This window comes from Athalia rosae, chromosome 1, assembly GCF_917208135.1.
Source record: "Athalia rosae chromosome 1, iyAthRosa1.1, whole genome shotgun sequence".
NCBI lineage: Eukaryota > Metazoa > Arthropoda > Insecta > Hymenoptera > Athaliidae > Athalia > Athalia rosae.
Window position 1 is genome coordinate 6844224 of NC_064026.1, and position 997036 is coordinate 7841259.

Below are 997036 nucleotides of genomic sequence, written 5' to 3' on the forward strand. Positions count from 1 at the left end.
CCGATTTACCTTTGATACAGTTATCTCGAAATAATCACAATTCAAAAGGGTTAAGTAGATAAGAGGATTACACGGCTGATATGCATCACTGAAAAAGGCTGATCAAATGACGTCGTTAAACAAGTTTAATTTTTTCACAAAGCAACGTAAAGTGTTTTGGTGATGAGAAAGAATCCGATAACAATTTTTACGTACCGACGAGTCGTAAGAATTTTGTGTTCTCTTATAACTCAAAATATCTTATTGATATTTTTGTCTGATGATTACTTGATTGATAAATCTATACAGGGAAAAATAAATTCGTCTTTAGATTCGAATTCCTGAGTTCAAAATACAGGCGTTGATCAAAAATTTGTGTAGGTAGACGTGGCCAACCAGTCGCACGAAAAATTTGGAGAAAACTTGAATTTTCAGTTAGGAATTGGAGAAAAAAAGAAGAGATAAAAAAAATGGTAGCACACACAATGCCCTGATATGCTTTAAATTAACGCAAAGTCCTTCATAGGCAGCGGTATTTTAATTTGAATCTAACTGTTGCCTTCCACAGATATGAGCGCCCGGATAGCTCAGTCGGTAGAGCATCAGACTTTTAATCTGAGGGTCCAGGGTTCAAGTCCCTGTTCGGGCGGTGAAATTTTTTATTCCTTCTCGAATTATTTCTGTGTTCAATTGATCATGAGGGGCAAACGCACGCTGCACATCTGTTTTTCAAATTTAGACTTTCGAATCTTTTGGTAAAGTTAATCTGATAATAAATTGGAGCAACAAAATACCGATGATTTGTAATCGCTTTAAATTATTTATTTGTTCGTTCTTATATTGGTTGGTACAGTAAGAAACTTAATAAGTTGTAAATTAATAAGCACCACAAAGCCTTACAATAATAAGGAATAATTGATAAACTAAAGGGCAAACGAATTTTTTCAAAGACGATGCAAAAATTCCTTCAATTGGAATACACAGGTAGGTATATCTCTCGGTCAAGGCGAGAAATCAATTCGCTAAATAATTATTATCAAATATAACTAGTCTAGAAGTTACAAGATTGTAATAATAATGATATGGTCTTACTAACGGTAATACGAGTAAATTAATCAGTATAGATATATGAATATATTTCAACAATGAATCACAAAAAAACCGTAGGAAAAAAGATATTTCAGAATGAATTTCAGGTGATTCTTATTCGGTTTATAGTTGTGTTGATCGATAGTTTTTATTCATTTTTCAGTAAGTGCCGTCTACTTCAGGCAATACTAATATCAATAATTTTATCCGCAGGAAATATTCTAAATCTACGAAAAATTTCATCTTCTGTTCGTATTCGTAGGTACGTCATTGTTACACCACTTTGATTTATGTCTAATACATATAGAATTCATTGAGGCGTTCAAAATCTGCCTATAAATTTACACCTAAATTCTCTTATAGTACAATACGAGGTGATCGTAGTTTTCTCTTTTCTGGTTATAGATCCCGACAAACGAATTATCCATGAACAAAAACGAATTCTGAAAGCAACCCAATTCGAATCATGTATTCATATACTCGTTATATTCAACATAATTCACGCACGCCGTATTTCTGTACCGCGTGAGTTTTTAATTTTTTTTCGCATTCGATATAATCTTATTTACAGTCAGGTCAGTGAATCAATTGCAAATAATCGTGAGAATACTCGAATCGAGTGACATCGTTCGAACGCAATAGTTTCCGTGCCAGTTCATTGGATAATAAATCAGTGATCAACGATGCAAGATGATCGTAATTTGCCGTGTCATCAATTGAGATGAGCTCAAGAAACAGCTAGAAAATAGGTAAATTTTTTTTCAATAATTTACCAACTTATTATGATATAGGCTGCCGCAAAAAATGCGAATACATGCGGTGATAGAAATAAAAATTTAGTGTATATAGATATTTTTTAGATTGTAACACTCTAAAAAATTTATTTTGTTTGATCCAGGCCAATTCGTCGAATGAAGGCCTATCTAATTCAACAAACAGGTATTAGGTATTCCGAACCGATTACAAGGTACATTCAATATTATCTAATTGGTATAATTAATAATAATTATTATGTCGTACACAGATTTATCTCACTGTGTCAACTATCAATAAAGTTTTAAAACATTAACGACAATTTAGAATATATTCACTACATTGCATCTAAAATCTGTTTAATACCATCAATAATATTACTATTATTATGTATTAGGAAAGAGTATTTATTTACTTTTTTTTTCTCCGATTAATCATTTAATTTATTCCTTCATTCATTTAATTATTCATTTATTTATTTGTATAGTAATTTTACTCATTCATTCGTTTAATAACTATTTTCTGTATTTTTTTATTTAACTTTTTCTTGGTATAGTGGTGTTATCCAGCGCCCGTTTTACAGTTCATTATTCATTATTTTATGCCTCAAGAACGACAATTCTGAACATTAAAATACTTGGTCGTTACGAGGGGGAGAGGTATTCCATACGACTATAGTATAAATCATATCGGAGGTTTTAATTACCTGGGGTTGCGACGATCAAGCTTCAGAAGACAAATATTCAGCCTGAGAAGGAGCAAAAAACACAAAAATATTGCGACACCGAGTCCATCAGCTACTTTATTACTTATGGGTAAAGCGTCTAAGGACCCGCGATCTGAAAACAGGTCACATCCGTTTGACCTACTAAGGTTGTCAGAATAGCCTGTCGAATACTCGATTGATACTTCTTGAGTCTGTGAAATTCTACCCACCGCAGTTTTGCAGGGGCGTAGGCCGACGTAAATCGAGGGGCTGGTATTCGTATTCATGTTACCTACATGTCTTTCAAGGATTCGAAGATTTCCATTATCTAATATTATCAACAGGGAACATTTAGACTCTGACGTTGCGTCATTCTCCAGGGTCGTTCCACTTTGCCTCTTCCGCTATTCGATCGAAGCAGTCAGAAAGGAACGTATACTGCGAATGGTAAATGTAACGATATTCATTAGATGTGGTTCGATCGAACGAATAATTCTAAGGAGTGTGATTATAATGCTCACATAAGGCGTGAAGACTTTTAGCCAACGTGGTGGTCTGTTGTCCGGTCGAGTATACTGAAAACAGAATGCCATGCTTTCCTCATCAACTCCCCAGCGCGCTATGGAATTCCATTGGAATTCCACGACCTGGGATTCAAGGATACCATCTTCTTTACACGCATGTAATTTGAACGCTGCTGCACCAACAGCTGCAACTACATGTCCTTCTTTACGCGAATCGCATGCACAATGAGGAAACACGACATCCCCGTAGCCATTCAATTCGCGCGCAAGTTTCAAATACTGAAATATAAGATATGAGATTACGAGATTTCCAAATATTTTTGCGGGTATAAAGTTCAACTTTTGAACACCACGCTTACCTCATGCTTTCTCGAAGCATCCTGAAGAGCTTTCAATTGGTACAATCTTTCCCCGGCACTAATATGTCCTCTATTCACCTCGTCCACCGCCTGCCAAAAGATCCAAGTCAGCGCTTGCTCGCTCAATGGTCTCGACAGTGTGAACAACCACCTTCGAATTGCCAAGCACGTTGCACTGGCTGTCGAGTAATTTTGAATGTACAAAGTATGTGGATGCTCGTGAGGTTGAAGTTTTCGTTCTGAAATTATCAAAATGTTCAAGGTAATTTGAGTTTCAATAGAACAACGCCCGAACACGAAATTACGATGAAAATTAACATCACTCAAACCCCTCACCGAAATTGTACTCGACTATTTCGAATAGGTAGAAATACTTTGCTGTATCGGTGTCGAGTCCGACTCTACAGCATACCGCGTCGTAGACATCCCTCGCACTTGCCGCCTTGGCTACGGTCACCGTGACAACTTCTCGATCGGGTAAAAGTACCTTGAGGTCGACGGCGGGGCCTTGGTCACCGTCTTCCTCAAGCCTATCCGTCAGGAACTCCTGCATAGCATCGCTTTCCGCTATCACACGTACAGCGCATACCTTTTCCAAATACTGTTCTAAACCACGTCGCCTGCCGTCCAATTGCTGCTCGCTTAGCCTGTTGGAAGACGAAAATCATAGAGGTTCCGAAGGGCGTGACGATATCCGCTTATTATCAATCATGGCTATACACAAAAATCAGATAGGAAAGATCGATTCCTGACGAGAATCTGATTTCACGGCTATTTGATGCCTGCCGGATATAATGGAGCGTCGATCAAACGGCGGATGAACTTACTGGAAGGGCCATTTCCCCGGTAGTTTTGGGAAATTGAATCCGATGAATTCTTTTTTCAGAGCCATGTGAAGTGCTGCGAATTCTCGATACCGCCTTGAGCACAAATGTCTGCCGGCCATGTGGACATTGAAGACGACAAATCTCTCGTGTTTTCGTTCTCGCACATGATAGTCCGGTACGCTGATAGGCAAGGATCTCTTTTCGCTGTAGTCGACCGATCCGTAGCTGAAAGAGGATTAATATCGTATAAGGATAACGCGCTTGGTGTGCGCGTCTTTCAGAGATAACAACAGCGTCTCCCAAAACGGATTTATATTACATCGTTCAGACAGCGCGCGTTTCTGCAGAATAATATAAACTCAAAGAATTTAACTTACGTCCTTGTAGATTAAGTCCAGGATATAAATACAAATATAAAAAAGTTAATCGGGTTTCTCCAGGGATGCTGCACGCGGCAGCAAACTGACGCGTTTGTACAACAGTATACGAGGACAAGAGATGAGCAAACAAAGTAAGAAGAAGTATATAAGAGGATTTGAAATGTGTATGTAGCTTTGTTATGCACACACACACACAGAGGGGTATTATACTTTTCATTTTCAGTAGAGGACTCACCTTAAGTCCTCTATGGGTTCCAGTCGCTCAGCTTCCTGAGGAGTGACCGAGATTACCGTCAGGGTAAGAACGTCACCCCCGGACTTTATCAAATCAACTACTTGTTTGTGGGTTGCACCTTCAACGTTTACATTGTTTCTGCAATCAGATGAAAAAACCTTCGAGTTATAACGGGCATCGTCGGTATCTACCGAATATGCGACGGACATGAGTAACCGTCAGCTCTCTATTCTTGTCTATTTTGGCAAGAATGATAATCGAATGGGTTTACCCTTGATTAGCCCATAGCTTTCCTAGTCAAATATAATAAACTTGAAGCCGAGAGTATTTCGGAAAATTAGTTGAACCAATCGATCGGTTTTATATAGTCCCCAACGGTCAATGTGAGATAAATCGAACCGGTACATAATATCCACAGTATAAGAATGCGTCATACGTTCGTCCGGTTATAACTCTGGCGCGAGATGTAACTTGATTTTTCGAATCACAAGTTATTCCCAGAGGTAAACGAAACTAAAAAACGTAAACGTTGGATCATTTTTCTTACACACAAACCGTCAATCAATAGTTCACGAATTAAATTGTACCGATTCAATTATTTATAGTACATTAATGTTAAAACCTGTTCCAGGCCAAGTTCTCAATTTTTCCGTCTATTTTTATCATCGTATCTATTTTTCGTCTCGAATATATCAAGTTATAGTATACCACCGCGAATAGGTGTGCAGTTTCTATTCGATGTACCTTCTGAAATCTGTCTCAACACGAAAAGGAGCGTGTGGAATTTTTATGTCGAGCTTCGCTCGGGGGCAGATTTTAAATTCTTCTCAAATTATACGTACATAATTTTTGGATATAATATATGTAAGATCGTGATTTTTTTTTTTTATTTTTTTTCCAATCGCGTTACTCAATCTGACGACGTGACTTCATAAGTGAGAGAGTTCAACTTCAGAATTGAATAGTAAGCAGCTCTGCGGTAGGAGATGATTGGGCACCGCGGATTACTTCACGACTCAATAAGTCGAGATTGAATGTACAAGTTTTTCTTTCCTTTTTTTTTCTCCAACTTTATTTACTATATATATATATATATATGTCGAAAGTACGATCTCATCTTGTAACGTGGTCTGAATGTTCGGATTGAATTTCAAAAAGTATATCATAACTAATGAGTGGAATGAATTATTTTATGTACGAAGAAACATGACTAGATGATCGATAGTTTAAATATTTTTACAGCTATAATTATTAACCTCGAAGAGCTCGATTCAACTGCGCGCGATCAAGTGCTCGCTTCTCCGATATGGATATTATAATGTTCCAATTGAAACGAGCGGACGTAATTTCTTTTCCATAAAATACTCAATTAGGAGTTTCATCAGCAAAATTTATCCATCTATACGCATAGTGATAATTACAAAAAAATTGGTGGCCTATTACAAGCGAACAACAGCGCATCATAACTCGAGGTTACGCGCGATAAGATAACAAATGGATTTAAAAGCAACTTCGAAATTAATTTAGTAATTAAGGCTTATAGTTGTATCTTTTTTTTCATTTCCTAAATAGGATGTGATGGTTATTAGGTATGCTCCGATACTTGACGCTTTGTTGAACAAAATTTCTGATTTCACAACTGTACAATCTTTTTCTTTTTTACAGGCATCACCTGCGTACACATATGCGTAAATGCGGTGATTTGTCATATTTTTCGTGAAAAAAAAAAATCTGTAAGAGATAAATTGATAACCTGAGTAATATTTAAAGAAGAAAAAAAAATACAAGCGATATGAATTAAAGATGAGCTGACTTTTATAAAGCCGCAAAATAAATATACTGGTGAGGGAAAGTGGTGGGATGTTCCCTGGGATACGTTTCTCTATTATTGCAGTTGGCTGATCGAACATACAATATGGTTATCGCAAATATAGAATTTTTTATTCGCTACGACGCATAAATTATGCCTGTACGAATGCTGTATACATATTTACAATTTCGTATCACGACAATCCCAATTTTGGATTCGCTGTAAAGGCATGTCGATCAACGGTAACGGATCTACGGGGCTGCGTTTCATGACGTACACATTAATGGATATACCTACTCACCCATCAGAAATCACGTCAAGTTGGAAATTTCCGTTGGTGGTATCCAACCGCGGTAATCGTCGTTTATTTTTCGACCAGTCGTACTGAACCGCAGTAACGTGACAGGACAACATTTTGCCTAGTTTATTTGGCTATTTGCTGTAATATCACGCGATTAAAATAAAGGGGGTTCATCGGATAATTTTTAGAAAGGCGTTAATTCGATATCGCGCTCCGCACAATACTCCGAACTTCGCAAACTGCAGCTGCATACGTGTCAATAACAGATTAGAGTCGATAGACGTAAACCGCAGGTATACATATACGTACTACTATATCGCGATAACCGAACATCTCGCGATTGACTCAAAATCGGATGGAAATTTAATCGAATAACTTCGACAACTAAGTTTTCACCTGTACATATGTAAGTTCATATGTCATAGGTATATACGTACGCGAGCTACATGTCATTATAGAATAGTTTGATAACACACGCGAAGAATATATAATTCATAGCAAAGTATATATCACGAGAAACCCAAATCGAATGAGATGAATTACAGAGTTCAAAACAAACGAGAAAAAGATCCTGCCTCCTCAGTTTTCCGATACATCGCTCGAGGATCAAACGAATTCATCAAACGAAATCAAAATGAAAGAAAGAAGCGAACGACACATAATCAAACACCCCGTATATGCTTTTATTTCTATCAACTAAATTTGGGTGAGATGTAATTCAGTTCAGAAATCGTAGTCCTCGTCAGCTTTCAAGTGTTTCCATTTGAGAATTCTCAAAGAAGTGCAGGCGCCATCATTTGTAATTTTCATTTTTTTTCATCACAGATTAACAAGGAATACGACGAAACAAAATCTCTTGATTTTTTTTCCAACGCCTAATACGAAAATGCCAAATTGCAATTCCAGGTTTCTATCAAGTCTTTCCGATAACTGGTCAAGAACTTGCGCAATATTCTGCACACGTACGATTAAAACGGTCTTATGATAACGGTAAACCGAAAATTTATGTCACTCTGACACTTATTTGAAAAAAAAAAAACTTTCAAATACAAACATTAACTTATCATGTAAATTGATTCGACGGTAAATTTTGAAAAATTCACTTCGTCGTTTGGGAGATAAATTTATGTAGAAATGAAGAAAGAAAAAAACAAATTCTTATCTACACGGGATAAAAACTGTTGTCAGAAAAATTTGTCGTGGTAGCTGCAGGATAAAATAAATGCGATATGTATAAATTTAGGGTTAAAGTTTTCCCCACTATACACGCGCGACGTATAGATCCGACGACTTTGAACGCAACTGGAGGCGGCAGCTGGTTCCCAGGATCAGTTTTCTTGGCGACACGAGAATACCGTCTCCAAGTCAGTCGAGTATCACAAACTCTTTTTATTCAAGATATTTTGCCAATCGAAGGGGAGACCAAACGTTCGTTTCGAAGGCCTCGCTCTCAGCTACCGCCGACGAGCACATTGGATTCCGATAGTGAAAGCTATTCCCCGATTGGCTGGCGAAGGAGGCGCGGTTCGAAAGAATTTCAAATAAAATAACAAAATCATCATCATTTCGACGACCCGTGACGTATCATAAGGGTGGTGGGAGAACCTCACGTCGCCGACAACACATTCACATGCACAACGTTCATTATATATTTTACGTGCTGTGCCCACACGTACACGATATTATGTATAATGTATTTTTACGTTCGCTCCGTCGCGCACTTTTCGAAACTTTTCCCCGCGCGGCTGGAGGTCAGTCTAAGGTCGGAAGGTTGCGGACCCATAATGAAGAAAAAGAAATTCAAAAGATCTTCTGCAAAGTTTCGATACTTGTTTTTTTTTTACCTTCAACGTGGTGGTTTTAAATGTGGATAAATTAGGAATCACGGTTGCAACGAGTGATCGCCGAATCTCCACGAAAGTATACACATAATTCGATGATATAAGGAAGAGACGTCACTTGACTTTACAATTTTGCGTAAGATCTTTTTCTCTAAAGGGATTCTCATGTGCCCTTGAAAGAAGCCGACATCCTGCAAGGTGGATCGTTTGGATGTTAAAAAGGTTTCGCACAAACAATATTATACGTTAATATTGAAGTGGACGCGCGAATAATGTCGGATAGAAATTATTTTGAAAAAAATGGAAACCTTAAAATTTTTAATTACACGAAGTTTCTCACGTTGTATCTCGATCGTACGAAATGCAACACCCTGTATAGAATAACTGAACAAGTGTTTCATACACATAACATACACCCATATACCGGCGTGGAAACCTGTAAAGTGATTGTAAGCCGGTAAAAATACTTCGTGCATCGTCGTTCGAGCGTTAAGATCCCCGCGGCCGAAGGGTGCGTATAAATGTACCTGTACACGATGTGGGTAGGTACGTACCTATCCCTCAGGTCTCGTCGCTTCGGTTTCGCATACTTGACATTTTGTGCGATACCCTCGGTAGAGTTTCGGTTTCAGAAACAGTCGGTCTTGATCCGGACGACTCGAGTAATTGCACATTCGTGCGCGTGAATGAAAATCTCTCGGTATTTCTGAATTTATCCGAATAATGGCGTTGGCGGAGAGAAATTGTCCAATGCGACCCGGAGCTTTTGAGAATATATTATAGAACAACGTGATTTGTAGTCGGTTGCCTAATTATACCGGCGCAGCTTAACGAGAAGCCTTAACCCTTGGCGAAGGTAATAATTACGTAATCAGCGCCCTGTTAGCGATCACCCGTGTGCACCGAGTAAAGTTTTCGAGGCTAAGATGCCGCGGCGAGAATTTGACCCGGAAACTACAAGGACCTACCGCGGCTGCAACGGTGGTCGCGATGATGCAGGGGCTAATTAAGGAGAGCGGAAAATGCAAAAGTTAAAATTGCCGCGGCTGCACTCCGCATTGATCACATATACGACTCGCGTATTATCTAATATCCATGTGAAATGTAAATATTTTTGAATCGTATGGAACATCTCGCCTCGCAAAAGCCATTTAGAAAATTTATGCGGAAGAAAAAATTAGGAATTTTCTAACGAGGTATTGTAGCAGAGGGAAAAAAATTCGATGTCACAATCTTTCGGAAATTATTATCATATCATTTCGCACGTACAGAATTATTGGAGTGCGGTATACATTATGCACCGTGTATGCAATGATGATGGACGATATCCTTTTGATCCTGAGATAACGTTGTGTGAGCCAAACGTTTATTTCCTCAATATTTTCCGCAGTATAGCACACCGTGTAAAGTGTACATCAGTTTCTCGTTTCCTGTTATACTATACCGTGGGTGGATATATAAACGCTTCAGCGAGTTTTATCTTTGAAACGACAGCCGAATCGACCCGATTTCTGCTACATACGATATTGTACTCGCGTCTACATCGCAAGTGTGTAATATTATTGCATATTCAGGGAAACGTGGGGGAGAATGGGGTATCCCGAAAATTTCGTAGAATTTTTTTTAAAATGATCGAGGAGGACCTCAAACATTATTTTGGATCAAAAATTTTTTCTATTCTTTTCTTCATAGATTCTTCAAGTGCCCCGTATCCACATCAGGCGCGATTGGAAAGCCACGATTCTTCTTATCCTGTGTGAAATCATTTATTCGTTCAGCGCCGCGCTACGAATAATTATTAAACTACGCGGAACAAAAACTATTCTACATTTAATTTAACGCGAGTCGGTAATTTACTTCCCTCGGAGATCGAGCGATATTACCATCGATTCGAATAAAAGTATCAACGATCAAGCTGCATGTCGCATTCGAAGCTCGCGGGAATCCCAATGTGGGAAAAACTTGATCAGTATCGCATGTCAGAGTCCAAAATACTTAAATGCATATATTTAAGTACAGTATACATATATAAACCGTCGTCAATTGGTCAAAAGAATAAAAAAACAATTTATCGAAAAATGAACCGCTACTATAAAACATTATCCATATGCACCGTCGCCGGGCAGATCGCCAGACCGTCGGCTCGATATATTGCAGACAGAATTTCAAAAGGAAATGATACATATTCACAGTGAAACGATTTTCACGTTACTGATTGCGAGTAAGCGATCGCGACAACTGCATCTTTTGACAACAGATTTTATTCCACTCTGTTTTTCCTTCTTTCTTCATCCCTTGTTACCGTTTAGTCTATATTCTGCAATCAATGGGGCACATGAGTATTGTGTAAGACATACACAGAGCGTGTGATCGATATCTTGACTCGGTAAAACGGTCGTTGACACGAATGCCGATGTGCCGTACTTGATTCTAATATACATATGTTACATGTAGGCTGTTCTTCAGCAATTATTACAGGAGACGAGTATACAACATCATCCAGTTGTTATCGTCGTCAGACACAGGAGCCTCACGTACATAAATTTTCGCGTGGGCGATTCATATGGGTACCACTGCAGGAGAAGCTTAGTACCAACAGATCGGATCAATTAAAGTCTTCTGGGAATTAGGTAGGTGATCAGAGTTTACTGTTGAAGAGACGAAGTCAATGACTGCAGCTGCTGGTCAATGAAATTCAAGACTCGCAGCAGTCGTGCGTGTATCCTCTGCGTAAACCTATCTCATCGTGCCTTATAAGTAAGGGTTTAAAATTACACAATTATAATCTCAATTTTCTATACTATATATATACTTATTTTCCCACCTCGATGAAACTCAATAAATATCCTTACGATCCTAACGCTGCGGCGTGTTATTTGCATACTTCTGTAGGATTACCGGTGAAAGTTTCCGCAGCGCAGTAAATTGAAACTACATAAACGGGTGTAAATTGCTCAAAGATCAAAGGTAAAGGCCCAAGGCCTCGAATTTATCCTGTGGGAAATAAAGGATCGTACCTACGCCCGGCTCGGGTTTCCATACACATGTATATGTATGTGAGCCTTTAATTAATAACGATGATTGCTTATCGGGAAAAATCTATAGGATCAGACAATGTGCTCCTATAGTCTTTCCCATGCTCTCTATACTTCCGAAGAAGTTGTATGGGGTGCTTCGGAATTAATTCTCGCGTTATTCATAACTTTTGTTCGTCTTCCATTGTAGTGGTACGAGGCGTGTACGGAGACGAGATATTAATTATATCACGCGACGTACATTATCCGACTTTCCACCCTTATAGATCAGTTTTACGCCCCCGAAGCCTGGCGCGGAAGGCTTTGCTAATATGTTACGTTTATCTATACGAAGTACCGCCGCCCATTTGTCGTTCGTTGTTGCACACTTGTGAAATCAAGGTGTATACGTGTGAAATATAAATACGGATAATATGTACGTACACACGATCCTTTATGATTGAGCTGTGCAGGCGCCGCTACTCGTCAGCCCTTAAAGCACCTCTCAAAAGACAAGACGGCGGTATTGTGTTGATCTAATAGTTAACTTGAAACGAACCATTGTTAACCGAGTACCTACAACGTATAGACATATACACTTGTTAGGCATTACATGTTTTACATTATATTGTACACACGCTTGAAAATCACTACCGCCTGCACTTTTGCGGAAGTTTCTTTCTACAATTTCTGTACGTATATCATACATGGGCGTACGTGTAACAAGTGAACTATTTTCTCACGTTTCGACTATTCTGTCATGTCTGTATTTTTGAGTACATTTTCGTGCGATTAATGTATACCTATGGGTAAATGTTTGAAAAATTTGTACATTGCAGACGAGGAAAGGTAAACTTTGTCTTCGTTTTTTTCTTCTTCTAATTTTCCCGACGACGGGAAATACCGGAACACAAGAAAGCTTTCAATATTCTCTGAAAAGAGCTTTTGGAGTGAGCGTACGACGCGACGCGAGGCGACTGCACAGGTGTGTGAAACGTGGAAATTACGAAAGAATTACTCGTGTGAACAAAGTTTTCCCCGATATAAAAAGCGAGCAGGTAACACATAGTCTGAAATAACGTCGCCCTGCAGGTGCTATACAACGTATGTGATTAACACTTTAATTAAACATATATACGAGTAAGATTTTTTTCGGCAATCATTGCAGATATGATTATGAATCATAGCACGAGTCAAAATTTGGGTACAAAGTAATTAGAGCGGTATATCTTTGACGACACGTAATTCATTAATTATAAGCGTATATGAATACACGCGGGCGGAGGAGATAAAATGAATAGAGGAGGATTTTTCCGCGACGTCATTTTATTAGAGGAAGAAACTGTGCCCTTGATCTGCACCGACGTCCGCTACGGTATAAAATGATTTATATCGAAATAGGTTTGATAATCAATCGACACGCGAAGAATCTTTACAAGTGACACTGCGTAATAATTACGTATATACATATATACATATGTGGCGCCATACGTTACGTACAAAATAGATACGTATTATACCTATGTGTAGGTATATAACGTAGTTTTCAATGTATAGCTGTGAATTAATTGACAAGGATATTTGATAACGCAGCATCAGGGCGGCGACTATAATTTCGCGTAAATTCTTTTTCAGTTCGATATAGATACCTGATATGGCGTACAGATGATGCTTCCTTTCATTCTTCGGGAGACAAATTTTTCAACTCCACTACAAACTCCTCAGTTTACCCTCGTGCTATCACCTCTCGCTTTTCATCGTCCATTTTTCTCGCATTTTTATAATATCGAAAATATAACACCGTGCTTCCCAGGGAAAATGGTTATCGTTATTCACGTTGACTCTTTATTCGATTATTATTGGCGCAGCAACACTTGTTACATCGAAACCAATACCGTGGGGTGGGTAATCCATATATTACGATATTCGTGTACGTAGGTACGTCCATATGCCGACAATTCGACAAATTCTACGGACGCCCAATCGTATTATGCGTAAACGTACGTACGGACCGTTGCTGACGACATTTATGACGGGCAACGTGATTGTGGCATGACCTGGATATCAATTAGATTAAAGGTTCCTACGTTGCTTGTCCGTTACCATGTTCCATATAAATCATCGCTTCACATACTGCTGCACCAGGAAAGGATCAACATGGTGAACACGACTATATATTGTTCCGTTTCACCGTACGGATACATTTATTTTTGCACGAGGTATAACTGCAATGACGGCGTTTACTACCTCTTCGATTGGCATGCCTAGATTAGGATACAATTTTTGCTGTCAAACAAAATAGTAAAATAAATGACTAGAACATCGGAGTGAATTTGTACAATTTCCAGCTGCCAATTGCATGGATTCTTTTTGGGAGAGTCAGAAGAAATGAGACTGACGTGTCAAAGCTGAAAAGAATTTAGAAAGAAATCGCTGCATACGCCCGTATACGGCGTGTGGTGCGATGAAGCTTCTTGGAGAGTCTCGTACATGATCCATCGATGTTTAAAGAGCTGATTAATTTTTGACAAACATGGCGCCGGTGTGATTGTTAATTATCTCGTACTGCAGTATAGGATAGTCCTATAATTATGCGTAGCCAGTTGAATTATAACCATATACATATGTGTATATATATATATATAAATGGAACACAGCATGGGAACAGCTGCTGTTATTCGCACGTATACACATAATCACTCACAGTTTGCAGTACATTGTCTGCTACTCTGCTGCAGTAGATATAGTATGTAGAGATCACACAGTGTTTGACTTGGCCCGTGTTTAAACGTTCGCAAGGTCATGGACCTCGGCAGCATCCGCGACGATCGACGACCGGTTTCTAGCTCCGATCTTCAAGACGGTAAATGCGGAATTAAATGGAGACGACCGTTTCAACCGACTAACTCAGTCAGTCAAAGGCTAGTGAACGGATCGATCTAAAATCGAAGAAATTCAAAATGAAAATGAAAGGGGAAAACTCATCAATTACAGTCTCCCTTTGTGCATTTTCTTCGGTTTGAATCGGTTTCATAATATGTCGTCGAATTCAACAAGATAATTTCACCGATTCAAGAATCAACATTTATACGTTCAACGGTTGAGGAATTTTCTTATCGGTAGAAAAATGATGTTAATGTTTCGGTTGTTCTAATAAAGCAGGTCACGACTGACTGAACATTGAGATTGATATTGTACATAACATTGTTGTACGTCGTAATTAGAGACGGCAGGAATTGTAGCGCTGATATGAGCAATGGCAATTTTTTTGCGATAATCATATCACGGTAATTTATACTTTTTAGGTGGCATCGAATGAATTTTTTCAATTTATTCAAACACAATATCGGTACCAACTTCCGGAGAGGGGATCACATCTGCGCGTAACAAAGACCGTAGTTTTGTTTCAAATACCTTAATTTGTCGTAATTAATATTCCATCTGGTAGAATTAGCATGATTTATGTGTTTATAAGGGGCTAATGACGATATTTTTATTGTATAATATTAAGAGTACGTATACGCCGCGCTTACGGCTTATTGCAGGCTGTTTGATGACCAACTTATTTCTCAGCTTACAAATTAAAGAGGCAAATTAGCGTAAGCCTACACAATCGTCGAGGTTATGACTGGGTCTTATTATTTTTCTTATGTTTAATTAGAAATTATAATGATAAAGAGAATTTCCGCAGGTAGAATTCTTAAATAGAAGTGCAGAGAAAGTAATCGACATAATGAGAACATATATATATATATATATAACTACGGATAAAAATAACAAAACGGAATATTCAGCAACGGCTGAGTGGAAATGATATTAAAAAAGTGATTTATTCGGTCAAAATTTCTCCGGATGTAATACAAGGTACGAAAATTCTCGTAAATTACGTGACTCCCCCACGTTACCAACTCTTTACGCGTATAGCATTAACTGTTAATTAATTGGTGGATATCACAGCCCCAAGATAAGGAGCGAATGACGAAGAGATTCCGCGGAAAAAGAAAATGAATAAAAAAAACTAACAAGTGGACTCACCGATTCCGTTGAAAAATTGAACATGTACATACGCGATGAAAATGTCAGGTTGCATCAAAATTTACGTAATTAGGTACTTCCTCCGACGAGCACATGTAATTTTTATACGATATGTGTTACAGACAAAATATCATCGCAATTGAATTCTTCTGGTAAAATGCAGATTGATAGTACAATGATACGAAGTTCGAGAGAAAGATTATACGGTTCAAATTAAGCCGATATAAAATTTCTGATGGAGTAATTTCGCGCGCGATGCGCAGATCCTATGCTTATGTACGAATACTAATCTATCCCAGGAATCTAAGCCATATTTTAGATTACAACTCGGATTACAACGACATTTTAAAAGTGATGATAATACGGTAAATCTGAACAGGTAAAACGAAAGAGCTGTTATACATTACGTACTACACCTATGTACGCGATACGTATACACGTGTGTTACAAGTCATATATATGAATAAATCGTAATATTACAGAGCGTGGAATACGATGGTCGTATTATGAGAAGTGAAACGATGAATAGATAGATAAACATACGAGTCTAGTTTACATGTTTTTAAACAACATATTTCGCGTTTGACGTACAAGCGGTCAGCTGTTTACGGTGTACGCTGTAACGTACGTACACCGGAAAAAAAAATTTCGCAAAATTGGTGGACCACTTTCAGGGTGTACCTACATGTCGATGGTGAAGGTGAAGGATTTTCACGCTGTTTCGTTCTGTCATTACCTATATCTCTTTCCGCGTTCGTGTCTTTCGTCTGAATTCTGACGTAGTAATGTAGAAAATAATTTCCTGGTACCAGAATCGCGACAATACTGATGATTAATAGCGGATTGATGGTAATTAAAAGTATGTACGTGAACACACATGTATATCACTCTCGCGCGACGTGCCGGATATTTATGCATCTGTTTGACCTAGACATTGGATTTAAAAATAAACCCATAATTTGATTACATAAATGGTTTCAAGTTTAAGGCTCACTAGAAGAGAAGTAAGCGAGATTATAATTCGCTATAAAATTATTTACAATGAAACTGACACAACAGCTACTCCTCGACTACATGAACTCCTTCAGATTTTTACCGCAGCAATCGAATTTTTTTTTCTGATTACAAGGCTCCCAACCCATGCACGTAGTAGCGAGTGTATTATCTTCAAATGAAATCAGATTATTCGCTCACAATCCAATGGTCATTGTTATGACTTATGACAATTCTCTTTTGTTGAGAATCTGAGTAGGTACTTCGCACTTCACAGAATGAAAACTAGATTCGTTGATGATTCGAAAATCACAGGTAATGTAACGGCGAAAACGTCGTGGTCACCCGTGTGTCATTATCCTCAGTTTTCACAAGGTATTTGTGCGTCAGGTAAGCGAAAAGAAGAAAAAATGCTACTCATTGTCAGGTTAGTGCTGAGGGTACAGAGAAAGCATAATTTTGCCACGGTTTATCGAGTATCAGGATAACGAGGTAACGAATTATTTTTCGAATCATGGTTACCCATCTGTTCATGTTCGGAATTTTCGATAACGGACGAAGTGACGGGGACCTGTTTTTTATCTGCAATGCACGCCGTATCGTATTACCTTGTACCACCGAGTTTGACAAGTAATCGGAAGATTGGCTGCGGAACTTTGTCAATATTGAATGGGCGATTCAACTTTCTTGTTGAAGTCAGTATTCCTATGACATTTGTAGAGATTGACGTATCAGTCCATTTATTGACAGAGCAGCGAAGTAATTGGATTCCTTGATGACGATTCATGGGAAGTTTGTTGTGCTCGCGTAAAGAAGGTGAAGAGAAGGATAAGGAAACTCGGAAGTGGTGTTGAATTTTATGGTGGCTCCTTAGAATTAAAACTGTACAGTACCTGCTACCTGCCAACTGTTACCTAGGTCTTTTCAGTAGGTGTTTCCGTTTTTTCGTCACGGCAAATTGAAATGACAGCGGATAGCGTCCTCCGTTCGAAAGACAAACAAACGCCGCAGTTTTGAGTATGCGCGTCGAAGTCTCAAATCGCATTAACAAATACGTACTCGACAGTATCGGACATGTATTCAAAATATGAAAACTTACACTTCGAGTATCCTGTCACCCTTTCGTACTCCGGCTTTTTCAGCAGCTCCTTGGGGTAGCACGGCGCTGACATGTTGTAGCGGCGCGTATAGTTCGCCGTTAATACTCCTCAGCTGTCCACCTTCGCTTACTTGACCACGCACGTTGAAACCGAAGCCTGTTTCAGTTTTGTATATCGAAACGCAACGCGGTCCCTGCGCGGAGGGATTTACTGAAGGACTAGGATGCTGTGGCACCCGCCCGTTGTTGATCATAGTCACTGTTGTATTCATACCGTCATCCCTCGTAGGCGGACACTGCACCTCCGACTCGCAGTCCGCCATCTTACTATCTGGCCACCCATTGACATTTCCGAGATTGTCTAGAGCGCCGTTGCGTCGATGGGAGCGAGAACCGAAGCTGGAGCAGCGACATCAACGGCGTTCAATAAGAATTTCAAGCATTCTTACCCCGGGAATACAAAAATCAAACCATTGAGAATATACTTTTGAAATTTATACTCGACATACTTCAATCATTGATCGCCTAATATTTACATTTTGAATTAAAATATGGACTAATATAAGGAGTGAATCATTTCCTTATCCAAATAAATGAAATTCTTAAATAATAATGACGTAAATCTATTTTCGTTTTGGGACTTTTCTGTTCCTATTTCGATTTTTAACATTCGTCACTTCGTAGAAATCACTTCCAATCTTCTTCCTTTTACTTGCTCGGTCTTTAGCTCTTTTCTGTTTACTAGTCAGCTTCTTTTCATTGGGATCAATATTTCTTTTTGTTCTTGGTTCTTCGGATATGCTGAATGTACCACTACTGGATACAGTTTTGGTTTCTACAATTTCGCTATCACTAGAATCGTACTCTTCTTCTACAACATCATACGCACTTTGCAGCAAGTTATCTTTCTCAATTACGTGACAATGCTTATCATATTCTACAGAACTATTTACCCCTGTGTCTTCTGCCACTACATCACTTTTTTTATTTACAGATGATGTTTCACTCGTTGTACCTTCTGTTTTTGAGTCACTTTCCTCTAGTTTTTCCTCTTTATCCTTAATTTCATCCTCATCCTCAACCTCATCCTCATCCTCATTCTCATCTTTGTCTCCATTCTCATCATCTGATTCAACAAGTTGGGATTCATCAGCAGATGTGACCAAATTCTTGCTTTCATTCCTATCACCATTAGCTGCATCTTCATTGGCATCTTCATTATCCTCTTTAGAGAACGATAATCCGATTCTAATTTTTGTAAAGTCCTGTACAACGTTAAGGCCAAGTTTGAAGGAGTCCTTAGCCTTCTTACTATCAGATTTGCTACCAGCTTCTGAAGTAGCATCTTCAGCATTCTCAGTTGGTTCTTCGACCTCAGGTGTTTCTTCAATGACCTTTTTAGGTAGAGGATTTTCAAATCCAACAGGTGGAACGAAGAATGGAAGTTTACCTCGCTGCCAATCATTGAGAACCATTCGTGCTACTATTCCTATATCAGGTTCTCCACCTTTAAGTAGTTTGCCTGTTCGATGAGCTAGTTTTTCTAGAAAATCTACATGGTCAGTCCACCCCTCCAGTTTATAGGTTTTACGCATGTACTCTGGCTTAACACGTTCTAGTACATGAGGAATATAATCCTCAGGGTTAGTTATGAGCTCCACTCTAACAACCCCCTTCAAAACTTTCTCAGTATCTGTTTCAGTTGAAGGGTATACTACACCAGGACAATCTATCAGATATATGCGCCGCATCAGAGTAATGTATTGCCAAACTTTAGTTTCTCCAGCAATTGGCGCAACTTTACACACTTTTTTAGATCTAAGGGTGTTTATTATTGAACTTTTTCCGGTGTTTGGGTAACCAATGAAGCCTACACTTATTTGTTTTTTATCACCATGCAGCTTGCCAAATTGTCGTAAAAGATTGATCAGAGAACCTTTTCCAAAGGGGTGGGTCAGTGAAGCATGAAAGGCCAGAGTAGGATATTCAGCACTCAATATCGCGACCCACCGCTGTGTAACCCAAGTCGGTACCAGATCAACTTTGTTCAATATAAAAATTAAATGCTTGTGGGTTTTTTCGGTTTTTAAATACTTTTCTACAGGCGGTGATCGAGTACCCATCGGATCCCTGGCATCCAAAATTTGAAGAATAACGTCTGAAGAATCAATTACTTTGTACAATTCATTCCAAATTCGCCTACTCTGACCTGCTGCCATCACCCAGTCTCTTTGAGCATCTCGCGTTCCGTCATAAGGTCTAATTAGATCGTAGTCTTTTGTGTCTTTCTCAGAGTTATATTTTTCCTCTTTTTCAATTGCATGCGTTTGCAGACTATCATATGAAGTCACAGTCAAATTTGGTTTCTTCCGAATCTTTTTAGGCCCGAATACATTTTGAAAGCTCTCAGTTTCTAGTAAATGTACTCGAGCATTTGCCGCTTTTTGCTGTAGTAAAGTAACAGGTAGCCGAGTTTGCTTCATCACCACCTGATACGGATCTTTGATGGCTGAGCCTAGCTCAGTTTGAAATTTCTGAAGGGCATTTTGAGAAATAACTCTTGTATTCCCAAACCACTTTTGGCTGGGCTCAACCCGAGATACCGTACCAGATGCGTGCCACCCCTGGAAAGGAGCTGGACTGATGATTTTACCAACCCTATTTCTCTTAGGTTTTGAATTCCTATACATCTGGAGCCGTTTGATGGTTGACTTTGTACGAGCTCTGGCTACTCCTTTCAGGCCTTCTGTTGATCGTTCAGGATTCATACTATGCCCAGATCTGTTGAATCCTTCTTTTCTTGGAGCCTTGCTCCCGGAGTGTGACTTTGCCATTTTGTCTGGAATAAAATTAGAGAAATTTTGAATGTTGAAATTGACAGGATAAATTCAATGGAGCTGAAAGAACGATTATTGATGGAGCTTCTCAAATTATGTAGAAGTGGATTCACTTGGGAAGCATGGTGTTAACCTCACAACGGAGTTCAATATAACCAGATGTCATTTCATGATGGTTTCGAAATTATTAGTACTTAATTGAAATTATAAAAGTTCGTGATTACCTGATTCAATTTAAGAATTTCTCGTTAAAAAATACACGGATTTTGTCACCGTAACGTGATTTCCAAATATTTAAATATCCACGCTGTTGTCCGCAAAACGTGGAGATCGTTTATGAAAAGTCTACTACTATTGGGTTGTCTACCAGTAGCCGCACTGATGTCACTACTGTCCACAGCGTCGAGTCGACTGCGGTTCATTTCATTACAGTGATCCTGCTTGCACTCATAGAGCTTATTGCACTGCACTATTCCCTTTTCGATTCAAGTTGGCAAGCAAGGGCATATTACCGGGCCACGTTAGACGTTGTCTGTTAGTTCCATGTAAGTTTATAAGTTTTTATTAAAAGTCCACAATTGGAAGAGACTTGTGCAACTAGAGGGTGATTTGTACTTTTATGATCGGGGATTTTAATTGTTTGACAATCCATTCTTGTGATCGACAAATCTGTTGGATGCTTGAACATATTTACCAAATTGCATCATCTTCTCTGTAACCCACCTCTTCATTCACCGTTTTTGTTTTTGACTCTACGGAGTTGACTCAACATAACTTAATATCCTGTGACCTGTAATAACCTAGTACAATCTATGTAAGCACATGGTGCAGGTATCTTTCATTAATAATAGCCTGTTGAAAAAAGTATATGGCAGCATATGGTAAATTCAAAACACTGCAACTCAATCCTTTCAGAAATGATTGATATCACTTGTATCAACAAATTACAATCAATTTCATTTTCAACATTTTTTTTTTTTTAGAATAGCGAAATGCCAGAAGAAACTCCAGCTGTTGGTGAGTTTTTCGTTTTGATTACTAAAGAAGGGCAAAGTTGCTTCAAAGCTTGACTGACGAGTTGTCTGTGTAAGACGAATTATTCTGGTGTACATTTTAGCTGGTATCTATACCTCTGCTAAAAATGGAAGTGATGAAGCAGGTGATGGAACAGAGAGTAAGCCTTTTAAGACCATTTTGAGAGCGATGCGTCATGCTGGGAAAGAACCATTTCCCACAATTTATCAGGATTCTGCAGACGAGGCTATAAAGTATGAGCCTGCCTCTAAATCTGGGCTCAAAAAGAGCCACAAGATTTGGCAAAGAGATCAATATAAGACCGCAGACCAGCAGAAGAAGTTGGTCGAAGATGAAGAAAACAGATCAAAAAACTTGGAAGAAGCCAAGGCAGTCATAATCAAAGAAGACAAGTCTCTTCCTGTTGCAGCATGTATTAAGGTCAGGGATAGTTTCTCCAAACGTAATGAACGAGTAACCATTTTTGGCTGGGTACACCGTTTGAGGCGTCAAGGTGCTTGAATTTTACAAATATTTCCACATTGAGTGTCATTACTAGTTATGTCTTGTAAACAGATTTATCAGAAAAGAAATATTTTCCAGGCAAATCACTCATGTTTATCACTCTGAGGGATGGAACTGGCTTTCTACAATGTGTTTTAAACAACAAATTGTGTCAGACATATGAAGCTTTGACTCTTAGCACTGAGGCTACAGTTGAATTGTTTGGAACAATAAAAATTGTACCAGATGGAAAAGATGTCAGTTCATATTTCATTTTTATCAGCTATTATAAGTAAAGTACTAAGCACTTTTTCATCTCGAATTTCGTATATTTTATAGGCTCCTGGAGGTCATGAATTGATCGTAGACTACTGGAAGTTAGTGAGATCGTCTCCACCTGGTGGTGTAGATGCTATTCTAAATGAAGAAGCTTTACCAGATGTGCAGCTGGACAACAGGCACCTTGTGATACGTGGAGAAAATGTTGGTCTAATTTGCCTCAAACACTGTTATTTTTTCATGCTAACTTGCCCTTGAGGGTTCAATGAATCTAATGTTCACCTGAAATTTTTTGTTCATGTTCTACACAGACATCTCGGATTTTGATTATGAGGTCCATATTGATGCAGGCATTTAGAGATCATTATAGGGACAGAGGTTATTGCGAAGTAACCCCACCGACATTGGTACAAACTCAAGTAGAGGGTGGATCCACGCTCTTCAGTTTGGACTATTTTGGGTGAGTTCAGTTGGCCTTTATAATTCTCTTCATAACATGTTAGAAGTGTGTTCATATTCACCACCATTTGTACGACAAAGGAAATTCGTGAACGAAGGACATTTCTTCCAGAGAGAAGGCATATTTAACTCAAAGTTCTCAACTTTATCTTGAGACTTGTCTGCCTGCCATGGGCGATGTGTACTGCATTGCGCAGTCTTACAGAGCTGAGCAATCGAGAACACGTCGACACCTTGCCGAGTATGTAAATGTATATACTTGGCGCGTTGCAATAGTTTTAACGTCTTGATAACTATTCTTTCAATTACCAAAAAAACAGATATACACATGTAGAAGCAGAGTGTCCATTCATTAAATTTGATGATCTTCTTGATCGTTTGGAAGATTTAATCTGCGATGTTGTCGATCGCGTATTGAAATCTCCTTACGGTTCTCTCGTCAAAGAATTAAACCCAGAATTTAAAGTTCCGACAAGACCATTCAGGCGTATGAACTACTCTGAAGCAATCGACTATCTGAAAGAACACAACATTACTAAAGAAGATGGAAGCTTTTACGAATTTGGGGAGGTAGGATTTACGGATACGATTAAAAACTGCGTTGATCAATAAACAAAGACTATTTCTCATTTATAGGACATTCCTGAAATGCCTGAAAGGAAGATGACTGATGCATTGAATGAGCCTATAATGCTTTGTCGGTTTCCAGCTGAAATCAAATCCTTCTACATGCAAAAATGCGAGGAAGATCAACGTTTAACGGAGTCAGTTGACGTTCTTTTACCTAACGTTGGAGAGATCGTTGGTGGTTCTATGCGTATTTGGGACCACCAAGAAATTCTAGAAGGTTATAAAAGAGCAAATATCGATCCTACACCTTACTATTGGTACACGGATCAGGTAGGCACAATCGATAATCTGCCTATTCTTTCATTATCAAAGTGTATCATCAAGTATAAAATTATACATATTTATTTCAGCGTCAGTATGGGTCCTGTCCCCATGGTGGCTATGGATTAGGATTAGAAAGATTCCTCTGCTGGCTACTTAACAGATACCATATTCGTGAGGTCTGTCTCTATCCAAGATTCCTGGAACGTTGTCGGCCGTAAATTCAAATGATCGAATACCGTGATACAGGCCAAGATGACTCGTTTGCGCGGCATCCAATCTGAATTATATGTATTTATATCTTATTTGTTCGAATCGATTATGCAAGTTATGAGAATTTCGAATAGAGTGAAAGAGAAGCTTGGCGCGTGTTTAACCATATTATCAGGATATTGCTTACAGTGTTTTATAATCATTGAAGCGAGTCATTTTATCAGGCTCTCATTCGTTTCTGTCATCTAGTAATCTGAATAAAATAAAATATGGATTTAAAGTGATGTGTTTTTCCTTTTCGTTCGATTTTCCCTGCATTAGTTCCTTCTTTGAACGCTCTTGTCATTTACCTGCACGTTGATATCATCCAATTTTCGATAAATGTGGCGACTGTATCTTCTAGCGACTCGTTCTGGAAGATCAGTAATAGAATTTCAGCTCCTTCACGTGAGCCTATCAGTTTCAGAAGTTTATTATCGATTACACTTATAGGCATGGTTCCGATTGACGTAAGTGGTTCAACATTGCAGTATATTGAATAGACACAAAAGTATATTTTTTGTTTTTACAGCTGCAAAAATTACATTACAAAATTGTCCCAAAAGTAACCATCCTGGAATTGCTGTATTTGTTTCTGGAAGTCAGAAAAAATAGAGTTTTGAATTAAATAAATGTAATGTGGAGATCACATATTCTCTATCCCTTTGGCGATGTTAGTAGATTGCAGCAGAGACAAAAATGAAATAGAAAAAAAAAGGAGAGAATTTCTGTTATTGTAACCCCCTTATCTCTACACACTTTTCTCTTTATAATATTTTAGTTTGCGTCACTTTTTCGTTCCATGTCATTACACACTTAGGTCATGCTAATTATTGTCCACAAAAAGACGTGTATATCTGAGTTTTCACTGCCATCAAATGCATTTACATTTATTCCCTCTGACACTAAACTTATTTCGTAATTCCATACGCAGATTGGTCAAAATTGGGGTCTCATTATTCAGTAATAGCCAGTGTAAGACTTAGCTGCCTTAATTATACATAACGCTACGCTTTTGTCGATAGAAAATAAATAATAGATATTTTTTTATTTTATTAATAATATATCGAATAGGTTGTTGTTGTTGTTTTTCTTTCGTAATTTTCATTTTTGTGTTTTGAATATATTAATTAACGGTATCAACTATATCTATGTGTATTCGGTATATTAATCGTAGACAGAACACACGCTTACACAGCTATTAATACTATTAAATTATAATATATCATACAGCTACATGTTCGAACGATTAAATAATTAAAAATATGAACGTAGGTATGTTTTGTTACAATAGGAAATGGGATCCTTCTGTCTCCGTTATTATACCGTTATGCATTTATGGCTTGCCGAAATCGTTTGATGACATTTAAAATTGTTATACCCACGTCTCAATGAACAAATCCATTTACTGTAGTTTGTTGGAAATAATTGTATTAAAACAGTTCTCCTTTCAGAGTCGCATAGGTATATAAATAATAGTACGCATGTAAATCTAATTATGAGTTAAAAATAATGTAAATATATCATGAGAAGAAGCACGGTATGAGTAAATCCTATATGAAAAATATTGGCAGTATTTCAATACATATACGTTTTCGAATTTCAGGTTCATATCACTGATAAAAATTGTGGGACAGTAATAAAACTACTAATGCTTATTGGAGCGTGGCAAGCCATGAAATTGAACATACCTTACAAGTTATAGATAATAATTACAAAGGCTATCTACTACCGCCGAAATGCTTCACCAATTACTAATAATAGTGTAGAATAGAAACTCCAACTTCGGCCCTTACAAAAATAAGTTGTAATATTCTATGAAAACCAATAAATAATGATGTATCATTAATTTATGACTTACTACTTGTATGGAATTGTTAAAATTGAAAAAGTATTTCGCTAATATATAAGACCAACGTATTACAATAATCTTATTTTTCCTTAGCGGAGACGCGTAGGTGTACGCGAGTAGCGTATTACCTCCGCGGAAGCTTCGATAATCTTGAATTTTTATATGCAAATGGTTTTCTGGTATTTAACTCTGCGAAGAAACCGACTCGATGAATTTTTTTAATGCACAATTCTTATTTTTAGTACACATAAAACGATAAATATGAATGTGGTTGATTTCAGGTGAACGTAGCGTGAGTGTGGACGCGATGCATTTGATAAATATCTGATCGCTTTGCCTGAACAATGTCTGCGTTTAGTAGATGTACGAAAGCAAGATGATAAATTTTCTTAACGTCTATGCTTCGTATTATACAATAATAGATGAATTTTTTTCAGTTTTAATATACACCACATATCAGACGAAACTTGAACCGTGCACACGCATTCGTACGAAAAAATCACGTGCAGTATTCATGTTTCGAAATCAACATTATTTTCGTATAATTACAATTGCGTGTAAATAATGTATAAAATTTGGCGTCACGCAGTTTTACGCACTGTTCATGTTATACCGATTTCTGAGGAGTATGTGTCTGTGTATGCAATGATCTGGCATAAAACGTTACCACCAGTTATTAGCTTCGATATACGTATGTTTAAATAGATAAAATATACTCGTTTACAAATACCTCGATATATACGGTTTACTCGGCCATAAATTATCTTCATTCATAATAGCCATAGTATACCTATATAACATATGTATAACTATTAAATATTAATGATAAATCTTATCAAAAATTGTCTATATAATTAAATTACGCCTAGTACGCAGAATTTTATGTGTATTTATAATATATATATATTTATGTATATATTTATATCTATTTGATAATTATCTAAAAGCTAGTAGAACATAAATCTACTGACAAAAGTGACGATTTGTTTACATTTTACAGTCTGCGATTCAGTATATATCGGAACATTATCGTTAGAGAACTAAACTTTGAATAATTACGGGTCTTTTGTGAGAATAATACATATTAAATGTATTTCGTCATGTAAACAGCTTATAAGTTATGTTAAATTCATATACTTTGCAATACTATGTACCCATGTTCGTTAATACGTAGTTCATGTGTTCGTTACTTGTTACATCTATTTTTAATATATAGTTTATCGTATTGTATAATATATTCAATAATACATATCACACTGAGCCAGCTGTGTGTCCATCTAGTGTACCCCGCACTTCTTCACTGATTCACTTCTTATTGATATTATTAATTATTGTTGGTTATCGATAATAATTTTAAAAAATTTCAAGTTGAAGGCTGGATTACCTACTATTACTTCTGGGCAATATTAGTGCGTGAGATGTGCGTTGGGTCTAGTAGCACTTACGTGTGCACGCGCACTTACGCACGAGGTCCACGTCCTTCGTGTATCGTGTACCATCAGTGCAAATTAGACGGACCTGACGACAAAAAATGATTCAATTAAACTTAGAAAATTTGATTCTTCCGAAGTATTCTCATTGCACTGCTCAGAGAAGTGAATGGCCGATTCTTGAATTATTCTTATCATTGTTTTAGTTACCTTGCGTCTCTTGGTCTTACGCGGTCGGCAACAGGAGTTACCACAGCTTCCCCAGCACTTGGCTAATTTAACAGGACGTCGACTGCGACATCCATTTTCGCTGTAGTATTCTCGAGTGTGTTCTTTGCGACACGTTGGTGCTGTAGACGAACGAAAATTGTCATATGATTAGCTGAATTGTTCCGAGATTGTCATTTCGCCGATTAATTAGCAGTACCTACCTTTTTCGCAGAATAATCCCTGCCACCCTGCTTGGCATCGGCAAGTGTATCCATTTCCGAACGGAGACGGAATACATTGTGATCCTTTTTTACATTCATGTCCCGCACATAGATCACTCACTCCTGCGCCTGGTGCTGATACGGCTATGTCTGTAAATGCGGCAGAAAAGATACTGTTAGCGTTTTCAAAAATTAATATCAGCGATAAAGCAATCGGTTGTTCATAAAATTACCAGAATGTTCACGACTGATTTGCTCGTTGGCCTCTTCACTGCTACTACTGATGTCGCCTGTATCCGTGCTGCTTGCTTCGTCAGCCTCTTCTTCCCCAGAAGTACACCCTGGTGTAACTTTGTTTCTCTTTGCTGCGTTACTGAAGTCCACCAGTTTGTGGTTGATCCACATTTCCGAGATACAACCTGATATCAAAAATACCGAATTTGCTTAGTCATTATACCTCGATCACACCGCGCAAAACTTGAGATGCTTTTGTTATATTTACCTTGGAAACTGGTAGTGTTTCTCAGATGAAACTCGGTGAACGCAACGCTGGCTGTTTCTGGAGGAACACCACCAATGAACATGGACGCCGTTAATTTGAGATATTCTCTCGGTCCTTCGTTGATGATGCTTCTGGCTGGTCCGCTGTCGACGCTCATAGTGAAATTCTTTTTTATAGCTAATAACTCGGCTTTATGTGGTTTTCCATCGGACACCATTTCGTAGCTGTACATTGTTGAGGTAGGGTAATTGCCGACGTCGTACGACACTCTGACACGACCGTTATACAATTCCACTGCAATGTGTTCTCCATTCTGTCCGTCGTAAAGCAGAACGCCGTTTTCATGGGTCGTGGTGAACACTATGGTCACGTTGGCTTCAGGCCTTGTGCGAAGTGGCTCCAACTCGACCAGCGAGCTGTTATCCACAAAGCTCAGACTTGTCAGGTACTCGCATCGTTTTCCTGAAAATATTCAATCAAATGCGTATTGAAGCATTTTTCGGGACGTCGACTTGCGTCATTTGAGTCCATGATTCTTACCAGTATAACCGGGATGGCACTGGCAAAGGTAGTCCGCGGTGGAAGCAGGAGAGGGTTGAAAGCAAACGCCGTGCTGGCAATCGTGATGAGCACAAGGGCTTGTTTGGGGATAAAGCATGGCGATTGCCGGCGCCACTTCGCAATACCTCCCTGTAAACTCCCCCGCGCACTTACATTCATAATTATTTATGCCGTCGATGCAAGTTGCACCATTCTGAAAAAAGGATTCATCGTTTCAATCAAGTCCAATTGATGCGTTCGTCAATTATTGAGAGTTATTAAAAATTGGTGAACTCGATGGTACCTGGCACAGATGATTAGCGCAATCATCCAGGTTGTTTGAGCAGTTAGAGCCCGTGAATCCGAGTGGGCACTCGCAGCTGTAGTAGGTCTGGTGGTCGACGCAGCGACCTCCGTTCTCACAGGGGTCGTGTCCTTTTGTGCAGAAGGGTATCTTCTCCTTACAGTATTCTCCCATGAATCCCGGGGTACACTCGCATCTGTAGGCCTGGACCAGGTCCACACAGGTCGAGTTGTTCGAACATTTGTTGTCCACGCAGTCGTCGATGTTGGTCTCACATCTGAGCCCCTCGTAACCGGAGGAGCAGACGCAACTGTCACACATTGACTGAACGTCAATCAAGACATTGAGCCCAAAATTGGATCGCGGGTGATCCGCCAACAACCAAAACCTCGCCCTCTAATTTTTGAACTCAACCATAATTGGATACGCTCTGATATCTACCTACAATTACCTAATTACAGTCAAATGTCTACCAACAGCTCGGGTTTATTTTCTACAGTTAGGTCACTGTGCCCTCCACCCGCATTCGCATTCTAAATACAGCTTTCTCAGCCTTTTTCATTATTTTAAGAGCTAATCAGAAGTTTGTTATTTTGATGTAGGAATCGCTAGTAAGCTCCCTAGTCAAGATGAGGAGTTTAGACTTGGTTTTTTGGGAATCGATTGCATGACATACGAATTAGAGGGATAATTTTGAACTACGGAGAGATCTACTGGTAAATACGGTACAGGAAAGTGATTAGTTTAGAATAGAAGTTTACAAAGTAGATGTGTACAGATTGTTACCATTACTCTACAAAAGTTTTACAGATACCCTAGCACAAACTACTTGAAATGCAGAGTCACCATAGACATAGCTACCTGAATCTTCCTTCCTCCAGTACTTTGCAAGTTCCGGCGTTCCGGCAAGGATTTCCATAGCACGCGTCAATTTTATGCTGACACCGGTCCCCGTGATATCCTGGTGCGCACTTACAACGAAATTCCCTGTCGGGTAGCGTTTCGCAGAATCCTCCGTTCTGACAAGGGGTTGTGTAGCACATGTCGCACTTGGCCAGGACCTCGGCTGGCTGCTGTTTTGCTGCACAGAAGAAAAGTCTAAAATTAATGAGCAATTTGAGTGCAATTCTAAAAGAGTGGGCCAAAATAAACAGTTCGATATAGAGCATTCAATTATGCGATGCGAACTATTGGAATTTAGTACAAATTTGATGATTCATCATTGTGCATTGGTATTAGGTAGATTGAATCGAAAAATTTTAAATCACCCTTTCGAGTTTTCCCGTGTTAGAAGAGCGTTTTTTTTAGCCCCAATTTCAAACACTATACCCAGAATTCGTTTTTATATTTCTATATAATACTTACTTTTGCACTGAAAGGCAGACGCTGGAGTCGTCAGTAACAATTTATCTCTCATTGCTGCTGGGTCCATGCATCGAGCAATGCCTGGCTCAACGAAATCTTTTTTCACCCACTCAGCCAGCCACCTCATACTGCAGTCGCAATAAAGTGGATTGGCTCCGATCGCGCTAACAAGAAAATAAAATGCAGCAAGTTTAAAAAAATGCAAAAAATTTCTTGAGATCGATAAATTTTAAGGGATATCAAATAATTCTCACAGATGAGTAATGGATTTCAAATCCTCAAAGGCTCCTTCTGGTATCAGCGATATGTCATTTCCGTGGAGTGAACTGTGAATATTAAGACGAAATAATTTTTAATCTCGAATATATGTATATTTGTGTAACCGGAGTTTTGGAAAATTATTTTCGTTGTTAGAAATAACTCACATGATTCGGAGCGATTTTAGCCCTGCAAGTGCATTACGCTGAACACACTGCAGTTTGTTGTAACTTATAATTCTGGAATGAAATCGTTGATTAGATTCGGCCAGTGATGTGATAGGTATTCTTGTAAATTGTGAGGGAGATTACAGATTGCGTAATTGGCGGAGATCAAAATTGTACTTACAGTGTCGAAAGTTTTGTGAGGTTTCTGAACGTGTCATTGGATAACATTCCGATTTGATTGTTACTCAAATCTCTGTGAGAGGAAATAAAGATTCAGTATTTTTATCACTGACTGTGAATATTATCGTAAATATATCCGAGGCCGTTATCTATCAAAGAATACTCACAGTCTGGTAAGCGCTCTGAGATGATTCAGCCTCTCGACTTGGATCGTTTTAATGTCATTGACATCCAGATAAAGTTCCGTTGTTTCGGGAGGAACTCCTCGTGGAATTTCTGTTAATCGTGATCTGGAACATCTGACGACAGAACCAGCGCAATGACATTGGGGTGGACAGTAATCGTCACCGAGACATCCGATGCTGTCATCTGTAAATAAAATCAAAATGTGAAAAAAAATAAATAATAGAAATGGTCGAATTTTAAAACGAGCGAATTAATACGAGAAACTAACTGTTGCACTTGAACTCGTGCTGAGGTATATCCTTGATGATGGCATCTTTCAGTCTCGGCGGATCATGACAACGTCCAGTTATCCCTTGAAGATCGCGCTTTCTGAGCCATTCGGCAAACCACGATAAATGGCAATTGCACGATACAGGATTGCCTTGCAGATTACTGAAAAAATTATTCAAGATTCCAATAAACTCTGCATTCGTCACTCATAGAATTCCAAGTTAACTTGTGCAGTTAATTTTTTTGCAACTTACATGGTATGGATATGTGCCAAGCTGTCGAAGGATCCTGGCATAACACAAGTGATGACATTTCCGTGAAGATTTCTAAAATTAATGAATGAATTTGAATAAAATGACCTATTTTTGCAAACGTCTTCCACGGGGTGAAAATATTCAATTTTACTCACAGCGTTTTCAGATTGGTCAGTCCGGTAAACATCTTGTTATGAACTTCCCTCAATTTATTTTCAGCCAGTACTCTAGAGCATTGGAAAAAAAAAGGAAGAAAAAGTTCGTCAGTATAAGAAGCTTCGCCGGTGATCAAACCAAATATTTGATAGAATTATGTGCTCACAAATCAGTAAGTTTATTGGATCCCTGAAAGGCCGATGCTTCGATGCGAGAAATTTTGTTCCTTCGCAAATCCAAGTGCTGTAGTTCCGGTAATTTCTCGAAAATCCCTTCGGCTTTGATTTTGTCCAATTCATTGTTTCCCAGTAATCTGACAGGTAATATAATACTCAAATATGAACGGGGTTCGATTGAATTTCGAGTGATTTAAAAATAAACTCACAAGGTGGACGTGTAAATGGGTATATCTTTCGGAATAGCCGTGAGTTTCTTGTCCGAGCAATCAACGGTAGCCCCGTTGCACGTGCAGGGCGAGGGGCAAGATCCTGGCAAGACACATTCTCCAGCTCGTTTTGTGAGCAGTTCTTCATCGCCTGTTAACATTATCATAGATAGTGGCAAACCAAAACAATAATGCCTGCGCTAATATTGGTCCGCTTATTCCCACGAATTAATGATGAAATTATTACGAAGCAGGTATGTGATATATGACTCGGATTATGGGAAATGAAGTCATGGACGACATGATTATGAAATGGACAGTCAACGGTAAATAGAACAAGCGTTAGTAGGTTTATTGCAACGACTAGTTCGCGGTAACAATCGAATTCGCAAGCCAACACCGTTTGTTAATTTCATCCACATGGTTCCCGCCTCGTACTTGGTTTGAAAAATTTTATAATTATGCTCAATACCAGCGGAAAAAATTCCCTGATCTAACATGACTATATGATTATAGATAAAAGATGGTGTATGTAATTTGAGTAAATTGGACAACGTTACAAAAACGTTAAACAATAAACGCTAATGTTCTCTTGTAATCTTTTTCATGTAAATATAACCAGTCCATCAGACCATCAATTTATCAGCCAGTCAGCTGCGTATCGATCGGATACTACATTTGTGTTAGTTTACTGTACAGAAGAGACGTTCTGATGAAAAGAGTTTAAAAAGAATAAGATGATTACGACTGAATGTAGGTATATGAATTCCATAGAAAAATGTTTCATGCTCTAGCACATGCAACTTTACCTTTGAAGTTCAGCCAATTTATGAATTCTAAAATTATAGAATTCAGAACTTTGTTCGCCGATTCGTTCTTAAATTTTGTGCTAATTAATTAGGTAATTTCTTCGAAGCGTGAGGTACGACATTTTATTATCATATTTTCTCCCATTCGATGGTGTAAGATAGAAAATGTAATTCAAACCAAAGTATTGAAACATCGAGCAAAATGGTACCGAAGTCTAATTCGCGATGCATTTCGGACGCAACCGGGACGTACCTCGCGTTACCAAGAGTAAATGCGAAATGATGTGCATTCTGAGAGAGCATCGGTTCTAACAAGAATAATCCTTCGCCGAAGACGTTGACTTATTTCTATCGAATCCGAGGTAATTCTAAACGATGATAATTCTTTTCGCTTCAAATTTGCGTCAGCTAATTTTCTACCGCGGATTTTCACGAAATCTCAGAATGGGCATCAAATATCCGTGATGGTATGTGTGTGAGATAATAATGATACGACATAATCATGCATAAGCTGCTGGTGCAGAGCGGGAAGAAGGTACCAACCTGAGCCACCCTGTCGAAGTAAGAAGAGAGTTTGGAATTTGATTCGTGCTTACCCTTACATTTGAACTTGTCGTCGCGCAAGGCATCAATTCGCCGACGATGTATTCGTTTGGGTGCCTCGCACCTCGCTCCCGAAGTCTCGATGGGGTGTGCTTGTAGGTAGACGTTTAACCAGCGCAAATTACAATCGCAGATGAATGGGTTTCGCGCCAAATGCCTGTGAAATTATTACTTACTTTAATTAATTAGTACCAACAATATCTCGGGACTAAATCCCCGGCATTGTCACCGTTACAGAGTCATTTATTAACGCTGACATTTTGCGCGTAAGCTTTTAATTAAAATATTACAGATATTTTAATATACTGACAGTGTCTGGATGCTTCTTAAATTCGCGAATGTCCCGTTCGCCAATGATTTTATGTTGTTGTCGTACAACGAGAGGAGAGTTAGACTCGTTAAATCCTTGAAAAGGTCCGTTCGAATGCAAGATATTTCGTTGGCGTTTAGCAATCTGAAAGGAATTATTGGGTACGTATTATGAAAAAAAAAGTTCCACGTTGATCAACCATCCTAATTCATTTCGCAACGCGTGAACTTACAAAAGTTGCAGGTTTGTGAGTCCTTGGAAAAGTCCAGCTGGAAGTTCCGCAATTTTGTTTCCGTAGAGAACCCTGAAACGTCAATTGTATAAGGTTTCTTTAATGGTTTCGCGAATGAATTTTCGAAGAACAAAAAGGGTGAAATTTGATGGCGAACGTACAGCGACTGAAGCGATTTCAATCCATGGAATGCATCTGCGGCGACTTTCTTGATTTTATTGTTGCTCAAGTCACTTTAAAATGAAAACGAAGAACATCAAATAACGTACACAAATTGATAGCGTGCGGTAAGAAATATTGTAACTTGGAATTGAAAAAACAATTCTTACATCCGTCTCAATTTTCTATACGGTGAGAAAGCCTTCGGTGGTATTTCCGTTATGTCATTCTGCTCCAAACGTCTGAAAATACAATGAAAATTAGCATACTAAAATGTTTTTAGTCAAATTTATTGAAATCCACCGTAGATATCGACGCCAGCTTCCATTCAGCTTTCAATAGGCAATAACTGAGGGTGTCGTTTATCGATTATTGGCGATTAGTTCTTGATACTACTACAGGAATATACATAGTATATTCTATTCGACGCTATATTAACATCGGACGTATATATAAACTTGAACGTTGTCTGGAGTGAAAGTAAACCATTAAATAATTTACAGCCTCTTCCGTCTGGATTCATTTATAGAGCTGAGTATTAACGATAAAAAGTATAGACAATAAAGTAGCGCAGGCTATAACGTCTACTGAAACGTTAAAAAAACGAAAACCGAGTAGAATTGAGGTCAGCCGGGCGTGGTCTTGTATGCAACGACGATCATTGCAACGACAAATCATACGTATCGTATTATTTACAATTCAGTTGTGTCCTCGGGGAGATGAGTGGGGACTTTCGTGAGGGAATTTTCTCGGCAGTCGACGATTCCGTCGGCACATCTACAAGGATGCGGACATTGCGGCTCCGCGCTACATTCCGAACTCGGACGTTCCACCAATCCGGAGCATTTGAACTCTTGTTCCTGCAAAAAGATACGGCCTCGGTAAGTCGTTTTCAACGGAAGAATAACCAGCGGGCGATGCCTCGATGCGTGCTTTGTCACGATTTATACCTGCAGATCGGACAGGCTGTGCCCCTTCAAATTTGCGGGACTCGCACACCTCGTGTGTTGTCCGAGACGTGGATTGTTTCTCAAGTGTCTGGACAACCAGGCGAGGTGACAATCGCAAGACAACGAGTTTTCACCCAGTCTTAAAGTACGGAGTCGTGACAATCCCGAAAGCATTTCTTTGCCGAGAGTTGTCAGTTTATTGTTGTTCAACGTCCTGTAAAGTGGGGGATATTTCGTTAGAAAAAAAAACATATCTGAAAGTCCATGCATTGCTGATCGCAGTCACGGTTTATACTAACAGTATTTCGAGGTCCTTCAATTCCCGGATGGACGCCTCGTCGATACAGGTCAACACGTTGTTATCGAGCAGCCTGGAAAATGCGAGGCATAATGTACCGGTACGGTAAATGGCGAGAAATACCCATTGCCGCATGGAAACCAGAAGGAAATGTCAACGAACTTCTGCCGGGAGCTTAAGTGAAGCTTCCTGTATTATCGAGTTTCGGAAGCTGAGCTTTTCGCTCTGTGTATAGTACCGGAGATATTGTATCGACGGGAGGGAATTTTTGGTTTTGTGCGTTAACGACTGGAAGTTTTCTTGTCGATAGAAGCTCGAATAACTTCAATCGGACTATACTGCTTAAATTTTTCATACTTACAAGTGTTTAAGGGATGAAACTCCTCTCAAAGTCTTTGGTCCGAGCATGGCGATCTGGTTGTGACTCAGATCTCTGAAAAATAGTAAATCATTCATCGAACACGCGCATTTGAGCGAATATCATGTAAGTTGTACAATTAGAACACAGCTGTAAAATTTGAATGTTTCCGTACGTAGGGGTTGAAAAAAACGTAAAACACGAGTTTAACGATTCGCCGCGCGGGTAAAGGAATTGCGCCGTAGAGATCGTCGTTTCGTATAGACTACGATAAAATTCCACTATCTAAAGATTTTGTGGTTTCCCAAACGTGCCCTCAGTTTCCTTATGGCGTCCTTGATACGCGCGAAGGATCTGCGGTAAGCCAAAAACCCCGCACCCCAATTTAACCTGTTCGCGCTCTTGGCATATATCGCGTTCGTTCGCTTTTTCTTATCAACTCTCCTCTATACCACAACGACACTGTCATCGTAAAACGAAGATATTCCGCAAATATTTCACGGTGTTTTCGTAGTGGTGAGAATGTCAAAATAAAAATATGGGGTCGCTGGCACCGTACGATAATGGCATAAAGTAGCGCGACGCGCGTGACTTTAGGGTAAATCATAAATGTCGTAACCCATGCTATACAGTGTGAGGATAAAAGTCGTCGGCGAATATTATATATACGTTGCATCGGGGGTACGATAAATTACGCGGTAATGTACGAGAATTCTATTTTTATATTAACAAATTAAACTCCGCGGAATATAAATGTCATCGTATCAAACCAATTAGATCTCGAAGCTCGGCATAAGTTCCGATTGTACGTCTATCGATCGATCGGATAATTACTTACCTACGAGATAATCATCGCCTCCCTGTCAACCCGTTCGACGGATAACGAAAACAAGCCATTGTTGACAGACAGGTGTGATGGATGAACTAGCTAGTCAGTTTGGTTTCTTAACAAATTGCAACGAGACCGCGGGACATACCCGCATACCTGTACAGGCGTGACTTGCCCTGCCCGTTCATGTATTGACGCGGCTATGCGCGATAGTTTTCATTCAACTTTGCATACGGTAAAACCGATAAATTGCGTCGTCGGGTTGCACCGGCACCTCATACTTCTGAGTAATGGACGACGTCTGACGTTCCGAGAACATTTGCTCATCCGTTGATCCAGCGTATGGTAATTTACTTGATCGATCTCACAGCCAGCGTAATTTATACCGTGCAAAGCTACATCCCGACCTTTTCCACTCGCTGTATCTGTGTCAAAAACTACCGTTAAAACTTTGTAACGTTACAATATACGATACTGTTGTCTCCGAAGAGTAAGATATATCGATCTTTAAAATCTTCCGGTTGTTCCTCTCAGACTTTACGTGTCACAAGTTACTATCAACTTTTTTTTTTCTCTCCTCAAGTGTACGCCCTTACGTCTCGCGAGGGGCAAAGTGAATAAAGAAAAAAAAAACAAAAACCAAAAAAAAACGGTAAGAAAAAGGCCGTTAATGATTATAGCTGGTACAGATAATAATTGAGGAGGGAACATAACGCGGTAACGAGCTGGCAAGAGGAGACGACCGCGAAGTTTCATTACTTATGAAATTAATTAATCATTCGGTAACAAAAGACTTTTCTTTTTTCCGCTCTCTTTCTCATCGATCGATAAGCACTTTTCCATTTCTTCGGAAATTAAAACTGACTTAATTTTGATATTGAGAAGCGCAACGATCGCCTTCTCAAGTCAGGAACAAAATAAAAATAAAAAAAAAAAAAAAAGAGACAAAGGGGAAAAAAAAGCATGACGCAAATTGAAATGTTACGGATGTTTATTAAGCATAATAATTGTAGAGACAATTCATTTCTCGAACGGTCGAGGCTAGTTCAAAGATCGAAGGAGATCCGCTGTCAAGTTAATGCGAAGCAATCGTTATCGCATCTCGCTAATTGGACTCGGTCACGATAAAAAAATATCGAAGACAAAATAAAGGAGAAGAGAAAAAAGGATATCCGTCCAATCAGCCAGCCTTATATCTGAGTTGATTCGTAATGCGTGGCTGTCCGCTATCTGAGCCGGCGAAGATACGTTTGCGGTGGTTCTAGAGGTTCGTCCGCAAGTATATAATTACAGATTGCAAGATTCAGGCAATGAATGGTCAACGAGAGGGCGGGTTCAGGAGTCTCTACGTAGTCGCGTGGTCTATCATTACAAATGTCTGGTTAGCGCGAGCCTTTCATGCCGATTTTTAACGGTGGATTTATCACGAGTATTTTTCTCCGCAGAACGGTCATTATCGAAGGGTGGGGTACAGCGCAAAAATTACATTTGTACCATAAAGAAAAAGCATCGGCGTCGCCGTTGCGAACGCGTCGCGACGTATACCGAGACGCGAGGAATTACAAAGCTTCATCTGCAGTTTGAGATAAACGCTTAAAACTGCCATCGCATAGCGAGCTTCGTTGGGAAAAATTAATCACCTATCGCGGCGTAAGTAAGGCGAAACAATAACGTGCCGACGTGGTTATATTATATTAATAACGATGTGATGTAGGATCGAGTCGTCGGAACTATCGAGCGTATCGTATGGCTACTGTACATGCTTAAGTAGGTATTGAATTATTCGTCGATTTGTCGCGTTGCAACGGAGAGGTACCGAGAAAGTCTGGAATAATAAATTATTCAGTAGTTTTTTTTTCATTATTCATCCGGTAGGTAGGTATGTAGGGCAAAACTTACGACCAATCGCGCAGAGAAATGTCCGCCTTATCACCTTACCACTTACCTGCCCCCGTTTCGCGTTACGTACATGTACGAGTACACGCTGTCCAGGTATATCTGCCATACAGAGTCCAAGTTATATCACTTCGTCGTACATAAATGGGTGCCATAAATTATACAACGCCTGTATTTGTCCACGGAATTCAGTGAGCGCGGAATCCCGTTTATCACGTCTCCGTATATGTTCGGACGATGGCCGGTGAAATTTTGGGGAGGGTTGTCGGGATTGTATAAAATTAGAAAATGGCGAGGCTCTACTAATCGTAGTCTCGATCGAGGGCAGGTGCTCCCGGTGAAACGGTAAGTGAAGTGAGGAACTTGACTCGACTTGACTAGACGGGGTGAGTTAAAGTTGAAGCTCGAGTATAAGTTGAAGTTTCTCGGGATCGTTGAGGCGAGATGATGCTGGAGTTTCTCGCTCGGTTCATCCATCATCTCACGAAGTGGGGTGGCTTAAGGTCGAAGGTATACACGAAAAGGTTATATAGCTGAGGTTCGAGTCGTGTAAGTGGAACGGATATCAAATATAACTCGCGAGGGAAGTTTATATACCTATAAGAGAGGCGAAGGTGTGGAGATAACGATTCAAGTATTAGTTCTAGCTCGTATAAATTATGTACAAGTTATACAAGCTACGTTGCAGAAATCAAATACTGCACGTCGGCAACGATCAGCATGAGAAAATTATCGTACTTTTGAATCATTTCAAGGGTGGAGTTAGCTGTGGCCGAGGAAAACTGATTCTCTGTCACATTTGTTTTTTTTCACATCTCTACGGACACTCGTCCTCACTACATCGACGAAGTCATGGCGATGTTCTCGAGGTGGCGAAAAAATTCTCATTAGTTGCGGGGAAAAGAAATGACGAGCGACGGCTCGGAAGAAACTTTTTGCAAAATTCAAAATTCTTACAGCTCGTGTGAATATTACAATAGCGTTATCAATCATATTACAAGCATAAAAAAACGAATTAATAGTATCAAATGAAGGGAGGAAAGTTTGAAGAGAGTCAGAATAAAATTTCTATGGTATTTCGCCCTACGCGTGTCTACAAGACTTCCTGAGCAAATTCGTAAGTAATTTGTAGGAACTAATAAGGTATGCTTTTATGTTAAGGAAGGTTATTTATTGCGCAGCCTTACCCCCGTAGGGGCTTTATAAACTATGTATAGATACTAGTGAAAATGTTTTCCAATCTTCAGCAACAGGAAACTGAACGTAGTCGGATTTTATAATAAAGCCTTCTGCAAAAGTTTCTTTTCATACACTCGCGGCCTATAGCTACCATACGCTATGGTGCTCGTCGAGATTCTACCTACAGTTCGCAATCCCCATGAGCAAACGAAGAATGAGAGAATGCTCGACGTTGCGTTGGCAGAAAATAAGGAAAAAAAAAATAAGCAAATAAAGGGGAAAGTTTACACCCTGGTAATTTCGCGCACAGCTTTTTCACCGAACAAACGACGTACGGGGACGACGACATAAATGGGAACTCGATGCACGAACGCGAGCAGATGAAGTCAATAGAATCGTACCTCCGATAAACTTTTTTTGAAGGAGTATGTAAAGCCTCGTGGAAAGGTGAGTATGTTTACGCTTGTTATTCATGCACACTAGGTAAGATTTTCTCTTCTTCGCTGTCGCAGCGCTGTGCATGCAGGATCTTATCCGTATACATCATTTCGATTTTTTTTTCTTCCCGATACCTCGTACGGATGTGTCCTTAGACGCAGTGAGACTACAGGCAAGGAGGTAGCCAACTGGGCAACGGCGTCGATGCAAAATGAATGTGAAATATCGACCGTTTGCAGGGCTATGCAATATTCAATTTCTCCGTGTAAAACATACATATACGTATGTATATATATATATATATATGCAGGTATGTACGGACAACACTTATTCTCGCATTAATACGCAGCTGTTATTCGCTCGGAGGAGGATAAAATTGCAAGCTCCACGCGTTTAAACGACGGACTAGGTGCTCCACGACAATTATTCCCTTACCCGTTGAAAAAACTTGTGCAATTTTGAATGAATTTTTCAACCCATCGTCATACTCACAGTCGTTTGAGGTTCATCATATTGCTGAAGAGGAGATCCGGCAAATATCTTATCTGGTTGTTGTTCAGTCGAAGTTTTTCAACACCCACCAGATCTTGGAAGGCTCCTCTTTCTATGGTGTGAATTTGATTGCTGGACAGTTGACTGTAACGAAAATAAATAGGATTTTATGAAACGATCGTTCGTCCCACGATCAGCATCGATATACCTATCGTCCGCAAAACGCGATCCTCGAAAACAAAAACTGAAAATATTACGGGATCGCGGGGGCATTGCGAGGTGAACTTCGAAAGTCATTGTGTGATTTGTTAGCGGTCCATGGCGGTGAACTGTACCCTGCGAAGCTCAGGGTCTCGTGATATACGGGGACGTGGTGTGCGCAAACCGTATACATAGTTGGCCACCTGTGGCGGCCCAACCATTACGTCGAGCGATAAATGTTCACCATTCTCCGTATAAGCCCTTCCATACTCTGTACCATATAGTCGCAATTGCAGCGCCATTGTCGCAATTAAAACAGCTAACTGAATTCTAGATCCTATAGGATTATGAGAACGAAAGGGAGAAAATTTCCGATGAACACCTGCGAGTACGAACAAAACCATTTGACGGGCTTCGAGAGAATTTTGATTACGTGCCTCGATTTGCTGAAGATTATTTTATGGTCTTCTTTTTTTTTTTGTGATTCTTTTCCGTTCGCGCGTAATACATGCGGCGCTCGAATTTCGTTCGTTATAGGAGCGTATTTTTGGTACAATTAATTCCAGGTTTCCTCGGATCGAGATATACCGCGGGGGTTCCTTTGAAATTCGATCGACCGAGAGCGGTATACGGTAATATACTTCGAAGTTGAAAAGATCTTCGTGATCTTGAGTTTTGGTCGATTAATTACTTAAAGCTGCTTCACAGGGTAGAAACTACGCGGTACATATCTTCGGCAAAGGCATGAGCAAAGCAAACCGGATGGATAAGAGACCTGCAGTAGCTGTTCAGAAATATCTTGAGTGCTGCCAGATGCAAGCAAGCTCGCCAATTTATTTGCTTCTTATAATCAACCTCGTACAAGTTCGTCTAAAATTATACAATACATGTACGAAAGGGATGAAAAGAGAGCTTTTGATGATTTTGAAATAAAATATGCATGAGTTGCATTTAATTGGTGGGCAAATTTTTGTCCTGAAGTTTGTTACGCGATCAGCGGATCGAAATATCCGAGTTACGAAGAAAAAAAAAAAATAAAGAATATGTTTGACGCATTTATGAAATACTCACAGCACGTGCAGCGTGGCCATGTCTTCGAAATCGGTTTTGAAAATGACGGAGATGTTGTTGCCTTGGAGATCCCTGAAACATATGAGAGAAGAGGAAATTAGAACCGCGAATTGGATATTAATTCTGAGAACATGTATATATATTTTTAGATGACGGATCGTTCGCTCTCCAATAATTTATGGGACGTCGTCTGAGCGAAACTCATCGGGTATTTCCTCGTGAAAAAGTAAGCGATAAAAAAAAAAAGAAAAAACTGAATTCGGATTCGGATATGTGTCGATAATTTTCCTTCTTTCACGCGATGTCAAAGATTTCTTTGAAGACTCAACTCTCGACCAACTAATTAAACTTCACGGCAAAGGATTGCAGAGGAAGTTTCATTCATTTATGCAAAAATATTAATTTCCTTCGGCGTAAAGAGTGGAGAAAAGCGGGGTACGCGAAGGGAGGGGCTGTCAGATGCATCGCCTTCGTTCGGCGGGCGAAGGGAGAGTTAGGGGTGCTGAAGAAATAATAATTTCGCAAATTTTTCTCTCTTACCTCAACTTCGATATCTTATTTTTACGATACAGAAAAGAAGAGCGACGGGTGGCGTAATTGTAACGGAGTATTTTTCGAGACGTCAGAAGCTGTGTTTTTCCAACAAATTGTCTTATCCAATCCCTCTACTTTTTTTCCCCATTCTATCGGCCTGATTTAGATTACGGTAAAAGGATATTCGTCAAAACGGATTCTCATGTGATTTACGAAACAGCTGCGGCGTATTCGTTATAATTATATCGAGATCTAATTATATATCTTGAAATTTTCCGCTACTGGGATGAGAAAACAATTACCGAACGACCGGAAGTGAGAATCGGTTTTAAAAATGATGAGAGGAAAAAAGAATGAATATCATTCTAACTGTAGCCTGGAAGCAACGTAATCATTTTCTGAGAAGGTAAAGTTATTTTAATTGACTCCCTGGCAGACTGGCGCAATGTTCGTATAAGTTAGTCGGGTTAGCTTTCTTAGAAGCACAAATCCGTCCCGCTCGCTTTGCCGTACAGTGTCTCTAGTTTAGTGAGATGCCTACGTAGCGTCCACGGTGTACAAAAGCGTCGCGACGCCCCCGACGCGACGACGTCGTAGCGGACGTCGCGTATACGTGAGTTCGACCGGTGCCACCTGCTGCCTGATATCCACCGAGATAGTCACCTACCCAAATATGCAATATGACCAAGAATACTAACCCTCTACGAAATGTCCTGCTGAAATTTATGAGAATTTTCAATTTTTACCCAGTTTGGTATCCTGCCAAGCAATAATTTTACTCCTCTCGCTTATTCGCTTTCTCGGCTTTCCGCACCTCCGTAGGATTCGCGTCTCTGCTACGGAATTTTATTCCGCACCTTTATGCCGTGCAGATATTTATGGCGAAATCTGTTTCCTATCGTTAAATTCATTCGGTTGCACGGAGGTAATGAGTCGGAACGCGTTAGATTTTTTTCTGTTATTTTTAAAACTTTGCGAGTCCGGTTTTTTCGTCGGGCGAAAAGTCACACACCTCGCGCAACGGTCGTGTCCAGTAAAATCTTTCATCAAACCGTGCCGTACCTAATATTTGTTTCTGTCTCGGGGAGGACGAAAAGCGTGATCTGAAATATACGTGTAGAGAATCTCCGAGGACATAAATAGCCGCGTTGCGAGCGCGCAGACACAACTCTGTCCGATCCGCCGACGACTGTCGTGTGCGGAGGCGTTTGCGGGAACGCAAAAAATACACGTGAGTACGGAGACTCGCGAAGTGGAGTGAAAAATGATATTTATCCATTGCTCGGTCGGTCGAGATCGTCACTCGAAATCATCCGATCGTCCTTCGTCTGCGCGAAACCTTACCCGATCAAAAGCTCCGTATTTCATTGAATTGGCGAATAATAAGGAGACCGAGGTATCAGATATACGATAGAATATCGCCGGCGGTATTTCGATTTCGGGAAAATTGACGTGCACAGCGAAAGCGAGGGAGTTTATTCTCTCGAGGGAATATTTTCGTTCTTGGGTATGCATGTGGTCTTGACGTGATCTCTTCAGGGTAGTGGTGCGGGAGAAAACCGCCCGACTGATTGTGAGACGTGGTACGGAAAGCTGTCTGCAAACTTTGATTACATCTGCTGACGTTTCTGTCGTATAAATCTCGCGAGATGCAACTTTTTACTTTTCCGACATCGGTATGTCGTCGGTCTAAGATCCCTCTTCCGTTACCCAACCCATGCCACGGATGTATACACCATTTTTGTTACATTTACAGGTCCAACCTCGGGTGGAACGCTATGACTTGGAAGAAAAAAAAAAAAAAAAAAAACTTAAGGAAATGAAAGAATTCGTCTTGTTAGCGACGACTACGTACGTATACATATATATATACATCTCGTATAGATTTCAGCGTTTGGTCTTTCAAATTACCCTTATCTTTTATTCCGATTCTTTGTCCCCGGCGCAGATCCGATTTTGATTAGGTAAGGTATAACAGCTTATATTCCACATCGTCCAGTTCCCTCAAAGATATTTTCCCTACCTTTACGGCTACTCTTTTCGCTAATTGGAAGATCTTTCCGCTATACAATTGCCCAGAAAAGAAACATTGTACTCGCAAGAAAGGGTTTCCGCGATAAAGGAATTCATAATTACCATGACGAGTTGTACCAGTGGGGTGGAAAAAAACTTATTCAAAACGTTTTTACCGAGGAACAAACTACGAACGTCGCATCCAATATGACCAGGGAAATTCAACGAAAATCGAAAACCATCGCCTATTTTATGGGTTTGTACGGCCGAAGACGAGTAGCCTCGAGGAGGATGTGAGATAGAAATCTGCAGTACGATAGTAAGTTGCACTTCGCCTAGTACAATGACTCGGCTCATGATTATTGCAGGACGTAAAGCGCGCTCGTAAGATTATCGCGTTTGTAACGTACATCTATAATATTACAATCGAGATTATAATATAATTTAAAATAGTTCCCTCGGAGTTCGCGAAGGTTGGCATAACACGCAGAGTGTCAACGGGCGAACACGAAGGAACATCGTAAGCGCTGCAACTAACGTACGTACGTACGTACAATAAGTACGTACGTACCGCAATGCAATGTGAAATCTGAATGTGATGCGCGATGTAGCCGTAAACCGAATTGCCCCCTCGCTGTTACGCGGTTGACTATACACAACAGTTGTTCGCGGGGAATTCGCACCAGCGTGAAACTTCGAAGAGATGAACGCACGGTCGTATCGTACAGGTACGTATACCTATATACCACGCATATTATGAATGTACATATATACGAAGGCGGTGCTATAAAAGTGATGCATGTTCAGTGTTTTGCGGGATTCTCGTTGGAAAAGGTAGACCTCGAGCTCGTAGGCGGTCGCAGCGAGTGGGTTATGCGACTGTAAGAATGCACGCAAAATTCCAGCGCGTGTCTGTACAGTTTTGAGGGATGGAAGTAAGAGTTCGTTCTTTTCTTTTATTTTCGATGATATTCTTAAAAAGTTACCGACGATCATTCATGTCTATCAACTGGAACCGCTTCATCGCGTATACTCGAAATCGGTCGAGTATAAATTTTTGTAAAATCTCTTTATTCTAATGCAGATTTAGGCAGCTAGAAAAGGATTCCTGAAGCAACTATCTGATGGCGTTGTGGTAAAATATTTACCATAGATGATGATTTTTGAAATTTTCAACTTGCTTCAATTTTTGCGAACCTTAGAATTGTCGCGCTCCACGTTGCAAGCCTAGCGTTGGTTGTGACCAGTGGGCGACTTCAGCGATTGATGAAACTGTGTAAACGCAAGAGAAACGCAAATGTTGAAAGTTGTCTAGTACGAAGGCATTTCTCGACGACCGGCTCGTGGTAAAAATTCATATTTTTCTTGCGTGCCAGATAAAAGTGTACGTTCACGCTGTGCCAGCGTGGTAGCGTTAAAACAGAATCGTCCCGGAGAAATGAGTTGGGATTGTTTAGCTCGACGAGTTTTCATTAATTAATCAGAAAAATCGTGGGTGTAAAAAGAAAGAGAGAACATCGTGAAACGAAAATAGAAGGAAAATGAAGCAAAATAAATAAATGAATTAAATTAATAACAAAAATAGAATAAAAGTTTTATGATTCTGACGCCACTCTGCTTTGTCACACCTCCGCCCTGCAGTGACCCGACGTATTGCGCGATAAATTGTATATACATATGTACCTTACATACGTATAACTTGTACATACTACGTATACCTGGTACATAAAATTATATTTAATGCCGGACGAGTATACCCCAAAGTTACCAGAGTCCCCAGAGTTTCTGGTAATTTATGATGGAAAACAAAAGACTGAAACGGTGAATTTCTAGCCATATCCAAAATCTCCCAGCACAGAGCATCGCACAGGACTTTTAGTCACTCGTGCTGCTATACTATTTCCTTTCTCTTATTTTGAAGAAAAATTCTACCGTATAATAAGCATGAGGGTGGGTTGAAACAAATCTTTTTTTTTATTTTTTTAGCATGGGGGCAGAATTTGTACATTATAAAAAAAGAAAATTTTCCAAATGTGGTAGAAATTTTTTACTTGATATTTTGAGGTAGCTCACTAGTTTTTTGAATAAATAATTGATCAAGTGGGGTACTTCCATAAAAAAAACATTTTCGTGTAACAAAAACAATGATAAGTGGATGATTTTGGCTTTCAGATTTGGATTCCTGAGCTGATTATACGTGAGATTACTCTTGAAGAAGCGAAAAAAAATTTGAGTTTTGAGCAGAAAATAAATCATTGTTTTAATTGGGTTTAATATCCTTTTCTTACGTATTTTGATCTCAGGAATCTGAATCTGAAAGAAAAATTGATCTATCTCTCAAATTAGCCAAGTTATCGCTAATTTTCAGCTTTTAGGGGTCAAAAATAAAAAATTTATTTTTTAGTCTATCTCAATGTAATTTGAGCTCAGGAATCCGAATCCGGAAGAAAAATTGATCTATCTGCAAAAATGACCGAGTTATCCCCATTTTTTCGCGATTTTTGGCATAAATTTGAGGATATCTCGAAAGGAAAAAATCGTAGCTCAATTTGGACAACGGATTCGTGTTCCTGAGGTCAAAATACATTAGAAAAGTGCCATACGATCAATTTTAAAAAATAAAAATTTTTGGTCAAAATCTGAGATTTTTCCAAGGGGTACCCCTTACGATTTTTTCAAATTTTGGCCAAAAATTTTTATTTTTTAAAATCGATCGTATGGCACTTTTCTTATGTATTTTGACCTCAGGAACACGAATCCGTTGTCCAAATTGAGCTACGATTTTTTCCTTTCGAGATATCCTCAAATTTATGCCAAAAAATGCGAAAAAATGAGGATAACTCGGTCATTTTTGTAGATAGATCAATTTCTTTTCCGGATTCGGATTCCTGAGCTCAAATTATATTAGGATAGACGAAAAAATCAATTTTTTATTTTTGACCCCTAAAAGCTGAAAATTAGCGATAACTTGGCTAATTTGAGAGATAGATCAATTTTTCTTTCAGATTCAGATTCCTGAGATCAAAATACGTAAGAAAAGTGTATTTCGATCGATTGTAGAAATACTTCAGTTTTGGCCAAAAAATCAACATTTTTTCACTAGGGTTCATATGTTACTTTCATGTATTTTGATCGGAGTAATCCATCTATAAAATTAATCGAGTTATCGCCAATATTTTGCTTTTTGACGTAGAAAAATTGAGATCTCACGATGGGAGAAATTGGTAAATTATCAAAAAAAAACTCTGATTATGCGTGTCAAATTACAAAGACCGACCGTTTTATCACAAAAATATTAATCTACCTTCTATAATGCATTACAACGCGATGCAAGGGAAGAAAAATTTATTTTGAATTTTTTTTTTCGATGTACACTCGGTGCCTCTGTTTCTGAGATAAAGGTCTGAAGCTTCAGTATGGTCTTATGGACAGAAATGAACTCGCTGGGTATACCCTGATCCATTTAAATACCGAATCTGTACATATTTATTTTCTTAAACGGTTGCGGTTACATATGTATAATTCGCAGAAATGCCGCCAAAGGATGCCGCCGATCAGGTGGATGGAAGGGGTGATTTGCGAGGTGTGAACAAGATCTTTATCAGGTGTTGACAGCTCGTCCGACACCTGCTAACAATGGGAGCAAGACATAAACAAGGACTGTTATTTCACACCTCATCACCTATTAAAAAGCCATAAATTACGTACGTATTGTGGCACGTGCCGTCAGTCAAGATGCCTGAAGCACGTGTGAAAATAGGAAGTTCGCATTGGCTGATGTGAACTTCTTTTTGATTGGGTGAGCCGAAGCTTGCCACCGAACTCCGCGCGGACTGCGTTTGCCCAATGATTTTTACATATGGATTTTGGTGCGAGAAAGCTCAGCGTGGTGGGAGCGTAAGACGCGAGGCGGTACGCCGCAGAGCGGTAGAAAGATGAACGAGATAGAGAGCGCTCGAGTCCAGCCCGCCGGAATATGAAATCTTCAGCTGCTTAAGCCGCCATCACGTTTTTCACTATATCTCGGGAACGAATGATCGGAATTTGATGATGCGTTGAAATTGTGAATACGTGATTCCGTGGCCATGGATTTTATTCATAAATTAGGTCCGTTGCTGAATTTGATCCACGGATTCGTGTTCCTGAGACCGAAATGCGTTACAAGGTGTCATACGATCGATTTTAAAAATACTTCATTTTTGACCTAAAATCAATATTTTTCCCAGTTATTTTTTCATATGGTATTTTCATATATGTATTTTGATCTCAGAAATTCGGATTCACAAGTCAAATTGGTCTATCTACAAAATTGGTCGAGTTATCGTCAATTTTCACCTTTTTGGGGCAGAAAAATTGAGACATCTCGATGGGAAAAAATCGTAGCTGAATTTACTTAACGGATTCGTGTTCCTGAGGTCAAATACACAATATTTCAGAGATAGATCAATTTTTCATTCAGATTCAGATTCCTGAGATCAAAATGCGTAAGAAAAGCATAATAAACCCAATTAAAACAATGATTTATTTTTTGTTCAAAAATCCAATTTTTTTTGGCTTCTGCAAGAGTAATCTCACGTATAATCAGCTCAGGAATCCAAATCTGAAAGCCAAAATCATCTACTCGTGCAATCGATCGAGTAATCATCAATTATTCGCTGTTGGGAGCAGTAAAATTATCAGACATATCTATTCTGTTTAGTCGTAGACCCACTTTGATTCGTCGCAATCCATGCATAGGGTCGAAATATTCGAATTTCTCGGTCTACGAGGAAGCCCGAGCTTAGCTGGAGTCAGGTAGCCACGGGCGCGCGGTTTGTTGTGGGGCGTCACCTCTGCTCAGCCCCGAAGGTGACGTTTCACAACAAAGCGCTACGCTGCTGGCTACCTGACTCCAGCAAAGCTCGGGCTCCCCGACTTAACTTCAATTTTATGTCAAAAAAAGAGCATGTCATTTTTTGATTCTATGCTTGGATTACAAAAATAATAGGAAAAAAATTTCGAACAGTGAACGAGTAAAAAACAATCACAATCGACAATTCTTAGATATTTTCTATGATTTTTGACCAAAAAGAAAAAGTTTCTTTGCTGGGAGTACCCCGCTTGATTAATTATTTATTCGAAAAACGAGTGGGCTACCTCGAAATATCAAGTAAAAATATTTTCCACATTTGAAAAATTTTCTTTTTTTATAAGGTACAAATTCTGCCCCCATGCTAAGGAAATAAAAAAAAAAAAAAATTTCCAACCCACCCTAATAAGCATATACCCCTATACATCATTTCAGTTTATTCTCATATGAATTAAAGTTCACCGTGATGAAGCTAATATTTTCTGCTGTTGTGAAATTAAAGTTTGGCCGGCAGGATGAGTCGACGCGAATATTGCGAGTTTTTTCACTGTATAATGTCGTGTAATAAGGTGCGCACGTGTATATAGTTCTTTTCACCAGGGCAAGCAATCTAGCCGGTTTAAATTTTCATTTCTGCAAATTCTTTTTCGTTGCGGGAGGATAATTATCCAACGATGATTCAAACAGTCACCAGAATATAAATAGGAGAGTTGGAATTGCAAAAATTCATTACTCGTACGTATACATATAATATAACTTCTCGCTCCGCGATTCTCTTTCTTCTGACTTTTATTAGCTATACATATGTATATATACGTTTGTATATTTTATACGCGTATACGTATGCGCGGGTGAAGGTTCACCTCGAGTCGTACTTGACGTCGAACTAAGTATATGTATATTACCCGAGGATATGTACCTCTTGCCACGGATGCATAAAGGAGAGATAAAATGCAATTAACGAGATTCTTGTTGGCCAAGCCGGCGATGGAAACTCCATTTTCATTCTACCTCGTCTTTCCTACTTCCTCTGCGATGGATTTGTTGCTGGAAAATGCGGTTCCCGGTAGCACCGCGCGACTTTGACTCTTCTATCGTTCCGCAGTATTATTCTCATCACTCTTTATACCATGGGACTTCCAACCGGTAGCTCGACTATAATGATATTCTTTGATGAAAACTACAGCGTTCCAAATGTCGCCTTCTTCATCCAACTCCGCGAACATTTCTATTTTATCCATTCGCAATTCAATAGTAAATCGGGGAATTCCGCGTTACTTTGCCATCGAAGAAATCCGATAGAAATTAGAGTTCCTTATTATTAGGTCTATACCGTCGCTGAATCCGATCGATTTCGCGATGAAAATTGGAAACCTCGTTTCGGTAGAACTTACGCTATAAAAAGAGTTTTCGTTTGATGTTCAGTTTTTCGAAAAACCGCGGCGTAATGTACAACCGCGGGACCCTGAAACGACACAGGAGGTATCGGTCGCGTTGCCGGTGTTACAGTCTGGTTGTACGTACGTAAGAACATAGCTGCTGGTAGAACGAGTCGCACGAGAGGGTGCTTTCATGCTCTGAAATCAGGCGTCTAAATCTAAACGATGCGGCGTCACGACGCCTTGTATTATACGCACACATAGCGAACCACTAATTACCGTATGCCGGCGTTAACGTGATTTGCTTAATTAACACCATAGTTCATAATTCATTGTGACCGTAAACGCTCGTTGATTTATGTTTTTCTAATTTTATTTCTCACTTTTTCCCCGTCCCTTCGAATCGCCTCTTCTTTTCCCTGAAATATTTTTTTTTCGCTTCTCGTTGGAAGAAGCGAGAATATCTTCGGGAGAAATACCGCGGCACGTTTCCCGCTGCGTAGCGTCATCACCTCGATTTCAGGGGTTCTTCATTATATTTTTAAAACTGTTTCCCTCTACATCCCTCAGAAGCTTTTCCCGGCTCATGCATCATTCAAAACTCAAAACTCACCTCAATATGTCTCAAGCGTTTATTAAACTGAGGAAAAAGCGGAAAAGCTCTCTCTTTTCTTCACAGTCGTGGCCTACATTCGGAACAGGAAGTTCAAGAGGTTTCAACGTAGCTAATATATACCGGGTGATGGAGATGATGAAAGCGTACGAAAACGAATTCGAAATATCATGAAAAAAAAGCAAAAGAATGTTGAGTAGTTGTGTTAACGAATGTATAGGGTGAGTGTACGTAACGTGGCGACGGTATTGCGTCAAAGTCGAAATTCTTTATTTTCTTTTCTCTTGGCACCCCAAACTCCGCGACGTCCCGCGGCATCGGGCGGAGCTTTCACCGTCCGCTTTTGGTTCCAATCAAAATTCAACGGTCCAACTTGAAGATGATTCATTCCGCGCCATCGGAGGGATTAGAAATGCTCGATGGGAACTTCGGGTTTAAGGGAGGGTCGACGGAGCTTGTAATCGCGATACTGCAGGTGAAGAACACGATCCCTGTAACGCCTTAGCCATAACTAGATTTCGGAGGAAAGCTTGTTTGGGGCGTTTCTGATCGTCGGATCGACGACCGCGATTTCATGCACAAGGGGATACGGTATTTAGGGCTAGCGTTAACAATATACGTGTACTCGTATCTACAGTTCAAGGAACAAAGTTTGGGATGATCTCGTTCGATCGATATAAATGTAGCTAATTGCGAGGCGTTCTCTGCGGGTCGATTTGAATTCCAGAAATTGATATCCAGAGAGATATTCATTCAGGTGCTGAAAATCCATCGGGTAATCGAACGTCGAACGTTAATAGTAATCGATGTTTGCCACGGTTATATTTCGCCCGATTCGCCGACATATAACGAGCTTATTCGTAATTGAAATGAAGAATTTAATCAAAATTCACGCACGAATACGCGTAGGTATTCCATAATATGCGCGTATACGTAGCCGCTGTACCGTTGAGCACGAAGTGTGATACATCTATCGTACTACAATCGTTATACGCATCGAATTTAGTTATTACAATTTACGAAATGAATATTAAATCCTCAATGTGAGAAAAATGTCAATGAAGAGGAGAGCTCGTTAAATACTCGTGTAATATGACTCCCGTCGTGGAGCGTTTGATATTATATGCAACGTCGTTCGACCTGTAACCAGCATCAGGGGTCGTGTCTACGACTTCAGAGACGAAGCGACCGCGGCAGTTTAATTGCGAGATTAATTAACTGGGATTTAGCGTGCGTTTCTCTCCGGCGCAAGAGGGGGGGAAAAAAAAAAAATAAAATAAAAAATGAAGAATGAGAAAAAAGGATTGGAAGAAAAAACCTTTTAGACTGCTAGTAAAAATCTTTGAAGTTCAAAGGTTTACAACCGAATGAAAGGCGCTACGCTCCGAAGGGGAAATCAGCTATCGTTGCAATGTCGATATTTGAGCTGGCCCTGTGGCTGCGAAGGCGAGGCGACCGCGGCTGTGCCGAGATTGGTCAGCTTACTCGGTTTCAGTCCGGAGTTGGGTCATCTTTAATATAGTAAGATCGGCTTAATTGCCGGCATAGCTGGTCGCCAGCGGTGATTCCCGCTTTATCGCCATTTCAAAGTCCTTCGGTACAAACGCTCTGCCTCCCCGTCGGATTATATTACACATAAATACATTACGCGATTTTTATTCCTTTTCCAAATTAACTGCCGCAATTAAACGGTCGAAATTGACCGGAGAGTTTCACCTGCTACGCATTATTCGGCTTGAAAAAAGAGAAAGGAAAATCTCGTCGTCGTAAAATACACCTCGCACACACCTCTCTTCCACGGGCAAGAAGAATAAAAGAAAAAAAAAAAACAAAAAAAAAGAAACAGAGAAAGACTGGAGGTGCAAAAAATTGGAATCAGGTGATCTTTTTTCTTTCGATTGCCAATTAAATCCAGCGAGTGGAATTAGCTGGCGATAATTAGAATATACGCCACGGGATATACTAGTTGCCACGATTCTACAACGGTGCTAATTGATTACATGAATTAAATTATTCGAGGGGTTCAATTTCGTTCGCCGATCTGTTACCGCAACTGTACATCTCTTGTAGCCAGCTTTCCGCCCACGTACGATGCCGCGAGGCAGCCCTTATTCGCTCACGGCAGGCAGACGGTCGTGTGCAGCCTTGTAAGCACGTTATATACGGGATCCTCGTCGTCGTGAACTTCTATTTAACATTTCCATGTACGTGTCTGTGCGCACGAGGATACACACGTATAGCTACGCGTACGACGCGCGAAAAAGTTTCGAAAAACCGTGCAATTTTTTTCGCGGCGGAATTCTTTGCCGAAAAAAGTAAAACGAATTACTGAACAGTGGAATACTGAAAACCGTGGATAATGGATGGAAATATGACGAAGTGGAAATTTCCATGAGATTTTACTTTTGAAATCGTCCGATTCATTTTTCCTACGTGATTTATCCATGGTCGAAAATAGCCCCACGGCATCACGTATCGTTGAGGAATTTTCTACCGAGTTGTACGGAGCTCCAGCAAAGAACGAACTATTTTTGCCCTCCGAGAAGATCTAGCCATCTACTAATGGATTCATAATCTTAATATGACTCCCTTGCATGTCTTGGCTCAATTTAATATTATTACATTAACGTGCGGGTCGGTCGGTCTCTCTGAGGTTTTCGAGGGCTCGTGAGCCGCAATATCAGATTGATATTAATAAGCCAACGGGTCGACCATAAAGATATTGAGCTTTATGGTTTGGGTAATTATTGCCAGTTTGATGCACACTCGGCTAAACTACCGTTATACCTTTCTCGCCGTTCAACCCTTCGTCGATAGACAGCGGATACGATAATATAATTACACGGTCTCGGCAACGCGGCGATGCCGTCTGCATAGTTTACGTAATACAATATTAATACGTCGATCGGCGATCTGCTTTCCTCGATCACTCGAACGTAGAACAAGGTCTCAATCGGACCACAGGGATAACCGACTTTCACGGAATAATCTATCTATGATATAAGGAAGCAGGTTCCGGCCGCGCACGATCACATTTTTTTTAAGGGCTAACGAACTGACGTTGGTAGAGATTCGTGAAGCTCCCGTACGGGGCGAAGGACAGCGTGTGCGGGGACTCAATTTCCTGCCAGTCATTCTACCGGAATAATTTCCGTTTCCCTTCGACGGGCCTCTGTATCCGTAGAGCAGATAGAACACCGGCATTGTCGCAATGCGCGACTTTCCATATCGGAAAGATTTCGAATAATATTCAGCGGACGTGGAAGCGCCGATAATTTTCTGTACGCGTAACTCGCTCGTTGAAAATTATTCGAAAGATAACGTTACGAGCCACACAAACACCCGGACGCGTCACGAAGCTCAGAGCGGCGTTCGCCGTTCAACTATAACCGGCCGAACGTTGGTCCTGAGCGAGTGGAAGTTTTCAGCAAGAGAAATCCGAGTTTAGGATAAAGTTTCCCTACCGCACTGCTTCCAACTCCTATCTAAACTTCGAAAGCTGGCAGAGCGACAAGACAGACCTATTACAGACTACGTCTGCGACACTCGTCTACGGAGATATGGGACATTGGACACCTGAAGTGCCATTAACTCAATTGAGCCGAAATTCAAACTCCCCAGTCCCGTGCGGGGTCGCTCGATCCGACCCCGAGGTGACCGCATCGCGGAACGAAACGGAACGAAACGTTACGTTACGTTACGTTACGTTACGTTACTTCGCTCTCACGACGACCCCGAAGAACTTCACTTAAAACGTCGCGTGTGGCACCATAGGTCAGTTTGTTATCTAATCTGGGAGTTTGTAGTGTCTAGGAATGCTTTGTCCGAGGTCCACTTGCTCAAGGTCCACTTTGGACTTGAAGCGGGATTTTTCCTTCTCCTTTTCTTCCCTTTTTCGGACGAGGCGAGAGAGGAGGGAGCGCGAGAGATGTGGGAATAAATCTGAGCATCATTGCCCCGCGTGCTTCCCTTGTTCCTCCCTCCCCCCGTCAAAAGGTCAACTCTTATTTAAAGCTAATCCCTAACTCAGTAATTTACCTACTCTGATCCTGAAGAATGCTCGGTTTCCGATAAGATCCACTGTCGTACCCACGGAAATCCTAACACGCCGGGGCCTAGATCCTTATATTTTGAAGAAAGGCTTTTTCGGGTACGTCAATAACGCTTAGGATGAGATAAATCTGCACAAGTCTGTACTACGTCTTGCTAAGTTAGGCATTCGAAGAGTAGTGGGTATTCTTCTTGTTTTTTTTTTCCTTCTCTTTATCCCTTTCCCGTCTTCGGGATAGCAAGTTCAAGTCCTTCCGTAATTTACTGCCGTCGTGTTTGAATTCTTAGTAATAAGACGGAATGAGTCGCCGGCAGCAACAGCGAGCTATCGTATTTACTAAACTATACTCACATATATGTATATATGTAAGTTAAAGGTCTCCGATCTTCCTTTTGCAGGTTACCGGTTGAACTTGCGCTCCCCCAACTCCTGGCGGCAGGAGTCAAGCGGGATTTGACCCAGGACGACGCGAATTCTCAACTCCGAAAGGTTTACGTTTATACCTGTTCCATTGTACGCCGAACGTTTTGGCTGGTCGATATCGGGACTCGAAATATTCCGAAATTTCACATCTTCGGATCAGACCGGTGGCATATTTTTCGAAACAATTTTCATTCCGAAGAACAAGTAGCCAGAATCCCGAGCAACCGAATCTACAACGATTCCAGCCCTTTGTCCTACCGATTTATAGACTCCGCGGAAATAAAGTACCTAATGGTTCGAGTACCGAGTGAAAGTCCGACACATTATCCGCGGGTACAGGGAGTTATACGTATAACGAGGGAGATAAGGTTGCGGAGTTGGAAAGTTGTTTGAATGAAAATTGATCGTCGGTAGTTCCGTACCGGTCTCGCGGTTCGAGCCAATCGGAACACACGGAAGAGTCGCGAACGAGGACCAAAGAGGCCTTGGAGACGACGCATACAGGTATGTACGTATATCCGATGCGCCAACGTCCGCTTGTAATGGGAACGACTGGGCATCGTGTATCACGATTAAGAAGATTTAATGGCGTTCGCAATTTGGACAATGGATCGGTGTACGTAAGTTTCGAGTCGGCGGCGGTCGCTGCGGTGCGGTGCGGGCGACGGGGATGAGGACCAAGATTGGGGTAGGTAGGTGGCCGGGTAGTTACCAACCGAAATTCATACAGACAGCGATGTTCAATGGCCGAGCGAACGACGCGAGCATTACAGATTTTCAATTCTCAGGAATTCGAACGACGCTTGTAAACATGATATTTCTTCCCGTTCATTCGTCATCGTAAAACCGCCACAACGATTTTACATCGCTCGGGACGATGGTTTGATAATTCTTCTAAAAGCCTAATTAAACCGGAACGAGAAACCCCGCGGGTATCGGCGAGGAGAAGGGAAATAAATGAAGGAATAAAGGAAGAAAGGAAGGAAGGAAGGGAAAAAGGTATAGCCGAGAACAAGGAGCATATCTCAAGTTGCGAGTATATTTATAAATAGCTCTGAGGAGGTGGAAAACTCATTGGAACACTAACAAACATGAGAACACCGAAGCTAGTTAACTCGGCTCGGAGTTGGCTGCCACTCATATTTTCGTAGTCTGGATTCTCGAGAAAGCATTCAGCGGAATGGAAGAAAAAAAATCAAAAAAAAAAGAAAAAAAAAAAATATGAAAGGAAAAAAGAATCTAAAAATGTGAAAGACCTTTCCACGCGAATGAGCCGTTTTCAGGGCCGCGCGCGCGGTTGAACGAGACCACGCATATTCATTCCCACTGCAGCAATTCTGCAAGCTACATTTCATTCGGATATATTCTTCTTCTCTTTTTTTTTTTCCATTCGCTTTTTTACTTCAGTTTTCCCCTATTTATCATCTGACTAAAAAATTCCATTTGAAAACTTGGATCTAACGGCGTTCGCCGGTGTACACCGCGATATACCTGAAGTTATTAAATATAACGTAATCTCTGCAGTCGAGCAAGCAATTTAACACCCGTGCCGAATGCAGGTTGTCGTCGCGGTAACTACGTAAAGCTTTATAATACGTAGGTACGTACGTACGTACGCAGTGTATTGCACCCATCCGTATACATAGGTAGGTATTGCCCGTTGTTGCAACCATTTCATCAGCGTGTACAGTGTCGATAATAATTTGCAAACGGGAAAGTGAATTACGTGTACGTACGGTGTGGATAGTATAAGTTCGATGCGGTGCAGGTAGAAGGTATACTTATACGTAGGTAGGTAGGTACATCTGCAGGGTATATCTGGTCGCTCCATTTACGAGAGCGTGTCCTGCAGCTCTCATAACTCTGGGGTATGGGTATGGGTAGGTATAGGTAATCGAAGTTCGATGTAAATATTTGATGTTTGTCGTCCTTCGGGATTATATATTTGCTTATCGTATCTGTTTTAGTACTGTACTACCCCGTGTCCGGGCTATGCAAACTTCCCAATGAACAGCACCGTCGTTATTCCAATTTTCTGTGAACGGAAAACCTCGGCTTTACGACGCGGTGGAAATTCACCGACTTGGGAAGTTGATTAGCTGTCTCGCGGCGGGGGGATCGAGCGAGCGAGGGACGGGGGAAAAAGAAAATTATTAAAATGAAATGGTGAATCGGTTGACAAGCGGTTCTGACTTTGTTCCGCGGTGGGGGTGTAATCGCCGGTGCGCTCGTTAGCGGGTATCGAAAAATTCGTAGGCCATCGGCGACGTCGCGGGTGACATTTAATTCGATCGAAACGTTTTCGATTATTCGAAATATCGTGAAACGTGTACGTACACGTCCGTTTCGGATGACTGAGCATTCGTTATAAATGCTAATATATTTACATGCGTAGTGCAGCTCTGGTGTGCGGGATACGGGTGCAGGGTTGAGGATTAGATGAAGCTAGCGTAGAATTTGAAATGCCCCATTTATCAATGTCTGGCGATCGCGCATGGGGACCTATACGCGTGCACACAACAAACTTGAAAGGGGGTAAAACCCGGTTAAAATTAAATACGTCAGCAGTTGGTTATTATTAACGTGACATAACCGCCAGCGACATTCTAGATGTATCATTCTCGAGTTACCGCGAAAATATGTCTATTTATTTGCAAAGGCATACGTAGGAAAGAGCGAGCATCGCATCTCCGTATCCGAGTATTTGCGGACCGACAACAACCTGCACGAAGACCGTCGATTTTCCCTCCGTTTCGAGTCCTCCGTTTATTCGTATATTTTCGCTTTGGCTGAACCGGACCAAAGTCGAGTCGTCGTCGTCGGCGGAGAAGAATATTTCCCCGACGAGATTTCTCGCGTCGAACGGTATTGCGAGGGGAAGAAATAAAGCGACAGGAAAAAAAGAAATAAAGGGGAAGGGATCCGAACGATTGCTCTCCGGATCTCGCAACGCTCATTTTCTTTCGCTAAATTGAAAAAAACAAGGGGGTGAAAACGACCGAGAGACCCAACGGGATAAAGGGTTCATCCGAACGGAAATTTTCTTTCAATTTTACCGAAGTCTTTAACGTATTTATCACACGGAAAACTCTGTGAATAACAGCTAAACGATTGCCTTTCTTTTTTTTTTTCTCCTTTTTCTTCCTTTAACATGACGATCCGTACAAGCGTATTTATAACTCACAGGGTACGGTCGTTCGTTCGACCGACTAATGGAGATGTTGAGCCTAGAGCTACCGGCAAAACTCGCGGATATCGACAGCAACATAAATATCTTCTAACCGTTCGCGATATTGTGACCTGCAGCATTTTAAAAATAACGGTGCTTCACCGACGTTCACCTGGTGCCGAACCGAAAAATTTATTGTTCATTAATCCGACGAAATTAAGCTGAACGCGATTCGACAAACTCGAGAGATCTTGCGCTCACGTATAATCTACTCAGGCTCAGGCTAACAATCCATTGAAATTAAAAAAGTTCACAGTTCGAGCGATGTATCAGAAAATCAGACATTCGTACTGCGGGGGTATTTTTTCGGGAGATTTTGAGACCCGAAAAACCGTGTTATTTTATTTTTACCGCGCAGCGAGTACCGCGAGATATAAAATACGAATCGCAAAAGTTGAAATTCTGCTTACCACGGATAAATTGCTCGAATTGAAAGAAAAAATATCTCAATCCTGACAAAAATGCCGCATCCATTTACCGCTCACCGCAACGTTCAGTTGGCGTGAAAAATTCTCGTGCGTCGTTTAGTTTTCTTAGTTTTTTTATTTGTTTTTTTTTTTTTCTCTCGGAAGAACGCTGAGCGTGCTTCTCAGACGTGTTTTGAAAATATTGCAACTCGAATCTTCGCAGGTGTCATTGGTAGAGTGAGAGGAGGTTGATATCCGAGCGGAGGCTGAAGCGGCTCTCGGCCCGGTGCGGCGCGGTGGATACGGTCGTGATTCACTCGTCTCGTTTGCAAGTAAGGGAAACCTGGACGGTGCTCGTGTTTGCTCTCGCTGAAACGTTGATTCGAAACTTTTTTTTCTCGTTCGTAGCGGCAGCGCGGGTATATAAGTCGAGAGCCGTGGGGCATCCAGATCCCAGCCTCCGCACGGGGGCAGAGGGTATCCGGAGGGATGCGCGTGTACAACTGACAGAGACAAGCTGCCCCGAGACCGAGAGAATTATGGGAAACCTCGAAGGAATTTGTGGCGATGCTGTTTTTCGCCAAACGAGACGAAAGACATCCGCGGAATGGCCTCGCAATTTTCGTTCTCCTCTTCTTTTATCTCGACGTTTTACAACGTAACGAATTTGCTTCTTCTCCTACCATACCAAACTCCCCCTCCCCCCTCCTCGACCGTCTTACGGGTGGGAGTTATTATCTATTGCAACAGACCGTTAAATAGGGGCTAGAGAACATAAATATCACCCTTGGAATTCCGCGCTGTGTTCGTTCAACGCCCAGATTATGGATATAGGTATAGGTGTATACAGCAGATATACGCACTGAATATATATATATATGTATATGATGGCCAACGAGCGAAGCGATCTCTTCGCGAGGTTTTGCATTAATTAAATTACACGCTACATTTACGAACTATATATCTATCGCTTCCGTTTCAATTTATATGCCGCGCCGCAGAAGCGCACACGTCTCTTAATACGCGATATCTGCGTACTCCTAGGATTAAACATGAACAATAATAATTGGTACGTGGGCATAATGCGTAGACGGAGATCAGCGAGAAGAGCTGTGATTCAACAATTTCAGGCACGCTTGCGTGAAACGCGGGCACGTATGTATTTAGCGAATATAACGTGAGCATGTGTAAACACGTGTGCAGGCCGTATCCACTCGATTCATCGCGCCGTTGACCAAGGTGTAAAAAATATTTAATTTTTTATTCAAATTGCAACGCTCTCCCTACCGAGGTATAACGAGGGTACGTAAAACCGCGCGGATGTTGGCTAATAATAAAAATGGCTGGTCGCTGGTACTCTTGAATTTTTCATCGATTTCTTTTTTTTTCTCTCTCCTCTTTTTGCCCATTCGTTTTACCCTGCAGCCCGCAAGCTGGTTTTCCGCGTTAACTTGATCAACCAGTCCGACCTGGACTTCTCTCCGGAGACTTCGGACACCGTTTTTTTTATTTTTCGCTTTTTTTCGCGCACATTTGGTTTTTTTTCTTTCTCTCGGTACCGGCGACAACACCGGGCGCCGTCACGTCTGGTTTCCGCAACTTCCGCCCGAAAATCACCCGCAACAATTCGAACGACGTCCGCGGTTTACTCCGCTGGATATCATCCAATATTCGGACGCTGTGAAATCGAGACGGCAAGAAGTAAAAAAGCTGTGCAGTAATTACAGGAAAAAATCAGGATAGATGAGACATCGGTTCCGGACGAGACGAACGGGATCCTCGTTCGTTATCATACTTGTTACGAGATCATCCCGCGTTCTATTTCCGGGGAACGATCGTCGCTGACGTGGAGAATCTTCAGCCGGTGGTCCACTGCAGGTTTCCATGCTACAGTTGCACCCGATCTCATTGAAAGGTTCGCGAAGGGGGGGTCGGGAAAAGTTCAACGTCTTGACAATAATGACGTTTCAACACTATCGGGTAAGAATCCTAACTTATAACAAGGTGAATTTACAATACGTGACGTCAAACGGGTGCAACTTCGCAAACTGACTTGTCGCGATGTTTAATGCTGTCAGAGTACAAGTCAGGCTTTTTTTTCATAGTTTAGAAGGCATGGATACAGAAGGTGCTCAACCGACATTTCTGGCTTACCTCGCTGCGCTTTAATTGACCCGTCGATCGTCGGCGGTTAAAATTGCGATTCATGTCGAAACGGAAAAGTGGCGAAGCGCGCGGTTTCCGCTAATCAAAGCTGAGATAAAAATGGCAGTATATATGCGAACTCGACCGAATAGCAACAGTTTTACAATTATACGTACATAAAGGTGCGGTGTATCCGGAGTAAGACAATGCGAGGGAAGAGTTTGCATACCGTCGTTGCTAAGTTTTCAGAGGTTCAACTCGTGCTTAATAAACGACGTGTTCGGCGCTAACGAACAGATGCACAAAGTAGCTGGTAGCATCGTACCGCGGAATATTATTACAATTTGTAACTAGGAAAGTTATACTAAAGCAATTGTCGTGTACCATAATAGAAGAAACTTTTACCCCGCTTTCTCCGCTTCGCATCGACCATCACCTACTCTCGTTACACACCACCGACAAATCCTTTAATTAGATTCTACCACCGGCTTATAATAACAAAGTGACAGATTTACGCCCACACCGAAACCGTACAGACGAATTTCGCGGTGTTGCAATTGTCGGTGTTTATAATTCGTTTGAAATACGTGGTAACTTTTCATCCCACCGATTCTCGTTCCCTTGCCGAAACGCGACGCGAGAACGCCCGGGAGTCGCGGACTCTTAACGATAATCCGATGGGAACGGTGTGAATTGTCGTTTGCGACGTTTGCGCCGAGTTGAACTCTGCGGCACGAGTACGTCATCGATTCGAATGTATATTATGGAAGGTATAACGGGACATTGTGTCGGCCGAGCGACAACGAGTTACCCAGGAAACAATAGGCCTGCCTCCGATCGTCTGACAATATCGGGTGTATAAACGTCCCCGCAGAAGTGGACACGCCGCCGGACGGAGCGAGCAGAAGCAATATGATGACGTTGTTTTGCGGACCGGCTCCGACCGCTGCCTTTGGGGATTGTGGGAGGTTAAATTGAATTGTAATGCCCAGGTGGCTTAAATCGCTCAGACCAGCTTCCACCCTGTACGTACGGTACCCTGATGGCCTGTCCATTGCATTAAGTCCTTACACTCAAATTCCATCCTGCCGTATGCCCGTTCAGCGACGCGTGCAGGTCGCTTTTAATGTCAGATTTATGTAACATGTGTACAGATTAATCACGGCAAGTTAGACAATACCGGGATGATTTTAGCTCGATGAGTCGGTTCGGCTCGGCTACTTCCCTGAGCTTAACAGGGAAAAATGAATTTTATTTTTGCGGTTTCACAGTTCAGGTCGAGTAACCCGTCGTTTCGTGTCTTCCGGTTTTTTTTCGTCGTTCGACGGTTGGAATTCAATGCAGCTGATTCAATTAGTAGACCTCGGTATATCAACACGTATATCATACACGTAATAATCGCGAACTGAGTTTCAAATTCCCGCTCGGTTCACAGAAACGAAACTTGAGCCAAATACTGAGAGGAGGCAACTCGTGAATCGAGAAGACCTCTCCTCGAGAGAAAGAGAAAAAAAAAAGAAAAAAACACATTAAAAAGGAAAACAAAGAGTTGAAAATGAAGTATTTAATTTCGTATAAAGGTAAAGGCATAAGGTTACTTCTCTCAGAATTCTCCTACACTTCTCGGTCTCCCTACGGGTACATTCTGCTCGGTTGTATCGCCGGAGTACCGAGAAATCCTCCTCCATGTTATATGATGTTATATTCACTCACTCGCACGACGAGATGAGGTGAGATGAGGTGAGGTAAAAGGTTTGGTTGGGTAAGGCCGCTTTCGGAGCAGAGGTGAGGGCCTGCATGCACGAAATCCTTCATGAGCACGGTATACGAGACGATTATCTCACGCGTTATCTTTGGGGTTTATCTCGTTTTATGGTCTTTTAATCGACGCTTCTTGACAGTCCGATTAATGTTTAACGCACGGTTCGATGCCCGATAACGTTTATTTATTGTTAAGACCGTCTTAAACGTCAGCTATATTTTTTTCAACTCGGATACGTACACGTGTGCATTTTTCACCCGGCGTACTCTCCATTTATTTCCGAGTGACATGCGCATACGAAAATCTCCATGGTTAATGACTGTGCACCGAATAATTGCCCCATGGGATCGCGAGCCTTGAAATCCTAATAGTTGACCATCGATCAAACAATTTCATTACAGGAAGCACATCGACGGAAGGACCGAGCGATTTGGGAGAAACATTCGTAAAAATTTTCAATTGGATAATTTAGATAGAAATCTGAACGGAAGATTCAATTGAAACGTATGGTAAAGAAAGGGGTCTGCCAGGAGGGCGTAGGACAGTCGAAAAATTAAAAAAATCGAATCTTCGAAGCCGATTAAATGGATTTTCACGTTTTCGATAAACGTCTTGTAAATCTTTGAATGAAAAAGAAATTTCAAAACTCGTGTAGTAATCGAAGACGCGGAGGTATGGTATAAAACTGTTGCGCCCAGCATGTGGTTTTTTCCTATGCAGCAGCAGGCGTCTTTCTCTTTTTATTCATCTTTCTGGTTTCATTCAGATATTACGGCTGGAACGTCCCGCGAGTTCGTCGAACAAGAATCATAGATTATAAGTTATTAGTCAAATTAGATCCTTATGGATGTAAAATAGTTATCCTTACCTACGATGGTAGTAAACGTTGCGGGATACGGTCTCTCTTGTTAGCCATTTAAAACAATCTATCACCGACGCCATGTGACATTAATTATTTTTAAGTGCGGTCACCACTTTGGCGTCAAAGTTCTCAAGCACCGCGCAGTGCCATAGGGTACACGGACACGCGCGCACACGCACACACACATCTTCGCTTCCCCTAAAAAGAAATTTCTACGCACTGGTACGTGTGTGAAACAATGTTCATATTTTTATGACTATGATAAACACCGGCGGGGTCAAAGATCTTATTAATTTCTTTTCAAACGCGACTCGGTATATTTTTGTTCCACTTAAAATTTACGCGCACGTCGCTCTCCCTCCCGGCCAATATACATATATATATATATATAGAAATGCAGCAGACGCTTGGCATTCGGTTGCCGCAGCCGCGAGATGCGCTAACAATTATAAACGCGTAGCGGGTGCCTCCAGTTTCTGAATAATTCAATTGTTAATTGGAACGCCGCTATCGAATAATTTTCTCGTAGGCGGTTTGTTTTTAGCTCAACCATTCGTCTTGCGGTCTATTTTTGATCTAATTTACCGCAGACGGCTACACTGCATCTCGTCGGAGTTATAAGTCGAGTTTCAAAGAATTCCCCAAAGTTAATTCTTTTAGCTCTCCCCCTCGGTAATCTCTTGATTCGCGGTCAAATCTGAGTTAAATGGCTTCGTCAAAATTAGATCATAGATTGCACGAAAGTGGTACTCTCGGCTATCTCTCGGCTGAAAAATAAAAGAAACTTTAAAAAGTACAGCCACTTCTTCTTTCTACTTCTCAACCCCCCCCTTCGAGAAACGATCACACGTCGCTGATCCCCCCAGAGCGTCTCGAGAGCAAGATTTCATATCGCACCGTTAATACGGTACGAAATACCGAACTTTCGACTTCCGAACGAGTAGCCGAGCACGATGCTCCGATAATGACGCGGCTAATATTCTTTATGGATCCCGATGCACCTGCTCTGCTATCTTTTTATTACTCGAGACTTACTTAGGTGTGTGTATCTACGTACGTACGACGTACACTCAATATAAATAGCTGTACAACGCTCGCGTCGCACTCCTTCCCGATATAACGCAGCGGTTCAAAAGTCTTCGTCAGACGTACGTATTTCGATAACCTCGAACAATCTGTAAAGTGCAAGTTCACCCGTTTGATGTACTTCCGCCGACGTAGGTACCAACGTCGTCTGCAGCAACGCACCTTGTTATTACGTTACGATCCCGCGAGCACCTCCGAGACGAGAGCTTTCAATTTTCGGCCATTCTGATTCGCGTGGAAATGAACTCGGTGTTTAAAGTGACCCGTTTTGATATTAGCTTTCTTTTTACGAGCGAGTCTTTCGCCTTTGGTGGAATAACGATTGAAAAAGAGAAAAACAACAAATTCTTCAGCTCCTGAAGGTTCAGAACATATTTAAGATCCGATTATATGCGCAACGAAAGATTATTGAAAAAGTTTCTCCGAGTTCTTACGTCTGGATTTGCGAAGTTCAATTCGTTTTCGTTCCGTTCTCGATTAGTTTTCATCGTCTGGATATAATATACGTCTGTCTGTACATAGTATAGGCACATCCATATTATTTAAATACATACAGACATAAAAGTTAAGTCGAACACGCGATTCCATTTGATCGTAAGAAACAAGTCGAGCTTACAGACTCTGATAAAATAATAAGTGAGATGAAACACGCGAATGCATTTAGAAAATCTTTGGTAATCCTTCGGAATTCGAATCTCGTAATAAGCGTGCATTATACGTATACACACGGTCGCGTTGTAGCAGCGCGGGTAACACCGGCAGCAGCAGTTCGTTCGATTATTTGGAAATCAGTTTTTTTCGATCGATTGTCGGATCGTTAGAGGGTGAGGTAAATGGGCGAACATCGGGTACGGTCAGATGTCATACATAAGCGCATACCTAGCGGAGTAGAATCGTAGGAACGGTTTAAATATAGATTATTAATTAAAGTCTGGAAAATCTCTTGGAGATGAAAACGGTTGGAATTGCTCATTCGCCCGTAGACTTCAATGAATAAATGAGTTTCGGTCTACGCGACGGTGGGGTGAGGATATCGAGGGGAGGTGTAAAGCTAAGGGTAGATCGAGTAAGCTCAAGGGTTGCTTCGACCCCAAACACTTGTTACCTCCTTTTTCCTCGATTTGCCACTCGAAGCGGTGAATTTCGCGTCAACATTCGCCGAACGCGGTACAGGAAATTCGAAAATTTTACGAAATACAATACGCGACTCTCGCTGAGGAAAATTACACGACTTTTTTTTTTTTACCGAGGTGAATTACACTGGACGTAACGTTGAAGCAAATATTTCCACAAGCCATTTCATTTTTACTCTGATGTTCGTTAAAAAGTGCAAAATTAGGAGAAAAAAAAAAAAACGAAATAACGCTAAACTACACGTATAAATTCACAAGGCACTAAAAGCTTGAAATTATTTATGCCTAGGTAGGTAATCTACACAAGATTAAAATATACTATGTACTTTACATACATAACGATAAAAACGAGGTTAACATGTAGAGCAGGATATGAATTAATTCATTTCATCATAACCGAGAGAGGTCTGGTTGCTAAAAATTCATGTGAGTTGCATGAAGAGCGCATATATGCGAAAATTCAACAAAAAAAAAAAACAATACTAGTGGAAAATATAAAAAAAATTGAAATTAAAAAAATAATATGCATGAAAGTTTTTGCTCTCATATAAGAGTCACTGCCTAATGAATTAATTTGGATAGAAGCGATTAACCGGCGGAGCTCTTACATGCACAGCGTTTGGAATTAGATATAAAGCTGAGGTTTATTACAACGATCATTTTTCAATCTACAACGTGCGGTATAAGGTTTGGAATAGTTTTATCGTTTCTATCGGATCTGCAAAGATCCGATCTTGAGTTTGAAACGTGCTTCGTTCCATATAACGTGCAAGATTGTTATACCCGCATATAGAGGAGTAATCCCGCGATCTTGTCTCCGAGATAATTTTAAAACCCAATTCGTTCCGAGAGAACTGCCAATTTCAATGCGAATTGAATGATGAAAAAAAAAACAAATGAGAATAAATGAAAGTGAATTTTGTAAATTCTTGCACAAGAATTTTCTTCTTCACCAGAAGTATCTCAACGATTCCCCAACTTGCAGGCGGCAGAGTACTGATCGTGGCACTGAGACGTGAAAATTACAAAATCTTTATGATTTTTGACGTCTCAAGGCGCCCGAGGGGCGCTCGAATACCTACTTCCAATTAAAAAGCATTTGTCAAGCGAGAGAATTACCTTTAATTATCCGTCTATATGTATGTATATACATCTATATACGCACACCCCATTTCTTCATTGTCAGGATATCACGAGACTGAATAATATTTCTCAGTAATTTGAAAATGGAAAGTGATATTGAAATTTCTTTTAATTTTACCAGCGAGTTATCGCCAATTTTCAGCTTTTTGGGGTCAAAAATAAAAAATTTATTTTTTAGTCTATCTTGATGTAATTTGAGCTCAGGAATCCGAATCCGGAAGAAAAATTGATCTATCTATAAAATTGATCGAGTTATCGTCATTTTTTCGCTTTTTTCAGCATAAATTCGAGGATATCTCGAAGGGAAAAAATCGTAGCTCAATTTGGACAACGGATTCGTGTTCCTGAGGTCAAAATACATAAGAAAAGTGCCATGCGATCAATTTTAAAAAATAAAAATTTTTTGCCAAAATTTGAGATTTTTCCAAGGGGTACCCCTTACGATTTTTTCAAATTTTGGCCAAAAATTTTTATTTTTTAAAATCGATCGTATGGCACTTTTCTTATGTATTTTGACCTCAGGAACACGAATCCGTTGTCCAAATTGAGCTACGATTTTTTCCCTTCGAGATATCCTCGAATTTATGCTGAAAAAAGCGAAAAAATGACGATAACTCGATCAATTTTATAGATAGATCAATTTTTCTTCCGGATTCGGATTCCTGAGCTCAAATTACATCAAGATAGACTAAAAAATAAATTTTCTATTTTTGACCCCAAAAAGCTGAAAATTGACGATAACTCGGTCAATTTTGGAGATAGGTCAATTTTTCTTCCAGAATCGGATTCCTGAGATCAGAATACGTAAGAAAAGCGTCATACGTGAGCGTGATTTTGAGAATACTTCATTTTTCAAAATCAGGTTTTTCATGCCATTCTTATGTATTTTGAGCTCAGGAACAATCCCATAAAATAAGTTCTTTTAGCATTTTTTTTCTCTGAGTGCCCCGGGTCAGGAATATAGAAAAACATGGAATCGTAGAAATTCGCAATTTTCACCCTAAATTGTCGCTTTTGTAAATTTTGACTCCTGGCGTTCATAACTGGTTCGAGTATGGTTTCTGAGACCCCTCAAGACGACGAGAAAGTTTCGTCAAGTTCAGAGAACATTTCGCAAAACATATTCCCCATATCGTGAACCAGATCCTGCAGGATCATTTTCCGCGTTCCCGGTAATAATAAAATATGAATAAACACGTACTCGCGTACATAGGTACTCTTCGTAAAAATATCCCAGAGTTCTTATCCGGAGCGGATCGCGTGTAAACCCCGCGAGCTTTTTACCGCATATATTCTATAAAATGGGATCCATTTCTGCAGATACGGTCGTTCCATCCGCAAAAACCGTTACTAAATGATCGAGCTTATTTATTCGAATCGTCGGGACACGTCCGGGCCATAGGCACGACTATTATTCCGGGTAATCAGGCTAAGTACTGCAACTGCACGTGGGCAGTGTATACTTAGAGAAACGTACGTACAGAGGGGTATGTGTACGTACGGTGTCTACCTCGTGGGCAATGGTAATTGGTGCACGATACGGTATAAGTCTGTATGTGCTCCATGCGGGTGATGGTGAGTTTGTACCCGCAGGGCGAAGTACAAGCTTCGAAAAAAGTTACGGGGGGCGGGGGCGGGGGATGGGGGTGGGGGTTCGGGGAGGTCGAGGTGACGGGTGGTCAGTCAATTAGCTGGTCGGAATCGCGTTCGGCTATTCAGGTATCGGCCGATTAGCCGGAGGGAGATTCGGATCTCCGGGTTTCGAGGCTTTGCGACGATTGATAAATTGCCCAAAATGGCTTACGAATAGCCAGCCAGAGAAATCCAGTAGAGCTTTTGTCGCGGGGTGTACGGCTACCTGTACACGAATGGGCAACACCTACAATTTGCAATCGGAACGATATATCGCTCAGCGGGCTATCGATCACAGTCGCGATAACTATCGATACATCGAAACAGCCCGCGGGGCTTCTAGCAGCTCACAACTCATAGCTCGCAACGTGTACGTTTACTCTCCGCTGCAGTTGGTACAAAGGCATATTGTTGTACACTAATTACCAGACCTATGCGGGAGCAAATGAATTTGCATAAAGGTCGCGTATATATGTCCAGATACCGTAGGCACAACCGCAGCGACGTTACCTTATCTGATATTCCTTAGACTGAATATTTGCGCATCAACCGCACGCTAAAACGAGACTCGGGTAATAGTCGCTGGTCTAAATCAGGGGCAAGAATTCGTTGAAAATTGCCAACGGACTCTGCGTTTGTTTTCTTCAAATTCTCCCAGCGAACTCTATTAACCCATTTACTTATCGTCGATCGTATAAAAGTTTCAGCGGTCGAGTGACCCTAATCATACGCGGTAGGTATATATGCGGAAAATCGAACGGTTAACTCGGGGAACTTGATTTACATTCGATTTCGTAGAAATCAGCATTTCGTTCTATCGTGCAGTCTGGGTGGCGCATGAATGGCACGAACTACAATCAAATATAAAATCCAATGGATGGGATCCAGTGATAAGCCCGCGTACGAGCGATATGATTATCTGGTAGTGGATTTTTCTCCGTTCTGCGCTCACGTTATTTCGCTGGTATTTTTACCGAAGGAGAAAAATTACTCCGAGACAACGGGGTCGCCCCGGTCGGTTGGTAATATTTCTCACGAAACGATGCGAAAACTCGCGATTGATACGAGAATCGCTCTTGCGTTAAGTAGGAACGGAATGCGAATAAATTCTTCGTCAATTATCGACGTCCACGTAACGTCGAGTGCACGCAAGATTCCCAGGAGGAAGTTGGTATTCACCTGTAGAGAATACCGTGGCGAGGATGATCGTTAATGAGAAATAAGGAGGAGGAAGGAGTCGTTCCTGAAAAGGGGTAAGTCGGGTAACCTTTGACCGTAAGAAGTGGTGTCGGCGCGCGGAAGGCAGGTGCGAAGGAGGAGGAGGAGGAGGAGGGAGTAGGAGGTTTTCTCATTTCTCGGTAACTTTAGACGTAGCGAAAACTCGCCGGGCAACGGATGGATGGTATATAAGGTGACTCGGTGGCCCATGTATAAAGCCTTGACAACTTCCTAACGAGTGAAGGCAAAAGGTATAGCTAGCGAGTCGTTGAGGGGAGTCAGGATCAGAGAACACGGTATAGGTGCGGCGCGGAGAGCGCGGGATGTCGAGACGTCGTCAAAGGCGTGAAGCGAAATCAAAGCCGAGAAACTCCCGGGGACATGGAAGTTAGTCAAATCACGATTAAAGTGAACTTTCGAGCAAAGGAACACACCGGTTCGCGGAATTGGATCTTGGATCGGACCGTATCACCTTTGCCGCGAGACCTTTCCACCGCTTCGAATTTTCTAACGGAGTTTTTCCCCGGGAAAAATACCAACCGTACACCCAACCGCCGTAAGGTGCGAATATCCGCCACCTATTCCGACATCTGGCAGAAAGAAGAGGAAGAAGAAGAAGATGGGCGAAACAAACGAAATACGTGAGGGGATTGCCGAAATCGAATCGGTAAAACGGAGCCTCGTCTCCTTTAAATTATACGATGAAACGAAAATTCCCGGAAGTTGATATTCAATACGATCGCGCAGCTGGCACGGGTTGCGCGAATACCATAAGGATACACCTGCCGGTAGATCTAGTTACCCGGTCAAACCGGTATCTTGGCATAGAAAATATTCGAACAGCAAATATTTCAGCGTCTTTTATGTATACCGGCTGATACCAGTTCGCGGTATGTGTGTAATTACACGGTGTACATAAATCTTGTTACGTCATACTTTTTAATTATTCCCAATTAAAGTTTCGTCCAATTTATCGAAAAAAAAAAAAAAAAAACAAACAAACAAAGTCCCACAGCTTAAAATTCCCCGAGGTATCTGATTTGTGGGAAAGGGATTGAATGACTTGGTTTCGGAGACTGTGGGCAGTCTCTGAAAAGTCAATTACGCATCAGGCTGCTCAACGTTACACGATTACATTTGATGCGATAACATTTTTTCGATTCACTTCAAATTTAACGAATTAGCCATCGAGCTTGTAATTACCTCGTCAATGGACTTGATGCGTTGTGAGAAATTGTCGGATGGAAATATATGGGTACGTACGTACCCTACCATCTGGATAAGATTTTTCGTGTACGTATCGTATTTGCCGTTAGACGGTTGAAAACCTTTCAATCTCCGGATAAAACTCACGTGCACAGCTCATACATACGATGTAGCTACGCGTCCGTCAAAAGCGATGACCGATTGGGCAACGCTCAGCACGGGAGAAGACTTCGGAAACTTACCTGGAACAAAAAAGAATTTTTCTTCGTTAACAAACGACGCTCTTACCTATTTTATTCTGATAAGTTTATCAGATTTGTTACGAGGACACGAAGATGGCGGTGTAGTAATACGGAATCCACGTTTGCATACAAATATGAGGGAAGGCTATAGGAACTCGCGAGCAAATTTGATATATTCTAAACAAGACGTACGTTTATATCGCTTTACGTTCTAGCTTCTCCATGCCCTGCAGTCAGTAGGTATCCTATACGTATAGGTAAACGTATTTATGTGTACGCTGCACGGGGAGTATTTCGCGTACCTCCGAGCGGAATATCATATTCATGTTTATATAGAACGTTCACTTGACGTAACGACATGAGAGTCTGCACAGCGTGTATGCGGATCTGATGCATTTGCATTGCTTAACACGATTCCTGATCCAGAGCTCCGCACGAATGAATATATGCCATCTGGATCTCGACGTGGTACGACGCCGGTGCAGGCGCGTTCCTCCTCGGCACTTGAGAGGAACTCGTAACGGCTAGCCCCGTGGTATATGGAATCCGAAATTATTCGACGTGCGACTGGGAATATATGTAAAACACGTGAATGTATGTCTGTACTGTACGAGGTGCGGAAAACCAAGCGGATTTTTGGTTGAAAAGGGAAACCAGTCCGCAGCTTACAATTAGTCGAAACTTGATTACCTCCGCTAATTTTCGAACACGGACAAAGCGAGTCCCTTCGAAAAATAATAGCGGTGGAGCCAACGGATGATTTCCCAGGGTCATTAATTTTCGATGACGTTACTTTCACGAAATTGAGACGAACGTTTTTCCCTCCCTCCCCCCTCGCGCCACATTATCATAAACTAGTTAATTGCCGTTTCTCATGAAGGTTGCATTCGATGGTCGATAGTCCGGAGTAACGAAGCTGCACGTAGGACGAACTCGAGTGGATTCATCTGCTCGTACCGCGCGCTGAGAGAAAAAGACATGGAGAGAGAGAGAGAGAAAGAGGGAGAGAGGGAGAGAGTAAGCCGAGAGAAATATGTACGCGTTTACGTGGGGATACGTTCGGGTGTCGGTGTGCATAGCACTCATACAGAGTAGTGCAGATGTAGATATACACCTGACCGCTGTAAGAGCGGAATGCAGTAGCGCGACGTTGGTTGCTGTGCGCGGCGATGCAATCTCAGAGTACTTCTATCAAGAGCTTCAGCTTTCAGCTTCCCGAGTCGGGGCGCATCGGGAGAACGAGTACCGGGATGCCGCCGCCGCCGCCGCCGCCGCGTATCACTGGTAGCCACGGTCCAGCCCCGCAGAGTCCGTTGGGCTGCGGTAAGGCCGTACGAAAGAGCAGATAGGGGCCTTTGCCGCGCGTAAGTGCAGACAGCCCGCGGGGACGTTCAACTGCTCCTGCTTTATTAACCGCGCGTCTTCCACGCTTACCGCGATACTCGGACCGCGGGTCCCCCCGATGCTCCGCGTACCCCACCTACCCACCTACCTACCTACCTACCTACACGTGTAATGGTATCCGCTTCTCGTCGTTCCTACGCCACACTTGTCGCCCCTCAAAGTTTTTTTTTCTCTATCGGTTCTCTTCGCACGATTACCCCAATTTCGATCGAATTCGACACGAATCTTCAGATCCATGGGAGATCGCGTAACCGATATTATACACGGGGACACCGAGAGCTTCCGTATTTTGTGCCGATTCGATCGTGGCGACGATTATTCGCGGGACAAGATCACCGTGCGGTATCGTTAAATTTGGCACACGGTGCATTAATTTCGCACGTTGGAAAGTGGCGTTGAGTTCTCGAGGTATCGTTAGCGGATGATTTGAGAACTCGACTCCGAGTATGCGGGGTACAGTCCCCTGGAGCCAAACAAAAGCGGTGTCAAGGATTGCATATCCCGTATCGATGAAGGCATCCCGTCTGTCTCTCTCAAGCATCGCTTTAACGAAGTTCTACCATACATATGCCACAGCGCGGAATAACCGAGGCGAGAATCAATGATCTATAGATAGATTACTCGAGAAACCTCCGAACCGGAGCACCGTATATTCGGTACACAAGACGAAAGTGTATCGTTCGTTGGGTATCTATCTACCGTACGTTACGCTGGATACGTAACTGATACGTTAGCGGTAATACGTCTGACACAATGCGCCAAAATCGACGGCCCAGGCGCGGAATTATACAACGCGGAGCTTACGGCGATTAATGCGAGTAAACATGTATCTTTGTCCAACAATGCAACGCCCATATGGTCACGTATGGATCCCGTGCAAACGATGTGTGTGCCTACGTAACGCGAATGACCATTGGCCATGGATATTACGTGATCCGAAATTCGCTGCTGGTAATACTTTCGATGAGCACGGGTCAAGATCGTTGAAGATATCTCGTGTTTTTTCAGTTTAAAGTTGGCTGAACATTTTCCTGGGGTAACGAGTATTCCGATTCGTCCGCTTTAAAGGAGGCGATCCCGCGGTTGTGGATCGGAAGGAAAATAAGGAGGGAAAAAAAGTGGCAAAAATGTGAGAAAGAAGAAAGCTACTTCCTACCGATTTTCTCGCTTAAAAGAATCCGACTAATTGCGAGTCGCCGGTGTTTCGTGTCGAAAGTGAATCCACGAGCCGCGAAAATGTCTCCGTGCACGAATCGCGTGTTCGACGCATGAAAGTCGCGGCAGGAAACACCGTCTTGAGAAATTACGAGCGATGTTTTACGAGGAGCTCTTACGCGTTGGTGGTTGAACGTAAGCCTCGTACAGCCGGTCAGCTGTAGGAGGTAGCCGTCAGCCGCTGATACGAAAGAGAGAGGATATGGTTCGTCGTTGAGAAAATCTCCTCGAAAGTCGACCGTCAAAATTTCAGGCATTTTTTTCTCCTCGCAATTTTACAACGGGAGCGAAGACCAACAACCGTCGTAAACGTGGAGCTATAAGGTGATACGAGTACGAGGGACGTATAGAGTAAGAGATGATGATGATGAATAGCCGGAGGTAATATGATATGCCTTCTAATGTGATATAATAAAATAGAATATCGTACGAAGCGTCGGAATCATTTCGCGGGACACGCGATGTACTTTCGGCGTTCATCTTTCACGAGGTACAGTCGCCGCGTCAAGTTCTCCGAAGGTTGAAATCTATCAACGTTTTCCACGTAATTTTTAGTCTCGCAACGAATTCGCGTCTTCGCGTCGTCTTCGCGTATTGAAATTTCATCACCTCCGAAAGAATTCGTCCTTGTCACGCGCCGCGCTCTTCGAGAGAGTGTGGACCGAACCGTTGGCGAGAATAGCTTCGAGGTCAGACTTTTGGTTGGAGTTTTTTTTTTTTGTTTTTTTTTTGATATTTTTTTTCGCGACGGAAGCGGACAATCGCGTTTCAACCTTTTGACCCGGAGACCTTACGCGGTTCGGCGCATCTCGGTCGGCCGGTCGGCGAACGAGAGCATGTACTCGTACGTACGTAGGTAAGACGTTCGTACGAGGTCGACGAGCGACTACCGGGCAAGAGGTTGACTGTACCGCAGCTACGGGAGAGTGCGCATAAGTGCAGCAAATTGCTTGCAAGACGTGCCCGGCGTGTTAATTCATTTCATAGCGATTCGAATGCGGAGATTCCGCGGTGTTATAAGCTCGTGGCTGGATAAGGTTGAAGAGTACAGACACACGTATACGCGGCGATCCGAGCGTAGTTATTAAATCAAGAATCCCCTTCGGATACGGCTGCTGCGGTAGCTTTTGCAGCGTAACAACGTTTGAAAAGGGTTTCAGCGTCTGCCGCTCGGTTACGCACCGCTCTGTGTACACTGTACGGGAATGCCGTTTTCGAAACAACGAGCTTCGGTATTCGCGGTTATATTCCAGCAACGTTCGGAGAAAGGGCTTTTCAGGATGGGTGCGGTAGATACACTTTGGCATGTGATGATGAGGGACTCGCAGAAGCGAGGATTCAGCTTGTCGTTTCCAGCGGCACAAACTGCACAACTCCGGGGGCGCGCGGATAGATGCCTCCGCTGGGGCTGTGCCGTGCTGCTGCCGTTGCCGTTGCACCGCGCGGCGTCTATTTCATTTCCCCGTAAGCGTTTGGTATTTCGCAATTCAAGTTTCGCCGCTGCCGTTCAACGCTGTCTTTCAGGTCCGTCAAATCCACCGTCAAGGTGAAACAATGTTAACGGACGTTTGTATAATTAAACGAGACCGTGGCGGCAGCCGCGGAGCGAACCGCGCCCCTAATTGTGTCGGTTATTTCCCCGTTGTACACGTGTACACGTACACGGGGTAACCGACACGGGTATGAAAAAAATTTCTCAACTCCGCAAGGTGGAGAAATTAAGGACGGGAAAAAAGCGTATACTTTTACCTTAGAAATGATGTTTTTATCGTTAATTAATTATTATACCCAAGTTAAGCTCTCGAAAGTTATAATTGCGTCGAGAACAATCAGCGGTTAGTTATCCTACAACCGTGATGGGGACGCCAGACTTATTTGTCGCTCGAATAGACCGGGCATAATATAGCTGTCTCGTCTTTTTGCTTCGTCCTTTTTGTTTTACTCTCGAAACTTCACCGCGAACTCCCGTCATCCGACTCTCGTACCGCCGTAAATCATACCGCGCAACACACCCGGTACTTCGATCAAAAGTTGTCCTCCGGAAGTCACTCGGGACATCCTACGTCCATCTTTCTTTCTTTTTCTTTTTTTTTTTTTTCAAAAGTGAACGAGATGTGACGGGAACTTTGGAAAATTAAAATTCGCTCGCATAGCTTCGACGTGACTGTCTTCCCTCGCTGGTTTTCCCTCGTCTCCTGCTTCGAAGAGGTCGATTCGCTTCGCGTCCAACCATTTCGCGATACACTCCGTTCAACGTCTCGATATTTCGTGAGCTCGGGCGGCGTTTGCGAGAAGAGTCCGGTCATCGGAAAGCTGTAGAGGTGAAACTAATACACCGAGGAAAACCGGAGGCACGGGGGACGTGTCCAGGGAAGTAAGATCGAAACCAACTCACGTCTCGCTGCAGCTGCCCGCCAGCTTCGTCGTTCCTTCCACCTTGCTCCCAAGCACGCGATTCGCTCTCCGAGCTTAACTGCGTTCCGGAAAAGCTCGTTTCCGCTCGAAGATTTTGCTGAATGCCCAATTTTCGAGCAACGTTGACTCAACTCTTTTTCGGAACCATACGGGAGTGTCGTATAAAAACTTATATGACACGTTCGATTCGATCTCTGTTCTACAGCGCAAGCGTTCCACTACCGGTGTATGTCCGAGCGGAAGAAAAAAAAAAAAAAAATGTTAAACAATATCCCCCGCACCTACGTAGTTCAAGTTTTATTCAGGGTTTGCCACTTTTGACGCGTTCGAGTATATAAACTGTGGTCTACCGACGTACTACCCGATGTACGTTTGGCACGATTATCCACGTGGCAGACGAGGCTGACCGCAACTTATCCTCGCGCATTCCGATTTTTAAACTCTCCGTCGTCGGTGCATCTGGTTTCCCTTTTTTTTTTTTCTTCTTCTTCGCTTCATTCTTGTTTCACCGTAACTGCTCTGCGGTCTCAAGTATAGTTGTACTTTGCGGTTACAAGTGCGCGGCGTACGTGTACGTCGTACACGCCCGTTCATGTCCGATTTCCATGCACATGTACAAATATATATGTATATGTGTAATTCATGCACGCGCTGTGCTCACTTAAGCAAACGCGTTAGAATCCCGCTGCATTTTCGAAGGGCAACGAGGCGACGTGGGTATTCATCTCTGGCGACGGTACGCGGAAGGCACGCGTTAATACGTTATGTGTAGTAACTCAATATACACCACCTGTATTTCAGCTGGTTACGGAGGCTCCGCTCCGCATATGGAATGAGAGGGTGTAATACATTTAATTTCGAGCTGAGCTTGTGATGAGATTAATGGAATCGGGGGCTTTAATCCCGCTCATATTTTCCCCGGTTTTGGCCTATTTGCCGATAGATTTGTACCACGGGTGGGGATCGTAAATAATAGCGAGGTATCGTCATGTTCGACCGGATAATTGAAACTACCGGTTAAAATCAATGCGGATACGTGTAATTGACAATTCGGTTAGTGGCGACTGGTAGTTTGCGCCGGTGATTCGTGACTGTATCTGTCAGCAAAATCCGATACGGTGTACCGATCGACGATAATCACTGTTCAATAATTCGCGTTTCAAAGCAAACGAGGAATCGTATCTCCGATGAGATCCGACGGGCTCTCCGTTTCGCGGAAAGTTCGAATTTGCCAACCTCGAGAAGTAGAAATCCCGCTGATTGGCCTCACGGAGATCCTTCGGGCATCGAGGATCTCCGGGAAATCGGTAGGGCATAAGTTGCATCCGCAGCGGTGCTTATTAACCGAAGTGCAGGTACTCCTGACCCCATTGGGTAGCGGGTAGGTCTCGTTTGTCATTAAATTGAAGTATCTATTGCGCGGCTGGTCATGAATCAGTTCTGGTGCACGGTGGAAACCGAGTTTGTTATTCATGAGACGCAGCAACGAAACCCGACGTCCTGTATACCGGCGCAGCGAGGAACACGCCGGTAGAACTTCCGATTAATATTCACAAGGCGCGATCGTTGATTGGCTATTAATTACCTGAAAGGCTCCGGCTATTCAATACACCGGACGAGAATACAGATGAACTTTCGGATATCGTAACCCGCACTCTCAAAGCCTTCCCCTGCAGCTGCCGACGTAAGGCAGAATCGCTCGATTGCTTATGGACTTTCAACACCGTCCTCGACGATACCGAGAGAGGGAGAGAGAAAACCGAGCTGATGATGAGGAGAATGAGGGGGTGAGAGCGAAGTAAAAAAAAAAAAAAATATATATACATATTATGCATAAATTTTACGCCATGTTTACACAAGTAGCAATTTTCGAGTTATTCATTAAGGAGTTATTAATTAGTCTCTCGTAAATCATCGAGTTTTTCAATAACTAGGTAGCCCGGGGTAGCGCGCGTGGGCAGCCAATCGGATGAATTAAGTAATTAAAGCCGTTTCAAATTAGTCTTCGTTTCCCCCCCTCGCCCCCATCTCCGAATATCGGTTTTGCTCGACAAACTGATTCCCGAAGCCGGTTACACTCGATTCATCGTAAAGCGTGGTCTGGTTAATCCCAAACTCTGCGACTAGCGTGACATCTCGAGCACGTGGTGCACCGTGACAAAACCCTATCACGCGGTCGTACGGTGAGCCATGCGATATTATTACAATAATATTTCTAAATAGCACGAGCATAACGAATTATTAACAACGGTGGTACGGCGAAACCCGCATACGAAACCTCATATACATACACACCCGGAGAGTCCGACTAAACCCATAAGTCATGAAGAAAACCATACCGCTAACACCGCCGTACCGTCGTGGACCATAAACATCGCGCGGTGGATCGTGGGGCCCCCGTACGAGCCACCCCCGCCCCCCCCCGAAACCCCTCTCCGGTAATAAAACAAGTGTTCGCGTGGTCTGCGGCGGAGGAAAGGGGCACATAATTGTTGAGCTATGGTGGTGACGACTCGTCCGTGAAATGGCAGTCTGTTGTTCGAACCCGTGACTCCGCACGGTAGGGTGCTCCGGCGATATTCGGCCAGACGGAGGGGGAAGATCCGCGGAATTCAAATTTTTTCAAACCTCGTAAAACGAGAAAAAAAAAAAAAGAAAAACACAATATTCATTCCAACGTTACCTCGCGGATAATCGGCGAGCTTTCTCGCGAATGACCGAGGAAAGGAGGATGATGAGGTAAAATTCTGTCGACGCTTCCGATTGTCCGACTACGTCCCCCTCGACTCTGAATTTTGAGCAGCGCACTCGTGAATCGCCATCTCCGTCCCCGGTGTTGATACGATTCGAGGGGTTCGGTCGATACGTTTGTCGAAACTCAGGTTGCCCGCTCCGACAATGATACGTAATACGCGTTTCCCCGCTATCGATGCGCAAGTTTCACCGCAATACGGATGCATATATGCATGCAGAGCGCGACCTAGCCGCCCAGCGGTGTATTTAGCATGTAAGACATCAATCACGTCCCGGACAATATTGGCATGATAATCAGAATGGATTCGGCGAGGGCTGAGTCTCGGTCCAGGGGGCACGATATTCCAACGCGGGGTTCCAACCCCCGATCAACTCGTGGACGACGAGGGTACGCCGCCGGGTGAATCACCCCGGACTGTCGGTGAGACGTGTCTCTCCGCGCGGGGTCCTCGTTCTTTCATTCCTTCGCACGTTGTTCCGACGTTACGCCATGTGCTACCGATGATTATGTCACTGAATTTTTCTCACCGCTGTGAAATCGTGCGCGAGATTCGGCTACCTGCGTACGTGCGACCCACGATGAGAATCTTTTACGACCTAATTTTTTTTTTCATCGCCGAAAATACGTGCGTCTCGACTTTCGTTCGGTTACAGCGGTGCTTTGGCCGCACGCGAGAATCTCTTTTGGTTATACCGGGCGATAAATGTAGCAACGACCGGCGGTTTCGTTCGACGTCGAAATTCCGGCGAAAGGTCAAAGGGCCGGCTGGAATGTCTGGCCGTTGGATTTGATTGATTGGACTTTGCGATCCGGTACCTTAACATGTTGATTATGATAATTATCGTAGGATACGAAGCCCCACGTTGTTGTTGAAATTGTAGAACGTTCGCGGTGAGATTCGTGTGCGAAAGCAGCGCTTGTGTTTTATTACGTTTAACATACGTTACGCAAATTAGCTCCGTAGGTATTACGAGGAATTAGGTATTCACGCGAAAGGACCATCCCCCGGTTGTCTGGTTTTCTAAAACACTTAAACTGATTAATCCCGCAGGGACGTACCTACTACGTAAGGTGTACGAGGGTCGTAGGGTGTAACCGGCGGGTTCAACCACCGCGAAAAATTCTGATTTGTATTAAAGCGGCTCCTAATTTTGGATTTTCAATCTACGTCGTAAAAACCGCTACGTTTAGACCGTTTCGGTAACTCCTGATGAGATCTGCTGCGCTAAAAGAGGAGAAGAACGCGGTTGCAATTCTGCAGCGGCGCAGCGATATAGTCGAGTGGGTCATCCGACTTTATACCGGGACCGGAGCGAAACGTTAATCTAATTGTAAATTTCATATTTTTTCTCTTTACACGGGGCGTCGTACTGCCCTCCGAATCCATGATACGGACAATCTGTCAGGGTGCACTTTGCCGAAATGCAATCAAGAAATGACCGCGCCTCCGCGCGGATACCACGGAGTTAGGTATTACGGGGTGAATTTAATGTTTTTAATCTAAATCCCCGCGCACGTCTGCGAATGTGTCCCCCAGGATGTAGGCGCGGCATCTCCTTGGGGATGCTGAGGCAGCCCTACTCCGCGCTGGGTGACATAAGCGCGGCCACTCACTGTGTCATGGGTACGAAGACGGGAGGAAAATCGTTGGCCCCGAGAACCATTCGAAATCCTCGCGACAAAAAGGAGAGCGGCTTACGCCGCTATAACGGGGGGGAGAAATCGAGTCGAGATGTAATTTCTTCGCAGTGGGTCAGGAAGTCACGTGGTTTAATAGATCCTGGGTGTCACGTTATCTGCAAGCCTTGTACTTCTCATACTCCGGACTCCTCCGCACCCCCCTCTCTCTCTCTCTCTCTCTCTCTCTCTCTCTCTATTTCTCACAATCAGCTTTCACATCAAAGAACCTGCATAGCTGCTCGCGCGCCCGTTTCTTGCAGCGTTCTTCTTATTTCAGAGATTCTTTTTCCCTATAAAATACTGTCTGTGCTGATTCTTTTTCACCGCCTCAACCATCCCTCTTTTATTTTCTTCGCTTTCGCTTGGTGTTTTTTTTTTTTTTTTTTTTTCATCCCTTTCCTGTTTTCTAAAACGACTGACGCACTCAAAGTTTTATTTGCACAAAGTGCTGTGAGAATTCCTCGTCTATTACAAAAGCTCTTTCAATTCGTCGTAATTTTTTCATCCGTTCATTTATTTATTCGATTTTTGTTTTTCCCTATTAACAGTGTCGCCGGTAGCGCGGTGAAGAAATTCCCTCGCAATTTATTCGTAGAATCCGATCCGGAGACATTAGAAATTCCATTAATATTCTCAAAGAAGTAGTCGCGCGTATCGATTCCTTTTAATAAAATAGATTGGTTCGTTGGGAGAAGAAGGAAATAAAATTCGTAGGGGTCTACCCCTGGTATTAGCGTGCCCTCATCCCTCTACCTCCGAAATCCCAGGACGTATGCCGGGATCATCGGGACCCCCGCGCGTTTTCGCAGACTCCGCGTGGGTGCCCCCCCCTGCGTCTGCCAAGGATACACACATAGTCATGGACCAAATAAAGGGGGTCGGACAACACCGACCGGAAAATAGTTACAAAACAGATCCTCGTCAGGCGCGAAAACTAGGCGGGGGATCCAGGGTCTAGGGTACAAAAATGAGGGGGTGTAAATGGCAAAAATATTCGGGGAGGGTAAATTGTAATGTTCGTTCGAGCGGGGCGTCGTCAAGATTAAGTGTATTCCTCAATATTTCTCACACGAGTGTCATGTGCGCGGGTTCACGACCAATGCGTCATAGGGGCACATATTCTTTGATCGATTCCTTCACCCACCCGATTCTCGGAACTTTTTTTTTCTCACAGGTATATTTTTATATCGATTATCGATACACGGCGTTTTCTATTTTTATTCATGAAAAATTATACGTCGACAGGTAAATTGATCGGGATTGGAAAAAAAAAAAAAAGAAAACAAGGAAAACAAGATGCAGTTGATTAAAGAAAAATATGAAGCTGAGTCGAACGGAGATTCGGCGAGATATGAGATGCGAGACTTTACTACCCAAATAATAATTTGAATCAACCGACAATGATAGTCCCCTTTCAGTTTGACGCGATTAATTATTTCGCGCGTGATTAATTTCAAACTTTGACAATTTCGGGACAAACGGCCAATTAATTTTGGAGAACCTCTCGATTACCATATAGACGAGTGTTTGCCGTGGAATATTATCTGACTCTACGCATGTGTCCACAGAGCGAGGGAACGGTGGGAACACGTGAACGATTTCGGAACCTGCGTATCGCTGCTAACACGCGTAGAAGAACGGACGCGCGTACAATATTATATACGTACGGTCCGCGTCCTGTACAAAGCGGAGATATCCGGAGGGACTCGACTCGGTGCGCTAGGTGTGATATGGGATACACCGGCGTCGAAGCGATGTGGCTTTTGACGAGAGAATAACGATTTGTTTAAACGGCGAATACAATATCTGGTGTCCCCGGTACAAGACGGAAGAGCAGCGCACGAGTAGCGAGTAGCGAGTAAATAACGAGGAGTGTGTTTGGCCAATATCGACGCGTGTCCCCCGGGCTTCCCGTGGGTGGGTGAAGGTGAAGGATGCGTTTGGCCCACCGACATATACCCACACACACGGATATCCTCGTTCTACGGGGTCTTCTTCTACGAATTTCCCAAAAAGATTCCTCAACGCCACGTTACTTGCGTTACGCAACTTTAAGACACATATATTCATATATGCTCGAACGTATTTGAAGTAACCAACGTAAACATAAAAACGTTGCCGCGGAGACCACCTCGTCGAGATGTGTCTTTACCAAGGCGTAGGACAAACGACCGTCCGTTCAGTTTCGAAAAATGGAAGAAACGAGGAGGGAAAAAAAACGGTCGTTTCACATTTTCCCGATGGAAAATATAGTGCGGTCCCGGTCGGACGAACGGAATGGAAACGATATCTCGTCGTTGTGTGGTCCTTCGGACGCGGCTGTATGTCCGATAAATTGTTTAGGCGGGTCACACGCGCACTTGCAAAGGACGTTTACGTTAGCAACGTTACGCACGTAGATAATGTACGCGTCCCACAGTAATTATTCGATGAATACATGAATATACGCCCCTCGCGCGGCCCGGCTACCTGATACATAATGCAGCATCGTAATCACACTACAATAGCGTTCCACCGACTCGACAGCGGGCACAATTTTTCCACAATAATTGACCGGGATAACTCGTGAGTGATTCACTCCTTACGAAGAGCCGTAACGTCGTACATTTCTCATCATCTCGCGACGGATTGGTCACTCGCGTTACGTACGGGGACTTAACCGAGTTAGACAAACAAAAGGGAACGGAGGGAGAATCGGCCGAGCTCCGCGTATCTCTGTGTGTGACAATTTTTCGTTCGACTGCGTCGTTCGATTCGTTTGTTACGGACGGAATGTACGACCGTTGTGAAATGGTTGAGATTCGACAATCGATCGCGTTGACGAGTTTGGTAAAATGTAAACGATCGGTATTTCGACTCATTAGAAAATTGTCGAGGAGATTGAGAAGCGCGTCTCAAGGGTATCGAGTGAAGCGTAGGGTATCTCTATACGTGCGGCTCGACGCGGTATTTTATCGAGCCCGTATAGCGCTGGATCAGACGTCCTCTCGGCAAGTGTTGGAATTATAAACAAGGAAGATGAAAAGCGTGTAGAGCGAGTGTGTAAAGCACATGTTACAGGACACCGAGTTGAAAGTTTGTGGGTATATAGTTGAGCAAGAGATATACACAACTTTGTCTATAAGAATGGGGGCTGAACAAGCGTTGAATAATAAACTCTCGTTTCCGAGCGGAACGCATATCATTTCGCCTCTATATAATCTACCGCGAGCCGCTACGCCATGCCATGGGATAACGCCCGATGGTTTAGGGGTCAATAAACTATGCAAGACACGTCAAAACGCCAGCGTATCAAAAACAGCTTTTAACCCCATAAATTTTACCTCCACCGCAGTTTTTACCTTTGGTAACCGGAGAGAGAGGAAAAATAAAAAAAAAAAAACAAAAAAAACAAAGAAGAAAAATCTGTGTCACAGCGGCGGGTATTTTTTCCGTTCGAAAAAAATGAACGGCGGATTTATGATGCGGGTAGGCCGTACGTATTTGTTCTTGTTCGGAAAAATGACTCGCCAACTTGAAATTTTGTTGCGAACTCTTCGGGTTCGCTATGCGGTGTGTGTATACATATGGCGTACATGTCCGTAACGCTATATTATGAATAAATGTATGAATCCCGAAAGACGTGAACCTCGAAAGACAACTACGGTACGTAGAGCGGCTATGGGTTTTACGCGGCATCGGACCACAGCCGCTGAACTCTCGGTGTTTGAGAGCGTATAATAAATGTGTAATAAACAATGTATGAAATACACGCGGTGGTATTATTCCTCGAACTTGCCCTCTGGGCGAGTAGCTAGAAGGTCCCGCTGTCATCGCGATTCAAGATAAATAGCCGAACGTGTATACCTACGTACTACCTTGCGTCATTTTCCACGATCGTACAGAGGCGCCCCGTCGTTCGCCGTATGAAATACCGCGGCGACTCGTACCTCGAACCATGAAAATTTAGGCGATGACGCTATTTGTCAGAAGAAAATAAGAAAATAAATGGGGACGTACCCCGGCTCGTACGCACGAGAACGGAATGAACGATGACCGAGGTAAGAAGCGAAGGAAGGATCTACACGTGTAATAGGTACGTACATGCGGAGAATCGATTTCGGTATTACGATAACTCGGAAACCCATCGGGGCTAACGACGAATCCACCGTACCACGCCTCCGTCCCGGAGCCTTCTTCGTCACCTCGAGCGTGTGTCGGATGACCACGAATGAATAGCAAACAACGCGGCGGTAGCTCAAACAGCGAATAATAGTTTACTTACGCCTAAATGACGATCAATCGGCGCGGTTTACCTACTCGGGCGGAGAGAAATCGTACCGGTTACTCCGCGTCGACGACGCTACGGTTCGCCGTAGCAAAGCCCCGCGGTAATCGGTGCCGCGGTACCAAAAGCGAACCGAGTAAACTCCAACCCCCTTATACACCGCCCGGCGCGGCGGTTCGCTTCTATTATCGCCGTTTGCATGCTTACCAAAGGCTTTATGGCCACCGTTCGTTACCTATATCGTCGCAAGATTATTGGCTTTCGCAACGGCCTTACCTGCTCTCAAAATTTACTCCTCTTATTACCCGTATTAACGGGGGGTTTTAAAAGCGCAATTTTTCTCCCGCGTCGTGCGGCGGGGTATCTCCAAGAAAAAAAGTCGGATCGCTTTCGTCGTTCCGTTGACCCGGATATTGCCGCGAGCGACTCAATTCCGAACGTATAGCGATAAAAAACTACGTGCGCACGTCGAAGTGTATCGAGATACCTCCCCGCGATGCTTTGGGGAATATTACCCGAGGTACGAGAGAAAAAGAAGGAAATTTACTTCGCCTAATTTCGGCGTATATAACGCGGAGTGACATTCCCTGTATTACGGGAGGGAAACCGCGGGAGATAGAGGGAAGCCAAAACTGGGAATTAGAAGTCTCCCGGAATTTGAAGGGACCAGATTTGCCCTCGAGAGTATAGAAGTTCCCCCGATAATCCTTACCTACAATTTTCGCCTTCGGGCTTCCGCAAGTGCTCGAAAGCCTTGAGCAAAATGTCGGTGAGTGGTGTTCTCAAAAGCGGTTACCAAACGTAGAAACTCAGCGCGCGAGTTACGGAACACGCGAAACCAGACGTTTCGCGAATTCATTAGCGACTGTAATTTAACACCCACGCGGAAATGTCCGCTCTGGGATCACCCTCTGTTTTCTTGTCATTTTTTTTTCTCTTCTTCTCATTTCCAAATTTTAATTCACAATAAGGTCAATTATAGTGAAATGTTCCTTTTTTTTCTTTCTGATCCTCTGCGTTTAGGTATGTAATCGGGCGATCTATATTTGCTCCATTTGAGAAATGGAACAAAATACATCATTAGAATTACTCGAGGGCTATTAAAAGCTTCGTCAAAGGCGCCTCTTCTCGAATCCTCCGACGTTTCAGTTTTTTTTTTCAGCGATTTTTAACTTTGCGAAGAGCAAAAGTGGCCCGTGGTAGCCGAGTTTCGTTGCAGATAAAATCGCTGCGAGTTTCTTACCAAAAGGTAAAGGCATAAAGGGGCCCTATGCATAAAAGATGTTATCGCGAAATGTCTCACACGAGCACCGAGGCGCGCTAGTCTTACACGGATATACGCGGCGAGATGCGGGGCTTCTCTAGTTCGCGAGGCCGGGGCCCAGGCGAACCCCCACGTATGCCAACTGTTCCACTCCGAGCCTCGAGATCCGGGGGAAGATTAGGTGGGCAGGAATATTGCTAGCTAAATGCTCGTGGTATCCAGCAAACAGCTTCTCCTCGTCTAGGTGCAATTTTCTCCTCGACTCTTACAAACTGCAAGCTGGCGAATAACAACGAGAGTCAACGGTCTCCGTTGACTCGTCATTACGCCGGCTAATGTCGTAGTTACATTTCCTCTCCAACAAAATGGCCGAGAATACCGTTGGACACAAAAGACGTGAAAAGTACATTTGCCTCCACTCCACTCGACTCGACTTTGCTCGCTTCGTTACCATTTCCTAGAGACATTGACTGACTGCCCACGAGCAAAAAATCAAAGGATTACCGCGGCTCCATGTGTACATTACGTACCTTCACAATGGGCTATTAAGAATTGTGGAAATTCACCCCCGCGGCGTTACGCGTGTCACCGAATAGATCGACGTCGAATTTTACCACGTGCATAGGTGAACTTTTTCTTCCAACTTTCTATCGCCCTACGTCCGTCGAAGACGACTGTGAAAATTTATTCGACGTCCGTCCACCCTCGAATCGATTAACAATTTCTCGGTTAATTCGTACCTTGATTAAAATTTTCCGGTAACCGCGAAGAAGACTGAAAAAAAAAAAATTATATCACGGGCACCGATTTTCGGCTCCTCAGAGGGAAAACCTACAGGGCAAGGCATTTGAGCGGATTAATTGATCGGCAGGTGTATCCCGTCCTTTCTAACCGTGTTGAGAAAATAATTTACAAAACTTTCGATGCTCCTGCGAAATGTTTTTTTTTTTTTTTTTTTTTTTTTTCGTACCGCCGTACAACCGGGTAATTCGATCTTTATTTGTAATATGCAGATCGTGTGACTTTTGTCAGGCTTCTCAAAGGAATTGAATTCGCCTTACGTACAAGTTTCCGCGCACGGGGTGAGGTGAAGTTCGGTGAAAAGAAAAAAAAGAGAAAAAGAAAGACAAAAAATTCTACGAATCTAAAGACCGACAAAATCGTGTAAGTTTTAAATTACAGGTGAGCGGGTATTCGAGGATATATACCTGACGCTGGGTGTAATAAATCAACGCTAATTTAATGATATACCGTACTATGCACGGTGTACGTATCTATCAAACTAATGATACGCTAATTAATACGTATAGGAAATTGAGCGATAAATAGCATGAACCTCTGCGGTATCGCTGCAGCCGCGCTTGACGATTCACCCCGAAGCGGCAATTTGCGTTTGCGCCAGTTTCATCTTAATACGATAGATAATTTTGATGGACGGCCGGTTACGTGCCCGATCTAGTATCAATTCGCACGACGGAAAAAGGTAACGACATCGAGAACGAGGTACGAGCTCGAGGTGGGGGGAAAAAATGTAGGTATACGTCGATCCATTTCGAAGTGGACGCGCGTGTTCCAACGAAACGTGAAACGAACAACCGGGATGATACCGAATTCGGTACGGCGTACCTCGCCGTTCGCGCAATGAACCGGGGAATATTGTCAGTCGGTTGTTTTTCGATGCGAAACAAAAACCGCGGGCTAAAGTTGATGAAATTACATTCGCGGTTCGCAAGGGAATACGGAGCGCACGTGCACGGCGGGGGCGTGTGTGTACGCGGGAGAAAAACTATGAGAATATCCGAATAAAAAAAAAAGTCTTAAAATTTGTTTCTCTTTTTTTTGTTTTCTCTCTCTTGTTTTGTTTTTTGCAAATTTCGAAAAATTTAATCTTTCCCCGCGATGTGAAACGCGCCGCCGCGCAATTGCGATGCCGGAGTTCCATCACGTTCCCTGTCAATATAGCGTAGGATTTTCAATGCGGCCGCGTTTCACTGTGTAATCAAGTTACAGTCAGAAACGCGGCTGCGAGTTAACGAACAAGCGAATTCTGTGTAGGTGCAGGTATCACTGGATATATATGCCACGTAGGACCCGCTCCATTTATTTTACCGTATTCATAGCGTACACAAAGTTGGAACTCATTCCTACCCCTTTGTCCGTGAACGCGGAACGTGATGCAGGTACAACGATATTGTTTACAGGAATAACCGCGCTGACCACCGGATCACGGGTTGCCCGGTGCTAACCCGTGTTTTACCGAAGGTGGATTTTCGAAGGCTCGCCGAATCACAAGCGTATCAAATGTCGCTATAGATACCGTTTTAATCGCACGCGATAAAACGTCGCCCGACCACGCAAAACCCCCCCCCCCCCTGCGATAATTCCGCGAGATCCGGAGAAAATGAAAAATTCGCACCACTCGCACACGGATCGATGGAGATCGCTCGATCGTTTTTCGGACTACTCGACGGCGACCGCTGACAAGAGTAAAAATGTAGAAATCTCGGGCGACAGCCGCAATTAGTTTGATGGACAAACCTCCATCACGGACGGATACACAGATGCGGTCGACGTTCCCCGATAATGTAGTTAACCGATCCTATTGAGGAAGAACTTTGACGATTCGGGAGACGGCGATAGGGTTACACGTCGGTGGTCATTGAGCAGGGGAAGAGATATCGGTGGCCCGATGCAGCGCGCGTATGACAAGCTTCGGTGAATGCCACCTTGATTGACCGGACAAGCGTACGCGCGAGCCGTGGAGAGGAGAGAGCGAAGGGGCTCAATCTGCTCTGTGGAATTCCAAATTCGATTATGTCCCCCGTGTACCGCCGCGGCAGATGGAGGAGGATCGCGTCGATTCGTACAGAGAAAGGTCACGGGAGTACGTAGCCGTCGGAGCTTAGAAATCTCGCCACATTTTTTCCTTCCGCCGTAACTCGAGGGGCAAAAAATTCAATCGGAATCGGCCGGGATTGACCCCGAGAAAAAATACTTCACTCTCGCTTCTTTATTTTTCTTTCTTCGACTCGACGTGCCGAAGGATTTTAACATTAAATGAAGATTTATCGACGGCTATTTAATATACCTAAATCCCTCCACCGCTCAGAATCGGAGATACAAAAAATATACGAGCCTATTATACCGCGGTCGCTCGACAGCAGCTAGAAATGGAGACGTATGAGGCATTTCTTGCCAAACCCTTTGAAGAAAATTGAACCAACGAATTCCCTTCTAAATCAATCGATCCGACGATTTCTGTTGTTTTTCGCGTTGGTGAATATCCTATTCAAGAAATAAAGAATTCTCTTTTCGAACTTGAAATCGTCGGAGCGACAAAGCTAGCCATAAGTAGGTGCCCATTACGTGCTTCAATCTTCTCGTACAGAGGCAGCTGTAACGAATTTCGGGCGCCAGATTGAGCGGCTCGCTCGAGGATCGAAGTTCATCGGACGCACTTAAAACTCTTTTTAGGGTTGCCCTCGGTGATTCAGCCACGTATCGATAACGCCGCGACACTTTCGTGCGCATAATAAGACGCAATACTAACACTACCCGCTAACATAAGTGTGCATTTCGTTATATGCACCCGTTGATAAATGCGCATTTACACGCACACCTCCCACGAACGCTTACGTGCCACGTGTCACTCGATGCAGCCTCGGATTGAAATCCAAAGCTAAAGTATTAAATGCAGATCCGATCAGACGTCCGCCGCGTTATTACGTTCGACGGTATGGAGTAGCAGCCCGGAGACGCGGGTCAGAAGTAGCGATAGATTTAAGCCACGTACGACGCGGGGTGAATATTTTTGGCGGGTTGAACGCCAGAGTCGCGTATCGATATTTCGAACGACATTACTTTGACTCGAATTTCATCGCCGCTCGAGATCGTCGCGGCGGAGTTCGTTGCGCAAAACCTCGGGGTATTATAACGCCCCGGATCCGAAGCGAGCTCTAAGCCCCGACCGCCGCAGCTTACGAAATATTAATTATGTTCAAATGAAGGCGATTTTAGAGCCCGCTTTGAGATCGTATCGTTGCTCGGGCGCGAGGTACACGTATCGTATGGGTAATGTAGGTACGTGATACGCGTCGTCGTTATTCGTATACAAATATACATGTGTACATCTGGCAATAGAGTCGGCTGTTATAGACCTATACGTTATAGACGAAGTTCGGATGGTGGGTAGGAAATAATGTTTCTTTGATAAGGATCTAGACAAACGCGTGCCAGTGGAACGCCGGCCAACTCCCAGCTAACCGACGCACACCTAATGTCAAAGGTTACAAATTGCACGGGGAAACAAGTAACAGTGTATACTTTATATCTCCTCGATACTCGTTATATCTGTCGGAAACTGAACTTATCCATTATTGACCTCACGCAGCGACACCGCCTCGTTTTCTACCGCCCACGTAATCATCGTACATTATACGGTTGCGATTTGGAATAACGAAAATCAAAGGTATCGGAAGAGTCGCTTTTCCATTCTCACAAGCCACCTGAGTTCGCGGTGTACGTCTTCCGGCAAATCTTGAAAATCGAAAATATACGCCGCGTGTATGTCGCGAGATAAAAAATCCTCAAGAAATTCTCCAGCATCGGGTGTACGGTGTGTAGCGTGGAAATACCGCATGGCGCACGGCTACTTTCATTGTCACTTGACTCCGTTGGATGCACATACATAAATTAATTCGAGCCATGTTCCCCAACGACGTGAGCAGCTCGACGAGTCTCGACTTCGCTCGTATATTCATTGTTTGTTTAATCAGTTCATAAATTCGTTAGCTCGCGACGCGTGTGTAGGTGTGCGCGTACGATACGAAAGAGTATTCGTTTGATACGCCAAGGGAGGCGAAGCAGAGGAGGAGGAAAAAGTCACTTCGCTACGCGTTCACAAAAGTTGATTGCCCGGTAATTACGCTTCAAGGATGACGTCACCGTTTCAAATCGGTGGATATGATCTACCGTCTATCGAGATGTTCTCAAACCTCACCAAAACGCATTTCGCTGACCCAACGATCGTTACGAGAAAAAAAAAAAAATTTATATCTTCGTTATTCCGTATATCGTACGAATTGATAATCCGCCATACTTCTTGCTGGGGTTGAAAATTTTTTTCTGTAACGAGTAAAGCTGCTGCGGTGAAACATATGTGCGAGAAACGCATTTGCAGAAATAGCTGACTCTGGATATAGTTTTTTTCTTCTTCTGGTTTTTTTTTTTCCTATTTTTATCAGAACAAGTGTAAGGCAATAAGAGATTGAAAATGGTTGCGGTATTCCGAGCTCGCTGCAAGGTGCAAAATTGCCTGGAAGTTGGTTCGTATGTAAGTATATCCATATTATGTATAACAGGGGAATAAAATATGGAGGAGAGAGGAAGAAGGTGAAGAAGAATAAAAAGAGATAGTAAATTGCCGCTTCTACGGGAAAAGTGGCACTCGGCAACCACCTGCAATTTGGTGGATAAAATTCCTGGTAAAGTAAAACGTGTACGTGTGTATGTACGTATAGCGTAGTACGGCGAAGTGGTGGGTCAGATACCGGGGACCTTTTCGAAGGGTAGATTCAGCCTGCAGAGGCGGCAAGGTTTTTTCGGCTCCCAGAGCGCCTTGTATCTCTACTTAGGGAGTCCCCGGGAACCCCCTTTGCACGTTAAAATGCACCCCAGCGTAACGCGCGGGAGTTCGCCGCGTCGCGTCCCTCCTAAATTTTCCCGGTTTCCCCGTCTTTTTACTCTCCCTATTCTCGCCCCTCCACGACCGATGGCTCGGTGCCATACGAGAGTGGTGGATAATTCTGTTTTAGTTTCGCATTACATCGCTGCTGCTTCTGCCTCCGCTGCACCGGGAAACCTACGAGACTTCTATAGAATAGCTTTAGCTCGAATGTATATTTTCGAAAGCAAACGGGGGGGGGGAGGAGGGGGAGGCGCCGAGTGACGCGCTACATAGCGAAGCTGAATAAGAATTTGACTAATTCAATCAGAAATGCTAAGAAGCCTGCAACGTTCTTCCGCGAGTCCCATTGTACTTTACCTTATTTTGTTACTTTCACTCGCAACTCGGGATATACGCGTCAAGTCCGACCGATAAAACTCGGGAACAAATCGAGTGGTACGTGTCTGATTACGTAGTTGACTTTTTCGCTAAAACCACTCTATTCTCTAACACCGTCTTCGAGCAGCTCGTTCCGTACACCCGATAATTCCTTCGTATAATCGGCGAGTGTACTTCGTTACTCATTGTTAATTTATTATTTTTATTTTTAATTGTTTTTCTCGAGTCTCATCTAGAAATGCAAATCGCGTCCCGGCTCTGCGATAAGAATAATTAATTACGACTGCAGTTTATCGTTTTGAGCTTGTAAAATTTCTATCCGATGCGCGCTATAACTGTTTATACGGGGCGCAATGATACGGTGCTTATGAAGCTAGTTTACGGCAGGTGAAATTACACGACGGCTTTCTAGAAACAGTGTTTGATATAATTTCACAGTTTCACGTCAGTTCTGGCACCCGGAATGGTACGGCGAGAGCCAGCTACGTGCACGTGGTATATGTATATGTACGTATACGTATAACGACGAAGAAGTAATTCCTGCAAATTGCAGTAGGTATACGAGTGGGATATACCGTACGCCTAACCATACGTTTGGTAAATGCGGTGCAGGTGTATCAAGTATATATCTAAACTACACACCGTAGCCTAAAGCAGATGCTGGAACGACGGTAGAAGAAAATCGGCGAATTCTATCCTTCGGGAGTTTCTCGGATAGCTGGCAGGGCGTCAGGCAGCTACACGCCCGGCAGAAATCCCGGGAGAGTTGCCGCTAAGTAAATTAAAGTCACTCCGACATGCCCCGTAGCTCCTCGCGCGACTTGGACCAGATTCCGTAATCGAGCGAAACTTCGTCAGAATTATTCGCCTCCCCCTTAGAATATGAGAATTATTCATTCGACGCTGCTATTTTTACCCCGGGACGACGAAGACGCGTATGATCGATTAACGGCACCCAGATTTTTCGTCGGTCCGTTTGTCGACGGCTAGGCGGCGGTAATAATCGACAATTACCATTATTTCCAGGCGTTCTCGGGTGAGATAATCCGGCGGATTATTCGAACGAAGGCCTCATAAATTCCACTACTATGCGTGACTCACGGGGGGTGGATTACGGTGTAAGCCGGCGCGGCGTGCCGATGAGGTGGCTTCGCAGCGAACCAGCGAATAGCGTCGCCTTCGATGTTATACATATGCGAAACGCTCGAGCATTCGAACCTCCGCGTCCCCGCGAACGCGAATTCGGTCCTCCCTGAGAGCGACGGACCAGCCCGCCCCCCCCTCCCCCCTGCCCCTACTAAAAACTCATTTAGATGCGAGCAATGGGTCGTGAAGCAAAGTGAGAATCGCTCTACCGGAAACAAATTGCTGCCCGACGGACAGACGACCCGGAAGAACAGGCAGCTTCGGTGCACCAGACGATGTGCGGAGAAGTATACGTACAGAAGCAATGACCTCCGACCCCGAAGTCCCTCGCCAAATATCCCGCCCGTGCGAGGTGAAGCCATTTCCAACGGGGTTTCGCCGATCCGCGTTAACCTTGCCAAGTGTCGCGCGAAACGTTCTATTTCGTTATTTTATTTTTTTTTTTTTTTTATAAAAAATTTTAAAAACCCTCCCAACGTTTAGTTCATCTTCTCGCACCTGGCGAATGATCGCGGTCGCGTGGTAGGTGAAAAAGGGAAATTAGAGGGACCGGAAGTGGAATTTATTTGACGAAGAGACGAACATTTATCATTATATTTACTCTTATCAACTCGACTGCATCTCAATATAACGAGCGCACTGGCGGAGAGCTCTCTTTCTCTGAAAATGAGAAAAAAAAAAGGAGAGAAAAAACCTGAAAACGGCCCTCTTCCTCCTCTCGCATGACCGAACGAACCACTTTGCCTTTTAATGCACGTATCAAATAATCTCCTTTGTAATGTAAATAGAAGAGATTACGTTTCGTACGGGCTTTTCATCTTCGCTGGCGCGACGTCGGTGGATTTTGTTGGTTCAACATATGCGGTGCCCGCAGTCGAAAGCTTCGTAATATTTCGTGCGGCACCTCGTTGCGATAACATTGTAGTACGGCCCAGTTGTTCGTTCGTAGCGTAAGATACCTCCTACCCAACGCATTTCTTCACGGTGGGTCCCACGGGAGAGCGCTCGGTGCCGGTCCCACGGGCGACGTTACCCGACGTCCGCATGTTGCCCCGCGGTAATCCAGCTCACGAATATACCCGCACCGTACGCATGTGACGGATCGTATAAATTCGCGATCCGAAACTATCCTCGTCCTCCGCACGTTTCACCGGCTCGCATACGTACGTACGTACGCGACGGTTATTTCGTATGACGCATGGCGTATAACTACGGAGTATAAGGTTCGATGCAATTTACGTTACGCCCGCGTTATCGACGGGGGTGTGCTGTGGAATTGCACGGCGACTGAACTATCTTCCCGCGGCGTGTCTACGTACATGTAACGTGTACGGAACGAAGGGGTCCCGCGGTATTGTGTGCATTGTGTACGGGGTGTGTGTATCTCAAATTTTAATTCACTCACCGTACACTCGATACACATGCATTATAACTGTTGAGAGTTCGCTCGGTCGAAGCGACCCTTGAAAAGCAAAAGTTTGAAGAGTATATCCAGGCATTAAAATGATCGTATATCATTACGAATGATGGAAAATTATAGGTTGACTCATACTCGTACTCGGTTTCAACCCCGTTCAAGCAGTTTCAATTCTTTTAATATTTATACGTACGCGACCTTCGTCGGTATTTTATGAGCGCAATTACCGAGAGACAATCGCAAAAGGCTCGCAATCAGATTCTGGTTCAACTTTTCGTTCATTTTATTTGATTTTATTTTTTTTTATTCTAGTCCGTTCGGCAACGGTATCGATTTTTTTTCATCATACGTACATCCGTGCGAAATTATCTAATTTTCAATCGGATAACGATTCCCGTTTCAGACCATGAAAGTCGATGGATGCACGGGAGATCGGATGAAAAATGAGTAGGTGCACGGATGATTGAAATACCTACGAACATATTTTTTGTCTCTGCCTCCGCGGTCACGCGGAAGGGTGGCGCAGGGTCGGTGGTTCACTTTTCACCGTTTCCCTTACCGATACGGCGGCAGTATGCAAATAATATATGGCGATACGTGCGAAATGGCAAACACCCGACCTCACAGCACGTTGGCAGTTTAATTAGATTACCTCCCCTGGTGCGAGTCACCCCAACGATCAACTGCAACCTAACAAACAAGAACTGACACGTTGAAAATCTCCCCCTGCTGGAAATGATTGGGCGAATTCTTTCGTCCTGGTGTCATTTTAGAAGGGTGGTGTGGGGGGGCAGGACGATCGATGTACATGCGCCGTTGATTCGACGACGGGCGAGAAATTTATTCGTTTTCAAGTGGGTATCGCGAGAAAAGAGAAAATATTCGAGATCGTACGGAGCGATCAATCTGTTTTGCCTCGGAATCTGTTGCAGCTTGATCTTTTCTTTTTTTTTTTCTTTTTTTTTTTCAACTTTGTCACTCCCCCTTTCTCAGCAGCACCCGTTCTTTCACTTTGTCTGTTGCTAAGAAAAGGCGGAGAAAAGGTAAAACGGGAAAAGAAAAAGTGAAATACGTGTACGCGACGTGAGTTATTTCTCGCGAAAGATCAAAAACCCTTCGTTTTACCAACGTTTGAAATATACGGCGACAGACGATCTGAAACGTCGTGTATAGATATAGGGGAAAACAATCGAGTATAAAGTAGCACTTAAGGTAGAAATCAAAATAAAATTTCCTCCCCCTTATTTCGCAGGGATACGTGGAGCGTACATGTGTCGTGCGAGTTACGTTTCAGGGTTGCCCCAACGGTAAACAAATTTGTCCCTCAGGTTCAAATGGAGACGAAAATAGTCGGGACGCGAGTTGCATCTGTATGGCGTGGCTGTACCGTTGGCTGATCTCGGAAGAAGATCCTTTGGGAAACTGGTAACGCAACGCGCCTTCCTCTTTGCTCTCATGCGGGCGGTCCTCGGGGATCCGAATACCAACCCTCGGTGAAAGAGGACGACTTTGATGTCAGCAACGCGCGTGTCTTGCGAGATGAAATGGAAAGATGCCTTTTTTCGTACTGAATTTTATATATCCACCTATCCCATATATATATACGTGTATATTCCACGCTTCCCACCTCCGAGACTATAATAGGTGTGCTCCGATATCCCCCTCTCTACTCTCTTTCGCGCGCCCTTTCCCTTTCATCCTCCTTACGATTCTGGTGAAAAAAAAATAAAAAAGAAAACCGTCACGCTTAAGTACCGAGGTGCGATTTGCGTCAAAAAACATCGTCTTCCCCAAAAGATTTCTCTTATCCGTGGACGCGTCGAGGAAAAAGGTCAGAAAAAATGTCGGCGCTTCCCGCAGGTCAACGTTCTCGTTCAAGGTTTATTTCATGCATATATCCTCCTCAGGAAAAATAAAATAAAATATACGATCGGTGAGAATCGTGTGAGATATTCCCGCATAAGTTTCCAACCAATGGTAATCTGGTTTCTACGAGTGATGTTGATACGTGTAATTCTCGTGATATATTATTTCCAAAAGCGGTGTTCGCAAGTAAAACGCGGCCAGTCTTTAAGGATTGAGTTATACGAGTTGGAAAGTTATTTTACGGGTTAAAGTTTCTACGGGGTAGATGTTTCGGATCGCGGAAGACCCTGGTTAATGTCCTACGGTTTCCGCGGTAGCTGAACGCACGGGAATTCTCCAAAGAAACGTTAATCCGAAGTCCATTAGAATATCGGCGACTCGTGCGCGAGTCCTTTCTGTGCGAGCGCGCCGCACCGTGGGATTTCCCCCGTGCGTCGGGCTAGGGGAGTCCGAAGGGTGGCGTCCCCGCGCGCCGCTTTATATTCGCGAATTATTGAAAAACGATGAAAACCGCGGTAGCCCAGTGCTCGCCTATAAATTTCAAACGTACTTCCGGAACCCGGCTACCGCGCACTCGTACCTATAACCGGAGAGTTTCGACAAACGGTCGAGCGAATAAATCACTCCTTCGGTCGAATCCCCGCAGAGTCCTACGTACGCGTACGTACATGGGTGTAATATAACGTTACACGGGTGTGCGCGCGCGTGTGAATACCGCGGCGAATGTACACGTATACGGGGAGTCGGAATTGTACGATATTTATATTACAAATGTAGTCAAATTATCTCTCGCTGAGACTAGCGCGTGTTATAAAATCATAAAGTCACTTTGTCAACTTGTACAATAACGTTATCGTTGTGTCATATACTACGAACGTGTCAGACTCGGTTTTGGTATACACGGTGTACGTACTACATTATGTAACGTTGTGACGTGTAAAGCCCCTGCTAATAGGAACGAATTTGTATACTTTCCAAGACACGCGAAACTATGACCGAGACAAATCGACGAACAACGTTCTCCGCAACTTACGTTCTCCGACCTCCCGTTCCTCCTTCTCCTTCTCGGTTTTTATTCTTTCCTTTTCGTAATACAATTTTAACCAGCTCCTAAGGGTAATAAAATGTCGGCACTCGCGGTTAACAATTCAAGATTTCGATTAATCGTTGGCTATTTTTACTCGCGTTCGTTGCGTAGGATGAGAAGAAAAAAAAAAAATGAAAAAAATTCAGAAATACCTTCGCCCGTGATTCTCGAAGGAGAAGTTGTCGCGTGAGGGGTTGAACGATTTCGGCAAGTTTTCCCAGCTTTTCTCCCTCCGACAATTTCTTTGTATTTTTTCCTTTCTCTTTATTTCGCGCAATACGACTCCATCAAGAACCCACGACGTCGCGTCGGTTGTCGAAAAGGATAGGCGAGGTGTCGCTCTTCGTATGAAAAGGTAGACGCGAAAATGTATGTGACGTTTGAAGAGAGACGATACATTTGTCAAAGGTATACTTTTGATAAACGTCGTCCTCGGCGCAAAATAGATACGGTCTACGTCGAGGAGTTTACGTGCACGTAAAATATACATACATCTTTTACATAAATGTAGGTGTGTAGAAGCCAGCACGGGAATTTAGGTATGACTATATGAAAAAAGTGACTTTTGAAAACCTTGTCTCCCTACCGCTTCCGTTCCCTCGGGAATAAGTTAGACTATTGGTCGTCATAATACGTAATCGCGTGACCGAGTCGGATCGCGCGTACAAGTTATTTGGTTAAATAATTTGATGGTTCTTCCTCTTCGTTCTTCTCATCATATCAACGATCGTGCAGCTTCCTCACGGTTAGGGGAATTATTATATATCACCCTATTATCAACGAGGAGTTGAAACTTTTCATTATACAGTTGGAGGAAAAAGTATGAAGAAAAAATGAAGAACTAACCGGTATTAAAAATCTTGAAAGGTAAACTTTATATTCGGGGTAATTATAGGCGTACGTTACACGTACACGAGTAAATAAAATAAGTTTGAATGTCATGTTGAACCGGGTAATTATCATGCGAGTAAAATTACCTCGATGGGGGTATCCGGTAGAGGAATTGTGGGAGAATCCAACTCCCATTATCGTTCGCTACCGGAGGTTATAACGGGCCCGGAACGAGCTGGCTTTAGAGCTTATATAGGAATTCTACGCAATTACCGATTTCATTCGGTGAAACAAAACGCCGAAGGAAGAAATTAGAAGAGCCGCTCTACCTTAGGGGACTTTACGGTGGGGTTTTCGGTTTTTGTGTGCCGAGAAGATCCGCAGTTCCGGAATGGAAAGGAAAAACACGTTTCCTCCATTATCATCGGAAAAACCTTTGATGCGATACACGTAATTAAGCGACGTAAAATTTCGTGATTATCCATCAATTTGTTCCCCAAGTATCGGCGTTTCATTTGGTAGAGAAAAAAGGAAAATGATACCGAACGAATCCAGAGTGAACGCGGTGCACTATACAGTTATCTATTATTCATTTTTATTTTTAGTTCCTTCCCCATTTGTATTCCTGAATTATTAAATAACGCAAGGTTTCTTCTTCGGAGCTCAAGTCACGCACGAATCCCGTATACGTATGTAGGTTCTACTGCGCCAGCCCCATAAATGAAAAATTCAATATCCACCCCTGCAGCGGATATCGCGCACGGTCGATCTACCTATACATAAAATATCCACGAGCAGAACCAAACTTTGACTCGGTGCGCCGCGCCGTAATCCTTTGGATAAACCGGCGATTCAAATGAAACGGTCAATAGATAGCGATATCCTTGGACAAAGATGAAAAAACTGAAAAAAAAACAAGTGGCCCACTGGAAAACTGAAATCGAAATAACGGTTGAATAGAAATTGATTATGATCCGTACCGATGTCTGGAGATTGAACGTTGACGATAATCGGGAGCGCGAAGTAGCTCGAGGTATTTATGAAAATTTTACGAGGGCGTTAAAGATGAGATTACAAGTTTGGCAGTAACTTCGGTACGAGAGTTTATTGTTCGCCTTCGTTTCTTTCGTTCGAGATTTCGGATAACTTTTTATTCCATCCAATTCTTTCAAATTTCTTACGAACGTCGAACACTCCCTCTCCTCAACGCCGCGCGGCGTAATCAGCCCGGCCGTACACACGCACAGGGGTGTTCCACATTTTTGGAGAATTAGCTCGTTGACCGTTTAATTTATAACACGAACTGCCCGTATAATTGAGTTTCCCTCATAACCGCGCACGAGATGGTAACGCAATAACCAATACGGCTGCTTACGATCGACGCGTCCGTTTACGGGGTGAATCAATTATTATATTATCGACTCCGGTGGTGATTTGACATGGTGTGCACTTTGCCCGTTACGTACACGCCCCGCCCCATCGAAACCCATACAGCGAGTGGGATTTAAGCGTAGCAGCTGGTGCAGGTGGTGAAATAGCGCACGGGGTGATGATCATCTCCTGCACAGTTTCTTGTTTGGAAAGAGGAAGAGCTGCGGGAGGGTGGATAATTGAAGAGAAAACAAACGAACGAACGAACGAAAAAAGAAAAAAAAAAAAAAAAAGGAAAAGAAAAAGGAGAAAAAGAACAGACGCTCAAAGGCATCGGCGCGCTTGGTCGGATGACGATGCACGCGCATTGTAGGAACGGTATAGTGTACACACATGTGTAATGCACACCCTCCGTGTATGCGCAGGGTTTATAATTTTTGAACGAACGAAGCGAAATTGCGCAGATCTCTTTTTTTTATCTCCCTTCCTCCTCGTCGTCACCGACGCCGCTGCAGCGGCCTCCTCCCCGCACTCCGCTCTTTCGTCGAACTGGGCCATGCCATGGGATGTGTACCACGTAGGTTCACCTATACGTATACACGTGTAATACGGTATACAGTCATCGTCCATCGTCCCCTATTTGCATACTAGGCAAATCCAATTTTCAACGAACAAAGCCCGTACTGACGAAGGGCGCTAACTCAAAGCGATCCGAACTCAAAATGCTTCTTGCCCGGAGGCGACATATGCTCGATGTTTGCAATTACTGTATAGTCGGTGTAAAGTATTCTTCTTCGGGTATTTCATGTACTCGCCCCCAATTTAATGTCATCAACATTTTCGTTCTCCGATCGGTTACCGCGTGCATGCACATGTTACACGTACGTACGTCGCACCGCGTTGGTACGTGCAAAGCGAGTTCGGTGAAAATAAAAGAAAAACCGAACGTTTGCATAAAATGAATGAATAACGGGGAAAAAAGTGGCGCGGGGAGGGGAAGGTGATGAAAAATTTAACGGGTGTGTATTGGCACAGGATCAATTATCCGAAAAGTAAACCGGAGGATTCTTATTCGGTGATTTTCATTATTTTCAGTGCAAACAAGTTGCCCCTGTATATTTCACATTGTTCGTCGTATTTTTAAAAAGGAAAAGCACTTATAAAATGCTTTTATAAGTATTCCCCGGTTTATTCCAAGGATTAGAGAGCTGCGAGCGCTTCCTGTTTAATTGAGTGAAAATACAGTACGCGTATATGTATAACGTTTTTCAAAAGCTCTCGCCGAGAAGTAAATCGGCTGGAAAAAATCTCACGTGAAATAATTCCACGCGTATTCCGATCCTTCGATTATATGCAAGTGGATAAAATATATCAATTTCGTAGGAATTGCTTCCAACGTTTGCACGGTAACCCGTAAAACTGGGCGGGCAGCAAAAAATCCCACCCTATAATACCACATAAGCTCGCTTTCGAAATCTACTCGTGACATTGACCAGAAGCTCGCGGAAAAGGGTAGAAAAGCTGAGGGATCGGTAATCCACTTTCATTCGGACGCCTATATAGCCATAAATCCGTGTCTAATAGCATCTTGCCAAAAAAACGAAACGGAGAATCACCGGGCGATTCCACGGCGAGAGAAAAGAAGGAGGGCAAGAGAAAAAAAAAAAAAAATACAGACGAAAAAAAGAAAGTTAACTCCAGCAGCGAAACGTCCACGTATCCGCGCGCGTATATCCCACGTGTTTATATTCACCGTATGAAATTTGCATCTCGTTTCAGTCGAGACGAAAAGTTTGCCGATAAATTCTGCATCTCCTACCGACTTCCACCGATCGATTTGTCTTTCTGGCAAAACAAATTTTCCGGCCAAAAGTCAAACATTCACTGGTTAAGAAAATTCGTCGGCTCAAAAAGCTATTTTTTATCGCATCTTATATTTCCTTCTCCTCTTTCATTCGCCCGTCCTTTGAATAACAATAAAAAACTGCGACGGTCCGGAGGGGTGGTACAACGCTGAAAAGTCCAACCTTCGCACATTTTTTTTTTTTTCCGTCCCAGCGAAAACTTGCAGAATTTTTCGTTTTTTCTTCACGCGAGTATATCGGTAGAAATTACCGTCGCTTCATTTCCTACAGTCGCATAAACGCGTTAACGAGATATATATGGGGCATGTGCGTAACGAAGTATATGGTATACCGTACATACGCGTAGGAGTTAGATGTTTATCTTACGGCTTATACATAATATGTATATTGTATATGTACATACGTATAGTTCGTAGGCATTTCTGGGCACGTGTTGGTCGGGCGTTCCAGTGCGGAGCACGTGTCACCGCCGGAGCCTAGGGAGCGATCCAAAGGGTTTTCTGATCCTGTCCAAATGGTCTTTTCCTGGCCAGGAGGTGCGGTATAATAATATTAAATGCGTATAGATTCTATCAGTTGGCAGCTCGACCCGAATCGATTCATTCACGTCATTCATAATCAAGACCTAACATTGTACGATCGAGTGAACAGATTTTCAGTTAATCGTCGACTGTATAATACCTATATGTATAGGTAGAATACGAAATCGAACAGTGCGCGGTGTGATTCCGTATTTTCAAGATGAAAAGGAATTAATATTTTCAGAGACACCCTTCCGAGAAGTATACGAATGGCTGAATTATACACCGAGCGAAGGCAGGTGAATCCCGCGAGATTCGGGCGGATGTCTATTTATTCGGATGAAAATCTCTCGACGATTTCTTTTTCAGGAGCTCGCGTATCATTTTATCGGTAATAAAAACGGCAGTTATTCGCGGAGTTTAGGAGCGCGATGTGTTTCTTCCATGGTTTACATCTCGGAACGTTTATATTTATTTATTTTTATTTTTGAGGTTTCGAGCGCGCGGCGAAGTAGTAGCTCTTAAATTCGTCGCCGCGGGTTCCTTACGTAAAACGAAGTCAGGGTATCATCGTCCGCAAGTGCAGCGGCCGGTGCGGCGGAGGGTGTCTCGCGTGGGTTCCTTAAACTTTAAGTAAATGCGCAATGAATAAATAAGGTACGTCAGGAGTTTCCCGTATTACAGCCATCGTCCGCGTATAAGGATCTTCCTCGTATCCCGCGGGATCCCGATGGGAGCTACGCTGCGGGGCGCGAATAGGAGGACAACTCTGCAGAAACTGGGGAACGTGGCTTGCTCGGGGAATCGAGGTGGCATCGAATTCCTTTCATAAATAAATTAACACATCTTCCCCCACCTCTTCATCCGTTTCACTCTCCGGCTTCTCTCTCGCTCTCTCTCCCTTCGGCGGTGGTACGATCCAAGTGCATTTGTCTCTTTATAACGCCGTACTTGTCGCTTGTAAATTTCACGATAAATGATCACGTGCCGGAAATGGGGTTCCCGGAGGTATCGTGTATTCGAGGTGTAACGTACGTACGTACATACATACGCCGCATACGTATGTCATACATGTACGGTGTTTTATCTCCATGGATTGCGTTCGATCGTTCTACTGTAGCTACGTATACGTACGTATGCATATACGTATATACGTATTGATGGAATTCCAACGAGTGACAGACAATCGGTCCATATAATATCCGCGCGAAAAATGATTCCGCCCCGAAAAAAAGCTATACCTACACGATATGGGCAAATTGATTTTTGCCGATTGCATGATAAGTCAAAAGTTACAGTCCGAGTAAATAATTTTTTAATCAAATTACGAGCTCCCGCAGTTATTTATTTTTTTTTTTTATTCTTAATTTTTACACATTCAACTATCTTTGATTGTCAATCTGACGCTTGGATTTTGCGAGACGCGGAATTTTACGAAGTTTAATTCAATATGTAATTCAATTAACTAATTGCCCACCCCGATTGCACCCGTTGCGAAAAAAATTCATAAGTGATTACAACGATGTAAATTTTTAACGAATCAAGGAACACGAATTATCCTCAATTGTTTCATCCAAATGAAAACTGGTCAAGTAATGTAACGCTAACGAGATCAGCTATTTTCGGATGTAGTATGAAATTTGAGAAAAAAAAATTTATTCCATTCGGCCTCATTAATTTTTTTTTCACATTACTGTCTCAGCAGCTCATTAATCCGGACCTTCAACCATTAGCAAGTGTAAGAATTGGAAAAAAAAAATCATTACAAAAAAAGTGAAGCAAGTAGATGATATCCTTGCGATTGCACATTACGTGAACGTATGCGGGTATTAAAAATAATCTGGGGTATATGGTAGGTATGAAGTGTCTCTGCGACCATTTTCTTATCTGGTTAATATCTGATGCGAGGTCGAGGGTGGAATCATCATTCAAGAAATAGGGTCAACTGTCTCCGACGGAAACTATAGCCCGCCGAGGCTTTTCCACGGACGAATTCATAGCGTAAGGTGGTATGTCGGAACCGAGTCCATCCGTCTACCTTCACGTGCCATTGCAGAGATTGCTGCACTATGATGATCGAACGTCAAAACGAATACACGCGCAAACATACCCCTTGCCATCGCACCGGAAGTATCCTTTTATGAGAGTGTAGTACGCATTTCTAGGTACGTGCATCGTGGATTTAGATTCGAGGAGATGAAATGCTGTAATCGCAACCACCAATAAACGGAATCAAAGTATTTCCGACTGGAGAATATGACGTTGATTTTATTATATTTCCTGCATTCCACAAATGGTTGTCAACCGCCTACGATTCGAACGGAGTCTATTTTGACAGAAGCTGTCACGCGTTCAATTAAACCTGGTAAATAATTGACGGGGATACCCTCAAAGGGTGATCATTAATTTACATTCGTGACACACGGTGTCAACGAGTAGATGAGCGAGTGACCCTGAAGCGTAAACTCGTGCCAGCTACCCGGTGACGCTGACGCTGTCGCTGCATTCTGCATTTCAACTTACGTCTTTATGCTGTAACTGTCACTCCGTCTGTCACTTTTCTCTTCCTAAGTCGCGTACATGTTGCCCACCACATAAACTAGCGGCATCCTGCCGCCTGTACGTATATATCTACGTTCCAAATCTCACACCTATGGTATCGAGAATTTTCAATTTTTTTCTTCGTTCAAAATATGTCCTGCAGGAATATGAGAAGCTTGAGCGATATCGATGCCTGAATAATTGAGTGATGATAACGCGGCGAAGCGTGTATTATAGTACGTACGTTGGAACCGCTTCGCTTTATTATTGCGTAACCGGTGAGACAATACGGACGACGACAAGATGGAATGGAACTGTAACGAAACGAGGAGGTAAAACAATGGGAAACGGGCCAGAGATTGAGTCGCGTACCTTTCCGTCTCATGTTAGCGAGTAAACAAAGTGGCTGATTTCAGGTTTAGTAGGTCGTAAAGTCAGCCGCCTTTTCCCTCTCAAACTGGAAGTAAAAACAAATGCTGAACTTTAACGATGTCCCTTAGCCAGACGCGACGCGACGCTCCGTTGCTCCTCGCTACAACCCCTTAATGAGCTTTCCTCACCACCCGATACCGGAGATACAAAAAAAACCAAATAAATCACAAATGTCCGAAGAAACGATAATTCCGCTACCGAACTATCGCGACGATCGATGTAATCAGCGACTTCTCGACATTTTTAACAGTCACCCGGTGCGGCGACCATCGCCGCACATCCCGACGAAAATATTCAACGGCATCAGGAGACGAGATGAGGTGCTCCGTTATTCCAACCAACACGCGAGAATGAGAATTCTGTCGCTCGCGCGACGGTTTTTTTTTTTTTGATTTATTTTGTCAATAAGAATAAAACGGATAAAAAAACGCAAAACCCCGCAACATAATTTTGAATCGAAATCAACCGGGTCCCTTGTCATACACGAACAGACCAGACGCTCGAACGGTCCCCACCGGTGGTTGTCCCGCAGATGATGCGTGCGGGAAAGATGGATAGACGGATGGACACATAATACGTGCACGTACATATATACGGCCATATTTCATGCATGGGCACAACAGCAGCAACAGATATATCTAGATATAATAATACCGGCGCAAACATGGAGGCTAGGGGGGTATGCATGCCGCATGAGTCCGTGGCGGCGCGGTGCGTTTGACAGGACAACACGTACGTCACGAGGACGGGCTGTCATCGTCGGTACGGAGGCACCACCGCACCGGTGTTATATATTCGTCGTCCGTGAGAGCTTGGACATTTTTTTATACGTACTTTCGAATCCATACGAACGCACACGAACGCAACGTCACCCACATGCGGTGTACCCGAGCCACGCAGAGGGTATAAGTATCGCGGGTAGATGTTGTGACGGGCACCGGGCACCGGGCGACGCGACGATCTGATTGTAATAATAGCGCCACGGGTACGGGGTATGTAATACGGGGTGGCTGGCGCACAAGCGTGCGTACCGAGTAATCGTATGTAATGATAGTAATAATTGTTTGAACCTTATCGGTAATCGACCCGGTCACGGTACGGTAATTATCAAGAGCGATCGATCGATCCCCATCCCCTTTGCGATACATTGAAAAAACGCTCGCGATTCCTTCGTGAAATTTGTTAGCGCGGTTATCGAATAACGTCGTTGGGATTCGACCGAGTTTTTTAGTTTTCGAACTTTGATTTTAAACTTAGTTTGGAAAAAACGGGGAGTTTCGGTGAAAATTCATCGAGAGAAACGATCGGTACTTGACAGTGACTGACGGAGCTTCAAAGGGGGTGTAGATGGTCAGCGATGATTCGTTGAAATATCCGAAAAAGAGATCGCGTTCATTCGATTCGTCATAGCTCGGTGTATCCATTTACGACCATCGCTAGCGCACGTTGAAACCACTTCGTATACATATCTCGAATGAAATCCCAGTTCGAATTGCAATTGTGCTCAGGTTTACCTACATACGCGGGGATACGCGCTCGGTTTTTCAGTTTATTTTCTTTTTTTTTCTCATCCCCCATTGTTCTATCCTCGTCGACATTTTATTTTCAGACGCAGCGAGAGGATTCCTATTGAAAATTCATTCTACTCGTTTTTTTACGCGCATATTATACCCGTGCAGTTCTCAGTAAAGAAACGTGGGAATTATTAAAGCCGGCAGTCCCGCGAACGACGAAAATGAAATAGAAATTTTTTTTTGTTACACATCCGCGTTAGATTTTCAACTCGTCATACGACATTCGTTTATTTCGCCACTGAAAATTAAACTAATCACAAGATATGACCGATAATTATTCTCGAATAATAACGCGGAATAATCTGTTCAAGCTCCAATAACCCACCGTACCGGCCGAATCGGTATTTTTTTTTATTGTTTTTTTTTCTCTCTGCTCTCCATTCATTCATTCATTTTTCTACGGTAGAAAACCAAATACCCGGCACGGGAATTACACCTGCCTGAAATAATTGATCGAATTTACCGCTCGCCGATTGCGAGAGCTTCTCTCGTTTACCATTTATTTTATCACGTAGGTTATAGCACGCTTACGAATAGCACGGATACTCCATGACGTTTGTTATCTAAAATCTGATTGTAATACGATTATGCGAGTGTCCGATCCGTGTTCCGAACGCGCACTACGCTCGATCCCCCGGTAATTTATATATATATATATAGACGTTCGCTTTGTTAACGTTTACAACTGCAGGGAATGTAACGCGATTACCCCAAAGAGGGAATATTGTGCGAACCTCAATGGTATCGGCATCTAGTCGACATTGGCGTCCGACCCGTCGATGACATCATACTCGTGAACGCGGCAAGGCCAACGTCCATTTTCTCATGCGATAGCGATCGAATCGCACGAATCGGAGGCATCGATCCACCCTGCCCTGTATCGCTTATCGATCGATTGACTCGGAAAAAAAAGCTTCCCTTGAACAAGGTCGTACAGGGGTGGTTTTTCCGCTAATCGCCGAGGTCACCGTGACTCGAGAAACGCTACTGAGGTCCGAGAAGAAATTGTCTACGCAACCTTGTCGCCGAGGGGTTTCCTGCTGCACGAGGCGGTGACCTCGTTTCGAGCGCGGTATGCAAGATTGGTTTCAAAGATATTAATCCGACTGCGAGCGCAGTTGGTATATATAGAGGGCAGTATGGGACTCATCGATAAGAAAAAGCTGCAATTATACCACGCAGCCGGGAATCGTTGGAAAATTGAATATCGCCTTTCGGTAGAAAATTCAATAGGTGGGACGTCCGTATCGACAACGCGAAACTATCGAAGGTAATTTTCAGCGTCGAATCCCACGTAGATTGGTTCGGTGAAAAGAAAAGCCGCTATAATTATCTCGCGCGTATATCAGTGGCGAGCCGGCAGAGATGTCCGTGACTTACCTGGAACAAACGAAAAAATGGGTCGTTAGATGATTTTTATTGGGAGTCGCACCCGCGAAATGGTGCAATATAAAAATTTTTACGATTTACAAATGATCAAAGCTTCGCCTTTGATTCGGCTCGGAATATGAGGCTCGTTTTTTCCGCGTGGGCGTGCGCAACATTTCAGGCAATCAAGGCTTGTCCGTTGAGTTAGCTCGTTTCCGATCGTTAAGGCTTTCAATTATTTTTAAATCGGTATCGGCTCGGTCCTTTGGCGAGTCGCGCGGTCACGCAAGGCATGTCGCGTAACCACCTACGCTCGGCCTCGATTAAATACGTCTCAAAGCCTCCGATCGTACCGGAGGATGCGTCGCGTCCCTTTTCCACTTTTGTTCGTTTTCTTTTGTTTCCGAAAGGCGATTTCGGATCCACGGCGATAGATCTCCCGCGAACTCGTTTCGGGGATTCCGAGATGTCTTTAAAGTGGAATTCCGAGTTTATTGGGGTGAATAATCACGTGATTTTGTTCTTAGGTCGCATTTCGTGTCGATGGTTAGTGGAGGAGGAACACCCGCGCGCACGTGTCTCTTTTCACGTATACGTGTACACATATATATATAGCCGGAGTGGACACTGATTGCAATAAATTGCTCAGGCTACCCACGTGGCGCCGTGTTCGATTGCGGTGGGGTCGTTTATCAGCCTTATGCCGAAAGGTATCTATGCGGTTGTACGTCTGCCATATGTAGGAACTTCTCGACAGATCGGACGGGCTAAGAGGTCTTTCTTTTTACTCGGATGCGAGTGATCGGAGAAATTGACCGATTGCGGCAACAATTTTTGTTTTGCTGAAGAAAAAAATTCGGTGGAAAAACGAAACTGAACGGGATCGCGGGTGTACGAGAATTTCGATGGCTGTACGAGGCATATGAAAGCTCTAATAGAGTAGAGTGCAGTGTTGAATTTGGAAGGCCGTTGAGATATAGTGGAAATGGGAATCATCCAGAATTTCTCATTATCATTGAAATTCGTATTCGAAATTTGGATATGTATATTACGGCTGGTATTGGATGTATAATTCTCCGGGAATCCGGAAGAGCCATTTGCTCACCCCGGTGATTTTAGTTATGCGGTATAGATCGAATTACGTATACGTATATATAAATCTGCATATAGCCGTACCGATTCTCCTCCGAAAGACACTGGGCGCGAGGTGTATGTATTTTTATTCTTTACATGATTTAATACGCCGTAAATCCTCTACGGCGCGGGGTTTTTCTTTCCGTTATATTCGCATGTGATGGAACCGCCTTAGAGCAAGCGAATATACGCACGAAATATAACGAAAATAATATTTCAATCGGTAAGAAAATATATACGCGGGAAAGAAATTTATCAACCGACCGTACACGAGCGGGCTAATAAAAATTTTCGCCAGACATCGATACGAAGGCGGATAGAGAAGTTGATGGTAAAAGGATGGACAGAAATAACTCGTCAAAAGCTACGCCGACGAAGAATGAGAAACGGCGGTGCGGTCTTCCCTCGAAATTAATGAGTTCGGATTAATAATTAGTAATGAGCGAGCGCGCTCGCGGCATATTTCCCGTCCAGATGCGCCCCGTGTATTTTATAACATAATGCAGCTATGAAACACGTATACCGTATACTAATGGACGACGAGAGTCACTCGCGACGATTTGTGGGATCGTTTGCGGTCAATCGCGAAATCCCCCCCACGATTCTCCACCCGCAAACGTCATTAGCTCGGAAAGATTTAAGAGCGCTATTAAAAACAACGGGTGTCTACCGAGCCGACTGATTTAAATCAGACTTCTACACGCGGTGAGTTTAGTCCTATTGCAATGCCCGACTCGCGCTCGAAAGCATTATATTCAACACAATCGCGCGATGCCCATCTATATCCCATCGCAATAAATACCCGCGTATACGTATACGCCTACCCGTACACGTCCTCGAAGAGCGGGCGATGAGTCCGGTTGATTGACTTCAATTGAAATTGGTTATCGCCAGGTCAGGTGAGCGAAAATCCCGTGAAAGGTTGGAAAAAAAAAAATGAAAAAAAATTTCCAATCAAAATTAACCGCTTTTACTTCGGCTCGATTTTTTCCTCCAATTTTATTTCGGGGTGAAAAACTCAGGAGAGCGTGACCCGCCGAAAAATGCACGAAATTCGAGGGATGCGGTAAAAAATTATGTATTTCGTAATATTTTAATAGTGACATCGCACGAAAATAACATAATAACGCGAGGTAACGTGCGTTGGAAAAACCGTGAGAACGAATAACACGATTCAATGGAATCGGAAGATTCGCTGAAAAATAACATTTGCTCAGATATCCAAAAATGGCTGAAAATATGTAGAGACGGAACGTGATTTTGGGTGGTAGCGGATGGGGTGAGATTGACGGGGTGACACGGAGGCCTGTTTTCTCAGCAAATATGCTGGAAGACGTCCCAACGCGGAACAGCGCGTACGGAAAAGCAAAGAGGGTTGTCCCGGGGTCCGAGGGTCGGGGGTTAAAGGTTGAGCGTCGAACGTTTCGCATCCTCTGCACCTCCAGGAGTTCGCCCGAGTTGACAGGAGCGCGCGATGGACGAGAAGTACGTTTGATTTCCTCCATTCACCGAAAATTCTCCGGAGGTGTTCACCGGTGCATGAATAATTTTTAGTTCACCACCGGAACGTGTGTGTACGTAGGGGTAGGTTTCCAGAAATAGGAAGATATAGGAAGTCGCGTATCTCGCAGCTCCTCTCGGCGCGGCAACGTTTTCTCTTTCTCTTTCTTTTTCTTTTTTCTTTCATTCTACATTCCCCGCGACACTTTGCAACTAGATACACACGGTTCACATACGTCATTTTGCTGTGCAATCAAAAGTCAGGTCAGTAGGTTAGATCTATACTTTCGTTCGTTAGCACCAGTCACGAGTTGACGAGGTATTCAAAGGGCGGAATGTGCAAGAAATGACGCAGGGGCAAATGGGGATAAAATAATGTAATGGGAAGTCAAAAATTCTTCATCACTCGAGTACATGTGTTTCATATCGCGATTGCTGATGACTATCGCCCAAGTTTTTTTTTTTTTCTTGTCTTCGGACAATTTGATCATCGACGACTTTATATCCCGAGACTATAAGTTGATCAATTCGATAGTTTTCATTAATTCATTTTAACTGCATCTCGATTGTCTGCAGACCGTATACGAACCCCTAAAGCGTCCATAAAGGTGTGAAACGTCGCTGGTTAAGCGCTATTATTTTCCTTGTCTCCCTCATAAAATGTGTCCACGGAAAGACGGTGTGGTCGAGTAACCTATGGGTAATAGTATTGCGTTATGGCGTCCGAAGACTGCGCCGTTAAGTTTAAGTGGAAAAACCTCAGGCAGCGTGCAACGCTTACGCCTTCCTCGGTTTCCTTATGGCCTATTCTGCAGCGGGCGTATAGCTACGCGGGAATGAAAAACGATATTGCATCTGCTAGCGTCTTTCAAGTCACATTTAATTAAACGTTTCCCCCTTTTTTTTTTCCATCACGTCGAACGCATCGCGACGCAATATTCCAAAATTAAAGTTTTTCTCACCCATTGAAACCTATTTTCGGAATATTCATCGTAAGTGCGTTTGCGCAAAGGTCGAAACGCGTTACATCGGTTTATTTTAAATTCCGAAGCAGGTAGGGCGTATCTACCGACGCGCGATATGCGCCGCGATGAATACGAACGTAAGGCATCGGATGAGACGTAAAATTTTCAGTGATATATATCTATATTTTAGCGCTAAACGCGAAATTGCAATTCCGCTCGTACTCGACGTCCCCGAAAAGATAGGCCATGTATCGTGCGTACAATGTAATTTTTTTTTTCTGTTTGGATCTTTTTTTTTTTTTTTTTTTTCTTTATCAAGCTCCGCGATTCAACGGAGCGTCTATACGAGATAAATCTCTCGCGTATATATTTTGTATTCCATCCGCGATTAGCAGCTGCAGTCGGGGTATAGATATGTATTATATAGTACATGGGATTTTGCAGTTGTTTCAGCGTTTATCTATCTATCTGTCGCAGTTTACTGCGCGCTATCCTCAACTCGCCCTACTACCTGAACCTTTATAGTTGCGGAATGGCGCCCGAGGGTGAGCTCTATAAACGCGTTCATTTGTTCAGTTTGTTTTGACTTCCAAGTTCCATGGCAGAGCAGCGCAGAGCTGTTGCTGCAATGCGACAATCTTGCTTGAGCTTCGTTAACAATGTCATCTGACCCGAATTAGATCAAGCCTACGACCTGAAATTTGCACGGATCGACGCCGCGACACAAAATACATCGAAGTTCATTTTTGACTTTGACACACGCAACCGTAGCTGCTGGATCCGATCGATCGATGAAAGACCGGAATTTGAGAAAGAAAAAAAATTCACAAGCAAAGAGACGAAGGTCAACGGAAATTCTTCAGTCTCGCCAAGATTACTTCGATTCGATCATTCCAACCGGACAAATTCAATTTTCAATTTCAGTTCGTTCGACTCTTGTCGAGATACATATTTAATTCGGATACACATGTGTTCGTGTACGTCGAAAACAATGCCGCATTTTACTTTTAATTTTTGCATTGAAGCAGTTGACGATCTATTAGCGCGAATAAAATTAGTCGAAAATGTATACCTATACATCTGTGCCATGTTCATTTGTGAAATTCTATAGTAGGCAAAGGGATTAAACGTGAAACCCTGAAACTGATTCCGGCGTATACAATCCGCAAATGAACGGGATTGCTCTAAAACCGTTTCGCTTTAATCAACAGACTCTAGCAATCACCTGTGACCGTAGAGACCGAAAAGCAAAAAAAAAAAAATTTCAACTGCCTTGCAATTCGCGCTCGAAAAATAGACGAAATTCGCACGAAGGTTCGGCGGAGCGAAAGTTGGTCACCGACGGTTGATACGCTTACCGTATGAAAAAAAATTCGAACCCACCATTGAATGGGCATTTTTTCTGCCTTCGAAATTCACCCTTTGAATTTTTTTGATTACCGAACGGACGCGATCGTTACGTCGATAAGTAAAAATATTGAACAAGTGAAATTTCCGATGGCGTAACGATATCCGGAGAGCGTATAAACTCGGAATCGGAATCGAATTCAGTGTTTTTTTTTTCTTCTTCTTCTTCTTCTTTCTCCTCCTTATATAATCTGATGTAATAGGTGATTACGAGTCGCGCTGCGGTTCGTTCGTTAAAAAAGTACAGACGAACAATACGGAGGTAAAACCGAAACACGATTTTCTGAGCGACCTCCTGCAGTGCGGACTTTCAGAAAGGCATTAATTTCCCGGCGAAGGAGGTCCCTGGTGTTTATTCAAATTTTACTAAATATTCTTAATATAGGTATAAGATGGACGTGGTGAGGTAGGTTTCTACCTTGCTTCACCGTTATCCGTATACATAATACACTTTCTACGTATACTCCTTGGACTTTATAATGGGACTTTTTTTCGCCCTTCTCTTTCTAATTTTCCCTCTTTCCCCGTTCTTCCTCCTCCGCTCTTCTATTTCTCGTATTTCATCTCTTACTTTTTGGTGAATGAAGTTAGACCGAGTTACGGAGCCCGTTTTTATTATTACTATATAATTTTATTCAATTTATTTATTTTTTTTTTTTCTTATATTCTTCAACCACTTTTAATGAGATTCTTAAAATACAGTTTTACCAGCTAGCGCGTCCCCGTCTTTTATTTTCTCTCTTTCGCATATATTTCTCCTTCATTTCTTTTCAGGATATAGACGCACGTACGTACGTACGTACGTACATACGTGGAACGCTCGCGCTTCAGAAGGAAGCAAAGGGCCTAGAAAAAATCGTCCCCACGTATGTTTCAAGTTGTCGGATCTTTGTGTTATTCGTAAAGCTGGAGAGCGCGTAGGCATCCTGCAGCTTGGAAGTACCGCGGAACACATCCCGAGGGATTTCAAACTCATATACGAAAGTAAAACGGAAGTGTATTCGGTGCTCTCTATATCTCTACCAGACAGACAGACATTCGCATCGGGGAATAGCGGAGACGCCCAGATTACTAAAACCTCTAGGAACTTTGAAATAATTAATCAAATTAACCAAACACTAGCCCCACCTGCGCTTCTTCGAGCCGAGATTAGAGTCTATCATCTAGTTCGCCCCCCCACGATTATACGACGTTTTATTTGAAACCGATGTGGATAAAATATGCGGTGCAATTATTCTATTGAATTTTCCGTAATAAATTGACTCGGAACTGGAATCAATATCGTTGAGGTCGGCTCGGGGTTCGCCGCTAACAATTTATTTTTCCCCTCCACCTAACATACCCGTAGTTTCCCTACCTTCGCATCCTGCAATTTATCGTCCGCGAGAATACCAGATACGTATACACTTTCCGTTCAGACTCTTCCCGGTGACCGACGACGAAGGAGTCGTTGCGTGGATTCGAAAGTAAAACCTCCCCTTGGCAAGGAACGAACGCGAAACGGAAGGAATAAGAAAACGTCGAGCCACTCCCCAACGATTTGCAGTATTGCCGCCCGGCAATCTACCTTGTAACGGATCGCTCGTTGAACGATGATACAAAATGTAGCTATCGGAAGGCAATCTTTAACGTCTGCGATAGATATCCGGCGTACGTTGTCCCGAAAATTTGCGATCAGGTGAAAACGGAACCGGAAGAACAGGGAGGACAGGAAGGTCGTCGATCGATTCGCGTCGGTCGGTTGTAGGTCTACGATAACGATTTCGTTGGTTTCGCGTACGTTGTAAATCTCCTTCGCCATCTAGGTAAGGTTTCGCGGGGAGAAGGTCCGATGGGGTTTGGGTGGATTCGAGGGAGGGTAGGAAATTCACGTGTACGGCGAATGGGAGCCGGTGAGGAAAGGAAGCGCTGGAGGCACACAAGAGCATTTGTCAAATTGCGCGGAAACCGAAAACAATCGAACGTGGTTGGCAAGAGCGAAGGAATTTTCCGTTTTACTTTCGGAATGAAAGAATGCTGCGCTTTTTGGCGAGGAGTCGCGACGGTGTGTTCGTCGGTAGGAGAAATACGGGCAGCCGGTTGGGGGGGGCAAAAATTGGAATGAGAAAACGTAGGGGAGTTCGGGGGCAGACGGAGATGAGAAGAAGAGGAAGAGATCGCGCCGGTAGGAAAAGAGGGTGCGAGTAGACAGAAGCGAGGCGGCTCTCGACAGATGCAGCTCATTTGTAGGCATAGGTCGTAGTCGGTTTCTCCGGCTGCTGTCTGTCGAGCCGGTGCGCTTCTAATCTTCGGTGCGTAAAGGTAGCGCGACAAAACGTAGAAAAATAAGAAGACGGTAGAACAAAAATGGAGAAAATAATAAAATGTTTTTCACAGCCGCCCCAATTCATACGCGCAAAGTAATTTCCACCTCTGTCAGTTGAGAAATGACCGGTTGATCGGACGCTCGCGGGGTCTTAAATTAAAATTCCACGTGCAACACGCTACGAAAATATTCCGTGTCGTAAGCAGCTAATAATAAAGTTCGACGAGAGGCTCTCGAAGTTTTCGAATAACTCTATCGCAAAATGCGCGGTTCTCCAAGTTGAACTTCCGGTTGGGAAATCAGCCACGCCTGCACCCCTTCGATGATGCATCTTTTTTGGGTACATACGATGCCCGGATACACCGCAGGTCAGACGAGATACTTTGCATAGTCTGGATCATGTAGCTTGCAGTATGCACTTGGTTTCCTGCATTTGATGTGGTCAACGGAGCTTACCCCTTCCATTTCGCGTCTTCGCCGTTCCGGTAGCCGGCTTTCCGGCACCTCCTCGCCAGCCTTGTAATATTCCAAGATTGGTACGGTCTCAAGGGGTCCAAGTGGCGGCGGTTCCTTTACGCTTGTGCAAAATCTTCTCATCGCCTTGTACCCGATGTATCTGTGCTTGTACTCGCTTACTTCGCTGGCGGGCTAAGGGAGTACGAGCGGATATTGCAAGTTGCAGGATGTTTGACTTGCCAAGTAAACCTTTGCTTCCAGTAGCGTTGTTGCTGCCGCTGGTACCGCTGCTATTCGTAGCGTCCGCCTCTAATAAGGGATATAACATAAGCTTAGCTAAAATACTCAACTTCGACCTACCGACTATAGGAAAGCCAACGCGCCGTTCGCTCTGCACCAATGTTATTCTAAATTGTGGCTTACCCTAATTAATTTTCGTATACGAGTGGCTCGCGACGAGTCAAGGATTCCACGGTTGAAGGGAAAACTAAGAGGTCGCAAACCTAATTAGCGTTTCTACCTGTTTCAATATTTGGATTTTACGACCGTTATTATACCTACAGATTAACCGTGTATATATATATACATAGAAGTTTACATTAATCATAAACTTATAAACACGCACGTACGTTTTCGTACACTCGTATTCGTTTAAAGGTAAAATTACCCCCTTCTATCGCGACCGCGCGATGCGCGATGTGGCGAAGAATCTCTTTGCCGGGTAAACGAAATTTGCGTAACTTTTGTTTGCTGGCGTGGTTCTTCACCGTTTCATTTTCGGGGTGACATTCCCCAACGATATGTTACCGTACCTTGCTCCGGACGGATCTTCAAAGAGACCCTACAATCACGAGATCGATAATTAATGGAAATACCGTAAGCGACATCGTTCGATTTGTTTTAAGCGTTGGAGGCGCGCTGAGCTCGTTTGTCTAGCGGCACGACACGGAGCTCTGCATAAAGGTGACGGATATACGATTACGTTGAATAAAAGTTACACAATGTGTATCGAGGTGTGCGCTGAAATGATTACCAGCAGCGAGTTTGCTCTCCTCGATGCACGGCCGAACAATGAACCGATAGAAAGTCGCAAAACGCTGCCCGCGGCAGCTGACGATATATACGAACGATCGATAAAAGCTGATAAGAAGTCTGAGCAATTTCACGCAAATTGAAAATACGCTCCGAGTCGACCGACACCCCCCTCCCCCTTGATTATCGCGTACACACACCGACATCTCGCAATCGGACGAATCTGTTTCATCGAACGATCCGAATCCGATCGTCCGACGATTTTAGTTTTCTCACAACGCACTTGAATTTTCCGCACCATCTTCACGTACGGCTAAATTCATTCGACGTGCCCACTTCATTTTCGCACACATTACACGGGTCACCTGACCATTCCGGAATGTCGGCGAACCAAATTTGAAACAGCGGTAGCATCGGCAGTTGTTGTTGCAATTAGTTTGGTAATTGTACTATTTCCAGGTACTATTTCTCTCTCCGATTCCAGTCGTCATTGTGCGGTACGGATGGCATGTGCGTTCAACGGTGTGTGGGAAGGACTACAATTCACACAAGCGGTTTGTTACCTCCATCCACGGCTAGACGCGTTTCATGATCATTCACCCATATCGCTATTATGTACCTCAACACATCAGGCGTGTTCGATTGTTGTTTTCGACCGAGTACAGGGTGCAGCGGGCGTGGCGAGTTCTATCCGCGATACCGAGGTGCCAGAGTAAAAAATTTCTACGGTTTCAACGGATGAGTAATTGAAACGAGGTGGTTTAAGTTCACCTACATACCAGATACTTGAAATTACGAAAGCACACGGCTGAATATCCGATAGCCGACACGACCCACTTATATTCACTTACTTGGAATTATTAAAAGCGTCTCTGGAAGCCATGGAAAATTTAAATCGGCGGTTAGCGGCACTCGGGTCTGCTTCGAAGAACGATTATATCGATTTGGTAGGTAGGTAGGTGGCCCTAATATACGTCTCGGTACAACAAGGCCGGATAATATCTCCCTATTTTCCCCATTTCGGTACAAAGATGAAGCTATGCTTTTTAGAGGAGATACGAGAGAAGCGAAAGAAAGAGAAGGAACGGGGGGCGGGGGGGGGGAAAGGGGGAAGAGGGGGGAAAAGGAAAACCCGAAGGGACGCTGGGAGGCAAACGAGGGTGGAGCGGTGTAGAATGGAGATCGAACAGTTGCCACTCAGCGCGAAGTGCTGACAACGATGAGGTAAAGTGGAAGGACAGGTTGGGTTGGCCATCGATCAAGCCACGAGGATGTCTGAGTTTTGAAACGGTCGATTTCCTCTAGGGTCGTCATTTCGTATGCATATAATATACATATTGTATTACCAACGTCTCTACATGCCCCATGTACGCGGTGCGACGTACGATGCCGTCTCGTACGACGAAAGAAAACGACTGGCGACTCGTAAGTCTTTCGTCAAAATCAAGAGTCCCGTAAAAAACGAAAAAGTAGAAATTAAATTATCGTCAATCGGACTTTTCTCGGTGCGATAATACGTTGCAGGGTATACCATATATGTACGTACGTAGAATGCGATCGCGAGGCGATGTCGACGCGACGTATCGCTGTGGTGAAAAATTACTCGGACAAAGCTGCCGTCGGTTGCGATGTTATCGGGAATATTTATCCCTCGGGTAGTTGGCCTGGATTTTCATGCTACCGCCTTTAAAAATTTGACACTCAGGTCGGAGGGGGAGGCGATGATCGCGTCCTCGCGATCGACAGCGTTCGACATCCAGCGACCGACTCTACGTCCGTGTAATCAGGGGGAGGTAAGGACGCGGTTGGTGAAGTGGAAGAATTTTACCGAGAGCAGTTGAATACATTAGAAGATGGTATCGGGGTTGACGTCCCGTTACCGGTCTTCCGTTCCACCAAATTGGACCTGGAGTACCGTCGTTCGTTGGAAAGAAGAAGGAAGAGCGAACGTGGAATGAATTGAACGGTTGGAAAAGCAGCTGAGAGAGAAAAGAGGAATAAGAGGAATAAATTTAGATTCCTCTAGCCCGTGACAAATAGCCGTGTGAGAAATGGACTTGATTATTTCTGGGATTCGAATTTTCTAAATGAAAACGGAAGTGATATTTTACAAAAACTTGTCCCTGTGTATATCGTATACATATAGTAGCGGTAATTCACCGAAATACCCTACGGCTCGTGCTACGACGGTGTCGTAATATTCTCGTTGCCTTTGGAACAAGCGGGAAATAATTGGAGGAATTCGTTGAATTTTTTCAGTCAACGAAACTAAATCTAATATTAAACTCTGCCGGAAAAGTTTCGTCAAATTCCGCACGTGTGCTGCGGAAAATTCTTCGATCCGCGTCTTTCCACCGTGCGAATCATTTTCTACCCGAGCAGTGTTTTCGATGATTCAATGATCGCGAGCTTCGACGGGATTTTCGCCCCAATTGGAAATATCATACGGAGCGCCGATCCGAGGGATATGAAAAATTTCAACGGAAGCAACCGGGCGGGCGCCGGACAGCGAATCGTTCGATAATAATTTATCAATTTTAATTGGTATCCTGCGAGGGTCAGGATCTGTACCGGAAATCAAAGCCCCCTCTCAGTGGTCAGTTAGAGCGAGTGAGTCGGGCGTCGAGCTTACGACGTTACTGCAACGGGGCGACGAGGTTACGACCGCAGAACATTACGACATTATCGTCAATGCGGTTGACCATTAATATCGCGGGACACGGTTGTCATGTTCGTCACACTTCCATATATTTCTCTCTCGAAAGACCAGATTGACGAGTTCAGTCTCGTGTTTTACGTTCCCCCCCCTTCCGTTCCCTTCCCATCGCTTTCCATTCCAACCACTTGGACGGATACGAAGCTTCACCCCGTCTCGCGGTATACGGTGCGGCAGCGACACGCGTTCGCGTTTCACGTGAAGTGACGACGCACTAACCATATTCAGAAAATTCACGCCGGTAGGTCTTTTCAAAAAAAGATCTGTATCGAACGATACACCGCACGACCGATATCATCCAGATAACGGAACATCTTTCTACGGTCATCATCCGACCCGGTCGAAAGGAATGAGAGACCTACCGCAAGCAAGCCTATTTTCGTCGTGCTCATTTTTGCCCCGAATTCCAGCACCGAAAGATAAAAAAACATGTTCCTTATTGCGAGACAAACTAAAAAAAAAAAAATCAAAGAGCGTTGAAAAACTCGATTCTCAGTGTTCTTCCGTTCTCAGCTGTTCTATAATCGATGCGAGGAATTTCGAAGAGAATCAGCGTTGTTTGAGAAACTGTGATACCGGATGGGTGGTTTTTTTGTTTTTTTTTCTGTTTTTCTGTTTTTTTCCTCGGATATTCCTCCCCCCTCGCGAGGTTGAGATTTCGGTCGCGAGTGCAGCGAGCGAAGGCGGCGTACGTGCACGAGGAGGAATAATAGCTCGTTATACGTAACAAGGTATTAAGGACGTCGCGAGCACGGACGCACGGAAGCCACGGTGGCGGAAGATTTCGTAGGCGTGAGAAAGGGACTCGAAGGGGCTTCAACCGCTGTCCAAATACACGAGTAGAGAGAATCAATGTTGAAACACAACTCGAAACACGGCAACACTACCGAAGAGCCCCTGCGCTCGTTTGTCCGGATTCTCACAATAACCCGGGACCGGGGTTAGAAACGTGTTGTATTTTCACATTTACTTCTGTTTACCACTTTTACGAGAAAATAACTACTCTTCCGGCTTTGTTGACGTCGTTAAGCTGCCTGCCTTTGACCGCCTGACGAATGCTCCGTTCTTTCTGGACTGGAGCTAAAGCTGGACCCGGCCGGAGCTGGAGATGCCGATGGCACTTTGGCTGAGGGAAACGGACGAGCTGTTGAACAGCTTTTCGGTTGTATAACCGGCTGACCCCTCGCAACGTCTCGTTTATTAAACGTCCGAACCATCCGGCGATTAAAGTTGCAAAGATTCGAGTAGCGCGGGTTCGCAGCTTTAAAGGATAACGGGATGTTTGAGGTAATACTTGCAGGAGGAATTTTATACTTTTGGTAGAATTTTAGTTCCGCAACTGTTTTGTCAGATTGCTACACAACCCCGTGGGGAATACTTGTGGTCGGGCACAGGAATGCATCTTCGCATCTTCGCATTCTTGTTCAAATAATTCAAGCACATTCCAGCTATTTCCCGAAAACGAGCTTTTCACATAGTTGGTTATACCGAACTCTAAACACATTAGTGCCAAAATATTGCGGGCCATTTGACTTCGACTGCAGCGTGAAACGACTCTTGAAATTTGTTCTTGTTCTTTTTTTTTTCTTCTTTCCTTTCAACGAGCAACGGAGAATCGTGACGATTTTTGAATTCGAACGAACCGGTTGAGGGTGGAATTCAATCACCGACGTAATTACGATGTTACAATATCGATCGGTACAACAGCTGCTGTAATCAGCGTAAGCCGTGCAACGCGCGGTTTTCATTGTCACAGCTAGGCCAGGGGAGCACCACCGAGCGACCTTCTGGTGGTACGGTTGCCGCGAGAGAACTTCCGGCGGAATTCCCAGGGTGAAATTCGGTATCCGGATGATACCCGTCGCCCGACCTAATCCGTACATATGTGTGCATATGTACGTACGAGATGTACAGTACGTATAACGTATACAAACGTATACGTACCATTGCAGAAGCTGCAACAATGGCATTAAACGCAACGGGAAGTACACCCTAATTAATGTCAGATCCCCGGAGACGTTGAACGTCGCGTAATCTATGCGTGTACAAAGAGACCAGATACCTATCTTCCGCTCGTGTTAAAACACTGTTCAACATTTATCTTTACGAATGAAACACCGAGTATAGATGCGAGATTATGGGCATACCCCGAAGTCCTGCGTACCGTAACCCTTTCGGAAGATAAAGTCGTTTCGACACGCAAGGCCGTCGCGGGAGATAAACCGCGCACGGTTGAAACCATAGCGGCCTCTCTCTCTCTCTCTCTCTATGCATATATCTACGGATGAATATGTTTTTCGTTGGTTCGTTTTTTTTTTTTTTTTTTTTTTTTCTTATTTTCGTCATACGTCGGCTGCACGTGTATACGACGATATGGACAAGGTGAGAGAAAAGAAGAAAAATGGGATAACGAAGAGGGTGAAAAGAAAATAATACGAAAAGCAACACCTTTCCCTGATCCTTGCTCTGCAGAGACAGAACTGCTGCAGCGAGCTTTGCATGAAAAGCCCTCCCGGAGTTAAAACCTGAGCTTAGCTCACCGTGTCAGACGACTCTCAGCCGAGGATTAGAAATCCGATGACACAGTTTTTTCTTCTTATTCTTTTCGTCATTTATTTTACTTTCTTTCAAATTTCATTTCACTTCGTGCCGATTGTGAAAAACGTGTACAACGATGCAGCATTAGCTCGGACATGAGATATGAATTTATTCCTCCGTTTTCCCTAGACAAATTCGTTCGTTATATCGAAGTACATGATAATACCCTTACAGTCAAGACTTTGGCGACGTTAAATTCGCAGCTCGTTGGTGCAAAAGATGAGGGCGAGTACCTGGATATATAACCCGGTGTCTAAATCAAGCTCGTCGAGTTATCTATTCGTAAGTTGCAGGGTGCGGACTTGAGGAGTACAGCCTGAGGAGATAGCGGTATAGGTGTGTACACACCTAGCACACATCGGTATGAGGGGCGGAGGTCTCTGCGTAAGGCGGTAAGCGCCTTAGGGTTATAAATTAGAATCAACAATTAGACTTGGGCGCCATCAAAGGCTTCGGAATCGTTCTTATGGCGAGGTGAACTTTTAAGACCCAACTAGCGAACGGCGTTATATACCGACGTACACTCCTACTAAATATGAGGGGGACGCCGCCGCGCCTTCGCCTTCGGGACAAGAATTACGCGCGAACAAACGAACTCGATAACTAAAATGAAGACGTACGCAACAAGCGTCGTTTCACATCTCCGCGCACGCAACTCTCCTTCACGGTGAATTCTTTTTTCCTCCTCCTTTTCTTTTTTCTTTCTCTCTCTCTCTCTCATACGCGCGTATACCCCGGTGTTGAAATATTCACGCCTCAGACCTCATCCGCGGGTATTATTCATATTTAATAAGTATCAAGTTCCGAAAACAATTCGGCTTGAGGCATAGCGCGCCGCTTCATCTGTCGTACGGTAGGAATAATTTTCGTATCGGTAGAACCGCGGCGTACGCGCCATGATAAAGGTGAAACGCGCGGATGCGATAAAAATGAATTCGTACGCTATCTGCGGGGCGCGTTAAATTCGTCAAAGTGTAAGCGACGCTCGCGTGCCCGCGTTCCACTTTCGACAAGTCCCGTAAAGCATGAATATACATATACGCATACACGAATAGGTGTACTTATACACGTACGTAGATTACCCATTCCCGTGGAAATATTGTATATTTGCTCGCAATCAGTCCGCATGTCGGTTTCATATCGATATGATTATTATTTGTTATTATTATAACGTCAAGTCCAAAGCACGCCATTCGATAAGCCGGTATAATTCCTCTAAGCCGGATCCCACATCGTCCGCGAGAAAACTGAAGTCTGCAGCACTTATATGTTCGTTTGGCTTCGCCCAACGAAAGCTCTTTTCGCTTTTTCTCCCTCTCTCTCTCTCTCTCTCCTCCCATTTTTTGCCCCCCGCCTCATTATTATTCGGTTAACATTCTATCACAATCGGAGCGATGTGTGCAGAGGTATGTATGTACGTAGAGCCGCGGCAGATACGGAGGGCTATGTGTAGGTTTTACGTGAAAACGTGTGTGTATACATGGTAGATTGCGAAACAACCGTAAGGGGTTGTTATTAACGCTGCACGAAATGTATCCAACAACGATGTACCATTAGAATCGGTGAACGAAAATTCCCTCACCGGAAACAGCTTTACCAAGTTCTCAACAGCCCGTTAGAAAATCGTTCATGCATATATACACGCGGTAATTCGAATCGAGCGAACGTAGAGAAGAGAAACAACGAGAATTCAAAGGGCTCGGCGAAAACCCCCAACCGGGTGTTATTCGCCGACGTACAAGTAAGACTGCACGGCGCAACATCATTTGAATTTGATAACGAAGAGATCCAGTTTCGGGTCAGTTTGTGGAGGAACGCGGTCGCGCCGGTAGGTGTGACGGATATTAGCCGGAGGTGGAGAGAATAGAATTCAGCAATTTGTTGGCGATAACGTTGGCGTATTCAGCGCAGCTACCTTATACGGAGACAACGTGTCGGGGTGGCGAAGATACGCCGCCGGTCGAACAACTATAACACGTGGGTAGGTATATCTGGAGCACGGGAACGGATCGCGTTAATTAATTAGGTTCCGGTAATTGCCGGTAATTGCAACAACAGTGCTTCACTGACCACCGTATCTCGGAGCTCTGCCCTTCGCAGTGGATATTGAGCTGTCCTCCCCCCAATCACCCGGTACATAGAGACATACACACGACCGTGTATCCTGCATATATGTACGCTTACATGGCTCGGCACATTTGCACTTCACCGTTGCATATACAGCTACACGGATCTACCGACCACTCATAAACACCCTCGCGAGATAAATACGAATACGTGTAATTTCCGATCGAAACGTGTCTCCTACGGTTGCGTAAACCGAATACGTAATAAAACGTCGACGATATCGATCGGATTCAACGCGATTACGAGACGCGTGTCTAGGCTAAAAAAAATTTATAACGTATCGTTCGATGAGCTTTATTTTTTAGCTTATCGGGAATTACACGCCACAAGTTCGTCGCGGGTCGGAGGTAAAATATTCTCGAAAAAAGTGGTATGTTCAGGTCAACGCGGCTTTTTTTTTTTTTACAGAAATTTGACCCGCCAGGCGTGTTTATAATTACGCGAATCGCCGGTGGCGAATAATTAGAGGCGATACCGTACCGAAACCTGTACGTACAGATGTTTTTCGGACGGGGAAAAACGTCATAGCTGTACCGATAATTCCGCGCTATGGAGAAAATTGCATCGTGGCTCACGAGTGTATTTAGCGGCAGTGGCAGCGCAGTCGGTGGCTGGGAAGACAAACATGCGCAGCTGTGTAATAAAGGAGCCTACGATCTCTACGTTAATCCCGATTGCACGCGTGATTAGAGACTTGATTGGCCGATTTCTTGCCTGTTCCAGATTCGATCTCGCCTTCGGTAATACAAGGATAGAGATTTACTTTCTCATCTATATCCAATATACCGTCGAGCGGAGGGTACGGTACAAAGAGACACGATTCATCAACCGGTTAATCAGCTGACTGTATCAATCTGGTCGCGATGCGGAGTACGTTGTAATAGCGGTGTTAGAATTTACGTCTGTTCACCGCGAGGAGGAATCGAATAATCGATAGAAAGTGAGAAATCGAAATGGGAAAAAATGAAGCACACTCCACCGTACCGTGGAATATAGTTACGAATACGGATCGAATTCTTCGTTCGTATTGTTGGCTTTTGAATTTCGTTTGATTTTATTTTCGACACGATTCGGGGGAGGTAGGATGCAGTTGAAACGAAACGGGCGCCAACTGGAATGCGGGGACACCGACCGCGACTAATTGGACGGCAGGCGTACGTCCAGCTTCTTCTATCCAGCTCCGCGTAGTTTTCGATACAATATTCCTCTATTTCATTTTTTTTTTTTTTTTTAAAACGACCGCAGTTTCATATGGCGATTTTCGTATTCAGCTCGAAGTGACGAATTATCCCGGATACACCGTATCGCTCCGGACCCCACTTCTCCGGACCGATACGATATAGTTACAAAGTGAAAAGATTTCAAAACTCCGAAGACTGAGAGATTCGTCTTCAGACTTCGGCCCATTCGACACACCGTATAAGGCGTCTCGAGATTAATTAAGATGATACAGTACTTCCGGTATTTATGGGGGATCGTAATAAGACTCGATCCTCCGTTCACCGTAGCTAGATGTACGTACATATACGATACGAGGCGCATGGATCATTTATAACTACTTACTCACGCTGAAATTTTTCCATCAGCCAACTAAATTTTCCGTCGAAAGCGACGAAAGGCGACTTACCTGAAACAGAGAATGAGAAGAAAATAATGAAAAATCGTTCGATTCCAAAAAATTGAATGCACGGAAAAAATGCACAGTTCACTCGATTACTTTTATTTACCTTTTCCTCTAATAGTCGGTACGCGGGTAAATATGAAAAGTGCCGACAAAGGGAGGGATTAGGATTTGATTCCGAAAACGTTCTCGAAGTATGGGGAAAAGAATGTATTTATCTGTTCGGAGGTAAGCGGGAGCAACGTTTATGGGGGCGGTCCCGTGTCGCGGTTAGTCGTAGGACGACGCGAGGACTGTGTACAGGTATGTATGTATACGAGGTCCAATTTTATGGGTCTCTCAGATCTCCGGGTCGAGTATTTTGTTTAAATAGGATCAGACACGGTGCTCGGAGAAAAGCGGTGGATTTTATTATTCCGTGTTAAAAAGTACCGCGTCGTCGTTCAGGGGGAAATAAAAATTGAAGATGAAGAAATTCTTGGGTTCGACAGACCGCTGGCTCTCCTACGTTGTATCGTGCGGTGCGTTCCGATTGGGATTTCTATGCACGCCGTAGGAACGACCGGATGAGAGAGCCGTTTAAACAGCGAATTTCAATCCTTCTTTTCAAAGTTCTTCGACTACCGCACGGAGTGGGATAGGATATAATTCGGACGTGCCCCGTATCGACCGGTTACAAACAAACTCTTTTCGTACGAACATAATTTCGAAGAAGTTTTCAAAGCCTTGAATACAGCCGAAAACCCACCCCATCGACGTACCGATAGTCTGGGATAATATTTATTCTACCGTCATAGCGAAAGTTACTGCGGAATCCCAACAAAACTTTTGTGCTTCAATAAAGCACGATCTTTTCCATTCCACGAGCTTCTTCGCACGTACACATAGGTACATATACCTACCTATACGAGGTACCTACAACTACTCGTAAGAATGACTTAATATCCCCGCCGAAGAAAGCGCAGCAATCAAATATGGTAATCGGCGTACAACCGATATAACGAAGAAGAGTCCGTCGTGTATCTCGACGGCGTTGAAGTCCACTCGATCGGGCATTAGCGAGTCGTCGAAGAAAATTGATAATAATTGTCCGGTGTCGATGTCGCGCGACAATAATCCCGGTACCCGGGCGACCATGGCTCACCGGTCCCGGACTAAGAAAACCGTTGTAAATTATCATCCCGTTCTCTCAGGGCGTACGTGGATCGCGTGGGAGATACCTGCATGGGCGTGTACGGCTGTCTCTTACGGCTTAACCGCGTGGCATGTCCGTTGTGTCGGACGGCAACAATGCGATGGGAGCCCGTGCACGCGGGGTTTTATAATAAGTTTTAAGCAATTACCGTGCCATTGTACTCCGCACTCCGACCGAGGTCCGCTGTTGGTAGTCGGTGCGGTCGAGTGATTGATTGAGACGGGGCTATTAATTACCCGAGATTGGTTACAGCTAATGAACGCTATCGCTAAGATCATCCAAAAGGGACGCACCTCGGCTAGGATGTGCGCATCGTCCCACAACGTAAAACCTACGGGATGGAATTCACGTCTGACTTTGCAGGATCGCGACTTTGCGCCTTTGGGTTCGGTGACCTCGGGAAATCATCGGTGTTACGCAATAAGGCCAATTATTGGGATCGGCGATCGGGTTCGTCGACATCTGGCCAAAGGTGCGAAGTATGTCAACGTTATCGTTTACCCCGGTTAACGGACAAATTGGCGACTCCGAGTCATGTTTTAATGTGGATAATCCTCTTGTTACGCTACGAGAGGAATGGAATCGCTGGGTGAGTAATTGGTAAGAGGATCCCTTTTCAACGACATCGCGACGGTGGCCATCGGCGCGGCTCTCCAGCGCACGTGTCTTAATTTCCTTCGGTTTTATCACCGGGTTTAATACCGAAGTATAGCGTACAACGGTTCTCTCGTGATGTTCCATCTACGTACCTCGACATCGAGATCGCCGTAGTCAGCTAAAGCGGTCTAACCGTTAACTGATTAAATGTACATATTCATTCGTCCGGACTAATTGTAAGTTGAACTCGAGAATGGAGAGCCCCGGAAGCTCCTTAGCCAGCAGGTTTGAAGGACATTTAGCCGATGAGTTTATGAACGCCTGTGCATTCCGTCTTTGGCGGACAAGCTTCCTCCCGCACTTCGCCCCGAGAAGCTTTGACTGCTACCCCTTCCTTTTACGAGCAATAAAACAGAGACCGTTCCGCGGTTGAACGAGAGCGATGCATCGGGGGTTTCGGAGATTCTGTTTTACGGAAACTAATTCCGGTAACCCGATAGCCTTACGGTGGTTTTTTCATTCTTTCTTTTTCTTTCTTTTTTTTCTTGTAGATAAGAGAAGGAGGAGATCCCGGTAAGATGAAAATGTGCCACACACGCTATGTAAAAAGATACGATGAGAATTGAGAGATTTCTCGTCCGCGTATAAAGCGTTTATTTAAATACGCATCGGGTTCGGTGTTTTCGGTTTTTATTTTAGGACCTCGGAGGTCGCGGTATGTGCGGTCGAGTCCGTCAGATTTTTCGTTGTAATTTTTCGTTGTACGGCTTCTCGGCTTTCCCGCGAGTCCTCTTAACCCTTAACCCTCCATAAATTAAATCCGGAAGAAAATGATCCGGTTCGGTCGTCGCGGCGGCGGACGACGTTGATAATCCGAAAGGCTGCAGACCGGCGTTTGTTCCGTTTCGAACAACGTTTGTTACAATTAGGAATCGTCGATCGATCAGGTTTTGTTCGAACCTAGATAGCGGAGGGCTCTCCTCCTCTCGTTCTTTCTTTACCGATTCGGAGTGACAAAAGTGTCCCCCGAAATTGATCTTCTCATTTTATCACGAGACCGGTCCGATCTCTTTCACCCTGACACCCTCTTTCGTCGAGGAGAGATGAGGCGAAGCAGCGTAACGCGACGATCCTACTCTTGGTTACCATTTTACTCTAACAAGACGAGAGATAAGAGGGATCCGAAATCCGAATGGATGGATGGCGTAAGCACCTCCGCTGGACGCTCGCCTCCAGATGAAACGATAAAGATGTCAAGTCGCCAGCGAACAACGGATAACCGAGTGGGTCGATCCCAAAAACGTGAAAACTACCCCAGAAGCTTCTCGACCGTGACCGTCGTACGTCGAGAGGCCGGAGAACGGCTTTCGAGTCGCGGCTCGAGCACAACCAGAAATAAGAGTCATCCCGTCGGGATGAGATTTGAGTAGGTACCTTTTTTTCGCGAAAAAACCTATCCGAAAATTTGTACACGAGAGCAACGTTTGTCCGTACGTAACTCCGTACCCGGGAACAGGTTTCAATTTACCTCTACCGAGGACCGAAGAGATATGTACCGTAAGTCGCTCGTCGTCTCGTCCGATTTCTTTCGTCTCATTTTATTTCACTACGAAATCAAGAAATCAAGAGCAGACTCTACGTTCAAGGCGACGTGTTACGTTCCACGTGAAGTTGGAGAGAATTTCCTTTTTATTTCAAGTTTTAAATTCCGGACACCGTGCTACAGAAAGAGAACTTATGCAACGCTCCGGGACCCGTGGGCCGAAGATACGACACGCGTCTGATATCCAACTTAGATACGGAGGATGTAACTTACGCAAGTCTCTGGGAAGCTGGATAAATGCGCGGGTTTCAAGTTGAAGCAAAACCACTAAAAAGAACCGTCGAGCTCGGAGCCGCTGGCGCGTTATAAATTCTATTCGCCTCTGTTATTACAGTATCCGCGGATATACGAAATGTATAATATGCTTCCACGGAGTCTATGGTCCGTGGATATAATAGAGACATTATTTTTGGAAAAGCTCCGACTTATTTTATTTAGTTTCATTTATTTCTCGCTTCCTTCCGATCGACGGACGACCCGTTAAAACTCTCTTCCCCTAATTCTTATCCCCCCAGTCATTCTCCGCGGTCGGATGTACTTTGCAAAGATATTTTTAATTCACGATTCGATCTGTCCGAGATGAACGAATGAGTTTCAGGTTACGAGTCGGATGGAGGAAAAAAGATATGAATTTAAAACGGGACGATAAGAATCGCGTGTATATCACGAGAAAATTAGAAGAGCCGTCTCCTTCGGGACGATCAGTCACCGAATGTGTCAAGCGTGAGAATAATCCTGACAGTTTTCCACTCCTTAATACGACCGAATATCTCAGCGCATTCGAGATTCGGAGTATCAAGAATGCGTTGAGGTGGAATATTTAAATTCTCGAATGCCGAGTTTGATTTTCTTTCCAAATCTTTACAAACGAGATTCTATAAATAATTGGTTTGCCGACGATACGATGTGTATCAGAGAGTATACCGACGATACGAGTTCGCGTGAAATCGTAAACGCGAAGTGAATTCGAACAAATACTGGAAAAATGTTTTTCGCAGAAAAATTATTTTCTCTCCTTCTGCCGAGCAGATTTACCTACCGACTATTTCCCTTTGAGAAATTCGATATCCCGTAATACGCGCACACGTAACTTCTCAGCGGAATCGCTTTTACATACGAAGAGATGGGTACATATAATATAATATCTACTCGTAGGTAAATATCGGTTATTGACGTTGTTCATCAGTCGCAGATGATTACTCGAATTTCGTTAGAAATCAATCGAGTAAAAATGCCTTTCAGAAATTTTTCGCAATTTTCCGCTATCGCAGAGATCATATTTTTTTGATTTTCAACCGATGCGCTGAACTACCAAAGCCGAACTTTTTAGCGAAAAATATGAAACAAAGAACGGCAGAAATAACCTGGAATTATTGATGCGTGGCTAATAATGGTCCGTTGATTTGGACACATGTGCAGCGCAGCGCGGCACTATGGTTGAAATTTCCCCGGGAAAATACATCGCGATATTTGGTAGGATTGATCGACACGTTTCACCTGGATTTTCACGGATTTTCAAGATTCAAAAGGAAATTGTCAGACGGTAGGCACCTGTACACGTACCGCGATACACGTGTGTACGGCGTATAGGCAACATGATGGTGTATTGGCAGAGACAGATGAGGCGAATATTTACGCTCTGAATCGAACCAATTGCCGATGTTTTGTTCGTAGTTGTGATCGAAAAATACGCGAGGTAAACAACTGATGAAGACTACCCCGCGGAGGATGCGGAGGCAGAATTGTTCAGTGTGCAGAGAAATTACTTTATTGATGATGGGGGAGATTGAAAATGGAAAATTGAAAACGGACCGCGCAACCCCGACGGACGGAAAATATAGGTCGAGTATCGACTATCCGCGTAATCTCCAATTTTCAATCACCGTCATCTCGGAGATATTCGATTTAGTCGATACTCCGATTGAAACGAACGTGACCACCTGGTAAATGGGTATACCCCTGCTATACCCTCCGCCTCGATTCGTACGCCGATGGATTCGCGTCGATGTATGTACAAGTTTCATTTGACGCTCTGCGAATTATCACCCGATTATCTCCGAAGAAACATCAGGAGAGCCGGAGAGAACAGAGATCGAGGTACAACGAACGAACGAATTTTTCTCACTTTTTAGATTCGCTAGAAATTTTCATCTCCACAATCGTACGTACGGCTTTATCCGCTGGTTCGATTTCAGAGTCGGTATACCTATACGTCGAAGCGCATCAGACTCCGGTGAAGAGGTTTTTAAAATGAGAAATACGATTTTTACCGACGGTCCAATCTCGATGACCTTATAGAGTCAACGGGCTTACAGATTACCCGGCAAATCCAGCGGCGCAGAAAGATCACGAGTTTCTCACGTGAGGCGAGGGGAGGAGGAGAGCCGAAAAAACGGACGTCTGAGAGACGTTACATATTTATTTTAGCTCTCGATCTCCCCATTCCTCATTATTGTTGTATCCTTTTTACCCGTGGCTGCAGGCGTCACCGAAATATCACCAAAAGTTCCTTTGTTCGTACTGCTAACGAGGTCCCGATTGGGCGGGGTGGTGGTTCCGTGGCTGTACACTACCGGTGTGTCCTCACGGTGAACGTGAACATTCCCCGAGCATCCCTTGATGGTATCAACGAGCGAGGCCTTGCGGTCGCGTTTCACCGGCATGCAAGGGCTACAAGGACGACCAACGAGTATCGGTAAGGAACGATGTGGACAGGAGAGCGGCAGCACGCCATTCAAATTCTAAGCCTCGTTATGCGGTCCTGCAGGGCCGTCCGCTCGACCGTTCCACCATACCGAGCACTCAGGAATTTCGGGTTTTAAGACTTTAAGACCTTTTGCCGTGCATCCACTGCGTATAAAGGACGAGTTGACGGTCACCGAAAGATTCCTCAGGGTATTAGAATTTTTCTTTTGGGTCATCAAGACGTACCGGATTGTAATTACTAAGCCGAGGCGGAGTGAAGAAAAAAATCAAGTCCGATTCTTCCTTTTCACATTCGTTTTTATCCTTTGGCTCGAGGTTGGGGAGGAGAAAAAAAAAAAAAAAAAACTGAAAGAAAAAGTTAAATTGCCCGTTTGGTTGTGATGGCAACTTTGCACCGGCCTAATGATACGTTGTGCAGGGTCAAAATCAATTTCGAGAAGAAAACTAAAATTGAAAACGCGCTCGTGTAACTACATCTTCTCACGGTTCGCTTAGGGCGAGAAGAAACAAGAAACGACGACGCGAAGGAGAAAAGCAATCGTCGATTTTGTCGCTGCTAATACCGACTATCTTAGTGGAACAAACCTCGAGAACTGCACTCGCTGCACGACTCGAAGAGCGCTTGTAAAAAGAGACGGGCCAAAAGAATACGGGGATCCCGTCGCCCTCCGACTCGTTAAAAATGGGGCATTCGCCCCTCTTTGTTTTCTTAGGGAGAAGCAATTTAAGGCAATTTAAGCGTTCCGAAGAATGATTGTGATTACGCGCCCTACGACTAATGATGATGGTCCGCTCTCGTGCGACCAGCGTGTCTGTCCATCCATCCATCCATCCATCCATCCATCCGTCTATCCGTCCATCCTTTCATCCGTTTCATACCTACCCTGCTATCCATCCGTTCGTAAGTTCGTTTGTCCATCTATCCTCGGCAGGAGGGCCCAAAGCGGCTTTTACATCGCCTAGGTATATTTTGTATAAAAATTCCACATGTGCCCCGGCGTGCAGACGATGTGTGTATAATTTGATCACCGTAATTGTTTTCATTCCAAGTTTTACCGACCTGAATTCATGGCAACTGTGAAGTTTGCTTTCCGTTTCGTCTCTCTTTGTCTTGTTTGTATTTCATGTACCGAATTTCAAAAGAAAAGTTGAAACTCCGGTGGGAAAAATTAACGATCGGAAATCTTAAAATTCTTTTGGATGATGCATGGACTGCTTGATATTTTCTGACAAGCTATGGACAGAGATTGAAATTGGAAAAGATCTGCATTGTATAGCAGCCGGTAGTGTTTAGTCCTCGCGGCGTACAGTATCCGGATAATTAACGATGTCTAATAACAATATCTTAGGGTTAATTACCGAAGCGGAGATCGCGGAGAAAGGACATCTTACGCTCGGCGTGTGGTTGGATCCGAACAGAATTTTAATTAAGGGAATTAGGGGGCTTGTTATGGCTCTTAAATATTCTGTAAATAGAAAACAAAAAGCGGAACCAAAAAAAAAAAAAAATAAGAACAAAAATAAAAAATAAAATCGAATAACGCGGAGTACCCACATACCTACTCAGTTTTAGTTACAAGACACTAATTATATTTATAGTCGTTTAAATCAGAGGTTCTGAATAGCACCTGGCCCATTCCATAGTGAAAGCCTCTGCATTCAACGGACATACACAGCACGAGGTTCCATTCTCTCATACTACAAATATATAAACTTGACTACAAACGACGACGGTAATACATCCCGGGTAATATCAACCTTCATTCGATTCACTACACTATTCAATAAACCACCCGAACCCCCGGCCGCACTGCCATTTTATAATATTAAACGCAAACTTCCTACGCCGCATAGGTATACCCGGGTACATACCTACAGGTAAAGAGCGCGTACATAAAAGCTAAAGCTTTCGCCTCAGGACTTGCACCGATACACGAATTTTAATGGAAATATATACACAGGCAAACGACTATTTCGGCATTACAATAACCATTCATACCTATAATATCCGAAAACATATACATTAGATGTATATGTATATACATTATATATTCTAGCTACCCGCTATTTTTGCACATACACGTAGAGGCGTGTGTGTGTTCTGTGCAGAAATGAACTTGCGGTTGCACACGTAGATTCGGGAGCACGTAGAGAACGAACAAATATTTACGGACATCGGGGTTTTCCTCGGGTCTATTTCAAACGAGACACAATTAGCCGATCATTGAGAATCATGCATAAGTTAGCCGCGATGGATTTCCGCGGTCTGTCGCCCCTGCGGGGGCTTACGCACATTCGCTTGTTCACGGACATCGAAATCAGCGAGACTTTGATAGTTTTCGGATCACGTTCATACCGACGCTCTTGATCGTCCCACTCCTTCGACAAACTCTGGGTGGTACGAACACTCCACTTCGGTTACCCGGCTGATGGAATTTCGCGGAATATCGGGGTCGCTCCGAAGCTTTCCACGGTTCGATTCGGCAACTGTATACACCCCATAACTGGATGGAAAAGCTTCGGAACCCGGAGCGGTGCGTCCGACCAAATATTTGTCTATTAAATTTCAAAATATATATACACGTAACATTCACGGGTGTGTGTGTGCAATATTTATTCCAACGTTGCACGTTGATTGTATCCTACCGGCGGAATACATTAGCCGTTCTCCGCAGAGGAACGTGTCCGAACTGCGGGGCGGGTGCGATGTGCGGCGAAAATTTTGCGCAGCGGGGCGACAAAACTATCCAAAATAGTCGCGTGCGGTCCTACGTGTAACTACCGAAGGTTAACGTCGCGCAGATTTCGGGTGGCTTATACACGTTTGGATTAAACGGTGTTTGCTCGTGCTTTTTGTGCGGCCTCGTAATTCGCGATTTACCGTAGTAGCATCGGGCGTTTGTTGAAATGGAAATCTAGCGAAGTGCAGGGGCCACTGCGGGACGGAAGTGTTCGTACGTTACACTAGGTGAAGCAGTGTGCGATTATATCGTAGCTGCAAGTGGGGAAACACAGTTAAGCTATGTGAAAATCCTCGTAACAGGATTCGGGGTCGGAGCATTATGCCCACTGTCAACGAAGTTTGAAATTCCAGAGAGCGTTTCAGGGGCTTCCCTGGACGATCATATTTCAAAAATTAAACGAACGTACGGAACGGTAGGTCACGTTCCTGGAAATATACACTTACCAGACGTTTGAAGACGACGCTGGAAAAGACAAATGAATATTTCCCATTCTGAAGAGTGCGGCGCATCGGGACGGCAACGGCCGGCCGCGAACGTTCGCGTATAAATATTCATAAATGTTCACCACCTGCGGTACACTTGGAACCTCGACGGCGTAAAGAACGCGCTTACCGCGAGCGTATTTCCGATGTAGCTCACCCGAAGACAGACAGACAGACAGACTCGACTCTTCTACGAATGAGGCGAACTGTACGCGTAGTGTACGGTTACTTCGTTAATTAGATTAAACAACAACTGGAGCACGCTAAGCACATTGTGGGCACAATGCAAGGGATCGGAGGGGGGTAAGCTTCTGTTTAGCGTCGGCCCACGCCGACGTGGATGCCGCACCGTCGTTCGCTGAGGTCGAGTTCCAATAACACTGTTAGCTTTATAGTTTGACTTGGCGCGAAATATATTCACTCACCGGGCGCTAACAAGCTCTACTAAATTCTCTGTTTATACTGCCGAATGTAGGCGCCTATAAATTCAAGCGTGTAGTTTGAAAGGGGGCCGAAAAACACAGGCGTTACAAGGGTTGAAGTATTTGAACTTTTTCAGAATTCCAGTCACGTACGGTATTTTCCAGTGATTCTTTAACCAAACCGAAAACCAGGGAATTCCGAAGAAATCGTCCCGAGGAACATGAAATCTTTGGTTTTACCGTTCTTGCAGTTTTTCTCCAGGTCCGGGGAAAAAATGATTCGAGGACCCCGCGGCGCGCACGATTGTTTCCTCGATTTTTTCGCTTCTCTCCGATTCTCGGTTCGAGGAGCGTCGAAGTACCGCGAGAAATAAATTCTAACGAGATTATTATTTTCAGCCTCGGTGTCCGTTTTGCGCCCCCTTTTTATCCACGTGGCGGGGTGACGATGTGTCCGATTGCGCGATGTTAACGAGAGAGGTGGAGAAGCACCGATCAATTTTATACGGAGTCGTCGGAATGCAATAAGTCTGTACGGACGGTTTGGGAATAGCTCACTCGAACTCCATAGGAGCAGCGGGCGATATGAAGAGCTTCGAAAATTTATTTTTACGTTTTCAGCGGTTGCGTTTAATTTCGGAGCTGTCACGCGTTAACTAGATTTCTCTAGCCTGCCCTTCGTTGCTTCTTATTGACCCATAGAGTTACACCGTAACGTAGTAGTATGTACATAGTTATCCTTGGTGCCAAGGGGTCACGCGGACGGGATTAGAACAGGACCAAATATGGTTAATCTCTCTTCACGTTTTCATCAGCGGCCACTATAAAATATACAACGCGATGCGGTATAAGGAACGAAGTCTTCGTCAGCTCACCGAGAAATACGCTTCGTCCCGTTGAATCTTCACGAACGTTCTACGAAGAGAGCCTGATACGGCAGAAAGTCCGCGGCGAAGATTGGTGCTCGACCTTCGGGACCAAAATTTGATTAGCTGACAATGAACGGACGCGATCGCGTCGTCACGATTTGTCAGTCGCAGGACCGTCGCCCCTGATTGTGTGTATAGAAAAAAAAAAAACAAGAAGATGGAACACGCATTTTTTTCGTCTACAAAAACATGACGATGTACATCTCGAAATTTCAATCTATTGGGACATTTTTTTTTTTTTTTTATTATTCGTAAAGGTGATCCGGCGAAAAGCATTATGAGGATACCGCCGGCTTCCGCCGTGTGTTAATAAATTACGGGGAGGACCCTTCCTCTTATTCCAATTTTTTGTGTCCGGTAACTCGCCTGCGTAGCAGAGCGTGGGGAGTTGGATTCTGAAGGGCTTGCAAGTTTGAGGGAACGACTTGACCACCGACCATTGTTGGCAACTTCACGTCGCTCCTCCGTCGCGCAGCAGAAGAATGAGGGTCGGTATTTTCGGATCACAGCAAACCTGATTATAGATCGCTCCGCACACTCCATCACCGTCATCAATAAACGAATTTTACGAGAAAAAACCTACAAAGCCGCGCGCCTGACGTCGTACCCACCCTCGCACGGTCCGTCGGACCCGGGAGGTCCGGCGAAATGAAGAGAGAACGAATAAAGAACTACGTGAGATTAAAACGAGCGACGAATAACGAGAAAAAAAATTACGACCGCCGATAGAGTTATGAACCGGACGTCGTACCGTCTGATTTACGATCATCTAATTCTCAAAGACGAGCGATGAACGGTCAGAAATTTTTCTCAGATGCACATCGGGGCGATCTATATTTCGCGGTGATAAAAAATGGACTTTCAGGAGTTGAATTTCATTTCCCCGCAATAAGGATCATCGAAAAGTGTATCGTCCGGATCGATGGATGAACAAACGCTATACATATTCATTGTATTACGAATTAAAATACGTACGTATACGACGTATATATATATATGTATATATATGTATACATTATATGTTTGAATATGCAAATTTATGCGTGTAGCAGATGCGATAATCGAACAAAACGGACGGGACAGTCGGATGAACGGATGAACGGATGAACGAGGAACGTACGCTGAGCGTCATACGGCGTGACATCCTGACTTGACCATTGTACGCCTTTACGTATTGTACATACAGATCCACGTTCAAGTATGCATGCATTCGTCCGTGTGGTGTATATATATATACCTATACGTATCTATGCGCGTAGCATTGTTTGTCATTGTTGCCATTGTAATCACTCGCGAGGTACACGGTCCCACAAAGCTGTAGTTCCTCTCCGTCTTTATCTCTTTCGGTCCTTCCCCCGTTGCTTGTACGATGCCAGACCTCGTGGACTCGGTCATACGTTTCCCGAATCCGACCTCCGACCCAATATTCAGCAGACACGAACCGAGAGGATGCAAAATTATGAACCGGACTCATCCGTGGAGAGTTAATCAGAAGCGGCATCCTGCCGCGCTGCACGGAGTAATGAGAAACCGTTTAACGTAAGATCGGAGAAAAAAAAGGGTAGTTCTATTAGCGCTTTTTTGAGAGGACTATTATAATTAACGAAGTGCATGGGAGGTAAAAAGAAGACTCGGGGTATTTAATTCGCGCCATTTTCTCAGAGCGACTATCACATAATTGCCATTTACGAGCATACGCTGTACGTAGCCATAAAAATATAATTGGCTTTAAAGAAATTGTAATTAAATGAAACGGTTAGCCATGGAATGCAAGTAAAAATTTCATTAGTGCGATTGCGCGCTGCGTGTCATTGAATTACGGTAAAATCCGAGCTAATAAAATACTAGACTCATTTAAAACGGCGTCGGAACCTGAATTCGATGAAATAATCTCGTGCCGGAGTTTCAGCGAAGAATGTGGGAGTTTGCTTTCGAAGCGATGTTCAAAAATACCATCCGACAATGAGTCCCATAAATCGAGCACTTCTTTGAAGCCGGTCCACGACGCCACGTAACCTTTTCCTTCCTTCTCCCCCCCCCCCCCCCCCCCCCTCGCCCCCCCGGTACCGGTTTCACGAGGATCGGTAATTTCATATCTCCGAGCTGATCATCGTCGGAGGCAGAAGCCAACGAACGAATAACAAACGAACGGGTGGCTGGTTAGGTGGGAAGGGTGAACCGTCGGGATGGAATAGTCGATGATGGGTTCTCATGTTGGACCAAAGAGTTAGCGGTGCGCGCACGAGTGGATCCTCTATATAGAGCATAGGTCGACTACGAGGATGTAGGGCTGCTGCTGCAACGTTGCACTCGAACCAGAGGGGCTCCATCGGGCCTAGTGAGCTTGTTTGTATGCAGATGAACCCACCCCGTCCCGTCCCACCCGCCGTCTATATCTCTTTCTCGTTCTCGCTTCAGACAACCCGCAGCAGCCGTTCACTCCTTCGGTCTCTCCTTATTCCCTCCAGGCGTTGTTCCAGAACACGTGCGGTGGGTTCTGTGTTTGGATTTAGCATTCCCAACATGCAATCTAATAAGTGGGAAACAAACTTCCGATACGCGAGTCTCGGGGAAGAGAAAAATAAAGAGAGCAGGCGAAAGAGAGGGCGAGTCGATATCCTCGTTGCGCCACCGTCGCGTCGTCTCGCGGATCCGCGAGATTTTCGCAACCACTTCGGAATACCCATCGTGGAACGGAGACGCGGTACGAACCGCGAGTTCCTTAGGTACGTACGTACCTTTTACAAAGTGCATTTACACGCAGGTGAGGCGGGTACAAATAACGTAGTAGGTATGACATCGCGTACGTACGTACGTACATCCGAAAGCTGGAGGCAATTTATTGTAGTCCCCGCAACCCGCGGCCACCGTTGCGAATATCCACCGACATGCACGCGATACGAAATATCCAGAGCTTCGCAAATGCCCGGCGACAATAGCGTTTAATTATTTCCGGTTAATGACGTCACGGCTGATCGATCGCCGCTTTGCAGTATAATTCTGGTTTTGTAACTGATTATCATCGCGGAATTCGCGCCCATTAATGTAGCCATAGGTCGTGCATATGCCGTACTCATGTCCGTTGTACACACGTTACAAGTTTAACGAGTCGCATCGATTCGTTGAAAATCTTGTTACGCACTCGGTCTGTACTTGGTTTTTTTATTTTTATCCATTAACAGGTTTACGCGTATAACAAACTGATCGAGTTATAATCGATTTATTACTCTGGACAGTGAAAAATCGAAGATTTCTCGCCGGAATTATTTCGTAACTCAATCTACTCGACGGATTCTTGTTTCTCGAGTGAAAATACGTGAGAAACGTGTCGTACGATCGATTTAAAAAAATGTTGAATTTTGGAAAATTTTCGATTTTGGGTGAAAAAAAAAATCATTTTTTTAATTGAAGTTAATATGCTTTTCTTACGTATTTTGACCTCGGGAATCCGAATCTGGAAGAAAAATTGATCTATCTCTAAAATTGACAGAGTTATCGTCAATTTTCAGCTTTTTGGGGTCAAAAATGAAAAATTGATTTTTTAGTCTATCCCAATGTAATTTGAGCTCAGGAATCCGAATCCGAAAGAAAAAATAATCTATCTGGAAAAATGACCGAGTTATCCCCATTTTTTCGCGATTTTTGGCATAAATTTGAGAATATCTCGAAGGGAAAAACTCGTAGCTCAATTTGGACAACGGATTCGTGTTCCTGAGGTCAAAATACATAAGAAAAGTGCCATACGATCGATTTTAAAAAATAAAAATTTTTGGTCAAAATTTGAGATTTTTCCAAGGGGTACCCCTTACGATTTTTTCAAATTTTGGCCGAAAATTTTTATTTTTTAAAATCGATCGTATGGCACTTTTCTAACGTATTTTGACCCCAGGAACACGAATCCGTTGAGTAAATTGAGCTACGATTTTTTTCCTTCGAGATATCCTCAAATTTATGCCAAAAATTGCGTCATACAATCGATTTTTAAAATACTTCATATTTTGCCCAAAAGTAAACATTTTTTTTTTGGATTTATAAGCTATTCCTACGTTTTCTGATCTCAGGAATCCGAATCCCGGAGTTAAATTTACCTATCTCCGAAATTGATCTAGTTATTGCCGATTTATCGTTCTGACAACGAAATGGGAAAAATTAAGGATACCTCGATGGCATTCATTTATTCATATTATAAACTCTGTTAAATTAAGACACGGCACGTCTCTGCTGTCAAATAATTTCGATTCACGAATGGTAACTTCGGAGCAAATGCAATTATGTATTGTAATATACGAACTCAGACAGATATGGTGCAATGCACGTAGAAGGCATATGTACGATACGCGCAATAGAATAGTATGGTATGAATTGTATAATAGGTAATTCGCATATATATATGTATAAATACACTCGTACCCACTCACCTGCAGTGCTCTGTAGGTGTTGCATAACTTAACAGGAGGTACCCTGAACATCTAATGTTGGATCGGTGAGATGGGCATCCTGCGGGGATGGGTCTAGGACAGCACAGGGTGATGAGGAGTATAGATCTGTTGGGGTGAAAGCAACCTGATATCGCTAATGGGACAGAATATATTACAGTAGGATCGCGCAGACCTGCCAAGATGGAACGAGTTCAACCGTATTTGAACGAAAAACGAACAACACGAACGATTTGTAGCAACCGATTCGAACGATTGTGAAATGACTAGCGAAGCTTATCTCCATTTTCCTTACCGCGCGGGAAAACTTTACACGATCTACCTAGTTTTCACCATCAGAAGACCCAAAATTTCCGCAAACTCGTAACAACTATTTCTGGAAACACTTGAGACTACCTTGAGATCGTTACGAAGTTTCGGGTCAATCGGTCAAGCCGTCTCATCTAAAATTGGCTGGACGAGTGGGGGATGCCAATTTTGCTGACAATGAGTATGGTATTCGTAGCGAACGGAATTACAACAGAGAGGCGATTGTAATGTATTTATGAATTTCCTCCGTCACTTGTACCTCTTTGTTAACTGAACGTCAGTTAATTTAATTTCCATCTGTTGATAACGAGACGCGTGTTGGGTCTTTTTCGGTCCGCAGCCGACGGGCGTCCGATGTTATCAGATTCTTTGGTTCGCTGAAGTTCCTTTTACCGGACCCTTCGAGCCTGAGAGGAAGCTGGTAGACTCAAAGAGGAAGGGACAATTGACTGGCAGTCAGAAAGCGATAAGTGGTCGGAGGTGAAGGCTGTTCCTTTGGGTGATTCTTATTTCTTTGGTTATTATCCACCGCCATCGGAGATTAACGTATTGAATAACGCCGGTTTCCGTCACAATAGACTCAACGGTTGTCGAGAGTGCGAACGGACGAGTTTTGATCACGACTCAATTCAAATTCATGTATCAATATTTACACACCTGCAACAACCCTATCGATCGTTATCGTTCAAGATTTTATACAAGACTTAAGATTTTATATGTTATTTCAAGATGTTATAATAAAAATAATTGATGGTTGAAATTCATCGTCGCGAGTAAGCCCTGATATTTAAGCACGTTATATCGGTACGTCATCGAACGATGGTAACGATTAAAACTTCTCACCCCCTCCGAGGTGACTATAATCAACCGATATTTCCTAGAAAATGATCGAAGAAACTTCGCCCGCGTAAACAGGTTGTCGGTCATTAAAATCCTGCTCGTTTCACCGCTATCCCGAAGGACGAGGAAACCTCAAAGCGATGGGCGGAGAATTGAACTTTTCGAGCTAACAAGACTTCCGATAATTCTCGGCAATAGCTTATTTTGCGTAGGTGACAAGGGGTAGCTTCGACAACAAATTTCTAACAAGCGTAGCAGTACGAAGAAACGAGAGAAAAAAAAAATTCACGAAGAAAAAATTAGCGACTAACGATGAGGATAAGAAGGTGGAAGGCCGGACTATACGTACACGTATATTTATCCAGTAACGAGAAGTTCCGCCTTCGGAATAGAAAGGAGGGAATAAGTTGAAGTTGTTGTTTTTGCGTACTATCCTGTTCTTATCTTTTATGCATTATCGGTCCGTTTCCGTCGCAACGTCCCCAACTTCCCCCAGTCCCGTTTTGATATCCCTACAGGGTTTCTGGTGCACGTTCCCACCCCCCCTCGTGTATGACTATACACATTTCCTAGCCAATATTATGTTAATACTTGCTGCTGAAATTTGCTGCTACCCTTGGGGCGGCAGCTTTGCACCGAACGCGTTATGAAAAAAGTATAAGACTTTTCGCTTCCTTCTTTATTTCTTTCCGCGTCAATTCTTTCCCTTTTCTTCCGGCTGCACAACGTCCAACGAAATCTCGGCGCGAACTTCATTTATCCAATTCAAACTAGGTACAGGCACAGATCCGTAACCTACGCGCAACGAGGTCTGGTGTCTTCATAAAGAAGAAGAAAAGAGAAATACACATCCGCTACGTATGTGCAGCTAGAAAAGGTACACAGAAGCGGAAATAAAAGAGAAGATTGCTTTGAAACGAAATACCTTTGTATAATGTCCTCTCGTTCTCGTTTGTCCACTCGCAATGTTGATAGGTGGAGTCCGTGCGGTGCACTTTTAATCACGAGTTACCCTGATTCCGTTAAACGCATTGCAGGAGCTTACGGAACCGCGAGTAAAAACAAGGGTTGAATACCACCGCGTTTTCCGGCATCCCACAAACGGAGAACGCGTACAAACACGGGACAGGGGAACGAGTATAGCATGCGAAAGAGAGGAGAGAAAAGAAAAAAATTAGAATTAACATTTTTTTTGTCTTTTTTCTTTTTTTCTTTCTTTTTTACAAAAAAAAGGAAGAAAAAACATAATAAAATAAAGTGGGGAACAATTGAAAGTATACATACAGGCGTTTCCTACTCGTTATCCCATGTGCGCGGTAGCTATGTGGAGCGTATTTTACATACGCTTATATTTATACCAACAATAAATATACGTGTGTGTGATATACAGGTATGCATTCACCGTTGCACGTGTTTTTACGCGCGACGATCGCGTTGTCGGAGTATGAAAAACCTTTGAAGCATAACGTTTTACACAAAGGTGATATTACTTTGACTGAAAAACAATGGTTCATATGTTTTATTTTCGAAACGCACACAGGTAGGTTCGTACAAACGGATACGCCGCGGTTGAAGAAAAAATTACGAATAGGCCGGTGTAAAGATAATGGGTATTCCCATATGTATGTATATTACACGATTAAAGTTGCACGTGTACGTACGTGTGCGGTATTTTACTTGCATTTTGCGCGAAATAACTTTTATTGCAGAGACGGTGGTCTGTATAAGTGCAAAAGTTGGTAGTGATGTTAGTTTGGTCGAAGAAACACTGAAAATACTACCCGGTGCCTCAATTACATTGCGGCTAAAAAGTTTACTCGGTTAATATTTCACGCGTGGGATACCAAGCGTTGTTTTTTCAACGGGTTTATATTATATGTGTGTAATATTATAACCTACCTAACATCGCTGCTGTTATACGGTGTTGACTTAATAAATAAATTGCAACAGCCCGCAAACCGACCGCTGTACGGGATCGGTAGGTACACCCCTTCCGGAGGCCATTCCGTTTCCTCTTTTTCTTTTTTCCATTTTTTCCTTGATTTTTTTTTTTTTATTCATAATTCCTTTTTGCGTACTTGAAACACGCTTGCTCTCTTCCGGAAAGCGCTTTTATTATTTATCATCGTTGTTATCATTATTATTTATTATTATTATCATCATCGCGAAGTTAAATTCAGAGTATTACAGCTGCGGGCCGGGCATGCCGCGACTCCGCAAAGAAATTATTATTCTGATGTTTCCTTTTTCATTGTTTCATTCTCACAGTTTTGTCTGACAAGCTAATTGGTTAAACGAAGTGAAATTTCGTGCAAGTTGCCGCAGTCTGAGTTTCATGCAATAAGCATTAATTGCCGGTACGTTAATAATCTTGCAGTTAGGCGACTTTGCAGGTGAGCGAAGAGCGTAATATAGGGTGATCGGAAATGTTCGTTGCCCTCATATCTTTCAGATCTGAAGATTCAAAGGGAATATTGAAAGACTACAAACTGCCTTTGTGACGGGGGTATACGGTGTACGTCGATGACTGTAAGGGTGGGCACACACAGTGCCTGTCAATTTTGAGCACGGTGAAGGGAGAGAAATGAGAGAAATGAGAGAAATGAGAGAAGGAGAGGAAAGGAGGGGGTGGGGTGTGGTGGGGTTGGGGTAAATCTGGGTGCATATATGTGGCGAGGGAGGATTTCTACCGTTAGAAAACAAATTCATATTTCAAGGAAGTATAGCGGAAATGAAGGTTGGTTATGAATTGTACTATCGTGCATCTGTGGGGGAAAGAAGTAACTTCGAAACGGAAATAAAAGTGAAATACGCGAATTTTTCTTTCGCCGTTGGTTTAGGTGGAAAGCAAAATCATGAGAACAAACGGAGCGTGGAGAAGCGAGAAGCGATAAAAGAAGAATGGGGGAAGAAGTGCGAATAAAAAACACGAGACGAATAATGCATATATACCTATGCGCAAGACGGATATGAACCGCGATCGGGAATAAAGAAACAGGGTAAAAATCAGACTTTCCAAAGTAAATGAAAAAAAGAAAGAAAATGAGTAAATGTATAAAAATAAAAAGAATGGCAAAAAAAAAGGGAAAAAGGAGCGAGAGATCTGAATTTATTGGCATTAAAAATTACAGCGATCAACCCCTAATTTATTCGACTTGCCTCGGGGGAGCGGCAGCGAGGGCGGGGAGAAGAGGAGGAGCCCTCTCTTTCGTGCGACAATCGAGGCGACAATGCCGAGGGGGATATTTCTTCTTTTCCACGAGTCGCGCCGAGGATATATACATGTAAAAGGTAATTGGGTAACAAAAATATTTCGACGGCGGTGCACGTTACGGAACTTACAGCCCGATAGCCCGCGGCTGTACAAGGTAATTGTCGTTATCAAACTCGCGTCACGACTAAGTACGAAATCGTGTAATTCCACTGCCGTATCAAGTTTTGGTTTATATTCATTGTCGTTATCCTTTCCGCGCGGGGTCCAAACGCGATTGTATCGCACCTGCATTATTTAAAATACAACGAAACAATATCGCATGTACCCATGTTGTGAACAATGAAATGAAAACGCGACACCGAAACTCGTAGAATATGAATTTTCCGAAATTTTTCATTATTTCATCGACTTTTTGAATGAAAAAATATTCAGGAATAGTTGAAGAATTTTTGTTCATTGTGCGGAGCGAACGGCGAAATATTTTATTTTTGAACAGTCAGGTGAACAATCGAGACTTCAACTCGTGGGATAGGAAAAAGTACGACAGCCTCTCCGACCTGGAGGAAAAATTGAGGGCGAGAGAAGGAAGATGATGAAGAGAGAAAAAAAATAAAGAACCAAGAAAAGCAACACGTAGAGTAGACGGAACAAAAGTAAAAATAACAGAAGAAGAGATCTCGATGGGACGGAGAAGAGCGAATAAAATATGAACACGTAGGTACATAAAACGTCTAGAATTGAATCGTTCCATCCGTTAAAACGTAGTAGCTAGCCAGGAGCTGCGCACGTTTTATGGGAAAACGCGCTGATTGGGGGTCGTGAAACACAAACGTTTTCCTAATCATAATCGTGGGATTAATTTGTGAAATTGTCGCGGTCGTTGTTCCGGATCCGTGCAATAATCGCGAGGAGTAAAGTTAAAAAGTTTCGAGTCAGAGTTGAAATATACATTCGTTCGAGGAGTACGACGAGTAGGTACCGCCCCGCTGATGGTAGAACGTTCAATCGTGAAATAGAAGCATTTTTACAATCTTCATAGCTACAAAATAGGTATACCTCGTACAGCGTGAATAAGACTTAAAACTTGTAGCTCAGCGTGGAATAAAATATAATTTATGTTTATGTCGGACACAGGTGCTCGGACGAATTGTGGCCGTGCAGGAGGATGGCGTTTATGATCTCTCAGCAAGAAAACTACCTACCCGTACGTATGATACGTACCACGTTACACGAGCACGGATTTATACAGGTTCTGATAAAGATCGGAATTTGACTTAGCGGCGAACAACCGTGATGCTCTAGAATTTTCGTTCTCCCTCTCTGGCGACGATCGAACGAACGCCCGGTGCAACGCGATCGGGAGTCGATGAAATTTTTTTCAAACACGAAAGCGTTTTCGAACGATCGTTTTTCTAACTTTGTCTCGGGTGCCTAATTTTAACGAGGCGTTCCTTTTTTCATTTCTGGATCAAGTTCTCCGGGCGCGGTGCGGGGTATCGAAGGAGCGGAGCGGTCTCGATTATGTGGATCGATAAGCGAACGGATCGCCGGGCGTAGAACAAACAGGACGGAGCCTCACGGTGGGCGTTAAGACCGCCGCGTACCCCGAATACACGTCAGAAAATAGACAATCGAAACAAAGACCCTTTAATCTAATATTTACGCGAACTGCTATCACAATAACGTAGACTGACAGACTCTCGCTACTCGCGAAAGAAAACCCGCCGAATCTACGTAGACATTCATTTGGCCGTAACGCCCCTTCGCTTCAACCCTGCGGGACATTGACTGATCGTGAGTATGTGTTTCGATCCATACTTTTTCACGGGGTATGGCGCGGAGGTAACCCTTCCTGTTTGGACAGCATGGATTGGAATAAGCTGTCCTATCGAGCCGTGAATGAGTATATTGGTTTCTCTTTTGTCAACCCTTACAGGCGTACGCGTACGGCCCCGTTCCTGCCGCCTGAGTCAATGTTTTCTCTCGTCTCGTTGTTGTCTCTGGACTTCTACAAATCAGCTCCGTCACGATTTCATCTATAATTCAAATCGAACAATTAACTTCCAGCGATCGCGGACAATGAGATTAAAAAACAATGTCTATAGGGAGAAGTCAAGCCGAGTAGCTTAATTCGAGGTATGACGTGTCGCCGTTTGAAATCAACCCCTTTGATGTCGACGGCGCGATGGCACGATAGCTGACGCTCGGAAGACTCGGAAGAAAAAAAAAAAAAAAGAAAACGAAGAAGAGAAGCGCGCGTACGTCCATTTCGCGCGATTCATCTTGGGCATGGTACAGTTTTTTCGCGATCCATTTAAAGCAGCTCGCGGTTCACCTGCGGCGAACCGGAGAGAGACACGTTTTGCAGCCTTGGAGTTTCGCCTTAACTGGTTGTAATAAGAATTTGAAAAGTTCAATCCTCGTGTACGAGTCGTTCCTCCGCACCTGGAGGATAAAACGTTGCTCGGCTCGTATTATATACATACATATAGCGGTAGTACGACTCGGCGGTGCGTGTGTTTTCATTCAAACTATTGACTTAATTTTATCGTCGGTTCCGTAGGCGGTGGCGGGTAAAATTTTATACGAGTTGTATTATTTCTCCCGTCCGTTTTCACCGAGGTTAACTCGGCCTTTGACTGACTAAGGAAGCTACAACTTTGCGCGTTCTACCATCTTCAAAATAGCCAAAGAACGAGTTTCGAGACGAGAGAAGGTATAACGTCGCATCCGCCGTAAGCCGGCGATCTCAACTCGCGCGTACGCATCCACTATGTGACTCCAGCCAAGTTGGAATCGTCCCCATATTACCAGTTGGGAAAGATATATTACACCTATAGCAAACACCTACTCGCCACCCACGATGTCCATCCGAGCTTTACAACGTTTTTCCTCACTTTTACTCCGACTAGATTCAACAAACTACGTATTATCCTTAAACCATAAAAATCGTCGTTAAAAATACAGTCGAACCCCAGAACCTACGTGACGAGTGACGTTGCCGTACGGTAATTGGATAACGAGCAAAATAACTCACCTACCTAGAAAATTATTAGCTATTCCTCTCAAGAACTATTTACAGTTCACGATTCTCAGCGAGATATGCAGTTTTCAAGTGGGTTAAGTTTTTTTTTTTTTTAATCTCCTCGTAAAATCGGCACATCCAGTTTTATTCCCTCAACGAGTCGGAAAATGTGGCGTGCCGGAAAGTGGAAAAAAATTCTCCCCAGAGCTCGGCGGTACGCTCGTAAGAGAGGTGAGGTGTGTGTGTGTGTGTGTAAAATATGCGCACGTTCCTCACGTGTACGTCGAGAATCGTCGAGACTCGCAAGTCAAATAAAGGGTACACATGCCTACCTTCTTCTCCACGCAGCAGCATCCAGCGGCATTTCTAGATGGTAAACAATTTCATAGTTTTCTTTCTCTCCGTACGTTATTATTTTATATTATTTTTCTGTTTTTTCTCATCTTCAACCCCCCCCAGACTCGTACGTAGTCTCTGCTGCGTAGCGCGCGTATATCCCAGCGCCCGTCGCGTCTATCCGCGTATAGTCGCGAAGCGGCGGCTACGTCGTATTCACTCTTTTCAGCTATTACTTCTGTTTGTTCAGCCACGACTCAGGAGCGCTCAAGTGTCGTAGTAAGCCGCCGAGGCACAAGGCAACGATAGTCGCTGGCTCAGCTACCGAGAAGACGACCGACTACCCGCTATAAAAGTTCAACTCCGATATCGTTGTTCAATGGCGACGGTAACGCGGTAGCCCGGCGCCAGAGACTATCAAAAAATGTGGCTTCGAGTGGAAACGGAAATACCGCTATCTCCGATAATAACTCGATGATTCCCAAGTATTATGGGATACCGGGAATCTTACTTCATCGCTCTTGTCGAACGATCGTGAAAACAATTATTGTTACTTTTATGGTTGTTCACATTCGCTAACTTTCGATCGCCCCGAGAAGACATCGAAAACTGCTCCGGAAACTGCATAGATCTGAATCGCTGGCGAGCACATACGTGCGATACTTTCGTGTATCATATACCCCCACGTTTTTCCGTCGTGTGTGTCCGCGGTATAGGTATACGTGTGTTTGCACGCAAATCGTTTTGCGGAAATGGTACTCGCGTCTAGTAATTTTCGTATATTTCGACAAAACGTTTCCGCAGAAGCGGTTAGAAGGTGAATTTAATAAATACATATTTGATGACTGCGGTGCGCGCAAACGTTCAAGTACAGAGAATCGCGTTGAATTTTCGGAAAGAGATTTCTCATAACTTCCGCGCCAACGTTTAACGTTCCGAGTTTATTTTAGCTGTCGGGAAACGCCTGCGGACGCGCTTCCCGACAACCATACCTCGAAAACTTTAACCGTACACGCGTCAAAATCTCTAGAATCTTCCTACGAAATATACGCAACTATTGCAGATGAGAAACTTGCTACGTTTCTATTACCAAGCGGTATGAAAATTGATGATAATCGAGGGACATTCGAACATCGTCCGAGTGGGAAACAGTCGAAAAAAAATTCCGATTTAATAACGTTGTTGCTATAACGGGATGTGTTTAAGAAAATGTTGGCGGTCGGGGTACGAAGCAGAGTTTCGAAAAACAAAGTGAACGAAATGAATCCACGCCGCGATCGCTGTAGCTATGGGATATCCGCACCCGTATAGAGAGCGTCGATAGTAGTAGCGTTTGTACATTAGCTAGAAACAATTGCATTGTTTCTTCACAATGCGAGGTACAGCGCGGGTATACCGGTGAGTAGAAGGTTGGTACTGAATAGCGGTTGTTTTTTTTCCCATCGTTTCTGTTTTTACTCTATACCTTGGAGCCGCATTTGTTCGAGGCCAACTGTTAACGTCAAGTTTGGTTTATGCGAGCGAGTCCGGTGCGCTGATATGCGTCGGACAACGAGAAAATAAATGCTACGTACGGTAGGGACAACGGTACGCGCGAGATGCGCCGTGCGGCGAGCTACTTCAATCTTCGAGAAATATTAAAACCCTGCGCCGCGGAACAACTTCCGCCTTCGCGATGATCATCCGTAATTCGATAATTATCTTATCTGAAAACTGTCGGGGAAATTACTTACCTCCTCCTCCTCTGACGCTCCTATGAGTTGCAAAATTACTCGAGTATACACCTACGTAGTTGTCGAGGTTGCGATGGGTACTTACCTGAAACAAAAAAAAAATAAATAAATAATAAGGCGAATAAGTCACAATGCGGTTAATTATACGGATTCTCTTTCAAAATTACGACGGCTTTTGGCTCGGCGTATATATATATATATATATATATATATATATATTTATAGATGCGGACGAAGGACGTCCGATTGTGAGATTGTCGTCCGCAGGCAAACAAAAGTTTTCGTTACATTCGTCCGATGGGATGCTCTTCCATTTTATTTTTCGTTCATTTGTCCGTTCGGACACGGTTGGTTCGAGCGTTGGTCACGCTCCGAGTTGGAATTTGAACTCCGCGATATTCCGAGTGTCGCAGCGTTTGTAAAAGTCCCCATGCCTATGGGTCCGGCGGCGGCGGGAATATTGTGTAACTTGTATCGATACGTACGCGCTACACATTCGTACGTACGTACATACGTACGAGTGCGCGGACCGCTGTAATAAAAAGAGTAGGACGGCGTGGGGATGATGAAAATGTTCAACGCCGCTAATTAAAACTCCCAAAAGAGCGCTGTTCAAAGCTGACCGTGCGATGAGTGCTTTCAGAAATACGCGCGCGCGCGCCCGCCCGCCCGCCCGTGCGTACATTTGTAAATGGTACGTTACGAATCTCTGGCGGATTTCCTGCCGCGTACGTATACCCACCTACCGTTCGCCGATTAAAATTGCATTCGTTAAATACGCCGGATATATCGACGATGCTTGGTAAAATTTACGATCCGATGTACGAAAATAACTCGCACGACGGTTTCGTGTCTGGTAATAAGCTCTGGAAGAAAATGAGCAATTCCGCAGACCGTCGGACGCGACGCGACGGTGCGACATTCGTTGTGTAACTTTGTTCGTTCTTTTGGGTTTAGATCGAAATCCAATTAACTGGGGATATTTAGATATTTCGGTCACAGTTGGCTGCTCGCGGTGATGTCAACCGCTTGTCAAAGCGTTTGAAATTTAATTTCGCCCCGCGAGAGCTAGACCGACCGACATTCGTCGTCGTCGTCGTCGGCGGGGAATGTGTGGACGACCGAAGCCGCCGCGTCGGTAGGAGGAGAGAACGACCGCTGAAAAATGTTCTAACGAATTGGTGCGCTGTACGAATTATTTTCCACATACGAAGCTCGTGCCGCTGCGGGTGGACGGTTGTGATTCGAAGAGGTCGTAGGTGCCGCGAGAATTTTATTCGACAGACCACCACCGACTCTTCCCTGACCCCCGTGTGGACCAATGGACGTGTACGTACCTATAAGCGATGCAATCGCCTGTTAACGCCGCGCAGCTCCGCACGTATATAACGCGGTTCATGAGACGTGAGAATTCTCGAAAAATGTTATCGCGACGTTCGAAACTGCAATCTGAATTTTAATGAAAATTTAATTCAAGCTCGTCGATCGTTCGCGTGAAAATTCTCCGCGAGGACGAAGAAAAAAAAGGAAGAAAAATCACCGCGTTGTAATGTTCTTCGGGACATTTAATTTTCATGAGATCAAAGTAGACGCTGTAGCCGTTCGGTGATATGAGTTGTTTGAACTGCAGGTGCCTGTACGAGGACTCTTCGATCGAGAACCCTTTTTTTCGAACTATAAAAGTCGCAATTTCGACGAAATAAAAGTTCAAACGAGAGCAACATCAGCTCGCGTGGTTTCTAGAGAAATGAAGGAGCGATGAGCCAGAAAAAAGATGAGGTGTCCGGAAGATAACAGCCATATATAGCGGGGTCACCTCGGCGATCCTTTTATTAAAAGCTCTTTTCATTTCGCGAGCGTGGTCAGTATATAAAGTATAGAATTTCTATCCAATCACAACGGTGATACTTGTCTCCTCATGCTCTCCTGCCACACCGTCGCGACTTCAAAATTTGTCATTCTTTTTCTCTTCAATCTTCCAAGTCGTACGACATTCGCCGCGCGGTAGGTAGAAGTCGCAAGCTCGAGGACGAACCCGTGCTTTTTTATTGTTTTTTTTTAAAGAAACCTGAAGAAAGAAATCGGGGTAACCTTCGCTCAGCGAATTTCGATACGTTGGAAGATACAGATCAACGTGTCGAGTAATTCAATTATCACGTCGATTGCACGAAGTGCAATAAAATCGATCCAATTTTATAACTAAGAGTGACAGATGCCGAATTGATTTCAGTTACATACTGCGGTTTCATGGTATAATCAGGACCACTTTATCGCTGTCGTGGTATAATATTGTTCACTTAATTAGTTTGTTCTAGTTTCACTTCTAGTATCCTACGGACTTACAGAACTGATCCTCGTACAGCTACACCGCTTACGTGTGTGAGACGGCAAATTATCTTCGTTGGATATATACGTATGAGCGAAGTTTTCACAAGATGTACGTACGTAATTTCTTACACCGTGTACAAATGTTACCGGTCTGATCGTTTCGCGGTTACAAAAAAATATGCTAAAAAAAAAAAATCCATATTTTTTTGCATCACGTTGAAGAAAATGAACGCAAGGCTCGACACCCTCATCGAAGTTTGCAGCAATCGTGGGAAATAAGTCCGTTCAGGGAAAAACAGATTTCAGTCGAAACGGAATCAAAAGAGTATCGAATCCCTAACGGGGAAGGCATGTCAGCAACTCGTAGGGAAACACGCTCGACTTTTCAGCTTCGATGAGCCCGACGATACGGCAATAACTCTGTATTTCAGCCTCTCTTCGAAGTGGCTTGTGACGCAACGAGAGCCCCGACAAAATTGAAATTTAATGAAAATTTTTCGGCCCAAATATTTCGATGCCGTAACGTTGATATCGGTGAGCCGATGTATCTACGCGTTTATTTATGCATAGGTGTATTTTTCCATTTTTCACACACACGCACACACACGCCGGAGGGGGGGGCGGGGGGTCGGAGTGCGCGGGTTGCTCTGCAAAACGAGCTGACGCGCAATAATATTAGCTGACAAACTCGAGCAAACTTGTACGATATCGAGGTCGTAAATCAAACGAAAATGACGTATCGCAATTTCCAAAAATTCTATACATCAAATTTGCGGACCACGTTCGACCGGCAACTTTCATTCTATCCTACACCCAATCGAAGTAACGACGCTTCCGTTCACCGCTGGTATAAAATTAGGCAACGACGCTCGACGGTATCTACGTATAGGTACACCATGGGAAATTAAACGACAACACCTGACGCGATCGTTCGCTATCTATTCGACGCTTTTAGGGGCCCATCAATCAATAAAATAATTTCTGTACGCACACCGGCCAACGAAATCACGTACGTGTTATAAGCATATATCATATCGTGACGTCATATCGCGTCGCGACAGTCGGCAAATACGACGCGTGTCATTAGCATGATTCGTACGGGACGCGTAGTTCTAGTCCGCCGCGCCATGTACCATATAATATTTATACACACACATACGTCCGATTTCTGTGCAAATACATTCGTAGGTACATAGGTGGGCAAATATGTAGAAAATCACCTGCGAGAAGCGTAGCGCCGTGCGCCGCGTAGCGGCGAACAGAGTTCGTTCGGCTCTGAGAATGAGAGAGTTGCGTGTGTGTGTGTGTACGGGTGATTGCGTGTTTATTTGTTGCGATATGAAAAGCGAGGGGAACCGCAATCAATCCCCTTTCTTTTTACGCGATGCGTGCAGAGGTACGTACGGTTGTGTATTCGCCGCAATATCTGCATCGATCGATTCTTCGCCATTCGACGTATGCGGTAGATGTGGTTACAACGGATGGACCGGGCCACTCAATCCCGAACGATTCTTCTCTATAAATCCATCAACCGCGATCGAGCGGATAACCGATACTTAAAAGTAATTATCATGGGTGTGAAAAGGCGGGAGAATGGGAGAGTGTTAGACGGAGAGAGGTCCAGCGGCAGCACGATTTGCGCTGTCGTAAATTTTTTATCCGCGATACGTTAAAACGTATAATTATTGTAATACGCAAACGGGCGAGAAAATAGCGATGTGTAACCAACAATTTTAACACCTCGGATATAACGATTTTCGGAATCAAGGGAACATCCTGAATATTTATTGGGATCACGGCTGCGGAGGAGACATTGGAAAAAAATGAAACTGTTTCAACAACGCCCCGAATCGAGTGACCCTTGCAGCCTGAAACGGCAATGGCACATACGAATCGTCGGTCTTATAGATTTCAAGGTTTCAATTTGAGCGGTTCGCTTGATTTAGGGTGTCGGGGAAGATCAGAAGAGCGCGAGCTTCCCAAAACGAGGCGTGTAGGAGGTGGATCGGGGGAGCGTATCGAGTTTAGCATACATAGAGGGTGTTAATCGCGACGAAATTTCTCCCTTGACGTGAACAAGGAGTCAACAAGGTTACCCATCTACCGTAGACGAGCACCAGACCCACTACCCGGTCCTTTTGAGACGAGCGGCGCTCGCTCGTTCTACATACAATTTTCGTGTGGGTGCGCGGCCAGCTTTACTGGCCAGAGTCCAGTCTCATGTATAACTAATGCAGCCCCGAGGCGAACCTCCTCAGCGGTTCTCAATGCGACTACGCGCGACGAGGAGGGTGGAAAGAGGGCGTTCGTTCGCTCAAAAATCGCCATCGAACAATGGAAAAACTCGCAGCGACGCACGAGGTCGAGCGTTACTCCGTCTCTTCTGCTTACCGCGCATCGCGACGCCTTGTAAAATCAGTCGATCTACGTAGATCCGACTTTCCCATTCGTTTTTTTTTTTCTTTCTTTCACCGTCTGTAACGCTAGGATGATCTTTCCACCTTGATTCATTTTATGGAAGGAAAGGGACGACACATTCTTCCGAAGAATAATCGTCATCGTGGGAATTATTTTTGAAGTTACTCGATTCACGAACTTATTCATTTTTCCATCCCTCTCTAAAGTTAACGATGTAAATTCATAAAGCAATTCAATATTCATCGGATCAAAGATATACGATATTTCTATACGCGACGGCGATACCGCGCTGAATTAATCGACGCGGATTTTAACACTAAATATAAAATTATAACGCGCGTGTCGCCCGGACTTGATTTACAAGTCGTCCGGTTGTTTAGCATGCGTGAGGTGCTCGTGAGAATTGAAAAACAAAATAAGTACCAACACCACCGACACCGGCAGCGGTAAAAGCAGAGGTAACCACCGCGTATACATATAATACGATCGCGCCTGCCTCGCCGCGGTGCGATGGTTCATTGATTCTCGTTACACCTGCGACGCGGGGTGATAATTTGTACCTACTTCTATCGTCCGGCTAAAATTACTGCGAAGACAAACAAAAAGTGTTAAACACGGAGGCTTGAAGTGAGATTTATGGTTTTACCCGTCAGAGCTGAATTACCCCTTCATGCGGCAGAAAACTACCGCATGGTACGTACGTAGAACATACGTGTGTGCCGCGCGTCTGTGTTCTACGTACGTACGTAGCAAAATTTCCAGGTGAAATCTCTCCGACTGTGGCGTCGTAAGTGCGGATGCGATTCGAGCTAACGTAATAGTAAGTAGATGGTATACCTACGCCGCGCGGCGAATCAACTTTTTCTACAAATTGCAATCCTTTCCACCAACAATTCGAGTACTATACATGCGGATACTAGGTATGTTTCTAGATAACCTGACGACTTGGGTGATCCTAATGACTTCGGATACGTAACTACGTGTAAACCTACGAGGAAACTACGACTTTTATATAACAGAACGTATTATACATGCAAATGTTCACGGCATGTGGTCCTGGTGCGTTCGTAATTTAATAGTAATGTAAATTACACCTACCCACGTCAATATTCATGCTAGACCGGTTAAAAGCTTTTTCCTTATTTTTTTTTCGTTCGTCAAGATTTTCGAGAATTTTTCTCAATTCGTGTCGAAGAAAAGGTTCGATTTTCGGAACCCTCTTTCTAGTTCTATCGACATATTTTATTCAATCTTTTTACTCGATTCCATATTTCGATTTTTTCTACTCTTCATATAATATAAACGAGAGGCAAAAAGTTCTTATTACAACTAGGGCCGTACACTTATGTAACGTCGGGTACATAGGTAGGTAGGTATCGTATAATGACCGAGGTACACAACATAAAATAACTATATACAGTGGTTGTACAGGGGGGAGGGGGGGTTGCGATAGAAAATTATTGTTCCACGGAGTTGAAACGACAGCGGAGACCCGTAAGTATGGGTTTCGGGTTCGACAGCTGACTTTGTAATTAATTAAACTTGCTAATTAATCATTTCGAGCCGGTATCAACTACTGCTTGTCGCGCGAAATTTGTGTTTGCTCATATACAAGGACGGCTCCCACGAGTTATCTGTATCCCTTCCCGCCATTACGGGGTTAAAAGCAATACGATATCAACCGTACACCTTATAGCTATAGCCTCCGTCGATAGAACGTTGGTAGCGATGCGCGCTAAGAAAACACCCCCGATAACTTTTTTGTTACACGAGTATCGAGGCGCGAAGGCCGCCTGCAAACCTGACCCCCCACGGTCTACGACGCGCAGCTATGTGTAGCTAGGAGAATAAATATTTGTAGTAAATTCTGACGAAAAAACACGAGCATAAAACAGCCGACTGTGTATAGATCGGAGCTTGAAGTGGATGTAAATCTCTATCGAATACCGGGGAACCGAGAGGCCCCTGCGCCCAGGAAAACCTCGCGTGTCACGAAAAAATTATAAATATTTTTCCAGTCCCCTAAGATCCGGGCGATTGGACTCTCTCAGGTAATTCTCTCTAATAACATCGGTTTTCTCTACTCCCAAGGGTATAATACGGCAGCGGAACAGTTTTCGCACCCCATCCAACCCTTAGGTGAGCTTCTAATTCATTGTATTTCACTAGGAATATGGCGGCTGTTATCTGTCGAGTACATACTCGCACCGCTTACATATATGTATGTAGGTATGAAAGGGAGTACATACGGCTGTGCGGTCTACGCACCTGAGGATTTCACGGGTGGGGTGGGGCGATGGGAGGGCGATCGTAAGGGCGAGGGAGAGACTCGTAGATAAAATGTTTTACAGCAAGTTGTTCGACGAGCGTGTTCCACGTAGGTGGGTATATAGGTGGACGTTACGTAGCGTAGCTGGTGGTACACGGAGTAGGTACGTGTGTACGTGTGAGGCGCCCCGAGTCGTCTAGACGCACAACGTCGTCGAGCTTTCTGCGGCATTCACCTCGCCACCATTGAGAAAAGTGGCGTCGTACCGCCGACTTCTAATTATCAGTCGTTAAGATGACGTTACGTACCGTAAAAATTTGCATCGCCAAACGATCGTAAATCATTCGAGATCGATAATCGTTGTCTCCTTCGCTCGGGCGACGACTCGCGACATCCTAGACGCTTGTCAATTTTTCATTTTCTTATTATTCCGGCATGCCTCACTGATTTTTCTTTTGATCAATTCATCAGCTCCGAGACGTTCGATCATGCGTGAAGATGGCGCGAGTAATTATCTTTTATTCTAAAATCGTGTATTTTTTTTTTTTCGAAACAATTTGGACAGTCGCGTGTACGTTGTCCAGATTTTCCCGGTGCCCGGAGCACTTTTCTCCATCGGTCGTTGGAACGGGTAGCGATTCTCACGGAATTCTATCGGATCGATTTCAAATTCTGATTGAAAAAAATTGAAGCAGTCATAAAAGGACAGTCTGGCTTCCGCATCGTTCGGTTAAACTGATCATTGATCGTGGTCACTGGGACATCTCGTTTGACCATTTCTCCGTCAGCCTTCATCGTTGATTAGACTCGTTACAGCTGATCAAAGTATACGGGACTCCGATATACGTCGCTCCGAAGAATGCCGAGTCACTTGTCCGATCGGATTATACGCGAACGAACTTCCAGAGCGAATGATCGTTACGTATACCGTATACGCTCACAGTATCGATATCGTCCGTAAAGAATTCGATACGTGCGTACGTCGTGGGTATCGTTATTAGCCATTATAATAATTCGTCGACCGAAGAACCGGAAGTCTCGATAAATTTGGTGAAACGTGTCTGCGTAATTGAAAAAAAAAAAACACAAAAAACATGAACAGAAAAATAGAGAAGAAGAAAAATCAAGAACAGCAAAAAATGCGAAGGGAGAGAAAAATGTATAAAATTCATCGATCGGCTCGATTCTGATTCTTGCAGAAGCTTCTGATATGCCCGCGGTCCGAGCGAGCGCGAGTTCGACTTACGTGTGAAACTAAACGTTCGACGTCGGTCGGAGATTCAAATTATAGCCCGAACCGACTCTATAAATATTGGGACTCCCTTTGCCGAGAGATGAAATACCGCAGAGCCGGACAGTCGGCTTCGCAAGGGGCTAAGGGTCGGTGCACCCATCTCACGCCCTTAATTAAGCCGTCAGATCCAACGTCCACGTCTGAACGGCTCGTTGGCGTTGAACTGTACCAATCTAAACAACGGGTTCGGATATTCCAGGGGCTTTGCGATACGATACGCTCGCCTACATTCGCGGGATTTTCTATTGAACCGTCCGATGGCAATCCCGGTAAATAGGTGACAAGTGGAAAAAAATCATAAGACGTGGTCCGAAAAGCTGAACGAAAAATAGTCTTTCGCGAATCGATACCACCGTCGTGGAAAAAATTGTCCCGATATTTGTACATTCACCCCCCTGGGATTTTCATCGCGTCGAAGACGGTGGGTTGCGAGACATTTATTTGCGCGGATTTGATCCAGGGCGGTGCAATTATACCGATGCTGTTTGCGGGAGGTTGAGTAGCGATCGAGGATCCCCTCGATGGTGAGTGGCATTAGCCGGTAATACGTTTCTCGGTGGGGGCATATCACGGTTTTAGCGAAAGAGTAGAAACAGGACCCCGAGATTTCATCAAACAAAAAGGGGTTGCTGCACCGTAAGCGACCGAGCGAGAGAGAAAAAGACGTCGTCGAGTATCTCTGGCAGCTTTTTATACGGATCCATGGCGGGTTTCGGGGTGCGCGTTTAATGCTTTTGTACAACTCCATCATTTTGCCACTCGTACCAACGTACTGTGTACGCGGTATTGCAGGGGTGTTAATGACGCTTGAGAACGCAGTTCATCCATCACCATGAAATGTGTGTATATACGTACGTGCGGGGATACCGTCTACACGCGCAACGCGTATTCATGCATCGTGCGGCGTACAATGCCGTTTTGTATTCACCGCATCGCAGCAGAGCTCATCCTCATCATCCGGACCTGAGAGTCGTAAATCTATTAGTGAAGATGATGTGTTACTTTCCACCGATACGCGTGTGCCGTATAGATATACACGCGTGCGTTCCGCACACTCGACTGTCCCGGCTTCTCTTGTCGAGCCAACGAATCATTGATGAAAATTTTTATAAATCATACCAGGCATTTCATTAATTGAATTACTCATATTTCAGTTCGATGATTCCAAATCACAAATCCAAGAATTTTTCTTTCCTTTGATCCTTTGAAAATTCTTGAAAATTTTTTCCACACAGCGGAATCTATATTTTCTTCGGTATTTATGCGATTAACGGGATAAGGTATTATATCGACCGTAAATCAAAGGTAAATGTAATTAGCGATACGTAAACTTTTTATAGAATAAAAAATACCGACATGAGTTATGCAGTAGCTCTGGCAGTCACGTTAAATACTGTAATCCGTGTGCTTCATATTTCAATTTTAATGAATAATTGAATATATTGAATGTATTTTGAATATTTCGTAATATAATTGTCATTTGGGATTACATAATCCGGTTAAAAACGATCCCGGTAGAAATGGGCAAAGGCTGAAATTTAATTAACTTCATGTCTGGGTGTGCGGTGTAAAAAGTATCGGTTCGAAATACGTCCGTGTATCGCAATTATAGGTGTATCTGGTTCGTATCGCTGGGTCCATCGTCATTTAACCATACGTACCGCGCGTCGTGGCGCAAAATAATCAAAGAATAATTAATGGAGATGTTGCGTGTTCGCTCGTCGACGGTCTTCATCCCGTCTACAACCGACAACCGTGTCGTATCCCTGTCACTCGAGCGGTAAATAGTAAAAAATAAATAAATAAACAATAAACCAACAAAATTAAATAAAGTACAATGAAAACTGGCGATCGAGCGTGTCGAACACAGCGTAAGTCAACCGTCTTATCGTCGAGTACTCGAATAGTTTTATCTTTTTATCGCCTCCTGACACGAGAATGAAACCCGAAGAGAAAAGACCACCGTAAGAAGGTGGGTACTTTTCGTGTCCCGTATAGCCGCGGCTCAACGAAGAACGCCGTCGTATAATCGTACATATAGATGTCAAATGAGTTGTTGAAAAATTCTACGTGCGTACCTTCTACGAGGCGGTTGCGCAGGTCATCCACGAATTATATTGAAACAAAAAAAAAAGAAAAAGAAAAAGGAACCAAAGAGTGAAATAAAACGAAGTAAAAAATAAAACCACCATTAAATTCTCACGTCTCGTGTACTCGCGCGTCCTGACGAGACACACCTTGAAAGAAGCTTTCCGATGGAAGGTGAAAAAAGATTCTTTGCATCACCCACGCGTGTATATTTGAGGTGCGCGGCGACGTCGCGACGCATTCCTCAGCAGCTCGTACCGATAAAGCCGTAAGCTTCGCATCGGTGGACCCGCAGGGCGAAAAAGCACGACTCATCTTGATACAGGAAATTTATTGTGACAACCTCGAGGAGAAGCTGTGATATCTATATAACCTACACACCGATGCTGCAGCGTCTCGCGGTCCCATTTTTTTCCATTAGTAGCGACGTCGGTTCCTCTTTTTTTTTCATCAACTGCACTTCGGTGCAGCGAAGGTCAGAGGAGTTCGGAAATGAACATTCGCCTTTTGAGGATTTCCGTCGTCGTTTAAGCTCGACATTCTCGTATCGTTTAGATAATGAAATCGCTCGTCTACTTTTCTTAATCGCGAATACTTCTATTCTTCTCGTCGTGTGGGCGAGGCGGTCCACCACCCATTTTTGGGCAGATTAGAGTAGGTGCAGTACCATAATTAGTAATCATATTCAATTATCTTCGTTCGTTTCTCAGTTAATTTATTTCGAACATTACCAATTCTGTGATTATATATGGTATGGTAGGTAGATATAATATTCGGTGTACGTACGAGACCGGGCACCCGGGCAATCATGGTACAGCTATCAATGTAAATTCCCATCTAAATTAAGGAGCTCTACGCGTCGTTGAACAATGGATACACACGCACCCGTACTTTCTTGATCAGGGTATGACCGAAATTGGTAGCTAACCAAGGAGATCAAGGAGTTAGACCGCTTCGTAACCTTAATTATTCTCATCTTCTCGTGAATGGAAGGTTCCAAGACCGGAGGCTCCGAATTTCCAACCCTCATTTTCACCTTCGAACACCAATTTCCCGAGTTACCGTTTTCTTCCATTTTGTTCCAAAAAAAAAAAAACTTTTCGGATCCGCGAGAGAATGTAACGTCGGTACGTAGATCGAAGCGTGGAAGATTAATAGAAGAGTTACGGCGTACGGTTATTTTTGGGTCCGGATGTAACGCCACTAAACCCCGTGTGACATCTGTTACCGCAAGATCATTGACATTCAAGATCGTTTCGGTCGGTTTCGGCGCATCATAAATAAACCGATTTTCATCACCAAGTCGCGTTTCACTCTCGCGGTCGACGCCGTGAGAGGTGCGCGATTATGTTTTACCGCAACATGAATTAACAATATGGTGGTTTTGACGCTCGGGAAAATAGTTATTAAGCCGGAGCTGGTGGGTCAATCCGCGTGGGAGTTTTGGTCGCAACTCGCAAGTTTCCTCCGCTACCTAACAACCGGGAGATATCCCGTCTACGTGCAGTGTATGTATGTATGTATGTTACCCGTCTTTCCAGCGGAGGTAGCCGACCGAGGTCCGGCGGCACTACCGCGTGATCTTGTCGGAGGGATCGGATGTCTGAAAGGTTGTCTCTCCGAGGAATCACTCGTTTCGATATCCGATGCTCGCTTTTGTTTCCTACCGCGTACCCCTACGTTAATACACCGATAACTCGCAACCCGAAGACCTATTGATCTCTTAAATGAACGCTCTTGTTTATTCCGGTCGAAACTGATTTTATACGGATATCAATTTACGCGCCGATGGAGAGAAAAACGAGGTATCGTAAATATTTTTGCGAAACACGTACGCTCTGCTTCCGATATAAAAGAGATGAAATCAGGATCTGACTCGGAATTACAGTTCCAAGCTTATATACCGCGAAGGCCTTCGAAGAAAATGAAATGATATTTTCAGCGGAGCGGAGGTGGCCGGGAAAACCCCGTGGATCAGGATAAACGTGAGCGGACGGCTGTACTTCGGGGCAGCTTTCTTCTCTCCGGGATGGAAAAAAAAAAGAAAGTTCGTTGGTCGGTGCACTTTTCGCGGTTCACGGAGATATCCTTTGTTGCCATCTCTCTCTCTCTCTATTGTTCCCGGAGACGCCCTTACTCGCGTCCATCCCTCGGTTTTTTTTTTTCTCAAGTTGTACCGTTCGGTAACTTCGACGCGTACGAACCGTCGCTAGGCTACACCTAGGACGACGGCGTACGATATGCCTAGCTGGTGGCTGACGGATAAGACGGAGTTGAAGTTCTATACTTAGAATTTCATCTCCAACCATTTGGCCCCGCTCCCGAAACTCATAAAAATATGAGCCGTCAAAACACGAGTGTAACTCCTTCTGGCTGTCGCTTTGGAACGACACCCAGTAAAAATACACCACCCGTCTAATAAAGTGGCTAATAGGAGCCTGCACGCACGAATAGATCTCGCGAACCCAGGGTGTTCCTCGTAGATTTTTACTACCTAGTAGCGTTGTACCTACTTATACTGCGGGAAAATTTACAATTTCAGGGTTAAGTGCCAAACGTCATGCCACGCGGCGCGGTGAACCTTGCTATTTTTTTTTTCTTCTTTTTTTTTCTTCTCATTTTGCGTCTCTCTTTACAAAATAAATATATACGCACGCGGAACATCGCACCGGCTCCGATGTAGCGTGATGGCATTACAAGCGTTCGTTCGTAAAACAGAAAAAAAAAAAAAAAAAACGTTTCGAGGGAGTGTAAATTTTTCACCGTCAAAGTTTAGTATTACGGAAAAATTGTCGAGCGGCTAATCATACCCGTGCTAATAGCTAATTAGTGATTTTCAGTTGCTAATTGCGTCGGGTATCCGCGAGTAAAGTGTGGATTCGAGCGCACGCGTTACTTTCGGAACGTGTACCGGTAATAACCGGGTATAAGGGAATCGTGAGCGGCGACGTGGCATCGTACGATGTAAATTATTCCGCAATTAACGGTAATTAATGGTTGCGTCCAGCGAACGGTCGTTAGTCCCTTACCGGGGTAGGTAGGTGACAGTCCGATGACCACGGCGCAGCTGAGGAGGAGTAGAAACATAAGGTGAGTAGCCGAGAAATACGCGGTGACGTCCACCGGCTACCTCCTCGAAGTCGTGCTGCACATATCGACGCGTCACCTTCTCTTGCTCAACGATCTCAACCGGCTACGATGCTCGGTACTCTCTGCCGGATAACTAACGATCGGCGCAGCGAAGCGGAGGTTCCGAGGTTCCGAGTATTCGAGTATTCGAGTATTCGAGTCCACATCCGCTGATTAATGACAAACACCGTTCTATATCAGTGGAGCAAACACGCCGAGTCTGATAAGGCCCCAAGTTAACGATATACGTCCCGAAGTTGCACGGTATCGCTTCAACCAGAAGACTGACAATGAGTCACGAGAAGGTACAGTTGCAACGTGGAGTCTGCTTCAATTCATTCATCAGTCACTTTTTATTGACACGGGTTTCTTTTGTATTTACATTTCCATCCTTCTTATTTTTGATTCATCTTTTTGCTCCTTCTCGTACCATTTCCCCCCTGACGTTTGTTTGTTAATGAAGAGGTAAGATGGCCCTGGGTGATTTTATTCAACGTGGGTCGGGTAGGCAGAATAAATATTGTGGTTTAGACCGGATTGAAGTTAGACAAGGTTCCGAATGGGATGGCGAGCGAGTAATTGATTACCCTTGCGTAAGTACCAGGCAGCATATGTTTTGAAAGGCTTTCAACGCGAAAATTCCGTAGCACATGCGGCAGACCGGATCAAAGGGGTTATTATTATATCTGTACGTATCGAATCTTTAAGGTACACGGAAATATTTCTTTGATGAGAATATCAGAGTTTGTAATACCCGAGCGGATGCGATAACATCTGCTCGATGAAAAAGCTTCGAATCGAAGAAGGTGGTACCGTACGTTCGCCGCGTATCTATCTACGGTACGGACCGACATGAAACAGTGTGGAAAACCACGTGACGTTTCACGAAGTTGGCGTGAAACATAAAGTTTCATCGGACTCCGGAAAATCGAGCACTTCGCGCACTCTCGGAGCAAATGACCGAGCGCACTACGTCACGTTGCACGTATAAGAAATACGCGAAAATAATACATTGAACGGTTTGTTTCGCCGGGAATAAAAAGTAGACTCCGTCGGTTTCGCTTTCGACAATCGTCGTCGGACGGAATTTCCAAAAAAAGGGGGAAAAAATTTCCAGGGTGTGGAAAACCAATAACTAATAACAGCGACCGAAAGCGAGCGCTTCGAGGGGTGCCGATTCGTAAACGAAGAGAACAGAGCAAACGGTGGAGATAAAGTTCGCCACCGAGGAGTAATAATTTCGTCTCCGTACCTATGCCGCCGAAGCGTCGTTTGTAATTCTTCGCGTTGCCTACGAGCTGCACCCTCGCGCCACTCGGATGTCTGTGGGCACGGGTATAAGGTGCGTGCAGCTAAGCGACGCACTCTATTCCGTGGTACGTGGGTGGAGAAACTCGCTTTCGAAGAGCGAGGAGGGTCGACGGTGAAGCAGGGGGATATTCCAGATCGATGCCAGTCAGACTGGCGAAGCCTCGCAAGGCGGGCTACAACCTTTGCCTACCTTTTCTGCCCTCTCCGTACCAACACAGGGGACTCGGCAACACCTAACGTCGTACCTACGTACAGATCGCACACCGTAACGACTAACTATGTGGCAAGAACCGCAAGCCATGAACTACGAGCTGCGGGGTCTCGAAGTAAAAGACAGAAGACAACGCAAGCTCTCGCCCTTACGGCTGTAACTACTGCACTTTCCTCTATATGAACGTTGCTTGGGAAGCACTACCGGGCTTTATAGCTTAGCGTCGGAAACAAACGGGATTACCTCATAGATCTGCAGGAAGTGGAAAAAAAAGAACGCTCGACCGCGCAGCCGGGTATCATCTGGTCGTGCAGTATGACGTGGGAAAAATTTATCCGCGAAATCAACCCCCCCCCCCCCCCCCCCCCCCCCGCCCCTGGATTCGGGCGAGTGAATAAAAGAACATTTGTAAATCGTTCTATTTGATTTGGTATTTGGGTTTTCGGTTAGCGTACCATCCAGGGCTATGTTCAACGAATCGTGGTGAAATATTTATGGAATCGCGTCTGGCGTCGTTATGGAGTAGGTACCTGCAGGGCGGATGGAACTGCTGTTTCCACGGTTTAAATGATTGCGATAACAATAAATAATAATGATAGTGATGACAATTTCATTTAACGCGATGATAATCGCGAATATATGCACGTATGAATTATTATTCAAACATTAATTACGAAAGGCAAACTCATTTCCACGCCGGGGTATCTACCATCGAACAAATTACATAAACAATTAATTATTCGACGCTTTACGTTCGCTGCATTTATGGCATACAGCCGTATGTATCGCGGCGATTCATAGTGCGAATTACGGAGTGTACGCGTACGTACGTACGTACGTACGTGTAAAGCAGCCCTGTGCGCCATGCGAACACCACTTCTGCGAGGGCCTTTTTTTTTCAATTAACGGCTTTACGGTTTATCTAACCGAACGTTCACCGCCTCCGAAACACCCCGTTTTACCCAGAGAGTTGCGTTTGTACGTTTGGGGGGTATTTTTATTTTCCGTAGATATGAAAATGAATCGCGGGGTTGTCGCGTAGTTTTGCACCCTGCGGTGAGTATATTTCGCTGCCGCAGCACCGGTACAATGCACATAATGTATAGTTCGCGGAACTCCGCCGCACGCACGGCTCTACCTGCAATCCCAGCGCAGTCATTGAGATTCACAGTTTGATTATCAAAGCTGCATTTACGAACGGAGTGCGATATTTCAAATCCATACCACACGACGAAATAGCCACCGCTCTTTCCATTCGTTTTACCAACGACGAAATGGTATTCGCATAAAATTCAAGTACCCGCGTTACACTTACACCGGGCGATTGCGTACGCCCGGGGTAATGGTATTAATCCTGACCCGACTTAACTTGACCTTAAGAAGCGGAGTGCTCCCCGGTTTCTTGTAAAATATACACCAGACGTGCGGTGTGGGGATTATCTACAAAGTGAGATCGGCACGGTCGCCCGAGCGCCCGGCTGAGCTCGACTCCCGTACAGCGACGGTCCGTTCGTTCTGTTTCGTAAATTGGAAGGAACGCTAACCCTTGCCGCAGCGAAGGGATTCGAGTCCGGACGGTCAACACCGCGGGGAATACCGCTTCGGGGAGACCGAAAGCGAGATGGAACTAGGCGGGGGATTAGCGCAAATCCCCACTTCTCTCGACTTTCGAGTCCTTCGTACCTTCGAGTGGCGGTGTCTGCACGGGGAGAGAACACCGAGCGACTACTTCCCATACGGTCCCTTCCCGGTCCTTCGACTATACCTTCCATCCACCTTCGAGGCCCTTTCTGTACCGCCGGCTGACTGACGCCCCGCTCCGAGCGAAGCCACTTTAAAACTCCACCTAATCTCAGAAACTAACCCCTATCTCGAACAGCCACCCAATCGCTTTACTTACTCTTCGTAGGAAGGCTGCTTTTTCTATCCCTCTTACTCCACCGTCCAGCTATACCGTAGCCGGTTCTCGCGATCCTCGCCCTATTTTTCACTCTCGCCTCTCTCTCTCTCTCTCTCTGTTTTCCTCCTTCTTTCGCTCCGCGTTATGTTAATAGCTCTGATAAAAAGATTAGAAAGATTACGCCCCGGAATTAGGTCTCCAAGGTTTCAAAGTATTAAGGCTCCCGGATAAAAGGGTTCGGTGATATCGAGCCCATTTATTTTGAAAGGAACATTTTGTCGAACGAGCTAAAATTACTCACAGCACCGGCGCGGGCTCTCTCCGCACCCGTATAATCTAATACGCTTCGCCCGTTCGTGTATCGGTAATTGTTCCTCGCGGAGGCGTCAAAATATCCGAGGACTCCCGAGTTCCTGTTACTCATTCCTTTCCTTCGTCTTTGCTATTCTTTTCTTTTTTTTTCCAATTTCGTTCATCCCGTGTACGCGTACTCCAGAAACCGAAGACCAGCTGTTCGATTTTTAAATTCTCCAACTCGAATCGTGAGGTTGTCTTAACTGTACTTTGCCTATCTGCTGTGCCATTTATCCTCGAGTCGAAGAGAGCCTGGCCGAGACTCCCGGAGCCCCGACCCTCCGTTGCAGATGGTTTGTTGTATAGGTATACGAACTCGATTGTTCGAGAATCCTAATACAAAAGCAACCGGGACTACATTTCTCGCGGTAATACTCCGGTCAACTGCAACATTATCTGAAACAGGCCATCACCGGTTGAGAAACACAACCTGGCTATGGCTCCAGCGAGAAACCATTCAGACTCGGACGGTCCCGCGGGTTAAATCGTCAGGCATTGGCCCGAACGAAGGTTGGATAAAAAGAGAAGAAAAAGGCATCCATCAAGAGATATCTACCTATACGGTTGAACTTGAGACTTCGGATGCTCGGAGCATACCGAATGTGAACTCTTCGTGAACCCGTAAAAAGATACGTACGAGTGTAAAGTGAGAGTTTATATCTTTCTCACGAGTGCATAAGGTGACAGTACCGGAGTATAGGGACTGCCGAGTGGATTTTCAGTTTCCGACTAGAATACTCGCGTCTCGCTACAGTCGCGTTGTACGCCGGTCCAGTTTTTCTTCCAGGGGGGAAGCGGAGGTCGTTAATCCGTTTAGGAATTGGAGAGAGAAAAAAAAAACAAATTACAGAAATGAAATGGAATAAAAGAGATAAAAAAAATTATGTTTGAAGCACCTCTATGAGAGGAAGCACGAGACGTGAGAGCATCGCTCAGCTAGGGAGGCAAATAGAAATTTATTGGACGGAATCAATAATAAATTTCTAGCAAATGGGACATTACACGTCAATAAGTAGGAAATATAACCCAATTACTTTACTATCGTCGATAACGTTTATATATGGTAGCCATATGCATCCCCAGATATTTATACGGCAATGAGAATAACGCGGGTACTGCGGGAAATGGAGAAAATAATTTTCGTCGGATCTTCGTCTGTGACGAGAGAAACGTACCGATTTATTTGAAAATCAAACTAACTTCGGTGTACCTACGCTACATCGAAACGTTTACACCCAGATGATATTTATAACCCCCGAAGAATTACGAGTTCCGAAGCCTCGGGCCGTTTTTGACGCACGATTCTCTCGATTATGTGCTACAATTTTTAGTCGAACGGTATGTCGGAGTCAAGGGTCGCCATCGATGCCTACCCTTGGTCATTTATTTAAACCTGTTTTTGGCAGACTTACCATTCAAAGAATTTATCGAGGGGACTGACGTTGCAACGGAAGTGGAAAGAGAATACGTCGGACGATTGACGGATGTGGGAAAAAATTGAGTTAAATATTACTGGGATGTTTAATCTACATCATCGCGCTGTCAACCGTGTGTCATCATTAGAAACGGTAAATGAAAGTGAGGTGGGTGGTAAACCTGCAGTTCTGTCCAGCTAGAGAATTGAGTCGAAACCTCGGCTGTATGAACAAAAATACTTTATGACTTAACGCTATATGTATTATATCACCGTTGCAACTTGAGCATCGTAATTTATACGAGCGACGTTAATTGCCGTGCTCCCTCCGCCCACCCACTTGAGTAATTATTATTATCTATCCCAAAGTGTGACTCCGACTCCGAAGTGGCATGCAGGAACTGCAAAAAAATGGGTTACTATTTTTCTTCCGACAAAAAGAAATATCGCCGACTTTGAAGAAGCTTCAAAAGCTAAGTCGAAATTTTACGAGATGCGAAGTAACTCCACTTTTGAAATCCGTCAAGATCGCAATATTCGCAAATTCCTGTCTGCTTTAGTAGGCGATTGATTATCGGTTCGGTACGCAGATTCCACGATAAACAATCGTCGTTGCTTTTTTCGGCTGCCGAAAGACGAGTGGTTTTCAAACCGGTCGTACGAGATGAAAAACAGGGTGAATTTCTTCGAAGGGAATAAACTGAAATTGAAAAATAACATTCCCGTAAACAGCCTTATGTCATAGGACAAAATCCAATTTGTAGGAGGGCACGTATGGCTGTGGGTTTATGGAGCGAAGACGAGCAACTCCTGACGGTGGATTCGAACGAAAACAACGAAAATTATTGTCTCACTAAATTTCATCGATTCTCATTGCCGTGTACGATAAAACGCGTCGTATACGTCGAACGTTCGAATCCTCGGCGTTGAAGTTGCGCGCTACCATGATTTCGTTCGACCGGCGATCGACCGCCGCAGTCGCTCACCTCAGGAGCCATTAGTGTTTCTCGACTCGCCACAAGCCGACCCTGAGTCAAGATTAAATACGAGGTGTTTCCCACTCTTGAGCACCGAGAGATTCGAGCCACTTTTGTGGTCAAAGATATGACTCTCTTATTACCTGAAACTACCTCTCTTCTTTGCACTGCGGCGACAAGCAATGGGAAAGTATAATGTCTGGCTGTACTGGGCCTGCTACCATTAAAGGTGTTCCGAAACCGGAGTAGAATTCGCGTGTTGCTTTTATGGTCATTGAAACAAAAATTACAGAGCAAATACTGTAAACCGTACAGACGTCTAGTTTCGAGCGATCAATTTTCTCCCGTTACACCGAACTACCCGCTCGCAGAGTATAAAACCCTTATCATATCTAGTTCACCGAGAGCTCTCTACGGTATCGATCAAAAACACCACATATTGCACAGCGACGGAAATCGCTCGGCCATAAGCCGCGAGCTGTTACTATCGCATCCCATTCGTCAATCGAGTCGAGACTCTCACACTCATCGATATGACCGAGAAAAAAAGCAGCTGCCAATTTCCAAAACTTTCATAATTCGTTGTACACCTTGTCCATCGAAGGTTGAGGGAAACTGCTAAGTTAACGAAATCCTTTTCTCGAACTGATTATATTTCTCGTTGAAGAAACAAGGTGAAATTACTTCGACGAAACTTGCTGCGTAGTTGAACCCAAATTTCTATCCCCTTGCCTGTACCTAGGAGGGTGGGTTGAAAAAAAAAATTTCCACCTAATGATCACTCGATCGATTGCATGAGTAGATAATTTTGGCTTTCAGATTTGGATTCCTGAGCTGATTACATGTTAGATTACTCTTGAAGAACCAAAAAAAAATTCGATTTTTGAACAAAAAATAAATCATTGTTTCAATTAGTTTTAATATACTTTTCTGACGTATTTTGATCTCAGGAATCCGATTCTGGAAGAAAAATTGATCTATCTCTAAAATTGACCGAGTTATCGTCAATTTTCAGCTTTTTGGGGTCAAAAATAAAAAATTGATTTTTTAGTCTATCCTAATGTAATTTCAGCTCAGGAATCCGAATCCGAAAGAAGAATTGATCTATCTGCAAAAATGTTCGAGTTATCCCCATTTTTTCGCGATTTTTGGCATAAATTTGAGGATATTTCGAAGGGAAAAAATCGTAGCTCAATTTGGACAACGGATTCGTGTTCCTGAGGTCAAAATACATAAGAAAAGTGCCATACGATCGATTTTAAAAAATAAAAATTTTTGTCCAAAATTTGAGATTTTTCCAAGGGGTACCCCTTACGATTTTTTCAAATTTTGGACAAAAATTTTTATTTTTTAAAATTGATCGTATGGCACTTTTCTTATGTATTTTGACCTCAGGAACACGAATCCGTTGTCCAAATTGAGCTACGATTTTTTCCCTTCGAGATATCCTCGAATTTATGCTAAAAAAAGCGAAAAAATAAGGATAACTCGATCAATTTTATAGATAGATCAATTTCTCTTCCGGATTCGGATTCCTGAGCTCAAATTACATTAGGATAGACTAAAAAATCAATTTTTTATTTTTGACCTCAAAAAGCTGAAAATTGACGATAACTCGGTCAATTTTAGAGATAGATCAATTTTTCTTCCAGAATCGGATTCCTGAGATCAAAATACGTCAGAAAAGCATATTAAACTCAATTAAAAAAATGATTAATTTTTTTGCTGGAAGTACCCTACTTGATTAATTATTTATTCAAAAAACGAGTGGGCTACCTCAAAATATCAAGTAAAGAATTTTTTTTTCAACCCACCCCGATACCTAGGAACATATCTACGCCCTGACGTAACACCTACGTCCGCAGAGATGTGTAATAAGCGAAGGTATATGTGCTCTTGGGTACGTCCGATACAAGGTTCGGCGAGAAAAGAAGCGTCTTCGTGTAAAGGTAAACCTAAATCATCTATCGCCTTAGAAAGTGGCGCGTTATAAAGTGGTGGTAAATGATAGGCTAGATTCTACACGGCAGGGTCACGTTGGGTAAGGTTGGGCGAGTCTCGCGCCTCGCATCCCGTGTATAGTTCTGGTCCGTGGTTACGGGGCGTTGATGGTAGGGTCTTCGGGCAGGTGTGTCCCGCTGATATAGGTGGGTAACTATAGTACGAGTACGGGTTGCACAGCTTGGGCACGAAGTAACCTTTTGACCCCGACGTGGACCGCCGTTCGCGCGGTTTCCGGTCACTACAGCTTACACACGTATACAGCGTAACATACATATAAATGCCATCGCGGCTATCTTTTCACCCGTAAATCTCAACCGCACGTTGCGGCGTCGTGTGGCAGCCCGTTGCTGGATATGGATACCCCTTATTTGCCTTTTATTTTTTACTCTGTCTTTCGATTTCTTTTCTCCCTTCCCAGCCGCTCGCGTCGTCACCTTCGAGTTCGATGTCATTCCGATTCACGGAACAGCTGCGGACGTTCAATTTATTTTCTGATATTCTGACAATGGTTGTGATTTACTTCCCACCATTATTTTTATTTTATTTTTTTCGGTCTCCTCTCCACTTTTTAATCAAGCTTCTTTCGTCGGCCACACGTCGTAAATCGTACGGGACTGTCAACGGTTTTAACGTGTACGAAATAATCTCGGGACAATAAGATTCGCCGATGAGGTGCCACCGAGCGTGTTTTATACGTACGAACAGATGTATGTGTGGGACGGCGAGGTATTCGAAAGTGCGTTTATACGACGGTGTTGGACAAGGTATACTCGTCGCGCGGTACCACTGTATGGAAAGTCGCGTCATACTTTTGTGCTTCGGGATACAACGGCCAAGCCCTCATGCTAAATAAATTGATTCTCAGACAGGGCTGAGGTTGTTACATGTGTACGCCTGGGTCAAAAGCCTTTTGTAAATTACCATTAACATGTCTCCGCTTCAATTATTATCGAACGAATTGAGCAATTAGACCTCGCTGTTATTATTTCTAGTCGGCTCGATCCTGCGGGACACAATGAATACCTTGAATAAATACTCTCGTTCGATGGAGAGAGAGGGAGCGAACAAAAAAAGAAAAAAAAAAAAACAACCCACGTAATATCAAGATTCTGACGAAGACCGGTGAATTTTCAGACGTGGCGAAATTTCCGTGAACAGCGACATTGACGAGCGGTTACGGTGAGCTTAAAGGGGATGGTTACCCGGCGAACGACACAATCGTGTGTTTTATTTCTCGGGACGTTAGCGACTGGGTAGGTGTGCATGTAAAGTAGGTATGGAAGGTCTATGAGAAATGCGTGGGTGTGCTCGGCGACCCGGAACCCGAGAGGTTCGCTCACTAGCGGGCTATACGAGTATATCATCGCATCTAGATATTTTCCATGTGTTGCATCCGTGTGTTCATCTTCATATCTCGTTAATGGTCTGTATAATATACATCTGTAGAGGGGGGTATAAGCGGTCGCGGTATCTCGGATACGGTATCGCTTCGGGAGAAGAAAAGCGCGATTCCCCGCGCCCGTGAGTACGTGGGTCGATTCGGAGTCGGTTAGGTGAAAAAGCGTGGGTTGCGAAAATGTTCGGTGGTCGGTGAACGCGTCGATATTTTTCGTGCAATCGGAACTTGTTTACCCATCAGCTAGGTTTATTTTAAATTCGTATAGCGAACGCGTTACGATAATTTTATGCGTTGGCCGAATTTCAACGATTGAGAAATACCCGTTAATGATTCCAGTTTCGGGATAAGAGCCGATGCAATATTTGCCAATTAACGTGCGCCAAGCGTTTATTTGCCATCAGTAACGCCCGTTGTTAGTCAGCTAATGGCAAATCCGCGTCCCGCTGCGAGTACGTGGAGAGCGTTCGATCAATCGATTGTATGCATTTGCAACGTCCGCGAAGGTTGAACATAAAGAAAAAGTGAAATATCGAGAAATCGAATAAAATTTTTGATGTATTTTGACTCATATCCTCCCCGCTCGATTCCCTTCTTCATGCGTTCCCGTCGTCTCATTGTTAGCTCCGTATCTCAAGGGTTAACTTCCACTGCCCGTGTGCTTTGCAAAGTCCTTTTCATCATTATCGTGTCAACATTTTTTTTTTTACGACTATACTCTGCAGATTCGAGAAGCTCGAGTGGTATGGGTACCCGTATAATAAGTGGCGTACAATTTTCGAGATTGCTCACGAATTTCGCGAAGCTGTGTACAGCAAACGCGGCGGAGGGTCTCCCGGATGAAAGAAACAAATTGAACATTCTCAAAGCTTTTAGGTACAGGTTGAATTGCCTCTGCAATGGATCCGGGTGGAGGAGTATATATATACCGTCATAATAATATCCAGTCGATTGATTGACGTTTAATTTACCGTACCGTAAGGTTACGTAGTTGCTAACATAGTTAGAAGGTCGATTCGTTGAATCAACAGTTTCAATAGTAATGCGTGAATGAAATTCAAATGGAAAAGCGCAATTCGCCGTTATTCGCCCAAATTTGGAGAATACTTTTTGGATAAAAATTCAGACGATGCGCTGAATTTCTGTTGAATGGATGAAGAAATCAAAAAAAAAAATATACGAAAACTTTCAAATACTATTAATTACAATTAATTAAAATCAGTTCAGAAATAAATTACAGTAGCTCGACTCCAGTATCCATCCAGTCGCATTCTAAATGAATAATCACGACAGCACGCACATGCTGCATCGGTAGAAAGGAAAAGTTAACCCAAAACGCGTGTTTTACTTATTTCATTTTTTTTTCAAATGAACGCATCATGCGTATTATTAGGCGGCACGTGCTGCCTGTTTAGGTAACACACGCCTCAGGTTTATTTCACCGTATATTTCAATTAAGAAGAAATGTTAAAACAAAAGTTATGATTAATATTTGCTCACCATGAAGGCCGACAGTGGGATTGGGGTGCGGGTTGGCTGTTCATTTTTTTGATCATTGTAAATACTTTGAGCTGTTGGACTTACCTGAAACATGATAAAACAAAGGGCAAATGTTATACAGACGCAATTCAGAAATCGTACAAAGCTAAAGCTTCGAGTAAAAATAAAAAATAGAGAATAAAAAAAAAATAAAAAAAAAAAAAACAACCAAAAGTCATAAAAAAATGTAAAACAGCAGAAACAAAGTAGCGGGGATTGCTGAGGGTGCCGCAAACGTAACCGGTGCTGTACCCCTATGTACAACGGGCGCTTTAATAAAAACCGCATTACACGCGTCACGTCACTTTATTCGTGTCGTTGTGTTTCGTTCCCGCTGCAGGGGGCTCCGTTGTACTCGTCTCTAAGTACATACATATCGTATATGAATACGTATACGCGTATAGCTATAGGTATACAGGACGAATAGAAACATGTCATGTGGTAGGTACACACGTATTATATACACGCGTATATACATATACTCTATGGTATTTACCGCATTGCCCTACACCGCGGGCGGATGATATCGGGTGGCCCGTTTCATTTGAATTTTGATTAGCCGAAAGAGGCACCCAAAATTTCCACTTCGCTTCCGATTAAATTTAAATAATTCACGAGGATAGAGAGAAGAGGCGAAGCGACTCGGTTCGTGTCAAGGATCGGATTACAATTAAGAACAACCATGCATACGGGATACGGCGTCGGTTATGTAAGGCCGGGGAGTCGCGGGACTAAATCACCGTGAATATCCCTCTTTACCTGGGAAAGAAGAGAGGAAATTTTTTTTCAGGGGGGTACCACGTGTCGGGTGAGCACCGATTGGCGGGTTTCGAGTTACGAAATCACCAACCACTTGCGTTACACCGATCGGATAAACACTCGTCAACCTCAAACTCACTTATACGGTACACTTTGGGCGTATTTTTGGGAAACGGGAGAAATTAGGTGACAGAAAATCGAGGATAACCCGATAGTATAAGCCCTCTTTTCCTACCTCTCAAATGCTAAGAACGCAGCACAAAGACTGTAATATACATGGATGGAAATATGACGAGCGTCCAACGCTTCCATTCCAATTATAGGAGATACCATTATGGAAAGATATTTCAAACGCGCAAAATGAATGCGTCAGATTCGTTAATTAGGCTTTTTCTCTCCACCCCAACTTTTTTTTTTCTTCCACTTTTAACGGGTAGAAGATTCGTGCAGGCTAATGCACGTCGGAGTGGCGTACTTTTGATAATTAAGCCGGGCAACAAGGAAAAACCAAAAAAAGAAAAAAAAAAAAAATACACAAGAATAAGAGATTCAAACCGCATACGCACCGCGCTGCAACCTTGAAACGTACATGTATTCGTACACGAGACGCCGAACGAAAGGGGTAGGTTTAGGGGAATTTGACGCCACTTTGCCTCGCGACGCCCCTTTCAAGGCTCGTAAAACGGAGCGTGGCGCGGGCGGGCGGGCGCACAGAGTTCCTTTAAATTTACCAAGGAAACTCTGGAGCACGTTGTCGCGGTAGCAGACGACGGAGGATGTAATGTACACGCGTATACTTGTGTACCATTATAACGTCGAGTTACGTATACCGGGTGAATTTACCCCACAGAATTTCCCCGTCTAAAAATTCTCATCTTTATCTTCTCCCATTTTCTGAAATCACCTTGGCTCAACTCGGATCGCAACGAGACAAGGACCGACGACGAATACTTTTCACGGTATCTCTGGTACTCAGCCGATGGCGCGTTTTGACGCGCTTCGGGGTTTCGGGATTTGTAGATATCGAAGAATCGGGTAGATGCGGGAAATCTGCGGGTCCGTAGGTTTAATTTTTCTAAAAAATGTAGATTATGCGAAAAGAAAGATTATTAACGTCTTGCAATATCGTTGCCCCAGGTTGTTCCCAATGTTCTCCCTTGGCAAGTGCAAACTCAAACATAATTAAAATCCTAATAACAAAAATCCCTAGAGGAAGAGCAATATAGTAGGAAACGGCGTCTGGAAGGAGGTTGAATCGGGGCAGGAGCTGAAGCTAATACAGGACTAAATATTGGGTAACTTTGGATGAATGGGGCATAATGTGGACCGTTGTAGCCAGGAGGAGCGAATGTGTATGCTTCGGGATAGTGAGTATAGGTATATAGCCATGGTTACCCCGTGAGGGAATAGGGGAAGCACAGAGTCGTTCCGTAGAATTCTCCGGCTCGCCCGAGGCGTTCGGGTTTCCCGCGGGACATGGGGGCAGGGAAGGGGGAACGACTCTTTATTTAATATCCCGAGGCTGGCGTTAAGGAATATCAGCCTCGGAAGAATTCAATAGATACTTTTTAATGGCTGCAGCAACGGCTCCGAAAAACGAGAAACGAGAAGGAAATATATATGTATATATATCCCCTTTGTACCGATTCTGAGGCGCACTTCGCACATCCAACGAGAAAATGAGCCGGTGTCCCGAAACTAGACAAATGGGAATCCGATGAGCGCCCCTTCCTCTTTCGAGTGGAGGACTGGCTGCCGATACAGTCAAAAATAGACGAACGGAGATCCCGGTTCACGCGAGATATACACCTGCAACCGCGAGCATTTCGTTCCGCTGACGGTTTCATTTGCGCGCGACATCCTGCAACTCGGATTTCCTCACGGACCCGATCACGACGACGTGGCGGTACATTTGCGTTACATCCGTAATCTCTAGTTCGATATCTCGCGAATTTTCGCCTCGCGCGAAACTACCGCTATGAATTATAACGGCGACAGCTACGGATAAGTATACGGAGTCGACGAGGCGCCGAGCGCCGGAAACGCTGAGGTGGATCCAGCGGCCGTAGAATATTGACAAGTGACGTCTCGGTTTAATCACCTGTAAATCATACGATAATAGATCCTGAGGTAAAGTAGGGCAAAGAGGTGGCTGGGAAAATGGGTACGAGAAACGCCTCTCGGTTTTATGCCTTATTAACGAGGTTAGGTCGCATTAAAACTTGGTGCTCCCCCTCCTCCCAACAACCCTCGGGTATCCCTTTGAGAAGCGACACTCGCAAGTGAAACCACGCTGAGCTTTCCCGGTCGTCATCCATATACTTAGTAGGACGAAGTTCTCTTCCTTTTGCCGAGGACAATATCGGCGTAATTGCCCAATAATGCACTATAGTACCCTTCATATTCTAGACTAATTGTATTAATAAATCGCCTTCCTCTGACTCGCCTACCGTCATTCGTTACGAAACAACCTAAGTTTGTCGAGTGTTCTAACAAACTCATTATGCTTCTAAAGAGAACGATAACCGCCTTCGCTTGCATCAATTATCACAGGATCCAATGAAAATCAAGTCCGCGAAGCGTCTCGTTACTCCTTCCGAATTCAAGGGAATATTTTTTGCGTCCATCCGATCGGAGGGTCTGAAACTAGTTCGCGTGCACGGTATACGCGTTGCCGACGAATTCAGCGGTTGGAATTTTCCATGCTCCTTCGGTAGCTCGAAAAATTCTCTTGAATTATAACCGCGCATCGCTACAATTTTTCCCTCAGAGTTACTTCGGAGATTCGAAGCGAGTTTTTTTCTCCTCATACATCTCATTTTTGCGAACCACTTTTCATAATATTATCTTGATAATAATTTAGCAGCTGAGCTTGCAACAATATTCCAAGTCCTGACAGGTGCCAACCAACGTTACCCTCCTAGGATGAAAATTAAACTGCGCTTTTTAGGCGGCGCTACCGCCAGAGGAAGCGTGAGCCGGGCGTCTTGATTCAACACACGGTAGAAGTAATAACTCGGCAGGGGTGCAGGACGAAGGCTTTGTCTTTATTATCCGGGTGGCGGGTCTCGGCTCTGCGCTGGTAGGCAAATCGTAGGTAATATGACGGTGGTTACAATCCCCTAAGAGGCGATTTATAGACAATAAATTTATCGGAGGGATTTCACTTTGACGCCGGATATTATACGGGAAAGATTCCACCGAAGCGAAGCATATTTCGTCAGAATTTCGTGCGTCAATTTTTCGCGCGTTACGCGTCGCACTTCGGTATTCCTATACGGCAATTAGAACTGCCGAGTGGAATTGATCAATAATTCACTACGTATTTTTCTTAGGCTCTCTGTAATTTTCCTTCGCGTAAAAGCGGGTAGAGCAATACGTGGGTAGGCGTTGCTACGGCGAGAAGCTTCGTTGAATTTGAAAATTTCATTCTCCGTATCAGGTATGGCGTGAGTAGCATACCGTACGGTTACCCGTCCCGTACTCGTGTATCGGATGAAACATCCCTCACTTTACCTCGGGAGGAGTTTCCAAATTTACAGAAAGATCAAAAGACGACGTACGAATAAACATGTATAGCTAATATCTCTTTGGAGCATGTAACGATTTTCCGAAATTTTCGGGAATTGTATGAAAAATTTATAAATAGGTAATAACTCGGGGATCAAAAATTTAAAAATATGCAAGCTTCCCCCGCCTCCACGGGGAATAAAAATGAAAATGAAAATGCGTACGATCGAGTAGACGAGGAGAAAAATTAAATCCTGGTTGCCCAAAGTACACGTAACAAAAAGGTGAAAGGGTCGTACGTCTCAATCGCGTATTCCATTAGGAAATAAAATTTTGAGCGAAAGAGAGAAAAAAAAAGAAGAGAAAAAAATTTGCAGAACCCTCACGCGACCTATATACGTCATAATTACGTTCCTGCGTTGGTTCGGTGGGGGTCGACTTGAACCTGGACTTCACCCCTGGGTTGAACCCCACGTGGTTAAGTTATACTCACTGGCATCCCCGACGAGTTACGCATAATTAGTATTTATATTCGAAGCTGCCTTGTGCGGTGATTTGTGGCTAAAATTCGGTTAATGAGACGCACGTGGCCGTTAATTAACCGAAACCGAGTAGTTTTGAAATTTGAGTTCAGAAACAGGGGAGCGGAAAACTCACGTGTATTTTATATCGTTAAACTACCCACACGTGCACCTCCTCCCCCGATTCTCTCCACCCACTTTCCGTTCGTTTCTCCGTAATATTCTCAGCTAAATGCTACTCGGAATCTCCACGGCAGAGACGGTTAACAAAATGAACGTAAGGCGGAATAAGATTTTCTTTTCTACCTTTTCTTTTTCTTTTCCGCGTCCATTCCTTCGTTTTCTTTTTTTTTTCACCATCTTTCTCGGTCCACTAAAGACTGCGGCACTTCGCGCGTTATTACGTTTCTCAAGGAAGACTAATTTTTCTTCGTTCCTAGAACCATTTTTCTTCCGGTTATATTTATACGCACACGTACACGTACACACTTGGATATATTCCGCACACTTGCCTCGAAAATAGGTACATCTATTCGCCTTGTATTGTAATAAAAATGTAGTGTGCACAAACGGAGCTGCAGTTGCAGCACTCTCACCTCTATTGCGCAGAGAACAAATTGCAGCCTGACGCTGCCGAGTAATACCTATATATATACGAGACGGAATCTTTCCGCAACTATTTCGCCTGCGTAGGCAAACTTAGCTCTTATCGAGAGACGCACCTACGTCACTCGGCAACGGTCATCCGATTCGGTGAAACTCATCAAAGGTGATCCTTCAAGGATACTCGGGACGCTACAGACGCCACGCCACAGCCCACCCCTGAGCGCGATAACTACTCATAACTTCGTATCCGCGTCAGTGGGCAGCTCTCGTTACTCTCCGCTTCACTCCACTTGCCTCTGAAATTTAATCCGGTACGCCAAATGCAACTCGGTATAACTAATTGTAAGACACGATCTTTCGGGCTGGTCGAATGTCTAACAACGAGCTCTTAGACTCTGTCGAAACTCGAGATCAAAAGAGATGGTCGAAAGATTTATTCAGGGAACAACTGATTTCGGGATTCCGGAGAAACGAAATTAACGCTTGTAAAGTGTTTCACCCGACGAATCCAATCGATTGATTGAGGCATCGCAAATATCAACTGCCGAACCATTGATCAACGAATACCGAATACGATACAATTATTATTGACTCTTCGCGCCAAATATTCTAGTCAACGATTGAATCAATTGCAAATTTTCACATGGTATGAGAATCACATTTGAATTTTTTCAAAACACTCGAACCTCAAAAAATGCGGAGCGGATAATTTTTGCTCTTCGTCCAGCAATCGGATTTATTCAAACCCCCAGATTCTATCGAATAACAGGTGACACGATCCCGCGTTTTTTTGTCAAGAATATGATCAGGGCGTAACAAATGCTCGATTCATTGACGTTACCGCGCGGTGAGAATCGGCTGATCTAGTTTTCGACGTGACGATACAACACCTGAAATATTCGAGTGTAGTGAGAAATTTGGTGATATTGATGAAATCGTTGGAAATGCAGCACTCGATTTCCGCACAGATAACGCGGGGGTACGCACGTGATGTTTGTTGGAACGAGAGTGTGAATTTAATTTTCATAGATTTTTTTTTTTTTCTTTTTCTTTTTGTTCACAGTATCCGCTCGCTTATTTGTAAGCACGCCGACTGCTAGTTTGACAAATTGAACGCGGAGTAATGAGCTACTGACAAACGTTGAATTTCGAATTGGCAAAATCACTTTGTGCCCCTCGCTAAATGCAAATAGATACGTAGCAATTTCATCCGTGCACAGTACCGCTGGTGCAAACACTGCGAAAAAAAAAAGAGTTTTCGAAAACTATTGTCCAATCAGCGGATAGAAAATGGTATGAAAATTAGAAATATTTCGTCGCATCGCCGCGTTTGCCCGCATCGCGAAAATAGAAGCCAATAACGAGTCGCAGCCAAATACGTATGTATAATGTATGGATCGGCGTTATTTCCCATGACTTTATAAAGTGCGACTTTCACGGCGGATATTTTATCAACGATTCCGAAGTCAGGGGCAGAAAAATTTGCCGCGAGTCATCGTGACGGTGTACAGAAGAATTTCAATCGATAATCGATTATAAGCGAAGCTTCGGAATTTCACACCTTTTCGAAGGGTTCGAAGAAAGATAGGAAAAACATTAAGTGGGTACAGCCGGGTGTAGTGTTTTAAGTATGTCAGATGAAGTTTGCGGAGCGAGAAAAAGCGCGCTTTCTATTATCGAGCTTAATTTAAGCCGCCGGCGGACTACTTCGGGGCTTTTATAAGCGCAGTAAGCTCATACCTAGTTGAAATTCTTTGAGAACTTGTTAACTTGTAAATAAGGAGCAAGTGAAGCATGATTGAAGGAAAATTACCGACTGACGTATTTTCTGCGAACGTACACACGTATGCTCGAGTAATACGTGTGATATTTGTTCGCGAGTATCTATATATATATATATACATACATATATTTTATGCTCCGCCACACGATTGCGTGCAGCAAAAACTACCCTTTTTCATCTGACCAACGGCAGGGACTATAAACCACACGAAACAGTTTCGAGGAGTGTTTACGTACATGTTTACGTACCGGCAAGCCCTCTAATGTCGGACGAGGAGGAGTACCGCGGAGTCCTGTGTGCAGGTGCAAGCTTCCATCCACCGCGCCGTTATACGGACGCTATGGCGAGCGTGCAAATAACGCCGGCTATTTTATAAAGTAAAGATGCGAACGTACACATGGAATTGTACGGTAAGAAACTTGACGAGTGCTCGGCGCGTTTAAAGAATTCCAGTTCCGCCCTCGTTTCAGACTCGGCGGATAAGTTACCCGAAGAGTTCACCCCTCCTCGCCCCGCTACACATCCGGGCTATTTTATTCAACGTTTTCTTTCCCGGCCGCAGAATATTTCTAAAAATTCCTCAATCTACGCGGAATACCGGGGGCAGATCCCTTCCCCCACCCCCCCCACCCCGGAAAACAATTCCTCGGTTCCTCGGTCGCGTGGGCGTCTTCTCTTCATTTTCTTTTATTTTCCGGGGGGTCGGCACCCCTTCTCACCGTTACGATGGCAGCGGGGAAAAACGCGGGCGTAGCACAGCAAATTGATATTAAATGTCGAGGTTCGCCACCTTGTATATTTCTTTATTAAGTCCACACAATGGACCGACGCCGCGCCTCCGTCCCATCCTCGACCTTACCCTCCTCGTGGTTGAGTTTGCCGTTATCCCGGCCACTGACCCCAACGGTGCAATTGATTCGGTGGTCACCCCATAGTCACGTACTCGTGGACCACGCGATAACCCGCTGTTTACGAGGTATCAAATTCACCACCATCGGGTGCACGCCCAGGTTCTTTGCTCCGTTGTATACGTGTATAGGTATATACTTTACGCAGAAAGTTCGCTACACTAGCTACGTCCGGTCGTTACACTTCCTTCTCCATCTCCCTCTCCCTCTACTTCTCATCCTTGCACAAATTCCGCAGAGCTATATACCTTCGGTCTAAACTAACAATAAGCTCAGGAGTTTGGCTAGTCGAGCTTTCATCACCTTGGAACTTGTCCCCGTGCGCGCTAAGGGATTTCGAGGTAAATCCCAGCGTATAAGCTCCGAACGACTTTGGGATTTCGCTCCGGGTTATTATATGCTATTTTATGCCAGTTGAGCAAATCGATTTCCTTATTTTCATGAATCACACCCTTGCAATTTCCTTGAATTCGTGGCATCGATCAACTCATGGATTGAAAAATGGCTGTTACATTTACTTCAACGGATGAGCATACGACGCCGCGCGCATTACGATTCAACGAGACGAAACTTGACGGCCGATAGTTATTTTAAGACACTAGAATTTTGATCAACGGAGAATAATTCATACGGTCCGATCGCTCGGCGTTCCATTAATTTTGAACTTTGTTGATAAATTTTTATTTGGCATCGACGAATCCGTACGGCGGGAAGGCAAGTATCCCCGATAGCGAACTGAAATTGTTCGACGTTTTCGTTCGGAAACTGACTAGATTATCTAAGAACTCTGCGAATGACGGAAGCAATTATTCAGTGCAATCGAATACTCGATATCCTCTTAAGCTCCGTTCAGAATTTGGGGAACGAGCATCTACGCGTATATCTCGTTCTCAAATCTAAGCCGAACTTCAAAGAGCCTCTTCAGAGGTCCCCCTTGACGCTTAAACCTCCGGCAAACGGGTAACAAGCCTATCTTATTCGCTGCTGGGCGCGTATCCGCGAACAGAGGTGGGTTAGATTACACGATCGTTTCAAAATAATATCGTCTAGTTCAGATATCGGGGAGCTCACGCGGTAGCAGCGAATATAATGCACCCGTTACCAATATGCTACGAGATGTTCACACGAATTGATATGATTGTCGTTAATTGAGAGAGCGGAGTTTCCAACGACAACGGTGAGGACAAAGCTTTTAGAGTGTCGATGGGCGGAGTTTAATTGTCTCGAGTTAATTACTCCTCGTCTGGCGGAAGCGACCATCTTCGCGGCTCTGTTTGTACCGAGAGTTTCTAATTAGAAAGAGGCGAGTTAAAGGAAGCGCGAGCACGGCAACGCGTACCGCCTATATCGGAGATTGATTTGTTCGTGCGAGGGGTAAGTATTTCGCGTGTATCCCAACGGGTTCCGATTATACCCATCGCCCGTCTCTTTCTTATCGTTAGCATCGGAATCCGGGAGTCGGTATAGCCTGCAGGATACCCTGTATACTCTCCTCCCGCGCGGAGTGGAAGATGATGAAAGCTCTCAAAGACCAAAGACTAGAGCCAATTTCCATCGGAATTATTAGCTCGAATAGTATGCATGACTCGTCCGCGCCACCGCAAGGAGCAACGAAGCCTTATGTATCAAAGCCCGGAAGTCAGTAAGGTAGGGGTTGACTTCCGGGGCGGCACCCCGCTTCCGGTTCGTGGGGGGAAAACTTTTGTTCCCGGAGATAGCGCGCCGATCGCGTAACTACCGCCGCTTCAATTCCCGCGTCCACATTGTTAGTCGTTGAAACGTGAAATCTATAGTGAACAAGAATCCGAAAACCTGATAGGAAACTGCCCTCCTTTTTTTCTCTAATTCTTTTTACGATCGATCGACGGATCCTCGCCCTCCCCGCCCCTCGTTCAATTTTATCCGTACTGCGAGAGTAAAAGCGACCGTTATTCGAATAGAGAGCGTATAATAACGTTATGCCTTTCTTCTCATTTGAGGAAATAATAAAATTCGCGATTCCGAAGGAGTAGAGGCCACGTGGAAATTATCCGAGTCGGATATATCGAGGCGAACTTTATTAATCGAGAGAATTCTTTACGCGGGACTATGAGGTGTCGGGAAACCGAGACTTTCGAACCCTAGGGTTTCCCCGGGTGTAGGGTATATTTTTCATCCCGATGTCGAAAGGCTGTGAAAGTGATTGACTCTCCGTGTTAGAGGAGAAGAGAATCTAGATACCGTGCGAGGGCCCCCTCGGTCATCTTTCAGCTGTAGTAATTTGTTCGAATACCGAGGAAAAAGAACAGACGCGCAGTATAAAAAGTCGCGGAAGAGGAGGAGCGCGAGGGGAGGAAAAAAAAAATGAAGAAAAGGAATAATAGAGGAGAGCGAGAGATCCTCAGACCCGGTTCGCCGGTCCTCGAAGTCTCCAAAGAAGTAGACACAGAGATTTGATTTAGTGACTTCCTATCGCTTTTTTTGCCTAGGGAGCTCGCCTTTCCGTCGACCGGCGGTAGCGGCAGCGATGCCTCGAAGGCGTCGCGGGGACGCTCGGGCGGTGAAACCGAGCCAGAGACGGGGGGTACAGGATATTGTTCTTTCTGATATAAACAGAAGTATAAAAGGAGACCCTGGAGAGGAAATGAGGTGGGGAGAAGAAGAACTTTTGAAACTTAGAAGACGCAATAAAACAATTGAATTCCGCACGAATGCCAGACCAACTGTCGCCTTGGCTGCTGCCGCCACGGTACACCGCGTGCAGGCCAATTTGTTTCAACGCTACCGTTAAATTACAACAACGACGATTCTCGCCACAGAATAAAAATTACACCTCTCCCGCATTTTCATCGGATCGAAATATCGCCACCGCGATATATTCAGAGGCGCATGCACCGTTCGAGGTAAACTTCCTTCCCCCGTACACGAACACCGTGGCGCGAACGACGCGAGCGTAGAGCTGCAGCCCACATCCGAATACTTGAGGAGCTTACAGCCGGGAGCTCGTTGAAAAGCTTTTAGCGGTAAGGAATCGATACAATTAAAGTTTCCACGAGTAAATGTCCCCCAGAGAACGAAGGCGAGTATAAGGTGGAATAAGTACGTACGATAACACAATACCCGCCAGCCTTGGTACCGAGCTTTAACCCACCGAGTTTCCGATTGAAAAGCACGAGTCTTTTTTTTTTTTTTTTTTTTTTTTCACTCTCAAATCCTTTCCATCGGATGACACTCCGGTTGACCAAAATAGACGGGGGATAAAAAAAAAAAGAATAATTTGTACGGGGAACGTACGCAAGTGATGAGTTTTTGCTAAGAATTTTTCCCTGTGCAATGAAAGAAAGGTGGAAGAAATGAATGAAAATAAAGTCGAGGAATGAAAAGATGGTAGTTAATTAGAGGCGAGGCTGACTGAAAAAATTTTCTACATCTGCGCGAATAATTAATATTCATTGTATCTTCCTTGTAATATAAACGGGATAAAGTTGGCAGGGAAATACGTAGGAGAAACGAAGTTCAGGAATCAGGGTATAATCCTCGCAATAAGTTTCAATGCGATCGCTAGTGGAATTAACTTCGCGCCTCCGCATAGCGTAATAGGATTACCGTTGACCCGTAATGTTAACGGGAAAAATAGTTGATTGCCGTACATCCGGATGATCGGACGAACCGGGTTACGTTTGCTTCACCCGGTGCGTACGTCGCGACGAATTGTTCATAATTGTAATACCCGAAGGTGCAGGCGGCGTGCCCCCGCTGCATCGCTCCTCTCTACGTGCAACTTTCTTCCGTTCCGTTCCCCCCGACGATCCCCCGCTCAAGATCGATACACCCCGTCGGAAGATCCGGAAGATAAGACGTCGAAGATGAGATTTGCCAGGTCAGGCTTATCGCGAGCTTTCGGCTTTTATCGAGACCAACCCGACCTCACCTCGAGAAACTTTCGTACGTAACCTTCCGTGCGACGGTGTACGGGGTGCCAGACACATCCGAGTGTTGGGCGTTAGCCACAATCGGGCGGAACTGTTTGATTCTAACGGCGTCGGATGTGTTTGTCGTCGTCAAAAGGAAGGCGGGATGGTATTGCCGTTAAGCTTCCACCTTCCACTTCTCGCTGGTCACCACCCTGCTTCCCCTATAGGATTAGGTGGAAACTTTGATTGAAATATGTTTGTTTCTGTTTGCACGAAACTATGCGCCACCGGATTTATCCGCCAACCAATAACATCGAACCGAACAAAGCACACCCCTCTACATCGTCGTCGGTGTGTACCTCGCAGGTCGTCAAGATTTTCCCAGTTAGACGAGAAAATCAGCTTAGAGAAATAGTTTTGAAATATCGGATATATTCTCTTCGTGTTTTTTTTTTTTTTGTGAAAATTCAATTTGACATCGAATAAAAAACGAATAGTTACACGGAATCGGGGTGGAAAAGGAGGAGCGGCGGATGATTTTCCCGAGGGAAAGTCTGAAGAAGTTATGATAACGGGTCACGCATTTCCCATTGGTCTCATCTCCCGGCGAAGAAGGGTTGCTTGATCCGAGAGTCGGTTGGTCCGAGAGCCCAACAAATTACCGAAGGAAACTCATCAGGCGAACCCCCTCTGATATTCGGACCCCGCCAACTGTCATCGCAATTCTACCGGGATCCAAAGTTTTCGGGTGTTTCGGATATTTCCCGGTTCCCTTTTGCCCTCATACCCTTCCAGAGTTACGACACTTTGAGTGGTTTATTTCATCGACCCGATACTCACCACCTTCTGGATAAAATATTAAATACGACTCGGACGTCTCATGATCGCGTCATCTACGTACAGTTATATTTTTTCGTTTCTCTTTTCGCTCGGCGAACAGCGAGACCGGCCGAAAAAGTATTCCCACAGTATATACAACTTCTTCAATAAGGGAAGAAAGATGAAAAAAACGACGAGATAAAATGATGAAAAAAAAATGGAAAGACGATCGCGTAGCTCGCGTGTCGTCAACGCAGACATCTTCACTCGAATATCGTATGTCTTACGGCACTCGAGACATTCGCAAGAACTTTCGTCTCCTTTTCAGAGTGCATCGAGGTGTTCGTTTGACTTTTAATCTCGCCTAACGTCATCAGAGCGAATAAACATCCTATTAGCACGACCGTGACGAGAAGTGCGAAAAAAAGCTCGGAAGGGTTGCTTCGTCGTTCCTTTTCCCTTTTTTTTCTTTTTCTGTTTTGTCGTCGATCCTTGTGGAGTCGGTTGACCCGGTGACTGTCGCGGTCGATCCAATTGTTCGGTGTCTACATGTACTACGTATATGTATACATCGTACGCTATAAGGTTGATTGGCGCGTAGGACGTGACGCAGAAATTTTATGCGTGCCGCAGTGGCACAAATTGATTTGGTCGATTCCGAGTAACATTCAAGGGTTGGCTTGGCGTTGACGGCCTGACTGATGATCCGCATTTATATTTCTCTACGTGCCACAGTCTGGTATCCCCTTTCCATAGTTCTTTACACCCCCCCCCCCTCCCCCCCCTCGTCCACTTTTCCTTCTAACCATTTTCCGTCGCTCCACTCCCTCTCGTTTCGCTCTACTCCCTCGAGCCCATTTCCTTATCCTAGCCACGCCGCGTACCCCTTCCGAGCAATTCGCACTCTCGACTGCGAGATCCCAATGACGAATAATATTCTACCTGCCGCACGTAACGAACGAAGTCTTCTTCGGTTTGGGAAGATGACGGGTGGATTCGGAAACAGTCGTCGCTCTCTCGCGATCCCCGTATCTGGCGCTCGCCCCGGACCACGTCTTAGTTACATCATATACATATACAGGGAGCACCGCAAGGGGATATTACATCAAGAGAATATACGCGACGCGCTCCACCAAAGGGCACGCGTTGCTAATTGCCATTACGGGCGCGTGTGTTTCTCTTCCGAAATTCGTATACCTATACGTACGACTACACTTTTAGCACGCGGAGGGAAAATTGGGAAATGGACTCCAAACTGTTATAGCTCTCCTCTCCCATTACGCTGAACTTTCCACCGTAGGGTGGTGCGATCCGACGTGATATATACAACGCCAAGATGGGGTTAAGATTGGGACTATGGCGTGTCGCATGATTCCTCGAGACTTTTATTGCTGGCGATCCTCGGCCAGATATTGCAAGGGGGGAAAAAATCAATGTGGTTATACGCATACGTACGTGTGGAAAACACGACATTTGTACGTAGGTGAATAGGCAGGCGGCGCACGTTACGTACGTCGCACACACAGACCATTCCGGCCATCCAACACAATTGCCAATGGTCAGTCCGAACACGTTGATACGTTGGGACGAGGTCGCACTTTGCGAGGATGTGTATGCGTCGAGTAGGTTATAATGGCCTGTGGGAGTCAACGGCGCACGCTCGCTCATCGTGCTGCACACTTAGGGGTTGAACATGTATAACGTAAGCGTGCCCTTACGACTTTAAGACACGGAAAAGTCGCACTTATGCCCAGTCCACTCTTTCACCCCCCCCGCTCTATACCGTTGAGATTAATGTTGTAATTAGAAGATAGATTGCTCAAAAGGTTTTTCGTGCAATTAACGTGCTGGATTTCACTCCTGTATAATTTATAAACATCGAAACTTTGCGTCATGCCACAGCGTATGGTGGTAAGCGAGACCGCGGTTCACTTCGGTCGTCCGGCTTCAATTTTTCATCCGTGCGAATTATTTCTTCGAAAGCCTTTGTGACTTTGATATTTTTCAAAATAGCTTTCGTTGGAGGACTGGAGAGAGAGGAAGAGAAAAAAGATGAAGAATAGTGAGAGGGAGGAAGATAGTGAGCGAGGGGGTAGAGAAATGTTCAACAACCGCAAGACAACGCTAATGCGTCTTCGTCAGAAAGTTTGAAGCCGTAAGATATCTAATAATTCATCATCCTTTGTGGGTTTTACCCCGGGTGTGTTCTCCGGCTGCCGTCGTAATATTCGGTGGATTCGGTTCATTACCCTGAAACACAGTCGGCCCTACCCACCGGGTCCGTTGGGTTCAGGACCGAAGCTCGGCATCCGAATCTGATAAGATTCCGGGCCAAGCAAAGAGTATATCGCCGTAGCTGCTAAACCAAGGAAACTGTTCCATCCAAGTAGGTTGTGCTCCGAGCATTTAATGTACCGGAATGACCCGCTGCTACTCCCTGCCCAGGGCGAAGAGAACTTGCAAAACGTTGATACAAAGGAAATTCGAATGTCACTTGCCCCCCATAGGTATGCGTTATTCAGCGTCAAACGGCTCAAGATAAACGAGAGCCACTTCTCCGTCAATGGTACGATTTCGCAAATTCTGGGTAACGAACTTTCAGGAATCACGCCGAAACCTATCGCGCGTAATCGAATCCACATTCGTTATACGTACGGCCACCCAATGTCACGGGTTCGACGCTCGAATTTCGATATTCCGTTCGAGGAATACAACAATAGCTTTCACAGGAGTGAGAAGTAAACGGGACGGTTATCCGCGTGAAAAGCGCAAGAGTTTACACCAGGCACCGGGCAGGACGGCTGGCTCGGGCGTTTCCGAGGCGTATGGATAAGTTGAGGTGGAATTGGTCCGTGTATAAGGTTACGTCAATCGAGATGATTGATGAACCGCTAATCGTTTATATTCACGCCAGTTCTGCGTACGTAACGATTACCGAATACGGAGTTTTAGGTACACTGGCTGAAAGTGACGAACCCCGTCGTGCCCGCTTTTCGGACCTCGAGACAAAAATCGGAGGATTTTATCTCTTCGAATTTTCGCAGACCGTATATCTGCACGGGGTACGCGCCGCAATATCTGGCAACCGTTAAAAGAAAACACGTAATCCACTTGCACCGGGGGTGGAGCCGCTTTGATTGATCGGTCTATCAAGGCGTATTTATATTCAATCTAGCGGACGCAGCTGCCACAAGCTACTGAGCTACCTTTGAATAAAATTCTGTCTAACCACCCCCACCCGCTCGACCCGATGTCCGTTCGTTTCTCCCTCAATTTTTTATCCGTATGCGTTTCTCGTTCGTTGGTTCGTTTGATCGACTGTCGCGTACTACTCATTGAAAAATACTCAAACTCAACCGCCGCGGGCACACCGGCGAGTGATAAATGAGCCGAAACTATCGATACTCCCTCAAATTTATGGCAAACCGTTTGGTTGTTGTATTACATGGTGAAGCTTCGGAAGATGGCTACGGTATATGCGTGTAACGTATACGTTAAATATGCACGTGGAAATCAAGCCTTGCGTCGCGATAGATTTATCGGGAGCGATAAATTCACTCTTGTTTTTCACGTTTCGACATTCGAAATCGACCGTTTGACTTTGATTTCTAATTTGGAAATCGCCTCAGATTTACGTTGATATCAATTCGAGGGAATTCTCACGTATACGTTCTACCGAAGTTTCGGTAATTGAAAAAATTTCTTTTTTCAGCATTTCTATAAAGGGAAATGAGGGGTAATTTTTTCGCAGACGGTAGCCGGCAAAACAGTCTTACAACGAGACGGAGGGAAAGACGGCGGGAACTAGGGAGAGTGAGAGGAAAGAAACTAAGCTATACGGATACGCGCAGGCATATTCCAGAGCAGAGCATAGCGGGAGCGGCACCCTTCCGATATAAGACGCGAGAAAATAGAGTTAATTAAAAAGTAAGAGTGGTGGAGCCGTAAAAAAGCGGATGAGGAGCTGGTTACCGAAGGGAAGGAACTTGTGGGGGACTGAGAGGTCGTCGAAGGGGGGAGCGGAAATTAAAAATGTAAATCTCGGTGATTGGAAAGTGCGGTCACAGCAGCCCTATGTTATTCCTGCCGCGTATTTTATTATAATTGCTTTAATTAAAACAACGATTGATAAGTAAATTGATATTTCTACCGTTCAGCTTTCATTGCCCCGTACGTATACCTATACCTTACTTACACGGTCGCGCCCTTTCCCTGCGCAAATCGTTAGAAGCGAGCGATCGAATTACGGTACAGAAAAATTGAAAATCGACGAATCCGCGGAGCGGAGGATACGAATGGATTATTTTCCCTCAGCCCCGGCGTGGAATGAAGTCAAAATAATTGGAGAGTATGAAATTTTCCACAAAAGTAAGGTCGGCCGCACGGTTATTATAATGCCTAGTGCTACTTAAGGTGAGCCGGAGACGCTTGTTGCATGCACGGCACACCCTTCTCCGCAGTTACCATCATACTCGCGTTAATTCCAGGCGCATAAATTCTCGGATTAAGAGCACAATATATTATATTACTCGCAGGGGAGGAAATGCGAAAGTCATGTTTTTCTCTTTCGCTCTTATATGACGTACAACACCGGCAGCAAGGGTCACCTACTCGCAACGTAGCCGCTGCTCAGACAAGCCACGCGTGGTGAAATTTTCACCCCAAATTTCCACGTTGTATTATAATTATTATGATAATACGGCGAACTTTTCATATTAAATGAAAATGAATTTCTTTTTTTCGAAATTTCGGGACAACGTTCAATTTACGTAGAAATATATTATATATTTGCGGCTTCTCTGTACTATGTATACATAAGGATATTTCGCTTTCCAATTTGTCGTGAAACTTCGCGGGTCTCGCGAGTTTTTTAAGGGGCACTCTTCATTCGGCGGATAATTATTTTTGTCGAACGAACGCGCGTACGAATCCTTGGCGAATCGTCGTGCGCAAATGATATTGTTGTATAAGGGAGGCGCGTCGACGTGGTCGAGGGTGAAAACGAGAGGACAAAAACTCGTTGACGCGTTATTGATGTCACTCGCACGCCAAGAGTCATTTTTACTTATATTCTTAGTTACGGGGATGTCCACCACTCGATCACAATCAACCGAAAACTACCGCCCATTCGTTTTTGTCCCGATTCACATTTTCTTTTTTTTCTTCTACTCCTCCTCACCCATCCTCGCCTCTCGCTCTTTATGACTCTTCTTTTTTGTTTGTTTCTTTTTATAGGCCGGAATTTTTTCCCCCGCCACCCACGCTATTCCATATTTATAAGGTTTCGTAGAACTTTTCCGAAAGTACCATAATTTAGTTTCTATACATTGTATATTTCTTCGCGTCGTTACGTATACACCCATGCGCGTACACGCGCATGAGTCCGCGGAGGTGAATTGGAAGTCGGATAATATTTTACGAGACAATCGTCGGTGCTTTGTATGGCCAGCTTTCGGCTTTCGGCTTTCACCCCTTCTTCGGCCTGGGTATTCGTCAATAATTAATGAAACGATTCGGACACGCGGGTCACTCCGTGAGAGCCTCGGTTCCATTCGTGGTATATTTTTTCCATATAACAGTTCCGATAACGGTGACAACTGTACGACTCAACAACCAAACCATAATATTCGAATACAATGCTGACGACGAATAATGTTGTACGAATAATCCCGAACACTCGGTTTCGCAGAGGACCTATTCACACGTAGGTACGTACGTTGTTATAAAAAAATCAGGAGAAGTAAAACTGAAAAAAAATCAGCGGAGCTAAAGACATAATTGAAGAAATAGACTTACCAGCTACCCTAATCTATGGCCCACGTAACGTCCAATTAAACGGCCATCGTTTGTTCACAATTTCACGAATGTATCGAGGAATAACTTACCTGGAACAGAAAAAATAAAGCGAAATCATTAGCGTTTATATAATGCATTGTAGCACCAGCTGTGCGGAATACGCGAATCGAATTTTTTAAACATCCAAGAAGATGTTTCTGGATGTCCATATCGTTCGCTATATAAGAAGGTGGAACTTGCGTTTCATAGGGCAGGAAATCTTTTTGACAATTCAATGCAGAAACAAAACGGTTGCGAAATTTACAGTTCAATTAGTATTGAATGCAGAATACTGTACGAGAGAGAAAAGAGGAGGTAAGGATGCGCATCGCTGTACCCGTACACGTAAATTTAGATGGAAGGTGTGGAATCGATGGGGCGCACGATCAAAAACTTAGTAACTCGAAACCCTCGCGGGTGTTTGAATTCCGTATTCCGGTGGAGAGCGAAGGTAGAGTCGGGGCGGGCGGTACGGGCATCGAGCTGCGAACATCGGGCGCCGCGCGACGTCCTCCCACAACTCTTACTCTCTCCCACGCGCCCACTCAATTAGACATCGGTACGGACAAGACGCCCACCCCTCGTCGATTCGGTTTAACTAGGTGTTTCGGGGTCTAGACGAGAACTAGTTACACCCCAAAACTCCCACGGGATGATCACGTGCCGACGTGCCGATTGTAGACACGATCGCCCCGAGGATTCGGATCGACCTCGACACTCGAGATTTTTAAAACGGAATTTCATAATCAGCCGGGAGCAAATTCGTAGGGGAAAAATAGGGCCGGTAGCCGACTGGAAAAACCCTTCGGAGAGATTCGAGAAGAAAAAAGATGGAAGCACGCGAAAAGCGTCGTCTTAATGCCTCTGCGATTCTCAACTGTAAAGACGTGTGTGCGTGTGTTGCAATGTATACACTTTGGCGTATACGTCACACGCGTAAGCCGGCAATCCGTAGGGAAAGGAAAGGGAACTAAAGGGTCATGTAGGTGCAGCGAGAAGTCGCGAAAACGGCACCCGCCGCTGCTCTTTATAATGTACCGCATATGCCAAAAGCGGCGGCAAAGAGAAGTGGAGGAAAGGGATGAAATCCGACCATTAGGTAGGTAGTGGTTTTCACCGTGCTTTTCCTGCACATTTCCTTGTTAATGAAGTGCCCTCTGGCTCCACGACGCCCGGGCGTCGCTTCGCCTCGTGCAACTCTAGAGGTGACTGCGTACCTCCATACACATCCATAATACGTGTGCTGAAAAATAACGCTTCACGTGAACGATATGCCGCCGCTGTTGGTGCCGCCGCGATGCTTAGGAAAAGAGAGAGGATACGCGCGGAGTAACGAGGCGTCCAATTATCATGTCGAGACGCCCGTCCTCTCCTCCTTTTTCCGCGACTAAATTTATACGTATCGCACACCCGTGTACGTACGTACATACGTGTCATAAAAGTTCACACGACATACGTCGAGTGCCGGATCACTTTCGATCGACCGCATTTTGCATTTTCACGTCCGATATGGAGTTGGCGTGAAAATCGATTGGAGTTGGTAAAAAAAAAGAGAAAATCCCTCATTTTCCTGACCACAGATACGACGCGGACGCTGAAATGCACAGGTGCAATTTACCGGGCTTTGTACGTATGGTTTGCAGAAATTGCTTCAGAGTAAACGGGCGTTACCCAAGAATAATTCGTACAACGCGGGGTTAAGGTATATAGAAGAGAGGTAATCACGTCCCTGCAATAATTCTTGGCAGTAATCAACCAGGCTTCGACTTCGCTTGGCAATTAGAGTGTAGCCAGAATACCGGTATATATATATCTATACAGGTGCGTGTTAATTGCGTCTTAATTACCGCGATAAATTGCTACGCTTTTTACGAGATGATTTCAAACTCCGCACACCGAGGGTATATGATCGCTACCCGCTTACCAACAACCCGTAATGATAACTTTACTTCGTTTTTTTTTTTGTTGTTTCTTTCTGTACCTCGAGGGGTGGATTATCTCGCCGATAATTTCGACTTCGACGACCACGCAATTATTCGAGATACGTGTCTCACGGATATCGACGAAAATTAACGTTCGTACGCGACGATCCTTCCGCCCGTTATTCATTCCGTCCGAAAAGCGCAGCCTCCGATTTTAAAAAAGGGGTGCTCCAGCGTAGACGAGATATACCCACCTTTCAACGAGGAATTAACGCCATAAAAGCCCCACTAAAGGTATCACGATTCATCCCGTGATTAATGTCCGAGGCGCAACAGATGTGTGACTTTAATAGAAAGGTAAAACTCGCCTAGCACACGGGCGACCCGGGGGTAGAATAGAAAAGGTTCGGAAGCAGCTGATTTTTGATACCTGACCCGGGCGTGCCGCGTTTAGAAAAACGTACGAACGAATACAACTAGGTAAGCCTCGTGCCGTCGTGTATACTGTATAATACAGAATTCGAAATCTGACGTTCGGTTTATAGTTCGGAGAGTGGTAAAAGGAATGAGGCGAAAAAAGGTCGAAAGAATTATTTCGCAGATAGCTAATGTTATATAATTACGAGGGTATACACGCGTTTTCCGGTTCACGCGATCGCCCAAAGCGATCAAACGACGAAAGCTTAAAGGTCCGTAAAGTCACCGGTCGCTAACGAGCCCTCCGCTTAGTTACCGTTTTCACTTTCCGAAACGGACGAAAACAATTTTACGCGAAATTTCCTCGAGGGCATTCTCAGGGGTCAAACGGTTATCTCAACTTCTGTGTATTTATTTAGGAAAAGGGAAAGGTGTAAGCATCGAGGAAAGGCAGCGGAAACGGAAAAGGAAAAGGAAAAGGAAAGGGAAAGGGAAAGGGTTCGCTTCCAAAAGCTCAGGGACGCGTCGCCTGCTTCTCTTTTGCAAACACGTATCCCTCCGCCGAAAAAAAAATAATAAATAAATAAATAAAAAATAAAAATATGAAAGTAAAAATTCCCTCCGCGTATCCACACCTGCCCGCATCCTCTCCACCGGCGATCGAGCATCGAGCCGAAGAATTGCTCAGAGATTAATCACGGAGATGAGAGGAGACGCGTAAAGGTACGGCGAGTAGTCGAAGAAGGGTAAGAGGAGTCGAAAGAAGGATAAAAGATGGGTGCTGTAGTGCCAGGACCGGAATGAGAATGGGCAGTTTGAACGAGATGCGGTCGAGTACAACGTTAAGGAGGGGCCAACGTGTCATAAGATCTTCGCCCTGAAATAAACGGCCTTTAAAGCTTAAGCATCCATCCCTAACTCGATCCGCTACGCCCACCCCATTTTTCCATCGCAATTAGTTCGAGGCAATCGTGAAGAGATGAGCTTTAATTCTCCGTGTGTACATACGAACTACATAGCGTAATCGCGAAGCGAACGAGACCCCGGCGAGCGTCGCGCTTCGACGGAGATTAAAATTTTCTATTAATTTCTATGCAAATAACGAACTCGACCCGACCGAACGTCACCGCGGATAGCCAGGTGGAAAACACCCCGCGGTGAATTCCGTCGTGTAACGTATTATTATTGGACGCGACGTTCGATTCGCGGCGTGAAATATTCCGCGAAAGACCTCGCGGAGGAGAACGCGTCGACTCCACGTAAGCAACACGAACTACTGCGATCGGGTATCACGTTGAATATAAAAAATTCCGCTCCGCAGGTGAGGAGGAGAAAAAAATAATAAAAATGAAAGAAGAGCGTCGACGAACAGGTTGGACGCAGGGGAAAAGTGTGGAGAACGGGGTAAACGGTGGCGTGAAAATGTCGCGGCAGCTTTCTTTCGCCGTAAGTTTGTAAATTTTATGCGAATAAGTCGACGTATTGACGGTACGTTGTAAATTTCACGTTATACGGCCGTGTAAAATTTCCATAATACATGCGACGAGCATTCATTCATTTCGTTGCATGTTCATCGGCCTTTAAAATCAGAAAATTGAAGGAAAAATTCTCGAAGGTGCATGCGAAATCTCAGGTAGGTACCGGCTCGCCCGACCGCCGGGTCGTACCTGCGCGAGAAAAATTGCGACTTCCTTTTTCTCCATACCTCGGAATAAATTTACTGAAATGACTGGGATACGTCACTTCCGTTTCAAGAAAGAACGTCCACGAGGTTCCCAAGGGCTCGCCCCGACACCCCGAGACGTCCGAAGACGGAATATATCAGCTGGAGACACGTGACCTTTTCCGGACGTACGTATGGATCGTTTCTTCGTAATCGCGAATATGTATATGACGGTATCTGTACGAAACGGTAATTACCGCGGGACGTGGTTAGGACACTCCTCTGTAATTTGGAGTCATTACTCTCGGTGATTTTGTTATTACTGCAATTTGCCGTATTGTAATTGTAATTCTGATCGTAATCATTGCCGTGTAACCGTAATCGTGCTTACGACGTCGCGATTAGATAGATTTTTCGCTCTCTCGTTTCGTCTTGTTGCATGTATTTTGCGCGCGGCACAAATGAACCGAAAATAACCGTAGGAAAAAATAAGAGAATATATTCCCGATGCATTATTCTTGTAATAATTCCGATCGAATGACTTCATTGTGTTCGTAAGGAAATCCAGCGTTTCGAAGCGGCGTTGATTATCATTTTTTAACCACCCTCCCCCCTTGGAAGGTATAATTATAGCCGCGGGGAGCGATGAATTTTGACGCTTTTCCTTTGCACGGAGAGCGAGCGAGGGAATCTGCGAGGTGGGCGATATCGGAAGAGCCGTTGGTCCCGGGATTTCGGCGATGAGGGTTGTACCGAAAGAAAATAATTCCGCGAGAGATAAATCCCTTCTGAGCTCCAATTAGGAATTTGGTCGGACAGTTTCGGTGCGTTTGGGCAGCTTTCGTTGAGTCCATAGACCGAACAACACTCACAGACAGTTTTATCGTATCTTGCAATACCTTCCTTTCGCAGATGTTTCTCCACAATTAAGAGTGGTGGTAAACCACCTCCGCCACCGCCCTGTCACCCTTGCCCAACCTTTAGGGTGAAATAATTGCGAACGGACTCTCGTAGCTGCGAACGAATCAAGCCGTACACCGCTTGAACCAAGGACGGAAGAAACGAACGAACTATGAGAGGCGTAATGGCTCGCCGTGCAAAGGGGTGTAATGGCCCGATATTGTTTCTATGAGTTAGAACAGCTGTGCCATTGGATTAATTCCGAGGCTCGTTTGGGGGCCATCTTTTTACCGCTGAGAAAATCAGGGCTCTCAACGACACGGTCGGCCTTCGCTACGACGAAAATAGATTTTTTTTTCCCCCCCGGTAGCAGTCGATCGCCTCGACCGGTGGGAGGCACTCGATTCCGACGATCGAGATGAGAAAGTGACCGTCGACGAACGTAAAGTTGACGAAGTGGAGTAGACCCTTGATAGAAAGTGCAAAGAGCGAGTTTGAGAAAAGCAATTACGTGTAAACGAAAGAACAAGAGTAATTGTGGCGAAGGACCCGAGGGGCGAATGGTTTCGTCGGGCTATTGTTCACGGCTTTGAAATTCAAAGCAACTGGCACCACACCGAGTAATTATTAGCCGAAAGAACAACTTTGATTACCTTTCAGCCCTCTTTGTCGCTCCGCGCGTTTATCAGCTTTGAAGATACAGTCGCGGGAAGAGAAGTGGTAAGGGCGTCGTCTTTGGAGTTTCTAACAAATTAGCGGGAATACAGAGCGGAGAATTATTCCGTCACAGAAATACGGGGACTCTAACTTATTGCCGAGAATACCGAGGTCTCTTTTATCGGCATTAATACAGCGGGTACCGTTAGACAATGCTTCGGTTCTGATTTTTCCTCTTTTTTTTTTTCCTCCGAAAGAAGAAGATGCCTTTGAGGGATACCTATCCGGCTGTAGCGAAGACGTCGTAACAAGAAAGCAGTTGCAAGAAGGAGTTTAATTTGTTTATAACGGCCAACAAGCGGATTTTCATCCTTCGCAAACTCCTATCCCCTACTTTGCTCCTCTAACCGGAGGTTGGGGGCTGGATGTATTCCATCGCGACGCCCGCTCCCGGGGAGTTTCGAGTCGGAGTTTCCACCGTTACTACACGACGGGGGGATGAATTTATTGTTCGCGGAATTGTAAAGAGGAAAATCAGCTTATATACGTTTTAAGTCCACGCAATTCCGACCGATTCCTTTGTACGACAACTTTTCAACGATCAACCTGCCGTTGCATCGCGGTGGTAAACGCGAAGGTGGAAAGTTAGGGGAAGGGGCTCGGCGTATTCAAAATTTCGTCTCGCTCGCCGATTTCATCGGGCGACGCTTGAACACTTTCTCCGAAGACGAGGACTCGGCCGAGTTTTCCGATGAAATTAACGCGGAACTTCGAGCTTCCGTAAGCAAAAGATTTTTTTCCCTCCCGCCTCGTCCTCCCCCCCCCCCCCCCCAAAAAATATCGCGATGAATGCGACCGCGAAACAAGGAGGAACAAGACGGAGCGCCGCGAAGCCTCCAGACTTTGCGTTGGAACTCGGAGAGTACCATTGTAACGTACGGATACCAAAGGCAGGGCTCAAATATTTGACTGTTCCAAACAGTTACAGCGTTACACTCACTCTTGTCAGCCAGGTTCTCGGGGATTTTGTCCCCCAGCCCCTCCGCGGGTCGCTACCGCGCTCGAACGATTCATCCAATGGGTGTTCGAACAATTCGTCACGCTGTTTACTCGATCCGTACCAAACTTCAATCTAAAGAGACTCGAGGGTACTCCGTAGGTACACCGTTAGACGAGAATGTCAAGATGCAGGTGCAGTTCGCGGACGTGAGAAAATAATACTCGACTCGCGAGTTTTCTCCGGAGGACGAGAGCTCGAACACACGGGTGGTTGCAATATCTCCTCCTACTCCTCTTTCGACACGTCCGTGCATCGCGCGACGAAGAATGAAAATAAAAGGACGCCGGTACAGAAGTTCGTTCTTCTCACAAATGTCCGTGCATGCTACTGCGAATACGCGAGTGACATTCCGTGACGCGAATCGAAATGCGCAATGAAAATTATACCCGGTCATTTCCGGCGCGACGATTTGCGCTAAAACTTCTCGCCCTGACGAAGTAAATAAAGTTTCAAAGAAAACCCTCCGGATACAAACGAGGAGCGCTCGATTCAACGAGACAATTTCCTCACCGAGTCCCGAAATTGAAGACCTCGATGCAGCGCTCGGGACTCGTAACATGAAATTCCGAGTCACCCGGTATAAAAACGTACGCGGGGCATGCCTATGGATAATGTATGGAGGGTCTGTCTGTCTGTCTGTCCGTCCGTCCGTCTGTCTGTCTAGCTAGCTACCTGCTTGCCGAGATCCTCCCCTAATGTGTAGCAAAGAAGACCCTCCGTGTGCTTTAGACACTCGTGTGCGCACGTACGCTCGGTCTACACGTAGGTAGTTTACGTACATACATAGGTACAACCACGTATAATACGAGAGTCGTACGTCGAAACGGGAGAAAAACAAAATGTTCCCAGAATTATAGATACCGAACGACGGAGCTATGCAAACGTAAGATTCCCCGTCACGTAGGTACGTACGTTGACAATTTTGCCGTAAAATGTGTAAACTTTTAAAATTCCAGGGGATTTGACGGGCGGTGGTACGGTCGAGATTGAAATGGGTAAATCTCTTGCCTCCGCATAGCCGATGTACTTTTTTTTACCAGGGATAGGATCGTTCGTGATTAAGTCAACCGATGCGGACGTCGAACTAGCTGCGGTACGTGGTGGTGCGTTCCATTAGATGATTAATCTTATCTTTATACGAATGGTCCAGTCGGTCGCGTATATCGTTTCCAGGATAGGGTCGTAAGTCATTCGGCGATCATCCGGCCGGAAGTGAAGGTATAGAATTTCCTTGTTGAAAATTGACTCAATCTATTCGGGAATCTGAAGAGATAAAGCGAAGCCGCTTTAAACTGGTCTTGCTCCCATACGGGATATAACGTAAGCGACGTGGAGTCTTCTTTATTTTCGTTTCGTCGTTATCTCGGTATCGACTGCGCGACGATTCCCCGCAAAGGTGTACGAGCATGCTTTTCGATAAGTTCAATAGCGAGCTTCGCGCCTACCGAGTTACCGCGTCGAACGCGTACGTAACATAACCACGATACAGGTATACGCATAGACACGGGTACGTTGGTAAAAGCCGCGTGTTTCAGAAGTTGGATGCGGCGAAGTCCAGATAAAGGCGAAGGGACCGGGTATAAGAGACATTAGTTATAGACATTAGGTTTCTATTAGCGTATAGCGTGCACGATGCTCATCCATCTAACAGCTACTTTCCTTTCCCTCGCAACTCGCCTCCCGGGTTGACTAATATCTTTACATTTATACTCGACATTCCACCGACCAAGCCGTTCCTCGTGGTCTCGACCCCGCGCTTCGATGCATCACTCCTACAGCTGTGAGCTACAGCCCCCACCGATTCTGGATAGGAAAGAGAAACGGGAAAAGAGAAAAAAAAAAAAACGAAAAGCCTCCTCCGACTCGTTTGACCGGGGCGGTTCCCAGTTTTGCAAGCTCTGCGAACGCGTATGCTGCGATCAGATTCGGCAGTTGAAGAAATGGAATAGTCCGAAGCGATTCGCGGTAGCCGAGCGCATTGTTTTCCAGGTGCCGAGAGACGGGGGGGTAGTTTACTCTAAGCGAAGGATGGATGTAGGTAAATTTAGCGATCGCGATCCTGCGGGGCGTCGAAGCGTACCGGGAGGCTCTACTTTAGAACGTGGGGAATCTACGACTGCGAGCGGCACGGCCATCTAGAACGACCTTTCTCGCGCGCCCCGTACACCGCCATTAACTTCTAGAGCCCGCGTTTATTTTTCCCAAGGCCCCCTGGACACCTCGTGTTATACCTATAGGTATAATACAACATCGGACCTCTACCTTCGAGGAGAGGATCACACGGTACCAAAGCAGTCGAGCGTGTCTTCGCTACGTCCTCGACCACTCGACGTCTAATTTAACCGTATATTATCGCTATGGCTTAGTAGGTCTCCTGCATTGTTCTTTGTCGGACGAACGTTAACTGTGGATCGTACAGAGTTTTGGAAGGGAAAAAAAAAAAAAAATAAGTGCCGATGTCCCGAAACAGACGAGGACGACGCTGGTCGAGTCGAGACGGTCGTCGATTCGTCTCAATCGCGAAGTACCGAGTCGAAAACTACATCATTTTTCCGTACATGGGACGATGACGCGCTAACGCTTACAAGTTTGACCCGTTTTTGAACGAAGGTCAATTTCGTAATTTCACTACAACCGATATACTCAATTAGAACGATTTTTCTTACTTCAACGAGAAATAAATCAGATCTACTTCTGAAACGTATTTTACGCCGAGGTCGGTGATTTCAGGATTCCCGAATACCGATATTTTACTTCTCGTGAAAAATTAAAATAAACTCCGTTGAAATTTTTTTTTCGTTCGACGGAACTATGTGGGACAACTTTGACGAAGTACCGGCGACAAAAAGAGATGCGGGAGGTTAGTCACCTGGGCGCGTTAGATTAAAAATTCAGAGTGGTCCAGTGGGCCAGACGGTTGATAATAGTTTGAAGTGGGCGCTGGCCATTACCGGTCCCCTGCCGTGGTCCAAATGAGCATTCCTCCTCGTAATTGGAGCAGGGGGGGAGAGACGGGGCGATGAGGAATAATAGAAAGAACGAGAGAGGAGTGAACTTGTGGGAAGAACCGAGTGAGAGAAGGGGAAAGGGAATCACGAATTCTACAGGCAAGACTCTCTTCGTAGCCTCGAGTACCGCTGGTCTGGGAGTTTCAGCCGCAGAGTCTGGGAGACAGGAAGTGGTCAAAAGACCTCTCGTGGCGATCTCTCGCTCCGGCGAAACATCCACCGGCGTATCTCGTGCCCCCCGCCCCGCGATCCAATTTTCTCCAACTCGGTGTTTAATCGACGTCCACGTTTCGAGACTTCCGAAGATCACTTCAGTCAATTTCGTCAACCCCGATGACTGGTTACGCGTAACAACGACGACGAGGCTTTCGAACTTCCGCGATCGGAAAATAAAGAAAAAAAAAAACCAAAAAAACTGCGTAGATTCGCGGGGTACTTTGCCGACGTGGAATTCCGGCGTTACCCGATAGGGTGGTAAACCAAATTCGTAGGCATACACGCGATACCTCTGCAGAACCGCGTGCAAAGGGGTGAGAAGGCAGACTCCGAATATACGCAGAGGTATAGGTAGGTACGTGTACCATGTACCTCTGAACGAAAATGGAACTACGATGACAAAGGTTTACAAAGGCTTCGAAAGGCTTCGAAAGGTTTCCCTTCGACTCGATCGAGAATTCTTGCCTCCCTGAAAAGCGTGAGAGTCGAACGAGTGCCGGCGCGAACGAACCAGAACCGCAGATCCGGAGAGCCACCAGACTGCTACCCTCAAAGCCTCAATCACTGCGGGCTGATTGTGTGTACCGTGTGCCACGAGGAGCGTGCTTTGTGCGTCACGGAGAGTACCGTGTGCGCGCGTGTTCGTGTGTGTACACCGGTACATCGAGAGCGCTTGAACCTTAAAAGGACCTAAACTGTCCGAAGAGGAGGCAGCTCAAGGGATGCGAACCCCGCTAAATTCTTCTCCAGATCTGGACCCGCTACGATTTTTTTCCTAGTAAACGTCCGTCCGCCCGTCAGTCCGTCATCTCGGGGCGAGGTAGGTAGGCGCTATTCGCCCGGATTTCACCGCTCACGGAATGGCTCGGATTTCTGGATGTACGTATAACGCGTGTATACGTACATATGTAACGCCGCGGGAGAACGCCGATAGATGCATTAAATATGTACGCGTATGCGTACGTATGCGCATGTATATTTATGTATTTGTATTTATCGGCGTCCTACTCTACGTACGGTAGACGGAAAGTCAGGGTTTATTTATTTCGGGTCCCGATCTCATACCGAAGCCTCCCCGCTTCGATGACCTTCACCTTTTCCGCAATCTCCGGGACAAAAGCTTTTCCCGTATATCTTCGCGGAAAGCGATCCGGAGAAATCCTTGAGCTCACGAACAGTTCGTATGAGAACGACACCGGAGCTGTTATGAGCTGGAAATAAGAAAGGGTGAAACCCCGACAGCTCTTCCGGCTTCCACCTTAGCGGCGGATAGAAAATCATACGGATTTGGTAAACCCCCTCCGATACGCCGGTGCAACGCGCCTCCCGAAGATATTTCTGAAATTTTTATTAAATCCTCGTTACTCTCTCGGACGTCCAATATCTCCGATCGTTATTGTGGCTCCTTGCCATCGCCGGTCCGGAAAACTATGGAGTGTCGGGTCGGGTATACGGACGAAAGTATATACCTACCTCCTGAAACTACGGTGCACGGCGCAAATATACTTATATTCCAGTTGGTCGCCGTCCAATGGACTTTGCTCTTTCCCCTTTATTTCTATTTTCAGCGAGTTATTTTCGCCGGACAGCGATATAAACGAAAGACTTTCCCCTTTTCTCGGGGGTTGTGCAAAGAAAAATATGGGAGTGTCGATACGTGAGTTGGATCGGTCTGAAAGAGTGAAAGACTACCGAATTTTCTGCGAAAAATGTCGGAAAAACAGATTTCGAGGCTTGGCGCGACGCTTGATCACGGTGGGTCAATTTTGTCAGAGCTTGTACCGCTTGATGTCACTTTTAAAGAGATTGAGCCGTCGGCGTTCCGTTTGTACGAGCCGGTTGGACCAAAGCGGGCAAGATTAGTGGTCCACTTTGACGCAGGAAGACACAAATTGCTAATCGACGACATTTCCTCGGTGGGCCTTCGGATGTACACAATGGGCTGTCCGTAGCGTTCACGTCACACGCGATATATTGGATAATGCGTGGCGTTGCGTACCTACGTTTTACTCGTGCGTCGTCGAATCGTGCGATGAATTGCAAATTCGTATTAGCTAGGTAAAAGCGGTGCTGGACGGCCACGTGACGCAACTCGAAGCGCGTCGAACGTGACTCGCAATATCGGTTTTCGCTGGAACTGAAACATCCCGTTTTTAAAAATCTTCCCTTAATGAGATCCGAACGAAAACGTTCGACAATTTCTGCAGAGACCGAACGAGCGGAATTGACAATCGAACCATTAAATATGGGTGAAAAACTTTCGTTTTAAGGATCCTCTTCGTCGCGCATAGACGCCAGTCTCGCGCTCGTTTCTCGGTAAACTCGAGTTTTGATTTAATTTGTCTTTACGGGAGGTAAAAAAAATTTGAGAAAAAAAAAAAATCGATGAAATTATAACGAAGACTCAAGACCGCCGGTTCGCGAGCGATGAAGCATCTCCCTCAACTGCGGCAAAAGTGCCGTTACTCCGTAACCGTTGGGAAGGCATTGGTGGACGTTACCTCGGAGGGCGTCGCGACGCTACCGCCGAGTCTGGAAGAGCCAGCGACTCGGTTGGTTTACGGCTAGCGTTTACGTTCGCGCTAACAAGATGAGACGGGAAACTAGAGACATTTTCGTCGCATCGAAAGAAAATAGTTGGCGATAGAAGGAGAGAAGCGGGAGCGAAGAGAAACTGCGCCGGCAGCCGAGAGAAAGAAGGAAATAACATAGGCAAAAAGTAAAATAGAAACAAAGATGAGATAAGGAATGGCACTTCAAGCACGTAAATGGAATAACATAGAGAACTTTACACCGTCGTCGCGTGCTCAGACTTTGACTCGAGTTCAGACCTCACGCGTTGTTTGCCGAAGACAAGTCGTCGTTTCTCGATTTCACAGGTGCTTCGAAACACCCGGGTTTAAGATCTCCACCGTCCTTTGAGCAAAAAAAAAAAAAAAAGAAAAAAAAATATCAAGCGCAGCTTTAAAGCTGGCGGCGAGTCGGTCCGCTAACTAACCGCGGAATAGCGGGCGTTCCGGGGATGAAAAGTTGCTCAAAGTCAGAGCTCAAAGTCTGCGAATCCAAAAAAATCTGGACACGTGGTGGTATAACTCGGCGTATCTCGGGACGTCGTAACGACGTCGTTAATCGCAGCGAGCCGTCGCAACGTCTACGAGTCGCCCTGCGTACGACGAGCCAACTTTACCACGGTACGTAATCCCGTATTACCGTAATTTACATTGGGAAAAAAACTCAACACCACCTGAGTTTTAAAATTGGCCACCAGCGTAAACGACTCGCGATTCCGACGCGTGAGAGATATATTATATACATTTTTTACACGCGTCAAAGCGATCGAACTGTCTTCGCTCGACCCCCGCCACCGATGGGCTATACATTCATGTAAAAAGTTTTCATACAGCTCTGTATAAGGTGCGTACGTGCGTGTAGATTTTCACACATCGTTGCATCGGACGGGGAAAAAAGAGACGACAAAAAAAAAGAGAAAAAAAAATAGCCTCGGAGGTGCTGCAGCGAAACACTTTACACGCACGACTCGGTACACAAGTCATTCGGGGATCGGGAAAAGGTTCGTGCGTGAGGTGAATCTCATACGGCCAAGTTCAACCGGGTATTTCAACCCGGTCGTATAAATGTTGATTTAATGAGTTTCCCCGTCGACAATTACGTTTCAATTCTCGCAACGTTGGCTAAACAGCCAATAAGGGTTATGAGGGTTGGAAATAAAGTAGGTAGCGTTCGAGCGTGTTTTCCGCCCTCTCAATTATGTATTTTGACGGCGAGCCGAAGGTTCGCGTTCTCCGTTCTCCGAGCACCGGATACTTATCGCAAAAATAACTGAACTTTTTACCGAAATTGGGCGCCCGGCTATACGGCGGTACGAAGGACTAATAAACACCGGTCATTAGTAAGTTACGGGTGAATCAATCATTGAAGAACCGCTGCGATCGTCTTTTCTATAATGCCGTGTCTCCTCAAAGACTCGCTCGACCGTCGACTCAAAGGTAGACAGCTCGAGACCGTCATCGTTCAAACCGCAAGTGAAGGTTGAAAATAAAATAATTAGACAGCAATTTACGGAGCGCGTTCGCCGCTTGTTTGAAAAAAAGAAAAATAGAAAAAAAAAAAAACGAAACGTTGGTGTGACAGGAAGATCAAAGTGACTTAGATATTAATTATTACAGTCACCCACACACAAGGGGATTTCCCGACCATGGACAATTTCACACAGACCAGCCAGCCAGCCAGCCAGGCAGCCAACGACTTATATTACAGGGATGCAAAGCGCTGACTGTCCGCCTGCCACAGAGCCAACGTTACATACACACATTTAAACCTCGACTCGTACCTCTCCCCGGGTCAAAGCCGCCGACTCATTAGCGTTCAACGTAACGAATCTTCGTCTTCGTTGACGTACTTTATACGTCCGTTAAGTTCCGTCTCTCGCCTAATGCGATACGTACGAGAACTTACCATCGGCCCCGACGTCTTTGGTCGCGGACGATAATACCGCGGATAATTCCTCCGGTTGGATCGGTACGTGACAAAATTCAAAAATACCGTACACGTAGGTGCGTGTGCGAAGAAAGGAAATATTCCATAAACGGCTACCGGTTGCCGTTTCTTTGAAGATCTACCTGGATACGCATATCGGCCTAGTCGCCTCCGGGACGAACGTGTTACGCGGTTTGTCTCCGTTCGATCGGGGGCGAGTTTTCCTTTTTGTTTAGATTCTTTATTCATTCATCCCTCGTCGTTTTTTGTTGTTGTTTTTTTTTTTTTTACCACGGATAGCAATTCGTCACTGTTTCGGAGGCTTGCGAGCGCGCGGTATACAGGGCGGAGCACGGTTTCCGCGAAATTTCACTTTTCCTTGTTAGTCAGGTTAAGAGCGAAGCCAAATTACCTACAGGAACCCCTGGGAAATCCGGTACAAAGTTATCGAAGATTGGGATCCGCCGGTGTTTTCACCAGTTTCGAGTGTAATTCTAGTCGAAAATTCTAAGGTATTCGTTATAAGACTAGGTCGACTACTACTTTCGCCAATCAACCCTTTCCATCTATCTTTTTCCTTTGTTTCTTTTTTCTTCGTCTTCGGCAAGTTGAAAAATGAAGGTTGCGCGGGTACATTGCGAGTATTCTTTCACGCGAATTCCTCGGATTTTCCATGGGAGAATTCACCGTCGAACGGATTCGTTGTTTTTCAGATTCATCGAAAAAGAGGTCCGACGTAAAACGGAGAGACGACGATACAGTTTTCGAAACTCATTTACGTTGAAGGGGTAAAAAAAAAAGGAAAGTGAACAAATGAGAGAATAAAATAATGAAGAAAACAGAAAATGCGCGACGTCGGGAATTATGTAGCGTAACTTTTTTTTTTTTTTTTTAGGTCGACAATTAAAAAATAATCACTCGTAGCGCGCCACCGGCAATTAGAGCTACCTATCACGTACGTCGTAATTCTCTTTCCTATCCATTCTTTTATTTCGTATTTCCTTGTCCCGTTTTCTCTGTTGCTCTACTCTCGCGTTACTTGTAGCTGTACCGGTACCGCTGTACCGTCGCTGCAGTTTTATACCCCCGTAGCGCAGCTACTGCCGAGTTACTCGCAAACTAATTATAAAAATTTTACACGTCTGCTCTCGACTCTACGTTCTAATTAAACAAGGACCTCGCGATTGCAACGTCTCTCGCGATTGAATCGGATTGATATATTCCGTTCCTCGACACGGTAAGACGAACGTTTCATTACTGACCGTGGTCAGTTTCGATCGGCGTTCGTTACGAGAAAACGAAAGTAACGAACGACTCGACCGACTTACCCAGGTAGAAATTTAATCTTGGCAGAAGCTAACCGCGATCTAGTTATGCTAGTTCTTATCTTGGTGCGGCATAGCTTAACTATACTGCTGCAAGCTCGGTTTGTAACGCTCATTTTAGCTAGCAGCAGGTTGAATTACTTATCTTGGGCCAACCTTCGTAATTTAGCTAGTACCAATATGATCAATTCAGGTTGTAGCAGGCTTCGGGATTTTTAGAGGTAAACGTGAAATAAATTGCAGTATTAACAATCCACTATACAGTTATCATTTATGTTATTAACGTTTATTATCAAAATATACTGAAGAATATTATGGTGGAGTAACAAGTAATAAATTATGGGTATTATATAACTGCAATAAACTTTTAAACTGTGAAGAAAATGTCTTATTCGCTTATATCACTTTTTTCGTCAATCTTCTCTTTTCTGGTCCGATTTATTCTGTAACCTTCCCAATCTTTTGAATTGGTAAAGACTGTTCCTAGTGCGGCATAGACTTTCGATTCGACTGCATTTATCCGGGATGTTAAAGTTTCTGCAGGTCAAAGTAAAATTGTTTAAAGTTTATAGACACTTTCAAAAGCGAAATATCTAAAGAAAAGACATAACGCAGAAGTTGTATCAATTACAGTTACTTTGTAAAAATGAAAATATTACAATAATTACAAAAACATTTAAGAAAGAACCACATGGAAAAATGAATCAGACCGGTCGGAAATCATTGAACTTAACCTCTAAATTATTGTTACGAATTACAAGTCAAGAATAATGAACTATCAAACTTTTCTCCACTAGTAATTATAACAGAGTGAATATTATTTTTACTTACCAGTTTAAATTTGGTCGTTAATCACGTTCAACGAAGAATATCCACAATATAAATATGAATATGAAGTAAACAAACACAGAAAACGTGCGTAACATACCCATCGCTTGCGCATTCGCTTCGCGCAAATTAGCATAGCATAGATACACACCGTATATAACAATGGAAAATTTATAATTGCGATATAATTGTATGGTTCATATAGAAGATCTATACGTGTATGACGGTATTAACCAATACCGTCCTAACCAACAAAAATACAAATTTGAGTCTTTAACGTTATTTTATCATTTTAACATTCACTGGATACGTTCATCATATAATAATTCGATTTTTTTCAAAATGTTGGCTAAGACGTTATTGCTTAGTATCATCCATATACCTTTATAAATCGAATCATATAAAATAAAATTGAAAAAGATAAATACGTGAGATGCGTACGTATACTACTTTTATCGATGAACCACGTGTGTACTGAACATTTTAAACATATACATATATGTCACTGTAAGCCTAACCCCACTTTTCGCAAAAGTAAAGCTATCACGTATACTTAGGTCGCGGCTAGGTACAATGCAAAGGTAATAACCAAGCAACATATCTCGAAATCCTGAACTGCAATTGTACCTAGCAGCAACCTAAAGCCAATGTCGCAGTGCGAACCTCGCAAGCCAATATTAAATGAGGCTAGCGGCTAGGCTGAAACTTATTCTGCCAAGATAACTTTCTACCTGGGTACCGTTATTCATATTCAATGATTTTACAACATGACCCAGTCCCATTGTTGAACGAGTTTTAATCACATTCGCTAATCCGCGTGGGAGGCGTGAAAGGGTTAAACACACAACGGGGGATCCGTTGAATTCGGGATGATTTTCCTCCTCCGTCTTTCTCGCGTAAAAGTGCTTCCCGCCTCCCTATATAAATCGTAGAAACGGAAACCCTCGCGTGCTACTACGGTCTCGCGTCTACCGGTGTATAACATTATAGAAGCTGCGGTTTGTGCCGTTAAGCGGACGGATGAGAGTTCGGTAAAAAAAAAAAAAAAAGCGCGAGAGAGATGTACGCGTAAAACTAATCAGTGCGTATAAAGTACACGAGTTTATAACGGAGAAGTGGTATTACGGAGGCGCAGCCGTATCGCGATGGGGTATCAAACAAAGCGTCGGATTTCTTCGTAGGATCATCCGCTCCGGGGTGGTACGCGCCGGACGGTCGAACCCGCGAACGTATAGGACGAGTGGCTCGTCGCGTAATCGGATACCGGACACCGCGTGTGCTCGATCTTGGTATCCTCGTTGCGTTGCGTCGCGATACGTACGCGTCGGAGCGCGTTGGTAAGCTCGAAGCCCGCTCAAATGAACCCATAACGTTGCCTACGTGATATATGCCCGTCAGCCGCTAAACGCATAAATCTCTTTCAACCGGAGAACGGAGGGAACCTCTTAGGTCGCGTGGAATGCATACGAAATTAATAGCCCTAAGTGATAGTCGGGGATCCACGTTGTGAGGTCGACGTCGACGACGTGCGATATAAACCGATTGTAAAACCTCGGTAAAACTTCTTACGAAACCGTTCGAATGTGTGTGCGGATCGAGAAGAAATCGTCCGTTTCACAACTCGTTTCGCAACGGCGACACCTTCCGCCGTTATTAAAAGTGCGTTGGAAAAAACCCTTCGCTCCTACGTACGCTTCCTCGTTAATTGTGCGTAAGAACGCGTAACGACGAGGTAACGAATCCGCGACCCTAACGCGTTACTCGGCTGCGTTTCACGCGTTGAACGCGCAACGGAACGGGTGTAAAGTAGCGGCGACGGCGATCCCGGTGTACGTACGAGCGAGAGTTGCGGTCGCGGTGGACCCACGCGTATCTTAGTGCGTGACAGGGTGTCGTTAGCCGCCTAATTAACGCGACAAATTGCTCCGTGAGAAATAAATGTTTGTACGTTTAATCACCGGCGCATCACTCCCTCCCTCCCTCCCTCTCTCTCTCTCCCTCTCTCTCACTCGCCCCAACCTCGTTCTCTCGTTTTACACCCGAAATCTCGATCACCGTTTCGCTCCGGGCGAACCGTTTCGGCCCTTTCGAGACTCCACCCAAAAAACACGCGTGTAAATGAAAATCGACACGTACACTGGTACCGCTTTCTTACCCCGGTCTTTCCTACTCTTTTATAGCGACGTACCGTTACGAAAACCGTCAGCGCTGAGCACAAAGTGTTTTGATGTTGTATTTGGGGGCGGGGGGCGAACGGGGGCACGACCCGTTGAACGCGATATTTTGCACGGGTTGTGTTCACGTACACACATACATACGTGTGTAATCTATGGGAACATAGGCGTGTGCGCGCGTGTGTGTGCGACCTATACTTAGTTGCCTGCGGAGGTTGAAAACGCGTTTGAGCATTCGGGCGCGTTTCAGCGTTTGAGCGTGTCACGCGCAGGCTTAATTACATCTGCAAACTTACGAGTGATTCCGTTTAATTTCGCTCCTTTCAGAGATTCTCTTCCCCTCTGCCCCGCAGCCAACCCCCCGTAGTCATTTTCTCGAACGTTTGCGGGGACGACGAGTTCCGCGCAACGAATGAAAAGGTTTGGAATTTAATCGGGCTCGGGCCGAGGCAACGTTCGAACCACCTGCATTACGCAGCGGAAGTGTATAATAACAGCCCAGTGTGCGACTCTCTGTGCGCGAAACTTCCGCAAGATTTTCAATTAACTAAGAACAATCGGAGATTCTGCAAAGCGTGAAAATTTGCTAAAAGCATTCGTGCTGTACGAGACCAACGAATTTACGAAATATCTCAAACGTTTCCACCCGACCGCTCGGACCTCCGTTGTAGGTATAGTTTCGGCGTCGAACCGCGAAGCTGCACTCGTACGACGTGAATAGAAAAAGTTAGCGATGAGTTTCTCCTCGGAGTTCCATTCTCTTTCTCACTCTCCGCTCATCGACGCTACCCTCGAGATAATTCCCGAGCGAATCTTAAGTCACGTTCGAAAGAGATTCGTCTCTATCAAATCGTCAAATCGTGGACCACCTTCGGGGCGATGGGGCGAGAGGTAGGAACCCTTCGCGCGGCGTATTGTACCTCCGTGGGGCCGAGGGACCCCCAAGACCCTCGCGGTGACGGTGCGGATTCGAAAAAGTCACCAGTCATCGCCTAATGCGTACTTCTAGTGCCTTTAGCGCTACCCGGGCGTCCAACACTTCTCGACGCTAAGGCCCACGGCTCAAAGCAATCGGAGAGATCCAATGGCGAAGTACAATGCGCCGGAGATTACACGCTCCACTGTCAAATTCGAGTATATATCGCTGCGCGTGCTGTACCTTTTTCAACGAAGGCGCGATTGTTACGCTTCATTTCTCTAATTTACGTGCCGTCGTTAACCAGCCGTGAGAATTCTCCTTCGAAGAGTGTCCACGAACTTGCGACGCTGCGGATTATTTTTAAATTCTCCATAATTCCAGATCGCCAAAATGAAAGCTCGCGTATTTTTTACGCTCGTTATATTCGGTGTTTGGCTCCCTTTGGTTTTTCGGATCGGCGTTTATTATTCCGATACGTTCCAGCGCGATCGCGGGCAGCATCCATTGACCGACGGCTCGTCCCTGTTTATTTTTCTCTTTACCTTCTTCAGCTCTCCATTCCGAGAGCGAGGAGTTCGTGAGTCGGACAATAACAACGGTGCTGAAAAACTGGTTTCGTTTCTTACGGCGGGGCACGTTCACCGACGTTTCATTCTCGAATGCCGGTCACCGGACCCGTCGTCACCCTTTCAAGATGCGTCCTCTCAATGATTATTGTACGGACTTCCGATTATCCGCTCGTGTCGTCCGCGATAAGTATACACCATTATACTCACGCCACGATATTCACTCGCTCGGAACATGAGAAGCAGAAGAGGTCGGAACGGCTCCTACCGTGGCTCGACGATATCAGAAATTTGGGGTGCGGAAGAAATGGAACGGTGCATATTTGAAAAATGTGCGCGACGGAACTCGACGTCATTTTTTACGCGGCACGTGTAAAAGAAACAGATGTGTGTCCGTTGTTATGTTCATCCATATTTAAAGTAAAATGAGAAAAAAAAAAAAAAAGAGAAGAGAAGATTTTTATATCTCTTCTCTTCAGTTACAACCCTCGAAACGGGCGTAGGTACGCATATATTTCAGTGGTTGGAACTTTTCTTTATACCGCAAGTTCTGCTCGCGGGTCCCCGTCCCCGCATTTCCCCACCGATCCGATGTCCCGGATACCCTCCATAAACGAATGCCCTTGGAATGTCATTTCCATGTTTTTCGTTCTCCGAGGGTACCTACCCGCGCGCGCGCGCGGCTCTTTCGTAGTACATTAGGTATACATCTCTCACACGCGCTAACATAATTTCTTTTTTCTCCGGGATCTCGGACCACGTAGATCTACTCTGCGTATGCGCTGTACGTTTAAATGCGAAAATGAGAAAGGAGGAAAAAAACAATGGAAAAACCGCGGCAAGACCATTAACGTTTGTATTACGCATCTTTGAAGCGATGCCGTAAATTTTAGCACAATGCGCCCCCGCCGGGTTCGGTTGCCTCCCCGTGCAGTCGCACCCATTCCAGAAGTCTTTTGGTAGAATTTCGTTGATTTTTGAAGGCTGCAACCTTTGTTGGAGCTCTCGCTCGCCCACCGCTAAAAAACGCCTTAATCTCTCGCTCTCCGAATTCTACACGAGTGGGTTTCACGTGGTTCGAGACCTACGCGAAAAGTTATACCCGGCGTACGCGGGTTGCGCGGTTCAATGGGAAATCAACGGTGATCCGGCTTAGCGCTCCTTCTCGCTTCAAAGGGTGACTTTCGGAAGCCGATATTTCGAGGACCCGAACACCGGAACTCTCGTGTCCGCGATCGCGAATTTGTTTGAAATAAATCTCAAATTAGAATTCACGCTTATAAGATACGGTTCGAGAGATACTTTCGTGGACAGACCCCTCAGAAATTACTCGGAAAATGGAATGAGGGTTTTTAGTGCGATTGTTTTATTATGCAGCCCGCAGCGCGCGGAGTGAATATTTAGAACGACCGACCCCCCATCGAGTCCCTCGACGGAGATCGACACGCGAGATATAGAAATTAGAAAACACCGTGCGCGGAGGTTGATCCGATCGGGATTTCTCCTTTGAAATCTAGGTCCCGAATAACCGTGGTCTAAAACTTGGCACAATCCCTTACATATACCTGTACCTTGTACACGCCGCATGTTTTCCGAGATACATATAGTAGGTGTAACGCGCGTATACCGGGAATACGGAATAAAAACTATGAACCAAACCCGACACCGTGAGTTTCCCCACAATTACATAAGCCGGCCATAAAGTCACGGCTAATAAGGATTTATAGGCAATTTATTTAATCTTTGGCGAAAATCTTAACCATGCATGTATAATTTACCGATACTCCGCGTACACACATAGGTATATTACGGGTGCACGTATATAAGTAACCCACTCTCACATTTTCATGAGATTCAACGACGGCAGCAGCAGCAGCAGCAGCAGCAACCAAAGCAGCAGGCAGAGACCAAGGTACGCATGGCTGCCCTAAAGCGTATTACATATGTATATATGTGTATATATATAGGTACGCGTCTATACGTACACCCGTATACCTATGTCGGTGCCCGTGTATATACATGTATATGTACGAGTGAGTCTTTCGCTCAGAGCTAAGTTCCTTCGTACGAACTTCGACCCCAGCCGCCCAGTCACCACCTGCGAGAGCGAGCCCGAAGCAATCTTCTCACACCTCTCGATACCCAAAAACGTGTTCTGGCATAAGCGCTTGTTTAGCATTCCGTTGTAGCATGCCCTGGGAGGCTTAAGGGTTCATTATATACGAAGGAAGAAAATCGGGATTGCGCGTCGAGGGTTCCCACTTTCGATCACGTTCCAAGAGAGAGCTACTTCGTACTGAAATACCGTGAAAAGAGTAAGAGGGATCCGAACTCGCGTCCTTGTCGGGGAAAGAAGAATATACATACATATATATACAAGGCGAAGAAATATCTACCTGCGGAAAAATTAATTCCAAAAAAAAAAAAAGAGAGAGAAAAAAACAGAACTACCCCTGCTTTTGGTTTAAGATAAAAGTTTTACGTTTTGTAACCATGCGCCACGCCCAGGGATCTACGGGGGATCTTACGGGGCAAGAGAAAAAGAATCGCACCGGTCATTTCGAACGACGGGATGGGAGCAACAAAAAAAAAAAAAAAGAAAGGAGAAAAAAATGCGGCTACCCTTTAACAAATAATTTTTTTGTTTGAGTAAAACATTTTTTTCTTCTTCTTTCCCGCTGAACGAAAATCATTAATTTTCCTATTGAAAACCGGTTTTACCGAAATCTTGCTCTATGTATATAATGAGGACGTGAGCTATGAAAAACTATTTATTATAACCGTGGCTACACGACCGTTAACTCGGATGTGGATATATTATATTATTTTACCGAGCCCTCGACGTTTCAATCAAACTGTAATTCTTTTTTTTTTTTTTTTATTTTCTTAAATGACAACGAATCGATATTATTGCGTATCGAATGATATCCGCTTGTAATATGTATCAATTTCATCGAGCGGCTCGCCTCCAGCTGAATCCGTAACTAACATCTAGCATCGAACCCGACGACGCTTTGGTTCCGATACCGTGGCAACGTATCTGTTTGTAACTTTCGAAATCGGATCAAATATGTCCGCCGGTTTAATAGCGGCTACGGGCTACCTCAGCCAAGCCAGAATGCGAGCCACTCCGTACGTGTGACTTTGGGAAACTGCATCGTGTAACTAAACACCGTAGAATTTACTTACACGTAGCAGGCGACAAGTCAGGTGTTTCGACAAACGCGTTGCACCATATACGATACGATACGATACGATACGTACGCATACAAGTTCGTCGAACGGCTTTCAATGATTTGTAAATAGGACGGACGAGCAAAGGATATTATTTTTTTCCTACGGGCTATATCCTTCCCTCTATCTCCTTCGGTCTCCGTCCGTCGTTCAGCCCCCGGGGTCCGACGCCCATAAATATATATTAGAAGATCTGGTTGGCGTTTGGTTACATCTCGGGAATGTTAGTTGAAAAAACATCAGCGCACGTACGGGCACTCGACGGAGCAGAGCAAAAGCAATGCTTGGGCAAACACACTCGATAAAGTCGCGCAGGTTTTCGTATCGTAAAAATGTTCTCGTGACGAGTTACGTAGAATCGAAACGAAGAAAGAGCTGAGGAAAATGAGAGGATGATACAAACGACGGAACATGCCAATCGTCTACCTCCGTCGAACCTGATTCGATAAATAAATGCTCACGCACGGTATAACGTAGACCCAGGTGCCTCGATGTGCCGCGGACGGGCTAATTTCTGACCGAGCATGAGCTTCGTAACTTTAGCTAGTCGTGGGATACAACTGATAAATATCTATCTCTGGGGGGGAGGGGGGAGGCTCATCTCGAAAGAGGAGAGATATTAGTCGGCCGTGGTATAGTGTACGTATGTATACGTAATACGTGGCTAATTATCACCGTAGAAAATCAAAATTGATGCCTTTGAAAATAATTTATTAAGTACCTCGCGATCGCCACGTACGTGTTCGGTATAAACTGGACGATGTCGAAGAGAAGAAGAAGAAGAAGAAGAATAAGAAGAAGAAGAAGAAGAAGAAATGGAAGAGAAAAAGTGAGAGGGATGGATGAATATGGTAGCGAGAAATGAGCGGAGGTTACAACAAATAATCAATAGCCGATCGCGTCTTAATAAATTCAGAGTGTAAAGACGGGCTATTAACTCATCCGATCAGCATACGATTAATATGCTAACGGCAGAGGAGAAAATGAAGCAAAGGAATGAATAATTAAATCCATGAAACACATTAGCATAAGCAGAGGGATGAGGTGGCGTCAGCGTTGGCGGCGTAAACCTCTTCGAGTCGGTGCACCGCACGTGAAACTAAACTTGTACAAGAGTTAAAACGAGGAATGATGGTGTTACCTACCGAAGTTTCACGGGTATAAATACACGGTCGCGGGGCAGCAGCGGGAGTCAGCCATAGCGGTAGCATCGGATTCGTGAGCATCCACCGGCGCGGCGTGTCGAACCCCCTTAAATATGCGCCGTGGCATCGTGTGCCTTATATTATTAATACTTGATGCCTTATTAAATGAGATTATTAATATTTATATTAGCCCCGGTTCCTTATTATGCAAATGGTAAGAAGGGTCCTAATTCGACGCGGGGTTACGTGGGTCGTTAGGCCGGTAAACAGACGCCCGGGATTCTTACGTAAGGATTTCCCTTCGGATATTCTCATGTATATAATACAGAGGCCGACGTTTCCGCCGTACACCCATTTTATCGTTCGAGCCTTTATATATCTTTTACAACTCTGCTCTGAAACAATTCTCCGGGGGGGGGGGGGCGATATGAATTTTTCAAGACGCGATGTCCGTGCGGTGCGTTGTAAAGCCGCGCGTACACCCGTACCAACACGGTGCGCGGTGATCGATGACAACGAAGATTCACGGTAATTCAATTCCGGCGATATAATCCCCGGTATTAAAAGATACAATTTTAATAATTAATTCCAATCAACGTTTACGAGGACTTCTCACGTCCGCCAAAGTACCCCGGGGCAATTGCCCATAAATCTCGAGTTTTATTGGGTCGGTGTCCTTACGGAATAATGGAACGCGAGGCAACGTAGAGCCGCCGTACGCGGGACCGAACCCGTGGCAAGCCTTCGCGGAGGCAACGCAACCGCGCAAGTTTAGCTGCGGGCTGCCCACGACCGGCAACAACACCGTGCGGTGCATGCGCCCGGGTCATCACAGGTGTAATTTGTAAGAGATTCGAGTTGCGGTGTAACGCTGCAGGGCTGCGGTGAAATTTCTATTCCCGCGTCGATATATCCCAGCCCCCTCCCGATACCGCGCGAACGTACGTCCCTCCCGTGCGTACGATACCCACCGAACGCAACGAACTTGTGCCCAGGTAGCGTTCGAAGTTACCGTGCAACGTACACGAGAACGAATGGATCCGTATAGGTATAGGCGATATATACGATATGCCTATCCACTCACGGCACCTAGTACAGTTTAGATTTAGATGGGGATTGAAATGGAATACGGGGTGGCTGCCCATCCAGCTGTTAGCGTTGTAAGTCGTTATCTCTAGATCAGACCCGTGGAGAACATAAAGCGAACAGGTACGTTCCGACAGTGGTTCTCATCGATGGATTTCCACGGTATACTACGAGCCGACGCGACGAGCGAATCGTTTTTTTCTTTTTTTTTTTTTTTTCTCCTATCAAAAAGCTCGGGGAAGGAAGACAGGGGGCAGCGGGATACATTAGCGATCGAGAGGTTCGACTTACAATTTTTCGGCGAGAAGAGGAACGGCGAGATCCCCCGGAACTTGAGTGAGCGCCCGATGAGAGCAGTCCAATTCCTGTCCCCCGCAGTTGCAGGCCCAAGGGCACCTGGCACCTTCCGCGTCCTCGATTTGACTCCCGAGGTTTCTAATCCCGAAGTTTCCGACACCGGTGTCGTGAGAAGCTCCTCCGATAGTAGAAAATATCAACAAAAGTCCCCAAGCACACATAACGGATCCACAACTCACGCCCAACAGACGGAGGGACCAAGAGGGCGTCATAGCACGAGCCATTCTTATGATGTTTTTATTTATTCTCTTCACCGTACGGTTGGATCCCTCGAGGATTTTGACGAACTTTTCCTGCCGCTTGGGTAGAATATTGTCCTCGTCGTAAGTCGCGGCTGTCGTCGAATAGTAAGCAACTTCCACTCGCTGGTTGAGCGTAATTCTCGTTTGTACGTCGGATCGGGTCCTTTGATCCGTTACGGGATTTCTGGCGATCGCCGAAGTATCCCGGGTTTGACCGCCGGTAGCCGGGGTCGAACGGGCGCGTAGATTAACGACACGATTCTCGCTAATGTTGGGTCGGGTTTGATTGGCCGGAAGGAAAAATTCCGCGGGTGGATGGTTCCCGATTTGCTCTAGAGCCGCAGCACTCCGGGTCACGGAGTTGCCGGAGTTTCTACTTCCCGTCGGAGCCGTGGCAACCGATCCGCCGCATTCGCGAACCGCCGCGCGACGACGCTTTGAAGTTTTCCTCGGTAGCGCGTTCGGACCTCTCACCGATCGTCGAACGTCTTTCACCTCGGGGTTGTCGCGCGAAACCTCGACGACGCCCTCGGCTACGGAATCTGCGGATAGAGAGGAGTCCACCGCCTCACCCACGCCGGAGGAAAGTTTTAAGACGCACTCGAGGCGCTTCGCCTCACCACCCTCCTCTCGAGTATCCGCTTTCGGCGGAATCCAGGAGAATACCTTGTCCCGCGAAGGACCCTCGGGGCCGGCGTATTTAGGGCCCCCCTTTTGCCCAGGAGGCCTACTATCGGATCTAGCGTGGACAGGAACGGTGCAGGTCTGCTCCACGACTAGCGAACTAGCCTGACCCCGTTCATCTTTCCAGAGCTTCAACGCCCTTATCTTGATGCTGGACGCTACTGACGAGGTAGCGTACCCCACGGGGGTACGGTTCTCGACGATGGAAACTTTTCTCCGGGGATCGATCCAGAACGGTCATCTATTTCCAACGAATTACTGGCTCTAGGGTACACTTTGCTCTTGAAATTCACCGCAACACCATGCGTCCGACCGACCCACCGAGTCTCGATTTGTAACTCCTTGTTCAAATTTGACAGCGATCCGGAGGAGATAATCCGATTTTACTGCGAAATTCCGTTCCTCGACTGCCAGCGGATCAGGGAGCGGTGGAAAAGTATAACCTGAAACAAACGGAGAATAGCACCGATTAGTGATTGCGCGACGGAAGTCTCCTTTTCATGCACCTATATATATATACGTCGATGATGTTCGATGAAAGGCAGGGATGATATTTTTTTTCCAGAAAAGAAGTTATGGTAATGTGTTTGAGGAGGCGGTGCACATCTTGCGGGGATATAACCAAAACGTAGTAGCACAGAGGTTTGTTGATTGTGTGATTTCCCCTGGGACGCGTCGTTGGTCGATCATCCGACGGGTACGGGGTTGAAAACCGCAGTGGGAAACCTAATATCTGAGAAATGCACCCCAACGAAAAATCGAACGAACGAACTAACCACCCGATTGAGAAAGAGTATATATATATACGTATAACGCGGAAGGTTCGAAAGAGCGTTTTCCACACTGCAACGAGTAACCCGAGACGGATGGACTTCGCCATGTATACGTATAAGTTTAGAGAAAATAGGTGCATGCCTCGGTGCACCTTTCAAGGGTGGACGGCGCCGGGTACCAGGGATCTATTGATTTTTAATCTTCGTCGCGAGGCGAGTCGGAAAATGCTTCAACGTTCATCCGTCGCACTGTATAGAGTTGGTGAAAGTTGTAGCGGGTGGTAGTTGGCTTCGTTAGAGATTACGGTATCGACGTCACAATCTGCGGTTCCGCCGCGGTGTCGGCGGCAACAACATCGGAAGCCCACGAGCGTTTATTTCTTCAAAACCGGCGACTCGACCACCTCACCGATCGTCTGAGAACCTTGTTTCAATATTCGCTTCAAGTCAGCGGTTCGGAATCGGACGGAGATTATAAGTGATATTCTAACGGAACGAGGGAAAAATATTTGAGTAGTGTCGTAAGCCGCACGAGCGTATATATCACGTACGGGAGAAAGTGACAAACAGAGGCTATTTCCAGCTATACGCTCCATGCGATACCTAAATACACACGGAGTGGTAGCGGTAAGGTCGCAGGACATAATTAGTTGTATCGAATTACAACCGACGTCCAACACGGGACGGTGAACGACGAGTGGCTGGATATGCCCCGTAAGTTTTACGCTGGTGAAATGAAAGAAGTAGAAAAAAGAAAACGGCGAAGAAATATGAAAAATAACGAATACACACGAAACGCGTTCGCACGAGGAGCAGTGTTTCCGAAAATCCATTCCATATGCCCCATTAAGCACACATGTTCTCCAAACATCTCGAGTTCCAAGACAAACTTTGGGTTTTTCGCAAAAATCCTCAATTTTCTTTCATCCCCTTCGGCTTCTCGTTCTCGAGAAGCTGGCGCGCCCGGCGAACTACGGCTGGCCTCTGATTCGCCGCCTTTTCCTCCTCGCCGCCGAATTGAACCTCTCCCGGTATAACCCCATCTCCGACTCTCAACGGTTTTCGTAAGAATAAAGAAGATTTTCGGCCTACCCGCCGTATACCGGCAGGGGATAAACGGTTCTCTGCCGGTTTTAGATTACCCGATTCGTATAATCCTCCATCTCTCGCGGATATTTCGGATATCCGCATATTTTCCATGGGAAATTGTTTTCCCAAGTGGCTTACAAATATGCCGATAAGAATACAATATCGCCGGCAGAAGGTTCGCCGACGAATCGCCTACGACGGGGATTCTCCCTAACTCTACACCCTGATCCCCGATCCTATAGCTAAAAAGAAAGGCTCTAGTGGTTCGTTTGGAATAAAGTCGGCGAGGGGAAGGGGCGGGAGAAAAATTCAACGCGAACCTACCGGATCAGAATCATATCGCGAGCTTCAATATCGCGCCAACCTACTACGGTGATGATTAGAAGATACCGGCGGTCACTCCGTACCCGCTACGTATTCGACAAAAATCAAAGAACAGAATAAACCAAACGTCGAAAAAATGCACGAGTCTTTTGTAGATTGTTATCTCGAATCGAGCAACGCCTGAGATGCTGCGTCGGGAGATGTCGGCATGCAGAGGGCAAGGAGAAGGGTGCAAAAGAGATACATAAAAAACGGTAATAATAAAATCAATACCAAAGAAACGACAACGACTTATGTACGACACGAAGGTGAGACAGAACCCGTTGGCTTGTTTGTACTCTTTATTTCCGCCTGTGCAAAGGTGAAGTGACAGATCTGCAAACATAGGGGGGAAAAAGCTTTATGGGATATCGAATGGCGCCAGAGAAACTGCAAGCCCATGGCTTCGGGTGATGCATAATATATGTAGCTGGGTCTGAAACAGCGGTTATTTTGAAAAAAAAAAAGATAGAGTCGGATAAAACGCAAGGCGAAATGGGGTACGCGTGATAACTACAAAGCTAGTTACAGTAACTCCACTTAGCCCTAATTGATATGCGCTAACGTAATTAATTAATGTAAAGCATCTGTACGAGTGCCTACGTCTCCTGATATCGATATGTAATATAATATCGTACCTACCTGAAGGTTGCCGCCTGTATATGTAGGTATACGCGATAGCGAGCGACCGATATACAGTGACTACCTTAACTTTGCCCTCAGAGGCGATATTATCTAGTCGAGAGTGCTCCAGAATATTATATACGTGCGTCGGGTCGCTACCCGTCGACTAATCGAGTTATCGATTCAACGCTCCAAAGTGAATAATTAATTTCACGGGAATTTTTTAATCTTGGAAAATTGAATAAAATTCTAGCTGTACCATTCAACGAGGAGATAGCGACGCGCGGACGTTCTCTAAAAACCCGCGCCATTGAGAACACCTCGTACTCGGCGCTCGGCATAAAATAGAACAAATGAAATTCAACAAAAATCAACGTACGATTATTACGGATTTCTCAACGTTCGATAATAACCGTGTAAAACCTGCTCCCGCTGCCGCCGATACTCTCTATAGATTCCTCGGGGCAAATCTCGGACTACGAGCTATGCGGTAAGTAAATAATAATTATACCAACCACGGTGCTACCTGACCGAAGGAAAAAGGAAAGAAAAACCAAAGAAAAAAAAAAAAAAAACAACCGATACCTGCTGCAACATCACAGGCGTAATCTACGAGGTACGGAGATAACTTTACAAATGGAGTGAGCGGAGGTCGGAAGCTGTTTCTTATCAAATCACCGTACGTATATTATGACATGACGTATCTACGAATCATATAAATTATACATACGAAACTTTAAATAATCATTAGGACAGTCTCGGGACGACCATCTGTAACCGCTGGATTATGTAACTCCGTGAATCTGTTTTGCATAATTTGCATACACCTAATTTCGGGGCTAAACGTAGCGCGGCGTACGTATGTATGTTACGTTGTATGTATTTTCGAATATACGGGGGAGTTTGAATAAGTTCGCGCGGAGAAACTGTGTCGCGAATATACGTAAATTTGTACAAGTCATATCGTACGTACGACGAACTCGCGGAGCATGCAGTATCGCATTGATTCGAATCTCATCAAATGGGACACAGCGCAAAAGGTGGAGCGCAGAAAATTTTTCCGATATATAATGCAGCCTCGACTCTACATAAGGGGGGTATGCCTGAAAACTTCGGTTATATATGAGAGAGAAAAGTATATTGAAAGCTTTGATTGTGCATCGTGAGCCATACATTTTTATCGTACTCCCGATATTGCACTCAGCTTGCCTCGGTAGTAAGTTTTGTGTCGAACGTATGTATGACGTATAGATAGATATCTACGCGTATTTTATATGAATAAGAATACACGTATACCTCCGCGTACCAATATACATATCTATATACAAAAATGCATCGTATTTACATTAATATTCCTCGATATACGCCGACTGCACAGGTATGGCTCAGAATTTCTACTCGGTCGCTTCACGAGACGATTTCATTCGGAAGGTTTCAAATATTCTCGAATGAATAACTTATTTTACATACGTAGGTGCACGTAGACGGGTGCGCGGTAACACCCCATTAGAAAAGGGTCAGACCCCGTATTACGAAGTCTCCAGAATTATAAAAACAGATCGGAGTTTTCCGCAGGTGCGGGATACGTGATTGGAAAAAAAGAAGGACGATCGAAACGAGGGACTGGATTAAGACTATTGAAATAGAAGAAAGAAACCTAGGTGCGCGGACAGTAACGTCGAATGATATTACTGGGATGGAAAAAAGATTCTTGAAACTGCTTTAAATTCTGCCCAAGACGGTTTTTTTCTGGTTTTTTTTCTTCCCCCCCTCCTTCAGTATCGAGAAAAGTGATTTTGATGTCTGCGGCTGACGGTGTGCCACGATCATTATCTCACAGCTGTTACGGTACCGACTATGAACGGAGTACAACGCGTGACGACATCAGCCAAGTAATTACCAATTAGTAATAAATTATCGATCGTATATCTACCGCACGACTGCAACTACGGAGCGCGGAAGTTTTGATGTCACTGCACAATTAATATTACATGAATTCCTACTCTACACACACGGTTTCCATTAAAACTTGATAATTAATACGCGCCTAGAGAAACTTAAAAACCTCACTCGGAAATATTCGTCGGAATCTAGGGCTGAGCTCTAGAAGTCATACGAAGTTCTGCCCCTAAAAAATCGCGGGCGTGAAGGGGTGATTTTTTGCATGACAATTCATTTTGATTGTACTATTTCGTTGATCTTTTCCCCTTATCGTCGCAGTCCGTCCACTTTAATTCCGTTTTCAGCCCTCGACAAGTTCCGATGATTAATCGCGATGCAAATTTATATTGATTGAATATTTAAATACTGTATCGATCAGATACTGAAATCAATCGAACGCATTACGCGCGTTCCCACATTATGCGCTACATTATCTTACGGTCAACTTTCTCAACGAGGAATCTATAAACGTGCATAAGCGAACAACTCCGGCGTATTATTATACATCTACGTACCCTGCGCCCATTTATCAAATTGCTACGACTATTCGTTCAGCAGCGGCGCAAACGTGAACAGTTTGCATAGGCAGCGATATAATCTATCTTTGGTATTTACGGAAAACTAAACACAGGTACCAACGCGGTCTGAAAATTCAATTAAAAGTTTCTAATTACCAACGAATGTCGTTTTACTCAATCGCTAACTTTTTTGATTAAAAACGGAGAAATAAAACCCGCGTACACGGCACACGTAAATTCAACAAATTGATATCACGAACATGAAAAATTTTGTTTCATTCGCAGGATTTTTGAATGATTTTATTTTACTTAATTTTTTTCTTCAGCCGTCAAGATACGGTACACCTACTCGATTGATATGTTGAGAATAATTTCGAAGACTCCGGATGTTTGAATAAATTTTGCGAAAATATGCAACGTCGGTGTGATCGAGATGAGCGAATCGTGTGAACAATTATTATTTCACGCCTACCGCGCTGCGGGATGTCTGAATTAATTATTAGTCATCGATAATTGTAACGAGCACTTATACAATCCTGCAGAAGTTCCTGCGATAATATATTATGCAGCAGCTTACATAACGTGGGAAACAATTAACTCAGTTACATGCCGGGTACTCGCGATTCCGATGAATACTCCAATCCAGTTCAATAATCGATGCAAAGAATCAGCTGTATTTTCGCGCGAATAAGTCCTTCGGCAGCAACTTTATCGCACCAAATGGACTTGTATCCGTTTAATTTTTGTTCCTCTTCCTCGAGATTAATGTTCTGCTTCGACTCAATCTTTTACAGGAAAAAATTTCGGGTTTGTAATCGTCGTTCGAAGATGCTGACGGACGGAAAGTACTAAAAAATAATATTGCCCGATCGCGGTTACGACTTCGAAATAATGTTTTAAATACCCGATCCCCAAAAATAAGAACCGCGTGGTCTATACCGGATATTTTTCGTTCCAAGTTGTTCACGAGGAGGGAAAAGAAAGGATGAAAAAAATGCCCCATAAATGTCACCTACGTGAAAAGTAATTTAATGGAATAACTGTAATAAAATCACAACTGCCATCAAATTTCTATATATATAAATCCAGTGAAACACTTCAAACCGGATTGAAAAATAGCCTCTCTTCATTGCCAGTCATAAATCTCCCGCCTTGCTCGCGCACGTACAGCGGTATATGGGGTAATGCGTTAAAATTTTCGAAACGCGAGTGGCAAAATTTCAAAATTCACGATACAAAACCCCAGCCGTGGACATCGCGTGCACGGGGACGAGTATCATTGTTGGAAAAACAGGTCCTTTCCATTATCATTTTCGGACCCCACAGGCTATTATCTCTACGTTATATACCTACGCGAAGCGAGGAAGGAAAGAGCAGAGGTCCATTTCGGCGAATCGCGTCATTGCCAGTTTTTTTTTTTTTCTTTTTTTTTTTCATTCCATTTTTTGTTCGCTTTCTCTCCGTTCTCATTGGTCACACGGATGTGTAAAGGATAAGTGCGGGCGCACTCAGGGGTCCGTTTGTCTCGCAACGAGGAGCAGAAAAGAGAGCTTCGCATGATCGTGGCGACGACGTCTAGACCGATTAGCGTTAGAATGGTAAAACGAACGCGAAGCGAACGTCGTCTATGCGAACGGAAGTACCGGAAGTAGCCGGACAGCGATATATGAGATAACAACTATAGTCACTGCGTCGCGGCTGCGATATCGGCGTATATTATACTTTACTGCGAGAGCCGTTGCAGCGTCGCGCGACTCACGAATCTGGATCAAGACAAATAGAATTCGGAAGAACTTTTTCCCGTAGGTCTGGAGATTTAATAGCTGCTGCCGTCATGAAGAGGGATAGAAACCGACGCGGAAGAGATGAGAGACGAATAAGGAGAAGCTCCGAACTGCCGTGGGGCGCCCCCGGGAAGAAGCCATCGAAGGGTCGACCGGAGTACGAAAAAATGAGAGAAAAAAAATTGATGTCACCCATGCTAAGCTACGGTACATTAGGGGAAATAAATTGTCGAGCTGTGAATTCAGCAGCCCGATGGAATCTGATTTTGGAAACAAATAGCTCGGAATTTTTCAGGGACAGGTATACCTCATCGGGCACGTGCGATTGAGATATAGATACTCATACGTATTCTTGAAGATCATCGTACGAAAAAAGAATTCGCATTTTCCTCTACTATTTATGGAAGAAATGATCCAAATTTCTCCCGTTCTGAAAAGTTTATGACTAATCGAAACTCAAAACGCGAGATGGAACGGGATGAGCGTCATTTGGGAAAGTTTCCTGCGATCGATTTTTGGGCCAAAAATTAAGTATTTTTGAAATCGATCATATGACACTCTTTTGATGTATTTTGACCTCAGGAATCCGATTCTGGAAGAAAAATGGATCTATCTCGAAAATTGACCGAGTTATCGCCAATTTTCAGCTTTTTGGGGTCAAAAATAAAAAATTGATTTTTTTGTCTATATTAATGTAATTTGAGCTCAGGAATCCGAATCCGAAAGAAAAATTGATCTATCTGCGAAAATGACCGAGTTATTCCCATTTTTTCGCGATTTTTGGCATAAATTTGAGGATATCTCGAAGGAAAAAAATCGTAGCTCAATTTGGACAACGGATTCGTGTTCCTGAGGTCAAAATACATAAGAAAAGTGCCATACGATCAATTTTGAAAAATAAAAATTTTTGGCCAAAATTTGAGATTTTTCCAAGGGGTACCCCTTACGATTTTTTCAAATTTTGGAAAAAATTTTTCATTTTTTAAAATTGACCATATGGCACTTTTCTTATGTATTTTGACCTCAGGAACACGAATCCGTTGTCCAAATTGAGCTACGATTTTTTCCCTTCGAGATATCCTCAAATTTGTACCAAAAAATGCGAAAAAATAAGGATAACTCGGTCAATTTTATAGATAGTCCAATTTTTCTTTCGGATTCGGATTCCTGAGCTCAAATTACATTGAGATAGACTAAAAAATGAATTTTTTATTTTCGACCCCAAAAAGCTGAAAATTGACGATAACTCGGTCAATTTTAGAGATAGATCAATTTTTCTTCCAGAATCGGATTCCTGAGATCAAAATACGTTAGAAAAGTGTCATATCATCGATTTCAAAAATACTTAATTTTTGGCCCAAAAATCGAAAGAATCCAAAGGGGATGAAAAATCAACATTTTTTTTTATTCGGGGTTATATTCTGTTCCCATGAATTTAGATCTCATAAATCCGACTTCGCAAATTAGATTGATGTATCTATAAAAAAGATTGAGATATTTCGATGGGAAAAACACGTAAGTTGTTTAAAAAAAAAATCACGGGACAAAAATTTAAACGACGAATGAAATCAATAGCGGTGCGCGTGTAATGCTAGTCGAAGTAAAACGAGGGAATTTCAACGCGTCCCTCATAGTAAAGTTTGTCACAGATCTCGTTTCATCCATCACATGTTGCCACCATCCTTCTTCGTTTTTTTTTTCTATAATTCTTTCTTTTTCTATTCTGGTTTTTTCCGAACGACTTTAATAAAGTCATCCACCTGTGACGCGCTAATGATAAATCTATAACGTACTTCTTACATCTCCTGCACAATTCAGACGGTGTAGTATATCTGAACGCGGTCTTTCAGCTCGAGTCCAAGACTTATTGCGACTTCTTATTCTCGTTCCCGCGACTCTCGTTTTTGCGTTCTTTTACACCACCTTTCTCTCGTTTCGTCGTCGCCCTGTACCGTTCACCCCGCGCCGAGGGAATCCCTCGGGGACCGAGCGAACGGCAGACGGAAGAAGATCTTCCAGTTTCCGAGAAACAATCCCAGGAGACAATCACAGATCTTACACAACGCGCTCAGCCAGGTGCTGTCTCGCAAGGAGGTCGTCGTCTCCATGTAAGTAATCAAAGGAGCAAAAGGATGTAGTCGGCGAACACCGTTCCTGCGAAACTCCGCGTGGATAAATGGCGCAAACGAAAAAAAAAGAACAAGCACCACCGATTGTCATTGTCACACGTGATTGAACGCGAATCGCTGTACGTGCGAGAACTCTGAGAATAAAAAATGAAAAGTCATCCGAAAACAATCCTTTTTTTTTTTTTTTTGTCGAAGAAATGGTGTCCAAGAGGGGTGATCTTCAAATTTCGTTACGAGTTCATCGATGATAATTGGGTTAACGGTTGTCCGTAGCGAATTTCATCCAGAGTTTTCTTTTTTCCCGTTTCTATTTCCGTACCGTCCTCTTGATTTCTATTCCGACGAGTATTTCAAAATCTAAAAAAATCCGAACTCGTCTTACGCAAGAATTCGAGATGCCGTCACAGATATAAGTTGCAGCTGGGCACCTGGTTCGTTTTACATAAACGATCATGTTTTTACCCAATGGATTCTTTTTCCAGGTGTGTTGTTTTTAGGTAAAATACTATATACGGCATCAAACGCACACGCTTACGTTACCCTGCACCCATAGGTGTAAGGAAACTACACGTTCTTCACGATATCTTGTTATACGAGTCGAATAAGCGGACGGCGATGGCTTTAATCTCTGACTTATCGCCGAGCTTATAGCGAGACCCGATACCGATAACCATAGTATGCAGAGTCTTCTCTCTCCGCTGACTTATGAATCAGAATCGAAGGTAGGCAACGACCGCCCCCCGTTCCCGGCTGTTCCGCGTGTAACGTGGAAATATCCGAACACCGTTCGAACATTTTGGAAATCCGATTGTTCGACCGATTTCTTGTATCATCGGGAGGCCATTCCCAGAGTTTCGAAGTCATTTTGAGGACAAACAACGTTTTTTACGTTCGATTCACGAGCCTGTAACGGAAGTGTATCGCCCAGTCGTAGAGTATGCGACCCGTCGTCAGTACACGCGACAGAAATGCTGAAAATTGGAGCGTTACGATAGCCGGAGGGTGCAGAAAATACCGTCGAAGCGATCGGGAGAGCTCTCCCACAGGAGTAAACAACGAGGATCGGAGAAAGGTCTTCTCGGACGACGACACGCCGTACGGAGTACGTCGTCGTACGTCGTAGGGTCGTACGCGATACATACACCACCCGTCGTGTGTCCGCGAGTCGTCCGAGTTCCGTCCGCGCGTTGGTATATATACGGGATCGAGGATCGAGGGATCGAGGGATCGAGGGATCGAGGGATCCGGTGCCCCGTCGGCGAGGCACGTACGCGGCTATGCAGGGACATGTTTTTCTGGCTGATAGCGATCGGGCACGAGTCCGCCCGACGTTCTTTATTCCGTTCAGGGACCGCGGGCCCCCGATATACACCGTGCTCCTATATACCCACGACCACATGTGGTATATAAAAGAAAAATGGCGACTCTCCACTGAATTATGATAAATGCACCGCTTGTGCTGTCGCGATTTTATCGCTCAACTCTTTCTCTCCACTTTTCTTTCCCTTCTCTTTGTGAGACGACGCTACTTTTTTTTTTCTCCTTATTTTATTCTCGCGGCTCTCCTTTTTTTTCTCATCGTCATCTCCTCACATTCATTTTCGACGCATGCCCGACGATGTTCTCGCCAAATAATCTGCTATAGGTATAGAGCGCGGTTTGTGTACCGCACACAGGTATACGTGTTCGGAAGTGGGAGCTCCTCGGCCGTCCTCCTTCTCCTTTCCTATTTTCGCATTTCGTTCTTCGATTTCTTTTATTTTCTCATTCTACTCCTGCGGGCGCTCGCCTCCTCGCCCCTCCTCGTCTTCTCGTCAAACCGCGGGCGTTGCAGCTGGGTATATAGATGAGACGGTATCCTGGCGCGAGTTGTGCATCGATGCAGCGAAAAATAGAGTTTGCGAAATTGCCGTTCCTACCCGCAACGATGGCGCGGCGACGGGCTTGCGGAATATCTGCGGGATCGCAAAGTCTTATATTCCTGACCAAACGAACCGATCCTGCCTTGAATCTGGAGCGCTGATTTTCCAGAAAATATCAAACGAAATACATATATATGTATATGGATAGACGTATCCTCTTACACACATACTTCGCCGCTCGTGCACCGCAGGTTACATGCTTTTAAATCTGGGTCACGGTCCCACAGCTCGACCGAAAATCAAAGACGATAAAATTTCATAAATTTCGATAAGGTGTTCGCTTCGACGGATACTAAGGTAGATAGGAGGAGCGAGTTACATCTGCTGCGTTCGACGGACGTATAATCCACGGTATAATAAGAAACCTTTTTGAGCAATCGAACTCGATGCGGCAGCAACGGCAGCAATACCGACGGTAACAGGCACGTCGTTACCGTACCGGTATTTAATATCTTGTTCTTGGAATAAGTTGTTCCGTCCGATAACGCGCATGAGAATTCTGTAACGTGGTGGGGTGTACCTGTGTGTATGTGATACCCCGTGCAACGTTACACACGGCATTTTAGTGAAAGAAGTTTAATTCGAAAAGGCTGAAAGAAATGTACGCGGTTGTTGAATTATTCATGCAATTCGTCCGGCACAAAGGTCTTAAATTTCAATTTATGAAACGGTTAGGTATTCCAACGTCCACGTGGAGTGACGTCGTGCGTACGATATTTCCATATTTCTCCATCCGTCGAATCGATGCCACTGCAGCGGGGTGTTCGCCGTTCGTCTTCTACACCGAATCGAATCGATCCTACATACAAGTCCGATATCCAATTCCACCTGTTCACGGATACTCGCCGAAGTAAGGTACTACCGCGGCCTTACCTTCCCACATAAACCATACCCGGCCATAAAATTCACTCCCCGTCCGCGTCGCGCCTCCTACTTCCCCAGGGGTGCGCGTAATGTTCCTTATATAGCGGGGAAAGGGCGGCAGAGAAATAACCGGGAGGAAGAGAGAGGGTGGGAGGGGGGGGGGGGGGGGGGGGGAAATATATATACTCCCTCTTCGCTCCCTTTTTTTTATACCATCCCGGGTCTGCTGCGGGGGTAGTTTTCTTCGCATACCTCGAGGGTACCCGCGCGTCCCCGGTCCCGATCCCGATCTCCGTCTCCCTCCCTTTTTCGCCCACCGTCGACCCCGCGCGCGTCGTATCCCTCCAGGGGTGAAAATACACCGACGACTACTGGGACGTAGTTCCTAATTGTTTTATCTTGTACCCGTTTTCGGCGGAGGCGTAGACGTTATTATTCGAGCGCGTTTCAAAGTCCGCGACGCAAACGGCAAAGAAGCAATTTTCAATTTACATAACTTTTCGGTATTATTAACGTTCTTTTCTGTATTTAAATAATACATCAGCGGCGGTTAGGCTCTTGTAAAACATTTATTGCCCCTGCATCCCGAGCCGCTCATCCGCCGGGGAGAGACCGAGCCTTTTTGTCTCCTCGCTGTACCTATATATATAATATATTTATACTCACATTTTGCAGCGAGGTTTTTAACTAAGTGCTCCTACTTATTTCTTCGCAGTTAAAGACAAAAAAACAAAAAAAAGGAGAGAAAGAAAAGAAGAGGAGTACGTATATATTCGCCAGCTATAGAGCGGGATGAAAGGTAAAATTTAGAAGGTAGAACGGGGGGGGGGGTAGGTTTGCGTATAGTATAACAATTGGCAGCGGCGACGCCGAGCGAAGAGATTCTTGTAATAACTAATAACCAAGTTTTAAGAATCTTCGAGGAGAAAATTTTGTGAAAGATTTTCTAACGATGAAGTGAAAAAAACTTTGACCGACTTACTTTCCTCGCTGTGTATATGCTTCTTCTGTAGTTTTTTTCTCTTTTTTTCATTCCTTCTTTTTTCTCCTAAATCCAACAAAAGAGTGATTTTCAGATTTTCTTTGAAGATAAGCAACTCTGTCTGTGAAATACGAGCCATAAATCAAACTACCCTCGCGGGGTTACTTTCTCCAGGATTACACCCACACACCTGCACGTGAGTAACTTGGTATACGTGATACCCGAAATCTATGTACGTTCGTAAGTGCATTAAAAACTCGAATGTATGAGAAATAGATACGTACGCGCGTGTATCTCGTACACACTTCGGTCTCGATCGGAATATCCCGGGCGATCATTTGTCAAAAAATTACCAATATTATATACGAACTCTAGAAATTTAAAATTCAAATAACCCTCGTCGCCGTAAACGCTTCAAAATAAGTCACTACCAATTCTTAAGGAATTTTATGGGAAATAACTCGCACCCCAAAGAACTTCTCTATACGGATGTCGAGAAATATGGGACAAAAATCGTTTACTACCGTCGTTTATGTGTGTGCCTCTCTCTCTCTCTCCCCCCCCCCCTGAATACGTTTTTAAATAAACAAAATACCACGAACTTCTCCATTCCGCTCGGGAAAATGAGAATTGATAAACGAATAAGAGAGAAAAACAAAAAGAAGAAATTGCACCCATAATCGTTGGAAATAAATTTTTTTACGAATGACCTCCTACCGCGCGAGAGTTGATCTTCGGTTCGTTTTTGTCGTGCGATTACGCGAATAATCTCCTTGCAGATTCTTAAAAGCGTATTATATTACACCCAGTTGTACCGCATCAGCAGCTGAGATCCGAAATTTTTGCCGAGGAAAGACGGAGGGGTAAGAAGGTGGATTATAACGACGCCCAAAATGACACTCGCTGGTAATTTCCCTGAGGTAAACGTTGCCCAACCATTAATTAACCAAGTGGGTAGTCCGTACCGTGATTACACGTATACCTATATACCCGTACGTTACGAACTCACACTCGGAGATAGTTGCTTCCAAGTAAAGGGATATAATAAGGTGAGATGATAGCGATATACATACGTAATCAAACACATCACGCTCCAGCTGTACCAAGAATTCTGCTGGATCAATTTCGGGCTATATCTATCTTAATTACTCCGGTCAAGAATTTTAAGTAGCCGCGTGCGGCGTGTGCAGGGTGATACGACGAGGTAAAAACAAAATCATAAAATACGCCCAGCGAACGAAAGTAAAATACCAATTTCCATTCGCGATTCGAAAGTTTATTTAACGCGCTTCGAATATTCCTCGTAAACAAAAGCGCACTTTAAAACTCATCGGGTTGTTAACGATGGAAAATATAATTCGTCCGCTCAGTTAGAAGTCGGATAATATTATACGTTATTTACGTCGCGTAGGTATAATAAAACGTTGCATAGCGGGGCATCATTTTGTGTTTAGGATCATATAATGCACTCTAAAGTTTAAAGAGGTGGTATATATATAATCTAGCCCTATGGATAGTACACATCCTCATTTAAATGAGATAAATCTTGTTAGGAGTAATTTTTGGGCGGCGGGTGAGTTGCTCGGTCGAGAGTTGAGACAAAACTACGACACGCACACGTATAGGTACGGCGTCGTCGAGCTCGCGTGCAATTGGAGGAAGAGAGCGAAGATAAAAAAAAAAAAACAATTCTTCAACGATCCTAACGCACCGCCGTACGTCGTCCAGCTTGTATAGTCGTCAGCTGCGGGAACCGCAGCCAGATGTGACCAGAAACGGAACGAACGATTTTGACCCCGCAGGATACGATACGGTTCTGCCACAAAATGCAACCGTCGTCGCCGCCGCATAATCTAAACCGCCCAAAGTCCGTGGGCACCTATACGCGTAGATGCGTGCGAACGCGTGTTAAACGCCCGTTGTATCTTGTGTGTACGTCTGTATAGGAAGCGAAAGACGCGGAGATAAACACGCTCGTTATTAACTTATTTACTTCGTCAAAATGGCCCCTCCGAAAACGTAATCAGTAATCACTGCGGACGGTTTTACTCGTGTTCCACTCACACTCACGTAGGTACGATGTATAATTTCAAGCCGGATTAAAGATGGCTGTATATACAGAGGAGTTTCGAGGGCCATTTTACTTTCATGCGGTTTCGCGTCCCTTGCGTCCATAAAAAAAAAAAAAAAAAAAAAAAAAAAAAAAAAAATAAACAACAACCCTCTCGAAAATACAATAATCAGATGGTGGAAGTAGTGTGTGACTCTTAACGCGTGACGTAATACACCGCTCGTGCGTGTGTACGCCATGTCATATGCACGTGTGTAATAATAACGAAGACGGGATATTCGCGACGGCGAAGCGAATGAGCGCGAGCGAACCGAACGGGAGAGTTTGGATCGGATCTCGGGTTGCCCGACCGTTTTCAGATCACGCACGCACCGCGATCGCGAGGAGAAGCTGAAGCAGGTTCCGTGCCGAAGCCGGAATCCGCAAACTCTTTTCCCCTCCCTATATATTTAGTGGTCGTGTACGCTGGATGAAGTTTCGCTGTTCTTATTGGACTCGCGAGAGCATTTTGCAACGTCCCACCCGCCACGTCCAGTCGGTGGGTTTCAATGGTACACCCATACGCCGTTATTACGTACGTATGCACGGTGCATGGGTGCAGGTTGTAGTATATTCGAACGCGTATACGCGTGGATTATTACGAAGAGTGCAAATGGCACTCACTCGATAATATTAGCAGACTGCAGCGTATACGGTATAATTAGAAGCGTGTGCTGCTGTGACGCGAAGTTGCGAATGGAGTACGTGTGTGTGATGTAGGCGAGAATTCGCGTTCACAAAACGCTAAATTTACGACAATGAGCGTTAATAAGTTCGCGGGGTGGCCGGGTGCACGCACCGAGTGGTGGAACGACGTTCAATATACGTGCAACGAGATGCGGCCTGCGACGACGTTAAAATAAAACGATCAGGATCGTTCGGGAATCGAAAAGTCGTATTAACGACTCTGTATAGGCCCGTCGTAAACCGGAGCTACGGAGACTTGATCCTCGAGATTTCTTGTTCCCTTCGACCATTCCCTCTTTTCTCTTCACCGCTTCGTACCGCACCTCCCGGCCTCCCGCTCTTCCCCGGTCTCTGTCACGAATTCCTTTTTACTTTTCTCTTGTTTCATTATTCTACCTCGGCGCTCCTATCCGTTCCCCGATCCCCCTCGATCCGCTTTTTTTCTGTTTTCTTATCTCTTTTCCCTTATTTCACCGCGTGCAACTCTCGCAACCTGGTTTATACGAGGAACGAAAAAACGACGAAACGAAAAGGAGGATGGTCCTTGCGGAGGAGATGCCGATGAATGGACCGAACTGCAGCTTATTGAACGGGAATAATGAATGGTCCCGAAAATGCGCGGGTCGTGCGAATTACGCTCCGGGAGAGACGCGAATCGCCTTTAAATTTCTCATACATTTATGATAAGGGGGAGATTTTCCCCGATACTTCCTCGGTAGTTTTTTCAGTCAGAATTATCATAAGTCTCAATTATGATCGCGCGAGTTGTACGTAACACGCGAGATTTCCATCTATAACAATGAGCAATTAATACCAATAACTTAGGGAACTGTATTACCATTACTATTATTTAAATATCGCGGTAGAAACCGAAGTGGTAAATGTCCCGAGTCGCGGGTCCCACGACCGCACAGCTTTGCCGGCGCTCTACTCTGGTTTTGCATTCTTATCACCGAATTTACATAGATTAAACGTCGGTACTCCCAAAGACTTTTGGGGGTAACTGCTCACCGATATCGGTGTCCACGACCGGCGAAGTAGTCACGAAACTAGATGCAATTAGCGATTTAGTTTTCAACGAATTTATAACCCAAATCACCCCGCGGGTAAAAAATATTTCAACGCTTTTATCCCAACGCATCTGTACCTGCGATGTACTGATATTGAAACACCCGCGCGTATAAGAGCGCCGATCGCTTTTTCTTTCGCTCGCAGAACGAACCAAGTTTAATACGTCCGTTTGTAGGTGGACGACGCGAGGGTGAAGAAGGGGGATGAAAAAGTTTCGAAAAACTTCAACCATTGAGAAAGTATAATAATTCCACTTATGGGAGATTCGGATATATGAGTAATACGACGTAAATTTGCGGCAGAGTATTTGAATGTAAAAGTTATCGAAAAGTTCTCGAACTCGTCGAGCGAGCGCGTGGCTCTCGTATCGCTCCGAGTGGAACGTATCGAATTCAAAGATTCAAATTCTCTACGAGTTGGAAAGAGGTAAAGCTTCGTGGAACAATCGTTGTCACATAGAGGAGATATCGAATGAATGATCCAATGAACAAATAAATAAGTTAACGAATGATAGACCGTAAGGGATATCGACTTACCATTCGTTCGGAAACGTCTTGCGAGCCGGAGTTTTGATGTTGTTAACGAAGTCAGACGAGGAAACGGAATACCAAAATCAAAAAATTTTGACGAAAGAAAAAATTTATAAACAAATATATAATAACCAAACGATTAAACAGTCAAAATTCCGCGCGCACTGACAAAAAACACAATCACAACAAAAAGCACATAACCAGCACTATTGAAGTATCAATTATATTATAGACGCAGATGAATCGTACGGGACTTACACTGCTTAATTAATTAAATTTTTATTTTTTTTATTTTTTCGATCAAAATCTTCTGTACTTCTTTTTGATTTTCAACTGTGAAATTCAACTCGGAGGATCATGCCTAATACGTCGTAACATATCAATCACTGTGGGCCGCACAAAGTTGATTTCTACAGCCAATGGGCTAAAGCAAGTGCGACCGAACTGTTCGGAGACTCGCGCTCAACTGCTAGGTAGCTCGTGGCACCAAAGACCACGACCAATCAGAATACGAGATTGCGCGGCGGTCTACCCGGACTCTTCTCCGTCGACGTTCCCTCTGGAGGAGCCACCGTACGCTACGCACCCCTACTGGGAAGGGTTGCCGATCCACGGACCGAGTCGAAAGAATTTTTCACTCTCAAATTCCGAAGACTTTCTTCCCCGAGGCACTCGGTTCTTTCAACCTTCGGCATCGGGGAAAAAAGTTGTAACGATTGCTCCAAAAATTGAAAGTTCGGTCTTCACCGAGCTAGCGAGTTTTATTTGGATCGAACAAATTATCGCCAACCAATTTTCGTTCGTCGTTTGAGTGTGAAGGCATTCGATTAGGAATTCTAGTTTCTTCCTCATTTGGAGACTGACAGATTTTCGGTTTAACGTTATTTTGAAAACGGACCACATTCGATTTTCATATTACTTTTTTTCTTTTCCCATGGGATTCGACCTGCGGCCTATGGAACTGCTGAATTTTGAATCCCATCGGTTTCGTACTGATCGAGTTATCGGAATAACATTTTTTCTAAGGCTTTGATCTAATTTGAATCTCATCAGATTTCGGAGCGAGCGTCGTCCGTTCGGCAACTCTTATGTGGATCGATAGAAAAGAAATTTTTGAAAGGATACAAATTTACTGAAATTCATAAAACGTACAGCGAAATTTTCTCCCTCACTGATCATACAAATGTAGTCGGATATTTTCAACGTTTGATTTTCCCGAACATCGAATCCAATTCGACGACCCAAAATGCCAAAAATTATACAAGGTTGTCATTGTTTTTCAACGGATCAACGTCGATCACGGTGGATTTCGCATGAATTCATTCGTAGCGTTCGTGGTGATAAAATAGCTGGGTATACTATTTGGAAAAAACGCCTGTATTCAAAGAAAGAACAAAAAATTTAACCAATCCCGCCAGCAATACACGAATCAATCCAACGGAGCTCCTCCTAGCGATCGAACGAATTATTTTGTTGAAATTAAGTTGAAACTCTTCACTCTCTCTCAATTTTTCTTTATTCATGTTTTATTTTCCATTTTTCGTTACTGTCCGGTCAATCCGACAATGCGCCGAAAGTTTATAATTGCTGAGGGTATTCGCGATCAACCGGACGGACAGACGGACGAACGAACGGACAGTCGAGTGCAAAGCTCTGATTTAAACAATTTCGCCCTAGGCGAAATGGCCGAGGGTCTGGTAATACGGGGGTAGCTCCGCGAACCAACCCCCACAGTTAAAGGGGTGAACAGTCTTTTATTATGAAAATAAACCCTCTTATGTTTGTATACGTAAATATGTACCTACGCAACACACGTGTGACTCCGCTGTATATTACATATACGTGTAACGTGTTTCGTGAGCCGAGTTCGACCCTAAAATTTTGGCCGCAAACGCGAAAAAAATTATTAAACAGATTTTCACCTTCGTTGTACCATGAAGTGATAGGCGACGCGTACATACGTGTACGCGTGATTCACCGTGGATGGGATATAGGTATAACGGATATCGACATTCTCCGCGATTATCTCTTATCTCTCGTTTTATCTATGGGTCGTAATTGTGTATCGGATCAGCGATACATGTGAAACTAACATTCCGATTGGGCATGCGAATTGATGAACGTATACGCTGAAACTAACAGTTCGTAATGGAGTTGCTGGAAATTCTGTACCAACCGCGGCATATTGTGGTGTACAGGTGTAGCGAGTACGCAGATGGATTGTTATATCGACGTTATATCAATACATCCGTGGTTATATTATGGCAAAACGGGGTGAACTCTCTGCCACCAGCGTATTTGCGTTATTCCAACGATAATTAGTCGTGAAACTTAAATTTAACATGTCCGAATTGAACTTCGAAACCAAACCAAACCGGTGCGGAATTCACTCGATGTATGCACAATACGTATGCATGTAATATACCTGCACAATTGTTCCACATAACTATTGTTCCTGTTCGATACACAATTCCCACAAAACCATAATTCTATTTTACGTACATAACTGCAGTTTGGTAATTCGTTGTTAACCGTGCAAGGTATAATAATCGAGGGCCGACGGTGAAGAGTGAAATCCAAAACAAATTTTTTTCTCTCTTCACAGTTCATAAATATTTTCAAGCTGCGATTCAATTTCAATTACCGCCTGATTTTCCAAGACTCCGCAACAAATCTGACGGTGAAAAATGGAGGACCAAAAAAATTTGTGACAACGCGTCACGTCTGTCAGCGTCTGTCGTGCTCCCGAAACAGCAGAGTCTCCTGCCTTCGGTGCGAAAGGGAAATAAAAAAGACCGTGACACGTCGCGACGCCACTTGTACGAGAAAAAAAAAAAAACATGTGGACAAAAAAAAATCACACAACATGTTTTCAATTAACCAAATGACACGAACCGTATTGCTCGCCCTACTCAATTTCATCATCGAAACACAATTCTTATTTATATTATCATTATTCTCGTCACTTTTTCTCTCCTTTTTTCTCCCTACCGAAGCGCTACAGCGAGATGTAGTGCGATATTGAATGGGTGACTGAAAGCTGTCGGCGGGTACGTACGTACGTACCTACCCCTGTCAGGAGTTCGGTATACCTAGCGCCCGTTTTTCGCATCCCCCTATTTATAAAAATCGTTCAAAGAAAGTTGCAGGGTATAGAAGGGTTTTGAATTCAGTTACTCTCTTTTATTTTTCATTCACTTCATTCTGCGATTGCATAATGCGTCGCTGTTGCAGGTAATAACGTCGGTTATTGAGAGAGTAAATTTTTCAACGTGGAGCGGTGAAAACAACCGACTATATCGTTGTAACATTGAATATAATTCGCTGCACAATCGCTGCGATGAAAATTCTACGCCTTTTCGGGCTGTAAAACACGTCATAATGTGCTCGGAGTGAGCTAACGCGGTTTACGCGGACCTTGAATATAATTCCATTCCGAAATTGTCGAGGAAAATTCGAGTCGGTCGCAGAAGCGGTCGCTACGTAATTATACACGTGAACGTGTCAGGAAAATTTCAGTCCCCGTAAAGCGCGATGTTATAGTCTAGGTGAAGTCGATGTGCACGATAATGTGCAGCATACTCGCGTCCTAATCGCCGCGTCACCCGACTAGATCCGAGTTTCTTATAATTTCTAAGCATCGGCTATTACGTTACAGTGAGGCAAACAAGATGTGCGAGGGACGCAAACGATCTTTCGATACGAAAGGCGGGTGAGACGGGGTGTAAAGAAAATACGGAAAAAAAGAAGAAAAGTGAAGAAAAAATTAAATAAAATAAGTTCGGAACTTTCGAGTTCCGTAACTCGTTTGGAAAGTTTCTAGTAAGTTTTAACGCGGAATGCATTAAAAAGTCTTTACCCAACCGGCGGTTTTCTCGGTGTTAAGAAAGTGCTCGGTTAAATCTAATCTCAAACTCTATTATTTGGTCGATCTGATAATAACTTCATACCGCAGACACTTGTACGCGGGGACGATTCTAAACGCCGCAGTATTCTGTATTCCGCTTTTCTTTCTCTTATACACACTTGCAAGTAAAAAGCGTATACAGGTATACGTAATTTCTAGTGCACAGTAGACGGGCTATGAGAGCCATTTAAGCTTCGACCCTGCTTTGCGCCGCGCGACGCGATGATTTACCGACTCGATACCTCCGGCCTCCCGTAATACAGTAACCTCGCGAAATTTAGGGTGTAGTCTGCAGGAATCCGCCGAGTCAAACCGAGTCTAGACTACGAGTATATAACGAGAATTCTGGGGAGCTCTTGGCTCAAAAATAAATGGGAGTAAAAATTCGTTTTCCAAAAGTCACTTGAGAACCTTCAACGTTTAGATATGTAGTACGATAGTAGAACATGTATACCTACGTAGGTATGTAATACAAGAGTGTTTTGTTTCCCCTGATCCCGAATTAAGTAAGGGCGATTCCCAGGGTTTACCGACAGACACGTCTGGAGATTATACACGAGCATAATACGAGCGTTTGAAGAGAGAATGTTTAAAGTAGTAAGGAGAATTTTCTTGTATTTTACCCCTCTGTTTTTGAGACATTAAAAAGGAATCTGTCGAGACTTTGGTATAAGTCCGGAGTCAAGCTCCTCGAGTTACTTTATACGGTTCCTCAAGAATATATCACGCTGAATGTTGATGGGAAACGCCGGATGAGTTTATGCAAGTTGTTAATATGAGAAACTGTTCATGTTCGGACGTAGATTACCAACTGTTCAGGAGATATACATAGGTATGTAGGTACTAGTCGTTGTAATATCAGCTATATTCGTACCTTTATAGGTATATACGTTTGTTTAAAATTAGTTTCACTTCCTCCGCACTCTCTCTGCATTCCACACGACTTACACATATATATATATATATACATTTATGTATATACGTACGCGGGTTTAATTTCGTGATTTGGACAAAGGTATGAATAACCAAAATGTGGGTGGATGTCTGACGATAATAACCGACCGAAACGAACAATAACTATACATAAATGATGTCACATATTTCCCGTACCGTACGACGTTTTGTGAATGACACTCGATCCTCACTGAAAAATTAAAAGGTTATTCTATACGGAAACAAAAAGTATCGTGTACTTGTATAACTGTGCGTGTGACTGCAGCATGTTTCTGTAATTTATCTGCGATTATAAACACAGAAGTAGAAATATCGTGGGTACCGAACGAAAAAATTCCTTATTTCCAACTGAATTTATTGCATGAGAATAATTATGAGTAAATGAACGTACAAAAAGCCGAGCGATGCCCCGATCGATTCGTTCCCGTGCGGAGGGTGGATTGAGAAAAAAAAAGTTATAACGAAACAAAAAACGATTAATTTATATCTGTATTTTTACGTATGTATTCCAAAGATTGGTTATCTCATTTAATTGAAATTCTTCGGATTATTACAGGGTCGTGAAAACTGTCGGAAATATAGTAGAAACGAGGTAAAGTGACCGAAAACCAGTCGCTTACAAGACAAATGACATCCACTTCTCTCTTATCGGGGCAACAATTTATCCCATTTAATTTGTCGACTTACCTAATTAATTCGATAACAATTACTAGCGCCGAGTCCCTAAAACTGTAAACCCTGGGACCTGATAACGATATTTAATTCTAGAACGGAAACACTCTATTATAAAACCCATTCACATTAACTCAACAGATAGTCACCGAATTCCATATACAAGGTTCAAGACCATTATTAGAAATGTGTAACGAACTACGTTATCCATCTTCAAGATTATAACGCAGGACAATCTGAATGACGAATTTCAACTTGAGAATTGTGTTATCGATTCAATTTCCATCGTTCAATATATCTACGACTATAGTTTGATACGTTTCGATTCAAAATTCTTCGGGAGCCGCGACTCTCGTTAGATTGAAGACGACCCAGCGATTCGGAACCGTCTTCAGCTTCCAGCAGGACCTTGACTGCGATCGTCATTGTGAACGGCAAATAACGCGCGTGGTAGTAAAATGCGTTTTATTTTTTACTCATCCATATCCCATTGGAGTCGTCACGACCGGAGGACAGCGGTCCTGCGGAGCGTCAGGAGCACCCCGAAATGGGCTCTGGTATTCATTAGAAACGTGACTGCCAAGCGAGTGGTAATATTACTCCGCGAACGGTCAGTTCAATGGACTATTTTAAACGCAGGATAATAAATACGGATTACGATTGTATCAAGCCTTAATAAATGGGAAGTAACGTCGTGACGTCGCAGCGTCGACGCGGCTTAGCGACACCGTGGGGTGGTCGAGGGGTTTCTTTTTCCTACCGTAGTTCGAACAATTTAGCGGGTTGTTTTGGAGCAGCGATGAGCCACCTGGGACCCTTTTTGGTGCACGGGATGTGTGAACCCCGAATTCGAAGCTGCAACCCCGAAGTCGTATTGAGAAACGAGAGAAAAAAAAAAGGGAATAAAAAATCTCACCGATCGAATTCACTCGCTCACACGTGCCACGGTTGTCATTCAAATTTCTGAGCTCTCCTTTATCATTTTAATTACGGGTCAATGCACAGTTTAAGGTCGCGCGTGCAACGAATATTCGAGCTCTGCTGTACGCATCGCGTATGCTAATTCAAACTATTCAAGTGATAAGAATTAAGAGGGGTAGTTGTCGATGTCGCGTTCCTGGCTTGTCACTCTCAGAAAGGATTTAAACGCAGCCCTTCAACCCTTTCGTACAATCGGGTGTTAGGTATTAGTGTTGTACAAAAGTTTAGTATATAGACACAGTGGAAGAAAAAAAAAAAATAATAATGAAACGTTTCAAAATTAACACGGTTCGCATGTCCTGGAACATCCACTCAAAGTTTACATCAGTTTGGACCGAATCAAACTGTTTAACATTTTACCGCCGTGAATGGGTTGGCGTAAAACTACATGGTTGTTTTGTTTGGAAATTAATTACAGACGCAACCCCTTTGTTACAATTTTGCACAGAAGATTCGTTTACCGGAATAAATTTTCGTCCGAAAAATCGATTCGTCGTACAATCGCCTCCGTGAAATGTAAAGTTCGTTACGTTGAACTTAAATTTCGTCTTGCTTCGTCGACACTGGGCTGAAATCTAGTTTTCTATAAAGATCGAATGGATTTGTCGCGGTAAAACATAATCGGAAAATGAGAAAGACCCTCACCCAACTTTCCTAGTCTGGGTCTCTTACTCTCGGATGGTACGGACATTTATCTCCTCTAGCAACTTATCGACCGCCAGTCGTATCGTGCTCTCGGCGGACGAAGCATCGACTACCGGGTTCGCTGAAACATAAGATTCTGGTTTTCAACTGGCACTTATCTCTTGCAGAGGAACTTGAACGGGCGTTTCGAATGCCGCGATGCATTCTCGTTTGCATTGTAGTTTATCGGCAGGAGATTCTGTAACCGATCCTCTGTTGAAAAATTTTCAGCACGACGGCTCCTCATTGATTTAAAAGTTCCAACGCCAGAAAAGAATCCGATTTTCGAACGCGATAAGATAGGAAATTGAAAGGAACTGTTGAAAGGGCATTTAAAATTCTTTATGTAATTTAATTCGCTTACTTGATAACATATAAATATAAGTATTTACAGTTTGATAATAAAAACAAAAAAAAAAAAATCGTACCATTAAAGATCGTATTATGGTTATTGATTTAAAATAATTATCAATTACGCGTGAAATCGTTTAGATAAAACAATTTTCGTCGCTTTATTTTAAGTAGCACTTTTAGTAGTCAGACTTGAAATTCTTATAACGTATACGTAGAGGTATCCGAAGCGTGTACATGTCGCTATGCACATACCATGAGATTGGATCATTGTTCGTTATAAGGCAATGGTGATTCGCATTTAAATAAATGCTGAGATTTTGACGAAATAGGAACGCGTTAAAATGAATCACGTTCATTTTCAGCTGCTTATCTGGTATTCATCTTACTATTTAGTTTTGAGATGAAATCGACGGCCTGATTGTCCCCTTTCCTGTGTTCTAGAGCGCGCACAGCGTCCGAATCTATGAAGAAAAATTGTACGTAGATATCAAAGATTAACCCAAAGAGGAGTGTAGAGATTCTCACTTTTTCCAACTGGTCGTGATAATTTCAGATGAATCTGTTCCAGCGAGTCAAAATCTCGGTCGGGACCCGTTTCCGGGATTTCGCTGAAGGCTAGGAACGCCTCAGCCATGAACCTTGTCCGCAAAAAATCTTTGTCTTTTACTTCAAACGCTATGATCGCGCCTTCCGTGTCTCTAAGTTCCGTTGGAAGCGCACTGAAAGAAGACAATGATTTGCAGACTAAATTTCTTGACAAGTCTGTTTCGTCGATTCAGTTATTTTCGATAAAACCCTCGACTTACATGGTGAAATTTTCGTCGAATAGCGGGAAGAGATTTTCCTTGTGCGTACGAGTCTTTGGCTGTTTAATTTGAACAAATTTCTCTTCGGGTAACAGCCGAATTTTCACGTACGGATCACATTTACCTGAAACGCAATTTTGGAATGTGAGAAACTTAGTTTGCGGGTAGAACCCGATTCCCGGTAGATGCCATTTTGCATGCACACCGACTTCATTTCGACAGAAATCGTAAAATTGGTCCCTAATGGCTGTGTGGAAGACGAAAGTCTGGTCAGTTTGCCGAAATATCGTGTTGCTAAGAATCACTACAGGACGATACCCATTCATCAATTATCTGATGCTGATTACGAGACATTTTACACAATTCATGCATGTATTTCAGATTCCGGACTAAGAGGGCAAGGCATTCCAGGCAATGATTGAAAGAATGATTTCATGAGAACAAGCTTATTTTCAATTCACATACTTGACCTCTCGTCTTTCAGTTTCACTTTAGATTTTGATTTATAACGGAGTTTTCGCTCAAGAGTAGACATCTTGCCTATAAAATTTCAATAAAAAATAAGCTGTATACAAGTAAATTGCGATTAAAATATTCGCCACGTCTTTCGTTCAACTGGTTACAATTTTTTTATCACCATACACGAGTACAAAAATGAACAACGAATAACCATTTTGCATTACGATAAAAATTGAGAAAAAAAATTTATTCTTACCGTTGCTGTCCATCGGCCTAAGATTTCTGGCGTTCATAATTTGTATGTTCAACGAGTTATCGATGAAATGAGCTTTGACGGTCAACTGTCCGTGTCTGGGTTCCTCCAACGCTTTTTGCTCCTGCAACCTTTCCTGATGGTACCGATGAATCAGAGCGGCGGTTTCAAGACCGTGGAGTTTTAGAAGTTCTTCGATTTTTTCGAGGATGTTGATATTCGACGTCTCGTCTGCCCCCAGATTGAAAAAACGAATCAGGGTGTGCAGGGTACGATGAAGGTTTGCGTAAAATGACGGCGGTCTTCTCTTCTGCAAAAAAATTATTAATAACGCGTTGATAATTTTGTTTGTTTTTTTTAATTATGATCTCGTATTCTGTGACAAGTGCGACGGTGTGAAATACTCACCTCCAAATTGCTATTGACCAAATCATAGAGTATCTTCGACATGATTTCCCAGATGACTAAAAGTACCCTTTCGAAGTTGGTTTCGTTCAGATTGTCATGCAATGTGGTGATATTGGAGTCGAGGTACTGCAGGAGCCTGTCCATCGCGTTACTGGTCGTGTCTATCAATTCCGCGCCTTCGGCAAGGTATCTGCTCATGGCGGGCATCATTTTCGTGGCAACAACTTCGAGCAACTCGACGATTTTATTGCTCACGGTTTCAGTCGCGTTATCGATAACGAGCTGCAGCGTTTGCCGACATCTTTCAGCCTCCTGTTGAGTTTTGTTGGCGGCCAAAGCATCAACGATACTTTTCAACCCCAGATCCTCGGCCAGAGGACCTATCGACGTCCGGATGTAATCGATGTTGTTAATCGCGAAACACCAAGCGTTAGAGACTTCGAATTTCTTCTCGTAGACACTGCCATTGTTCTCCATATCGTACATCAAGTCCGTCACCATTTCCGCCTTACGTGCCATTTTATCGGCGTATTCAACCGAACACCTGCATATATCCTGAAACATCGAAAGGGAATATATCGTCATGAGAATGAAAGGTTTTTACTCAAAAAGTCCCCAAAAATAAGTGGAAACTCACGTCGATAATTTTTGCGATGAACGTATAGGAGCCTTCGACGTCTGGCCAGGCCAATTGGGTCCAGAAAACTTTGATTTGATAAAAAATGGTGAGAGTATCCACGGCGCTCGAGCTGTACTGTACGCTGGAATCGACCGGTTGCAGTTTGTCGAAATCCACCGCACGTTCTATCCTTCGCAGGGCTTTGAAAACTGCAATGTCGAGCCAGTGAGCCACCCCGGCTCGGAACCATTCGTGGTAACTCTGGATTTTCATGTATTCCAGACCATCCGCGCATAGCACGTGACCGAGTCTGAGGAGCGAGTAAATCCCACGTCATACACCAGAAAGTTGGAAACAAACGTGGAAATAAATCGAAATATTTCTCACTTACATCGCGTATCTCTGAAGCGTCAAATACAGCTCGAAAAGTGTCGTACCCAGTCCTAATTCCTCGCTGGTTCCGTCGCTGTTTTCAACTTCTATCCTCTTCAACCTCGCGCAGACATCTTCGACGATTATCATGCACATATCGCTTATACGTTTCTCGTAGTGGATATACAACGTTCTCGCGTAGGGAAAATTGGTTTGCCTATAAATCGGAACAGCGAAAATATTATTGCTGAATTCTGACATTAGTGCAGGTCGTGAAACCCTCGCGTCATCGACGAGATTCAACTCACTTGATGAAGACCTTGTCATAATACTCGATGGCTCTTTGTAGATCGGCCCTGATCAGTTGTATAACTTTTATGTAATACTTGACCACGTCTTCGTCGGCGTCTGCGGTAGGTGAATTGTTTTTCAAAACGTGGTCGTACCTAAAGGAGAAAAAAATCGACATTGCAATAAACTTTATCTCAACGACACTAACGCCATCGATGATTAACGTAGAGGCAAAAATTCTATCGCTAAAAACTGAATCATCTCCAATTACGGTATGACACTCACCATTCTTCGGCGCCTTGGATGACCGTGTCCTCCAGAGCTTGCATTACGTCCGCTCTCGGTCCCTCCGGCTCTGGAAGCCAACCGTACATATTAGCCGGGAATAGGTCAAGATCCTCTGGCTTTTTCAGAGAGTCTATCGAAGACAAAATTCTGAAACAAAAAATTACCTTCAGTAAAAATATTTTAAGGAATGAGAAGAAAAACAATCGAACTGTCATTCGTCGACTGCCCTTACCCTAGAATCGCTGCCAATTGTGAGATCGTGTGCCTGTCTCCGACGGTGAGCCTTCGGATTTTTCTTATACTGTTGAGACATGAGTGGAGAAGTTTTTTTGTGGCGTCCCAAAAAAGTCTGGCTTCGTCGTCCGAAAATAGGCTGTTATCTATCGGCCTCAGTAATTCGACCGCCAGTTTGTTGAGCAAAGTAAAACTTAGAGGGTGTTCTTGGTGCACTCTGATGTACTCCACCCACTGGGCGAGGGCGACGTTACGAGCGAGAAGTCCGCGCTGGGCGCTGTGTTGTAAAATTATAGATTCCGCCGGAGCTGACCAACGGCCACACCAACAATATTTTTCGATTTTTTCGGTCTCGATCTCGTGCAAAAGTAAAATTCGTAAAAGGTGTCGGTGTTCCTGAGCGGCTACTTGCTCGTTGTGTTCCGCACTGAACGCCAACTTCAAACGAACCACGCCACGACGTTTCGATTTGTTCTTTTTTTCCAACGAATACCACGAAGTGTGGCCCACGACTGGAATATCCTGAAAGAATGTAAAATCTTGTTTTTCCAAAATTCACTTTATGGATGGATTATGGGCAAAATGTCACCCCGCTATCCGCTGTCATCTTACCTTCAGGGCTATTTGACATTTCCCGATGAATTCGTTGTCGTGATTGCCCGTCGTTGCGGTCAAAGCTATTTCTTTGGCAAGTTTAACGAGGCCACGAACACCCTTGACATCCTTCACTTTGCTCATCTTTTCGGGCACCGTCTCTGCCGCGTCAAAGTCCCTGACGATCACAAGGAAAGAGGGAAGATGAATAAAAATTTCAGGAATGAAAAAACTGAATGATTAATTATCCACCACGTGGCGATGGCGAATTACGTTCGAAGATAAAGCATCGCCTGTCTTGTGACTGATAGCGAACAAGTGCAAACGTGCAAAGTTCGCTCAGAGATGGATTAAAAGACACCATTGTGCAAATCTTACGTATGTTCGCAATACCCGGTTTGTTTCTGTCGTTCCACGTGCAACAAATAATATTGAGAGGAAAAAGAAAAGATGCGATCGGAAGCCGAGTAAGGGTGGATTAAGTTGATATATATACATCGTTCAATGCGCTCACCAGACTTCAAGGTTGAGGACATCGTTCTCCGCATCTTCCAAGGGCCTGGGAACAGTTGCGAAACTCATGTCACAGAAAATCCAAATTTTAAGTCGAATAGATGAGATAATGATTTAACGTACAGTTCGAAATGCTCCTCCCAAACTGGACTCAGAGTCGCTTGTTTCACGGCGGTATTGTACCGCCTGGTAGGCGCCGATTCGAGATACAGAGCACAGAATGGGTCGCTTTTTCCGTTCGAGTCTTTGGAAACCAATTCTTTGGCCTCTATCACTTCGACGTTGAGGTGCATTTCTGGCGCCTGAAAGTGCGAGCATTAATTGCGCTCAATGGTCGTTGACGAACGGAGGATGTTCGTGCGAGGGTGTAGGAGGCTGACGTGAAATCGCGAGTAATTTTACCTCCATACGTTGAGCTTCATCGAGGACCTGTTGGTGGGTTTCATTGTCGACCTTAAAAGCGCTCTGCAGGTGATTGAGGAGAGACTCCTGACTGACCTCGTTCGAAACATCGAAACCAATTTGATGCTGAGTCAGATACACCAGCGACGCGTACAACTCCTCTATCTGAAAAATTAGGGGTGGCGGGATCCTTATTTTTTGTCATCGGTTCAATCGTGAGGATATTGTGCGAATGGGGGGGAAAATGTGTAAAATCATTTCCTGCGCATTCGGGCAAAACGTGAAGCGTGTGATTTTCAACCATAACAGTATTCTAAAAATACGCAGAACGCGATCGAAAGTTTTGAAATGCTACTCCGAATCCGAGACTCGCTCGAAATTCCTCTGGTCAATTGATTTCGCGTTCACCGATTTCAAGTCGAGCATTTAAATAAATATAATTATGGTGTTTCGAAGATTGATAAAAAGTATAATCTCAAGTTGGTAAAAGTGGCGCTGTATTTTACTGACTCACTGTCATAGCCTGTATCATAGCGTTCGTTCTTCGTTCGAGTTCAGCTTTTGGAACGCCTCTAAAGGTGTTCCTCTTCCTGAGAAGGGTGCTCGCCCCGCCGGGCGTGGCTGGTCGTATGACCATGATGCGGTTTATGCGATACGGACTTTATTTATTTAGATTGAAAGTTCATCGGAGTTTTCACTTGACCCCATGATGGGGGGGGGTTCGTGTCCTTCTCACTTTGCACTCAATTGATTTATATAAGAGGCTGTAGGTAAACACAGAGAATAACAAATGCATCAGACATTCGAACGATCGAGCATTCTACGAGCAACGATGTGACGACCTCGTGACGCGAAGAGCATCGCTTTTAATTTCCCATTCAATTTTAAAACTCGTGTAATGCGTAAATTGACCACTACGCTCAGTAAAATGGTCCAGAAATTCACGCAGCTGGTCAACAGATAGGCCAACGCAAACTGATTCTGCATCAAAGACCGACGGACTATCACCCGAATATTAAAATGCTAAGATAAGATTTTCAACTTTGACCGTTTATTCTTAATCGTGATAGCTTGCGACTCGTTTGCGGACGACCATGTAGTATAAGTATTCTGGCACTCGCATTCGTACAGACTATCAATCGCGATATTTTACAACTACATTGACTTAGCTATCGAAGTGATCGAGATTTCGTCAATTTTTTTGAGGTTTCGGAGCAGAAGAGTTTATATATCTTTTCTAAACCGGATCATAATTCTGAAAACGAACGACTGCAGCGAGCGTTTGATTCCAACGTGACGGCTGAGTAGGAACCCCTTTAAATAAATCCCGCGAATATTGCCCTTTATAAAGAAAGTCGACGCATTCCCCACAAGTCATAGTCAGATTCAGACAAAGGTGACCCCAAGAAAGAATGCGCTACCGCCTATCCGGAATACTTGGTACTCTGCCACGCGCTATATGAGGAAAGAAAAATTTTCCGACGACTTTTCAATCGCTATACTTTCATAGAGATCCGTCGATGTCCAAAATTTCAACAATTTTCACTCCTTCGAGATTTCACTTGTTCTCATTCTTCTTTCTCCCCACACGCTTCGATCAAGTAACGTAGAACCTACTGACAGATGAATCTGTACATCTTTTTTTTTATTTCGTTCAAGCGATAAGGTCGTGAAGAAATGGGGCACAGAGCGATAAGAGACACCGCGCTGATCTAGACATTTGCCCTAGACCGCGAGGACCGAGTTGTCTAGTTGCAGAAATAGTTTGACTTTGCTTCTTAAGCGGCGTCTTGCCCCAGAAAGCTAGAAACACTTGTGCTCCGTATAATTTGAATGAAGATAGTAGCGATCAACAGCGAGGAAATAGAATTCGTAGAGAGCCAACCGACCGCAAAATTAACCGGTATATATTACACACTTACGTACGTACGTACGTACGTACACGTAACATCAAAAACGCGATAGGTACCACATATATTGCGTAAGAAATATTTTTAAAACACATCGCATGCAGCTGGTGAATATAACGACAAGTGGAAATATCGGATGGACATTAATAAATTCTACAAATGGAGTAAAATATAATATGATATAATATAATATGGAGATTGAGTGCATATATCGGGTTTCTCATAGACCCGTGAAGTTTGCCGGGTAGTAAATTAATTGCTGTGGTATATTAACTCTCATTGGTCGCAATTGTTTAAATGCATTGCGTTTGTATGTCGACCCGTTCAAATAGGATACGACCCAGATCGTTTTGAATCTATATTTGCGACGTTGGGTTTACTAGAGCCAATCTCATCCCCCTGAACAAGCGTTGATTTTTTCGTCAGAAAATTCTCGACGAAATTCGCTGCGCTTCTTACGTATCCTCTGTGATACAGGTAATAGCATAATCGTTGGCAGAAGAGGCGAGAGAAAAATCAAACCGGTGTACGAAAATACTGAATTATTTTTACATATTCAAACCGTCCCACACTCCGAAACGTTTTGCGGAAGATTCACAACTTGGTTAAAGCGCGTTAGAGATATATTTCAGATAAGTCAACCGAAATACGAAAATAAAAAAGAAATTTTATCGAGATTTGTGCACTTCAAATAATAATTGAATAGATAAGTCGTCATCTCATTCGTCATTCGGATTCATTTTTAAACTTCTTTTCTGACAATTTGCCAATTTTTATCAACATTCTCGCTGGTACCGTGTAACCCATTTTACGAAGTTCAGTTGGGTCACCTGCCCCAAATTTTCACCGCAACGATTGAGCCAGCATCTACCTTATTCCGAAAATTAATTTCTCACAATTTCAGTAACGTAATATTCACCGTAAACATAAACGTCTACCTACTGAATTTTTGTTTTCTCTATAGCAGAGAATTTATTTGTCCTGTTCTTTTTCTCTAATGACCTGTGATTCAAAAACAAACCAATTCGAAATTGATTGAAAAATAAAAAAAAAAAACAAAACAATTGCCTAGCTAAATAATTCACTACCTCAAACTACGCGTTTTCGTCCGCTTTCAAAAAAGTGAATTTCTACCGATCATGTTCGAAACACGTTATTAATTTTAGGTCTATAATTTCTGGGTTGCTTGAATTTGAATATTCATCGCGCTCTATACAAATGTAAATCCCGATGACCCAACCACCCTAATGATAACGTATAGGGAGAAAAAAATCGAATGGGAAATTAACGGAAACCATTCGGTGAGTCGTATTATAAAAACTGGTTGGATCCGATCGGAGACCACGTGCAAATCACATCGAAGTTTGTTATCCTATCGGAGAAATACACTTGCGCCGATGATCACGGAGCCGGAGGACCAGGTCGCCGAAGAAGAGACGACATCGTGGCGAACGCGAGTTCTACACTGCCGGGAATAGAAGCTTCGACGAGGGTTTGTCTACGTCGACGGTATCCTCGATGTGACGGTGTATCACCGACGTCGTACGTCATCCCCCACACAAACGGCGGAGCGTCAACGAAATAGATGAGGCTTAAGCGGTCAGCTGATCGAATCGAATACGGGCTCATCTCATCCGACCGTAAACGGCCTTTTCACTAACCCGCGAGGACAACTATCAGGCAATGTAACGCGGAGGAAACAGCGCGCTATTTTGCGGTCAGTAGCGATCTCCGTGTTCTCGCTTTTTCCATCTTTCGTTCTGATATTGGCGAATCCGTGCAGAAATCTAGCCGACGAGGAGAAAAAAAAAAGAAATCGAGAGGCTCACCTTATGGCGCGGTGCGACAAAAATTGTTAATTTTCAGTACCTCCGGTGTTATAGGAAGTTCCCACTTACCGGGCCTTGCCTAAATTGATTACAACAAAAGTATGTGGAACGCTCTTGTTAATAGCGTTTCACATTGTTATGCATGTACATATACTTTGACCCTGAACTCATCTCTCGTTCCGACGAGCGTACAAATGCATCGTCAAAGAACCGGTCAAGTGTTTGAATAGTTGTTATTAATTTTACACTCGGTCCGTCCTTTTGTCCGCATCTGTTAGGAGCCGATTGTAATCTAATTACTTTCGTTTCGATTGTCTTCGTTTTTTCAAAAAATTTTCTTCGTCATAACTATATTTAATTTATTTTCACAACAGCATCGTATAAGCCCGTAATCCTCTTCGCGTTAACGTGTATTCGAATCTAGAATGTATACAAACGAGACAAATTTACACCCATCGTTACACGTGCACGTTCAAAGGGATGATTCAAAAAATATATAAATCCTAACAGAAGCATAGCTGCATAATCACGTCATAATTCTAATCTAACGTACATAAGTATGTAATGCAAGGTATTTGTGTCATGAACAAATTCCACATATGCTTCAGCTTCGTTGTCTGGTACGTCGATATTTTTCTATCCCTCATATCCCGTCGGATAAAAACCAACGAGTGCGGTATAATCAGAACTATATATAGTTTGTTGATGAACCATTATAAATCTAGTTAACGTCAAACACATGCGCTGATGTAAACCGTCCCTTTCTAGACAATAGTCTTATCGACGCGTTGTCTTTTTCGTCTCACGGTGCGACAATCGTGAAAAGAATTTTTTATCGAACACGTGCGTATGTGCGTTACGGTGGAAGGTAGAAGGGAAAGACCAAAGGAAAGAATAAACTCACTCGTTTCACCTCTCGTTTTATGCAGAGGACCTTAATCGACCTGAGCAGCCGCATGGCAGCCGGAGAACTAGGAGCGAAATTCCAAGTCCGAGACAGAAGCCCTAAATTTCTTATCTCGAGGATCGTAATCTCCGACCCCGGAATCCACCCCCGTAGCAAAAGTTATTCCCCTGGCGAGCCTCCACATTATAGGAGCGTCGCGTCGCATGACCGCAACATCACGAATTCACGATAGCGTCTGATGGACTGACCGCTGCAATATCTACGGTAAAATGGGGTTGAAACTATACCACTCGCTACCCCTAACAACGCTCGCAACAACCGTGTAGGTAACCTTTCGAAAAATCGATGTACATTTATAGACCCGCGGTGCATGGAATACGAATGGTCGTGCCCGAAAGTATAAGGGGCTCGTGTAATTAATCGAAGATAATGTCAGCGGGCATGACGTCATGAAATACAATAATTCGGCTCGTGTCGTCGGAAGAGAGAAAAATTAAGTACGTCACGCACCACGTGGAAAGGCGAGTGCGTCACACACGCGATATTTGATTTGACTAGAAAATGGAGCACCTTCAGAGGTACCTGCGTAAGCCCTTTATCGTTAATTAAATGTACTTTCGTATGTGTATGCGATGCAGTAATTCGTCCTTACGTGACCCAGTTGAACGAAACTTTTATGTTTTGTAGATATTTACTAATATACGTCGGGCGAGTACAGGTGTATAATTATGAAATATATTTCGAGGGTGTGTAATTAGGATTATACATGGCTCAATTCGATCAGTTTAGCAAGCGTTATTGTACACATTATTTGTTAATTTACTCAGGCAAATTAAACGGGCTGGAGAGGAGGGCGGGGGGACGAACCACAACCTTAGTTTCTCACAAATGATGAGAGTAAATTAAAAATAGATGCATAATTTCCCGAAGGAATATCCGCTCTTCCCTACTGGTTAACGTTGGCATTTGATGGTTAAAATTAGCACCAACTCACGAAATCAATTATAAAGATCTTGGAAGCGCACGAATCGCGATTACGTCTGAATTGGATCTCTGCATTCCTGCAATCCACTTGTCGGAGAGATTTGAAACAGCGTTTGAGTTACAATTAGACTTCGTTCAATGAAAATTATAATCTCAAGTGATGTTCATCTGAATTATACATGCGATGATTATAATCCAAAACGAAAAAAAGAGGTGCGCATCGTTATAAGAGGAAATGAAATATTTTATTGCTTCAAAAATACTTGGAATGATCTTACACTTGTGCGTAATTCGTTTGTGGTTATTACAAGGAAAAAGCATTGGTCCATTGTCCTCCTCCGTCGGAAGTATGAGACGAGGGGGAAAAAATTGCGTTACTACAATTGGCGGATGCAGGATGATTCCCGTATTCCCTGGAGGATGAAAATCGATCTGAAAAATCAGTTCATTCTGAAAGGTACTTACATTCCAACCGACGGATTGCACGATAAGATTGTGGGAGCGTTCGTTCTCGTCGCGGTCGCTATCGGATTCCAAAAGAGCTTCCGTCGGTTCTTCTATGCTTCCTTCAGCGTCGCTGGAATTTCCTTCGTCCTTTTCTGCGCCCTCCGTGGCAGGTGTTGGCAGAGGACCTTCCGCCATTTCTTGGGCTCGTGCTTTGGCCGCCAAAAGCGTGCCAAGGTTTTCGAAGAATCCGCCATCGGCCTCTTGGATTCTAAAAATTGAATAGAACGAAATCGATATAATTATCACATGAACCACGTCCTTGGCTGCATGTCACTACTCAAGTTATGCGCATAAAAATTACACAAAAAACTATATGATCGTGCGTAATTGCAATCGAGCTTCTATCTATTTGAAAATAAAAAACTTAGGTATAACGAATCAATCTCACTATATGTAAATGTAGATAACGCTACCGGAAACTATTGCCACATTCGTGTAATGATATACCAGGAATTAATTATTCAACGGTTATGTTTGCTCTTTATTATCGGAGAATATCTCCGATTGTTCTCATCGCACCTGGGATAACTATCGGCTGAGCTGCGTAGGCGCGAGATACCTGTCGTAGAGACGCGGTTCAACCAATACGATTATCCCACCGTTATTTTTTCAGATCATGCAGATCGTAGTGTAAAATTATAATAGTTATATAAAAGCGGTCGCTAATTAGTTATCGCATGTTCGTAATTATTCAATTTCTACATCTCAAGCTGAATCTACATACAAGCTCATTAAAACTGAAGCGGATTCGTTCGTCACAGCTTTTAGCCGATTCACCTATTATGGATGAAGTTGTGGGCCGCAAATTTCCAATACAGCGTACCAACGGTGAACGGTTTTTGCTTCGGTGGTAGAGCGATCCGAGCACTGTTATTTATAATGACGTACAACGGGTGCGATTTCGGTATCCCATCCATCCTCGATGACCGGCCACTTGAAAATCCCTCACTTGTAACTATTCACGACAACTATCGATTTGATTGTACGAGGTCACAGAGTCGTTCTCTAGGCACGCGAGACTGATGAATTTATGAGTTCACTTGTTTCGGTGATTATTCAAAAGAACGGAACATTTTGTAGAATTTTGTTCGAGTTAAATCATCAGGTGACTCCGGATGTGCTGGTCGTTATTTTTCTTTTTTTCGATCGGCGTTCGGTCCCTAGCGATTTCTTTCGCTACTCGCGGGATCTATACGCTTATACCGCGGCAACGATCTTCAAAAGACTAACTGACAAGAGCTCAATATAAGTTATAATGAGAACCCGACAATGCAGTGAGCTGGTCTGACGTAACAAATTATACCATATCCTTTTTCCTTAACAAACCGCGATAAGACCAGCATAGATGGGTTTCGGTGAATTTATCGCGTTTTTACCCCATTCCTAATTTACTGCTTTACACACAGGTATGTAGGTAACCACAATTATAGAAAAAACATGTAGTCATAGATTCACAGGCATCTACCTACTTTCTACAAGCGAAAAGTCTGAAAACTTCGAACTTATTTACACGCCGTTCTTTTACACAAATTTATGCGCACATCTTAATAAATAATTTTTCGCGATTATTATGGGGATAACGCACCTGTTAGCTCCCTCACATCCATTGAAACTTTGCGTGAGAGTTGGTCACACGCAAAATTATTTCCGTGAAATGAAGATAAGATACAAAACCAGAGATGTGAATTCGAGACTTTTATCGAAAAAAAATTGTCGTCATTACAAACGGTCCAAATGGTTGTCCCGCGTGAGAAACGGTCTTCGGCAGCAGTTTCAAAAAACCTGTGCATTATTTTAATCCTTTTTTTTTATCGCTACACCGAATTCAACGAGGATAAATTTACAATTGTATGAGTAAAACGATTACGTAACGGGTTTATCTCATTGTCAGAATCAAATTTGGCTATTGCGTTTCGAATTGAACACTGCGAGGAAAGATTTGAAGAATTATTTTACAGGAATCAATTACCGATGACCCATTAATTTGATTACCAAGAATTTACACCAACTCTGGTTTATCGACGTATTAATTAACACTTATAACAGCGTACAGCGTCTCGCCGGACTCGTACGAGACAACAAGGATTCCAATATTCCAGAAAAACTGTGCGTTCCACATAATATTTTATGCCTCACAATTACGTGGCACATTATGCATTGATGAAGTGCTAGACCCATTACGGACTCGTAACAAAATAAAAAAAAAAAATATTTAACAACGCGACGAATACAGAGTCCGCGTTGAAACATATCTTTCGGGTCAAGGTTCGCGTTCTATTTGTTTTCAACAATCTATTCGGCGTTTTACTTGTAGCTACTTATTTTTCAGGGTATCCCGACGGATTTTCGCACTGCACTTTCGAACCCACTTTCGAGTTCGAAGTATCACGTCTGCCACTATTGCTGTGTGTTGTGACGTAACGACGACGAAGCAGAACTGCCTTTTCTTTTTCTATTCACCGTATCTTGTTCTCACTTTGCATTAGAGAACGTCTGCGAGTTTATGAACGCGAGAGTTCCGCTTTGAGTAACTAGACAAGAAACCTTCTGTCTTCGCATCTTTGTCTCCTTAGCAACAGAGATAAACGCCTACTTATGTACAAACATATTCATATGTATGTGTTTATATAACAAGAGCAATTTTGACCTACTAGTACCTGTTATTAGGAATACGAGCCGTTGTACGTTGATAGTTCGAACATACCGAACCGATCATACGTCGTACGTGCAAGCGGAATTAAAATTGAAGCAACCGACGCGATAGTATGTGTCGCACGATTAATTGACGCCGGAATTAACCCACGCAAAATGTTAAAGCCGTTTATTAGTCATTGCAATAATTTAATCCCACAATTTCCTATCCCTATTATGAACCGTCGCACGACTAGATCGCACTTGTTGCCATTTTTCTTCATCATCGAGTCAGTTAATCGCACTCGTTTATCTCATTGTCAGTCTATCGATTCGCAGAGAAAACAGAGTTCGAAATGCCCTCATAAATCTTGTGAAAAAGGTCGGGTCGACCGATCAATTCTACGACTAAATATTACATTCGATTTGCCAATAAAGACTCAATTAATTAGAGTGCAAACGATCGCATCTCCGTGTCGGAAGACCCGCCGGACATTGACCTGCGCTCCGGTCGATGGGTATTCGCGATCATTCGCTCCCGATGTCTCAAAGATTCTCGTTTTTCATTCAAATATATTTCTCAAGGCCGAGACTCATCTGGTCCGATGAGGTAATATCGTTGTTCCTCGAAGAGAGGTGGATCACAGCGCTCGACGGAGATTCGACTCGTTCGAATCGAACGGATACATTTTTAGATCGTAACTCGTAGATCCTTTGTCGTCGATTACTTGTACTGCCAACGAAAATTTTTTTTCAATCTTATCTACATCAGGCATAGCTAATTCTAGTCAGCGTGTATAAGAAACGGATGTGTCATGTGCTATTGCAGTCGCTCGTCAGCACGAAAACGTTAACAGCATGACGACACTTTCTCAGAATCATCATAATGGCATTTTCCGGTCTCGCCGAATCAAAAGAGCAAGTGTGTTAGATCCTCGCATTCCTCTCCCATGGAATTTTGAACCTGAAAATTTTCTCATCAGATTTAACGACGCACAAAATAAAAATTCATCAATCCACCTGAATTTTAACCCGGTCTCGAGGCACACATTGCTAGAGATTAATTTGCTTGAAGTCCGATGCAGATATCTCGAATGAAGATAAAGGCCAAACGGCCTTCCGATACCTGATTTCAGCCGTAGAGAGTTCGTTCACGTTTGGGCCACTGTCTTTCTTATGCCAGTGGAATGAGACGATCGTTATTAGCTTCGCACAATCGGTAAAATCAAACAATAGACGGTATCTCATTGGAAGTCAAGTCACAGTTTCAGCGACATAATCATTTTACATACGTACGTGTGAGTAATTATTTCTCATGTTGTTCATTTCCTAGCTATTGATCATTCGCTAAATATCATTTCAAACGAACCGGCCGTTAGACACGTGCCCAAGTGACAAGTTCTACTCTTTGTCTATTATACTGAGTCGGGAAACGGTTTTTATACCACTAGATACCTTATTTCATGTTCAGACTTTATATTCTCATCGTCGGCGTCGCGCGCTTCCTTATCCGCGACGATTTTTTGGTAAAATCCTTTCCACATCGCCTCTTCGTCCATGATTGAGGAAGGTGGGTCGAATCTGATGTAGGTATCCAGTCACACTCCGCGAGTCGCCGAATTAATTTTATCCAAGGTTAAACTTTTATCGCTGATTTTGTCTGTTCTATAGTCGAATTTGTGTATAAATAGAATGTAACTGTTGGTTCTCCGATGAACTACGGATCGATTGATTTTATTTTAGAGATTTAAAACTGCAGCGAGTATCGTATAATAGTAATTTTCTTCGATGCCGTTTAGCGTAGTTATAAATATAAAATTTCAAAACCGCAGAGCTCAAAATACCGATGATCACACGCACGAGCTTTTTATTTCTTGCAACTAATATAATTTACGGTAAATACTAAATATCTTCCGAATTGGGTTGAACTACCTCTAACACTTAAAAAACGTAACTATTGCTTTTCAAAATCAAAAACTCAAAAACCGTCACAACAATGTCTGTCAATAAGAATTTCAATCTTCCACCCACTGACCATTGTTGCTTTGTGCCACCCGGTACCAGAATTCACTCTGGTAGCGAATTTCACTCCGTCAGAGGACGACACCGTCCGACACTGGTTTTGATAAGGGGATGATAACACTCCGAAATACAGAGATGAATTTTTGGCGGTTTGCGATCAAATTCGATCAGACGTTGCGGGACCACCAATCGTTTGTCAATTATCAAATAAACTCGTTTAAACTCAATTGCGACAACACCGAAGTAAACGTCCGTTTGCCCGACTCAAGAGAGACTTGCCATACCTACTGACCGGCTTTTTCGCACTCGCCTTACCTTAGAGATCGAGTTGTGAATTGAATAAGTCTTCCACCTCCAGATGACGATGCGATGACGACTCACCGATTACGTACATACGCGGTACGCGCAATCGGGATTCTGAGACCGTTGCATACTTACGCCGGGTATAATAAACGAGCTGGAAGTTTCATGACATCATATGTTTGAATTAATTTGCGAATGTAGACGCACGAACTTATACACCTGCTGCGGACATATTCCATTATTTTCTCAATCATTCAGTTTTTTCCCCCTAAATTATCAGTCGACTGAGTTCGCGAGCCAACAAGATGAAATCTCACGATGAAATTTGATATTTCATGCAGGATTTTATTTTATAATCCCTCATTTTTTTTTCCCTCCTCTTACCTGAAAATCTGATACTTCGTAGAGGAAGAGGAATATCATCCCTGTTTGAATAAAAATTCCAAGTGAATCAGTAGCTTCGCTCATCCGAAAAACGATTTTCCGTTTAAATAACACATGAAAAATTAACTTAAAATAGATTTGAATGGATGATAACTTTATGAGTTAATTTTTTATGTATGATGAACAAATTCCAAATAATAGGGGATTTGATGTCAATTTTTTATCAACATGCACTCGTATGTACCTTCCAAGCGCTGTAACTTGAGAACTATTGGTCGTAGAACGAAAGCTTATTGTAACTTTTTTGTAGCAAATTAAATACCCTTCGAAAGCCTTATAGTCATTTCCCGCAAAAAAATTGTTTGATACTGAAAAATTGAGCGAAGCCACTGATTCACTTGGAATTTTCATTCAAACAGAAATATTCCTCTTCTTTTATCAAGTATCAGATTTTCGGGTAGGAAAAGAGAAAAAAGAAATATCGACTAAAAATGAAACACCCTAATGCTCATGCGAAGGAAGTTGAAATCTTCAGACCAGTGAGCCACCTTGTGACCAGAACAACGTCAGAAAGACTGAGATATTAGTGATCACGTCTACAAGAAAGCCGAGTCAACGCTTGCGCAATTGTGAAATTATTTCGTCCAATCGATCAATAGATAACTTGGTTGAATTCCAAAAAAATTTCATATTCAATTTGATTTTTAATTTTTAATTTTTTGTTTAAAATTCGAAAATGAATTTCCAAATTGAGCTACGAATCTGAATTTCCAGAAGCCACGGTTTATAAACAAAATCCATGACTACGAAATCTTCAGAATTTCAATGCATCATCAAATTCCGACCATTCGTTCCCGAGATACGACGGTAAACGTGATGGCGGGTTAAGCTGCTCGAGGTTTCATATTTTAGCGGGCTGGACCCGAGCGCTCTCTATCTCGTTCGTCTTTCTACCGCTCTGCGGCGAACCGCCTCGCGTCCTACGCTCCCACCACGCTGAGCTTTCTCGCACCAAAATCCATATGTAAAAATCATTGGGCAAACGCAGTCCGCGCGGAGTTTGGGTCCAAAGCTCCGGCTCACCCAATCAAAAAGAAGTTCGCATCAGCCAATGCGAATTTCCTATTTTTACACGTGCTTCAGGCATCTTGACTGACGGCACGTGCCACGATACATACATAATTTATGGCTTTTTAATAGGTGATGAGGTGTGAAATCACAGTCCTTGTTTATGTCTTGCTCCCATTGTTAGCAGGTGTCAGACGAGCTGTCATCACCTGATTAAGATCTTGTTCACACCTCATACATCACCCCTTTCATCCACCTGATCGGCGGCATCCCTTTGCGGCATTTCTGCGAATTCTATGTAACCGATTAAGGAAGAAAATGAATAAAAATTCAGTATTTAAATGGTTCAGGGTATACTCAGCGAGTTCATTTCTGTCCATGAGGCCATACTGAAGCTTAAGATCTTTAGTACAGAAACAGAGGCACAGAGTGTACATCAGAAAAAAAAAATTCCAGATAAATTTTTCTTCCCTTGCATCGTGTTGTAATGCATTATAAAAGGTAGACTGATGGATTTGTAATAAAACAGTCGGTCTTTGTAATTTCACATGCATAATTAGAGTTTTTTTTTGTGAATCTACCGATTTTCCCCATCGAGATATCTCAATTTTTCTACTCCAAAAAGCGAAAAATTGGCGATAACTCGATTAATTCTATAGATGGATTCCTCTGATCAAAATACATGGAAATAACATATAAACCCTAGTAAAAAAAATGTTGATTTTTGGGCCAAAATAGAAGTATTTTTAAAATCGATGAAAAGACATTTTTCTTACGTATTTTGACCCCAGAAATCCAAATCTAAAAGTTAAATTGATCTATTTTAAAAATTGACCGAGTTATCGCCAATTTTCAGCTTTTTGGGGTCAAAAATAAAAAATCGATTTTTTAGACTATCCTAATGTAATTCGAGCTCAGGAATCCGAATCTGAAAGAGAAATCGATCTATCTGCAAAAATGACCGAGTTATCCCCATTTTTTCGCGATTTTTGGCATAAATTTGAGGATATCTCGAAGGAAAAAAATCGTAGCTCAATTTGGACAACGGATTCGTGTTCCTGAGGTCAAAATACATAAGAAAAGTGCCATACGATCAATTTTTAAAAATAAAAATTTTTGGCCAAAATTTGAAAAAATCGTAAGGGGTACCCCTTGGAAAAATCTCAGATTTTGGCCAAAAATTTTTATTTTTAAAAATTGATCGTATGGCACTTTTCTTATGTATTTTGACCTCAGGAACACGAATCCGTTGTCCAAATTGAGCTACGATTTTTTCCCTTCGAGATATCCTCAAATTTATGCCAAAAAACGCAAAAAAATGAGGATAACTCGGTCATTTTTGAAGATAGATCGATTTTTCTTCCGGATTCGGATTCCTGAGCTCAAATTACATTAGGATAGACTAATAAATCAATTTTTTATTTTTGACCCCGAAAAGCTGAAAATTGGCGATAACTCGGTCAATTTTAGAGATAGATCAATTTTTCTTCCAGATTCGAATTCCTGAGGTCAAAATACGTAAGAAAAGTGTAATACAATCAATTTTTCAACTACTTTACTTTTGGCCCAAAAATCGATTCTTTTTTTGGCTTCTGCAAGAGTAATCTCACGTATAATCAGCTGAGGAATCCAAATCTGAAAGCCAAAATCATCTACTCGTGCAATCGATCGAGTAATCATCAATTGTTCGCTGTTGGGAGCAGAAAAATTAGAAGACATATCGATTGGTTTTAGTCGTAGACCCACTTTGATTTGTCGCAATCCATGCATGGGTCGAAATATTCGAATTCCTCGGTGTACGAGGAGCCCGAGCTTTGCTGGAGTCAGCGTAGCCAGCAGCGTAGCGCTTTGTTGTGAGACGTCACCTTCGGGGCTCAGCAGAGGTGACGCCCCACAACAAACCGCGCGCCCGTGGCTACCTGACTCCAGCAAAGCTCGGGCTCCCTCGTAGACCGATGAGAAAAGTGCCATACGATCAATTTTGAGAAATAAAAATTTTTGACCAAAATTTTTTATTCTTTAAAATTGATCGTATGGCACTTTTCTTACATATTTTGACCCTAGGAAGAGGAATCCGTCGAGTAAATTCAGCTGGAATTGGCTCTCTGCGTGTCGACTATATGGACGTAAAGATGGTTTCGATATGGTGCACAGTGGGTGCAGTGGATATAAATCTAACTAGAGATATGAATGTAATTGAAGTTTACGTACATACGTACTCTCCGTGCCGACATATACCTCTACGTACGATATATACCGCAATACATAATAATATCATTCCCCACTTCCTTTTAGCGAACATCGTGGTATCAGCAGTACAATTCTCGACGAGAGACTTCCACGCGGCTGCAGGAAGTTCATTATTTACTGTACGTATAAATGTATACAGAAACGCGATAACGAAATCATATCCTTGGCCTAACAAATAACGTACTAGGTATCTCAGGTAGCGATGATTTAGCAATTGAAAAAAAGAAGAATAGAACGGAACGACCATTGCCATAGTAAAATCAGGTGTTATCCACCTTTGTAAAGATGCGCAGCGTTCGGTCAGCCCATCATATACGGCGAGGAAGCCATCGCGGTTGCAAAAGCGGCGATATACCTGCGTTAGGGCGGTGATAGCCATGCTGAATAATTGTTAGGCTCCGTCGAGTTTGGCCGGAAATAAAATCACGCGTGCGTGAGACCCTACGCACCGGCAGCGTACCTTATTTTATACAGGTAGCACTCAGGTTGCACGATGTTTTGTTCGAAACTGTATTGCTTGTCTGACTCACCTGCGGGGGGTGGGGGCACGTGTGTTCGTAACCACGGAAACACCGGCCATGCTTGACAAACGTAAAGTATACCCCGAGTAATTCATTCGGTATTTTACCTGTACGTAACAGGGGAAACACCGAGTAATCATCGGGTGCGATGACCTTATGCACTATGAATGAACTTGTAATCGTAGGCACGAGTCTAAATAAAAATGCATCGTGAAAATCGGTAGCCTCTAAGGGGTTCACAATGGCTACCGATTGATGTGCACAGAAAGAATCAAAATGGCCGACAGGTTTTTGACGGTGTTTCGATTTCCCGGATTTTACATAACGTGTAATTGATTACAGAAAATTCCTGATCGGACGCACATGAGATGAATAAAAAATTGCAAGTTCGGTTCTATTCACTCACCCAGTCATGATTTTGGGAAAAACTTTGCTCCGAAAGTTCATGAGGACGTCGCGTTTGAATCTGCACCAGGCGGTTCTGTTCTTCGGTTTACAGTACTTGTGCAATATACTTTTGATGATAATGCTTTCGGTGATTTCTCTTTTACGCACAACTTCCCAGTCCTCGAATAAATCATCGTTATTCGGCGCCTCGTCGTGGTCAATAACGTAAAAAAAGTTCTCCGGATACTTCGTAGAGGTCGAAGAGGACGTCGATGCCCTCGAGCTTTCGGAACATCTTTTTCTCACGTAAGGAAACTCGCTTTCGACCGAAATAATTTGAGAGTCCGTCAATATCGAATCTTCGATGTTACTGTTGTAGAGTCCCCTGTCTCTCGCATTTTTTTTCGGAGAGTAATCGATGTTCATGTTTCTCTTCTTGACGTTATTGTTCAACTCGACATCTCCACGCTTCAAATTCACCCCGAACTTCTTTGTCGACGTCATCATCGATATTTTATTAATTTCAATGGTTCGTCAATTATAAAGCATAGCACAAACTTCGTAATAATTAAAATTTCCACTCCTTTTTTCTCTTGTCAAAGTTATTCAATTTCCGTTGTCACCACGAGTGTATACTGCATCACTATGTAAATTACACAACGTTGAAAAAATGTGTCCATCGTTATCGGCACTGGTTGGACATTGAGGATGGAGAAACCGTTTAGTTTCGCGAGACAATTATACATTAAAATAAAATTATAAAAAAACGCTAAAATCTACTCGTTCGGCTACATCCTGTAACCTGGTGTACCGTGAGTAACGATCGATCGGTACGACGAGTAAGCACGTGCGTTCACAATGATCGAACTCACCGAACTGAACCCCATATATAAAACCGTAGCGAAATGAACTCAACGCGGCCAACGAAGTTCTCTTCTGAACGTTCACGCGCAGAATACCCAACGGCATAATATAATGTCCACCACCAAGAGACCCGCACATCCTTTGCTTGATATCGTTATATGTACCTATTTTCGTCATCTGACGGACTCTTCAGATTATCAAGAAATCTTTATCGCCAGACACTTCACATGCTCTTTTTCTTTTTCTTTTTCTTTCTCCTTTCGCTTTTCTTCATATTTTTCTACGATGCTCATTTTACATCCTTTTCTAAAATTGCGAACTTGATCAGAATCATGGTTTACATTCCGAGGTGAATAGAGGACTATTTGTAGCAATTTATTTTTCGTTTCTCTTTCCTTGTATCATGGTGTTCTGCGATCAGCGTCGAACGAAGAGAATAACTCGGGTATCGGATGGAAGATTGAAAAATAATTCCTGGTACGGCCAGAATCTTCCATACACGACTCCAGAAATCTCGTGCGTATTATTTTCACCGCTAATTCGCGATAATAAATGTCGCGTGTACCAACGGATGTCCGGGATTCCGTTATCAATATTTCAATATCCTTCTGCGCCTCCGCCGTTGCAGGATAACGCAATATGTACATTTAAAGTCGACTAATCGCGAGACGCGCATCTGGTTCACGATCTTCTTACATTAAGGACGCGTAATCTGCTCATTCGCTGTATGAGTTACTTTTCTTTCGTCATCTCGTTATACGGTTGGAAAAAGTACCAGGTTCGTTTAAAAGCGTACAGATAAAATGAAAGATTATTGCGATAACAACTTGAAACTACGGCGCAACTTGTATTCGTCAGCAAGGGCCATCCCCGCGATGCAGTGCAGTGGCCGCGGAGGAACCACAGACCTTGGAAAATAAAATTATGATATTTATATAGTTTGCGGTCCGCATAGTCACTTTCCTCACATGGTTTTTATTTTCGAAATATCTTGTACAGTTCATGGATATAACCCATCCGTCGCGAAGGATGATAAAGGGAAGGATTTCACGTGAGAATTCGACGTAATCCTGATGTGATATTTTAACTATCGAAAACCTGCGGCTAGATTTTGTCTACCGAGGCCATCCAACCCGTTGGTCATCGAGTTGTTTGCGGATATATATTATATCATCGCCGATAGTAGCGTTGCATTTTTATTTTTACCGATGGTTCTTTCAATTGATTGAATTCTAGTCACGAGGTATGGTCTAAACACACGGTGCACATGTGGTATTATGGAACAAAGCGTAAGACGAATCACGCGTTAAATGCAGACAATAGCGATACCTCCGTCTGAATATTTAAGCGACGCCACCATTTATTCGCTCGGACTTACACTTGAAGTTAGAACGTAGAACTAACAATGGTATGTCGAGTGTTGGCCAACGGCAGAAAGAAAGTAGATACTCTTCCTGGTTTATCTTTGTCGATTTATTCTTTCGACGAATTGCAGAATCAAAGGGTCGTTATTTTATAGTGGGAGTGTTTGATTATTATTCGTTCCTGCTCGCGATGTATAATTTGACGTCGTTTCCTTTGTCCTGCGATAGTTGTACTTCAGTACAGCGCAATGCCTACGAAAAGCTCGGATGACCCTTTTGTCAATTTACATTATTTCCAGGTCTTCCCGTCGCCAAAGTTTTTAACGGAGTCATATTCAAGAACATTAACCTGAACACGAGACAAGTTTCCGGGAATATCCAATTGAAATAATGCCGAAACGTAACAGCGTTGTTCTAACTCTTATAACCGCAAACCGCAATCAATTAAGAAAAATTAAGAAAATACTCACGTCCATCATATTACGAAAAATTATTCAATGTACATGATGTATGCGCGTTGAATGGGTATTAGACTACATTAGAGTAGCTGTATCAATTTGAAAAATAATTGCATTGCGATTATTGATGACGATATTTCTTCTCCATTTATTTTCAAAATATAATACCTCGTGACAGGATATTCATGTGACGTCGGCATCTTCATCGGCATTGCGTAATATTGTAATCTCATGGAAGACTATGCAGCCTGCGGTCAGTTGTAATTCAATTTACATCTGTATGCGGTATAGTATAATCACGGAGACTAGATTATAATTAGATTGCATACTTGTATTTACAGCAAGTTACGCACTCGGCGATAGATAATAAAAAAAACCAGGATAATTTGAGACCTCATCCATACGTCTCTGAAAATCTTCGTCGTAAGAACCGCTGTGGTGTTGGAAACAGTGACGTATAAATTTGACGTCATCCATGCGGGGAGTTCCCCGAGACGAAGAAGATTTCTTTCGTCCCGCACGAGATTGTTCGCAAATATGTAGATTATCGTGCAGTTTATCACACACGGACCTACGCTTCATTCAGGAAATTACATCTCAGATTCGCCGTGTTGTAAATAGTAATTGTCTCTATCGCTTTAGAATTTGCAATTACTTATATAATTGTTACTCCTGCTTCTATGATGAATGATAAACTACTCACGATATACATCTAAGGTAGTTCCATATAGCATCACATTATGCGATCATGAGTGCGCTCCTCGGACTAATGAGATTACAGATATTATTTCAATCATATTGACTATACAGTTATCTTCGGGAAAAACGAAGGCGGACCAAAAATTTGGTAAAAAGCAAAAATATCTTTTATGACGGCTTAAAGAATGGGACATTTTTTGATTAATTAGGAAATAAGTACGGAATAAATTTATAAATTTATACTCACTCTGGGGTGCTGACCAAAACCATGGCCGAAAACAATGCGCGGGCTGCAGCATTTTCTTCTGCAGAAACGTCGAGTACTAAATTTCCATCGGCTGGTCCGCGATTTCGTTGTTTCCAAAAGGCCCAGGATCTCATCCTGCTATATGAGCGGTGAAAAAATCCTCACGAAAAATTTAAGTCTTTGGAAATCCACACCAACTATCCCGAGAAATTCACTCGACTCTCTATATCAATAGGAAAAGCTACCAGAGCGTAGATTATTCAACCTTTCTTCGCTAGTCGGCGACGCTGATTGAAAAAGTGTCTCATTAAATGTGAGTCATGTGAATATATTTACACAGAGCAGACAATGGTGCCGGCGATATTAGTGAAATAATTCAGTTATGAAAACTTCACGAAACCGGCGTGTATCACTTCAACTTCTTGATACCGGCACACCCTTGAACGGACTCTTATAAAATGAGATGCAAAAAAAAATTTGTTTAATATCAACCTGCATATTCAGGATCAAATTTTAACGTATCACAATCATGATGTAAATAGTGTCTGAATACTCTTTAAAAATTTTATGCACTGCGATGGAACCTCGAATCAAAGCGACTTCAACGGAAGAGAATCGCGTGACAACTAGAAGAAAAATATTATTCCTCTCGGTTATCTTTAGGAACTTGTATAGGTGTCTGTATGTACATACGTACGTGCTGAATGTCTATATGGCATAGTTAAACACAAAAAAACGCTAATTGTACAACAGGTAATTTTCTTGCATGAATAATCTCCACACTGTACCTTCGTGAACGAGGCAAAGTTCGCCTTTCATAGGTATAAATCGATATCACAAGACCAATTTTCTTGCACATAAGAAAATCTACCGCCGCCACCGATCCGTGCGAGCGATCTCCAACGATGAAACTAATGACTAGATTTTTTCTGTGTCATTATATCAGTTAAATTTGACTTCCATACGGACAAGGAGGAGGCAGAGCTTAGATTTGGCGAATCGGGTTCTCCTTCCGCGTGGTGAAAGTCGATGACCTCCGAATCAACGCCGTTTTTGATTTTGTCCCCAATGGGCCTTAATTGCTGTGATATCGCGATTCGAAAATTTGGGAGTTTCGGACGGAACCAAGCCGGTTGCGGCTCGCGCGTATTGCGTCGAATTCGTGATACTGAAACGTACACTATAGGAAAAAAAACATTTCTTTTATAGGTTCGCAAAATGATAGCGATTCAATTAGAGATATTTAAGGATTTATTGTATTACAGCGTTTAGCTGCGTGAATTATATTACATATGTATAAACATCATCGCCATCTTTACATTGTCCGAAAAAAAATTCGGGCGTAGCTTATTAGGTAGGTATATAATATTTATAATGATATAATAATGTAATGTAATAATAATGAATAGCATAATGAGGGTGTATAAGACATCACATAACGCGTAAAGGTAATTTCACGTACACGTAATAATAATAATGATAATAATGACAATAATAATAATATATAACTGGCATGCGATACGTTCATGGTGATGATAATTCATGAAAAAAGAATATTCAGTTGCACTATTATAATGAAAGATATGAGATAACGTCAGAACCATATTATAGTCCAAACAGTGCTAGATATCAAAATGATATATTAGAATAAAACGGTTATCCACAAGCATCGTCAATTACATAGCAAATAAAAAAAATAAACCTAAAATCCCTTGAATAATTGTTATAATACCAGCACATTTAAATTAGTGAATAATTATTGTTTGATAATATCGAACTGATATTGTTATTGGATTAAATAATGATGATAATAGTCATGATGATGAAAATAGTCGATGATCAAATTGTTAAATCAAATATGATGAAGCAGTGCAATAATAAAACAATGACAATAATAATGATGATGATAATATTAATAATATATCACCTACGTCAATAATATTTTACGCGATGACCATATCATATACTGTTATTTTACTTTTACTTTTATCTCTTTCATTATCAGCGAATTTTTGGGAACGGTTCTTCCTGACATACCCTATTATATGTAATATATAACATAGAAGGTTGTAGTTATTGTTAAAAATTAAATTTATAGAATAATTAATTATATTTCCTAATAGATCTGTGGCTTGCGCATATTCATGATACACGATAATTTAATATTTTCGTATTTATTATTTTATTTATAAATTTTTCGTTTACTTAACATTTTTTTTTTGTTCATTCATTTGTTTGTATTTGTATTTTTAGTTTTTTTAATTTTTTTTTAATCTAATATTTCTTTCTTTTTTTGGATTGGCAGATCCAAGAATGAGCTGCCGCTCGCAGGACTAGAGATTTCACTACTGCTTTGCGTGTGTGATCATTTCTGGATATAGAACAAGAACAAAAGTAAAAAAAATATAATAATAATATTGATATTCAATTAAGGGCGCGAGTCTAACTTTTCACCCAATTGTGTTGACTAATTACTCGTTTTCATTTTTTTTATATGAGAGAAGAAAATAATCGTAATAATAGTCGAAAGGAAAAAAAAAAACTTGCGAATTTTCTAAATCGTCGTAATCGATCTTCGGATAGATGAATATCCACGCGACTTTCGAAATATGCAAATTGAACCGAAAGAATTTTTCGAATCAATTACGACCATTAATTAAATCGTACTCCTCGACACCCACACACGCGAACTTTCGATCATAATCGCACCTATGTTCAAGCTTTAATATTGATTTTAGTAAAAGTAGAATTTAAAATTTGACGTGCGTCTATACATTTTCATAGACATTAGTCACGCAAATATTTTACATTTGAAACGGTTTTTTTTCCTTTTTTCTTTTTTCACAACCAACAAATATCATATTCAGAACGAGAAATCTGAGAAGATATGTGTGCCTACAATATAGGAGTGGAGTTAAGTCGAGTTCCTCAAGTCCAGTCGAACCATAAAATCAACGAGACAAATGCGATTCGAGCATAAGGCACGACCTGTATCTATTATTATTATCTCTATTAATTTTTTTGGTATCCTTTAGGTTTTATCTTTTTTTTATCTTTTTTTTTTGTATCTCTTTACATTTTTTTTCTATTTGTTTCATTGTAGCGTATGAAAATAAGATAGCTTTGTAAAAAATGTTATTGTGACGGCCGTGATTTGAAAGAATGATTTTCCTTTTTCTCAACAGTCTTGCAAATTTCGGTCGTATACCATGTCACAAATTATAGAGCTCAAAATTATATTGTAACAAATCTATAGGTTGTATTTTCATTCAATACGTCAACAAAATCATCGTAAGATTTATTATACTATCGTAAAGTGGATTGGCTTATGTATGTTTAGCAAATTTCTCAGTTTCAAATACTCATGCGCTGTTTGTTTTAATTTTATTCATATTATCTGTGTTTAAGAAGTCCAAAGTCATACGTGTAGAAGGGTGCGTGTTTCTGCATTTGGCACGTTCTTTGTTAATTTTTTTTTTTTTTTTTTTTTTTTAAATTTGATTTCCACATTTATCCATCTTTCGAATTGATAAAACGAACATTTTTCTCTGTCTTGATTCAATTTAATCCAACAAAGAAAAAAGCCAATTTCGATAAAAGGCTCGAACATCATGCGGATCTCTTTGGCAATGTGAATTTGAGAGCTGCGAAAGTATTCCATCTGATCAACTGTTATTATCTATCAGAAGTACAGTTATTTAATAATAGTTTATCTTCGTCTTCTCAAAAAAAAAAAACCAAAAAAAAATCTCTCGTTCTCCCTTTCTCTCTCTCCCTCTCTCTGTTCATGACTAATTATTTATACACCCAAAATCGAAAAGAAATACAAACAAGAAGAGAAAAAACCCGTAGAAACAATTTATGAACAAAAAAACAGAAAGAGAAGATCTAGTCTACCTAAATGCCCTAACTCTTATAAACCCGCGATGATTGATAATTACACGTACGTTACATTAAATAGTAGTCATGACGATTTCAACGATTGTAATGATGATGACGATAATAATAATAATAATAATGATAATAATGATGATGATGATGATGATGATGATGATGATGATGATGATGATAATTATAATAGCATACCAATAGTCGTAATAGTGACATCAACGATGATGGTGGTGATAATAATAATGATTACTAATTAGCATGATAACGATACACTACCTCGTATAAAACACAATTCGTAAAACTAGAGTCAACCTATCCCAATCCATTCATCATCCAATCAAATACGAGAAAGACAGGCAAACAGACAGACAATCACTTAAGCTCGTTCATGCAAAGAGAACGCGACGGGCAAATGAATACGGGATCATTGTCGAATCATTTTACCGAGTGAAACGGCGACGGGAGAAGCGCGATTGGCAATTCGTCATTTTGAGTATATTGTAATTTTGTGTCTCCCTATATTCTTTACGATCACACGATGGCAGTGTTGATTAATGAGAGTACTCGCACTTATTCTCACGCCACCACTTGTTATTTTATATTATTCTTCTCCGTTAATTTAAGATATCTCTCATTTATTCCTTCTATTGACGGTCTAATTGACAGAGTTTCCGACACTCCTGTAAATATGATGAATCAAACGACTAAACGACGATCACGAGATTCGAACCGGAAATAGAAACACGAATTAATCAAAACCTCCGTATTTATACTCATGTAATATCGGGAGAGTGTACATATCATCGTATATCATATTGTATAATACCATATACTACACGTATGTGTTATCAATAATCTCGGAGGTGCCATAATTTCTCTAGAGTCAATCATCAACATTTGCAAAATCCCTTCTCTTGACACCATCGAAAGATAAAGAGAATATCATGTACATTTATCTATTTACTTCTTCATTCGTTCATGTATCTCTCTATGGTGCAAATGGCGGGGATGAAGGTTGATATTTCGTAAAAAGCTCGCTAAACGTCAGCAGTAAACTATGTTATACAATATAACTCTCTAGTATTTTGGCAGGTTATAAATGTTGAGAAATTCAACCGAAACGTGGCGTTGACCTCGGAGCACCTCGAACTCGTTGATATAAAGAGAAAAAAAAAAATGGAGAAAATAAGAACTGAAAACTAACTAGATTCACGAGCGTCAACGAGTCCTTAATTGTTAAATCCTCGAGTTCTATTGTAGCAAGAGTAACGATTACAATTAGAATTCGAATAATAATCATAATCATAATCATAATCAGAATCAGAATTATAGTCAGTTCAGGATCTATATATGCGAATAACGTCTCTGATCAGGGCTCTGCATAGCGGACAATGTCCGCCTCCCTTGCCCCGCCATTGCTGAATCGCGCAGGGGTAGCACATGCACATATGACCGCATATGTAAAGAACACTGTCTATATTACGCTCGTAGCATATCGAGCACTCGCTTGGTTGTCCTGGCGTTGGTTGGAGTCCCTCGCTCCACTGTTGCAGGTGCGAAGAAGCTTGCGACGTCAGGGTTCCGTCCAATGTCTGATACGAAACGGGGTCAACGTACGTCGATGATCCCGTGCTTATCATGGTCCCGGTAAGCGGTGGAGATTGTCGCGAAGATCCGGGATGGGGGACGGTTACCGTCGGCGGCGGAGGAGGCGGTGGATGATGAACCGGTGGTGGATTTCTGTGAGATGACGAAGATGCCGAAGACGACGTGGCGGCGTAAACTGGTTGCGGTGTCGACGGCGGAGGTGCAGGATATCCGCCCTGAGGGGGTAGATTCACGACGAGAACCGTGCCACCGCCAACGGCTGGTTTGAACTGAACCATTTCGGAAAATCTCGATAACTCCGTTGCCGCGTTGCTGTGATTGGAGTGCTGACTCGGTGCCGGACCCTGCCGCTGCCTCGGTGGAGAGGTGGGTCTGCTGGCGAGCATTCTCACTCTTTGGGTTGATCCGTAAACGTCAACGAACGCCCACAGCTGAAGAGTCTGATCTACGTGCATCACGACGCTTGGTGTACCTCCGTTTTTGCTCATTTGCACCTCGCCGTAATGGGTGACGGTAAACGCGATTTCGTCGCCAGGCTGCGGGCTGGATGCTACGTCTTTCGATACCACCCAGTACTCGGGTCTGTCGAGCAAAAGATCACTGTCGTCCGGGAGATCTTCGGCGGTGAGTTTCGCCGGGTCGCAGGAGGTCAAACCTAGGGCAAGGGCACCGACGTACATCGGTTCAGTCGCGAGGATCTGAACGACCAATCTTTCTCCCAGGAGAAGGGGTCGTCCGGTGAAGGCGTATCCGTGACAGAACTCCGTGTCGCTGCGAGTGGCGACGCACTGTTGATTACTGAAGCATATGTTACGCCCGCGAGTTCTGTAAGCAGAAAAAAAAAAAAAAAAACATAGATCGTTAATTTATTCGTATTACAATTTTATAGCCGATATTTGCGGGGGCGTGAAACCGAGAGTTTGCGAGGCTCTGGTTTCTCTCCTTAAAAGTTTATCCAAACGGAAGAAATCGTGCCGCTAAGATCCGAGCGTTTGAAGAGGCCTGGCGACAAACAGGCGCGTCCCACGAGGGATCAAAGTTCAAAACTAGACTCAGTCACCGTCCTATACCGTATATTAAGTAACCCCCCGACCAGAAGGTTCCTGGACTTGTATACCGTCGACGATTGACGATGCCACGAATTAGCATCGGACACAAACCCGTATTACAGCGATTACCATTCAACCGGTACGCCTCGAGCAGATTCCGATCACTTTACTTATTTAGTCACCTTGGGGACTCTGGTGTTTTGATAGGGCAACACGTAACACCGTAATACCGGCACACGTGCTGCACCTCAAATGGAAAAGAGTTTCCAGCGATTTTAGAAAGTCAGTGCATCGGAATCTCGCAGATCTTTTGCAGTGGGTTGGACGAACGTGTACCGTAAGTGTAATAAAATTGAACTCACGAGTGAAAAGGTAGCGACTTGAAGACGACACCGGAAGGTTGAAACCTCAGTCCCGGTAGATCGACGTCCGGTTCATGATGGATGGACATACTCTGCATTGTAGGAACGATAATTCTCTCGACATCCCGACCCGCGTTACTCGCGTCATCCATCGCCGAGTGTCTCGAATGTTGGGCGTTATCCTCGTTGCTGTGATCCGCGCCACGTTTGACATTGTTGAAATGTTGTCTATTCGGGTCTACGAATTCTATCGCTGTACTATTTCCGTAGACATCTATTATCGCCCATAGGGGACCCCGGGTCTCAACGCTGCTGAAGAACACGCCTTTTTCCTCTCCGTTAACGCCGAAGTGCACATCGCCGGCCGACGTGACGTAGTAAAATAGCACCGTGTCTCTTTCAGCGAAACGTTCGGCGAGAGCCTTAGCCCAGTAGCCGGGTTTATTCGTGAGATCCGGACAGGCATATTTCGGAAGACCGCTGCGAAGGTTGATCGGGTCATTGGCGGTGAATCCGAATCGAATAACGCCGCTCCAGTTGTCGGATATCTCGAGAAACTTCACGCACACCTTGAAGAAACAGAAAGGAGGAAAAATTAGGACTTTTGATCGAAACGGACGAGTCATCGATTCTCGTTAATCGTCGTCATTGATCAAGGCCGGCAAGCCTCGCGATGGAATTCTGTTGCACGGGCGATAAGAGATGTCGAAAGATTTCTTTTCATGGAACTGTTTACAGACTATTGGCGTTAACGCGCTCATTGTCCGACGTATTTCGTTGTAAAAGTGATAACAAAGTTGATTTGCGTTTGTAACGTACGGACAACGGCGAGTGTTATTTTTATCTTCTTAAGTTAGGCGATAACAGCCGATAACTACGCTAACTATGCCTTCGGATTTTTCTGTTTTTTTCCTCAAACTTTCGACAATTTTGCCACGTATTCAATTACACCGTTGTCGACGGCAAATAGCAACGATTCATTCGAATTTACCCACTCGTCCTCGTGCGTCGTCAAACGGTTTTAAAAACCGCCAACACTTTTATCTCCGTAAAATGGATACAAGACCCACGCACATTCATCGCGTGGGTTTGAGACTTGGTCCTTACGGCCTAGAGCAATCGAGAACCGGCCTTTACCAAAGCGTATTATTAACCCATACGAGTATCGCGCGTGGGTCTTTGGAACGTAGAAATACAGCAATACTCGTATCGCACCGGCAACAACAATTCAAAGGTCCGGAATGCACGCAATGTACTACTTCGAACGCAGTTCTATAATTAATGTGCAACCTTGATGTTATCTGATAACGGATCAATCAAAAAAAAATTGGCGGGATGTGGTCGCGCTAATTTAGTCCGTGGCGTCATTATACGATAAGGATATTCGTACAAACAAAAACGTTATCGCCAATGACGGATTTACAAGATTAAGTAATGTTAGTGAATCGTCGTTGATTCTTACCTTTTCCCCGATTCGTACGGGTCTGGCGCTGAAAGTGACACCCTTGCAAAAGCTTTCGTGTCTCCTCGCGATCGTCCCCCCGTTACAGAGTCTGATATTGTCCCCGTGAACCCGGTGAAAGGTCAACGGTGGAAGATTATTGGTTCCACCACTGGACGACCTGGGAGCTGCAAGTAGAAAAGATAAAAATCGTCAAAACCAGAGGTCAGGTATCGCCGAAGACAACGGAAACATTGGAAGGTGCGGCATGTGCCGTAGACCTTAATTGAGACGCGGAAAATGCGCTACTACCAATATTATTCATATCCCAAACATATTGGCCCACGGAGGACATTCGACACTCCTCGATCAATGAAAAAATCAATTCATTTACACCTCTGGAGGATCGTCTGACGTTTCCAGCTCTCCTGTATTTCATGACTACGTTTCGTATCGACGTTAGGCCGACAGGTTTTCGCTCTTCATTCACTCGGGGATGTGCACGAGGTGGTTACGCGATACATTCAATTCCAATATCGGCCGCACGAGACAAAATAATTATCATCTATGAATCGCGCACTGACAGCACCCGGAGGATCAACGGAATAAATATACACCGTTCGCGTTGGCCCGCCGTGTTCAGCACGGAGGAAAGTGAAAGGGTGTTGTCGCTTCTCCGACCGCCGTGTGTCTACTGAAGCCGATCATAAGACTACGGTTGGATCTCGGTGGTCAAGTGCCTTCCTGGCAGGCAACAGACGAAACCGTACCTACATCCAGACAGGAAACCACACGTTCCTGACCGGATGTAACGAACGGGGCGTCGCTCCATATACAAGGAATGCCCCGGGCGATAGGGCTTTGTTTTTCACGGATGTAGTCCTGTTGTTCACCTAGACCTCGAAACACCCGGTGCACCACCCCTAATTGCAGGTAGCCTCCTTCCGATTGACGAGAAAGTTTCGAGGAGCCTTCGAGACGACGTGTATTATTATTCAGGTGATACGGTGGGTGAACGGTGACGCGCGCGGGGCAACATCATCAAGCGAATCGGCTTTCCTCGGGTATCGAACAGCAACTATTAAATATCCTTGATCTCGCGTTCATTCTCACGGTCCAGGTAAGGCGCAGGTATAAACAACCAGTCACCGATGGTTTTAGAAACGCGATTTTCCTGCTGCACGCGTTGCGATATACATTTTTTTCATCAGCGTCAACCCACAGTGTGAAATCGCACGATATATTCTGCCCGGCGGCTTTTAATGCGATTTGAAACGAGTGAAAAAAAAAAAATTAAATAAAGTGGGAATCAGGTTTAAAAAAAACGCCAAAATGAACATTTGTTCACCGGATAACCGTACACATCGCGTATCCATACGTACCTACGATGACTAATGTACGCAATTCGCGACGCGAACACTAATTCCCTCGATAACGAGATGGCGACAACTCTTGAGCCGCGGAGCGCAGAGAGATGGTCAGAAAGTCTGGATGTTTAATTGAAGCAGATGCTGCCGAGCGTCACCCTTGAGTTATGAGATGCGGCTGTAAGCAGCTCATACGCAAGGACTACCGCTGATACACACGCGCGTTGCGACCTCGTAATTCTTCGTGGGGGGGTTCCTTCGCCAGTATACCCGCGATCGGGACAGACGTGGAAGTAGGTAAGTTTCAGACGTAGGTATACACAAGTTGCGAGGAACGCAAGAAGCTACCGTGGGAAGCTAGACTTTACCGTTGTGTACCGTATGGACTGAGTAATTTCAAGTTAACAAACCGCGACCAACATCACCGCCCCGGCTATATCATATTTCTGCACTTCCCGTCCGAAGGAAATTGTCGCGCAATTTTACACGCTCTCGAAAAGCAGCGTCCTCGGATGATAGAACCTGTTAATGGTGGCTGTCGAATCGATTGAACTCCGGCAACCGCCTCGAGAGACGAAAATAAATTTTCTACAGCCACCGCGTTGGGCCGCAAAAAAATGCCTCTCCGTTGTTCTCGACGTTCATTCGGAGAGTACGAAAGGTTCGTTAGGAAAAGATGAGCGTGTTTTTTTTTTTGCGCTCCGAGTTATAAACCCGCGGTGGCTGCGTGACGATTTTCCAAGATTCTGGTGTAAAACGCGGAGTTGGTCGGAGAGGTAGATCAAAACATCGAAGTTATTGCCCTCGGTAGAAGCAACGTCTATTAGTCGAAGGTAGACAACACTTGTTCCGCTCAGGGGTCATTGCGGCGCCGATGAAATTTTGTCAGCAAATGACCGCACCTCTCCCGACGTTCGTAAGCGGCATGTTTGTCGATAGTTTTCCGTTATTATAGAAATGATTGTAGTGTAACCCTCCTCGAACTTAATCGTAGCGGTGGATGCGGCACAGGTAAGATTTTACGTTGCTTCGAGTCGGGAATATTAGAAAATTCCAGCGACCGCAACAGATCCTTCGAAACTCGCCTTCCATATACACGGGTGTTCTAATGAATTCAGCGAACCCAAATGTCCGATGACGGGACTGCTTTTTCATTTTTTTTTTTCGTCAATGTATTCTCAAAGGATCGGTTATCGAGATCTACGCCGCACCGGTATGTACGGCGGATGTTGACCGAATGCGTAAGTTCGGCGAATAGATTAAAATTATCCTCATTTCGCTTCGAGCGAAATTACGTCATCGCCGTATGCATTTACATACGAGGAAGATTTTTTTCGCGTTGATAGATTGTCCCAATTACAGTTTGCAGCGATTATCGAATAATTTTCCTCGTGTCCTTTGTATTGGCGGGGTTTGCGAACGACGAATGACGCGGAGAGACCCTTTGCGATGATGAACTTTCGAGTCACGTAAAAGCAAAAAAAAAGAAAAAAAGAAAAAGCGTCGAGTATACCGCGTACAAGGAAACTGAACGCGTGCTCAGTGGCCCTTTAAACGTGCCCCGCTGAAACCAGGCGCGATATTCAAGCCCATGGATTACGGTGTGCGCTTTCTAAGCCGCAATATCAACGATTCGGGTTCAAATAACACCGAGGAATCGCATCAAGTGCCGAGAAATCTGTCGAATCACATTTGTTCCGCTATCCGGCGTCGAACCCGGTGTGTGCGAGTATAATGGCATTTTTCTAGTTTGCATGCGAGAAGGTATTCGACAAGTCGGTATTACCGGGTCTTCGGTGGCTATTAGGTGGCGCGGTGAAAATTGTCGGCGATCGATCGATCGGTCGATCGATCTTCGTGGATCGGAAAAATAAGAGAAGAAAATAGATCGGCTGCATCGGGTAGCAGTTTAACAGCATCGTGGGAAAGTCTACGCGAGTAACTAGCGCGTCGATCGGTGATAATAATTCCGAGCAAGGCTCGATTTTAAATTATTGAAAGGTGCAATTAGCGGCTTACGGTTGTTATTTTGCGCACTCGTCCCTCGCAATTCAACGGCAGCTCAAGTTCTTCGGCGCCTGGCAAAAGCCGTCGGGTATTGCATAACCAGGCGTTGTTACCTGTTCGAAGGTATATACACGGGTGAGGCACCGGCAGAGGCTCGGATACAGAAGGTACGAGAGTGGAGGTAAAGGCATAGGAGAGAGGCGACTTCTTCTCGTCCCCGTACTCGTCCGGCCCCTGCAAACTTGCTGCGGGTTGACTAGGAAAGATCACGGTGCCGGGCGTGGGAACAGGGGGCCCCTCCTAGGAAGTCGACGTGTACACGGCGTCGTTTAAAATTACTCTATTTCCGTAAGAATCTAACTGTGCCTAGCATCTGCTATTCGCTCTATTCATGAACATCTACAACGGCAAATTATTCAGCGATCATCGTCATTGTCGTCGTCGTCTTCGTCGTCGTCGTGGGTGCAGCTCGCGTGATTCGATCTCCGTGATCTCGACATTTTTAGTTTCGCGATGAACGCGCGGTACAAATCTTGCTGCGCACAAAGTTCTTCAGATAAGATTATTCGGCTCCGTAAAAACGAATGAAGAGGATTAACCGTTGGAGGTGTCGCGTTGCCGCACCCTGACGATTAAAAAGCGTAGGTGATACGTCACGAGGTGACGGCGCTCCGGAAATCGAGCACGTGCCACACTTGTCGATTGAGTCTACTTCCTGCGACGAGCGATGGCCTCGTGCGATCCGCTAACGAAACTTTTCGAACCGTTTCGATCGTCCCGCAATTTCCGCGGAGGCTTGTTACTCTTATTTGCCACGCATCGATCGATCGATCCAAACCGCCGAGAGAAGTGCGTTCGCGTGTAACGCCGATAAAAATTAATCGAAATTATCTTCCGACAGAACGGACTCTCCGATCGGTGGCCGGGTCGATCGAAACCAGTTAGACGCACGTCTCGTACAGCTCTTGCTCCAGTGCACTCAAATTATCCAACCTCCATCTCCAGAAGTAGACAAAGAAATACTAGTCCTACTATATAGCCCTCGGACTACCGCTGAGTCGGTTCTATGGGAGGCGTTACAGCCGCTCAGCTTCTTTCTCGGACCAACTCGAGGAACTTGCGAGTCCTATTTCTGTTTCATCTCTCGAGGAGCACGTGTGCCCGCAGGCGGTTAGCGGGTAGAATACCATATAGCGACTTTCACTCGTCTTGACGATTTTTACACGGTATTATTGACGCGATAATGTATATCGCATTAATTTTTGGAACGTTGTAAAACCGATTCGCTCGGCATTCGGTTTTGCACCGTGAAAAAGTACGCGTGAGAATACGTACGAGACCGTTCGTTTACCTGACCGAGGTACCCCTCTCGTGCACTTGAAGTTTGTACAAAGATCGCTCGCGTGTAATTTTCTTCTTACCTACTTTTTCGAATTATTTACCAACCTGTAAAAAACGGTAGATATAGTTGTTTACGCGAAAGGCTAGTTTTTATCGATCGACATCCGTCCGTTCGTAACAGCGAGACGGAAATTATGACGTTGAACTTTCTTGTTTTCGAGAATCTATTAAAAAATTACATCGCTGGAAGGAAGTTCACGTTTTCGCAATTAAGCGATATAACCGCGTTCAGCCTTTTATTTGCGAACCCTAATATCCGACTCCCCCGCAAATTTCTCATCCATTTTCTTTTTTTTTTTTTTTTTTTTCTTGTTCCTTCCACCGCACCGAGTAGCAAAAATACGAAACGTCCGCAACAACCGCATATGCGGGGGGTCGCAACGTCCCGCAACGACAAGTGTATATTCCCAGTGCGCTACTTCGATCGCTCTATTTATGAGCGGACCTCACAAAGCTCGCGTCGAACAATTGGATTAACGAAGAGTCGGGGGTGGGTTTGGGTGGCTACCGTATACATCACGGATGAAAACACCCTCGAAGGCGATCCTCGTCCGGCGAGGAGTCGGGGACTTCGTTCGGACGGAGAGGCGAGGCGAGGCGAGGCGAGGCGATGCGAGGGGTGGGTGGGGGTCGATTCGACGTCTCCGCGGAAAACGCATCTGTCGCTTCGCAGGGTAGAATCGAGGTACGTACGTCCGCGTCGTGGTTTGCGGGGGGGCGGGCGTTCGAACGGCACGGGGCAACAAAAATAATGGGGGCAGGTTCGCGATAATAGTTGAAACATTGGAGCGGGGAAGGACGTTACTTAGGGTGTCTTTAGCGTTTCGATCGAGGGTGACCGCGATCAAGGCAAGGCTTACGTAGCTCCTCTCCGTACTCTTTTGTAGGGTAAACGAACGCGATGATCGCAGCGCGCGAGAGGGGGATCGTTCGCCAACGACCGAGTCATTGATAGGGTGGGTGTACGCTACCCCCGTGCGTACGACGTGTACTTCTATGCAGGCGTATACAAACACTGTAATATACTTTCTCTATACTAAACTATATTTTACGTATACGTGTACGGAGCGTCCTTGAAGGGTTCGCAGGGCTCGAGAGTCATTGATAAACGCACCGTTCGCGATAAGCCTATGTATGGGTATGTATCAGCATACGAGTAACGGCGATCGCCGTTTGATCGTATTCCTACATCCGCACTTTCTTTTTCCCCCCGCTTCTCCGCCTTGGAGTGGATTTACCAAACGGTATACAAACAAAGAGAGTGAGGTACGAGAAGCAAAGACGAGTATAAGAGAGAAAGAGAGAGAGAGAGAGAGAAGGGCGGAAAGGGAGTCGTATGTATACTCACATTGACCATTGGTAGAAAGTCTGAGGCGAGCAACCCTCGTAGCCCTGCTAACTGTCATGGGTCTTCGGGGTCGATGGTAAGACAACGACATGGTTTTTCCGACGTTATGAAATCCGAATGTTGGAATAATAATTCGACGACGAATAAAAGGAACGTCTCTCGCGCGGGTTAAATAAATTTGTAAGCTTATACTTTTATCGGAACAAAGACGACGCTACCGTAGAAGCGGGGTGTTTTCTTACCCGCGACCCCTAAAAGAGACCCTAGCAATGAAGTGAGAATAGCCGAGGTTCATGAGTCATTCGAAAATACCGACATCGTCGCAGTATCGCCGTGAGCTGGTTATTGTTTATTTAGAAAATGAACGCGACGTATTTCGCACTTTTGCGCGGACATAACGCGGCAACGAACACGGGCGGCGTGGGGAACGCTGCTTCGTAGACTGACGCAGAGCAACCAGGGCGTTATGCAGGGCGGTCCCAGCTGCTGTTGCCGGTGCTGCTGCTGCTGCTGCTGCTGCTGGGCCTTGGCGTTGTTCGTCGTGTGCGGTGTGCCGTTCGTGTGATTCACGTATTCACCAGTATCAGAATGGCCCAACTCCCTCTACCAATGAACGCGAGCATCGACTCTCCCTTATCTAACGTCCTTCCGTTACAATTTCGAGCCCGTAACCGCAATCTTATCCTGCACCGTCTTATCCACCGATGTCAGCTATCTAAAAGATATCGGCGAATGACCTCGATGACTCTACTCGCGAAAATTTTTCCCAACGTCACAGGTGCTCGATAATTTCCCCGCCCCTTCGATTCCTACTTTCTTTTATCCTCCCCCCAGGTAAAAATCCACACGGAACGAGATCTCCGAAGGAGAACGAAATGAGGGGCGGAAAAGAAGGAGATCAAGAACAATAAAAAAAAAAAAAAAAATCTCCCAATCTAGGGGAAAGAAGTCGGGGACTTGAGCCCGTTTTATTCCGGGTCCCACGCGGAACCCGCGCAGGGAGAATAGTACAGTCAGGCCCCTAAGTAGTAGAGCTTTTGCTGGTACGGTCACGGGCAGCTGCCACGCGCCTGCGAAGCGAGTAAGAGGGATGCGGCATAGCGCAACGGTCGCGAGCCACCTGGCCCAGAAGCTCGCACCGGGCCCCCCACCGCCCCTATCTCCCTTTTTCCCGAGCGTCAGCGGCGCCGATGCCGTAATAAAAAGCAGTGGAAGGATCTCCGAAACTGACAAAGAAGATTCAGGGACGTCGCGTACCTTTGCGCTAGGCAGTATTTTTAGATGCTGCGGCTACGAGAGAGCTGGAAATCGATTTCGGCGCGTAGAGAAATTCGGGGACGATTTTATAAGCAGGTATACCGCCTACCTACGCGGATCCCATGTCATTCTACGTGGCTTCCGGGTCGATAAATTATGCCGAATCGGATACAGAGAGCGTCGTACGTACACGGCGTATTTTAGGGGAGTCGGTAACCCCTGGCGAAACTCACATTCGGGTTGTTAAACTTTACAACGCCGTACAGTAGGTATACGAAGCGAAGTCTGAACACCCGCGCCAATGGTTTATTCTGGTAACTATAACGAGACATCTGCTTGTACTCGAGCCACGAAACTCGGTGCGCGCATGCAGACTTCTTTGAGTTAACAACCTCGGTTATATAGCCGTACAAGTTAGCGCGACACGTTCCTCCTCACCCGAATCTACGTACGTCCGCTGATAGAATTGGCAAAACAGATTTACGAGGAGAATCGTAATTGCGTCGTGTATTCCGATTCATCTTTTTCTTCAAGACAATCCACCCGAAAATTTTACGGGTAACGAATTTATAACAATCCAAACGCCAGCGGGCCTGATCGATCGCCGGAGACGATTGCGCGAACTATAATACATCGGCCTAGCGAGCCTTTTTCCCCGTTTATGGATCGAGGCGAATTATTCCGTATGGAAAGTTCATTGTCCTCGTCCCCCGTTCTCCAAAAAAAAGCGAAGCTCCATTTCCGATTTAGATATATTCATAATAAATTACGTATTCACCAAATTCAGCCGATCTATCGTACCCCCACGGTGTTGTAACGACCTAATTTTTACGGAGTGTTAACGCCCGAGTCCCATTCGTTTTATCGGAAAATTCTAGCATATTTTTCAGACGGGTAGAAAAATGGCAAAGGGGTCGCAAAAGCGAACCCTCGTGCGAAAATACACATGGTGCATGGGGCGGCGATGGCGCGCAACGTCGCGTTCCTGCGGTGCGTTGAATCCAACACACGCGCGAAACACGCAGCGTCGGCGCGTACATCAATCTACCACTGTACGTAGGTATTTAGGAGGGTAGGACACGGGATGCGGAGTACAACGGTGGCTTCGAAATATTCGATACACCGAAACACCGCGAGGATTTTGTGTCGGCTCTCGACTCACGTAGAGCGCAACACGAACCCGTATCGATTGGCCCTGGCTCGTCACCAAACACCTAGGCTTTGATATTCCATGTGGCAACGATACGCTGATAATGCAACTCGCAAACAAGATTGCTCTATACTACTCGATTTCCAACGCGGAACGTTACGTCGGATTTTCCTGCCGTACGAACGAACCCCGTTGTACAGAAAGGCGGAGGAGAACATCGATCACGCGGAGACAGACTTTTGGAAGAAGCTCGCCGCTGATATCAACTTTATTGCTTACGCCGAGCCGCGTAGCGAAGCTCGTTAGTAACCCTACCCTTGGAAGAGGCGTTGGATAATTAATCATTACACAATTTCGCGTAGGTAAGACGAGTTTCAGGTATTATTGACTACCGAGGGAATTCGAGCGGCCTTAATTTCTTAATGGTAGTGTTTCCTACGGCGGCACGCACGTACCGCACCGGAACCCGAATCCGGATATCGTGCAAAGATTTTTTTGCGGCTTCCCGATGGGGTGCGTCGGCTCCCGGTATGGATTCGTTCCCGCAACGGTTGTACTTCCGTCGAGGAAGGTGTGTGGAGAGAAAAAAATTGAGAGAGAAAAAAAAAAAAGAAGAAAATAATATGAGGGAAAAAAAGAAAAAAAAATCTTTAGGGAGTGGGACAAAAACCTCCGGTTTCCGAAGGGTGTCTATTCTCGGCCGGTGCAGCGCATGGGAACCAAGATCCTCAACTTGTAACGTGCGAGGGACGATCGGGGATCTATGGGAATCCGAATAGGGAATCCAAAACAGAGTGTCTGGCGGAGAAAGGTGGTGGTGTCGCTGGTCCCGTCGGGACAATGGGAAAGTTGTTTGCTTCTCCGATCATCTGCATATCCCGTTATTAAATATTCAATTCCTCATTTGATCACGTGAACGAATCGTCAAAGGGTCGGAGTGGACGACTGAAGCGGAAAAATTTCACGCAGGTGTTTCTCTGAATGGCCAATCTCTTTACCCAAATATCAGACGAATCGCTGAACATAATGGAGATTTGTTGTATATACGCTTCCAAAACGACGAACAACCGAAAAAGTTTCCTTACAAAAAGTACGACTGATCTACGTACGCTTCTCATATACTCGAAACTCACAAGTTAACCGGTGATTTATGTCAGAAACATGTGGAATCCGTTTTTTATTCTCTCTCCTTTTTCTTTTTTTTCTTTTTTTTTTTACATCACTCGATTCAGCACGAGAATCGGCGTGACATTTCGATGCGTGGGAATGAAATTGTGCCACGAATACACACGTACATCGCGTCCGATGGCGTATTACCAGCGCTTTATCGTGCGGTGTGTTTCATACGCGGCGACACCGATCGAGTTTATCGTGTTGCCGAACGCGTATCGCTTCCGATCGCATCGCGATTTCCTGCACGGTCATCCGAGTAGCGCGTTACGAGCCACGGGACAGGTATGCAGGCGAGGGTATCGTCATCCGAGTAGCGTAAAACTGATCAGGAGATAGACGAGTTTCCCCTGAAAGCTCGAATGTGGGCCTGCGTTGTTACGAGCGTCGACGCGTGTCTTCCGAGCGTATTATACGTATAATGTATACGTACGTGTTCCGAGTTTGGTCGATTTTTTACCATATGAGTCGTGGAAATAATTAAAACGACCGCTCCGCTCGTACACGTATATATCTACTACGGTATAAAAGAGATCCGTAGATAACGCGCGCTCAGAGCCAATCGTCAAGTGCCCCGTCCCGTGCGTGTCTACGTCGTTATTGCGTTGCGTTACATTTCGAGTGGTGCGTTACGGTTGTACGAAGTGTTGGCACCAGGATTCTACTCCGTAAGACAACGGTGGATAAACCGTACGAGAAGAAGGGATTGTCTCATTTTAGTCGCGTTGGTCTCATTATTCGTCGAGCGGCGAAGAACTCCGGCCATGTGTATACCGGGTCAAAGATCACGATGCGAAGGTTCTCAACCGAGTAACGAACCGGGATAATTTACCTAATCCCGAGCCAATGAAATAGGGGGAATAATCGAGGTAGAGTTTTACCTTTATTGGAGCGATCAATTAGCGACCGACAACGTTGAATCTTTTACGAGTACGCGATCGGATCAATGCCCCCGAACGAGTGAATTCTGGGGAGCATAAATCTTCGAGGAAATCAACCGAGCAAGGAAGTTTTCGTTTACGCGAGCGATCAGCAACGCTGTCGCTGTTTGTGCGGTCGACGGATATTTTCCCGTGTGCCGAAAAATGAAAAAAAATCAATTGTACGAAACGGTTCCTCCTCAAGTTGGCGAAAAGTAGGTGGCGCGATAAATTTAGAAGAACAACGATCCTCGAATAAAACATTCCGCGTGAAATTCCGGCGAGATACGGAGCACGATTCGAATTGCTATTTCTTTCGTCGGTATAACCGTAGCTGCCCGGATATCAACTTAGCCGGTTGGAACTTCACGCACGCGCAACTTACGGAAAATGCTCTAAAGTCGTATTTTGCCTCGGTCGGACACGATTTCCGTTTAGCCGTTGGCCCGGCCTTTTTGCCTCCACCGATTCGGTACACTCGCTCCGTCACGAAACACGGGCTCGCGCCGCGACCATCGCGGGAGAAAATAATCGATGTGGACCGGAACTCGGAGGCGGTGTACAGTAACGATCGGTGGGTACGCGTCTGAATAACTTGAAATGATAATTTTCGAATTCCAAAAGCGAAACGAGGTAAAAACAGAACGGAGGATCGCGAAGGAGGTGGAAATTCGAGGGACGAAGGATGGAAATTCCTAATTTTCCGCGTAATGAGAACCGTCACGGAGACACGGCAGAGCCGAGATCTTATTAACCCTTGACTCGACGTAATTAAATCATCTTACCATTCATTCAGTCATTGACGTGCTCAACGAGCCTTTCAATGGCGCTTGTCATAAATTGGGCGTGGGACTTGCATAGGTGGGCGGACAGCGTCAAATCGGCGCAAAAGGATCGCCATAAATGCCCTATACGCGCTGACTTCCGGCGAGATGTGATACAAGAGAGAATTAACTAATTAAGACCGAGTAAATTAGAAGAATTGAGTGAATTGGTCGAGGAAAAGGAGCGGCCGTACGAGTGTAACGGACGATGCGAGAATCGGCTGAAATCGAGGAACGAAAATCGTCGAATAAAATCCACAAACTCGAATTTCAACGGATCCCCGGAAAGAGAGTGAAAAAAAACAAATTGACCGACAACTGGAAATATTGGGGAGATACAAAAAATGGCACACCGTCATCGGTATCGTCCGATGCTCGCGCTATTATTTTTCCCGAATCTATCCATCGAATACACGAGGAAAAAAAAGTCTTTATCGAAAAACCATAAAGCCTCGTTGTTATTCGGAGCAAGGTAACGGCTTCCAATAATTAATATCTAGAGTTCGCATAAAAATATTCGCTCCCCCGAAACCAATCTTCTATTATTTTTATTCTAATTCCTGATATTCTAAAAAAAAAAACTTCAACCTCGCATCGCGTATTATAATCCGTGATAGCGTATCCAATCGTAATCAATTTCTAGGTTTCCTTGCCCGTGAACTATGAAATAAACAACAATCTAATCTGAACTGCAGTCGTTAGATCTTCGTTATCTGCGAATAAAGTCGGCGACGATAAGCCTAATCAATGTTATGTACGCTTTCGTCGTACACTCGAACTATGCGTCCAAGCTATTTATATATCATCTGTTCGATCGACGACCGATGATAGAAAAAAAAAATAAAAAAAGTCGGGATTTCGATGTAATAAGATACAGTATACAACGGTTGAAACGTCAGAATTTGAAAACTCAATTCCGAGGGCGAGGTCCCGCGGAATAACATTTTTCGATTAACACTCCAACATCTCTACGAAGGGTTTAAAGTCGGTAGATTTTGCGACATTTGTTCCATTAAAACGAAAGAGGCCACATCCTTTATCCAGGGTGGAAAAGAACCCCGGTACTTCCAACTCCCTTCAAAGGGGGAGTCGACTGAAATTTAGCACCCCCGCTTGCGGAGCCCTTAAAAAGTCAGTCGGCGCTAACCGCAGGGAATTGCAGAATTGGATACGTCGCGTCGTCTGTACGTACGGGGCTTACAACATAGGTATAGGTATACGTATACGTCCTATGAAACACGGAGATATGATTCACCCTCGACAAAAGAACGGACAAAATTTTTTGAGAGCCGTATGGCAAAATAAAAGTATACTTTCATTCGCTGTTTATCGCGGGTATTGACTTTTGACGCTTTGTTCGGATAAAACGACACCTGAAATTTGAAAAGCGCAAAGCACCAGCTACGCAGACATTTCGTCTTTTTCTATTCCTCTATCTTCTCGGAATTTTATACTCAAAAAGCGAATGATTATTAATCTTCTTTTTTTTTTTTTTTTTAAACGACGTGCCTGCAGGTCTGTTGAATTTCTTTCGGCACGAGCATCGGCAAAGTTTAGAAAATCAACGAGGCCACTTTCGTCCAGAGCCACTTGAGCGAGACCGTTCGTTGGGAAAATTTTCAGAGCGTTGTGGCAAAGCGGCGCGGACGTCTGTTTGGCCTCCTTCGGAGAGCCTCGAAGTTCTCCAGATAAAGAGACGTCGAGTGCTTAATAGTCGACAGGTTTCGCGTGGATTTTCAGCGTGTAAAATTTAACGCCTCGTTTAAATCACGGTACTCGGCGTATAAACGACGCACCCATTTCACGTCCATTCGAAATACCCGTTTATCCCATCCGTAATCCCCTGCGAACTACTGGAATCGCACCATCGCCGACGACCCGCCAGACGGACTACAATGTTACAACGCGATGGACGATATCGATTCGATCCGCACACAACCGTGGAAAACTTGTAGGTACGTTCAAAAGCTTCTTCTCCTCCGCTCGGCACACCCGCCGGCCCCGACGTGAACAAATCAGAGAGTCCGGCGATTCGAACTACTGTCTCACATACGAGCGTGTTATTCTAGCGGGATATTTCTTCAGCTGATATTCTGGTATAGCAGTCGACGGTGACGACGCTGAAGTTGCAGCATCACAGCTGAGCGATATAGTCGCCTTTACCAACACATCGTCAAAGACGTTCGGTGAGCGGGAAAACCGGTCCTCGATATGGAGTAGGTAGGCATGTGAGAAAGACCAGGTTATCGGTGTTCCTCGGTTGGGTGACGTCACTCGTATCCCCGTTGGAAATGTTTACACGTCCCAAAGTCCCGGCGGCGTTACACTCGAAGCGAAGTATAGATAATATGCATCGCGTGAGGTTGGTCAGTGTTTGGCCAAGGAAGAGACCGGCCGATGTCCAGGAACTGAGAAATGAATATTCGCAGCGCTGACGGGGGCTCGGGGTATTTCCGCGTGTGATGTTCGAAAGGGCGCAATTCTAGTTGCAGTTCAACACACCCGCATCTGCATAGTATGGAGCGCGCGGTGCATCCATTTATTACGAACGCCACGCTCGCGTCTGTCCGACGAGGTAGAGCGAATAGACTCTGGTTCTCAGTCGTTGGACGGGAGATTTTGTTGCGCTACCGCGGAACCATCCGTTTCGTTTGTGTTTGTTGTGCAAACAAAAGGAACATCGAACAACAAAGCGCGGGAGATGAAATCTCTCGGAATCTGCGCTGGTTCAATAATCTCGTTTACGAGGGGGACGAACGGCGGATGATGGATCAACTTGGCTCCGGGTACGTTGCGTCGTATCCGTAAACAGAGAATTTATTTTATATGGACACGCGGTCGCCGGTGTGTTTGTACGCGGGGTGCAAAACCGGTATGTCGAATGTTTACGCCTCGGTGCGGTCGGTGCGGCCTTTTGTTTTTCGTTTTACGTGACGTAACGAACGCACCGGCATCTAGAGATCCGCAGCATCCAGCTGAGAATCTCTGACCGAGAGTGATTCACCTCGCGAAGCGAGCAGCGCGAGACTCGTGGAAGAGAATCACTCGAGTGGGAGGAATGAGGAGAGAAAATCAGGACCCATTGAGTTCAACGAAGACGTATAGATATCTGACTCAATATTGCCCGATGTTACCGCCTCTGCTGCTGCTTCTGATGCTGCTGCTGCTGCCGCTGGTGCTCTACACGATACGATGACCCGCGTGGAAAAAGGCCGCCATCTTATTGGGAAGTTCTCGTCGTTGGCTCTTTTTGTTCTTCTTGTTCCATGCAGCGGCATGGGTCTATTCTGTACCGTTCTATTCTTCACCCACTGAGAAAAGCCTTTCATCGAAGACCTGCATTCTGTCGATATAGAAAAAAAAACAAAAAAAAAAAAACCCCCCCAGAGGAAGAAGTAGAAGTGCCGGGATTCGAAAACAGGCTGCTGCGATCATTGCTGGTTCCGTTTTCGGGAAAACCTCAAACTACCGGCTATACTTCCTGAGGGAAAACCGGATCGATCCCTCCACGACAATCGCATCGGACTACGGGTACATCGTTCTCGATGTTTTGGTACGTCTTTGCATCGTCTTCCTCTTCCTCGGGTTAACGTACCGCGCTTGCGATCGGGATGGAGTGCATGTACACGTATAACCGCGACCTCGTTTCCTGCCTTGTAATTTCAGTGACTACTATTTTCGTACATAGATTTTAGTGCCCGCGGGCACTGACGCACGGTGCACGTCTAGTCTTCCGTTAAAATCCCATCGCAGCATGAACGCACGTGATGAAACCAACATCGAACCGGCTACGAAGTATCGTTATACATATATATATTTGTACACGAATACCCTACCGTGCACATGTATTCGCGGTGATTTTCAATTTGTATTTAACTACGTGTTCGTCAAATCACGCGTGCCGACCGACCGCGTGTTTGTTCGTTTCTTGTATCCCTCGTCTATTTTTCCTCCGCTTTGTTCAATCTTTCTTTTCATTTTCTATTTGTGATTTATCGTTGTCCGATAAACGACGATGTTCGACGTTACGCGCAACGCGTGATTCGGCGACACGTTTACCGGTTACACGGAAGCAGCGCCCACTTCCTCCGATCCCGCGGTGTACCTACAACGCATGTCACGAACACCGCATTCAATTTCTACTTTTAATTTCAGACCGCTTCCCATTGTTTAAATTCATTAATCACCCGTACAACTACCGCGGTCCGACACCTGCGAATTTATAATTCTCTATTGTAACAGTTGGTCGCGTTCGAGATTTTAACGAGAGTAAATCGCACGAGGGGAAAATCAGTTTTCCAAAGTCCGGAACCGCGCACCGTGCAATCGAAACGGAAATCGGACCGCTGCATTCTTCAATAAACGGTGAAATAAGAAAATGGAGGAAACGGGGAACGTCTAACCCTCATCTTCCGATTGCGATTCGAAAATTTCTAAGCGGTTGATTCCACTTCGGATGTAAGAGTCGTGAATGCGGCGTCGTATTTCTCTGATGATGTTTCCAACTTCCTGCTCCGCGATATATTGAGACCGGAAACGTCTGTGTTCTATAGGTATAGTGTGCACGCGTACCCGAGGGTAGCGAACCGGAGTTTTTCAGGGACTTCCGAATATCGCGCATACCTGGCTACTACTATAGTCGTCTATTATCGAAGTTTAATCAACAGTTTACGTTCGTCCGGCGTTGCGCGAGTTTATGATTTTGTACACATCGCACACGTGTATATATGTATGTACTTCATCTGCAATTTGAGACCGAGCAATTTTATCCTGCTAAACTTCACTCGTCGAGTGAACCTCTGCGGTTTTTTTTTTAGTTTGATTTTTTCAAGAATTATTTAATTATACAGCGTATAACGGGGTATCAAAGCTGCGGCATTTTCCCCGTTTATTCCGAGGAAGGCGGAAGTCGCGTGGGAGTTTCCTGACCGATTGTAGCATAGCTTCCTTCTTTACTAACACAAAAAATGTACACCGCATAGCTGGATGCGAGAAACCGCGACGAACTTGAGACCAGACCGTAGGCTTGCAACGCAACGCGACGCAAAGCTAGCTCTACTTTTAAATTTTATGTTCTTTCTTTCCTTTCCTAGGGCAATTATCGACAGATCCTTGACTCGGCTGCGTCCAGATTTCACAGATGCTGTCGGTCGCGGTAGAAAAACCGCCGGAGGGTACGTATCCACCGAGAATTAAAGGCAGATTTCCTTTTTTTATTCCTTTTAAAAAAAGCGAAAATCCAAGGTAAAAAAAAAATTAAGATCGGAAGGCAGTGAATATGCAGCAGAAGGAGAATTGCCGATTATCGCCACTGCTGTTCAAAACCCCGGCCAGGTATGAAGCTTTTAAATTTTAAAGGGGCGGGGGACGACAAAGTTGTCAGCTGTTTCTTTGATGCTCGATCGGAGGGGCTGAAGGTTGGCTGCTCGTTGTATTACTGGGAGAAAAATTCTGGACCCCGAACAGCTGTTGCTTCTTAAAGAGCCGAAGCCGTAGAGCGACGTCCCATGAGCGGCACAATAGCTGCTCTTCGCAGATTCATCGAAGATTTTCATTCTTTTTCATCGATACGCCTCACGTAGTTTTCTTATTTTTCTCCGTGTGTAGTTACGTTTCACGAATTCTCGTAACAATTCGAACGGTGCGTGTGTGAGGAATGTTTTTTTCCAAGCTTACGGGATCCCGTAAACTTGTGTTTGCGTAACATCATTTTTTTTTCTTTTTTTTTTTCTCCTTTTTTACTCGGAGCGACGTCGAATTCACGTGAATATGTTAGCTTTTAGTAGGTACGCGCGGTACGGGCGCGTTCCAAAAGATCCCCCACTAGGAGGCAGCAAGAAGGCAATTCCCTCAGCGTTGGTCCCGGCGCTGTAAAGGCTTCTCTCTGCCGCGAGGCAAAAAATATATCAGTTCAGAATCCAGAAGCAAACGAAACCCGAAAGGTTGTTATTAGAGAAACTCCTCCGCTCTTCGTGACCCTCCTTCACTTTCGACCAACTCGCTATTCAATTTTCGTTTTCGAACCGAAAAAATTCTCCAGAATTCAGCGGTACGCGCTTTCGCCGTTCTTCATCCTCATTCGTCGATTGGAAATATCGTCGAGTCGATCCCCGAGGATCCTTGGCAACATTTGCCAAGGATATCGCGTCACGACCATGCGCGACAAACGCAGAATAAGAAGACACAGAAGACTTTTACGCGCGACGCGCGATGCCATGCGTGATCAAGCTCTCACAAAGTTGGTTGCTGACCAGCAGCTAGAGTGGCTGCCGCCGATGGGCGTTATAATAATGCCCGGCGCACCTGCCCGTGCAACACCTCGCCAACAATGGCTACGCTCAAAACAAGCCTGGGTTGAGTGCAATATCGATCACCAGTTTCCCATGTAAAGCTCTCCCTCCCATAACACCCGTACAGAGAGACGGTGCCATTGATCCCCGGCAGACAAGGTGTACCTACGGTACAGCGTAAACCCATTTCACGTTGCGCAACCCGTACGTTTATGCAAATCCCCGTTTCATGCGAGATTGATGTAGTTTGAAAGAACATCGACGGAGAGAACATCATCTCGTTATCCTGGAAAAATGTTAGCTATTCGCGCGGGGCTACTACGGAGCCTCGCAGACGCAAAGGCTATGGAGATAAGAGAATCGATGGACAAAGTTCGCTTTCTAGATCCGCGAATAGGTAGGTAGGTACTCGCGACGCGGAGCCGTATCCTTACCACTCGATAATTGAGTGTGAGAACTCGGTTTCTTAACTCCCGCAACTCTACAGACTGGCAAAAAGGAACTTCGTGTACACCCGTCTAATAGGCTGGTTGAGCGTTGCTCGTCGATTGAGTAAAAAGCGAGTATGGGATAGGCCGGGTTATAAGACGACCAAGATTTCTGTTACTGAGTATGATGATCACGTTTTACGCGAAAGAAGCCGTTACCGGTGTACATAAACGTTGCGCGTGTGCAGCGACGATGACGCGACTCCGTGTACGTATCTGAGATAACATATACCTCATCATATGATCCGATCTAAGCTTGTGAGATGGATAATTTTTCTCTTATCCTCTTTGCTTCTCTTCTTTGTTTTTCGCCCTCCAGGACTGTGCGACGAGACGAATGAGAAATTTTTGGAAAATCAACGGCAAACGGAGCCGAATAAGTCAGACGAATGTACCGGAAAACCGGGAGCGATACACCGGTTCGTCCTCCGAGTAAAAAGGACCTCGAAAAATGGATCATTTCCCAACGCCCCATCGACCTATTTCTCTTCAATGGATGATCAATGCCGCACGTTTAATCTTTCCGGAAAAACATCTCTAGGGCCAATAATGGCTTCATTTTCATCCGAAGCGAATCATGCCGCGAGGCTGTATCTGTTCTGTTCCGGTCCGTCCGTGAGATGTGACCCATTTCGCATATCGGCCCTATTGTCTTCGCGTCGTAGAGAAGTAGGACGATTATTTTTAGTTCGTTTTTTTTTTTTTTTTTTTTTTTTCTAATTTTCCTCACATAATACCAGCCCAGCTGTGCGCTCATCGCCTCGAGCAACCCAGACCCCCCCGATCATTATTCTCTCGTATGCATAATTCAGAGCAAAGATTCCTTCCTACGTTCGGAAGAGCGTTGGGACGAGGATACGTTTTTTCACAAGCTTCGAAACGAATGGATTTTTGGGCATCGGACGTAACCGTGAGACGATGTAATTTACGATCGAAAAATAAAAACCGCGACCGTAGAGATCGCGTTCGAAAAATAAATTATTATACATTTATCGCATGTAGGTCTGCGATGCGTTCAGCTGTTGACAACGAACGCTCGGTAATTCTCATTATGCAGGTATACGTGGTAGCAGGTGCGGTTTATTCGGAGCGTTGCATATTAACAAGTGGAATACATTCGCCGTATGGATGAACGGTCTTAAGTAGCTTATTTTATATAAAAAGGTGCTACGAGCTAACAACATGCAAATTTTATCGTCGATATACATATAATTAAACATAAAAACTGCAAGGCCAACGGGCGTCCGGATGATCCTAAAAGGTTGAATAATGTAACGACGGTTCTCCAAAGTGAGGGGGAGAGCTCCGTTTCGCCGGGTCGGACGAGAGCCCCGCCGATCGCCGTTCAAATTTCTAACGAGATGGATAATTTTTCAAATGCTCACCTAGACCCATCTTCCGTTTAAGTTTCTTCAGGACTTTCATCTTGCTACGCAGAGGTGCCAATACACCGACGGTGTCTGCACCGTTTTGATGATGCGAGTCGTTGCTTTTGTTGTTGTTATTGTTATTGTTGTTGTTGTGGTGATGATTGTGATGATGTTGCGACGAAGCACTTGCGTTCGCGTTGGCCGCGTGACTGCAGCAGTGACAGGGATGACTCCTACTGCCGGCGGAGCGCACCGCGCAATCACCGGACACCCCCATTAATGGAGCCGTCTTTTTACTTAAAACTCGAAAAATTTTCACAAAAACTTTTTACTCCTCCTAGCACTTTTCACAGTTTGCTTTTTCCCCCGGTTTCTTCTTTTTTATTCAACGATCTTTGAATAAAAAATCTCGCTCGATAACCGCTTGAAAATGTCAAATCGAGACAAGGTGCATCCGTATGGGAGAACTTGACGCGTGGTATACAATCTCGGTCACTTCGATCGATTCCGATTGATTACTTTGCTACACTTTTGAGTAATCGATTATACCGAAGAACCAAAAAGTACGAATCGAACGATGGGCGATCTTCGACACATGAACGAATTATTTTTACAACGTAATTGCGTGGTTGACTAGATTACGAAGGTGATTACAGTCTATGTATAATATATACGGTTAATTTACGCGATTATTGATCAATTTCTTATCCTCCCTCTTTCGATATTCAAATTTTATTCGCGCTCTTGATCGTACGACGAGGTGGTACCGGGTCTCGAAATCGCGGAGACTCTCCTCGTTCGGAATACCTCGAATGATCGAACGAAATTACGCGGTGGTTAGCTAGGGCGATGTCTGCGGTATTTCCCTAATTCCCTAAAACGCGGACTTTGCCGCCTGGCACGCACTTATATGCGAGAAACACGAGGAGCTCGGAGCACTCGCTTTCTGTGTGAGCGCTCGCAGCGAACTGAAGGATCGTCGAACGCGCACCCGGAGTATCGGCGGACGGCGCGCGAGCCATCCTCCAATCGGGATCCGTCGTTCCCCACCCCGTGATCAACCGCAGGGGTGTTCAGGGGTGCATTGCACCTGGTGCACAGCTGCCCTTACCTGAGCGCACCCGGCTGCCCCTCGGAGGTGGCGAGGTTGGGTGCCACCCAGACTCCCCGGTTCGGTCGCCTGCTTGCCCGCGTGGCCGATCGCTCGAATCTTGAATTGAGTGGTACGGACGTCCGTCTGCGTGTGTAACACCAACACCACCGCCACGTCTCGCCTGTACGGGAAACACATACCGAGAGATGATCTCTCTCCCGGCTCTGGGTTTACCGGACGATAAGAAGAAGCTGCACAGACATCGAAGATGGAGGGAGAAAAGGAGAGGAGGGAGAGGAGGGAGAGGGAGTCGGTCGCGTGCCGTTCTTCTGATAAATCCCGATCAATGCCTTCTCTGTGGGACTTCTGTGGCTCGGGGTAATCTCTGCTTTTTTCTCACCGCCTTTCCTCGCTCTCTGTTTTCTTCTTCGTCTTTGTCCGTCATTCGGAGCGAATCTCGACGGATCTTAGAACGACTTTGTCAACGCGACGAGCGGTCCCCATTAATTCGACCCGTTGTACAAGTGCAGCGGCAGCGGCGGCTATACAGTCGGCGGCAAATGGCCTGACCTCCTGGGATCGTCGCGAGTGTCGTTCCAAATTTAATTGGTCGCTGGAGTAATTAGGGGACGGATTGATAGCGACGAAAAATTACGAAAGATATTCGTCGACGAACGCAATGTGCGGTACAACGGGATATCCGAAGAACAGGATCATATCACCGAGAGCGTCGTTCGTCATTTCTAGATATCACAGGAGAATCGATATTCCGATTAAGTTATTCCGCTTTGATATTTGCATTCGAACAGGTCGTCGTGGCTCTGTCATGGGACGAGGGATATCCTGCGAATCCCATGGAAACCCGATCCATCTGATCGATGGACGATGATTCACACTAGAGATATCTCTGGCCTTGTCGCGAAACGCGCGAGAGATGCTGCAACCGTAACGGTAGAACGATTCGGGAAGCGAACCACGTCACGTGGAGAAAAGAGGAGGAAAGAGAGGGAGGGAGGGAGGGAGAGAGAGAGAGAGAGGAAAAAGAGAAACATTTATCGCGCTCCCGAAACCCCGGAAAAAAAAAAAAAAAAGGTACCGAGAAACTGCGAGAACCGAATCCGACGGAGATCGCGAAATACGTTTAGTTCTAAGACAGGTATACCTGTGGTAAAGAGACTGCCCAACCCGTTCGAAATGAAACGAGCGACCCATGGCATTTTAATGAAAAATTCGTTTGGCAGCGAAAAGGTGAAGCTGAATCACGGATCGATTAATAACATCGTTGACTCATGCGGGCCCCTGTATACGATAAGTCCTTTCGTACGGCCCGTACACATTTATTGAGGGGCAAAAAAAAAATCGGGGCAGATTAGAGTCGTTGGAATGAAATTAATAAAAATATAATTCAGGTGCTGCTGCAGTTTACCCCTATATCTTGTACATTATTAAAATATTAATATACCGACTGTGATATGCGCACCCGGTGGTTGCTTATTTTATTTCATATACGGGAGTTTGCCTGTACCGTGGATACCTTCGATGAAGAGATAAAATTCAACCAACTGCACTCTCGATCGTTTTCCATCTCCGGAGGATGACTCGGAGCATCACCCACGGATGCGGGTCATGCATAGTCCGCGCTCCGTCCGTTAACGTTTCCAGATTCAATTCTGTGGAGACGAAGAAATCTTGATACCTGTCGGACGTTACACGGACGTATACATCTCGGCGGTCTCGTACGCCCGAGCCTTCTTTCGAACGCTCAGAAATTTCTTCATTCGGCTGACGTAATTTTTTGAAAACTTTTACGTACAACCGACGTACGTAACGCGGTGTCCAAGTATAATAATTATCAAAGTTTCGTCTCTCACGCATAGAAACGGCCTAGGCGTAGTTCCTGCTCCTGAAGTTCCCCCCCCGCTCACTTCCGTTAACTAAGTTTATAATTAACCACGGAAAGAAGATAGATAAATACCCTGCGCTACGGGCTCCGAGGTGAGGATTTTATCGTAAAGCCAACTTTTGCGGGGAATCGAATATCTGCCTTTTTTTTTTTCCTGTTACCAAGACGAGGTCGAAATGCCATGCGGTGGTTGGGTTTATTTTTCCTTTCTCTCGTTGAAAAAATTTGAGAGATGCACGTGGCGAATCCGTTTCGCGAAATCCCGTTCAAAGCTGTGGGGCTAAAAATGGACCGTAGGTTGGACGTTCGTTGTCTGCCCCAATCCGGTATAAAATTCGCTGCGGCATAGGAAAACCCGGAGGCGTGGAATTAATGAATCATTGACTGCGAAAGTGCAGAACCAACTAACTCGCATCGAAAAAAGATCAGCGAGGCAAAAGCGAGCGAGACAATCTCGAAAACTTTAGCTGCAACTGGACGAGAAATAAGCTAAATTGGCTTTTCTACACTCGATGCATACGAGATAAATTTCAACAAACTTCATCACATAAAATACACATGAATTTCGTCCAAACCCCTCCAACTACTAGCGAACTGAGTTGTCCCCCTTACGTGTTAGCTTTCACCCGTATGTTCCATCCTCGTTGAAAGAAAATTATTTGGACATCGACGCGTGTGCGTGATACAAATGGTGCAGATAGGCCGTTGCAACGCTTATCGCCAAACACGTGATAAAAGTAGACACAACATTTTTTTTTACCTGCTCGTAAAGAAGCCATTGTAGTTCGAATGTACGAAGGATAGTTGAACAATTTTTAACGACGAAATCGAATGAGCGTAGAGTGAATAAAAAAAATGAAGCCGCGATTAAATTGGGAGAGAGAAAAAGAAAAAAAAAAATACCAGCGCGTGATACGTGGAGGTATAAAAAGTGTTGACGTGAAATTGGATTTTATTATTACGTTAGCCACCGACGAGCAGAGTTATGTACACGTGATTGTTTTTAGTTCCCGAAGAAAACTTCATTCTGAATTGTAAAACATCGCTAGCCATGACGAGAACGCAATCACTGCACTTCGTCGCATACAAAACTAATAGACAGTACACACGCGGGTACGTACGTACATGCATACGCCCGTGTTGTTACATTTGCATGAGTATAAATGTTAGGACCATTAAATCGGGAAGAGAACAATCGGAGAATGTTATCTTACGTTGCAAAACAAGCGCTTGTGTTACTCGTAGTTCAGCAGTTTTCGCAAAACTTGCAGCTGCAGAGATCGACTCACATTCCCCGAGTACCATATAAGAAAGTACAGCGTAATGATCCGGCTTAACGTGTCCGATGATTTGTACGTGGCGTGGAAATCTGCGGACGTCGGCGTAGGGGATTTCGGTAATCTTGGCCACCGCGAAATATCGAAAATATAAAATTACAGGCGAAATCGAACGGCGAATTCCTTCAGTTCGTTTTTTGGCGAACGTCGAAATGTGCAACATGTAGATGATACAGGTTACACGTTGTACCGATCACACACAGAATCAACAAGTTGGAAGGGTGCATAACAATCGAATCACATTCCGCACTTTTCGTGGCCGAAACGCACCTCACAGAAATTTCGGGTTACCTACCCTCGTTATGCACCGTGCGTTATGTGGGGTGGTCGCCCTGCGAATCCGTGTGCGATGTGTCTAGTGCACTTAAAATATACGAGGGAATAAAATTCCCTCTGCGATCGATATCCACCGCAACTGCAGTGTAATGCATGTATAACGTATACTTATCCATATGATACCTATTCGAAATGTTACGAATTTTGTATCACGTTCGACGATAGCGTCTTGGAAGTGATTTTACACCGGTTACGCTAAAAAGCGGTATTTGACGGGAATCGGAAGCTATAGATGGGAGCTGAAGCTAAACCAACACATCCTCATTTACTGGCGAGAGTCTGATGATCGGACGGATGCCCACGGCACCGTGTACACGGCTTCCTCTCGATGATCGGCAGACATCCTCTCTTGTGTACTCTATACCTGGATTGTTACGGGTCTTACCTAACTGAGTGAGTGAATGAGTGAGTGAGTGAGTTATGCCTCCCTTCCTCGAGTAACGACTGTTCATTCACGAAGGATCGCAACCGAACCACCGCATTATTAGCCGCGCACATACGCAACACCGACGGTCAGTAATAACGTCACCTTTCGGTAAACATGTTTCCTCATTTTATCTCTCCTTTTTTAATTCCTTTTTGTTTTTTTTATTTTTATTTTTGTTTCAATTCTCTCTACCTACCTGCGAGGTTTGTGCTCTCCAAACATTTATTAGGTCGTGTTACACAATTTTCAACCGAGATACGCTCGCGAACCGATGCTTCGAAACCACACCCGATGAGACGTGATAATTTTTCAACGAAACAATAACGATACCCGAGGAGAGGCAACCGGCAATTTTTGTCAGAAGCCTCGGGGACTTTCTCGAGCAAAAAAAAAAGACACGAACCAACTACGCCAAAAAAAAAAGGTGTGAAACCAAACGAGTTCCCGGTTGTTGTTCGCGATCAGTTGAACGTTTTAGGATCTCCCAAACCTGGTTGGCCCGTATAGGCATAATTCGTCTCCACGATTCCACAGTAAATTGTGCAATCAGGTGATAGGTAAGTAATAATTGTTGGGCGAAGGTTGTATCGACTTCTCGGAGTCTTTTATCTACGAAATATATATCGAGCGGGAATACATTTTCACGTCCGGCAATTCTGTAGAGGGCTCCGCAGGGGTGACCCGCAGACCAGGCGTGTCTCCGTTTCCTTGCGCGATATCCGTAACTCGGGTAAGTTTAACTCGTTCACTTGCACTCCCACGGCGACCCGTTCATTAAATCTGTCTACATGTGTTTCTCTCCGACTCCGCTACTTAATGCTGTATGTGCCTCTTTGCTCATTATTTCCACACCAATAAACGTACGCTGGAAAATATTGTTTCTTCTGTTCTCCCAATTCAAGCATTGTGACGACGAAGTACAGGTTTCTCTTCCTTTTTTGCACAAATTAAAAATTCTCTCGCATTACTCAGGTAAAAAGCTACAGAAAATCAGCTTAGAACATCCTCGCATAAAAAAAAAAAAACCAGAAGATCGCGAAGCTGGGAGAAAATTCGAAGGTTTAATATTCCAAAGTACAAAGAACGCGTGTTTCTAATACACACATATACGTCGCGGTTACAGGAGAGCGCGCACGACGAGAAAGGGTGGAAATTCCGTATTGCATGCCCTTCGTTCCTGCAGTAGATAAAAAAGTCGAAGTCGAATCCGAGCCCGACGCCGAAGCTTCTAGGGATAACGCAAGATAGGAAAATGTTTGAAAAGAGAAGAAAAAGCGACAACGTGACAGCCGCGCTTCGCCAAATCCTCGTAAAGCACGGCTCAATATTATACGCCCTCCCTCGAGGCCTTGACAGACAGAAGTAGTATATTTCATCGGAACGTTTGCTTACGCTATAAAATTTCATATCTACATCTGTCTACCCTCTCGGTCCGGGCGGGTCTTAGTACCCCGAAGAGAAGGGCAGAAATTCTCCTCTCTGTCCCCGTAAGAGTGCAGATGCATTCGGCACAGAGATACACGCATACGTGTACATACCTACGATACGCGTGTACGAACCGAGTGGAAATGGACGAGCGGCGTACCCGCCGCATACCCACAGCGATAGGTAGGAACTTCGGGACGCTCGGGTGTGTGCGTGCTTATAGAATATAATATAGGGTGGCGGAAGTTAGAGGGTGGCGACCGGAAACTGGGGAGACCGGCGCGTGCCCGACGACGGGGCCAGGTTCGCCCGGAGTTGAGCCAAATATATATTATATACGTATATATACATATATTATAGTCGCACACACGCATACGGGACGAGCTTCGTCGTCATCCCTTGGAAAATATAGCAGCGGAGGCATTTCGGAGGTGTATTGTCGGCTCGGGTTACAGACAAAGGGGATCAGAGGTTCGTTTAGCGAAGGTTATCAACCGAAATCTTGGAGAAGCCGTTTAGAAACGGGATAGGAAGTGAGGGTGGAAGAATCGGAGCAGGATCCGAAGTGTCGCCTCGTTGGCTGAACTTGCGATTCGACGTATTTCTTCCTTCGATAATTCCGAGGGTTTTTCGATCGCGCGTACCGCGATGGAGTAATTCAATCGAATAATACACGGAATAATGTTTCTCGTGAATTGTGAAAGATCCAACGAGATTCCGGATTGAGAAACCCTGACCAAAGGCACCCTTCGCGATCTCGATCCTGCTGCAGGACCCAGAACACGAGACCTTTTACATATGTACCTAACGTATATATAGCTTTTGGAATCACCCCTCCTCCTCTCCTTTTTCTTCTTCTACTTCTTCTTCTCTTTAGCTTGCGCATCTGACAGAGGCATTGACCGAAAATAATTCTTTTTTTTTTTTCTTCTTGCCTCTTCTTTTTCCCCTATTTTTGTCTGACTAACGTGTATCGCGAAAAGTATACGTACCTCTACGTAGGTATAATATAGCCGGACTCGCGACACATACAAGTGCGGCGGATAATCGTAGGAGAATTTTCCTATAGGAACGGTATTTGCTAATCGTATTCCTATATCCGTGCATAGAAATACCCTGGGAAATTGGATCTGTGGAATTTCTTGATCGATATTAGAATACCTCGTCCGCGCTCCCGCGATGCATCTACATAGGTGTACGCGTGCAGCGTATTACATAATATTCCACATATTTTCCGCCATTTTAGTCAGCGGAAATAAAAAATATCAAAATTAATATGGAAATTCTGGCATATTCTTCATACAGAAAAAGAAAAAAAAAAAAAATCAAAAAACGAAAGCAAGTCTGTCTACACATCATGCGCAGAATCAACGAAGCGTTCCACGTATTATAAATTGAAGTTCAAAACTGCAACTAATTATAATTCCTCTTTAATTAAAATATGACATGCTTATGAATGCGAATCCGATCTATCTTCAGAGGACGTTACACTAGTTTGGTGTAATGATGGAATTGGTTTTCAAAAAAATAGAAAAGCAAACGCTCAATTTTCTCTCTTATGTTTTTCTCCATTTTCAATACGCAGGATGATGAGGATCAAGCTACGAAAGTGATTGTAGGTACACGATGGCGAATACAAGCACGTGTATGAAGCGGATACGTGGACGTGGGTATGCGCGCGTGTAACGGAGAGGACGTGGCATGGAAATTGTGTCGGGTTTAAGGTGTTGCTTTCCTGAGGAAACGGAGACACGCTCCGCAACTCCGGATAGGTTTGACTCCCATATATACCAAACTAACAATGCGGTACTCGTGGAGAAAAAATATTACACGTTGAGTCGTTGTTATAACTATACCTGAATATACCTCTACATACAACTTAACATCGAAGAATATATATTCGAAAATTCATACGCACGCGCGATATACCTACGACCTAAGCAAACGTTAATTTAACGTCATCTTCTTTCGGGTACAACCCGCGGCGATGACGACAAGTAAAAGCAAAGATCGAGAGAAACCGCGAACTGTTGCGTACCTTTCGACATTTTGACATTTTGACGTCGAACCCGAAAACGTCAGATTTCTATCACACGTACCGATCGTCGCAAAAATGATCGATTTATCCCTGGGCAAAAAAAAAAAGAAGGAAACCCCCTCGAATCCGTGTCGAAGCCTCTTCGTAGACGTGGAATTTAAGTAACCTTTGAGCTTCGTCCAATATTTGTCAATTGAGAATAACTGTGGTCAAAGTCGGACGAAGATAGGTATTGGGACTGCACTATGAAAACACATGAGATTCGAAAATCAACTATTTTACCGCAGCATACGTAATGAAGGTGTGAATTGACTCAACGTTGAACTACATAAAGTCGTCGAGTGATTGGAAAAAAAAAAAAAGAAGCTTCGCTCTACTCGCTCGACGATCCTCGGTGCGATACGTGTGCTATATCGGAGAAGATGAGTCTCGTGAGCTACGAAACGAGCGCGGGTATACAAACGACACGAACTACTCGATGAAAACGACCTTGTTGTGCCCTCCGACGAGCCATCATTATTTCATTACACGTTGATCCTTGTCTATGCGTGCACGAGTACTTGAGAATAAACGATGCCTATCTACGATCCGGCTATACGCACACCCCGGATAAGAATATCCAACGTACACGTATAAGTGATCATCCCAGCTGGATAAAACGAAAAGAAGAAAAAAAAAAAAAAAAAAAAGGAACGGAAGAACAAGCCGGGAATCATTTCGCTCGCGAATCAAATTCAGAATCAAACTTTCTTTTATCGTAGGAAAAAAAAAAAACGTCGGCTACCGGCGAGCCACTCTTTATTATGGAAGGGAAAATGAAGAACGTGCAGATGAATCGTCAGATATCGGGGCGATGATGCGCGGACTCCGACTCCCGGCGATATATTGGGGTTTCCGGAATCTTGTGAATATCTAAGCAGATGCAAGCTATTTTTGTACCCGGGGAGAATTTACATCTGGAATACGTAGGCATTGACGAGTGGTTGCTTACGCTATAATAATATACGTTCACATACATAGGTGTGCGTATAATATACTTATAACGTAGGTGAGAGTATCTCGTTCGTGACTTTGGCTCGGTGTTGGTGATTCATTCAGAATCATTTATTCATTCAACGTTGATTGTACGAAGACTGGCGGGCGCGCAGTGGTGCGCAGGTTTTTTTCTTTTTTATTGTTTTCTTTTTTTTTTTTTTCCGTACACGTGCAGGACACGTACGTACATTTTGTGCGTGTATCGCCGTCGTTGCCGCCACCGCTACCACACGTCGGACTTTTCAAACTTAACTCAACCCTCCCGGAGTGGAAGGCCTTTGCCCTTTTGGCCTTTGTATGTAAAAGATTCCTTAACGCGATTTCCTTTGCTAATTTATTCGGCGGTTAGACCCGTAGTTTTCAGATCGTTTGATCATCGATTCCCCCCCTCCCTCCCTCCTCCTCTTCTTCGACGACCGCGCGCGTTGGTCGCTGAAAATTTGAATTAGAAATCGAACCAGTGAAACGATGGAAAAAAGAAAGGATTCGCCGGAGAGCGGAAAAAACAAAAATGTGATTGATTGACTTAATTTTTTTGGACATAGCTTTCCATACAGGTACAGGATGTATTCGATATACGCATACGTCTAGAGATGTTTCTTGTACCCACCTGCCGGTCATAAGCTGCGCTTTTGTGCGATGTTCGCTCGTATCGAGTACGGACATTTTATTCAGCAGCGATATATACAGGAGAGTTCGAGTAGGCAGAACCTTGAGTCAATCAAAAGTGTTACCTACGTGGCGTACGCGGTTGACAGGTGAACGTATAACCCAACGGTATAAGAGAGTAGTAGGTACTATAACGATCGTAAAAAGCGAGAGCCGGTAATAAGTGAGATGAGAAAGAAGGGAACGAACAATGATATGTAATAAAATAAATAAAATGAAAAAAACAAAAAAAAAAAAAAACAAATACGCGATTGCCCAACTAGCGAGTAACTAAAAGGCGTAAAAGTCTCCGTACATATGTGTGTGTGTGTGTGTGTGAGAAGGAAGCAAGCCCTTGTGCAGCTGCCCATCTCGGTTGGGTACATCAATATCTCGGGAGTAGGTTGAAGAAACCGAAGAAACTGCATAACGTGAGCGCTGCGGCGAGGTGCGACCTGGCAACAAGAGCGGCGATCCGGGATCGGGTAACGACCAGTTAAAATCGAAGGTCAAGTTCGTCAAAACGATTTTCCCCTGCGAACGGGGAAAAGTCTCGATGGATCGTACGTGGCGAGCTGAATTTTTACTCTTTGAAAAATTGGAGCATATTTACGAGGCGAAGCGAGAAGATCCGAGTGTTTGCGCGAGGCGGGAAATTTTCAAAAGCGCGTTACGCGGTGCGGGTTGATTTATTTTGTTATTCTTGTTTTGATTTATTTATTTTCTTCATTATTTACGAGGGCGCGCATCCCGCCGCGTTAATCGTAACGCCGAGCGGAGCTAGAGAGTAAGCGCTCTCGAGTGTCAACGGTTAGGTAATATAAAGCGATCTACTTTCGGCCGCGACAAAGTCCCATTATCTCGTTATTCAAATAACTTTTATAATACACCGAAGCGCGAGCGGGTATAGTATATTTTCAGCCGGCTGTATCTAACCCCCGTGTATTCGTTGCCGAGTGCCGAGTGCCGAGGGACGCCCGACTAACTCTTCTTTCGAATTAGGTCCGACGCTCTCATTCCGACGCCACGCACGGATCAGACCTCTGCGTATAGATAAGATTGCTGAATTAATACCGAGCCACCGTACCCAACGGTTAACGAACCACTCTCGTACAGGGACTGCGAAGACTGCCCACGACTTCTCTTAATACAATCGAAGGTTACGATACGATACGCGATGATGGGATACTCCCACGAACTGGTGTCGAAACGAGTGACATAAAAATCTATCCAACTCGAAAATTTCATGAGATGTCCTTCGGGGTTTCGGAGGGAGACTCTCGAAATACAGATCAGGTGTTCGTGGTTCCAGCATTTACACCGTTTAAGAAAGATTGTTATTCACGTTTCTCGAGGGTAATTACGAACGCCTCTCCGAAACTCGTATCGTAAACTCCCGGTTTGATTGTATTTGCACTGTGCACGGTAGCCGCTGCGGTTCCATGTCCTTATATTTTAAGGCACGCGCGTTATTTTTGTAGGTAGGCATTTATAATAAAGGCAATGGTAGCAATGCCGATATACCGGCTACTTTTACTGTTTACACCGGTTGAGGCTCCGCCTCGCACTCGATGGCAGGTGCGCGTCGCGAAGAAGTAGGTATGTACTGCTACGTCGACGACGATTCGGCCGAAGTTTATCCTCTGCCGTTTCGCGTTTCATTGAAAAAATAAATTCAAATTAACGAATGAATAAAGTCCGACGAATCGCAAGCGGATGGATGAGAAAGAGATCGGAGTGTTCGACACGTGATAGCATCTCGTCCGAACGTTTCGCGAGCAGCTTTTCTGTTGCAGAAAATATCGCTCCGACGAACGGAAAGGTGTTCCCCAAATCGTGAGATCGATTTTTTAATTCCACGACGCTGACTGGGAAGAAGAAAACGGGAGAAAGTGATAATCCTTATCGCGATCACCGCGATGTTGTCCTACGAGAGCGTTGAGAATCAGTTCCGAACAAACGCTAATAATACCGCAGCAAGAAATGGCAGCTGTCTCATTCCATTTTCATCTAATTATCGAGAGAACGGTCAAGAGAGATGCGAGAATTTTATACCTTTGGCCTGTACGTCGTTGGAGAACGGTGAAGTACGTCTGTGTCCTAGAGGGGAAGACAGGTGCCCGGCGATGTGCCCACGAGAGGTCTCCGACTCCTAGGAGTACGTCGGGACCCTTGGCTTCAGCTACGCCACGCATTAGGACAGGTGCATTTCCGTGGGAACGCAGAATTCATTCAAAAATGGTAACTTCGAAGTATAACAACGCTTCTTTTGACGTCCCGAATGCCTTTCGAGTTGTTTCGCAACACGAGACACTCACGATTTCGCGACATTGACCTGAAAAAATGTTCGATTCCTTCCTATATGGCTGATGGAAAACCGAGACGTTCAATTGGTCGATCGATTGACTATGAGTTTGAGTAGGTGTGACTGGCGCCGTTCTCATCCGGTGTAACCGTTGTTACATAAAAACTTGTTAAATTGTGCCACGCCACCAACGTACTCGACGCCTACGCGAAAAATGATTAGCTAAATAACGCTCCGGCGAAACAGAATGAGAATTCACGATACCACTTGGCTGGGGGTGAGAAATTTTTTGGATTTTTTTTATGTTTTATTGCAGGCACCAGTTGATACGATAAACGACGCTCGAGATAAATCATAACTTACCGAAGGGTAACTAACGCCAGAGAAAGTTCAGGTGAAAGAAAACTTAACACTCCGCTTGGTGTTTCAAATATCAACGGTAGAATTTTGAAGACCTAGCAACCTGCTCCTATTAAAACGCTCGTCCTATAAGAGCGCAGCATCTCAGATTTATATTCACCTGTACCATCTGTCCCACAGCTGATCTTGCTCAGCCACAAAGTTTTCTCAACAACGTAGTGGGGAACTTTCGGACGAGAAAAGTAATAAATGCAGCTCGAAGTGCATCTATTGAATTTCTAGCTTTGATTTCACTGAATTTATGATCCAGCATTCCACGTCAAACGGGCCACTTTTTTCCAAAATATCGGTCGAACTTGATGGGATCAGTTCGTAGCTCAATTGAGTTGACGGATTCGTGTTTCTGAAGTAAAAATACGTTAGAAAAGTTTCCTACGATCGATTTCGGAAATACTTCCTTCATTTTTGGCCCAAAAATTGAAAAAATCCAAAGGGGTACCCCTTGGAAAATTTGCGATTTTGGGTCAAAAAAAAATATTTTATTTTAAATGCTATTCCTATGTATTTTGACGTCAGGAATCCGAATCCGAAAGAAAAATTGATCCATCTGCAAAAATGATCGAGTTATTCTCATTTTTTCACATTTTTTGGCATAAATTTGGGGATATCTCGAAGGGAAAAAATCGTAGCTCAATTTGGACAACGGATTCGTGTTCCTGAGGTCAAAATACATAAGAAAAGTGCCATACGATCAATTTTTAAAAATAAAAATTTTTGGCCAAAATTTGAGATTTTTCCAAGGGGTACCCCTTACGATTTTTTCAAATTTTGACCAAAAATTTTTATTTTTTAAAATTGATCGTATGGCACTTCTCTTATGTATTTTGACCTCAGGAACACGAATCCGTTGTCCAAATTGAGCTACGGTTTTTTCCCTTCGAGATATCCTCAAATTTATGCCAAAAAATGTGAAAAAATGAGGATAACTCGATCATTTTTGCAGATGGATCAATTTCTCTTCCGGATTCGGATTCCTGAGCTCAAATTACATTAAGATAGCCTAAAAAATCAATTTTTTTTTTTTGACCCCAAAAAGCTGAAAATTGGCGATAACTCGGCCAATTTTACAGATAGATCAATTTAACTTTCAGATTCGTGTTCCTGGGGTCAAAATACGTAGAAAAAGTGTCTTTCGATCAATTTTAAACATAATTCATTTATGGCCCAAAAATCGAAAACATCCAAAAGAAAAAAAAATCAAAAAGTTTTTTATTTGGGTCCATATACTATTCTCATGTATTTGGATCTCGGGAATCCGAATTCACAGGTTAAATTGGTCCATCTTCAGAATTGATCGAGTTATCGCTAATTTTTCACTTTTTGGAGCAGAAATATTAAGATTCTGAAAATTCAAGAATTTTTCTGACGTGGAATGCACCAGATTTGTGTGCAGCAGATATCGAGAAAGAAATTGTGGTTAATTCAGGATTGAAATTTTGAGCAGGTTTTGTCATTCGCGTGTCAGCATACCCTGCGCAGAGTGTGGGGTTGAAACATTCGTAACTCTTGTAATTTTTGTCCATGTCTTCCACTAATGGAGGATCTGCAAATAGATGGGCTTCGGGGTAAAGGTGCTTTCGAGGGCGAAGGCAATCTCCTAGAAAGCAGTAGTCGATATTCGTTCACCTGGGAGGGAATCCGTGGCACATGCAAGTAGAGTTATTTATCCTTCAAAAGTCAAACAGACTCCGTGAATCTTAACCCTCATTTTTTATTCATAAAAGAGGGTCAGCTGGTTGCAGAAAAAAATTTCTCGCTGCAGAGGTTCCAGTCTCTTTCAATTCGTCTATTTCTCGGGGATTGGAAATCATCTCTGCAGTTGTTGAAAATCCGGAAGAACAATTTTATGATTCTGAACAATCCTGATGCAGTTTCTGTAGATACAAGATTTTCAAAATATTCAAAGACAAATCCATACTCGGAGGAGTCTCTTCGGTCCAGATTTAAAGCCCCGCAGTGAATGGGAAATAAAAAAAAAAAAAACTTACCGCAAAGTGAACTAGAAAGGCAAGGTTACCCTGTAGTAAGAAAATCACGCCTTGAGGGATGAATCGAAGTGGGAGACTATGAAAAAAAAAGTGTCCTTTTCCCTTCTTCGACTGAAATATCCCGTTTCTAAGAAGTCTATTGAAATCGGTAAAGTTTTCGTCCCGCAGCGAAGGTCCTCGGTGTGTTGCGGTGGAGTCAGGCAATTGCGCAAACAAAGTATCCCGAGGGAGTATCTGTGCGGCTCTAATAGTTTCCTAAATGGTTTCCAATAGCTGAAAAGTGAATACTGAAAGGCTTTTACCCGCAGAGAAGATGCACGGAGTATACCTGAAGACAAGAGAGTTTTTCGTGGATCGAACTCCGGATCCTGCAGCACGAGAACGGTAATAGACGTTTAAAGGGCTTTTCGAACGAGCACAAAGCGCTCTTGAGGCCATAAGGTTCCCTGAGGATCTTCGAATTCGGATTTCGTCAGATCGGACTCTGCACTCGCTTTTCCATATTCACGCCATTTTTCATATAAATTAAACCCCACAAACGGTCACGATAGGAAACCATTAAAAAAAAATCGCAGCTTTCACGTCGGATCAAAGAGAAAAGTGAAAATTAGATACTCGCTTTTCGTATCATCGACTCTTTGACGAGTGAAGAATATTCCGTAGAGATGCGCCTCTAGGGTCGTTTGACGGTAACTTCTAACCGAATGACCAGATTACGCTGCTTCCTGCATGTCATGTATCGTTATATCCAGACGGAAGCAGAATTCATGCGGAAGAGATAAGATGAGCATATTTCCGAGAATTCGAGGAAAATGCCACTCTCCGTGCTCGAACAGATAGTCAATATTCGAACAGAGGACAAAAAGCAGAATAAAGAAGCAGCGAAATTGAAAGCGCCGAGACTTCGGGGTTGAAACGTCTCCAAAACTTCTAGCGGGACCATTGAAACGGTTCCATTTTCCGCACACCTTCGTCGCAATGTTGGACGCAACGTTTCTTTTGTGAATCAGCTGAGACCCGAACTGCGGTGCACAACGCGATGTTAAATCACTTGGCATGAAACGAACAGGTATAACTCTCCGAGTATTTTTAGGCCCAGCTGATTCTTTACGTCAGCTACAGCTGTGTACTCGTACCTGAAAACTTTTCAGAGAAAATTTTCGAAAAGCCTTGAGGAATCATTTACGTCCTATGCGACAACCGAAATTTTTCCAACAAACTTCTGGGCACCGCAGGATTTTAAAAACTTGAGAAACTACATTTTCGAAACCTGGATACAAACGGAGGGAAGAAATCTTCCCGAAGCAAATAAAAAAAAAAGAGATCGTCATAATGATTCTGTAGAAATGTGGGGTTTCGTACGTGAGTGTAAAAGTATACCTTGTACCCGACCACGACCACCATGTCCTTATCGGTGACAAGAATTCATTGCATTATCTCGTTCAGCTGGTATTCAGCACCGCGGTGCATTCCGTGTGTATCAATACTCGTATGTACCTGTATACCTTGCACCAGGTAAAATACGCTTTCACCGTAAAACAACATAAGAGCGAAGTACCGCTATGTCCACCTCGTGTATAATCTTACACGGACGGCGTTGCGGAGCAGCGGTCTTTTCGACAAAGTCCCTACGTCTGAGCTTCGATGCCGAAAATTCATCCCCCTTTACAACGGATTCCTCCCTCGCGAGAAGTGAAGCGCCCTCGACCTCGTCCGCGCCGTTCCCGCAGTGAAAATCGATTAAGATGCGGTAGCGGGAGATGGGAAATAACAAGAAGAAGATGCAGCGCGGAGGATCAACTTGAGACATCCGCAGAAACGCGGGGTGACTCCTTCGGCTCTCCTTACGTGGCGTGCGGCGCGACAAAGGAGTCGCAGACGTACGACAGGTGCGGGCGCGTGCCCTCGCCCAATCAGAAGCCTCCCTTTCCTCCCCGGTCCCTCTCACACCGAGACGCGCGTTCTCCCATACACGCGGACGGCTTATCCCGAACGCGTTATATGCGACACAGGGAAATAAGTACGTACGTACGTGTAATACCTCCGCGAGCAAAGCGAGCACCTTGCATCATCTTTCACTGTCGTTGGCTCGTTTCACGGCGAGCGTGTGTCGCTTGATATTTCATTGATAAAATTCCGAAATTAAACGCCGACCAATTATAGGAGCGGAACGTATTGTTTGTCCGAGTCTACGCCTTGTTTCGATACACAATAGAATGTTTCTACATCGGTACCGAATTCCTGATACTTTCCGGTATCCCGGTCGCATCGAGTACGTACACAAGTATACGCGGATCGTCGTAACCATGTTTTATTCATATACCGCCGCTACTTTGAAATGGAATTTTTACGGAACGGCAACGAATTCGGTTATCTGGCAAAGGAGCAAATATTTCTCACCTGCGACGCGCGCCGTTTAATTTCATATCCAGATGAAACGCGCGGACATCGTCGCGGCGCGTCACCTATCTCGGAAATTACATACGAGAGATTTCTCGCGCCGGTGGAATGCCGATGTTGATCGAAAATGGGAAGCAGGTGATATTCTTTTCAGTAATTATAACTCCTGCCACCCATAATCAACTTAATAATTAATTTTTCCCCTCCCATTAATGGACTTCGAATTCCGTCGGAAACGGTTATTGAAAAAGAGGTGTACATTAACTGATAATTAGCAAATTAGTCGTAATCTTGATTATGTTCACGTTGTCACGTTCGTTTTGAAGCCTAATTTTTTGCACGTATTTTTAGCAACGTCAGAAAAATCTTCCCAAATTAAAGTTTTGAGAGATTTGTGAGTCAAAAAACAAAACTCGTACGCTATGCGTAAAAGTTTAGTTGGAATTAATGGAATATCTATGGCAGATTATTATAAATTGCATCGATTCCTCTGTAAACAGGAAGCGAAATTACTACAAGGACCTCGTTCAAAATTGAATGCGATTAATTTCGTCATACATGTATTTTCCAGCGCGATGTAAATGCGCGTATTTTTCGTTTTTTTCATTTTTGTTATTCATTTTATTGAATCGCTTTATCGCGAGTCCAATCAGATCGCAATCGGTTTGAGAAAGAGTTTGCGCGCCGCGCAGATGTCACTGTATATCGGGTGGGTTATGATTACAACTAATATGTACTAATTAATAAGCCCGGTGAATATTCAGCGACTTTCTCTCGCGTGGCATGGCACGTTCCCCCCCTGACAAACGGTGATGTCTTAAATGGTATAATTCAGGTAAGTGAACGTCGCGGTTTGCAGAGACAAAATGAGGTGACGCGTAGACTGCGGTGTACACGTACGTACGTACGTACGACACGACACGTCCGCGGTACGGAAACCAAGGAGAACGCGTACCGCACCCTGGTACCTGGTTCACAGCTGGCCCCTCAAGCGAAACCCAAAAGCTCACCACCGCGCTGTTCTCCGGATGAAAAAGATAAAATATTTTTAATTTACGACACTATACCGCACAACCGTGAACGCAGCGCGACGACTGTCCAAAGGAATAAACAAGTGTCCCGCCTTTCCAATGATTTACACGCGAAAAGTTGTTCCGAACAACGTGACGGTAACAAATTTCGATCACCGGATCGACACATTCGATAAATTTGTTGTTTTTTTTTTTTTCTTTCTCAACTTGTATCGCTCCGGGTCTGTCGACACTGTGTATACGCGCCTGTACGCTAACAGTGGTCAATGAAGTGTAATTAGGTTCTAAGGATTGCTTTAACGCAAGTTAAATTATTATATCCGTTCAAATATCACTAAATTTAATTACGCTATGAACCGTCCGAGCGGCGTACGTCATGTTATTTAAGACCGACACTCGGCATTGTGTTGGAAATTCATGACTCAGGAGTCGAAGAACTGGCCGCTGAGACACCCCGTCATGAATCATCGCGGATCGCGGGCGTCGCGAAGTCTCGACGTTATTTACTCGATTCTTTCTTCGCGCAACTCGTGAAGCGATTCGAAAGAAAACTTCGCTCGCTGTTGAATTTCGCTGATCAGATTCAAGTGGATTGCGAGCGACGTTTAGCGAAACTTTTCGTTCGAGCGACCGGTACAAGAGTTCCGAGTCGCGACTCCCTAAAAGTGGAGGAGGAAGCTGTTCGCAACGGTGAAGCGTAAGTACTACTTGATAATTAATTCGCGTATGATTGAGGCGTAGGATATTCACTCGTCGGAAGTTTATGTCTTCGGAAGAACTCGACGGTTCGTTTGGCCGTATAATCGAGTTCCCGAGGAACCTGCCTGCACCTGACACGGTCAAGGAGAACGGGAGCGAGCGTCGAGGCTGCCGACACAAATCAAACAATAAACTCTCCGGATAGTAGTTGAGCAGCTTTGTTAAAACACTGACCGCAAACCGTTCAGCTTAATTTATCGTATCTTTATTTTCATTTTAGGGGAAGCTAATGACTGCGACGCGCACGGATATTACTTTCCAGCATATGCTCGGCACGTGCGTCGTTCGTGTCGTGAATACGACGGACGACAGCGAGAGGGCTAGTCCTCTGCACGCGTGCTGTTTAGTCTGCCGCCACGTCGCAAACCGCACAAACACAGGGGGAGGCCAAAGAAGACACCCTCACGTATAGCTGCCTAAGTATAACCCCGAGCGGGGCTAGCGCGTGTCGTTCGTTACATGCACGCGAACAGCTGATGACGCCGCAATGCGACGTATCATAATCGAAGCGCAATAAAACCTGGAAGAGAAAAAAAAAAACGAAGAAAAAAAAAAAGGGGGAAGAGAAATCCAACAAACGGACGACGACCCACGCCGACATCCGATGGAAAAGACGGAGACGCGTTGTCGCGGCTCGTCGATACGTTCCGATCGATCGATACCGCGCGGCCGAGTTATAAACGTCCGGAGGAGTCGATTTCCACCCCCAACGGATAAAATAATTTGAATTACAAGGTACAGCGAGGGCGGACGATTCGACAAAGCCTCGATCGAGACTCGGGTGTAGATTCGCAACGCGAAATCAGGGCATCCCGCGAATACCGCGGCGAGCGCAGTGCCTCTAAGCGGATCATAGATCGTACGATACACACGACTTAATCCGTTCGCCAGACGGGTAAACGCAATTTCTATACGCAACGTTGGTCAAAGGCAATCCTCCGGAACACCGCGGGAGACGCGGGACTTACTACATCCCCTATCGATTTTCCACCGCACCTTATCGCTCTCGCGAATAATTCATTTATAAGAGACGAGAAAGTTACCGGTCATTTCTCATTCCGCACGCGACCCATGCAGAAATTGCAGCCGTTCCGATCGCCGTGCGATCTGGTATGGGAAAAAATAAGCGACGAAATTATATCGGAGGTGTTTTAGATCCGGCCATTGAAGCCACGTGCAGCAAAAGTTGCAGTTCCCTGCGGAAGGAATACCAGGTGGCAAAATCATCCCCTGTATGTTTCTCGGAGTGCATCGGAATTCGAATGGAGGGGTCGAGTTCCGAGGGGTGTACGAGGTAAAAGTTTGAATAATCCATAAGGGTTCGAGAAAATAGAGGGACCCTCATAATTTCGGGCCTTACACGGCACTACCGCGATCGTCCCCTTCGCCGGTCGCTCCGCATCGGAATTTCGGAGGGGAGTGCCGCGTATCCCGTGAGTCCAGGTGGGGTACCATTGCGCTCCCCTTAGTTTTGGGCCTTACGCTATTTGCCGGGAGGGACTAGGGGGGGGACTTATTAATGCATCGATTGCGTCTCTCTCCCGTGCTCCCCGGGTCTACGCCAGGTGCTCCGGGCCCGACGGGGGCCCCGAAATATTTCACCCTACGTCACGAATTTGAATCGCGAAATAAATGGCAATGACGAGAATCACCTGGTGGCGCGTACCAGAGCAGCAGCAGCATCCTCTGACGAGGTCCACATCCCCCCCTTCGGGTATCGTGCGAAGCCCAAAGACAAGAGACCTGCACCGTACGAGTACGAGCTGACCCAGGCATATAATGTACCGCAGGTATACCTACGTAGAGACACGCGACGAACATCTGCAAATTTTGCAGCACACGTGTGTGTATACGGTCGTGAAAAGTAAAATTGATAATAATCGTCGTCATTTTATATACACCAGGCGCCGGGATAATCCCGTTCAAATGCAAAGAGGTTTATACGCAGCAGCGTGAAGTGTACCGAACACTATTATGTTATAATGATTATCATCGGTACGTAAGGTATGGATGCGGGCGCATAGGTGTGCACAGAGCTATTTGCCGGACAGTTACCACCGTGATCCATCGTTGGATGATCGTACTTTTTTTCACAACCGCTGACACGTGCCCTTAAACGCTTGATTAAAAGAGCGCCAGTTGCTTGGTCACGTTTTGAAGAAATTGATATTCCGAACCAGGTGCGCGGTGGCGAGTTAAATATTTTCAGACACCCCATGGAGGTAAACATTGAATTTATAAAAATAAAAGATAATCCTTGAATTAGTCTCGGTACACACACGTGGACACCGATTCCGTTTCTTACCACATATTTCGTGTGGAATGGATGAAATTAAGACTGTTTATTCTTTTCATACCCGTCATCGTCTCGAGTCACCGCAGATGTGCGGAGATGAATAAATAAATATCTCTTTGCGTGGATATCAATAGGATAATATGCGGCGGATTATACACATCCCCATTAAAACACACGCGCATCTGTACGTCGCTTTTATTATGTTCGATGTAGAGCAATTTATTGGCGGTGCAGTTATGGCGGACAATTGTACCTTTGGAAATCACTGGATCCTGGAGGCACCTGGACTTCACGGTATTGGGCGCACGCGTGCACGCGGTTTACGGTACCGCTGGCTACCCCGTCTTTTGGACGTACACCCGAGCGTACGTACCACCTATATCACCTGGTGATCACATGTCGAAGGATTCGATTTTCTCCCCTCCTGGTAAATACTCCCCCCTAAAATTTCGTTTCCAGCATCCCTCTTCACGTCCTCTGAAAGTGAAGGATACATTCCCCGCACTTCTATCTGTTTACGTCTCACCCTAGTTTCCAAGGGGGTGAAATCGTCACCTGGATATCACCCCGCAAATCTTGAACAAAGAGTTTCCAAACGGGGCGTAACTCAGGGGTTACCTACCTACCTACCTTCGATCTTAAGGGATGCCGAGGACTTACGATCTTCGCGCGTGCCGATGAAAAACTGCCGTCACGTGCCGCGGAAGTGTGCGCGCGATGAGTGGACGAAAAAATATCAGAAGGTGAACTTTTTTCCGCGTTACACGTCGAGGTAAAATTTCGATTTCATAGGAGAAGAAGAACACCGCCCCCCCTGCGAGCAGAAATTGTATGTAGATGATATTCGATGTTTCAGCTGTCCATTCTGTTCGATCATACGGTGTCTTTTGGTTTTTTTTTTTTTTATTCAAGTTTTTTTTCTCTTACCGTGATCACAATAAGTAGCATAAGTTTGCATAGTAATGGAATACAGGCGCGTGGCGGGCCACAGGAAATGAGACTTTTTTTGCCCGCACTATACGAAAGGGGAGGTCGAGAAATTTGATAGGACAACGGACGCTTCCACATTAACAGATACGATCGAATCTTTTGTTTGCTCTCAGTCTCGTCCGAACAGTCGACCGATTCATAAGTAGGATCCTAGGACCACGAGGGCCGCGTGGCTCTACGGGGTGTATGTAGGTATTCTTAAGCCTTGGCTATTGTGTTCGAGGGGGTATTAGAGAGTAATAAGGCTTCGGTATGTCGTACCTGACCGAAGATTTCTTTAGTTTTATGTTTTGTCAATGAGATATTTATTCATTTAAATGATTACGAATCATTTTCCGCGGATTTTCAACGCCGCGCTTTCGCCTCGCAAACACTACGCGGTAATACGCATACGGCGTCTCTCTTCGCGTTGACCGATATAACCGCGACGCCGACATCAAAGTTGAAACGTACAATCGCGACGACGTCTAATTTACAGCGGGGAGATACCGATCAATTTCTGTCTCGACAAAAAAGAAATAAAATAAAATAGAAAAAAAAACATACCCAACTCATTACAAATATTCGAGTCACCGAGCATCTGTCCTCCAGACTCTACACCGCTCCCTAATCATCCCGCGAACATAGACGCGTTACCGGTCTATCGAACTCCTGAGCTTCCGAAACGTGAAATAAAAAAAAAGTCAACTCCGTCGACCGAGAATACGCTCCTAATTACCCGATTGTTACAGCTTTATCGCCAACGATCGGTGGAACGATGTAAAAAGAGGAAGGGAGAAAAAATTGATCAAGGAGCTCGGCCCACTCGAGTGTCTGATATGCTGAAATGTCTTTGAAATATGTTCGTGTAACAAAAGAAATAATAAATGGATATAAGCCGATGGCAGTCTGCAGGAGGGACTGACCTACACACAACGTTGGTTAAAGTGAATGAAGATATGTTGTGAGTGGTTGCGTAGCTCAGCATTGTTTGAGAAACAATAGCGTCTGGGCCGAATTCAATTGCGGAGTAAAAGGGCCTCGGTTGTGCCCAGCAGGAACCGTCGGGAGTTCCTCGCCGCTAGTCGGGCATGTACCGCACGGTACATACCTCGAGCACCTCCGCTTGGTAACACCGCAATCCGCATCCCCATCTCTGACAGGATATCGCAATACGATGTAACCGCGTGTACGGGGTCCACGACACGTACCCGTATACGTGTATCTACGACCGGGCATTTCATCCATTACCTGGCCATTCCACGGTCTGCCTCCTTGATTCACGTCCAAGACATGGGGGAAAACTTTTCAGCGGGACTTACTGAATTGAAATCCTCGAGGCGGGTCGCTCGGCAAACGAGTCGCTCGCATTGTGCTCTTGAATTAACCCTACCGCAGCATCCAGCGACCCTCCACGGTATACCACCGATTCTTAACACCGTGAATTTCCACCGGCTGCAGTCTCCTCTGGATCGGCGAAGTTGGAAGTCCGCTGTGCGCTCGGTCTACGTTGCGTCAGGTATAACACCGCTGTTATTTATCGATCTCCGGCACCGTCTTTGGCACGTGCAACGCTCCAACGTTGCAGGTAAGGTCTTCCGAAAGACGGACGGTGCTACGGAGCATCTTTTCTTCGCAACATTCGAAAACTCAGAGCTCGGTGCTACCTGACTTCCATTGAAAGTGACGCGGTATTGGGACGAATCGAAGTAGATTCGTTTCGTTGAAACGGCATACGAGGAATGGCATAATAATCTTTCTCGGGGAAGCTGGATGTATCGGTGGGGCTCTACCGCAGCACGGTGTTTTCAGAAGAAGAAGAAGAAGAATAAAAAAAAGTATTCGAAGCTATACAGAGTCTTGGAGACGTCTCGGAGCTGTTGCTGCTGTTGCCGGGGTCTCTGGCGAGCCTGGCACGCGTACAAAATCTTGGTTGCGGGGTTCGAATCGCCCCTAACTGTTCGGAAAAATAGACGTCCCTTTATAAGTCTTCCCGAGCAGGTCGAGTTTCATTTTTTATCTTGGTCTTTAGGGCGATTACCGCGCACCGAGGAATTCTTAAAAGTTCAACGAGATCCCGTAAACGCGGGGTGCCCACCGTCGCCGGGAGATTGTCCTATTTTTCTGTTTCTTTTCGCCTACTTTTTTCTCTTGCCGGCACAGGACTAAGGAGACTCCATTCGAGTAGATGTTGAAACAAGTGGTAATTAAGTAAGAAGCAGCGGGGCTAACAACTTGACCGAATTTCTCCAGCCCCGAAGTAATAAGATTCGAGCTCTCCTGAGTGGCGAGAGGTCGGAGTCGGATTGGAGAGAACCAATTTGTCTTTCTTTATTTTTACGGGCACCCTAATGGCCACGCGTCTATTTTTACTATCGCGCAGGAACAATTCTAATCCCCGTCGGTGCTCCCAGCGCGCAAGGTCAGCGGAGTCGCTTGTTACGGTCGAGCTGACCAATGTCCGAATTCTGAAGAATATTGTCACATGTGTCACGTATATCGTCGGCATGATTGAGTCTATTTCTTCCCTCCGATGTCACCCTCCATCCGATATCACCCCAATCGAAACTGACCGCAACTGACCCACCACCGTTCAGCTGCAGTTGATACAGCAAATTGTCGCATTTGTCCGAAAAATCGTAAACAACCGACAATTGACCATCGACGATGACAGGCATTGTGTGGTGTTCATCTGGCGGACAGAAGGAACGGTCAGATATCGAGATTATTATCCGATCGATGGTGGGTCACCCGCGCTATTCGTCCGATTGCAGATTGGATTGTGCGAGCTTTCGGAATACTGTTACTTTTGTTGAATCACCGGTAGAGAGTTTTTGGATGTTACGCCACGTGAGGTAGGAAAGTAAGAAGTTCAGAGGACGTAAATTTTTCGAGAAGTTGCCTCGTCGTTTCTACGTGTTCCGCTGGCAGAGAGATTGGCGAATTCTCATTCCCGATGCGACAGCTGCCGCACCGAGTCACGAATATCCAAGAAGCTTGAGATGCATTCAAAGTTCATACCTCAACGGAAACTTGGAGTACCTTCATGTGCCGCGCTTCAATTTCAGCAAATTGTACCTCTTTGACATTTGGCAAACCACAATTCGCTACGCTGTTGGGCCAAACTCCATTTCAACGAGAGTAAATAAGATTATTTTTTCTCGCCGTCGGTTAAACTTTGTATACCGAGAAAAATTACGAAAAAAAAATAATCTCGTAACAGTCGAGCGGAGAACATAATTTCGAAAAATTTCTAATTATCAATTTCCTCATCGTGTATGTTATTATAATATATCGAAGGGATCCTAACAGCACGTATATCGAGACTGGGGAGCCATAAAATTTAAAGCACCCGCTTCGCTGCGAAGTAATTTGCGATTAATATATAGCAACCGCACGATTAATCTGGCGCGGTATCTTTCGATCTGAAACGATGAAAGCACCTGACGAGAATCGACCGAGCGAACGCCATACCGAAAGTAATATGGCCCTCGGAGATGTTGCCGAAATAGAATCATCAATCGCGTATAAAAGCAAAAAGGGAAAAAAAGAATTTTAAAATAGAAAGAGAACCAAATTAAATAGTACAAAGCGATGCACGTAGCAAAACTTTGTTAGAATAAAAAAAAAAAAGATATTAGAAAAATGGCCACGTGCAGCAACTCGGTGGAGCGGTGTCAGCTGGTAAGGCCCAGAAAGAGGACCATAAGGTCCAATACGTTTAGCGGGTTTTTATCTAGAAAAAAATATCTTTCACGTTTCCACTCGCTGCCGTTACTTGCGGTATCCACCTATGTAACTTCCTTTTTTTATTTATTTATTTTTTTACTTTATTATCTCGTACAGCTCACTTAGTATCGTTCAGTGGTCTATAGAAAATAGACAACGGGAAGAAAGAAACCAGACTGGCGGAAAATCTCAAAACCCCGCATGCGTGCTGTACATCGGTAGTGGCAATAAGTTCGATATCGTCACGGGATTCCTCGTGGTTTTACTTTTTTTACATGTTCAACCTCCGGAAGCCCGATGTGTACAGGACCCGAACAGAATTTCGTGGCCTTATAAATTAAACAGCGTTTTGTCGAACGCTTCAAATTTAATTACACTCGGTGCAAAAATTCGGGAACTCGATCGAGCAGCGAGCGTGTCGGTGAAAGGAGACGGTGGCGCGTGTGTGTGCGCTGGAAGCAGCGGGTTCCCTGACCCAAAGAGAGCCCCTCAAAGTCCCATAGTTACCCCCACCGAGCCGAGAGGAGAGGCCGAAAGAGCCGAAGAGCCACGCGCCAGCAGCGTGCAGCAGACTCATTGTCTTCGGAGCATCGCGTATGCCTCCGTCTTCGTCGATCTCGAAATTCCCAACATCTGTCGGACTCGCTTCCGCGCCTAATACCTTCACTTGACAACAGCATCGCCCGCCATCGTGCGTCCCACACCGTTACCAGCGCCGGGCATCTCCTAATTGTTGGTTGTTTACAGAAGGCCCTCTGGCCCGGGCTGAACGCCGGGCGACCGTTACATTTGAAAAATTCTAAAGAAACCACCGTACAGATAGCGACGCCACGCGACCCAGCTAAGCTGTTTGATTTTTCTTCACTCTTGATTATCCCTCGTTACGTTTGCTACCGTCGTTATTAGTTGTCATTTCGCGCTCACTAATTGAAATTACTCTCTCGACTCGGGCAAATTTTCAATCGATATAATTGGCAGGACAATTTTTTCGATACATCTGTTCGAAAATTATTCATTCCTTGCAAGCATTGCTCATATACGCCGGGACTTCTTCTCGATTTTATTCCCTTTTACGGGCACGGAGTATTCTCGTCACTAATTGGTATGATATAGTAACTATACAAGTTGCCAAAAAGTCCGAGTTGATTGGTACGGTCAATATTTACAAAAACCAACTCGAAGACTTTTTCGATCCTCAGCTCGTTAAAAAGGATCCTCCTTATCTCAACGCACGAAAGTGCACGACGTGTTTAAATTCGTGAAATTATTACCGATACTGCATTTTCGCATAGGTGGAGAAAAAATATAGCATTTCTTCGAGCGTCGTTGACGTCCGGATATGGACCAGTGTTACAAATGTTACACCAGGTGCAAGAGTTGTACGTCGACTCCTCGAAGCGAATAATATCGCGTCAATCGATACGAGCATAATATAGCGCGAAACCTATCACCTCGATCGGCACTCTTTCATCGGGGCAATCGCGAGTACCTGCATGCTGCGTTACCTCCTATGAGTATAATTTGCAAAGAAGACGCGCTACGATCCGGCGTCGATACACGTAGGTTTACGAATGTCTTGGTTTTCAGTCTGCAACGGTCATCGGGATCGAGTTGCCGCAGATTTTATCTGAGCATTTAGACGTTGTCGCTGCAGCAGCGGTGTCGGTGTAAAATTCGATCTCTCTTCGGCTACGAGGCAACGCTATACGGGTTATGACAGCAGCGACGCTGACTCAAGCCTGTCAAGGACCCGGTCAACGTTTAACCGATTTCCGGGAGCGATTTCGAGAGCGGAAGAACGACGCGGACGCGTCCTCGTCTCAACTTCGGTTCGATCGGTGCAGCGGGGCCAAGAGCTGCTGCGAGCATCGAAGTGACGCCGCGACGGACGGACGGACGGACATCTGCCCATGTGCGGCAGGTGGTGACCCTCTCTTTCCACCGCCTTTCTCGCTCTTATTCTTTATTTTTTTCTCTTTCCAAACTTCTCTCTGGCTGCTGCACCACCCCCTTCTTTTTCTCCTTCCTTCGCTCGCCTTTTCTCATTTTCTCTTTCTCTCGCAACGGCAGAAGCAATATCCCAGCAGCTCCTGCGGACATGCATAGCCACGCGACCGTCGGGACGCGTCGCGTGGCCCCTGCAGCGTATATTATAACAGAAGCGAGGTGGGAGTGTCACGCGCATTAAAATTAAAATTTCTAGCTCTACAAGTGTCGGATTTTTATCATCGTACGCGTTTTGTTCATTCGGCACTTTGCCCTCGATAAGATTTCCCGATACAAATTTGCAGCGAATTCTTTCGATTTAAAGGTCCTGAATTTTGCAAGCTAATTTAGGGAGAATGTCGACTGTATCGATAACAGTCCTTTGTAAAGATGGAATAAGAATTACTGCGTTCGGAAAACAATCATTGGAAAGGATGAGACAAAGTGTACGTACGTATATATATTCGGTTGGTTCGCACATGCGGTTGTGTGAAACGAGTACACGAACTGACAAAGTTGAGCACCAGGTGCAATTCGCCTCTTCTGCATCGGAGGCCGCCCTTTCGCGTTGAGTTTCGCATTCAGTGGCAAATAATAAGTATATTCACATTACAGATCTCGCGCGCGGCTCGGGGAAAAAGAGTTGAGAATATTATAGAGGCATAGGAAGATATAGAAAAGAGGAGAGGGGTGAAGAGAGGAATAAAGAGTGGTAAGGAGTGGTGAATGAGAAACGAAAGAATGAAGAATAATGCAGACACCAGAGCAGCCACATCGGTAGCATATGCCAGACTGCAGTCCTTTTGCAAAGAAATCAAGGTGCACGTTATTTCTGAAAACTCGATATACACACACCATACATAATACACGTACACATACCTATGTACGATTCACGATTTGCTGCAGTTAGACTTTTCGATCCGGCAAACAATTCTACAATAATGTATCAGCTGCGTCCCTTTATTTGCCGTTTTCTTCGTTCATTTTTCAATTTTTGTCAATAATATCCGTCGATATATTCGTCGACGATTGATGTTTATCCAATTAATCGATTTGCTTTGAAAATTTCACATACGCCGTATCGGTTTCCGGATTCTTATCGATCGTTTATTATCTGACCACACACATCCGTGATGTGCAGATAGAACCAGGTTGAATTCGACGACAGGCTGAAATCGTCGATTCGAATCGTACGTTGGACGTGCCTCGAAATAAAATATTGTATTTTTAGTATCCAGAAGCAGAAAAGTTGCAAAAATAGCTGATGCACACCATTATTCTTGAGTGGCTGGGCGAAGTCTCTACGATCTCTGCAGCAGCTTAATGGTCAGCTGCTATAGGGTCTACGGCAGCTGAACTCTTTTCCGCACTTCGTTCAAATTGAAAATTATTCCGAAAAGTTATACAGGTACATGCGAAATATCTCAATTGAAATGTTCTGTAAGTTGAGGGAAAAACAAAAAACGACAAGTTCGCGAACAAGTGCTTTTTACTGATTTTGTTTTTACTCTTTTTTTTTTTTTTTTGGACACGAGATACGTATAATAAAAGTAAAGGCTTACATATAGGACCGCGGGGGTCAACCGAGTGTTTCGATTCCCAGTGCGCGATTTCATTAAGCTATATGTACCCAGAATACAACCCCATAATTTTTTTTTACACGTTTTTTTTCGCCTTCCAACTTCCATGTAGCGTCGGTGCACGGCAGACAGAAGAGATATATAGAAAACGCGGGGGCGCGTCAACCCTTTTCAGAAAAAGACCCCCGCCAAGTTCATGGATCACGGTTATACAGGGGAAAAGAGAGAAAAAACACCATGTATAGAAGTGAAGCCTGTAAGACCCCCTTCGTTCTCTTCCTGCCCCACCGTTATAAACCAAGGCTGTACTATACACGTCCCCGCGGTGACATTTGTTTTGTGACGTTTTTACAAAAAAAGAATTTTTTTTTTGTAAGATTCTTTTATCCTTTTCTCTTTACTCGTGTACTTTGTTTTTCTCATAGGACTTTATGTGCCCCCGCGTATAATACATGCATATAATGCACATAGGTACTACACGCGTATGGGGTTTTTTTTTTCTCCTAACCCCGTATAGACCCCAAGTGGAATTGGTGCGCACCACAGAGAGGGTGGTTTCTTTAATTACGAGGGTTATAAACCATTTTTTATTTATTTATTTTTTTTTTTTCCAACGAGGGACTTGGAACAAATTAAACGGAATTCGTTGCGAATTCCTCACCGTATGTGCGTCGGTTACCAGACCGGTGGTCGCTGTTTTAGATCGTCGTTGAAAAATTTGCCAAATTATGCCGATGCTGAGCTATTTTATCGGGGAAAGGGATTCCTGCGTTTGCGGCATTGAAATAATGGCCCGATGATCAATCAATTTTTTCCCCCCTCTAACTTTTCACCGTCGAAAGATGGCCCATTTTTATTGTGGCGCAACGAACAATTTCACGAGGAATGTAAGACGAGCGTCGAAAACCGTCTGAAGTAGCGAAAAGGATTTATGGAAGAAAAATAATTCCTAACTTTAATAAACCCGATACGATAATATGCGAGTATACGCGTGCAGGTTTAAAAATAAATATGTAGGTTACGCGATGGTGCTGAGCTATGGTCGGACCATTACGTCGTAAAGAAATTATGACCACCCACATATGTAAATTATGTATCAATATGTACAGGGTAAGGTAGTATACATGTATTTATATTTTGAAAAAAAGGAAGTGCAGATCGTATATATTTTATACCATAAAACAGCTCCAGCCTTTGATCGCTCCCGATATCCAACGTTGGCTTCTGACCAGCGAAACGATCGAGGGTGAAAATTAGACAAAATTTTGGGAAATGTAAATTGCGAGTTGAATTGATACGAAAATAATTCATCTCATACGGCCCACGAGAAATGGACGGTATATACATGTAACCTTCTCTCTCTCTCGTCTGATGGGGTTTTTGGCTGCAGTCGGACTAGACGCGCGCATTCTCTCGTAGCTAATTCGTTCGAGACGACACGACGCGAGGAAATAGAGAGAGAGTGCTGCGGAGGATCTAATCAGAGACGGGGGAAGTCTGTGAAGTTTATTTCGGGTGCGGAGCGTTGCAATAAGTCAACCTAAACTTACACCGTCGGGTTGTATTCTTGACTTTCGAATTCAAGCGAACTGGTTGCGAACGATGGGCCGCAGTAGGCTGCATGGCAGCGAACGCTTAGAGTTAAAAAGACCCGCGCGGATGAGGACGGGAGATGGGAGATCGGACGGGGAGAATGAAAGAGAGGTACGGGCTGCACCGAGCAAGGAGATCGTGGGGAGAGAGGAAACGGGAAGTAAAATAAGAAAAGAATCCCCCGAGAGAAGAAGAAACCGAAAGATAAAAGAGCAATGAAAAGGCAGCATAGTGCAGAAGGAATAAAAAATAAGAAGAACGTACGTGACGTCAATTGGAAAAGGTCCGCCTCGTGTCCCGCCTGGCACACACGCGACCGGTCCAAACTTAAACTTTAAATTAGCGAACCGAACACCTTGCCCACTCGGAATAGAGCTACGCGATAGCTAAGCGTGCATAACCATCGGGAAAGCGACTCGCTCGACTTGGCCCCCTGTCAAAGGGGCTATTTGCACCCTTCGCGGAGTAAATTTAAGCCCGATCTTTTTATCGGGCCTGACAGACAGACGCCATAATTACAACGTCGACGGGATTCGAGCGATGCAGGATTCAAGGATCCGATCATCCGTCATCCCCACATAAAATGAGTAATGGATCGTAACGGTTTAGCGTAAAAAAAAAATTCGCACCGTCTTTTTATAGATCTTGAAAAATTTGAAAACGCAGCCGAAAAATAAGGGTGAAACGTAACGAGGATGCAGGTGTAACATTATGCTATGATTATCGGATTGCGACAACAAATTCATTGTTTACAACCTGTCGACGGTTATTGTGAAAATAACAGCTATAGTTATCCCTAACGATGCTGCGGTTGCAGGTATAGGGTTAAAGTTAAGCGAGTAACCTAATTCGATATATATAGACGATTGACGTCTGTGGACGACTGGCTTGGCCAAAGATTGCATCGTTGACCCGGTGAGACGGCGATGCTGTAAAACGACGCGACGCGACGCGCCTCGGAAAGGTGTCCGCCGTTGCATGTCGGAGGTGTTGAATTTTCTTCGCGTTTTCAAAGACCCACCCCAATCGACCGATACCATTTTTTACTTATTCATTAATTGAGCCACTCTTGTTCTGTTTTAAGGTACAAGCGTGCAACGCTCATAACTACACAAAATCAGTTTGAATTTTCGAGGAGCTTTCATTCCCCATGCATCTACGTAAACGTGGTCTTCGTAAAATTGAATCGGTGTACGATTCGCATCCAACGACGTTTGATATTTTAAGATGCACGTGCTGGTTATGTGCATAAGGATATATGGGTATGGGGTTAACATACGTGAGATTTTCTAGCGATGAAGTTTACTGGACGTCTCTGCAGTAGCCGCGTACACGTAGCCGTAGTATTAGGTATGCATGTAGTACATACACAATGCAGATCAGAGTTGGATCTCGGCCATTTATCGTGGAGTAGGTATAAGGAAGTGCGGGTAATCAAGTTTTCAAATTAATTATAAACGTTCTTGAACAGGTATGCGCTACAGAGTAACCGCTTTCGTATATATATGTGGGACCGAGGAACCACGAGGCTGACGAGTCAGTCTCGGGCGATTTCGTGTGACGACGCGGGGATAAGGGGGGTAATTTTCGGCAATGATTTCAGTATCACCTGAGACGGCACCTAGCCATATATGTAGCATACCGATTGTACCAATTAAATACAGCCTATTGCATATTACACCGATGTTTCACCCCTGCGCGGTCCACTCATCCCACAAATTTGGGGGCTCAGCCGGGATCTGCAGTGACTCGCGAGGTGAAAAGCTGGGTTGGTGAAATCGGAATAAGACGTGAGGTGAAGCGGTGGGTGCGATCGAGACGTGAATTGGGTGAAAAGATTGCTTTGAGAAGACAGTTGGACGGTTAGACTATTCATATGTTAGACGATGAGATGTGCAGTTAGGCAATGAGATGTGCATTTAGACGATGAGACGAATAAGTGATTGAAGGTGAATGAAAAACGCCGGAAATCTATGGACGAAAAACGGAGTGAGTGAGACGATAAAATTTGAAATATTAGACGTTAAGACGATTCGGTCTGTGTGTGTGTTACGGTGAACCTACGGGCAAGCGGCCATCATAACCCGCGGTGTTGATAGAGAACGGGAACAATACAGTGAGTGAGGCAGTATCCAAAACAACGAGGACAGTTGGTATACAAACAAGGCGAACCGAAGTGTATCTACCTGTCAAGAAATGCCGCTGCCGCGATCGGATGAGGAGTCAGAGCGGGATAGGCGCGCGAATCAAAGGGCGGTGGAACAGCTCAGCCGTGACCTGGAAGCTGCACATGTAGAAATTGAGACCTTACGACAGCTGCAGCAGCGTTCTTCCCCAAACAGGCTAACCGAGACTCTGAGGGCAGAGCTGGAGGAAGCACGCGCGGAAATTGCCGAGCTGAAACGTCAGCGAGACATTACCAGCGAGCCCGCACCAGATGAACAGCTGAGACGTGAGGTTGAGGAGGTCCGAAGACAATTGGCAACATTTGGAGTCGGGCGAGCTACCGCCGCGAACGACATGGCCAGCGAGGGGCCAGGAGGCCGCGGAACGGGACGACGAGAACCGGGAGCGATACAATTTAGAGACGTGGAGGGAACGATTCCTAAGTTCTCTGGGGATGACAGAGCGTTTCCAGTGGAGAAGTGGATAGGGCTGCTGGAAGAGAACAGTCGTTTATTTAATTGGACGCCACTGCAAACCTTGGTTTTTGCCAAAAAAGCTTTGGAGGGCACAGCAAGATTGTGGCTTGACGGGCAGACCACATTTGCAGCGTGGCATGAGATGAAGAGAGAGCTGATGGACGAATTTAAAACGAAAACGGACAGTAAGGAGATCCACGAGATGCTAGCGAACCGCAAGAAGAAAGACGACGAAACCTACCAGGAGTATATCTTGCAAATGAGAAGGCTAGCCAACCGGGTGGAACTAGACCAAGCTGTAGTGATACAATACATAGTCGATGGCATACGCGACTACGAGTCGAACAAAGTGATCCTGTACGGGGCGACCAACTTTACGGAGCTGAGAGAGAGGATGCGGCATTACGAAGCAATAAGGGGTAAGCTTTCGGTCAATAAGCAATCAACTAAGAAAGCTTTTGGTAAATCCCCAGGTGGAAGCGAGACCAGCTGCAGCGTCAAGAGTACGCCAGCGCAATCGACGCTATGTTATAACTGCGGCATGAGAGGCCACCTGAGTAAGGACTGCAGACACCAAGAGAAGGGCCCAAAATGCTTCAGATGCCGTAAGTTCGGGCATATTGCACCAGCTTGCCCTCAGATTGTAGCCAGTCCAACGGACACTCAGGAAAGAAACCCACCAGCAACGCTTCACATAGGGGCAGCCGGCCTTGACGCCTGCATCAAGAAGGTCGAGATCAACGGAGTCGGCGTAGAATGCCTGTTGGATAGTGGAAGCACCTACAACATACTGAGGGAAGATCTCCGCGACGAGCTTGGCCTCCATGGGTTGGACAGCGTAGAAGAGGAACTGACTGCCGCAAGCGGAGGGAAAATCCGCACGAAAGGACGATTGAAAGTGATGACGGTAATTGACGGGGTATGCTACCCGTTGACTTACAGGGTAGTGTCAGGAGACACTATTCCCACAAAAGCGCTACTAGGCGCAGACTTGTTGAACCACGCCGTGGTCCAGCTGAGCAAGCACGACGCGAAAGTCTGGCCAGGTGAGGATTACTTGTTATTAATATCACTCACTGATGAAATGTTTTCACATATCAGCGCTGATTGGCGGGATAAGGTCAAAAAACTCGTCGACGAATACCAACCGACGGGAGAAGAAGAGGTACCGGTACAGGTATCAATTGTACTGAAGGACGAGACGCCAATAGCATGCCGACCAAGACGCCTGGCACCGAGGGAGAAGAGAGAAGTCGACGCCCAAATAGATGAGTGGTTGAGAGGAGGAATCATACGCCACAGCATCTCCGAATTCGCTAGCGCTGTGGTTGTGGTCCGCAAGAAGGATGGGACGCCACGGATTTGTATCGATTACCGTCCATTGAACAAAGTAGTGGTGAGAGAACATTTTCCATTACCATTAATCGAAGATATGTTGGACAGATTGGCAGGGGCTGCAGTCTTCACTACCCTAGACTTGAGAAATGGCTTCTTCCATGTCAAGGTCGCGGAAGAAAGCCAGAAGTATACTGCTTTCGTGACGCCAACCGGACAATATGAGTTCCGAAGAATGCCGTTCGGATTCTGTAACTCCCCCGCCGTGTTCCAGCGGTACATCATGTACGTATTTAGGGGGCTAATTCGAACTGGTATTTTGCTGGTATATCTGGATGACGTGATTATCTTGGCAAAAGATGAGAACGAGGCGATCCTAAGACTGAAACAGACGCTAGAAACGGCAGGCAAGCACGGCCTGGATATCAACTGGAAAAAATGTCAACTGCTGAACCGCCGCATAGAATTTCTGGGATACGTGGTGCAGGACGGGACCATTAAGCCCTCGACGAGGAAGGTTGCCGCCTTAACTGACTTCCCACGACCGTCCACGCTGAAGCAAATACAGAGCTTTCTGGGATTGGCAGGATATTTCCGGAAATTTATAAGGGACTATGCCAAGATCGCCAAACCCTTGAGCGATATGCTGAAAAAGGATCGAAGCTATGTTTTCGGAGAGAGGGAGCATCAAGCGTTCACGGAACTAAAGAAAGCTTTAACATCAGCGCCAGTATTGCAAATTTTCAATCCAAAATTACAGACAGAGATCCACACCGACGCATCACAAGAAGGTTATGGAGCAGTACTCCTACAGAGGTCACAGGGAGACCAGGAACTACACCCTGTGCATTACATGAGTAGGAAGACGACGGAGGCGGAAAGGAAGTACAGCAGCTACGAACTGGAGGTCCTAGCCGTCGTGGAGGCGCTAAAAAAGTTCAGAATTTATTTACTAGGCATACACTTTAAGATTGTTACAGACTGCTCTGCTCTCCAGCTCACTATGCGGAAGAAGGAACTTGCACCAAGAGTAGCACGATGGGGCATGTTGATGGAAGAGTTCGACTACGAAATAGAACACCGAGCTGGCACCAGGATGCGTCATGCAGACGCACTAAGCAGGGCCCCGACATGCCTGCTGATACGAGACGCATTTCTGGAGCGATTGGAGAGGGCACAACACTCGGACGAACACATTAGGACGATCGGACGATTGCTTGAGTATGGAGAATACGAAGATTATTCTATACACAACAACCTACTGTACAAGGGTGACCAACTGGTCATCCCTGAGGGCATGGAACAGGAGATTATCCAGAGGGCCCATGACATCGGACATTTTGGGGCCAGAAAGACGATGGAGCTGATTGCCCGAGAATACCGAATCGACGGCATGCAGGTAAAAGTTGAAAAGTACATACAAAACTGCATTCCGTGTATTTTAGGGAATCAGAAACGAGGTAAAGGAGAAGGATTCCTGCATCCAATCCCGAAAGAGGAGCTACCTTTGCAGACGTTGCACATTGACCACATCGGACCCCTACCCTCGACTAGGAAGAGTTACAGTTACTTGCTGGTAATAGTAGATGGATTCACAAAATTCGTATGGCTCTTCCCGACCAAAGCAACCGGGTCCAACGAAGTGGTGACCAAGATGTTGGTCCATCAGCAGACCTTTGGAAACCCCAAGAGAATCATCACCGATAGGGGAACAGCCTTCACAGCAGGGGAATTCGAGGAGTATTGTCAAAACCAGAGAATAGAACACCTGACAATTACGACGGGCGTGCCTCGCGGGAATGGGCAAGTTGAGAGGATCAACAGCATCCTGATTGGAGTCTTTACGAAATTATCTGTCGACGAGCCTATGGCGTGGTTTAAACACGTGAGCCGCGTCCAAAGAGCCATCAATGGCACCTATCAGAGATCCATCCTTTGTACGCCATTCGAATTGCTTTATGGCGTGAGGATGAGACAGCCGGAAGATCCCAATCTTCAAGAACTAATTGATGAGGAAGGGAGGAATAACTTCCGAGAATCTCGTGACGAGACACGCCGCCAGGCCAAGGAAGGAATAATGGCAATCCAGGAGGAAAATACCAGGACATACAACAGAAGGAGGAGAAGAGCCACCCCTTACCAGGTCGGAGACTTGGTAGCAATAAAGCGCACGCAGTTCGGTGCTGGCCTGAAGTTGCGGATTAAATTCCTAGGTCCGTACCGAATTCTCAAAGTAAATCCCAAGGACCGTTACGAAGTCACCAAAATTGAAGGGGAAGGCCCAATTAACACCACCTGTTCAGCTGACCATATGAAGCCTTGGAGAGGTTTCGTGGAGAGACCGCATACTAGCACAGCAGCGTCGTCTGAGGCAGACGACGCAGTCCAGGATGGCCGAGCTGTGGGACCGAGGAACCACGAGGCTGACGAGTCAGTCTCGGGCGATTTCGTGTGACGACGCGGGGATAAGGGGGGTAATTTTCGGCAATGATTTCAGTATCACCTGAGACGGCACCTAGCCATATATGTAGCATACCGATTGTACCAATTAAATACAGCCTATTGCATATTACACCGATGTTTCACCCCTGCGCGGTCCACTCATCCCACATATATATATATATAATAGATATTTACATGAATTTTATTACGCGAGGAAATTTATGTTTCGGAAGTAATTTTCCGGTTTAAATTTTATTCGATACACATAATACGCTCAACGTTATAATGCGTACTTCAATTATCGAGTACGTTAACGCTCATTTTTTTGGAACAAATATTCTCCAACTATGCTATCGACTAGACGGATGATGGCGAATCTTTACATCGACTTATAGCAGCAAGTTATTAGGTTCAATTTCTTTTTCTTTTTGTTTTTTTTTTGTTAATCCTTTTTCTCAAAGATGGCTAGAGGTTACATTAATTAATTATACGGATATATAACGAGCTCCACGTTGTTTGTTTTATCAAATGCATAGCATAATATAATAGAGCTTCGTAATTATAATTCAGCTTATAACTGCAGGGGTTAGAGACCGTTTCAGTAGAAGAGCGGAACGAGAACAAAGTAGGTATACGTATTATGCGTACATACGTATTATATAGTATTATACGACGGTTCTGACCTTTTTGGCACTTTGGATTATACGCGAGCGCTGCTACAGGAAGTGGTTATTCCTGCTACGGAGGAATCAGTGTTAAACAAAGCACGGAAAGTACTCAAGTGTTAGTTCCGGTCTGGTATATACGGGAAGCACTATGCACGGTGTCTACCTGCAACGAACGAACCGTGATATATACCGGTCTCCGAGAAAATTCAAGACTCCACGTGAATCTCTCGGAAATCCAAGTGAGAGAAACTATTTTTTTTCATATTTGCTTTCCTTCAAATATGTATATAAATATATTTGTTACGATCAAAAGAAAAAAGAGCAAGCTTTTTTGAGACAAGTTTTTATTGAAACAGAAACAGGGTGTGTAGAATCTGCGTTGGTTGAAAAAAAAAAAACAATGTCATTACATATTTAATACTTTGCAGTTAGTGAATACCTTTGTCACGATTTTCGCGGGAAAATTGCGCCCAGCAACGGAAGCTTTCTAAATCTCTTGTATGAGCTAAGGGTGCAGCCGCAGCGTGGAAATACTCCCACGATATTTCTTCTCCTCGGTCGTTTCGAGTCAGCTGATTCGAGGGACCGGAGCCTCCCAAATTCAAACAACGATCCGTGTACCTGTCAACCTTCGAACTTTAAACCTTAGACTTTAAACGCGAGCATTGTGCAATCCTAGCGTGAAAAACACCCCCGCTAAGACTTGCAAGATTTAAAGAGCTGCGCGGCCGGTCTTCTGACTGGGCTGTAAAGCGGACGGTCTCAGTCGTTGCCGCATTATTCGGTCGAGGGAGAGAAAAAAATAGAAAATAAAATAAAAATAAAAAAAAGAATAATCATTGCGTGCATTCACTGTACTTCTTTTCGTATCCGTGCTCTAGCAACAACAAGGGCCGGGGTTCTACAAACTCCTCTGTGTGCAGCTAGGTCAACGAATTTCTTTGTCGAACAGGCTTTAACCCCAGGTCAGGTAGCTCGGAGAGAAAAGCCAACTTGAATGATCGATGAAACATCGCATAAAAATTCGATCAGCTGAGCGAGATTTACGATAGACGACGCGTTATGCAAATTGTTCGATGGTTCGTCGATCAAAGGGAGGAGGAGGAGGACGACGTAATCCAACCTCCTCGAACGAACGATCGAACCGTGAATTCATATGCACATTTTTTCTCCGCCTTTTTTCGATACCTGAATGAAAACTGAATTCCACTCGTAACTACGCTTACTGCGGAGCACCATTACTTCTACCACTTCTGATTCGATCAAATTTTTAATACAAAATAACTGCTCGTCTGCTACGGCGAAAAATAAACCAGATAATTATGGAGTGTGGTATAAATACATATGGGAAGTGGGTCACTACCCCGTGGTATAGGTGGAAACTTTTTGAAACTCTGGAGCGAAAATTTCTCTAATCTTCGTCCAATTCGTACGACTTTTATTACCCTATTACTCCAGTCGTACAAAACCTTGGCGAAATTTTGAAACATCTTAGGATTCGCGTTATATCCACGGGCAAATTTTCAGTACCATGTCGGGCTATATAAAAAACCGACTGGATCAGAATCAAATTTCACTCGGTCCCGCAAGAATCCATGACGTCATTTTTACGAAAAAATCTTTTTCCTCCTTCTCGATTCAGCGATCGTTGCAGCAGACGATTTCGACGAGATTATCTTTCGACCGAGCAAAAGTGTTGAAATTATGTACGTGCACCTTTTTTTTTTGATTTATTTAGTTTGTTTGATTGCCTTCGTTATTTTTTTTTTTTTTTGTGTAATCAAGACAAGGTTTGTACACCCGTGCAAGGGCGTTATCCCGATCGTTGGCCGCATACCTAGGAAGGGGGTGTTCCTGGCTATCCAGTTTTGGTTTATTTGAGGACTTGAGGTATATACACGGTGTGTCTGCCATATGACAATAACATCTGTGGCTCAGGCATAGCCACCTCAAGGGCTGCAGCTACATAACTACCTACTGTCTATACGCACGAAGCTTCGAGTCACGGTTACCAGCTATACCTATACAGGTATGGTTCGTTGATGTCCTGGGGGTTTCAAGGAAGATTTTTTGGGGGGTTTTGGAGGTGGGAACTCCGATGTGGATAGGCCATCTTGCAAGCCGAACACCGAAACTTAGCCTCCGATGCAAAGTACAGGTGTTCTCAAGCTGGAATCGTACGTAATACAGGTAAACTCCAGCACGCATTTCAGTAACCATTCAATATCTGCAGTGAACGATATTATTCCGGTTGAAAAAAATAATGATAATTCAGTACCTTCGTCGCTTCACGAATCAATTGCACGAGTCTTCGAACTCCTCTGTATGTAACAATAAGAGGCTCTGTTTCATCTACCCCTTGTACCCTGATGCACAGTTATGAATTTATCTAAATAGCCTGTAAGTTGTGAAATTTTGCCCCTCAGTTTCTTTCATAATCACCAAATTCTGACAAAGGCGAACTCGTTATTATTCCGTATCACCTAAATCGTTTACGATCTCATTTACAACCGTTCCCAGAAAACATCTTAAAATTCTGAACACATACAAGAGAATCATTATACCGCAGTCACATGGGGAAACGGTTCAACTTTCTTGACGGAAATAGTGAACTGGTTACATAAGAGTATAATGAGTTTTGATATTTTGTCGAGACAGATGTAGGTATATATATATATATATATATATATATTATGTACGTTCTTTGCACGATTGTACCGAATCTTTATGAGAACCATGGTTTATGGTTCCGTATTTTGAATCTCGCAAGAAATCTGAACAGATGTGAATGTTCACATATATTGACCATTTCTGGGATATACCCAATAAGCCTGCCCTCCTCCTGTCTATCTGCCGGCTCTTCGAGGCAATAAATTTACAAAGACCAGGTAAATTCGCAGGTTCAAGTTTTTCGGCTCATCTGGGCATTTCTGCAGTACAAGAGAGAAAACATGCCGCAAGTGTTCAACATATGTGCGCAATATATACACGGCGTAGCTATGCTCGTTATATTTCGTTGCTGAAAATTTACCGGTAATAAAATATGCATGCTACTTGGATTTCTCAACGTAAATTGCAACGCGAAGGGTCAAATACTCCGTTGAATTTCATCATGAACAATAAATCATTAATATTCTAAGCACGTGTTTCTACGTTGATAATGAAACGTGCAGATTTTTTGAAAAGCGGACCGTCACATCGCATTGTCCGAATCGGGAACTGTTTTATTTTTAGGTACCGCAAATATTCCCCTTCTCCTGAAAATCTGCGGTCATAACTTTGTGTTGATGAATAAAAATTTGCCTATACTTTTCAATATCAAAAGTACACGCGCGCGAATCTTCACCCCAATTTTACGAGCCCTACGTTACCCTGCAAGAATGTCTTTACCACCCTTGGAATTGGGTTTACCGTTTACAGATCGCGCTATCATACGTGTTGCGATGCTCTGCTGACTCTGCGTCGCGGAGTAATACAGAAATCTGTGCTGTAATTTCAGGTTTGATACTGTCACGCGTAGAGATGAAATTTGCGTGGAATGTGAAAACGGAAAATGGTGCTCGGTACTGAAACGATAAGATGAATGATTTTAGAGAGGAGCAATTCATTGGTACGGATCAACGGGACCGGTTTAGTTGAGAGTAAGTTTAAATTACATAACCTACAAATGTCCATGATTTACTGAAATTTAGAGGTTATGTCTCAGCCTTTCTGATCTGCTGTTTATTAACAATATTGCTTTATTATACGTAGCGTGAAACCAGGGTTAGGGTTCAAAGTTCACAGTGTTATTATTAACCGAAGGGCATAGAACTCCGACTGAAATTAACGAATGTCAATTGCATAAACGTCAACTGAGAGAAAATAAGAGTGAAATGATGTAAAAATAAGCGATGAAAAAAAAGAAAATAAGAAACGAGCAGAAAATAAAATTGAGATTTAGTTAAGCGGGGTTTACTCACCGCTGTGGCCGGTGTTACTCGATGATTGACCCATCGTAACGAGCATACGCAGGCACCCAATAACAACAACACCCCGCACTCAGTAAACGTCCATTTAAATAAAATAACGGCATAAGAGAGTAAAATAATGACACATTTTAACAAAATATCACATCGTTCCGCAGAGCAGCGATGGACGGCTGCGAGCTGCCTCGGGATTGGCTACCCTGTGAACGTACGCTCGCGCACGATTGTTCCACATTTTTGCGGGACCGTTTGAATCTCCTGCCAAAACGCTCGATGATAACGAATCCGCCGTAAACAATTACATTTTCAGAGCAACTCCCAGACATCGAATACTTCAAATGTGAACGAACGAGTAATTCCACTGGTCATTCGCAAATAAAACTGCGATTCCACTCCCTAGCAGTGTCGGTATTACGTCTGAGGCGTTTGGAGAAATCAGAGAAATTGTATCATGTATAATTAGGTTGCACAAATATCCGACGTAAGATTATTAATTCGATAAATGGTTAATTCCGATCTGATATCGTCGTGATTTTGGATTACAACTACACACCTGAATGAGCGATCGATCAGCGGCTACACGCATCCGAGTTTATTCATTGCTATTAGAATCAAATCCGCTTAAGGTATTACAAGGGAGAAAGAAAGGGTGGTAAGTACGTGCATACGTATAGGATTGATTCCGAAAAGTGAAAATTCAACGTTCGTTTCTGCTAAAACGTACTTCTTATGATTGATGATTGAAGTTTTTGTACATTCTTGATTTTTCTCACACCTCGTAGCGAAAGACGGCTGGCTCATTTATTACGTGCAAGTTATGATACGTGGAATTTTTTGAAAAATCGACCTACAAGTCCACACCCACCGTATTCGAGCACTTTGGAAAACATGCGGAACACACCCACAAGTTGCGTGTCCAACGCATTTGTACTGAACTTATTGTTAGAAATTAAAATTCTGAATTTTCGCTCAGTTACACCGCGACTGCACCAGTGAACTGCAGGCCCCACGCAATTCATTCGCGTTCTCAATGATGCAAGAATTCTAAAATTTTGAAAATATCATGCGGCGGGAAGTTCATGCGGGGTGAAATTTCGATGATCTAGGATTCGATATAATAGAAATTATACAAAAAATCCATGTGTTTCGGATCCACAATCATCGATAAATCGGTCTTTGGTTGTTAAAAATTTTCCACCGCGTTTCAGGGGTGATTATTTATTGGTATTCGTAGTAACCATAGCGACCGTGAACCACAACACACACGTGCACACGCCTTGACGTTTGAACGTCGGAACGTCGCCGTCGGGTCGTCAGGCGTCGGGACGAACAGAGTACTACGGACGACGGTTTTGGTTGCGCCACAGCCATCAGGTCCTTCTGTGCTATCAGATTTTCAGGAGGGAACGATATTGAATTTAGAAATAATCTAAGCCTTAAATATCTCGTTCCACTCCACCGTACTCGTGTATTACTCGTGTGCGTGTTCATGTGTTCGGTGACATGCAGAGATTGAAACAGGGGGCTGTTTCGATACGCTTGAACAGTTTCGGAATGAGTTGACGTTCAAATTTTAGAATTAAGTTTGAGACAATAAATTGACGGTGAACAATGAAATTCAAAGTTTCGAGCACCAGTTATCAATTTACATCATTGTTTCTTCTTTTCCTCAGTTTCCAGACAGGTAAGGAAATATCGGACCACCCCATTCCTGCATGGCTGTTTTTGAATCACGTGTATCCAAATCCATTGACAAATCATCCAGTTTTGTTATTCGCTGATCCGCAATTCGTGCCCAAAATTGAATGCAATTAATGGAAATTTTCAATTTATGATTTATATCCTGTTGATTCCCTGTCATTAATTAATCGAAACGATACATCTATCCCCATCACATGCGCAATGAAAATTTAATCTGCCCGCAGGTAGTACTACTTCAATTTATTTCATTTTATTCCTTCTTCTCAGCTATATCATCAAAGTTTCAATTCAGTCGTTCATAGAAATCGTTGTAATGTTATTCTAGGTGAAGTAACTGATGATGGCGCGAGAAATAGTTGATTAACGGTGCGGTTCATGAATAACTGGGCGACGTGTGACTTGTTGAAATATCGATTCACGCTCTTTTATACTCCGACGAATATTCACCATGATTTTATAGATCCTTGAATTTCAGTCTCCTACGTACGAAGACGAATACACCTAATGCGGAAAATTCGAAAAACCGTGAAACACGTGTGTGATTGATTTTCTACCATTCAATTTATGAGAGAGATATTGTTTTTCAGGTCAAACATACGCAGATGCGGATGGACCGATCTAACTGACCACGAGGCTAGAAACTTTCGGGATCTATAAAGTCCGTAAAGGATTTCGTCTTTGATCAAACCGCACAGATCAGACTCTTCCACGGTCCCGTTATATTATTACTTTAAGAAAACATAGCGCGCGGGAGTTTGCCCAAGTTATAATTACAGATCAATTTTTTATCGCTCCTTCAGAACTGGGAAATACTCGACGACCTAACATAGATGTAACGAAGGTTGTCTCCCGGCTTGATCAATATTACCACGAATATGTTGTAAAGAACTATCACGGGCGATTGAAAATCTCAACCAAATTAAGACGCACGGTTACACGAACTTCAGTGAATTTAATACTTTCAAGTATTTGGTCGGAGCACATCGTCTCCTTCGCCTTTTTATTTATCCTCATACACAATTCATGTCGAGGTATAGTAGATGTGATCAGTGTACACGAAATGGGATCAGTTTATCACAACCTCGCTTGCAAGTAAGTTCTCCTGCAAGCATCCAGACAACGATCCCCCGCAACCTCGTGAATTCGCAAGAAATCCCCAAGGGCAGATTCGATCCTTCCTTGAAACGGGGTATCACGACGCTTCTGCCAGCACTGAGGTCAAACAATTGGCTTTAAGATCGCGCCCTCGGAAACGACCACTTTTAAATACAGCCCCAAAAGATTCATGCTCCGACCTAATTGTATCGAACTGAATAAAAATGCAATTCAATGCAAAAATGCAGCTATGCGTTTTGCTGTTCATGAATTAGTTTTAACCGTATAAACTTTCATACAGGGAACGCCATTGATTGCTTCAAGTGCGTCTCTGTTGGGGGTAACAACAAGGCTTGCGATGATCCTTTTCACAACAATGGCAGCTTGGGTTTCCTAGAGACGCCTTGCCACGGAGGTCGGAAGGGTCGGGACGGCTTGTTTCCCGCAACTGCGTGCATAAAAATTGCTGGCATTTACGGTATAATTGAAGTATAATAATATGCAAATGTCTTTAATATTTTTATGACTGTATGGTACCGATTTGCTTACTGCATTGAATCTGCTGCCGTTAAACTTCGAACCAGGATTAAAATGCATGTCGCTTAAAAGAAACGCTGTTTCGCTATCGGTTGTTTTATCTTATCTGGTTATTGCTACGCCTCCGTTTCTCGTCTATGTACACAATTTTTACACATATATATATATATATATAGGAATATGTAAACACCTGTCCGACAAACAAAATCGCTATTCAAAATATCTGGAACGGTAAACAACATCGAAAGAATTTTATTATTGCAGACGAGTCCGGAGTTTCATTAACGGTAAGAAGTTGCGCTTTGGACAGTGGAACGTTGACCACGGATTCAGAAATCATCAGGATGTCCCATTGCGGAGGGTTTTACTTCGACCAGAAGTAAATTTGAAAAATTCACTAAAAAGAAATCACTTTAGTGAAAAAATTTTCAGTTGATTGACAATTCTGCAGAATTGACTAAGCGGCTAATTAACAACTAAGTTATAAAAATTAACTATTTCAGGTACGTTCGTGGCTGTGTTCAGTCCTGCAGCGACGCAGATGCCTGTAACAATTCCATAAGGGTCGCTTCACTTTCCTCGTTACCCATCATGGGGATGATGATTTTCTTGGTACAGCTTTGACAAGGACTGACATAGTATCTTTCACCCAGAATTTAGACACGTTGTCGTTCTCGGCAAGTTCGAGCAATCAATCGCCCGTATACACGTCATAAACAACGAAGCTATCTCTTTGCTGCAGGACTCCATGAGAAAATTTTTAAAGGGCAAGAATTTTTAGACGATTTCTCATTCAAGTCGAGAAATATATCTACCCCCCCAATTGTTTCCAATAATCATTCGCTCCGATTTTGTCTCTTCTGCATTTTTTTAGATTTACGCATACTCGGGGGTCAAGTACGTATGTATACGATGCGTATGCGGTACCTGCAGGAGTGGCTGATAATATGATATTGCTCATTATCAGTACGGTTGAATTGAGCGTCCTGCAGTAGCGTTCTTTGTTCTATAAAGACGCCATGCGATTGCGTAATCGCAATTTGGCTACTTCTTCCTCCATTTACGACCATCCCGTCACACGTAATCCGATATCTAGCGTATAAGAATCGCTTCGCGTTAGCGCAATCTTGGCCGGGACTAGACTCCGTATACCCTCCTTTGAGACAATTAGACGACTATTAAATTCTATTTCAATTAATTAGAGTGCAAAACAACTTTAGCGATGGGCATTAGGACCTCGCGTGAGCTTTTTTTTTTCTATGAGTATAAATCCCGCGAGAATTCATAGTCCACATTTATCAAATAGTTCGTTATAGTTTCGCAAAATTGTTTTTACTTGATGCGATTCTTTAATGTGAAAATTGATAATTTTTCATGTACAACTGAAATGCTACACTTTATCGGATTCATTTTTATTAAACTTGATTACAGTTCCTAATTTATTGAATTAATTTCGTTGAGAAGCTCACTACGATACATCAATTCAAAATTATTAAACTGCCTTACATCTTACGTAAATTATCCATAAATCCTAGGTATCTATATTATATCCTTACATGATCACGTGTAATGTAAGTACTAATTAGCAATATTGCAATTGCAAAATTTCGCTTGACTCTACAATAAAGTCATAGTAGTATCCATCGTACAGGTACTGCTCTAATTCTTATAAATCTCACCTTTAAACTTGACGGGTTGCATAAAGTAGAGCGCATTTCGTCACTGCAGATACAGAATTTGTCTAGAAAAGGTAGCAATGCCCAGTAAGCATTGCTTAAAAAATATCGTTTTGAACGTCGGTTTGACATGACAGTTTGACATGGTTTTTTATTTTTTCTTCATCAGAAGGGTCTGTCTTCGGACGCTATGTTGTTGATCAGTTTTTGGCAATCGATGTAATAACGTAAAAATTTCCGATGTTGATAGCGCGAATAAAACGTACATGGATCTTTAAAAGCGTTACAGTTTCTGATATGCAGGGGTTGTGGTAATTATGCTAACGCGAATAACGTCGTCTTTCAGGACCGATCAATTCTCTCATTTTGTATACGGATTTTTATACTGTGCTTGGGACACCTTGGAGTTGGGCTGGGACGTCTTGGAAGAAATTGGTGCAAAACTAGTCGAGTTTTTCATCGCGATTTTCAATCTGATCTTCCAAGTTTTGATATTCCTTCGGGACCTCTGCATCGAAACAATGCAGACATTCGCTAATGTATTTCAAGGAATGATCAACGTCATAAGCAGTATATCTTGCGAAGATGTTGAGGACTTTGCTTCTGCCTGCATCGTTGTTCTACTTTGGGTCGGCGTTGTCAAAATTATTATAAATATGCTGAGCAAGGTTTGTAACAAGGAAAATTATTCGTATACAATTCCGACAAATCTCTCGATTTTCTTACTGTTAGTTTCTTTGGATGACCATCGATTGCTCTTCGCACTCTGCTCCGCGCGGTGAAATTTTCCTTCGTCGTTTTCACAGCCAAAATCATTTCCATTTGTAGATGATGTCCGGATTATTTTCGGTTAGGCCTCCTTCTCCAATCTGCGCCCGGATACCTTCGATCTTTTTGCAACCACCTAGATATCAGCTTCCTTGTCACAGTGATCATCAACCTTTGCACATGAGAAGCCGCGATATGTCCGAGAATATCAATACTGCTGACTAATATTTCTCCAAACGATTATCTTGTTTAGAATCCGGCAACAATTCGATCCCACAATCCGTTTGATAAATCTGACTCGTTCTACGAGGAACAGTTCGACGTAGACAAGAGATGTGATTTAGATGGATGTTCTAGAAAATTGCGAAAGCGCAGAAAAAAATCGAGAAGACACAATAGGAGTCTCACAACGACCGCGTCAAATCCGGAAATAGACGAAGACCAAAGCGACTAATGCAATATATTTGAATGATTATGTTGTACCCGTAGAGACGACGTGATTTTGTACACAGAATTATACGTACCCTAATATAAAATATTGAACGAGCTTTCATTCTTTAATTAAGGGCGCGATTAAAATGCAAATAATTGAGAATATTTTTATGTCCTGAATAAGCGCTTCGTGCTATAGGTAATAACAGCAAACAAAAAGATAAAGTCCATAACTTTGCGTTATTTTATTCAAATATAAATAGGTATATTATACAACGAGTGTAAAAAGATACAAGAGATAACAATGGCCATTTAAAAAAATTAGATTCTGATATTTACACATAATAGTGCGCTTGGAGCCATAAAATTGCTCTATTGCCTCTCAACTACCATCATCGGCATTGATACTCCTCCTGATTCAAACAACCTGCATGCGACGTCGAGTCGGATATGCGCTGTGCAAACTCTTCGACGAAGAACTAACAGTCAGTTATCATTAAAAATTATTTACAGATATTCTGTGCCGTGTACAATTTTCTCTAGTAATATACAAAATATCTAAATAATTGTTAAAATATATAAAAATGATTGTTTGTTACATCTTTCGTATATGTAAAACAGAAATAATTATGAATGAGTTTCAACGTACATGTGCATAGGAATAAATTAAATTTTTGTGACCTAATAACATGAGATAATACTTGGATAAACAGTAGGTATAAAAGTGAAGACAAATTATACTTACATGTGATATTTAAATTGCATTATAAATAATAAAAGCATGATCTACTAGATCTGATATTTACTGCGTAACTAAATTAAATTAACTTAAGTTAAAGTATGTGATCCCTTCTGCTTCGTTAGTCGTTCATCAGTCGTTTACAATTGTGACGGCTAACTTATGCTCTGGCCATGAGAAGGTTTTTGGTAGCTGAAGCTTTACACAAAAGCGACAGATTAGCTTTAACGCTTTGTACATGAGGTCGTGGATTCAACGTGGATAAATTCAAATACATACATGAATAAATCAGGCGATTAATATGATTGATTACCTGGTCAGGCGAATTCAGAATTTGAAATTCCTGGGCCATTTTCTCAGCAAGATCTTCTGTTAACAAGACTTGTAGCCAAGGTCCTTGGACGACAAAAGGCTTATCTTCAGTGACCAATGTACCAGTAACGGAGGGAGCGACTATTGTAACTGCAGCGTGGGACAAAATAGATTTGAAAGTAAAATGCCTGCCATGCATTACCCGGCCCCTGAAGAAAACAGATCATCATAACTGTGAAGTAAATTTCCACTACCTTGTAAGTGCCTATGTCACTAATAATTTTGCGAAATAAGCAATGAGGGGTGAGATATATTTTTAGTTTTCAAAAACTTACTTGATTGCCAGGGGTAGCAAACCACCAGCCTCTAAGTTGAAGGTTAAATGTATTCCAGGTAATGTTTTGACTCCGTTCTCATCCTCATAATTTGAGTTATTTTCGAAAGGAGATAACCTTTCGGTTTTTATGGTCGGTTTGATATCATCATCCTCATCCTCAGAGTCATTTTTTGGCTCTCTGTACCTTTCGGTACTCCTATCACTAGCCATTTGTACCCACCTGATAAGATATCTTCAATTTACAAATGCACGATATGCAAATCTAATACTAATTCAACTGTTACTCTAGCAATGATTTTTAAATGTTATGAGAAGGCTCAATGGCATTCACTTTAATAAATGAACACCAAATATTGCTTTCTCACCAGCACTTAGCGGATACTCCACTCAAATTGGACCCTTCTCTTTCTATTCCACACTGTATTCTTTCGGCAAGTGAAGGATCCTCTTCCATTACGGAGTATGTTCTTGCCATGTCAGTGACTAGCCATGGCCCATAACTTCGGGTAGTTTTTAGTAGATTTACAACACCTAAGCCATTCCAATGTTGCGCAGCTTGTAACTCTTCAGAAGTGACACCTACTATTTGCACAAATGTGACCTAGAATAAATGGTTGGCTAACTGTATTAAATGTTATGCATGTACTTTATCAGATTAGACTTCAATCTTCCTACCTCTCCATGAGGAGTGGAAGCTGAGGTTGGTAGTTGTGGATCTCGGCCCATAAGTATCTGAGTTATTTTTCCGTGACCATTGTCAAGTGGCGCATGCCATGACACATGATCGCCAGGTAATAGCATATTACCAGAATTAAAAACATACTTCGCCAGCTGCTGCATCACATTGGCAGGCCATGTTGGCGGAGTTGTCTCACCTCTTGCCCGAACTAATCTAAACGTTAGTTCAAATCCAAACCCGCTGGATCGTCCTGGACCACTTTTGGGATGCAACCGCCCATCTCCATGTAAGTCTGATAAGCCGAGACTATTTTAGATGAGAAAATTGAGGCAGTTATTGACCGTTTTATTTTCAGATGCACACGCCATCACTGTTATAATCAGAGCAAGATTGAAAGTCTACAAATTTTTCCTGTTTGTTAAAAAAATTCAAGGAACAGTAGAGTTGATGGTAAAATATATTTAGAATTGACGGAGGGGCACCCTATACTTATATTTACACCATTGCACCCTGAAGGCAAACCATATCCCCTTACATGCCCATCTATATATAGAACAAAACTATTACAACAGCTGCCAGGCTTATGTACTGACTCAAGGCACACTTCTGCCTATACTGTGGTGACACTGATAGATGCCCCATTTCCCGTTTTTTACTCACTATTCTCATTTTTCCCCTTTACTAGATAGTGGGAAAAAATGTTTAGTATTTGAAGAATGAAATCATTAATGACTATCCATTCAAGAGCAGTGTCTTCGGAAAAATAAAATCCTTTAACTTTGCAGGGAGACCTTCTGAACCATAGAATAATGATAGCAACTCAGAATTTTAAGGTACTAAGGATGTTGTTTTTTCTCACCTAACATAATGCCAGTGAGGCGGCACCCCTAGCTCAGGGCATCCAGGGTTCTCGTACATGCTAATGTAGTCTAGAGGATCAGGCCCGCCCAACCTGAGCACAAATACAAAATGAAGTTATTTTATGTCTGGTGGCTCTGGACTAAAGGGTGGCTAAATATAAAGTCAACGTTTCGAATTCCTTGCTCCAGAACCTACATTCAATTAGAGAGGGAGACATGGGAGTGGTACCACAGCTGCATTTTGCAATTTAATTTGTTAATTAAAAAAAAACGTAAGCAGACATTAGCATTCTACCAGGCTCCCATATCAATGATTCCTTTCAGTAGACCTGCGTGACCATACTGTCAATCACTTAGAATTACCAAGAAAATGAACTTTATTATTATTATTTCCTTTCAATAAAATGACAATTAGCTAGTTGCAATTATTCATATTTTAAGAAATCATACTCTGATGATAAGCAACAAGTAGATTGTTGATTAGAAACAAATCACTACTCATATTCCAAGGAATAAAGTAGAAAGGAATTGGGATACATGGAAAATTGAAATTCTTGGCGAAAAATCACGGGGCAACAAGTGTTTACATGAAACATAAACAAGGGGCAGTTGACACTTGGGCAGCTATCCACAGTTGGGTATTCATGTTAAATTTCATAAAGGTTAATAACCTCTTTTAAATTTTTATCGTTAATAATTATCGTCTCTGAATTCTTACCAGTATTTCACGATTGCTGTGACCGTAAGGGGGTTGCTTTGCTCGGGATAAATCTCCCTGCAAAGATTGTGCAGAGCGTCCAACCCTAGAGCTCCGGGTGATGGTCCTTGTATCGGCTGACCCGAAGGATAGCCCCTTGTAAATTCCTCCCTTTCTCTCATATTCGCAAACATAAAAGCCACTTGATAGTCCGATCAAAAGCAAAGGAAACCGAATCAATCGCTTAACTACTAAATACCAATCTGTACGTTGTCAATCACGAAATCACTACACTACCTTTGCACGTTGTAATCTATCCACTACTAATGACAAATTGACAACACAAAAGCGAGCCACAGCACTGCCTCAGCTGCACCGCAGATCGGACATTTGTGGAGTGCGTTATTGACGCTTCCGGCAATCCTTATTTCCCGTTCGTTCAGTTTCAGTAACTTCTTGTAGATCGAGTCGCTCATTGGTCCCCAAAATTTGAAGCTGTGGAGTAGCGTATGCATTCGTAAATATACTCAGTGAAAATGTGTAGTGCGATACGAAGTGAAAGACAAAAATAGACTGATAATGGATGACTTTGCAAGGCAAGGTTTGGAAGCAAGTAAGGTTTAACCAACAAAAATCCAGCGATCCAGCGAAATATTTACCCTTCCAAATAGAGGCGATGCCACTGGCAATGCCGTTGTTTGGATTTACAAGTGATTATCGAGGGGGTAATTCGAGTTACTTAAATTTCTTTCAATTCCGCACGAATCTGTTTCTGCGTTGATCATAATCGCGTTGGTGAGCAATTGAGTGGTGAAAAGTAGATAAGGGCAACCTTTTGTCAACTAGTGCCCTTGACACTTCGATAAGATGTTTCTCTTTGCAAGATGAGGTTAACGTTTAGTGTTGTAACTTTAATCTATTTATCGTGGGATTTTCAAGAATGTTTTACTGCTTCGGTTACAAATAAAACTGTTACCTCGGATATATACAGACCGCAAGGTCCCTTGGTTATGTGCAATTTTCTGTAAGTATAAAATTATTGTCTACTTTAACAACATCTTGCTCTATTTATTTTACCACTGACAGCTGATATTTCGATGTTACGCAGGCTATTTCTCAATCAATATTCAAGCAAGCTTTCTATATACCTAGTTCAATTACCAAAGTTAATTCTCATAACCTCAACTTTTTTCATACCATCTGTACTGCAAGAAATATATTTTGTTTTGTTGTTCTTTAATGTATCGTTAAATAGAATATTCTCTTGCGATTCAAAGCAACACCCTGTTGCTAGCAATAGTCTTTGTTACTGGAACCCTATTATTCCAGACCCAAAGAATTCATTGAATGCGCTGAACCCGTCGATCACAATGGTAATAAAACAGCAAAGGATGAGCTTGGATATGGCTGTGTCAAGGTAAAAAATACATTGAACAACAGTTATTTTTTTTAAATTCGAATTCAATCAAAATGTACATGGGTTTCTTTGCTTGATTCAAGTTTGGTGGTTCTCGATACGAGGATGTCGAACAAACAAAAGTATCTTGTGAAGTTTTGGAAAACATCGAGTGCTACGGAGATCGGAAGTTTTTTAGAGAAGGTGTCCCTTGTATAAAGTACAGTGGACATTACTTCACAACTACACTACTTTATAGTATTTTGCTAGGCTTTCTTGGCATGGATAGGTTTTGCTTAGGTCAAACAGGAACTGCTGTTGGTAAGCTGTTGACGCTGGGTGGCGTAGGTGTGTGGTGGGTTGTGGATGTTATCTTATTAGTAACAAATTCCTTACAACCAGAAGATGGAAGTAATTGGAGTCCATACGTCTGATTATAGAATTTAGGGTAAATTATGCTACATTATTACTAAGTATTAACTAATTATACATATGATTATATTATATATATATAAATATATATTACACATAAGTTATTAATGCGTCTGCGCTTCATATTAGACTTGAAGTGATTCTAATTTCAGATAAAATAATGATTTGGGACACACAGTTCGATTTTGAGATTCTTTGTCAAATGTAACTTTATCTGACATTAGGAATATTGTTGACAGATTAAACCACTGAAGTATGTAAGCGTGAGAATATCAATTACAAATATGAATGTTACTATACTACTGTGATGCATAAATTTAATACAAAAAATTTCTGATACGCATTGGATTTTTTTCAGGTTTTTAGTTTTGGACCTTTTGTTCCTTTCTTGTTATCCCATCCTCTGTAAATCTGTTCATCGATAGATGGTTGAATCCCGTGACGCTACTGATCAGGAAAAATAAAATAATTCTCAGGTACCAACAATTATGCCAATAAATATATAGATTTTTAATTTGTTTTGATGCATTAATTACAATTTCAGTATCTTCATTCACTACAATTCAAAGTCGTCAGGATGGTATAGTTCGCTTAATAATCTGTAGATATAAGACGGTGCATTTCCTCCACTGCAAATAATATTATTTTCATGGTAATTAGCTCGCTTGAGAAACCCGTTGTTCGTAGCTCCAGCTGAATGGATGAAGACGCAAGATACTTACGTATTAGTAATGAACAGAGTCACCAGTTCAGGTGGAACGTAGTCAAAGACTGGATTATAAGCTTGAATTTTTTCCATCAGTGGAGCATTGGTGCCGTCTATGACCCCTTGCGTTGGTGACACATGTTTGTTGAATGCATCTTGTTCGTACGAACAGAGATATAGAGGTGAGAGTTTATAAAGGGGTAGTAAGACCATAACTGGTACAGAGTAATGTTTTGCTGCTTGCGCAACTGTGTGAGATCCAGTTATTGATCTAAGCCCTCCATTAGCCATCACTGTATGTGTTCCAATTATGACTTTATTCACACGAGACATCATAGCGAATATAGCTACGTCAGATATTAGAGTCGTCTTTATGCTTGCTTTTGCCAAATTTGCTGCCATCTCGTGCCCCTAGAAGATCAAATCAGAATTCTAAAAGCTTACTTATCATTACTGCAATTATTAACTTTAAACGAATGTATCCATCTCTCAACCAAAATGAACAAAATACATTTTTTACATACATTGAGGAATGGTCCACCTTCAGCAACAATTACTTCGAACGTTCTACTTGAAACCGCCTGCTTAAGGAAGTCCTCAACGAGTCTAGACTTTCCCAATGTCATGATAATTTCGTTAGAATGGATGTGTTTCGATGCTTGTTGGGTGATGTTTCCAGAGCTAAAATATAATCAAGTCTCAAAACAATAGCATGGTTAGATACTTTTACTAAGTGAACAGAGACTTTAATGTGGTGGACCATCAGCTAACCATGTTTCAAGTTCAACTTCAAACTCTGTGATGTGTTCGATGAGAGCAGATTTTAGAGAAGGTAAAGAATGAGAGAAGTCGTTCTCCTGATCCCCTTCAGCAGTAATGATTTTGTGGAGCGATTCTTGGGGGTCAGTTTCATCAGTTCTATTTTTCAATTCTGAGATGTACTCTTCTCGTATAATCTTCAATATTCTACGGATCATATTGCCTATAGAAGCTTCCAGTGGTATGGAATCAATCAAGACTTTTCCATTTTTTCTTATTAGCTCCATTACTTGCCTGTATCAAATTAAAACCAAAGAAATAACTTCAAGTTGAAGTTGCAGCATATCACAGATAAAGCAAGTATATTCTTACTCGGCTGTATTCCATTTTGAACTTGTGATGAGTTTTTTTAACAGCAACACAGTAGAAACAACAATATTATAACTTCCATGGATTTTTCTGAAACAAATTGTGAAAAGGATTCAATTTTCATGACTGTAAACTTCGGAGACTTTGAACTCAAGTACCGACATGAGTCCTGCAATATCTAAGAGTGCACAAGGATTGTTAGTTATTCACTCAATAAGGTTATGTACTTAAAAGACATGTTATACCCGTAATTAATATCCTTTATTAATGCCAAAACGGCAGGATCAATTTCATCGGGATTATCAGCCACCATATTCTACACTTGATCTAAATTACCAACTTATTGTAAACACTCAAGATTTATCAAAAAATATTGAACGCGCTTCTGCTCGGGTTTGCTCGGTTGTGATTGTCTCTGTCTTTTTTTAAGCGCTGTCAGCGTGTACTAAACATACGACACATCCGCACTATTGGTATAGTAGGGTGCAAACTGCCCGGAGATAGTTATCGATCTCATTCGTGTTGAGAATTATTTCCGAATATATGCGAATATGTATTTGAATTTGAATGAAAGGAAATTCAATGGGTTTGAAATGAAATTCCTCCCTAATGTAATTAATATTTATTGATATTGCCACTATCCGTGGAAAACTGCCAACAATACAATATAATGGTACTTGAGCTATCTCAATCTCTTACAATGATAATTTGAATCACCAAATACATTTGCCTACGGGCAACTTAAACTGAAATGTATATATATTTATTTATAAAATTAATTATTATATCTATAACGTAGTGCGACTCTTTACTCAAGTCAACTCTTTCCTTCCCCAGAATATGAAGACCTAATATATGCTAATATATCAGAGAAAAAATCATGAAATTTATTATACTACTCCAATAAAGACTATCACTTTATGCAGCTGTTAAGTACGAATAGACTGCGGTCCCTAACATTCTAGCTTTGTATCTAAAAAATTGAAAATTTTCAACACACTGATTTCATTTTTTGTTGTTTCTTCACATCTACGTCCGTATACAGATGATTCTTCTACGGTTATACCCAGTTTACATTCAGTACATTTTCGTTACATGCATAACTTGTACTCGGTACAATTTATATAGGTATATCTTCGGTATGTATAGTTACGTTACGAAACTAAAACTATACATGGAGGTGGTAATTGGTTTAAATCGTGATTTACTTTTAATTTCATGTCCTTATTATTTAACGCTCTACACGTCTACTATATTTATTGCCAGATTTCATCCAATCATTTTGTTAATCATACAAACAGGTTCTATTTTTTCATTTTCTCACTTGCATTACATGGCAATTATACGATGCTCCTTTTAGGTACTCGACTGAATTTCTGTATAATTGATAAAGGCGTAAGGCCTGTAAATGAGTGCTATGGTACGTAATTTACGTGTATGTAAACGAAGCCATTAGCAAGGAATTGTTTCTCGACAGTTTTGCATCGACTAGTTCATGCTATACGGATTTTAAATATATGCAGTCAGTATAGGTATCTAGGTATATTGTTATGTATCGTCGCGCAATCGTAGAAGTTTGCACTGAAACCTCATTGTTACTGGTAAGTATAAATGCAATGCATGACTTGAATAATATATACATATTCGAAGGGAAGATGATCAGATATCCTAAACAGGTCTCATATTCAGTACCGTTTTAATATACACAACGCAATCGAATGAAAATATACAATAGTCTATAATGATTATAATTGAGCTAGGAAATGTTTAAGTACTGAGGACGATCACCTATTATACATATGTCTTATTACAATATAGCTATTGTTACTATTAATAATATGTGTATTTATTATAATACATGATATTTACATACATAGAGATGGCAGTACGTGACAGCAACAACTCGCTGTGCAGAGTAACTAAACTTTAGTCATTTTGGACTTGATTATATAGATATTAGAAATGTAGGTACCCTATTTTGTTATCGTGTAACGAAACTGTTCAGTACATACGCTATATTTCAATTGTACAACAAATAATTGAAAATTTCACCTAACGAGACTACATTTTAAGGAATTGACTAGAGCCTATAGCTTATAGCTTGACTATCAGCTACAGCTTTTTTCTGTTCTATTTCATATCGATCGCTATACAACTATATTTGAAATTATTGATATTGCAGTTGTTATAACTGATCACGTCTATAAAAAATGCAAATGAACCCTCAATTAAACGAATCAGGATGGTGCTGATTTTTATTATGATGATAACAGTAGAGTGATTGCATTTTATTTGATTTTTTCCCACAATTTTAAAAGGGGAAGAGTAGTTGAGGAAATTGACTGGTTTATACGCATGTATTTTCGGGAATTGTTTTTCAGACACTCTTGAAAAAATTTCATTCGTAGATAACGACGGCTATTAATCAATCAAATTACTGCGCTCTCAATTTTGAGAATAAGATTTATAGTTTGATTACAATAACAGTATTTAGTAAAAAAATATACACAACATTTCTGATCAGTCTCTGTCTCAGAGAATAGCTCGAACAACGTTCTTACCGAATTCGGAAGAATTTATTTTCACAAAAGCGCGAGGATTTAATGATCCTGTGGTACATTTTGTCATTTATCTCATATTTGATGATTTTTATTTCTTTCTAATTTAAAATCATTTTCAGCGATCTAATTCACTGAAACACAGGCTGATCTACTCAACAATGCATAATCTGCGCAGGCTTAAAATATCATAAACGTTTGTTTGAAAGGCGGGTTGAAAAATTTCAATATAATACTTATAATATCATTTACCGCAGTTCGCAGGTATACTTGAGACGTCGAGACGTGGTTATATAAGTTGTACAGGTATACCTGTGTATACATGTGCAATGCCTGTACTTTTTGTCACGCGCGGTTAAAATGCTTCAAAAGTTTTGTAGTTAAAACTTAAAACTTATATTGCCCTGCTTTTGTGAAATGTTTTTTTATTAATTTTTTTTCCGTAAAAAACTTTGGATTCTGTATACAAAAAGATAAAGGTGACGTTATGCAAAATCGCATTATAGGGCATGGTGCACATGTAATTGGGCATATAAATCTTTCGTTTCAAAAATTTTTACAAATTTCAATGAAAGAATGTAATAATTATCACGTCGGCAACACGTTGGATAATCACATCATTCCATGTAGTTATTATGCAGGTTAAATATTTTGCAAAGAAGCTCTGAAATTCGATTGATTCAGTTCACCACGCATACGATTGATTTATAGTATCCATCTTTATTTTATTTTATTTATTTATCTTGTAAGTATGTAGCTTAGACGGTAATAAATTCGTACGTCAAATTGGTCAGCTATATGCGAAAATAAAAGAGAGGTGCCATGCTAATTAATCTTTTTGTTCATCGAAATTTCAGAAACTTTGGTTGATGCTCAAATTTCATTTTACCGTTAATGAAAAATTTTATCTTTTATTGGTGCGTGATGATCTTCATATAATTAATTAATGTGGATCCATTGACCAATATAGTCCTATGATAAATGCAGATGCGTTTGGTTCAAAATTGAGAACAGAAACAACGTAATATTTCAACCTCTGCAAAATGATCTGGAGAAGAAAACCAATATGGCGTTGATGCTCAAATCCAATTATCCATTTTTTCATTTTCTCATTTTATCCTTGCAGAAACGGTGTCCCACATGCAAGTTTAATTTTCTTCGCTCGTCGCGATCTCGTCGGCGTCGAATCCACGATAAATTTTTTCTTATCGTTTTTCTTACCTCATCTTTTTTTTCATATTTTTTACTTCTCGTATTTTTTTCCATTTTATTCCTTTTGTTTTTCTCTTCGTTGGCTTCGACTTCAAACGCGTTGTTACGGAAGTCGCTCTACCCGCGATCGTTACCTAGCAACGACGTAGACGGTGTCCTAACCCTGGAATTTCAACCCCTAGTTGCAGTTATTTTCTACCATGTCTAGTTTCTCTTGACAAAAGCGACGTCCTCGAGGATTATGCAAGCGGAACTGCAGAGGAGAAGACACAAGAAATAAGGAATAAAACAATAGAAACTTGCGGAAAGTGCTTCGGAAACTTCTCGGTGCATGAACTTCTTCCTGGGACTGCAAATGTAGGGTACGCTATACGTATAATATGATACATTTTTACACCAATTTATATCAACCGTGCCGACATTCAAATTTGCTTATCCAATTTACAAAACCTGCTGAAAACTATTCTTTAACAGACCTTTTATATAGGTGGAGCGATGTCGTCGGTTTTTCCTGGCATTGCTCCTATCGCCGATGGCCGATACATTCGTGTACGAGATATAAAAATTAATATCCGCGCGCGCATTATGCAAAGATTTCGCATGTATGGAAAATATACATATATGTACGTTGTTCTACTTTGAATGGCAATATGTATATAAATAAAATATTGCGGATCAAATATATGACAACCATTTCAGTGGGACGTAACTGGGTCAAAAAATATATTCCTAAAGATGGTAGCGAGGTGTTTATGTTACGATTTTACTGAAAATATTTATACCTTAGGTACGATACCTAATGTAATATGCGCATTGTTCAAGACCTGCAGCAGGATTTGAATTTTGGAATTGCGTGTTACGACTCTATTTGCTGGCACTAACAATGTGCAGCTCTTGGCAAATACAAACCATGCAGGCATATTATACGTATGTAACGTACATATTTTTAGGTTGCATTTACATCCTTCTATAGAGTCTGTAGGTTCCTTAGTTTTGTACGGCATATGCATCTCTGAAATGGTGCATTCGATGCCGCGCTGCAGGGCCATTAAAGAACATTTGTATTTTCGAGGCTCCCGTAGCGTCTATTTACCTACTTCAACTCTACAACCTACTGCAGCAAACCCCATTACCAACGCCATATTGGTTCTCATATCCATTTCTTTTGCGCCCTTCGTTATCATTTTATCGTCCGATCCACGATAAAGTCGTTGGCCGATGCGTGCAATCATATTCGACAACTGATTTCCATACTTGTTCATCCAAGTACCCAAATTGCATTGATGCAGAAATTTAAAAGAGGAAAAGAACTTCCATCTCTCTTGGTTTCTTTCTTTTCAACGTTGTATAGCAGCGGCGATTCTCATCTTTACTAATTTTCTTTTATCTCGCATCGTTGAATGTTGAAATAAATTTTGGCAGCGCGTATACCATCGTTTCCGCTGATGCCTTTCTCTCTGCCTCAAAATAGAAAATTTAATGTTCATGAGATCGTAAGATAAACAATTTCGGGATATAAAAATGTATTATGGATTGTTTATACTTTCTTTACGATCAATATTCGATTGTCAACTGTATATAATTCAAAATTCGTACAGAGTATGATGTATTCAGCTTTGAACTCGACCCCGTACACTTGGCTTCATCGAACAATCTTTAGTCGATCGGTGATGATTAAAAGCCGAAATCTGTCATCGCCGTGAAGGTGAAAAAAGTCAACTTTGATCGAAAAAAAATCAAAGGCAATTAGCTTTGGAAAAGATTTCCGAAAGTCCGAAAGTCCTGAAAGCTTACCGACTTTATATACGACGGTTCTTCTCTTCTTTTCATTTTATTTTCCTTTTTTCGCAGGGATAAAAAGGGCTGGCCAATTTTTATGATTCTACACCAGGCCCAAGGGTCTCGGTCAGTCGTGTAAAGAGCAAATTGGATTGGTTTCGCGCGTGTATGGAAAGGTGAGGTTACAGTTGGGTTCCAGATTATTCGTTCGACTCGTCTATGGCCTGATTCAGTCCTAAATTATTACACGCCGTCTAAGGGTATAAAACCGAAGGGGTTAAAGTGTATCAGTTATTTGACAAATGGTATAACGGTATTACGCAATACTAGAAACAGCGCTAGTTGGCATTGTTCCATTCAGATTTACGTACAGTCGGATATTTCAAGTATTTCCTGCGGTATACGTTGAGTATAAGTACAAGTAGATTTTAACGTTCATTCGCGACTTTCTTATAATTCCTTTCATGCCAATATTAAAACTAGGATTTGCTAATGTTGCTAATATTTCATACACCTATACCTACATAATATCCGCTGCTGCACCGAGACGATAACATCGAGACCTGAATTCAACATCTTGCAGTGGTTTGTTTTATTATATGTATTATTATAGTACGATCACCATTTTTTATTCATCGGTTCTAAAATTTAAATATTGCCCACAGCCGACTGCAGCATGTCTATTAACCCAGGAGTTCTAGATCCACCAAACTCATATATTATCTCCATTTCGACTACTAATTTATACATTATGTGCCAACGAATTATACAAATTTTAATAACTATATCTAAGAAAATTTTTCTATCGTACAGCTTCTCATGTATTCGGATAATACAATCTTTATATATTCTGTCTATGTATAATAATAACTGTCCGAGTGAGTCCATTAATTTTTTAAAGAAAAGTAAATAATTGGATAGATTAACAATCTAACAATAAGATCCATTTCACGCTTTGGAATTGTATTAAATCTGTTTTATTTTTTGTTCGTTCTCTCGTCTTCTTTTATATGTTATGTCTTATTCGAATCGTCGTTATTATACAACTATTTCATCATTTATATAATTGAACTGCACTTGCACTCGTATTACATACTATACACATGGTGCTCGATGCGCTTGGAAGAATTTTTGTCATTTTTACCTCTTCATTTAATTTTCAAAATTATTATTTGTTATTTTTACGTTAATTTTTACTCTTTTAATTTTATCTTTTACTTGTTATTTTTCGGTAGTTCGAATATCATATATCGTTCGTACATAGAAAGAGGATTTCGTATCATACCGAGAACACTTAGAAGAGTCTGGACGATCTTGAATTCACAGCCGCGTATCTTATATATTTTGTTCATACCGAAGGTAATAATTTTTTTGTTTCATATTATTTTACTTTTCTTTCAATTTTCCATGTGATTATTCGCTTAACGATTACGTGTGTGATTTTTTTGTTGTCACGCACAACGCGTACATTCATCACACAATATAAATTCACACGATTCGTACGAATGTTTTTCACTTTATCATTACTTTCAACACGCCCGCGTTATTGTTTGTACCAAAAATAATTTAAAAAAAAAAAAAAAAAAACTTACGACGATTGTCATCGTCGGAAAACCGTATGAATTAATGTATGTGTACAGCTATAACGATTCTCAGGAACGTCGTAATTAAAACGATAAGAAATGCGGATAATACAATATTACAGTTTGTCTGAATAGAAAAATCTCTTTTTGCCTCTTACCTCGGAACAACTGAAAATTTTCACCTGACGGTCTAAAGAAAGAAAATAAAAAGAGAAAATGATATTATACATGTATATGTACATATTACGATAATGATATATACTATATAATTTCTGTATGTAAATATAAATATTGCTTGGTTTTATGAATACAGGATGCATTTATCGGATTCGTTCGCTTTTCCTCGTAACACTCTGTAGAGTGCAACGATGCATAAGTGATGTACATACAAGAGGGGAAACGAATCGATATATATGGCTCGTTGACATGCTGGGGGACTGCCACAGATTCTTGCGAGTAATGCGTACGAGATTTCCATACATTTTTTGTTTTCATTTTTTCGTGATTTATATATCCTTTTTCATGATTCTTTGGATTTGCTTTTTGCCTCGAAAATAATATAACAGGTATATAATTTACAATCATAGATCGTGGCACAACGCCTCACGCACGTGCGATAATATATACTTATATAATTATATATGCGCGATACATATGTAATATATAAATGATATTATGTCGAGCATGTTTAACAAGTAGATAAATATATTATGTAACAGGTAAATAATTTTTTATATCTCTGTCTTGCAAAGTCAAGCGTGGCCTCGTCACGGCGATTTGAATACTGAAAAAGGCGCTTAATTACCTATATTTGTCAATGAATATTTATAAACGTTAACATCGGTAGACGATTTTCGGTTTTTAGTTTTTGTTCTTTTTCTTTGTTCTTCTTTCGTCAGTTTCATAGGATAATACGCTCATATATTTACACATATATATTCATATACATTTACAATCGCTTATATTATCCGCGGGGTAATTATATTTTCACGTTTTTTTGCACGGTTACATCGAGTGTCGCTCCTCGGGTCAATTGCGATTATACGTGTTCAACGATAATTCACGATCATTGTAATTTTGAATTCGGGTAACTAGCAATTTACTCACGAGTCCGCTCGATTAATTAGCGCTTCTTTTCTTCTTCCTTTCCTTTTTCTTTTCCTCTTTTCCTCTTTTTTTTGGCAATGCAATGCAGTAGAATGGCGGAAACCAATTTGGCTCGCGATTTAAATTGAATCGAGTTCCGTTTCCTGCCGAATAAAATGCTCGGCTATTATGCATGTATATAATTATAGATTAGCATGACTCAAAGTACCGAGCACTGCGGACTCGTCGCTTCTCGATGTGGTCGCGGGTACCGCGTTAAAATCACAAATTTCACCCACAGATCCACGTGTCATTGAATTATTTTAATTAACGAACAGCGTATGTAAGTTAGAGTATATCTCCTGCGGTGCAGTTACGTCCCTGATCTTCGGCGTCCCAGGAACTTGACCTCGAGTTGCGAATTTTCGGAAAAAAATAATTTCTCCGTCCTCGTGTAACGTAACGATGCGCAAGTACAATACGTTTAATTAAAATTTTTCTTTCGTTTTTGTTCTTTTTATTTTTCTACACTGCACACCACGAATCACGGGGGTTGTGGACGCATTTACACTTTTTATTCACCCTTTGTTTCTTCTTCAGGTTTTCTTTTTCACGCTTTCAATTGATCATTCAACGAGCTTGAGCGATGGGTTAACTTTTAACAAAAGAGTGGCGTATCCTGTTGGTCCCACCAGTGCGCTGCAAGAAGCAGGTAAAGTTCGTGATCCTGGGCTGTGTAGCCAGGAGGCGGTGGGGGCGGCAGGGGGGGAATCGGGGGCAGCAAGGAATACCGCGGGGGCGACGGGGCCGGTGATTGAGAGGGTGTTGTCGAGGGTGGCGTTGCGGGTGTCGCGGGCGTAGGAGGGGTCGCGGCCACTGGAGAAGCCGGAGATCAAAGCTCACAGTCGAACATTGCCAAGGATCGTGTGATTACTTCGTCCTTGAATAAAAAAAGAGAAAACATTGTCTTTTTGCGCAAATTCACGGGCATCATGTATCATCTACTGTTTCAACGTATGTACGCTACTTATTGTCAGTCGGCTCACGATTTCACAAAATTCTCGCGCATTTGTACTCGTGACTTCGTAAGCCCCCGGTCGAGAAGATATGATATTTTTTACCTTGAGACAGCTCTCGATAAACTCCTCGATGGTGATGACACCGTCCTGATTAAGATCCAGCTTTCGAAATACTCTGTCAAGTTGCTCGCGGGCAACCCTTTCTTCATCAACTTGATGGCGTCGTCCCATAAGTTCGTGGACAGCCGTTACTACTTCCCCAAGTTCGCCCCGGGTAATGCAGCCGTCCCCGTTGATGTCGTATAACTTGAACGTCCACCTCAGCTTCTCGTATATACTGCCCCTCAGTAGAGTGGACAGCGTAACCAAAAGATCCTAGAAACGGAGAGAGGGAGAAATGATGATATCGAACATTTTTTCAGAAATCGCACAGCTGCACACTCATGGTTCTGGATAAATGACTCGAAGAACGGAAAAAAAATTAACAATTATACATTCGCGTTCTCCCGGGAACCGCCCGTTTTTCGCTCAACGTTGCAGATGATACATAAAATACAACGTGAGAAAATTCACTTCCCAACGGATATTATAAATGACTAATCTCAAGTTTAATTATTAAGCCCTGCAAAGGTTCTCGCGCAAATTAATTTAGGCTTGATGATAGATGGAGGAGCTTACGTCAGCATAAATCATCGAATATGGGTATATACTATATATATATATGTACCTTGGTCGACTTATCGCGTAAATACCCATTTGTATTTAGGTATGTACATACGGACTACGGTTACGCATAGCGTGCGTATCATGATATAGATTTCCAATGAGAAATTTGCCATCAAGGACTTTATCCGGAAACGATTATTTCCACCCCATACCCTCCTGCTTTCATATATTCCGTTTTATCGAAATTCAGAGCCTGTTTTTCTCCCTTGAAGAAAAAAGAAATACAAATATATTCGAAACGAAGAATCCATGGGCCATGTACGCTGGCTTCTCGCGATTTCTCGCTCCTCTCGTCTAATGTGAGGTCGATCGAACTACTTGAACGGGTTTCAGAGTAACTGGAACTTGTACATTACATTTCAAGTGCCTGATCGCTTCGCTTATAGTCGCATGATTTTAACGGCGATAGATAATAGCCTAACATGCACTGTGAATATCGATTCCCTTATCGGGGGATTAGCAGCGGGTATATTACTGCTAGGTGATATAAATTCTGGGGGTAGAAACGGTAGGTATTATATTAGGTACTGCAGAGATTCTCATTCTTTGATATCGCTGTTATCTGTTCGTTTGAGAATTTCGCAACGTCTCTAAGAATTCGTTTCAAAATCGTGTAACAATTCACGATGACGGTTCGGAGATCGATTCGTCATCATCGCGGCGCCGCTGACTAAAACTTTCTTATCAGCTTTGAAAGCGTAATTTATTTACTTCCATTTTACCTCTCCGCACCCCACGATTATATAATTGCGTTTCCTACGGTATTAAAATTGATGCCTTGCTAACCACAGGTTATACACTTGAAGTAAATGTTAATAATTCCTTCGGACGGTGCCCGTGTATGGGATGGGTATGAAATATCGTCCTTGAGTAAAATCGACGCCGCTATTCGTAGGGGGTTGAGAACTATTGCGTGGAAAGTAATCCGCTGTACATGTATACTGTGTACGGTGTTATACCTTGGCTCTGTTCATCCGATGAACTATAACAAAACACCGATCCTCCTTTGGCTCGAATTCTTGCCCTAGAACACGATAGAAGTGTAGGTCATTTATCGCCGCGGACTATTCTAGCCGCATCGCGCATAATCGTTATTATTGTTGAGATAATTCGGAAGTAATGGAAACCGTATACATCGTCGTACGTTTAATCGGCGATCTTTTCGTGGATTTAAAATATTTTCCACGTTCGTCGCGTTTGCCACTCCTAAAAAACAAATGGAAACTATTGAAACGCGTACCTACGCGCGTACGAATGTATGTTCAGTTAATGACTACGTATATTACCCTATGTGGGAAAAATTAACGAGCAAGGGTAAACGGAAACTTGAAAGACACGGCGAGTCAGACTAACTCGTATAGGTATAGTTGACGTAGGTCGCAGGGAGAGAGAAAATGGTGTAGGATCACGTACGGACGCATTTATGCATGTATGCAGCGTCTGGGGTTGGCATGCATTCCTCTACATGTATACGTATGGTAAAAATAATTCCGATTTCGAATTACCCTGAAGCTGATGGCTCCGTTGCAGTTAACGTCGAAGGCCTTGAACACGTAGTGGGCGTACAGGCTCGAGTCTGTAATTCATTTAATCATACCCCGTTAACTAGTTGGTTAATTATCGGTGAATTTTAATTCAATTAAAACTCACTGCCGTGCGGGAAGAACTTTGCGTATATGTCCTTGAAGGAATCTTCGTGGACCACTCCTTCGGGACACTCCTGTAATAAGAAAAATTAACAATTGATCATCGTCAATTTTCGAAGTAATTTCACTCATGATAATAACATCATCCGCAGAACCGTAAAGATGAACATTATCATGGAACTACGCAGGGTGTAAAGAGAAAGGGAAATAAAGTCGTTATCAACTTTAACAAAAGCATCGTCTTGCCGATACGCTTTGTAAATAATGCTTTGGTCTTTTTTTCTCCCTTTTACCCCATACAATGTGATAATGTGACTTTTTGCAGTATGAGGGGGGGTAAGCGCGTTAATTCTCTTGCGTGTAGGCCATTTTCGCATACAAAATTTATTCTTTACTTCCGCATCTGACCTGACGGTCTTTCAACTTATTTACGGGTCATTAATATCATATAATAAAGATGGTAATGCGGTTGTGTATTTAATAATTTATTATTCATTCGCAGGTCATCCGGCCATAATCAACGTAAACATATGTGCATTGTGAAAGTCAATCGCGTACGTTTTTGAAAAGGGTATCTGAACACAGTCGAGAATGTGAGGGTAAAAATTTTTTAAAGTTACTTATCACACATCCATTTTACAGATGAAAAAACTCTAGCTTCCCGACCCCTATTACTCCCGATTCGAACTCGAGTGAATTTGAATTCAGAAAAATGAGGATACCCTACACCATAACCAGGAACGTCTTCGAAACGTACAGGTAAGTAACCACATTATTTCTCCGCCAATTCCATTCCGAACTTCTCTCTTTTTCTCTCTTCGCAAAACGCGTGAAGTTGCAATCCTGGTAGAATAAAAATTCGTACGTGATGGCGACAGGACATTTTTATCATTTCGCCATATCTTTTTCTCGCGTCAAACTCTCGCGCCGCACATCCGCAAGTAACATTTTAATACGGAGAAACAGCGAGAGACTTCAGTTCAAACTCTTTCTCCCCTCTTCTTTCCATACTCCGCCGACACTCTGGGCATAAGCATTCTTCCCTTGTTAAAACTTCGACCAATTAGTCCATACATATGTATACGTCTGCGTGTGAAGAATGCAGACAAAATACAACCCGAGAAACCCTCCACGGTACGTACTGCGAAAACCTCTGGGCGCGGGCTCGGAGGCAACGCGGTAGACGAAATAAGGGATAACGGGATTCGCAGGATTTCTTGGATAGGAATATTCAGTGACGCGTTCGATGTGTCTGGAGAAAAATCGGGAACCGCTGAAGTGACGCTGGAAAGTTTGAGAAAATTTTCAAAGTTTTACCGCGTACATAACTATCCATCGTCATTTGCGTCTATCGATCCGTCTCAGTTTGTAAAGAAGACCTTTGCATAATGTATACGACGCCCCGCGGACGCATCAACTTCCCCGATCCGGGAATATCTATTTTATCTATTCACCCTGTTCGCAGATGTTCGCAACAATCCATCCTGCTTCCGAGCGAACAAGGAAGGACACTGCGGCCGGAAGATGAATCGTGGGACAACAATATCGTCCCCGAGTTAAAAGTCCTCGCGATACACGTCCTGGTAAATCAGTGGGAGAGTCACCCGATTCTTGATGCTCTTCCTACCGCCAGTGACCGTGATCTGCTTTTGGAACTATTGCCAACAAAGTTACCATTTGAATTGATTATCACGTGGATACCGGACGAGATTTTTTGGAAACGTGCCTCTATGGACAGGTCAATAGATACCAGCTTTCGAGTCAAGTTTGGCCATCGGCTATCAATCGAATTTCTATTTCAAGATGGGAGCACAATTACCCAAACGCGCACGGTGGCTCATGGCGTCGGTTGTACGTCGAACGTCATTTTTCTGAATACCTTGAAACCCTTTCGCCGAACTTTTTCAAGGGTCAACAAGAGTCGTGTTCGGAATTGATGAAGCTCTGCAAAGATTACATATTCACTTTGAGAGTTCGCTCTCTGATACCCAGCAGGTAAATTGGATCTGAATTACAGAGAACGTCGGACATTTCCAAAAGATCCATTCGCTGAAAAACTCGAGTGCGTACTTTTTTCCTCAATAAGAAACTGAACATTTTAGTTTATCAACGGACAAAATGGCGCAGGTGACATCGGATGAAGACTGTCCAAACCACATCCCTTTCGACGAAATCGTACCGTTCCTCCCGAATCTAACCGAACTCTACATCAATTTCGGGCTAATTTACATGAACGCAGGATTTGATTGGAGAGATTTCAAGTGAGCTTTTTGTTCTTCGAATCACAAAAACCGTATTCGCATCATGAGATCTCGATGTTCGCAACTGTCGGCAATAATCGAATCGAATTTCGTAGGTTTTCAGTTGAGGATTGCAAGAATCTTGGCTCTGGAATCAAGAACTGTGAGAGACTCGCGAAATTTAGTTTGACCAGAAGTAACCTCGATTCGCACCGGGTGGCCGCTCTTTTGCACGGAATGGCTGTAAATAATACGGTAAGAAAATCGTGATAATTTCCAGCAATTTTTCCAAGTTATCCGAGTACCCTCGGCTAATCTTTATGAGAAGTGATTAAATATCGGCCAAAGTGCGATAATACATTACACGTGAAATAATCCGCTAATAATGCGCGCTGACGATACAATTTAGTGGCACAATTTTAAATTCATTATATTCTTACTGGATTTTTCAAATTTATTACGTAACGGAGTTTTCTTTTTACCACCGATAAATTTTCCACCGGACGATCGTTGCGCTCCGTCTTATCACCAACACCGGTGGAAAACTTATAGCTGCAGCTACGTGTCGATCCGATGCAATCCTCTTTACGAGTATTATTAGCCGCAACGCTAACGCTGTAATCGTGATAATCTTTCGCTCTCAAGGTCGTAGAAATGGACCTTTCGCACTGCAAGCTCGGTGACGCGGGTGCTCAAGCTATCGGCGAGTATCTGACGATGAATAAAAGGTTGCGTATACTTCATCTGGCGAATAATTACATCGGAGCTTCCGGAGTGCAAGGGATCGTTTATGGATTGCTGCAGGAATCAGCTACCCCGTTGAGAAGTCTGAATCTCCGGTTGAATCCCATAACGGATGAGGGGGGCGCCCACATCTGCGCGTGTGAGTTTATAGCTATCTGGATTTATATAAATCAATTCGAAAATCCAAACCAATGCAATTTGGAATCTACTCCGCGGTGGGGATAATTCACCTCCGCTCACTAAATCTTCCATCCAATTCAAGGCTGTGCTCGGATGGAATAAGATTATACTGCCTCGGTACGTTTCGCCACGAAATATATTACTCGTTTCATTTTACCAACAGTATTACTGCGACACCAGACACTCGAGAATTTGAACGTCAGCGGATGCAGTCTGACGACCGAGGGTGGAATAAATATGGCGGAATGTATAGCTTCTGGTTACTTAAAACTTCCATCTTTCAACCTCGATTTGTCGAACAACGAACTAGGAGCCATCGGTAAGAAACGGATGAGACAAAACCGCGAGTTCGTTTTTTTTTTTTCAACAAACTGCAACGTTGTTACCCGGCGAGATAAATTACGTCTGCAGTTGCGTCTGTCATTTCACCGTAACTTCTTCCCGCGCACATTCTGCAGTCGAGGGAATCGAATGACTTGTGTATTCCGTGTCGTCAACGGTTGCGCTCGCTCGATCTGATCGTAAACGTTTTTCAAAAAAGACATTGGTGCGGTTTAACGAGAACGTGCACAGCGTCGTTGATGTATGTGTACGGCTTAGGTGTACGTGGCGAAAATACCACGTGCAGTTAGTCTGCACGATCCTCAATTGATGTTACCAGCCGGAGCAGCGGTCGGAGCGTCGCTACGTGCGATCCAATCAATTGTGCGGTAGTTGCAGTCGGTCGGCAGCTGGATGTGTCGAAAAATAAGTCATTCATTTATTCGTTATTTTTCCAGCTGGAGAGGCGTTCGAGGTTGCCGCTTCGTCGTGTAACATCGTCGTGGGTCTGGACATAAGGATGTGCAATTTTTCTAAGAAGTCCGAGTACGCGATCAAAGAGACAGTGGCGAGGTAAGAGAGTATAATAATGCCGGCGACGAAACGCGATACAGATGCGAGTAGCTGGCTCGTAACCAGCTGCTGAAACCGCTGCATTTTCTCACGATCGCAACAGCTCACTGCAAAACGGCAACGCTCAGAGTCCGGTTCTGCTTTATACCTATACTTCGTGAGGGTATGAGTATCCCGCCACCTTATATGCCCCATAACTATATACCTTGAGGAGAAATGAATTTTCTCCGTTCGGTTTTTACGACGGAAAAGTCTGCGCCCTCCAGACGGAATCTTCAGGAATAAAGTTCGTAGATCTTGAAAGCGACAGCGCACAAGACTATGAATCCTCATCCTTTTGGCGGAGGTCCAAATACCCTCGCAAAGGTCGCAGGGTTTCTTCAACCTTTTTTGAGAAGACGATTTTACGCACGACATAATCAATTACATCGATAAATATTTAACCAGGATCGATAGGCCTGAGCGGAAAACTATAACGGGCGCAGATTTTTTTTTTCTTTCGCAGCAATCGCTTCGGAAGCATACGCTCAGGGCATATCATATCGCGCTTTATTACCGATATCCATATTAAATTATTAATTTTTGGAATATCGGAGAAATTTTATATTCGATACAAGCTGATTCGTATTATCCACCGGAAATTATTTGCTGTAGACTTTGAAATTGTGATTCTACAGTTTGAAATCCTAGCGTTGCGGCGGCACGATCATCGTAATTATCGAATCGATTGACGCAAAAGCGAAAAACAATGTTCACCCGCTCTCCATTCACATCGATGTAAAAGACGAAATAAAATACCGCGAGCTTGTTCGGCTCGGAATTTTCCCAAGTGAACCTTTAAACTATGACACGTAAATAATAAAGTGAGCGAGTTTGGAGTCGAGCCATAAGCACCGCGGGAACTTCGGCCGCAAAGTGCACGCGATAATCGTCATTGGTTAAGGCAAAAGTATGTAGGTAGCCGAGGTAAGCGAAGTCCTTGCTGCATTTCATAATTACATGTTCAACTACCTTTATCAGACTTTGATTGCCTAATTACTCTCCAACGGCGGCTGCGAAAACCAATTAATAATTTCATCGTCCTGCGACGTTCTGACGTAATTCGCGGGGAAAATGATAATTGGAATGTCAAACAACCCACATATTTGCATGAATTCAGAGCCCGATGAATTCTTCACGAACAATTGAAAACGTTATTATCGTTTTAATTGAACTCAATTGTTCCCAACTGAGGTGAAACAATTACTTCATTGTTTTAAAATTCGATCACCCGCTACGACTCGGTTCTGGATAAAATTTCTAATCTCATCTCGTATTTATATCTACACGTTCTATCTCAATTTATATCGACGTCAAAATTTTCGTTTGCCTTTACGTCTATGAGAAAACACAGTCGAGTTATCCTACAATAAACATGTACACGCGGTGGCGAATTTGTTCAGCTGGGTCGAGAAATCGTAGAGAATCGTTCGCCTTCTATCCACAAAATATATCCACCTTTGGAAAGCTTACAGCTGCGCCGTATGGATTTTGTTACGGTATTATACTCTTATCTGGTTAGTTTATGCATACGTATAAGCTGCAAATATCGGAACATATCCTAACGAACGGAAAACCAACATTCTCCCACCCTCGATGGAGCTAGGCTGCTCTTATCTTCCGAAGCCAGTCCTCCCTCAGGTGCACTAATTACACAACGAACCAACTCTGCAGCCGAAAGTTATTCGTGTATAATTTTGGGATAAAATTCGGATACATGGAAACCGCCGCTTCGCTCTGCTCACGCGAAATTCCTACGTGGTTAAAATACAAAGCGGGACGTTCGCAGTTTTAAATGACACGAACGTTCGACTCTATCTATGCCGTGCGACACGTCGAGAGAATATCGAACTGTCACATTGCGAAGGCCGAAGAAAATCGGAGTGTGAAAAATTAATTGATGAATGTTTTTTTTTTTTTGTTCAGGAACAGAGAATTTCACAGGCAGAATCGACAGCGCCAACAGTCCAGCGGAACGAGTTTAAGTAGTGCGTATCCGCGTGGGGTCAGCCTAACGGTGCCGCTGGCCTATTCTCCGCTGCAGATTCCGCCGGTCGTTCCGGGTCCCGGTAGGTCCCTGGAAAATCTGGGATCACAATCGAGAATAACGAGAGGTGAGATCCTTCGTATCAGACACTCGATTCCTCGACTCGGGTCATTTATTTTCTGTAAACTGTAATAGCCATGGTCTAATCTCGGTGTAAGTATACTACTCGGAGCGTTCTCCGATGCAAGATTCGCTTTATCCGGAACGGGAAGTGCCGCGAGGTGTGGTAGCGGAAAAAAGACGAAATAATAAAAAGAAACAAACAAACTAACTGAAAACCCCCGATATCCTTTACCCCGTGTAATTTTGTTGGATCGTTTAAGGGAAACAGAGAAAGGAAAAGAAGGGGATTATGTGGACTGAGAGATATCGCCGGAGGCTTTTAATAATAATGTTGTAGCCCCCAGTCACGTGAAATATCTTCTGCTGAAGAGCTCTGATTGCTTCTTATCTTGAGTCCGGAATTTCGTTGGCTCGCTTCGGGACTGCAGCTATACATATATTCGCGGGTTAATTTTTTACGCTGTCAAAAAGTTTTTATTCTCCTTTACCCAGCAAGAATCGGTTACGTTGTTACAAGAACCGTGACCGTGCAATTCCACCTTTCAGAATATAATTTAGTATCTCGCTTAGCATCACGCAAAAGTGCAATATCCCCATCGCGGAACTGTACGCTCCACGGATAAGTTTCCGAATCTCTCAATTTTTCGCAACTCTGCACTTTTCCGCCACCGAAGGATAAATCCTTTCGATGCACGCCAGCGGCACGCTACGTCCTGCTGCTCTATTCATTTTAATTCGCAATCGGAACGGATCCTTTCTTCCCATTACGGATTCCCAGATTCATTTTTCTACCGCAAAGAAATAGGAAAATATTTCAACCGATGTGTTTCAGATTCGAAAAGCGACGATGGCTTTAAAACCGCCTGGAAATTGTCGCGTGCGAATTCGCTGAGTAAATCGAGAGCTGGAATTTCGTCCTCGAGCGTCTCAGACAAACCCAGATTTTCGATAACGAACGAAGAATCTGCAGCATCCGAAACTACCGCATCGAATAATGCGGTGTCATAATGTGGAAGGTGAGCCTGGTCGCGCCGATGACATGGATGCTGAGAAAAGTCCTCCTTGAAAATCCTTACGAGGCTTTTCCAACGGTTCGATAAAAATTCTTTGAATAACAACTTCCTCTGAATCCGAAACAAAGCTTCTAAACTTGTATTCGAATCGTACGAACGAATCGATTCTTTTGATTTTTTTTTCCTTCAAAAAGTATAACACTAGTTTGACTGACAATGAGTATAGTATAATTGAGTTTGCAAGAATTTAATTACAGGACGAATATTTTTTTAACGGTATTGAATATTTTCCACCGCGAGGATTTATTCATCCCGTACTTATGCAGGGTCGAGCAAACTTCGCGCTAAACCATACATTATACATGGAAAATTATAAACCGAAGCTTGGAAGAACTTCTCTTACCCAAAGTACATTTTACTTGATCTTGCTCGAGAAAAGTAACAAAGTGTACTTCATGAATTTCATAAAATACTTTACGGTGAGTTCTCTGGGCACACGTGAAAATTTTCTTCACTCGTCGTATGCACAAGAATCTTCGAGGATGCGGAAAGTTATCCATCTCAGATTCACGCTTGATAAATTTGTCGATTCGTTCACATTCGGTAATCGGTCACAGCCTCATCGTATCGCGATCGGTTCGACTGACGTCAAAAGATATTCCATATTCGGGTGCTCTACATAGGCCTTTATGGAAAGTAGCCACGATAATAGAAATTTCGGTTTCGCACGGCAGTTCAATTTCATATTCGGTGTGGAGTGTCTCGAAAGAGCCGAGCAAACGGAATCCTTACGGGTTTGTAGGTTCGCGACGTGTTTCCTTTGACACAATTAATTATACCTGTGTGTCGATGCATTGTTGCAGTAATTGGGACTTGACTATTCAGTCATTTATTTATTGAACTATTCTTTCATCAGAATGAACAGCCTATGCGAGAGTCTCCGACGATATACATTTATTGAATTTTTTCCAAGTTTCTATCTTTTCCACGCTTCAACGAATCATGACGACAGCGGTGAGTTTTATTATTTATCGGGCATGCTCGATATTTGCATAAATCAGCGCCTTCCTTTGTCTGAAAACAAAGAGGCGCGTAATATAAACTTTTCGTATCAACGAGCGATATTCGGAGTTCCGAAAGTAAGAATCGCTTTACGGAGTATTTGGAAATAAATCAAAGATAGAGAAGGAAAAAAAGGCTTCAGCGCGATCCGCACATCATTCACCTTGCCGCCATTCTTTGTTCGACTATTTTCTATTTAAATCACTGTTACTCCACGTGCAACTGTATTGGCAAACATTTATATCGGCAAATAACACAATATACGCGACGTCACCAAGAGAGCTCATCGTTCGAAGGGAGAAGCCAATTTCGTTGAATAGTGCGAGGCAAGTTGTCGCGGCCTCCGTGATGCGCGGTATTGGTTTTCACTTCTGTCTTTTGCGGTACGTATCTGCTTCCATTTTCCTTCTTTCCTTTCTTTTTTTTTTTCTTTTCTTTTTGTTTCCTGCTTTTTTCCCTTTACGAGACGAATACAGACACTCGCCTTCTCTTTATCCATTCATTCTCCCGCTTCAGAAGTTGCGGCTCTGTGTTGTTTTCAAAAATTCCAAGGTAACTCCAGCGACCTAAACTATCGGTATAATTTTGGAGCGATGGAATCGTTTTCTCGTTTTTATTTCTACTTTATTCGTTTCATTCAAAGTCTCTCTCGGAACGTAGTGTGGCGGTTTTATTTCGCGGGCGTCCGCGCGCTGCGATATAAATTTCTATGATGGCCTTAAAACATTTTTTATCGGGGCGTACGGGTGTGCATAAAATCATAGGGTATATCGAACGAAAAATGTCTCGCTCGTGACGACGCTACGACGCAAGGAATCTTGAATCGAAGAAATAATCGAATCTTCGATCGTCCGTTTTTAATCATTATTATTTGTTCTCTATTTGCTTCCAAACGTGGCGTAATACTCGATATTTGGAATCATGCGTGATGTATTTGGGGAAGACGTATATTACGCGGATTTCGAGGTATATAGTCGCGTTTGGAGTGAGGCCTGAAATTGTGGTTCCCGAATGTCTGATTGAAGTATAACATCGCGTGCCACCGTGCGCAGCCTGTAGCTCGCAATCCCTGGCCCACAATCCGTGTTCAATCTTTCGATGCCCGAGGATTCCCTTGGCTCACTGACCCACTGGAAGTCAGCGATTGCCTTCCTTATAATATCGGAATTATTAGCCCCTGCCCATTCGGCGAGATATCGACTTACGGTGTATCGCGACTCACGCAATCCATTCGTACGTAAGTACGTACGTGCATAGGTATACGTATTATAACGACGGTTCGCGTTCGTCGACTACCGCGCGCCGTCCAGCTGAACGCGAGCTGCACGGCTGTAAACGTGTTCCATCAATTATTCACCGAGAACGTGGAAGTCGATATATGCACACCGCACGTCGCAACACATCAATATTTTATTCTAAAATGCTATACCGCTATCGCTGCGGTCGTATACAAGTATCGCTACGATATCCACCTCCGATCCACTTTAGTACAATTCGCGCGATACCCCTGTAAAATCTTCTTTCGTCGAAGTCGCCTTCATCATTTCCCGTAATTACCCTCTCTCCGCGAATAATATTCAATAAGAGCGTATCCGATTTCTGCCCTGATCACGCATCTTCCGCAGATCCGATCCGTCGTCGGTATGAGGCTTCCGGATCCCGATGTTAAATGTGCGCCGAGGTTTCTTCGCGCAAAGTGACGACGATTCGCTTGATCAGATATTTGCTCGTTTCCGTATCAGAAAAAAAAAACGGCGACTGTAATTGCGATCGTTGAAATTTGGGATAACCGAATCGCGATGTGTGTATACCGCGTATTCGCGTACGCGATAGTTTTACAGGTGTAGTTATGACTCCTGTCGCGGGTCAATCGATTCAAATTTTGAATACCGCCTGGGGAATATAATCAGCGCTTGGTAAAATGTACGGCAAATATGTTTCGAGCGCACATCACGTCGTTAAAATAGATTATTTATATACCTTTGTGTATATTTTAATAGCTAATTGTCGCCGAGGTGCGGCAAACTACGTCGTATATATAATTGTTCAGCCGCCGTTTGAACCGCCGAAATTCGAATTGTCCTTCCACTTTTCGTTCCACGCTATATAAGTTAATTGGTGTAAAACAGTGATTCGATTCTTACGCACGACACAAACGTAACCGGGCGGCTACTTATATTCCATCGGAAATCTCCGGGGTTCCGAGTATTCGACAACGGGTATAAGGCACCAACTATGCAAATGAAATTAGCGCCGAACGTGCTACGACATAACGTTAAGCGCTGCATAATAAATTCAAGTAGCTTTCTGTCGTTGTACGTTTTAAGTTATATACCAAGCGGCCATATATGTACACAGACTCATATACCTGGTCTGACTAGGATCCTTGTTTAATTAGATATTCATTTGATAAGAGCGCCCAGTGGCCGGGAGTGGAATAATTTCATTGTTTTAGATTAGATTACGAGTTCCAAATTCCATGCGTGTTTGCCGGAACGCACAGGTATACATACCTCTACCCACCTCGCAGCGTGGCGTGCACGCATGTGAAATTTTTATTATTTCACTTTTTTTTCCAAACGTTACAGTTTCACCGAGTATAGGAAATGTGGAGAATTTTCGATTCTGTACGCGGTGGGATCGGGGTTCATTTTTACTCAGCTCCGACCACTTCCTGGCTCGCAAAATCTTGGATGAATGGCTGCCCGTCTGGCTATACATGCGATTTAAGCTGAAGGATTTTTTGCGCCACCGATTCGATGTCCTAATAAATTTTCTTCGCCGGTGTAGGGAAATCAAATTTATTATCGATTCGGTCGACGTGGCAGAGTATAATATTACCTCGTATGGTACCTTATATACATATATATGTACGTGTACATACATACCTTTACGTCCATCAAGCGGGGCGTTCGGCGCCATGACTCGCGCTAGCCGTCGAGCTTCGAAAAAGCAACGTTAGCTTTATAGCGTTTTATAGTTATATCTAATATGAGTCGGATGTGACTTTCTTCGCTAGGCGGAAAGCAGGCTCGTATTCCTGACCTATCTCACTTCCTCACCGGAATTACGCCGTCACCTTTAGTAGACTCATTTGAAACCAATTGAGGCTTTCGTCCCGTCGGATTTTAACTTTTATAATACCAATATTAATTGAATGTTACAACGCGCGCCCGCGGTGCTTGTTATACGCTGCAGATTTCTCGATCACCGGGGTGGAAGATAAAAGTAAACTCAACGAGCACCGCAGCGGAGATAATGGCTCAGCGGGTTCGCGAGATAATTATTATTGACAAATCTCTCTACCCATATGCCGTAATACCGTAGGTAGAAATAATTGCACCCGTAATTACCGCGACTTATCATCCGACCCACTCGCTAACTACCACCCGTGATCATTGCCATTTTTATCTCTACTTTGCGACCCCGAATTATCTCGTACTCGAAGAACTTCTTCCATTTGTCAGATAAATTTCCGTCTCGGTAAAAATCGCCGACAGAGTATGAAAATTCTTAGAACGTTTTTTTTCCAATAAGTTTGGATTATTTGAGATTTTTTTCAGCTTTCAAATAATCGAGAATTAATTAAACAAGCGAAAGATCTACAGTGAATCATTTTGTATACCCAATTTCACAGTTTTATCGAAAAGATTTCAGGTGAACATAAAAAGCAAAAGTATCAAATGAACGTGCTTTCAGTTATTTGGTATCAATCGATACGGCGGTGGCGTTGAAGCGAGAAAAAAAAAGAGAAAATACCAAGTAATGGCCATACCCCGAATAAGGACCTTCCTGTGATGTGTAGCGTACCTATCAACTATTGCGTCATAAAATTCTCGGGGTTGAAAGTATCCCTTGAATATTTTCATGATGAAAATATGGCGACACGTTTGTATAAATAATGCGAGTGGCGGAGTCACGCACCCTCGTACTATAAACCGTACGTAGCTGGTCTCGTGATTATATCCGATTCCAAATAAACATATCTTGCGATGGAAATATTTTAACACTGACCTCGCAAGTGGATCGTATGAAAATGTATTTTCTTTTTTTTTTATTCTTTTTTATTCTTTGCTCTTTTCTTCACGCATGCCAATGGCTTAACGAACTAGTTATAATTATACGAGTTAGCAACCGGGGGTGGGCGCCCATCACGGTAGGTGGAGTAATGTTCTCATATACAATATATTTTGTGTGCGTGTGTATGTAATGTACCATTGATACACGTATTCACAGCGTACATACCTGGTTGTTAGTGTGCGTAGAGCTACCCCTATCTATTATCTAAATGTTTGATGCGCGACTCCCGTTTCGCCGGCGTGTGTTTCGCACCTGCCGTGCCCGCTCCGAGTAAGAGGTAATGATTTCGGCTCGAAAAGAGGGCAAACTACGTACGTGTGGTGACTTTATTGGCTCTATACCCAGCTACGTAGGTACCTTGAGCAATCCTACCGAAAAAGGGAACGATGGTCGCCGAGGGAAATCTACTTATTATAGATACATATGCGCTGCATGTATACGCGGCTAAGAAATATCGCGGATTGCCAAGTGCCGGAAAAATTGCCCCATTATTTTCCGAGCAGTGAATTTTTCACAGTCATTACGTAACGCCTTTTATTATCTCTATCTCGTCATCCACTTTCCCTTTCTTCGCCACTCGCACTTCCGCCATTCTTTTCACCTCTTTCTCTTTCTCATTTTTATTTTTCATTTCATTTTTGCAGCCTGCAGCTGTGCCTCGCCACTTTACACCCGGAGCGGCGTCGCAGCCCTTCGAGGTACTTTTGTTCTACACCCAAACAAATTGAAGCTTCAAAAATTTACGGATTCTACGTGCCCGGCTGATTTTAAGATTTTCATTTCCGAGGGCGAGTATGCGTGCGTATTGTACCGTACGAACACCGCTCCCAAATGGTACTGCGGAGGGAAAAATAAAAGAAGCTGAATAAGAACCGGGAAAAGAATAAAGAATAGCACTGTACACCGTGGTATCATTTGCATCGGTATACCCAGGTTCGGATAACGCTTACGAAAAACCGAGCTTTGAATCGCACCAGTTTCGTCTCTCGGTTTCCAGTTCTACAGAAATCGCACTGTTTTCCATAATTTTTCGACTTAACTTCAGGGGCGCCTGATAAATTATTCCGAAATCTGGGATTTGCATTGCAATAGACGCCTCTAGTTTTACCTTTTCCCAGTTAAGTACACGTATAACGCTTTATGTGTATATCTATACATTTTCCTCGTTACACCTTCTAGCTGTTTCTCTTTTTCCACCTTTAAATAATGTAGATCATTCTTGCAGTTCAAGTACGTAGAAAAAAAACGAAGTCAGGGATTTCGAATAACTTGAGCTTTTCACTTCTGCAAATTATTCCGCGCTTCGTTTGAATGATTGAAATTTTTCAGCGTCAAATTCGAGCGAAATAAATCTGCTTTTTTTTACACAATCCATCAGAAATAATTCGCAAGGACGTATATACGTGTACGTGTACAAGTTACACACACGGTATAACGCGCAACGTGACACGAAGTAAATTTTACTTTTAATGCTACGCGTCGCAACTGTTTTGCATAAAATGCTTTCTCCATGCAAACTGCGTGGTTGTACTCACGAGATAACGTAATGCGCTTTCGGTTACATTTTCAGGAAATATTTTAAATGTAAAAGCAACGGCGGTATCACCGCCCAGCTTCGACGCCATGTTCGTTTTTAGCTACGGTGTAAACACAACGCGATGTTCGCGATTTTGTATCAACATACCACATTGAAAAGCGCGGATAATGTTAAACGGAATATATCCGATTGATTCGGAAACACTTTCGCCAACGAAGAAGAGCTCGTTAACGGCATACGTATGAAAAGAAAGATTCCAGGCTAAAAAAAAAAACCGTAGATGAGATACACTCAACTATAAATTCTACTATACTGAAGGGTGAAGTGCTCGACGTATCGTTCATTTTTTCTGGCGTTAGAATGAAGCTCAAGTGATCGTACTTTAGCGATTAAACTTCATCGTCATCGACGATACGTTGAAACTCCGTCGGGCGTTTCAACGTCCGATTGAAAAAATGCATTCGAATCGTTTCGTCGTCTAATTTCCGTCGGCAAAGGGGCCTCGTTTCAACGAAAGACCAACACCGATTAAGTACAGAGTATTAAATACCGCTCGTTGAATACTCTCCTTTATTCTTTGTTCGCTGCAAATAATTGTACAGCTTAAAAGCGTAAATTTTACCCTATGTATAAACCTAATATCGCAGCTGTACCTCGGACCACTCCAGGAGATAAGCTCTTCGTACATCGCACGCTCCGATTTAGATTACATTCGCATCTATAGAAATCCGCATACGTTTGTGGAACGCACGACGATGAGCTTGAACAAGTCAATTTAGCATACAATGAATTATTTGGCCCACCGTACGTACGGTGAATTGATTTCGAGTCGTCACGCGTGATTTGAAATCTATGAAGTTCAATTTTTTGTCAAAACGACGGATGAAGTAACGTTATACGCACGTAGATCTTTCGAAGGTAACGGAATATTAATGCCGTGGGGAAAGTCAGTCAATTGGGTCATTGCGTTACCGGGTACCGTCTCGGCGTTGGGGTTATAAAGACGGGGGGTTGTTAGTGTCCTTCGAACTTGAATTTAAATTGCGTATTTAGTGTGCAGTAGAAATAGCTCCGGGCAATAGTCTGTCGAATATCTACATAAGCTACACCACAGTCGGTGTAATACTTTGATTTTTTTCCCCCTCCGCGAGTGCATGGTTTTGCGAGACGCAGGATCCGATGGAAATTCACCTTACATATTCAACGGCGCGATCATATCTTCCCCCCAGAGGTCAAGTTTACCGGATTGTAAAAGAGGTCGCCCGTATATCTCCCGTCCTCCCAGAGCGGTGCGCAGGAGGACGCAGGATTCGACGTCGTGGTCCACGCGACCGAAACCCCGCTCGGCCCTCACGGCGCGAATCAGCAGCGATAGCCAGAAGGTCATTGCTTGGTCGCATTATACGTGTTAGCCCCCATTGAAGAGGGTGCCGCTGAACGACGATGTTTCAGGGTGGAAAAGGGAGGGCGCGGCGAAGGGCGGTTTTTCGATGTAGTGGGAGTAGTTGATGACGTCATACTCGGAGGAGGGGAGATCGATAGAGCCCAGCATCTTCTCTCTCTTCCTCCGCATCCATCTCCCTCGTATCCTCCTTCCTCCTTCTTCTCTCCTCCTCTCGCTACTCCCGTAATTTTCTTTCATTCGCTTTCGGTTCCCCGTACCAGGTATACCAAAAACTTCCCTCGTACCTTCCCTATTTCTCCGCTCTGTATTTATCTTTTTCATTACGAATTCTTTCTCGTCGACGTTCGCGTCTCCCGCGAAACTTGGCTTCTCCAACTATATACTAGCTCGCGTCACGTCGGATGTAACGAACTCTCGGGCTCGTAGGAAGATATCGTATTAATATTCGAACGTGCGGATCAAATGCGAGCCGAGCGACAGCCGTCACCCCGCAAAGTTCAGACGGTGTAAAAAACGTGAAAGATCATCGTTCGGTCTTCAGATCGAGGTACTTTGAAGAGGGCTTGACGTTCGGAGGGAGAATAGAGCGAGGGGTACGGAGAGAGAGAGAGAGAGAGAGGGTTGTAGGCCGACCAGAGGAGGGGAAAAAAGATGAAATTTAACCGCAACTTAACTATGTGATCACGCAACCTGATGGGAACGCCCGATTCTTGAATCAGGTTTTCGACGAAATTTCATACGAATAATAGCTGCGGGAGATCAAAGAGGGGGATGGAAATCGATTTAACTTTCGTGATCGACGCTCCCGGAAAGATTATCGTCTACCCCGAGCCTACGATGAAAAAAATAAAATTCACCCCCACCCCGTCGAGCCCTTTGTTCTTAGGCATTTATTCAACATCCGGGTAAAATGTGAAATTAATTTTTATAGCATGCCGAAGGGAGGCTCGCTAATAACGGAGGAGAGATAAATCGCTTCGATGTATATATACGGAACTATATTGGAGTGCTTTCGGGATTGGATAAGGTAACGATCTTCCATCGATAAACTATACGGCTTTGCACGAGTTGTTGTAATTGGAATTGGACCCATCACGAATTACGTGCTATTCCGGGAACAATTATCACCGCCGCTATTCCGATCGCGAGTAGCTATCTGCCACTGATCCGTAATGGAGTAAGGTTTTTTTTCTACTTTCTTCCCGTTATTTCTAATTTTTTAAAGTAACTTCTGACGAAGATTACCTTTTCAAATTCAGAGGAGACTGATTAAAAAAGCTCACTGGCTGCTCGATTCCGGAAACTATACGAATCCAGAATAATCTCGTTTTTTCTTACTCCATCATGAGTGCGAAGTAAAACCTCGAAAAAAAATAAATAAATAATATTCTCACTATTCCGGGTTGGTACAAGTTTCATAATTTTTTACTTGCCGTGTCTATGTAACGAGCTTATATCATGACCTTGCGGTGTCCGGAATCTCCGGTACCGTACCTACAACCCACAGAGCAACGGCTAATGTGGTTTTCTGGTGTTATTTATTATTAAAAAGTGGAATTATCACGTATTACGGTGCAGCCCTTTAGAAATCCTATTAGGTGTTATTCTTTGTTGAAATAATTCGAAGAACGGTGGAACGAGCACCGTGCTGACGTTAATACGTGTCAAAGTTTAATCATATTTTACTAATCCTAATCGCAGAAACCTAGTCCACCGACCAACGAGGCTAATTTCACATTGGCATTCGCACATACGGGCTGACCGACCGTTCTATCTCCTCGAAGCCTGTAGTTGCGGAGCAATTCTAGTATGCGGAAATTGGTGCGATCATTCAGATAGCGTACTCGTCCGCAACCAACTTTATACGTGGTTCCTCAGTTCAGTTGAGCGTACGATCCGATTTCCGAGTTGAATCTCTGCGATAGACGACGAATAAATAAAATGAAATAAATCTATCGTCGAGGCAGTTCCGAACAGACGGAAGTAATTTGTAAAAATAGCTGCGGTGATCAGATGACGTGTTATTTACCTAAATAACGGCATCTGCATCTCCGTTGAATCTGGTCACTCCGAATTACCAATTGTCTACCGAATTCCGAAGCGGTTTGTCGTATTTCTCGCCGATTTCGACGAGGCAAATTCGGACAACGTCGAAACGAAAAGCGATGTTCATGGAAAATTAATCGCGAAAACTTGATCATCGATCGAAATTCGTTTATTCTCATCATCGTGTTGGTTTCGAGATTTTTTAGCTCGTGTCGAAAAATTCGTTTAAACCGGATTCGTGAGATGGGAAGTGCTTGGGGTTCTTCCGGTCAGTTTCTATGAATCACTCGGTAGTCCGTCGGGACCACTTATCATTGCTGCAGCTATACCGCATCGCGCGATCTTATTTATCAGATATCTATCGCGGTAATCGATCCATTCTCCTACTTAAACGGATTGCGAAAAAGATTGCGGGAAAAGAAACAAAATCACGAATTATTCCCGCAAAAAATATGAGAATCTATTCCTCACGCGTAACGTGTACAGCTTAGACGTTTCCCAAATGTTCCAAGTAACGAATTTGAGATGAACGAAATCAAAAAGACAAAATATCTCTTCTTTCCGTATGAATCTGAATCGGGGGCTGTGGAGATTCAATAATCGAGTCAACTCGTCTCGGCACCCCATTCGAAGTCTTTCCCGATGAAAACTAGACGGAGAGGAATGGTAGAAAAATTGTGTTTCCCTTGAGCATTTTTTTTCAGAGGGTGCGTCAAGAGGCAAAGGCTGGTGTTTTATCGAAATAAGACAAAATGGTGAGCCCAAACAATTCGTTTACTATAAATTAGGTGGGCGTGGATCTACCACGTTACGGGTGCAGCATCGTCTATCGGTAACGATCAGTCACGAAACCATAAAGCGCCGTGATTAGATACAGAATGTTATTGGAGAGTCGGTAATTTGGAGAAAGAAAAGAATCATAAAATTTAGTGCTTCTTATTTATGATGAACTGAACAGTTTGCATCGTCTCGCATATAATATATATACATATGTCCTGGAGTTCATGCCGGGGCAGCGTCTTGAATAAATTTTGGTAACGAGGACGCTGCTGCTCCTGCGAAGGATGATCGTGTAGTATTCAAACTCTGGTATAATTTCCGTTCAATTCCCGGGTATATTTTCGGGACTCAGAGGAGCACAGTCCTGGCAAACATACGTATGGGTATATTCGCGCATTATGCGGGAATATAATCAAGCTGCGGGGGTGAATTTGAATCGACTTTTACTCCGGAATTCTTCCGCCAGACAAAAGCCTATCCCAAGGGACTATTGTCTTGCAAATCTTTCTCGCATATATATCAGTTATTGGGTGGCTCGGAGAAACGGCCAACTACCCGTGACGCCTCAAGGGTAAAAAGAAAGCGTGGCCTTCGCCGGAATTCGAGAATTCCACTAAACCAGCAACAAAAGAGAGTGGAATGGTAAATTTGAAATTCCGAAACGCTGGGATTTCGAATAAAAATCGATATCCGAGTGAAAAAAATTTTTAATCACCCACTCGATCGAGAAAAATTCAAGAGATCCGTCAACCGATTTGTACGCTGTGCAGATCCATTCTCTTCCATTGATTTTTTTTCTTCTCTCCTCTCAAATGCTATCTTCGGAACATTTAGTGCAATTTATTCTCAATCTACAGCGGCAGCAAATCACTGGATTACCGCGGACACGGGCGAGAAAGTTAAATCTCTTCTTTCTCCAGCCAGAATATCTAGCTATGTGTACAGTTGCTAGGAAACGACCTGTGCGCGTGTTTTTCGAACGTGATCTGGTGGATAAAATTCGCCCCCCCCCCTCCCCTCCCCCATTATTTTGTTTTGCCCTTAACTTTGGGAAACGTTGTGGATATACGCGTACCTCGAATTACTTTAAGCTATGTAAACATACCTCATTGAGCCTTGACTTTCGAATGTCACGTGGAATTTCTAGAGCAGTTTCTAGTTTTCTCACCGAAACAAGATCACGCACAGTTGGATGATCCGGTTCGTGAGTTTGCATTTGGTAAGAATTGAAGAAGAATTATTGCTTCCGTACAAGTTTGTCGAATAGACAAAACTCTTCGAAAAGTTGCAGTTGGCTTACGATCACTTTCGAAGTTTTCCGGAACTGGGCCGCAGTTTTCGTTTCTTTGATAAAATTTCGATTAATTCTGCTTCGGCTTGTCACTTCGTATGCATACGCGTACATCTACGATGGAGTACATATACGATGGAAAATAGAAATAAGGTATACGAACGTATAATGTGTATAGATATATGATTAGGAGTAGGACTTGTCTACCGCAGGTATACCCAACTGACACGTATAATTGCAGTGACAAAAAGAGCTGCACATAATAGCGGAATGGCAACGAGTTGTACTGGTAAACATGCATACCGCAATTACGCTTCTATTGTTCTTCTAACAACCGCCCTAGTTTCCATAGTCTTCACTTTACACTGAAAGCCCTGAAAGGATTACAAGAATGAAGTACTAGTCAAGATGCGGACTTTCAGAGCATACCTATACACGTAGTGGCCGTTTCAAACACAATGTGACATCACCGAGACGCAATGAACATTTTGTTGGTTGAAATTAAATGGCGTCGTCCCGTCGCCAAAAATGTGACCATCGCGTGGTTCAGGCTGCAAAAGAGCTGCAAAAAATTCATATTACTTGTCCCGTAGTTGACACGAAATTCAATCTCATTTTTTTGCCAAATATATTTTATATACGTATTCATTCAAATAAATTTCGGCAGATGCGGGCTTTCCAGAAAACTGCAGACGTCTACATTTTTCATAAGAATGAAAAAATTGACGGCGAGATACTGTGGGTATAATGTTGACATTTGAAACGATCCGTCTTGATGAAAGTAAAACACAAAACGTCGACGAAAATTGGCTAACACGAGCTCCGACGCGCGTACGCGTCGGTGCGTTTCGTTTCGGGTTTCTTACAAGCACGGTACGCTGTAGGTATATCGGTAGATATGGATCTTCGAGCCCCTAGACAACCCTCATTCCTTCGGTTATCAGACGAACGTTCTCATCCCCTTTCCCAACGAGCCAAACTATATATTATTTCGGAAGAGATGAGCTTCGATTCGCTATTTGTTACAGAAGAGTAACAACGGCAGCGCTTCGTGTCAACGTGCAAAGTCTGTGAGCGAAATCTTGGCGACGTTCTCTCTTTTTCATTCAACCTCGAAGTAACAAATTTTTATCATAATTAAAGTTTTTTTCATCTTCAGCTGAAATGGTAGTCTGAAAAAATTGCGGAGTGGCTTGGAGTCGAGATGAGACACAATTCGTGTTGTGTTATTTTGAGTTTTTTCTTTCTTCAAAACTAGAGAGATATAACTATTACTGTTTTTTTTTTTATATTTTTTTTTTTTACCAGTATGCGATGCTGCTACGATTTTAGCAACGTTTGGATGGAAAGTCTAAAGAAATTTTCGGCGAAACGCGCGTAATCTCGTCAGCTGAACGCGTGGGGAAATAAGTAGATGTGTGGAATAGTCGTTGGAATCGAATCGCTGCTGCATGGCACGATGGTATCGCTGTGGGAACAAGTTTGCCCTCTCGAAAGTAGAAAAACTGGAAGAATCCCTGCGGAGAGTTGGGGAGGAAATCAAGGCGCCATGAAATGATTCCTACCCCATCTAATCTGCCGGGATGAACGAAATTTGGTAAAATTCCCTTGTATTACTTTAGATACCGTAATGTTCCGCTCCAAGGTCGAGAGAAACCGAAATCACCTGTTATTGCGGCATTTTGAATTATAATTCGGAGTTTCGTTTGATATCCGAACTGCGAATCAGCGAATTTATTTCGAGGGACTCCTTCAGATCAGCGCATACGTTGAATTTCCGTTTCCGCGAAAGCGAGAGCGAGGGTTAACTTTAATGAAAGAACTTGAAACCTCATAAGCCAGAGACTTTATTCCTCTCTCTTATTTCTGTAGGCTTATTTTCGTAGATCCCCACAAACGACTGCCGCTCTAAAGGCAAATTTTGGAAAAGGACTCAGCCGGATGATTTGGACGTTGCTTAATTAGAGTGGAGTTTCCATACAAGTCCCACGTACTCGCGAAGCTTTTCGGTACCAGACGCCTACCTACTCTGTGAAAAATGTATTCGAAAGCACAAATTTCATCTCTCGTCCGATCGATGCACCCAACCCGTATACGTAGGGTCTGAGGATCGTTGGGATTCGGTCCAAAACTATCACGAAAAATGGAAAGCAACGACACGCAGGTGATTATGATATTATGTATTTTATCTCTTCGAATATTTGGCTCCAGGTACAGGATGAATATTCATACATGCAGATCGAATATATTCCAGGCTGAAAAGAGATTCGATAACTTCCATGAACTATCGAATTTCGTTAACGAAAATCGTCCTACCGAATATGATATTTTTTGCTCCTAAACTTTGAGAGTTTAATGGAGCGTGAGTTTTTTACGTTTCTTAATCCGATGCACGGTAAAAGTCTAGAGCTTTCTTTCAGGAGAAAAAAAAAAAAAAAAAAAAAAACACTTGAGTTACGGCGGAACGAATTTATTCTGGCTCTTGGTTCGACACTGACGTAAAATCCACCTCGATTTCAGGAAAAATCAACGTTCTTTTCCGGTAGCAGGGCGCGCTCTACACCGGTATACGCTCTCTACTTATTGGGAGGTAGAAACTTTTCTTTTTATTAAGTTATACACTCGAGATTTATGGCTGATTTTACTTTTGCAAATCCGAACGGAATACTTCCACGGCAGCTACCGTATACTACCGGAATCGTGCGTATAGATCATCCGCGTCAATGGTAACCGCGATAATCGGTGAAGATGTGGACTAAATTTTCCCTTGAAAAAATTCTATTTCAGAGAACAATATCAATCGACTTTGGTGAAAAGTTTAGAGTATTCGTCATAGCAGATGGCTTTGAAGATCCAAAATATTGAATAAAATCAAACTCTACGATCTAAACATACAGATTTGTTACTTATATGAAGTTTTTTTAATCAGAAAAAATAATTATTGAGGTAAAAAAATGCCTCTATAATTGTAAGGTGGCCAATTAATACGATATATTTTCTGACGAAAGACTCGTAAAAGTAGCTCCTCATTATTGCAGTAGGCAATCAAAAGTTTTAAATCATTTTTTTCCTTTCAATTCGTTTTTTATTTTTTAACTGACGGAAACCTGCGCGGGAAGGTTAATAAGTTTGATTAGTTTACACGGGCGGGTAGAGCAAGCAGCAATCTCCGTCAGCAAAGTAGTTCAAAGTTAGATCATCGCCTTGAACCGACTTTCTTAGCGCGGTTACGGTATGACGGCTCAGACGTCCGTTCTTCATACTGCAAATTGTAGAATGGCCGATATTAATCAACCCCTGAAGCGTCAGCGCTACGTTACGCGCCGAATATCGAGGTACGCATGTACAGTGAGCAATAAATCTACTGTTTGCGCGTACATGGATATTGGGCATGCTGCGGATATCCGAAACGATATTCAATCAAATTAACGCGAAATTCGAATCGCTGCTGCTGCCGCTGCTGCCGCTGCTGGCTGCAGTTGATCGCGGATGTCGAGCTGTCGCCGATTAATTGATCTACTTTAATCGACTAACGAGTGTCAATTATAACGCTAGCTAACCACCTTCCAGAAATTCAGAAGTGCACTTCACGGGTCGTCTAAACTTTACGAACGTACACGATTCGTACGCACGGACATTTCCACAGCGATCGTTCGAGATGTGATACATTTACCCACAAGTTACGTCACATCTGAATACACGTAGGCTGCAAAAATACATGGAACGAGATACGCCCGCGCGTATTGAATTCTACTGTAATCGTGCGTTAATTTCACGTCATCTTGGTTTCAATCCCTTTGTTGCGTGCCGCGATTCATCGCAATTGCAAGAGAAGACGATCCGTTTTCCCCACTGATATTATCACGCGTATTTGTGGAAAGGATTGTAATCCGCACGTGCGCGTGTATTATTATTTTGGCACTTTCGACGACGCAGTTACAGGTATAGTTACGCCATCGCGACATTCGAACGAGTCGCCGGTTCAAAAATACACCTCGTTTCATTGCATAGGGGGCGTGAAGCGGCCAGCGGGGTAGGCCAGTGAATGCAAATAGCGCACTTTACTCTAATTCCAAGGGCAATTTCGTACGCCACGATCTCGCGAATAATCGAGCGACAGCTGCTCGCGGACGTTGGACCGATCCGGTGGGGCGTTACGGTTCCGCGCGAAATATGCGTGCGTTCATTTCACTTCGTTTTCATTATTGAGATTTTTTTTTCTTTCTCATTAGCGCGGTGAAAGAAACTTGGCCTGCTCGTTACGTGCCCTTGAAAAGAGAAAAAAAAAGAAGAAGAAGAAGAAGAGAAAAAAAAATCGAGGGTCATTGATCAAATAACCCGAGTAAAAGCGCCGTCATCTGCAGAGTATCGGTGAAAATCAACCGACGAACCGCTTTGAGAATGAAAAAAAACGGGTTCTCAAAGTGGTACTGATTGGGGGCAATGGACACCCAGAGATTCAACTCATTTGAAAACGAATTTTCGAAAAGGCGGGACGCATATCTTCCAGAAAACTTTATCGACGAAGCGATGAGTGATGTTTTATTCACAGCCGATCGATATTCGAGTTCGAATGAGGAGCTCGGTATCATCGATCACCGTTTCGGAAAAGGGGGAGTTTTTTCTTCCTCGTTTTGAGAAATTTAATCACGTTCACAATCAGACTACACCAGACGCGTCGTGCGGAACGTACTTTATTTTTATGGAAATTCGTTACTTCTTGATACAAAACGTGACATACATCGTGTAGTTTCACTTGCGCATATTTGAAACGAGAGAATTCCCCGCGGAGTGTGTACAGATATCGCAGCGATCCGCGGGTGTGTACTACAGTTCGTATCCGCAGTTCTCCCCGTATACATGCACCGGGACGTCACGTCACTTCAACGGGTTTTCGCATCGATCAGAAATTTGATTAAAAACTGATTTATCTAGCCACGTGCGAATTTCGAAACCCATTTTCGCTTGTGCAATGGTTATTAATGATGAATCACCTGCACGCATCTCTGTGTACGAGTTTGGTGCACTGAATCACATGGGATATGCTTCTGTCGCTACCAGGTATTAATATACGTAACGTACAGACGTGTGCACTTTCCATATTACTACTTTACACAGCATAACGGAGTTCAACAGCAGGCTCTGTGGATTAGCGTGTTTCAACTATCAGCCCTCTGATTTACGAGGTTTGAAGAACGCACCGCGGGTCCGGTTAATTTCGAACCATTTTTTTTCGTCTTCTTTTTCTTCTTGGGTATGAAAAATTTACCGTGCATTTTTTGACGGAAAATCTGAATTTACGCAGGCACGTTAATTCGGTGCGAAATCGCACTGAGCTCCTCGGAAGTCAGAGCGAAAAGCTCTCCAATACCCGATATACTTTCTTGTAACAATTACCTTTTTTCTTCGACATGTGGGGTGGTGCGACAGGTCCTTTCGAGGATTTATGTTGGCTTAGGATTTATCGCACCGGTCGTATACGAGGTATAAAGTTTCTTTACATTTCGCCTCACCTCTATTTGCACGCATCCTAAGATGTGATCCAGAATCCACCTGACGCGGTTTCTTCACCCTTCCCAAATGTGATTGGCTTCCGCTCAGATAACTTTTTCGTAGTATTACGAGTCGTTGCGGAGTAACCAGGATACGCGTAACTTAGGTCCCCACATATTTAAGTCACCATAAGCGGTAAAAAGTGGGTTTATGTCACCTTATCGCCTGTGTCCGCCCGTATATCTAGACACATAAGTATTCGCCCATATTACATCCTCGAATTACAACGTCGCGATATCCTTTTCGGTGGTTAACCTTCCGCCCTTTTGCTCTGCTCCTTTTTCCTCACCTTTTCGCTCTTCCCAACGCATTTTCACTGCAACGTTTTAATTGTAGAAATAATAATTGAAAGTAAACTTTGACGATGGCACTTTTTAATTGATGCGAAAGTATCCGATCACCTTCGATTTCCATGAAACCTAGAATTACCGAGGGAATAAGTTGTGATTGCTTTCTCGTTGAAAATAGGAGTGAAACAGAGAAGATTCGAGTGCACCTCGATAATTTGAAATAATTTCCGGAACGAAAAAATAGTGCTGACTCGATTAATTCCGAGGCTAACTTCGTTTAGTCGATGGCTTCGTGTTGCCGGGCTCAAAATCCAATGGGAACCAGTCGCCAGTTTTTTTACCGGATGGTTCTACATTCTGGTACATGTGATTCGAGTACAGAACTAGTTGTTCTCTCATTTTTTTTTCCATCCTTTTTGTACGACGCGTATAACAATCGTGCCAAGCAGTGAAATAGTTTTTTCATTTTGATTCACGCCATTCTTACCGACTACGTGGGGAAGGAGGAATATATTGCGGCTTCGGGGTTCGAGCGAGGAAATCGAATTCGCAGGAGAGATTTCGCTCTTTAACTAGCAGTCAGTGTCAGTCAAGATAAAGATTCATCCGATGCTCTCTACTCGGAAATAGTGCACTGTCAATTGGTGAGTACTGCAACTAGATGAAGCTATAAACGTGTCAAATTAATAATCAACTACCGTAAGTCAAAAATATTGATTTTTAGACGAAAATTTTAGACCAAGATTTTGGGGTCAAAAATCAACATTTTTTTTTAATTCGGGTTCATGGCCTATTCCAATGTATTTTTACCTCAGGAATCCGAATTTACAAGTTAAATTGGTCTATCTTCAAAAATGACCGAGTTATCCTTATTTTTTCGCGATTTTTGGCATAAATTTGAGGATATCTCAAAGGGAAAAAATCGTAGCTCAATTTGGACAACGGATTCGTGTTCCTGAGGTCAAAATACTTAAGAAAAGTGCCATACGATCAATTTTGAAAAATAAAAATTTTTGGCCAAAATCTGAGATTTTTCCAAGGGGTACCCCTTACGATTTTTTCAAATTTTGGCCAAAAATTTTTATTTTTTAAAATTGATCGTATGGCACTTTTCTTAAGTATTTTGACCTCAGGAACACGAATCCGTTGTCCAAATTGAGCTACGATTTTTTCCCTTTGAGATATCCTCAAATTTATGCCAAAAATCGCGAAAAAATAAGGATAACTCGGTCATTTTTGAAGATAGACCAATTTTTCTTTCGGATTCGGATTCCTGAGCTCAAATTACATTGAGATAGACTAAAAAATCAATTTTTTATTTTTGACCCCAAAAAGCTGAAAATTGGCGATAACTCGGTCAATTTTAGAGATAGAGCAATTTTTCTTTCAGATTTAGATTCCTGTGGTCAAAATACGTTAGAAAAACGTCATACGATCGATTTCAGAGAAACTTTATTTTTGGCCCAAAAATCGAAAAAATCCAAAGGGGTACCCCATGAAATTCTGTCGATTTTGAGTAAAAAAAAAATATTTCATTCTATTTACTTATGTATTTTGAGCCCAGGAATACGAATTCACTAGTTAAATTGTGCTATTTATAAAATTGATCGAGTTATCGCCAATTTATCGATCCCAAGAGTGAACAATCAAGGATATCTCGATGGGATTAATTCGCATTTTAATTTGCTCAATGGATTCGTGTTTCTGATGTCATATTAATCTCAGAAACAGTGGTTCCAGCAATCAAAAAAATTACAAAATTGGAATTCCGAAAATAACAGAGATACTAGAGAAAAAAAACTATGAAACAAAGTTTGCCATAGGTGGAAACTACAATTTTTCACGAAACGCACAACCTGCACATCTATCATTTTGAATCTTGTAATTCTTTATAAATTACCAATAAATAGGGTAGCGCTGCTTTTTTCCAAATCAAGTACAAAAAATTGTACGAAAGACTCTTCTCAATTGTAAGTCCCGGGCGACTCGTTAGCACGTTAATAATCTATAGCGAAAGTGTGGAGTCATGTGACAACGGAGCAAGACGTACTCACGGCGTCGAAAGACGCGCTGCTCGGGCGTGTCGTTGTCGACCAGTATAGCCCGAGAGGTTCTATACTCGTACACGTAAGAGAAGAAGAGCGTAAAAGTTGGAGATCCAGCAGAACTAGCATTAATTCCGTGAATGGAAGAGTTTTCATTTCAAGCTCCACTTCGTGCCCTCGCGTTCCATCTCTTTCAGGGTTACCCCGCACAGCCGACCGCCACCTTCCTTGTGGTTCTTTACTTAACGAGAAACCAGCCTGCGCCTATTTCTTTTTTACATCCTTTTTTCTTTTCAATTATCTCCGACTGTTCTCCCCTAAACTATCTCGCCTAGGTTTTTCCTATTTTTTTTTTTTTTTTGTTTCGCCACGCAATTTTCCAAGTCCATGTTTCAACCGTGCATGTGACCTCAGAGTTATACAGTAGTATCGATGCGTAACTGAAAAAAAAAAACGTTAGTTCGAGAGTTTTTTGATAGATATCGATAAAATAAATTCCAAATAATTCTGGGATTACACCCCGAACCCGGAAGTTTTTTGGCATTTTTTAATCTTCTAATTTTGAAACCTGGAACAGTTATTACCTCGCGATCACGAATCTATCGTGCACGAGGAGAGTTCGACGAGCTAAGGTAATTCCGGAACATAAACGTAGATTCTGGAACGCCCTTGATCCTGAATATACGTAACATATATCACTGTAATGTATGTGTTATACCATCCACTTTGATGCCGTGACTCCGACCGCGATTGTTCCGCTCCTACTTCGTATATACCTTTTCATTCCCACGTATTTAGAAAGTGGAGCTATTGTTACCCTCTATTCTTACTTACCTACCCTTCTGTTTTCAGGCGCTCCTCCGTTATATTGTTCGAGCCCCAACTATTTTTCTGGTGGCTCGCTGTTTCGCCACCTCCTTTTTTATTAAATCAATTTATCTTCACGTGATTATGGTACGTCTGGCTCATAGCTCCGTGCACGTATGTATATGCTTGATTTAAAAAAAAACCGAAAAAAAGGCGGCTACGTGGCACGTTATACTTATTACAGTTTTATTACATCCCACCGGATGGAGCTGAGTAATTTTGTAAATTTTCATGAATTAGTCAAAAGTCAATTTCATCGAGGAGACCGCGCTACGGCAAAGAGCTTCGCGAAAAATAGAGAATGGAATTATTAATTGAGCTGGCCCCGAGCGAACGTGAAATTACAGAACTTATAATTCATACAATCTGCATACTCCGTTCGATGCTAAAATTTCAGCACATTTAATACTCGGGGCTCAAAGTTATCCGTATACAAATAAATTAATCGACAAATTCTAGAACTACCTCTCGAAAAATTTCAGTCGCAGCAAACTTCTGGCGAATCAATTGGAATAATCAAAATTAGAAACTGAAATTCGTTGAACGGTATTCCGCGCGTCCATTGATTCCGCGAATATTTTGCAATGAATCCCGTCAACCAGATTGCTATTATGTATTACCGACGTACGTACCTACTTCGTGTAGCGGACGATGAATATCATGCGTTACCTGCGTGCCAAATTGATCGTAAATTCCGGTAATAATTTGCGTAACCCGTGCACCCTCTACACTTCGGTATACCATATCTGTACGCATTTCAAATTTCAAGTATGCGTAGAAAATTGCATTTCAAATTACCGAATCGACCAAACATTTCATGGATGTTCGAAACGCTCGACAAATCTCACAATTTGAATTTTGACTCTCTCCCGCTCGACACGAATTCGAAAATATTTTCTTCTCTCAATTTCCGTTGTAATTCGATATATCTACTGGCATAGTTTGGTTTAAATGTAAGGTAGGTCGGGGTTACTAACCCAACTGTATATTGTTCAGATCTATTTCTGTGTGTCTGGCGTGCATCGCTCGATCAGATGCAAAAATTATTCCGGCTAAATTTGCTACCCTCTACTCTGTGCAGCGGTACCACCTAAACGCGATTAATCCAACGTTTTATTACGGGAGTCAGTCGCGGTTGTTGAAAATGATTGAAACGTAAATTATTCGAAAATTTATCGATCCGTTTCCACCCCATTTCACGGGGTGGCACTCGGGCTGGAAGGTGAAAAAAAAATCCATATTACGACGAATAAAAAGCGACAACTTTTTTCCTGCCTTCTTTTGCCTCGAGAGAATCTCGAGCTGTGATTATATGGATATTATCCGATAATTTCAGGTAACGTTCGATCCTAATAAACGATAAGGTCCGTTCCCATTTTCGAAGGATAGTGTTACGTGGCGTTGATATCGACGAGCGATCGATATGGGTACGTGCATAGGCAAGTGATCATAGACGGAGATCATGGACCATTACGCGTTATTATCTTGAAAGATGGGAAAGCCAAGAGATCAGCTGTTCAAAGACTTCGAGGGAAAGGGCAAACAAGGAGAAAATTCTGCACACCAGAAAGAGGATTGTTCCTGCGAACGCGAAGGAATCATCCTCGATGCACATTGAAAGGGTGGAACAACGTTGCGTAATTAGATGAAATATCGATGAGGTGATCGAGTCGTGGTCTTACGGACGGTTTGTTGACTCGTAGAACATCGGAGCTTGCAATTCAGCGAACTACAACAACGCGTGTAAATTCAAGCGCTGCACCAGCAGCGGCAGCTGCTGCTGCTGAGAACGAGCTTTATGAACTCTGTTGGTTGGTTGAAAGTTACGTTACACTTTGTATACGCAGTTGTTCAATCGTACCTATGATGCGCTAACTTTAACACCGCCGGCCAATAGAGAAAGGGAAGAATTACGAACAATGTTTATATAGATCCCGTTGAAAAGCTCGCAGACAGAAGGAACGAGCGATAGAGAGAATTGAAATAATTGAATGAGGCGAACACGCTATTTTTTGACTTCCTATTTTCAGGTAACAGTAAATAACGCGTAACACTCTGACGATATTCTGGAAAAAAATTTCCTCGATTACTTCAGAGTCTTTTTTGCTAAAGATTTATCATGCACGGTCTCCAGGAATTCTTTCTTTTTTCGTATTACGTATCATTTTCTCATTCTTCCCATCACGCAGCTGTTTCTGTCACCGAGTTTACGGAGCGATAATTATTCGAGGCCTCAGCTGTTCGGACGAACTTAAAGACGAGGTATAGCAATCGGACGCTATTGAACCGTTTGAAATTCAAAAACCGCCCGACTTTCCAGCTTGTTAAACAAAATTTCGTCAAAGTGATACAGAGAAGTTTCCATCGCATTTCTTAACTCAGCGGGAACGAAATTCCAAAGTGAAATCCAATATTATAGTAAATAGGTTAAATTTTTTTTCTGTCTCCCTTTGCCGTTCTACATATATAGGTATGTGCATGCTGCACTTTGAACTTTGAAACGCCAGGCGAACTGCACTGACTAGCCTCGTTATACTCTAAGCAAATAACAAATGATGATGAATATCGTAACCAGAGAAAAAAAAATTCAGAAATCTTCAACTCGTGCGAAAAGCAGTCCGGATTTCAGCGTGTAGTACATGCGTGTTTGATTCGACGACTTTGAAGAATCTTCGGTACAATATTAGCTGGATTCTGAATAATATACATACCTAACTTATATATCTACGATATGATGTTGGGATGCGGGCCAATCTGTCAATCGAATTTTTTTCTCCTCTTTTTACCAACTAAATACGAAGGGGATGCATGGATTCTGGCGTGATCATTTCGTCGGTAATCTTGGCTCAACTTATTTCTTGGTTTTTCAGCTTTGCAATGGATAGGAATTTGAAACGATTTCAATACCGATTGATGTTCGTGTAGAAAGAGAGTAAAATAAAAATATCACACGAGTGCAATGTAGAGATATACGAAAAGACAGACAACAGTGGGTATTTGTGCATCAAAAAGTAACATAGCTTGATCTTTCGTACAACCCACGATGACGATATAAGATTACAAGAGAATCTACTTCGTGTCGTAAGTTTTCCAAATTTCTATAAAATCGTTGGATATCTTTATTTTCTATTTATACGAAATCCAAAACGTCCCTCGGGACATCGTGCGGGGTAAAAACTTACGAAAAAGTATTTCGATGAGGAACTTTTCTCCGCTCGATTTCCTTAAGTTATTTTAAATCTTTCTCATACGCTGCGGAACGGACAATTTTTTGCGTGCTTTCGGAAACTATGACGTTACATTGAATAATGATTGATCCGTCAATTTCAGTCAAATTTGAAGAAGACGGATTTTTTTTTCAAATCAAATCATCGGCATACCTATATTTTTGGCTACGAGTATTCTCTCCCTCACATTTTACAAAGATGGTCCATTTTATTTTCATATACGATGCGCACGAGGTATAATTATGATAACACAACGTTTGATGCAGTCTAATATATCGATTTACACACCCAACAAACTAGCCTTGTGCGTCATTGAAAGTTTGCCAAAATTTCCGGAGAGGAAAGGCGATTTCGTTGTATACTTAACAGATTTTCAATTTTTGTTACATCGAATCTCGTCGTGGACGGCTGCCACGATCGTGGCTCATCGGCGACATTCGAGATCAGCCTGTCAAAATTGCCTGTATTTATAGCGAAAGAATATGCGAAAATTCTATAATTCTTGTACCGCCGCTTCCAAGACAGTTGTAACGAAACCAATAGCTAAACGGTCCCTGTAGATATTCGTTTCGATGTAGAGCCACCTTTTCTGTCACTTAAATCAATTAGCAGGAGGATCTGTCCAAATTGACGGATGCACTCGACTGGCAAAATGAAGTTATCTTACACCCACGAGTCGTCAGAAATTCGGAAATATTTTTTATGATAAAAATTTATATTCTAGAAGATATTATTATCATGACTATTAGAGCACCGATAAAACTCATATGGTTAATGTATTTTGCGCGTGTATTACAAATTCCCATACATTCCGGTTAGTGGAGCGGTAAATGGTGGGTTATTAGCAACGAATGTGGTAGGAGAACTCCGATAAAGCTGACTAAATGACGGGGAAGAAAGCGAAAGGTTGTATACGGAGCATATAGATGTAATGAAGCGAAAAACATATAGAAAAAAAAAAATTCTCCACGTGATGTCGGTACGGTCCGAGCATCACCGCGGCATGAATTCTCATCAAATGTATATAAAGGGTTCCGTATCTCGCACGCGATGGGCGCCTGCAGATCATATTTCCGGAAAGGAGGTAATTCAACGCATTTCCCGAAACAGTTGTACACCTGACACGTAAAATTGTGTGCCTCGAAACAACACGGTAATAAGATAGCGAAACGTTTGCAACGAACTTTTTGGAGACATGAAATTTCTGGATCGGACAGAACTATAAGATCGTGTCCAAAATTCAGAAAAATGAATTTAAAACAGCCGATATATGCTTTTGGGCGTTCCTCGCCACTCCTGATTAGTGATACAGTCTATGCACCTGTACATCTACGCACATTTGCTTGGCATAGTATTTTTACCTATACATATATCCTTGAATGCATTCGGCGCGCAGTGAGCTTCGTTTTAGCGGGTGTATTAGGCAGTTCTCCGTTTAAATTTAAGAGTATATGTATACGAAAGGCAGGCATTATTCCGGCAGTGGCTTTTAAGGTCGGGCCACTAATAGCCAGCTAAAGTAACCTTTTAGCGACTGGTTTAGCCTCAGCTGTGAAATGTAAAAAACTGATGATAGCTGGCTGGCTATAGGTGCAGGACGACTGCTAACTGAAATCGGATTCGATTTCATCGAAATGGATTCCCTGTTATAACAAATAAAATTCAACTTCGGTGGGTACTCAAACTGATCGCTAAGAGCGATTATCATCCGTTCTTTAACGATGTAACCATGAAAGTTGGATTGTTACGAATTAGATTTGGACCATTTTCCGATAGGATTCCCACGACCGTTTTTTCAACGAATTTTCGTTCTCACTCATTGACTGCGTGTTCCATTTTTCGAAGCAAGAACTTGATCGAACCAAAAATTCATCAATCATTTCGAAATTTTGACATTGATGCGGACTGTTATCGCGAGTTTTCACGTGATGTGTATGTACACGTGGTACGGTGAAAAAATATTCTTTTTTTTCGACATCGTCACATCCCCCCATTCCTCATATCCACCGCGGTGGACTCGTTTACATTTCCCGTACGACGGAGATATGCAGAATATTTTTTGTGCGTACAACGCGTATTATATAGATGTGTACAAAACCACTCCATTTTATACCGCACACTGTGTAACATGTACCGCGATTTCGTATCCCCGCACACATCCGATGACAATGCCTTTAAATATGTAACTAGAGTGAGTGCTAGAAGGGTCTTGTACGAGGTATATACGCGTTACACGTACAGGGTGATCCGAATATTTTTTTTTTATTTATTTTATTTTCTCACCAAACGGTCGCTCATTTTACAACTGGCGCGTGCAACGGTTTCATCTTCTACTCGTCAATTACTAGTCATTCTGGTATAAATTCTCGATTTATTGACGACCGAAAGACCGCATGCACCTTGACAAAAATTTATTACCTGAAATGATCAAACAGTCAGCATTTCATGTACCTCCCACACGTATATTTCACGTACACAAATTTTTATAATATGCCAAGTACTCGGTTAGTGGCACACTCATATTTCGTTTGGTCGCTCAAAAGCACTCTTCATTTTTTTCTGTTTTTTTTTTAGTTTTTATTCTTGTTCTAAATGCTGTTTCCTTTTGTCATTCAATTTCAGTGGATTTCCACGTTTTTTTTTTTTTTTGGTGTTTTTGATAGCGTAATTTTTCACGCCACTTGAACATCCCGACTCACAATCAGATAAAGGGTATACAGCGTCACCTGCGAGTATATACTCTGTGATGTGTACAGGAACGGACGGTGAACTGTATTCGTATTACGTACTCAAACGGTACTGTATACTTCGCACTTTTCAATTTCTTCATCCGCGATTTTTCAGATATGCACATTTAAAGCTCGCTTCAGTTTCCGCGCGACGCGAATGCTTTTTCTCCTGCACCGTAAGAGATTTATGGGCGAGCACGTAAATTATAAATAAAAGCTCCAAGTCCTGATGTCTCAGGGGTGTTGTTTTTCTTTATCATGTGAATTCAAGGGAGGGAATAAGCTCACATAGCTGCTTTGCGTCTGAATTATACGCTGTGATTAAACTTATAATTGGAAAAATGGAAAAAGCAGAATCTGAAAACAGAATTTGCTTTTTTTTCTCGAATTATTTCGCCTTCAGACAGCCGATTTATCACTATGGACGGTCAAGGGTTAAAAAGTATTAATGAGAATGTTGCACGATTGAACAATCGATGAAAAATATTTCATCAAAATTCCCACGAGGATGTTATTTCCAGAATATTTTAGGAGCTCTTACGGGCAGTTTGGTACTGTCAGTTTCATTCGCCTGTTTCGCAACTTCAATATCTACAGGAAACAGAACGCGTTGCTGAATAATGATTTTCCCCGGTCCATCCCATTGTTCCCCGACTCCCATGAATTAGTGTGAGTTGTGTTGATTGTTTGATTTTTTTTTTCGTTCTTTATCATTTGCTCTGCTGTTTTTCACTTTTCACATTCCCTTTTTTTTTTTTTTTTTGTTTAAATATTTCAATTCACGGTTACACGAATAAAAAGATCAATGCGTGGGATATAACGCACGAGAGTCTTCCTTTGTATATCCATCCCTGTCGTTGCAACGTAACGAGCTTTTACGTTGAAATAATATGAATGTTATCAACGGTTATGCGACAAGAATGGTAGAATTTTTCATTTCAAATTGCGTTACTTTATGTGTCAAAAATGTACTAAGAGCCGTTTAAATCTCTCGAAATCCGGGTGAAGAAAATCTGTGGAAATCCGTGAATTAAATCTGACGTATAAAATCCATGTGCGGGTGTTGCGTGGTGGTGAATTTGAAAGAAGGAAAAAAGAAAAATCCCACCGCGTTCCAAACGCCCGACGTTACAACCATGCTGTATCTATATTGTTTATGAAATTTTCATCGAACCAGCTCGTCTCGATTATCGCATTCAATAACGTGTCATTAGTACTTGACATACCTATACCTGCACACGTATGTACACTGAAATGGCGAAAGCAGAAGCAATTAGACGAGTGAGCGGCTTTTTCGAGTGATTCGTTGCGCTGAAATTCTAATTAACGTATCAGAGGCGGAGCGGGGGGATGGACCAGTATCGATTCATACTTGCATCCGCCAAGATATGGATATTAATTGCAAATTCAGCTGCGAATGAAAATCTGGTGAATATATACTATATCATCGATGTACCGGCATTTTGAGATCCGAAATTTCGCCATGTATAGGTATGTATATGTCGCGTGCTGTAGATGGGAGAATCATCGATCGAATGGGAACTATTATACGGTGCAAAAAAATTCGTTCCCTCGATTCGATAAGTGTACCGCGTAGCATACTTTGGTTTTTTTTTACTCTTCTCGTTATGTGTAACAAATATATATATGTTTCCTCGCGATACCGTTATTTTTATATGCCTACAGGTAAAATACGCCTGCCTCGCCTGCATACACGTATGCAGCTTTTAGCGGCATATCGTTCGCACAGAATTTGAAAGAAGTGGTGAAAATTTTTCTGCTATTGTTTTTCGGTCTTGATGAGGTCGCACGTATATTCGCGCAAGCGGTGTACGTGCAAGTATCGCACGTCCAACCCTCGCATACCTGTACAGCTTTCTCATAATTTGAAAAAAAAAGGCGAGAGGTTTCTGGGGTGACAAAGAGGGAGGTTCGACTTTTCTGCACCGCTTATTTTTCACCCTTTTTTTTTCTATATCGTCGATGAGTTTTTCACTGTAAAATTCAGCAGAATGTAAGCAGAACATTCGAAACTGCAAGTTACATACTGCGGGAGCCACATCTATGCGTTTGTTTCCTAACACCAACTGTTTTTACTGAAAATTGTGCTGTGAATGAGGAGCCGTATAAAAGTCGGAGGTCGTAGACTTTATGATGATTTTTTCAATTATCCAGGATGTGCATTTTCATAAGTTTTGAAAATATAATTATAGTAAACGACGGAAGGAAAATGGCGAACAGCGTTATGAAACTCTCGAGTCGACGTCTCCAAATGACGTCGAAAAAATATGTGGACTCAAATTATGGTGCGACGAGCTTGCGTCTCCTTTTCGTTTCTGTCTCACTGTCATCAAGTGATACGAGCGTGCGCATCAAAAGAAAAGCAATAAAAAAAAAAAAAGAACAAAAAAACCACTTGTTCCCCTGATGACAGCTGCTGTGCAGCGCCATTCACACCTGAGCGGAAAACTAAATTGAAAACGAGTTCTTTCAGAGCACACGGTAGATGTATAACCGCTTTTAAAGCAGTAAAAGGGTCTTGAATCTTTAAGATCTCTAAGGGGATTCTTCACTTTGAAGTTGATAACAACCTCGACGCTAGGCTTTGGCCGTCCTCGCGCGGGAGTGCGAAGCGCGAGATGGGCGCATAGCTGATGAGTATGTATAATAATTCCGCACGTGGCAAAGACCGCGGCCGCGGATCTCATTCATCCCGATAGTTGTTATTGCTGGTTATAATATATGCGGATGTAAGGGAAATTCCGAGAGTTTACCCCGAGTTACGAATCGTAACGTGGAAAGCACTTTCGGAGCGAGACGTTTTCGGAATCTTACGCCACTTGGGATCTTGGTCACGCGTCACCCTTGCTGCATTGTGAGAAAAAATAAAAATTTAACACTTGATATACAATATATGTACTTGTATACTCCTACGAAAGACCTCGGGAACAACCTGCGTATACGAGCGGCGAACCTCAAGCTGGGTATACGGTACTTTGAATCACCAGTTTACATATATTATATGAACTGAAAATCCATATTCGGTTTTCGAACCGCGTATACCCACTTCAACAGCTTCGAACAACCCCCTCATTTTCACCGATATCTCGCGATACAGTTCTCGTGTTTTCAAATACAGAATCGAAGCCCAGGATTAACCGAAGTGAAATAACAAACTTCAAGCTTCAAGCTTCTCAAAGTTTTCATCTCTACTTTACTCCGTAGTAAACGAAGATCATCAGGAAGCGGGATATTCAGAGTTCTTGCACTGCGTAAGAAAATAGCGAAGAACGAACGAGTTATTGTTATCCGGAGCAAAAAATCCACTCGTATTGGAAATTATAATCAGTAGGTGATATATTTATGAAATTCTATGACAATATTTTCCCCTCGTTAGTCTACGAGCCGTAAGTCGTATGAATATCCTACTATACATCAACATCTACCCATCAATCATTCGATTTTGATGCCTAGAATTTTTCTATCGATATTTTTTCACTTTTTCTCGGATACTTCTCATCTCGAACGAAATGGAGAACTATTTTTTGTTCTTTCTCTTTTTGTTTTTCTCGCAGCCCTCGATACCGTAATTCAACATTTTTTTCAACTCTCATCTGTTCTGAGATGAACACAGACAGAATGTTGAGTCGGCCGAACCGTGATAGAAAATAAGAGAGAGAGCTGGGCAACGGGGATAGACAAGAGTTATTAGCGGTGTAACGAGTCAGAGAAGGAAAGAGGATGCAATCTATCATACCCGTGTATCCGTCAGCAACTTGACGTCTAGAAGTCGCTGTTCATGCATCGACGTCAACTGTAGATAAAGAGGAAAAGAGAGATACAGAGTGGAATATGAGAAGAATCACTTCTTGCCAATTTTTAGTCAAGATTTTTGTTTTTCTAGCCCTCGAGATTTGAAAAGAGATTTCGTAAGGTCGGGACGACCTCGATTCTCAAAGATACGGTTCTCGGCCTAGAGCTTAATTTATCGGGAATGGCTCGCTGATTTATTAAATCGTTGAAAAGTATCGCTGTGATCACAATCACTTATTTTTATTACGACGGAGCACGATGCTCACATTCATTCGCAAACAGGGTAGTGGATACCACCATTATATTTCTCCAGCTGAAATAATTTCCAGATAACAAGCAAACAGCTATCCATTCTTTCTCTCTTTTTCTCGCGAAGAATTATGGCCACCCTATAATTGAAGGATGTTTATAATTTCTTCCCACTGTTAATCAACGCGCATAAGGTACTCGGTTTTGCTATAATTAAGGTTTCGCTTTCACATCCGTGAGGTGATTTTGAACTAGCAGAATTAATATTACCAGTTGATTTTTACGGCTTCGAAAATGGCGCGACAAAAATAGTCGTAACAAGAATTGTGTTCGGATCACTACCACGTAATTTAATGTTATACATTCGATCACTTCAAACGCCTATTCTATTACTCATTGTCGGTACAAAATTCAGAGTCTCCCTCATCCCCGAAGAGCGGGTGTCGCATAGCTAAAAACTGAAAAAGAAATACGAGAACGAGCTAATACTCTAGTTTCATCGTATGTAGGTACTAATTATGAAAACACTTTTTCAACCCTTCAAAACTACTTCGAAATTGAGTGCGCGAACTGTTCGTATGTTTGAAAATGACGAGTGGGGTACCTGAATGACTTGTTTTTTACTTTCGTTTCAAGTTTTCAAAAACATCCTGTAACTGCGTTATTTCAGACGTGTGGGGTAAACAGTTTATTTCATCCGAAGGTGGCCTTCGTTTATGATTCTACGTCGGTGAAAAGACTGGTTACAGCTGACTCCTGGTATAATCTTAAAGTTTATATAAAGTTTGCACGTGGAGAGACTTTTTAAACTGCTTGGTGTCGGTTAGAGTCGGCTTTTCACCGGCAGCTAGTCGCCAATAAAAAGAAAGAGAGAACAAACGAATTCAACAAGAGATGCCTGGCACTGTCTTACGAAAACCCAAAAATTCGGAACAAGCGTTTTTTTCGAATGCCCAATCTGTAAGTGCTTTTATACATTCTATGAAAGAAATACCACGTCGCGTGGCTTCTCATCTGCTTTTATTATTTATGTATAGATTCTCTTATTCGGAGGAGGTATGAAAATTTCGCATAGAAGGCGATAACGATTTTGTGCGATGTTTTGTCCACCCATTGAAGGGACCTCGAGGTATGAGAGGGAAGATAAGAGCACCGGAAGCTAGTATCACGATGTATACAACCACCAGCTTCACGTACCCGGCTTGCTTTAGAGTGAGCAGATTTCAATGGGTCGGCTGCTGCAGTGTATAGTATGTAACGCGAAGGCATCCCGGAATGTCTCTGAAATATACCCTTCGTTTGTTGAACGCGGAGCCAAAAAAAAAAAAAAAAACAAGAAAAAAAATCGGCATACTGCAGGTTGTTATACATTTTTTTTATTTTTCACCCACTCAAGAATTTGATATGCCAAAAATTTTGTTCGGGGATAGTTGTAACGGAAATTCCACCTCGTTGTCGAGTTCAAGTATAATCTACGTTTCACGTATGGGTGATACGTGTATAACGGTATAAGCATATACTGCTGCTTGTAAAAAAAACTGTCGACAATTCCTCCCGCTACTTCTTCCCATGAGATGTCATCTGACCCTCTGTTTGCGGTAGAATAGATCTCGACCAGCTCGATGGAATTTCTTGCTGAATTGGGTGAAGAGGAAGAAATTTTGTTACGCGGACACGGAAAGGTCAACACAATTATGTCGGACGAGGTTTGCCGATTCCTTTTTTTTCTCTTGTCCATGCATGGATAGAACGCTCGCGATATTAATATGCTCACATACCATCCATCGGCTGGGAACTATTTTGGATTGAAAAATTGCGAAGGAGAGATTCACATCGTACGAGAAGAATACGAATTAAATGGTCATAAATCAGTCTTAAGTGTCCCGTTATTCTCTCTGCGAGTGAAGCTTTGTTTCAGTTTCGGTAGTGCCTCAGCGACTAGTGGACATGGGACAGCTGGAGGAAGCACTACCGGCTCGGTTGACTATGGTGTGATAAACACCGACGTCGTTGAGATGTTCTATTAATCTTTCGGCGTCCCCTGCTCTATAGCAATTGGATCGCCCGGTGTAGTTGATACCATTTCAACGGTGTACAGAGTCAATTTCTTCGATGAAGTCAATCTCTGTACGATATACCGCAAAATGTCACCTCGTCTTTTTCAGTTTTTGATATGAAAAAGTTAGAAATTGATTGTTCTCTGACATTGCGAAATGGGTTGTGAAATAATTACCTGTTTAAATCCGCGGTACATAACGCGTATCTCTTGTCTGGTAAATTTTGTTTGACGAAGTAGCTCTTCTAGGGCGACTGGCCTGGTTGTTGGTTGTCTAGCACGCGTGCTCTCGAACTCGAAGAGCGCCTCTTCCGGTCCCGGTGAGTCTGGCGGCGTGGCCATGTTCCCTTTGTCGACCTTAGCCTTCCGTCGAACTTCTTCAAGATTGCAACGGTGCTCTTAACATTGTTAAGGGATGGGGTGAGTTCGTAATTAGAGCAACTATTTTAACCAAATTGCGTAAAGACACTTGGGCTATACGAAGCAGATGTAGCGATGTTCTTATTGCGTCGATTACTGCTGCTCGATTAGAAACCCATATGCAGCTGGTTCGGAATTTTATTACTATTTTCTAAAGCCATAGTTAATTGACGGTCAACGCGAAAAAAAAAATGTATTACCGCAGAAGTCGGCTATTCTCGATTATAATTCGATGCGAACAACCTCATCAAGTCCAACGCCTTCGATTCGCAAGTAACTCAAGCAGATGTTCCCAAATTTATTTCATCGGAGCTTAAGGAAGACTTATTCCGGAATACGGAAGTACGTGGTGTCCGCCGATGATCGTTCTCTTCTTCAAAGCATCCCTTGTTCGCTACCTCGATAGGACTGCATAGCTGTAAATTTCAGAGGCAACTACAGAAGCCCTGGGGTATAGGCTCGAGCAGATTTGCCAAAGAACCCGCTAAGCCAGATAGAACGTATCTCTGCAAACACGCGATGTTCATTTGTTTTCGCTTCCGCACCGTTGAACTGTCACCTAGCTGCCCAATCGCCCGGCGCAGAATTGCACCTCCTTCGGTTTATTGCTTCGTCGCTCTATATTTTCACTTATTTATCGTTACACCTTCGATACAACTCAGTGGTTGTCATGATATTTATATTCGCCCATTACGTACACGTGAATTGCTCATTGACAATCTTCTGCAATCAATTACTATGCTGAAGAGTTCAGGGTTGAACTCGTGGGGTCGATCGCTGTTGGTGATTAGAAGAATTCAGCCTCCTTTGATCATGTGTTATGTTAACAGCTCGTTAGATGATTTTTTTTTCTGTTTGATGAATATTGAAAACTTTGTTGATCAAATGATGACCTATGCTCTTTGAGTCACTCGTTTGATCGTGGCTTCGTAAGAATAAACCAAACAAAAATAGAATTTTATCAACAAACAACCCTTATCATGGGCGTGTCTTATTTTTGTCTTTATTTTCCTACAACTCTAAACGTAGTAGGATTTAAAATCACGATATGCTTCGAAATGGCACTATGTTACGGAGTTATCACTTTTTTCTACCCTTCTTCTTTAATTTAGAAAGAGCGACGAACTAAGAGTACTCCTCGCGTGTTAATATTACCTCAATTCTCACTCGTCAACGACTAATTTCCCGGTACACTTCACAATTTGCGGCACAATTTTTCCCTGAAGCTTCAAATACTCGCAACACGGTGGTTAAAACCAAAGAAAAGAAAAACAAGTTATCCCAACAACCCCTGTAAAATGTCTCGACGATTCTCACGTCGCGTTATACGGCGTTTCGAAAATCCCACCAATTTTATCATCCGCGGCTGGATCTGAGCTGTGTAAACGTCGAAATCCGACCAGTTCAAGGTTCTGTAGGAATGCTTATCAAGTGCTGTGGATTTTTCATCCCCCACTTACATTCTCCCTCTGTAAAATCACCGCAATATTATCGGCGAATGTGCAGTCTGCCCCTGGACATTACGAAATCACCGGTGTCCGAAACACATGAGCGGCGAGTCGCGGCACCCCTTGAAAAAAAAATTAATAAAATTCAAATGGAATATCGAATGCAGACGTAATATTCAAACGCCCTTGCCGGGCACCCGGAATCCGCGGTGTTCGAGGACCTCGGTTTGACCGTTGTCACTTATCACTTATCACTCGACACTGCAAGTGACATCGTCAGCCAGTCGCTCGGCCATGTGCAAAGTTTGAGTACCGGGCCCGGTAACAAGTAGTAAGGTACGCGTCGGGCACGATACTGGCTGATGCCCGGGTTGCGCGTCGCGACGCTTTACCCCACTATCACCCACTCGCGGGGAAACTCGCGCGGACGCCCGATCACCTCGACGCCCTACCGAGCGCCTGAGCGTCGAGCACCCGAGCCCTGTGTTCCTAGTTCCTACCTATCCAAATCCCGGGCTACGTTCCAGCAGCCTTCACTCGTTTCAATCATTCAGCCTCCCGAGGTCCAGAGTGGCAAGGCCATCGTCGGATCCCCCGCGCATGGTTCAGTTTTTCGACCTTCGAAAAATGATGTTCCATCTTCTATTGACTCACGATCATTCGTCGATCGAGGTGGATTGGAAAAGAAAACGAGAATCTCAATAAAATCCACCTATGTCAGTAGAAATTAGTTACGCCTCGATTTTCTGTTTACATCAATATGAGTATTTAACCGATTTATCAGTTTCTGAAGTAACTAGTACTGCACTTCGAATCCAAATCATGTCGCGAATTTGGAATGCAATAAAATATTTGCCCGTCAACAGATTTGGTTACATGAAAAATTTAGATTCACGCAGGGGCGCTTTTTTGCTGGTATATATCTAAGGGGATTGCGCGGTCCCGCTGTTATTGAATATGCCGGTATTTTTTCCAATGTCCGTGGCTATTGATGACGGTTTCAGGAACACACGGTCGCATATCGACGCGCCTTCGGTCCAAACAGCCAAGATACCCCCGAAACACAAAGCCAGCCACCGGATCTATCCGATGGGAGCAGGCGCGTCTCGTACTCCAAAAACCTCCCCTGTATCCTACTTCGTCTGTCACCAGTCACTCGTCTAAAGTTTACATTCTAAAATCTTAGAATGTGGAGTGCACGTTAACACATATAGAGATTATATTGCAAAAACCTAGAACATGCTGGAACAATAGTGTACAACGACAAAATTAACTAATAGCAGCTCCGTGTGCGCGAATGATATTGATCAATACGTATATTAATCATATACCCTGTATCAGATTTTATTCTAGGTAAAAAAAATTGTTCTCCAAGGAAATTCCTCCTCTTTCTCTTTTTCTGTACTCTTACCGTATTCCTCTTTGGTTCTGTAACGACCCGCTTCATCAGCAGGGTCAACATTACGGGGACTTTGAAGAAGAAAAATCCCTCGTTTGCTGTACGATTAGGATTCGAACTTTCGTACACTATATCTGATCGTCTTGGGAGATTTTTGACCGTCGATTAAATTATTTGCGATCGTTGCAAAATTATGCCGATGAAGATAATCGATTTATCCGTGCGTCAGGATAGCTGCTACTACTCGCCACTAGTTTAAGGGATGCCAAAAGCGAATCGAAAGGTGGGCCGAACTTGAACGTAAAAATTTATTAGAAAGCTTTCACCTTGCCAAATTGCGGATCTCTAATTGCGGTAATTCGAACGTTGGCACGCCTCATAATTAATGCTAACATTGATTTTATGCGCGTGACTCTTGTATAAGCACCACCCTTAATTTTATCAACAATCTTTTAGACCCTCTCCGCGTGGGCTAATGGTTTCTGCTGAATTGCAAGAGTATAATGAAAAATTTTCGGACTCACACCACGTATACCGTTGGCCAAAAATGTATTTCTTCCTCCCCGTCGTTTCCAACTGCTCAAACGAACGAAGACTTCTTATCACAACGCATCAATTTTTTAGCAAAAGAAACTGTTCTAACGCGGAAGTCGTGCATTTAATCTCGACAGCTAGTACACATAATATATTGCGATTGCTGGATGGCATAAAAATGCAGAAAAATGAGAATAGCATCGATTTCTATTTACGCTTTCACAAATCATGTGGATATACCTATGCACGTACACCTACCTGCTCCTATCCCGTGCATCGCGACATCGTATTAAATTGCTTTTTCCTATCCGAGCCTCAATCTTCGTATCACCTCTATCACCGTCGGCCTACGGATTCCAGTGTAAAACGGTCTACAGTGCTTTCGCAATTTTCGGAATGGTTCCAAATCTCTGGCCTTGAAATTTACGCGCGTCGCGTATAAATTTTATACCCCTCCCACGTAAAACGCGAAGACCGACGGTCTGTCACCTTGTATCTAGTATTAGATACAGACATAGACCGCAAGGCTATACATATTTGTATTCTGCAGGCATATTTACTCGTTTGATCTGTTCAAAAATATTGGTATAAATTTTAATAGAATTTTACAAAACGTGCAGCTCTAGAAAGAGGCTCAGTCAAATATGCGGCAGAACCTTTTGTATCAATATGTATTTAGAAATATGTCTACGAGAATCTTTTTGCACATTTATTTTCACCGCAGAAGTCTTAAATTTATATCTTTCTTGAAAAAAATACTATGATCTGAAGATTGTGGGATGCTTTTTTTCGAGCTATATTTTAATGGTTTTAAATTTCATACATCGATTCCATTCACTACTTCATCGAAGTCCCCCTCAAGACCGGAGCAATCATAAGTGGGTGGAAAAGTTTCTTCTGAATGTGCTCGTTAATTTGGCCTTTCGCTTGCTTCATGGTATTTAGGCATGTATATAATACATACATAAGTACATGCAGCTACGGGTTTCTTATTGAACTAGTACACAAAATTTCTTGAAATTGAGTTTCGTCCTCGGTTTCGTCCGAATGCTTGTCTTGAATCCAATTAACGGTATCAGACCAACACGTATAACTGGCATACGTATGGATTCGTAACAAGATAGATTTTACTGGAGAACACCTCTTCAGTCGCATAACATATGTAAATATCTTGCGTAATGTATACTTATCGTTGAAATTATATTAAACTTAGATAATGCCAACAAACGATTAATTTAGACCACTTACACGATTTGTATCGTCATTTTCAGCTGCAAGCCACCACAGGATGTAAATTTGTATTGCTGTAAGTGCAAAGTTCATGGGCTGCAATTCGGCCACCAACTAATATACCAGGCACGTACGTACATTTATGATTCATGTTTCAATGACTATTGATGAAGGAGAGCTACTGTATATCACGCCTAACTATGCACCATGAGCTGCATTAGAACGTTGATATTCTACCATTGAATGATGTAGTCAACAATCTGCGCATATTGCAAAATACTGCAATTGGTATTCCAAATAGATTACCTGGAGTTTCCAGAAACTCTTTCAGTATTTTTTTACCTTCAGTTAGAAGTGAAATTAATTGATGAGTATGCTCAAATTACAAGTTTGAGAAATGTCATTGACCTCAAAAACTCTTGTGGAGAATCAAGTTTCACCTAGACTTTAAAATTTAAACTCTGATAGAAAATTTATTAGATGAAAAAGGCGTTCTCGTTCACACGATTTTGGGATTTGAAAAAATAATCTTGGAACCGGGCTGTGACGTCATATTTAAAGTTCTTAGGGTGTCTGACAGAGCTCGCTACAAAACAGTATTAGAACTATATTAGAAGGCTCTCTGATGGGAGTTGAAGGCAGCTAGCTGTCAACGAAAGCTGTCATTTGAAAAACTGTCTGCTAGTAGAAGCTGTCACGAGCATGTCACGTTGGTGCAGGTGCATAGCGGATCGTTGGGAACATGTTAGGTAAAATGGATTCGCTTCTACTGAAAAGTAAATTCAGAGGTACCATGCTTGGTGCGTTGATGGGCGACTGCCTCGGATCTGCTTATGAAGGCGAAGGCTTGTTCACTCCAGGAATGAAGCTCGTCATTCAGAGATCATTCGACAAACTCGAAGGGCCGTACTTTAAAGGTTAGACTTTCGTATGAACTATTTCAAGGTGGACTTCCACTGATTGTTCAAACGCTATGTTATCGTAAACCACCCTTAGTCCTAATGTTTTTAATTGAACTAAGTCAAAACTCGAATTATCTAATACGTCACTCCATTAATTCTTATTACATACATAGCTCCTCTCATGCAGTTCACTGATGATTCTGCCATGACTTCTGCAGTCGCTGAATCTTTGATCGAATGTCAAGGCTTTGATCAGGTCAATATGGCTAAGAAATTTGTCACGTCATATTACCGTGAACCAAAACGGGGATATGGTGCTGGTGTACCCACAGTGAGTATTCATACTGAAGCCAGACTTAGTGTATCAGCTATGCCTAAGCTCATAGCGCAAAGTTTTTTTTTGTTTTATTTTGCTGGATATAGGTATTCCATAAACTACGAAACAACAAGTTCGTTGATGTACTAGGGCCAGCGAGGGAGCAGTTCAACGGCCAAGGTTCCTTAGGCAATGGTGGTGCCATGAGAGTTGCTCCGGTTGCTCTTCTGTGCCACAAAAATTATAACCTGATGGTAGATACAGCAAGAAAGCAGGCCCAGATCACACATGCGCATAAGATTGGAATTGACGGAGCTATACTGCAGGTTAGAAAATATTGATTTGGTATACAAGCTGACTTCTAAATATAAAGTCACTTCAAGGGTCTTACAAATCGTCAGTATGCTCCAGCATTAACTTTCTTGCATCATTCTTACTAGTATCACTTATAGTATTGTTATTAATGCAGGCCTTAGCAGTTCATCAAAGCCTTGGCTTAGATTCCAGGGAGAAGTTAGATGCGTGCAGGTTTACCGCTGATTTGATAGATAAAATGGACAAGATAGAAGTTGATGAAGAAGGGTACGTGTTTTCTTTCATTGCTCCACACACAAATCCGTCACTCAGTTTTCATTCTCATTTGTATTATATTCATCATGTAGCCTGGGTTTGGTAGATCCAATGCCCTACAAGACCCAATTAAAATTGGTGAGAGATCTGATTTGCAAAATAGACGAAGCGCATGAACAAAAGGTGGTTCATCAACTAGGAACTGAAGTCTCTGCACTTTATTCTGTACCTACCGCCATTTACTGTTTTCTCCGAGCACAGCGGCCCATTCAAGATATAGAAACGGAGAACCCATTAAGAAGGACCATACAATACGCTGTAAGTATATTTGATAATAACAGTCAATTTATCTATTTTTTGTAAAGAAGTAAAACATCAGGTATACGAAAAAAAAGACTGGAGAATTAGCTGTCTGAATCTGCCACCAGCTACTGATATCACTACTTCATTTGAGAAGAAAAAAAATGAGTTAACCCTGAAAATTTCACTCAATTCAATACACTTTTTTGGTATGGCTCAGTTATTCTAGTTCTCACCAATTGTACATTAAATTCCCAAATTCGTAGCAAGAAATGAGTGGGCGTTGGAACACGCTTTCATCACTGAAGCCCGAATGCAAATACCTGTCATGGTCGGACGTCGAAATTCACAAACTTGTATATTTGTACAAAATGTTCCCATGTCTTTGGAGAAAAGATATTCCCCTCTATAATGACAATGTAGCGCGTCACCTTGCATACCGAAATATACATCAAGCATTGAGCAAGCCTGATCTCACATTCACAGGTGTTATAATGAAAATACGAGAGATTCGCCATGAATATATAAATGATCTAAAAAACGCCCTGGCTGCAAAACCTTCCGGGCACTGCTACCAACCTAGATCTACCTGGTTTACATTTTTACATCAGTTTCTTTATCCTTATTTGGACACCAATGAGTTAGTTCAACTACATGTTAGTATAGGCATTGTAACCTGTGGTATATGCCATATTGATGTTTTGTGAATTGCTTCATCTCAATTATCCGCTAGATGCTTAATGTGGTCAAAGAACACGGTCTAGATGTTCTGACTTCTTTTTGCAGAATATTGATCATCACTCGGCTCATAGTGTTAGCGACAATGATTGTCGAAGTGTCTCAGAGACAGTAATTCGAGGCAATGCAAAAGTACTAAACAATATTGAAGCAACACATTATTGCTCATCCTATGCAGATCGACCTCTGATGGAAGACTTTAGCATGGCATACCCGAAACTATGTCTTCCCGCAAATTCATGTATGGTAGTTAACGACCATTGTCTTGATTGGTTCCATCCTGTCGATTCAGATTTATGTTATGAACAAACCACTACTCCAGGGTTAGATAGTTCGACTTACTTGCTTTCACATGGATTCAAACATCGGCCCCTGCCATTAACGTCTTTGCCACTGAATATGTGCTATCAATCATATGATTTCCATCCAGTAAATACTGCTATGAGTTCGTTGAAACTAGGAAAGCGATACAGTGAATCCGAGAATTCTGTGTCATCAGAAAAATCTTCCACAACCATAGTTTGTGAAAGGCGATCAGATTCCACTTGCACACCTACAAAAAGCGTTGTAGAATGTGGAGTGCAGTGGGAAAATGTTAACACTCAGGTGAATTTTTAGTCGTATAATTTACGTTCAAACAAACTCAAACTCTATATTTTCGAAGAAGAATAGTTGGGCCGTATCTTGCACCACGTCTCCATTTGAACGAGAGACAAAGGATTCATCAATTGCAGTAGAGCATGATGCATACGATCGCTTTGCTGAAACCATTGCCTGCCATCTCAGAACAATGGATGTAGAAACTGCTATGCAAGCCCAGAATCAAATTCATAAAATTATAACAGATTATCGGCTGCGAAAACCCGAAACAGTATGTCCAATATATGTATATTACGTATACATGGCTATGGCGTATAAAAATATTAATGACAGACAGAAGCAAACTAAAAATCATTGATGTTCGCGTGACGTTTTCAAGTATCAACATATTTGACTGGATAGCGATTATGTTGTATCATTTGTATCCTTTTTTTTTCATTTCTCACTTTAATCGGTTCTGTCCATTAATCAGTAAATCGTGTTATCAGCAAACTATAAGGCTGGTGAGACCAGAAGTTGATAAAAGAAGATCAGTACGCAAAGCCTTGCATCGAGTTGCCAAAACCTGTCATGTTTTAGACCATCACCTAGTTGAACCCCGAGCTGTCGAAAAAACGCTTACATCTCAAAAAATCTCTTTGCCATGGTCGACAAGACCCACCCTCAGCCCTACTCGGAAAAAATTTCGAACCGGAAACCCTGTATTCGGAGAAAAGAGCTGATGGGGTGCTTCTAATAGTGCACTATAAGTGTAGAACACTTACTCTACCGTTATCGAGATAATAACTGATAATGGCATTTCCTAAGTATCTTGGTAGACTTCGGAATTGAATATCGTCCAGTAAATACAATTTATCACCGAAAGGAGTTCCGGTTCCCGGAGCACTGTTAGCAATGAAATTCATTTAAAAATCAGTTGCGCATTTTGGGGTAAACTGTCGAAACAAAATCATCAGCCCTGAGATATTCCTTATGTTTGTACCAAGATCGTGCGAATTTCTGACATACTAGATGATGTACGACCTCACGATATATTACGTATTTTCGAACGGGGTTTGCATCGGTGAATTGACCTGAAATGTTTTTCAGGTAAAATAATAAAAAAGCTGATTATAGGCTCAACAGCCCAGATATTCATTCAATTCTGGCATTTTCATATCTTAAAACAAGTATACCCTTATAGGAGACATTTTTCAAATTTTAGATCAGCTTGGGTGGTGATACGGATACAATTGGAAGCATGGCTGGAGCCGTTGCAGGTGCATTTTATGGGGAAGAGCTAATCAAGCCAGAAGTCTTGCAGCACTGTGAGAACTCGACAGAATTTAAAAATCTTGCTGATAAGCTTTTTGATCTTTCCTCCACATAGCAAATAATAAATCTCCAAACATGAAACCAAGTTTTAGACGGTTTTTGTTGTAAGGCGTTATTGTAAATAGAGAATAGAAAAAGCACAGGCCAGTTGTAGAATTTTTTCGAGTCTTCAGTATAATTTATGAGAACGAGTCATTCAGCCTCTGGAGTGAAGTCCGCTCAACTCTCGTTTCATAGATTAGCGTAAATACTGATTGTGAGTATCAGAATGCGGGAATTTATTTTTACAAAATGAATCGTATGATAAGATATACACAGGATAAATTTGTGGTAATTGACGAAGGAATGATAATTCTCCATTTAATGTATAACTTGAGATTTGACTATCGACAATATTACAGTATTGATCGAAAATATATTTATTTCGTAATTTATTTGCATTTATTTTTTGAATCCTGCAACGACTGTGCCGTTGAATAACAATGTTGAATCAGGTTCAACTGAGGAAATGAGCTCGACTGTACAGGTCTCCGTAATCAGGTATAAATTGCAATTTGTAATTTGTGATTAAATGAACGACTAATTAATGAACGATCAATCATCAAATCTCCTGTTCTACTCCAGAGAAATTAATAGGTATATCCTAATATCTAGTCGGGTACATCCCGTTAAAATTATTCGAGTCGCTAATGTCAGAAAAAAAGGTCGATACAAAATTGGTCAGGGTCGAAGGCGTGCGAGTTGGCGTGAAATGCCCCATCTGCACATACTTCGTCTTTAAATTCGCCATTTTCATCACCTGCATGTCGATTACACGCGGCAAACCTGATGAACTCAAGTCTCAAGCAACTCAAGTAGCCATCAAGCGCGCAAACCCCAATCGAAAAAGGGCTTCAGCCCCGTACTGGGACATTTCCGGACTTGACCCAATGCTCAAAATCCTTGTATTTGGGTCCTCTACCTACCCTGTCATTTTGGCCAAAGTTATCGCTAACACCCTGGATAATCAATTTTCTCAAATTATGTGAAACCAAACATTATATTGTAAAATAGAAGATTCATTCGACTCATATTGTGCAAATATTAGCGTAAAAGAGTAGATTAGATATTCGTCAATCCAAATACATGAAATTCTGCTAGATGACTCGATGGTTACTATGATATTTTTACATATGTATATGAATATATGCTGACGAGATACACCGTATAGACAGTATTCACCGGTCACAGTCATTCATGCGAATATTATGCGATACAAACTTTGTGGGGTCTTCTGGATGACCTTCAACCTACATTAGCAACAGGCGTGACTTTATATGCGAACACGTGGCACTGTAATATATGACATGATATATGCTACAGTGTTCCAGAACGGCAGAATCGCTCCCATTCAGAAGAGCTTATATGCGTGCATGTAAATATAAGTGGCAGTGTCACCAGCTCATTAGGATCGGTAAATTGACATATAAAATTGTTTAACAAGGATGTATCTTTCCCGGTTATATAACCACCGACACCGAACGCTTTGCATATACGATTGCATAACGGAGCAAACGATTACGAGCACTTATGTATAGCTGACGAGACGCCATTTTAACGGGAAGACTTGCATTCACCCACGTGGAATTTTAACATCGGAAAACTCACAATCAGAACAAACGATTCATTACGATTCATCGGCTATGTATATATATTTATACCGCAACTATTATCATACGTATATGCACGCTGCGTAGTCCTAATATATAACGACCTTTGATACTTTTTCTTCGTTGTACTTCGATAACGTTATAGTTATCTTCTCTACGAAAGTGATTGATTATATGTATGTATGTAGAGCATGATTGCAGCGTTTCATAAATTTTAAGTGTGCCAGTGATCAACCGTGAGAGTGATGAATCCATAATCCCGTGAATTTCGGCTCATAGGACACCCCACGCCGAGCCCCACGCTCATGATGGATACATGGTGTATATGGTGATAAATTGAGTACAGAATTATTCAACCTGCACTTCCATTCACCCAACAGTTGACTGCAGAGTGTTGGAATTTTTTACAATCTATTTGATATTTATACGAGGTGAAACGAGATATAGGTATATACGTATATAGATCAATATGGGGATAACAGTTTAATCTATATATGACGCAATCAGAAGTGATTCACAATCGATTAAAGATCGTGATAAATTCTTTAAAATCGTTGCAAGAACGATCACGGCATGAGATAACAAAATTCTCACTCCAAAAACAATGCATGAGATCGTGAAAATTAGATAAACGACCTGTGTAAGATACAAACTTTCTACATCAGCTGCACCCTTAATTTTATGTACAACTATAGGTAGCCTATTCGGAAGCACAGTTTTGTTCAATTTTCTATATTTTCTGTGTCGATCTGAAATATATACGCTCTGCAGGTCTGGAATATTATACAAAGCGATAAACCAGCTCTGTATATGATAATTTTTCCAAAGAGCGAGTGGAATATTATAGGTATAGTTATTCGTTGTGGAACGATTCCGATATACATATAATGCGCTTACGTTTTCGTTCCACAAATTATCTGAACAACGATAATTCGACTGTGTAATCATTCGACTTGTAGTTTTTCATGTTATATATATGCTGACGTATTAGTCATACCAAATGAACTTTTTCGTCACACCGTGGTATCTGCAGTGATTCCTGCAGGGTCTCTTGTGCATGATGGTTAAATTCCATGGGAAGCAGCTGCTTAAGCCATTCGTTCAAGCTACGGTTAAAGACTTCACCATTTATGAGTATAAGACATCAGCCATACCAACGGATGGAAGTAGGAGATATATTTAATCCGGGGTGAGCATTGGAGCGGATTATGAATAGTGTGGGTGGCTCGAAAGGGCCTACAAGAAGCCCACATCAAGACGTTCGTATTATTACACTAATGTTGTAATGTACAGCGACTGTAGGAAAAAATAAAAATTCAGGTATGAATCGGAAATATAGGGTCCCCGAAAATGAATTTTGCATTCGCAGATACTCGTTTATTTGAGAAATAAACCATCGGTACAACCATTCATTTATTGATGACACGCCATACCATAGATCAGGGAGAAACATTCAATGCAGAACAAAATTCTATGAAGAAATGAACGCCTCTGTATGGCTTTATTGCTGGTAAGTGAAACTGATCTGCGACTCATGAGCAGTGCAGAGAACCCTAGGTATTCTGAAGTATTGAAAGATGTGAAAATAATATTTTCTAGAGAATATATTCGTGTGTCGTCGACTGCAGACGGACAATAATTATTATTGCCAATATGACTGTCGTTCAATAAATAGGCATCCAAATTCGATAAATAGAAAAATTAACACCTGTATATACGACTGTGGTTGGGACTGTGTATGCTCGTAAATTAAAAATACATGTCCAGGGATCCTATTCACGATTCGTTTCTGGATTTTTGTTGGTGTCAGCTTCGCATGATGTTCCTAATTGATTATAGGCTGAGAAAATAAATTTTCAACTATGTTATTTCACTCTACTATCAAAAAGCTTACGATTATTTCGCAGGTATACCGCATGTGTATTGATAATGAATATCATATCTAAATTAAGATTGTCCCTTTCAAAATTACGTGTAATACAATAGATGTATCAGAAACGAACAATAGGCTCTAATAAAATGAATGAATTGGAATATTACATGGCATTAGAATACTTTAAATATTTAAACCGAGTGAGGAAAAGATAGTGAAATTTTGCACTTGCGAATTACGATGATCGTATCTAAACTAGCCGCAGGAAATGTAAAGGAAAAATTGTAATCCCAATAAACGATTTTGGAGCCAAAACCTGATAGCTTTTGTGTGCATCGGTATTTTCAGCGATCATGTTCTCCACTTTCTTGTATCGAATTCCGCGAATGTTTAGACATGCATCCGTACTTCCGGTTCGCAATAATGTCCAATCGGAGGGCGTATCCCTGCCCCAGGCCCCCTTCATTTCTTTTTACATGGCTGCGCCGGCCACCGTGGCGAAGTAGCGACAGCGATAGCGACTGTGTGGTGTAGAACGAGCAGTGAAACGAGGAGCTCCATAGTAGATCACAGGCTTGGTTGCGCTCTGATTCGGTGGTGTGGTGATACGTGTTAACTTTAGTGTTAACATTTGTGAAACCGTGACTCAGACGGACGTGGACAGGAAAAACAGTGAAGGACGTCTGTACCTTATTTGAGGCGATAAGAATAATATAATTCCAAGTGTATTGAACTGAATAAAAACAAAGTGATCAAGGAGAGAGTTCAAGATGTTCAGCTGGCTGAATCGCGAGGATAGCGCGAAGCAAGACCTTTTTGAAAATGTAACCGAAGGTCTGAAGAAAATCTACAAAACAAAGCTCCTGCCTCTGGAGCAACACCATCAGTTCCACGATTTCCACTCCCCTCAACTCGATGATCCCGATTTTGATGCCAAGCCTATGATCCTCCTCGTTGGTCAGTACTCGACAGGTAAAACAACATTCATAAAATATCTCCTGGAACGAGACTTTCCCGGAATAAGAATTGGTCCGGAACCAACGACTGATCGTTTCATTGCGGTTATGTATGATGAAAAGGAGGGCGTTATTCCTGGTAACGCCTTAGTTGTCGATCCCAACAAGCAGTTCCGCCCGCTCTCCAAATTCGGAAATGCTTTTCTCAATCGATTCCAATGTTCCACTGTTGCCTCTCCCGTTTTGAAGGGAATATCTATCGTGGACACACCTGGAATACTCTCTGGAGAGAAACAGCGGGTCGATAGAGGTTATGATTTCACTGGTGTGCTAGAGTGGTTCGCTGAACGAGTCGATAGAATTATACTGCTCTTCGATGCGCACAAATTGGATATATCGGACGAATTCAGAAGATCCATCGAAGCACTCAGGGGACATGACGATAAAATAAGAATTGTTTTGAATAAGGCTGATATGATCGATCATCAACAGCTAATGAGGGTATACGGAGCCCTTATGTGGTCGCTAGGAAAAGTTTTACAGACTCCTGAGGTTGCTAGGGTTTACATCGGTTCGTTTTGGGATCAGCCACTTCGATACGACGTCAATCGAAGGTGAGTTCTCATTTGTACTCTCAGAAACGTCAGAGTTCACTTGATAGCTTTCTGTCTCTTATTCACACAGCCAGGAGTATGGATGTTTCCGTTAATAACTCATGTCATGCGCTAGATATTGTCATTGAATGTATCTTGCATCATTAGCAGATATGTGTAATTTTGTTTTGTTTAGAAACTATATGCTAAACACCAGTGAGTCATTTCATCGTATAGAATAGAAAATTTATTATCTCAGTAATATTTTGTGATGAAATGACCCTGTTCGATTAATGTAACCAACCCTTGTCAGATTCATGATTTAAAAAAATATGTTCCATCAATGAATTTGCTGTGTCTGAAAGTTTTCTATCATACTCAGGAATCAAGATTTGCGCATCAAAATGAATGATGATTTTATATTACGTGGAGATCCATACAATTTTCTTCATGTTTACTATAGTTGAGCTTATTTTTAATTGATGGTAAAAGATCTTAAATCATGCAGCACTGTTAACTTGATCCATTATTATCAACTGATCTGAGCTTATATTCCAACAAAACACAATTACACATTTTCCTATGAGCTTACAAAAAATTAATATTATATAATATGGACTGAAAAACCTTTCGACCAGAATAACTGATACTTGCTGATTTGCCAGACTGCAGTTGGAAGATTTGAATCAACATTCTTCTCTATTAGTTATCCCTTTTATCTATCAGTCAGTTAATAATGGAGATGACTTTGACTTTGACCTTTTAGAATAAACATACATATAATTCCTTTCTCTAGGCTTTTTGAGGATGAAGAACAAGACCTCTTCAAAGATATGCAATCTTTGCCCAGGAATGCTGCGCTTAGAAAACTTAATGACTTAATCAAACGTGCTCGCCTTGCAAAGGTGAGAACTTAACATGAGATTTTTGGTAATGATAGAATCATTTTCCAGAATAATTGACAATGATCAACTTTCTACCCACTCATACCTATTCTTGAAGTCACACATTTAACTGGTGATACCTTTGTGATTCCAAAAACACATTGCTCTCAGTATTTATTGGCGGTTTGAATTTCAGACAAAATTGTCTAGTGGTTTCTCTTAGTTAGTTCTATATTGAAACAGACCTGCAAATGGATTTTCTTCTTGAGGTCACATTGAAAAGAGAATGTAGGTATTGTAAGTTTTTATGACAACACAATACCTGACCATAATGACACTCTTGTAGTGAAATCAATACGCGCATTTTAAGTGGGGCTAACTCTACTATTGCATTATTAAACATTTAACAATCTTGAGAATGTATAACTGTACCTACAAGTCATAAGTTAATGAAAATTTTAGTGTAATGGACGTTTTTTCAGCAAGAAAGTTTACAGTCCTCTATTATTATGAATTCTTGAAAATTATAGGTTCACGCTTACATCATTAGCGCACTGCGTAAAGATATGCCAGCCATGTTTGGCAAAGATGGAAAAAAGAAAGATCTAATTAGAAATTTGGGTCAAGTGTACGACCAAATACAACGAGAGCATCAGATATCTCCAGGTGATTTTCCAGACCTGAAAAAGATGCAAGAATCTCTAGCCCATCACGACTTTACAAAGTTTAATCCTTTGAAACCAAAACTTTTGGAAATCGTGGATAAGATGTTGGCTGAAGATATCGCTAAACTTATGGCCATGATTCCCCATGAAGAGATGACCACTACCGTGGAACCTTTAATTAAGGGTGAGAAGACCTACCGTTACTATTTACATGATCGGCCGGTTGATTTCAAGAATATTTTTGTTTCTTTTTTGAAAACAATCATCCATGCTTAAAATTTTTGGTTTTTCTTGCCAACGATTTTTCTAAGATAATAAATGTTTGAATAAATCACCTTTTTCTTGCGGTATACTTCAATGATATAGTCTCAAGTTGATTTGAGTTGTTATGACAAGTTCTCGTATTCTAAGAACATTATTCACTGATTATTGTCGCCTTAGTTGATAATGAATTTGAAGTACCCACCTGACTCATATTTTATAATTGTAAGCCAATAATAGTTGATTTTTTTTTCAACTGCAGTGATTATTGATGACTAGATCACACTGTCTATGGAAGCTCTTTAACTTTTTAATCACTCCATGGTTTATTTAAAATGTGCTGACATACTTAGTACATTATTGAATTACTAATACCATTAATGCCTACTTCATCATCTACGATTTTCATATTCATCATACACATATTTATTCCCTATCAATATGTCAAAGTATAAATGATACTATTGTGAGGTCATTCTCTGCATATTTATGCCTTACATCAGATATACCATTTTCATCCATGTCTATGAAGTTGAACTAATCCTCATCTCTTAATTTCAGGCGGTGCTTTTGAGGGAGTAGAAGATCAAATAAGTCCATTTGGCTATAAAAGAGGAGAAGGTATTGATGCTGGTGCTGGAGAACCTGAATGGATTGTAAACAAAGACCGTTGCAAGTACGACATGCTATTTGACAGTCTGGGCCCTATGGACGGAAAAGTTACCGGTGCTGGTAAGTCTTTGTCTATACAAAAATTACTCTTTCCACTTTAATCTAGAGTCCTATACCGACTGGGATGATTGAAATGTGTAAGTTGAATTCAATGACTGTTATTTCAATGATTGCGTACTCATCAGTATTGTACTACAAATAAACGCCAGTAATAAATATGGGGGGCTGATAAACTGAGGGCAACGCACAGGAGTCCATCTTATCAGATTCACAGTGAACGGTGCTGTGTTAGTTACACCAAGATTGAATTACAACCTTCAAATATCATTAATCTTGTAACAGAATCTTTTGTAGAAACTCCGCACTATTTTTCCGCATGGTTGTAGACCTGACCTGATTTACAGTCGGACCTTTCAAATGTCTAGTGTCAACATGCAAATTTATGTTGTTGTGTTTTATAGCTGCGAAATCTGAGATGGTAAAGTCGAAGCTCCCCAACAGCGTACTAGGAAAAATATGGAAGCTATCCGACATCGACAAGGATGGTTTGTTAGATGCAGATGAGTTTGCATTGGCCATGCATCTAATTAGTGTTAAGATAGACGGACATGAAATACCTGCAGAACTTCCGGATCACTTGATTCCCCCCTCGAAACGTGATGTATGAATTGTTCGACATGTGATGCAGTTTGTTCCTGCAAAGACACATGTACAATGCAACAGCTAGACCAATCAATTCCATTTTCGCACATCCCTATTGAATAAGATCATTCACTCTCGTACCATTCAAGCAGATATGTTCGAAAGGGTTATTTACCTGCATACTTTCGGTATATAATTATCTTAAACTGAACTACGTTAATACGCATTGATCTATGTTGACGTCTTTCAAGTATGCGTACGAAATTACTAAGCAACTCGGGCATACCACTTAATCAAAATATTCGCTTCTATCCGTATTTTCAATGATCAAAGTGGGATTGTGATCGTAAACTGTAGTTACAACGTTGATTTTTTTTTTTTGTTTAAGAACTTTGTAAAATCCGTGTACTGACTTGTGAGTGCGAATGGTACGAGATGTCAAAGTACGTAAGAAGTAACTGAGCCTGTCATGTTTTGTTATGAAACTAGATTTTTTCAAACATAATCACAAAATTATTTTTGTATTACAGCATACAATATACTCTGCAGTAAAATTGATAAAATGGCTTGTATCATCATTGGATTTGTAGATATATAATTAGTACCATTCTGACTACTGTATTGTATATGTAATGTGTATACCTAATCATTATTACCTAATATCACAATGAGATTTATTTAAACATTCATAACGCATAATTAATAACGTTAACTTAATTTATAAACGAAAAAAATGTTACAGTGTCCATTTATTTGCAGACGTTCGTTTATCACGTAAGTCTACAAACAGTCATCCGGATGTTACACGAGCCCAGGTCACAAAGTTACATACCAATGGTATATTATAACTAGACTGTTTGTTAGCAATCGCACTTTGGCGTTGTACGTACTTGCCAAGCAACCTACTCATAATCTGTCTGATCGTACTAACAACTTCGTTTGATATTCACAAATATCTTCATGTATATACTTGTGTGTGTATATTTATATCTATCGATTCGTAACATTCACTGAATGATCCACAGACTTACTCTTTGAGCCGATAACTTATCGATTATTTAAACTGACAGAGTATTGGAAAAGAGCTATATGTAAATATGGGGATTTTGATTTGCACGATCATATATATATGTATATATATATACATGTATAATCATTCCCAGAAAAGATATCTTTGATGGTAATTTTGTATAAAAATAAATAAATGATCTAATGAACTGGGAAGAATAGGCTTATCGCTAGCGGATGGAGACAAAACTCAGCCTATACTTATTTATGGCTAATTGCGCAGAAATTTTCACACGTAAGGAAAATACCAGGCGTTTTCTACAAAATTTCAACCGTATCTCTCTCCTCAGCACTGCCTTTAATTGATATGTATATTTTTCTATATATTCGAGAAGAACAGAAAAAACAAACGCAAACAATTAAAGAAATCATAAAATGAATTCCAGGAGTTTATTATAACTCTTTCTATTGAATTACCAAAGAACTGATCAACATTTATTTTGTGCGATTGAATAAATTTGCTATATTTCCATGCATGATGTTTAAATTCGAGATAAATATACAGTGTGGCAATTTATTACGCGCTATGTAAGTGAAAAAAAATTAGAAAAAAAAAATAAGCGAATATGTTCGTTAACTACGTAATGTTTTCGGCTTACAATTTTCCGAACGGTTCGATGATCGCGGATTATTTTTTTCTCCCCTCCGGGCAGAAAGCGGCAACTTTGTTTCGCGCGAAACCAAATTGCCGCTTTCTGGCTCCGTCGAGGAGAAAAATAGTATACACACCATGGGCAGTTAATAAAAAAGCCTCAGATCTGAGACATTTCTCACTTTACTGCTCTCAGTGTGTAATATACTATTTCTCAGAGTTAAGGAATCAATTTTTAATATTTCTGATATTGTAAATTATTTTATATAAAAGTATAGCAAATATATAAATTATATTAAATAAATTGTGTTATAAAAGTTACATAATTGTTTTCACGTTATACCCACTAAACATTAACAACATCTTTCACACTACGAATGGTTCAAATAATTATGAGACTGAGGATATCGTAACATTCAAATCTTTAAAAGATTTATTGAAACTTTTTTCTTTGTTTTTGGTTTTGCCTTTTGTACAACGGTATATTATCTATATTTATATTAAATTTTTTAAACGAATTAAAATAATAATATTTCTACAGCCTATAATAGGTATTATATTACATTATCTTATATAAAAAACTGTATAAAATAATGCGCTAGTATATGCATATGTATGTGAAGTAAAATGACGTAGAGTATACAATAATTTTTCAATTTTTATCATTATTATTATTATTTTCTTGGGCTTCGATGGGACTATTGATCAATGCTTTAGTAGCATACAGACCGATGCAACGATACAAAATAGGTCATATATATAAATTGACAAGGTTATAGCAATAACGCTATCCGTGATATACATTTCGTGACAAGTCTTTACGATTTAGTTTCGATTTGATAGAATGGCACGATTTTTATTACATTTACCACAAATTTAATTGTCTGCTTTCAATTAGAAACGATCGTGAACATATCAATAAAACTAACAATAAGACAATTGGATTATAGACAGAGTCATGACTAACGAACGCGAATGGCTAGTTGTTGGCTTGTTGACGACGATGGTTCATTGCTTCTCCATCCTCAAGATCATATAGTATATGCACGTACGACAACGAGTCAAAATAATTATTCACGAATTAACGCACAATTGCGGTTGATTGATGATGCGTTACTCGTAGCGTAACACATTTATATCACCTTGAATACGCACTCATCTTTCCACTATTCTTAGACAGCTGCCTACATAAATTGACCGACTTTTAAAACATTCATATACCATGTATATACCTATATTTGTATGTATATACAATATAATTTTGTAAATTTCTTATTACATAATAAAAACAATCGATCAGTACATTCATTTAAGGTTTTTTTTCAATAAATATAACACCCTTTGGCGGCAGTGTTTCAATATAACTGCAGCTTTCATAATATTCATAATATATAACGGTTTGTTATATAATTATTGTTATTGTTATTAATATTATTATTATTATTTTGATATATTTATACTTTTTTCCTTTTAATAAACCGAATAAATGTTCATTAAGTTATTCATGCGACGATAAACGTAATTTGATTTTCAACGTAAAATGTGCAAAAATGTTGATACTTGTAAATAGTTTGTCAAACGAGACTAGTTTGGTTACTCATTATACCTGTACATGATACGAAAGTTTTGCAATTTATACGCTGCATTTATGGATCGTCCGTTTCCGGTTATTCCCTCTACCTTCTCTCAAACATGAATCGTGAACTCCTGCCGTTCCTGCTCCTTTCTTTGCTGATATCTATGAACGAATAAGGTTCATCGTTTCCAATTACTCCGCAAAGGAAATTTTGACTCAAGTTATGTTTCGTTATGGCTCTGATTACAGCCTCGAATACTCATTACTATTTTATGACAAACAAAGCATACAATTTGTTATACAACGAGAGGTGCATTTCTGGGTGCAAGAACGACCTAAGTCTTGGTAGCAGCTTATATTTTGCCTTTTTTTTTCTAAACATATTGCCGATTATTTTTTCATTTCATTTATTTGCTAGCTACTTTCCGAGTTGTTTGTTCGAGTGAAGGGTCAGAAAAGACGGAATTTATTATAAATCGTACGGGATTGTTTAATGAAAATGATGCATTCCTAGAATTTCTGTAGATATACCGAGTAACGGACGCCCCGCGTTTTTGAAATCGAATAAATTAATTGCACTGTTTAATCTTTATAGACTTGAGTCGCTCTTGCTAAACCAAGGTTCCCAATTGCTCTCCGATTATTCAATCATCAAGCCAATAATAATAAGTTTTTTTGGATTGAATCTGACAATCAGCTTTTCGCATGCATCATTTGGTTTCATTCTAACATCTTGGACAACGAATATATGTATGTGTGTATATCTGGGTTCTCATTTACTGAATAGCATTTTTTTTATTTTACCTGGCGAGCATAGTTTCGATCGCTTCGATCGGAAGTCTGCCAAGGCTGCCCCCGTGTCTGGTAGCGATGGAAAGTGCATGGCAATCACGATCGCATTCTGCCTCGCTTAATTCTCGACTGTCGCTAAATCCAGTTGGTGGTAATAGCGTCATGTCATCCACCGAACTGCACAGAGTGGATCAGGTGTAGGAATGAACCGAAGGTATGGTTCGTTATTAAAGTCGTCGTTATACCAATCAAAGATCTTATAGGAAATATCGCGAAAACAGTAGAAATTTGATGTCTTTCGTTGAGACTTGAAAATTCTTCACTATCGCTAAGCAGTACATTGGGATTTTACTCTATCGAACTAATATAAACACCATGCTACATAAACTACTAATGACGATGAAATAGGGCCGATACTAATTGTAAGGAAAAATTATGGGTCGGGGAAATAACATTTACTCTGGACAAGAATTGCCCATTTATTGAAAAGTGTATAGGTATATAAGGGTGGGTGTAGGAACCTAGTAACCGAAAATCCTGATGCCGGTGGTCTTTGACCTCTGCGATTTTTCAATTGTAATGAATTTAACAATTTATTAAGACCAGCTATTCGCTAAACTGTTTGGTTACTTATGTTATACCTGCCTACCCTTCACTAAAGTAATTACACGGAATTACCGGACATCCTAGACAGTTTTACGGTCGGTTGTATGAAATATGCGGAACCGCTAATTTATTTATCAATGAATAATTAATTGAACCGCTTTCACGATGGCAGCGTTACCGTTCATTTGACTAAATAGCGTCATGAGCACATCACCACCCGATGTCCGATATCCCGTAACATTTATTTCAAAAAATTGAACAATTAAACGATGGAAACTACAAACCCGTACGAAAGACTTGCGTTGGTTGCAAGATTATTTGACGCATGCGATTCTCGTTTTACTTTCATTTGCCGATAAGAACTTTTATTATTCACCCGATACGCTACCATAATCAGATCCTGTGCAACCAACGATACAGTCTTTTTTTGGGAAGGAGAATGAAAAGATGAGACTGACATGAGTGCTATGTGGAAACAAACAAACCTTGGCTACCTGCGAGTGGACCTGCTTGGTTGCCGGCTACGCCTCCTGGCCAACGGCGAACCCTCGTTATTAGATTCAGTGCTGGACTCGACACCTCTCGAAAATACATCTGCGAATTGATCGATTAATTCAATTTAAACCCAGGGATGCCAGAACTCTCCATATTCTTCGATTGGGCACATTCTTCATGAAACTTCAAGGCTGTTAGCCTTAGAACGTTCAAACAGCACAGACAGTGCAGAAAAGGATAATATCATCGAACACCTCCAAACATTTTCACAATGAACAAACCCTTCAGAGAAAAATGGGTGATTCTGGTATCGGGTGCACTCCACAGGAAAAATAATCTAATAAATTATGGCCGAAAGGGGCTTGCGGCGGTTTGGGTGGCGGGTAATTTTGGTAATCACGAGCGCCCACCTCTACATGGTTTCACGGGTACCCTGTAACTGGGGCCAGCACATTCTCCGCAAGGACTACCAGAAGTATCGCTTCCCGATCCTTGCCTGCTGGATCTGAGTTTACTTTCTGCCTCTGCGATGCTCGGAAAATATCGCTGCTTGTGCCACCTCGGTGTTTTCGATCTAATTGCGAATGCGAAAAGAGTTATTGACGAAGAATCGGGAATGTTCGCTCGGTCGGAAAATTGTAATAATCAATTATCACCTCTCATAATCAATACTCGATCTCTCATAGTCGATTATATTTATGTCCTCGTTTTCCAAGTGGCCGAAAGTCTTGAATTGCATCGTGTAATCCAAAGTGGCAGTCGTTACCGAACGGTTTTCTCTACCTGGCACACTGAACGTAGCGTATGGACTGATCTCGTACATTCCTATAGGAACGAAAAATAGCATAATCAATTCGTCAACTTTTCCGATTTCCAAAGATCAGACAGATTTGTAACATCATCTCTACCTGAACCATGATCATTGGGTTTCAGGTTCTCTTGTTTAACCGGGGAGCTGGTGTAAACCTGGTGGTTCCTGCGGTTGTCTCTTTCCGCAGTTGATTTCAATTGGACCGTTGACATGCAGCTCGTCAAATGGTGGGGCTGGTGGCCCAGCTGTTGCATCCCGGGCTGCAACGGCTGGGCCAAACCTAAGCCTGCTGGTTGCTGCAATTGCTGCTGCTGCCCGGCCATCATTTCTCCCAGGTAGCCGCCACTCTCTCTAGAAGACAAGACAGAGCCTGCAGAGGACGGCTGATAGGGTTTCACGCGAAAGGAATGGAACTACAAATCTAGATGGACGCCAAAAATCGAAGAATTTATCGAAATGCAAGCCTACCTGCCGCGTTTCAGAACTACGTATCCCAGCAAAATTGCACAAAGGACCAGAACTAAGGCGCACACAACTGGAACAACGATGTATAGCACCCTCTGGCTAGGAACGCTTTTCGGCGCGTCATTGTCCATGATGAGATCGTTAGGAGGTCCGATACTGACACCGCTTATCGTTGTGGTAGCAAATTCCATCTGAGTTTCCGTTGCCCCCGCGTCGTTGTGCCCCGTGAGTCTGACAACGTACCGCGACGCTGGTTTTAAGTCACGAATTATCAGATTCTCCGTCGCTCGGTTCGCTACCATAATCCATGGATCCGAACCACCTCGCTTACGATACTCGACTGTGTAGTATAGGATCGGGCACCCTCCCGTTGGCCACGAAACCAGATTGAGTCGCAACGTCGTTGAGTTCGTGGAGATCATGTCCTTCTCCTTCGGTATCAAAGGAGCTTGAAGGAAAAATCATATTTTTATCCTCTTCGGCGATCGATTTTGGAATTTCGAGGTTTTTTTAATATTTTCAAATTCAAATCTTTCATTACCACTGCCTTTGGTCCGAGCACTGATCAATCCACTGGGTTCCCCGGTTCCGACTCTGTTGTGGGCGGTTAAATGCGCGAGGTACGAAGAACCGCACTTAAGGTCACTCAATGTGTACGCCGTTTGTTCCGGAGAAACAGCGATTTCTTCCCAACCATCCTGATCTCTTTTGTAGCTCAAGACGTACCCTAGATATAATCAATCGTTCCCAGAATTTATAGTCAATACTCGACGCATCCCAGTCCTCATTCTACGAGAGAAGAAAATATGATTCACCTTGGATAGTCGCACCGCCGTTGTCAGGATGGTTCCAGCGAAGTCGAATACTATGCGTAGTCGTGTATTGCAATTCCAATTTTGGCGCACGCGGAGGCATCACAACTATTAGAGTGTAAGTTACCGAATCGTCTCCAAACAAGTTCGTAGCTGAACATGTGTAATTTCCCGCCACGGACTGTTCTAGGCCTAGAAACATCGGTCAGGAGTTAAATACCCCTCATTCGACGAAAAAAAATTTACAATAAATAATAGGAGATGACGCGGTGTGCTATTTACTGTGAATGTTTAGGTGTCCGTCAACCGTTATCTCGTAATGTCTTCCTGTGGTTACTTGACTATTTCTATGCGTCCAAGTCGGACGGGGAGTTGGATTGCCGACAACCAGACACGGAAGTGTGACCGAAGATTTAACCGCTCTTCGCATTAGCTGGGAAAAAGACGCAACTCTGGCAGGCGCTGTGAGCAAACGGATTATATTCATATAATTATAGAACCTGCACTAATTGTAAGATTATTTTTAAACTTGAATGATGCTCGCCTCGAGTATCAGTAGTTTGAGTTACGATGGTAGTCCGTTCACCCTCCCCCAATCCCGTCGTTGCGGTAACCCAAAATTCGTACAGTTGTCTGGATAAGAAATGCAAACATCATTTATCGGAGGCGTAAAGAATTACGTTGGTTGAAGTCTGCGATTCATTTCGGATGTTGGGTCGACGATCACATCATTGAAACTTCAAACGAAAACCCCACCTTACCTTTCCGTTAAGCCTCTTAGTTCCATCGTCAAGGTATCGCTTGCCGAAGACGGAGGGTCATGCATCGTATGGGTATTATTTCTTGTCGCTCCAGCCTCCCGGCTGTAGACAGTGTAAAGTGAAACATGCCCATTTGGTTGCAATGGCGGTAACCAAGAGACGAGAATGCTTTCGGCAGTCAAAGCCAGCGCTTTAATACCAGCAGGGGGTCCCGGAACTGATGGCAAATGAACGATGCCAGAGCGAATGAAAATGCGTAATTGAAAATCGGGGACGGTTGAAATGCGAAATCGTTCATTATTCTCTCACCATCCTCTTCCGTCGAGCAATACGTAGGTGGGCTGAGTTCCCCATCGCCAGCTCCCGTGTAGGCCAAAACTCTGATCGAATAGTTGGTGTATTTGTACAACGTATGAAGATAAGTCTCCTCGCTCGATGTTCGCTTCACTTCACCCACCGTTGATATTTCCACTGTAAACATAATTTTCACGATTGTAGACCAACGAGTTTTAATAAGGTCAACGCGATGTTGATGTTGTTAAAACATATTGCAGAATGACAAATAAGTGCTTACTGTTATCGGTCGGGACCGGTCTGTAGTAAACTTTGTATCCTTGAATGACCCCTCCATGTTGATGCGTCGGGGGTGCTCCCCAAGACACCTTGACGCTTTGTGACGATAATGGTGAACACGCTACTTGAATCGGAGGAGCTTCCGGTACTGAATCAAAATCGTACGACGTTTTCGTTAGGTATACTACAGCACAAGAGGAGCTTTTTTCTCAAATCTGCCTAAAATTCGGATAATTACCGCCTTCTTGGGTCGTGCCAACAATCGGGCTGCTAGGAGGCCCGCTGGCGATGCTGTTGAAAGCTCTGACGGTGATGTCGTATTTCGTGAATTTTCTAAGGCCTGTCAGCTGAATTTTTGTCGTAGCCCATCCATTCACCGTAAGACTCTTGCTCTGATTGACACCCGAAGTTGACGAGGAATGCTCGGACCAGGTCACTATATAACCCAGTAGTTCGCCATTCCACATGTCTCTGGACGGCGTCTAAAGGATTCCCCGGTAATGATCAATATCGAAAAAAATTTGCCAGTGGCATAAATTGTGTTGATTCGGATTTTTGCGAAATTTTTACGTACAACAGTTACTTATGTGACCCTCAAAAAAAAAAAAAAAATAGGTGCTAAAGAGGGGGCGTTAAAAAAAGCACTTGAAATATGCAAGTCGTTAAACATAAAGATGATCTAAAACCCGCGTACAGATTGGATTTAATTACCTGCCAACTGACAATTAACTCTCCGGGTCCTGCGCTCTGTACGTTGACATTTTGGGGAAAATCCATCGGTGCTGGAAATCAATATGCGTTACCAATAGAGGAATCTGTGTAAGCAGAGATGGAAGAACAATTAAAAACCGGAAATACCTTCTTCTTGCGTCTTTGCGACGACTGAATCCGTAGGTGCACTCGCGTCGATAGCGTTGACGGCGAACATTCTGAATGTGTAGGTGACTGCTGGATGAAGTCCACTGACCAAGGCCATTTCCTGGTCAGCACCCATTGTGTCATAATGAGCAAGGCCTGCAAATTAATATTGGGAATGTAGGTTTCCATAATCAGTTTTGCCACAAAATAAAGTAAAAGGAATATTCCGAGGGATAATTTTTTTTTTTTTCGGGTAATATAAAACTGTGGGTAATTCTGAGAGTACGACCGTAATAACGATAATATGAGCGGGTAATAATACGGGATGTAAAAACCATTTTGCGTCGGGTTGGTCGCTCCACTTATGCTCGTGCTTCCGGCGTTGAATGTTATATTGTGAGTCTGGGTAGGATCCCACTCTTCGGTGACGCTAATACCGAGCGGACGATATTGAATGACGTAATTGATTATCGGACTATTTCCGTCAAACGACTGTTTCCATGAAAGCCTTATCGATCGGGAGCCAATTTCTATCACTTCAAGAGCCATCGGTGGGTCTGGCCGTTCTGTCAAAAGATTGAATAAGATTTCGAACAGGTAGAGTATTAATTGAAGAAAGACGCGCATGTAAGATGAATCAGCGTATCATGTTTCAAATAATCGAAGCTCGATATTTTCGAATAATGAAATTCGCCACAATCGGACCTACCTTGAATAGCGAGATAAATGAGATGTTCGCTCCTCCCGAACACGTTGCTGGCAACGCATCTGTACACCCCCGAATCCTGACGGTCACTTCGTCCAATTGACAATTGAGACTTGAGTCCATCTTCAGACTTAACTTGACTTATACTGAGACGATAGTTGTTCAAATCCAGACGATTGTTGTTATGCGTCCATTGTACTTCGATGGGATTATCTCCGATGACGAAACAGTCGAGACTGACTGGCTCGCCGCGTCTTATGGTTACATTTTTACTCTGGATTTCAAATCTGGCAGGTTCTGTAATATAACAAGATGGCCCGGGTCAGGGATTTCGTAGTGAGAAAAAATCCGAGTCATCTTACCGTTCACCGAAACGTAAATTAGCTTGTTGAGAGCCAAACCGATCCCGTTGTTCGCTCGGCAGAGGTAATGCCCTTCGTCTTGAGGACCAGCGGAAGCTGTCCATAGAGAACCGTTTGGCTGAATGGTTATTCTTCCGTCCAATCCGATCAACGGTTGAAAGTCATTCGACGATCTCCCGTGACCCCTGAGCCAGGTGATTTGTGGCGGAGGAAATCCTTTCGCCTCGCAATGTACGTTCAAGGGATTGCCGAGTAGGGTTGATATGTCCTGTGGCTCGAATATCCATTGGGGAGGAACTTTTACCAGTAGTTCGGCAGTGTGATTTACTTTGGCAGCATGATTTGTAGCGATACAAGTGTACTCCCCGCTATGGCGGGATGAAACTTCGTGAAAAAGTAGAAGACTATAAAACGTTTGAACTTTCTCTTCGATCTGAAAAGAGAGCAAAAAACAACCACGCAAGCTTTACTCGCTTGACTATACGTAGATCGAATTCAGATTTTAAAGTTGCATAACTATAACGTTTCCCTACGCGATCGAACGACTTGTATGCAACAGTGCGGTAACTCACTTGAAGGGCCGGTGGTATTGGTTCACCATCTTTTAGCCAGGTGAAGTATATCGGACGATCTCCAGAAGTTACGCTGCAAGTAGCCTGCGCCCATTTACCCTCTTGCAAATTCTGGTCAAAACTAAACGGCGTCATCACCGGAGGACCTAAAATTATATCAATCCCGATATTCGACAACCGACAATCTTACAATTTTCCAATCTCTCTTTTATTCGTCCGCTCAAAAGATGTCGTCACCAAGAAATTGACATCGCACTTACTACTAACGGTGAGCACTATATCTCTGCTCGCAGTTTCTCCTGATCTCCTGACCGTGCAAGTGTACGTCCCATTATCGTTCGTGTCCACCGAAGTTATTGTCAAAAGACCTTCGTTCAATTTTTGCCTGATGTCGAGGGGCAATTGGACCCCGCCTTTAGACCACTCGACCGAGGTGATCGGGTACCCGGAATACGGACAAGCGATTGTTATGTCTTTTCCCGCAATTGCTCTGATGGGACCTATCGACCTGATGTAAGGTGATCCTAGAATGATACTTCGCGGTAAACCATCTTTCAAATTTTCAAGTCATTCATATCGCACCGTGGAAACGCAATGGAAACGCAACCCACCGTAAATATTCAGTCTTGCTTTATGTTCAACGCTAGCTAGCGCGTTGGAAGCTACACAGGTGTACAATCCACCGTCTTCTGAACCGGCCGACGATATGTTTAGGTGGCTAATTACATCACCGGATTGATCGACGTACTGACCAATCGCGTATCTGAAATTCACAGGATCGTTCAAATTCCGTGGTAAAAACAATCGCTATTTTTTTTTCAATCGAACGACATCGAAATTACCTATGACCCGCGACGATTTCGCTCAATGACTGGCCGTCTAAAAGCCATGTGAACGAAGGTGGTGGAGATCCGGTCGCCGAACATCGCAGAGAAACGGGCCTTCCAGGTGTAAGAGCTTGTTCAATGAACGTGTACTGCAGCTCGGGAACGGTATCTGCATAGAATAAATTAGGTGAATTTTATCTTCATGGGTGAAGAGAATAGCGTGGTCGTTAATCTAGAACGGAGTCTGCTTGGATCACGTTCGACCGTTAACATCGCCCATAACGTGACGAGATTATAATCAGTAGATTGGTATCGACTGGGGAATTATCGATCACCTGGTTGGAAATGCGATGTTTCCATAAAAGGTGAATGTAACTAACGCGTTGATCAGTTTTTTTTTTTTTTGATTAGTTACCACTTAGGAAAATTGCGGGCTCATGACCCTCGTTCGTCGGCGTTATAAGCCTCGGGGTTTTAAGTCGGCTGTGCTCGTTCCAATGTATTCGAATTTCTATAACAAATGAGACGGGTCACGCGAGGGGGTAAAACACGCGCGTCCAAGTAGACCAACCTGTACCATACCGAGAGTAGTGGTAGGTATGAGGTACCCGTGTAGGCGGTTACAAAGCTATTGGAAAATTGGCCATTTTAATCCATTAGACAAAGCGTATCCGTTGAGTCGACGGGGGCCTCTGACAACGATGAGATTCATCAACAAAATGCATTTCGGAATATCGGGCGAAACGCTGGGATTACTCTGTTGCTTAAGAACGACTAGAAGAAGCGAACGAAAAAAATGTCGGAAGAAAAAGAGAAGACCGACAAAAACTTATGGACCAAGAGATTCGCGGAGGACGAGACGAGCCGAGTCATCTGAGAACGGGCGCGAATTATCTCACTTTTGCCCGTTACACAAATGAATCCATGACTCGATCCTAAGATTAGGGTTCCGGTGTCCTATTGTTGAATTCCGGTGCCTGCGAAGGATAGGGGTACCCTGATCCTTGCCGCGTCCTTGGAACAAGACCTTCGGCTTTGTTTAAGCTGGATCAGAAACGCGGTGTAAAGCTTGCTGCTAAGTCCGCGATTAGTATGGTGTATGGCTATGTACTACACGAAGAGAGACAAGTAGGTAAACTCAACTACTTGATAACGAGATAATACAAATTTAGAAGTTTTTTCCCGAGGTCAACATTATTTAACCACCCGCGAATTCACTTCACGCAAAATTCTGCAGTTGTATTCCACTTGCGACCCGAGAAAGATAGCTTCCCAGGGTTTACCGCGTGGTAGGGTAATCAATTACAACTCTCTCTTACCGGAGTACGTGAGAAAAATTTTTTTCACCACATATTTACTTTCAAAACCGCTCAACGCCCACCGACGTTTTTCCGAAGATATTTCATCGTCTAACAACAAAATAGACATTCCAACTGTTAATAAAATAGATGTTACAACTATTCGTCGTTATAGGTATCGATTCGTGGCGTTGTTATCTGCCACAACTCGGAAAATTCGATGGTAAAATACGGTGAATAAGGATCATCGAATCCACTTACCCCCCAGTTGAACTACTGCGGTTGCCTGAGCGTTCTCCTTATCGCTTCTCACGAGACATTGGTACATTCCTCTGTCCCTACGACCGACGAAACTTATGACCAGGACCAATGGAGTCTGCAGATTGATTCTCGCATCCTGACCCGTCAGAATGGCAACTCCATCGTGAAGCCATTCGACACTTTCGACCGGGTAACCTTCGACCGTACAATTCATCGTCGCGGTTGCTCCGGAGTTCACCGTCTGAAGTGATAATTTCGAGCAACCATGTACAGCAAGTATTTCAATTCGACTTTATTAGATTTTTTCCATCTTCGGACGAAATTCGTCACATCGAAGACTAGCGTGAGGCGAACGCCCCGCGGAGCTGTTTGAGAACGAAAAGAAAAAGAAAAAAAACTTTCGATCTTTGAAACTGGGTTACCTGAATCTGAGGATGAATTCTGGCGTTGAGCTTCGAAGTGACGGCCAAGTGACTTTCCGCCCTTTGTTCTCCGAACTGGTTACTCGCTCTACAAACGTATCTTCCGGCGTCTTGGGCATCAACCCGACGGATCTGCATTAAATCTCCCCAGAGTTGTATACGGCCGGACGATTCTACCGGAAGTAGATGACCTGCGAGAGTCGATTTTACACGGTTTCAAAACTGGAAACATCGCTAGTTCTAATCGTGCAACGCAATTACGTATCTCTTTCGTATATTCTGTGTCGAGAATAATTCCGATAAAAAATTTTCATCACCCAACTAACCGTCTACATCTTTGTACCACGTGAATACCGGGGGAGGACTTCCTTGAGCGGAACAAGTAAGGTGGGTATTTGAACCCCTTTCAGCTGATATCACCATCTGCGAACGTTGGGTCAACATCGGGGGCATGGACCTGCTTTGTTCTGCGGAAGAAAAATCTACTTTTCAATCGGTATAAATAATATTTGTAAATGTGTATACGGACGATTTCCGGATTAATATATCGTAAGTTTGAACGATGTTGATGCGGCTCGTGAAAAGTTACGCAAGAAACATCTAATAAGCGCGTGACTGATGAACCGTATAAAAACGCTGACAGGTCGACGGGCATATTGGATTCTTCTTTCACCCGTTTATAGGTATAAGTTACACCGCAATTTTACCTTCTTGGTGAACATCTCAATGTCACTTTCACTTACCCTGCTTCTCATCAACTTTTTTCTCCCTTTATTAGTAACATTATACCCTTTTATTCGTCCTTCCTTGCGTTATTCACCCTTATTTCTGCTTACCCTGGTTCATTGCGATTGTTAGTGCTGAATGACTCGCCTCCTGAATGGGAATCTTGGACGCATATTATCGGAAAGTTTTCACATCAAGAAATCTTGTTCACAAATTTATTTTCGAAAAACTCGCGAATATCTTGGATTTTGTAAGTACGCTTTTACCTATACACATAACTACTGTATGAGAATTCTCGAGCAATGGTGCAAATTTTCCTCGTATTCGTGCAAACATCTCGGTGAAAAAAAAAAAAAAAAAAAAAAAAAAAAACAAAAGTAAAGAAAAGGAAATGAAAAGAGAAAAAGCATAGCGTCAGTCCCACCCCTCAAAATTACGAATGCTACGCGCTCGTTGTCGGCGTTAAACGTCTAGGTATATAGGTATAGGTACGTACAATAAGGTGAAAGCGACTTAATATCGGATATACGCCCGGACAAAAAGAAATTGCGTCTCTTAGAAAACGGTGGTAGTATAAAAGCCGGAATCTCTTGTCTGCACCGGCATAGCTATACTTTCAGATTGCTGCAAGAAAAACTCGCGCCAAAATATCTTCATCGTGAAATTCTCGAACAACGATGTAGGTTTTTTCTCGGTTCAATGAATAACACGTGGTCCTACTATAATGAAACATGATTCCGTCAGGATGTCACGTTTTATCATCTATAAAGAAGGAGAAAAAATGTTATTTGTATATATATATCTACACATACCTGTTACCGTAAGTGTAGCAGAATCGCTCCGACGTCGTTCCCCCGTGAGAGAATGAAGTGTTAGGCAGGAATAAGTTGCTCTTCCATCTTCCGCCCTCGCGGCACGGATATGCAATTCCCCCTGCGAGGTCACGACGAACCTTCCACCTTCAACGGAAAATGAAAAAAAAAAAAAAAAAAGATAGATCGCCTCTGAAATTAGGTCTGGAAATATATTTCGCCTTTCCACTAGATTCAGGATATATCTATAAGAGGTGAGGTCATATCTCGAGAATTACGTTTTCCACTATTTTCCTTGGGCTCCGGAGCGATTGGTTTGAATTGCAACGGTTGCGAAGGATGAATTCCGCAGGGGAGCGTGGAACCGATTGATACTCGATAAAGACCGATCAATCCGATCTATTGAGTTCGAAAAATAATCACCCGGATTAGTCCCTGGCGGACGTTGGGCTCCAGTTCCGGCAAGAAGCAATTTTCCAATTCACAGTTTTCAATTTACTTCCGGCGAACCACTGACCGGTGCCAAAGCTGGAACTTGGAGCCTGGAACGCCGTGCCGAGTTAAGTTTCTCTATAGAAATTCTCATCACGCTTTTCTTGCCCACTGGGTCCGTCTTACGAGGCACGTCCTCTACAATAATATTGTTGATTGAATGTACAGACAGAACCTAGGCTGCCCCGACTCTGAGGAGACGCCGAAATGGAAGGTCGGCCCTGTCAGAGAAAATCCTGGAGACTGGGGTATAGGTATTATATAGACGGACCTATAGATAGGGAGGCTGCAGGGACTGTAGTCCTTTAGAAAGCAAGAGATTTTTTATTCATCTAATTTTATTCTCATGTTCATTCTTCGACGAGTAGTCGAATCTTTTCGCAATCCTTTCGGATGTTTGGAATTCAATCAAGCGAAAGGTAGGTAATAGAATTGCTTCAATGTTTGACGATACGCCCGTGGAGGGAAACCCCGATGTCAATTGGGTAATATAAATTAATTACTTCTGGAGATTTTGAAAGATAATCGCGTGATTCTCGGAGTCTTGCGACCCATTGCGGCGAAATATATTTTGAATTGGAATCGATCGGTTAAGCTTTTAGTGGAAATAATGTTGATATTCGAGTGGAATGTTCTAAGCTGGATCGAGGTGAGCTTTTAGGTTTCTATTCTCGTGGCTGGTTGAGCGACACCGATTCGGGGGTGGGGGGGTCGAAACGCTTCGAGAATGACAACGATGCGTTGTTGACGGGGAAACAACGCTGGGGATAAGGCGAAACAGAAATATGATGAAATAAAACAGTCGTCTCGAGGGAAGCGCGGGGGTTCGGAGTATGAGAAGAAAAAAAATGACAACGAAAAGAAAAGAAGAGAAGAAAAGGAATGGAAATAAAGGAAGGAAGGAAGAAAGAAAGCTGAGAGAAAGAGGCGGAATGGAAAGAGGGACTGTGAAAGGATCGAGCTTTTTCAGACCGTTTCCATTGACTGTTACGCGTCCGAATGCCCTAAGGCAAAACCCTTAAAAACTTCACGATATCCTCGGAATTCTCCATCGCCCGAAATAAGCTTGGTGAACTGGAGTTTTTTAATATTTTAAGACTTCGAGCTTGTCGATTTTGTACATCGAAAATCTCGCCGGAGTGTGAATGGCATCTTTGTGGAAGCGAGTGCTCGGTTTATATCAGATAAAATATCGAAACGTAGAACGTGAATAAAATAATCACTCGTATTTGCCGAAGTACGCCAAAATGTCATACGGCGTATCGGTTTAACGACTGCAAGTTAAAATGGACGTCCGCAATATAATTCGGAAGGATTTCACGAACATCACAATAGACTAGCTGATTTTTTAATCAAATTTGCAATATATCCATTTCGCTCGGAATTTTCGCCTGCAGCCTACGGTGCAGTTAATCATGGAATTCATGGCATGCTACTCAATAAGCCAGATACATATCACTCGCGCGATACAAGATCACATTATTTGATCCACAATATGAGTTTAGAGCGGCGAAATGATTGCGCGTAATGTACGGCAAATATAATCAAATATCCGTTTGATTTCATCGGTATAAATTTCAACCAGCTCGTTTCACATCGCCACCGCCATCGCTGACGCTCGTGCTGTTTCTGATGCGAATTCCATTGCCGCACACAATTAGATATTTCGCGTCAAAAATGGGGGTTACGGTTGCGCCAGTTTTAGCGGTGTCAATTATTCAAGGGCTGTCGTTTGGAAATGTTATTTATAGCAAGGGTCAGAATCGATAATTCGCCAGTAGTGAACTTTGGCCTCGCGGGATCATCCCGCCGGCGGAATGGACTTTTTTCTCGATCCTATTCTCACTGATGTGACGGGTAAAATTCAGGGCACCTTAATAATATAGGCTCTCATTCCTGCGCCTGATGAATAAATTCAGATGCAGCATACGAAGCGTTTATGTGTACCGTAAAAATATGCTTTTTTTCTCTCTATAGTCCCGAAGTATATTGAAATGTATATTTAAATGCACATTTCCGAAAATACCGGAGCTTCGAAACAGGTGCTTTATATTCCGATCGGAACATACTTCGAAAACCTATCCTGCAGCTGATCCTCGTAAAGTTGCCTGGAAGAGGACTGATCATCTTGAAACTTTCGAGTGTTATGATCCGAAGTAGGACGTGCGAGAAAGTAACCAACATTCGAATGGCACTTTGCTCGCATTACGACCTCTTAATTTTAACTGTCACCAGTTAAGAGTAGACAAGACGTTAAAACTACAACCTGCCACTCGCCAGACCCATTGCATCTCCCGAACGATTAGATTCATACCGTGTAATTCTTCGACGAATGCGAAGTTACGTACATGAGTTTCGTGCGAGGGAACGATTTCCTGCACTTTTCTCATCATATTTTTTCATCCCTGTAACAGCGTCATCAGCGATACGTTATATTTGGTATTATCTGTCTACTTTACGGTGAAAGTTTGTCCAATTCGTAATCTTCAAAAATCGTTTAAACAAACTTTTCTGACACGTGTTCGCTGTAAAAACTACAAACTGATACGTCGTTTGACGTAAAGTTTCAAAGTTTTCAACCGGCTCGTGCGGTTTTCTTTTCACAGTGGATTATACGCGTGATGCGATAAGAATAGAAATGTAGATAAGGACGATATTTTCCCATCATAAAATAATGTTCATAGCTAACCGAATATACCGGAGATTCTACAATGCGACGAATTATTATGGAATCTCTCGTCGTTTTCTGTCGTAATTTCCGAGTTAATTCATCCGTGACTTTGCGAAACGTATGGCGGGTTTAATGTCGCCACAGGAAATAACGGGGGAAAAAATTGATAGAAATAAGCTCGCGTACGACGCGGTGCGCCTTGATTGAAAGCCAAAACTAGTGGGTTCTTATTCGTTAAGATCGACGTTGCCACTTTATTTAATTGCGAGACGTAGTCGGTGAACACTCCGCAGCTCGAGGGATTGACGACGTCTTCCTCTTCCAGCTGGAAAACTTGTGGTAACGTGAAATTGGAAACGTAATTAATGAAGTGACAACCGCGGTCTTCGACTGCGCCGTGCTGCCGGTGGTTTTCCGTTACCGAGGAGGAGTTGAAAATAAAAATAAAATAAGAAATATAAGAAAAGTGAAGAAAATAAAAGAAAAAAGAGATTGGAGCGAAATGTATTTAACGAGAGAAAATCTTTTTCAACATTATTATTATTATTATTACTTTTCGATTTCAGAAGTGTTATTCGGCCGGGTTATTTATTTATTCATGTATTTTTTCATCGCAGTTTCAAGTACATCGTATTCGACTCGCGTAAAAATCTTAATTATCATCGCGTAATTTATAGGCTGTATATTTACGGCATACCTGTACGGAAAAATCGAGGACTTGGTCGCAGTGCGTGCGCCGGGGATTAGATTTCGTTCCGTCATTTTATTTATTTATTGAAAAGAATCTTTTTTCACTGTTTTTTTACTTTTTGCGAGTGAAAGATACGCAGGGAACGTAGAGAGACTTTTATTCCGCACGGTCCAGGTAACATTTCCCGGGATGTGGCACCTGGGATCTCCTCGGTCGAAGGGGCAGTTGCCGTTGTCCAGTCAAGGGTAGAAAAAGGTAGAAAAATTGAAAAGTTGCAAGATGTGTCTTGGGAACTCATCGTCGGAAGGTTGTCAGAGTGTCTCCGCACATCGTTTTTCCATTCTCAACAGTTATTATATATTATAGCTTCTCGTCCTCTCTTCGGCCCGAGTTCTTCCGGCGAAATGATACAGGAAAGATTTGCATAAATCTATTCATGCGACTGTGCAGACGTTTTTTTTTTTTTAATTCAATGCTACAAACGATGACAAATTCGTGAGAGTATCACCACTTGGTCACCGCGGGTACAGTTTTCCATCAGAATAAAGACGAAAACTAAATGTTAGAAAAAAAAAGTTAGATCAAATATTCCGCCGGGTCCAATCTAGGAGAGCAACGAACTTTTCCATTTTTCTATGAAAGTTATAGTCACACGATGATTTGCGAGTAATTTCCTTTCGAACGAGGAGTTCGTCGTATCGAGTGATCTAAAATAGCGATTTAACCATCGGCTGTGGAGCCGCGTTTAATTTTCATTCGTTGTATTTTTTGCTTGTTTTTCCCCAGCAATTATTCCCGTTCAATGATATTTGATTAAAACCTCGGCGTAGGGAAAATCGGGGAAGAACCAAACGCTGTCACAATTTATATCGTTCATATTCATAAAGCGAGGGTGTCCGTATAGGTATACCCACCTATACGTATAGTCGGTCGCTAGAGAACCGCGAGAGAGAGTTAAATCCCTGAATATACCATGAAAATCCACGTACGTACGTAAATGCATAGGTACACCGAATATACGTATGGGCCATTCCACGTGAACCGGATCAGTCACCTCTCAGATATTTTTTTAATTTGGCATGTCGATTGTCCATGGGGAGTTAGATTTTTGTGCCAAAGGATTTTTGAATTAGTGCAAATTTCGATTTATTATGAACAATCGAAAAATTGAGAGGCGGTTTCTTTAAAAAATCATAACTTCGTCAAAAACGATGTTAGATTCAATTTTTTTTTTTAAATTTACGCGGATGAGACTATAGATTTATGAAAAAAATTAATGGTGCCGAAAAAGTTTATTTATCATTTGTTTATTTGACAATGAATTTTTAAATGATTTTTAAAACACTGATGGATAGCACCGAAAAATTAAAAAAAAATGCTGACATATACTTTGAACTATACTACAGCCTGTGAATTAATTTCAGAGATGCGTTCGGCTTTGTTTTCGAGTAAAAAATCATCGAAGTTGGCGGCGCGCATGAATTCGAGCTCGTCGACGCCTATGCGCGTGATGACGCGCGTCGAGCGACAGAGACCCTATCTACTCTGTACGGACGCTACTTGGTGTACGCTCGACCGCGGTATTCACGAGTCATTTTCGCGATGATCGACACCATTAAAAAATCTGGAAAAAATTCCATAGCTTCCCCATAACACGGCAAAGCGATAGAGTAAGTTTCAGAGATGTGTTATTTCTCGTTTTCGAGATATCCGGACGCATTGGGACTTTCCATGCTCGCTACTTGGTAGACACTCGGCGGCGGAATTCACGAGTCATTTTCGCGATGATCGACACCATTAAAAAATCTGGAAAAAATTCCATAGCTTCCCCATAACACGGCAAAGCGATAGAGTAAGTTTCAGAGATGTGTTATTTCTCGTTTTCGAGATATCCGGACGCATTGGGACTTTCCATGCTCGCTACTTGGTAGACACTCGGCGGCGGAATTCACGAGTCATTTTCGCGATGATCGACACCATTAAAAAATCTGGAAAAAATTCCATAGCTTCCCCATAACACGGCAAAGCGATAGAGTAAGTTTCAGAGATGTGTTATTTCTCGTTTTCGAGATATCCGGACGCATATGGCACTCCGCGCTCACTACTTGGTGTACGCTCAACGGCGGTATTCACGAGTCATTTTCGCGATGATCGACACCGTTTAAAAATCTGGAAAAAATTCCATAGCTTCCCCATAACACGGCAAAGCGATAGAGTAAATTCCAGAGATGTTTTATTTCTCGTTTTCGAGATATTATTGTGTCTTAATATGTCCCAGTAGTGAGCGCGGAGTGCCATATGCGTCCGGATATCTCGAAAACGAGAAATAACACATCTCTGAAACTCACTCTATGGCTTTGCCGTGTTATGGGGAAGCTATGGAATTTTTTCCAGATTTTTTAATGGTGTCGATCATCGCGAAAATGACTCGTGAATTCCGCCGCCGAGTGTCTACCAAGTAGCGAGCATGGAAAGTCCCAATGCGTCCGGATATCTCGAAAACGAGAAATAACACATCTCTGAAACTTACTCTATCGCTTTGCCGTGTTATGGGGAAGCTATGGAATTTTTTCCAGATTTTTTAATGGTGTCGATCATCGCGAAAATGACTCGTGAATACCGCCGTTGAGCGTACACCAATTAGTGAGCGCGGAGTGCCATATGCGTCCCTATATCTCGAAAACGAAAAATAACACATCTCTGAAACTTACTCTATGGCTTCGCCGTGTTATGGGAAAGCTATGGAATTTTTTCCAGATTTTTCAACGGTGTCTATCATCGCGAAAATGACTCGTGAATACCGCGGTCGAGCGTACACCAAGTAGCGTCCGTACAGAGTAGATAGGGTCTCTGTCGCTCGACGCGCGTCATCACGCGCATAGGCGTCGACGAGCTCGAATTCATGCGCGCCGCCAACTTCGATGATTTTTTACTCGAAAACAAAGCCGAACGCATCTCTGAAATTAATTCACAGGCTGTAGTATAGTTCAAAGTATATGTCAGCATTTTTTTTTAATTTTTCGGTGCTATCCATCAGTGTTTTAAAAATCATTTAAAAATTCATTGTCAAATAAACAAATGATAAATAAACTTTTTCGGCACCATTAATTTTTTTCATAAATCTATAGTCTCATCCGCGTAAATTTAAAAAAAAAAATTGAATCTAACATCGTTTTTGACGAAGTTATGATTTTTTAAAGAAACCGCCTCTCAATTTTTCGATTGTTCATAATAAATCGAAATTTGCACTAATTCAAAAATCCTTTGGCACAAAAATCTAACTCCCCATGGACAATCGACATGCCAAATTAAAAAAATATCTGAGAGGTGACTGATCCGGTTCACGTGGAATGGCCCGTATACATTATATACGTACACAGAGTGAGCCGATGTAATTATGTAGAGCAGACACAGTTAGGAAACAAACGCATCAAACTATCCAGTGGGTGACACGACACGCGTGCAACTTTGCATTATACACAAGATCCTGTAAATTTGTAGATCCTTATATACGTACGCTACATGGGACATAAATGTACTCCGGATCTCCTATCTCCTATCTCCTATCATCCTGCAAATGTCATAGACATCTATATATGTATATATATAGATGTTCCGCAGCATCCGCGTGCACCACGGAGTAACATAAATATGTATGGGACATGAATGCTTAAGTGTAGTTGGGGGACAGGTCCCTGCACAAGCCTCGGTGCGATCCACCCTGCACTGCCTGCTACCTACCGCCCTCCCTCCCTCCCTCGCTCCCTCCCTCCCTCTACACTGTTCAACCCTTACGGCGCCACCACGACCTATCCCGCAGGTTGTACCTGATTAATTACATCCTGCAACCGTGTAGATGTAAACTATATGGCTTTGCTCTCATGACTGCTGCAGCACGCGTCATACGCCCCACAGTTATGCGTTCGAAGGAGCTTCTCCTCCACCGTGATAATACGGGCGGAATTCTAGCCCGTTCGCGCTCGAGTGGAAGTCAAAAAGTGTCGGGACAAACGTGAAATACGTTTTCGAGACACGGTCGAGAACAATTGTGTATCTTTGAACGATGAATGAAATTAAATTTTTTTTTATTGTTTAAAAATGTTGAAAAAATAGAATTAAAATTGTCGCAATTTGGCTTTCCGATTCAGTTGGACTTCACTGGAATTTTGAATTTGAATAAAAAATTATTTCACCTTTCTCGCTTTTCACTTAATTCAAATCCGTGGAACAGTGCGAATATCCCTCTCAAAATAATTATATTACACTCGCATTGGGAAATTGTAACTGTGAATTCGACCGAATTTATAATTTCTGCTCCTGTTTCACTTTACACCCTGTGCGCTTCGGACTGTACGCTCGTACGTCACGTATATGGTAAAGTCGTGCATAGAAGTGATAAATTTTTTTATCTTTTCACCAAATCAACGCACATTTTGGGTGTGAAAATCGCGTGTGTCGGGGCCTAGAAGTTCGTTAGATTTTCACGCGATACTTACAGTATCACACACGGGGAGGAGGAGAGCAACAGTTTCAATGTCGAAAATCGGGAAAACAAATACGAGATATGGAGATTCGGTACGTATATGAGATTATTCCAACGCGGGTATAGGGCTAAGCCTATACATAGGGTATATACTCTGCACTCGCCTTTCTACGTTATGCATGTGGATGGCGTTCGACGTACGGGGAAGATCGTGATAAACAGATTGGTGTTGGTAGTGGCGGTGGTGGTGGTGATGCTGCTGTTGGGTACCAACTGCAAACAATGGGATAATATACCCACGTATAGGTACGTACTATACGTATGCCCAAATCAAACAGCAGTATACCGGGAAGAGAGAGAGAGAGAGTGCCGATGGAGAAGTGGGCGTAACTATTCATAACGCATATCGCGCATGCATAGTGCAGAAATATTTATTCTCTCGTCTCTCTCGCTATCAGATTAACACGTACAACCTGCAGATAATGGTAAACATTGTAGCAATTTACACCACAGAAATAGAAAGATCCAAATCCTCCCCTACCGTTATTATGACGGTGATTTTCTATTACGGGGATTTACTTCGTTCCACTACCTGTACGGTGTATAGTATACATAGGTATACACGGGATACAGATTGCCGCGGGATTCTAATGCTTCGAAGTTTAACGCGGGAGAATATTAATACTACGATAGTACGTCCATTATAATATTTGTACATTATACGCGTTGCAATGCGCGTGTGTATACTGTGAACGATTAGGTGTAAATGTAACGAGTATACATGTATAAGGTACATGTATATATGTACAATTAATGCTGCGCTATAGCGTGGTGTCAGTTACGCGTCAAATTTGAAAATTCATTGCCTCGTACGGAACTGTCAGCAGTTGTGAACGATCTAGTGTCTAGACGTTTGGAGGGTTCTCACATTATCATCGTGCACATGTATGGCATATGAACATGAAATACACAACATGCTTCACGTACATGGCTACTGGATTATAAATAATTAATATGCTGCTACCGTAATGGACGCTGGAGGATCGATCCAACAGCGCCAAGAATCTCATCGCGATATACATACATATCCTCTATTGTATATTTTCTGGTTATTTCTAATTCCTGAGAACTTCGGACAACGATGTTACAACAATATACAATATTTCGCTAGCGTCTGAAGTACGAATGGAACTTTTTTTTTTTTCTTTCAAAAAAAGATTGATACGTACGTACGTGGTAAGTGACATGTTGTTTATTGGACTTGCAGTACTGCGTTCTATCGGGAAAGGCGGAGGTAAAGCTGTAAGGATTTGTTTGATTTCGTTCGAATCAAATTTACGAATAAGATCGATTACCCTATCCATACCATTTGTTTGATCACTGATCGATGTCGTGAGTTGTGAGCTTCGAACGTTAGATATATTCATATTCGAATTACGTCTATAGATAAAAATCATGTCTTTTTTTCAAGCGATAATTCGAGGAATGATCAAGCGAATATTCGAAAAGGGGTATATTTATACGCACAGGTATATCCGTACCGCGTATAGTTTCATTTTAATATTACCTTGGGATTAGGTGATATAGATACATGGATACATAGAATCGCACGGTACGTTACATTTATTATGACTAAGAATGGAGAGGCACGGCCGTGATCGGGCCTCAAAGTGCACGGTTCGCTAAATACGTCCGACAATGGATCAGCGTCGGATGATGGGGGAGAGGCCTCGATGTGGATCGATCTAATAAAAAGAGCAACTATAATTCCGATTTAATGGCCATTAATTCCAATGTCGATCATTCCTGTTCGTCAGCTCGGCTAAATCCTCTCAATACTTTTACGGGGCATCACTTTTTTCGAATGGTTGCCTCGTTCCGGGCACATTTCCCTCCACCGATACCGTCCGCCGACGCGCATCTACTTCGTTCCGATAGGAAAAGAATTGTCACCTCCGGGCTTACGGTGATAAGGTAGATATACGTACATGTACATATACGTACGTGTTCGTATTTTTTTTTTTTTCTATTTTTATTTTCTTTCGTTTCTTTTTTTTTTGTTTTTTTTTTGTTGTTTTTTTTCTTTTTTTTTATTCAGTACGATTTCGGGAGAGTGGTACTCGGCAGTTTATTTAATCGAATCTTGCCGAGTCGCTCCAAATCTATCTGGATTTCAGATTTCTCATTCCATATGTCCTGCACTTCGATTTCCTTTTCATACCCTACCTATATAGGTACGTACGTACACTCGGCTGCAACTTTTGTCCGCCATTAGACTCCACTTTCCATACGAAACGCGTTGCTTCTTTACTAAAAATCAATACCTATACCGATTTATGCAGTTTCTCGTATACACTTACGTGTTATACAAATACATCTGTGTATAACTTTGATACTATTTGCATGGAAAATGGAAAATAAATCCCGTATATAAGGAACATTGTTTCTGGATAACTTCGCGCCTCGTAGATAAAACAGCAGACCCCCTTTTCCGAATAATAAATATTGCTGGCACTCCTATTCGTCATGTGTGTGGGCACAATATCTCAATTTCCGGAGATGAAGAATAGCCCTAAATAACGCGGTATTATCCATGACATATTTCGTCTCTTCGGGGGAAATGATTAATTATCGAAGATCATACCTTGTTTTTTTTTTTTTTAATTTCATTATACAGGTCATACCTGATCCGTGGTTAGATTTTGATGGGACGTCTGATTAGATCCGATTAGATCTTAAATTTCTCTTTGGATTAGACTAGTTGCATCACAACTTAGCTAAACTATTCGAATCTAATTTGATCTTGGATCGGACGAGATCTGATTTGATATGCAGCAGAAACCCGATTCTATTGATTTAATTACGTCAAAGAGTTTTGAAATAACAATCCACTTATATGTCGTGAGAAAAAAAATGGCTGCGTATTTATTTCGAGTAGTCTTTTACTTTTTTTTTTTTTACTTCACTTTATTTCTCGCATCGACGATCGACGAATCCGACCACGGCCATGTTAGATTCGGGTAATAAGATGGACAAATTCTGGGGTTTCGTTGTAGGGATCAGTGATTTATCAGTGGCAAAAGGAGTTTGCGATAAAGAGATCAGAGGTAGAGGCTATGGGGGCGTATCGAGGTTGTATAGAAACCACGGGCCTTCGTTACTCGAGATGTACAGATTGTATCCGTATCACGTGCGAGACGGCTTTTATATGGACATATCAAATATACGTAACATGTCGTGTATCTCACTCTGCTGGTGGTATGTACGTCACGAGGGTCAGGCGCACGTCATCCCCACACGAAACTTCGAACCTTGTAGAGATTCAGTGGCATGGGGTTGCCCAAGAACGAATAATTCTGATATCCACCGCGAGAATATCGTCGCTATACTTTTCACCGTGTCGATTATATCTATAGGTATTAGGGTGATTTGTTTTACGACCATTTTTTTTTTCACCTCCCACCTGAAAATTTTTTCATTTTTGCCCAAAAATTCTGGTATTTCACTCGTTGACCTGAGTATCCCATACCCTATTAAAACTCATCATGTTACACGGATGTGGTATACTTCCTGAAGATTTTATCAGTGTACATCCATCGTACGTACGTACAAGCGTCGTATCGATTGCGGAAAATGTTGTTTGTCATGTTTTTCAATAAAACTCACCGGTGTCCGTGCTCCCCGGTAGCAAAATTGCGTCGTCTCGAAACCAAGAGGTCACCGTCAAATGTTCCCTGACGTCTTCTCGGGCGGTACAGGATAACACGGCGTTGCATCCTGTGACAACATCTGCCCTGTTCACCCTTACGTCGTACCCGGAAACGGTGAGTACTGGAAGTAGATAATGAAGAGGGAGAATGAAAATTTCCAGTTGGTATTAAAATTGGCTATTAGAAAACAGACTGGATTAGAAATAATGCTAGACGTCGATTCTGTTTTTTCCGAAACTGCACTACACGCGTTCGGTTTGTCGTATACCGTGAGGTGGGAGGCTCTGGCGCCGGGAAGGATTACAAGCCCATTTCGCTCCTTAATGAGGATCATGCCAGGGTAGAGAGATCAAGATTAATGATGAACCTAATCCCTAATCCGATTTAATTAGCCATAGCGAGTTCGTTCGAAGCGGCTCGGCCGATCCGTTTGATACGTTCGTGCAGCACGCTCTCTTTTTAGGGATTTTGTAACATCTCACTTTATCTGTACATCGGGTGCTCGTTGAAGAAGAAATCAATTTTTCTCCCTTTCTCTTCGTCCCCCTTTCGCATGATAATATGGTTGTTTGTTTTTTTTCCAAAAGAGACACTCCTGTATGTTGACTTTTTTTTTTTTTTTTTTTTTTAATTTTGATTCGGTATAACAGGCGTACGGATCGGGTGTTCGTGGAATTAGCATTCAACATATACTCGAAGGGTGTGTATAACGACGGGGCGTTCACTGCACCCTTGAAGCTTGAAAACGAATTTAAAATACTCGGTCAACGAGAAAAACCAACGGAGGTGAGATTCTCTCTGCTCGCACCTCGAAGGATAATATAACCGCAATCTTCGTTTCGTCCTCTTCTTCGATTTCACCTCCGATTTTCGCTCCAACGATGCCAATGACGCAAAACGATATCAAGTCCGACGAAATCGGAGTGGCCTCGATTCGTTTGTAAATGTTTTTATCGAATTACGGTAAACAAAATTCGAGTCGCTAGAAAAACGCGATGCAAATCGAACGAGATTTTTCCGTAAGGGAGTATCGCACAGCGACGTTGTTCTTTGAGATTTAGGTAAATTTTATCTATTTTCGAAAGCTATCGAGCAGAAGGGCAAAGATCAGAGTTAGAAAAGATTATAAATATAACAAAGAAGACATGGCAGGCACATGGACGAAAAGCTACGTGACCTCGATAGTTCGAACTTTGCATAGCAGTGAAAGCGGGAAAAGGATCCCATAGAATAGCTGTTGGAAGTACCCTGAACTAGAAGATCAAAGAAATCCACTTCTGTCGTTGACGCGGTGCTCGAACCACCCTGAAATTGTCCTGCACCTTACAGTTTCCCGTTGTCTAGAGCTTTACCTGTCTTTTCCTATGTACATATTATATATATATATATACGGACGGCACGGGCGTAAAGCTGCGGCTTTTCCATCCCCGATGTATAGACGCTGCTTTGTACCGCCACCGGTGTAAATTGACGATGCCTCGAAAGAAAACTGACTCGAGTTGTTTTTTTTTTCCTTTCTCTTCTTTCCCCCAGACTTCCGAGAATCGAGACTCTCGGGTATCTGCAACTCCTTGATGCATTGTACGGAAAGAAATGTCCACAATAGTCAGATGCATTTAATATTCAATAGAGATTGCCACAGATATTATATACGTCTATGAGATTGTGCTGTTTCTATCACATCTACAAATAGAGGGGTCGTGATTTCATTTTCCGTCGGGATTTTCACGGTGGATGAATATCGCAAGTTATCGTCGGCTCGATTTCAAATTTTTCATTTATTTTTTTGTTTTTTTTTTAAGTTTTCCTTCTTTCCTATTATGTTTTCTATTACTGCGCCGGTATACGCACGGCAGGAGCTATACGTATGTACAATTTCACGTCTCATCGAATTCTTGTATACAGGTATATCACGTATCTATACAAACTGGGAATGAAGTTCGTGCTCTCCCCTCTCCACAGCGCCCGAAACCCAGCGGGCCGATTACAATTATTTGGAAATCTCCTTTCGTCGTTTTCGGAGTATCTCGCGATATCCTCCGCTGGAGTAATTTTTTTCTCTCTCCCCCCCGTCATTTTCCCTGAGTTTGGAAAGTAATTTCACAGCGAAATCTCCGCGTGTTTAGATTTACGCAGGCTTAATCGACGCGGTGATCGTAAAATAGTCAACGATTTTTACGCCCTTCGTAGCGCCGCGTAGCTCATACCTATCTATCTCTGGACAAGAACAGGCGATTCCGATCGCGTGTACGGTCCGTACGCGGGCGGGTCTCTATAGGGATGATTTTCAAAGTGTAGGTCGAAACTGAACGCGGACGGTGCCGCATGGGTTGCAAACCGCAGAGATGGTGGGAATGGAAATCGAAGATATCCAATCCTGTCGGTTACTGTATACGCTTCGCAATATCCCGCTGGTCCACATCTCCTATAGGAGCGTCTATTCTCTATTTCCGGGGAGGTTGGTAGGGAAAATGGGGTGGGAAATGAGCCTCGAGGAAGGAAGAAGAATCCCCGATCCCAACGGGTACTGCCGGGTTTTCTCGATTTCCGGTTGGATCGCGGGGCTAGTTCATTTACTCCTGTGCCAAATCCAACGTGGGATCCCGCTGAGTTACAAATAGCTGTCCACCGCAGTCCTACCTACGTATACCGATCGACTAACTGATTTCTTCCCTTCACGATCAATCCCGCTTACGCATCGCACCCAATTCGCTGATATACCCAAACATTTTCCAATGAAAACCTCTCATTTTCTCCGCCGTTATATTATAAAATATTAACTATGTATACGTGTTTGTACCGTGGCTGTCTGACGCCCGAATTTATACGACGGCTTTAACGGACAAATTGGTGGAAATAAATATCGCAGGACAATCTGTACTTGAAGAAAATGAGCTCCCGGCTTACCGCTACTGCAGCAGCGGCGGCATCGGCAACAGAAAAAGGAACCCGAATGAGTGGGTATATATAAAATTCGAAAGGAATCGCGGATCGATAGCCGCATTCAATTTCCTTTCGGACGTTCCCTCGCTGCCAATTTCTTTTTTTTTTCTTTTTTTTTTTTTTCTTTAATAACATCGTCGATCCTTGACTCGGTGGGTCACGAGTGACTGGAAGCAACTAACTGGGACAACGGAAGCTCGTTTCTCTCAGCAACGACACGGCACCGCGGCGTTATATTCCCTCTGTTTCACGGGGGTAGGAAGAAGGGGGAGGGGGAGGGAGAGGACAAGAGGTGGGACTCGAAGAAGGGCAGAAAAGTGAAGAACGTATAGAGAGGAGAAAGGAAGAAAAGAATGAAAAATAAAATTAAAAAAATAAAACGGGGAGAATAATATACAGGCGAGGCGAGGAAAGAAAAAGAGAGTGGAATCGAAATTGAAGAAAAAACGAGGGATGAAAAAAAAAAACAAAAAAAAGGAGAGAAGGAAGGTGGTGCAGGAAGTACCTACTCCTCGCGTGCGTATATTTTCTCTTTATTGGATACCCGAGTAAGCGAAAGCTCGAATTTGTTATTGGTTCGGAGTTACGGTTACGGTGTCCGGTGACGTTGACGGTCTATCCTACATTCCTTTATATCCTATCGCAGTTATTCCACCCGCCTGCCCGTTCGGCTCCAGGTATTAGAAGCTTACTCACAGAAAAAACTTCTCGCGACGCGGATTTTCGCTACACAACGGAGGAATACGTGTGAATTCGAACGTTGACACGGGTGTGTGGAGCTTCAACGCGGGGGAAATAGAAAATACAGACGGATCGTGGAGAGGAGAAATGATGAAATATAAAAAGAGAAATAAAGAAGATATATAGAGTAATGGCGGATGGTGGATTAAAAGCAAGGATCCATCATCCTTTCGATGTGCAAAAGCGGGAGCTTCGATGCCCACCGCATATAAATACAAGTTATGTACGGACGAGGTGTGCGGTATGTGTGTAGGTTCCCATTTTACGTACGTAGATACAAACGTGTGCGTGCACGTATGTACGTCGATGCGCGTTGATCTCATACCCGCATGACTCGACGAATGAATTTATGCACACGTTTTCCGTTTTGATGAAGTGCTTTCGCAAATACACACTTTGATACGTCGTAATACGTACAGGTATCAATGTGTATCGCGAGACTATATGTATACGTATTTCCGTATGCAGCTGCCGCACCTATAGCTCCATTCTCTCCGCTGAATCCAGGCGCCATAGAAATAGTTCACTAAATTTTACTAGTTACTCCAATATGACAAACTTATATATTTTCTGTATCTCGTACGTACGATCTACCCATCCCTATGAGCGTCTGCGATGTAGTAATATCGTATATTCGAACTATACGCTGCATCGCTTTTAGTCTTATTATCAATATCAATAATACGGAGAGCAATATATTTCATCAGTCAATGTAGAAAGGATTCGTATACCTTTTTCTTCCTCTCTTTTCATTTCACAGGAAATTCCGAAGTACGCAGGATCATTTGAAAATAATTTAACGAAAATTTCACCCTTGGTCTGCATAGCACCGAAAATTTGGTGATGTATAGGAGCTGATAATTTAGGCGAAAAGCCGGACATAACGAAAGCATGAAAGTTGTGTACGTGAAATAATATATTCAGTACCGCGGGGTAATAAATCAAAAGACTTTGAACAGCATATGTTATAGATTTTGCAACAAATCGCGCACGGTATATATGTACGTACATTACGTGCATGTACGTCTGCGGTATACACAGAGATCAAAAATGTAATCAAACTTTACAGCACACAGAGTTTTGCGGTGATCGATTTTTCAGCAAGTTTTATCACAGTAATACGTGCAGCATGAAAATAGTTCTCGGTTTGATTGAAGTACGGCTGATAGTTGTGGCTGTCTGGGGAAATTCGTCGTTTGCAAAAACAGCTGCTTCGCTTTTCTCGATTCACGAAGATATTTATTTATAGAATAAAAAAAACCCCGAACAGAATACAGTTGCAAGTGGACCTCGGTTCGGACTGGCCGTGTCGTGAAAAAGGGACGAACCGTTAGTGACGATTAATACGAGTGATAACTGCGTAAGAAATGAAAAAAGCAGATCGAATAATTTACAAATTTTGTAATTTGTTTCGTACGTATATCGCACGGTATATATCAAACCCATCGTATGACAACGTGCAGGTGTAGAATCTGTGGTGAAATCGAGAGCCCCTGCTGAATGAAACGGACCGAATGAAATGAAATGTGCAAATGAAGCCAATATTCGCATCACCCAGCCAACGATATTTTCCCATTTCACGGATCTCCTGCCTCAACCTAGCGAATTCCTAGGAATCGTTGAAATTGACTTTACCGAACCCTCCATTTCTATATATCTCCATTTTTTTTTTTTTTTTTTTCAAACTTTTTCTTCCATATTTTGTGGTTTTGGTTTTTTTCTGAATATGCACGCTGTAACGTACGCGACTGATTCCCGCGAACGGTAATAATTCAGCGTATTTTGATATTATTTTAATCGATTACCGCTACGCGAATCGCTAATGTTATATACTTACTACGGTCAAATTAACTCTGCCGAACTCCGGGCTACGTACGGTAAAAGGTAAATAAAGCTGTGAAGTTGAAACACCCGCCAAACCAACACCAATCTCATCAAATGAATTATGCAAAATGAATGGTTGGTTCGTGTAACGTGAATGAATAGAAATATATTTATATATATAATACCTACCTATACGTACACGAAGTAGCTGCGGTCAACTATACCCATAATCAATTTTTCGCGTCGATTTCAAAAGCTTTGGCGATCGGTTTTTCAAATCACACGTGTGGCAATTTTTTAATTTCACCGTTTTCTTCCATGATCGAAACGTTTCTCGTGACTAGTCCCAAAAAAATTGCATGTACCCAGAAAAAAATGGAAGCTCCGGATGTTTCGATAAAATAATAATATCCTATAAAAACTCGTCGCGAGCGCCTGGAAAAGTGCGATTCATCCAAAGGATCCGTACATTTGTACCCTAAGCAAAATTGAATTCAACGCGGAAGTGTAAGGCGTAGGCACAACGGTGAAAATATGCGGTAAATAAAGTAACGCACCGAGTCCGCGATGGAAGCCTACCACCCTTCCGATTCCTGCAAATAAATCCAAGAATCGAGGGAGAACTTTGATTCGCATCAACATGGTCGCTGATCACCGCCGCCTCCTCTGGATATGCATACGTAAGGGCTTAGAACGAAACGCGGAGAGAAAAAAAGTTCCCGTTCGTTTGATGTGCTCTCACGAGAACCTCGTGAGAACTGCGGGGGATCGTTTCACTTGTATGGGTTAGATTCGCATCTACGTGCGACTATCCACCCGGTCGCACGTACGGTACGCAAGTATAACTGGGCAAATGAAGTGAAGGACAGTTCGGGAAGGCGTGAAACGATCAATATGGCGGCAAATTGCACTTGAGGGGATTATGCAAATCCTACACAATGTATAGGACCAACTTCAGGGAATTAACGTTGGATTAGCAACGCATTTCCTAGTGTCTCTCGTATTTTGTTGTTGTTCTTGCTACCGGTGTTGGTCTTTGTGTTGTAATTCTTCACGGAATATCGCGCTTCTCATTTTCGATTAATGGATAACCGAAGCGGTCGAACTTACATCGTATGCCTTGAGCTCCGAATTTCGAAATGCTTCTGATTCGTGGGAAATTTTTAAAAGACTCGGATCGTTAAAATCTACAGCCCTCTGTTTTCCACGACCGTAAAAGTGTTCATTCGTTAAAAAAAAACTGTTCATTTTCTGTATCGTCAGTTTACATTAAATTCCAATTTGGTAGCTTGATTTTTATTTTCTGCATTTCATCGAAAAAGTTGGAATCGCGTTTTTAAATTAGAACCTTCGCAGCTGGTGTTCGCTAAATGCGACTAATTGTTGTAAGTCTTTTTAATTTTCAAACTTCACAGCATGCGAGTCAAACCGATTATTATAGGCGGAAGGATTGACCGCAGAATCGAGAACTAAACTACCAGAATTGCCGGCACAGATCAGGTAGATTAGGAATACGAGACTATAAAATTAAACCCATCGGGTATTCTGCGAGCTTTGGATTATTTTTCTGTTCCGCAGGTTTGTTTGACTTCACCTCACCAATCGCCTCTCGCGAGTTTTTTGAACAATTTTTCACATCGAACTCAAACATCACGAACCGAACTTCATTTGTTACGTGTAGAAAATTTTTTAAAGAAGATGTACCGAAGCAGCTCGTACGAAAGGATAATTTGTGATTCGCAAATGATAAATGTTCGTAATTATTTAAAGGAAAACTCTATTTTCCGATGGTAAAAAAGGGTAATTCTAATCCGTACGGACGGAAAAATGGCGTCCTTTCGAATCTGAATCTACGTGTAAACTATGAGGAAACGGTGAAAATTTTCAAAAAGAGGTTTTGAAACGAGAAATGCATGACCGCGAGGGGCCTTCGGTTACTCCCTTAATATTCCCTGCTCTATACACATCCTTTGATCTGCGGTCTGCTTTATCGTGAAACTGGTATATGTATAGGCATAGGCACACGCCGCACGGTTACCGAGGGTTGAAATTTGAATGTTATCGGTGTCTACGTACAAACTGTATCGTTTCTCTACTCTTGCTTTATCGACCGCTTCCATATTTTGGAAATTCAAAGCGAAGCGATTACAGCTAAAGATTAAAGGGTAAACTGAGCCTATACATCGTTCCACGCGATCATCACGTATGCTAAGAAAGCTTCCCCGATCGTTAGGGCAGTTAGGAACCACGAGATTGCGAGCGGAAGATCAAAATCATTGATGGGGGGGAGGAAAAAAGAGAGAAGAAATCCAAAATTGAGCTTTTCAAGGAAATCAATTGACGAGGGGTTGTTTTTCAGTTCTTTGTGTCAAGCCGTGGAACCCTTATCATTTTCACATTGTTCCTCTCGGTGGTGATCAATTTTTCAAAAGTCACAACCCTTAAGGGGGGCAGCTCTTTAAATTCTCTGTGTAGCACGAGGTAATATTTTTTGCAAAGGGACGCCGACAATAGTTCTCCGCGAAGATAAGCTCATCGGCCGTACAAGCCGGGGTTCTACCGATGTCATTTCAGATAACCTTCAACGCCGCTTCCTCTGGTCATTCAGGCTAACTTATAAAGTATCTTCACATACTCACGGTATATGTATACTTACCTGTGTTATATAAACATATCGCCGCTACCGCCGCCGTGCAAGGCCTTCCTTTCCCCGATGCTGGCCAACCCCTTTCAGATCTTCCGAATAGAAATTTTTCGTATTTCCGCTTCTTCGGAATTAGTGGCCTTATTCGGAAAATTTCGAAAAAACATGTTCGAAAATTATCGAAGGGATGAAAATCGAATATCGATTGCGTCACCGGAACTGACGTATGAGTTTCAAAACGCAGCATTCAAAGTCGCGTGCGATCTAATACACATCACGTCGCAATTAGAACCCCATAGAGACATTAATCTTGATCAACGTTCCGCGACGATGGTTTATGATTATTATACCGTTATCATTATTATGCTTGGTATGATTTTCAGTGTTATTAAACCAACGGACATTTATATCCCCCAAAAGGCACCGAAAGTGATTCCGAATTTGCTGTAATATTCATGATATGAGAGATGTTTGATAAAACGCGAATCCCCGCTCCGCCTGCGAGACTGTACATAAACCGAGTCTCTCGATAAGTGTGGGGATATTCTAATTTTGAATCTTCGACCATTGCGTTTTCGAAAAATGTGAGATAGTGTCGCGAAATGGAGCAATTTTCCGTGTTAAACGTTGGCGAGAAAATAGTATTTGTTGGAATTATTAATCTTTGTGTTCCGAGATAGATGCGGTAAACGTATCTCGTGATAACGGTATCATGAAATTCGAAGAGCCACGCGGCGAATCTGATCCCACGGTCTCGGTATTGCGTTTCAATTTGAGGTCGGGATACGAACTGTAGGGATATCCGGCGTATTTGCCTTCGGTCCATATTGACCCCCCCCCCCCCCGAGATGCACTCGTTGAAACCGAGCGTTAATTAGTATTCTCGCATTATAATCCCGGGCACTTGAACTCCGCGCGGGTGATGGCCGAAGGGAGGTCCTTAGATGCCGACGGGGCGGCGGAGCGCGAGTCTCGCGATGGTTTGTAAAAAAAAATGCTGATGAATGCCTTGGCATTTGTTTAAATAATTAAAAGCTTAATTACTACTAGGCGGGCGATATTTTAATGAACCCAGCTTTTTCCTCAAAAGCCTCCGAGTGGCGGTGTGACTCTAGACTTTAGAAATGGGGAAGGGAGAGGGTAGGAAACGAGCGAAAAACTTTCCAGCACGTCTTTGCTCGTCGATGCTGAAAACGCGAAAAGTAGCAAACGTGACCAGCATTTCTTTGAGATAGAATATACATACGGTTATGTACACATGCACGCGCCGTATATGCAACACATACACGCGCGTATGCGATAAGGGTATATACTGCATATTCCCGCGCCTTATTGGTGCCCAACGCTTACCGTCTCCGGTTCACTACCGGCGAAGCTTACGCGCCTCATGTTTAGCGAGGTGTTTCACACCGAAGGCTCCAATTAAAAAATCCTAGATTTATCCACCGTTGAGTTGCCAGCAGGCGCCAACGAAATCCGAAAAAGCCGGAATCGGCTACCCGCAAGCTGGTGCGAACTTTCTATCCAACGCATTCCTCGCTCTTTTATTAGGACGGGATTTATTTTGAAAGATTATTTTTTCAAGCCCGTATACGTATATTCGTGATAAACAAATTTCCGAGCTATGCGAAAGGCGGAGATGATTATTTTTCGATCGGTTAACCGTGCGTGCGTAATTTCAATTTCGTCCTTCATTCGTCGTGGAAAAATTGAGGGAACGGTTTATCGCGTAAAAAGTAGGATTTATAATATACTCCGCGCGTAAAAGTGAGCGGGGGAAAAAAACTTTCATTTATTATAAGGTGTTACGAATTTAAGGGCGCGTCACGTCCGAGTCAAAAAACATTTCACGTCACGCGCGAAAGTAACAATCTCACAAGTGGGAAAAATTGATGGGGGGGGGGGAAAAAACACACCGAGTCATGATGCAATATAACAAGTAAGTGAATACCAAGTTCTCAGACCGCGGTGTACGCGCTACCCATCGGATCACGTGACCCGCTACCCTTTCGCGGTTTATTTTTTGGTTTGTCACTTTTTATTATTGTATGAGCCACGAAAGCTTCTCTAATATCCGAAAGTGGTGAGGACGATTGTTTTAGTTTTCATCCGACGGTAAAGTTGCCTAAACTCTGCTGACCCAACAATCCAAGTATGTGTAAGGACGGCGTATTTCGTAGCGGTACAGAAATTCCGAACAGTCAAAACTTTAGTTTTGCAGATCCCGCGCGTTGCAGAAGGTTATCTGTGAAAATCTACTTTTCACCATGGCAGACAGTGTAGACAGTGCAGAACGACGTATATACCGTGTAGAAACTTTCTTTTCGAGCTCGAAGCTGGATCCAGACCCTGTCTCGTTGCTGTAGCTGCCGCTGTTAGCTTCGGAACTTGCTTTTTCTCAAACTCTTTCCCTTCGCCCTGCCCCAACGCGCGTGTACGTACTACGTCTTTCGGATGAAAGTTTTTAACTTCTAATGTACACCGAGCAAAGGCTCAACTTAGCCGTTGCTGCGTCGGTTGTGGCGGGAAAATCCGGAAATTGGCTTCATCTAGTCGGAGAGGTCACATAATACGTAAACCTCCATTACGCGTTGGAACTCTGCCGTAATGTTACGGAGGAACGGTGAAGGGTGAAGGGTGAAGGGTGAAGAACGGCGAGAGGGAATTCGAATGTGTCGAGATACATTCCCAAACTGCTAAATTGAATTCCAGGAAGCATGAATATCCTCCGGGCGAAAATTTGCATTTTGTTGTACCCCGCGAGCCGCGACCACCCAGTCGCGCAAGGCGAGGATAAATATTATAAACACAGGTAGGTATATTCTAGTTATGAATTTCATTTGCTACTGAATCACTTTTATCTCCATTTTGATCCCGAATTCGTTCTTCGTCTCAACCCTTACCGAGGAACGATCGAATGCTTCGTGTTTACGGATGAAAAAATAGTTTCTGTTTTTTCAAACTACTCGAAAAATGCGAAGCCGAACACTGATGGTGATAAGTAAATATGCCAATTGGAAAAAAAATTGCGAAAATTTTGCTCGTGAAATCATTTCTTTTTCGTCGTCCATAATACTTGCATAATAAAAGTATATGAATATAATGTGCTCATAAATTGTAGGTATTCAACGGCCTTATTACGAATCTACTTCACTTACTCTTTCACGGTTTACCTAACTGCACCGAGTTAAAACGTCAGGGGCGTATAAAATACTCATCCCCTAATGGAAAGTTTATTCAGTTTTTAATGACTATGAGGGATGTTAAACGGAATATATTTGACAGCTATTAGGAACCTATATACGTATAAATATGTACAATATTTGCGTATCGTACATACAGATATATAGATTATGCAGCCGAATGGACGAGGTAAAACACAATTTGATCAGAATCGCGATCACGTAACGGAATTTTTTCCCCCTCGGTTTTTTCTCTTTATTTTAATTTCTTCTTGTTCGTTAATTTCCGAATCTGCATGCCCGTTTTACTTCGACGCGAACACGATGCCGAATTACCGTTCACACTCGACATGATCCTTCGAAATCGTTTCTATTTTCATTCTCCAGATTCGCATTGTTTCGAAATTTCGAAATTTCGAAAAAGCACATCAGAGATTGTATTTGAAGAAAAAAAAAAATCTTCTCGACGATCGATGCGCGTTCAATTTTTTTTAATTGCAATCTCATCGAACCGAAACTATACGTTATGCATATATCCAGACGCAGGAAATTCACCCGCATGCCACTGGAATCTTTTGACAAGAAAGGGACATTTTGAGAATAAGTTTTGACGCTTTGAAAGGTGTCTTCATCTCGGAGGAGGGGCGAGTTGCCAACCCGGTCGTAAAGTCTGCTTATTTCACATTTCGTTGGGTGTTGCGAGCGTCCTACTCAGGGATCGGAGGAGGGAGGGTAAAATTTCATACCTTTTTTTTTTTATTTTCCCCTTGCTTTTCATTTTTTCATCAAGCTCGGTCGCTCTAAGTTCGTCGGTTTCGTACGGCGTTTTTTCTTATTTCTTTTTGTTTCTTTTGCGTTTCGTTTTTCTTCTGTTTCCCTCATATTCTTTTTTCGTCATTTTTATTCCATCCGACTGCAGGACTACCGTAAGTCGGCTGTGTGTGTTCGCGAATGCGCTGTACGTATATGATTCACGACTCGGTGGTAGGTGAACGCTTCTACATTCTACCTATATAAGGTGGAAAAGGGGTGGCAAAAAAGGACGGGAATAAAAACCAAAAAAATAAAGAAAAAAAATTGCAAAAAAACGTACACAACAGGGAACTGGAACGCGTGACGCAACGTTCGTATAATAACGGGGAAAACGGTACCGTTGCGACGGTTGTATATTTTTTAATGAATGAGGCAAAAAATAATAATAAAATAGCGACGGATGACACCGTAGCAGTTATATGCTATACGCGAACCAACGTTGCAGTCGGAACCATGAGGAGAACTTGTTTTAAAAATTAAATATTAAACGATCCCCTTTCAAGCAGCGCTTGAATTATTACAGTGTACATTACCCGTGCCAATGAAATAAATTAATTTGTTAATCGATCGAGTATCTCATAGAAATGTATTTCACAAATCTGCGATCTAATAGACAGGACAACTTTTATAGAAGCTGGATACAGATTTGGCTAATTAAAAATTTTACATCAATAGCGGAACCCAAATGAAAGTAGATATTTTATGTTTGGCACACACAGGTATATGTACACCGGTGGAAAGTTTCCATACGGAATTGCCGGTGCAGACGGTAGTTTGCGTTACGCAAGCTTTCAGAGCTGCATAAATATCAGGGCTATTGGTTTTTGAATTCATAAAATTGGAAAAATATTTTTCATCCTTTAATTTTGACGTGAAAATGTAACGTGAATGTATATTTCATTGCGATTGAATATTCACATCGAAAGGAATCGTGAATAAAAGTATTCGTAATCAAGAGATGAACGGTTCAAGATTTTTAATCGTAATCCATAGCACTCTTCGCTGCATCGCGAATCTTATTCGTATGATTCACTTTTTAGTTTACGGTAGAATCATAGTACTATCAAAGGTGAGAAATTAGGAAATTGCGCGTTACGCTCTACGTAAACCTTAACTTCCTTCAAAAAGTAAGGACCCATAAAAACGGGGGAGAAATTAAAATATTATTAATAACACTACTCGGGTTTTATAAGATGGCTGTTTTGCGTGAAAGCTTTCTCGTCGAAGGCTGCAGAGGCAGTATCGCGCTGGATTGAGTGCATTGCGTACGGTATACAGCTTTCACTACGAGCTTAAAATCAGCCATTTAAATGGTAGCTCACGTACCGCTGCCGGCTTAAGTCCTCTTTGAGGCGAGGCCTAAAATCTACATGTAACAGCACAAGTACCGGGGATACAATTTTCGAATTCGTTACGTTATTTCCACAGAAAATTGCGGCGCGAAATACAACCGCTCGAAATACAATTCAAACGGATGATGAAAATTTTCGAAAAGCGGGTTTCAGATAACGATGCTCAGGTTGACATCTCGTAACATCTAATTTTCATTCAAGCTCATTATCATTCGGATATCGTCTTGTTGTATTTTTTGAATTCGGTTTGCGAATGCGCTCCTCGAGCCCCCCAAAGTTTTAATAACTCAATTATTTTCTTATTTAGCCGTTGTTAATTAATTAGGAGAAATTATACTCGGTGAGATATTTTCACGAACGACATTAGAATAGCTGAGAATCTGTTCCTTCAATATTCAATTATCCCCACCGAGTGATGTACTCGACGAAAATTGACTGACAATGAGAGAGATTGCGTCGATATCGAAATATAACGACATAGAGACGAAAGGGACGAAGAAGCCCGTTTGCCTGGCTGAATTTAGATACATTCAAATCATAACGCACATTTCATCTTATCCTACCCCACCGTTTTCCCAACGACGTTATTAATTACTGAGCAGCTTTTAAAAGTGCTTGGTAAGTTTTGTCTCCCATTTGCCTATCGTAGATGTGTTCGGAACAAACGCGAACTCGAGCAAAGACGACGACCACGGACGAGACTATTATTGTTTCGTCTCGCAACGTTAAATAGTTAACAGTGTAAGTACAGACTCTGAGGTAAATAGCGAACCAACTTTTAATTCACTCGGCAGAGGCAACGAGTTATATCCGCCCCTTAGCTTACCTGCCGTTGTACCTGCGCAGGGTGAGACTTTTCATTAATGTTGCGTCATCGTTGAATTTTTATCGCATAAATCTTCGAGCTCGCTACCCTCTCTGGATTGAATTAATTACAGTAATTTTTCCGAACTCGGCTATTCGGATTCTCTCGTTTAATCGACCGAAATTTTCGTCGTATTCAGTTTTGACGGTTCAAAGTGGAGGAATTGGAAACCAAGTCAGATGTTCCGTCTCATTCGGTTTCAGAAGCCGCTCAATCAGAAACAATATATTGAAATACAAAGCTTCAGAATCATCTCAATCCCGATAAAATTGAACGAACGTATTGTATATAAATCCATTCATTCGTTTATTCGCACTTACTCTTAGGATTATAATTGCGATGGAATGATAAGATATTTTAGCAATTTATACACTAAATTGAACGAGTTATCGCCGATTTTCCACTGCAAAAAGTGAAAAATCAAGGCTATCTCGATGGGAAAATTTTTCGATTTTGGATGAAATTTTTTTTTTTAATTTTAAATGCTATTCCTATGTAATTTGAGCTCAGGAATCCGAATCCGGAAGAGAAATTGATCTATCTATAAAATTGATCGAGTTATCCTTATTTTTTCGCTTTTTATAGCATAAAAACGGAGATATCTCGAAGGGAAAAAATCGTAGCTCAATTTGGACAACGGATTCGTGTTCCTGAGGTCAAAATACATAAGAAAAGTGCCATACGATCAATTTAAAAAAATAAAAATTTTTGGCCAAAATCTGAGATTTTTCCAAGGGGTACCCCTTACGATTTTTTCAAAATTTGACCAAAAATTTTTATTTTTCAAAATTGATCGTATGGCACTTTTCTTATGTATTTTGACCTCCGGAACACGAATCCGTTGTCCAAATTGAGCTACGATTTTTTCCCTTCGAGATATCCTCAAATTTATGCCAAAAAACGCGAAAAAATGGGGATAACTCGGTCATTTTTGTAGATAGATCAATTTAACTTTCGGATTCGGATTCCTGAGCTCAAATTACATTGAGATAGACTAAAAAATCAATTTTTTATTTTTGACCCCAAAAAGATGAAAATTGGCGATATCTCGGTCAATTTTAGAGATAGATCAATTTTTCTTCCAGATTCGGATTCCTGAGGTCAAAATACGTAAGAAAAGTGTCTTTCGATCGATTTTAGAAGTACTTCAGTTTTGGCCAAAAAATCAACATTTTTTCGCTAGGGTTCAAATGTTATTTTCATATATTTTGATCGGAGTAATCTACCTGTAAAATTAATCGAGTTATTGCCAATATTTTGCTTTTTGGCGTAGAAAAATTGAGATCTCACGATGGGAGAAATTGGTAAATTATCCAAAAAAAACTCTTATTATGCGTGTGAAATTACAAAGACCGACCGTTTTATCACAAAAATATTAATCTACCTTCTATAATGCATTACAACGCGATGCAAGGGAAGAAAAATTTATTTTGAATTTTTTTTTTTCGATGTACACTCGGTGCCTCTGTTTCTGAGATAAAGGTTTGAAGCTTCAGTATGGTCTTATGGACAGAAATGAACTCGCTGGGTATACCCTGATCCATTTAAATACCGAATCTTTACATATTTATTTTCTCAAACGGTTGCGGTTACATATGTAGAATTCGCAGAAATGCCGCCAAAGGATGCCGCCGATCAGGTGGATGGAAGGGGTGATTTACGAGGTGTGAACAAGATCTTTATCAGGTGTTGACAGCTCGTCCGACACCTGCTAACAATGGGAGCAAGACATAAACAAGGACTGTGATTTCACACCTCATCACCTATTAAAAAGCCATAAATTATGTTTGTATTGTGGCACGCGCCGTCAGTCAAGATGCCTGAAGCACGTGTTAAAATAGGAAGTCCCATTGGCTGATGCGAACTTCTTTATGATTGGGTGAGCCGGAGCTTTGGACCCAAACTCCGCGCGGACTGCGTTTGCCCAATGATTTTTACATGTGGATTTTGGTGCGAGAAAGCTCAGCGTGGTGGGAGCGAAAGACACGAGGCGGTACGCCGCAGAGCGGTAGAAAGACGAACGAGATAGAGAGCGCTCGAGTCCAGCCCGCCGGAATATAAAATCTTCAGCTGCTTAAGCCGCCATCACGTTTTTCACTATATCTCGGGAACGAATGATCGGAATTTGATGATGCATTGAAATTTTGAATACGTGATTTCGTGGCCATAGATCTTATTTATAAATTAGCTCCTTAGCTCAATTTGATCCACGGATTCGTGTTCCTGAGGCCGAAATGCATTACATGAGTGTCATTCACACACAAATTCAAATGAAAGTAAATGCGGCGTGCGCGTGTAATAGATTTTTGACGAGTAAAGTATCTGAAAGTTGAAGCTTAGGCTACATAATGCTTTCTTTTTCAATCCGCTTCTCTAATTTTTAGAGGAGTTATGAGGTTCCGAAAATTTTTATTCGCAGTGTATATCATACTTCATCGAATATACTATCTTCACGTTGCGAAACGTGGGCAGTGTTTGCTAGGTGCATTTCTAAAATCATTAAAATCTGCTTTCCGCGAGTTATTATTTGATTATCCAATCCTAGAATCTATGATTCGCGTCCATCACTTACTCTTTATTAAATCCCACTTTTCTGATATTCAAAAGAGCTGCGGAAATTCTCTCGGTGAGCTATAATAATCGGAATCGCATTTACACAAATAATTCTATTCGGAGATGATGATTTATGCGAGTTCATAAAAGAGTGAAAATATTGAACGAAAAAAAGAAGCAGAGAAAAGTGGGGTGACGGGGGAATGAAGAAAAAAAACTAGGCGTGTGACGTGTGTCTCGTAGTATTGATAATTGATCAAAAATGAAAAATCGCCGGGTTAAATTAACGCGGACCATTAGTCAACGCCCGTCAGGGGCGTGCTCCTCTTTCAGAAGGTATATACATGGATACCTACCTACTCCGGACCAAAGATAGTATGAATAAAACAACTGTAGTCCACAAAAAAACAAACATTATGCTTGTCCGACAAAAGCCCGGAATGTCGGAGCTACGTTCCAAAGCGGGAGATTGCGACCGAGGACAATACCTTCCCCGTTAGCTACTCCGCTGGTTTTACAAGAGGGTAAGAAATAACGCTTTCGGTATACACCGCTAAGGTTTCCAGCGGAGCAGAGCTGAGCCTGTAGTTTGATGGTAATTGCTGTTAAGTACGTACCGCGAGTGCTGATCACGCCTCGAAAACAAACCCATAAGATCACCACGGCGTAATGCAAGAGCTATACGGATATAGAAATAATCCGATAATTTTGCACTTCACACCTCCTCAAATGCGTGATCATGATTCCATCTAAACCCTGATGTACCGCGGTGCTTTCGAGTTTACATTTTTCACTCCGTGCTTTCGTCGGACGTTCGATAAATTTCGTCCAATCTTCCGATTTTCTATCCGGGACTCGTCGTTTTAGAAAGTTTGACATATTTCATTTGAGGAAAAATTATCAAGCTCTTCCGATTAGTTTTTCTGCACCATTGCAATTTCTTATCGTCAGTCGGGATTATCGAGGAATCTTATTGTTAAACGAGGACATTTATGGAAATTATTTTAAACGCTCACCAGCTCGAAGGATGACTTCTCTCGAGAGAACGGTACCTATGGAGTTTGATGCCCTGCATCTGTAACGGGCGCTGTGAACTTCTGCGCGGAAGTCTTGAGCCAGAAACGGTGGGAAGTAGAGAGTTCCGTTACCCAGCAATTGCCTGAAACCAGAGTTAATTCGGGGGTGTTATATGATATTAGCTCCTGTAACTCCGCAGACTACTTATAATATCCCATTTCGATGCATAAGGAATGCATAATTTTTTAGAAAACTCCGATACCTTCATCAGTCTTTTGTTACTTTTACTTTTTTCACATCCAACAGGCTTTCTCTCAAAGTCGCAATGGTTTTACAAAAAATTGAAATAACAAAACATCCGGACATCTCTCACATGAAATTGTCGACTGGGAGTTATTTCAGGTTCACATGAATCGGTTCGTTAGATCTTTAGACGTAAAATCGACTCGATAGAAAAAAAAGATAAAAAAAAAGAATTGAAAATAGTCTCCCAGCAATTATTACTATCGCTTTATCACGAGCCCCGTAGCACATATTATGAATTCATCTTTATGCATAGATTCCCCTGTCCACGTATACCGTACAGCAAGTGGCGCGAGTATATGAGAAAATTTAATTGGCTGGAGCGTAAAAATAATTAAAAATCGAAAAAAGAAGGAAATAAAAAAATCGGTACAGCGGCAGAAATGGTATTTCGCTTCATGTCACTTTTACTGCAGGTAAATTTCGAATGCTGTAGGTATTTTTTAATGAATTCTCGCAAAGACCCGAACTGCCGTTTGAGGCAAAGCCACAACACGTTATGGTCGATTTTTTGTTTTGCCAATTTTTTTTTTTGTTTCATTTGGTTTTTTCTTTCTCTTGGTTTGCTCCCTTTCACCGGGCGAACGTTTTTGGCAATTGATCCCGGCACGTCGTTTGAAAAGCGAAGAGTGTAGATGTGTATAAATATATCGAGGTACGGCAAGGTATATATCTACGTAGAGTATAAAGCGGTGAGCTGCTTTTTGAGTCGAAGGCCGCAAAGTGCAGCAAGCTTTTAATTGAAACCCTCGCCCGGACGCATGTGGCCTCGAGCTTGGCGAAGCTTAAGTTCATCGTGCTTGATCGCGTCGAGAATGGTACGAGATGAAACGAAATTAAAATTAGCCGGTAGAGCTCGGGAAATAGGTGAATATAGCGAAGAGAACGACGGAAAAGGTAACGGGGAGGGTGCGCTATACATATACATATATAGATACGTGTGGGTGCGAATATACGGAGCTTTACTAAATCTCGTTACCATTTCAATTGTATTTGCCGATGTGAATGATGCTCGATATTCATAGACAGGTATCAGCTGCCATTGGTAATTCAACCGGAAATTCAACCGGGCACTGCAACGCACTCTGAAAATAGAATTGTCCTCCCCTCGCCTCCGCAACTATTATAAACATCCGATCCACCTGGGATGACCTGTGCGTAGGTACAACTTACGACCGTCGCGCGTGTGTTTCACAAAAAAAATTTTCAACGTTTACAACTGGACTTTTTTTTTTTGCGATCTCCGTTGGTTTTTCCTAATTTCACAGGTGGTGCGGGCACACGCGACGTCGTCCAACGTCAAAGAAATAGAATTATGTAAACGTCGATTCGACGGTGAATTCGTTTTTCCCTTTTTTTCTCTCCAAATATTCGGGCTTAAATTCTGGTTTTATGCCTGAATTAATGTAATGGGACCTCGTAATTATCGTATACTCTAATTCCCTGGCCATTATCTCTCTCTATTCCTATCCGAGCTGATACATGGAATCACACGATCGTAAATTAGGAATGGAACTAAAGCGCTCGGCATTCGGTCCGATCAATGTTTCGGGCGGTGGGATATTTCGGGCAGCCAACTACCGAAGTATACGTTGATGGAAAAAAAGGACCGGTTCAACTTTCGCGTCATTTACCACCTATGGACATGCACGGTATATTGTGACGTATATTATACGGACCATGTGTTATAACGACGCTAGTCACGATCAGGGCACATCATATCGACTCGTTGGCAGCGATGGCAAATAGTTTTTGTTCGCAAAAATAATGAAATGAATAGTCCACACGCTTTTATTAGCGCACTTCATCTCCGTGCGGTGCACACGGGCGCGAGGCACGTTGCTATCGGGACGATCAAATTTTTCTGATATTTCAAAAAGCAATCAAGTTTCGCTAAAATTGATTATCTTTTTTTGTCTTTATTCGTTTCAAACACGATTTTCGCCATCTGCTCTTTTTTATAGGTGTGATTTTCACGGGAGTTTTTTTGTTTCAATTTGAACCATGGATATAATAATACTTTGGAAACTGACGTAGATCTCCGATAGCCAAATAAGAATATACCGAAATGAGGGAGAAAAAAAAATACTTTAAATATTAAATTATATTAAGCGAGTAAATTTTGGTACATCGCGATTATCAGCAGTTGCCACTCACTCGTGGCCAGAGTACATAGCATGTTTTGTCCATAGGTAGCTTGGTAAAAAAATTTTGTCGGCCTATGCCAAACCCACCTAGGATCACGTACTCTGATAATTTTTTTTTTCATATAAATTTTTTCAACCAATGTTGATCTGCTTAATTTGAAAATCTTCGATTCCTTCGAATTGTTGATCTGGTTTGTTGAATTTTTACTACGACTAGGCATGATGCGAAGTTACAACTTCGAATATTTTTGAGCAGCCGTTATTCTCGAACATTTAATGTACTTGGCGAATATTTTTCCACCATATGTAGTGCGCGTCACGTGATACAGAAGCGCATAATTTTTTTTTTCAAATTCATAATCTGACGCTTTCAAGTTACTTTACGCTCCGAATTGCATTTAGGGTAAAAATGTTGCGGTTGCATTTATGCGCTGCACCGTGCGGATTAGAGATTCCAAAAAATTTTTGCCGACGCGGTTTTCTGATTTACATTTTTCACATTCAGCGCTAACTTCTCTTCGGGATTACGTCGACTCTGTTATACCTATAGCTCACGATTAAAGGGAAGATTATAGCGCGCGTTGAGCGTCGCGAATTGTAACGATAATAAAGCATTTAAAGCTCAACATTTCTCTCGTATTGCGTCGGTTTAAACGACAAGCCGTCATTTCTGTCTCATGGCGATTAAAGACTGCGCTTTAATATCGCTAATTAGACAACCAATAGGCGTGCGATGGGTCCCCTGCACGCCGCTTTTCAATGGAAGGAAAAACCAAAATAAAACTTTATCGGTTCGGCGAGGAGATTTCTATTCACTGACGAAACAACTTCACTTTTACGAGGCATTAACTAACTGTTCCACTCCGAATTACGACTCTTTATAGCTATGGAAGTTAAGAGAATTGAGTTTAAGAGAAAATGAAATTCGTTCGTCTTTACGATTGATTTTATATCGGAAGACGTCTGGAGAAATAGATCCCGTGTTCGCTGAAACCAAAAATTGAAACAAATCAAAAAAGTGTATTCTCAAAATTGCCAATTTCTCAGTAGTCCTCCTACCCTTCACATATACTCGGATGTTTAAATAATCCAGATCCCGTTATCCAACGACTGCGTAACGGTAGAATTGAAGTGCCCGCCCAAGTTGTAATTAACCCCAATATCTATATCCTATACACAATCCCATCGAATACTAATTAACCCCAATAACGTCTACTCAACGGTTCATTGCTGACAGAATTACGTGAAAATCTAAGCATTCAACATACTCTGTCATGTGATAATATAACGATGTGTACCGAGTAAAAATGGCAGCCGGAGCCCTTGTAACATCTGAATACCGATATGGATGTATTTTTAGAAAACAAAAAAAAATGGGATAAAAATGGATGAATAAAACTCTCGATCAGAATAGAGGAAAGTAGACCGACTATCACCTGCGAACTGTCCTAGTCGGATTACGAAGATATCGAAGATTAATCTAAACTTTGCAGGATCCACGCTGCGTACGTAGGTATAAAACTATGTACACATGTATGTACATATGTATGCATATTATACAAATTTTCCATATGACGTCATTTTCTCACCTCCGTTTCCTCGCTCCCTTACTTCTCATCGGGGGAATTGAGATATGGAATGAGATATGCGTCCCGCTCGCTCTCGTCACTATCTGTACTCATCAGACTGTAGCCTCGGCCATACCTGGCAGGAAATTAAACGTAAAACGTTGAAAAGTTTTCGCTCATCCTCCTCCAGTCTGTCCCCAGGGATCGGTCCTTCTGCCACAGATGCGATACCCGACTACTACCACTACTCCTGACTGTTCCGTCGCTACGTACATCTATGCGCCTATACGTACATCGATGAATATCCGCGCGTCATTCGCACCTGCAGAATTGATCGAGAATGCAAAGGGCCGGTGACGAGCACACCCAGAGCAATGTTCATTACGCCGATATAAGTATATACGCGTGAAATAGGAGAATCCGATGTCCCGACAAACGCAAAGCATATAGTACCCACGCGAATAGACAGTGTTACGTGAAGATATGACGTTGGAGTAGAAGTAACCCAATGTAATAGCACACCCGCTCGAATACCATCGATGGATGGTATCAACATTTCATCGGCTTCAGAGCCCGGTTCGATGGAAATTGGTATTACTTTTTCATTTTGTACACCGAACACCGGTTCAGATTTCTTCCAAGCTTTCGGTAGAAGTTAATGATGAATATAATATGTACTTCAATTCCGGAATCCCTGCAGATTCGATTTGTTTTTTGAAAAAAAAAAAAAAATATATCATTATTCGTCGAATTGACCCGCGCTTTGATAACCGTTCGGATTTTTTTTTTTTTTTTCTCATTACGCGGCATATCATCGCCCGTTAATTTCGCCGCAAAAACAACGAATCCTGAGGGTTGTGAAATACGGTAAATTTCAGGGCCGTCGTACCAATATACCGCTCGAGATATTTCGGTGTGATGTAACAACGTTTGTCGCGGAATATTTTGCCGCGGTCCGTTAGCGCGATAGTGATGATAATAATAATGATGATAATAATAATCCCGCGAATGCATCCCAGGCGTAGAATCTAGGTAATTTTGCGGTAGACCCGCGGCCACGGCGGCGGTGGTAAATTATGTGTTTCTTCCGCGCGAATCGTCCTGCCAACCCTCACCGCCTTTTCAGAGCTCCACCCCTATCGCTGCACCCCTCTTCTTCCGTACAGATAAGAAGGCGTTTATCAAGCACGCGGATAAAAGAAGGACGAAAAAGCGTAACGCCTTCTAAGCCCCGTCGCATTTACCGTAAATGTAAAAAATATTTATTTATTTTAATCACACGAGCCCGCGCAACGGCGTCGCTCGAGCTTTTCATTTTCCAATAGCGAAATTTCATTTCTTGGCGAAATCCACGCGCGGCTACGCGTATACGGTCGATTATTAATTATCCCATATGCGATATATCCACCGCCCTTTTCATACGCCTTCTATATAAATCCTATAAGCCATCTAACTGGGAGAGATTTTGCTTGAAAGGCATATTCCGAAATGCTGAATGGTAAGTTACGTTATCACTGCAAGGGTATATACATGTATGCACGTATACGGATACAGAAGCGTCGCGGATGAACGTATATTTTCAAAGGACGAACTGAAAATGAAATAAACCATGAACGTAAAACTCAGTTAATTGATCCCTTTCCCTTTAAAATCGCGAATTAATCGAAAGTTTGTATCAACGCTCTATCAACGTCAGTCCCTAGATTATAGTTCAAAGGGTTAAAAGTTTTGGAGCTATTTTTCACCGCTCGACAGCCGGGCGAAAACTGTTCGATAGATTCCGTTCAAACAACACCGTATATACATATACATTCTACGAATTTTAATGGAAAATTTTTCTCGGTGTATAAAAGTTGAGCGTATATAAATACGAGAGGATAGACACGTATGTAAATTACATTTTTTCAAACGATTCTTAAAAATTTCGAGCGAACTATCCTTCAGTACGCGAAAAAGATCGTGAAATTTGGTGGCGGGATAACGAACTCTCCTCTTTCGGGATTATGAGAGACGAACACCGCTTACGATTTCAGTAGCAGCTCGAGCTTTATTCCACATTAAAGCACGCCCGTGTAAACTCTACGTAGTGAGCGAGTAATTAAAACAGTTGAAAACAATGTGCGCCACGCGCAACGCAGTACTTTGATGGCAGAGAAACACAGATGCGCAAAAAAATTTTCAAACGGGGTAGAAAATTGACTCGCGTTAATTAAACAACGATACAAACGTCAAGACACGCCGTAGGTAACCCAATTTTTTTCACTCCGTAGAAAATGAAAGGAACATTCCGATCTCCGATTCCGAGGTTTGAATGAAAACAAAGAAGTGAAAAAAATGTCGATCCGAAATCGGCGATCCGTTTCGGAAGTGATTCCATTAAAAGGTTCTCCTTTCAAAGGGCCACGGCAATCCTTGATGGGAACATAAATTCCAGAGGGTCCCTAGTTTCACCATCTTATACAACCTCTGTCGAACGTCGAGTCGGATAAGTGAATTGTGGGATTAAAAATCGTACGGAAACTCGCCGCGGCGATAGGGATATTTCAATTAAAAGTGGAAATAGCTTTCCTAGGCCCGATGTTTCAACTCTCGACTTTCACAGTCACTCGCCGATAAAAATCCACTCCACAATCGTCGACAGACACCAATATCTTATATACCGTCTACCTGCTATACCTATATACCTATGTACTTTGAAAGTGAAAACTTTCAGCGGCTCCCGCAAGTCCCAAAGTCCGAAGAACAAATTCTTTTCGAAAGTTCTTTTCGTACCCACGGCAATTTTCCGTCGAAGTAAACGACGCAAAGAAGAAATGTGAGGCGCACGGTTTAAAGGAAACATTGAGACGCGCCGTAAACCGAAGGAAAAACTTTTCCACGCGACAGTTTCCGATACGAGGTATACCTACCGCACGTGTAAAGGTAGAACCGAGGTTTTCACGAATAATTTCACCGGACTCTACCGCCATCGAGACCGAGAATGAAGCAACGTTGTTATTCCGCTGACCTAAAGCAATCCGCGAAGCATAAAACCGATCTAAAAAGTGTACAACCAACCCTATTCCGTACATATAACCATGCAAATTCCTTGCCACAGGGCTCAGGCTCGCCAGTCTCATTGGATCCGGCGTGAATGGCTTCTGAATATGGATGAACGATGGCCCCCGAAGTAAATTCCCACGCACAAGCCCCCCCTCGCCCGCCTGCCACCGGGATAAAAGCGAATAGAAGCAAAAATGAGTTGGTTACACAAAAGAAAGAAGAGGAGATAAGGTGTCAGATCCTTGAAAAATCCTCTCCGAAGTTTTCATCGTGCGAACTAATCGTCGCGGGTAATCGTTGGATATCGATCGAGTGGTTGGTTTGTTCTTTCACTTTTCATCTCACCGAGTCTCATTAATTTTTTGGTAAAACATAATCATTGCGTCCGCCGAGCGAAACCTCCGGGAGGGTAGCGCGGACATAGATTTCAGTCGAATGATTTACTCGGCATTATCCGTCGGCAATCTCTTTGAAAAGCCAGCCGTAAATCAGGCAATGTTGAAAATAGGTAAGTCGCAGGGCGTGGACCGGCGTACCGGAGGAAGCTTACCACCTACTCGACGGTCCGCCTTTCGGTTCTTCGTATGTTTAACACGTCGAAATGAAAGTACCGCTCGCGTGTTCGCGTGTACACGCGCGGCTTACCGAAAACCGCGCGTACAGCTAGCTGTTTCGGGGACAAGTGATGTATAACAAATCGTCGAAAATCTCGTGACTTACCTGAGACCCGGTACCGCGGTCACCGGCCTCTGATCCGGACTCGTAGTCCAAGTAACGTGCGGAGTCGGACTCCCATGAGCGGAACAGCTCAGCTGAGATCCAGTTGTATTCGAAAATACGAGAGTGCTGGGGGGCTCTTGGATGAAAACCGGGCCCTGCTGACCGAACGCCAACTCGTAGCTACATGCTGAAAGTAATCCAGATACGTACACACATAGCGTTTGTTCATATGACGTAAAGACGAAGTGCAAGTTTATTCGACGAGAAACATATATACGTATACGTATGTAGGTGTGTTTGCGCCAATATTCGGAGGTATCGTTTCGTACGTACGATGAATTAGGGGAACCAGGTGCGCGTGTGAAAAGACAGACGCGAGGTACGCGGGGGATAATATGACGGCGAAATCCACCCCCGTTGTTAAATGGAGCGAAACCCTGCAGACGGTATAGATATATAGAATATCTTGCCTCGTTAAATACTTACGACTTCGTCTACGATCGTCGTCCCTCTTACCTACTATACACGTTCGCACACCCCCCCCCCCGGAGTGCAGATCGCGCCTTCCGAAATACATCAAGAGAACTCTACTACCTACGGTACATCCGAACCGACGAGAATGAATCGTCGCACTAATCGTCGCGAACTGGTAGTGAGAAATTTTAATTGCGAAAATTGTAACTGCCGTGTGTATAATATTTCAAGAAAAAAGAACTGGACAAGGAATATTTTGAATAGTATAAGAAATGGGCGCTGCGAGCGTCGGGATAATACCGGGAGTTGTAGAAAATGATCTCGTCGCGCACGCGAGGGAATCGCATGAAGTATTAGAGGGTGGTTACTACGTTGGGAAGGGTTCGAGTGGAGTGTGTATATAGCTGTTGCTTTCGCCGTACATGGTCGCTGCGGGGACTTCTATGTGTGTACAAAAAGACTGAAAATGGAGTCGTATTATATAGAGGAAGAACCCAACGGTATAATATTGTGCAACAAAGCGAGCCTTTTCTTTCCATTTACGAAACGGTTATTCTTATAGTCATAGTGATATTTCTACCCTTATAATATTGGCGGAGGAAAAAGCACAACGGGTATACGGAATCGCCTTGCACCTGAAACGCAAAGTTAGAACGAGAGGGAATTACGAAATTCACACTCGCAATTTAGCACGATTGAGGATTCACCCCCCCTCCCCCCCCTAACTAGCTTCCCCTCGTACAGCGACACTTTAATCAAATGAAGCCTCAAAAATCAGCCTTAATCTGGAAGAATTAAATGCGCACTTCCCGTTTCGTCGAAAATAGAAATATGATGCGGACGATCGCGACGAAAAAAAAACTCGATGTGACGTATAGCTGATGATATAATGTAGAGTGTGCGGCCGTGTATTGTATTTGTCGTGCTCCGTTGTGTAGACTTTCGTAAATTGAATGCACCGACCGTGAATAAGGAGCAAATAAACCACTAATGTTGAATCAAGCTAATAATACACAAGCATCGAGAGCGTACACAGGCATATATTGGCGGTTCGCGTCCGAAATTTCTACTTCCATATTAAAGCCTTCATCTCCTGGCCGATCCAATTCATACGCTTCGGTAAATATATTCTTGGACTGAGATATACACCTGCCTGTACCATATTACGCAACAAATTTCGGGGGATCTGAATTATTAACTTGTACATTATATTGTGTACGAGCTTTCGAATTGAATAGTCAATCAGTCGAGACGGTAGTACCTGTTATTAATTTCTGTTACCGCATCGCGACCGAAATTAGATAACTGGAAAAAAAGAAAAACAATAAAACAGATTACGGTGCGAATGTTTTTTTGCCCCCGCGCACATTTTCAGCCGCCATCGGCTAACTGGGGCGTTTTTCACCGGTGCCACGAATGGAAACCGATCAGAATTTAATTTCTTTGAATTTTTCGAAAGTAAATAAAGACGGGGCAGGGATCGATAGGATGGCGGAAACGGGCTCAGAGGTTCTGCCGTGGAAATGGAAACGAATACGGATAAAGTGGCGCGCGTAAAACGAACGAGATGCGAATGGAGCACCGTAAAAATCGAGTGGCCTTTGCCTCGGCGCGGCGTCGCGGTCGGTTTTGTACGGGCGTCCGAGTGTCACGTACCGACACGGTGACCTGATAAAGCCTATCGCACAATTCTTCTGAAATAAAGGAATTCAATCAACGCCGTGCGAAATATCAGAAACCTGAAATCCTGTCACGGGTATCGGAAGCTGACGAACGAACGAAACGATCGATTCATTCGGTTTTTCGAGTATTCTGTTCAATTTATAAACGTCAGCCGTTTTTTTGACACCGAGTTTATTTGCCGGCTGAAAAAGTATACATTTTTCAAGAGGGTGTGTGGACGGCGAGAAATTCGTTGGGGGCGAATAAGAACCAGACTTTATGCCTCGATAACATTTACAGAATTTCTCGAAATAAACGTTTTTTTTGTTTTTTTTTTTCATTGGAACCGCACTTGATCGTGACCTGGAAATTCTGGCGGTACGGTATCGATAATTTTTAACGACTGAACTGTAAACTTTACGATCATTATTCCACCCGTGTGTTCGGACGAGAAATTTTATTGAAAAGTGCAAATGATTATTTTCGGCTTCGAAAATTGACCGGCAAGGCAAGCTGAGATCTGGAAAGGGAAAATTGAATCTGGCTCGGACTCGAATCTGCCGGACCCTTTCATTTTCCGAGGGTAGTTTTATCCCATTCACCGTAAGGTTGAGCAGAAAATAACGCAAGGTCCGAGCGATCGCTCGCTAACAAGCGACCGACATCCCCCGTTCCTCGTCCCTCACCCCGCGATTGGACACTTTCAGAAAACGAGGAGTCCGCTTATTAGCCATTTTCCATTGACCGTATCTCCGATCTGATTGGTCGCTTTACTCTCGGAAAAAGTAGAGCCGTGACATATAGATAACTTCTCCTTCCATCCCCTCGTACGCGATACACTCGGAATGATTTCCGTGCAAATTGATGGTCATCGAATCCATTCATCAGCGAATGATATTCATTTAACCGTTTGGCGAATGGTAACGGTGAAAATGTTTTTTTTGGATCATTCGACGAGAACCTCGTGGCCCGTAATTGAAAGGGGTGCGAAGGGTGGTGAAAAAATAAATACCCCGGTGTCGGAGGCGGATAATAACTTCAAATCACTCAACACTTGCGGGTGTGGTTATACGTTTCGGTGGAAACGCCAAATTCTAACCATAATAATTCTCTTTTTCATTATTTGTACAATGCGGCGCTGATTGGCTGAATGAAAATATCGCTATGATCTACGGTTCAGACGTGTCTCTTATTTCTCGGTTTATCGTTTCAAAATTTCGAATCATACCTGCGATTTCCGAATCGTCACAGAGTGAAAACAAGCCAATAACACGCTCGCTACGGACCACCTCAGTCGATGTACGAATATGTATAATTGGATCCGATGTCATTCTCATAAATGTTCATTAGCCGGTAACCCCGGTATACAATACCATCGAAGCGATTGGAAAGCGGGCAACAAATGCAAAACACCTCGTGGTAAATAAGATTGATGTAACTTATATTGATCAGAGCTGCTGGGAAAATAAAACTACCTCGAATGCCTCGCCGTCGTTCACCGTAGCGGTGTAATCGGTGCAGTTGCGCGTCTCGAATTTTAAGATAATCGCATCGAATGACGGACAGGTGTACGTGATGCTTGATTCGATTTGAAAACGAGGTAAGAAAACGCGAGAAAACGAGATTTCGATTTTCTGTCCGAAAATCCTCGCGTATTTTGATCCGGAGACGTTCCCATTCGAATCCTGTAAAACCGCGAACTGTTTTTACAAAAAAAAGGAAAAAAAAAGGAAAAAAAAAGGAAAAAAAAAGGAAAAAAAAAGGAAAAAAAAAGGAAAAAGAACCTGTCGGAAAGGATCTCGCAGAAATTTGTTTCGTGATTATCTGAAAGCTTCGAACCGAAACTTTGCACTTTGCTTTTGCTAAATTGAACTCAACGATATATACTCTACAAGATTACTATATATATACAGCTAAAAGTCGACAGGGAGAAATCATGATGCTATACCGCTCCGGCTACAACTCTTTTTATCTGCAGCACTTTTTGCGAGTTAACCGAGAGAAACTGCGTGAAATAACCAATACCAGCTAGCTCGGAGTTCAAAAACTAATCAGAGGTTCGTTATTTGGTATTTGCCGAGGCTTGTTTGTACTGAAAAAGTACTGACCCACACCCACGTCGGTTGATCCCCGGCTCGAAATATACCAAAGGCGACGGCTTCACCGCAATAATATTGTCTCCTCGCGATATAGCTGTATAATATTCATTGTCTCCGTGAATTGACGTGTCTATCTCTACGTTGCGTAAAATCCAGTTTATACGTTTCCACGGACTTTCACTCACTGATTAACGGAAGATGTGTGCGAGTGAAGTAACGAAAATTGTAACGCAAGCACGTGACGTCGGCGAAAAATTTCAGCGAGGTTGAAAAATTCGAAATATGCTCGCTCGGACGTAATAATTCGCGAAATTTCGACTCCGGTTTGTCCCCTTAGACCGCAACAGCGTTACCGTCCAATTCCGCCAATCAATTATTGGTCACGAATTCAGATAAAGCTGCTAGGACCTCGTCCGTTGCAACGCTGTGCCCGTAGCTGTACAACCCCTCGTGCGCGACGGTTCCGATCGTCTATCCGAGGTTCGGCCGGAAATTAGAAATTGCGTAATTTATCGATAAAGAGCGAACACGATCGGACAAAGGGGTTGTCTTATTCGAGGAATTTATTTCGTATAACGGAATGAGAAAAAGTTATACCTTTTAGTTTTGGCGACTGACCGGTCCTCGTATATTATCGTCATTTTTTCATCCAATTGGGTGAAAATGGGGAAATATTTAACCAAATATCGAGAGCGACTCCGAGCTACCTTTACCGATGCACGATCTTTGCGAGGAAACAAATGACGCAACGTTTGAAAATTTGTCCGAAGTTTTACACCCGTTGCGTAACGTGTCTCCCTCCAAAGTATGAATGTGATTTTTCGGGGTCGGAGGGATTCAAGTTGACGTATGGACTCGAGACCTTTCTAAAAAGCGCTAAAGACTCGAGTGACAGTATAGTCGTTTGGTACACGAACAGGCATACGTACATATACATACAGCGTAACTGAAAATAATATTCAACCGTCTGGTTTTTCAACTGACGTTTTCATGAATATTTTCTTCTCAGACATTTCTATTTGTGAATTTAATTTCTTAGAGCTACGGGCTCCCTGAATGGGGCTTAATTCTTCTCAGTCGGTCTCGCGGCAGAGAAGGTGTAGGTAGAGGAGACCTTTTCACTCATGCCTCGTGCGCGCATGTTAGCGGGAAAAGCTCACAGCGATGCTCAACTCTACGTACGACTTTTAACGTCCGCTACTAAATTATGTTCAATTAAATCACATTACTCTTGTACGTACTCGTTCGTATTACATATTCCTATACGCGATCGATCTTCGGCAATGAATAGCAATTTTTTTCAACAGCTTTCACGTGATCGCGAAATCTTCAAAGAGTTTCTAATTTCTTGTGTTTGTTTTTTTGTTTTATTTATTTATTTTTTTTTTTGGTTTCTTTTCTTCCCCATATCTCAGGACTCTTTTTGGCACCGTCTCAACAGGTGTACCGCAAATTTCAACGTTTATTCTGCGTTTTCTGAAAATATAACGAAAATCTGTTTCTTCGTTATAAATCGTTGGGTGAACGTGGAGAACTAATGGCAGATTTATCAAACGATTCGTACTGTCCATCGGTCGCTGCTATATTACCGCTGTTGGACGAATACGGATAGCAAAATCAAATTTCGGTTAATAGCCCATAGTGAAACGAATGCATCGCTACTCCCTTGAACCATACCGATCAATCGCCAGGTATCGACGCGTCACGGGTTTTGGGGTACACATATATACAGGTGTTGTACATTCGACCTACAAAATTACAACCGAAGCTACAGTGCGCCCGGTAACGAGGTATATAACAATTACCATCGTCGTGTTATTTATTACAGTTGCCCGGTCATAAACGCTGACAAGTGGGAAAAGAAGTCGCCTATCAAATTATGAAATTCAACGTATCGAAGAAATGGAATTTTCTCTCCGTTACATTTTTTGATTTATTCTGCGTTTAGAAGGGTTAGAATTTCGGTTCGGAAAATGTTTTGTAGTGTATTCTGTACAATTCCGAGTTTCCGCAATACTCAAGATGAACGTGAGAGCGTGATTCGCGCAATCGAGGATATTTTTTTTTCTAAAAAATATATCACGTACGCCGCGAGTACATGAGAATATAATCTTTTACTACATCCCTTCGAGACACTGGTGAATCTCGTCGGAAAGTTCACGTCGAAGAACGATGAAGGAGAAAAAAAAATTACACAAAAACATTGGAAAAAAATAAAAGAAAAAAAAGACGGTACAGGATAGTAGAAAAGACTGCAACGCTATCCACCCTGGCACATACCCTATATACGTATACATATATCTCAGTAGTGCACTTTGTCGTCCGTTTGATACGCTTTGAAATACGGCAATGCAAGGTAAAAACAATACGCGGCCCTTCAAACGCTTTGTAGATACCAGGCGAGGTAGTACCTACGTACGTACATGCGCCATACCCTTCCAACCCTATACGCGAGGTATGTGTTACTGCAGTTTGAACACGAGTTTCGCACACAAACGAAAGTAAGTACGCGTACACGGGGTCCACACATGTTCGCGGGTCGTACAGTTTCGAGTGTGCGTTACGTTCACGTGTACGAGTCACGCGTGTATATCGTGTGCATGCATATATGTTGACATAAATCCCTTTTCATGCGCGCTATTCGTTCGCCCGTAAAGACACCAGACTCGTTTCGCGAGCCTAGCCAAGGTACAGCAGGTATCGGGGTACATGCGCACGCGGATACACGTATGCGGTGAACGTAGGAATGCGATGTATGTGCGATTTCACGTTACACGCACCTCACCGTAGACGACACGTGTCTCCAGAGTCCATAACCGATTGCTCGGAGACGAGGGATTCCCGTACGGATGAAAGATTGCTTCGTCTTTCATAGGGAGATTTTTCGTTTTTTGACATTATTACATATGTACCTAGTAATTCTAGTTTTGTTCTTCTTTCATTTCTACCAGACCTTTTTTTTTACTTCGAACGACGATTGAATAATCGTTGACTCTGGGGCAGTTGAAAATTGGCGATGATGCCCACGCGAGCTTTGGATCCGATTTCTTTTTTTATTTCTTTTTTATTTTTTTTTTTTCTTGAGAACCACTGACGCGGGGCTCATTCGGTGTGGAAATAGATATGAAGTGAAAAAGACTCCAGGACCTTTTTTACGGAAAAATATAATTGCCAGGAAAATAAACAATTACTAAACCCCCCGTTTCTCCCTATTTTCTCACCACCAGCGCAAGTCCTCTCACTGTACGCTCAATTTTTACTCTGTACGCATATGCCTGCGCCGAGTGCTTTTTTTTCCATTCGGAACGCGACCTTTCTTCATATTTTATATAGGTATGTGTAAACTGCCATGCGTATATATATGTGACCACGGTAAATTCACTCGATTGCGAGTCAACGAATTTACATCGCCACACATTTCTATACCCGTACACGCGTACATTATAAATTCTATACATGCGTCACTCTAAAAAATCGTGGCAATGGTTCTTAATAACCATGGCAATATTATGTTATACGTACACGCCCTTTAGAATTTCCCGTGCGGAGGTATAAAATTTTACTTATATTTTATAGCAATTTCACGTACGGCGTAGTAAAGTGAAGCTGGTTTTCTTTTTATTTTTAATTTTTTGTTTCTTTTCTTCCGACTGGAGGGTGAAAAAAAAAAAATGAAACGGAACGTAGAATAATATTTGACAAAACATTTTTCATACATGAAATGTCAGAAAAGATTCGGCGCTCATTTTTGACGCGATGGGAACGAATGGGATGGGGTGCGTGCGTCGCGTATACCTCTGAAATAGGAAAAAGGAAAAGGGGTCGAACGCGGAACGAAGAGGGGCAAAAAATATAAATGAAACAACGTAATAATATACACGAGTTTATAGTTATTCAATAAGTAAACTGCCATGTTAATACCGCATTGCTCATTTGTCGGGATGGATTTTTCGACGTCAGGCGAGTGAAGAATAAAATAAAAGTTGGACCCACGCTCGTTTCGAAGATCTTCTGGTTCCGGTTTACCTAAAACTAACCCCTTTTCCGTCCTACCCCGTTAGTTTCGGGCAATAATTCTCAATTACTTTTCCGGGAGCAATTATCGGCACGTAGCGGAGTTTATGAGATAAGTTCGCGGGAGTTTTGGCTTGACACGAACCGCTTTTAGACACGCAACCGAACCTCACCGGTTACCGATGCCCGAAACGAAACGAGGGGGTCGCTCGGCGTCACGCGGAAAAGGAACACCCCCCTCTGCCCTCTGACTCCTAATATTCTCGGCCTCAAAGAGCCGGTGGGAAATTCACGGAAAATTTATACCGCGAGATGGACAGGGGTGGCGGATAAAGAGGATGGAAACAACGTCGTCTGATCGTCTCTCATCTCCCGACAGAATCTGCGAACCCCGCTTCTTAAAATATACCTCGCCACCTCTCGCCTAATTCTCGCTTCATTACTTCGAAGCGCGTTTTCCACTCGCGTGGATATTTTCGAACTTTGTGAAGACGCGGGCTGTTTTCCTCCCGCCAACTACGACGAGTCGTAAGCTCCGTGGGTCTGGAATTGTTATTATCGTTAAAATTTTTCTTCTCCTCTCGCCTATTTTTCTTTGCTTCTGATTATATCACATTACTCGGAACTATTTAATTTCCCTTTGAAGCTATATTATGTATATTTAAGACGCACCTCTAAAGTTTGACGATGAATATCTTCAGACCTCGAGCCGGGACTCTGAATTTATCTGGCTAGGCTCGAGTATTCGTAAATTTTGATAAAACTTTCAACGAAGATGCTGTTGACCCGCAGCTTTAATAATTATATAATATTCATTTCGTCACTCGCTAATTCCCCCTCCGCCGGGATTATAATTAATTATCCTAATTGAAGCTCCGTAGAATTCAACACCCGGACAGCGAATTATAAAAGTAATACCGCACTGCATCGTGAAAAACTTTGGATACCTCGAAAAAAAAAATTTCACCGAATAATCAGGAGAACCTGAAAATTTTTCAGTCATCCTACACGTACATACGTTCCGCACGTCGTCTCTCGATAAAACCGTTTCCCTTCGCCGTAATAGATTGAAAAAGGGGGCGGCAGAAAAACGGAAGAAAAAAGCTTCTATGTATATCCCCGCCGTCAACTCTCGATCTATAAAAAGCGGAAGTACAGGCTTGAGTTCGCGCTGACCCATACCTGATGGTGTCAGGCTCCATTTTTCGAAGAACATTGTTCCCCCCGGGTGATATACATACACGTACAGGTGTAGTGAGAATTATTTAGTACATAAGAAGCGACGAAACACGGCACCGCGGGGCGAACACCGTTGCAGGCGAAAGGAGGAGAGCGAAGGACGCGAAGGAGGGTGCGGCGTCGTACATGCGGGCGATGTATCTCGAGTATATATTACATAGATATGAGATGTATAACGGAGATAGTCCAACGGTGAGACATCGATGGTACTATACATATTGACAAGACACTCGAGACCGTCACCCCGACCTCCCCTTATCTTTGGCATCGCGTATAGGTGAAGTAGAACCGGGGAAGGCAAAAAGAAAAGATAAAAAACAGAGAGAGAGAGAAAAAACGGTGAAAACGGTCGGAGGCAGAAACTTCCCCGCTGCGAGCACCGCGGCTCGGAGGGCTCTTCGCGAAAAATACGTTTCATTTCCGTCGGTAGGAGCGTTACGAGAAATATGGAATCTTTGAACGAGTCCACCTCCGAACCTGAGGAGCCCCCGATTCCGAAGGGTTCGGCTGTAACGTCTAGAGAATACGGTATACATATTTGGAACGAGCGGTAATGAATTTATTGTTAATTAATTACCCGAAATTTTGAACGCACTCTATGATTGGGCGACGATGAATAATAATCTTCGGGGTTTACCGAACACGAGGCTTGATTTTCCTTCTATTGCGTCTACCTAACCACATTAGTAACGATAACAGAAGGCGATGAGGCGAACCGGTGCTGCAACGAGGCTCGCAACCGACGGCGAAGTTGTCGATAGTATGATGAATGGAGTTTTGGAATAAGTGAAAAAAAGTTGGAAAGATAAGAAACGGAGGTTCGACAGAAGTAGAAGAGAGATATATTCCTCCCCTATACGCAGCAGCTGTAGAACACGAACAATACAACGCATTTAATAAACAATGGCACTCTAAACAATGCCCGGCGAAGGCTCGAGTCATGAGACAATACATCGAGACACAATACTAATAACCTATTTGCAATTCAGATTCGAATCGACGATAAAATCGCAATTATTCCACACTCGAAAGAACACTCGCGACAGGCATTTGTTTTACTTCGATCACCCTCCAAATATACCTACCCTACGACAGATTTTCTACGCCCTGCACGCGAAATGATTTACCGAATCGATCGATTAGAAAATTTTTGCAAATTGCAAACGGACTTCTTTTGCTTTTTTCCTCCGGCAGCTACACGCGACCGATCTACAGATTTTCTTTCGCGACGCGGCACCGTCGCTCTGGTCACGTTTACGAAATAGCGGAAAAAAGTTTACTCCGGAACGTACGCGAAAGTCGGAGAAGAATAAAGAAGGAAAACGATTCACGTGCCAACTAACGAAGCGGCTCTAAAATTGGATAAATATCGAGCGCGAGGTGGTCGAATGTACCTGTAGGAGGAATGCGCAGAGGGTGGAAGGTACAGTGATAAAATGGAAATGGATTTCCCTTCTCCTGTTTGTTACATTTTCTTTTCTTTTCTTTCTCCTTTCTTTTCTCATTCTCTTCATCCCGCTCCGCGAACGATTTCGTCTATTACCCGGGAATCCGAAAGGGGGGAGGGGGAGCAATTAAAATTAAACGACACTCTGCGGTTGCTTTGCTGCTCTTTTCAATTTTTACGTTAAAATAAAATCGAACCAAAAAAAAAATAAAAAATAAATGGCCGAATTTCTCCTATTCGCCCCCTCGCTGTTTTCCTTCCGAAACGGATCACGGACGTGTTATATTGCGACGCGATCCCCGTGCACTCTGGCGTTGTTGTGCGAGGAATAGTAAAAAAGTAAAATGCTTTCGACGATTCAAATGAAGTGGAAGTGCTTGCGGACGAAAAGACAATATAATACGTGTTTGCAGCAACCCGGAACACGATTCGTCCCTTCTTTTTATACTGCAACGTGCGTGGCACCCACGCTTTAACTCTTGCTCTATGGGCACAGCAACAGCACTAGCAGCAGCAGCTAGCTCGCTATTCGTTTTCATTTCGAAAGCTCGCTGCGGAACTCATCATAGCATTCCACTTCAAACGCACTTTTTACCTAGATGTAGGATTTATGCAAGCTATGCCGCGTACCGATACTCCTGGCTATACCTATACCACTTCTAGGTACCGATCCTGTACCACGGATTTGAATATAGACACAAAACGTACTACTGCAGCACTATTACAACTTTTCTCCGGAGCTGATTACATACGAATTGAGAAAGAGATGGCAAAAAAAAAAAAAAAAAAGATATAGAAATTTGTACATCAGGATATCCAGCGTCGAGATATGGATAATTTCTCAAACCTTTGAGCGGATGAAAAGTGGGAAAAAAAGAATCACGACCGATACACTCGATGTATTCGTATTTACAGTTCCCCGCAGAGGATGAGTTTTTTCATCTTTTCTTTTTTATCTGTGTAATAACGTCCGCAAAGGATACGGGATTGAAATTATTTGGAAATTGGTCGATGCCATGCTGCTGCATTCCGGGGTGAAGTTATGTTGAAAATGAAAATATTTGGTTACATGTATTCCGATGTAAATCGTAGAAGCGACGAGCTTATTTGTTTTTACGTTCAAAAATTGATACCATTCGCGTTGTGAAATGCAAGAAACATGTTTTCAGAGACAGAAAATTTCTAAAAAAAAATTGAAAAAAGCATTTTCCATAGGAAAATCCATTACTTCACAAGGATCGCCGTATTCGAATTGCAGGGAAGGGAAGCATAAATTGAATCGTACTAACAATAAGCATAGTTATATCCTTTTCGAAGTCTATGCCGACTCCTTGCGCTACCTGCTTCCGATTCCGATGTCGATGCCGATCCTGTTGCTGCAGGACTCGGAAGGATGCGTAGGTTTTTCCATGCCATTTTTACAGATCTCCGTAGCGGGACAAAATATATATATATATGTGTATAAAATTCGCTCGCGTGTAGGTGTCGAATGAGAGAAGAAGGGAATATTGCGGATCGCGAGGATGGGAGAAAAAGCCGAGACTTACAAAGGAAGATCACCAAGCGCGAAGCTGCAGAAACTGAAATAGGGAGCGTTCGGCTAGGGTAGATGAATAGGTGCGAAAATACGAAATTGAAATAAGCTAAAAACGGGAAAAATGAAGAAATAGGAATAATGAAAAAAACTGTCTGAAGCGCAATGAAATGAAAAAAAAAAAAAATATATACGTACATATAAAAGTGGGTGTTTCTGTTATAAAGGACTCATCTGCGTTCCGTATATATATATAACCATAAATATTTGATATCGTGCGTTGCACATGGAAGAGTAGGCGTTATTTTTATCCTCAAAGAAAATTAGTTTGAAAATTTTCCCTACCGATACCAAGAGCCGGGCGAACATGCAATAATCTTGCGACGCTGAGCTGACGGACGGGGTGATGTTGAATATAAATTAGTTTCGCAGACCCGCGATAAAGGTCAAATATTTGATCAAACTTATTGCCTCGATCTTCGACTACGGAACATTTTCAATGCACTTTTCCATAGTTTGACGAACTTGCGGAGTAATAAAGAATAAGAAAAGAAAAAATAAGATATCGAGTCCCGTACATCAAACTTCCAGTTCTATTTCTTACATTGTTACACGTTTCAAGCCCGTAGGTATGTCTATACCGCATTGATCCCGCGCAATATTAAACCAGTTGCAGGAAAGATTGAGCGATTCCTATCGCAAAAGTAATTACTAGAGAGTGCGAACCCCGACGATAGTTCCCTTCGTGCGGAAAGAGTCTGCACGGAAATAATCCTCAGACAAACTACAATCGGTCCCTGTGGCCCGCATACTTTCCGAAGTGCCTCAAGTATATCGGGGTCGTTGAAACGTTTGAGAATTACAATGTTTCAATCGCCGTTGTACCTGCGATAGCGTTTCCACGACCGTGTACCGTACAGGATATGAGCACCTACGTATATCGCCAGAAACGATTGGAACTCGAATCTACCGAAGAGGAGAGCGTGTCTCTTTTCCATCTAGACGAGTGAGGAATTCATCCCGTGGAAAAAGTACACGGTAGTCGGTATACCAACGGGATTGCATAGAGAGGAGGTACGTGGATATGTTAGAACGGCAGCAGAAGCGTGTGCGCCGGTACTTCGATGGAAAGTTGAAGTATAAAATGGATTCTTGCCTCCCCGAACACAAAGCCATTTCCGCGGGCTGTACGAGTCGAGAGCTTTTGCAGACTGGTACAACTCGCTAATTAAATAAAATCTCTCTTTGTGGTATTCTTGCGGGTGTCGGCCGGAGGGCCCGCGTCACGAGTGTCTGTCCGTCTTTCCGTCACCCCCTTCTCTGTTTCGTTTTCAAGAACGCACGAGGTGTCGGTGTCTTCAGAAGACAATGACACCTTCTCCTCGCACGTCAGAATCGATGTACGAAAAGAGAAAAAAAAATAGATCAACAATTTTTCGTAATCAAATGCTTCCTTTCGCGCGTTCTTCTCGGGATGTGGATAGACACTCGACCGTCGTTGAATTTTTTTTCTAATTTTCAGACCGACGCGACCGTCGCGAAACTCGACGAAAAAATAGTCGGCGAGTTGTAAAATTTCACTGATTCGATTTACGAAAAAAATAGAGTGCCGACGACTTCGAAAAATTGTTTTTCATTACACGCGAACATCCGAAACGGCGTTGACAAGCTTTTACATTAATTTTGATTTAGCACTTTTCATTTTCGTCGGATTTATCGATCGGACGCGACGCCATTCATATTCGGAACTACGGGCATGTACTCCTGCCACGGCCGTCCCGATCGAGCTGTCATCATATCAATATAAACGAGTTTATGTACGTACATACATGAACGTATATGTACACTGTCGTGTAATTAAAGCCAACCGAGTGTCTGAATTATTTTACCTACTCTCATGGCAGTTGCCAATCAGAAAAGCGTGTCTAATTCATCAAATTGCTAGAAGAAGAAAAAAAAAACAAAACGCTTATCCTCTCGCTTCAAATTATGAGCGTGTAACACACGTCCTATTCGCGTGTACCCACGCAGTTAGATCACGACGCGATGTGGCGAGGACAGCGAGCACTTAATTTCAATGGCAGAACAATGAAATTACGCATGTTTGCCCGAGGAATGTGTTCAAACACTTGGCGTGGAAACTAATTACTTGGAAATCTTGTGACTAAAGTCTGGGGTAAAGTATGCGAAACAATTTCGCGAGTCGTACAGCTTCGGATGGAGCGTAAAAAGTTGTGTAAAAAAAGCTGACGGTTGGATAGAGCGGTGGGAGGCGTCGATGAATTTGATCGGAATGAATGTAAGGTGTCGGTTATTCTACCGGTACACGATACACGTACACGTACCTACCTATCTGCGGTTTTCCCTTATGCGTTTATAGGTGGTAAATCAATGAAACGCGGTTCTGATTAGACGCGTTAGTATGCATCGGGGTTAAACTCGGTTTAGCGATGTTACACCAGCGATATCTGGAGATATTAGCGTTGAATTGGCGAGTCGAATAGATCATTTCACGGTTTCGGTTTGCTCCTAGTTTGCAGATTTCGGTTCAACCGGGTTTAGCTGTTAGGTCAGGTTTGGTAGGGTTGACGCTGGTTCGCCGGTCCACGGGGAACTCCGCCTGCACGGTTACAGGGTTCTGGGGATTAGGTTCGCCGAGTGTGGGTTGGTCCGTCAGACTACTGCGATGCCCTAAGCGGATTATATCGGTATACGATGTGCACTCGATCCATCCATCCATCGTTCGATATAGAGAAAGCTCGCCTACCCGATCCACAGCTGTATACCACCGCCGAACCCTTCCTTGCCTCGCGTTCGAAGCTCATGCCGTAAATTATGAAGAAGAACTATAGTCAAAACATACCTTATACCCATCGCGATATTCCGAATCTCGAGTCATTCGAGACGTTCAGAAATATTCTACCTCCCGCTATCGGGGGCACTGCTTCTACATCGTGGGATCTTCTCGGTAGACCTCGAAGAAGCGCCGATATCGTTAGCGGTGAATATCGACGTACGGAAGATGGAATAACGCCGGATGAAAATGAGAGGGGGTGGGTGTCCTCTTCGTCACCGTCTCTTCACGTGTAACGTGTTTCATGGGTAGCATCGGGACTGAAATTTACGGCGAATCAACGACCGTGAGAAAGACCGAAACGATGGAAATACGTACATCGCTCGCGATATCCGTACTCTTTCATATTACCCGATAGAGCTACTGCCGTTGCTGCTGTAGACATCGATAACAATTGATATCGGAATGTGAACCGTTGATGCGCTACGGTGTATCGCACATTCGTATACCTCTGCCGTAGATAGGCGGTGGCACTCCATACCATAATACCGACGGTTATATCATCCTGTGCTCGGGATTGTTTCAATACAGCGTAAAGGATTCGGAAGATCGTTGAAAATATCGGGGTAGCGTGAAACCGGCATTCCTACCGCAGAGAGTAGTGTTCCGATAATCGACTCGTATTAGAGACGAGGACTTCGAAAATCACCGATTAATCAAATTGCACAATCATCTGCATCCGTCCAATTTGACCGGGGTGTGAATTGCTCCGTTTTTGCGATTATGAATCCTTTCACTATCCGATCGAATTTCGAGTCTCTCTTTCAACTGCGTATCAGTAGAGATTCATAGAATGTGTGCATAGGTATAACGAAAAGTACCTTATACGTGTTCACTTTTATTCGCTACGAATCAAACGGTGTGTCGAAACTTTAGCGACGTCAAGTTTGTTCCATGGAAATATTTTTCCTCATCCTTTGCATCGAAGGTAGTTGAGTGGGTAGAGACTGCTCTCGGATATCGTAGGACGTTGCACATTATCCACGGATGCACGGAGGAGATCTCCGCTAATTATGATATCGTTCAAGTGGAAAGTCAAACTAGTACGTTATTACATGACCAAGATACGAGGGTCTTGTCAGTCCATAACAGGTTGCGGCGAGGGTTGCGGTTTCAATTCCAACGCAAGGTAGAAACGTGCAATACACGTGCGAGACCGCAGATTCTACAAAGCAGGTATCTATCCACATGTTTGCGAGAACACACGGATTAACATCTCCACGTATACACATCATCCGTACACACGTGTGCGATGCGGGGTCGGTCGGTTATATGCGCCGCAGGGATGATGGATTGGATGGGAGCGGACGTATGATGGATACGCTAGGATGAAAATATGAATCAAAATACCGAGGCAAACATCCCTCCAGGAATAAAAAGCGGACTTATAGGTACTTGCATAAACATAACTATCGAGCAGCTGTACGTAGGGGTAGCTCAGGTGGTTCGATTGATCGCGACCGAGCGCCTTGCGGCGATCGTTGAATTTATTCGCTCAACCCTTCTCATTTCGCTCAACGACTGTTCTTCCTGATGCTCCAGAGAAACCGAATCCCGCTGAGATATTGCGCGTGTACGGGGCGCGTTTTAGTCGCGATTCAACTGGAAAAGTCGAAAATATCTTTTTTCAAAATGAGAGGATCGCCGGAAATATGACGAGAGGGGAGAACGGAGTGGACATTGATCACGTTGAAAAGGATTTCCGGTTTTCTCTACCCACGGGTCGCACGCACCCCCTCGATATATCGTGGACGTGTATAAATTTCCCTTTGTTTGCGATTCGGTGAACAGTTTCCTTGTTTCTGTTTTTTTTCCTTTTTCATCCAAAGTTTGCATCTTTTGAAATTTATGATCGTCACCCGGTTATACCGACTCGCGTTACACACTCGTAATGTATAGTGTGTACCCAGCGCACTACACTTTTTTCCCTCATGTACATACTTTGTCAGGTGTTAAACCGTCGACACTGTTTCGCTTGCAACAGAGGAGAAGAAAACAAAAAAAAAAAAAAAAAACAAACAAACTGGGGAGACCTTTTCTTTCATCCATAAAATTCTGAAGACTGGAATACTCTCGCTACAGCATGCAAATTCGCACCTACATACCGTAAAGATCCGAATTTTTCGATATTCCATAAATTAAAGCGATATTACGCTGGAAAACAAATTCCGAACTCGAATAGAATTTGTAAAATTTACGTTTAAGAATTACGAATAAAAAAGAAGCAAAAAACAAAGAATATAACCCGGTAAGTGCACCGTACTTCCTGCACCTACTTAGAAAGGTTAACGACTTCTTTGATCAACCGTAGAGAAGTTCATAGCGAAGGCGATGAAAAAAAGATCCGACTAGACAGGAAGCCCCATACGAGCGAGGTATAAACAGGGGATAAACCGATGTAATGCACTCGAAGCAAAGCTCTGATTCCATTTACATATATGATAAAGATAACCGTATGAATAATACGATGTACGTAGCATAGGGTAGTACTGCGTGGTCGGAGCATAGCGTTAGTTGTAGATCCGAACCCATGGTTTTCCCACCCAACGAGTGAATTTCGACAACCGACCGGTAAGCACTTCACCGCGGAAGTGTCAGCAAAGTGCTCGTGATCGATTACATGTCATCCGTGGCATACTCTGGGTTCGACGTACCCCCAGCACCGGCACCACCGGCAGCTAGGAATCGGCTGTAGCCGAGGCGTATGGGTATATTGGTACAGCACTTCCGTTGGTACATGTGCGTATCTATCTCTATGTGTACCAGGAATATGTCATACAGGTAGGTATGTCTACCTTTCATAGCAACTACTCTTCCGAGGGTCTCCCGGTTGTCAGTAACAGTCACAGAGATTACAGACGAGATGCGTTACGCATCCGTACATCAACTTCGAACGCCATATTGGCAGAATATATATATATATATACAGCAATATGCATTTCAACATCCATCGCACGATAGTGCAGTAAAATAGAAAAATCACGAAAAACTACATTCCGATATCGACATTGATACAGGGTCAATTTTTTTCAGTCGCTCCGATGCGGAACTTGATGAGAAATGAAATTTCGGTATATCCTTATAGACCCGATTTGGCAAACGAAGATATAGTATAACCACCCCCCATAAAATGAAAAGATGAGTCTATAATGGAGATGTGATAAGATCCCTTGTCGAATCGCATCTCGATAACGGATCGACTGTTTTTTTTTCGTTTTCTCAAGTCGATAATTTGTTATAGTCTAGCATTGTTCCACGTAAACTGTGACATCCAACAATCTTCCGGCCGCCTATCTAATGACACGGATATAAGCGTATCGTTATACGGATCCAATTATGAAATATCAAATATACGTACGTAACATAAGCTCTTGAGGATCAGCAGTACCTACTCTCCCTTATTGTTATTATCTAACTCCGCGTATACCACGTATATATATACGTAGAAATTATGCTTTATGTGGTTCTCCTGCCTTCGTAAACGCAGTATCTTGTAATTGGCTTGGTAAAACAAAGCAACGTTGAATATAATACCACCGGATTCTTCCCAGACTGAATTAATATAATAATGAGTATAAATACTATGAATTAATTTCATATCCGCCAGACCGAATCTGTCCCTTATTCAACTTTTGAGTAATATTTCGGTTTCTTTTGCTAACTCGGAAAAGTCGCGTCCCATATATGCGAGGAGGTCTAATACCGTTACTTATCGACGATACGATACCGTGATTTTTCATGCGGTAGGATATGCCTATTAAGAAAATTCCACTTCGAGAGACAGACGGAAGCGGAGTGATGACACGATATATTTTCTCAAGCGTATTTCGTAATCTCCGAAACCGATCGGACCGGTGAGATACGATACGATACGATACGATACGATACGATACGATACGATATGGGGAAAAGGTTTAGAGGGAGAGGAAAGTTGATAGGATTGCTAAAATCAGGAACAATTCGTTGGTCCGTTGCCAGTTGTAGCAATTGCGAAAATTGTACCGATTGCCGTAATCATTGGAGGAAAAGAGTTCGGGGAATTTCACTCTCCAAATTTTTCACAGACCATGTAGTATGACAAACGCGGTATATGGACAACACTTCGCTGCATGTACATTTAGTATACATAACATATGTGTACATACATACTTGGCACTGTCTACGAAAACTGTATACCTCGGGAGGATATTCCGATAAATTGCCATCGTCTCGCTATTTTCTCCTTTTTTTTTTTCTTTCGGTCGTTCATATTGGGGTAAAAAGAAAAAAAAAAAAAAAAAAATTAGAAATTGATCGATTTCAAGGAATGATGATAAATTTGAATATCAGCTAATTGTAAGTAGACGAATTTAATTAGCACGCAGCTGCACTATTTCGTTTTCATGGCAAACCACAAATATGCGCCCCGATGCTATTAGTCTTATTAGAGCCCTCTCCGCCACCCTTCCACTTCCACCGCACACAACCCCTTTGCCTACCACCCGTCGTTGCCAATTTTGCTGGTGTATCCAAAATCGAAGTTGGCAACTGTCCATTTCCGCTTTCGCACATCGATGTACACGATGGCCATCCATATAGATACCTGTACGTCTATACATCTGCTCTTTCTACCGGTTCGTTCACTCGAAATGGCCATTTTTATTTCTATACACAGATTTGGAATCTATCCTATCCTATTCTTTTTTTTTTTACTTTTCTCCTAATTTCCGTTAGCATATTGCGAATGGAAATCTCCACGAAAATTGCTAAACAGCAGAAAAAAAAAAAAAAGGAAATCCAAACGAAATCCAAGTTCGGAGCGATACGCGTCGCTGGCAGCGATCAGGTATTAATATTTGTTTCCCTCGCGTTGCGAATTGTGTCAAGAAGTTAGACGGTAATTACATCAAGTCGACGGAAGTCCTGACGACAGACGTTTTCAAACAGAAGCATCTGTCCCTTTTGAGAGCCGTGTTACGAGGTAGAAGGGGCGCGAGTATTCGGTGTAGTGATTCTGCGGGCGAACGTCGATTTCTGTAATCTACGCCTCTCCCCCCATGAATCCCACGACTACTGTTTGCGTTCTAATCGTAAGTGTATACCAACGCCCCATAGTGCGGCCCTCAGGACTATGCTTATGGTTATTCACCAGTCCGCAATATCCGATAGCTTTGGGATACGATCATTGCCGTCGATAAATACCAGCTGCAGCAGGACCAACGTTTGACGTCCCGATTCCCTGCGCCATAACAAACTACAGCACAGTGCAAAAGCACCCATAACGATCTACGGTGGTGTTAGCGATAACTTTGGCCAAAATGACAGGGTAGGTAAAGGACCTAAATGCAAGGATTTCGAGCACTGGGTCGTGTCCGGAAATGTCCCAGTATACGGAGCTACAGACCTTTTTCGGTTGGGGTTTGCGCGCTTGATGGCTACTTGAGTGGCTTGAGGCTTGAGTTCGTCAGGTTTGCCGCGTGTAAACGACATGTAGGTGATGAAAATGGCAACTGGGTATTTAGGGGGTGCAATCGATGCGGAAGAAACGAAGAAACTTGAAAAAAAAAACTGACGAAAATTGAATTTTCAAAAATCTTGAAACTTTGAATTATGTGATAGAAAAATATGGATTGATTGAAAAATGATAATATTTATGATTACAATTATGCGCTATGAATGAATATGATTAAAATTGGGTTTTTCATGTCAGCAAATACCCACGTCAATTTTGTGTCAGAGCAGAACATCTGTGTGACGAATATTGAATCTGTCAAAATAACGAAGTTCTCTTGTCATCGTTGCGGCGAACTTCATACTGTGACAGATCGCTTGTCATCATAATCTGACCGATTATTAAAAATCTTCTGTCTTACATTTGTTTCTGGTACAAATTTTTTTAATTATAGAGAGGGATATCGAAAACAGAATCTGGTAGTTTTAGATTTGACCACTGGGTTTGACCCATTTTTTTTTTTTTTTTCACTCCAGTTGAAAGGATATCGTGTTTATCAAATTGAAATCGGCATCAAACGGAACTCCGGTGTAACGAGAATATACCGTTTCTATTTTGATATATTTTTGTTTAATATATGTTCTTGTTTGTTCATCTGTTTTTGATTTCATTTCCAGCTTTTTCCGGATCAGTTTGCCTGTGCTTTTTTTCTATTTTCATTCGAGAGATTTGAGATTTGCGATTCCATTCGTACGGACGCCGGGGCGACAATCACGTTCAACAATCACGGAATCGTGAATGCATACACCTGGGATATTCCACGTCAAAACGGAGACGTTTGAACTCATTTACTGGTCTCCGATTTCCTTTGAAAATATTTTTAAACATAGTTCTTCCAAACCAAAACTTGCGTCTTTGATGAGAGCTCTGATTTAAAAATGCTCCTGCATGGGTATGGATTCTGGCTTGGAAGTATTACGTTTGAAAAAATTTCTAAAGGAAATCGGAGACCAGGAATTCAAAAGTCTTTGTTTTGACAAAGAATCTGTACCCTTCCTGCCTAATAATTAATAGACATTCTATTCATTCATTCAGTGAACTGTATGTGTACAGTTATTTCTGTATTTCTGTAAGCCGTTTATGTTACAGCCACTGTACCGGCGAGTATGCGGAATATCATTCATCGAGGAACAATGTTTGAGCTCATCTCATCACGTAAATTATTCATAGGGGTTTAAATATATAAATTATTGATTCGCAAAAGCAGAGTTAAATTTCTGGGTCAATTATTCACGCGTTTTACGCAGTCATATTACCGACAAAGAGTACAATGTAACTCGAACTTTTTCGCAACGAAAAGGAAAGAGAGCGAGACGACGAGGTCTTTATCATTCTTTCATTTCTAATTTTTCGACTATTCAGATATTGGATTAAAAAATCATCTAATGAAATCATAATTATCATTATCCGTCGACTCACCTGACAGTAAAAGAAGAATAGGTCGCAGGACAAGCTCCATTCCAGCAGTCCGGTCTAAATGTTCAACACATGTCTAGAAGTTTCCTGAAACAAAGAACGATATGAGAAAACTTTTCCTAAATCCTCATGGAAAACTACATTCGGGCAAAAATAATTTTTGAATAACAGCGGACGTCTGGAAATGAGAATTCATGTGATCAGATTTCTCGCTTTTTTCGGTATACAGGGCGGTACGGGAGTTCCGTGGTTCCCTTCTATTTTCATCAACCGATATACCTTCGGGTGATCCCTATTAACTGAAATGAATTTGAGCGAGTCTTGACCCCATTTTTCTAATTACACGTGGGTTCCGTGGGAAAAACGGCGGCTTCTCTCGTGTAACCCAAAGTTGAAGTAATCGCGGTATAAAATTCAGATCTCCCTCGAACCATCGTATAAGCCACATTCATTTTAAACGGTCGTACGTGTATATCTAGTTATAAACACACGGTATAGTAGCTCTGCGGTTATACATAGTAAAGTGTGGAGAGTTAATTAAGTGTAGAGAGTAATATCTAGTTGACAAAAGGTTGCGTAGGTTGCGCTAATACCAGGTCTCTCTAAGTGTAGGGTGTTGATTGTGAATTGCGATGTCAAAAATTACGGCAAAATTACTATCCCATCTTAATCTATATATGCGCTACAAAACTCTGTCATCACGCAGAAAATGATCTTCTCAACAAGTTTCGAAAGATCAGTTTACACAATCTAGGGTATACACGCTGCGAATCGATTTTCTAATTGATCATCTCGTCTTCTCGAGTCGTCGAACAAAGAAGAGTAAAAGCAGAAAAAAAAAGGGATTATTAACTTATCAATTCCGCGACTGTTTTCACTTAATCTTTATATAAACGAGCATGATATTCATTAATCCCTCTCATACAGCATTTGTATCAGTTGGAAAAAATTATTTCCAATGGCCCGCGCCGGATACAAGCTCTCGGAAGTATTTCACGTTTCTTTTTTTTTCCTATTACGTTCGAATTACTCGGTAGAATGCGTCTATGAAATAGAAAATTTCAAAATGGTTCATACCGAGTCAGGGAATCGGAAAGCGCGATACGATTTTCGGATTATAAAAAATTTACGAAGCAGATATATGAAAAGATTCCACCATCAGCAGCTGCTTATACCTACACGCGAATTTTTCAGTACGCTGCACCTATATAGCATAAGTATATGTACACTGAAGGTATTCGCGTATATATATATATATACTTATAGGTGTATATTTACCTACTAGAAATTGTTAAGAGGTGAGGTAGTAGACGAGGCGACAGTTGGCTTTGTTTAAAAATGCAAAGAGTTTCAAATGCTTTGTACGACACAAGTCGGGTAAAGTATCTGTTTGGGGAAGCCTCATTATCGCTGCATTTTATAACTCACCGTTTTATTCTTAACACCAAAAACTTCTCTCCCTATACGGCTCACCAGTCGCTATATAATATAAATGTTTGCCTTCCGCGTGGCGCAAAATTATTGTCGCGATTAAACTGTCAACACCCTTTTTTTGGATTTTAAATTTAAACCGGAATTCGTCACGCGATGCAAAAATTTTATGCAACGCGTTCGATCCGCTTCAACTCTGGAAAATGTAGTAGATGGGCGAAAAGATAGTATTTTCTTTTAGATTTGACGAGAATATAAGATGAGTCGTTGAAAATTTTCGTGCCCCCGACAGTAAGTGGTTACGGATTTTTCTGCACGTGACTTTGTCGCGGACATTTTCCGGTGTTCTGGTAATATCGGGGTTGGTTGGGGTGGTGTACGCGTATACAGGGTATTCCGCACTTGACGCCGGAAGCGCGCCAGCGGCCATTTCTCACAGTGCGGACATCCGTTTCCGTTTCACAATCACCACAAAATACGAACAAAAATCAAACAAAACGCACGGTCTATACTTGCGTTATATATTCGTATACATACTGTATGTACAATACATATATCACGATACGGGGCAAAAAATAGATAAATAAAAACGATAGAAGATATCAGCGCCCGCGGTGACATGAGAATGCACTTTATATTTCACGTGCACCTTGTATCTCTCCCTGTCATTTTGCAACCTCTCAGTTTCATGCAATTTATCCAATCCGCGTTATCCCGCTAGGTTCTTGAAATTCGTAAGCCTATATATTGTTACGTCCGATCGGTTTAGTTTTGTTTGGGATGGATCTTACGTGAACAGGAGAGTGTGTGTCTCGATTTTTTGGGTCCAAGTGCTAGCACTTTTCACCTGGGACTCGAGACCAGTGCAAAGTTGGAAATAGCGGTGGTTAATAATAACACGGGAAATTTGAGGATGATGTTTTACTCGAAGAGGGATTTGGTTTTATATGCTTGTCTCCTCGGATCTGATTTATTGACTTGCTTATAATCGGGAAAATTAGGTTTAAACTCTACTGGAATTTGTCGGGGATAAGAATTATTGGCTGATGCAGAGGTAGAAGGGTTGGGGATTTCGGGGGTATCAGAGGTTGAAGGTAAGTTTTCCGTATTAAAATAACTATCCAAAATAAACTGAGGAATTTCGTTTTGGGGAACTGCAATAGATTGTGAAAGTTGGTTCTGAAGGCGACGTAACTGGACCCTGCGTCCAGCTTTCCTTCTCATGGAATTTTATGTAAAAATCGAATTTACTCGTAAGAATCACTTGGTTCTTGAGATAACTACAGCCGGGTTAAGCGAGTTTCTCAATAGCCGCCTGATTCATAAGGAAAATCTAGAGGAAAACGAACATCAGCCGGTTAAAGCGAGTCCGTTTTGACACAGACTTTTCCTTTTGAATAAATTTGAAATTGGTAAAATTGAAGAATTAATTATTGGAAACAAGGGTGAATTTTGAATGAATACGTGGTTATATTTCCAGAATAAAATATAAAATACAAAATTTATAATATAAAAATACTAACTAACAGTTGATCAAAGGAAAAAACTCAAGTTAGAATCGGGAGTGGAATGAATTGGGGAAGTAAGAATTTTGGAAAGAGTGGAGAATGTATGAGAATAACACCTTGTTCGAATTGGTTTGGAATTGGAGAAGATGGTGCGAACTGCACTGGTGGACTTCCGATTCAACTTTTAGAAAACTAGACTGAAGTTAAGTTTTTGGTGGATGAGTTAAGTGAGTGAGTTTTGTCTGATACTTTTTAGTCTGTGACTGGAACTGTATTACTGAGACTGGAACTGAGACTGGAACTGAGACTATGTAACTGAACTGCGTAACTGAACTGGGCTGTCTGATCTGAATTATTCTTATTCTTATTCTTATTCTGTGAACTAAGATTTTTTAGTTGAGTTCCGGTTTTTATACCAGGATTTTGAGGGCGGTGTTTTGTAAATTCCTACAATTGGTTGGAATTTTCTTTTGGGGTTCTTCCAATCGTGTGTGTTTATCTATTTTGTTCGAAATGTGTAAAATATCCCATTGGTTGAGTTTTTCTCCCACTTGGGCCTGGTTATGCTGGGGTAGTTTTCTGGGGTACAAACACTTGAGTTTTATTACTATCCTCGGGAAATTGTTCGGTTTTTGAAAGTTTACTATTATTTAATGAACAAACTGGATTTTTACCAACTCCGGAATGGAAAATTCTTAGTAAATTTGAATCATTTATTTGTGTTTTGAACGAACCTTCTATCATGTTTTTTACGGATTTTATATTATAAGATTGAAATTTGACTGAATTCTTCCAATTTAACAAGGGTAATGAGTGTCTGATAATGTTTTATTAACGCGGAGACGGTTTAAAATTGTTCATTAGTAAATGTTAAAAATTGGTTCTTAATAATTGAAGCAATATATGAAGCTAATGGAATATTTCGAACTCGGAGTGGTTTACAATATGAAGAAAAGGGTCTTGGCCTGAAAATGTGCGTGCGGACCAGGGATTTGTTTAGACTATTCTAGGGTTTTACGACCGACTCTCCAGATTCCACATCTGCAAGATCTCAGGTTCGAATGGTCATCTCTGGGACCTTTGTTTAGTTAAAACCTAGAGGATATTGAAAATTTTGAATTTAGGAGTCCCGTGGGACGTAACATCTCCCCCCCTGAGTTGAACGTTAGGGGTCTTAAGGATGCCTGGCGTTCATTCAGAAAGTGGAATCTGCGATATCGTATACAGGTTGAACAGAGAAATCTTACAATTAACTAAAGCGAAGTTTTAAACTAATTGTCAATAACATGTATGTAATTGAGTAAGGTTTACAAAAATATTGCGATTAAATAATTAGTAGGTATGTTTACACAAAACGTATAGGTATATGAAATACAAAAGGAACATGAAAGGTTTTATTTATTCATTTTGAAAGTGGGATTATAGTAATATATTTTGAGAAAAGAGGAAGGGAAAAAAAAAGAAAATAAGAAAAGCAAAAGGCAATGATCTTAAATTTTGATGTATGGAACCTGATTCTGAGTTGAATTTGGGAGTGTAGGGGTCTCGATGCAGCTTATTTCTTCAATGTTCAATGGGCAACTGAGGGTATCCACTGTTTTGAGGGGCTGCGTTGGGGGTAGGGTCACATTTTCCTGTTCCCGTTGTGATGGCCGCTGACTCAGGTTCTTCGGGTGCGCTAGGGCTTCCAGGTCGTGGTTTTCCCAGATGTAAGAGCAAGTGGGTTATTATTCTTCTTCTTGCATAGTTACGTGTGAGTGTTTTAATTTATTGGCATGTACAACGCGTGTTGCATTTTTGTGCGAAATTTTTATATTACCACTTGGTAAGACTTCTATAATTTTATGCGGACCACTATACTGGTCCCCGAATTTTCCTTTCTTCGGTTCATTTAGCAGGAATACTTTATCTCCAATTCTGAATTCTTGAGGATTTATTTTTCGATCATAGTACTGCTTGGATTTTTGTTTGGCGTTTATAAGATTTTGACGTGCTAATTTTTGTACAACATTAATTCGTGTCATCATTTGCATTAGATATTCATTGTATGTTGGTAAAGGTTCCTCGTCTTCTATTTCTTCGCTGGAGGGTTGACGTGCTAAATTTCCAAAAACCAGTTCAAATGGCGTGAACTTAGTTCCCTCGTGGACGCTGGTATTATATGAGAACGTAGCCAAATCTAACCATTCGTCCCATTCGCTGTCTTCTTTTACATATTGCTTTAAATATTCGACTAGCACTTGATGTGACCTTTCCAGAGCTCCATTAGCTTGTGGGTAGAAAGCTGTTGTTCTAAACTGTTTTATTTTGAATAGTTTAGCTAAACGTTTCATCAATGTGCTCATAAAATTCGTTCCCTGATCTGTTAACAAAGCTCGAGGTGAACCGAATATACAGATAAATCTCTTAACGAAGGCGTTCGCTACGCAAGAAGCGGTCATACTGACTAAAGGTACAGCTAAGCAAAATTTCGTTAAGTGATCTTGTATTGTCAAAATGTATTTGTTATTATTGTTAGTTAACGGCAGAGGGCCTACTATATCCATGGATATTTTGTCGAAAGCTGTGAGTGGAGTATCTGTTATTATCATAGGTTGCTTTGTCTTGACACGGCATAATTTTTTTAATTGACATTGCAAACAGTGCTGGATAAAATCCTGAACGTCTATCTTCATATTTTTCCAATAAAATCTTTGACGAATTCTAGCGTAGGTTTTCGTAACACCTTTGTGTCCTCCTAATGATGAAGAGTGGGCTTCTTCTATAATATTTTGACGTTGGTTTTCCGATGCATATTGAGTTAATCCCATGCAAACTGTAATTTTTACATCGCAGCCATTAATTGCGGTTTGAAATTCGTCAACTATTCGGTCCCACCTGACCTCATCTATTTTAGGTGTTCTAGCCATTCTTATTGTACCGATTCTAAACCTATCTATCGTTTTCCTCAATGATTTTGCTAAATCTGGGACTATATCTTTGGTAACTATCGTGTCTTCACTTTCTTTGGCTACTAAGGCTAAATGGTATTTAGTTCCTCTTTTGATGATGGATACTTCTCCAATCAGCGGATTTTTGAACTCAGGTAGTTGTTTTTGCTGGGAAAGTAACATCGATCCCTTATCGCATGGTTTACCTGTTCGGGTGATGAAGTATGCGTAATTATCTTTTTCCATGGTTAATTGATCTCGTGAATTTGAAAAATTGTCGTCGGACGTTTTTTCTTGTTGGTTGTTATCTTCTGGGATTTCATTTTCTGACGAGTTACTATCTTCATCGGAATCTTCGTCCGAGAAAAATTTATCTGCGGCTGATTTAGGATTCGGTTCCGTTTCTGAGTCCGAATCGGATTCTGTTGGTGACTCATATAGCGTAGGTAATTTTACGTTCCGTAATCTTGTTCTTCCGTCATTCTCTTCTTCTCCGCTCTCTTCGTCGGCCTCTTCGTCCTCGTTTTCGTACTCATTAGGGTTTGCTACAACTGATTTTGGTATTCGATCAATTAAAGGTCTATCATCCTCTTCAAATGGGTCTTCATCGCTTTGCTGCTCATCTCCGTTATCTTTCGAGTTATGGATGTCAACCTTCGTTTGACGATTAATACATCGTTTCTGGAGTATTTCCTCTCTTGTAAATGGGATTGCATCGGTTTTCGCACTCGTCTTACTTCTAGTTTTCATCGTGACTGTGGGTGATTTTCTAGCTGGTAGTTCTTCTTCTTCAATCATATCTACCTTTTGTGGCGAAGATCCCGTGTATTTGGAAAACGTCGCGTTCGAGTATGTTCCATCGTCGATCATGACTTCATCTGGATCGTTTTGGATCGGTAGTACGCGTCTTTCGGTTGATCCTTCAACAGGGTTTCTTGAAAGTGCGTCGGCGTTGACGTTCGTCTTTCCTGCCTTATAAACTACGGTGTATTCATACTCGGCTAATTTTAACCTCCACCTGATCAAACGTGAGGTTGGATCTTTAACTGAATTTAACCATACTAATGGTCTATGATCTGTCACCAATGTGAAACTTCGGCCATATACATAAGGTCTGAAATATTGCACCGAGTATACTATAGCTAATAATTCCTTTTCTATTGTCGAATAATTTAACTCAGCTCCATTCAGGACTCTAGAGGTGTAAGCTATTGGTGAATCTTTATTTATCGGACCTTGACTTAATATCCCTCCTATAGCGTAACCTGATGCATCTGTAGTTATTAAAAAAGGCTTCGTGAAATCTGGATATTGTAATACTGGTTCCTGACATAATTTTAATTTTAATTGATCAAACGCTGTTTGGTGAGTATCATCCCATTGGAATGGTACATCTTTCTTTAATAAATGACTGAGTGGTTTCGCAATCTTTGAAAACCCTTCTATGAATCTGCGATAATAACCAGCTAGACCAAGGAACTGTTTAATATTCTTTGCATTTTTCGGGCGTGGAAATTCCTTAACTGCTATTATCTTATTCGGATTCGGCTTTACTCCGTCCTCCGAAATTATATGTCCTAGATATGCGACCTCTTTGCGTAGGAATTCGCATTTATCAGGCTGTAGTTGTAAATTTGCTTTCCTGAGCCTATCCATTAATTTTTCGAATTTTATCTCATGTTCTCTCAGGGATCTAGAATATAAAACTATATCGTCTAGGTATACAAATAATTCTACTCCTTGCAAACCTATTAATACCCTATCCATCAGTCTTTGAAAGGTTGCGGGTGCGTTCTTGAGCCCGAATGGCATTCTACTAAATTCGTAGTGTCCGTAAGGTGTCGAGAAAGCAGTCTTGTGGCTATCGTCGCTGTGCATTTTTATTTGATGGAACCCGGACGCGAGATCGAATACTGAAAAGTATTTGGCTCCTCCGAGTTGATCTAAGATCTCTGTGATGTTTGGCAATGGGTAAGCATCTCCTATAGTTTTTTCATTCAATGCTCTAAAGTCTAATACTAATCTCCATCGCTTGTTGCCTTGGGAATCTGGTTTTTTTGGGACTATCCATATAGGTGAATTGTAAGGTGATTCGGAAGATGTTACTATTTCTTTATCTATCAGTTCTTCTACTTGTCGATTAATTTCACCTTTGTGAATAGGTGGAAACCGATACTGTCGCGTGTTCACTGGTCGGTTATCAACTGTGGTGATTCGATGTTGAAGTACTGGAGTGAAATTTAAAGTTTCTCCAGGTATGTAAAAGCGATCGGAATGTTTGATAATGAGTTTTTTCATGCTCTCTTTCTCTTCTGAATTCAAATGTTCGAGTCGTAATAATTCATACAATCTATTTGTTCTTTCTTCATTTTTACTTTGCTCCGTGTTTGAATTTGATAAATGACTTAGCTCTTCTATATTATTATTAGATTTCGATTCTAATTGAAGGTTCAGCGAAGGGTTGGGCTCTCCTGGCTCGGTTTTTGAATTAGATTTAGGATTCAGTGAAGGATTCAGCGAAGGATTCAGCGAAGGATTCAGCGAAGGATTCAGCGAAGGATTCAGCGTACGATTCAGCGTAGGATTCAGCGTAGGATTCAGCGAAGGATTCACTGAAGGATTCAGCGTAGGATTCAGCGAAGGATTCAGCGTACGATTCAGCGTAGGATTCAGTGGAGGATTCAGCGTAGGATTCAGCGAAGGATTCAGCGTACGATTCAGCGTAGGATTCAGCGAAGGATTCAGCGAAGGATTCAGCGTAGGATTCAGCGAAGGATTCAGCGTAGGATTCAGCGAAGGATTCAGCGAAGGATTCAGCGAAGGATTCAGCGTAGGATTCAGCGAAGGATTCAGCGTAGGATTCAGCGAAGGATTCAGCGAAGGATTCAGCGTAGGATTCAGCGAAGGATTCAGCGTACGATTCAGCGTAGGATTCAGCGTAGGATTCAGCGAAGGATTGAGCTTTCTTGGCTCGGATTTTGAATTAGATTTAGGATTCAGTGAAGGATTGAGCTTTCTTGGCTCGGATTTTGAATTAGCATGTTTGTGTAGCGGTTCGGTTTCTGCCTTCTTAGAATCTAACTCGACGCTTATTCTACCTAAGTGAACATCAGCTTTCTCGGAGTTAGCACTTTCTTCAAAAGGCCGGATTGTTAGAGTCGGAATCGCTACGGAAATATCGCGTTCTGTGGTATTTATTGCCCTCATGTATGCTAAACCGTTGACAACCCTAACGACAGCATCACCAGTTATGATACCCTCAGCTTCTATGCGAGGTATATACCCTTCAAGGATCTCCGGATTTGCCACTATAACATGAAAAGGTGTATTTGATCTAGCAGGAAGAATAACGACTTTTCCCGATTCGAATGGTAGTTCAATATCGTCCCATACTAAACAGTTCTTGGCGTAATTGAGATTGGCTCGACATTGGACAAGGAACTCGGATCCCAAAATTCCGTCTTCTTTGATCGGGAAATCATTGTCGACCACGTGAAAAGTAATTTTATAACCTAAGATGTTTATTGTGACAAAACCTAAAGTGGTTACATGATGCTCCGTTATTCCACTAAGTTTCAATATTTCTGTTTCATTTATATACGTATTGGGATCAAGCACTTTCCTTTTCAATAAATTTGGAGCTGCGCCACTATCTATCATGAGGACTGCCGGTAATTTGAATCCACAACTTTGTATTTTGACTGTGGCTATATATCCAGATTGAACTACATTTACTGTGGCGATTTTCGGTTCTCCTCTTTGGTGTTTGCTACGGTTACTGGGCGCGTTTGGGTCATCGAAATACCCGACTCCCCTTGAGCCACGCTCTCTCTCAAGGGTGCAAATCCGTTTCCCTGATTTCTAAATTTTTCGTTTCTACTATTATTGTACATTCTTTTACGACATTCCTCAAGTAAATGACCGGGTGCTTTACAATAGCGACACATTTTCCCTTTGTTTGTCTGAGGATCTTGCCCTTGTTGAACTATCGGATATTTATCTGTTCCTTCTGTACTGGTAGGGGCGTTTGGATATGGCTGATTACTACTGTTCAAAAACTTCCAACAGGTATCTGCCGCATGACCCTTTCTTTTACATAGTTGACAGACCAGGATTTCGGAAACTACTTGGTTAACTCTATTGTGTTCAAAACGACCTGTTTCTCGGTAAGCTTTTTGATTCCGCAAACCCATGCGTGCTAAATTTTCCTTTTCTATTCTAACGGCTTCTGCGATAGTTTCGGCGAAACCTGTGATCGCGGGCATTCGCATCTCGATTTCTGACCTTAGACCATGTTTGAAACAAGAACATGCGTTGATCTCGACTGATTTTTGAAATTCTTCGGTGACAGTTCCGTGTTCATTTTGATATGCGTCCTTAATGCGTTTCGCGAGGATTCGAACGCGGTTTGCATACGATACCACATTTTCGTTGTCTTTCTGAAATATATTACCTAACTTCCCCTGAACTTGGTACACTGTTTCTGCGGGTGCGTACAATTTTTTAATATAATTGATAAAGTCTCCAATTTTCTCAAATCGCGCATCTTGAATTGCAACTCGTGCATTACCCCGAAGTTTATTTCGTGCTAATCTAACTAGGCTACTTTCTGCAGTTGGAGGTAGTAGATCTCTTGCTTCTTCACATCCCTCGATGAATTGTGTCAGCGGAATATTTGTTCCATCGTACACTGGGATAGCTTCTAAGGCGATTTTCATGGATACATAATGATGATCGTCACTTACGGCCATGTTGCCTGTTTTGAGTCTTTCTAAAAGAGATTTATTTTGAACCCTTGAAGGTGTGGCACCGGTTTCTTCGGATGTGCTGGCCTGAAGATCCAGGGGATCTAGTTTTGGTTGATCTTGTTCAATTTCTTTATTAGGTGTTCGATTTATTGGCATTTTATTTGCATAGTTCGAAGTTTTTGCACTTATTTAAGGAATTCACTTAAAATTTTGTTATTATTAACGTTCTATTTCACTTGGTGCACTGTTAACTATCCCACCGCTGCCACCAAAAAATTTTTTTCTGTTACGTCCGATCGGTTTAGTTTTGTTTGGGATGGATCTTACGTGAACAGGAGAGTGTGTGTCTCGATTTTTTGGGTCCAAGTGCTAGCACTTTTCACCTGGGACTCGAGACCAGTGCAAAGTTGGAAATAGCGGTGGTTAATAATAACACGGGAAATTTGAGGATGATGTTTTACTCGAAGAGGGATTTGGTTTTATATGCTTGTCTCCTCGGATCTGATTTATTGACTTGCTTATAATCGGGAAAATTAGGTTTAAACTCTACTGGAATTTGTCGGGGATAAGAATTATTGGCTGATGCAGAGGTAGAAGGGTTGGGGATTTCGGGGGTATCAGAGGTTGAAGGTAAGTTTTCCGTATTAAAATAACTATCCAAAATAAACTGAGGAATTTCGTTTTGGGGAACTGCAATAGATTGTGAAAGTTGGTTCTGAAGGCGACGTAACTGGACCCTGCGTCCAGCTTTCCTTCTCATGGAATTTTATATAAAAATCGAATTTACTCGTAAGAATCACTTGGTTCTTGAGATAACTACAGCCGGGTTAAGCGAGTTTCTCAATAGCCGCCTGATTCATAAGGAAAATCTAGAGGAAAACGAACATCAGCCGGTTAAAGCGAGTCCGTTTTGACACAGACTTTTCCTTTTGAATAAATTTGAAATTGGTAAAATTGAAGAATTAATTATTGGAAACAAGGGTGAATTTTGAATGAATACGTGGTTATATTTCCAGAATAAAATATAAAATACAAAATTTATAATATAAAAATACTAACTAACAGTTGATCAAAGGAAAAAACTCAAGTTAGAATCGGGAGTGGAATGAATTGGGGAAGTAAGAATTTTGGAAAGAGTGGAGAATGTATGAGAATAACACCTTGTTCGAATTGGTTTGGAATTGGAGAAGATGGTGCGAACTGCACTGGTGGACTTCCGATTCAACTTTTAGAAAACTAGACTGAAGTTAAGTTTTTGGTGGATGAGTTAAGTGAGTGAGTTTTGTCTGATACTTTTTAGTCTGTGACTGGAACTGTATTACTGAGACTGGAACTGAGACTGGAACTGAGACTATGTAACTGAACTGCGTAACTGAACTGGGCTGTCTGATCTGAATTATTCTTATTCTTATTCTTATTCTGTGAACTAAGATTTTTTAGTTGAGTTCCGGTTTTTATACCAGGATTTTGAGGGCGGTGTTTTGTAAATTCCTACAATTGGTTGGAATTTTCTTTTGGGGTTCTTCCAATCGTGTGTGTTTATCTATTTTGTTCGAAATGTGTAAAATATCCCATTGGTTGAGTTTTTCTCCCACTTGGGCCTGGTTATGCTGGGGTAGTTTTCTGGGGTACAAACACTTGAGTTTTATTACTATCCTCGGGAAATTGTTCGGTTTTTGAAAGTTTACTATTATTTAATGAACAAACTGGATTTTTACCAACTCCGGAATGGAAAATTCTTAGTAAATTTGAATCATTTATTTGTGTTTTGAACGAACCTTCTATCATGTTTTTTACGGATTTTATATTATAAGATTGAAATTTGACTGAATTCTTCCAATTTAACAAGGGTAATGAGTGTCTGATAATGTTTTATTAACGCGGAGACGGTTTAAAATTGTTCATTAGTAAATGTTAAAAATTGGTTCTTAATAATTGAAGCAATATATGAAGCTAATGGAATATTTCGAACTCGGAGTGGTTTACAATATGAAGAAAAGGGTCTTGGCCTGAAAATGTGCGTGCGGACCAGGGATTTGTTTAGACTATTCTAGGGTTTTACGACCGACTCTCCAGATTCCACATCTGCAAGATCTCAGGTTCGAATGGTCATCTCTGGGACCTTTGTTTAGTTAAAACCTAGAGGATATTGAAAATTTTGAATTTAGGAGTCCCGTGGGACGTAACAATATATACGATCTGGATGAGAAAATACACAGCGTTCCAATAATATGAAATTTCATCTTTTGATCTCCACGTAAAGAGATATGAGGAAAACCATGGAGCTGAAAAATCGCGTACGACGATCTCCGAACGAATCAACGCCGGCTCAGCTAGATTATAATACGTATGAATATACAGAGGGTGAGTTTCGACGTGCGACCCCCGTCTTCTTTTTTTTTTCAAAACTCATATCTTCGCACGACTTTTCCCCTCCTTGTTTTATCTTATTTTTTCCCCTCTCCGCCGAGGTGCGTTTTTTTTCCTCGTCGGGTCCGCCACCCCGTTCGACCGTTCGCGGGGTCTGCCACTTGCGAATCTCCCCGTGGAATAAGAATCCCCTAACTCGAGTTTAATTCACCCGATTATCATACCGACCGAGCGAATGAGCTTGGATAAGGACGCGGATAAGCTAGCGGGAATGAGAGAACGAGGGGGAGCTAAGAAAATGGGTGGAAAAGGAAAGGAAAGGAAAGGAAAAGAAGAGGGGAGGGCGAGGGGAAGAGGACATGATAAATAGACGATGATCACCGTGCGGAAAATCTCTCGACACAAAGACTTTAATTAAACATTTACTTTCACGAATTCCTTGAACCGCTCGCGGATTCTTAGTTCAATCAGTATCAGACTAAACAGCAGCTCGTACTCTCCAAACCTCAACCCCGATCATTACGCCACCGCCGTGGAATTCGCGTGATTGCAAAAACAAACCGAATCCCACGAGCTATCCTTACATGCGCAAATCTTCAAAAGGATTTCGCAAAATTACGTTATTGTAGGGTACAGCGAGGTGATTGATTGAGTGCCCGCCGCGCTGTACATGCAATTCAAAATGATCTTCAACGGAAAACCAATTTAATTAACATTCTAATAATTCAGTTCTCGATATGACGATTGGGAAATGTAATTTCTTCGAACACCAGAAAAGTGATGTTCACTTAAGCTAACTATGGATTCAAGTTTTTTCCATTTCTTTTGTCATCGCCATCAACTTTGAATGTATACATTTTTTTTTTTTTTTATCTCCCACCATCAAGTCATTCGACACGATGCGGAGTAGGGTAGATCGTTGAGGTTTAATTGCTTGTATATGAAAACAACGCGTAAATTGTGGGTTTTGAATGGGAGTTCGACTCGATTTGTAGGAATGAAAATGGAGAGAAAAAAAAAAAAAATCAGAAGATCTCCACCGGGTGAATCGGGAAAAGCAGACGACTATAATAACGACGAGTAGGTACCCCACAGCGTCGCGACGTACCGGCACGAGAACGAGAGAGACAGAGGAGGAGGGCAGAGGGGCAAAAGGGGGAGGGCGTCGCCTGGATAAAGTTATGCATTATGATTCGCCCGAGCTCACCCCATCTAATGACGCACTTGTTGCATGAGTTTCCGGCAGAAGTATTGGCCGTCTTAGAGCGTTCACCTTGGAGATGAGATAACGCGATTTGCGTGCGCGGTTTTGCGCGATGCAAATTGTTATACATATACATACATATACGTATACGCTTATCGCGAATGTATTACCTCGACAATGCTCCAGCTGATTGTGGAAAGTATTGTACATCTCGACACAATCGTTAACGATCGAGTTCGCCGATATATACGATACGCCGATTTTTTATCGATTTTCTTGTAGCCCAACATCGAGGTACGCCCTCCAGCTATTATATGAAATGGTAATGCGATAATGCTAAACAGCATAAAAGCGGACGACGAGGATGACTGAAGATTTAGAGACGATTCTTGCGAATATAGCTGCGGAAATCTAATTTGGCGGCAGACATCGTTCAACAAAATTATTTACACATTCGTATTTTCCACCCGCATCGAATGATGAATAAAAATAATTCGATGCCCGTAAAAATCGTGACCTCCGGTCATAATTCGCCTGATTCACGTGCATAAAACTCTCTAATACGATGAACTCAATTGTTTGAAAATATAATCCATCTGAACACAGTTTTAGATTATAGAAAGTAACAGTGCGAGTTAGTCGTCTGGATTGTTCGCTTCCTCTGAATGACCGATATTAGTACCGGCCGAGAAGCAGCTGGGCTATAACTGCCGTTATCTGTCGTGAAACTAACTTGACTCCTACATAATTTCATTATCCTCGCGCATAATAACGTTGTTATACATATCAGTGGCTTCGTGTCAAGCCGTCACTCTTGGATTTAATTCGATTAAAGGTTTGATACGAAGATCGCGACCTTAACTCGATTCTTCGAAACTTTTTGCACAGCTGAATCACGATACTGTACATAGATTTGCACCGTACAGAAACTGAATTATACAGAAATCCGAATGATTTCTTTAATTCTAATTGAATTGAACTGAAAATTTTTTCGTAAACCAGAAGACTTTTTTCAAAAATTCATTTGGTAGATAATGTATTTCGTACAGCTATAACCGGTGCGTATCTCTGTGTATATGTATACACATATATTCGGTGAACGTAAGGCGTATTCCGTGAAAGATCTTATTCGTCGATATATGTATGGGGTAGGTAGTGAATCATTCGGAACGTTCGATGTCGAGACAAACGGCGGAAGATGTCGGATTTCTTTTCCTCTTTTCTTCTTCCATTTCATTTTATTTTTTACTCCTCTCTTTTATCCGTGAGAAAAAAAAAAAAAATACGGCAGAGGAGTAGATCTCCGAGTTTTTCTGCTAATATAGAAATATGAGCGTAGTCTATACGCCAAAGCAGTAGCAGTGCCAGTGGCTCGGAGCAGTGGAGATACAGAATGATGTATTGGGGCGGTTTCAACCCTCCGACGTTACGTATACTACGGAGAGAACACCGTCCTCGCGGAAGCCCAGAAATTACAAATAACCGACTGCACTGATTAAAATTGATCACGGCGTATCACCTCAAACGCCCAAAGCCAACATTTCTGTATTAGATATGGGTACATTTATTTTTTACATTCGTTCGCAAGGATATAAAAACCCACGTTTCCCTCTCGTAAAAATACATTAACTATTCGTCCTCGACACGGGTGTGTTCAAAATTTCAACAGATTCGACCGTCGGATTATCAGATCCTTGCTGAAATATCAAACGGTAAAAAAAGAGAATATCTTTGAATCCGATACGGAGAATATATTTGCGAAAAATCGCGTAGACGCTGTATATTTCCGATTTATATTCATTCGTAACATTTTTCGAAAGTCCGGCTCTCCTTGGTAACGCTAAAAAAGAAATTCTTTCCTATTTTCAGTTGGACGTATATAAATCGTTTTCGAAATCGAAATCCCCATTTAATTTCTCCCCCGACCGCGATGATTCCGGTCCGAGCTCGAGTGGCTCATATACAGCCGTGCGGATGTGTCGGGCTATTTTTACGTCATATGAAATAGGTGATATCGAAACTCGTCTGACCGATGACGTCGACGGGGTGCGACGGAGGCGGACGCGCGACGTGTAGGTGAGATCGTTGATGGCGTGTAGCGTGGAGGACGGCGACGGCGATGGCGACGGGACCGTCGGTCAATCAGAATTTTAAATCAACGGTCGCGGATATTTGCCTGAAAAGCTTTCAACCTGTAAATTATTCATGGATTTTGGCGAACGTTCGCGGGCTACGAACCGAATTGAGGGACACTGAAAAAACAGATTGGAGCCGATCGCGCCGCGCCGCGCCGCGCCGCACCACCTGCCTTATTTTTTGTGCGAACTGCACCCGGACCGCACGTTCGCACGCATGTGCGTGTGATTTCAAGGAGCGAGCTACATATTTCGCCTCAAAGTATCCCGGATTTCCATTTATGCCCTACCCACACGTAATTGTAACAAATTGACCAAATAAAATCTACATATATTAACGTGCTGACGGTGCCTCTGTTCGTTTCTCAATTTATCGAGCAACAAGGATGAATTTAAAAAATGAAAACAATTTATTACGTTCGATTTACGTCCGAATAAACGAACACTGCCGACGTAGTTATCGTACTAATGAATTTCCTCTGTAGCCTCTGAGGCGAAATTGAAGCGTTATTAATTGAGAAGCGGATATCTATGACGTTGTAGAAAATTAGATTAGGTATGGGAAAAAATAGAGATGGACGGAATATCTGTGTATGGTACAACATATTTGATGAACAAGTCCGCGAATGAAGCTTTGTAACTTCTGGGCTGTCAAGAACGGTAATCACTGTAACTAATTGCTCGCGTTTTATCTGGATTCCAGTGAGCCGCAGAAATATTTGTACGTGCATATTTTCGAGGAAAAAGTCAGAGCGTGGACATATTGTGCGATCACGTTAACTTTTCCGATAAGTATTTGGGAGAGGAGCTATCGAAAATTTGTAAAAAAAAGGTGTAAGGACGTGATATATTTCCAATCTATACGAGACGTAACGTATGTCCATTAGAGTTTTTCGGAAAAAACTTTTTTCTTTTTGGAAACAAGCGCAAAAGTTTCGTTTGGACTCGAAAAGATGGGAGTTCAAATTTCAGCTCTTAATATTAATATTTACATGTCCTTCATCGCATTTATTTATTTCCCATAGAATTAAAGTGAGAAACTGTTGTTTATTGCTTTCGAATTTTGTTACTCGAATTCAGCGAGTATAGTAGAAAGCGAGAAAATGAGAAAATGAGAATTGTATTTAGTAACGACGCTGCAGGGCGCGGTGAACATTGAATGTCGATTTTTAATCCCCTTCTTCCTCAACCCTCCCGAAACGCACCTACATTCTTACTCCATTTTTATCTACGTCATTTTTAATTTTCACTCTCGATCGATCATCTCACCGCGTTTTATCCGTAGAGAAGGAAGGACGTTTTTAATTTTGAAAAACGCTGCGAACGGAGATTCTATATTCATTTGTTAATTACCGTTTCATTTCATTTTTGCGACGTATTGTTTTTTTACTCTCTAATATCTATTTTTATTCACGGTTCAGGTAGGAATTAAACTGAAATTTTTCACGTGCGATTGTGACAAAGTTAAAGGTAGACCGGGATAGAAATGGAAGGACGTTATATATCGTCCGTTCGTAAGTTCGATAAAATATAGTATAATACCCCATCTAAAAAGCCATTTAATTAGCACCCGTTAACGAGAATGCAGTGGATGTGAGAAAGTTTTTAGAAATGAAAAACAATGGCAGGGCACTCGCTCCGAATCGGTGTGCTACCGTGAGAGAAAAAGGGATTTTCCGATCCGGCGCTCGCAGCGTTTCATAAAAATATCCTGATCCTCCAATAGCTACGTTGAAATATTACGACCAGTCTCACTATATGTAGTCGTTGACGGACGACCATCGACTACGCTATACTTATGTACTTACAGGTATTGCGCACTGCGGAGGATAGCCCAACACCTACAGCGTCCGAGGGTTTTGAGGAAGAGGAAATTGAAAAAATTACATTAACGAAGCGCGTATTCTGGTGGCTACATTAATTACAAAAAAATACGACTTGGTATTCGATGCAAGCGCGAATGACAGATCTTCATTTAATTGAATAAATTTCGTAACCGAATTGTCTTTGGAGAAATACCTTTCGGCTGAGGAGATGAGTAAGGATTAGAGTAAAGCGCGGGCTCCTTCTAATACCTGTACAATAGGGTGGGTTGAAAAAATTTTTTTTTTCTCGTCAAAAATCATAGGAAACATCTAAAAATTGTCGATAGTGATTGTTTTTCACTCGTTCACTGTTCAAAATTTTTTTCCTATTATTTTTGTAATTCATGTATAAAATCGAAGAATGACATGCTATTTTTTTGACTTGAAATTGAAGTTGAGTCGGGGAGCCCGAGCTTTGCTGGAGTCAGGTAGCCACGGGCGCGCGGTTTGTTGTGGGGCGTCACCTCTGCTCAGCCCCGAAGGTGAAGTCTCACAACAAAGCGCTACGCTGCTGGCTACGCTGACTCCAGCAAAGCTCGGGCTCCTCGTACCTCGTAGACCGAGGAATTCGAATATTTCGACCCATGGATGGATTGCAACGAATCAAAGTGGGTCTACGACTACAACCAATCGATGTCTTGGAATTTTTCTGCTCCCAACAGCGACTAATTGATGATTACTCGATCGATTGCATGAGTAGATGATTTTGGCTTTTAGATTTGGATTCCTGAGCTGATTATATGTGAGATTATCCTCGAAAAGCCAAAAAAAAAATCGATTTTCGGGCCAAAAGTAAAGTAGTTGAGAAATTGATTGTATTACACTTTTCTTACGTATTTTGACCTCAGGAATTCGAATCTGGAAGAAAAATTGATCTATCTCTAAAATTGACCGAGTTATCGCCAATTTTCGACTTTTTGGGGTCAAAAATAAAAAATTGATTTTTTAGTCTATCTTAATGTAATTTGAGCTCAAGAATCCGAATCCGAAAGAAAAAATGAGCTATCTGCAAAAATGACCGAGTTATCCCCAATTTTTCGCATTTTTCACCACAAAAACGGAGATATCTCGAAGGGAAAAAATCGTAGCTCAATTTACTTAACGGATTCGTGTTCCTGAGGTCAAAATACATAAGAAAAGTGCCATACGATCAATTTTAAAAAATAAAAATTTTTGGTCAAAATTTGAGATTTTTCCAAGGGGTACCCCTTGCGATTTTTTCAAATTTTGGCCAAAAATTTTTATTTTTTAAAATTGATCGTATGGCACTTTTCTTATGTATTTTGACCTCAGGAACACGAATCCGTTAAGTAAATTGAGCTACGATTTTTTCCCTTCGAGATATCTCCGTTTTTGTGGTGAAAAATGCGAAAAAATGGGGATAACTCGGTCATTTTTGCAGATAGATCAATTTAACTTTCGGATTCGGATTCCTGAGCTCAAATCACATTAGGATAGATTAAGAAATCAATTTTTTATTTTTGACCCCAAAAAGCTGAAAATTGGCGATAACTCGGTTAATTTTAGAGATAGATTAATTTTTCTTCCAGATTCGGATTCCTGAGATCAAAATACGTAAGAAAAGCATAATAAACTCAATTAAAAAACTGATTTATTTTTTGCTGAAAAATCGAATTTATTTTTGGTTCTTCAAGAGTAATCTCACATATAATCAGTTGAGGAATCCAAATCTGAAAGCCAAAATCATCTACTCGTGCAATCGATGGAGTAATCATTGGGTGGAAAAACTTTTTTTCAACCCACCCTACTGTACAACCTGTCGGATGGCTACCGAAATTGAGAAGCCATCGGTACAAGGAATCGAATTTTTGTCTAGAAAAAAATCGGAATTGCGTATACTTGGATATTTATAAAGCGGTAATCCCCGAATTAGGGTGCATCGAGAACATCGTAGGACGTTTCCATCATTCGACTATACACATAAAGGCGTATACGTATAAGTTCCCGGGCACTCAGCTGATAATCCGAGCACTCCAGGGAGTGGGCGACTAACGGCTCAATGCAACCGGAGGAGATTTAACCCCCTTCGGCAAAAAGAAAAAGGGATATGATCGTTCAATTCCGTCGGAAAAAAAATGAAAATTCTACTTATCCCGGTTGCAGCGAGTCCGTATCATCCATTCATCGCGGCGAAAATGATATTTCCCCGGACTCCGTGCCGTTGTTGGAAATGAGAATTTTTTTCTGTTTTTCCTCGCTTCTCTCTTCTTATTTTTTTTATCGCAGAATACGGATTATATTTGAATATTCGAACGGTGTGCGAGATCCACGACGCCGCGATACGTAGTATACGTACATTGAACATCCACCGAGCAGATCCATGATGGGATTGCGAAACGGGCTAAATATAACTTCTGTCAAAAGACCCCGAACGGGTTACACGTGGCGTCACGTCTTTCGTATATTCAAATATGAATCACGAATGTAACAGACATTGTACCCTTGTACGTAGTTATGCCGGATGAATTTAATATCAACATTTAGACGGTTCGGTTGTAACGAGTACATCCGAATTTACGAAACTTTGATTATTCGCGTCCAGATTTTATCCGGAGAATATATTTTCATTAAACAAATCAAATGCAGCTCGAAAAGTTCTACCGTTATTCGACGAATATTTTTGTTTTTGGCCCAGTAGAGACCCAATCGTACATACATCCGAAAATTCGTATATTTTACTTGAAAACGGTGTTAGGGATGAAAACGTGGAGCGATTCAAAGTTCTTTATAACTTTTTCGAAGTTAGTTTGCACACTCGAGTCATCAAAGATGTTTGTCCCGGCTTATCAAAGGACGGTAAACATCATCCAGTTATTTACTCGTCGACGTTCAGAATTAGAGTACAATTGAACTACGACGATTTCGAGAAACTGGATGAATTCTGGTAGATGAGGAGATAAACTCGCACCCCTTGCCTCGTCTGCTTCGTTATATTAACATGGAAACGTGAATGGCGATATACCTATGGATACGTCGAGGGGGTTGTTCGCGCACACGTGGGAAACGTTGAGAGGCCGGTAAACACGTGGTGGGATTTACGTATTTCTGGCATAACGTCGCGATGTGTGTTACTGCGTAATGAATAGCGCATAAATCTTTGCGGCTCCTTTTATCCCTCGCTCGGCGGGAGTTTTCATTCGCTTCTATTCGCGAATAAATGCTCAGGAAATTTCACCCCCCCTTCGCATCTGTACGGCAATTATATCGCAACCATTTCGACAATCCTTCTCCAATTGTACGTTCGCGCGTTTCCTCGCTTGAACGAAACACGACTTGCGATCGACAATTTTAACAATACATATCGCTGCAGTCTCTGGATAAAATAATTATGATTATCGTTGGTAGTTCATAAATGTTTCGCCTGTCCTATATATCAGAATGACGAAATGACGAGTGGAACTTAACGAGTTTGATGTATCGAGTGAATTTTTTTTAACAGAAATTTATTTTTTGTTTTCCTTTCTTACTATCGCATCTGCGGATTTGCGAGTCGAGAACTTCGAGAGTGAATATATTGGAGCTTTATACCCGCGATCTTCGAGTTTCTCATATACCTACTTGTAAAAACTGTACTGTATATTATTCCGCGTCATTGAACGTCGAGTTGCTCGAGAGAGTATTGAGAAGTGAAGTTTTCAGATATGAGTTTCTATACTCGGATCAATTGGTGAATTGAATTGAATTTCACGTGTATATCCGTCTACGTTGTACACAGCCATCAAATATATCTGTACAGTGGCTCATAGAAATTTTACGCGGCGTATACCAACAGCAGATCGTCAAAGTCGGTCGAAAGCTGGATCGCCGAAAAGCATTAACGTTGCAGTGACGGCAAAATTGCATTTCGTTGAAATGGCGGCTGCAAAGTATAGGTTTCAGGAGCGAGCGGCAGGGATTATGTGTCGAAGCGCAAACGTGTGCACCCGTACGTACGTAGACACACGTAAACAGTAGGTGGCATACACGTATTTGAATAAACGAAGCAAATCGAAAATCCTGCATATGCATAATATTCGTGCAAATGACGCGGTGTGTCACCTGTGACCCGAAGTTATTTCGGGAAAAAAACTAGAAACAAAAATGTGCAGCTGAATCGCGTTTCCTACCACCCCGCGTGACCTACGGTATATAAGGTAACCGAATTACCCAAACCCTACCGTACGGAACTCCATAGTTCCGGAGAGGCCATCATAAGCTGATTAATTATTCGCGTTTTAATCAACGCAGGCTTGTCAGCTACGCGCAACTGGACACTAACTACGCATAGATAGTGTTACTAGGCTTTTCATCCGACCCGTGCAGCGTCGCGTGGCCCGCACGTACGTTGTCCAAACGCGCGCTATACATATGTATACGTTTTCGTTTTACCAAGTAATTACCAACCTAGGTAAAAATCATTAGCGTTCCTGATTAATGAAAAATTAATGAGCTACAGAAAAAAAAAATTCATCTTCAATACCATTTCGAGTGTACAGGTTGAGAAGAATAAAAAAGCTGCTTGTAATTGTTTTCCATTTTGTTTTACAGTCAATGATTTTTCAGGGAGCGTTTAATGATTCCTATTCACCGTCAACCCCTGAGTGGTTCGATAGAAGAGCTATGTAGAGTATTTAAGGTCGGTTGAGTACAAAAAAAAACCGCATATCTGAAAAAAACCAAAACGAGGCGGCAACGACATGGCACGTCCCAAAGGTAAACTTTAATTTCCGGCCAGATAGATTCAAACCACTTAAAGCCCGAGAATTCACAATCCGCGCGGCGTACCCTGAAGTTGAAATGAAGTCTTACCCTCGATTAAGTGTCGAAATCGAGCGCGATGTACAAAGTAGCTGTACGTATACCACCTACTAGAATTGCCCCGAAACTCGTTATTGGAAAAATCTAAAATCAAGGAAAACGCCTCCGCTTCGAATGGGAAAAACTTTCGCATATATTACAGGTGAGTCGTAACTTTTACACGTATAGAGTCCGCTGCATACGGACACCCTATGCACCCTAGGTCGTGGTTCAGTGACCCAAATCGGGACTTATAAGTTCAATATCTTCGCTCACCGGGGGTGATTGTGACTCTGAATATGTTGACCCTGTGAAAGGTATACAGATACCTGTGTGTACCCACGCGTATATATAGGTATGTCTGTAGAGTGCAAAGGTGAAAGGTCGAAGGTGAATACTGTCACCTCGCTTGAGAACGATTTTCACGGATTTACGTGATTTCGCAAAGTACGAGAAATAACAAGTTTTCGTACATTTGAAAAAAAAAAAAATTTTTGACACCAGCTAATTCATACATAAAAGGTAACGTGATGAGTAATATCAAATCTAACGGGTTTTCAGTGTACATTACTAACCATCAGCCACTCTCATCGATCGTGCGACTTTTTATTAGAGCGACAAGATAAAATAAAAATGATAAAAAAAAGGACGAAATAAAAGCGGTCTGACGTACGTGCTTTTTCTAAATCCTCGTATTATTATTCAACGCTTAAAAGTTTTATGGCGGACAATTCCGATTTGCATTCCGGAGCTTAAATCACCAACGAATTTCCACCCTCTCCGAAATATATTTTTCGCATTTCGCTCTCGCCGATAGTATCGGATGTGGGAAATTCGGCTGCGGGTGATATAAGTAAACAGTCATACGCATGCATACGTGATGCAAGGATACCTATGTATATAATTTGTTTATCGATGATAACAGTTCACACGAAAGTAATATCACATCATCCTTACCATTTCAAACCCTAATTATTCTTGCAAAAAGGAATCTGAATCCGAAAGCCAAGTTGATCTATCTGTAAAAATGATCGAGTTATCGCCAATTTTTCACTTTTCGGAGCAGAAAAATTGAGATATCTCGCTGAGAAAAATTTGTAGGTTGACGAGAAAAACTCCCAACATCCGCGTGACACGTGATGATGTGAAATTGAAAGAAATTTACCGGACAAAACTTTGAACGACGAATGAAGTCAAATGTGGTGCGCGCGTGTGCAATACCAGTGTACGTTACAACTGTTTGAAATTCATTCGATTCAGCAAGTGTATTAAATAATACGTGGTTCTAATATATTGTATCAGTGCGAACAGCAGTTTAATTTTCGGATAATATATTCGCGAGTTTCCTCTAATCTCGCAAAACGAATTCATGTTAGTATAAATTATATATTCTATACAAGCCGTAGAATTTACCAAGTTCAGTAATAATGAAAAGTTTCTTCCACTCTAACATACGTCAGTAAATTCCGCATTTCTAGTTATGTATATTATATCAACCGTTGGTTAACTTGCTTTTCAGGCTCAATTCCAGGCTTAAATTTTGGGGCTCAATTTCGTTAAATTTATCGTATTTCCCTAACTCATAGAAACGGTGTATCGTTTCATTTTGCAGCACGTCCGACGTGCCGCCAAATTCAACCGATTGAATTTAATATTTAGAAAAATATTCAATGCCGTTACCACCGCAATTTGAACTTGTCTTATACAGCATGCCAATAAAAGTATACGATCATGCAGCTAGCTGATGTCCCGAGATCTTTACACGTCTCACGGAATTCTTCCGGGTAACAATATCATCGTAATCGTCGCAACTACACGGTCACTCGACTCCCAGACGAATTGGCCCCGGCTCATCGTCGGGGAGAGTTACTCGAATGGTTATACCTGCGAGTGGGTTATAAAAGTACTTTTTGCAAACACTAATGAAAAATTCCCACAGATCCTTGGGTAGAAGGGAGTCGGTGGAAAGAGGGGCGGCGGAGAGTGGGAGCGAGGAGGGAGTCGGAGTTAGACAATATCCTTTCTTCGCGTCGTGGATACGGCGGGGAAATCAAAAAAGTCGGAGAAAGAATGAAAAGAAAGGTAGGAACGACGGCCAACCGAGCGAGGGATGAAAGGGGGATGGGAAATAGAGAAGAAGTCCTCATTCGGGGTATATGGCTTAACAATTCGTCCGACGACTGTCTGTCTCTGAGGCTGGCTGCAGTCTCTCCTTTCAACGTACGAACGTACCTAGGCATCTTCGTAGGTATATACGTACGAGTTTAACGTAACGTACGTTTACGTCTATACGGGAGAGGAGCAGCTAGCCCGCGTTTCGAGAAAGCACCGCGAGCGCTCACCGCGGACACGCGGACAAACGGACGCCCCTTTACTTCTTTCTTTCCTCAAACATCCTTTTCGTATTTACTTAGAACGGTATTGAAAAGGGCATCTCAGCGGCGACGCCGACCGCACCCTTATATTCGCTAGCCATCGTCAGGGCTTTGCAGCTGAAAGCTCTCGACCTAGCTTAGGTTTAGCTTCTCCGCTATAGTTTAGCTATGATCAGCGAAATTTTCTCGCGGACTATCGCTTCGTTTTTTACGGACGGCGAAAATGAGGCGAAAAAAAAATGAACAGAGAAATTCATCGGCGCGGATGGATTATTACGGAATTCTAGACCTATTCTGATAGGAGTGTGTTTTTGCGGTGTAAAGATGTTCGAAAACTATAGGCGAAAATCGGTGTTCGCCTGTTCGGAGCTATAGCGAACATCGTCTGGTTTGAAGGTTCCGTGATATTTCCTCTCTAGACATTGTGTAGAACGCGAAGCAATTCCATTGACGCTTTGAGAAGTTTGCTAACCGAATTCCAGAAGGCGGACCACCATTTTCAATTGAACGATTTTCATTTGTCTCGTTTTACGGTTCTTCGGATCTCGAGAGTTTAATATTTCAAAGCTCTAGACTTTATTGTTCTTCGTGCGTTACTTCTCCTCCGTTGAATTTTCAATACCTACTTCAATTGTGATTGCAGATCATAGATTTTTACCAATTCTCTTCAACGAGCTACAAGCAAAAAATACATACAACCGATAGATTTTCAATTTTCACTGAAAATAAATTAACGTCGACAAACCCGTCGCGGGACGGAAAAATCCACGTCCAAGAAGATGACTTCTATATCGCGGTACGAGGGCTATATGTATACCTCACGCGTTACCTACTTGAGTTTCCTGACTGACGCGTATCGAATCGTTCCCCCCTTTTATCGGAGCGACGAGACGCCGAAGATCTTTTTCCTTTTCGTGTCAAATTATGCGATATATTTAATACTGCAGCCCCGTCATTCGATCCTCCGTAGTGAAAGAAACCGTAGAAGCCTTACACACGAGCCGTCCAAGGGTGCAGCAGGAGTGCAAGCGAAGCATTTAGCTAACGCTCGAATAGCGAAAGAGAAACCCTCAACAAAAAGTAAACAGCTCTTCTCCTCCGCCTGCATCTCCTACGCCGAGGCAACTTAAGACTCTTTTCTTCCGTCTTACCTTCTACCTTCTTCCTTCCTCGTAATACACAGTTCATCACGTCTCGCTGATACTCGCTCTTAATCTGCACGCTATGGTCCAATAACAGAGGATATCGCGAGCCACGGGAAATCGAATAAAACGAACACCGAAGACCCGTGTTCACTGGGGTATCATTCGCTCGTCGCATCTCCCCCCTTGATTATCGCCGCGGATAAAATTGCCCGGTTCAAAAGAGGGCTCGAAAATTTCATAGGCGACTGCTGATTTTTGTCCCGAAGAACTATTCAGGCCCATCTTTTGATGGGTGAACACAAATTGCGCCGCGCGCGTGCTTTGCGTTGTATGGGAATACGTATATGTATAGGTATGGCGAATGATCAAAGCGCACAAATTATTTCGTACAAATAATTTTCATCTGGATGTAGTACGTGTACCTATACCTGTACGATTGTGGTTAATATTTTTTCGGGCATGATGATGAATAATAACGCAGAACGTGTGCAGGTGCGTTGATACGTGGTCGTACCGTTCGTTTTTTGCTTTGCATGTGGTACGCGACGTCGCGACGTCGGTCGGCTGGGTGGGCGGTAGCTCTGCATCATCACCTAGCCCGAGCGTCGATGGAAAAATAAATAGAGAAGATCAAAGAATACGGGAGAGAGAGAGAGGGGAAATAAAGTGAAAACAAAAAGAAAAGGACGATGAAACAAAGTGAAAGAAAAGGACGCCGGAGGTGGAGCAACGGTAGACAGGAAGACAAGGGATGTAGAAGTCCGCCTTGCTCTACGGTACCTATACGTATGTACGTACAATACTCTCTCTGTTCCACGCTCGTGAATTCGTAGAAAGTGATTAATTGATCTTTCTTTCAACCCTCGCGAAGCTTCGTATATAACGTTTCATTTATACGGGGTTTCGATTATCAGATACTTCAACGATTATGACTATACCACGTGAAATGAACACGTGGAAACTCAATTAACGCGATAATCCTCGCTACGCGCGTAAGCTATCGATTTTCATTTTTCAAAAGCCGCAACATTTGAAGGTCAATTTTCATTCCCACATGGAGAACCCATATTTAACGTTACAGCCCGGAGGCTCGCTGGTCTCTTAGATATTTGCCAGAATCGGAAATGATGAGAGCTACGATCCGGTATTAACCGAAGGATCATTGATCCTGTAAAGAAATAGTTCAGGCGGTCGATTTCACGTATTTTCCTAAACTGCATAGTCTAGATACTCGTGTCCAATATTGGTCGAAGCGCGTGCGCCCCGTAGAATGTCTGCACTCGCGGAAAAGCTTTGCCGGGAACGACGGTGATTCCAAGTGTGAGGAATCCCCATGAGAAATTTCACACGTGGCTACTCAGCCCGGTATATTATATCGTATAGTGCGATACACCATACATACCGTGCGGATCTCGCTCGTATTCAGAGAAACCCCCGTATCTCCTCCCGTGCCGATGCAGATCCAGAAAAAGGGATGAAGTAAAAAAAAAAAAGAGGGCTCATCCGCATACATATTTCATGAAATTTCGTCTGAAGAAATCGACGAGAGCGTTGCCCACATTTTACATATCCTCCGAATAGTGTGCGTTCCACACTGATTATCGATTGATGACAACGTTTTCGTTCGAATGTATGTTACATTTTTTTCTCCTGCACGTATAAGATATTGATGAATATACCTCGAACCGGACTTGTGGGAAGTCCATCGTTCTTCATTTGTATAATTTCGATACTAAAACCGGGCGGTATCTCAACGTCAAAGGCTGATCCTCATCCGATCAGCGAAACAGAGCGCCGATCAATTTTCCCCCCGATGCCTTCGGGGGACGGTCACGGATCCAACGGGACCGACGCTCATCGCGAGGTATTTCCAAGATATCCTATCCCATCGGCTGACTATCGAACGAGGTTCTGATTGGTTAGAGTCTGCTGGAAAACCCTTTGAACTGAAAACGAAAGCTCAAGGCTGCAACCCCGATTACGAGTACACTCGTACACTCGTACACTCTCCTGAACGGTCCATTTTATCTCGCAGCCTTGAAAAAAAAAAATTGAAAGATGAAAAAAAATCGAACTGCCGTCCACGGTTCTAGCCGTTATGAAATAATTACACCGTTAGTAAAAATTGCAAGTAAAGATGAAAAGAACTTTTCCAATAATCCGCATGCAAGATAGTATTTTTTATTATAATTTTCGTAGAGGGCAAGAAGCCAAACGACTATAGTAGATAAAGATAATGAAAGAAGAAGAAGCGAAAAGAAAAAAAAATAAAAAAAAAAATAAAAAGAAAGGTACGAATTTTCCAGAGGGAGGCTACAACGTTCTTTTCATGTCAACTGATACATGGAAAACCGATACAGCCAACGATGACATTTTCCTCCCCAACCATTGAAACTGGTTTCGTGAAAAATGTTCTCTCTAATGAGCTTTTTCGGATACTCTCGTGTCATTTGGTTTCGGGTTGGCGGCGACTATACACACGCCCTTCTTTAGGTGCAGCAATTTTTGTAACCCTGGTGAACGATTAACTGATTGACAATTTATCGGTCAACGTACATCCCCGAGCAAAAGAACAATCCAAACAAGTCGGATCAAATATGTTGACGAAAGTAAAAAGGCTGAAAATAAAAATGGAAAAAAAATAAGATGAAATAACACTGAGCGTGTAATGCAAATTAGCGGGCAGAGGTGAGAGACCTAGTAACGCGATATACATATATATACCTACGTAAAATGTTTGCGATGGGCGTGCAATCCATAGATTTCTATACATGTGATCCTGAATATTTACGCGAGGTAAACAGCGCTGACATGAATTCATATCGTTGAGGAAGTTCATTACGAATTACCCCATAAATGAAACGAACCTGCTCGGTGATATTATATGTATATTATATTATCGAATTATTCGGATAATAATGTTATACATTTAGCGCACGTCATATCGACGCCGAAACGCGTGCATACCTTTATATATATAAATATATATATATCCACAATCTGGGTGGGAATATTATAGTTCATTTTATGCAACGATTGTGTGCACTGGACTTTACCTGCAGTAAACTGCTATATACGAAAAAAAGGCTTAGAAAAGAAAATGAACCGAGAAAGCTAATTTTTGAATTTAAATTGTGGATCAAATGCATATAACGCCTTTACTACACTTCCAACACTTGAATATATCCGATACCGACCGAAATTTCAGGTATACATACATATAAAATGAAGGCAGTCACGTAAGTACGTACACGTACTCGAAGCAATCGACGAAATTGGAGTTCCTAAGCTAATATTCGCGTTAAATTAGCTGGTATTCGTGTAAAATTAACCAAAATTTCCCTAATTTTTACCCTACCCTTTAATTTACTTTCCCGCTGTTTGCGAACGCGCTATTGGTCTTCTCTCCGCAAAACAATTATCAATGGAGCTATTTTTGTTTTCTCGTCATGGGCAGAAATAAATTTTCCTCGCCCCGAATTCCGAGGGTGAATAAATCCGAACTGACCGAACCCTATTCATTGCGATTCTTCCGCACGCTCCTTTTTGTCAACGGACGTGGAATGGGTTAATCGTAGGGGAGTAGGAAAAATGGAAAATAAATTTTTAAATAAAATTACGACGACACTCGCGCAGCTAACAATTACGTAACACCCGAATGCTCCTATGAATGAAGCCGATGGTAGCAGGCAAGCGGCAACTCTCCGGAGTTTCTGCTACGCCGCGATGGGGCTAGTCAACCGTACAACAAATTGTCTAGAGTAGTTTGAGCAATACGCCTTGTCGCTTCGCAGGAGGTTTCCGATTCAGTGAAACTTGCATCCGCACCGCGACTCGACTCTGCCCTTTTGGCGGGTGCGGTGTGCGCCGATATGTATATTTGACATTGAAATTATACACCATTGTCCCAACGTTATCTCCGACTCCTCATCGACATATTTCAGGAAAATAGAATTGAAATGAAACCAAAATCAAAAAAAAGAATGGATGATACGAAGTATGATATTAAAAAATCCTTTCTTCAACGTTAAGCTCGAACGCGTATAGGTAATTGGCAAACTGACTGACGCCACGTACACAACGTCCCAATTCCGAGGTAAGTTGCCCCTGCCCTTCCCCCTCCCCATCTACCCCCTTGTATCAGCTAGTCTCGAAATCTGTGCCGAACGGGTTTTCAAAGCTATATAGCGCCACCTTCTCGAGCCTTTGATACCCTAAAACGCTTGTACGGATTAAAAGTTAACGGTTTCGCTAAGTCCTCATCGTGCACAGGGAAGCCCTGGGACCTTTCGAATAGCTGCGACGGAAAATTCTTAAGCCCGGATTTCCCAAAAATCCTCCATTCTAGTCGATCAACTTATTCACGTACTTGTACGCATTCGGAGCGTAGCCGACGAATTGAAGTTATTTTTATAAATTGGCGATTCCGCATTTGTGAAAATCGTATTTCGAATCTATAGCGTTTTCTTCGCTGAAACGATCGAGTATTTCAACGGTGAATGACGTTTGGCTTCTCTCGACGCATGATTCACAGAGCCTATAAAATAAGGGATCTTTAGGGTGCGCAGAGTTTCAAACTGACGAGATATACGAGGCGGTTGAACGATATTTTTTAGTAAGGTTTTCAATCTCCATTTTGGTTCGATGGAAGTTCCCAGATCTGATGACATTCGCGACTCGATCCGGCAATTCATCGATATTACCAACAAATGTCTCACTTTCGATGAAAATCCCGCGTAAAATAATGATCCCAGAAGTTATCAAAGTTTGCGTTAGTACGACGATAAAACAAAGAAACGGAAAATAGGCGAATAACCATTCTTTCACTTTTAATTATACGCAACGTTTGTTGCGCCATTTATTTTTGTCAATTATTTGACCAACATTACGGTGAGGTTATAAGCTGCCGCTGACCGGAAAGCGCATGTTCCAATGCGATGGAACAATGTAAGCCCGGCTCATGTGTGTTATACGTCTGCACACGTTACGCGCTATATAACAATGACCGATCGTATATCTAGCTGCACGCGCGTAACCATGCTGAACGTAACTTGTACCACCCCCATCCCCCTTCCCCTAACCCTCAGCCCCCGAAACCGGGAGAATTCCCTCACCGTACCCAAAGTTCGTGTTCGTCGCCGGACAGCTTTACACCTATACGTGCAGAAGTTCACCTCTTACACGTGTGTACGTTGATAATATACATATACAATCGTACGGTGTATGCGAGCCTATGGGTACAGCTGCATATAGGTGCACAGCCTCATACTGCAGTCGCAAGCTCACTGCGTCCGAATACCACGTGTGTGGAGGTATGCCTAGATAGATACATGCTAGACGAAGCATGAAGGAGGTATACAGATAGTGACGTCATTACTCTAGGTACGCCAGTTATACAGTTGGGCTTTCACGCCATTCTGTATACGGATATTCGTACCCACGTATTAAACATAAACCCATACCTGGATGCGTACAGGTATGCGTACGTTTGCGGGGTAGTTCGGAAGGAAAAAAGGACGCATCCTGATACGGATGTGAAAGCCAAAAGCGTCAACGAATCGTTGAAATCGTACGGTGAAATATTTTTTTCATTGTGAAAACTCGAAGAATTTTCGTGCGAATTTTTCGTTCGATTTTTGCAAAAGTGAAAAAAAAAAGAAATATGCTGTTCGGATTTTGTTTATTCTGCTTCTGAATCCCGTTGCAACGTGAACATGTGGAACCAGCTGTATGACAGCGAGCGGTGTGCTTTTAAAATTTTTATTTAATTTGCAGAAATTTTTCTGAAAGCTCGGAATAAGTTTGCCGAAATCGTCTCTGGCAGAATTTCGGGCTGTTGAACGAAGAAGATAAAAGCGATATGGTTAGAGGTTTACGTAGGTTTCGCAAGTTCGTGATCTACGACACTGTACTTTGCTGTTGAGAAATAGTTTCCACTGCACCGAATCTTGCCGCACCTGATGCACCGGATCTGTACTGCAGCTCGTACGATCAAAAAGCAAATTATAGTTTGGCAGGTGCCACGTAGACGGTTTAATTTTGCAAACACCACGGTGTTGGTGTTCAGCTAAGTTTCTCATTAACTTTCAATAAGTTGCCATCGAATCGATAGAACGAATCTAAACTTCGACCATCCCGAGGTACGAAAATTAACTGTTTCTGAACCGCATGCCGTGCACGTTTTCAACGCCGTTTCAAACTGCGGAACGCGCTATTGGAGAAGAAAATAGATTAACGCGGCTATGAATAAAACATAATCTTATAATGGGTGAAAATTCGTAGTATGAGGTGTTGTGAAAAATACAAAAAAAAAGAAAAAAAGAAAAAATTATAGATGGACTATGCGCTGTGGTATAGGTATACGTATAAGCGCGGGCGCGTTTCCGGAGTACAAGGTGAAATTGCTCATTTGTATTTTCGGGTGAAGTGAAAGGATTGTTCTGTGCATGGAACGGAGTTGAGATGATTTTAACATTTCCATCAGGACGTTAAGTCCTTAAGCGGCTTACACCGTTACTCGCGCAGTTTCTGCACCATCGGAAGCAAACCGGCATCCTCGACGGATCAAATTATAGAAATATTATCATATTAAGCCCGCGTTACGCTTCTTCCGTAATTAACTTAGTAATCACGAAATCAGGAAATTAGAAACCGTGATTCATCGAATTTCGTGTCAAGATCTTGTCGCAAACACCTCCGACTGTTATAATAACTACGTCGCACGTTCAAAGACGTTCGAGAATTTCCACTCCAGATTGGAGTTGGATGACATCATTTTAAAACAAAAAAAAAGATTGAATCCCGATATATTTTTTTTCGTCGGAATAATCGCGATAAGATACACCTAATTCGCTAGCAATATCGGTTAAGTCAATCCACGATAATCCCCTGGGCTTAATCAACGCTCAAACCAATGCAAAATTATAACATACATCACCAACTGTACGTCAAGTGTATAAACCGTCCATACATGGATACGTCGTATAGGTAACGCCATCAGCAGCATTACCGATGGACTCGTAATTTACATGATTATCGAATGGATAATAATTAATTTTGGTCCACTTCACAGTCGCTGTGTACCCATTGCGCGAGTTATACCCCGGCATCACCTACGATAAATGAGATAGATTATTTACGGACGTGACGAATGAATAAATATCCTAACTATACCGATGCAAATACACCCAGAAGTAGGCTTCACAAACAGCTGTTCGATGAATTTACCATGCGACAAAACTTCCAAAAGCACTTGATGAATTTTACAGCAAAAAAAACAAACCATTTATGGGTGGTCGAGTTTTGCCCATTTTTATGCATGTTCAAATTTAATTTCATGTATCATGGGTTGAGGTAATGAAGGAAAAAAAGGGATAGAAGAAAAATTGTCGGCGAAAGACAGTGCGGTGTACGGATGTTATAAGAGGAGAAGAAACTGACAGATAATCCGCCCCGGGTCACGTGACACACCGGGTTCGTTATTCAATGGTAGAAAATGCGCAAGCTTCGGGGTAGATAACAGGGTGAACTTTTTTAATAATAACAAAAGTTTCCCTCGCAACGAAACCCATTTCCTATTCGAGTCTCGCGATGCAACCCTGGCGGCGGGCATGGGAGCTTTCGTCTTCAGCTTTTCTGGTAGAATTCGAGACTCCCTCTGCGAGAGCAAAAGCTCTTTCCGTCACCTCTCCTTGCTCCGCCAGCATTTTCTTATTTGCAATTAAATGCTATTTGCGATTTAAAGCTGTCCGGGGTAAGTTTGAAAATAGTTTCAAGGCGAATAACGAGCCGAGCTAGAGTGGAGGAGCGGATCGCCGTAAAACTGTCTCATTCGAACCCGAACCACCGAATCCGTATTATACTTATAAATGTATACGTGTGAACCTCGTATAACGCGGGGGAAAAAGTTGTTATCTCAAGAGATGTCTGCGATCCTCCATCTCGACGAGTCATTAATATTCGGCTCCGCGATACCAGAGCGGAGGATCGACTTAACGAGTGAATGAATTTGACGATCCGATTTTTAATAAATTCCCGCGAATCGATGCGCGCTGGTTAACCCTCACTTCGTTTCACCTCGTATTTCGAGTTTCGATTGGTCATCAACTTTTGGGAATCGGACGTATCCTGCAGCTCAGGGACGCGATTAAATCATAATCATGAATATACAGGGTGAATCCTTCAACTCTGTCAACCCGTCAGGGGTATGTTGGGGCTGCTCAGACAAGCATTTTGAGGTAACACACTTATGATCGGAAACTCCTCCTAACGGCTGTGGAGGGCTTTGAAGATTTTTTTTTTTAATTGATTTATTGATTTATTTATTTTTTCTGGTACCCAGGGGTTGCTCCTACTTTCGCTCGGATTCGAACGCAATGGTTTATTCTGCGCTAAAAAACGTACTTCTTAGTGTCTCATCGGTACAATGACAAGTCGAGTAATTATGAACCGCCTTACTTGGGTCGAGCTAACCAGATGTGCATTATGCGTACCGCGCCAATGATTCGAATTCACTCGATGCACAACGCTGGTATCGTGAACGGTTCCCAAACCGACCTTTTCCCCACAGGCAAGTTTTCACTGCAGTTAATCGTCACCTGAGGGAAACTGGGTACCATAAAGAAAAAATTAAAAACAAAAAAAAATTTAAAAAACAAAACTCCAAAGCCCTCCACAGCCGTTAGGAGGAGTTTGCGACCATAAGTGTGTTACCTCAAAATGCTTGTCTGAGCAGCCCCAACATACCTCTGACGGGTTGACAGAGTTGAAGGATTCACCCTGTATGTACATATTACGAGATTTTCATCTGTCCTGTATACCTATATTGCATGCCCAACTATCACGATTGTTAATGTTTTACCTATACAATCGGCTCACATTGGTAATTACTATTTGAACGCGCTATTCCTGCGAACCGTCCCGCGAACACCCTCGTTATAAGCATATTGAAAGTTTAATTGTGACTGACGAAGGGTTGGACAGATTTGTTTTAAGCTTGAACTTAAGTCATTCCAAAAGCAACCCCTATTACCCTCGATTTTAGCAGTAACACAGGACTGACGTCGATTCTAAATAATAAATCGACACCCGAACTTCGGGAACCAATAATCAGAGTTCCACATCTATTCGTAGAATTTCAAAGCTCCTCTTCTCCTCATCACAAGATTACCTTTATCGAAATATTTTGCGACATTTCATTCAAAACGATAAAAAAGGACTCGAATCGTCATTCTGGATGGTAAAACGAAATATAGGAGTCAATATTTGGCATCCGCACCCAGGGATTATTTTACCCTAACGCAATTGGATATCAAATTTCCAACGATATAAAATTCCCTTCGCACTAAATTCGTGTATTTTACCATCGCTGTGCAAATTTTCGGTAAAAAAAAAAACAATTAGAAACCCCACTTCCAGTCCATATAAAAAATCGATCCCGATCATTTCTCCGGTCACGCTCTGAGCCACTAAAACTCGCTATTCGAGCGCTATACATAAGCGGGTTGCAGACGTATATGAAAGAAGCACTGTCCGAATCACCTCGGGAATAGAGATGAGCGCGAAGATCAAGATCCAGATCTAAACGTGACGGAATAAAAAAGCAAAACCAAAAAACAGACAATAAGAATAAAAAAAAAAAATAAAAATAAAAAAAAAAGAGAGAGAGAAATTGCCAAGGTTCGGGCTACTCCGCGGTATTGGATCACGTTTTTCCACGATTGCCAGTGAGCTACTTTATACATCTCTTCTACAGCTGTAACAAATACGTTTTCGAACACATTTATCGACGAACATACGTCCGTACGTACGGTACGCGTACCGTGAATATAACCAGTTGGAAGACCGGACGCACGAACGAAGCTCAACGTCAGAGGGGGAAACGCTGCACCGGAAACTGTGAAAATCGCAATACTAAATTCCGGAGAAAAGGGGAGAAGATATAAATGGTAGCGAATAGTGGACTGCGTGCCAGCTGGTGATGATTCCCGTACCGCGTACCCGTGTAAACGAGCGCAGGCGGCAATGACTTCGATGAAAAAGAATCCCAAGAGTTATACTGCAGACCGGAAGTGAGGTCTTTGCGCGCGGTAGATGCCCGGCTATAACACGAGTGCTCAACAAACGTTGCAGCTAAAATGACCCCCCTTGAACTGCACGGAGTCGGGGTCTTTACGGCCCTCAGACACTCTATCCATAGAATCTATGTACCTATACCTACATATATCTATCGTATAACATAAATACACACCTGCAGAGTGCGCTCCTTTTTATGGAGCGTACTGCAGCCCGCAATAAAGAGCCATTGCTGAAGGAAAAGATGCGGCGACTCGTTTTTTTTCCTCCCTTCCGATATAATGCATCTGTATTATTATACGTAGCGGTGATTTTCTTATGAGAGACGAACGCGACTTTCGTGCTTAACGTATTTGACACCCTTTTTTCAATTCCTAAATGTGCTGTTTTTTTTTTTTTTTTTTTTTTTTCGCATAATTATTTCAGATTTTTAATTATTGAAGATTTGCGAGGACGAGTCATTCGGGGACACAATGTAGAGGGGAATAAGAAAAAAGGACGACGGTCCGCCTCCGTTCTTATTCACGTCTTTTCGCGTCGTTTCACATCTCACTTGGGAATTAAATCCGTATAAAAGTCCGAATATTTCAATGGTATATGAATTATCATTATTCACACTCGAATTTCTCAATTGAATTTAAGTTCTGTCCAGAGATAAAGCGCATCGTTTCACTCTGTAGCGTTGACAGTTGATTTAAATTTAATTAGAGTGTCTCAAAGCTCGGGGAAACGCTGCGAAGATTTCTTTTTTCGAAGACCGATCGATGCTCCACCGAAATTACCGTACACGACGCTTATCCTACCGGGGGAAAACTTCGACTGTGAAAAGGAGAGAGGAAACACCTAGGAGGAGAGGAAAAAAAACGTCTCTCACAGAAACACGTGGGATTAGATTTCTGTCCATTCCTTCGATTTATCCCAACTGCCAACCCTCCCCCCAAATGCTACACTGCACTCCCGTTTTATTTCCCCCAAGAGTTCGAATTCCTCCATCTTTTATTCTCCGCTTTTTTTTCCTACCGTATCTCCTTTACTACTGGAGAGGGCCGAGTCTTAGTTCAAGTGACCACTAAAAGTGTCTTCACTTAATACCATTTTTACTATTTGAAAAACTAGAAATTTCGCTCATACTCCTCTATTTCAACCGATCTTTATTCGTTCGCGGATTTCATTGCAGCGGTAGATTCTTTGCGAATAATATTTCCGAAAAAGAAGTTTACACTGGGTGATAAATCGATGTTCGAAAATCTGGATGTAACTTTTCCCTTTTTACCAAAAATGTTGTTTCACTCGAACACGCGCGTCAGAGCTAACATTGTGGAGACGGGGGGGAAAAAAAAAAAAAAAGAATTATCCTTCGCAGGATTAACTCGGCCGTTGTACGTTGCGCGTATACCTATATCGGCCGGACGTAAGGACCCTCAACAGAGCGAAACAATAGCTATCGGTTGATTCGTCGCCTCTCCGTTTCTTCCCTTTTTTGCTTTGTACCATCTCCGTCTCCCTGGCTGACTGCCGGAGTCGCTCGTTCCTACTTTTTTTGTCGTTTTTTTTTTTTTTTCCACTCTTTTTCCCTCCCTCGTTTCACCCCCGCAGTTTCACTCTCACTGGAAAGCGCTGATTAGGACTTATCAGCGAGCTTAGATGGGCGTGCGATGAAAAGATTTGTCCAAAACTTTCACGGGTTCCGAACACAAAGCTCGAGGCGGCCGAGGTAACCACCGCGTGTTCTCAGTATTGCTCGGTATAAGTATTAGCCGAACGGTGATTGTCGTTTCTTCTCCCTTCGATTCCTTCTCTTCCACCATTATCTTTATTATCGTCATTTTATTCTTCCTCTTGCCGTATAACAAATAAATATGCGCTGATTCGTTATACACGTTACGTATATGTATAGATTATTATTATTTTCTTTTTATTTCTTTCCTCAAGTGCCGTTACAACGACGGTATATAAAATTGATTGCGGTGTATCTTTCGGACGCAACCAGCCGAGATCAATTATAATTAATAATTTTTCATTTGACTCGCGATTATTATCATCGTTATCATTGTACCCCAATCTCGGTAAATCGATGAATTATTTTGGACGATAATGTTGGATATCAGCACCCCACAAAAATATCGTACAATAGTTGCGATTTTTCATTGGTGAGTCGTCAGTTATCGTTGTTACCTGTTTTTTGAAATTCCCAATTTCAGGGATGCTTCAAACTTGCGAGCTCGAGTTCCGAGAGCCAGAGATTTTGTACCTATTATTCCGGACTTGTAGCCTGTTGCGATCTTGAGAAATTCGCAGAAGGTAAATTCACCTTGTATAGGTAAAGTGCATTGCCTATCGCGTCTCGCGAGCTTTGATCGTAAGCCCTTGTACAGGTTGATCTTCAATCAGTTCTATTGGTTGGATCGTCCTAACGTAGCTCAGGGGTGAAATCTTGTTTTTCGATATTTTTTCAACGAAAGTTGGAAAGATTCGATAATATTCGTTCACGTGGCTGCGGTAGAGATGGGAATGTCGGGCGCGGCTACGCGTTACATACATACGTGCGTACCGCCGAGTGGAGAAAATGATCTAATTACTGAAATCAACTTTGCAATTTTCCCGGAGGCGACGACTTTAACGGAAGTGTAACTAGGAGGAAACCGAAAGAACTTTCGGGGTACGGGGAGTCGGTTGTGGTGCAAGAAAAACCAAAGTGAATGAGCGAGAGAATATCGAGTTAAAATACAGACGGACAAAAGGAGGAACGAAACGGAAGAAGGGGCGGGGGGGAGGGGGGGGAGGGACCCCGCGGTACAAGTTAATATTGGAACGCGGCAGGTAACCCGCGGTAACAGAATTACCACAAACTTAAACAAGGTTTCGCGGCAGCGGATTTACGCTCTCGCGAAATATGCCTCTAGGCGCGATACGAAACGATCGATATAGTCCACTAATCATTAATCAATTTTCCGTGTAATTTGATTGACCGTTCTTGCGGCCCACCACGAGCTCTCTAGTTTTACGCTTTTCGCTGCATATATACACATATACCTATATCGGAATGATCCACGTCCCTCGCCAGAAAATTTTTTCTTCGATCCATTTTATTTTTTCCGTTTGCATGAACTCTTGACGGTGGAGTTTCCTTCTAGCCTTTTTCCTTTTTTCACGTACCTCAGCGTATTCAGTTTGTTTCGTTATTCTTACGAATGTATGTAATCTCGGTCGTTCGTATGCACTGACGCAGTGGATGGCTAACGGCATATTCCGTGAAAAAAAATACCGAAATAATCAAAAAATAGTAACAAAATTGAATCAGAATTTTGGCACTCGTCGGATCGAAAACGGACCTGTTGTGTTAATGGGGAGTATACAGAGTATTATATAATTCCATACGAGTATATCGTATAGGTGGGCGGAGTCCTCATCAAATGGTGAACAGCTATTACCGTGTCTCTGTTCTTCTGTATATTTGGGCAATAAAAAGCCATCCAACAGGTGGGACCATTATGGAAAGTTGTACCGCTGGTGGTGCAACGCGTTATTCGTAATTCGCTCTTGACGACGATTATTATATACCGTTCGTTCGGAATTAAATAAATCATGCGATTAATTCACGTTATACGAATGGGCGGGCGAGTCGAACTCCTCTTTCCACAGCCGAGGGAAAAAGCTCGATTACAACTACCCCGAAAAATGAAATAGACACCTCGTGTATATATTACCGCGTCTACATATACATACAGGCGTATACGCGGAAAGTTTAGATTATAATCAGGAGCTCCCACGTCATGCGTTGTCTCAGAATATCAGTATCCATATGTATGTCGCCGCGGTGTATTATAGATATGTAAAGTATACGCCTATTCATGTATAATAACCACGTCGGATACGCGTTCGGAGGTAGGGCAGCACGTATCAACAACCTATAGAGTGTAAAGGTATAGAGGTATATTCGTACGCCCTTCTATTTTGTATTATGCAATGGAGCTCCGAGTGGTTCTCCGCTCTCTCACGCGCGCGGGAGAGCAGAGAGGAGAACGGGTACGTTGATGACGTATGCATATAGATACGCGTGTATCCCATACGTATAGCAAGCACAGGTATATACACGTGTATATATATATATATATATGAGAGGCAGGTGAATGTTATACGTGAGAGTGCCAAAGAGCGGAATGACGCTGTTGCTACTGTACTCGGATATATATGAATGTATATGGCCACATGTATGTAGCGTATACATATGTGTATTTCATGGTATACACATATGTACATATTATATAAGCGCGGGGGTAAAGAGAGAAATGTATTTGAACAGACATACGACGCTTATGTTTGTCTTCCCTTTGTATTATTTTACAATAGACGCTAGCTCTGCTGTGCTACTGCGAGGCTTAGAGCTTAGAGTGCCGAGATTTTTCCAAATATTTCAAAAGCAGCTGTAAACGTGTAACCTGGAGAGGTCGGACGGATAAAATTACCGAGGGGATGATTACGCCTTTCAAATTCACGGTTTCGCTAGAATCCCCGGATTTTATACACGTCCCAATAAATTCTGCCTTTCTATTTATCTACCATTCATTGCGTTGTACCGTCTTTGTTGATTACTAGAAATAATAGAAACTGATTCTCTCGATGATTCGATTATTTCTTCTATGAATTTTTCAATTCTTCAGATTCTCCTTTTTCACGTGTATTGGAGATGGTTGTGCTCGTCATCGACCGACTTCGGGGTTATCTCGTACAGACGGACTCCTGCATACTTTATACGCTCTCTTATAAAATAATTATAAGAGATATTTCGGTCCCTCGAACGATGTATAACTCACGGCTGCAATTTCCTTTTTTTTTTGTCGATCTCCTACCCGGCGGAAGTAAAAAACGAGCGAAATGCATCGGGAAACGATGAGAGCAGAAGCTGCAGCCCGCGGAACAGCTTGCAAAGTTGCAACGTTTGCCAATTTGAGGGAACACTTTTCATAGAAAATGCAGATGGATTCTATGTATAGTCCGGTGAAATAATATCGAGGAATACGTTTCCGCGGTGCAATTGTCTTGTAGCTACATTATGAAAATTTTACGATCGATGTGCGGTAATATACTTGCACACCGTCGAAGTTCGAAGTAACCACGCTACATCCCCACAAAATTGACAAACAAAGCAAAGAGGAAACTTCAGTTTCGAGCTGACGTGAGAGCTGTACCGTTTATTAAAATTAACAGACTTATTTGATACGGACAGTCCTTGTGAATATTTTCAGCATTTAATGTCGATATATTTTTTAATTTCATTCGCTGCCTTGGCATGTGAGCTTCGTGTCCCGCGGTAAATTTGCTGCTTAAATATTTACACCGTCAAACCGCCCTACTCACCTGCCTACAGCTTATATAGCTCGTCTTCCCGCGCCCGTCCAACCCCTCAAAGTACTTCACAGGGAAATTAGATTTTCCAAGGGAAACGTTGCCGGTTTGCCTAGCTGTATAAAAAAAAAAAAAAAAAGCCATGGCGGGAAAAAAACCAAATAGAATCTGGCAAAAAAAATTTGATTCCCCGTCCGAGTTCACCGTTGGTAATATCAAACTAAAAATGAATAAAACGAAGAACGTTCAAAAAGTAAAGTTTATTCAAAACCGAGTCTGGCAGACGATCAGCGGTCGAATGAGATCGGTCGACGGATCATTATCGATTTTGATTAACGGTGATCAATTTTTTCGAATTATTTTCCGTCGGAAAATCAGTGATGGTTGTACAGCCTCCAAAAAAAAATCTGACGGTAGCTGGTAATCGGTGTAACGATGGAAAGCGAACTTACCTCATGACAATATCACTAGTTGAGAGAAGTCGTGCTCCTTGAGGTAAACCACAAACTCGATAATATCCGCGCGGAAGTATAAGCTCCGAAAATTTCTACGATGAAAGTCTGTAAAAAGGAGAAAAAAAAATAAGTAAGGATGAATTGAATTACGGATCATATTCTCAGTTATAGAAATATGCAGATTTCAATTTTCAAACTTTTTTCCGTACAAAAGAATAAAAAAATCCACGTTTATATAAGAATTCTCACTAATCGAATCAGGTAATCCCATCCAATATTAGCAAGGTTCGCAGTCGTGGCTCGCATTATGTCTCATCAGATTCGTATTAGATAGCGAATTTATTTAAAAAACTAAATTCCACCTCATTTTTCCTTCCTCTTTTTCATACGGTTTGTTTTAACAGGGATACTCTATCCGCGGATTTAGAATTGACCCCTGCGTGTACGAAACTACTCGTCCACGCAGGACGAACGACGTGCGTACGAGGGGTTCGGTAACACCTACACAATCTCCTGTGAAATAATATTTCAACGAGCTTATCAATGTAATGTAGTGTACGGCCCATAACGCAATATCATCGATACGATAATAAGCGGTATTGATGAGAAGGTTGCCTAGATACCTGGGTCCGATCACCGCCACAATCTCATTATACCGTTTCAAAGTAAATCACTGTGGGCACAATCCGAAACCGGAGAACACGATCGTGGTCGAATAAAAGCGTTACAACGTACAGACATTCCATGGAGAAATGAAACATCGCTCGATCGAATCACCCGTTCTCGGCGGTGCGGAAAATTTCTCACAATTTTCCATTCTTTTCCGCCCAGTATAAGGATCGACGTGAAGAAATCCCCTGATCCGATGTCTTCGTCGTGAGATTCGAATGAAAAAAACCACGCGAAATACAACAAAACATCGATTTCTTTCAGTGTAATAATATTTGTGATAGAAAACGAGATAATTTACTTGAAAATTGGGTCGGAAAAAAAAACCTTCAAAATACAAAAAGGCGGTGGACAGGTTAACCGGTCGAATATCTAGGGGCGTCCAAAAAGCCAAGGCTAAATCTTTTATATTCGTGGAAAGAGATCAGTCACATTGGTTAACGCGTGGTTAACGCTGGCCGATATTTAGTTCACAGGACGTTGAGCTTGGCCGGGGTGGGTTTCGACCCTATACACGTAGCGGCAACGCGAATGTGGCAGCGAAACGCGGGCCACATGTATAGCTGGTATAAAAGGGACCCACACCTGTAAACTGACGCCTATAAAAGGGCAGCAGCGGGAGCAGTGGCGGCAACTCTCTATATATAGACATATGGGTAGCCCCGTTGGGTAGAAATCCACAATTTAGGGAGGAAAAACTCCTTCCAGCATCCCAACCCCCCCCCCCCCCCCCCCCCGCCCTGAACATTCGCATTCCTACACAACCTCCCCTCTATAGTTATTGCCCAACGGTTCGCTTTTACGCCCAAATACTTCGAATTAGTAAATCAGAGAGAGGATATGGAGGGGCCGGAACCTTTAGCTGGAACTCCGCGTTTTCTCTCGGCGATTTTTGCAACCTTGGCATATCCTACAAAGGACCGGTGATTTCTTTTACCTCCAATACCGCGAACTCCAAAGATCGCGTCTTAAAATTAGCTGCCGGAGAAGAAACCGAATTTTTTCACCGATGTCCACCGTGGTTAGAAAGTAAGTTGGAGAGTGAAAAAAAATGTATAGTCACGTGACATTATGTACAACTGCATGTAATTAATTTACATTTGGGTCGAGTCACTGCAATAATGGGCACTCCTTCCTCGAGAAGGCCCTTAAAAATAATAATAACAATAATCATTTTATTTCAACTTTTTGAATTGAAAACCTAAACGCTGAAAACGAGGGGGAAAAATATTTTTCTTTGGGCTAAATCGTTGAGCCACTTCTCGCGAGTAAAGCTGTAAGCATCTAACGAGCGCGCGAGATAACTCAAAGGTGAAAGAAAATATAATATAATTAAATATAAATATACAATCTAGCGGCGGGGGGGAAAAAAAAACGGGGCGAAGAGTTTCAACGTCATCTTTACGTCGATAAACGAGGATAAAAAATAAATATAATCCAGAAAGGGAAGAAGTGAAAAACTCGTCGGCTGATCCATCGATCCGGTAGGGGAAAGTGCGAATAACATTTAGCCCCGAATCGGTAGGTGCCTCGTCGTGGCGTGAAGACGAAAAATTCGGTTATATACGCCCGCTTAGTTATACCGATGAACGATCCGCGCCGAGAACACGACAAAGAGTTCTCTCAATCGGGCTTGATTACAGAACCCACATGTGGTACTCGACTACGTGCACTCCCACAGGGATTTAACAAGTTCGGCAGCTACTCGCCGCGCCCAGGGCCTCCGTACTACGGTACGATCAACAATCGCGGGCTGTCCAATTTCGATCGTAGGGAAGAGGGGTGGGATTCCATCTTCTCATAATACGGGGGAATTCCGCGGATTCGCGAGCGCAAGTTGCTAAGAAATCGGGATTCGTAAATCGCGTCAACAGCTTTTTGAAAGCGCGAAATTATAATTTTTCTTTACTAGATTATAAGACGGCGAGAGATTTATCTCACGATTTCGGTGCGCCGCGTGTACGTGGAACTATAATTGTTGGGTTATAAGTTTCACGTGAAATTTATCGGTGCTCAATAAAAGGTGCCATAGAAATTTCTGGCCGCTTTTCGCAACTCGCGTAAAGCGGATGTAATTCAAAGTTACTATTTTCTCTTCGAGTTTCGACGACTCTTTGGACGTAAATGGTTTGTACGCGGGGCGCGGAGGCCTGGGTGTGATGTTGATAAATCGGAGCAGAGATGATTGTGGAAATCGTCTAGGTGTTTAATTAAACCATCGCGGTTTAATCGACGAGACGATTGAACTTTAAACACTCCTCGAAGCTAGAATGACGCCGAACCGCGAGTTCTGACGCAAGTTTACCCGCGCAAATCAACGAACGACGAGTTACGGAGTATACCCACCGTATCCTCCTCCTTTACCCTAACTTGTCAGTTTACAGTTCACACCTAACGGATGAAAACACATCCGCTTCGACTGAAACTCCAACGAACCGCGAGCGTACAACTTTATTGTTCCCGGGAATATAAGTTCCGCGGTCACGGCGCATTGAAATTTCTGACGCGAAATAAAAAAACCGTGGGGAAATCCGTTCGACGATTCTCATGGGGCGGTTCGCGATTTTTTCTCGAATTTACGTGACCATACAGAACTCGAATTAGACGACTCAATTTCGATTCGTTAATGATGAATTAAATTGCGCAGTCGATATCGATCGAAAAATTTCATACGTCACCATAGAGATCGGAAGTAATTGGTAACGAAACTTAATCGCGAGTCAATATTGTACTGTCCACTACACATACGTAATTGTATACACCGCGAAGCGTATAGTGAACAACGTTACACGTACAGTTTAATCCGACGAAACTTCCTGTGAACGTTCCTTAGATTAGGAGTATATAGAGCCAGTCTTATCGTCAGCTGAGTGGTGTCGTCGGCTACCGTCGCATTTACGGCTGCTTGTCTGTTCGGCTTACAATTAGTCAGTTCAGAACGCGGCACGTCGTAACTTCGGAGAAGTAGACTTTAGCCCCGCATAGAGAAACATGATAGGTCCGTATTACGGATAATAATGATCATCCCGTTGCTAAGATTCGAAACTTCCGTTCAATTTTTATTAAAGAATGAAATTCATCCGATTGTGTTCTGATCGTGATAGATCGGATCTGTCGCTGAACGCGAGTCAATTTTACAGCACAGGTCCAACTGACCAGTGGACGAATAGAACGGGGTTGAAGTTCAAAAAATTTTCCCGAGTCTTTTTCGTAAGGAGATACGCTCTTTCGATTTTATGATCGCCGATCAGACAATAAAGAAATAGAAAGACAAATAACATGGGATGTGAAATCGATGAAAAAAATTAATAAATGATATCACGGTAGCCGTAGACGATACGTCTTTGGAATCAGTTAACGATGTGATCGTATTCGTCGAATCGGATAACTTGTAACGAGGGACCCGCTGCGATCTTTTTATTCGTACGAGTGTAATACCTATATACGTGTAACGTATACGAAATCAACGAATTCCACTCGACGTCGCGCGACGTCAGCCAATAATAATTTACCGAGCATATTTTTTTTCCACCCTGGTCCATACGTCATATCGCCAAATTTTTACCACTCTCGCACCACGGTGCGTAGCCTCGAAAAATGACGGGGAATGCGAGGAAAAATTTACAAAACAATTTTGAAATCGAACCAGATTCGGAAGTCACGTCAATTTTGTTGGGGTCGGTTTGACAGCGCTTCTCCCGTCAACGCAGAGAGCAAAGGTACGAGCGAGGAGCAACCGGCCAACTCCCGACAGTAGTAGGAGTCGTCGTAGGGTCAGACCATCTTTGCGAGTAACTCGCCGCGGCGCGCCGGCATTAGTTTTCGTAGGATCGCAAAACTTGGAAAAAAATAACCTTATCGATCTGCAGGGATCGTTTATCAGAAATAAACATCATAAATGGAGAATGTTAAGGCAACCTAATCAGACGTTAACGACGAGGTTTGGAGAAGATATAACAATTTACCTTTATATCTTTATCAAGAGTTTTTCATAGGAGATGTGAAGGTTAACGAGGTCCTTTTTGCTCCTTGATTCGAGAGGCTGCCTCGTGTATCATATTCGTAAACATATTGCGTAACGTTCTTTTCACCAATCGGATGTCCGGATATCAAGACCGAATTACGATATATAGCTTCATCGAGTTCGTTCGTTCGCAATATTTTATGAAACCTTTTATGACGAGACAACGATATGGTTTTATACCCCTTATACCGCGATTTCATCAAAAAAACATTGTCTCTACGTAACTGTACCCGTACGTATACCACACAGTCGGATATGTATCGCGCTATACCTATACGTATACGTCACCCTCGACGTTGGTCTTTTGCTTTTCTCTCTGAAGAAAGAAAATTATATTTTCACGTCATAGCGGTATTAAATAAAACATTTATGTGACATGTATAAGTACGTCGGACAAAAACACATGAATCTGTTGGTTAATTCTGCAGCTTGCGCTGCCGTATATGTAGCTACTTTGAATTCTCACTTTAAGTGCACTGGATTCGTGTTTCTGATTCTTTATTTTTCCTCTTGTTTTCATATAAATAACAAACCTCAACTACGCAGGGGTATAGGTTGGTATGTGGGTATACGTATGACGGAAAGGGAAGGAAACATTCCATTGCTATAAAGATGAGAGTAACGTTCACCTTTCTAAAACAATAATATACTACAGTTTCTCGCTATAACTTTTCCTTCGTTTTTCAATACGCCAATTGTAAGTACGCAGCTAAACTTTTTACCCCCTGTGTATGTTACAAACAAAGGAACGAAGGGTTTTCAACGGGAATAATACAACCGAGAGCTTTTTTAATCTATCGTATGTGTTTTGGAATTTATTCACCACTTGTTGTCGATGATTTTCCGATTCCTACGATTCTGTCATCTCGCGTACGATAGAAATGATATTTTGAGAGAAAATCAGGTTGCACGTGAATTAATCGAATTCATCGGGAGAAAAAAGGAAATGAAATTTCACTTTTGGAACTCTTGGCGTATGACCACAGCTAGATGTGAAAGAAGGGAAGAAGAAAAAGGAATTCACGGATTTTTGATTCCAAAGAAAGCGACGTCTTTACCGCGTTAATTGTAATGGTATTAATTAAGGTAATGGACCCGCAAACTTCCCCAGTTCAATTAGAGAAAGTTCAAACGAAAAACAATATGGTTAGCCTGTTTGGACTTGCGGTACGTTCACTTTTCCGATCTTTGCTTTCGGTCGCGGCCGAGTAAAGAAATTATTTTCTTCTCTCCCTCAATCGATCGAATCGAAAAAAGAGAAAAAGAGTAGAGTTAATAAGTGGGGGATTCGATGAGGAAAGAAGCTCGTTCAAAAGCTATTCCAAAATTCGAATTCCACGTAAATCGTATAATCCAACGTATACCTAATATTTTCTTCCTCGTCTTCTTGCCAAATCACTCTTTGCATTTTTTTCAACACTTTTAAAATCGCACACATTTTTCCACGACGTACGATCACTTTTTCCGCATACGTATACGCAAATAAAACTTCAGGCGTTAGCTCTGCTGGTTCGATTCTTGCAAAGTTTGAATGGCCGCGTAACTCTGATATCGAATCAGAAGTAATACCAGCGCGAGGGCAAGTAGTGGGTTTCATTCAGAAACTCGTCCGACGCGGCGTTACGTACTACGACGATACTACAGGTCCGTATATGCCGTTACTACGAACGCGCCTTACCATACATACGGAGGAGATAGCTGCCGCAATAAATACAACGAATATGCCGCCCCACGTCTCACACATCCAATACGCTTTCAGCTATACTGTTAGTAAATACGACAGTTACGTTACCGCAGAGATATAGTTAGGTATGTAGCAGATATCATACGTTCACGTAGATCGCTAGGAGCTATTCAAGCCGACTGAAACAGCTATAATATCCCTGATACCGGTGGTTATAGTCTCCTATGACTACGGAGTCTCTTCTGCCTTCTCATTATTCTCCCCACAGCTATATAATCACTACAAATGCATACATACGTATATTGTATACCCATGCATGCCCCTGCATACCGGCCGAAACTTTTTACACGCGCGGAAACTGCTCTTGCTATTGCAGCCGGCTAATCGTAAACACTGCAACCACTACGCTGCTATACGTGCAGTATTTATCGAACTTAATATCTGGTTATAATATTATATACTTGCCAAGTTTCGCTGTATAGGAGATACCTCGTAACTTATGGTTACTCGATTATATATTAGCGTATATTCGAATACGAACTTTATGAGAAAACTTTGAAAACTATCAGAAGATCGAACGTGGAGCTACGGTTATTATCACGTCGGATGGCGATTATCAGTTGCGCGTGAAGATCCTTTTTTTTTGTTGGTTTTACGTGCTCATCTCGACATGTGTAAGTTATGAGAATTCGCACGTTCCACGACTCGTTTCAGGAGGAATTACCACAGTGGTAATTAATAAGGGGAAATTAACGTATGTATGTGAGATCGTTGAGAAAGGGTCGCTAGGAAAAGAGAGATAAAAAAAAGGGAGGATGTGGAAGAAATAAATTTGAAATATTATTCGAAAAATGTGCGTACGATCGTTGAACGACGGTTGTACTAAATATTTCAAATTGATAATTTGGGGTCAAACGTGTCGTACTTGAAGCGAGGGTCGCCTTGTGAATTATAAACGATCAGCAAACGGATCCTTTTTTTTTTGAATTCATATTCACTGGTCGACGACAAAAGGACGCGAAAAAATACTCAAAAAATATTCAAAACTCTGTACGGGTGTGTGTCAAATACATGCGAACCTCCACGAAGTGTTTGTCTTTTTGCATATAATCTGATATCTTTTTCGATCCTTATCGTGCTTCGATTCCCAACTTAATCGAAGAAATTTTTTGTCAAAAACTCTAATCGTGGCATGAGAAAATCTTTTCAATGAAAATTCACACGGGCTAACATAATTCCAACAAACAAATAATACATCTGTAAATGGACAACGAACACTATGATACCAACACAATAATTTTCCAATTTTTAACTCTGGGCGAAACACCGAGGGCACGTGGTTTTCTTTTTCCTATTTCTTTTCGTTTTAATGGTAAGTCGAGGTGTAATTTATCGTTAGTGATTCGATTGATTTTTTTTTTTCTTTATTAAAACCTCGATACATCGATTTTGGCTGATACGCTTGGAAAGAAAAAATTTTCCCCCTTATTTCCAGTTAGTTTCCAGAAGCTTACCCCTCAAAGACAGCCCCTCGACCCTCCGGCTGGACGCCCGTCCGTGAATACACGTCGGAGGCTGAGCGCGAACTGAACTTTCGAAGCGAGGGTGGTTTCCCCCACCAGCGCCACCCTCGCGTCGCTGTCAACCAGGACTGGACCGACTCAACTCAACCCCCGAATACCGGAGCGCCGTTAACCCCGATTTAAACTTATCCAACTATACCGGCGTGCCATCCAATACGTCAAGCCTACAAGTGCTTGCGATTTCAACGGCCGCGGAGCGCAAGTTTAAACAAACTATTTGAACCAATAATATTATCGCTAATTTTCATTTAAATCATTAGTAATGGGAACACGCGATTTACCGAGCGATACTCATCAGGACCGAATTGTGCATTAATTATTATCAGTTATCATCGTGACGATATTTATCGAGAATCAGAGAACGAGTCAATTGATTTCAATTTTATCGACTTCAAACGAAGCATCCTGAATCGCCGATTCGTAGAAATCGGTTCGCCGTACTTGACCGATCTGCAGATATTACGATAGGTAAATAATTGCGAGGTACCGTATTGCACGGTCTGACGGTGTTAGCTGTTCGTTGATCGAACGCAAACTATCCATCTCAAAATTTCTTGTGCGACGTTCGCATGACCGAAGGTTTATCGCTGTGCTTGTGCCACGAACTTATGTATTCGTACCTATTTTTTTCCACAAATCATTGTACATACGTCGTGGATAGAACGTTGTTAGATGTAGAGAAAGTGATACGTGTAATGGAATATACGTGACTGATTGCGATAACTTTGTTGTCGTACAAATTTATAGAGATTTCGATATTTGATGTGAAAAAAAGGAAGATTTTATCGATTCGCGCGCACACGAGCTCGCCGCGAATCATGCAATTAATATACCGAGAGATTATTGGGATCGCGGAGGTTGAATACGCACGGTAGAAAACGCGTTTATATTGAATAAGTAATTCGATTTTCGTTGAATTAATTTTTGCACCGACGTACACGTACACGCACACCCGGAGAGAAACAATGCCCAGGTGGAACACAGCGTTAGGCATGCAGTAATTGGAAAATGAATGAAAAAGGGAGGGAAAAATTTTAGATTCATAAAAAAGAGAAAAGCTCACTCAAATACATGCAGCTATGAATCGATGGAATAAACCTTATGCGGTACGCAATCAGTCATCGCCAATAACGTTGACACGGAATTGTTCATACGGCATTCATCAAGTTCGTTAATTTTCAATTTTCAATTGCCACATTTCTCATGTGTACACGAAAATATCCGACCTGGAAAATCCCTAGGGCATTTCCGGTGGAATTGAGATAAATAGCGAACCACCATTTTTCGGACACACTTTTCGCGATATGATGTGAAAGCATGTAAAAGTGACTCATGAGTGGGCGTGAAAAAACGAATCCACGCGTTTCGGCGAGTTGAAATAAATAATTTGTCTGTATTATCGCTACGCATCGCAATTATTTACTGCACCGTACGTACGTGTGTCTTTTTTTGTTACCGAATCCTCGATTTATCTGCTATTACATAAAATTACCAGACGTCAACCCCAACGGCCGATAAACTCTAACATCTGCGGAATTTATAATGGCGAAGAAAACTACGTTCGGTATAAAATGGTTAGTTAAGTCGAGAAATTGGGTGGCGGGTTTGGCATGAATCCAGTGTGTAATCCGCGGGGACGCTGTAAACTCCACTATCTCGGATTGTACTAAGATAGCTCGTCAGTTCAGCCCGCAAAGTACTAAATTCATAAACCTTTATCCATACGGTAAATCTCTACGAATCGGTACGCGTGTTAACGGGTCATTATCGCACAGATCTCGACGAAATTTCGCATATAAGACCCCCGCACGAGAACTCTCCTTAGATATTACAAAATTCATCCGATTTCATTGCACAGTTTTCGAGATACGATGGCCTGATTATTACACATGACACTGTCCACTCCGGACGCATGAAATTTCGGATTATTCCGATTAGAGATTTTTCGGTCATTCGGATGATCGCGTTAAATTTTCCGGTGAAGTGAAATCTCCGGTGGCGATACACCCCAATTTCCGGTTCGAAAAATACCTTCTTGCAGAATCGGGAGTTCGAGCGGAGTCCAAAGTTAACACACTTATACGTGACTTTCGGGTGTGGGCATGTAAATTTTGAAATGAAAATTTCGTTGGTATCATAATGGTACAGTGACCGAGACGAGAGGGATATTTTCTACCGCTCGCCGCAGTACGAATATAGGTATACGGCGGCCCGTTCCGTAATAGGAAATCAACGGCTCGTATATACTTATATATACGTATGGGAGCTTACCTAGAACACCGACAATGCATATTCATTACCTAATGAAATGTATATGGTCTCACCATTTCGGTATGTATACACATAGGTATATGCATAACTGTATAGGTACACAGGTACAGGTATACAATATGTAGGCACAGAAGCGAGACCATGAACAAGGACCATTTCCATCACGAATATAATCACGGCACATACGGCGGCACATATCATACGATTATTTGTCTTTCGCGACGAGAAGTTAACTAAAAACCACCGCATCATGCGGTACGCGATATATGGCCCGTGTGCGTTCATCAATCTGACGTGGTATAACCGCGGTAATTGTGAGAAATTTAAAACCCGGAAAACCACCCCTGACGATCGTTGTGTATACGTCAGATATTCGTCGAACGTGTCGCGATTTTGACGTTATGCGTGTTGCATTGCGTTTTGAGCTTTTCCAGCGAATCGTTAGCGTGTATCAAGGATATTATAAATTGATTAGGTCCTCTTCGCTCTCCCCGCTCATCGTCAGTTTTAGTATTAGGTGATTGAGAACGGCACGAAATTACATGTTGACGGTCGAACTATTGATTATGTGGGGCGTATACAGTGCAGGAGATTGGGCAAATGTTTACCTGCACTATATCTGGAGGAAGGACTTAGGTGTTGGTCAAACTATGTTAACGTATGGACAACCCGCAAGGGATCTTGTCTGTATGTTATATCGAACAGTTTTCAAGGTGTGACGTGTATCTTCCGGCTTAAGCTTTTGCGATCGGCTTAGAGCAAATGCCCTGGAAAAGCGTCGTCATCGCGTTGAGAGCGTAGACTGAAAGCTTCATATACCTACTCAGGTATATGTATGTCAAAACAATGGAAAATATTTGAATTATACGCGAGGCAGTCGCTAATCGGATTTTAGTGTCGGAAACGACGAGAAAAAACAAAAATCCAATATACTTTTCATCGGATTTATGTGCGGCCACCGCAAATCTTTGCTTCGCGCGAATGGCAATAATTGTGTGGTTATTAATCATCGCGACACCTGCACATTGGGGTAAAATAATAAAATATTCAATTGCAACAAATATGTAATTTTTACGATAAAACGTAATATCATATGCATAGTTGAGAAATTGAGAGAAAAAAGAGAATCAAAGAAAAACTTATTTGTATCGTGAAATTTATGAATATTGTATATTAACCAGTTTATAACTAATTTCGTTTCTCGAGGGGGAAAAATGTGGGTAGCAAAAAAAAACAAGAGGTGGAAAAAGAAACAAAAATGTATATGTGTATAAAAATAAAGTTACTAAGCGTTTTTTTCCAGAGAGATATCCCGTGAATAAATAAAAGCCCCGAGTATAAGCAGGAAGCAAAGCGGATGAGGAACCGAGAAACCAGGCAGCAACGGGGGCGGTGACGCAGGGAGAAATGGGTATTAGAAGGGAAATAGCAGCTACACGGGGAAGAGGAAAAAGGGAAGCTCGACCGATCGAGGCATACAACGGAAAATGTTATTCTTTTATTATCCTTATATCGCCGATTTCTGCGCAAATAGTGGGATAAGTGCAAAGCCCAAAAAACCTGTTATGCATACACTGCAGGCCAGCGTTATGATTGCATGCGTGATTCTCAGATGAAAATAATCATGTTATTTTTCACAGTCCCAGCTAAGATTCTAGCTCATGAATAAGCGCTGAGGCTGGTGGGTCTACTCAAGAATTGATAAATCAAAATGAAACCTCAAAATGCGAGAAAAAACTCGCAAATTTATGAAAAATCATCAAGGTGTTGAAAATTTCAAACCACAATACTTGACATTTCACAATCATCATCATCACATGCATATTGAAATTTGATGCAATATTTTTACAATTCTTTGACGTACCAACGATTCAATGCCTGAGCATGCGTCACGTAAGAAGTGAAGAAGAGGACGCAAATGCCACAGGGTATTTCGCAACGGCGAAGAGAGCATCGGTCACTCTATAGACATAGGCGTTAATTTATGCAAATGATATTCGATTACTTTTAAACCTATAATGTTACTAATTGTAAGACGCAATGTGAGATCGGTATATTATTTTGTACGGGCAGGACAGCCTGTAGGGGGTGTGATTTTGGATAAGGGAAAGGATTCGGTAGAAATTATACGATCGTCTCATAGTTACGGTGGTATGAGCGGATATAGAATACCTATATTGCACATTGTGCGGTATGGTTATATACCCGCCCATACTTATACATGTACAATGTACATATATGTATACGAACATCATTTTCATCTTATATATATACTAAGTACGTGCGTGAAGGTAAAAATACATATAAAGAATCTACAAGCACGTCGCCATTTACTATACTAAATTATTCATGAATCTCTTCGCCCCACTGGTGGGCGCGCTACTCTTCGCTTCATAGACACTCGGCGAGCGCGAAGATCGCGAATTTACATTTCACTGCTAGGCACATGAATCTCGTGTTCACCCGTCTCACCCACCCCTCTATACGTAGAATAGCTATACAGCTCTTCTATTAAAAAACGATTGTTCACTCGAACTCATATGATTAGAAATGTACTCAAGCCAATCACGTATGTTAATGGCAATAATCACTATAAATGTCATTATTTATACGAATAGTGCCGGTAAACCCCTTGGAAAATTTTCGATTTTGGGTCAGAAAAAAAATATTTTATTTTATATGCTATTTTTATGTATTTTGATCTCAGGAATCCGAATTCACAAGTCAAATTGGTCTATCTATAAAATTGATCGAGTTATCGCCAATTTTTCACTTTTTGGAGCAGAAAAATTGAGATATCTCGATTAGAAAAAATCGTAGCTCAATTTACTTAACGGATTCGTGTTCCTGAGGTCAAAATACATAAGAAAAGTGCCATACGATCAATTTTTAAAAATAAAAATTTTTGGCCAAAATCTGAGATTTTTCCAAGGGGTACCCCTTACGATTTTTTCAAATTTTGGCCAAAAATTTTTATTTTTAAAAATTGATCGTATGGCACTTTTCTTATGTATTTTGACCTCAGGAACACGAATCCGTTATCCAAATTGAGCTACGATTTTTTCCCTTCGAGATTTCCTCAAATTTATGCCAAAAAACGCGAAAAAATGGGGATAACTCGGTCATTTTTGCAGATAGATCAATTTAACTTTCGGATTCGGATTCCTGAGCCCAAATTACATTGAGATAGACTAAAAAATCAATTTTTTATTTTCGACCCCAAAAAGCTGAAAATTGGCGATAACTCGGTCAATTTTTCAGATAGATCAATTTTTCTTCCAGATTCGGATTCCTGGGGTCAAAATACGTAAGAAAAGTGTCTTTTGATCGATTTTAGAAATACTTCAGTTTTGGCCAAAAAATCAACATTTTTTCACCAGGGTTCATATGTTATTTTCATGTATTTTGATCGGGGTAATCCACCGGATATCTTGATGGGAAAAATTCATAAATTGGCAAGAAAAACTTTCAACACGTGTATGAAATATAATGATGTGGAATTGAAAAAAACTACGGGACAAAAATTTAAAAAACGAACGAAACCAAATGCGAAGCGCGCGTGCAATGCTCGTAGAATGAGATCCGAATGTGACAATTTTTCTCCCAACTTGTCTTTTGAAATAAATGTAGTAATGAAAACATACGAAAATTATTCGCATGGTCTTGAATATAAAATTCTTCAACAAATGAAAATATAAATTATAGACGAGTATTATAATGTAGCGCGTGCGTGCAATGCTAGTAATCTGTCCATACGATATACATACCTGTGGAGTGTGCACGAAGCATTAAATATAATATATGCTGTAAACGCGTCAGGAGCAGCGTTCTTGAAAAAAAAAAAATTTGCCAATGAAATTTCAATGTAGCTGCATAAAGCATAATACCATCATCATAAAATGTAGAAAGTGGTCTTCGTAATGGTTATTATTTTCTCGGAAAATTGAAGCTGGACCTCTGAGAAAGATTATTATACCTGAATTTCTTTTCATGCTCATCCAAGCTTATTGGTTACTTCCATTTATTTATTTTTTCCACAGTAAGAAAGGTTTTCCAGATTGTTGTCAGAAAAACCTGCCGACCTGTTATCTCATTATTCCGAAAATAGATCAAAGACTTGAGCTGATGAAGCAAATGAAGTTTTCAACAGCCGTCCGCACATCTAAAAGAACGGGAGATATCGTTACTCGGCGAATACCGACAAATTTTGTGCAACATTCTTAAGAGGTGAAGATACTCCTGTAATTAATTTCACAGCTGCACTTTGATGGAGGTCATTCTATATAAACGCCTATTTATGTGCAGTTCCCATGTATTTGGAAAAAACAAATCGAGTTAGAAATAAATTAGAATTTATTTACAGAGCAATAAATACATACATTATTATAAATATTATACTCCATAATGTATAGATATGGAATTTCACTCTGATATTAAATATATGGAAAATAATTAGTTTATATTACGTATTATCAAAGCTAGCCCAAACTTTTCGTTAAAAAAATATACATTCACACAACCGCATTTATCGTGATATGAATAATTCAATTCTTCGTATTTACCTTTTGTTCGTTTTTTTTCAGGCTGTTATGTTGAAATAAACGCCGGTTCAATCCACCGACGTAATGAAATTAAAAAATTAATGCATAATCAAATTGGCCCCTATTAAGTAAATTAAAAATTGAAAGCAAAAGCTTCCGTTGTACGTCGAATAAATACATGTTTATCGTTCTTTACACTTTCTTATATTGTGCGTTGAGTGTTACTATCCATCATCCCATATAGTTTTCATAAATACCTAAATTTAGGTAGAAAATGATTATCAAAATCTACTTCAAGTTGAGTTCGGAAAATACGGTTTGATCGATCAAATTGTAAAATGAATTATTAATTGGTTCTCCCACTATCGCCTCGACCCAACTGATGATCCATACGTATCTTCTTTGTATAACAGCTTTGGCAGTATTATGTACGGTATAAATATGTCTCAACTACTACTATCACCAGATAGTTGAAAACATATAGAAATATGCTCGAACTATTCTTTATGACTAAACCTTTACTCTATCAACTAAGCGCAGGTGATAAGTCGATTATTTTACGAAATCATTATGCCAGTAATGTTTATCATTAAAATACTTACACGAATTCTTTTTTGACGCCTGAGTCAACCGCTCACGATTAGCTGCCATTTTCATTCGTTGATTACTAAATCGTTGTCACAAATCAACACATTACGGATGAGTATTTTACCAAATCTTCTTATGACATAAATGCACGACTGAATCATTGTTTCTGGATTAGAGTAGATTAAAAGTTAATGCAAGTACTCAATACTGTAAGATAACTGCCGTTAAGGTTGCATTTTCCTATTCCATGTTGACATAATGGCCTGTCACAGTCGCTGTTTGATGATATCTCCGTCTTCCAGCAAAATCTTCATTTTCTTCATTAAGTTGTGAGGATGATGTTTGTACACCAGGATGATTCGGTGTGACCACAATTTGTTCGTAATCGGATACTCTTTTCCTTTTTGTGAGATTGAACAAAGATCAGGCAGAGAATAAATAAATGACAAGGCTGACAAATTTATAATTCGAACGAACAGCATGCTTAAAACTCACCCCATCAGCCTAAGTATTGCAGTCTTGAGCCACTTGAAAAATTTGAACTCAGCTGATATTCCCGGTTTCACAGCAGGATTGGCATGACCAACGTAACTCCATACAAGAAATACGACAACTATATTTGCTATGGCGTACCCCCAGTGAACCAAGAACATGATCCCCAATTTTATGAGAGCCTATGAGAGTGAACAAAAAGATATAAACTTAGTGAATAACTAATTAAATGATGCATAATGCATTACGAGCGGTGTTGAATATTGCAAAAATACTCACCCCAACTAGGGAAGCCCATCTATTACACAGAGGACTGTACCAATTTCCCAATTTGTTGTGAATATGTGGTCTCAATGTCACATTTACCATTTCTTCAGCTGTTGGCGATGACACCTGGCTTGTGCTTTCCGAGACACTTGGGTTTCGCTATAAGCAAAAGCATTTTCTAATGATCAATAATAACTTGGCATACACGAAATAATACAAATGACAGTTAACTGACAGCTATATTTTTATGTCTTATTCTCTCAGGAAACAGACTGTCCAAATCATTATTGATATCTGTAGATTCGTCCTGACTTGCTGCACCATAGCCACGATCAAAAGTAGGTGTTTGAGTACGAAATCTCTGCTCTCTTATATGCTGCAAGTCAAATGTCTGGGCAAGTGCAAAGTAAGCATAATCCATGCATGCGTACGTCAATAAGAAAGGCATCGTCACAATTGGTGCCAAAGTATTAATTTGTCCGGTCACTATAAACGCACATGTTACAATTGCTACTACGACCATTGCGTACACGGGAACTTTGTTTGGTCCTTTCTGGAAGAAAATTTTATATGATTTGACTTTTTGTGAATATTTCACTTAAAATCTTGATTATTACGAAAAACTTACTCCTCTTTGCAGACAGTTGATTCCTGGGATAACATTTTGGCTCGCGATTGATTGCAGTACTCTTGGTGTACCATACATGGCACCTAGGCAGCTACTAAATGAAGAAACGTACAATCCAGCCAGAAGCAAAACTGGTATTATTGATACTTTAGAGGCAATCATGAAATTGTTGAGCAAGGCTTCTCTAGTACAAGTGGCAGCGAGAAATAATGAGAAACAGAGGTAGAGAAATGTTCTGAAAGGAATGAATAATTTTCAATTTATGATATGCAAAACTAATTCAGTTTTCTGCTTGCATTTATTCACACTCACCCAGTCCCCAATGCTGATAGAGTGCCATTAGGTATATCTTTAGACGGATGTCGCAAGTCGCCACTCATATTTATTCCAGCCAAAACACCAGTAACGGTGGGAAAAAATACACCAAAAACTGTGAACCAACTATAACCATCTTCATAATTAGAAAAAATATTTTTTTCAAGGTTTCCTGATAACCAACCCTCAAAACCGGCATCTGCAATGATTATTGATTGTACGAGTAACTATTCTCTACTGATTTTTAAGTAATTTGTCTCTCCTGAACATTCTAAATTTAATTACTCTTACCAATGTTATCATGTACAAAGCTGCCCACCATAAAATCCAATCCTGCCAATAAAAGGATCAGCAATAGAATAAATTGCAACTTGATGACCCATTTAACACCAGCTAGATTAATTGCAGACAAAAGTATAACAGCGGCACCAGCAAAGCCCCTTTGTGCCCAAGTAGATTCAAGTCTCACTAGACCGGCCATTGATTCACCAAATCCCAAAACGTTCAAGGCGCATCCAACAGCCTGGTGAACAAAGAGATGACCTAGTTTATTGTTATTCAATAAACTTGAATCCACGTCTTGATTTTTCATAATATTAATGAGACTATTTTGCTCTCAGTCTCAGTTTAGGGTATAAGTTTACCTGTCCAAAACAGTACAATAATCCAATAGATCCACCAAATCGCGATCCTAAGACGTGGGATAGTAAAAAGTAGACTCCTCCACTCTCTACACGACATCTTTCACAGATCCCAACAGCAGATAGAACAGTCACAAGTACAACGCATACTACGAATAAAATTAAATGTTACCACCTGTAATAGAAGGAATTTCACTATTCATTCTCACCAGTAAACAAAATGATGAGTACAGCATTCAAAATCCCTGCTTGCCCTACAATCCAACCAGATCTCAAAAATACAATGACCCCAAAAATATTTATTAGACAGGAAGTAAAAACTCCATCCCAGGTTCCGAACAGCACTGGCTGTGATATGAAGAAATTGGATTTCCACCAAGGATCTGAATTCTAAATGTAAGAATGAAGCACAGTTAAACAGTTATCAAGTTTATATTGCAGCATATCTTTATTAGTTAAAGTATGAACTATCACAGTCCCAGCTCTATCGACAACTCACATGTTCTTGAGCAAATAGTTCGTTTGCTCCTGTTGACTGGTACATTTCAGGGCCAAATTCTTCATAACCCTCGTTATCCCTGCGACCAGGTCTTCGACTTCCTCCATTGTTAAGACCAAATCTTGACCATTCAACATTATGGTCAGGCACGTCGGTGATATTTTCATTTCTTTCCCTTGATTCCATTTTTGCTTTTAATATACCAAAATAAGTTTCATGACTAAATGCTATACAGATATTTTTATATATTCCACTGTTTTTGTTAATTAAATTGTTTTGCAAAAGGATTCACACTTCCAATTTTTATTTTTAAATGCGTCTTCTTTCAGCTCACCATGCAATTTCAACTACATGGCTTTTGGATAGCGAAGGAATTATTAGTCCAGCTGTTTAGTAATAGAAAAGATGTAGTTGTCAGCAGTTGTCAGGTTATGTTTATGATCAGCTCCAGAAGTATATTTTAAAAATATTAATCGAATAGAACCGAATGACGGTGAGTGTTGTAAGGTATTTAAAATAGAATATGATTCACTAAGTGAAAGTATCAAACATACACGCGTTTAGGAGATGTGAAGGGTCTCCGACTTTAATGCACACAAATTTCAGTTTTGATTATATATTATCACATAACTGATAAGGTTCTGATTACTTTTGTTGATAATTCACTGATTGTATAGTAGTGAGGGTTCTGAATTACATTCTCTCTAAACAAAAAAAAAAATGACGTGAATCACATCTGACATTTCATGGACATTTCACCATGTTATCCATCTTTGTGACGGAATACGTCACGCTTCCGAACCCTCGTTCGAACTGAACCCAAAAAAGGGTTCATTCACTTCTCCCTCCCAATCTCCCTTGTGGTCAATTCTCTTTAAACATTGGTCGATGCTTTGAGTTCTAAAACACATCGTGGTAAGATGCGACTCCATGGCAAAGTCTATAGCTGCACCGGAACTTGAAAAAAATTTTGCGATCACATCATGGAATCCTCCAGAAGGAAGAAGAGACTCGTCAGTTTGCCACAAAATGGCAGTACGCCCATAGACAAGTTCAGTGATCCGATATAAGTTGCATTAAAATAATACACGGGCTGTACTTAAAATACTTTCAAGATGGCTTTCCCCGGTTCAATCGCCTTTGACGAGTATGGGCGACCCTTCGTCATCCTCAGGGATCAGGATAGGCAGAAACGCCTGACCGGCAATGATGCGATCAAGGTAAGACGGCGTGCACGTTTTGAGATCCAAGTCGTACGTGTTCATATATCCTCTATCACGGCGACCCTTGATGTAAAAATGATCCCTACAACATTGAAGATAATTTTATTCATTCGAATCAGTCGAATTCTCGCAACTCCATCACATTTCTTTATCTTTACATGTTTAATTTTGTGCGCGTCACGTGCTGTTTTTGGGCCGGTTTCGCCATCAAATACAGAAAAATCGCCTGATATTTATTGCGATCCGGTACTCTGGCATTCTTATTTTGATGGATGCATATTTCACTGATGTCTAGGTACTCGAAATGTTATTAGGTTTTCCTCAATTTTTGACGAATGCATCAATTACGTGGGCACGTGCATCCCGAATAGAGCTATAGGCTTCTGACCATATAAGGAATTTTTCTTGAACCAAGACCCGTGCAGTCGAGCGTTGAATGGCGTTCCATTCATTAAATCAAAATATGAAACACGAACTTTAAATTCTAAGTCGTAATTTTCATTTTAATTTTATAATTCTTTTTTTGTTTCTCACTCCCATTTCATGTTACTTTAGAATTAACTTGGTATGAATCACAAATGCACATTGAGACCCAGATAATTTTGACTGTCAAATTTGCCTGGTTTATGAACAAAATGTGCAAAATTAAACAATAGAGATCCTAAACCATTGAGTGACTGGATTAATGAGTCACGCTTACTGATGAGTTTCTCACAAATGCAGACTATTTTCTTTGAAAAAATTTTTGCACTTATTAGGACTGTTCTGAATTATAAAATTTTTTCTCATATATAGTCTCACATTCTGGCAGCTCGCAGCATTGCAAATACCTTGAAAACATCTTTGGGTCCCAAAGGATTAGACAAAATGATGGTTAGCTCTGATGGTGATGTAACTGTGACCAACGATGGGGCCACAATCCTCAAAAATATGGATGTAGATCATGAAATCGCAAAGCTAATGGTACAGCTTTCTCAATCACAGGATGATGAGATTGGTGATGGTACTACCGGTGTTGTTGGTGAGTTGAATGAGAGACCAACTATCAAAACTCAAATGTAGCATGTTGAGACATGTGAGTTCTCAGTTACATAGAGAGTCATATGTTATATAAAAACCATGCAAGATTAAAATTCACTTTGAAATGGGACTCTAAACCATTGGGCAGTTGTTTTTGAAGCACTGCACTTACTGATGTGATTCCCACATTTCTGGTTACTATCATTCTATAAAGCTCACCAGTATATTTTGCATACATGCAGATGTATGATTGAAATACAATTATTTCTTGCTTGTGCTCAACAAAATACACACAGTAATTATTCTTCTTCATGCAATGTTAGTTTTGGCTGGTGCACTGATGGAACAGGCTGAGCAGCTGTTAGACAAAGGAATCCACCCAATTCGAATAGCAGATGGTTTTGAGTTAGCAGCTCAATGTGCAACCAAGCACTTGGATACCATTGCTGAGAGTTTCCCAGTTGACCCCAAGAACTTGGAACCTCTAATTAAGACTGCCATGACTACTCTTGGGTCAAAAATGTAAGTACAAGTCGTTTTCATGTTTTATTATCCAAGATTCTTCTGAGATTAAAGATGTTTCTTTCTGAATTGACCTCAGACAATTCATTTGACTTTGTCTCTAGCGTTAACAAGTGTCATCGACAAATGGCAGAAATCGCTGTGAATGCAGTGATGGCCGTTGCTGACTTGAAAACTAGAGATGTTAATTTTGAGTTAATCAAACTTGAGGGTAAAGTCGGAGGGCGCTTGGAAGACACAATGTTAGTTCGCGGCGTTGTTATTGATAAAGAATTCAGCCATCCTCAAATGCCCAAGGTAATTATATTTGTCACGCACAACTTTCTATACTTTAACGAATTAAAAGTTTCACTTAATATCCATAATTTCTCGGAAATTTTTATTTCGGCCGATTAACACAAATGCAAGGGGCGTGTGGGCAAGAACAATTACTTTCAATTTTGAGTATTGATCTGAACATCAATTTAGTTGCAAGGAGAATTTCAGCAGTGCTTTCGATGTACTTACCTGACCAGACACCTTGCTATATCAAAGTGCATGATTAACCTACTTTTATTTGTGCAATAGCATTGCGCAAATCTGTTCAGTTAATTTTGCAACATAAACAAGAATATTATCTTGAAATTGGTGATTTTGTGTCACGAACATTACACAACTATCTATCACAAGAGGAAATATCACATATCATCTGACAGTGATATTTTAGATCAATGTTAATGAGCTGATATCTTACCTGTGTGTTGTAGAGGCTGGAAAATGTGAAGCTCGCGATTCTTACCTGCCCGTTTGAGCCACCGAAACCTAAGACAAAACATAAGCTGGATGTAACTTCCGTAGAGGATTACAGGGCATTACGTGAGTACGAGAAAGAGAAATTCACTCAAATGGTATCTCAAGTGAAACAAGCGGGAGCAACACTGGCCATCTGCCAGTGGGGATTCGATGACGAAGCCAATCATCTTTTGCTCCAGGAACAACTCCCTGCAGTTAGATGGGTCGGTGGACCTGAAATAGAGGTAATTAGAAAAATTTCTTTCGATTCCTATAAATAGAGATAGCTCTTGCTTACCACCGAGTATAGGACTATAGGAATTTTCAAAACTCATTGAGATAGAATTTGAAACCCAATGATGTGAAAATGCGACAGAAGGGGGTAGCGGTGTGAGAACAATGGGATGGAGCTTTATCTCGGCCCATTGATTAATTTAAAAAGTATATTATACTCTTTAAATAATTTTAGGACTGATATTTCGACCCATACCTGCTTGAGACCTATCCGTTGCAGTGGCCCTAATGATCAATGATTATGAGAGCTGAGGGTTTCTTTCTATATTTTTGTACAATCAAATCCTTAGTTTTTATCAGCTGAAATTGATTTCATTATAAGTGTTTACCATCAATATTATCAAACCCTAGCTGATTGCTATCGCAACTGGTGGACGTATCGTTCCACGTTTCGAAGAATTGACACCGGACAAACTTGGTTATGCTGGTCTTGTCAGGGGTTTGTCGTTCGGTACTACAAAGGACCGGATGCTTGTCATCGAAGAGTGTAAGAACTCTCGAGCGGTGACAATCTTCATTCGTGGAGGCAACAAAATGGTGAGTTTGATTTACTTAACAGTAAAATTCAAAATGTTCATTCTTCCCAGCTAGCGACCCTGCAGTTTAGTTTTATGCCAGTACTAGATGAGGTGAAACTTGTTGCAAGGAGAATTTCGGTGATGTCAATTCCATACGTCTTACTGACCAGACACCTTGCTAGATTAACATCACAAGTCAAATTATCAGCATTTGATTGAGTTCAAAATTAATTGCCGATTGGAATGTGTTACACGTTTTTGTAACTTCTAAAGACTATTGATGTTGAAAAATCTCAGAAGCTAAAAAAACAATATGGAAATAAATCGCTATTTCCTACAGATAATTGAAGAAGCAAAACGTTCAATTCATGACGCACTTTGTGCCGTACGTAATCTCGTTACTGACGAAAGAATAGTGTACGGAGGTGGTGCAGCTGAAGTATCTTGCGCATTAGCATGCGCTGCACACGCAGACAAAATCAGTACCCTTGAGCAATACGCATTCCGTGCTTTTGCTGATGCACTTGAAGCCATTCCCATGGCATTAGCAGAAAACGCAGGATTGTCTCCTGTGGATGCTCTTGCCGAAGCCAAGGCCCGCCAGCTGGCGGAGAACAACTCTAGCCTAGGAATCGACTGCATGAACTGCGGCACAACTGGTAAGTCGTTTACCTGTTTCAAATTAAAGTATCCTCTTGTTTTAGGGCATACATAAATGAAATTGAACGATGATTCTGAAAAGAATGTACTGCCTGATAGCTTCTTTAGGAGTAGCTTCTAGAAATTTTCAAAGAGCCATTCATTATTTCAGATATGAAAGTACAGAATGTGATCGAGTCTTTGAAAAGCAAGCAGCAGCAAATCTTACTTGCTACGCAACTGGTCAAGATGATTCTGAAGATAGATGATATAAGATCTCCTAACGATAACGGCGGAGGAATGTAATCATTTTAGTACAGGGGTCAACAATTCCCAGTATCCAATACAATTCGTTCTAATTTTTACAGCACATTAACTTGTCTTGTTTGTCTTACATTAATACGCTTCATTCGTATTCTGTTAAAATAAAAATCATACAACTCGCTTAAAACACTATAGTTATTAATGAATTTACATTGAAATTAATTTATATAAGAAATAAACCTTAAGCTTTAAAAAATCGTAATTCCTTTCTTCCCCCAAATATATTTCTTCAAGGAAAAGTCATCCGTAACTTGCATTGAAATCGCAGGGATCGTTATGGCATTGAAATAAAATATAGGCAACAAGATTTATTTTTTCACTATTATAATATACTTCATTGGTAGTAGCTTACAATTTGCTATCTAGGTTCCTGATATGATGAAACAAGTTCTTGAACATCTTGATGAACTTCGGTGACATCAAATATCTCTTCAGTTCTACTCGACAGCGACAGTTCAATTTGTTCCCAAGCATTTTGATTTCTAATAGGCGCCGTAAGAGCATCGTTCATTCCATTCTATCTGACGATAAAGTTACTAGTGATACAGATGCGATGCACGAACGAACAAAGCCCATAGATTTATATTGTCACAGCACAATCAAAACAAGAAGCCTAACATCGATTCAAGAGCCGACTCGTCAAGTTTAGTAGACTAGATAAATAAATACTTATTCAAGGATCCGTACATTCGTCGCCTAAGACTTCTAATATCTATTGAGCACGTACTAAACATTCAGATATAAGATCCTTGACCGAATCACGAAAATATTGTACTCGGAAATATATTATCTGAGCATCAACAATCAGTCATCCATTTAATTCACGAAATACATACGATGTAGGTCCTGATTCAGATCTACACATTGATAAACGTATCAAATTCGCGAAAATAATGGTACAGAGCAACTTGATTTATACGAGTATACCAAGTCGAGTGAAGAAATGCAAGATGAACGCCGCCGTCTTTATCACTTCTACTATTAAATAGAGTCATTTAACTAATTTGAAACGAGTTTTAAATAATACTTGAAAAAATAACCACGAGAACATTTCGTTAATGTTTCGAATCAGTAAATCACAAGCGAAAAAGAAAAAAAAAAATCTGATATTGACATCTAATGTCCGACAAAAACTAAACTACATTAATTTGATCAACCCCTGGAGAGGATTTAAATATAAATTTTAAGGTGCCTTGTCTTTACTTGCTTCGTATCCAGAGCCGAACGTCTCAAACGAAATAGCTAATGTACTCGTGGGGCATGACGCCTCTCCGTGGGTAGAAGGTGTGACTGGTCGAATAGTTGAGGAGATTCGTAATGCTGCTCATGTAGACGTCAGCGAAGCGAAAAAGACGTCTTGAGAAGTAGGTCGGATTATGGTAAGTCCTAAATACGGAACCAAATTGTTGATTGAACACCCGTTTTATATCGTTACGTAGCTGGTCCCTTTCCCGCACCCATTCGTTTAGCTGAGCCATTGCTTCTTCGTTCTCGTAATCTTGGTGGTCTTCGATCAGAGCCGTTAACATTTGCAGCCAATTTGCATTCATCTTGAATTGCGGATCGTTGAGGTTTTCGATTTCATGCTGAAACAAATAAACCCTTTTATTTCTCGCAACTATTCTTCACAAAATTGTCCAGTCGTATTTTTTCAATCATATATGTATAATTTTGTTCCCGTGGATTAGGTAATACGAGAATTATCTACGAGTGCTTACGGTGAGCTCGTTGATTATGGCACCCGTTCTCCAACCGTGTTCCAAAGTGACGTCGGCCAAATCGCTGTAGGGATGATCGCCGAAATACAATACTTGATGACCTCGCCACCCGGTCATATCTTGTAGTTGTTTAACCGTTCCCTGTAATTTTGATCTCATGATTATTATGCTGGCTTTGGAAATCCTCCGGGATTCCATGGACGTGAAAAAAAATATCTGCAATGCTTACTTCTAGGTAAATGACGCCCTTTTCCAGTTTAGTCACTCGGTCCCAAAGCAAGGTGCGTTTTTCTTCGTCGTAAATACGTAGGGGTCGTGTTTCGTCGGTGAAAAATCTCGGCTTTCGAGCTTGTACTATCACTACATCGAAATAATGCTTCCAGTCGTCATCCAGTAAAAACTTCATGCCAACGTCGCTGTATAAATTATACAATATATGATCAAACTTTTCCAATGTAACTTACTTATCCTACCAAAATTGGAAATCAATACTCACACAAAATGAAAGGGGCTATTCGTAACTAAAAACATTTTTTTATCAACGCTTTTTAGTCTGTCGAAAAACCTCCTGAGATCTTTATTCTCCTCCAAATAGTACCCTACGTTCTGTACCACAGTCTGGTGCATTATCGGGTGACAACTTTGCACTGAACTCTGTACGGTGAAAAAAAGTTTTGATGACAAAAATAAAAATTTTTCCATTCCCCTGTAGCGTTGCATGGTTTCAAATCTACGTTCACAAACAATAGCTGTTATGAAAATGTTTACCTTGACATCTCGGAATAATATTTCGGGGTGATAATCGATGTGATTTTTTAAAAAATATTCCGCAACATTGCAGATGAGGCTCATCTCCGGAACGGAAAATAGATCAGCGAGCTGTACCATTTTCGTAGAACGTATATCCTGGAATTTTTTTGCCGGATGTTAAAGCTGGTTGATTTATTTTTTTATGTGAACAAAAAAAAACAAAAAAAATCTTTTTACACTTCATTTTTAACTTTTTTTGACTCTTCGGGGTTTCAACTCACCTGTCCGATCTAGAACAACCCACATTGTGCTTCCAAATGCAACAGTTTCATGCGAACAAAAAAATTCGTGTTATAAATTCGTATACACATTTTGAAAAAAAGCGTTAAAATATGCCTGATTCATTAATTCGAGGATAGAAAAGATTTTTCACGTACTTGCGCCAATCCCGGACAGCATGGAACATATAACATATGGGAGAACAATGAGAATTTTTCCAAATTTTCACATTGCGAGTCTTATTGTACTCTGCCGTGCTATATGTATATAGGAATGTGTAGGAAAGTATAATAATGGCACAGTTCAGATTCCCCAGACTTTCGAGAATAGTTTTTGCTAATATCGAATAAGTCTTAGGGTCGCTTATGTGGTGTTGCGATATTGAAGCTCTTTCGCTTTTCTTTCTTTTCGTCAATCTGATACGGATACAAACTTTTTAAATTTTATTGGTCCAAGCACTGCTCTGCTGCTAACGACATGCAACGGAAATTCTCAAGGAAAAAAAGGAGAAGAAAATCTCAGCCTTCATTTCCTGTCCATGATTGAACCTTTTGGTTTCGTAGTCTGTACCTGAGTGTGTTTGTTCTGCGCTTCCACATAGGCTATGGGTATTATCCTATTTCTGTAGAGTCTCAGAACCTCGTCATTCGGCACTGGCTGCAAACCCCGATAAACTGTACCGAGTTGAATTTGCAAAAAACTGTCCAGCTTAAGAAGCAGGCCCTTCTCAATGTCGTAGTGCAGACCCCGTACCGCAAACCCCTCCGGGTATTCAAGTTTTCCGATTTCCTCTGGATACTGTTCGTGTAATTTCATCATTGATTAGCGCATTGGTTTACTCAGGGATGAGAATGAGACCGAAAAATCTTTTGCTGAGTTGATGAAGTATTTTTTCCGAATATTGATACTAGTATATGTATCAATACACACTACCGAGAAACTTTACCTTGTATTTTTTAATGAGCATGTCTCGCCCGAGATTGTAGAGCAGGTAATCCATCGAAGGTTTGTAGCAGGCGAGGGTATAGTCGTAGTCGAACCCATAGACTTGTACTTCCTTAAGATCAAGCTCGTTGCAGGCAAAAACGCCTCTGGCGTTGACATCCAACGGTAGCTTTTTCGCTGTATAGTTGGATACATGTATGTATAAAGTATTTGTACAATTAAGCATACCGATTCAAGTGTCACTCGTGTATAAATTTTCACATTTTTTTATAGAAAATCAACCGAGATTAAAGAACTTCTACATATGACCGAACGAGCGTGCGACTTATGGTGCATAGCCAAAGTGAAATTTCTGAAAGCGGAATTTAGAAAATTCTGGTCTTGTAAATAGTTGTAACAATATCATTGGACTCTACCGGAATATTTCTTTGGATTCTGGTCGAATTTTTAACTAGAAATTTTCACGATTCTGAATAGAAATTTTCTTAAGTAAAACAACAAAAAAATTACTAAACCACATAATTGCACCAGGTTCCGATAATTATGATGCACAGGTCTGTAACAAGCTGTATCACTAGCCGCACGTTATGTTTAAATAAATCCACTTATTGTAATTAACGTAATTATCGTTGCGGTTTTTAGTAACTGATACATCAACTAAGCCCAAGTAATTTCTGTGTCATGCTTTCACTTCATACGAATATATAACACCTTAGCTGCGGATAGTGATACCTAATTACTTTTCTACATCCCGATCGATCCGCCTAAGGTATGAAAAAACTTTACTATCCTACATTAGAATAATATCTTTGTCGAAAGTGCTAAATAATTCATTAATTGAATCGCACGATCGCTCGTCAATTGTGTCGGATGAAAAAAGTTATAATGCGGTATAATCTACTTCAATTTTATAGGTCGAATAAACAGGGTGATGTTTTAATGAGTTGAGATAACATATCCCACATTATTGTACGTAATTATTAGGAATGTCAATAAATTAATTTTTGATGTAATTTATCATGTTCATATACGGTTCGACACAATCATTATCACCTGTACCTGCACGTCGAAAAGATGAGAACCTCAATCGTCTGCAGTAATTCCTGAGCTAAATGACATCTTTTATCTAGCGTTAATAAAATATATATTGTATAGTTCGCGTTGTGGGGGAGCTAGACAGGACGCTATTACGTGATTATTAATCATCAGTGATTTGACATAGATAATAGTTGCGATCCCTGCTGGATGAGACTTTTATATCTATATTATACGTTCGATCATTTTATATGCTTGTTTCGCTATCAGGGCGTTTTATCGTAAAATCTGTAGCACACATTATTTGCATTTGTTATTAGCCATTCCGTCATCGCGGTGGTTATACTAGAAAGCCACACATTCCGATTTCTTACGTGAACGAATGTTCGACAAGAAATGCTCTCACATGTTTTACATGCGAGACGAACAAACCACGTATTATGGTCCGTGGTATGGTTACCTTCAGAGGCTTGGCAACGAGTCGTTGGAAAATATTAGGCCATAGAAATACATCCCCCTCATCCACTTCGCGGTTTTCTAATGGGTTCCCGATAAAAAGAATCTATTTGCATTTTACTTGTACGGTTTGAATACGTTTCTTCATGTCTATTCAAATAGATAGAAGTTACAACTTCTGGTATTACGAGTTGCAACGTTGAAGATGTCATGCTCTTGTCTTCAAATGATTCGTCTCTTACTCTTGAAATTCTAGAGAAATTAAAAAAAAATTCGATAACGTTCGAAATCTGGAGCTTTCGGTGTGTGAATCGCTATTGCGGGGAGGAACAAATTTCACGTTAACAATGGAACAGGGTAGCGTAAATGCCGAAGACCGAAACAATATGACTTTTAGGACTTTTTACTGTCCATTTTACGAGTGAGAATTTCCTCGTCTTTGAATTTTAGATCGAACGAATCGATCGCGAAAAAATCAAGAAAAAAAAAACGTATACGAGGAATAGTCTTTTCCCCACTACAGATGAGGTAAAATATCCAAACGATTTTCCGCTCGTTTACTTTCACAAAATATGGGTCCAAGAAAAAATCTGTCGAAAGTATAACAAGAGCTGGTAGTGAACTACACGATATACCATAATAGGTGTATCCGTTTCGGTGTGGTAAACATGAACTGTAAGACGCGTGATCAATTTTGCTCTGAATTTACAAGCCTGCCTAGAATTGCTGCTATTTTAAGCGAATGAATTCTTCGCTACACGGTCTCCTCCAAGTTTAAACAACCTGACGAAATTGCGCGGATTACAACAATCGGAAACAATTAGTTTCAAGTTCGAAAAGCTCAATGGAACTCTGCGTGATTTCCTGTTGCATATGTGAGGTATGTTTAAAATGTATGTATTTTTCCTGCTCATCTATCTAAAGAAGCTGACGGTGCGCAATCCGATTCCATCCATGGTTTGTATCCATGAAAATGTCGGTGAGTAGCACGGAGTTGACGACTACAGTGTATTGGAACGAAATCCATTTGAAATGCCCTCGCTTGTTGAGAATGGATAATGAATAATGAACAAGTTTATATAGTTGATTATATTGTTAACAATTTATTGGCGAGAGGAAATAAAATACGCGCAGGCGCCCGATCCACGACCTGCGCAATGTTATCGAGAAAATCAGCTTCTCGTGCGGATGGATACTGATTGTGAGCCAACCGCGTGTTCGTTGACGACGGTTCGTAACGTACTGTAGCGATATACTATTGAGCTTTGGTCATACTCACATCTGCACTTTGCCTTGGTGTTCGAATAATTTTCCCTCATTGTTTCACGCGATATATTTCTGTGAACGTAACCGGCCCGTTCACCGTATTTTCGAACTCCATTTCGACACAAAAATCTTTGATTCTTAGCTGCGGTATTGCAGAGCAACAATACCGTCGTTTTGCCCAACATGGTGGACCGGTGGCGCTGCAAGACCGACTGGCTTATTCCGAGCTTTCATTCGTTACGTCGCCTAGAAATATACGCGCAGAATACTCGCCGTCGACGATCCTTCCGAACCTATGCTCTCTACAGCATTCTTAAACTTATTGCATAATTGAATGACTATTCTTATTATTGACAATAGCAAGGCGAATATCACGTTCAAATATCTACATCCATCGAAACCCTTCTCAGCCGATAAGATATTTGAACGTCGCGACGCCCGTGGGGGAACACCTTTTCGCGCACCGTATCTGACTGATGAAATACAATACTAGATAAGGGCTACCTATTTCGGGTATTTTTCCGTCTGAATCATTTTTCGGCTTGTCGCCTTGCCATCGCAACACCGATTCGTATTTATTCCATTGCATAGGCAACTCGAGATGCATGTGCTTGCAGATGGCTGCACACGGTCTGATGATCTGTCACGAAAATAGAGCGAATACGATCTCGAAGGTATTCGTTGCAAGCTGCCAGATCACCGGCGCGCATTGAAAAATTTAAATTCTCCGAGTTCCTCAGCTGTTCGGTAAAAAACGATTGGGTAGAATTCAAACGCGCCGATGTGAATGGAAAGTATATTATTATGATTCCTAAGATTTCGAATTCACGTAGACACCAAGATCATAAACTATCGGATTTGTCTAGATTCTCATTCATCAATAATTCAATCGTAGGAAATTACGTTTCCATTTCAATGTTGTGACGGAGATATGCTTGTAAGATATATGCGTTGCAGGTAAATAAAGCTTTCGTAGAGGCTTAAATTTTTTTCAACCCTCAAGTTTCACGTCCGCGTCGTTGATGTCTCCTTTTTGTCATTCCGAATTCTTTGAAATTCGTCACGTAATATCGAGAAGGTTGTAAAGTACGCGAAGACCAACTAAACCAAATGTGATCCATCGCACGTGGGGGGGTGTCGTACAAAATGGCACGAAATACCCTGACGTAATACGCGGATTACGCACCCCTTATTATAGTCGTCACCTACATGAATAATTTATGAAACTTCCGGTTAATATATGAAGAAGCTCGTAATGCGGGGCATTTGAATTCCGTGAGGAGCACTTACGCATATGAACCAAATTACACATATGTACATTATACAGGCGCGATTCTTACACTTCTTATAGCATTCGTCATTGCTACCGGCGCTCTTGTCTCGACTTTTTTTTTGTTGTTTCAAGTTTTGGTAGAAAACATAAATTTTTTTCATGTATCTCTGACTCCATGTAACACTCGGGTTACTGTTACTGGCAGCCGCGTGTATTAATTACAATCCATCTACTTGGCATTAAGTCTTCGAAAAGTTTTGATAGCATCAAGTTCAGATCACCGGTACGGACCCGCGTCACGTCAGCCGGGAATGGCGACTAATGATTGACGAGCCTGGATCAGAATCTGTTATAGAGCGCTCAAACTCCCGCTCGTACTTGGGATAGTTACACCTAATGTATAGTTATAGATACATATATATATATATACACACACATCAAACCCATATTCGTCGATCTCGCGGTAATATCCGCTTCCTCCTTCCATATTATACGATCATTCTCCCGATGCGTATGTCGGATGGGCCTGTAGAGCATCGCAGCTGCCTTAGAGGAAGAGGCGGGTGACCCCGTTATTGTCTTAGTCCGTAAATTAATCCTGCACACGATGTAATATACGTTACACGTTGTATGTTGTACGTTGTACGTTGTACGTTATACGTACGTACCTACGTACGTACAATATAACAATATATTCAGTTGAACTGTACACATCTCGCTGTGGCAAGCAATGCAAGAACACACGTTCGATTTATGACATATGCGTATACCGATGTACCTGCATACTACGTGCGTTGCAGTTTACGTGTACAGATACGTATTTACTGTACCTAGAATATAGGTAATACGAACAACGCAGCGCCGCATCTTTCACGTGAAACAATTTCTCATCATTTCACCTCGGCGAACCGCGTTATAACTCTTTTTGTCTTCAATTCGGTCGAAGTGTCCATACGTCGTGCGCACTCAGGGTAGCTTCTGATTGATCGGATGTGTACACTTACGTCTGAGTTTCGACGAGTTTCGTTTTTTTTTGGTTTTTTCCTTGATTGGCCCGGTAGCGCGAGGATTTGCGGATTCGGGTAAAAAACAATGCTATGCACACGTTTCCATTACACACTTGTTACACTTCTGTCAGAGTGCTATATTGCTGATGATGATGGTAAAAAAGGAGGCGAGAAAAAAGGATCATTCCTCATTCGCGAAAGATGTTACGCATGGTACACGCGTATATATACGTATACGCTATACTTACCCATATTAGCGTTAAATATGGTCATCGAGACGCGTGTTCAATTCGAGACAGCGCGTGAGGAGGCTGCAGCAACACGCGCGTGGATACAGAAGCGGAACTATGTAGGTCGGCGTCTTTGGAACTGTAACATATCGACGGTTCTTACAGTTTTTCTGGCGGGAAAGCTGCGCCATACTCGAGTATGGAAGTGATCACCATCGTCAGCTCGATTCTTCAACTTCCCCGTTTCCATGCTCGTTCCGTTTTCCTGGAACGTCACCACGACGCGGGTCGTTGGCCCCGTCAAGTACGAGTTTCTTTGCTGCAATTCAACTCCTCAACTTTGTTGTCACAAAAGCACAATAATTATACATATACATATAAGTACCAATAACTCTATATTTCATATTATAAACGTGTAAGCGAACTTTAGTTCTGTCGATGCGATTGCATTCTCAATAGAGGAGGCCCAGAAATATCGTCGTATAACTTTCATTGGTAGAATGAAAATTGAAGGAAGCGCGTTTTACATGGATTTTTTAGGCACACATACATGAACTCGAATGCCTAACTGTATTTTCCCACATGCGCGGTGTTTGTTTAAAAAATAAAATAAAAAAATAAAATTTACAATTGTCAATGACTGCGTAAACGTGGTCGTACCAGCGTGCGAATCAATTATAGGTATATAGGTATGTAGGTCCGTGAAATGTTTGTTTATTTTGTTTATAAAGTATTAAATATATAATAAAGTAACGAGGACGTAACTGTTGGTAAAAATAACAAGATGAGAACCGAATACGGTCGCGTCATGTTTTCGTGCTTTTACCTTTTTATGACCATCCGAAATCCACGATAACTTATTGGCGACACAAGTCCGGAAACTATAAAATAAAAATGAGGGGGGAAAAAACGAAAAGAGGCAAGAATGATGTATCTAGGAAACATTCAAATCGTGGCGATCAAACTCTCCAATTTTATTTTCGTTTCGCAGTGATATTTATCAATGACAAACGAAACTCTAGGAAAAATAAAATTCTCACCTTAGAAATAGATTTGTTCCGGAATTATACTATACTTTACGATCCCAGGTGACTTTAATTTTTAGAATTAAGTATACCTAATGACAAATTCTGGTGTAACTTTATGAGTTAGGCCTTTTCTGAAACCTGAATTTATCCCTAATTGTACACGTCACACAGACGCAGAAGAAAAGTTTGAAAATTTATGCAGATCCCTAAATTGGTGAGATTTTGGAATAACAAAATAGGCTTTAGACTATAATTAGATCTGCACAGTTTCTCTATTCAGGGTGACCGAATAGCCACACCGTACCACCCCACATTTTTAGGGGGAAATGGCTGCAAACCACCGATAAATTTGAAATAACGATGAGTTATAGATCGAAACGAAGCAACGCACGCGGCGCTAAAGGTATAAAATATAATATAGGAACGAGCAAGGAACGTAGATTGCTTTGGGCGCTGTTCCGCTGACCTACTCTACGATTATCAGAGACCATAGCTGCTAGCGCAGGAGCCCACCTACTGCTTCACTTCACCTATAGTTTTTAGTGCTTCGTACATGTATTGATATAATTATATATGAATAACGAATAAACTACCGTAGTTGCAGCGATCGGGTACGTATAGGAGAGATCAATTTTTCCCTTTTTCTCTTTCTTCATTTTTTTCACCTGTAATCTTTCGAAACCGAAACAGCCGCGTGGTGGTTCGTTTATCTCTCCATTACCAGAGGATTGATTGAACAGTCGTGTACGAAACAACCTCTAATCTCTTACTCGGAAGACAGCTGTTGATGAAATTTCATCTCTTATCCAAAACTCCGATGTACCTGCACACCGACAAAAAAATCAAAGAAATTAAGTGGGCCGACTGTGGACTGCAAACTACAGGGGGACGGAGAGGAGCGTTGAGTAGAGTAATTTTATCGCACGGTTCAGTTTAGAATAATGAATAATTTTTAAGAAAAACCAAATCGACAGAAAAGACCTGTGAAAGTCAACTTTCGTGTCAACTACAGGGAATCGAGGTACGATCGAGCCAAAGTTATTCGGTCGAGGACGACACTGGAAATAATCTGGAAATTTTCGATGCGTTCGATTGCTGCATTTGATCATTTCGGACATCCGCAAGCTGCGCGGTTGACGATCTACTGCGAGACAAAAAGGCTCTTCATTAGTGCGGTGGACTCACTATTGCCCGATCTGGTCATTGTAAAAACGTTGTTTATCTCTTCCCGAAAAGGAACAGCACAAACATTTCTTCTGGACTCATTGATCGTCAACCCGAATTGCCACGTGCGCCGAAACTTTAAACTTATACATATACAGGGTGAGCCTCGTCAAAGCTTCGCAATGGGATGGACTTACAGGGATACAAAAAGAGGGTTAGAAGACGTGACGATCACCGTGTATACCCATCACATTTATTCTAGATCAACTATTCAATTGACTCGATGTGTAAAAATCTGAGCAGGTTCTATGATTGTCCATGTTCATGAAGGAAGCGTGGTTCTTATTTTACTGCGTATTGGTTTTGTACTCAAAAAAATTTGTGGCTATTCAGAATGAATATCACGGGTAATCGTCGGGTTTTCGAACCTTCTTCCAATATAGCATAGACGCTCCTCCGTCCCCACCGCGATGATTACTCACGTGAACGGTCGAAAACTGAGTCCACCCATTCTCGAATTTCCTCAAGACTCACCCCGTATATATATCCACATTTAAAGGAACGCTACTTATATATCTGAACTTGTTTGACCAACTATAAGTGGCCTACTGGGTGACCAGAAAAACAAAAGTCAGCATTTTTCAAGATGATTACATTCCGTTTATGGAAACTATAACGAAATTTTACCAATTTCATCAGCTATTTTAAAATATAATATTCTGGAAGAGAGTAAGGACTACACTTATGTTAGATATACCTAATTTTTTAGACGCTAATCAATATAACTGACAACAAATGAAACCAATGTAACAACACAATTCGAAGTGCAGCGTGCGCGTATATGCAATTACGCTAGTTAATTATAAAAAGAGAGGTCAAATGAGCGCGAGACTTAGAGAAGGAAAAAAAAAAACGCGAAGAATACTGAAGCGAGAGATCTGCGGAGAGAGGTAAAAATCAGAGCGTGTCTAAAAAAAGAATCATTAAATAAAAAAAAGGTATCCAGTCATGGGTACAATGGAAAACACGTGATAACACGGTGATTTACTTTGTTTGAAATATTTCGAAATTCAAAAAAAACGAGAAGATTCGTCATTTTTTTTCTGATCCGAACGGAGGTATAGGAGGAAAAAAAGAACGAAAAAATGAAAGAAAAATTTTGGGAGTGTACCGACAACACGTGTTTTTTGCATAATTTTTGAATATCTGGAAATTAAGTTTCTATAATATTTGCATACGAGTGTTCGCAGGTGCCTCATTGGGTCCAACCCAATACCGATATTATCGAGCTCCGCGCAAAGTCTATAATATGATCACCTACTTTCTCAGATTCAAGCATTGCAATCTCGGACAGGAAAGAGTGTAGAAGTGTACCGTAAAAGTCGTAAAAAATTACTTAAATCAAATGAACGAGCGGATCAGTACTTATGAATTTTTCGAATTTTTGTTCTCTCTTTCTTTAGCTGTATAATATGCGTCGTGTCGCTTTTTTTGTTTCGATTTAAAATTTATATTCTTTCTTCGGAATATAACGGTGCAATATGTCAATCGAAACTCGCGAGAATTATCTCTAGTAGCTATCGAACATTTTGACTAATCGCTTGTCGTCCGTGGACGAAAACACGATCCGTGTAATTGAAATAAAAACCAAGCGAAATTAATGCCACGATGCTAACCGGCGCGACTCGCAATCAGATAAAAAAGCGACATTTCGGTCTAATTCAGGTTTGATTTTGATTTTTTTTCCACGCTTCGAATTATGCGAAATTAATGGTCGTCCGGAAGTAATCAAATCTTCTACTTAATTTTAATAGGCTATTCCATCGATTAGATTCTCAATTCTTTCTTTCTTTTTTCAATGAATTATAACTCCTTAGATTTTTAATCCTCTTCGTGCATTTGTCTGTGCACACCCATGATACCTGACGAGTACAAGCTTCGTCGAGGGCTACGAAGAAAAGGAAAGAGAAAAAAAAAAAAAAAAGAAAAACTCTATGACTGGATAAAATTTTCGATGAATTCCTCCTCTATATCTGGGTTAAAGAACAGCCTTGACCCGGTGTAAGAAGGCGCACGTGCACCAGTCGCTGCGTCCACACGATGCCCACCGTAGACCAGGAAGTGGTACCGACGGCGACGTACTTCGTAGGACGGCATTGAGCATCGTCTGTTGGTAGGAGGTGTGACTCTTTCTACGGTGGTCAGTTTGTGGGTAGGTATTGGTTCACGGGAAACGAATGACGCCCACATCCAAAACTTGACCACCCGCACATGCACGCGTGGGAACATAAACTCGATATAAATTCAAGCGTGTGACGCTCACGATGAAATGCGTTTGTACGAGTTTTCACACAGGTATTCAGATATGTGTAATGTAAAAAATGCTACTTATATTATTAACGTGCAAGGTGGAACAGGGAGGATCGACTGGGCTCTAAATGGGTTATAAAAGAAATTAAATCTGTTAAGATCGCGAGTAGATTTTAGAAATGAATGAATGAATAAATAAGCGAATAAATCTCTTCTGAATTATGTACCGCAACAAGTTGCTTAGAACTAGTTTTTTAATCGCACATGGACAGTTTCTCGGCGAGACTTCGCGTATATACGATCGAAAACGAGATGGAACAAAGCTGACGACTCTCTTAGTTTCCAAAAAAAATCAAAAGTATACGGGTAACTTGACCGGTACGTCCGTCGTTTTTTCTTCTTTTAAATTTCGTCGTGTCTCTCCAGTCCACCCCGTGAATTATGCGCCAGTAGGTACATCGTAGCGTAGGAATTCACGTAATTACCTTATAGCGCCTGATGTAACAGCTTAGACTTTTTTTTGATTATCATTAGCTCTGAGATTCTGTGACTTTGACCGATGCGTTACTTTTTTCGAACCTTTATCCTTACGTAAAGTACACTTGTGGGATATTCATCCTATAGCGTGTATTAAAAATTAATGAATGATCTGCAAAGAATGTAATAAAACATCGTAAAGTTAATTACATGGGTAGATAAAAATTTGTGCGATCAATAAAATTCATTAATAGAAATATTAAATCGGACGTAAAACTATCGATTAGCGCACAAATCATCGCGGTACGAGCCGCCGTTGATGTATAGTATCCCCCAAAAAATCACCAGACTGTAAATTCGATTTTGCAATATAATTATCGGACGATATAATTGAAGAATTTGTGCACCTTGTTATTCATTTTGACATTCCTGATGCCTATCGGTTGTCCACTAATCGATGGAATCAACGTTCTGCGAATTAAAAAATTTGCAATTTCGTCATTGCTTGCATCGCACTTCAAAGGCGAAAAGGCGAGGCGTTGGTCGGGATGAAATCTAAACTTTTTTCAAATTTTTCAATTCGAAAAATTCATAGTCTTTGCAATGGTGTAAAAAACGTGAAAATGTCATCCGTTGTTCCTGCATCGTCATCGCCGATTCAACGGACGTTTCGAAGTGGTTGACTGCCGGGGAAGTATGAAAAGATAAAAAAATACCAGGCGATGTGAATCGGGTGTCGGGGGATATCGAGGATATCGGGGATATCCGTGGGTCGACTGGCTCGCTTCGTGCCGTTCAAGACTCGAGATACCTAAGAGCGCGCGGGCCGGAGTCGCGGCGCGGCGCGGCGCGGACGGACCTTGTGCACGGTCAAAGTCGTGGCCTACTTCACTTCCTGCCTTCAAGACTTTCTCCACGCGCGGTGGTCGTCGTTCTTTCGTTCTGTTTAGCGTTTCTTACAAGTATTCGTTATTATTCACGCAGGCATAACCACCGCCTGTACCACCTCATGCACCAGCTATACGTATACATATACCCATACGGTGTAATAAAGTCTCGATAATTACGAGCTACATAAAAACTAATCGTATCGGATCTTACCTACGTCGATACAATTTTAGAAAATTGTATCGGCGTACTACCGCAAGTACGGTGTAATCGATGAAAAATGATTTTATATTTATCGGATCATGTGAAAACGATTCGCTACATCGAGATTTACTTACGCACATTACACGTATCGCTGATACCTAATTAGAGTAACAGGATAAACATAATATATACACGAAATAAAATTTTAATGATCCCTGAGAACGGTGTCGAGTTTATTTTAACATCGCTAACGAAAATACGTACGTGATTTACATTCAATGACGGGTGTACGTATAATGGAGGAAAAGTTAGAAGAAAAAATAAAATGACAAATAAATCAAAAGAGAGAAGAAAATAGAAATAGTCGGCCGTACACCGATAACAGGGATGTTCGCGTCCGTGGGTGATGATGGCTCATAAAAATATGATACACTTCGCTAACTAGAGCAAAAACTTGGACACGGATTGTTGGACGGGGGCACACGAGATTTCCTCATTACATGCACCGATTTAGATCTATTTAGAAATATATTATCCTATTCCCAAGTGAATAATTCTTCGATTGTAGTTGCTCCGAATTAATTGAGATCCGTTCAAGTCGCCGCTAAATTGATTCTTTTGATTGCAATACGGGAAAAATTAGTGGGTCGATACTCGAGCTACACCATATCCGACGATCCGTGCGTCTGTATTATAATATTTTTTACATATCCTGTAGAACGCGTGTGTGTCACGGTTAAGGAATTAGCGCAAATTCAATCACGTAAAAGTAGGTATGTATATGTATATAGAAAAAAACAGTAAATCAATGTTGTTGCGGAATCTTCAGGCCCGAGTGGTACGACTCAATCGCATCATACCTGACCCCGATAATGTGTGTGAGGTGTGCGTACGAGGACATGTGTGTGTCGCGACGTGCGACTCTCGTATTAGTTGAGAGATGAAACGAGCGAAACAAAAAATAAATTGTTAAATAAAAGTGTGACCAAATCGAGTGAGAATTTTTCTTTCCTTTTTTCCGATTTTTTTTTTTTTTTTTTTTTTTTTAGATATATCACGAGTTAGTGGAAACTTTCAACCTGCCATTTTATTTTCATACGTATTCGCGCCAATCTATGCACATACATATAGGTACCTTTGGATATCCTATATAAAAGTTTGATTATGAAATTATAGCTTAATCAAATCGCGAACGGTTGATTAGGTATAATCTAATATCAGAATTCGCTGGAGGTAATTTCATTCAATTTAAATAATTATGTAGGTAGATTATTTTACGGAGGATCTTTAAACAGGTCAGATGCAAAATGACTTAATGCGGTTAACCGCTGACGCGACAGATTCAATTCGTAAACAATCAGCTGATTGTGAGAGATATAACTATACACCATGTACACGAAGCAGCTGGTATATAATTCCGTCGAGTTGGTCTCATTACCTTTCAACCCATCATCCTAATGGGAATTCTTATAACGCGAAGAAAAACGAAATAGCTCTAACGCAGCTTTCTTATGGCATAAAAAGACGCCAGATATTGTCGCGAAGCGTATGACACGACGTATTTGGAACGTCACGGTGAGTGAGCTCGAAAAAATGGACCGTCGCATAAAATATTCACGATCGCTTGACTCGGGGCCGTTTCGTTGCCATTGAAATCTCGCGTCGAAATATCTTTTGGGCTTATTTTCATTCTTCTGCAATCATTGAGGACGATTACTATACGAGGCGTGGTTGTGCGGTTTACCGTAATATGGGAGAAATTCCATTCTCAGCTTTTTTGTTTCACGATACTTTCTCACCTATTTAAGGACATATGATATTCTCATGAGCGATGATGTAAAAAAATGGACTGCGAGCGAGTGGTCCTTGCGGTTCTACGTGAAAACCATTCGAAATCTGATTGGAAAAAAATGAACCTACGCATCCAAAGGTTGGAAAAAAATGTACGTCCGTATAACGTACCTCCTCGGACCGGTGATTCATTTTTTAATCGAAATTCTCGTTCCACAAGACTCCTAAGGAATAATGGAAGAATTCATATCGGATGGGCGAATGCATGAAATATACAACCTGGTCGGTCACACCCGACTTCTCACTTTCACCGCCCACGCATGACGTGTGCGACGCAGGATATCCTATGCTACTTTATACTCCGTAAGAATAAGTGTGGAGGTTCACGGACGTACGTATAACTCAGGTGGTACGTACACCTATGGTCGGGTTGCAGAATATGGAGGTACGGGAAGTGACTACACTACTACCAGAAACCGCCCGTACCTATATCTGCTGTTGACTCCGAAAGAAGCTCAGGGTCACCGAGAGGCGAGACAGCCTTAATTTCTGTACGTTTGAGTCACTCACTTTCACCTCCCGTATTATGTGCATCCGCATTGGTCGTCGACCCTTATTGTTCACGCTCGAATTAATGCGAGCCAAGCGATTAGAATTTATTTTTCTAGCGCCGTATGCCTACTGTGCCGTAAGTGTTTTCTATGGATATACGTGTATCCATACCACGCACACGCGACGACTGAGCTTTTTCTTCGATAAAAAAACTGGGTCACGGGATAGTTACAAGAATTTCTGTAAAACGAGCAGGGTATCCGTAAACCGTCTGAATCTGAGACCCATCCGAATTCAATTCGACGGAGAAAGGTAAAATAAAAAAACGGGGTTTCATAAAAAGCTCATTTTTTCAACTCGAATCGTACAGAGCATTCCATTTATCCGGAAGGTACCGAAAAACACGTGAGAAAATCGGTGACACCTTTTGAATTTTTTTTTGAAAACTGAAAGCCAGACCCGATAACGGCTGCATGTGTCGCACTTCTGTGCGCTTTCAACGTTAACGGAAAGCTCTGAATTGCAGGTATTATAGAGCTGGAAAATTTCTAAGGCACAATTATGATCCAGCGGGTCGACCGTGTCGCGGCTTCCTTGAACAGATCTACTTTTACAATGACGCGTAATTCACACGCGACCGTACAGGTACGGCGGGTATAAACGTGGCCCACATCGCAGGTACTCGAGCACAAACCAACCCGACCAACATTGGTATGTTTGCCAATTAACGCCGAGTACACAAGGTGTATAATACACGTACCCATAGCGTCCGCTGCAGCGCATCGCGTGAAATTGTGTAGGTATCTCGTGTACTTAAAAAATTGTGCAACGTTTCAAGCGTTATCCGCTAATTTTATCACTCATCTTTTCAAGCTTTTCGATTCGAGCGTGCGTCCCGGTAAAACAAGGGACAATGGCTGAGACCTAGGGCCCCCTGTATCCTCTACATGAACACAATTAAGCTTCGTTATCATCATATTATTAATTCGTAACGAGGCCCATTGTAGTCGCTCAGACGATGATTATAAGATTGACGTACGTATGTTGAAGATATGGTTAATTGATCATAAAAATTGATCAGTTTTTTCAGAACGGACTGACGCAAGTTTCGTGGATTCGGGTAATAATTATGTAATGAGCGTTTTGAGTGTCGCTGAATGGAATGTGTGCAAATAGTGTACAACTACACTCCGTAATAATAATCGATAATGTGGAGAAAGTGATCATCGACGTCATCATCATCATCATCCGGCCACCCGGATCAAGTTGGTACACAACGAGCCAATCATTTATTTTAATTTCTACAAAGCTGTAGAGAAATTTCAACGTTTGGCGATCACATGCTACCTAGCAAATTCGGTAGCTAATAACAAAATAACCCCGTAAATACATCCAGGAAATTACTTATCAATCATCACTTCAATTTCTCGAATTACAATAGCTGCGATGAAACTATTACCATTGATTTTTCAATGATCCTTTATATCGTCGGTCGACGTTTGTAGTTCCCTCAAATTTTGACAAGTGTTATTGCGTATGAAAAAAAGTAACTGAGAGCAATAAAAAAAAGAAAAAAAAAAAAGAAAAGAAATTGAACATACTTGACCTTCGCGCGAAAAGTCTGCCGCAATTAGTGATTCCATGTTCGAGCTCGTTGGTCTTCCGGATTCGCTGTACGGTATAACTATATGTGGTCGAACACCCAAAATATCAAACTACTTTCTATACTACGTGATCGTGCTGTACCGTTACAGAGGTGTGCAAATATATCGTATGTATCCACAGCTAACTTCGCGGATCCCAACCTAGCGGGTATACTTGTATAGCGTAAGCATGCCAATTTGCGAAGGCTGACTACGCGTTCATCAACAACTCATTAGCATATAGGCACACTGACACACTAAGATCCTTAAATCGATACACGTCTGTACGGATGATGGTCCCCCCCCCGTAAGATTTTTAGTCTCGATCAACGTGTCATTTTGGAAATGACCTTTGCCACGAATTGTATCTGATACGTGTTCGGGGATCAGTTTAAGTCGGGTAAGAAAATTAGCGGAGCAAACGCTGTCCGGAGTAGTTTGAATTGGCGAGATCGCGAAGGTACGGAAATGTTTTTGCGAATCGATGACATTCATGCGGTTATGATCGAATATGTTTCGATGTCCCAGTTTCAGTACATGTGCTTCGCGTTATTTATGCGAAGAGAGAATTTACCTTTTTATATCGAGTTGGTATTCTTAATTCCTTCAACTTGATCGTACTTTAAAGAACGTTAACTGATGTATGGCAACTTTACGTCTACATCGCGTTAGCGAATCCTTTCTAGATTTTCCATTATACACGGATTCCTAACTACATCAGATCTGGAACGTTGATGGCATTATTTCTCACAAGGAGAGATTATTTTAACGACCCGATGAAGAGAAGAAAAAGATGCGGAAGAGGAGAAGAAGGAGTCGAAGAAGAGAGCTGCGGGATATATTCAACGATAAGAATTAGAGTCATGGATATTATATAGCCACGGCGACGGATGCATCTTTGAGGAGAAATTTTTGCAACAAGTGTCACGTAATTACCCAAGCAAACGCCGCAATAAATTTCTTTTGTTTTATTCTACCTCCGTACAGGTACACCTATACGCGAGCACCGTGTAACGCGTGCATAGGTGTACAGGCCACTTACAACACTCAAAGAGTCACGTTATCAGAAACGAAACGGTGTTGGGCTACTTGCAAGAAGAAGAAAAGCTGCGAGCGATTCAGCGACCTGAAAACTATATATATATGTTATAAACCTACCTGTACGTCGAGTACCAATAAAGTACACGGCGCATAACAGTATGACGGATTATTCGACGTCGACGCCCAACGCCCACGTGAAACTTATTGTCTTTCTCGAATATGTACGTACGCCGGAGTACACCTATAATAACGAATGAATAATGCCGACGCTGAGAAGTTTTGGTACCCCGAAGGGGCCGGTTTGATTTCAATTTGTAATTATAATTTACTGGGTGTGTGGGACACGCTTTTGAAAATCAGAAGTGTGTCATCTTCTTTTATTTAACAACCGGGCATTGAAATCACCGATCGAATTGCTGCAGAGCCCTCCTAACGTTGATGGAATTACTATGATATGTTATAATGTCTGTTTAGAATTCCATTCGAACAAAATCGAATCATAGTCAGCCTTTTTCTCTGTTCAATTTCTTGACCCGGCCATCGAGGTTTGCAAAATGTTCCGCGTCCAGCTGGCGGTAATTCAAATCTTGATGGTCGTTATCTCGAATCGATTAATTTATTAATTCGCTCCTCGCGTCGCGCAGAGTATTTTTTCCCCGTACTTAATGACGTAAGAGAAATGGGATAATCTTTAAAACATCTCGTTGGTGGTTAATTTCGTTGAATTTCTCCGATGGATTTTCGGATAACCGAATCCGATGAAGATAACGAAACTTCGAGATGAAGAATAAGTACACGTCGGAACGTGAACCTGTTTTTTTATTTCGTGCTTACACGCTTCTATATAGTATATTAGGAACACCGCGGTTTACGAAATCGATTAAATATCGAATTACAAACGGAGAAATGATACCGTAGCCTGTGAGCCGTTAGTCGTTTCAGTTTTGCCTTCGTAACCTTGGAATTGACGCGCTACTGCGCTTCATCATAAATCATCTGATCGTTTTATCCGAACGTAACTATTACCCCATTTCTCTATTAACGACGAACGTCTGCGCGAACGTAAAATGAGAAGAAAAAAGAGACAATATTAAAAACTCATCAATTTTCTAGAGGACCATTCACACATCCTTGTGTCATTTGAAAATAATTTTGGCGTTCCAATTCGGTACGAACGGGGTGACGAATGGGAAATGCGCGTCGCACGTCCTCTTTCTTCTTTTCCTACTTTCGACGCCAGCGGAAATTCTCGGAATTATTTCACGTAGAAAACACCCCCGGTGACGTAAATTCTTATGCATGGAAAAAAGAAACGTCACTTGCAAAACGCCGTAGATCCGGATGTCGAGTTTTACCGGGCGCTAGCCTCGGCGTTGCGTAACCTCGCGTAGTCTTACGCGACGAAGACGAAGAGAAGCGGAAGGTGTCACGCGGACACAATGCTCAAGATCCGCGAGAAAGTCGACTTCTTTATAGGCACGCCGCATGAATGGCCAGTGACGTCAAACTCTGGGGAAAATATTGCAATTACAGAGATTTTTGTTCTCTTTATACGATCACCGCTCGTTTTTTCTTCTTTTTTTTCGTTCTCTTCTTTTCTTTTGGCACATATTTTCTCTCGTTCGCAATTCCATCGCTATACGATGTAGATAATATGCTCGACATCTTTTAACCGGAAGTTCCGAGGCTGCATGCAGCTCCGCGCTTTCCTTGCTCATAATCCATTCTCTGAGTATACCTACATATACCTAGCGTATGTTATCTAGATTCTAGATTTTCAATACACGTGCCACACGGTCTAATACACACATTCCGCTACATCAAGCGTGACACGGAACAAGTTAAACCATTTTTTTCACTCATTTTTTTTTCAATTTAAAAATGGCCTTTACGAGCTACCCGCGATTTCTGCTACGGATTTTACGAGAAATTATGGGAAATCGGAAAATTGGATCAATTCGCTTCGGTGTAAAAATTAATTCTCCAACTCGCGAACGGCCCCGGTCAAGATCACATTCGATGTGATATAAAAACCTCACTATTCGCGACCACAATGGAATGCTCTCGATCGCGAGCGAAGAAAGTAAAACTCAGGTTGAAGGACATGATTATTATGTTTTCTGGAATTCGAAATTGAGAGGAGAAATTCAAATTTCGAAACGCAGGTTTCGGGCATGTGCGAGTTGAAGAATATACGCGTACGAAGGTACGATACGTAAGTGCATTTCTAGATTTACACAGACAGGTGCGTGTATAGGTATCGTACAGGTTGGATAGCGAAGTTACGTGGTTGATTTAACCGTTCGTAAGTAGATGTACGTCGACGCACAACTTTCGCTGACCGCATCCCGTCTCAGCGATGTCCGGTCCACTACCGGAAACAAACTTGCGAAACGCGATTTAAAATTCATCGCGCACTCCACGATATTATATGCAATGAGTCAACTTGCTCTGTTTACATTATCTAAGTTAGGTAGTCCCATGCGGCTAATATGTAAAAAAGAAAGTCATAATTTAACTAGGTGGTGAAAGTATTGTCCGAATCGGATTCGAGGCAGCAACAAAGCTCGGGGTAATCTTACCTAGAAGTTTTCTACTCTGACAATTTTCAGCGCTAAAGATTACGCAATGTCCGTTTAATTTTTGCCCAGTTGCTCAGCTTTTTAATTGAGTCAACGAAATACCGTGTAAGATGTGTGTTCACGTTTAAGACAATATCACCTCAACTTTGTCGAGATTTTGGTGAAAGCTGTCGGTGTGGGAGGGGAAGGTATATAGACTGCGGTGTAGTCTCTTGGCTTCACAACGATCACCATCTCCAAAGTAGCACCTCAAGACTTGTGTCTATGGTTAATTATTTATTATTTATCTATTTATTTATTATTTATATACGAGTTCGTCCCGTCTAATAATAAGACTGTAATATATTCTCCAAATTTCACTGTACAACACTGAAATTTTTGGAGGACATTGAAGTGACAGTGTGTGTGCCATAGGATTATATCTACGCTGACAAAGGTTTGTACTCTTGAAAAAAATTGTAACATCCATTGCGTGAGATAAAAGATAGAAAAATCATCAGCGACGAGATCACCATTTTCCGTATTACCGGCGATCATTTATGCCTGAAAATTAATTGCGTTCAGTGTAACCGAAGTACCGCGGACGAGTCGCAAGTTTGTGTACTTTGAACTTGACGAAATTTCCGAATAAGTGAAAAAGAAAAAAAAAAAATTCGATCATCCGGTGAGAGATTTGAAGATCATCAAAACCCTCCCACGCAGAATTTCGAAGTTTTTCGGTTATCGTGAAACTGTAATAACGATCAGTGCGTCTCACGATATCGCGGATGTGCGTTGATCAAACAACGATTAGATAAAAATGTTGAACAATGAGCCGGGCGTCGAGGGTATTTTTTCCCCTCTTTTCGCCGGGGGTATGAAACTACGATATGGGAATACGATCGGAGTGCTAAATTGCACTCGTGATTGTAGATATCTCTGTTCCGCGGTGGCAAGTGCCGCGAGGATATGTGGGGTAGCGAGTCAGTGTGTCAGCCCGCTCTGTCCTTCTTCCTCTTTCTTTCGTTCCTCCGTTCTCCCTCTCGTTCTATCTTTCCTCTTCGCGCGTCTCTCTTCTCCGCCTTGTGGCCGGAATAACGTTGAAAAGAAAACAGCGGGAGGTAGAGAGGGGCACAAAGAGAGAGGCAAGAAAAGGAGATCTTAACTTCCAAGTTCCGAATGAGCCGCTGCCTCTGCCGGGCCCGACTTCGTTCCCTGAACCGCGAAGGCCATTCAACGATAATAGGTAATTCCACCGCGGAGGTCAACCGTTCTTATCGTTCCTCACTTGTACCTACGGATACCCGGAGAACGCGGACTTTTGGACGACCGATAGAATTTCACGCGAAGGTTATATTCCTCCGCCAGCGGGTACCTAATTGCGGTGCTTTCATTGTCTGTAGACTGGCTAATAATTACTCCTTTGACGCTTCTTCCCGTGACCCAGAAATCGTAATCACCCGTTAATTGAGAATCTGCGGGATACGCCGATGATTTTTGTTTAATTGGTCGATTCGCATCACGCGCCGCTAGCGCATACCGCATTTCAGAATTCTATGGATAATCCCAACTAAGTAGAAACAAGAATAAAACGAAAAATTAGTTTTCCAAATCGCGAGCAGATAACGAGTGAAAAATCATTTGCCAAACGTGAAAGTTCGACGATACTGAAATTAAATTTCACGCCATCAATTTTCCGGGTTGAGCAGCACTTAATTCGTAATATCGTAATTTTCTGCTCCGAAAAAGTGAAGGATTCCATTCACGCGGTATAAACTACGCTTGTACATATCATGAGGGGCTGAGTTAATTCTGCATGGTTTTAATACCACAGGTAATTTCGTCAAGCCAGAAATTTCACCTGAACACGTCGTTCACCCAGGTTTAACGTGAATGCGCTGTACATGTACGACATACGTGAAAAACGAGTTTCGTAAGACAATAATTGCGCGTGTAACGAACATGATGCGACGTTACGTACATTGCCACATCTGTGCTTAACTTTTTTTCTTCTCTCACAATTAATTTTGAAATGATTTTTTATTTATCCATTTTCATTTTGTGTGAATGAAAAAGAAAAAAAAGAAAAAAAAAAAAAAACCGAGCCTTTCGGGTATACGTGTACAACGTGTAGCTTGTAATTGTGCACCTTTCGGGTTTCACGCGACATATGGCTGCACGATAGTTAACGGTAGTTTTGCTATGACGTCACAGCACCTGCCGAATCACAAAGGGTCGACATTAGAGTAGCAGCACCGCTCCTCGTTTCTTCCTGGACGGAAGAAACTGATAGTCGCCTCGTTCGCCGGGAGTAAGGGATACTTTATGCAGTTACACGGGCTTCGCTTCGCTTCCCAAAGGAAAGTGGTTTCGCGGTGATCTTTATGCAGGTATTTTATAAAGCAAGAAATAAAGTACGTAAATTCTCCGAGCTCGTGTACGCGTACGTGTGGCATAAGATCGTCGTACCTATATGAAAATGCATAGAATCTGACTGAATCGAAATTTACGAATCGATATCGCGCGGGGTACATCGCTCGTCTGTAATATATTTGCCTCTCGAAAAGAGAGAGAGAAAGAGAGAGAAAAAAAAGAGAAAGACAGAAGCCAGAAAATATTTCGCCGTAGGTACCGGTCGATCTCGCGATACTGCAGAAGCGCCAAAACCGCATCGTGTAAAATTGCATATATGGTAATGTATTCCACGGTGAAGCACGAACTCGAATCACCTACGAATATGTAGGCGATGCTTTCGAAAGTAGTCGTCGAACGTCGTTCGGCTGCTACAATAATACCTATACACACACTCGCGCTGCCAATTCGGGACCCTCGTTTCTCCGTAATATCTTCAGCGTTTTGAGTTTAGGCGACGCGTACGTCACTTCCGTACATTCATCATCTCTGTTACAATAACCACCGAATCGTAGTCTCGGTTGCACCTGCGAACGTGGAACGTCGATTAGTGCGTGACGTTGCGACGCTCCACCGGGGTACATAAAATTCTCCGCACAATCATTCCCGCAATCCGAAGACGATTAACGTCAAGAATTTGGGTACACGCTTTCTCCTAATAACGTGATTTGTACGATCGTCAAACGTCCACGCATTCACCGTCACCTACGGCCACAGTCCCTGTCCCTGAACACAACTCTTCTTTCTTTCTTTCGTTTTTTTCTTCATTTTATTTGTACATTCCGCCCTTTACATGTGTGTGCTTCGTTTCACATCCGTACATGCATATGGTTTTCGAAACCAGGACGGATCGAGGACGCTTCTTCAGAATCAACATTAATTCATAATTGACTAATTGACCGACGTGATGTAATTAACGGCGTCAACTCTATGAAGTACTGATTAACTATCATTTAATTCTCCTACATGACAGACATTGATTCGGACTCGGTATAATGGCTGAATGAAGAGTGTCCGTACTTCAGCTGCAAAAAAAATGGGAAAAAGCTTGTCAATTTTTTTTTTTCATCGTCACCTTCATTTCCTCGACGATTAATACGTCAACGATTTTTTTTTTGTTCGACTACCTATGGCTAATTGTAAGGCGATGATGAGACCAGAATTTGATCCTCTCGCTTTGCATTTCTCCGTCAACATCGGGCGTTTGATGATCCACGGTCAACGTCTCAATCGTCTCGTTTCATACGCTGTAATTGTACTCGCAGATAATTTCAACTTTTGAGAATACGTGCGAATGAAAAATGCATCGGTGTACACGGATGAATTATCGAACGGAACGAATGCCACTACTGTTTCGAATCGAGACGAGAAAAAAAATGTACCGTGGTTTGAGGTAAAACGTGCGGTAGCACCATCAGACAGGACAGGTTGTGATTATTATTATCGTTATCATTGTCATTGTTATTATTTAAATAAAAATGCGATGATGTTCGCAGATTCAGCTCGTCGATAGAACGGCTTGATAGAGTCGCGTACGTGTAGTATATACGTATACGCATACGTGTAATCCAGTCTGGATTTTGGCGAAGTATTTTTTTGTAATTTCATTTTTCGGTGTAGTTCGGACTAGTTCTAATCTAGGATCTTTCGGATTGACCTTTGCCTCGTGACTTCCGCGTATAGCGGGAAAAATTTTTATACTCATACAAGCGCGCGGGGTATCGCGTTCAACTTCAGCGACTATCTTCTTCTTCTTCTTCTTCTTCGTCTTCTTCCCCTCGGACTTATTTTTTGTCATAATCCTCTATAGTTGGGCAAATGAAGTCGCGAGAAGTTTTGTCACGTTGGGATTAATATCCCAGCAGCATCGCCCGAACCTTGCGGTTCGCCGGCAGCGGGGCCTTATTTCAGGTTCTCACTTAGCGCGATGCTGCTACGGTTGCTGTTGCACCGCCAAGAAAGCGGGTCTTCGAAAACTGAATAATACGAAATAAAAAGATCACGTTGTATGGCTTCAGGTTTTCTCAAAGAAATTTCACCGCCAAAAACATCCGAAACGCCCACATCACGATGACTGCGCTATGCCGGGTATTTTTTATATCGGGCCCGTTTCGGCCCCCCCCCCACCCTCGGGATTCCGTATCTTATTTTTAGCCTGTCTTCTAGTAGCTCGTCCCGAGGGACCGCGGGTTAAGGGTTGGGAATCGGAAAGACGGAGAAGAAAAAGGAATGAAGAAGGCCGGAGAATGGTCGGAGAGAGAAGAAAAAAAAAAGAAAACAGAGCGAGAACAATTTTTTAGCCGGCTCGGATATCGGACCGTCCGAACTCCGAGAGCTCGGTAAGGGTGCGCGACTGCTGTTGCCAGGGGGGTTGAGATCCTCTTCGGGGCAGGTAAAAACGGATAAAACGGATTACATCGGCATTCCCAGACGCCACCCTACCGGCGGTGGTTTGGCTTTTCCGCCACCGTCAGAAGCTGCATCTTTTGGAGGAGGCATTTCTCGGCCTTTCCAAGATCCCCGGCTCTCTCACCCTCGCTCTCACCCGTCCCGGATAATTACCGTCCGCTAGGTATTTACGGGCCAGATGTTCGTCACGTTGGGATGGACAAACCGGACTCCGAACCGAGCTCCTCTATTTCACGCAAGAATTTTTGACGCACAATTTTTCCCGTTTTCCGTTCTCGTGAAACGTACGGAGAAAATAAATTCGAATAGTTTACGCGCAAGGATTCCTCTCTGGTTTCAACACTCCGATTGTAACGTGCGCTTCCCGACACTTTCACATTGCATATTAGTCCTTATCTCTCTGCTAGGCCGGTTTAAAAGTTTTTTCTTCCGCCCCGGGGGGTCGTTAGGCCAGTTAGTAGGTCCGACGACTGTAGACGACGTATACTCGCGAATGCGGGTGTAAATGTGGAGCGGCATGTTTTCACCCGCGATAACCGCGGCGAGTGGTTATGTATATTTTACAGGGAAATTACGCAAGCCGATCGGTATGATTTTCTTTATTTTTTCCGCCTCTCATTCGTCGGTAGCGACGCAGTGCACGACTGCAGGTACTCGCATTGTTGGGCCCGTATCATTTTCACCAGATTTTAGATAGAAAGTTTCCCGCGTCGCTCACGATGCAGGATGGCAAAAGAGAAAATTGAACTCGTTAAAAACACCCGTTTCAGATGTGTCCTAAGCATATAATTTCTGTGTGCGCGTACACCGGTGTATTGGCTCGCGTTACAACGGATCTAAGCCACCTGAAATTAACCCTTTTAAGAGAGAGGAGGAATTTTGAAAGTCAATTACAAAGTTCTACATACCGAGATTCACTCGGCCTAGTCGTATCTCTTGCACACGTATATCGAACGAGTATCACGTATCCGTATCTATACAACGGTACGAATTAAAATACTGGTTTCGGTGTGACTTAAAATCGAAACAGAAGTAAGAAGCTCGATCCGATAGTCCGTATTCCGTGGCACGACGACATCGTAGATGCGCATATGTGAATGCAGATCTGTGCAGGTTGTGTACGCGTGCGTACGTGTGCGTGAGAAGTTACACGTTGCGTATCCCTTACGTGTGTACGTGTATAAATATACCTATATCCGTGAACGCGTTTGAGGTTTAATAGGTACGTGACGTTCTCGCGGTAGGTGCGCCTCTTTCTCTCCCCCTTCGTAATGGGATACCTGGGTAAGGCCCTCTCCGTCGGTCCCCCGATGTCTTTCACCTGTAGCGTCAACGGGCCGACGATGGTGTAGGTAAAATACGTTGGAAGGGGTTCCTCGGTCGACAGTAGGTCACTGGGACATGCCTCCAAGCTGCACTTCGCGCCTCTTTGCCGTTCAGTCACTTCCCGGCGGTCAAGACAGCCACTTTGGGCCTTAGTCCCCTTCTGGGCCCCGTCCTCGCTCGACTCGATGAACGATCAAAATTAGTGCTACACCTATTTTGTATACATGAAATTTAAAAATAATCACCGTAATAATAATAGCAGTAAACGAGTAAATATAACGATTAAAAGTGCAAGTAGCGTGCTTATCGGTACATAGTTAAGTTAAATTTCGACGGCGAATCATTTGTCAGTTATTGGTGATAATATTCATTATACATATATATATTTATATATATATATTCGTATTTATGTATGTATATACGTAACAAGATTAGTTGGGACTTTTTGGTTCGGAATCCTGAAAACTGTGAGTGGACACACGTTGACACTGACGACGGACTTCGGACGAAGAGACTATCGACGGAAGTTCGTTCCCCAGCTACCCCCTTACCCCAAGTGGACATTTACCAGACAGTTTGTGAAAATTTATTCTTGATATAGAATTATAACGAGGGAAACAAAAAACAAAAAACAAAAAACAAAAAACGAAAAACGAGAAAAATATACATACATATCGGTTCAATCGATGCGTGCATATCATAGATTATGAGATCCAGTCTCAGGGTTCTGTAAACTTAAATTTGAAGGTAGATTCAGCCCTTCGTTTTTCAAACGTTTCAAATTTTTCAAAATTACGATCACGCTGCGCCTAATCGATTATCACCAATATTTCAATATTTCCACCTGGTTGTTGTTTCATTCGTTACATTCGAAACGTCTCTCAATCATAATTTTCCGTAGTCGATCCGCATTCGAGTTGCAAAAGAAAAGGCCAAAAGTTGGGTCCGGATTGATCATTTCCTGAATCGTACCGGCGTCATTCACCCCTCGAACCTTCATCGCATAAAAATTATTTGAAAAGCGAACGTTCCTACGGAGATGATTATAAGCTTGTCTTCTTTTTTTTCATTATAGACAGACGCACACACGATGGACAGGACGCGGCGGTGCATACGGAAGACGGCACTGTCTTTGCTTTTGCCACTGTTATTCGCCGTAAGTATAACATCGAAGATCTTCGCCCTCCCCCCCCCCCCCCCCCTTCTCGCGACTTCTCGCGTGCGATTGAGAAAAAAGACGATTTTTCTTTTCGCCTGTTATTTTTGAAGAGCGAGAAAAAAAGCGTCTCGACAAACTAGCGTGGAGCTTGTCGGGATTACCGTGAATAGGGCTCGCTGATAAAAATATCCATACGTGAACGACGAGCGCGTATCGTGCGTCGCGCAGCGAAGCGGTCGTCGAAGCGAAGATTGTAGGTCAACTCGCCGGACGCAGTGCCCTCCTTTGGCTATAGTCCTGGCCAACCTGGCTCTATGCACTTTCGAGTACAACGAGGAGGCTATAGCCGTGCCGGGTTTCGCGTAGTATAGACGTCCGCGTCGTGCCGAGCTAGCGATGAAAAAGACGAAGAAGACGACGACGACGACGAAGAAGAAGAAGAAGAAGAAGAAGAAGAGCGAGTGCCGCAGGTTGCTCGGCTGGTATACTACAAGTATTAAGTAGTATCAAAGACGATCTATGCGTCGGGTATCATCACGAGACGACTTAGTTTCTTCTCCAGCTTTCTTTCCCGAGAACTGTCCCGGCGAATAGCGTCTCTTCGCGAAGACGACCCGATACTCGTCCTATAGGATGCGGTACGAGATGCCTTTATGCGGCTGCCGTAATCACGGGAGGATAGTCGTTCTGCGTAGATGCTTGCGAAGCTCGATATACGCGCGCGTTGTTTCGAAATTAATCACCGGCGAAACTATACGGAGTTGAGGAGATTTAATATGAGCGGGTCGAATATTTCGTCGGAGCTCGGGAACTCCCTTGGTCCGTACACGGTTCTACGTATATATCGCGAGGAATTTCGACGATTATCCGCTCGTTGAAACTTGTTGCCTTCTTGAAATCACCCCCAAGAATTTTCATCTCCTAACTCAATTATATATATATATATCGCGCGGATAACGATAACTCGCAAAGTAATTAATAAGCGGAAGCTGTTTCGGATGATCTTCTCGGCGAAAACGGGGAATCGTTTTCGGGATAATTTCTTACGAATTCAGTTCGAATGAATTCAATTCATCACTTCCTCGCGAAGGGGTGGGCGGGCGCTACGTAGTCGGCGTTATACGAAGGGGAATATATTTTTGAAGTCGAGTCACGTGCGAACCGGAAGCTTCAGGTTCAGCAAAGTAGTTATGGCAGTTCGAGTTTCCCACCCGCGGCGAGGAAACTTATAACTTTTCTATCCCTCTTTGGACGATTAAGAAAATTGGGAGACAGCAGATGTTTTACCAAAGCCATCTTAGGAGGTGTTCCGCGACCGAATTCCAGACGAACACACCTCGACATTGTTAAATTTTACGGAATTCCACTGTGTTATACGTAGCATCTCACAGATGGTGGCCATGCCCCATTTCCAGCGATTCTAATCTATCTCTTCCGACCATTATTTTCGAACCCGATATTTTTAACTCGAGATATTCATCTGAGGTTTTCAATTTTTCACAACACGGCTACGGGTTTCACGATGTGCGAGAAAAAAAAAAGAAAAATAAAAGAAAAAACAAAAATAGAGAAAAATATAAGTTTCGAGTCTCGAATATAAACCGACTAACTTTAATTGAGTTTATAAAGAAACTGATTTTCCGGTTAGTTCAAGATCTTTGCTCAGCTGTTTCAAAGAACGAGTTCAATGTTAAATTAAAAGGCGGAAGTAGTCTGTAACCTTAGGCGTCTAGATTCCAGAATGCGCCCTGCGCCGGTGAATATCGTGATTCTTTTATTTTCATAATCTACTTGTTCGTACTTAGAGAGTTACCGGATTCATTCCCAACCCAATTCTCACGACTCATCTCGCTGCAGTGTACGTGGCTTTGATGTGCGTACACTTACGATATACAACAAGATATTTGTTCGCCGAATCAAAAACACATCTTGGGTCTGAATACAATTATAATATGCTTCGATTTAATTGCGACCGACTATAAATTCAAAACGCCGATACCGTTTTATCCACTGCGTAGAATTAAAATTCGGTACCGTTACCGGAATCTGCGCTCGACGTACAACTTACGAGGAACGGAACGGAACGGAATACTTATCAATTTCGAAAATCTGACGAACTACTTCGGCAACACTTCGTCGATCCTGCGACACATTCGATTGAATATCTGAAAAAACGCTAGATTTATCGAACTTTTTTTTCCAAATATTTGATTAGAAAGCCGGAAGCACCGGTGAAAAATCCACTAGTTTTACCACGTCGAACGCCCGCAGCAAAAATCAAACCTTTCGGCAGAATCCGAACGCTCCTAAGGTCGGCGATGCTCGACTCGTAGTCGAGCTGGGTGCTCATCAAATACGTCCTACTTAACACCGTCACGCGTTCCTTGGCCAAGTGTATTGTACATAAGTCCCAGTTTGTACGTTCACGATATGCACGTGTGTAAGTGCGGAGACGTACGGGGTGGCCCGAAAAATAAAAAAGTACGACCAATTAACAGTCGGGAATGAAATGAAATCGCGTGACCGATTCTACCGTCGATCTCAAATTTGTTTTAAAAATTTTTACAAGGACGATCCTGGTAACGTGATTCCGATCGTTTTTATTTCTCATAATTTTCCGACCCCATCGGCGAAAAAATTTCACAAATAAAAAATTGAGGCGCAAATGGGTTTACAACGGAAGAGCTTCGATCCAAGTAGGTGTGAAAAATATTTGAATACCCTCGCGAGAGATATCGTTACGAATTGTGAGGCGATTATAAAAATTTCTCCGCATTATCTTCTCGAATATTTCTCAGCTGGGTGCGAAGTGGAACCGGATGCGAAATGGTTCGCTTTCTAACTGCGAAGTTGAGATAACTTTTAGCGACGGGGGAGAAACGGGGTGTCATATCAGCCCGTATTATCGCCTACTTTTACCGGAGACGATTACCCCACACAATCCATATGGAACGAGCGAAGTGTCTCCATGCTCTGCATCGTCCCCGATGTCAGTGAAAGTGTCCGTGTTCCGGGCGTCGCTTTACAACGGTCGCAAACCACGAGCACGGCGACAATGGAAAAAGTGAAATCAAACCGGAGCTGAGCTGAGCTGAGCTAAGCTGAGTTAACTACTATCGCGACCCTCCCAACCGTGATTTCCATTCCGCGAGCTAAGGCAATTCGTTCTGCTTGTAATCCTTGTCAGTGTCCGAACTATATGTATATGGGAATTATAACGTACGAGTCGCGTGATCGTGTCCAAGGGGACTCGGGTGTGCGAAACACTCTCTCGGCGTATACCGAGCATTTCTTTCTCTTAATTCGGTTTTTTTCGCTCATTTTTATTCTCGTACAGGATAGGCGAACGGTAAAATTTCACCGCGGCGTTCTTCTCTTTTTTTTTGTTTTTTTCTTCAAATTAATCCTATCAATTGTGGAAGGACAATGCATGGTTCAAATCAGGTTTTCGGTAATGACCTGGGCACACGTTCACCGGTTGACAAAAAATGAGAAAATAAAAATCATTCGAGAGTTACGACGAACTCGTTTTTCAAACGACCTCCGCAGATCAACGACTGCGATAACCGTAACTGCGAACGGAGGGAGGGGGGGGGGAAAGGGGCATTCGCTGTACGGCAGAGGTTTTGACCGGGCGCGTAAGCGTGCCCAGAAGGTGTTTCTAATAACTGGTATATTTAAAGCTGTAAACACAGAAACGGCAGCGGCGGTAGTACCTTGCAGACTTACGGGGGACCATCCGAATAGTCCAGAAGCGGACGGACCGGGTCTTAAAACTCTGCCCAAAAAATAATTGAGTACAGTTATGCTCATAGCGCGTGATCGCACCTTGTTTACCTTACTAGTTTGACGGTATACACGGCAACTCATTCACTCGCTCGCTCTTCCGATTCTAACCGATCGCGATACCATTTCGAAGAAAGACAGATAATCGCTTTCGACTAGCTGTACATGTTTCAACGTCATCTTCCGTTCGACGGCCCTAATTGATTGAATTAAATATCTTCACGATTATTACGTTACGTATGTCTACGACGAAGATCCCGAGGAAAAACGAGATACGCCGTGGCACGGAAAAGCTCTCGATGTCGCGTAAAATTTGCGCAACCAAAACGAAGAGAGGCTGCAGCGATCGTTTCTTCCTTTTTTGGCTTACGGTCGGTGTATCTCCGTAAGTTTCCGTATGAGATGAAGTTGAGATTCCGTTGGGTCCGGCTTCGAGATGAATTAGGTTAATTTAAGAGGTGAGGCGCGAGTCCGTCTCTACCTCGGGCCAGAAATTAATAACGAATTGAAAGAATCAGACGCGCGCCGCGTGCAGAAAAACATCAGCGACGGTCGACGGGGGCCCGACTCGAACGCATCGCCCTGGGCGATGCCGCATTCTGGGTTAACGTAACAGATATAACTCCAAAGTTATCCTTCTAGCATTCACTTCGCGGTGTACAGTATGTACGTATATCGTACGTTGTAACGCGAGTAACGCGTTGCGGTCTTCTTCGATCACCCATCCAATCACCGCAGGTAGCAATTTTTATTTATAACCGTTGATAAAAATTCGCCGAAAATCTTGGCGGAATTTCGTTGGGACTTGGCGCCGATCGAAACGGGGAAGGGGAAGAAAGCATTTGCTCAAAATTCTCACACACACGCACGGTGCAGATTCGCCGAGAGCTGTTCTCTCGTCACGCCGAGGAATTCTAATGCACCTGCACATGTGGCGAGCGTGACGGATGGCTGAACTTGAACGTGTGTCCACACTATCGAAAGAATTCATTCGTTCATTGTTATTCTAGAAATACCGGCTCTGCTAGGTCCCGTTGCGTCTGCTTTTATAAAGCAACTGTCTTTAAGAAATGAATCCGCAGCGTTTGACCGAAGCTCGTCTAAACCCGAACGGGTCAACCAGAAGACACTTGGACAACCAACTGCGTCCGTTACGCCGAGTTCGTTTCGTCATCGTATACACATATATACATATATGTACTATACGCTATTAAGAGTACTTGACATATTGCTTAACCCCGTCCTCGTGATACCTGCGTACAAATAAAAACATATATGAAATTTATAAAACACAGGATGTACGCGCGGGTATATAATATAATAAGTACATCGTCATAGTCGGCGGTTCGAGTGATGCGACAAAAATTAGCCAACGATATTGCGTGGTTCGATCCACTGGAAGGAACGTCGTAACATGAAAGAAGATACGCTGAAATTATCTCTCAAACTAATGCGCTTTCGTTTTTCGATAATTTTTTTACAGAGCGTGAGATGCGAGGCTCCTCTGGTCGACAGCAGTGCCCTTCCATTGGAACATAGATCGGTTTACGGGCCCCCGGCTCAATACGGACCCCCTCAGTCTCACGGGGCTGAGGAAAACTGGCCATTGGCTTCGCCGGACACGCCGCAAATAAAGCACCTGCAGGTACAATGCGAGAAAACACACATGAGAGTGAACATCGAGTTCGACCGACCGTTCTACGGAATGATATTCAGCAAGGGCTTCTACTCCGACCCTCACTGCGTCCATCTGAAGCCCGGCACGGGTCATCTGAGCGCTACTTTTGAGATATTCTTGAACTCCTGCGGTATGAGCTCCTCCGCAAATCACAACGTTGCTGCTTACGGCGCACCGACGCCCTCGGGCAGCTATGTAGAAAATACCATAATCGTGCAGTACGATCCGTACGTCCAAGAGGTCTGGGACCAGGCGAGGAAGCTCCGCTGCACCTGGTACGACTTTTACGAGAAAGCGGTCACCTTCAGGCCCTTCCAGGTCGACATGCTTCACGCCGTAACCGCAAACTTCCTCGGCGACAACCTGCAGTGTTGGATGCAGATCCAGGTCGGCAAGGGGCCCTGGGCTTCGGAAGTTTCCGGTATCGTTAAAATCGGTCAAACCATGACCATGGTCCTCGCCATAAAGGATGACGAGAACAAATTCGACATGCTCGTGAGAAACTGCGTAGCTCACGATGGAAAACGTGCGCCGATCCAACTCGTCGATCAGTACGGATGCGTCGTCAGACCCAAGATAATGTCCAGGTGAGAAAGTTGCACCGAATGTGTACCGCATGCCTGACGGAAGTTTCTTCCTTTCTCGTTTGTCGAGCAGACTCAGGTGTACGTGGAAGGTGCACGACGTGCTCTAAACGTAGAAATTTATTTGTTTCAGGTTCCAAAAAATAAAGAACTTTGGGCCAAGTGCGTCCGTCGTTAGTTTCGCCTACTTCCAAGCGTTCAAGTTCCCGGACAGTATGAACGTCCACTTCCAGTGCGTGATTCAAGTGTGCAGATACAATTGCCCCGAACCGAAGTGCGGACACCCAGGACTCGAATACGGCGCTCCCGCCGGTCTGACGCAAGAATACGGAGTGCCTCTCGGACCCCAAAGTCTGGGACAACTCACCTCAGATTACGGAGCACCGCCGGTTCCGGAATACGGAGTTCCGCCAGCGTATCCCGACCCGAGACATCCCAGCGGGCCTGCAGGAGCCTACAGGTAAGGGTGGAGAGTTGAATCGAAAAATTGAGGAACATATTTTTGTCGCGGAAGAGTTTTTTGAGAACGGGATCTTCTCGTTTTTGCCAACAGCGAGCCGAATCCGGACATAGTTCCCGCCCCTCAGGCCCAAGCATCGTCTTCATCTCCGAGTTCGACGCCCGGAGATTCAACGGCGAGCAGTTCCCCGCAAAGTCCGCAGGACAATTTAGTGCACCTTCCGCCACCTCCGCTACCCGGTCATCCGGCTGGCGCGTATCAAACCGTAAAGAGGAAAGGAACCGTGGGCCCCGACGAACTCGAGGGCAATTTGGCTACTCTGGGAGGACGTCCGAGGTCGGTCGAAGGACTTCCCGCTGAACTCAGAGGTGCCCGTAGACGAAGAGACGTTCACGCGCACGACGACGACGATTTCTCCGTAAGTATTCGACGATGATTCGACCGATTCGACGATAACGACGATAATGACGGACGAGTAAATTTTGATGACCGGCTTTCCAATTGCAGAATTTCTACCGCGAGATGACCGTCGGTGTGTCTCACGTGTACAAACGTGCCGCCCAAGAAATGACGGACGTCAACACATCCCGAATTATCCAAGTGGTTGCGCCGGGTGACGTGAATTTCGCACTTGGAACAAACTCCAGTAACGATTCAACGGTCGTTATACAAAACGCAAGTTCAGCGGACCCAGAAACAATTTGTATGTCTCTCCCCGGTTTCGTCGGCGGTCTCGTGATGCTACTTCTGGTGGTGGTGGTCGCTTCGCTCGTTGCCGCCTTCCTGTTCGTTCGAGTTCGCGCGGTCGACCGAAAGAACGCCAACGTCGCCCCGGCCTTCGTGCACCCAGCTTTCGCTGACAACTGCACCGTCAACCCGGAGTTCGTCAAGGTCGCCAATTGAGGATCCCGACCCCCCGAGGGGTTGAGTAATCAATCGGTCGATCGACTTCAGGCCCGAATCCACCCCCAAATCGAAACCCTGATCGAGCGACGTTTGCTCGATAATAATTCGACGAGAACGATCGATCGGATCGACGGATCAGCCGGTTGGAATACCGGCCGAATTTATGCCCTCTGAAACTTACGGCCTAATTTCTAATTCCCATCACAGCCCTCAACGGCACCATACTTAAGTCAACGACAATTTATTACACCATCTAACGCGTCTGCAACGACCCCTATTTCTCGTTCTCATCGCTTATCTATTATGTGCTTAGATATAGCCGGGTTCCACCACCCCGTCGAGTCAACCCTTGAACCCCGAATACACCCAAGAGTTGTCTTGTATAGTGCCTATCATCAGATCGTACAAAGTGCTTGCGGTAACTGGGTGAAGGGTTGCGCCAACGCCGCGTAATAATTTATCATTATGCGGGTATTAAATTGGCCGAATTTTCAGACCTCATGATACGATTTCCGGGCCTGAAAGAATAAGAAAAGACACGGAAAAAAAGAAAAACATGTATATATTATATATTATAAATTCACTGCTCCGAGGCCCCGATTCGTCGTAGTTATCATCGGGTCGCGAGATATACGCTATTATACATATACATATGCGTAGCACTTACATATGTATATGAGATAATGATACACGTCACCGTAAGAAATTTCGTACACCCTACTTCACTCTCTTTCCCCATTCCCAAGATGCCAGTTATTTTCACTTTTTTTTTTTTTATTTTTTTTTTTTTACCCCCCAAGGTTTTGTGTCATCGCAAAAGCTACTCCGTTTGCCTTCCTCCTCATTCACTTCGACGACGAACGTTTACGTCATTTTTCATACCTCATCTCTAATATAAATATGTGACCGCGTCTTTCTTGTCGAATGAAAGAAGAGAAGACAAAAAAAAAAAAACACCCGCGAAGCGATGAAAATATCAAGTTGCCAAGAAAGACACGGAGATTACAGTCTGACGAATTAATCTATTTATTTTATTCCTGACTAACTAAACGTGAGAATCGTTTCTTCCATTTTCCATTTCCGTTCTAGACTTTTTTCCCTCCCTATTTCAAAGTTTTCATAGTTCGAAAACTGCGATATTCTAACATAACTTATTTACCTTCATCCATGAAAAGATTTTCATTAAATTCTATCCATCCTCTCTCGTTATTATATTATATTTAGGATATAATAAAAAAATATTCCCGTTTTACGGGAATATGTCTTACGTACGTGTCTTGAGCACGCAAAATTGTCTTATATACATAATAATATTATGATATTTCGATAATTATTTTAATTATATTCTAATTTTATTTATACGCCGTTTCGCATCAACTGAGTTTTATTGAAATTACCTCCTCCTTTGCTTTAGATGCTACACATTCGCACCTAACATAATAACATCTGATCGATTATTCCGGTAACATTTCGATCTTTAAATACCTCGAACCGATCTCTCTAATTATCCATCAAGTGTGGTCTGTATTTAGCGATCATTTGTCGCCTCGAATTCGCTTCTTTTTTTGCACGTTGACATTCTTCGGCTATTTCGCAAAGACTACCGTCTGGAGTTAATTCTGCACAATTCCTATCTTGCAGGTAAAATCTATTTCTGCGTTGGGAAATATACACAAAGACACATCATCTTCACTATTTTAATTTCACATGAATCACGACGTTAACTTACTTGGCCACATTTGCTGACCAATCGTTGCGGTCTACTAGTTCCGATTTAATCCGTACGTTCGGATTAATTTCGGTACCCAATTCGATTCTGCAAAATGGAAAGGCGTGCGGGGAGCAAGGATTATTTCATCAATGTGTATGTTGGTCACGATTTTAACGTCCCAAATTCTCGTTGATTACCGTACGCGTCTGCGGCCGGCCAAAAATTTCAGATTTATATTCCTTCTGTCGAACACTCGGAGGCTTAGGTGTTTGTTCAATTTCAAGCACACCGGTTTCATTTGGGTCACAATTTTGCGCGGCTTCACGTTCACGTGGTCGATTCTTGGCGTTGAATAATAAACGTCTGTATCATCTGGATTTATGATTCTTTTTTCATTTTTTTTCTTTTTTGTTTTTTACTCACGTTTCTGATTTCTGGGATTTCCGGGTTCCGGAAGAAGGTTCATTAAGCTCATCAACTTCGCTGGACTGTGTCACCTTCAAGGACTTTGAATTCATCGAGGATTTGCTGTCGGCAGTTTTTAATCTATTGAAATTGAAATCTCTCTATTCACCGTGAACGTGGAATGCGGCTGATGCGGTGAAAAAAAAATTTTTCAACTTTATATTAGCTTCCTACCTCCCAGCGAAAAACTCCGGCGGCAGTCCGTCGGTGGCGGGATTCTGTTGGTTTTATTTTTAGTTTGAAATAGTACCACGGTATACGGAATATTTACATCAGTTGGAGGTGGTTCAAAAAAGTGGTTGTAGAGGGTAAAAAGAAGAAAATATCCATGAATTACCGACCTCGTACACCTCTTCCTCGATCGGCGGTGTCTCAAAGTTATTCCATTTCCACGAAAAGGGGACTTTGCTCGGAGTGTCCAGAAAAACGCCACCATTTTGATCGTAGCTTAGCCTAAAGTAACGATCTTATATCAATTCGTGGATTCTTATTGAATTTAATTTTCCCCAGCTTACCGTACATCGCAATCCTTGTCGTAGACTATGCCGTTCCCCATGGAATCGAAGATCCCTATGACTTTAGGCGGTCGCATCACCCCCATAACGTCTTTCTCCTCCTGAGAGTAGACCTTGTAGATTTCGTCTTGAAAAATTTATGCGCACCTAATATATCTTTTACGTAAAATTCATGAATTATGTTAAACAACTCTTACCGGAGGATCGTTTATACTTTCGGTTACATCTAGGGGAACGGTGAGGAAATAATTCATGCAAAACTTTTTGCGAGTTTGTATACATAATTGTTAGGTAATAAGAAGATGATGCGGCTAATGAATCAGCGTATCTCTGCGTATTTCTTCATCGGATGGGAGTGTAATTGCTTGGTGAAGCCATTTCTCTTTTGAATTGATACGCGAGGCGCGGGTCGTCCGCGGAGCAATTAAATCGCGTATGTACCGTAAATCCGTACAACTTCGTGGAAAAAATATCAGGAAGATTGGATCGATGATATAATCGGAGGAGAGAAGTTTCGGGAGGCATCGTTGCAGCCTCTGACGAAGCTTATAGATTCTATAACTGCTCGCGCGTGGCACGAACTGCATTCGTGATTCACGTCACGTTCGCCTATTAGGACGCGTAAGGATATATTGACTTACGGGATGATATAACAAGGCCATTTCCCAAAATTGTATACCATCCCGTAGACTTCTTACGAGAGTTCCGTAATCTCCAGTTATATACCGTTCAGGTATACATGAATACATATATATACATACCTATGATATAAATATATACCAACGAAAGGTGTTCCAGAATTTAAGAAGAGATCTCGGTATATCGTCGCGATGGAATTTTCGTTCGTATTCGCGTGAAATTTATTAATTGGAAATATGCTTCAAGCGTTTCGCTTACGGGTTTCTTTCTTTGAAACTTTCGCCGCAATTGCCAATTTTCCGTCCGGATAGTACACGTGGCCGCTTCCGTCTTCGAGGAAATTTAAGAAAATCGTTTTCTCGTCGGGATAATATCGTTTTCCATGGATTCTGTTATTCTTCAGCCTGACGCGGAACGATACGATTCGAATGAATTTCGTCGGGACCAATTACACTGCTTACTTTGATTTTTGAAATGATGTTTGATCATCAGGGGAAAATCAGACGGAAAATCATAACTAACCAATTCATGTGGGGTTTCGCCTGCAATGCCTGAAATTCTACGGCTCTCTGCACGACCTTTTCTTTCGGCAGAATGGTCCAACCCAATTCGACGAATAAATCGTTGGACAATCGATATTTGATAATATTTTCGCGATTCGTTGATCCTCCCGCGGTCGAATCTGCAGTGGATACAGCTGAAAGGGGCGACGATTAATAAAATTCTCCCGCCTCACGACGCGAAATTACATAGAATTTTTTATCGATATTTAATATAATGCGTTAGTCGTAAAACGCTCTCCGCGTACCGATACGGACTATTATTAAATTCAATTAATCGCATGCAATTCATTAAACAAGTTGGCAGAAATGTTATCGCGTAAAAATTGTGCACATATTGGCATTGTCTGGAAACGTTATAACCGTCGACGATACGTCGACGCTGGAACGCGATCTCGGTTTAACGTTCATGCGTTCACAATACGTGACTAATATTTCTGGTTTAATGCCTGCGGTTTAATGACTAAATATCCCCGAGGACTCACCCTCGGGTGTCCCGTCGGTAGTTTCAGTTTTCTCTCTCACTCCCGCGGAGCCGCGTCCCCCGACGTCAACGGCATCGTCGTATCCTTCACGCCCTTTCGTGCCTGAGAGAATTTCAAAGTTTTTTTATCTACTTGTTTATAGCGACGTCGCGCGTAAATTTTTTCCCAAAGGGGAAGTCTCTCGCGTCCGATTACTCGACGCGTAAAAATCAATTCCAGTATTATTTTCGCATGATTTATACCGACGTCGACGTCGCAGCGACGCGGGTACGATACTCCACGAATAAGCTGGGAATTAATTTTAATAATAGCTTATCTCTGTTTCTTTCCCATGGTGGAAGAATAAAGTAGGTACGTTTACATTTATTCGTCATTCCCTCTACGTGATTAGATGAGATCATACTTTTAATCGTGCCATCCGAATTCTTGTCAAGATTCTTGTCCCCCGTGTCGAGTCCGTCTTCCTCCGTTTTCTTGTCATCGACCGATCCGTCGACTGAGTCGATAATCGAAAAAGTATTTCATGAATTTCAATTCTCATTGATAGAAAATTGATCGTAAAATCGAACCTTTTTCGAATTTAATCGCACCGTACTTCCGTTCGCCATCTCCGTCGACCGTACCGGCTCTGCCGATTTTGCCTGGTTCGAAAATTCATATCTTAGAGATTTCCCGGAGATTTTTTTCCAGTTGTAATTTCAGGAGATTCTCACTTTGTCCCTTTTTCGCGGATTCCGTAGCGCCGGATTTGCCAACGTTCGGAATTCTCTCACTATCGTGTTCCACAGAATTTTCTTGGAGAAATAGACACATAAAAAATCAGGATCGATGAACCATCCTTGATATTACCTTACCCGGATTATTGACTTCTTCTCTCACTCCTCCTTTTTTCCGGTGGAATTTTTCCTCCCGCTTATCCCCTGCGTCCGATGCTCCCTCCCCATCCCTGGAACCTGAAACTGACGTTATGGATAAAATTGATATTGTATATCCTTCGAAATGATATCCGAAAATTCGTGGCAATCGTCACCTTTTTTTCCGCTTTTCTTTCGGCCAACGGATACCTGCGGGCCTTTATCCTCATTTCCTTCAACGCCTTCTCTCCCTGCTTCTGAAGGTGTTGGTATAAAACACATTTCGCCATGAGAACGATGTAATCGATATTAAGCCGAAAAATTGTCTCAATAATTATTCGCACCGGATAGAAGTTTTTTATTTTTTCGCGCTCCCTTTTTCCGGCCGGTTTCGTCGACGTCAAATTTTCCGTCGTTATCACGTTCGGGGGAGTTTCGTCCGTCGGATCTGAATACGTGAACATCTCGCCCTTTCTCGTATCGACTCGGGTCAGGACTTGGGGAACGCTTATCGTTGCGCCGACTTTTGCTACCTGGTCTGTCTCCGGCACCGAGTCGACCGACTTTGCTTCGATATTTGCCACTCCTAGGGTCCGAGTCTTTCAGACGACTGTCATCGCCCCGATTTTTCCGCCGAGAAAAATCAGGAGAACTTTTACTACTGCGTTCCTTTTTCCACGCTAGAGGCGAACGATGACTACGACTTTTTTCGGTGTCACCTGGTTATTAATTATCAAGCTAATTAGGGTGCTCGAAATTCACGTTGATAAAAGTCCAATACATTGCGTACCTCATTTTCAATTACTCATATTATATGTATGAAAGAAAAAAAATTCCGGGGCGATGGTTGAGCTCATAAATCTACGCAGATTCTACACTTTTATCGTGGCAATGTAGAGAGTCTGGAGTATGTAACTGAATTATAACTACCTACGTAGCCGGGTTAAAAGTTACGACTTTCATTTGAATCGTCTATGACGAATAGTTGTTGATTAAGCTTACGATTGTCCGGATGCAATTACCTTCTCCGTCCCAACCCGTACTGGGTCTTGAAATTTTCGGTCCTCTTTTAGCTGTGCAGGTCGATACGCAAGGACCTTTACACGAATCAACGATCTTCATTATCGTGTCTTCGTTCTTCGCACGCAACGTGTGTCGTGGGATGAATAAAAATGTTTAAATTTTTTCACGCGCAAATCATTGGAAATAATATTGAAAATCATAACGCACCCACTTAGCAACGCCTTTTAACGAGTTCTGTTGCGCCCATTGTGTTCGTAAAAAATTCAAGCGTTTTGATTTTTCGCAACAGAGTACATCCTGCGGTTGTGTACGAAGGATAAATTAAAAAAAAAACTGGAATAATTATTCGCGTGTTGTGGAGTTGAAAAAAGAAAAAATAAATCAATAAAAAAAGATGAAGAAGGAGAGAAATTTCATCGCAATATTTCTCACCCTTTGACGGTCCGTGGGATTAATTACGCTTCCGCAGAACCTGCAGATTTTCCGACATGGATGTACACGTGACTTTATCTGGCCGTACTCCAGAATAAACTCGCTTATAATTTGGGAAATTGGATTCACTTGCGTTCCCATCAGAGATTCTACGAAATTGAATATGAATCGATGATGTTATGTACCCGCGAACACGACCACGCGGTTATAAATTTCGTATAGAATATGTGTAATTGCATTCGCTGCCACGAATACGTTTCAATATCGAAATTGATGTAGAGACCTGCGAGAGGTTGACCACACGATATTAATTTATTCTTCATGTTCCTGACCACGGACGACAATATTTCCAGTCTACTCTTCATGGCAGTCGCTGGTAAATTGCCAATCGCGCCTAGAACATCTTGCATCTTCGATTCCACATTTTTCACGCTTTCCAAAGTTATGTCCTTTAATTTTTCAAGCATTATATCCACCTGAAAAATTCTGATATTTTTTATCCGATCTAGATTGTTTTCACTCAGGGTATCGATTTTCGGGTATCGAATAACCTCTTCTATTTTGCAAAGTTTGTCAATTTCGGACTCTCCAACGTCAACGTTGAAAGACTGTCGTCTGTCGCAGGTGGAAATACGAGTACGATGTGGGCAAAGTGTAGGATAGTTATAAGGGGTGCAGGAAGAATGCATGGCGGAGATCATAGCTCTCAAAGCAACGTCTAGAGCTTCATTTAGTGGAATCCTCACGTTCTCGTGCCCGCGGGATTTACCGCCGCCAAAACTGGATCGCATAAATCCCGGGAATATAAAGACGAACGAGGTACGGTATCCGCAAAACGGCCACTAGATTTGCTTACTTGATAAGGCCGATGTAGTTTTCCAGCATCTCGTGTAATTTCACGAATACATCAAGTGTTACTTTCATCGTATAAGATTCATCCGGGCGATTCGTCGCCGGTTTTTTACCCGACTTTGATCGCCCCGGGCAATCCCATCGACATTCCGCGTGATCTTTCACCAGCATTTCTATTTCCGAAACGACCGAGCACAAATCTGGAATCGTTATCACGATTAAAAGACTCGCTTATTTTGAAAAAACCATCCTTCTCTCTAACCTGATTCAGATGTCATCGTATTCGTTATTCGTCAATAAAAAAGCTCGAAATGTTCGACGTTTGTAATCCCGAAGAATAATTCCAAAGATATTTTACGGGCGAATCAAACGCCTTGCGAAGGTTGTTTTATTGGAACCACTCGGAACAAGGAGAAAGATAATTTCGTACAGATATCAGCGAGCCCACGTCTCATATAGTTATGGTTCTTCGCCTTTGGCGAAAAGTTGGCTACGTTCAAGTGGAAGTGAAAAAGAGATGATTGAGACAAACAGAAAAAGAAAAAAAAAGAAAAGAGTAGTAATATAACGCGCAGCTAGATTTATTTTCTAGGTTTTCCCGCCTGAAGAGAATAATTCATAACACTTCTTATAAGTTCTTCTACTTTTATACGACTTCCCTTTATAACTGCAATATTCATTTGAACATGGGGCAGGGTCTGGATACGCTCGTAAAAAGGGGGTTCGGTCGAAACTAGGAAAATCAGCATATATAGATCCGTAAATCGTAGGAAAAAAAAAAAAAAAAACTTCTCCCATCTCGGACTCTTCGCATGAGACTGCTAGACCGCCATCCAATTCCACGAAAAAAGTATTACACTTCTACGGGGGTGGAAAAATACATACGCGGTGCATGCGTATTCAACGGGGTTATTTCAATTTCCAACTTCGACCTCCACCGATGGAAAAGGATTTTTATGTCCACCTTTTCTCGCCAATAAATAATTACGGATTAAATTCCATCCCCCGCATCTTATTCTATCTTCTTAAAAATCTTTCTCTTACTCCGGAGTTTCGAATGAACTTGTCCCAATAACAAAATCAGCAAGAAAAAAACAAACCAGCCCTCGAGACTCCGGGAAGGGTCCTCGAAGAGGAGAGGACCAGAGACCAGATTACTTGTGGTGCGTCACGTAGATGTGATAACTGATGACCGAAATCCGTCATGCGCAGACATACTTAGGCGGACAAGTCCAGAGATTCTATCTCAATTTTTCTTACTTTGTCGAAATTACGAATTTCGTTTTACTTCCTTCTACGCGTACGTATGCCATACTATATATTTTTATTATTTTCCTGAGTTCATTTTTCGGTTTTCTTTTGCTTTTTACTTTTCTATTATTTTTTCATCTTTTTCCGCGATGCTCGAAACAGGATCGATTTTTCTCCATTATTTTCGCGGGAAGACGATACCGCCACGCACCTGATGAATGAATGAAAAAATAAAAAAAAAAGGGCGAATACTCACTCCACAAAATAGTACAACGAAAACTGAAATTTTTCACAGACGCACCCGCACACGGCACGCGTGTATAATCGTAGAATTTCAAAGGGCAGGTATATTAATATCCCATGCAAGGGAGTGTAAGGAGTATACGCGAAGGAATCCAAGGCATATACAGGAGACTCTCATGTAATAATTATGCGATGTGATGTATGGTGGGCGACGGTATATATGAACCGTACAGTCGGTCTCCACAGAGACCGCCTACCAGAGAACGTGGCTTAATAAAGGCGAAGGCAAAAACGAATTCGCGTGCAGATTCACAAAACCATAGAGAAAATTCTCAAGCCTCAGAACTTCGGATCTACGTACCCGCGTACGATGTCAATTCAAATATCCAGACGTTGCGGCGTAAGCAGCCGTGAGACGAAAAGTCGATTCGGCGACAGTACGACATAACGAGTAAATTCTAGTCATAATAGCAAAAATAATTGTTCGCTGTACTCGAAATACGCGGATAACGAACGTGTTCGGAAGGATCTTATTATACCGCACTTGACTCGAATGTTTACAGGATCGATGAGCTTTTCCACCCTCACCACCGCGCAACCGCCATATAATATTCCGCGTTTATTTACAGTATGCAAATTATCTCCAACTACTTAATTAAACGTACACAGGGTTAAATTAAACAGTGTGCACCCGGTTAAAAGACACGGAGTTAATGCTCGGAAGCGTTCCGACGCTTTATCACCATCTTCAGAGATGTCAAAGTTCCTACGATATCAAAGCCAGGTAGGGTTCACGGAGTTTGCACCGAAGCTACCGACAACTTGCGTGGCATAAGGAAAATCTGCACGGCTTTCACGCGAAACGTGCGCCGGTAGCATTGCAATTCGTTCCGGTACGGAGTACTGGTTGAGGTCTGCTGCTGCTGTGCCCGCCGTGATTCGCGGGGTGGAACACGTTGTGTGTACTTTTCGAAAAAATGAAAAAACGCGATGAGAGAAAAAAAAGAGAGAAAATGAAAAAAAATGAAATGAAAAAAAAAAAATAAAGGAAAAAAGGAAGTGCTTATTTTTATTTCGCGTTGGAGCTTTTGATCTTGAAGGAAAGTGGCTATTCCGACTCCTTTGATCCTGTAATTGATGGCGTTTTATCCCTAAGGACGAAACCCTCGGATAACCCTCCCTCTGTATGCGGGTGTATAGTATCCGTTTATGCCTGCCGCTCTAAGCTACGTAGGAAGCGAAAATATACACGGGTGTACATGTAAATATTACTATACTACTACCATGAAATATTTACGCGATGCAATCAGCGTCCCAAAACACCCATAAGAGCCAAAGATTTCCCTCAACGTTTTCGTCGTCTACCCACCTCTACGGCTGTCGCACCATGAAATCAGGACACCTGAGTTTGAAGTCTATAGACTGCTCTGTATATTCTACGTTTGCAGTTACAAAAAAAAACCGTGAAGTATCGCAGGATACGGTTTCCGAAGAAGCGGGGAATTATTTATGTTCGATTGTACCCTGGCGGCCTTAAACGGCGTAGTTACTCCGTAAACGAAAATTTTTCGCCTCGCGTAGGGCAACGAATAAACGTAGTTACACGGTATACCGAACGATGATGAAAAGACGATTGCCCGTGCGGGATACGCGATAAAGTTTGAATCTTATTTTCTTGCGGTCGAATTTATGTTTCAACCCTTTATTTATATTATTTTACCCTCGGGTCTATCATTTCAAGATTTCCGTTTCGCTGCCGAGGGAGGCAAAGCAATTGGCTAACTGGTAGCCAATACCGCAAGACTTTGGCGGTCATAAAGATAAACGTAAAATCAAACTGCCTTCCTTCAGCCTTCTATCCTATCGGTTGAGACCACTCTAGGAAAATGAACTTCCGCATCTCCGACGATATGGGGTTGAAAATAATCGTGCATATCGGCGGAGGTATCGATTCAAAAAACTCACGAATCTTCTCCCGCCGTACACCCTATCACGGCACACTGCGAATGAGGTACACGGAATTATTTGTCTATCGTTATGTCGCTCCAAAAATCGGGGGTGCGGCCGCTTCATTTTTTGGCCTTTGAAACATCTCAATGTAACATTACCAAATATGAATATATATCAACTAGATAAAAATGAAACTTTATGAAAAATTGAGTTAGAACTTCCACGGAATATTGTTATATCGATGGATTTGAAAGTGGCGATTTCTTTCCCTGTTCTGAAAAAAAAAAGGAAGGGAAAAAAAGTCCGTTCCAGCAGGTAACTGCCTAATATTGTATAGCTGATTAAGTTGGAAGCGCGGCATCCCCTGTCACGGACACGAACGATGCTTTTCTAATCAGGAGGAGCGAGTAACGTAGGTTGGCCTGCGGGAGACTTTTTCGTAAAAAGTTTATTTAAAACGAAATTGATTAACAAAACTGATGAGTTCGTCGAAGCTAGGGGCGTGTTAGCTGCGCATTCAATCGGTCGTACGTTAAAAGTTGCACCGCGAAATCGGACGCTGAAAATACAATTATTTCTCGAACCGTGAATCCATTTTAAGAAGTCGAAGGAAACTTTGGAGCAATTTATTCGCAAGTATATTCGACACCCCCGAATCGTAGGGCACGTGTCGTTGACTCTTAACGCTCCGTAGATATGCTAATATCCCCGTAGACGTGCACCACCCACTGTGGATTCGTACAAAGCCGATGTGACGCAGTGGGAAAACCCTCGACGTAAATCAACCCTCACGTATCGTCGCTTCGCCCTTGGCTTTCGCACCGTGGTCACGGGGCAGCGTACAGCGATGCGTTTCCGATTAGTTATCGGTATCGGAATTCGGGTGGTTCTGAAAGCAGCTTTAAGTCGGCATATAAGAATAAACCTATGGAATAATAATTAATGGCGGTGAGTGGACGTTCATTTATAACAGCGCGACAGCTGCGCAACAAAAGACAAAAGACTCTCCGCACTAGAATCTGGAGATCTTTCACCTTCGATGTGGTTCGTCTTCCTCGTCACTTCGCACAAACATTTATCACCACCTGCGTTCCAGAGCCGATATGTTTTTTTCCACTTTTTTCCGTTTTCTTGTTTTTTTTTTTTTTTCACCCTCTCTTCTTCACATTCCATCGAGGCCTCGCTTTCGTTTTATAAAACCACTCAAAGTTCCGGTTATCAGTTCGCACTTCGTTGCCCCGTTCGGAAACTCGATTTTTCAATTTTCGCAAAAATAAAGTAAAATAAATTCCAACCCGTTTCGTGATTCGAAAGTAGTCGGCGTCTCGTAGAAAACAAGCGATCGGCGATAAGAAAACCAATTCGAACTCCCCTTTCGTTAAAGAGTACGTACAACGACATATAGCGCATTATTATATATTTTCATTCGGGTATCGAAAACTCTCAGTTTTACGGTCTCCTACTACTTCCTACTTATTGTTTACTCGCTTCCCGAAGGCACGTGGACGAGAAAGGGGAAATTTCGTTCATGTATGCATCCATCTGCCCATAAATGTAGACGCAGACACGGGCGGATGCAAAAGTTGCTCCGGCAGCATATCTTATTCAATGGAGTAAAGGTTCGCAAGGGGGTGAAAAAGGGGTCCTGTATTTTAGTACTTCCTGTCTCTCTCGTCTCTGTTCCTTCTTATATGTACAGGGGGAGGGGGAGGGAGGCGACTAGAGACGTACGGGATTACACGGGAAGCTGTGATGGCATCCAGACAAATTTCGCGAGCCAAGAGCTCGTAAAATTTCCGAGAGACCCCTCCGCGAATCTAGGCTCGTCGTTGGCTCTGCGCTCCCATCGAATATACAAAACTATCTCGTTGATATGTCGTTGTAGATTATTTTTTTTTTTTCTTTTCTTTTCATTTTTATTACGCTATTTGTTCCGGCTTTTTCAATGGACTCCGCTGAATGGGACCCAGTTCCGATATTACTTGTATTACTTTCAACAATAAACCGCATCGCCGACGCTCTCGTCGTACATGCGCATGCATACTCGCTGTACACGTTTCCTCGTATACTTGTTTTACTTCACCGGACTATTTCATATGTACGCAACCCTATTTCCAGCACATTTAGATGGGCTTTTTGGCACCATTTCAACTCGTTCGTTCCGCATTCTCTACCTGTGCACCACGCAAAATTCGAGATACGTGTTTGAAAAAAAAAAAAAAACAGAGAAGGAGAAATTTTCCTCAAAAATGAAATCTACCCGGATCAAAATGAAACTCACTTCCTCTACGATAAAAACGAAACGGGGTAAAGATGAAATTCTGCAAAACGGAGAAGCTCGCGAAATCTCAGGCGTTCGATGATATTCTCCGTTTTCTATACGGAGTGAGGAAATTAGAAAAAAAAAAAAACCATATGTTCCTCAAACGTTTCGATGCCAGTAAGAAGGAGCTTTTTATATACTTGCAAAGGAACCCATTGTCCTGACATTGATTGCCCGATGGCGCCACTAACACTTCATTAACAAAAAAATCACGAGCTTTCCTACCACTGTTGGGGTCGAAAATAATTTGACATAGACGTTGTTTTCCATTATCAAACCTTTTCACGATTACTTTTCGATTCGGTTCGGGGTGTCTAGATTTCGCGTCGACAGAATTTACCCCCTCCGAACAACGATCATTCAATATCCAATCTGCATACACGGTACGTACATCGTATCATTGTTATAAACAACAGTTCGGTCCGTATAAATTAAGTTTAGCGCAGCAGAATTTCCCGGTACGTATATACAGTGTGATAAATAAATATGAAATCTGGGCACCTGTAGACAATACACCGCTGATGAAGCAGCTTTGGGAATAGCGTCGGGTCGTCGTTATTACCGACAAATATTTGTTTTTTATTTCGATTCCAGAGCGACGCGAGTCGTTGATCGACGATGTGACGGGGGTTGTCACGGAGCTGCAGCAACACACCCGGAACTAAATGCGCGCGAGGCGTCGCTACGCTGCTACGCGAAGAGGTAAGCCCTTCCTCCGCACGAGCGTCACGCAAGCGGGCTTAACTCCGTCCAGACTCCCCGGAGGTACACGTCCCGAAGAATGACCGCTATTAATTTCATACCGGTGAATTGCCGCGATTTCGTCGAGACAAACGACGCTTCGCTCGACGATGCCGAGACGACCGTGAGAAAAAAAGAACACGCCTCGACGGTGACCGTCGTGGGTGCGAAAGATCTGATCGAAGAGGTGAGGGAAGTACTTGTTTTTCTACGTTTTACGCGTTGAAAGCGTTGTTGTGGATTTTGCATTACGTTGAATAACGATTAATTGGTTTTGTTCCCGTGTTTGAAATAAGACATCGAAACTCCCTTAACTTCGCCCAATAAATTTATTCGTTCGGAGCCCGAGGGGCAGTTCCCAGTTATTATACATATAAGTATATAAGGAGGCGCTCGCGAAACTCTCGCGTTGATTACAAGGAAGTATATATAATAGGATGTACATAGATATATAGAACGTTAACTTTCGGTGGTTCAGGGAGAGGGTCGAGTCTAAATATTGATATGAAAAACTTCCCTGGAAATGTTAATCCCTCGTATTTTTATATTAGGCAGACCCTAACCAAATATTAATACAGCGAGGCGTGTACGCTTGGTAAACGGAGGGCTTCCTATATGTACCGTAGATTCAAGAAATAGAAGATTGGTATTACCGGCGTCTTGCTTGTAGGTGAACGAAATTGAACGATCCCGGTAGGCTTTACAATAGGGTGGGTTGAGAAAAAAAAAAAAATTTTCAATTTTTTTAGCATGGGGGCAGAAAATTTTTCGAGTGTGGAAAAAATTTGTTACTTGATATTTTGAGGTAGCCCACTCGTTTTTTGGATAAATAATTAATCAAGTGGGGTACTTCCAGCAAAAAAATATTTTCCACCCAATGATTACTGGATCGATTGCATGAGTAGATGATTTTGGCTTTCAGATTTGGATTCCTGAACTGATTATATGTGAGATTACTCTTGAAGAACCAAAAATAAATTCGATTTGTAAGCAAAAAATAAATCATCTTTTTAATAGGGTTTAATATGCTTTTCTTGCGTATTTTGATCTCAGGAATCTGAATCTGGAAGAAAAATTGATCTATCTCTGAAATTGACCGAGTTATCGCCAATTTTCAGCTTTTTGGGGTCAAAAATAAAAAATTGATTTTTTAGTCTATCTTGAAGTAATTTGAGCTCAGGAATCTGAATCCGAAAGAAAAAATGAGCTATTTGCAAAAATGACCGAGTTATCCCCAATTTTTCGCATTTTTCACCTCAAAAACGGAGATATCTCGAAGGGAAAAAATCGTAGCTCAATTTGGACAACGGATTCGTGTTCCTGAGGTCAAAATACATAAGAAAAGTGCCATACGATCAATTTTTAAAAATAAAAATTTTTGGCCAAAATCTGAGATTTTTCCAAGGGGTACCCCTTACGATTTTTTCAAATTTTGGCCAAAAATTTTTATTTTTAAAAATTGATCGTATAGCACTTTTCTTATGTATTTTGACCTCAGGAACACGAATCCGTTGTCCAAATTGAGCTACGATTTTTTCCCTTCGAGATATCTCCGTTTTTGTGGTAAAAAATGCGAAAAAATGGGGATAACTCGGTCATTTTTGCAGATAGATCAATTCTTCTTTTGGATTCAGATTCCTGAGCTCAAATTACATCAAGATAGACTAAAAAATCAATTTTTTATTTTCGACCCCAAAAAGCTGAAAATTGGCGATAACTCGGTCAATTTTAGAGATAGATCAATTTTTCTTCCAGATTCGAATTCCTGAGGTCAAAATACGTAAGAAAAGTGTAATACAATCAATTTTCCAACTACTTTACTTTTGGCCCAAAAATCGATTCTTTTTTTGGCTTTTCGAGGGTAATCTCACATATAATCAGCTCAGGAATCCAAATCTGAAAGCCAAAATCATCTACTCGTGCAATCGATCGAGTAATCATCAATTTTTCGCTGTTGGGAGCAGAAAAATTCTAAGACATATCGATTGGTTTTAGTCGTAGACCCACTTTGATTCATCGCAATCCATGCATGGGTCGAAATATTCGAACTTCTCAATTCACCAGCGAACCCGAGCTTTGCTCGAGTCAGCGTAGCCAGCAGCGTAGCGCTTTGTTGTGAGACGTCACCTTCGGGGCTCAGCAGAGGTGACGCCCTATAACAAACCGCGCGCCCGTGGCTACCTGACTCCAGCAAAGCTCGGGCTCACCGACTCAACTTCAATTTTAAGTCAAAAAAAGAGCATGTCATTTTTTGATTTTATACATGAATTACAAAAATAATAGGAAAAAAATTTTTCAACCCACCCTACTATACAACGTACGCGATATCAAGTAAGGATCGGATAGAAGCGAGAAATCGTTCGAAAATCGCCCCAGAGAAGAATTGACAGGATGAAAAGATATCGATGAAAATCGAGAGGGAAGAACAAAGAGGAGAATCGCTGTACACGCAGCTACGCCAAAGTAACCTACGACGTAACAGTTTTCCCGTAAAAGTGTACAGTAATTAGATTTTCATCCCCACCCCGCTGGATATTCGTGTAACGTACCTCGCACATTAGCTCCGATCGGAATGCTGCATGTTTAAGATAAGAGTAGATTGGGGTGGGCGCACCACCCCTATAACCGACGTCCGATGGAAGCTTCATCCCACAATATGCTTCGCTTCTATAGAAACTTATGCTGTCCCCCTGCACGCGTCTGTATATAGGGATGGAAAGTCTATATATGTACACGTTTCTATGTATTCTATGTATTACATATACGTGTACGTGCTGCACCTATCCATGTGGTGCATGAGATTTGGCTATGTATCGAGACCCCCGGGCGAGGCCCCCGCCACTTACGTACATATGTACAAAGCGCAGCACGTGCATGGGTATATAAATGTCCGTTAGGTGTGTGGTTGTGACGAAATACATGGAGAAGTGGCGCAGATATTATAGAGGAGCACCTATACGCGAGGTCTTCTTATCGCCGCCGACCACATTGAGTGAAGACCGAAATGGGATTTTACGTTTGTTTCCCAACTCTCGTTCGCTATTATAACATGTCGAATGTCCTAGTCGAAGATAATAGATATCAACTACCTATGACTAGACGGGTGTACCCACCTGAAGTGAATTCCGACGAGACAGAGCTGAAGAAATTGTGAAAAACAAAGGCTTGGATTTCGAAAAATTTTATATGGGTACGGAAATCAATTAATTGCAATTTCTCTTTCTGACGATCGGTAAGATCGATATTACCATTGATTTGGTCTCCGCTATGTAGAAAATCCAAAGGGGCAAGTGGAATCTCCATGCATAAAACCCCCGCCTCTCGTGCCAAATAATGTTATCGGTCCAGCTTGTACCTGCAGCATTTCGAACCTATACGCGCACCGCTTTTGGCAAAAGGGATGATGGACCGATCTACAGTTACAGAGGGTCTGCTCGAAATTTCAAACATATTTGGTCAGTCTACACGAGCCAATCGAATTACATAGCTCGTATAACCGTTACCCTCCCCACCCTATCTATCCGGCAATCATTGAGGAGAGATTGAAAATTTCATAGGTACGTACAATTTTTATTCGAATATCATAAAAAGGTAATACACTACGGGGAAAAAATATCCACCCAAAGTCACTAAGATTTTGTTACAGTGAAAATTTTGAATACATGAAAGAGTAAAATATCAGCTTCACGACATTTTAAAAAGATTATGTAGAAAATGAGTGAAAATTGAAGGATTCTTAGCTCACAGTTTGAAATTTCTTCATCGACACTTCGCTCCCTGCGAGATATATCGGGGGTTTGTTTTCCCCAAGTAAAGTTCTCAGATCACCTGTTTACACGGAAAGTCAAGAGACCCGGTCCAAGTCTTTCGCTCCTCGCGGACGTTTTTTTGGCGAGGAATAATCGTTCGAAGAATCGAAAGATTCTCCTCTCTATCCTTTGAGCGGCTGCGGGACCCGGGAGAACGATGGAGGATCGTTGTATACCTATATCGGTGTACCGTACGGATAGGTATATGCACGTAAGTTAACAACGGAAGAATGAATTTTGAAAATTAGGGGAAAGCTCGACGGGTAGAAGAGGAAGGTTCTCGCAGTGCCGTGAGCTTCGGGTCACTTTGTGCAACGGTGCGTTTCACCGGCTCGAGGCGAGTCTTCCACCCGGGCAAATATCATTCGCCCTACCACGTGACGCGAAAATCGCGTCGATCGATATTGAAATATAATCGCACACGTTAGTCACGTGAGCCCGGTTCGGTTGATCGTGGAACCCGCGTTTGGACAACTTTTTCGTGTAGCTGCAGGGCCGCCTGCGAAACGTTGTCCAAGCGAACTTGGCCGCGAAGCGATTCGCAATCGACCCAACCGGGCGTACGTATAAATTTACAAACGATTCGACGACGACGCGCTTACGGGTATATCCTACGAGAACACACGCGTCGTGTTTCCGCTTACCGCGAGAGATACAAAGACCCCGAAAACTCAGCCCTCGGTCTCCGCGGGTTCGACGGGTGGTGGTGGTGGGTTTCGAATGCTTTCGAGCGAGATCTAATTCGGGCAATTCCAACGATTTTCGCCTCGCTTTGTCTCATTAGGCTCCACAGTGTCGATTCGCCTGGAATTATTATGGAGATGTATTCAACGGGCTCTCGGTTCGATGTATGTGCGCAACGTAGGTACGTTTCTAGGTGTGCACCAGTAGGTGTACGTGTGCTCTAGGAAACCATGCAATTGGAAACTGAGAGACCCGATTTCGGAATAATCGATCATCGACAAAGTAACAAGTTCATTACGGATCGCGGCTCCGGGGACGGGTAATATTTGTAAATCGACTCGAATTTATTGCCGGAAAAAGATGGAGAGAGGGAGAGAACGAGACGCCGCGATGCAGCGCGTTAATTATCGATGTAATATAAAGTAGATGCAGCCCCCGAGCAAGACTCTGAAGTTTCTTTGAGGAAAATCTCTTCGTTAATAAATTGTTAATGCAAAAAAAAAAAGAAAAAAAAAAAGATGTATCGAGTCTTCCGCTCGGAGGAAACACGTCCGACACGAATTTCAGCCACACTTACGTAAACATATATATATATATATATTTATCATACCCGCTGACGTCGAGATAAAAGGAAAATATTCATTTCCGTCGTCGCGTAACAAGTGACGAAGTAAATTCGATCATATCTGCTGAAATGTATACATTTATCGGTTGAAAGGTCCTTTTTCATCGTTCCAAATTGGCCCAATTTAATTACTGAAAGATGGTGTGGAGTCGAGACACGACGCGATACACAGCGACCGTTGAAACATCATTTCACGCGATATTGATTTATGAAAATTTGGTTACGTGAGACGTATTTTCTGAACTGAAAAAAAATTTCCGAGTTTTCAAGTTCATCGCAGACAGCTAGGTGTATTTCGATCGGGATGTCCCCTCGGTGTAGATACAAGCACCGAGCGAAGGGTATAGGCGCGGCGTTGCGTATCTACCTTGGGGCGTGAGGCTACAAGCAAGAATTACATGCTCGATTCGAACGAGTTATCGATTTCCGATTATTATTAATTAGCGGAGTTAATGATCGGGCTGATTGGAGAGAACGCTGCGTCGTGTCTGAAGGGTCTTGTTAGTCCGTCTGTTTGTTTTACCGTCCGTTAATTGAACAAATTCGATTTTAATTGTCTAGGAAATTTATCGCGCTGTACGTACTACAAAGATTCCAAATACTCGTGTCGTCTGCGCGGCCGTACGAACCTTGCACGGAATATATTATCACGTACGTACGTACGTACGTGCACGCCCGAACGACTCCCGTCGAGAACAATTAATAACCGTGGACGATTCGGATTAAAAGTAAAACTAACCCTCGCGACTCGAAAGTTCAACGCGTTCCGATCCCTCGTTTGTTGTCCGCCGTTCGCGAAGCTTCCTCGCCTCGGTCTCCCGGACGACGACGTTGATCTCCAGTCTTCCTCGGCGAGTGCCCTGTGGGGGGTGCGAGTTTCCGACCCGGTGGCAATAAGGATGAAAAAGTTTTAATTTGTCGAACGCGAAGAGTCGACTTGGGCCCGTCGTCGTCGGGGGAGAGGTGTGTGTGAGAGAGAGAGAGAGAGAGAGAGAGAGAGAGAGAGAGAAAAGGAAGTAAGAAAAAAAGAGAACCGGATCCTGCGAGCCAGGTTTGATGGGGCTAATTAATCCTCCGTTGTAATTAAAGCCCTGTTCACACCGTGCACGGTATACTATATAAAGTTTAACTCGCCCAGCACACAGATCAAATTGGGAACAGTCAAACCGTCGGCAACAAACGGGGTGATTCGAGTTAATTGAATTCTGCCCTTTTCTCCGCCAGATGTACCAGCTATACCCGCTCTATAGACAGGTATATTCACTCACAAATATCATATCCCTCGTTCAAAACTTCGATCTTACGATCGAATAAAATCATGCGAATTATTATTCACTAACTACCGTTATTACACACCGTTCCACAACCCCTGCGTATAACTCTCGGAAACTCGTTTTCTTCGATTCGTGTGAGCTTTTATTTTTCTTCGTTGTTTTCACGAAGTCATTTGAAAAATAAGCTCTTTTTTTCACGCCCAACGTTTCCCTACGAAGGGGAAAAATTTTCTGGTCGTTTTCACCCGAATCATTAAAACCTATGCAGTCATTATCTCGTAGTTTTTGAACAGTGTCGTCCGTTTTAAAAGATTCGTGACCGAATTGACTTCAGATTGCCGATAATCTCGATTCGTTGTTAAAGATTTGAGGTGGGGTTCAGCCCCGTTTATACGATGAAATTTTTGCACGACGATATTGTTATTCGGAGAGAGTAGCACCGCTCATGGACGTGCATATAAATATGACATTAGATATAATATCGCTAGATGTTAAACAGACATATGTATGTAGATTGTAGAAGGGAACCGCGCGCGAGCCGCAAAACCGCGTAGAGAAGCGGTGCACCGAGTTAAGTAAAGCTTTGTGCTTGCGGAATTGTTTGTTAACGAGGAACAAAGGGTTGTTAAACCAAAATTTTGAGGTGAGAGTGAGTTGAAGAGTAGAGATTTTAAGGAGAGGGTTTTACGCCGAAGAATGAGAAAAATGAAAAAAAAAAAAAAAAAAAAAAAAGAACAAGGACGGAGAGTAACGGGAGATTCTAATTAAAATTTTGAATGGCTGATCAATTTGCGTAGAATGACGTACAATTTATAAAATCGGATTTTTCACGGCACCGTAATACGCTCCCTTAACCGATGCGCTTGCGCCCCCAGAAGCTCTTTCGGCAAGGCGGGTATGATTCGTTCAGTCGCGTCCCGACGCCTACGCCGCAAGTTCCTCGGAACATCGTATCCGCACTCGAAACTTGCGGGAGGGAAAGCCCACGTGACTCACAAGCGCAGATTCGAATACCGGAGATACTCAAAACGTGAAAATAATGAACGAGTGGATACGCGCAATGTGATCCAAAATTGCATTATAAATTATAGATTATAAAATCCGATCTGTTTTCTTCATTTTTCCTATCATCTTTCTACAATCACCCGCACAGTTCTCTTCCGCCAAACATTTTACCGTTTCACTAATTCGGACGAAGCGGAAGAACGACACCCTCCTATTTTTTCATGTAACGAAAAAGAATACAGAAAAATAATAAAATAGGTCATCGGAGAAATCAATTTCAGGTGCACGTAGAACTTTGATTTCCAATCGGTTGAACGGAAAAACCAACCGTTTCTTTTTTTTCCCGTCTGTTCAGTCGGGGGTAAAAAAGTGAGTTAATTAGACCAACCCCCTTCGAGAGAAAGGGTGACAATGTTCGCGGAGTACACGGGAAAACCTCTCCGCGGTAGAGGCAAAAAGTAAAAACAGAAGAGAAGAAAAAAAAGAAGAGGAAAAATGTTCGGCGTTATCGAGTGCGAGAGAACGCGAATGTTTGAAACGTAGTGTCCGTCCGTGAAGTAATCGCGAAACATGTGACAATGCGTTGCAGAAGGTCTTGTTACCTTCTGCCCTTAACTTTCGTGCTGCTTTTATTAGTTGGATGCAGCGAAGGTTATCTAAACATATTCATCAGTCAAGCTCAGGTCATGAAACTTCTTGGTAAGTCGATCGAACGACGCGTTGAATGTCATAATTCGTTACGCGTCGTGAGACTACAACTGATTAATATAAATCACACACGCTGTACGTGCGCCTCGGCCGCGGACTATAAATTCAAATAATAATAATAATCATCACCTGAACTTCAAACTCGCCATTTCGCACGAAATCATTTCGTTTATGGCGCCCGAATCGCGAAAGAGGGTAGCGAACGAGCGAAAGGGTTGGTTACGTTTACGGAGATTGCGGTTCCATCAGATCCATCATACGTCGTTGTATTCCACCGGTAGATTCTGCCCACGGGTTCCTGTGCTTGCATACATGTTTTTTAAGTACCTCAACCCATACACAGGTATGTAGGTACGTACGTACGTACACCCATGTACAAGGATTGCAAGAGAACGCGGGTGGTTATTTCACGGGGGAGAAAAAAAAAAAAAAGGAGAGATATCACTTTAGAGTCCCATGAATCACGGTCGTAAAAAAAAACAAAATAAAAAAAAAAAAAAGAGAAACAGAATAAACGCTAGTGCAGGGGCTGCTCGCCACCGTTACATGTACGAAAAACATTTTATCCTTTTAGTGTTCCCAACTTTATAATGTCATCGCGTCGCTCCCCCCAAATAAAGTGTAGGTGGTAGCGTAGATAGTATAGTGGTCGGTGCTAAAGAATATTTGATTTCTTCGCCCTTTTTCACAGGATTTTTTTTTTCTATTTTGAAATAAAAAATCAACACGCGTCTTGGAATACTAAAAACCTTAGTGAAAACGAACGTTCACTTTTGGATAACGTTATGATTATATCCGATATTACGATATTGTCATAGAGAAATTTCCGCAAAAATTTCGTTGATTTCGAAAAGTGACGTGATCACAATTACCATTTTTACGTTATGATAATATAGAATATATTTACGCGAACTCTAAGATGTTAATGCCGGCGATGTTAATCCTTGGCTAATTCCTGCACCATGCTCTCTGATTTCCCGAGGATCTAGGGAGCGCGACTTCCCGTATAAAGGACTGTGGAAGCTAAGCAAAGCCCGTTTCGGGTATGGGGAGGAAGGGGGTCGGTTGCAGCAACCAACCTCGTTCGTTTAGAGGAGAACTGGAAAGCTGCACAAGTTTGGTAGGAAAAGCTCTCGAAAGTCACTTAACTTAGATTGCGCCCGCTAAATGACTTTACTTTCCAACGAACTTACCTTATCCCCCTGCCATGCACGTAGTCTCCTCCCCGGGGTGAACGACAAAAAGAATAAAGAATCAAATAAAACAAAGAAAAAAAGGAAGGCTTATATTTCGAGTCCGACAAAACCAGGCGATCCCAAAACGGCATGTTATTTTATCTCTCTCCTTCACGTTCGTTGAACGTTCCTATCAATAAAATAGAGATCCTTCTATTCACATGTGAGTGCTAAATCAAAAAGATCGAGTAGCGGTGGAAAATACTTTCACCTCCTGATTTGGAAGTCGAACACCCTTTGAAAATACAGAAATCAGTATTCGTATCATTATCAATTTTTCTTACGCAACTTTCTCTCGTCGCTATCGGAGTGCGAGGGATAAAGGGCATTTAGCCTTTGGTAGGGGAAGGTGCAGGTAACGCCGATGGGAATAAAAGTCTGAGATGCGACCCTCTGCCGCGACTCAATTACGTGTACAGAGTAATTTGAAATCAATGCGGGTGGTCGTCTGGCGTTGCGTTACATCTTGAAATCCGTATTTTCCATTCAGTTCGGATTGCCGGTGTTTTTTTTCTCCCCCCCCCCCCTTTTTCTTTTTTTTTTTTTTCAATTTCTCCATCATGCCCATTTCCCTGCTGCCGTATGTCACGCGCCCACCGTGAAACAACTCGCGATGTAGTAGGATTGATTTTTAATTTGCTTTGGATGTGGCGTGTTTGTTCTGTCTGGACCGCGCGCAACGCGTATCCCGCCCTCCCTGCTCGAGCAGCACCTACTCCGACAGACGTACGCGACGCTGCTGCGGTGGTCAATGCTTGTTGGACCACCTACTCTATACGCAAGCTCTACAAGCTGAGCAAATTCGGATTGGATTTAGGAAAACATTAACCGGGTCGGTAATAACCCAACACGTACATATATATATATATATACGTACCTGCCCACCGGTTATCCCATCTCAGCTGCTAGCTGCGATGGGAAATCAGGGGGGGTGAGCGATAAATCGTCACGATGTCGTTTTCCCGATTGCCTTCTCGAATATGTTACGCTAGTCCGGTGAAATAGTACCTAAAAACACGAAATATCTACAAAATGGACCGACGAGACGAAGATAACTATAAATGCACGAAGCTTCGAAAAAATTCGCATTATGGAATCGCAGCCATCTTGAGAGAAGGGGTAGTTTGACATTTGAGATTTTTCTCGGTTCCCTCCGGTCGTGTGAAGGTTGTTTTTTTTTTTTTTTCCTTCAGTTTGTAACTTTGTAAACTCTACGGTAATCGTCGGTATCCCCACGATGACTCTGAGAAAATGGTTTTTCTTTGTTAGTCCATTTGGTAGATTTCAAACGGCGATTCAACTGGACTATACCGATGAGCCTTTTCATCATGCGCGGATTGTACGACAAACTGAGAGAGAAAAAAAAAAAAAAATATATTAGAAATAAAATAAAAAATGATAGTTGCCTTTGAACGAAACAGACTGTAATTAATTTCCCGCTACCCCTCCACTCCCAATTTCACAACTTGTTCATTTCCTGAAGCTTTCAAATTATAAAGCGACACTGTTCGTACTGCAAAGGTATGTACCTACGAGCTTCGCGCAAAAAAAATGTACATCGCAAAACGAGTCGATAAATAAATGAGTGATAAAAAATGGATTGAAGAACAAATGATGATGGGTACCGTAGCCCAAATAGATCTAAAAATGATTGCGGTCTACCGAAAGAACCGCATGAAACTCTGGGACTCGACGAACGACGCAGTTCGTCAAATAAATAAATGAACAGCAACGCATGGCAATCCTTATCCGATTAACCGGTCGTATAATTAATCGACATTTTTTATCAATAATGAGCACGATTAATCACTTTTATATTTCTCATCGATGAACGATGACGTTGAGGTACGTACGTGAGCTGAAAGAAATGAAATGTTTCAACGTACAGATACAATAACGAGGAAATAAAAGTAAAGGCGAAACGACGATAAAATCATATTGTACCACTTGATTTTCAGATGGGGTTATAATAATTCTGTGTAAATTTAAATTTCTTCATAAATTAACACAGGGCGCGTTCCGCCGTTAGTTGGCTGGGCTCGTCGCGTCCGCGTTCTACAACGTCGGGTCCGTAAAACCAACAAGATTCCATTATATTCGAGATAGAATTCGCTTCATACACTCCAGGTTCACGGAAAAGTAATCACGGTTTAAAAAAAAAAGTAAAATGTAAAAAAAAAAAGAAAAAGAAAAAGACAATAAAAAAAAGCGTCCGAGATAACAGCTTCCGCACACAAATGGTGGCAGGTTAATGTTTCACGGAAAGCTCACAGCAATTCGAAAGCTTTGTTTTTTTTTTTTTTAGAAAAATAAAAATAAAAATATAAATGAGAAAAACGACAAACAGTCGCAAGAAAAAAAGACTCGCCGCTATATTTACGGCACAATAAATAGGATTTATTCTAGACCATTCGACTCGTCGCGCTACGGGAGGTTCAGATGAAGAGAGATGATTTTCGGATTTCTTTTTACGTTTCACGAATCTCCAGTGTCGCGTAAAAGACGTAACACGTGAATAAAGTGTGACGATATCCCGTCAACTGTTTCGATCTTGGCGTATTCGAAAAACTGGGAGCTTGCGACCCGAGCCAAACTGTATTATAGTCTGAATGGATGGCGTATATTTCACATATCTGACAAAATATAGCGCCGATATGTACGTACATGTATCCCACATGATGTACCATACCGCAGTGTTTGATACACGCGTCAAGAGAATATCGCATATACGTGTACAGGGGTAGACGAAATCGTATCATATAATCGGTTGGAAATACGAGAGAACCTTAATACGCGTTATTTTCCAACGCAAACACATACGTGCACCTACCGTATAATACATGTATATAAAATAAAATACCTTGCGAATTGTCCAACCAACTGTCGCTCCGTTATACCGTGCGCTATATATCCATATTAATTCCACCGCAAAAAATATACACCGCACACACACAAATGCACCCGTATACGTGGGTGCGGTGCACGTGTGTACGTAAAACCATATATGTATATATACCTATAGGTATAACGCAGCTGCGGCGCTACGCCATCGAACTGAACGATATAATCGTCACTTCAAATCAACAGGATGGCAAATCCCATTGGGGCAAGCACTCGACTCATTTCTCACTCTTAACTGACCAACCATCTGTACTTTCTCGATGGTTATCGTTTGTCTTCGTTCGTCGCGTCCAATCAAACGCAATAAGCAAAGCGAAAAATGTTCGGACGAAGAGAAAAAAATTAAAACACAACGAGATAAAAAAAAACCATCGACACCGGCGAAATCGTATCTTTGTATCGGAGCTAATTAAAAATTGGAAATTTTCGCTTGTCTGCAGAGTAAAAAAATAATAAATTCAAAAACTTCGGGGTCGAGTTTGGCGAGTTCGAGAAAATTTGGAGATTCAGCTAAGTGAATATTCCATATGCAAATCGCACGTAGGTATATATATATAATAAATATACGTGCGCGTATATATTTATATACCTAGAGGATTTCGTCGGCGTTGGTCGAGATGGCGATGGTCGTGGGTGCGGTGCAGTCGGTGCGATCTGCATAATATCTGCTTAATGCAAATCGCATTTGAGTTCACCCCAGTAGCGACGCGACGGGGTAGTCTTCTCGCTCGCGTCGTCAGTTTTGCGCAAAGAACGATCAGCGCGGCGGTGTTAGGTACGTACGTGCGAAATCCTCCGAGAATATATGCCAGGCCGCGCTCCGCGGCAAAAGTTCGCTCCGCTCCATTGTCGTTAATGACGGAAAGCAAGTTCTTCATCGTTCAGAACTGCAAACTCTTAGCCGCCCCCCCGTCCCCCCCTCAGACCCCCCGAGCGTATACGGAAAAGCGATTCGCACCGCAGAATCTTCTTAGCAAACTGTGCCGCGAATCGTTGATCAAAAACAGGTACGATCGCCAACGAGGTGGGGGCAACGCGTAGCTTTTCCGCTGATCCGTGCCCGCCGTCTTCTTTCATTTAGCAATTCTTGCTCTCTCTTTCTTTCGTTGGTTTTGTTTTATTTTTTTTACTTTTCACTCCGCTTCGGACATTCTCTTGTTAAATAAATCCACCTTGAATGGTGCACACGGTTACAGTGTTTCGCGGTTATTTAAAGCTCGTTGTACTGCAGCTATTCGCATTACGGAATATTCGTCTGGTTTTGAATAGGTCTAGGATAAAGAAAATGGGATGAAAAACGCGAGAAACCAACAAAGCCCGGGGTAGGTAAACAAAGTAACAAGCCCAGACGTATTCACCTGATTCTGACGGCAAACAATCGTTCAATGCTCGTGGTGAACACCGCGCGCCCCTGTATAAAGAGAACTGCATCGCGTTGTGATTCGGTGTTATACCTCTACGCTTTCGAAAAATAAAATAAAAAAAAAAAACAAAATAAGAAAAATAAATACATAATAATATACGTGGTATAATAACTAAATAACAACTATACGGTAAAAGGGGCGCAAAGAAAGTAATACCAACGCGGTATGCAAACTAATAAATAATTGTAAGAGACAAGCTCGCTAACGAGCTGAATTTACGCGGTGGCATACCGTACGTAGTACCTACCTACCTACCTCTCTACCACCGCTGCACATGCATGCATCACAAATGTATACGTAGCTACATACGTACTTCAGGTTGTCAATTGAAAGTAACACTCACGTAATAATTAGCAAGGAGCGATTAATGCGCGCAGCTTCTCGCCGTTATTATACAGAAATCCGCAACCTGCGGCCGAGCTGCAACCCTCCCAACGTTGCTTGCGACCACCGTCTTTTTTCTTCCTTCAAAGCTCACGCGATTCAAACAAATTATACGTATTCGCGGAATATTACGGAGATTCTTTTTCTCTCCTTTTTCAATGGGTCATAAGCTTAGCGCATATCCATCTGTGCGCCCTTTTCATGAAAAACCTTGCTCCGGTCTCCGGTACAAAGTCGTTTCACATTATTTTATACGGACAAATGTATAATAAATAGTGCATCTGTTCACCGACGCAATAAAGTGAAAATGGCGGACTACAATATTTATACAGAGCGAACGTTATCGTTGGTTTTTCTGTTTATATGAAAGTTTGAGTAAAATTACAGAATCATCTCAATTTATTTATTTATTTATTTTTTTTTTCTTGTGATTGTAACGTGCATACCATGAATTATTATCAGAACGATGAGAATCATCCGCGTGTTGTCTACTGTGCATACAGGTTATAATTAATTAAAAACACGGAAGAATAATAATTGAACGTTCAATTCAGAGAACTCCACTCAGAACTTAGAGCGCAGTGGGTATAGCGCAGCTGTGTTCGGTGGGTTCTATGAGGGAACGGGTCCGTTCGGTTCCGATTACAATTTTAATTAGAAGCAAACATTTCTAAACCACTTCAGAATCGCGTTTAACTTTTGCATCTAGCCAATCTGCAGCTTTGCAATTATATTTTTTGTTCTCCGTCTCGTAATCGTTGAGTAAGTTTTCATCGTTCGGTCCCTTGATTTTCATTTCCTATTATACCAGCATTGCAAGCGCGCGCTTCGCTCGTGCCACTTTCGGTTTCGTTCGTCGTTTAAATTTTTGTCCCATGATGTTTCCTCAAATTCACGTCATTATATTTCACATGAATGTTGAGAGTTTTTTTCCTATCAATCAACGAATTTTTCTCATTGAGATATCTCAATTTTTCTGCCCCAAAAAGCGAGAAAGTGGTGATCACTCGATCAATTTAATAGATAAATCAATTTGGCTTCCAGATTCCAATTTTTTAGATTAAAATATTTGGCGTTAAAAAAAAAACCCTAGAAAAAAGGTCGAATTCCGCCCCCAATTTTTAGAAAAATCTAAGGTTATAAGTTCGGCGTTTTTCGTTTCAAGTTTCAATTGGTCAATTACTTTTCAGAACATTTTTTATTGCAACACCGCACGAACGGAAAAACGAATCGTCGGATACAAGAATATTCACGAAAAAAATGAAATCTTCTCAGAAAAATTCTTACGTGACTCGAGAATGAGGTCTTTCATACCCTGTGTACCGTTTTGTTTTCCTCATCCACCAAAACGAACGAAGACTTCGCATACGACGCTTCCCTAAAGCCAAAAGGTTGAAACCTCCCCCTTCTGGGTATACGAATGGGTGTGTAAAAAAACAAATCTAATTTTCCTCGGAAGACTTCTATTAAATCCGGTGACGGTGAAACGTCTCCTCCAGGGTATTTTAAGCCGGAAGTTGTACGCCATGTATTCTTTTTCGAACGCGTGTATGAGTGTGCAACGTTAGTCTACACGAGAAAAGAAAAAAAAAAAGAAGTAAAGTGAAAGCAAAGAAAAAGATTCGCAAGATTCACTCGGATGTTACACGGTATAGCTGGATTTGACGATACGCGCTCTCCCTGCAGCAGTCAACAGACGCAGACGCCCTATAGGGTTTCGGAGAACGGAGGAGACAGGACGTGCCACTGCAGGATGTTGTATCCTTAATATATTTACCTTAGCTCCCCGGGTCGTATCGCTGCAGCATCCCGTCCGCGTTCGGTATACAGGCGAGGAGAAGGAAGCCTTGGCGAGGAGGAGTTTCGCCGAGTCCCCGAACGGAGACCGGGTAGGTCGTGTACCTCGCGGGAGATCCGTTCGGCTCGGGATATATTGAATCAAACTCCGATCCCATCTCCTCGGCATTAACGAAGCCCGATGCTAATTTTCATCTCATTAGCATGTCGCCTGGCGTTCGAACGGAGCTTTTAACAAAGTTTAACCCTCCGTAGATAACCGGTGTCTAGGAATACGCTATTAACCGGTCGGCGGATGAAGTGCGCTGCGAAACATCGAGGAAATTGAAGGGCGAGAGTACGGGGGGCGGGGGGGGGGGGGGAGACGCCGCGAACTGTCGGCGACACGTTGCCGTATAGCCGTGTCGCGCGACCCTTCGGGGGTGGTGAAATTTTGTCGCCGCATGTTAACCACCGGCGACGTAAGGTAAATGCGGCGTACCGCGCGAACGAGTGTACGCGTACGGCTATGCCCTTCGTCACCAGACACGATTTTCTACTCACGATCGGGCCGCGGGATACACCAACTTTGTTTGACCTCCCGTCGGCCCCGCATGTGACTATTACACTTTAACGCCGAACGAACTATTTATTCCAAAGTTATCGCTTTCAATTTTACCCATCGATTTCGTTAATCAACCTTGTTAATTTTCATGTTCCAGGATTGGAAGCGGAATTATTCTACGTCCGAGAGGGTGTGGTCAACACCTATGCGATGACCTTCGTAGTTCCGGTTCCGGCGAACATCGCTGACCTCGAGTTTTCGTGGCAGAGCCTCGCCGGGCATCCGGTGAGTTGATCAGAAATTTAGGTCGAAAGATATACTACGAGCCCCATTCGCTTCGTTAATTTCCACCGACTGGCGATATCGTAACTCAGCTATTACACGTCATCGATAACGGACTTTCAAAACCGTTCGAGGAATGTATGTATATGTACATGTACCTTTGTAACTTGTCAGTTTGCTATTCACCTCGGTATTCGGTTTCCACGGACACGCTCGCGATCATGCAGATACTTTACACCGATGGGATCATTCAATTTTCCGCACTTTCTATTCATCTCATCGGAATACTTTTTTTGGTTTTTCTTTTTTCTTTTTCTAATGAAAAAAGCGCAATTTTATCAAACGTCACAACTTTACAGGAGTATATATATACGTATATCGCGTCCGTCTCGCGTCTCTTATCTTCTTTGCGTCTTCGACGCGTGGAGAGGGTCGAGCATTTCAGATCAAAGTGACGAGATTCCTCTTCATGTTTGCGTTTGTGGCGAGGCATGAGAGGAGGCGGTGCATGCATCCTCTTTGCGCGGTGTCAGAACAAGAAAAATGGAGCTACCGCGTATAAATCGTTGAAGAAAATCATAAATATAAAAGGAAGAGGGAGAGATAAAAAAAAAAAAAAAAATATACCAAAAAGAATGCGATATTGATTTCGACGTAAAACGTTCGGAGCTGCGTCATCTTCTAACGGTTTCCTTTCTCTTTTTCCTCTCTCATTTTTCTCTCGTTTTTGATATGGTTTTTATTTCCTACCCTCCCTCCGGAGTAACCGTCTAAATTTCGTACGCGTCGCTATCCTTGTGAAGCCGAAGATCCTCAGGTCCTGGCACCTTTCGTCGCTAAAAGCATCACCATTTTTCTTTCTCCTCTTACGCTTTCTCTTCTCTATCATTTTCCATACCGTATGAGCTTCAGATTTCAAAGTTCCAACGGCGAGTCTTCGACAATCGGTAGCTGCGTCAATTTTCAAAGTTAATATATTCTTCGAACTTCGCGTGAAAATACACATGTGTAATACATAAATTTCACTCTCATATGAAAAATCCCAATGTAACAATCTCGACTGTAAAATTAACCGTGTAAAAAGTGCAGAGCCTCGTTACGCTTTCACGGGGAAGATTTTCAGCGAGCAACTGAAAAGTTTCGTAACAAACATTATGAAATTCACGTTGCTCTCAGCGTAGTCCTCGTAGTTCGTGTATCCCCCTTATATATATTCGATATTACGGTGTAACTTTTGCAACCCTTGCTAACACGCGTTACATTGACTCAGCGCACGGTTATGAAGTAGGTACTCGTTATAAAACCCCCCCATTCCCCTCGTTTTCGCCGGCAATAACAGTGATAATAAAAATAATAATAATGATAATAATAATAATAATAATCACAATGACAACGATAAATGAAGATTATGATAACGATAACAATGAAAATTCTCCGCTGGGGAATTTCCGGTCCTAAAAAGCACGCCAACGCCGCAGACTGTTGCGCGGGGTGCGTGGTTAATATCCTTGCGCGTTGCAGGTCGACGGATATAGAGTTTGATTTTCCCGGGTGACCACAGATGCAAGAAATTACCGTTACGATGATATTCCCAGAGCGATAGCATGCGCTGGCGCACTTATGGGGTGGGCGTAAGTGGTTGCCGCGCCATTATTGCTACTCGTATTCAAATATTATTATACGCGATACGTAGCGATACGTTAATTGCGGATTATTTTGAAAATAGAAAACACACACATTCCGCCTAATTAGCGTTGAAGATTGAAATTGTTCGCGAGGCGAGCCGCGGGTGTCGTAATTGTCGAAATTAAAGTGAAAAGTCTTTCTTCGTGCGCCGCGCGTTCCGTAGCGCCCGTGAAAAGTTTTCGTCAAATTTTCCTCGCGCGACACGGAGCTTCCGAGAGATATAATGAGAAAATTTCAGCGTTTGACGGATTTCGCGCCCCAGTAATTTCGCAGACACCCTACCGTATGATTATTTCACTCCGTACCGACCCGCCGCTCGTATTATACGTCGTAAATACGAAGCCGACACGGCATTCCGCGGGATCGACGGAAGTAGGATGTCTGGATATTGAGGGAATCGATGAGCGAAAAAAATGGAAATAGATAAATATCTTTCCAATAATAATGGAGCGAAATTGTAATATCGAAAATACGCAGCGGCGACACGTAGTTCGGGGAGACACATTTACGGAAGCTATACCGGCGATAGAGCGATGATTAATCGAGGAGACGAGAGATATTCCTGCAGAGTCCATTAGGATTTTTCGTGGCCTGGAAAGCTCAACAATGCGTAAAGAAAGTAAACACACGTCTTACAATAGAAACGTTTGTTCGAGGCAAATGGTGTTCCTGCGGGATACGTACGTACGGTCGGTAGATAGGTATACATATAGCGTAGGAACACGAGGGTTTTCCGGGAGTCGAGCGACCGCGGTTATAGCGGACGTTCCTGCCGTCGGGGGTGTGGGGGTTCGTCGGTCGTCGGCGAAACGGGGAGGGGGTATCAATACTCTATCAATATGAAATACAAACATCGGAGAGGTAGAGGTGGTACGTATATACACCAGACGTCGGTTTAGGTTTGTGCCCTCCACGGTCGTCAAGGAAACGAAACCCTCCCCAACGTAAATGCGAGTCGCTGTTCGCCCCCAATCAAAAGCTAAACGACAAGGAAATTGACATGCTGTTACTGTTACTTTTAAGGCGAATTTGTTCGGTATGAATTGCCCCCGCCGTTACTCTCTCCACCCGGTAGATATACCCGAGCCCGTAGCGTTTCACCGATCGCGCGTACGCAAAAGGAAAATAATCATGGTACGAAGAAAAAGAGAGAGGAAACGGAGAGAAATAAAATACGTCGCACGCGGTTATCGCCGTTCGACTCTCGAACGTTGCCTGCGCGTGGCGTTCGCCGTACCGTTTCGTCAAGACGAATAAATCTGGAGGGAAAAGCTTTCGTTATCATCGAACGAACGGAAACGGAACAAAGAAAATAAACTAGACATACGAGTCGAATGAGAAAGCGATTACTTTTTGTACTTCCTCTTCCTTAGATGATTACAACCGGCGGAAAATCTGTTTGATTTAGGAATTTCCAAATTTTCGCAAACTGCTTAAAAATTGGGGGTGAAATTGAAACGGATCCGGAGAAGGGAAAGAAGAGCGAAAGTTTCGGAGCGAGATTCACAAATAAGATTCAACGACGCGTGGCGTACGGCGGCCCCTAAAAAATCGATTTGCGGGGGCGTTCGTCCGGTAGGCTAAAGTTGGCGAGTTTCGGGTTCGCTCGAGTCCGAGGTAGACGAGCGGCAGCGACGGTAACATCGGCGGCGGCAAAAGGTTCGCCGTCAACCTCAGAGGATCCAACCAAGATCCCGATAGGATTGTAAGGGCGGTAATCAGGGCTGCCAATCCGATGGTTATCCGTGCAGAGCACTGCAATTGCTGCACAAGGCTGTTAACTTCCCTCGGGAGTATTTTCCATTCCGTTATCTCTCCCAGTTCCATTTCTCCGGCTCGTCGCGTTGCCCGCTATCTCAGAATAACTTACACATACGTGTACAACCCACCCCTCGGATCGCGCGGTTCCTCCATTCGTTTCTAACCGAATATCAGCCGCAATTCTGACTCATCTGTACGGTGAAATTTTATTTTATCTCAATCCATCTCTTGAATTCGATCGGTACGTACCCTCGGGGGGTGTACAACCCGCGTTTCGCTTATATTCGCGAATGAAACTTTTCCGCGGAGTACCAAAGAGTAGTTCGAAATTGGGAATGATTTGTGAATCATCCACTTGTTATACGAAAGTTACGGACTTCCCTCAAAGACTTAAGCGCTGTACGATCGCAGGGGTGACAGGGGTTACACGTATATACGTATATATATATATACATATATAGATGTATACAACGCAGGGGGTTCGACGCGACGCGGTGCCAAGGACTCGATTCAGGATCCACGAGGGACTCGAGAATTCCCACCACCCTTGGCGACAATTACTATAGTAATACCATCGCCTCTGGCAACGACGAAAACTTGTTACCTCCCCCCCTCCCCTCCCCCACCCCACCCCCTTCCCCCTCGTCACATTTACACGCAACTTCATAGATAGTTCGGTGTCCGATGAAAAAATTAAAAAATACCGACCATCGAGTTTGGGCAATTTATTGAGTACCCACTCGGTGTAGCGAATTAAACTCCGCGGCTGTGCGGCAAACGTAAAATTCGCGGGGGCGGTGAAATTTTTTCAGTTTTTTCCCTTCGCCTCGCGTATTCGGCGTCGATTCCGCGTTGGTGTACGCGTACGGGTATACACACGTATACATATACACACGCGCGAATGGTATAACGATGATAACTGCGGACCTGTACAGTAATTTACAATTAATTAGAAATTCAACCGGGATCACGGTTGGTGTGACGTCGTGTGATTAATGTCCACCTCCCCCGTATCCCCTTTCCGTACTCCCCGCCGATTTTCACCCCGGCAACCTGTACGTCCCCCGTGTTACGTAGCCCTCGTCATCATATATATACGACGTCGGCAACTTTCACCGGGCGAAGAACGCCACCCCGCCCGTAAGTCCTGTGGGATAACAGCCCCGTGTTTCGGATAACAGGGAATATAACCACGGGATATCCTACACCGTGTTCGCCGACGAGCGAACGAACTGAACGAACGGAACGAAACGCGTCGCGCCGCGCCGCTCGGGCCACCTCAACACCACGTTCGCGTTCTCGTGACAAACACCCGAGGATTATGCGACATAATTACTCGTAACCGGAGACCTGTGACGTGTAATTCCCGTGAAATACCTACTCCGGCAGTGGCGGGAGCTCGGAGCGCAGAGAAGTGCACGGCATCTGGCACCAGAAACACTTTGTCTTCGAATAGGTGGGTGTGCGGATACGCGGCGGCAGACCCCTGTATATAAGGCGGGGAAGGGGATGCGAAATATACATATATATATGAACGAGGAATGGAAGGTGCCGACGTAGTATTTCTCCCAGGTGTAGCGGTGGTAGCGGTAGCAGCTACCTATATCTACATTTTCTCGAAAACCGTCTATTTACGGTAGACCTGATCCTTTGACTCGTTCGGTACCTTGCGTTCTACCTACATACCCCGCTACATTATTATTATTATTATTAATATAACGTTCCGAAGGCACTCACTCGCTTTGTTCCTCTCTACCTTCAACCTTGGTTCTCGCAATTAGATTTGCGATTACACTCGCGCACCCCGACCCCCCGTCCCGTCCAACACCAACCCGTACACCCTCCGAACGGTTGACACTTTTTTCGCCCTCTCTCCCTCTCTCCCCTTCCGCCGAAAATTCATACTCGACTCCACACCATCCGAAAAACGTTCGAATAATTTCAACCGCAATTATAACGACGTGACTCTGGACTCATACCTACGTAGAAATCTCTTCAACTTGTTCCCGTAATCGGCTGTATTTTAAGATTGAAAAATGAATTCTTATTCGCAATTCACTTCCGCGGAATAATACGCTCAAGTGGTGCGACCGTCGAGAGTAGACAGCTACACGGTATATAGGTATATATGTATATGTAAGAAGAGCGCGGAACGCTATATTGGATCTCGAATGTTTCCAATAAATTTTTCTACTCGCTATTTGCGGTTATACAGCTATAAGCTACGGAACGATATAATAGCATTATAACGATCGTTTGACTGCGTTTCTACAGCGCGACGCCACGTGATACAATTTTTCATAGCGTCGTATTCCTCAGGAGATAGATAACTTAATTCACCCAACGTACACCTAGATATTTCCCTGTACTCGTACGAACGAGCGTTATATTCGCGTTACTTTCATCTACACGCTTTGGAAATGTCTGATTCCAGTTATACGTATTGACGAATGGAAAATGTGCACCGATGTACGTAATGCGCGCGGATACTGGTTTGATATACGGATACAGGAGGAGTGTAAAAGCGAGATACGTGGAAGAGGGAGGATGTGCATGCGTTTCGTTAACGGAGTTCGAAAGGTGTAACTCATGCACATTGCGCTTACCGCGTTCCATCGGACGATCGGGAAATCCGCAATTCGAGCGCCGTGGGCTTGCGAGCTTAGAGTAGAAGGTTCAACGAACGCTTTCATACCCCTACCATGATAATTTTTCGACGCCCCAAACGATCGCTGAAACTAAAGATGAACGGAGTTTCCGGCTGACCTCCCGACAAAGTAAACGCAGAATCCATTCGACGAACGCCAAGATTTCACACCCCTTCCCCGCCGTACGAGCGTATAAAATACGAGACAATCTGTGGAGATGGAAATGACAGATTGAACGAGATGAAAATTTCGTTGGATCCGAGCCCGTCGAGATGGGGAAAACTTTGCAACGGACATGCATAGAATTTTCTCCGTAACGTGGGATATGTAGCATCCGCGAACGCCGAGAGTTTCCGACGTCGCCGGGAGAATGAATTATCGAGGTTCCCTCTCGCGAGAAGGTGGATCGACGGGACGGCGGTTCTAATAGTTTTCTTTGAAAATATCGTTGATTCCGTCATTAATTTTCTTGCGGCAGGGCATCGAATACCGCGGGGGGGGGAGGGGGGAAGCTATAGGCGTGTGTACGGCGGGGGATGAAGAGTGCGGAGGGCGGCGAGGCAAGGGTGGCAGAGGCGGGCATTGAGCGATCATCTCATCTTTGCGCACAAAGTTAGATGAGGAAATTTGTCGTTACGATGGCTTCGCTGATAGTTTCCCAAACTCGACGTACCGCCGCTGCTTCCGTAGCAGGCCCAACCGTAAAGCATTCCCCGGGACGTTACCTCCTAAGATTTAACCATCCTTTCGCGCATCCGATCGAAATATCCGCGGATAACTCGTAGACGTGGCAACTTTTTGAAGACGCGACAGTTTCCGTGAGACACCAAACTATCCAATTTATCGCACGCCGAAAGCCGAAAATTTATATTTGGGTCAGAGAAACAAATATTTTCACCGAGAGTATCCGCTCGTAACTTCTCCGATCAATTTCTCAGATATCTGAATTGACTTTTTTCGAGTAAGAGAATTGTCGATCGTTGTCCTCATCGCGCTCGGCGTGTGTTTTCGATTAGTTCGACGGTTGCAGCTGGTTGAAAAGCAAAAGTAAAAGGCGCGGAATTTTTTCGTGCCATATAATTTATTATATCCAACGTTAACGGTCGACTTCATTGTTGGCACAACTTTTCTCTCAACTATTTTCCTGACGTGATTCGAGCGAATATCGTAAGGTTTCCACCGAGAGATTTTTTGGCTTCTTATTTCTCTACATCCGGCCGGGCGATATCTCAAACTTATCCGAGAGTAGAATTGGTCCAATATGCTCCTAGAATACGAGATACACCCAACTGAGTTATAACCTCCCCCTCCCCCTCTCCCCGCCACCTGTATGTATATGTACATGAAATATGTATACCTATACTCACCTATATCCGTACCTTCTGTCCACATGATTTCCACTTTCTAGACAAGAAAGAAAAAGGTATAGAAAAAGGGAAAGAAAGAAAGAAAGAAAGAGAGGGGAAAAAAAATGTCTCGCGTATTATACAGTAGCGAACAATCCGTCTTATACCAATACAAACTTTTTCAATTACACTCCAGCTGCCTAGCGATAGAAAAATTGTATTTTCTCTCGATTCCTCGACGTTTGCAACGCGTACGATGTAGATGTAACATACGTACGTACAACGTACAATCGTACAACGTACAACGTATGGAAAAGGAACACGCGAACGCGTTTATATATAGATCCGTCAAGCGGAAGTGACGAATGAAGGCCACTTTCTCCGTAAGGTAATCATTTTCTAGCTCATCAACTTGACACGGCGAATCGGATAATTTCGAAGTGAGCTCCTGCAGCAGTAAACCTGTCAACTGGTTCAATAACGATCCGACTGCCTAGTTACGTACTTTATGTGCAGTTTAAAATTCACGTGTAACTGATTCTACGTAAGTAAGCGAGTTGCGATACCGTAGGAAGCAAACCGGGATCGGGGAACTGAGGGGGGAGGGAGGGGCGAGGCGAGGCGAGTTGGACTATGCCGCTCGTTTATCAACCGGAGGATTCCAGACGTCTGTCTCGCGTCCCGCGGGACAAATTTATCGGTTTTATAATTAAGCAAGGCACGCAACGTAACTCCGCTTTAATTTATATCTCCTAATGTTTTCGCGAAATATACTTCGTTGAATTTGAAAAACAAAAAAAAAAAAAAATCATATTTTTTTTTCCCTTCCTTCATTTGCACATGACACGCCGGTGGTAGTCGTCCACTCGTTCGTTTCTAAATTACTAACCAACGACGCCGATTCGAAGTGGTCCATGTCGTTTATTTCGAATAGCTCGACGAGAGGTGAATTGAAAAGTCTCGCCGCGTTCGGTGTGTTTGAGGAAAGTGGCTTTGGGTAGCATAATTTAGAGGGAATAGTTCGCGAACCCTTCGAGGGCGCAATCGAAGCGTCGATTTTAACGTATAATCCAGATTGCGATTACCCTCGCCGTGTTTGCTCTAGGAAATCGCGCACCACAGACGGCATGTGTGATGTGTGTAATATGTGCGTTACGTACGACTCCGTAGCGCAGTGTGTGTACACTTCGTTACGAATGTAAGTCCGGGATTCTCTATCGAGGGGCACACGGTACTCGTGTGTCAAAAGAGCACGATTTCATTTAGGGGGCTTATAGTGTTTCAAAAGAGACGACGTTAAACCGTTTTCCCTACATGTATACTCCGAGTAAAAGCTCGTACAACTAACTACACGTGTGGACCGAAGTGGTCTTCGACAAGAAACGAAAAATTACTGGATTATTCAAAGTTTCCAGCTTAATGGTTTCCAGATAAAATAGAAACAGAAAAAACTCGTAAGATTCCCGCACGCCGCAACGATGTACGTGTAAAATATTTATGGAACGAAGCGCAGGGAACCAAAGAAAATGCAAAGTGAAAGAGAACGAGGAGTGTCGAATATTTATACATCCGTGCGAGAAGACCCTATTTACGCGATATCTACGCTGGAAAATTGGGAAGAGAAAATCCAGGTAGTTATTACAACTCCCCCTTTTTCCGAGAGTCTCGACGTACCTACTCGTCCGTGTATGTATTGCTGGTAAGTATACGTGAATACATGTACGTACGTACGTATATATATACACGATAAATATAACCATATCATACTCTACCTATACTCGTAGACACACACACACGCGAACACGTACAGCACACGGACACCTCTTACGGTCGGTAGGTACTCGAGCATGGCTATGCGGGGGTACGAAGCACGGGGGCGTCGTACGGGGGTGTAGCGTTGCCGGTGGCGAGCGGCGAGGAGGTTTTTGTCAGGGGCAGAAGGGGGGTGGAGGGAGGAGGGATGGGGGGGGGGGCGGACGGACGGACGAGGGTTTGGGGCTTGTTTGAACAGCCTGCAGCTTCCAAGGCGTGCGGAGGCGGACGGGGGTTGCTATGACGATGACGCCCCATCGAATTACGCGAAAATTGCCCCGCGCACCCCCTTCGATCCCCGTCGCCGACGTGAACCAAAAACGCTGTCCCTCTCTCGCTATACTACCACCTCCCTTCAACCCCGATCTACCCACTTGAAGAGTAAGCGACGATAAACGCCGCGCTAAACTGTATTTGATAAACCTGCAGCACCGGAATGCACGATGGGAATCCGGATGTTCGTGAGACGGGGAATCATCCCGTCTTCGGTATGAGTGTTCGCGCCCGTAATATGTGTGCGAGTGTGCTGTACTCCGTATTACCCACATGCAGCTAGGTATACGTATATCACGCGCAGTCCGAGGGGATTGTTAAAATGAAATTGAAAAACTGAACCCTCCGCCCTCTCCTCGTTTTTCTCTTCAGAGTGCAAAAAGATTTCATACTCGGGTACGAAATATCTGTACTCTAATGTATAGAGAGGTGTCTAGAATGTAAATTGTACCATGTAAAAGCAAAACGTACTTATTCTCTGTGTACGTACGTATATTTTTATCCAGTGAAGTTTGCCTCGTTCATATTTCTTGCCTGTACAGCGACGCGTTAACATTCCACTCGAAGCGAATATCACCGACTAATCTTGTTGAAAAAATTCCACCACCCGGAATAAAAATTGGGAACATCGATCTCGAAGCGATAAAATTAGCCCTAATGATTACGTATAATATGCGCAATTATTCGGGTATTTCGCCCTGGTTATGTTGATTCACGATCAATCCCGTTTCCATTCGTACTTTTATTTGATTTTCTTTTCATTTCGTTTTATTTTATTTATTTTTTTCCCCCCGCCTAATAAGACGTGGATGAGATTACGGGATTATGTTGTCCAATATCGAGTAAGCCAACTACACAGGTATACTACCGAGGCAAACCCGGAGGTCCTTGCAATCCTTTTACGTGACTCCGATGATCCCAGAATCTCTGGACTGTACGTACAAGACCGAGTATACATATCAGGGTGGAGCTACATTAATTGATCAGAATGGTATGTAAAAATGTAGACGGTCGTCTTGGAATTCGTGTAGATTAATTATTTTGAAAAAGTAGAATGTACCTCTCACAATATTCGCGACACGACAATACGTAGTAATTTTGGTGACATTTGGTGGGAAATTAGTTATTTGATCTACAAATATACGGGATCCTGCGAGTCTATTGTTCGGACAAATAGAATAATACATTTTCGTCAATCCCCCCCTCCGTGGAAGTGTCGACCGTAGGGAAAGAAAAAGAAAGTAATAAAAAGGAGATAAGAATATAAAACGCTACGCAAGGAGAGAGGAGTTGCACAAAAGTACGGACTGACAAAAGGTGACGACATTCATGGAATCTATTCAACTGTTTCCCTCGACTAACAAAAAGAAGAAAAGAATACAAAAAGAAGCGGCAAAATGACTATCACCGCACACCTCCGCTACTTCTACAAATCCTTTTTCTACATCTCTTTCGTCACCTGCAGCAGCACCACGCGTATTCACGTCGACGCGACACGCGTGAAATTCGGGGTAACGTGTGTAGGCGCGACAACGTGTGAAACGTCGCGTCGAAACCACGCATCGAGTACAAACACTCTCCGCACACCTGACCCACATATCATCGGATCCTTTTTATTTCTCTCCACCTTTTCATCATCATCACGCTCTCGCTGCGACAGTCGAAGGTGTTCCTTTTTTCAATTGTCATCCCGTTGGAATAATTATTTTTCCATTCGTTGTGCCAGCGAAGCTCGCGCGACACCCCCCGAATCTTTCTTTCCTTTCCCACAATTGAAACGCTCGTGCGCGCGCGGTGCTGAAACTAATAACGACGTTAAAAAATTTCGGGCTAATTTTTCGTGACAAATAAAGTGATACAATTCGGGCACACCGATGCCGCGGCAGTGGTCTCTACTCACGCGACGAGGCTGCAGGTCCCTGAGCAAAAGCACTTTCGAGCAATAATTATAACGCCTCTGCCCCGACCCACCCCTCGCACCGGCTTCCGTATAAACGAGGGGTTGTTTTGCACCCCCCTCCCACCTCCCGCTCTGGTGTGAAACTGTAAACGCAATATGCTCCCTTCGTGCACAGATGCAGACTCTAACTTCACTGTGTCTAACCGCTTCTGTCCGACGGAGCGTACCGTCGCGCGTCGCTCAACAGCTTCTCCTCACTAGCTGTATGGGAGTCTGCTCCTGACTCCGGCAAAATTTCCTTTGTACGTACGTGTGCCACTACCCACCTTACACCTTTGTACCTCACCTACCGTGTATCCTACAACTATACGTTCTGCGTTCTACTCCAGGGTTTGTATGCGGATGCATAAATGGCTCCGATTCTGCTCAACTGTAAACACGCAACGCCTTCCGGTTTACAATTATACCGTGTTGTGTATAATGTATACCTGTAACGTATGCTGCAAGTTGGCGTCGATCTGGGATGGCGATATCGCAAAGCTTGTTATTTCCCAAATTTTCATCCTAATTAAAAACCAAAGTCTGGTCACGCAAAAAAAATCTACTCTGCTTCGGTTGAAATCGTGAAATTCGAAATTCAAAACTAGAAGGCTTAAAATTTTGGCACCCAGCGATTTTTCCTTTGAAGAGAGACACGAATACGTTACGTAGTTTTTCGATACGGTACCGATCCGTACATATTATTGGTCGGAAAACTCCACAGCGATACTATTTTTTGTATTTCTTTCTTTCTTCTATTTTCTTGCGAATCTTCGGTCTGACTCGGCGAGGGTGAGACGGGCAAAAGCAGGTATAGTATGGATTTAGAAGAGGTAGACTTTACACAAGACGTCTTACACGCAGACGGCTCGTCTGATGTCTGTCAGGCAGTGATTCTCGTGCTCGAAAACGATTGATAGCTTCCAACCATTCGTACGGAGTTTTGTGTACCCGCGAGTGACAAACCGACGAAGCAAGAATTCCGCGGAAATCCCCTGCGGAAAGAATGAAGGGTGAATAAAAATCAAGTGCAACGGTTATCCAATCAAATACATAATTGCTTTCCGAATTTCTATTTTGTAGGAAAAAGAGCGCTACGCATATCGTACAGTTGCGGAAATAAATTTGAAAACCCAAAAGAAAAGGAGAAAAAAAAAAAAAGAAATGGATCGCGATGGATTAGTTTCACGCTCGTTGAATTCGTAATTACAAAGCGATACGCGGGTGATGATTTCCCCCCTCCTCGTCCGGGAATCCATTCATCTCCAAATCGACGGATTCCCTTTCAATCGTTTCACCAAATCCCAGTAGTTCGTATTAAGCAATTCCAATCTTAACGTAACCCAACCAATTTACATCTATATATCCACGCGTACGTCTGCCCATACACGCCCTGACGTAAACGCTCAAGGGTGTTTTAAAAAATAATCGATAGAATTTTCACCGACCCAGCGGTGTCGGTCTTCCGAATTTATCATTCAAGTTCGCTACGTCGCGTCGCTTCTCCGGTATCCAACAAAACGCAATTACGCATCCTCCTTGCTGGAGTCGCGGTGAAAATTTCCCCGATAAAAGCACTACGGTACTCGAGCGCGATGTGCGTCCCGTATAAACTTTCAATCCCACGGAACCTATCGACTTTTTTATGTTTTCCCGTACAGTCGGTAGCGTACGTCGATCCGCGTTAATATTATATGAGGCGAGCACACCCTGTACCCTGTACGTGTACGGATAGGGGGGGGGGGGGGAGGGGAAATGGTTAGATTATAGCTGCAGTGTTTGCCGAATGAGAACCCTTTCAAGTCCGTTGCTCGGTGCAACTCAATTTTGCCGGGCGCGCTACTATAACGTAAGACCATTAGGGGCTAAATATTTGATTGAAATATTAGGGCGGGGTGGCTCGCGTGTCTCTAAAGAGCTCCGATGGTAGGAGGAAGTTTTGCGTCATGGTGCATCGCATAGCATGGTCCTTCCCGCGAGTATTTTGTAGCGCGCGGGACACGCAACACAGGAAGTGTATTACAACATTAGGATACATCATCATTAGCGAAGAACTCGTCCTAGAAGTTTTGACGGATGAACGAGCGGGAATATTCTACGCTGCTAATTCCAAATTTGTATCTCAACGGCGTGTACGCGTACCGACAACGAAGGTAATCGTTGCGGAAAAATAATCGAATTGATTGAACGGGAGATGAAATCAATCTCAACTGTCGTCGCAAGCGACTCGCTCGTAGCGCGAATTTTCGTTTATATGTTATGGGAAATTTCTCCAATCCGCTAAACGAATTGATCGAATGATCGCCAATTTTTCGCTTTTCGGAGAATAAAAATTCAAACAAATATCTCGATTAGTTCGATTCATAGCGTGATTTAATCGACGCGTTCGCGTTCCAATTTATCTAACTTTTCCTCCGCAAACCGCCAAACTTCCAACTTTATTTATTTTTTTTCATCCTTCCGACTGAAAATTAAAAAGTCTCGGAAATAATATCCTAGTAATGGAACCTTATCGACCGGATGCCATTTTTTTCTTTCGATAATTTCAACAAATTCAGATAAATTGCGAAATATCGAATGCAAGGTTCGAAATTCCGAACTTTGCGTTGCTTCGAGTTTTTCCCATCGACGGGTTTAACTTCATGGTTTTTCCACCGCATCAGGAGGGTGGAGTGAACACCTCCTTTTCAGTACGGGAAACGGGTTTTATATAATTTCAAAACCGACATAAAATGGGGTGCTGCAGGATTCCTGAAATAGTTGAGCCCAGAAATCCCTCATCCTCCTCCTCTGGTCCAAGAGTTCGATTTAATTCGAGTCTAATCTGAGCAAAGGAAAATCGTTGGTGCGGCGATTTGGGGGTGGAATCAAAGCGTAACTCGTCACTTCCGATTCTAAAAAGACGCGCGGAATTTCTTCATTAGAAAATCGATCCCCGTCTGCGTTTCGGGATTTTGTGTACGTGTGCGCGAACCTCTCGCCAAAAGGATGCGAGAAAGGGGAGTAAGATTTACCGTCTCCTATAATAATAAAAAGAATGAATCTCGCTTTGATTTGTGAACCTGAATTTGGAATGAAATTCGCGTTATAACCCCCGCAGCGGCGCACTCCACACACCCGCGTATACGTATATACATACACTGTATAAGCTTGTTATGTAAAATACCAAAATTAATTCCTCGCCATCGATAAGTCGGCTAAGCCGACATGCGCTGTAATTAAAACGTGGAGATTACGTCGCGTTTTAACGTGTAAATTCGATTTTTGCTTCAACTTTTTGTTTTTCACATTTTTTAATTATTTTATTCATTGCTTTATTTTTTATTTTTTGCTTCCCCACTTTATATCGTTTATTTTATTTATCTTGTTTTTCGCAGCGCCACACCATCCATTCACCCTTTTCATTAACGGTCAGGTATTAATGCCAACAACAGAAAAACACCCCGATAAGCCCGAATACGTGTTAAAAAATGAACGATATTCATAATCCAGGATCTCAATTCGATCCTGCTTCGAAAATTTCATTTGCAATAATATCAGTCGTCGGTTTGAATAATGATTTCCAACTTCCCCTCCAAATTGCATTATTAAATAATTACATATCAATCAAAAATGCGTGATACGTAAAGAAATATTTTTACACAACTACACCCGAGGCGTTGGTCTTTGAATCGCTCTCTATCTCGAAATCGTGCATTCGAAGCAGCGCGGTGTACCTATCTAGTAGGTGGAACAAGTTTAGCGTGGAACGCAAATCTGTTCCGCTGTATAGAGGTATGTATACATACATATATTTAGGAGCTTTTTCCCTATAATCTTATTTCCGCACAATAAAAGTCACATCGAATAAAGGGGCTCTTAAGGTGGTTTTCAGCCGGGGTGTTTGCCCCTCGGATATTCCAGCGTACGGTGTAGTAGAGATAGTGTCTCTTTTGGCATAGCGAGCGAAGCTGTAATTAACAAGGCAATAATTCTTCTTCGTTAATTAGCCGCGGAGCGTAACTCCTAGCCAAGTAGGTGGATGCAAGGTTTACTTTACATCCTAAAGCGAATAAAGTTACAGTGGCAGTAAAATGTCGGGCGAAACAAAAAACGTTTAGAAAAAACAGAAAAAAAATAAATAAATAAATACACCAGACGAATGTAGAGCAGAAAATAATGAAGTTGGAATTATTTACCCACTTGGTTTTTCACATCCGAATTTTCGCGAACAAATACATTCGACCACCTTTGATAAATCTCTGGTTTTTTGCATTACTCCGCACTTCGCGGTGCATGCGGAAGTAGCAGAAGCTGAAGAGGGGGAGGAGGAGGAAGGAGACGAGAAGCCAACGGATTTAACCATAGGGTTTGATTATCGGCGAGCAAATTTTCAGGCGATTCTATCCCGCCAAGGATTTACTTAATATCTACTTCCTCGGGATTTCAAAATAGCATAAAAATGTTTGTTCAAGGAACGTCTGCCTCCCCTTCCCCGGGATCGTCGGAACTGCGCCTTCCTGTACTAACCCCTCGGTCGCGTACACTCGCTCGGCGCACGATCTGCACGAGTACATTTCTACTTTATAAAAGCCAACGTATAGCACGCCAGTGGATAAGTACACCGAACAAACTTCCGTTTTCCGCACTGCGGCTCCCTTCAAAGAGTTTGTATCATTATCATTATCGGCGTAATTATAACGTAATTATACAACACGTGCGATTGTTGCACGCCCTTGTTCTTTACGTTAGATTTTCAAATCCACCCGGTCCCGCCGCTCCCCGACTCGGGATCCCCGAGACAAACTTCGCATCACGAATTAATGTACATATTGTAATTTCGCGAGAGCCCGAAAGTAAAGTTCTGACGGGGTCGGTCAGTTGGGTAAATCTCGAGGGCAATTCTAGCCCGTTTTCGCGACAAACTCAATACGAAACTCCTTCGACGGATGTACGATATAGATTCCTCGGGAATAAAGAAATATAAGTAATTCACCGGTCTTCCGGGGGTATTCTAAATCGGGGATCGTCGTGAATTACTTCCTACGATGTACGCGATATGGTATTGAATATTTCCGCCGTTTATGAGAGATATCGTATTCCATGAATTATTCGCGACAAAGGGAATTAATGGGTCTCTCAAACTCTACGCAAAGTACCCAACCCCCACGCGGCGGCGGTAATGGATGTTCGTTTATTTTTAGCGGCGCTGCAACGTGCGCCGGCGATTGTCGGTTTGCAAAGATGATCATCAACAAAAAATGATCGACGTGGAACGAACGAAGAGAAAAACGTAGCGACCGCGAATTAAAAATTCGACTCGAGGAGTAACCGCTTGTCGTGGCGTGACGCGATATCGCCGCGAGCAAATAAGAAGACGAGCTCGCTCGCACCGATATTCGCAGAGATATCCGAGCCGGGGGCCGGATATCTCTTCTTCGTATCATGCGTCTGCCCCGTGCAGACCTAACGCGCGACCCTAATCTTGAGAATTTATTTTCAGCATCCGTCGAAAAGTAGAGCGACGTCGAGAGCTATTCGCTCCTTTCCTGCAAGGGTCTCAAATTTCCAATTCAAACTTTTCAAGCCGCCATGATTCCCTGATATTTATTCGTTCGAGGCGTACGATTCTAGATGAATCGAGATCCTGATTATTGGTACAGGTGCAAATACGGTTGTACTCGGAGCCGCTCCACATTCATCTTTCCTAATATTGAAGATTGACGGAAAAATTTCAACGGATGCACAGAGTAGAGATGCTTATAGATCTCCGGAGACATCTTCGGAGTCCAACTGACCGAACCCTGACGTATCACCGCGCACGCAACCCCTTTTAAGGGTCTGCAAAACCCCTGGGGGATCTGCACAAGTTCTCAATTACAGCTTTTAGGCGATACACCCCCGATGTCTCTGTAGATATCTTTATCACAATTCTACCCACTCGTATACACTTGACGAATATATCTGTACATAGTACGCATGCACATATTGTTTAATCCTGTGAAAGTTATACGGCACGCCACATTGCGGCGCATCGGCTATTTATACCTTGAGCACCTGTACACAAGTATACAATATACATATCATGTACATAAATATAGAAGCGAGGACCAGGTGTAGGTTTCGATCTGGTTGACAAGGCGTCACGAGACAGCTTTAACCTATTTATTTATGCTGGATCGTAAAACTTGTAGCGTGGCTAAGCACTATTTCCTACCTGTTAGATGGAGTCGACCGTTTGCTGAACTTGCGGAACGCAGTGGCGTCTGTCATTGTAGATTAGGGAATAAAATTAGCGATTATTCGAACCCGTGCGTTTCGTCATCGCCATTTTCTTTTCTCCAGAAACCTTTTGTTGCAGAATAAAATTAAATCCTGGAGAATTGAAGGTTTTTTTTTTCTAAACCTTGCAAAAACTTACGAATGGTGTATTCGTTGAGGATTTCGGGATAAATTGTTCTTGGATTTTTTTTTAGAAATATAATTAGAGATAAAAGATTCAGCGCCCTGAACAGATCTACTCGTCGACCGTGTCCAAATGTAAGTCGACCGTTTCCTGCCCGAGGTGGTGCGCCAGTGTTTCGCGCGTTAATCGAGTTTTAATAAGGGGGGACTTTTGTTTGGCGGAAATGATCTTCGGGGGATGGAAAATCTCTCCGCCGTTATACCGCGCGCGTGACAATTTTCGCACTATCGAACTCGCGCCAGAGTTATAAGTGGCCCACTGCCACCGAAATCGCTTACCATCCCACATACCACCGGTCTTCTCTCAGGGGAAAGATTCAGGAACCCCGGTATCACTTCCGTCTCTTAAACGATCCGAAAGTGCAAAATTTATCGCATCCTCCCAACGAATTCCGGAGCTTTGAGAGCTTCGCGAGATAAAGGAATCGAAACGGATTATTATCGTCCCGTAAACGAGACATTCATTGGCCTCAGTTGGAACGATATATTCCGAGTTGACCCACATCTACGATAGTTGCCTGTAGAGTTTTTCACTTGATTAAACGAAATCAAACGCGAATTGTTCAGCGGAGCTCGATATCCCTCGTATCGATTGGTAGATTCCGGTTCAGCGGAGCCTAATTCATGATGTATATTTGATGAGACCTCGAAAACTTTTTCATCAGAGTTATAAGATTTTAAATTTCAGGGGAGGGGTTTGATTCGCGAAAGTGATTAATAAACTATACCATCCCATGCGGAGCAATTTATAATTCAATTTACGTGTACCATTAGCAAGTATCGAAGGAATCAATATTTCACGATGCTCATAGGTAATCCTTGAAACCCGATCTTAGAGACGAGCCGGTTCCGGTCTGTGGCTCTAAAAACAATATACCGCCAGCCAAAAGAGGCAAGAAGAAAAACTTGAAATTTGGAGAAAAGTAAAGTTGAAGTCATGTTTTTTCGTTGCAGCTCGCCTACTCGATGCAACTGGATTATGACGTGGTCGGCGTACCGGGCAGAGGTGGTACGGGAATGATGGCCCTTCTGCCACCGAGAGTGAACGTCTCGGCTAAGGGAGAAGTTCCGATAAATCTCCAAGTGTTCAGAATACGACTGCCATGTTCCGGACTAGTGAGCGCCGAAATTCCCATGGTACTCAGACTCAACGTTACCGCCCCTCCCGGCACACGGTACAACGACACGATCCTCGTCTTCAGGAGGAACAAAATTTGCCTCAAAGGTGAGGAAATTTTATCACGCTTCATTCGATTTTTTTTTTTTTTTGGAACAAGTCATGGCGACGGGATCTGGAGAATTTTTTGTGATTTAATTTTAAGTAATTGAGTATAACCGGATCTCTGTCTAAATCAGACCTGATATTACAGCGTAAGTTCTCATCTCATTAGATCTGAGGTCAGATCGCACCAGGTTTTGTGAAATCCAATGAGATCCGATGAGATATTCTAGCATCGAACCTGAAAGTTAGATACGAAGAGTACCAATTGTGATATGAAATTTTCGGAACGCGCAGATCGAATAAGGATATAAAAGAGCTTTCCGGGATTATGGCGTGAAATTAATCCGCGCTGAGATTCAAATACAATTATCAGCTGGTATCAAAGTATATCGAATTTCACGAGAAATAAACTTTACCAACTTCTTCGGCGGCGCGGTGGATTCCGTCGTTTTATAGTCGAGTGCAGCAGCGAGCAGGGTGGGTACATTGTCTATAGGACAAACGGGAGTTATAACGAGTGAGAAGGAGAGACAAAAGACTGAATTCCCGGGTGGTCCGTCGAAATTGACGAGGAGATCGGGTAAAGTCGGTGGCGTCGAGTGTCGGGCCGCAGAAGTCACGGGGTGAGGTGACATCCCCTTACGCGGAGGTTGACAGATCCGGTCTCGGATCCGGTTACAACTCAAGGCAGAACAACGAAAAGCAATCCCGTCGTAAAATTGAGTTTCACTCCGCAGAGATTTATAATGAAAAAGAAAATATTTCTGAGGTGGTACGTAAAAATCGGAGGGGATATATAAATGTGTATATAACGAAAAAAATGAAAATAAAAAAATTATACCAATTCAACCGATCTCCGCGGAAGCTCGGAAAATTTTTATTATCACAGGGATGAAAAGTTTGGGAAAAAAATACGGCGCCGTGCCCGATGTGAGCGCAACGTTCTGAAAACTTATCAAACTCACAGGAACGACAGAGCGAAGGACGGTACGATTGGATTGTGATTTCAAAACAGCTGTCTCGAGGTCTGAATAGAAATCGAACAACATAAGGGTCGATAACTCGGTCAATTTCGTAGATAGACCAATTTAATTTGTGAATTCGGATTCCTAAAATCAAAATACATAAGAAGGGCATATAGAATGAAAGTTTTTTTTTTTACCGGAGATCGAAAATTTTCAAAGGGGTACCCCCCTTGAATTTTTTCGATTTTTGGGCCAAAAATGAAGTATTTTTAAAATCGATCGTATGACACTCTTGTAACGCATTTCGGCCTCAGGAACACGAATCCGTGGATCAAATTCAGCTACGAACCTAATTTATGAATGGAATCCATTGCCACAAAATCACGTATTCAAAATTTCAATGCATCATCAAATTCCGATCATTCGTTCCCGAGATACGACGGGAAACGTGATGGCGGGTTACGTAGCCCGAGATTTCATATTTTAGCAGGCTGGACTCGAGCGCTCTCTATCTCGTTCGTCTTTCTACCGCTCTGCGGCGTACCGCCTCGCGTCTTTCGCTCCCACCACGCTGAGCTTTCTCGCACCAAAATCCACATGTAAAAATCATTGGGCAAATGCAGTCCGCGCGGAGTTCGGTGGCAAGCTCCGGCTCACCCAATCATAAAGAAGTTCGCATCAGCCAATGGGACTTCCTATTTTTACACGTGCTTCAGGCATCTTGACTGACGGCACGTGCCACAATACAAACATAATTTATGGCTTTTTAATAGGTGATGAGGTGTGAAATCACAGTCCTTGTTTATGTCTAGCTCCCATTGTTAGCAGGTGTCGGACGAGCTGTCAACACCTGATAAAGATCTTGTTCACACTTCGTAAATCACCCCTTTCATCCACCTGATCGGCGGCATCCTTTGGCGGCATTTCTGCGAATTCTACATATGTAACCGCAACCGTTTAAGAAAATAAATATGTAAAGATTCGGTATATAAATGGATCAGGGTATACCCAGCGAGTTCATTTCTGTCCATAAGGCCATACCGAAGCTTAAGACCTTTAATGCCGAAACAGGGGCACCGAGTGTACATCAAAAAAAAAAAAAAAAAAATTCCAAATAAATTTTGCTTCCTTTGCATTGCGTCGTAATGCATTATAGAAGGTAGACTGATATCTTTATGATAAAACGGTCGGTCTTTGTAATTTCACACGCATAATTAGAGTTTTTTTTTGATAATTTACCCATTTCTCCCATCGTGAGATCTCAATTTTTCTATGCCAAAAAGCAAAATATTGGTGATAACTCGATTAATTTTATAGGTAGATTACTCCGATCAAAATATATGAAAATAACATATGAACCCTAGCGAAAAAATGTTGATTTTTTGGCCAAAACTGAAGTATTTCTAAAATCGATCGAAAGACACTTTTCATACGTATTTTGACCCCATGAATCCAAATCTAAAAGTTAAATTGATCTATCTTTAAAATTGACCGAGTTATTGCCAATTTTCAGCTTTTTGGGGTCAAAAATAAAAAATTGATTTTTTAGTCTATCTTAACGTAATTTGAGCTCAGGAATCCGAATCCGAAAGTTAAATTGATCTATCTGCAAAAATGACCGAGTTATCCCCATTTTTTCGCGATTTTTGGCATAAATTCGAGGATATCTCGGAGGGAAAAAATCGTAGCTCAATTTGGACAACGGATTCGTGTTCCTGAGGTCAAAATACATAAGAAAAGTGCCATACGATCGATTTCAAAAAATAAAAATTTTTGGCCAAAATCTGAGATTTTTCCAAGGGGTACCCCTTACGATTTTTTCAAATTTTGACCAAAAATTTTTATTTTTTAAAATTGATCGTATGGCACTTTTCTTACGTATTTTGACCCCAGGAACACGAATCCGTTGTCCAAATTGAGCTACGATTTTTTCCCTTCGAGATATCCTCGAATTTATGCCAAAAATCGCGAAAAAATGGGGATAACTCGGTCATTTTTGCAGATAGATCGATTTCTCTTTCGGATTCGGATTCCTGAGCTCGAATCACATTAGGATAGTCTAGAAAATCGATTTTTTATTTTTCACCCCAAAAAGTTGAAAATTGGCGATAACTCGGTCAATTTTAAAGATAGATCAATTTAACTTTCAGATTCGAATTCCTGAGGTCAAAATACGTAAGAAAAGTGTAATACAATCAATTTCCCAACTACTTTACTTTTGTCCAAAAAATCAACATTTTTTTACTAGGGTTCTTATGTTATTTTCATGTATTTTGGTCGGAGTAATCAATCTATAAAATTAATTGAGTTATCGCCAATATTTTGCTATTTGGCGTAGAAAACTTGAGATCTCTCGATGGGAGAAATTGGTAGATTAACAAAAAAATACTCTGATTATGCGTTCGAAAGTGCATTTAACGCTTTCACCATCATCGTGTCAATCTTTTTTTTTTTTCTTGCGTACCGAGTGTTTTGCCCTCGATTGTTTCCCGTGCGAAGAATGTGGCAAAGTACATAGGTAAATACGTCGATACCCTGGTACACGAAACTCTCATTTATAATATCGAGTATTTCTACCACGAATGGTTTAAGTTCAGTACACACTTTAGAATAAAGCTTCTTTTTTCTACTTCAATCGTGTGAAAAGGTATACCTACCGATAGGCGGACACAGACAGTGGTTGTTTGCTTAACGCTGAGCCACTCTATTCTTATAACTACAGCTAAGGAAGGGTTCCCTTGTACGGGGTGGTTAGGCGAGGAACGGGGGGATCGCTGGTCTCGCGTTAATCCAGGTGGTCTTAATTTCGGACCCGCGTAAATCTCAGTTTGCCACCGTTTGATTGCGGTCGTCCAGAGGTTGAACGACGCGGTTGACGGGGTGGGGTGGGGGGGGGGGGGGGGGGGGCGAGCAAGACGGGGATGGTCGCGTACGTGGGAAAAGGTAGAAGGAAATAAGGAAGAGAAAGAGGAAATAAAGAAAGAGAGGAGGCCCTCCTTTGGTCTCCACGGCCAACGGGCCAACTTCTTGAAGCTTAAACCTCTGAGAAACGGGCAACTTTTACACCCTTATATAGCTACATAAAATCCCACGCCGTTTCACGTGGTCTATAACTCTTGTGCAACATATCAACTACTCTTCCGCGATTTAGTTCACCGCGTACTCACTTTGTTCTATTATCCCCTCGACCTCCGCGATACTGCACCGTGCAGTTTTACACCGCGGTAAGATATTTTCAGTTGAAATAAAGAAATCCAAGCGTAGCGAAATACTTCGGAGGGAGTTTCATTTTCTAACCGCAAGTTATTTTTGTGGAATTGCTGTTATCGTTAGTTGAAAGAGAACGAAACAGCGCTAAACTCGTTTCGAAATACTTTGAAAATAAGTCGAATCGATCTATTGGGTTTGTCCCATTATCAAGTTTCCAGTTTATTATCTGCACGGATTTTTTTTTTCTCCCTTTACCTCGCTCTCCAACTCTTTCTATCAATTCCAATGTGTATTTTTGTCGGAGGTAGAATCCTTCCTCGGAAACAAACCGAGAGACGAGGGAAAGCAAAACAGCTTTCAGAGAAATGGAGATTGTTTCCCGCCGCGTTTCTCGCACCGACTCGAAAAACCTTACGCTCGGTAAATTTGATTCGCGAGATCGACCAGCCGGGAAATTGATACGAAAAATTCTGAATTAACGGTTTCAAGCGAATAAACAAAACCAGAACCTCGAGATCCGAGACGAGAACTCTTTCGGTCTCGAATCAACGATGTCGGATATTCTACCATTCTCGACGATCCATATTTAACTTTTCACTTTAATTTGATGCCCATGTACATTCTCACTTATTTTCAAAACTTTTATTTCATCACCCCTTATCACACCCGAACGAATCTCACGATGTCTGGTTCCCATCTGGCGGTATCTCGCTCTATTTTACTTCGGCACCTATTTCTCGTCCCGATTTTCAACCTCCTCTTTGGAGGCGCGCAACCCTTATCGGTACCCGGACAGACAACGACCTGCATTTCTGCAGGGCTCCCGCGTCATATAGGTATGGGAAGAGTCTGGAGAGCTCTGGGCTCCATCAAATAGGTTTTCCTCTCACGTTTAAGAAGCGTTCCGCACTTCGCACTTTCGCCAATTTTTTTTGCTACTTTCCGCGCCATCCTTTCGCCACGGCGAGGGGGGTGAAAGAGAATCTAATATAGGGTAGTTATGTAAGAACCGAGACATTCGTACTCACAAGTTTGTTTTTTTTTCTTTTTGTTTTAACGCGGAGTACCTTTCCAAGTGCGGCAAATAAATGGGTTGAAATTTTTGCGAATATTCCGATGATTGGCGCGACGTGAATTCGGTCTTGGTTTTATTCGACCATTCTCCGAGAAACCGGATCCTCGTGTCATATATATCTTGTGTGAAATGGCGTAGCGTGATCCTGTTAGAACAAACTCGGCTTCAAGGGTATAAGATGACTCGTGGGATAACTGAACTTTATTTCAGACTCGTGTCGAGAAACAAAAATGAAACCAACTATACCGGAGTCTTCCTTTTACGCTTTTAGCCGATAGGACGCAGCCGAGAAAACGAGAGAAATTTTAATCTGCAAAGATCCGCGTCACCAGATGTATGTTCCGTCACCGATTTTTCGAATTACCTTGATTAATGGTTCGACAATCGTCGCAAATTTTCGGGAAGTTATCAATCGGACTACTATACATGCACGTTATTGTCGGCCGCGGTTAAACTGGAAAATATGATGACTGGACAATATTGAAGTTTGACGAACTGAACCGGATTGAAAAAATTCATCCGGTCAACAAAACTTGTCAAAATCCTGCTAGCGTATTTTCGCCCGAACAACCCCACCCCTCCGGCTATCCGGTTTTCAGATGAAATTGAATAAATCTACCCGTCCAGTTTTTCCAAAATTTTGAACATATCCGCCTCTCTGTTTTTCATTTCGTTAGAGCAGCTGCATTTAAACCATATTAATGTCTCCTTTTTTTTTCTATATATATTAACCTGCAAAATGCCTCGGTCAAATTTTGTTTCTTGCGTATGCGTGATTTTCGAGTGCTAAATTCACCGATATCGCGGTTACTCAACCCTCTTGCTGGTTTTTTTTTTTTTTCCATACGGTGTCTCGCGGCTATTCCATCAAGCTTATACGAAATCGCAAATAGCCGAAAAAAGATAACAAAAAAAAAAAAAGTACCACATAGCTACGCGAATCGAAAAAAAAATTACGCGCGAGATTCTCCAGCTATGATAAAATGGTAAGGCACTTTGTGATTCTGTAAAGACGACGCGTCGATGTAGTGCAAAATATGTTACGTCGTAATAATTCCATACAGAGTGGAAAAGAGTAGTTGGATTGAAATGTGCATTGAAGTAAAGCGGAGCGAGTTCTGCCGCATATCTACTTCTTTTCAAATATTCAAATCGACGCGATCTGGAAGAGGAAAATTTTGAGAGGAACGAATTCGTGCGGCCGTGCTAAAAATTTAGTCAATACTCTTCGGAAATTTGGTCACTTTTTGATTCATCGGCAAGTTTTTAACTTCTATAAAAATCCTGTCATCGATTCAATTTTTCCAGGTGTAGAAACACCGCCAAGGAACGATTCGGTGAAGCTGGAAGCGGGTCCGTTGGTCACAGGAAGCGGTGCCCTTTACGTGGCCGCGACTTGTGCTTGCGCCTTGGTTCTGGTCATCGGCACCGTAGCCAGTGCCTTGTACATCCGAAACAGCAAAGCGAGGGTTCAAGAATCGCAGTGAGTATATATATATATCGGAGGAGCACTTCCGATTTGGCAAACGCAGCGCGGTGGAAAACACGTTCGGTCCAAAGAAACGAACGAGACTCGCAGTTTCGTTGGGTTTTCTATTCTTCTCTCTCTCTCTCTCCGTCGCTAATAGCTTCTTTCCGCGAGGGAAAATCCTCGATTAACTCGTTGCCGCCACCTCGAGTTCCCGGGGAAAGAAAATAACGCCCCGCGTGTGCCTTCGAACTAATCGTTTCTCATTGACATCGAATTGATTGGATATTACGCGATGGGATAAACACCGAGTCGCGGGGCGCGCGAGGTAGGCTGGCGGGGGTGATTCTCTCGTGTGAGCAAGTAATTCTTGGTTGACCGCACGGTCTCTGGCTGTTCGTACAAGGTATATATACATATATAGGTTTGTGTACATACGTATAGCCATACCTCCTATAGCCACGTACGTATACAACGAAGGTTGGGTTCCCTCCACGTCGAGTCCCATAACCCTAAGTTAACCCTGGCGTCCCAGGGAGACCGCAACAGCACCGCGAGAGCGGGGCCACCGTCCCGCCATTAATTATTACTTTCCTGGAAAACCGGGTACAAAATTATCTTTGAAGGCGTTAGTCTGCACGGCAACGAAGGGTTTCCGGCTGATGCAGAACCAAAGCGAAGCGAAGCGAGGAAATGACTTTGACAGGCTTTAGCCAACCCCGCTGCATATGGCGGCATCGGAAATCGAACGCATAGGTACCGCGTCGCATACGTTGTACCGTTACGTTATAGATGGGATACTATAAGTAACGCGTACACACGTACGTATTTATTTGTACCATCGGGAATGCATGTGTAACGATGACACTCTGCCTCGGTGTGAAATTCTTGAATCTCAAATCCGTGTATAAAGAAGCGAGCGAAAATCCTCGAATCGCGGGCGGGCCGCGGGAGGAGGGGGAGGGGGGGTGTGACGCGACGGTGTCGACGGTGGTTCGAAATCATGGTCGGGAAGAAATACCCCTGGGGAATTCGTAGGACCTCATCTAAAATGAAATATCCTTTCAATAAGCCGGGTGATCTGTCGGTTGCTTGGCACGGTTCCTGACATTTTATTACCCGCTTTTGCTTCTGCTTCTGTTCGAGGATTTCGCCGAAGAGTCGGTCTTGCAACGGTATCGCGGGGATATATAAGCCACCGCTACCGGATGTAAGGATAAGGATGAGAGCGGAGTCGCCCCCTCCCCGCCCAGGATCGAGCTTCCAACGGGGTCCGGGGCAATTGTCTCTCCTCCCGGGATATATTAGCTCTCTTTGAGTCTCTCTCCATCCTAATAACACGACGCCCTCCGCCGCGAGAGGGTCGATCCGTTATTTTCTCAAAATCTTCGACCCCATCGGCTGACGGAACGAAAATTCTTGCCCCCGCTCCCCCGCTCCCCCACCCCTTTCTTATCCCCGTTCGTGTGTTTCTCGAGATATTCCAATGATTTTTACATCCGATTCAATACCGTCGAAAACTTAACCGCCCAAGTATACCTATATAGATACTTCTACGCGGATCTTGATGATCTACAGATAACATATATAGATAGATACACGGATGTGTGCTCAAGACGTATTAGCCCTTATACTACAAGGGATGAGAGGGGGAGATCTTTTTCCCCATAATACAACCCCGGAGTGGATTTAAGATAAGGGGGAAAAAGTAGTGACTCAGTGGGGGATGAAACACCCGAGGACACGACGACGGGGGTGATATTTTCGATTTATACTCGCGTTATACCCGGAAATAAAGAAGTAGAAAAAGCGTAGAGAATAAAGAATGTTCACATTAATGTTTCAGAAAAACGCTACCGTGTTGCAGTTACACCGCAGCCGGTACCGGAGGACTTACCGGTAGCTCGGTTCTCGTGAGGGTCGATCAAAGACCGGGAAGTGCTAACTCCGGTAGCTACGCTACGATCGCTGACCTTGAACCCCTTTACGCCAGACCCTGCGGGTCCAGGGCGAGCTACTACGCGGCCAGTCACGTCACACATCTCAGTCAGGTGAGAGTTACGTACATACATTTCCGCGGTAATTTTTTTTTTTTTCCAGCATTTTCACGCGCCGAAAGAATTTTTCCAAGTATTATAAATTCACCGGATCGACGACGAAAGATTCGGCTTTCGAATCGTCGAGCCTACTGCAGCGGTACTTTATCACCGTACCCGAATAATCTCGATATTCCGGAGAGTACGTTCGATATGCGGAAGAAGGATATACGGCACGTCCCATACATCGTTCCGAGCCATAGGTGGACGGGGCGTGAGAGCGGAATATAAAACTTTGGTAAAAGACAAGAGAAGATAAAATGAATATAAAAATGTAACGGAAACCCGTGGTAATGAATCAATGAAAATGTGTAGAGCAGACAGGGATATTTGAATGTATGGAAATCAACGCGGTGCAGTGGGAATATATATATGTATACCTCTACACTGCGGCGCATACGAACGGCAGAAATTTTCATTCGCTGGAAACGCCGCACACGCGAAACACAGCGCGGTAACAATATTTCATAGGATGATCAATCCGCGGTGCATAGGCGAATAAAATAGTTCAATCTACGGGGTGCGCAGTCAGATATTTCGAAATTTACGCAACCCGTGCCCGAGAACCCATTGATTTTCCGTCTACGTACCACATCTATGGTACCACATTCCACCATTTATTCGTCGCGTTTTACTTTCTCCGAATTTGAACGGTGCAGGCGTCTTTCCATCGTCTGCTCGTAAGTACGATATTTCGTACGCTTGAAATACCCGTACCTCGATGAACCCACGCGTACATAGAGAAAGGGAGGGTCAATGACGTCCGCGTTTTAAATATGCATGTGAGAAGCTCGCGGGCGCCGTACGCGTGCTCGGGGGTAGAAGAAGAAGAAGAAGAAGAAATAAGCGAAGCGAAGCGAAGACTACGATACGGTAAACAGATACCGGTATATTCAAATATCGATTCGCGGGGTAATATCGATGCCGTTTCCAATGGCAGTTTCATATATGCGTACCAAAGTGAAGCCAAGTGAAGTGAGGTAAAGTGAGCAAAGTATACTTGGCATATATGACGTGTGTTTATTTACATACATACATATATATATTTACCGATGTGAGACACATTTCCGTTATCGCCACTCATTTCATACATATCTGGTGTGCGTATGTATATTTATATATCCTATGCGTCGTACACGGTGTACGCATACTCGTGCGCCGAACGCATGCCGAACGCATGCCTCAGCAAATACGAGAAAAGTTTATCGAGTCCGCTTCGCCGCAACCCTCGCGACCCCGTTGTTTGGGGTCGTCCGTTTCGAGGGCATGCCTCGATTTTGTGGCTCCGCAATGTCGTATCACTCTTTTATCCACGCGTGTACGTGTGCACCTATGTACAACTGTACATAGGTATACACAAGGGTGGACAAAGCAGACTGACCACCGAACCGATCGTCGTGCACAGGTTTACAGTCATTTGTATATCGGGGGGTTTTCAATTGGTCAGATTCTGTCGGAACATTAGGGGTAATCGGGAATATGTATCGGCAAAGTAGCGTCGTATAAATTCGATGCGTTTCGTATTTTCTCGTTTTCTCAAAACGATTAGGATTTTCGACATCGACTCGACGATTTATTTTTCAACTATCAACCAACTATCAGTTTGGCCAACTTTTATTTTATGTATAAGGTATCAACTCAACAACATTCGACGATACGGAGTTTCCGTTCAATATACGTATACCATAGTGGAAGGCGTACAACGTAACGTACGATAAGGTGACGCGCGTATACGTATACGAGGGACACCGATACATCGATTCGAAAAGTGGTTAGGAGGGTGCGTGGAAGGTTACACACGCGGTTACCTCTCTCATGGAGCGACCTATGGGGACCTCGCCTCGTTCATAGCCCGTGCAGACGCACCGTGAGATGGAGGGGATGAGGCGGAGGTCCCTGTGATTGTTTCAGCTTTGATCTTGGATCAATTTACCGGGGATACGCGCGGTATGCCTCTGGCAGCCCCGCGACATCGCCGACTCTCGGTATAAAGTACGCGAACATGTACACGTACAAAGGCCATCCCTGGCCCTTATTCCACATCCCACATCCCCCGGCTCGTCCTTTCTTCATTCCTCCATTCTGCTTTCTCCCGGATCGTACCACGGCCGCTGTCTTATGTACGACGTCTTCTATAAAAGGAGGGTAAGGCGATACCTCTGAGCATCCGGTTTCCAAACGCGTTCCGCGATATTCGGTTAATCAAAAGACCGGGCTATTTTCAAATTGCTTTCGCAGTTATTCGTAATTAGAAGCGAGCGTTCCAATTCGGGAATTGAATGAAATATGAAAAACAAACAAGAAGAAACACTCCCTCGTCTTCGTCGTCAAATATTTTCACTTGTCACGTATATATTTATTGGAAAAAAAAAAAAAAAAACTTTACGTACACCCCATCGTGTGCATACACCTAATTTTAAAATTTTGTTTATCTTCTTTCGCTCCACTCCGCGGTACACATAGGCACATACATCCACGGATGATACAATAGGGTTGAGAGCGGTTAGTGCTCGGGTTAATTTCCCCTCCTCTTCTCTCCTCTTCTCAACGCAATCATTTTAATACCCACGCGTATGCTATGCACAACCGGAGGAAAAAGCAAAAAATGATAAAAAAAAAAACGCTGCAAGCGTCGCGTCGCTCGCGGGGACCTTTTCGCTTTCCGTTGGCGCACTCGGGCAATTCGCATGTCTGCTAACGCGGCTAGGCAGCTCGCGTTTGATATACGTGCCTACCTTAAATGAAAAGAAAGAAAAATTAACGCGGAAAATGACGCCTCCACTTCTCCTGCCTGAATATCATTTTGAAACATTAGAGTCACAACCAACAGTTGGACTCGTTTACTATGTCAAGAGTAGTCCCGTGCCCGTCTAACGCGATAAACCGGGTGTACGAAAACGACGAGAGTAAAAATACTAGAAAATAAAAAATAGACATTTCGTTCACTAAACTGCGGTATTTTATTTCACAGTGAAACGGAACGATTGCGAATCGAATTGAAAATTGTCTGTCAAAATTTTTGTTTTTTTTTTCACCGAAATAGATAAAAAAAAAAGAGGCGAGTGAGATAATGGGTATAATACTCGTCGAAATATCGATGCGATGCAAATACAGTTTAATGAACGAAAAATACGGTAATAACATTTATAACACGAAGTAGGATTTGGATTTGGTCCGGATTATGTATATTCGGAAAATATACGTTATACAGCTGCGCCGAATAATTTCGATGGCCAAATGTCATCCCGCGTAACATGCGTTTTCAAAGCTTATATACGCTGAAATACAACTGCAATGTTCGTACTAACTTATAACGTAGTTGGTACGTACTATTAAACCGACGCACAACCTGTTAACGCCTATAGCGTGGATTATTATCGGTATGGCAAATACGTAGCTCACCATTTTACATAAATTTACTAAATAGGTAAACACATATGCGTACCACCGTAGGTACATATGTATATCTGTGCACGTGAACCCATAAAGCATGGATGAACATACGCATTATACGCGTATACCTATACGTCGTTGAAATACGGAACACCGCAGACGTGGATTTGCTGCAGCAGATATAGGCGGTGTACAGAGGGCGGAAGAGTGGCTGGAGGACAGAAAGGGAAGGTTGGGTCCCGCTCGGAGGCAAAACTCCGGAAAATTGAAATTAATGAATAGCCAAGCCCCGCCAGTTCGTTCTCTTTTTACCTCGTCACGCAATGCTGATGGTAAAGCGAACCGAGTGTCGCCTGTATCTTGACAAAGGGAAATTCGCTTCATCCTCGTTATCAATCAGAGAGACCAACTGTACCGTACAGTTTATATCAACGCTGACGTTTACAATTGTAGAAAACTTATGCGTTACGCGAAAATTTCAATTCTCCTACACCGTGTATCCCGTTTAAATGTGCACACGTATTATATCCATCACTCTGGGCTTCGTGTTGCCAAAAGTTGAAGGATTTTAGTCACTTTTTTTTCATTCGATACGGTATGTTGTTCTATTACCTATTTGGTTATAACCGGGTGCTCAGTCCTGGGTCTGGTATATTAGGACCCTGAATTTTAATCGCCATCTGAAGTATTTGAACAGTTGACGAAAGTTTTACCCGAAATTTTTTTTAAGATTGAAACTTTCGTTCAGAATCAACGACCGTTCACATAAAATTCAAGGATTTAGATTTTTTCAGGTAATCGGACAAATCTCTGAAAGATCCAGTTTTAAATCTTTCATAGAAATGTATTTGAGTTGCGGATATCATCGCACTTCTACCTGTTCTTTATTTTTTGAATATTGCGCAAAATATTAGTTGCTCTGGTCTATATTGGCATACGGGTCAATGCCGATTAACATTTGACTCGATATATGAACTTTGCGAAAGTGAAATTCTTGAACATCTGTTTCAGGCCACAGATCCGTGCGATAAGGCGAGGGCCCTGGCGGTCCCTAGGTCCGCGTTGCACTGTAGAAGCCTCGCCCAGGAGGGCACTTTTGGACGAGTTTTCAAAGGAACATTAGAGATAATCGGTAGAGAGCAGGAAGTCATCATTAAAACGGTCACGGGTAAGAGTGTACCTCTACTTTCGTGCAGGAAATTTGTACCGCAGCGTAATTACCGCGGAGAATCCCCGATTTCGAGATCCGCGCTCGCATTTCCCGCTGATATAAAAGCTCTCGTACGTTTTCGATCCACGGTATGAAGATATGAATGAATGCGCTTATCGTCTACTGATAACAATCATATCATTGCTATCTACTAGCGGTAAGCCACGTTCGAGTTCTTCTAGTTACCGGTAAAAGGTGAGGAACCGTCATTACCAACGTCTAAAAGTCGTTCCCTTGAAAGCTCCCGACTTCTGTTCGAAGAGGGGCCGTACAGAAAGGATCAGACCAAAGATGATGATGGCAGTTTCGCTTTCAGAGTTTATAAAAATCTCATTTTCCGTTGCTGAGATTTTCCAAAAATAACGCCTGAACACAAAAAAAAGTGGTCCGTACATTTGACTAGACCTACCTAGGTATATGTATTTCGATGTGTTGAATCCAAATTTGTGGTCGGTTTGGCACGTACGCCCCCAAAATTTTGGGGTCGCAGAAGTCACATTTTTTTAATGATCTTTTTTAACTTATGAAAAAAATCGACCAGCCTATAATCTTCCACATAATATGGACCCTATTTTCGGCTTAATTTGACTGGACTAATACTACGTGATTTTATTTTATTCCCGAGTCGTTTAGCCAATCCACTCCTTTGAAAATATTCGAGGTGAGCAAATTCGGATTCAGCGCATCGAAATGCGTAACCGTAGGTATGTCTGGTCAAATTTACAAGACAATTTTTTTCTTTTTGCGCGCCAGCCAGTGTAATCGATCGATCGTGAAAGATGATTTTTCATTTTACATCGGGATGCGAGGTGAGATTTGAACTTTAAATCGAACAGTCGGTGTTGCCGACACCTTGTACGGGGTGAAAGTCAGTCGGAATAGCGATAAAATTGTCCTTTGGAAACGAAAGAACATTCACAATCACTTGAAAATGAAAACTGGTTCGTTGAACGCGTTCACGAACGAGAAATCAACCGAACAGCGTCGTCCAAAGTGCGTTTGTTATACCTGCTGCGGTTTTACATCTGTATTATATCTCCGTCAAAATAGCGTGTCCAATTTGTATTTTCAGAAGTAGCTTCCGCCTATCAGGCGTCCCTCTTGGTCGTTGAAGGATCGCAGCTCGCTGGTCTGGTACACGGTAACATAGCATCGCTAGCCGCAGCTTGCCTTGACAGTCCCTGTCCACTTCTTGCCTATAATTGCGCGCCGAATGAGCTAAACTTGAAGCTCTACTTGACGGACGGCGGGTATCACCCCGTTGCCAGAGACCTGGTACAAGTCGGTGCTCAAGTCGCTAGGGCCGGAGCTTTTTTACACGGTCGAGGACTCTTGCACAGGTGCATTGAAAATGTTAACCATCGAATGTACAATCAACAGGTGGTCAGGGTTACGGACACAGTAATTTTGCGCAGTTATCGGAACTTCCGATATACTCTAACCCGAGGGGCTATTCACTCTTGGTATCGGTGTACCAATGATTTCAGAATGAAATTGATTTCTATAGATTGGCGATTTCGATAATTTCACATCGTATATTACAAGTATGAGATAATTTCAGTGATTCGATTATCCTAATTTCTGTGATTTCGTTTCGAGGCGGTCGAATGATTTCAGAAGTGAATAGGCCCTCGCTTTGACCCGTGGGTCTTCCGTTTCATCGTTGCGCTGACCAGCCTCAATAACGGATACCGCTCGATAGTTTACATGCCCCTAAATTTCCAGGGACATAGCGGCTAGGAATTGTCTGATAGAACCCACCGGTTTGCGGGTCAGACTTGCCGACGGCGCGTTGGCCAGAGATCTATTCCCACAGGATTACCACTGTTTGGGGGACAACGAGAACCGACCAATTAGATGGATGGCACTGGAAACTCTTCTGCATAATCAATTCAGCACTGCTACGGACGTGGTACATACATCAAAACATTATCTAGACTCACACATAGATATCTACCTAGCGTCATTTTTATTCGATCTTCAATTCTTGCAAAAATTAGCTGTCGCGCTCTTCCGTTACGTATAGCATTCTTGAATATGCATGAGCCCTCCCCCTTTTGTTTTTCCATTGAATCGCACTCCTCCGTAAAATCGCACCGATTTTTATTCCAGTGGGCATTCGGCGTACTCCTGTGGGAATTGGCCACCATGGGGCAGCAACCCTACCTGGAAGTTGACCCCTTCGAGATGATGGCGTGTCTGAGGGACGGATACAGACTCGCGCAGCCAAGACCGTGTCCCGACGAACTCTTCGCGGTCATGACCGTATGCTGGCTCGGAGCTCCTCGGGATAGGCCAACGATGCCTCAGCTCCTCGCGTATCTCCAAGAGTTCCATGACGCACTTGGAGGATTTATATAAACGCAAAATTTTACGGAATACCTTACGGTGGTTGCGATCGATCGTCCCTCTCGGAGGGACACTTTGAAAATTCTTCCGGGACGTTGTCGGTGACGATATTGAAACTTTTTAAAGGTGCGGTTGTCTCTCGTAGAGCGATGCCTTTGTGATCCGTTACTCTTTTTGAATCTAGTTTCTTTTTATACTTTTTCAAATTTATTTTTCATTTCTGTTATTATTATTTTTCATTTCAAGAGAACCGGGTCTCAGCCTTGCCCCGTTTGAGGACGCCATGTGTCAACACCTTACGAAATCTTATCTCGTGAGATACAAAAAGGTCAAGAAGCGAGACTACGTATAACTACAAAGTAAAATGTCCCAAACGAAGAGACAGAATGTGCGAGATAGCAATCGCCGCGAAGGATGCTGTCCCAGATTAAATTTATAACATAGAACCATCACTTTGCCAATACCTCGTGCGATCGTATGGCTAGGTATGCACGATATGTCTGGTATACGTTACGCGTACTCGTTGCACCTGCCTAGAGATACGTCTGCCGTAATTATTTCGCAGGTACGATTCGGGACGATGTAAAAATACAGAAATTTCAACAACGTTTAAATAAATTACCGCTTATGGCGATCGGTCCGATCGATCGCTCGCCCAAAAAAAAAAAGTAGGTATATGCTTTTATTTTTGTTCAATTTTCTTTCCGAAATGTGCAATTGTAGGGTCCAAGAAGAAGAGAATTGTTTAAATTGAAGGAATGAAGTTGAGTCGACGGAAGACCGATAAATAAATAAGTATATAAATAAATGAATGAATAAATAAATATATATATATATATGTATACATACATGAACTTGAATATTATACGTAAGACTTTGGAACGCCGAAATAACTGTTGAAAGTATGATAGAGCAAAGGGAGAGAAAAAGAAAATTGGAAAGAAGAAGAAAAGAAATTAATTCAACCGGAAATCGAACCCAACGAAAGTCTGACAATGAGTGAAATCAACTGACATGGAATTGAAATCAATTGCTCAACTAATGAGCATCCCCGTTTCGGTTAACGAGATATTGAAAATCAGAGCTTATTAAGTTCCGAACGAAAACTTATGCCGAGGGATGTTTGTTACCCAAGCGTTGCAACATAATCAAACTCACCACTTCAAATCTACTTATCTACTACCAATGGAGGCTGTAAAAAATCGCATCGTTATACTATCCTTCAAAATACATAATGCATCTATAGATTTATTCCGATAGCTATTTGAGAAATCAATCACTGCCACAGATTATATCGCCCGATAGTCTCTCTGAACTCAAACTGCCAACGTTTCATAATAAACCACAGAAGACTTGCAATTTTGCTTCTCGAAAAACCGGAAGGCAAATTATCGCTCTAGAAATAAAATAAAATACATAAAATACATCGGTCAAAAAATGTCTCAACAGAAAATTAAAAATAAAAAAAAAAAAACTGCCAACTACAAACCATCCACAATTCCAAACGAGAAAATAATGAGAAACAAATACAATTAATTTCTTCAATGTATACTCGATGTATAGATGTCGCATGTTTCCATCTACGAAGTTGTCTCTTTAAGCTATACATTATACCTACCACAGTCCATACTATATTATAATATCCATTTGAATTTCAAGACAATGTATCATGATATTTTTAATTGTATCTTCTTATCTATTTTTTTTGTTTCGAACCAAAGAACGGAGTAAAATTGAAAAAGAAGAATGGAAAAACTTTAATAATTATACCTATATCGATATAATGATATCTACTATATTTATTCCTGAATGTTTCATGGAGGTACAGGGTAGGATAGACTACACTTCCTTACTGTCGCTATGGATTGTCAACGACAACGTGATCCCTCGGTGCATATGAATACATTATACCTATAGGTAAAATTACGTCGTACGAGTTATCGCAGGGAGAATTTTTGAGTGAGTGACGAAAAAATATTTAATAGTAGAGGGATCACATTGTGTTTTCGCGATCTCCAAATTTAATCTATATATATATTATATTATACACATACCTATTGTACGTACTATGCGCTATATGAATATATAAACGGTGTAAACTTTTTGCGAGACCTCTATATAACGAGCGGGTTAACTGCCAATTATATATCAGTACTCGAACAAAGTTTTGGCTATGTAAATATTATATACGTAGATAGCGAACGATACACATACTACCTATAGCGGTGAGCTAAGTGGGTTGATGATTTGTGCAGATTTTATCATTTTCTATACAATTTATATATGTATATTTCAAAATATATATATATACGATGTATGGCATTATTTTTCAATGGAAAATAAAACGTAAGTGTTGAAATATCCTTATCGAATTATTCCCTGTAATGCCTCACGCGTATAGGATGCTGTGATCCCTAATTGGCGAGAGCTGAAATTTCCGCCCTTCTTCTTTCCCCCCGTCCAGTTTCCTCAACGCAAAATAGAACAAGATACAAAGTCCTTTCGTGGATTTTGACGTTAAAATTTCTCCTCATTCGCGAATCCGATGTACAAGAATCGATGGTCCTCTACGACGGTGGTATTAATTTTCCTAGTTTCCACGTACACGACGTTACGTTGGATTCGGCGGCAGTTTGGTAACCGAATATAATATTCGTAGAGATTACCGGTTGACACTTTGACCCGTTACCTGCACCGGTAACCGCGTATAGGTACACGAGAATGTTTCATTCGCGTTTCAGACGGAACGATCAACGACAGCGAAGGGGGTTTTCTGTCTGTGTGGCCAATATACTTGTAAGCAGCTGCTGCTGCTCCACGAGCTCGAGAGTAAGCACGAGTGTAAGTAAGACCCTTTCTAAAATCTGTTGGTTAATAGGTGGGAGGTACGCACTATTTCCTAATCTAACCAAGAGTTAAGAACCAAGAACGAATCCACCACCACCACCACCACCAACGCTCTACCACCAATACTACACCGCCACTTTATAACATCAACGTTGCCGCGACCCAACCCAGCCCAACCGACCAACGAAAACGAAAGTGACAGAGAAAGTTGGAGTATTGTTACAGAGCGTAACACCCGGATTACTTTCATGCCGTTTTCAAACCGTACTTCTCTGAGCCGGGCGTCTCTCTACACGTGCTTTTTCTTTTTGCAGCCTCTTTAATTTCGCGTATTATATCAAGCACTTACGTACATTTATACGCTTTGCGCATATATTAACACGACGAGACGTCGCGTTATACCGACACGGTCGCGCGCTGTTCTACTCGTGGAGAAAAAAAAAAAAAAAAAGCTATAAAAAATTTTTGTTCCATGCCTTTGAAACCCGCGACACGACTTCTCTCTTCTAATGTTCATTCCCACACCCTCTGCGAATGCACATAAATTATGATGGCATAATAACCGCTTCGGAAGGAATCATCGATACGTATATATATTAATTAATTCAAACAGCCGATGGTCGATCTAACAAATTATACGTCGCAAAGTTTACACTTAATTACGTATTCGTATACGTTTTTTAAGAAGAGAGTTTATGGCCGACACCTAGATAGCTATCGTAACTGCCAGGTATCAAATATGGCTGTGTTATAATCGTAAAGTTTCCGTTGAAAATCTGGCGACGATGCGATGAGAACCTTCGAATCATCAAATATTATACGGTCGCAAGTATTCTACACATGTAAGACGAACGTTACACCGGAAGATAAATAATCGCCCTACGATCGCATTATCTCATTGAACTTTCATCGTCTGGCTAATTGTAAGACGCAAGCGTCGACTCACCGACGATTTCTTTTATCTTTCCTTTTTCCAAATCTCCCGATTATCTCTTTCTAATGTTTTCTACACTACTATCCTTATATTTTCAATTATAATCAAAATGTATAGCTCCGAACTCCGCATTTTTTTCGAGCAATAGATTATATCAAAAAATCGTTCTAGACCATCTTTTCGATTACGATAAGATCGTGGAATCGTCGTTGATAATAAATTGGAATACGTGTCCCTGTCTGTACGTGAAAAAATCGTTGGTATTCTCACCTCAAATAAAATGACTCGAAGAGGTGAAAAATTGACTCTTGAGCGATATGCGTCAAACGGATAGTTGACGCGTTAATCGTTGTTACCGCAATTTCTGTTGTTATTTTTATTGTTGCTAGTATTGTTGTCGTTACACCTCGGGCATGAGGTAACAGAAAGACTGCAGATACAACGTACATACAGTGTGCGATCGACTAGACCGGTACATACATAGCGAGATAGCTGCTGGTAGTCCGTTTAAGTCCATAAGTTGAGCGAGCACGAGTTAGTGAAACACTTGGAAAGGCGACTCAAGGCTCAAGTACAGCCTTGGACGCATTAGATTGCCTAATATTCATGCTCTGCCCCTCCCCCTCTCCTTTAATTTGTAGAACCCCTCGACTATATCTTACGGGTTGATTCGTTCTGCGGATAAATTGCGCCGACGAATCGTCTCGCATTTCCATATCATCCCCTACGGCTTCCGACTCGCCCGCGAAATATCCTCGGAATACCTCGATCGGTGATCGTAATTTTTCAAAGTTACATTTTTCTTTTCTTGCGACCAACAAGCAACGGCGATCGATTCAGTTTACAAAAAATATATATTCGAAATTGATTGAACGTGAAATTCCTGCAAAAGTAAATCAAAAACCAAAATAAATAACAAAGAAATCTCTGAATTGCCTGTCACGCATTTTGTCGTTTCTTGGTGAACTATTTGTAGAATTATACAGGAATCTGATCCAACAATCAAATATTTTCTGACGCGTGATAGCTAGAGGCACATGTGTATAAATATATATATATATATGTTATATATACCTATAACACACGCGTACATCTTCGTGTGTCCGTATATATAATATGACATAACGCGATAATGCACGGTGCGGTTGCGTCCGAGTACACGACAGGGGCTCGGCGAAAGCACTCACTTTCACCAACCGTGTGTGTAATGTGTGCGTACGTATCAATGTGTGTGTATACGTACACGTATGTTCATTTCTATGTATATCCCTCTCCTTTTATTTCACTCTCTCTTTCTATTTCTATGTCTATTTCCATTCCCTCTCCGTCTCTCTCCATCTCGCTTACTTTCTCTCTCGCCGGCTCGACGTAGGTGTGTTCCTACAATGTATGGAGACCGAACGGGCCCAAGGGGCCTTAGCCATACGCATTTTTATACAGTCCCTCTCCACGTTTCGTTCTACGTGAGGTAGAAGGGCGCAGCGCACGTGTATTTGCGTTTACGTTGTTGTTTAATGTATCGGTTAGCACAGCACCGACTACACGTAACTGAAGTTGCGTAATGCTGGAGATTCTTCGTTTGCATTTTGGCAGTTGTGTGCTGCACACCCATACACGTATCATAATCGTATCTATTCGTGGTATACTTGTAGAAACGCTCGTATGGGTTATAAACCTATACGATGTTAGTTTTGTTGCGGCCAGCATAAATATTACGTATACATGCCTATGCAAAATATTCCGACTCGACCGATTCTACATTTTGATTTGAGGTAGGCCTGCGATGCAAATGCCTCTATGCCGACTTTAGAAGGGGAACCAATTTGATTTTATTTCAATTTTTTCTCTTTCAATTCTTTTTTTTTCGGTCTTTCTCTTTCTCCTCTCAATTCATCCGGGAGATAATTTTGAATCAAACGACAAAATCGACCTCAGCTGACCACAGGTCTTTTATTTCGTGAGAATTTTATCAAATGGAACGATTTCGACTAAAGTCTAGTTGGGGATTTTAGGCGAAAGGGATCAAGGCCCGAAGAGCATACTACGTCTGATCATCTATTTTATGAAATTTCGTCGTTTTGCCCTTAAGGATAACTTTCGTCCGAACAAAGGACATGTTTCGTAATGGGAGAGTCAAAGAACGTTTCAAGGCTTATCAGAATTGAGAATTTTTCGGAATTATTTATATCCTGGGAAAATGTTAATCTCGGGGTAAAGATTGAATCTGATCAATATTCACGATTGTTCGAGTTTAATTACGACGAATGCAGTTGGTTCGTTAGATCGATGATACATAGAAACTATTGAATTCGTCTGGTGAGGTTGACCACCGATTGATAGATTCGAGACGATATTATGTTACAGTTAACTCCGATTTGATACTGACTTTGGTCGGGCTGATGATGAAATTTGAAATTTATGAGAGCGCCAAATCATTGTAATACCCAAACAATGGAGTTAATGGTAAAATGCTATCGCATCGCGAGTTTAAATTCTCAAGTTCAAAGTTCAGGATTTATACCGTGCGTTAACTCAGCGATCATTTGTGGACACACTTTGCATCAGGTGTGATTCATGATGGCTTCGAAAATTTTATCGAATTAAATTCACCGCTCGGATCACCGTCTTCAGGGGATCGCGAATCGCTTCATTTCTCCATCGTCATAAAATGCGATGGTGTTGAATGGACGTGGTTTATGGGGCGCGAGCGTTACGAAGTTGAAGTAGCCAATTCTCATGCCCTCGCTTTCACGCGGTACATCGACGATCACATAGCACATGTTTGATTTCAAAAATTTTATTCTGTACGCGCGTTCCCAAAGTTTCACGGTTTACCCTCCCCCTTGTGATCTTCAGAATCTATTCACGGGGTGCAGACAAAAAAAAAACGTGGCATCCGCCGTACGAACGCTCGCGACTTTTGCCGTCTGGCGTCCGAAGGATATTTCATGAAACACGAACAGTTTAATAGAAAATTTCACTCTTAATTTTATATGGTTTCACAAGGCCGCATCAAGTTCTACAGATCTTATCCATGGTTGTCAAGATATTTCAGAGAGCGAATGGATTGAATTAAATTACAAAGAATTTAATATGGATGATTCAACGGATTACGAGACATTTTTTCAAGACTGATTAACCCCTCGGTCAAGACCAGTCGTCAAAATTTTTTTCACACCTATTATATTCTCCTCGGCTACTCAGCTGTTTTAAAAAATTAGTTTCATCAATCCACATGTAATACCTACATGAATAGTATACATATGCAGAGATTTTACCGATTCCGACATTTAGTCGCGTGCTATACTCGGATCAATTCGATCGATCTCTTTTAGTTTTTTAATTCTTCTACCGTTTGCATGATATTGAATACAAATGTAACAAGTAGCCCAATAAACAATCTCACAACGCGCCTAGGCCATAACCAGGTGATTAGAAACCGAAAAGGGGGGGGCTAGCAACTCTTGCGATGGCATTACCCCATTCGTAACTGTTGAAATATCGCGTCATAACTCATGAAAAAGAAAAAAAAAAAGAAAATAAAAGTTACATTGCACATCCAAATTTAGTTTCATATTGGGATTAACTTTATACAACTTCATAAAAGCTGCGGAATATCCTTTCGATTGAAATTCAAAACGGACTCCTGGCCGAAGGAAGCAATGGGCATCGCGAATCTTCGTTTCATTATGTGATTGGTAAAATCCAACTTATCGAGTTTCACCGAATGTTTTATTAATTGTATCGGTAACTAGCTGAAAATCGCGTCCCAAATAGACAAAAAATAATTATCTTTCAATCGACTATTGGACTAATTTTAACGAGAAAAGAATAAATAGGTGAAATTGAAGGAAATCTCGGTTACTCATTTCAAGGTGAACTTTCGCACGGATTAATGTCCCTCGGGTGTATAATCGGTGATGGTGGCGGTGGATTACCCGTAAATTATATTCACAAGTTGAATAAAAAGTCGGATAACTTTCATCGCAAAGTGGTGGTTTCACGTCTATACGGTCTCCTTAGCGTTGACCCAATGCAAAGGCAAATTGAGCAAAAGCAGTTTTACAGTTGGTTATATAGAAATATTGCGCAATGATAATATCGGGGCAACTTTCGCGAGTTAGTGAATGAATTCGGGTGGCCCTTGGATTCCGCTCGGTGTATATACACTGGAATGTATCGGGATCGGCATTCCGAACGGGTTATAATGAATTTATCGTTATGAAAAAAGCGACGAAAAAATAGGAAAAAGTGGCGTGAAGGGGGTCTACGAATGGATCGGTGAAAAGAAACGACCGCAGAGCTGCAGGGATACGATCCTCGTTTGGGTACGCGGTGCAAAACTCGGGTCGCGGAGAGCGCGACTCCCCCAGCTGTATAAGAGTTAAAGCCAGAGGTCCGCACGGGTACACGCGATATATGTACGTGCGCGCGGGACAAGTAAGGCGGGCACTTTCGAATTGCATAACAGCTGCCCGCGCCTTCGTTCGGTTATGTCAGAAGAAAGCTGCAGTGCCTGGGAAATAACCTCGCTTCTCGCCTTTAAGGATTATAAATATAAATTCAAGCGTCGCGCGCGCCTTCGCTTCTCGGGGCACAGCTTGCCCCTCGAATCCACCACCGCGGCCACGTCCGTCACCCATTTCCGGCTGTGAATTTGTCGCGCCGAATGTAACGCGGGTGGTGCCATTTCCGCGAGGCATTACCCCGTTCTTCGTCAATTTTTGCGTTTCCGAATGACGAGATGACATATACATCGGCGAAATCGATGCGACGAAAGTATATAAACGCGTCAAACATCGGCGCAAAAACTGGGGGCGTCAGGCTCACCTGACCGGAGGCGCTTGAAAGCAGGTACCTCCCGCGTGAGCTTGGTCCGTATAAGCCACCGTTGTTGTATTGGTGACCCCCCGTCGAGCGTGGAATATTATCCCTGAAATGTCCTTTATTGGCCGGACTGGAGCCACGCGCAAATAATTTAGGGTCGTTTTGCATACACGGGCGAGTATCTCACCGCTCGAGGATTCCTTTGGTCGGCTAGCGAACCTGACGCGGGAGAAATGGTCAGTGACGGGACGTATTGTACCCTATCCCCCCATAAGCAGTCGCCACGCGTACCGAAATTGCAGACACCTTTAAACTAGACTTTGCGAATTTCACACCGTTGTATATATATATATTTCTCTGCGTACCTACGATTTTCTAACATTTTGGCAAACGAGGTCAGTAGCGCTGCAGGTCCCATGCCGAATTCAACCTGCCCTTTGGCTACGGTGTATATTCCCCGCTGATTTGTTTGGCGACAGGGTCGTGGCGTGCAATATTTATGAGACCTGTCTCAACATCGTTTTGTACTCCTCATCCGTAACGTCAACATACCTACCCCTGCCGTGAGATAAACAGAGGCACGAGCTTCGCCCTGGCGTAGGACAAAAGCCATCCGTTTGCAGGGAAATTGGAAGCAAAGTGACCCCGAAGGTTCGAGCGAAGGGATACGTACGTCGAGCGTTTTTCATTTTTCATCGGCAAGTATCGGTAAGACCGGCGGATCGGAGATCGGGAGGAATTTTCAGCGCGTCGTTTCCGCGCCTCTGTAATGTGTATATTCCGAAAACTCGGGAAAATTTAAAATAAACCCACCGACCGGAAGTTTTTGAATATCTTTGGGAAAAGCGCACGTTCGTATTCCCGAGGAGCGAATTTCAACGGTGATCATTATTTCGTTTGTTGTTTTTCCGCGTACCGGTTTATTTCCGTTCGCCGAGAGCAACGACTCGAGATGTTGTTGAAAATGAAAATGGAAATAAAAAATTCAAATCAAACTTAGCGGTAACGCGGGAGCGTCGTTAAAAAAAAAATGTCGACTCGTTAGACGGCGTCCTAGGGTTTGTGCAACTTTTGACGAATCGAATTAGGTCACCGACGGAGATGGCGTCGGAAATCGGGTCAGGCGCTTTCTTCCGTGACCTCCTTCTATAAATACGCACTTCGTGCGTGAGCATACCGCGAGAGCCGAGCCGGGCCGGGCGGCCCGCGTGTATATGAAAAGCACAGAAGAACGAACGTTCGTGGCGGGCCGATCGTTGCGACAGTCGGTCGTCGTCCATAGGCACCACACAGAACGCCGCACGCTGTTACGACATTCTCGTTGTGTTCGAAACGCGGCCGACCGATTCTAGGGACTCCCAATTTCGGAGAGGAACACCCCCGTAAAAAAAGAAACACGAGCGATCCCTTCGTGGTCCCGCGGGAATTTCCGTTGCACATTTTCACGTGAACGATGGAAACGCAAATGAATTCAGATGAAAGAAATTTCAGATTTCGTTCGACTTTCGAGTATCCCCGGTCACACCTGACGACGTCTATATCTCCGGAGCGAGAGCGGAAGTGGGGGTTGATTTCGACTAGCGAAAAATAATAAGATCGAGAGGTCCGTGCAGACATCGCGTCGCGAGATGATCGGACGAGGAACTCGAGTAGGGGGAAGGATGATGATTCCTCCACACGTATTTCGTAGAGGTCTACTACGACTGGTTATAGTTTTGAGCGTAACATGAAAGTGTAATACGAAGAACGATAGTATAATAAAAGGCCGGCCACTATTATTTCGACACTGGCGTCGACTCGTGAAATTACGTAACGAGACAGCAGGCAGGCAACCAGCAGTCGAGCTGCAAGTCGGAGGCGCCCGTGCCACCGACGAAATGAAATCGAAAGTACGTAGTGAGCAAGCAAGCGAGCGAGTAAACTAAGGAATAAGCGACTAGCACCAGCACCGGCAACAGCAGCAGCAGCAGGAGCAGGAGCAGGAAAAGCAACGACGGCGGGAAGGCTACCGACCAACCGATCAAATGAAAAAAGTCCAGCGTCTCGACTACCGAATCATTCGCACCCGCGCTCTTCTTCGAAAGTTGTGAAAATCCTCCCCGGAGAAAGGACGAGGAAAAGGAGACTCGTAACGACGCGTACGAATGCAGAGTCTCGAGTACAACAACGCGCAATCGTCAGACCCGTTCAGACAAATTTGCGCACTGAATTCGCCGTTATACATAATTTCGATGTTGAATTTTTTTATACCACATCTACTCGGGCTGAAAAAATGAACGACTAGTTTACTCTCCACCAATTTTTAGAAACTTTTACCCAGGGTTGTCCGAGCGCATGATTCATTCGTGCAGTGCATAATTCGATTGAACAATAACCGCAGGTATCCGACAACTCGTTGAGAAGTCTGCGGCAACTGGAAGTTCGGCACTCGTCGTCACGTTACCGACTCCAACACGTGCGGCTGTGGAGAGAGTTGCAATTTCGCGTGTACGCGAACCAAACCTTTCAAGGCCCGAAAAATTACGAGTCGCGGAAAAATTCCACTTTTCGTGTACCGACGACGACCTAAAACAGTCGTTAATTAGAACGCTGATAAAGTTGAACGAGAAAAAATAAAAATAAATAAATAAATAAATAATTGAAACAAAAAAAGACGAGTGAAAATGAGAAATAAAAAAAATTAAATACATGGTCTAGCTGCAGTTGCGAAACGCCCAGTTTTTGTTGGCAGCTCCTAAACAGAGCGCGAGAAAGAGAAAAAAGGTTATACGAGCGCACGTATATTACATTATATACATATATATATATATATATATATATATATATCTGTTCTCGCATACGTGCGAGCTGAGCTTAGAAAGGGGAGCGGAGGGAGAACGAAGGGCGCGATAAGGAGGAAGCCACGCTGGTATTTTCGCTTCAGCTTTCAAGAGCTAACCGAGCTATTTTCTTACCCAAGTCCGTTACTTACTTAGTCAACTATTGGCCAACGGCCATCTATTGCATCTTAGCAGCTTCTTCCTAACTCGGGAACCTTGCTCCCATTTCTCTACGAGTTAAAATCACAAATAGACTATCGATATGTATCGGACATACACTGCACCTCAGCCGCACACGTACGCTTATTATAAATATACCTACAACCGTCCGAAAGCTCACCGCCGTTTGGTCCTTGCCGAGCCAAAGTAAATACTGCGAAACGCTAGATGGAGAAGAAAGAAAAATGCAAAAAATTGCGCTACGATATCGAAGACGAGAAAATTCTTCCCCAGTTTTTATCTCTTTCCGTTTTCTTTTTTCTCGAAAATTTTTCTCACTTTTTTTTGACGCAAGCTTCGCCCGTCGAAAAGTGAATATCTCGTATGCGCCTACGTATGATAAAAATATGAGGGCGTCGGTTACGTCATTGCTGTTCTAACCCATATCGACTCGACTTGCCTTTTGTACGATAGAAGAAGATATTGCGCGTCAAAATATTTCCGCTTTCAAGGGTCGACCCGTTCGTCGTCCGTTCCGAGTCGTCGGGTCTAATCTATCTTTCGGGCAAAGTCTTAACGGATTACGCGATCGGAGGCCAATTTCTATTGCCGCGGCGTGTTCAAGGATACAAGACCGAGAGTGAAAACGCGGTCCTTGCAAGTTGAAATAAAACTGAAAGAAAAGATCGGCTGGGGGAACGGGAGAAAAAAAAAAAAAAAAGGGAGAAGCGAACAAAAAAATTAACCACCTCCGAATTACTCGGTTCTATTCTTCGGGTACGTGTTGCCGAGGAAATATTTTCCCCAAATTGTCCACCGCAAAAAATTGGGCAACGTAATTCTAAGAGAATTCCGCAAGAATACAGTTTTATTTCGAAAGAAAGGAGAAGAAAACGAAAGAAAAAGCCGAAAGGGGAAAAAAAAAAACACACGGCTCAATGAGGACGGAGTAAAAACTGATAATCTTATTCATTGTCAGTTCTAACTGGCCGTATAATCTTCAGGGTCGTCTTTGAAAACGGCCGGCTTTTACCTCCACGATCCATGCAATAGTTGCGTCCCGGTAATAAAGTAATAATTTTTCCACTGTCCTTACCGAAGAGCGAAAATTTAAAGGGTTGGAAAACAACCCAACCCTTATTTACTCGTTTGCTTACGTATACATTCATCCCCCTTCTCCTCGGTTTCCATCGTTTACCCAGAAACTTTCGGTGCCACGATGAAGCCATAAAATGAAACGTTCGGGCAATAGAAAATTTAGAAATTTTACGACCTATCTAACGTACATATTTGTTCTTTCTGCTGCACAGTACTGTACAGGGTGTCCCGGAACTGAGTACATAAAATGATAGGGGTAATAGAGGGGGTCGAGCTGAGTAAGTTAACTCGGAATCTCGCTGACAATGAGCGCCGGTCGGTAGGCAACCGAGATAAATCTTTTCTTCGATGGACGCAATCTTTGCTTCGTCGAGCTCGTAACTTCGAGCACCTCTTGTAACGACTAGTTCTTCTAATAAAATTTGATATGCGAAACGCTCTCTCCCGAAATACTTGAATTCGAGCAAGAATTTTTTTATCCCGTCGCAATATCTCGCGAACCGATTTACCGGATTAATTTACCGATCTCTACCCCCTCCGTAACCACCGTGATTTTGACGGACTCAGTTCTGGGACACCCTGTAGAATCATCTCGTAATTTCATTCAATGTGACGCGCCTCGCTCGACGGCGGTATCATTATATAACCCGATGACGGTCGCGTACCGCACGAGGCTGCAGGGAAATGAAAATATCGTACAACGTAAGCTCGGAGGAACTGACCAGTGTCGTATAGAGCGTCGGTACGAAAAAGTCCTCGCCGTTATTATTACAACGCGCGACGAAGATGTCACGGAGTGGACGGAATAGAGCATGTGCGATACCCGACCCGAGGAGTGCAATACTCGATGGGACGTACACAGCTGCGGAGGTATAAAGATTATAGGTTGTATTGGTTCCTCACCGTTTATGGGTGACCATCCAACGAAGTTGGCCGAGGCTAAGCGGCTACCGCCGCTACATACCTCGATTTAACGACATTTTCTGTCGTTATAGACAGTCGGCCTCAACCGAGTTGGACGACTCTCGGTATCTCTGCTTGGCGTTTCTCCTATCTATTCGCTCAAGGTTGCAGCTTTGTTATGCGCTATCTCGAATGTGTGTCAACCTTTTTTCTACGGCTCCGCGGCCCGTAATCAGCAGCCAAACCAAAGATGCGTGTCTTTGACACTACGGAGGCTCCTTGTAATCTTACTCACCGCGTACAGAGACACTCCACATTTTTAATACGATATTTGTGTACCCACGCACGTAGTCGCGCGAGGCGTACCTACGCAACAAACGCCGGGCCGATGAGAAAGATAATCGCGGGCCTCGGGACGATAACGAATAACGAGATGGAACAACCGGAACTCGATAACTGCCGATTACCACTCGCTCTTTTTTTCACCGACGTACGTCGATCCGTCGTTTCCTCTTCGTAGGACCGCCTCGATTCCGGAAGTCTTTTCGGGGTCAAACGAGACGACGGAATTCATCGTCGAAAGCTTCGCTAGAGGAAACGAAAATTTCATTGACGAATTTCTTTATTTTCTCCTCTTTCGACGGGCGTTATGGTACGGCTGCGAATACGCAAGGGCCCGTAGGATGCACGCATGGGCCACGATAATCGAAGTAACTCCCCGGCACGAACGTATTCGTGTGTCGGCGTTGACAAATAGAAAATTACCGAATAGCACCTTGAATAATGTTAAACGACGGCAACACCTGTACAAACACAAACTCGCTACGGTTGAATAGGTGTATAGCGCGTATTGTGTGCTCTTATCAATAACGTACGTTACCTACTTTAAGCCATCTCGTCTGTAAGACCGGCGTTTAACTTCTGGTGACCTAGTTTTCGTAACTCTGTACAAGTGTGGTCGGTGCGTGCCGTTGCTGCTTTTCCCAACTGCAATGTAAGCCGGTAGAGTCTGGCCCATTATATCGCCGCGTATTTAATCGCACTGTTTTAAGAGCGTGTTCCGGGAGGTTTTTAAAGGCTCTGGGGAGAGGTCGAAATCTTGCGGGTCGTTTCGCTCTTTGAATCGAGAGGAATAAAAGGACGATTATTTTTCGCTCGGTGGTACGCTTCGTCGAGGAGTTTATAAAGTAACGCGGAAATTGACGACCCACTCCGACCTTTCATGAAAAATGACCGGTCCCAATTTCCCCCTTTTCACGGTGCAATTAGCCTCAATTAACGGGCCCACGCCTAGCGCCTGTAGGCTAACGCACAATTTCCTTGTAGATTGAAAGCGAGCTCTACGCGAGTGACGCTCTTCCTCTCGAACTCCCCATCTGCAGTAGCTGATGTCGCTGATGACCAGAATCTAGACGAACGAGCTCTCTCGTTCGCCCGAGTCCTTCTTCACTCCGTGCTCCGCGGCACACGGCAAATTAAAATTAACTCCGTTCTCCCCTTCATCCTTTTCACATTGAACCGTGATCGTTGACGAGCCGGCAAATTGCATTTTTCATTTCATTCGAACGTTTCGCTCGTCTTTCGGCCGGTGGAAAATTGTGGCACCCGCGGTTGTTTCATTGCAACCGAAACGGTGCAAGTAGAGTAAGTAGGACACGGTGCTTTGGTGCTTTCACATGATATAAGCAAATAGCCGGGCTTATCTTATGGCATGCGCATGCCTCGTCGGCCCCATTCGACGAAGTTGTCGGGGGATCTCCGTGGGCCGTTTGGTATGCTGCAAAGTTATGCCGTTGGGTCCAAATGGAACAACCAATGGCTATACTCGCCAACCTGTTGGCGACGATGTATAATTGTGGGCGAAATTGTGAACAGCCAGCGAGACTCGACGAAGGCGTGTGTTGTGGCCTCTGCATATTATAACGATACAATCGTTGGCATACAAACGACAATGTAGAAACCTTGAGACCGTTGCGTTAGGTGTCGTGTAAAATGTTCAGAAACTAAAATTGCGTAACAATATGTATTGCATGCATCGGTAACCAACCCGGCGTTCTTCGATATAGGGCTGAGCTAAAACGAGGGGAGTCAAAGGAGAGAATTGTAGCAACCGATGGGGGAGACTCTTGATTGAAAGGCATCGGCTATAGCGGTCGGATGTAGAATGTAAAATGGGAGATGAGAGTAGTCGTTACATAATCTCGTATGTTAACGAGTGGAAAAAGTGAAAGAAAGAATATTGAAAACAGAAGAAAAAAAAAAATAAATAAAATAAAATCATTAGAATAGGAAATTATCATTTCATTGCATCCATTCGCTGCATGAACCGCCGGCTACACCACATGGCTATTATTATTACACGCCATCTTTTTGATAGCGAAATAGTAGGTTACATATGGTACAAGGTACAATCTGCGCTAAACGTGTAATAATTACGTATCGTGCGTAAAATCAGATTCAAAATATGTTGATTTTTTTTTTCTCTCTCTCTCTCTCTCGCCACGACAGAAACAGATGTCCGCGTATCTCGACAAATCCTCATCCTATAATGGAGAATCTTATTTCTCTTTTAATCAATTTTTCGTTCGACCAACGTGTTCCGATATTCGTTCGAAAATTCGTGCCAACTCAAGACCCTTTTTTACTCATTTTGTGCACCAATATCCATGTTCACAATCTACCGGAAGTTTCACGACGAGTTTGCGATGTAGAAAAAACTGAAACGCATCTCGTTCCGAGTCATAGAAATTTCAACCAGGTATTACCTGTTGGTACTCGACGGTTTACAACTCAGGCGTTACAACATAAGGCAAAAGCAGTGGTTTGGGCTGATGTCACGCAGCAACCTTCTACTTACCACGTTGGAGAACGACGTACGGGTAGTTAATCACTCGAACGCCAAGTAGGTGCGTTTAGCGCAGCAAACAGGCCAGCAGCAGCAGCAACAGCAGCAGCAGCAGCAGCGGCAACGGCAAGAGCACCAGCAGCGGTAACGGCGGTGCGAAGTTAGCAAGAAATCACCGTGTCTGAACAACAAGACCAGTCGGCCACTCTCCTAAAACGCAAGCCGGGTAAATCCGGTATATAACGTTCTATCTATAAAAATAATCCTTACCAATTTACGTGACGGATTTTATGCCGGAGGCACGGCGTAGTTTCAAAATGGCAGTAAAATTAACAACTCGCTATAACAATGACCGAGAATAGGCCCGGCTTGTTCAACCGGACGAATAGGATTGTAATTCACAATTTTACCCAAATCCTTGGTCGGATTGCCCAACGCAATTCTCCAGCGTTTTTTTTTTTATTTTTTTTTCACCGGATTTCATATTCTCATCGAAGAACGTTGAATCAATCATCAGCCGACGTATACCGGAGTTGTTTGTAGATCAGAGCAAGTATATAAATTACGTGTGTTTTCTTACGAAATCACTCGGCATTTAATGAGTCCAATTATTACACCTGTGAGCCGTATGGATATCATACGTTATGGGAGACTATTAGAATTCGTTACTAGAAGACCGCTGATCGTAGGCCGTACTTCTGTGCCCCTGAAACCATAATTTCATATCGGCTCGACGACTTAACAATTTTTTAACGGAACACCTGTGCTCGGAATATATCGTGATTCAAGCTGGATGCTTTTCGCACTGTTCCCACCTTCTCCCACTCGTGTGTCGAGAAACCGCTCCGGTCGGACATGCATTTTTTTCAACGCGCATTTCCGTCGTCATCTCATCGTTTGTACCGATCGAGTCGAGATTCCAAAACTTCGGAGGCTCGAAGGACTCGACGCGAGTCCCATTCCTGTCCGGATCGACTCTGTTCGAGTATGAAAGGCGGAATGATTGCATCGCACAAAAAATTGCGCGTAATTATATGAATACGGGAATAGACGAGAATGTAGGAATGGAACATATAGGATTACAGAATGACGACGACGACGAGGAGGATGATGATGATGACGACGACGACGACGACGGTAATGACGAATCGGGTAAGGTAAGTCGCGAAGTCGCGGAATGGACACGTAAAAATAGACCAATGTGTGGACGGATGGAGACCGCGAAATTCGCACACACACACACACGAGTTACAAGTTACAAAACAAGATATTGGAGTTGAGGAGGCAAAAGAAGGCAAGGGAAGGAAGAGAAGAAGAGACGGCAGGCAGTGGTTAGTTCGGTTTTGCGCGATACGCCACGCCATCGTACACGTATAACGTACGGTGCGGTGCGGAATGGTGGGGTACGGTAAAGTAAAAAGTGAAGTGGTTATACACAGAAGGAGTAGTAGGTACGTAATCAAAGCCGTATAGATGTACGAGTCGCACACACAGGGATGGCATCTATAGCGCTACACGCGTCATGTATACCTACGTGATATAAAATGAGCTTGTATAGCTGCAAGTTGCAGCTGTGGAGGAAGACAACCTTGAAACTTGCGCCGGCTCAAGAGAGAAAGATGGTGGTTATGCCCTGACGTGATCGCCAGCAGCTAGCAGCTAGTATACATAGTTCTCTATAGTCAGAAGAGAAGAAAGTCGCCGAAGAAGGAAACCCCCGCTTCTTGCCGAGCCGTTCTTTAATTTATTTCTTTTCTTTCTCTCCGCCGCCCTCGCTCTTCGTCGTACTTTTTATCCTACGGTTCGAAGCGGCATAACCTCGCATCCGTTTGCAGGACTCTTCGGCCATAACCGTGTGGGGTGGGGGCAGGAACCCATGCGAACCATTTCTCTCGCCTCTGATATTCGTAGCTGCTGTACGGACTCGGCAAAAATAAAACGAAATATGCAACAATGGATGCGGTAGTCGCCGGTACACGCAACTCGGACTCGGAAACTCGAACTTCGATCTCGATCTCGATCTCCCCCGGTGAACTGCGATGAAATAAACGGCATCATTACAAGACCCGACCAAACGAAAGGTGTGGTCTTCTATTTTCTCCGATGATGCATTCGCACGCGTTATACAAATCCAGCGAACCTTCTTCCTTTCCTTCTGCATGCGATTACTCCCGCACATTCCCACGAGGTTACCGTCAAACGTCTCTATGTGCATTTACGTACACTTACGTGAACTCTACGGATTATTACATATTATGTACGAAACTTGTAAACGAGATATGTTCGAGACGATTGGATGCGAATTTTCCAACGGCATTGATTGATATATTTAGTTTATCGATTTTCTATCCGATAGATTGTTCGCGGACGAAAGCTTGACCTTGACCATACGTTACATGTCATACGCACAGGTATCTGTGTAATTGCATAATTAGGTGCCACGGCGTTTGCGAACGATCTCTTCCACGGTAGTCGTGTGTACGGCTACATTATTCATAGATACTCCATGATCGGTGGGGAAATTTTATTATAAATTCAAAATTATTACTCGCGCGTATGGAACAAGATATGGACGAAAAAAAAATGAGTGTGTTGTTAGGATATGTGTTTCTAGATAAATGGAAAACCACAAACCATATACAACATACATGTACAGACGTCATAATTCCGCAACGATTCAAAAACTTTCTAATTATATATCACGATGACTCGAGCGATAAAAATCCTCACCGTTTCAATGATAAGAGATAGCGCAGAAAGTGTGCGATTTTAAAATCGCTGAAGAACTACTTTGTTTTTTTTTTTTCTTCCTTTTCTTTTACATCTGCAGTCGCGTGTGATCGAATCATTCCTGCAAATAGAAGAAAAATAGAGAGAGAGAAAAAAAAAAAGTTTTTCTTTTTTCAAACAGAAGAACTAATGACAATAAATAATAGAGATGAAAAAATAAAACAAGCAGAGTTGTAATCTCGTAATCACAAACAGTAATATAACTGACCATTACGTAACACGCGGAGCTACTTGGCCTTCGAGCTGCTGCACTTTTATATTCGCGCTTACACAAATGAATAAATAAATAAATAAATAAATAAATAAACATACCAGCATTCAAATGATCACAATTCGTCGGACGATGAATTTCACAAACGCGCATCTCCAGGCGCTGCGGAGATAAATTTACATATCTACATACGTATACGTGTGAAATGGGAAGATAAGAAAATCAGCGTCATTTTTCGAGGCATCGTGGGGCGCGTCGCACCTTTCGGCTTTCGAAGAGCGTTAATACGCGCTTTTCGCGTCGACATGGCGGCAACGATATTTAAAAAATCTTAGACCTGTATCACACGTGGTAGCGCGTAATGAGAGATAAAGTCAGCGATAACGATCTTATCTTTACGTCTAATGTAAGTACGACTCGTCCGTACTTATATACCAAGAATCAAAGAGATCTATGATCCACGTTTTCACGACCCACATCGTCCACGCCTATCAGTATGTAGAAATGAAAAAGCGCCTAGAAAGCAGATAGAAGCTGAGCTTGCGCGTGAATATTATTCACATTACACATTTCAAGTATAAAATAGAAGTACGCACATAATACGATTACGATGTGCGCCACATACACACTATCGCGTACGGCATGAAATACCGAGACACACATAGGACGCTTTATATCTAGCGAATATACCATGCGTTACGCTGTATGGGTTATTACACGTACTCCGCGAGTAACGCGTGCATGTACGTACGTTACATACGTACACCGGGCTGTATACTTTCTGTCCGCGCGCGCGGGTATAAGAGCAGCTATTTGTAATGTAATAGTAAGAGCACAGCTAGTGGGGAAAGGGAGAGTGAGCCCTGAGCAGCGGCAGCAACAGCAGCAGCTCAGCGGCGCGGCACCAGGACGGAGGGATCGGGAGGACGAGTGAGAGAGGGAGAGAGAGCGAGAGAGCGAGAGAGTGAGAGGGATCGGGAGAGGGATGGAGCGAGAGAGAGTGAGAGTCGGGGGTTTTGAGAAAGAGCAGGCGGGAGAGAGCGTGCGAGATAGGAAGGGATGGAAAATAGGAAGAGGGAGAGAGGCCTGGTAGCGCGAGGGGGTGTAAAGGGGCCGGGAGGGAATTGAGACTAGAGTTTGGTGGGGAGGACTTGGCCGCAGACCCACTAGACGGAACCTACGAAGCGAGAGCGTGCTGCAAAGTGCCTCCTCGCGAACGTGTGCGCGTGTGTCAAAAAACGTATTATCTGTTATTATTTTTTTCCCCTTTTTTTCTAATTTTTTTTTTTTTTTATTTTCTTTTATTTTATTTTTGTATTCTTTATCAGTTTTTCTCAAAATAATATCAGTTACGTCGCCACATGCACATCCATGCATGTACATACACCTACGTTACTCTCATAGATATCCGTACAAATATAAACAATTCAACTGCGCGTCAACATGTACCGTTTTCTATCCGGATAGAAATCAACGCCTACAAATAAAAAAAATAAACAATTTTTTTTTTTTTTCACATCATCATCGAGAGCACACCGCGCGCGGCCAAAAATTTCCCTACCCCCCACCCCACTCTCCACTCCGTCAACGGCAACCCCCCGAAGAAAGTAAAAAAAAGAAGTTCATCTGGATACGCTATGTCTATTGTCATCGGATTGTTCGCATTGTAAAATAAACTGATAACAATTAATAAAGAAAATATTTAAGAAAAAAAAAAAAACGTTTAACAATAAAAGAGAAAAATCAGTTTCGATCTCCTTTCTTTCGAGTACACCAGTTGCGTGAATAAATATAAACACCTGGAAGGCCTACGCGCCCAATACATTTCGCCAGTGCGGTTGTGTGGTACTACATACATCGTTGCAGAGTGAGGCGAAATCCTGCAGGACTTTTACGGGGTGCGATCCTGTTGCGCCCGGCACAACCCCCTGTCTCTTTATACCACCCCGACCGCCCCACCTTTCACCTTACCTGGCCCAACCCTGAACCCTACCACAAAACTGGTAGAGGAACACCCTCCGTTCAACCCTACTAGAATTCGTCCCCTTCCCCCTCTCCTCACTCCGGACCCTCCGAGCGGTACGATTCACGACCCTCGTCGTCGAAACTAACGACCAAAGAGGGAGCTGAAGCGGAGAAACGGGAGTGAAACGACAAACAACCCTTTAACAGAGATCCTCGGGTGGTAACGAGTGTACCTCGTGTGTTGCTCGTGAAAACGGAGACGTCAACGCACCTGGCTCTACGATCAAACTTGGAAGAGGAGGTAGCGGACGCGGAACGCCCAACCCTTGAACGCGCAAAGTTTTTGACGCCTCACGCCCTCGATTCGTGCCACGCGGGTCACCGGGACTCTTCTGACCCAGTTCGAAATCGCAATTTTAACGCATCGAACGTAGAAGAGAAGTGACGGAATCCGGAAGGGACTTCGATCTCGTGATCCCGGATTGTGGATTCGCAGACACGGATGATCGGTATCCCTTGTACATAGAATACAACAAAGTACGTTTCGGTATTTCGATATTTCCCTCCCTCGTTTCGACGAATCCCGTAACTGTGTAGGTACAACGTGCACGAAAAAATTTATCGGTCAAGTGCAGTGCAGCGAACGTTTTTGTTTGATCAAAGTGTCGATGGACCAAGGATACCTCCCCGTCTCAGCCGGTTATATCACATCGATCGAAAGAGATCGGATCCTGCTGAAATTCAACTTGAATTCCCCGGGACGATTTGTCGATAGTGACACAGTCGAGTGCAGTACGGATATATCAGAGAACGTCGCGTGGGGATTGGCGATAAATATTGCGGGCGAAGCGGGAAGGTTTGAATTCAATGGTAACCGGAACTTCGTAGTAAGATAAAAGAGCGAAGGAGACGACGGACAGGTGGAGAATTCAAACCGAGCGATAAAAAAAGCGAGAAATGAGGAGAAGAGGAGAATAAATAAAGACGGAAAAGTAAAACAAAACAAAAAGAAAAAGAAAAAGAAAAAAGAAGAAAAAAGAAGAAAAAGGAGAAAAACAACAATCGAGAGGGAAAGAGGCGCGAGTTTGTGAGCCAAGAAGAGAGGAGGAGACTCGAAGCACCGAAACGTTCACGAGACACGCGGCAGTCGGGCAACCGTGCGAATGCACGGTGTCTCACTCACGGACGCACACCAAGAGCAGCTGAGGAACGACGACGACGACGACGACCCGGTGTTGTGTAAGAGCTGAAAGTAAAAGTTGAAACTCTACGGAGCAACGGCGGCAGCGTTGACTGGGCGCGTTGAAATCAGAAGGCAACTCCGCCAAATACCCCTTCTCGTTCTGGTACCAGTGAATCCGAGATTATTAGATTTGTAAAGTCGGCGGAGAAAAGCTCGGAAGAATACCGGGGAGAAAGAGGATAACGATGATATTTATCGAGTCGGATAAAGGGATCGTTATCGTTCGATAGTTTCCATCGGTCTCCGATTCGAATCGCGAGTGAAAAGCCTCCGATCCGCGTCATCTTCTTCGGTTCCCCGATCGGCGACGACGGTGTTGGTATCGGTAGCGGCAGCGGCACCAGCGACAGCAGCAGTTTCAGGAATAATTAACAATCCGCGAAAGTGTGTTCTTCGTCAAAGTGTTCTGTGTCGTTTTGTTTCATTTTTGTTTTCTCTCATTTTTCGGTACCAACGAGTTTTTCCCGCATTTTAAATACTTCAGTGTGTGACCGATATCCCTAGCGGCGTTCAGGGATAAGAATAACCGAGAGGAAGGTATAAAGAGTTCCGGTTCATCGCGGCGAAGTATGAAAAGTAGCGACGGATAAAAAGTCGTTCTGCAAGTGATCGAATTCGCTGAAATTTTCCGCACCATAATTGCAAAAGTAACGAATCTTCGCACGGGCACCGGGTGTAAAAGCAACGAGTCGGCGCGTGTGTATCAACGTCCGCCTCGATCGAGTCGCGGACTTTTACTTTGCGCGGAGTTTCGTAAAGCGTTACAAAACCAGAAGACAGAGAGAGAAAAGAGAGGGCGAAGGAGAGAAACGGAGTGTCTAAGAGACAGAGAGAGAAAGATAAAAGGAAAGGTTGCCACTATCGGCCCGCGAAACGGACCTGAGCCGAATCTGATTCGAGAATTTGTGGCGCACTTTGACGGAACGTGATGAGAGAAGGTCTACCGAAACACTCCGAATCCGAAGCGAGAAGAAACAAAGACGGTAGAACTGCAATAATTACACAGGAACTAGCCATCGTACACCTTGCATTCGAACGAGCCGCTCGGCGAGGATAAAAGAACGCTGAATTGAAAATGAAGGATTGAAATGGATAAGGAATAAAATAAAGGGAAGCAACGTTCATCTGACATTTAAATAACGTGATCGGCGCCTTTCTATATACCTTTTCTTTACCTTGAAGCGGGCAGCGGTGATCATAAGTAACGTAACGTGAGCTAAGGTAAGGTAAGGTGTACAACGTCGCGGAATTAAAAGTCCGCTAAAAAGGTTAGAGGGATAAAAAACAAGCGCGAGCGCGAAAGGATAAGAGAAAGGGATAGAAGCGGCAAGTCCTTGGGAGACCAGCGAGTAAAAGTGCTAAGCCAGCCGGCTGACCCTGGAGCTCCTGGGAGGCCCGAAGAGGAAGAAGAAAAAAGAGCAAAAAAAAGAAAGAAAAAAAAATAAAAATAAAAATAAAAATAAAATAAAGCAACGAAGAAACGAGAAGAGAAGAGAAGCGAACTGAAAATAAGACAACAAAACGACAGTTTATCCGAACCGAGCACGGAGTCTTTCTATCGCGCGGGGAATTTGAACATTCAAGGACCATTTCACGTTCCCACGTCTCAACATCAACAAGTACCGGAGGCTCGTAGTTACGCGAGCTGAAAGTTAATCTCGCAACTTATCTAACCGTCATCTACTCCAGTTGAACTGTTACGAACGCTCGCTCGGAAGAAGCTACCACTGCAGGCTGGTGGTGACCTTGACGTCTGGTACCTCTCTATAGGGTCTTCCAGAATCTTGAATCGCAATCTCTTCCGACCTCCGCTGGCTCTCGCTGTGCAAACAAAAAAAAAAAAATAAAAAATCCAACTCGTACAATTAGTGAAATTCAATAGTAGTATATGACGTTGGTTTTTCTACGACCCGAATAAAGTAAAAGTATAAGTGAAGCTTCGTCTTCCAAGTGTTGTGAAGTTCGGCACAGCTCGAACATTTCAATAAAGTGACACGATTAAACAAATGTTTGAATATTCATTCAACATTTAGTCGACGACGAATAATAGGTCAGTGACTATGTGGAAAAGGACGTACTCGGTGAAGTGATAGTGGTGAACGATATCGAGCGATATATAAATAATAAGAGAGAGATAGAGAGAGAGAGGGAGAGAGAGAGAGATAGAGAGAAAAAAGAAGGAAAATAGTGATATTCAAATATTTGTTGATAAGCACAGTGTCCGGTTTGCCAATTGGATTACAAGCGAAGAATTTTAAAACCCGTCAAAGATGTATCCCCACTCCTCGAGAGAAACGTAAAAGCGACGAGCTCATATTTGGGATTGGATTTAAGGATACTAATAAAGGTAAAATTGTTAAACCATTGACAAAAACCTATTCGTTAAATCTGTCCGGTTTTCAATGTTCTGTCTTACTTTCCTTTCTTCGATAGGTATACACCGGCTCGCATTCCATCCCCGCTATTCGCTCCACTCATTGTCAACCGTACAACCGTAATCTTTTCATTCTCACGTCAGACGAACAGTTTTAGTTTTTCTATTTATACATAGATTCGATAAACTAAATGAAACAAAAAGTCGCAAACTTACGCGAATATTATCTGTGTATACTACAGAGCACGCTACATCAGATTTGCGGCGACGTTTACGCTCGGTGGCTCAAGTCTAATTGCGATGATATAAATCGTTTGTCGTCGTCAGCCAAGGTAACGGAGCCCCGTTGATAGCGGAATTGTTCAATGAGAGGGGAAGGGAGAGAAGGAGAAGAGAGTCCCATTCATATGTTAAGTCGTTGCCTAAATTTGCCGGGTGTGCCTTGGCCGCAAAGCGGATGAAGAACGTCCGTTTTGTGAGAGGCCGAGACTCGTTTACTCTTCGTTTCTTTCCCCTCTCGTGGACATATGCAAACCCCGATCAGCTGATCGACTCGGGAGCACGACCCCTGCGAAGCTTCGGGTTTTCGGAGGTTTCGAATACGCCGCGAAACTGTTTTCCTACCCGCGTAAAATATATTTAGCGCTGTTCTATAATCCACGTCTGCTACGGAGGACTACCGGTGTACAGCGTAACCCGCGCGATGAGAAAAGAGGAAATTAATCGGAACCGGAAACACGCTCCGCCGGAGCCGGGGCCTTGAGAAGCTCGGCTAGTCGCAACCTCCAGTCCTCTAATTACTTGGATGTAATTCATCAGCGATACGATAACCCAATTTTACCTAGAAAACGGCGCGTCCCATCGCTCATTTATTCGCGCGTCGAGGAGGCTAACAATAAGTGCGGACAGATTCTACCTGTCCAAGGTATATCTGGTCCGTTCTTCGAGTTTCAGGTATAGGGTAACTCTTCGGGAACGATGATATATTGCACACGGCGTTTTCATAAATCCCGCATCGCGTCGAGGAGTTCGACCTGTACAGCCACTTCGGCTCGTGGCAGTTGTAAAATTTCTGGGCCCACTCTCGGGGGCCTTACATACGTATCAAAACCCTTTCTACCCTCCCTTTCACTTTCGTCTATCCGCAGCTATCGTTGTTCGTTCCAAGTACCCGAGCGCTGTCTGTCTCTTTGTAACCGTGTCTCCGTCTCTTCGCGTGTTCGTGTTCGTGTTCGTGTTCGTTCACCGCGGCGTGTACAGTATAATGTTAAAAAGTTGTATATACGCTCGGCTTTGCCAGAGTTCGTGCACAGCGTGCTTGATTAAACCGTAATAACTCGAGGATTCGAAATAGTTTGGTATTATTATGTGCCTAATATCCCGTTCCAAGAACAACTTTTTCACCGTCATTTCACTTCGGGTTCGAGATCGCTGTTTCACAAAGGACTTACGCCACACGTAAACCGTGCGGACGGATACACGTCGTTGGCTCAGACAGATATTCACGAGACGCGACCGATCGTTTCCGAATTGCAGTTCTCCTTTATGAGTAAAAAAACTATCGAGCCAAGGAAATGGTGAGAGTTTTGTTTCTCTTCGGTATTTTCGAACGGCCGCCGTCTCTTATGAAACTCGAGAAATAAAAGTTTTAGGAGAGTTTTTTTAGAAGGGTACTGGACGAAATAGAATTGGCTGCGATTATGAGGTCGCCAGAAATTTCATAACACCTGCAGCGCCGATCGCGACCGCAAACTTTGGCTTGCAGGTGTTTTCTTGCCACAGATCGGTAAACTTTTAGTGATATTTTAAGAAGGATACGATAAATAAGCGAGTCTGCTGGCAATAAAACAAATAAAAGAGCAAACGGCAGAGACGCGGACACTCGTTCTTTATCGCAATTTCTTCATTTATCATCTAGGTGAACAATCGACGAACGAAACAATTACTCAAAAGTCGATTTTTCACTCGGTTTCGAGGTGATTTCAATGCTGTAACGTGCTTGCGATCGACGATGGTCGTCGGTTCGTAACTCTCGAGCGTGGGAATCGGGTAATTCGAGGAATAAAAAATTCACGTTCCCAGAAACGAAAAAGCGCGGGAAACGAGAGAGACCCCGAGGAAACCTCGGAGTCTCCGTATCCGACGGCGAATCGCCGTTGCGTTTTAAAGCGTAGCCTTGCGTTTATTGTCGCAACGATTTTGGTCCCGTCGAGAAATGGTCAGTCGTCCGGTATCCAAGGTGAGCGAAACGCGATCGCTCGCGCAAGAGAAGTATTAGAAAAGCAAACGAAATCCAACCTTGCAACGAGGTCGTCCAATAAGAAGGAGTCTTTCATCCGGGCAGTTGGTAACCATCGGATTGTCTCATTGGTCGATGCGTGAAATTGAAATTCTTCCATAGCAGTACATACCTACCGCCACATTTCTGCCGCGCCGTGTAATACGTAGTCGGTATAGATACACGTCTACAATACACACACGTTTACATCCTGCACCGTAATATCCAACGGACATGAAATTCGCGCATTCACATTTGGCGAACGTACATTACAATTCCCATAGCTGTGTCTACATCGGCGAACGTAAGCGCAAAAGACGATCAGACAATCGGATAATCTGGTGATCCGGTGGCGTAGTCAAGGTCAGGCTGAAAGTACACCGCCGCTGTGGAATTCGCGGGGATCACGTGGAGAGAAAAAGAAGGAGTCGGAGTCGGAGTCGGAGATGGAGATGGAGGCGGAAGGCACGGCGACGACGCTGCAGGGGAAAGCGGAGAATACGAAGAGTCGCGATGTTCCATCGAGAGCGGAGTATTATATACGTATACGCGGTGGTTGCCTAGGTCGCTCGGAGGGTGTCGAGGCGGGGGCGGAGATGGAAGTGAAGATTGAAACGGCGATGGCGATGGGGAAGAGAGGGGGGCGATGGGAATCAAGAGGAAAAAGAAGTGGAGGTGGAACCCCTGACATTGAGGAACTCGTGTAATTTAGTTGGCCTTCGGGTGATTCTAGCGATCTAGCACCGGTCTCTCCCGGTATAGAGAGAGAGAGAGAGAGAGAGAGAGACTTTTAGCTGGGCTATGAAAAGCTTGTCGCTCCTCGTTGTTACTCCGACGACTGTTTCTGTAACACATGCGCTCATATAGGTACGACGACGTATAACGTTTACCAGAGAACAGCGCGCGACACGTCGTTGCGCGCTCCCCTCGCCCTCGCCCTCGCCCTCGCCCTCGCCCTCGTCCCCGTTGTCGCCGTCGACTCCGCCGCCTCCACCGTAGTATATCCGACATAATTTTACGCTCGCCAATGGGAGGATGCCGTTACGTAAAGCCACTCCAACCAATTCCAACCGGGAGCTCGAGTTCGGTTGTGAAACTTCGCGCGATGCCTCATGGGAATTGAATAGCAAAAAAAACCCACATCGACCGAACTCGGTTCCTCCGAAGCCGGTAGAACCGAAAACCAAATAGCAGCGATCGGAAACGGAGCCGAGCCGGCGGTATTATTATTCAATATTTTCGCGCGCCCTTGCAGCTGCTACCGCAGGAATTCCTTCCGCTCGAACCCGCCTGTCGCATTTTTAAATCACCCTCTCCAAACGCTTCGCGCTCGCCCCACACGCCCGCGTTGCACCTCGACGTTCCCTTTCCCTCGGAATTTAACCCCGCGCTACGGGCCGCCGATCGGGGCATTTCTTCGACGAACAAAAGCAGAAAAGAAATCTCCGCGCGCACTTTCCTACACATACCCGAGCGACGCTCGAATCCGTGTCTCCTACTCCCTCGATTCGTATCTCTTGGACGGCGAGTACGCCGTCTCACGCACGGTGTGTCCGCACATTTTGTGGGCCGTGAATCTATCTATCCAACTTTGGTTGGCCTGGTCGCGAGCAAACGTTGGCTTTCACGTGCATTTAGTAATACCCACTTATTCTGAGCACAGGTTATAGGCACCGCTTCGCTATTGCCGGGCTGCCCGCATTATAAGCGTTCGTTACACAATCCTGCAACAGCTTCCAAATACACACACACACACACGAGCGATATGTTAAGTCGTACACGCATACGGCCGTATATTGTGCCCGTTCGGTTCGGATCGGTATAAATTTCATCAGTCTTCAACGGGATGACGATATCTGATAAAATTCACGGAGAATTTTTTTTCCCCGTCTTAACGTGGAAAGTAAGAGAAATAAAAAAGTGGTTATTCGATCGAAGGTCGCCCCCCCCCTCCCCCACCCCCCTCGAGGTATCTTTTAAAATGTTTATCACTCCGATACAGACTGGCCTAATTTAAGCCGTAAACCATGTAGAGTGTTAAAATAATAAAAATAAATAGAAGATGAAAAATTCGTAGTACGTGTGAATTCACGAGGGTGTGTATCGGTGTGCGTTTATCAGACGGATGTGTACGCAGCGATACGTAGTTATAGAGCTCACGGTCAATGAGATACGTTAACTAAATTGTGAAAGATAGTATAGAAAGAGTCTCGAAATCAAATTCCTCATTTGTCTCACTAATCGTGGAGACGTCGTTTGGCTTAAAGGTCACAATCGGCAGTCGTCGCTATCGCTACACTGCCAAAATATCCGAATTCGTTAATTATTACGACGGATTCCCGATGTTTATATTTAAATGAACGGAGGTCTCGTCCTTGGGTGATTTTTCTAATGAATAAAATTAGAAAAAGAAGCGAGATATTCTAATTCCACATCATCGATTATTCGGAATCATATGATCACAAGTGGTGGGGTAAATTCGAGACACCGAGTGTTCCGTTTGTCGCGGTGTGTCATAGTCACGGAATCGCTTCGTTTCGCGTCTCGCGAAACGAAACGCCGGTACCCGAATTCACTTTCATTCTTTTCCCTCAATTACAGCCGCGACAAAAAAAGAAACCACACGACATACAACCGCGCGGCACTTGGAAACCACACGAGGGTACTTAATGCACGGACAATAAAACACGCTCTCAATCCTCATCGTGACAAGTGCCGTGCATCTCCGCGTTACGTTACAACGATCGGAGAAGCTTCCAAACAAATGACCTTGATAATTGCGGCACCCCGCTGTTACCAATTTGTTACCACCGTGACGTTTGTCGCCTTCAGAGTATACGCGATGCGTCGCTAACAAGCGAATCTTTTCGGTCCACGCACAGCTGCGTGCAGGTGGCTAACTTTGTCGCATAATTTCAGGTACATCGAACATGTCGGGCGTCGTAGACGACCTTCGAAAATTTGCGATCCTTCGGGTTTCGCTATCGCGTTCAACGCGAATGAATTAAATATCGCGGTCGGTTTTCGAAGCAGCGATTCTTGGGTCACCCTGTACTCGCTCACCATAGACCATGTCCCACCCACAATGTGAGATCACTGGCGTTACGCAATCGGGCAGCGACTAGGCTAGCAGCGACTGTCTATACGTATATTTCTATAGAGGCAAGTCGCGGGCACTGTGAAACGAGAGGAGGATGAAGAGGAGGAAGAGGACGAGGAGGAGGAGGTGCGGTGTGGTGCGAAACGCCGCTGCGGCGCATAGGACACATCATAGAGGAGAGACTGGCGCGGCGCGTTATGTTCTGCACGGTAATAATTGAGCGAGGCCGGGGCCCAGGCGTCTCCGCGCGTACATACGTTATACCTTGTACACTTCGTGTACGTGTATTGAAAAAAGAGAAAAAGAAAAATGAGAGAGAGAGAGAGAGAGAAAAAAAAATGTACATTCACACACATTCAGAGAGATTATTAAACTACGTACGCATGCAACGAAATACGTGTGTAGGTATACACGTGTGTAATGTTACGAACTCACACCGCGTAACATATGCGCATTGCGCTCGTTTATACCACGTGCATTTGTATTCGTGGATATGGATGTGCCCTTCAGATTTACAATGATGGAGTGTCTATTTATTAGACGGCCGATTGTTCTTATATAATGAATGGATCATGTAACTACTTCGTTGCGTGCAGCACAATCCTGTAAATGTGTTAAACGTTATTCAGACTCTCCTACCTGTGTGCGTGCAATGTACATAAATAAGCATACAGGTATATAATACGTTATTTACCTGGGTACGATTCTTCTGCGCTGTACATAGCATAGATATTCATAAGACTATGTACGTACATACATACACATAGTTGTACGTACGTACGTTTACTCGACGGTGTGCGGAGCGTTCGTGGTGAACGCGCGCTTATAGGTATACGTACATATGTACCGAAAGCATACTTTTATCCCGGTGGTAGCTAACCCAACCCGGTCGGTGAGTGCAATTTTAAAAGGCTGTTACTTTTGGCCTTGAACGAAATGTACACTGCTGTAAACATTGCCGGGGACTTGCCTACCCGCTAGATCATAGTCACACGTGACACATGGTGTGTTATATGCGCTACCGTTGCCGCCGCTACCACCGCTGCGTGTTGCTGTTGCTGTTGCTCTTGCTGTCGCTGACGGTGACGGTGACGATAGTGCCGCTGATGGCCGGTTAGTTCGACGGTGTGAAATAGTTCCGTGTGTTAAAACCACACCAACTATGAGCAAAGGCGAGGCTTCCTTCTATACGTTCATCCAGCTCTGTATCTATCCATCCACCTATCTATCCGTCAGTCAGTACGGAGCTTCGAATGACTCAGATATGTACAGCAGACATTTTTAGAGATGTACAATTCGCGATTATCCTCACCATATGCGCAATAGTGTTTTGAACGCCCGACAAACATCTATTGAGGTGAGATTTTATTTCGATATCGCGTAAGAATCGCGTGCGAGCCTCGGGGGTAGAGACGATGAGGATATTTTTCTACGAATTTTTAATTCACCTTCGGGTTGAGGTGAATTTTTGAAAAAAAAGGTCACGACAGGGAAAGTCGCTACCGAAAGGCTGGAGAACAAAGAATACAACGAAGAAGAAGAAAATCGAACCGAGTCGAATGGAATCTTCGAACATCTGCATACCTAAACTTTATTCTCTAAGATCGACGTTGGCATGATCTGGATTCTGGGACATCGGTGTTCGTCACTACTTTTCTCATCTGAACGGTGTCACTCCGTCGTTACCTATACGTATACATCATCGTTATACGCAGCTCTGTACCATCCGGTTAGTTAGACCTATTAAGACCTCTAGAAACGCGATCTAGAGTGTTTCCCAACTGTTCGGTCAAAACAACGATTCCTCAAAGGCAATGATATCATGCGCTATTAAAATCGGTATACGGACGGACTAATTATATCTGCTGTCGCGAGCGATGCATGCTTCGCCTCTCGTCGCATCGTCTTCCTCCTTTTCTTTTTGTTTTTTTGTTTTTTTTTCTCTCTTATTGCCGCCTCTTTGTACCTATACACATCCGCGTCTCGGAGGGAAGCGTGAGATTTCACCGTAAAAAGAAACAACAACGAAATGAAATGAAAATAAAATGAAAACCCTGCACAACTCATGCAGCGTAGCAACGGAACTGAAAAAAAGCGAACGATCTCATCGGCAGCTGCCGCCGCTACCGCTGTTCAAACCTGTAAGATCGTCGTTGAGAACACCGGAAGCCGCACGAGGCGCGGATGCGAGGATCAATTGTGAGTGGTCTTCCGGGACGCGCGAGAAACGTACAAACGCGGACGAGAAACGTCGTTACGAACGAACTAGACACAGGGTTTAATGAAAATCAAGGACAAAAAAACGCGCTACGAATTTTCGTTCGGAGACTGCGTCACTCCACGGATGATTTCTCGGAGGAGAAATGTCAGCAGCTGCGGTGAATAACGGAATATTTCGGTATCCTGGCTTTCGAAGGGTTGAAAATCTAACTTTCTCTCTTAGTCGTGTTTGCTGTTTTCTTTCGCTTTTGTGTCGCGACTATTAAAAACCGGAAGTATAGCAAATGGCTTCTAGGTGTGAAACCTTCTAGGAGTGTACGCATTTTGCGTATAGCGTGTACGCGTTTACGAATAATGAGTATAGATCACGTACGAGAAATATCTCAGTGTGGAGGTAGCCTTCTTATGTCACACCCATGTGAAACATACGTGCGTATTCAAGGTATATGAATTGAAAAAAGGCGGGTGAGGCGGCGAAGTTTGTATATACGTATACGTATGGACATTCGAGGCGCACCATGAAGCTGGGTCTATTCACGTTGGCAGAACCTAATTGGACCCGGAAAAAATAGAGCGGAAATCGCAGGCCCCGTTACACTGAGTTCTCCATTGCCAGATTCTTTTATCTTCTATTCGGCCGTGATTTCATTTAGCATAAACCGGTCTTTCGAACAACGCCTAGTTAGGAGCATTATACAGTAGAAAATTCTTGGCAGGGCACTTTATACCTATGGGGTTTGTTTTTTTTTTTTTTTTTTTTTTGTTTTTTAATTCATCTTTCGCTGCGATGAAATAAAGAAACGAAAACCGAGATTTAAAACAACAACGACGACAAAAAACAAAAAAAAAAAATCGTACACGAAAAAAACAGTCCGATCCTAATAACTTCTTTGTTAATTATCCTGCGACAGAGGCACGGAGGTTTCCTACGACGTCCACTGGATTATTAACACGGCATATATGCAACACATATTTTTATGACAGTTAATCTGACCAATCAATTATTGAAAACCGATTCAATAGGCCGATATCGATCAGCTGTGTCTTCGAGGTGAGATTAAGGCTTCGTTCGGACGCCGCAGCGATTGGGAAATTTGTGTGATTTGGGATATCGATAAATGACTGTTTTCAAGGCTCGAATTCCGTATTAATTATTCGATCATCTTTATTATTACAATTTTTCATTCGATTCTCTTCTTTCACAATTTCATTGGATTTTTCGAAACTACGTGTCGTTTAACTGGTTCGATTACCGTGCGAGGCAAAAGTGATTCATCTCGCGAGCACGTACAGCAGCCTGTGTACATCGAATGTGCATTTTACAACGAACTTATGTTCGACTGTACGCATATCGCGATAGAGAAACTTTTCGATATCGGCAAGTTTTATTGACTGTTCAATATCATTATTCAAATCACCAGTGCGTACAGCTCGGATTCGCCTCGTATCTTTTGATTAATCGAATCGTAAAGTCCGCGGTGACGCGGACGTCGACAAATATGTCTACCCGATTGATGCTCGGAATAACATAAGCGCCTATGAACTGTTCCGCAAGACTTTCGTCTCGCTATCGTATGACACTTGTGTGGCCGCACGTGTTAATATACTTTCCGAAGCTAATCATGAATGACATTCGAGGTCCCAAGCCCTGCAGCTTAATCTAACCGTTGAAGTATGGTGCGTTTCATGCTCCCGAGGAAGCTAAGACTATAATTGTATTAAGCGGGGTGACGTGAAAGAAAAGAAAAGAAAACCGTCGATTAGACTTCGGAGTAGAGGTACCGCTTATACTTTGCGGAAATCTGCAATCCGCAGGTTTCATTCCGTTATGGATGTAAATCGATCGATTATGCCACAGTCTGGATGATAATGAAAAAAAAAAAAAAAAAAGTCTGACTAACGCGTTTTTTAAGAGCGTTTAACATCAAAGATTATCCCGATCATGTGACTCGGCGACGCTGTGCAGGTGGAACCCCGACCACATCGCTTTGATTACATGCTATGAAAAGTAAACAGCTATCTACGTATATGCAGATAGTTGTTAATATGAAAAATGCGCCAGACTGTACAATGTACATTACGTGACGTAAGATTTTTTTTTTTGTTCACTTGATCTAAAAATACGAGACCAAAGAAAAGAAGAAAAAGGAAAAAAGTATATCGGTCGATTGTGTTAATAAAGGCGAGAAAAAATTTTCACTCTCGTGGGTATATGCCGACTTTCGATGAATTTCACCATTTAACGAACTAACATAAACTCTTGTCGGACTGTTTCAAAATCGTTTTCTCGTTGTTGTAAATCTGGCCGCTAATTGTTTGGGCACATAAGCTCCGGCGCGTCGCTACTTTCATAAATGTTTAACGTCCATATCTTATATTTTATCTCGCTACCCAATTATTGTTGAGATGATATCGGACGGATCGGCTCCGTCAGATATCCGAAATATCGATCCAGAGCCAGAGGCTCACTCGGTCGAGATGCATATCCTCGACATAATGACGCCAGTATGTGTTCATTGACGCTGAATTAGGAATTTGGTAGGGAACACCGGTGGTTTTTTCGGTATCAGAAAGTCTCACTGATTTCTCGTAATTGATATAAATAGTGCGTAGTAATAGATAGGCGGTTATCGCGTTATCGTGCTGAAATGAAAGCATTTATCTGGAGTCGAAATCTACCCGCGTAACGCGACGTTATGTAGGTGTTAGGTGCAACCGGTATAACGTAGCAAATTACGTGGAAACAAAGTGAAAGAATTTATCATCGATATACATAATAAACTGCATGATAAAGTAATGGGTAAAGTACGTGTGGTATTACACATAAATACATAGGTGTATATATACGAACGCGTAGACATCACTAATCATAAAATCACAGATTACACAAGCGGCTCAACCGGTTACAGCGCAAATAGAACCACCTGTAAAGTAAAAGGCATTCTCTGCCGATGAGAGGGGCTCCAATCCCTCCGCCCATTCTCCTCCGGCTGGAAACCACTCGACACGTTACGCGACGCAACAGCAGCAGCAGCAGCAGCAGCAACAGCAACAGCACAACTCGATCGCGTAGCGTCCCGTCGTCATCGTCAAGGCCCAAATAGAATAAGGAAAACGCAAATGCAATCATCATATAACACCGACTGACCCTGAACTTCGTAACAACAATTTCCCTCGCAGATATGCATCTGTAGTAACCAGTAATGACAATCATTATAAACGTGATTACTGCAATATAAGTTGAGCTTCTATATGGACTTAGAAATTTATACAAACGGAGATGTTGTGTAATCGCATATACATATAATTACACGTTTCCGTCTTATTTTCCAACTGTCGCTTTATCATTCATCGTTCTATCGGGTATTTTTTCAACATTGTTTCTTTTTTTTTTTTTTCTATCAACCACCAGGTAGCCAACCTCGGAAAATGATAAAATAACGATTTCCCCGATTCTCCGCAGGTGTGGATGAGGCTATGAAAATTTGGGCCGGTCATTATGAGAACTTTGGGTCAATGAACCCGAAATCGGTGACGACCGGGACGTTGACGACGCGGATCGGATCGATCGATTTTTAATAATTACCTCAATTTTCAGACGATGTATACGGACGGTCTGCTGACCCTCCATTATGGGAAACACCCTGCAACATTGGCAGCAGAGGTTGGCGCTTGGTACAGCGGTGACCAACACGTGGACGTCGCTCTGGCCTGCGACGATGGCTCCGTCGTCAGGGCTCATCGGGTCGTCTTGGCGGCCGCTAGTCCCCTCTTAGCTACCCTACTTCGTGACCCCGCCCTGGACCACGTCGTCCACCTGTCCGGGGTCAGAAAACCTCAACTTAATTATCTACTCGAGTTCCTGTACAACGGGGAAGCCTTGATACCGGTAAGCGAATGGATCCGACCGCCCTTTGAAATACCCGAAAAATCGACTCGCATCAAATTTACAAAATTCGTCGTTCGTCCGATTAAGAATCTCATCGTGATTTCATGAAGGTAAAGAACTGTGTGATTTCACGTTCTTTATCGCAATCAGAAAAGTTCGTTCAGGATCAAATCAATTTTCTATTCTGAGAGTAGCCTGTAGTTCAGAAATAAAAATGTCCAAGGATTCAAATAATTTGCGACTGAGTACAAACTGCTAGTGCAAAAGTATAAGTAATTCTCTCAAACGATTCTGAAATCGCGTATACAAACTCATTGAGGCAGTCATCGTTTTCTGAATCACCGACAATTGTTGGGAAAAATATTAATATTAATTATAATAGAAGCCTTGAAAAAAGGAAAACCCGTTTCGGTATCGTATGAAGAAATTTCATCACGCTATTGCTGAAAATCACAGGAAGTCGCTGAATCATATAATCCTCCGAAATCGCAACGACTACCCATGCGGTGTAACAGCGACGCGAAATCTCAAATTATATGCAACGTTCGTTATTTCGTTGCCGAATATCGGACTTTTTCTTATTTTTTATTCAACGTTTCCTTTTTTTTTCTCCTCTGAAACCACCCAGTCAACGGAGCTGATTCCTCTGCGAGAACTGTTCGAGTTGCTTCAAATAAAATCGGAGCTTTTCGAACCGAACCATCCGCAGACTTCTACAAAGTCTGAACAGGAGAGGATACCGACGCCCCAACCGTCAGAGAGTCAAGAAAGCTCGAGTTACGAATCGCAGTACGACGGCAGGTAGGTTATCCGTTGAAGTTTTAATCCTTGTACACCTATGTAAAACGGACCTTCCATCGATCGGTCGGTAAAATAGATCGATCTAGCAGATTTTCGAAGCGTTTTTTTCCCGCCAACGAACCGGCCACTGATCGAAATGCTCCTATTACAGCAGGCAGTCGAATAACCCGGCGGACTGCTGTTCCGTTCTTATAAAAACTGAGGGCTGTGAAGACGATCCGGAAGTCGACGTTGAGGGCGTCGAAGGAGAAACGCATCATTTAACCGACAACAGGGAAGGCAGCGTCGAACCTCCCAGGAGGAGGGATAGCTCCGATCCCGTTAATCTCTGTTTAAACTCGGGCGCCACCACTACCAGCGAAGGATCTCACGACACCGCGCACAGGTAAGCAAACTTGTGGCGGTTAATTTTGATTTTTCAAATTTCCGACGATTGGGGTGGAAAGTCGATAAAAAATTGCATTTTTTTGAGAGAGAGCATTTGCAACTCGCGTGCGCGGTACTCAATTATTTCTGACAACGGAGAGACAGATTATTTCTCCGTTACACCGACTGAATTCACGAGGTCTTTTAGCATCAATTTTCTGTGCCCCTGAGAATTTCGCTATTTATAGACTCACGTGATAGTTTTATGAGTAAGCGATAATTGCAATTACCAACAAATCACATTTGTATTTCCATTATCTCGGAGGTTCCTCGTGGTAACTAGCATACAGCTCTTACGACGAGCAGTTAATTGGCTCCGAACTCCGACTCTCGCGGCGATGAAGAATTTTAAACTAAATACGACACCCGACCCTTTTTCAGGCCGGAAAAGCCGTTACTGGAGCGTCGCGAATCACTGGAAGAGGCTGAAGAAAGGAGAAGACAACTCGCGGCCCGTTTGGCACTGGGTCTGGAACCGGGCAAACGAAAACCGGAAGAGTTACCCTTACAACCGGCGGAAGCGTACGTGGTAACGCCGCACCGGAAAAGAAGACCAGGTTTTCACAACGCGCCCGCACAGAATCCAGCCTTTGTCCCCTTTAATCCCGGATTCGAAACGCCCCGAAGGCTACAAGCGCCGCATCCCCTGAGCGTCTCGGCCCCACCCTACCTTGTAAGTCATTTATCGATTCCCCCGCCTCTGCGGAGTGCTCGAAAGAAAAATGACAATAAAAGAGCAAAATCAATGCGAAATCGTTTCGCCCGAGGCTTTTAACCGTACCATTTTTATTCCCCTTTTTCAACAGGACAGACCGGTGACGCCGCCCGGGGCATCGCACAGGCCGCCCAGCGCGGATCCAGCGAACGTCGGAGGGTTGGAACCACCCTGGGGCGCGTGGACCTTACCTCCGGCTCGTGCTCCGCCACCCCCGCCATCGGATGACCCTCCGAAACCAACCCCCGTCAGAGAATACCGTTGTTCGTACTGTGGGAAACAGTTTGGTATGTCTTGGAACCTCAAGACTCATCTACGGGTTCATACCGGTGAAAAACCATTCGCCTGCAGATTGTGCGTGGCTATGTTCAAACAGAAAGCTCACCTGCTTAAGCACCTCTGTTCGGTGCATAGGGGGGTGATAGCGGCGCCCGACAACACATTTTCCTGTTGTTTTTGCGCTTTGAGTTTCGATAGCTTGCAGGAGCTCATCAGGCACTTGTCGGGGCCGCACAATAATTTACTGTTAAGTAAAAATCTACATGACTAAATTATACACCGGAAAGCCCAAGGCTTGTCGAGTGTTAAGCTCCTCTATCCACGCCAACAAACCACCATACGCCACATAAAAACCCCTCGAACAACAGTTTCAATTATATCGATAATACACGCTGCGACGTAGCGACTATTATTCGATTCTTATTAATTTGATTCTTATCATAGTATCTCTTTCTCCCGTTCGTTATTATTTCTCGTTTTTCTTAGTGTCTCAGAGCTCCTCACGCCAGATGACGGTTGTTATAATTTTTATTTGTTAGTTTTCCGATAGCCGTTCATTTTTAGTATATTCATCGAAATTTTTATTTATTGTTATATTATATATATATAATACTTATACGATTAGGTGGGTACCGTACACGAAATTAGGTACCACGTTTGTTACCGCTGTATTTATTACTACGATATACATATTTTTCAAATATGGTATAGACGTGATCCTTCAGCTGGCGATAAAGTTCTGGCGAACGGTGGTGCGTGTACCGTGTGTCCCAGCGTTCACAACGCAGTATGTCTGGCTGCCTGCCCTCGAGCGCTACCCCTTCCCTATAGCTTCACGTTAATTCGCGGACCTCGGTATGACTTACCGATACAGCGTAAGCCTGGCGCTCGATGTTGGGCAATTAGACATACCGCGGTCCAGACGCTGGAACACGCGGTATATCGATATACACGCCCTACCATACAATACAATACTAATTATCGTGTCTGTCGTCCTTTACGTCAAATTGCGTAAAAGTACCTGGATGCTTGATAAATGATAAGTTTTCGAAAAACGACGAAAACAATGCAAATCAAGTATTGTCGTTTTTCGAAACCTCCATTATCCGCACGCACAAATACCGGTACCAATTTGTTTCTTTCTGTTTGGGTGATTGATTACAGCCAGGGTTACGAGACAACGCGTTTATAGAAACCAATGAAATGGTAAAATCATGTGAAAATTACCCGTCCCGAAATGCTAGTATCAACCTTTGATCAAAATTTACACGCCGCAAAATCGTTTGAATTCGGAAACATACATACAGACATACTATATTTAAACTAACACATTTTAGTATATCCACTGGGCAATCTGTCGAGTACGTTTCTTTTAACAAAAAAATAACGCACGCGATACACGTACGGAAACGCGCAAATTGTTAATAATGTAGAAACTTGTGGAGGTTAGTCACAAATTATGCCAAGTGATAATTGGAAGAGCAGCTAATTGCAGCATACCCAGACGATGCCCGGTAAAATGATAATAAATTATAGTAGGTATTGTTTAATCATTTTTCCATTTTTTTTTTTTCTCTGTTTTTTTTGTTTTTGTAATTTTAATTTGTAAATAATATTAACGTACAAGAAAGAAGAAAGAAAACCAATATTAATTTATTTTATATTTTCAATGGGACCAACCGACTTTCCACCGATTTCTGTCTTATATATATATATACCTCCACCTATATATTATATATTTAAAAAAACAAAAATATTAAAAAATAATTATAAATAATAATAATGATAATAATAAAAATTAAAAGAAATAACTAGATCTTAGTGATCTGCCCGCAATCGCCCACGATATGAGAAGAGAGAGTACGAATTTACCGCGTGCTTCCGTATTGGAAATATAGAAAAAAAAACTTAAAGAATAAGAAAAGGAAAGAAGAAAGCTATACGATTCGTGAATATTTTTTCGTTCGTATTTCCATTCGAGTGCCTTATGGGTCCAAATTGGTCGATTGGGCAGTGATTTCATGTGTTCATAGGCTAAGTAATAAGTAAAAATAGAAATTCCCGTTAGAAGGTTTTCAAACAATTCTTAGTCGATAGTAATTTGACGCAGGACGTCAGTATTGTGTAATATGTAGATTGCCCTAGGTGCCTTGAGGGCACGTTTCGAGTTTCATCATACCTAAAGGTATATTTTTTTTTTTGCTTTTCTTTATTTCGAAGGCAATGTTGAGCCCGTAACGATCTATTCGTCGTCGTCGTCGTTGTCACCGTAGCCAAGATTACAGAAAGAGAGAAAAAAAAAAAATTAAATAAATAAATTGATAAATTTATAAAATCTTATGTTTCTTACGTTATATTATACATTACACAAACAAATGGAAAAAAAGAAGAAAACACCCACTGGATAATTATATGAAATCGCCATTCGCGAATGGACAAAATATGTAGTAGTAAAACACACACGTGGGCATAGGAATTTATGAATGATATTATACATAATAATTAAGTAGTCAGATAGCACGCACCTCGCTCCGGCATATTTCAACCGAAGAATTTATGTAAATAATGAACATTTATTATTTATATGTATATCAAAATAATATTTGACGCAAACTGTGGAATCGTATCGCGTATATATTTAAGATGGAAACAGAAAAAGTATAGAGTATGAATAAAAGTAAATTTATATTAGTAATGATGATAATAATAATGATAACGATAACAATAATAAAAAATGATAATAATAATTATTATTATATATAACAATGACAATAATGTTAAATGAAAAAAGAAATAATGGTAATTGAAAGAAGAAAAAAGCACAAAATGAAATACATGAAAAAAAAAACTGTAAGAGTATAAACATGAAATTATGTAAGAAAATTTTTACCGCCGTGCCGCGCAATACACCCCTAATTTCCAAACCCCAAACTCGAATCCGCCCACCACCCCGAAATAAAAGTCGACAAAATACATAATCGATAGCACAGATATTATTATATATTATATATTATTTCAAGCAGTACACCAAAGAATATGTTCGTGGGGTTCACGGAAAGAAATCACGAAATAACGTGCTTTTTAGAATACACTGTAAAAATGAGAAGGAGCTAGAGAAAAATAGAAAAATGAATCGTGTTGGAAGTTGATTTCTTTAACAATTTTTTTCACCTACGACCTACGATCGCTGTACACGCACACGAATTTGAAAAAATAAATGAACAATGTGAACGGTGAAAAGACAGAAACTACATTCCCTCTTGTTCTCACATTGTAATAGGTACGTACCTATCTCAGATGTACCTAGTAACATACTGCGTTTATAAAAAGTGAACAGATCAGGGTGAATTATAGGCAGGAGGAGAGAAAAAATTCTTGTTGAAAAAGACCAAATACAAATCGCGGCTTATTTTTGTTAAATATCTTCCTTGAACGGCATCTCAATCCAATTTCTTCTTACCGGTACGTGCGTGCACACATCACATGTTCTGACGTAACATACTCACGAAAGTATGTTCAATCTCGGTTTACGGTTAAAAATCTCATTTTTTTTTTTTTCTTCGACAGTTTCGTCTTTTTAGAATTTCGAGAAACTGGCTGAAAACAGGTTGAAAGATAACGGATCATTGGCGAACATTACTTGAGTATTCCACGCCATTTGCGTATAACAATTTTTCTCTGAGCCGAAGAAAGGAGTTTCGAAAAATGTACAAGGTTGCAGATTATCTTTCCGGGCGTGTGCGATACTTAAATTACAAGAAACGAGTGTAGCGGACTTGAATATAATCGTGGCAATCGGTTGATCCGATCGTACGAAATGCAATGGGAAAAATAATATAAAAATAAAATAAAATAGGTAAAAAAACGAACGACGGTTTGTTGTAACGGTATTTGAAAATATTCAAATCGCTATTCTCTGAATCCACGCATATAATTAGAATATCAACATTTTGCGGAATAAATTTGCTACCATACGAGAGATAACGATGAGATTATTCAATTATATTATGGATAAAAAATGGAAATGTAATTGAAAAAATATATATATTATCATTGAAAAAAGGTACATTCAACGAAGAATAACAAATAAATAAAATAAAAAGTTATCGCAATTCTAGTTACCTAATTAGAAATGGTCTGGCGCGTGTCAATGAAATAATGGAAGTTTGCCGGTCACGTACAGAATCGAGAACTCAAGAGCAGGATGTATAGACTAAACTGAAGTATATAATTACGAGTGCTTACAATGTATGTACTCGTAATATATGTATATACGTGTAACGTGTACTCGACGCTTCGCTCAACGTATCAAATCAGATGATACAACATTCGCTACACGTTCAAAAATCGACAATCCCCATCGGCTTATCAATTTCGCCGCACTAGCTACAACGCTACTATATCAATTTGAAACCACCTCTTTCCCCTGATTTATATTTATTATTGTGAACGTGACATTGTCGCATACTGAGCCTTCGCATGAACAGCTATTGAATATTTGTCGATCGATTGAATTTATTAAAATTTTTTTTTTGCTTTTTCCTTCCACTCTTTTTTCTCTTGCCTTCGTTCTCAGTCCGAGTAGTGGTCTTCGTACAGCTTCCTTTTCCTTCTCCCGTTCTATTATTATCATTGTTATTATTATTTCAAAAAAGTACATACACATATATAGTTTCAATCATTATTATTTATCATTATTATTAATATCATTATCATTATGGGTAATTCGTTTTTTTTTCCCCTTATTCTTCTTCATATATATTCTTTTTGTTTGAAGCCAGGCAAAGATGGCCAGCAACAACAGTGAACGCAATGTGATACTAAATAATAAATAATCTATGCTATTGTTTAGCATGCGACGCCTTGACACAGGTACAACAGTTATGAAATAGTTAAATATATATTATATATTGAATGTAAAGAAAATACTAATAATGATTATAGTGTAACGATAATAGTTTAGTAGTTTCTCAAATATTTTATAATAAATTAAATATATATGTACATATATATATATATTTATGAATAAACACACAACTCACGTATACACACGTATAGGTATCAATTGATTATCGATCATTATGTTGCAATAATATTTTACTGTACATACGCACAATGCCCAGGTGATTTGTTACATACATATGTATATAATATATATATATATATGGATAGATATGCGAAATGTATACCACAATTTTCGACAATCGTCTCTGTAGAGACTCCCGTAATATGTACAGTCGCCGAGGGATGAATTTATTTCGGTATTCCAATAAAACGAAAAATAAGATCTGATAAAAATCGACTTCAGAAGAAACGGGTGAGAGCTTTAAAACACACGAGTTTCATGTATGTTCGCAAATCACAGCAACATTCATAAAAATTACAACCTAATTGTAAGAATATTGAGAGTCGCAGTGAAAAAAAATCGTTGAAGAAAAATCAATGTACTCTTCGATGATAATCAAGTTTCATCCGCCTGCACAGACTTGAGAGAATTTTAATGACGGTTCTAAATTTGACCGAATGCGTACCTTGTATAGATATATTTTTTTTTTCGTATTACAAATTATAGAGACACGAATGCAGAGCCAATAATTTACATATGTTTAAACTGTTCGTTACGGGCTCATAGCTGTGTACCTGTAATGGGCGCGGTGAACAAATTATTAACGAACACCCAACTTCCGGTCATTTATGAACATAAAAAGAAAAATGAATGGAAAAGAAAAAATATTCATATTTTATACACATTCGTATTCATGTAAATATAAAGTAGTAGATAATATTCCAACGAATCACAATAATTGGTGAACAAAAAACCTTGAATAAAACTGAGAAATAGGTAGGTAGGTATTTGTGAATTTTCAATTACGGATTGTTGAGAAAATAATTTTCTAGAACAAAAGAAGAAAGACCTGGGCGAAAATTTAGTTTATAAGCGTCTCTATATCGAGCGGGGAATTCATCTCACCGCATGCTTTGTTAGTGTTCTTGTAGGATTACGAAAAATGAATAAATTAAATTAAAAGTGATGAAAATCAATGATAATAATTGGAAGAAAAAAAAAAAAAAACCAACGAATTCATACCCCGATTCATTGACTTTACGTCCATTATTTCTCACTCTTTGTACTTTTACGTGCATAACGTTCACTCTTCGAATTATATGTATGTAATTGACGAAGATAAGTACATATAAAGAAAAGAAACGAATTATTACAGTCACGATGGGACGATGTCGATGGTCACAACAATCGAGTTCCGCAAAAGATAGCGAATCGCGTGGTATACGAGACTTTGCACGTCTATTCAGGTATATTTCAATTTTCGAATCATGCACAAGAAATGGCGTAGATATCGTATAATAACCATACGAGATGGGCATCTTCGTAAACGTCTCTAACGGTCCGAGTTTTACTCTTGTAGATGAAAAAAAGATTCGAAAAAAAAAGATGATAAAAAACGAAAAGAAATGGAAAAAAGCAGTACCGGACCCGTTATGATGTACGACGTTCAAAGAGTGAATATGCTAAAGCGTATATACCTATACGTACGTCACGAGACCCAATCCCAGTGGCCGTTAAATAATATTGTATTGTACTCGAACCGATATGGTAGAAGCGTATCAGACGATCGTGAAAAATAAAAAACTATCTAGAATATAAATAAAAATTAAAAAAAAAAAAAAGAACAGTAAAAACTGTGCAGGAAGAATCGGTGTACAAAAAGAATAACTCACGGGCAGAGTAGACGCTTGCGAAAGACTACACGCATTGATCATGGCGCCGACCGATCCCTTCGATGCCCGCTCTGCACCGCAGGTAAAGAACGCGCAGCTCCCTCGGATTCGAACGTTAAAACCTCGTCGAAAATCCCTCAGGACCCGTTGATCGTTTCGACGCGAGTCGCTAAAAATATCCTAGACGTTGTACAGCTGTATGAATTATAAGCGAGCGCCTCGATCGCATTCACGGTGAAACCGAATGTCCACCCGGTTAAGCTGTGTGCGGACTCGGAGGCTGCGGGATGGACACCTCTGACAATTCTCTTTCGAAATCCCCCACGAGGAGGACCTCTTCTCCCCACGTATATATATACATATATACATATATATATATTCGAATACGTGTATCGTATGCACACATATGGATGTTTGTATTTCTTTGACTCATATGAGCAGGAATCTCTTCGGTTTTTATCCGATCAGGTCGAACACTTATACGTACAATACACCCGTCCGTGCAGAGAAAGTTCCAGCGGGCGCGGGCGCCGATTCTTGCAAGGGTTTTCAAAGTTCAAGGTCAACTGGTCACCGTACATACACGTTGGTTATATACCTGTACGATTCCCGTCCGACAGCGGTTCCGACGACGATCGCGATCTCGCGAAGGATTATACCTCAGAGTATAATATTTAGATGTATATTTGCTTAATAGCTACCTGCGGATATATTCAGGGTATGCGTACGTATACAGAATGTAAGTATAGCCGGTCCGAGAAACCAATTACTCGCCAATTAATCGTACGGCTTAATCTATTCTCAATACCGCGAGATGTGTATATGTGTGTATATGGAGAGAGGAGGAGAATCGTGCAGCAATAACCGAGCGGGTCCATCGCCTCTATTTTCATGAAGAATCCCGTTATCGACGAATAGATAGCTTGGTACGTCCCGTTGGCCTCTTCGACATCCTCGACATCGGTTCGATCCAATCTTACATTACCTCGTCTATTTTAGCCGCGCGTCTATAATTTACCGCACTTCATGCCCCGGGATGCGGCGATGTATGTCCCTATATACAGTAAATATATATTTATACATATATACAAGTATACATGTATAAATAAAAAGATATATCGTCGGGCATCTACGTATTTACCCATGTAATATCGACTGCTAACGTATGCTGCTTCGGTACGGTGCTATTTTTTTCATTCTCACAAAGCTCGCGCATAGTTTACACGTGAATACCCACCTGCGTGTGCGTGTGCGTACACGTGTGCGTGCGCGTGTATTTACGCGTACGAACGTGGACGGTTATCGGGATGTGGCGAACGCAAAAGGGGGTGAGGGGTATCAGGAGGAAAGAGACGAAGGGGTTCTATCGCACGTTGCCAGGATTACGTGCTGGGCCTAGGCAAGACCAATGAGAGGATAAGAGATGGGCTCACTGGACGCGATGTGCGGAGGATAGGACAGTCGGTGTGTACGTACGTGAGCGTGCGCATGTGGGTAGGACAAACGCGGAGTAGACGACGCACCCATGGGTGCGTGCGAGCTTGAAGCAAAGCGGCTTGTAAGAGCCGAAGTCGTAGGGGAACCCGCGAGACAAAGAGGCGAAGAGCAGAAGAAGCCTCGAGGTAACGCACACCGTTGAAACTCGCCGCTAGTTTTTATGCAAGTTGCACAAGAGTTCAATAGCCATTGGAGAACACCACTTTTTCACGTTAGAACGTAGACAGGATAAAGGCCCTTTTAAGACGATGCCAAAGACGCGTGCTACAGCGGCTAGCTAACGTCGCCGCGCACACGAACTGTTACCGTGGGTAATCGTATTCCGAACAAAACTCCGAAGAAACGAAGGTGAACTTATACACAAAGATAACTGCTCGCGGAGCACGCACGAGATACCGACGCGGCGACGATTGTAATCGTGAGAAAATTTGCGGAATTTTCGCCAAGCCTTCTGAATTTCGATAATTACTTTTACATTTCCTACAGGGAGCTACGATCTTCGTTTCGTCTTCGTCTTCGACGCGTCTGCGATTTACGCAGGTTTCAAATTATCATCCCTCCGTTCGATTCGCCTCGTTACTCGAGCAGCTTATTACCCGTACTTTTGTTTTCTCTCTTACAGCCGCGCAGTTCTCTCGCCGTCGAGAAGAACGATGCTATTTCAATCCTTTTTACCTATGTATGCATATATCCGTATGTATTCTTATTCCTTGTTCTCCAAGTTCGCGCTGCTCATTCGTTAGCGCACCTACGCTAAACGTTCCCTTTGGCGACGGTGCTACTTCTCGGAATTCCCTTCGCACTTTTCACGCGCGCTTCTATGTTTAAACTTTGCAACGACAAAGACCGTAGGATACCTACCACCACTAAAACCCGCAAACCCTCGAATCGTACGTATCGGCAAATGTAGACTATTGACCAACAGAATAGCTTGTAGGACATATTATCACAAGAAAATCTTATATAAATAACGGATCTTCATAAGGCGTGACTTTTGTTGGAATAAATCTATATATATATACAGATACACATACATATATATATATATACGTACAGCTGTGTATTGGAAGAGAGGAACGAACTTCATCTCGTAGATTTTATACGTATAGATGAATGTATTAAAAATCTCTGGAATTCAATTTTAACGGTAGGAAAACAATCACTGCGATTCGAACGGTGGGCTGAAATCTGTCGCGTCATTTATAAGCATGTACGAAATAATGGATGTATCTATAGATATATATATATATGAATATACAGAGAGATATACGCGAGGATATCTTTGCGTGAAATTAAAGTATTTAAAAAAATTTCATTAACAAGATATGTATCTATATATACGTGAAAGGCCCTGTGTCCGTATGAGAAGTATTGCACACCCTATTGACCAGTGTCCATCTCCCGCGCCTGGTCCCCAGAGACAGAGCATGGCAACGTGGGGCCCAAAGGTGGGGGGATCCTCCGGTCATCGCTCCTGCCCTCTGGTTAATGTATATAAAGCCCAGAGATCTATAATCTTGCGGCCAGATCGTTAAGAATGCTGAAGAAGATTGTTCTCTTATTTGCGGCCTTAGCCTTGGCTAAGGCGCAGATCCCTCTTTGGGGATTTTGCCCGGAATACCTCCCTATGGCAAACTTCGATCAAATGAAGGTGAGTTTTTGAAAATCAACCCGTTATACCGATCTCCAGTTCAATGTCGTGTAAGAAATCATTAATTGTGCTTTTTCACGACCTTCGTTCGGTGGATAACATTTGCGAAAGCTCCTCTAAAATTTATTCGATCATCATCATTTTCTTTTTTTACAATTCAAACGACAATATTCCACCGTTTCAGTTCCTTGGAATTTGGCACGAAGCTGAAAGATACTTTCAATTATCCGAAATCGTATCACGGTGCGTTACCGCTAATTACTCCATCGGACACGATCAAAAATTGCGCGTCAGCAACGAAGTTACCAACAGATTGTAAGTCATTTTACCAACGTTTTACCACCGCGTTAAATAGATTGTGGATATACCCGTCGAAACGATCGAAACGTGTTTCATATTTCAATTAATTTTTAGCACCGGAATCAAGCGAGTATTGGAGGGTGAAATCAAACCACCCGCATCCAAGTCCGAAGTTGGAATACTTACAGTGAAATACAACACCGTACCTCTGACGCCGGAGACGAAATACTCCGTTTTGGAAACCGACTACGACAACTATGCCATCCTTTGGAGTTGTAACGGCTTCGGACCAGTCCACGCTCAGAACGCGTGGTTAATGACCAGAGAACGTTACCCAGCGCCGGAAGTTTTACAAGAGGTAATATAAATGAGGATTCGCATCGACGTAAATCGATGTGCTGCACGAAGATCTCCGAGTGTTTTCAACGAGCATCTCATCCCTCGTTCCATTTCGCTTATTTCATAAATAAATCGATGCTTTTTGTTTCGTTCAGGCTTACGGTGTGTTGGACAAGTACAAGATCGATAAGCGTTACATCGTGAAGACGGACCAGAAGGACTGTGACCCGGGTGAACTACCCAGGCCAGGATTAGAGCTGGTCAAACCACAAGTTGCACCAGCTGCCCAAAATCAGGAACCCGCTGTTGCTCCCGAAAAGAAACCAGTTCAAACGGCCCTGAGATCCGCGTCGGTATCGGAAGCTGAAGCTGCGGATGTTGAAGCCCATCAGGAAGGAGTCGAGGTTCCGGTAGCAGCCGAAGAGCCGCTTCCGGTGGTTCGCGTCGCCAGCTTGGAAAAGGTCGAATCGGCGTCCGTGGCCGAAGCGAAGCCCGAAGCAGCGATCGAGGAGGCGAAACCTGAGGAAGTTGCCCCGAAGGCGACTGCCCCCGAAACTGTCCCAGAGAGAATCTTGAAGGTCGCTGAGGCTGCGAAGAAAGATGAAGCATCCGAACCGGAAGCTGAAACAAACACCGTCGCTGAGGAATCGAAGAACGTGGAAGTCGCTGTCCCCGTCGCACCCGAAACCGAAGCCCAGCCCATAAGTGTCGCCGAATTCGCCGCCAAAACTCCTCTGGTTCCAGAACCCGCTCTACCTGTCGCCGAATCGGAATCACCGGCGGTAGAACACAAAGCTGTGGAAGAATCCAAGCCGATCGAACAGTCCGTTAGATTAGCGGAGATCCCAGAGCCCGTCGAAGTTGCCCCGGCAGCGGAATCGGTGGAAGAAGCGAAGCCCCTTGAAGCAGTTCCAGCTGTGAAATCGCCGGAACCAGCGGCGGAATCGTCGGAAAAAATCGAGGCCCCAGTGGCAGTGGAACCGTTGCCCGAATCATCGCAGCCGTCGAAATTAGAAGCGCCGGTGGAGCCGCCAGCAGTTTTGCTCGCGGAGCCAGAGAAAATCGCCGATGTTCCCGAACCGGTTAAGCTCACGAAGCCTGCGCTCGAGCAGCCTTTGAAGTCCATCGAAGTTGCTGCCGAGGAACCAAAACTCGAACCTACCGCCGAAGTCAAGCACTGAAGTTTTCGGATAAATCTCGTTGAACCGACGCTTGATTTTGGTACACTAAAAGACCTAAGGCTTATCATAAAGGCTAACGATACTCCGCGCGGCTCGTAGCGGTCGTCGTACTCGATATTTGGGGACGGCCAGTCTCGCCGTACAAGTGCCAAATAATTTATTTACATAAGTTAAGACGTATTTATCTTATATACGATCCAATATAAAAGGAAACATAAAAAATTCTTTCAAACAATGTAAATCAACGAAAAAAAATGAATAAATTGTTAAAAAAAAAAACGAAACTACGTACATGATTGTGACTATATTCCTTGAATTGCGGTGCGATAATTTGTTGCGGATATTGTATGCGTAATAGATACGGTAGAGTATAGTATCACCGACCGTCATAGATAAAAAAATTTGAAAATTTTTGAATGGAAATTCACCCACACGCGCATACCTAATTCTTTGACTATTTTAATGGGCATGGAACATGCTGATAACTGCGTTACACTGCACTACGTCTGACGCAACACCAAGTGTGAAAATATCTAATATCTAAGTTCCGGTTTTTTTTTTTTCAAAGCAATGTAAAAGAAAATATTTTTCGTGCTACGCCGAACGGGCTCTAATTCTTCATATTATCTCTCAATTGACCAACTTTGGAACTTTGATCGGAGTAACTTAAATCGACCGTTATTCTAAATTTTACGAAGATATTTTCGATAGAAAGGGTCGTACCTGTTTCGAAAGAACCAATCATCGAGTTTCATCACTGGCTTGGAGCTGAAAATATGGGTACGGAGGTACACAGATCAGAAATACCGAAGAGAGTAAGTCAAAAAAAAGTTTGCATCGCGCGAAACTCCCCCTTACACCAAGATCTTAACATCGTAGAATTTTCGCCACCGACATTAAGTTGTTGTTTGCTTCCTGGACGCGCTGCATATCCGAGACGCGTCACGATGATACCATTCGAATCTGACTCGATGTTCGGTTGAAAAGTTCACGAGTCAGAGTCATGAGTTTCGTCGTTGGGAAGCTATGTCTAGTTGCGGCGACAGTGTCGCATTTTGACGAATGAAGGGTAATTGAGATACGTACGTCGGACTTGTCGCACATCCATCGGTTGACTCTTATTGTCCGTCGAAGAAAAATGATATTTAGAAGTGCAGAGGTGAAGTCATTTAGCAAATCTTCATTGAATATTGGTAGAGAGTAAATCCGTGCTTCTCGTAAAACGTATTTGTGTATGCACAATGTTCGATCTGAAAATACTTGCAGGCAATCAGCAATAAACACCTAGATATATGTTTTCTCGCACAATTACCACATCGAATCGAGTTTCCATAACAACTTCTGTTACCCGTGAAGAATTTCTAACGAATCAATTATATCATTACTACATAGAGTGGCAAATCCGGTCGATGAAAAGTACCTATCACTAGTTGGAGAACGCATTCGAGAGGTCAAGGGCTCTCCAATATCCCTTACCGACGAATCGCGAAACTCTGCAATAAAATGAAAAAACTGTTGAAAAAAAACCAAAGCAACTTTTGAAAATAAATAGGTTGATTTTCAACTAGCGAATTCCGGGGATATATTTCGCGACCTACACCGCGAGAGGTATGAAATTTAAAAAATAAACAACGGTGACGTAATCCGATGATATTACGGTCACATCAGAAGTATACGAGTAACAGAATCGGCAACGTGATCTGAAAACGATTGGCTAAAAATTTGCCACATTTTTTTTTGGCACCGATCTGCGCTATCGGTGGTTCGGAAGACGCGAGTATGTCGTTTATTGTCGCATCCCATTGGTCAGAGGTAATCGAAGTCCACTGGCCATTGGTCAATTTGGAAATCTTGGGAAGCGGGTTCCTTGAACCACACTGTCCCGTTACTGACCCACTAAACGAACTATACGCGAAGAGAGAACTCTTTGAAACAAATAACCGGTAAGTGTGTTACCGCCTATGCACCTTTCTGGCCCAGTCACTGTCAGACAACACGCGGTACACAGCGGAAGTGCACTTCTTCGATATTATTAACCGGTTAAATATACAACGCCGCTTAAATCAGCAACAAAAAATATCGACATTCGTCCCTGATATATTCTCAACTCGAACGATCGATCGTTATAAAGCTGGACCAATAATAAACAGGAGGTGAGTAATTATATATTACCGATAAACGGTTCGGATGATAAATAGTATAAGAATGTAACGTTACATGTGTGTACACCTTTATTAAATATAATCTATAGATAAGTCGCGTGCGTACATTGTATCCTCTTCCGATAATCTGTCGTCGTGAACGGAACTGCAAAACAAACGTGCGGTTGATATCGCCTCACCCTGCCCCGCCGAATATCCAACGATAACGATAATTGCCCCGCGTCATTCACAGGACAGTTCATGTAATAAAAAACAAAGCGTCCTGAGGAAAAGCGTAACATATACGAAACAATTATCGGCTATCTTAATTCGTTACCCATACGCAGGCGGCTTATCTCGTACGATACATTTTTTCATTAACTTTTTCAACATTTGTTTTTTTTTTTTCTATTTCCATCGGTATACGTTCGGTTATGTCGGTTTGCCTTGAGCGTACTTGACATCGTTATGTAATCCATGTTTTAGCGAGCAAGTATATATGGAAGGTAAAAAGAGGAGTGTGGCCAGTACAACATTTGCGCTTGCAAAGAGTCGATTCTCAAAATTTTTGTCGAACGACGCCGATACTTGTTTTTATATTTCACCTGTGCAGTACGGATATCGGGTGCGTATTTAACAAAAGAAAGAATTCAGTAGTCTCTGCACCGGAATAAAGTACACGCGACAACGTCCGGACATTACGACACACTAAAAAACAAATTTTTAGAAATGAAAACTGCTTGAATAATTCACGTGACGAGATTCGAGTTGCGTCATACTTTCGCTCGAAATCAGTATAAAATAATCTTGTGATTCTGTAATTTTTCAAATTCATCATCAACATTCGTATTCAAATAGCTTGTCAAAAAGCGCAACTCTTTGCACGCACATGCGTATCTCTGTAGAATGATAATAAATGTTCACCATCCGCATCTCGTTTGATTCTCAGTTACAGAATGTTGTGGATTACGTTGATCCTGTTCATGGTGGGCGGATCAATGGCGCAAATACCAATCATCGGACTCTGTCCATCTGTAGACACAGTGTCAAATTTTACCGTATCGAGGGTAAGATATGAGATCGGCAAATATTCGCCAACCGCACAAGTGCGGGAAAATGCGTGTATAATTATGCACTACCATGATAAATGCGCTTTTAGAAAGTTGTACTGAATTCGTAACGAGAATTGTATATTTATACGAGCATTAGCCACCGAATCCAGAGTATATATGGACGGATATTTACTGTTATGAATTCCATTCTACCGATTACATGTACTGTATCGATCGCCGAGGTTGTTCCGCTTGAAAATCGCGATCGAATCGAGACCCGAGATCGTACGTGTCTCGTGCACGTTAATTTTGTTATGAGCGGGAAACGCGACGAAGCAGAGGAGCTTTATTGGGATCGTAGATCGCCGGTTATTTTGAAAAACTCCATATGATAATTTCTCACATTAAACTGTTTACGAGTGATACACACAAAAGCAAAGAGTTTCAATGACTCGACGGTATTCGTTGCTCGGGGGCATCCGTGAACTTTGGCGCGTATGAAACGACAAGGATGATCGGATGGTTTGGAATTGAAAAATAGGAGCAAGAATTTTCAAAAGCGATGATGTTACTTATGAATGAAAAAGTGACCGTGTTGGTTATAATCCATTTTTCTACATGATTTCAGTACGTTGGCAAATGGTACGAAGCTGAAAAATATTTCACGATATTTCAATTCGGGGGTAAATGCACGACTGCGGAATACGCCCTGAGTGAAAATGGATCCGTTACGATTAGGAACAGCCAGATATCATCGTTGTGAGTATAAAAGAGACCTCTTAAAAGCAAAGTTCAAACATTTTTTTTCATGAAATATCCATTGAAAAAATTTTATTCGTACGGTGTACGCACATATCATAGCGTGACGGAATTCGTTACATCCGTTGCTTGTTTTCATCTCTATTCACGGTATCGGATGAATATCGTTTCAGAACTGGATTGGCCAGCAGCATCGACGGTATAGCGAGATTTGTCGGCAGATCGGACGACGCGAAGTTTTCGGTCAATTTTCCGTCACTTCCCTTATCAGTGGACGCGCCTTATTGGGTTCTCGATACCGACTACGATAGTTACGCCGTAGTTTGGAGTTGTACGGATTACGGCTTTATAAGGTAATTATATTGGCCTGATATTGTTGTTTTTTTTAATCGAAGATATTCTCGTTAACAAATGTCTTTGAAACATTTTCAGCGCTCGATACGCGTGGATTCTAACCAGAGAGCGAAATCCACCGCTATCGGTAGTGCAAGGGGCTTATAATGTCCTCGACAAAAACGGACTGAGCAGAGCTTTTCTCCTTCGAACGGATCAAAATAACTGTCCGGAATCGTCTTAAGGTGCACTTCATCGATAATGATTACGACTATTGACGATAATTATCGCGTAAAAAGTTACAGCGAGAAAACGAATCCCCGCCATTATATAAATTAATGCATGTTTATACTGTATTGATTAGTAAGAGAGTGCTATGTATTATTCGTGACCAAGATTTATTTGTTCAGTGCCACTATTTGGTGAATGAAGAGAAAAAGAAAGGAAAAAAATTTATCAATATTATTTATAATATAATTGATCTCAGGTGACCAAAATATTCGTTTTTTTTTTCATAGCTCCAACATATTTATCTATGTATATTATTGTATGCATGGTTGTAGTTTCAAGTGATGTACAATTAATTATTTACGTGTATGATAAATAATCTACTAGAACAGCATATACATATAATTATAGATGCAATGTTCAATTTATCAAAAAATAAACTTTCACCAACGTGAGTATAGTGTTCAGAGGATCTATAGTCCTGTTCTAATTGGGAAAGTCAATTCTGACATTTTTTTTTGAATTTTCTTAGCGGGTATACTTCGACAAAGAAGAAGATTCCCATGTATAATTCTCGACTGCAGACTAGTGGCCGATCCACGCGCTGCGCTTACCGACGGTTTCCATAGGACTGCGAGATGGTGTACGAAGTCCTTTAGAGTTGCAATCATTTTTTTTTCAAATCAAGTCTCGCTTTTAAAAGGATGATTTTTTTTTTATCAGATGAGAAACCTAACGAATCCGTCGTCTAAGCGCAGTCCATGAGTCGATAAGTGCGGAAGATCCGCAAGTGATGCAGTTATCAACAGCTGATGCAAGATGAGCTTGATATCCTTTGATTTCGAATACCGATTTTTTCGACATAAGATAAGTCGGATTTCTTCCATTTTTTATTCATTCATTCATCATTAGGAATTTCGAATGATTCCAGTTCATTCATCTCATTGTCAAATCACGTTTCGTCGGTTCCAGAATATTCACTTAATTGCATCACATTTGCTGATTGTTTAAATCGTATTTTGACCTCAAGAACACAAATCTGTTGACTAAATTGAGCTATAAATTTTGTTCATTGTGATATCTCAATTTTTCCGCTCCGAAAGATGAAAAATTGGCGATAACTTGATCAATTTTGTAGACGGACCAATTTAGCTTGTAAATTCGGATTCCTGAGATTCAAATACATAGGAATAGAATATCAACCCAAATAACCTTTTTTTTTAGTTTTCATCCCCTTTGGATTTTTTGGATTTTTGGGCAAAGAATGGAGTATTTTTTAAATCGATCGTACAAAGATTTTCTGATGTGTTTTGACCTCAGGAATCCAATTCTGAAAGTTAAATTGATCTATCTATAAAATTGACCGAGTTATCGCCAATTTTCAACTTTTTGGGGTGAAAAATAAAAAATTGATTTTTTAGTCTATTTTAACGTAATTCGAGCTCAGGAATCCGAATCCGGAAAAAAAATCGATCTATCTGCAAAAATGACCGAGTTATCCCCATTTTTTCGCGATTTTCGGCATAAATTTGAGGATATCCCGAAGGGAAAAAATCGTAGCTCAATTTTGACAACGGATTCGTGTTCCTGAGGTCAAAATACATAAGAAAAGTTCCATACGATCGATTTTAAAAAATAAAAATTTTTGGCCAAAATCTGAGATTTTTCCAAGGGGTACCCCTTACGATTTTTTCAAATTTTGGCCAAAAATTTTTATTTTTTAAAATTGATCGTATGGCACTTTTCTTATGTATTTTGACCTCAGGAACACGAATCCGTTGTCCAAATTGAGCTACGATTTTTTCCCTTCGAGAAATCTCAATGTTTCTGCTCCAAAAAGTGAAAAATTGGCGATAACTCGGTCAATTTTATCGATAGACCAATTTGACTTCCGGATTCGTATTCCTGGGATCAAAATACATAAGAATAGCATATAAAGTAAAATATTTTTTTTTGGCCCAAAATCGGCAAAATTCCAAGGGGTACCCCTTTGGATTTTTTCGATTTTTGGAGCGAAAATGAAGTATTTTAAAAATCGATCGTAGAGCTATTTTCCTACTTATACAGACCCCAGGAACACGAATCCGTTAAGTAAAATGAGCTACGATTTTTTCCCATCGAGATATCATCGATTTTTCACATTTTGCAGATATAAATTGGCGATAACTCGTTCAATTCGGTGGATACCTTGATTTGGCTTGCACATTCAGATTGCCGAGATCAATATCCAAGAATATCATAGCAAGCTCTAAATAAAGGTCGAACTTCAGCCTCAATTTGGAGCAAATTCTAAGGCTTGGAGTTTTTTTAGTATGGCAATCTTCGAATCAATTGAAAAACCATGAATCGAAGCATTTGGCTGACGTATTTCAAAAGTTGAATAATCACCCCTCAGCCAATCAGCAAGCGAATAAAATGTCATTACAATTCACTCATCTCGCCAAGTCCAAGCGGCCCACTAGCAAAATGCAACGGCACTAATCGTTTCACGCTCATTTCGCTGCACGAATTAAGAAACACGACGCCCATTTCAGATTTCGAGTTTTCCTCCCGCGTTTCGAGTTCCGATCAGTCATAAACCTTTGAGAATAGGAAGTGCATAATTAGAAATGTAAGCTCCGAGATGCCTTGCGAGTAGTTGCGTTATTTTATCCTCCAAAGTCTCGTCGAGTTACCGCAAGCAGCTAGCCGCGACGTGCCTCGTTTCTCGCTAATAATCCCTCCGATGACCGCAGGAATTTAGAAAAACCTACCTAAGAACGCGACGATGTTCCTCATCGTTTATTATTATTCACTCGTGTTCCTGCGGTGAATCGAAATTATCTGCAATATAAATCTTTCGATTTTATATTACCCATGCGGAGCCACGTTTGCGATTTTATTCGCGCAATCGACACGATCCTCACTCGGCCCCGAGTTATCGGAGCAAGAAAACTCGTCAAAACTCAATATTGTTTTCCGAACTAATTTTCAAACTCGCTGTTCGCTCGCTCTGCAGATTCAGTCGGTACATACCTATATATATATATATATAAGTTATACGGATGAAAAGTTTTCAGAAAATTTTTAACAACGCTTTCCGCTTCGTTTGACGGTTACAGTTTGGAAAAATTTTGATCGCTGAACATGCGCCTCCATAATGCTTGGTTAGGTATCACGATTGGCCTCGCTGATTCCAGTTCCAGTTGTTTTTTAATTTCCATACTACATCGTGTATACGTGGTTCGGAACCAGCGTTACGATCACGGTTTGGGGCGAACGAATAGGGTACCCACCCCCATGGAAATTCGGTGCCCCCCTTGTTCTCGTTATAGCAAAACGAGAGTGCTCGGTAGCTGATTTTGGGCACGTGAGTTAAAATCGGGTCGAGGGACGAGGGTCAAGGGTTCGCTTTCACCAACCCTAAAGTGATTTTGGGGCGAACTGGTTGAGAGAAAACTACCTCTTGACACGCCCCTTCTTGCTCCGTTTCGTACGGGGAGAGATCGTAATCTCAAGTCTCTTGCGATTAAACAAACCGTTCCGCATTTATACAAGGTTTGTCATGCGGAATCACGCGGTCTCGTCTCCGTTTCCCCGTTGCACAGGTAACGTGGAATCGATAAAATGTCGTTTCGTGAATAATTTTCAATCTCCGTAATTCTTACCTCTCACAAATCTCCGATATAGCCGATCGGTTCGAGGATCATGGAATCGCTCCGCTCGGCGAGCGTGAATATTCAAAGTGGATATTAACAAACCATTGAAAATCGAATGAATGAAAAAGAGGACGAAAAAGACAACGATTATTATTATCGAACGTTCGAAAGCGTGAGAGCGGAAACGAGATGCGATTTACCCACTACAAAGAATCACGGGAGGATATAAATGAAATCTGTGAAAAAAGCAAACGAAGTTAAATCAAGCAAATAACGGTGTTCGGATCGCGGAGCGGGATCATTGGAAGATCCAAATTAAACACGATCCCACACCGATCCCTCGGGCTCGGACGACGGGGGGTAACGGGCGTTAAAAATGCACGTAGGATCTACGCCGTGCACTCGAAACCGGGCGTCGCACGCGACCGCAATTGAATTAACGTCTCCCTTTTTCGGTTGCACGCCTACCGTACGTATACTATACTGTATATATAAGTACCAAACCATTGCGAGCTTTTTCGCATGTGTATGTACGCGGTATAAGCAGTGCCGCGGTGGTAACGCGATGCACGTGTATACCTGGACACTCGTGCACCGCGGGGCGACGCGGAGGACACGCGACAATGCGAGGAAATTAAAGAAATAAAGCTGCCGCCATCCGTGTGAACCGCACGATCCTCTCTCTCTTGGTGGTTTTATTAAAAGTTGCTGCAACTGTCACGCGTCACGTGTCGTCTGTGTAAACAGACGAATATGTGTAAATACGCGTATACGTGCACCGGGGACGACGCCACATTGTGTTTTAGGGACTCTCAGGACCTGCGACCGGCCGCAGGGTCGTTCGTCCTCCTGCCTCATCAGCGGCGTATTGTGTCGGTTGAGGGAGAGGAAAGAAAGAAAAAAAAAAAAAGGAATCAAATAAATATAAAAGAAACAGGCGTATCGGGGTATACGATGTTTGGAGTGTATATAACATGCGACTGTGGAAACCAGCTGGAAACGTGGTGTTGCGCGTGAATCATCGTATATGTTAATAAATAAATACACACTTGTATCATTGCGCGCGAAATATATAACGCGAGTTGAGTTTGTCCATTTTTACAAGGATAATTGGATGCATTCTCACAATTCTCGGAAGGTACTATTGATGCACTCGAGAGGAGAGATTTACTACGTTGCATCTTCGCACACGTATGCGTTGAATGGGGTATAACACCCCAGGCCTCGTTTCGATAATTAAAATGAAGCTCGTTGCACGTAAGGTTGCGGTAGAGTGTGCAGGAATTATCGGCAGGGTACAGCGTATAAGATAACGGGGCGTCGGTGCGAAGAACTGGTAGAAAAACTTTGAAAAACGGTTATCGCCTATCGGCCTTTTTTCTTCATGCGAGCGGTTGCAGCTGGTTGCATCCCGGGAAGTCGTTCGGTTCAATCCTCGTAAATAACGTACACAGAATTCTTGGCCAGTCCTTATTTTTTGCTCTATTTTCTTCTCTCCTATTCGATCCAAGGCTCCTTTTCTCTATTTTTTTTTCTTTTTTCATCTGTTTTTCTAACACGTTTTCTGGGACTTGAAAAAACAGGATGCAGTGAAATATAGTTATTTACAGATGCTGCGTCGGGCGGTCATTGAATTTTAAAGGCATGATGAAATGAGGCAATAATCGCCACCGACGTTATGACATAATACCGTGATATACGGGTTTCAGATTTCGAAAGCTCAAGCTGATAAAAATACCCCCTCAAATTATGTCCTCTGAGAACATTCCAGACTTCCCCATATCAACCGAATTATCATTGACTCGTGATTTCAATTTCATTTTATCGTCTGGTTTTCCATTCGAATTTTATTGTCTTCTCAACCGAATAATGACTCGAAAAAGCTCCAGATGCTGATCTGATGCAGAACAATATATCTTCCGGACTCAAAATTGTTATCGCGAATCTTCGCGCTTCTCGATTGAGATCGGAGATTCGAGTTGGCGTACCGGCCAACGTATAGAGTGAGCGATCAACGTGATTTTTAAGGTTGTACAGATTAATCTACGCCGCTGATAAATTCTAAGCAAATCTTAATCGGTATCTCGGTTATTAGCCTCGCTCCTTTTTTCTTTTCGTAATTCGTTTTTCTTCCTCGCTCTAAAAAAAAAAAAAGAAGGAAGGCCCACGTATTCGGGGGGGAAACGGCGTGCACGGAACGTTCAGGATTCTGAAGGCAGACCAATGTTTTGGGGCCCATTCTTAAGGGGAGCGGACATTGGGCCTAATAACAGGGTGCCGAGAGCTAAACAAACATACACGCCCAACGGCATCTCGGCTCGTCAGTAAAATAAAAAAGCATGAAAAAAAAAGGAAATCAAAAACAAAGAGAAAAAGAAGAGTTTAAAGATACGAGAGAGAACAGATAGCTGCTGCGCGGACGCTTATACATGCCGATGCCGATGCCGATGCCGATGCTACGGAGCGAGTATAGTGGCGAGTTACATCGCTTCTGGTGCAACGGCGGAAAAAGAAGGAAGGTAGCCCGCGAGGAAGAATGAAAAAAAAAAAGAAAAAAGAAGACACGATAAAAAGGAAGAAGAAAAATTAAAAATAAATATGATTCGAGAGATAAATGTTTGATGTACGTCTGGTCCACCACCATCCCGTGAGGAATCGTAAGCTCGAAAGTCGAGTGTTCCATCACACGTGCAGTGCACGCAGCCTACGTTATGGTATAACGCGTACGTCACCCCGCCCCTATAAAACATCGCGTTATAAAACTCATCCTCAAATTTATTAATCATGATATACGGGGATAGGTTTTATGGAGAGTCCGACGTTACACGAGCGTGTAACACAAAGTATAATATTTAGTCGTGGAGCTGTCAATAATTCCATATGTATATACGTATATCCTGAGGGCTAACATCCGGAATTTTATAAGCGTTACTCACGGGTGAATTTGGGCCCCGCGAATCGAATAGTTCTTCGATTTAATTACTTGATTATATACGATCGATTGGAGATAGGTACACAAAAATCAACATCTCGCTTTATTCGTTGTCAAAAATAAAAATCTCAATTAATCAACATGGAAAGCTCGGTTATAGAAATTGATTCGCAAAATCGAGCTTCACATTTCTAAGAGAAAAAATGTAGACCTTACAAAAATCTTGAAAGCACGTCTAATGAGGTACAACAAACGAGGGTAATATTTAACCTGGGTTATAATTCTCACTTGAACTTGCAGAAGTCTTGAACCAGTAACATTATTCGTACGAATGTATTATACATATACACGCTGTATGCACGAGAAGATATATGACCTCGTGCGAATCAGCGTCAACTTGATTGCACAAGAGAAGGAATTTGCCATAGAGCTTTGTCGCGGCGCATACGGTCTTAACACCGAGTTCTTAACGATCTACACCCCGTCGAAAGCGATATAACACAGGCGATAGAACCACTCACCGTCTTACGTCAGTCAAAACATACGTGACTTTTCCTCGCGGTGTAACTTTACTACCTCGTGAGGTGAGGTCGAAGCTTTGCGTACGGGCTTCCGCTTCACGCTTCGTACCTTGTAGTTACAACGCAAACTTGGTCATTCCTAGGAGCACGCCGGACTCTCGACGGCGAGTTATCAGATATGGAGCTATACGATACTCCCGTGGAAATGGGTACACCGCGATTGAATGAAATATACGGTGAAATCAAGGAGAGGAAAAACGAAAAAGTTCGTGTCAACGTTTATCGTGAAGTTTTGCTCCGCGCGACGCGCGACAGGAAAGAATGTGTTTTCACAGGTCATTATTAGCTCTTCAACCGTTCCTGTACGACCTACGTGACATTTTGATTGCATTTTCTCATCGCCTCGCGGAGTTGTTTATCGAAACCGTATATGTATACCGGACCCACGATGCGAACGAGAAACCGGAAAAGGAGTGCCGAGAGGGCGGAAATTTAGAGCTTTTAATTGTCGTAGAGCGACTCGTCGGTGACTTCTGGAATCGCGATTTATCTTCATCTTCTTCGTTTTTTCGTCGTCGGAATATCGCGGGTCTCGCGAAAGCGCTGAAAATTCTTTATCGGACGATTTAAACTTACTCAGACGTGAAATTGGTGTTCGCTGGGATCCTGGTTGAAAATAGTTAACTGGGATTCGTGGAAAAAGAGGCGATCGTAGTTATACCGACCATAAATTCGTGACGCTGACCAATATTCTATAAACCGGTGTACGGAGGCGCGTTTGGATCCGTACATATACCTATACGTACATGCCTATGTAATATCGATACACACGAAGGTAAATAACGTAAAGGTGTGTATACTACTCCCGTAAAAAATATATATATATATGTACTCCGTTGGAAATAGCCAGGGAGATAGAAGGTTTTGAGTAAAAAGATGTGAGATAGATGACGAGGCGAGCGAGTCTGGTTTGTGGGCACAGTGCTGCCTGCAGCCTACAATTATGATAATGGGTACCGTCGTCTTGTTAGCCCAACATGCTCTCTTCTCCTTTTTCTCCCCGCTTACGTCCCTCAGCCTTTGACTGCCTAGTGTATCCTCTTCTCTTCATTCCCTCGTCCATCTCCCTCGCTCTCGCCTTCACCCTTCTTCCTCTCCTCATCTCTTTCTCTTTCACTTCTTATTTCGAGCTGTTCGTTGGTGGGTGTACCACGTGTATATATACCTATGTATATTCATTCGTCCTTTTTACTGCTTACCTACCGGTGCTGATCCACCACCGTGGCACACAGGGTCACGCAGGTTCAAGCGATAAGGAAGAGATTTAAGAACACGACGAGTTTGCCTAAGTATATCGCACACGCTTACGATACGCTAGCATTATTCCGTAAAGACTCGCCAATATTTGCGCGCGTATGTGTGTAAGCTTTCCGTAAGTCGTCAGAAAGTAACGACGATTCTTTGCCGACACGCGCGCGAAGTAGAAACTCCTATTTCATATTTTGCTGCATTCGTATTGTGTGCGGGGAGTAAATTGTTCGGCTTGAAAGCCATATACCGTACACATACTTCGAGTACGGAATCGCATTGGACGAATTCCATGAAATTTACTTCGATACACGTACGTTCAGAGCACATAAATAATTGAACGAACAAATCCCGAATTGACTTTTCATCCAACATAATTCTTTATATTCAATTCGCTGATACGTACGAATTCGATTGATATGGTAGATTGAAAATCGCTTGGCTCAAAGCTCGTTGCAATCTTCGGTGACTCGAACCAAGCGTACAACGTCGCAGAGTCGCATGATATGTGCGGTATTCGCAAACGGGGTTCGTTTCCAGTATATCAGAGAAAACTCGGTTATTCGCTTTTGCTCGACGACCGCAAAATAAATGTGACGAAATCGTCCGCGAGATTGTTTGCAAAATTATTAAGACGACGACGACGTTGCCTGAGGACGATGATGATCCTCCGCGGTGAGATATCTATTCGCTTTCTAGTTGATGTGTCATCTCCGAGAGACTGTACGGCGGGTCGAAACGCGGCACTTGGACCGCAGGAGGCGAAAATTTGCCGCACCAGCGAGCAAAGGAGGTCTCATTGTCGATGCAGCGTTAATTACAGGAGCCGCAATCAGTGTGGATTATATCAAACTGCAAAGACAGGCGGCGATAGCGTTATCTTCACTAATATATATATGTTCACGGGTGTACATTATATGTATACACAAGGATCAGGGTGCGACTATACCACGCATATAGGGATGACGTTTCAAAGGTCTATACATCATGCTTTGGGTGAAACCGGCTAAGAAAACACGAGATTACTATTTACTATTGCTACTGTTGGTACTCTTACCGCCACAAAAACATTAAAAATGAGTAAAACAAACCGCCAAGTACAAGATTATCTTTTCTCTGACAGAAATAGCGGCTTCCGCGATAAAACCGGAAACGTAAAGCTGATATCCGTTGTGCGATCGAAAATCAGCGCCAAGTATAAGAACTCATTTAACCGCATAATTCGCGTCACGGGTCATTCGACAATGGTTGAAGTGCGACTAAAAAAATGCTCGAACCTGCTCTGGATGGTTGACGGTTCTCATACTTGGCGGGCACGAATAAATTCCGTCGGAAGTATTTGCGAAATTTTCAGCCGTTCGCGAGAAAAAGCTGCACCCCCGTTCCGAGCACAAAGATTTGGTTCGAGAAAAGATGTGGCTGCGGTACTCGGTGGCGATCCGCTGCCGCGAATCTTGATTAATAGTCCACGCTGGGCGGAAGAAGCGCTTTCATGCGCACGCGGTATATAGACTAAAATCTGGGTTTCGGATAAAATTTCTGGAACGTGCGCTGCGGCGGTACACTATATTATAATAGGTTGTGTTATTACTATACATATATTCTCGGGACATAATATAGTAGTCCCTATAGATATACCGCTGTTTGTCCAGATTAGAACCGACAAAGAACCCCGTTCTTACGCCTTGCCGCCATGTTAACTTAGTCTTGATTTAACCGAAGCTTTCTGTATTTGCCCGAGATTGAGAAAGGCTTCCTATCTCCGGGGGCGTTGTTTATATTACCTCTCGACCACGGTTCAGAGCCCGGCGTGATATAAAAATCCAAAGTATCTCAGGGTGCGGACGACGTCGACGTCGTACTCTCGAAGCTCTTCGGCTCCGTACAGCCGTGTGTATAGGTATATCTACATCTCTCCCCAATTCATCAAAGAGAATGGAAAAAATAATTGCAATTCATGGCGTAAATTACGCACACGAATATGTACGTTTCGAGTATTCGCGGAGTGAAGAGAAAAAAGAAGAATTATTTTCGAAATATTTACGACTCCAGCGACACGCCCTGTGTCCGCTGATTTATTTCAATGCATGCTCGAGGTGGTAAAGGGGCAACGAATTATATTCGCGAAGTATCACAATTATTTTCCGGAGTAACGCTTACTCCGAATATTAGAAACTTCACGCTTACATGTGTGTGAAAGATTTCATCGAAACTGTAACGCTCCTACGGCGTCCAGTTTTTTTAGCTGTAAATTCAAGATGCATCTCGAAACTGGCGACTCGAGATTATTTGTCTGTAGTTTCTTGTATTCATTGGAGATTAGAGAATCTAGCGCGTCAGCATCAGCCCGGTGAATTTTTTTTCGTGCGCAGTGTGAATATTTCACTAGATCTCTTCAGTCTGGAGTGGAGCAGAGTTATTAATCGTAAAAAAATGTTCTACTTTTTATACTAACCTCTGCAATGATAAGCGATTATCGCGTACGATTCGAATGTGAATATATACAACTAGCGCATTTTGCAGCGGAACTGCAGCGTGTGATTAGTACGTACATAGGTGTGTCACAGCTGCAGGTGATGTGCACGTAAATCAGCTATGCGAGTACAAACATGGTTATGCAGGTTTCGTTGGATTATTAGAGGCGTGCGTGGTACCATATACAGGATATCTGCAGGAGTTGAAAAATTTCAGAGTGAGCGAGTGAGTGAGCCAGAGGCCAAACCCGTCCGGGTGGTCCGTAAAAATCGGGCGGGTGAAATTTCTTTATTTTTCAAATAGCCGTGATGTTTGATCTGCGGGAGAGATATGGGTGCAGGAGAAGAGAAAAAAAAAAAAAAAGAAGCAAGATGCAATATCGAATTATACGGTTGTTATATCTGTCGTACGTACGAGACGTGCGTCGTTTCGTATTTCCAACGGACGACGTAACAGTTTTCAATTAACTGCAAATTTGCAAAACAAGTTTTCAGGGCGATTACTTCGCAGTCACTAACTCATCTCCTTCGTGAACGTACGTACGTACCTTGTAATACTCTCAGCCCCTCGCCAAAAGGGAGATGAAGAGGGAAGTTGAGAGGAGATCCGTTCCTCGGCTACACATTATGCCGTGGCGTCCGGTAATTTCTCTCCCTCTCTCTCCCCTATACACGAACAAAGAAATAAGAAATGATAAAGAAGGCATACGTCCGACTGCTCGCGAACGTCGCGAAAAAAAAAATATAGAGATTGCGTACCTACCCTCGCAGCCCGAACACTCGACGCGAATTGCTATCGTCGCGACTTTTATTTCAACCGAATCTACCGCAGTGATTGCGAAACGATCTCTGCTTACATCGATCCCAATGAGTACATACGATCGAGCCGACGTCGATGTCATTTTCGATAAAGACGAAAGGGACTCTATTCGGAATCTTGACCCCGATACTGGGAATAAAATATCCCAGAGTGAATATAGTCTCGTCGATATATTACGTCGATGGAAATTGAACGAGTACAATCAGAGCTCTGTATAACATAGCTCATTACGAGCGAAAAAATTATCCGTCAAAGTCTGCTCTTTGAACAATCGGACGAAATTCGATTTCAACATGGCCGAGTGCTCTTCAAGTGACACGATCGAGCGAATATTCTCACCCCTCTTGAATTCGGTTCTGGAAAGGCTGTCGTATGACGTACGATAAAGTACTCGACGACAAACCGAATGCTTGTTGAAAAAGGAAAAGAGAAGAAAAAAACACTTCGTCATTCACCGTTTGAAATTCAAAAATTCCAACACATCGAACATCGATCGATGCACGCGCGTACGTAATCTGTGCAGGAACGTTCGTTTTGTTCGCGTCGTTCCAAATCGCACGTACAATACGAAATTCACGTGATTTCGAATCTCGTTATGCCGGGTCGTTCAACCGCGTGAAAAAAACGAGACGATGTACGCAAAGTGAGTCCCTGAAATAGCACGGGAATGAAATCGATTCGAAATTTTTCTGGAATTAAATTGGTACGGTGGGGATATGAAATGCGACGAATGAGCGCCGTAATTTTTTTACCAATCAAGCTGTGCTGTGCGCGGAGGCAAGTAGTTTCTAAATGGGAATCCAATTTTGTGGACTTGATTTTTTGTTACGATCAGTAACGCCGATTCGCCACAGGCAATATAGCTGCGACAAGTGTTGAAAGTCTTCCCCTTCTTTCCTGCCGCAGCCGCGAGCAAGCTCCTCGACAGACGCACTACCCGAGTGAGAAAGGGACGGAATATACAACCGGAGGCGAACTCTACGGCAGAACGAAATCGACAAGTTGTTACTCTACTATTGTCAGCAAGAAATCTCATTTTATCCTGACAATGGCGTAGCTCCCGTTGTATCTCGCATATATATGTATGTAGCCTACAAGGAAACGATCAGCGGCGCGCATAGAATCTGCGAGCGTAATCTAATTCTGATTATATTTCATTTATTATCTGGAAGTATTTCAGAGAATCATCGGCATCGTACATGGGCATGTGTATGGTAGGACGAACGTAGTATTTGTATTTCCTCCAGTTATCGCTACAGGTTCGGAGTGACGAATATGCCCTTTGACCCTTCGAGAGGAATACATGGGAGAGTATGTGCGAGATATAAATGGAAAGTTTTCTTTTATAACTTTCGATGCAAATGTGGCTTTTACCGATGAATATATGTATACGTGGGGTGCAGAGTTATTGAAAAAAGGATATAATAGATATGCCAACGAGGTAACTACTCTTGGATCTAGCGCGTCCACCGACTCTGATATTACTGCAAGTTCCATATTGTGAATCTATACGAGTCGTAAGGAAAGAAAAATATATTACGTAAGTTTGAAACATTTACGATCTATTCTCGAGGATTGAAGGGGCCTCCGAAGAATTCCTATAGACGACGACGACGACGACGACGACGACTATGACCAAGTATGTTTTACCAACTCTGATAGCAGCATAAGAAGTCAGCGTGATCGGAATGGTGATGTTACGTGATCAAATGCAGCTGGGTGAGCAGCGTTTCTTTCGAAACTTTAGTTTCGATCAGAAGTTTTTCACCTGTTTTTCATCCCCTAAAAAGTGGAAAGCTCCGCATTCTTATCGCATAAAAAATTCCCCAGTGAAACATCAGTGGCATGACGCAATTGAAGAAACTGAAGTCTGCGTAATTATAATTGTAAGGAATTCGTAACATTCACCCTTTTTTTGTTTTTTTTTTGTTTTTTGCGACACATTCTTTCGCTGATACACCGACACCTCCGCCGCGCTCCGATTCCCTTGATCCGGATCCCTCCGGGAGAAGTTGTAAGCCGAAACGTAGCATAGCCTGGCTCTGTTTGGTTCGTAGAAGCAATCGAAACGCGGCGTAGTGTGGGCGCAGCCGGCTCGGTTCGGGAAAGATCGGTGCTTTTCGTCGTCGATTTCCCCGTCCCCCGACCCCGCTGCGTCGCGGCGCAAGGCGTCCCGCAGCTTTGGGTTGCTGCAGCCACCGAGCTCATGGCGGAAGACACACTGCTGGTGTAGACGCCAGTTGGTTGTAGTCGACACGAAGGTTCGCACTTGTGCTCTGTGCTGCGCTTCGATATTTTTATAATTTTCGTTAGTTTATGAAGCGGAGGAGCAACGATAACTCGACCGATAAATTTATACACAGTAGATACGTCGCGTGAACAAAGTACCATTGAATACAATAGCTCGAGTCGAGAGATATTCGAGCTATTTTGCTGCCTTACGTCTAGCTGTCAAACGCGAGGTTTATTTTCGCGTCTATTCTCGGCGTTCTAAGACACGATTATACCCAACCGATTCGAATCATGCAAATCTAAGGGTACGAAACTAGTGCGCGTTCCGGTTCCACGGCGAACGGAGTAACGTTGACAAGTTCTGTTGTTACCGTTCTTTCGAGTATCAAGTTTTTTCAAATAAATAGGAGTAAGGTGTGTCTACGTGCACGTTGAAGTTCCGCGAAAGATGTAATAAAAATTGTGCTTTCACGGGGGTGGATGATTCGACTTCAGTAGCGGTTATTTGTTCTCTTCCCGACATCCGATCGTCAACAACCGGTCAACATGGGTCCCTCGTTGTTGTTGAGATTTGCCATCTGTTTCGCCGTTCTTCGACAAGGCGCGGGTAACTTCAACCTTTTCCTCAGTCAAGCGGAGGTTCGAAAACTCATGGGTAAGCATTCGGATTTTTTTCCTCCTCTAATGAAATTTCAAATTTCACGTCCACTTGTTCCTTCGTTCGCGTGAAAACTGGAGGCGGAAGTACAGGGGCGAAGCTTTATCTCCAAAAAATGAGAGGGAGGGTATAACGCGATTGACCACGCGTTTGTACCGGAAAGCTGCACGATAGAGAAGATCTAATTATAAATGAGAAGTTGTTCATTCGGCAGTTATCTCATCGTCGGTCGGTCTGCTTCAGCTCATTGCACTCGAGAGTCTTTTTCTAGACCCTTTGGTCTAAAATCCGTCTGCAGGTATAGCATGAAAAGAAGAAGCAGCTTTTTAATATCGAGTAACTCGGATCACGCAACGAGACGCGAAGACTCGTTATTATCGCCTTTTCGTCGATACGCTACCACGCGTGTAACGTGCGCCCTTTTAATTTAAAGAGCACGTTGCGTCACGTCAGCGGCAACAACGATCGGAGTAAACATCGTAGATATAGGAAGTAATATTCATCTCATCTCGCATCTCCCACTCTACCTTCGGAACCTTTAAAATTATCCCCTCGCTCCCTTCTACATCGGGGATCATTTGTTTACGGCTCAACGAACCGGACGTGAATCCGACAATCTTCACTCGATTGATCTGCGTTCGCCGCGAAGGACGGACCGAGGGGGAGGAACCGGCGCGGTTAACTTGAGATTTCACTCAACCATCGATACCGATGTGCGGAAATTTTACAGGCAATTTTATAGCGAAACTCTAGAAAAATCGGGACGTCGAGGCGTTCTGTAGTCGCAGCACGACGTACGCTGACAGTGGATAACATTTACGGTCTATTATTCTCCATCCCTTACTGCAACCCTGCGTACCTACCGAAACGTGGATAGATTACATACGTAGATATTACGTGAATATATATAGACGGCGTTGCGTACGTGTGTAGGTATATTGTATATATACGGTATAGGACGTATACGGGGATGTAATAAAATATTATAACGAGGGCCTTGTTAAACCGCGGAGGCGTGGGGGTGGAACAGCAGGACCGGTCCTAGTTTGTTTAGACACCGAATAATCGACAGTCACTTTTTCGTCGTTTATTTCCCTTTCTCCGAGTATACCCGTCTCACGCACACTACCGACTACGTTTTTTTCCCTCTTTCCTCTTCCTTCTTCTTCTTCTTCTTCTTACCGAAACCTTTTTTCCCCTCTTTCATGGGGTCCGGGCTACGACGGGTATACTACGGTAAGAGGAGAGGAGAGGCAAAGGCAAAAGGCCCCCTCAGATCGGACCCCGATATATATACCTACTTCTTCTGACCGTTCCTCGCGCTGCCCATATGGACTCCACGGACTCTGGTTCAAGGAAAACGGGAACGGGGTTTCTCATTTCCAAAGCGAACGCTACTCTATTCGGCTCCTGCAACGGGCGTTCCTCCCAAACCAAATTGACCGAATTATTACGCGCGCCGCACCCCCTTTATTTTCATTGAACGGAAAAGATGCGGCTACTCGCTTAAGAGTTTTGCTTTCAGAGTTATTTCACACCTTTCGTCGGAGTGACGATATCAGGATAATCATCAGAAACCAGAAGCGAAAATGTAAAAAACAATTACATTCGTTATTTTCATTCATATTCGAGCTCTTACTCACCGAAATGCGTACTCGCGACCAACTACACGTATACGTTTCTCTTATACAGCGACGACGTTCTATAGGGACACAGAGAGTAATTGTAATGATCGGTACTTTATATTAATTAACGCAACGTCAACGCGTTTTACATTCTCTCCGTTACAGCTTCGTGTATACATATATATCCGCAGCAGTCGGAGTTTTACTTGACAAAGTGGTAATTAGATATAATAAATAACATTCAGAGTATAAATTTAAGTGCTGCTGTTGCTACTACTATATAAAAGCGCGTATACATAATAAACCAGAGTAATTATTATTGCCTACAATGTTGAAAGCTTTCCAGTTTTGATTTTGTACAGTATTCACGCGTCGCTTATCACGTTAACAAATTAATTCGCTGTAACGTCAACACGGACGGATGCACCTGATTGATTACAGGTCATCGCGATACAATGCCCGTACGATACGGCAAACCTCGTAGTACGTTCGAATTCGAATGTCTACATCAAACGGTTTTCAATCTACAACATTCCACGTCGGTTTATTGAAACGAAAAATATTGCTATATAACATACGAAACCTCGTCATAATAAAAATATATCCACGTGCGTAACGTAGTAAGAATAACTGAAAGGAAAAAAAAAAAAAAATTGATCAATTCAAAAGCACATGCGGTCCTAAAAATTTATGCGTTATCTAAAAACATTCCGGTTCTATGAGCTGCCCGGCACCTTAGGGTCGTACGGAATCCTATTTGGATAAGATAACAGGCCGAAATTTGTCCCAAAACATGGCCCTCGGCGGTCTGCCCACTCGACCCGATCTTTAGCATGCCGCTGAAAAGGCCCCACGTTTTTATCCTTACCGACAAGACTATCGCCCTTTCGACTCCGAACGTGTTTCACTCGAATGCCTCCCGTGTTCTGCCTCTCTTCGGTCTGTCGAAGATGCGGAGTATAAACGAAAAAAACAAAATAACGAAAAAAAAAATCTGCCATCTATCTCACGTATCCCGTGAAAACAAGATGTTCCGTTACGTATTTATTCTCCCCTTTTTGTTTCATCGATCGAAGGAATCTGCGTCCTTTCACGTTGACCTACAATTTTACGGGAGGTAGGGGGGGGAAAAATGGTAATGGTAACACACATCAATTTTTCACAAAATAATCCGTTTGAATCAGAGTCCGTCGAACGAGTGCAAGTCGAACAGGCATCAGCTGTCAGGAGGCAGTGTCAAAACACTAAAACACCGCGAGACACCGAAGAAGCAGCTAGAACGCGGAGGGGAGGAGTAGGACGTGAGGCCGAAAGCGGCGGGTTTAGCGTTGTGCATCGAGCTTTGGGCCACTGCCTAGTTAGGGCCTGACAGGCCCATCTTGATGTTGTTGCCGAGAGTAGGAAGGGGGGGGGGGGGTGGGGACCTCAAAGGGCCCGCTGGGACCCCGTGAAAACGTTTATGTATGCACATAGGCGCCGAGAACACGGGCGCATTTTTTCCACGAGGACCAAGTCTGAATCTTGGTATACGGGATTTGTAATTCTTTCGGACGTCTCCCCAAAACACTCGGAATTGAACACTGCGCGGACCTCCGGCATCTTGTCCGCTTAAACTTTATCCCCTAATTTTTATAATTTAATTGACCAGGTGAAATATGTTAGGAATTCTTTTTTTTTATAGACGCATATTTGCATAATAGCGTAGCGCGAACGGCTCGAAATATTTATGAAATTTATGCCATTGATCGTGTGAAATCGAAAAATGAAAAGATATGTTTCGAGTATATTTGATCGTCGTGAGATATTGATCGGAAATTCTGGTTCGCGTACGGTGATTCACGACTCTCGAGCGTTGATACATCTTCGGCTGTTTGTCCTTGTCGCCGGGTCAAAAATTAATTCTTTTTAGGTGGTACGGACGGTAATCAGAGGAGATTGGAAGTCCGTTGATTTGCGTTGAGTTGCGTAGGCAGTCGAGAAGGCCGGAGCGAGTAGGAGAGGAATCGTAAAAGTGAGAGCAAGAGCGACGCCTCTGCGTCCATCAATCTCGAGACTCCTCGTTAAGATGCGCGTCTTATGCACGAGGTCTGTGCGAGTCCTTCTTCCTTCCTCCTTCTTCTTCGTTTTATACATACGTATACGTACTTACGTCCAGCGCGAGATTCTCTCATCTCGCATCTTACCGTTTTTCCAACGCGTTCTTCTCCGACTCCTCTTCGGCTTCGTACCACCTATACATATGTATACACACAAATGTACATCCAGTGCGTATAAAGAACGACGAACACGAAGGACCTTCCCTGGCCAGCGGTTGAAGAGTATTCGACATTTACATGCGCCCGCTTCGACCCGAAGGACCCCTGTGGGGATCCTCGTCTCGAAATACATCGACGGAATTATTCTTATACCCTCGATTTATGCGGACTCATACGTGTTTATAACCACGGGTGAACGTGCCTCGCCCATATACGTATACCAGCGGTGGACATGTTCCTATTTATCTAACTTTCAAAATCTAATACCGATGGGTACCAATAAAAACGTATACATACACGGTACGTTTCCAACGAGTGAGAAGACACTCTGTCCAGTTCCGAATCACCCACGATTTCGATCGCGAGAGAAAAACAAAAAAAACAAAAAATATGTTCACCCAACGGTTCTCTCCCATGGGAACCATCTTCGGAGACAAGAAGCGAGAATGAGGAGAGAAATAAAGAAGTCCTAGTCGGCCGAGTTGAGGAATCGTCGACAGTTACGGGAGTCCGGGGACGATTTATTCTTCGGTCTTTGCACGAGTGCAGACGATAGCGTAAAAGTTTTCAGATCGCGTTCCCAAAGTTTGACGTTGTAAAGTAAGTGGGGTGCACGCGGGCGTCACGGGAAGTAGGTACTTTTTCGTAAGATCCACTCGCTCTATTTTCCCGACCCCAGGGGGCACCGAGGATACCCGGTCCCGCTCCGCGGTAGTCAGGAGCTGCAGTGTCTTACGCATCGGGATCGAGGCGAATTCCCCGAGGAAGGGGAGGGAACACTCTAGTCAATTCCATTACACGGCGATTCGATGGAAATTATTTCGAAGCCATCCGTCACTCCGAGATGAAAACGAGCGTCGCGACGCCGCGTCGCTTACGTGGGTGCCCGCGTGTGTAATACAGATGCGTACAGTAAACTATCGGGGTGTATGTATACGTATATTCAAAAGCGTCGTCGATATAAAGTCCCACAGTCATCCGATGAAATTGCTTTACCTTCCCGGAAATTATCGTCATCTTTACCTATCGTATAGTCCCGTAGTGTACCGTACCTCTAAAACTAATGCATATACAACGAGATACGAAGTCCTCTTAGAATCCTAAAACAAATCGGGAACGGAGGACTATATGTATAAGCCGCTCGGAAGGTTTAAACCGCATCTTTATAGCCAGATAAAATAGTTCCGAATAATTTCATGACCGAATGTTACAAAACCTCGGCCGATGGTTCTTTTATAAATACCAAGCTCGCGGGAGCCGGGAAACGTCAAATTAGAAACCTGGATTCTAAAAGGTGTACAGGTATATTCGAAATAAAAAAAAAGATAGAAATGAAAAGAGAGCGAGTCGGACAATCGATTCCCAACGCCTGTATCTGTGGAGAGAATTAGTGCGTCACGTGGACACATATTTCCGAGACGCGTTATTCGTTACGAAAGAAATTGTCACCCGAGTAATAAGATTCGTAGTCGTTCGTTCCAGGGGCGTGTGAGCCACGTACACGTGTACGGTGAACAGGACATACGGGGGATACCGAAACTCTTGTTATATCATATGGAATATGGGGACGCTCGCAGCGATGTAAACTGCGTACGTACGACGTGGTATACCCCACGTGAATATGAGTTTGTACCCTAAGGTATACGACGTATACTTTATAACCAGGTATAGTACGAGGTAGAAAAGTAAAACGTGTGAGTGACAGGATCTTAACGAGCATCTGCGGCAGCCTCCTCTTTTCCTTCTTCTGCATGTCCGCGTCGCGTCGTCGTGTTTTGCTGCAGCCGAGAGAGATGATGAGTCGTAAGTTTTGTTACCGTCTGCGCAGCGGCGTGTTTGAATATTTATTTTTAATTGATATTTCGTTGCACCGGACACTTCGAATATACATATATATGCGCATTTGTTCGTCTATTCTTTTTTATTTGGTTAAAAAAAAAAAATTCATTCATTCATTTTATCAACTCGTTATACCTGTACGGAAACACGTGTGATTGTGTTATTCTATCGTGCGATATAAGTGCGCGCGCGAGTGGATTTATAGGAATAGTTACCTAGCGCTGGGGAATCGTTCGTACGGGATCGAGAAACTGCATCACCTGCTAACGAGCTGAACATCGGAAGGTATCTTTTCATGACAAACGAATCGACCCAGACGAACCCTTACTCCCGATGACTCGGCGAGAACTCCGCCGATACCTACTTTGGGAATATTGTATGTATTTTTTGCCGAGACAAACAGCTTTTGACAAATCAGCGTTTAAGTGGTTTCTACTGCCCGTCGCACCGTGAGTGATCAGTTCGTCCTGGAACCCGCCGCATTCGACCACTTTTCTTCCTTCTTTCTTCTATTTGTTTATTATTTATTTATTTTTTTTGTTTTGCTCCGTTCTACCTACGTATCCGCGTACCCCGAGGCTTTATCTAATATCCTTTCACCTACCTCGTTACGCCGTCGTTCGTTTTAACCGACAAACTCAATTCGGGAAAAATCGATAAACTCTGAATTCGTTTTTCTTCGGTTCGAATGTTTTCTAATGTTTGTCGAGAATATTTTTGATTCTGGAAATCGTTCGTCAGTCATTGTGTGTCTAGGATTCTACTCGAATATTTTCAAAGTCCCCAACCCCCATAAAGTTAAAACTAAAAATGAAAGAAACGCATGTTTCGATTCTTATCGACGGTTGTAGCATCCCTGGCGTGACGGAGCGAAGGGAACAAACATCGGAAAGCTGTTTAAAATTTGGCCCTTCGAGAAACGAGGGATATCTCGTCCGGGAATCGGGACAGCGGGGGGGCAGCGGGGTCTCAAAGCCACACGCAGGAGCTGCGTATGGCCTGGCCTCACTTCAGCCTTAGACTCACTCGGATCTAGCAGCCCATGCCTTTTTACGTCTCATCCCCCGGGTGCTTGGCAGCGAGTCCCGGGCGAAGTGATAAATGGTACGCGACAATCCCCGTATACGTTCCCTGAGGGACCAGGAAAAGGAAAGATATATCTATCCTAGGATCTGCAGGAGGGTGGTTTTCTACCCTGTCCGCTGCAGCATGTGGATCCATAGATTCTGTCACGTCTGGGGTGTAGGTCAGGTTTTCTTCCCGTCGATTCTATTGGTGCGTTAATGGCCACGAGTTGACAAAAAGAAAAAAAAAAAAAAATAAGAAGAAGATGAAGAAGAAATGAAAAGAATGAGGAAAAGAAGAGAACCTTTGAGTGGAGATTCGGGGTACGAAACCATTGCTCAAAATTGTCAAACTGAAGTAAGAAAGGACTCGCACTGTCCTTTGCATCGGCGCGTCGTCTCAATTCCGAAAAAAGTCACGTCGTCTGTAGCTGTCAAGGGTACGACAGAAGGGCTCAAGACTAATCCTTGATTTTAGTACAATTGCCACCGAATAAAGCCCCGCTAATCCAACTCCCATGTATCCGTAAGGACCGCGTTCTTATTATTGGCGAATCGGTAGAACATCCGACGCGCCATATGCTCGAAGGGACTAACGCGAGATGTCTCAATCACGCTCCCATCTGTCGCACTACAATCCGACAATGGGACATCTCTGGACGCTATTTATCCAATGGATTCATTGCCTCCCCCGCCCCAGACGTCCCCGTGGTAAAATGATAACGATACCGATGAGTACAATGACGAAGCTCTTCGTCGATATACTTCATCCAATCGCGTTATCATCACGACCGTTCTTATTTTATCTACGGGGACAGGAAGAGTTCTATTTGCCTTTCGAGTTCCTATGCTCCTTTTTCAGGGTCGTAAACAAATAGTAGGAAGATTCGGGAAAGTCCTTGAAACTTGGACCCACCGCAGACTTGCGGAGAAAAGGGAGGCAGAGAAAGAGAGAGAGGGAGCAAGAAAAGTGATGCAGCCGGAGGTTAATGACGGTTTAGTGAAGTGTATAGGCAGACTCACTAAAATTTTACCTATACCGTATAGGTATATACCTTGTTCGAGTTTATGGTTTAGGAATAAAATATGAGAGGAGAGAAAGGATTCGATTGGAATATATCGAAGAGTCAGTTTCAGAGGTGAGGTTTGGAGTCTCGCTCGTTAAACGGTTACGATGTAGCGAAAAAAATAATATGGGCGGCAGAAGATTTCACCGTGTAATATTTTATGGTTTTGAAAATTATTTAAAGTTCGGCGACGGTAACCGGATATATTTGGTGCCGTGGACGCTGATGCGGGTCTCCAGTTTCTTCTCCTTAAGCTGCTATACTATATCCTTATCCTTATAACACCAAAGGACAATTCTCGTAAAGTAAGAAACCTTAGTGCTCGATTCCACCGGTAACTTTATAGCGCGCCAGGACTCAAGGTGAGTTATGACCCATGTCACTTAACTTACGCCTTCCTGGACTCCTCAGTCCGCAGCTGGGCTCACGGACGCGGGTAGGACTTGTCTAGACTTATGGGTTATTCAAGACACCGACAGACTTCCTCTCTGCCCCACGTAGGTATACATACGTATATACCTACCTGTGTTTATATATATGTATATATTTCATATATAGTACATCCACCACCTATCTTTACCTTTCATCCTCCCCCTATTACCTACCCTACGATGTCCCGCTGCACAACGAAATATGCTAAACGGCAGGGGATGTGGAAGCAGCCCCTTGGACATTTAGTCCCGGTATAACGTTATCTGGTAAATACAACGCGTCGCACTCGAATCCCCAAAGTATTTCAGACCTCAAGCGGAGTCTGACCATGTTTTCAAGCGGGTTCGGGTAATAATTTTAAGGACCTCGAAGCAGACGTTCGAGTCGTTGCACGAGCGGCAGTGACGTATTTCTCTCTCATTCGTAAAATCGTTTTTCGTCCACTTTCGTATTTTTCAACGTTGTATAAGAATGGAGCTGTGACAATGAATAAAAGTGAGGAACAACGGAGGAGGAGCGAGAAAGTCGAGCAGTTTTAAAATCACGGGTTATCCGTATCGCGACGGTGATTTTGAGCCGTTGCCGGTGTCGCTGCGGGGTGGGTGGGCGTCGCTCGTGATCTCGATCTTCTCGATTACCGAGATCCCTTCGAGTCAGATTTCGTCGTCGTGAATGACGGACGTATACGTATAATCGCAGGGTACAGATCGTGTTTGTATAGCGACAGGATCCCCTCGTCCCGCGGTCCGACAACCGGTGCTGCTGCAGCGCAGCGCCAATTTCAAAAAAGACCTGGACGCCCGCGAACAATACGAAAAAAATGACACCGAAAAATGAAATTACAGTCCTCCTTTGTACCCAGGCGTTGGTTCGTGTAGATCCAATATAACCCATACCCTGCAGTCCCCGCGCTTACAGTATACGACGAAGCGTGTTTCTCTTTATTCTTCCGTCTCTCCTGCGCGTCCCGTTGCAGCCCACCTCTCTCCTTTTCCAATGCATCCAGTCCCTTATTCCCTTCCCCATACAAAATAGCACCGCGCCACAGGATCTCGTTATACGTTGCCTCCTCGCAAGTCCCAACTTCCAAGTCCGTTGTGCTTGTAGTAAAAGGAGGAGGACTCCGTGGTAAAGGAAGGCAGCAATGGTTTCGTGTTCCAAGGTGCTGGGTTTCTGGCCCAAAAAAGCCCCCCCCCCCTCCCCCCTCCCTCTCCCTTAAAACTTCCAGCCCGCTAACCCCCCGCCTCTATATTCCTATTCACTACCCTACGCTCCCCGGGTTTCTTCTATAGACGAAATTTCTCTCCTATGCTTCGCTCGTCACCAAAGTGAAAAGAGTATTTTGACAGCGGGGGACACGGAGGCCTGCGAAATTCCGACGGTTGTTTCACGCCTCGTGCAGAAAAAAGAAGTAAAGAGAGAAAGAAAAAAAAAAATAAAACGAAGAAACAACCGTAATCTCATCTCTTCAACTTAATCTAAGGTGCAATATACCTGTTGTACGGTATATATGATCTAAAACTCGACGATGCAACGCGGACGAAAAACGGAGCAGCTCCCACCCTTACGTAACCGCAGGCACGGAAAAGACAGGTGTTTATTGATTTATAATTGACCCTTGTCGACCGTGACGATCTTAATTGGATATCGTGCTGCACGCCGTTAACGCGACGCGCTTCTACTTTCGGTAAACGGTACGAATACCACCACGGCTGTCAGCACTCTCCCAACAACGCCTATTACAACCAATGTCCACGTCGCGTCGGAGCATAGATCATGAACCGGTGCTGTACGTGTACTTCGCGAGCGAAGTTATATGCTTCGGTATCACCTATGCCCTCACTACTTCCATCCAGACCAAGAGTAAAAAAGAACAGTCCGACTACTCGTTCGTTCTTCTACGGAGATTTACAGCGTATTCCATACCTACCCGCTGACAGCGGTGATCGGAGTCACTCGCAATATTTCAGCTCAACCGCATCGTTCGTAATAACTTTTCGTCAACACTCCGCGCCTTCGAGGTCACGCGTAACGGTGCGTGTGGAATTGCACCGTCAACCCCGGACACCGTTATCGAGCGAAGGGCGTAGGAATTTTCGAAATATCAACGGTATCGCTTGGAACGCGTTCGATTGATGGATATGGAGAATAATTACTCGACTCGCTGATGAAATCTCGGTGTGCAACGTATGGTTACGCATATCGCGTGATCGTCTTCCAAGTTGAATGAGACGTGAGCAATAAATCTTACTTCTGGAGTACAACGTTTACGACGTTTCTCTATAATCTCGACCAAGAATTTAACGAACCTTCGTGCTTCGATTTTACTCACGGTTGGCCAATTTCTCTCTCCGATCGCATCGAGGATGTAAAAAACAAAAAAACTCGCATCTCCCCCAGGTCGTATCCCGCGCCTCTGACTTGTGTTCTTTTATGCGGTTTGGTGTACCGCGGGTCTTTGTTGCGGAGGTTTCTTCTTCGGCTCGGTCGGCACTTACCTTCAAAGCAGCAGCTAGCTAGAAACTATATCGTAGACTCCCGAAGGGCGTAAGGTACTGAGTCGCGGTGAATAACGCCGCGTGGAAGGGGTAAGAAAAAGGTGGCGCGTGGTTGGATTCGTCCGCTCTTTTGCTGTACTTATGGAGAAAAATCTCGCGCATATACTACAAACCTTCGTAGAAACACTCGTTCGAGTTTCGACGTTGCGTTGCACGTACGTACGTATACGTACATACCTATGTGCGCTGCCCTCGTCGCGAGGTCTAGCACTTCCGAAGGGTCGCACTTCTCATTGAGGGGAGTAGAAAACGTAGACATCAAAGGCAGGCTGGAAAACTACCCGACGCTCTCTCGCTCTCACTCTTTGCCCGCGTGCACTTTCCTTCCACCATTTACCTACACGTATACAGGTACAGTGTACGCGTAGGTATATATATATACACACCCGCGCTCTCTTTGAGACCTACAGTTGCCATAGAAAACATAGAACTCGAGGATCATATATACCTATACATTTTCGACCGTTCCCGCAGGACGCTGTTCCTTCCCTTCGCGATTAAGCTGAGGGGGCCTCTTATTACAACCGTGGCCCATTATGAATTCATTATTGCTCATTTTGGTCGTAATTTGCAACGATTATCGTTGAGTTTGATATTATCGAATTGCGTAACCACAATCTAGGGATATGTGCAGAGTGAAAATTTGTTTCTTCGTGTTTTCGAAATTCTTCAAAATCGAACGTGGCGAGAAGACAATATCGAACCGCCGCGATACGTTGAAAGTTGAGCAGGTTTTTTTTCTCCGGCCATGTTCGGAGTTTAAAGAGAAGGACGTAAGGTCGGAAGTCAGGGCAGGGTCCAGGGACGTTCGCGAACGGCGATGATATCCATAGTCCCCGACCGACCGCGGTGCGCGGTAACGAGACACGACCAGGATTTTTAAGTCACTCGGAGTGCGAGCCGGTATATCTATACCTGCGGAGGCCCCTGCTCCCCAGGATCGTGTGTAAGGATGGATATTCTACACTGTGCAGAATGTAGTTGCACCGCATCCCCGTGGGTAGGAGCCTCTGGGGTGTGGGTTCAAAATACATGTACATGTATTTACTCCGAGGTCGACTCACCGTGTCGCACGAATTCGTTTTGTTTCACCGCGGCGCATCGGCCTTTACCGGTTTTCTGCATCAGATATCGCACCCACGACCCAGCCTTCTGCCCTTCGCTTCCCGACTCCACCGCGCTTGGTACAGAAGTACCTTTCCTCTTTTCGCTTCTTCTTCCTCTTCTTCTTCTCCCCCTTTCGCTTCTTCTTCTTCTTCTTCCTTTTCTTCTTCGGAACTCCGCGCAACTCGCAACGTCGCGTAGTATTTGCGGCACCGGATCGGCGAGAACCATAAACTTGCACGGAATTGATTTTGCGATTTATTCAACAATTTATGTATTTATGTATCGTGCACATGTACAATACACTTTCTCAGCAGACCTTGCACTGTTACGAACAAAGAATTTCAAACTCTCACCGCAGCTGCTTAGTTACCCGAATGTATGGGTGTATATATGTACTTGAAAAAAATTTTCTTAAAAAGAAAATAAAAACCATCCCCACAATAGCCGTTCTCCGTTTAAATGGGGGAACCGTACTTAAGTCAAACGCAATTGATGGAAATGTTGAATTCAATTACCAAAAAAAGTTTACCGCGCTTCAGATATGGACGATTAATAATAATTTATCGGTGAAATCGAGTTGAATTTCGGAAATACACACAGACGGCATGTGTACATCTTCGAATGCACAGGACGGGCGTTTTCTTCTTGCGGCGTGTTATATAGGAACACCTGCCCAGCATGTGTGGCGGTGGTAAAAATTTCCAGGTTCCACAGTTGGGGAAGCTGAAATCCTGCGAGAACTTGGGGAGGAGCTGTTATTTATTTGGCTTGTCAGAGCTATTGACAGCCTCCTTAAATCAGGAAGAGGATATCCTTGTTAAATAAAAACGGAAAACGTTGAGCCTCGTAATTCCTAATTCCTAATTTCTGCTTCCCTTCGTTGTTCGCCCAGCCCCCTACACACACACACACACACACACAAACACACCTCTAAACACGTCGCTATATAAACTCGAACAAAGCGGCTGCATCTCAGAATCTAGGGGTGGATTCGCCAGTAGGAGCATTAATACGGGCTCATCCAGTTCCGAAATGATTGGAAAAAGTGACCTCATAAATTCTGATCAAGTCCCGTTTTCTTCGGTTTTTTTCTTAGAATATACTCTCGCGAATTCTCCATATTGGTTAGGGGAGGGCGGGCAAAATGAGGTGGAGAGAAAAAATGGGCTACCCTAAAAATTTTTTATAATTCTTTTTAAAAATGATCGAAGAGAACTTGAAACATCATTCTGGATTAAATTTTTTTCTTCTCATGGTTCCTTGAGTACCCCGTTTCGCCCCGCCTACCCCTGTATAGATATTTATTTTGGCGGTTGGAGATCCTCGCAGTATGAAATGAGTTCGAAACCGATAGATTCTCTTCTACGTAGAATAAAACTTGGATATTTCAGCGGCGCGCTGTAAAAGCCGCCAGCATTGATCGAAGAATGAGGTTTGTAAAATATCGAATATCCCGCAATAATATCGCTTTCATCTCATCAATATCGACAACTGAACGACCGTATCTATGTACATACATATGCGCGGAATACACACTATATTCCGGCGTAATCTACCGGTAACTACACATGACAATGGTTCATAGTAAATTTGCTTTAAGAAAAAAAAAAGAAGAAGAAAGGAAAAATCATTTTACTCGAGAGAAATGTTATAGACGAAGAAATCCGAGACTTGAAGAATACGCAGGTGATCGTGCGATTTCTATCGGTTGAAGCTGCGATGCTGCCTGCGGTCGCGCCGTCGCGCCTCGCCTTTTCGTTAATTAAGCATTTGCTAGTCGGATCGAATGAAAAACACGACCAACATATTTAATTCAACGATTTTTATCGCTCGACTATACATATGCGCGCACGGTGTATACACACACACGCGTTTAAAAACCCTGAAGGTTCTCCGTCCCAAGTTCAGCTAGTTAGCGCGCCTACTCCATCCTATTCACAGCCATGCGCCAGTTTAGTACCCTCGGGAATCTTTTTTTCATTCACGACCTCAGCTAATTAAAAATACGTCGTTAACAGCTAGGGGAATCCGCAGACTAGATTTAATCACACGCTCTGAAACCGGGTTGCGGAGTAGTAGTATATCGCCTCCGTTTTTTGTGCCTCTGCAGCCTTTGCCTATTTCCCCATCGGATGGCTTCGCCAATTCCGTGACGCCGTTGCCAGCAGCTATAATCGTTATACTGAATTTTCATCTTTCGCGTCGCGCGCTACACACGGACCTCAAATTCTTTTGCGGGGCGCCTGATCGTAATCCGGGGCAAGATCTCTGGGGACCTTTGGGACGGACCTTCGGTTGACTTTTATTTTTCTGAGTCATCCCACCCGCCGTATACCGTTCGAGAGCATTATCTGATGCACGAAGAGGCTCCGAGCCTGCTGCAGAAATGCAGGACATTGCAACCGTAATAACTTCTATCGGTACACTATACCTCTATATATACTGTACTCGCGTCGGATCCCTTCGCGATATTCATTTTCGATAAAATTCGCGACGATTCCCTTGCGACGTATCAAACAAGCCAAAAGTTATCGCGCGCTATACCCCCGAATACAATAGAAATAATTCGCTCTAGGTTCGGTGACGTCTCGTTACGCACGTACCTATATATTTTCGTGACGTCAATACATTCGTCATCGCGTTTCGCGTGAGCCCCTGAAAAATATTTCAAAGTTGTTTCAGTAAAATCCAGACGAAGCTCGAAATGATGTCACAAGATTTTACTGCGTCGCGTGTCCGCGACACTAAGATATAATCGTCGTCGCATGAATCGCTGTAATTCTCACGGGTCAGCACTTTACGTTGTCCGTTTCCCGCACCCACGTATTGCGCAATTATTGTTTCATAACACATTGAATAATCGCGATACTGATGGACAAATTGATTTCTCGTTTCAGGACTACAAGCAGAATTATTTTACGTACGAAGTGGCGTAATCAACGAATACGCCATGGCATTCGTCGTCCCGGTTCCCGCCCAAGTTCACAAGCTCCACTTCACATGGGAAAGTCTAGCTGGTAGGCCGGTAAGTAATTCGCAACAACGTGTACAATTTTATGGTCTCTGTCGGTGTTCGGGTGCGGCCTCTCCCCTCCTTCTTCTCTTCCACCCCCCCGATCTCATTTTGCAAAATGAAGACCACCGAAAAAAACAAAACAAAAAGACAAAGAAGATGATCGTAACATTCTTCATCGCAAAGTAGTCGCGGTATACGCATTTGTAGATATATACGATATCGGTAGTCCGATGGTTAAACACGGTTCAATAATCATCTCGCGAAAAGCCAGGCGCGTCAAGGTTCGCCGAAGAGTTACGAGCGGGTAATTTTTCCCGTCTATACCATTATTCGCGGTTGATCGTGTATTGGTGGTACGTACGTAGAGTACGGTGTATGTATGAGGGTATAGTAGGTACACAGATCTATATACCTATACGTTGATACGGTTAAGTCGGCTATCGAAGCGTGCCGTATTCTCTACGACCTGCAGCGAAGCGATATTCACTGATGCGGATACCGCGACCGGGTCGCTGAAACAAACTAGAAGACACAAGATATTTGCGGAATAAAAGATGTACTGTAGCGCGAGAAAGAAATTGCTCCGCGCCACCTGAAATCCACGGTATGTGTCTTACGTGTCGGATTGACTTGTCCCGTAGGACGTGGATCGGAGGTAAAAAAGACCGTGGAAAAAAGTTAAAAGAAGGAAGAGAAGGACGGTAAAGAAAAAAAAAAAAATAGAGAGCCCAAACAACAAGTTGATCGTCGTGTGCATCGCCAGGGGGTTTGGGATACAAAGTATCGCGCGTCGCGTTCCTTCAGCTCTTAACTTTGTTCGAGGGCCCTACGCGGTTGGACCGAAAGACTGACGAGCTGCTAGGGGACATCTGTCAGACGTCCTGACACGGCGCACCGACCGACGCCGAGTCGATGTCCCAAATATGTATAACTTTAAACGGCTCGCCTTGTCTGACCGGTATTATGTACCATTTGTGCTCCAATATAAGCGCGTCGGCTCCATGAACGGAATCGCTCGCGTTTAGATTTCATATTACAATTTATTCAATTTGTAAAAGTTCCTTTTTTTTCTGGCGTATTTCGAATGTCGATTTAACGGTCTACCGACTCGCGAAACTGATTTGTAGTTATTGTTATTATTTCGTTTTCATTCCGTCGATAACCGGATGAGAGGTTTCTTGTTTCCCGTGACGAACAATGTACCGTAACGTGTCGTTCGTTTTTGATCGTGAAATAAATCGATTCAAATCCACATTGTCATTTGACTTTTGATGCGATTCACTAAACGAAATGTACTTCAAGTTCTGCCACTCTTCGGGCTATTTTTAAGGCTTCAGGGCGCCGAGTCCCCTCGAGGAGTCAAGCTTGCTTATTTGAGAAGGTCTAACTTTTTGAGCGTTGTAAAGTCTTACGAGTTTGAAGTGATTTGTTCGTTTTTTTTTTCTTTTTTTTATTCATGTTTTTTCTCTATTATACACACAACACCGATCTCGGATGTAATCGTAGACAGATTGACATATTTGTCTACGATATTTGTACTAACTTGAACTTGAAAAAAATCGAAACATGATACTTCTCCGTAACGAATTTCGAATCTGATGAGAAACCGAAACTTATCAGAATCGTTTGACGATGAATTAAATTTTCTTAAGCTCTAAGTATTCGATACAATTTTTTCAGCTGCCTTACACGATGTCTGTGGACATAAGCAACCCCTCGGCGTTGAGCAGTTCCTTAAACGTTTCTCAAGCCGGTGAAATTCCAATCGGGGGTGTTCAGACTTGGGCGTTGGCTCTGCACTGTGGCCCATACGACGCAGAAGTCGATCTTGCCCTCCGCATAAACGTATCGCGTTCTCGTTATAATACGACCAGCATAGTCTTGCGTCGCAATAAAATATGCTTGAAGGACAACGGCTATCCTGGACCAGAAGAAGTCCTGGTAGCTGCTCCTGGATCGAGTTCTGGTGGACAGGTATTCTACGCGGCGATCGGATGCGCCTGTGCGTTTATCGCCGCGATTTGCGTACTCGTTATCGCCTATTACGTCCGAGATAAGAAGACTCGAAGGCACAGAGACCCTCTCCAGTAAGTTCGAACACGATCGAGAGATGCGGCGAAATTTTCCTCTCCTCGAATTGACAATTTAATAAAATATCACATGAATTACGTACAGAGAGTCACGGGGTCTCAGTTCCGCTTGCAGCGTAGAACGAGGAGCCGGCGTTGGTCCAGCTCAGACATTTTTACCCCCGGAAACACCGCCGCCTTTGTCAGCAGCTTCTACCTCCAGTTACAGAAGATTAGACGACAGACCCAGTCGGGAACTGCACGAGAGAATTCAGGAGATCACCGTGCAAAGGTTAGTCAACGCTTCGTTTCCATTCGGGTTTAAAACATGCCAGATAATTCTGGCCATCAATTTACTCCGCGTTTAGACGCGTCAAATGCCGATATTTCACGTCACCACTTATACCCCGTTGACGCGCGTACCGTCTAACCGATCGCGCCCAAAATAAACCCCTGAGAGAACGTAAGGAGAGCGATAGCTTGATCCGTTATACGATGCGAGAACGACGTTAGTCTAATTTGGTACGGGTTTAGAAAATAAAGGGTTTTACGTCGGCAGATGCCGATCGTCTCGAGTACACGGAACCCCCATTCTACTATCGAGAGTACACCGCGTGATTAATTGAGCGGCGTTCTCTTTTTGTCTTTTCTTCCTCAAGGTGTAGAGTGCGACTTCTTAGCATTGAACTAGAAGGCACGTTCGGTCGAGTTTACCGAGGAAGCTATCACGAGGAGGGTGCCCAAGCACCGAGAGACGTTCTCGTCAAGACGGCCGCTGAACACGCGTCTCAAGCACAGGTAAGCGTCGATTTTCCATACTTTGTTCGATCGAACAAAGATTTTAATCATTTGCGCTAAATTCATTGAAAATTTCTTCGTTTACAGGTCGCTCTGCTGCTTCGAGAAGGTTTGGCGCTCTACGGTTTGAGTCATTCAGCTCTGCTACCGGTCTTGGGCGTCTCCATCGAGGATAGAGGAGCACCGTTTTTGCTCTATCCGCACACCGGTTACAGAAATATGAAACGTTTCTTAGTCAGGTGCAAATTGAGTAGCGAAGGACCTCCCAGAGCACTGACCACACAGGGTGTAGTCGAAATGGCACTACAGGCTGCTAAAGGTGCTCAATATCTGCACAAGAAACGACTGGTGCACAGAGATCTAGCCGCGAGGAATTGTGTGTAAGTATTTCATCTCGTAAATCATATACCTGACGATACATCGATCCGTAGTGAATAAATATCTATAAATTATTGGCGATTTATTTTCAAATATTGCAGTGTGGACGATGAACTGAGAGTCCAGATAACGGACAATGCATTGGCGAGGGATCTCTTCCCACAGGATTATCATTGCCTGGGGGATAACGAGAACCGTCCGATCAAATGGCTGGCAATAGAGAGTCTCACCAATAAGACGTTCACCACCGCTTCGGATGTGGTAAGAAATCTGCCTGTTTTTTTTTTTTAATTCCGTTTTTCAATGTGTCCCGACTTAATTGTTTTCCAACTTTGACTTCAGTGGGCCTTCGGAGTTTTGCTGTGGGAATTGACGACGCTGGCCCAACAGCCTTACGTTGAAGTAGATCCATTCGAAATGGCAGCATACCTGAGGGATGGCTATAGATTGGCACAGCCGATAAACTGCCCCGACGAACTCTTTGCGGTGATGGCTTACTGCTGGGCGATGTCTGCCGATGAAAGACCAACTTTCAGCCAACTTATCGTATGTCTGCAGGAGTTTCACACCCAGCTAACTAGATACGTATAAACTGCCTGTCCATTAAGACAATAATATATTTAAAAGAAATGAAACGTACAAATTTATATTCGATTCTCATAATTCTTATGTAACTATATATAATACGTATGTCTGTAAATATTTGTCCAACGATTAGTGTATGTTGTCCTGTTTCCATCCACGTTTTTTAACGAGCTTTGATCTTCTTCGAAAAAGAAGAAATCCAGATCTGAATCTTTGTACGTAATTTACTGAAGATATTATCGAATAAGCTGAAAAAAAAAATAACGTGAAAAACTCACTGCCAATATCAGCGACGGATCGAAATACATCACGTTTACTTCGTTATAATGAAAGAAAATTTCTCTATATTTTCTTCAATCGAGTGAGAGAAGTTGGTATCTGATACGTCGTACCTACTGCCGCACACCGCTCCGACCATTAAAAATGAAAAATAATAATAATTTCGTTATACGACGCTGAATGTGCCAATTTTTGTACTTTTGTATATAATTGAAATACCATAAGAATCTCTGTACATAAAAAATATATATTATATTAATTTTACGTGTGAACAAATTATAAAATACATCTTAGTGATCGCGAAATCGCGATGGTCTAAGCTTGTTTCAATGTAATATGAAATTTTTATTCCCTTGACACATTTCCTTGATTTTCATTTCATGGTGCTTTCACGCACCGTGGAAATAAGATTCCAAAAATTACAGGCGGCAAGAGGGTGAAGAAATGCCCACGGGCGGATTTTTTTCCCTCCCGCGTGTGGTGATTATTGAGAAACTTATTCGCGCTGATTAACGAATCCCTTGCCACCGTACTAATAATAGTGATTCAAAAATAGAAAAGGTTAAGAACTTACTTCGCAAGAATCATTCGTCAACCTATGAAATATGTCTTGTCGTGTAGTCGACCCCTGTAATTCATATCTAGCAGGCGTCTGGTCGGGTGACAAAATTAATGGGATTTCACTGACGCAGGTACGTCTTGTTTAAAATGACAAATGATTAAGGTCTTTTGAAATCAGATATCAAAAGAAATTCATTCTCGAAGGCAACCGACATCCAGAGTTGAGATGAGACGTCCTTCGTTCCTGCCATTGTCGTTATTATTATTACACTTTTTTTTCTCCATCTGATATCGTAATTACGCAGTCGGTATAAGATTCGGATAAACTTTTTACGCTTTTTTCTTGAAATCGGGTGTTATCAAATTGAACCACTGAATACAAGGTTCTCAGGGGAAAAAGTACAGCTTCCGTTTCTCACTAACAAACCGGGCTCCGAACTATGGGGGGAACTTGCAGGTTTAATTCATTGTTTGCTTCCCAGTTTACCCGAGTGTTGTGTTCACGAGCAATAAAATAATTCAGTATAAGTTTAACAGTATGAATAACGAGAAGAAAAAAAAGGAATGAATGAATGAATCTGACAAATATATGAGTTTCCCATACCAAAACAGACATGCAAACCACCATTAGCGTGAGAGCCATCGATCAATGACATATTTTTGCCGTCATTACCAGCCAAAATTCGCGGATGGTTCCGATCGGTTAGTTACGGTGCATTAAGCACTGCAGTTCTTTATCAACTGTGCATCCGCAATGGGATGAAAAATACTCGGGGGCCCTACCCCTTGGGAATGGCCAACAGGAAATCCGAACGTGTGAAAGACAGTTAACGGAACGACAGACCAGAAAAATAGATAACGTACTTACGTTAATCGTGAGAAAGAATCATTAACGTCGATTATTATCCACGTCTCCTCAAGTTTTAATATACGCAACGCCGCGTGAACCTTGTTACAGTTTTTCTGTGAGAATATTTTAAGGATTCATGCACGTGTTATATTGCCAGGGAGATTGTTCCTCCGCTCTATTCTGCAGCCGTCATTATTCCGCCCTTTTCTCTGCAGATGCAATTAGATCGAACTTCTGTCATATTTTAAAACTTTATGAAGACCTCGACACTCGGTTTCCGCAGGTGGTGAGGCAATTATCAATAGCCTGGAGACTTCAACGCCACCATCGTTATGGGTGAGTTTTTCTTCCGTTTACAAACGAGGAAAAAGATTTATAAAAACAAATATGCTGGGTACAAGAAGATAGGATTAACGATCGAAGCCAGCGATCGGAACGTATAACTACTATTTGTGGTCGAACATCTGCGGTTTACCAGACGCTTCGCTCATGAAACTATGAGCATATTACCTGTGCGGACACTGTAATCCAAGTTCATTTGGATATAAGACAAATAAACGGTTGATTTTTGCAGCAAATAGATAACTGGAAGAGTATTTTTTTTAACGCCGCACGCACGTTGATCTGCACGATTTTATACGTTAACTCGACAAATGAAAAATAATAAAAACAGAGCTCATACATCGCACACCCGATGCGCGTGATCTCACAAGTACAACGATGACTGTGAAAAAAGTAAGTTCAACTATTTCAAGCTATCCCGAACTTTTTTTCAAATCTTCGTGGCGAACACGAAAAAATTTATATAATGTAGGTAATAAGTGACGAACATAAATAAAAGAGTATCTAAATTACTGAATGGAACGTCGGAGTCGTAATCTTGGAAAGACATCGGGTACGACCTGAACTCCACTGGTTTCCATAAAAGTTGCTTAAGACAATCGCGGTAGAAATGAGGTAATCTACATCGCGTCCTGATATAATTGCAAGTCTAGAATATATATGACTCTGCCCATATGGAAACAATACTCGGTATCTTTCTATTCAGGAAGTTGAAAAATGTATCCAATCAATTCTGACGTGTAAAACTTTAATAAGAAAAAAAAAACGAGACAAAATTTATCTTCTGTTTAGTTATGCTGTAATAATTTTTTCAAATTCCAGGCAACACCTCTGAAACCGCCGGATTCTTCGTACGAAGAAGGTGAAGGCTAGAGGGAGTGGCAATTGCATATTACAATAAATTTTTCATCGTCAAATTGGAAGATTGAAAACGCGGGATTTTATCCGAGCTTTGTTTGCTATAAATTTTATTCAGGGTTTAAAATGATGTTCCGTTGTTATCCCACGATTTATGATCGTGCTCCTTTCTCGTATACATGTATAACCAATGTTATGTGGTTGACGGGCCAATTATTATACCTATGTGATCCGAGGGAAAAGCAAATTTAGAAGGTTGCGCACCCATGTCAATTTTCATCGATACGCACTCGTACGCACCTGTCAAGCTCTGTAACTTGAAGGCTATCGGTCGTAGGGCTAAAACTTGTTGTAACTTTTTCGCAACAAATTCCATGCCCTTCAAAAGCCTGACAGGCCCTTTCCTAATATTCATATCAATTACGGCGATGAGTCATGTACTGTAATTTATTTCACTTCAATTTGTGCAAAGAATAAAAATTCGAATAGATGGCTCCGCATGCAATTTCAGATTGTAAAAGTACATCGAAAAATTCATCGTATAATCCCTTGAGTAAGTATAAATATTTGAGGTTCGTCGCTATATCGTCCTAGGCGTGCGGGTGTATAACGTGAAATGAGCTCAGGCAAACTTTTAATGAATTTCAATGAACTTGAATATGTCTCACTGTAACATAGACGCATTTGCTGCACGGGCACGTGTGACAGAGTAGGTGCATTATACACATTCTATAGAATCGGCAATTTCTCCCTTTGTTTGTTGAAAACTTTAGTTAAATTCTGCAGCCGTACAGAAATAGAGAGAAGGGTCCGCACAATTGACTGTTACGTACCGCGTAGGGACCCAAACAGCTCGGAAAGTTTCCAGGGAGTATTTTACACTCTGCACCCTATTTGGCATAATTTCATTCGCTGCATGGTGCAGATCTCCAGGCTATACAACTTCAGCCCGCACCCTCTTCGTGTCAACAAAGAGGGTCAACGGCCCTTCGTTTCAATCTACGAATTTGACGAACCAGTTTGTCGTACCCGTTTCTCGACGAGAGCGCGTTATTTCCGTGCCTTTTTTAATCTCCGTTTCAAACATCCGAATTAGATACACGAGACGGTACGAGAGGTACGAACATTTACAAAGCGCGAAATAAATTTCAAATAACATAACTGTGCATTTTCAACTGTATGAATTCAGGCCCAGATTCGGATAAGACGGCTCATTAAGCGGTATCGTGCAGTTATAATTTAATAAACACACGAACGGTACATTTTATACTCGCATAAAAGTCTGACTAGAATTGATGAAGGTACGTGTACTATTTAGTATACGGATGTAATGAGTGGAGAACGTGCGATTTGACTAGACTGTTGATGGTAGCATGAGTGGTATTTTTCATTTATTTTTTTTTTATCACGGTTGTAGATCTACGGAGGCCATCGCAATTTACTCGGGATTATTATTACATCCTGAGACCATTATCCCTTCTTCTTCGCATCGCGTTTGTCTCGGTGTTGTTTCGTACGTACGTTCTTTGAGTCGAATAAAATAAATCTTAGTCCAGATCTAGAAATTGAATTCCATCAACTTTTAGTCGAACCGAAGACACGGGGCGAACAACATGGCTTTTATTTCACCGGCGCTCTTCTTTCTTATCATTAATTCGATCAGTCTCCTCGTCCCTCTACACGGGGCTGAAATATCATCGAAAATCGATCTCGATGACGAGGAAACTACACCGCCGCCCACTCTCAGTGCCCCCGTGCTGAAAGCTTACGTGGACATCAACCAGCCTGGGGTAGTGAACGTCGCGAAACCTGCGAGAACTTCTTCGAAACAACCGTCTCGAGGGTTCATGAGACAGTCGGTGAGGAGGCCATTAAACGAACACCGAAACGTCGACGAAGAAATCAACGACGAGAACGAAGACTATATCAGTATCGATGATTTGTTCAAGGCGAAGAGGCAACAGCTGCATCAAAACCCCATAGGCAGTTCGCCGCTCATTCCCAATAACGTACAGGTGAGAAGAAATCGTTCGATATCCCGCAGAATTCACACGTTATATTGTTAGAGCGCGCACGACCTCGACTAGATCCATACGGATAACGCGAGGAATCAATCAACCTGCGATTTTTTTACGCCGATATGGAGACGCACGCGATGTAGTTATACGTATGTAGATTTTTTTTGTGCGGTGTAGAAAAAGTTCTTATACAGGCAATTCAATCGCTCGATTATTTTTCTTCTTCTTCGAGTGCACCGATAAAATAAGACGGATCATTGATGCTAGAGGCGTATCATTTTCGAATAGATTTCAATAGGATTATACGCGAAGAAGGATTCGTTTGACATTGACGTAGGTCTTACCGTAGGGGATATTTGATATTTCATAATCTATGATTATCCTTGAGTGAAGCAGCGAACTATGAGGTCACGGCGGTCCTCAAATCCCCTTATAGATTATGAGGGCGGGTTCTAGATTTCGTCGTGAATCGAAGGGTTTCGTATGTCTCACAGGAGATAGAAGACGGTCCATAGTGATGTTCGAAACGTTGCTGAAATTGAAATTATTTATTTATTTTCTTTCCAAATCTCGCGTCTCGAGTAGAAAAAGTAAAATGAAATGGCTCCGAACTGACTGAGAATAAAGAATTTCTACAGTGTGACCATAAATCACTTGTCAAAGATGGTATATACCGGTGGAACGGTCCTGGTATCCGTAGGTACCTTTCTCCAGAGACTGTTGAGGTTTTTAAAAAATAAATAAGTGAACCCTCCTCAAACGGTGTAATGTCTAATTTAAGCCGTTAGCTGAGTCAAGTCTGGGACATAGGCCGTGACTAAAAATTAAGCGATTCTTTCTTACATCATAGGGTTTTTATGGAGAGTCAGACGCCAAGCCAACGATCATAAACAACATTCACGTGACAATAAACGCCAACGAGTCGAGCGCAGCAGGAGTAAACGGTTGCAAGAACGGAGTTTGTGACGTTAGGGTATCTTCGAAACCGGACGCCGAGGGAAACGTGATAACGAATGTCCATCTCAGCGTGGTTACCAAACTGAAAAAACCCCCGATTGTCGCTGACGTTCCCATAATCGAGGGAACCGTTGGATTCAGACGACAGGATTTCGATCAACTTCCAGCTTTTCATTTCACCGATCACAACGTGCGATACGGCGGATCGTTCTTCGACAATAACATTCCTCAGGTATACAACAATTTTTTACTATTGAAAAATCTACCACCACGTTCACCTACGTCAACACCATTCACCGTAATTGTGGTAGAATTGAAGCAAAATCGCAAGGACGCTTCGCACAATGCTCCAGTGCGGGCCTTCCATCGTTGTGTAATTTGACATCTTGAAAAAAAAGTATAATAACGGTAAAGATTCGTACGACTAACATTCACCACTCACGTTTTCTTCGTTCTCGACTGACGTCACGATGAAGTATTTTCAACTAATCCCGAGTGGACTGATTAAGAAAGAGCGATTTTATCTCAGAATATACAATTCGGAGTTCGTCTTCGTCACACGTGACTTTAGGCAAATCATCGCACACGTATTTCGTATCGTTACCGCGTGTAAGGAGATTTAACAACCGTTTTCCTCCCCCAGATCCCGATTCACCGACAGGACGTTGACTCTTGGTATCACCAACAGCCAGCTATTTTTGAAAGAGCTCGTCCCGTTTGGCACTACGGACGAAATTTAGATCGAGGATTTAAAGATAATCCTTCCCGCCCGTCTCAAGGGCACCGCCGTAGCTGGACCGAGTCCAGAAATAGGGAAATCATTGACGATAAAATCGAAGCGCCGCTCAGTAAAACGAAACCCGCTGACGAACAAGAATGAGCAGCAAACGTCACTTCGTTTACTCGCCGCTAAATTTATTATTCGTTAATTCTGAACGCCTTGCGCAGAAATCGTCACAAATCCTAACGATCGGTGTGGATCCCACGATGTACACATGAAAAATGAAAAGTTTTCTTTCAAATAAAATTGGATTTCTGCAGAATTTTCATTCCGAGTTTCGTTCCAGCTGCATAAAATTACGACGTCATTTTTCAGTCGTGTCGAGTGTAAACCGAAGGATAGTCCTTTTCCCGCGATCCTTCGTTCGTAGATACCTACGTGGTTTGTCATTAGTGAATCATCGTTTGTCCTTTTCGTCTGCATCGCATGAATATTAACGCAACCCTATCGCACAAAAGCTCTCGTGTAGGTGGATACGTATAGTACCTTCGCGATGAAAAAGTCTACATCCCACGCGTACTCCGTCGTGAATTTAAACCTGTGGGCGAAAGTTGAGCAAAAAAGATAGTCGCGATGTACGGGAAAGAGGCTTCGAGTGTGAGGCGTAAAACTGCAGCAACAGCGGCAACGCGTTCTCGTTATACGATAGAAGCGGAAGACCATCAGCCCCTAGCTCCGTTTTTCAGTTGGCCTACAAGCGACGTTGATTTCGATGATAACGTCGGGATATCGCGTTGCGATTAATTGTAGGTATAATTTTATTTGTCATACATACAATTGAAGTACGTAATAAGCTCGACGTTCGAACGCAGTTTATTGTACCGATTTATATTTTCGTTCACTGAGTACAAAATACTGTTATTTTTATCACCAGGTATTTGAAATTTTACAAATTTTACATTCACTTGAGTGACTACGATATGCGGACAGACTATTTCGAACATAAAAACTATTTATACTATGTTTGAAAATGATAATAATTTTTATACGGTGTGAGACCGTGTCAATGATCGAACAGAGGAAAGAAATAAATATATTTGAAAAAAAAAAAAAAATAGCGCGTTCATCTGGCACGGGCGAGGTGAAATTATTTGAAATAGGAGAATTTTAGTTTTCAAACATGGGTAAACCAAACACCCATGTTTACGCAGCTGTACGATTATTTAAATAATATATATAATTACGTCATGATTGTATCACCTGTGCAAATTTTCAGTTGTTTGGAATTGGAGGATTGCGAATGGTTTTCAGCGTGATATTACCATTATCGTTAACACCCACGGTGGCAACTTCTTCATTTATTTCGTTACCATCGGAATCTCTGGAGTGTGTCTTAGAGGTGCTGGTAAAGGTCGCGTAGGACTGTCCGTTTGGCGGTGGAACCGTTTCTTTGAAACGGTTCAAGATGCCGGGAGTCCCCTGTTGACCAAAAACACCTCGGTTTTATCCCCAGGGAATAAATTCAGAGAGAAAAAATAATGTCATCGTCCACTCACAGGTGTGAATTCGGCTCCGTAGGTGCCCCCATTCGGTCCTATGTTGGCGTAAGCGTGTGCGCCATTTCCTACGGTGGGTTTACCGAAGGTGTTCGACCCTCCGAATCCGGTGTTCGGGAATCTTTGACCGGTATTCGCACTATTGGGGAAATTAGAACCGGCGTTGAATCCGCCGCGTGTACCGAATCCAAAATTATTCGGGGTGTACTGATCGTTGAAGTTGGGAGGTCCGTTCCCCAGGCGATTATTCAGCCCGAAGAACCTAGAATATTTTCAAAGAAAAGGAAACTTCAGGATTCGTAGGGTTGTTGAAACGAATGGAACTAAGTTATTTCAAACACTGTACTGTACGGGACACCGTCACCTCTGATCGTTATTAACCGCGTTTTTATTGACGGTATCTGCATTACGTTCCTGCCATGAATTTCCTGCACCAGTGTATTTCGTGCCCGCCGGTGATCTCTTCGGTATCGATGACCATGAATATGAATAAGTCCGCGCTTTGGGGTTGACCTCGCCGTTCGGGCCCGTCATGATAGCCGCGGCGTAGGACCGTGCGTGGTTTGTATTTTTACCCCAACTTTAGACCGAAGCGTAAAAGAGAAAAGAAATGCGGAGAAGACCAAAAGACCAGAGAATATTATATCGAAGATATTAATGGTAAGTGAAAAGCGCACAATTATCAGGTAATCATTAAAACAAGCAAGAGACAGCTGCAGGTGTGAAGAATTTTATGGCGTGCCAACGAAGATGTATGCTTAGAGGTTTAGTGACGTATGGGTTTCGTTTTTTTTTTTTTTCGTTTTTTTCAAGATATTTTCAAACTTACGGTTGCTGTGGGCCCCGGAATTGGGACTCGAATTGCCGTTGCTGTTCTTCCAGTTGCCTGAAATATTCCTGAACGAAAGCCTGTGGGTCAAATATGGGAGAGTCGAAGAAAGCAGCGGGATTTTGGTTAGAGTAATAAGGGTTGTAACCAACGTTGTTATTGGGGTAGTAGCCGGAAGGTCGGTAACTATTCTGTCCCGGAAATCCGTTGAACGATCCAGATTGAGACCACGGCTGGCCAGCTGAACCGAATGAAGATCCTCCCCGATAAAAGGGCCCGCTTCCAGCGCCGCTGTATCCCGGGTACGATCCTACTCCGTCGAATCCTGTCGCAAGGACGACGTGAATTCGAAATTTTCAAAGAACCGTTGGCGGATAAACTATTCTTCGTAGATTGTTTGTGAAATCTTACCGGTTGCGGAATTGCCGAAGGTGCCGCTTGCGCTCCCGGACGCGAAACTCGAGCTACCGCTACGGGCGAAGCTTCCGGGATTCTGGAACGCGGCAGGATTAGGACCATTTTGAGGTCCTTGATCCTGTAGCACGTGACTGACGTCCCGCTTCTTCCTCGTCATCGACGGACTTTCAAACGCGTTTCGGAGATCTCTTCGTTCTCTCACTGAAAAGAGAAAAATAGTATGCGGTGAAAATATTCCGTTACCAGTCGTACGTCTTCGTTCCGTTGGGCCTGTACTCATCGCGCTTTCTTATTCACGTCGATCTCAGCACCTGAATATACCGATCGCATTGTTATTCATTTCAGCGATTAATTGTTCTAGAAAATCGATGCGATCGATTTTCTTATTTCTTCTTTGACTCTTGATAATTTCGAAAGACGCTGTAGGATTAATGCTGGCTGCGAGTGCAGATCGGGGCCATGGCCACCGTAATATTGGTGCATGTGTACGGTCACACCGTCAAAATGTTTGATCATATGCATGGAATGTGAAAATATTTTCATTTTTCGTTCTGAATTTAGGAACAGATGCCTTTTTCCGAAGTCCCGGTGGATCTTCGAATCATCGTTGCGAATTAACGAAGTAAATTGTTATCCGACGAGTACGAGGCGTCTGCGACTATCCGTCGAGCAGAAAGATGTACGATTTGTAGGAAGTAGGCCGCTCGCGCGGGTGATGTCAGAATTTATGCAAATCAGAAACAAAATAAAATGAAGATTCACCTTGAAATATGACGCGAGTTTTCGCTGCAGGTATACGCTATACGCGTGTTTGTCGCTTCGAATTAATTCGTGTGAAACCAAGAAATGACAAAAATGTTGAAACTCGACGAACCGATCAGTTGATGCGACGTTATCGGAGTTCAAGGCGCTCATTTCTGTGCCATGATATAGCCGAAGATTGCGTAACGCGAGACGTTAAACGCGTTGCACATTTTCCCCTTATATGCGGTAAAATCAACATGTCGCCGCTAATTACTTTCTTTTTACCCCGACGTATTTTTATTTTTCCTAGATGTTGTTTTTCTGTTTTCCTCTTCGCGTCCAGAGGGCAAATAGGTCGAACGAATTGACCAGCTGTCTCAACGCCGACGCGCGATAACAAGACACCTATTTCATACGCCGTCCTGCGACTGCACGTCGCAAGAGGTCGAAAAAATTGCGAGAAACCGCGGAAACGCGAAGGGAAGAGTTCGCTTGGATCTCGGATCTTGGATCAATTCCGATACGAAAACGGAATCGCTAGTACGCTCGATCGGGGATCGCTCATATTTTTTAAAATCCAGTTTCAGCGATCGAAAGATTTTTCAGAAACAAATTATAGCGATCCGCGTTAAAATTCCTGAGATACGGATATCGGATAGTATAATATATCCCGGCGTATACTAATTAAAAAAAAAAAAAAAAAAAAAAAAAAAAAACTAATATATAATCACTGACATTTCGAAGAAGTAATTAAAGTCACTTTCCGAATGGAAGTTAAATAGGTATATCTGACTCACTGTTTTGACGCTGAATACCCTCTACCGGAAGACTGACTATCCCCAGAAGGCAAAAAAGGGCGCAAGTCCACTTGACACCCATTTTCGCCGGTTTATCGGTTTACCAAAAACAAAAGAGTACGGGAAATTGGATAACTTTGATTCACGTGAAACGAGGGAATGCGAAACTTGTTGATCTCAATACACTCTGGTCGCGGATACGAATGACTGCTGTGACTCTCTACTCAGCATCTTATATAGCATCGGTAACCTCTGTCTGCGCTTCAGGTCTTCACTAACTGCCTCTGACTGTACGCAGTTACGATTATTTTCTGAGACGCGCCAAAAGCCATTGGGCCCAGATAATGCCCCGGGACCGATCGCTCGAATCGCGTCGTGCAAACTCCCACACCGCGCAGCTCTTCTCATCGCATGTCCTCAAACAAATTGCACGCCTGCACTTGGAAATTTCTCATTAAATCACCGAACATTTGTCCAAGTTTTGTAACACATGTTGCGCCAAGTTGCACGTATACGAAGCTATTGTTTCGTTCATTTGCCCTCTTCATTTTTTCATTTTTTTTTTCCTTTTTCCAAATTTCATCCAGGCAATGAGAATGAGTTTCTACTCGTGGTGGAAATAACAAAGTGTACTATAATGTTGTTGGTCAATTTTTTTACGCAGACAGATCGGCGTCAGCTTTAGTTCGAGTTCGGTTGAGATACGCGATGAGTACATATATATTACACATATCTACACACGTATACGATACGTATGGTGTATATTTGAACCGGAACTCCTGCAGCTCATTCGCATATTAATTGTTAGTTGGTGGGTATTCTTGTTCTGATCTTTGCGTCAGCTAAATGATGGCTGTTATTATTGCATATGAAAAGACTGGAGAGAATTACCCTATAGGTAATTGGCAAGATTTTTTATTTTCCTCATTTCTAAACGTAGGCTATTGATTTTTATTGACGGCTCTTCGCGAGCGGAGTACACCGTGAATCTCATGTGATCAGGGGTCACGTACCGGGGCACGTATTCGCTATAGTCTCACGCACACTTGACTGGCTTTTACGTATTTTTATTTCTACACCATTAAAAATTTGGCCGAGTCTTGAATAATGGTACAGGTGACGTGCGATCTTCGGATAACGTCGATACTTACTCCGCATCTACCGAATCTCTCGTAGATCTTTTATAGATCGATGTCAGAGATCTTGTAGGAAAAAAATGACACGATCGTCGTACGAACGGCGATTCGTTAAAAAACATTTGAAACGTCATGATTTCTCTAGATTTGTATTTCCCATTTGTGGACTTCAAGGGCGGATCTCGGGGTTATCAGAAACAGAGGCGTAATCGGTATAACCGACGACCCGAGCAAAAGATACAGGCAAAATCAAAGCTGCGCTCGTAGTGGTGATGTACCAGCGATTATGACGACGCATATACTACGTCCATATAGTAAATTCCGTGTGGATTTCAAGATCATTGCCAAGGCCGTTTTCTAGAAATCGTTCCGGGATTCTCACAATTTTATGGACCGTCTAATTTCGGAGATTCTCGTTGTTTTTTCATTCGCCATTGTACGGCGGTACAGGTTACTTGATTACGAAATAAAATTGAACAAAAAAAAAAAAGATGATAATTAATGAATAAACTAGAAGTGAAAAGAGAAAAAAACGGGACGAGATTTGGGCCCAAAGCTCATTGTATGCTTTTGGTAAACTGATCTCGATCGACCTTGGCCTTTTTAATTATAGGTAGTGTTCTCACACGACCAACTCGACGAACATCCTGGTCTCGATGATGATCGGTGGGAAACCTGGATCCTCTAAGTGCACGATTTGATGAGATGTAATTTTCGATCCCCGGAAAATGGTGTTCGTAAATCATAGTTTGCTTTTATAATTTGTAGTTAGTAACCTGCGTTTACTAGTAGGATAATTTTTTCTAGGATCCGATCGATTATATATTGGATATTATAATCTATCAATCAACGCTGCAGATTGGTTGTACGATAAGTAAAAACCACTGTTTCTCTCATCGCTGTTGAACTTGGTGTTAAGTACAATGAAATGCCGACGACTATGCGTAATAAGGAGCGACGGAAAGAGGATCGGCTTTGAAGAATGCTAAATTCATTGCCTCGCCATTTTCACCATCTATGCCTTCAGATTCGTATGAGATTCGTAAGCTGGCGCCAGTCTTTATAAATAAATAAATAACTAAGTAAATATACATATATTCAGTTGTTAGACTTTTATTCAGTTTTTTCGCGTCGAAGAATTCGACAAAAAAATTGAATGTCATACAGAGGTTCCCGGTGTGGGCGATTGCGATCGGTTTCGTGGGGGATCTGGAATTTTTTTTTAGTGTCCAATATTTACCCGGGTCGTTCACCGATGTAATATGAAAATTCTTGCACGTGAAAGCCTCGACCCACTTATCGATATTTGACGACTTCTGGTCTACAGAAACTCGACTCCATTTCTGATATTATCGGAAGAAACGTTTGACCGAACAGCGAAATAATAAATAATCGAAGGAAGTTATTACTCCGAGGAATAAAACAGAGAGACGTTCGTTACGCCGTGAGTTATTGTCTTCAATTTCTCATCGGCTGACGGCACCTTGGAAATTCCCAAGTGAAATGTCAGGAGGAACTTGCTTACCTTCCGATCACAGACAACTTTATCAATTTACTGGATTATCATAAACTTTGGCAAAACTTAATCAGCAATTTTATATTCTTCAATTATACCGTCGATCAGACAAGGAAGAAGTGGAGGCCTCCGTGTTTCGCCTCTCGATTATCTATTCAAAATAACGAAACCATAAACGCGTTGAAAACGAGACTTGTTGAAATTTTTTACCAATATCAAATTTTTGCTCAACAGGACGTATGGACTGAAATACGTGTGATAAAAAATTACACTTTTTCGGATTGAGGTCAATGAGTTACGTTTAACATTTAATGATAATAAAACGATCGAATTCTCGTATTAATATGAGATCTTTGAATTGTGTCATCTTGGGGTTCACTGACCTGACGTTATTTGATCTTGAAAAGATTTTTAGATCGCCTTAGGAGCTCAACTCGTTATTTATGTTTCTTTTTATTCTTCGAGTAGGACTGACTCCGAGACATGAGCTCCAGACGCTGTCGGGCCTAAAACAACTATACAGGCATAACGGAACTAATCCTTGTCAAGTTGAGATAGGTTGAGATAGGGCCTAGTTATCTTAATGGCCACCCGTAATACCTGTGGGACCAAGGCGGAGGTGGTATATAAACTCGACCCTTAAACTTTGTACCCTTAGTGCAGTTTGGTCATTTGAAAAAGTCAGTTGTACTTCATGGTAAAGATGCTCAAGACTGTGCTCTTCGTGGTGATCGCCGTCGTTCAATGTTTGGCGGTAAAAGGTGAGAGAAAAATTGACGAGAAAAATTCATTTTTATTGTAATAAATTTTCCCCACTATACATCTGCGAACGGTTTGTCGGGTACAAAATAATCGTTGCAAATATCCGTACATTAAGGTGTTATTTGCTCAGGCGGAGTATGAAGAAGTATTTGCACTCAATGAGTAACACGTAAGAAGAAAAATAAAGAATACGGAAAAAACCCAACGATGAATTGAAAATTGGATTAAAAATATGTCTCGAGAATAGGTACGTCTCATCAAAAAACGAACTCGCTCAATTTTCGTCACAAATGACAATTTATCGGAATACAAATTAAACTATTCAAACGAGCTGAGAACAAGGAGTTGAGTAAGAGAATGATTTTCTTCCAAAATGACAGGCGTTTTGTTATATTTGAACAAGTGTGCCTGTCTGCCCGACCTTCGGTCTCCGCATGCAAAAAATACGTCTATCGAACAAATATGTTCAGCCTCTTTATTTTGTTTCGTTCGTTTGATTTTTTATTTTTTTTTCAGTTTCTCGATAAAGATTAAAATAGGAATTCGTCGTATATTTTCTCTATCAATCATTAAAGTCACACGAAGTTATCCATTGAGCATCCGGAATGGCTGTGAAAATATAGTGTGCCTTTTTTATTGAACTTAGCGCAGAAAGAGTGCAATTATGTTCAGGACACGTCAGCTCTTCGAATGCAAGACAATGTCATTGATTCTAACAGCTTGACAAGTAAAAAACTGTTGTTTCAGGCAAACCAAATGAAGATTCAGCGATCGAACCGCGTTTACCGGCACAACAAGGTCACTCCGTAGACATGTTCCGTCCGAGATCCGACTGGTCATATTTCCACCCTTCGTGGTCATTGCCCTCCATGCCATCGATGGCCGATTTTTTCAAAGACGATGAAAAGGCTGACGAACCCTCGGAGATCATGAAGAGACTCACCGCCCTTGAACAACGGTTGAAAGAGATGGATGAGATATTGAAAAGACAATCGAGCGGTGAGAAGCTGGAAGGAGAGATCATTCTTGGGGGCTCGATTAACCAAAATCATGAATTTACCCGACTGATTTCATCCGTTGCCGATGATAACCAATACGGGACTAACATCAATAACGCATTGACAACTTTAGACTTGCCTGCTGATTCTTTGCAGACTCGGCTGGATTCTCGAGTGGCTGCAGTAGAGTCTAGAAAAACCTCGGCGGAGTCCGTGCTAACAACATTAACACGCATTAACAATTTTCACGTATCTGCTGAATTTTCTAACCACGTTTCTCAAATCCGTGTTAATATACTTTCGGAAATGCTCAAGATACTCGGTAATCTTAACGACATTCGGCGGGATAAACACGACGACTTTAGCCTTGATTCATCCGATAAAAATGACGATAAGTTTGACAGTAACGGTGTCTCGGAACCAAAGAACGAGAACCTTCAGTCCGTCAGTTTGGCGGATAAACGCGATGAAATTACCGTCTTAGATCCAGATACGATAACCGCCGGAAGTAGTTTGACGAACGATAACGCTACCGCGATGACTAATTTTCACGAAAATGAAAAAAATATTGGCAGCCTTCCACCGCCAGAAGGAGGTCGTGCGACTACCTTGGTTTTTAAAAGTTTTGGAAAATTATTTGACGAAAGTATTTCACTTGATAGCGAATCTGTCACAGCTGATCACGGTTATTCTGATGATCGGTATACTTCAGGGTCTGAGATTGACGATACTGAGATTCTTACTAAAGATCAGATCTCTTCTGAAATCCGTCCTCCTAGCAATGTTTCTTCGTCTGATAGTTCAGATGGTAAGACTCGTGGCGGTGAGTTTGATGCGCGAAATCTTCAATCGGTTTTGAGAAATAGAATAACCAATTCCTCAAATAATCAGACGATGATTCCGGGTAAAAAATCTGCGACAGTTCGGCGGGTGTATTTTTTGAACACAAATTTCGCCTACGACTCCGAGAACGCTATGATCGAAGCGGTTGTTTCAAAGTAGTAGTAGAATCGTCGGGAATTGGGTCGCTTGCTAATAAATATCCTGCGAATCCACAACCCTTATCTCTCGCTTGAACCTCCCGCATTAACATTTCTGGTGACGCTGAAGCCTGTCGCGATATTTCGGCCCATGGATAACGAAGTTTTTGGTCTAGGTATTAAAAAACCTGAAGTCACTTCGGTGACCACTACCAAAGTGGAGGTCTTACCTTGCAAGGAATCTCCACCGAAGACGACGCCGGATAAGGTGCCCGAAAAAATCAACGAGCAGCCACAAGCTGAAACGACCGACAAAAAACCCGAAATGCCCAGCGATCCGGCCAAGCCAGATAAAGACGAGAAGAAACCTGAAATATCGAACAAGCCCTCAATTGACAATGAGCCCGTCAAACCTACTGAGGTAGCTCAGGGTGAAAATTCAGAAAGAGATTCGCTACCTGCGGCGAACGCGAAAGTGCTTAATCCACCATCCGTGGAAGACGAGGCCATCTTAGAGGAAAGTATTCCACGGAAAAAACGAGTTTAATTTTAGTGAGAAGTTTTTTTTTCATTCTATTCGGTAGACGAATGCACCACCATGACGAGGATGTATGCGAAGGAGATGTGATAGATGAATATGTGAAGCTGTATGTTAATTAAAGTTAAAGTGTAGGTTTTAACCGCGTTATCAATGCGTATCAAATGCAATCATATCATAATATTACAATATAATGGAAAAGTTTTCATTTCGAATTCAATGTAGCTATGATTATACGTTACATGTGGTCGGAATGAAACTAACACTGAATTTACGTTATATTGATTTTTATTTCTGTTTCATTTCAATTAGCAGTAAGTGGAAGTTTTCTGTTTTTTCCCTTCTTGTTTAACCTGTGTTTTGATCATTAGACACATTTATGCAGATAACAAGTTGTAATACATGTGTAATTTATAAGTGACTAAGGAATGACTAATTGTATGACTTATAAAAACATATATAGGTATATTTAGACACCTGTCACACCGTTGTGTTTTACATACATTATTCATTCATGAAAACAGGCCTTTTGTTCAACACGATTCGATCCTTCTCGGGGTTTGAAATTAGCTTAAACGAAACTTGAAGGTCGTATAATATTCGGCGTGATGAATTAAATATTATTACAGCGATGCGATTCGGAGCACAAACTCGAGAGGTGCAGAACTTTTGAAAATGCATTTATTCGTTGTGACATAGAATTATTGTTGTACTGTGCAATCGAAGAGTATGTATATTGAATAAATCCATGAATACCTAGGCGTTTCCGTCGCCTCGCACAACGGCAATAAATAACTATAAATTTATTTCTCAGTATTTACGACTGTGAAATATTGAACACACACCAATCGCAACATCAAAGTAATTTAAGAACGCCCGTACTCGATCTAGGATTATGTTTATTAGTTCCGAATAATTGTTACTTAACCGAGTAGCCTCAGCCCCGTCACGCCGATGCTTCGATACTTCGGTAATCCCCAAGGACCGATGCAATTGCGTGTCTCGCTCTGACGATAAATTTGGCCGATTAATTTTCAAAATTCGGGGCTTGTATGGTAATCGGCTGGTCCGCAATCGAATTTATGATATCAGAGGGACGCGTGCTCCGTTTTACTCTCCCTTGTTCGGATTGGATTTTTCATCATTTTTTCGTCGTTTTATTCGGCTTCGAATCGCGAATCGATCGATCCGGCGAACGCAGTTTTTTTTTCAGTTATACGTGACCACGTACTCGTCCGGCAATAACGACGATGCTATTACATCGAGCGACGCACCGAGCATCTCAATCAAGAATCTGAGGTCATTTATACTTGTTAAAAAAGGGCAAGCTTCCAACCGAACGCAGTAGATCGTATTCAGTCATGGCGAAGTGCGTTTGGATTACTCTGTTTCTCATGCCGTTTATTTTCGGACTCTGCACCGGAACACCGACAGGTACGAACTAAATGATTCGTGAAAATTCATCGTTCCTCCAATTAGCGGTGGAATAAGAAAAAAACTAAAAATTGAAAAACTTGTCCTAATATTAGAGAGTGAAAAAATATCGACGATTCAAAATTTTCAGGGGATCGAATAATCTTCAATGACGAAGACGAACGGCGGTGGAATACGCCGCCCGTACTGATCCCGGAACCATTGGTCAAGTCGAACGCCGCAGGCCGTCCGGATGGAAGATTTTTACCATTTTCCGCTTCATTTTCCCTCAGCGCCGGTGCGAGCAACGCGCACTCGCTGAGCGTTGGTGCAAACGAGGGAGGAGTGAGTCTATCGCAAAGTGCGAGCCACGCGGACACCCTCGGATCTTTCAACAGCCACGGGTAAGCCACTTCGAGCGACCTGTGTAACAATAATACATGAAACAAAAAGGAGTCATAAAGTCTAGAAAAATCTAAAGTCACTATGAGGTCATAAATTTGTGTGACACTTTCTCCTCTTTCAAGATCCGGATTATCGGCGAGTCAGTCGTCTTCGTTCTCGTCTGGATTGTCAGGGATTTCAGCGTCTGACGCCAACGCGTTCAACCTGAATCACCCGATTTTCGGAGGTACTTCGCAGGCCAACAGTAACTCCTTCAGTCTTGGCGATGCGACCGCAACGTCCCAAGGAAACTCCAACAACGGACAAGCTAATTCTGGGGCACAATCGGGCGTGGGAGGTGTCTCTTCGGGTGGTACTTCCACCGCGGGAAGTGGACACTCTTCGGCAGGTTCCCAAGCTTCGGCGTCCGAATACCACGGTCGACCGACGTGGTCCAATTTTGGACCAAACACCAATTGGAATCATCAAGGAAACTCTCCGAACTGGAGACCCTCGCAGGGCCAAAGTGGTAACTTTGGGCAAAACAACAGACAGCCCTTCGGATGCGGAAGTAGTCATCGTGGAAACTTCCGCTCTCCAAATCACCGTCGCGATTGCGATAACGGAGCTCCGGTCTCTGGACCTGGTTCCGGAGCTACGAACGGAGGGGGCTGGAATCGAGAACCCTCGACTCAAATATCGGCAGCCTCAGCCAGTTCTGGCGCATCTTCGACCGGAAACGGTTTCTCTATCGGACAGTCATTCTCGCAAAGCAATTCCGGTGCGAACGGTCCTTCGTCTTCGACGAATCACCGGGTTCAAACTTCGGGAAACGCTCAAGGATTTTCGCAGGGGTCAGCGGCAGCGGTTGGCCAATCGAACGGACAGACCGATGCCAGTTTTGGATCTGGAACTCTGGTCGGTAGCTCCCACGGGACTGGTCAGTCCTTTGGGACGGCGGTTTCCGGCAACAGGGGGCAATATTCCAAGGGTCAGGTAGACTCTCAGACCCTCGGCGAAGGGACTGTTCAGGGTACTGCGAATGCGGGTTCTGTGAGTTTCGTCAGGTTTCCCGGAGAGTCGGTACAAAATATCCCCAGGGAATTCGTCAGGAGCCGATCTACCGGTAAGAAGAAGGGAAGGGATCCAGTCGACACTATCATAACGGAGATCACGGACTCGGTGGCTGACCTCTTCGACATATGAGGTAATTCGAATATGTGAGGAGGTCTAACTGCGAGTTCGGTCTATGATCCGGTTACTTTTCGGCTAAATAAACTTGATTGCGGGATTCACCAGTCGAGTCTAAAATTTTTATGTTTTTTCGCCGATATAAATATCGATGTAATACTCATTAGGAACGATCGGCGTCAGCATCGAATTTCGTCGGTCCTCCAACCTGTGCGGATATGTTCTTGGTCGAAACAATTTGCTAATAAAGAATGATCTTTTTTTTAATTCTTTTTTATGGCTAATTAAGTTGTGATTTCCCAGCGATTCGCGCTCGCTGATTTTATGATTTTAATTGCAATCTTTCGGATTGCTACGTGGTAGCAGTAACCGTGATTACGGTTTGTCTGTAAAAATTACGCGAAACGGAAATACGTCAGAACAATTAAATCTGGCCGAGTCGGACCTGAGGTGAAAAAAAATGTTATCCATTCTCATGTTTGATTCTTCCGTTGCCATATCGATAAGTATATCTATATTCGTATCTCGATAAGAACTTGTGGATGTGCGAAGAAGACTGACGACGCAGAGGTCAACGGAGAAATCTTGTACAAAGTAGGTGAAGGTTCTTGACTCAAGGTGAAGGTCAATTAACCGATTAACGACGATCCGTCCACCAGTGGCATCTAACAATCTCGACGCGGACTATCCTAAAAGATGCTCCGCTAAAGCCGCGGTATCCGAGAGCTTTGGTAACATACCGACGAGCTTGTAGCACTCACCGATCGACAATACGATTTTCTGAGATGGTAGAAATGCTCAGCATTGAATGTATCATCAAGAAGCACAAAGATCTTTTGAGATCGTTCATAGGATGAAAAATTAACCGGTTAATATAATTCGAAAAACCGATTATTTCCAACTAATAAAATATGCGATAAGCTAATTGATTGTTCAAGAATTCATTCAAATGACTTGTGCACTTTTGTGGTAAGTATGTTGAGGGCATCTGCGCAAAAAATCGAACCGGCGATTTCTGCGTTTTATGTAGAATTTCGAATCCGCATCCAGACATTACTGAACGCCCCGCAGTTTTTTTATCATTTTGTTTTTTTTTATGTTTTTTTTAATACGATATGATCATTTTCCTATTTACAGTAGTGTGTCATTCCGGTGATATAGCTCTAACCATTCACGAGTTGTTTACGGTTTATACATTCAATTATTCTTAAGCGTTAAAAATGTTGGCATTCGTTTTTTTTAGCATTTTTTTTCTCGGTCTAGCCAATAATCTCTCTCTCTCTCAACATTGTCTTTAATTCAAGGGTTTTTTGAGATGGACAATTTTCGTGCCTCGCACACCTGAATCACTCGCAGCGACCATAAATTACGGTATGATACGTGCGGTTGAGGTAATCATGTACTTTGAAATAGAACAATTCGATCGGATCGTAGTGCGATCTTCTCGATTGCTGAGTCGAATTAAAAGTATTCCACCGTTAGCGTAACGCAAGGAAGAAAGAAACACAAGAAATTGTAGCTGCACAGTTTTGAAACAGTGTAGAATGAGATTCTCGGAATGCTAATTACAGTGGCTTGAACTGGGCGTAGATTTTAGTAGATTTTTTTTATTCCTTTCGACTGTTTATTGTACAGTTACAACGAAAGGAGGCACTATACGAAGTTGAAAACCGTTGCACGAGCCACATCGTTCAACAGCAATAAGGTTTCGTAAATTAAAAGGGTGAGATAAATACCACGCGAACGTGCGTGTCTACCTCCTCATCATCCGTAGACGAGTGGAACAGAAATGAAAAATGAATATACGTAGAATCATCTATTTTACAGATATCCCGTGAATCTTGAATCCTTGGTAGAATTGATGTTAGACAAATTGTTCGTATCGTTAAAAATCAATCCGAAATACACAGAGGTGAGTTTATGAAAAAAAAAAGAAGTTAACACGTGTGAATAACTGATTGCGAAAGATACATTGTTTGATTGATTACATTCAAATAACGTACACGTACGTACGTCGTCGAGTTTCATACAAGAAGAGTTTTCTTCGGATGTGTAGATTAATAATAATCAGAAGGTGAACTGCTCGGATCACGTATTAATCTACCGAGGCTTTCTGATTGAAAATAATCACACGTGATTACACCTCAATAAGTATACACATTCGTCAATGTACGTACCTTGTATTTAGAGCCGAGGAATCCCCGATAAATTATTATGAATTATTGTGAGAATCGTTAGATTCTGAGTACCTAATCACGCCTGACGTTCGCGAACTTGTTGCGATTAATTCGTTACGTGAAAGTGGAGATAACGTCTGCAGATTACCCTCATTACTCTGCTTTGAAAGATATCGCGAAAGTTGAAAAAAAAATCGTTTCTCATGCTCGGCGCTTCATGAGCTTCAAATTCACGGCCTCGACGAATGATCGTCTAAATTTCAATGCCGTATGTTGGTAATAATTAAAATTATAGCTCGCCGATTACCGGGAAGATCATTTTCCTCGGACAAAGGAGTTGCGGAATAATGAAACATCACAATCCCCTTCGAGCAGCTGTCAGAACGAAGGTGTATTTATAAACTCTGCAGCATCTTCGAACACGTGCCGGACAAGAACGAAACGATATTTCATGTTCACCCTGCACTCTCTCGATACGAAATTCATACATTGCGGCGCGGCTATCAATCTGCGTGAATGTTGAACAACGATCGTCGACTATCGCCCACAAGGCATGCCACTCAATTAATTCAATCGCCTTTCTTCGAACGTTGTAATGAGTATCTTATTTATTGTTATACAACAAAGAGTGGGAATATAAGTATACTCACAACGAAGGCTACGATCATTAAAATCCATATAGTAAACAGGAAGATGAATTCTGTGAAGATTAGTAACATGTGTACGTACACGTTACACGCGGCGCTTTGCAACGCGTATGAATTAAAAATAAACTTAAGACTAAACAGGATTAATTCTGGCTCCTCTTCCTGAATCTCTTGCGCAAAAAATCGCCATGCGATCCGTTCGAGCAGCCCATTTCGCAACCTAATATTTGATATATAAATTAACGCGAAAACTGAAGGCAATTATTTATCCCCCATGAGGACCGAAAGGCTCGGAAGATTATAAGAATGCGTTTTACTGCCGCGAATAACTTTGGGTTTAGTAAGGCAATATTTCCGAGTGTCGTTTCAGATTTTATCATTTGAAATATTATATCGGCTGGATGACCCACTCGCATTGCAGAGGGAGAACCCGTGAAAAAAAATATCATCTTCAGCTCTGAAATATGACAAGATATTATTTAAATATGTGTATATTTTTTATTACCCTGTTCAGCTATTTTTGGCTCTAAATAAAAACTTACAAGTATATACCCACACAACGATGACGTCCCCCACCGATGGGATGGAAGCCCTGTGAATTTGGGGACTGCTTTATTGCAGTGGAGATTTTGAAATACAATGAACGGAGGCCAGACAAAAAGTTGAATATCTTGAATAGATTGAAAGGGTTAATTTGGAGCCGATAAAAATCCTTATCGAACTTGAATCAGAATTCCATCTACGGCATAATCAAAAATAATTCATGCAAGTTTACTTTTTCCTGTTTTTCCTTTATTTTTCGTTGTTTTTCGCAATAGGAATCATGAATCTTGAATTATGGGACGAAGTAATTGGCGTACGCTCCCGGTGTTCGGATTTCCCTGGTTTTGTAAAAAATCCTAATTGCATCTGTACTTGGCGTGGTATTCCAGTCGATCGGAAGGAGTAAAACAATGCAACAAAGACATATCTTCTGTTACGTAACGATACGAGTCTCAGAGACGGTTACTATAAAAGCTCTAAGATTCAAAGGATTAATCACAGTGCATTTCTTGTTTGCATCCAGCAAACTTTAGAGATGTTGAAGTTACATGTTCTCGGATTTTTGGTCCTCGGATGCTGCGCTCTCCTCCAATTTGCCGCCACAGCGCCGACCGTTGTAGAAGGTATTGAAAAAATAAACCCACCGACGAATAAGCGTTCGAAAATTTCTTCTACCTCGGGTCGCTAGACACCTTTTTTCGGATTAAAATATCGCTGTGATCGTGGAAGACGTGTTAGATCATATCTTTGTACGTGAAAAATAAAAAAACTTGTCTTGCATGCGGTTCTTCTCCGCTGCATTTATGACGCGAAACATCGACATCGCGTCAGCTGAATATCTTTATGCCTTGATCAAATAAGAATCTCACATATCATAAGACAGCGTGCGGGTCTAATGGTATTTATGATACCTGAAAATACTTTGTAAGTTTATCTGCGTTACAGGCGACACTTACAACTGCTCGCTAACGCATTTTCATGAAAAATTATCCTGTTAGGTATTAGTTACGTCGTTATCCACACAACTTAAGAACTCGGAATAAAGTTAACCAGGAAGTGGACAGGCAGTAAAACATTTAGCAACTCGCCTTTGAAAACTGTATACATGAATGTAGCGTTATTCTGTAGGCTCAGGTGCGCTTTTATTCTTGGTTATACATTTATTTATTTGAATTTTTTTTCGTCCAATCATGTTTATGAAATTCACAATTTTCGCTGGAACGTACGTTGGTGTACTTTGACTCGTCATATTTGTAATTCATACTCTATATATTTCAGAAACAACGACCGTAGACGCTGCTGATGATGGCGTAACCTTGTCCACCGAACTTAGACCTCCGCCTCTTCCGATCGCAGGTCACGAACATCGAGGAATCGTCTATTTGATCAATCTCTTCGCCGTCAAAAATAAAACCAATAGCCCGCCCGAGGAGAAAGATGAAAATATGCTGACCGGTGACAGTGGCGAGGAAATCGTTGGTGTGTTTAATTAAGCGCTAATTAAGATATACAGACGAAACGTCATTTATATTTGGCCAGTATCATCTAGTAACTTGAAGAAATTACGTCATGGCAAAGTTCAAACCAAACACGGCATGCATAAAAGTCATCCCAAATTTTCGCATTTAGATATTCTTTATGCTTTCTTCAGACCGTATTCGTAGATATAATTCTTGATTAATTTGTAAGAGATAGATGTTCTTATTCAAATATAAACCTGCCAATTATCGATAAGCGAATCCAAGTTAACAAAGTGTATTTTATTCGACGGCAGACAAAAGAAAAAATTGAAAAAGGGCATTTTGTGAAATGCGAAAAAGAATCGCAACGTTCGGGGTTAGATATTAGATGATTAGATAGATAGTGAGATATTAAATTAATGAACGTACCTACTGGGGTCTTTGACTCTAGGACCTCTAGCGTCGGTACTTTTGCTTTTCGAGGATGACGACAACGACGAGGAGATCGATTTAGATGACCTCGTTGAAAAATCGCTGGAAGAAGATTACGCAGTCGGGAGTGATGATTCGAAAAAAGAAGCAGATGAAGTGACTACGGAAATCGTAGCTGCAGATAAGTTGCCGAAGAGGCTGAAAAAGATACGCAGCAAAAGAACGCTTTGCAAAGCCTGCGGGGGTGGCGGCTACGGAGGAAATTATTATCCCAATCAAGGTAAATTGATAAATCGATCGAATGGTATGATGTAGTTTCTCGATTCTCTATATCCGATTTCGATAGCCTTCTAAATTCCGCAAAATGACCTTGACCTCTCGTCAATCATTAAAAATATGATCCACCCTACGTAATCGTTTTCCAGCTACATTCACTCGATGCAAGATAATCTCTTGTGTCAGACTGTTTTCAATCGAATGACAAAATTCTTCTTTTCCCCCAACAGGAGGTGGCGGACAACCCAGGGATGTTGTCGTACCAGTTATCGTCATACCAATTAGCGGCGGTGGAGGTGGAGGTGGTGGAAGAAATCAGGGCGGTCATGGTAGACGCGGTGGAGGACACCACGGGGGTGGTGGAAATAATTACTATCCAACCGGTGGTGGCAATAATTACCATCCTAACTACAACACGGGATACGGCTACCCCAGTGGGGGTGGCGGCGGGTGAGTATCATTCCAATGATTACGTGATCAATAACTTAGATTTCGTGCGTAAGTCAACACGTTATTTTGTGAGAAGGGGGAAAAGTCGAATCATCTCCGAATTATCTCGTTGGAATCAGTTTCCGCGGAGAGAATGTCATCGCGGTAAGGTAAAATGAAACGAATCGAGATCGTCTATTGCCATACCGCGATCAGTCGGTGAATTTTTTAGAGCGAAAATTGCACTTGGCATTCTGTTCAGAGCTGCGGATGTTCGACGAGCGTATTGTCGGGGCAATACCTCGAAGCTCTTTATTTTTGAATTTCTATTTTATTTTATTTTCATTCTACTTCTACATCGTCGGCATAATTTCCGAGGCCTCTACGCGGTACGACCGCGACGGTCTGCCTTACAACGCGTAATAATCTGCTAGTAACGTGTCATTACCATGGAACCATGGCGGTGTAACTGAAATTCAAGAAATATATATTTTTTAAATAACGTAGAAACTGCGCGGGTATAATAAATCATAATAACATACTTGCGCGATGGTTTTCAGGGGCGGTAGAGGAGGTAGCAGTGCTCAGGCTTCGGCTCAGGCCTCATCGAATAGTTACTACTAAAGATAGCCCAGCACTGAGACGCAGAGTTTACACGCAACTTAATGATATCGCAGACGTAGAGAACTCCCAAGCGGCTAACGGTGAGCGTTAATTGAAAGTAAACGATCATCTCAGCGTTTGCTGGGCACTAGAATTGCGCAATCGAAACGGCGAGCAAAAAGTTACATGGTGTAATAAGTGTACAAGAACTTTGTATGTATTTCAGGGGCAATATCGAAGAAGGTCGTTTGGGGTCATCGACAATTATTACTGTAGATCAGGCTTAAAGGTGATAAAAGTTTTTTTTCATTTAGATATAATTGTCACGAAAACCACACAAAAAGAATCTCCTCAATAAAGATATATTCAAATATAAAATCGGATCAGTTAGAATTATAAAACCGTTGCGAAGTCGCCGAGGTTTTTTGTTGGCAGCCAGTGCTGTCCTTGAAACGTTCCTCGGAAGTCATCGCTCCTGTATAATGAACTTTTTCAGTTTACATTTTTCCTTTATTTTACACGTCTAATAAACTATACAACTCGTTTCGAAAGAATCTTCCAATTAAAATAGCTTGAGCAGAGAAAAAAACGTTTCCGCTTCTCTCTTCCTATCCCTGCGGATTTTACTACACTGTAATCACTCGCTGCGTCAATAACGATTGACGGGCTCATATCACTCTGATTATAACCGAAATGCGTCGAAAAGCTCATTATCAACTGCATATTCGAATGATATCATTATGTACCTCAGCTACGTTCATACGTACATATACTGTACCCACGTATCTCGAAAAGCGCTCCCGTAACAGGCGGATCCATTTCTTTTCAATTAACGACCACTAATTTACATGTAATTAAAACAGGCCATAAACTATATAAAGCCGAAAACTATAAATATAACTTCCCAGTGTTGGTAACACGTGTAAATATTTTGTCCGTCTTATTCATATGTATATTCGCTCGGGTACGTACGTTCTTGGATCGGCTGGTTCTGACTCACCTAACTCATCTACTATTCATAAACAGAAAAAGAAAAAGTTATGACATATTCTACACCGCCGAAACTTTCTCACGCCTAAATTCACGCCTATTACAGAAAGATAACAGTTTCTTGGCGATCGGTAGTTGGTCCACCGGATGCACTGTCCTCATGGAATTCTGTCCTGTATTCACACATGTGCAACAAAGACGGCAAAAAAATCTTTCTTTCAGGGCTTCAAATCTGGACGGCCTGGAACTTAGAATTAATATACTTACTTACTTACTTTGACACCGTTTGGGAACGACAATCGAGTCCGGCAGGTGGTACGATATTTTTTATCTACTATTCCTCGATGTCGATCATTAAGAATAAGCGCGCAATCAAGCCGTGCCACAATAAAAATGTAACAAGTCCCAGTCTGGGCATCTGTACAGTAACGTTCATCGACTGGGACGCAAACCGTCACGTTCTCTGTGAATATTTATCATCACCTCAATCATGACTCAATAAGAATATGATACAATGCTAACAGAGGCGATGTTTTCAGACTTCGGATGATTCATTGGAGAGAAAAAAAGAATGAACGATCATAGTGCCCAATGATACAGTCGGTGTGGACAAAAGTCGACTTTCTGATCACCGTTGATTTTTCATCAATCAATTTTGTACGCTAATCTCAGTCTCCCTCGCAAGCAAATATATCATTTCTGCATATTAAAGCTCTGGAAGATTTTTTTCTGGCGCTGTTGGTGAGCATCGAGGAACAGGTTCGATTAGCGGGTGAAATGGATTATTCAAATCGGATGCATGAATCGTGCACAGTCTTGGAAAGGAAACTTGTTTAATTAACGTCACCGACGCTGCAGCATACGATCTAAGTATTTAAAACACCAGCTGTATAGCGCGCGATCGATAAAACCATAAATTATGTATTTCGCATACCAGATTGCTCGATAATTATTTCGGTAACAATCCAACGTGTGAACATGATTCGCCAATTTCATGACATATCAAGTTCTGACAAACCAGTGAATATCTTTATTTACCAACATCCATTTGTGTACGAGCTTCGTGTGAGCTTGAATATGGAAGTGATTGAACTTGTAAGCGTTTCCTGTCACCGTCGAGGCCGCTATCGTTCTATCCGGACAATAAACGTTTAGAAGTATTCGTAGCGGAATGAACGACACCCTTCAAAAATCCAGATGCGGATGGAATAGATTGTTGGACTTGACTTCCTCCATACGAAGTCAAAACGCCGGGTCTCGTAGCGTCCTGATGGCTAATATCACCCTAAAAATTAGGAAAAGAATTTGTTGTAATCATTTTGACACTAGCTACCGATGCGAAAGCACGCGATTCCCAAGAAAAACATGATCAGATGCTATAGCTGTTACACGGAAGATGTTTTGTCAGACTTACAGAAGCAAGAAGTGCGATGTTGTATGGACCGCTATGGAAGCTCGATGATTGTGATGAACTTCCAGATGTCGAATAACTTGAGCTAGAGCTAGACTTTTTACCATGACTGGAGGTTTGGAATAAACCGTGCAGACCGATGTTGCCTAGTGCGATAGTTCCACTGGACTTAGATGAGTCGTAGGCACTGGAACTTTGATCCAACTGACCCGCAGACGAGTCAGCGACAGATACCGTAAATTGTCCGGATGACAGGCCACTCGAGAGTTGGTTGGCGCTCTTGGAGCTCAATGATTGCGATGAGCTTTCTTCAGACGTCGAGTGACTCGAGCTGGAGCTGGACAGTTTGTCTTGATGCGATCTTTGACGTGAACCATCAAGATTGATGTTACTTTGCGTGACAATTCCACTTGATTCAGATTTGTCGCAGACATTGGCATTATGTTCCGAATTTCCGGTAGAAGATTCAGCGACAGATGCCACAAGTTGTGCAGACGATACATCATTTGAAAGTTGATTCTGACTTTCGCTCAGCATAGCAGAATTGGCGAGCCCCTGCACATCATGAATCCTGAGATCCTGGAATATAAAAAGTAAAGTCGCACCGATTGGTCAAATACTGACCATCAGAATGCACATCTTTCTCGAGTGGATGATGAATCAGATATCATTCTACAACAACTCACAGAGCTAAAAGATTCGATCTTGTGCGGAGCCTTCCCAGAGGTCGATGGTTCCGTTAAGATTTTTCCAGTTGCTGACTGACTCAAACTGGAGCTGGACAGTTTGTCTTGATGGGAACTTTGAAGCGAACTATCAAGATTGATGTTACTTTGTGCGACAATTCCACTAGATTCAGATTTGTCGTAGGCATTGGCATTATGTTCCGAATTTCCGGTAGAAGATTCAGCGACAGATACCTCGAATTGTGCGGATGACAGGCCGCTCGAAAGTTGGTTCGTGCTCTTGGAGGTCAATGATTGCGATGAGCTTTCTTCAGTCGCTGACTGACTCAAACTGGAGCTGGACAGTTTGTCTTCATGGGAACTTTGAAGCGAACCATCAAGATTGATGTTACTTTGCGTGACAATTCCACTTGATTCAGATTTGTCGCAGACATTGGCATTATGTTCCGAATTTCCGGTAGAAGATTCAGCGACAGATACCTCGAATTGTGCGGATGACAGGCCGCTCGAAAGTTGGTTCGTGCTCTTGGAGGTCAATGATTGCGATGAGCTTTCTTCAGTCGCTGACTGACTCAAACTGGAGCTGGACAGTTTGTCTTCATGGGAACTTTGAAGCGAACCATCAAGATTGATGTTACTTTGCGTGACAATTCCACTTGATTCAGATTTGTCGCAGACATTGGCATTATGTTCCGAATTTCCGGTAGAAGATTCAGCGACAGATACCTCGAATTGTGCGGATGACAGGCCGCTCGAAAGTTGGTTCGTGCTCTTGGAGGTCAATGATTGCGATGAGCTTTCTTCAGTCGCTGACTGACTCAAACTGGAGCTGGACAGTTTGTCTAGATGGGAACTTTGAAGCGAACTATCAAGATTGATGTTACTTTGTGCGACGATTCCACTTGATTCAGATTTGTCGTAGGCATTGGCATTATGTTCCGAATTTCCGGTAGAAGATTCAGCGACAGATACCATAAGTTGTGCAGACGATACATCATTTGAAAGTTGATTCTGACTTTCGCTCAGTATTGCAGAATTGGCATGCCCCTGCACATCATGAATCCTGAGATCCTGGAATATAAAAAATACATTCGCAGCGATTACTTGAATACTCACCAACAGAATGCACATCTTTCTTGAGTGGATGATGAATCAGATATTATTCGACAAAAACTCACAGAGGTAAATGATTCGATCTTGTGCGGAGCCTTCCCAGAGGTCGATGGTTCCGTTAAGATTTTTCCAGTTGCTGACTGACTCAAACTGGAGCTGGACAGTTTGTCTTCATGAGAACTTTGATGTGAACCATCAAGATTGATGTTGCTTTGTGCGATAATTCCACTAGACTTAGATGAGTCGTAGGCAGTGGAACTTTGATCCAACTGACCCACAGAAGAGTCAGCGACAGATACCGTAAATTGTGCGGATGATAGACCGCTCGAAAGCTGGTTCTGACTGAGTATCGCAGAATTTGCGTGTTCCTGCGTATCTTGTATTTTGACGTTCTAGAGAATAAACAGAAAATTGGCAACGATTTTCCCAATAATTTCAAGTAAAAATTTAGAATTAAACATTCTCACGAAGGCTTACAGAGGCATAAGAATCGATGTTGTAAGAATTGCTGTGTGAGCTGGACGATTGGAATGAGCTTTCTTTAGACATCGAGTGACTCGAGCTGGAGCTTGACTGTTCATTTTGGAAAGAATTTTGGAATGTACCGTCGAGATTGATGTTGCTTTGTGCGACAAGTTCACTAGACGTAGATGAGTCATAAACTTTGGCATTATCTTCCGAACGTCCTGCGGAAGAATCGGCAACGCGTTCCACAACTTGTGCTAATGGCAAACCAACTGATGGCGGGTCTTGCCTTGCATCATGTGATGCTAAATTCAAAGACTCCTGAGCATGCTGATCGCGCACTTCACCCTGCAAGTTCGTTATTTTTTAGACATGAATGAGTAATGGAAAAGGGCTTCAACTCTATTCCAGTAAGGACTGATGATTACAAGGACGGCTAGAAAAAGACGCGGAATCGAAAGTATAATTGTCCTCAAATTGTCGAAGTTTGTAATCCAAAAGTAGTAAGTGGAACGGTTACTTGAGAAGTCATGAATTATAACCATGTAACATCGAAGGACAATCTCAATCCATATCAGACACATGCCTTGATTTTTCACATTTTTATGCAAATTCTTTCATACCAGTCCGAGAACAGTGCCGGCAGCACTTGTTGATCCGTATCCGTCATTCTTCCCCGAAGCTTCATTTTTGTTTTCGTTATCAGCTGTGACGATGTGTATTACCGGCCCACTTTGTGCAAAGTACGTAATTTTTCCATTAAGGGCTCCGACTCCTTGAATTTCGTTAGAACCTTTGTTCTGATTCACTCCTGCGCTGGCGATACTTCCAAACTCTTGAATTTCAGAGGCTCCTAGCCGAGAATCGGAACTTGCCAAATTCTCGAAATTTTCACTTGAAGATTTGTGCTGTTTGTTTAGTTCAGTGTTGAAACTATTATCACGTTCACTTTCTTCCAATTGCGAATTAAACGCATGGCGAGTTGAACCGTCACCAAAACAGCCTATGTATTGACCCCCCTCATAGACGTTGGATAATTTCGAGTTTACGCGGTCTACTGATTTTGTGGAAAGCCCAGAAATTTCGCTACCGGAAGTGAATGCCACCTGAGGAGCTTCCCGTCCCAAAGACAAACCGGAGGAACGTAGAGGCTGATTATTTAGGAAGGGGTTCCCACTGTAAATTGTAGCAACTGCCAAAGCTCGAGCTTCGGCAACGTCACCATCGGCCGACGTGGAAGTTCCAGCATGAGCGATGCTCAATCCTATTTGCAAACGATGGAGAATCTCAACGTCAAGTAACAAGGATAATAAATTCGGATCAAGGAATGAAGTGATACAAAATCATCGGATCATAAATACCTCCGCCACTTGTACCGGCACTTGAAAAAGCTAGTGCGCTGTTCAAAGTCTTGTCTCTGATCGGCCCGGCGAAAGCTACCACGGACAGTAGACTGATCAGAGCTAGAGAAGCGAGCTTCATGGTGACCTAGAGAGAACTGATGGAAATTTGTAGATCGAGTTGCGATATATAGACAAGAAATTTACTAGGGTATGGAAAACTCGTAATAGCTACCGGCAACTCATTAAAAAACGCTTCGAAAGACGTATTTTCCCTTTCATAGATTTATGATAAACGGATTTCATTTTATTCAAATGAATCAGCGTAGAGGAACATTTGACACAGTGATTTGTGTTGTAAAGCCAGGTTCAAAATAACCCGATATACGTTGTGCCAATAATGCACAGTCATTACGATGTATACTTAGATTTCGTTGTACAGCAAATCCAGGATTAAATCTATCAATAACGACTGGTGAACGAGATACAGTTGGCCCGGAGGTACTGGGCGTCGCACGACGTTCCGCGACGCCCGTAATTACTACTGGCTACATACTGCTCGAGGGTGAATGTAACGGTATACCGATTGATTCTTTATTTTCCATGACCTCCGCGTGGAACGAATCTCATACTCCGAAATGAGCCACGCCTGACTGCCCATCGTACCGTAGGCTTAAATACACAAACTAAAAACCATCTCAGTTTTTATTCATCCTCCCGCGAACGGACGACTCTGGTCATGGCTGAGCTTTTCAAGCCTATCAATTCCTCGATTACCTGCGGCGAAGCAGATTATATTGGCATGTGCTGTGGGCGTCGCGTTCTCGTAACGTCGGGGGCCCCGAAGACCCGGGCTAGAAATCATCTCGATAGTTCGCTAGTCTGGGAGGTAGCTGCGAGTTACAGGTAATCACCTGTTTCAGCAGGTAGTCCGACACACACTGAAATCGAACGCGAACTCGAGCCAGCAACTCGCGAAGGACAATGGACGGAACCTAGCGGAATGACGCAACCGTAATCTCTCGAGAGTCTTCTCATCCGCAAGTGTTTGAGGCACGTCTACCAGACCCCTCGTTACATGGTAGATATTCCTGTATACCTTCTCCTCGAGTAAGGCTACGAGGAGCCAGTTAAGATGAGTTTTTATCCAAGGGTTCTTGTTCGCCCAGTTTTTCCAGGGGGTCACTCACCACCGAGAACCAAGGTCAATGCACGGAAAATACATTGCCGCAGAGAGAGGATCCTGTTCGAGTCCGAGTTCGAAGGGAAATGGACGCGGTGCTTCAGAGCTCTTGCAAATTCAACGGACAAAGGGCTATTTGAATTTCAACAGGTACTCGGTATGTACTTTATATGTATAGTCAATAGAAGCAAGCGCGCTTTGGGTGGTACAGAGTTCGGATCGGTCTGGAGAAGGAATAAGGTAAGTCTTGCATTTATTTATTTTTTCTCTTCACATGATACGCGGACTCTTCGATGTGCGCGTTAAGTGGGAAGCGATTGATGGCCGCTCATCCATTTGGGAGGCGACAAATTACCGGCGAAGAGCTTCGCACTGAAATCGAAGAGCGTGCTGCTGCGTTAGGGACGCAATTTACTAACCGGACGATTAGCGACGAACCGCGAATACGAAAACGAGCGGTGCGAAAAAGACTGCGAGAAGTGTTGCTCATTTTTTTCACCATGGGATGTGTAATAAAAACGTGGTTATTTTTCTTCCACAAGAATTCGATTTCGTGAATTTATTTCCCCTCAGTGGTAACTGGAAAACATGAAAAATTTTTATAAAATTCTGTGCAAGTTTCAAGTACCGGAATTGATGTATGGACGGAAGAACTATCTGAATCAATTGTATAACAGATTTCTCTATTTTCAACGTCGTTGATCATCATCGTCTGAATAGTTCGTTCGTTATCACAATGCGGAATAAATGCAGCTACATCGTACCGGGCGTTTGGTTCAATGAAATTCTCGTCGCAGCATCTCGACCTCGAGCGAAAGGTGATCTGGCTATCAGAGAGGAACCCTTGAGACGATCTTTAGCTCGTCGATATCGATATTCCTGACTTCGAACAATCGACCCACATGCCAATATTCTTGAATATCAGCCACTTGCACACGTTCCTTTTAATTTTATCAGCGTAGAAATCGCTCCGTCTCGCTGCAGCCTCATCCCGATGACTTAACAATGACGGTTCGCAACAACAGTTTGAACTGCGTACATGTAATCCAGTGTAAAATCGAAAGTGACGTAATAATATTGATCCTAGCGACCGTGTGGTCATCGTCATCGCCATCACGGAGAACGGCATATACGTACGTACGTACGTACGTACATGAGTATACAGGCATGTCTGAAACGTATTGTCAGAAGACGCTATCGGCGGATGCCTGACGTATTTCTGATGATCCTGACCTTTGACCCAGGATATGTACAGCCTTTCAATAAATATGCGTTAGAGCCCGAATAAATTCCCATCAGACAATACTTTTTACCCAACGCCCCTCAGGCTACTCCGGGCCGAGTAAAAATTGAAAAACAAAAATTCCGTTTCATCGTTCCCGCTCAATTTATCCAAACGAACTACCAAGAAGGATCGAGTATTTCGCAGAAATTTTTTTAATTAATGTATCCAGGCCCTACGGTATGAAATAGGTTCTATAAAATATAAATTTAGCCTCTGGAAAAAAGTAGGGGATCATAAATTGAAGTAACGTCATCGTTCGCTCACTCACTCTCGAAATTTATTTTCAGTTTCTTTCGAAGAAGAGTTATCTTTCACCTCGTCGAAAAATATCGATCCATTTTCCAATTCAAGGCGTGTAAACGACGTTCTTGACATTCCGGTAGGTACTGAAATCACCGTGTAATAAAACAGCTGTGAGAGATAATGATTTTGGATCGATTATTGAATTATCTCAAGAGGGAAACGAGAGGAACGATTAAAGTTATATCATCGTTAGTAGCCGCGGTTGAAACTCGAATGTAGATTTATATCGGACAAGATTCTCAACGCAGCTGCATTTAAAAAACGATGGTAAGTTCAAACCGTGTTATTTTCATACGATCAGTTTCGCATCACGGTGTTCCTTCAAAGTATTTATCCCGCGAATTGATTACGCTCATTAAATGTCACGAGAGACAATTTGCATTCAATTTATTTATGGCCTTGAAGCATCCTCCCTGATATCTCATGCCGTTCAAAGGCAAGTATATTCGTACGATACCGTCAACCTGTACGCTCATTTTTCTTCAAATATATAAAACAGACGATATGATCTCTCAGCAGTTGAATATCATCACTAATAATATAGGTACCAGCAGCTATTTTGCTTCATCTATTCCGATAACTCGATATCGTGCATTAAAGAGACGGTGCTTTCTCTTCAAGTTCTTCCGTACGTTGCATAGTTAAACTTCAAACTTGAGGTAATAGACATAACGTATCGATAGACAGCCGCACGCGCCTGGTACATACAAGTACAGTACATGGTCGATGCATCGGTTATGGAGAACCGTAAACTTGCGATCTAAAAATATTGGCGTTAGTCACACAAATTCATGATCGATACTTCAATTATTCATCATTATTACTTCTATAATTATTATCAAATTTCCAAGGAGGACTGCATGGCGCTGATCCTTCGCGGCAACCAAACGTTATACCGTCTCATTATCGTCGTGGACTCCGATAATTCAACCGGCGCAATGTGGATTATGGACGCCAACCGTCCATGTACTCGAAAAATAACTGGGAAAAATGTCGGAGGGTAAAAAGCTAGAAGTAAATTGTCTAACGGTAGACTACTCCGGTATTTCCAGAACGAAGCGTATACGTACGCGCGATCCATCCGATGTGAAAAGATATATGCACGCGTTAGACGGAGCCTTTCATCGCTTTCTAGATCACACTCACACCGTTCGCTCAAGTTCTTAATAAGACTTGACTCTTGGAACCGGTAATTTGAGGAAAAAATTCGTAACACCGACACTGCGGACGGGTCATCGATGACATCATGAAAAAAGGAAAGGAATGAATAACAAGAACGATTTATCGATATCGCGATCACTGCAATTCAATCATCGAATTACACTTTTTCGACTGTATCTCGGATTTACGGATCCGAACTTTACCCTCGATCCCCGGAGGGGCTGACCTTTCAGGCCTTTTCCCTTGACTGACGACGATGAGTCAATGAATCAATTCACATATATTATTATGCACGTCTCGTATACGTACACATCTTGGACCAGGAAGATGAGACTCAAGGTTGTCTCTCGCCTCGCGACTCGCTTCTGCAACAGGTTCAACCTGTCTATACGTTAAGTTTTGACTACTTCGATACTCGACGACCGCGTAACAAGTTACCGGTCTTTTTGATATAATTTCACTCGTTCGTGTATTTTTTTTTCCGAACGGGCGTCGCCTGTACGTCCGCTAATTATCGGTAACGATAAAATAACGAGTCGTGTCCGATGATCGGCAAAAAAATGTGTAGTTAAGTAAAATTATTTCAGAAGAGTGCAAAGTGAGCGTTGAAATACCATTGTACTCGCTTCGTTTGCGTTGATTGTTTAAGAGATGATGGTAAAAAAATTTTATCCTTAAACGTGTAAACTTGAAGTTGATTTTTTTTTTTTTTATTTTTTTTATTCTATACCTGCAGAATGCTCTCTGTCTACATGAGTTAAACGAAGATAGACCCCGTTTCATTTCTGATATATTAACGGGATGGAATCCTGAGAAGAGGGCCTAGCAGTTCGCGGCAGGGGTCCGAGGGGGTGGAGGGGGCAAGTGGCGTACATATATAGGAGGGAGCCCCCTGGGCGGGGGGCCCAGTACCGTTCAAAGATGCGAGCTGTTGGGATGCTGCGAACGGGGTTCATTCTCGTCTTCCTTATCATTGCCTACGCCAGTGAGTACCGGATATTTCTTGACATCGTATTGAACATGTAGTATAATATTTGCAGGAAATTGATCATTGAACTGAAAAATGAAAAAAAAAAAAAAAAATCATAGTCATAATCCGGTGCAATACAACGATCAGTGCAATGGTATTTCGAAAATAACGCGAATCAGTGACTATTACGTAGTGTGAAGTGAAGTACCCGAGACGAAATTTTTACCGCTCATTATTTCCGTGTATGCTTTATTTGGGAACGAACGTCTTGTAATTTTAGTTGTATGATTAGTTAAAATTTGCTGAAGATTCAAATGTTTGAGGAGGGAAAGTTTCGTTGGATATTGGTGAACGATTGAAAAAAAAAAAGAGTTTCGAACGGAGTTTTGTAAAATTGGATATTTTTGCACAGGCACCCTCCCTCTTCAGTTTTTGCCAGCAATTCCTGGGTACGTTCCGGTCTACATACGAAACGGCGATGAACCCTTGGAGAACATTAACCTTGCTCTAGCTGAGGCGTTTGCTGAGCACTCATCTTCTCAGGTAAATCGAATATTTGCTCGGTCTTTGGAGAAGGCGACTTCGAGCGATATTTTGTCGTAAAAATAAACGAGGCTTTGCGAATCTCGTCGGTGGTTGAGATTCAATATTTTACGTTTGTAGATTCTCAAGGAATCTCACGTAGCATTAGAAGCCCAGCAACATGTCGACAACGAGCAAATTCCGGGGTCCGATCGGGGGCCGCAGAAATCGGCGGAGAGTAAACTTGAGGGGTCCGATCCCGACGGAAACGCGGCAGAGAAAAACGGAGACGTAAACGTTGAGACGTTGCCCTCAGTCGAAGATGTTACGCCCGTGCAACGCAGGGAAACAGACCGACCAATTAACGTTCAAAAGAAATCCGAAGCGGTCACGTTGGAGGTCAACAGGTCCAAAATACCTCAACTACTCACGGAACGGGAGGATCAACAAATCCTCAATGCTGAAGCTCACAACGAAGAATCGAAGCCCGATACATCTCCCTCGCAGGAGGATGCAGCTGTGGTGAGTCAAAGCTATCTCTGATAAATTCTCGGAAAATCAACGATCGAAAAAAAACCCCCCCCCCACCCAAAAAAAGAATAGAAAGGTGAACATGATTTACCCTTGACGAGAGAAAAATTATTCCCAGGTCAACAACAGCGTTCCGGCCGCACAAGAGGAAGAGGACTCTAATAAAGTGGGGGCGAGTGACGTTGAGAAATCGGAATTCAAACCGAATGAAATCGTCGATCCCAATCCCAACTATCCGGAGCTTCCGGCTGAGATTCCTCAGCAACACAACAGTCAGGATTTCGGATCGTTGAACGAAGGACATCAGGATGCCACTGCGTCTTCGACGATAGGTTCGCCAGAGGAAATTAGCGACGCGCCGTTGAGTCAGGATGAATCTTCGAGCACGTCTAGCGAAAGCGAAGAAAGTTCGGAAAATAGCAGCGATAGTGTTAGCAGCGATTCAGAGTCCAATGAATCCGAGTGACGAATTTAAAGGTGATAATGAAAGCGCCAGCTCAGCGATGGAGGAATTTAAACTTGACAGATTAGCTCGATTCTCGTCGATTCCGAGTCAATACGATGGGAAGTCGACTGATCGATGTTGATATTAGGTAAACTAAAGATACTGTTATTTATTTTAGGAAACGGAAAGCAATACTTTGAATAATAAAACTGAATCGTTGTTTCCAAATCCCTCTTTTTATAGAAAAAAAGAAACATAAAATAATAATAAAACGAAAATGTTTAAAAATTAATATTCTTTTACCTCTAAACTGCCGTTTACATTTATATGAATATACTCATTAATTACACGTACACTATTGTATGGTTTAAGTGCTAATAGTACATTATGCCCGTGGGGGCAGAACATAAATTCAATTACAAATTAATGATCAATTGCACGATATCATTAAAGTGCCGTTGCCCGTACGTTGTAGCTAAAATTCGAACTTGAACTTGACGATTAATTAGAGTCGATAGGAAATATATTATTCCGCTGCACGAAGAGAAAAAATAAGTGCTTTTAAAAATGGAATTTTTAATTCGAAAATATTTATTATCACTCGTATCGTCAATCTTCTTTCCAGACAACTTTTATCCTTTACATTTTCTGTCGATTCTGTTGCCTTTTTTGAGATCAGGATGAGGGAGCGACTGCTCAGTCAGTGGTTCATCACGTCTTTCTGACCCCATAAGTCTCTTCTCCTTTTCGCTGTATCAAAGTAACCGGAATGACACTCGCCACAGAATTTTGAACGTCTTTAGTCTCATCATCGATCGCTAAACGTTGAAAAGTAGCCTCGTCGACGGCAACGTCCAGGTGGTACCTGTAATCCTGCAAGAATCTCTCGCTGGATAATATAAACTGTCGAGAATCAAGTTTACAAATATACGCCGGTACCATTTTGTCTACAGCTGGTATGAAGACGTCCTCGATGGGATGACAGTGAAACTTTCTTGATTGAATCTCCGATTTCGGATGCCCATTACTCGGAACCGGAGCGATTTCTTTTTCAGAAAGATCTCTCGCTTTCTCTATTTCTGGTAATTCTGGTGATGCCGTAGTTTGATAAAAATTCAAGCCAGATTGCTGCAGATGTGCGATATTCGCCAATCGTAAATTCAAAAGCTTCGACAAAGCGGCGATAGCACTTGCATCCAGAGCGGATAAACGACTGTCAAGAAATTCGTATGTATCCTTGGTATGAAAATCCTCAGGCGTCATTGATCGAAAATTTTCTCCTCCAACACAATCCGTTTCTACCGAACAGGGATAAAGAGCCTTCGAATATACTAGTGATGTAAACGAAAGTATGACCGAGAAAATGCCAATGGAAACGACGAATTTTGCAAACATCTTCTCCAGCGCGATTGATTCAACAATTTTAGACTTTAATGTACGTGATTCTCTTGTGCAACGTGACAATGAGTCGTGTCAAATCTCAAGCAAGACGCAGCACCTACTGACCGCATCGCATGTAAAGTTGGATACGTATACGGTCATCGTGCTATGCGTTCAGGTGCTGGGTTGCAAAGTGCGATGCCCGCATTATCTGCCCACACTCCATGCATGTGCACACATACATGCGAAGGTATATATCATCGGTGTGCCGTGGCTTATCTTGTGTTTGAATAGCGCGTGAACGCCTAGTGATATGTATCGAACCCTGGGTCAGTTGAAATCGCTGGAGACATCCCATTCCACCATTGCATTTTCAGGCCCACAGATGAATTTATTGCTCTGCCCTTCTGGGGATGTATCCTATTCTGAATAGTTGACACGGTACCAAAATTTTGTAATAATTGAAGGTTTGTGCTAACAATCTTCATGCAGAAGAAGCAAATGAATTACTTGACTGAAAAAATCCATTCAAACCGAATATAATAATGAGGTAACAAAGTTTTGTAATACCCACAGCTTAATGCTACTAGACTTTTTTCACGAAACTACTTCCATTCAAATCATACGTTGACAATCCATTCAATTTTTCAAATATGTCAGCGAAATGATACGATGTATGGTTTTTCAACTGAGCCGAAAATTGCTGAATCAAAAAAACCTTGAACGATTCGTCTTCGATTTTCTTCAAAATTTGGGTCGGAATTGGACATTTTTTTCTCTTAAGGTTTCCTATAGTTTTCTGAAATATTTTGATCTCAGGAATCCGAATGCACAAGTTAAATTGATCTATTTGCAAAATTGACCGAGTTATCCCCATTTTTTCGCATTTTTTGGCATAAAGTTGAGGATATCTCGAAGGGAAAAATTCGTAGCTCAATTTGGCCAACGGATTCGTGTTCCTGAGGTCAAAATACGTAAGAAAAGTGCCATACGATCAATTTTAAAAAATAAAAATTTTTGGCCAAAATCTGAGATTTTTCCAAGGGGTACCCCTTACGATTTTTTCAAATTTTGGCCAAAAATTTTTATTTTTCAAAATTGATCGTATGGCACTTTTCTAATGTTTTTTGACCTCAGGAACACGAATCCGTTGTCCAAATTGAGCTACGATTTTTTCCCTTCGAGATATCCTCAACTTTATGCCAAAAAATGCGAAAAAATTGGAATAACTCGATCAATTTTGCAGATAGATCAATTTTTCTTCCGGATTCGGATTCCTGAGCTTGAATTACATTAAGATAGTCTAAAAAATCAATTTTTTATTTTTGACCCCAAAAAGCTGAAAATTGGCGATAACTCGGTCAATTTTATAGATAGATCAATTTAACTTTCAGATTCGTGCTCTTCGGGTCAAAATACATAAAAAAAAGTGTCTTTCGGTCGATTTTAAACATAATTTATTTATGACCCAAAAATCGAAAACATCCAAAAGGAAAAAAAATCAAAAATGTTCTTTATTTGGGTCCATTTCTATTCTCATGTATTTGGATCTCAGGAATCCGAATTCACAAGTCAAATTAATGTAGCTCCAAAATTAATCGAGTTATCACCAATTTTTCACTCTTCAGATTTTCAAGATCGGATATAGTATTCTCCATAATCGCTATATAGTTGGCAGATAACTCGATTATTTCGATAGATGGATCAATATAGTTGGCAGATTCAGAATATTGCTCTCAACAAATAAAGCCAATGCAATAATGTGATGAATTGTTGCGCGTATAATGCATTTGTCAGGGAAAAGCGTCCGTTCAAAATTTCGTTTACATATCGAAATTGAGATTCGAGGTTTCGTGCGGTAGTCGAGTAGTCGAGTATCGCGAACGGCGGTCCTGCGCTGTGTATAATGTAAATTGTCTGCTGTCAAAAATCATCATGTGTGCGGCCTTTGGATAAATAATACGCTTATTGTGGTTATACCTATGAATTATTGGATTTACAGAGTAACTTAATTGTGTGTTCCATCAGTAGAGCGTTTCATACGGGTTATTCTGAGACGAAAACTATTTTATAGATACGCGTGACTTAGGTACTTACTTCGTTGGTTTATTTAATTAACCTTACCTTTAAACCTAAAATAGATCAGTGTCAATCACCCCCGCGAGCTGAAATATTCTCGTCGAATTTTCTCAATTTTATTGCCATTTTCTCCAACGCCCTTAATTCTTCGAATGATTCGGAAATAACATGACTTAACCTCACCTAACCTTGAAATACAATATGTTGAGACCCTATATGGCAGTAATTTAAATGAAACTGCTATTTAAAATATCTTTCTTTTATTTTAGTCGACAAGACAAGCTTCGATACCAACAATGGCTGGGCAACAACATCCATTTCCCTCGGGCTTCCCTTCTGCCCAGCAGGCAGCGATGCGGACCCAATTCGGAGGTGGCCAAATGGTTCCTGGGCTCATGGGAGCTCAGCAGGGTGAGCAATATATTACCAACTTTATGCTTGTATAAAATTCTATTTCTTTATTAATCTGCAAAGTTACATTTATCTATGAAATCGGTTTTACATTTCAGGCATGGTGAGTCCCCAGCAATTCGGTGTAGGTGTTGGAGTTGGAGTAGGTGTAGGAGTTGGCGGTGTTTCTTCAAATTCAATGGGAATGCCAAGTGCTCAACAAGTGCTGGCCCAGCAGCAGCAACAGCAGCAATCCGTTGCTATGCAGCAGCAAATACAGCAAATGCAGCAGCAGCAGTTACAGTTACAACAGCAGCAAGCTGCTCTTGCCCAACAAAATAATCAAGGTGGAAGCCAAGCTACAACACCTCAAACTCCAGTACCACCGACACAACCACCAGCCCAGCAACAGCAGCAAAACAAAGAATTTAATACAGCTAGTTTATGTAGGTTTGGCCAAGAAACTGTACAGGATATTGTTAGCCGCACCCTCGAAGTCTTCCAAACGCTCAAAGTTATACAGCCACCTAACGGTGAGTCAAGTCTCATGTAAATTAAAAATATATCTGTGCTTCACGTTTCGTGCTTATTCAATGGAAGATTTCGTTGATTGAATCTCAACTGGTTCCATGTTTTCTGTTTCACAGGCACAGCACAAGGTGCTAATATAGCCAATGACAAAAAGTCAAAGGTCATAGAGCAGATTAGAATGCTGAAACTACTATTCAAACGGTTACGATTGATTTACGAGAAGTGTAATGAGAACTGTCAAATACCTGGAATGGAGTACACTCACATAGAAAGTTTAATCCCATTAAAAGAAGAATGGGACATGAAATCCGATGAAAAAAAGACGTCCGAATCATATCGACTGGCATGCGAAGAAAGCAAAGAAATAATGGAGGTTTGGATTAAATTTTATTCTCCTTGATTTCAGTCGCGGTAATGTACCCAGTACATTGAGTAGCCGACTTGAAATTTTTTGATTAATGGAAAATTTCATAGTATCACTCACGTAGAATTCATGTATTGCAGCAAGTTGTGTTGAAGAATCGACATCTAAAGGAAATAATCGACCATCTGAGGCGGATAATTTCGGAAATAAACACGATGTTAACGATGCGACGTTCCTAGTATGTAAATTAATGCATTGCAATGAAAGATTAATTATTGTATTGTAGCTTTAAGGTTTCGTGTAATAATAAAGTAAATATTTTATAAAAACTTCTTCATTCTTCTGTCTATTTTCAATCTTAGTCTGTACATTGTATAAAAATTATCCTCAACTTTGTCCATAGTAATACAGCTTATGTTTGTTGTATGTTGTCTATCTCAAAAGAAATCACATCCGTTGCTCTCAGGATAGCTTCAGGAACTTTGCCGGAAGGGGTTTCTAAGTTTCTGGTGAATATCTCCAAGCAATCAATATCGCATCCGCGAAATTCTGCTTTAACTTTTGTGTTCTCATACAACTGAAATGACGCTTCTTTGCCTACAAAAACATTTCGAACCAATAATCAGCGATAATAAATACAAATCTCATTAACAGGCGATAATCACATAATCGTCAAATCGAATTACACGTACCAATGACCCCACTTATCACGCGTAAGAATCGTTCACGCAGAAAGGTTCTGGCTTCCTGCTTTTCCGGTGTGGAAAAATCATGATTAACACTGCTTTCAGATATTTTCAGCTCGGCTTCATCGCTTCCAACCATTACAGCTTCTTAGAGTAACTCTTTAAACTTTGGATTACGTTTTGAAATGTTTGATTGATCTGCTGACAGCAGGCTGAACGCTTCACGTGCTTTTCGGGATTGTTTATTTGACGCAACGGATCAGCTGATAGAAGCGGAAAATACGTCAGTGTTCACCACGTACGCATGCGTTCAAATATGATCACGCCGCGGTCGTTTTCGAATTTTGTACAGCGACAACTCTCAATAGCAAATAATGATTTTCATAATGCTTTCCTGTACTGTTTGAATACATGACTTTGATGGAAGTATCGTCCACAGTCAGCATCACGGTTGCAAGTTTGAGCACAATCTCAAGTTTGCGTAACATAAATGTATCTTGACGCATCAATTCACGCCAAATGGATTCAACCATGAAAAGATTGTAAAAAATACTATGAACACGCTATAAACCTCATTCGGAAATAATAAAGTTTTGCTGATGTTCACTCGAAGCGATAATTGTGCTGATAATTTCACGGTTATCGGTTTTTTCAGGGTATACTTTCTCTAGAAATGAGGGTGCCTGGTGCCCGCATATATACGCTTGAAGGTTTGACCAGGTTTGCCATAGAATGATAGAAATACCGTTCATTTTCGTACGGACCATCAATCATTCAACTCATAGAATGTTCGCAACCGCATTTCTTGCCTTGTTCGTCTGCACTATTTGCAATAATGGTACGTACAGAAATTCACATTCAGTCAGTTCAATTTTGTTTCGACTAATTCACAACTTCGTATAATATTTCAGCAGTAGAATGCTTCACTGTCAGGCGTCCAATTTTTAGTCCGGACGTTGCCTTAAGAACAGAAACGGCAAAAAATTTTACGATACTGAAGAGAATCGACGATGTAGCGATTGAGAACCAGCCTGTGCCATTTTCAATTCTTCGAGATGCGGATCGAATTGTTATTTCGAAAAAAAACGTGACAGACCTGGGCGGAAAAAAAGAATCCCAGCATCGCAGACCAAAGTTTTTTGGTCCCCTGAGTTTTCTTGCTGGTCTGGGTGCTGGAAGTTTGGCTTCTGCCAACGCTAACGCTTTCGCGAAACTCTTCAACAGTGCATTTACCCTGCAATTTGGCCCTTCGGGATATTTCGCAGGGTTATACTCGCCTCAGCCGTACGTACCGGTCTCGTATCCCGTGTTTTACCCTGTTCCAACTCCTCTGCATCATAAACCGAACGTGATGAGTGGGATCCCGGTGATTGCACCTCCAGGATTATTTGCAGATTCTGAAACTTCTCAGCAACAGATCTCAAACCTTACAATTAGTACGGGTAAAAATTCGAACAGAACTAATACCGATTCTTCCAACAAAGATCTCGAAGTGGAGAACCAGACGAATGACGAGGTGAGCCCTTTGGTCTTTAAAGCTTTACAATTTATTCGCAGCATCTGAGAGAATGTATTCAATTTGTTTTCTTCCAGGTTGATCCTATAAGTCCAATAATTAGTGACGATGAACCAGAATCGAGGCAAATTTTTGGATCGAGGTCAACGACAACGACAACATCAGCAACGTCGAATACAACGACGACGACATCTAAGCCGATGACTACAACGCCGATGAACACCTCCTCAATCAATGTGACTGTAGCATCCAACGAAACGCTACCAACTGAATTACCTGCAAACACTACCACCGAATCCCCATCATTCCATGGTTATTATTATGGTAGCAATCCGCAATACGTGGGAAACGTGATTTTGACAACGGAAAACCCTGAACAAAGGTACTATGAGGACCACGTTGAAGAAACGTATCCTTTACCTTTCGAAAGAGCCGCAATATTCAATCCTTACCATAACTTTGAGTCGTATTCGAACCCATTCAGTAACTCATTTTCGTCTAATGACCAATTTGCTGATTTTTTAAATACCATTGAGTCCGAACCTTATCGAACGGACGAGCCGATTGATAATCGGTGGAATTCCAATGGATTCAGGCCGATCTTGTAATTGTTAACCAAATTGAAAATCTCCTGTATATTTTGTTTCTATATAGCCATAAATTTACCCTATTTTGTGAATATCCAAAGCATACCTGGTGCTGGGAAAATTTTCATAAGATCTCTTCTACCTTTTGTACATCTAAAAACCAAATCAATAAATCAAATGGTGTATAAATTAATCACGGTAACGGTACACTCACGAAAACTGTGCGTGAATAAATTAATCCACATTCGATTCACCGTTAAGTGAAAAAAAGATACATAACTTGAATGGCTGGCTAATTAAGCGCAGCTGTGCCATTTTCCTTTCGGAAAATTTCTGGTTTTTCGGGATTGTCGCAGAGCACCAACCGAACTCGACCGCAATAAGTTTCTTCAAATTCAGTGCACTACACAAACCAGCGCTGAAAGACAAAGGCGTACATGCGTTGACTACCCTTCATCAAACTTTTCCGATAATATGGATTTGAGGGAAATTCAATAATCCGATTTCTCTGTTCGTAAAACATCATAACAATGTATTCTTTCATCTTTGGCTACGTGTATATATATATTCTGTTAGAACACGATTTTTTCTTTGTATCCATATTGCGAATTTAAAACGCAACTTGGTCCAGAAATTCCAACGAAGACAGAAGATTAATATATAATTTTCTCAAGATAAACATCAAACATTGTGTTGACAAGGTGTCAAGCGAAGGCAATAACTATCGTCTTATATTTATGTTGTCATACCTGATTCAAGGGTTAACGTATTCCTTGATTGTGCTCAGCTAGTCTTAGATGCTCAGAGCTTGTTGCTTCTCATCAGTGATTGATATCCCTGAGTTTGTGCTATTTTCTGACCGTTATAAAAGGAATCCTGACGAACGAAAACTAAAAACTTGACCGACACAAAACCTCTGGTAATTATAAGTCGATATACAATCATCTCACTAGAGGCAGTGGCTCTTTAGTTTCGATAATTCTTGCAGGTCTACGGAGTGCTCCGAGTACACATAAATTCCTGGATTCACAAATCATGTAATTCATTTCAAGGTGAATGGTCGAACAAAGCAGTGCTAGTGATGGCCATGTAGCGAAGAAGTGCGAAACAATTTTATCTTTTTTGACGTCTTGAGTGTTTTTTTAAATTATTTATCATGATATTGAGATCCGTTGGAGAATTATTCATCGTTGTGCTGCTCGCGGTCAACGCTGAAACGATACCATTTTTCAACCCAAGTAAGTTACTTTTGGTAAGGTAAAATGTTTTTCATCGAGCTTATAGAGTCTACAAAATTGCATAGAAGACGGACAAAGATAAGATTTTATTTATTGACGTAAATTGGCGTAAAATCTTTCATCAATGTTTTACAACTAATGAAAATAACAGCGAATTCTGACAAAGATCGAAACCTTTGCAGATAACAGAGGGACCTTCAACGGAGCGTTCTACGATTCCCACCAGTCTCCACAGATCGTCTCCCACTCTCCTCATCGGGTGTCCCTGCAAAGTTCTCAGGGGATATTTTCACCTGTACCGAGTTCATCGAATCGTCAGCCAGTTGCATACATTCCTAATATAAAGAACGTATTTCATAAAAAGGCTGGATCTCACGATCAGCAAACGACCTCTGCCATTACTCTCGGTGAACACATGAGGAACTTTCATCATCAAACTGCCCAAAAGTTTAACCAGTTCGGAAATCGTATCAAAGAATCGGTTGAGCGGTACGAAGACAGTCTCGTTCAAGGGATGCGACCGATAAAAAATCCGTTGCATCGCAGGTTTCGCCTCAAAGAGGTAAATAACAGGCTAAAAGAACCTCTCCGGCATAGAAAAAGACTCATGGACAAACTACGCAGTATGGGGTGGAATGGTAAATTCGTCGGAGTGCCTCACTACACTATGAATGATGACCACAGAATCGTGAAAAAACCTGGAATCAATTACGGCCACCGCTGGCCGAATATCAGACCTGCGATTTACTCGCAATCAATCCCAAGCCTAGCTATACTACCGAACGTTATGCTACATCCGGCTATACCCCTGTCGTTTACCACTTCCGCGGATACCCACGGGGTATCGAACGCCCCCGGAGGTTCGGCTGACTACGTGTTTCCAATTACCTTGTCGACTACGCACACGACAAATGCGACTGTTTTTACGGAGACTCCTACTCTGACAGAAATTACACCGGCAATGATACCGGCTGAGATCATTGACGATAAGATAGATCGAAATGACGAACCGACACTGCCAACAAAATCGAATGATGTCACAGCAACGTCTTTATTAATTTTGGATGCAGAATCTCGGATTAAAGAGGAAGGCGTTGACAGCACGACTGACGTGGAAACAAGTACACCAATCACTTCTTTTGCAAATATTACAATTTCGATTATTGCTGAAACGGAAACTACTACCGGTGGTGGATCAACTTTTCCATCTGTGACTGCGAATGAAGACGGTTTAACGGGGCCTTCCGGTGGTTGGGTTGCAACAGAAGAAACTACCTTGACTACATCAGAGTCTGAGAAAACTACCGCGCTTCCTAGCAAACTAATGACAATCGACTGTGAGACAATATCTGTGACCGATGATATTCCTCCAGAGCCAACAGCCATGAATATAACTACGCTTATGGAAAATCAAGATGATTTGGTATCGTTTTCGACAACCACAACTAAAACAACTCCCATGATGAATGAGGGATTGTCCATTTTTGATTCAGACCATGGTGGTCCCATGATTGAAATCGAAACGACTACGGCAAATACTTCAACGATGTTTTCTATGGAATTAACAGATGCTACGGCTACAGACGCGATGTCAAAGATTGATGGGGAAACTACCATAGCAATCCCGTCAACGATTCCAAACAGAGCACAGAGCACAGACGGAGTCTTCGTAAGTGTAGAGAATCCAGAGTTTAACGCCACGACAAAAAATGAGGAGGTGACGACGGAAACCGTATCGACGTCACCCTTTGCGATTTCGACGGAATCGTCTTCGCCTATGGATACAATGCCAACGACAATTAGCAAAGAATCTACAAAAGTCACATCGACATGGTCCACGATTATTTCGGCGGACATGACATCGACGACACGAAAACTCCCCACAGCAACAAGTCCTGGATTTACTGAGGCAATGACCACTGAAACTATGACGTTGGAACCTTTTAATACGACGACCGAATCATTTGCGACCGTGGAAACGCAAACAATATCTACGACTGACAGTTTCGAATTTGAGAGCACAACTATCGGTGAAGAAACAACGAAACAAAGCGATCCGACAATTCCTACGACACCTCCTACTGATATAACTACAACTGAGGGATATCCTGGATCAGCAGATCCGAGTGTTAACGCTACAACGATCATTGGCCAGACAACTACAGAAATCCTGTCGACGTTGCCTACTATGATATTTCCGACGACAGCATCAGAAGCGAACCCCACAACGATCCAAGTTGAAACCACGGCGATAGATGCCAAAGTCGATGCAACAACGATGACTGATAGGGTGTCAACTGGAATACCAGCGACATTGCCCATCGACAATTCAACCGAAATATCTACGAACCAATGGATGTCTGTAACGACAGCTTCAGAACCTGCAAGTACAACGATTTATGGAGATGTTACTACGTTGTCTCCCGCGGTTTCAGTGGATAGTTTTACAACAAAGAATACTCCATCCAACGACATAATATCCGAATATATTCCCACTACGATCGGTGAGGATCTGACTGCGGAATCCGTGTCAATCGCTCATTCTACAAACCTTCCGGAGTTCAATACAACAACAGAGGCCACATCCACAACGACTCATGGAGAAATTGATACAACGACGGTCAATGAAAAGACTACTGTCCAAATGTTGACTTTCTCCCCGACATTGCCCACAACAATTTCAACCGGAATATCTACAACCACGGAACCAATTACTACAATAACTAATTCAGCACCCAACGGAACAACGATCGATACAGAAACTACTACGACAACAGCAGGGATTTCTACCACGATTGATTTGGAATCAAACGTTGCAACGACCACAGAAATTCCATGGACGTTGCCTTTCCAGATTTTCGCTGACAGTACGAAGACAACGGAGACAACATCGACAAGCACAGCTTCAGAAGTTCGTAGCACTACGATCGACGAGATGTCGACAACGGAATCACGTGTTCCAACGATTCCGTTTACAAATCCAACAGAGTCTACCACGATAACGGATGCAATTTCCACGATGGCAGATCCGGAACCAACGAACACCGTCTCAACAATCAACGAGAAAACCGTCACACACAACGTTTCAACGATCCCTGCGACAATTCCAACAGAGGCAACCACGATAACAGAAGAAAATTTCACATCAACGAGGATGGAAACTGTCAGTACAACGAATAACGCAGGAACAACAGCAGAAATAGTTCCAACGTTACCCCCGACCTCGCCAATGTCGGAAAAAGATTCTACAATCACAGATTCAACGATCCACGTAGAGGCAACTATGGAAACAATTTCAATGTCGCATTCTGATATGTTTCCATCCGAAATGTATCCAACACCAGACCCAGAATTCAATGGTACGATGGCCAATAATGAAACGATTACAGATCCTCATTCCACTGTCCCTTTTACATCAACAACCACCTTATCACCAGACGGTGATTCGACTTCGTTGCCCCTTCTAGTTCAAGGATTAGAACCTGAGGTATCCTCGTTCGAGCAGACCGCTGTTACAGGTGCGGAGGTGACCAAATATTCAGAAATTACGAACGAAAGAACGACGAACGACGTCACCTTAACGACCCCATCTACAATTTCAGCTGAGATCACAAATACAGATGAATTATCTACAACTACGGAAAACACTCCAACGCTATCGCTCATGAATTTCACCGTCAACATTCCTTCGCTCTTTATTCCTGCAGATCAGGACACGATTTCAGAAGACATAGAGAATTTTGACTATTTGGAAGTACAAGATGAATCAAAGGACGAATCACTGGGTCGACAATGGGGCGCAATATACGAGCCAATCCCATCACGTTTTGCTCCTCTTCTGACTGCAGAACTAGACGAAAAGACATTGCTATACCTGATTCCGGTGATAATTGATGAGTTGCGTCAAGATAGGTTATCCGTTACCGAAAAGCAGACTTTGAGTCAAGTTTTCGGTGAACTATGGCCACTTTTAGAAGAAGACGCGAAACGGAAACCAGGGGAATATATGAGTAACAAATTAGGATTATTCCTTTTTGAAATAGCGCAACGAATATCAGATGCCGAAGCATCTTCCAGGGTAATGGCCGCTATGAATCTCGGATCGAAGACAAAAAGACACATCGTCCCGAGTTCGCTGCCAAATTTAATAATGAAAAGAAATTCTGTTGTGCCGATGGATCCGTATAAAAGACAAGCTCACCGAAACGAAGAAGCCCTGCATTTCGGAATGGAAAATACGGAGAAGAAGAAGAAATTCCAAGTGAGAAATGCTCTGAAAAATCGAAATTAGGCGAAATATTTCGGTCAAAATGATAATGCTGCAAGATATTTAAACGACGCTATCAAAGAAGGTTCTCGCGTTATAGAACTACTTTTAGATGCCTCCGAACACGAAGCCAAGAGACAAGTTGTCTCGGTTTTTTATCCCAAAAAACGACCACTTGTACTAATTTATGACGTATCATCCAAAGAATCGTAACTCGTTAAAAATCTTTCTACGGTTAAAAATCAAATTGAGAATGAGCCGAATTCATATTTCGTATCAGTATCTGCAATGTCTTTTGTTACGTTGTGATAAATTTCTGAAGAAGATCTTTACTTATTGCACACATCCGATAGTCGGCGTTTCAAAATTAATTTTGTTTTATCACATTCAGACAACGACAGCCAATCGGCATTTTTTCTTCCGTGTTTTAATATTAGCGTTAACGTGACAGCTGTCGTGCTACAATAGAGCGAAGTGGATGCAAGTTATGTTTCTTCTATATAAATTGACACAAGAGTCTATTGGATGCGTTCTGGTATAAATATTATGTAAATATAATTGATAACGAGTACATTTTTTTAAAACGGATACATTGCATCTCGCACCACAATCGTGTTATTAGAGTGGATAATAAATGATCAAAGTTTGAAAAAATAAATAAATACATTTAAAAAAAAAATAATGGAAGTGGAGCGTTGTACTTGTTTGCGAAGAGTTTTTTTCCTTTTTCCCCTGTAGTTCACATGTATATATATATTTGTTTAAACAACTGTTCAACGATTGCACATATGTTAATTAACTGCGCAATTCCGTTCGAACAAAGTTCATATCACGTGAGTTGTTCGTTCGTCGAGAATTTTTGGTATTCATTGAACCACAATATAGAATGTACAACGGTAAGTTCTTGTTTTTTTTTTTTCTATTATCGGATGTAATTAAATCTTGACCGATAAATGTGTCGTTGGAACGGTGCGATATAGAGAATCGGCCAAAGCAGGTCCACTTCTTGATTTAGAACGTAAATATATTCCAGTAGAATCTAGCCAATAAAATCTTAGCGTAGAAAAGAACTTTGAAGGCGTCTTCGGTTTTCTTCGTCAGGGCGAAGTTGTGCTATTTTGAGAAGGCCACACTGCGCGTATTGTGTCTCTCGCGAGACGAAATACATTTCACGAAGTGTGTTAAACAATTTTGTTCTAGAAATTATACGGAAACCGTATAAATTTCAGCTGTGTTACAATTATTTATTGAACACGAGATCCTCGTCGCGTAAAATCGGTAGAACTGAAAGCGGTGTACAAATTAAAAAAAAGAAATTAAAAAAAAAACAGTTTTCGCCTAGTCTGTTGCGATAAAAACTACTATGAGGTAGCTATGGCACAATGTACCCGTATATGAACGATCGACTTCCCATACGGAAGTACTAGTTCCCTTGTTGAATTTTTTTTTCTCTTCTCTATATCTCTATATTTTCTTTTTACCACCGAAATGTAGAGCATGGTCTTCACTTTCTTCTTTTACTCCACCCCGAAGTTCCCCGACGACACGTAGGTATATAGGTACACTGAGACGAGTTCATTATGTTTGTTATAAAGTCCGTTTTCGTTGTTATCACAAAGGTTTTTTTTGTTCGCTTAGTTCAAAGTACTGATACGAACTATAGAAAGATATATTATTATGAGGAGTAGCGGAGGAGGAAAAGTTGAAGAAGTAGGAAGGATGGGAGCGGCGGAGATCAGCGGAGCAGATCATCTGCACCCTCCGAGAGTAGCATTCGGAGATCTTCGGAATCAGATTAGTCGGGAAAGTCCCTTTAAATCTAAATATACTGGGTGTCAGAGTTGAACGCCCTGGAACTTCCGGTCCTTAACTCGCACTCTGTTTCATGGTTTTTCATTCTTTCTTATTCTTTCTCCCTCCATCCCCGGTTTTTTTTCCTCTTTTTTTTTTTAAATCTTTTTTCTCGATTTTTTTTTTTTTGTTCATTTTGTAATTTTCGTTCGCCTATTTCGTGTCTCTTTTTTCCGGAAATTCTATAGCCCTTGAAAGAGCCGGAGGATGCTCGTCGAGAGCGGTGCACGATGCGATTTCCTGTAAACTCACACCGACCAGGAAAGTGACCGGAGGGCGGATGGCAAACCGCATATAGGTATATCGTTGAAATACCCAATATTGTAAAATCAAACAAGACACACGTTTTCTCTTTTTGTCTCCCTTTTTTTTTTTTTACATCTCCAATCAAATGATCAAGTAGGTACTCGAAGTTGAACAAAAATGAATAACAGCAGCAGTTGATGGTCGCGTGTTCCTAGGCAAAGTGAAAACGCTTCGGGAGAATTCTTCTACCAAAGCATCCGTCGAGTGTGTAACACGCACGTGTTCAGAGCGGTTCTGGGGCTCTGGACTCCTCATATGTGGGGTGCGGGATACGGGGTACGAACGATACTTACACCACGGAGCGCATGAGCCATGGAAAACGGACTGTATACGGTTAGGGTATATGAAGAGCCAGAGCAACCAACAGCGAGCAGCAACAGCAACAGCCGCAGCCGCAGCAGCAGCAGCAGCAGCAGCAGCACGTATGGGGGACGGAGGCCGGAGGACAGCTGTGGGGCAGCTGGTAGCGCGTGCCATGAAACCTATGGGGTCTCATGCATGCTACGGACGTGCAGAGCGCGTGAACCACGACGTATACCGTCTACGTCGTAATTTTTGCGCAACATCGAATATCGAAAACGGGGTTGACGTTCGAACGACAAGGGTTGAGTACGCGGGGAAAAGTCTGTAGCCATAGATCGACAGGGGCGCGGGATTAAAAAGTTCTAAAAAAGTTTCACGGGGTGACTATGCGACGCACGTATAGAAATGGTTGATTTTTTGGGACTCGAGGGCGACTGCGATCGACCCTTGTTCAGAGGAGGAATGCGATTCCAAGGATTGGCGTCTTCCATGTCCTTGGTGTTCGAGTCTTCTGGTTCTCTGTTACTACCGGGGTCTCCTTGGGAACCCTCAACATCTGTTGCCAGCTTGAATAATAATTGGAACAGCTGATATCTTTGTATATCGATGCAAGTTAGCTCAACTCGTTTTTCTTTCTTTCTTTCTTCCGACTCCACAGGTTATCATTTCGTTGATCGGCATTAAAACGAAATGAAAAACTTCACTCGAAGCGATGCATTTTTTAGTTTTCCATTCGAACGGCGTGGTGCGTGAGGCAGGTGCGAACGTTGCTCGAAAGACCGTCGACTCTGATCGTGTAATAGAAAAACGGGAGTTGACAGTCAATTGGTCAAGGTTGAAAACGCGCGAATAAACATTGCCTGTGTTCGATGCGGCGCACGCGAAGATCGATGGATGAACACGATCTCCCGATTTGTAGCATCGCGTTGTAAAAAATACCGCCGACAATTTTTGCCTCATTTCGATCGTTTCGGTACGTGAGTCGAAGCGGGAGTTTCGGTAGGTACCCCGAGGAGATAGATCGTGCAGAGAGAATATAAAATATATGTTTATCGTAGATGAAGAGGGCTGTAGGTTGTGTTGAAGAGGCGACTCAAGCGGTCTAGGAGTGGGGCTGGCAAGTCGCCGCTGCAGGGGGAGGGATTGGCAGTTTGGATTGGAGACCAGAATCATTGGCGTAGTTGACGATGGGAATTTTCATTTTAATTGATTCACTCCGGTGAAAAATAGGCTCATATATTTCGATATGCGGAATTAATCTTAACGCTCGAATAACATCGGCGTTAAGAGTGTGCGAAAATTAGGGGGGGTGCTACGTGCACTCGATAAATTAGTCGTCGGCGTCGGTAAGAATTTAAGAAACGAGATGATCTCGTGTGTGTCGGTTTAAGGCGTACGACTAAATATCCGTACGTCACGCAACAGGAATAACAATCCACTTTAGACACTTATTCCGTTGAAATTTTTCCAACAGTTGGCTTGGCAACGTGAGACTATTAATAACATCGCCAAAATCAGATGGAGCAGTCCAACGAATGACAAAAGAGTGAACTGCAAAGGCCGAATCGTTTTTACTTCTGTGGTAGATCGTCGCTCCTGAAACTGCGTTCGAGAATCTCACGCGGTATATTACGATCGGGGGAAAAACAAGCGTCCAATCCAACCGAATCTAACGATATCAGACGAGCTCCCCGGGGTTTTTAAATTTCCAAGACCCGCCTAAATTCAGTTATAGTTACGCCGCTGCTTCAGTCGCGCAGTCCTCGTCGTACCGAACGAGCTAGCTCGCCAGAAAATTGTCCGCACTCGCACGTGGACGCTCGACCGTGTCGCGCGTTGTTGTTTGTTGCACGTATCACTCCTTAAATCCTCGTGTAAATCGGCCGATCAGCCGGACTCGGATTATTATAGTTAATTATAATTCGGCACGTTTTTGTCAAAAAAAATCGAAAAGTTTCAAGTTTCTATTATTAATATTAATATTATTATTATATTATTATTGCTATTGTTATTTATTGTTGTTTATTCGTGATCTCGAGAGCATATCAACTCCTCGTTGTTTTGTGTGGGATTAACAAATCTGCAGTTTTTTCGAACCAAAAAAAAAAAGAAAAAAAGGTGAGTCCGTCATTGACGACGCGTGTGATGACATTAGGTATCCCTTCGATCCATTCGATTATCCTCCTCGTTATCCTCTCGACGATTGATTCTCATCACCTACAATTTTGTCTCCACTTTGTTGTTCGTACAAATTTCTATTGTGGACACAATGTTGCTCGGTGTAAGAGAAAGGTCAGAAACCTTGAATCAAGTCCTCGTGTGACTCGCTGAAGGAATTATCCCTTTAAAGCTCCACACTGCGCGCGAACTCTTGCGAATTCCAAACCGATAATTGTAACTTAATCATTCGTTCGACCTTGGTTAATCTTAGGGTCTGACGGTTCTTGTTTTGTTATTGCAAAAGCAATTGATCGGACATCGACTCGTCGTTACGCGACTGTAGATCTCACCCTTGTGAAAAGTTTTTCCGCCAAAAATGTATTGCTACGTGAATATTGCTACACGCTGTCCTATTTCTTCGAGCAACAATTAGCGAAAATAATTAATTTTCGCTCGTGTATACCGGCGAAACGAGTTGTCGGTAGTTACAACGTGCATCGATGTGAGGAGGCGTGCAATCTGCAATCCGCTAAGTAGCGCGTGGTTCATCGTTGATCGAGAATCGAACGATCGAAAACGGTTTGAGTTGGATCGGGTGGTTGTCGAAGACTTGTGAAATTTTCAACGGTCATCGAAGATTTTCGAAGGCACTCGTAGTTAGCCTTGATTGTATAAATAGTGTTAGTTTCTCGGCACACTACCAATCGGGCGCACCGGCAACATCATTTCCACCGTCTAGATACAGCGGCAACAACTTCCAAACATCTGTTCCTTCGTCTGTCTCGTTTCATTCGGCCTCGCATTTCGCTCATTCACCATACCGTGTGTACCTACCACCGATCTTCTCCGATTTCGTTGACTGTACGAAGAAGAAAAAGGGAGGAAAAAAAAAAAAACAAACAGAGCGAAAGAAAAATCGCGATCGTCCGGTTCTTGTGGAGTGCAGTGCCGATCTGCACGGGGACTTCTCTCCGGGATAACGATCGAGGTGCGGATCCCCGTTTACATTCACCGTCGAATACCTACCGATGTTACCTATGCCGTGCAATAGTTCGTTTCTTGTCGCATTAACAACAGAAATTCACCGGGGTCTTTATTCGAGTACGGCACAATGTGATTGTACGGTGTACACCGGTTCTGCAGCTGTCGTTCAGGGGATTCGAATAGGGTGGATGGACTGCGAAGGGAAGGGCAGGTGAGGGGAGGAGAGAAAGAGAAGGGCAGGGGTAAGGTTCTGGGCCGCAGGGCCCGCGTCGTACCCTTGCCAGAGAACTGGGCCTTTCCCCGGCTATACCGCCACCGACATTACAATAAGACGCTCCGCGCACTCAACCCCGCTACGCATGCTGCGGTGCATTTCGAATATACCTGCAACCGACGAGAGCAGTTCTGGCAGTAACGGAAATTTTCGAAATAAACTTTCGACATTAGCCTACCTAGCGAACTGAAGCTCGGTATGCCCGCCATCGACGAACAAAGAGAATTTTGACGAAACTATATTACTACGTGCCCACCTTTCGTGCTTACGCTAGACCGAAACCACTTCCATTCGATTTAATCGTACGCGTGGTTTTCGAGAATGTAGAAGGTACGCGGTTTAGCTGGATTCGGAGCAAGTCGATCTACGCGAGCTGCAAGGAAACTCCAAATTCGTCCGATTTTCAAAACACAAACCGGGCACATCGACGCGAATATAGTTTACCGATCGATGCAGTTGGCCGCGTTGCAAATTTCCAAACATTTTACCCTACGCTTATACGTTAGCTTCGTGAATTACGTCAGTTATTGTTTACCGCCGTGATATGTGTGTGTTTTATAAACTGCACGCTGCTACGGCGTAGACTCGATAGTAAAATTCCTATTAAATTCATTGGATCGTTTTCGGAGTCGGGATTTTCGTGTACGAGGTGCAGAGAATCAACGCAATATCCGCGTCTCTCCCTTTGCTAATTTTTTTTGTTTTTTTTTCTTCGATACCATCAACGAGAAACTTTTAGAGAAAAAAAGATCAAAAATCAATTAAATGAATTAGACAACTGTAAAGCTCGCGAAGCTGGCGAGTGGATCTACCGGTGTAGAGTCGACAGGCAAAAAAAGAAGGAAGAACCAGAGAGGGAGAAAGAAAGAGAGATATGTATGCTAATCGAGTTTTTACAGCTGCGTATAGGTAAAAATAAAACAAAAAGAGGAAGAGAAAAACGTCTTTGCGATTTTGAGAGATTTGAAACCAGTTGAGTTACACTTGAATTAATAGAAATACCTCAAACTTTCGTTCTTTGAGGTGGAATTCTTTGGAGAAGAGGTATCAGAGATACGCGTTTGACGAAAATTGGGCGCGAATTATTGAGTAATGAGTGAAAATCGGAGGAGCTTGAACGAAAGGGGTATGTAACGAACTTCGTTGTACGTACGCGAGGGGCACGTGCAGTGCTAAATATAGATACAGAATTTACCTACTAACTCGGTAAAATTATTGACCGAACGTTACCCTTTTCGATTAACTCACGATTTCAGTTTTGGACAATTATTTTCACTCATCGTACTCGAGAAAAATCGACGCCTGATACTCAACGCGATTCGATGTATAATTTATGACAATATAGTCGGATCGAGTGATTATTAATGGAGAGTCTCGCGTCGAAAAAAACTTCCGATAAAAAAATTTAACCCCCGTAAGCTCGATAAGAAATGTACTAAAAAGATGGGATTTTTTTTCCAAAAATTTGTTGCAGAAATCATTCCACGCCACACGCCCTAAAGTCTGTGATATTAAATAAAATACCGTAGATAAGAAGAATTCAGAAGTCGGAGAACCCGAAGGAAATAAAAAGAAGAATAGACGGGCGGGGAGGATAATATTTTGTGAATTCTGTCTCAAAAAGCCTTCAAAATTTTGAGAATGTTGATGCCCGGAGCAGCTGGCCTGGGTGCCGTGGGTGCGGTGGGGGCTCCAGGGCCGGACGAATTGGTATCGGGATTGGGTGCTTTAGCCGGAGTAACGCCACAGCAAAAAGACACAACCTGGACGAAACTTTTCGTCGGGGGCCTTCCCTACCACACGACGGATAAAAGCTTAAGGGAACACTTCAACGTTTACGGGGATATCGAAGAGGCGGTCGTCATCACGGACAGACAGACGGGGAAAAGCAGAGGATATGGCTTTGTGAGTATCGAGAAGTAGAAATTTTCTTGCCCACGTAGTGAATCTTTTTTTATAACCAGTCGCCGAAAGTACACCAACCATACGCCTCGTCGTGATTCATTATGAATGAAAAGTAATCGAACCGAATCAATATTATCGACGTTCGGTGGATGTCATACCTACTCGTGTTCCGACTAACATCCTGTTCATCCTCGTGGTTTGAGTTTCGAGCGTATTGACATCATCTAAAATGGTCACATTTACGGCTTCGTTCGGTCTGAGATTTAACACGAGAGCTATTACCCGTACATAATCCATAATATCCGTAAAATCCACTATTAGGTTGTTTTGTGTTTTCACTCAGCAAGATATGCGACACGGCGACGGGGTAATTTAATTCTTTGTGACAATTGTCACACGCAAATAAAATGCCACGAGCTCCGCAATTTATGCATGTGATTTTCTCTTATAGAAACTTTGTGCGATGTAACACGCCATGAATTGCATTAATGCATAACATAAATTCGCGTTATACAACTTAGTAATAGCCTCATCACGCGATATGAGAATGAGATAAGGCCGCAATATTGTATCATATGTGAATAATACGAAAAATTTCAATTAACGCCACGTGTATATACGAAGTATACACACAACGTGCACGATGATATACTTATGTGTATAATCGATTCACCTAAATGTTCCGCTGGATAATGACCGCAAATTGGAATTTAATTGCGGCATTGCAACTCGGGGAAAAGCGGTCAATTTTGTTCATTCTCACTACCGAGAAAGAGCATTTTCGTTTCTGGCATCGATTTTGCGTCGTGTATATAGACACCTGAAAATGAAGTCTTAAACGTATCGCCGTTCAAAAGTTCACAACTTTGACGTACATGTAAGGTGGTAAATTCACAGTTGCTTATTTATGTACATACAAAACCCACTTCTCTCTCTATTCTTTCCGTTATGGATAATAAGCCTTTTTTACTTCACTCTTATCGGCGAACCTCAAGTCCGCTATCACGTGGATGATATGTTAATAAATTCTACCCCATTTTTCGCTTCGTTCGCTAATTTTTTTTTTTTTTTTTTTCTTCCTCCATTCCTCACGCACGTTAATTCTCACGATTAGTCCGACGCGGAAAGAATCGGCGTGTGAATTTTGATATCGTAACGCTCTAAGACATGCCGCTTTTCAGATTAGAAAATATGTAGTTAAACCGCGCAACGTATCCGTGCGATCTGGATTCTCTTTCAACCGATGTCTTTCGAAGAAATTTTCGCTCTGCATCGAACCCGTCACATCCCTGACGGCGTTTACTTCGGCAAATAATTTATTCGATCGAAAAATTATATTCCATCAATTTTCATTTCAATTTATCTTGGAGCTGGATAGAATATACATAATAATCGCTAGACGAGCGATTGACTGATGTGAAAATGTTGTTCCTACGTAGGTAATAATGGGCGACAGACCGGCAGCAGAGCGAGCCTGCAAGGATCCAAACCCCATAATCGATGGAAGGAAAGCAAACGTCAACCTGGCAATCCTCGGCGCGAAGCCAAGGGGTAACCTTCAAGCGAGTGAGTCGATTAATTTATCAAGCAACGAGAACCAATGTGAAAAGAAAGCAAAGAGAATGAATCGAATCTTTGAGCACATCGTGTTACGTGCAACTATATGGCAAACTGAATAGTAAATCGACCAAGTAATCGATAACGTCGCTCGTTCAAATTATCCGAGTACTCATCTAATTGTTGTATAAACATTGATCATGCTTTCAAATTTTTTTTTCCTTTTCTATCGCACCTCATTTATCATCAGCCCACCTTACAATTAGGGGCTACCCGCGTACGCTGCGAGCTTTTTTTAAACGATGCAAGGTCTGAACTACGCCGAAAAAAACGGTGTTCAATTTTTTACCAAAAATGTAAAAATCAGAAGGTAGGTACAGGAATAGTGCAGGAGATACAGGAAATTGAATGGAATCGCTTGGGAAAAATCTCATCTTTCAAAAGTTATAGATTTCTCGACAGTTGAAGTGAAAGGCGGGAAATAACGAATTGCATCGCGCACGTCACGTCTACTACGGATCGGTTTTCGATTAGCAATCGGGGGGAAAAAAAATATCGCGTCTCTTCTTTTCGACCGCTCGTTATGTTACGTTTCCACTGCGTAAACCCATCGCCCTTGCGACCGTGTTATCGATCCGATCGATTTTTTAGCGCAAGACATTTACCAACTACACAGCCATATATATATGGGACTCCGGTTAGAAAGCTCGGGGACTCGATAGACTCGTTAAATAATTGACAAGTACGCGAAACGTAAAATTGACGTCATCATATTTTCCCGCGTCGAAGCGGTATCCTTCGTATAATAAGCACCGGTATGCTGTCCCGGCTGCGATGCGCGGCGATCGTGAGCTTTTCCTCTTCGCAGCTTTTCTCTTCACTTGAAGACAGCGGAGAAAGTTGCAAGGAATCCGCACCGTGCATAAAATGCTCAAAGAGTGGTCACGTTACGCTGAACAGATAGTCAAGACTTGATAAAGCTCGCAAAGCTGTAAAAAGCGGGTGTATTAGGTACAGCCCAGTCCTGTGCACGAGAATCGATTTTGGCGGTTGAATTTTTTATGAAGTTTCATGAAAAGTAAAGCCAATGGGCGTGCCTTACATTGTTGGATAACGGATAACAAAAACGGCTCTTACGGATAAACGTATTCCGGGCATATTATTATTACGAAAGATACGATAGGGATACGGCGAAAAAAAATTATTTCGCAAACTCACGCAGCCACCGTATCGTATTTCGGCCGTTCAAATTCGTCAATTCACTTAACGACGCGATTCGGAGTGGGTGGTAGTCGAGCTTGCAGTTCGATTTGAAGAAGAAATAAATTAATAAATAAAACTAGAGAAGATGGAAAAAATAACTTACATCGAGGCGATTTTGAACTAGGGCCAAAGTTTGTCCATGCATGTTTCAGCGACGCAAATGTGACGCCCGGGAGGCGCGGTTAACATTTTCATACGATTTACTCGCTGGGTATTTTGACTCCGAAATGTACTAACGACTTCGACTTATTGTTAGCGTCGCACGGGTCGACGGAAGCTTCGTAGCTTCACGAAAGCGAACCCTCCGAATTCGATTCCAAATTACCCTATACGCATTATGTGTGTACTGCCCGACGTTAATGTACCTGCAACTTATTCTACGTATGATAACGATAATCTAGTTTACACGTGATACGACTTCATTTATCCATAGCGAAATATGACGAAAACCCCGTCGTGGTGCACGGACGTACCTAGGTGTACCATAAATTGACGTCTTTCTTTCGTTTCGAAGTAGACCGTGTACTACGTACACTGTAATGGATAATTTGTCAGCGTCAGTTTAGAGATAGATATGGACATTGTGACATTTTCTTGTCGATTCCCGACGCTTTTCATCCATCTATAAATAATCGATGCTCGCGCGATTATTTATTGCCTCTCCCGAGCCCGGTCTCTATAATTATGACAGTAGGAATTAGTACGTGTCTCGAATTAAAATATTCACTTTACTCGGGTATTAAAAGAAGCTGTCTTTCTTCTTTTCCCGATGAAAATTCGTGCGTACGTGAAATTTAAGCCTCGGTGTATCGATGAATAATTTGCACGACGAGCACGACCTCTGCAGTAAGTGAGAAATCTTTATCTGGCAGCACCGAAATTTCTTGGAGTCGATTCGCGATGCATCGGCACGAATGCTGGTGACGATTTTGCGAGAAGGTTCACCATGACTCACTCCGCACTGCAACAGCGGTGGCATGAGCTAGCTAAAGCTATAACCGCGTATAGTCGACAACCGTTGCGGTGGCTGAGGGCCAACATTGCTGCGTTCGTATCTAAAATTGGTCTAAGCTCGCGCGTTTTTTTGATTTTATTTCATTTCATTTAACAAAAAAAATTTTTTATTATATGCTCGAGGTGGGTAGTCTTATTTATTTACTTTGACTTTCTTTCTTCTTTTCTCCGTTTTTTTGGGGTTGTTTTTTGATCATTTTGTCAACGTCGCCAGCTCCGCTCGATTTTTTGCTGCAAATCTTGCGCGTGCATAATGTTTCAGGCGCGCAAGTTCTCCTACTGGGATTACCCGTTACGGTACCCGTTAAGCTCAGCTTTCCTACGTCGCGAAATTGTCCACTCATTATTTATACGTTTTATGAACCGTTTCGCTGCAGCTGCGTAACAAAGACACCAGCTTTTATTCGCAATTGTGCCTTGATGTCTATTGCGTTTTTAATCGTTCGATGAGGATTCGATGCGAACGACATCGAATCGACGCATCATATGCTTCACACTTCGGAATTTTACTAAAATTTGGTTCACGGAAAGAAGAGAACAAAAATTATAAATTATACACGTTAAATTTTTTTCGCTGCTTTGGTCGAATCGTAAAAACATATTATTTTCTGATTTTTCGTTATATAGGTAGCTATGACACGCGTAATCTACCTACATCGGATTCTTTGTAGATCGGACTTTCCTACAAATATTTTGCGACGGTCTGCCATGTAGGTATGTGTTTTACGAGTTCGAGCGGAAGTATAATTCAAAATGTAGTCGACATCTGAAGAAAAAAAAATACTTTTCGCAGCGTACGTATTATAATCTCTTCGTTTTGTCTCTCCGAAGTTCTCGTTAGTTCAGTTAGAGGTGGATCAAAATTTTGCACTCCAAATTTAAGCTCATATATTGTTCCTCGTTTCTATCCCTCGTCTCTATTTTGTTCTTTCCAAAAATACGTCGCTTCGATTTGTTTTAACGAACGTTTTGTTTCCCTTAACTTATAACAGAGCTTGAAGTTAAACAAAAGTGAAAAAGCTCTGGTCGTTACTTCGACGCGGATCATCAGCGACAGAAAAGCAGATTTCGCAGCGGCCGGATACAATAGAGTCATTGTGTGACTTATTTTAACCCGTAAATTAAAGATCTAATGTCCTGTTAAAAAATCTGACGAATAAATGAAAATGTAGGTATCTGTACGGATTGACCGCAGAGCGTTTGACGAAAAAACTTCTATCTCATTTTCGCTCATAGTCGATGATAAAATAAAATTCACCTTGAACTTTATCTTGCAAAAATAATTGCGCATTGTTTAAAGCACATTCTCACAAATTTATAAATATACATCGATGCATTTTATAGCTATATAGGCAGCAGCAGCTGTCTGGCGATTTTCTAAACACGCATATCTAGGTATTGCAATAATAATTGTGACGGGCGAAAGTGCTTTCGAAACGCGAATTGGTTTACGGTGGCCGTGAGTCTGCCGCAGGGTTGACAGTACCTCGGCATTTGTTACTGGGTCATAATAACGCGATTTTAGATAATATATGGTCTATATGGAACGGCGTGTGCCATCGGGGTACATCAATAAGTTTATCAGCGTTGCGTATCTTTCGCGTGCTTTCCATGTAGCATAACGTACGCTACGCGATGTGCCCCCTTTTACACCCCTACCGCGGGTACGCCGATACCATGACATTCCTAAAATTACCCGCGATGGTCATACAAAGTGAAATTTGAATGTTTTTCGCGTCTGCGACTGAAAATAAAAAGGAAAAGAGAGAACAAAGAGCAAATAAATCAATCGTCACGATAATCGCCGTTTATACGTGTAATTTTTTTTCGTTTCAGCGTTTCCATTTGCAGCTGGAATTCGCACCGGATATCCTACAGTTCTACCCAGCCAGTATGGGTGAGTTTTTTATTTTCTTTCAAGCTAACAGATTTTACACGTAGTCTCGATGACGATAGATGTACGGAGAGATCGAACTGCACTTTTTCATAAAAAGTACAAAAAAAGGGGAACTCAGTCTTACGATGCGCGGAAAAAACTGGTTATTATTTTTATTTTTGAATTCGGTTCGAGTACAACGCGAACTGACTGCTGGATCGTTGATGAGTTTTCCTAGGATTCGTGCCCGGTCTCAAATTCCTTGACAAAAAGTGAAGACGAGAGAAAATTGAGAACAACAATAACGATGTTCAATCCATTTCCATATTTCCTTGTACAAATGCGCCTCGCAACGGAGTTCGTCTGCTGATCGGCGAATCCTTAATCGGAGCGTTATGCGTATAGAATTCGACGGAATCGCCCCCCGGAGAATTTTGAAGAATGACTGAAGAAAAATTCCGGTTCCTTGGCACACTATCTTGGTGATGAACACCACCCATATTATACGTGCAATATGTGTACCGCACAGGAAGTCTTGAATAATTATAATATGGGAAAGGATAATTTGTTGTCTTTCACCGGCTTATCGGCCGTTTGCATTATCAAAATAGTTGTTTTCAAAAACCAGAGAGAACATTTCTTTTCTTCAAAGTTCCAGTCAGTAACAGCAGATAATGACGTTTTCAGCCCCTCCACAAACGCAATTGGGAGACGCAGTGCGCAGTTGCTAATGGGGTACTAAACGGCCGAAATCGGCGTCCTTATTAAGGATTAGAAGGAGAGACAGAATTCGAGCAGTGACAGATATAAAACCATGAGTACGAATTCAATACGATCTTTAAAAGATCAATTTGGTTGTGTTTTATTGACAGTGATGATGATTGCGGTTGTTGAAGATTTGAATTGTTTGTTAATGTCTTTCTTTTTTCTTTTTTTTTCCACATTTTTTTTATCATTTTTTTTTTTTTTTCTTAATTTATATCTACTCATTTATGTATTATTATTTTTTTTATTTTATTTTTACTTTCATTCGCATATATAATTATATTAATACAATATACCAAGTTTACAAAAACATATTATATTTAGATGATGGATCTCGCATACGCGGTAAACATATTTTTTCTGTGTACAATGTTAATTTTTTTAATCGTCAGAAGCACATCCATGATATAGATCCTATATACAAATATATGTGTATATTTTTCAAAAATTATATCGAAATGATAAATTCAATTGCACATCAGAATCTTCTTCAAATACAAATTTATATATGACATAATAATCTCGGATCTTTGTTACATATTGTATATCATTATTTTTTTTCCTCATCTCATCTGGCTCTACATTTCTCTCGATTAATTTTTCATTCCAATTCTATTATTCTTCTCGACTTATTTGATTATATTATTGTTATTATTATTATTGCCATATTATAATTTTACATTTTTTTTACCGAGTGTGTTTCAAGAGTAGTTATATACATATATATCCACATATATTATTATGATGAGTAAGTAATAAGTGGGTCTTTATTTGTTTGTTGGTGGCGGGTTTCGACGATTACAGGTGCTGTGCAATGGTGGTTTGGTAACCCTCAAAAAAAAAAATTAATAGATTGAAAAATGAAAAAGGGAACTGACTTTAAACGACGTAATCTGTGAGCCTATATAGTATCGTATCCAATCGAATACCGTCGGAATTTATTGGAAAAATTTGAGGATTTGTTAAAGTACTTCCTTAGATATAGTATATCTATTATGTAATATAATATATAGTTGAAATTTCGACCGGGTTTCAAGAAACCAACCATTGCCTGCACGAAAATAGCATGCATTAATTTTTTATCGTGGCGCTATAGGTATATACGTAGGGCCGGATATCGATTTATATTAGGTACCTATAATTCAGATAACGCGATTATAACCACGTGCAGGACGAAATTTTTCATTTGCTTATATATACGGTGGAATACACGTATATATTGCGTTGATTTTTAGGCTTTTCCGAAAGTTATTACGAATGCCCGTAATGAAATATAGGTGCAGTACCTATAGGTATACAACGTACGTGCAGGTAAAAATAAAATTGAATTGAGAGAAAAATTAGAACACGTATATACATAAAGTATAAGCTGTTTGCCAAGTATATATAATCCGAGTTTCAGCTGTTCTCAGAGATAGAAATACGTCAAAAAATTGTTATTACGTAAATACACAACGCGACGCGTTAATACACATGTGCAGCAGTATACGTGTGTACAGGTACCTTTATTTTTGACGTCTGTGTAGAACTAAATCTTGGCTGTAAAATCGAGGACACTATATTTCGTATATTATATCCGACTATAGTTATATACATAAGTATACAGTGACGCGCTTCAACGCCAACGCCAAACTTTACGCTGTAGCTGAAATTTTTCTTCTCTCCCCTAACCACTGTGCGACGTGTGTAAAAAAGGAAAATTTTTCATTCCCCAAAACTGTCGAGAGTTGAGGAGAAATTTGAATTTGAATTGAATATTGAGTATATTTTCCGAGCAATATAACTGCAAGGTTCGATTACGCGTGTACTTTACGATACGCAGGGTATGTTGAATACTTGCATAGGGCGTAATTAATTTAGGGCTCTCTAACAAAATAATAACCTTGTGCGTGTGGTGAAGGCTTACACTACACTTGGTGTCGCTATATTGGTGTTGTATTTTTGGTGTTGTAATTGGTGGTTTCAATAACACGTTTCAAAGACGTTTATTACCTTTATCAACGACGCAGCGAAACGGGAGAAAAAAAAAATAACGAAAAACCCACCTAGGGCTAACGAGAAACTCCCTTACCAAAATTTATTTGATCGACAAATTGTCACGTCATCTGTATATAACCCATTCCTACGATACGATATACCTATAGGTGAGAAATGAAGATAATAATTAAATGAAATCATGCAAAGAACGAGGTATATTATTTGGAGAGTAAAAAATTAAAACCTCGGAATAAAAGAGACGGGGCAAGACAATATCAGCTGCGACTCATCGTGATCTATGCGCTTCGAAAAACCCCCCGGACAGAATTTTTTTATACTCTTCGCATCGCTCGGTACGGACCCCATGCAAAGTACGTGCGATGTGAATCCAGAGAGTTTTCTCTCAGACGCATCGCCTCGTACGGCAAATGTGAGATTCGAAGCTCGCATAAAAGTATAGCCGCAAAATTTAGTGGGAATCTTTTGATATATTTTCTCTTGGTCGTCATGAAAAGTCGATGAAAGAATTCCTTTCCAATTCCTATGATTCGATACGAAATGAATATTTCATTTCTATTTCGGACGGTTTTTCTCGAAAAATTATTCAAACGGGCAGACAAAGACGTGAGCTGAGAGCTGAGATCCGGTTCGTTAGAATTTCGGCCGGTATTCCGGATTTAAATACGAGAATTATAATATGCGCAGTAGACCAGGGGGATGATAAATCTCGAACTTTTTCTCAGTCCAGCCCGGTCTTTTTAGCCCTCCGAAATGGCGTGCGTAAGCATACCTATAATGAAATTTAACACCGCCCAGCCAGACATGAGCATTGAGCGTACGATATATTGTATACAAAACTATTCGTCTGGTGGTGGTGGAAAGCGGCGGATTTTGTGGCCAGTTTCACGCGGCGGTGTCGCAAGCTCGGGCGACGCTCTACGTCGGAGTCGCGGCCATTTTGGTTGGCAGCGATCCAATCTTTATTTAGATCCACCTGTGTCCCCCGTGTCAACCCCTCCGCACGTTTTCTGCCGCTGATCTTCCTCGCGTCGCGTTGTACCGCGACCGCGACGACGACGACGACGACGAGCACGACGCTCCTTCTCCGCCCCGTAACGTCGACGTCTACCGTCGATCTTTGAAAAGATTTAGGACCGCGCGCCACTAGCGGCCAACGCATTTCTCGAGCTCTACATCCCCATTTCCGCGGTCTTTCTTCACATTTCCATTATAATTATACACTATATACGTCTTGCGTATACGTGCATATTTCTATTTCTACCTTCTATCATTTTCTGTTTCTCTTTGTCAATTTATTCGACACCTGTTCGTACGTAACTCTTTATTATAATGACGCTGCTTCGCATTACGTTGCGGTTCGTCTCGTATAATGTCGACTGCACGGTGGTACACGTTAGACGACGAGGTCTATTGATTGCAGCGTGAAAGATAATGTGCAGTTTCAAGATTTCTCTTCCTCCTTTATATAGTCCGTCATACGCGACGTGTTTCCCCTCGGAGGTTGAATTATGCGACTGAAACTGCGATGTCATTATATTGTCTTCCGTAGCCGCGCAACGGCCTAATTATGAGACAAATCCCCGAATTTAGACGATAGACGACTTGAACGGCCTGCACCGTGCGACTCGTCATTCCCAAAGATATTTACGTTGATTATAAATAGTCGCGTAATTAATGACCGACACGTGCAGCGATCGGGTTCGTTTATAAGATGTTTATCTGATTTCATTGCCGACTCGCTTAATTTACACCGTTTTCATGCATTTCCACGTCCCCGCGAATCATATTTCGCAGGGCCAAAAGCCAAGAGAGCAACAGATACAGAACAGAAATCAGCGCAGATGACTCGAATCTAACTTTGGGTTGAGAAATTCGTTCCCAACGTATAGGCGGTGTTCATTTTTGCCACGGACGTCTCTCTCCACCCTTCTGAGAATTTTCGTCGGAAGTTTCAGGTGCGCTGGATTTATCGTACCGGTGGAATCCGAATTTCCTGGGGTGCGTAGAGCCACCCCTAGATTTTCATTGGCCGGGGAAACTTTGAGTCGATTGGTGGATGATCCCATTGGATTATCCTACCTAGGAGTACGGCGTCTGAAACGCGCCGGCGCTCCCGTTCGGAAACGTCGCGACGCCGATCCCGCGCACCCCGCGAACGCGATATACCTACATTATATACATATATACCTATACACGAGGCGTGGAAATGATTTACTCGAGACTTTGGATGTACGTTTGTCGAACGTACAGTTTTTTTCCTCCCACTCGATCGTTGAAAAATCGTAGCTTCTGAGCCCATGACGCACGAAAGCAGGGTTACTTTGATACTTCCCCTCGCCGATTGCTCGTCATCCGAAAAATTCTTTACGTAAAAAAATTCTCATCAAAGAAAATAAAATAGTTCGAGATCTCGAGTAAATTTTTCAGTTCAAACACCTGTCACATGTGAATAAGCCTTAGAAATTACAGGGATCGCCGCGGTGGCAATGTAATTAGTTGAGTTAATCTTTTTTTCGGTCTCATCGTCAGTCCTCTACAAAATAGCGATCTATTGTATGCTAGGTATCCAGTTTTTCGCGTTTCACTTTTCTCTATCCGTGACCGTTATCCGCAAAATACAAAATTATGTACAGCTGGGTGTTAGAAAATTGACAAAGTTGACAATCCTGCAGTGAGCATACAGGTATACCATAAATACACCTGATACGGGTACTACTACGAGGAATGAGAATCCGTCACACGTGTGTACGAACGTACGGGGGGGTGTATCAAGCCGTATACATATACGTGTATTCAACGGGATAATCACGTTGCGGTACAATTAAATAAATTGCTGGCGCACGAACAAATGGACAAGCGTTTTTGTTCGCTGTGTAAAGGGCGAAAGTAGATACAGGTATAGGTGTGGAGAAAAGCAGCGTCCAGTCCACCCCTAATCACGCGATGTACGTATCGATACGATACACGTTCAGCCCCCGGGTGTATGCTACCTGTACCGCAACGACGCGACGAGGCGGACGGGACCAAGAACGAACCTCCCCGGAGTTCCGGCGATCTCCTTCTCAATTTCGACGCACCTGTCGTCCGCTCCGGTCAATCGCGCAATTTCGTACATCTGACTAGGCCTCGTTCCCTTGGACGTCTGATGTCGTACAGCGTTATCGTTTATACGTATGATTTGAACGTGGGCGTAGGAGGTCCGTATAAACCGGTAAAGGGGTGGAGCGAAGAAGACGGGGGCGGCGGAGGGTTAACCTTTGCGGGGTGCTATATACATATAGCGCCGGTGGTAATAGTTCGTCTAATTGTAAGTCGAGAGATCCTAATCGAGGCGGTGACCACTTTGCGTCGGAAGTCGTAGGGGAAGTTGTCCAGATCCGACACGGAAGTCGATTTATTCGTACTAATATACCCAACTACCCCTGGCGTACGTGTAGATTTATGTACGTACGCTGTGTATACGCGTTGCGTTTGGGGTCACCCCTCGAATGCGGGTGTAATATTTACCGAGATCACGATGAATTCCACCAAAGTTTTCATCAGTTGTCTGTCAAACCTGATCTATTTGGTACGTCGTGCGAATTACTGTGTCACCTATGAAAACTCACCCCCAGAATCTACGAGGTGTTTTAGTTATAATTGTTCACCCTTAGGTGTATATATCCGGTAAAATGGTCTAATTTCTCTAGTCAGTTATACGTCGTAAGCGTAAGTGTATAGCGTGATTAGTTCGATGGTTTTTCTAACAACCCCGCAGGCATTTTTTGCTGCCAATTTGTTTGCGATTCTAGATATTTTTGTTGTACCGATTATTTCATGTCGATATTTATAGGCGTATATATGTATTTAAAAATTGGATGGCCATGATGATTTTCAACGATTCTGAGTCGAGCTTTCGGACCTCATTCGCGATACCGTTGGTATAGCGCGCAATGTACACTGTGTGACAATATTAATTAAGTTGGAATACTGTTACACGTATGCATCATCGGTACGCAACCTATATAAATGTACGTGGACATTAATTTACTTAGGTGTGCGGGGGATACGCTTAGAATGTCCTACGACGAGGGGGTCACATCCCACGTAATGTGTGCAGGTAAACGTGTACAATGTGTGCTACATGTATATTATAAGTAGATACAGGTAGACCGAATGAATGCGACAGAATATGAACCGCGCGCGTTGTCACAGCTTACGGCTATATATACGCGTGTATAAAAGACACAGGAGTTTCGAGTTGGTAACACGCGAGCAATCCATAATGCAGACCTCGTCGGTGATGCGACGAGGAGATAAATTGAATAAGAAAAAAGAAGAAAAAATTCACGTACATATATACACGGTGATAGATGGATAAAAAATTAGATAAAAACTCCCTCGAAACGTCCCGGCCGCTGTGCGAATGAAATCCAACATTACACCCTATGTGCATGTACATACCTGTACAGGTATTCATGAATAATTTAGAGTAAACTGGGTGGATTAGAAACCTGCTTTATATTTATATAGTCAATTTATGCTTGAATCGCACGATATTTTCGGTGTCGAAGTGTCCGTAAGTCACGAGATGAATGTGGCGAGCTTTGATGGGGTTGAAAATTAGTACGATCATATTCTCTTCGGATAATTTGAGAACGGCCAGTTCTGACTTTGATTTAGAAAAATTGTAGGCTTCAGATATTATCGAATCGTTGGTAGAATCTTGAAGAGCTTTATTTCAGCTGACAATGAGTTCTGTTCGAAAAAAGACGAGTTTCCGCGCGAGGTAGGTCAATCGTCGTTGGGATTGTCGAGAGTTGAAATGGATCGATTGTCCAGGTATAACAAGGTATGATCCTCGAAATTATCCGCATAGTCGAGTAATTCTGGGAAGTTGGAACTCCGAAGTCCCGTAGGAAAATAGAGTTGTGGGTACGGTGCAGCGTAGTTCATTTCGTCGTATACATAGTTATAGACATCGGCGGGCAAAGGACGACATATTGATTTCCGGCTGTGGACACTGGCTATTATCGATTCGTTGAAAAGTTCAGGGCTGTCCAGGAAAAAGGAATCCGTCCTTCCGCGATCCTTAGCTTTTTGTACTCCAACGCGCGATGTGTATTTCTATATTTTATATACCTATGTTTACGTATACATCATCTCATGAAAAATGCACGTCATTTTCTGTCATTTTAGTACCGTTCGTTGGAAAATTATAGCACAGAATAAATAAATCGTTGCGAAACAGAAACTGAACGACGGGGATACGCGCGGGGGAATAAAGTCTCCCTTGAGGATCGCGGTAGGTAGCAGCCGCATCCCCTATACCTTGATTCGTTATAGACGTCAATTAAGCTGCAACTATTAGCTACTAACGTTGGTGTTAGTTAATCGTGTGCCGTGTGGAGATATATACACAGATTTATTTACATATATGCTAAAAAATATCTATGTACTCGTTAAAATACGCGTACACCGTACGTAAATATTTTTTCGCATCTATGTACAATTATGTACTTATACTACACGTTTTGGTTTGCTGTGTTGGCAGCACTGCAGATTATTTTTTTATCCTTTCTGGTACCTGTAATTTTCATTGCTATTTTTCATCGGTGGATACATAGTATATACATATATATACATATGTATATGTGGTCGTAGTCGTATTATATAGTCATTCGCAATATTCGCTTCAAATCGCTTTTTGCAACTACATATACACATATATATGTATATGATATGTTATACAGATTTATTTTACAGATCATACAAGTTCCCTGTACTGCGATCTTTCAGATATGATTGAAAAATTAAAGAAAAAAATTTTCCCTCACTGATTAGGTACTATTGTTCTATATGAGAATAAAGTGAAAAATATTTTATATGAACTTGGAGTGAAAAATAATTTTTCTAAGGAGTTTCCATACATCACCTGATGGTTATCTATATTTATGTATATTTTGTCTTTTGTGTTGCGTGTTTTGGGTTTTGTAGACGCAAAAGTTTTTTTTGTTCTTTTATTCTAAAAGTCATGCAACTGCAAAAATTTCATACTCTTTATTCTTGATTCTTATACGCTTGACGATGGGCCAATTTCGAATTCTGTTTCACACCGCGTTACAATCTGCGAAACTTGAAGCTTTCGCCGCATTCACACAAAAAAAAAAAAACAACTCTTTATTACCTATCTCCGACCTTCCACTGTGTCACGCGATATATTTCTGCAAATATACCGGAACAAATATTTGAAAAAGTTAAAAAAATGAAAATCAATTACGTCAAACCTAACGGCATGATTGTTGTGAAAGCGATTGCGACTGCGACGAAGAATAAAATAAAATTCACTTTTCACCGACGATAGAAAATACTTCGAGGGTGAAAAAAAGACGGGAATTATCGCGCTTGAAATATCGAGCCAAAAATTAATCTAGTTCAAAATTGTGTTGCAGAGTTCCGCCAGGATACGTTTACCAGTCTCCTTACCTGACAGCCGCTGCACCCGGAGGACTCGTTCCTCTTCCTACGACGCAACTGAGTCACGCGGCCGCAGTTGCTGCAGCCTCACAATTTTATGAATACCAAAATGCCGCAGCCGCAGCCGCATCTGCAGCTTCCTATCCCGGAACGTCGTACAACTTTGCGGAGGCCTATCCCTACACCAGCGCAGCTGCAGCCGGTAAGAATTGAATATTTTATAACAAGAATTTCTTAGTTCCTCAACATCCGACGTGAACCATCAAAAATTTCTCCACCTCTGATTCAACTACCGAAAATTATTCATCCGAATGCGGACTAGAAGAGGGGTCTGTCTTTGTACAGTTAGTATTCAGAAGATGTGTCTTTTATTTTTCATCTTCCGGATGAAAATGCAGCGGGCCGAACTTTACCGCTGACTCAAAGCACACGCACGGTGACACGTGTTACGCAAGATGAAAAACGACCAGCATTCGATACGATCTTAACGGTTTTGGTCCGCGAGCGATAATATCACGTGTATGTAATCTTAGCCCAACACTTCTCTGAAATGATATTTGTATAGAATGTGTTTAATTGTGCTACGAGAGTAGAATCTTTTACTCTCTTGATTTTTCTCTCTGCGGAATAGAGGACTATTTTCATCCTTGCTTCTAAAATGAAACTCTGAAACATCGGCCCAAATTCGTAACCGTCATTACACGAATCCTCCCCTCATTGCGAGTCTTTGAGATTTTCCCCCTTCTTGGGGATGTGCTAGTCGATATTTCGTTAATTTAGTCAAATGTAAATTTTAATATTTCACAGCGAACGCAGCAGCAGCGAGTTACGTAACGCCTTATACTTATGCCACGCTTCCCGGCGCCGGAGGACTTCCTGGTGCAGGTGCAACGGGGGCGGCGTTCCCCGGTCTCCCTTACCAAACGACACCCCAGGAAGCGAGACTCCAATAGGAACGATTTCGTTCGCCAGCTCAAGATCTATTTTATAAAATGAAAAACCTCGACTCTCAACTAACATATTTATAGTCTGGCATGGCGAACGTGTATTTTCCCTTTTCTTTCACCGTTATTCTTTTCAAATTTTTTTCTTTCTCGTTATATGATATTTTTTTCCGAACGATCAAGCGACTCTTTTGGTTCCTGAAATCGGTATTTGATCGACGTAGCGAGACCACCGAATTATGAAACGTATGCAAAGTCTACTCCGAAATACCCGATGCTGTAGACTAAAGAAAAGAACAAAACCCCATTCTGACGCGACATTTTTACCCCGCGGTTCGTCATAGACGAGATCTGATCTTTGTTTCCGAGAACGGGGTGAAAGTTCGAAATTTTTTTGAACCGGTTTTCGAGTGTCGGAATTACCGTGATAAGGTTAGCGTTGACTTTGGCAATTAGTAACATCATTATTAAGATTATAATAATTATCGCAACGATTATACGATTTTTCTGATAACGTTAAAAACGATCATTATTGTTGGATTATTACACGATCTGGAACCAGAAGGGCGCCAACTTGATCGGATCTTCTATATCCACTAACCAACCTCTATCTTCCCTAATCTTCCCCAAGGAGCCAAAATTGGCGTTTTGGGGCTCAAGCCCTCTTAGCCAATCTCCTCCAAAGAGAGATACTAGTTATACTATTTATAGAGATGTACGTATGGATATAGGACTCGAATGAGACTCGTAGATTTACGAATCTAGCCGTGGCCTAGACCGTGTCACGTGACGAATATGCTGGATGTCCCCGAAAATCTCGTGATGTTGCAGTAATTGAAATAAAAAATTAGCGATCTCGAAACGATCGAAATTATTGAATCCAACCGCACATACGGAAGCGACGTCGTTCATAGAAGAAAAAAAAAACAAGATCCATACCGCTGAACCGCACGTGACACGTAAGTTCGGGCGCAAAGCGCACCTTAATTAATTAATCAATCAATCAATTGATTAATTAATATTATAATTATATACCTAATTAGGATCGTAGTTACCTAGATCACATTAATATGAAAAATGAAACGAATAAATCAAACGTTGTTACTCTAACCGAGGTTGCCTTATCTTATCAAAAAACTTTTCTCAAGGTGTCTTATGATCGGTGCCTTTCAATCGCTGGACCAATCGGGAAATGATGATGAAAAAAATTCATTAATAATTTTTCTTTTACGGCGGCAGTTCTTTCTGATTGAATTCTCTTTTCTTCTTCTTTCTTTTGCACTCTCAAATATCCGACAGATTTCAACGTGACTGAATTTCGGTTCCGAAACGCGCGTGATATGGTTCAATACCTAATTGCGTTGAATGTTTCCTTTCCATTTGATGTTTTTTTTCTCTTCTACTCAACAGTCGAGAGTTTCTTTCCTCGTTTTAATACTTTCCGCGGGTCTCTGAAAAAATTTATTACTTTCACGGTGCCTTAACGATTATTTTAACGAGAACGAATTCACGATAACAATAAAATAACTATAACAATAACCAGCAACAGCAGCAGCAGCAGCAGCAGCAGCAGAACAGAAACGATACGATTCTGGCGAATCGTCGGTTAGAAGCTAGTCAGAGTGTGAAGATTATGGTGTTGGTGCGTGCAGTGCTGTTCTGCCAATATCCCAACAATTATGGGATCATGGCAGAGGCGCGCGTGTATGAGTTTACTTTGAGAACAATGAGAGGATGTCTAGTCCTAATAATACCTTAGCGTGACTTCGCTCCTCCTAGGCTAAGTTTATTAATTTAAGGAAATCCCACTTCTTGTATAAAATTGTTCATAACATAGAAAAAAAAGGGAAAAAAGAACATTTGAAAAACAGGAAAAAAAAAAAATACAAAATCAAACAAAAAGCGAGTAATTAAAGTGGATTAACTTCGCATGTTAAACAAAAAATTACAACAACGACTTATGCGACAACAATAACATAGGAAGAAAACTAGACATTTAAGTATTACTGTCTAATTGATCAGATCTAGGATAATAGGAAGATAAATTAACACTACTATTATTATTAATTATTAATTCGCATTATCATTATTCACTATTATGACTACAATTATTATTATTATTATTATTATTATTATTATTATTATCATATTTTTAGTATTATTATATTTTTAATATTATCATTATGTATGTACTTATCGGAGAAAGGAAATCGCGCGATGATAGTATCGTCGAATTTTAATTATTAAAATAAGAAAATGATGATATTTGGTAATAAGAAACGCAACCGGCATTACTCTTGGTTCGATTTTTTAAACATCTTTATACATATAATACATATACATAATTTAGCATCAATAACTGTAATATATTGTCTGTTATCTTCAATATTATATACTTAAAATATATTAGGTTAAAAAGAAAAAATGCAGAAAAAAAATATCCACTTAAAAAAAAAGAAGAGAAAAAGAAGTGAGTGAAAATATTTATTGTCCTTACCTGAGTTTAGCAAACCGAAAACTTGACGAATTTTTGATTTTTTCGGTTTTTTGTTACGTGATCACTTCCTGTAATGTGTGCCTAGTTTTTAATGCTCGTAGTTCGGAGCAGCACCTATTCTTATCGGTAACTTATAGTTGCAAGTAACGGCAGACCTTGGACCACTTGTTAACGAAACCTCGATAAACATAATCGCAGAAGTATAACTTGAATTTTAATAAGCTTGATGTTTTTCTGATTGGAGAAGGTAAAAGAAAAAATAATAATATCAAGACGCCGTGAACGGGAAATTGAATTCCAATCTCGATACTTCCTTTAGTTGATAACCGTATTTCTGATTGACGATATAATTATTTACTTGTTTTTTTTTCTTCCTTCAATTATCGAATGATGACGGACGGAGTCTAACATTTTCTTTTTCTGAATCTTTCTGCGATTTGATTTCTGTATTATGTACTATTTCTAAAATAGTTGAAATTGTCATCGGTCACCGATACCAACGTATGAAGACCTAATTTGCTTTCTTTGCAGTTAAGACGTCGTCGAATGATTCGACACGTGGTGAATGCCCCCCAAAGAATCTGATCAATTCTTTTTCTTTCGTCTGTTCGTTCGTCTGGTCCGACGAAATTCGCAGCGTTCAACGTTTTCCGGAGCTAAAGATAATCCTAATGGGCAACGGCTTTTGTTACTGAATTACTGCTACTGTAGCCACAGCATTCTGGATTGGATGCGGGGGCGAGACGCCGGCGTCGCGACGCTCGGACTGAATTATACCAACGTAGATATGTACGCAGAAATTGCGTTAAAATGCTCAGCTCGAGAAAAAAAAAAAAAAAAAAAAAACTAACGAACCATGCAGCTATTTGAAATCAATTTTATCATAGAATATTCGACCCGTTTGAGCTTTTCCCGGATAAAAGCACAGAAAATATCACGGGGATAGGAATTTAGGTGGATAAAAGCCATGGAAATGAATTTTTTTTACCGACCATAAGTAGCCTTAAAAGCACACTTTGGTCAGAATGGCGGGTGCGCTTTTGCCTTCAAAGCTTTTTCAAGTCGGCGTCGCTACGCCTCTCGTGCTTCAGGACGTACTCGTCAGAGAGTGTTACTTGTACGGGATGGCGGCAATTCAATTCGAAACTTTAAACTGTCTAAATTGTTGGAGGGGGATTGAATCGACGCGACGGCGCTATATGCCGCATTCGGCAATACCCGCGGTTAATTCGTGTCATGAAACTGTCTTGACACAGTGACTTTTTAGCCACCCGTTGTAAATAAAATTTGTGTTATTGAAATTAAAAGAATATAAAAAAAAAAAAAAATCTCCAGGTCTTAACGACCCGGAAGTTACAATCCCGCGTCCATGCGGGCGCGTTTGATACACCGTTTTTGTTAAAACTATTCGTTAAAGGTAGGTAAGCGTTCAGATTTATTAAGCCTGTTACCAAAGCGTCAAATTACCTTCCACTTCCATCGTTTGCTCCCTACCTATGTACCGTTACTAAAACAAGTTATGATACACAAATCGGTTGCGATAAAAAACTACATGTCTATTCAATAAAATTGAAAAACTATCAAAATACTTTATCGATTTCACTTTCTCATCCATCCTTCATCAAGAATTGGGAGATACTTGAGGAAAGTTCGATCTTTGGGAAACTTGAATACCATGAAACTTCTTTCTCTTATTTGCAATCGAAGTAAATGAGAAAAGCTTTTCAGTTGCCATGAAAAAGAAACTCAATAATTATTTCGTTGGATATTAATAATGGAAATTACATTAACATTCAAAGTTACTACCATCATATTTCTTTGAAATCAGTCATTCGAAAAACCCAATTTTTCAAATCCAGAATGATGTTCGAAGTCCTTTTCGATCATTTTTTTTTTAATTTTCACAAAATCTTTGGGATACTCCAGCTTGCCTGACCCCCCTATAACGTGTTGAATCTTTCAAGTATTTTTTCGCGAAAGTATGACAGACGCACGATTCTGTCATATGACATACTTAGAATTCGCACGATTACAGACAACTTTTTCTTACGGTCAAACTTTCCCACTTCCAAATGAGCGAACATCATTCCGAAAGGACGTATCATTTATTGTAAAGTTAAAGCCGGAATAAATTTTTACCGTTCAAATAAACGAATTAAGCTTCCATTGTGAATGTCCAATAGATACCGGTCGGCAGAGTACCGGTTGAAATCATCGCACAGCAGGAAAAATAAAAAGGGAAAAAACTACTTGTATCATTCGGAAATTCTCTACATATCTGCAACAACATGTAGAATATCTTTGAAAGATAATCGGCTCGGCACTTGGTCGCATAATTACGTAACAACCGCAGGTGTTCTATACCGCCATAGATGCAGTTTATTGTACCTATCTACATCATTAAGTACTTGAGATCGGAACTTACGAGCGGAGGAATTCAGTCTTGATTTTATAATTGGCTCGCCGAGGGGCTAATCATGTCTGCTGCAGGTAAAACTACGATCTGATATGCAGACGATAAGAGAGATCATGTTCAGGAGGTTGGAAAAAGACGGAACGATTTGTCTGAAAATTCGGTCATCAATGCAGCACCGTTTGTTTTAGTTAGGGATAAGATTGCGAGGTGATTCAATATACAATCGCTGATAACTTGAGGTCTGTGCTGCGTTAACCGCGTGGGGGACACGAGGGGGAAAGTCGCAGGACAGTCTAAACTCGTGCGTATGTAGGTATAGGGCGGCGAAGCTCGATGACTTTTAACAGTTTGGAATTCTTGCCCGTTGGGTATACTAAAACGTGAAGATGATCGTGTAAGTTATATGATTGATGACCGTCCTCATCATTATCATCACTCCGCGATTAATGCGGTGCGATAATCACCTACATGTACAACACGTATGATATCGATGCAGTTTGTTCGGCGTTTCCCAAGTCACCGGTATAATGTTCGTCTTTGCTTCGGCAGATGAAACTCAGAGAAAGGAGAAAACATCAAAAGACAAGTTTCAATCTCTTCGTTTTTTACTTTCTCGTTCGATATCTCAACAACGATCGACTTTAGGTGAAAAATTTGTAGGACTTAATTTGTAGAACGTGAAAAAAGCAACAAATAAGTATGTAGTCGCAATTTTTGCATCGTGACGGAGAGCCGAGTTATCGTAGAAAATAAATATTCATCTTTTTTTTCAAGATGGCGGAGAAAGTTCGTAGGAAATTTTGATCGACATTATTACTGGACTGTAAAGTACCGAAGATTTCGATTTATGGTTGCGTAACGAATTTACCCGATAACTTGAAAAGAAATCTTAATTATCAAATTCAGACGACTCGTAATCAGCGATTGAGTACTTACTGCACTTTACACTGGATCGCTTCAATCGTGCGCCTCGAAATAGTTGCGAACTGCGGATTGAAAGAGAAAACGGGGGGGTGGGACGGACGGGAGGTTCGATTCTTTCTTATCGCGAATTATACAATTCTACTTCACTCGACTGAATATTAGAGGTGTTTAATTGGAAACAAAAGAAATTCCAGGCCTTGATATCGAGACGGAGAAAAAATATCATCGTCATACGGAGTTATGCGTCTGGGTATTTTCCCAAGTATACAATGAACACCTCCTAAAATCGTTTACGCGTTATCTTTACGCTAGTTTACAACCAACGAACGTAAAAGTTTCATTTACATAACGCTCAACACAGCGTTATAGGTCTCTAACATCAGATTTTTTCCTCCTACAATTACGCGCTTCTCCTATCTACACCGTGGCGTACTAATACGTACGTAGACCTACGATGCGTACACTCGACCGATTTGATTCCGAAACTATAACTCACTATCGAGCTTATGTAAACAATTTCAGAGTACAGTGGGTAGTGAAGCGTACGGAATTTTACTAACAATAAATCTAGCGTAAGTCGACTTTGAATTTAATCCTAGTGCTTCAAAGTCGGCCGTCACCGTTCGTTCAATCGATGCATGTCATTGGAGTGTTACGAGTATATACGTGTGTCTCGTGTTATACCATCGGCGAAACGACTGCAGTACGTACGGAGATGATAATGCCATGATGCGGGCTAAGTGAATAAGGGAAAAAATCAACGTCGGTACGACTCACGATACGATTCGAACAAATGTCATTCGTGTTTGCATTTGGCCAAAGGTCGAGTCCACGCAATTTCGAATGTCGGAATCGACACGCGCCATTATCTAATACCGAATACACGTACTTCGAGGCGTTGTTATGCCGGGAAATTAACGGGGCCAGGGACTTCTGATCGCCGGTATAAAAAAGCTTGCGATAAGGGCGGAAAAGAGTTCGAAAAAAAGCTCAGTCATATCGAATCCATGTACATTTTTCAGAGTTATTCACACCGGCCATTATCGACACGATGGTATGTCGATGAAAAATTGATAATAAATCGATCGATAATGACTAAAATAGCGAAGAATAATTACACCCCTCAGTCGATGTGCAGCGATCATATGGGTTCATATCATACGGGAGTCTCGCGGTTTTCGTAGGTTGTCTTAATTGAAAGAAAGAGTTGATTACGAACTCGGTAATCGATCGGGGAGAATAGATCGTGTGAAACGTCGTGGGATTGATCGATAAGTTTTCCGTAAACGATGGCTCGACTTTATCTTTCCAAAGTTGATTCAATACTTCAACCGAGTAGTCTATACGCGTAGGTAGAACTGAAGCAGATAATGTCGTGATTGTACGTTTGCGTTGGATTTGTTTGCTTTCACTTTTTACAGGGCAGTTCGAGTCGACGGTTTTCATCATGACCGAAACAAACGACTGCGGAGTTTTAGGGTTCTACCCCAGGTGGTTGAAGAATAAAGCAACCCCAAAATTATTCATGGCCATTTATGGACTACTCGGCACCGTGCAGGCCATGTCGTTTGTCTATTTAACCGTCATATTGACAACGCTAGAGAAAAGGTTCAAAATTCCCAGCCGCACCACTGGTGAGTTTGAATGTTACGTATACTTGCGATAGCGATTAAAAACTTTGGCGTTCCGTACGACCGCGATCTTCGACTCGAATTAAGCAAAAAACGACGTGAGACTAGAGACGGATGCTAAAAATGAGAAAAGTTGAGCTCTGGTTTCGCTCGGAGATCAGATTTCATAATATTATCCAAACAATTACAGTAGCGCACGTGGTGCGTCAGTCGCAACGTTTTCTCACTTTGTCGTTTACATGGTAATATACGGTAACCAAGTATACGCCGATGGAGAATTTTCTCGCTTGAAAATCAGATAAGATAATTTGGTGGTTTGCCAGGAAAGTTTTTCATCGTTCGGATACCGATGATTTTATGGAAATCTATTGCGGAGCAACACGAACGAAAAATTCTAGATTTAAAAAAAACTCGCGGTATTGTTTCTAAAGTCATAATCATCGGATAACGGATCATTGCAAGCGTGACTCGGAAATAAAACGAGTCACTAAAGACTTAACACAATCGATTCAACTGGAGGGAGGTAAATGTGTTCAGGAATTATAAACGAAAAAATTTTTATCGATCGACTAATGCGGAATTTTTCTTATCTTTCGTTACGACGAAAAAAACACTCGGTGTATTTGTGAATGAACAACGCGAACAAAGGGGTAAAATATCTGTCCGTTCTTGTTACCGAGTTACGTAAAAAATACACCTGCGCGTCGAAGTTGAGTGCCTGATAGCTTGTTCGGGAAAATTTTCACTCTCGCCAAACTTCCAATCGCACGACCTATCTCGGATCTAACGCGTCCTAAAATCATCGACGTCGTATTGGATAATCCAAATAATAAAGCGTCAATCGTCGTGACTAGTCATCAATTTATTGCGCTGATTGTATTTACAGGTATTATGCTATGCGGTAATGAGATATCGCAAGTCCTATCTCTCGTTCTTGTATTCTACGGTAGCACCGGTCATCGCCCGAGATGGATTGCGGTTGGGGTGGGACTGAGTGCAGCGGCCTGTTTTGTTCTCGCTGCACCACATTTTATTTACGGTCCCGGAAAAGACGCGTTGGCTTTGACTCAGGAACATTTGGATCAAACCTTGCTCAACGCAACGACGTCGAAACCGGAGGAGAGTCTCGTCTGTCCCAGGCAATCGGGACCGAAGATTTGCGACGAAGATGATTTTTCCGACTCGGGTATACTACCGAGATTATTGGTATTCGGTTCGCAATTCGTATTGGGAATCGGTACCACGCTTTACTACGGATTGGGTCAGGCCTACATGGACGATAATTCGAAAAAGAAGAGCGCTCCGATGTTGTTAGGTAATTATAGAAACGAATCTGTGGCCTCGGAGGTATGAAAAAAAACTGACTCGCTTTATTCGAGAGGAGATTATCATTCAATATACATTCGATACGCGCTCCCGTATTTGCCGTTCTCTCTCAGACCGCATCGATATTGTCCTGTCATCGTTTGCGAATGAAACAACATAATTTCTCGATAATAATGTTCACTATCATACGGAGATAAATATACGATAACTTATCTGTTAGACTGTTGAACAAATAAGATGCCGATGGCCGATCCATCAAACAGATCGGAGATTATCGGATCATTGAGTTCCATTATACATATTCTGGAAAAAATCCCGAGCTAATCCCATCGTGAATCCTAATGATTCTCAGGTCGATTGGCTCGATAGAAGGATTTGCAGGGATGTATACCTTCCGGTTACGTAAACTCGAGATCTATATTTTTCTCATGACTCAAGCAGAAAAGTGCTGCAACCGAATCACTATACTTTTTCTAGCTGTCTAACGACCCTTGGACCACGACTGTAGACAGATCGGCATAGACTCAACTATCCTATTCGTCTTGGATCAATTTCAGGTGTCACCTTTGCTCTGAGAACAATTGGTCCTGTGATCGGATTCGTCCTGGGGTACGGGTGTCTGACTCTGTACATTGATCCGTCTTTGCACCCCGTTATCACAAAAGATAATCCGAGATGGTTGGGTGCTTGGTGGTTGGGATGGATCATTCTCGGGGTTGTTATGGGAATTTTCGCAGTGCTGATCGCAATGTTCCCCAAAACATTACCTAAGCCAGAAAACGGTGTCGCTGAAAAGGTGCGAGAGGTGCGTCAATTCCAACCAGTGTAATACACGTTCGGGAATAGCGATATCGCATTTCCATTTGTCTACGTTAATTTTTTTTATCAGGATGGAGAAATTCCACTGAAGCTTAATTCGGCGAGGGATGGAAGTGTCCCGGCCCAAAAATTGGCCACCAAACCAGCGGCGAAAATTTCACCGGGCGAAACTCCGTTGTTGAAAGATTTCCTCAAAGCCATGGCCAGGATCTTGAAGAATAAGATCGTCATGTGTAACAATGTCAGCGCAGTTTTCTACGTCATCGGAATCGCCGGGTACATGACTTTCTTTGCAAAGTATCTCGAGGTCCAATTCGGAACATCCGCCGCGAGTGGAACCGTCGTGGCAGGTAACAGTGTCGATCGATTGCACGGATCCCACCCGTCACGTACCTAGCGATCTCACATTTTGAACGTCGATTTCAGGACCCGTTTCGTTGATCGGAATGGTATTCGGCTTCATGGGCTCCGGTGTCGTGATCAGTAAGTTCAAGCCGGGTCCGAGGAAATTACTTTTTTGGAACGTGATAGTGGGCACCAGTTTCCTGTTGGGCCTGATCTCCTTCATGTTTATAAAGTGTCCCGAACCCGAAATTCAAGGTCTGGACCTGCAGACCTCAAAGTAATTAATCCGCCGTGGTTGTATTTCCCATTACAGTCGTTATGTAGCTCGATGTATTCATACGGCGTCGATTTCATCCGGCAGATTGAACTTCACTACGAGTTGCAACGTGGGATGTGGATGCGAGGGGATAAAATTCGCCCCGGTTTGCCACGAGGCATCCGGTACCACCTTTTACTCCGCTTGTCACGCCGGTTGTACGACCATCTTGGAGTCGAATGAGTTCGGTGGCTGTTCCTGTATCTCCGGAGTTAACGAAACCGCGAACAGCTCATCCGGAACGATCGATTACAAAGTGAAGGCGGGCCCCTGCCCGACAGACTGTACCCAAGCGTACTTGTTGTTTTTGATCCAGGCGTGCTTGCTTCAGGCGATGGCATGTTCCGGCAAGATAAGTAACGTCCTGGTAAACTACAGAGCCGTTGAAACTCGGGACAAAAGTATCGCCCTAGGATTTTCCCTCATGATTCTATCCCTATTCGCCCTGATACCGGGACCGATTATATCCGGCACGATTATAGACGCCACCTGTTTGATCTGGGAGAAATCCTGCGGTGGCAAAGGAAACTGTTGGGTCTATCATAGGGACAATTTTAGACAGTATCTCAATTTAACCGCAGCAAGTAAGAATCAAATAAATTATTCACGCGTCTCGATCGCGTTCACATTCTTCTTATCCATGATTACGACGATGATTACAGGTTTCGTACTGATTGGCGTGATATTTGACTTTTTGGTCTGGTACTGGGGCAAAGATCTCGACTTGTACGGTGCCGGGGAGGAGGACAAACGTCGAGAGTTCGTTAGCGTGAATGATCCGGTCGCTGCGAGCGGGGAGATTAATCGCGGTGCGGAGGTCAGACGAAATGTGATTCCCGGTAACGATACTACCGAAAAAACCGTCGGAGCCAGGTGATGCGAAATGAAAGGCTTTTTAATTTCATTTCGGTTCATCGAAGAGATTATTTACGGAACGCGAGTCGCGGATGAGGCAGCTAAATCGGTGCAATTTATCGAAAGCTCGGTGTTCCGCAATCGTTAGCTTATATTGACTCATATAATACCTGTATGTACATTCGTATATCCACTGCGCTTATTGTTGGCGTAAAATAGGACTTTTTTGTAAATAAAAGTATATCATTTATAATTACTCGGTTTTTTTTATTTCCACCCTCCGTATAGAACCAGAGTCTTTCTCCCTCCTTTCGTGAGCAGAAATTGTTGAAACTTTCGAAAACCTGTTCGTTAACTTTTAATTTCAGGGTTGACGACGAAGCGTAGGGTGGTACGCGATACGTATTTCCTCTCCTTTTATTTTCGCTTCTGTGGATTTTTCTTTTACTTCTCGTGAAATGCCCAATGATCCTTTGCAAACGAAGAGTATAATACCCACAAAGCGGTTCCCTGAATAAAAAAATGTGTACACGTATATAGGTGTACGTATAAATTGTTTTAGCCTCACTACCCACCCAGTCCTTTTGCGTGTTGCCTACCGGGGCGAGTTTGAATCGGGAGCAAGGGGTGCGACTGAAGAATAAAAATAAAAGAATCCCGGGTCTTAGGCCATCCATACCGAGTTCCTGGGATCGCCTTGCAGCGAAACGAAGAAAAAGGGTGAAGGTTTTGAGTTTTTGTTTGAGAGCCTTTTAATTTTTAAGCCTCCTAGATTTCGCCTCTAATGAATTCAGCACCCCGTGACGTCACGTTGGCATCGAGACAGGGGCCCCTATCGATCGCGGACTCCTTCGCCAGAGGGGATGCGCTTTGGTGGTATTAATGGATTAACCGTCACTCCCGAAGGGGTCACCGTCACTCTCCTCCACCCCCCCTCCCCCCGCCGTCTCGCTACGTCGCCACCCGAGAGATAAGATTTCGAAAAATCTGCTCTCCGACAATTTCGCACACGCGAAATCCTCTGCATTCCTCCTACAATTTCCGACATGCAAAATTCTACTTATTCGTACGTCTCGCGTATGTGAACGATTTTGACGGTGGTTGTACACGCACGCATTGTGCATGACCCTGACCCATCTTTCATACAGAACTCATCAGCGTCTTCTAAGCTCAGGTACAGTCTCTGCAAATTGTTAATACCGATTTATCTCGCGGTTTCCAAGCGACGCCATAAACGCTCGGACGTATTGATTCAACGGGTCTGATCCGAAGGTGGCGAAGGTAATGGGCGTGAAAAGGCGGACAGGCGACCGACCGGGAGATTTCGGGGCGATTAGCTAATCGTTGGAAAGTAATCGAGTCCCCGAGATAAGAGAGGGGTTAAAAGTATACGCGAGAGTTGATGGGTTTTCCGGAAACCGGTGTAACGGAAAACAGTTCGCGTTTATTTAATTGATAATTAAGAAAATCTGCTCCGCCCCTCTTTTGCCCTGTAGAACCCATGCGCGAAGGCGTCAAGACGCTAAATGGTCCAGTACAGTAATAATCATGAGTCTAATCTAACTCGTCCGGCCTGGCCTCGACTCTGAATGCTGTAATTTACTTGATTCACTCGACAATTGGGTTGCAACATTCAATTTACATTTTTGGCTATCATTTTACCCGTGAAACTTTCAATTATCTTTGGAAAAATGGATCGCTCACCGAGACGGCGTACGTACATATGGTCAGGTATCTCCGAAAACAGTTTCTTCAAAATACGGTGATCGTTACTCACTTGTATGATCCGGTTCGGCAATTTTTTGACAGATTTTCAGAAAAGCACAGAAACAATTCCGGTCGGATGAAAAGAAGAAGGATAAAAAAAGGACATCCGCCCACCGTACGCGGATCAATTGGAATCTTCGGAGAGCAAAAGATTCTCACTACTACGTTTCCAGTGAAACTTGTCTTTCTTGAATCAGAGTAGGTACAATTTACTCAGCTGAGTAATAAATTGAAGTATATAACCACCGTTGCTCCGATCCTACCTTATGAATTATGTGGTCATTTAACGCCCGTCTGATGGTGCTACGCAATATCCATAATCTGTATCATCGGCAGGATGATATTGCACTAAATTTCATCAGACTACTACAGGGTATTCATAATTACGGTATTTTTTCTTTTAAATAAATCTTATCAGAATTTTGCTTCGAATGCGTATGAACTGTAGATTTTTTTACATAGAATTGGAAAACACTTCAGATACTGCGGTCCTTCGAACCAATTGAAAGTGGGGAAGCCGAGTAGTTGGTGAACGTTTCCTGTTACATGCTCAATTTATCAACGGTACCGTTTATGGTACAATCGCAGTGATATACCGTAATACTGAGTGGACGAAGGATAGCCTAGAAATTACCGTGATCCCCGATGAACGGCTGGCGGCGTCGGCATTATTGGCGAAAAAATCGGCGGATAATTTGAAACCGAAATATTTTCAACGCCACGTGGGGCGTTGACCGTTGACTGACTGACAATGAGCGTCGACTGATGGATTAGTATAAGTCAACGCGTGGAGACAGCAAGAACCGAGTGAAAAATATTGCGGCCATATGGATAATTCCGAAGTAAGGGACGTCGATTAAGGTGAGAAATTCGGAATAATTTGGACGCAAAGTATCGCCAAGAGTCGGGGTATACCGATAGACATTGTTGGGAGTCAGTGATGGTGTTGGATTTGTACAGTGGGGGGGCTTGGTTCATCTGGAAACAGGTGATACGCCATCCAGTCAGTATATGCATAGCTATCAATATATATCTATTGTACATGTGCACAATGGTTTTCTACGCTCGATATGAGACGAAGAACGATCCATCGCTTCTTGGAGCAGGACTGGTGAACACAGGCGAATCGAAGTAGAAGCTATTCTCGCCTCGTACCGTATGGCCAGGTTCGATCTTAGCGATATTAAATTATTTTCAATAACATATAAAAACCACAAGACTTGTTTAGACGGTAAATGGAATCGTACTAGATGCAAACCAGCCGATACACGTGCATACGTTGATATGAGATACTTGAATGCGTGGCTTTTGTTGACCACAAACCGGCCGATCGGCACTATAGGTCTACAGCTAGCTTGCAGTTGCTTCGATACACGCACTCGTTGAACTTCTGTTCTGATGGAATAATTCGTTATCATGATGTATGAATATAATTGCCGGTGTAATTAACCATGTCAATGCTTCCGGTCCAAAATCGACACAATTATTTATTTATCAAATTCCCGTTCCCAGGTGAACGCCACCGTTGAATTGACGCGTGCATTTTGCATTGGCTCGTGCTCATCGGTCGCCATTGGTCGTGGAGTGAATTTTCACAATCGCATTTTTCTTCCTAGGTGAATGTCACCGTTGAATAACGCGTGCTGCACATTGAATCGGTTCGTGTGCTCATCGGTTACTCGTTGATTGCAGAGTGAATTTTCACATTTACATTTCACATCCCATCCCCCCCTCCTTTGATTTGGCAAAATGAAATTTTCGCCATCGAGCGATCGCTATTATCGGGGCTATTGTTTGGTGCGCTACCAGCAATACGGTGATTAAGCAACACGGCAATAGAAGGAAGAGTTCCAAGTGTACATGCGAGTACGTAGGCCTGGTCTATTAAGCCATAATGGACGCACAATGTGAGCAGCGCGTTTGCTCTCGAAGTAAGCTTTGACAAGACGTGCGCATCTTCGTGTCGATATGCGCGTGGTCCGATGCCTCGAGGGCCATAGATTCGTTCGAAGTTTTTAAGAAATTTCCCAGTTTTACTTTCCGAGAGGTAGAAGCTTCCCCGAAAAGTCCTTCGTCTGAAAACGCGGGTTAACATTTATCCAAAATCGTTTTACAACTGGACAATCATCTCGCAGATCGTCGAGTCAGGGTGTATCGTTGATGCCACCATGTATAGTTTCTGCTTGGGTTTATCGAGATATGAAGAAACGTTGGGTAAACCTTACGAACAAACGAAACGGTATTTTCGACGTATCTTCGTGCTAGAAGGGCTGACGGTCGGCTCTACAATATAACGCGATGGGGGCTGGTGGGGGATTTGAGTGAAGACAGGAAGGTGGCGAGTGACTAGATACAGTTGATAAGAGTAGCGATGGACGTCTTAAAGTCACGCATACAGAAGCGCATCGCTACGTCTCTTCGGATCTGCGAAGTGGGGATCCAGAGTTCCTAGATCCTCAATACGTTTTCTCAACCGAAGGACTGACTGTCCCTCAGTCGAGAAGGAATATTGGTAGTTTTCGGATGCGAATTCATATAAAGAGTTTCGATCGGCGATTAAATCGTTAATTAGGTAAAGCGTGTCTCGGCGGTGGCGCAGGAGACCGTTTGTCGTTCGTTTAATTTGGAAGCGTTTAGCCAAACGGTGGGTGGCAGTGATCGTGCTCCGTTTAACATCATGCATACCTCCGACAGGCGTGAGATATACATATATAGGTGCCAGTATGAAGCAGCGTAAATAAACGACAAAGAAGACTTTATTATTGTAGCCTCTCCCGCTTGATAGAACGGCAGTCGAGCGTAATTTATTCCCGAGGCTGGCGTGACTTTTTATAAATTCAACTAACGGGGTTCGCTGCTGATTTCAGCGATTACGCAACATGTGAATTAGACACTTCCTTACGCGGAAGTGACGATAACAGAGGGACAAAAAAGGGGAGCAAAAAAAACAATAACTATCGTCAATCTTTTATCAGAGATATTGTAGATTTCTCGAATAATGGAAGACCTTGCGGGGGTTGACGGCTGACGGTTCTTCCAACGATGTTTTCAACGCGCTTCGAATCGTCCAGGTAATCTATAGAAAAAGGGAATCGAGATATAGAAGAATAGAGGAAAGTCTTTCAACTATTGCGATATCGGCGGAAGTAATACCACCATGAAAAACTCGAATAATAATTCGAACCACGAGAGAAACGGCCCCGAACATCTCAACCTGTTGAGAGTACCCTCGTCGCCGTCTACTACGCCAACCACTCCTAACCGAGCCCTCGAAGATGTCTTCAGAGAAATGCCGATCACCGAGGAAACCGCCTGCGGTATATGGTTTTTCAAGGGTCCGAATTTACAAAAATTCGCTAACAAAAAGGCCTACGTATTTCTCTACGGTGTTCTTGGCTGTATATTTTCTGCCAGCTACGCGTACTTCAACGGGACGATTACCACCATAGAAAAGAGATTCAAAATTCCTTCGAAGACTACAGGTAAGAAATTCAAAGAGAGATGGGAACGACTTCGTAAGTGACGACCGGTGTCTTTGCTTCAATTTTTCTTTATATTTGACAGGGTTAATTACCGTGGGCAATGATATTTCCCAACTGTTTGTGTCCGTCATACTTTCATACTACGCGGGTCGAGGTCACAGGCCCAGATGGATCGCCGTGGGCATATACACGGTAAGTAGGATTTCTTTTATATGTATTTGCGAGAAAATTTTGTGAAAACATTTTTTTCACAAGACACCCTCGGATGTCGCAGAGATATTGAAACTGTTCCGCTGGCATTATTTCCTTATTGAAGACGATGTTATAGAGTGAACTTTTGTTGCCACGTGAGCTAGTCGTGGTTAACAGACGCAGCTAATTGTCAATTAAGTTACGGTGCCACCGGAGACTCTCGGATACCTAATTCGATAACATTTGCACGCTTGTCGTTTCATTCGAACAAAATTCCCTTGCAACTCGTTTACAGGCAGAAAATTTCACCCCCTAAATTCGTCGATTTTCCATCAATCATCCTACCTTCCGCAGGTCGTTGTTTTTTGCTGCTTGACGATGCTTCCTCACTTCATGTACGGTCCCGGCGAAGACGCGCTCCTATTAACCAAAGAATACGGTCCGTTGGAGTCGAGAAACTCAACGGTGTTCATGGACAAGCAACGTAAAGACTTGTGTCTGGGTAAAGAGGGTCGTGGAGCGGAGTGCGAAGAAGCTGAGGGTAACTTCGCGCCCCAGGTGCTTCTTTTCATGGCGCAGCTGATCTCCGGGGTCGGTGGTTCCCTCCATTACACACTCGGCGTATCCTACATGGACGACAACATAAAAAAATCAAAGACTCCCGCCCTCATTAGTTTTTCATATTTTCTCCGGATGCTCGGTCCAGCGATAGGCTACGGCCTCGCGTCTTTCGCTTTAAAATTTTACATCAGTCCAACCCTGACCCCGACTATCACGACGCAGGACCCCAGATGGCTGGGAGCCTGGTGGCTCGGCTGGATTATCCTCGCTATCCTACTCTTCATATTTGCCAGCGTGATCGCACTGTTTCCGAAAACTCTTCCGCGCGCCGCGGCACGGAAGGCTCTCGCCCTGGAAAAAAGCAAGTCTTCGGCGAGCTTCCCGAACGATCCGGAGCCGGAGCTTCCGACCTCGATTTCCGATATGATGAAGACCTTCAAACGACTCCTCACAAACACTACTCTGATGTGCAACAATCTTGCCACCGTATTTTACTTCTTTGGCTACATGCCCTACTGGATCTTTATGCCCAAGTACATCGAAACTCAGTACAAACAGTCGGCATCGATCGCCTCTTTGATCACCGGTACCGTTGGCCTCGTGTTCAGCGCCTTTGGAATCCTTCTCTCCGGACTCGTAATATCGAAGTACAAGCCCAAGGCCAGATACCTTGCCGCGTGGAACGTGATAGTCGGTGCTATATCCGTAATGGGGATGGTTTCCTACGCATTTTTGGGTTGTCCGGCCAACGACAGTCAAATATCGGTCCTTCCGAACGGCGAACTTCGCACCGAGTTGTCCTGCAATGAGCAATGCGCTTGCGATTACGTCACGTACAATCCTGTGTGCTCCGAGGATGGTCATACCTACATATCAGCCTGTCACGCTGGCTGTAAGAACCTACAGGTTAGTGGATGGGTATTTTTAATCAGCAAATACGTTCATTGTTGATCATGTTTAATCCAATGAATAATCAGCGATACACGGGATGAGATCATTCATTTCTTGATCAGGATCTAGTTTTCCGATGATTATCTGACAACGGCAATTATTATTTACGTAAAGCTTCGCGATAAGAAAAATATCCATATTGATCTTCTCGCTAACCACTTATTGGCTTTATTATGATAAAATCGCAGTGCACCGCACTGAGATAATATTGTAGTTTAGCCAACAGTCTGTCGCAGCATCTAGCCAACGTTTTCCACGGCAAAAATTGATCGAATCTTCCATCTTTCTTTTTTCGTAACGATCGACGGAATGATACGACGAAAGTTTCCCAGCCATGACTGTACTTTGTTTCTTTTGTGTTTTGCACATTCTGCTTTTTTAGGTGGCTGAAAATGGCAGCAAAATTTTTACGGAATGTAGCTGCGTGAAGCCCCAAGTATCGCAGGTATTATCGCTCGTGCTTCCCTCGAATATGACAATGACTTCGGATGTTTCGCTTCTTGAAACGACAACGAACGCTGCGATTGCGCCAACTTTGGGAACCGCTCTTCCTGGCTCCTGTTCGGTCGACTGCATGCACAAGTTCTACATCTTCCTGGCTGTCGTTTGTCTTTTGAAGTTCAGCGGGGCCACGGGGAGAGCCTCCAACTTCCTTGTCTCCGTTAGATGCGTTGAGGAGAAAGACAAAACGGTCGCCATGGGATTCGGTCTGACGATAATGAGTCTTTTCGCTTTTATACCGTCACCTATACTCTTTGGCTTTATTATGGGTAAGTAGTTTTGTCGAATTATTCTCTCTTTTTTTTTTAATACACCGACGTCGCACGCGCGCCGCTTTTGGTTTCATTCGTTTTTTAGATTTTTGTCCTGTGATTTTGTGTGAATTTCACATATCATCGTATTTCACACGCATGCCAGGAGTTTTTTCTTGTCAATCTACGAATTTTTCTCATCGAGAGATCTCAATTTTTTTGCTCAAAAAAACGAAAAATTGACGATAACTCGATCAATTCCTCAGATAGATCAATTTAGCTTGTGAATTTGGATATATGAGATCACAATACATGAAAATACCATATGAAACCCAACTGAAAAAAATATTGATTTTTGGGCCAAAAATGAAGTCTTTTACAAATCGATCGTATGACACTCTTGTGACGCATTTCGGCCTCAGGAACACGAATCCTTGGATCAGATTCAGCTACGAACCTAATTTATGAATGAAATCCATGGCCACGAAATCACGTATTCAAAATTTCAATGCATCATCAAATTCCGACCATTCGTTCCCGAGATATAGTGAAAAACGTGATGGCGGGTCAAGCAGCTCGAGATTTCATATTTTAGCGGGCTGGACTCGAGCGCTCTCTATCTCGTTCGTCTTTCTACCGCTCTGCGGCGTACTGCCTCGCGTCTTACGCTCCCACCACGCTGAGCTTTCTCGCACCAAAATCCATATGTAAAAATCATTGGGCAAACGCAGTCCGCGCGGAGTTCGGTGGCAAGCTCCGGCTCACCCAATCAAAACGAAGTTCGCGTCAGCCAATGCGAACTTCCTATTTTCACACGTGCTTCAGGCATCTTGACTGACGGCACGTGCCACAATACATACATAATTTATGGCTTTTTAATAGGTGATGAGGTGTGAAATCACAGTCCTTGTTTATGTCTCGCTCCCATTGTTAGCAGGTGTCGGACGAGCTGTCAACACCTGATAAAGATCTTGTTCACACCTCGTAAATCACCCCTTTCATCCACCTGATCGGCGGCATCCTTTGGCGGCATTTCTGCGAATTCTACATATGTAACCGCAAACCATTTAAAAAAATATATATGTAAAAATTCAGTATTTAAATGTCAGGGTATACCCAGCGAGTTCATTTCTGTCCACGAGGCCATACTGAAGCTTCAGACCTTTAGTACAGAAACAGAGGCACCAAGTGTACATCAAAAAAAAAAAAAAAAAAATTCCAAATAAATTTTTCTTCCCTTGCATCGCGTTGTAATGCATTATCAAAGGTGGACTGACAGATTTGTAATAAAAATGATCGGTCTTTGTAATTTCACACGCATATTCAGAGTTCTCTTTTTCTTAATCTACCAATTTTTTCCATCGAGATATATCAATTTTTCTACGCCAACAAGCAAAAAATTGGCGATAACGCGATTAATTTTATAGATGGATTACTCTGATCAAAATACCTGAAAATAACATATGAATCCTAGTAAAAAAATGTTGATTTTTTGGCCAAAACTGAAGTATTTCTAAAATCGATCGAAAGACACATTTCTTACATATTTTGACCCCAGGAATCCAAATCTGAAAATTAAATGTATCTATCTTCAAAATTGACCGAGTTATCGCAAATTTTCAGCTTTTTGGGGTCAAAAATAAAAAATTGATTTTTTAATCTATCTTAATGTAATTTGAACTCAGAAATCCGAATTCGGAAGATAAATTGACCTATCTGCAAAAATGACCGAGTTATCCTCATTTTTTCGCGATTTTTGGCATAAATTTGAGGATATCTCGAAGGGAAAAAATCGTAGCTCAATTTGGACAACGGATTCGTGTTCCTGGGGTCAAATTACGTAAGAAAAGTGCCATACGGTCGATTTTAAAAAATAAAAAATTTTGACCAAAATTTGAAAAAATCGTAAGGGGTACCCCTTGGAAAAATCTCAAAATTTGGCCAAAAATTTTTATTTTTTAAAATCGACCGTATGGCACTTTTCTTACGTATTTTGACCTCAGGAACACGAATCCATTGTCCAAATTGAGCTATGAATTTTTCCCTTCGAGATATTTCCATTTTTCTGCTCTAAAATGTGAAAAATTTGCGATAACTCGATCAATTTTACAGATAGATCAATTTAAATCGTGAATTCGGATTCCTGAGATCAAAATACAATAAAATAGCATATAAACTGAAATATTTTTTTTTCGACCCAAAATCGAAAATTTTCCAAGGGGTACCCCTTTGGATTTTTACGATTTTTTGGTCAAAAATGAAATATTTTTGAATTTGATTGCAGGACACTTTTTCAACGTATTTTTACTTCAGGAACACGAATCCATTGAGTAAATATTGAGCTACGATTTTCTCCCTTCGAGATATCCTTGATTTTTCACATTTTGGACCGATAAATTGGCCTTAACTCGATCAATTTTATAGATGTATCAATTTGGATTCTCGAGATCTAAATACCCTGGAATGCCATAAAAACCTCAATCGAAACAAATGTTGAATTTTGTTCCCAAAAATGAAGTATTTCAAATCGATGGAAGGACACTTTTATAACGATCAAATTTTTAGAACAGAAATATTCAAATTGGTAGACCGTTTGAACCGCATCGTTATAGTCGTGCAACCGAAATTGGCTTCATGCAGTAAGGATATCTGAAATAAATTCCATTGAACGTAGTTTATATGTTGTTAAGATCTCAGCGGGCACGCACCTGTACCTTGCCTTACTTTGACTCGAACTTCAAAGAGAATCCGGCCTCAAAGACCTTGCTTTGTCCCTAAATTATTTTCTAATGATAGATCGACTTACAGCTCATTCCCAACTGCCAAATTTCGATGTGCGTAAATTATAACGATAATGATTGAATCCCATTAACTATAAATCAATTTTCAAAATGTTTGATATATTTCAAAATGTATTCGTAGATAGTACTTGCCTTGTCTGGGGTAAAACATGTTCAGGAACCGGAAACTGTTGGCTTTACAATGGAGAAGCTTTACGATATCTGTTAAATTTCACTGCTGCAAGTAAGTAGTGACGTTCCCACGACTCTTTCGAAATTTTTGCAAAGGTAAAACATAGATAATCCCACATCCAATTCGTAATTCTTTTATTTCAGGCTTTGTAACAATTGGCACAATATTCGATGTGGGGGTGTGGTACTTTGTCAAGGACGTGAAAATCTTCGACGAAGAGATCGAGCTGGACGATATAGCGGAAGATACCGCGGATGCTATGTGAAAATCGGCAGCCGTATATGTAAAAACAAGAAAAAAAAAAAAAAAGCAATATTCATCGTCAAAACGAGACTTCCAAAGTACCTTAAGCATCTCCTTAGATATTTATATAATTAAATTATACGTCGAACGTACGAACATTTCAGTCGGTCGAGTACCAGAAGTATATTTTCCTACGTAGATTGGCGTCATTATTATTACTATATAATCTAACGTGGTATAAAAAGTTATCGTTTACTCTACCCAGCACCATATACAATCACGTTAATTAGAACCGCGGGAGTCAAATAAAAAGTCAAAACCTTACGCCGCGCCATTTCCGTTCAGAAATCACGACAGTTTCACGCTGTTTTACAGGATTTATAAATATTGTATGATATGAGCGTAGGATTAAATAGGTTACACAGTTTTAACATACTAGCTATAATACATTCTAGCATTTTATTGAATAAATATATAAAATAATATAACGTTAAGTTGTACTTTGTAGTGAACGACCATGGGAACGGGATTTTGGAAAACGATCTTAAAAATCGGTGATCAATGTGGGCAGTTTCCTGCCGCTTGGTGAAGTCGGCGTCGATCTATCGATGCTTTCCCGCGAGCCACGTGTCGCCCTATCGGCCGTTGATCCGGCGGGCTTTTCTTCAGCTTCGGAAAGTGGCAAACTACCAAATCCGGATGACGTGCTACTCTGCGGAGGTGGGCTGTTCGGTAGCGACGGTACTTCCAGTTCAGCGATAATATCTTCCAGTTTATACTCTTCCGAACTGACCGGCCGACTGTCCGGACTTCTTGGGATATCATCTTCTCGGAACGTCGGAAGTTTATCCAAATTTTCCCGACTCATGTGTCCCTGGAAATTATTCTGCGTCGCCTGAATGCTTTGTATTTTAAAAACCGGGCTGGTCGGACTGATCGGTTCCTTATCCAACTCTAAAATCGGGATTCCGACCTCGTTGAAGTCACCGGTAACTCGGTACGGTACCGGTAAAGGTGATTTCGGTTTGGCGGCGCCAATTTTTCCCTCATTTCGTGGCGCGTATTCGAAGCTGTCGGTTTTCGAAAAACCGTCGTCGTTATCGTTTCCATTCCTCTCGGAATCGGTCTCTTTCACTCTCTCCTGAACCGGACTCAAAGAGTTGATCTTTTGTATCGATTTGGTCCTGGACCTGCGCCGTTCCTCGTGGGGGTAGTCCTCTTCGTCGGAACTGCTCGTCTTGTTCTGCGATTTCTGAACGGGGAACGACGCTATTCCGATATTATTGAGCACCGGGTCGAAGTCCTTGCCCAACACGTTCTTCCTACTCCTAGGGCCGGTGCCGTTGAGGTCGCTTTCCACGTCCGATTCCAACTCCAAAGGCCTGTAAGCGATCTCCGTGCTCCTCTGCCGCGAGTTGGGACTTTTCTCGTCATCGCTCGACGAGTCAAGCTCGTCTTCTGTTTCGAGAATCGTGCTATGGACGGGGTGAATGACTTCGTTTATTGCGGGTGCACTACGATCCGTTCTTGTATTCCCTGCACCCAAGGGCCCGAATCTCAACGGAGCGTTTTGCTGGGTTGCAGCCTCTACCGCGGCTTGAGATTCACTTTCAGGGGACGATGTTGCAGGATGTACCGTCACGATTGTAGTCTCAACCCCCGCTCGATCGGCACCGATAACTTCGTCGTCGCTGGCGTTGCCTGAATGACGGTAATAAAATGATATACATACTCCGTGGAAAAAAGGGTAACGTAGATCAAAAAATTACAAGACTCACCGGATTTGGCAGTCCCAGGTCCGAGATCGCCCGCGTGCAGTAACGGCGAGGCCTGGATGTTCTGCAGTTCGGTCCCCAGATGTGGAGAATTGTCCATGATACCGTAAAGGCGTAAGTTTCTGCTGAAGACCCACGTTAGAAATTGAAAGATGAAACCCACGAACGTGATAGCCGCTGAAAGGTAGCAGAGATAATTTCCGAGTCGGTCGGTGTCGTAGAGATGACACATGATTTCGTTGGCCCCCCAATGTATGCAGGTTCTGTCTATGATCCTGTCGTACAATATCTTCGCCGGAATGTAGACGAAAAAGGCGATCCACGTCATATGAAAACCGATGCTCAGGGCTTTGTCTTGGGGATATAGACTTCGGAATATTATTATGATACTTCCGACAGCCGACGATGCTATCAGTACCGAAATCAGTACCGAGCTCACCTGACGGTCAAATTTTTGGATCAGTATGTGCGCGGTAGGAAAAAAATAAACTGTAAGAAATCATCGACGACAGATTTTGTTTCAGCATTTACCTGAAAAATGATCCAACCCATGTGGCAAGTCGCCAAACGGCAGGGACCGTCGACGGCATCGGTATTCCCCAAGCCGAGCATTTCTTCGACGCAGGAACATTGTTGGTAAACTTTCACGTCGTCGACAAAATCGAAGCTGGTACATCCCGCGTGACAAGCGCTGTAGAATATGAATTTACCCTGCATGTCGCAGACCGGACGAAAATCCGCGTCGTTCGAACATCGACAGTTCTTGTTGCAGTATTTCAGCAGACTGAGTCTGAAAATAACATAGTTCAGTCGATTCGGCCACGATCGTTCGATACCATGGATATTAGAGCGTAAAATTTTCTAACGTGTTTCGACGCATTCCAACTATGGACGGTTTTTCGCAGGTGGCAAACGCCAGAGCAAGGAATATCGTAGCAGTTATCGCCACGGCGAAAACGTTGTAGCCGGCAACGTATGACGCCTGAGGCCTCGCCCTTGCGATAATCACTCCGGTAATTACGACGGTGAACCCCACGATGACCGGTTTTAAGGTAGCTGAGGACAAACCGTTAGAAATTCAGTAAAGCGAAGAAGAGGGAGACGCGGTTCGAAGGATCAAGCTAACTAAAAACTGACTTCCAAGTAATCTGGAGGTCCAGGGATCGCCGAAGCCAACAAACATTCCCGTTGGTCTGGGAATGTAATATCTCGATTCCAGAAATATGTGCTCATTGGCCATAAAGTTGACGAGTGCCGCCATAACGAACATCCCCGCGACTGTATTGAAAATCAATATTTTATTCTCGAAGAACCTGCCGATCGATGACAAGAAGGTGCTACTTTCGAACACCTGACGATATGATTTGAAACTGCTACGTCTGGACCCGTTCACACTGTCGAGAATGGATGCCGCTGCTTGCTCCACAATCTAATATGAAAAGGTCGATTAATTTAGGACCGTGAAAAATTGCTCGTCGGGCTATTCGTCGGTGATAATCATTGATACCTCGGATGGCAACCTTCTTGGGAATATAGCCAGTATGATACCGGGAATCAGTAGATTGAGACCCAAAAGTGGCCAGCCTATCCACCATGCTCCGATTTGTTCCTGATACGATTCTACGGGATGGAAATTATCAGCGTCTATCCTGAAACGGTTGAATTCTGTTTTTTTTTTTTTTTGTTTTCACACAACAATTTGGCACCGCTCACCTCAGGCAGAAGTACGCCAATACGTATCCTTTTAGTACTCCGAGGGATCTGACGGCCAGAACGATGCTGATGTAAATGGCGACGCTTTTTTTCTTGGTATTGTCATCTAGGTAGGAAAGGGTCAATGCGTAATACGCGATCTGCGCGATACCAGCTAAAATTTGCACCCCGATTATCAGGGCTAATGCCAAGTAGCCCGAGCTCGTCTCCTTTATCACCAACAACGACACTGCCGGGGAACATAGCTCCGGACTGTCATCTGAGCAGGAGAAATTCATAATTATGCTAATGAAATTCAGTAAATCCGGTAGACCTTGTTGTGCGTTGTTATGATTTTCATTGGAACATATTTTTCGTACGTACCAGAGTAAAGGGACATGTGAGTGACATTGCTCGGCTCTTCGATTATTTTTGATTTACTGGTCAAGTGCGGTATGATCAGTGAAATGTAAGCTATTCCCTGGATTATCACCAATCCTCCCGTCCAAGCGACCCTGTGAATTCTGTCCCCCCAGTACGCTACCAGCAGGCCGAAAATCACAGGCGTCATCTCGGGCAATACGACGATCCATTCTTAAAGGTAACAGGAAGCTTTAGTCCCATAGGAACGATTCCGAAGTAGAGTAATTCAATCGGGATTTTTTTTTATCGACTCGTTGCTTCGCCGAAAATTGTTCAGATCATTGCGGGAGAAGGGGGTAAAGCGCTCGATGGAACGCTCCGAGACTCACCAATTACGTGGGGATTCAATTGAAATCTTCTCGCTATGGAAGGACTGGTGACTTGCATGTAAGTTTGAGCAGCGGATTGCATGAACCCTATGCAGCCCACGAGGCCAAGGAAGAAGCGTCGCGTCGCAAACCTCGCTAATTTGGGGCATGGCAACTGCCCGCAACCACAATCGATAGATTCCTCTGGAATCGGATTCGCGGGGCCCGTCAAACCGCCTTCGACCTCCGATCTCATGACCCCCCGAGGTCCAATCGCCATCTCGTTACCCCGCTAAAAATAAACTAATTCCAATTTAATCTCTTCATCCGAAGGCGTTCCGAGACTTTTATCAACTTCTTACAACGTAACGACGTTATGCCAACGTGAAAAAAAAATTCCACGACAATACTAAAGGCGTCTTCGACTCACCTGAACTCTCCGTTCGATCGGACGCCGACAACCACACTCTCACGTGACACGGGAACTCGATGTCAAATTTCGATTCGCGAAGGATTTAGTCAGATCTCCGGTGCGTTTTACATTATAATTAATTTTTTTGTTAATTATACGTGAAAATATCACCTCAATTCACACGGGTGAATCGAGCGAGGCTCAGCGAGTCTAACTGTAGCTTCTATAGGCGCGGTGATTCGACTCCACGTGTTATCTTCGCGTAGATACGGCAACAGATATCTCTTGATAAAAATATATGACACATACGCATGTTATGTACGGTTGTATAAATGGGGCATACTTGGCGCCCGTAAACAGGGACAAGACAGTGTTCGGAAAAAGAAGATTGCCAGATAAAAAAAAAAAAAACACGAATCTATACCGAAAAAATCGGTCCACCCGTTCGTCAACGGTTATTTCGATTGGAGTGGATGAAAGATAAAAGGTGCATCTGAATCATCGATTGCGGGAAATAGTTGAAATCTTTTGTGAAAATCTATGACTAATCTTCTTTCGAAGCCGGAAATGAAGAATTTATAGCGACGATTGGTAGCCGTAGGATTTGTTTTCATGATGGCACCGGTTCGATTGCTTCGCCGATAAGAATTGTCGGGTGTAGTATTACCGTGCAATATCACAACAAACTACCGAAGTGTGACCCATTCACTTGGCCACTCGTTTACTCTATATGCAATACGCTCAACATCCACGTGCGGAAAGTCGAAGGTTGATTAGGTATTTGTATAATCATACGCGTGTAATTATTGCGGCGTAATATTTTCCGGAGTACAGTTGAAAAATTTCAACGCGGTGTTCGCCGTTCCAATTTCGTCGAAGATGACCCGTCAGATGATAATTTCAGAAGATTCTAACAGTTAGTCCATAACTCGAGGGATTCTATGGGTAAAAGTGTTCGTAAGTCGATGTTGTAAGAAAATGACGAATGCCAATTAGCATATGAAAGCCTTTAGAAGAGGCTGCAGAGGGCAGCTGGGGCAGCACTTGGCAGGGCGATCACGTTTTTGAATATTAAGGGCGGGATTACACGCAGGGCTTCGGGCGCGAAATTTAGTCCAGCAGAACCTGGAAAAAAATCACCCTTAAGACCCCCGGTAGAGCCCCGACCGACTCCCACTACCTTCGCCATCCCCTCCACCGAACGATCGAGAAAACCGCGCCACCCTCAGCGCGGGGACATCGCCGTGCCTTATATCCCTTAATGAAGAAGGCAACAACGCGAAGGAACGTTATTATGCGCCTCAATTTGCATTTGTATTTGCACTTCTTCGAGGTAAATATAAATTATCGGAGTCCACGGCTCACGGATTAGTACAACTTGCGGGAGACTGGCGAAAAAAAGCACAGCCACCTCATTCCCGATACTTTTTACGCGAGACGTCGAGGACCTGTAACAAGAATAAGGCCGGGCAAGGAAATTTGAGCTTTTGGACAAAAAAATTTCACTCAAAATTGGTGAAATTTGATTTTTTCGAGCTCACCACCAGTCTTTGAAATTTCATTTCTTCTCCCGGAATCATATTCTGATTTTTTATTTCTGCTTGTGAAAATGTTCGTGAATATCTGCGAACAGGAGTCACTGAAATTTCTCGCTAATAAACGCCATCGAGTTTGTAATTCCAAACAAACCCGCCATCGCTAATACAAACTGATAAAGGCAAGCTTCCTCCTCCCTCCCTTGATCTGGAAATTGACGTTCTCCGAGCAGAAGGTTATAAAGTGCGTTGCGGGTTCCGGACAACATACGGGCACGTGTGTGCGCGGTATACCCGTAATACGAGTCATCAAAGTATTCGCGTGCATCGGGCGGGGAGGCTAAAGGAGGACGGAGGATGGAGAAGCCCGATATGAGAGGCGGCAACGAACGGCTCTCGTACAGCTTTCGGAACGGACTTTCCATTAGCGGAGTGAGCGGAGTGGCCGGCGCGAAGGTTTTCTTTGATGTCAGCTAATTTACTAATAACATCGGCGGCGAGTCCAACCTCTAAATATTTGTATCGGCCACATATTGACTTGACCTCGAGTAATTAAGCCGTGAGTTTATTCAATTATTTCGGACTTAAGCCTGGATGTCCGTATCGCTGCAGTCGTCGCCGCTTCGGTTTTTCATTTTTCGGGCGTCGACCTTTTCGCGGTTGGGATCCCGCACGCCTCACGTGAAATCCCATACGAATAAAATGTACAAAAACCTCGTACGAAATGAAATCGACGATTCGCAATCGCCGGTTTTCCTATTACGGTCCAACGAGATGCGAGCGGGATGGGAGGGCGTCGCGACGCTCGCGCTTGGGGGAATCTTAGCGAGGATTACATGGAATTAAGTCATGGGCCGGGGTCGCCCGTGCCCCCGTAACACTTAATTTTTCCCTCGATTTTTTAATCTCCCGGTAAATATCCGCCCCTTCTTCGTTCCCGGTGCTCCCAACGAACCCCCCCGACGACCCCTTCCGCCCCCCCCCCCCCCCTTCCAGAGGAGCGTCGCCGTCAAAGAAGAACCCATTTAAAAACCTCATCAATGCTTAAGCCTCCGTGCTCCTGTAGTAACTAATCCCCCCTATTTTACCGGCAACAGAAGCAGTACCCGGTTGCTTTTAAAAGTAAGACTGCTTTTATTAGTAGATACAACACTTTTTTTTATTTTAAAAAAGTGAGGATTTCTCTTACCGCGTATATAGCTGTACCCTCATTGGCAATCTTATGAGGCCTACAACGAGAGAAGTATTTCTTCTTCATTTTGATCATTTCTGTTTTTTTTTTCTTTTTTTTTTTCTTCTTCTTGCATTTTTTATTTCTACAAGAATTCACCGAATGTGACTCGAAATTTAATTAACGGGTTAAAATAACGCCAGAACCAACGACGAACGCAAATTGAAACGAACGTCTCGTTCCCTGGTTTCCGCCTCGTCTAATTCATTAATTAATCAACCAGTCATTTAATTAGATCTACTATAAAAATGGAGGCAGATTTTTTCGTTTGTTTGTTGTAAAATCCGAAACACCTCAGCGATCGTCGCTACTCAAAATGATGAACAGGGAAACCATCGCTAACTACATTTCGCTATACGTTCCATACGTTCTTTGTATGCGCACAAATTGTTCGCTCGTATATACATGTATGTATGTACATCGTTAATTCATACCTCAGCGTAGGTATACGTATAATACACATCACGGTTAGAACCGTTAACTATTTGAAGGGTGTTTGGTTTGCGGGCGAATCACGAGTGTTTGGCTAACAGTCATAATGAAATTAATCTACCCCAATCGCGTGCAGGGCGTACTGTCAAAGCTTTCGCCGTCAGCCGGTGCTGCAGGGTGCAAAATTCAGGTATCGGACATCCCGTTATCACGTCATTCCGCTTGCGCGAATGTTGTCCACGTAAATCTGAGTCGGGATTGAAGAACCGTACGGATAACGTCGGGTGGAGAGAAGAACGAAAAAAATATGAGCCGATGTCATGACGACCACTAGGTGGGCGGGTGTTTTACCCCCAAAGTTGGCAAAATTATAAAATTTTTCTTCCATAGGCCGCGTACTTAGCATAACAATGGTTTCCCCACCCCCCGGCCCCCGCCCGCAAGAAACCCCGGTATATCTCGCCGCTGTGGTTATAGCGAAGTAATCAACGTCGCCACCCGCCCCCCGGTTCTCCACCCCTTCAATTCAACGGAAAGCTCCGACGACGCCGGATTACAACTCTTTTATGAATCGCAGATCTTGATGAATTGTCTGGACGATTTCTTATTCTTTACCGGAAAAACTCGAGGGATTTTATATTTTATACGCGTGTGTGTGTAGATCGTACGAACGTTCACCGAGGTACTAAAATTTCTACCCAAGTTTATGATGAATTTTAAACTAAGGCTCAGCTTAACGAATATAAGCTCCTGATCGTGAGAAAAAAAAGTTATTTCACACTCCACACGGAGTCGAGCAATTTTAATGAAAGGAACTTCTTTTCGATGGAAGATGTGGTTCGAAAATTTTCTCCGTTTTCTCATTGAAATAAGAGACCGGGGCGAGCGTTTCAGTTTTTTAATTTTAATTTTTTTTTTCATCTTTGTAATCTTATTTGATGTCGAAAATAAGAGTGTCAGTGCGAATATAAGAGTGTTCGGAAAATCAACGCGTGCTACTCGCATTGCAGATGAAAAGCGACGGTATCGATAATTGGTAGAAATCTTCGCCAGCCAATCGTAACCGGATCTGACGCGTCGTTTGAAGATTACACATTTTTGCGCGCACCGCATCAAGTCGAAAGACATTTGATATTTATTTTGTCTCTTTAACATCAACGAACGATCGAAGGAACGCCGCTTTCAGGGGGTGGGCGAAAAGAAACTCTCCTCATACCAGCGGTGTCTGCTTTACGCTTTACTTTTATTCATCTCCGCAAAAGGCTGAATTCACCCCCCGATGTACACCGATACGATTCCTATGCGGTGCACACAGAGACTGGCGTACCTAACTAGCGAATGAACGAACGATCATAACTCGAATCGACTGATCACGGGGGTATTGAAACTCCCCACTGTTTGTTCGTTTCGTTCGAAACCCCCTCTGCCCCCACACCGGCGTCAGCGCACCTACATGTACTCGGAGAAATTAAAGAGAAAGAAAGAAAACGAAAGAGATGAAAAAAAAGTGATTGGAAAAAAAAATCAGGCATCCGCGGCGAATCATATTGAAGGTGATTGATATACAGGTGCGCTGTTATAATTCCCGCGCTTCCAACTCAGCCAGGGAGATAGAAAAAAAAAAGGAAAAAAAATCAATTCTAATCGTTTTCGAAACGCTCCACTGCCAACGAAATAATTATTCCAATTAAAATATCGTATTAATCACGACTGTCGACCAAAATTTTCCACCTAAACGATTCACCTAACTCTCTCGTATTGCTACCGCTGAAAATACCCCCCGCAGCTTTGTAGGTATACAACTGTAGTACACGTCTGAGTAGGTGGGTGTTCCCCGAGAAAAAGATGAAAATTAATTTTACGAATTCAGGATGTATAGGGTCAAAACGACCCTCGTAATTATCAAGATTCGACAAACAAAAAAAAATAACGAAAAATCAATTATCTATGATAAGTAGAATTAGACAATAAATGCTTTCATTTCTTTCTCTTCTCGTGAAATCGTTTGGGTCAACCAAACGCATTGTGTATCAACGATCCGGAATGGCAGATTGCTGAAAAATAAAGATCACCGGCGATGACGTCCAGTCGCAGAGCGATTACACATAGGCACGGAGTAGAAGGAACGGAAAGTTGGAGAGTAAAAATGAGAAGTAAAAATAAGAATAAACAAATAGAAGATAGAGTGAGACGTAAAGAAAGTACGAAAGAAAGAAAACGCAGAGATGGGGTTAACTCGAAATTGTTTTGTTAAATGACCCGCGAGTAACAATCCAGGGTCCTTAAGCCCCGCGGCTCATTCCATTCTGCTTCTCTTCGCTACCGTCTTAATTCTTAGCTTTATTCTCTCTAAGACTCTCTCTTAATTTCTTATTTCTCCGCCCCTCCCGCGACCCTCTTCCTGACCCCACCGCCCAACCCTTCGCGGCCTTCGCTGTTCTCCATCGCAATTTATACGCGAAGCCAGGAGGCTACTGAATGCCAGGCTTACGCTGCAGACAATGCTTCGCTTTCAGACCTCGGCTTCGAGAATCTTCTTTCGTATTACGACGACTTAATTCTTTAAACGTGTCTTGCAACGAACCATCCCCTCGACCCACCCCCCTCCCCCACCCCCACCCCCACCCCACTGCCTCGCTATATCACCCAACAAATCAACGACGGTTGCCCCTCGTTTCATTTCCAAATTTTTCTGAATAATATTTCCTTTGATCGATAGCTAGACACCTATCTCGCTCACCTATCGTTACGTCCCGAAGGTTTAATCGCGAGCGTACGGACGTGATGCTCCCGTCTGCCGACTGAGGTACCGGGCCAAATCTTTCGGACTTCTTTTGAAATCTGGGGAAATAAAACGGTGGAATTTTCGAAAATTGTCGAATCTGATGGAGTCTGCGATGACGTTTAAGGTAATCCTAAAAAAAACTTTGGATGCAACTTTTTGATATTCTCAAAATTTCAACATACGTATGGAGATACCAGAAATAACGTACGTAATCCTTCGACCGATTCGAATCCGGTTCGATTCTCGTGATCGCAAGTGAACGGAAATTTCAAAGGATTCGTTCGTAATTAATACGACGCCTCGTTTTATTTGGGGATGGATCGAAGCGTGTGGGCAATTTTCCGATTTTCCCTCGACCGAATTCTCCTCTTTCACTTACGAAAACATCGATCGCGTCTATTTCGAATCTGCGCGTTATCGGGTTTCCCCGTGTAGTTATATAATGATTGTAGATGTACAGACGGCACTCGGGTGTGATAGCGGGGTTGTACAGGTTCGTCTAATTGGGAAACTTATCGGAAGATGATTTGAGAACCGATTCTGTGGGATCGGTATTATACTCGGGCTTAAAATTTCAGGACACTGGCCCTTCCCAGTGGTCAATATAATGGCAACTCTGAAGCGAACAAACAATAAGCCGGTCCAAGTTGCCCTTAGGAACGTTATCGGGATCTAAGATCGCCTCCGTCAATGGACTATCATCAAGTACGTAATCGCTTACATCTATTTCGATATCAAATAATTACGCAAACCGTCCAGCGGCGAATTAATTCCTGTAATACCTACAAAGGGAATTTCAACATTCTTTCCACCCCCCCAAAACCTACGATCGAATGACAATTCGACGACGGAATCGAATGACAATTCGACGATTGCGAATTCCGATTCGCCCCGTTTCCCTCGTATATAAATATTATGTACGTACGTAACGTATCACGTTGTAAAGTTCAGGTGCGGTGCAGCTGTGAAATACATTGCAGCGCGTAATTTTCCCGGATAGTAGCGAGTAGTTACAGGTAGATATAGGTGGGTATACGGTGGTTATAACGTACGTACAGGTATAGGTCGTACTACGGCATAATAATTCAGAAATTTGCATGTACGCGGGCTAACTCTTCAAGTAGGTTATCTATGCTTGAAGTTTTCTCCGTGATATATACCTATCTAGAACCCGAGCTAAAATACCACGTGCGGAACTTACGAAGGAAGGAAGTAAGGCTCGGTACACAGTACATGTATCCTAATATACGGTGAAAACGTCGGGACATTATCTTTCAAATTAGAATAACTCTCGTGCTCACGGGAAGAGGAGCTTCTTCTTCCTCCTATACGGTGGGGGTACGTTTCAACTTTCGGCCATTTTTTACTCGCCTCTCTCTCCCGCGCCGTTTTCAACGGAGACCCTCGATAAAAAATTATTCCAACGTTCATCGAATTAACGGTCGCGGAGCTTTTTTAAAATAGAGGCCGGTAAGTAGAGAGAAAAAAAAAGGACCGGTTTTCAAACGTTACTAAAAGCTCCACGAATCAGTCGAAGAATTTCATTCCGATTCAATTTTAAAGAACAAAGCTTTGATCGAGTCATTTGGAAAATCAAGAGAATCAAGTCTGTATTCGTCGCCGAGGGATATACGCGCTTGAAAAAAGGGTTCCCAAAGTCCTGGCGGATGAGACGCAAAGATGCTTCACTCAATTTACAACGATTGAACGATTTCATTGGTTCTGATAATGAAGTATGACAATCACTTTCGAATTGCTCAAGGCTGCGACGCTGTATGATTTTCATTTCAATTTTCTTCCTTCGATTAATGGAAACTAGATGAAAGTTGAGATCTCCGTTCGGAAGAGAAAAACACCTAAGATTTCTCAAGGCGAGCTTTTATCCACATCTTAAAATTGACCATTCGTAGATTGGTCTACCTCGTACGATGCCTTCGAGGCGTTAAGGTATTTATTTTTTTTTTCAATACGCCTCATGGATATCTGAGTATGTAATTCGTTTTGGTTGCGTTAAATCTGTAAAAGCATAATGCACACGTACGCAGTTATAATATACTTCGGTATAGACAGACGACAAATTGCAGAGTAGGCATGATATTGGATGTTAATTAACAACGTAAACTTAATTGAGTTGGGACATAGACAGTGTCGAAGGGGGTGAAAATGGGGGTGGGTGGGTGGGTGGGGTGGGGGTGGGGGGCCGGATCCGCTCTTTGCAGGACACAAAGCTAACTAACTGAATTTTCTTGAGAAGCGTCCATCAAAGATATTCTCGCAACTGCGCTTCTCTATATATAAGGGGGTGATATCTATATCAACATCTATCTCCCTCTCTTTCTTTGTCTCTCTCTCACCCTCTAGACTACGGCCGCTCTCGGGTTCTACACGCTTCGCGTCGTCGACCAAAAACGGCAACCTGCGTTCTACCCGCGACGCCAGCTATATAACATCGCCAGTCTCCGGTTCCACGGCTGAACGTATCCACGATGTATACAGGGTGTTCGCGATAAGTAATTGACTTACCGCTCTATTGAGTTAACCCTTGCTTCTGCCGTGCCTCGCCACTTAGCTTCTCGAATCCTCCCCTCCCCTTCTCGCTTCTACCCCCGAACCACCCCCCTCCGTCGCCCCTACCCCTACCGCGACCTCGACCATCCGCCGGAATCACGCCGGTGCGTACGCGCGTCACCGAACCTTCGAACGAAGTCCCTCCTCTCTTCGCGTTCGTCGCTCTGGGCTTTTTTCACTTTTACTATCGGGGTGAAACCACCCCTCCGACCGGACTGCGAGTTAAGCTCGATTGGCGCCTGATGGTCCGTCGACGCGAGACGCCTACGCGTTTCTCGAGTTGCAGCGCGTTAGGCTTCGAAAATTGAACGTCGAATGGAGGGAACGTTTTCGACGAGGATATCGCAGGTACGATGATCGATCTTGTGGGGACACAGTGGCTGTTAACTTATTCGACGATCCAAGTACGAAAATAATGCGATATTGCAGGATGCGGATGCAGAGGTGCACCGTATATTGCACTAATTTCTATTTCAGTCGTTGATGAATAAAATTCTTCTTCTACGTAACAACTTCGATATGTACTTTTCATCGTTATACGTTTCTTCGACTCATAGATTGCCGAAGAAAGAAATGACGTCATGTACATCCAGATGAAATGAAATGCTTGTAGAAATTCGATAACGCCATCTTAATCTTCGATAAATACGACCGATACGTGAATTCTGTAGCAACGTATAATCTGCATCGAATCTCGATCGCGATTAGTTGGATATTTAATAAGTTCGAATCCGACCCAGCTAGATGGACTACATGTAATTTGTTTCAAATCTCCAACACGTATCCATTGAATTAAATAGATAATCTAATCAGATAGCCCGGTATCGCTTTAAAACTTTCCAAACAATATCAGTCGATTTATCGTATGCGTATAATGTACGGATATAAACTCCGTTGTCTCAGCAACGTTTCTCAACTTTGAGAATATTCCTCGCACGGAGTTCCTCGAAGTTCGCCACAGCTTTTGGGCCGCGAGGCAGGCCTTCTCTTGATCTACACCGAACCCTATACGTTGGCTATGCGGAGCTCATCAGACATTTAGCATGATAAAGGCTATCATCTCCAAAGGCTAACTCTCACACAGCTGTGATCTAAGCACCTTGACGTACACGTCGGTATCCCGTACGGTATAACGTATGTACGTTGCGCCCATACATAATATCCATCGAACGGCTAGCGCCGCGGCATCCCGCATTTAACCAGGAAATAGCGGAGCTAGGGTTCTAATCCAAATTTCAAAACTTCAAATTTGCCTTTGAGTCTCCTACCCAACCCTTGTTCACCGGTATAGAATTCGTTTCCGAATTTCACGCGTGTGCGTACGCTCGCGCACCTGTGTGCGATATGCACATACGTGCATTCGTAGGTACGTACGTACGTGTATGCGCGGCGGAACGGCTACACGCTTTCGAAGCTTTCCACCGTACGCTACTTCACGGCGTCGTAGAACATGCAGATAATTCCCTCTGCCAGTCCTCTATCTCTTCCTCAAAGGCTCGAGGATTATACGAAGCAGCTCCCAGTTTGAGGGAGTTACGATCCGTCGAGGGTACGTCCTCTGTCCTTTCGCAAACAGATATGGGTGCCGTTGCCGCTGCAGCTTCCGAGTTATACGAACGTATTAAAGTTTACTTTGCCACATGACGATCACCGCTGCGACAGATGCCCCCGCTCAAATTACGAATTGAACAATCGGAGGACCTTGAGAACGTCCGAATTTCATCCATACCTCACTATAATAACGATATGAGAGACTGATTGAGACGATTCGTGACGCGGGCTTTCGTCAAATCGGCCTTAAAAGCTCACGTCTGTTCCGGTCGGTGTAATATGCGAACGGAGATACATGAGTTATTCTAGTCATCGTAGGACGAGGAGGAGAAAACGAGAGAACACTAAAACGAAAAGAATACAGAATAAAGCGAAATTATACAAATTTGAAACTCGAATAAATCCTGCGTCCCATTTTTCGGAGACTTACATTTCTTAAAAAAACGACCAATGACGATAATAAAAAACTGCAACGCTATAAAACAGGCGGGTAAATACCTCGTCGGAATTGACGGAGAATATACAATTGTCTCTTAAACGGTCGGTCGGTTCTTCGTACCCGAAGGATGCAGGGTGAGCCGGAGCTTACAACCCTATAGAAAAGCAGTGAGTTCGTGTGTGTAATAATACGTGTGCGTGATTTACCCCACATTGACGCGAGACGGGGGGGGGGGCAAATATACGTGGTACGGAGTTGTAAGAACACGCGAATTCTGTGCATCGAGTATTCGCCCACACGTAAATCGGTTGGTATTGGTGTACACATTTACACGCGTAAAGAAGTGTATACGATGGAAATCGCGAACGTAGGGTTCCGAAAGTATATCGAGGTATGTACATTAGGTATACGTTTATACCTATATATATTCGAGAGCTATCGCTGGTAACCCTCCAGCTCTGAGTCGTAAATCTGAATTTATTAACACTTTGGGTGTAGAGGAGATTCGACTAAATGGTTTTCAATTTGTACCTGAACATACGCGTCCTATTTCGCGACGGGATTAGGACGGGGCACTTTTATTTCGAAAACGTATGCGTACGCGACGAGACTCCGAAACAATTCGAAATCGTACGAATAATATATACCTACGTACGGTCGCGTAAACAAAAATTTTCGAATATTTGACGGAGAAGGGAAAAAAAATTAGAACGAATTATTCTCTCCGCTAAGAATAAAGAAATAGAAATAATTTAGACTGATGTAATGTCGAACGAATAATCGGTAATCACATATACATTTCACAATATTGCCGAAACAATAGTTGTTCACTGTTTGGCACATGCAATATAGATTAGATTAAGGCTTGCACAGCACCCGGTGAAATCGAAAAGATTTTATCAGGTAGATAGAAAACCGAAAAAACCTCGAATACAAACCAAGTAAGGAGTATTTTAAGCGAAATCACATTAATCCATCCATCGAGCGACAATCCTCAGTTTTTCAAACGCAATTCATTATAATTCGCGAAATCATGGAGTTTAATCATACTTGATTGCAACGTGAGTTTTCATTGTCATGAACAAAACCAAGAATAGATTTTACTCAAATATTGCTCCACATGGGAGAGAGTTGAATAAAATTCGAGCTCAATCATTTTGAAAAATTCACGGGTTCGCAACTGGCATTATATTCCTGAAATGAGGTAATAGATTTTGCATGTACCCATACCGTTTATGGTACAAAAAAAAAAAAAACAAACAAACAAACAAACCCCCAGAAATATTTGGCGAGGAAAAATGTATCGAGTTTTCCATAATTCTGGCACACCTGTTCCACTAGGATATATTCGTACCGCGTTACGACTGCGAGCTTCTCAAGAGTACCGAATAAAAAGTGAAATAAAAATGAAGAAAACATCCACTTGAACAAGAAGCGAAAGCTCGTCACAGTCTACGTATAGCCATAGCTATACATACGTGCAGGGACTGAAAATATACCACATCTCCACGTATGTATACCGTCGAACACCTAGCTCGAGAAAAAAAGTAAGCGAATGAAAAAAGGACAAGTAACAAAAAAAGAATGCGAACGCGGTGAAATATTTTCCAGAAAAAAATATATATGTATATATTACATAATCTCCCGTCTGCAGCGGTGGATTCTGCGGAAGGGAGAAACGACCGGAGGTAGAACAGAGAGGAATAAAGGAAGAAAGGGAATATGTAAGGAACGCTCGGCGTGGCGACGAGAAATGTTTCCAGCTACTGGAGATGAGGATGTTCTGATGCATCGTGCGGGGAGCTCGTAATTTTAGCGTAAGCTTGGGCAAATTAGCTCTGGGCATACGTTGCCCTTACCACTTTTCCTTCCTCTCTGAAATTCCTACCCCCCATGTTCGGCCTCCCTCTCCCCCGGGCGCGCCCTGTTCAGGGAAAGAGGGTGCTGCCATCTCCAAAACGCCCCGCGTATATACTTTGCTTCGCCGGCGATCGCCCTGCCCCCTCTCTCCCCCCCCCCCCCCCCCCGGACCCGATAATGTCTGTCCCCCGCCGGTGCCGGGAAATTCTGGATAAAAAGAGACGGAAATCCTGGAAAGCTCGAAGTAGGCGGGTACGCCATGCCCCGCCCGCAAGCTCCGCGATCCGCCCCTGACGACACGCCTCCGAAGAAAAACCCTCGAACCTCGAACACCGAAACTCTCCTGCATCCATACCAATAATGCAACCTACCGCACACCGTTCCCGTACCCGTACCCGCCACCCTTTCCTAACTTTATCACCGCTTTGCACACAGATTGCACCCCGTGAGCCGGATCGCGCTACGCGGATGCAACCATTACCCACCTATACGCCAACCCACGAGATGGCTGTAGGTACTACCTTATATTATATCCAGCCACCTAACTGGTGCCCCGTTGCTGCAGGGAAACCCACGTGTAAAGGGGAAAATTATTACCCCGGACGAAGCTCATCGATTGCGGGAGGGGGGATGATTTTTAGAGAGCGGGGTAAAGCGGGGCGGTGTTTCGCGGATTTGCGACAAAGTCCAGAAATCCAGGTGAGCTGCTAGCTCGATCGATCTAGCACTAGAAAAAATGAAAGGTGGTCTCTCTTTTTCTAAATCAGTCGTCTGTTTTACCTGTTCTGTTTTCGCACTCATCGGGACGGGGGTTCGAATTAGCTATAAAAAAGCTCCACACCGAGGAGCAATTACAAATACTCTCGTTCGCCGTTCATTCATCCCAGGTCTGAATCCGCGACTATTTCAAGATATTAATTCGTGACGCTGATTCAAATCCAAGGAACCATTCAGGTGCGTTTCGTTAAGCTCCCTCTACACTCGTCTCATGTAGGTGAGACGACTAATTACGGTCTGCAAGTATTTTCGCGAGTTCTATATTACGGCGAATTATCACGGTAGTCAATGCTCTCATCTCTTCTACATCGCTTCCATCTCGTGCAGATGTGATATTTTTTTTCTCCTTCACAGCAAAATAATGATTTCAAAGATCGTTCACGTCTGTTAGAAATTTCATCGGATTCTCCAACCTGTGAAACTGACTGTAACAATAATTACACTATCGCAACTCCAGATTTCGATAGAGAACTTTTGATACCGACAGAAACGAAAACCAGATTTGGCTCCGATTCTCTGATTTCAATTCACTGCGCTGAAATGTCGAAAAACTATTCTAAGCGTTCGAGAGCTGCCGCGAAGTCGATTGGATTTCGAGAGTGTAAAACACTGTAGTCTTTCAGATTCACCTGAGATATCGCAGCTGAAGGCAACGCGGTGCGGTATTATACGCGTACAAAAGAACGAAGGCTGATCCGAATCTAATATGCATATATGCAACGTAATTTTCTCCAAAGTAACGTGCGATCGTCGAGTTGCATCTAGTCTCATCCGAAGTGACGAGTGAAAACAGAAAGTAAAAATCACCCTACGGTAAAGAACGTCGGGACGAAGTCGCGAATGAAAAAAGAAGATGATATCAGAAGCAGAGTGCATCGAGTGTCTTCGCTGCCAACGGTAATCGCCGTGAATCACACAGAGAAATATCGATCCCCGACAACAACGAAAAATTTGTTTCAGGGTGCTCGAAATGCAACTGAAAAGTAGCGTGGAAAATCTAGCCTTCTTCGATCCGCGATTAAACAATCGAGTAAACACCTCAGGTACGAGAAAAATTGATCTCCTGCGGGACTCCGTTTTATTCTCTAGCGCAGGTCGACTGGAACGACAGTGGTCAATGTCCTAGAGCGAAATTCACCCCCTCGAGTGCGTGAAATATAGGAAAGTCGTAGATAGACGCCGCGTTCTTTATCCCAAGACACACCCCTCTCCGGTGGCGGGGGTGTAGGCGAGATGAGTCGCGTTCTAGGTAGCATCGGCATTGGGGGTTTTGCGGGCGCAAAGAGGGATGGGGGGACAGGGGGGCAGGGGGGCAGGGGCGGGGGGAGGGGGGAGGAAGAGGGATTTCCACGGTCCTCTGAGAATAACTGTAGTACAAACGGGGATGCGTCGAAGGGGATGAGGCGCGGCGTTGCGCCGTAGAGGGGCGAAAGGCGAAAGAGGCGGTAGCGGCAACGCGACGTCAGAGGGGCAGATCGGGCGTCGCGACGACCGAGACCGCACAGTCGCGCGCGAAGCGCCGTCGCACACGAACGTTTCTGTTCGTACGGTCGCTCTAACGCCCGACTAATACATATCGTATTTTTCGACGCCTCCGTCGTCCCGTCGACAGATATTATACAGATATACACGAGTCGATTGAAATAAAAGTTTATCCTGGAATCTCAGTCGCAATCAGCAGTTCGTACAACGATTCGATCGCGTTTACGGCATCACGGGGCAATCGCGCAATTCAACTTGAAAAAGATCGACGAAAAGAGCGGATCTCGAAGGGACAAAAAAAACCGTCGAGGGGGGGTACACGGAGATCGGAGAGAGATAGAGGAAAAAAAAGAGAGAGAAGGAATAAAAACCAAATAAATCTATAATCAACCGGAACCAAGCGAGAAGAAGAACCGACCGCATGGGGAGAGCAAGAAAAACGGCGGGAAAAGCGAAACGACTCTTGTAATTAGTATAAAGGAATAAAAAATAATGCCAAACAACTACGTATACATTTGAATCGATCCAATTGATGCGTAGAGAGCAATAGCCCCGAGGAAATACGCTCTGAGATTCACATTGTTTTCGTATTAAACTGAAAGATAAGAACAAAAGTTGTAAAAAAACAAAACAAAAAAAAACAAAACTCGCCATTTGTTAACGAATGCTCGTTGCATTATTATTTGTTGTTGGATTTGACAGTGCCGATGATCGTCGTAATCGATGTAGTCTGACATTTGGAAAAATTCGGAAGAAGAACGAAAATAAGAAAAAAACGAACCAAAGTGCTGCAGTAAATTGAAAACAAATTTTTTTTCCTCATACCATTTGCAATATTCTCGTTGAACCGTTGTTACCAAGCGACAATGATACGATGAGATTATTACTCGAGCGATAATTTATTTAAGAATAAAAAAAGAAAAAAAAAAAACGGTCAAGTACCTCAAACATCGGGGGTGGTGCTACTGCCGGGCTCACTACCCTTTACAGTAATAATTATTCAAAACTGATATTACGAATTGAATATTCTGTAAAATAAGGTGAGACATCGTGTTCGAGTTAGTGGGAAATAAAGTTTTAAAAAACTATGATATGAACTATATAAACAGCAATAAAGTTGTGGATCAAATCGACTGTTGAGATTTGAAAGAATAAAAAAAATAATCAGAAAGTTGAAAAAAAAAAAAATCTAGTAATTTTCAATACGGTGATAAGGTTCAACTGTGAAGTGATGAAGATGTCATCATCCCTAGACTTTGAGAAATAATTTAAATAAGAAGGGGAATGGATTTTCAGAGCGCCATGGAAACGTTTGCAGAGGCATGGGTGGCCGCTAATACCAAAACTGATCAAGTTCAGGTAAGATCTCCAAAGAAACCTCATTGAACCTTGAATTTATAAAATTCCACCATTACTAAAATAAATTTCAAGGTATCTGACGTTCGGAATATCGCGAGGAAGGAAATCACTTTTCATCCCCATTTCAGCACCAAGAGGGTGGCAATGTCACGGTAGAACACCAAAATTTATTGGAAAAAAAAAAAATGAAATGAAACAATTTTTAAAAAATTGTTCATTCTCCCTTGTAAAAGAATGATAATCGATAAACCAAATAGGCTGGTAACGAAGAGATCGAATTCGCGGGTCAATGGCAAGAGACAGTAGGGTATAATGTAGAAAATAAGGACGGGGTGAGGGGGGTGGCGAAAAAATGAATAATAAAAAGCCGAAAAAAAGAGATGTACGTTTGAAAAAAAAAAAAGGAAAAAAAGAAAGGGAGGGAAAAAGAGTCGTAGCTACATTACGAGCTGTAGCAGCGAGTAAAGGCCGTGGGAGATGGAGAGTCGGATAATCCGGGGCTCAACGGCTGGGGTTTAGGCTTTCGGGTACCGCAGCGAGGGTGTCACGGGCCCGTGGCCACGCTACGGATGTGCCTGCCCCAGCCTTCTTCCTGTCTCTTCCCGTTTCTATCCCGTGTGTGCCACACGGAACACGGCCACATCGCAACGACGTCGTTTGCGCCGCGCCACCGCGACGCGCGTATCACCTAATGTAACATTACATTTTACATACGTTTCCTACAAGTCGGGTATTACACAGTTTAGGTATTTGTGTACGTACACACATTCCTTATATTTATATATATATATATACGCGGTAACATCCGCAGGGCCGATTTCCACGTACATCCAACTTCCCTCTCTTGACAAACAAATCGTTGCGGTGGCGCACCCGCCACTGCAACCCGACCGACATCGGGTCGCCGTAATTGGGGCAAACGTGTATTTGTGAAGATTTTCGCGATACTTCTGAAAGAAAAGGAGAAAATTTTCAAAAATCGTTTTTTTTTTTTTTAATAAACTCTCCAATCAATATTTGGGAAAATTTGTTCGTTCGCTCGACGAATCGTTGGGATAATCCGATTTAACGCCCTTCCGTGTTCTCGTTCTAGTATCCGTCAGTTCGGTGAACGACGAACAGTTACGACCGTTGAATTCTAAGCGCGGAATATGATTTGAACGGCGGCGGCGGCAGACTGCACGCATGGTCACGGTATTTGACCACCCCATAACCGACGGAATGATTGTAATCCGTCTATCCGTTGGTCGTAATGCCGATACGTCATACATATAGCTACCTATACGCGTACCTACCTACCTACCTATACCTATACCTACACCGTATCAAAACGTTACATTCATTCGATATTTCACGAAGTAAGTCGACCAAGTTATACGAGTATAAGCTGTTATATTCCGCTATTACCTTACCAACGTCAATTCCTGTGATTAATTCGCCGTTCGGATAATATGTATATTTAATTCTGATTTATACAACTACGCGTCATTAATATAATAAATACATTCGGAACGTCTATTGATCCGTACAGGGATCATCTTTTAATACCACCTCCGACACTCGAAGCGTCTCAATTACTGGGATATATTTGGTGGGTTTGATGCCTATCTAATCCACTCGAATCGCTTATCGAAATAATGATTAATACACACTTCTGCGATACACGCGGCGAAGCGATCGAGATTCGACCGGTTTCGTTATCTATCTAACGCATTACATTCGCGTGCGTACATTATTCATCCTGGCGTAAGCGCGAGTGACGTGATGCGTTTTCCTCGCTTCTTCTTCCTTGCTCCAAGTATAGAGAGCGAACACGTTGAAAAAAAAAATTAAAAGAACGGCGAAGATGACGAGGAAAGGTGGAGGAGGTGGAGAGGAGAACGCCGCCGCCATCGCCTCCCCTACCGAAATAAGGACCTCCAGCGGAATAAGAAATTGTCGAACCACGTTATCTCACGTTATCGATCATCGATGGTATATTGCGTCGATTATTCATGTACCTATGCCGCATGTATTTCGAGTCTATTCTTCACGGGGGCGCCGACGAAATGGTCTAACAAGCAAACGGGTTACATAATAAGCGACTGTGCGACGAGTACAACGTATAGAGACTTAGATGGCATAGATTTTTATAAATCAATTGATCGCAATCGCCTGGTTTGATGTCGAGGTCGAGGTGGATCGTTGTTCAGGACATCGGCGTACCGCATCTTTTATACATATACACATAGAGCCTCCGTTCGTTTTCGTCAATTGGAATGACGCCGGTCCCCAGGTCGTCAATTTCAGATTGGCTCGCAATCGGACGTATTCGGATAGACGAGCGAGGATGACAAAAATCGTGTCTGCGCTACCGACGCCGGAATTACGTGTACAGCCTCTCCACGAACGACGATTAAAATAATCTCATGAATTGAAGGTGGAGAAAATGAAGAGAACGAAAAAAAAAAAAAATCGTCGACGATCCTTCTTTGCGCCCTCCCTATTAAAAAGGACTCACCGAAATTCCGGAGCGAAATAGGTATGTGACGAAATCACAGCTACCACCGTCCCGCTGCCACCGACGATCGACGAATAGGTGTAAATAAAAGGGAGGTAAAAATAACAAGGATAAGAAACTCTGACCACGTGCATCAAGTGGTTCGAGATTTCAGCGGAGGGCGGCGGGCAAGCGACGGAGGGGTAATTTATTACCCGCATGTTCATCGTACCTTGGTTCCCGTAGAAGCTCCCGCTGGTGCCGAAGACGGTATTTACGTTATTTCGACGACCCGCGGGATATAGCTCGGAGGTACTGCAGGCTACGCGGCCGTCGTGTTACGCCGCGGTGAGAACTATACGGCGGTAGCGGGATAAGCCGGTAACCCCATCCCATCTCCACCTGTTGCCCCGTCTTATTTTCAACCCTGTCCCACTCTCTCCCGTCGGATTAAACGCCGCTATATCCTTCTCTAACCTGCGGGGATTCTCAGCCCTGCGTAACGCCGCCTCGTCTCTCTCGCACTCGAGGTGTTCGTACGGGCGTTCCTCTCGTCGTCGGGCTTCTCTCTCCCCCTTTGTCTCCCTTCCTCTCGCCGTGCGACGCTACTTCCGTCTCGCGCGCTCCTTCGTCGAATCCGGGACAGGTTCTTCGTCTTTCTCGCGGAGAGGCGAATGGGTCTTCAGTGGTTGGACGTGTTTTTTGCGCGTGCATACCTCGGAGCAGCTCCCGAAACAGTAGCTGCTCTCCTCTTCCTCCCTCTCCTCTTTTCCCTTTTCCTACTTCGCCTCCCCGTAATCCCTGACGCGCAGGGTACAGTCCTGGCAAACGAAAAAATTCACCCGAGACTAATCGTGATCTTCGGATAAATATCGTTACCGGGCTCTCTCCGCTCTGCCGATATATTTCGTCGTTCGATAAAAACAGTTTTCGAAGATGGGGAAAGAAACCGTTTCGAAGTCGAAGCAGAATTTCGTAGTCTACAATCGTAGTGGTTGGGAACGTCTTCAGATTTTGGCCAATTGGTTAGAGGCCGTCCGTGTCAAATGCAGATGAAACCTGGATAGAGAGCAATTGAATCGTTGCGTGTACATTATCTGTAGATACCGAACGCGCTTCGATATTGAAATTTTTCAATTTTCGATTCCCCCTGCATCGGCGCGATCCGATCGTCGACGAGCGGGACGTTGAAAACCCGAGAAAATCGACTCGCGCGTAATCCAGAGTCGACTCGCTCAACGTTTAACTCGCGGGAAAAATCTGTGAACTAATTTTTAAAAGACGAAAAAAAAATTTCATCGGTGTTGCATTCGCACTTACGTGACGGAAGATTGTCGCATTCTGGGGCTAGTTGACCCCTGTTAACACCGCGCAGGACGGCTTAGCCGTTAGTGTTAAGTTAACTCATACATAAATCTATGCCTTAGCACCGCGCAGACTGAATTGAGCACGTGTTCAGATTTCATCGTAGATGCTGACAAGTGACTATTAGATCATCGAGCGATTCGGACGGACACGGAGACGTACGTACGTACATGCACGTAGTTTCTTTACAAGTATGTACATATATTCTCGTGTCGTATCGTCGCGAGCATCCTGGCCGATGTTGTTCTCGTTATCCGTTCGCTGAGGGGGTATCTCCTGGTCTTCGTCTTCTCGATTCACGCCGTATTCCCCTTTTTTTCTTTCATTCTCGTTTCACGCCCCGCGATCCGAACAACATTTTCATCGTTTCTCGTCGGACAATTACACGCGCGTTAACGAAGAAAAGAAAATAACGAGAAACTGTTAAACTAGACTCGCGAAACGATATTAGGCTGCACTCCGATAATTTCTCACTCTCCTTATTTCACGTCGTGTAAATATAACATTTGAATGCAACCGAACTGTACTATGATATTTTCGATTAGATAAAAACCCGTATGTCTTAATCGATCGTGATTATAACCGTAAATATAAATCAGCGTTATTTAATCTGGAACCGCACGAGAAAATCGATCAATTTACCGATTCGAGAATATTAGGTATATATTTGTGGATGAGATCGATCGAAATAATCCGTGACGATGCATAAAAAGAGAGAAAAAAGAAGAAGAGAAAAGTTCGATAAGATAAGGAACGCGTACGTCGTGTGATTTTTTGAGCAAACAAAACTCGAATTAGATCCTTTTGGAAGTTAGTAGAGAGGGGAGGGGGGAAAGCTCTCGAGCGACGACGCTATACCGATTTATAAGCTGGCGCCGAACGAAATATGTAAGACGACAAAACGGTGCAATACAGCGACAAATATCGGGGCGACGTTCAGTATGTGACGGTAATTAAGGAGACTCATTACCCCGGGTTAGAGAATTATTTCCTTCGTTGAACAATGCTCGTTGTACGTTCGAACGTATTTAAACGTCTGAATATCGAACGGTGAAAACAATCTCGATGTTCTCCGATTACCGATCGCCGCGATCATCTATTGTCCCTCGGGGTGTTATTCGCGTGACATTTTTGTCAGTCTAATACCTCCGAGCAATCGAAGATAATTCAGTTCGATTTTCACCATCCGTACGATTACACTGCGGTAATCGATGCAGCCATAGTTTAGGCATAGTTTTCAGCCTTCGCGGTAATTAGTATATTATATCTCTTACGTGGAGAGAACGGTTAATATTTTTGATCTTGATAAGCTGATCACAGGCATTATACGTACGTACTGCGAACGTAGACGCCGCACCTCCCTCCAATACGATTTAAACGGTGTAATTTACATTATGCCCGCATCCACGTTGACACGCTAATTGTTATTTAATCAATTTTTCAGCGTCGATTATCGTTACCTGTGATTATAGATATATATATACATATATCCAACCTATCGCCGGCTTTCATAACCGGAAAATCGTATATACCCTTCGTATTAGGGGCAAGGAATTCGGGAGATCAAAAAATGTGGACGCGATCGATGCGATCCGTGAGACTCGCCCTGTTTGATGTATTTCTTTTTCTTCCCTCTGGCCCCCTCCCCCCTCTCGTTTCATTTTCGAGTATTGAAATATATCTACTTTTCACGAGCCCCGTAATGCAGATATAGCGTGCAGGGCGGAATAAGAACTCGTTTGTTGCATACATTGTACGTACGTACAAATGTATGATGGGAAAATTAATAGCCGGAGCAATTTTATCGTCAACGGTACGTCAGACGTATCATTGAACGTTCCCGGTGATCCCGAAAATACATAGTGATTTCAATGTACGCCGGATATCGCGTGGCACGGTAGCCGCGATCCGAATGCATCGCTGCTTTGTTTATTTATTTATTGTTCGTAAATTTTCGTCGTTTTTTGATCATCGATCCCGTTTTCAGAGCCAGGCGTTAGCGTTGACGCACAAAGCCTCGCCTCCTTCGAGACCGTGCAGCGTTTCTTCTTTACCGAGGAGTCCGCAATCGCATCAATCCCAGCCCCACAATACTCCGCAACCTTCGATCGCTCATCAATCTCAAACACCGGTAACGACACCGCAGACTCCGTTCTCCGCTCACAGCCAGCATACCAAACCGGAAGTTAACGCTAGTCCCAAACAGGAGGGTTTCGATCTCAGCAAAAGCGCCACCGGTAAGTCAGATATTGTTGTTACTCTTATTGTTGTTATTATCAGGGTAAAAATGTGTACTCCGGCGAAAAGGACCCCGGAGATGAGCGGCTGGGCAAAAAAAAAATTATCGCCATTACATTTCCCAAGGTTTTTCTGGGGAGCGCGAAGCGCCTTCGGCCGAAAATAATTTTAGGGAATGAAAATAGGTAAATAAACGGGTATAACTTTCACAGATGATTAACTCGAGAACGTCGCATCGCGCACAGACAGGGGCGTGTGAAAGCGGCTTTGAGCTATTTAGGAAATCCTGAGGGATTATATCGTGATCCCGAAGAGGGATCGGTAGCACGGTGATCGTCCTCTACAATAACGGATAGGTGAATAAAGAAAGGAAGACCGGCTGTTTGACTTTTACCTGTTACATCTGATTCGTCTGGTTACCCTGCGATAGATTTCGTTGAAATCCGAAAATTATACGCGTTCACGTATAAAAATTCTCACCGAATCTAACGTGCGGCAAAACTTTTCGACAAACCCCGTCGCTTCCACTCGTCGAGTTTTGTAAAAAAAAACCCTCGACGGTTTTACGGTGGCTTCTGAAATCCGAGCGCCCCGTACAAAGCGGGCGTATAACGTGACGCAACGTTAACGGCTGTGTACATATATTAACGTTCGTGCTTTTTTAGCCGTCTGCCGCAGAGTCGAGACGGAGTGGAATAAAATCACCGGCGACGACCTACAGAGAATCCTTTTCGACTCCCCAAATATCTAAGAGCAACCCCGTTAATCCCCGAGTTCACGGGATCTCCGCAGATCCGTTCTTCGTCCTCCTTAACTCCCCTCCTCGTTTTTGTCTTTACCTTCTCCGTGCAGCGTACAGGCTCTGGAAAACGTGACGGTTTCTCGTCGAGAGCGGCAATACATTACACGTGGATTTATTACACACAAATACGCCGTGTCCTCTGTATCTCTATTCCTATATATACTCGTGTTTGAATGCGTGTTGCGCGTGTGCGTGGAATACTCGGAGTATACCTCTGTGTAACTACGATTACACGTGCGCGTCGCGTGCGTCCGTGTGTGCGTGCGTGCGCGTGTGTGTGTGAATCTTGGGTTTGGGGTACGGGATATTGTGACCCCCAAGAACTAATCCGGATTAAATCCGAATCCGTGCTGTGCGGCGACCTGCAGACTCCTCCTCTGGTACAGCCGGTATACGTAAGTGACCTTACTACAAAGTGCTCGAGTATTCGACTCGAATATCGCGTTTGATTATTCTCTCTGAATCCCCCCCCCCCCCCCCCCCCCCCCGATCGGATCGATGAGCGCAAATTCACGTCGCAATCGCAACGCTCGAATATGGTGCGGATTTTCATTTTTTTCCTTCGCCGACTCGGACCTCGACGCTATCAAATCTTCGTCCTTCGTCCCCCCGACGAGAGAAGGACGTTCCTCGTCTTCGTCCGGAAGTCGTATACGTCTTTGGAATTTTCGCGTTGTTCGGAACGGCTGATTATGCGTGCGACTGTATGAATATATTATTTATCAAACCGCACGCTGCATATCCCTATAGCCAAACGTCGCGCACCGCGTGGGGGTTGCTCGACGCTTCAGCTTTTAACCTACCCTAACTTAATCTGACCGCACAGCGGACTAAAGCTATGGCAAAATCGATACGTCACTCGCACTCGACCGGAGTATATCTGCGTTTTGCCGGTGGTCCATGTTTATATTATATTTCACCCCGCATTGTCCGCGTAGGTCTACGGCTATTACTTTTTCGAAGCAGGCGGAAAATCAAGTTATAAATACAGGGAGTGCAAAATTTATTTACGTCACGTAGGTATCCGTTCCGAAATGGTTCCAAGGTTTTTAGTGGCCCCGTAAGTTTGTCAGAAGTTCGGGCGTGATGACCAGTTTTTAAAAGCTGCCAATTAATTTCTTTGTTTTCAATTATTTTTCATTACCTACACCCCAACGATGATGGGGGGGGGGAGGGAATGTGAATAGCGCATTCATATTCGCCGAAAAAAAAATTCATTCCGCCATTCAATATGCATTCGATTTCGTTCAAATCCATAGAACCGTCGAATGAATGGCGTTGGAATTTCGCGTTTTGATTTTTTCGGAAATTCTTCATCACGTTGTTCCGCGTTTGTTATACGGACTCGGGTCTACCGCCGGAAGTTCGATGTTTTTTTCCGGGGTAAAATCTGATAGGAAAATTCGACGAGGCGCATAGCCCATAGGCAGGTAAGCGAGGGCGTATAATATAAGTAACAAAAAATAACGAAAGATGAGAGAGGAACTTTGACAGCGTGGAGTATATTCGGATGTTGGCGCGTACGCAGCGGTTATAGAGCGCCAGCCCGTAAAGGGGAAAATGTTAACGTTCCGTGCGCGTTATATGCGCTCGAAATACACGTATATACACGTATAGTATATGTATACCCGTACGTAGGTACGTACGTGTATAATCCGTAGGTGTATTCAGGGGCGAATCGTCAACGGGGCGAGGGGGCGACGGGGAGGGCGAGGGGTTAGGATTATCTCCGGTGTGTGCGTTGGATTTGAACGCGGAGGCTCCCACACGTGGACAATAATCCCAGATTAATCCGGCGGCCGTACACACCGGTCCCCGTAGCCCCCGCGACGCCGACTCACACAATCTCCCTTTATCCATTTCTCTCGCTCCCGTCAAATCCCGTGTACACCCATACACCGGGCGAAATACACAGCCGCACCTCGTGTACCCGTGTACGTTCACGTGTACGTGTACGTGTGCGCCGAGAGAGCGGGCCGAGTAGATGTTCGCTCTGCAGGGCGTCGTTCCACTCCGCTAAAGGATTTGGCTACTCTACGCAACGCACACATCGCCCTGCCCTCGTGCCTCGTCGAGATAATCCTACGAGTACAGAGATCGGATAATCCGCGGGAGGCTGGGGCCCGGGCTCTATCTGGAATGGGGCTGTACGCGAGTGGGTTGCTCGGGCGAAGGGGAGGACGAGGTGATCCGGGGGGAAATGGGATACGGGAGGCGGGAGACGGGAGCGTAGCAAACACACACACGCGCGCACACGCACGCACACAAAGAGAACCGGGGACCATGGCAGCGCACACAAGGTTTAGAGGCTAAGCGGCTCATCCCGGTAAGCCCTACATCTCACCCCGGTTTCGAGGTAGACGGGCACCAGCCGCGGGATATATACGGTTCGGAAAACATCGTTCCCCCATAACGATCTGCACCAGCCTCGCGCGCCGCATTACCGATTTCTGTTTTCTCTTATTCTCCTCTCTATTTTTTTTTTTTTTTTTGCTCCTTCCACTTTCGTTTCACTCCGAAACATCCGTGGAGCCACCGTTCCGAATTCCCTTTTCATTCCCCCTCTGTATATCTCACGGATTTTTCCACTGTCCTTACCATCGTTTGTACATTTATTTTCCGAGCACATTGCGAAAACTCGCTCTTCGTTCGAGTCGCAGGATCAGCGGAGGCTCGCAGCTTCCGGCGTTGCGAATTCGCGCCTCGGGGTCCTCGGAGCAGGACTCCGAAGCGCGAACTACATCCTCGTTGTTTTTGCTCTCCTTTCAAAAATTATTTGCGTGAGATCCTCGTGGCATCAGGATTATCCTTGTGTCGTACGGCGGCTGTGAGAGGAGGATTCATACCTACGGCTACGCGCGGTGGGTATTTACGGAGTGATCGCTAGCCTGCGGGCGAGACGTCAAGGTTAAAGTCTTCAGATCACTTTCGGCTCTTTCCGGGGATTTCGGGGAGCTCCTTGAGCCAGGGAAGCAGGAGCGAAACGGAGATGAGAGGGTCGTTGATCCTGCCGGGGTCCTGGGGGTGCGAGGGTTGAGGACACACGCACGAATCGGTCGGAGAAAAATTGACGGTGACGCGGAATGGGAATACAACAGAGACGGTCGTCGGGTTACGAGCGGCTCATCCCGTTCGGGAGAAACTTGCCGTAGAGCTTCCGAAAATAAAATCCGCAGGATCAAAGATTGGCTTTCCCACGGTCGAGTTATCCTCCAGATATAATACTTGGGATGTTCGACGGATAGAGAAATCAGGACCGCAGGGTTCACCAGGAGTAGATGGGACGCGTTCCTCCGGATTCCCTGTGGATTTTAGTTCGCCCCCTCTTTAGCGGCGCGTAGAGGCCGACAAGTTCCCCCCCGCGTTCTATGGGTTAGAGTCCTCCGCGTCCCGAGTACAAATTCTGCGCTCCTGATGCGTAAGGGTCAACTTCTACCCTTTTTTACCTTCGGAAACATTTTCCCAATATTATTCACGACTCGGTGTATTCCTTCTTTTTTGTTTTTTCAATTTTCTACAATTCTTCTCGAGGATGTTTCGTCAATCTCGCGTTTCGCTAAAATAAGAAATGCGAACGAATCGTCGAATTAGTCCAGAAATGCGTACATACCTCCTTCCGCCGACGTTTCTCATCCCCTCGATACTCGTCCCTGTCAACGGAGGTTCTAAGTGACTTTTATTCAAAGCTCGCAATTTCAATATGCGAACGATACGATTGTTTTTCGTTTTTGTCACGCCGAACAGAAAACGAAGAAAATTATCATTGAATCGACTTCCGAATCGATGGAATTGGCGCGGTGACTTGAAATTGGCCAACTGGCTGTAAACTTTGGAGTTGTGTGACTTACGTGTATAACCGGATATATCTATAGGAAATTAGTTATAAAGGGTACTCTGTTCCCGCGCGAATTATGAAACCCGAGATCGGCTCGCAATCGCATTAAGTTACACGTTAAATACGTATGTACGACACGTACCTAAAGCTGTGGATTTTTCGTTACGTCGAACAAGATATATTGAGCGAGAAAGAAAAGAAAAAAAAATCTGTGAAACATACGTACGGTCAATTTATCGCGGTAAATTCCCCGGTGCGATAAATCCTGTAAGTTCAAACATTTAATTAGGATCCGAGTAACAGATTTTTCCAGGGATCATCTTTCCTTTTTTAGCCAAACCTACTACGAGTTGACCGAACGATAAGAAAAACGAAAACTCGGACATACGTTTGAATTATTTTGTTCAAATGAACGGATATCGTTGGAAGAGAACGATAACATCGACCTAAGTCATTCGGGGCTTTTTTGCCGAAGTTTCCAAAGAAAAAAGTTAACTCTACTAATCGAAAAATGTAAGACCGCCGTTAGTCGAATAATTTTTTCGTCAAGTGTAAAGTGTTCGGTGGCTTCGGAGACGCTCCTGAAACGCGTAGCAATCGAATCCAACGGGGGGCTGAGAGCGGCGGTGAAGATTGAGCGGGGGCGGAGGCTGATCGATCGTAAATTTGTAGGCCTACCAGACGTCTGTCGTATCAGGAGAACAGGTCCTGGCGCGGATGTTGGACGCCCGCGCCGCGGCGGAGCTATGGGAGGCACGTGAATGGCGCGAGGCTAACGTACGTGCGTGTGTATATACGATAGGCGTATAAATATATATGTATATATATATATACCTGCCGTTCGTTGGGTTAGGTCGAACGATTAACGCGAGGAGATATGCAAATGAGATCCTTTGTTCGGTGTCTGTCGGCTTATTTTCGAGGCAAGGGTAGCAGGATGTTGCGGAGAGTGAATTTTACCGGCCGAGCATCGAACGGTGGCGGAGAAGGGGACCGGACCGACAGGTGCCCGGTGACCCAAATAAGGGATTCCGTAGGACCCCCGGCACCAGGATACCAGGAGGCGTCACGAAGATTTCGTCCCGCTCTCCACGCACCCCTCACGCACCGCTCGTCCTCCCGCAGGGTAATAATTCAATAAACTAACCAATCCCGCAGGACGCTGGCTCGCACGGTATAGCGCCGCACTCGTGTTCACGCATGACGATCGTAAAAAGGAGTGGAGAAGAAAAAAAAAAGAAAATGCGTCCCGCTGCAGGAAGAGACGATGTCTCAACGAGTCGGACGCCCCTACGAAGACTCGGAATGTGTCTTGTATTTCTCAATCGCTGTGCGAAAGAGAGCAGAAAAAAGGCGATTGAAAAATTATAAGAACATATCTCTCGCTTGGAATAAAAGTCGAAAGAAAAGTTTAAAATTACCGACAATGAAAGAGATGTGCGATACAATTTTATGGAATCACCGCAGGATCGCTGAAGATGAAAATCCGAAAAAACCAGTCCATAATTTCGGGAGCGAAAGGTGACGATTACCTATAATTGCGTTACGAAAATTCTGACAATTATACGTGCTCGTTGAATTGTGTACGAGCGTGAAAAATAATGGAACCCCGTGACGACATGCTCTCCTAGTTGTGCGGTAAACAATATCCATTTGGGTAACCCTCCGGGGACCGGCAGCTACGCGCCGAAGCACCATCCTGGGGTGTAACAACCCCGGGGGTGTCAATGGCCGGGGAAAAATAGCGACCCCACGGCGTTAACTACGAGGAAACTCTTTGTTATCCTGTTCTCCCAGGAGGAAGAGGTCACGAAGTAGCCTTACCCACAACCCCACGGGATTTCTCCTGCGGGGCACCGAGTCAACCGCCGACAACGACTGCTGCTGCAGAGTTCTCCCATCGGCTCGCCGAACTACAACCGCGGCGTTATTCGTAACGTACGTCTCTTTCGACTACCTCGCGGCAAACCTGACCACCGATCCTTCGGATTCGATACGTCATCCCGATTCCACGAGGACGTTCTCGTGCGCGGTCCCGGTCTCGTCACCTAGAGGGGATGTGCTCGAACCCGCTAACCAGGAGTTCAGGATAGCGACGAGGCGGCTCTACCCGCGCTGATCCCGTAAACCGGTCCAGAGTCCTTCGTATCGTCCTAGAACTAAATTCGACTAAAGTTCACCCGTCCTCTACTCGCCTATACTCCTGGTAGGGAAATCCCCGTTGATTCTCGCCAAATCCAAATCTTTCTCCGCCTTCGTAAGGCGAGTATCCTTCAGACGACGAACTCGTCGTAATAGTATGGAATACGCATCGGTAGGCTCATATCTTCATTTTTTTTTGTTATTTCGAATCTAGGGCTTTTAAAAATGTGAGGAAAAAATTTCGACCACGTCGCGTTGCGATGGCACGATAACTTTCACGGGAAAATTTTTTCCCTCGCTATATATTTTTATTGATTCGCACGAAGTCGACGCAGGGATTAGGGTTCGCTATAATAGCAGGACCTCCGCACGAAACGAGTCCTGTTCGTGGGCTCCTAGTAACGGGAGTTCGGTCGTAGGTAACTCGGAATATTTTCCCTTCCACATATTCATCCTTCTGCGGATAAAGTAACCGGCACGCCCGGTCCTCCGGCTTTATTCCAGGCGGTTCGCAGGACCCTAACGACAAAGAGCTCTATACGGCATATATTCCTGATAGGAAAAACCCCTTTAACCCTGCCCAAATCTCGATTTAGATAGCCGTCCCGCAGGATGAAAACTTCCCACGTAGCCGTATAGATATATATTTGATTTCGCGCACCGGTGTTTCATACTACCCTGTTGTCTCAAGGATTCGCTTATCCTTAGAAGTTCCTGCGAGCAGGTAGACGGACGGACCTGCAGCCCTTGTGAATTTTCGTCATCTGTATACTCACGCGCGCTCGTATCTATTGTTCGACGAGAAAAAAAATGAAAGAAAACGGCACAGTCTCGTTTGCTTTATTGCTACCAGTTGTAAAATTGAAACTTGGAAAAATTACGAAAATCTGCGGTGAATGGCAGCTCGTAAAAATTCGAGCTAATTTCGAACGGTGAGGTCTTGGAAATGTCAGGCTCGCGATAATTTTTCTCGTACACGTCAGATCGCGTCTTCCGTGGGCATCAAATTTTTCGAATGGGATCTTTTAAAACAATCCCCGATCACAATGAATCGACGCGATATCGACGATGTTATACCGCGAGGCGAGATCGTGTTGCGCAAAAGAATCACGACCTCAACTTGATCTCTAATCCTCAAAGCGGTTCTACAGCAACGAAAGTAATCCGAGATTAAAAGGAATAAGATAGAAAAAAGGGAGAGGGGCAAAAGAAAAAAAAAAAAAAAATAACGAAAAAAAGGAACTATAAAAAAAGACGAAAAGAAATGGAAGCCGATCTTAATGCTCTAAGCTCGCTGGCTCAAATCTCTATCTTCCTGCTTAGCCGCGTCTCAAAAATTTTCCCAGCCGGAATTCAAAATTCATAATTTAAGATCTTAACGGTAATCCGCGACTGCAGTGTAAACCAGAGAAGAGGGCACCAGGGGTGGAGACAAGTTTGAGGGGAAAAAGTAGCGTCATTTTTTTCTTTTCACATCTTTACACGTGGCATAATCAATGGTGGAATTTCCGTCATTCTCGAGCCAGAATACAAAATATTAAAAAAGAGAAAACAATTTTTGACGATTTTGGAAGTTTTTGAAAATTTTGAGCGACCCCTGAAAATTTTTTTTTCGAGTTGAACTTTGAAGAGGGCTCTTAAAACATGTTAAACTACCCTATCCCATTTTGCGCTACCCTAATGTATATATGCGTATTATACGTTAAAATAAAAAAAAAAGAGGAAATCTCATCCTTTGATCCTGGATTTATTTAACTAGGGTGAGATAGGACTCGTACCGCGGAGGGTGATTTCAAGGGGAAGACTTATATTGATTTTTATACTATGCGGATTAGATACTCGCTTTAGTTTCTCCTCCATCATCGCGTCGTTCAACGAAAATTGAATAAAAAATCTACAATTTTAACAGAGCGATCGCCTGCGGTAAATTTTGAAAATAACGTTATACGGTTAGAAGAAAATCTTATCCCCTCGCCGGGCTTAAAATTTCCTACAAAAAATGCGAGTCGTTCTCAGACGTTCGGAATGTTGTGAGACGTGTCCTGAAATTAAACTTAAAGCGGCTGAAAAGCGGGAAACAGAGCGAAAGGAAGCGACGAATTGAGATCATGTCCGAATTTCGATTATCCCGCCGGCGGAAGTAAGAGATAATTGGGAAAGGTACTTGAACTACAAATACAATGTGAGATAATGTAGTATCGATTCAATGTACATACCTATGTTACGATTATACGTTAACCCATTCGCGTGTATGTGTGTGTGTGTGTGTATACACGTTCACGTTAATACAAAACGACGAGTACCGTGAAGGGGGCACGTTGAAGACCGCAGTTATCTCTACGGGTCACGGAGTATAGCGCTCTTATAATCTTGAGCTGCAGAAGAAGGGTCTTTTGATTATCTTTATCTCTAGCTTCCAACTTTCTCGACTATACACCCAACCCGTTGCCTACTTAACGTCGGGACTTTAACACTCTCGTTGCCGCTTCCAATCGTGTACCCCTTCCGATCGTGTCTTTTACATTAGATCAACTGACGCATGACGTTCGAATATAAGACTCTCTGGGGAAAATTGGTGGGGTAGAAAAGCCGACGCGACTATTCGTCGAGTTTCTTTTCCTTATGTTTCAATCGCAATTATCGTTCGCTTAATAACGAGATAATTACCACTGCATTTAATGACGTGCGATATTGCTGGAATAAAAAAATCAATTCTGCATTGAAACAATGAAACATTATCACAGCTCGACGAATTTTCATCTGTGAAATTTATTCTTTCGATAGAATCGTTGTGGAAATCATCCGAAAACACAAGTGTCCGTTCGTTGTCGAACGATTTCGTTTTCATCTATTCGGAATGCGCAGGTTCTCTGGAAACCCCTGAGAAGTTACACGAATGCCCATGAATGATATTCATGACGATATTCAACGTATAGTGAATATATATACGATAAATGTATACTGCATACCACCAAATGGGATACAGGGTGTTGATAAACAATTCTGCCAAACTCAAGGGAGACGTCGCGTTCGGGCAACGAAGGTCGCGGATTAAGCGCCTGTTGATTTACCTCGGTAATCGAAACTTGAAAGATTGATAAACAGTGCACAAAACGAACGAACCACAACTCTTTGTTTTCTAAATCGCGAGCGTGTAAGAGCTTTCGAGTCGGGGGGACGCGGATTGCATTGCCAATGGCCAGGCGTCGACCGCGCGACCTTCGACGCCCTGCAGCGCCAGAACGCTACGTCGTCTCCCGACATACCTGAGTCGCTCTTACCGAATAACATGTTCAAGTTCACTTTATCACCCCCTCGAGTTTTTGCGGAATTATTTATCAACGCCCTGTATATAATAATAACGCGACTGCAGCGTACGGAAAAAAAAAAAAGATATGAACTTTCAACGAGCCGCAGCTGAGCAAGGCCTGCCTGAACGAGCCGTGTAAATCGTATTAGGGATTATTGCACGATCAAAAATATCCCCGGGGATAATCCCCCTCGGCGTAGCGTAAGAGTGTGCGTGGTATTAACTCGATCGGTGTGTCGGTTTTCCGCTAACATTTACCACCACCACCAGCGTACGATCACCACTACCACCGATACAGCCCTCGTACCGTACGGCTACGAGTACGATGCGGGCAGACCGTACTATACTATATACAATCGAACGCAACGCGCCGCGTAACGCGATGCAACAGATCTTGCAAATGATTCAATACACGTCCGCGCACCATTTTGTATGTAGAAATGCATTAGGTATATGCATCGCGGCGCCCGATACAGAATTCATTATAATCCCGTATTTTTCATCGTTATTTAGTATCCGTTCTAATTTGATAATTCATTCATTAGTTTGTTTATTCCGTCGGTTGTTCGGTGCGGAAGGACGTTTTTTTTTTTTAAAAAAAAGAAAAAAAAAGTTGAAACGACGAAAAAGCGAAGCGCAGGTTATCGCGAAGCTTCGAACATTTTAGAAATGTAAGGAGGGAAGCGCCGATCGAGACTCGATGTACGTCTAGCTCGAATTCGGTACGCAGGGGCTTCGTACGGAATGACCGAACCGAGATTCTTAATCACAGCAGTGGGTACGTCTTGATTTTTAATTATTAACCGGGTAATGAAGGAAGCCCCGTTGCTGTCTTCTATTGTGCATACATAATGCTAACCAATGGCTTGATGCTCTAAGGCTCTTAAATGAAAATATAAAGACAGCCTTAAGCTCGTCTTTATGTAAGTTATATACATGTACCACGAGGTACGTAGGTTGCTAATTTGGTACAGGAATAAATTTATCATTTTCCTCTCACTCTCTCACCAACATAAATATTTCATATATATTTACGATACACGTAGACGTTTCAGAGGCATATACGTACACGTCGTATTCATGTATACATGTTTTTTAATAGGATTTGTTAACCTGCCTCAGCTTTCATCTCCTCCGCAATGAAACTATGAAACAAAAAGACGAGGACAAATTTTTCGAGACTTCCCAACTCTGTTTACTGTCTATGTATTCCAGTATATAATTGTAACTCCATTGTTTCGTCGTCCCTTCAAAGCAAGGTCAAAACTAGTACAACGATTCATTCAAAATATTCGTGCGAAAAGGGAAAATGAGATGATTCTCCGCTCGGCGAAAAGATAATTAATTTTAAGGTCGTCGCCGAACGCGCCCCTCGTCCAACGATAAAATGTATAAGGTTGGTTGGTTTACGTATAATAAAGTTTTTAAACCGTCGCGGGAGGGGAGGGGGGCGAATTCGCGTAGCTCCCCGAAGCCGATCAAGATCGTGCAGCATCAGGGTCGTGTGGGAATAAAGGGAAAGTATATAGCGCGGAGAGAAGTGTTGTTTCCTTCGCGTGTCAGCGTGTCAGTTTTCCAAGAGCTCCGGCTAAATAGTCCATTATCTGTTTCGCCTATAGAACGGACGTTATCTCGATTTTTGGTCCACGGAGGCACCCGGCCCATCCAGTCCGCCGGGCGTACCGCACCACCGCCCGACTAGCTTCTGACAATCTGACAGGCTTAAGCCGACAATTACTCAAAGCTCGGTATCTCGTGGTCGTCGTTCTGCCGCTGGTTAGTCGCTGCCCCTGTTGCGCTGCATCGCGCGCGCGGGTCAGAATTATTACCGCTAAGGACAGAAAACTCTGGCATAATTGAGAAGGGAAAAAGACAGTAAGAAATAAGTGTATATATGTATACGTAATAAATATGTATACGTATATACATGTATGCGAGAGTGGAAGTAAGTGAGAGAGTGGAACTAACTCACTTGGAGAAACGACTCTTAATCAAACCGCGACAAAAGGCATTAAAACTGTAAAGCTGTTGTATCTTTATACTCTTCGGAGCGGCGGAAGATAAGATAATACTCCCATCTCTCACTTCTGATTCTTCTACTTCTCGTATTATGACGTTACGGATACTTAACTACCACGCGCCTCGGCAGAGAATTTCGGTTTCCTACAATTGTATTCCAAAACATCATCCTTCTCTGCCGCGAGAAGGTGACGCGAACCTCATCCAATTAAACGTACCTACGGTGTAGTTGATTAACCATTAATCAATTGAACGAACGACGATCGAATAATTCGAATCGAACCTTCGTCCTCCAGGTATTGTATTCGAACTTCTTCTCGGGGACGATCGACGTTGGTTTCGCGAAAACACTGAAGATTTACCAATCATTTTAAAAGCACGTACAACTCGGGTACGTAATGAGATTAGTCACCGGATTGCTCTCTCATTGATTCGCGATATGAATTTCTCTTTCGCCCACATCGCTGGAAAAATTCTTTCAAATTTCCGTAGCTTGAAATCTGCATAAAGCCGGGGTCAATAATCTCGAACGAACGTACGTGTCACAACTCAGCGCTTCCAATTACAGGTGATTACGTTGTGAGCATCCACGTGATATAGAATGCAATCTACAGGTGTTGAGTCGAACGATGATATGGCTGGAAAAAAATGAGTACGAAAAAAAATTCTCGAAACTGAAAAATATCGTACCGATTCGCTTCCGCCGGTTCCGCACGATCTTTTTCCAGTAATGTTTGCCGGTATTACAGGAAGTAGTCGTGTGGCTATAGGGTGGTATATATAGCATCTATATATCGATGAATGCTGAATACATAAGACGTAATCCCAGAGTATGCACGAGCATAGGCCGTCTTAAGTCTTAAGCTAATCTTGTTAGGGTGTAAGCCCTCGACTGACCCTAGGACAGACTTTTCATTCCCTCAACACGCGAGTATAGCTAAAGATTTTGCACCCATCCAGGGATATATCAACGCTTCGCTCTTTGCTGTACAAATATTTATAACAAATTATGTAAATATTCGAACATCGATCATTTTATTCCTGGAAACAAGATTCTTTATCTTACTCGGAATTCCGAAGTATCGAGATACCCCCTAAGCTCGCACGAGTCGTTCTTGGGAATAATTGGTAATTAACAGATGTTAGAGAGAATAATTTTTCCATCAACTGCGGCGAGAAGGTAGAGGAGATGGAGAAAAAAAGAGAGAACCGCGCCAGAGGAGAGGAGGGGGATGAAAAAATAATATCCCGCGGGCGCGTAGAGAAGGAGCTGCGAGGTAAAGGTTGCAGCTGTATATAAGGATGGTAGGAGTAAGTGGTGGTTTTGGTAAGGGGATGCTGTGCCCCTGATGCGATTTCACGCTGGATTTGCCTAAGATCTCCGCTAAGGAGCCCTTTAACCCCCCCCCCCCTTCCCTACTCCTTCCCCTTTCCTCGTCAGCCCCTAAAGATTACGTGCTTTAACGCTGTTACCAAAATGCCGACGTTGTAAAAATGACGGAAAGTCCTGCACACAGTCCGACCCTAAAAAGAGTCAGAGGACCCGCCTCGGTAAATCTCAAGGTCGCTTATAGTAGGTCCCAAATCTTCGTAAAGCTGATTTACGTCATTTGCTTTATAAAAAATATCCCTCCAACCGAGGATATCCGAACCCCCCCTTCCTCCTCGACTACCCTGAAGAGTAAAACTCCGATTGCGATATCGATTATTCATAGCGCAGATTAAAACATTCGCCGAATCTACGCAGTCGGATGAAATGGAAAAGTGATTGACCCGAGGAGAAAAAAACATCAACGATCCGTTAGTGTCTTCTTCGAGAATATTTGAACTTCTTCAGTTTTCATCGTTTTCCCTCTCATCGAACCGGTTGAAATTGTTCACCGAACTATTTTCCGATTCGATATAATACACGGGGATCGCGCATCTTATCGGATAGCGATCGGACAAGGCTGAGAAAGTCGCGCTGCGGGGTACGGCGAGGGTGGAGGAAGTGGAATAAGAGCCGAGAGGAGAGTAACTGGTGCAGCGTCTAAGCCGAGCGTATCCCTAGACGGCTAGGGGTCAGCGCTGCTAAAACCGGGGATTTGGTGTATATGCAAACCCAAACGGCTTAGGCCACAAGACCGAGGCTGTGGCTGAGGCTGAGGCTGAGGCTCCCTTCCTCGGGATTACTACGTCATCCTACAGAACTCTGGTCGCCGGAAGGATCAGCCATCTTCCTTCTGAGGATTAGAGCCGCCCGCGCATCCCCCGCGCTTCGTTCTTCTTCACCCCGTTAGCCCGTATCTTAATACACCGCGAGTTCCATCTTCTTATAACTGTACAGGGATATCGCCGGGTTGTAATGATAACGCGTGGTGCGAACCACGTGCGTTTCATCCCTTATTTTATTTCCAAACCCACGATACACCCGCCGACGTACGTCGAATTCTCGCGCGCGTTCGCGGCAGTTTCAAGTTTCGCGGAGGGGGTTTTCCAATCCCTCGGCAAGTTTTTACCGCGAGGATAAACTTGTACACGTCTCGAAGATTTCGCGGTGGGATGACGACGGAGAAAAACATGTACGGCGGGCGACGCCGTATCGGCCCCCCGGAAAATATACCACGGGTTCGCTACGCGGTGCACTCGACCTAAAACTGACGAAGCCTAAACCTCACCGCCTTTCGATGAGTTAGCGCTTAGAACAACTCGTTACCGAAAATCCAAAATAAGCTCCTTAGCCGAGAAATTTACGAGACATTCCCCCATAGTTTGGCAAAGTAATTTTAATCTTCCACACATAGAGCTCTCCTCTTCTCGCTGATGCCGGCGCTGCCGCGCCACCCCGGCGGGGTAGGGGGGGGGGGGGGGGAGGGGGGTGTGTAAGGTACGTTTGGCGATGGTTAAAAGAGGGGAGGAAGGAAGGAAGGAAGGAAGGAAGGAAGGAAACAAGAAAGGAGGGGAAGTAAGAAAAGGAAACTACGGCTATATACACCGATCGCGCCAAGTAGCAGACACCCGCCACCTACATTTACCGGTTCATGCCATGCTTCGAAACGTCAACCCTATGCAGCACAGCATCCCTGTCTTATTCTCCACCTTGTATAAGGGCTTACTTCCTAAGCATCTTAGCCTAAGTTTTAACTCTTCCTTCTACCTTCAAAACCGTACCGCGCATTATACCGTACATAATCACACGTATACGTCCGTATCGTGTAGGTACACCGAAATTTTTCGTCCATTTTATTTCTTCCCTCCTTTTTGTCGGAAATGAATGGAAAAATGTCAAATTATTTCAAAATTTTTTTCGTTTATCCGATAAATTTTCTGCGCACGTGCGACTACACGCGCGCCGGTAATATACCTAGATACACGATTTACGCCGGATGTGCTCGCGTGCAGTTCAAGCTTTCCAGTGGCCGTATAAGTAAGCAAAAGCATAGATAGGATAATGAGATAACCTTTCTAGCTTACAAGATCACCAGCCACGCGACGAAACCTTCCAAATCCCAAGCGTTATAGCCGCTGCCGCGCGGAGTATTTATAACAGATCACGCTATCCCTCGTCACACGATGTGCATCGGCAGGCATATTTACGTGAAACAATGCAATTACAAATAAATAATTACGCGTACATACACACATCGTACGTTACGCTCGGTACGTACGTACACTTATCGCGTAAACCCGGAAGGATACGAATATCCGTCCGATACACGTTCCGACCGAATTCCATTTTTAATCCCGCGCCGAGGCGAGAATTCATTTCGCCTCGCTAGGCAATCGATCGTCCGGTCATCGCGTCCGGTGGATGAAAAAATTTCGGTGAATACGGCGTACGTTTAATCGGCGTCTGGTCGATCACCGAGTAAGTCGATGATACGTAACGACACGTAGAGTAACCACCGGGAGGGAGAGTGTACGCGAGGCGAGAGCCTGCGGAGTCGAGCCTTGGGTGGAAAGTTTCTCCAAGTCCTCGAGTAAATAAATATCAGAGTCACAGCGAGATATCTAACGCCCGCTAATGAGAGGAAAGCACTGGACCGGGTGCCGTGGGATGCGGGGGAAGCGGAACGGAAAAGAAGGCCTGTGGAGGGGCGTGAAGATAAAGAGTTCGAAAGAGTTGACGCCTTATCTGCAGCAAAGGCCTGCATCCGCCGGATCAGCCTGAGATACTAAAACACCCACACTTTCCTACTCGCTTTAGTGGAGATCTATTGTGTGAAATAGGCCGCGTTCGCCGCGCAGATCACGTTTTCAACAACGATACCAAGAAAAAATACCATTATTCGAGGCGAGGCTAGCGAAAATTTCGGTGCACATGGCGCACCTCTCCACCGACGATGACGGTATCTCGAAAAATTCCGCAAAAACGACGTACGCCCACCTCGGTAATAACACACGCGAACTGCACACGTTCAACCGACTTGTCATCCGGTTGTACTTTTCTTCTTCTTCTTCTTCTTCTTTTTTTCCACCCTATTTCTCAGATATTTACATAACACGCGAAGCGAAGGGCTTTCTTTGATCCGATCGTGACATTACTTTGTTACGAAGAAATTCCAAGTAATTACAAGAAGAATTACAAACGAAATTTATACATATATCGCAAGCGGTAAAACAATCGGCGATGATACGGGAGGCTAGGATTTGGGGGAAGAAGAAAATTTCATCGTTCAAATACGAAGGTAACGAGGGAGAGTCGGGCGCCACCGTCCCTGCGGACGGAAGATACGATGGCAGCCATACCTCGCCCAACCTGGATCGGTAGTGCTGACCCATGTGCACAACGGTACACAACCTTAAGAGAGACACGCTAGGCAAAGTAGGCTTGGATTACAGGATTACTAAGAAGAAGAAACCTTACGACTAAAATCCCTCGCGCCTACTTGCCTTATATTCAGCTTGTCCTTCGGTTGTTTTGCATCGCGTATCTGCCGTACGTAAGGAATCGTTAATAAGGCTCCGTAAATACGACGGTGATGTTATGTAGAGTAGCCGTACGTATCGGTATACGTCGTACGTAGTTCGGTCGTTGAAGCCGGGTAGATATCCGGGGGGGGGGAGGGGAGGGGGGGTTGCCCTCCGTGTATAGCGCATCGGGGTTTGAAGTTTTGAAAAGTTCACGCAACGGCTGAACTCCGTTTTCACTTTTCGATCCTGCATCGTTGTTCGTTGTCCAAAACGAGAGCAGAAATTAAGCTCGATAAATTGAAACGTACGGAGCCGCGTGGAGTGAAATAGGCTCTAGTGCGTACACGTCGGTTGTACGTGTGTGTACGTAATGTATACGCCCTCGCTTCTTCTTGCGTCCGCTGAAGCGCATCGCATACTATTGCAATAGGTTTTTATTTAACCGCAAGTCAGATAGCGAGAAATGTGGCGGGACCGCATTTATCAGCTGGTAAGACCGCGGGTTGGGGTGCGAAGGGTGCTTAACGAAAATATGCTGCTCCAACTTTTTATCAGGTAGGTATCTCGACTTCTGGCTGGGTTACTAATTGTTAAAGAATTCACACTACGCCCGATTAGACCCGCAATCGGAATTCTTCTACTTTTATTGTTAGTGATACCTACGAGGGATCTTACTCGTGCTAAATTCTCTACGCTTCCCGCGATCGTGACCAATCTCCTTGATCAAGTAGGGAGGAGAGATTACGCGCAACAGAGAGCGTCGTGCGTCGTTAAAATCCCGAAAATTATACGCCGCTGAAAATTAAACTTCCTTTGAAAATCCGAGCTTTTGGATCTGGAGGATAATAATTTGGAAAGCGATTGTCCGGTCTTTCTACCTTGATGAATTTTTTTGGTGGGATACATCTTTTCGGCAGTCGTTTTTCTAAAATATTTTGTCAAATATCTCGACGATTTAATTTGCAAACTTCCAAACTGGCTTCTCTGCTTTCGAGGGATGGGAACTTACGATAATATCCTTGCACCGTGACGAAAGATTGGATTTTACCATTTTTTGAATTTTCATAGATTTGAAAATTTTTGAAATTTTTCAAAAAATTGACTCGGACCGCGCGCGGGTCATCGGGCGATCCTCGACGTTCGCTTTATAAAATTCATCGGAATTGGGACGTAAAAAAAAAAAAAGGACCCGCGGTACAAGAGTACATCCTCTTCGCTATCTGTAACGTGGCAGGGGTTGTCTTTTCACTGGGGAGAGTTTATCTTCGGACGACGCCTGTCAAAGAAGTACCGGGACGAAGCTTCCGTCTCTCAGAAATTCTTGTAGATAGGAGAAAAGCGCGACAACTACGCGAGATGTAAAAGTTAGATAGAGTCGCCTCGACCAGAAATGAGAAATGTCTTTGCAGTTACGCGCGGTTAAAGATTAAATTGCTCTTACAGCATCAAAGTACATCTGTGTAGGTATATCGCCGGCACCGCTGTGATTGTCGTCCGAAAACCGCCCGCTATCCCCCACCCCCCCGCCCCCCCATTCCTCGTTTCTTCTTTCTTCATCCCTTCTTTCGGCGCGCGTATATCTACCCTTCTTACGGGGGTTCGAATTCCCTCCCTTTCTCGTCAACCGTAATACACCCGACAGAAGTCAAATTCGCTATCGATGCGAACTTTTTTCTCCTCGTTTTTTCATCCGGTTGTACCGCGATAAAACGTTGCCCGGTCTAAGCCTACCACTTTTCGGCAAGATTGTTTTTTTTTTTTTTTTTTTTTTGTTAGAAAAAAAAAAGAACAGGCTACGTCCGGCGTGTCTTATCACTAGAAAAAAAGCAAAAAAATAAAAAAAGAATTCAATTAAGAAATCCTAACCAACCACTCGTCGGACTCGTTCGAGTACCTCGTCACCGTTGTCGAATTGTCAAGATCTTCCCCCCCAACAGCGCACGGCTATGGAAGTCGTGTGTAAAAAAAAAAAAAAAGTAACGAAGAATGACAAAAAGAAAAGATGTGTACAATTAGCGTAAAAATTTCTGATAACAATTAGCGGGAAACACTGCAGTTATTAACCACGTTATACCGTTATGTATATTATATGTATAGTACACTGCCAATAAGAAACCAATTAGGAAACACTTTGGGAATTGTACAATTCTGCAGTTTATTAAATAATCGTATCGTAGGTAGCTATGTAGAATTTGAGCAGCATAAGCAACGCTTACATTATAGTTCGGGAATCAAACCCCCGCCCCACGCGCACGCTGCGAACTCGAACAGCTGATCCCGGTACAAAGGCACCCCCAGAGTGGCAGCCCCCTTAATGAAAACTATACATCCCTGGATTAAGCTAGCCACCGGTCAGTCTATGCGAAACTCGGAGGCGTATATATACACGTATCTACGTAAGTATACGTGGACGTATAGACCGTTATACCTGCACGCCCAAATCCAGCATATTGGATGGAGTTAAGGCATTAATAACTAATATTATGGTCCCTGCAACGTACCCATCCTTTGTTGGCCATCTTAGTTAAGTCTTAGTAGTTTGGTCGCCGGACTTGCTACACGTTAAGGAGATTAACGAATGACCCCCGTCATCCGGCGCAAATCAACCCCGCAAACCCACGCCGCGAATCAATCGATCGTCACCTATGAAAATGACCAGGGGGACAAAGGAGAGGGAGAAATTTGAAAGATTTCGCGAGTAACGGTTCAATGGGCGTAGGGCGCGTCAATTTCCGTATTTCGCGGCGAATTCCTTTCGGAAATTGGGGGGGGGGGGAGTCTGAAACGTGTAGCCCTTGATTTTGTATACGTATGTGTACGTTTGCGAAGAGGATGACGATTTACTTGCAGTCGATGGATGGGTGGATGGGTGGATGGATAGATGGATGGATGGATGGATGGATGGTCTGGTAGAGTCGGTAGTCGTTCGCGCGTCGCAGTACGTACGTAAGACGCTTTTGACGTAAGTGGCTCGAAATGCTCTTTGTAGAGGGTTGCTATTCCCTTAGTTTTGGAGAGAGGTCTGGGATTAAATACTGGAGAGGGATAGAGTCAAGACTTAAGCCGGAGTTAAACAAGGATCGCCACCATTGTACTCCGCGGGTGGTACCTATTGTCTCTTCGTCCGGATGCGGATAGATGAGTGGATCTGCATATGCTTAGCAAGGGGTTAGATTTCCACCCCCTCGACTCCCCTTTTCCTTCCTTTCGCCCCCCTGGCCGCCTCACCCACCCAACAGTCGTCGTAGTCTCGCTCGGTGTGTCTTTCGGATCAGAAATACGGCTCCTTCGAGGGTCTTTCGAGTGTCCGACCGAACCGGCGACCCGCTTCTCGAAAACTTATTTCCGATCCCTACTTCGGTGCACCACCCGGCGCGATACCCGTCGTTCGGGTACGAGTGACGGATTTCGCTCTTCGTACGGTATCCGCGTGGAACGATATCGCGCGAGGGAAAAAGATATTATCTGGATGATCGTGGATAATAACAAATTGTAATCGCCTCGTTTACGGAGCGTTTTATCACCATGGGAAACAATAGAAGTTATAATGGGAGAGGGGCGAACTTTGAGGGTGAGATTCAGGATGGATAAGTCGGAATTATGAGGGGCGAACGTCAATTGTGTTATACAGGTACTACGTAAACCTGGGGAGAAATGAACTGCTAAATTTAGATGATGCATAATGAATTTAATCTGTGTAACTCTCTGTATACAATACCTGCTCACAAACGTATTATATGTATATTTTCTGCATTCAACCAATCGCTGATCGGTTCGTTAGTTTCGACTGACAATGAAATTTATATCTAATAAAATGTCTAACGAAACTTGGTTCTTCATTTGCAGGAAAAAGTCTTCCAGTCCACTGCGTAGTGGAATCCATTCATAGCATAGTTGAAAGTCGCGTGATAAGCGGAAGGGAGAATTGGCGACGTCCTCAGGTTGAAACGGACTCGTATGTCATAATTCCAGCAGCAACGGCGTTCCAGGTACACGAAATAAGATGCCCCTATAAAACTACCCTTTGTGATTATTAACTTTTTCTTCTTACTTTTTTATTGAAACCTCAACCTTATTTTGAGAAAAAAAAAAAATAGAAATGAAATGAAATTTGAAAAAATGTGCAGGATTTGGTGGGAGCGGCTCTGGTGAGACTCGGTTATCCCGCAGATCTGACCCCCAGCGCTCGTGGGAGTATTGTAATCAGAAATTGGAAACCTCTACCTTTGGAGAAGGTTGCCGATGGTCCCTTGCTAACCGTCGGCGATATTCTGGCCGAATTAACCACCGTAGCTACCCTCAGGATACAAGTCTATCGTTCCCGCCCACCTCCACCAAGCCCGGCAGCCGAGGTCAGGAGCAAACTCCTCAGGCTCTTGTTGCTGCATAGTCACGCGCTTCTCATGTCCGCAGGCTGCCCCCTAGACGAGGTAAGAATATTTACAGACGCACCTCTCCCAACGTGAATCTTATCGAATTCCCCACTCCCGATAACCCGGAATCGTCTAGTTCGAATTTTATTCCCTAATTGAAATTCGAACGAATGATATTTCAATGGTAAATGACTGCGATGATTGCGGCGAAGGAATTAGCGAAGTGTAATTCTGAAGGGCAACGTAAAGTTAATTGAAACTGTAGCACCTCGTTAGCGAGTACATATTCGAGAAGAGAAACAACGGTGAATGTAGGCTTCGCCCCCCACCCCTCAGTCAGAAGATTAAAGTTAGCGCGGTTGTAAGACGGGTGCTTAATACACTTAAAAATGTATAAAATGTAAATCTAGAGCGGAGTGCGTTTGTCGCGAGAGTACGGAGCCTCGGTTTCTCTTCTGGCGTGCCTAATCTCATTAAGAAGTCCTCCGGTTGGACCACCTTTTGCTCCGAGCACAGCCACCAAGGTAATCTTTCGAGACGTTGAGTCGCGGTTTGCTAATCCTTTCTTTAAATAAATGCCCCACCGCACCGATGCAAAGTCAAAAGTGTACCCCTACCCCTATTATTTATTTATGGTAAAATTCCCCCGTCTTCGATTCCCTCTACGGTGTTCGTTCGTAACCATGGAAAAATCTGTAAAAAAAAGTATCGCGTTCGATGAAAGTTATCACAAAAAATTGATTAACTCGCGGAATCGCCTGACGTACGTGTAACCTGCCGATGGAAAATCCTGCAGTAGTAGCCTTACAGCGTATACGTGGAGAGCCACGGCATGATAGGATTACCCTTTGCTTAGCCGAACTCGTAGTCTTCATCAAACGGCCCTTGAGGGCGGTAGGGTTGTCGGGCATTATCTAAGTGCACCTCTTTGAAGACCGTCTAGTACGAAACTCATCCCCTTCCGTCTTTAATGCCGCTTACCATAGTCTATGATTACCAATTTTCCCTGCACAAATTCTCTGCTTAAATTTCATCGATGAAACCGCCGTATAGGTAGACGGGTTTCGCGTATCTTTCCTTACGTACGTATAAAATTATAAAGTAGTCGATATAACACTGTCGCGAATTTACGTTCCACCCAAATAATCTCACGTCTACACACACGTGTAGTTTAATGTTTAACTTCCGTCATGTGATAAGTTGCGAGAAGATTTCAAAAATTTCAATGTATTGTTACGGTTGACCGTGTGACGACGCGATTCTTGTTTTTCTGGGATCCAAGAACGGAAAGAGCTAATTTGGAGGTTTTAAATAAAGCTCGAAACTAATTTCGTCGAGTACATAATTATTATCAAACATTTCTCGATGTTTGAAAAGCACGAAGTTTCTCTTCTCTTTTCGTTATCTATTCTTACCTCCGTCGCTCGACGATCGTTCGGTGATCTCGATCGACTGAAAAGGGTTTGCGGCGCTAGGAATACGTGAGATTTTAATAGCTGATGATAACGGATCATTGTTGCAACCTTCGCTTCCGCGACCTTCAACCAGTTACACCTTCTTTAACCCTGCGATAGTTAATTTGTTAATTTGTTGATACAACTGAGGTAAACGGGCTGCAGATACCGCGAAAATATTTAAACTGGATTCTACACGGAGTGATTTACAATTCTGTCTTTTGGATCAGCTGATTCTTGCGTCAGTTTCTGGAATAAATAAGTATATATACTAGGCTTAACGCGTGTCTCAGATAAGCTGGATGGAAGGTCTAAACGGTACGTTGGTAACAATGTTTGTGGAATGATTTCTGAAATCTGGTAGCTGTCAGTGTCTTGAGTGATTAAGGAGAGGTTGTAAAATCGCGCAAAGAATGCTTCCAACCTGTAGGATTACCTCGTTAAATGCGTCTTGAGTGATCCTCGCTCTTATTTATCTTGTAAATCATCGCCAAGATAAGACGTGTAAATTTTTCTAACATAAAAAACTTTTCCATAATCTCCATACCGCAACCGAACGGCCAAACAAATCGTCATACGTTACACGCATGCCGTGTTCTCACGACGCCCACGTTATAAAAATAGAAAAAAAACGAAATAACGAAATAACGAAATAACGAAATAAAGAAAAAATCATCGTCACCATCTACTAAGTGTTGCGAGTCCACGTAACGGAGGGTTGCGAGTGCGATTTAATAAAAAAAGAAAAAAACCGACGATAAAAAAGAACAAATGTTTCTTCACGTTACAGATGACGCTTTCTTCGTTGTGCGGGGGTGGCAACGATCTATCGGAGGAAACGAGACGCAGTTTCGAGTCGTGGTTGCAGCAACAGCATTTGGGTTTGGGTCTGAACCCCCTGATGCCCTCCGCGAATCACCACCCCCAGAGTCCTCAACCTGACAGCGGTCCGCTGGGTCCCGGGGGTCCCATAGGTCCGCCGCATCCGTCGTTGATGCCGTACTCTCACAAAACGCGTATGCGTACCAGTTTTGATCCTGAACTGGAACTACCGCGTTTGCAGAAATGGTTCGGTGAAAATCAACACCCATCGCGCCAGCAGATCCAACACTACGTCTCGGAGCTTAACTCCCTCGAATCGCGGAGAGGGAGGAAACCTCTGGACGTCAACAACGTCGTTTACTGGTTCAAAAATGCGAGGGCGGCTCAAAAAAGGGCCGAAACCCGGAGCGTCAACGGATACAGTCCTCCGGGTCTGAGCCCTCGGGGGGCCAGCATGGTCAGCGAGGACTGCAGCGACGAAGAGGACGATTCCAGGCACCAGGTAATTAATTAACCGGTTAAACTAGTGCGCAGGGTGGCAAGACAAAACAAAAAAAAAACAAACAATCAAACAAAAAATGAATGAATAAAATTAAAAAACAATAAGGCCCGCACCCATTTTATTGTCCACCCTGGTTCTGAGTGAAGTATTACCACTACGAAAGACTTCCCCCTCTGGTTATCAGTCGACTTCTCCGTCGCCCTGTCCCCCGGCGAGTCCCCCGGTGGGTCCGTTGTCCTTGACGACAAGACCGGAAGATCAGCAACCGCCTTCGTCGACTCCATCCTCGGTGAAACAGGAGGACGCAAGGGCATCTTCTGGATCGGAAGACGACGAGTCGCACCCGACGGGTCCGCTTCCTTCGGGGTTCCCTCTCGTTCCGAGCCCGATGTTCGGTCACAGCATCATGTACATGCATTACCTGCCCCCGCGAGGACCTCCGGGATGTCCGGCAAGTCTGTTGGACGAAAGGAGGAAAAGGAACAGAACTTTCATCGACCCTGTCACCGAGGTTCCAAGACTGGAGGCATGGTTCACCCTCAACACTCACCCTAGTCATGCGGTATTTGAATTTTTTCATATTTTATTTATTCATATTTTTTTAATCCAATACGAAATTCATTTTAATTCGTATCACATTTTTTCTTATCACTTTGATTAGTTTATTGCCGACGCCTAATGATCTCTACACGCGATTCACGGCTGTGAGCGTGGTTTCGGTGAAATCCTCTCGCTGATTATGAAATATTACCTATTAGAAAAAAAAAGAGAATTATTTGCATGGAACTGAATAACGACATTTTCGAACTGATCGCACTTTCGGCGAATTGATTATTTAACTTTTTTTCGGCCACGATAATAATCGCGTTATCGACGATGTCGATAATAGTAATAATAATATTTATTTCGACGTTACAGCTGATTCTAAAATATACCGAAGAATTGAACCGCATGCCGTACCGCCAGAAGTTTCCGCGACTCGAACCGAAGAACGTACAATTTTGGTTCAAGAATCGCCGAGCCAAGTGCAAACGTCTAAAAATGGCTTTATTCGAGGGTGAATCCCCACAACCGCATCCATACCACGCCGACTAGTTGATTACATACTCTTAACCGTGTACACTGTATAATACATAAATGCAATTTGTTGAATAATTTGTTAATTCTTTAATGTTGATTAATCGGTATGCAATTCCAAAAAAATAAATAATACTGACGATGAAAAAAAAAGAATATAATATATGTTTATAGGGGAAGGCGGGGTACCCCCTAAATTTTGTAAATATCAATTATTCTGGATTGAAATTTTTTCTTTACCCATGGTTTCCTTTAGTACCTCGATTCGTCCTGCCTTCCCCTATATGACGAAAAAACAAACCGCTTCCGACATCAAGGTAATGAAGTGTGAATAAGTAAACCGTACCTCCGTTGTAATTAAAAACTTTGAATTAATATCATTATTACTATTATTACCATTACCATATTATTATTACTCCTATCACTATTAATATTATTATCATTGTTATTATTATTATTATGATGATTATTATTATTATTATCATTATTGCGTAACAAAAAATAAAAATTAAAGATTAAAAAAAAAACTAAAAGAACAAATAAAATGAAAGAAGGAATAGTTAATAAACGGTATGTTGATGATTTTTTTTTTTTTTTCACCCATAAAATTTCTTTTGGAAAAAATTCCCAATAATCTTTTGAATGTGCAGAAAAATGTCAGAGTAAATCCGATGCGTCGAAACTGTTGATTTCTTTGGACACGCGGACTTTGGACAGAAGGTAAATGAATATTGATTTGAAAAAATAATCTTACTTCCGACAACCTCTTTCGATGCCAATTGATTCGGTTGACAGTACAGAATGCATTTGAGAGGGACTAGATTATATAGTTATATGATACGTAACACTCCGCAATTGAAACCCCTCTAAACTTGCTCGTAGGTCGTGATATCTGATTGCTAAGATAGGACTAAGCACCCCAGGATACTGTCATCAAAGCTAAAACCCAACTCAAGCGTGACAATAGTCAATGGTGTAACATCATCTTGCCGAGGATACGGGACTCCGATCGATCGATTTACACATTATCAAATGGGTAGGTGCGAGACTGGTGTCTAAAAAAAAAGATTAGCGAAACTTTCGTTGCGCTCCTGGTATATCGAGGAGAGAAATCGATTTTTCACACCTGATTCACTAATGTGTAAATATATCGGCGAAGGTGATAGTGCGTGAAATCGTACCCCAATACCGTCAATGTCAGTTCAGGGTTGGCATTCAGTCCGTCAATCATCCGCATTAGCGCTCATGCCGAAGGATAATAACGAAGAAGGGAGGGGTGGGTGGAAAAGATAGCCAATGACGAAAGAAAGTTTTATTTTAAGTATGTAGTGGGTACATGGGATATTATTAGGGTTGAATGCGGATCGAGATCAGAGAAGCAAAAACGTAAACCTGTACTTGCCGAGGGATATCTGTTCCTCGTTTCACGGTATTCCACTTTCGGAATTCCGAGTAAGCAGGAATAACACAAAGATGAGGGATATATCATCATCCTTTATAGTACACAGATGGAGCAGAAGAGAAGCGGCGGGGGCGGTCCTGGATTTAATGAGGATAGGCGGATTTGTCCAATTAAAACGTCTTACGAGGATCCCCAGCTTCCTTTCATCCACAAAACATCGAGTCTAACTTGCATTAATACCGCGCCAAACCTCTTATCTTCTTCTAGGATACATAAACTCGATGCAAACTCGCTCGAGATGGAGAATCAAGAAGGACATGAAGATGGAAGTTGAAATTTGATACAAGCTGCTCAAACGTTAGCCGTCTGAACGAACTCGCGTTCTCGGTAAGCGCACGCGTTTATCAACCCCATACGAAAACTATTCCATTGAGATAATATTCAAAGCTCACCCTCACGAAAACATCGAGCCAAAAACGCTCCGAAATTTTAGCGGCGTATATTTTTCCTTTCACCTCGTACGAAACAATGGGAACAGTTTTTATTTTTTTTTTTCTACTATATTCCTTCCGCTTATACGGCTTAATTTCAGTTTAGTCAAAACGATACGACGAAGTCTCTCCAATTTGTGTAAGAAAATCCACCCCCGCGTCGTCACAAGGGTAGCTTGCGCCCGCTTATCGTCGAAGTATATGCGAGAAAGCTGCAAGGGAGAGAAGAGGGGGGCAGGGAGGAGGTTATTTTTTTTGTCAGATGGGGAAAGAAGGACTCGCGGGAGGGAAAGAAAGCCTTATAAAAATATAGAAGTCAGCAGCCCAGGGATCATCTTTTTATCTGATCTCAATTTGTCATCCAACGTTGGCTTAATTTAACAACCTCTCCCCGGAAAATTGGGATGAAATATATTTCCCCCGCCCCCCCCCCCCCCCCTATACCCTATTCACTAAGTAGCTACGAATTTAATCCGAAGTTCGCTCGTGCTTCGTTAATTACTATTATTAATCAAATGCCGACATTGATACGATTGCGGTTTATAATACGTTATAATATTCGTATCAATCTTCATAAAAAAAAAAAATAATAAGGATAACGTTACAACGAAGATCTGATAATCTTTTCTAACTAAATAAGAAGTATATATTTCTGAAAATATGGTCGTAGATTTGCCGAAACTTGTATTATATATACATCCGTATGTATGATACATACATATATGCATGTAAATAGATACGTAACTCATAGATCATGGGAAAAGTTTTGGGAGATGGGAAATCGGTAACGTCGGAAAGCGACCCAGAGCGAAGAAAATGGTTTTGACGAGGCGAGAAGGCAGAGAGACACAGGAGTTTACTAAATACTCCTACACGCGATTCCAAAGGGGCATTGTGCCACCGGTACTCTGGTATTCCGATAGGGTGGTTCTTATCTTCCTATCCGGTGAGCTGTCAGTAAAGTTGTTGAATGCAGAAAGCTGGTGCTACGCTATCTATTATACTAGCTACTAGGATATACCAAACTATTCTATTCCATGCGGCCGCCGGACGTTCCTAGATAGATAATGTACTTACCTTATACCTCTACCCGCGTGTTCCACAGTCGCTCCCGCACCACCTCTCCTCTCTCAATATTACACGGAAGAATAATCAATCGTGAGATTGATCCTTGTACAATCGGAAATACCGGACGATTTATTAGGGGTGATGATATTTTGAACAACATTTTACTATTTTGAAAGAGATATCCAAACTTGCGAAGCAGCCAACCAACAAAAGCTTCATGTGAGGTGGTTCGTTGATTTTGAAACCAAAAGTTGGCCAATTTGAAGACTGTGAGATAAAAAAAAATGGTTCACGGGGGCGGAGGCTTAAGACCTCACAAATTAGCCATGGGATTGGCTTAATAATCTCAGTATAGCGTACAGCGTAGGGGAGGAGAGAAGGTCGGTGTGCGACTATATATATCTATATAAGGGTGAAAAAAAGAAGATACCAACTGTACAGGGTGGAAAAGTAAAGGTGGTCGTATAAATGAACTCTGCCTCATCTTATTCTTTAATCCCACCCAAAGCTACGCTGTACTAAAAATTACGACTCGAAGCTAAAGTCTCCGAAGGCTACGGGCGATTGAAATTAATGAGCCATAAGAGAAGATTCCCTTGCCCCTTGCGGGGATGAACTTGGAAAACGATGGAATATTGTGCGTTGGGTATATATTGTGACGCGAATTTTACCCCGGGCAGGTTTTACCCGGGAATTTGGCGACGCGTCGCCTCGTCGCGGTCCTACTTTTATCTCTAGATCCCGGAACTACAAAAAACTCAACAAAAGAAACTCGAAGACTACGGGGGTCGGGCGTTAGACGTTAACTAAAATTCCCAAATCAATTACCGGGTGATCAAAATTCCGCAAAATAACTCAAAAATACAACTGTCGACCCACTACGGAGTTACCGCTGAATTTTGCCAATGAAATTACAAAAATCAGCTAAATCCGCGACGATTCGAATTCAAGGAATGCCAGTTCCAAGACGGCCACACTTCCATTACGGACCCCGTCTAGTCCGTGTCTCTAGAGTGGTAAGATGAAGAAATCCGTGGATGTTTTTCTTCCGGCAAATAAAGCTTAATTGATCTATAGCTCCTTGTATCGTTATTAGACCGCTAAGCGGTTAAGCGTACACTTAATCGGGGACGTTTAACATTGGCCAAGATCTATCGACGAAACTAAGCAGGGAAGATTAGGACACTTAGCCATCATCGGGGGTGTGTTGCAGTCGGCGAGAGAGAGGGATAGAGAGAGAGAGTGATGCAGGAAAAACGTGGACCCGGGGGAGGGGGGAATGACGAAGGAATGGCGGGAGGTGAGACCCTCGGGGCAGTCCTCGCGACCGTAAATAAAAGAAATCCTTGTAATGGCTTCCGTTAAGGACAGCAACTTACGTCCCCCTCCCCCCCCCCCCCCCAATTCGGCTGTAAGGAAGACGCCTGCACCCGAGTAGAACGTCTTCTAGGTTGGGTTATTAAGCTCCGCAACGTAACCTGTATCTATGCCCAGTTAATTCCTTAACCCTTATAGACTCGGAGAAAATTTAGGGACCCCCCGAGTTCCCTAAGACGTCGAGCGTTGCGGCGCTCAGCGACGGTAAGAAGGACTGCGCGGGGAGAATCGCGGTACGGAAGGAAGGGTACAGCAGGTGCTCCAAGGATCTCCGCATCTTACGCCCGAACGATACATAATTTATGGTGTAACCGGGGCTTAAGATAGCATTAAGATCGCCTATTCTCTTGGCTAGTTATTATGTCGTAACGAAAATACTACCAGCTATACCTAATTTATACGATGTATATCCGAAGAAGCGAACGGCGACATTTTTCCTCCCACGCTCTTCGACGTCCTTCATATTCAGGACGCGGATTTCATCACCTGCGATTGTTCACGCCCGCTAATGACCTACGTGGCTTCCATTTGTTCAGATTTTAGATTGCAGTGATACCGCAGGTCTATCCAGACGGAGAAATTGGAGAAGTTGACGAAAGAAAATTGATCGAGATGAAAAAGCGCGGGGTGAGTCGTTAGATTTATACATGTAACGTATATTGGAACGTCGTCGTGAGGACCGCGTGGAATTGGAGTTACGAATCGTTGTGATCTGGCCACTGTCAGTCTAAGCTCGTTCCGGTATCCATATGTCTTATGATAAGGGAAGGGTATATAAAAGAAAATTTGAGGAAAATGGACATCGTATTGATTAGGGAGCTCTGTCCGAAGGATCAACGAAAATACTATATGTCTTAAGCCCTTCGGGGGACGATGTATATACGCTACCTATGGCTTTTAGCTTTCTTATACGGTTCGCCGAGCAGAATCCTCCTTGTCTCCCGCCGCAGCCGTTACCTAGTTGCTGTATAGTATAGGTATGTATCTATACCTATACTTTCGATCACGAGTACATACACGTAGGGGTACTTAGAAAATAACAATAACAAGAAATACAAAACTGAAAATCCATTACGTCCGATACATATAATAAAAACAAATCGTGCAACAATATAGGAAATATTGTACATATAATCGGTGTACCGACATGCTTCATTATATTGCTACTTTGGCTTCATCTACCCGAAACGTCGATTAAGCTTTGAAAAATTTCCTGATCCTGAGAACTAAATAGATCCGTCTATCGAAACTTTCAAGTTATCGCCACTTCCTTGCCAAAACTTGAAAAAATCCAAAGGGGTACTCCTTGAAAAATTTTCGATTTTGGGGTCAAAAATCGATATTTCATTTTATATGCTATTCTTATGTATTTTGAGCCCAGAAATACGAATTCACAAGTCAAATTGGTCTATCTATAAAATTGACCGAGTTATCCCCATTTTTTCGCATTTTTTGGCATAAATTTGAGGATATCTCGAAGGGAAAAAATCGTAGCTCAATTTCGACAACGGATTCGTGTTCCTGAGGTCAAAATACGTAAGAAAAGTGCCGTACGATCAATTTTAAAAAATAAAAATTTTTGGCCAAAATCTGAGATTTTTCCAAGGGGTACCCCTTACGATTTTTTCAAATTTTGACGAAAAATTTTTATTTTTAAAAATTGATCGTATGGCACTTTTCTTACGTATTTTGACCTCAGGAACACGAATCCGTTGTCGAAATTGAGCTACGATTTTTTCCCTTCGAGATATCCTCAAATTTATGCCAAAAAATGCGAAAAAATGGGGATAACTCGATCAATTTTGCAGATAGATCAATTTTTCTTCCGGATTCGGATTCCTGAGCTTGAATTACATTAAGATAGTCTAAAAAATCAATTTTTTATTTTTGACCCCAAAAAGCTGAAAATTGAGGATAACTCGGTCAATTTTATAGATAGATCAATTTAACTTTCAGATTCGTGCTCCTCGGGTCAAAATACATAAAAAAAGTATCTTTCGATCGATTTTAAACATAATTTATTTATGACCCAAAAATCGAAAACATCCAAAAGGAAATACAATCAAAAATGTTCTTTATTTGGGTCCATATACTATTCTCATGTATTTGCATCCCAGGAATCCGAATTCAAAAGTCAAATTAATGTAGCTCCAAAATTAATGGAGTCATCGCCAATTTTTCACTCTTCAGATTTTCAAGATCGGATATAGTATTCTCCATAATCGCGAATCATTCTTATAACTCGCGTGACATTTCCACCTATATCTGGGCGTGCGGTGAATGGATATTGCGAACATAATTCTTACCGGTGTTCCGAACTTAACTGGAAGCGAGTCTCCTTCTAGACGCCATGTTTATTCAACGTAGGATTTAAAAGAGGAGTAGGCCGCATCTCATTCAAGCTCTAGAGCAGGATGAGTGTCGCTCCGCAAGATCGCGGAGGCAATACGTCTTAGATTAAGACCCGGGTACTTCCTTACCAACGTCTTACTTACCTGTTATATACCCCCCTCGCCCCCGCTCTCTTCTTTGTATTTTCTCACTCTTACAGATAAATTTTCAACTTTCTTCGCGACTTATGCAGCGTCATTGTCTTCGGATAAAGTTTAGCTAGTCGGTCGAAAAAATCAATGTCTCTTCATTACGTATATACGGTTTCAATAATTCCCCTTTTCACTCTATTTCTCTTTACTGTACCTACACACACACGATCTAATCGACGATCGTTCTCGTACACACAAGTTCTCGATAATCACATTGCCCTTGATAAATTCATCATTTTTTTTTTCTTTCTTTTCATTCGGTGTTTCTTGTTCATGCGATACACCGTACATTTATTCGTACCACCTCGTAGGTGTGCGTTGTACGTACGTACATCACTATATATAGGTGTAGTATATTAATACCAAGCGTCTTGGCTGGGTGGTTTGCGATAAAGCAAAGAGCCTGCGCTAAATACTTACATAAATCTGTATTGCCTTGCGCGGCGCGCGAGCAGCTTACGCCAACACCCGCGCATCTCGGCTCTCACCAACACGGCGGCGACGACGTTCGTACCTTCGTATGTTCCTCTGGTTTTCTTCCACCCCCTCGACGCTCGCCGCGCTATGTCGCATCCAAACCCCCGCGGGGGGGGTGACTTCTTCGGGGCGTAAGCAAAGAAGCGAGCGAGACTCCTAAACCTGCAAAGGAAGCACGAAAGATCGGACGTGTAAGCACCCTCTGTACGATCACGCGATTGTCGCGGCATACCTATACACGCGTTACGCTTCGTCGTAGGGTTGAGGCCCTTGCGCGGGGTGCGAGGGGATGTCGGACAGCGATTAGTTTCACGATTATTCTTCTTCTCCAGTTTTCTCTATAGCTTGTCCGTTGTACCCGATGCGGTTTTTCACGCGTTTTATGAACAACTGCCCTACATTTTACCGGGGGGTTGGAATATTCGCGCGAGGCGGCTTAATTTACTTTTCGTCCTCGTGGCAGGAAGGAATCTCCGTTGGAAAATATGCGCGCGGTACAAAGGGAGTAAAAAGAAGTCAGCACTGATATGTAATATACAGAAGGCCATAAATATCGAAGCGCGGGTCGTCGACGTACCAGTCGCGGGAAAACTGCTGCTGGAAACCCCCGGATGGCTGGGGAAAACGCTGGCTATTATAATACGGTGGGGAGAAACTCAATTGATAACAGATAAAACCTTTGCTTTCTTCCGTCCACAGCCTTATCGGTTAATATTGTAAACCGAATTTCTTCACGTTCGCGTTCGAGCGACCGAACGGTGATCCAAAAAATTGTCGAGATGTTCGACGACCACTGCGACGACTCCCGCATTTCGTGATATCCGTGGATTGACGCGCGTCGCCGTTTCGTTGCGCGAATCTTTGGTCCAGAATGGTCGCGCGTTCGGGACGTCGGAGGCGCCCCGGGGCCGGAGAGGGATAGAGGTTTGCTCTTGGAGCAGCGGCAATAAATCTAGCAAGTATATCTGAGCTCATGAATGTTATTAAGATACAACCCCCCCGCAAAGCGGGATGGTATATGGGGGCGGCGGGGAGATACAGGAGCGAAGCGAACGGGGCGAGGAGACGAAGGAGAAGGTGAAACCGAGGGAATAAGGAGCGGTAGAAAGAGAAGGAGAAGGAGAAACGGTTATGAAGAAATACCGCTGCCGGTAATCCCGCCATAGATCACCGACCGCCGGGCGCACCGTATCCGCGCCTTCTTACATCGTGTCTTAATACTGGAGGCTTAACCCGTACCCGGGCCTAGATATAGATATCCTACACGTTTACTCGCTCCCGGGGACCGACGTCGCACGCTGCGCACCGAGATAGAGGCAAAAAACTTTTTCAACTTCTCGCCAGGTTCGTAACTAGATTGGTAAAAGCGTACAGGCGAGGGGGGGTTGAACCGTAAACTACGTATATATATGTATACGCCGCGACCGAGATTCAACGTTTTCACGCTCACGATCAAACCGTTGATTAATCAACGTTCATTTTCCACGGACATTTTCTGCCTTATATTATGAGTCGTTGGTTCGCTTTCTCAGAAAATTCTACGAGAAAGTCTCTAAAAGATTTAACGTACCTACCTAAGACGATAATGAGAGCGGTGTAATAGGATGTCTGTAAAGAGTGTTTCGAAATATCTCCTTTTGCACTTAAGTAACGTTGACATAACGTTACGGTGGCTGAGAGGTCATTAAAAATTTCTTTTACAACTTACACGGTGTTGATTACCGTTCACTTTATATCTAGGATAACTGGCGCTTCATGTGTTTTTGGTTTCTCTTCTATCATCGTAATCTCTTAATTTTCGTCAAATCATCAATTTCATTTTATTTCCTACGCATTCGTTCGACTTAGGCAGAATCTCCGATTCCCCCCCAAAAAAAAAAACACGATATCCCTGCTTCGCAAGTTGAAGAAGGACCAAGAACTTACTCACGATTCTGACTCTTCGTCGTCAGCGTCGATTAGTCGGTTGGTCCGATGAATGGGGTGGTTAAATTTGGCAGAAAAGGTAAAGGGTGGTATTACGAAGAAAAGGGGGTTGGATACGTCCGTTCGAACGGTTCAAAGTGTCGGTGAAATTCCTCCAAGTCCCGCGGTGACCTCGTTGAGACCTTGGCGGGGGTTCGGTAACGTTGTTAGGTGGGGCACAGTTGTTAACCTAAGCGGCAGTGCCAAGATTCAAGTTTCTATGGAGTCGGCCGGTGTCCCTCGCGACCGGAATAGAAGAGAAGAGAAGAGAAGAGAAGCGAGGACGACGTATGCGAAGAGAGCAAACGAAGAGAATCGCCAGTCGACCGCTACAGATTGGCGTTATCAACCTAAGACTCGTTTCATCATCTAACTATACCTCTCAATTAATTAATTGGGGTTCCCGAAATCAAATGGACCTTAACCAACATCAAAGCGCCCGGTCTTAACCCACCCTACTAAGAACCATCCATCTATGAAAGTGTCCTGCCAATTAATAAGGGATCCATATACCCACCGTACACTGTACTGCCCCGTCGTGTTTGCTTCGCGTTCCTCGTCTTATCCTAATAATAAGCAAATAATAATATCGACGATCTGTGTCCTACAGATACCGATATTCGTACAAACACAGAGGCGCATGCGAACCTCATTTTCCCAGGGGATAATTTCTTCCACACATCCGAAAGTTTGCGGACCCTGCCGCAAGAGGCTTTGATTTTATTCGCAGACGTCCCCAATTTCTTAGCGTACACCGCGACACGCTGATCTACGGAGCGGTTTGATATCCTTGTTCTTCATTTATTCCTTCTTTCTTCCGGACAATCAATGCGTTTTTCTGCGCGTAACCACGCGTGTTTCCATATTTTTTGGGTTAACGGGACGTACGGAAGGGGTGGGGCATCTGTTATTTATTCAAAATGTTCGGTATTTTTTTTTTTTTTTCTTATTATTTTCGTTCGAGAAGCCGGTCTGCCGGTATACCAATGTTACGAGATAGCATAGAGGCATGGCATGTATTCGTAAGCTTGAAGGGTGGTTTATGTATTATGGGTAAGATATCCGATGATTTAGCTTCTCAGACCTCAGGGAGTCGAGCCTTATCTCGCGGCAGCGCGGTAACCGAGGTGTAATCTTTTATTAATTCTGTGACTTACGAAATTTATCGTGGCTTTTGTTTACCGGGAAATACTCTCTTAAATCTCCTAAACTACCACCCACCATCTTTGCATTATCTGACCAGACGCCTCTGCGATCTACCGAGAAAGCTACTTTGAATCTTTATACTCACGTACACACCGCGTGTACACCACACCGCGAAATAACACGTTATTCAATGAAACAAACACTGACAAATTTCCCGTTCTCTCGCACCGGCGAAACTCCCATTAATTTTTCCTGGATGTGAGCCGTTTCGCTTGTGTATTGTATCTGAACACTCAACTTTCGCGAAACTCACAATCCAGACTCCCTTGTAATTATACCCCATAATTATTTCGTGGAAGATAAACGTAGACGTATTTTCTCAGTTGTTTCGCGTGCTCGTATTCCTTCATTTTCAATCCGGACTACTTTTAAATTCACCGTGAAATTTCGAATGAACTTTATTCCGGTCGCGGTCGCAGGTAGAATCCCATGGCCACATTTTGCACGTACGAACACCCGCGAATTCTATAACGACCAAGAATGGCTCTATATTATTATTAGAGTCCCTTAAGTCTAAGAGCCTTAAATCTGCGATAAGTTATGGGCCCCCCCGAACCATGCCTTATACCATTTCCCTATAATATCTTAGTCTACGCGGAGGCGCCTCTCTGGCCTTTATCTCGCATACATTACTACACGCCCCTGAGATGGGTGGGGGGGGGGGGAGTCGAGGGGGGCAGGGGGTAATTGAAAATAACTGCCACCCCCCAAAAACCAAACCCCTAACCAAGATAAACCACCCCTGGATCATCTCGTGCGGGCTTCTTATTTTCGCGCGCATATATATTCAAACGTTGGCTTTTTTCCCTTTTTAATTTCGTGTATAATATATGTATATATATTTTGTCCGGATCGTTTCATTTTTCTCAAACTCTCCGGCACGTCGCTTATTGCAGCCTCGACTCTTTCCTTTACTAATCTCCAACGCCATCCGAAGCGACGACTTAATTAATGTAAGACAAACTAAAAGTTTCAACGTGTACATGTACATGTGTACATGCGTATCATATAATCTTTCGTATTGCCGCACCGAGCACGGAATTTTAGTATACGTATACGTATAAGTTGAAATCTCCCGATCTACGATCTGTGCGTGTTAAATTTAGTTTCACGTAAAGGATAATTGTGTAAGAAACGTGAAGAGTTAGTTGGTTAGAGAAGAAAAGAAAAAAAAAAGAAGAAGAAGAAATTAATTTTGCAGTTCGTTGCAGACGTTATATCGTTAAATATCTACCCATAATAATTTAGCACCGTTACGGGGATGAGACTCGTCGAGGGGGTTTGGAACTGAGGCGCGATCCAACCAGCGAGTCATAAATCTGGAGTCTCGTATCCCACAGGAACGCTTTATTATAGATTTTCATGTAACCGGCGAGATGCTCGCCCCCCCCTCAAAGAAAGAGGTGAGCCGCTTTAAGCTGCCAAGTTTCAAATTTTAAGTCCACCTTGTCAAATAAGTAACTTACAACTCATGGTTTTCTTACGTCGACCTCGAATGATTCGATTAAACTGTGTCCACGGTGTATCGCAGTTGTCATCGTCTGCGTAACTCTCCCCTGAATTTTAACCCACGGCCACAGCGCGTTTTCGTTTCCAGTACCCTTTCGACCGCGAGTCAGCAGCTTCTCTGTAACGGAGAATAAGGTACGGAAATAGGCGGTCGCTCCGTTTCTCGATTACTCGATTATTCAATCACTCGATTAGTCTACCTACTACTCGTTTTCGCCAGGGTACACGGTTACCGCAATTTAACCACGTTATAACGAACCTTCGGAGCATTCCCGCATTACAGTTCGCCCGCTCGTGGCTACGTAGCAAGGAGAACGTGTTATCGCTCACGCGCCTCTTCTACCGCAGAAAGAGTAAAATCACGAGGCAACATTTTCAACGAATTAAAAAATAAAAATGATCGATCCCTTTTTTGGGTCTCATATAACGCTATCATTTCCAGAATTATTAATCAGAAGAGCGTGACCCACAGAAAAATGTGGATAACATTGAAAAAAAAAAGATGCTTCGACCCCCAAAAATTTGGATTTTCTGAGCACGTTCGACCTAAATTAATTTGTATCTAATTTGCTTATTTTGTGGTTCGTATTAATTTATTTTTCGAGAGATGCGACCTTCAGACAGCAAGACTACCCTTAAACAAGAAAACATGTGGCTTCTTCGAAGTTCTTTTACACCAGCTATGGCGAAGGGTCTTCGCGAGGACGAAACAAGCCTAGATGTTAATCTGCAACATTGAGAATGCGAGAAGTGAAACTGACGGCGGTACTAGTCGAAGTGAATCTGTTAAGACCGGAACGACGTCCGCGTTGACGACAGACGTAAAGATTACATCCGAAGACTTTAACACTGCAGATGTACAGGCGAGATGTAGAGGGTGCCTGCAGAGGTACGTTGAGCGAAGTAAAACGGTGCAGGCCGCTTATCAAGGCAATAAAAAGCATCGACTAGGATTGGCATTTTGCCCGGAAAAACGACATCTTCAGACTCTTCGGGCTCCTACGACGCAGATAGGACCTAAATATACACTCATCCGTTCGACGTTTTCTCGTAATGCGCTGATACAGAAATCGTGTAAACGGACGTGTAAGTTACCTAAGGAACATGACGAATACGTCGTACGAATATACGATAATAATAATATTCCATCGCGAGTGATGTCTTTGAAAAAATTCAATATCTGGTAAGAGAGTCGCCAGAGCGGGTTATATACAATACTTTTGAGAGGGACCCGAACAATAACGGGAGAATGATGTTCGATTTTTCCAAATTCTTTTTTCTCGTTCCAACAGATTTAATTCTCGAACAGTTAACACCTGAAGTTGGAGAAACGTAGATGGGATAGGGAGCGAGGTTAAGGATGGGGGGTGGAGACTTAGCGTTGAATTTGAATGCGGATTTGTCTCGTCTGAGAGTAGCGAGAGAGTCGAGCGACGATTAGACAATGCGCTCGGAGATACTGAGACGCGGGAGTCCCGGTCCCGGTGCCAAAAAGAGGAGTAGGAGGGAGGCAGGTCGCGGGGGAGGTCGAGGGACCCACCAGATGTGCGAATCCTGATCTTGTTAAGGGAGCGCTGAACCACAAACAACCGACACATCCATTCAAATTTCAACGTAAAATCTCCGAGCTTAGGCTGAGTTCACACCGTTACATTGATCCTAACGATCTCCGATATACAGCGTTTAGTATTTATTATGCACATGTGTACGTATATACAGCCCCCCCCCCCCCCCCCCCGAGAATATCACGAAATTTTTTTCGCCGAAGTAACAAAATTTTACGCACCCACACTCGTTCGCGTCGAATTATTTTACAAACACTCGAAAGTGTGATAATCTTTTCATTTTTTTTTTTTTTTATCATTCGCGATGATAACAATGTTCATAATAATGCGGCGAAGGGATTGGAGCGGAACGGTATCAGCGAAAACACACAATCGCCGATCTACCCCTGATTTATAAACACGCCAGACCAATTACGAGTGAGCGGTTGAAAAGATGTCACTTGATCGTAGGGCGTCTAAAATGACAAAAGCTATATGCGTAGCGGTTCCGAGGAGATAAGCCACCCTTTAAATGATACTTTTTTAACGAATTCTCTCTGTGCACGCGGTATCCCCCGTCGTGGTAGGAACATTCGTGAAGGAAAACAGGGACTGGGCCGGTAGGGATCTGTAGAAAAAGAGATAGAGATAGGCAACGGAAGAAAAGAGAAAAGAATTATGCATATAATATATACGCGGACGAAGGTGGCGGGATTTCGGAGCGCCCTTTTTAATCTCATAGGCAGCGTAAAATTCTCAGCCGCATTTGACAGACGAAAAATGAATCGAACGAATTTGAAATACATTTCATTCATCTGTGAACAAGGTTCATCCTCGCAGGGATGTCGGTAGCCGAATTATAGACGGCAGCGTCGTAATCTAGAAGTGTGAGAATCGCGGCCGATACAACCTGGGTAAGTAAGATTTAATTGGTTAATTAATTGCGTACCGCATAATCTCCGCCAGCAACGACGCTGGATATTCGCGCATCCGCTGCATCCGCTGCACCGGCAGGAGTGGTTTTTGCAAGTGTACACGCATCGGGGAAATTTAAGGTAAAACAAAAACTGGAAGCTCTAGTGAAAAAATTATTAAACCCCCTCGACGACGAGACTGAATACATCCGACCAGGCGAGAAAACAGAACCTCTAAAATACGATGCAGGATAAATTTATCGACGAAAAGACTTTGCGCAGGGAGGGGGTGGCTGCAGGGGGGGGGGTGGGGGGGGAGGCGGATGCAGCGAGAGGAAGTTGAGGGAGTTAAACTTGCAATGGTGGCGAGACAACCCCGCGGTATATTACGGGGGAAAAGAGTCCCGCATAGCCCGTCATCGCGGGAACAAGAAGCAAAGAAATCTTTGAAATGAAAGAAGACAGCTGATAACCGAAGATACACCCCCTCCCACCGCCGCCTAAGAGCGGCCATCTCAGTAAAAGCTGAACTGAATTCGCCCACCTCCGGCCGCCACGCCACCCACAATTTTCCTCCCCTTCGCCAACGTCGTCGTCTACCCTTCGACGAGTAGATGTACCGGGTGGGAGCCTCGGGAGGAGAAGGAGGGAGGTTGGGTGGCACCCGGTTCGAACTGATCAATACTTGAAACACCGCGAGGTATCGTCTCGTCATTTCCGGTGTACCGGGGACGGAAATGAAGACGTTAAAAATATATATACATCTGTACAGGGGCGACGCGAGATACCTAAGCAAAAGAGCCGCATACACCTCCGGGGACAGACAGACGGACGAAAAGAGCGCAGGGCCGTTCGCCCCTGGAACTTACTGTACGTACTGTGTAGTAAGTATACCGCGTGTATTAGATAACATTTCTCCGGTGTTATTATGTATTATATATATCCCACCGAGTGGCTTCAACATCGTTCTATATAGACCGGCGAAAAGCGGCGCGGAGTCAACCGCTCGTATCTTTATCGAAAAAGCTCGATGCACGAGTTGATCGACTTTTAATTACGCGAGCTATTATTATCTTTTTTTTCTTCCTCTCTCTTTCTACTTCTTTATCTTTATCTCTTCATTTATTTGACCCTCTTTTCTACTTTTTCTCTCCGACGCGACTTTTCTCTTCGCTTCGAAATAATAGAGGGAGGAATTTAGTCGCGAGAAATGCCTCGACTCAACGGTATAAACTCGATGACATTTTTCCCCCTCCCAGCACCCGGATCGTCACCCCTGCTATCCACATGTGCACGTGGATCATTTCTTTTTTCTACAAAGAAACAATCGCAGTGCGTCCGCATTGAGGGATCCGCAATTGACGATGGACCGTGTCCGAGCTGACCTTAAACTTTATACCTGTGTACTCTATATTACTTGCGGACGCAGGTAGGTACTTAACTAACCTGATGTCATTTCACCCTTATAACGTAGATACATGTATACGATCCTATAACGTAATACCGACATGCGTTGCTTGCATATCGCTGTACGATGAAATTTGCCATCCATTTACGTTCATTACCCCGACCCAAATTAGAAACATTCTTCATCGAGAGTTCATTATTGACTTAAAAATTTACGGATTCTGCTCGTAACGTGAACTAAAATTATACTTCGTTACGAAGACTGAGCGAACTTTGAAGGAATTATTTTTATGATGAGAATTTCTTCAGTTCCAAGGGGTTAGCGTAATACGATTCCTGCAAATTTGATGAGTGCGACGAGTGGAGAATTTTTAAAAATAGAAATAAAACTGAAAAGACAAAGAGGGTGTCGGGATAACACGATTTTCACCGCGGGTGGGTATACACCTAGGTATAGGTAGATGTAATCCGCGATAGAGGCGTGACGCGGAATGTGACTGGAGAATATTGGATTTGCGAGATCACGGAAGGGGTTGGTTGGCATCAACAGGTAGAGAGGGATTCCCTGCTGAGTTTCGCCCTCTCGGTTCGTGGATAAGCTTTGAGCTAAGCGCCGGCGCCAGCTAAGCCACTAGCACCAACAGAGGGTGTGACCCACGGATACGATTGGTCCGAGTGGAACCGCAAAAAATAAAAATGAAATAAAAACGGTTCGAGCGAACCCTGAAACCAGAGAAAACCAACCAACGGACACTCCTTCGCAATTCGCTCTGTCTACGAATGGAAAATGATCATTTTCACCGAACTATAACGTCGAAATTAAATGCTGGCGGAATAAAGAGGAACGGGCAGCTACGTCCGTTTGATGTAATTGTAAGAAATTTGGTGAAGTTTCAATAGATTAGAAATATAACATTTTGGAAATTCGAGCTCCGATACAATTTGAAAAAATTGTAGCCAAGGGAAAAAACTATTGGGAGAAAAAGCGAATTTGAATAAGATGTAAAATGTCAACTTGCAGTCTGACTACCAGACATGATTCCTCACGGCATACCCTGTACGAAACTAGCACCACGTGGAAAGGAAAAAGATCTATATTATAAGGGTCAATTGGGGTCTGTGGTGGTGGCTCCAGAAAATGGGGGGAGAAAATATGGGAAAAATATCCGCGTGGGTCAGCCGAGAGAAGCTTATAGCTGTTCGCTCAATATCGGCTTTGCGGGGTACTTCAGATATTTATCTAACGTCTTATATATTTTTCAACGAGAAGATATTCTCTGCACCAAATATATATATACATATATATATATAGGTACGCGTACACATCTATGTATGAGCTAACGCATACTTCCCATCGCGCGATGTCCACGTGAAAACCAACGTTACACCCAAGTATAATGTATTTCATACAGCGTACGAATCAATGTGCACACATGTGCACACACACCGTGTGTACTCTCATATAATTACAAAATGAAGCGTGAAAACGTCCTAATCGTGTTCTTCGAACCGTAGCTCATTCCAAATTCATAACTCAACCACCTCATACGGCTCCCCGAATCACCTATCGTTACGCAAAAAAAATTTTGAATTCAAACTTTGAAAAAAAAGTTCGATATACCAAGAGAGATTCTAAACGCCTCGAATTCCAGAAAGTCTTCTTCGAAGTGTAGTTTTTCTGAAAACGCGTATCGGGGTCTGACGAACCGATTCTTCGTACAAGTAACCCTTGATTTGTCACGATTTCATCTCTCTTCGATGATCCACAATTTTCGGACGCTATCGTTCGCCGACGTCCCAGATAGCGTCGAGGAGGAATTGAAGCCGTCCGATGGATCGATAATCGGTGAGCTTTACGGGAAGAGCGTCGCGACGCCTCCGGAGAACATGTGAGCTTCTTCGACCACCGGCGGGGCATTCGATTATAAAATGGAAGTGAAAAATTGTCAGCGCGTTTAACGTACGATGACAGATATTTCGAACAGTTGTTAAACATTCGCCGGGGCAGGTTATCTCCATGAGATATCCGGGTGAGCCGCGTGCGCGCCACTTATCAAGCACTATGATAAGTCACAGAAACGTATGTAACGTACGTAACCGCTCCCTGTGCAGACCTAGAGGTAAAAGCGAGGAGTAGTGGTGTCGGTGCAGGTGTTCCATTCATCTGAAAAATAGAGAGAGAAATAATAACGGAGAGTCAAAGAACAAATTGAACGAAACACATTTCTGGGTCAACGGTTAATTGGTGTCGGGAATTCAACGGATCCAAATGACGTCCGCCCTTCAACGATGACGTTACCGTCGTGGTGCAAAGTGATATTAAACGGTGTGAGATATCAAGCGCGATCGAGCGCCAAAAATTGGCATGAATATTACTCTTTGAATGAGTAAAGGATGGCGAAACACCGTGGATTCAAAATGTTCGTTGCCGATCACATGTTACGCTGGTACATTTTTGCCGTTTCATTTGCATCGGTGGTTCTTGAGGCCAGTGGGGATTGCCCGGAGAGATGCGTCTGTCACCTGGACCAGGTACCCAGTACCGTCGTTTGCGTTAAACAGGGCCTCAACGAATTTCCAGATAATTTGAGCGATTCGGTGAGTACGCGCATACCGCGTGTGAAACTTTCATGAGTCACCGCTGTAATCCCCGGTCATAAAGCGGGGGGAGGATATTCGGATGACCCAATTCGGGACGGGTAATAATGTCATCATTTCTTGACACACCGATGTACGGAGGAGTATCGTCGTTTTAACTCTCGGTTCTTTTGGGGCAATGACTTGAAAAATGTTTACTGTATCTTTCCTCATGTTTGCACAACGTTATCTGTAACTCTACCAACCTAAGTGAATTCGAATACGTAATTTGACTCAATGATGCGACCGGTTCCCTCGGAGAACGAAAACCACCAGATGATGGAAAGTCCTTTTTGATTTTCATCATTGACTAGCTTCGATCTACAGCAAAGCTCAAAATTTTACCCGATGTCGCGTCGAGGTTGTTACGAAGGGTAGCCACTCAATCGTACCGATCTACTCGATGAGCGGTCATTATGTTTTTGAAGTTTTTTTTATTGTACACGAAATCATTAATCATGATCATATGTACCCACGGACAGGTGCAGCACTTGGATTTGTCTGGGAACGTGCTGGAAGAATTATCGGACAGAGTAACGCTGTATTATAACTTGGAGTATCTCAACTTGGCGAGAAATCGACTGGCCGCATTGCCGAGCAATCTGCAAACCTTGAGTAAACTGGAGAGACTCGATTTGTCCGGCAACTCGTTTACCAGCGTTTCCGAAGTCGAATCGATAAGCCAACTGGCGAGTCTGAAGATTCTATATTTCAGTGGAAATCCGATATCGAGTCTAGATGGGTTGACGAGCCCGAGCTTGCAGGCGCTCGATTTCAGTCACTGCAGTAAGAATGACTTTCATCAGACAAAATGACAGAATTCGTATTCCGCTGTCGCACCTTGTTCCGAAGTTATAGATTTTGTTTTACTCTGAAACCTTCGTTTCTCTCCTGATTCATTCATCGTGATAAGATCAGTTAGACTCGAGTATACGTGAGTTAGTATCAGTATCCGTATTCTTTTTGATCGGTGCAGGTAGCGCTCGAGATAAGCTCTACTAACTTTTCCGCACCGTCACGATCTCTGCTTCCGATTTTTCCAATCATCCACCCCGACTGCGACGTTAGGTACTTCGACCGAGTCGGACTCCACGCTTGCGGTAATTGTCAGATTTCGTCTCGTTTCAGTGGTGAAAGAATTCGTCAATGTAAGCCTCAGCGGGTTACCCGTACTGTCGACCTTGAGCCTCGCAGGAAATCCCATAAGACTGATGCAAAACCCGAAAAGTATATCTCTGAGATGGCTGGACGTGTCCGACTGCCGGTTGAATTATTTGGAACCGGATACCTTGCGAGGTTTACCAAACTTGGAAGAACTGCGTCTATCGAATAACCCGACTTTGGTGTTCAGTACGCGGTAGGTGAACATAAAAATATGAACGAACGAAAATGGGGTGGCGTTTATTTTTCGACGAATTACCCAAATTTCACAGATACGACACATTGACGCACGGAAATTTGAAGAGATTGGACGTGTCGAGGTGCAATCTGGATCGACCTGGACTCCACGGATTCCCCATGCTGACCCATGCGAAATTATCGCGAAACATGATCCGACTCCTTCCGAATCAAATTTTTGCCAAGAACAAGGAACTTCAGCAAATAACGTTAGCTGGAAACGGACTGGATGTTTTGAACAAAACTGCTCTGGCGGGTTTGGCGAAACTTGAGATCCTTGACTTGTCGTCGAATTCGCTTCAGAATATTCACTGGGGAGTTTTAAAGGAGAACGTAAACTTGAAACTTGTGAACTTGTCTTACAATAGTTTGTTCGAGTTTCCAAACTTGACCACTTCGACTTCATTGTTGGATCTATCCGCAAATTTGATAACTAACTTTAAAAGCGACGTTCTCAGTGCCATGCCAAACCTGAGAACCCTGAACCTGGGAAACAATCGCGTAATCGCCATTCCCGATCATCTGGAATCTCCGTCACTCACGAGTCTGTCCCTGAAACAGAATAGACTCGTCGAATTGAACAACGAAAGTTTCGACCTTCTGCCTAATCTCGTCAAAATTGATTTGTCGGGTGAGGATTCGTTCCGATGATGAATCACCTCCTTAAATCCCGACGTTTATTAACGTGTTTCTTTGTTCAGGTAATCGTCTAACCGCAGCACCCCCGAAATCGGTATTCTCCGAAAATCCACTGCTGCAGAGAATATATTTGGAAGATAACCCTTGGCGATGCGATTGCGAGCACATCTATGACATTTATGTATACCTAACCGAACCCCCTGGTAAAACCAGTGGGCAAAGTCTGATATGTCAGAGTCCCAGTAATATATCTGGCTTCTCGTGGGAGAGCGCATGCCACGATACGTGGACCGGTCCAAATTTCAACTCGAAAGATAAGGCCTGGGGAATGATTCTGGTCAGTATATTGACCATGGTCATAGTATTCGGGAGTATCGTCTCCCTTAGACATGCGATGAAAATGAAGAGACAGGCTCATTTGGAACGTCAGGAGCTGGAGAGGGCCGAAGCTAGGGAAAGACTAAGGCTTCTACAAAGAAGGTCAGTCGTTGGTCAACACGTGTGTACGATAATTCCAATGTCAGCAAAAACCTCTTGATACCAATCGTTCTGATCTCATCCGATTTAGGCGTTCTCAAGGAGAATTATCACGCGTTCGGTGTCCTAACGATATACGAGCCGAATAAGGATATTTGTAGGGCGAAAATGCCTCAACATCCGCATTTTATATTTTCAGAACTCAAACGGAGGAGGAATTTATCGAGCAACCGCCGGTGCCACGTGTAAATCCTCTGGAGTTAATCGGACCTCCGAGTTACGAGGAGGCCGTTCACATGCCGCGTCTCGCCCATTCGATGGACGGTCTGGACACAATATCGATGGAGAGTGGGCCCACCCATTTTCTCGGTTCCGTGGACAATCTCCGTTCGAAAAAAAGGAGGACCAGAAGACCTCGAAAACGGACTTTGAGCGATGAGAATTTGGCCAAAAGAGAAGAAAGACGCGAGATCAGGAGACGAAGGGCCAGTCTCGAGAGAAACCAGTCGACAAATGATTTAGGTGACTCCGCCCAATCGCCGCTTGATTCTACCACCGAAACCACCGCCAACAGGACTCTGTTATCTCGACGACCGAAGATCAAGAGTGACTCGCAATCGGATGAAGGTGCCAAGACCCGACCGCGTCCTCTGACACCTGCGGCAAGACACAAGAAACGGCGTGGAAACGCGAAGAACGGACATTCGTCCGACGACGAAGACTCGGACGCGAACAATGGAATCGTGCCAAATATCGTCTATAAGTCGAACAGTGGACTGGTCATCAAGAGTTTAGCCAGGGAACCGAGGAGCGGTTACAGACCGACTGCTCCCGAAAGCGACTTCTAGAACAACCGATGAAAACGGAGCGTCTGGACGAGGATCGGTGAGACGTGCAGCCGATAAAGCAGTTTGCGACTAGGGGTGGTTTTAATAGGGGTGGATCGCGAATGTATGGAGAGCGGGGACTATCAAATTCGACGGTTCTGACCTTTGTGATCTACGTTGACAAGTTTACGTGTTCAGATAAATGCAAATGGTAATTGATTGATTGATTAACGTATAGCAAAATACGAGCAAATGAAAAAACTGTATAATTAATTTTAATATAAAGTTAAGTTACTTACATTTTTTATTTATCAAAGACTGACCGGTGTCAGAATAAAATATTCAATCGTTCGAGTGTTCATCGTTTGTCATCAATTTGAACAGATTCATCAAGTGTTTCGAGGTCGTGAAACTCGCGGTTTTAATCAGTCTTATCTTATTTCATTGGATTGATTTATAATTCCATAGTTTCAACGTCGTCGAGAATTCCTACCGTAATCTCTTTCACGTCGTAAATCAGTCTGCCAGATGAAAATTCGCTAACAATTTTAGAACGCTTCATTTTTTCACTTTTCAACAGCTTTCGATACTAATTTCAAACTTGGAAAAAATTTCACGTCCATTGTAAGCATATACGTTTCATCCGACTGAAAATCATCCTCGGTGAAGTAATTCTCAGCTCACACGACGACAGGTAGAAGAATGAAAAATGGGTTTAAAAAATTGCCATCGCATATTTGCACATTTATTATATACGTAGGTACATATTTATAATATTTATTATCTCGAATAGTAACACATTTCGACAGGTGTACATAACACGATGTACTTCGATAAAATATAAATTTACAATCATTTGGCTTAGAAGACGCGTAGCATTCATACTTCGAAACACGTACCTGTTTAGGGTGTGTACATAGAATTTTTTATACGAACTATGAAAAATATTTAACAATATATTATATAATATCTATGCATATTAGATATGTTCATATATAAACGATATAAATATGATTAACTATAACTTACGCTATAAAATATTGATAATATTTATAGGTATAATATTATTAACAATTGGTACACAACTATTGGTATATAATATTTAAATGCTAAGTGAGCTGCATTTTAATATTTTATTTACGAAATAAATAACAAACCTGCATTGTCCAACGCTTGACCAGGTACGTCGGTGTATGACCCTGACAGTTTATGTATGACAACTCACCAAATACGCTTACGACTAACTTTACGTTATATTCATCGTTAATATTATTTATTATGTCTAGTGATCTAAATTCTAATAATTTATTCAATAGTCTCACGATGTACATTACTTATTTCATTTCAATCAACAAATCACTGGCGAACGACGGACGACTCTCGACTGATCCTAATTACACACCTTTGGCTCGATATCGTTCTCGACGAAACGGAAAACCAAAAGAAGGGGGGAAAAAAAAAGGAGAAAAACTAACAAAGATATGATACAACTTAATTACAATCAGTCGAGTCTGGACCCCAACAATATACGCTTGTTCGTGGAGGCTGAATAATTTCAGGCAGGTATGGCATGCACACATACGCATTTCTATAACATAATTATTCTCGTACATTTGTTGCATCATTTCGACTATACGTGCTTGACGTTGGACTCCTCATTACCGATGACATCGACGCATCAAGCTGACGCCCTGCACCCTCCTTGTTAACGTCTGCGGCAAAAATCTCGTCAAAGGAAAATGTCTCCGTGTCAAAGAAAAAGTTTCACGGTTACTCGATATCGACGTCACCTTCATGAATGAACGAATATCGGTAACGATTCCTTTGGTTATAAATTAGGCCCGGTGAAGTAACGGTGAAAAAATTATTGAAAAACGCGGAAAGCGGCCCATTTGCGGACCCAGGATTCGGCGAGAGTCAACTTTATCACTGAGCGGCCAGAGGGGGCTCGGCCTAATAGGAACACGACGCGTTATTAAGAACGTTCGATAGACAAAGTTATAAAGGGTATATTTATTTGAAGGTACGAGATACGGGTTAGAAATTTAAGCATCGAATCCAGACTACGGCCTTTTGACTAGGTTTTCACCGGCCTTCGTCCGCGTAATTAAAATCGGTGTTTTGGGCACGCTGTCCGGATTTTCTTGCAATGTAATCTTCACTCTCTGAGTGTTCGGGCTCAACGGCGGACTATGATTTCCATTTTCAACAACACCCGGTGGAGGGATCGACGTCGTTGATACTTCTTGAGGCTTTGGTGCGAAACTGGACATCGGCGAGTGCGTTTTAACTTCCGGAAGACCGTTCTGCTCTTCTTGCGGTGGTAACGATCTCCTCGGTGGTTTTACCGGCTCGGATTCAGCAGGTGGTGCAGGACTGTGATTCACCCCGCTATCCACCGTAGGTGTATTCTGTTCTTCCCACGGTTTTACTTCCCTCGGTTCACCCCACGACGGTTGGGTAGCGGCGACGAGAGGTGCGCTCTCAGCGTTTCCGTTCGACGCTATTTTCGGTTGATTAGCACCGTTGCCTTCCAAAAGCGATTTTTGCATGTCTTTCAACTCCGTACCTCGTTCCACGTCGCTGTCGGGCTTGCTTCTGCAGAAATTGCCTTTGTACGCCGCGAATCCAACCAGAGCTCCGAGAACACCGAGAAGTGCGGCTAGAACCACGTAGGATCCCATACTCTTCTTCGTCTGTCTCGTTGACGCTTCGCCTCGATCGTCGATCGTCGCATCTTCGCCGTTGCTGAGGTCCGAGAAATCTTCACCCAACAATTTACCGGATTTCTCCGTCACGTCGTTACCGGTAGGCGGAATTACTCCCGCTCCCTGAGTCACCGCCTTGTCGGTGACCACCGTCTCCTCGATACCGAGTCCCAGTAAATCGAAAAATCCAACTTTGCTGGATCCTCCCTTATTCTCGACCGGCGGCTCCACGGTTGAAGTTTCATCAGGGTCATCCGTCACCTCGGAATTGTTCTCCGAGTCCGGGGTGCGGTCGTTTCCAACGTTGATGAATTCCTCGTCCGTGAGATTTCCTTCGGTGTCAGAGTCGTCGCGCGGCGTAGTCGACGACGGGTCTCCGCTGAACGTGCTCCACAATATGTCGAACCAAGACATCGGCGTTGTCGAAGTTTGCTCGGTGGTGGATGAAAATTCTAGTTGCTCGTCGACTACATTTCCCGACCTTCCGAAGTGGATGTGTTCGACCGGCTGCCAGATGTCATCGGTGCCAGAACCCTCTTCGCCGGCACCGGAACCCAAATCCTCGTCCTCATCGGCGGCTGTCAATCCAGAACCCTCGACGATGAGGTCATCGGAATGACCGTCCACGGCGCCGGATTCGACGAAATCGAAATCTAAGGCAGTACCGGTTTTGTCGGGGTTGTCGACACTGGAATTCTTCGCATTCTCGTTGTTTTCGCCAGCTTCCGTATTCGTGGTATTTCCTAGTTCGGCAAAGATCAGATCGTCCGTAACTTCTTTCGGCTCCTCCTCGGGTTCCAAGAGCATCCGCGACGCCGGTACTGGCAACTCCTTGTCGAGCGGTTCTTTCGTTAAATTTTCGATGTCCGAGTCAATGAGCGTATCGTCCGGAGAGTCTCCAGATCCGGAGGCCTCGTCGGCTTGCATTTCATCGTCCTGTTCTTCGAACATGCAAATCACATCAGCTCCGGATTTTAGTAACGACACACCCTTGAGGTGGGATGGTGCGGAACAGACGACTTTCTTCGATATTTTAACAGCGTTTTCCAATATCTCGTCCCTCGCACGAAGAGTCGCACAATTACACTCGAGCGGATTTCCCGCGATTTCCAAATTCTTCAGGTTCTTGAGCGTCGACAGAGCTGGCGGTATCTGCCTGATTTTGTTTCTCCTCAAGTCGATGCTCTTCAGTGTCTTCAACCCAGTCAGGGACGACTCCGTGAATTCGGCGATGGAGTTATCCGATAGTTTGAGGTGTTGCAGGTGCGTCATCTTGTCGAAGGCGCCGGGTTCGATGATTTCCAACTCGCCATTGGACAAGTCCAGCGTTTTCAGTTTTGAAAGAGTCTTCAGGGAATCAGCTGTCAATATTGTCTCGCGTACAGGAGCGATCAACGCCGTCAGGTTCTGCGTGTCTATGAACTGGACATCGTGCAGTTTGTGGCATACCGCTATCCCTTCGTCCTTGATGTTACACAGGGCGTTCGTGGTATCCGGAAAACCGAGACCCGTCAACGTCAGCAGGATCAACGCCACCGACTTCTTCATTTTCGTCACCCTACGAAAAGTGTAATTAAGAATATGCATGGAAACGATGGAGCGAAAATAGAAACTATCATTTGCGCGACCGTCAGAATGAGACTGGATAGTGGTTGTAAAGAAGAATGACGAAAGCTACGATACACGCGGATGCGAATGTCCCACGATTGCCATGCGGTTAAAAATTGAACAAGACGCAAACGAATATCGCGCATCGATGTCGGTTGACACAGTGGTGAGTACTAAGTCCGGGCTGATAAAGAGACTCGACTTCGTCGAATCGAACAAAAGCAAACGAGGCGTTCTCTTCGCAATCGTGACTGCTGCCCCAGTCCGCGATTTCCGTGATACGGATGCTGCACTGTTTGGGTAATTGATAAAAGAATCACTGGGGCAAAGTCTGCCGACTTCGATAACGAAGAATAATTTTTTGGCGCATCCTCTCAGATTATCATTAATCTCGACGATTCATATTTATTGAATAATTGAACATTTTTTTTTTTTGTTCTCCACTTTCAATTAAAACGAATAAGTCGCTGGAACGGAATCACCGACATCTGATAATCAAGGTTCTCAAAATCTGATAAGAATCGCCGGTATCGCGGCTTCGGCTTCGTGCGAGCAGCTCTCGATAATTAATTACCTACTCCACGGTTTCGTTATCCAACTTCAAGGCTCGAGATTGCCCGCACCCACCCCGTACAATTTTACTGAAATTCTTATGTAACGCGGAGCCACAGAGTCGCGATGTAACGTCGGTTTTCTCCTATTATTTCCACTATTTTGCATCTTATTTTGTCCGCAAGCTTCACTACGCCGCATCTCGTCATCGTTCGCTCCAACGAACAAGCTTCCAGCGGTAGCGTGTGCGGCAGGCCGAAACAAAGAGTGAAGAATCCGAAGAGTATCGTTTGTCAGTCTTTCGTTATACAATATTACACGGTCGTTGTACAGGCCTTTCTTCGCTCCAGCTACGACCAATACCGTGCGCGTACCATACGCGTGATACTCATTAAACGCTGTGAGTAATAATCTCGGATGAACCGAAAGCCGCGAGATAGCGTAGAAATGAGCTTTGCATCCATTTCGCGGACACCCGCGTATATCTTATCTTCGCACGGGTATGTGTATAGCTATCGTTCGTCCACGTCATGGTTATTTTGTAAAAATGGTGCACTTTGCAAATCGGTGTATTGACCGGTAGCTGGTTCTCGAAGGTACCTATTACAAGCGGCGTGACGGGAAACTCGGTGGCGAAATTTTCGATCGATCATAGATCGCGCGATCTATAATTGAAACGATGCTGCAAAGAATTGATTCCCAATATATTTCGAATTGTTCGCTTAACGTTGACGACGATGATAATATATTTATTAACTGAGTCAGAGATCGAGAATTGCGTAATACTTTACAAGAGCGTCAATAAATCGTTCATATCTCACGGGCCGCACGCGAGGAGGTGCGATATACTTTCAAACCGGATTCCGATGAGATCGAAACTTTTTCTTTTGGCGAAATTAAATTTCTTTGGAAATTTTGCCGATCGGTTCCGGAACCCGGAGGTCACCTCCGCCTCGTCAGGAATCAGAACATGGTGTAAAATCGATCGGATTATAACGTGAAAAGTAAGAAGAAAAAAAAAATTCCTCGGTTCTTCTGTTCTAAAAGAAATTCCGTAGCGTAAATATATCTAACGAGTTTACTCGACTATACGTCGGAGCGAATATCCGCGTCGCACGTTCGCAACTTCTGGTTGTTCGATTTTTAACAATGCAACCTCGATAGTCGCCATGGATTTTGTTGAAATATCATATCACGTTCGTATCGACTGTCGCGTACACTTCGTCGAACAGAATCAATCCAAAAGCGAAGACAAAGTTGGTTACTGTAACCATGTACTGTCAAAGCGGTGCGAATTACACGGAGGCTCGTTAGTTCTCGGGTTGAGTCACGCGATCGGAAACACGTTTCACGGATCGATTAGCTCAATATTCTCAGTTCCATACCGCGATGACTTTCGTTAAGATATTACAACATACGAACCCGTCCAATGAGACTACTTGCAGTTTAGGTATACCTACCTATACGAGCAGCGCATATCGTGACAACTTTCCGCGCCTTATGGTAAAAGTTTATTTTTCATTCGGGGAAGTTTATAGAGTTCGCCCCATTTGGTTTGAAATCGATGGCATTTTATTCTCGGAAACTCGATGCCCATGCCACGTATAAAACTGCCGCATGACCGTCTAGGCATATACCTACCACATGCAGCACGCGCACCTTTTTTCCCCAACTTCCACTCCTGAGAAATTACCCATTCCCGACAGATGGAAACGCGCGGCTCATTAAGACGAAGCTATTACAAAGAGACGAAAAATAATGAAACAAAAATCCGAAGAGAGGGAAAATAAACAACGAACATCAAACATTCAAATTTCCGAATACGGACGGAATCCGCGTATATAACGCTCGTGCGTTATTAACTATAGAGAAAGACCTTGAATCTATTTCATGTTCAAAGTATGAAACCCATTTGCGGTTTGATCGTAAAGATTTCGTGTTACCCAGGTGTATGTATAATACGTATAACGTTTATCCGACGCGGATAAAATATTATTTCGACGATATATAAATTCCGTGCCAAGTTTTTCTTTCATCATTCTTTTGGTTAAATGACGTAGAAGAGTAATGTAAAAAGGTAGAATAATGATAATGATGGTAATAATAATAATAATAGAACGTACACGTAATCGTCTAGCTCCCAAGCGGGGCTAGACAAACGGATTCGCTATGTGGAATTTACTGAAGAACACGTATCTCGATAAGATAAGCCTCCAACGATATAGGAAAATAATTTGGAAGGTCGATTTATGTACATCGGCATGACTGACAATCGCGATCGACTGTGTTACGTGAATTGTCTCGACAGGTAAAAAAATTGTAATAACTATTATCATCGTATAATTAGCTCAAATCCTCGAGGTGGCAGTTGCAGCTTCTTCGCGCGTCTGTCTGGAACTTACGAGTTGAACCGAGAATATTTTTGAGAGCGAAAGTGGCGAATTGGTGAAATAATATAGAAAAGAAAAGAAAAGGACTACGTAACATAAACCGCGCATACGTACTTCCGTTTTCGTCGGCAATACTAGACAAGAGTATAGAGCACACGCGGCGTCTATCGTACATCGCATTGTAAATCATGTTTTTTTTTTTTAATCTTTTTTGTTAGCGCCAAAGTTCTTGCTCGGCGTTGGATTCGTCCGCGATACCTTCCTCGTGTTAATGAAACGAGCAAATTTTGTTTCCGCGTGTCATTACGTTGACGGTAATTTTTTTCAATAATATTATACGAGGATATGTCAAACTTGATATCTAATTTCATTCCGATCGAACGCCTCGTCGAAGTCGACGTTATACAGTAACACCGTAAGATGAAATACAATCCTGTTTCATGTATGACATACTGTTCTCGGAGTGTACAATTGATTTGAAGCGAAGAAAAAACACGAATGTACAATTAGAATAATGATAACCACGTACGATTACGTGATATTATATTTTACCAAAGATAATTAAGGTTCGTAAAAAATTTAGACATAAACATTCGCGTAACGTATGTTTTTGATTTAAAACGTCTTGTTTGTTAGTCGGCTTTCGTATAATAGTTTGTTTGTAGAACAAACTTTTTACAGACCTCGAACAACGTCATAGAAAATTTCCGGGACTTATTTCGATCGCGTTCATATTGAAAATTTTAAGTATACATCGCTCGCTATGATTTTCACGTATTATTTCCACTTCATAATTTATCATGTAAAAAATTATTGAGATCTATTTTCAGCCCCGTGAGCAAAAAGTATTCGGGTATCGTACAGACTGAATGAAAAAATAATTGCCCATGTATAAAAATCACGATATGCGTCGGATACAAGAGTTTGAATGTATAATTAATAACGAAACTGATTGAATCGACCTAGTTTACAACGTCGTGTGATTCCGACCGGCCAACTTCGTCTTTGGAGACTGCAGAATATTATTAGCCCTAATATACAATTCACGTTAATTCCCAAGCTTTGAGAACACAATTAATTAACAATTGTCTTATTAACCGCATCATCAATGATCAGGAAAGCTTCACGTAATTCATTCGTTGAAACCGATGATTGACGAAAATAGATCAGAAAAAAAATAGGATGACTGCCGGCTATGGATTCGCGACGGTACGGAACAAACGAAACAGTCACACGTAACGACACATTGAACGAAAAAAAAAAAAAGAAATAAAGAAATCCGCGCTCGAAATGGAGAAATTACATTCGAAGAGCATAAAAACCCTCGGTGCCCACACTCTTTTATTCCAAGAGAACGTAGCTGCAAGGTCTTTGAGGAGCGAAAAAATAAGCGAAAGCGGTTTTACGGTGATGGTTACAGAAATCTGACTCTGACTCAAGATCATTCTTGGAACAGGCATGCCGGATATCGGTGTAAATGTGAAAATGTAATGGGATTTTTAATCAAAAGTTTGTTTTTTTTTCAACTTCGACGCTCGAATCGTAGAAATGGGTATAGGTCAGTTTATCGCGATATCTCTGTATAACTGCACAGCGTGTGATCTTTCGAATGCCCGACGTAGGAGGAGATCAATTCGGCGGGTGTCCGACTCTGAATGGATAGGAATGTCGAATCAAGCTCCTCCCATTCTCGAAGTTTCGACTCGAGTCACCCTGTACAGATGTAGATCTATGACTACCGTCATTGCGATCAGTTGTTCGCTGCCGTTGCTATTGGAATAATATTTTACTTTTTTAAACCACCAATGGATCAAGCGGTGTTCTCTGCGGTCTGGTGATACGGTTAACGTCTATGTTAGCAGGACCAAAAGGAAGAAACGTCTGGCAGTCAGACATACTTTGCACCGGTCGGGGTCATTGTCTGATAACTCGAACGAACCAAAGAGAATCGACGAATCGATTTTATACAGGGCTATGTTACGTACGGAGGAAATATTGTACTATCAAGGAGACGGCATAGGTTGGATGTCGCGAATCGGGTTCTTCTTTCGCGTGGTGAAAGCTGGAGACCTCCGAAGCAACGTAGTTTTTGTCTTTTGATCCAATGGGCCTTAGTTCCTGAGATATCGCGATTTGAAAATTTGGGAATTATGGGCGGAGCCAAGCCGGTTCCGGCTGGTGGGTACACTACATTGAGCGTTATGTGCTCAAACAAGAGCGGTTGTAGCCCATACGGCAAAACGACGGACTGGTACGCTGAAGGTTTATGGTTCGCGTCCCCGTACTTTTTTTTTTTTTTAATGCATTTTTTTTTTTTTTTTCATCTCTGATGAGATTTTGCATGTGCAGGTAAATAATATACATGAAATACTTTGTTCCATAGAAAAATCAGGTGGGACAGGGTATGCGATATTCCGGGTATTTACATGTTTAGGATTTTCTCCTAATAATTGATTCGTGGGGAGGTCAAACTAATTCTTCCACGTTTGACTCGACCTTCGTTGATGAGAACAACGATCCGACCTGCCAATTAAAAATTATTCAGCCAGGTTGTACACCTTATTGTCAACCGTGCGATGTTTATTTCTACCGGCAGGTGAAAAATTTTATTAAACGACTCCAAAATAGAACGCATTCATTAAAAAAAAATCGCCAGATAAATAGCAGAGACGATGCACTCAAAATACATTCTTTAATACACTATCAATTGCTGGCGCCGATATTTGAGGATATGCTACAGTATACGTGGTTTGCAGCCAAATTAACGTCGAATAGAACAGTTTTTCAGAATGTAAATGAAATTTGCTTTCCTGATAGAATGCGCAAGGTTAAATGTGGTTGCGATGGTATTGCGTTCATCGTATGTTCGTGGTGTCGTAAGCCTCTTTGCTTCCCTTGTTTTTACGATGTTTTTCACCCTCCAATTTGTAAACCTACCTATCTGATAGAAGAAGAATCAGAATGATTACCCGCCACGAAATTTACAAGTGTAAATTAGATTAATTATTTATTTTATCAGACCATATTATTTTGCTTTGTTATTGTGACGTGATTGAAAGATTGATTATTTGTTGTACAATGTTATTTTGCTATATAATTTTGACTTCATTATTAGATTTAATATTTTAATATAATGGATAAATAAAACTAGTAATACATATTTCCGAATTTTCTTATTTATCTGCACATGCAAAATCTCATCAGAGATGAAAAAAAAAAAAAAAATGCATTAAAAAAAAAAAAAGTACGGGGACGCGAACCATAAACTTTCAGCGTACCAGTCCGTCGTTTTGCCGTATGGGCTACAACCGCTCTTGTTTAGGCATATAACGCTCAATGTAGTGTACCCACCAGTCGGAACCGGCTTGGCTCCGCCCATAATTCCCAAATTTTCAAATCGCGATATCTCAGGAACTAAGGCCCATTGGATCAAAAGACAAAAACTACGTTGCTTCGGAGGTCTCCAGCTTTCACCACGCGAAAGAAGAACCCGATTCGCGACATCCAACCTATGCCGTCTCCTTGTATGTGGAAACTGGCCACTCCGTACGTCCGACTAGCGGCAAGTCAAGGTGCAGTCGCCAACGCAGGTAAATGTTTCGTTTTTTGGTAAGCGCGCGTTAAGTTGCCGCCGGTAAGGCGAACGGAGTGGCCAGTTTCCACATATCATCCCTTCGTACCTACGTACATGTTTATTTCATCGAAATCGACCAATTATGGTCAGACAACCCGGGAAAATAAAATTATTCCGATGACCAGTTAAGGCGCACAGCGAGCTTTGTGGATATCGCGAGAGAAAATAAATGAAATGAGAGAAAGAAATAAATGTCACAGCTGAGGGGATAGGATCCAAGTGATTCACAGATTTTTGAACACCTTGTCGAATATTTTTTTTCAGTTCGAACAAGTTGCATCTCCTTCGATGATCTGGTTTTACTTCCGTTCTCGTATGTACCTACGTATACTCACATTGCATTTATTCAGACGTATCGTTAACGGCGTGGCTACCGGACCATCTGCAACAGATCAAACAACGAGGAGTTGGTACAGCTAGTATATTGCGTATTATCACGTGCGAGAAATGTTTCGTTTAACGATTTACGAACGTATAGGTATCGGTGTCGTCTGTCTTATATGCGTAATAACGCAGCATAATATGCGGTGTTTTATATATGAGAAAGTAAGTAAAGTGCGCGCGATATGTGCAGAGCAAGAGATATCCGTGTGATTGTAACGAGCCAACTGCGTAACCTTTCGGGTGCATACGATTTCATTTACCTTCACCTTGACACTGACTATCGGAACCGCACCTCGCCCGCGAATCGAAGAATATTTCAACGCCTTGTAATCGTTCGACTTTGCGAAGGGACAACAATTTTTTGATGGGATTACCTTTCGCGCAAACGCTGCGATAATTTCACTTTTACAGAATAACTGCGACTCGTTCAATTCAAATAATTCGGATCAGTGCAGAGGCGTCGATTGAAATTGGCCGAATTCATATCGAATCGAATGCGTAAAGTTCTAATGAATTTTTTTCATCCATCGTAGTAACGACGTATGGCGTTCCTAAAATATTAAGTTTAGAAGAAAAAAAAAAGAAAACACTGATTTAATCGTTCGCGGTTCGTGAAGGTCACGGAAATTCTTTTGAATAATTTCCGTAGGTAGGTATGCTACGGCTATACCTATAAGTATAGGACACGTCATCGCGCGTGCCAAAGCGACGCCTTGATAGGATATGCGGATGGCAACAGAGATACGAAAACGACGACTACGACGACTACGACGACGACGACGACGACGACGACGACGACGACGAGGTACCGGACTGCAAAGATGAGAGAGAAGGAGACGACGCGTGTCTCTCTGAGTTTGGTCAGGACGGACTTTTTGCCGGTGTGGCTAACGGTATCTCGTTGGCCGCGTGGTCCAATTCACCATGTGTCTTATACGGACATGAAACTGATCCTTGGAATCCTAAGATCATCCCCGATGGACCGACCGTTCCGCTGCAGCCTCCGCACTCTCGTATTGACTCGCGCGACGCAATCATTAGTTTTCACAATCGAAATTGGACTGGGTGTATATTTTTTTTTCTCGTCCACCTGCGCTTCGTCCACGTGGAAAATTGATCATTACGAAGCACAGATCGACAGGTACGTGTGCTACTCGTGCAGTTCGATGAATTCGAAACGAGTAAAACAATGAGAAAGAATTATACAAAGGAAGTAGGGTAACACCGGTGCAGCTACATAATCTATAATGACATACAATTAATTAGAACGGTAGCACAACGACTGCATCATGTTCCAACTAATGAGGACAATCAAACAAAGATGGCGAGGTCCAGGATCTCGATATGTAACCTGCGCCGCGAACGTACAACCGTAACTATACCGTAATATATTACGTCTGCGAAATTGTCGGAAGTCGCGGTCCACCCGTAATGACTGTGATAAAACTAACTTCTTTTTTCCTCGACATCACCAAATTCTTCGATAATCACCTCCGCGAACTAACAATGTTTAAAATAATTTTCTTTTCGAAAGAGTCTAATTGCTGTGGATAAAATTCGTGAGAAGCCTCCGCAATTCGTACGAAGCTTCGCTTTTCAGTTATGTAACGTCTGCATCTATACGACACATTGCAGAAAAGTTCGTAACCCCTAAGGAATCTCTCATACAGCGCACTCGCTCGTACTCATTGTTTTAAGAATCGTTATTATCCCGTTTCCCGGTGCCAAGGTTGGATTTATTCAGGTAACTCCAACCTTCGAAGTCAGCGGCAAGGAGGACCGCGAAATTCGCCTCGTGCCTAGGACGAAACGATCCTCCTCATCGGACCGGACTTTTAATTCGTGAATATCTTACGTCCTTGTCATCGCGTTTATGACGTTGTGTGACGTTGAATATAAATTCCCTTTCCATCTGTATAGGTACGTGAAACGAATCGCAATCGTATCCAAACTTTTGATCCGTTTAAGGAATGTTCTTGGAAAGAAAAACTGACGAACGTACCTCCGAGATCCGTGGATGAAAATTGACACGACGTCGATGCAAATTTTCATCCCCGAGAATTAAATTTGGAAATTCATTCACGTACGTGGATGTAATTTACTGCAGATAATTGAAAGACTGACGGCATATTGCACGCAATATACATAAGTACACCATTTACATATGACGCGGCGCAACGAGTGTTGCTTACAAATTACAACCGTGTCGATCTAAATATTACACAAATGGTGCAATTTCATTGAGAGCGTTCGACGCATTTTTAAAGAAGTAATCATCCATACAAACACACCCTTTGTGTTTGTTCGGTTACCAATTCACGGAAATTACGTATGCAGATGTAAGAATAATTTTGTCTATTCAACCACATCTAGGTTCGTTACGATGAACTTTTTTTTTGTTTTCGTCTCTTTCGTTCAGTAACTTAATTCTTATGCCGTGCAGATGTTTTATTCTAAAAGACAAGCGGCGGCGTACTTCGTGCAACGAAATGACTGGCGACGAATTTTATCACGAGTACATACCCAATTCCGTTTGAGAGAAAAAAAAAAAAAAAGAAATAATAATTGAAAAACTTGGACTATGATTCAAATACAAAAGTAAGAAACGAGGCCACGCCGATGAATGACACGGTCCCTTTTACGGATAGACAACTGCACGCAACAACGACGTGAATGAACGTAGAAAATGTATGTGAAACTTGTTCATTCACTGAAAATAATTCTCCTCACTTCATTGGGAAAACAAACGCGTCACTTGAGATTACAAGTTTACTTGTACCCGTCGCAATCGTAGGAATCTCGTCGTCGAAAAGTGGACATTGGACACCGTATAGCATCGAATCGACCGCACATGCGGGACGCGACGCGACGCGACGACGAGAAGGGAAAAAAAATCGTGAGAAATCTCGTCGCTTATATTAAATGGGTATGTAAGTAGAAAAAGAACAAGGAGACGAAGAAGAAGAAGTCAAAGATGACGAAGAAGGGGACGATGATGAATAATAATTAGGCGACAAAGAAGAAGCAAAGGAATAGCGCGCGCCGTCCGATTGCATGGCAGCGCATGTAGTACGTGAACTGCACCACGGTCGCATACACAAAAAGAGTACAGAATTGATAAGTCGATAAAAAGCGTGGTCCCCATCGGCACATCGAGACAAGGTATTTATTTACACGCATATACCTATACATGCGCTATGAGGAAAGAAAATTTTTGAAAAAAGAAAAATCAAAACAATATGACGCGTCGGGTCAAAGGGCATCCGCTGACAGCCGTCGGCATCAGCATTGCTAATGGGACATCGCTGCAGCGGCCTTCGCATGCCCCGAACATCACACAGTGGCCGCCCATGTTACACAGCTGCGGCGATGACATGCGGCGGCGAGAAAATCCGTGCGTATCGAAAACCATTTAGTGTAACGATGAAACATGGAGCGAATCAGGTACGTAACGTGAAATACTCTCTCGATCTGTAAGTCGAATCTGAGCGAGGAATCGCTGAATGGCAGGTGATACAGATAAGGTCACCCCCGAGACCGGATTATCATCGTGTCTCGTACGTGTCGAAGAACATATCGATTTACGTGTTTATCTTGAACAACAGATAATTTGCAGCGTGCCAGGAATCGATGGAATTCGAAGACGCTCCACGCGCGCCTGTGATATGTGATATGTTAAGTGCCTTATATACCTGCGGGCGGTTCGGTATAATTGAATCCATCTAGGTGTATCTTGCTGCATCGGGAGATTAGCATCGTAAAATCGTCTATAATCGAGAAAATTGGATCTTACGTTGGAAATAAATGCAGTACGACTCGTTGGGTACGATAAGTTATTACATTATGCTATCGCGCGTGGAGAGTTTCCGTTGGGATTTCCGATACATGATTATCAATGATGAATTTTTTAGGGTGATCTTCAACGACCCAGCAGCTTCCAGATTTTAACTGGTTCACTCGGGGGCCTAGATGATTTTTTTTGCAAGTTTACTTCACGTTCAAAAAAATTTCAGACTTCTTTTCCTTTTCAAGCATTCGGAAGCTCACAGAAATCGTCAATTTATTTTTTTATTTTTATTTTATTTTCATTTCGTGATAAAACAGACACGGAGTTTTGTGTTTCGATTTCGTTCCAACGTCGGTGTTACCGACCTTGATAAAAATGTTGGCGGGTCCGTATGTAACACACGTTGTATATCGCGTTGTAACGACGTCCCAGTGTATGAAAACTGATACTTTCAATATAATAATTACGACGCCAATGCCCCCGTGCGTGTAATGGCACGGTGTGTGATCGTTAATTTGAATGAACATAAAAATAAAAATAAAAAATATGGCAGTGAATCCATACGATGTTATATCGTTCACATATGTATATATATATATATATATAAAATGTTTGGCGATACGATGTGACCTGTCGAGATAGGAAGATTGACTTTGGCCTTGACACGAAGTTTATTTCGAAGTTCGAACGATCATCGGAACGGAAAGAATTAAATAAAAAACCATCCCATCACCAGCGAGTGATCAAGGCTGTGCGCCGTAATGATCGCGACAAGACCTCGTTATTATAAGCCTGGGAGAGGAAAAAAGTAAGAAAAGAGAATAAAACGAATGAGAAAAGAAAGAAAAAAAAAAACATTAAGCAGCCTGCTCGGCAGCCGCGGCTCATACCACGGAGATTCAAAGGACAATAACTCGATCGTTGTATGTATGCATACACAACAAACACAAGTGTTTATCGGACAGTATTTAATATTTATTAGGGCGTTCTGAATTCAAATTCAATCAGATCCGATGCTACATCACCCTCGTGATGTCTGCAGCCTCCGCTATACTATTGTCCACTTATTTTCAACGACGCCTTTTCTCTCTCTCTCTCTCTCCCTCTCTCTCTCTCTCCCTCTCCCTCTCCCTCTCTTTATTTTTCTCTTTATTTACTCCGATTGTCTCTCCTCTACTCCACCTTCTATGATAACCAATGAAACCCACCAAGTCTGCACACATTTATTGCCACTTACGTTTATAATATCGATAACTTCGCGAGCGTCACGGCGTCACATCTAAATACCGTAAGTAATACAACATAAATTTATTACATTATTATTTCCTACATATCCCATCAATTCGTCATAGTTTACGTACATTCACACGTGTAATTACCTCCAAATAACAGATACCAATATACGTGTATTTGCACGTCGATACAGTTACATAGGTATATGAACTTGCCCGAATGATCTCGGTTATGACTCCTTTATGCAGAAACAAATTAATTACATATTCCAAGGTTATCAATTTCGTATATAATTTTCCCGTCACAAAACGTCGTCGCAAGTCACGGACGAACGACAGAAATACCGACAGAGACAGAAGTAAAATTTGGGCTCCACATTACAACGATATTTTAGCAATAATATAAGTTATGTAATGCCAAAATTAATCACATCGCAAACGCAATGAAACAAAAACTTGGCGAACTTATTACGCTTTGTAAATTTCATTGCGATTCGACAACGTAGGGGCATTGAAGAATAGATAAATAAAATAAAACTCACTCACTTGTCAGTCGATAAAATAAAACGTAAAATGAATTCGAATTAAAATATATAAAAGCAGGGATAAAGTGAGTGGATTTAACGAAAGGTCACCAGCACTTAAACAGAGCATTAAATACAGTTTAAACTCATCTTTAATGATAAGAACTGCGTAGAATGAACGAAGACTTTTTCAATCAAAAACAAAACGAAAAAACCAAAAAATGAAAAAAAATAGAATCGTGTATTCAATGCGTAACACGGCAAACGTCTGTGTGTAAGTATACGCTCGTATCGTAGATAAAGAAATATCTTCAAGAATAATAATGTATGAAAATAACAAAAAAAGTGGCAACTTATCATCAGGGCTAACATGTATATTAAAAAAAAAAAAAAGCGTTATTCCATCGTTTTTATTATTCCCTCTATAAAACAGATATGGCGTCCAGTTATAGACTGCGCGAAGACTGATTGTGCGGGAGATATATTGTATAAGTGTACATACACGAGCTCGTGAGAAATAAAGAAATAACGCGGCGACCGAAAGGGCGAGGCGCTTCTGATTGTGAGTTTTGAGCCCTTATCGATTATCTGGCCTCGTGGCGTCTCGATCTAACCGAACAAGTGCTTTACTTCTTTTGAAAACCGAAAATAAAAAACCGACGCATGACTTACAAGCAAAGATTACCGCGTGCGGGGGCAACGAATTATCGCTTTACGATTAACGACTTACGTAACTCGTCGGTAATTCTTATACGTGTTATATTACGTTATATCTATCTGTACGTGAATACATAGGTATGATAGTACCAGCTCACTCTTACTAGCCTATCATGGGCCAACTCGACTACTCCTCAACCTGTTCTGCCCACAAATATATGTACGATATCCATACCAACATGTATATTAAACTTAGCCACAGGTGTCTAATCACGGGCAAACCCAAGAGAAATCTTTACAGTCTCGTACCTATGTGTACACCTATATGTATCACTAGTGCATATGTCTCCTTCGCAAGACTTTTTGTGACCCCTAAATTAAAAAGAGAAAAAAAAAAAAAAAAACACACCACTCATAATCTCGATCGTCATGATACATATTAAACTACACCAGGTATCATTTCGTTGAAATTATACAGCGCGAAATTATCCTGTTCGTTCGTTCGTTCGTCCTGATGACGAGCGCGCGTTGTACGATTATTTTATCAGAATGATCATTTTATTTTTATTATAGCAGAGAGATGATTTTCTGGAAAATGTGCCGAGTAACTCGGTAATTGGTCGAGATTCGGTGGGGCGTTGGTTCCGTTTTATTTTTATCTCTTTTTTTTATCTATTTTATTGTTTTTGTGTCTGACCGAGAAATTATTTTCCGTAGTGCAGACGAGCAACAGGTGAGGTTGTAGCGCGCGCTCGTGCATGGCTTTGGAATAATTAAGGCGGTGTCCGACCGAAAGTGAGAGCGTGTTGGTCTAAATGTTGAGGAGTACACGGTGCTCTTTTCTTATGGTTGTATTTTATTACCGTCGGTACGGGTGTTTTAACCTTTTTTTTTCTTTTTTTCTCTTAATTCAACGCCATTGCCGATGAGAAAGATCTTGTGGGAAGATAGCCCGCGCACGATCCGAGGAAATCAGGTATCACACAGGATATAAAGACAAACGAACCGAATATAAAATGTAGAGAAAAGAAGGAAGGATACGAAACTCGGTAGAGGGGAAAAAAAAAAAAAATAATATTCATCGCACGTAGGTTACGGCGTTAGAAAAATCGAAAAGCGCTGCACCACAGCACACTATGCACTTCTCCGGTAATAATATCACACCCCAATCGGTTTTGTGCACTCATATATATATATATATATATATATTTATATCGGGATATTTCTATGCGTTTATACCGGACACAAATTTCTAAGAACTGTCCAATCACTTCCCGTGTCACAAATTTTATTTATGTACCTGCCTGTATGGCATTGTAATGCACGAGGCGTTGCACCCGTAGGAGGAGTTTATTGTGAGAATATGAATGAAATTTCGTCGATTTTTCTGACGTAATGGTAGGTGTAACTAACACTCGAATAGAAAAATTCCTCGTTTCATAATCTCTTGGAAAACACGAGAAACTAATTAGTGCTTTCCAGATGATGATTCCAGAACAGGGGTTATTCCAAGTCGTCGCGGAACCGTAAATACAATTCCGATAATAATCCGAAATACGGTTGCGTCAGGTGACTAATTGAATTTCGCCTGATTCAAATCCGATAATAAATTAAAAATAAATCTCAGAGTGGAGAAAAAAATATTTGTGCTTTTAAATGTTGAATCTACGCACACTACACGGCAAATTTAAAGGACCAAGCAGCACCAGCCATCTTGGGGTGGCTCTTTAAATTTGATGAATAGTATAGTCTCGTGTATGTATGTATTGGAGACACGCAGCGGCGCTTTAACTCACATACCTTTAAACGCGACACGAAATGTATAAATATTCGTATATATAAGTATATACGAATATATAGATATCGGAGTAATACAAAAATAAATTATTGTCATCGAGTCACTCGCGAAGCACTGAACGTCTAAGCCAGTGGCGCATTAATGTGTATCGTTTAAAGAGACAAGCACGTGATAAACCGAGAAAACAATTCAAAAGCGAATAACTGTAAGAAGAAAGGATTATTGAAGAAAAAGCACGAATAGGGTACACCGCGCACACTTCGAGTTAAAGAACGGAATTAAGAAGATAGAAAGAATGCGACGAAGTGGTTTTCAGACACTGCACGATACATTGGGAGGAATGAGAAAAAAAAAGCGAAAAATTATCCCCCGCCATCACTGTGCTCCTTACCTCCTGAAGCGCAGAACTCGAGGGCTCGAAAAGATCGACTTCCGGTCACAAGAGATCACTGAGCGGGGCAACCGTATCGGAGCGATGGGGAGCGAGGGTTGCTTCGGGGTGCGGAAACCCCGACACTGTTGGGTCAATTTCGCCTGGGATGGGGGTGGGGAAGGGGGTTCCTCGAACGGGTGGGCGATGAGTCGAGTCACAGAATTGGATCTCAAATCGAAGGAACGATACTATCACAGACCGAGGTCGAACTAGCACTGTGGCACGACGACCAGTTGCCGTCCCGTCGACACTCGCTCTGAAACCCCCACTAAAGAACTTCTGGTACCACCGAACGAACGAACAGTAAAGTCACCAGCTTCAACTCGTCGTCTTCCAACTCCACGTACTACACGTCAAAACCACGCCTTATCATTTCGATTACGCCGATCCCCTCGACGCCTCCCCAGGGAAGTTTTGCCTCCGTGGAATTTATCTTCGCGGAGAATCCAAGCGTGGAATTTATCGTCGGAAGAACCGGATGTTATCGGATGTTCTATCCGTCTGAACTCGTATCGATTTCTGATTAGGTATCCGCCGTTGTTCGATCGTTCAATTTTTTTTTACTTCCGTTTCCACATTTTCAGGCCACGCGGTACCACGCGTACTCCGCACGATCGTTCATTTTAATTTTCATTTTTTTTTTTTTACCCCCCACGCCAGTGCAACGGAGACATTCGGACGGAGGGACACCTGTTGCGTTCGAAACGTCAAAAGATTGAAACCGTTAGAAGTTAATAGATGCACAGGTATAGGTGTACAGTGATATAATCCAACGTAAGAGATCGTCGGCGAGCAGAGGGGGAATCTTTTTTAAATATATATTTATAGATGCGGGTATATAAGCGGGACTTAGGTTGGTATAATAGCGGGATGATGAAAAGCGAAACCTTCGAGGCAACTCAATTGCGAATAAGTAGAGTTTAATGGACAGTGCAGTGTCCAGCCCCGTGTATTTAAACGGCTAGCCTAGCCAACCGTAATCTGCGTGTCTAAGTAGATATATCAAATTTATACGTCTGCAGCAGCTATTCGTCAGATTCACGTGTGGAACATTGTCCTACGACCATTATCATTATTTGCCGGTGTACACTCATTTTCGGTGCAACTTTTATTCTTGAAACACGGTTACGTGCGTAACGACACGCGTGTCCATTTCTTTTCCTCCTTCTTCTTCTTCTTTTTTTAATTGTCTCTACGTCTCTTATTTGACCTAAAATGAAAAGAAGGCGAACGAGAAATAAAAAGAAGAAAAAAAAGAGTCAATTTTACGCAACAAATGTTTATATTATACCTACCTGCGTGCTCACCAATACTTTCACATAACGCTGTAACCATTGCCTATCTCAATTCTTCGTTTGTATAGACGCATATGTGCGTTATATAAATATATGCGGTAGATCACGTGGTGAAAAAAGGAGGAGGATTTTCGAGTCACGAAGAGTTGGGCGGTTGTACTACGGGGGCCACCGCGTCGAACTGAAAAGACGAAGATCATCTTCGCAGTCGCTCTTACCGCGTATTATTTCGCGGCATTTATCGCGTTGCGTTGTATTCTTGACACCCAGTAATTACCAGCTGACTAAAAATTGGCGAGATGCCGCATCGGGATTATCGTTACGTCTTGGCGACTCTTTTCTTCGGATGCTGCGGTACAGCGCAACCCATGCCGTTCGCCGAGCGGATAAATGATTCGCGGTATGAGAATTTTCGCCTCGCGAATGCCGTAACGGACGTCGTGCAGGTACCTGCACTACCTACGAACGCGTGGCATCGGCCAACTTTGAATCGAAGACAAGTTTAGCGAATAGCGAAACTTTGCCATCGCTCGTTTTATTCGTATCTTTCGGTGGTCTTGTTCCAGACTCGAGTCGCGGAGGACGACCCCTCGTTAGTTTTACGATTCGACCGAATCGACTCGCGGTCGTACCATACGCGGAGTTATGTCCTCAAAATAATTATCGTCGAATCGACCTCTTTACGCGGACATATTTGGTCAGCACCTCGGACCCGCACTCGCTCAACGCCGTGTACGTACAGAGGTATTCGCATACAGGTATTGCATCGTGGATCGTTGAACCGCGATCTTTGTACGATCGACTTTTACGCGGAGCTTAGTCGATTCGCACTTGCGATCGTCGCGTCGACCGTACGCACTCGGTGATCTTTGGAAGGCCGGTAGAAAATTTTATTTATTTTTTCTTCCTCAATGAACTTACCCTGTTTTCACAATTGGCCCGATCTAAGGCAAACAAGACGCGGTTCACACGAAGTGCAATGTTTTCAAACATCGTTTTCACGCAACGCGGATCGATGTACAGCTTCTTCATGAACCGTCGGTGCGTTTTGTTTTTAGGAAATTTAAGAAACTTTCCATCTTCACAAGAGAAAAGCCACGGGTGTTGGAAAATTTCCCCGTTTTTCAAATTGTCGTTTCCTTTTCTACTTTCTCGTTTCGATTCGACGTTCGGTCTTCAATGGTCAGTCGTGGTATTCAAGGAATTGGACTGTCGAAAAATTTGGAAATCCGCCTCCTAGAATGCAATCTTTCCTGTCCTGGTAAATGTCGCAATCGTTGCGATCGAGAGAGATGCCTCCTCCCATCCCCTTTCGTTATCTCGCTAACGAATTTCTCAAGAACTATATTTCCAGGTACAATTGCACGAACATTATTTTTAAACCAACCGACGAAGGCTTCTTGGATTTCTAGCGGAGAGACGAAATATTCACGAGGATACGTTGAGTTTAATTTTCGCTCACGCTTCTTGAAAGAATGAGTATTTTTTTTTTTTTTTTTTCTTCAAACGTCCGTGTAGTGGGCGGACGACCAATGCGGATCTCAGTAATATCGATAAATTTCACTGCGAACGAAGCCTCAGGCGTGTCTTAGAAGAGAGACACTTGGGGCAGCGCTAGAGGTAACTCTATAACATAAGCGTGCCAGTTGGTGGCAAATCTGCGGATGCTTGCAATTGGAATCTGTCTTTATATATATATAGAGTGTACACACATATATGTCGTGTACATAGGTATATATAAGAACCATCAATCGTCCGCCATGAAGTAGTTAACTTAATATTATACATATATATATATATATATATGTATAGTTATATATGTAGAAGCGATCTAAAAATCGCGCGCGATGTCCGATTGGTGACCTCCATATCCGCGTAGGTCAGTGATGTGCGGTATAATTCGTTCGTTTGCACATAAGTTTCATTCCAGATACGTGAACGGACGGGTGTGACGATGACCTTTATTATCACGGGAGTCCACCATGTGCGTATATTTCATCAATCAAACCGTGGAAATTTCCCTGAGGCTGAAAAATTAAGGTATATCGAGTTCTAGCGTTCGGCCCTCGACTGGAAGGTTGTAAGACCAGAGAAAGGACCATAATTTCAAGGTCAGGGTCCCGCGAGATAGACGATGCCGAACGAGCGCTTGCCGACGTACGATATCCTACAAAGCCTTTGCCGCCACGGTCGCGTCGGAGGCGGCGAGCGAAATTAATGAAATTTCACAGTTACGCGACGCAACTTCGATCCGAAAGATCTCTGGACGCTGTCCCCCGATAGCGTTGCACTCTTACGGATCAACGAGGCGTATTACAAATGCACGTTGCGTACCGGCTGCGACGCTCTTCAAGGTCCCACGATTTTCACGGCCGCGCACTTCACGCAATTTATACGTACGTGGATACGTGTGTGCACGGAGTTGTACATACGTGCGCACCTGATGTTGTAACATACACATGTGTGCGTATGTTATACTCGACGCCAATTAGATCTCCCGCAGGACTCGCGGGAGTTGAATTACAATGTTCATGTAATGTACGGACATGCGGCAGCTGGAGCGTTTGCGCTATTGGGCTAATTCGTGAACGTACGTGTACCTACGTATTATATCCGTACGTAGATACATGTAGATTCTACAAGAGTGACGTAAAGTTATTGAAACAATTATTATATTGTACTCAACACGCGTTTTCCTGCGATTCATTTGCATCGTATATACATATATGTGTGTTATATGTTTTCTTAGTTTAATTATACACCCGCGGAGCGTACGACGCGTTGACGTGTTTTTTTTTTTAGAAGAAAAAATTTATTCATCTACTTTTTATTCACTTTTTACAATTACATCACATGACACAGGCTGAAGCCAGGTTCGAACGACGATAGTTATTGTATAGTTGAAGAGGTGAATTCAAAAGGAACAGAGAAAAGCGAACGGCGTTTATCAAGAGCGTCCATTCACGGAAATACGCGGATGTCAATTAAAGTCCGTAATAATTAGTGACACGTTTCCGTTAATTGCGCAATTAGAAAAACGTGCGAGATTATCTCAGTTAATCCGCAACAGATATACGTACCTACCTTATACTCACTCACTCGTCATGTAGGTTGATTTCTGTTATTCCGTTCGACGCGATGCTAATTATTATGCACGAATTTTGCACGTTACTTAAACGTAATTCTCCGGATATAACTGTCAGGAAATTGAGAAAACCAATTATACATATTGCATACATATATCTACGAATGTACGTACCACGCGTAAGTACGGCCGCTGCAGCTCCGCCGTTACGAAGACAATTAGTTTAATAAGTATAATTGCCAATAATGATTCGCGCATTACGCTTAACGAGAAGTTTATGATGTGTGCTTTGATTCCGTCAGATGTTCCATCGTATTAATAATGCGTTATATGTGGGTACAGCTCTCATGATCGATTATACCTGACGTTTGATCTGTTGGAGAAAAACTGTTTAACTTTCAGATTTTTCTGCCGTATGACGCGAGATTTTATCACCTTGTCGTTGCGAAAAGAAAAAAAAAAGTAAATTGAATAGATGAAAAATGCTTTCGAACAGATACTCCAGGGCTTCGAAATTTTTTCTATTCCTGAGGTTCGTTTTTGAAAAAACAAAAAAACCAAAACAAACTGGTCAAACGTTCAGTAATATCTCTATTCTTGAAAATCACCGAAAATCATGAAAATGACTTTAAAATTCCAACAATTTTTCGAATCCGTGTAAAATACCCACACGGTAGATATGATAGTCATTAAGAAATTATCTTACAATGGGAGGACGGTAAATTTTATTTTCAACAAGCATCAACTATACTAGGTACATTAATTTTAACAAGGTGTATCATGATACAACTAATTGACAGTTTTGTAATCCATAGCGCAACTTTATAACTGCAGTTGATAATCAAAAAGGACGTCACTGACGCGAAATATAAATACATACCTATGTATATTATACGTATACTGGAATGAATTAACGTTACACCCGTGTGTATAATAATATAACAACATTACAGTTAATTAATCCTTCTTTTCCTTCCGAGTATCCAGTTACACTAAAGCAAAAAAGATGAACATTTGTACAAAAAACAAAATTGTTTTATCGTTTTAAACAAATAGCTGTGGAAGTTGATCAATTTGAAGATAATCGATGAGTTTTCCAACGGCGTCTCCCTGGCTAAGAATGATGGAAGACATGAAAAAATTAATCGAATCAAAATCTGCCAAAATTTTCACGACTTTTCGTACGTGGATCTGAAGTCTATATAGCATATCCTATGTGTGTGCGTACGTAGAATAATTTTCGTTCCAGTTTATGAGGCTCCACACATTATGTGAAAAGAAAGAATGATGAAATAAAATGAGGAAAAAAATTAGAAAAAAGAAAAAGTTGGTGTTCAAGGATATCTGCATAGTAATGCGGACGAAAATTCGCCCATGGCATAATGTATGCTACATAACGCCTAAAATGACGCGATATAATACACACTCGGTTTTATGGCATATTTTATAATTATTACTTCGATAGCCTGTCGCCATTATAAACTCGATAAAAAAGCAAAAAGGAAAGAAGAAAAAAGAAAGATGACTTGCTATTTGTGATGGCCAATGGATAATATCATCGCGAGATCCAATATAATAGATGCAATGGCACATTTATGTATACCGCAATGACATGTAATTTGTATAAAATGACGTAATTTTTTGCGACACCGCAACGGAAGGTGAAAAGCGAAACTCGAGCCTATATGAGCCTTCTAAGGAAAATGGAAATGGGAATCGAAATGGGAATCGAAACCGAGGCAATGGACTTTACCTGCCCACGACGCCCTCCTATGAATATATGTATATCACACTCGGCAACTTCCACACACACACACACACACACACACACACAAAGCGAGCTTCGCGACTGTGAATCGTTTCGACGAATCACACATAGGATATACCTACTTATAGCGAGCCGGTTGGTACGCACGCATAAATACATACGCGTACCTCGGTTGAAGCGGACGACGGGCACGTATAAATTCAAGTCTTTAACCCGGCTGTAAGGGGGTCAGTTGACCTTGTCTCCCCTTGAAAATGGTAAATAACAAACGAACTCTAATTTATATACGGAGCCCTTTTTGTCGGGATTGTACAATCGTCAATACAATCGGTATGCGTGTACCGATAAACTACCACGGGGCACACACATGCTATCTGCGGGGTGGAAAAGAGGGAGGAAAGTCCTGGCGATCGTGATGAGAATCAGATGAATTTACAAACTTTCTTTCCGTGTTCGAAAGTAAGAAGAATCATCCTCTCAAAATTTCATGTCGAGAAATACCTACCCTTTTTCGAAAAACACACAAAGATCTCGATTTCACGATATCATTTTCGAATCAATCGATTCGCTTATCGTCTGCCACGGTGTGGACAGGATGCCGTCCCTTTTTTGCTGCAACTTACGCCGACGATTACGATGACCGAGTGGTAAAATTTTGAGGTGTGGACGGCGGGCTGCAGAAAACCTTAACAATACGATATTAGTCTGTGTGAACCTAGTGGTAGAAAACCCAGCCCAGTTTACATTCAAACTTTGAGCAAAATCATAGTTGGAATAAAAAAGTGTGCACTGTAAATGTTAGGTATTACATAAGTCCGTCACACATGATCTGGCGCAATTATCATTGTCAGTACACGCGATTCTACCGCTATACGGGGACATTTGAGCGTTCGTAATGAAGTATGCGTGTACGAATAAATATAGTACGAGCATCATCCGTATCGGGTTATCCAGTTGCGAATAACTTTCGCAGATACACCGAATTGCGCTCGCTCGTACCGCAGCGATTAGAATCGTTTATTACGTGTACGTAGGCGCACTTATGTACCTGTATTATACAAACGGAGTTGTTTTACGAAGCGGGAATTTATTTTTATCACCAAGGTAGAAATCTGATGCAGATATACGTCGCAAATTTTAACGTTCTCCGTCTATACGTTATACGATAATTATCTATAGGTATATACTGTACGCGCATATGTAAACTACAGGTCAAGTTAGTCATGAATTATTAACTCCGTGTAATGTTTCATTCGAGTTCAAGTTCAGATTCGAATAACCGAAAAAAAAGGACGAACGGTTCGCGTTCCGTTCGCTCCTACTTTTTCTCACTTCGCTTTCCATTCGTAGCTATTGTTCGGCAACATTCTACTTGAATTTTGCGATTCTATCAAAAGCTGAGTTTACTTGGTACGAATTTCGTTGATGACCAATGGAAACTCGAGAAGCGAGATGAAACGAGATCGTTGGACTTTGCGAAATGAGTGAATGCTTCGATCTATGGTTTTTAAATTGAATTGAAATTTACCAAGCCAAATAAACACAGAGCTTATAGCCTTGGATTTTTTTTTCAAAATTTCTTTAGTATTCTTGAATATTTTAATCTCAGGAATCCAACTTTGGAAGCGAATTGATCTATCTGTAGAATTGATCGAGTTATCGCCAATTTTGCACTTTTTGGAGCAGAAAAATCGGGATAACTCGATGAGAAAAATTCGTAGCTCAATTTACTCGACGGATTCGTGTTCCTGGGGTCAAATTACGTTAGAAAAGTGCCATACAATCAATTTTAAAAAATAAAAATTTTTGGTCAAAATTTGAAAAAATCGCAAGGGGTACCCCTTGGAAAATTTTCGATTTTGGGCCAAAAAAAAATATTTTATTTTATATGCTATTCTTACGTATTTTGACCTCAGGAATCCGAATTCACAAGTTAAATTGATCTATCTATAAAATTGATCGAGTTATCGCCAGTTTTTCACTTTTTGGAGCAGAAAAATCGAGATAACTCGAAGGGAAAAATTCGTAGCTCAATTTGGCCAACGGATTCGTGTTCCTGGGGTCAAATTACGTTAGAAAAGTGCCATACAATCAATTTTAAAAAATAAAAATTTTTGGTCAAAATTTGAAAAAATCGTAAGGGGTACCCCTTGGAAAATTTTCGATTTTGGGCCAAAAAAAAATATTTTATTTTATATGCTATTCTTGTGTATTTTGAGCCCAGGAATACGAATATGGAAGTCAAATTGGTCTAACTATAAAATTGATCGAGTTATCGCCAGTTTTTCACTTTTTGGAGCAGAAAAATTGAGATATCTCGATAAAAAAAAATCGTAGCTTAATTTACTCAGCGGATTCGTGTTCCTGAGGTCAAAATACGTTAGGAAAGTGTCATACGATCGATTTTAAAAAGACTTCATTTTTGGCCCAAAATTTTATATCCATGTATGTGAAATGTGAATTGTACGGACAATTAAACATATGATCGACACTTTGAAGTTCAAAATGATATATCGACAAAATCAGAAATATATAAAGACTAACTGGGAGAACCGCAGCGTCTATTTTTGAAAATTGGATCGCATCAGTTGAAATCGTCGCTAATTAAAACGAAAAGTGATGATATAATTTAAATTTTTATTTAATTCAACATTGTTTGCTCATCATTTCGTGCGTTAATCTCCGCTAATATGCACATAAAATGTTTCGTCATAAATTTTCAAAATCACTTAATTATCCTCCCCTCGAAAACACTAGAGCCATCGGTCACTCGTCAATTGAATTCTTCCGATAATCGTATCGTCTTTTATCTGAAATGCCGCTGCTGCGGTTGCTGCTGACGAAGTCAAATCGAACGACTCTGATAAAACAGAGAAAAAATTAATCGACTATTACATGAATTTTGGACATAACATGGGATTACACATTGATTTCGTCATAGCCTATAACGTTATCCCGTTTTGCGAACGCGATATTTTTTTTCCTCTTCTTTTTGGTGTGAAACGAATAAAACGTTGCAAGTTTTTTTTTTATCAAACCGTTAACGACCCACGGTTGGTTCTCCGTGTCCGCAAAACACAAAATTAATTTGCGATAGAATCTTTCCACCCCTTGGAAAGTACCCACAATTAATATCAAGGGATGAAATTTGCAGGTGATTTCTTTCTCAACGTATTGAACAAAATTTCAGGTGAGGACTGAAGAAAATAATCGCCCTGGCGCGTATACACATAAATGTTTCCGCGTTAAAAGTTTTGACAATAATTCTATTTCGCTCAAATAGTCAATTAACGGAATACGTATGTGTGTATCTAGCAATGTATCTGGTGTACACATGTAGACGCAGATACAAGACTCCCACGTTTTACGCGGTTGAGTTAGACCGGTCTCTAGGTCAGATTGGGTAGGTTGGGCTATACCGATACACTGGGGTTTAACCGTTAATGAAATTATACTCTAACTTCCCGGACACGGCGAATCTCACGAGCAATCGTCATTTGACAATGACATTGCAACCGTTTCAGAGCTCCACACTCTTGCAGGGCAATTCGCGATACGCCGCCCGGACGCACCGGCTGCAGCACACATTACCCATACGAATGGCTGCTACGTTTAACTCGAAAAAATATCTTATTTATAGTTCGTATCTGTACCGTTTGAACAATCGTACGTGTAAAATATGATATACCGCAGGAATTCGTACGTGCAGGAAACGCGAGTTCCATTTACCGCGTATTACCTCATGGGGCAGATCGAAGAAAAAAACGGAATTTTTCGTACGAGCCAATTATGAACGTTTGAAAGATTTCAAGTCATCGATTAGCCGGCTGTGAGTCGAGTTGGAATTGTCATTTTTCCCGATGACGCCATCAGCTGGATATTGAATTTTCAGAAAGTTGATTAGGTATTGTTACGATCGAAATTTCAACAACAAATAGAATTCTACGATTGTTTTTCGTGGACAAACGAACTGATAAGGAATTCTCGCGAATGTAGTCGTTTCACGAAAATATAATCCTCGCAGGTCTTTTCGGAAACGTATCACATAGTTTCTTGTGTCCGATAATTAGTTGTGATCATTAATTAAGCGTCATATGGTTTTCGTGAATAAGTTCCGTAATTAATGCCGACATCAAATCGTCTATAATTGCCAAAAATTTAATTGATAGAACAAGGGCACTTTCGATCTGGATGGAAAGAAAAGCACAAAAATGACCTTCGAGAGTTTACTCGAACGGCAACTTCGGACTTCAAACTTACCTCGGAAAGAAGGACATGTTATACAAGACACGGACGCGTAGTGCAGCTATATATAAGAAAAAATAGAAATACAAGCTCCTCAGAGTGGGTGGACCGATATACCTATACTCGTTGGAACAAAATTAAGTCAAACTTGAGTCGGTGTCTACGTACGCCGATTGGCCGTTCCAAGGTCATCGGTTCTCTGACCGATCTCCAGAGATGGCGAAATAGCGAGAAGACATTCCAAGCATACGTGGGATGAATTGCAGCACTGATCCGTTGATTTTTTGACACTCATTGTCAGTTCACATGTAGGTACGTACAATTTTCATGGGAACCTGAGCTAACATTTCAAGGTTATTCAAGGTGAGTGGGTTACAAGTATATCGGAACAATTAACACCTACACCGCACACATGTGAAATATTTCAAAACACGACTGTTAAATGACCAGGAAAATTAATATTTCTCGTCTAACTTTTTTAAACTTTTTGTTTCGTCGCTTCATCGCGATCATTCTATATATTGTATTATTAGCTACTAGGATCCGTCGCTTCCGGTCTACAAACCCTGACATCGTTAAGGGTATGCATAGGATCTGTAAGTTGATCTCTCTCGATCTTGCCACGGAATTGATTTATAATGGTAATTCGTATGTATAAATTTTCAATACTTAATGGTACTTTAATTTTTTTTCCAATTTCTCTTCCTTCCATGACAAATATCTGAGACACGTATTTTACATACGAAGAAGGAAATGAACTTGAAAATCTGCATAGCACCAACTTGTCTGTTACAATTAATGGAAAAAAATTAATGTCGCCAAGTTCGACTCGCGTAACGTAGATGAAATCATACCACGTATATCAGGTGTGGAATCCAAAGTTCACGCGCGATATTCATGTGTATTTTTGAACACACAAACTCGCGTGTACATGTGTACATACAACGGACGGCATGTGTAAAACCCATGTTCAATGACAATGAACGCATAATGAATCCTTGTCATATTATTAGCTGTAAAAAGAACGGCTGAAAATGCTCATCGTTCTACGTCCGATCTGGTCAACATTGACGATTGTAGGCAAAAAATTGCAAAGCGTCGATTAAATTATATGTATATCGGAGTACAATATCTAAACCACTCCTAACGTCGATATCGATCTGATACACATAATTTCAGAGATAAAAATAAATTCGTTTGCCTTAAACGGAATTCAAGTATGTACATACATAACCATTTACACATGTGCGGATTTTATCGGCGGTTTAGTTACACAGTTCCTTCAAATTTGTCATATTCGCGAGCGAAAGATAATTCTTCTCGAAACCATCGCAATGACACATATGTATAATATTTCGAGTACCTATATAAATTGGACAACGCCTGTTTCGGGTAACTAGGTATTATATTACCGCGCAAAGATCTTTAGATTAATTAATTTTTTAAACGAAATGCGTGGTCATTTTTTCAGAGATGACCTCGCGGTTCAGACATGTGTATTTACAAAACTGAATTAATTACATAAGCCAGGAAGAATCGATGATCATCTCACGGGTAAGTGTGCATATTTAATATATAATGATAATGAACAGCGCGGTTTTACGCACGTTCACGGACGCCTATTTTTTCTTTTCTTTTTTTCTTTTTTTTTTTTTTTTTGTCGTATTTCTTTGTCATTTGTGCACCTTTATATTTTTCTCTTCTTCTCATATACAAGCGAAAGCAGGTTCGATTATCTTAAAACGGACGCATAAATCGATCCGCTGCAGCGAGCGCGTAATTTTAATTCCGATTATCGATGAAGAATCAGGAAAGCAAACGATGCGGGGTACGTAAGAAAGAAAAAGCGAAGAAAAAATCAAACGAGAATTCGCAATCCTCTCTGCCGACTATATTCAGACCTTGACTATTTATAACGCGATAATAAATCGCGAGTGTGATGTGGAATCAATGCAACATTACATTTGTGACGTTTATGCAAACTAACAGAATATAACTGCATGTCGTTCCTGTGGCATTTCCAACAACGTTGAAATATAGATATACCCCGCAGGTTTTTTCAATCCCAAATGACTCGTGCATACGATCAAACTCCTCCGGTACACGAGCGTAATAATACCTCGCGGCGATGTCGCTCGCCTTGTAACATTTAGTCACACTTTGATCTTGAACTCCGCAAACTCGTGTCTGAGGAGAATCTCGCGTGTCACCGAAGAGGAGCTCTTCGTTTCCCGCGGGTGTAGTAGGTAAATTACGCGACGACCGCTGATTGGGAATTTTTGGCAACGAGCTGTAGCGATACAAATGCGATAAAATTTTTACCGCGATCGGATCGCCGCTAACGTTTTAGTAAACGGTAAAAAACAAATTTACAAAACCCAAACACTCTCACAACTATATCCCCACCGATTTTTCTCTCGAATAACAACGAAGAGACGTGGAAATTATCTCAAAGGTGCGATCTATCGCTTGGACAAGATTTGAATTAATTTCAATATTTTTCACTGTCTACCCACATCAGCCAGCTATTTAATTATTCTTCAGGCAAGACATATCGTCCATCTTTTCTGTTTCTTGATCAAACTTGAGTTAAAATTTACGACTCCAAGAAGTTTGAGTTACGCACTCGCGCTATACCTCAGAATTATGAGCGGAGTATCGCGGATGACTGGACCAATTAGATCCCCAAGTTTCTGTGACGCAAAAAGTCATTTGAATTTATCGAATATTATCATAACTGAAAATAATCGAAGGACACGCGATACAGGTGGTTCGAGCTTTGGGGAAAAATTGAAATTTTGGATCAATTAACTCGCCGGGAAGATCTGCACTCGCAGGTCGCGTGACTTCCAACCCTACCCGACGAGAATCTCGAACCGTGAGACTGTAATCCTGCGGACTGACGTACATAGAAGGCTGAAGAAAAAAGGAGAGAAACGTGTCGAGTTCTTTCCCAGAACTATAAATATCACACACCTCGCAGGATTAAGGTAGAATATCTGCCGATTATTGTTGCCCGCAAAAATCAAATCTCGTAGATTATTCACCGCGTAGAATTCCATAGTTTAGGGAATTTCCCTTTTGGGAATTATAGATGACTCCCATTGGGCCCGGATAGAGGATCCAAGTTCGAATCATCGGATTTCGGGCGTTTCCCAAATGTGTTTTTTCGCTTTTCTTCCATCTCCTCGTTTTTTTTTTTTCATACAATCGAGGAATATTTTTCACCTCGGCGTACACGTACTGCGGTACGGCGAGTCTTTTGACGTCCGCACAGATTTTCGGGACCGCAGCCTTGAAATTATGCCTATCATTCTACGTCTGCATGGTACCTGTTAAGAGTAAAATGGGAAATACCTGGCTAGCATTATTGCACTACATGTATTTACATATAATTGAGTTTAAAGATTCGAAAGGTGAAACTCAGCTGGCACGATCAAGAACCAGGACGAATCTTGGTCACCGCCGCTTACGCTATGACGTATTATATATCTTACCTACCTACCTGCGTATACCTGTATACTATGTAATAACCTACGTTCTCGCGTAGAAGATCAGGAGATCCGTGACGAAAGCAGTTCGCATATATATATATATACGTAAGCACGTGAGCCGATGATCGGCATTTTATGTCTCATACTACGGTTACATCCATATCCATATACATATATACATACAAATATCGTACGAATTTATACAATTATTTACACACTCCATAGTTTTGCGATACGCGAACCTGTATATCGGTATACGAGATAACGGTTTTTATTCATATAATGTTAAAATAAAACGTACGACACATGCATCACGCGATACCCTATATGGCGATTCACGATCAGTATTTGTCTCGCGATAAAGCAGGAATAAGAACATTCTTAAATAAATAATAAAAATCAATCGATCGATCGATAAGTGAGTAAATAAATAATGGAAAAATACTTTGGAGAAATTATCGATTTTCTCGCGCGTGATTCACGACTCGATCGTTTCATTGCAATTTCCTCTTTACACGTTACATGCAGTTTGAACTATGCGTGACTACGTACGCATTCGCTGGGAAAGGCGGTGTAGTCCGACTATCGTATGTGGAAACATTACTATTTTTATATACTTGTACGCACGTGTACATATACGTATATATGTATATTTGAGGATCGCGTGATTCTGCCTATGTGGATTGTCATATTTCTTTAGAAAGCTGTATTATTGCATCACATCCAGCCTCGTTCTGCAGGTATAAGGCGAGTCGCCGATATGCTGGGGCTGTTGATGCGCTGCAGCGACGTCAAATACATGTCGCATGTGCACATATATATACATACAAATACAATATCCATATACCTAGTTACAAGTACACGATTAGGTATAGGTAGAACTTATTGTCGGAGCACCTCGGAATACTCATGTGTGTAATCTTCTTTCGAGTACTCGCGACTCAAAGTTTGCTCAAAGAAAATATGAGTATTTTTAGACAGGGGGCATGACGTATAATGTACCTACAAGCGACTACATGCTTCGTATACTTACACATGTAAGTTCTTTCATTTTTTTCGATATTTTTATCTTTTTATTTTAGCTTGCACGATATGTGCAGCAGCTCGATGAGTGAAACGTGGTATTTCTTCTTTCGCCGTTTCCAATGGTTTGCCCGTGATTTCGGTATAAATCTAAATTTTTTTAATATAGACATAAGCGCGTGGGGCAAATATATATATACATATGTATGGGCGATGATCGTGATTCATAAACGAAATTCGCTTTCGGTCAATTATTTCATTGAGAAATTTCAGCTTGTAAATGAGAAGAGAAAAAAAAACTTTTTCCCCCAAGAACTCTAGAACGATAAAAACGACCGGTTAAGAGAACACGAATGTAAATAACCGAACGTTATCTGCGATAACGCGATAACAATTGATAAGGCGAACAAATTAGACCCGGTTTTTAAACGTGCGTTAAACGCACCTCTATTCATACAACCGTCGAGGAATCAACGATGTTCCTCGTTTTCAGGCTTTGATAATTCCCCCGGATCTTTTTTGTAAATCGTGTCCGAAAACGATGTGGGTTCTGATCTCAGCTATTGAAAAATTGTCTTACCGACCGAGGCGAAATCCCTCAACGGGTTGTAAAATCCCTTAACCGAGGCTCTCGTGTCAGCCCGTTACGCGGACCCTGTGTCCGTTACCACGGACGATAAAACAGTCACGATTTTTCACGCGTTTCATTCAAACTTTCGGCGTTTCTACTCGGGTGAAATTTTCATAAAACTTTGCTGCGAAATGTCCCATATTTTTCTACCCTATTTTATACGTACATTCCCCGTTACTCGATTCGTGTCAGTGAAATGTATTCAGGCATAAACCGCCATTCCTTTCCATACAATTCGAACAATCACCCGGGTCTAATGATATTCTATCGTTCAAGCTAACTACAGTTCAACTTTCCAATTCAAAAGGTCCCTTTGAATTTTCACAAACAATATACATGTACGCCTCATTCAAATAGCCACGATGACGAAAAATCGATTTCCGGCCTATACTGTATTACCCTCGATTTGTTGGATCACCGGCTTACACATTCGATCGTTGTAATAAATGTGTGCGAATATTCAGAAAGTATATGAGTGTCGATTATTACCACATCCGTATCAGAGTTTTTCTGAGGAACGAATAACAATGTGGCTTCGGAAGACCTCAACTTTGATAAATCATCGTCATGCGATTATTGTGGTAAAAATCAGCACGTCCTTTCAGTGAAAAAAAAAATACATTCCTACTGCTGAAAAGTGATCGAATGATTTAAAAAATTTCATCGATCAGGCTCGACGGGGTTTTTAGCGAGTTTGGTAAATCCGCAGTCATTGTCCCTGTGAAATTCTGATACGTGTTGTAATTCCAACGAAGAAAGTCAGCAAGTCCCTGGAGCTTTATTACATATATTTCAATTAGAACGACACACGCTTATGTACGACGTGTTGTCGTCGAGTGGGCGTAGTAGAGGAAACTACCGTGTGCCTGCCGAAACTTACGCGTTTATTTCTCAACAGATTTATTCATCATGAAAAGCGCAACTACCATCGGTACGCCTTCTCGATCTGCCAATGAATAAAATCATTTTTACCGCACTTCTACGGGACATCGTTCGCGACCACTTCTCTCGGTACAGTAGATGTAAGCATACGTACTTGTTTTTATTAAAAAAAACTTCAATCTAACACATGACACGGTGCGCACCTTTTTTATCTGTGAACATGGTGTATTATGACCCAGATAGATAAACGGCAACCCGCATGCGGAGACGTGTACTTAGTTTATGATATCTATATATGCAAAAGCTCAATGCAGCGTGCTTCATATGTGAAATGATATCGTTTCAAATTTTACAGAGATTATATGAAGATGAATTCTTGTATCAAATTGCTAACCATTTCTGATGATCTTTTTACTGTACAGCTTCGTTGTAAAGAAGTTCACTCGAATTTTAAAAAATTCCGCCTGCACTATAATTCGTGACGCGGTTTTAGAGGAGGAAAAAAAGTTCGAATAATTCCTCTTTCAGTGCTTACGGCGATAACGCAATATTCTATACTCTTTTGCTGAACAGTTTTGTTGCTGAATTTACTGGAAATTTCAGTTCCTAAAGCTTTTTTGTTTCTCTTCTTTGATTCGTTCGTTGGTAAACCGATTTTGTTGTTTGTTCGGCAACAAAATTTCGTTCACCTGTTCCAGGTTCACGAATGTTCCTGTTTTAAGCGAATATACTTCTTCCTCGAGCGACGAGAGCTTTTGCGTCCCGTTCGCCGATCGGCTAAAAAAATTCGCAGGTGAGGCAGGTGCAGGTGAGTGAGGTGGGAGCAGGTCGGAGTGTTGAACAATCATTAAAGGTGGCGTTAGCGAATGGAATAACGATCGTTGAACAAACCTGTTACCTGCGCAACCTGAATTACCTGCGAGAGTCACGCTGCATCGGCACGTCATCGGTACCGAAAGCAGCAGCAGCAGGCGGCCAGGAACGTAAAATGGTGGAATCAGGAATGTTACCCCCACCATAAAAACGTGATCAGGGGCACCGAGCAGGGGGACTGACTGAGCAACGGCCCCACTCCTCAGGCTGAAAGCGTTATCCGCAACGCAGCTCGAAATTTCCAAGACCCATCGTGCCGTGTGGACGTACATTAGAGAAAAAGGATTTCCATCACAGTTGATCTGGATATTAATTGGACTTGACCACTGTTTGCGACTATTTTTATAAGGGTGAGTGAATTTTTGAAAATATTAATCGCTCGGGACGATTAAAAATCGTTTGAAAAATTGTAAAAATCGGTAATTTCAACGCGCTAAACGGCGTAGGATGATGCACTTCAATGGCTGCTACTCTTCGTAGAGTAATTCTTCTTCTTCTTTCTACATTCGAAGTGACGATCGTTGGTAAAAAACGAGTGAACATCAAGGACAAATCGGCGGAACTCATGCTTCGTAGTATGGAAACGATCGTTAAGAACATTTTGCGACAAATCTGACGACGAAAATACGCCTTCTTGCAAAGTACCGTACATAGACTTATTATATTCGATTTACGCGCTGTATGTGTGTGCTGATAATTTTGTTATCAAAGTGAAATTATCCACCGCTGTTTAATGCTCAACGACTCAGCTGGAGTTTGCGTATAATATCAACACGTACGTTCAACCATCGTCCCTATAGGCATTTCTGAATGACTCGCATCAATGTGAACTATTTTTAAAGTAGAACGCAGCCGCGGTCTGGACCGTGCTTTTACTCAATTTATATTTCGGTGCTTTTACCACTTGAACAAACATATAGATGCAGGATATATGTATCTGTTTACGTTGGGTCGTCATCGTTCGTTAATTTAAACAAAGACCGCGATCATCGTTTGAACGTGACGGTATAGATATTACCTCCGTGCATCCCGCGAAACGGAGAAATGCGACGTACGAACGATGGACTTTCTTTCAGATGTATCCCGGCTGAATCGAACGCCTATATGGTAAAAAATTTAGAAAACCTGCACGTGAGATTACCTATATTGTTAGGAAGGTCGTTTAGCGGTGGGAAGCCGATCCAAGGTTAATTATCACCGTCAGATCTCGACCACTCGGTTCCAAAGAAGCGTTAACGTTATCGAGAAAAATGTGGCGAAGATAAAAAATAAAGAAACAAAATCGAGCTTCATATGGAGATGATCGAGAAAAAGGCCAGCCGCGATTATCGTTTCGTTAAACTTCGAAGCTAAACTTTTATATGGTCATCAGCTGAACATCTGTCACGTCGTCTGTGTATTTTAATTCGGATCCCATTTCGTTTCAAGTTCCGAAGCATCGTGTACCTTCGGTCGTTGATCAAAAATTCATCACATTATTTGTTCTATGATCTGTCTAGAAATATTTTCAGGTGTGGGTTTGATGATAAAATGAAAAAAAAATAGACCTCCGTAGAGGATCGAGCCGCCATGGCGTCGAAGCGTGTACCGCGTGAAGAAGAGTCATTCGATCAGAAAATACCTCGCGTATCACCGACGTATCACTAAAGCATTAGAATTGTTTTTCGGCGAACGTGTCAGACATTCCGAATCAGGTTATACTCGTGAATCTCAACCTAAGTGAGGAGTCTACATGGTACGATATTACGCACGCATAATAGGTATAACACGCGGTATTTAATCGTCGGTTGAGAACGCGCTGTGGTTAAAAGTTGAATAGGCATTCGCAGTTTGTAGAAGTCTCTTTTGTGATAGGTGTATTGTATACGAAGTCCCCCTCTGTGTATATGATATCGTGACGTGATCCTCATTTTATTTGAGTTAGATTATATTTTTCGCGACGTTCGTTCGTTTGTACCAGTTACACATACATATACGTAATGGTGTATACGGTACCAACGTATTCTGCAATTTCAAAAAACTTGTTCGTGTGTGTCTAGGAAACTTATTGTCATTTTTTTCTCTTTTGTTTTAATAATTTATTCCACAACGATCCAATGAGCAGCGGCATCACGTAATCATCTACGTCCATAAAATTTCAAGTTTGCGAGGTTTCGTAGCTAAATATTTGCCGCAGCGATGGCTGCTGCACTCGCATTAACGCTGGCGCTTTCAAAGCTTCGATGCACACCTCAGCCTCTTATAGGAGTGTGTTTGAGTACATAACGGAATAGAGAATGCACATCTTACATTAAACGTATACGGGCGGAACAAATATATACTTTTGTTCCAGGCATGCGCTGATAACGTCGGATAAGACTCGACGGTGTTATCTGCAGAACGATGAGTAAATATGATAACGTCGTCAACGGTATCGAAGTGCTTTTTATTTGATTTTTTTCCTCTCTTCCTTTTCGTTCTCGATATAATAGAAGGTGCGCAGAACGTTAATGAAAATTTTCTACCTTGTGCAACTAAATGTCCTTCCGGAAATCTGTACGGTATACATTCACCGTATACGGTACAACCTTACACAGGTGTGAATCGATCGAGTTTTGACATTTCAAATTCAAATCGAACTTCCGCATGTTTCAATTTCGACGTCTGTTCCGATGGAAGTTTCCGCATGAGATGAAATTTTTTTTTCTTTTTAATTTCGTGAATCTTTTTCTCTTTTTCCGCGCCGGCGCTCCGTAATTCATAACGCGTACATAATGAAATAATGCGACGTACCTACACACACACACACACACACACACGCACGTGTTAATAAGATGGGAGTTTGGAGCGCCGGTATATCAAGGCCGCGTCACATAGTATAAAACAGCTATAACGCAGCTATGATTGCAAACAGAATTGTAGTGCTATTTGTGCGCGTAATAAAATTCCTCGTAGGTAGACAAGGATAGATATATTTACCTGTTTGTATATACGCTGTGTCGAAAAATCAAAAGGCATCAATTTCGCCATGTGATGAAACACCGAGAAACGAATGATACCTCGCTCGAAACTGCGAAACGTTCGAATTGCGATATTGCAGAGGCAGCAAATTCACTAGAAATATTCGCACGAATCGAATTTTGAAAAGTAATATTTTTCCAACCGATTCATATCGGCGAAACCGTCCGGGTTATTATTATACCGAAGGCTATACGAACGAATCGCACCTTTTACGTCGGTATGTATAATAGGGATATTCCAAAATCTGATCGTTGTCCAATGAATCTAAATTGATCACGAGATCCGAGAGGACAAGGAAGAAGTTTCGTACGGTGGTCGAGGCGATGCGGCGATGCGGACATTCGAGCGTTAGGGCGAAGAACGCCATACGAAGAGTGCAGCGGTGTATCGTTTGTTGGATGAACAACTAAACGCGATAAGTATCGCATTCCGTTGTCTGCCTTCGAAATCCACAGATTCATCGCTCTTGGGGCTCAGGCAGCTGACCCGCGACTAGACAAACCATTGTGACATCGATGCTCTCGTCCTCGTCTCCGTTCGTGCGGTGCCCGTAAGCCCAAAATCGAGCTCCGAATGGATCTGAAAAATGTTGTTCTGTTAAATTCCGAGGCGGCAGGAATTTTCCATAAATGAATTTCGAGCAGGCCGGACGATACACGGAGTCAGATTTTTACAATTTTTAAATCACGGTAAAAATCGTGATTGCGTGCAGGGCGATCGGCGATTTTCATTCACCGGGATCAACATTCGTTCGACCCCGTTTACCATGCGGTGATTCAATACGTCGTACGGTTTTATTCTATCCATGTCTCTTCGGAGACATATTCAAATGGCTATGTACCATAAAATTCGATGTAAATATGTCGCACACGTCCGTACGACTTGCGGTCGTCGTACTCTCCACGATGTCGCGCAGACTTTAAAAATCGATAACAAATGAACATTGACCCTGACGATATCAGACTTGCACGTATAATTATAACCGCAAAGTCCTGCAAACAATAAACCCAATATCAGCTACACGATCGACACGATGAAATGCAAACCATTGCGGTTTAAAATTGTCTTGCTGCAACTTCTAAGAGACAAAACGTCTACGGTTTGTCGGTAACGAAGGGTGCTGCGCTCGTCTAGCCGTCCATGCGTGAAAAAATTTTCGAATGAATCTCCTTTTGATAAATAAATAAATGAATGAATGAAAATTGCTAGGAACGCATCGGGATCGTTCCTCCTGTCCATACAGTTGTCGAGTTACTTAGCAACGCGGCAAAAGATTTCCAGAAGATTTACTGGCGCGTAAGTCCCTTTTCTTCTCTTCTTATGTGTGTAAGGACCACCTGCCTAGACTGCAGGTAACTTTACCTGCAACGGCGTGCATTTGCGGTATAATGTCCCGGACAAAGGGCTACCCGACCCACCTGGTCTTCCCACCAAATTACCTACGTTCTCTCTATACCATCTTTCTGTGTAGGTATACCGCTCAACCACCACCTCGACGGTTTATACCTACATATACTACACATTTTACTGTTTTTGAAAATTCTTTGGCTTCGATGGAAAATTTCCACCGAACTCCGCGTCTAAGGCTCACAGATTCGCTTTATTGCAAACGAAAGAAAAAGCAAGAAAAACCATTGACCGACCTCAGAACCATCGAGGTCAATTAAAGAAATGTTCTCTGTCATTCTGCAAGAAAAGTTATCAAGTATAACGCACCGATTAATTGGACATTTGCAATAAATTTTTTTTACATTATTTATTTAGCATTAATTGGTCGCAATATGATCGCGAAATTTTCGGTACCCCATAACTTTCGGTTTCAAAATTAAATTCACAATAATCGGCATTTTCGTTTAAAATTAGATGAAAATTCGAGTCAGCAAAAATGCAAAGCTTCTTCTCCCGCGAACGCTTGTTTTGTGTTTAAATTTTTTGTTTAGCTGCAATTCAAATTCCCATGTAGCTGAATATGCGTCGGATTAGAAGACCATCGCGAATTACGTGAACGGCGTCGACTCGTCGTTTCCTGATCTTTAGATCCTAACAAAGTTTGCTGATAAATTTTGAGGGACGTACGAGCATAGGTTCGTTTTATCGGCTCGTTGTGTGGCAAAGTATCAGGTTTATATCAGCCCGAAACTTTGATCACGTTTAATTTATTTCAAACAATGTACGTTATCACTTTATAACCATGCTCACGGAGTGCTGCATTACATATTTTCTCAGAATTCTTCTTATATTATCCGCAGCGATAAACCGTCCTAAGTCTTCTTATCGGCGAGGAACTGATTCGATTCTCGCAGCCACCTTAAATCATTCGCCTTGATTTAATTCAACTGCAACGGTACACGGTTGAGATCAGATCTGGTCTTCGATCTGGATTATTCAGAAAATGAGAATCGATTTCCAGAACTTGCAATAAATAATATCACCTATGTTCCTGTCAGATTCGTGTTGACTCGACGATGTATAATTTCCTTCTTTGTTTTTACAACCGTTGCAAGGATGAAGGTACGCGGTACATGGACTTCTAGGGTTTTCGTACGTGAGAATATGAAGAGGAAAATCCTGTGGTGTTGAATATCCGCGCTTTTCAGCTTTGTATAGCACCGATGGCCATCAAGGTGTACGGTAACGCGTTCCTAGTCACGGGACATATATCTTTAGATAAAGTGCGACGAGCGTGACGTCACAATATCCAGAAGGTGTCGTATACTGCGAGTGGGTGTCACGTATACGTACACGTATTATACATACGTAGATTCTACGTAACATCTGCCACAGCTAACAAAATGCAACTATAATTGGAAAGTGAATAACGCTTGCATTGCTGCAATTAACTGGTGCAGCGCAGCACAACTGCCGTAAATAGTGTTTGTCATATGTGTACGCGTAGTTATGCATGTGAAAATATTTTTCAGCATGTGGCAATCGCGTATATGTACATACATGCAATCAATTATCGCAGGTGCAGTAACTAGAACGCATACATAGCGAAAAAATATGAATGCCATGCTGCAGTCAACGACATCGATGATTAGAAACTATTTGCAATGAGGTATTCTTGAAACACGATTGTCTTCGCGCTTCATTTCATATTCGTTCAGTTATCCGTGATGAAGGTCACCGTGAAGGCAACAGACTTTTTTTTTCACACCCCCTCACAAACAAGACTGAATGTCATATCCTGTACGTACGGCATCATGCGAAATAACAAATTATTTTTATTATATATTAATAATCATTAAGCCAATGGAGAAAAAAAGATATTGAGATTTCGTAATATCGGTCGAAAACGCATGGGCGAAATTTCTCCGTCTCACCTCCGTCGCCACACCAAAAATGACACGCCATTCTTTCTTTTTCGTTTTATGCGCTCGATAAGATATGTAGAGACAGGGCAAGGCATACATATATGTACAATAAGGAGTGATGCGAAGTTGAAGATTTGATATTAGGTTGATATTACACGCGTAGATATCGAAAGTACAGCTAATCGAACAGAATATAATTTTGAAAAAAAGATTCAACCACCTATGATGAAATTTCCCGTGTATCGCGTTTCTTTATAGGTTCGGTATAACTAGTTATCCTGCGGGTGAAGAAAGAAGTGCTTCCATAGGTACGAATCACTCCAAGTTTCTGCTATCTATATCTCGTCTGCACACAAGGCGAGCCGCTTTTACTTACAACTCAATCTCTTGATACTTATAAGCTCGGTTTTATCGGAAACTTAGTTTCCCATATAATTGTGACCGGTAAAAAATTAATCTCTCGGTTCACGCGGTGATTAGTATGCCTAGAAAAGACGGACTCCGAATACAGGTAATCCGTTTTCAAATGAACGCTCCAAGATTTGTATGAAATTGAAGTTACATGAAGTTGTTCGACATTTTAGTTTTTACCCTCGAATTTTCATAATCTGGTCTGGTAACTGAAACAAGATAACTAAACTAAAAACTTGATCGATACCGAAAAAGGTTTTCGAAACTTCAATATCATGATGGACACTTTCTGCGTAGTGTGATAAGTATTTTTATCAAAACTGCTTTATTGCGGGTATCATTATGCTGCACGCCTCATATCTTTGCGCGTCGTTGCTATAACGCTGTATCGATGCAAAACCGAAAAAACCATTTCATTGTCATATTCCTTTTGATTCTCATGAGATCTCGATTATGAGGCTTTGCAACGATTGCTGAGAAATGAGTGTACGTCAGAATTTATCTAAAAAAGAGTAGGGCTAATCGCCATTTTTTGGTTCGAACTTTATTCAAATTTATGTATATGGTATACGTAACAGCGTACGCTTATCACCGTGTATATAAAAACGAAAAATAATTATTCCGAGTTCCAGATAATAGATAAGTCTAACCGGTTATTTTAATATGGATGCGCGGATTATTTGCAATTAGAGTAAAATATTTTGCAGTTAATTGCACGTGTGGATTGGGTGTACCATAAGTTATGGTGTACCCGGTCGGAAAAAAGAGATTCGCAAGATGTAAATATCTCTTTTGGATTTGTCGGCACCAATTATACGATTTCTAGGCTGATTTTTTTAGCGAGATGAGGATCGCTCGAAGTCTGTGATGTCGATTTTTGTACAGGGCTGGTTTGATAACACGAGAAATATAGTACTTTCAGGGTTGTGGAAGTGTGACATAATCCCGAGACACTAACGAACCTGAATTGCTTATTTCAAATCCATAAGGAAACGTACGTCCCACACTCAGTTATTTGAATAGCAGATTTACACCGTACTTGCTTTACCGTCGATAACGCAGCACATTGTGATAAATATACCTGCATATCAGAACGTTGTACGTAGAGCAACTTTATATGCTTTGAATTCCAGGAATAAAATTCTTTCTGATTCTAAACTGAAAAATTAAAACCCTACGAGAACACGTAATAGAAATGTATATCGGCGTCTGTCCATTTGAGATTCGAGGCGTTCCACTTGAATCAACGATTACATGAATACAATATCCATGTACAGTAAGATCGGCGCTAAATTGCCGGGCAAAAAAATAGCTGCGAATAAGTTAATTTGCAATTACTGTGCCCACTAACATATGCGTGTTATTAAAATACGGTTACAATTCGTTTCAATTAAGCAGTAGAGTTTTCCAACCGATTTACTGACGTTTAAAAATTTTCTTTCAGGTGCTGAGTTAAGATGATACACAAGGCAGCTCTGCTGCTGGTGGTGATCTTTGCGATCACCACCGGAGTCTTTTCCGGTAGCACACCACTATCGTTACATCTTACTCCCACTACCAGTACTGCTAGTCCTGATCAATCTGTTAATACGACAACGGCTACGCCTTCCGCACGACCATCATCATCAACAACTACAATAACACCAACAACATCAGCATCAACAACATCAGCACCAACATCAACATCAAAATCAACAACATCACCACCAACAACATCAACAACATCAGCACCAACATCAACATCAAAATCAACAACATCACCACCAACAACATCAACAAGTACAACGACGGAAACTTCTTCACCTCGCGGAACGCCGAAGAGTGTTTCAACGACGGATCGCCCGATCTCAACTTCAAATATCATAGCGCCGTGGCGCGTTGAAACTATGTTGAATCCGCAGCAAGCTATCCTTGAGGAGATCCGATCATTGGGTGAAGAATCAACCGATGCTAAGGTAAGCATTAATAAAGTAAATATTCTGGATGGATCGTCTTTGCAATTTTCTAATCAGCTGCAACGGTGCATTAACAGTAGATGTAAATTGTAAATTTTTCAGATCCAAAAAGAACTTGTAAAGGCCATGAAAGCTGGCTCTAAGAATAGCAAGAAGAAGATTCCGTTAGTCATCGACGAACAGACGAATCTTCTTACTCCGGTCAAAAGTGAGACCAAGTCAGATCCCGAAAAAGCTGCCCTAAAGGAACTCATGGAAGATGAAGACCTGAACTACGAGACCGAAGGTATTCTCATGCCTGATGATTCCGATTGGGACGATGACGACGACCTTGACGAAATTACCGACAACGAGGAAGTTTTATTCGAACAAAACTGCCCCACGGGGTGTAGGTGCTCCGGCGAATACGCGGCTGCAACCACTGCCAGGTATTTTTCAAATATAATATTACATTTGAGTTTCGAGTTCAACAATAGCGATCAGATACTCACTGTTTTTGATTCCGCAAATTCAGGTGCACTAAACTTAGCGGCGAACAAAATTTCGGTCCAGACATCGCCCACCTCAGAATCGAAAACTCGCGTGATATCGAATTGGGCCCGCACTCCCTGAGGACATTGGGACTCCATCAACTCGAGTCCATTGCTTTTGTTGATACAAGAATTTCGTCCATCGATAGAACCGCCTTCGACGGTGTCCCAGACCTTTTCTCCGTAAATCTGACCAGAAATGGAATCCTTGGAATTCATCCTGACACCTTCCAGAACAACACTCAGCTAAGCCTTTTGACCCTGTCTGGTAATCCCCTGCAGTACACTCAGGTCAAGAATAGCCCGTACTCTAAGTACTTCTTAGATGCACCCACCGTCTCGGAAATCGACCTGTCCAATAATGCTTTACCCAGACTACTCCCAACCGCCTTTATTAGAATGCCACGACTCGACTATATTAATCTCAAGGGCAACAAGCTCAGGGCTATCGAAAGGGCGATTTTCAAACCCCTAGACCAGTTGGAGGAAATCGATCTTTCGAATAATCAACTTAACGGACTACCACTTGACGTATTCGACGACAACAAGTACCTCGAAATTCTTCATATTTCTGGTAAGTATTTCAAGTTTCAATTTGCGCCTGAAGTAGAGTAAGAAATTATGAAATTTACCACATCATCCCTTGTATGAACTCAGGGAACAATTTGACCACTCTGGCGACTATCAAGGCTGAGAGACTCGTTTCTCTCGACGCGGCTAAAAACAGGATCAAGATCGTAGCTAAAGACGACCTCGCCGGTCTTTCCGAACTCGAAAGACTCGACCTTAGGTCTAATTCCCTAAAGAGAATCCATCAGCACGCTTTCGCTCGTCTACTTGACCTCACCTACCTTGATATCAGTAACAACAAACTCACCACACTTACGGAACATCATCTGAGATCCAATTCCGATCTTGAGATTCTTCTCATGAACGACAACCCTGGCCTCGAAACACTGCCGGTATTCAAATCGGAAGACGGATCATACAGGTAAATTCTTTAAACGATAAACATCGCTATTTACGGAAGCATAAAAAATTCATTCATTCTCAATTCTCTGTGCAGAGTCTACCGTTTTGAGTGTGCAGACTGCGGGCTTTTGTACTTGGAAGTTGGAACATTCGATTCTATGCCAGCATTGACTCGTCTAAACTTGGCTAGAAACCGTCTCAGTCGTTTCCCGAAGGGTTTGACGAGCCCGCTATCCGCTTTACGAGAGTTGGATCTCTCGGACAATTTGTTCAGCACAATTGAGGTCGATATGTTCCGAGGTGCTAGAACTTTGACGAAACTAAACCTCGCCGGAAATCCTCTCACCACTCTCCAAGTTGCTCCGTTCCTCTTGACTCCCAGCTTGGCCCGATTGGATCTGAGCAGATGTGCTCTCGACAGAATCTGGAGCGACACGGTTGTGCCGCTTCAGAATCTAAGGTAAGCAATAATTTCTTCAGAAGATAAAAGGCAAATTCTGCGAAAGCGAGAGAACACCGTTTCATACATTTTTTCTTCTCGCAGATCACTATCCGTTCGCGGTAACCGCATAGAACGAATAAACGTTGAGGATTTGCAAGCTACCCCCAAGTTGTCTAATCTCGATATCTCTCACAACCCGCTGGAATGCGACCAAGAATTCAACGCTGCCATTCAGTGGCTAATCGAGCACGGCGTAAGTCACATCGAGACACTTCGTTATCTAAGTAACTACGGAAACCCCGAGGAATTCGCTGGAACAGAGGGACTCAACCAATGGACTGACCTCGCCAAGGTCATCTGCGATAGCATCGATGACGGTCCTTCGCCAAGGCACCCACCTCTCATCAAGCCCATCGTACCAAAGACACCCATTCCAGAGCTAAGGGATGACGAACTTGACGCTTTTGCCCAGGTGAGATTTTTCATCCATTTTACGAATTTAGAGAGATATCGAAATCCGAATTCACCGCGATTGACATGAATATATCTAAGTACGTTATAAAATTAAAAATACGTGACTTGAATTTCGCAGTCGCTCGATCACGGAATGGCTGCAAAGGACGAACAGTTGGAGGATGCCTGGTTGTCAGAGGAGCAAGAATATCAAGAGTACCTAACTGAGGATGGCCAATACCGCCCTTGGTACGCCGGAACGATGTGGCCAGTACTCACAGTCATTTTAGTAACATTGGCAGTGGTGCTCTTGGTCGCAAACTTCGCCGTGTGTATTTCGAAGCGTAGAGGTCGTGGTCCCGTGATTCGAGCCCCAATGATCCTTCGTCCCGGCTTAATTGACAACAAGAATTGTGGTTTAGTCTACAAGCCACTTCAAGAGGAGATTCCGACGCCACAAATGGCAAAAAGGGGCAGCTTTTACTCCAGCAGCACTTTCCATTACGACAAAATTGTCCCTGAGAGCGTTTAAGCGTTACTTAGGACCTGAATTTCACTAACGCGCCGAGCTGACTAATAGAATGATTTCAAGATGACCCTATTTCAAGACATCGAGAAAAGTGGAAGAGAAGAGAGATTCTCCAAAATTTCTATAAACTAATAACTCGCGGGGTCTAATTGTTGATTTTGAAACCTGCAAGGAGCTTGATTAGTTGCTTTTCGGCATGTATCGTTAGGAAAAAAGAATAAACGAAAAATAACTATTTACTAGAAATACCTAATCGATGTGCGAAAGATGGGTGTATGATCGTTCCGGAACATAAGTCGCATATTTTTTTAGTTTCTAGCGTTACAGGCAACTGAAAAGTATCGGTAACACACACACGCACAAACAAAAACGAAGAACTAACATCATTTTAATAGCAACTTATTAATAATAAATTAATCAACGTAAAAAAGAACAGTGGTAGATTAGTAAAAATCGACAGGTATTGCCGAAGGTTTGCTAACGGCTAAATTTTCCCGGTTTCAATTTAATTTTTTTATCGGACCAGATTTTGCCGCACGGGCATTAAAAAAAGCAACAATTGATCGATCGATCAGATAGCATGGATGAAAAGTGGAAAAAGCAAACCTGCGACTTGAGTATTATCCTGATCGTTTACTGGTGTTTAATATCGATTGGATGAAATGGTTTTAATTTTATTATTATTAATATTATTATTATTATTATCATTAATTATCGCGTTCGTGGTAGTACCAACTATCCCGTGAGAAAGAAAGCAGATAACATTTTACTGGCCGGGTAGTTACCCTGTATTCTTTTTGGTACCTAAGAAAATTCAATGTTAGTGTCGACTATTCGATTGGCGGAAAATGATCGAGTAAAAAGTACGAAAACCGGAACTGCCGAGGCGCAGTAATATGTTGGACTGTAGAAGCCATGCAATTTTAAACTACATATTACCCCTATATATTATATTATTTAATTAATTAATGAGGACTAAGAATTGATAGCCTTAATATTCAGTAGATGCACACTTTCTACTCGCTGTAAATATTATGAAATATTTTAATAAAATTTTAGTTTAGTAAAATATGATTAGTTATGAATTTAATCATTCTCACACCTTCGATAAATAATTGAAGTGTTCAAATGAGAAAATTTCAAAGCACCCGAAACTAAATGAAAAAAAAAAAACGATGAATGAAAACAGCACATATTGGCACGGCGACAACATGTGTTAAGCATATGCTATATGACTATATCTGTATTCATGATTCGAAAATTATATGTATATTACGTAATACTTATTGGACGCAACGCGAATACGTAAACGATGAGTAGGAGCGTACAAAAACAAGTTACGTGGTCGAGCCCCAATACGAGATGTTTCCGAACGTACCTTATCTTTATCAGTGTTTTATGCCTCCATTGTAACAAACATCGAGAGGATGGGTCTCGCTAGCGCGGCGTTTGATTATAAAAATACGTGTATGTGAGTTGACGTTGGAATTAAAGATACAGAGACGAGCGTAGAAGGGGTATGAATGCCAAGCTGCCACGCGGCACAGAGACCAAGAAAATTAATACAAAACTATCCGTTTCTTTCGCCGACCGGTTCAGTAACCACCACAGTCGGTCGGCTCCGTCTACTCCAGCTGAACTCTGCATTTGAAATCGGTTTCTCAGACCACTTTGCATTCCGCATTCCTTTTTATACATCGCTGAATTCCAACCAATCCTATAACTACATAAAATTGCTTGATCTAGATCCTAATTGAAAGCGTGATAAGATGCTGCCGAGAAGACGTGTTGTAGACCTCTTGCAAGTCATCTCTTCTCAATCGTAAGTAATTTTAGTAACTTTTTTTTTAATGTGGCAATCATCGAAAGGATAGATTTTGAATTGGTATAAAATAACGTATGTCTCTTATTCTTGCCGGGTGAATTATTTTATACGAAAACTGGAAAATAAATTACACGACTGACTGACACCTTTCCCGATCCGGTGATCGGTTACCGCCTCCAGAAACCGGTTGTCTGTTTATCTCAACAAACCACAAATTATAAACAACTGATAGAAAAACACAAGGTGGGCGAAATGAACTATGTAGTTCACAATGATATATTGACGAAAAACTATTTTCACTAGTCACGAATGTTAATTTGTGGTACCTCTTGCAATAAGAACTTTGCTATACTTTCGTTGAAAATTCTTATACCAAGGTTGATGCCACCAGCGTCGCGACATTATCAAAATCTCACCAATGATTTTTCAATGTCATCAACAGATTGTGCGAAACCGGGCTCATAAATTGAAACAAGATAACGTGACGAATACAATAAATATACAGGTTTACTTGCATACCTACAACTGAATGTACATTTTAGAAAGATGATATACGTATACAATTGTGCGTATATTATTTCGATAGAACTACTAAACTCATTACTCTGTTCAGTATGTTAACAATATAGTTTAACTAACGTATGCTTACATCTAAAAATAGGCTACTGATTGCCAGTCGACTGACTGTGCCAGCCACAGATTCCAAGATACACATACACAGGTCACCCACGATACCCCACCGCATGCGTGTACGCACAGAAAATGCATTTATCATTACCATTTGTCCCTTGAATTCAACGTCTTACTATAATCCAAATGTGCAAGAAAATTGAAAGTTGAGGTAATTTTCTCAATCGATTTATTTATGGCCAACTACAACGCATCCGGCGAAAAGCGATCTCTGCAGCAAATTTGAAAAAAGCACAGAATTTCTTTATACCGTATGATAAATTTTTAACAATGTCTGATCCATAATGTAGCCCATGCATGTTAAGTCAAATCTATTGTTGCGATATGCTGATACGTCAAGTCGAACAAACACCTTGTGTAATTCTCATCTGTTATTTTAATGTCCAATCGTATTCGCTCGTAATATCGTTTCAACGTTCAAGCACAATTCTAACCGGCGTTATCATGTTTACTCAATCGTCTGTTATCTGATGTACGGTTCTTTTAAATTTTGTTACCATATTTTCTGTTCTAATATGCAGATGCAAATGCCCTGCCCACGCAAATCCCGGGGGCCTTGGAGGACATCAACACAATCATGGAAACCTCCAGAGTACCACTTCGACTGCTACCCCCTCGAAGGAATACGCCTTTGAGGTAAAAATACAGGATGCTACAGAAATTGCCAAGCGCCTCATGCTTATCTGAGTTATGCAATATATGCCGACATTATCACAAACATGATACCGCGAATTCATAAAATTATAAAATTGAGAATCTGTTTGTTCTAGATGGCATGCTCGACGATCAGATACGGTCTCGGAGTAACAAGGGAGTTGGGAATGGACATGCAAAACTTGGGAGCTAAAAGAGTTTGTCTTATGACGGACGCAAATCTGGTGAGTCTTTCGCCAGTAAAAACTGCCCTCGATAGTCTAGCGAAGCATGGGGTGAACTTCGACCTCTACGATAGGATCAGAGTAGAACCGACAGAAGAGAGTATTCAAGATGCGACGAATTTCGCAAAAGCAGGAAAATACGATGCTTACATTGCCGTTGGTGGGGGGTCCGTAATGGACACTTGCAAGGCCGCAAATCTGTACGCTTCTGATCCAGAGGCAGAATTTTTAGATTACGTAAACGCACCAATTGGAAAAGGAAAACCTGTACTTGTCACCGTCAAGCCCTTGATTGCTGTGCCAACGACTTCTGGTACCGGTTCAGAGACTACCGGAGTTTCGATTTTTGACTACAAACCACTCAAAGCTAAGACAGGAATAGCCAACAGAGCGATAAGGCCAACTATGGGGATGGTTGATCCCCTGCACACCCTGACTTTACCGGAACGAGTCTGTGCTTATTCTGGGTTTGATGTTCTCTGTCATGCTCTTGAATCTTTCACTGCCATTCACTATACCGAACGGACACCTTGTCCTACCAACCCGATCTTAAGACCAGCTTATCAGGGACAAAATCCAGTCAGCGATGTCTGGGCACGTTACGCTCTTCAGGTCATGCAAAAGTATTTTAAAAGGGCGGTTTATACCCCTGATGATATTGAAGCAAGAAGTAACATGCATTTGGCGAGCACCATGGCTGGTGTAGGATTCGGAAATGCCGGAGTCCATCTCTGCCATGGCTTGTCGTATGCCATAAGTGGTAATGTGCGCAAATTCCAGCCAGAGGTAATTTGATTTATTGATTTTTTTTTTTTAATTCTCTACTGGTTAAATTCATTATTCGTCTTCAAATTTCAGGGATATACCGCTGATCATCCGATTATCCCCCATGGTCTATCTGTTGTTATGTCGGCACCAGCCGTCTTCGCGTTTACCGGAAAAGCCTGTCCCGAAAGACATTTGGAAGCAGCTCAGTTGCTCGGAACTGACGTAAGTAATGCGAAGAAAGCGGATGCTGGTCAAATATTAGCAGATACCGTGAGAGAGTATATGCGAGTAATGAAAGTTGAAAACGGATTAGAGGAATTGGGTTTTGTGAAGGACGATATACCGATAATGGTGCAAGGCACGCTACCACAGGTAAATCAACTTTTAGAAGATAAATATCGTAGATCTGAATTAAATCGATCTTCCTTCGCCAACATCTATACCGTATACAAAACGACATCATTTTCCTTTTTCTCTTGCAGCACCGTATCACAAAATTGGCTCCCCGCGAACAATCACAGGAGGATTTAGCTCAACTGTTCGAAAACTCGTTTAAGATTTATTAAGAAAAATAGTTCGTCAAATAAACTTGTAAATAATATATGAATTCACGATTCTCAATTCCTTCGTTCAACACTGATAAATTGAGGGTTTTGTCAATAAAAAATTTTTATATTTTTAAACCTGCTCATAAAGGATTTCCTCTCACAATCAGTATGTGTATATTAAACTCCTTATATTATTTGAATACCGACTACTTTTTGCCTGGTACCCATACGATTCCGTAAAGCCTAAAATAGCCAGTAATTAATAACACAGAGTTCAATATATCTATGTTAATAACCAAGAACTGCAAAAAAAAGCTAAAACAAGCAGTATTGATTAATTTGCTCCATGGAAGGTAAGCTCATTGAGCCTAGACTGAAGATTTTCTAATTAAAAACGAGATAATTGGTGAAAAAATATCACAGCATCTCAGTTCTCGCTATTTCAATTCCACCGCGGAAATGCACGCTACAATATCCAATTGTTGGTAGGACAAAAATCTACTTTAAGGCATAATTGTAACAATATCCAGTTGTTGGTAAGACAAAAATCTTCTTTAAGGCATAGTTGTAACCAGAGCTTACAACAACCGTCGTAACAACACGAAACTTGGCCGTTGTCCCAATTCACCACTAGACGGATCTGACTTCCTGATTCTTTTTACCCGTGGTACACATCCGGTACGTTCTATGTCTCCTAATTCCACTATTTAATGTTAAAAATATAATAAATTAAGCATTAAATCCTTCAAATATTAATGAAAAGCCATAAACGAAGCCTTGTTCTATAATTACCATTTGTAAGCACGGTTGAATTTTGTGTATTTTACTTCGATCGCGGTGGATATATTTGGATTGGCTCATATGCTACTATTGACAGCAAAAGCATGTTGTGTTTCTGCTAATTATCAATACCTTGTGATTATAAATTGAAGATGAGCCTTGTTATAGTGTTAACTATTTTGCAAACAAATCTGAAGTTTTCATTACAAACACGTACTAGTTGATGGGTCGATGTTCATAACTTAACCTTAAAGGAGTTACTAAAGAATCATCAAATTTGAAGAAATTGGCTCCTCACAAAGTTCCCTGAAAAACTAATTTAATCACAAACAGTCAAGTGAACAAAAGACCCCCTGATAAGTGAGCAGAGAATTTAGTTAGCAACTGCGTTATTATTTTCACAGAAATGGCGGACGCTGTAGTGAAGCCTAAAGCCAAGGCTGTCAAGAAGCCTAAGGAGAAAACTGCTGAGCCTGTACCTCTCAAAAAACGGCCCTTCAAAAGACATGGACGTCTCTATGCCAAAGCCATCTTCACTGGCTACAGGCGTGGACTCCGCAACCAACATGAACACACTGCTCTTCTCAAAATCGAAGGTGCACGTATAAAGCCTGACTCAGACTTCTATGTTGGCAAGCGCTGCGTTTATGTATACAAGGTGAGGATAAATATGGTTTCTAAAAACTCTCATATCAGTCAACTAATTATGAGCACTTGATTTATTTTATTTTATATCATAAGCAGCTTTTTCACTATTCATACTGAGAGAATTGTCATGCTAAAAAAAACAGAAACAAAAGGTGTTACACTTTAACTACATTTACTGGATATTTTGGAAGAGCCTTTTATTTGTAACTTTTCTATCAAAACTGTTTAAGCTTTTAAACATATTTTTGATTGTGTAACCTGTAATAAAGTTTATCTATTGTAACTAAATACAATCTTTTACAGGCAAAGAACAAGACGCCGGTTCCCGGTAAGACCGGCAAGAAAACTAAAGTACGTGCTATCTGGGGCAAGGTCACTCGTCCTCATGGCACTAGTGGCTCAGTTCGTGCAAAGTTCAAGAGGAATTTACCTGCCAAGGCAATGGGCCACCGTATCAGAATCGTGAGTCCATTTTCATACATTTGTAATTGACCAAAGTTAAATAAACATTGAGAAAATCTTTAATCGTATCTATACTATTAAGAAAAAATAATTGAATTGACTACAATTTTGCTGTAGATATGTAAAATGAAGATTCAAATTCTTCATGGTGACCATCATCTTCATCAGAAAATTAAAATTTGATATATTCTTTCTGTTTCAGATGCTCTACCCAAGTCGTGTGTAAAACTCCTCTGTACAATAAAAAGAAATAAATAAAATCCATTTTGGTATCCAAATGTGTACTTCTGTCTCGAATTTTTTATTCTATTAAAACGCCTCACAGGTGTTAGTCTAAAGTGGCCGGACCGACCTGAAAATTAATTACTAAAACCAAATATTTTCATCTCAGAGAATTGGCGCTGTCATAGGAGAACAGATGACTATTATTCTAATCTCCTGTAAAGATTAATTAATTTTAAACCTCGATGGCATAGAAATCTGCTGCTAAAAAAGTACTCTAAAACATACTCAATGACAAGTTTTACGTTCACAGACAATCTTAAAGATGACATCTTTAAGATACAAGAATGGGGCATTGTCCTCAGGAACATCCTTCTGTAAGAGTCAAGGTTCTATGAAACAATTAGTGACTCTGCTTCATGTTCAACCAACCCAAATGATCCAAACCGAATGCTGTCGCAATTTCTAGAATTGGACATTATAACGGGGATAGTTAAATGAGCAATGACTTACTTGGAGATGAAGCAAAGGCTTTCACCAACGCTTCCACTAACTATTTCGATGTATCACCATGTTTAGTTCGTTTAATTAAGCAGCGTTATATGAGATGCGATGAGGTAGTATTTTTCAATTATTTTCACAAGTTTTAGAATCCGATGTTATAACATATCGTTAAATGAGCAACGAGTTACTCGGTGATGATTCGAAGTTAGAAAAGTTAATACCGCCACTGAGCCAGCGCTCGGTATGTATGTATGTATACTACCCTTATGTGGTCAACAGGGCGACAGCACAGTCAGCGTTGAGTCGGTAGATGTCCCTGGATGTCCCCACCGGGTACAAGTCGTCGTAGCTTGGTTGCATCGCTGCACTCGATCTGCGAGTTGTGATCTGTCATCAGCTGTCATCGTTACTGTCAAAATGCCGTCTGCTCCTCGGAGTCAATCAAAAAAATCACATTCCAGCGAATGAGGTGTGATTGTATGAATAAACTTAGTGTGATTGTGCCTAAGAGAGACGGTAATGAAGTTCATCTTTAATTAATACATCATTCGAATGACTATGTTTTGCTGTTTGAGAAATTGCTTCGACGGCCTCGGCCTGGCGACCACGCAAATGCCAAAAAGAGAGCCAAACCCTATCGCCCTGGACACATCTCACATGGGTAAATAAAACGTAACTTTAATATTTTCATCGGCATTCAAAAAGACTACATATCTATGCTATTACTATATCTTGTGCCATTTTATGGTTTAACAAAATCATGTGTTTCGTATTAACCCAAAGTGTTTGGAGTTGTATTCTCAAACTGTTATTGTTTTCCGACATTTGTTAGTGCAGCTGAACTCATCACCGATACATGCTTTTATTGGTGTCTCATTTATGTTGAGACCTTCTGACCTTTCCATGACGCTTATCAATGTAAAAGCTATATATAAGTTGGTTCACAAGCTTACAATTATCCACTATTTTTTACAGTTTTATGATCGTAGATTTCTAGGCTACCAATAACAATGAAGTAAGATGAGAATTTTGTAGAAAATGACCGCATCGGAATGGTTCACAACTCGTTCAACTATTCTCCTGTTTTTAGATGGGAGGTGCTCGGGCTTTCCAAATTACAACCCCACGATAGAATCAGGAAATCAGAAATCTCTAAGCAACGAGTCATTCAGATGCGGTTATTAAGGATATAATGGGTTTGTTACTCATTACCAGTAGTATAGAGATCCTGTGCACATTAAATTACAACATATTTTGGTATATAGAACATAAGACACTATGAATATCAGTTGAATCTTCTGCTTGTGAAAGGGAACAGCATCACCTCTGATCTCCTGATATATTTTGTTGAGTTCCCTATTTAGACCACCATACATAGATATTTTTTTTGGAGCATGTTATGCTATGTTCTCCAATTTATACTGAACAGATAAATGAGGGTGAAAAACCTCTAAGGATATTCACCCATGCATCTAGGCATGACAGGCTGAGTTGCAGATTCTTAACAACTCAACTAGCTTCTTTTCTAAGGTGGCCAACAATGATGAAGAATTTTATAGCCACAACATTTCAGGAGTTGCTTAAAAAAATTTCCTCTTCTGCCTCTCTCAGGACACGAAGTAGTCATTGTGAAAAATGGATTGAGAGTATGTGGACGTGGCGCAGCTCTAACAAATGCACCATTGGCACAAAGCAAGAGTTATTTCGAAGTAAAAATCCAGCAAGGTGGTGTTTGGGCAGTTGGCCTGGCAACACATTCCACAGATCTGAACACTCCTATCGGAGGAAGTGACCTTGAAAGTTGGGCACTCAATTCCGATGGCATAATACGCCATAATTCAGAGGAACTACACAAGATCCAAAATATTGCCCAGGAGGGTGACATAATTGTAGGTGACTTTTCATCATTATTTTCATTCTTTATCTTTACTGCAACATTTTGTCGCAAACCATAGAACCCTGAGAATTGTTTGATCATATGTTTTAGGGCATATCCTATGATCATATAGAGTTGAACTTTTATTTGAATGGCAAACTACTGGAGGCGCCGGTTATGGGAATCAAAGGAACGATATATCCTGTTCTTTACGGTATGGTTTTATATTTATAATCAACCTGACGTTGCACAGAAAAAGAAAACAATTTCAACAGTGATGATCAATAACTATGTATCTTTTTTTTAGTGGATGATGGAGCTATTCTCGATATAATACTAGAAGAATTTGCACATCCGCCACCCAATGGCTTTGAAAAAATAATGGTGGAACAATCGTTGCTCTAGCAAATGCATTCAGTGGAATGAAGAAAGCTTTTATGAACAAACACTAACACAAATACGCTCACATAGTATTTTCTGATCAAAGTAAACATACAGCGGCTGTGAGTGTGAAATATCTAACTTCATCTTACATTCACCGATGTATTATATGTATTATGATAAACAATTAGCATAATAATATCAATTACAACCATTTGTCAAGACAATGATTGAACGTAGTTTTAATTTCCATAAGCCACCACGATTTGTTAGCATCTGATACATTTTACAGGATGGTAGAGAATAAAAAATTATTTATGTACTTCATCAGACAATAATACAGACTTAACACAACCTTGTAAAATACAAGCAGTGTTCGGATTTTAAAGACAGCTTTCTCGCCATAGTAGGGATGTTCTGGGGGTCCATAAATATTAAGAGTGTAACAGAATTTTCAGGTTTTATTAGAAGGTTTACATAATTAATAATTGATTAGATCATTTGTGAGCCTAGTTTTGTTTACATCATTGTAGTGTCATTCAAATCTTAGATTATATTTCAATAAACCTTTATGAACTAATGGTATAATATGTACACTGGCTGAAACAAGGTACAGAAGGCATTAGGCCTATTGTTTGCTCCATTAGGCTAGCGTCATGGCTTTTTCGTTGACTAAATATGGTATCATATTGATCTGAATTATGACAAATGCAATAAATTATATGTTAGCGTATTATTTTATGATCAATAACGAAGACGTTTGAAGCATGATGTCAATAGACATTCCAGGAACACCTTATTTTAACACAATAAAGCTGAATGAAATATAGAAATTTAGTTGATCAAACGTGCACTAAAACTGAGTATCTACAATTTATGTTACTACTGCGTATACGATGTTACTTAGTTAATTAATTCTTCGAGTCGAATTACAATCACAAATAATAATTCATAGCAGGATAAGCTGCCTTGTTCCAAATGTTAGAGCACCGACGAATGTCTTCGTTTTGATCGCTGCCAAGGAACATGGAATTCAGAAAAATTTAAACGAGTACAGCAAATGGTATAAGCGCCTTTGAATGCCTTGCGAACCGAACCAAAAGAGAATGCAAAATAATAGTAATAATAATGATAACAATATTGAACCGACTCATTATATATATTTCTGGCTCAACTACTCCTGGATGGCTTTCATTACACTACAGCTAAGGTATTATGCAATGTAGATACAAGACACAGAATGATATGGCATACTCTGAAATCGATATTACTTCCAAGATATACTGGAATTTCAGACCTAATGGACTTCACTTCAAACTTAGGATAAAATAAATTTCACAATTTATATCTATCCTGCACAACACCTTTGGTTTTAGCTGATCAAAAAAAAAAAATGCAGAAACTTAGGTACGTATCTACGTTTGGAAAGATTGACATTTTTTTCTCTTTCTTTTTGTTTTTTACACACTTAAATTTGCGATGGATCTATAAAAATTCTCTCTCATAATTGCTTGTGCTGCAAGCTCAGAGTTAGCTTGCAAAGACATATTTTATCTTTGGTCCTTAATATTATTCACTTAATTATAATGAGATATACGATTTTCGTATGATATTTGAACGAAAATACCAATCTATTGTCTTAATAGAAAAGGAGTTATCAAAACTGATATCACGTTTTGAGATACATTGCTGATATCAAACGCGCCAGCCAAGTCAATGATTTGTGAATAAAACACAAATTGGAAGACGTACGAGCATGAAACTCATCGCTTGTACATGAGTAAAATCAAAGATGTTAAATTTTGGATGTATGCTGGGTGAAGCTTGGTAGAGAAAAGCAAAGGTCTTGGCTGACACATCATACAGGATTCAATAACAACTTTTCTTGGAAGCAAATACTTTGTTCCGTTCAAATGACGTATTACAAGCCTGAGACTTTCACCACGAAAAAAAAGACCATTTATTTTATATTTTTAAATTATCTTATTACCTATACTACATTTATGTTTCATGACTGGTTGGTATGAGATAATTATTGTGGTAACCCAGCGAGTCTTATTGCACCTACAACGTTCGATTTTGATCATTATTCTGTACAACTCACTTTCATTTTGATTCGTATTAATGTCAATAGACACGATCGAAAAATCTCGTTGTTAGGTAATTAAATACTGTTCACAAAGTTCAACATGTTAAAGTTATACTTTTGTGTGTGTCTCGAAGTTAGAGTAATTTTATTAAAACAAATCGTTCCCAATAAAAAATGGAACCTTTTAACTTACATCACGATGGATACTGATGGCTTATATGTCTCCAATTCTTATATACAAGACTTCATAATATGTGTACACAATAAAGTATCACTATTTAGTTTATAGGTACCTAAAGTTTAAACATAATGATATGAACAATCCATGAATTTTGATATAAAGCCACATCTGTACAGTACACTCACTTTTCAAAGTTTTCTTTTTAATGAACACCAATCCAGTGAGATGTTACACTGATTGTGAAACTAGTTATTTCTTTATTCACCGAACGTTTACAACTCTGGTTCATTGGGATAATTCAGACACCGATGAACAACAATCTATAAAACAAAAATGTTGACCCGGATTAAATCAAATTTTGCAATAGATAATCGCATTTTTGAAAAATCATATTCAAAGCTATTTACAATATCTGCAAAACATAGAAACTTTTGCATGGTGAATGTACATATTTCGGTAGTTAACATGTTTGTGTGATTATGTATATTTGCCGATTATTGCTAAGGAATAATAAGCAAAACTGAGACCAGTGAAATTGCGTGTGATGCATACCAGTAGGCATGTGTGCTTGTGTACCAAATGTTAATAATGAAATTAAAGATGAATACTTTCGAAAATGCAATGCTGTATGTAAGATTTCCTGTATGAAATCTGAATCCTAAAGATCACTCCTCTATTAAACCAAAAGCTGCATTATTCAAACGGCAGTGCAAATTATTCGTCTAAAAATATACATTCTCAATATATTTACAAAACGAATTGTTATTTTATGCGATTTCGCGTTGATATACTTAAAAAGAAAAAAACAGTTAAATCTACATATACAATAATCTCATAATCTGAACAGGTTCAGGATTACATTCTCACCTTCCCGTTTACCAACGTCTTTCGCGTACTAATTTAACATCTTCATAATACCCGAACTAATACCTTACCACTCACTTTTCAGTGAGATACAATATCGTATGTTTGCATTAATAAATAAATATTTTTGATATAGGATCAAGACAAATTTGATTTTGTCTTTCAATTTGTTTGAAATACATTTCTGAGCACTCTGAGCTTTTATATCTTTTTTCTACTTACAAATATTAGAAGGAGAGGGTGGAGCTCAGATCGCTCGAAATCATAGATAACGCCAAACGCACTTTATTTTTTTCCTTCTACTGAGATCTCATCAATAGAATGTCTTACTCTCTCTTTGTTCGATAGAGAAAAAGAAAATATCTTTTTCTTAATAACCTTGTTCATACACGATCATTTTATATTAGCTGTGACAATTATTTGTGACGTTTATTCCTAAAAAATGTAACTATCTTGTACAGCTATCAGGTATTCACAAATAACTTTTTTTTTGTTTTGGGGATCATCAGAATTGAGATTTCAACTCACTTTTCCATAATTATTCATGAGCCGAATACATTATTTGTGAATACATAATAGATGGTCTGCCAAAGTGAAGATGGAGTATAAGGATGGATAAAAAGATGAGTCAACGAAACATACTTGACGTCGTTTTTAAATATTAAAATCGTTTTATCCATCAATAATACTAGTCGTTATCGGTGGTATCTTCAATGAAAGAATCCCAATTCAATTCTGTTGCACTTTGGCGAGAGGGTAGCTCACCAAGGTGTTGAAACCGCTGTACAAAATGTGGATCACGAATTCTAAGCCTCGTGAAGCGTTCAAACACAACTTCTTTTGCATACCTATAGAGCTCCAGGTCCAGCCTGTTGAGCTGTTCTACAGATTCTATCTGCTCCTTAGTTAACGTAGCCATTGTTGCAGAGCTTAATGTCACATTGTGCTGTTCAAAAGCTACTGCAAATCTCATGCCAAATGTTTCTTCAAACGAGTACTGACCAACCTAAGAATAACCAGATATTATCATTTTATTGGGTACTGGCAAAGCAGAAAGTATCAGCCTTTAGCATTACTAGTGTCAAATAGGATGAGATTATTTTCAACTAAATGAGTCATACCATTACTAAACAAAACTTCTATTTGTGTGTTATATAAAAAAACCGCAGGTACTTGATTGGTTGATTTTTGAATTGTTTCAAGAACTTTGATAACTCTAGTATAGATATGATGTAATTATGCAAATTCAAGCCTGGTAATTTTGACATGGTTAAGCATTCTTATTCAAAGCATAAGTTTTACAGAGTCAAAGAAGGAAAACTAAACATAGCTAGAAGACTCAAATAAACAATGAGATGGAAAGTTTGGACAAAGATAAGAAGAGGGGGACTGGGAGGCATGGAACACACATGGTGCTGGGAGGCAACTTATAAATATTTATATTAAGGCTATTATTTTCTGGCAGGAACCAGAATAGACCAACTTCTACCACAGAGTAAAATTTGCAATAATATACGTACTCCGTGAAGGTTAGTCCATAGGAACACAAATTGTGAGAGTATTCAATTAAATTTACAACTGATCGATACCTCAGCATAATTTTTCAGTAATATTGGGAACATGAGAAGAGTTAGGCATGAAATAAACAATGTCAAAAAATTCTGCTTACCTTCTGAAATTCGGTGAGCATAAAGAACGGCATCGACTGTAAGTTATGCTTAGCACTAGCTAACATGAGACGATCCCTCTCTGAATTGTTAAGAGTTGAATTATAGCATCCTACCACAGATAAGTCAGCTAACATCCGGGTCTGGCGGTTACTTGCAAGATTATGTGGACACTGCATGAACTTTACCAAGAACAAAGAATTATCTTATTAAAAACTTCGTGGTATCAATGAAATATGATGACTAAGAAGAGGTTGAATTTAAATGTAGAGATGCATGAACAAAAATGGATAAGTATAAAAAAAAGCAATCAGATAGCTGGATGGTAAATAAACAAACTATGGTAATAATTTGTTTTAAATCTGTAATCTTAACTATTTCAAGTTGACGAGAATACTGATCTCTAAGTTCAAAAGTGCAGCAAAGTCTGATGAAAAAAAAAAAAAAATGTTGAGAGCAAACCTCATGAATACAAGATAAGACATGGATTCTTTACTTATGAGCTTGAGAATATCAATTCTAATCGTACTAGACTGCAAGCGACTAATTAGGAAGATAATTCTGTAAACATATAGAGATCCATTGTGATTGTACTGTGAATAGAAATACTTTGTTTCTTATGGCGAATACGGATGTGATTGTTAGCAAAAACTGACCTCTTCTAATGTGACACCTTGCCAGTTTGCCCCTGAAAAACATTGAGGTATATTGGCCTGAATGCCACCACACCAATGTCTAGCTCCCCGCCATGTAGCACCTCTTTGTACATGCCTGAACTCAGACAAATATCTGGCTATCGGATCTCTGATAATTGTTATGTAAAAATATCTCCTGCTGACTCCTTCTCCTTCCATTTTATTTAACTCAGAATCAACGCAGCTAGTCAATTCGGTCCAGTCTGCATGCAGACCACATTTCCAACCAGTTGAATACCGAGAGAATAGCCAATGCTCATTTCGATTTGGGCGATAACATAAGCAACGTTTTCGTTTGCGTTGACATGAGCATGGCTTCTGCAAGTCTAAGTCACGCACAAGATGTTTGCCAAATGATGTCCCCCCTATAATCAGAAAATACCACAGTTTCACTGGATTGGGATATCATGACAAGTTTTTGAATTTACCTGATTCCTCAATTAGCTCTAATTGTAAATTGAGTCTTGCAAATTATTTCTAACAATTTTTTCAAAGATTACTAGATGATGCTTACACAGTATTTTTAAGACAATATCACATCACTTTTTTTTCAGATAAAAAACCTGGAATTGAATTAACTGATGAAACCAAAAAATTGGTAAGACTGAATTCCAGAAAAGTCACAGTTCTCTAAAAAAAGATTACATCTAATAGGTGAGGATTATGTTTACCTAATCGAACTTTTATCACAGCATCAACCACTAATCGCTAACTCACTATCATACCAGAATGGATTGATAAGGTAAGTAACGCATGTTGGTTGTATACTAATGTTTAGATCAGTGCAACTAAATAGAGCAAGAATTTGAAGAAAAACAAATAATTAAATCAAGCATATGAAACCACAGTATGGTTATTTCTAAGCTTTAGGATAGCGGGCATCTATGATCATTTAATGCAAACTCCGGGATTTTGGAGTCTGAAGGTAGATGAGAAGATTGTGGTCACTTCAGAATGGAAGTAGTAATAGTCACAGGCTTAAGAAACATCAATTTGAAGGTGATATGGAATGTCAAAGAAATTTAATGAGGTAATTATAGCAACTGAAAAAACCCTTGATCTTGAAGTATTTGGTTGTTTGGTAATACTTTGTATTGGATAGTACAATCCTAAATTGCATGACAACAGGAATACTCACCAGTTTTTTGTATGTGTAGAAATACCATGACGTCGTGGGCATTCATGTCAAATTGAAAAGTGTCGTTGATCACATCTTCGTAGCCAAGACTGCCCTGTATACTTTGAAGTTTGAAAGAGGGATGACCTTGCAAGCTCCTCTCAATTCCGCCGGATGTGAAACCCTCAGAAACGCGAGTTGACTCTTTGAGATCACGATTTGTTAGCGCACAGACGTGGTCAGGGCAAAAGTATCCCAAATATACGATACCCGTCAATGCCAAGATCACGCAAATGCCCACTATTCCGCGAGGTCGTGTTCTCCACACTCTGGGCTCCATTATCTTAGATTTTGCCCATTTATCTCCTCTTATGATTACTACAAGGTCGCTAGCGATGTCGCCGTTTAGTGGCAAGTTCATTTCTCCTCATATTCACTGTTTTTTCGAACGAAAAGTATGATCTAATTGATCATGCTCTAAAGACTCTGAGATTCACTTACGAAACACGAGTATTTCACCGCCACCAAACCCTTTCGCACCAGAATTCAACACTGGCACGAATGTGCCTCTTTCCCAATGTCAGCCATGACAGCATTAGATTCCCCCACCGCTCTTCATCCTACACACATGCATACATGCAGATTCAACTATGATTACAACCATAGTTACAACGCAGTTATTTACAGTTTTTTAACTTTTTCAATGTCGCGACCCATCGGATCTTAGACTTAAAGATAGCAACGAAAGCATTTATGTTATCTCGATTCATTATATTATGTAAAAATCGGATCCAGGGTGCCCGTTTCAGATTGTAATCCACGTCAGTACTTGGAAAGTTGCCGTACCAAAAGTGAAATCGCTGATGGAAATTCACCGAAGATGATCTAGTACATGCTACAGACAGCTACATTTATCGTTTAGCCAGATATTTATTATGATCCTTGATCCTCAGGCATGACTTTGAAAGCGTAAGACTATGAAAGAATTTTCTTCAGCCCTCCATACTCCGGTCTATGCAGGGCTAGAGAAGAGAAAACGCAACTTTATACGCCCCACTCTTAAAAAATGTACCGCTTTTTCGCACTTCATGTGAACGTTCTCACCCTCACTTTCGCGGATGATTTTGGAGTTCATATCTGCCCGGGAATATTGAAATATTCGGTTTAAGCGCGCGGAATGGATGTTCGGTTTTGAATATGGATCGAACTGATTTATATAGTCACAGTAATGAATCCATTTAAATAGTTCGGAATTGCCTCCTATATGATGAGAATTCTTATATATCTACTGGAGAAGAAGGTGAAAATACAGATTCTGTGGTTCGTAGTCGGTTTTGTCGTAGTTCAACACAGAGTGAGCTCCTACCGTTTTGGGTTTTTGGGTCCTGGCTAAACGAGGTGGAGTTAAAATTACCTGGCGGGGTTCGCGAGTCTAGCTGATTGGTTATTGTATGTACGAAAAAAGGTAGTGGGAAGATATGGTCAGCCAATCAAGTGAAATCATATGGCGGCGATTGGGTCGCGGGCCCAGACGAACGCCAGACGTCGGGTCGTTAATAGGGGTGGTTTAGTACTTCGCGGTTCTCCGGTTTCGAACTCAAATACCGAACCATGAGAAGACTGCAGTATTTGTTTATTCTAACCTAGTTAAAGCGATCTTAAGTATTTTTCCCCGTGAGAAGAACTTTGTATATATTGGCCGAAGTCAATTCTGCGTCTCCACCTTCTAACTGATAGCTCATAACCAATCAATTTGATATTAACTATATACTAGAGCTCTGTATTATCATTACTTGGTAACCTTAGTGTCTAAATTGTCCTCTCGGTGTCTCCCTTGTGCAAACCAAAACCAACCCTAACAGCCGCGCCTCCAGTGGCATTTAACGAACTCACTTTGTTAATATGACAACGCGCGATTTCAATTGTTTTTGTATTACAGTTGCAAATGGTTGCATCGTGTAATAATCTTGTATTGTTTGCAACAAAAATTGAAAATAAAATAACTGTGGATAGAATGAGCTGTTCAGTTTTCAAGTGCACAAAATCCGGGTATTCATCCACACGAAAAAAAACAATCTACGGGGAATGAAAAGTAAAATTTGGTTCAAGGCACCGAACGTTGACTGAAGATTCACCGAAGGTAAGACAACAGGCAAGCCATATGAGTCAAAATTTCTACAGTTATACCTTTATCATGTTAAATCTAGAATGAACAGGCATCTTTTTGAAAAAATGGAGAGCCGTTGTGTATGCGCAAACTGGAAAAATTCTGGAACGCAATGCATGTGTATGTGAGACGCACTTGTCGAAGTGATCATTTATGACGACCACACAATGCCGAATGGTGCACAAGTTAGAGATATTTATGGTTAGAGTAGAAAGAGGCAGGCCAAAGCTTGCCGTCGAGACTGTCCCGTCTGTTTTTACTCCGAACCAGCCTTTGCAGGGCTATGGGTAGGAGGACATGGTTCATTGTCAGTGTGATCCAATTGTACATACATGAATGTGAAGAGACTCCCTGGTATTCGAAGCCTTGATTGGGAACTTGGCAATGTTAAACCTGCCTAATAAATTGTGGAGTACGGTTTTCCTAGAACCAGCTGAAAAAAATATTATTCGAAAAATGTAATCCCATAAATTAACCACAATCAAAAAAGTTATCTTCAACAAAACTTTGTCCCTGAAGGTGAAGATTTACTTTAGATAGGATGTTTGATCTATCTAGTTTTTCGGACAAGTGGATCCCTCAACACTTTGTCTTCCCACATTATTTGAAAATCGCTCCATATCTCCATTTTCCAATGCAGGATAATCCACTTTTAGATTATCCTGCATAATCTGATAGTTGACATCAATAACATATCGGCGAGTCCAGTTACGCTCAAAAAAGTACTTGCATATTTAATACGCAAAGCAAGTGGCAAGATTATATTCATCATAGTGATCAAAATTGGCGTTGTAATTCTGCAACTATCGAGCTAGGCAGTTGTGAGCGCTACTTATTGTTAATTGCGCCGTAGTATTCCGTAGTACTACGCCGGTGTATGTACACAAATGCAGCGAGCGGCTTACTACTATCGTTCTGGCTGCCCGGGTGGTATAGTAGGGGATGGAAAAAACTGTGAATGCTCGAGGACATTCATTCAGATACCATCCAATCATATACGTACAACGTATTACGGGCCGATTACGAGGCATCATACCCTTGGGGTCGGTGAATCCTTTCAATATAAGCAGATTCATTTTGTTGGGTGAACAAAAATTTGAACAGCGT

General features: G+C 42.7%; 48 protein-coding genes, 5 long non-coding RNA genes and 1 other non-coding gene across 117 annotated transcripts; 33 read left to right on the forward strand and 21 right to left on the reverse strand.

Annotated features, from left to right (window-relative positions):
• Window positions 1-555: 555 nt before the first annotated feature.
• Window positions 556-628, forward strand: Trnak-uuu. Its single transcript has one exon. It is a non-coding gene; the product is annotated as a tRNA-Lys (tRNA).
• Window positions 629-776: 148 nt separating this feature from the next.
• On the reverse strand, window positions 777-18284 carry LOC105686114 (sorting nexin-27). Of its 2 annotated transcripts, none has more exons than XM_012400733.3 (7): window positions 17946-18284; window positions 4853-4990; window positions 4238-4462; window positions 3747-4057; window positions 3411-3649; window positions 3049-3330; window positions 777-2965 (listed from the first exon to the last, which is right to left on the reverse strand). In XM_012400733.3, exons 1-7 carry the CDS (start codon window positions 18266-18268, stop codon window positions 2897-2899), a joined length of 1587 nt encoding a protein of 528 aa, XP_012256156.1. In that variant the 5' UTR covers window positions 18269-18284; the 3' UTR covers window positions 777-2896. The 2 variants fall into 2 exon arrangements, with proteins under 2 accessions (XP_012256156.1, XP_012256157.1); XM_012400734.3 differs by lacking the exon at window positions 17946-18284 and adding an exon at window positions 6964-8318.
• Window positions 18285-18418: 134 nt separating this feature from the next.
• Window positions 18419-21159, reverse strand: LOC105685957 (nucleolar GTP-binding protein 2). The gene is made up of 2 exons (XM_012400460.3): window positions 21007-21159; window positions 18419-20784 (listed from the first exon to the last, which is right to left on the reverse strand). Exon 2 carries the CDS (start codon window positions 20777-20779, stop codon window positions 18569-18571), a length of 2211 nt encoding a protein of 736 aa, XP_012255883.2. The 5' UTR covers window positions 20780-20784; window positions 21007-21159; the 3' UTR covers window positions 18419-18568.
• Window positions 21160-21187: 28 nt separating this feature from the next.
• On the forward strand, window positions 21188-24422 carry LOC105685954 (asparagine--tRNA ligase, cytoplasmic). 3 transcript variants are annotated; one of them, XM_012400456.3, is made up of 10 exons: window positions 21188-21327; window positions 21766-21799; window positions 21900-22310; window positions 22400-22557; window positions 22640-22783; window positions 22891-23039; window positions 23151-23279; window positions 23359-23608; window positions 23675-23938; window positions 24019-24422. In XM_012400456.3, exons 2-10 carry the CDS (start codon window positions 21775-21777, stop codon window positions 24148-24150), a joined length of 1662 nt encoding a protein of 553 aa, XP_012255879.1. In that variant the 5' UTR covers window positions 21188-21327; window positions 21766-21774; the 3' UTR covers window positions 24151-24422. The 3 variants fall into 3 exon arrangements, with proteins under 3 accessions (XP_012255879.1, XP_048516188.1, XP_012255878.2); XM_048660231.1 differs by lacking the exon at window positions 21188-21327 and adding an exon at window positions 21385-21596; XM_012400455.3 differs by lacking the exon at window positions 21188-21327 and adding an exon at window positions 21646-21663.
• Window positions 24423-24676: 254 nt separating this feature from the next.
• Window positions 24677-239736, reverse strand: LOC105686089 (protein slit). 3 transcript variants are annotated; one of them, XM_012400693.3, is made up of 31 exons: window positions 239288-239736; window positions 220903-222337; window positions 42287-42358; window positions 41015-41158; window positions 36184-36255; window positions 35824-35895; window positions 35525-35738; window positions 35271-35434; window positions 34745-34816; window positions 34577-34648; window positions 34416-34487; window positions 34184-34327; window positions 33867-34030; window positions 32462-32612; window positions 32243-32389; window positions 32076-32147; window positions 31921-31992; window positions 31665-31828; window positions 31378-31579; window positions 31212-31283; window positions 31031-31102; window positions 30860-30931; window positions 30606-30769; window positions 30102-30321; window positions 29241-29550; window positions 28937-29150; window positions 28397-28858; window positions 28128-28313; window positions 27895-28044; window positions 27674-27813; window positions 24677-27551 (listed from the first exon to the last, which is right to left on the reverse strand). In XM_012400693.3, the coding sequence occupies exons 2-31, from the start codon at window positions 221190-221192 to the stop codon at window positions 27465-27467; spliced, it is 4509 nt and encodes a 1502-aa protein (XP_012256116.1). In that variant the 5' UTR covers window positions 221193-222337; window positions 239288-239736; the 3' UTR covers window positions 24677-27464. The 3 variants fall into 3 exon arrangements, with proteins under 3 accessions (XP_012256116.1, XP_020707994.1, XP_048516186.1); XM_020852335.2 differs by lacking the exon at window positions 239288-239736 and having other exon boundaries at window positions 33873-34030; window positions 220903-222128; XM_048660229.1 differs by lacking the exons at window positions 220903-222337; window positions 239288-239736 and adding an exon at window positions 136446-136597.
• LOC125502233 lies at window positions 59590-63356 on the forward strand. The gene is made up of 3 exons (XR_007280089.1): window positions 59590-59892; window positions 60008-60116; window positions 60193-63356. It is a non-coding gene; the product is annotated as an uncharacterized LOC125502233 (long non-coding RNA).
• Window positions 239737-246810: 7074 nt separating the features above from the next.
• LOC105686074 (protein unc-13 homolog 4B) lies at window positions 246811-272043 on the reverse strand. Of its 12 annotated transcripts, none has more exons than XM_012400660.3 (17): window positions 271408-272043; window positions 258168-258417; window positions 252073-252237; window positions 251794-251972; window positions 251672-251716; window positions 251176-251335; window positions 250562-251085; window positions 250327-250476; window positions 250059-250196; window positions 249770-249967; window positions 249397-249688; window positions 248760-249314; window positions 248355-248661; window positions 248105-248179; window positions 247640-247763; window positions 247359-247552; window positions 246811-247294 (listed from the first exon to the last, which is right to left on the reverse strand). In XM_012400660.3, exons 1-17 carry the CDS (start codon window positions 271539-271541, stop codon window positions 247200-247202), a joined length of 3585 nt encoding a protein of 1194 aa, XP_012256083.2. In that variant the 5' UTR covers window positions 271542-272043; the 3' UTR covers window positions 246811-247199. The 12 variants fall into 12 exon arrangements, with proteins under 12 accessions (XP_012256083.2, XP_012256080.2, XP_012256084.2 ...); XM_012400657.3 differs by lacking the exon at window positions 271408-272043 and adding an exon at window positions 267795-268625; XM_012400661.3 differs by lacking the exon at window positions 271408-272043 and adding an exon at window positions 262296-263141.
• A 597-nt stretch (window positions 272044-272640) lies between these two features.
• Window positions 272641-342172, reverse strand: LOC105686090 (protein neuralized). 5 transcript variants are annotated; one of them, XM_012400696.3, is made up of 4 exons: window positions 341698-342172; window positions 279780-279946; window positions 278318-278886; window positions 272641-277731 (listed from the first exon to the last, which is right to left on the reverse strand). In XM_012400696.3, exons 1-4 carry the CDS (start codon window positions 341741-341743, stop codon window positions 276636-276638), a joined length of 1878 nt encoding a protein of 625 aa, XP_012256119.1. In that variant the 5' UTR covers window positions 341744-342172; the 3' UTR covers window positions 272641-276635. The 5 variants fall into 5 exon arrangements, with proteins under 5 accessions (XP_012256119.1, XP_012256117.1, XP_012256118.1 ...); XM_012400694.3 differs by lacking the exon at window positions 341698-342172 and adding an exon at window positions 299366-300361; XM_012400695.3 differs by lacking the exon at window positions 341698-342172 and adding an exon at window positions 285882-286380.
• Window positions 341284-346987, forward strand: LOC105686001. 2 transcript variants are annotated; one of them, XM_048653471.1, is made up of 4 exons: window positions 341284-341376; window positions 344801-344977; window positions 345301-345415; window positions 345540-346987. In XM_048653471.1, exons 1-4 carry the CDS (start codon window positions 341319-341321, stop codon window positions 345658-345660), a joined length of 471 nt encoding a protein of 156 aa, XP_048509428.1. In that variant the 5' UTR covers window positions 341284-341318; the 3' UTR covers window positions 345661-346987. The 2 variants fall into 2 exon arrangements, with proteins under 2 accessions (XP_048509428.1, XP_048509427.1); XM_048653470.1 differs by lacking the exon at window positions 341284-341376 and adding an exon at window positions 342473-343387.
• Window positions 346988-347019: 32 nt separating this feature from the next.
• LOC105686086 lies at window positions 347020-348717 on the forward strand. Of its 2 annotated transcripts, none has more exons than XM_012400687.3 (2): window positions 347020-347380; window positions 347734-348717. In XM_012400687.3, the coding sequence occupies exons 1-2, from the start codon at window positions 347030-347032 to the stop codon at window positions 347932-347934; spliced, it is 552 nt and encodes a 183-aa protein (XP_012256110.2). In that variant the 5' UTR covers window positions 347020-347029; the 3' UTR covers window positions 347935-348717. The 2 variants fall into 2 exon arrangements, with proteins under 2 accessions (XP_012256110.2, XP_012256111.2); XM_012400688.3 differs by having other exon boundaries at window positions 347541-347870.
• Window positions 348134-351920, reverse strand: LOC105686085 (suppressor of fused homolog). Its single transcript, XM_012400685.3, has 7 exons — window positions 351558-351920; window positions 350839-350931; window positions 349976-350285; window positions 349666-349901; window positions 349299-349520; window positions 348965-349172; window positions 348134-348849 (listed from the first exon to the last, which is right to left on the reverse strand). Exons 1-7 carry the CDS (start codon window positions 351728-351730, stop codon window positions 348784-348786), a joined length of 1308 nt encoding a protein of 435 aa, XP_012256108.1. The 5' UTR covers window positions 351731-351920; the 3' UTR covers window positions 348134-348783.
• A 155-nt stretch (window positions 351921-352075) lies between these two features.
• LOC105686088 (TM2 domain-containing protein CG11103) lies at window positions 352076-353703 on the forward strand. The gene is made up of 3 exons (XM_012400692.2): window positions 352076-352560; window positions 352866-352953; window positions 353037-353703. The coding sequence occupies exons 1-3, from the start codon at window positions 352421-352423 to the stop codon at window positions 353364-353366; spliced, it is 558 nt and encodes a 185-aa protein (XP_012256115.1). The 5' UTR covers window positions 352076-352420; the 3' UTR covers window positions 353367-353703.
• Window positions 353299-355586, reverse strand: LOC105686087 (translation initiation factor eIF-2B subunit beta). Of its 3 annotated transcripts, none has more exons than XM_048653469.1 (7): window positions 355444-355586; window positions 355202-355288; window positions 354842-355123; window positions 354595-354751; window positions 354087-354481; window positions 353901-353993; window positions 353299-353808 (listed from the first exon to the last, which is right to left on the reverse strand). In XM_048653469.1, exons 1-6 carry the CDS (start codon window positions 355509-355511, stop codon window positions 353921-353923), a joined length of 1062 nt encoding a protein of 353 aa, XP_048509426.1. In that variant the 5' UTR covers window positions 355512-355586; the 3' UTR covers window positions 353299-353808; window positions 353901-353920. The 3 variants fall into 3 exon arrangements, with proteins under 3 accessions (XP_048509426.1, XP_048509425.1, XP_012256114.1); XM_048653468.1 differs by having other exon boundaries at window positions 353299-353811; XM_012400691.3 differs by lacking the exon at window positions 353299-353808 and having other exon boundaries at window positions 353851-353993.
• On the reverse strand, window positions 355444-412005 carry LOC105686079 (Kv channel-interacting protein 1). Its single transcript, XM_012400678.3, has 5 exons — window positions 407235-412005; window positions 366812-366881; window positions 366667-366737; window positions 364538-364810; window positions 355444-364356 (listed from the first exon to the last, which is right to left on the reverse strand). Exons 1-5 carry the CDS (start codon window positions 407397-407399, stop codon window positions 364309-364311), a joined length of 627 nt encoding a protein of 208 aa, XP_012256101.1. The 5' UTR covers window positions 407400-412005; the 3' UTR covers window positions 355444-364308.
• LOC125500545 (dynein regulatory complex subunit 5) lies at window positions 367250-380326 on the forward strand. Its single transcript, XM_048653472.1, has 11 exons — window positions 367250-367566; window positions 368273-368545; window positions 368611-368802; window positions 368910-369068; window positions 369164-369302; window positions 369693-369930; window positions 370135-370290; window positions 370751-370865; window positions 372831-373018; window positions 373847-375472; window positions 379814-380326. The coding sequence occupies exons 1-10, from the start codon at window positions 367520-367522 to the stop codon at window positions 374020-374022; spliced, it is 1683 nt and encodes a 560-aa protein (XP_048509429.1). The 5' UTR covers window positions 367250-367519; the 3' UTR covers window positions 374023-375472; window positions 379814-380326.
• Window positions 412006-412715: 710 nt separating the features above from the next.
• Window positions 412716-417262, forward strand: LOC105685956 (ADP-ribosylhydrolase ARH3). 3 transcript variants are annotated; one of them, XR_007277798.1, is made up of 7 exons: window positions 412716-413005; window positions 413164-413321; window positions 413414-413632; window positions 413776-413888; window positions 413969-414194; window positions 414443-416603; window positions 416719-416855. XR_007277798.1 is itself a non-coding variant. In XM_012400458.3 (6 exons), exons 1-6 carry the CDS (start codon window positions 412831-412833, stop codon window positions 416881-416883), a joined length of 1056 nt encoding a protein of 351 aa, XP_012255881.2. In that variant the 5' UTR covers window positions 412734-412830; the 3' UTR covers window positions 416884-417262. The 3 variants fall into 3 exon arrangements, 1 of the variants encoding a protein (XP_012255881.2); XM_012400458.3 differs by lacking the exon at window positions 414443-416603 and having other exon boundaries at window positions 412734-413005; window positions 416719-417262; XR_007277807.1 differs by lacking the exon at window positions 412716-413005 and having other exon boundaries at window positions 413180-413321; window positions 413457-413632.
• Window positions 417263-418290: 1028 nt separating this feature from the next.
• On the forward strand, window positions 418291-427004 carry LOC105686068 (EH domain-containing protein 3). 2 transcript variants are annotated; one of them, XM_020852330.2, is made up of 6 exons: window positions 418291-419666; window positions 419847-421920; window positions 422696-422804; window positions 423314-423632; window positions 424271-424441; window positions 424843-427004. In XM_020852330.2, the coding sequence occupies exons 2-6, from the start codon at window positions 421121-421123 to the stop codon at window positions 425046-425048; spliced, it is 1605 nt and encodes a 534-aa protein (XP_020707989.1). In that variant the 5' UTR covers window positions 418291-419666; window positions 419847-421120; the 3' UTR covers window positions 425049-427004. The 2 variants fall into 2 exon arrangements, with proteins under 2 accessions (XP_020707989.1, XP_012256060.1); XM_012400637.3 differs by having other exon boundaries at window positions 418291-421920.
• Window positions 427005-428000: 996 nt separating this feature from the next.
• Window positions 428001-551108, reverse strand: LOC105685933 (Down syndrome cell adhesion molecule-like protein Dscam2). 3 transcript variants are annotated; one of them, XM_048653361.1, is made up of 34 exons: window positions 550684-550826; window positions 542790-542897; window positions 500413-500496; window positions 478180-478366; window positions 470399-470541; window positions 452422-452586; window positions 440419-440565; window positions 439207-439347; window positions 438881-439071; window positions 438459-438699; window positions 436915-437068; window positions 436684-436835; window positions 436333-436596; window positions 436073-436218; window positions 435501-435933; window positions 435142-435435; window positions 434768-434998; window positions 434433-434588; window positions 434286-434356; window positions 433813-434056; window positions 433576-433722; window positions 433311-433472; window positions 433002-433218; window positions 432785-432873; window positions 432523-432702; window positions 432244-432432; window positions 431970-432155; window positions 431432-431876; window positions 431061-431314; window positions 430809-430977; window positions 430563-430726; window positions 430152-430251; window positions 429064-429228; window positions 428001-428421 (listed from the first exon to the last, which is right to left on the reverse strand). In XM_048653361.1, the coding sequence occupies exons 3-34, from the start codon at window positions 500450-500452 to the stop codon at window positions 428370-428372; spliced, it is 5919 nt and encodes a 1972-aa protein (XP_048509318.1). In that variant the 5' UTR covers window positions 500453-500496; window positions 542790-542897; window positions 550684-550826; the 3' UTR covers window positions 428001-428369. The 3 variants fall into 3 exon arrangements, with proteins under 3 accessions (XP_048509318.1, XP_048509321.1, XP_048509332.1); XM_048653364.1 differs by lacking the exon at window positions 428001-428421 and having other exon boundaries at window positions 429092-429228; window positions 430143-430251; XM_048653375.1 differs by lacking the exons at window positions 428001-428421; window positions 429064-429228; window positions 430152-430251; window positions 430563-430726 and having other exon boundaries at window positions 430837-430977; window positions 431061-431312; window positions 550684-551108.
• A 6250-nt stretch (window positions 551109-557358) lies between these two features.
• LOC105686120 (solute carrier family 12 member 8) lies at window positions 557359-561816 on the reverse strand. Of its 3 annotated transcripts, none has more exons than XM_048658138.1 (11): window positions 561644-561816; window positions 560995-561185; window positions 560705-560885; window positions 560499-560644; window positions 560146-560377; window positions 559852-560053; window positions 559540-559774; window positions 559147-559464; window positions 558924-559070; window positions 558648-558826; window positions 557359-558552 (listed from the first exon to the last, which is right to left on the reverse strand). In XM_048658138.1, exons 2-11 carry the CDS (start codon window positions 561178-561180, stop codon window positions 558393-558395), a joined length of 1986 nt encoding a protein of 661 aa, XP_048514095.1. In that variant the 5' UTR covers window positions 561181-561185; window positions 561644-561816; the 3' UTR covers window positions 557359-558392. The 3 variants fall into 3 exon arrangements, with proteins under 3 accessions (XP_048514095.1, XP_048514092.1, XP_012256165.2); XM_048658135.1 differs by having other exon boundaries at window positions 561549-561816; XM_012400742.4 differs by having other exon boundaries at window positions 560995-561815.
• Window positions 561817-561989: 173 nt separating this feature from the next.
• LOC105686096 (T-complex protein 1 subunit epsilon) lies at window positions 561990-566432 on the forward strand. Its single transcript, XM_012400705.2, has 8 exons — window positions 561990-562214; window positions 563013-563238; window positions 563561-563759; window positions 563864-564056; window positions 564506-564775; window positions 565176-565361; window positions 565683-566001; window positions 566154-566432. Exons 1-8 carry the CDS (start codon window positions 562110-562112, stop codon window positions 566285-566287), a joined length of 1632 nt encoding a protein of 543 aa, XP_012256128.1. The 5' UTR covers window positions 561990-562109; the 3' UTR covers window positions 566288-566432.
• Window positions 566433-566612: 180 nt separating this feature from the next.
• On the reverse strand, window positions 566613-574482 carry LOC105686097 (5'-nucleotidase domain-containing protein 3). Of its 3 annotated transcripts, none has more exons than XM_048658168.1 (9): window positions 574464-574482; window positions 569999-570174; window positions 569623-569850; window positions 569055-569063; window positions 568792-568929; window positions 568520-568677; window positions 568253-568439; window positions 568024-568164; window positions 566613-567891 (listed from the first exon to the last, which is right to left on the reverse strand). In XM_048658168.1, the coding sequence occupies exons 2-9, from the start codon at window positions 570050-570052 to the stop codon at window positions 567535-567537; spliced, it is 1272 nt and encodes a 423-aa protein (XP_048514125.1). In that variant the 5' UTR covers window positions 570053-570174; window positions 574464-574482; the 3' UTR covers window positions 566613-567534. The 3 variants fall into 3 exon arrangements, with proteins under 3 accessions (XP_048514125.1, XP_012256130.1, XP_012256131.1); XM_012400707.3 differs by lacking the exon at window positions 574464-574482 and adding an exon at window positions 572768-573127; XM_012400708.3 differs by lacking the exons at window positions 569055-569063; window positions 574464-574482 and adding an exon at window positions 572768-573126.
• A 157-nt stretch (window positions 574483-574639) lies between these two features.
• LOC125501717 lies at window positions 574640-686969 on the reverse strand. Of its 5 annotated transcripts, XR_007279332.1 has the most exons (11): window positions 685701-686969; window positions 608732-608977; window positions 608588-608659; window positions 608422-608514; window positions 608019-608120; window positions 606335-606461; window positions 606161-606272; window positions 605994-606037; window positions 605778-605900; window positions 605373-605695; window positions 604610-605297 (listed from the first exon to the last, which is right to left on the reverse strand). XR_007279332.1 is itself a non-coding variant. In XM_048658203.1 (10 exons), exons 2-10 carry the CDS (start codon window positions 608829-608831, stop codon window positions 577088-577090), a joined length of 801 nt encoding a protein of 266 aa, XP_048514160.1. In that variant the 5' UTR covers window positions 608832-608977; window positions 685701-686969; the 3' UTR covers window positions 574640-577087. The 5 variants fall into 5 exon arrangements, 4 of the variants coding, with proteins under 4 accessions (XP_048514160.1, XP_048514151.1, XP_048514158.1 ...); XM_048658203.1 differs by lacking the exons at window positions 604610-605297; window positions 605373-605695 and adding an exon at window positions 574640-577115; XM_048658194.1 differs by having other exon boundaries at window positions 604610-605695.
• On the forward strand, window positions 589157-605004 carry LOC105685992. 5 transcript variants are annotated; one of them, XM_048658111.1, is made up of 6 exons: window positions 589157-589380; window positions 596146-596226; window positions 601499-602280; window positions 602411-602737; window positions 602831-603155; window positions 603245-605004. In XM_048658111.1, the coding sequence occupies exons 2-6, from the start codon at window positions 596161-596163 to the stop codon at window positions 603638-603640; spliced, it is 1896 nt and encodes a 631-aa protein (XP_048514068.1). In that variant the 5' UTR covers window positions 589157-589380; window positions 596146-596160; the 3' UTR covers window positions 603641-605004. The 5 variants fall into 5 exon arrangements, with proteins under 5 accessions (XP_048514068.1, XP_048514074.1, XP_020707995.1 ...); XM_048658117.1 differs by lacking the exon at window positions 589157-589380 and adding an exon at window positions 595176-595387; XM_020852336.2 differs by lacking the exon at window positions 589157-589380 and adding an exon at window positions 595176-595379.
• On the forward strand, window positions 625004-671630 carry LOC105685935 (tyrosine-protein kinase Drl). Of its 3 annotated transcripts, XR_007279313.1 has the most exons (10): window positions 625004-625783; window positions 634235-634362; window positions 653223-653493; window positions 660049-660223; window positions 662055-662259; window positions 666709-666865; window positions 667980-668247; window positions 668633-668819; window positions 669020-669382; window positions 669503-671630. XR_007279313.1 is itself a non-coding variant. In XM_012400431.3 (9 exons), exons 1-9 carry the CDS (start codon window positions 625663-625665, stop codon window positions 669266-669268), a joined length of 1761 nt encoding a protein of 586 aa, XP_012255854.1. In that variant the 5' UTR covers window positions 625004-625662; the 3' UTR covers window positions 669269-671630. The 3 variants fall into 3 exon arrangements, 2 of the variants coding, with proteins under 2 accessions (XP_012255854.1, XP_048514109.1); XM_012400431.3 differs by having other exon boundaries at window positions 669020-671630; XM_048658152.1 differs by having other exon boundaries at window positions 662076-662259; window positions 669020-671630.
• Window positions 686970-689802: 2833 nt separating the features above from the next.
• Window positions 689803-713884, forward strand: LOC105686061 (transcription factor Ken 2). Its single transcript, XM_012400622.3, has 6 exons — window positions 689803-694244; window positions 705468-705758; window positions 706387-706559; window positions 706711-706944; window positions 707367-707658; window positions 707792-713884. The coding sequence occupies exons 2-6, from the start codon at window positions 705471-705473 to the stop codon at window positions 708248-708250; spliced, it is 1446 nt and encodes a 481-aa protein (XP_012256045.1). The 5' UTR covers window positions 689803-694244; window positions 705468-705470; the 3' UTR covers window positions 708251-713884.
• On the reverse strand, window positions 704918-714853 carry LOC125501720. The gene is made up of 4 exons (XR_007279335.1): window positions 714718-714853; window positions 705456-705686; window positions 705146-705344; window positions 704918-705057 (listed from the first exon to the last, which is right to left on the reverse strand). It is a non-coding gene; the product is annotated as an uncharacterized LOC125501720 (long non-coding RNA).
• Window positions 714854-717704: 2851 nt separating this feature from the next.
• LOC105685936 (fibrous sheath CABYR-binding protein-like) lies at window positions 717705-719900 on the forward strand. The gene is made up of 4 exons (XM_012400432.3): window positions 717705-717865; window positions 718050-718180; window positions 718280-718523; window positions 718660-719900. The coding sequence occupies exons 1-4, from the start codon at window positions 717752-717754 to the stop codon at window positions 719683-719685; spliced, it is 1515 nt and encodes a 504-aa protein (XP_012255855.2). The 5' UTR covers window positions 717705-717751; the 3' UTR covers window positions 719686-719900.
• Window positions 719901-721676: 1776 nt separating this feature from the next.
• Window positions 721677-724654, forward strand: LOC105685971 (apolipoprotein D-like). Of its 2 annotated transcripts, none has more exons than XM_048651050.1 (5): window positions 721677-721838; window positions 722776-722893; window positions 723507-723637; window positions 723811-723990; window positions 724070-724654. In XM_048651050.1, exons 2-5 carry the CDS (start codon window positions 722783-722785, stop codon window positions 724212-724214), a joined length of 567 nt encoding a protein of 188 aa, XP_048507007.1. In that variant the 5' UTR covers window positions 721677-721838; window positions 722776-722782; the 3' UTR covers window positions 724215-724654. The 2 variants fall into 2 exon arrangements, with proteins under 2 accessions (XP_048507007.1, XP_012255906.2); XM_012400483.3 differs by lacking the exon at window positions 721677-721838 and adding an exon at window positions 722315-722451.
• Window positions 724655-738086: 13432 nt separating this feature from the next.
• LOC105685970 (tyrosine-protein kinase Dnt-like) lies at window positions 738087-758188 on the forward strand. The gene is made up of 8 exons (XM_012400482.3): window positions 738087-738778; window positions 753626-753753; window positions 755425-755831; window positions 755920-756105; window positions 756473-756611; window positions 756699-756991; window positions 757091-757250; window positions 757332-758188. Exons 1-8 carry the CDS (start codon window positions 738670-738672, stop codon window positions 757578-757580), a joined length of 1671 nt encoding a protein of 556 aa, XP_012255905.1. The 5' UTR covers window positions 738087-738669; the 3' UTR covers window positions 757581-758188.
• A 2771-nt stretch (window positions 758189-760959) lies between these two features.
• LOC105685995 lies at window positions 760960-765275 on the forward strand. Its single transcript, XM_048649077.1, has 4 exons — window positions 760960-762479; window positions 763333-763671; window positions 764083-764341; window positions 764406-765275. Exons 1-3 carry the CDS (start codon window positions 762078-762080, stop codon window positions 764317-764319), a joined length of 978 nt encoding a protein of 325 aa, XP_048505034.1. The 5' UTR covers window positions 760960-762077; the 3' UTR covers window positions 764320-764341; window positions 764406-765275.
• On the reverse strand, window positions 765033-768804 carry LOC105685952 (austinoid biosynthesis cluster protein W-like). 7 transcript variants are annotated; one of them, XM_012400451.3, is made up of 7 exons: window positions 768504-768802; window positions 766957-767163; window positions 766698-766870; window positions 766546-766625; window positions 766081-766296; window positions 765717-765978; window positions 765033-765639 (listed from the first exon to the last, which is right to left on the reverse strand). In XM_012400451.3, the coding sequence occupies exons 1-7, from the start codon at window positions 768583-768585 to the stop codon at window positions 765433-765435; spliced, it is 1227 nt and encodes a 408-aa protein (XP_012255874.2). In that variant the 5' UTR covers window positions 768586-768802; the 3' UTR covers window positions 765033-765432. The 7 variants fall into 7 exon arrangements, with proteins under 7 accessions (XP_012255874.2, XP_012255875.2, XP_012255873.2 ...); XM_012400452.3 differs by having other exon boundaries at window positions 766546-766613; window positions 768504-768801; XM_012400450.3 differs by having other exon boundaries at window positions 766546-766870; window positions 768504-768804.
• Window positions 768805-770123: 1319 nt separating this feature from the next.
• Window positions 770124-775056, forward strand: LOC125499743. Of its 2 annotated transcripts, XM_048649078.1 has the most exons (4): window positions 770124-770372; window positions 770447-771916; window positions 772665-772916; window positions 774072-775056. In XM_048649078.1, exons 2-4 carry the CDS (start codon window positions 771850-771852, stop codon window positions 774440-774442), a joined length of 690 nt encoding a protein of 229 aa, XP_048505035.1. In that variant the 5' UTR covers window positions 770124-770372; window positions 770447-771849; the 3' UTR covers window positions 774443-775056. The 2 variants fall into 2 exon arrangements, with proteins under 2 accessions (XP_048505035.1, XP_048505036.1); XM_048649079.1 differs by lacking the exon at window positions 770124-770372 and having other exon boundaries at window positions 770429-771916.
• Window positions 775057-775748: 692 nt separating this feature from the next.
• On the forward strand, window positions 775749-777688 carry LOC105685989 (uncharacterized transmembrane protein DDB_G0289901-like). The gene is made up of 3 exons (XM_012400513.2): window positions 775749-775867; window positions 775998-776250; window positions 776374-777688. The coding sequence occupies exons 1-3, from the start codon at window positions 775795-775797 to the stop codon at window positions 777434-777436; spliced, it is 1389 nt and encodes a 462-aa protein (XP_012255936.2). The 5' UTR covers window positions 775749-775794; the 3' UTR covers window positions 777437-777688.
• A 3566-nt stretch (window positions 777689-781254) lies between these two features.
• On the forward strand, window positions 781255-784366 carry LOC105685962 (heterogeneous nuclear ribonucleoprotein A3 homolog 2-like). Its single transcript, XM_012400471.3, has 6 exons — window positions 781255-781411; window positions 782067-782267; window positions 782700-782960; window positions 783187-783406; window positions 783946-784089; window positions 784215-784366. Exons 1-5 carry the CDS (start codon window positions 781324-781326, stop codon window positions 784007-784009), a joined length of 834 nt encoding a protein of 277 aa, XP_012255894.2. The 5' UTR covers window positions 781255-781323; the 3' UTR covers window positions 784010-784089; window positions 784215-784366.
• A 1212-nt stretch (window positions 784367-785578) lies between these two features.
• Window positions 785579-790897, reverse strand: LOC125502206 (serine-rich adhesin for platelets-like). Its single transcript, XM_048660063.1, has 7 exons — window positions 790015-790897; window positions 789277-789917; window positions 788666-789001; window positions 788254-788580; window positions 787076-788146; window positions 786393-786968; window positions 785579-786263 (listed from the first exon to the last, which is right to left on the reverse strand). Exons 1-7 carry the CDS (start codon window positions 790133-790135, stop codon window positions 786111-786113), a joined length of 3225 nt encoding a protein of 1074 aa, XP_048516020.1. The 5' UTR covers window positions 790136-790897; the 3' UTR covers window positions 785579-786110.
• A 3855-nt stretch (window positions 790898-794752) lies between these two features.
• LOC105685966 lies at window positions 794753-796685 on the forward strand. The gene is made up of 4 exons (XM_012400475.3): window positions 794753-794910; window positions 795308-795438; window positions 795559-795939; window positions 796067-796685. Exons 1-4 carry the CDS (start codon window positions 794847-794849, stop codon window positions 796412-796414), a joined length of 924 nt encoding a protein of 307 aa, XP_012255898.2. The 5' UTR covers window positions 794753-794846; the 3' UTR covers window positions 796415-796685.
• Window positions 796686-799653: 2968 nt separating this feature from the next.
• LOC105685997 (mediator of RNA polymerase II transcription subunit 30) lies at window positions 799654-801466 on the forward strand. The gene is made up of 5 exons (XM_012400521.3): window positions 799654-799862; window positions 800122-800263; window positions 800362-800775; window positions 800890-801146; window positions 801278-801466. The coding sequence occupies exons 2-5, from the start codon at window positions 800149-800151 to the stop codon at window positions 801374-801376; spliced, it is 885 nt and encodes a 294-aa protein (XP_012255944.2). The 5' UTR covers window positions 799654-799862; window positions 800122-800148; the 3' UTR covers window positions 801377-801466.
• A 1-nt stretch (window position 801467) lies between these two features.
• LOC105686000 (gem-associated protein 7-like) lies at window positions 801468-802090 on the reverse strand. Its single transcript, XM_012400522.3, has 2 exons — window positions 801830-802090; window positions 801468-801734 (listed from the first exon to the last, which is right to left on the reverse strand). The coding sequence occupies exons 1-2, from the start codon at window positions 801960-801962 to the stop codon at window positions 801550-801552; spliced, it is 318 nt and encodes a 105-aa protein (XP_012255945.2). The 5' UTR covers window positions 801963-802090; the 3' UTR covers window positions 801468-801549.
• Window positions 802091-802194: 104 nt separating this feature from the next.
• Window positions 802195-804499, forward strand: LOC125502221. The gene is made up of 3 exons (XM_048660141.1): window positions 802195-802661; window positions 802735-803339; window positions 803417-804499. Exons 1-3 carry the CDS (start codon window positions 802556-802558, stop codon window positions 803945-803947), a joined length of 1242 nt encoding a protein of 413 aa, XP_048516098.1. The 5' UTR covers window positions 802195-802555; the 3' UTR covers window positions 803948-804499.
• Window positions 804500-804919: 420 nt separating this feature from the next.
• Window positions 804920-816875, forward strand: LOC105686119 (mucin-5AC-like). Its single transcript, XM_012400741.3, has 3 exons — window positions 804920-805164; window positions 805347-812890; window positions 816784-816875. The coding sequence occupies exons 1-2, from the start codon at window positions 805083-805085 to the stop codon at window positions 809453-809455; spliced, it is 4191 nt and encodes a 1396-aa protein (XP_012256164.2). The 5' UTR covers window positions 804920-805082; the 3' UTR covers window positions 809456-812890; window positions 816784-816875.
• A 19913-nt stretch (window positions 816876-836788) lies between these two features.
• On the forward strand, window positions 836789-844469 carry LOC105685958 (solute carrier organic anion transporter family member 74D). 7 transcript variants are annotated; one of them, XM_012400463.2, is made up of 8 exons: window positions 836789-837001; window positions 840346-840558; window positions 841442-841870; window positions 842439-842686; window positions 842771-843050; window positions 843127-843322; window positions 843407-843945; window positions 844024-844469. In XM_012400463.2, the coding sequence occupies exons 2-8, from the start codon at window positions 840372-840374 to the stop codon at window positions 844236-844238; spliced, it is 2094 nt and encodes a 697-aa protein (XP_012255886.2). In that variant the 5' UTR covers window positions 836789-837001; window positions 840346-840371; the 3' UTR covers window positions 844239-844469. The 7 variants fall into 7 exon arrangements, with proteins under 7 accessions (XP_012255886.2, XP_012255888.2, XP_012255889.2 ...); XM_012400465.2 differs by having other exon boundaries at window positions 840351-840558; XM_048648779.1 differs by lacking the exon at window positions 836789-837001 and adding an exon at window positions 838513-838645.
• A 3456-nt stretch (window positions 844470-847925) lies between these two features.
• On the forward strand, window positions 847926-855622 carry LOC105686108 (solute carrier organic anion transporter family member 74D). The gene is made up of 6 exons (XM_012400721.3): window positions 847926-849465; window positions 849548-849657; window positions 850012-851124; window positions 851552-851939; window positions 854844-854945; window positions 855038-855622. Exons 1-6 carry the CDS (start codon window positions 849141-849143, stop codon window positions 855157-855159), a joined length of 2160 nt encoding a protein of 719 aa, XP_012256144.2. The 5' UTR covers window positions 847926-849140; the 3' UTR covers window positions 855160-855622.
• On the reverse strand, window positions 855583-859993 carry LOC105686107 (solute carrier organic anion transporter family member 74D). 2 transcript variants are annotated; one of them, XM_012400719.3, is made up of 10 exons: window positions 859766-859993; window positions 859357-859627; window positions 858989-859198; window positions 858626-858884; window positions 858420-858561; window positions 858050-858341; window positions 857779-857968; window positions 857444-857702; window positions 856916-857351; window positions 855583-856838 (listed from the first exon to the last, which is right to left on the reverse strand). In XM_012400719.3, exons 2-10 carry the CDS (start codon window positions 859613-859615, stop codon window positions 855682-855684), a joined length of 3204 nt encoding a protein of 1067 aa, XP_012256142.2. In that variant the 5' UTR covers window positions 859616-859627; window positions 859766-859993; the 3' UTR covers window positions 855583-855681. The 2 variants fall into 2 exon arrangements, with proteins under 2 accessions (XP_012256142.2, XP_012256143.2); XM_012400720.3 differs by having other exon boundaries at window positions 859357-859638.
• A 14405-nt stretch (window positions 859994-874398) lies between these two features.
• On the forward strand, window positions 874399-907230 carry LOC105685963 (homeobox protein dve-1). The gene is made up of 7 exons (XM_048660405.1): window positions 874399-875766; window positions 881598-881847; window positions 902696-902838; window positions 902977-903279; window positions 905467-906000; window positions 906185-906562; window positions 906919-907230. Exons 1-7 carry the CDS (start codon window positions 875692-875694, stop codon window positions 907093-907095), a joined length of 1860 nt encoding a protein of 619 aa, XP_048516362.1. The 5' UTR covers window positions 874399-875691; the 3' UTR covers window positions 907096-907230.
• LOC125502275 lies at window positions 906636-916266 on the reverse strand. Its single transcript, XR_007280169.1, has 3 exons — window positions 914668-916266; window positions 914379-914597; window positions 906636-906751 (listed from the first exon to the last, which is right to left on the reverse strand). It is a non-coding gene; the product is annotated as an uncharacterized LOC125502275 (long non-coding RNA).
• An 8126-nt stretch (window positions 916267-924392) lies between these two features.
• On the forward strand, window positions 924393-929256 carry LOC105686082 (chondroadherin-like protein). The gene is made up of 6 exons (XM_012400682.3): window positions 924393-925578; window positions 926100-926403; window positions 926746-926974; window positions 927051-927646; window positions 927717-928134; window positions 928331-929256. Exons 1-6 carry the CDS (start codon window positions 925375-925377, stop codon window positions 928977-928979), a joined length of 2400 nt encoding a protein of 799 aa, XP_012256105.2. The 5' UTR covers window positions 924393-925374; the 3' UTR covers window positions 928980-929256.
• A 416-nt stretch (window positions 929257-929672) lies between these two features.
• Window positions 929673-948963, reverse strand: LOC105686083 (protein windpipe). Of its 2 annotated transcripts, XM_012400683.3 has the most exons (3): window positions 948624-948963; window positions 940186-940232; window positions 929673-933224 (listed from the first exon to the last, which is right to left on the reverse strand). In XM_012400683.3, coding segments are annotated over exons 2-3 (2205 nt in total). In that variant the 5' UTR covers window positions 940188-940232; window positions 948624-948963; the 3' UTR covers window positions 929673-931021. The 2 variants fall into 2 exon arrangements, with proteins under 2 accessions (XP_012256106.2, XP_048504798.1); XM_048648841.1 differs by lacking the exon at window positions 940186-940232.
• An 8440-nt stretch (window positions 948964-957403) lies between these two features.
• On the forward strand, window positions 957404-965596 carry LOC125502232. Its single transcript, XR_007280088.1, has 3 exons — window positions 957404-960458; window positions 960530-960612; window positions 965105-965596. It is a non-coding gene; the product is annotated as an uncharacterized LOC125502232 (long non-coding RNA).
• A 559-nt stretch (window positions 965597-966155) lies between these two features.
• Window positions 966156-978636, forward strand: LOC105685938. The gene is made up of 8 exons (XM_025746050.2): window positions 966156-966311; window positions 974131-974641; window positions 974744-975069; window positions 975156-975745; window positions 975829-976162; window positions 976238-976603; window positions 976688-977057; window positions 977178-978636. The coding sequence occupies exons 2-8, from the start codon at window positions 974144-974146 to the stop codon at window positions 977568-977570; spliced, it is 2877 nt and encodes a 958-aa protein (XP_025601835.2). The 5' UTR covers window positions 966156-966311; window positions 974131-974143; the 3' UTR covers window positions 977571-978636.
• LOC125502231 lies at window positions 968015-979074 on the reverse strand. Its single transcript, XR_007280087.1, has 2 exons — window positions 978946-979074; window positions 968015-969540 (listed from the first exon to the last, which is right to left on the reverse strand). It is a non-coding gene; the product is annotated as an uncharacterized LOC125502231 (long non-coding RNA).
• Window positions 979016-982476, forward strand: LOC105686060 (probable hydroxyacid-oxoacid transhydrogenase, mitochondrial). Of its 3 annotated transcripts, none has more exons than XM_020852321.2 (6): window positions 979016-979034; window positions 979314-979389; window positions 980604-980718; window positions 980853-981746; window positions 981819-982100; window positions 982211-982476. In XM_020852321.2, the coding sequence occupies exons 2-6, from the start codon at window positions 979337-979339 to the stop codon at window positions 982292-982294; spliced, it is 1428 nt and encodes a 475-aa protein (XP_020707980.1). In that variant the 5' UTR covers window positions 979016-979034; window positions 979314-979336; the 3' UTR covers window positions 982295-982476. The 3 variants fall into 3 exon arrangements, with proteins under 3 accessions (XP_020707980.1, XP_012256044.1, XP_048516184.1); XM_012400621.3 differs by lacking the exon at window positions 979016-979034 and adding an exon at window positions 979108-979223; XM_048660227.1 differs by lacking the exon at window positions 979016-979034 and having other exon boundaries at window positions 979113-979389.
• A 350-nt stretch (window positions 982477-982826) lies between these two features.
• LOC112694806 (60S ribosomal protein L35a) lies at window positions 982827-984450 on the forward strand. Of its 2 annotated transcripts, none has more exons than XM_025746051.2 (4): window positions 982827-982954; window positions 983461-983714; window positions 984008-984166; window positions 984369-984450. In XM_025746051.2, exons 2-4 carry the CDS (start codon window positions 983463-983465, stop codon window positions 984390-984392), a joined length of 435 nt encoding a protein of 144 aa, XP_025601836.1. In that variant the 5' UTR covers window positions 982827-982954; window positions 983461-983462; the 3' UTR covers window positions 984393-984450. The 2 variants fall into 2 exon arrangements, with proteins under 2 accessions (XP_025601836.1, XP_025601837.1); XM_025746052.2 differs by lacking the exon at window positions 982827-982954 and adding an exon at window positions 983049-983073.
• A 797-nt stretch (window positions 984451-985247) lies between these two features.
• LOC105686077 (SPRY domain-containing protein 7) lies at window positions 985248-987376 on the forward strand. 2 transcript variants are annotated; one of them, XM_048660228.1, is made up of 5 exons: window positions 985248-985553; window positions 985983-986088; window positions 986504-986781; window positions 986880-986982; window positions 987076-987376. In XM_048660228.1, exons 2-5 carry the CDS (start codon window positions 986085-986087, stop codon window positions 987171-987173), a joined length of 483 nt encoding a protein of 160 aa, XP_048516185.1. In that variant the 5' UTR covers window positions 985248-985553; window positions 985983-986084; the 3' UTR covers window positions 987174-987376. The 2 variants fall into 2 exon arrangements, with proteins under 2 accessions (XP_048516185.1, XP_012256098.2); XM_012400675.3 differs by lacking the exon at window positions 985983-986088 and having other exon boundaries at window positions 985249-985553.
• Window positions 987377-987592: 216 nt separating this feature from the next.
• On the reverse strand, window positions 987593-995113 carry LOC105686076 (heparan-sulfate 6-O-sulfotransferase 2). The gene is made up of 4 exons (XM_012400674.3): window positions 993784-995113; window positions 992607-993010; window positions 991953-992132; window positions 987593-991289 (listed from the first exon to the last, which is right to left on the reverse strand). Exons 1-4 carry the CDS (start codon window positions 994181-994183, stop codon window positions 990972-990974), a joined length of 1302 nt encoding a protein of 433 aa, XP_012256097.2. The 5' UTR covers window positions 994184-995113; the 3' UTR covers window positions 987593-990971.
• Between the last annotated feature and the right edge of the window lie 1923 nt (window positions 995114-997036).

Excerpts from the sequence above, each read along its gene's own strand:
- LOC105686114 (XM_012400733.3), bottom strand. The coding sequence starts at position 18,268 with ATGGCGGACTGCGAGTCGGAGGTGCAGTGTCCGCCTACGAGGGATGAC. Across the intron at positions 4,991-17,945 it reads GGTGACAGGATACTCGAAGT|AAACAATGTAAACGTTGAAG; the intron begins GTAAGTTTTCAT and ends ATCTGATTGCAG. Across the intron at positions 2,966-3,048 it reads TAAAAGTCTTCACGCCTTAT|TATACGTTCCTTTCTGACTG; the intron begins GTGAGCATTATA and ends TACCATTCGCAG.
- LOC105685957 (XM_012400460.3), bottom strand. The coding sequence starts at position 20,779 with ATGGCAAAGTCACACTCCGGGAGCAAGGCTCCAAGAAAAGAAGGATTC.
- LOC105685954 (XM_012400455.3), top strand. Across the intron at positions 22,558-22,639 it reads TTGTACCAGATGGAAAAGAT|GCTCCTGGAGGTCATGAATT; the intron begins GTCAGTTCATAT and ends TATATTTTATAG. Across the intron at positions 22,784-22,890 it reads TTGTGATACGTGGAGAAAAT|ACATCTCGGATTTTGATTAT; the intron begins GTTGGTCTAATT and ends TGTTCTACACAG.
- LOC105686089 (XM_012400693.3), bottom strand. The coding sequence starts at position 221,192 with ATGGCTCGTGCTATGACGCCCTCTTGGTCCCTCCGTCTGTTGGGCGTG. Across the intron at positions 34,817-35,270 it reads CCCGAGGACACAACTGAATT|ACGTTTGGAGCAGAATGACA; the intron begins GTAAATAATACG and ends TTGTATTTTCAG. Across the intron at positions 31,993-32,075 it reads CTGACCAATCTGAAAACGCT|AAATCTTCACGGAAATGTCA; the intron begins GTGAGTAAAATT and ends CATTAATTTTAG.
- LOC105686074 (XM_012400657.3), bottom strand. The coding sequence starts at position 268,282 with ATGATGACGTCGACAAAGAAGTTCGGGGTGAATTTGAAGCGTGGAGAT. Across the intron at positions 251,717-251,793 it reads TGGGAGGAGCATTTCGAACT|GCCCTTGGAAGATGCGGAGA; the intron begins GTACGTTAAATC and ends AACTGTTCCCAG. Across the intron at positions 247,295-247,358 it reads ATCACGACCAGTTGGAAAAA|ATTCGGACGCTGTGCGCGCT; the intron begins GTGAGAATCTCT and ends TTTTCTTCATAG.
- LOC105686090 (XM_012400694.3), bottom strand. The coding sequence starts at position 299,627 with ATGGGGGTGTCCGGTGATTGCGCGGTGCGCTCCGCCGGCAGTAGGAGT. Across the intron at positions 279,947-299,365 it reads TAAACGGAAGATGGGTCTAG|CTCCCAGGTCGTCCAGTGGT; the intron begins GTGAGCATTTGA and ends TTCTACTTGCAG. Across the intron at positions 277,732-278,317 it reads AAGTCGCTACCTTTTCACTC|AACTCGCGGGCGTAACATAT; the intron begins GTGAGTTCAATT and ends TTCTGCTTACAG.
- LOC105686001 (XM_048653470.1), top strand. The coding sequence starts at position 343,315 with ATGAAATTCAAAGTTTCGAGCACCAGTTATCAATTTACATCATTGTTT. Across the intron at positions 344,978-345,300 it reads AAAAATTGCTGGCATTTACG|ACGAGTCCGGAGTTTCATTA; the intron begins GTATAATTGAAG and ends TTATTATTGCAG. Across the intron at positions 345,416-345,539 it reads GGGTTTTACTTCGACCAGAA|GTACGTTCGTGGCTGTGTTC; the intron begins GTAAATTTGAAA and ends TAACTATTTCAG.
- LOC105686086 (XM_012400687.3), top strand. The coding sequence starts at position 347,030 with ATGCTAACGCGAATAACGTCGTCTTTCAGGACCGATCAATTCTCTCAT. Across the intron at positions 347,381-347,733 it reads TTATAAATATGCTGAGCAAG|AATCCGGCAACAATTCGATC; the intron begins GTTTGTAACAAG and ends TATCTTGTTTAG.
- LOC105686085 (XM_012400685.3), bottom strand. The coding sequence starts at position 351,730 with ATGTTTGCGAATATGAGAGAAAGGGAGGAATTTACAAGGGGCTATCCT. Across the intron at positions 350,932-351,557 it reads ACAGCAATCGTGAAATACTG|GTTGGGCGGGCCTGATCCTC; the intron begins GTAAGAATTCAG and ends ATTTGTGCTCAG. Across the intron at positions 349,902-349,975 it reads CTTCCACTCCTCATGGAGAG|GTCACATTTGTGCAAATAGT; the intron begins GTAGGAAGATTG and ends CATTTATTCTAG.
- LOC105686088 (XM_012400692.2), top strand. The coding sequence starts at position 352,421 with ATGAGGTTAACGTTTAGTGTTGTAACTTTAATCTATTTATCGTGGGAT. Across the intron at positions 352,561-352,865 it reads TTGGTTATGTGCAATTTTCT|ACCCAAAGAATTCATTGAAT; the intron begins GTAAGTATAAAA and ends CTATTATTCCAG. Across the intron at positions 352,954-353,036 it reads TTGGATATGGCTGTGTCAAG|TTTGGTGGTTCTCGATACGA; the intron begins GTAAAAAATACA and ends GCTTGATTCAAG.
- LOC105686087 (XM_048653469.1), bottom strand. The coding sequence starts at position 355,511 with ATGGTGGCTGATAATCCCGATGAAATTGATCCTGCCGTTTTGGCATTA. Across the intron at positions 354,482-354,594 it reads AAGGTGGACCATTCCTCAAT|GGGCACGAGATGGCAGCAAA; the intron begins GTATGTAAAAAA and ends TTGATCTTCTAG. Across the intron at positions 353,994-354,086 it reads ACTCTGTTCATTACTAATAC|TGGAGGAAATGCACCGTCTT; the intron begins GTAAGTATCTTG and ends TATTATTTGCAG.
- LOC125500545 (XM_048653472.1), top strand. The coding sequence starts at position 367,520 with ATGAGGATACCCTACACCATAACCAGGAACGTCTTCGAAACGTACAG. Across the intron at positions 369,069-369,163 it reads TTTGATTGGAGAGATTTCAA|GTTTTCAGTTGAGGATTGCA; the intron begins GTGAGCTTTTTG and ends CGAATTTCGTAG. Across the intron at positions 369,931-370,134 it reads GGGCGCCCACATCTGCGCGT|TATTACTGCGACACCAGACA; the intron begins GTGAGTTTATAG and ends TTTTACCAACAG.
- LOC105686079 (XM_012400678.3), bottom strand. The coding sequence starts at position 407,399 with ATGGCCACGCCGCCAGACTCACCGGGACCGGAAGAGGCGCTCTTCGAG. Across the intron at positions 366,738-366,811 it reads AAAGTTCTTCCCGCACGGCA|ACTCGAGCCTGTACGCCCAC; the intron begins GTGAGTTTTAAT and ends AATGAATTACAG. Across the intron at positions 364,357-364,537 it reads TTATCGAGAGCTGTCTCAAG|GACGAAGTAATCACACGATC; the intron begins GTAAAAAATATC and ends TTTTTATTCAAG.
- LOC105685956 (XM_012400458.3), top strand. The coding sequence starts at position 412,831 with ATGTTAGGTAAAATGGATTCGCTTCTACTGAAAAGTAAATTCAGAGGT. Across the intron at positions 413,633-413,775 it reads TTGACGGAGCTATACTGCAG|GCCTTAGCAGTTCATCAAAG; the intron begins GTTAGAAAATAT and ends TTATTAATGCAG. Across the intron at positions 413,889-413,968 it reads ATAGAAGTTGATGAAGAAGG|CCTGGGTTTGGTAGATCCAA; the intron begins GTACGTGTTTTC and ends TTCATCATGTAG.
- LOC105686068 (XM_012400637.3), top strand. The coding sequence starts at position 421,121 with ATGTTCAGCTGGCTGAATCGCGAGGATAGCGCGAAGCAAGACCTTTTT. Across the intron at positions 422,805-423,313 it reads AACGTGCTCGCCTTGCAAAG|GTTCACGCTTACATCATTAG; the intron begins GTGAGAACTTAA and ends TGAAAATTATAG. Across the intron at positions 424,442-424,842 it reads CGGAAAAGTTACCGGTGCTG|CTGCGAAATCTGAGATGGTA; the intron begins GTAAGTCTTTGT and ends TGTGTTTTATAG.
- LOC105685933 (XM_048653361.1), bottom strand. The coding sequence starts at position 500,452 with ATGGAGCTTGTCCTGCGACCTATTCTTCTTTTACTGTCAG. Across the intron at positions 434,057-434,285 it reads AGTTAATTGTCAGTTGGCAG|ACGCCGTCCAGAGACATGTG; the intron begins GTAATTAAATCC and ends GGAATCCTTTAG. Across the intron at positions 430,252-430,562 it reads ACCCGTGAAACCATGTAGAG|ATGTATTTTCGAGAGGTGTC; the intron begins GTGGGCGCTCGT and ends ATCAATTCGCAG.
- LOC105686120 (XM_048658138.1), bottom strand. The coding sequence starts at position 561,180 with ATGGAATCAAGGGAAAGAAATGAAAATATCACCGACGTGCCTGACCAT. Across the intron at positions 559,775-559,851 it reads CTATCAGCATTGGGGACTGG|AACATTTCTCTACCTCTGTT; the intron begins GTGAGTGTGAAT and ends CATTCCTTTCAG. Across the intron at positions 559,071-559,146 it reads TAAGACATAAAAATATAGCT|CGAAACCCAAGTGTCTCGGA; the intron begins GTCAGTTAACTG and ends TTTTGCTTATAG.
- LOC105686096 (XM_012400705.2), top strand. The coding sequence starts at position 562,110 with ATGGCTTTCCCCGGTTCAATCGCCTTTGACGAGTATGGGCGACCCTTC. Across the intron at positions 563,760-563,863 it reads ACTACTCTTGGGTCAAAAAT|CGTTAACAAGTGTCATCGAC; the intron begins GTAAGTACAAGT and ends CTTTGTCTCTAG. Across the intron at positions 566,002-566,153 it reads CATGAACTGCGGCACAACTG|ATATGAAAGTACAGAATGTG; the intron begins GTAAGTCGTTTA and ends TCATTATTTCAG.
- LOC105686097 (XM_012400707.3), bottom strand. The coding sequence starts at position 572,939 with ATGTTGGGCAAAACGACGGTATTGTTGCTCTGCAATACCGCAGCTAAG. Across the intron at positions 569,851-569,998 it reads TGCTCATTAAAAAATACAAG|TATCCAGAGGAAATCGGAAA; the intron begins GTAAAGTTTCTC and ends TTACACGAACAG. Across the intron at positions 568,440-568,519 it reads AATAGCCCCTTTCATTTTGT|CGACGTTGGCATGAAGTTTT; the intron begins GTGAGTATTGAT and ends TAATTTATACAG.
- LOC105685992 (XM_048658105.1), top strand. The coding sequence starts at position 595,483 with ATGTATATACGTAACAAGATTAGTTGGGACTTTTTGGTTCGGAATCCT. Across the intron at positions 595,645-596,145 it reads AAGTGGACATTTACCAGACA|ACAGACGCACACACGATGGA; the intron begins GTTTGTGAAAAT and ends TTTTCATTATAG. Across the intron at positions 603,156-603,244 it reads ACGACGACGACGATTTCTCC|AATTTCTACCGCGAGATGAC; the intron begins GTAAGTATTCGA and ends TTCCAATTGCAG.
- LOC125501717 (XM_048658194.1), bottom strand. The coding sequence starts at position 608,831 with ATGTGTCTATTTCTCCAAGAAAATTCTGTGGAACACGATAGTGAGAGA. Across the intron at positions 608,660-608,731 it reads ATCCGCGAAAAAGGGACAAA|GCAAAATCGGCAGAGCCGGT; the intron begins GTGAGAATCTCC and ends TTTTCGAACCAG. Across the intron at positions 606,038-606,160 it reads TCGAGGAAGAGGTGTACGAG|AATCCCGCCACCGACGGACT; the intron begins GTCGGTAATTCA and ends TAAAACCAACAG.
- LOC105685935 (XM_012400431.3), top strand. The coding sequence starts at position 625,663 with ATGCGTTGCAGAAGGTCTTGTTACCTTCTGCCCTTAACTTTCGTGCTG. Across the intron at positions 660,224-662,054 it reads GCGAGGGTTCAAGAATCGCA|AAAAACGCTACCGTGTTGCA; the intron begins GTGAGTATATAT and ends TTAATGTTTCAG. Across the intron at positions 666,866-667,979 it reads CATCATTAAAACGGTCACGG|AAGTAGCTTCCGCCTATCAG; the intron begins GTAAGAGTGTAC and ends TTGTATTTTCAG.
- LOC105686061 (XM_012400622.3), top strand. The coding sequence starts at position 705,471 with ATGTATACGGACGGTCTGCTGACCCTCCATTATGGGAAACACCCTGCA. Across the intron at positions 706,560-706,710 it reads GAATCGCAGTACGACGGCAG|CAGGCAGTCGAATAACCCGG; the intron begins GTAGGTTATCCG and ends CTCCTATTACAG. Across the intron at positions 707,659-707,791 it reads TCTCGGCCCCACCCTACCTT|GACAGACCGGTGACGCCGCC; the intron begins GTAAGTCATTTA and ends CTTTTTCAACAG.
- LOC105685936 (XM_012400432.3), top strand. The coding sequence starts at position 717,752 with ATGCTGAAGAAGATTGTTCTCTTATTTGCGGCCTTAGCCTTGGCTAAG. Across the intron at positions 717,866-718,049 it reads CAAACTTCGATCAAATGAAG|TTCCTTGGAATTTGGCACGA; the intron begins GTGAGTTTTTGA and ends CCACCGTTTCAG. Across the intron at positions 718,181-718,279 it reads AACGAAGTTACCAACAGATT|CACCGGAATCAAGCGAGTAT; the intron begins GTAAGTCATTTT and ends ATTAATTTTTAG.
- LOC105685971 (XM_048651050.1), top strand. The coding sequence starts at position 722,783 with ATGTTGTGGATTACGTTGATCCTGTTCATGGTGGGCGGATCAATGGCG. Across the intron at positions 723,638-723,810 it reads AACAGCCAGATATCATCGTT|AACTGGATTGGCCAGCAGCA; the intron begins GTGAGTATAAAA and ends ATATCGTTTCAG. Across the intron at positions 723,991-724,069 it reads ACGGATTACGGCTTTATAAG|CGCTCGATACGCGTGGATTC; the intron begins GTAATTATATTG and ends AAACATTTTCAG.
- LOC105685970 (XM_012400482.3), top strand. The coding sequence starts at position 738,670 with ATGGGTCCCTCGTTGTTGTTGAGATTTGCCATCTGTTTCGCCGTTCTT. Across the intron at positions 753,754-755,424 it reads AAAGTCTAGCTGGTAGGCCG|CTGCCTTACACGATGTCTGT; the intron begins GTAAGTAATTCG and ends CAATTTTTTCAG. Across the intron at positions 756,106-756,472 it reads CAGGAGATCACCGTGCAAAG|GTGTAGAGTGCGACTTCTTA; the intron begins GTTAGTCAACGC and ends TTCTTCCTCAAG.
- LOC105685995 (XM_048649077.1), top strand. The coding sequence starts at position 762,078 with ATGGCTTTTATTTCACCGGCGCTCTTCTTTCTTATCATTAATTCGATC. Across the intron at positions 762,480-763,332 it reads TCATTCCCAATAACGTACAG|GGTTTTTATGGAGAGTCAGA; the intron begins GTGAGAAGAAAT and ends CTTACATCATAG. Across the intron at positions 763,672-764,082 it reads TCGACAATAACATTCCTCAG|ATCCCGATTCACCGACAGGA; the intron begins GTATACAACAAT and ends TTCCTCCCCCAG.
- LOC105685952 (XM_012400450.3), bottom strand. The coding sequence starts at position 768,585 with ATGGGTGTCAAGTGGACTTGCGCCCTTTTTTGCCTTCTGGGGATAGTC. Across the intron at positions 766,297-766,545 it reads TTCCGGGGCCCACAGCAACC|TTGGGGTAAAAATACAAACC; the intron begins GTAAGTTTGAAA and ends TTCGGTCTAAAG. Across the intron at positions 765,640-765,716 it reads ACGGAGCCGAATTCACACCT|GGGACTCCCGGCATCTTGAA; the intron begins GTGAGTGGACGA and ends TTTGGTCAACAG.
- LOC125499743 (XM_048649078.1), top strand. The coding sequence starts at position 771,850 with ATGGTAAAGATGCTCAAGACTGTGCTCTTCGTGGTGATCGCCGTCGTT. Across the intron at positions 771,917-772,664 it reads TCAATGTTTGGCGGTAAAAG|GCAAACCAAATGAAGATTCA; the intron begins GTGAGAGAAAAA and ends CTGTTGTTTCAG. Across the intron at positions 772,917-774,071 it reads ATTGAAAAGACAATCGAGCG|GTATTAAAAAACCTGAAGTC; the intron begins GTGAGAAGCTGG and ends TTTTTGGTCTAG.
- LOC105685989 (XM_012400513.2), top strand. The coding sequence starts at position 775,795 with ATGGCGAAGTGCGTTTGGATTACTCTGTTTCTCATGCCGTTTATTTTC. Across the intron at positions 775,868-775,997 it reads CTGCACCGGAACACCGACAG|GGGATCGAATAATCTTCAAT; the intron begins GTACGAACTAAA and ends CAAAATTTTCAG. Across the intron at positions 776,251-776,373 it reads GGATCTTTCAACAGCCACGG|ATCCGGATTATCGGCGAGTC; the intron begins GTAAGCCACTTC and ends TCCTCTTTCAAG.
- LOC105685962 (XM_012400471.3), top strand. The coding sequence starts at position 781,324 with ATGTTGAAGTTACATGTTCTCGGATTTTTGGTCCTCGGATGCTGCGCT. Across the intron at positions 782,268-782,699 it reads CAGTGGCGAGGAAATCGTTG|GACCTCTAGCGTCGGTACTT; the intron begins GTGTGTTTAATT and ends CTTTGACTCTAG. Across the intron at positions 783,407-783,945 it reads CCCAGTGGGGGTGGCGGCGG|GGGCGGTAGAGGAGGTAGCA; the intron begins GTGAGTATCATT and ends GATGGTTTTCAG.
- LOC125502206 (XM_048660063.1), bottom strand. The coding sequence starts at position 790,135 with ATGAAGCTCGCTTCTCTAGCTCTGATCAGTCTACTGTCCGTGGTAGCT. Across the intron at positions 788,147-788,253 it reads AGATCGAATCATTTACCTCT|GATCTCAGGATTCATGATGT; the intron begins GTGAGTTTTTGT and ends TTTATATTCCAG. Across the intron at positions 786,969-787,075 it reads AGATCGAATCTTTTAGCTCT|GATCTCAGGATTCATGATGT; the intron begins GTGAGTTGTTGT and ends TTTATATTCCAG.
- LOC105685966 (XM_012400475.3), top strand. The coding sequence starts at position 794,847 with ATGCGAGCTGTTGGGATGCTGCGAACGGGGTTCATTCTCGTCTTCCTT. Across the intron at positions 794,911-795,307 it reads CCTTATCATTGCCTACGCCA|GCACCCTCCCTCTTCAGTTT; the intron begins GTGAGTACCGGA and ends ATTTTTGCACAG. Across the intron at positions 795,940-796,066 it reads CGCAGGAGGATGCAGCTGTG|GTCAACAACAGCGTTCCGGC; the intron begins GTGAGTCAAAGC and ends AATTATTCCCAG.
- LOC105685997 (XM_012400521.3), top strand. The coding sequence starts at position 800,149 with ATGGCTGGGCAACAACATCCATTTCCCTCGGGCTTCCCTTCTGCCCAG. Across the intron at positions 800,776-800,889 it reads AGTTATACAGCCACCTAACG|GCACAGCACAAGGTGCTAAT; the intron begins GTGAGTCAAGTC and ends TCTGTTTCACAG. Across the intron at positions 801,147-801,277 it reads AAAGCAAAGAAATAATGGAG|CAAGTTGTGTTGAAGAATCG; the intron begins GTTTGGATTAAA and ends CATGTATTGCAG.
- LOC105686000 (XM_012400522.3), bottom strand. The coding sequence starts at position 801,962 with ATGGTTGGAAGCGATGAAGCCGAGCTGAAAATATCTGAAAGCAGTGTT. Across the intron at positions 801,735-801,829 it reads CGTGATAAGTGGGGTCATTG|GCAAAGAAGCGTCATTTCAG; the intron begins GTACGTGTAATT and ends ATGTTTTTGTAG.
- LOC125502221 (XM_048660141.1), top strand. The coding sequence starts at position 802,556 with ATGATAGAAATACCGTTCATTTTCGTACGGACCATCAATCATTCAACT. Across the intron at positions 802,662-802,734 it reads CTGCACTATTTGCAATAATG|CAGTAGAATGCTTCACTGTC; the intron begins GTACGTACAGAA and ends ATAATATTTCAG. Across the intron at positions 803,340-803,416 it reads AGAACCAGACGAATGACGAG|GTTGATCCTATAAGTCCAAT; the intron begins GTGAGCCCTTTG and ends GTTTTCTTCCAG.
- LOC105686119 (XM_012400741.3), top strand. The coding sequence starts at position 805,083 with ATGATATTGAGATCCGTTGGAGAATTATTCATCGTTGTGCTGCTCGCG. Across the intron at positions 805,165-805,346 it reads GATACCATTTTTCAACCCAA|ATAACAGAGGGACCTTCAAC; the intron begins GTAAGTTACTTT and ends AAACCTTTGCAG.
- LOC105685958 (XM_048648779.1), top strand. The coding sequence starts at position 838,528 with ATGTTCGTCTTTGCTTCGGCAGATGAAACTCAGAGAAAGGAGAAAACA. Across the intron at positions 841,871-842,438 it reads GAGCGCTCCGATGTTGTTAG|GTGTCACCTTTGCTCTGAGA; the intron begins GTAATTATAGAA and ends GATCAATTTCAG. Across the intron at positions 843,051-843,126 it reads GAGTGGAACCGTCGTGGCAG|GACCCGTTTCGTTGATCGGA; the intron begins GTAACAGTGTCG and ends CGTCGATTTCAG.
- LOC105686108 (XM_012400721.3), top strand. The coding sequence starts at position 849,141 with ATGAAAAACTCGAATAATAATTCGAACCACGAGAGAAACGGCCCCGAA. Across the intron at positions 849,658-850,011 it reads TCGCCGTGGGCATATACACG|GTCGTTGTTTTTTGCTGCTT; the intron begins GTAAGTAGGATT and ends TACCTTCCGCAG. Across the intron at positions 851,125-851,551 it reads CTGGCTGTAAGAACCTACAG|GTGGCTGAAAATGGCAGCAA; the intron begins GTTAGTGGATGG and ends CTGCTTTTTTAG.
- LOC105686107 (XM_012400719.3), bottom strand. The coding sequence starts at position 859,615 with ATGGCGATTGGACCTCGGGGGGTCATGAGATCGGAGGTCGAAGGCGGT. Across the intron at positions 859,199-859,356 it reads ATTGAATCCCCACGTAATTG|AATGGATCGTCGTATTGCCC; the intron begins GTGAGTCTCGGA and ends GTTACCTTTAAG. Across the intron at positions 858,342-858,419 it reads CAAGAAGGTTGCCATCCGAG|ATTGTGGAGCAAGCAGCGGC; the intron begins GTATCAATGATT and ends TTTTCATATTAG.
- LOC105685963 (XM_048660405.1), top strand. The coding sequence starts at position 875,692 with ATGGATTTTCAGAGCGCCATGGAAACGTTTGCAGAGGCATGGGTGGCC. Across the intron at positions 903,280-905,466 it reads CAGGCTGCCCCCTAGACGAG|ATGACGCTTTCTTCGTTGTG; the intron begins GTAAGAATATTT and ends TTCACGTTACAG. Across the intron at positions 906,001-906,184 it reads AGGACGATTCCAGGCACCAG|TCGACTTCTCCGTCGCCCTG; the intron begins GTAATTAATTAA and ends TCTGGTTATCAG.
- LOC105686082 (XM_012400682.3), top strand. The coding sequence starts at position 925,375 with ATGGCGAAACACCGTGGATTCAAAATGTTCGTTGCCGATCACATGTTA. Across the intron at positions 926,404-926,745 it reads GCTCGATTTCAGTCACTGCA|TGGTGAAAGAATTCGTCAAT; the intron begins GTAAGAATGACT and ends GTCTCGTTTCAG. Across the intron at positions 926,975-927,050 it reads ACTTTGGTGTTCAGTACGCG|ATACGACACATTGACGCACG; the intron begins GTAGGTGAACAT and ends CAAATTTCACAG.
- LOC105685938 (XM_025746050.2), top strand. The coding sequence starts at position 974,144 with ATGATACACAAGGCAGCTCTGCTGCTGGTGGTGATCTTTGCGATCACC. Across the intron at positions 974,642-974,743 it reads AAGAATCAACCGATGCTAAG|ATCCAAAAAGAACTTGTAAA; the intron begins GTAAGCATTAAT and ends TAAATTTTTCAG. Across the intron at positions 976,163-976,237 it reads TCGGAAGACGGATCATACAG|AGTCTACCGTTTTGAGTGTG; the intron begins GTAAATTCTTTA and ends TTCTCTGTGCAG.
- LOC105686060 (XM_020852321.2), top strand. The coding sequence starts at position 979,337 with ATGCTGCCGAGAAGACGTGTTGTAGACCTCTTGCAAGTCATCTCTTCT. Across the intron at positions 980,719-980,852 it reads CGAAGGAATACGCCTTTGAG|ATGGCATGCTCGACGATCAG; the intron begins GTAAAAATACAG and ends TGTTTGTTCTAG. Across the intron at positions 981,747-981,818 it reads TGCGCAAATTCCAGCCAGAG|GGATATACCGCTGATCATCC; the intron begins GTAATTTGATTT and ends TTCAAATTTCAG.
- LOC112694806 (XM_025746051.2), top strand. The coding sequence starts at position 983,463 with ATGGCGGACGCTGTAGTGAAGCCTAAAGCCAAGGCTGTCAAGAAGCCT. Across the intron at positions 983,715-984,007 it reads GCTGCGTTTATGTATACAAG|GCAAAGAACAAGACGCCGGT; the intron begins GTGAGGATAAAT and ends AATCTTTTACAG. Across the intron at positions 984,167-984,368 it reads TGGGCCACCGTATCAGAATC|ATGCTCTACCCAAGTCGTGT; the intron begins GTGAGTCCATTT and ends TTTCTGTTTCAG.
- LOC105686077 (XM_012400675.3), top strand. The coding sequence starts at position 985,445 with ATGACTATGTTTTGCTGTTTGAGAAATTGCTTCGACGGCCTCGGCCTG. Across the intron at positions 986,782-986,879 it reads CCCAGGAGGGTGACATAATT|GGCATATCCTATGATCATAT; the intron begins GTAGGTGACTTT and ends CATATGTTTTAG. Across the intron at positions 986,983-987,075 it reads GATATATCCTGTTCTTTACG|TGGATGATGGAGCTATTCTC; the intron begins GTATGGTTTTAT and ends TCTTTTTTTTAG.
- LOC105686076 (XM_012400674.3), bottom strand. The coding sequence starts at position 994,183 with ATGAACTTGCCACTAAACGGCGACATCGCTAGCGACCTTGTAGTAATC. Across the intron at positions 993,011-993,783 it reads TCTACACATACAAAAAACTG|GGGGGACATCATTTGGCAAA; the intron begins GTGAGTATTCCT and ends TTCTGATTATAG. Across the intron at positions 992,133-992,606 it reads AAGGTGTCACATTAGAAGAG|TTCATGCAGTGTCCACATAA; the intron begins GTCAGTTTTTGC and ends TTCTTGGTAAAG.